This window comes from Balearica regulorum, chromosome 3 (genome assembly GCF_011004875.1).
Source record: "Balearica regulorum gibbericeps isolate bBalReg1 chromosome 3, bBalReg1.pri, whole genome shotgun sequence".
Lineage (NCBI taxonomy): Eukaryota > Metazoa > Chordata > Aves > Gruiformes > Gruidae > Balearica > Balearica regulorum.
Window position 1 is genome coordinate 70207239 of NC_046186.1, and position 1080360 is coordinate 71287598.

Genomic DNA, 1080360 nt, shown 5'->3' on the forward strand with positions numbered 1-1080360 from the left:
TGGTATTGGAAATCTATTGACACCTCTTTATCCCAACAATAAGAAATTTTCAAATATTTGCATACAGCTATATCCTTGTTTCTTCTGCCCACCTTAGTTAACTCAAGCAAATCAGAAACATCATCTGGCCCTAAAAAGCAGCTGAGCTGCTAGAGTTCCTTCTGGCCTGGTCCATGGCAGCACTCCTTCAAATAATGAGTTGTGTGGTTGTTGTGCCAGAAAATGCTTGAAAAAAAGTTCTTTGGCTCTGACATTCTGGTACACTTATTTTGGTATGGTTCTCCTGAAAGCCTCACAGTCTCATGCTACACCTAACACACTCCCATAATAAAAACTCAGTGGCAGGACACACCTCGCCTTTATATGAGGATGCAATCACAGCATTACCAGAAACAGTTAGGGTAACCTGGTTCTCCCTTGAAGACAGCTGTCTTCACTGTATTGTGAAGAAGTTACAGAAACAAGGAAAATTCATTGCTAGCTGCATGCCCCTTTGCCTTATATGCTAACATGCAGGAGGATAGAAGAGAGAACCAATGATGAGGTAAAATGAATACATTAGACATGACATATGTCAAGAGTACATGTCGTAAGGCATATGCATGCCATATATCAAAACAAGAGACTACAGCCAAAAATGTAGTGTGTGCAGTCCTTGATCTGAAACTGGGGTCACTGGCCTCCAGTTCTGGACCATGTCTTTCTTCTATGACATGTTCTACATCGACAGGGACTCGGACAGCTCTGGAGTAGCAAAAGAAGGAAGCAACCCTCCCCACCACCACAGCCTTTTCCCCTTTGCCCTCCCTGGTAGCAGAATCCACCCATAGGCCTCATCTGATGAGTAAAAGACAGAATCAGTATGAAATCAGTGTGATTTCTCTTGTAAGCTACCACCACACTCCATCCACCACCGCAGTTCACAACCAGTCCTCTCTAGGCCTGACAACATCCATGTGAGAATAGGTTTCTTCACACACTTCTCTGCTTTTCAAGGACCTTGGTGACAGATGTCAGTAGCTGAAATGTCTAACACTACTACAACCACTGGAGTGGTTCCACAGTGCCCTTGCTCAAGCCATACAAGGCAGAGAAGATGCCCACAGCCACTGACCATGCCAGCTTCCAGCCTGACACTCAGGGTTTGCTATCTTGTGATCTGCACATCCCAGCAAGACATTGCAGGACTCCTCTGAAGGGAACAGGAAGATTCTGGCAGCCGCAAATAGCCACATGATCCAGAAACATATAGGCTAAACTATTCTGAGGTACTAAATGGCTTTCAGATCCTACAAACGCTAATTTCCTTGGAAAGGAAGACATTGTTATTCCTGCTTTGCTCATGGAGAATGGAGAGTTCAGAAACTCTGGCACTGGGCACCTTGGTGGCAATGAGTCCTCCCCAACAGGCGCCAAGAGCTGTTAGCACAAGTGGAGGGGAAGCCTTTGCAAGTGAAATACTTGCAGGAGTCTTGCAAAGAACATCAAACAGGAATAGGAAAGGCATGCACAGCTCCAACAGCATTATGGAAAAGCAGATTAGTTGTGGATGGACAGTCTGGATGATGATATTTGTAGTATCCTCTGTGATCCTTCTCACCACCAACTCGTCAACACTGAAGTGCTTGGCCACTGACTGGTAAGAGAGGAGGATTTCAGGGCGACACTGGCAACCCTCATCCACACAAGCATGAGCTGCTGGAAACTGGACCTTGGGTGCTAGATGGCTAGGCTCTGCTCTCCAAAGATGGCTTCAGAGGTGGCCTTCCACACATAGATGTTGTGTACTGACTGCTGCTCTTTCCACACGCATATCATACCTGCAGGCACCTGTCTCCAGGCAGCAAACCTCCCTTGCACAAAAGGCAGCAAGCAAATAGCAAGGGCCCAAGTCTTTGGATCTAACTGAGCTGCTGACATTCTGGGTGACAAGCTCAGCCATCAGCAGTGATTTGGTAACTTCCAGGACTACGTCTGAGCACCAGGACATGTGGAGCTTCTGGTGAGCACTGGCATTGTCCGTTGCAGGGCAGGACTGGGCAACCAAGCCCTGGATCAGTGAGGCCTCCAAGGTTTTTCAAATATGAGCAGCCAAGCAGACATAGCAGAGCCTTCTGAGCTCTCTGATGGACATGGGCAGCATCTTGTCTCCAAGAGCTCAGCAGGATTGACCAGTCTAAGCCTGGATCCTTTCCTCATGCACTGCATGGAGGTTGATATGGAGCGGATAAGGCAAAAGAAAGAGGAGCTTTGAGATATTCAAGATAGTAAGTGCACAGGCCCAAAGTCTGTGGAATGCAGTCTTTGCCAGAGCCCAGGATGACCAACTTGCAGTTGGGGTTGACTTTCCTATTTTATAAATACAGGTTGCTTACCAATATAGATATAAACTGCCAGTACACTATGGATTTGCTGTCAGACTGGAGCGGGGGGGGGTGGATGAACAGGTTCAATGGTGTTTTTCAAGGTGATATCTTTTCATCTTCCCTACAATTTTCTGTGATCTATTAATGGCACAAATTACAGAAGCAAGATTGCACTTGCTAAATTTACAGGTGGCACCAGCCTACATAGTTGCAAGCACATCGGAGGACATACATATGCGTCAAAATTATCTCTGGGTACTTGGAAAAACTGGATTCAATTTAATGAGGAGAAACGCAAAACCTACGGAAAGATAAGACTACAAATACAAAATGGATATTGACATTGCAATGGACTATAACTGGAGAAAGACTTAATGTTATACTGCTGTAAAAAAAGTCAAACACTTAAGTGTATAAACAGGAGCTCTGCATGTAAGACATAAGACTGTCAGTAAGAAACTCTTCTGCTGTGCTCCATTAGTAGGTCCTCCTAATATACATCTAGTTTGTGGTGGAACAGCTCAGGAATGCCAACCGGACGGAAAGAGAGCAAGAGTAGTGCTACAAGTCTAGAGAGTAAAACCAAAGGAGAAAGAAGGAAGAAATGGTTGTATTGAGTCTTGAAAGAAGGAAGGAAGGAAGGAGACTTTTCTACAGATACATATGTGGAAGCTAGAAAGAAGGAGAAAATGAACTTTTCACACCACACATGTAGGCATAGGTTTAAATTGTAAAAAAGCAGATTAAAAAGACATCAGGATATTTTCAAATAGTAAGGATATCCAAACTCTAGAACAGTTTAATAAGGAGTGATTTTGAAGTTCTCACTTCAGAACTTGTTAAGAACAGCTTGGAAAAAAATCTTTGCTGGGCACACAAGTATACTGGACTTTGCCTTTGCACAGGCTGAATAAGCTGAATGAACTCTCAACGTTTCTTCTGTTCGTATTTCTTATTATTTCTGTGGAAGTGTCAAACTTCTCATTTGTTTATGAGCCCAGCCAAGTAACCAAGCATATATTTTAAAATATTTGTTTGATGTAATGTTTTTCAAATATGGTAAAATATTTCAAAGTTTAAAAATAAATGAAATATGACACAAACCTACCAGTATTTCTTTTACAAAGTGACTAAAGTTAATCTCTTTTTATTTCCCAGCACAAACATAGATGAATGAATTGAAATAAATTTCTAGGTTTATCTTTAGAGGACATGTCAGCTAAACACTTGTGGTGGGTTGATCCTGGCTGGGGGCCAGGTGCCCACCAGAGCCGTTCTATCACTCCCCTCCTTCTCTAGACAGGGGAGAAAAAGTACAACGAAAAGCTTGTGGGTCGAGATAAGGACAGGGAGAGATCACTCACTAATTATCATCACGAGCAAAAGAGACTGAACTTAGAGAGGAAATTCATCGAATTTATTACTAAGCAAAACAGAGCAGAGGAATGAGAAATATAACCAAATCTTAAAACACCTCCCCCCACCCCTCCCATCTTCCTGGGCTCAACTTCACTCCCAGCTTCAACCTCCTCCCCCCGCTCAGTGGCACGGGGGACTGGGAATGGGGGTTACGGTCAGTTCATCACACGTTGCTTCTGGTGCTTCTTCATCCTCAGGGGGAGGACTCCTCTCATCGTTCCCCTGCTCCAACATGGAGTCCCTCCCACAGGAGACAGTCCTTCACAAACTGCTCCAGCGTGGATCTCTTCCACGGGGTGCAGACGTTCAGGAGCAAACTGCTCCAGTGTGCGGTCCCCCGCGGGGTCACAAGTCCTGCCAGCAAACCTGCTCTGGTGTGGGCTCCTCTCTCCACAGGTCCACAGGTCCTGCCAGGAGCTTGCTCCATCGTGGGCTTCCCATGGGCCACAGCCTCCTCCGGGTGCCTCCACCTGCTCCAGCGTGGGGTCCTCCACAGGCTGCAGGTGGAATCTCTACACCCCCTCATCCTTCCTCCATGGGCTGCAGGGGGACAGCCTGCTTCACCATGGTCTTCACCATGGGCTGCAGGGGGATCTCTGCTCTGGTGCCTGGAGCACCTCCTCCCCCTCCTTCTGCACTGACCTTGGTGTCTGCAGAGTTTCTTACATCTTCTCACTCCTCTCTCTGGCTGAAAAAGCACTCTCTAACTGTTTTTTTCCTTCTTAAATATGTTATCACAGAGGCGCTGATTGGCTTGGCCTTGGCCAGCGGTGGGTCCGTCTTGGAGCCAGCTGGTGTTGGCTCTGTCAGACACAGGGGAAGCTTCTAGCAGCTTCTCACAGAAGCCACGTCTGTAGCCCCACTGCTAGCAAAACCTTGCCACGCAAACCCAACACTCAAACAAAAAAGTAAGGTTCGAAGAAAATTTCAAATCTTCACAGAAAGTAACATATAGGTAAGTAAAATGTGTAGGAACATGAGTGACTTTCCACAGTGTATGGAAGAAAACAATTGTCCCTTTTGGAAGTTTAAAATAAGAAGTCAGAGACCAAAAGTTTTTCTCTTTCTTGATTTAATTCAGTAACATTTCAAAAATAACCTAAAATGAAGTCAGCTTGATTTATCTTGCCTATACAAGCACTGAAAGTGTACAAATCCTAATAAAGTAATATAACATGATGATCTCCAGATTTCTGCTGTGCTTAGGGGAAACGTAAGTGTTAAAAGGAATTGGAAGTTTTCCTTTCTTATCTCTGTTGTTTTCAGCTGTCAGCAGACTCTGCCTGATATCAACTCCATTTGAATCATATTTTTAAACTTTTATTTTCATCCACAAGGGGCAAATATTCAGGTAAAACTCTGGCTCTACTCAAATAAAGGGTAATTTGTGTCATTATGTATACAAACAAGCCCACACATTTTTAAACAATGAAAACTGACATTCTGACCTCAGTATATGACTTATGGATAGGCATGTCTCCATAGTACCTATGCCTTAATTTGTCTCATAGCTGAAGTATTTCACTTCATTGCCAATGCTTTATTTTTTATGAACTTCACATCTTTATCTGGTTGAATGTGTTATATTTTATTATAATTTAGCTTCTCCTGCTTTAAAAGCGTGGGCCAGATAGTGTTAGTCTGTTGGAATGACTAATTTTCAGTAAAGAGAACAGGCTTTCCTTATGTCACTTCGTAAATATTTAATCATAATCATTCACAAAACCAATGCACATACCAAAGAGGCCTAATTTGGGTGCTGGTAATTTTTTGGCTCTTAATTTTATTGACTTTGACTGCTGAGGATTATTAGCCAACCTTCTTTGAGGGACATGATGTTCCTTATGTCTGTTTCATTGAAGTTATGCCTGGTTTTGTATATTGAAAAAGGTATTTCCAATGCTAAATGTTATAGTAATTTCTTCACAGAAAGCATCTCTGCATTCATTAGCATTTCAGGGAATCTTTTCTAAGATAGTATTCCAGAACTTTAAAACACTAATTGGTTTAAATATGTGACAGAGAAAATAATAAAATAAAAACCCAAAAACCTATTCCTTTTCAGATATTTCTATTAACATAATCTAAACCTGTATATATTCAGCTGTAAGCCTAAAGCATGCAGTAAACCAAGAATCTATAACTTCAGGTCTCAGAAAAGCAGATGTGATTTCTAAGTAAGCAAACACTGCTTCCAAATATTTTCTTGGCCCATCCGTACTGAGTAGATATAGGACTTCACTGAGTTTACTGAAGTTAATGGAATCTCCACTGATCTAAGGGCTTGAGATCCTAACTAAGTGCAACCGCAGGGGAGAAACAGTTGAAAAGGAAATAGGGGTTTATGAGTTCTTTAGGATTCCATCCTCTGTGCTTGCACGTACATTGCTGTTCAGCCTGAGTGCCGTGATCTTCTCTGTCTTTCCTCCCAGTCCTACCTAACAACTTTTTGATGAGCAACGCAATTTCTCAGTCTACAGATTCATTATGAATGAGTAAAAATGTTTTTTAGAATCCCTTTAGACCCATCCATGATCATACCAGTCAGCAGTCACTTGTCTTTTCACTGTAATCTTTTAAAAATAAACCATGGCATTCAAGGTGAAGTCACTTAATCTTACACCTCAGGTCCCTCACTGTGAACTGATCCTCTCTACTTTAAAGAGAAGTTTTACGACTAATATGGATTTCCTTTTGCTCTGATTGTCCTGACTGATTCCCTCGCCATAAGTTTTGCATTGACAGTCAGTACCACCAGCAGAAATGTGGGGTGCACAGAATCACAGAATGGTGGGGGTTGGAAGGGATCTCTGAAGATCATCTAGTCCAACCCCTCCCTGCTAAAGCAAGATCACCTAGAGCAGGTTGCACAGGATTGCTTCCAGGTGGTTTTGAATATCTCCAGAGAAGGAGACTCCACAATATTTCTGGGCAGCCTGTTCCAGTGCTCTGTCACCCTCACAGTGAAGAAGTTTTTCCTTGTGTTCAGATGGAACTTCCTATGTTCCAGTTTGTGCCCGTTGCCTCTTGTCCTGCACTATAGCCTACAGTGCACGCCCGTAAGGGCAGCCTTCTTTTTTGCTTGTCACTATGCAAAAGCAAGTAACAGGAGTTCAGGTTAAAGAGAGCAACCTCTCTATCCTGCCTACCATGAACAACTGCTAAAACACCAATTCATCACTAGAAACTACTGACACTTCTGGTTTAGGCCTGGTGGGTAGCTTAAAAGCTTCATGAAGTGTTTTAGTGCACTCTGCTCTCACGTGTAACCGTTGGTAGCTCACGTACACCTTGAGCTCAAAGTGTGAGCCCAGGGACACCAGGCCATTGCTCAAGACATATCCTTCACGCTCATGCTGTGCTCACGTGTAAGGCCACCATGTCTGCCCATCTTATTGTGTTCTGTTTGTGGTGCCAAGCAGTGCGAATGCCTGCAAGCCATCAGAACCCTCCTTCCTCCCACACGCACCCCTTGTTTTACAGCAACAAACTATCGCGCTCTGTGTACATGGCTGTGGGCAAGTAATTCAGTGTCTTCATGAAACCACATGGACTGCTATATAAGTGATTGTAAATGGGAAGGATCAGGGATTCTAGAATTATTAAAAATGCAGAGAACAAATCATAGGTTGCGTTGCCCAAAACTATAAATGATCAAAAAGTCTATTTTTACTTCATTAGGTTTTCCAAGATTTTCTGTTCTTTTCAGTCTAAATATTTCTAGCTTTAAATATCTTTCAAGATTCAAAAGTAAATTTAAACATGGAAAGTTTCTTCATTTCCAAACCTCTCCACAAGCATGTTCATGAACAGCAGTTTCTTTATTCATTATTATTACCTTGGCATATGCAAAACAAGGCGACTAGACCAACATGGAGCTTGCTGTTCTCATAAACTCCCTGAATACCAGTAGGGGAAACAGTTTAAATTCTCTTTTTCACTATCAGTATAGCACCTGCAATCTCTGAGAAGCCAATATAAAATACAATATCCTAGTTATAACAAGGAGTATGAGAGATGGACACATTTTGTGCAAATTAATCTAAAATCACTTAGAACTGATTGTGAGCGATGGTTAAGGACCCACAAGAACACCATAATCATGGAAGGTTTCTATTCTTTATCCTGGTTTCAGTACAGCTCTGCATACGCCAAGTAGGTACACAATCATTACTAGCCAGGAAAACAGCTTCTATGGAAATGAGCCTAACCTGTGATGGTTTAGACACAAGATTAAGGTGCTTAAAAACCAGAAAGCAAGCTTGAAAGCTGAATAGCAAGTCCATATGGAGGTTGCACCCATCCACTTGCATAAGCACAAAGCTATCACTTAGGATGTCCTGCTGTAGCTGAAAAGCATACAATTCTCAGAGAAAATATCTTCAGTTCAGGTTCACAGCTAGCATGAGTACAAGAATAAATGCTATTATGAAAGACTGAATTTCTTTCTTGGTTTTGGTCAGACTGAAAGATTTTCTTTTTTACCGTAATCTTTTCCTTCATTTAATTCTCTATTGATTTCAATTAAGTTCTCACCAGGATTGCACCTCCAGCTGAGGGGTTTTTTTTCCCCTATCCAATCTGTTTTCAGACTGTTTTTCAAGGTTTCAAATCGAATGAAACCCAAGAGAGCAACAGAAGAAAAAATCTCTATGTGCTAGGAAATGAACTACATATTATCTGTTCCTGTGAAATTCCTTTAAAGTCTCCTTCTTCACAGATGGGCAACAGCGGATCTAAAAAGCTAGTTAATGATTCTTACAATATGCTTTACATTCAAAATTGTTCTGAAAGATTAATTTAAAAAGATGTTCTTCTATAGGAAGGTGACAGAGCAAAAATATTAGCTTATGTGTCCTGGTTTCAGCTGCAATAGAGTTAACATTCTTTCTAGTAGCTGGCATAGTTCTGTGTTTTGGATTCAGTATGAGAATAACATTGATAACACACTGATGTTTTTAGTTGTTGCTGGGTAGTTGTAGCGTCTACACTAAGCCAAGGACTTTTCAGCTTCTCACACCCTGCCAGGTGCAGAAGAAGCTGGGAGAGCACAGCCAGGACAGCTGACCCAGGCTGGCCAAAGGGATATTCCCTGACATACAGTGTCATGCTCCGGATGTAACTGGGGAAGTGAGCTGGGAGGCGGGATCACTGCTCAGAAACAGACTGGGCATTGTTTTGTTCTTTTCTTCTGCATGTGGTTAGCAATTGCATTTGTGTATCACTTGTTTTATATATTATCGTCCTCCTCCTCCTCATCATCATCTTCCTTTGTTCTCCTATTAAACTGTCTTTACCTCAAGCCGCAATTTTTTTTCCATTTTCCTCCCCATCCCCTGGGGGAGAGGGGTGAGCATGGTGCTTAGTTACTGGCGGGCATTAGGCCACAACAATTATGGCTAAGGAACTGCTCTGCAATAACAGGGATCTATCCAAGGCTAACTTTTGTCACAGACTCCCTATGAGACTCTGAGCAAGCAAACTGCTTGATTCCTCTTCTATCTCTAAATGTATGATAAGGCTTGCCCTGTTTCCTATGGTTTAGTACAAATAAATTTATTAGTAGAACACTGGTGAATGCCAGGAAAGGCCTGAAATCAGACAGTTAGTTGTGCTGATATTACATGACTGCCTCGTTTCTAAATAAGCATCAATACTAATAATGACAACAATGCAAAAAATCTTTGCTTACATAATTTATACCTAGTTTCAAAAAAGGAGAGCTTTTTGATTTTTGAGTTTGCTTTATTGCAAAATTACTTTACCTGAAGCACTTATACAACCTCAGAAATTTGAAAATAGTGTTGGTCAACTCAATCAGAAAATTATGAAAATTCCATTTTAATACCTGCTACTACACCACCTGAATATTTAACTCAAATAACTCTTATGCCAAATGTTAAAGCAAAATAACATTTTGAATTGGGAGAAGCCTTCTAGAGAGGCGAGCTGGGAAGAGCCCTATTAAAAGGTAAGGAAAGATCAAAAAGAAGGATGTTTGAATAGGCCAGCGGAATGATGGGGGCAGATTACTTATTTGATTAGATAATTCCTGTACAGCTTGAAGTCAGAAGGAGTTCAAGTGTTTTATGCAAAATCACACAGAAAGACCAATGTGAAATACAATTAGAGCAGCATACAAATGGAGATTTTCCTAACACACTGCCTCTTATAATTTACAGTCTAGCGTATCTGCATGTGCTATTCATGACTACTGTTAAGATTTACAAGTACTAAAATGAGAACTCTTAGCAGATTAAAGAAAAAAAAAAGTTGGTTTTTTATATACACCTCTCTACCTTTCCACTCTATAAAATGTTATTTTCTGTAGTGGTTTTCAGATCTATAACTCCTTCAAATATGAACTGAAAACTTATTAATGCAACTTAGATCACTCCAATACTGTTCTTAAAAATGAGCCTGCAAGGGAAATGAGTTTCCAAAGAAAACTAATTTAAATGTAATGAAGACTCTTAAAAAAAAACAATTTCTTTTTCTCATTCCCTCCAATTCATACTCTCCAAAGGGCAAAGTTTTTGCCATTATGAACAACTTATTATTTGTATGTGTGTTTTGCTAGCTGTTGCCGAGGGTGATCATTAGTGTTTTGGTTCTTTTAACTACAGTCTCAAAGGTTTGCAGTTACTTTCTGGCGCAAGACTTCAGTACAACTAAGGGGTTTTGAAAGGAAGCTAAGAATTGGGGGGGTGGGGGAAGACATTTAACTTCAGAGTTACTGCTATCTCAGCAGTATTTTACAGTTTTTCCTGGGTATAAATCCCAATATTCCCAAGTATCCAGGCAGGAAAATTGCACAAGGAAAATTCTCTGAAACTTCCTGAGTTCTGTGAGAGATGTGCAACAACCTACTAGTATTTCAGGAATTCCCTCCATTTCCATTATTCTAGCTGTGAGCCACTGACTGATTTATCACATTTACCCCTTGCATATGTTCAATGTGAAACCGCATAAAAGTAATTTCATAACTTTATGAAATATTAATGGAAGTGAGAATGAGCAGACAAGAGTCATTGATCTATAGTCAAAACCTGCTGCAGTTTGCGAATGTGTAACTGCTCCTTTTGAATCCTGAACACCAGAAGAATGTCAGATTACCTAGTGTTTCAGTTATCTGAAAGTATAGAAAAAAAATCTCACTTTACTGAGAAATATTATACTTGTGTCAAAGTTTCTTAATATAAAGTACAGAAAAAAAAGAAATAAAAAAATAATAATCTGAATCTATGGCCTTGTCAAATTAAAAATTTGTAGTTCTTTTGTAGCTCTGAAATGCTGCATATCTTAAAAGAACTGCTAAGTACTCAAGGGAAATTCATGGACTGCAGTTGTAAGTAAATCAGGTCTGGCAGAGCTAGCATTTGCTTGAAGCTAGGAGGATAAGCAGAGAGTCATCACCAACAGGTAAGTTTACCAAGAATAATGTAGAAAAGGTACATTGCCTACCTTAATTAATCACTGTAATTTTTGAAAGGACTCATTTGGTATTTTGTTGTCTATTGCTTTGAAATGTCTGAAATGTCTCCTCTTTGAAATAATAAGCAAGTTTTCACCCTGCCTTTTTAACCAAGGCTTTGAAGAGTGGCCAAAGTCTGCCTGCCATCCCTTCATTGAAGGAACAGGGCTGTTGATAGAAAATGAGAGCCGTGAGTTTCTATCCCAATATTTTAGTGAGTATTAACAGAACCCTGTGAAACAGTGTTCATAGAATCATAGAACTATAGAATGGTTTGAGTTGGAAGGGACCTTTAAAGATCACCTAGTTCCAAACCCCCTGCCACAGGCAGGGACACCCTCCACTACACCAGGTTGCCCAAAGCCCCATTCGACCTGGCCTTGAACACTGCCAGGGATGGGGCAGCCACAGCCTCTCTGGGCAACCTGTTCCAGTGCCTCACCACCCTCACAGTAAACAATTTCCTCCTTATATCTAATCTAAATCTACCCTCCTTCAGCTTAAGGCCATTACCCCTTGTCCTGTCACTACATGCCCTTGTAAACAGTCCCTCTCCAGCTTTCCTGTAGGCCCCCTTCAGGTACTGGAAGGCTGCTATAATGTCCTCCCCGGGGCCTTCTTTTCTCCAGGCTGAACAAGCCCAGCTCTCTCAGCCTGTCCTCATAGGAGAGGTGCTCCAGCCCTCTGATCTAAATTTGTGGACCTCCTCTGGACTCGCTCCAACAGGTCCATGTCTTTCTTGTACTGGGGCCCCCAGAACTGGATGCAGTACTCCAGGTAGGGTTGCACAGGAGTGCTGTAGGGGAGAAGAATCACCTCCCTCGACCTGTTGGCCATGCTTCTTTTGATGCAGCCCAGGGTATGACTTTCTTTCTGAGCTGCAAGTGCACACTGCCAAATCACGTCCAGTTTTTCATCCACCAATATCCCCAAATCCCTCTCCACAGGGCTGCTTTCAATCCATTCATTACTCAATCTGTGATTTCCCCAACCCAGGTGCAGGACCTTGGACTTGGCTTTGTTGAACTTCACAAGATTCACATTGGCCACCTCTCAAGCCTGTGAGGGTCCCTCTGGATGGCATCCATTCCCTCAAGTGTATCAACTGCACCACTCAGCTTGGTGTCATCTACAAACTTGCTGAGGGTGCATTCAATCCCACTACCTATGTCATTAGTAATGATATTGAACAGTACCACTTCCAGTATGGACCCCTGAGGGACACCACTTTTTACTGATCTCCATTTGGATATTGAGCCACTGACTGCAACTCTTTGGATGCTGTCATCCATCCAATTCCTAATCCATCAAATAGTTCATCCATCAAATCCATATCTCTCCAATGTAGCAACAAGGATTTTGTGTGGGACTGTGTCAATGGCCGCACAAAAGTCAAGGCAGATGACTTCAGCTGCTCTTCCCTTATCCACGAACCGAGCTACTCCACCATAGAAGGCCATCAGATTAGCCAGGCATGATTTGCCCTTTATGAAGCCATGTTGTCTGTCTTCAGTCACCTCCTTGTCATCCATATGCCTTGACATAGCTTCCAGGAGGATTTGTTCCACGATCCTACAGGCACAGAGGTGAGGCTGACTGGTTGGTAGTTCCCAGTTTTGTAAAAGTCTCCCTCAATTAACTAAATGTTGTAACTCTACAAGCTCTCCAATCTTTCAAAAAATTCCTGGACAGGCACAATTGTAACTTGTAAGAAATAGTGACAACATTTTGGCATATCCTGATCATGACATGGAAAAGACAATAGAAACCTATGTCTTTCCTTTGTTAAGTCTCCTTCACACATCTTGGAAACTGACACTTCTTGACACAGACCACAATCTCCTAGAGTCTTTCACAAAAGAATGAACTATCTTTTAAAATGTCCCACCTTTTTTTTTTTTTTTTCATGCAGTCCCTTAAACTGTAAATTTCAAAGATTTAAGGGCTCTCTTGTGTGTCCATATAGGAGATTAAAGTTCTTTCAAGCCAGTTGCTAAGAGAAAAAAAAACAAAACAGGGAAGTTTCATTTCTGTTGTGAATCACGTTACACTAACAGCCTAGTATCTTCAAAAGAAAATCACGTTGTCTTATACGCTTATATATATGTGTAATGCATAGAAAATTTGACTTAATATTTTTTCCAATCATAATTTACTTCAAAATGTAATTATTATATGAAGTATCAGAAGACTTTTGTTAAGGCACATTTTGTGTGGAGTGCCTTGACATATGAATCCTAAAACATACAAAGGAACTACCTAAATACATCAAAAGAGGCTGCATTTATTCCTTCATTTATTTATTTTATTTGTGTTGTAGCCTTAAATGCTTGATTATAAACAGTTCACCTCTTCATTTTTATCTTTATTATCTGTCTTTCTTTATGTAATTGTGATCTCTGCTTCGTTATGGTCAGCATGTTTTGCCCACAATAGTCAGTTATATTCTCTGCAAGCATTCCTCCTCCTGGGACAGTCTGACCTTCGGTGACTGAGAACCAAGAGAGAAATTAATCTACTCATTTGCTGCATGACCCTTTATTGAGATTCTGGTGATAAGACAGGAAAGCATGCTAGGAAGCTAAGCAGAACCTAGTCTTTCTGCACACTCAGATGAAACCTACAGGGACTCCAACCGGCTGCAGCAGGAATGAGGATCAGTGCTAGGAAATTTTGCAAAAGCACCACAATCAAGAAGTAGGATTACATATCTCCAGTTCCTCAGAGTACCATCTCACCTGCTTGCCCAGGTACCTAACAGCTCACTGCAGATGTCTAAGTCTCAGAGTGAGATGAAACCAGGCTATCGGATAAAATTTAGATATCTTTATCTTATTTATTCCTTCAGGCATTTACTTTATCATAATAGTCTCACTGAACAAAAAACGTACATTTCAAGGCCAAGTTGTATGAGAAGACAGAATGTCAAATTGCAAACAAGGCAAAACAAGGGGATGTCATTAACGATGTCTAAGAAAAGCCGTTTTCTTTCTTCATCTGTTTGTTGTTTAGTGTGAGTTGAAGAAGGAAAGTTTTCAAGAGAAAAAGAACTGCATAAAGCTTCTTTGACGAACTGCATTATATCTGACAAATCAAAGAAACACCATTCACTTTCCTCCATCTGCTCTTAGGTAGTTACACAACCAGTGCTCACTTCTCCTAGCACAAGAGGTACTAGCTTATATAGCCCTCCCCTAAAAGACTGGGGAAGGATGGCAAGTCTAATGAGCTTTTCTGGGAAGCATTTGTCTGCTTCCTGTTGCAGACTTGTTGAGGTCTGAATAAAGCTGTTCCAGTACGTGGGAAGAAGGCAGAGGCTTAAGCAGTCAAAACATTAGGCTGAGGTCTACATGCTCCTGCAGTGCTCTCAGGCAAGAGATACAGCATTCAGGGAAATATGCAAAGGAAAAGTTTATGTCTGTTAAAATGGCCAGAGGATGCAAAAGGCTCCTAAGAGCCCTGAGTCTACTGTAGGCAGAAAAACATTTTGGGGATAGCAATGATAATGTTTCTGAAGACCCTTGCCCTGCCCCTAGAATAAAGTTTTGCTGGGAGAGTCCATGGCCTTTCAATTGCCAGGGTCATCTCATGGCTGAACTCCATCCACCTCCCACAACAGAGGTCAGAGAGAAGAATGAAAATGTCCTCTGGTGGTACACAGTGATAGTGTCTTCTTCCCATTCTGCCACGTCCTTGGCACACCAGCTTTCTTCTAAATAAATCAAGCTGTCAGAAATGTCTGCATAAACCATGAAACACTGCCTGTTTTGTCTGAAACTGAACTGGATGCCTGGTTTCAAACCACTCAAATCAGGATTAGGAGTTTCACAGACTTGTGTTTCGTGATCATCCTGACATGCCATGGCTCGTATGTTATGTTAAAATAAAAGTGGAAAATGCATGGCTACAGGAATATAGAAAATGGTGAGTTGTTAGCATAAAGAACTGCTATGTGAGAGCTGAGGCAGCAACCATACTCATACTGTAACGTGAATGAAAACTTAGTCGAGAGCCAGGGAAGTTGCATACTGTAATTGTTTTCATGCAAGCCCTTTGTATTTCAGCCTTTAGAGCTCATTCAAGTCTGCAAACAAAACCTACACAAATTAGGTGATTCTAAAGAACACAAGGATCCAGTTAAGAAGGTCTCCTGTCTGATGAAACCCCTGTGCCACTGCATCTTGTAAGTTCAAATTCCAAGAAAAGCATTAAGTACTGAAACATTCAAGAGCTCAGCATAGTTATTTTTTGTCTGATTGTTAGTGTCCGTGAAATGAGAATGAAACAGTTGCATGATATAAACTCCATTCTTGCTGTCTGATTTGGTTTCTCCAATAATTCAGCATAGGGCAGGAAGTTGTCCTCTGTAATAGTCACAACTTCTTCAACGAGTTCTGGATCAGAAGAAGGGAAACTTTTCAAAGTTTTGAAATCCACCTAGCAATGGTCAGGTTCAGTAAAAACAGCCTTTAAAAGAATTAATGTAACATACTTCCCCTTGGTTCCTCATTTGAATGGAACAGGAAGATCAATGGACAAACTCTTGTGAGACAGGGCAAGACAAAAAGATGGTCTTGATTATGAAAAGATTTTACAACTTCAATCCATTTGCATCCTCAAAAAGAACAGCTCTGTTATTTCATATTGGCCTACAATGGGTCTTTTTGGTCATCTACATCAAATCACAAAGCTCAGGAGCACAAATCATAAAAATTCACTGCCAAAATACTTCCAGCTATGGCAAAATAAGGTAATTTTATTTGACAGAATCATTTTGCACCCCTTGCAGAAGAGAACCAAACAGGCTTAGCATAAGCAATGTTCTAAAATAACACTATCCAATTATATACAAGGGGAAAAAAAAACCCTAAACAAACAAACAGAAAAAAAAAAACCCCAAAACAGGCTGCCAGTAAACCCCAAAGCAATTATTTTGTTTTGGAGTCGATCCACTGTATTTTAATAAGAGCTTTTGCAATTACATAATGACCCTTCACAGTTAGCAGCAAATGTTATTGGCTTAATTATATAAAATTTAGTTCACCTCTCCAGAACTGCCCACACCTCTTGAGATAAAGACCTGTGCGTGATAAAGCATGCATGACAATTACAAATGGGTAAGTAAAGTGCACAGCAGAGCTGGCAGTATTTGTCCTGCAAATAATACATTTTACCAGAGTAGTTCTTAAGTTGCATATGTCAAATCTGTTATTAATGAGCACATGACCCTAGACAGAACTGCAAGATGCAGGACACAGTCCAAGCCAACCACAGATTTAGACGGGGCAGAGTGTGGTGAGAAAAGGGGCTAGACTGGTTGCCATCCTTCCATTAGCTGCAGTTTCTCTACCACAGCATCAGCAGTTGATGCAGCTGCTTTCCAGCTCCTTTAGTTCACATGTTGGGGCTGGCTGAGGGAGCCATCAAGAGCAACAGAAGCAGCGGTACTGTGTGTGTGTCTTGCCTAATGCAACCACCCTACACCCCGTCCTGTCAAAGGATGGAGGAGAGGAAAGGCTCACTTCTCCCTCACCCACACCATTTGCCCTGAGCCTGTATTTCCCCCAGTGTGAGGTTTTCCATCCCATCCCCTGTAAGAGTCTGTCTTGTGGACAGCAGTAGAAGTGCTGCAGCTTGGCTCCATGCCAACTGATGGCTCATGACTGCAGCTATCATGGTGCCAAGCCAGAGCTAACGAGCCCTCCTGAGTGGCTGCATGTGTTAGCTCTGGCTTGGTGCTGTGGGAGCCATTGCTGTGCAGCGCCTCTCAAAAAGGCCCTGAGCCTCCTTCTTTGTTCCCAAAGGAGGGAGCTCTTTGCATGAAAGAGCTGCAGATTTTGGCTGGGATAGAGTTAATTTTCTTCAAGTAGCTAATATGGGGCTATGTTTGGATTTGTGCTGAAAACAGCGCTGATAACACAGGGATGTTTTCGTTACTGCTGAGCAATGCTCACACAGAGCCAAGGCCTTTGCTGCTTCTCAACCCACCCCACCAGTGAGGAGGCTGGGGGTGCACAAGAGGTTGGGAGGGGACACAGCCAGGACAGCTGACCCCAACTGGCCAAAGGGATATTCCATAGCGTATGACATTATGCTCAGCATATAAAGCTGGGAGAAGAAGAAGGAAGAGGAGGACATTTGGAGTGAAGATGTTTGTCTTCCCAAGTCACCGTTACATGTGATAGAGTCCTGCTTTCCTGGAAATGGCTGAACACCTGCCTGCCCATGGGAAGCGGTGAATGAATTCCTTGTTTTGCTTTGCTTGTGTGTGCAGCTTTTGCTTTACCTGTTAAACTGTCTGTATCTCAACCCACAAGTCTTCTCACTTTTACTCTTCCAATTCACTCCCCCAACACACCGAGGAGGACTGAGCGAGTGGCTGTGTGGTGCTTAGTTGCCAGCTGGGGTTAAGCCACAACAGCCACACAGCACTGGACCTCAAAAGGAGTGAGGTAAATCCCATAGCATTTAAAAATCCAACCAGTTTCAAGATGGCTGTCACACCCTGGCACTTGTTTCCCACAAGTCTAGCAACAGAGCAAATGACTAGTTCCTACCCTATTTTCTCATTTTTCTCCTGCAAACCCATCTCACCTGTTCACCCAGCTAGCAGAGAAATGTATTATCACTTTTCCTCCTAAGAAAAGATGCCGGTAGCTAAGAAGTGTGTGCTGTGAAAGCATCTCTAGGTAGTTTGCTTTCAATCACCAGGTCACTCCTTAAATCTTCTTCCAAATGTAGTTATCCAAAACACATCTGCTATCCAGTGGCATTTGCCTGCAACCTTTCATCTCCATGATTACTTGATAATCACAAAAACAAGTACTGCTGATCAATTTGCCAGTAGCCCAAACAAGTCTTTCATTTAGAATCACAAAGTCTAAAGCAATCAATTCTCTTTTACCTAATTTCGGTTCTCTTTCTCTTACCTCTCCACTAAGATCTGGAAAACAGAGTGACTGCAGCAAAATCTGAGTTTTTAATCGCTGTTTCATTGGCTCCTAGCCCTCATTAATCAGCCTTAGGAACTGCTTTGTCCAATTGTTTTTCCATCCTGGTAAAAACAATCATTTCAATCATTTGAATGAAAAAGGCAATACTGTACATTTAATCATACCCTGCAGCTCACCAGGTTTTCTCTGAGTGATGGAGACTTGGACTTGACTATGCAGTTAAAATGGTTAAATCTCTACATTCTAGAAGAACTCTCTGTAGCCATTTTAGCTACTAGAAGAATCTAGTGTTTTGGGAGGAAAGTGTTCTGCCAAGGAATAAATTTTCTTTTCTGTTTAATTTTGTAGTTCAGCACCGATTATTCAAATTTGTTTATAATAAAATGCAGAAATAAAACAAATTATTAGGGTTCTTTCACAGAGGTATAATGCTCTTTCTTGAGTTACAATGCTCTTGCTAAAGCCTAGGGTCTGTTTTTCTTTTTTTCAACGGCAAATTTGAGGTCTTTCTTGAAAAATGTGGATATGCTATGGACCTGAAAGTGTTTTTCAGTCCCTGTTGGATCCAAGTGCATGACCCAGTCACATCCCAGCAATACATAAAATCAGATCTGGCCTCATGATATTCTTTCTTATCCTTCCACTTGTCATAATTGTTTTAAGTGTCTATTAACCAAAATTTTTGGAAGTGTTTTCTTGTGAGGAAATAATGCAGCCTACAACACAAAGTCTTATTTCTAGTTTAACAAAGTACAACCTACTATGGCTTCCTCCTTAGAAGAGACAGCAAGGAATTGCTCTAGTCTTCAAAGTTACAGAGATACAAATAGGCTTTTAAACTGCCTCAGCAGTGAGTAAAAAGTGATAGCTCAAGCTCAGTCTTACAATTTCTCAATTCTCAAGCTCAATTTCTTACTAGTAAAAATTCAGAAACACTTGAAGAAAAAGGTCTCTTTCATCCATTTGGGAAGCTACATATTTTCTTGCTGATTTTTTTATTTACTGAAGTGACAGTTTGTTCCCAGATTCCTTACCTTTACACTGAACACAATTTTTCTATCTTCTCCTTGCAAGTGTTATTCACATAAAGATTTAGCAAGCCTGGATTACAGATAAGACAAATCATTCAAGGGTGGCAGGCATCATAATATCTATCTGTCTGTCTGTCTATCTATCTATCTATGCCAGTAAAGCCCTCACAGCTCTGCCTATACAATAGAGAAATAAAGCTAATGCTCCTGTGGCTTTCCTAAACAATTTACTTGTGGTTTAAAATTAAAGAGTCTCCATAGCAACCTTGAGGCATCCAAGAAGGAAGGAGGAGGACAATATTTTGCAGAAAACATAAAGTGGATTTAAATTATGTTGTATGTGAGGACCAAATGCTCAGACCTCCTGGTAAGAGTATGGACATGTGTCCTGAGCTTGTAATGGCCCAATATCCATCTCAGAAAAACAATTCTGTAGGAGGCCACCATCACTTCTGGCTATCATGGAGCTGCAGGAACAGCAGGGCAGCACCATTCCAATGAGGCACAGCCCACAGCAGCCAAGCAAGGAGAGCAGAGCTGGATTGATGTGGGTGACCCAGTTCTGCTGAAAGCCTGGACTGCCGGACAAGTCCACTGGGACAAGGCCAGTCCCAGCTCAAGATGGAAAGTCAGGTCAGCGGGTGAAGGTCAGGGAGGCACAGGAGTGGGCACAAGCACCTGAGACATAGCTCAAGCAACCACCAAGTGCAGGAGCCTCAGCTTAAAAGAAGCTCCTGAGCAAAGGCAGGGCAGGCATCCGCTGAGCTTCTCAAAATCTGGCAGCTTCCTTATTAAAGCTGGCCCTGAGCCCAGGCAGCCAAACCCTGCAGAGGGGAAGGAATGCCTTGACAGTGGCTGTTTATGAAGGCCAGGAAAGCATATCTGCAGCTAGTTAAATCTTATGAGGGTCAGTGGAGAGATTGCAATGTTTTGTACCTCTGCAAGGAATGTGTCACACTGCCTGCCCACTGGGGACGGGCAGCGCTGATGGTTCTCAAATAGCATAGTGCCATCTGCTTTGGGGAGGCCACATTTGCTCCTCCCTTGTCATTTTTTGCAAGCTGAAAAATGCCATTCAGTCTGGAAGTCTGTGTTTTGTTCTACATGTGGGAAAGACAACTAATAATACAAATAATGGCAGGTGCTTCTAAGTGAAATATAATGTCTTTAATAAAATCATTCTAATGAAAACTATGTCTACTAGACTGTGAATTATTCTCCTAAGTGGAAAAGACTGAGCCTAAGTCTGTAACTACCCTGAAGTGTAGTTTTGCTTCACAACATCTTCCAAGAGTCCACCATGACCCCTTTGCAGCCCACGTGCCCCAGAGTTTCTTTCTCTACAGAAACGAGTACACTGTCGGAAGGCTGTTTTCATTTGGTGGAGCTGAGAACTACTAATGCATCCAGCTCTCACTGTTCCCAGTTCCCAGTGAACATTCAAGGTGTAAATAATTTCTTGAGAAACAAACCAGACAAATTTTCTATAGCAGAAGAACAAGGGTTGGATAAAATTACTTTTAATACAGTTAGAATTATATGTGTGTCAGTTGAGAATGAATATTATTCCAGTGGAGTTCACTTGTATTGATGCAGAATAGCTCACCTCCAAACCAGATTATCTACTTTGTTTCTTATGACTACAGAATTTTCTCTTTTTAATTCTCCTTTTTCTTAACAATCAGGGCTTCACAGGTCAGCCGGATGAAAACAGAGTGAACACTACACAATCTGCTCATTTAGAGGCAGCACTGAATCAGCTGTTTTAACATTCTTCGGAGGGTAACTCTTCATTAGTAAGATTAGTAGTCCTTTTCACTTAGTTATTTTTTGTCTACCCTTTGAATTCAGAGTTTCTTTTGTGTGAGTGGACTATTAGCCCAGTTGCCAGGTACAGGAAAAGAACAAGAAATTCTCAGCCAAAGGAAAAAAAAACCAACCAAAAACCTGTTCTAAAAGTGAACTGTTTGTTCTTGTTATTGTGCTCTCTTCTTTTTAGCTACTGCAATTCAAAACAAGACAGGTGCCTTTCAGTGGCACTGCCATTGCATACAGATGCAGGTGATGTTGCCTGGGGTTTATGAGAAAGGCACTGGAGTTCTGTTCTGTTGCTAATTTCTTGCCCTGTCTTGAGGTGTGACACTCAATAACATACTTTTTTCCTCCACAAAAGAAAATAATAGTAACTTTTGGAAGCACTTGAAAATCTTCAGCTGGAACATGGCATATAATCATATCAGGTGACTGTAAAACACTTTCAAGGAAGAGACAGCTGTCTGCATGTATGTAAAATATTTGCACTCAAACAGAAGTAGCATATACTTTCATACATAATAACACTATAGCTCTGCCACATCTAATTTTGCATTGGTTGGTGAAATTTCATGCTCATGTGATCCTTTACATATTTGATGCAGGGCCTACTTTTGTGTTTTCCCATCATGATCTGATGCTTTTGCGGACTTTATTCCCTCTGAACTAAAAAGAAAAAGCCATTTTTGGTAGATTTTGTCCAAGACAAAATAAAAAGCTTATCATTTTGTTTCTCTCACAGGCCTTTTTTTTGTTGGTGTTCGTTATCATCAATGTGATCTATTTCCCACAGCTTCAAACAGATCTGAGAAACTTTTATATTCTGCATTTGACCTAGTACTATGTTTTTTTCTTCTCTGTCCTCCTCAGGGGCCTTACAGAATTCCCATACAGCTTAGTGGGGTTTTGAAGTGGACTTCAGAACTGGAAGAACAAAGCGATTAAATATTTGCCTTTCAGATACATAACGCTAATTTAGACACAAGCATTTTTATATGCACAGTGAAATAAAAACCTGGGGATTAACTCCATTTTTAACGTAATGACAGTCTGGAAATATTTCAGTATAGGACATTGTCCGTAGCCTGCAAAAGCGGATGCATGCATGGCAGGAGGCACAGGCATTGCCCCCGTGCTGGTGAAGAAGGGGCTGATCTGCCAGAGGATCTCAGGGAGCAGGGCACGGCCAGAGGGTCAGCGGGTGCACGCCCCAGAGCTGCTGCCTTTTGCCAGCATAAAGAAAAGGGAGGGCTCATAGAGGGCAAACAAGTCACCAGCTAGAGACAGGGGCCAGGAACTGGGAATGAAGGAAGAAATACATGAGAGACAGGTACATCCTCTGACAGAAAGGTTAGACATTGTGAAAGCACTGCGGTATTTTGGTGTCCGTAACACAACCCAAGCTTCCAGTAAGAGCAATCCATAAATAGGCAGGAGTAGAAGTTATGTGTGGGCATGTGGTATCTCTATCACATGGGTCTCATTTCTGCCGGCAGCAGCCTCTGATCCATCTCAGCCTTCTCCCTCCCCTCCAGTATGTCTCCTGTCCCTCCTTTCATATTCCTTGAAAGCCCCCCTGCCTCCTTTCCCCCGTTAGGCCTCTGCTTTTGTATAGGTTATGTGGAGATACCAATTACTGGAGAGGCAATTTGTACCTGTGAAAACAAAACTGGGGCTGCCTACTGCGCTTCCAGCCACAGAAGGCTGTAGAGGCAGAGCGGAGGAAGGGGCTGCTGCAGGACGGGTGAAGCAAAGTGGCCATGCCGGGGGCCTTGGGCAGCAGTTCGCAGTATGCAGGACTTTCTAGGCCTGACCTCCATGATAGCCCAGGGGCACAGACAGACTGAATTTCCTTCCTCTCCACTATTTCTCCCTTCCCTCATCTTTCCCCCACTGCCCCTGCAGGTAGGGAATGACCAAAAAACCTATATTTATGTGGCCAGAGCAACAGAATAACTGGGCGTGTGATCAATAGGTCAGACCACCTTGGGAGCAGAGGCCTAACTGCAACTGGAAAATAGGAGCACAGAGGCACAGAGAACCAAACAAGTACCACTGGAAAAATGAACTTGCCAAAGTGGGAAAATGTCAGGGGAAGAAAGTGTTTTGTCTTTTCATGTGACTATGAGGAAAAAATATCCTTTCTGAACTAGGAGTATCAGGGCAAGCACGAGGTAATAGGGAAAGAGAATAAACATCAAAAATCAAAACCATCCATGGCACAAACATCTTATTTCTGAAGGAAAGGGAAAGAATATTGAGAATATTGAAATCACAGGACCAGCCAGCTAAAATTCTCATATTCATATGTCTGCTCTGATGTTCTTTGTATACCACAGAATAGTATTTGCTGCAGTTATTTTTCTCTGAATTACTGTAATTGAGAATATCAGGACAATAATTTCCTACTGAATAAAACAAAAGGAGACATTAGGATAAAATGTCCCTTGACAATGTCCATGTGCTATTAGCACCAGATTCACTGCAAAAAAAGTATAAATTATTCAAGCTGAAAAATACTGTGCAACACTTAAGGTTGTTATGCAAAGCTAGTATGGCATAGAAAAACATGAAAAAAATAAGCCTCTGAACAACATATAGCTACATTACACACTCACTTTGCACGGCTTAGACAGGGACAGTTCCATTAGCTGGCACACAGTCTGTGGTCCAAAGCTCTGAAAACATGCTGAAGCAGCCTCAGGGTTTCCAGTCTCCATTTTACGATGAACATTTCCTAGCACAGGAGTACAAATATCTCTGTATTCCACCTGCTTTTCTTTCTGTGATGTGGATATTGCTTCTTTAGGCGGGTTACAAGTGGGCTGTGCTGCCTTGAACAATAGGTTTGATGGTAAGTGTTCAGAAATGGAGGTGAACAATGAAAGACCGGGGTTATTATTTGGCACACCTGTGCCTTCTTTTTGTTAGCGGCTGATCAGGAAGGACAGTGACAGAGACAGAAATGCATTTAATTTCGAGTGTATTGGGAAAGATGAGCTTTAAGCAAGCAAAGGGTAACCAGTGTTGCTTGCTATCAGTTAGAAAGTGTTAAAAATAAGCTTCTGCAGGCAGCACAGGAAAGTGTTGTTTCATCATTACTAATCATTTATCTCAGTCTGAAGAGTGTATGATGTGGGCTTTCAATATGGAAAAGTGTCTCAGGTAGTACCTTTTCTGTTTTATCTCTTTGTTAGTTTATTGTTTTTACCTGGAATATGTATTACAGCATATAAAGACAAGCAGAAACACTATGACTTGCAAAATTACTCTTGGTATGAGTGTCAGACATTCTCATGTAAAATGGCATTCATCCTCTCTTCCTTCTAAAATGCTATTAGTTCCTGCTTCTGACAGTCCATCAGATTTTCAGCCTTAACTGCTGGCTTTTATTCTGCTATGTCTTCTCTGTTGGTCACAGAGATCTGAATAGATATCTCCCTTCTCCGAAAAAATCTTTCAGAATTGAGTCAATAAACATTTTCATTTGGAATCATGGGGAAGCCATTACCTCTAAAAATTTTCATTTTCTGTAAAAGACAGAGGACTGATCCCCAGGAAAGAAAGCACTGAACCCCACCTGGGCCATGGAATAGTTTGAAAGCAAATGCAAGTCTTTTACTTCCCAGATACGTGTTCCCAATCTCAAAAAGACATGCTGTTTTACTAACTTGAAGCAGCAAAAGCTCTACCACCAAGGATCTCATCAGAATTATACATTCTTTTAAATAGGTTTCCTATCAACAAGTGGAATGCAAAAAATCATCAGAAAATTCACTGACTTAATGCAGCGAACATACTGGTACTCTTGGGAACATCTCCTTTCCTGCCCTCTTCCTGTGCTGCTGTACAACATGAAATCTCTTCAGCACTGCTGTACATCGTTTTGAAGTTTTCAGTGCAAGAATTGGACCAAAGCACCTTCTCAATTCTAAGAGAAAAAAAAGAGTTCATTGCCAACATGGCTGGCACCACGGAGTTTTCTTCTGTTCCTTTCTGCTTTACCTCTGCCAGCTTCTCAGACATCCTTGCACAAATGGACTTTGCCTTTTTGACCCTTCTTATATCAAAGGATAAATCAGTGGTCTCTGTTTCTACTTCTTCCCTCATGTTTGCATCATCTCTCCCCAGCCCTCTTGAAGTCCTTGAAAAATACTAAGATTATCTTTGCTATTAGCCAGTCTTTAAATCTCTCCTCTGGTTTGGTCTTACAAGCTATGAGTGATTTAAGCATTCCTCCTTATTTTCTAGACACTTGAGGAACCCATTCTCTCTCTGTCCAGCTACCAAAGTTTTTATTTTCCTCTGATGAACAGGTGAATGAGATCTGCATAAATGATAATTTAGAGTAACTTAAATCCTAGAGCATGACAAATCTGTGTGCCAGGTGATGCTTTTGGAAACATGGTGATGGGGATTTGGAGTTCCTGCCGTATAGATCTGCTGCTCAAATTGTCCCTTTTTCACTCCCATCTCTGGTCTCTCCTGTTGGCAGCAGGAGAGCAGAAATCCTGAAGGAAGCCAAGTTTTCAAGGGGCACCAGTCATTTTGGTCCTGCATCCCTAGAACAGCCAATTTCAGTTTTAGCTGCACTTCTGAAACACTTAAACCCAGTTCTGGCTTTTTCTCCTGCTTCATGGTGCAAACAAATAAAAATACAGATTAAAAGCAGAGATGACTTAAATACACGGGCAAACTATTTGAACAAACTGCTTGAAAAACTATTTGAACAAACAACTATTTGAAAAATTAATTTCTAATACTGACATAATAAGCAGATAGAGCTGTAACTATCCCAGTGTCCACTAGTACAAACAAGGCATACTTGGACCAAGAGCTAAACATGATTATTTTTATTATCGCCATTCTTTCCCTCCCAGTATTAATTTCTCTAATTACAGCCAGCAGTTTCTTTCAAGGTATGTGAATGCTGTTGTTTGATGTCAAGCTAAATCCAGCTTAAAGCACATAGTTACCACACAAAGAACTTCTTCTTCACCACATCGTCTTATCCACTTTCAGCAACTGAAGTGGGAAAAATATTTGCAAATCACTGCAGGTCAAGAGGATGAATATGGCTGGTTTGAGCTGTGCCAATGTACTTGCAGAACTTGCTGAGACTTATTCAAACAAGTCAAATAATGCAAGAAAGCAAATAAACATGCAAGTCAACATGAAGAAGAATGAAAATTCCTCCTCCTGCTGCATCCAAATAACTGTATTACAATAAACCCATTAACATGTCATACAAACAAACATAATGGTTCATATTTGTTGTATGCAGGCTTTGACTCTCTGTGACCTGCTTCTTAATTGGTAGTCTCTTATCTATCTGATCTTAGGGCACAAAAATATTATCCAGCCTGATTTCGCCTTTACCCTATTCTTGTATTTCAGATTTGGCTGATGTGTGGGACAAAAACTGGCAGTAACCTCACTAACAGTCTTGGCAGATTCTGGCTTAAATGCCTGAAATCATACATTAAGTGTGTCTTGGTAATTGACTGGTCCTAGGCAAGGTATTTCTGGGAATACACTGTGCCACATAAAGAAAATCAAACCCTTGTGGGATAGAAATGGATGCAAGACGAGGAAGATTCTCTGCAGTCCACTGAAAAGCCACTTTTGATCCATGACAGTACTGTTTGATACCTTTCATCGTAACAGAATTTAGGGATTCCTTAACCCACCAAAGATGTTGGAAAATAAAAAAATAATACAGCATACAGGAATGTAGTCATATGTCTTTAGAGTGTTAGCCTGGTATCAAATTAAGTTTACTCTTTTTTTTTAATTATTTTTCTCCTTTTTCATTTTTGAAGAGTGGCTTCAAACTTTTTCCAGCAAAAAGATAGTTGCTACTCTTCACTATAATTTTTCAGCATAAGATGTTTTGAAACATTTCAACTAAAACTTAGGGAAATATTCTGATGAAGAGGAAAGAATGCAGTCTACAGTTTCCAGGCTTAGAGTGAGCCAAGTTGCTACAAGTCTGCTTATGATGTATCTGTCTGGTGTTACTGAATAAATACCTACCACAAATGCAACAGCAAAAGAAGCCACCTTCACTTATAACCAGCAATCAATAAAATCACTTTTACGTTCCTTTTTTTTTTTCCTTGAAGAAAGGAAAAAAAAAGCATATTAGCTGCAATGTGAGGAACTATAGAGTAATTCCTTTTGGTCCTCATTTATTGAAGTAATGAGGGAAAAATTGAGAGTGGGCAGAGGGTCAGTAGCAATAACAGCAGGAACAGCCTCCTCCTTTGTCATGGTTATGCAGCCAGGTTAGAAAGGTTAAAAGGGCAGGCCAGTCATCCACAAATACTTTGAACACCCTGATATAACTGTCTATATCTAGTGCGATAACACTGAAATATTCTTTCAATATCTGTTGTAAGCTAAATAGTGGCAGCAGAACTAACTTTATTTATTTTTAATTTGAGAAATATGAGATGTCTGGTTTTGGTTGCACATTTTTGATTTTCAGTCTGCAAGGAAAAAGACTTCATGTAGGAGAAAGGACAATAAAAGGGACACAAGAACATTGCACGTAGAATGGCAATGTAATCTGAAAGGGTCAAAGATTTCCCACCAGGAGGTTGATGTGAACAGCCACCGACTGAACACAAAGACCAAAATACATTTGTGGAACCCTCCTTCCTTTCTCCCCTTCAACCCACCTCACCCCACCCCACCCCCACTTTCATTGCATGTGTCTCCCAACAGTGCAGAGATTGTTTTTTGTTCTTTTATTTTACTAACACATCACAAGATCTAGAAGAGTTAGGGACAGCTAACTTGCTTGTTTGCTTCCCTACTGTCTTTTCCTGTTCTGATATTGTTCTTTGACAACCACTGCTACAGGACTTTCATTCAAGTTTTCAAGTCTAGGACACAATAGATAAGCATACACCTGTGAGAAAAAAAAAAAAAGTCATATAGTAATATTCAGTTCTAGCATAATTTTCAAGGATAAGATGCTAGAAAGAATTGAAAGTAAACTCAAATTAAATAAACATTTTAACTCAAGCATAAATATTTTCTACAGCAATGTTTCAGTTTTCCAATAACTCAAGAAAATATATATTTAAGAATGTTAATGTATTGCTGCTTAAGATCTTTAAACCTTCCATAAGCAGTAAAGTAGGTATTGAACAACATTTTCAATTAAGGAAGAAGAAAACTTACTATAATACTGAAGTCTTGGAAATATTATAAAGAGAACATTCTCTGCCCCTCATTAAATAATGTCTGACCTTGAATGTGATTTCCTCCCTCTGTCCTCCTTGAATGTCCTAAACCAGTCAGATTTTGAAAAGATGACCACAGCTCTGACTGTGGCCCACATATGTGGGCACAACGGGATCTCTATAGCTACACACACACAAGCTTGTACAGCCCTCTTTTTTTGCAAACACAGAAGTTAAACATATTCAAAACTGCATGCACGCCAAACCACAACAGCCATAATGCTAAGTTTAGCAATTAGTTTTGTTCTTATCTTTTAATAACAGGACAGAAACTCTAGAAAAAAAGGCTGTTTTGTCCTTTGCATACAATTACAAAATAAAAGTGAAAATCTACTTTGAAAAGTGTTTCAGAAACTAGCTTTAGTTGTATGACATCATCACCAACTCATACAATAATCATGAAAACACAGTTCGTACCTAATAACACCAAAGGAAGTTGTACTTTGTTTGTATATGCAGTGATGGCAAGTGGGCAAAGCTCTTATTTTCTAATAACCATTTTGCCTTGTAATGGGTGTCTGGATGGAATTTACTTCTTGTTTTGATTTTCTTGCTAATTTAGAATTTTGAAGGTTTCAGCTGGATAATCTTGTTACATGAGGATCTTCACCCAAACACTTCACATATCTTCAATGACTTTGTTTACGAGAGCCTTGTGGCTGGAATCAATATCTGACTGCATGTTTGACTAAATGTGCAGATGCAGGCATCTAATTAACTGTAGTGTTTACCAGACATTTATACAGCCAAATCCTTCTCAGAAAGCTATCAAATGGTAACACGGGCTTCGCTTTGGCATCAAGCACAGCATTGCTTGGTATTTTTTAAGGCATAGCTAATCTGTGAAATGCAATCCTCTCTGTTAAGTACAAAGATTTTCCCAGTGCGAGTGGCTCCCTCCTGCATGAGGAACCCATGGCCAGGCAACCCAGCTGTCCTTGGACTGATCTGTCCACCTTGTCCCAGCCACACCATATACCAGCAGGAAAACCTTGTCTCTGGTGAGTAAAAATGTGTGCTGGTGCGGACCCAAATGCCTGGCAGAATCAGGTGAACTATCCCTCACTTTACATGCAGAAGGCAGTATTCACACAGGAAGGATGAGTGGATGATGTGCTCCACGGTCCTTCAGCCACCATGCCATGCTGGAGATCCTTGTGGCTGCTGGGCTGCCGGGGCGCCCAGGTGTCCTGCTGCAGAGGCAAAGGCATGGGAACAGGGGGGATGCAGCAGCTCTCATCCTGGCACAGAGCTAGGAGATGCCTGGGTCAGAGCACTGGAGCAGCAGCTTGGGGTGCTCTGCAAAACCCTGGGAAGTCACAGGGAAGAAATCATTCATCTCTGTGGTCCTTCTCCTTAGCCTCAGGCCAGAGCTCAGAACAAAGCTGTCAAAGCACCAGTACAACTGTTTTTGATTATGGGAAATTAGAATTACCCAAAACAGTGAACAACAGTAGGCCTACTGGCTCCGACATCCTGGCAAACAGAAAGCTGAGTAACCACATTCCAGCTATCTAAATTCTCCAAACACTTTTCCTGAATAAAACTTTGTTATTTTTCATCTTAGCTAGTTGCATAGTATGATGACATGACATGTTTCACTGAAGAGGTGACAGAAATTTAATTGTGAACAAAGTGATTCAAATTCATATAATGCTGCTTTTGTGCAATTAGCAGAATAAATATATACACTGTGTATTCTGTTCTCCTTCTTTGATGAAAGGCCCTACATAGGATTGTTATTCAGTGTTAAATGCACAGATGATTTTTTAGAGAGATGTCAACAAACCTGAAAAATATGGGAAATTGCTGGCCTGTTGAGAATAACAGTGTTGTTGTGATAACGTTACAGGCATCTTCCTAGAGCTCCTTCAGTACATGTGTGGCTGATATCCAGGCTAGCAATCTTCCAGGTCCAAACCATTACAATTACTTGCCAAAGTAAATGATCACAACAAAAGCAAAAGCTGACCTTGTGCTCATCACCTCCTGTATCACTTACACTATATTATAACAGCTTCGTTAAATGATCGTAATGCTGTCTCTAGTAATATCTATACATACGCAAGGTTTTATTTTGAAATAGAAACAGCTCCAGAGTGAAATGGACTCTGATTTTAACAGATTGGTATGTACCTTCCTGCAATTAAAATCAAGTGAATCCAGAGCTGTTTCAGAAGATGTATCATGCCTGGGTGGTCAGATCCCATGACTGAGGACATATAGATCTGTCATTTTGAAAAGGAGATTAAATGAACCTGGAGAACAGCCACTATCACTGTAATCAAAGGGAACTGTACAACTGTTCTCTCCTTCTCCCTTTCCTTCCTTTAAACTAAATTGCTAAGGTAATAGTAGCTTTCTTAAAATGCTTGATTACTCTTTTTCTGTCACTTTCACCTAGGAAGAAAATGTCTTATCTACTTTGCCGGAGCTATTGCTAAAGATATCTGAAGAAATACATTAAGTCAACACATGATAAAAATGTGGTCTGCATTTCACTTTATTGCTGTGCTTACTCTGGACTCAAGAGGCAGGTGTGGCAAGCAGGTCTGACTTCACTCCCTGCATCTCATGCAGCTTGTTCAGTGACTTGCCTACTGCCCACTCTTAGGAGAACAAAAAGGCTCTAACTTACCTATTGCTTCCCAAGGGCCCCTCACAGTAAGGCTGACCAGCCCCTTGAGACATTCTGGTTTAAACTCATTTGCCAGGCTACTGGCGTGTAGTGGACCCCAGAGACTGCATCCAGACTTGACCTACTGGGACACCTCCTGGCTCCTCGCAAGGCTGTGCACCTGCTGTTCCTTTTTGAGATGAGGAGGTGGAGGAAGGGACCTCAGCCACGCCTGGGTGTCCTGCTGGTGTGATGCCCATGGTACCATGGGACCTTGGAAGTGGTCTGGGATCCCATGCAGCCAAACATAGACATCCTCCTTTCTTTCCTGCTTACTCCTCATAATACAGGAATTTAAACAAGTTTCATTTTGGTTGCAAAGTTTCTGATCAGAGCTTTCTTCCACTGCAGTGCAAAAATGCTAAAACACCGTGCCAAGTACTGTACGTGTGACAACACAGAGGAAAAAGACCTATGTGATTTCCTCTCCTCAGGAAAAATGATACAGCCCTTTGAAATTAACAGCTGTGTAAAATTAGGAAGGCATTAAATGTCAGTGAAATGCAAGGCTTCCTTGTTGTTCTTGACCTTTTAGCTATCTTCATGCCATGAAGCTTAAATAAAAGACTTCATTAAAAACTACCACAGCTATGACCTGCAGAAAATTGACTTACTCTGTTTTGTTCAATAAATGGATCTCACAATCAGCAGCAAAAGCAAAAGTGACTCAATGAAATAATGGAATGCATATAGTACCTTAGGAAAAAAAGTTGCTCTGGAAGAAAAGCAAATCAATTGATCAACTGAGAAATCAGGATGTTCAGAAAGCAATTGTAGGTCCTTTGCTAACAGCAGTGAACCATGGAAGAAAGGGACCATTTAACTACCACTTGTGAAGACATTAAGACAAAAATTGCATCAATAGATAGATCCCTCCCCTGGGTTTCCATACAGCCCTCTGTGTTCATCAATTATCAGCAGCTAATTGAGACGTGTATCACTCTGTAGACTAAAAGAGATTTTAACAGTTCCATTAAATTTCTCCCCTGATGCTAGATCTCAGACAACCCCCTGTGACTGAACATGTTGTCCTGGAGAAACACTGTTTTAGAAAGGAAAATTTATACTATCACAATTGTAATTATGTGGTCCTGATCTATATATTGCCAAGATAGTTATGTTAACTTGACTGGTGTTATCTACCAATCCGCCAAACTTCTACATTTGTGCCCTTGCAAAGTAAAGCAAATGAGTATGAAAAGAAGAAAATAATAATAATTTTTCAGGTCACAGGCCCTTTAACGGTGAACTTCTATAGCTTCTTGTCTCAGCAACCACCTTAGCTCATGTCCCTTGTTACAAACAAAGCCTGGCTGTGCAGTGCAGAAAGCTGAACCAGGAAATGTTAAACTACCTCAGTAAAGTTTAAAATAACGTTCATTGCAAAGCTTAAAATCCTCAACCACTCAAGAAGCTGTTCTAGCTGATTTTGCAGAAGATGCTGCAGATATGGGAAACCTACATTGCATATTCAAGTTTGGTGAGTAGCTGCTTTGTGAACAGTTCCTCTCCATTAATGCGTTTTAAGGTATACTAGGCTTTAACTGAGAAATTTTTTATTTCAGATTATATTACTTTGATTACTTTGATTTCTTTGACAGAATATTTTTCTAACTTCTAAGTCCCAGCATGAACTAATTCATAGCTAGTTTATGAATCTGTTATTTCAGCATTCTCCTTTGGGTTAAACATGCTTCTCCCACTGTTGTGTTTCCCTTCCATTCCTCTTCACCTCCAGCTGCCCTCTCCGAACTAGGCTCTGAAACAGTAATCACAACTGAATCTCAGCTTTTGTTTCCCTGGGAAAAACAAGATAAAATGTTTTAAACTGCTCTTATTAACAGCTATTCTGTTCTCTTCTTCGGTGTTGTAGACCTTAGCTGCTTCTACTGCAGTATTGATTTATTTTTTAACATGTCTTAGCAGGACAGTATGCATTTTCACCCTTTCCTTGCATAACTCATATGAAGTTCATTTAATACAGTGCCAAATGTCTTTTGACATGTATTGTAGTTTGCCTCTTTCAGGACCCTCTTGGTGGCCCACATTTGACCTGCATTTGACTAACACATCACAGTTTTTCTCATCCTTGTTTGCAGCTGCTTAGCTTCCATTTTGCAACAGACATTCTTGTTCATTCCAAAATATGAGGCTTGTAGACTGTACTACTGAATGCATTTCTTTTCTTTTACTCCAGCCATCCAATTCTTCCTGCATGTAGAATTATTGATTGTTACATACTAATGATATCTTCCACATTTGTATCAACATAGTTCATTAGTACCTTTCTGTTTTTAATAGGTTACAGACAGAATTTACAGTTAGTTTATTTTTCCTCTCTTCCTGGATTAAGCTATTCTCACCCTCCACCTCAAATAATATTTTATATGAGGTGATTCTACTACAGGGAGAAAGCTCAGAAAAAGGTATTATCCACCTCCAATGATGGTTAGATTGCTCTCCTAAGATATAAGAGAATAGGATTTACATTCATGTACAGAGGTGAATAAAGAATTGGGATCTGTGTGTGTCTTTTTACAGGCTATTGGAAAGGAGTCCTTTTCCTCTTCTGATCCTATTTGTTTCAGAAAAAGTAAATTTGTAAATTTAATTTTACATGTAAATTAATTTAAATTTACATGTGTAAATTTAGGTTTTTTGCATAGTGAAGTTCATCTGCTCTCTCAGTAACTTTGTAAATACCTCCCAAAATTTGTAGTCCCATAGAAATAGATCAGAATGTTCTTGCTTAGAGTTTGTGTAGTGAAAGCAAAGACCTGTGCTTCATGATAATTATGTGCCCCTTGTGTCTGTTGAAACAAGTATGTGGAAACTATCCACTGGGAATGAAAAATAAAATCTAGGAAACTCAGACCCTAAAAGGATTAATCCTAAACAATGACTTGCAAGCTGAGCAATTCACTTATTAACAGGGCCAGAAATTTGCATTCTAATGGCAACGCGTCTATTTTCAGTCATCTAGACATTATCCTAAGGCATACTGGATCAACATTACAGCCCATTTCTTTTAATTTCAGCTCATCAAACAAGAGGTCCAAGAGATTATTTTAAAAAATGACCTCTTAATGTTGTTTTATGATACCCTCTCCTTTAAACTCATTCGTTGGAGCAAATATCAGTATTACCTTCTGTTACAGGAACAGGAATCTCCTGATAAAGGCCAGTATGATGGAGGGAGGCAAATTATCTTTTAAATGGTTGCCACTGTTTCATTAGTGTGCCTAAAGCCATGAAGCTGCATCAGACTAATAGCTGTGCTGAGCAAGGATCTGACAGCAAGTTGATCAGACTAATGTCTCCACTCTGCGGAAAGTCTGAGATGACACTGGCCGTAAACAGACATTTTAGCATCAATCAGTACATTTGTGAAGGGCAATCCACACACCTACAGCTTTCAGGCAGGCTTGGGTTTTTTTGTTGGTCAGTTTTTGGGTATTTTTCCAAAAGTATTATAACTGGGAGATAAAGATGCACAAAAGACAGTTGTCGAAAACTTGTTCCAAAAACACACAGCTTGAGAAAAATCTTGAAAGCAGGAAAATTAGAACAAAAAGGGGAAAAAACAGGATAGAAAGATTGTTTTTCATCAGATGTGGGGAAATGCTTTGTATTTTTTTCCCCAATATTTTAAATCATTGAATTAATGGCTTTCTGCCCCTTATAAAGTAGCTGACCTACTGCTAGTTTGGAACTGGGAGCATGGAATATCATCAGCCCTTTCCAATCTGTTGTTCCCTAACCACTGGGGATACTTCATATACCATCAAAGGAGAGGTAACATTTAATCTAATCTTTAGCTGTTTGAATCTCAAGGGTTGCATTTTATCATAAGTCCTTATGTTTTAATTGGTTCTCTTCATTTGTCAGGTATAGTTTTACCTCTTTCTAATTCCTGGCTGTGGCACACTATAAAATATCTACTTATTTTGCAATACTTACTGCAGGGGTTGTTCAGAGTTCAACATCGTGGGAGAAATAATTATATTCAGTATATATTTGCATTAATGAGATTGAGCTGCTTTGTCATACTCTTGTGTTGAAAGAAAGAAAGAAAAAAGAAAGAAAGAAAGAAAGAGAAAATAAGGAAATTATCTGAACATTTATAGATAATGTGCTATCAGAGGACATACTGGGCTCTCTCTATAAAGAATTTGCAAAAACAAATGCTGAGTAGAAACTATGAATTTCACATTTCCCTGGTATTGTCCAATGTTCCGTACATTTTTATAAAATAGAATCAGATTCATAAGAGATGTTTGGGGGAGTGGGGATTTGAGATACTGTTTGAGGTGCTTTGGAAACCTATAGTTGGGTAATCTGAAACCCTCATGAATAATGCTGCATCACTGAGTTAATAGTGCCAGCAATCAAGTATCTGCCAGTTGGTGATTTAATGTAACCCTTCCCCAAATGTGCCATATGTCCCAACCCAAGCAAAACACATCAGACCTCTCAGCTCTAGAATATTGCCAATTCAAAATGAGAATGTTCAGGTTTTCTGTCTTTTCAGAATAAAAGAACATGGTAAGAGAAAGAGACTGAGTTGAGAGGGAAATATCAAACAATTTGATAAGATTAGTTGCACTTTCCTTCTATGATTAATTCTGCATTCCAAATAAAAAGAACACATTGTGTGGAAACTCCTAAAAGTACTATAGGTTTGCTTTTCTTTTGCAGTGAAGTGTGCAGCAATGCAAGCAAAATGACCAGAAATAGTTCTCTGTATATTTTTCTGTGCCCTGGCCACAGAAAAAAAATTGTGAGGGCCATCAGCCAAGCTGAGAGCACAAGACACTGTTCAGCAGTATGACAGATACGCAGTACACTGTTGTGATTCCCTAGTTCATGGAAAACACAAAGAGAAAACACTGGAATACTCATTGCAATGAGTATTCCTACACTCTTAAAAGTGCACTGCTTAAAAGCCTCTCTTCTACAGAATACAAGGAATTTGAAAATAATTTTAAATCAACTTTGTTCTCTCTTTCCAAATTCAAAGTTAGCACCAAGGAGAATCAGACAAAGCCATAGGTATTTATCATAGCCTCTTCCCTTGAGTATCAAGAATATCCTGGTCTTAAAGGGTCAGTCTGGGAGATAAAAAGTTTGCATTTTCAATGTATGGTCATGCCACTGTAAATAAATACCAGCTTTTCCAAGGACTTAGCTCCAGACAGTTGTGAATGCCATAGTCTGTATCTTTCCTGGTGGAAGTCATCAGTAGCTTATTGCTGACTTCTGAATGATACCTCATGGATGTGAGATCAGTTTGAACCCAGTAACCACCACACAATTTTATCAGTTAACATCGCATATATTTCTGTATATTATTATATAGAATGTATTTCTTCTGAATGCAACCACTGTGATCTACTGTTAGGGCACCATTGCAGATCATTTGGTGACCATTTTCTCTATGCTTGACAACTGAGGAAGTTTTAAAAAGATACTGAATTCCTAATATCAAAGCTAAATACAGTTTATTTATTTTTAAATTTATACTAAACCCCACTGTTTTGAAATTTATCTAGTCCTTTATTACAGGCTTTTATAATTTCTTGTAATATCTATCTTAATTGGTTGTTTCCCAGAATTAATAACTGCACAGAGACCCCTTGCAAAAATTACTATATTCCTCACTGGCTTTTTGTGTCAATTGTTAATGTCAAATCTTTACTGTTTCTACTTTGCTTTCAATTATTACTACTTTTTAACTAGAAGAGTAGACCTTTCAAATTTTTCTGCATTTTTACAAACTTGTCAAATTAACACAGGTCATAGAGACTATGTACAGTGTTCTGATTCAAATGTCTTTTGCCACATACATAACTCCACAACAAAATCCTGGATATTTTTATCACAGGCTTCACGTATATGCTGGTTCCTCTTTATACATCATGGCATTCAAACCTCTTTGGGTGTTTTCTTACTGATCTCTTGGTCTGTCTTGGACAGCTGTTATGCATCTGCTGTACTTGCAAAGTTGAAAATGCAAAAAGAGAGGTCATTATCCAATTCACACTGAAAATGAAAGTGAAAAAATGTACAGAAATCTACTAGGCTTTATGTTCAATGGTCTTTAATCTTATAAAACACCATGAGGACAGCTGGTACCATACCAGCTTGGAAGCATTTACACTGTCTAGAAAAAGACCATGAAGAAAAATGTTTCAGAGTCAATTATGATTTACTCTGCTGTTACTTAAGTCTATCTTAAAAAAGCAAGCTTTTATAAATTATCTTATCCAACAGTGTCCCTACTTTTTAATCTACCAGTCTCTCTTATAACTCCCAGAGACGGACCAATCTCCATTGCCATTGCTTTCCTTGGAGACTACAGATAATGACTTTCTCTGGAATCAAGGGTGTGCCCTGTTAGAGTCTTTGGAGACTGAGCAATCCAAAACCAGGTTTGGGAAAAGGAAGATGGAAAGATCCCCTTTTCAGGAGTAAGGAATCAGAAATGAGGAAGAAAAAACCAACCAAAAAAACCCCACCAAAACAAAAAAACATTCTTCATTGTATTCTTTATTCTTCATAGCATTTCTTCAGCCAGTTCAACAGGGTCTACAGTCTCAGTGGAGAAGGGCAAGGTAAGGCACCTTCCCAGTACTGTCAAAGAACTGGATAAGCATGAGGATACAACCACAAAAACAGAATTAATTTAGAGGTTTGAAATGCAGGGCCTCTGCAAGGGCATTTTTAGGTCCTTTGGGATATGTTTAAGAAGGGACTTCAATTGCATTGTGGCAATACAACAGTGTTGCTGTGTTTTCCGAAGCATAACAGATTTTGTATATCAATCCTCAGAAAATGAGCACTGGATACTAATGATGGGCAGGAGAGAAAATATTATTTTTGCCAGTTTCATTTCCATAAAAGATGAAAAAGGAGTGGATAAAGAGAGGCAGAGCGATGCCCAAAAGCAATGGTGTCTGCTTGCGGAACATGTGACACTGCATGAGAGCGTGTATGGAGGCAGAGACAAGGAAATGGATAACAAACTGTGACTAACGGGAAGTCCCCAGATTCACTTTCTATGTCTGTCCCAGTTTTGATGCATGTATTTTAACGCACTGAGCTGGCAACCACCATGGCCAACAGGTTCACAAACTCACCAAGAGCCTGTGTCCAGCCTTATAAATACATGATATTTCCATTAAAACATGTTTTAAATTTTATTTTTTTAAAATTTTCTTAGTTTATTGCCATCAGTTGTTGGCTTTTTTTGTTTTGACTCTTCTTTTTGATGGGAAGCTCAGCAATTCTGAAAACAAGGCCTCAAGTTTTCACTCTTTTTTCTTAGCATCAATGAGACTTCTGATGATAATATTTGTTTCTGTTAACATATATACATATCCATGTGTATAAACATTTGCAAAATCAATGTCTAAATATGAACACAAAGGACACAGTTCAATTTTCTAGCTACTGACTTCTAGTGCCTTTTAGAAACCCTGACATACCATGCCTGGCCTGAAGTGTTGCTCCATAAGAGCCTAGTTTTCCTGTGGTCATGTCTGGCAGCTTTGTGCAGACATCTTGAGTATCCAAAGATGTCTCAGGTGGCACTTCACACATCTGTTCCCACCTGTGTGTCACACCCCAGTTGATTAGCTGTAGACATTTCTGCTTTAAAACAGTGGCAATTATGTGTATGCAAGGGAAAATAGAAAGCTGGGGGTTTGGGCCAAAAGAGAAATTTGTTTTTCTCCTACATTCACAGTGTTCAGATCCAGTATCTATTTGTCTCATATAAATTTGAGTCTATTTTGGACAAGAGTCTGATTTATATCTATTAACTAATAACTGTCTTGTTTCACCACTGATGAATTCCAATTTTAGTTCAGTGCACTCATCCATGAAATATCCAAAACATATTTTTGTTTTGCTCTGTTTAATTAGACAGACAAACAAACAAACAGTTGTGTTAGAAATAAACCTATCACAGAAAAATAATATTATCTTCAGTCACATTTTTAAAGCTTCATTAAAGGTATCACCTTTCAGTCTTCTGCCCAATTCTGCTGTATTATCACCACAGTTACTCACACTGGGGCAGAAGCAAGATTAGTGTGGCTTCCCATCCTTTCAGATTACCCTTAAACATTAGCAGTGGCAGCCTTTGTGCCTTGATGGTTCATACCAGTTCATGGCTAATGATTTTTTTACTGCCTCAGGCCTCAAAGCTTCCCATGCTGATAAATAATTCATTTCTCTTCATTTCATATTTTGGGTGCTATAGTTGATCACAGACCTCTTTGTAATAGAACTGGTTCTCTCTCCGTCTCCATGGGCATGATTTCCATTGCAGAGACAAGTGGGATGATAATGTTAGGCTTCAGAGAACAGAAGAAAAAAGAGATGCAGACTCCAGAGGGGCAGTAGCAAAACAGAAGATAGAGTCTCTTCAACGTCACTTGCATGATCTTGCTTTGGACACTGTTAATTTTTGGGTGTAAGGATGTGTCCTAATGTCAGATCCTAAGCAAGTGAGGTCCTTTGAGGTCCTTCAAATCAGAAAATTTTAAACTAGAAAAAGAGACAGACGTTCTCTAACACCTTTGCATTTATGTAAAGTCTCCGATACAACCATGAAAGCCATATCCATTGCCTGATAACACAAAAAACCTTTCTGTAAAGACAGAAATAGAACTGTAGCTAGTTGATTCGGTTCCAAACTTGGTATGCAGAGCTTGTAAACATTTATGCATCTCTTAATGAAAGTGCTGATAACTCCATGTTTCAGAGTAACTTTGCATCAAATAATTGTGCATCTGAAATATAATATTGGGCTCATTCAGACTACACAATCATAATAACAGCATACAAAAGACTAAAATTGAGCGAGCCTGAAGATACATCTTTACTCTGATTGTGATAGGGAAGAGAAAGCATTATTCACCTTCTTCTCCCCCTTCTTTCTGTGTGAGTAGGAACCACAATTGCTACTGGAGCTACATTCCCTCTTTAAATGGACTTACTCTTTGGTTTTCTGAAAGAAAGGGGAGAAAGAAAGACTGGCTACCTTTACAGCTTTGCGGAACCACCATTGCTATTCCTTCATTTTGTTTTCATATCAAGATTACAACAACTAACTCATGCTTTCTGCATGACCCTAATATCACTTGATGTCTCCTTATCTTTCTTCTAGTACTTCACATGAAGTATAGAGAACTGCATCCTAAAAAAGGTGTTGAATGCCTTTGTTCAATGCACTGGATTTTTCAAATAGGGAAGACTAATGAGTTTTTCCACCCACCTTGTTACACACTGAAAAATAGTATGTGAAAGAAGCTTAAACAACCCCTGTCTCTGGTACAGTGAGTCAGTGAGTATAAAGTTTCTTGGTATCACTCCATACAAAGGATATAGCTTTCTAAAATGAAAAGCATTACTGCTGGCTTTTGAATGGTTGTTTCAGAAAATAATATCCTGTATCTGTCAAGCAGGCATCAAAAATAGTCCTGAAAGAGAATATTGTACTTGTAGGTCAGGAGTTCAGCTCCCACCTCTGTAGGAAATTACAAAGCCCCAGGTCCAAAGGACTGTTGTACATGTAAATTGAGTTTAGGCAGAATCTTAACACTAAATTTGAATTTGCAGTGCTCAAAACTCTCACACATCTGGTATCTCTACTCTGTGGCACCATCACAGTGCCACTGCTAAAGTTCCCAGACACCCTAAGATCAGTATCCTTTTGTGCCAGAAGTGCTGACATCTTGCCTTGTCTTTACTCAGTGTACTGGATTGTGCTGACATCTTGGCTTGCTTTGTGCCAGAAGTGTTGACATATTTGCACCTTTTCAATCCCTCAGTCCCACCATGAACTGAGGTGTTCTTCACCTGTATTTCCATGAGGGGTCAGGTTGACGACAGCACCCTTGGGCAACATCTCATGGGACAAGTACAATACACAGCAGCAACATCTTTAATTCACTTCATGTAGAACTTCACGGACTGACAGGAGGGCTGTAAGGAAGACTGGCATTCAACTCCTTTCTCAGCTTCAAGATAACTCTCACTTGGCGAGATGACTCTCACTTGGGGAGATGTCTCTCACTTGGGGAGATGTCTCTCACTGAGAGGACATGTCCCTCAGTCGCTTTGGCAGGGAGAGGGTGGTGAAGCAGGACAGTGCGTTTCACTGAGGGAGTGCAGGCCCCCCAGTCACACCAGGCAGCACATGATGGGGAGGCAGTGCTCTCACCATCTTGTTGATGTGGGTCAGAAAGCTGTTCAGCATCACATCTCCAGTGAGAGAAAGGCCACTCGTGGTTTCTGAAATGTGAAGTATCCAGCCTTGTTTCTCTTATAGGACTAGGCACAGACATCCTGCATCTGTCCAGTCACAAAAAACAGGCCCCCAGGAAAGGGGGACCCTCAGCACAAAACAGGATGATTGAACATGCAGTGTGACATTTTATTTCATCCATGACTGTTTCTATGAACAACTGTATGAAAGTGATGGTGACATTGGTTTCAAAAGGATTATCAATGTGATTATACTGACTAGAGAATTAATTAATCACTGACATTTGTCAAAAAATGTCATTGAAATTCTATTACTTCATTATTAGCATAATGAAGAGATTGTGTTTGCCCTCTCTGGCAATCAATCAAGCATCTGGGATGCACTCCTGTATCAAGGAACTCAACTTAAAACCAGAAGGTATTTGATTTTGAAAACAGGTTATTTTGCTTGTTTGATGGGTGCCACACACTATTTTTCAACAGTTGAGTATTTATTTGTGTCTTTCAGATAATAACAGGTAAAAGTCAAAAGATCACAGTTGGCAAAGTGAAATGGCTTACCTACATTAAGGGAGTAATTTGAACTAGAGATTTGTAGGTTAAAACTAGTAATTTCCTCCATGCTTTTTATCAGTAGATCTCAGAGTGTTTTCTTACAGAGATCACTATTATTATCCCTGTTTATCAGTGGCAAAAGTGACAAGAGAAGTGAAATGATGTGCCCTTAGATAGGCAGCAAAGCCAAGACCTGAAGTCAGCGCTTCGGAGTTCACTGCTCTGTTTTCCAAGTAAACTGTGTTCATTAAACTGGTCTTGACTTTAATGCCATTTTCAAAATTAAGGGATGAATTTGACCCTCACTCATTACTGAAGCTAAAAGTATTGACTTAATTACAGCATACAGTAGCATAAGCATAGAAACTAGTATCTCATGAACTTGCTGCTAGAGACTGCTGGCAAAGCTAAATACCTGCAGTCAGATGCAAGGCAGAATCAGCAGGGTAATTTGTTTGCTTGCTGTCTGGATGCAGACACAGTTACGATCCGCTGCTCCCTCTCTACTAGAATCATAGCCTCACATCTACTTAAGGCATAACCAGTCAGCAAGTCCTGCAACTCAAGGTCAGGAGTTGCTCCATCTGCTGAATGGCAAACGGCCCAGCTGAGCCTGTTGAACACCATTCCCCAACCATCCAATTGAAACTGTTTTCCAAATATCAAGGTTTCAGTAGGACCTTATAATTTTTCACATAGCAGTAGGATATGCTTTATGTGACATTTTTCTGGTCCCTCAGAAGTGTTGAAAATCAGTGAAAACTTGAATAGAAAATAACAGCTGGAGCTCCTCTACTAGGAGTCTCAGGCTAAGTGAGACCAGTTTTTTAGTTACAGGGCTGTTGGCTCCTTTTTCAATCTACAGTGACTGTGATGGCAGCAAAGATTTATAGTTTATATATCTTTTTGCTTCAACTGTTATATCGATGTGTAATTCAGGTGGTGGACAGGCTGATGAACCTCAGATTACCAAATAAAGGAGGATAAAACAGATTAAATTTTAGACCTGGATCTATTTTGGCTTAAAATTAGATAATTTGTGACTCAGCACAGCTAAAAAAGGAGAAACTCCTACATTTATTTTAGGGCATAAAGTAACCAGCTTCTAGTACTGGCAGGGTCCACAGGATTCAAACTTAAGCTTTGACATATATGTATGTGTGTCTGTAGGTATGCATTCTATGTAAGACATGTAATATTCAGAAAGAAAAAAACATTGCTACATCATTAAGAGGATTTTTGTTTGTTTCTTCCTAAGACACACAGAGTTCTGTTTGGATTTAATTTTTTTTAATATATTTTCTCCTAAGACTTTGCAAAGCTTTCTGAAGCTTTTTGGATACAGAAAAAATGTATGTGGCCTTCCAGATGACTTTACTCCTGTTTTTTCCCATTTAAAAATGGGGAAAATAATACTGTTCTTGTTTGCAAAGAACGTGTGTGTGTGTGTGTGTGCATATCTGCAAGGGTAGAAAGTATTTGTATACTGAGATAACCACATTACTGACTCATAGCTTTAACAGCTCTGGGCAATACAGTTGTTTGTGTCTCACATTGGCAGAAGCATATCTCATTGTGCTAACGGTACTGCACACGTGTATCCACATGCCTGCACAAAAATCCGCAGGAAGAGATTCCTACAATTGCATGGCTAAGCAGGAAAAGCTGGTACAGATCCTATATGACGGCCCTGCAAGCGTTCAGGCAGAAACAGAGCCCAGGCAGCAATCTTGAGGATTTCAAGCTCCATTTCAGCAGCTCCTGGTAGTAGAGATCTTCAGGCAGCTTGGGTGGATGTCAGAGCTGGCTCTCTCTGAGGAGGGATGGCAGCTGCTGCAGCACCCCTGGCTGAGCACCGCCCGGAGCAGGGCCTCGGCCAGCCCTGCCAGCAGTGTGGGCAGCAGGTACGGCAGCCGGCACAGCGTGTCCCAGGGCAAGACTCGCAGTTCAGGGCAGACTGGCAAATTATGACTGTCAGCGGGATGTTTGCTGCTGCAGAGGGGTGTGCTGGATACTTACTAGCTCTCATTGCCTTGTGTAGCCTCTCTGCTGATTCCCACTCGTGCTCCTTCTGGTTCTTGGCATGATATCTGACGCAGGTTGTCCTCTCTCCTTATGATCTTTTTGCCCTTCCTCTCCTATGAGCACAGGCAGGGCTTAACCCTTGACTGAGTGCCCAAGTTGCTTTAGTATCATTTTGGTATCTTTTTCACTTCTGCACTTTTGGGAGAAACATAGGTCATTGTAGCCTCGCGGTACAGAGGATTTTCTAATACATTTTACCACCGCACAGTTCTGTCAGGAAACATAGGTCTGCACTACAGAAGCTGATGTGAGGAAAAGATGAGGTGGAGGCCAAGTAGAAATTAATTATAGTGGTAGAGTAAATATTATTAAAGTGTGTTATTATTAAATATTATTAAATCTAAGCTTCTCTCTGGAAAAAATGAAGCATGTAAAAAATGAACAGTTACTTGATATATGATTCTTTTCTTTTTTCTACGTACTCTGAAGGATCATTTGTAAAGTCACCGTATACCTCCAAGGTAGTCTTTACTTAATGGGGCAGACTATTTTAGGGTTTTCAAACTTTGTTCTTTGAGGTATCAGTGACATTTAGGTTTGGTTCATACATGTGATATGCTAAGTCTATAATTCAGAAAATTATCTGCTATTCTAGAGACAAATAGGGATCATTTTACCCATCTTTAACTTCTTACCTTAGCTATCTTTACTTTTCTCCCATGTATAGCACACTCATTGCTAGACAAAGATAAGCTGCTTTGACTATTTTATAGTAAGGAAAGAAAAAAAGCTTTTAGCTAGGCCAAGAATGCAGGTGGCATTTTCCCTCATTTTCTTGTATCAGAGACTTAAGTGCTCAGCTCTTTCCAAGGTAGACTTTTTTTCCCCCAGAAATACTTAGAAATATGCCACCCCAAAGAATTTCATGGCTGTGTGAGCCAGAGAACCAAAGTGATGCTTATGATTAACATCTCCCTATATGCCTGTAAGATAAACAGTAGAAAGAAAACATCTCAAAAGGTTACACGTGCCAATGCAGGCAATATTACTATGGGTGGAAATACAGAAGTCATTGACATGTCTTTATTATGTATATACCATCTTCTGAGTTATTTTGGGAAAGCTCAAAATCTCATTTCTGTCTACCATAGGACAAAAAGATCTCATTACTTTTTGAAGAAAATGATTCTTTTCTAGTTTTTTTTGATTAACCAAAACAGAAAGGTAAGAAATACAACACAGCAATGCTCTTAAGGAATGATGTGCCTTGGCAAGGCTGCACTGACATATTGCAACTGTCTGTAAAGTCTCAGCTTGACACAGATACACCTGGGACTTCTGACTCTTTGTCACAGAGTCATGTCCAAGGGCTGGACTTTGGGTAGTCAAACCTGTTTATCTGATTTACTAGTTTCTAGAGAGGCAGGAAAGTCCCAAATCTCCATGCTTCTGTCTGCCCTTCTTAATGAGATGAAGCTTCTTACAGTAAGAATCATTTTCTCTGTGAAGAATCCAGTGTATTTTTGGGTGTTGTAAAGACTATAACACACCAGCCGCTTAGAGTTATTATCTTCTCTTTAGTTGCTTACTAGTCTTGCAATCATGTCTCTGAAGATTAATGTCTGTAATTTAAATTCTTCTCAGTACTTTTAATCTGGAGAGGTCTTGGTGTTGTTAGACTGTCCCATTGCAGGTTTCTAGATTATCACCTCTTCAGGCTCTATGCAATCACTTTATTTGTTTAACTTACTATAGGAAGGGGCATTCACACTGAATTCAGTCCAGGAACAAATTGTTCTATAAACACAATTTCACATTTTCTTTGAACCTGCTGCCTCTTCCTTTCTGTTTCTGAGCTATGCCTTTAAAAATAAGAACTGGCCTTCAGCTCACAAGTTCCCCACATGGTCTTTCAATGGAATCATAAGCCTTTTTTTCTGCCAGAAGTTTGCTGGTGAAGCACAAGTTAAATACTGCCTTTTGCTGCACTGATGAAAGACAAGAATATGAACTTGAAACCAAAGAGCTCAAAGACAGTACAAACACCACTGATCTTTATAAAAGGTAAAGGGAATAAACACCAAAAATAGACACCTAGTAAAACAATAAAGATATGCTATGGATTGAAACTTGACATATCCCTTAAAGATAAATGTCTCTGCAAATTACAAGGCTTTATTTCTCAGTCACCCGGTGAAGAAATATCTAAAAGACAGAGTATATTAACTCTCCAGTCATAGCCAAATGTCCCTTTCAGTTTGGCAGAGTAGGTGTTGAGCTGGACAACATGAACATGTTCTATTTTATAGGTCCTTTTTCTCCATGTAACCCTGTGTGGATAAATATTCCAGAATTTAAAAAAAAAGGTTATTTTATTGCCTGGTAAAGATTTGTAGAACACAATGAACACATAAAATGTAGGTTTTTTTCTTTATAGTATTTTGCTCCTTATATATTTATAATTTATAGTTATATATTTGGTCTTAAGAGTCTTTTGATCTTTATAGCCTTTTGCAGAGGGAAAGTTGTGGGAACTGTTCAATTACTGGGCAGTCTAAACATCAGACTGAAGAAAAGCTGGCATTTGTTGAACATCAACAGGAGCTACATCCAGCATTTAAGTTTTCAAGTCCAAAATGTGTTCATGTCAATTTAGACTTATTTCATGGACTCATTCTTTTTTTTTAATAGATCCATTAATACTACATTTCCCTATTCTAATTACAGAAATCTCATTTCTATTCCTATTGAGTTGAACGGTAATTTTCCCGTCAGATTTAATGGTGCAGTACAAGAATACAGTTCCTCATCAGAATTAAGTCCCCTGATTCAACAGCTTTTATAAATTTATGTGGGTCAAGTATGGTAGGCACAACACATACAAGTTGCTGGAGTAATTTATTTTTTTCCTAATGATGCTGCATTTTTTTTATGTGCTACTGCTCAAGGTTGTTCTACATTTTTAATTTACAAACATTATCTGTGAATATTTTGTGGCATCTTTTCAGGACCTGACTTACTTTACAAACAAAAAAACCCCATGGTATTAAAAAAAAAATCTCCAATATGTGAATTTTAGTACTTAACATATGGCCAAGCATCAAATAATTTGTTGGATGTCAGTGAACATATGTTTTAAATGTGTCTAGTGTGAAACATATATTCCTTCAAGCACTCATATACTTTGGTATTTGGGCTTGGTATACAACCCTGTCAAATAACGTCTACCACTTGCATTATATCACTCTAATGATGGCACCATTGATTTTCACAGAATCTTTGGATTGAATATGTCTCTCTCTCTCTCTCTCAATATTCTCAAAATTGTTGGTGACTGTCCATAATAAGAAACTCATGTATATCTATGGGCATTCTTAAAGTCTTCTTTTTAGTCAGAGAGATAAAGTTGTCACGTCTATTTTCATAGACATTATTTCTATGTTCTTTATGAACATGATGCTCTTAACTTAGCAGAAGGCAGAGGAGCAGATAAGAGAGGCACACATCATCCAGAAAACATGTATGTACCTAGAGATAGCTAAAAGACACAACGTATTGGGCAATTTGTTTCAGGAATACAGTGTTCAGTAGTTAAAGAGTTGCAAGCCTTATTTTGGTAAAACCAAACTGCAATTGGTTAAAAAAACCCCCAAACACTAAAAACTTTAAAAATAGTCCATGAAAGAAAAAGCAGTTGTCTAGGGTGTATGAAATTAGCCATATTAAAGAAATACAAACAGAACAGGTTTTGAAAAAAGAAACCCCTGATATTTCATAATTGCCAATAATTGCCATCAATCTATCATTGTCAGAGGTTAGGATAAAATCTCTCAGAGAACATATTTCTCCACAGTGAGAAGGAGGCACATATTATCTTCTCTCTTCTGGAGCACCAGGTACTGGCAACCTTCAGAAAAAGTTAAAGGACTGAGTGGACAAGGCTCAACCAATATTATCATTTCTGATCCAGTGTGGGAATTCCAGCTTGCTCTCTGGTAGTGCAGCTACACAATAAATTGACTTTGGCAGCTGAAGAAGTTCCTGTCCTTCCCCTCCTCCTCCCAGTCTTTGATCTCTTGTCCTTGCTCCCACTCAACATCCTATCAGTTTTGCAGTCCATTCAGTAAACATCAGATTTTTATCTGATTTTGTAGACAATCAGAATGAATTTCTGAATCTAGTATAACTTTTTAAATTAATAGAATATTTTATGCTTGAAGAGACCTCTGGATTTCATCTGGTCCAATTCCCTACTCATATAAGTTAGTCTGGGAGAACTCACACTGCTACACACTGTCCGGAGAGGTGTTGAATTAAGTACTACTGAGAGCTCCTGTCTCTTTGAACCATCTTCCCTGTCAAGTTCATGTGCTGGGTCACATTTTCTTGAAGAAACCATGCAGAAAGAACATGGGTCTGAAATAGATCCAACAGGTTAAAAGTATTTCTTGTGTCTGCAAAATCGTAATTCTGTGAGTAAATTTTCTTTAAAGCTTTTTGCCACTTGGGACTGAGCATACTAGATAGAGGATGAGACTGATTTCACCCCCACATCCCTTGAGCACAACTTGGTAGCAAGGCACAAGCTGGACTTTTATTCATGCACCTTCTTTTCCTTCTGGGCTAGTTAGTCTGTGCTTGCCCCCTACCTAGGTATCTGAAGTGCTCTCTGCAGGCTTGTCAATGTTAATGAGGTTGCTTTGATGGGATCTCATTAGTAACTGCTGCCCTTCCAAGCTCTAGCACTTGGAAATTGCGGCCACTCTTTCTCCACTGTCCTGTTCCCCTCATGCATCAGAGTAAAGCAAGAACAATATGGAAGCAAGTGTTATCACTGGTTTTATCCCCTTACACTCATGCAGATACACTCCTTTGCTTCCATCTTGCTATTCCCCTTCTTGATTTATGGGGAGCATAATAACATAAGGCTTTGATTGAAGATATGCTTGCTAGAAAAATTAGTATCTCAAGACCATATTATCATGCTGTTTATATAAACAGAAATCCAAAGTGATTCTACGAATGTAAGCAAGACTGTAATATGCCTCTTCTTTTTGTCTCACTTTCTTTGGTGTATTTAATTTTAAAACTTATTTATACTATATAATAAAAGAAACACTCTATTGTCTTCTTTACTCAGTGTCTTTTCCAGGCCCCATACCATTGCTCCAATTTTCATGGCAGCAGATTTTTTTTTTTTTTCCTTTTGATTAGATTCTCCAACTACTTGTCTATTCCATCAGGTAAGGAGGTACAGGACCAGCTGGCTGCAGCTGGGCTTTTCTCGTCAACCTACATGGAAAACCTGAACTCCCAAACACAATAACACATTGAGAGATATATGCACAAATGTAAATGAGAACTAAAAGCATGATGCACTGAATAATAGCTTAAACCACAGTTTATCTTTTGCAGTGTGTCCTTCTAGACGAACATCAGAAACAAACATGCCTTTTAGACTGATGGATGAAGAACTGTAGTGTTTTAGTGCCTTCTTGTGCTGATGCCTGGAAATGCAGGTAAGTGGAACCTCTGAAGATTAATTTCGTTCTGCTCAGACATAATAAAGGAACAAATTCCTGCCGCATTTTTCAGCTCTTCGCTAATAATGTCCAATTAAAACCTAAAATATCTGAGACAAAGATTTTTTTCTTCAGTGACAGAAAAGCATTTTAACTTAGTGAGTGGCCACTGTAATAGCTGTGGCTCAAAAAAACCCCAAACATTTATATTAAAAATTTCTATGCTGGGAAAAGGTGTTGCCTGGGAAGGTGTGATGCTACAGGAATTGCTGTTAGTTCCTCAGACCTCACAAGTGTTTCTCAGACTTGCACCCAGACAAAGTCAGTCACATGGAAAAGTCTCCCTGTGTAGTGCCCAGGATATTCAGGTCACACTGACAAGCCACCTAGTTTTCAGCTAGGGACACTGGACTGTTTCATGCAGGAGGAAGGCAGGGATTGTGTTTACCACCACCTAGAGCAATGCTCTGCTTCTCCCCTCCACTCTCAGTACAGTGCTAGTTTTACTGCAAAAGGCAGTGGGCAGGAAAGAACAGCGTAAGAAGTCTGGCAAGGAAAGAGACCAGTGAGGCACCTGAATAAAATTTAGGCAAACTTCATGCCCATATAATCATGTGTGAGGAGAAAGCTGGAAGTGACTAAAAAGGATTAAGCAAAGGGGAGCTGAACTGAATGTCCAGTCTCACCACATTGCTCCTAAAAGCAGAGGACAGCACCATTTTCCCTAAGCAGGCTTAGGATGCAGCACTTCATTCCCTCCTTTGGGCATAGCCATGACAACTCCAAGCCCAGTTCCCTGGGCAAAGTCCCTCTAGCTCCATCTTTTTACCTGTCCAGATAACTGGGAAATGCAGAGAAGTTAGAGTTTTGCAGACTCATGTTTTCATTGCAATATGAGAATAATCACTCCTTTCCTCAAATCTCTGCCTTCTGTGTGGCAATATCCAGTCAGGTTTCACTCCTGGCTGTGTAGCAAAGCTCAAACATATGGTCAAAAGGCTTAAGAAACAGAAGGCAAGTAAGATTACCAAATTAATTCTTTTGCTAACTCATTTTTAGATTTTCAGGCTACACTTCAAGAGTGTCACTGTTTGAGAATTGTTTATAGTCTGCAGAAGTACTTTTCTGCCTCTTTTTCTTATTATGTGATTTTCCATTTTCTCCTGAAGTATGTTGCAGGGAGCAACAGTGGTGTTAAGATAACATACCTTTCTGAGGTACAAGGCTGCCATGTGCTGCATGAAATATAATGGAAAATATAATGGACTGAAATCAGAGAAAAGAAAATATATACTCTCTGGAAACACAGATCAAAGGCATGGTCTGCTAATCTATGAAATTTATTCTCAAAGAAAATCCCAGAGGAAATCCCAGTTCTTTAATCATTTTGAGTGCAATGGCATTTTGAAAAGTAGCCTAGTAACACTGATACGTTGAAAATTGTTGTTACTTAATCATTTCCACATCACAGGCATAAATTCTCAAGTAAGATGTCCTCCATAGCTGTCAGCCCTGAAGACTCAACCTGAGAGCGAAGGTACAGGCTAGATTATTTCCACCTTATACATTGTCACTACCAATACAGATTATCCCATGTCAATTATGTCCACAGATACCTATGTCCCCTACGTGGCTTTGCACAGGTGCAGTTGATGGAGCCATTGGAAATATTCTTTCTGCTTGAGCCGTGAGACTGAATGGATTCTACAGCCCAACCTCCCTGCATCCAGCCTTCCAGGACTACAGGAATTAAAAAGCAGAAAACACAGCGCTGGGTGGCTGGGTAGGGTTTTTTATTTTAGTTAGCCAAGAAAACATTTATATTTTGATTAAAATCAGTAAAGGGATTGAACTGCAGTTCTGTGTGGTAAAATGAAACTGTTTTTACAGAACCACCAAAAATGCCTCTAAATTAAGTATCCTGAAGTACAGCACGGGAAACAGTCATCTATTCACAGAGGATAGACAAAAAGACTTAAGACAAATTTCCAGATCTAATTACTACTAAGTTTTCTACCAGTTAAGGGTGCATTTCAGATGATGTTTTTAAAGAAACTACTTTTAAATGCTGCACATATTTCATTGAGAGTGTTCTGTTACTAGTCTTCCATCAGGCCTCCAGCAAGCTAATCAATTAAGGGCACTTTGGAACAACAACAAAAAAACCCCAATCCATTTGGGTCACTGTGTGAAATAAAAATGTCGTTACCGTGGGAGTGCCTTTGTCCAAACGCAGAAATATGCTTCAGCCTGGAGCCAGCTTTCCGTAGGTCAAGACATCAGCTGATGTTGGTTTGGAGAAAGTTATTTTATTTTGCAGTAAAAGGGACAGAGGAGATGTCAGTCCTCTTAACAGAATGATTCTCTTCTTGCTCCAAGTAAAGGCCTAGCTACTGACAATGCACTTCACTACTGATATTCTTAGCTTTTTCTTCAGTTTTGTTTTGGACGACCATAACAAATGGTTTCAAAAACTGACCTCAATCAATCACACGTTTAACTAGCTCAACGGAAGAAGTTAATCTATAGTTTTGATTCTCAACACATACTTAGACTACTTTCAGGTTAACAGCAAGAAGATAAATTAAGCACAGTTTCAGATGCATCTCTATACAAGATTATAGAATGATTCAGAAGAGAAATAAAATGTCTTCTGTTGCTTAGTATTGGCCAAGATCAATTTTAGAAACGTCTGCAGTAGCTTGTGCATGTGTGTATATATATATACACACACACACCTGTGTACGTATATATACACACACATATATACACACATATATAAGACTAGCTATTAATCAGACCTAGGTATGAGTGCTCTGTTAAATCTCACATTCCAACCCAGTAGAGGGCAATAGAAGTATATGATCAAAAGCCAACGTATTATCTAAAGCCAAAGATTTCCTACAGCATCATTTGAGTTGCTAATTACCTAGAAAGAACAAGTAATGTTCTCCCTCCTGTGTGGGAAACAGGCAGGCTACAGAGGGGAAGGGAATGCACTGTTCTCTCTGTGCATTTGAGTTAGAACAATAAGCAATGGGTGGAAATTAGAGCAAAGTAAATAATTCTTTCTGCATAAGAGAAAGTCTTCTAACTGCAAGGACAGTTAAGCATTAGAGTAGATTTCCTGATTGTAGGATCTCCGTCACTGGATGTCTCTAAGAACAGGCTAGGCAGATGTCTGCAAGGAATGAGTTAGGGATCTCCCTTGAGAAAGCATGGAATAAACAAGCTCTTGAGATCCTTTCCAGCCATGTTTCCTATGACTGATTCCAGGACTAGGTTTCTCAGACATACCATAAACAGGTCTTAAATAAAAAATAAGTCCTCAAAATTAGGGTACTAAAAGCCCTTTTTAAAATAACCTATACCCCTGGTTTTGGAAGATGAATGTTGTTACTTAATAACTGTATGAATACTACATTATAGAGACATTCCTATACAGGTGAAGAATAGTACCGGTATCGGAAATGGCTGTTGATCCTTGTGTTCACTTAGGTCAGCAGGGTTAGATGTAAGTTTATGGTTACTAGTTTCAATCAAGCAATGATCTCTAATGAAAACATAAAAGTACAGAACTAGGAGATGTATTAAAATTACTTTCATTTGAAGGTTTTCTTCTTGTCCAATCTTTTCTCTGTAAAGTTAAAATTACAGCTGATCGCTTGATAAAAATTTTCAAAAGGAGAGAAGAAAGAGAATCTCTTATTACTTCAACAAAAGCATTGTGAATATGGCATCCAGAATAATGTGTGGGCTATTGCTGATCTCATAAAAATTTTTGAGTTGGCTAATACAGATCTAGAATAAAATTCTACCTTCTGTGGTACATCAGTTATTACTGCATATTACAATTCCCTCTGCAGAGACAAAGTTATAAGTCAGAGTCTTTCCTCAACTTGTCCCAAATCTCACTAAATCTCCAGAGAAATGAGAATGTACATATTTTAAGAAACAATAAACTGGGGGAAAAAGGGAATATAAAACAGTCATTCACAATAACCTCAAGTATCAGATTAATCTGAAAGAATTGGTTGATCTTAAAGATCTTCTGGAAGCCTTACCATCAAACATCCAAAGCCAAAACCTAGCAAAGTGGAACAGTAATCAAAAGACCTATAAAACTATATATGCTATACTTTAATCATACAGTGAGTCTACACTCTCACAGCAGAATTAAAAGGAAGAGATGTAAAATATATTTTGCATTTACACCTGGTTAAAGTCCATTCTTTTATTTTATATTCTTTTTTATTGATGTTGATATTCAGAGGCCACGAATGCAGGCACAGTGGCAAAAAAGGAGACAGAGACCTGAGGTCCGGCGTAAGAGAAGCTGAACAAGTGGACAGGAGAAAGCAAAGGGAAAACAAAGAGAAAACAGCAGGAGATGGAGACAGCAGGAAAGTATTTGGTATCCCTTTAATTCACACCATTCTGGAAGGTGTTCAAGCCCCTGAGGGAAACAGTAAAAGGGATTCATTATAACAGGTACAGCTTATTAATCTAACCTTGGAAGAAAAATTTATTTTTCTTAAAGAGAAAGGAAAAAGTGGTTTACAGAAACATATCTCCATGGAATACAATTTACTCATTGAAATTACTGCTGCAGGCTATTCTGTTGGAAAATTGTGCATGATAGAAAACAATGTTCTGTAAAAAAGATTAGCTTTGCAACTTAGTGTGGTATAGATAACACTGCAATGGTTACCTGTGTCAGGCTTCATAATGCAAAGTATATAATAATCATCAGCTATGTTTTTGAAGACAATTCTGTAACATCGTGTAACATAATTATACACAAAATACATGTGTTGCACCTATCTGGAGCACTCTTCCACCAAGGGAACAGAATACCAGGCTTAGAGGAACCTGGGACAGGGAGCTGTAGTGTCTTGGAGTTTTTTCTTTGTTTATGGGGGTGTGCATTGCAGAAAGTGGTGTTCTTCACACATGAAAAGCTTAATTATTTGGGTGCTGAGCCTTCACTGTTCAGGCCATTCAGGGGAGTTCATCTCCCCTAATTTTAGGCATATATATGAGGACGCCCAGTCTGAATTAGTTCTGACTCTCACACTAGTCAATGGAAAGAGATAGGCAGAGATGCTCATTCAGTCCTAAAACTGGTGGCTAAAATACAACCAGAGTCTTTCAGGAGATGCCCTAATTTCTTCACTGACTATAGGGATTTTATAAGTATTTTAGATCAGATAATGAACTTTAAGGCAACTAAATGGAGATTAATCATACTCATAAGGTCACATCCTCCTCAGTCACTGAATTCACTTTGAGGCATTATATAATGCCAGAAATTTTTTGTTGTAAAAGAACTCCAACAATTTTCCCCAATATCTGATCAGAAAACTTCTTTTGAAGTTTGAATGAGACTCATTGCTTTTAAAATTGGAAGTCTTTTGATTTCCAGTTTAACTATATTTGAGGCCAGTTGATATCCATGTATTCCTGTACTGAAAGTTACATTCCAAAAGTTATTTGGATGCACAAAGATTTAGCTAAATATCCAGTTGGAATTTCTAGGCACATATGATTTATCCACTCAGGATAATATGAGTTATATCAACTGTTTCTCAGACACAACTTGGAAAACCTGTTTGGGTTTTTTTTTTTTTTTAATTCAGGACCATGCTAAGAATTTAAGTAATAAAGCGGGTATGGTAATATAGAAGCATATTACTGTTTGTATACTGAGTCCAAACTATCAGTATGATGCCATGGTGCTGATTATTGTCCAAACACATAAGAATAAACAGATCTGTCCCCAAAAAATCCTCAATCTGGGTAAACAAGTCAAAGAAAAGGCAAGATAAGAAAGAGACATTAGAGCTCAGGTAGAAGGTGGTTTGTATGGAGTTGTGCAGCAGTCTTCCTGGAGAGCTGGATTTACATGCTAGATCTTGTGAGTCATAGGCTGACTATAGCTAAGTCTGTGCCTGCTTTCATGTATACTACTCACTTGGTTTATTTTCTTCACTTTCTGTATTTCTTTTCATCTTAATACTGTGTATACCATTATTTTAGGAGGTTAGGCATGTCTCCTTATAAAACAGGCAGTAATTTTCGTGACAAAATGTGAGGGTTGTACATCGAGCAGCTCCTCTAAGAGACAGCTCCAGCACTGGCACAGTGACATTTCACCTAATGTATAAAAATCAGTGCAGGGAGATTCAGGAATATGAGATTGAAGAAGCTACTTGATGTGTGTGTGTGCATGTGCGCACATGCACATGTGCCAACACCTGCTCAAGGTCTGTGCAGAAAACAAGGTAAGACTGAATCTTTTATAGCTCTGCTCTGATCACTCTGGTTGCCAACGGGAACTTGAATTTATTGTTTTTTCTTGCAAGGATACTTAGTCTTAGATGATTGTTCCTTGATTTTCACTGTGACTCTAATAGCATGGTAATCCCACTTAGTATGGGGAAATGAATATTGTGACAGCTACAATTCATACATTCTCCTGGTTTCCTGAACCACCACTCTAGGAATAGTACTTATACAATAAAATGTATTAAATAAACACTTATGTATGTGCAATATTCTCCTGACATTTATTCAACAGAAAAACAGGTTTAAAATATAAAGCCATTAGTAGAGTTCATTTATAGGAAAAACAGACATCGAAATGAAGAGAAATATAGAACTACACGTGACCAGGCAATGGTAACTAAAGGTAGTCCCTCTCTCAATAGTAATTTTCTGCCTGTGATAATAAGGACTCAACATCTGTCATTAAAACTGAAAGGAAAAGAATGCACAACCCCAAAGCTGCAGGCTGTGTGCATAAAGGCCTCTTACAGTAGAGTTACTTAAGAACAACTAGGTATTGATATTTTCAGTTCTTATTTCAGTAAATGCAGTAAAGCTGACACAGCTAGTGTTCATTAGGTCTCATGCTGCTTACATTTGCAAACCTTATGATCTAATCTAGTCCTTGTTCTTGGACTTTCTTTTTGCTGGAGTAAGATCATTTTTTTGACAGCTTTGTCATTTTCCCAGCTAATGTTAGCCAAATGCCCTAACTCATGCTGTCACGATCTTATTTTAAAGTAGTAGTAGTAGTAGTAGTAGTTGTTGTTGTTGTTGTTGTTGTTGTTGTTGTTGTTGTTGTTGTTGTTGTTGTTGTTTGAGCTCTAACCTTCCTATTTCCTCTGATACAAGGGAGTATAAACAACCACTCCTGCCACTATTCCCAGGATCTTCTGGAGCCCCCAGACGTCAAGGCAGCTGCCTACGGCAGCAACATTCAAGGAGAGGCAAAACAACAGAGTAGTAACAATGACATGCAAAGCACGATCCAAGCAATGGCAACTGTCAAAGAGAGCCAAAATATATAAGCTGTTGAGGAGAGGCAGGAAAAAATCCATCTGTGCACATAGGAAGAGCTTTTTTTCTTGTACTAGTTTTCCTAGCTCTGGTATTGCCTCCCTCCATCGCTTCCCTAGTCACACTGTCAGAGGGAGGGAAGGGGAGGGATTCACAAGAACCAAGTGACAACATCTGGTTCTTCCCTTTATTTGATGTCTCTTCATTTGACAAACTCCTTTTTAGTAACACACTCTATTAATTAGACCTGTAAAATAAAGAGTGTCCATGAAATGGGTTTCTATAGCTACCTATTTTTAACGCTTTATTTTGGCTGCCATCATCACATATCTGGCTCAGAAAAAATGAAGATCAAATTGTACATCATCATCTGAACATAGCTCGAGTGGGATAAAGGTCATGTTTTGAAACAGTTAAAGTAATGTGTGCTCCCGCCCAAACCTTCAATTTCAAACCTGAACCAGCTGAAGCCAGATCTTTAAAGGTCAAAATAATTGTAAAAGGTACATGCAATAGTGAACTTTTCAGATAATGATGTCTCTCGAAATGAGTAGTGAGGAATGACAAACAAATGGATGACTTGTCCGTGGTGCTATGTCCTAATGCAGGTAGCAGCGAAGGCATTCAATTGATACGGTACTTTCAGAAGTTGATCCCGCTTCTGCCTGATCCTGAATGCCTAAAATGGGATCATGGTGACATATTGCTGCATCTGTAAGCACGACTGTCTAAAGATAATGATAATCAAGCCTACTGCCCATTCCACAGACCCAAGTGCCATTTGTCAAAGCATTTAATTAGTCCACCAAAGACATAGTCGACTGATGCTTCTGAAAAGTGGATCCCTGATGTTCTAGGCACTTTAGAGGACCTGTATTCCATCCAGCTTTGAACACAATGTCCAACGTGATTAATTAATTAGAAAAGGGAGAGGGAAGTAGAAAAGGGAGAGAGGGAAGATTTTGAACTTCAGCTCCACAATTTGAATGCAGATATATCCATGGATCAAAACCGGTCATTTAAAAAAAAAAAAAAATCAAAAATCTTACTGAGCAGAATAACCATTGCAACCATGCCTCTCTTTCTCTCAGAAGATTCAGAAATGCTGTTATTGACTGAAATATTTCACTCTTTCTCAAGGATATCATGGACAGCAATCTTCACTGCTTTTTAGTTAAGTGACCAAAGTGCATTGAGGACCACAAACAACAACAACAAGTCCTTTGAAATCTTTTATGAATTTGATTTTACTGTATGAAAGGCAACAAAGCATGATGAGAACAGCAGCACCTAAGAGTGTATTGCACCATCAGGAAAGGGGTTAATGTATGTGCAGAATGAGATCTAAAGCGGCTTCAGCTGAGTCTTCTTACCACTCCACTCAAACGATTGGCTTTTAATGCTTTTTGAAGATAATTTTTGCTCAGCTTTAGTCGTAGCTTTCCTCAGCTTTGTAACACACTTAAGCAATTAGAGCTAAATGTTATAAGAAATGTGCTTGCCTTCCTTGGAAATACACTGCTGTTAGTATTTGCAAAAGCCTCTACATCCTTAACTCCTATTCTCTTGAAAATCCCAGTGGGCACATATCTGCATATATTCATACTCGGATAATTGTGTGAACCTGCATCAAAATTGAATTTGCCTAAGCTGAAGGAACTTGCTGTTAAAAGGGCAGACTATGAGCATCAAGTGCTCAGCTTCAATCATTAATTATTTTTTATTAGTTATCTAGTTGGGATCCTCTTATTTTTTTTCTGTGTTCTGACTTCAGATTTAAAAATTTCTAAGTGGCTATTGCTGATTTAGAAGAAATCAGATTAGTACATTATTTGTGATCCTTAAAGAAGACTTCATTGTGGATGACTGGCAAAGCTTTGATGCTATGTGTATATGTTTATGTAAGTGAAAGTTACACAGAGGTAACTTCTAAGTACCTACAATATTTTTCATCTGACTGAAAAGAAGACCTTTGCAAGTGCTGGTTGTTACAAATACTGATTCAGGAGCCAAGTAAGCATCTTGTACTTATCGAATTAAGATAATTTTCATGGTCTGGCATCTAAGAGGCTCTTCTGTGTGACCCAGCAAAAAACTTTTCCAATATTTAAGAGTAACAGGAGATGGTGTAAAGAGCAGTTAGTGATCTCAATGCATCACTGTAGGGTAACCCAGGCTGGATTTCAAGAGCATCTTTATGTTTATAGCTAACTGGCTTGCTGAGATCTTGAGAGCATTACAAAAGAAAAACACTCTATGAAATAGTTTTAATTGACGTATTCTGTTACTTAAACACGCTCAGTTGGAAGTGATCATGACATAGTTTCTAAGGGATATTTTCTAACTGGACCACTCTTCTCAGTGTTGTTAAGAATGTGATGTACAGCTGATCCTCTCTGTCTCAACATTGGTTGAGAAACTGTAGCTTTAGCCTTAAATATTTTGGTTTTAGATGATGACAAACTAGGCAGCCTTATGTTTCTGTGGCAATTGTTAATGCCTGTGTATATGTTGTGTTACACACTTTAGCGTTAAATTCTGCATGAGTTTTGTTACATACTTGAGTCAATGTCTTTATTTTTTATTTTCTTTTCCACATAAAATCTGATGTCTTTGCATTTTAACAGATAAATTTGCACTCATTTCTGTGACTAAATGTTTCAGTTATGGAAATATCCTATCATTTTCATAATTCTGGTGGCATTAATGTCACTTCTTCTGAGAATTAATTTCAGAAAGCAACTTGAAAGAGATTACTTTCCTCTAAACAACTATTTTTCCAGAACTGTGAAATAAACTTATTGCAAAAATGTCTTTGGTTGTCTGATGATATTAATAAAGTCAATACAAGTAACATGAGAAAAAAATAGTTTCTAATTCTCAAGGATAATGGTCTGAAATTCTGGAGAGACTTTTTCCCACTTAGCATGTAGTTATATTTATAATAGTTTTGGAACAGTAGGCTTAAAAAGGTTTTAAAGAGCTGGCCCAGAACCTTGATAATTATAAATGCTTATTTTTCAGTAAGTCTTAGAAGAAAATCAAATTCCAAAGATCTGGAAGAAAAATAATGCTGTGTCAATAGTTAGAAAGTGTAAATAGAAAATATCCACCTACTGGTAGGTCTGTCAGTCTGATTTTTTTCCCAAAAATATAATGGAACAGTTCAAGCTGGATTCAGTTAATGAAAAAGGTCAGCAGTTTAATCAATGATGTAGTTCATCAAAAAAAAAAAAAAGGCGGGGGGGAGGAAATTACAAGTTTTGATTATACCGGTAGATGGCAATGTAATATATTTCATTTTCTGGAAGACATTCTATTAAATTAAATTAGACTACAAAATAAACACTGCAAACATTAAATTCATTAAACTTGATGGACTTACTGATATATTTTGAGGTATGTTAGTAGGTGATTATCTCTGGAAGGGTATGTTTCTAACAATCTTCTGCAGGGACTGGATCTTTATCTTAATGAAATTAACACTTTTGTCTGTGAATTGGTAGAAAACATATAATCATCACTAATAAATTGTGCAAGTGAACTCAATGATGTAGTGAATCACCAAGAGTGAGCTAGACTGTCTCTGAAAGGTGCAAGCAAGCTTAAATATGCATTTAATGGGGCCAAATGATAATTCATCTACCTGACAGTAAAGCAAATAACCCATACTTGCAGAGTGGCAATTCTAAGAAATGATCTGGGGTTTATGGCGGATAATCAAACAAACATGATCCTTCAGACCAGCGCTGCCACCAGCAGGGCTAACACACTGTGTTAGAGTAATTGGGGTCTGTAAGCTTACCCTTACTCTGAGTGCAGCTGTAAGAAACAGCTCAGCTGTAAATAAGGAGAAAAGGAGTACGGAAAGGAGATGGATAGATTGGACTTGTTCTTGGGGCAGGGGAAGAGAAACTGGATCACAACTGGTATGCTGAGACACATCACATCGCCCATGGACCAGCCAGCACCCCAACACCAACATTCATGAAACCTCTCAGCCACCTCCTCTCCCTTTCCCAGTGTTGGGGAGCCCAGGTGTCCCTCCTGGTCCTGCCAGGACAAGGTGGGCTCCTTTGGGAGGCTCTGCCCAGCAGGCAGGACCCTGCCGGTGTCGCAGCCTGGAGGGGGAGCCAGGACCAGAGGAACAACCATGGCAACCATCTGGCTGGCCTCTGGCATCGCATGGGCAAAAGATGCATTGCTCTGCCCTGGCTAAACTTTCTCCTTCTTCATCTGCAGATTTGTTTGATTCCAAGAAAAGTCACAGGCATTTTCTGAAGCTGTGCTTTACAGAAATTGTTTCTGAAACTATTTCAATTGTACTTTTCATACACGGCCCACAGACCTATAAAGGTTATAATACGTCTGTATTTAGCAGTGATGTCATTGCAATACAGTTGCTGTGCTCACTTTCTGGCAGTCACAGTGCAAGGAGAGAATATTGCTACATTGGTGAAAACTTATAGAAGATCCACAAGGATGATAAAAAAACTGGGAAACAAGCATTCTCATCAAGAACTAAGAAGAGATGGAATTAGGACATGTAATATTATCACAGAGTAAAATTACCTATAGGTATTTGATAATAATGTCGTATAAATATTTTTTGGCAATAAACATCTGTAACAGCAGAACAAGGTATAGCAAAGCTAGGTGACTGGGTGAAGATGAAGCTAGAGAAATTCACAAATGTGCAAAAAAGAAGGAATCAAAAAATCTCTGAGGAGTTGTAGTCTAATATTCATCACTGAAAATGTTCAAACCAAGATAATTTCTCCATAAAAGATATGTGTTCCACTTCAAACTATAGTAGTTACAGTATATACCCTGGATTTCATCTTATGGACAGTAACATTACACTGTGGCTTTCTCAACTAAGTCAGCAAGACTTTCAAGTATCTCAGCTAGTGTTGGTTAGGGTCTAGTTAGAAAGTACACTCTGTTACAGAAGGAATGATCACTCTCTGCCCTTATCTCGATCCGTAAGTTTTTTTTTCATTGTACCTCTTCTCCCCTGTCTAATGAAAGAGGGGAGTGATAGAGCGGCTCTGGTGGGCACCTGGCCCTCAGCCAGGGTCAACCCACCACAATACTACACATTTGTAGCCCAACTTCTGACTTCCTATCTGCAACTGTATGGTAGCACCTGGTGCTTGCACAGTACTTGACAGTGAAAGCACTGATGCTTGTCCCATTTAGACCAATTAAACACAACTCTGAAGGCAGTAGGTGACTGTTCAGTCTAATCTATTGAATGACTCATTTGGCACAACGGATTGATAGAAGCTCATTGATAAACCATTCACTTGCACAATAGTTGTCATATTATTCTGAAGTTGTACAGGCTAATTCACTAATTTATATCTTTATAAATCTATAATAAATACATCTTTATTTTAAATATACTTGGGCATTATCCTTATCATTGCAGGTCACACTAATTTAGAAAGCGAAATCCTATTTTCAAAAGTTCTTTGCACTCTAATCTTCAAAGGAATTTAACTATCTAACAGTCATTAATATGGCAGGGATGTAATGGGGTAATTATGACTAGTTAGTAAATGAATTACTGTACATCACTGCTGAAAATAGGACCTGGCCATCTGAATCACTCGGGCAACACCAAGTATATAGAAACCATGATATTAAATTCTGTTCTGCAGCAGTCTGAAGCCAGTGAATTGCACCAGGTGTCAAACTGGAGAGAGTTGGATTCCTTTGTGAATATGAGTGGGCTGAGGGTTCTCTGCTTAATCACCAACACAACACCCACTTCTTTCCATTCCACCTCAGGAGGATGCCAGCCTTCTCAGACTGAGCCGCTCTTCACTTTCTTGTTTGTGCATGACATTACAGAATCCTCCATAGAATTGTTATTTCCGCTAAGTTTTATATTTTGTTTCAAAGAAGACAAGCATACAATCTCTCTTTGCAAAGACATTAATATTTCCTGATCAAACCCTCCTTAGGCAAATCACTGGTAAATATAAATGGAAGATTAAACTGAATAAAATGTCCAAGTGAGTTATTTAAGTATTAGTAACCCATGCTTTACCTTTAATCCTTAGATTAGATCATGAGTGATTTATTTGGCTGAAATCATGGCAAAATGCACAATCATACCGTAAGAAAAACATAATTAATCACAACAGAAAATGCCACATAGGAACTAATATCCAACTCTGCATTCCAATGGAAGATTGATGCAAAAAGCAATGCCAAATGGCACATAAGAGAAAAGGAAACACATTTTGCTAGTATTTTCTGTCAAGAACATTTGGTTTAGCAGAAAGAGCTTGTAGGTGTCCGTGTCGGGAAAAATCTATAACCCAGATAACTGGATAATCTCAGTTTGAATATCCTTTGCTTTGAAAATTCCATGCCAGAAATACTAGGCAAAGTGAGTGAAATTTTTCCACAAGAAGATTTTTTCAACAGAAACTTCAGATTGAAGACAGTTGCAGCATTTCTGTGCATTAGTGTTATTTCAGGAAATTTATTTCTAGGGTAAAAAAAAAAATATCTGAAAAGTTAGTAAGCTTAATGCTATGGTTCTTTTCTAAGTAAACAATTTAAAATGTATTACATAAAGTATATCTTATTTATAATTTACTTTTATTTTCATTTTTAACAAATGTTTGCTAAAGCTTGAAATGTTAGTAATGAAACTTTTTTTACTTTTTTTAGCTATCAATCTGTAAAACAAATGATTTTATACTGATCTCAAATTCTTTTTTCCACTGTTCAGATCTAGAGTCAGAAATATTTCTATTCTTTCTTTCTTTTTTTCCCCCTTTTAATTTCCTCTAGTTTGCAGACTTATTTTTAAGAAAGAAGCTTTTGTCTAAAAAAAGACAGGGGATTTGCCTACTGTCTTTTCCAGAAGGTGACTTCTTTCTCTTTCATTAAGTATAAACATGAATTTCATTCATCTGTGTTTATCCAGGTAGATGAATCAATTTAGAATCCAGTTGTCTGTAGTTATTCCTGTATCTTTAACTATTATTTCTTGATTCCATTAATTTTAATATTTTTCACCACAAATCCAATACTACATTTTTCAGTATAATAACAAGTGTTTACATATGCACTTTCTAATTCTTCAGTAACAGTAGCTTGTCATTAATCTATTCATCAAACTGTAGAAAAGTTTAGAACTCTATAAAGCTTGTGAACTTTATTTACTAAAACTTTAAGATATGGTTCAGGTCAACATTGCAAAGAAATGTCTGTCTGATGTGATGCAGAAGCATATCTTCTACTTATCTGTAAGAAACCAGTGTTTATAATTATCGAATCTCCTATTTGACAGATGTACACTGCAATACTCCTGTTTATTCCATCTAGAAATGAAACCCACTTCTAGGTAAATTGTTGGTCTTCTCAGTCCTGCTTCTGAATAACAAAACAGCAAAGGCCACATGCTGAAGTCCTTACTCATTAGATTTGTGTTTTGAGTATACTTGATAGCACTGCAGAAAAAAGTACCTGAAGACCATAGAAGAGTCCTTGTCATTGATACCCTCATCAGATCTAGCATTAAAAGACGTATTCATTAACTGGTAGGAAAATAAAGAAAAGGAATAAATCAAAAAGTGCTGTTACTGTCGATTGGATTACTACTGTTATTAGAAATACTTTCAGAGAGAGAATAACATTGCCAAAACAGAAACAGTTTCACTGGTGATTTTAAATCTTGTGGGTTTATGCTGTTACCAGCACCTTACAGAGGGTATTCTGGGCCTATTTCACCAGAGGACTCTCTGACAAAGCAACTACCCAGAGAACAGAGGAAGTAAACTCTTATTCATGTGAAACTGCGCAGAACTCCACGGCACAGAGAAACTCAGCATGCTCAGGTAACCCGACAGGATTTCTGTCCCTGATTCCATGAACTTCCACACAGGTCTTTGGAGTCAGAATTCGTAGGGAGGCCGTTCGGTCCAGTGATGGAGTCAGGGCATGATGGGATTAATGACTAATGGTGGCCTAGGACTCACAGCTCCCTTCTTACTGCAAAATTTTTGAGGGTCTGAAGTTTTGTGCGTTCTATATCATCATGAAAGAAAAGCCTTCAGAAGATTTACAAAAAAGGAATAGTAGTGATGAGACTGTTTTTGATCAAAAAGCTCCCCTTTTTCATGCAAGTTTTCTTCTTTCCCCTGTACTGTATGCTAAACTGCAAAGAATTTTTCCATTGAATAAGTTACCAAAACCAGCATCTCTAAGGACATTTCAGTTTCAGTGGCACAGTATTTTGTGATAAAAATAAAAAATTCTGAAAGCGTTTTGCCTGTTCACTTGATAAATTAGAGAATAGCCAAGGTGCTTTGACAGTACAGAGCAGCCCTAGATGTGTGGTGACTGTAATTAGCTAAAACATAGTAACATTTGTGAACTTCGGCTCTGTGATTACGTTTGTAATGACTTCATAGGTAAAAGAGTACCAAATACATCTCTCTTTTTGGGCCACAGGCATTATTCAAGCCTGGCTATCACACAGTTCCTTTTCAAAATGCTCAGAGGCAAAAACCTCAAATGGGATCCCCCAGGCTCTTAGTTTGGAGGTACTCTTGTTCAGCCATTAGATTAGCCATGTTTCCTCACCCTCATCTCCTTCTTCACTGCGAATAACCTGCTTTGGTCAGAAGCAGCTGACAAATACATGTGAACCAAGTTCCTGGTCCAGAGAGACCCGTCATTCTCCCATTGGTTCTAGGAGAGCACCTATGAACAAAGCAGCCTTTGCAAGAAGTCCTATATATTTCCTGTTTTGGGTTATACTGCTGTACTTCTCACTGCGAGTTGACTTCCTGCGCAGATTTCCTATGAATTCAGCAGACCCGTTTTCAGCAGTGTGACATTTTATAAGTGCATTAACCCACGCTTCAAGATCTCCATTCTTTGCTCTTTGTTTTTGCCGTTGATATTTTGTACATGCATTTAACAAACAAATCCCAGGGTTTGCTTGTGTAAAGTATTTCTGTCTGGCGCTCGTTTATCTTTGATACCACCACAACCGAGCTCAGAAAAGACACCTGCCTCTTTCAGATAAGAAAGGGCTGCTGAGAGTTGATCTCTGACAGGATCCTGCTTTTGGAAGCTGCTTTCCAGCTGGTTGCCTAAAGTACAGGATATATTAAGTCTCAAGATAGTGCGCTGGGTCTATCTTGTCTCCCTTGCCCAGGGGACGCTAGGGTGAAACGCTGAAGTTACCAATGTGGAGGGGGATTTACTGTTACATTTTTGTTATACTTGTTTTATTGCTGGGGTCTTGGCCTCAGCAAGTCAGCTGCTGAGTTTATGATGTGCAAGTTGTAAGACTTGGTCACAGATGTCCAAACTCTGGGATACAGTGTTTTATGTGGTGGGGGTTTTGGGGGGTTGGTTGTTTGGGGGTTTTTAGGACTTAATAAATAAATTCAATATTATGTCTTCTAAATGGATTTTACAAACAAAAATTGTTCACACTGGGTGTCGTTTTTGAGGGAGCACTCTTTTTTTTGTTGTTTTAGCTAGTGAGTGCCCTTTGAGTTTAGTGGGAGTATATAGGAGCAGAACAACATTGTCACACAAATAGAGGCTTTAGTATTTGACCCTTTATAGTCCCTACCATTCCACTACCATGCACAGATCATTTTGAGAATCACTTAAAAATGAAATGGTGGACTGGGAATGAAAGTTTAATACCAAATAAGAAACCTGACTCTATGACAAAACAGAGAAAGCTAAGAGTGCAGAGGATGCAAGTATGGCTTAAAGTCATTGCCAATGCAAAAATAGCAGCCAAATCCAGATAAGCTGTACATTTATTCACATCACTAATTTTTTTTAAGCAATATGAGTGGGTAGTCAATCTTAGAGCATATACACATTCAAAAATAACAGATATGTACTTAGATTGTTGAAAGCATTCGGCAATTAACATATACTAATTTGCAATAATAATTTGTTAAACTGGCAAAATTCAATTTAAAAGGAAAAATTTGCAAATTTAGATTATTTTTGTCAGAATAAGTCAACCTTGAGAGAGGCTTGATCTTTCAGTAAGTGAAAAGCAAATTTGTTCTGAAATGTCTGCTTTCACAGAAAAAAAATGCCTGTTGACTAAAAATTCGTGTTTCAGATAAACTTTTATCTCTTTTTCCCATCCTATGTAATGTCATTACCACAATCTTTTCTATTGCATTGGTAAAATCTTAATAGTAAAATGATAATTTTCCATGCTATTCTGAACAACTATAACAGAATGTGTGATCAACCTTTGTACTGAATTGATCAGAAATTCATAATATAAATAATTATAATTAGATTTTAATTAGTTCTTTCAATAGTCTATTTCTGAAATTTGTTACAGATAATCAGTCGCTATACTAATGTAGCCCAGTAATAATTAAGATTCAGCTTTCTGGCACCAATCACCGGAACCATGGCTCGCTTCCTTGCACTTAGGGCAGCCCTTGGAAATAATGTGATAAAGCACTCAAGAGCGTTCAACCAATTAGCGTGCTTGGATGAGTGAGCTTTCCAAGCCATCTGATTTGAAAAGTGGGTGCCTCACGCTGTGGAATATTGTCTCTGCTGAATTTCCGACAGGCCGTTCCATTAAATGGTCGGGATGGAGAAGAAAACTGTAATCAGAATGTATTAACCTGACAGCAAATTCTGCTGGTCAAAGAAAATGGATGCTATTAATAAATAAATAAATAAATAAATAAATAAATAAATAAATAAATAAAATAAACTGCTACTAGACCCTTTTCTGTGGCAGAAAAGGGTCTAGTAGCACTTGTGAATTTTTCTTTCCATTCTAAATGCTAGGTTTGCATAATATTAACAAATATGCAATGAGTAGACACTATGATTAGGTTATGATCAGTATTAACTTTTTAGAATGTTTTGTGGAATCAAGGCTTTTTTAAAAAAGAAAATCTTAATTCATACAATAACAGCACTACATTTGTGCAGTGGAGAGAATGAGGGTTACACTCTCTGCCTTGTTTTGCTTACAGTTTAAGAGGTTCAGAAGTTTCTGAATTTCATATTCTTCTGAAAATATGTTATTAAAGATTCACATTTCATGGAAAAAACATCCCATAAGTTTTAGGAAAAGTTTTCAACATGCTCACAAGATCTAAACACAGTTGAGAATTCCTGCTGGTTAATCCCTGCCATTAAATAATTAAATAAAGCATCGGGGTTTGTGTGTTAGTTAAATTTGCATACACTTTTAAAAAAATAATCTGTTATTCAAAGTCATGCTGTTAAGCAGAACTTGCAAACGATGACCTCTCTATACTCAGGCAGATTGTAAGTAATGTGACTAAGTAAATGTCTGATTTATATATTTGCTTATTTTCAAGCAGTGACTTTGTTGGCACAAAAATGATACAGCAAGATACTTCACTATTCTATCCAGTTTATAACCTAGTAATACCACAGTACCCACTAGAAAAATCTAGATTTTTTTTTTCTAAAGCACTTAAAAATCATTAATCTATGCTCTAATAGAGGGAAATTAGATCTATAGTATATTATTAGAAACAATTGAGCAATTTTCATCTAGATGATGAAACGAATTTATGTCTATGCTTTATATTTTTTGCTTAAAAATAATATGTATGCAACTGTGAAAAGTTTTTTGATGAAAAAACACCAAAACCACAAAAATGCCTTCTGAAAAATCCTGTGCAATGAAACATTTTATATGTGCAAAAAATGTCAACTTCCTAACTGGTCCTAATATTTCCTAATTCTCCCTGCTAATGTATAAGATTTATGCAACTCCTCCATAGCTGCTTTAAGAATTTGGAGATCTCAGGGTCAAAAAGGATAGAAATGTGTGAAGGATTAAAGCGCCTTAGTGGGTGTGACTGCTTTACATTTCCATGGTCCAGTGCTGCTAAACTGCAACCCAGCATCAATTTCTAGATCTATATGGCCACGCTTACCTTACTGCATCCAGAATTGCATCAGATTTCCCAGATCCAGATACATTTCTCGGCTTCGTCCCATATTAGAGCAAGACCTAGGTGTTATTAAGTCCCACTCACACACCTTTGTTTTTATGCAAACAAAATGCGAGTACACACTAGGGACAGGAGCCACTGCAGAACATCTTGAAAATTACATCTAAACCCAGCCTATATGCCCATGTGTGAAGAGGCTGCTTTTTCCCTCTATGTTAAGAAAAAACATAAATCAGGAGGAAAAGGCAGTAGGAGATCTGAGCTCCCTCAGCACATGCCAAATGAAAAGCATCATGATCTCTCTGACACTACTGTAGCCAAAAAGCCCCAATATGCTTACTCTGTTTTCAGTCAACCAGTAAACTAATGTTTGCTGCTTTGATCAGCAGTGTCTCTTTCAGTCTTTCTGCCCTGATACAACATCTGAATTTCAGAGACCATCTACAAGCTGCACGAGTGTCTGTCAGACTACCCAAATCTTATGGGAATCACACCATACGTGAGCCCCAAATGCCCCCGTTGTACTCCCCAATTGCAGACACAAACCTGAGCACTGGTAGCTCTCACTAAGACTCTTGCGCCCACAACTGAGCTGAATTAACTTCAGATTTTCCTTTAAAGAAAAAGGTAAAGTAGATTTGGAAGAAATTATTGTAAGGAGCTAGGATGTGAGGTGCCTACATACAGCTCTTTCAGTAGATCTTGCACTTTCAGAGGCAAGCTTAGTGATGGGAAGGTTACTTTCAGCTCCTAAAAATGTCGCTAGCTGCTGTGAAGAACAGTAGAGATTAAATGTCAAGAAACTCCCTGAGATGTAGGAGATCAAGGAAAATTTGCAGAACATTTCTTCCATCCTGATATCAGGTCTCTCAAGAAGATATCATATAACAAAAGGTAGGCAGCTGCGTGGAGAAACATTTTTTTTTTAAAAAAAAACCCAACTCCTCCCAAGAATTACAGAACAAATACATTAGGAAATGTGTAAAGCTAAAGTTTTCTTCAGTAATTCTATCTTCCTGAAAGATGCTCTGATTGATCACACACCTCTTCATCAAAGGAATCCAAAACAGGATTCCTACCTGGAGGTACTAGCCCAGTCCTCTTGCCGTCATTATGATCCATGTGGCAAGTCTTTTTTCATGTCTGACAAGAAAATCGAATGGTCTAAGGCATATATTCCCTTTCCTGAGCCTTTTCTTTGCTCACAGTCAGTCGTGCAGACCAAAGGGGGTAGGTAGGTAGCACGAGGCTTCCTCACCTCCTAACATTGTTTTGATTCATTTCCATCCCTCATGTGGACTTGTGCAAAAGAGAAACACATGAGTCTGCTTTCCTACTTTAATCATCACAGTCAAGACATCTCTTTGATCAACATCACGAATCACAGTACGTTGCATATTCTACAACAAATAAGTGCAGGGTGTGCTGTAGATTGATATCCAAATGGCACATAAAAGATTCGGAGCAGAGATCAAAGAGGAGAATGTTGGGTTTTGGCTGGTCAGTAGTCTTGTGTTGTACTGTATTACTCCGTTATGTCTTTGGCTAACAAGGCTTCTGAAAACAGGCTAGCTCAATGAGCTCCTATGGGAAAACTCACTTTTTGTTCCTTACCAGTTTGATCTGCTGCCTATTCAGAAAGCTATCATGCAAACCTTTTATTGCCTCTGTTTTCTAATTCGATCACAAAATAGCTGAAGAGGCATGAAAATGTATATCCACACAAGGAATATCTGAAATGATCACTGTGCTTTGGGTCACAGAACCTCATTTTTCAGCCCATTAAGTGCTTATATATGGCTTCCACTATCATGGTGCTTATATATGGCTTCCTTTATCAGGCTCCCTCTGGTGAAGCAGGAAACTTCTGTCATCCTTTACACGGATGGGAAACTTGAGTATATAAAGCTTAAGATCAACGCAGCTTCTTTTTGCCTTCCAAGCATTTGAAGCTTCCTTTTATGCCAGTGACAACTCTGGGTTTTTTGGGGGGTTGTTTTTTAATTATTATCATTCTACAGAGAGTGGCTTTACCTTTTTTTGTTTGTTTTTCCTTAATAATCATGTGTTTGCTTTCTCATTTGCACATTGTAAACTTTACAGACACAGATGGTCCACTCATATATGTAAAATTGAACATATGAAAAAGCCTACTTGCATAAAATAAAGCATATGCATAACTGCTTGCAGAATCACGGCTTCGGTGTGCACATCATAAACCCAGAGAGGGCTTGCCCACGGCTCCTGCTGGGCAGCCATACAAGTTGGCTCATAAGGAGCCATCAGACACCCCTTTCTTGCTTTTTAGGAGTGGTCCACATCCCAAGGCACATACCTATTTGGTAAAAGAGAAAAGCAGGCATTTCTTCCTGTGCTTCTGTTTCTCAAATTGAGACTGGGGAATGCATACAGCAGGAGAAGTAACTTATGCCAAGTCACAGTGGTTATTTGCATTGTGGACATCAGGGTGCAAGGCAGGACTGGATGGTGACTCTCAGAATTAAATGCTTCTCATTCAGCAGAGAATGAATAGCTAATTAGTAATTTGCCTTGATGTTGTATGGTCAATGTGACTACCCTTGGATTTGTCGTTTCATTCAGTTGGGAGGAATTAAGCTAAAAAAAAGTTAAGTTCAAAAAGATGTGATTTTTTTTTTTTTTTCCTAATCCATTTCAAACCCTGGAGCTCTTACACAGGGTCTGTTGGCACATCTGAATGCCTTTGTCTGGTCAGCTATGAGAGTATGCTTTCATGCGGACATCCTTTTACTGGGGTTCACAGAGACCTCGTATGCTGGCAGCAGGATGTGTCCTTACTGGGCTTTGTATTTGCTGATGATTGAAGAGTAAATGCCTGTGAAGATGAAGTACCAGCACGGTCATCACATTTACCGAGCATATTTCCATGTTTCACCAAGCCTTCATAAGTACTTGGTACAGAAACAGCTCTGTTTATTGGAGGTGCTTGTTCCCCAAGCTCCTGGGACTGTGCCCAGTTGCAATCACAGCAGTGTTATTGCAGTTCCTTCCTGTCCCTTTGATGTAGCATTTGCTTTTTAAATTCCTGCTGCTTTCACTCATTTTTCTCAGTCTGCTTTTTGGCTTGATTTCTGAAGGTACTGAGGCTCTTTCAGGGACACGGCTTTAATAGGGAACGCATGTTTCTCCCACCTCACTGTTTCACTAATTCATAGTGTTAGAGCCCAATCGATTTACTAGCACTGACAACCCCTAAAGGCACAGCAAAGAGCACATCAAATACAGCATCCACTGTATAACACTTAGAAGAAGATAGTTTTAATAACCAAGAAACTGAACCCTGTTTATTTCCTAGCCTCTCTCCTTATTCCCTCAAATTACTGCAGGAGTTTAAGGAATTCAGAGCCCTGCAGGAGGCAATTGCTGCCTTGCAGGACGAAGCTATTAAAAGTTGAATGCCTTGCAGCAAATAGTGGAGGAACACAACTATTAGCAAAACTGAAGGGACTCTCCTGTATTCACTTTCACGGTCCAAGAAGAGGAAGATGCAGACAGCAAAGCTGACATCAACACTGAACCTAAATGGGCTATAAACCATTTTGAGTTAGATTGTCTGAGGTGCTCTATGTAATCACAAAGACTTGGTTTTTACAATTTTTTATTATAAAGTTGGCACAGGCCTTATAACTCCACACAGGATTTTTAAGGGCATTACCATGTCAGAGAGAAACTGGAATTTCTCTCTCTGTATATGGAAGGAGGATGAGGGTATAAAACCCAAACTGAAACAAGAAGGTATTTAATCTACTATATTTTTCCTAAAGTAAGTGTAGCTAATATCTAGCAAAAGATGTACTCTAAGTATGCCTGGAGGGATTTATTTTGCCTTACGCACCTATTTTAAACCACCATTTTTTTCACAAACACAACATACAAAAGGTCAGGATTTCACAAACAGATTGCAGTTTACTGTATATTAATAGTGGGATTGAAGGAAAACTGTAAATGTTGTTGTTTAATGATGTGTGCACACCTATTGATCTTGATATTAGGAGTGTTACCTCCGCATTCTTGAGTAAGCAGCTTACCTTAATGTTTGTAAAACAGAAACAGCACTCATTTCCTTACAACACATCCCGTGAAGAATTGAGGCCACAGTCCTACTCCAATGAAGTCTAGTAGGAGGAAGATCCAAGCTCATTTTAGGAAATGTCAGACAAATGTTGCCCTCAGTTAGACCCTATGGACTTCTGTGGGAGTGAGAGGGTGGCACAAGAAGCAGAATTACTCTGTTGTCCTTTCCTATTCATGCTGTGCCAATCATCACAGCATCTGAGCACTTTCCCAAATTAAGACCAAACAAAGAAGACTAATGTCTGTCATGTGAAATTTCCTCCCCCACAGAGAAAAGTTATGTGAATGCTGTGTAGGAGGGATGTTTTGATATTCACATAAACAAAAAAGGTAAATGCATATTTAAAAAAAAAAAAAAGAAAAGAAAAAGCAGACATGCTTATTTACTGCCTGTTAGGAAGGAAAAGGTTGGATAAATGAGCTTTATAATTGAACTGGAAAGGCTTCTAGTTTGTTGACATATTGTTCTTTGAAACAGATTTTGAAACCCCAGACCCAGTTTTCATTCACTGTAAACTTTCAGTAATGAACACTGGGGTCAAGATGAGGGAAGGCTAACAGTGTGGACTTATCAGTGGATAGCATCACTATTATACTCTGAAAAGAGAAAAATGACTGTGAAGGACATCTTCTAATAATTTGAATTACTTACTAAAATTTACAGTGATATTGTTTATATTTTTTTCAGTAAAGGACAAAAAATAATCAGTAATCCATAGGACAGGGAAACTCTGGAGCATCAGTTAATTTTGGGGGACATCAACAACAATGCGGATACAAATCCCAGCAGTTACATTTCTAGCCATCCATCCCAATACTTAGAGTTACACATCCTCAGGTCCAAATATTCTGCTGATGTTAATTACTATACATCCCGTGATTTCAGTGTCCCTGTGAATCCACTAGTTGACATGGTGCTTGCATAGACAGTTTGGTTTGCAGATTTGCAGAAAATTTGCGGGTGCAAGGGCTAACATCACACAAGAAGAAGGCAACGCAGAGACCAGACAGACATACTCCTGGCCAATGCACATTCCCACATCAGACATACATAACCTCACTGCTGCACTAACAAATCTCTACCCAGAATGCTGGAACATTTAAATAGGATCTAGGCTAACATCTAATTATACTGAAGTGGCATCGTCTTTGCTGGTCAGGAAGCAGGGATGCTACACAGCTCCTTAAGTGACATAAACAAGCCCCTTCCCCACTCTGTGCTCTGGCTGGTTTCAGTAACCACACTAACCACGGAACTCCTAAGTGCTGGGTACCCTGACTTCAGTAACTACAGCTCTTTCTCCCTGAGACAAGCGTGGATGTGCACAGCTGTCTGCCCCGACAGTCTGCGCTGGAAGCTCCATGATATAGAAATTTTAAGCTCTCTGCCAGCAGCAAAGCTGGGTTCTCAGCTTCGTGTTCCTTTCTTCTGGAGGGAAGCGGGGAAAGTACAACGTCAAAATGTCTAGGAATAGAATGCATTTATTTGGAAATATGGTTAAGAAATTGCTCAAGTTGATAAAGTTTAGGCCTTTTTGCACATTTTCCTCTGATTTTTTTCCTCTCCTTTATTCCTTCTCATCAGCAAAATTCTCTCACTCCTACAATTGCATTTGTTGTGTGTTGGTCATGTTCTTATTCTCTTAAATCAGATGTTCTCAACCCTTCTCTTTTTATTTACTTTGAAACACAAACTCTGTTTCCAATTCCAACACGATAATTCTACAGCAAAGCCCAGGGGAGCTTTGACTGGGTAAGGAATGAAATACTGGACTCACTTAATAGTAAAATTAGCTGGAGCCACCATTTTATTTTCCATACATATTTTATAAAGAAATCACATCCAATAGGCTTTGGTTTCACTGTCAGGACTTTCTGATATTCCCCTACATTTGGACTTACGTTTGGCTCACAGCAAATTGATAGATGGGGCCAGGGCTTAAGAGCTTTGGTAATTAAAAACTTCCCTGCCATTTTCTGCATGCACAAGCAGATTATCTGGTGCTGCAGAGACTCTTACAAATGATACTCTAGCTGCCAGCGTTGCCAGAAAAGTCAGACACATTTCCTTGTATTAAGTTCCCAAATAGCATATGGTCTAATAGCCTCTGAAAAGATGCTGTTGAAGAAGACGGTTGCTGACAAGGTCAAGCCTGGTCATAGCTGGGGAGATGGGGCTTATCAATAAACAGAGGAGGTCTGGAAAGCAGCTCGGCTTCTAATGTGAGCAGATCTCAGGCACGAAAGCAGACTGATAAAGCAGCTTGCCCAGTCCCAAGGAACTGAACTGCATCTTCATCAACCCTGTTGTGAAGCAGATCTGAATTTGGCGAGTGACTTCCAGACAGAGCTTGCATAACTGAAAGCATGACTTCATCCAAGACCTGAACCTATAAAGGGCTATTAAATGAATGGCCTGGCCGGTTGCTTGAGTCAATTTTTTTTATCAAAATGTTTTCTCAGCCCACAGCACCAAAGGCATTGCATATCTGTACATGCATGTACAATACTGTTTGTATTATTTTCTTCTATGGCCAGTGATTATGTATGCCTCTTAGAGGCTGCTTCTGCGTGCAACACTATGACAAACAGAGCAGAAATTATTTTTAAAATACATAGACAATAGTTATAGTCCTCTTCTTATTGGCAATATCACAAATCCACTACTAAGAGAGAAAAGATTTTATTATTAATTGTTGGGTTGTTTTTTTTTTTTAAAAAAAAAAGCTTGTAGACCAAAGGTCCCTTTCTTGGATTACGTCCTCATCCACTGAGGGATTTATATGAAAAAGAAATGTTTTCATATTTCTGCCTACAGGATGTAAAACGACCTGTGAACCCTATCCTGATCTAAATTTGCATAGAGCTACTATGCAGTCAATTCTATTAGATTTGGTGGATTTTTTTTTTTTTAATTTATAGCATTATAATAGAGATCAAACCGTGACCATGATTTTTAAGATGTTTCTAGAAGGCCAGCCTTTCAGAAACTCACGAGCAGACCATTCCTCTCCTCTGCCTTCTCTCTAAAAATGCAAGGCTTTGAGGTGTCTCAGGTTGTTGAGCCAAAACATCGAGTCATTTCTGAAAAGTGATTCTTTTTAAAGTTGGCAGCCTTATCTACCTGCCTCTGACAACACACCGGCCATGAGGACTGCCTGGATCTTGTAAATAACAGTTGGTCAGAGTAAAAGAGGCCTTACAGTTTAAGGTGCTTTGATGTTATTTCATTTTACGTGCTTTGATTTGATTGCTAAAGTGGTGCTCAGGAATTCTTTGTAGTGTTCCTTAACATAAGTAAATTTCCAGATGCTTTCCCTCCACTACAGCTCTGATTATATTTTGGGAACAAGCCTTTCTGGTTAGAGGGTGCCATTTTTAAACATCCATTTTTCAGGCTAAGTTTGCTATTCAAGTTCTGGTCTGTTGCCTTCTGGATTGTGACAAGCATTGAAATGCTCTTAAAAACAATGATATCATTCTTTTAAAAAAGTCTCTGTTTCCTCTTATTTCTGGTGTCTAAAGTATTTTACTGGGTAATATCAGCTGCATACCATTTATTGAATTATTAGGCTTCAGACAGGTTTAGCAAACAAGTGATTGATCTTAAAAAGCTGGATTTTTACATATGCAAACAGAGGTGTACACAGCATGTTTACGGTGCTGTCTTTCATAGTTTTGAGACAAACTAGAGGGGACAAAATTTGGGTCTTATGGAGGGGAAGAAGAAGAAAGTTGGTAGGCAGATTTTGACTTCATACAGATACAAATTTCCTAGAGATTATCAATTATCTTTTATTATAAAAATATATTCACACCTATTTTACCACACTATCATTCTGGATTGCGTTAAATTAAATTGAGTTTCTCAGGATTTACCATAATATGCCCTAGATTAGATTCTAACCAAAAATTTCAAAAGGGAGAGAGGGTTTGGGCTGATTTTATTTGAGGAACTCACAGTGATTCTTCCTGAATAAAGAGCGTGAGTGCACATTTCTCTGTACAATATTATTGTAGTCATGTTTATGAATTAGATCCATCAGAGTGTACAATATTAAACAACTGACATAATGGCAAGCTATTTCTTTTTCTTTTTTTTATAGTGCTGCAGGCATATGCGTTAGAAAATAAAGATGGAGTCTTGCTTAAGAGAAATGACATGTTAATTCAAAACAAGAGCAGCAGCAGAAGATAATAAATACAGGAAATTTTTTTGTGGAAGGGAGGATAAAAATGAAATAATGAGCTTATGTGGCTGTCTGGGTATAACTTCGGAATTGCTTTATCACGTTTAAATAAATATAGACTAGTCTAAAAGTCTTTAAATAAATAAAGACTAATCCAGGAGTCTACTCAGGGAAGCAAGTTTTGACAGGTACGTAATAGTCATATATGAATAGTAACTACACACAGCCTGTTAGCTTCCAGTCACGTGCTCAGCTCATTAAATCATGGTGCCTAGTTGAGTGACAAATTTGCAGGTCTTCTTATAATTTGGATTGATGCCATAATTATGACATACTGATAAGTAAATGCTTTCAATTGTGCAAGTAAGGCAAATACCTTTCTCTTTTACCCTCTAAATGAACTATAAGTTTAGGACATGAAATAGTCCTAAAAAAAGGAAGAATGAAGACTAAAAGTGTAGGAGCTGCTCTGCTCAGCCCAGTTACAGTTGTCACCGCTTGGCAGAAGTCCCTGAGTATGGCTGCTGTTACATCTTTGCTTCAGGACTTTGGTTACATTTAAAATGATAGATAGCTGAAATAAAGGACCACCACCTCCTCTTGCTAGTTATACAGTGCAGTTTCCAGTCTTCCAAAAGGAGTCATTAAGTCAGAGGTCAGTAAGATTGCAAGAGTAATAACAGAAACAAAAAGCTAAACAAGTCCAAATGGAGCCATAAAAAAGCCATTTTGCACAAAGCAGCATATTTTCAAATTAGTGTTTTGCAAATCACTGGACCTACACCCATTGCCCTATTTTTCACCTGCTGCAAATCTCTCAAAGCATCAGTGATGCTGTTGGACTGGACTTGATGCAGCCTACAACAGCGATAGCGGGAGAGGAGAGTGTGGTATATGCCACTGCTTCTCAGCTTGGGGTTGCCTTGCAAAATATCTATGGGGAAAAAGGAAATAGAACATATCCTGCATACCCAAACACCTGCAATTGAGAAAAGAAACTAAATTGGGAAGTATCGAGCTATATAAGAGCATTCATAATTTATGCCAATTGCACTGAGTGTAGCAACACTGTAGAGGCACCGGGATGTTTTCAAAAAAATTTAGATGGTGTCTCATAGGAAAGGTTGAGAAGCACCATCCTCTGATCAGCTGCATATACCCCTCGCAGGTCAACATCACTCTATTGTTCTGTGAGAAGGATGTGGAGGTGACAGACGTCTTGATCTTTTAGTGTTTGGATCAAGCCGTTCATTTGCAGACTAAAGGCTAAATGGATCATGCAGGAAAATCCAACAGGGAAACTGTCTCTTGATTTCCAGAAGAATATTTCAGAAGTCAGTAAATTGCCACTAAGTTTCCATTTTGCTGCAGAAGACTTAAATTGAAGCAAAATGGTATTTTTCATGGAGCTTTAACAAAAGCTTGCTTTGTATTGGCTTTACTGGCAGTTATTCTCAGTCAAAGCAAAAAGAAGGAAAAAAAAAAAAAGTGGATGAGGAGGAATGACAACAAATAACATACAGGCTCAAGATTTTTTGAAGGACACCTGCTATGAAAGCCCTGGTACTTGCACATGGCATATCACTTATGTGAGGGGGATTAAATTTGCTGAAAATATTCTCTCTCAAGTAGGTGGAAAACAAATTTCTGTTCTACCTTTGAGCTTGTCACAAGACCAAATCCATGCCCATCTACAAAGTCTATTGTTGGCTAGCTAACCTGATCATGAAGTCATTGATCTGTAAGGACTGATGGATTTTGCTTTCATAACTTTTATTAGAAGGTTATTTTTAATTAGAAAGTGTTACTTCTGTATTATGCAATTGTAAGGCTTTCTGACCAGTTCATTGTTCTTACATCATAGACAAATGCTGACATGACACCTTTTTCCAAATTTTCAGACAAGCAATGAGATACAGCCATAAGCAATTACTTAGGAAAATGATCCAAGAAGGGCCTGAAATTTCCTTGTGTGGAACAGACTACATAATCCCTTGCAATCCCTTCAAGGCTATTTGTTCTGATTTTGAAAAAAGCTCCAATTACTTTTCTCAGACTTTATTGACAAGTACTATAAACACATTAAATGATCTGAAAGTATTTGCAGAAGAGCTTACCAGACAAAGAATGAAGTTCATCTTTCCATTTATTATCCGTTTGAAGACGGATACCACAAAAGGATGTTACAGAATACTTGAGGCATCATTCACAAGGACAATTTAGTGGCATTTGCAGATGTTGCCATCTCTTGGTTACATCTGCTAGTGATTACTTACCGAAGTCACCTTGTGTGGACTCTCTGTGATTGCGTACCACTTCTACTTCAAAAAGTTTCAGTTTATACATCACAAAGAGGAAATAGCAAGTGGCAACCAAAGAACAGCGTTGTCAATGTGCAAATACAAATAGCAGTAGAAAGTCCAGACATCATCTAAAGAGGCGTGTGTTTGTGAATACCGAGTAACTGACTGTGTTGAATCATAGCATCAAATTATTTCCCCCCATCTGAAGGACTCTAAGTGCGCAGGTAGAGCGCAGTGGCCCCGCACCGGAGAGGGAGTGCTCTGCTTCCATCTCTCGGTGAACAAGAGGAAGAGCAGCCAGATGAGACACTCATCTGGATTCTTCACTGATCCAAAAGCTAGACGAACAGATGCTTCAAGGGGGAGGACAGCTGTGCTATCACAGACAGGGGAGCACGGATAGAGATTCATTCACGTAATCTTTTCTCCCAGGGTGTTCCCACCACTGCTCTGGGACTCACCATAACCGCAGCTACATGTGAAGTGTACAGGTTGTGGCGCCGATCCAAGAAGAGAGGAAAAAACGTGTCCAGTTTGCGTAAGGAATCTTTTCAAATTACTATCAGATGCTGATTCCTAGCCATTAAAACCCATAAGACTTTGGGAGGATCCTTCAATATGCAGTGACAAAGAGGGAAACAAGGACAGAGAAGTGCCTTCGCAGGGGATATGGCTTTGACTGCTGAAGCCAACAAGGCTGGCAGCAGCAGCAGGACCAAAGCTGAATCTCTGTTGGTAGGATAAGGGGTGCAGCTGCAGGCGACAAGCACAGGGCACTTCCCAGCTGCCTAGAACTGAGGCCACCGCACGTGTCTGGGGACTGTGGGAACATAACAAACCACTGGCACCACAGCCAGGCAGGAAAGTTGCCTCTCTGATGCTGGCAGGCTCTGGGCTGAGTTAATATAACTCCTGCCAAACATAGTGCGGATGGATGAGAGGGTGAGACACCTCCCATAGCACAGGAAGCTGCTCACCCTGCTCCTTTGGCTGTGTAACAAAATCTCTGGGGCTGAGAGCTGCAAACCCTGCCTCACAGGGTGCTGAGGAAAGGGAGGGTCTCAGCCACAGATCGGACCCTCACCGCCTTGCCGCCAGCTGCATAGCCTAGACAGAAGTACACCGAATTAGAGCCACGTGAATTTCAAAAGCTACAAGTTAAGCAACTTTTTAAGAGATATCATTACCCTTTCTTTCCATAACAGAAATCTCTGTTATGGTATTTCATGGGTTTTTCCCCTTGAAAAAAGTTCTTGTTGGTTCTTTCAGAAACTCCAGGTGGACACTTATGTGTGCTTCCAATCCCAACTCCTGTTGCTGCTAAGAACTCTGGCAGAAGAATTACATATATTTGAAAAATAACAATGAAAAGAAATGGGCTACTTTAATTACTAGACACAAAATTAATTTCTTCACATTATACTGAACATATTGCCTGTATTTATAATAGAGAACAGATACTACCCAAACTCTTCCATGAAATAAAATACCCAATTCTATTCCAGCACATCTACCTTGTTCTATATTTAGGTACAATTCTCCATGTGAAATATTTGCCTGTTTTAAGAGGTGGGCTTGTATTCACCCATATTGTCTGGTTTCAAATGCTTGGAGGTTTTAAGTCTAACCACACCATTTTGAATTTTCACAATGTAAACTCTTGTAGCCACTGTTGTGTTATGAGGTGGAGGGGCCTTGGGGCTTTTTACCTACTATTATTTGCACTCTGACCTTTAGCTTTGGCTTAATTAAGATTTTCATGGAAGCATGAAGTAGACCAATTAAGTAGAAACAGAATATATAAAGCATCAGTTTTTGTGCTTTCATTTTACCTTCAGCAAACTATATGAGATTATAAACTGTGTAAAACACAATAGAAAATACAAACTCCCACTTGAGAATGCAGCCAAGTATGTGTTTTTCTTATACAGCTTCTTAAGTATGGAATTACCTCTACATCTATATTTAAGTCCCATTTACTGAGAGTGAGTATGTGTTTAAAGGCTTTCTTGACTCAGGATCAAATTTTAAAACTATTACTCATTTTTTACTGAGACAAAACAAAGTTTTAGGGAAAAGACATGACAACATGTCCTATGACTTTTAAGGGTAATCAGGGATGTCATCATTAAAGAGAAACATTAAAGAGTTTGTGGATCAGCAAGCTAAGTAAAAATTAGTATTTCATTGTTGAATTTTAATCTTGATAATTTATTGATAACTTATGAAGACTCATAACCTTGGGATTATCATTCACTAGAAGCAGACATGTTCAAAATAGTTCATACTTCTTGCCATCCAGATGTCATTTCTTGGGAGATGTAAGTGGCTTTTATGACTACTAGCCTTAAAAAATTTACTTACCATCTACTGATCCTTTCTGTTCATTTCCACTTAAGGATCAGAAGTGTTTCACTGCAGAGTGCTCAGATCACCTGGTTACTGAAGTGAATGTCCATCTCCTGTTTCTGTGCAATGAAACCTTTTAAAATCTATTCACGCTAGCTGCTAAAGAAGGGGATAAATATAGTTAGCTCAAGGAATAGTGTTTGGAATCTTTGTCTAGCTTGTGATGGAAGAATACATTTGGTGAAATGGTAAAATGATAATATCAGTTTATTACTGATCTGGGATCAAGAGACCACCAGGGTAGCTCAAGCCCATAGGAAGCAGTCTCAAGTACCAGAGCTGTAGTTCAGTCTGGTTTCGTCAGTTTAGTGCCAGTGACATTTTTCTTCTCAGTTGAGTCAACAGACTTTTGGGTTTTGGTGGCTGCTGGCACATAATACCAGCCTTTGAAATACTGATTGCTCAGCCAAAGTTAACAGAAACAGCTGCAAGACAAGATGTCATTATCTCTGGGTCTTGCTCTGAGTGAGCTACAAGTGCACTGCCATCTGCAAAGAGCAGTTCTTTAATAAGGGGACTTCTGAAGCCTTTGTTTCTGCATATAAACAAGCCAAATTATAAATGTTGCTTGGGGAAATCTGAAACCGGACTCTCAGAGATAGACTCTGTGTTGTTCCATTTGTTGCTACTGCAAAAATAAATCCCTGTAACACTGAGATGCTGTAGCTCTAATCAAATTTTGTAAGCCAGCTTTCCATCCAAATAACCAACTGAAGATGATCGCTTCTTCAACTCCTCTGCTTTGTGCCAAACAGGAAGAGTTAGGCTGGGGGTTTGGTGATTAGGGTTTTTTTAATTTTCATATTCTTCTGCATAAAGGCATAGAAAGGTCTGTTTAATTCTTTAAACTTTTCCTAATAGTGTCAAATAGCATTAGACAGCCTGGTAGTTATAAAGCCACAGCTGTAAAAAACCCCCCGTGGTATTGCATGGACATGGCTAAGAAAGATTTAAAGCAGTATTTTGTATGAAGCAGACCATAAATATACAGTCATTTCTGCAATTGCAGCACATTTTTCTAACCCATTGCCTAGTTGATGCTACAAACATAAGCATCTAAATTGTTGCAATACTGCTGCTTGCAGACACACACATATATATATATATGAACAGTGGCTCAAAGACATTTTAAATATTTCATTTTGTATCACACTGAAGCAGTGGTGAGGGCATCAAAGACGATCGTGACTTCCTCATCAATGTGAAGTCTTTGGCTACTGATGTGTTTTAATGATACCCTTTGATTATTTTTTTTAAGTTGAAGATAGGCGGAGACTGCTATTAACTGAATGTAATCTTGAAGAGTTCGTGACCATGACAAATTTTAAACATCTTGTATTCTACAGGTAAAATATGAAGTTAACTGAAATTATACAGTCAGCTAATAATTATGTAGATGCAATACTGGAAAATAAGGAACCTAATTTCATGTCCACCAAAGTCAATAGGAATCCAGGCATTAAAGATCACAAAGTTGAAGTAAAATGAGTTTATTAGATTTATATGGATTCTTTGTACAAGAAAGCCTTCTCATGTGCACAGTGTTCTAGATTTTCACAAGCCCTTTTATAATGCATTGCTCCATCCATTTCTCTTTTTTCAAAAGTCAGTGACAATTCATTGGAAAAACAATGACAACAGGTTTTTATTAAAAAAAAAAAAAAAGCATGGTAAAAAGGAAACTGGGTTAAGAAATGTGAGGAAGCATGGAACAAGACACATGAACCAGGGAGAGAGGATAAAAAGGCCTGGAAGAAAATGTCATTGAATGCAATTGCAGGGCTCTAAAGTAGGCACAAGGATTAGGCAGTGGTCACAACAGAGTGGCTGAACAGCCATTGAAAGGAAGTCAATTTGTAAACAGGAGTTCAAGCAACAACACAGAATGGATTCATTGCAGGAAACGATGGTCAGTAGGAATGGCTGGGCTTGTTCAGAGCTGTGGGAAACATTAGCAGAGTCATAAAAAGCTTAAGTCTTTTATTCATTTAAACATTTTAAGCATAGCATTTTCAAACATTTTTTTTCTCCCCTGGTATATAGATGAAATTATTTCCTTTCATTCCTACCCATTACTCAGTCTCCCTTTTAGGTTGGACATCTGCATATACTTTCCATGTACTACTAAATCTTTAGGAGAAGACACTTTGATCGGTTTCACAGCTTTTGTCAGAGTAGAACCGTCTTCCTAATATTAAGCAGGTACTGCAGGCTTACCGTCTTCAGTGTGAAGTCAGTAAGCTCCAACACAGGACCTTAAAGTTAAACAAGGCTTAAGACTATTTCCTAAACAAGGAGGCTTTTCTGAATCAAGGCCTTAGAATAGAACCGGTGCTTTTAAAGCTGTAGGAAAATACTGAAGCGATATTTCAAGCATTGCAATTAACAAATAAAAACACTGTTAACACTCATAAATAAGTTTTATCCTTTTTAATAAACTTTTGAGCACTATTTCTAAAGAAAGGGAATGTAAGTTAAATTTCCATAGACTTCCAAATCGCCATGCCCTCGGATGTTTAACTTGGAGTTACACCTACATCTTTATTTAGGTATGTAACTAAAAATGACCTGATTTACTGAGGGCAAGACTATGTGTAGGTAGCAGTTTTATTAGGACACTTGGGATAGTTGGAAAAAACATTTTTTCAGGCCCTCAGGCCCTTCAAGTCTTAAACAAAAGCTTCAACTCAAGCTAAGTATCAGTTGCTCTTAGTTTAATTATTTTAAATTAGCTGAACAGGAGAAGTCTGTTGATACAGAAGGAGCAGAGGGAGGTGTTTGCCAGGGAAAAGGAAATAAGGTATGAGCAACTATAAGACAAAGAGGAGACTGCAAAAATTTTGCTTAGACAGAATGCGATATAAAATCAGCGATACAAGTGTCTTTGGTTAGCCAATAACCTTTGGTATCAAGCAGAGTTATGACTTCCAGTTCTCAGACTTCTCCACGAGGATCAAGATCAGAAGAAAATAGAAGTGATGGTTTTGTGAGGAGTGACTGTCAGGAAGGTTAACACTGACTTTGGTCCTTTTGATTCAGAATTTGAAGCTTCTATCCCAGAAGTCAAAAAGTAAGCCATGCAGCCATGACAGCTACTGCCATGTTGTTAAATTAGTTATGTTTTGAATACAGATGCCTGGGAGCTCAGATGGTTTTGATGTGCCTATGCTCTTGCGGCTCTCATGCAAGTTAGCTCTTCTGGACTGCTCCAACTCTTTTATTTTCAGCTCTGCTAACATACGTGCAGCTTTGGCTTTCAGTTTTTGTAGCACTCTACTTTGTGATCTAGATGGGATACACAGGTGTCTAGACCAGTTTTGCAAAGAGAATTAATACGGGGGGTTTGGCACTGCACAGTACCACTTTAATCCAGCCTTGTGTCTCTTTCTTTGTACCATCTTGCCAGATTGTTGTAGCGGAGTGGTAAATGCAGCAATGTGTTCTCTCTTGAGATATTAGCATTTCTGGATTCGTGGCATGATTTGACAGGATCCAGATGCCAAATATGTATTTTTCCAGTGCTGTTGCCTTGAAGCATATCAGGCTCCAGATTTTTAAGGTGCAGTAGGGAAGCTAAATAATGTTCTCTGTTGAGCCAAAATTTGGAAACTGGAGGCTGGAAAGCTGGGACAAACTAAGCGGCAAGACCTGGCAGGATTCAGGATTCAGAGCCAGATTTTCAGTACGTCCTGATCTTGATTCTCAACGGCAGCATGCTTCAGGTGCCCGACATCAAAAAGTTACTCAGCCACTAAATCCCTGCCCCTCGCTCGGCTGCACGGGGAGAATGAGGAGTTGGATAGAGGTTTATGCATCTATTTTTTATTTTTGTTCTATTTGAACATACCGATGTGCAGAACAGAAACAAGCAGGAGCCCAGCACTCCTGGCGTTTCACTTGTTACCACCGCGCCGTATTGCTCCTGCCCTAACACGCTTCCAGGCCACAGGCTCGGACGCTGCCGCTCTGCCCCCCGGCGCGGGGCGAACCGCTGCCCCGGCCCCCGCCGCTCCCACAGCCCCCGGGACCCCCGACTCGTCCCGCCGCGCCGCCGTGCAGGGAGCCACGGCTGCCCGGGGAGCCTCCCAGGGACCTGCGTCGGAGCCCGGCCGAGCATCCCCAGGGCGGGCGAGCGAGCGCCGGTGCCGGGCCGGGGCGGGCCGTGACTCACCCGCCGGGGCCAAGCGGGGAAACTCCCGCTGCCGCCGGGCTCCGCCGCCGGTGGCAGGGCGCATGTGCGGAGGCCCCCTGCCTCCGCGCCGCTCCTCGCACCCTCCCTCCCTCTCCACCGCCCTCCCCTCCCTCCCTCCCTGCCTGCTGCCTGCCTGTCCGTCCTCCTGCCTGCCTGCCTGCCTGCCTGCCGCCGTCTCCCTCTCCGTGCCGGCTGGGTGCTGAAGTTGGGCGGATGGCAGCAAACCCGCTCCGCTAGGGACGAGCCGCACCAGCCCTCCCCGGGATCGCTCAGCGCCAACTGCACGCAGCCGGGCGGGGGTGGGTAAGGCGCTCCGCTTTTATTTAAGCCTGAACCGTGTTAAACGGCATCAAAATGTCTGCTTTATACTGATGCACGGAGTGGTGGGGGGAAAAAAAAACCAAACCAACAAACCGCCAACCAAACGGGGGGGAGGAAGAGGAAGAGGAGGGAGGGAGGCGAGAGGGAGGATGGATGGATGGATGGATGGATGGAGGGCGGTGGAGTGCAACAGAAAATGCATTCACTGGGGGGACCGGCTGTGTGTGTGCGTGTGTAACAGCGGGAGGCTGCGGCGCCGAGGCTGCAAGGTGGGGGGTGTGTGCGTGTGTGTGTGTGTGTGTGTGTGAGTGAATGTGTCTCCCTGCCCGCGATGCACAAAGGGGTGGGGAGAGGTGCTGCCGGGCTCTACCCGCGCCCTCCCCCGCCGCTCCCGCCCCCGGTTTGTGTCTGGGGTGCCGCGGCTCCGCCGGGTGATGCCGCGGGGCATCCGCTGCGCCGGGTGATGCTGCCCAGCTCGGGGAGGGGGAGGAACCGGGCCGCCCCCGGGGAAGCCGGGGGCATGGGCTGGCGATGTGACAGCCGCCAGCTCGTAGATGAGGCAGCGCTGCTCCTGCCTTTCCTCTTGACCTTCCTCTCCCTGTAAAGCGGGTCTACTTGGCGGGGGGGTGGGGGGTGGGGGGGAAAGGTATTGTAATTATTATTGTTGTTGTTGTTGTGTTGTTGTTATTATTTTAATCCGAGGAGCCGGTGGAAGGTGAGGGTGAACAAACGAGTCGTTGGTCTAAGATCAAGAGTTGCTTTCCTATCCCTCCCTCCCCCCCGGCCCCCTTTCTTGGTTGTCCCCACCGGGCCGGGGCCGAGGAGCCCCCACCGCGCCGGCGAGTGGAGGTGCCGGGGACCCCCTTACCCCGGGGCCGCGGGCACCGGCCGCACCGCCCTCCGCGCCTCCCGAGCTGCACCCAGGCTCCCCCGCCCGCCGTACCCTGCGGCACCGCCATCCCTCTGCCCCGGCCTCCTTCCCGCCCCTCCCCTGGAAATGTCGGCGGGATGCGGGCGGGGGCGGTGGGGCGGCGGGAGGAGCAGGTGGCCGTGTGCGGCCGGCGGGGCAGGGGCTGTTCCCGGACCGGCCCCGGGTCCGGCCCCGGCGCCGAGCAGCGCGGGACAGCGCAGCGCCGGTACGGCCCCGAGCAGTGCGGGGCTTCCCCGCGCCCGGGGAAACACCAGCTGCCGCCGCTTCCCGGTGCTGCGGGGGATGCTGTAATGCTGCCCAGCGCCCGAAACCCGCGGTGTGCTGCTCCTGCAGTTCTTCACCTCTCCTTGGGATGAAACCGCCCGCAATTAAGGAAGCTGAGGTTGCCTGGCTTGCTCAGCTGTCAACCCTATGTTGCACAATTTATAGCCACCTCTTCTTGTTGATTTAGAAGGAAATCTTAACCCCGCTGTCAGGCTTAGAACTGGCAGGGGTAAAATTTCGGATTTTCAGGGTTTGGTTTCTTCACTTCCGTATCAAGATTTTCACCAATGCGTGTCATAGGTTTGCAGCCAGATGCTCTTGCAAAATGGATGAAATCTCAAATACTCTGCTAGGTAAATGTAAGTTACGTATTGTCTGGCAATAGTATTTTGGGTAACAGGTGATAAATAGCTTTCTACAAATGTAATATTCATGCATTACAAATGTGGGGAGTTCTATAATGGAAGTTAATTCTTTCTCACATCAGTGGATGCTAGTGTCATCATCCTTACGTAAATCATTAGGGAATTTTCCTGTGGCACAAGCCATTTAGGCAAACAAATTATTTAACCTTTATAAAGAAACAGTGTTACACGCTGTTATCACTGCTATCAAATATATATTTTTATTTGAGTTCATACTCAGAATAAGCAAAGTTCTAATAAAAGATACATGTGCCCCACCCCAATAAGTTTACGGCCTAAGATGCAAAGGCTATGGTGCACACAAGTACTTACCTCCCTAAAATCTATGAGCGTTAGACACTTAAATGGGCCTTAGATCCTTCTGAGTAGCCAAAATAGGAACATAATTTGATTAAAAGCATACGATCAAAAAAATTGCTATAGTGAGTTGGACATCTAGTCCAATATCCTGGCTCTGACTATAGTCATTAGCAGAAGCTGAAGGGAGAAAAACGTAAGAAACAGGGTTGGTATACAGCAATCTTTTCCTGGTATATCCTTTCAAGTTCCTGCAATCCGTAGTACAGGGATTTCTTAAACTGGGGTTTGTTCCCAGACCCTCGTATTTGATAAGCCCTTGAATTTCTCTACTCCCTTTTTTTTAATCCGTTTATACTTTGGTCTCAACCACATTCTGTGGCAATGCGCACCACAATTTAGTTATGATTTGTGTGAAAAAGTACTTCCTTATATTTGCTATTAACCTGCTGCTTGATAATTTCATTCAGTGCTCCGTAGCTTTTGTACATGACAAGGAGTGCACACTGTGTCTGTACAAGGTGCTAGGAGTGTCCTCTCACACCAGAGCAGGTACAGCGCCGGCAAATCAAGTCCCTTCATTTTATCCGTCACTGAGTTGAGAGGTCTGTCTAGGGGTGTAAAGCCATATTCAGCCATCAGTCTTTATGTTGAAATCTACAGATAAGAATACTCATTCTTTTTCTTGTTATGCAACACAGACACTTGTGCACAGAGAATTGCCCTGAACCCATAAACTCATTTCAAGAAGGCTACTGAAAAGCTGTTGAAAATTAACTCCCTGCACTATTGATTTGAATCAAAATCTGACTGACAGCTTGGTGAAAAATTCCCTATCCTAATCCAGTTTTCTACCTACCCTGAAAAGAAGATGAAATGTTTTATTCTCAAAATGCAATACTTCATTTTTCAGAAGTATACTGCAAACAAATGCAAGCTACATGTCAAGTGACATATCTGTGAACTCTGTACGTTTGAACTAGCATCACTTCTAATTGTTCTGTGTAACATTCATTATAAGGATGTGCATATTCAACAACATGCATAGTTTCAAAAATAAAGTTTAAATGTCCCATAAAATCTAACTGATTTGGAAGGAGCTGTGACACGAGTTCTTCTCCTCAAGAGTGCTCCTGAGTTTGAATCATGTTTGAAGAGCACTAATATTGATCAGCTCAACATCGCAGAAAGCTTCCCTGATCTCACCGGTAGCCCTGCTTTGATTTCCTCACAAGAATTATAAAGGAATAAGAGACCAGAGAACTACAAATGCACAACCCAGACCCAAAGACCCAGAAATTCTCACAGTTTGAAATCAGCAGCAGACACAACTTGGAGCAACACAATCCACAGCAGAATGTGGACAAGTGGAGAACAGTAGAAACCCATGTGAGTTGAGAAATCTTTCACAAAAAATAAAATACTGGCAACCTCATGTGCTGTAATCCTCATCTCCCAAAAGACTAGAAGATACTGAGTGGTATCATTATGAAGACAGGATAGGAGGGACGTCAGCCAGTCTCAAACTAAATATGAGAATGATATTCCACTTAGAATGGTATGTCTGTGTATATGTGTGCGTATGTATATATATGTGTGGCAAACCATATATATATACATGTATATAAACTTTCTGTCACAGAAAATACATTAGCTTGAATATATTTTACAATCCTAGCATCTTTTAAATACCACTTTCTTACTTGTATCCTTCACACACATGACTTTAAGTCTGAAAACATATGGAGTACACTAGAAGTGTACTAAGTGGAACAGTATTTGCTCTTACAGAGATGTTCATCACAATTCCATTAGCTCCCTCCTGATCATGTCTCTGTGATGTCAGGTAGGGATTTATTTTGCACTTGTACAAAGATCTCAACTTCAGCTTTTTAAATGAAAAATATATCCTCACCATACTTGTAGTGCTTGCTCTGTGACTACAGGAGGAGTTTTCTAAGAGCAAAAAATTCATGTGCTAATTAGCTTGCATTAAAATTAGTTAAAAACTAAATCTTTCAAGAAATTTAGCATCTGTTGACCTTTTCTTTGTCCTAAGTTGTCTTAATAATGAAATAATGCAATCAAACTTTCCATACTGTTAATTAATTAAAAGCTTGTGCATAGGGTATAAAAACAAATGAATAGATTAAGTTGTAATTAAGTTTATCTATTCATGGTTATAGCTAATGGCTATAACTATACAGGCTATAAGTAGGCTTGTGTGAGTAGCTTTCCTGCTGACTCCTGGGGGGCTACTGCACCCTCCGAAGGAGCTCGGCCCTTCACCTCAGCACCTCTGTGGGTCTTGGCGCAGTGGGTCTGAGGTAGGGGGTGCATACGCATCTCACTCCCATCCTCCGGCAAGTTAACCAATTCAGGGATCTCTTTTCTGCAAAGGTTTTGTGTCTCGACCCGCAGTCGGGTATCTGCACTCGGAAGCTTTCCCTTCGCACTGCTGCTGTCTCTAAGGTGCACAAAGGGAGCAGCCATGCAGGGTGACTGTGGCAGGAACCGAGGGGAACGCTTAAAGCACACAAACAGATGAACTCGGGGGCTGCACTGCTCCTCCTGCCCAGCCACCGTGTAACCTGGGCCTCAGCTAAACGTTGGTCCTCCAAACCAGCGTAGGGGCTTGATTCCCTAGTGTGCTTTATCTGCTTTGCATTGCTCCGGTGATGCAAAATAGGTGTAAACTCAATTTAAATGATGGGTGTGCTTTGAATAATTTGTGCTGTTCTGGTATATTAATGAATCTGGGCTTAAATTAAAAAAAAAAAAAAAAGAAAAACAGAATAAAAGTAATGCAATAAAATTAAGATTGATTCTATCATATCTTCATATAAGTTTTGAGTGATAGCTTTGTCTCTAAGTTCCTTGCTTATAAAATATGAATGAAATGCTTCTTAACCTTTCATACGATCAAAATTTTCATACATTATTTACTTGGTAAGCAAAGGACAGTAAGTTCTTAGAAATCAGTAAATTTGTAGATAGAATGTATGTGGGGGATTACAGGTAGGGAGGTAGAGTAGAAATAAAAGGTTAATAAAATCTTAAATCCTAAAGCCAAGCATTACTTATTACTTTAAGACACTCAGACATTTTAAACACTACACCTGCACTGCATAATCTTTCTCTGTGTAAAAATACTATATATCTAGCCCAGTTCCTTCAGTGTCAAAGGGAGTAAATTAGTGAGCGATGCATTAACACAGCTATGCAGCATCTGCTACCAAAGCAGCTTCACTTAAAGCAGTTTGGCTGCTCTCTCCAGCGATGCCAGCTCTGTGCTTGCTGAAATATGAGAGAGATCACAAGCCGGACCACTCTACATAGCCTTAACTGTGTATGTACAGACTAGCAGAGAGTATACCAGAGAAATGCTGCCTTTAAAGGGAGACTCCCACTTGGTCACGGCTCCCTGCTGTGAAAGTCAATTGATTATGGCACCTTGATCGGCAATTTTAGTGAAGTGTAAGTCCAAGCAAGACTTGGTCTTGTTGTGTTTTAGGAAGGCTGAATATGGTTTGGGCTGTTTTTCTGTGTTGTGTTTTGCTGTGCTGTGGTACGCTGTAACAATGTCTTCATTTATCAGCAACTCATGTCAGTTACAGTAAAATAATCCTGTGAGATAAGGCAATTAAACCACAGGAATCATGGATGAAGGCTGTCATGGTATCCTCAGCACAGCACTTTTATGCCACTGGAGTTCAGACAGCTTGCAAATGACAGAGCTCAGAACACTGGGTACCCCAAGAGGCAACGCGTCCTAGGCACATCGCAGCCGCGGCAAGGAGCTTCAGGACGTCCTTATGTTTCTCACAGTACCACTGGCCGGCTAGTGTCACCATAGACACACTGATCTCCTAAAAGTCTAAATTAGAGGGAAATGTATATTAAATTTTTAATGTAGTAAATTTTTATCATTTATGTAATGAGAGCAACCTTCTGAAGTAAGGAATTTCTTATCCAATCTGCCTTATCATGACAGCGCTGCAGGCGGCACACGCTCTCCAATATTCACATTGCACCAGACCTTTGGGTGGTGTAGATGCTGCTTTCTCAATGAATTGCATCGTAGGAAAATCAAGAACAGTGAGTAATAACTTCCTGTACAAGGGCTTCACAAGTAGCCCTGTTTTAATGAATGTAGGTGGGAAGTGTGATCCTAAATACTCAGTATCCAAAAGGTACTTTTATTTCCAAATCTTGTTATCTTCAGAAATTACAAAGTCCTAAAATATTAATCAGATACTTCATAGCTGTCAAGATGGGTTTGGGAAGACAGGAGTGAAATGTATAAGTTATTTCTTATCATTCAGATAGAATGGTTTAAAAATAAATCCACAAATTATTTTGATGCTTAAGTCTAAACTAGTTTGTTGGAATGCAGTTGTCATATAATAGTCTGATAATCTAACTGATATGGCTTGATATATCTGATAATCTGATAACCAGAGTTTATTTGTAGTATTTTTTCACTGTTATATGTATTATATGTGTTCAAAGATTTTCATAAACTTACCCTCACAATGCATAAAAACCAAAATGCTGATAATAATAATAGAGTCTCAGCTGTATAGTAAACATCATGTTGACCAAAATACACAAGGATATTTTCAAATTCTATGCCTGATTATTTGATACGTAAAATCAAGTCATAGAGCTACCACAAAAAATCAGGTACTCGTGTGGCAAGGATTTTGAAAAGGATAGAAGGAATACCTCTACCCAGTGAATGCAGCAACTTCATAAATTATGAAGTTATGAAAGTGGCAGCTTTGAGCTGATAGGTCACATAAGACTGGGCATTGGTCAGTGATGCAGTATACAATGATTCACTATACAGAAATCTGTTTATTGGATTTGTCCTGAGCGTTCTCTGCAGAAGAACCATCCCGTATCACGTATCTGTCTCAAAGCCTATGTCTGCACTGCAAATTGCCATGTAGGGCAGAGATACCTGACAAAGGTTGGACGCTCAAAAAATTTAGTTAAAGCAACACTGAGCCCTGTGCCTATATGCCATCTTGCATCCTGCAGTATATGCTACTCAGAAACTGAGAAATCCACTCCTGAAATTTTTCTATTTTTAAGCTAAATGGCTCCTGATAGTATTTACCATGAAATAGCTTCCATACTATTTCAACTGTTGTCTGAGCTCTTCTTAAACCTGCTTCAATTGATCAATAACCCTCTTCATCTAAAGACGTCACTACTTGTTTCAATAGCAGTCACTGAAAAATACAGAAGTAACATGGCTTTCACGTGGCTGTCTAAGATTTTGGTTTCATGTAGCCAAGGTAGCACAGCTCTTTTGGGTGCAGGATTGCACTGAGCACTTCATTTACTTGCCATCACTCTTAGTTCTTTGTTAGAGTCCCAAGTTATGTCTCCGTAAAATAACAAAAGCCTGAGCTTGTGCACCAGAACTTGATCATCTACGCACTAAATTGTTAGAATGGTCCCAAACCTGGCTGGAAAGTTACCGCAGTCCAGAGACCATTCTCAGTAAAATGCTTGTATGAGGCTGTCCTGTTATCCACAGCGGGCCAGTCTTATTATTTGAATATAATTAAATTGGCCATTTGGCCTCAGAGCCAGGGAGCAATCCCTGGAATTTCTGAGCTTTCTAGTACAGACACAGCACATCTCTTGAGGATATAGCCTTCAGCCTCTGACTTTGTCCTGCATCCTTTCTTCTTAGACATATGATATTAAATTCAACCAAAGTAAATCCATGTTTGCTGTGATTTACTTACCAATGGCTCCAGATTACCTTAAGTCAGTGATTTGTCCTCGTTAGCTTACATTGTTCCCTTGATATTCGCCTACTACAGACAATAGCATTAGTGATTTTTATGGTTCCTTCTGTTTCGTTCACAATAGAGGGGAAGGTTGTCAAGTTGTGTAAAAGAACATACTCTTGAAGGATCAAATTAGAAACACACCTGCTTAATAATTATTCTCCATTTTTTATTTCAGACCAAGATTTATCAGTTTTTAAGACATTTAATGTTTGTTATCGTGATTTTTTATCACGTTTATTCTATGATCACAATATTGCATGTACTAACAGAAGTGAACATATTTATATCGACAATATAGCCATCAACTTTAGCGATCAAATTAGAAATCTTATATAAAGTATTAATATAACTGCATCTCATATTGATCTCATATATAGTTTTAAAATTTGTATTTAGCATAACTAATATTAAATGGCTTTAATTATATTGAGTTCATTCAAGTCCTTCATGTGTTTATTACTATAAATGTTCTATCAAATCTGTGGGATGAAGTGTGTATGATTTATGTTCAATAGTCACTTTTTTTATACATAAGAGGAGAGAGGATTGTTCGAGCATATTCAGCAAGTGTAAAGTTTGGGAGAGGGGAGTGGCTCATATCTGTATGTGCATGATATAATAGGAAAATTATATACCTTATATGACTTCACTCCTACTGAGCAATTTTCTTGGTCAGGCATATAATGCTGTGACAAATACTGTGACCTGGTTTCATACAATGTGTAAAAGCAGGTGACCTTTCAGGAACTTTTAAGAAAATAGAGAATCCAGAAAGCTCAAAACAGTAAAAGAGGAGGGGACTGTCCTTCATAATATTATTATTATCTTGAGAACCTAGCCAATTTAGTAAGCACTGAGAACAAATACAGAACACGTTACAAAAAGGCTGGGGTTTGGACCTAGTAAGTCTTTAAGATAATTGTTCCATTATGCCATCTTTTCTACAAGCTGGCTTTTCAAACAACCACATCACCTCTGCATGCTGGGACACAGTAAACAGCACTGCTATTTCACAGAAAAGAAATACAGAAACATATTAATTAAGCAATTACAGGATCATACAGTAAAATAATGGCAGATGCAGATATTAAATATAAAGGGCAAAATTCAAAATTCTTATTGATTTCAAGGGTCAAAATTTAACATTAAGAATCTTTTCTCCCTCTCCACTTGACAGCTTCCCTTTTACCAAAGTAATGCTCGTACATAAAACATCAGAGAGAGCTCAAGATCCAGAAAATCTCCAGATCCAGAAAATCTCCAGGACAAAAATGGGAATTTGCAGTGAATCAGAAGTCAGTCTTCCTATTCAAATATTCTTAGACATTCTGAAAATGACCAGAGCAAAACCCATCCAATATAATTACACTGTTCCCTTGAATTTGTAACCTGAATATCAATATGAAAAGTATTAGTTATGGCCATATTACAAAACATATCCTCAATAAGCAAAAGAGTTCAAAAACATGAAGACTTTGGATGGTTGAGCAATGTGGCGCTACATTTCAAAAATCAGAAAGAGAAAATGGAAACATATAGCAGGTAGCATGATACCTTCTGCATATATCTCCTGATATTTAGCTCATCAGTTCTTTAAAACAATCTGGGATTTTTGTGATCCATTAAACCATTACCTGTGGATCTGTCATCCTCATAAAATGAAGTAACTTCAATGCAGTAAAGTCAGTCAAATGACACCTGTCTTTACCAAATTACGTACAAAAAAATTCCATGCACATTTCTTTTGGCTTGATTGTTAGTTTTTATGATAAAAGATCCTGTAAGGTCACAGTTATAATACACAAAATAATTTTTTTTTACAGATAATGACAAATGAGTCAACTCATGTCTAATTCTAGTAATGAATGCAGCATACCTTTTCTGACCCCGGATTACTCTGAATTTTAACAACACTGCATTCTTGGGCTTGATCAGAGCTTGGACTAAATGACGTGCTTTAATCAGTCTATATCAGCATATGCTTTATATATGCTTTTATATATTTGTTTGTAATTTAGCCTAAGATGCTTTCAATTGCCTTCTGCTTACCACAATGACAGAACACATCTATGGGCTGTGGCATAAGTCACTACCCATCAACTCCTCCAGTAACTTTACCCTGAAGTATGCTGATGACCCAAGTAGATGCAATGTAGTTTATTTCTTCATGAAAAGTAAGTTACTGCATGTCTGTCATGGTTTGACCCGGCTGGCAGCTAAAACAACCACACTCCCGTCCCTAGCAGGATGGGGGAGAGAATCGGAAAGGAAAAGTAAAACTCATGGACTGAGATACAGACAGTTTAACAGGTAAAGCAAAGGCCGAGCACAGAAGCAAAGCAAGACAAGGAATTCATTCCCCGCTGCCCATGGGCAGGCAGGTGTTCAGCCATCTCCAGGAAAGCAGGGCTCCATCACGCGTAACGGTGACTTGGGAAGACAAACGGCATCACTCCAAACGTCCCTCCCTTCCTTCTTCTTCCCCAGATATATGCTGAGCATGACATCACACGCTATGGAATATCCCTTTGGTCAGTTGGGGTCAGCTGTCCCGGCCGTGTCCCCTCCCAACACCTTGTGCACCCCCAGCCATCCCGCTGGTGGGGTGGTGCGTCCCAGCAGCAAAGGCCTTGGCTCTGTGTGAGCACTGCTCAGCAGTAATGAAAACATCCCTGTGTTATCAGCACTGTTTTCAGCACAAATCCAAAACATAGACCCATACCAGCTAATATGAAAAAAATTAACTCTATCCTAGCCAAAACCAGCACAATGTCCCTTTAAAGATGGGGGGGGAAAGATCTCTTTGAATTCAAGTAATTATGGTCTTAGAGAACTTTAATGTAAGAAAACTAAATTTGTCTGAAAGTGTAATTTATTGCAGACCCAGCTGTAGCTGGGATTCAGTTGGTTTAAGGTTCATAGGGGCTTTAAGACTCCAAATAATTGAATTGCTATTAAAGTATAAGGCATTTGAATGGACTTCTATGGCAGAAACTATTCTTATTTGCAATGCTAACCATCGGTCATATTTCAAACATGTGATTGCAAGGCTCTGTTTAGGCTCTGTTAAGTAGAAACTTCTGCTGGACAGTGAGATCATACGTGACAAGGGGACTGGAAGCCAGAGACACCTTGACTTTGCACCCTATGCTGTGAGATACTATCTGGAATCACCTAAAGACAGTATTTTATTTTATTTTTAAACCAAGTTGAGTACTATTCATAGAACAGACTTCCTTTTTTTTTTTTTTTCCCCTCTTTGTTAAACCCTGAGCTATGTAGGTGAGAGACTGTTTTAAATTGTGCTACAGTCCTATCCTCTAAGGTACAGAGTGTATCCAGCAGGGTGCCAAGCAAATCAACTGCTATCGAACCAGGCTGGCAGCATGTGCTCAGCAGCGCTCTGGATTAGACTGCTTTTCATTAGTATGGCCAATTCCAGCAGGTGGCTTAGTAGTGGCTTTAGGAACATTGGAAAATAAGAACAGAGACTTGGAGGGACACCCTGGCTAATTGCATCCCAACCTCCAGCTGTTTCCAGCAACCAGTTCTTACCTTTCCTTCCTCTTCTGGATCAAGTTAATATTAAAAGCAGGAAGGGGGGGTTTTTTACATCTATTCTTACTCAAAGGCAGTTCCAGAGCTCCTATTGAAAACCTTTTTCTCATTCCCAGCCACATCTTTTCAAAGACAGCTTATTCCACATTTGTTCTTGTGCAATCATGCATATTAAATTGGTCTCACTCCCTTCCATTTGTCCACCTGACACACTGATCTCCCTCCCCTTTAAATATTTGTCCCAGTAATGCTCTTTAGATCAAATGGACCTCAGAAGATGAAGAGAACCCTCAGAATGCAAACTCTTTTTATCTTGTGAAGAAAGGGGGCTCAAATGCAGCACTCCTTCCAATCACAGAACCACCCTCCTTTAGCCCTTTCCTTCATAACTTCATCTGTGGAGCTCCCTGGAGTAGGAATGCAGGAGGCTGTGTGACTACTCCATAATCATCCTCTCACTCCTATTTATGTAAAGGGGATCCCTTGCTAGGGAGTATTCCAGGTGCAGCTAACACCTAAAGAAATCTTAGAAGTGTGCTGCTTGAGTTTGAGTTCTGTGACACACTGTGATTCTTACTGTGAATAGCAGCAGCAAAACACATGAGATCATGTGTGTAAGAAAAGACTCACCTACATAAACTTGGAGGAGGGGGTTGGCTGAAACTGTCTTCTCTTTTTTTTCTCTGTCACCAAAATACATATCCATGTTGATCTGGATACAAGAAAGCTTCAGTATCAGTATAATTTCTCTTCTCCGACAAAATGTCTTTTTCAGGAAACTCTTCTGTAAGTTACTTGTGTTTCTTAATTTTGGCATCTTGTAGGACTAGATAAATAAACAAAATATTAATGCAGACACTTAGATATTAGTCTAGAAGAGCATTCCAGCAATAACAACTGTGTGATGCAAATGCTTTGGTTTACCTACATGAGATTGCACAGGACAAACAAAAATGTCATCGCTTTGATTTGTTGCTGCGTGAGTCACCTTCAAAAGAAAAGTCAAATCTCAAAAGAAAAGTCAAATCACAAGAGAAAATTAAACATTTGTCAATGAAATGAAGAATCTGGGCTACTAGGATGAATTGGCTGATGATTATTCTTAGAGTTCAGTTCTGTTATAAACTAGGTTTTGTTGATCCACTTGCAGACTTGAACGGAAACAGATCATGCTGCTTTATGAGGGCGTCAAACTCACATCTGAAGGGTTGTCTTTACACCCAATAAGAGGTTTGAACTGACAATAAGCATGGCATATCCTTTATTCTGCTTGCTATGATCCTACCTGTTACTATGTACCAAGAAAAACACTCAGCCCTATCTCAGGTTAGGGACCTCACTAGGAAACAAAATTTGGGTGTGCCCAAACTTATGGTGGCTGAACAATGACCAAACATCTGATGTGATCAGCAGACAGCTATTCCCCCCCAAGAAAAAAAGATGCAATTATAGCATGACCTCAATTTATTTTTTTATATTTAAAAGAAGTTGTATTGTTCAAACAAACAGAAAGCCATTCAGAAACCATCTAAATTTGGCTTCCAGACTGTTTCAGATTTTGAATGCCTTGTCACTGCTTCTGAGTGATGTATAATGGAAATATAAAGGTCAGTGCTATTAGCACATTGAAAACACTTCCATCCACATCTCCTTCCTAAGATACTGCATGGGTGACATACCAGCGGGCAACATGTGTCACGAGTATTATCTACGTGTGTCAGAAAACAGTCCCCTGATCAGAAAAAACAGCTACCCTGAGGATGTAGCTGTGCATACACTATTTGTTAAAGGCCAGTCTGGAGCTCAAACACCCCCAACAAACATGTGGGGACAACACTGAGTTGCCCAAGTGATAAGCACTTATCTTTTGAGTGTCCAGTGGATGGTTACTCCATCAGGCACTCCACATGCCACCCAAGCCTGAGTGCCGGAGCCTCCCTGGTCCTGCAGCTGTCTCGATGCCACACACAGGCACAAGAAATCTTGTCATCTTGTTCACAAGACAGCAACATGGATGGACCATGGGAACTTGCCACGCTTACAGCTGGCGGGGAGCTGTGGGTTTTGTCCCCTTGTAAGCACAGCTTCTCAAAGGCAGACAGAAAATTTCCACAGCACATGTTTTTTCTTGCTAGGACTCTAAACCAATCTGCAACTCCCCAAAATCAAAATTTCAGGTGTGGATTTAGACAGAATATTGCTGGGAAGAATATTTCACCTTTGTCAGTCTTTCTCCAGAAGCCATTGGTCATAGCACAATTATAGCAATAAGGCTGCAATTTAGGGTGAAGCCAGAGAATGATAATTCAAGTTTGGAGACATTTAGATTGTCTTCAAGAAGTATCTATAACTTTTTCCAGAATATTAATGAGAATGGGAAGGTTAGAAGTAGATCCACAGTGATATAGAGGGTCAGCAGCCACGGATGCTTTCTGACGGTAAGAGCAGACATATACTTTCTTAAGTGCTTGGTGCTACTGCATCCTGAAAGATGGAATAAAAAATATTCACCACAAAATCACAGAATGGCAGGGGTTGGAAGGGACCTCAAGAGGTTATCTAGTCCAACCCCTGCACCCTGTAGGTGCAGGAACACCTACAGCAGGTTGCACAGGATTGTGTCCAGGCAGGTTTTGAATATCTCCAGAGAAGGAGACTCCACAACCTCTCCGGGCAGCCTGTTCCAGTGCTCTGTCACCCTCACAGTGAAGAAGTTTTTCCTTGTGTTCAGATGGAACTTCCTGTGTTCCAGTTTGTGCCCATGGCCCCTCGTCCTGTCACTGGGCACCACTGAAAAAAGCCTGGCTCCATCCTCTTGACACCCGCCCTTTAGATATTTATAAGTGTTGATGAGGTCCCCTCTCAGTCTTCTCTTCTCCAGGCTAAACAGACCCAGCTCTCAGCCTTTCCTCATACGAGAGATGCTCCAGTCCCTTCATCATCCTCGTAGCGCTCCGCTGGACTCTCTCCCTGTCTGTCTTGAACTGGGGAGCCCAGAACTGGACACATCACTCCAGATGTGGCCTCACGAGGGCAGAGCAGAGGGGGAGGATAACCTCCCTTGACCACGCTCTTCTTAATGCACCCCAGGATACCATTGGCCTTCTTGGCCACAAGGGCACATTGCTGGCTCATGGAGAGCTTGTTGTCCACCAGGACTCCCAGGTCCTCCTCTGCAGCGCTGGTTCCCAGCAGGTCAACCCCTAACCTGTACTGGTGCCTGGGGTTATTCCTCCCTAGGTGTAGAACCCTACACACTTGCCTTTGTTGAACTTCATTTGGTTCCTCTCCACCCAACTCTCTAGCCTGTACAGGTCTTGCTGAATGGCAGCGCAGCCTTCTGGTCTATCAGCCACTCCTCCCAGTGAGGAGTATCATAGTACAAAAGTGTCATAGTACTTGCCCACAGGTCTATCCCAGTGAGGAAACATGTTAGTCCAAGTCAGTAATTGCAAGGCAAAACTCCTTCCTACGTTTCCACACAATGGAATGATGAACATGAACACAGGCCTCCACCCTGGCAGAAAAATCTGCAAAATCTTACTTTGTGACCAAATATGCAGGCAGTTCAATTTAATTCTGACTAGTTCTTTCCACAAAACTACAAAAAATTTCCCTGCAGGAGGAAGTGCTTGAGTCAGCTCCACAGAGAACAGAAGTTTATCCTATTCACAAAGTGGGATGAATCTTCTATTGAGATGCTAAATATTGTTTCATTGCCTTCCATACAGCCCTTCCATAAGATTTAAAGAACTTTTTATGCCACATTTATATTCATTGTGAGCCTTTTGCCCCTGGCTCTCCAGCTGTTTCCCTGCTTACATCCTGAGGCAAGAACTGCTGAACTTGAGCAAGAAAACTGAATTATTGACAGGGATGGTCTACAGAAAATTTTAGAGAGTGTGTACACCTCAGAACTGGCTATCCAGATCTTCCAGGAAAAGGAACAAATGTGCAAAAAGCAGAAGTAATAACCAGCACAGACTGAGAGAACACAGAAATGTTAAAAGGACATTTAAAGTGTGAAAGGGCAACAAACAGGCACACTAGACCTTGACATTGTAATGGTAGATAGCAATGAAGGGTACTGAAGCAAGAACAGGAGTCCGGATGCTAGTTAGTGAAGAAAAAAGGAAATTAGTGAAGGAAAGTTGAATTAAATGGCTACTGTGATACAATCTTGGAAGTACGGAATAGGAGAGTAGGACACTGAAAAGTAAAGGTCAGGGAGCAGAAGGAGGCTTTTTTGCTATGGAAATGGGAATCAGAGAGGGATTTTAGAGCTCAGAAAAATGAACAACAGTATTTTGCAAGAGATGAGATGATAAATGAAGGAAAGAGGAATCGATGGTGACTGAAGTTTAAAAGGTTGGGAACAAAGTGATTTGAAAGATTATGGTACAGCACAGAGAGGAAAATTTGGAGAGCAGATAAAGACATTTTCTCTCTATCCAATGAATTTAAATTGCCAGTGCAACATCAAGGAGGAGAAAGCCATTCACTGGTTGGTGAGAGGCTGAAAAGAGCAAGATCTTACCAACAGTAAACTGACTACATGGGTGCCAGCGTAGACTTAAGGCAGTAGGGGAACATGTTGTGGGAAAAAGAAATCCAGCATCAAAAAGCTAGAAAAAGAAGCAGGAGATGCTGAAGAATTTTACAGTAAGGACTGACGGAAATGGGAGAAATGTATTATAGTCACTTTTTAAAATAAAACCTTATATCTAATAGCTTTTGATTATTAGATGTTTGTAGCATCTGAGGAATTTAGTCTTTATAAGGAGATGTTTGTTCAGCAATGTCTTCAGAAAGACATTGTTCAAGCCCTGCTTTAAAAAAAGTTAAAAATTAAATAATTCCTTTATGTGCAATAAATAATGACACATCAACAACAACAACAACAAAATAACAGAAAAACCAGGCTCAGTTTTCCTTTGCTATCTGCAACTAGAATTTCCTCCTGAGGAACTCAAAACTATGTGCCATTCAACTAAATTTCCTTGATCTGGAGATAACAGGAGATGAGAACTAACAATTAGATAACACTTCTATTCCCTCTCCTCCTTTCTGATCCTGCCCCACACTCAAATAAATTATGACACCTCTGGCTAAGTAAGAGCAGACAACCTTCTTGAATAGAAAAGAGATCAACTTTTCCAAAGCTGTGCTTTCTCTGGTTCTGGAGATCTTCACATGAAGAGAAATAAGGCAAACAGCTTTTGATAGCAATAAAAGCTCATGACATTCCTAGATTTGCTTTACATGGCAAATCTACTGTAAGCCTTTCTTATCCACAGCATGCCTTCTATTACAGGACAAAGGTACTAAGGAAAAAGGTGCTATTGAGCCAATTGCAAGTCTCCCAAAGATTTTATTGCTGTTAGAGATAATTCAGAATTTCATTGTATCCTGATCAATACCCTTAACATTTAAAAACTGATTTGTTTGTTTATTTGTTTTTTAAAAAGCCATTTTCCACCATCCAAAATTTCCCTAATGTTATTTTTCATCAATTCTGTTTATAGAAGATGCATAAATGTTACAGTAGCATAGTTATTGGCAACAGTAGTGTCCTGATTACCAACCCTCTGGTAAACAGAATGTGGCCATTTCAGTAATGTCTGAATATACATTCTGGGATCAAATCTAAGATCTCCATATTCTTAGGGATATAGGCCTTACTAATTGTCATTCTTTTTGAGGAAAACATACTTTTTAGGCATAAAAGAAACAAAAAAATGTAATTAAAATATTTCACTTAATTTAAACATTTCCTACAGCTCCATTTTACATGCAGCTTTCCACGATGAGGTATTTGTGCATAGGTTGAACTGGCCTAGCACAGAGACAGGCAAGGAAGAGTTTATCTTCTTTACTGAAGCTAGAATGTCAGTAGCTGCTGTATGCACCTTGGCCCCAATCTGCTACAGAGATTAGGCATCCAGACTAGGACTTTGTTGGTTTTCAGTCCTCTCTATCTAAGAACCCACAATATCCCATTCCCCTCACACCCTCAGGTACCCACTTTTCCCAGGTCAAGTGACTTGAGTACCTATTGCTCTCATGCTTGAAAATGCTCCCAGCTAACTTAAGTCCCAATCAGCTCTCATCAGGACATGTTTTCTGCCTGAGATCCCAGAGGAGCTCGGTCCTGGAGACATTCTGAGAGTGTGCTTCTCATTTCCTAAAAGAACTGCGCTTATCACAAGACACAAAACACAAATGGACTGTCATTCCAAAACACAGCCAGGGAAGGAGGCTGGTCAGAAGTAAGTTTTGTGATTGTTTCCTTCCTCCTGTCCTCACCAAAGCTGTTGCCATTTTCTCCATTTTTCTTCCATAAAATAAAGCAGAAAGGACAGCTCAAGATGCGATACACCTGGGTTCATCCCATGTGAATCTGAGGGAGTTCAGACTTTCCCTTCCCCATTGCAAGAAGCCTGCCCTAATCACCAGTTTTGTGTCCTGAAGATACACAAAGGGAGAAACGCTTTCTGCTATTCCTGTTGACACTATGCTGCTTTGCAAAAAACCCCACCCAAAACCCCATGAAACAATTAAAGAGTAATTAGCCAGAGAGGCAGCAAAGTACCCACCATTACAATGTTCACCTGGGAGCCAGAACACCTTGATTTGTGCCCTATTCTAAGCACAAAAGAGCGTGGGAGCCACATTATTTAATCTTTGCAATATTGAATAAAAACAAGAAAACACACCACCGTTTCCTTTTTCAAAGCATCCTAGTCCTTAATGTGTTTTTAAAAAGGATGACTCATCTAGGAGAGGGCCATGACTGCAAATCTCAATCATGCTGCAGTTCAGATTGGGTTTCTCAATCCCGGGAAGGGACAGGGTAAAGCACTCTCTTGGTCACTAGTCCTCCACTCCTGGTTTTGCAGCAGGTTGAGGCAGTCTAAGCCAGAACTGCTGCTCCTCTCTCCCTGCCACTCGTAAGCAACAAGAGTGAATCAGTTCAGAGAGTTAATCCATCTGACAACTAATCATTTGTTTCTACAGAGTTAGTTGATATGGGTTACCAGAAAGCAGGAATCGAAGGACCAATGTCTTGGACATAAGTTGACCACAGCTGCCAAGGAGCCTCATACTTGGGATGCTGCCTTTGGGAATTCATTCTGAGGTGTCTCATCCTGTCCAGGTATTGCACATGCCCAAGTACTTTACTCAAGGCTGTTCCCTTCTAAGAGGCAAAATCCCAAACAACCCTCTAAAAGCAAATGACCCATTGCCTCTTTGCACCTAGAGTTGTCTGGTCTGGTACCTGCAAGCCAGCTGAGCAAGGTCAGCTCTGAGGAATGCAGAGCTCCCCACAATGCACTAGAAGCTGAAGAGCATCAGGCTGGCTTTCTCATTTCCTCATCTTGGGTATTAGTGCCCATGTGAACCGTGTGATTTTTTCTTCTGGTATTTTAGTTTTATGGGGCTCCAGTTTTAACTTTTGGGGTTATGCTAGTGTTTAATATTTTTTGTTATCTTAAAAGAAATATGACAATACACAGTAGGACTAACATGTAACAAATAACTGAATCAAAAGCTAAAAAAGGAGGTTTAACTTATGAACTGTTGTTCAAACTGAGGGAAAAATGTAATTAGGGAGCATATGAAAACCAGCAAAGTCTGAGTGCCTACCTGGGACAAAGACTAAACCTACAGTAAATGTTACATGCAACAAATAACCTAACAAGTTCCCTTCAAAGATCTGCAATTATTATTAAGTGGATGTTCAATCTGACCGGACATCCAGAAGGTATTGCACAGAAGCTCTGCAGCTATGTGGTTATCCTAAACCCGTAACTAGCAAATTCTTTTCTCCTCTATCCCATACTTTCTCTCTTTTCTTTTTTCTATTTATAATGTAATCAAGTCTCCTGAAACTTCACCTGGGTGAAGATACTCACCAAACCTGGATGGAGAGTACACAGAAGGCAGACCTTTTCCAAGCATTTCTTCTGATACAGTATTTGATCTTGGCACAGATGATCTCTTCTGGGAGCTGTGTCTGACGATTCTGAAATTGTTGCTTTCTGAGAGACCATTTGTTTTTAATCTTTCAAATGCCATGGGGACATCAAACAAGACTGTGAGGAAATTACTTACTGGGGTCAGGACCCATGCTGATGGAGGCAGAATGTAGATGGATTTAGGAAATGCCACTTAATGTTTCTGAATTATCCATCAGTCCTTGCTCCAGAGACCCATGGAAGAGACAAGAGGCTGTATGTTCCCCAAGTCCATGAAATTATTAGTATGACAAGAGTCATATATGGGAGGTGAAAGCTGTTTAAAACTGATGCCAGGACTGAAACACATAATGTACACCACCTTTGGTAATTCTAGACAGGGCTCCCTTGATGCAGACAGGTCCACTATCGTAGACCCACACAATAGCTTAGAGAAATGCAAACAGCAAATTTTTACAAGTTTTTCTCTGGTTATCTAAATTTCTTATGTATCTCTCATTATCATCTTCTCCAAGGCCTCAGAATCTTAAAAATCTATGTCTCAAGTCCAAGCTCGACTTTTTTTACTATCTAGTCAAAAAGAAAATACTCCTTTCCGCTCATCCAGTAGTCAATCACTTGCTCTTCCACCTGGATTTAGGAAGCAAGGTTTAAGTTCACGGTGAGCAGAAAGGGGACTTACACCTGCATCTCTTGCATCCCCTAGCTTGGTATCTACTAACAGTTACATCACTTTTGATGCAACCTATGAACAAGTGAAAAGTTGAGTCCGTTCAAAACTGGAAAGTTTTTAAAATCATAGATATGTTTCATGAAATGGAAAAAATATTTTGTACGTGAATAACTGAAATACATCATCTCACAACCTGTAGACTCCAACTCCTATTGAAAGAAGTGACTTACTAAAAGACAATAAGCAACAATTTAGTCAGGCTTCTTAAATTTTAGGATAGCCCTCAGCTACTGGATCATCTTTCCTCTCCAGTTTGTTGACTGTCTCTGATCAATGGGATATGGTGCCTGACTTGGGCACAAGTGGAACTTCCTTTATTAACTATTTATTAAAGTTGTGGTGAATGGCTGTTGCAGAAAGGTTAAAGCTTATGTTCTTTAGTGGAATCTGAACACTTACTTTTAAAATGCCTCTGGCTCATCTGCTGAAACTCTGCCAGATGTGAATCATAGCAGGATTGCCTGCTGCCTTCTGTGTAGAGTTGGACACACTGAGAAAGTGTCCTCATCTCCATCACCAGATTTTCTAATTAGTTAATGTAAACATTACCTCTGCACTACTGTTTTTTCCTGAAAGGAATGTCTTGCTTATACAATGTCAGATTTTAGGATATGAGAGAGCAGTGAAGATGAACACTGAAAGACAAATCAAATAAAGAATCGGTATGGTCTGTTAGGGGAATACAAGGACTTACTGTAAGGGAACACTGCTAAAACCAAAGTGCAATAAAAGAGAGGTTTTTATGCTAAATTAAACTTCAATTATCAGGATTGCACCTGGAGCACAGAACTCATTTCTTCAATTAAAAAGCATGCAGGTATCTTTCTGTGAGACTAACAGAGTGACCAACTTATTTTAAGTTTTCACCATGAAAGTGACCCAAATGCACAGAAACAGGAATAAATGAATAAATGGGGAAGCAACATTTCTATCCATTGCTGCAATAACCTAGATGGAAAAGGACACACCATTAAAAGAGAGAGTGATAAAAGCATAACACTAGACGGCTAAGTTTGCCTTCTACTTTGCTATAAAAGCTAGGGATCATCAGGCCGAGTGTTCTGAAAGCTTCTCCATTCAGTAAGACTGAAAAAAACCAATTCCTACACTTTGTTATGAGTCAAGCCAGCAAGATGTTTTTAAAGGGCTTTCAGGCTTGATTTTGGAAGTATCATAGTGTCACTTATGATAAAACTAGAGCAAATAATAGTATCTGTCTTAAATATAGCCATCTCAGCCCCATTACACCATAGTAATGCCATTAGAAGCAAACCAGTTTTCCTGTCTTGTCTGTCTATTATGTTATCTTCCAAAGTGATAGCATTCTTACCAGGAAAATTTGCCAAGTGTGTCTAAATAATGATTAACTGTTTATATATTACTTCAATTTCTCCATCTATTGCAGTTTCTGATTTCCTTTGCTTTATGTTTTGAGTATCACATCAAAAAAAGTAATTTATTGCCTCCATTTGATAAAAATAGCCTCTGTATCTGAAGGAGGCTCATGTTTAGTTTGCATCTAGGCTAGTATAATGGTAGTTGGGAGATTATGGCTTAGTTACTCCAGATTTAGAGAAATTCAGCTTTTCAAGAAGCTATGGTATGTGAGGTTGATTGCTGGATTTGGGTTTGGGTTTTTGGTGTTGGGTTGTTTTTTTTTAAACATTGTACTGCTACCTTTCCCAAAGCAAGCATAAGAAAACAAGAAAATGTTTGAGCAAGCAGCAGTGTATTCCATGTAGCACAGGATGGAGAACTTTGAATCTCATTCATATCATTTTGGTGACAGAATCTGACTTGGCGCTGAAGACCAAAGTATTATTCTCTTGACTGCAGCTTAGCCTCCGTAAACTCACTTGAGCTAACGGGACTTTAAGAGCAAAGCTACTAGAAAGGCATAGCTGCAGTGGGAAACCAGACAGATTATTCCTGAAATCTGAGGTCAGTCTGTTAAAACTACATGGACTCTGCACCTCACTGACTCCAATCGCAGCTGCCTGACATGATGATAGAGCATAAACCATCTTTCTTTTTGCCAAGCGGCTATGCACTGCCGCTAGAGCCCTGCAGTAGGTATCTGTGCGGCTGAAGCGTAAGCACTCACTGAGTAACAGTGAAACAGTGTAAGAGAGAATGGAGCAGAGAGGAAGGGAGCAGAAAAGGCTGAGACAGCTGTCAGAACTGCTTTTGTAAAGGAAAACAAGGTGAGCACCTGCAAACTCCTGCAGCATGGCATATGTCATCCTCTTGAGCAGGGAGTAAACTGTCCTCTGCATTTGCCCAGGACTAATCCTGACTCACTGAGGAAACACAGTGTATCCAAGCTATCGCTTGGCTTTTAATAGAAATAGTCACTTTGCTTCTGCTTGTCCTACAGCAATTTGACATCTCAGTTCTCAGTATCAAGCTTCTTGACTATCAGGCAAATAAGGCAAAAATCTGAGTCCTATACCATTCCCTCATTCTTCATAGGAGTGAAAAGCACAAGGGCTATCCATTCTGTATGAAGAACTTTGACCCTCATTCCTCCCATCATAAAAAGAAAAGAGGAAAAAACCCAAAGAAACAAAATGTATCCCTTTAACTGTGTCTAATATGAAATGTATACAATTCTAACTGGGGACATTTGGGGGATGCAAGAAAACTTTGTGCTCTAAATGCTTACTCAGTGGTTTCCTGTGTAACTCTGCAAAAAATCCCACCAAACCCTTATGGCACTTGCTTTTATGTTTATATGACCAGTTATAGGAAACCAAAACTCATCTTCCTTTCAGGGTTATTTGGGAACCTGATTCATATCTCAGGCACTTGGAGGCTGATGGAAATTCTATGCAAGTGCATAAAGCTGCTTTCTTACCAAATAAACTGTGGCTTTACAATAGCTAAAATGGAGTTTAACCAGAAATACGTCTAGGCAGCTTTATTGGGTCACTGGTTAGAATGATTACTCTTTGATGTACACTACAGCTGCTCTTTAAATTATGCCTTTTCTCCAACAGCGTATGTAAAGCTTACGGCTCATTATTCACTTTCTTGTTTTAAAATACCAGTTTATGTAGCTGTTCCAGTATAACAGTAAAGGGATGATAAATGGTGACTAATAATTCCTAGATATATTTATGAATCAACACCCCTAGAAAGCAGCTATGCAAATAATAGATACCTGTCTTGTGAAGGAAGTACCAGGGAAATTTCTTAATCTTTGAAGCAGAACTTTTCAGTCAGCAGTCACTGTGTATCACTCCGTTTTGCATCCGTGACCCATTCAGTTGTGCTGTCCAAACAGGAAACTTTCCAGACAGTTCATGTGCTGAGGTGCAATTGGGACTAAATACCTTATTGTAATAAACTCTCTGTAGGCATGGGCAGGAGTAATTATATGACAACTTACTGTTCTCACATGTAAGATTTCTTTTTGCACAGGTTTACCTTAAACCTCAAATATTATAATATTATAATTCTCTGCATACTCTTTAACTATTTGACACTACTTGACTGAGCAAAGCTCTAGCTTTTCTTTTAGATATTAGGAAGAAATTCTTCACTATGAGGGTGGAGACACACTGGAGCAGGTTGCCCAGAGAGGTTGTGGATGTCCCCTCCCTGGCAGTGTTCAAGGCCAGGTTGGATGGGGCTTTGGGCAACCTGGTGTAGTGGAGGGTGTCCCTGCCTATGGCAGCAGGGGGGTTGGAACTAGATGGTCTTTGAGGTTCTTTCCAACCCAAACCATTCCATGATTCTATGATTCATTATGCCCAGAGGATCCCATTCCTTCAGTTCAATCATCTACTTGTCTACTGGTGTACTCAAAAGGGGATGAGCTAATTAGGAAAGGTAGCCTAGATGGCTGTAACAGAAGAGATTAAATTGTCAAAATTTCTCGATATTCTTTTTTTTCTTCTCATTGTCAGATACTTAGAATAACCAAGTTGCTTCTAGCTACTATATTTGCTTCAGAGAAAAAGAATATAACCCAGTGCCTTTGTATGTACTATTTGCCATTCAAGTATAATTGTTTTATTAGGTGGAAAAGCTTTGGCAACCTAAAAAGCTTTTGCTAGTATTTATTTTAAGTTAAATACATAACTTGCTATGAGGGAACACTGTTTTCTGTGGTAAAATAACCAGGTATACCCTACTGAATCAGTAGCAATCAGTTAATTAGAGCCAAATTTAAGGTATTTGTTCAGATAATAAAAAGCAAGCAAACATGGTTTGGGCACAGGAAGAACTCTCAATGTATTCTCTAAATATTGGTTTGTTTTTTTCCCAACCAACTATTTACAAATTCTATAACTTGAGCTCTGATTTCTCCTCTGAATTGTTTTCCCATTTTTAGTCATACCACAGCAGTTTTCCCCATTCATGTGGAAGCACTCAGGGTTTTTTCTGCACAACTGCTTGAAAACAAGATAAATTGGATTCCAGAGGAGAATACGACTTTAAAATTTAGAAAATTAGCAGTTTATAGGCAAGTGGGAAATTGATATTATCATAAAAGGATTGTATTCTACTTTTAACTTGCTGGGGTCTCTAGGAATGAGTTGACACAGAATCCTGAACAGTTCCAGTCTAGAGGCAGAGACAGAAAGATTTGTTCTGTTGCATGAACATCTCTAACATTTTGAAAAATGTTTCTGCACTGAATAGTGAAAAAAAGTCTCTCAAACATAATAACCCTTCCTAAACAGAAAATGTGAAGTTTGGTTGGATTAATTAAAACATTAGGGTTTTGGAATTCCTTTATTTCAATTCCCAATATACATTTCAAACCAAAGGTTTCTTTAAAGAAAAAACTGACCTCCATTAACACAAAACAAAACAAAATAAACCAAAACAAAACCACTTCAGTGAGATATTTTGGCAACTTCCAAAATTTCTTTAACAGATTTTTTTTTTAAAGAGGACATCTGTCAAAAACAATTGCTTCAGCAGTCAGTTTCAGTTTTTACAAACATAGACTTTTCTAATTAATGTTTAATTGAAAAATTCCTGACCATGTCTACTCTAGATTGACATGGGAATTGGCTAGAAGTTGGACACTGGGGAAAAGAAATATGATATTTGCACAGCCCAAGGAAGAAAAGCAAGCTGGGGAGTGAGGGCATAAAATTAAGGTGATGTTATATAAGGCAGCTTCTTTCCCAGAAAAATCAGATAGTGAGCAGAAAGTGTTACTGATTTTGTTTGCTGTGACAGCAAGGGGAAATGGCGTGGCCAAATTGAGCTGCTTCATGCCCTGGCTGTGGAGAGCATCTGCACTTAATATGTCCTCTGCAGGACTTAGCAGTAGTATATCAACATGCACAGGGCGAGTGGTTAAAAAGCTGAAATTTCACAGGAAATGGGAGTCATCACTATCTCATTTTGATGAAAAAAAGATTAAAAGCTAGATTTCCCTTTACTCCATGGAATAGCCTTTGTGATGATGATGCTTACTAAACAGTTTATGTTCTGCTAATTGCAGGGCTACAGAAAACTATGTTCGTGCACACAGTTGCAGAGCTTCATGTTCCTGTTAAAACACCTTAACGGAATAATTACTTTGCTAATTACAAATTAGCCCTGCTTATAAAGTATCTCCACATTTTTAGGCTAAATTTTCAAGAACAAAAAAAGGGGGGAGGGGTGTTCTTTGCTGCTGCTGCCCCTCCCACCACCTTTGTTACTGCTGCTACTACCACAACTGCCTCACTATCAGAGGAGGTGGTAAGGTGCGCTGAGACAGCAGTGGTATTTGCAGCAGGAGCTGTACCCGTGGAGGTGGAAAAAGTGCAATGATAAGAGCAATATCAAAGAGTCGGGTACAGGTAGGATGAGTGGGAATTTCTGCACTCCTAGGGAGAGGAAATGAGATGCTGGAGAGATTTCAAAACCTTTTTATTTCTCCAAATCAAATCCTCTTTTTTTTTCCTTCCTGCTAGAGCACAACAGCAGAATAGTGATTACAGTCTCCCCGTGCAATTTCAGCTTTCTAGCCACAGCTATTTTGGGGGCAGATATAATTAATCTTTTCCTCGTGCACTTGAGAATGCATTGGGAGACTCTCCAAGTCTCCTCTTCAGCAGACACCTTTGTTCCCTGGGGGGGGATTTATTCACTGCTACAAATCACTCACTTTGAACATCCTAATCAATATGTTTCAAGAGGGTTTGAATAAATGATGTTTGGAAGCTGTGGTGAATAATTCCTCATTTAGAAGAAAACAAACTCTCTTTGAGAGGGAATTCACCCTCATGTATAATTCTGACAGAACTGACAAAATGGACGGAGACCCCTTGGATACCTAATTCACTAAAGCAGCCAGTCTTCAGTGGAAATTTGAGGGAAGGATAAAACAAAAAGATAGAAGATACTCAGGGTTTTAGTGTAGTGGCAGAAGTTCTTCTTTCAACCGTAACAATAAAAATAATCTCCTTTGCATATGTCTCAGTGATATTAAAGCCCTGGCTGCACCAAGAGGACAACAGGTAAATGAGCACACTGGGTGTTACTACCCTCCTTTCCTGAGGTCTTGAGGACAGAAAGAGGACATGAATATCACTGTTACAGGATCCCTTGTAACATCCATGAATTGATCAAAATTCTTCTTTACTTTATCTTGTGTGTACATGTGCCAGTAGGAATGGGGAGGGGAAGGGGAAGGAAGAACACGGGGAGTGTAGCGGCTATAAATTACTTAACCCAGCTCCAGCTTGATTTACTTCAGCCTACCGAACAGCTGACTGAAATGGAGATGACGGTCATGAACTGCTGAATGAGAAGCGGGTAGGCACAGAGAAGGAGTCTCTAGAAGTGGCTGGCATTCCTGATTTGTGCAAGAAAACCCAAGCTCGGGGACACCTCTGCAAAGGAAGAACACCAGCAATAGAGGCAACGGAGCACTCGCATTTACCAACAAACAAGGAGATCGGAATTTGGCCTTTTGTCACTAAAGTGGCAATTCATGAATACAAATAATAGTTTCAAAATAGGCAATTAAAATAATGCGATGTGAGTAGGAAAGGACCCACTCCAGCAAAATTGTTCTTCTGGATTAATTTGAATTTGAAAAGACCACAGAGCTGACAGAAGTGCCAACGGAGTTTTTCAGCCCCTCTTCTGGCTCTAAAACAGAAATTAACTTGGGCAAAAATGAGAATATCAATCCAATGGAAACCTGTCTTATTTAAATATTTGTGTTAATCTCAAGAGACTGAAATAACTGCAAAATTTCTGAACTTTGATTTAGAAATACTAAAGCATCATTTGAACAACTCCAATCAAAGTAGTCCAGGCATTAATTGTAGAATACTACCTTTCCATTGCATCAAGATCTTCTCTACCCCCTGTTTCTCATGATGCACTTCCAATAATGGGACTTCAGGGATACATTATGGGATTTAGGCAGTGAGGGGAAAACAGTGCATCATAGGAGTTAAATCCAGCGAATGCTCTCAGCATTTGGGAAATTGATGAATCATGGCACCAGTGGCAGAAACAGTCTAATGCTGAACTGCACAAATCTGAAAGGGCGGGGTGGGGGTGATTCCCCCCAGTCAGAAACTTAGAACATAACCAGCAAAATCTTTCCACCACTACCACACCCCTGGAAACCTGTAACATTGCAAAAATGCCATTTTCCAGCAGTCACAGGGAAATTCTGATTAGTCCTTGGCAGAACCAAATTAAATGTTATTCAGTAATTTGCAGCAAGACACAACTGTTTGTTTCTGCAGAATCTTTTGCAATTTTTAATTTTTAATTTTTAATTTTTTTTTTTTTTTAATTTTTAATTTTTTTTCCCCCATGAGAGGACAGCTAAATAACAAACAGAATAGATAATGCCTGCAGTGCTGCTGGGAAAAAGTATTTCTGTTAGGGGTAATATTTGTTATATCTTTTCTTCTTCTCTGTAAGCTGTCCTCCCTTCAGAAGAGGCTTCAGGTGGCCTCCAGTGGAATGGTAGTCTGGAGATCTCTGCCCCCGGCATGCTCTGCGGGTGCCGCGGGTATCTGCCACATCAGCCTCATTTGTGCCACATCTGTGAGCTCCTCTGTGCAGCACAGAACAATTCTTCTCCATCAGTTGTCTCCAAGCAGAACAGAGTAACTCTACTGTTGGGTTTTTTTATTATTATAATTATTATTCTTGTCTATAATGTGGAATGAAGCCACTTCAAAAGATGTTTATTAGAACTAGCAAGGACTGGCAGACTGGCATTAGGCATGCTGACTTGTGTCAAGTGTGCTGGGAAGAAATGCTGAGTTTTGCTTTTTCAGTTGTGCATTCACTGAATGTGCCAGAACTTCACAAGAGGCATGAGTCAAATACAAAACATAAAATGAAAGCATCATTTGGCTTGAGAGTTCTTAAAGCAAAGCAGTGGTCTCTTTTATTGAGAAATGTGTTTAATGTCCTTCTGTGAAGCCTCTGTTCTTAGTTACCATTGCACTTAGTTGCACACCATTCAGGTATCAACAAGGAAAGACATATAGTAGATCTCTGAGGCTGCAGAGCTTTGTTAAATATTCATCTTTTGCCTCAAAGGGTAAGGATTTATTTAGCTGTAGTAAGTGTAAAGGTTTTTGCTTTGTGAAAGAGCTAGAATGTCAGAGGAATCTCTGATCCACATCATCCAACCTTAGAAACCACCCGTATGAAGCAACCTTATGTCTAATACTTAAAACACAGATAGGTTTGCAGTAAATAAAAGTAATTCCATGCAGTATTCTGTGATTTATGCGGGGTTTTTTAAGATTCTCTTCCCAAAATCTTTTCTACCTAAGAAGGTCTTAAGAGTAAAAATGTTTCAGAGATATTCACCTTCTTCAGGGTGAGAGCTTCATCTTCACTTTGCTTCAAATTAGAGAAGTTTTAAAGAGTTTGTTCAGTGGACAAAGCATTTACAACCGCTGGATGTTTTTGAAAGTCCTATCATAGAGACCATGTTGTATTTTTCATGAGAGGAAAGATATGTCTTGGTCTATAACAAGCTCTGCTTGCTACCAGCATTATGCCCTAATTTCCAGCTTATTCATTCAAAAAGGCTTCATTATTCTTTTATTGTAAAGGGTTTTGGAAGAAAAGATACTATAAATAACTCGTGTAGAGATTTTAAAGCAATTACTCAATATGTTATTTCTAATAACATATACGTATTGTAGAATGTCATACTGTACCCTTTGCCTCAACAGAATCAACTGAGGCAACTAAAACAGGACATAAAAATTTTGACCTGAAACGGGAGTTGGATAAGGCCCTTCAGCTGGAATATTTTGAACTTTTATGTCTTATGGGACTAAAATTACTAAAGTAATTTTTCTAAAATTCAGCAAGAAAACTACCTCAGTATATTTCACTGGCTAAAGGAAATACAGCTCTTTATGCAAAGCTGTCTGTTTTTTGGGTTTTTTTTAACATTATGAAATACTGGATAAAAGAATGCTGATGAACTTCCCTCACGGAGCCTATAGTCTGTGTGGCAGTAAACAAGGACATCAGACAGGCTGCACTGCCAGAAAGCAGAGCTTTTATAGGAAGAGGGGTGACAGACCAGACATTCACATCAAGCTTCACTCACTAATCTGTGAAGACAGTGTTCCAAGAGGTCTCGCCTGCTGATCTTCAGGGATCTATTTATCTAAATCAAATTGGTTCACTCTATCCCATCGCATACTCAAGTGGAAGAGCTATCCAGTAACATAGCTGGTGATTGTACATCTGCTAATGCTCAGCATAAGAGTAGAGAGCTTGTAAATGTACAGATCTAACTAGACATGACACTTTCATACCAAAATTTGCATGTTTCCAGGGATTTCAAAGGTTTCAAGTTTTCACAGCATGTTTTCAGTCCCTTGTGGCTTAGTGGTAGATTTTTTAATATTGGTACAGTAAATAGGCTCGGATTATGAAAAATTATGAAATTTATATTATGGGAGAGTAATTTCAAGTTCCATCCTTTAAACTTTATGAAAGTGAGGTGTTAAAAATAGTTCTTTTATGTAAGATTTTTTTGTAATTCATTTATAAGTGGTCTTCAAAAGGTTTTTCCGCATTTGGATGTATTTTGCTTTTTTTCTGGGCAGCAAATGATTTGCAATTCTTTTTCTCTTCTTAAGCTTTGAAAAAAATGCAATAGCACCATAGCCTTCCCTAAGCACATACTTCTTCAAGTATACTATCATACAAAGAAAAGGGGGAACAAATTAACTTCTGGAATATTACTTACTATCGGTGCCTGTTCTCCAAATTAAAATATCCTTTCCCAGGAGGAAAATCGTGGATTCTTTCTATGCGAATTTGTATTTAGCATTTGTAGAAATGTTAAAAGCATTAACTCACATGCTTGAAAGGGTTAAAAAGAAAAAAGGAAGAAAAACTGCTATTTTTTTTTAATATGTAAGTTTTCCATAGTGTAATAGCTGTCAGATGCTGCAGGGAGACTAATTTATTCTTTTCTGTTGGTGAATATGAAAGAATACATGACAGCTTTGTATAAAAAATTGTAGGGATGGTTGGAAATCTGTATTTTTAAAACTGACACATTAAAAAATGACCATGGGAGGAGAAAGGAGAGGAGAAGAAATCATAGTGGGGTTTGTGTTCTTTCTCTAAACCTCCATACATCCCTTCCAATACACAATTTATCATCTAGCTTTAGGGACTCCTCACACTAGTTCCAAAACATCTTGAGCCCTCTGCTTCAGTGTAGTGTTTTGGGAATCTCTATGAACTTAGAGATACCACTTTGACTGGTAGGCATTTTCTGTATAATTTGGGCATTTATGGCTTTCTCTTGCTGCACACTTGGATCCTACCTCTATGTTTAGGGGAGAGTCTGTGCTACAAGTGTCCACTACCTGATGTTATAAAGTACCAACAGCCACATAAATTTGTGGTAGTCGGAAAGCAACTTCTGAGTAGTTCTGGAGAAACCCGTTCTTCCAGGCAAGCTAACAAACAAGACGCTACTGAGGATTCAGGCAGCTGAGGTAGATGCTCAAGTGGTGAGGTACACAAAGGAGGCTGCAGCTTTCTACGTAGGAATCCTTCCAGCAAGGAAAGTGATAAAACAAGGACAAGTGAAAGGAAAGAAAACCTGCTTTCTCTCACTGAAAAGACAGTGAGTAAGTTCTAGAAAGCTCTTGTAATGGCAAGGGGATTTTACTTGGAAGTTTGATTTTTCTTTTTCTCCACAAATCTGTTTTTATTTCCTGTGCTGCCTAGTGGCTTTGACAGATGAGTCGTCGCGAGTCTTGCTGCAGCAGCATTAGACGCACATCTGCCTGCCGTATTGCTCTGCAGGTTATCGGTTTCACAGCAGAGCTGACAGACATCTTGGCCAGGGAAAGCCAGTGAGCTCGGGAGTGGAAAGGAAAGGAGGCCATGGAAAGGGAGCTGAGCTAAGACACTGGTGTAAATCAGGAGGAGGCAGATGGTCCCATGAAAATCTGTCACTCTGCTGTCGGCTGAGTGCATCCTGTACCACTGCACTGGGTTGTTGCAGGTGAATGCAAATCAAAGCTCAAGGAGCACACTGTCATAATTTTTAAGAACTCTGTGATGCTTTTTTCTGCTGTCAGGGAATCTTAGAAGAAAACAGCTTCAGGGTCTAGACCAGAGGCTCCCACTGCCCGGAGATGTATTAGGAGTGGGGTGTGCCTCAACTTTTCCATGAGATCTAGGTAGAATTTTTATATTTTTGATGAAAATAAATGTTGTTGCTGAAATGTTTACTTTGTTAACATATAGATATATAGTTCAAGGCACCCAGAAATTGAAAGCTGTGTGTCTATTCTATATCTCAAAAAAATCCTCCCATTAAAATTTTGAAGCTTTTCAAGCCACGTAGCTTGTCACCTCTGTGACACGCACTCTAATTTCTTGCTCAAAATGGTTCTACCCCAAGATTTAGTCAGGTAAATCCATGTCTTCTGTCTTCCATATTGGTTTGTTGTCTTCCCATTTTCCCACTGTTGTCAGCTGCCCTTTTTATTTCATGCCTATTTTTCCTGGTAACTTGCTGAATAGCAGAAAGGGAAAAAAAAGAGCCCTTGACAGCTCCTCCCAGTGACTGCCTGCTTGTGGTTGTGATCAGCGGCTCCCACCTCTCTCCGCACCAGTGAAGCCCCAGCCAGGTCTCAAAACCAGCAGTGAGGGACATGGAGCCTGGGGAGGGGAGAGCACCAGTTACAGGGATGTGATGAAGCCTTGAGGAAGCATGCGGCCGCAGTGCTCACTACAGCACCTCCACAAACCATTCTGCTACTAAAGAAAAGGGCCACGTTCATTTTATAAAAGTGGGGAACCCTCTCATGTGGCACAGCGTGAAGGACATGAAGCTTGGTAGCAGCAGATGGCAAAGTGAGAGTCGCTGCACGGGACATGTGGCTAAGAGGGAGACAAAGCAGCTTCTAATGCAGAACAAGCAAATATGGTGAAAGAGTCAGACCAGTGGAAAGGTGGGATTTCAGACATCAAACCTTCTCCAAGCATGGGAGCAATAGCTGCTTCTGTAAAAAGAGATGAGGAAATTAAGGTAAAGCTTTGTAATGATGTGGACAGGAGAAAGGGGAGATGGAAAGAGACTAAAACATTGATGTCAAGAATAGTGCCTGAAACACAGAAAGAGCATGTATTGAGTAACAGAAAAAAAAGGAAGAGGTTTATTTTATCTTACTTTTTTTTTTTTTTTTTTACCTAACATCTAGGAGCACATAAGGAACAGACTTACACAAGAAGACTGGCATGAGAACTGATGAGAACCATGGTAATTTTGGAAATTGTTCAAGATTCCATAATTTAAAAACACACAATTTGTGGAACATTTGATTACAATTTGTAGCAAATCTTTGGGTCAGGATAGTAGATTTCATCCTAAAGCTACAGTCTAAAATGCTGATGGCAGCAGAACCATCCAGGAAATAATTAATATATCTGCCTAAAGTGAAAATTAATGATCTGTATAGCCCTGATAAAAACATAGCAATTAAATAGAAAGACATATAAAGGAAATTGCAGACAAACCTGGAAGAAGTCAAGAACAAGCCTGTTTGCTTTTAATTATATGAATGACTGTTAAACCACATCCCAAAACTGAGTTGGCAATCTGGAAAATACTTAGGCAAAACTGTGATTATAAGTTTGTTCTTTTCAAAGTACTCGATGCTTTATGCTCTTACCATATGCAACAATATTACTGCACCCATGGCATAGCACCAATCCTGGTACCAGTAAGCACAAATTGTCTTTATTGATAGTCACAAAACAATGGAAAGATCTTGTCAGCAGTAAAGATAACCAAGAGATTGACAGAGGATAAAGAATGGATGGAAAAGGATCCCTCCTATGTCGTGCTGAATCATCACTTGTACCTTATCAGGTGCTAATTAGAACCCTGCACAAACTGATAGGTAAAGATCTGCCTGTTAGAGTCAAACACATGGAGAAACACTTGACATGACACAGACATCATTATAGGAATACTAAGGAATAAAAGCGCCATAAATCCGAACCTGTTATGCAGGTGAGCAGATGGCCACCCGCAGCATCGGCAAGAAACCAAAACCCCAAGCTGCCAAGGACTGCAGGTCACTTAAAACAGCTACAGACTTGGGGTGAGAGGGGAAGAGAGGAAACCAAAGGCAACTGTCAACTAGTAGTAGAAAGTGTCATATACTGACATACAAATCCCAGGGAAACTCTTAAAACCCCTCAGTTAACAGCTAATGAAGAAGTCAGAAGTGATAACTGTGTTGTCTGGAGATAGCAGCCAGGTAAATGAGCAGAGAAATAGGAAGGTGGAAGCAAGAACCTTGCCAACAGCACAGTGCACTAGAGAGAGCGAAGGCTTTAAATTAACTGCTATCGATCCAAATGCCAGCATGGTGGGAAAGAGCACGTCCCTTACACAAAGTAGACGCTGGTCTCCTCTCCCTTCCTCAGACCAGCAAGCATCAGCACTAACTAGAGGAGCAGAAATAAGAGGAGCTTGCTATGAGTTTGACAGAAGTAGCATTGCTTGTGGGAGGGCAGGGTAGATTCATTACTGATGGGTACGCACCCAGTCTGACCACTGTCTGTCAAGGGTAAATACTCCTTTAGTTCGGGAGTCATGAAGTTCATAGATATTGGTAGTGTGAGCACAGCGTGGTGCCTGGACAGTCCCTGCCCCTGCCTTTCTTATTGGAAGCAGCTCGCTTTTAGATCAAGCCTATCCACATGTAGTGCTTAGATTAACCTGCTCCCACTATTCCAAGCCATCCAAAAAGACCCTAAGCCTGTTTCTACCTCATGCCACCTTCCACTCCTCTCCCTCTCAGTTTTATCATGTTAACCAAATACCTTCTCCCTGCCACATTATTCTCTTGATTTTGTTTATTATACTTCTTTTTATTTGGTTGGTTTGTTTTTACTTTTGAGGGTGACTGAGGAAGGGAGGGCTGGAACACACAGAGATCCTGTCAGAGGACACCTCAGAAGTCAGTCAGTGAAACTAAAATCAGCATGATGACCAAAATATCCAGTTATTTCAAAAAGCTGATATTAAGGAATCCTTTTTGAGGCTACTTCTGTCCAAATTTGTGACTTCTGTTTCCAGAAGGAATTTGAAAAAATAAAGTGCCTTGGAAGTAGAGGATGCAAGTTTTCATTTTACAGTGCAGAATGTAGATTCTGTCACTTCAAAGACTAGAACCATGTCCAAAGTGCTTTCAGAAAAGCTGTTCTCACACTAAAACAATTTTCCTGATCCCTTCCTTTGTTTTTCAGCCTGTAATAGCACCATAAACAAAAGTTGTGTGCATTTATTTGATTAAATGCTGCCATTTCTGCAGATGAAAATTTGCCAGAATGGTCTTATGCGCAGAAAAAGTAATTCACCAGCGTTAAAGCTTATTTGATACTTGAATTGCACTTACAAATCTTTTTACCTTACGTTAGCTACAAATTCTTGTGCTGGCCCTATGATTTTTTCTTGAATTTCTGCTGAAATTTGTACAGAATCTGTGCAGTTCACATAACCCCCAAATGACATCTGGCTTTTCACACAGAGAAATTGCTTTGAGAACTTACTTACTTAGAAATTATTTGGAAATTACAGTGCTAATGCATGCAGTAAAGCTCTCTGTGTTCTCAAGAGTCTTCTTAATGTCTTCTTTATGGGGAACGTCATGGACTTTAACAAACACTTCTTTAATTTTCCAGCAATATGTCAAGATCTATATTTCCCCCTGTGAGGAAAGTATCTTTTCAGCTTTCTAAAGTGTAGTGGCTTCATGTGTGTAAGTAAGTCAGCTGCAGCCATGCTAGCCACAACGAATAGGTGGATAAATGTAGTGTAAAATGGGATTCTCAGATGTTTCTCAAACACATACAAATAAAAACAAAACGCTTAAAAAAGCTAAAAGGTTTCCTGATGAGTTTTACATTTTGCTTTTTATAAAATGTTCCTGAAGACTGTAGAGTGCTCTTAATCATAATTTTAGTACAGCTCCTTAAAAACCACATGCAGGCATCTCAAACTTTTCAATAATGCATTACTGTCAGGCTTAATGTTTTGTTACTGAGCAGTAATGTCTGATTCAGAAGTACAAATGCATATCTACTTGATGATGCAGAGATTTAAGCAGGGCTTCCTCAGGATACTAAGTTCACCATAAAATAATAAAAAGAAATCCCAGACATCCCTTATGAGCACAGAAGCTGTCTGGCAAAGTCATAAAAAGAATATTATTGTACACAAGGCAAGGATTTTATAATGTTCAGGTGAATTGCACAGTTTCAATTTAAATGAATATTCACATAGCAGTGTTCTATCCTAATAAAACATCTGAGCACTTTCTGTAGTGTTCTATCCTAATAAAACTTTCTGCCAAGTGTCCACACAATTTGTTTTTCTTCCTATTCCATCAATGGGAAGAATGTCCACTTTATGACCTTCTCAAGGCTTGCTCCAAAAGACTTTAGAAAGAGTCAGACATCTCCAGAGCAGAAGACCTGACATGAGAAAGATGCCTGTATGGTAGAGGTGTACATGTCTCAAAACTCTTTGCTGAGTTGCAGTAACTAATAGAATAGCAAGATGTTTTGTTGTAGACACTCAAGTCTTCAGTGGCCCAAAAGAAAAAAATCAGTAGGTGCAATAACCTGTTCTCTGAGCCAAAAAGTATTCAAAACCTATAATTTCAAAAGTTACTACCAAAAGGTGGTCTGCTAATTATACAAGAAGAATGACAGAATGGAGACCGTGGGATGTCTTGGGCACTTCAAGCTACTTAAGAGAAATAAATTCCCTCCAAGATTCTGCCACCTTGGTAATAAGTATGGGACCATCAAAGTTAAGAGCAATGGTTCATACAGCTTGAGGTAGGCAGCCAGACATTTAAAATTAAAAGCTATAATATATATATGCATGCCTGTTATTGGCTGAACTCAACACACAGAACACAGAATCTGTGCACTGACCTGTATGGCACATCAACATGGGGTATGTGTGCAATATGAAGGTCTAGTTACAAATACATCTTCTTCTGTTTTGATTCAGACCTTCTTACTCTTCACACGGTTTTAGAACTTAGATGTGGTGCAAAATATAGTTTTTGAAGAACCCAGAAAAGCAAATTTGTTGTCATTTGGAGTTATAATTCAAATTCTGACATGACTACTGTTAACCAGAATAGTATTTAGAAATTGCCTTTTGCATTGATCTTTCCTTCCAAAACACAAATTCTTAAAAATGTAAACTTTTCAAACTTTCCATACTGCTGCAATTAACTGAATTTTTCCATGTAGGCTATCTTTAAATCAATTGAGGTGCAATTAAGTTTCCATTGTTGCCAATAGCTTCTAATCGTTTTGTAATAGACTACAGATACATTGAAATAAATAAATGGAGCCCAAGGAAACTCAATTACACTTCTTCTTCTTCTTCTTCTTCTTCTTGACTTCTTCTAGACTTCTTCTTCTCTATTACTTTACATGAATTTATTTGTGAAATACTGAATGGCTTTCAGGACTTGGTGGCAAAAGAGAGAATGTACCTGTGTTAAGGTTTCTCTTGGGCGGAGTGACTAGTATGAACGCCATTGCTCTATGAAGACTGTATAAGTGGTCAGCAGCACTTAAAAGGGTGTCCATGGCTCTGCTGTCTTGATCTCACTACTCACTCAGCATTGTGACGGGTGTATGGAAATCTTTATAGCTCACAGACATCTGATAAAATCTCTTGGACTGTCTTCATTTAGCTTGTGGTGCCCTTAAGACACTCCTCTAGATGAATGAAGACAGCACAAATAAAAGATCAGTGTTGTGTTAGGGCTGTCTTTGCATTGCAAGAGCAGCACATGCATCTGTGAGATTATTTAACTGGCATTTGCATCCAAGCTGTGTTGTATTGTTCTGGCAGTAAGACAGACGCTAGTAAGTCTGTCCTTAAAATCTATGCCTTTAAAACAGATAGGCTATCATAGATCATTAGAAGTAACATATTATGGCATTCTCTGAGGGTTTTTGCTTAGTGTTTGGAGTTTAAAAAAATGTCTTATCTATTAAAAATTCAATAAGGCACCTGACTCCTCTGAAAAAAAATAAAATAGTATTTCAGCAATATCTTCGTCCTTTCTCCCATTGAATGTTTTAGGAAACTAAAAGCCAAGCAACCAATCAAAATCCTGTAAAATCATTCTAATTGTCCCCAAACAACCAGTTAAAAAAGTCAAGGGAGTGTTAATGTATCTCTGTTCTTATAAATGTTGAGATTTTCCAAATATGTGGAAAATCTAAAATGGTAGTTGGAAGTCTTGAATCCACAGTATACAAAGCCTTCCTCAGTGTATGTTTATTTCTTACAAAGAACCCTGAAGGAGGTCTTAAATAGGCAGTGTTTACCTTAATGCTTAGGGCTTGAAGGCTTTCAACATCCTGAAACTTAAAAACAATTCTTATTAGGAATCCATGTACCAAGTGGACACCAGTTAAGACAGTGAAAACATGAAGTGTGGTTAAGAGATCAATAGACCTGGTATAAGGTCTGAATTTATGTAAGCATGCCATTGAGGTTTTGGTCCATTATTGGCAAAGCTAGAGGAAGCAAAGCAATGCAGGAAAGCTGATGTGATAGATCACCCCCCACCCCACCCCCCAAAAAAACCCCAACAACCCCAAAACGTATTTTAAGGGCTAAGTTTCTTGCCTGCAGAATAAATCACCCTTGATATCCTTAAGTCATTGACTGGTCGTTTCTGATGCAAGGTGATCTTTCTTGCCTATTGCAGAAGTTTGAAAAAAAGACAGATTGCTCTAGCTGGTTCTGCTCCAATTCTGTCCTAAAAGCTAAGCCATTATGTGTCTTACCTGCAACAAAAGACATAATGCCACTTACCTGCTGTATAAAATGATGGGGTGTGTTTATCCACACCCTTGTATGATATCTCTCTTTCAAAACAGCCATTAGGGAACGGCTCCAGAAGATACGATAAAAATTTCTCAAACCCTAATGGAGTTTCAAGATATTTCTAAAAACTTCCTAGTGCATGAGCTTCTTCAAGGAATGCCCTCTTGATCCTGAGAGGGGAACAGAAATGCTTACAGGAAGATCATGTGCAAGCAGAAACTCCAAAATGAGCAGAGGGGGCTGGATGGGACAGTGTCAAAAGTTCGGATAATTTGTGAGGCAGTAACAACAAGCTTTTGAGGCCAGGAAAAAAATAATGAAAAGGGAAAAAAAAGGTTGTTCTTGCTTCATCAGAGGATAGACATCAATAGAGCCACTGAAATGACTGAAATGATGCAGCCTGTGTTTTGTACCATGTCCGACACCTTGGGAATTTCTGGGGAAAACACCTTAGCACAAGTCCTGCAGGAGGTGGAGAGTCCGGGAGGTGCAACTGTTCAGAAATTACCTTCTTTTCATCTTGTAGAGGCACTCTGTGGAATTTGAAATGACTGTAGTCAGTATTCAATAGGGTTGCCCAGGTATAAATGTAATAAACCAAATGAATCCTCCATCAGTTATTCCTTTTTGAGCTCTCTTCCCAAGATACTGCTCTGTGCACAAGGGGATTTCTGTAATAATTACCCCTGAGTACCCAGCTGAATAAGTGGTAATTACACTGTCTAAACATAGAAATAGATCCTTGTGCCATTGGTTCCACAACTGACAGGAAGCCTTACTCCAAATTTCTAAGGGTTTTTCAGTTTTCATATCCCTCTAGCACTGCAAGATTGAAGATGCACCCAGGGTTGTACACACTTCCTTCCTCTGCAGCTTATGTGAACTACCTGTCTCATAACTTGTATAATAAACAGTTGCTGTACCCGTGGGTTCCTTTCCTCAGCTGCAGAGTAGGGACAGCAGATGTTCTGCAAAATGAAATCCTTCGTGATTATGGGATTGCTCAGAGGGCCATAATACCTACCCACCCCCAAGAGAATGAGTCAGTCAAGCAAAATAGAATACTATTCCTATTTCCTATCAGCACAAATGGAAATCATAACACTGTTAGTAAACCATGCCACCAAACGGAGGCAAAGAACCAGATGCAAAACTGGCAGAAGGACCTTATACCTGTGTTGTGATGGTGTGAGAGATCACATAGAATATCAAGGGAAAATATTATTTCTGTTGGACAAAGGCCCACCTTCACCACGTGGTACTTTTGCCAAGCTAGAGGGTCTCAGAAAGAATGAAAATGTTGAAAAAGCTAAAAGGCAAACTGAGATCTTGGAGACAATATGTGCAATTTGTACCACTACCCAAGAAGGTCTGCTCTATATCAGTTCATAATATTCTACTCCTTCACAGTTATGTACTAACTTTCACACTTAATTACAGAAAAATAATTTATCTCATCAGACTGACTTGCTGAATTAAAGTTTCTAAATTTCTTTTTCATGCCTTGGACCAAGGAACCAAATATAAACCCTCTGTCTACAGTCAGTGTCTAAATATAGCCAAGAATTAAGATATTCCTGCTTCTGCATCCTAAATAATCTAATGGAATCAATTACGGTTTTGCGTAGATGACATCTGGTATTTGCAAATACAACATGAAACATGAAATCCAACCAAAATAAGCATGAACCGAAAGTTTCCACCCATCCCACTTCATCCTCAGTAAACATATTATTGTTTTGCATCACGGGGTGGATTTTTCATATTTCTTACAGACTTCAGCTTAGAAGCTTCCCAAGAGAATGTAACACTTGCAAAAGAAAAGGGCTGATAACTTTGACTTCTACCAGTGGTTAAACCAGATGAGTAAACATCGTTCACGGGTTCACTGAGAGAATGGTCTCATTGCTTGGATTTTCAGCCTTGTGCTTTTTTTGATCAGCGTTCCAGTCACACCAAGCTAAATAACAGTTTACATTGTCAGATACAGCAAGGTTTGGAGTGAACACCAACATCAGCTGTGGAATGGACAGAATCTGAAATGGATTAAATACAGCTCTGTCACACTGTGCCTGTAAGATCTTTGCCCATTATAACTGGAAGCTAAGGATAGTCCCACTGCACTGTATCTATGTTATCAACCCATTTCAAAATATAACCCCTTGCAGCACTCTCCTAGCATCATAATTAATGCTTCAGCCTCAAGTAGCCAAACATACTGTATTAGTACTAGAATGCAAACTATCCCTGGATGTAAGTACACAGGACTTTGGGGGGTTGGGTCTGGGGTTTTTTTGTTTGTTTTTTTCTTCTTTCAAATACAGCCTAAATAGATAAATGTAACTATACCTGCAGTCAAGGACTGCCCTCTTCCTCCTCCAAATAACGCACGGTCAGGAAAGGGATGGGTCATGTCCATTCCCATACTCCCGAGCAGAGTCAGAGCATAGCAGAGCAAGCAGTCCCACTCTGAAGACTGGCTAGCCTGTGGGCTCTGAGCATCCTTGGAGGAAACCATGCCTCCTGAAATGCTCTACAATGAAAACCCATGTTTCCTCACAACTCCTGTTGCTGCCACGTACTGCCCAGACTTGCAAACCTCCGAAACAGTTAGCTGTGGCAGTCCATATGGAAAGGTGAATGCTGGAGAATTTTCACTGGTAGAAGTTGCTGGGCAGGGCTGAGGACGTGGACCATTCCTGTGAAACCACAGTTCTGACTCTGGCCCCCAGGCATGCCACGTGCTGTGCGTTGGGAATTACAGTCGCAGATTTTACCTTTCTGCAGCTGAGTAACTCCCATCGTTTCACCATCGGTTCCTGCCAGCGTGAGCAGGGGCTGAAGGAAGCGCTCCCCACGTTTCCCTCGCCTGCCTGATATTCGTGCAACACTGTTCTGTTTCCTCCCTTGCTCTGGCCCAAGTGCTCACATCTTCCCAAGGTGAACGAGACTGAGACTTGAACCAAGTTAAACTAATTTTATTTTTTTTTCTTTTCCCTCTGGATTAATTTTAAATCATGCCTACTTTTTTATCCAATTCACCAAGGACCTGCACAAATGCTGCTGCCAGCACAGAGAAGGGGACAGCGCAGGTGAGGGAATGAGTGACTGAAAGCTATGCTGGAGAAAAGGGAGAGAGACATTTATTTCAGTGGCACGGCAGCTTGTTCTGTGTCGAAGTTATTGCGAAACTACAGCAAAGTCACCAACTGTCATCATGTCTGAATGGATAACCTTCATCCTGTCCCCTTGTATTTGTAGTGCAACAGATTCTAGCCATAGTACATTTTTTATACATAGCTAAAATTGTGTAAGAAATACATAATTTTAGTTACACAGGTGGAATGTATGGGATATTTTCATTCCAAGATTACAGCCCTACAAATACCTAAGTATGGGTAATTTCACTGGTTTCTGAAACAAATGGATTTTGTACGAATGTTTCTAGAATCTCTATCTTACAAGAAACAAACGTTCCCCATGAAAATATCTGGCTTTAATTTCTTTAACCCTAGTCATTGCATTTGCTGAAGCAAGTACCGTGCACAGCATGACACAGCTATCTATGAAATAATTTAACTGCATCATGCGCAGTCAGCACAAGTTCAGCACTGTAATTTGGAGAAAGTGATTCCATACTGTCACTTGCTGTCTGAGCCACATATTATGCTGCAACACTTTTCCTTTCCTTCCTATCTATTGTAAAAATATGGGCTTTTTTTTCAATTATGTTAAAGTATCCCTCGTTAACAACGTATGTTTACATTTGATTAAAAAAAAGGTGTGGGGTTTTTTTAACATGTCATTTTAATCTTCGAGAGTTCAGCAACTATAAACCACAAGAAGTAATATCAATAGCACAAGCAGGTGCCCTCACCACAGGTAGTTAAACGGTTCTTCATTGTTTAATTTGACCAAACACTTCAGAAATTACTTGATTCTGTTCAGTGACAGTGTACAAGGAAAAATTAACTATGCAAGAAGCTGAAATAACCACCAACCTTGATTTCTGCGGGATGAGTTCGAGTGCTGAAGCTTAGTATCCTTGCGACATGTTGTTGTGTGTAAACTGCCTATAAGGATACTACTGCAGAACAAGAACTTCAGGAGTTTCAGTAACCATTTAAATACAAGCTCTCACAGGTGCTGTTTGAATGCGTGTAGATGGAGTAGCACACCTCTCAGTTGTCTGTGCGTGATGTATCCAGGTAGCAAATGAAGCCGAGCCTGCCTGTCCCCAGCACTCCTGGCTGCAGCAGGGTGCCCTGGGGGTGGGGAGCACAGCGCATGCTGCTCACACCCGGCCATCTTCTACCCGCTTCTCTTTTAAACTGGACTCCTCCCCACAGCAATCTGTTTGTACTTTTCCAAAGGCAAAATTACTATATTTATTCTAATTTACATATGCGTGTAATAGCCATTGCTCTGGGAAACTTATAGTTGTTGTACAAAGAAGACGTGAGCTGTTAGAAGGATCCTGACATCCAAACCTCCCTAAATAACATAACTTAGCAATAAATGTTTTAACTTCTTTTGAAAACTAAAAGTAATGCGTGGAATATTACTTCCAGCTGCTTATTGCAAGTCACTGGAAAGAAAAATAGCTTGGTGTAATAAAACCTAGGAAAGACTGGCAATGAGCAAGAGAAAATCTTCTGTGACCAGAAAATAGTCTCAAAGTTGGAAAAGTATTTTGGAAATCCATATTTATTATTCCTTTTATTTACAGAAAAAAACTCTCAAGTAGCAAACTTCCCAGTTACGACACTTATAATAATCTTGGCTCTTAACAGACAGCTATTAGTGCCCGAGATATAACATCACTCATATCAATTTCATTGGTCCAGCATTGACCAGAGAAGTCAAAAAGTAAAAAAGATCAGTTTCCAGCTCATGTTTAAAGTGAATAACCATCCCGCTGTATTTTTAGTACAATGGAAAGAGCTGTGATAGTCATATGGTAAGGAACAACTCAGTCTCTACCAAGTGCTACCCAAGCTGTGTAGCTTGCTGTTCAGAGGGGTAATAAACAGTCCTTTCAGTCCAGCCAGAGCGATTAGAATAGCCGTGATTCAAAGGCACGGCAGCGTAAGCGTGTCACTAAAATGTGGTCTTCTGAAAACTGCTTTTAACACAATAGAACCATTTCTTGGCCAGCACAGTTGATGGCCACGTGCTTTTGTTGCCACGAGCTGTGAGAATCCATAAAATCGGAGATTATTGTAGAAATGTGAATGTACTTTATGACGGTCTGTAGTAATTCTGTACATCTCTTATGTCTGTGTTCTTATAGCCACTTGGGCACTGAAGTAGCTGAAATGAGAAAGAGGCAGCAGTCACAAAATGAAGGAACATCAGCTGTGTCTCAAGCACCTGGAAACCAAAGGCCCAACAACACATGTTGCTTTTGTTGGTGCTGTTGCTGCAGCTGTTCATGGTATGTCCTGTAGTATATTTGGTTTCATATCCACCACAGGTAAATGATGAGAATGGAAAGTGCAAACTTCTGGGAGACGATTGCTGCCAAGAGGCACAATTTAACATTTCACTTAAAAATTTGATTAACCAATTCCCTGATTTGGTTGGACATCTTGTGAGGGGGAAGAGGAGAGAATAGCAAATTCAAGCTATATTTACCCTACTCAAACTATAATTAAAATAGGAAATTTCAGTTGTAAAACTAGTATGTGTGAATGAGAGACTCGATACTGAACATTTTATATTTTGCATTCAAAACATTTTTTTTCTCCTTGTACTTTCAATACTGCATTCAGGAGGGAAAAAGGTCATAAATGTGAACATATGGTGACATGTTTTACTACTTACTTGTTGAATAATCTATATTCTGTAAATCTGAAAACACAAGCCTTAAATTCCACTTTATCTTTTAATTGATGTGGTGTAATTTTAGTGGAAAAAAGGCTCAAAAATTGTGGCTGATTATCTCTTCCTAAACAGAGTTTACTTGGAAAGTCAAAATAAAGCCACTTTCAGAAACAGCTTTAAATTCTCGGTATCTTGAGATGCATCAGGTCTTTATTTCTTATTTTCATGAGCATGGTTAGTGTTGACACGTAAAGTAGTTGACATGCGGTACTGTTCGGAGCCTGTGCATCCTGTTACATACATAGTTCAGTCTTTTTCGAGTGACCAGTCCTCTGTGTATCTGTTATTTCCACTTGAATCAGCCATCCAGCCCCAATCTAAAATCTGAGGATATTTGCCCCCAATATATTTAAAAATACATACCCGAATGTATGCACCAGGCATCAAATGCAACAGCTTTTTCCAGGACGTCGCATCCTGGAGGCAGTACCAGGGTGGACCTGCCTTGGCTGTTACTTCCAGTTTCACCTGGAGGCAGAGGACATTTGGAGCAAGGATGAGCCAGAGCTCATGCTTTTACAAAGATACTTTGCAATGTGTTCAAGCCATACAGCAAAGAGGTGGAAGTGTGTTAAATGGGAAGAAAAGGAAGCATGTTTTGCCACTGTTATCTCTGCTTTGTGACAAGGGCACAATGTAAGACTAGCTATACTGTTGCAGACCAAAGGTTCATTTAGCTCAGTGTCCTGTTTCACGAAGTGACCTGTAGCGGATGCCACAAGGAAGGGATAAAAGAAGAGGACAAGTACCTCCTCAACCTATCCACAGCAAAACTCCTCACAACTTCTGGCTATCTGCAACTTAGGGACTTCCTGGCTTTCTGTGTGTTTTATAGCCCTTGGTGGAACTTTCTTTCATTAATTTGTCAAACCATTTTCTGAAGTGACTTCCTGAACTGATCTAAACTTTTGGCATCCAGAGCTTCCCATAGCAATAAATTCTACAACGGACCTGTGCACTCTGTGAACTATGACTCCCTTTTATTTGTTTTAACCTACTAGATGTTAATTTCATTTGATGCCTCCTTGTTCTTATGATTGTGAAGAACAGTGAATAGTTTTTTCCCAGGATGATCAAGTTTTTATAGAGTGCTCTCATATCCCCTTTCAGCTGTCTTTTCTTCCATAGTCTTCTCTATTTTAATCTATGTGATACAGAAACTGACCCAGACTGTGGTTTATCCTTATCTCTCTTCTACCTGTCCACCTACCTTGTGTCTCTCTGTGTACATTTCCTATTCTACCATCTCCTGTATGAGTTGTGTGACTAGATCTGTTGCAGTAGTCAAGACATGGGTGCACTGTGTTTTGTGTTTGCTCTTGATTTTTTATTATTAATTCCTAGCACTCTGCTTGCTTTTCAACAATCCCTGAGATGATGTTTTCCTAGAATTATCCACCATGACTACAACTTCTCTTTACTGAATGGAAATAAAGCCCATCATTGTTCATGTACAGCTAGGGTTGGCCTTTGCCTTGCATATTGGAACATGAATGGCCATAAAAGTATCAGTCTAATTTCTAAAACTTACAGACAACTGATTTTATTTTTTAAGCGTGCTATAGCTTAAGAAGTCGTGTTTGACATCTATACTCTATTTTGAAGCTTTCACGAGCTTTGTGACCCTTGGAGTGCCTCCACTCCTTAGAACGCATTACCATTATATATTTGAACAGCTTATGCATATTAAGTCTAAATTAGAGCAATTATTGCATTAAAATGTGGAATGTCCCTTCAGCTGCTTTAGTAATTGTTTTGGCTGTTAATATCCTGTCTTTCAGGTGTTGGGTTTGTTTGGATTTTTTGTTGGGTTTGGTTGTTGGGGTGTTTTTTTTAAGTAGATTAGACTGAGCATGTAGAAATCCTGTCAATTTAAGCTTGTTTTCAGGATTATGTCAAAGAATGGGTCAAAGGGGATAGTGACATCACTTGTGTTTTCTAAAATCAAAAAGGTAGCACAGATGATGTAATAAGTCTTTTCCAGCTCTATCTTCTGTGATTCCATAGTGGAAACTCCAGCAGAGGAGAGATGGGAAAAAGGCAATATGAAATGTTTCAGAATCTCAGTTAAAATTAAGTAATTGGTTCTGGTGCCAAATTTGTTTGGTAAATTTGAACTGTCCAGGTGGAGTACAGACAACTGTTCTTGCCTCAGTTGTGTAAACAAAAAAACCCTACAAAGACAATTAAAAAAACCCTACGTAACGAACTTTACTAGTCACTCCTTATATAGGGGATTCTAGGTAGGTAATGCTCCAGGGTAGTTCTCTGTAATAGGAAAGCCTAATCAATAATTGTAACAGGTTCTCTGGACCTAATGCAATTGCATACTTTCCCTAGTTCCAGCTGTCTTTGTATTTGAGTAATGTGAAATTCTCAAGAGGTACCTGCCTGGAAATGTTGCTGGGTTCATTTTTCTTCTGTTTTTCCACCAGCCTGTGTGACTGAGGACAGCTCTTACATCACTAACCTCTTAGTGCCTCAACTTCCTCACCATCCAGGGAAAGGGGGGGGCGGGCGTGTGCACAGCTTTTAGTAAGAAGCTTTTACTTGTATCTCTTTCAAGAGTTAGTTCAATAGTTCATATATCCAAACAAATAATTAGAATTCTAAAAATATCTTTTGTGAATCATGTGATGTTTGTTTTCTTCTGTTCCACCCTGTGTTAAAATCAGAATAGGCATTAAGTCTTCTGTTTGCATAACAGCATAGGCAAATATTCACACCTTTGTTTAGGGAAATAATACCTTGCCTAATAGAGACTTGTTAACAGCAAAAAGTTAGATCCAAAAATTATTCAGTGCATCTTATAGCAAACTTTTTTTTTCTCTAATAATTCCTTTTTAAAGGTAACAAATATTTAGAGTACTTCTCCATTGTTGTGGGTTAACCCCAACAGGCACCTCAGCCCCACGCAGCCACTCGCTCACTCCTGCCCAGCAGGATGGGGAAAGAAAATTGAAAGCGTGAAAGTGAGAAAACTCGTGGGTTGAGATAAAGACAGTTTAATAGGTAAAGCAAAGCTGTGTGCACAAGCAAAGCAAAACAAGGAATTCATTCACTGCTTCCGATGGGCAGGCAGGTGTTCAGCCATCTCCAGGAAAGCAGGGCTCCATCACGCGTAACGGTGACTTGAAAAGACAGACGCTACAACTCTGAATCTTCCCACTTCCTCCTTCTTCCCCAGCTTTTATTGCTGAACACAATGTCATATGGAATATCCCTTTGGTCAGCTGGGATCAGCTGTCCTGGCTGTGTCCCCTCCCAACTTCTCCTGCACCTCCATCCTGCTCACTGGCAGGGCAGTATGAGAAACAGAGAAGTTCTTGATGGTGTGCAAGCACTGTTCAGCAGTAGCTAAAACATTGATTTGTTATCATCAACACTGTTTTGGTCACAAATCCAAAACACAGGACCATAGGGGCTGCTACAGAGAAACTTAACTCCATCCCAGCCAGACCTGGTACATCTATTGGCACTGATAATTGTCAGGACAGTAAATTGCTGAGTTTACAGTGACAAAGCAGGGCTGATTACCAAGTTTTGCTCAGATTGGAAAAGATGGAGATAAACAAACTCCTTAAGTAGGCCATTTAATTGTAATAGATATGGTCAGGATGTTGCCCAACTAGTTTAAGCCCTGAAAGGCTGCCTGAGCATCAGTAGTGACGGAAGCAGTCTTCTTTCTTGGAAAAAATAAAGTGCTTCCCCAACAGGAAAAGCTTGTCCACTCTGGACACCTTCTGTAGGACCTTCCTCTCTCCACTGACCAGATATAGACCTTAGGTGCTTACTTCAGGAAGACCACCTCACTAAAGTATCTACCAGATAAGTACCAGTCAGGTACTGAAGGTGCTGGACTGAATCTCTGCTTAAGCCTCCACAAAGCACCAATCCCACAGAGGACAGAAGAAAAGGCTTCCTTACTAGGTGTAATTTCAATGACTTGGGTAGCCTGAGAGTTGCAAAATTTGCAGTAAGATTCCTAACATGACAGTCTATAATTTCCTGAATTACACTTTCTCCAGAGAGCTGCGCATTTAGTATTTAGTGCTATGGCTTTACAGTTTTGAGTTCAACCTGGTGAGGTAAGGGTATAAGCCTGCTATTTCACCTCCCCGACCTTATTGAGCAATCCATTACTCCAGCTTCCTGAGCAGACATGGAGCCAGTCAATCTCTTGCAAACACTTGTAAATTACATTCTTAAAAAAAAAAAAAAAAATCTCAAGACGCTAGCACAGGGAAGTTGGCTATTCTGCCAATTTTATTTTGCATCCTCTTTTGTCTCCCACCCAGAGCAGGAGTCATATCTTTTTATCCTCTCTTCCTTTAATAAGGTGCTCAGTGAATTTTAAAGCTGTGGGACACTGATGGCTGATAATCCCTCTCCTTTACCACAGACAGTAGGCACAGTAGGTGTCTAACATCTGCCCTGCAAGAGACCTTAGCAGTACGGGAGTCTGGGGGACATGAAAAGGCTTCCTGTGGACAAGTGAAGATGAACACACACCTTCACTTGGTTCTGTAGCTCGAGTCAAGCATGCGAGCTGGAAGACCTTTACCTTAAAGAGAACTATTAAAACAACTGCTGAAGACTTGTGGAGGGGGGAAAGGGACTCACGTGTCCAGCAGCCCTGAGCTGTGCCCTGTACAAAAGCTATGCCTGCCATTTGATTTCTTGCGACCCTTCCATGACTGGTTTCCCACACCCAAGAGATGCCAAGGAAGATAGGGTATTTGCCAGCTTGGCAGTAAACAAGAGTTGCTCTTGGCAAGAAACCTCTCTCTTCCAGTTCTTATAACTTGCCTATGACTGCTGTGAGTTACGTCTGAAACTTCTTCCTGATGACCCCGTTACACAAATATTTTTCTTTTTTAAAGGGAACATTTTCCTTGCATGGGTTTAGGAGTTGACCTGAGCCTAGAAGAAGGCATTTGTGTCCCTTGTGCCATGAATATGAGATGGCAGATACAGTTCTAAGGACAATTTTAGATTATATTAATATTTTTTCTCTATGGGGTTCAACATTTTCCTCCTCCTAACAAAAAAGTAGTATGCATGGTACTCTAAATGAAAAAAAAACAAACCCAAACAGGTTTTTTTGCACTTCTCACCTCTCTAGTACTTGAGATGAATGATTTTTTTCTGGTATATTCAGTGTTATTTTGCCAGCAAAAAATTGTGTCTAAGCTTTGCATGACTCTACACAAGATAATCCCTGGTGGTCATAGTCATGGCTGCTTTATCTTATTTAAATATGGTAGAAAGTTTGGTGGAGAGGGAAGCAAAGAAAGGATGGAAAGAAAAAAACATTTAATGGAATAAATTATAGCCACATGTTCTGAAATATGTGGAAAACAAAATCCATATTCTGCTTCCCATGCCTGCCTGCAGCAGAACTTTTGTACTAGTAGATCAGAGGTGGGCTGGTACAAAAAGAGTCACCCAGGCTCCAGGATTTTTTTAAAGCTTTCAGCCAGAAAAGAAAATCTTTATCTTTGAAACAAAAACATTCATTTTGAAAAATATTTTTTACTTTCAATGTTATTTTCTTTACAAACCTAATTTTTTTAATTATTTTCCTCCCTGAACACATAAGACAACACATCTGAAATAGACGTACTCAACTCTCTGCATTTTACCTTTTCAAAACATCACACCTGAGAAAAGCAAATATGGAAAAGCACATTAGGAATTATTGTACTCTAGTGCAGAACACAGAAGTTCAGGCTACTGTACTCTATTTTACCGAAATAGAAGGTGATATTTTTAAAAAATATTTAATGGGAAAAAGTGTTCCATTCTGAGCCTTTTTATACTTTAAAACATCACAGGACTTGCTTATGTTTTTAACATTTGCTGTTGCAGAGGTCAAAGATGAAAACATTCCCTCTCTTTCCCAGTGAATAATTTATTCTGAGCGATAGTAGGCTTAGCTTAGCATGGGAACTCGTGCTTTATGCATCTGTGGGGCAGGATCATCTGCCTTGCCTCAGGTCATCACCTGCAATGGGCAGCACTGGTGCTTTCTTAGGGAAGGAGCACCAGTTCTTCTGACAGGTAGAATTTAAAGCTGGATAAAATCCATTATATGACCTGTCACACATGCTACCGAATGTGATATTCTAGAAAATCAGTCTTAAATCACCTTGTCTTTAAGGCCACGTATCCTCAGTGCTGAGGCCATGAGAGAAAGCTGCCCGGCTGGCATTCTTGTTGTCACTGGAATGCACCATGGGGTGAGTGTGGGGTAAGGATTTAAATACTTAGTCCTCAGAAATGGGCCTCTCAAGGTTCCCTGAGCTACTTAAAATAAGAAATTTAGATTCTCAGCATTTGGAAAAACAAGCAGAAGACACTCTAAAAATAAATAGCTTGTCAAGTACTTTTTTTCATACTTTTGTAAGTTATGTTAACAGTACTTATTAAATAATACCCAAGCAAAGCATTTCTTTTCCATTTAAACCAAAAGAAAGGGATGATCTCTAAAGTTAAAAAATCAGAGGGGACAAGCAGGTCTTCCTAATAGGTACGATATTTCATAGGCTCACTCTGCTTTATAATTCCGACAGGGCAAGTGATATTGCTGGAATTTTATGGAAGTTTAGGTCCTGAGGGCAGGCTGGGGACAGGTGGCTCTGTGCAAGCTTCTTTACGCAACTGTCCCGGGGCGTCACAGCCTCTCACCAACCTCTGGGCTTGTGCCCTTCTGTGACACTGGGCCAGATTGTTGCTGTTGACCTAATAATTCCTGGAAGTCTGCTCCCTCCTTGAGCCAGAACACAAATATACTTGAGGTGTGATTCAATAGAGGGCTTATCCCAGAGGTGGCAAATAAAGGCAGCTTTGTCCACTTGCTGCACCTCCCTGTGAAGGAGGTGTGAAACGCGACCGTTCAAAGAGGGGAGCACATTTCTTCTACATAAACGATGCCACAAGGTGCAAAGGTGGGATAGATGAGGTGTCAGGTATACTAACTGCAGCAAACTACTTCTCCATAATTTTTCCTGCATCTGCTTCTACAGAGTAACGTGCAAATGCAGGAAATCAAAATGTTAACAGCAAATAAAAAAGACTATAGAAATAAAATTTACTAAAAGCAGAATTTATTGTAAAATCAACTAAAGGAAACTTAAAATTAACCTATTAAAATCTCATGAGAGCCTGCCTTGGTCACTGCAAAGCCAAAATAATCAAGTACATCTCATCTCCTCTCATCAAAAAGCAGCCCAGAAATCCCTATTTCCAAGCTCATCCGCCACCTTTATGTTCCTCCTTTCTTCTTCTCAGCCCACTGTCATCTACCTTCAAAGCCTTGTGGAAGCACAAGGTCTTTGCACAGCCTTGGAGCAGGGCTGGGAACCGTCACCCACCGGCTCCCACAGCAGCAACGGGCCATTTGCCACACAGAAGTGGCTTTGGTGCAGGTCATTGCTTCGTGGGACGTGCAAAGTAAATCAAAATCACACATTTCTCTAGAAGAAAGCCATGAGATGCACACTGCATTTATTTTGGCAAGTGTCTGCAAAGGGGTAGTCGCTAAGGTGCTGCTGGCCTACCATGAAGTTATGGTGGTAGCACAAAGACACACAAGACACTACGCAGATGTCCAGCATATATAAATCATTTAAAATTAGTGTTCAACAAAGAGCTCTGGTTTGAAAAAACCTCTAACACTATAAATTGAGTCCAGCTCCGTGTAAACTGATAAATGTTTCTATTTTCAAAGGTATGAGGTAAATTTGTTTCTCCCCACAATAAAATAGAAGTCTAATGTGTAAGAGTGGAGCAATAGCTTCTTGTGCAGCCGGTCTGTTAACTTTCATTACAAGTCAGTGGTAGAAACTTCACCAACACCAAACCAGCCCTGGGTCTCCAGGCCAAGCTCTTCTAGTATCAGGATTTTATCTTTTAATATTTTAAACTCTGAAAGTTCATTTCAATTTGAGGAACAGATGGAGGCTCGTGTATTTACTGACATTTTTACCCATCTGTGATAACACAAGCAGGTTAAAGAATGGGTGGAACATAAACATACTATATTAGCAAATTTTTAATAAATGTTTCTGAAGCTTCACAAACCAAATGTATAGATTCCTATGTGTATAATACTATTAAGATAAGAAACCCTCATCAGTCTAACGGCAGAAAATAGTCCTATTTCAAGCAAGTGATTCTGTAAAGAAAATTGGAATAAAAAAAAAAAAATCAGAACTGCAATCCTCCTAAATTGAAGAATAAATACATTCTCAGAGGGGATTTGGGATTACACAAGGCTCATTCTAATTCAGCCGCACATAAGATGCTGACAGTAGCTCCTTAGAAGGAGATAGCAGGCTAAATCTAGTTAACTTTAGAAAATGATCTTGATTCTGCCCTGGTGCAGCACACAGAGTGTATTCAGGGACAGCTGCTCTTGAGGAGACTAGAGGGAGAGGAAGCAATGGCAGAATCACCTCCACTGGGGAAAAGCCTCTGATGTCTCCTCAGAGGCTGTTTAAGAGATGGATTGCTTCAGAGCATCAGCATCTTGGCTCTCCCTCGCCACTCATGCCCGTTTCCCACCTGCCTGTGCCAAAATGCTATTCAGCTTGATGTCTGCGGAACAGTGGTCGAAGGAAGATTCGTAATGTCATGACAGATTTTCTGTCACCAGCGCACAGCTTGACTGTTGCTGTGGAAAAAAAGAAAAAAACAAGAGTGCTGAGGATGTCTGAATCCAGCTTACGCTGTGATTTTCAGGAGTTTGGAGCCTTTGAAATTTGCCCCGATAGGGGCTGAGCTGCTTTTTTGTTTCCTTATTGCAAATTTGACAATTACATATTTACACAAAGATGCATTAACTCAAAAGTCTGTGGAAAACCACAGAAATGGAGAAGTACGTGAAAGGTCAAAATGGGTCTGAGATCAAAATACAAGCTGAAGAAAGGCATGTTGATAGATGATGCCATTTTAAAGGTGCCAAGGTGGCCTTGCAAATCCTCTGAACTTTATTCATCATAGATTATAATAAAAACTTAAATATTTAACATGCAAAACCAACAAAAAAATCTTATCCAAGTTAGACATACTAGCTGTGTCTATACTAGTAAACTAAGCAGGGCCAGGGTCTAATACGGGCTCAAGCAATCAGCTGTACAGTTAAATTGTTAGCAAGTGTTAACTCCCTGGCAGAGTTTTAGCCAGTGTCAAAATGCACAGTCTCAGGCAATGACCTGTTGCAGGTGCAGAAACCCTGTTTTGGGTATGGGCTTTATGAACTGAGGCTACGTGGTGCCAGGCAGCCTCAGGGCCAGACAACTCTCCCAGTCCGTTTTATCTGCAAGGATAAATGCAGCCTGTAGTTCTAAGCCGAAAGGGGGAAAAAATTAGGCTACTTAAATCTGTTAGCAGCAAAATTTCCATCTTACAAAGGTTTATATTTTAAACATGTATCATTCCAAATCGGTTTAAAATGCCAATTATAACAAGAATAAATGTCTAGTGCTTTTAAGAGAAAAAATGAGAGAATGTATCATGGAAATGAGTCTGCATCCCTAGTAGATAACACTTATAAGATGGAGATCCTCTGACTAGAAAAGTGGGTCAGACATTCATTATGTGAGGCAGAAAGGCAAAGGAGATGCGGATCTTGTCTAGTCACCGTTAATAATTCCATAGCACATATATTTGTCTAGATGGCAGCTCTGGCTCTTCTGAAGTAGCTGACTGAGGGCCTGATATCGGCAGATGCTGAGCACCTGTTGTGGAGCAATGGGAATCTTCAGTTCCTGTTGACATCCATGTTGAAAGAGCTTCCCAGCTCAGGACCTCGTCTAACAGAAAATCTGGAAAACAGCAGTTAACACCAATCAGAACAGAAGCCTGCCTGTAATATACACGGACTGGTATGGCGCTTCTCGATCCTGTTTGTTAGTTGGACAAATGTTAAGTGGAAGATCCCCCATCTTATTTGACTGTAATGTCAAACATAAACTAGTTTGGTCTGTGCTAATTTCATAAAATACAGTGTTCGTAAAGATCATGGTAGGAATCATACTTTACAAATACATATAGCCCTCTTTAAGTAAATACCTTATTGTAAAGCCCTCTTTACAATACCTTATGAAAAGAAAAAATGTGAATTTAGTATGAATGTTCCCAGGCATCTCTTCCTATTTGGAAACTGCAACTACATCTATGGAAGCAAAGGAGTGACCCTAATCATGCTCAATTCTTTACCACTGCTGCTACGTTCACCTTTGCAAACCAAGAATAATAAAAAAAAAAAAAAACAATTCACTACAGAAACTGAGACTAGGCCCATTTATCAGAATTAATTGAGACCATTAGGCTTGCTTGGTAGTGGATTGGAGGGCTTTTACTCATCCATTTACCCTTTCAAAGAATGCACTTTCTATTTCTTTGAACACTAGACAACTGCCACTTTTAATTGTCTCAAATATATGAAGGAATTGCTTGCAAAATAGCTGTAGCCAGAAGTAAGGACACTGCGGGTTGTCTCGTAATTAGATGTAGCCATTGTACAAGATGCAATATGAATGGTAACATTATTCTGAAGGAAGGAATGAAGCTGACAGCCAGACTAGTGATCTGTTGGGTGACCTGACAAGAGAAATACACTCTTGAGTTGAATCTTGCCTAAAGCAGAAACTAGCTCGACAGTAATGAAACAAAGCTAGAGTAACTCCATTAGGAATCATTGGCAAGCGAACTTTGGCAAGCCATGGATTTCTTACCTATACAGAAATTACATGCCACATCTGAGAACAAAAAAATCTCAAAAATTTATCCTAGAAGGGACTAAAAGTTTCCAAAACTTGTAATAGCTTCCGGTGTGGCTATCATTATATAAAAGTAATATAATCTCTTTAAAGTAGAATCCAGCAGAAAGCATCTTTTCTTGCATATTTTCAGAAGAACAAAATACATCTGACAAAAAAAGAGGATTTAGGAGAGTCAGATTGCTTTAAATCGCTAATTCCTCCCTCTCTTGCAGTTACAACTTTTGCTCAGTGCTGGTCTAATTTTGAGGGAGATACTGTCCTTTATTTCAGAAGTTCAAGTACAGTGCACACTGGTAGTTTCCATCTGCCTTTGGATGCCTGCTGAGCTGCAATATCAGTAGCTAGATAGTTTAAATCAGTCACACAAGAACTGTGTGGAGGAGGAAAGCAAGTTCAGCAAGGCTGTCCATTAAAAGGGCCAGTCTCCTTTCACATACCTTTTAGCCTGCATTGACCTTGAGAGCACTTCCCTCCTTCACCCTGAAGACATCCTGAAGTGTAAAAATATTATAGTTTTTTTAAGCAGCCTCCAAAAATCTTCTTCAATCACAGTCTTTTTTAAAATATGATTCTAGTAAATGTGTTGGTTGTGGCACTGGTGGCCACACCTGGAGTACTGTCTCCAGTTCTAGGCTCTTCATTGCAAGAGACACGGACATACTGGAGAGAGTTGAGTAAAGCTCCACAAGGATGATGAGGGGCCGGGAGCACCTCTTCTCTGAGGAAAGGCTGAGAGAGCTGAGACTGTTCCACCTGGAAAAAAGAAGGCTCAGAGGGATCTTATTAATGTGTATAAATACCTGAAGGAAGGATGCAAAGATGACAGAGCCAGACTTTTTTCAGTGGTGCCCAGTGACAGGACAAGTGGCAATGGGCACAAACTGGAACACAGGAGGTTTCTTCTGAGCATCAGGAAACACTTTCTTACTGGTAGGGTGACTGAGCATTGACACGGGTTGCCCAGAAAAGCTGTGGAGTTTTCAAAAAGTCATCTGGACATGGTCCTAGGTGGCCTGCTGTAGGTGGCTCTGCTTAAGCAGTGGGGTGGACAAGATGACCTGCAGAGTTCTGTCTCTTCCAACCTCAACCATTCTGCGATTCTGTGTTTGACCTGAGAAACACTAAACTCAGATCTTAAGTGTTTGCAAAACTTTTCTGGATATATTTCTGTGTCCCTTTTTGTCAGAGGGTTTCCAACAGGTTAGTTTTTCCACTACCAATCCACTTCTGAACACTTTCTAAAACACAAAGGAATAGGTAGAAAAGTTACATCAAAGATCACATTGCAAATAGCAATCTATGATAAAAGATGTATTGACACATGGATTTTTGATTTTACAAGGCTTTGTGTTCAAATTCTTCATAGGGTCCAAAACAAAAATACAGAGTTTGGACAAATGTGAAAGCTTGTCTGTCAAATGTGTACTGAATTCAACTTTTATGGAAAATACAGCAGGAGAATATAACTCATGGCTTTAAAAAGAGACTGCTAGTTTGACTGTCCCTTATGAACAGAAAAGGTTACCAGATTTTAGATCTATTTCATTTTAAACCATTAAATATGCAGGAAAGGGAATGGAGTGGAACACTGCAGATCTGCTAAAACCTTTTTAGGTACTTGCTTTACTGAGCGCATCCCTTTATGACTTACTTTAGCGTAGCATTCATATTTCAGTAAGGATGATCTACCTTCACAGTGGCATGTGGGATGCAATTTAATAACCTTATATAATGATCTTACATAAACTCCAAAATCTTGGCCAAGACATCCCATTAACAAAGAGATGATAATACTCTTAAGCACTAGATCACTTGGGTTCAATTCTGCTTTTACTCAAGCTGAGGAGTAGCACAACGTAAGTAAGACTATCAGGACAGAGATAAATGTCTTAACTGACTAGACCTTAATAGCCTGAGATGCTGCAGATATCTTAAACCTTAATTTCCACAAATCTCCTTTTTCTTTTATGGTTTATAGTTGAATCTGTAATGACTTTGACCAATTACGCTGAATCCAGCACAGTATTAAGAAAGCACTGCTATTGAAAAGCAGTAAGAAATGCAGCCTGCTCTCCCCCACCTTCAAAATATGGCAAAAACATACAAACTCAGATAAACAGAGAAGTTTCTTATTTTTCATGGGGAGGTTCAGAATTCTTAACAATGATGGGCCGGCCTTACCACAAGCCTTTGAACAAAAGCATTCATGGACCTTAGTCCAGGTTTTCACAAGGAAGAAGGGTAGGACCCTCTTCATCCATAGCGGGTTTTGAGTGTGTTTCCCTCTAAACTCTTCAGTATCTCACAGGGCTAAAAGCTTCACACAGAAAAGTCCACATAGCATTGCAAGAGCAGCACTATGGAACAAAGACAGGAGAATGGTCAGCGATTCCTTCAGTCACCCCTGGATTGCTGCTGCAGCGCAGGCATCAGATATATGGCAGCGAACAGGAAGATGCTTGTGTGTAGGCACAGGGGAGTTTGACCACATCTCTTTATTCCTCTGTCCACTCTCCACAGCCGTGTCAGTGCCACTCTTCTAGAAATCTCAAGGCTGGTTTAGGGAAGCGAGGGTGCTTCAAAATAACCCAAAAACCAAATGCAGGTTTTGCTGTGCTTTAGGATTTTTATGCTGCAAGGCAATGCTCTTCAAGCTTTGCTCCACAGTTCTTGGTACAAACGTGACTCTGAGTGAAAGGTGGGGCTGGTAGCTGTTTGCAGCGCTCTGAGAGACGAGGTTCTAATAAACTCCATCTATCATGAAGTTAAGAGTTATAGCTGCTGGATGTCTTGATGAACTGTTTTCTTATTAGAAAAGCTCTTTTCTTGTAATCAGAAAGCTTATCGGGAAAAACATCTACTGTGACAGAATGTAATCTTTCTGAAGAGCTTTTTAAAGTTAAGCACAATATTTCATTTAAATCCATTGTTTGATTACATTAACTAGAATTACTTACGAAAGACTAGTTAGAATAACAGTTACTAACAATGAACAACACCAAGACAACTGATTATTTTATTTTAAAATGTAATTATAATTATTTTTAAAACCATCAAAACAAATTATGAAATTTCATTAATCTTAAACTTTTCCACAAACACTACTTTGTAGAAAATCCAATTCAGAAGTAAATTATCTTTAACTGTCAAATTTGTGCAGAACACATACTTCGTTCCAGTCAGCTGCATTCTCTATAAAACCCCAGTGGAAGGACCCATGAAAGAGCTTCTGCACCCATCCTGGGTAGCAAAAATCTCACCAGACAATTTTCACCTTGAGCTCCCTGTTGGCCCACAGGATTTATGGTATGCAGAACGGTACAAATGGGAGCCAGAAGTCTCATTTACTGTTACTGGATCCTGAGCAGACACTAAGGTTTTCAGTTGAAAGCACATTCACGGCACACACAAGTGCCCAACCGTCTGTTACAGGCTGTTTCTCAGTTGTGTGCTCTTCAAACAAAGGGATGGAAAAAAGGGCAAAAACCTGAAGTACACCACACTACAACATAGAAAACTGAATCAAGGGGAAAAATACCACCAAGGAAAATCAGAAAGGAAGAAATGTAATGTTTTCTAGCCATTGGAAGAGACAAAGCATCTGTTTTTATCATTTATGTCATTTTTATTTTACCTTTTGTGACCTATGAGAAGAAAAAAAAAGGCCGGTTATCACTGCGGCTTTTATGGTTACAGGTCAAAATGATGGGACCAGAACGTAAGCTGCACAAAGAGCTGGGAGGTTTGTGACTAGACATCCCTTCCCCCATTTGCAGCTTTGAAATATTGCAGGGTTAGCATCCAGGATGCTAACCTTGCACGTTCTTGCACTATTTAAAAACAAAACAAAACAAGATATTTGTTTGAATTTTTTTCTTACATAAGGTAAAGCTTGCAGAATCAGAGCTCAAGTTTATAAATTCTCCTTGCAAACACGTATTTTTTTCACTCTAAACCAGCTGAGTCCAGGGTAGAGTCTATGTTTGGTTGGTTGCTTCTTTTAAAAACAATTTGGATTATACATGTCTCTTGCACCATCTTTTCACCTACGGCAAATGTAACTCTGGCACACAGGAAACATAGCACCACAGGTACCTGGACTTTTTGAAAGGAGTTTATAGTTTCAGTGGACACTGCCAAGTAGGCTGATTATAGCCTTATGGTAATTGTTGGCTTTTCCCCAACAGGCTGCTTTCCTGTGTCAGTCTATTCAACATAATCTCCATCATTTAGTTTTAAGCACAAGACAATTAATTTCCTCAGAGAAGGATGTAGCTATTTTCCACTAAAATTCTAACTTGTATTCAGTAAAGAGTTTTACATCCTACTTTTTGTTACTGAAGTCAGTGAATCTTATTTCATTAAAGAACTAGGATGGACACTAATGAAAAAAAAAAAAACAAAAAAAAAAAACCAAAACAAAACTTCACATTTTTTTAATCTGTTTCTTCTTTGGAACAAAACTTACCATGTTCTGCTGACTCAGTTAAGACCAGATTCTGATCAATTTAAGTAAATGATTCCACAGGCTCCTGACCACCATTGCCCTCCAAAGTTTCATGCAGACAACCAATGCAGACATATGGAAACACCAAGTTTGCAATTTTTACCATTTCACTCTTCCTATGGATGAACTGCACATCACTTCTGCTGGCCTTGCAGGTCCATGCAAGCCTCCGCTCCAGAATTCATTTAGTGCCACTAATTTGGTCGAAGTTTGCTCTGCACTTCTACGCTTTGCACGTACTCGTATATTACAACAGTCCAAATGTTTTAGTCTGTCTAGCTATTCTTACAATAGATAAATTCTCAGAGGTCAGAGATAAGAGACTATAACACATGGTTCCGATGGCTGATGCATCCCCTTTCTTTCTAATACAGCCAGGGGCATGAAGGATATAATGCATGTTTACCTGAGCCTATGAAAATACCTAGTGTAAGGCATCACTCCTTCATAAAAGTCATGGCTCTAGCTCTAGTTTTTTTCAGAATAATTATTCTGTATGTTATTCATTTATTGTAACAAAAAATGAACTCTTTTCCTAACTTTGATAGAGCATTTTTTTTATCTGTTACTAGTCTGAAAAAAAAGGAAAGGCACTTTTTTTTGTGCCATTAAAAGGGAGATAGAATATAGCATTACTGACTAGCCTCTGTCTAAGTGATTTTGAGATTAACATAGCTGTATTGTTCTTTATGAACGGATCATGATAATATTGCAGTTATTTTTCATTATTATTGCTTTGTACAATATAGCAAAATCATCATGCTCCTCTGTTCATAAACAAACACAGCGCTGTCTAGTTTTCACTGCCGTCAAGCTTAAATCTTCCAGCTGTCAGAAAAACAAGGCGTCAGAAAATAATTTTATCTTCAGTTTCATAAAAGAAATTAAAGAAAGGCAGTATCGTTGTCTGTTGCATTGCCACACAGCATAAGGGGACCACATCCATCTCTGACTTCTACCAGAGCCTGCCTCAGCATGTAGGAGTGAACTTGTGAACAGAGCTGTGCAAAAAATTGATTTTTCAATGACTGACTGTTGAACCGCAGTATTGAAGACACTCTGATCAGACTGAACCAGAATCAAAAATGGAAAAGATACTGGCATGCACTTTTCTGCATCCAAATTAAAACCAGGAAAAATATGTTTCTGTTCATATAGCATGTTTTATGCCAGACAGTTATAATAAAATTCAAGGAATCAAAGACCTTGGAGACAGGCAGGGGCACAATCACTTTGTGTTGAAGAGTGAAGGTATTTAACCAGCTGGTGAAAGATCTAGGGTTGCTGCCCATCTCTGTCTCTGTTTTCAAAACCTTCTTCCCCTCAGTTTAGGAAAATGCACTAATCATATGTTCTGGTTTTCAGGCTGTCCCCTCAATGTTGTATAAAATATTGCACTTTATATATACTTAAGTATTCATTACACGATAATTTGCCATTAAATTCAAAGTCTCTTGTTTCTATTTTGTGTAATGAGTATTCTGTTATTTTTACCAAAGTGCAATAGCTTCAGCAGAACAGCTTGAAAGACATCTACCCCACCGCAGCCCCACAGGAATGGTATTTCAAATCCTGAATGAGTGCACTAACCTGCTTGTTTAAAGGAGGGATTTTCCTCCTCCAAATGACCCTGAAAAAGTATTTCCTAACTGAATCTATTTGGTAAATTCAACGTGTGTTTGTCAACATTTTACCCGAATGGTCATTTTACATCATCTACCAGTAGAATTTTAAAATCACAATTAAATCTTGACCTCATGTGTTTTTTCAGGGGGAGGGAGTTCTGTTTTTTTTAAGAAAATCTCTACTTACTCTACATCTACTAAATCACCATTTTTAAGTTATGGCAGTCCTGCCTGTAGCTCACTTGTACTGGCAGCTGGACTCAAGCATCAAAACGATCCTTCTTGGCTTTTGGACCTATGACCTAAAAATATTTTGTCTCTTGATCTGGTGATAATAAAAATACCTGGGAGTAGGACAGGGTGAAGAGAGGTATCTCAGTGAGAGATATACTCTTTCAAAGGGTAAATCAGGGAAAGAAATGTCAGAACATCTGTTATCCAGAGGCTCTTAACTGAATATTGATTTTCATCTGAAAACCAAATTCTGCCTTTAGATTATGTATGCACAACTGACTTCATGTGGCCTTTGGGCTGGAATAAGGAAGGTTTTTGTGTTACAGTGGTGGCTAGAAGGTTCGTGGCCCTACTGTGTGACATACGCAGGTTCAGCCTAAAATGTAATGGTTGACCTGCAGGGCCTAGCGTCTACAAACTTCAGCCAAGCAGTAGGAACTGAGCACAGATCTCCTGAATGGCAACCCCGTAGCCTACCAACTAGTTCAACAGTGTCCCAGTTTGATTTCTACTCCTTATCTTCATGGCAGCACAAAACCCACCACTAAGTCAAGAGGCTTTAATCATCACATTGTCTTCAATGCCAGACATAACTGCAAAATACTGTGATGATGTACTGCATGTGATGCACATAACTGAGAAAATACTTGAGTGAATAGTAACTGGTGTTAGCCATGCATGGGCAGAATATTAATCTTGGCACCTGTGACAATGGCATAGTTTTCTTGCCATAGTGGTAACAATAATGTACTGATTCACCAGTTTTAGGCTACTGGTACATCAGAGTCTGACCCTGGAAAGCAGTTAAAGACTATTTGTGAACTGGATATACAGAGAATGAAAGATCAGGTCTAAGCTTTAAATGATTTTCAGTTTCCTCCTGACAGTAGAAGGTAAGTGCAACAGTAGTGATGCTAAGCAACTTTTTAAAAAGGCTAAAACCACTGGCTGGAAACACCTAGCAAAAAAGTCAGTGAGATTTTTGCTCTTAAATTAGTCCAACTCTTTTGATGATTTTATCCAATTAGCTTGGCTTTTTTAACCTACCATGCACCAGTGGCCTGCAATACCGATGGAGCAAAGTAATTATTCAACAGAACAACTATTTAACTGCTGAATATGAATATTAACAGCAGAATAATAGTAGTTAAACAAATAAATTAGTATTCTAAATCCCAGTAGCTTCTCCAAAAACACATCAGCTAGGAACCTGGACCAGTTTAACCTGGTAATTTCTTCAATTTGTATACTTCTTTAAGTAGTCCCTGATCATTAACATTTTTACTTATAAAGTTTGTGAAGTTGCGAAATAGAAATGACTCACTCCAAACAAAAAATACTCATAATAATACTGTTGCAGCAGTTAAAGAAACTGTTGTTTTTGTAGCAGTCAGGAACCCAAGATATATTTGAAAGGTACACCGAGGTCAGGCCACTTGGGCTTACTGAAGTACTTTTTACCATACTCTCCAGAGCAGTAAGATCAGCATAAAAATGGGCAGAACAAACCTTCCATAGGAACAGAAAACAAACCAGTGCTTGTGCTTTCCATGTAAGTTCTGCCTTTAGACACCCCAAACTCTCTCTTTTTCAGGCATTGGTAGTTTTGTTGTCCTTTTATTGTGGGTAATTTACATCTCTGAAGATATGTGCTGGATGTACTCAAACTAATAAATAATAGTGGCACCATATATGTTAATTTACATCAGATGTCTCCCTAGAACACCTCCCTTTTATTGAACTATGTTTTGATAAGGCATATCAGCAATTTCTTCTTCTTAAAGCCTTAATTAAGATCATTTGTTAATCTTTGTCCTGTTACTTTTACTCTGTTTAGTTTTACACTATACAGCATAGTTCTTCTGACATAATCAGCTAGCTTCCATGATGGAATAATGTATCAAGGACACCAGCTCAAGGCATGCAGGGTGCCTTTGCCACTGAGGACTGCCTGAATTCCACAGAGAAACGTGAACAGACAGGGTGTTCTCCACTGAAGATAGCAACGTAGCAAATAGCAATGCAGTGTTTTCATTTTGAGGTAAAAGGTAGCAATCTGTTATTAGGATCAGAGTTATTTAAAGGCTGCTTTCAAATTAGCTTTGCAGTCACAAATGTGTAAATATTTAATTCTTTTCTAAGCGAACATGAACCAGTTCCTGGAGTGAAAACAGAACATGTCTGAATTGAATGTACTTCTGTATAAAAATGATGGTTTCTTTCACAGGAAAAACATATCAAAAGTAATGTATCCGATGGAACTCCAGCCTTGACAGATGTAGATAAATAAAAGTTGAAATGCAGTGCTAGCGTTTGTCACTGGAAACATAATGCAGAATTTAGGCCAAGATGTATTATAAATTTAGCACAGCTTTAAATACAATACTCAAACTTGAGAAATTGTTCCAACCAAGTGTAACACTTCTTCCTTTAGGGTCTTCCCAGTTTGCAACGCTGACTAATTTCAGCCACTGAACTCCAGCTATGAATGGTGAGATGAAGGAATTAGGGCCAAGCGCGTACCTCACATTGTCACTCTGGTATAGATACCAGAAAACTGCACGCTACATTCTGGGGCCACCATCTGAACATTTTGCTGAGATGTAGTCTTGTAGAAAATCAGAATGCATAGGGCCTATCCGTTACTCCTTTGGTAAAAAATGAAGTCAACGTGGCTATTTTGCCTGTTTTCCTATTTCTCTTTCTTAGTCACCGCTCACTACTTGTATTCCCCCTTCATCAGCCAATGTTGGTTCTCCTAAGTTTAGCAGAGATTTTGCATGAGCAAAACAACAGTATTTGACCCCAGGCATGAAATTAAATTAGCAGTGTTGAATAACTGCTCTCAGATGAGCCACCTTCTACTTCCAGTAGGACTCTGCATCCAAACCCTGGCATAAGCCTACTGCCTGACAAGTACATTATCTCAGTACAGCTTAGCTGCTGCTCATGTGATGCTGCTCATATGACGGGCAGTGTCATTCTCTTTTGGACACTCGGGTGGACACCCTGTTATATTCCCAACCTACACCAGCTGTTTCCTCCTTCCATGGTGTTACTCTTCCATGGAACCAAAGGACAGTCACTTCTCCGCACCCAGCAGAGAAGACAAATGCTGCTCTACCTGTGGGCTGCAAAGGAGGGAGGGAGAGAAGCTTTGTGCCTTCCCTGCTTCTCCCTCACCCCAACTTTGTGCTCCGGACAGATGCAAGGTGACCCTAAGCAGTTACATGTGTGGACTTAAAGATTACAAGACAGAAAATGGATGGTCCCTTTTTTTTCTCCTCCTATATACGGAACTCCCATTGGCTTTCCTGGGTGCTCCCTCTATAGACTGACAAGCAACAGGTCAGAGGAGATGGAAGGGCTTTTTACCTGCCAACCCCAGAGTTCAGGATGTGTTGTTTCTCCTGCAGCAGTTGATGACACCCTAACACCTTAGCAGCACTGGAGCTGCATTCCTACGCTGTAACAGGGGAAGCAGGACCAAGGGCCTGAACTAAGGTCTTGGCGGGTAAGTGAAGGAGCAACCAGTATCAAACAGCTTTGTTTGAAAGTGTACGTCTTTGTAATGTTTAAGTCTTAATATGTGCTCTGCTTTACCTGGGAGCTTAAACTTCCACTTTTCAGAAGAGTATTTGAGATCACCTATTAACTTTGCCAAACACTTGAAAAAGTGTTGATGAAACTCATAAATACAGAGGGGCTAGAGAGAAAGGCTATTGGTGATAGAAATGTCTCAAAGCTGGGATTTCTTCTTAGAGCTGAGCAGAAGTTATTCAGATTAGTGGGGAGGGAGAAGCTTTATGCTACTGACATATTTTTGTATATCACCACTTAAGATGACTGAGAGCATCATTGTATAGTGAATACTCAATATTCAAAATATGAGCTCTGTTGGGATTGGGAGGGGGCATTTTCTACTTGGTTGCTTGTTTTCTCTCAATTGGACATACAGGGAACACCTTATGGAGGGAAATCTCCATCTCCTTACTATGTTCCACTTCTTAAGCTTAATTATTGGAACTAGGTTTCCTATATGAAAATTTATGTCATTCAAAATGTGCTTTATTTCAGTAGTCATCGGGAATTTGTGTTTTCAGTGGCAATACTATGTTCCAGAACATTCATAGAGAGCACACACAGAGGAAGTCGCTACCACTAAAGGAAAACCAATTTAAAATATATTAACAGAAATATACATGATGCTAGTTACCAGCTCAAAAGAGGAAAAAAAAAAATTAAAATCATCCTTACATAAAGGAAGTCTTTCTTTTCCTTGCTTCTGGTAATATGAGGGTAATGGATGCCTTTCTGTTGAGAGGCCAGTAAGTTTTACTTTTCGGAATGAAAAAAAAGTTTGGGTCAGAGAAGGAAATCATAAGGAGCTGCCACACACTAAGTTCTGTACCTGAGCCATCTCCTGCCACCATATCCTGGCGAGAAAAAAGGGAACATTCATAAAGAATGAACAACCATCCAGAACTGATGGGGCACCAATGCCCATCAATGTCCAATTCAGATATTATTATCCCCCTACCCTTATTGTTGCTAATATTCTTAATTTACTAAGTGAAATCACTCCAAAAGTGACCTGTAAGTTTATGTCCATCTTTCGGTGGATTAACTGTGAGCTTGTAAAAAATTACACATGCTAATAGCAACTGTTAATTAACATTCATCAGAATTAAGGGAAAAAGTCATCATCAAAAATTTCTCTCCAAACTAGGAGTGTAAATTTTAGGGGCAAGAGTGAAAAATGACACTTTACATAGGCTTATATCTTTTAAAGTTTGCATTACTATAGTCATTGTTTTAAATTAACTTTCTCTAGACAAAATAAAGTGTTGTACTACATTGCAGCCTCACTGTTAGGAATGAAGATAGAGGAGACAATTCAGGAAGGCCAACACATACGACCAAAATGGAGAGTATCCAAGTCATAGAAGAATGGTAAGTTGGTTAAACTGTTGTCCAGTAAATGTTTTTAATTTGCCTATAACTAATATCAAGATTTGCCTTGGGTTTTATGCTTTGGGAATGTCCTTTTAATTACTTTTCCTCCAAAAAATTCTATGCAAAAGGAAGCAAAATCTGTCCTGACAATGAAATGCCAACAGAGACATTCATAGGTGCAGTTTACTTACGGTTTCTTATTTGTGGAGGAAGGATGGTGGGGAGGAATGAGAGGTACATGCATGGTTCCATAGATCTATGTTCTCTATAAGGAGCCTCTGCTACCTGAGGGATCATTTTCTTCTCTTTGCCCAGACAAGAAGAAAAACTAACAGGCAAAATTGTACTTCACAGTCAGATCTTTAATGTGGCTACCTTTCGTAAAACAGCTTGGATTATGGTTTCACCTGAATTAACCAAGGAAACACATACCTTGAAAAAAGGCTAACACACACTGAAAGTCTGAGCTTCTATTTCTGTCTAAAGCTTGGGCACATATTTATTGTGCTGAGGAAAATGCTAAGCTATCAGTGGCCTTGAGTTCTTTAATTCCATGAAAAGTAACTTAACTCTAGAGGACATGATTGATGGTAAAAGCAACCCAAACAACTCATTATCTTCATTGCTACTCATGGTAATTTATGAGGGGACAATGTTGGAAATTTCTACAAAATCCTGTAGTGAAGAGAGCTTCCCAACAGACAACAAGGGAGCACAGGTTGCTTTGTCAGGTCCATCCACCTCAGCAGGTTCTTCTCACTCTGCTCAGAGAGAGGACTTTTCACCTTCAAATATGTACGTTTATACTTTTTGGTTCAGATTACAATTATTTTGCTGGATAGCTTAAATCTTAAACACTTTCTCATTTATTAAATATTTTGGACTGCCAGAAAGCTATCAGAGATAGCTTTCCGTCATCCAGTCTGCCTTGCATGCAGAGTAGGAGTTGATAAATGGACTTGAAGAGAAATCATACGGACAAATGTCACTTATTGTGCCACGATTACACAGGAGCTACTAACAACAGCTAGTAAACCTCTTGTGTTGGATCCTATCAGGAAGGGGAGAGTGAGCGTTCAGAATTAAGTTTGAAACCGTATTTAATTGCTAAGTAGCTTGGAGTATTACCTTCTCAAGTTAGTTTTCTGATCACTTATCCAGTGCATCCCCTGTTACAAGCCATGAATAGTTTCCTTGAGGAAATGGGAATAAGGACTTTTTCCCATTCCTTCTCTGTCCAGTTTTGCCAACAACATCCATCACATCTTGTGGCAATAGATCATCATTCAGGTCAATAGCACGGAACAGAGGGAAGCTTGGCAACCCTTAGGTACAAGCACAGAGAAATATGCTAATTTAAAAGCTCTCTGAATTACTATTTAGTTGGGCCTCATTAGTATGCTCTTGGCTGCCAAGAGCCTTTTGTTTTTCTTGTCCTTCGTGAACCAAATCATGTGGCAGCCAGTGATTGGCCAAACACCATCAGAAGCAGGCAGGGACATCAGGTGTCATCTAAACCCCTCAGGAAAGAGAGTTTACTGCCAGCTCCCTGAAATCACATCTCCTTTAACTGCAGAGGCAGGAATTCACCGCTGTTCTGGGATTGTGTCTTTGAGTCTGATGGGTAACAACACTAGCAGAAAACTTGTAGAAAGCCAAGTGAATGTCTTGTAACATTAAACACGTTTAGTGGGCTATTGAGATAATGAATGCACAAGTGAAGAGTGAACAAAATCCCCCGTCACGGCTGAAGCCTTGCTGCTTCCAGTTTTCACTCTGGACTAAAGTGCAGTTGAAAGGAGAATTTTTGGACAAATGTATGAAAACACTGTTACAAAAATAGAAGCGTATTTGTAATGATACTTTGTTTTTGCAGCCAAAACCCTACTGCAGATGAAATTTTGTCTTGGGCTCAAAATTTTGACAAGATGATGAAAACACCAGCTGGGAGGAACCTTTTCAGAGAGTTTCTTCGAACAGAGTATAGCGAGGAGAACCTGCTTTTCTGGCTTGCATGTGAAGATCTAAAGAAGGAACAGAACAAGAAAGTTATCGAAGAAAAAGCAAGACTTATATATGAAGATTACATTTCTATACTATCACCAAAAGAGGTAAAGCCGTAAATGTTACATTTGTGTTTTCAGTCATTCCAGAGCAGAAATGTTATACCCTGGATTGCCAGATGGGGGTCTGAAAGTCTGCCAGATCTGTCAGATGAAGTCCTAGTATGGACGTTTAATCAGGAAAGAAAGGGACGGAAATGATAGAGACACAGGTGCTGAGCCACTTAGCATCACTGCCCACACCACCTCAAAGCTCTTTATGAAAAGGGAATAGAAGAGAAACTCCAGAAGCAGAAGAGTGGGAAATGATTATGCTTCTTTAGTAATGCCACATGCCTGCCAGAGAGAGGAAGTAAGTAATGCAAATGGACTTCTGGAGAAAAGGCACCAAAATTAAGGAATTTAAATCAGAATCATTATAGATTTATCTGCTGCAACAGCTGGCTGGGAGAAAAATCCAAATTTGCACTGGTTATTCCTATGTGAGATCAACTAGTCCAGGAATAGAGATCACATATTTTCTCTAATGAAAGGTATGATAATATCTAGGAAATGATATAAAATTTTCTTCAATCTTCCAACTGAAATAGAAAAATTCTGCAATTATCTTCACCTGGAGTAAAGAAAAAGCATCCCTTATCAAACCATGCTTTGGAATAGAAAGATCTATAAAGGTATAACACTGTAGAAGAGTCTTTCTTAGACCACATCACCTACCTTTAGCTCCTTTGCCTTGTCTCTGTGCATTGCATCTGACTTTCTACTCAAGGGCTTTATGCTAATTTATGCTCACTGTGGACCCTGCTTGCTACAGTTTACTTCTGCACTGCTTTCAGTAATAATTTGCAACTTCATTCATATGAATGAAGCCAGCAGCAATTTATAGTTTCATTACCTTCTCTTCTGCCATAGTGTACGCTTTTGCTCTGGAGTGAGATTATTAGCTTGCCAGTACAGCAAGCTAATAATGTCTTATTTCTTATAGTACATATGTATCTCTAGTACACATGTATGTACTGATTGCTCCATTGTCTTTCAAAGCCAATATGCACCAGCAGTTAAAATTCAAACATTAATTAAGTGTTGTTGGACACAGGGTTTAACAAAACCGCTCGCAAACTTGATGCACTGGACATGTGCAGATGTCATCGACCCAGTTGCTCCTGCCCCTCCTGGAAACCTTGAGGCAAACAAGGACTGTCTGCAATGCTTTAGCACAGGAGCTGCAAAGTTCTTGTTCATCCCAGCATCCCATTCCAGATGTTACCTTTGGCATAGGAGCTGAAATATTTAGCATCACTTGTTCAGTGATGAAGTTATTGAGGCAGAAGGCTGTTGTGCTCTAAACAAATACCTTGAATACATCTGTTTAACAAGGAAATACCTTTACTACTTCCAACTAGTTTTGCCATCTGGTTTTGGTGAATCACAGAAAAACTACAATGTGAATTAATAGAGTCACAATTTTTTTTTTCATTCCATAACTGCCATTAACTTTTACTATATTCAGTGGCCGAACTGCCCCCCCCATCCTACCAAATTTGAGCTTTTTATCTCAGCCATTTTATTTGATAATGAAGAATCAATTAGCTAGCAGCATAAAGTGGTTTTGCTAAGATACATGCCTTTGCATATGCATGTGCATGTGCGTCAGGGGGAGAATTGCCTAAATCATTAGTGTGTCATTTCTGTGCTACAGAAATGCAATGGTCTAAGATTGGAATCTATTCAAACAAATTCCAAAGACACATGGCTGCAACACTGCTTCTCAAAACTCTCATAACACTGCACGCTGTGCAGCGTCTAAAAGCAGGTAGTCACTGGCCGAGCAGCCCCAGCGGTCTGTTCATCCTGCTGTGCAGTCCAATCTGCGTGCACAGCTACGGTAGATGGTGAATTCAATCAGGAAAACGCCTGGGTTGAAAAACAGCCCAGAAAAGAAATGGCACTTTCAGATGGATCGATTCCTTAACTCAGGTAGCTGGGGGGCTGCCCAGACAGCCCTGCCAGCACAAGGCAGGGGGAAGCGCCAGGGTGGGAAAGCGGGGAGGCTGTTGATGGCGGCTGGAGCAGCACCGCTGCCCATCCGGGTGCTGCGTAGCCATGAGCACTCAGATGGAGAGCGCTTTCTGCAGGCGTAAGGGGTGTTCTGCAGAGATACCTTACTTGAGTAATAGGTACGGTTTGCTAGCATGAACAGGCAACAGTTTGCCCACAGTTAGGCTGCATCACAGTTCTGCCTTGTGACTGATAACCAAGTAACAGCAAATCTTGGAGGAGAAAGAGCTTGCCTGCTGTGGCAGTAACTTACTCCAGTGTGCCAGTAAACCACATTTCTGTAGTTGGTACTGAAGATGTAATGAAAATATATATTTACTCCTCACTACCATACCATATCCTACCATGCCATACCACTGTATTTCAAAGACACCGTTGCACCACATATACAAATACACAAGCTCACACATCCACACATGTTCTGAGTTTTCATGTCAGTTAGCATCCTTCGCGCACCAAGCTATCTCTGTACGTGGAGCTTTCCAGGGTTGAACTCAATCCTTCAGACAATATGAATATCTGTTTATATGGTTGCAGAGTTGTGGGGTCAGACTGCAACCTGGTGTACATCACAGCAGCTTAACTGATCTGTACTCGGTATTTCTCTATTCAATGTTTTAGCCTTTTTCTTCTTTGCTGAGTAAACCCTTGCCGGCCCCAGTGGGCTTCCCTGCTGCTGCCATTTTGTTTAATCCAGAAGGCATTAATTTTACTCTTTTCAGAGCATTTTGTGGATAAGCTGTACATTCACTCAAACTTCTAAATGATATTCTAAAATCATCTGTGCATTCATCCCAAGCATAATATGCCCTTTTCTGCCTAGGCGCAGGAGTTCATTACAAATGGAAAGTAAATGAGAAGCTAAAATTGAAACTCGCTAACAACCTCAATATGGACATATGATATCCTGAAAATCACGAGCTGTTAAAGGGTCTTGAAAAGAAGAACAAATCTGAAATAGTTAATATTAACAGGGAGATTAACATGATAAAAATGACAAAAAACTCTAGGTATTTTGCCAGTAGCAAGTGTAGTTTCTGAAAAAAGTTGGGAAAAAATCTGTAGGGCAGCTAGATGAGAATGCTGAAGAGAAAGCTTCTAAAGATTTAACTACAAATGGTCAGAAAAAAACCACAAACATTTCAGCTCTCTGAACGAGAGTAATTTAACATTGATTTGAAAGAAATAATTTTAAATAAGTGAAAACTATTTTTTAAGGTAAAACAACATATTTTGGGAAATCCAGGTTACTGCAGAGCTTTATTTAGTTGCATTGTATTTATGCTGTTATACAGCTGCACTTAATCTTACAGATCATAAGATGGATGCCAAGACACAAAACTGAAATAGAGTTGATGGTCTCAATCTGTAATTGTGTGGTGGCTCTGAAAGAAGCACAGAGCATGCCTTGAACACACTGATAAACTCGGCATGTTCTGTGGAGCCCCGGAAAATAAAGATACACATAACAGCCTTTCCGATATTACTGTTTAATATTAGTCTGTTCTCATCTTCTTCAGGTTAGTCTTGATTCCCGGGTGAGAGAAGTGATCAACAGAAACTTGTTGGATCCCAGCCCTCACATGTATGAAGATGCCCAACTCCAGATATATACCCTAATGCACAGAGACTCTTTTCCAAGGTTTTTGAACTCTCAGATTTATAAGTCTCTCGTTGAAAGTATTACAGGCTCTACTTCTGAAACTTAGTTTTCATTTTCAAACAAAATACCTTGATTTTTTTTTTCGGTGGGTGGGATGGAAGAAAAGTAGTTTAATAACATCTGGAGCTGGGTTCCTGGAGAACTACAGTTTAGCACTACTCAGGCTACTGTGAAGAAAACAAATACATATTATGGTCTCTGTCTACATTTTTACCAAGATCCTCCTTGCTCGAGATGGCGTGGGAGGGGAACAATGGATTTGCCAAAATACATTTGTTTCACACTCCTTTCACCCTACTGCAGTCAAGATTGCAATGATGTATTTGTAGTTTTATGAACAGTCTCCTTGTGTATCCTCACACTGCATGTGCAAGGTAAAACTGCTTCACTTACCACTTAGTTGTTGCAATATTTAATCCAATAACATAAATTATATCTGTATTTAAAAACTTTTTTTGTGCAATACAGTCTTATGGTACATAGAAACAATTGCAGCAAACCAGAAAGAGGCTTGCATTTTTTAACATCACTAACTGAAAAAAGCCAATTTTTAAGGTGTAGCATTACTCAACATGCTCTACTGAGTACAATACACTGACTTTTTGAAGCCAATATTTCTGTACAGAAAAAAAGAGCTATTTATCACTGTTTATTTAAAATAAATCAAGCGGAGGATTTCTCTGGTTGTTCACTGCCAAAACTGTGGCATTTTCATTACAGAGTTTGCAATGTCAAAAAAAAAAAAAAAAAAAGAGAAGAAGAAAAAAAAGCACAAACCACTTAAAGGGATCCGTATCTGGGTGACACAATCTATGCGCTGATATTGTTTAATTGTTAAAATAACAAAGATTTTCAATGTACATTTCAGATGTCAGATACTGTAACTGATTTATTAAAGACTGGCTCTCCAGTTCTAACACTGTTGTATAATGTTATGTACTTCAGCAAAAAAAAAAAAAAAACCAAAAAACCCAAAAAAAACCAAAAAACCCCACAAAACAAAAAAAAACCACAAAAAGCTTGATAATTTAGTTTTTTGAATAAAGAAATTTAATAAAAGATTGCCTACATGTAGCATTTTAGAGCATTTTAGAACATTTTGATGAATCGCATCTGTCCTGTAAGATTTTTTTTTTTTGGAAAGCTAAATCCAGTAAAAAATGTTTTTAAACAAAGTAATGTATTATGAGGTGGCAGGTTAAAGAAGACTTATCTTAGCTTCTAGCCTCATTGATTTTGAGTAACTCCTTGAAAACGAGGGGTTTGGAAAGTAATATTAAACCGAACTTCAAGGGCTCCTAAACCTACAGTCCTTACCCAAGCAAAATGCCTACGGAAACGCACCGGGTGTCTTTCCTGGGTAAAGAATCCTGTACTGAGCCCTTCATCAGAGCTAAGGCAGCACGGTACTCCCATCACTTGGCTGCCGTGGTGTTTTTAATAGGTGTTTGCTTGGCCTTTTTATCAAAAAAAATGTCCAATTTTAGGATGCATTTTGATGTTTAAAGAGACAGTGACTCGGAACTTTAAAAAACCCATCTTCATACCGACCATATACGAGCAAAGTGAGTGTTAGCATCCCTCACAAACTGCGAAAGATGTACCAAGAAACAGCTTTGAATACTTGTTAAATATATATATGTATTTATGTGTATATATATATATTTAATACTGACAACTCTGGTCTTATACTAAGACTTAAGAGGCAAGGTTCTTCTCACTTAAGGTAGGACGAAACACGGCATAAGCCCGTTGCTTTTGATGGGACTGGAAGGTCTGGCAGTTGTGTCCTTGAGTGGAATCTAGCCCCGACACGCTTGGCTCCGAGCACCCAGTTACTCCGTGCAGGCAACCTCCGGTGCCGGCTCTCGCTGCAGCCACTGCTGCCGAGGCGGGTCTGTTGCTCGCTGGTAACTGGTAGGATGCAGGTCTTAGTTTATCTTCTGGGGCTTATTTTTTTTCCTTTGTTTTACTACCTCTCTTTTTTTTTTCTTTTTTTTTTTTTTTTTAATTTATTGAACATGCTTCAAATAGCAAGTCTGGGGAATTTTTTAATCATTCTTTTTACTTGAAATTTGTGTGCTTTTTTTGGATATATATACGAACAACTTAACAAACTGTTTCTTAAACTCATTTGGTTTTGTAATTTATATAGAATTCAGGAGATGATTAAAAGGGCTATTCTCTATTCCCTATGCAAATATTTTAACTGTTGTAGTGTTTGACAAAATGGGATCTAAAACAAAATCTGCAAAGTGGAAAAAAAATCTGTTTACAGTGGCGTTGCTGACTATCCTACCATATTCAGCACTTTTAAATATTGTTATTTATGAAAATGTAGTTTAAAAATGCAAGACAAAATATTTATAAATGTTTCTTTTAATAAATACCTGTTTTGTCTGAAAGTGCTATTGTGTTATGACAACTTTATTCATGTTGGTTAGCTACTTACCATTATGAATAAAATATTCAATTATTATACAGATAGAATAATAGCTATGATGTTTACAAATCCTGAGGGGGGAAAATTCAGTGAGAAAGGACTGCCTCCTTCTACTGTGAAATACTGTTAGAAAAAATGATTTTTTTCTGGCTTTTTTTCTTAATTGGAATTTAATTATGGTCCTACATATGTCTAGTATCATTTGATTACAGTTATATTTACTGTGGTACTAAACATATACAGCATCATATATGTATATATTTACATAGCGTAATTTCAAGTTTGTTGGTGTTTGAGGCACAATACAGTTAGTCCACACATCTAAACAACGTGTAAGAGACAAATCTGCATGCGTAAGTCTTTACAAATGTAGACTTGAATATTCTTAATGTTACTATTTGATGGTGACCTGCTAGTCATAAGCTATCTTTATAAGATATTTCACACAAGTAGAAGTTCTTGTCAACATAGACAAGTCATCCTTTCAAGGACAGTTTTAAAGCTAAATGTGTGGGCCCTAAAATATTATCTTGATTAGATAATAAGATTCCAAAATCTGTATTGGGAAACTGTTACATCATTTTGAAAAATATTACACCCATCTTCAGTGTAATACTGCAATGAAATCACGTTCAAAAGTTGTTGTCTTAAATCCTCTGTTTGGAGGGATTTAAAAATTGAGCATAACGTGAAGTTTCTTTCTTGGAGCAAATGCTCACATTAAAATGTTTAACATAAATTTTATCTATCAGTTTGGGTTTCCCAAATTTTTTTATGAAAAAATGGATATGGTCCAGATGGACAATAAGTTGTGCCGTAACATGATCTCATTGCCTATCATACAGTTCTTTGAACACAAACTGTAAAAGAGTCAAGCTATTAAACTGATTTATTGTGCATGCAGTGTACAAGACACTTTGAAAACCTGCCTAAATACACTTATCCTATAGCCTGGAATAAAATAAGTATGTATTTAACTTGTATTTCAATTTTTCATGAGAATGTATACAGCAAGTGCACTACAGAAAGTGAGTTATGTCTTTGTCACTTTTGCCCAGTGTTTAATCTTCTCTGTCATATAGAGCCTAACGCCAAATAGCCACACATAAGCAGAGCACTTGTGTACTCTCCTGACCTTTAGATTTCAAAGAAACTCAATATATATTGTATTATGCATGTGTTCAACTTGGTCAACTTTCACATAACCAAACTGAAAGTAGTTTGGGATCCCCAGGATAAAACAAAACCCGCAGATAGTACCAAGAGCATTTAAATTAGGCTGAAGGCACATATGGTATGAAGGAGACTAAAAGGAATGATGGAGAAAAGACAGGTCAGTGACGCAGGTGGCTGGGCTGCGTGTTAACCAGCTGAGTCCACGCAGCACGGTACCGGGGAAATGTGGCCACGGCGCTTCCAGCTCCACAGCCCGTCCACAACTCGCTTGAGCACCTGTGGAGTCCACATAATCCATTTGTGGGACAACAGAGAGTGGACACAAATTAGACTTAAGCTAGTAATAGCTGCTCTGTTTTAAATTAAAAGCACACTAAGGTGTCTGCTAGACTGTGGTCTTAGCCAAGCAAATAGAAGAGACCTACATCCTACCTTAAACAGCTGGGGTTTAAGCTGTCACCTGATGCCAAACTTGCTCCCCTAGGCAGCAAATTCGATCACGAAGAGCATCTGCCTGTGGAATCAGTATCTAAAAAAGGTGGGGAGCTTTCAGTGAGAGCAGCTTGCTGGACTGACCATACTGTGAGCTCACTCAGCAGCTGGCAGCTTTTGTATGCAGTAAGTGCTTGTGAAAGCCATTTAGCATAAGTATTCCACACACCAATTCAAAAGCTATCAAAGCTGATACAAGAAAGTCTCTTAACTTCAGCTACTCTCTACACCACAAGGATCAAAGCTTACCCCTCTACAAGGTCTGTGAGCTCACTCCTAGCAGCGTTAACCCAGCCAACAACAGTCCTTATCAAATCCTACAAAGCAAAAAATTAAGGTTGCACATAGACAGACAGCTGCAATATCTACTTCAATTTGAACCGTGTCTAACTACCAACTTCAAAATAGGGTTTTTCTCAGCCCATAATGCTGTTATTTTTTGAGAGACCCAAGAGCAGCACTGTAGCACTATCCTGCGTTAGTGACAAAGGCCTATAGCCTGAGTACGTTCGCAGTGACAAAACATCAGCCCCACTCACGTAGGTCTTTGAATAATTCTGCCAGCAGTGGAAGTGACGTTTGTGGGATGAAAGAACAAAGCAATAATGGTACCAAAATCAGCTGGAAAAATAACCTGACATAAACATTGTCTGCATATTGCTTTAACGTTATAACTTAACAGAGAAGTTATACTAAAAGCCAGGTTTTGCCCCATCCATAAATTCACTCTGTGGAAATCCATCCTTCAGATTTAAAACAGGGATATATAATTCAGGTAATTCAAAGGCTGACCATCATTCATCACACCGCCTTTTTATCTTCTCAAAAGCTTTACATTAAAGCCACCTTACTCTAAATTTCCTGAGTCCTGCATACTTCTTTCAGAAGCAGGGTTCACACAGCCATTAAGACTTTCATTGTTACAGAACACCAAAAATTTGGTCTATTAAATGCATAAATTTGATCATTTTTGGTTTACCCTTGTGAAAAAAGGCTTCAGGGACCATCCTGGGCAGGCAGCAGTAAGTGCAAGGGAAGCTTTTGTTGGGTGGGATTTCAGAAGCAATGGCCTGGGCTGTTTATCAGCGCCAGCCTAGCTGCACAGACTGTACATCCTCCACAAGGCTCTTTGAGTGTCACTTTACTCATAAATTATTGCTACAGTGTATTTTGCCAATAAACTTTATTTGCCAATAAACCTTATTCAAAGTGGTGCATTTACAATCATAGCAAAACGTTTTTATCAAACCATTCATTTAAACGTTTAATATTCTGAATAACAAATTCTCATGTTGTCCATGTTGCCTTCGGATTTCCACAATGGAACAAAACTTCCAAGTTTTCATTTCTGACTACCAAAACTACGTAGGTGTGCAAGCATTAGTCTTGCTTTGCATATTACATTCACAAAAATAACAATTTCTAAATGTATCATATGGAAGTTACTGTGATTCCACCAGTGTAATTTAGTTGTAAAGTACGATTACCTAGTTCTGTTAAGACATGAACAAGGACAGAAGAACAGCAAAGACCCGACTTTGACTCCTCCAATGATTGTAGTATAAAATACCGGCTAATAAAGTTTTATGGATAGTTGCACATTTTTTATAATAAAGTATATTCTTCAAACCGTTTTGAGTTTAGCCAAGGTCTCATTAATGACGTTATGTAAAACAAGGTCACTATGCCACCCTGTCTGGATACCAGAGGGGATTTGTCAGCATCATCCCACACCTTACATCACATCAACTAAGTGACTGCATCTTCACTGCCTTCCAGTTTAAAACTTTTGACGTAAGACACTGTACTCAGATCTGTATTTTGTGAACGGGTCGTCTCTCAGCCTCACCATTAATCTCTGACATAAAGGCTCTTTCAATGGTCCTTTTTTCTTCTTCTGACAATGCATTTCTTTTCCTCTAAATGCTTAATTTTGCAACCGCTTTTACTGTGGAAGTACCCTTCCACAAGAATTTGCAGTTTCCTCCTCCTCCTCCTCAGGGCATTTTAATTCTGAACATTTCTTCTGGAGCGGGAGGAAAAGGCCTGTAGGAGCAGCCCGGATACCCCAATCCCCAGCCGACGCTTCCCGCGCCCCCTCCCAGAGGCGGCCCTGAAGGCTGGCCGCAGTGCGGGGCCCGGTCACTGAACCGCACCAATGACCACCTCCGCACCCCCGTTCGCCTCAGGAGCCCTGCTTTAAACTGGTGGGTTTAAACATGAGGATTTGGGGAGGTTTGGGGGCTTTTATTTTCGGTCACAATGAATAAAAAAACCCGCTCAAACGCCACCTCCCGCCCGAGAGGAGCCCCTCTGGCGCCTGCAGGAAGGCTCACAGCCGCGAGGGAGCACCCTCAGCGCCGAGCCCCGCCCCTTGGCCCGCCCTGGCAGCGCTGGCCAATCAGAGCGCATCCGCCCCACGGCACAGCCACGCGAAACGAAGGGAGCCGAACCCCTTCGTCCGTTTCCGCCAACAGAGCCCCCATAATTTCCGGCTGCTCCTGAAATCAGCGTCGAGCTTCTTCGGCAGTTTCCGGAAACCCGGAAGGGAGGCGGCCGAGCGTGTTCGGGTGCCTCCGGCAGGGCTGGCGAAGGGCGGTCGCCCGACTTCCCTCCCCAGCCGAGCATGCGGCTGCTCTCGCGAGCTCTCCGCGCGGCACAGTGCTGCCGGGCCGCCGCGCTGTCCCCTCGGAGCCTCCGAGCAGCGCCGGTGGGGGGCACCGCGGCGGGCAGGTTCCCGCCGCAGCCGCGCCGCGGCCTGAGCGCCCGGTCCGGCTTAGACGAGCTGTTCGCCGTCCCCTCCTTACGCCGCCTGCTGGAGGCGCGGGCACAGGGCGGGGACGGGGCGGGGACGGAGCTGGCGGCGCGGATCCAGCGGCTGCGCGACAAGGAGCAGGAGCTGCGCGACACGCGGGAGCTGGCGCGGCAAGGTGCGGGGCGGCACGGGCCGCGAGGGGCGGGGCGGACGCGGTGCCCCGCGGCGCCCCCTGGCGGGGCCACGGGGGGCGGGGGGGGCGATTTACATATGCCGACGCGATTGGGGGAGCGCCCCAAGGGGGGGCGGGCGGAGGCGGCCACGTGGAGCCGCGCGCCGATGAGGGTGGCGGCCGCGCGTACGGGAGGCGCGGCGCGGGGCGGGGCGGTGCTGTCCGCGCGGGGCGGTGCTGTCCGCGCGGGGCGGTGCTGTCCGCGCGGGGCGGTGCTGTCCGCGCGGGGCGGTGCTGTCCGCGCGGGGCGGTGCTGTCCGCGCGGGGCGGTGCTGTCCGCGCGGGGCGGTGCTGTCCGCGCGGGGCGGTGCTGTCCGCGCGGGGCGGTGGCGGGAGAGCGGAGAAGGTGTCAGCAGGGCACGTCCGGGGCGGGTCCCTCCTGCCGGGAGCAAAGCGGCCTCCTGGGCCGAGGTCTGGGTGCGAGTCAGCGGCGGGGAGTGGGAAAGGCCCATCCGCGGGCGTGGGAGCCGCTGGTACGTGAAGGAGAAGCAGCGTGATAGCATCTTTTTCATGTAAAATAAAGATAATTAATCAGAAATAGCAAACTTTTAAACTTTTTTTGTGTGCATTTTTTTTTTCCTGCTGTCAAGGCAGACCAGTCTGGCTGCCTGCATCCATTCCAGCAGTCCTGGGCCTTGGCACCTCCGTGCTGCCTCCGCACTGTGACTTAACTCTGTGTTGTGTTAGCAGCTGCGCGCTCGTAGCCTTGCCAAATAGCGAGTGGGTTTCTTTTACCCTGAATCAAACTTCATTTTTGGTCACGGTTAGAAACCAAAATGCAGAAAAGGAGTACTTTAAGATCAGTAAACACACACTAGATCATGACGTGTTCCCTAAATCATGTATTACTTACAATTAATCAAAGGTGTTAACTGTAGTGAGTTATTCTGACCAATGGAGATGGCAAACGCTGTCTAAAAGCAAATGGGTTTGGGTTTTTTTTTTCCCCCCTATTCATTCTTGCCAACCTCAGATTGAAAAAGGAGAAATGTTTCCTTTGAACAAGCTAAGCATTGACCCAAGCTAACTGAATGAAATGGAATGGAAGATTTGGGTTTTTTTCTTCTTGCGGAACTTGCTGAAGAAATCAGCGTCATCAAAACCAGGCTTGGAACTTCAGCAAAGTGAAGTAATCTCAAGGGCTTAATCCGTAACTTTGAGCACTGCTGTAGTTCCTCCTTAAAAATATTTGTATTTATTGTTTTAAACTGATTTTAGAGCCTGTATTACATTTGCATCTTAAAGTATGCAACTGCAATTAATTTTTGTATTAGATTATTTCTTAATTACATAATAATTGCATTGTCAATAGCTGGTTTGACTCTAATAGATTTGTAACTCCTTATTCTTCCTTCTGTTAGCCTTAATGACTAGCCTGTGATTTGTCAGTAGTTATCATAAAGAAATGTAGATAATTGGAGATAATCAAGTTTACGTGTTTAAAGAGTTACAGTTAGTCAGGTAGTCAACCGTGCATGCTCTTAGCCAGCTGTGAGTAAAGCATGCTTGTTGTTTAAACCAATTTACGCATGATTATCTTTTTAATTTCCTTCTTACAGAAGTGATTGGAGGGGGTGTTAATTCACCGATATTAAACCAAATTGTAAAGTTAAAAAGTTTCATTTAAAATTGTGCTAGTGACTAAATGCAGTTACAGTGCTGAAAAGGTGTGGCTTTATTGTAAGCTCCCATCTCAGCTGAACACATTTAAAAGCTTGCCATACACAGAAAAAGAAGTCTAGCATCTTTCTTTTTCTTCTCTTGCTATGGACTGTGCAGTTACGTGTCCCTGTGCCCACCCCAGTTCCCCATTTCTCATTGTTTGTACCATTTTCTCCTTTTTCTGGTAATTTTTTTTTCTTCTGGACAAGTGAGCTGAATCAGTGCGGATCAGAGGCTGCTTAAGATACTGATTTTTTTTTTTTTTTTAAAAAATTATTTTTCCTTATGTGTGTGAAGTTTGATATTGAGCAGAAAAAAAAGGAACACTTTAATGTATCAAAACTGTAGTACCAGAAAAACAAGTCTTAATCGTAAAGCATTAGTGTTGATCAGTCAAGTAACACTTTAAAGTTACAAGTTCCTCTTATTATGCAAGAGTTCCTCCATACCTTTGGGTTTAGTGATGTGTTACAAGTTTTGCAGCTATTCTGGAATAAATTAACAGAGCTAAAATACTTGAAATGACCACTACTATCTTCAAAGTTCTGCATACAATGATAGGGGTAATAGTCCTTTTAATGGAGAGCGTCAGTTGTGGGGCTGCCGTGCTCCTCAAATCCTTCAAATTACAGAAAGTAATTTCTTAGAATCAGAGCATGGCTGAGGTGAGAAGGGACCTCTGTAGACCATCCAGTCCAACCCCCTGCTCAAGCAGGGTCATCTACACCAGGTCGCTCAGGGTTGTGTCCAGTCAGGGTTTGAATATCTCCAAGGATGGAGACTCCACAGCCTCTCTGGGCAACCTGTGCCAGTGTTTGACCACCAGGACAGCAATTGTTGTTTTATTGGTTGGGTTCTTTTAATGTTTAAGTGGAACTTCTTGTGTTTCAGATTTTCCCATGTCATACCTGAGCAATGTAGGGTAAACCTCTTTATATGTTCTGTGTATCTTCGTTACAGGTCATATTATTAATCTCACTTTCTGACAGGTTTAGTGTGTTGGGTTTTTTTGTGTGGTGATTGTTGGGGGTTTTTTGTTTTGTTTTGGTTTGTTTTTTTGTGGGGTAAGTTCTTCATGTGGTTATTTTTTTTTTTAAGGTTTTCTGAGAGTGGCATTGATATAAATATGAGGATTAACCATACTCAAATATTCCAGATGAGACCGAAGATTTCCAGAAACTTGCAGAAAGAGAAATCGCCTCCTGTGAAGAAGAGATAGCTGAACTGAAACACCAGGTTAGATCCCCTTTAAAAGCCTCTATTTCCTTGCCATTCTTAAATTAACAACGCCAAATTGTCTTCTCATCAAAATAAGATGTATACAATAAACTCTTCTCCTCCTCCCTTGCCTGCCAATTATACTCCTCAACTAGTGTATGTTATCTAAGGAAAATGAAAAATGCAGATGGTATAGAGACAGCCTGTACATAAGTGCCTGCTTGTATCTGAAATTGTTTGCATTGATACTTCTTTATAAGTAGGTGCTATAGTTTGTCTTGCCTGGGTGTAGGTACCTTTATGGATGTCCAGCTCTTTATCTATTGGAAACGTTAAACTTGTATAGTATCACATACACTGGTAGTTTTGAGAAAAGTAGCTTAATACGATGTAACTACTTTAGACTGCTACCTTATATAGGTTCTACATAGTATCTATGTAATTTAACATAAAAATAATGATCTTTACATAAACAAACTGTTACATATTCTTAATGTTACTGGTGAAGCAGAAGCTGGTACTGTCATGTTCTTTATTCCTTCGACAACAATACAACAGTCATTTTATAAATACTTTTGTAAGTACTTGTGATTTTGCCAAAAGAAGTCGTCCTCTGTGGAAAGCAACATGACCTAGTGCCAGTAAAGGAAGATGATTGAAGAGCACCTGCAAATCATCCAGAGTTTTGATCGAGCCTGCAAAATTGTGATACGTTTTTTGCTTCTAGTGTATCTTTCTTCTACAGATCAATATAAGGCTGGCTCTCCCTTTTTAAATAAATAAACGCATAATACAGCTGAGTTGTTGTTGAAGGACTGTCCTCCTGAACATTTGTACCTTCTTAGCTCTGCTGTTGAGACCGGGTTAAAAGGGAATCTGATGTGAAGCGAGGTGCTCAGTTGGGTTGCAGGAACCGGTGTGTATCCTCTGGTGTCCAAATGTCACAGTGCTCCCAATGGGTGAAAACTTCTCTGGAGTTTCATAGGTCTCACGAGAGACCGGTGTAGCTCCCGCGACTGTGAACAGACAGACACAGGGAGCCTTCCTGCAGTGCAGCATCCCTCCCACCTCTTCCTCACTGCTGCCTCCTCGCTGCAGGGGGTGTGGGAAGGCTCTCCTCTGGGCAACCCACCAGTTAGTGCAGGAGAAGGCAGCCTAGGTCCCTCGCAGGCTTGTCTGGCACTTTGTACTATCTCAGTTGTGGACAGCAGTGTCAGAGGAGAGTCTTAGCTGGGTGTTTTTGTATTCACAGATAGTGTTGCTTTTGATTCCTTCAGAAGAAACAGATGAGAGTGATCTTGTCCTGGAAGTAACCGCTGGAGTTGGAGGGCAGGAAGCCATGCTGTTCACCTCGGAGATATTTGATATGTATCAACGATATGCTGCCTATAAAAAGTGGAAATTTGAAATATTAGAATACTTTCCCAGTGAAATAGGTCAGTAATGAAAATACTTAATCTTTGTAACTTTTTAATTGAAGTTGAAACGCTCATTCATGAGACACTTGAATTTCCTGACTGCAGGAAGCTAATTTGCACTAACTTAATTTTAGAAGCGGAAGATTGTTTGAATGTCTGAGTACAATTTTCCTCAGCTTCTGTATTTCAGAATGAAATTCCATTTCAGAAGTACTATTAAAATACTACAGTGCTAAAAAAGAAAACTTGTCTTTCAGTAAAGTGAAACTAAGAGCTTGGCGGAAGAAAATTCAGAAAGTGATGCAGATATGTAGGTTTAGCTTTATTTTTTTACAAATACAGATTACATAAACTTTTTATTTGGATATTCTGCTTAGTTACTTAATGTTTCTAGTGTTAATAGATCAGTTTAGTGGCAGGTTGAAAGTCTGTTTATTATTATGGATCCCTTGGCAGAGAGGGATCAGTATAATTAAAACTATTTTTGAGGCTTAATCTAAAACATCTTGAATTTATCTGAAATAATGTAATCTGAGGATTTATATGTATATATAGCTCATCTGTAACAGCTAATGGATGAGCAAAGTGGGGGAATTGTTGAGACTTTGAGAGATCTAATTATTTATTAAAGTCTTCAACTAAAGTCCCACAGCCAATCAGTTTAACAGCTTGATGCCAGTAAAAGATGTTTCTCCTTTCTCCCCTCTCCCTTACTGCCTCTCTGCCTGTCTGAGCAGTCCTACCTCTTTTTTTGTTTGTTTGTTTGTTTTTATCTGTTTTGATGTCCTTTTCACTTAAACTGGTAAAGACTTTGTTTTTTAGGACTGGGATAGGTTTTTGCCTAGTTAGTGCGTTAAGTCAGTTCTGATGAGCCTTAGAGCCAGCATAAGATAAGCAGCAACATGGGGCAGAATGCAAGGAGGTGGAAAAGCTGGGTCTTCTGGTGATGATGAGCTGTGACGTTGGTTCACTGCTGCTTATGGAACAGTGTCTTTGCAAAGATGGGGATTGGTAGGTAGGTTTACACAGCAAACTGAGGCAGTGGCACATGTTCGTTAATTTTAGCTTAATCCAGTTAGCATGTAAAGTTCTTTCACAAAGATCAGGCTGCTGTGTCTGTGTTTCTGCCAACTTCTTTGCATTGGTACTTGATATTATGCATCTTTGCAGAGTCTCATCACCAAGTCAATCCAACTGAAAAATAGCATACAGAAAAACCCCCTCAAACTGAAAAAAAAAAAAAACCAAATCAAAACCAAAACCACCCCCCCACCCCCCCCCCCAATTAGTTTTCAGGTAACCCAGCACAAGAGAAGAGGAGAAATGCTCATGGGGGCAGTGGAGGCAGAAGTGTGTGGCTACTGGTGGTGGCAGTGAGAAACCCAGGACCTCCTGCTGGCAGCAGGAAGTTGGGTTGGATGCAGCCAGCTGTGAGACTGCAATCCAAAACATGCCCGACCAGTGGCAGGGATTTTGGGTTTCGATTGACAGATTGCTAGCCACATTTCTCATCAGGCTAGATCTGCTAAGTCTGTCTGTGTTAACAGATCTGCAGGCTTACCATTTTCCATGCTGTTGTGGGTACAGCTAGCACATTTTGCTTGCTTACATACTGCTGTGGAGGTAATGTATATATCATAGCGGGTATGGATCAGTAGATGGGCACTCATGCAGCGTACTGCTCCTAGCTCAGATTGATTGTGAAACTTTACCTGCATTCATACTTTCATCAGCATTTTTTTTCCTTTTTTTTTTAGTGAAACTTTGAAGAAGAAATGAAAATGTTAGGATATGCAATCTGTCAGAAAAACTAATTTTTTCTCAGTCAAGACTTAATGTAATTGCAGAGAGATTTTTAGCAAGCTTTGAGAAATGTGAAGCATCTTCTAACAGTTCTGTTTGCTTACACCATGTCTTGGACTCAATGCTTTCAAGTATCTTTTTCCCTTTGTGTTTCAACCATGTAGAAATGCACAAAAAATAAATATCCATGACTCTCCTAACTGAGTTTCTAATGTCAGTGAGCTACTTTCCCCTTCTAATGAGGGTCTTTCTGTGCCCTAAGACCCTTCTTGCATAAGTACAGTTTTTGATTCACTGTTGAGAGATTAAAAGAAGGTTCAAAAATTGGACTCCATGGGAGAAATACAGTTGGACATCACAAACTGGCAACTTGCAGTTCTAGGTACAGGCTTGAATTGTTGTCTGTAGTCACATTTCAAAAAAGGGAGACCCATGTCTTCACTCACGTATTCAGATACAATTTAACTTACTATGGATTTCACACTTCTAGCTTCTTAAAATCTTTAATAGAATTTGATTTAAAAAAGTTGTATCTGTAAAATATTCAAAAAACCTTCTCTAGAGTTCTTAGGAGGTGACTTATTTTAAGTTGATGAACATGAACTCAAGTTTTCACAGTATCAGAATCTCCTCCTAAAGTGGCTACTGTTGATTCAATTAATATACTTTTTTTTAAATTTAATGATACTTGAATTCAGTATTTTCTATTATCTAGATTTGTTGCTATTAGTAAACTTTTTTTTATGGTCAAGGGGTCATTTGTCAAGTAAACTGTTTGCACAGTTCAAGTGATGAAGATAGGGACAAGAAGAAGCTTCACGTTAACAGCGCAGCTTGTTGCTGAAAGAGGATAGTCATGTTTATCCCCATTCATGACCAAGCAGACGCTTTGCCAGGAGCTCAGCCAGTTCAGCCTTCAAAGCTGACAAAAAAAAAAAAAAAAAAAAAAAAGAAAAAACAGTTAATAGATTTCAGTAAATGGAATAAACATGGTGCAGGTTAGATGGGTGCTAACAGAACGGGGGAAGGGTCTGGGTCTTCAGTATTTCACATACCTGGGGGAGAGGAGAGTTGCCCTTTCCACTGTGGCAAGCCTGAGGTGGGGTAAACCCCAGCGGTCACGTACAGCTTCACTTTACGGGCACGCTTTCGCAGTCAGCTTAAACAAGGGCTGCCCCACCTTCCAGCCAGCTGTGTGTTCCTGCTCGCTCTCCACTCTAGCAGTTTTGAGGCCACAGTGCTAATTGGATCAGTCCACTGATTTGGCTTAAAAACTCTGTTATTGGATAGTTTTAAGTCAGGTCTGACTCTTGCAGTGTATTTTCTGATCTTACTTGCATGACTGCATGTTATCAAAACTGAGGAGCTAGACATAAATTGGGAGGTAGGGGCACTAGAGATGGCACTGCCACTGAAAGGCATGTTGGAACCCTCCGGTTCAAGGTGTGTGCGCTGTGCTGAGTAAGAACGGAGTTAAGGATGCTTGCTGGTGACGCTAGCCTGTCGCATCCCCTCCACGCTCCATTTTTATGGACTGCAAGGTCCTACATTAAAAGGTCAAACTCCCTCATTTCAGAGAGCTCCAGGATTTGGCTGAAATCTGAATGTGAGCATGTGTGAACGAGGTGAATGTTAAACAAAGCTGCAGTGAGGAATTGGTTTCAGTCCACTGTTAACTGACTTTATTGACCTATCCCTAGGTATGCCACTGTGCAAAAATAGTATGTTCAAGATTTAGTGTGCACATTAAAACACAAACCCACATGTTGCTATTTATCCACTGCCTCTCGCCCTGTAGTGACAGGCGGAGACGCAGATATGGGACTTTGTCTCAATCAGGGTATAAGATGCCACATAAACACCAAGTGCAAACTCCCACCCTTGTTCTGTGCACATCAGCTTTCAGGATAGAGAGGGACGTTTTAATTGAAAGGGGCAAGCATACAGTTAATAAGAGCTAACTATATTTGACAGGTCTACGACCTGTCTGCCAGGGTAAAGGGATTATTGGCATTTCGTTTGATTTGGCTGCATTTTGTGTTAAACCTGTGTTGGTAATAGTTGGTTTGAAGTAGTGTGACCTAAATACCTGTCTTTTGAACCAGTTTCTTGATCATCTCAATGCTAAGCACTATGGTGCCACAGGCATACTGTTACCACTACAAACTTAAACTCTCCTGAATGTGTCACAGATGTGGCTGCAGCTCAGACAGACAGACTGTACCTGTGGTATATATATTAATGCCAGGAGAAACAAGGGAGAAAAGACAGAACATTAGATTTTGCAATGAACTGCTTATCACGTAATTAATACTTGTCAGTGGTGCCGTAGCCTTGTGGACATTCACGTTATTTTTACTCCTGACATAGCCTGGCTTCTTCCCCATGTGCAGAGGTTGCTTATGACTTTTTTAGTACTTGCTTTTTATATACGATCTTTTGTTCATTTGAATAGTGTTTGCATAGCAGTAGAAAGATTTCACGCTACCTGTTAGAATGAAACTTGCTGAGCTAAACTGAAGATTTTGACAGATATTCTTGTTAAACTACATGCTTTATGGTCAGATTTATTCTAAACATGACAGATTTATCTTACAGAATTGATAGTAGATAATGGCTATAAATTAAATCAGTATGGTATGTTGAGTAGCACATTTGAATCAAAGTGGTACAGTTTTGTACAAGTAGGAGAAAAATTTTAAAAGTCAGAAGAACAAAAATGAGATGAAAGAGAAAGGAAGAGGCAGTTTAGGCCGTGACTGTAAAAGCAAATATGTTTCAGTAAAATTATGAGGGAATGTTAAATTTTTGTAGAATAAAAGCATTTTTAAACCTTCTTCGTGCAGGCGAAAACCTGGCCTGTGTTCTGGCTGATGATTTTTTCCTGCTTTGCAGGGCATTTTCAGATTCTACGTTGTCTTCATTTTCCCATTTTAAAAAGCTGCTACCTTGTCCCTGTGGTTGATTTCCTTAGTCTAAAGATAGCCTAAACCAGTATTTCTGAGGAGTATGTGCCTCTTCTTTTCCTCGGCAGTGGTTTCATGTTGCAGGACTTTAACAGCAATAGTCTTTCAAGGCCACCTATCTCCTCTTTAATCATTCCCTTGGCACGCCATCCACTGTACTGAGAATGGGATCTGGGAACTGAGCTGGATTAAAAACCAAAACGGGTGAAAAATTACATTAATTTATAGTGCCATCACTTCTCTGATCCTTCAAACAGTTACACTGGCAGGACTGAAGGGTTTGCACACTAGCAAACAAGGAGGGGCAAGAATGCCATAAACTAGTATTGCATATTGCAACAGATGCTTTCTGTCAGGAAATCATGATTGTACTGGGTTTTATTTCCAAGTTCCAAGCTGTTCAGAGCTAGTTTTTAGCACGCTAGTTTTTAGCACGTTGCTGACAAGCGTTTTGCTGGACGTATTGGTAAGAGGGGCAGGAGCTGGAGTTCTGCTCGCTCCAAGGGAGCAAAAGATTAAAATGAAATGAAAAAGCAAAGATGAGACATGGGGAAGATGCATAGAGGAGAGCGGATAACAAGAAGAGTATGAATAATACTCATCCTTTAGTTAAAGAGTTGTTTGGGTTGTTTTTCCCATTGTATGATAACTAACAATAAAAAAATTGATGTAGTTTCTGAAGGTGGCTTTCAAAATTTGATCTTTATGTAGACTTACTACTGCTGTTAAGAGTTCTGCTGTGGTTTATGATTGTATGTGTACATATATGTGCATGGTTTGTAGACAATCTTTTTATGTGTATCAAAAAATTAAATTGGACTCTATAAAAAAGAATTTGACAATCCTTTACTTGAGATGATAGTGTGTGAGTATGTATGTCTGGCTTTGTTTTTAAGAGTCTTCTTACATTTTTGGTATAATTCTGCCTAGGTGATTAAAAGGTAAATTCATAATTTTAAGAAACAAATGACAATGATGTCTAAATACACTGTTTGAAATATAATAGTATAATACCAACAGGTTTTTTTTCACAGCTTTACAACTGTTTTTCTTCTGTATTTAAGGTGGCCTAAGACACGCAGTTGCCAGTGTAGCAGGTCTTGAGGCTTACAAGTACATGAAATTTGAAGGTGGAGTGCATCGTGTTCAGCGAGTGCCAAAGACAGAAAAACAAGGACGCATTCACACCAGCACAATGACTGTTGCAATATTACCCCAACCCACTGAGGTAATATTTATCTTTTAGTATAACAGACTTTACCATGAGCAATGTTTTTACATGCCGCATTGCTGATACCCAAGTGTTTTCTGTCTCTCTGGTTATTCTCTCTTAATGTTTTTTTTTAACTTGGTTTTAAACTAAGACATATTTGGTTTTTTTATTTTTGTCCAGGGAGGTGAAATAAAAAATTTCTGGATTTCCTCATAATCCTAATTTCAAGAAAGTCACTGGCAGTTTACTTCACTGTAACTTGAAAATTCACTGTGACTGTGTCTTGCATGTTTTGTGGAAAACTGTACTTTTTTTTACAAAGTAACAAAAGACTGAATTAGTTTACAGAGTTCATAGAGATTTCTTTTAGCACCTCCTCTTCCACATTTTCATAGTGTCTTCACTTTCACCTTCCAAACTGTACGGGTGATAATTCATTCTCGTCAGATTTGCTTGGTTAAAAACAACTGGCTAAGCATTGAAGCTTTGGTTTGATCTTGGTTTCGTGTTGACCTAGCAAATTGTCAAAGGTGTTACCCCTTCCTATTCTCTTCCGGAGTTGTCTCGCTCCTTTCTCCCAGAGACCATCGCTGCGTGCCAGAGCCAGCCAAGGGAATATGTTCCATTTTATCTAAAAACCGTCTAGTCAAGCTCAAATATTGGTTATCTCTGCTGGAAGAGGGTACAGAGCTTTCAGAGGAGGGGGAAGATTAGTTCTAAGGGATGGTTATGCCTTAAGCTACTATTTGTTTGATTTCCTGCTTCCATCATGTTGCATGCCAATCTGGCTACAAGGATTTGTTAATGCAGAAGAGTGTAACAAATGTAATTTGTTAATTTTGTAGAGTGGATGCGAGCTAGCGCTCATAAACTTTAAAATAGTTTGATATTGTCTGAATGTGCCTTATAAAATAAACCAACTGTGCATATTTGATATCTGTCTGGAAAGAATCAACGTAAATATGTTCTTTTTTTCTTTTTTTTTCTTTCTGTCTCCCATGACAGATGAGGCTGCAAATTAATCCAAAAGATCTACGGATAGAAACAAAGCGAGCTAGTGGAGCTGGAGGCCAGCACGTCAATACCACAGACAGTGCTGTACGGATAGTTCACATTCCCACAGGTGCTTCATCTTTTCCTTAGTACAAGATCCACATTGCAAAACTGCTGTCAGAATTTCTTTTGAAACAATGGTTTTATTTTCAAACCTGTACAACAGTAGAGCAGAGTTTTCATATAGTTTTTGTGTGTGTTTATAGTACTCTAAATGCACCATCTTGTGCCCACTCCGGTTTGTAATAATGAAAACTACTGGCTTCAGTAGGTAAGCCATCCAGTTTGCCATTAAGCATGACACTCTTAAAGCATCCAGATCAGTTCCTATGAAAAAGTTAGATTTAAGCTTTCAAATAATGGAAGAGAAACTGAAAACCAGAGTAAGTTAAAATCTGATGGTTTGCCTTTTCTTGACTAGAAAAGAGAGATTGCTGTATTTCCATATTAAAATGTTGCTTTTCATTGCAGCGTGTACTCAGGATGCCAGCTTCCATTTGTCTGCTGGCGCCTTTCCCATAGATTACACACATAATTAGGAGGCCCGTCCCCAGGGCTCAGGTTAGGAAGCGTAGGAGGGATAAGATACACGCTCAAATGCTACCTGATTTTAGCTGTCCTATCTTTTTTTATTGCCATTCCTAAGCTTTTTACTTCCCTTTGAGCAATCCACAACAGCTGCCTTGACTTTCATTGCTTTTTAACTTTTCCTCTTCTCTACCACAAACATTAGTCAGGCTTTACAGCCGCGGGGTGATCCCGAGTGCTCTTTATCTTCACCTATCCAGATTTTTGCCACCCATTTCTTCATATTCATTGAAGTCATGAATCCATTCTGCACTTGTTGCATCACCTCAGTAAAGCAGAAGGTAAACAGTGGAGAGGGTAGAATTGTGTTCAAGATATGATGACAAAAAGGTACTCCAGATTCAAAAAGTTTTGGATTGCCTGCATGTTTGGGAAAAAAAAAAGCCCACAAACTAAAATCAGCAAATGATCTTAGTTTTGCTGAAGGCAGTTATTAGTGTTTATTATAGAAATGGTTCATAAGGGGTTGCACTAGAGATGGTTCATAAGGGGTTTTCTATCTCACCTTATCTCCTGCCTTTTTCCTATTCCACCTTTCCCTTCTTCATTCCTTTTGATCTCTCTTCCTTCACAATTGTTCTGTTACTTCTTCTATTTCTCTTGTCCTAACTCTGTTTATAAACCTTTGTTGTGACCCAAAAAGTTGTTTATAAACAAGTCTTCCATAAAGTAATACTATGTAATCTTATAAAAGCATACTGTGATCTTACCAGAGTTACTTAAATCCAAATAACAACTTTGCTTGTGCTGTCTTCTTCCAGTATTCCTTCTCCTTACTCCTTCCTTAGGCTGTTCCACTTCTCATCTTAACTTGAATTGTATGTTTTGGGGGGAGAAACCACTGTTCATATTCTATATACTCGCTATCTCATGTATTTTACTGCTCCATAAATCCTAAATTTTGTGGAACTGTGGTCAAAAATTACAAATATTAAAGGTGTCTTCTGTAAGCCAGTTCACATCATGTATCTTTTATTTCCCTATCTACCTGTTGTCCATCATACTGAATTAAATTTCTTGTCTTACGGCTAAAAGCACCTGTCCTGCACTTCTCTCCCAAAATGTATCATTAGACATTAGTAAGCCTGGACTTTTACATTCCCAGTCCAAAATACATATTGAAGAAAGATACAGCTTATTGTAACATAATAAAAATATTTTAGAAATTGCAAAATCCTTTTAGTATGTTACTGTTAAGTGTTAAATGTCATGATATCTTTGGCAGGGATCGTGTCTGAATGTCAGCAAGAAAGATCTCAAATTAGAAACAAAGAGAAGGCTATGCAAATGCTATGTGCTAAATTATACAACGCCAAACTGGAAGAAGAAACCAAAAAGAGAAACAGTGTTCGAAAGATTCAAGTAAGTTTCACTTAGTAAAGATACAATTCTGTACGAGCATATGCTCTTGGGATAGCTCCTGTGTTGAACTGCAAATAGTAAATGGAAATACAGAGGAACAGGAGCGCAGGAGGGACTTTTGCGCAAGGCAAAAAAATTACATTCTACTTGAGCAATAAAGATCATATATTAGCCAGACTTAAAATTTCAGTAGTATGTAAATTCTAGAGATCTATTGAAACAAACTGGATTAGAGCATGAAGAACCAGAACAGTATTAGAAAAAGATTTAGTAAAATTGTTCTTTTACACGTTTGAGAACAATTACTGCAACTACTTGAACTGGTCTAAGCACTATATAACTATGACAAATTTTGGATAATCATGGGAGGAGGAGAAAGCTTTTGCTTTAGATGCTTAATCAATATTTCATCCTTTTTATAAAAATATGATGATGATAAACTGATTCTTCTTGTTTGATAGATTGGGACTAAAGGAAGATCGGAGAAGATCAGAACATACAACTTTCCACAGGACCGGATTACTGACCACAGGATAAGCAGATCAGTGCATCATATTGAGTGTTTCATGCTAGGGGAAGAAATGCTAGATGAAATGATACAAACTCTGAGAGAATATGCTGATTATGAATCTTTAATGGAAGTGATTTCAGAAAATGAAAAAAAGAATCTATCCTGAACGTTGCTCTCTGTCAGCCCATTACAACAGATGTAGACATTTCTCTGCAAAGGAGCTTCTCTGAGCACCACCCAGAAAACGCAACTGCTTTTCAGATCATGAAAGACACCACAACTTGTTTCCTCATGACTGATAAACAGTTTTCTTACTTGCTGAGTAAAAGACTTTATTACCTTTTTATGAGACACTATTGCTGCAGCAGTCCACTTAAAAAGTAAATTTGACTGGGCAAGAAGTAACTGCAGTCTGTAACTTTCTCCACTGAGAAGATACTGATACACCACTCTCAAAAGGTACGCATTAAAAAATGAGCTATTTCTAGTTCCAGTTTTCATTTAAACAATAGTTTAAATGTCAGTACAGTGTCAAGTAGCTTGCTTCAGAGAAAAAAATCCTATTTTGTTTGAGTGATTGGAAGAAAGTGATAAATAAATGACCCCACTACTAAGCTGCATATTTGTTAATCACTTACACATGGCATGGGAGAAGGAGTCAAAATGTCTCCTTCATGTTTTCCTGGCCTTCTGGCCCTTATTAGTAAGCACAAAAAATTGTTTAAGAATATCCCTTGTTCCGAAAGAAACGCTGAGGAAGCCAAGTGACAAATTATGTGAATTGTTTTTGAAAAGAATGTTTCTGTTCTTGAGTCAGAAGTGAAAAGAATCATTACAGTATTGTTTGGCTGATATTTCAGTCTCCATTTGGCTTCAGTTCAGTTTCTCCTTTATGTTTTTAATTGGCTCTCCAGTTTATTGATTTTCTAAAGGTTACCTAGTATGAACAGCATCTTACTGGTTTCGTCTATTTATTTACCAGCATTTTAAAACACTTGATCTGTGAAAGCAAAGTAAAACTTTTGCCTTTCTAATCTACTGATATATATGCATATGTTTGTATCTGTGGGTAAAGAAGACTTTAACCTTTATTTTAGACTACGTTTTACAATCCCAAATACATACAGCAATATAAAACCTGCAGCTTCCATGCCACATTATCCCATCGTGCATTGTACCTATGTATGTGTGTATACACACACAGAATGTATTTGAAATATAAATACCAGTAAATAAGAAAAAATGTTAGCATAAATATAGGGGTGTTTACTTTCAGACTTCTAATTAAAATTAGTGTAAGGAATTAGAATAGGAACAAAGTAAGTTTGCTACAGATAGCTCATAGAAATGCATTATTTAAACAGCCTATATAAAAATCAACTGATTATTATCAGTTTATTATCTTCTTTTATTACATTTGAGACTGCGGTTTGAACCAATGCATGTCAAAAAAACCCCGTATAGAATCATTCAGTATCGTTATCAGCTTTGTTTTCTAGGAAATACTGCATGGTAACTATGATTAAGTTCCAAATTTTTTAATTAAAGATGCGTATGTTAACTTCTGACGTAGGAGTGCCTGTGTGGATAAGGTGAGGCACTCATATTTCCTGTTGGTAAGTGTGAGGCCTAGGTGTAGATTTACTGCCAGATTTATAACTCCCAGCTGGCACGTAAGAAAGTAAAAACAAGCATTGATGCATTTTGTGTGTAAAATAATTAGATATTGATTGGAGCAGAGACTAGGACTGAAGTCTTCATCCCTGCCAGATCAGTACTGTAAATGGAAGCCTCTGGAGCTCTTGTGACAGTCCTCTTGACTTCGCTTAAAGCCAGGCTGTCATATACCAAGTGGTGGATGGAGTTTGCGATTCCTCCTCTCTCACTTCAGCTTCATATTCCTCCAGACAAGTAAGGGCCATCAGCCAGGTCTAAGCACTGGATCACTGCATGAAACCTCCCTAAGTGTTCAGGTCTTTGTCCTAGACCTTCCCCGACGTTCCAGCCGGAGGCCTGGCTGGCCAGATCTTGCCTGGCGTTTGCCGCTCCCTGTTCTTGCCTGTCTGGCGACCACCACCGCCACGTGTGGTGCTGCCTTGCAAGCGGCCAGCGCCAGCAAGGCCAGGTACCACCTGGTCCTGGCAGGAGCCTGACAGCGCTGTCCCCAAAGCTGGCGCCGGACAGTGTCATACGGGGTGGGCTTCGCTATCTGGAGAGGAACCTCCTTGGCCTGTCACGGCAAGCATTCTGCATAAAGACTCGAAGTCCCTTTCTTGCTCCACGTTCATTTTACTGCAAGGTCTGTTGCGTCAGCACAACTGCGACCTCCGGGAGCTGCGGGGAGGTTGTCTGCAGGGGCGGTGGGATCCCTGCGCGGCGGCTGGTCCGCTGAGCTCCCAGGAGCGCTCCTCCTCGCTCTCCCAACTACTAATAACGTTGATCATACTTTAAAAGAAATACGTTTCTTCCATGGGAGGAACCCAGGTGTGAGATCCGCCGCCAGACTTAACAAATCCTTCCTTGCCGCGGGAGCTGCGTGCACTCTGCGCAAGGCTGACGGGAAGATCCTTTTACAAAAGCAAACGCAGCGCTCAGGCGCGTGTCACCCCGCTACCGCAGCGGTCGCTTGCTGGGTTAGCGGCACGCCGTGACTCCGCCGGGGCGCCGGAGGAAGGGGAGGACGGGAGGAAGGGGCGGCCGGGCGGGAGACGCGGGTGGCCCGGCCCCGAGCCCCGTCTCCCCCGCTCCGCCCCCTGCCCCGCCCTCACCCCGGTCGGAGCGCGCGCGCGCCACCTCCCCACCACTCGTCTCGCTCCTTGCCGGCCGAGGAGGGAAAATGTGAGCCGGACCGGCTCCGCCCGCGGCGCCTCGGATTGGCCCCCGCCTTCTGCCCGTCTCCCATTGGCCGCGCCGCCCCCGCCGGCGGCGCCCGATTGGCCGGCCCGGTTTTGGATACCAAATTCAAAGTTTTTAAAACTACCCGGCGAGGGCGGCCGCGCACTCACTGCCCGCGGGACGCGGCGGAGCAGCCTGCAGGTGAGCGCGGGCGGGCGGCGGGGCGCCCCCGCGGCGAGGGCTCTCTGGAAAGGCCGGTTCGGGGCGGCAGAGCTCCGCGGTGAGGGCTCTGTGGAAGGGCCGGTTTAGGGCGGCGGGACTCCGCGGTGAGGGCTCCGTGGCCGGGACGGTGCGGGACGGCGGGTGCTGCCGCCGTACGCGGTGGCGGAACTGGGGGCTCTGGCCGTGCTGCCAGGGGCGGCAGGCGGTCCGGGGATGGGGACGCCCGGTCCCGCCGCCCTACCCAGCCTCGTCCCGCAACTATCCCGCCGGCGGGACGGGACGGGATGGGATGGGGTGGGACGGGACGGTGGTGCATGGGCGACCGTGGAGCGCCCCGGTTCCGTGGAACGCCCCAGTCCCGCGCCGAGCCGCGTGTGGGGTGCGCCCCGCTGCCCGCCTCACACTAGCGGGGCCGGGTCCCAGCCGGGGTCGGGAGCGCAACTCCCGCCGGCGGGCAGTGTCGGGCGGGGACGCGCCGCGCTCTCTCCCGCCCGCCGGGCCACGCCGCCGGAGGGGGCCATCCCCCCGGCGCGCTCCTGTCCGCCCCGCCGCCACCATTTTAGGGGGGAATCCTCCACCGCGGGGAAAAGCGGAGACCCCCGAAGGCGCAGGGTGCGGTTCCTGGGGGCCGCGGGGCACAGCAGGGCCGGGAGCCGGTCTACCTGCCCCCGACCCGGGCCATCTTGAGCGCTGGGCGGGAGCAGCCTGACAGCGCCGCGGGCGCCCGCGGCTGAGCCCGCTCTGGCGGGGGGTCGGGGCTGGCCCTGGCCCCCCGAAATATCGGGGGGGGGACATTTCCTAGTTCTGCTGGGTTTCAGCCCAAAAGCTTCTCTGCTTTGGCGGCGCGCAAGCGAGGGGGGAAGGGGCGGAGGAGGCTTAGCGGGAGGGCTTGCGTCTCTCCCGCAATTCACTCTGTACAAAGCCATAAGCGCATTTGCTCCTTTCTTCCACCAAACGTAGGTACGAAGAAGGGACTTACTCTCTGAAACGTTCATGAAATACATTTCTTCAATACTTTTTACTGAAACTGCTAAAGCAAAGTGCTTAAATCCCTTAAAATACATGCTCAAATGGGGGAGCTTATTTTTCATAGGAATTGCAAAGCATGTTGAAAATTATTTTCCCCTTAGATTTAACACTTCAGAGATGGCTTCCTTCTCCCCTTCAGCCCTAGCCCATCCCCCTGCAATTGTTACTATAGATAGCACCACACTTGGGGGGGGAGGGGAAAGAAACAGGGCAAGAAAAGCTTAACTTCCTTATAATATCTATTGACCTCCCACCCTTTGAAAATCATGCTTGTAAGTAACCTTCATTTCACTTTGACCATTGTTTAAGGGTCACTGCTTGCCATTGTAACTTGCCCATGCATGTGAGCACTCACGCTTTTCCTGTGCCACCCAGCCTTCTCCTCTTTTAAAAATGCCACAGATACCTGGCTGCATCAGCAGCGTTGCCTCTGGCCTTGGATGCAAACTTCAGGCTGCTCTGGCATGGCTATACCCCTGCACCCACCTGCTGGCACTCACAGACCCTCTGCCACTGGTGTCCTCAGCAGGGGACCACGAGTGTCCCAAGTGTATCACTGTATTTAGGGTAGGAAGTGGTGGCGTTGGTGTGTCTAAAAGTAATCTATACTGGTGGAAGGGTCACAAAGTAAATCATCCAGTTGGTTTTTTCACCCCAGTTATATGCAGCATAAAGCTCTAATTTTGAGAAGATCTCACGTAGATTTAATGTGTCGCTGATCAAATCCTTAGTTCCATCTAGTTGTTTGTGTTACAGACATTAGAGGGTGTGATAGATAAAAGCTTACAATTCATAATGTGGAAGGAAGGCTCTTTATATGAAAAAGAATCTATGATGCAGTTTATGCTGTGTTGTAATACTGTCCTTGTTGTTTCTTGCAGGATACAAACAAAATAATGAAATCAAACCTTAACCACTCCCTCAAAATGAAATGTGATCTTGATTGTACGCCTCTTCGCGCTGGGTTTGCACCATTGAAGTCTACTGTGGAGAAAACAAGACTGGAAGAATCCTGTCCCTTGAATTATGAGGAAGACTTTTGTAAAAGCTGTGCTGAAGAACATCAGAAGATACTCCTTAGTGACTCATACCATGCGGCCACCAGAAATCTAGATCTTGAAGATGAAGGAAGACCTGTACACAACAAAGAAAACAAACAAGTAACCCATAGGCTTGATGAAGGTATCTATGAAATGGAGGCACTGGAAAACAGTAAATTTAATGAGGACAGTGGTTATTCCTCTATGTTAAGTAATCAATATACTGATGCAATAGAACATGAGGATAGTATACCTTTGGCTGGGAATCTCTGTGGCACACCAAAGCATTGTCTCATGAAGAACCAAAACCAAGCACAGTTTTCAAAGAAGACTTTGTTGCCAGTAATCCATTATGAAGAAATGATTTGCTCAACTTTGAAAAAAAGTGGTAAAAGAAATCTCAAGTCTTGGGCTGCAGTAGACAGAATTCTTTTTAGAGGAAAGGTTGAACTTTGTAACCTAATTGGAAAGAAAATGGGATTAGATAGAATAGACATTCTTGCTGAACTCTTCCAAAAGAACCTGAAGCATATATTAGCAAACATCTTAAGGCATCTTGATGAGATGGATTTAATAAAGTAAGTATATTGATCTCATTGTATTTAATTGGGACAGTAAACAACCTAATCAGATGGCTTACAAATGTTTTAGACATTGATAAAGACAATGTTAGACATTGATAAAGACAATGCTTAGTATTATGTATTAATAAATTAAAACATGAACTGTTGATGTAAGCTGTGATATATATGGACAATGTGTCTTTTCCCTAGAAGGCAAATTAAAGACTACAACAGTGAACATATCCTATCTTCTACATGAAAGAAAGACTGCATGGTTATGCTTACTATTAAATAAAACGTTTTTCCCTTTCGAAGGAGGTAACTGATATGCTTGTATTGTCGTTGCAGTTTTGCTAAAGTCAGCACAACATGGCAGAAGATTCTACAAGAAGATAAATGGATTTTCCAAATGTATAGTAAAGCTGTGAAAAACCTTTCTGTAAGTTTCCACACTTGTTGGATATTTCACGTCTAAACCAGCAGTGTCTTTCTGCTATTTCAGGGCTCCTCCCAGCCTTAAGACGTTGCAGTGGAGTTTCTTAGATTGAAAACATTGTCACTGGAGTGTCTTGGTTTGTCCTGTTAGGATGCCCCGTCTCAAGTGTTGCTGGTCACTTAGTGCGTAGACTGTCTTTGGAGCCCAAGGAAGGTTGACTGAGAAGGTTACCCAAGGAGAGATGCAGATGCTCTTGAGAGCTTCCACATGTCCTGTGTCAGAGACAGGAAGGAGAGGGTCAGTCCCAGCCTGGCCTGCTGGACAAGCCCTAGAGGCTTTCTCAGCAGTGCAGAAGGGAGAGAGACAGAGAGAAACCACTCGGCCGACTGTGTGACTCAGGTTCTCTCTATATACTCTCTACCCACAATCTGAAGTGCAACACATTGGCTACAGAAAACTGAAAAGCTTTTTGCACTATGAGCTACTTCTAATGCCTATCTGTACTATGAAATAAAAAGATACACGATCCAGCCACACTAGCATTGCACTTTACTGAGGCAGGACCCTTAAAACACTAGGAGTGTGTTTTGCCTTGAGAGACAATGAAGCAAGGCTTAGGATCTGCCACAGGATAAGGTAGTTGGCTGGTTTGAATTTTGTCTAGTATTTTGTGGTGCTAGCCTCTTGGGACAGTTAGACACCATTGAACATTCATGCCATAAAGTTTGATTTCCTCTCTACCATTGTATGCTTTTTTTTCAACCTGTATACAAACTTAGAAAACTGGTGGGAGGAGTTTACTTCTCAGAAAGAAAACTTCAAGCATCCTTATTCACTGTAAACAGTTGAAATATTGCTTTGTGCTTTAAAACATTGCAATGACTAGGTTATATGCTCTGCCTAAATAATTATGTATAAATATGAAAATAAGTTGCATTATATAATAAAAGATGGTTGGTTTTGATGGTCTGAACTAGGGTTCTGTTCTACGCATTTATAACAGTAGTGAAGGAAAAAACTAAGGTAAAATTAACATACTACTTGGTATGATGCTTTATTATTGGAAACCTAGCCAGGAGGATGGATCAAAAATAAGTTGTTGACTTCTATTAAACAAAAAGTTGGTATCAGATAAGTCTTTTCTCAAATTTTATTCTTGTTTTTCTTTTCACTAGAATGGCACTAAGGCACCAGAACATGCTGCAACAAGGGAGTATGTTCTCTACCGAGCGGCTTTAGCTTCCATTCAAAAAGCAATCCCACCAAAAAACTTGAGTAAAAAAGGCGCCAAATCCAAAGCATCTAAGAGTCACAGCAGGCTCATGGAGTTTTCTGAGGTAACTGGTGATTTCCATTCATCTTTAATTTCTCACACGTTGTCTGGCACACAGTTCGTAAAGAATATTTCTAAAAGTAGTATCTCCAATTTGAAGTGACTTATTTGTATGACCGCCAGATTTTGCTTATTGAGCCTATTTTAAGACAATGTCAGAAACTAAGTGGAGAATATTAATACAACTAGATTGTTCTCTGTCTTTTCCCCCAGGTGTCTAGGTACCTTTAAAATGGATTAGTGGTATTCTTTTGGCTTAAACTTTGGCTTGAATGAGACATGAAAATGTTTAGTAATTTCCTTTTAGCTTCTATGGGCTTATAATGAATCACAGGTTTTCCATATAAGCGGCCCCACAAAAGCTATTAATTTTGCTTCAACACTGATGGACAATTTTTTATTAAAGACCAGAGACTAAGCAGCTTTAATTTTTTAAAAAATGAAACAAATTGATTCTCCCATTCATTCTATGCTTCTTTTTCAACTAATGATCTGACATTGAAATGAGGTTTTTAACGACATATTTGTTGTATGTCACACATTTGGAGTTGTCAACAACTGCTAACAAGCCTGTTTCCTTTTACCTTGTTGTTTAACTTTTGTTTTTGCGCATATATGCGCAAGTCTACATTGCAAGAGTCTCGTTAATAAGCAATAGACTTTCCTAACTAGAAAATGTTTTTTATACTCAAGCTTAGAAGTCTGTACCCACACATTTAGATTATAAAAACATTTTGCTTTTAACAGTCGAGTGATATAATGTTATACACATCTATAATTTTCTAATGCTGAATGATTTAAAATGGTGGATCTGGTTTTGTGTCCCATTAATTCATTGGAGAGAAGTAGAAATTGCTTCGATTTGGTGTCTCAAGTAGAGCACCCCACAGCTGATGTTTCTGGACACATTGGTCACTTTTAAAAGATGTTAATGATTCCAATGGAATTCAGATGTATTTTCTTTTTTTTAAATTAAAGTTAACTAAATCTCCATCCTTGGATGAGGTTTGGAGGATTCAGGAGGGCTATCTTTCTTACTGCCTTGCATTTAGTCTGTCTGTCCTTTAAATTTTAAATTTAAAGAATTTTAAATTGGCTACCTCTATTCTAGTCCAATGCAGTTATAGACTGATTATTCCTCTTCAATCTCTATCAGAATGATACAACCAGAATTAAGCTAAATTTATAATTTATCTCTTTAGAGTAGAAGAAGTAATAAGAGGTTTTGTGGCACTTGGATAACATTGGGGAATGTTTGGTATTTACCTTCCACTCATGATTTTCTTTATATGCTTTTTCTTTTCCAACAGGCTGCCAAGACCTTGAGAAACACTGAAAGCCTTAAAGTCTGCCATCGCTGTGGCTCACCTGCAAAGTATGACTCCTATCTACAAAGAGCAATGTGCAATCGTGAAAGTTGTGGCTTTGACTTTTGCACAAAGTGCATGTGCAGCTACCACAGTTCCAGTGACTGTATGAGCGGCAAACCAGTGAAACCCAACTCTAAGCTGGGGCCGGTTCCTGGGACTAAGAAAAGCAAACAGAATCTACGGCGATTGTGATCCATCCATCCCAACACAAATTGTTAGATGTCCATAATAAGAGGGTTTTTTTAGGATACGGAGTTATCGACAAAGAAAATTAAACAAGAAAATGCTTTCTGCTATTCTATATTAAAAAAGGGTTAATTTTATTATTCCTCTGTACTATTTGGTTGTGATGAAATTTCTAGAATCATCACAAATATCCATTTTAAAAAGTCTTACTAATCTATAAATTATAAGGGAAAATTCTGGATAGGGATTCTAATAACATTTTAGAAATTGTTTCTGACAATTTGTCTACCATGTTCCTGGTCTCAAAACCCCACGATAATACTGAACAAAACAAAATGTTTTGGCAAGTAGCCTTCCACGTGTAACCCTAGCAATTCTTGGATACCAGAAGGGGGAAGTGTAAACTCTGTTTTATTTAAATGTTTACTTCTGTTCAAAAGTCTTTTAAAAGCATTTATAGTGAGAATGTCAAGTGAGGTGAGTGAAGTCCCTTTTAACATAAAATTATGAGGAAGTCTAGATTTTACGATTTTTTTAAGGCGCTTTGCCTTAGTTTTAAAATGTGAAAGCTCATAATACCATTTTCTCTGATGGTTTAGCTTATGTTGAATCTTAAATTGTTACTCTTCCTTAATTTCTTCATTTAGAAACTGCAGGTTTTCCTTGAACTGAGATGATACCCTTTCCAGTTAAAAAAAAAGTACTGTATCTTGGCTATACTGCTAAAAAAAACATTTAATTGCCATTTTTTTCCAAATGAGAAGATAATTTTTTAATATTTGTATATATTTGTAAATATTACTTTAAATATTATTCATGTTTGTCTTGTAAATGTGAAAATAAATTACTGTTCTCAACAACTTGGTTGGCAAATCTGGACTTCCTATTTACCATCTTAAAAGATTACTTTTCATGATCGTTTCTCATGCTTTTTAGTATGTTTTTCTTAAAAACCTTGATTTAACAAAGAGCAAATCTCCTGGTTTTGTGTAAAACTTACTGAATTCATTCTTATGCTGTATTCCTGCAGCTTACCTAAAGGCTCTTAGCAGTAATTGCCGATAGTTTCTGAACCAATGCATTAAATGAATTTTTTTATTATTGCTTAAATTTATGCTGCTGTTGCAGAACTGGCTTGCTGTCAGTAAAGTCCTTGTGATTCCACAGCAAAGAAAAGCAAGCTTTCAAGAAAAGCACTGATCACTTTCTGGAAATGTCTGGGGTTTGGGTGTGGTTTTTTTCCAGTTAGTAAGTAAATAACAGACTGGGAAGGCAGCATTGCAGGTCCTGCTCCTTGAACTGGGACAGCAGTTATATACTGCATGGCAACTTTTCTTGTACTTATTAATTCTCCATTTGTGAACAGCTGAGCAGAACCTCTAGTATTCTGCTTTTATGTGGCAGACTTTATCTCCTAACCTAAATCTGAGACTTATAACTCAGCCAGCCTCTTATTTTATCAAGCACTTGCATTCTGTAAATCTTTGGTCTATTTAAGTCCACTTACGGATATGCTCAAGATCTGAGAATGAAAGGTAGAAGTTTTCCATTCTATTCTACCTCATTCTGGTATTTAGATCATACTACCTTTGCCAAAGAGTCCTGTGCTAAAGTCCAGAAGAATGCTGTTTGTATAGGAAGTAACACCCCTCAACAACTGGATATTAGTGTCTCCAGTATTGTTTGTGAGATGTGGAAAAGGCAATGGTCAGGGGCATGATATGCATGCAACCACGGTGAGACCATTAGTAGGCTGTAGGCTGAGCACAGATAGGTAAGAAATGTTATAAGCAAAAGTTTGTTACAAAATTTTCGTTGGCTTGCTGAAATTCCTGTATCCTATAGAGCATGGATATATTCATGTCCTCTGTACAAAACTGCCCTTTCATGTACATTGATTTTGAGAAATGTGGCACAAGCATCAACCCTCAGACTGATGTTGCAGAACATGATACATCTTGAGTTAAAATTTGTGTGTCTGTTTTGGAGCTGAATGTGGAAGTTAGTTACAAACTTAACAGATTTATCTTTTCAAGTTTTAAGTTTGCTAAGGAGAACTGTATCCATTTTCTGGTAGGCTTAACAATTTCTACACAGAATGAAGAACAGGTTTTTTTAGCCTGTGAAAATTTATCTGTTGTTTAAACACATTGCTTGTTCATGCAGAATTTTGAGGAAAAATCGTTGTTACCTCCAGGTAAGAGGGAAGAATTGGACTACATGGCTTTGGTGGTTGCAACTAGAGACACGCCAACATGAAGAAACACATTTTTTTCACTAACTTCTGAGTGATAAGAGGCAACTACTTTCTACCTGAAACCTTGTTGGAAAGGTCAGATTACTTAACTTCTAGTGAAGCTTTGGCTGAGCTGTAATGGGTCCACTACAAACCATTGTGGCTGTTTCTTTGCTCCATTTTTGTCTTATTCTGACCCTCAGACCCTTGCCTACCAGCTTTAGTGTTAATAATCAGAATAGACGTTTAAGATTGCAGCCTGTGACAGGTGGATGACAGCTCCTTAAGGACCTTGACCTGTTACAAATGCTTGCAATTTTCTTATGCAAAATTTCTAAAGAGAAGCATGGGGATCTGGAGTGGCCACAGCTATTTCTTCCTTTATGGTAATCTTGCCCAACAGTTGAAACTTTGCCCAACACACAGCACTGGACCTGTATAAAAACTACGCATCTTACTGAAAGCCACGTGATTGTTGGTCTCCTCACAAATTGCTTCAGTGAGCAGTGTACTGCAGAAAAAAATGGTGGACAATCAGTGCCCCCCACCCAGGCGTGCTGGCATCTACTGCTGAGCAAGAACGTGGCTCCTTATAGAGGGTGAGGGCATTTGGATGTCAGTACTAGCAGGTGCCCCAAACAGTGCTGAGGAGACTGATTTATGTGCCAAAGGTGGGAACAAGGTATTAAATGCAGATTGTTGTTAATGTCTGTGCTGAGCCTATCTTGAACCTGACTTTGATATGTAATCAATGTGAGAGTCATACCTAGAGCAAGAGCATAGCACTTGCCGTGTGGAGATGAGTAATCCCCAACTACTACCGCATTGTCAAAACCACTTTCAGACTCAACAATTGGCAGCCCCAGTGACATTGCAGGAACCTGATAAGCTTCTTACCCACATTACATATGCCTTTCAGATCTGCAGAGGGTGATAAATACCTGCAGGCTGATGGTCCCCTGCCTGGCTGGTGTAACAGAGTATGGATTTCTCAGTTATTTGCTTATCTCTAGGCATGGCTCTGCATGGTGAGGAAGGGCGGGATGTTTCTCTGCTCTGTAAATTGCCGTGGCTAGCAGCTGTTCCCCCTGGCCTGAACAACTATGGAGCCAGAATATTCCTTAACTTCATCCTGACCGTAGCTGGGAGGTGGGCAGAGGCAGGGGTTTAGGACTTTCTGAAATCAATATTGAATATCCACATGGTACAACTCTACTCTCTTGCACTTATGATGCTGTCCTGAAAAGCACAAGGAGCTGCTCGAGATGCCTATGTCTTTCTGCAAAGCAGTAAAGGCGAGCTCAGCTGTCCCATCACTGCAACCAGAGAAGCTGGAGCAAAGTGTCAGATAATGATGATTAACTTGATGATGTAATCACTTGTAAAAACAAGGATGAGTTTGTCTGAACTTATCATCAGTGTAATTTATCCTCCAGCAGCAGCCTTTGTGCTTTGAGGACGGTGGGACACAGAAGAACCAAACTGGAAAAAAATCCTCTTCAACTTTGCCACTGCTGGTGCCTTAGCACAGCACACAGCCTAGCTGCTCACCTCGGAAGCTGACATGTGGCAAAGATGCAGCACGTGTCAGCTGTGCTGTCACTAGCCAAAGGCTTCATGGCAAAGAAGAGACATTTTAGCATCTTGAATGTTTTGTGTGACAAAAAAAAGTTTAAAAATCAAAGTTCTGGCAGCTATCACTCTCAAAAACCTCAGAATACTTACTGGTTAAAATATAAAGTCTGCCCTGACTCACAGAGTTTAAAAAAAGGATCTGGGCTAAGATTGTGGTAAGAATTCTGTCACCACCTCCCAAAATATCTACTCCTAAAAGCCAAGGGCCTTTTGAGGAAATTATGCTGTAGTGTAGAGATTTGAAAAAACAAAATATGTTCTGGAAAAGGAAAACCACAAGATGGTGCTCTTGAAACACTGCATGAAGCCGGATTCATTGAGTTCCTTCTTGCTGAGTTCATGGAGAGTATATTTCCTCCACCTCCGCTGACTGTAGCTATCCATCAAGTTACTAAATCACATTAAATCTGTGATTCAAAGAACAAAACCCAAACCTTGAATTCATTTACTGATTTTAAGATTTGTTTCAAACATATTTTTGTAGGATATGTACATATTTGCCAAACTTGAAGAAAATAATAAAGGTGCCTTCCATAAGAGCTTTATCCTAAATGCACGTGCCTTCTTCAAGGAGTGATTGGGTGCCCTAAAAACAAAACATTTCTTTTGCTTGCCTTGTGTGCCTATAGTGACAAGCAGAGAGCAAAGCCACCACTCCAAAGCACTGGGTGCAAGCCATCCCATCAAGCCCTCGGCGTGGGTTTGGAGCAAGCAGCGAAGGGAGCTTTGCCTGGGATCGGACATCATGTTCCTGATCGACTGAGATTCGGTGAACGCCTCAGCTGTGCAACTGCTGTGGCGTGACCCGGACGTGTCTTCTGGCAGAAGCTAATGGTGCCAACTTGCAAAGTGTTTAAAAGACATAGCATGAATATGTAAGGCAACTTCTCATACAGGGCCTCTGCTGTGGTTAGGAGGAGCTGGTGTCTTCAGCTGAAACGCCATTACCTGAATGCAAGGATGGACCTGGCAATTACTGTGATAGATGCTTGATTTTGGAATATACTTGCTGTGATAGAAAAGATTCCCCCTCTAACACATTTAAACTTTGGATTAGAGGATGACGAGTTACAGGGATGGACAACTGCTGGAATATGAGTCTGCCTGAGGATGAGCAAGTTTTTGTGTCAAGTTCACTCAATTTTAATGTTATCTCGTCGGAATGGTTTCTTGTCTGAAGGAGTCTAGAGGAACATAAGGAGAGAGGGAAAAACATAGTGCTGATATTCCTAGCACAAAATAAAAGCATCAAGATTATACTTGAGCCTGCTGGCACATGCAGAAATAGTTGTGAGGTTCAAAAGAAGGAATAGACATTCTTGTAATGGCCACTGTGATGGTTCAGCAGCTGAGGGTTTGTCCCTTAAGGTTTAGTATTGCTCTGCTCTTTGCATTCAGAGCTGCCCTCACGGCAGTACAGCACTCAAACAAGCCAAGGGCTTGGCAGTTATTTTGAGAAATTAAGGTGCAAGAAAAGGCAGGTCCATGTGTTGGCTGACTGCTCTGTAGGTTTCAGTTTGGTGCTGGGGGGATACTACAAGCCCTACACAGCCCTCAGGCAGCTGCAGCATCAGGGCCAGCCCATGGTCCCAAAGACAGCCCTGAGGATGTCCCCTGGCTGAGCATTGGCATGGCTGGGGAGAGGGAGAGAACCCTGCCCCTCCTCTGCTCCATTTTCCGCCTCCTAAGTGCTGGGCTAGCTTTTGGGGGTGCCAGAAGTGTTGCTGTCCTGGGCTGGGGCAGCTGTGCCTGGCAAGGGGGAGCAGGAAGGCTGATGCTGGAGCAGGGGCTGCACTGGGCCATGCTGGGGAAGAGAGGAAGGGTCGGAGAAGTCAGTGGGGGTGGCTGTAAGGCTCGGGATAGAGGGGCAATCAATGGCCTTTCAGTAGCTAGCACAGCATGTTGCATGTGTGTTTGCTGAAAAAGCAAAAAAGCCATTTGGACATTTGATGCTACCTTGTAGCCAAATCAGGGTAGTAATGGTGAATGCTGGTGTTGCTTTAAGTGACCCACTTTGGCTTCCTTAGCCGATGTTGGACCCACACCAAGAACATCGTGAAAGTGTGAGCTGGCTCTAGCCAAAAGTATTTGTTGTGGGCATATAAAGTTCAGGCAGTCCTCAGCTGCTAAGCAGAAGGACCAGGCTTAGAAGACTGTTTCTGGAGAAGGTATAGCTCTTCCAGGGCTACTGCATGGCAGCTACCTTCCCATGGGACACTTAGGATGGGTACACAGCTATGGTGGGCTTTCACGGGTGGCCACCTCCCGACACTCGTGTTTTCTGCCCGTGTCTCCTGTACGCCCACCAGAGAGCGCAGTGACTCTTCCAAAAACGACCAGGGCTCCTTCTAGGGGCTTCACCGGTAGCTGGCTGATGCATGAATCATAATGCAAACACGATGACACAGGACCTCTGAGACTTACCTCTTATGTTTAGTGTCATTTTATGAGGGTCTACCTCGGCTCAGTTAATTACATTGTACAACAGATTTTCGTTAGTCATATGTAGATCTAATTTTCAAGATTGTCCCTGGATACCAAATTAGTAGAGAAAACATCAATTGCAATTTGCTTACAAACATACTTTAAACACCAGCTGCTTGTAAAAATACACATAATGTTTTTAAATTAAAAAGCTCTGTGTTGCCTTAAAAATACTCGCAACAGGCAGCACAATAATACTTTTACTCTCTGCAAAGCATTTACTTATGTACCCCGAGGTAAAAAATCTGGGTGTCAGCATGAAATTCAGAGTTGTTCCATGTCCCTGTCTTTCTTTATGGCATATTGTGATAGCATAATAAGTCATGATGTTAAACTGTAGTAGGAAAAGCCCATTGAAGCAGGGTAAAAACCCATGTAAGGTGCCATATGTTAAAGTAAATCAGTAAGAATGCTGCAAGACTTCCAGTCTCACTGTATACATTTTTAGAGTGAGTTTTGGAAAAGCAAAAACATATTTGTTTTGATCATATTTGTTTTGATCTCCTCATGTCTATTAAATAGCACTTACATTCTCTGTATTTGTGCACAATATACAGATGTAAAATATATAAAACAAGATGTCTTAATGTCCTACACCACTAGCACAGTCCCACCACTCTGCTATGAAATAACCATGAAGTAGATAAGGAGTACACTTTTTAATGGTTCTATTTATACACTCAGTGTGTTAATACTCACAGTACATATTTTCTTGTCAGTACTCATAATATTCTTCAGTGTTCCCAGCGCTCTTGTAAATAGATTATACCCCACAGGGTGACTTGCTTAACAAGATGAAGACAACTCCTTTGCTGTGTTTTGCATATCACAACAGAAGAAAGGTTCTCTTCCCTTGGAGTTTCAATCAAGAGCAAGTCTTTCTTTGTTCATACAGAATGGCTCTATCCTCACTATAACAGGTTTGCACAAAGTTTCTGGAGCATTCAGTATGTTGTTTTGTGTTTACATGCCAGAGCATATGCGCCCCTTCCTCTGGAAATACTCAAAGAAAAAGAAATTCCTACACTGTACAATAAGTAATAATAATATTACTGAAAAAGAGTGACTTGTAGGGCAGCTAATGGTAACTCTTGAACTAGGAACAACTTGATTTCCGGGAGATGTAGCTCTTTGACTTGCAGACTCATTCTTTTGCTAATGCATGACATGAGAAAAATACTGTTCAGGGACTCGATGGTCTTTTCTTGAAGGTGATAGTTGGATCTTCATGAAACTTTTTCCTCCTTAGCATTCACACTAAGCAAAACAAATCTATGACCAACACAATATTTTTCAGAAATAGTTTTTAGAATCATCTTGGGTTATTGGAACATAAACCAGGCATAGAACAGGACACAACGATGCTTAAATCACATGTCATTTTCTTACCTGTAAGTTGTGAAGAACATCACAAGTGAGATGATTGCTGTTATTCTATTTTAAGTGTAAAGGAACAGAGATACAAAATGTTTGATCCATAGTCATGCAGCGGTTCAGTTACAAACACAGCCTGGACTTTGTGACTTCAAATTCTGGCACTATGTCTTCCCCTATTCATACTGTTTCTCATGGTAATGAAAGTGGTAAATCAAGAAACACTTTGTATTTTATGCTACTTGGTGCTCAGAGAAGCAATGAACCTTTTAGGAATGTGAGATTTTGTCTACTTAAGAAAGATTACTGGTTTAATTTAGTTACTTATATTGATAAAAAAGAAAAAAAGACAAAGTAAATATATACAAAAGAGGCTGTCTAAAATGATAAAACCAGGCTCAGCTCATGCCTCAGACACTTAAGCTAAGTGAAGACCAGAGGCAGCAAATATCCTTTTTTTTTTTTTCTTTCTGAGACAGAATCCATCCTTTGAAGTAACTTCTTATTGCAGGTGAGTGATGTACACTTGTACAGCCCTCCTAAGTCTACAGCCCGTATTCATTGCTTATGCAGCTGATGAAAATAGAAGTTTATGCTCCTGTATAAAACCAGGATAAACTTTTAGCACTGCTAACTAGGCAGAAATGTTGTCATTCAAAGTGAAAAAAAGGAAAATCAAAGGAAGAAATACCTGTGACTTGACATGTGAATTTGGCTTCTAAAGGGTAAAAAAAAAATTAATTGCAGAGAGGATAGTAGAGGGTAACTATAGCTTTTCCTCTTCTATGTGTCCTAATAAAGTAAATACATAATTTAGTATGGGTTTGCAAGGATTATAAACTGGAAAGAAAAAGCCATCAGCTATATTACTTTATTTCTGTTCCTTTGATTTGAAACTAATAGAATCTTTTTTTTTTTTTTCAGAGAAATCAACTCATCATTAAAGAAGTTGTAAAGTAAAAAATATTTCTAAATATTTTCATTGCCATATTCAAAGCAATTCTTCATTATAAGCCAGCTAAATTTGTTTTCAGGGAATAAGGTTAAAGAATTCTTCTGTCCAAGGGCTTTACGTATATGTAACTATGTATTTATCCACAGATAATGTAGTCAAACTTAATAGAAAATACGTTAGATGTAAAATATTAGATTTTATTCTCTGTAAACTGTTGTGATAGGAGCTAGTCAAAAGTAGTGAGATTCTATCAAAATTTTTGAAGTTGTATGTTTATTTTTAATTTGCATAGTTTTAAACTGATTTTTGCTCCATTTTCTGTATTTTAAATCCTAATTTATTAAAACATATTTTTAATCTAAAACCTTATTAAAATATAATTTTCAAAGACTTGCCTGTTGCTAACTTTTAAAATGTGTGAAAAACATGAGTGATAACTACAAGTGTTAATTTTTATTTGATAAGTTTCATTTTTGAAAGTGATTTTAGCCTCTTTTCTTGCTTTTCAGCTTACCTCAGACCCCTTCAGAGAAAGGGAGAGAAGAAACATTATGCCAGCTTTGTGTTCAATCCATCTTCCATTTTGACTGGAATTGAATGGAAACTATGGTGAAAGTACATCTGTTTTATAAACTAGTGGCCAGAAAATGGTGAAAGAATGAAAAATAAAATATGTATGCCATGTCTTTGTTTCTAGTAAAGAACATACAGATTAGAAAGAACGTGATTTGGCTTTCAGGTTGCAGCTTGAGCTCCTAGTGTTACAGGGGAAATACTTAGTTATTTATTATGCAGCTTGCAATAGTTGGGGAAATGTTTAGTCCAGTAAGATAAAAAGTAGCTGCTTAGAATATTCATATTTTAAAATGGTGTGTAAGTGAAAGCAGAGTGTTTCCTTTTAGGCCACCACAACTATCACAGTTTGCTGGTAGCAAGCTGTATACCTGGCAGTAAACGTTTGAAGGATTAGAAATTAAAAGTCAGCATCTGTTTTGCTTACCATTTTTAAGACTTGTTCAAAGCCAGCAAGTGAGCCTGTCATTTTAAAAATTAACATGGCAGGGAACACGATCCAAAAGGCTTCTCCTTAAGCTTGCCCTTAAGGGCATGAAAGGAGCTCAATACAGGACTGTGATACTAGCCTGTGGGCAAGAAATTGATCCATAAATCCTTGTAAATTAAGCCAGCATTTGTGTTACTGAAAAATGGATTTCATCTGCTGGTGAACTCAGAACACTCAATGGCACTATATGTCCTGTATATGAATTTGGTTTAGAGTTGTTGCTGGACTGCCATAGATGCTGCTGCAAAACTGCTATGAAGAAATATACTTCTCTGATTATATTTTCAATGTTCTTCTAGTCTGGATGTGTTTTGCAGGCAACAAATGTTAACTCTGAAGAAGATGAAAACACATCATCATCATTTTTGTATTAAACCTCAGTTAGCATCTGTTCATTTTGAATTCAGAGTATTAGTAACATGTAGCTTTTTTATTTGTGGTAAAATTGAACCAATGTGAAAGAAACATAAAATATATCATTTGGTAGATCTGAGAGATCATAGCATTTAGTTCAGGGAGCAGAGAACATGCTATTAATGAGACTTCTTTGTCTCCTTTATGTGCTCTGTGTAATTTAAAATTTGCTGATTTAAAACATTGTGCAATTTTAATAATTCTTGATTTCGTGCTTAATAATTCTTGATTTTCATCACCTTATTCCTGCAATACTGATGACAGATTTAAATACTTGCAAGAATATTTCACTACCTTTCAAACTAAGACTCTCTGAGTCAGCACACTCGACCTCTCACAAGGTCCTCTTACTCAGTGACCACTGGGGAACAGCTACAAAGGGAAAAGACTACTTTGCAACAGCACAGAAAAGTTTTAGTAAAACTTTCTGCACCCCAGAGAGTGCAGAAAAGATGTTGAAATGGAACAAAAGTTGCAGTCAAGAAGTTTGGTATTTTCTGAAGACCAGTGACAAGTGCCCAGTATTGGGACCAATGCTGTTTAATGTCTTTGTCGACAGCATGGAGCGTGGGATCAAGTGCGCCCTCAGCAAGTTTGCTGATGACACCCTGGAGGGAAGGCATGCCATCCAGAGGGACCTTGACAGGCTGGAGAGGTGGACCTGTGAGAACCGCATGAAGTTCAACAAGGCCAAGTGCAAGGTCCTGCACATGGGTCGGGGCAATCCCAAGCACAACTACAGGCTGGGCAGAAAATGGACCAAGAGCAGCCCTGAGGAGAAGGACTTGGGAGTGTTGGTGGACGAGAAGCTCAACATGACTCGCCAGTGTGCACTTGCAGCTCAGAAAGCCAACTGTATCCTGGGCTGCATCAAAAAAAAGCATGCAGGTCGAGGGAGGTGATTCTCTCCTTCTACTCTACTCTCATGAGACCCCACCTGGAGTACTGCATCCAGTTCTGGGGTCCTCAGTACAAGAAAGACATGGACCTGTTGGACCGAGTCCAGAGGAGGGCCATGAAGCTGATCAGAGGGCTGGAGCACCTCTCCTATGAGGACAGGCTGAGAGAGCTGGGCTTGTTCAGCCTGGAGAAAAGAAGGCTCTGGGGACACCTTATAGCAGCCTTCCAGTACCTGAAGGGGCCTACAGGAAAGCTGGAGAGGGACTGTTTACAAGGGCATGTAGTGATAGCACAAGGGGTAATGGCTTTCAACTAAATGAAGGTATATTTAGATTAGATACAAGGAAGAAATTCTTCACTGTGAGGGTGGTGAGGCACTGGAACAGGTTGCCCAGAGAAGCTGTAGCTGCCCCATCCCTGGCAGTGTTCAAGGCCAGGTTGGATGGGGCTTTGGGCAACCTGGTCTAGTGGAGGGTGCCCCTGCCCATGGCAGGAGGGTTGGAACTAGATGATCTTTGAGGTCCCTTCCAACCCAAACCATTCTATGATATGATTCTATGATGCTACTGTGTGTCTATCAGTGTAATCTCCACACCACGCTCGCTTGTGATGTTAAATGCAGTATAGCTCGAAAGAGACCTGAGTCAAGGTCTGATCCCTCCTTATATTGTAAGTGACTGTGAAAGAGATTATTTTTGCTTATAAAAGTAGTCCTCAGGTAGCTCTTTTGCCTTTAGTGTGAGTCTGTGATGAGGGCATGTCTGTAGAGCCTTTATCTCTTTATTTTTCCAGACAGACTTGTGATTTCTCTGCCCATGCTCTGAACGGGCAGGATGCATGGCAGGTCCTATCTGAAAGCAAGCATGTAACTGAGTTAGCATAGTCCTGAACGCACGCTGATGAGTTCAGGATTGCCCCTTGGTTTCACTCTTTACACTAGTGAGATTGCAGTGACGTTCATGAACGTGTATCACGTGCACACCCTGTTTTGCTCCTGTCCCATCATTCACACATGCAGGCACCGAATATGCAAGTCTCCTGCTCTCATCTTACAGCACCCTACCACACAAAGTTCATGGCAGGAACATTGAACATCACTTATTGTTAGTCTTGTCAAAGACCAAGGGTGATAAAAGACTTGGTTCTCCTCTCAGACTGGATCATGTTTGGAGCAAACAAGAGTCGAGCTTGAAAAGAGAATTTCAAGGACCTTTGTACTCTCTCATTTCTGGCCCCCGTGAGGCAGACCAGAGCAGGCTGGCAGGGACAGAGCTGCTTTCTCCCCCTGTCACAGGCAGTGGGCCAGACTCGGATCTGCAGCAGCACTTCCCACTCCAGCCACTTTCTCCCAGGCAGCAAGGGAAGCACAACCATCTAACTTCACATCAGTGGAATCATGGTGTCCACCCCATCCTCTGAAGCAGTTGGAGACTACTACTCTTTTGAAAGGCTTGTCATTTTATAACTTAGTGCACATACAATCTTTCTGCCTTTTTTAAAAAATCCCAGTTAGCACTTTACCATCAGAGCGGACAAGACAGAGCTATCTTCTTACCTGCTGTCTGACGGAGTTTAAAACAAGCAGGTGAAAGCCCATGTGCTTGATCTTTGGCCAGGGCAGAGTATGAACTCGGTGATTTCAGCTGGTGCCTGTGTAGACCTTCCTTGTGGACACTCTCACTGACACAACATGACAGAAACCATTACACTAACCCAATGATACTGCAGCTTTTTCTTTCCTGCTGCAAAGTTTGCTGTAAAAAGCATTAGAGTTCATGTCATCAATGCCATCCCACATCCTCAGTATTAAACTTGGCCCTGATTTCAAATTTGCTATCATATTAATTTAGGCATCCAACTTCTGGCTATCTTTATATCTATGCTCTTTTCTTTGCACTGCTATAAGTGCATATAAAATCAGATCTAATCTCAGTAACTCTGACAGTTTCCATGATGCCAACAACAATACCAGTACCCACGCATGCATCTAAAGCAAAGGTCCTCTGCTAACAAGGAGGAAGGCAAAGAAAAGGTCTTGAAATATAGTAAGTACCAAAGATTTTTACCTTTCATTAGATATTTGTTATGCATAAAGATTTCAACTCCTGTTTTGCACTAAATTCCAGCACAGTGCTCCTATGTTGCTGATTATCATTAATTTCCAAAAGTCATTTGGGAAAGATATCAGAGTTCAACATGAGAAAATATAATTCAATGTAACTATTTATTGATGTATTCATGATTGCTTTTAAAAATATATATATATTTCTTGAATTACTACCTTGCTTTATAGCCAATACTGTTCAGTTTTCAGTATTACTGCAGTGAAGTTATTTTCGACAGTCTGTCAGTTTCTTGTGCTTCCTGTCTTTATAAGAATGTAAAACCATTGCCCAGTATATAGTCTTGCAGGCATGATGAGCTGAATTCAAAGTTAATGAATCTTCCTCTTAATTTTAACCCCTGAATATAGCCGTGACCTTCTCCTCCTACAGTGTTGAATTACAATGAGATTGGGGGTGGTTTAATCTATTGATGCAGTTGTCCATGATGGCATTGCTATATTATTAATTGCAGACACAGACTACACATGCATACTCATCCCTTTACTTAAAAAAGAGATTCTTTTCAAGCTTTGTGTAACAGAGCTATGCTCTTAGCTTTTAACTGTCCCAGTTTAGGCTTTCTAACTAGAGTATGTGCTTAATTTGTCATGAAATAATAGTCACCATAACAGCAATAAATATTACGCTACAAGGTATTCATAACATAGGCTGTATCTTTAAGTATCAAATGTATCAGTATGTTACAGAGATTTAAGAAAGTACTGGGTGTTTGCTGAGCACAGCAACAGTCCCAAGAATCAATCTTCGTCCTGGTTTTCATATAAATGATGCACCTTAGCTTAAAGCCCATCCAGTGGTGTTTAGAGTAAATTCTTCTGCTTTGCAATAGGAGTGGGCTAAGAGCATACACAGAGTTATCAGTCATGTTTAAGCTGGTGAAATAGAAGTGTCCAGAAAAGTTCATAGTAATTGAGGCTGACTAGTACAGAGCAGCCCATGTCTATGCTGATAAACCCCCTGAGACTCCAAAAGAGGTTGCCTATGTGCACATGACCTCTTGGTGATAATCTCCAACCTGTGATAACTTTTGAACAGTACCCGGGAACTGTTTGGGGAAAAGTTAGTTGGTACAGGCTAATGGCATGGCTCTCACACTACAAGACAAATTGTTCCAGTGCCCAGAACCCTTCTCGGGTAACTTGCAATTTCCTCATATAGAGACAGTCACAGTGGACCAGCTGAGCTGTTGTACGACCATCAGTTGAGCTTTTAGAGTAAAGAATGATCTTTATTGAAACTGCAACATTTTAAAAGTGGTTAGAGTTTGGCCCACACTCTTAGTTACATTTATGGAATAATACACATCCTCAGATAACTGAGCTGAGTGTATGGGACTTTGTTCTGCTTTGTCCCAGGCACATGGAAAGAAAGGGTTTTGTCTTATCAGAGAGGTAAAAAGGGTTGTGTACCATGGTGGGAAGGCAGGGAGAAAAGGCTTCCAGTCCTGAGCAATGTCAAGGAAGTGGAAAGAAAGCCTCTTTTCTGAAATCCCTGCTGCAGATTGGAAAGGAAAGGAGAGGACTGAGAGTATGGCTCTACTACTGAACTTCTCCATGCATTCCCTATGCCTCAGTACAACCTGCAATATTGAACAATTAAAGATTTTGACTGATAATACACTGCATGTGAAAACAGCTGATAGATTCCACATCAGCTGAAGCTTCCCTGTGATTTACCTCTCAGATGAAGCCTGCAATTTATGTTTGGTGGGATAGATTTTTCAGCTGTCGTAAATCAAAATATCTACATGATTCACAGGATATGAGGATCCAGTCCAAACTGTGTATAGATAATTTCTATTACATGGAAGGATTTTGGGAGCTGGTTTTCCTGTGATTTATACCAGCATAATTTTGGGATAATTGCAGTGAACATAGAAGTATTTCATCATTGAGTGAGAGGTGAATTAGCTCCGACGTGTGCATTGCAAAGATGTAAATGCCAGGTCATGTTGTGTTTCTTGTTATCATTGTCAGGTTTAAAACCCAGCAGGCATATATTTAGGTCCTTTATAGTCATGTTAAATTGAGTCCATCATAGTGTTAATCACACAATAGATTTGTGGCTAAATCACAATAAATTACGTTGATTCTGTCTTTTTAATGCTCTTTGAGAGAAAAACACTGATTATTTGGTTTAATTGATGATGCTAAAATATTGAGAATATTATTGAAAGCAACAGGCCTTTTTCAAGCAGAAAAGTAAAGCAGGTGAACACACGTAATATTCTTAAAAATACACTGAGATGTTATCACTTTGAATAACTCAACAAGGAGTTGTCATCAGATCTGTGGAAGATTTTTATGAGATGGTTCCTTAATAATAGTGTATTTAGAACTGGTGTTCCCCTGCAGAGTATTTTTTGCAACTATTGTACTGCTAACAGCTAGCTTTTCTGCCTGTACAAGGAGAACAGATTTTCTAGAGCAGCACAGTCCAGCTAGCGATAAGTAAAATGGAATTAGACTCCAGGATACTCCTGCCTGGCTTTTCAGCCTCTCCTCAAAGGAGTGGTTATTCAAGTAATGCACCTTGTCCTAGCCATCCACCCAGCAGTGCCCCAGCATGGCAAGGCAAGAGGGCAAGCCTCTGTCACTGTGTCACTGTGGGAGGGCAGGTAGGAAGGGGGGACAGGGGTTGCCTTGCACCTCCATGTGCTCCACCATGTAGACTTGCTTCTGCAGCAAGCCAGCCCAGAAAGACGTCGCTCAGCTGGGATATGGGCCTGGTGCTGATGAATTTCAGGCTACTGTCTGAAATTTAATTCCCTTTAATATGTATAACTGAGAGCCTGGGACAAGACACTTTGAATACTGTTTTTCAAGATGCATGTGAAGTGCTGGCATGAGAAATCAGACCCAATAAAAAGAAGAGGGACAGGTTAAAATAGAAGTAATAGCCATTTATTAGCCGTTTGGGGAAGGCGTTGGTCATCGTGCGTGCTAAGTGGTGATAATGATGTGGTGTGATGGTCTGGTGACTCAGAGCTGACTTCTCAGAAGGCTGCAGCTGGCTGCTGTGCTTCCAGCCATCCTCTTTGCCACTGCTCCAGGGAGCTGCACAGCTGAAGAAGCAGCAAATTTGCCCATTCTGCCCAAAATAGAAGCCTGGAGGCTGGGGAAGAAAAGCAGACTGTCAGGACTGCCTTCTTATTTAATTCCTCTTTTCCCCCCACGGCAGTATCTCCCTCCAGTGACTGGAGGAGCAAAGGCAGCGGTGACATTTCTATAGGAGGCCACCTTCAGTATCAGTCTCGCCTGGAGCACTTGTAGGAAATGGCCGCCCTTCCTTTACTCGCAACCCAGCAGCTGGTAGCTTGGCTGAGTCGCTCACCCCTCCACCACAGGCAAACTGCAGAGGTCTCAGTAGCCTCAGGGGTTCATGGCCAGCAGTAAGATTTGGTGCCCCTGGATTTTATTAGATGCTGTTATTCACCATAAGGTGAGATCTGCTTTAAAGTATGACAGGCAACTCTTTCAAAACACCCAGAGGTGGAGAGGAAGGTGGGGGAGTACAGGATGAGCTTCTTTCTTCAACAGGTAGAGAGGAGGAGTGGGGAGAGGAAAGGTGGGGAGGTGAATCATACCTACACTCTTTTATGGTGAAAAATAGACTGAGGAGCGTCTCTAGTCCTGACACAGACCTTCTGCCAGCGGGTGCCTGCGGCTGCTCAGAGCTTATGAAACCACCTCTCACAGTTTGCCATCATTAGGGTCTTCATTCAAAGTACTTATTGCTAGGTACATATGTGTTACCTCTTTTTATTTGTTTATTTTAATTTTAGAAAGTGAGGCCATTGAATAGCAGCTGCACTTTAACAGGCCCGGGGTATACAGGGCTGCAGCATGGCTTTGGTGTGGCAGTGGCTGTAGCCCAGTGCTCTTCCCCACTCTTCTTCGCAAATTTTTCTGGTTTGGTCACATTTTCCATCCTTAGTGTTTCTTTTCTGCAAAAGTAGTTGTATGCCAACCCAATATTATACCTAACTCACTGTTGTAGGTACGCACCCTCTTGTTTCTGTCCCCATCCTCCCTCCCCATGCTGACACCCAGCTTTGCTGCTGCTGCAGGTGTTGGTCACTGGTTAGACCAAGCACTGCTTAGACTGTGTGATCCTTTGGGCTGAAGCCGGGTCTTTCTTTCTGTTCATGAAGCATTCAGCACATTTTAGGGTAGTGAAGGAAAATCATTGATGTCCTCCTGTGAGTTCTTTTTGATGGGGAAACACGTATTGCTGAAAGGAGTAATGGTTTGGTTTCAATCACCCAGTCATGTCCGGCAGAGGATGGCATGTGTTCATACCTTTTGCAGCATGTTGATAGAAAGTGCTGACCTTTGTGAGGACACAAGTATTTCTTTTGATGGTATTTAGCACAAGACCAACGTATTCATTATCATTGTTTCATGTCAGGGAGATCTTTACATTTACTGAAGTAATTATCTGGCACAGAAATCTTCAATTAAAAAAAAACCCAAAACCAAACCACTCCAAAACAGACCTTTTGTGTATGTAGACTCATATACTGAAAAGGATCTTTCAGAGTAAACTGCTGCAGTCAATAGTTTGGGGATGATGACAATTGAGCTCAAAGTACATGTGAAATTATATTGTATAAAGACTGTGTTATCTGAGAGAACAGCTCTCACCATGGGCCTTAGATGTTGCCTATTAAACCTCCATAATTGTCTGGGGAAAACTTAGAGTGCTTGATTCCCTTGCAAGACCTTATCCAGGGGATAGAGCAAAGGACCAAAAGTCATTTTGGATGGTGCTCTGGTTGACGTGGACATGGATAGCCAAAAGGAGCTGCAAACTCAGGAGGGGATGGGTACATTACCAAAATCACAACAGACATTTTTCCTTAGGAGCTCCGCACTGAAAGGAATTAAATCATTGGTGCCACCCAAATCCTGCACTTCCTAGACCTTGCCTGTGCAATTACCTTTCTTGTTACATTCTTTGATGGATACATCCTGAGCTTATATTAACCTTTTGAGTTTTGAAGCACTGTATAGTCATGCTAACTCTCACAAACTTATAATCTATTTACATTTCACAAATGAAGAATCAGAAACAAGAACTTATAATTAGCCGACAGCCAGTTTCAAACTGTTTTCAGAGCCAGGAATTGTAATGCAGGAATCCTTGACTCTTACCCTTATCTTGGCTCATCATACAGCTCCATTCCATTTATTTTTCTCTCTCCTTCCTAGAGGCTAAAACACTATTTCACAAAGGCTCCGAAGATTTACACGCAAACCTTGAATCAAGACACAATGAACAAAATAACTTCTGATTGTGGAAAAGAGTTCTTTTCCATGCCCACCAACTCTAGCAAAGTCATTTTAATGACTTAAAGGCTTAATTACTCAGCAATCTATTTGGATTTTTAGTAAGAAAGTAGAAACTAAGACAATTTGCAAGAAATGAGATCATTTCCTACTTTGAAATCTCCTGTTTCCGAATTGCTTTACTGACTCTGCTTCAGATTTCCTGGGGAAGGTTTAATTCAATACACAAGCCAAAATTTCAGGTAGATAGGTTTTGTGTGGAGGAAGATGAAGGTTAGGGAAAGCTTATTTATATCTGTATTACAAGGGAAGTAGAATGTGCATTTGTGAATAATAAATAATACTCATCCAAATATTTTAAATCAACCAACTTTTGTTCAAAGTGAGAAAGTGTAATTTCTCTATTTATTTTTCTCCCAGCATAATTCTGCTGACCTCAGTGGAATTATTCTAGCTTACAGTTACCCAGAACTGGAAAGATCCGGACACCCCTTTCTAATTCTTGATTCTTTCTCTTCTGATACTTGATTCTCAGACTATTTTTCAGTGAATAGTGAGGATAAGGGAGTTCTATTGCAGTGTTTGAAAAATTCTGTCCAACCTCTGCTGTTTGTCTGAAAGCTTGTTGAATACAGCTCTGCAATGTCAAATGTCTTTGATTTGATTTGAACTGGACCAGATGTCAACAAATTGGAATTTAATGTTGTTGAAACAGATGACAATGTAGGAAGCATAAAGGGATTCATTACAAATTAGAATTAAAGAAAACATTCAGATGCCGTTGTGCAATTTTTATTCATCACAACTTAGATCAATTAGAAAAAAAACAGAAATTCTATTTTTCTCTCACTCTTTATGAAGAAGCGAATGGGAATTTAGGACATATATCACAAAGCACCAGTATGGTTTGGGGTTTTTTTGTTTGGTTTGGTTGGTTTTTTTTTTCATCTGAACTGGTATTTTTCATCTGAAATGGTATCTTTGGTGACATTCTTCCTTGATCCTTTCAAAATATAACCTTCTTCTTTGCCTGGCAGAAGATTAGACAGAAACTCAGCGAAAGCTCAGTGTTAAGTAGCAAAACCCAAACTTTTTTAGAGTCTCAGATTTATCTACAATAGTATAGGTACATAAACCTGGTAAGGATCTTTGCTTTCTTCATGTTGACACCAGCAAATATGCAAACAATGGCATTTTACATATACAAGTGATTGCAGAGCAAGTTCTAAAGTCAGAAATGCACAGAAATTAACTGTTAAAGCTGCTTGTGTGAGCTTTTGTCAGATGATTAACTGTTGCTTAACAAAGTAGCAGAAATTACAGATGAACAATGAAGAGACTCTCCCCAAGGTGCGGGAGCTTCCTCTGCAGCACAGCATCTGCCTCCCTGCAGAACAAAGCTACTTTTCTCCAGGATCTCAGTAGTGGCACAGAGGTTTATTTCTCCAGCCTCGACTTATCAATTGTACACCTAGCTGGGACCACAGAGATGCCTTTCCTCTGCCCGCCAGCTCTGCCCTCAGATTTTCTTTTGGAGAGCAGGTAGTCAGGCTTCCAGGGAATGGTTGTAATGGGCTGTGTAGTGACTGGTAAAGCTCGGGAAATTCGAAGGAGTTAGAAAAGGACTGGGAGCAGTTTTCTTCAGTCCTGAGTAGAGTCACATCCTCTTCCTGATGTGGGCAGCATGGTGGGAATTGGCATATCTGGATGAAGGAAGAAAAAAACCCCATAAGGCACAAGAGTATAATCTCCCTTTAGTTAGCACTCAGGTGGGAGTTATCTGAAAGAAGTGGAACTGGTTCCACGAAGCCCTGATTTCCATCCTGGGCAGACCCGATACAGAAGAGGATAGGTTCACTTGGGTTGTACAAAAATCTGGGGTTTTGTTCTGGTTTTAGACATGCAGGCATGGCATGCTTGTCTAAATAAAGACTGAATTAAACTTGATTAGCTGTTGTGGGTTTGACTTGAGGTTTACCTGAAAGATTTCCATGCTTCCACACATGGCAGAGAATTGCATTTATAATTTATTTTTATTTTTATTTTTTTATCATGAAGGAGAAGGAATCTGTCTCTTGTGGCCATTTTCTCTATAAGGACTGAAATATGGGTCCCATGTAAAGATCCATCTTTTTTTCTCTCTTGATACAGTATGTCCTTCAATGAAAAATTATGATTCTTGTTTTGAAGAATGTTATTGGAATTATATACAGTGTACATAAACACAACATATAAAAATATGCATTGATCTTTGCAGAATAGGGACTCCATGTAGAAATTGGTCCCAGTTTCATATACAACTATATAAATATTTCCAGAGGTGGTTTATTGTTTGTTTGTTTGTTTGTTTTCTATAAGGCTGTACACAGCTCAGATTGCATCAGCTCTGCACAATGTATTAGATGTCCAAGGTTCAATGTGTATTTTTGCTGAATTCAGACCTGAACCTTTCTGGAGTCTAATCTTAGAAACATCAGAAATTCATAGGATTATCCACACTGTTCCCCATTGTTACTGGTCAAGGTTATAAGAAATATTGCTTCTTGATTTTGAAGAGGACTCTGTAGAGATACTTCCTGGTATGTCTTCAAGAACACTATGTTGCTGAGAAAGCACTTAACTCTTTTCTTTTTTTCTTTCAGGTGACTGAAAAAAGACATTGGTCAATTATACTCTTGAGCTTCACTCACCTTCTAGTTTTAACTAAAGGTTGCAAAGCAGTTGATTGATAAACTCCCTAAGAATTTTGACAAGAACACAAAGGTGTCTCTGAGTTTTTAAATGAAGTAAGGGATAAGTAAGGTATAAGTACAAATTTCCCTCATTTCCATAGAGCTCACATTTAGCAAGAGTAGTTTTTTCTCTACAGGCATTCTAGCTAGCTCTTCTGTTATCTAGAAACACAGATCTGGCTTGAGAATGATCTTGAAAGTTAATTAGAGTAGTAAAAGCACCAACTAAATGTCTCTGCTCTTGTAGAATCCAATAAAGATTGACTTCATATCAGATGTGATAAAATCAGCATTTCTGAGATTAAACCTGTTGAAGTGCAATACTTTATTCAGTGACTGTAATCCTGAGCTTGGAGCTGCAATGCTTACACTTGATTTTGCAAGAAAGTACAGTTCTTCTGGTGATCCACAGCTAATTTTCTTTCTCCTCATTTTTTGATATTATGTTAAATATAACAGAAGTATCTATCTTGACGTAACTAATTTTCTAGGTATTTTTGAAATTATTTAAAGGATATTCTGTCAGTACCAAGGTACAACAGCACCACAATTTTCCCTGCCAGGAAAAATCAAAGCTTGAATTCTTCTCTGCTTCAGAATCCCTTTTCTCTTTGCCATCCCTTATCACACCTCCAGTGTTTACAGTAAAATAAGAGCTTTTATTATTGTTGTTATTAGCTCAAATGTCTGGAGAAACAAATAGGACAGAAAACACCAGAAATATAAGACAAATAAAGAGACAGAGAGCTATAAGTGAGGCTTTATATGTACTCCAGAGTAGGGAATGGCTAAGCAATATAATTTGAAAGGAGGAACACATGGCAGTTGAATCTATTGCTACAATTTAAGGCTATTCCTACTCACGACAGAAGCAAAGGGCAGACTATTCCCTTCTTTTCTGCAAGAGTCTTGCAAGCTGCTGCTTCTCTTTTGTACATCCCAGGATGATTTTGCTGCTTTGGCAACAGCAAAACATTGTTAACTCCTGTTAGCTGTGCCCTTTCTACTCTTGGCTTCTTTTCTGGGAACATATAGGATCACAAGATAAATCAAGCTGAAGGGGACATTGAGAGGTGGTGTCTAGTCCAACCTCCTGCTCAAGGCAGGGTCAGCTGTGTGCTCTAATTAGGTTGCTCAGGCTTATCTCTGCCCATTATATCTCATCCTCCTGGTGTGCCCTGCTGTGAAGAGCCTGGCTCCATCTTCTTACTGATCTTCCCAGAGGTGCTGGGGAGCTGCTGATAGGTACCCCAAAAGCCATCTCTGCCCCAGGCTTAACCACCCCTGGTTTCTCACTTTCTCATCACAGGGTTAGTGCTCCTTTCCCTGATCATCTCGGTGGCCCTCCACTAAGCCCACTCCAGTTTATTGATGTCTTTCCTGTTTTGGGGAGCCCAAAATGGAATGCGATACTGTAGATGCAGTCTGAGGAGTGCTGAGTAAAGGGAGGTGATCACTTTGCTCCATCTCTGGCTATTCTTCAGGTCACACAGCCCAGGATATTGTTGGCCCTCTGCAGCCAGGGCACACTGCTGGCTCATGCTCACTCCCTGTTTGCCAGCACCCTCAGCATCTTTTCAGCAAAGCTGTTCCCCCCAGTCAAGCCCAGCCAGCACCACTGCAGGAGACCTCTTCCTTCCCAGGTGCAGGACCTTGCACTTGCCCTGTTGCATCAAAAAGTCTTCAGCCTGTGCTAAAATCCTGGCTGTTTATAGAACACATCTGTGTGACTCAGGAGGTACGGCCTCCTCCAGACTAGAGAGCCTTGGTAGAACTGATTTGTTCAAAAGATTTTCCAAGTAAGAACTATGCTTTATTTTTACTGTCTCCAAGGAACAAAAGACTATTGCAATGTTTGGAGAAACAGAAACACAGCTTCAGGGAGCTAGGCATGTATCCTTCAATTAGGAGAGCAAATCTCTCTCTTGCTGTTATCTTCCTCAGAACAAAATCTATGAGACAGTTGAAATATTCAAAGGGAAAAATGTTTAATCTTAGCAGTACAGTTCTCAACTGAGAGAATTTTTTCTTTCTGTGAGTGATTTAAAAACATTATGCTAACACTTCCTGGGTAACAGACTACTAGTACATCAGAATACACATACCCCAAATCTGAGCATTGTCTACAGTCACAGTTAAGAAATGTGATCTTGCAAAAAAAGAAGGCAAGACAAAGCCACATGAGCATCTTTCCTTCAATTGTAGAAGTCATCATTGACTCCAAAATGTAATGCAAGTCTTTTTTGCTCTACTGAGGTGTAAATTCAATTCTCTGATGGATGCATGGCTTCCTTAACAGCACTTTGAAGTTATTCCTGAACTAGCAGGTATGTTGTGATAATGTGAACCTCCCTTAGAACATTCTGCTTTGTCCCTTCATTCCTACAGTTTTACTGAGGTTTGGGAGCTGAAATTTACCAAAATGTCTAGTTTATTAATCCCTTTGTATCATGCTCATCACCATGGTTTCTGAACATTTCTCTGGTTATTAAAGCTTCATTGTGTTTCATCAGTGTATGCTAGGAAGAAAACAAGAGTTATTTCTTATTATCCAAGCTTTAATCTTCAAACAGGATGCTAAAACAGGCTAACTGCCTATTACCCATCATCTCAAACAACAATGAGAACTATATACGGTACTTCAGCTCTCACACCTTTATGCAGTGTGATTATAATTACATTACTGGAACCAGCACAAGTGCATTCTAAACCACCCAAGGTAACAAAAGCTTTAATCTTCAATTATTACTTCCTGTGCTTGTGGCCTTCATGTTCCTTCTACAGAGTACATTGGATCATTCTAGCACGAAATTAACCTTTGAAGAAAATTAATCACTTTTACTTTCTAGTTAAAATATGTTCTTCATTTCCTATTCATAAACACTTTATTTTAAAGAGGTATATTTTTGTAGAATGACTGTAAGGCTTGAACATTTTCAAATAGCTGTCCTTTATCCAGACATGTTGGATTAAACCTGCTTTCACTGGACCTGCTTTGAGTAAGAAGTTGGACTAGATGAGCTCTGGAGGTCCCTTCTAACCTGCGTGATTCTGTGGCTAAGCCACGTGTCCTTGTTTCCAGTAGTCTAAACTTTCTCATGCATTTCTGGGAGATTTCATAGCATTTTCAACTTCTGGAGATCTAATAAATCTCTGGAATAGTAGAGGAATAACTTTGATTATGTAATCTCAGGATCAGCTCGTTGTTCAATTTTAAATCCCTAAAGTCTTCAGGAGAGTTTCAGAAAATATTGGAAAACATTTGAAAAAGGAGATAAGAAAAATTAAATCTAGAAGCTGCAATTTCTTTTTTGACTTTATATTTTCACTTACCACTTCATACCACTTAGAGAGGAAGAAGTTGTTTCTTCTGACTGATAAAAAAGTGAAAATATGTATGGATACAGACCATCAGATTTGTTCTTTTATGGACAATTTAACTAATTATTTGTTTGACTTTTTTTTTCGTCAGCCAGGATCAGGTAATTATGAAAAAAACTTCACTGACATAGTATTGTTTCTCCTGTTGTTAATCAGTAGTATCATGATAAACAATTGCAAAAGAAGCCAGTGGGAGCTCAGTGCTCTGCTCTTATTCTGGAAGTTACAGGAATCCAAAAGCTATTATGTTGAAGATTTTCCTGTTAATTAATAAAAAAGGCTTTATTAAAAAAAAAAGGTTTCCAATCTTTGTGGCTAGCTTCTGGGTACAAATAGATTTCTAAATTTTGTTTTAAAATGCAAGAGAAAGATAAAGCATTAATATTTAATGTTAGTGGGTTAAATCTGTGTTAACCTTAGTAGGTAATGACCTGTAAGTTCAAATGTTATTATAACAAAAAGTAAAGAGAAGTTTTCATAGATTTGTCTCAGATTATGCCCCTCATCTTTCCTCATGTCTCCCCCGACTGACTAGCAGACAGAATAGGATTCTGAATACTGATAGGTATAGCAGCTCATAAAGTATCTAGTTTCCTACAGAAATTGCAGTTTATTTTTTTTTCTTATTTTCTTTGCATGTTATATGTTTGCTCCAGCATATTCCTATTAAGCTTTGCTAATTTACCACTGATTTTATAGTTTTAAACCTGTTTTTCAATCAAGTATTTCCTAAGGATCTATTGTGCAAATAAAAGTCTATCAGAAAGATAATTAAAGCCACTAAAAAGCTATGATGATAGTGTCACAAGAATTGGGAAAATCATATCCAAATTGTTTTAAAACACAGCTGGTCATTGTTTGAAGTATAATTTATTTCATGGTTTCAGAGGAGGTTGCAATAGCATGATTTCAAAATATATGTACAGCAAGAGTTATCGGGCAGCATTTTATAGCTCCAGTCTTGTATTAAAACACTGGGAGCTCAATTAATTTGCCTGGATGTGAGCATTAGTACCACCATCCGAGGCCCCAGGTGTCTTACTCAGGTCCCTGAGGAGCACCATGTCCTCCTCATGCAGCGGCTGGAGGGATGGGAGGACGCGCCAGGCCGTGCCAGGGGCTGCAGCTGCCTCCCTGCCAGCGGGTGACTCTCAGCTTATCCCCCGCAGCCCCTCGCTGCATTGCCTGGGCGTCTGCTGCCTGCTACCAGAGCTCAGACCCCCTCAGAGGGAGCAGCTGGGTTCCCCGTGAAATGCTGTCCGTGTCCCAGGTGCGTGCGGCGCTGGCAGGTCCACAGCAGAGATGTACTGCTCCGCGGCAGCAGCGAGGCTGCAAGTGGGGTATCGAGGAGCGGCTGAAAAGACACTAAATTGATACGGCTGAACAGCTGAATCCTGCCCCGAGTGCGTGTGCAGACAGATAGACCCTACTCATTAATTCAATCTGCTTTTCAATGTAGAAAACCCTGTGTAACTCACTGATTATACCTCTGTGTTAACTTAGGATTCCTGTAAACTAATTTCATTTCTGAGAACTCAGAGGGCTTTTGACAATGACTTTTTGCAGTATGGAATTATTAAAAAATCAAGCTACAGAAATTTGCAGGGTTTATTTCCATGTCCCGAAAGCAGACTCACCTGTACTTAAACTGCTCCTGACAGATGTTTGGTTTTGTAATTCTTCAAATGTTGGAGGGCTGCAGTTCCCATAGACTACCTATTCTATTAGAAAGCTAAATCTCTCCTGTTACAATTTAAGCCCATTACTTATGCTATTAAGAGCAAGCAAAAAACCGCTAACAATTTATTCCTTTCTTCTTTGAACCGACAGTTAATACTTGAAAATCTTTCCTCGTAAATTACATTTTCCAGATGTTTTATTCTCTTCAGCTGGTCACATCTTTCAATACAGCAAAAATGTTTAGTGCACAAAAGATTTTCTCCTCCAGTCCCCTATCCCACTAAAGACCTTTGTGGTGGTGTTGGTGAGCATTGAATCAGAGATCATCTACATTTGAGGTACGTGCTCTTAGTCTGCCTTTGCTTTTGAGGGGAATATTCACTGAGATTCATTTCTGAGCCCCCTTCAAACTTCTCATAGCAATAATTTCCAGTGTGCTGGGCCTGGATTGTCCGAGAGGCCATCTTTTTCCTCTGGTAGTAATGTTGCAGTCGGAGTTTATGCCTTGGCTGTGATTTAGCTGGGACTGGGTGACATTTTGTTTAAAACTGTTAGTTCTGGAGGTGCTCTAAGTCATAGTGCAGTCAGGGAGCAGCAGGCTGAAACACAAGACCTTTGTAAATGCTAAGTAGGTCACCAACAATTTACTGGGTTTAACCTGGCTCTCTTCAATGTATATAAAAGATAACTTGCCTATACTCTTGTTGACTTGTCTACACGGTTAGACAACAAATGAGTTAGGAATTTAATCAAAAATGCTCTTCCAATTAAATAAATAGATACTAGTTCACTATCCACAGAAAACATAGAATTGTTTTGGTTGGAAAAGACCTTTAAGACCATTGAGTCCAACCGTTAACCTAGCATTGCCAAGTCCACCACTAAACCATGTCCCTAAGCACCACATCTACGTGTCTTTTCAATACCTCCAGGGATGGTGACTCAACCACTTCCCTGGGCAGCATGTTCACCTTTCAGTGAAGAAATTTTTCTTAATATCCAATCTAAACCTCCCCTGGCACAACTTGAGGCCATTTCCTCTTGTCCTCTCACTTGTTACTTGGGAGAAGAGACCAACACCCACCTGGCTACAGCCTCCTTTCAGGTAGTTGTAGGGAGCAAGAGGCAGCAGAGGCAGCAGGAGGAGCTCAGAAGTCAAATACTGCCCCATTTTATCAGGTCCTGCAGAAAATTCTTCTGCTTGTGCTTCCCTGGGGGTGGGAGACACAGGAGCTTCGGTACGGGTGAGTCTCAGTAATATACTATAGCTTCATCTGGACAGAGACGGGGTCACACTCTCATTAATGGGATGAGCTTCCCTGGCTTCGGGGGGCATATACTGATTTATAGCAGCCAACTGCCTGTGTCTTGGTGAGCAGAAAACCATTTTGAAGAATTCTGCACAAGCCTTTCACAGTTACTCTTTTTTAATGTCTCTTCCTATTTCCATCACTGGATCTTAATGCAGAGAGTAGAAGAAAATATTGGTAGGACATGACTTTAAGAGCACACAAATTGAGGGGGGATCTGGGCTGCAGGAGTATGTTTGGATCTCGGCTGCAGGGATATGTTTGTCACTACTTTTAAAGTGATCAGATTTTTTCACTACTTCTAAATGGGACAGGTTTCAGATTATGGTGTCACTTTAACAGTTAAACGAGAGATGTGTGATTGGTGATCGGGTGAAGTATTGAATTAATTTGGTGAGCCTGGAATATATAAATCACAAGAAAAATAGACACTTAAAAATAGTTTGTCAAATTATGGATGAAAATCAGATGAAAGAAATAAAAAATAGAAACAGAACAGCCTTTGGGATGTCAGTGGGATCCATCAAGTCTAATCATTATACAGCTCTGGCATTTTGATTCAGTGTAGGGGGGTGCCCAAGCACTTCTGGTGGTGGCTTTGCTGAATAAATGTCAATTTAATGCTGTTTTTCCTGTTTTTGTGAAAAACTCCTGTAGGGTCCTCTCATCAGCTAACTGGTTTTATTACGTCCCCACTGCCTCTAGTCAAGCATAAATGTTATTTCTATTGTAGTTGCTTTCGTGTCTTGTTTCTTTTCATTGATGACGTCAGGATTTTTAGCCACTGAAGGTCTAAGACTAGCTATTTTTGAGCCATGAACTATTGGTATCTTTGATGCTTCTTGCAAATCACATCCCTGGGTGCATGTCACTGAATTCAACATGCATATAGTTATGACAGTTACTTTAAAATTATTAGTTCCACTTTAAATGTGATCCATGGATAATGCAGCCCAGTGAGTGCACAGGAAATAGGTTCAGCTCTGCTGCTTTGTCATGAGCACCAACAAATAAAAAAGCTTGTGTGTGTGTATGTGTGTGTGTGTGTGTGTGAACACTTGTCACTTTTCAATTTGTAGGGTATATGTCTGACCCTGATTGCATGCTATATTTTAAGCTTATGTCTTCATTTAAACATGCTTCACACAAAATAGGGAGAAAATATTTTGCGTGAATGTTAGTTAATTTGGAAAACTGTTGTCACCTAATAATGAACTAGTCAAAGTAATGCAGTTCATTATTCTGTTCTAAACTCTGTAAGTGTCCATAGTAACTTACAATGTGGCATACGAAGAACACAATCCCTGCATTCACTAGGACATCACAGTCTAAATGCATGACCAGGCATATTATAATGAACTTTCCTTCTACATTTATTTCACTGATGCTTAATTACCAATGTATTTATTACATTAAAAAAAATAAATAAAATAAAGAATTGCATTAGAGATGGGCAAAACCAGGAGGGGGCCTCTTTCACTGACCTTCCGTTATAATTATTATTTCATTTGGGGTCAGAATAGGAAGTTTTCAATGGGGTAGAGCAGCTTTCTCTAGGATATGGCATGAAGAGTGGAGTGAGTTTCAGACCTGGTTGGAGGAGTTACAGGCTGACCTTCTTCATACTTTTTTTTTTTTTTATAATTATTATTTTTTTTTAATGGCTTTTGCTAAGGCAAGGTGCAGACATGGCCATGCTTCCGTTCCCCTGACTCTTCTCTGCGTAGATCCCTGTAGGGCACTGTGAAAAGGTTGAACTGTAAAGCTCTGGGGCTGTGTCCGTCTGTGAGTCATGGTGGGAGCAGAAGCTCCATATTTAGACAAATACCAGGTTAGAATGTTTAGGTTTTTCACAGGGAGGTCAGCTCACACAGTTCTGCTAATAGTCAACAGAAGCTAAGGTGAACTTGCAATGAAAAGTCTCTCCTTATGCCCAAAGAGTGAACCTGGACAATGTGACAGAGCAGCCATGTGTTCTAATTTGCAGTCTTGTGCTCTCACCTGTAGATAATACTTTCTTAGCATAAGAGAGTAAGTTTTTAAATAATGAGAAAGCAGCATTTCTTTGAATAACTTTGATTTAGTTAAAGTCAGGTTCTTATAATTTTTTATGTTGGGGTTTTTGCACATAAAATATAAATGAAAGCAGCTATTAAGATTCCGCCTTTTTGTGCATCATAAATTGCTTCTATTTTTAAATAATCATTTGTTAATGTATCACATGGTTCCTTTTCATTAAATAACATTTTAAATATGTAAAAGACATATTCATTAATATTTTTGGGGAAAAAACCTAAACCAATGGATGTGGCTCCCTATGAATATTTATATTTGTTTTATCTCCTGTTTCATGTAAAGAATTAGTTATATTAAAATGATGTTTTTTCTCATTTTTTAAATTATTTTTCTCTTTTAATCTTCCGTTATGTTAAAGCAATTCAAATACACTTAGTGTTTGTCCCATTCCCCTGTTCTTCTTGGCACTAAGGTTCCCACTCCAAAGAGCCAACAAGCTGCAACCATCTACGTAAATTTTCAGTCACCACTCACTGTATATCCCACTTACAACTTTGTCTAGTATCCATCCTTTGCACTTTCTTTCTTTATGGTAGCAGAAGTCATCAAACCCGGGCTCCTTGTCAGCCATTTGTCCTCACTGTGCACAGCCCCTTCCACTGGCTTTATGCCCATTTGTGTCATGGGAATCTTCCCCCAGGACCTTCACCCCTTGGCATTTGTTTCTGATGTCTACATTGCTGAAATTCCAGGAAATTTTTAATTTCTTCAGTTTTTTTTTTCTCTCAGTCGGCCTGTGTGTAACTGGTGGTTTTCAAATCACTCCCTGTCTCTCCTCACATCCCACCTTATTATCCAGACAAGTGTGCTCTTTTCTATTTGGCCTGTGACCCCAGTCCTCTTTGTAATATAAGGATTAAATCCTATTCTCTAAATTTCATCATTTTTCTACATTCAGTCATTCTGCATGAAATTGATCCATTATAATAGCATTTGGCTTTACAATGATTTACTGTGCATTGTTTTTGTTGCACACGCGTAGGTTTTAATCAGCTCTCTGCTGTTGATAAGTTCTATTCCAGACAGAACATTTTGTTAGAAGACATATGATTTGTTAATCAGGGAAGGTACATATTCATTGTGGAGAGACTAAAACATACTTTTTATCAAGCTGAAGGTGAGTCTACTAAGGGATAGCTCTGTTACTTATTCTTCTGGAGTTGTATAGTTATGTTTGTACCTCTGAACTAAAAAAAACAAAAGGTTATTTTTTTGAGACAGTAGCAGTCTGGGATGCTTAATACCTGGATTCTTATCCCTCCCCTGCCACCAGCCTTGCGGTATCCTTTATCAAGCCATTGTCTCTCTGCATGCTTTGGTTTAGTCTCTGTAAAAGGAAATCCATCATTTCAAATTGCTTGAGATCTGCTGAGAACAACAGCTGCGTAAGAACACAACGCTGTTGTACCAGTTTTTCAGTCATCATCTTGGTAACATAGTTGTGTCATACCTACCATCCTCACTGAATGAAATCACTTTAACTGTGCTCTTCACACTTGTTTATTCTTCAGAGGCAGTGCACCAGACCAAGAATGCATGAGAGTTAGCTCCAGCCTGTGTTTTGTTTGAATTCCAATGTAATTAAATGGCAATTTATCAAACCAAGTGAGGAAAATGGAGTAACAGGTATATTTGTGATACAACACAACCAATGGAAATACTACTCCCAGAGTGCAGAGCTGTTAGCGCATGGCCACTTGTAATGACTATTTTAGTAGTGACATTAGGTAGGAGAGAAGAGGATGGAAGATTTTGACGTCTCAGGCAAAGATTAAAGTATTAAAACAAGTATATTTCTTTTCTCAAAAAAACCCAAACCCCAAAACATTGCATATGTAAAAGACAAAATTGGTAAATTTAGAATCCTGGTTTTGAAATTCCTGTGTTGAGAATTATGAATAGCTGTAGCTTGTTTTTACTTTTGTCTTCCACCCACTATTAAATTCTCGGCAGGAAGAAGTTTCCTCAGCCCACACAGGCACAACAGTTATTGCCATCAGCAAAGGGTAGTTCTTCAGACAAGGACCAGGTTAGAAGATCTGGGTTTCTACAATGGAGAATAGGGTGGTTTTGATGACTGTGGAGCTGAATTTCTACTGAGTCTTAATTGCTGTCAGATAATCGCTGGTGTTGAACACCTCAATGCATTAGATGCATGCCTCAGGGCAGGGTATTTGCAGAATGGCCATAGGTGAGGAAGGAGGGACATTGGTGCCAGGTGTTGCTGCACGGAATGCCTCTTAAGGGATCTTTTTTTTGAACTCAGGGTCCTGCTGTATGGTGGAGTTGCCTTTGCTGGAAGAAAATGCCAAAAAGTCACCATGATATGCTGGAGGCAAAAGCATGAGATAGAGTCTTAGTAACACAAACATATGAAACAGAAGACCACTGTTTGAACCTGATTCTTGAGCACATGAGATATCAGACATAATGGTTTATATCTTCTATAAAATGGATTGTAAAATATTAGCTAATGAAAAAGCTTAGCCTTTCATATTCAGGCTGATCGTACCAAAATGGCTTTTTAAGCTACTTTGTAGTAGAGATCAGGTAATTCTCCTTTTTCCTTTCTCCCAGTCTATTAGCAGCCTGTCAGGCTCAGATTCTGCCCCACCAAAGTGTTTAACACTGCAGTGATATGTTTTTGATATACATGTCTGAATTTGCCCTCTAGGGTATTATAGCCTGACTGCAACCAAGGATTTTAACTATTAATTGAGCTTTGTGTCTTCTATGCACTAACCTTTCATCTTTGCTCTGAAAATCTGACACAAATTGTCAAATGTTGTTGTCTCATTAAAGTAAATGCTTAAATCACCAGAGATCATAATAGTTTCCATAATCATTTTCTTGCAAATGAGCTATACTTATTAATTCTCTTCTTTTACAAAGAATCACAGAATGACTGAGGTGAGAAGGGACCTCTGTAGACCATCCAGTCCAATCCCCTGCTCAAGCAGGGTCATTCACACCAGGTCGCTCAGGGTTGTGTCCAGTCAAGGTTTGAATATCTCCAAGGATGGAGACTCCACAGCCTCTCTGGGCAACCTGTGCCAGTGTTTGACTACCATCAAAGATGTAAGTTCTTATCATAGGCGCACAATGCATTCTTAAGCACGTTTCTTGCCTATTCTACATTTCAAGAGGTCCAGCAACACAATGGAAATTATGAATGTGATTAGAGTTTGTTGGAGTTTTCATTCAAAATTCTTTTCATAAAAATAATTATTTCACTTTTGCTTTCCTAATGTTTTAGACTACTTTAACATTTTTCAGTTTTAGAAAACAAAACATATATTCTTTGTGTTGTTCTGTCCTGTACAGTAAAGTAGAAGAAGGAAAAGGAGAGAGAGGAAGAAGGAAAGTCACAGGAACAGCCTTCACATAAATATATTTGGCTTGATTTTTTTAAAAAAGCTAAATGGCAAAAAGAAGCATATTTTTCAATATTTGTCTTCTTAGTTCCATTCTGATATTTGTCTTCCTTTGTAATGTGCAGATTGAAATTACCAAATCACAAGAAAGTAGTCTGCAGATGGGAGAAACAGAAAGAAATGCAACATTGTGCTTTCCTATATCCTTCCAATAAACAAGACTTTTTTAAAAGGTGGAATAACCACTTGGATTTGAATGACTGAGGATGTAAATGGATCTTGTAGACATCAGAGACAGACAGTGTACCATGACAGAATTTTGTGTCTAAATGTACACATTAAATGATTCCAAATTATTAATACTACTATGTTGAAGTCTCACGGTTTCCAAACACTACTTGCATGGTTTCTCCATCATCACAGAGAGGGGTGGAAGTCGTCTCATTTTGCCACCACTCTTTTTAAGTGAGGTCTATCCCCTCTGCTTTGTGAAGTGCTGGAGCAGATCAGAGACGCAGTGTTTAAACTCAGGGGGAACTCAGGGAAAGAGTGGTTGTGCTGGGATGGGATGTAGCAGAAAGGAGCAGGTCTTGGGGCCCCCAGTGCAGCCCTCCATTTTCTCCTCCAGCATAAGATAAGGGCTCCTGGGACACACTCTCTAGTGATGTTGATTTGGTTGGAGAGAAGAGACTGAATTTTGGCAACTTCTGAATAATTATGAGATCTGACGCATATGTGTATTATCGTATATTCTTATGCATATGAGCAGTAATACAAAAAACTTCTTATATTGTTCTATTGAATTCTGTGAAAAATAACAAATGAATAAACAAACAGTTGTTTCTGACCCATATTTAAAGGGAGGTAATTATTTATAAAAATGTTTCAAGCTCTGAAAAGAAGATTTTTCCAGTTCATAGGAACATTTTTTAAATCCAGTTAGACAACAGACCCACCTTGTGCCAAATCCAGTCTGTGATGATTGCAAGTTCCCATCAGCTGTTCAGAAACTGTGCTTTATATTCACAGAATCACAGAAGGGCAGGGGTAGGAAGGGGCCTCTGGAGATCATCTAGTCCAACACCCCTGCTAAAGCAGGAACACCTACAGCAGGTTGCACAGGACCACATCCAGGCAGGTTTTGAATATCTCCAGAGAAGGAGACTCCACAACCTTTCTGGGCAGCCTGTTCCAGTGCTCAGTCACCCTCAAAGTGAAGAAGTTGAGATGGAACTTCCTGTGTTCCAGTTTGCACCCGTTCCCCTTGTCCTGTCACTGGGCACCACTGAAAAGAGCCTGGCTCCATCCTCTCGACACCCGCCCTTTAGATATTTATAAGTGTTGATGAGATCCCCTCTCAGTCTTCTCTTCTCCAGGCTAAACAGATCCAGCTCTCTCAGCCTTTCCTCATACGAGAGATGCTCCAGTACCCTCATCATCCTCGTAACCCTCCACTGGACTCTCTTCAGTAGTTCCCTGTCTGTCTTGAACTGGGGAGCCCAGAACTGGACACAGTACCAGAAGAAGGCTTCCTGAGAAACCTTGGTTGAATATCGTGTAGTTTTGTTTACTGCATTACTTTCTTTTGAAACCTCTTCTATTTCCAAATTTTGACAATTCTGTATGGAATGTCTATAATGTAGAAAGCATTTCTGCTGTCCTCCATAAGGAACATCTTTGCAAAGATCCATACAGCTTTTCTGCTGTTGTCCCTCTTGAGTTATCCTTTTGCTTTTTGATTATTGACCCTGAAGCTCATTGCTTCTCATGTTCCTGACAAAGGCTTATTATTAGTTTTTATTTCTTCAGCTATGCTTCTCAGAAATTTTTCTGTATGCTTTATTACGATAGTCTTTTTAAGATAATTGACTAGATTTGATGCTTGTAACATCTACCTATTGACAGATTCAGTACTAAAATTGGGAGAAGATTCAGATCACAAGCCACAGAAGTTCTCATGGAATTGCATTTAGAACTGAAATACTCTGAATGTTCGCTGTAATTCTCTCTGGTGTAACGTCAGTTGTGATGCCCAGTTACCCTGATTTAATTCTGTCTTATGTAGGGAGTGCATGTTTTAGCATTGTCTCTGCAATTTTGTTTAAGTCTTTCAGATTTTTCTGAGCTACAGAAATTAAATATGAAAACAGAAAGTAAACATGAAATGTTAAAGAATGTAAGATTCATGTTCATCACCAGGGTCTGAAATTAAGCTTTGTGGAGCCAGACAAGCAGATTATTGGCTACTTAAGACTTAAAGTACAATTGGATTTAATGTTTGTCAGGGATGAAATATTACTGTATTTGCCTTGTGGGTCTTTTTTCATGTGGAGCACTGTGTGGTAGGTTGTCTTTGTCAGCTGAGTTCATAGTCCTCACTTTCCAATAATGCCTACGGACAACTTCACATTCTCGGGCATTTATTGCATGCATAGCTGTGATGACGTCGATATTAGTAAACCAGAGACTCTGGACATTAACCCAAGAGTGCAAGTACATATGTATACATATTCCTATACTACACAAGTATAAACATTACTACTAAAGACTTTGCAGATATTATATGTTCTGGGTAAATGTAGAACTCTTTCATTGGTGTCAAAAGTGGTAGGTTAAGAATCAGAAATTGTAAGAATTACTATCTATGGTGTTGTGGTTTAACACAGTAGGCAGCTAAAAGAACTACACAGCTGTTTGCTCATCCTCCCCCACTGCAGTGGGATGGGGGAGAATTGAAGAAAAGTAAAACTTGTGGTTTGAGATAAAAACGGTTTACTAGGAAAGGGAAGGAAGACAATAATGATAATAATGCTAAAAGATATACAGAACAAGTGATGCACAGCACAATTGCTCACCACCCACAGAGACCAATGCTCAGCTAGTTCCCAAGCCGTGGCCTCCCCGGCCTACTCCCCCCAGCTTATATACTGAGCATGATGTCATGTGGTATGGAATAGCCCTTTGGCCAGTTTGGGTCAGCTGTCTTGAACTATGTCCCCTCCCAGCTTCTTGTGCACCTCTGCAGAAGGCTCCTGCCTCCTCGCTGGCAGAGAAAGCTAGCAAGTCCTTGACTTAATTGTAAACACTGCTTAGCAACAACTAAAACATCCGTGTGTTATCAACATTATTTTCATCCTAAATCCAAACCGTAGCACTACACCAGCTACTAGGAAGAAAATTAACTTTATCCCAGCAGAAACTAGGGCATATGGATACTCCTCTTTCATATTTTATATCCAAAAACTCAGAGAAGGATTTCACCAAACATGATACCTATTATGGAGCATATCAACTTTACCAGTGACTGTTGAAATAAAATATAAAGCTCTTATCTGATCTTTCTGAATAGTGCCTCACTCAGTAATCCTATATCTCCAAACAGTTCAACTTCTGTAACCACTGGAGCCTGATCTTGTTTTGCAGACAGCTTCTACTCCATGCTGGCCATTGCTGTGATGGCATAGCATTATTTGCAGGTTCATTTTCTGCTTTCGAAAAGGAAGTGGTGGTAACAGCAGTTTATGTTTTTTGAAGCCATAGGTAAGGTATATGCTGCCAAAATTTGGTTTCCTGAGTTTACTGGAGAAAATTTCACAGTCCTGGATCCAATCTGCAGGCCACCAGCTGGACACACTTTAATTAATCAGTGGGAAATTATATGTTTAAAATCAGGCTATATTAAACTAATTTATTACAAATTACATTAATTTGTTTATGGTAAATGTTTCTTTGGCTCTGCCATTGTAGTTGTTTCCTTTTTCCCTTGTTTGGTGCACCACAGGAAATAAACACCTGCTTTAGCCGTTGTTTATCCTGTTCTGAAACAGGAAACAGAGGAGGAAACTTCTCAGCGGTCATTTCCGCTCTGTTTTCCAGATCTTTCATTAGTACTACCAAGCTTTTCCATATGGATAACAAAGAAATTGAGGTAGATTATTAATATGATTTTGAAATTCCACATGAAAAAGAATCAATTGTTAATACTACTTGAATGCTGCAAAAATGAATTAAGAAGTGTGTGAGACGTTCAAATAGTCTTAAATGTGATATAACGTCCTATTTAGAGCAAAACCTGGATAAGCCCAGACTGTAAATCTACATAAAATGTCCATTGCTCAGCATCACGAGACTCTAAAATGACTTCTATTGCAAAAGGGAATAAAAGAAAATTCTATCCTTGTGCAAATTTTTTTAATTGATTTTTATTTCCATGCACAGATCTCAAGCGGCCCTGTCATGAATCTGCAACACTTAATTTGAATGGAGAAATCGGACAGCTATGTCAGTTGTCTGTTATGGGTCAATCTTGAACAGCTACTGAATATTCAGCAAGCAGTGATATCTAATATAGTATGACAGAAATATTTTCTCTGTGTATATCCACAGTCTATCTGAAGTAACTACTAAATGCTTATTATATTTTTACAGAACTCATTCTCTGAGACAAATCTGCAAATCTAATTTATCTAATCCATTATATTTTTAATCTTTTTACTACAAATGGATCTATATAAAAAAAAAGTACTAAATATATTAGTGAGCTAGATTATTCAGTTAATACTTCCGCTACCGACTGATTTTGAAAGATAGTATTAAATTTTCAAAGACCAGATATTTGCATTCCTTTTTTATATTTTGAAAAGAATATTTGCTTGTTAAAACAGATGTTACTGATCAGGACACAGTGATCATAACAACTCGGTATTTGATTTTTGATTATTTGCTTTTTTTTTTTTTTTGTTTAGTAAAACCTTCTCATTTTGTTTTGTTATGTCATTTCAGAATGAGTGGGGAATATTTCATCTGACTTTTAGATAAAGTTAGGCATCTTATTTGAGCCGATAATTTAGTTAGAGTTTAAGCTACCCATCTAGCCAACCCCCTTTAACAAAAAAGTGAGCTTCCTTAGAGACTGAATTCATTCCATAATGGAATCAAAGTCAAGTAGGATAAATCTTCTTTTCCATATACCTGTGTCTCTTCATTGATAGTAGAGGTAGCCTGAATGACTTGCTTTAGTACTTCACTTTTATGTGACTAAAATCAGAGGGAAGAAGCCCACTCTAAGATTCTGCCCATCATCTGAGATGTCCAGATCATATCCTTGACTATTTTCTAATTTCATTCCCCCCCCCACACACACACCCTTCCTCTCATTTTTGTGACCCTATGTACAGCAGTGATATACAATTGTCCTTTTCCTGTTCCCTGCTTTCTAGGCCACCATCTTCTTAATCTCTCTGCTATTTTTCATGTAGCTGAAGGACAAGACTGCAGATTTTTTGTATCGACTTTTTAAAAAAATCCAATAACTAACTCAAATAATAGTTTATGTCTCAAAATCTAAGTTTGGCTGCTTTTTGAAATGGAAAGATCTAAAATATTTCTCCAGAAAATGTTCAGTAGCATAACCTAGGTCTCCAGGAGTTAAAGAATCAACCTTCAGACTGGTTATAAAGGGCCACTATTTTATATAAACTTGTCTCAGAGGGTATGTTTTGCTCATACTGCCAGTTGTGAAATAAGTATCTGTTGATTTCTTTAATTGCGAAAAGCGGAGATCTAATTATAAAGAGGTAACCAAATTCTGCATATTAAAATCTATCATACATTGTATCATGAGTAATGCTTAATTTGAAAAAGACTGATTATATTATGCTGTGATTAATAACACTGATCTATTTTAGTTTATAGAAGTACTTATTCTCTTAATTATATGTGGTTAAGATATATTTATCACAAACTTTTTTTCTGTGGTTTGTTTTTTTTTAAAAACTCATGGAATTCTTTGTTTTTATGAATTTGTGTTCATAAGCACAAAGAGTATCTTTAGAGCGGGATTTGATGAAAAATAGGAATGGCAGTGAAGGTCCTTTTTCCTTTCTTACTTCTATGAAGGTAAAAAGTTAAGAAAAGATACAGAAGGAGAAAGAGGAAAAATCGAAATGCGGTGCATATTTTCGCCATTACAGAGACCCATCTTGGTTAGAAGTGCTTTGAAAAGAGCTGGTAAAAGTTACATAAATCTTTGCCTGCAGATGTGCATTTGGGAACTGCCTCTGGCAAGACATACAGACAAATCGTACTCTGCTACACCCAGCTGTCTCTTTCCTTGTGTTTATTTGGTCATAACCAAGGCAACGCTGGTCACACTGGAACTGGCCAGTACAATTCTGCTTATGTTTTCTGTGAAACTCCCATATACATGGTCTTTTCATGCTGCCTACAGGAACTGCTGAACTGGTGAGAGCATTTATCTTCAAGAGAGGGCAGCCAGCTTTCTGGTAAGGCTGCTAATAGAAGGAATTGATTTCATAGTCAGAGCTAAATGGCACCTCTCTGGCAACAGACACGTTGAGTCACATCTGCTACGCATGAACCTCTATGCTGTTCTCTTGGAAACTCTCCTGTACAGGAGACTCTCCTGTCTGCCTCTCAGAGCCTCTTTGAACAGCTTCAGTCAGGTTTTCCAGCTACTGAATGTCTGCAGTGCCTATTCTGACACTTATTTTTGATGGTTTCCACATACCCTGCCTTCAGATCAGTATCTTCACTATATCCCGTAGACTGAGCGGGATGTCATAAACCACTATAAACTCCACAATGTAAATAAATTGACATGAGAAGAACGCATTTACCTCCTATGCAGCTTTGTAACTCACTGCAGGTACCAACTGATTTCTCCAAACTTTTTGGAACAACTTTCTCTCATCAAGATACTGCTTGTGCAAGGTGAGGCAATAGCTGCTTTCAAAATTTAATGGGCACAGGCACATTAAAAAGAATGAAATGAGTTGCTGACAAGGTTGAAAAAGCAATTAGTAAAGGAGAATCCTGTAAACTGACCTGAACAGGCAAATCATCCCTCACATGTGCCTCCTATATGAAAGGTAAAAAATCACAGAATTTTGTCACTTAACATGATTTCTCCTCTAGACAGAAGATAATTAATCATCCTCTTGCCCTTTATTAGGTAGATGGGGCTGTGAATGAAATTGCATGCTCATTAAAGTAATCAGATCTTGAAAAAAACTCCACTTAAGAAATTATGTGGATCAGTATATAGCTTTACTTTTCAGATACGAAATGAAGCACAGTCTAAGAAATTGCAGGGTAATTAGCACCTGTCTTCTCTTTCCCTCCACTCAGTAACTCTGGTCTTTGTCTTATCTCTGTTTTCCTCATGTAATGGAGCTCCTCTGATCTTCCCAGAGAGATCTGTCAAACCGTTCCATATTCATTTTTTGACATGAATGTCAAATTATTTTTCCCAGGAGTACAAATAGTGATACCAAAGAAAGGAAAAAAAGTAGACTGATGAAAAGAAGCAAAAGTAGCCCTCTAGAGTTTTTAGTGATGAATAAAAAGAAGTGACTTCATTTATTATAAGGTAGATTCCAAGTGGTACGGGAAATTATTTGGAGGTTTAAAAATGGCAGTGCAGAATTTCCTGTTATTCCTGTATAATTTCCTCTCTTCTTCAAATGTAATCTTACTGAAATGATAGCTTGTTTTTTCATTATGTTCAGGAAATATGATTCATCATTTCTGCAATGTTTCTTGTAAAGGGTAGTAACTATACTTCTAGAAAATATAATGTTCAATAGTAATCTCTGTGTGTAACAATTCACATGGAAAAGTAAACACCAATGTAAATGGAAAGTACTTTCAATTGATTATACAAAATAAGAAATCAAAAGTGTAAGGCAATTCTTTCAGAATACAATATTATTTTTGCTTTGACAGAAAATTGAGATTAATGAAAAAATAATTTTCTGCAAAGGAAACCAAGAGCTCATCTTGATTTTAAGCATAACATAATCCCTAGAATATTATTCAGGTTGGTTTGTTTGTTTGTTGAGATCAGTCTTTTGTTGATAAAGTCATACCTTTGCAATAGTATTCAGACATCAAGAGATGGAAACAAATCTAATTTTGGCTAGTCAATCTCACTGTTTAAAATATGTTCTTTATTTCTCATTTGACTTTGATTAGCTCAAATCAGGCCCAGTGAGAGCAGGCTGCTCAGGGCTCTGTTCAGCTGGGTCCCGTCTGAACTTCTTCAAGGACAGAGAATCCGCAGCCTCCCCGGGCAAGCTGTTCCAGTGCTGGAGCACTCCCATACCCTCACCGTGTCTGATGCTTCCTGAAAACTTTTTGAAAATGTTCTGTAAACAGCTATTTCAGATTACTTTAGAAGTATTCATCACATACAGAATCATTGCGAACAACATCTGGTGTTATAGAGGAATTTTCAGAGATCAGAGTAGAATTTTTTTCATTTCAGTTGTTAAGATACCATTCTATGAATATTAAAGAGATAACTGTATTATAAATATCTTAAATGACACAACTTGTTTCATTTATGAAAAGAATGCACTGAGTTAAATTTATTTTGGTTGAGAAAGATTCATCGTGAACCTTATATATCTTACTATAGAGTGACTTTGGTATGAATTTTCACTGAGTTTATGCTGCCTTCCCAGGATGAATTAAAATCAATCCTATTGTATATATAAACACATTTCTTTAAAATGACCAATGACCAGGAGCTTATTAGGCATTATAAAATGGAAAATATTCCTTTGCATAACCCGTATGTGGTTTTGTGTATTAAAATTGAGACCTTTGGTAAAGGGGCAAGAACTCAGAGAGCAAAAGAGAACTGGGAAGAGACTGCTGAAATAAATTAAATATTTTTTAAATTTTCTAGAGCTAAAAAAATTTTCAGGAGCTAATAAAAAACATCATCAAATCATTAATGATGGGGATCACCCAGTAATTTTTAGACAAAGCTGACATTATTGCTTTTTATTTTCATGCTGTGTACCTCCACGTCAGGGCAGACAGACAAAAGTTTCTTTTCTATTTATGTCCTCAGTGTGTGCTTCCATAAGAAAGAGGCCTAGAAAGGCTACCCATACAGGTAGTGCTCCTTAATCTAGAGCAAGCTCCTGAGGGCAAAAGGGCAAATATAAAGTTTATCTTTAAAAGCAGAAGGGGAGACACTGGAAATTATGGACCAGTTAACTTCAGTTTCTGCAATAATAAAAATACAAAAAGATATATTTTTGTAAACACACCCAAAATAGCAAGAGGATGAGTAACAACTAACATAAATTTGTCAGGAGTGTATCACACTCTCTGAATTTCCTTCTCTGTTGATAAGAAGTACTGAGTATGCAGCATAGTATATGGTATAACTTGACCTCACTACTGTTTTTAACTGTTTTGTGTGACATTTTCATAAACAAAATGGGGAAGTGAGGTCTTCATGAAATTACTATCAGGCAGATACACAAATGGTTAGGAAACCATGTTTAGTAGTTATTAATGGTCCTTTGTTGGCTAGAATTACATATTGAGTAGTGTTCTGCAGAGATCAGTTTTGTGGTCGGTTCTCATCAATGTTCTCATTAGTGACTTGAATCATTGAGTAGGTAGTCAATGATTAAATAGTGTAGTGTGCTTATTAAATTTCCAGTGACATCAAGCTGTGAGGGTCTGTAAACATATATGAGGACAGACTTAAAAGGACCTTGACAAATTAGGGAAATCATTTAAATAAATCAGATGCAATTCAGTAAAGAGAAATGTAGAACACTAAGCTTGAAAGATCAAACATTTCAAGATAAGTCATAGTATGTGAAGAAACAATTTTGCAGATAAGAATCTGAGGCAGACTGAGTGGACTTTTTTCCTTAACATTAGATATCCAAAATGCAGACATCTGTGTCTGATATATTCACTTTATTATCCCTTTACAGTCATTGAGAAGAAATAACTTTTCAGGGAACCTGACTTGTTTTAAAAATCTGCTGAAGATAGATACCTTAGAATTGCATGTGTTTCTCCAGTGATTATCAAACCAGCCCAGGACAGAAGGTCAGGTGTAGATGTCCATACCGTAGATAGACAAAAATATATCAAGTGTCAGAGTTGGATAGATTTCTCTTAAACCAAATGAGAAGAATCCTCTTTATTTGAAATATGTTATCATTATACAGAATTCAAAGCCAGTTGCAGAATAGCAAGTCCCAGATGTAGATTTGTCAGGGACAAGGAGGGAGCATCAGCAGGTACTCCCACTTATTAGCTAGCTCCTCTTTGCCTACTCCCCACCACTGGTCGAATGCAGAACTAACAGAAGGTTTGTATGCCCAAAATCTTACAATCCAGGAAAAAAAAATTTAACAGCAGATGTTCAGAACAGTATGGGGTCAACAGAACAAGTCAAACACTACAACGCTGCTGTTACACCTCTGAAGTCTGGCCCAATTTATCAAAGCACTTCAGAGGTCTCCTACATAGAGCTTGTGGTTGGCTGCTAGAAATCAGTGTGTTTGTTCAGACCCTTGCAGTCATGCAAGCGTTATCCTGGCTAATGGCTTTGACAAAATTCCTTGAAAAGCCTGTCCAAGCACTGCCATGAGCAGCGATAGGTCAGGCTGCTTGAACATGCACAGCCCAAATTTTATTAAAAATATTTTCAGTTTTAGTTCTGATCTACGGAATTATTTCAGTTGCCCTCCCCAAAAACCTAATGGTGTTTTTACATAGTGTGGGTTATTATGAACAAGAGCTAGTGATATCTGCATGCTAAAGATAGAATTTTTGCATGTTCATCCATAAATACTAATCAGGTATTTGACAATCTAGTGAAAGATATGATTGATCTTCCTCGCTAGTGTTGGGATTTTGGGGTAACTTACATCGGCTTATAGAGGACCATGGACGTGTAAACTGGCAAACCTAAAAGCATAGATTTAGGAATAACTGATAAAGCACTGGAAGTCTTCAGCTGCACATTACATGTAACCAGACTAATTTGGGTTTATTGAAAATGTTTCCACCCTTTTCTGCTGAAGGGCTTTGTAGGAAGAATGTGACAGCCACTGTTGGCTCCCAACAGACAGATTTTTTTAAATACAATGTCAAAGAAATTTTCTGCAGCTTAGAGAAGTCTTTATATAGAGTCCTAGGACTCATGGTATTGTGTAGTACCCAGAAACCCTAGTGACTGTTGCTCACCAAAGTTTAAGTCTCCATTGTTATATCCAAAATAAAATTGGTAACAGCTGCAACTGAAATGCCCACATCTTCCATGTTTTTTTCCACAGTATCAGTGGAGGTAGACAGATAGAATCTGTCAGCAGGAGATTGCATATATTATTTAGTCCTAGCAATAAATTGTTTTAAAAAAGATAATACACACTTAATAGAAATGAACAATAAAAACAGTCAAAAGCATAGGATTTCTTTCTTTAATCTGATAGTATTTAGCTTTTGAGGATTTGAGCTTTCACTAAGCAGTCATATGGACCATAAATCTGATACCTGCTGTCACTGTCTGCGTCAATCAAGTGGCAGTGTTATTTCCATCAAATTTATTAGAGTTGTGTGTCCCTGGACACTGGCTCTGAGAGCTGAACTGCCAGCAGCCTAAACCAGGAGAAGTTCAGTGACATTTGGACGAGAATGATTCAGCGCTTGTTTCTTGTTGAGGAGGGGGATAGGAACGAATACATTTGTGCATACAAGGAGCTCTGCGCTCAAGGTCTGTAAACAATGAGAGTCTCTATTTCATAAATGTTCTGTGACACTTTTATTACAAAGTAGAAAGCAGAAGGATGTCCATAAACTGATAAGACATGGATGTGGGAAAATATGCCTCCCAGGGGTGTAATGAGACCAGCAATAACCAGAGAAGCTAGCTAGCTTCCTTGTGTCCTGCCACAGCCAAAGCAGGTCTCAGCCGGCTGCCATGAGGCTGGTTCCTCCCCGTTGTCCTCCCCTCACCTCATGCCCTGATGCATCCTGGGTCCTGGTCCCTGTCACTTTGGGTGTCTTTTCTGCACCCTCCAGTCGCAGCTCTGGTGCCTGCTGTGCCCCCTCAGCCCATGGCCAAGTGCTGCTACTGGCCTTCTGCTCAGGCATGTTCTTGATGGACTTGCTTTCCTCCCCAGGGTGAGTTTTCACCTGCTGATTCTCACCGTCTCTATGTTTCTTGGACATAGCTTGTTAAAGCTTCAGGTCATGGTGAAGTGGTGGGAGAATGGATTTTGCTGACCTTAATAAGGAGAGCTGCTCCAGCCTTGGCAAATGATCTTCTTTGAAAATGATAAAAAGCCCTTTTAAAAACAAACAAACAAACAAACAAACAAACAAACATAACCTGCCAACGGAATACTGCTTGAAAGATGTCCTTTCAGCTCAAAGAAAATATTTCATTTTGAAAAGTTGTTCTATTCTAAGTTCGACTTTTTATGCACACAAGTCCAAATAAAAATCACTTGTTTTTTTTCCAGAATGAAAAAGGAAAGTATCTTACATAATGAGTTCATTGACAAAAAATGGGGATTGGTACGAGCACCTGGGCAGCTACCTTAGTATTCAAATCTGAGGTCACAAAAACTAAAGCAAAGACATCACTAGTATAAGAAGAGAGAGTGAAATACTTGAACTACCTGTAGAGGCAAATAAATCTGCACTGACCCTGCCTCAAAATGGTAATCTACTGCATTAGCTGAGGAGAGCTGCCTAATCCATGGAAATTGTTATGCGTGTGGCACAATCTCAGAATGGGACATGAGCGAGCTCTTAATCTGTCCATTTTATATCCTGACATACTAAAAGGAAATAAAATCAGCAACAGTCTGCTTTGCTATAAACATTCCTCTTTGGAAGTATTTGCATTTGTGTATGGAGGACAGTGACTGCAGAGTTTTTTTGTAGCTGTTCTATGCACTGAAAAACACTTTAAAAAACCTGCTGTAGATCTGCTTGTTATCTAACTGCCCGGTCTGTATGCACAGCTCCTATTTTCTTGTGCATCTCCAGCCCTATTCTTCCATCTCTCTGTGGAGCGTTATTTCATGCAACTGTAGGTCTCTGTATTGTAGGTAAAATGTCCTCTGATTCCTCAGTGAGGACTCTCTCCTGCATCACAGCCATCTATTCTAGCATAACATTCTCTACTGCTTTGCACAGATGCAGCATAAATATGCCCTCAGAAGAGAACCATTACAGCTCAGGCCCTTGATCTCAGATTCTCATTATGCAGTCCACCCTCTAATTCACTTGAGGACTTCCTTGATGTTAATTTGCACAATACTTCATTTTGTTAGCTGAATGCACAGCATATCTCCTATCATTAAAGAGAGGCAGATACATGAAACAAGCTTTTCCGTAGAAAGAATCTTATTTAAATAAGAATATTAACTTGGGCAAAACAAGGACTAAGTTAAAATTAGGTCTGTTTCTTGATGGGAGCCAGTATCTTGCTGCTTAGGGTATACAAGGGCCTCACTATTGTTTGAATTTGGAGAAGTCATAAGGTGAGACAATTTTAAGGTGTCCAACAATGTTTTATGCCCCAGACTTTGGAAGATCATCCTCACCTTCAAAACTACGGTTTTCCAGGGGTTCTAAAACATTGCTGTTTGATAAATGAAGAGATGTTTATTCCAAAATTAGGACCCTTATGGATGGTGTTTAATTGATTGAGTAAAATGGCCCTGCTGCTCATGTACATTGGGTGGTTTCTTCCACGACGCAGCCCATCATAAAAATATGACAAAACCTTCACAGTTTACTTCCAAAGCCAAAAGATGCATACAAGATATGGACTTTTTTTGTTGTTCATTACTACTCAATTCAGAAATAGCCTAATTTTTTATCACCAGAACTTTCAGGATGACCTCAAAAATATAACCCCTGTTAGTGTGCATGACCATACTGCATTTACAGTGTTCATGTTGTCAACATGCTGCTTGATAGGGTTTTGGTAGTTTTGGTCTAAATATGGAAACACATATTGTTCTCACATGGAAAAAAGAAATATTAAGATATAGTTGCATTTTTTGTAAGGGACATAACAAAAGTGAGTCTTTTATTATAGCTAGCTACATTGACATAGTTTACTTTGTAGAAAATGTCGTATGATTCTTCCTAAAACAAGTCCCCTTCCTTGAGACTTGTGGCTGTTGAAAACTGATTGGCAATAATTTTACACTGCGTTTACATAAAAACAGCTGCCATCATAATGATAGTTCCACATATGAGGTGCTTATTTGGACTTTTAGTTCTGATTTCTCTGCACATTACCTCTGATAACAACACATAGTGTACACTGGTATGCACTGAAAATTTTCTCCTCTTTTGTGCTGTGACAACGGCCTGGCTAATCCGCTCCCCATCCCTGGGCCGCTCACTCCTTTCTGAGGTACTTTTTAGAGAATTAGGTCTGTTTGAGTTCAGTTGCAGTGTGGACACATTTTCTAAATATAAAGATGTACTCATTTAGATATGGGCTAGCTATTGCACTGAAAAATCCAGCTTATTCACTTTGAAGAGCCACATTTCCATGTCATGCTTTTTTTGATAACAGTGGATTACTAAACTAAGAGGTCTGAGATGTATCAACACTTTGAGTTGGATTAAATGTTGTTACAAGAAATAATAAACTGAGTTTTCTCTCAATTTGTAATTTTTCTCTTTTGTCTTTTTTCTATTTTTTTATCTATTTACCTCATTCACTTAGCAACCCTTGTATATTTCTCTCTTTTTGCTGTAAATTACATAAGATGCCATGTTGGGTGCTCGATAAGATGCTGGACAGAGTGAACGGTGCCCCTGCCTCCAACTGAGAAGAGCAAAAGGGGATTTGCATCACAACACTGCTGCACGCCGAGAGCGCGACAAAACAGTATACGATGTCTAATAACCATGAACAGATGTGTACTCATATGAATGATTTTGCAGGCATCTGTCATATTAGCCTGTGGGTCAGATGTGTAAGGATTTTGTTTGTTTGTTGGGTTTGGGTTTTTTTTTTCTGCACAAAACGTAGTGGCTCTGTAGACAGCAAGCATGTTCTTTGGCAAGATTTTAAACAGTGCAGCCAGAAGCTTGTCATCTATCTTTAATACTACAAGGATATGACATTAATCAATTTTTAGCAAATCTCTGTTTCATGTCTGAGCATGAAAGTTTTACTCTTCCTGGTAGCTGTTCTAATTGCCTTGCTGAAAGCAGCAAATCTATAGCCCTGGGATCAGTAACCCTTCAACTCTCTTCCCACAGCTTTGAATTACTCAGTGGTTGAACATACCAAATTCAGACGGCCAGATAGTGTTCTCATTTACTCACCATTTTTAGCCTGGCTTCCTAAGGAAATGAGGTTTCTGTGAACGTATTGTTTCACTGGCAATCAGCACCCCTCTTTCCCCAGTAACTTTTAAATCCATTTTTGGTCATTTCCAGCTATACTTGACAATGCCTCAAAGCCATTCAATTCCTTTTACTTTTGCGAAAGGAGACGGCTGTAATTCAACTTTATCCCTTCTGTCTGACTGCCTAGATGCAGAGAAGAAGAGGATCTAAAGCCAAACCAAAACTCACATGAGACAACCAGCCGAGCTTTGCTGCCGCCCTTCGGGCACACCAAGTATGGATGGAGAACTCAGGAGGGAGCGAGTGGTTTGGGAGGGCCATGGCTGGAAAGGGGAAGAGTTTCAGGGAAGGTTGCAGCTGAAAAACGCTAGGACACAGGAAACTGAGTGTGCTTGTGAAAAGGCAAGGGTAGAGAACAGGTAGAGAAAATCTAAGAACACTGTAGAGGCTTAAGGGTAATATCCTCCCTCCAGTGGAAGTAAGACATCAGGTTCTTGGAGTGAAGGAAGGAAACAAGGAATAGGGGAGGAACCTATGTCCCTACGTTAATGGCTTTATTGGTCCTGCAGCTTACAAAAAAAAAAAAAAAAAAAAAAACCAAAACAAAACAAAACACCATTTTGTTTACTGCAATGTAAAAGTTTTGAAACAGCTCCAAGAAGGTACTTTGCAAAATCCAGTAAAAGCAATTTGTATCTTCAGTTATGGAGATTTGTGTCACTTTCTATAGATCAGAATGTTTCCTAAGCTGGAAAATCACATGCATTTTCTTCTACATCAGCCTGGAAGTGAAAGTTGGATTGTTTTCTGTCTTCTGTCAGAAAAAGTAACAAATTTAACTCCATCAGCTATCTGAGCATATCGCTCCTAAGTTAATCTGTACTTATGTTTCTTTCCTCTTCTTCAGTTCTGTTGGCATATTTCTCTTTTGCACTGACATAAAATCGGAGTTATGGCTTGGGAACACCTCATTCAAATTTACCAATTTTAAAAATTCTCTGGTCACTTGGAATGACAAGTGACATAACAAATCAAAGTACTAAACTACCCTTTTCCTCTTGTTATATTCCTTTTAATTTCCATGGTTTCTGCAGTTTCCTTTGGGACAGAAAGGGTTTTCTTAATTTTGCATTAGTGTCATAAATGTGATTGAGGACTTTGCAGAGCTAATCAAACAATCAAAAGGGTAACTTAAAGAGCCTTGACAGATGGTTGTATTTAACCACTGAAATCCCTCTTCTGAATTGTGTAAATAGTTGCTAAATTTTGGGGTTTATTTACTATTGAAGCAAAAAATCCACAACCATTAGTTTGTGTTTTTCCAGCAATCCTCCTCCCCCAAAACAGCCCACAGCAGAAAGTTCATTCTTCCTAAAATTAAATATTACCTGTTCTTTGGAGTTTTTTGATCTTGTTTTATTTATTAAACTTGTTCAAAGTTTCAAAGGAAAATATACTAAAATTAATATTTGTTGTATTTATTTACTGTATTTATCAATATCTATTTATGCAAAAATGTGATGGTTTTGCTCTAAACTCTTCCCTAATTTTAACTCAGGATTTTCAAATAATTTCTGTTCTCCCAAAGGTATATCTTTTGCTGCATTAAGAAAAATTACCATAGTTTTTAACTCAGTAGTATTTTCATTTTCTCACTCGAGCACCATTAGCTTTAGAACCAATATTACTCTGTCCTTTCTCCTCTCTTATAACTGGAACAATATAAAAGTAACGGTTTAGGATATTGTCACAGATGCTACAAAGTTCACGATTTGTGAAAATAGATAAAAAGCCATAGCATTTCACATGCTTATTTTCCAAGTTACTCTAAGCTGTCTCCTGTTCTCCTGCTTGCTTCTGATGAGTGCAGTTTTGTGACATGCTGCTAAGCAGGACACCTGTATGAGAAAGTTGTCCGTACTACGAGCAATTCATTTGAATCCAGCAGTGGGAAATAGAACAGTGGGGTATCCAAAATGTACCCTGCCTCTCTTCCAGGACTGTGCAAACAGCCAGTGCATAAATGAGGAACCATTGTTCTTGGAGTTCATAAAGAAAAAAACATATAGTTTATTCTGAGGCACAGTCTAAAGGAAGGTGGGTCTGGTTGCCCTTTGATTTCTCTGCTAAAAGTCAGTATTTTCAGGTTTGTATAAGCTGTTGCTACCTTCTTCTTGAATTTACTTTTTACTGTTTTCCTTTTTCTGTGCCAGGGTGCAATGATGGCCAGGTGCTCCCAGAGGGCAGGTGAGCCAAAAGCTGGGGTGACCTCAGGGCAAGCTGTGCTTTCACCCCTGGGCACTATCCCACAGATCCCAATCACAAGGGGAAAAGCTGGGAAATGGGGTTCTTCGACAGTCCCAGTCACGGAAGGAGGTGAACCTGGGCCCGGCCCAGCCAGGAGCTCCAGTCCTGGAACTGGTACCAGATACATGACTGGAGACAAGGCCAGAGCACATGTCCAAGGGGTTTAACCAGGAGACCAGCCACCTGCGGTGCGAGGCCAAGGCCCATTCTAGGAGGCAAGGCCAGAGACAGGGTTCGAGACCTGACAGCCCTCAGCTGGGCTGAAAACTTGAAAGTTGCTGAGAGTGCTCTCTATCCTATCATCTAAGTGATTAATAAAAACATTGATGGGCACTCACTCCCTGAGGGTAGCCCTTGGTAACCCTCTGTCAGTTGACTTTGTACTGATCACTGACCTCGAGTGCAGCCAAATTTCCACCCACTTTGATGTCCATGCCTTCAGCCCGTATCTCACCAATCTCGTGGCAAGTTCTAGTGTAGGCTTTACAGGATGGACCAGTCATCTGACCAGCCACCTAACCAGCCATGGTAGCTAGCTATTGGAAACCCACAAACAGCTAGCTACAAGTTTTGAACCAGAAAGGACCTCTTCTGTTGATTATATTTTGATGTCTCTCTAGTCATTCCCTTCTGCAGGAAATCTCAAAGGGCTCAAAACTACAGAAATTTAATGAAGTAATTTTGAGAATTTAATTGCATAGAGGATGATAGAAGAGTTTTCATTTTGAAAGAAAGAAACATTTCAAATATTTTTATTGTGCTAGGTTTTTTTTTCTTCTCAGGTTCAGAAAGATTAACTTTTTATTTTAAGTGGATAAATTAAAGCCAAACATATACTGACCTGAGGCCACAGAGGTCATCTAGTCAGATGCCTTCTCAGCCAACCTCCAGGTTCAAGTATTTTTGCCTGGAGGGCCAATATGAGTCTAATTAAGAAATTCTACTTGGCAATTCTTCCTTTTATAGTTATATTGGAAAATAAATTATATTTATTACCTTTGTTAATTTCTCGTTTACTTCATAAGTGCCTCACTCACTATTCTGAGGTTCTTTCCAATTGTTTTTTTAAGCACTAGCTGCGCAATTAATGTAGGGGTCTTTTTGTGATCAGTTAGGTATTCCACTGAATACTAGAATCTAAATCTGATTTTAATAGCACTTCCATGAGGCTGAAAAATAGTTGACATGGAATAACATTAAATTAATATTATTTGGTCTTTAATAGTCAATAAAATGTGAATCTGAATCCAAGATTGTTCCAGCTTTCTTTCTGTAATATATATTTGTATTCATATAATAAATCTTGTTTAAATATCAGGTTCTAGCCACAGTTTTAAAGACTACTGAGCTACAAACTTATGAGAAAGTAAATTATAAGCTTAGGGAGCTGGGGATTGTGGTGTCATTTTAGCAGTCCTGAAGACTGAGAGCAGGTGGGTGAGTATGATTCCAACTTTCACTGATTATGCAGGAATAATTTGCTGGTACTGCAGATACTTTTTTTTTTTTTCTTTTGCGTAACTGCATGTTCTTTAAGGAGTTTCTAAATTCTCCTCCAGCTAATGAAAATGCATTCATCACGTTACATCTTATTGAAACTTACACTGGACTCCCTGCTATATCTAGTTCTCTGAATTATTCACAAATAAGAGCAAATGGTTACATTTTTAGGTTAATTTTTAAATGAAAGAGCAAAACAACAATAAAAAAGTACTTTAAAAAGCAAACCATTTTATTTCAGAAGTATTTGCACAAAACTACTGGACCCCTCACACGCAGAAGGAAATTCACCAACTTAGCTCCAAATCAGGACTCATCAAGCAGATTGCATTCATTGCGAACAGCAACCTGAGACCAATTATTTGAAACCAGATTATGCTATTTGATTGTATAGGGTAACACATTTGCATTATGCTTATGCTATTTTCATGAATGTATTTTATTATGTTTCAATTGCTTTTGTATAAAATTAATATAGTTAACTAATTAGTAGTCCTTACCAGTGTTATTGTGACTCATAACAACAATGTGTCAGAGCGTCTCAAGCTATTTCTATACAAGGCATCCACCCAGTCCCAAGACCCACATCCCCAAATGTATAAATAAAGCCAGAATTGGATTAACCTTGGACTGTCTCCCACAGGTTGTTATATTCCTTTCCTCTCCTTGTAGCTAGGAGAAATCTATATCAAAATGTCACCTATGGAAAACTGTCACTATGAAACAATGAGCCAGTTTCCAAACAGTTCTTACATTTGGTTATTTGACAACTGTCTTCCTTATTAAAACTTAAAGTTCTTTTAATCTAGAGTTTTTTAACAGAGGGCTATTCTAGATATTTCGGAAGAATAAGCAGCCCCCATATATTAAGTTAACATCATGTTATTTGTTAGTGAGATATTGGTTTGAGCCCCGAAGCGTGTTTTAACAGCTCTTCCAGAATATATTTTTAGCAATAACATTTATAACTCTGGAGTTTTTGCTTTCTGTGTAAATGTACAATTTCTTTTTATCTTTCACTATTATTTTTTTTTTCCTTCAGTGCTTCCTTTGGCAATAGGTCATGCAGTCCAATTATTGGTATCATGAGAAAGTATTCACTATTATTGATTTTGAATATGCTACCTCTTAATTTCATAGTGTAATTCTGTGTTTTGTGTTATGATTCAGAATGAACAGTAATTCCCAGAAGACATTCTTTATAACATACAGTATCTTATATCCTTACACAAATATTTTAAGCTAATTAATATAGTCTTAGAGTGCTGATTTCTACCTAAATTAAATGTTTGAACCTTTCCTTCTCTTCTTCAATTTTCTGAACTGATTTGAAGACAAAAGTTGTAAAATAACTGGTGGGTTATTCTGTATGGACATGTTGTTTCTGCAAGATTTTCAAGTGCTGAAAAGCCAGATAAAAATCAGAAACTCTTAATAAAAATCCAAAATCAATGGATCTCTAGTCGAACACTAGGTTTGACCCAGACCATTATAAGAGTAAGCAAAGGATTTTTCTTTCACTGAGTTTTACAGAAATGAGAATGAGCCCCTTGTCAAAATTGCCCATTACTAGTTTGCAGCACCATGACCACAGGCAACCCCTGTTACTGATCACTTTTCCTTGACTTTATAAAGGACTCACATGTTTTCACAACCAAAGAGAGTTCTATGTGCCCTTGCCAAATAGGACACTTAAAGATTAGATCGCTCCATGAACTAAAGACCCTTTTGTTCACTGTTCTGGCTGACTGATGAGCTGCTTATCCTATTTTTTATGACGACATTTAAAAATACACCTGTTGTACAATCCACGTCCTTAAGGAGCATTTTAAGAAGTTTGTGGGTAGAAAGTACCATATGTGCAAACCACTGCAGTGAGTTAAGAATATTCTTATTGAAGATTCAGTGGGTCTTTTGAACTGAGATTTGTGGGTTTTGTTCTGAAACTTACTAAATTGCCTTCATTATATTTCTGCAGCTAACACAGATGTCTTTTGATACTGTGCTATTCATCTTTTATTAATCCTCTACTTAGACATATGAACAGACCATTTGAAAACTATAAGGATTAGCAAGCTGAACTCTTCTGTATTGGATATACTCATAATCTTCCTCTTAACAAAAATGTCCCTCATTAAAAGAAAATATCCAGGTATTGAGACAATATCCGCTGTATTCGTAAACAGCCTAGAGTTGAACTTAATAACTAACTTATTTTTCTAATAGAAATCTAAATGCATGGTTTTTGCATATATGTTACAAATTTATTTGTCTTCCATGAAGAAATGAATTGACTGCTCTAACTAGCAGCAAAATTTATATCATAACATTTCATATAATATAACAAATTAGATCTTAGCCTGGTGTTTTCACCTTAGGTGGGTTCTTAGACATTGGGTTAGATATGCTACATCAATAAGTCATCTCTATATTGTCTGGATTTGATACAACATTTTGGGACATTTACAGTGCAATTTAACAGACCCAAGAACCATTAGAATCCATTGCACTTTCACTCCATTGGAACTGCTGAAGGCAGTTAATAAAACTTCTGAAATGTCCATGTAATTACTTTGTGGGAAAAAGAGACAAAACAATCTCTACTTCAGCTCCAGCCTATGAAAGAAAGAAAATCATACTGCTGAAAACCCGTCTCTATGTAATAAAAAAGAGAAAAAACCCACCACTCTTAAGAATGATAGTGGTGTACCTCTGTACTGAGTTTGGCTGGGATAGAGTTAATTTTCTTCACAGTAGCTAGTATGGGGCTGTGTTTGGGATTTGTGCTGAGAACAGTGCTGATAACACAGAGATCCTTTAGTTATTGCTGAGCAGTGCTCACACAGAGCCAAGGCCTTTGCTGCTTCTCACCCCACCCCACCAGCGAGGAGGCTGGGGGTGCACAAGGAGTTGGGGGGGGACACAGCCAGGACAGCTGACCCCAACTGACCAAAGCGATATTCCATACCATATGACGTCATGCTCAGCATATAAAGATGGGGGAAGAAGAAGGAAGGGGGGGACGTTTGGAGTGATGGTGTTTGTCTTCCCAAGTCACTGTTACGTGTGATGGAGCCCTGCTTTCCTGGAGATGGCTGAACACCTGTCTGCCCATGGGAAGTGGGGAATGAATTCCTTGTTTTGCTTTGCTTGTGTGCGCAGTTTTTGCTTTACCTATTAAACTGTCTTATCTCAACCCATGAGTCTGCTCACTTTCTCCAGCCCAATTGTCTCCCCCATCTCACTGAGGGGAGGTGAGCCAGCAACTGGGTGGGCCTGAACTGCCTTAACCCACAGCACCCTTGCATAAGTACCTTAGGACATTATTTCAGATATATTCCGTACAGAAGGAATTCTGTCAACAATTGCTTTTTAGATTGTCATATCTGATTCTTTAACTTCTGTCCCCTGCTGCCCAAACACACACTACTTTCTTTGTCTGAAATCCCATTTCTCCAAAGCTAATCCTTAAAACACATTTTGATAGGGAGGAAGAGGTTCAAAGCTGGTGAGCTAGGTGGGACCTCTAAATCACATGAGCCTGCACAAGCAAGCAATCTGTGTATGAAAGAAAACTGGGGATGCCTATTTATGGTCTTTACCATTATGTTTCCAAATAAGAGAGATTTAAGTTGGTGTGCTGATTCACATGTTTTTAAACATAGAAAGTATTTTCAGTTAACAAATTGTAGACTTTTTAATTCTTTCTTCCTGCTTGCCTACTTAAGGCATTGTGCTATACCAATGATTCTCATTACCAAACATCAGTGGCAGTTATGAGCTTTACCAGTAAAACAGCAGACAAAACCCACTAAATGTACATTTTTTTTGTGGCCTCTAGGTTTCGGAATCCTTTTAAAGATTTTTTTTCAATCACCACAACTTATAGTAAAAAAACCCAAACACAGAAGTTTCAAAAGTTGGATTTCCAAGGAAAAAACATCCCAAGTATTATATGGATATAAGAAAATAAGAATGCTCATACAAAGTTAGACCAAAGTTCCACCTAGTCTGATATCCTTTCTCTGATACTGGCTAATAAGAACTTCATAAATTATAAGACCAGGGTAACCATACAGTGATTATTCTCCAGACTCTCTCCTTCCCTCCAGCAACCTGCAGCTCAAGTGATGCCTTTGCATTTCATAGCCTTGATAGCTTTTTATTCCATGAATTTGGCCAGTTGCGTATTTAACCCATGTAAGCTTTTAGCCTCCAAAGCATCTCATGGGAAAGAGTCTGACACCTTGCTTGCACATTGTGTAATGAATTCTCTCTTTCTGATTGCTTGGAATTGCAGTGTCCCAAGGCTGTCATGATAATTGGCAATGTAGCACTTGTGCAGCACCTGAGGGCAACTGCAATCAACAGTGGTGAATAACATGAAGCAGTGCTGTGATTTACAGTGGCAGGTGATACCAGATAAGATTATTAGATGGCAGACTTCCTCAGACCTTGGAGATATGAAGGGGGAAGAAAAGAGAGTTCCAATGCTACCTTGTGTGGCAGCCTCCACCAATGGCTGAAGGAAAAGCTCCTGGCCTCCCAGGAAGATCAGATGAGCTAGAGGTGAGAGGAGTGCAGAGGGCACAGCGTGAGAAGACTGGCAAGGAGAGAGAAAAAGCACTTGAGATACCCCACATCTCACTGAGACTATCCCAATCCAGCAAAACAGTTTGGTAATGTCCAAATGTCTGTTGGTATGTTGATAATTCTTGTTATGAGAATAACATGTATGAATGATACAACTGAGGTTCCTTATCACTAGAAGGTTGGGCCTGCAGAAATGAAATACTGGAGCAATTAAACATGTTGTCTAAGGGACCAGAAGAAACAAGGTAGTGGGAGCTGGACAATGAATAATGTTGAGGCTACTGAGCATAGACAGAAAGAAGAAGAAAAAAGAAAAGCTATAACAACCAACAATGATAGAATAAGATATACCCATTTATGACAGCATTTGAGATATTTCTTCGCACATGTCTATCCAGAAGAGATCAGAAAATTGAAGGTCTGTTCTGTCCCTTAATTGAAAAATCTGTCTTCTTCAGTGTCATTTTTTTAGCAGTCTTTGTGTATATAATACAGACAAAACAGCATATAATGTGAATTTGTAATTTGATGGACCAATAAGGAGTTGGGAACACTGAGGTTTACCTCTGATGCCTTTCACAACTGAACAGCATTTGGTTCATTATCCTACTCCTTTACAAGCAGATGTGTACCAAGGTGTTTAGGAGATGCTATTTCTTGCTTGCAAACACTCCACTTTTCACATCTGTTGGTCCTTGATGAACTACAATTACATCCTTGATCAATTACTGCATCAAATGATGTGGTTTCTTAATGTACATTCATGGTTACAACTTTCCTCCTGGTGCTGCTCCTGTTTCAAACTAGGCAAGGAGAGAACGCTCTACGAACAACACCTTGCCTTTCCCCCAAATTCTCCTATTTGGTCATGAAAAGGGGCACCAGGCCCTTCCTCATGTCGTGTATTCTGCTGCCATCATGTGGCTATTACTTTTCATTCACGCCAAGATTTACAAAAAATAACCTGTAGTTTTTGCACCTTGTGTAAATTGTAGGTACCACACTCTCCTCAAATAACTACAAAACTTTGCTCTAAGGAATATACTCCTTAGTTTTTAATATTTTTCACATTTATTGATAAACACATCTATCCCACACTTGTATAACAAATACAGAAGTTTTCTGTTGGATGGCAAAAGTTGTTGGGCCAAAATACACGTAATTTTGCACAGTGAATAGTAACTGTGAGTGCATATATTATTTTACAATTCAGTAAGCAACTTTGCTCACGTGATACTTTTGAGGGAGCTGACAGAAAGGGAACTGCACATAATGTTTTCTCCATGGCTTGGCACCTTGAGTTGCCTCAGGCAAATTCTATTTTTTTCCATATTCTCAGTTTGACTTTGATGTCCAACCATTGAAGAAATCCCCTGGATTATTTTTCGTTTGTTTGTTTGTTTGTCATGAATTATACATTTGGAGATAAGAAAGATATTTGTTTTCTCTGAGCCTTTTTCCTCTGGTTTTTAGTCTTGAAAGTCTTATATGAAAGTGAAGAAGAGGTGCTCAAGGTAGAAGACTCTTCCTGGCCTCTGGGGTAGATCATGTAACTTATAATATCGTCAGTCTTCCTGATGTGTTTGACAAAACTACGTTAGTATTTTTTGGTTCACTTTGGAATCCTCTGTCTAGTGAATAGTGTCCTCATCTGACCAGGCTAAACTGGAAGCATTAGAGCTTCAGCATTTGAAGTGGACAAGCACTTCAGCTGTTGATGAAGTCTGCCTGATAATGCCTCTCAATATACACCTATGAATGTGCAGCATGGACAACCTTGTATTATTTAGAATGCACAGTCACCATCTCATTGGATCTGCTTCGTCTATAAAGCCTCTTAAACACATTGCTTTGTGTGTCTCTTGCTCGCTGACCACTGCACCGACTCATTAGGTCAGCCATGTAGTTTGAAAAACTGCATGGAGGATGAGTGTGTGGCTGACTTCTTTGAGGATAAAGGACTTTTCAATGTATTAGTTCTATTTAAAGGGACTGGGGGGGGTGGGGGGGAGGGGGGGGAGAGGGAGAGGGTGTTGAGGGAAATTGTCTACCCTTCTGTAGTAGTCAGATTTTTCGCTTAAGCACCAATTGCAATTTTGTATTAACAAGCTCTTCCTGAAACATGTTGCTTGTATTACCTAAACCACATCAATTTTAAAGAGATAAATTATAGAAATTTAAGCAAATGTTGAGATACCTAGTGCTGTTAACAATAGCACACGTTAACAGACTTAACAGAACTCCAGGCTTCTGCCTAGCTCACTTGGGCATGCTGTAGTGCCTAAGTTTTAACTTCTAAATATGCGTAAATGCTGAAAAGTCTGCTGTTCTTTCTGCCTAGAAGCATTGCTATCTTGCTGAAGTTGAGCACTGTGGCACCTACTTCATGCCTGACACCATTTGGGATTTACAAATTGCCTGATGCTCCCCAAGAGCATTGAATTCAGTACAGAACTAGAGGGGGGAGGATGCTTTTCATAATATGGTAAGCAGAAATTTATAATCCTTACACATATGCATTTTGTATATTAAGATATACTTGCCTGTTGCTTCACTCCATTTGAGATGTCTGCAGTGGTAAGCATAGTGAGGGCTATAGGTTAAAGTTGAGATGTCTTTTTCTGCTGTTGTAATGCAACTCTTTCCCTCCTGTTTGCTTATACATGTATCAAATTCCTTAGGGGCAGAAATTTTCCACATTTTATGTTAGTTTAGGTGAGAATGGATTTTAAAAGCTTAATCTCACACACCTGTGTGTATATTTCCTTGTGCATGAGCCACATGGATGAAGAGGATTTGTCCATTTATCATCAGTCAAAAACTGTAGTTCAACAACATCTGAAATTTTGATAAGTTGGTATCATCGTTGTGTCAGCTTGGAATCTAAAGCTGAGCATGAGGGACAAAAGTTAAGTTGATGGAGTGATTAAAACTGTATGTATGTACAGCAGGATTTTTCTCATTACGCTTGAGAATGAGAACGTTGGTGCTCACTGACACAGGAGAGGTTTAGGGGTTTTTATCTGCTCAGTTTAAAGTGACAGTGAGTATTGACTGCACGTTGAAACATTTTAGCTTCTAAGAGATTCAGAGCAGAGAGCAAACAGGAGCAAGAAAGGTGAATAAATATTCTCTCCTAATTTGAATTATGGGCCTCCACAACCTTTGGCACCCTTAGTAACACTTGTACAAAGTAGCGGCTCTCCCATCTTTTTTGCTGTTGGATTCTCTCTGGCACAGTGGCCTAGCTTTAACAAGGACAGCATAAGCTTTTAGAGTCTGCTGAAGCATCGTGTTTGATTACCTCTGTATTTCTCCCCAGCGGAGTCAACCTCCTGCACTTTGGCCAGAACAAGCACATGCTAAACAAGCATGTTAGAGCAAGCCAACATGTCAGACACTAGAAAAACTGTGGACAGCATTATGAAGAAGTGGGGAATGAAGGTGTTTGTTAGTTTTTCAAACACCTGTTTAGGAACAGATATCTTAAAGTATTATTAGCTTTCATCCTGTTTTGTTTTGTTTGCAAGTGCATAATCTGCAGTGGTGAATCTCTTGATAGTTGGAATCCACCAGTCAAAGAAAATGAAATCTTAGCATCCTGGAGATCACTGCAATTTGATTAATCTGGAAGGATAAGTACCTATCATCTAGCTTGATATAGTACTTTACTGAAAAGAAAGAAAAAAAAAAAAGTAATTTTCAATTGTGTAAATTATTTAGCTTTCTACTAGGAATCAAACTGGAGGAGGAATAAGAAGATGGGAATTTTCCAAACAGCAGCTTTTTATAATCACTGTGTCTTGATAGATCACACACAGATGCTGTAATTACCTCAACTGTGGCATACTAATTTTCTAGCAAGATACCGACACAGGAAACACGGCATGATGAGGTTTTCCTGTCTTGGTCATAACTCCTTGGGCATATTTCTTTCTAGGATAACTCACACAACCATAAATTTTCCCTCCTATTCTTTTTATTGATAAGCAACTAGGGAAGGCTAATGTTTGTGAAGATGAAAAGGTTCTCATTATTATGATTGCAGTTAAACAGAAAAGATGTGAAAAGCATTTTAAAACAAAACTGAGAAAGGGAAGTTGAAGTATTACTGTATTTCAGTACAAACAAAATCCCATTACAGCAGTAAATATACTGAAAAGCTGCATAGAAAAAAAAATGTTTGGCTAAGTTTAAAATCTTTATGTAAAGAGCTTTGTACACCGTGGGGAAGGCAGTAAGCCTAATTCTCAGAAAGGAGATCCCATCCTTTCCTCATCAACTGAGACACTAATTTAGAGGGTAGGAGACTGAGAGGAATTCCTCCAATGAATAATGATTTTGCAGAGGATAACATGAGTTTTACCCAAATTACTTACCACAGAGAGAAGTTCAAATATTAAATGAACTAGACTACAACACTACTTTGCAGTAGTCCTTGCTGTCTTCATTCATAGATAGGGAAAATGGAGCAGAGGGATTCAGGTTGCCTGACTTTAGCACATCAAAAAGGGCTGGAAAACCTCAGAATTAAGGCACATCAGTCAAAGTTTCTACAAGAAGATGTCTATATGAACCCAAATTCCAGTTACAGCCAATGCAGATCTAGTCTATGGTTGGTGGAGCATAGAGAGAGAGATCCAGCTGGCCACCAGCCGTCCAGCTTAGTGCGAGCTGCATGGCTCCATCTGCTCTTCTGAGTTGCATGACTGAGGCAGAATTCAGTTGCCTAAACGCTGTTCACCGTTTAATACTATCTTACGATGGCACCTAGGCACTTTTGACAAATGAAGAGTTGAGGCTTCAGACTCAGTAATTCTGTAGCCTACTGAGTACTGAGCTTATATTGCCAAGCCCTCAGCACAAAACTCTCCTTCTCTCCTATATTCAGTTTGGGTTTAAAGTGTTCTTTTCCCTCAAAAAATGAAATATTTTTTTTCTTCTCCATGTTTACCAGGAAAAAAAAAGTATTATGAAAACATTATAACCAAATATACATGGGTCTTGGAATTATAAATGTGAACTTAAAAGAGGTCCATAAGATTATTAGACCTATTCCTGTCTGCACGGGCAAGAAAACCAGCCTTGCATAGCTGAGGCAGCACATTGCCTCTGCAAAGGCTTGTGAAACACAGTTCTTTGGGGAGTGCACTGGAAGCCCACAAGAAAAAAATCTGTCCTCATTGCACTCTTTGCAGAGTTCTCAAAGTTCACATTACTGATGATGAGCCACCACTTACGAATTAGCATATTATATAAATCATACTCGATTATAAGGGTATATTCCCACTCCTTAACCAGCACAATTAAAATAGAACAGGAAAAAAAGAACTGCATGACTGTTTTATTTACGTAAAGAAATGTCATTAAAATTCTTTTGATTTTCCTGAAGGCAATTTTTTTACATTAGTAGGAATACAGATCTGGCCTAATTTCTTAACTGCAAATTAATGAGGTTTGGAGATATTTAAATTACAGTGAGTGAACTCAGATATTTAGAAAAGGAAATATCTTTGGTGAAAGAGATGTGTGAGGAAAAATACTGCAGTGAAGTTGGAAAAGAGAAGAACTTTCTGTGGATCAGTTGTACGCCAATTTTCTATATATAGTGTTAAGATATTTATTTGGAGCAGCAAGTTAAAAGAGCTATTGCAACAGAAACATAAATGGATGTTTGTCAAAGCTGGGCAGAGTTGGATGTTTCTTAAGTGTAAGAAGCTATTTTATTTTTTCTCTTTTTTTGCCTTTATTTCTGTATGTGGTTTTCAGTCGAGGTTACATATCCACCCTAATCAGAACTGTCACAGACATTAAGTCGTATACTTTGCTTCTCCAGTAGCATACTGGACCTAATTATGGCAGAGCTGCACAGAGGGAAGTGAAGTGGTTCCTGGAGGCGGTGTGCTGCGCAGGGTGGGAGGTGGTGGGCAGCTGAAGAACCTGTATAACAGCTGTAACAAGTGCCGCCGCACGCAGACACAGGCCCCCTATCTATTAGCATCAATGTCTGCAATTTCTCCATGCTCTGTAGGGAGGCACTGCGGACATGCGCTGCACAAGCACACTGTTGTATATTGTGCAGCCTCTACACTCTTCCCCTAGGACATGTTCATGAAGCTACCAGAATCCCAGGCATTTTTTTTCTCATTTTTAAAAATTGAAAATATTCAATTTTTTTTCACTTCTTCTTTACTGTTTTCTTTGAAATATCTGGGGAGGCAGGTTTGTTGAAACAATGATAATTTAAAGCCTACAAATATTTGAAGTTAGAAAGCTGTGACTTTTCAAGAAAACTCCCCTTTTTTATAATACAAATTTGCAATTTGATAAAGAAAGGTTAAACCCTTTACCCCCAAAAAATAAATTGACTGTAATATTGATTTTGATTATCCCTTTCAACTGCAATTCTATTAATTTAATTTATAAATCATATCTACTGTGTGATTATGTATGTTTCCTTGATATTTTTGTCTGTCGTGTTTCAGAGCAGTACCTTGCTGACAGCCTATTTCAGACAGACCAATGTTCTACCATTACATACATCTTGCAAAATAATTACTACAGTCTTGGAAACAGACTGCAGAGAAATGAATTATCAAGTGAAACTTGAGGACTGGGTTGGAAAGCAGTGGGGTGATGACAGAAAAAGAAAGTGGGTAAGTTAATTTTTATTGTGCATAAAATAGAAAACCTAAATTTTAATTTTTCAAACTCTGATTACTTGCATTTAGCTTTGATTTCCTCACTACACCAGTGGAGAAACTGCTATGGTGACTGTAGATACCCAGAAACTGAAGAAACTGTTCCTGGGTAAAGTTTCACCTGCATCTGTATTTCTCTCCCCGCTAAAGAGGTGCGTAAAAGATATTACCAAGGCGGCTTCTGTGGAGCCACCATACAGGAAACAAGGTTTGGGCTGTGGAAAAGTTAGGACACAAGTTATGGAAAGAATTAATGTTCCTCATGCTCTGTGTGCAGAAGTCTCTTCATGCTCTGAAAGCTCTTGAATAGGCCTAGAGATTTCTTATTTTTGAGCAAAAAGAATAAATACCAATTTTTTCTCAATATCCTGTATGTCACGTGCATAAAGCTTAAATATTCAGTCTGTATTGAGAGATGTGGCGAAGTGATTTTGCCCTCCCTGTATTTGTGTGCCCTTTACCTGGCAGTCTTCTCTGCTCCCACTTGTGGATAACTAAAGGAAGGAACCACCACAGAGCAAACTTGGATACAAGAGCTGTTTATCCAGAGATGTTCTGCTTATGCTTGGGAAATCACCACAATGAAACACCAATTCAAGACTGTGTAGACTGATTATTTCTCGGAGAGCTAGAAGCCAGCCCCTGGCATGGGAGTTTCTGACCAAGGATCTTGCTGACGGCTGACCCCGTTTCCCGCAGGACCCTGTGCTGTCAGGCAGTTCCTCAAACAGCCACTTGTTGAAAACGGGGAGGATGTCGGCAAAGCTGAATTAATTCAACTGGAAACCTAAAAGCCCTGTGGGTTAACTGAGGTGAGTCTCTGGCAACACGCAAAAGGTCTTTCCACACAGATGTGCAGTACATGTCTTCTAAGGTTTTAATGGAAGACCTGCCATGGACAGCAAAGCATGTGTGCACACTTAACTGGTCACACACTCTGAATTAGTGACTTCTGTCAAAGTTGCCACAAAGCACTGTGTTAGTTATAATCTCTGTGGAGATAGGATGCTGCTTCAGCACACGGGGCTTGAGCAGATGTCTGAGGTCTAAATTTCTCTTATTCCAGTATATTCTTGTGAGATGTTTGTCCCTATACAGGTTTTTCCACCTGGCTCCTAAAAAGTGTAGTACAACATGTCAGTATTGGCAGGCGAGAAGGCATCTTTATTGAAAGCATGCAAGGAAGCTGGCAATGTTTCTCAGTCTGCAGGAGTCAACTCTCACTAATTAACTATAGTCTTTGCTGCTGATGACATGCGGCAGAAAGATTATGTGTACATATTAAGATAAGCAAAAAGATCGGCTGGCAAGAATTTTTTGACCAACACATGCTCAACCTACCAATGTCAGCCTACCAGCATCAAAAGAAAATTAAACCCTGGCAAAGATCATCCCTTTCCAAATTTGGTCTTTAATCCAGGCTGGTTTTTATAACTCTTTCCATGAATCAAGCTGGTGTGACAAACTTACCTGGCATTCTCTATAAGAGAAGGAATTTGAAAACTACCCCAGTAATAGTACTGTATAGTTACTGCATACTACAAAGGTTAATGTAAAATAAAAAATAATTCAATCCATTTAACTTGTATGTTAGAGCTTGATATCTTTGTCACTTCTAGCTATGGAAACTTATTTTTTTACTAAGACTAGATAGTGTTGAGCCAGTAAGACAGCAGGGAGAACCGGTAAGGGGAAATTAATGTAAAAATGTTCTGTCATATTCATGAAGACTTCACCATCAAGATCTTAAATTTTCTCTAGAGATAAGTTGAACTAGCAAGCATGCTTTTACTTTTATATATTTCAGGAAAAAAAATCTTCCTCAACACCCATAAATAATTATCAAATGAAAACTGAATGCTGAGAAGTTCACTGAGATTTTGGGGACAACCTGTTAATTGTCTATTTAGATAACCTCAAAATGGCAAAAAATATTAAGCACTGCCGTAGTCACAGTTTCCAGACATTGAATTAGTTATATATATTTGTTTATTTAATTTTAAAAATAAATTTATTCATAGGCCTGCTATCTCTGATTCACAAAAGCATTCAAAATCTTATCTACATCCATCCTTACCTGGGGAAATTCCCTACATATATATTTAAGATCTACTGCTTCAAGAAAACACATGCTTAGGTCCTGAAATGATGACCTAGAGATTTTTACCCCAGGGCTTTGTACAATAATTATTGAGAAGTTGTATAAATAAAAACTAATTAACCGAAGGGATTTACCTAAAAGTCTGTAACAAATGTGAGAGCATTTTCTATGACAAAAAAAGAAGTGTCACAGCCCAGTGCAGCCAAGCCCACCCTCCTGTCCTACTCATCTCTTGCCCAGGCCACGTGTCTGCTCTCCCAGCAATTACTTCTTCACTTTTGAAATGAAGGATTTAAAATATTCTACTTTATCTCCTGCCTCCTCTGTAGGGTTGAAGGGCTATCCTGGTTGAGAAATAACCAGAGGAAATATGACCAGGTCCAGAGTGGGCAGAGGCAGTCCCACCCATACACACTAAGGCTTGGGCCAGATAAGCTGATTTCTGCTGCTCTGGGATTCACAGGTCTGAGTGTAGAACAGGGTTAATGCAAAGGAGTCCCAGCTCCACTCTCCTTCTGGTACATTTAGTTCCCCTGAGCTAACTGTGGAGGAACTGTGTTAAGAAAATTTTCAATTCGGCTGAAAAAAGCATGTGGTACAGGGAGGGAAATAAAATGATGAAATCATTCACTTTTGTAGTATTTGAGATAACAACAAGGATCTGGAGAATAGCAAATCTAATTTACTCTTTCATTTACAAAGTCATCTATAAAACAGCACACACACACAGAGAGATAACAAACGTTGTCCCATTGGGTGCACTTTGGTCTGCGTGCTGATGGTGTCACAAACTTAAGCTGAGTTCCAGGTTCAAAGATAAAGACATCCAACCCACTCAGTTACAGTCATTTATAATACATCAGTTTATTCTGGCAATAAAGCATAATTAATTGTTTGAAAAAAGCAAAAAATAACTTTCAAGTGTCCTAGGAAATCACAATATAATGAACTGCAAATACTGGTAAGTGGAGACAGTAACATGTCTAAAGGGTTCCAGAGGAATCAAGGTATTAGGAAGAAAGAATAAGTTTGGTCCTGCAAACTGCTTCATTGTGCAGCAACTCCAAGCCTGGTGCAACAAAAGCTACCTCAGAGAGCTATGCAGAATAAAATCTGTGAGGAGCTGGGAGACACATCTGTCCCTGCCCATGGAGGCAGCAAAGCACAGAGCTCAGAGGCTGCTGCCATCCTCACTCTCTCTAAGACGCCTGAGCAAAGTGTGTTCGGAAGTGCCAATCTAGAGCTTCATGAGAAATAAAATTGCAACTTCTATCATAGAATTATAGAATCATAGAATGGTTTGGGTTGGAAAGAACCTCAAAGATCATCTAGTTCCAACCCCCCTGCCATGGGCAGGGACAGCCTCCACTAGACCACGTTGCCCAAAGCCCCATCCAACCTGGCCTTGAACACTGCCAGGGATGGGGCATCCACAGCTTCTCTGGGCAACCTGTTCCAGTGCCTTACCACCCTCATAGTGAAGAATTTCTTTCTAACATCTAATCTAAATTGACCCTCCTTCAGCTTGAACCCATTACCCCTTGTCCTGTCACTGCACTCCCTGATAAGCACTCCCTCACCATCTTTCCTGTAGGTCCCTTCAGGTACTGGAAGGCTGCAATTAGATCTCCCCGGAGAATGAACCTATGGATCTTGTTAGCCTTGGGCTTTGGTCTTCCAGCTTTTCTATCTCATAACAGACTCTTTTCATCTAACTGTAAACTGTAGCAAATGGGGACAGTGCCTATCAGTGGCTATTACCAACTGGATGCTAACAGATTTTCAGCACATATATTTGAAGATACTGATCTTAATTCAAACAACTTAATTTCTCCTGTATAAAATTGAATGGATAGTAAAACATACTTTAGAAAAGCTAAGAATCTGATGCTTTATTTTTAGACATAAATCCTACTGTTGTTAAAGGGATTTACTATAAGACGTCAACCTGTACTTAGTATTCATAGCTATTGAGTCACTTAGTGAGGTAGAACGTAGAGTTAGAGCTTGGTGATTATTCTTCACCAGCAGCCAGTCTCCCTTACCAGCTGATATTTCATATTAAATTGTAGTCCTTGTGTTTCACCAAATTGAGTTGCAGTTTATATCCTACATTTACCTCATGTCCTTTAGTCAACTCATTGTGAAACTGTACAAAAGGAGAGTGAGGGAAGCAGCTGTCGTATCTGTGCTCTTCAATACAGACAACATATTTGCAAGCAATTACTTTTCAGCATCTTTTCTGAGTTCATATCCTCTATGCCTATCAGAGATGACAAATTAATTAATATAACAGGTAGTATAATGTAATAAGAAACCAAGTACCTTCAAATGTAGATGTTAGTTTTTGGGTTTTTCTGTTTTCCCGAAGGAAAAATTACAAAGCTTTAAAAGTTATTTCTTTCTTTTTAAGAAGCTCTTCCCAAACAAGCTGCCTTTTCTTTTTGCTTGTTTTCATTTCTAAGCGATAGAGAGGCCAGATGTGCACCCTGGGATAGAAGATGCCACTCACCGAATCACCAAAGCATCACAAGTGCAAGCATTAGTCTATCTATCCAAAATTTAGTACTTCCTTCCACAACTAGTTCTGAATTTCATAAGCTCTTCCTGAAAACTTTTATGGTGGATTTTCTCTTTCTTCCTTCCTTGTCATCTTAGCAGTTGGGGCTTGCCAAGCTGGGAGAGGGCATATGGGGAAGGGAGGCTCTATGGGTACACAGAAGTATATGCGAAGTCATAGCTTCCCGTACCATGCAGTTCACAGATTCTATGTCTCACCACTTAAGTCTCAGGGAGAAAGCTATGTCAAGGCTACCAGTTTGGAATTTGCCTGAAGAAGGGTATGTTAACACTGCATGAAGCAGAAAGTCCCAAACTATTTCATCAAGCTACATTTCTCTACATTTTAATATAGCCAAGTCTTTAATGTCTCAGTTTTGATTCCTTTGTATTCACAGAGTTTGCACCTTTGTAAGCAGAGATGAGCTGTGCCTCAAAATGAAGTTGTTTCTAGGAAGCTTTAGTATATACAGAGCTTAACTTCACTTGTCTGTTTATTTTAATCTGTCAATAGAAGATTCACTTCCTCTATATATATCTTTTCTGATAACCAAATAAGTTTAAAACTCAGAAACATTCAATTTTATCAGAAAACTTTCAGGAAATGTTTTGAAGTAGGAAGTTATAAACACTGTTTAATTTCTGTAGACAAAAAGTAAGCCAAATATTCACCTGGCATAAACAGATATACCTTCACTCATGTCAGATACACTGAATTATGTTGCTGAAGGAATTTGATTAGTTTGAATCCATATTTACTTCCATAGACATTAGAAGGACCTCCCCTGAAAACTGTCAAGTTACACCAATGTATAGCTAGGGTTATCAAGATTGGTCTTTAGAGTTTTGTTTCTGTTCCTGGGGCAATTGGTTTCTTTATTATCTGCTAAGAGTTTAGATATAATACCATTTACCTGAAGAAAGAGCAGACTGGTGACCATCTGCCAAGGCAAACTTTAACATAAAATAATAGATCTGAGATCTAGGCAAGAAATACAACTATGGAAATGTCCTGATCCACACCTTCCTGGGACAGATGTCCAGTCGTTCCTTGGGTGGCTGAACATCACAGGGTGCCTTGTTATTGTAGCTTAGGCAACTTCAAAGGTCTTGGCTGTGGTTGATTACTTATAATCCTTACCACTTCCAGGATGCATGCCTTGTTCAGTTGTCTACTTGCTGATGTTTTAACTGTTATGATTTGTTATATATATTTCTATGTAATCTAATTAGAAACCTTGCAACCCAAGAAACTCATCCTTCAATATCTTATTTCACATTTTAACAGACCAAAGCAACATGTAAATCTTTATGCACACATGTAACTTTTCTACAAGCTCTCTTAGCATCCAAGATTTGACAACTAGGACAGAAAATCATGCCAGTACTCCAAGGTTTGATCTTTGCTTTAAAGTTCATATAATTTCATCAGGATTTCATGTTAGATCAGTCATGAGGGAAGTTGCAGATGTAGCTTATAAGAAAGACACAATAGGGATTTAGCAACCTTGGACTCATTTCTGTTACAATTAATGCCAAGGCTCTTTCTGACTTGGATGCTGTTTCTCAGTTAGATTGTTAGCACATTTTCATCTGATCTTTTTATTGACAACTCTATTAGTTGTTTACCCAGAAGAATAGTTGCAGTAATCAGAGAAATGATCCCCCCCTTGCTAGAGAATAAAAATCACTAAATTATTTTTTTCTTATTTTATCTATTTTATTTCCTAGTTCCTCCTTAGTAGGATTGTTGAGAAAATGTGAGATTTAATCACTGAAAAAAATACCAACAAAACTTCTAAAGACAAAACAAGGTACACAATTCCATGGATGCTAGGTGGGCTTTTAAAGAAAAAGCTTTTTTCATTTATGTGTAACATCAATAGGAGAGAGCAGAGTAAGTAGGTCCTTTTCTCCCTAAGCTCTGCCCTCAAGGGAAGAATTTGAATTACAAAAAACTGAGGAGGTGTGATTTCATTTCCTTTTCACATCTCAAGAACAGTGTGGGGTCAAGAGTCTTTATTTTATTTGCTTAGTGAGTGATATAGAAAATGTGCTTTCTGAAGAACGCGAACACTTCAGAAAAACAGATATCCATACAAGCTGAATGAACTCTCTTTTCAAAATGAATCTCCATTCAGCGTTTTCCTCCTATGTGGTTAAAAATCTGAGTAAGCCATGCCAAAGGTTGGAAACTCAGGAAACCATCAGGCATATATTAGTTAGTTGCTTTATTATATATTCTGCAGAATGAGCAAGATATCTGGTTTATTTCCTATAAATATGCAGACTTCAGACTACCTCGCTATTGTCCTACCTGAATGCACAGAGCTAAATCAGAGGAAGCTGTTAGTGCAAAAACAACAGGAAACAAACCCGCTGCAAACACTAGGTCCTTCAAAGAACAAAGGTGAGCTGCTATTCATCCTCGAGTGGCACTGGAGAACAGCGGGGACCAGAAGCAGAAAAACCTGCGACCAAACAAGCTAGTAGCCTGCATCATCCTCATCCCTGAATTTAAGATCAAAGCAAATTTGAAAACCTTACAGATGCTGAGGTAGGCAGAAGGGAAAGCAAGTGGGTTTTAAGCAGGCTGACAGACACTGGGAGCAAGGGAAAGGCTGCAGCAGTTTGCCGCCAGACTCACAAAGGCAGGGAAACAGGTAAGTGGGTGGACAAAGCTTAGAGAAACCGGCCAGGAAAGATTCGGGTACAACAAAACAACATTGTTGTTTTAATCCTTTTGCTTTATGCACTGCAGACATAGAGTGACAAAATAAAAACATTTTTGCTTTACAGAAACTGGTTTTGAGCCTCTGAAATCAAATGTTATTTGGTTTATTGGACGTTTCTGTCATCGCCACAGGTTTTTGTTGCGTTACAGTACTGGGAGGAGAGGTAGGAAGAAGAGCTGGCTGCACACAGCTCTCCTCCTGCAAGTGATTGAGCAGTGTCATCCGCAACGAGGAGACTGAAGTTGCACCTCTCACTGCTCTTGACTTACAAAAAAAAAATTTTAAAACCTCCACATAACTGCAACTGTGACACTTCCTCATATGATCCTTCAGAGAAGGAGCAGCTGAATTCCTGTTCTGGATTATTTCAGGTAGCAATACTCTCCTTCGGCCACAACCATGGATGTTTAACACTTCATCAACCCTTTCATGAAAGAAAATGCTACAGTTCAACATCTGGAAAAGCCCAGGTGAACCTTGGTGCCTAAAGGGTCCTTCTTCAAATTTGCCAATATGTTGTTAGTAATGTGTTATTATCATACATGTGTTCCAGAGATAGTCCTTTCATATCAAAGGTAAACTCTCAGTGTTGTTAAAGGGAGTGTTCAAATGAATTTTGTACCCCTCAAAGGCACTTAATTGTTAAATCCTGCTTCTGTTTCTAAATCTTTCAGTTACTGGACAGAAAGGTATGCAATCTGTATCCAAAATCAGAAAAAGTGTGTTAGTTCACAAATTGCACTTAGTATTATAGCATCAAGGTAAATATATGCTCTGCTACTTTCATCCAGGAGAATGTAGAGTAGAACACTCCACATGCCATTCTTTTAACTGTTTATACACAGGGTCCTCTGGCAGAATTTGATGTATTTGTTTCACTTAACCCAGCCATGATTCAATTTCTCGCATTCTGAACAGCAGGCATAGATCTATATTTCTTTTTCTTTATTTCATTACCAGCTGATAATTTTATTGTATTTCATTTTGAGATTCATCTCATGAACACAGTGCGTGTTTTGCATTCAGCTAGATCTTTCTTATTTTTAGATCTTGCCTGATTCACAGTAAGCTTAAAAAAAAATCCAGCCAGCCACCCAGTACCTTTTGTTCTTGGAACCATTTAAAATCAATTTGTGATCCTCTCCCCTCAATCTTTTTCTTCAAAACTGATAATATTTTCTGCATGAAAAGCTGCTGACTTGAGAACAATAATATATGCTAAAACCATACATGCGTTTTTCTTTTTAATTGGTTTTATTATATCTGTACATTTTCTTATCACCTTCTTTGAAGATGGGATTCTATCATGAAAAGCTCACTACAAAAGAACAAATAAAGGGCCCACTCATTCCCTCTGTAACTGCACTTACTGGAAAAGAGATCTCAGCCCCAGTAGTCATCTTCCCGTTTGTAGTAGTTCATTCCCCATATTCCCTTTCTCAGGCTGAGGTAAAAGTTTTTGATTTGTCGTTGTCAGGTTCTGGGAGGAACAGAGGTGAGAAGTGTTTTCTTCTTGTGATCTGTGACCTCTCGAGGAGGCCTCTCCGCCTTCCAACTCATGCAGACTTCTCAGTCTTGTCTACAGCAAAGCACTCTAAAAGATGGGGCTGGAGAGCACCCTTTGGTAATTCCTAAACTGAAACATGAGCACTGCATATCCCATCTGTAACATGCTAATTACAGCCTGGATCCTGGTTTGGGGTAGCCCGAGACCCACGTCTGCAGCAGCCAGAGCAGCCAAGTACGTGCTCCATGATGAAATTTACTTCCACAAAGACTAACGCCAGGCTGCCTCTGAACTTGTCGCAGTTTGATGCTAATTCAAGTCCCCAGTGCTCAAAATCTTTTACTGTTGCAATGAAGGAAAAACAAGATAGAAGTTTAGGAGATGCCGTGGTGTTTTCTGTTTTTTCTCCAATCTGTAAAGTATTCGGACAATGTTTGGGACTGGAATAGAAAGTGAACTGGAAAAGGAGCCACAGAATTCTCCTACATTCATTCTCATGTGTGAAAGTCACATTGTGGTTAAGTGCCACAGGAAAGTAATACTGATATGAAATATTAGAAATATCAAAATCTAAAATATTTTAAACTTTTTTTTTTTCAATCCAGGTGTTCTATTTATAACATAGCATGTCATTAAAATTTGTTCATTTATGGAAGTATTTTAATTCTTTGAATGCCTGGCAATGATATAATTTCTTTTAGGTTGATGCAATCACCAGGGAAAGTACAGCTTAGTTTTCAGGGTTCTTAACAGTAGCTAAGATTATTATCGAGAATTTAAATATTCATACTTATACTAGAGGTCAAGTTGATATAACAATGAAAAAGTAAATAAATATAGAGAAAGAAATTTTCTGAAATACTTTATCTTTACCCATAAATTGATTTGATTTATCAGTTGTTCCTTGCAATCTCAAAAATGTTAACCATGTTAACTACTATTTTTAAACAGCTGGCATACGGTACTGCATATACCTCCATGAGGCTGTGTGTGCATAGAGGTCCATGAGGTTGTAACACTGTTTTGACACCCCACAGAGTACATCAGTGAGCTCATGAGGTTTTTCTTGGGTCTAGCACTTGAGAGACTGCACTGGCAAATTTGAAAAGTTTACACACGGTTTTACGGTACAGGCTTTAGAGTTTGTTTGGTCCTTCCTAACCATGCTGACAGACTGACAGTTTCTGAATTCTTTGGCACATAAGTACATCTTGAGGAGAAATATTCTGCAGAATAATTTAAAAAGTAGACCATATGGACAATCAGAGATCTGAAGCTTAAATGTTTTCTCCGGCTCTGTTTTATTTAGCAGTACAGACACAACATATACCTACTGGAGGGTCTGACAGGTGGCCTCAAAGCATCACTGTCTTGTGGCTTAACACACTCTTTCCTTTCAGCTCACTTGTGGCAAGAGACACCGAGTACATTGTCTATAGAGTTTAACATTCTTTTTGAGAATTTTTTTCTCAAAAGGACAATCTTTTATCTTTCATTTATATAAAAGGACCAAAATGAGTATTGTTTGCTGAGATATTGGTTAGCCAACTGACAATGAGTTTGGTTGTCCAAATGTTGCCAATTGATTATTTTATTGCAGAAAACTAAGAGTATAGATTGTGTTTCATATACAACATGATTGACCTGATCGATAACAAAGCAAGCAGAAATCACATTCTCTGAACTGCAACTATGGAAATTTTAATTTTTTATAAAATTCTTCTTGCTGCAGTATCAGAGCACCTCTTAGAGTTTCCTATCAGGTGTCAAGGGAATTTTAAATGAAAGAAAACCTTCAGTGAAAGAAAGCTCTGGGACAGATTTGTGTTATAGGACTTTTATACATTAATTGTATTTTATTGGACTTCTTAATGTTAGTGCAAGACCTCAGGAGAAAGAATTTAAAACTAAAGACCATGGTAAAGGGAAAAATGTTAGAAATATAGGAATAAAGATGATAACTGACAGAGAGGAAGTTCTAGGGAAGGAGAGTCAGGAGCTCTCAGGTCCTCAGTGCGATCTCTTACTGAAGGAGCTCTGTCCAAAGCTTCTCTGGAGTCCCTGAGATATGAAGGTACTAGGATTTGTTTCTTTACAAGCACTGTCAGTGTGCTTTGCTAGGCATGCAGTGTGGGGAGAGGGAGCTCTCATTTTGGGAGAACATGAGCAGTGAACAGGAGGGATGGTGCGTTTTCTGAGAATCACCAGAGGAAAATCCCGATCTGATGCAGCTTTAGTAAAACATAGTGAATATTCAGCACTTTGGAGCAGACTCTTTGCTTAATTGGGTCTTTTGTTGCATTTCCTTTACCTTAAAAAGCAAAAATGTTTAGCTTTGGGGTTTTTTCCACTTTTTTTGGCAACATACAGTGTTTTGCATCAGTCTCTAATCTGAATTAGGCCTTCTGGGCACTCTTAGAGCATAAATGCTAAATAAAAATTATACAGAAATCATATGTCCCTCAAATATTATTTAAGATATAAGAATGTAGTCTATTCAGGTGGACTATCATATCTCTGGGTTTTTTATTGCTTTCTACTTTGATCGATATTTCCCATTGCTACAAAAGGTACAAAATTTACATGTCTGAAATGTGACATGGACATGTGAATTCTGACTATAAACCACTAACATCAACTTTTAAAAAGAATCTTAGCCTAGTCTACATTACATCTTCAAGTATATTGTCCTAGGCCAGTAATTACAGTCTTTTATAGAAGACCTATTTTACAGTACTATTTTTATATAATGTATATTTTTATCTTGACTTTGAAAGATCAAATACTGTTTGTCATGTAAATTCTGCCTTTTGAATGCTTCAGTGACTTAAAGGAATATTGCAGCTCCCAAGAAATTGAAGCAGCAGTATTTCTTTTCTGTGATTGCTACTGTAGACAGTTTTCTTCCAAGTCCTTCTGGCTGAAAAAAGGTGGTGGTGGTGAGGAGAACACATCATGGCAAACTTACAATAAGGCCCATTCACAAATGAAACAATTTCAATAACTTGTATTTGGTTCTATTTGGAGAAAAAAGCAAAAAAAAAAAAAAAAAGCAGAGATTTGTATTTGTGATATATAGGCTGAATGTTCAGTTGAGGTGCAGAATTTAATTGAGGTCCTTCTCTTTCCCTTTTCTTGTTCTTCTTAGTCTTCCACCTGGGTAAACTCGAACAAAAGTAGCTTGCCAGAGGGATGCTATGGTGGGTCACTGGCACATGTCTCCCTGCCCAGGATCCTTTTGGCTATTGAGTATGTTGCTTCAGTCCTGTTGAGATCACCCAGGTATGTGAGCAGCAGTTGATACAAAAAAGTAGCATTTAAAACAGTTGCTTAAGAAATCAAGTAAATGGAATCAAGTCATGCTACAAAGAAATAGTTCAAGACAGACGAATTCTCATCAGTTATGCCAGTTCTCACCAATTGCAAGTCTAGACGAGTGTATTTTTTTTATACTGGTACAGATGCTGGGTATAATAGATATTTTGCACATGTTCCAGTAACTTGATCTGTTTTTCTTCTACTCTGAGTACAGTATCTGCTTGGAATGAAAAGATGCTACAATTGTAGTAGCCCTGGTCTTCGTAAGTTCAGCAGCTGTTTTGAGATCTATACATGCTGCTTATTTTTAAACATGCAAAACAACTGGGAGGATAGCAAAGGAAAATGCAGAATTCAAATTGATTACCAGAGTATGTTATAAATAATATGTAAAACAATGGTATGTAAATGTACCATGGCATCACATAGTTATAACACATTGCAACAAAAACATTTTATTTAATTACAGACCATTGAAAATGAGTTTCCAAAGCTAGGCAGAATTTCAGACAAAGCTGAACAGTGTTTTAACGTTTCATAGAAGGGGCAACTGCAATCCCACTTACTTCCTATTCTGAAAGCAAACTTAAGGCTAATAAAAGACATTAGAGTAATAAAACTCTTCCACTTGTGAGCAAAGCAATGAGTCTGGGCAAAAATCACATAATTTCCTCTGCTTTGCCAGGATTTAGGATCTCTCTCTCAGGTTTAGGGCGACTGCCCAGTTCCAGTGTGATTACCTGACATCCCGAAATCTATGGCCAGGTATCTCAGAAAAATATGTTGCATAACAGCAGCTGTCTCTGATATCACCTACACAAAGTAAAAAAATTTGAAAGGCACTTTTCGTATGAACGAATGTACAATAGTTTTTACCTTGTCAAATATGACTCCACAAGCATATGTTTCTCATTCCACATGAGCCTGTGATTTCTCTTCCAGTTTAGGAAAAGTGATTTGAAATATGGGTGATTCTACTTGGACAGTTGGGTCTGTCTATGAATTCACTGTTTGATTTCTTATTTATGTTATTTTTCATTGCAAAACAGTCACAGTGGATTAGGTTTTTCAGAAGATGAAATCCACATGTTGGTAAATTAGGCTGTTACATTTCCTACTTCTTCAGAGTTAGGTAGTGGTTAATTCATATAGCAGAATTAAAACTAATATTGAAGTTGACAAACTGGTTCCTCAGCTACTATGAATCAATATATTTGAAACTTAAACTGCATTTTGTATAAGTTTGTGAGAATAGGTATTGTGCTGAGAACTTTTGATATTATTAGTATCAGTCAACAATTTATTTTGATGGCTAACCATATTTTTTATTTTTTATTTTTTTTTCACTTTATGGTAGGACATGAAGAAGACTCATGAATACTTGGCAAATACTGCTACAGAAAAGCCTGTCTACGTATGGAAGAAAGGAATCCTTTTCACCAGTTGATTTAAGTATGGCCTTAAATGTAGCAGTCAGATCACTCCTCTACCACCCTTGAACCTAGGCAGACTTTGAAAGAACATTTAAGATATACTAACGTGATATTATTATAGCTTTTCTAAAGAAGATTTTCTTGCTGTGGTCCATTTTATCTTTGCCTGTTATAAGTTATTTCAGGCTGGAGTTGACTGTCCTCGGCTCCCGAGGCATGTTGGCTGCCATGCTGTAGTGCAGCGTTGACCTCTGTGTTCTGGATGACTCCAACAGAATTGTTCGAGTCATTTGACATTAAAATAATGTTCAGTGACTCTGTCATTTTCAAGCAATTTCCTGAATAATTTCAAATCTGTTAATATACAGGAAACTGCTGCTTAGCAAAGGTTGTATTCAGTGAATCCAGGAGCACCAGCTAATTATTAACTTCCCTTATTATCTGAAATGAAACCTGCTACGACACAGACTCATTTTCAATACCAGAAGATGGAAGCAATGCATATAACGGACATCCTTGCCTGAAAAATTGCAGTGATCATATATTTTTCTTGTAGCCTGATGTTTTACATGGAAAAAGAAAGCTAAGCTAAATATATAAAGCTACTGCACCACACTTAGGTGACTCTGCTCCAAAAACTCATGAAAATATGGAGGGGAATAAAAGCCAAATTGTAGCCCAAGCCTGTACGAAAACAGGAAAAGAAAAATCTATTTGAGTTTAAATAGGAATTTCTTCTTTACACTTGCAGCTTGACATATTAATTGATTGTAGTCACAAAAACCCCAGGTAACATTTTCTTTCTTTGGCAGGCTTCTGGACCTCAATGAAAACAGAAGAGCTAACTAATCTATAACTGACACTACCTAGGTCTTGTGACTGCTTCTTTCAGTGCTACCCCCATTTTTGGTTTCTTGATGTTACTTAATGACAATATAAAATAACAAAAATACGCCAACATATAAAAATTATGCCAATGCATTTTGAACTCACCTATTACTTTTAGATAGCTAACAATTTCAGCTGTGAAGTGTATACCTGATTATTTTTTTCATGAAGTATTAGAATATATGCCCTAAAAGGTGTCTGTGCCAAGCTACTTTAAGCTTGGTGAAGAGATCATTGCTTCGCTGAAGTGACTGGCTATATATTACGGGCCAGTAAGAGCTGGATCATTAAAGAGTTTATTTTCAGCAGCTAGAACAAGGAATGATGCTGTTGGATTGAAAGATATGACATATTGTTGTACCTTGATGAATATTGAAGATTGTCTCTTCAAGAAAAATTGAAGACCACAGATGTTCCCATGTCAAAAAATAGATAAGCCCAAGGGGAAAAAGGAAAGGGAACCACAAGATAAAAATTGAACTGTTGAAACATGGTGAGTGAAATGTGGTGATTATTGTAGTCATTACACTGTAATGTAAATTAGATTAGCAAGTAGCTCTGGAAATGCTATTGTATGAAGAAGTAATGGAAAACTTATTTTAACTGCAACCAATTGGCTTACAGCAAATTAGATAACGAGTGACCTGAGTTTTCAACTCAAAGGTGGTTTTCTTAAACTGTGAACTTCTGGATAAATACCTAAAATAAGCTGGATCATTCTCTTCTTACAAGTAATATCTCTGGAAGTCAGAAGAAAAAACTACCACCTCTAATTGAATTTTTCCCTAATACTTCTTCTGGAGAAACAGAAAAGGTGCATCTCTCTCCTTCTTTGAAATAGGTAGCCTCTGAATGCTCTTTTCAAAGCAATTCCCAGCACTCACAGAAGAACTCATAAAAAAGCACCAGGGCTCCTGGTCAGGAGACCAAGTTTAGCATTTGGTGTAGGGAAAGGGGAAACAATAGAGCAGGACAACTTAAGGGCAAGCGCCTTGAGAAAGTCTGGTCTGAGTCCCCAGTTCAACAAACACAAGCCCAGGACCACGTAACAAGAATGTGACCATGTGCAAGGATGTGGTAAATTGTGGTCTTCAAAGCATGGCACATCTCATTCTTTACCCTCTGCATAGGGGGTGCAGTTTGATTTCTGGCAGGAGCTAGAAATCACGTTTGTAGTTTCCATTTGACACTGCTATACAAAATCTGGCAGTTCTTAAGTATAAGTAGTTAACGTTAGGCATGCAAAAAGTGGGAAAATGTGCCAGAGACACAGAAAAGCTATTAAAATATAACTTCAACTTCTCAGCTGTATTCAGAGTTGAGTCAATCTAAATAAAGATTTGACTTTATGCCATGACTTCAAATAAGATAGTACGCTTAGGGATATTCTTAATCTAGTCGCAACATGACACGAAGGTCCATTAGCTCAGGTTTTTATTTAAAAATAATTGGTATAAACTAGTCTGAAATTTAAACACATGTATCAATACAGGGTTTGCATGTGCATTCCTGAGTTATTAAAATATAAACTGGTACATCTTTTAATATGGGAAAACCTTACTTATGAGTTCAAAATAAGGTGTTGAAGAGCAGAATTTCTGTTGTGTTTGTTTCACATAGAGTAGGAAAGGAAAGCAGTAATAATAGCCATGAGTCAAAGCTGTGGCAGCAGGTTTCAAACTGGAGCATCTGTATATGTTCACCAAAAATATGGCTCTAATAATTGCAAGATCGTTCTGTCCAGTATTTATTACAGTGATGAAGTACTGATGACACAGTACCATTCTATAAAACTCAGGCACTTTAATACATTTTTGCTGTCTCTTTAGACGGTGGCTATACTTCAGATGTATTACACTGCTGACAAATGAGTGGAGAATGCAGAATACCTTTTCTGTTTGTAGCTTCACAACAGGGTTTTCTATTCTTACTATAGCTACAACAACTTTGCAGCTGTGCTGGAGACAGGGAACCTGAAACGCATGCCTATATCTTCAAGAGTAATTCGGTCAGGTGATACAGAGTTTTACATTTCATTCATCTCATCTTTGGTGATTCCACATATTGTTTCAACATGTAAGTCTTAACAATGTCGTACTTAGCCACATCCCTTAGACTAAACCTGCATCGTGCGCAAGATGCAAGGGAGGTGGTTTAGGCTTTTGTGTTTCCATTAGGGATGGGGATGGAACTGGAATAAATCTTCCCATGTAGTTTCTCCTTGGTGAGTAGATGGTGTGACTCTTCACATGTAAATTTCACAAAATGAATTTTGTTTGTGTGTACCAAAGCTGGTCTTTGAACTGAACCAATGCCCATTAAGTCAGGATGACTGGAAGATTTGCTTCAGAATTGCACTACTTCTTGAAAGCAAAATGTTAGCACAGATGCAGCCAGTGAGCACTGCTCCTATGACAGAAAAAACTAGTAGGTTCAGTATTTGATTTAATTACTATTAATTAATTTGATTTAATTACTATTCTATATTTTATTGACTTTTTATAATCACTTTATAATCACTTTTTCTGTATCTTGTTTCAGGGTTTTTTTAATTTATGTAGAAAACAATAAGAAACTATACCCTATAGCACACCCTATCTTAAAGTATCCCCAAAGCCTCAGTAGGCAAGAATTAGGTGCACTGAGATCACTACCACTCTTGCTGACTAGCAATTCATCTGTGTTGTCTGAGATTGAGGAGTGTCATTTTATTCTATACTTCTGAACGACACTTAGTCCACTGACTGTCACCATCTAGCAGGACAGTTTTTTCATCTTTCAATGTTAGAGATTGAAAAACATGCAATCACTTCTGTCAAGTGAAAAGGTCTGTTGTAGGATAACAGTAGTTGCTTTTCAGGAATAAGTTAACAGGAGAACATTACTCTTTATCTTACATGGAATGACTTATATGAAAATTATTTTTATTGCTGAGTTCATAAGAATTAATACTGACCATATACATTTCTTAAAAGAATATTAAAATATTTAGAAGGCGGCAATAAACCATATACCCTAACATATGATCCAATCCAAACCCAACTGAAAGGATTAGAAAGATTCCCACTTACTTAAAAAGGATTTGGTCAAGCCATTAGGTAGGTAAGCTTTTGAAGTTCAAGTAGTTTGTTATTAGAATATAATTTTCAAATCCTAAATTTAAAGAAAAATAATTTTTTAAAAAGATAGCATTTAAGTAAACAGCAGAAAACTTGCAGCAAAGGCTGGTAATCTGAGTGCAGTTTTTTAATCAAATATTACTGCAGCAGATAACACAATTTATGATACACAGCTCATGGTATAATTGTCTCAAATTACTGATATGATTGCAACAGAGCAGTAGCTATATACTTCTGCTGCTTGTCTGTCCAAACACTGTTTCTAAAATACTATGCACTTCTAACATAACACAGGACAGACTACTTTCCTTTTGCCAGCCAGGCTGTAGGAACTCCGGAGCTGCCAAAACAGAGCAGTTTATCTACCCAGCCACTAATGATGGCATGCTACATATACTGTTAGGGGAAGACAGGCTGCCTCCACTGCTTGGTGGAGCTTAAAACAGCACCAGAAAACTTGACTGAAGTAACCAGAGCATTAATGTCAGGACCTTTCTTAATAAAGAGTTTCTTTCTTTTACCAAAGTGTAGTTCTGCAAAGTTATTACCCAGCAGGTAGATCATGAAAAATAGATGTCTGTGCAAAAACTGTGCAACATCAGTGGTGAAAGAACTGATTTCTTAAATTATCAAATATAACGATAATGATCATGATGTATACAATAACTAGCCAGTCCTTAAAGTGGAGTGTAAATGGTGCAATCAACCATAAAAATATTCATTGATTAAACTTCTTCAGACAGGGGGAGGCTTTCAGCAACATGCAATAGTATTTGCCTGAACCTAAAAGTTTGCAATTACAGTTCCTCATTCTGCAAGGAGTGTGGGAAAGGAAAACTGAATCATAGAAAGAAGAAGAATATTCAGCTGCCCTGGATTTATACAGAGCGAAACTTCCCAAAACGTAGAAAATTGATCTTTTGCTGATGGTCACTGTAAGAACTTTTCTAATAACACCCCTTTGTTGGAACTCTGAGTATGTTTAGTGTGCAATCAAATAAACTGGGCAACCAATTCTGTTAATTGCCTTGTACTCACTGAAGATTCAGCTACTTTCAGGTATTCTGCATGTTTGCTTTGTAGTGTAAATATAGTAGGTGAACTCCACATTCCTTCAGACTGTTCCATGGATGAAAAAAAGGCATAGGCTTGGCATACATACCTGATTAAACTTGACCTGCAGCACTTTTTCCATGCCTAAGTAATACATGGAAAATGGGGGGGGGGGGGGGGGGGGGGATGGTTAGGAAGTTTTTTAAGTTATTGAGAACTCAGTTTGTTATTTAATAATTAAGGATTCAAATCTAGTAGGCGTCACTACAACGTTTCTTCAGAAGAAGTGGTACGAATACATCTGTATACCACCATTTTCTCAGTACTTTCATCCTCTCTTTGCCAAATCCCATTTGTGTGCTCAGCATTGTAAACTGATTATTCCCCAAATCAAGCTAATTGACCAATTAGCTGAAAGTAAAGGTAAATTATACATTGTAAGTATTGCATAATTAGATTTACTATCAGTTAATCAACTACTGCAGATACAGCACATCCACAAAGGCATATGGGAGAGAGGAATAAACCAGACCTATCTCAAAGTATACATTGTTAAACATTATTCTGCTAAAAAGGAATGTTTTCCTTCCTCTTTCTTTTGATTTTTATCAATATTGCTATACTGTTATCAATACCAATCTAGTATATAAGTCAAAAAATATTGTCTTTTCTAAAACAGTGAGTACAGGCAGTCTTCCTAAGCAGCAGACCTTTACTACTGACAGCTTCAGGTGTAATAGCTGTACTCTGTTGATACTATCAGATCTGTCTAGTCGTTAACTAGTACTGTTTTGAAGTTCAAAGAGGAAAATAAGGATTGCCAACACAGGAATTTCAAGGTATATTTAAGTAGCTTTGGATGTTTGTTGAAAATAAAAATTGAAAATCCTGAATGCTTACTCAAAGCTTACGAAAAATGTTTGAGATCATAATCCCTTCCTTTCATTCCTTTCCTTTCTCCACCCTGATTCCTCACAGATTTTACCAACAAATCCATCAAATATCCTGGTTTTCTCCTACTTCTTTTGAAAACATTGCATATTTACTAGGTCAAGATCTTGGATCCCATCTTGGGTGGGATTCAGTAAGCATAGGGATGTTGACATCATTTGAGATGCCCTGGTGTCATTTGAATTGAATCATCAGTGGCAGGTAGAAGCTACGCAAGGCAACTCATAGTGCCTAAATGGCACCAAATCCTTTCTTTATGCAACCAAATCCAACCTCTTCAGCCTCACTTCTGCCATCTAATATGGGCTGGAAAGTGCTTCCCCAGCTGATCAGCGGTCTCAGCCGTGAATGGTAAAAAGGAAGAGTGTGATCAAGAAAAATCTTTTGATCTCTTCAATTCTCCTCTGTGAGGGTGCCCTGATCTGTTATCTAGTCAGCAATATTCAGCCTGACCAGGACTTTGGGAAGGCATTTAATTCATTCTAGATTTCGGATGGTCAGACTGGTTGTAGTACTAGCTTAGGTTGTAATGCTAAGTTACATTACTGATTTACTAGGTCAACATTATCTATGCATTGCCATAGATATTCAGTGTTTGGCCAATTGTATACAGATACTTATTAGCCTAAAGGATTTGAGTGGATTTTGTTTAATTTTAGTCCCACAAAACCACTTAAAAAAATTCACCTATATTCCATTTAGGAAGAAGTCTTCAAGTCCTGCTGACTCAGTTTTTTACTGATAAGGGGGCATAACTATACTTTTCTCATTACAGGGTTGGTTGGGGGGTTTTGCAGCTAAATGCATTGAAGATTGTGAAGTTATGCAAAAATGTATGTCTTATAATTATCATAGTTATTAACTAAATGCAAATTAATTTCCCATAGAAACTCAGATTATCAGAGGACAGGAAAGGAACCCTACCATTCAGTATCTAGATATTCTGATATTATTATACTGCAGCAAAACTGTTTCTTGCTCATTTTAGTGGCATCCACCAGTTCAAGAGGTAATGTATTTCCTGGTCATTTCAGAAATTCTCATTAACTGTCATGGTGCTATTTTAAAATATACTGCATGGTTGTATAAATTAATACGTTCGCATAGCTGAGTGTTATACCTATAGTCTGTTAATGTAAAGCACTTGTATTAGGTATGTTGTAGGAGTCAGAAGTAAATTCTAAAAGTAATGCTATGTCAGCGTAAAGGCCCCTTTCCCCAAAGGCAAACTCCTGCCTATATTTAGTATTATCTGGAGATATCTGCAAATGTCATATATAGACCTTCTGTTTTCACTTGACCACTCCAAGCTGCATACAAGATAAATATTTAGCTAAACGCTTTTCCACTTTTATGAATCCAAACTATTTCCTGCCGAAAGCCCACCTCATAGTCTCTGCAAATATTTCCCTGTCTGGCTGTGCAAAGAGCTTTACCTGACTGCAGTTTAATAACTTTTTACTCACCTCTTTCAAAACATAAAGGTCATTAGTGTGCTCTTTCTTCTTTTCCCTCCTGAGATCAAAATTATTCTGAGGACAAATTTAAAACAAAACCCAAAAGAATAACATGACTTAGGGTTCTAATATTTAGCTAAGGCTATTAAACTCTTTTTGTCCTACCTATCCCAGAATTTTAGATATAGAGCAGATTTCACACAGCAGCTGGTGAACTCTGCTGTAGTTCTCTAAAACCAAGAGGAGTTTTAGGACCACAGGAAAATTCAGGCTGGAAGGGATCTCAGGAGATCTTTAGTCCAATCTCCTGCCCAAAGTAGGGTCAGCCGTGAAGTCAAACCAAGTTATTCAGGGCTTTATCCAGTGGGATCTTGAAAACCTCCAAGGACAGAGGCTGCAAAACATTTTTGTGCAACCTGGTCCAGTGCTTGACTGTCCTTAGGGGGAAAAGGATTTTTCTTATATGCAGTCTGAATTTCTTATTTCAGCTTATGCCCATCATCTCATCCTTCCATCACGCCCTGCTTTGAAAAGCCCAGCTCCATCTTCTTGCTGACCTTCCCAGAGGTGCTGGGGAGCTGCTGTCAGGCCCTCTTGAAGCCATCACTGTCCCAGGCTGAACCAGCCCTGGTTCCTCAGCTTCTCATCACAGGGTGAGTGCTCCAGTCCCTGACCATCTTGGTGGCCCTCCACTAAACCCACTCTAGTTTATTGATGTCCTTCCTGTACTGGGGAGCTCGAAATGGAAAGTGATACTGTAGATGCAGTCTGAATAGTGCTGAATAAGGGGACATGATCGCTTTGCTCCATGTCCTTGTTATGCTTCTGGGCCTAAGCCCAGGATGTTGTTGGCCCTCTTTACTGCCAGGGCATACTGCTGACGTACACTCATCTCCCTGCTTGCTAATACCCCCAGGGCCTTTTCAGCAAAGCTGCTCCCCTCAGTCAAGAACCAAACTGCATTGCTGCAGGGGGCCTCTTCTTTCCCAGGTGCAGGACCTTGCACTTGTCCTTGTTGAATATCATAACATTCTTATCTGCCCATTCCTGCAGTTTGTCTGAGTCCCCATAGAAGGTAGCTCTGCCCTTGAGTCTATCAACTGGTCTCTCCAGTTTAGCATTGTCTGCAATCTTGAAAATGTGCACTCCGTTGCCTTCTTCAACTCAAAGATAAAGTTATCAGACAGGACAGGTCCCAAAGTAAAACCTCGCGGTAATCCACTTGTTACTGGCTCAACCAGTAATCTCTCCATCCTAATCATCCAACCGTTTTTTTACCCATCTAGTTGCCCATTTGTCCAGACTGAAACATCCTATCTTGGATACAAGAGTATTGTAGGAGAAAATGTCAAAAGCTAAGGTCAATATAAATGTCATTCCCTGTGTTCCCCTTGTCCACAAATCCACTGATTTTGTCACAGAAGACAGTCAGGTTGGTCAGGCATCATTTACTTTTTGTAAATTCCAGTACCGTACCCAGTCAGTCACTTCCTTCTTGTGTGCCCAGAAATGGCTTCCAACAGGACTCACTCCATGATGTCCCAAGACTGACCAACCTTTTGTTCCTTCTTCCACTCATCAAGGATTCCCCTCTTCCCACTGTCTCCAGGATCTTTCAAGGATGATAGACACTGCAGAGATATTGGCCAGATCACTCAACACCTTGGATAAAGCCCATTTGCTCCCATGAAATTGCAGGGTCGAATTCTTGCAAGTAAAACCTGAGTCAACCCACACCCACCTGCACTAAGCATAGAAGCCTGCAACATATCGTCAGTGAAGACTGAGGGAAAGACAGCATTGAGTACCTCAGTCTCATCTGTGTCAGGTGTCACTAAATCAACCATCCTGCAGGCCCACATATTCCTCGTTCAGTCTTTTACCACTAACACAGTGATAGAAGCTCTTCTTGTTGCCTTCGATGTCCCCTGAGAGTCTCATCTCCAATTGAGATTTGACTTTTCTGACACTTTTCCTACGTGACCAGTCAATGTTCCTAATTTCATCCTCTACAGACTCTTCTGCTTTCACCTTCTTTTTGCAATGAAGCTTGTGTCATGAGTTCCCAGACGAGCTAAAGCAGTCTCCTGGTATGTCTACCTGTCTTCCTGATGCACAATTCTTGAACTTGAACAATGCTGTCCTTAAGACCTGTTAGACTTTCTGAGATCCTTTGCCCTTCAGAGCTGCCACCCATGTGCTCCCTGAAATCTGCTGAAATCTGCCCTCCTGAATTCCAGGGTCTGTACTCTGCTATTCTCCTTCCTCACTCTATTCATGACATTGAACTTCACTATTTCATGGGTACTACAGCCAGGGCTTTCATAGATTACCACATCTCCAGTTGATTCTTCCTTATCAGTGACTGGCAGAGCCAGATGTGTCACCTGTTTGGCCCATTCAGTACCTGTATCAAGAATTAATTACCAGTCACCATCTGGAAATCTTGCTGACTGCCCTCAACCTGTGATGTTTCTCTTTTGGCGGATGTCAGGAAGTCAAAGTTCCCTATGAGAACCAGGATCTGTGATGCAGAGACCTTCTTGAGTTGGTTAAAGAAGGCTTTATCCACTTCCTTACCCTGATCAGGTGGTCCACAGCGTTACAGCGGGACAGTTTCCCCCAGGTGAGGACCTCCTCCTCCAGACCACAACTGACCAGTACAACAAGGGCTCAGCTCTCTGAAGTTCCAAGCTTCCCAAATTCCTTTTGAAACAAATTGATGGTGAAGAACTTCTAGCAGCCCCTCCCCTTCCCCCCTATTTCAATAGGGAATTAAAGGTGCTCAGCAGCTTAGAGGCCTAACCTAGATAAAAGAATAAAGCACAGCATCTATAGGGAAGTTTCTTGCTCTTTTTTTCTTTTTTTTCTTCTTTTATTTTTCTTTTTTTTTCTCCTTTTTTTTTTTCTTTTTTTTATACACTCACCAACTAGAGAGCTCTCCCCTGGGCTATCAAAAAATCTTGTGAGCCTGCATGCTTTCAGCAAATGAAGAAATACATAGGGGGCTTTTAACTTACTCCAGAAAGCCCAATCAATTTCAAAGTTAGTGACTCATGAGCCTTTGTTGAATTTAGTGCAAGAACAAACAGTTGTTTCAAGGAAATAAACAGCACGATTGAAAGTACAAGCTTTAAATCATTTCCTGGAGGGGGTCTGCATACAAATGGTTCAAAAAAAAAAAAAGGAAAAAAATGTACACTCTCAGTATAGTTATCTTTCTCTTTTGAATCTCTTAAATTATAAGGAAACAGTTAAGAGAATGATAATGTCAGGGCCTGGAGTCCACTGTACCTCCTTGAGTTGAGCAGGTTCTAAGAATCTGCACAGTTCTTCATCTAGTCCTCAGCTCGAGCTATGCACTCCCTTTTGATTTCACTGGAAGTAACGCTAGCAAAAGATAGCTAAACCAGCAAAGGTATGACCCTTGCAGATCAGGTACCTCAGCAGCAAGGCAGCTGAACAGAATAGTGCCTGAATAGTCACTTTCACTTTACCATGTAAAGAGGACCTGGTTTTGTAGCTATTAACAAATTTTACTAGAAAATAAAGCAGTTGTAATGAATGCTACTCCTAGAATAAATATATTAAATCCCATTGAAAATTCCCTTCCTTAGAATAAAAAAAGAATCTTCCCTTATGCCTTCCAGAATTCAATAAAATATTCATTGATGTTGAAAGGGTGGAAGGGAAAATCTCATCACTTGTGTTTGCTCTTTTTTCCTTAACTCTTACCTCTCATACTCTTTTCTCAAAGATAAAGGTGACTTATACTGATTCTTTTATTTAATTTGAGCTTTAAAAAATGAATTTATTTGTCATTCATAAGAAACATATTAGCTGAATTCCTACTGTTTTCACTCTGTGGAGGACAGTGATGATGACTTTATACCCACTGGTTGCAGATGAAAGATTCCAGGATCGCTTTGGAAAAATGGAGTGGAGAGTAGTCGAATGGGTAATTAGGCCTATGGCTAAGCTATGACTGAGGCAAGATGTGGCCCTAGACAACCTTTTGAAAACATGATGTAATAGAATTATATGGATCCCTTGAAAAGCAAAACTAAACTGGTTTTAACCATAGTGGACTTGGAAGAAAAGATTATCTCTGTCTGAACAGTCTGTGTCCTCTCATCTGAAGAGCAGCACAGTGGCCCTTCATCTCTCATCTGACGCTTAATTTGCTCAGTCATTCCTCATAATTAGTTATTTGGCCTTGGATTTATTCACATCTCCCTTGAAATACGGTGCCTGTACCTAGACACTTTGGCTGAGCAGGCAACTAACACTGTGATAGTTGCATATCTGCACGTGTATGCAACTAATGCTGTGATAGCTGCATATCTGCATGATCTCTGTTACAACAAAGATGTCAGTCTCACAACTGGATCTGTGTGGGTAGGTCCTTTCTAGATGTAGCCCAGCTGGCCTAATTCACCAAAATTTAACCAAGAAGAGTGTTGGTGTCTGGGTCAGATTTGTATGGGGATTTAGTGAGATAGGACACATCCTTTCTCCGGGAAAGAATTCCTTTCCCTAACTGGACTGACTTTGAATTTATGTACTTGTTTTAAAACAACATTCTGCTTTCTTACACCGCTGCTTTAATTTTAATTCCTTGTTAGATTTTAGTATAGAATAGTACTTCAATGATAGAGGGAAATATATGTGTCAGATGGCTTGAATGGACTAATGTAGTGTTTTCCCTTTGAAAAGGGAAGCTAAAAAAAATCTTGAACTTTTACAGCTAGCCAACATGTTCACAAAGTAAATATGTTCTCTTTATGGTCCTATAGAATACTTACATTTCTTCCAGTTTTACTCTCTGTCCTTCACCACACAGCCATACAAAAATCTGAACTTACTTTTGTGGAAGCTCATGGAATTTTCACATTATTTTCTATGCTAAATTTATCAAGCAATTTCTGAGAAAATTTGAAAGAGAATTATCTGGTTTGAATTTCTAGAAGAAATATTCTTAGAGAGAGTTTTAAAAAGGCAGAGTATTCTGAATATTCTGAAGACAATCTCCTTAGTAGTGAGAAGGAGATCCCATTAAAAAGTGCTTGCAATGTGCACAGGAGATGGGAAAAGAAACTGAAGCATTTAAAAGTAAACATTAGAAAGAAATAAGATGTTAAATTTAGTTAACATGATAATATATTATTATTATTATTATTATTACAATTTCATAGAATTATGTAAGTACTTTTCAAACACAGTATGGAAAGGAAATAATTTACATTCAGTTGAGTTGTGTTCTGTACACTGACAGCACAACCGTAGCCCTTTGTGGTGCTCTTGCACATGAATTCTGTTTTCAATTTGGTGGTTGAGATTGTCCAGTCTACTCTGAAGAAGGCTGATTTCCTGGTTACCTGGTATACTTAAAATGCGTGTTGGAAAACCACATTTCAGGGGAACTGTTCTATGATAACACCTGGATTAATATCTGATGTTCTTGCCATTTTATAGGATCTTTGTAACTTCTCTGACAGAACTTAGCCTCCAACAGCACTGGCACAGGTATAACCCAGCTGTAGCCCCATGGTAAAGCCCATTAGATTCTGAGGTGGTAATAACTGTATTTATAATTCTCTATAAATGTTCATGTTGCTCTGCCATTTTTTGTGATCTCTCTTACACTTGATCTGATGCGTGCTGGTGACCCTTCCCCTCATGTTAATGGAATAGCACAGTGGTTTCAATTTTTATCTATTTATAAATTTATCAAATTTATTTCACTTGCTAGAGACATCAGGAAATATTTACAACCTTGTATTAAGTATGAAAAACTGTCTTAATATTACAAGCAAAGCTTAAGTTTGCAGCTTTGGTGTTTCTATATATCTTTAATGCTACCTCTTTTATCTGTGAGCTCTTTGTAGATGTTTACAACATTCCCATTAATGTGTCATCAGAGCATTAGTTGTATGAGAATATATCTCTTGCAATCCACTGAAATACTTAAAGGAGTGTTGTCTTAGGCCCTAGATGGCTGGCAAGTATTTCTGTTTATTACTGGTTTAATTTATTGTATTAATAAACTGATCTTTCATATTTTTCTTCACTAGGAAGAAATTATAAATTAGATGATTATTTTATTTTAATAAAGATATTTTGGTTAAGCATTTTCACAAGTCAATGGCCCATCCTTTTTTCAGTGTGAATTCTACTTCCACTTTCTTAGTCTTCTGTGCGTATAAAAGAAGTGAACACTGTGGCATTATTCCTCAAGTGTTGGTCAAAAGCAGAAAGTTTCCCAAACCTAGTATCTGCCCTACTAAAGGGGCAGTAACAACCCTCTAAAAACAAGGATAGGAACTACTGAAACTCATCTCAAGTTGTTAGAAATTCATCGTGTGAAACTGGCGCCTCCTAAAACTAGCCTATAACATCTCATGGTTCAAGTACACACAGCTGGATATGACGATTTGAGGGAAAAGATGTGTCATAAGAATGGAAAATGCAAGAAATGCAAACAGCATGAATAACAAAGAGGTTTAATTTCTATCTTCCCATAAAGATACCCTTGAGAAGGAGTATCTCTGGAGGATGCTGAGAGATGAAGAAACTCTACAAGCCTCAGATATGTTTACACATTGAAGCAGGAACAAATTTTATGAATTTTATAGTTCCAAATGCACTTTGCATTTTTATTTGAAAATGCCATCATTTCCCAGCCACAGGAAAGGGTCTTTCCATCTCTCCTAACATCTAGTTAGCTGCCCACGGTTTGACTTCAGATCTCTTGCAATTGCTGACATATGTGCAATTTTCCCTAACTTCTTGATCTGAAAATCAATCTTGGATTGTTCTGCTCCAATTATGATATCTCATTTACAAAAATCACTTAAACAAAACTGTGTAATTTTACATTACAGAAGTGGACCTTTCTGCCTATTAAAGCATTCATGTGTCATTGCCTGGACGATCAGGGAAACAATGACCCACTGTATCATCTCTACGTATGAGTGAGATCTACCCTTCCCGAGTGGTTGTAGGACTCCCTTTCTGAGCAGCACAGTATAAAATTCACCTGTAGCATGTTTTGTTCTGATGGTGAAGGTACTCATACAGCTCCGAGCAGGCTCTCCACATCACTGTGATGTAACCACTACTCAGGGCATGGTTAAATTAAGAAATTTCCTAAACTTGTTTCTGCATCAAACTATTAGCATTCTGCCAAGTGCCCACAGGACAACTGCTCCCCACAGGTCAGTCAGTTGATGAGTATTTTCAGTGGTGGAACACTGGTATTGAAGAGTGAAGAAGAGCATAACTAGCTAAAAAAAAAAATTGACTGAAGAGAATGGTTTCCAATTAACGTTCCAGGCACCCTTCACCCACTGCGCTCTTACTGCCAACACCTGAAGAAGTACATATCTACTCTTGTTCAGCTGTTGGTAATTGCAAGACCTCTGATGTCAAATCGTGGACAGCTAACTAAATGTTTAGAGAAATAAAAAGACTGTTTCCTCTTAAAAAGGATCTGGCTGAGAAATTATGGCATTTTCAAATCTAAATGAACACTTTGACAAATTTCTGGAATGGTGTAGGACTGTAAGATGAACTGCAATGACTTAGTGGAAATTAAGTTAAACACAGGCACACAGACCAAAGGTTCTCATTAATACAGCTGGGAACACACAGTGAAATAAAATGTAGAAGCTAACATTTTATAACATCATTTTCGCTATGAGAAATCCATGTGATATAACCTAAATTGCAGTAGTCTGCACATCCCAGAGTGGAGGGATTGACAAAAGAAAGTCCATCTTTCTTTTACTTCCTATGTATATTTGTAACACACAAATCTGTCCTTAAGCCCAAACTTTTGGTGCGTATCATTCCAATATTGCCTTCTCAGGTGAGTTTATCACAAGTGTCGTGGTTTTACCCCAGCCAGCAGCTGAGCACCACGCAGCCGCTTGTTCACTTCCCCTCCCCCCCCCTCAGTGGGATGGGGAGGAGAATGGGAAGGAAAAAGACAACAAGTCTGATGAATAACATAGAAGGTAAAGAAAAAGAACAAATAATTTATAATAATAATTAGTAGTAGTAACCATTTTTAGGGTTTGAAACCTCACATATCAAACTAGTCTTTGCTAAGCTGAGCTTTGTAAGCAATGATGACTTACAAACAATAGAAGACTTACAGCTTTTAAATCATACTAAATGAAAAGTGGAAAGCACAGTGTTAATACTTTGTTAGCAATAAGTGCTGTAGTGAATAGTCAAAACTGCAGGAAGGACATGCCGCTGAGCATAATTAATGGCTACATAAAGATATGTGTACTGTGCAACTGGGATGTGTGACTGCAGCATAAAGCAGCATATCAGAGCCACATGTATGAAGTACAACAGCACCATGGCATGCAGACTTTAGTGGAATCCAGCATAAAGTATACAGATGCAAGGTCTGCAAACACTTGCATAACCCATCCTGAAAGTGGTGCCACAGCATTTCCACCACTGTTAATGTGCAGTTAATGCTCTTCTCATGCTACAGTCATGCCTTCAGCTGCAGTGCAGACCCACTCTTATGATAAGCCTTCTTATGCATATTGCGGTCACAGCTCTCAATTGCACAGCAGACATACCTCAGTGCCTTAATTCAGTGTGCTCAGTGAGACTGTCTTACATGCCCAAGATGCTTTTGTTTGCTGGGTAGAAGCTCCCTGCCTCAGGTGTTGCACTGAGCTTGATCCCGCTAGGCATCCATCTCTTCTTCTGCAGCTCCATGCATGTACTTACAGTTAGCAATTCCTAACTTTAGGACATGACCTCTTTGCACAAGGGCAGTCTTGTTATGTATTTTATTTGCACTGTCTGGCTTCATAGCTTTATCTAACGAAGAAACATATGGGCAACTTGAAAACAAGTGAAAATAAAACTTTCAACTTTCAAAACTTTTGTACAACAGGCTGAGGAAAAAAATCTGCCACTTCAATCTCTTACTTGCCAGATCCCTTCCAGAAGTAAATGTCATTCAGGACTGCAGCTATCAAGTCAAAAGGTGGCTCATGCTGTCCCAGGCGGGGCTGGCTCTGCTGCTGGAGAGCGTGAGGGACGGAGGGAAAACAAGCTCTCGTAGCACAACTCAGCTTCCAAATTCCTCTGAACTGATACAAAATGTTATCCAGGCTTATGCCCTGAAGCCTGTCTGTTATTGAACTTGCTGTGAAAAGTAAGTTTTGGGCAATGCATAAATATTTGGCACAGTCCTGAGCTCTGTTTCTGAAAATCTCCACAGAGGATGTCAGCAGAAATGAAGGTGGAATCTATCAGCTTGGTTCTCCTCTATCAGAAAGTTTTAAAGGCAAACACAGTGTTCCAGATTCATATATATATTTTCATATACATATACATGTACTTATTAAATTTGTATAAAGGTACAAAATTGCAAAAACAGATGAGGAAACAAGGGTAAAACCAGAATTCTTACCCCTTTCTTTAGAAAAAAGACTGTGGCTGGCGGCATCTGAAGACACTTTGTAGACTTTCCCTTCCTAACTAAGATTTTGCAGAGGTTCCCCTTGGGGCAGTAGTGGTGAAGCTGGGCAGCACTGACCTCTTTTCTTCCTTTCCTAGGACAAAACAGTGCTCGGAATCCCTTTGCTCTGATTCTTTCTCTTGGTCTCAGGGACAGCAGCAACGCCTGAGTTTCTTGCATTTCCTCATGAGCCTCTGGCACTTTAACATTTATTCAGAGTTTGGTTGACCTCTGCTGCCTTTATGTATCTTTAAAGTTCATTCCTGTGCAACTGTCAATACATCTATTTTGCAGCTTTGAAATAAGAAGCTTTAGGGTGACTAAAATAACGCTTGCAACTGTTCAGTCAAGTGTGGTTGTGATTTTAAAGATCTTGCTGTTTTCGGTTGACTTTTTACTAATATTGCATCTATTTTCATCTACATCTTTGGAAAATACGTTGCATTTTCTAACCACTTTACCTTATGATTCATGAAGAAAACAATAAAGTAAAAATAGAAGTAGTATGGGGGGACAAAATTTACCTCAAAAAATATTTTCTGGACCAATGTTTTGTTTTTCCTTCAATTGTTTATAATTATGTAACTAGCCTTTTCCAGAATGGTTGAAGTTGTACCATCATAAAGCAGAAAGTATATCTTAAGTAGTGTAGAATAGCTTTAATATGATATCAGAACAGAAGTAAGGCCCTCAGTGCAGACTATATAAAACAAAAAAGTAATTGAGTGCTGAGAATGAGGTTGAGTTCTAGCAGAGCTCCCAAGGAAACAAGTGAATATCATAGGTCAGTTTAATTCTCTGCTGAAAAGAGACATGACTGTTATCTAATTTGTCACATTAGATACGACATTCTAATCTGAATACGGATGCAGGGGTTGTACCACCAGCTCTGTTCCTGATTTGGCCATTATAGGTCACTACAATAGCATGATGGTAACTCTAATAAAAAAGATTCAGGATGTCTTTTCCAGCTTAGGAACACAAATCCCCCCTCTCCTCTCTGCCCCGTGCTGTGCTTTACCTTTATCAGTCCCATGCAAGGAGTAAGCTGAGGGGGATGCAAAGTCAATTGGCATCCTCAGGTGGGATGCAGTAAACTCAGCTGTTGTAGCTCAAAGCAAGACTCATTCTGTTTTCTAGCCTATGACATAGGATACATGTAGGCTACACAGATAGCACAAAAAGAGCTGAAAAATGGCATATATGTTGCAAAAAAAAAAAAAAAAAAAGAAGAAAGAAAAAATAGAAAAAAAGGTCTATTTTATCCTCAGAAAGCCTTAGCTTTCAAAACTGAGTTTGCAATGTTTGGCTTTCAAAACTGAGTTTGCTGCCATATTCTCCATTTCCTTGGGTGTCTTTTAGACTGTCAGGAGAGGTAAAGGACCAAATGTGGCCTAACCAACATTCTCATAAAGATGTTTTTTGCCAGTCTGGAAATGTATTTCAGTTGTGGGCAGCTTTGCTCTGCAGCAGCAGGAGATGGTTAGTGAGCATCTCGTAGGAAACCTTGCGACAATCAAACCTGGAGGTTGTGTAGTCACAAGACTCATTCACAACTGCAGAGAGTCTAATGAAACTTTTCTCTGAAGTGAAAAAAATCTGCTTTTCTTAATGACCCGTGCCAGCGCTCTCTGCAAGCCCTGGGGGCTGTGCAGGTGTCTCAGGAGGTTCACCTCACCAGCACCAGGCCAGCCAGCTCCTCCTTTCAGCAAGGCGTGCGCCAGGGACACTTCCCATTGTACCAGGCTGTGCAGAGCACCAGCACCTCAGCTGTCTGCCATCCACATTCATCTTGTTTAAACCACAGTACCTGTACTGACATTCTCATACAAATATTTGGATAGGTGTATGGCTTTTCCACCTCATATGGCTGCTCATATTATCTGGTGCTTTCTGCTTTTTATCAAACTATATCCTTTTCTAGCATAGACAACTTCCTTTGGTCTTTTCTCTTTCTTCCTGGTATCTAATCTGATTTTGTTCTTTTAATTTTTTTGCATATGTTCACACTTCCCCCCCCCACCCCCCATTAAGATATTTCCGTTCTCCTCTTTTCCTGTTTCTGTGTCTGTGCACTCACAATTCTTTTTTCTCCCTTCTCTTTCCTGCTTTTCATTTCTCTCGTTTATCCTACGGAGTAACCGACAGATTTTATGAACCTCAGCATTAACAATTTCTTGTGTCCTCCTTCCTGATTAGATTGATAGCACTACATCATGGTGTTGGATTAATCTATTTTTCCAGTGACATTTCCAGGCTGAGAATTTAAATCAAACTAATTCATCCACTATGAATATAAATCTCTGATAGGAATTCTTTTGTATGAAGTTCTGTCAAAAAACAATCTTCAGATCCAACTTCTTTAGTTAAAGCCAAATGCTGAATTTACAATTAATCCCTTCCCACACATACATCCCACTTCATTAAACACCTTTCCTCTGCTTAAGGTCATCACAATAGTTTTGTCTCTTAACTTCACAGTGCTGAGTCTAGAATTATTGCCTTTTAGATTTTTTTTTTTTTTTTTTTTTGTGCTCCTGAGGAGTTGTTTAGTTTGTGGGTAATATCTTTTTTGCAGGCTAATTGAAGACCGATATCATCAGGTGTCATGTGGTAGATGCACAATCTCTCATTCAGAATCCCTGAAACAAACCAGAGATTTAAAGAGTTTATTGAGTTCATTGAAATGTTTTCCACTTCTGAAGCTCTTTACCAAAAGCAATAGCTATAATAGTGATTTTCCAAGGAATGCCTTTTCCTGTCTCTTGAAAGAAAACAAAACAATAACAACAATCAGGTAGTTGGCAGAGTTTAATTCTTGTCCTTCAGTTTTCTGATGCCAATGATTTAAAGAGGACATTGCACTTCTGTAGTTTTAGTAGAATCTCTAAAGGACTTAGCAAATAGATGGTGGTCAAAAAAGCTGCATAATACAGCCTAAGCTCATACGAATGACAAATCTGGGTGTCTGTGTACTTTTGGAAACCCCCAGAGTCCTCATCTGACAGGAGTGAGATTAGCTGTCATCTTTAAATCATCGAAGCCTGAGATCAAACAAGGCTCCTAATCTTAACAATTCCTTTCCTGCGTATCTTGGTGTAGTTGTCAAGGTCAGAACCTGCGGCTTATAGCGCTTTTGCTTAACTGCTGAGGCAGTAGAGGAGGAGGTTGCAAAAGGATGAGAAGTGCAGGTGGGGCAGTGGAGAGAGAAAGCAGGGTCCTTCAGAGAAGGGAACACATATCTTCACGTGTTCTGTGTACGTTGCATGTGGAAAACAGAATTTAAACATCTTCTAAGTACTGAGTAACAGATCAATTCAGCCTTTTCCTTCCATCAACATTTCTTAATACTTCCTCTACACTGCCCTACACTGGGTTATACCTACTTAAGTTAGCCAAGGATTGTCTCTCATCTTATTCTCTTTTACTATATTGTGTTTTATTGTAAAAGAAACAGCACAATAAGGGGCAGTTACAAGTAAATGATTATTACCAATGACTAGTAAGCACCATGAAAGTTATTTTCTGATAGCCTAGGTCTCTACAATCTCTTCTGCAGAGCTTTACCCCTCACTCTGAGCAAAGGCTGTCTGTGCCTGAGCCAGCGCCCAGGACGGCACACAGCAGCAGAGGGAAGGAAGAGAACTCATGTGCGGTTAATAGCAGGCTGAAACAGCTCCTCAGGACTTAATATTCATTGTCAAAACAATATTTCCAGTTTTGAAGTCTCATCTACAAAACCCTTTGCCCACAATGAGGGTGAAGGGCTGGGCCAGCCTGTACGTATCTGAGTAGTGGTTTTGAGGTAGAATAAATGTTTAAAATATAATGGTTGGGCAAATAAGCCACTCTTTGAGCAAAGCCTAACCACACCCTTGCATGTGCATGTAATTCACTTTTCTCATTCTTTCCATAGAGACAAGCACTGAATTAGTAAGATAACAAAAGCACATTTCCTGCTGCAGGGGACAGGCCTGCCAGAGATTCATTGTGATTCCTTTGTTGAATGAACAGTGCACTGAATGTTCTTTACATTCCTGTGGCTGGAATTCATGGTAGTCCTTTAGTGTAGTGGTCTCCAAACTTTTTTGATTGAGGAAAAAACTTTTGAGTATGCACTCCCAACATATCTACATTTATTTATTTATAAATTATATACAGTACTACTGTACTATATATGATGCACATTATAAATCATACACAAAAATAGAAATTTAAAAAATGAGATAAGGATGAAATAAACACTATTTTTAATTTTTAAAATTTTCTATCTATCTTACTTATTAATGGCACAAAAATATTTCCTTCCTGCAACCCAATGGATTGTCTTGCATATCCCCTGGCATGCAGACACACACTTTGGAGACCAGTGCTTTAATGGATGTGTTATAGTGGACTGTGCATCTTCTCAGTAGCAGTTGCAGCAGCTGCAGTAACCAAGTGTAACCTGTCCACAGATCAGACACTTGAATTTAACATCACATTCACATTATTTTTTTAATCTTTTAAGTCTAATTTGTCTTCTTGTGTCTTCTGGAATATCTGTGGCTGGTTTGAGTTAAAAACATTATTATTATGGTATTAGGAAGTGATGAAGACATGACCATAGCTGTCTGCTCACTTCCTTTTGAATAGAATTGCAGAAATTAAATAAGAGAGTGTTTGTCATTTACTTAATTGTTTGGAAATGACTGTTGATTAAAAAGTACTGGAAGAAGGCTGGTGTATTTCCAGTATTGATTTCAGTACATGAATCAACACTGTAATCTAAAACACTCTTGCATTTAGATCTGAATGAACAGCATATCATATATCTTTGAGCCTAACACAAACATTACCATTAAGTCAAACCTACCTTTTAAATTTTGAAAAGATTTTGAAATATTCTTTGGACTTCTCACTGGAAATATTTATGTAAATCCTGTAAAGCAACTGCTTCTTTTTTTTTTTTTTCTTTTTTTTTCTTTTTTTTTTTTTAAATAAAGGCCAAACGTTTGAACCCCCAAAATTTTGCCAGTAGCAGAATGTAGAAGGAGAGCAACCACCTCCAGAATTGTTCTTCCCCAGACCAAGACTTTGACAGGCAGCCAGAGCACCATGGGAAAGACGACCTGGGCCGAACTGAATTGCCGCTGTAAAGAACTGATTCCAGCCCTCTGATTTGCTGTCTCTGATGCACAGGACACTGCAGTGTAAATTTCCCACAAAAACTCTGAACTTGGAACTTTGACTTTCCAGGAAAAAGTCCTTTAACATTTATACCAAAGAATTAAAATTTTAATCAATAAGATTTGGAAGTCTAGTCTTTTAAACTGATTTTTCTGTTTCACATCCCTCAGAAAATCAAGTGTGGTGTTCAGCTGCTTATTTTTCTCATTGTAATAGCTCCAGCTCCATGTGGCTAGTGCTTGCCTAGTGGCAGTGGTCTGGGGAGAGTCACGACTGTCCTTAAGCATTATTAAGGAGCTGTTGAACAACTCTCCAACTCTCTCTGCTGTGGGAGAGCATGGATAGCAGAAAGGTCATTGAAAACCCTTTTCCCTGTTTGAACAAAATAACAAGTAAACCATGTAAATGACTTACACGTAACTGTTCTGATTATGGCAAATTTCTGCCATGGTTGGTTTTTTTCTTCTACAGTTTAAAAACCATTAAAGGAATAACCATACATTATCTCTGCCTCACAATAACAATACTATCCCTCATTTAAAAGCTAGAAACTATTATCTTGCCAAATTAAGGAAATCTCCTAATGATACCAATGATGGGATGGACACTTATTCATTCCTCCTTTGATTTTTGTCAGTGAAAAGGTATTCACGCTTCTCTCAAGCCACTTAAACACCAGAGAGTCTGATCCTGCTTTTACTTAAGTAAAAAATTTCCCACAGAGTTAATTGGAAATGGAGAGCAGACCATGGTCAAAAGCACTGTCATGTACACACATCACAGCAGCACCTAGCTGGCAAGATGATTAGCAAGCACATCTGTTCTGAACCATTAAAATGATATAAAGAAATTGCCTTTAAACCACCTGCAGGACAGTAATTTCATACAATCATTATAGAGTCATTAAGAAAAGTTAATATAGAAAAAAAAACCGCTGTGGGAAATGTAATCTTTTTCTGTGTTTACTAGATACTCTAAAGATGTCAGCAGAGAACAGCCTGAAAACTATTGTCTTGGATGATTATGCATTGTCTCCAGAGCATATTAGCTCACATATTTCTTACATCACAGGTTAGACTACTTTCAATATTTACAAGTCATACTGAGAATTTCCATGTCGGACATGTAAATATGGTCAAAACCATGTACAGGCCAGCAGGATTTGGGACCCCTGTTGTGAAGATATTCTTGAATTCTGAAAGTGGTGTAAGCCTCTGAATGTCAGGTTTTAAAATCACAATAGAAACAACATCAGGCTGAGTATAAGCAATATGGACATACGGAAAGATGTACTAAAATGGAGGAGGGGACATATAATTATTCATATGAAGATCAAAGCAAGAAGAGAGGAAAAAAAATGGAGGATAAAAGAGGAACTAAATATTTTAGATCAAAATAAGAATTATGCATTAAATGACATAACAGAGATGAGTGTGATTCAATACTGGAATACTTGTTTATAATCCTTTATTGTGTAGATAACATTTATTTGAAGGAAAGATGAGGCGGGGGGGGGGGGGGGGAAGAAGACATGTTGCTTATGGATGTGTTCATCTGCTCTGAGGCATACAGAGTTCCAGATGATGGACAAGCTGGAGGAGTTATATGGAAAGCCCTGGTTGTTGACTTTGGTAAGACTTTGACATCCTCTCCCATGACAGTCTTGTAAACAAACTATGGAAATAGAAGTTTGGACAAAAACATTGGGAGCAGGAAAGTTTCATGCACATGGGGAAAACAGGATCTGATGTAACACTGTCAGTATGCCACTGTTTATTGGAGAGCTACATTGGGTGGGCTATTTTCCTTAATGACTCAAAAGACAGAATGGAAAATCATCTTAGTCATTGCAAATAGTATTAGGAGCGAAGGGGCTGCAAGCACTTTGGAAGGAAAAAAAAGCATAGAATGAAAAATGAACTTGGCAGATTGCAGGAAAGGCTTGAAATTAAAAGCATGTAATTTAAGAAGAACAAGTACAAACACCACATTAAATAAGAATAGTCAGCTCCAGTAACTTCATGGGGGTCAACATATTAAGTAGCAATTATATAGAAAAAGCTCTGGATATTATAATGATTTAAGTTAAAAAACACATGACATTGTGATGTATAAGAGGGAGTAAATTATAAGTGTAAAATATACAATATGAAAAATGCATGAAGTAGTCTCTTCAAGCTACCAAAATCCACGTGGATTATTTTTTCTGTACTTCAAGAAAGATACATCAGAGCTGTAACCTCCACAAAACAAAATCCAGAGCAAAAACAATGGTCAGAGATATTGAAAATATAATTGATACAGAAAAACAGGGAGACTTGTTATGGAGAAAAACTGAAGGATGACATAATAGCCATTTACGAAATACATTCTGCAAGATTGTCGTGGTTTAACCCCAGCCGGCAACTAAGCCCCAGTCAGCCACTCGCTCACTCTTCCCCAGTGTGTTGGGAGAGAGAATTCAAAGAATAAAAATAAGAAAACTCATGGACTGAGATACAGACAGTTTAACAGGTAAAGCAAAAGCTGAGCACAGAAGCGAAGCAAAACAAGGAATTCATTCCCCACTGCCCATGGGCAGGCAGGTGTTCAGCCATCTCCAGGAAGGAGCAGGGCTCCATCACGTGTAACGTTGACTTGGGAAGACAAATGCCATCACTCCAAACGTCCCCCCCTTCCTCCTTCTTCCCCCTGCTTTATATGCTGAGCATGATGTCATATGGCATGGAATATCCCTTTGGTCAGTTGGGGTCAGCTGTCCCAGCTGTGTCCCCTCCCAACTCCTTGTGCACCCCCAGCCTCCTCACTGGTGGGGTGGGGTGAGAAGCAGCAAAGGCCTTGGCTCTGTGTGAGCACTGCTCAGCAGTAACGAAAGCATCCCTGTGTTATCAGCACTGTTTCCAGCACAAATCCAAGACACAGCCCCATACTAGCTACTGTGAAGAAAATTAACTCTATCCCAGCCAAAACGAGCACAAAGATATAAATGTTGAATTTGAAAAAGTAAAATATTATTCCAATAAGTTGCTTCTCCACATCCACTGAGATACAAGAGAGTGTACTTCAGTTGCAGAAAAGGCTGCTTAGGTTGGATATCAGGGAAACAATCCTTTAGGATAGTTGAGTACCAGCAGAATTTGGCCAGGGAAGTTGTGGAATCCCCATTACAGGAACTTCTAAAGCATTAGTTAATCAAATATTGGTCAGGAATGGTATTGATGTAATCGACTCCTTCAGTCAGAATCACAGCTGATGTCTAAGTACCCTTCTCCTACCATCCTACAGTATAGCTACTGCCTGACTTTTGGAAGAAAGCCATTTGTCTGATCTGTACTAACAAGGCTGAAAAATGAATGATAAAGGAGGGAAAATTATTTGAGCATTTTAAAACAAAAAAAAATTGACATCTTTATCCCATGGGCCAGTTCTCATGGACAGTTTACAAAGAGCTACACATGTCTGCAGACCTGGGAGAGGGTGAAAGGACTTCCTGCTTTATCCTGCCTAAACCAGACATATTGTAGTATTTTGTGGAAGGGCACAACATTGCCATGGTGACAGGTTCATTAAAAAAAGTAAAATATGGGAAAATATGGAAGCCAGCCATAGTAGGTGAGCTACCAGAATGGTAATAGAAACAAAAATGGAAAAAGACTAAAACTGACTGCAACAGGGAGACAGTTTACAGCATGTGGTGTGCAACTGAGACCAGTTCCCATTGCAGAGAGGCCATCATAGAAACTACCATTGCTGTTTGCCAACCTGTGTGAAGTGACTTAGAGGGTTTCGGTTTGACTCTCAAAGTTCATATTCCCCAGAATTGCTACCTACATTGGCCCAGAAAATCTCTTTAGAAGACACTACAGAGCTTGTAGGTCACAGTATCTCTGGAAAATGTAGCAAAGATACTCCTGGGAAGCGAAAGGACATAAGAGATGGCACAATGAAATTTAGCTTCTTGAAGATGACACGTTCAGGTGAGGCACCTTCTCAAGGACATATAAGGCACCTTCCTGGTGCCACTAATATCAGTAGCCAAAGCTCACACTAACTTCAGAGGGACACAATTTTGCCACAGCTGCTGAAGAGGAAGGAGAACTGGACTGGAAAGAGTAGTAGAAGGTGGACTGGAAATGGCTAATATTGATCTGGAAAGCAGAGTGCCAGATAAACAAAAGAGCTTTTAAAAAAGTATAATTTAAAAATGTCAGCAAAAGGTAAAGCTACAAATGCAATAAAACAATCAAGGGAAATAGATACTTCAGTAGCAAAAATCCAGTCTTATGTCATTTAAATACACAAGCAAAAAGCCAATCGAGTATTCTGTGAAGCCACTGAGGGATATACAGAAAGTGGGAAGTTAGTTAATGACGTTAGTATTGCTCTGAGCCTGAATAAATTCTCTGCTTTCGTCTTCATGAAAAAAGCCAAAGGTCAGATTCTGAGGATTGGGATATTTTCCCAAGTGGGAGGGAAGGGAATGGAAGCATTGAAAGACTTTATGAGCACATCAAAGCAGAAAGGCAATTAGAGCTGATAAAAGTTCACACAGAACCAGATACAGATAAATTGCATCCCAGATTTATTTTTTTAACCTAGTAAGATGTAGAGATTTTCAGCTTCTAAGAACTAAGAAATCATAATATATTTAGGATTCAAAAGCACAGAGATTCAAGAACTAAATTGTGTCAGCAATGATATTGAAGTTTATTTGTTTGATGATTTATTTGTTTGTTTATTTATTGTCTCAGTGGGACATAAGGGAAAGCTTCTGTTATGAGGTGAGTTATACGTTAATGAAGGAATGAGATAACAGTAAGCATTGATCTGAAATCATCTCTGTGTTGTTTTCCAAAGTAATTTAGATAGTCTCAGGTGTTTGTTACTGTTAAAGCTGGTTTGGTAGTATCTTACGCTTCAATGAAATATATCTTATTTGCTGTAGAATTATGACAAAAGATAATTCACTGATATTCTATTATGATGATTTCAAATTTAATTTGTTTACATCTTTTTAGAGCTCTTGAGTGAACAAGTTAAATAACATTTGCTGTTGTCTTCAGCCTATTCTAGCTTTGCTCACGTGGACCATCCTATGGAGAATATTACTTTTTTTCTTTGTAAACCAAAACCAGGGAGAACAGCTACGGGGAGAGAGTTAAAAGAAGTGTGATTTCCCAGATAAGATGAGTTGGTATATGACCCAATCCATTCAGTAGGGGAGACCACGCTGACTTACAGAAAGTGTGGGAAACCTAGCATCTACTGATGTCATTATGTTAGCATGCACAAATACCATGTTGTGCCCTGCCCTTTCAGTGATGCAGATGTTTTCTGCACAGCTCACAAATGTGTATTCTATTTTCAATATTATTCATAATCTTCTAGTGCTTCTGCTCCCTCATCTATTGCACCCAATAATTTGCTGGAAACAATTTTGCTGCAGGAAGTTGTAAAGAGGTTTTCTTTGGTTAGTAAAAAGCCAAGGTTCATCAGATGTTTAGAATCCAGTTATGTTTTTCAACACAAAATTTTAGCACAGAAATAATCATTAAAATCTCTATATTACTAACTGATCTTCTGAATACGTAAAAAAGATGCATTGGCATTTCAGTCAACAGAAATAAACATAACAAAGCCAATTGTTAAATCTGGCCTGTAATGCATAATCTCTTAGCTCCATTTATATTTAATAACAGACAATAAGGTGAAAAAAATCTTCACAGGAGGTCTCTTTTCCACAAAACTGTTACGCCAAAAGCAGTTCACAGTGAAAATGGCAGGGGAAAGATAAATCCAAGGAAAACTTGAGTATCTCTATTAGAAATAGCTTTAGGCTTTCTTACACTTGTAAGGATGGTTCCAGTCAGAACTGACTGAATTCAGCCTGCCCTTGTGTCTTCAGAAGTGCTAGCAAAGATTCCTAATTGAGAAAAAAAATTACTTTTGTAATATTTTTTTTTTGGAAAAAAAAAAAAGAAAAAAGTCTTTTTGAAAAACATTATAAAAATACAATCTATGTGATTATGAAAAATGTGTGTTAAAATGAGTTTTAAAAGACTGAAATGCTGTGTAGCTCTTTGTGTGTTGTTTACTGGAAAAACATTCTCACTTACAACAATTAAACGAATCTAGTTTTAGTTTCTAAAAGACATTTCTGGTAGACTTTTAATTGCTTCTGATTGCAGGCATTTGAACCTAGTTTAGTAAAAGTCTAGTTTTGAACCAAAAACACAAACAAGAATGTGTTTTTGTTTTTCAAGGAAATTGAAATATCCAAAACTTAGTGTTGAAGAATTTCATTTTTCATTGTGAAGATCATGTACACCTCATGTTTTAGTTCATTGAGCTTTCATTAGATGACTGTACAATCCTTTCTGCTCAAGGTTTATCAGGGGTTTTCTGCAAGAGTTGCAAGTCCTCTTTAGACACGGAAAGCAGTCCATGTTCCTTTAACATACACTGAGCATATGAGCATTAACTGAACTATCCGTACGGATTAGTTACTAAATTCAGTATTATAATAGGTGGACAGTTCCTTGCTTTTCAAGTTATGCTGCAGCCATTGGGTCTGAGGAATCAGCATTTTGCAGCTTATTTTTATCTTTTGTTCCATCCAGAGGAGTGGAGCCGGGTCACGGGATGCCTCTCTGGTGTGCCGACACCACGTACTGCTCTGCAGGACAAGTCCAGTTCTAACCCTAGGTTAAGCAGGAAGGAGCTTGGACTTTTCAGTGGACATTTTTGATCTTTTAATGTGTTTTAAATGTAAAAGGCTGGTTACCAGCAACTATTACAATGAATTGACAAGTGAGGATATTGGATTTAATTTCTGGCTTTGTGGGATGTTAGATATGTCACTTATATTCTCTACTGCTTAGGTCCTCCTATGTCAGATGATTTTAATGATTCTAGCTCTGCTTCCCAGGAGTGTTGTGGGTGAGCTTTAATTAATATCTTTAAGTGTTCTGAGCTCCTTACCTATGCACTGTAATATCAATATGAAATATTAGATTTGAAAAACAATGAATATCCGAAAGGTTAATAATAGCAAGATTAATAGTGTATAGAATTTTATGTCTTCTGTTAGTAGCTTACATGTCAGATAATATGGTTTTATACCCATATCCGCCTAGAGGAAGAGAGTTTTTGACTGAAGATTTTTTTCTACTCTATTTTTATGTATCATGTCTAAACCAGTTCTGATGAGAAACGTCTGTTCCTTTCAGAGATCTCAATAGTCGTCAGAGATTTTCTTTTTAATAAGTAACATATTATTCATCACTGAGGTGGTGACCAAAAAAAAAGTCCAACTCCCACACAGGCAAATTTTATGAAAAGTGAATTTCATGCTTCTCACAAAACCTCACGTCAATTAAGACCTTCTTACTACTTTCTCAGGCAAGGGTGTTCAGTATAGTTCTCACTCCTTCCAGGTTTAAAATGTCACTAATTGTGCAGTTTCCCTTGGATTTGCATTTTGAGACTGACTCACACCCAGACTGGCCAAGAATCATTGTCATCCAATGGCCACCCAATGGAGTGCTGAAGATATTTTGATTGCCGTGGTCTTGGCCTTCAGATTTCAGAGCAGTACCTGTCACTCTTGTGTTAAATCCTCACTCCTAATAGTCTTTCAACAGCAGTGCTAGAGTTACGGGCAGTCATGGAAAGAAAACTAACATTGTCATGCTTTAAATAAAGCCTTCCTGTGGGAGGAACACTGGTGGATGGGTACTTCTGCCTCCACTGTGGGTCTTTGGTTGAAAAACAAGGCTTCCAGCACCTTTACATGGAAATGGTCATCCAAAAATTGCCAGCAGCAAGTGCCGGTGCTCCCCATACACAGCAGGAATCTCAACAGAGTATCTGCAAAACCTGCATGTGCCAACCAAGGCACTTCTTAATCTAGGCCTCCCTATTCAGGGGGTTATCTCAAGGACTAGAGTACTTTTCTGAACACTATGAGGATTTATTTTCATTCACTTATATTCCAGAATACAGATGCTTGAACAATTCCCCTTCTTACAAAACTGTATGAGTCTGTATTTTGATTCAAAACACATGAAATAAATATAAAGTCTTTGTAGCGGTACCTGGAATCCATGTTTCTCCCATACTCAATCACTTTTGATGTTTCTCTGGCATCATGAAGTTTTTATTAGCCCATTTATAACAAAGTTTTTTCAACAGGAGGGCTCAGGAATGTTTATTCTCCCTGGTCATTGCCTGAACACATACAACCCTAATCATAATAATTGTGGTTAGCACAATTTGTTAGAAAACTGAGCTTGAATCTGCTCTGGTGGTAGCTGAGGATGCCTAAGTGCTCACATCCCCTAGGTTGTTGGCACCACTTCTTGGAGATGTAGGAAGAAAACTGGGATGCTGATGTGTAGGTGAGTTCAGAGAACAGTCTCAGCTCAACACATTCAGGTGCAACAGGCAGCAGCACATCTGCTTTGTGGATGTTGATGAGATGTAAGCATCAAATCTATTGTGAATCAGAGCACTTCTGGACTCTTCAAGCAGCAGAAGTTAAGATACCTGAGGAAATGTAAACATTTTAATTACTTTTGGTGTCTTTATGTCTTTAGGCTTCTTCAGGGTCAGGCAAGGGCAGAAATAGTTGGGGTTTTGGGTTTTTTTAATGACTACTGTCTTAAGTATGCTTTCTGGCCCAGATATCGATGAGGTTTGGGGACTTAGACATAAATTTAAAAACTAGAGAATTAATACAGTGAGCTCAGTATTTGCCAGCATTGTTTCACTTTCATCCATTGTTAACTACCTTATGATTAGTCTTTTGAATGTTTACATAAGATTTTAAGTAATATTTACTCATTTACTTTTGCTTCCTATACAATATGCATAATTATGTATGTAATGCATAATTACTATACATTATATATGTTTATAATTATTCTTGCTGTTGACAATTTTAAACTTAAAATATTTTACCCTTACTATATCTAGTCCCTTATTTGTTTTTCCTTGTTAACGATGGAAAACGTAAGGCATCATTATTTTAACTTGTTTTCAACAAGAACATCATCTTGCATCAGACTTTCAGTGCATATTGATAATTTCCTTGTTTGTCTTTAATTAATATTATCAGTCATTCAACATATGACACTCAAAGTAAATGTTAAACCTTTGGCATAAAAAAAATCCAACTGGCACTTTATGTGCCGCAGTAAAATGGCACGCAACGGTTGGTGTTGCTCAGGAAAAGGAACGCTTTGCTGGGAAAAAGGAGCATGATGATCAATTATCCTGACATTGCAAGCCACTTGAGAGTCACCAGGCTTATAACACTGACCTCAGAGAGATGAAAAAAGTACCTCCAACATGCTTGTGAGGACAGAAACATCATCCATGGGTATCCAGTTCCAGGCAAACCTGGTGCCTTTCTCCATCCTCCCCCAGTGAGGGACCCAGTTGCCTTACAGCTTCATCATGGCAGATTCTTCCCCATAACAAACCAGAGTGCAGGACACAGGCTGTCATCATTCAGGAGCTGCAGATCAGTAACGAGCTATACTTTGGCCTCTCTTGAAACAGATGTCCGTTATTTTAATAGAGCTTTATTTTTATCAAGAATCCAGCAGTATTATCTATCACTGTTTATTAGCTTATGTAACTACGTGTTAGAAAGTCATAGAATCATAGAATCATAGAATCATCATAGAATGGTTTGGGTTGGAAGGGACCTTAAAGATCCTCTAGTTCCAACCCCCCTGCTGCCATGGGCAGGGACACCCTCCACTAGACCAGGTTGCCCAAAGCCCCATCCAACCTGGCCTTGAACACTGCCAGGGATGGGGCATCCACAGCTTCTCTGGGCAGCCTGTTCCCGTGCCTCACCACCCTCACAATAAATATTTTTTTCCTCATACCTAATCTAAATCTACCCCCTTTCAGTTTAAGGCCTTTATCCCTTGTCCTATCACTAAATAGCCTTGTAAACAGTCCCTCTCCAGCTTTCCTGTAGGCCCCTTCAGGTACTGGAAGGCTGCTATAAGGTCTCCCCTGAGCCTTCTCTTCTCCAGGCTGAACAATCCCAACTCTCTCAGCCTGTCCTCATAGGAGAGGTGCTCCAGCCCTCTGATCAGCTTCGTGGCCCTCCTCTGGACTCGCTCCAACAGCTCCATGTCTTTCTTGTACTGGGGACCCCAGAGCTTGATGCAGTGCTCCAGGTGGGGTCTCAATGATTATTATTACTATTACGATCTATCATTATAATAGGTTATAAGTTAATGGTGAACAGTATCTGTCATGAAAGTGTACAAGAAGGACCTGGGAAATACAGAGATATTGTATGGCTAACCCAGACTACCTTTGTGTCTTGATTTTTTTGTGTACCACACTTCTCCATTTTTAAAAAACATATGTAAATATCTGTAGAAAATACTAAAAGCACACCCTGCCAAACGCACTCACCAGGATTACAGGTTGTTGAGATCCTGTATTGCTGTGGACAGGACATTCACAATGCTATAAACACTCTGCCCTGGCAGGGTCCATAAAAGAGGCCTCATCCCCGTGACTGCCGCTGCCTCAGCAGTGAGCGCGTCTCCTTGCAACATGTGATCAGTCTAAGAACCAGTTTACATCAAGCCCACTAATCTTTTGTAGTAAGTGTCACCAGTCACCACAAACAATAGTGTTTGATTGAGATTTCTTCTCTTTTGAAGGAATCAAATTGCAGTTTTGTCTTCCATGAAATAAGGCTCACTGGTTTGTGATTAAGATAGTTTATCATCATAATTCATTTCCTTGTTTATATGCCTATATATATGATGTGCTCAGCCAACATTCTGATAAACAGATTTCTTTCAAGAAAAATCTCTCATGCTTTGAGGTGATAGCTTCTTACATTGTTTTCTGGCAGCTGGAATTACCAATACTTCTTGCATAAAGTTTAATAAGATTCACTTCCATACCGTTAATGACTAGCAGGTAACACTTGCTTAGAGGGAAATCTTATTTCCATGCAAATAGTTCTTCCACCTTTTCTGTGCAAGCATACCTCAAGAAAGAGAAGATGCTTGATGATGTACAGTTACAAAATGGAGGTCTAATGATGTGAAATAGGATTACAACAGGCTATTTTTTGGTTTTGTTACAACTGACCGTGACTCAGAGCAAAATATTTTCATGTATCTTACAATTTATGTAGGACGGTACAGTAACTCTTCTTTAGGGTTCTGCTGTGGTATAGACACCAACCATTTTCAAACCATTCTTCATTTCATAAACAAGTAAAAGAATGACCTTATGAAACCTTTTGTTCTAGGAATAAATACGCAGGGAAGTTAAACTAGATGATCTTTGAAGGTCCCTTCCAACCCAAACCATTCTATAATTCTATGATGCTATGAGTCTATGAATGGAAGGCTATTTTTATACTAAGGTAATAAACATCTTTATACTAAAACACAAAAACTCCACCCATCCAAAACATATACTCAAAAAAGTATATCAAATATAAATTCCAGGAGGGATTTATACACCTAACTTTGTCTCAGTTCATATGAAACAGAGAGAGAAGTAGTATAGTTCAATATATTAAAATATATTCTTTGGTCCCAACTGAAACTGACACAGATTTCCCATATCGAATAAAATATCACAGTTCAGCTATCAATAGTACTGCCTCTATTTGCTCTTTGACTTTTTAATATACCTTCCACTTACAGTGTAAACACCAGCAGCATGCTGAATGTATAAAAGCAATTAGTTATAAATAATGTAATCATGGTTTTTACAACATTTTAAATTTGCATATTCCAAATTATGGGACAGAGGCTGGAGAGGTAGAAAGTGTCACGGTTCCTTCCCCAGCTGACTATGCATTAAAAAGCTGAATCCCATTATATGTCTACAACTCCATTTTATGTTTGTGATACCAGCAAGACATATATTATGATCATTATTTCAAGTACATATATGAAGTGCTGTGTTCTTTAAAATTGGACTCTTTTCACTGTAATTTGTTGCCTTACCCCAGAAAAAAACAGCATACAGTATAAGACTGCTAGGAAAAGGAGCTGAAATTTTACATCACCCTCTTGATACCTGTAATTTTTAAGGTAAGACTAATACAAATGTATTTCAAGCTTTATAAGAGATGGATTAGATCAAAAATCCTGAATCTGTGGAAGCTATGCCAAGAGTCTAACCCATCACTCCTGGTCAGGAAGTGCATAGTATAAATTCATAATTTGCCTATGGTATGCTTAGCTCACCAGTGCACAACTGCAGTTTCACACAGGTATAACTCCTGTGAAGCCTTTGATGTTAAACTAGCATAAAACTGGACTACCAAAGTTTTGATTGCAATAATGTATTGAGACAAGAAAAAAAAAAAAAAAGATGGTAGGAGTGCTAGGAAGCCTCCTGTGACAAGGGAACTGTTGGAAAGAAAACTAATCAGACACAGTCGGAAACAGTTGGTTTTGATAGACTGTAAACAGTAAAAGTCATGATTTTTTCTAAGTCATCTGACACCTTCATTACTGCAGTTGCTTATTTAATCCCCCTCACATCAAGAAGCAAATGCAGCTTTATTAGGCAGCCTGTGCAAGCTTGTATTTTTCTCTGTATTCTTCACCAGTACTTAACAATTAACACTGGCATCAACAACCTGCATTTGCAGCAGCTGCTGAGCTAAAAATGTATTCAGATAGTAGAATAGTATTCAGAACTGTCATACTCCTTCTAGGAAATGATCAAGTGAAGTTACTATCATAAAATATATTTTGAACTACAGCTATATGATACCTGAAAGGTAAATGTTTATTTCAAAATTTTCCATATCTGTCCAACTTAACAATCATTAAATTCTATATTTCAGTCTGTAAGTTCCCAGTCCTACTTTACAGAAGTCCAACTAGGTAAATATCTCAGGTTTGGCCCACAGGCATCTTACAAAATATTTAATTTTAAATCTTGACTTTTTATGCCACATTGGTTAACTTATCTGCAGAATCTTGGTAGCAGAGCTGCTGCAACCAGGACAGACTGAGGAAGTGAGAGAAGCCAGGTTTGTAAGGAGAAACAATAATTTTTAATAGATCAACTGTTACACTTTAAATGGAAAAGCATTCAGAATCAAGCTTTTCTTAAAGTATGAACCAGAAATAGCTAAAACTCTTGAGACCATGTAAGTGCATTTTGTGGGAATATAAAATTCCTGGATTCTGGCCACAGAAATTTGACAATTTTCAAAGACATCATTTCCACAGAGTTTTTGTAACAGCTGTGGTTGTGGATTTATTTAGCCAAATTTCTATAGTACATGTTTATTTCCTTTCCAACATTGAGCTAGATGTACAGTGGAAGGCTTGGAGGAATTTTTTTCTGTTGCTTGGTTGATGGAAACTTTTTCTCTTTCCTCTTCCAGTATGCTGGTGTAGGTAAGAACACTTTTGTATCACATACAAAATACTGGTGAAATGTGAATAAATGACTGTAGTTAACAAGAATGGTTGATGCATTCAATTATCAAAGGAAAATATCATCAATGCATTTTAGTGTCATCATATATTTTAACTTTTTAAACAGATTTTCATTGAGAATATTATAAAATTCCTTCAAATTATATGTTGTAAAAGAAAATGAATGTTTCTTTGCTTTGTTAATTTCCCTTCTTTCTAGGCAGAGTGAAGCAAAAATAGATATATTCTCTGCAGAACTGAAATGTGTTCCTTAATCTGTCTTTGCCCTGTGTAAAAATCATTGACCCGCGCTTTGAGACTAATGGGGAGGTCTCAGATGGAGCTAAAGGCTTAAATTGAGGCTTCAGAAAATGAAAGTCAACCTTCTAGTTTTCTCTGAACACAGTTTAAAATGTAAGAAATATAGAGAAGGTTGTAAAATGCAAAAGCTGAATCACATGCTGCTCTTTTTTTTTTTTTTTTCCATTTTCCACATTCCAGATAAACTTTAACAAAATCCTTCTTGCACTGGAATTTTAGTAGATGAATTTATCCAATAAAAGCTGTTTCTGCAAAAAATTATCATGGAGTAGATAATGTTATATGTGCAAACTGAGTTGTAGTAATTTCTTCTGCACCTTGAAAGAGTACTACTCTTGTACTTCATGATCTCAAAGGAGGCAAGCAGCCCTTGTGATCCGACTCAGTCTCCGTTAAACTCCTGTAATGCATGCTAATGCAATGTTCCTAAGGGAATGTCATGGTGATATTTATCCTTGGCCCGCCTGCTAAGAAAATCCCTGCCAAGCAGTAGAGGAGGCATCTGTATGTGTGGTTGAGCGGCATTTTTATGCTAGCAGATATTGGAGGGCTCAGAAAAAATTCAGATTCGCTAGGAATTGAACTTGAGAGAAACACCTGAGGAAAGGGCATTTGGATTTTTTTTTTTTTTCTTTAGTTTGGGGGCTTAACTTGACATTTAAAGTACTAAAACCATCTGTAAAACTGTGCCTTGTCCAGGCGTGCCATTATAACAGATTGAACTCTTCCAGATTGGATGACATAACAAGTTAATTGTGATCTTAATGTATTTCTCAGGTGCTTGCTGCAGTCAGACCTATCTTTTTAACAGTCCTCATTGCTCATTAATTACATTTCCTCTCTTAATTTCTCTATTTCTTTCCTATTCCTTGAGGAGTATGGAAACCAGTACAACTAATCACCTCTGAATTATGCATGTGAATCATCCCAGAAACACGTGGTTGGGATCTTTCTCTAGGTCAAGAGGCCATTTTAGATACAGAATAATTTCTCATCTTGTGGTAGGGACTTATTGTGAACTTCAGTACAGCCAGAGGCTGTGTGTAGCAACTAGCTCTTAGGCAGGAATTTTCATTCTAAACTAATTAACTTGTCCTAAATCCTAAACTACTGTAAATGAGAAATAATTTGAGATGACTGTCTTACCTGATAAGTCTTTTCTTTCTTATTAAATGTATTGAAACTCTCTGAGAACTCTATCAAATGGACTTCAATTAACCTAACACCCTGACTGCCGTGATTAAATAGTATTTGTATATTATCTTTCTTATACCATGTCATATTATGACATAAGTTTCAAGTTTAAAGGTGCTACTTTGCGCAATGTATTATTTATATATGCTGTGATTGCCATGGAGTTGTGATATGTAAATGGGAATACAATTAGAAGCAGAATGTGTGTCTAAAACTGGTATCTGTTTTCTTTAATATACTAATTCAATACAATTGTTTAGCAAATGATTCATGAATAGCACTCTACAGAAGACTCTCCCTGTATCAAAATGGCACATTTGGATCCTGTTCTACAGTATTTTTTATTGTCTTCAACGGGACTCAGTTCGGGTTTTCTCCCTATATGGACCTTTCTTTGGCTTACCCGTAAAATCAGTGGTCCCTTCCATCTTTGTATCTATCCCCATTTCCTAAGTGTCAGGGTGTTTTGGGGGGTTCACAAAAGCAATGTCATATGTGATCAGGATATATATTCAGGTTTTGTAGATCTATAGAGCTAGTCATATATTCTCTGCTTATCAACAACTAACTGTGGCCTTGCAAGGACTTATGAAGTCTACAGAGAATCCAGACCTCAATTGTTGCATTCCTCCCTGTGGAACCCAAAGGCAAAAAAATGAGAAAAAAATGTGCATCTCTTTAGAAGGAATTTTCTAACAAGTAATGAAAGGTGAACTTCAATGATATAGTGACCCACTTCAAAGATACAGTGAACCTGAAGGCAGCAAGAAATAAACCTTAGATCAACTCTGTTTGTGCTTTATGCTGCAGCGTTTTCACCTGATATTGCCGTTTCCACTGGAAGTTCAAGACCTGCCAAGAATTAGAAAACCAGCGCTGTATGCAAGTGTGTGTGTGATTATACATGCATGTATTTTTATGTATACTGAGTTAATACACATTCAGCAAAGCACACTCTTCCAATGGCATTTGATTTGTCATACAACACTGAACATGGTAATATGTGTTCCATTTTTCTATCTAAAATTCCTTAGTTTTGAGTGATATTTTTATATGTATGAGATTTCACTTTCTCTGGAAGTATTTTGTGACACAAAACATTGATTATTCTCTACATCTCTGTATTTTCTGATAGTTTTAGAAAAGTAAAATCAATGGAGCTGCAATATTGACAACCATCTAAGTTGCTCTGTATGTGTAAATCTACACAACAAAACAGCCAAAATGAAACTTAGTTAGAAATTGCCAAATAACAGGCATCCATAATGAAAAGCTTTACTATTTGCTGATAATCGCTCTCTTATATCTTGAATCAGAATATAACACTCAGATCCCTTGGATGGCCAAGACCTAGTCCCTGCTATCATGGGAAAACCATATCAAATTACCAAATTCATAAATGGACTAAATTTATGAAGTACCGGTTTAAAACTCAGTTTGGTAACCTAATATTTGTATCATTTACTTAAAATTGTTGTTTGAATGAAATTGTTTAATCGATACATTTCTGAAAAGCTGTAATAGAAGAAACAGCTCAAAAAAAAAAAAAATTAATTAATTTTTCCTATTACTTCACCTCTAGGTAATTACTGCAAGAAGTTTGCAGTGTGTATCTAGTGCATCTAAGCATTAAAAAATAGAAGCTTTTTTGCAACATTTGAGCTGAAAATCTCAGGAAATTAGACCTGTCCTCTGTTTCTGAAGATGATAATGTAGAAACTGGAAAAATATATCTAAATGTTTAATAATTCTTAAATTAAGTATAAAATTTTATTTAAAAATTTTACTAAGGACTTGGATTGCTCTTATTTTTTCAGCAGCAGATTCTCCCACAATGAAAAATGCTCTCTTTCTTGTAGTGTCACAATTGTACTGTGATTTTATGCAGATAAGTTACTATGAGATGCTCTTCTTTCAAATTCCTTTGTTTATGTCCAGTAAATAAAGAAGCCTAAAATAATAGTGGGTACTCAGTGAACTCCACAGTATAAAGAAGTCCTCAACTGGTCCAGAGCTAGCTGAAAAGAAAACTCTTTAAGCTGTATGTATGTCGTGGGCTGAATTTGGAAGACTGTTTTCTGAGCCTGCCAGAGCTCCTCTATGGATGCACAACATTTAACCAAACAACCTAGATTACAGCAGCCTAAAATCTGCTTTAAATTTTACCAGAGCCAGTGTAGAAGTCCTTGAAACCTTAATCTTTTCCACTGTGGTCTACTGCTGCAGCTACAGAGTAAAGCTGTGGCAGGAGAGGATCTCCTCCATTGATTTCTTCACATTTTAATAGAAAATAATTTAATCATCTGTATACATTGTAATTATGTAGCATGATGTTTTTACACTGAAGTTTATCATTCAGCAAACATAAAATAAATATAAAGCATGGTACATCTTTGAAGCAGAATTTCTGATAGATTTCTCTCAGGGAATTGTTAAGTGCTAATGTAATAAAAAAATATAAAATAGAAAATTTATATGGATTAGTCCTTATTACAGAGATAAATTGTCTATTGACTACGCAATTATTTATTAATCAGATCCTGCAAACATATTTATAAAGAATAACCAAGAAAAAGTCCCGTTGAAATGTCATTCTGACTTTACCAGGTGAAGTTCTGTTTGTTCCATCACTGAAAAGCAACCTAATTATCTCATATATTATTCCACAACCCTTCAGAATATTGTAAACTTGCAAAAGCTATTCAACTGGGCTAAGGCCAGGGAAATGAAATTTTGAATTAGTCATTCTTTGGGAAAATAAATTTAAATGGAACCTGAAAGTTAGAGAACGTGCAATGCCCAATTAAATTTGATCTTTACAGAATTAAGCCCCTTCTCTATGAAAGAAGGGTACATTAAGCGCTTGTATTCTCACCTGTACTGAACAGAGAATGAATCATAAATCAAAGAGCAATGACCCAAGTAGTCCACTCAGCTGGATTTCTTTATTCCTGCACACCAGTAGACTAATGATCCAGAAGGTAATCCCTGTTGTAATCCTTTAGCTATGGATGAAAGGAGACCCTCAGCCCCTCATCATCACTGGCAATACACTATAGCATAATATTTTAATATACATGACATAAATACACAAGTGAATGCTTGCATGGCTCTCTTCTTTCTTTTGAAGAATTAATGCTGGTGGGAGGCCAGCGTGTAACCTATACCACTCATGACTCACAGAGCAAGTCAAAGGACATATGGGTCTCTTTATCCTAATCTCCTTGATAACCTGATAGGGTTTTTCTGTGAACTGACCTCCATTCCCCCTTCCTTAAACTGGCAGAAGGCAGCAAAGGGCATGGGGTGCTGCTGCCGTCACCTGACTGCCCAGTATCGTGGATGACGGCAGGGCAGCATGAGGAGTGCATTTGTCATCTCCCTCAGCTGCAAGATTAAGGAAATCGGATTAAAAAATGCGCGCTATAGACATGTAAAAGGATGCATTCAGAGATCTAGGTGAAACTACCTAATAACCTGGTCATCTCCCAGTTTAAGAATTCAGTTTTCCATTGCATGCATTTTAGGTTGGATTGAGTGGCTCCCCCGCCACCCACCCCAAAAAAAGATTTTGTATTTCAAGTGCTTGATGATTCTGCTTCCTCAGCTTTTGGAAAATCGGAAATGTTTGAGAAGTAGCAAAAACAAAATCCAGACTGAGAAATCAGCTCTTCCAAGGCCCTCAAAACAGAAGCCCTCAAAATTACTAGTCACTTTTCCAAAATGACTGCAATAAAGAAGAGACATACAGACTAATTTAGTAATTTTGAAGGTGAAGCTGCATCTGGTAAACTGTAATTTAAGAGAGTTAAACTCACTCTGGAACATAACCCCACTGGGCATGGGGCTCCAGCACAGTCTTGGAAAAGGAGAGTCATTTACAAGGTGAGACAAGACAGACTTTTTTTCTTTAGTTCAACAAAGCAAAGGCTGGGAGGGAAATGCAGTCCATAAATACATCTAGGAATACAACTCCCTGAGAAGACTAATGGTACTCTAACAATGAGGGCATTAGGATGGTAACAAATGGTTGGTAAGGTGTCTGTCAAACATCTAGGCTGCCAGTGAAAAGAAGGTTCCCAACAGGTACAGCCACTAGATCAAGAAGCTGCTGTGCAGCAGCGGAATTAAGGACAAATAACCCAGCTGTGCTCCTGATGGAGTTTGTTAAGTTAATGAATGGACTTGCACGAAGTGAGGTCCTCTGACAGCAAGAAAGGACTCTCTTTTTTCTCAAAGTGAGAGTCTTAAATCTCCAGGGAACAAAAAACCATATATAAACTGGGTTTAACATCAAGTACTTTTTTGAAGACACAGTCTTCACCTGCTCTATCTCAACATTTGCCAGTTTCTTCTTCTTTCATACTACATGCTTCACTTTTCAAGACCAGAGCTCTGGCACCAGCTTTGTAACGCCAAGTGCAATGCACTGCTCTGGAATGAATCACCAGACGGGACTGAAACCATTGGCACCAGATCTAAAATTTTTCAAACTCGCCTTGCTTTTTAACCAAGATTCAGTCTTTCTGCATAAATTATATATCCCTAGCTTTGTCATGAAGAGTCTTCCTAGAATACAGCAGTTTGCTTTCTATACTCCCTAATAAGAGGCAAAATTGCTTGCTTAAAACAGTGTGCAGATGTTCTGGCTGTGATTATGGGAAGAGGGATTGGCTGAAAGACAAAGATGAAGAGCTGCATTCGAATAGCAACAAATGGTGATAAGGCAACTGTCAAACATACTTGTGACCACTTCTAGTGAAAAGCAGTTCAATAGTATATAAAATAAGCAAACAACTAGAAGGCACCCCGACTCCATGTAAATGATTTCTTCTCTAACAAAAAGCTCATGTGCAAGAACTTCACACCTCCCGCTATCTGGCCAAGTGGCAACAGGGTCAGGTAATGTTACAAGCAAAACTAGAGATTGTTCTTTGTCCTACTCAGTCAATGGCCTGGCTATTTCATATGCTACTGGCAAAAATTGCTGTCCCATGTATGTTTCCTACGTAGAAAGGTCTTCACTGACCCATCTCATCTAACAATAGGAGACAGTGCCTGTTTTTAGCTTCGCTTCTGCTTTCCTTTCATAAAAGAGGATATATGTTGGATAAGAGCAAATTCTGATGTGACAAATATTAAGTAATAGAATCAATATGTTAAAAGTATTTATATCTCATGTTTGGAAATAACCTAGGTTTTTAGATGCTGTGATCTCATTGAAATGTGAAATAGGGTTCTAAATGTTCAGGCCAGTTCCAGAAAAGATCCAGAAAGTGGATCTTATGCACCAACCTTATGTACACTCTTTTAAGCATATTATCCTATGCAAAACTCTATCTAGTATTAAATAATTAACTCAGTGAGGAAGGACAAGAACTTTTTTCTCCTTTTTTCCCTCATTATTGAAACCACCCCCATTCTTTCCCAAAAACATGCTCTACTGAAAATATTTTTCTCACCATAAAAATGTTGATATTTAGATAAATTATCTTTTTCACTGTACCATTATGCTTTATGTCACTTTCAGCTTAATCTTTGAATAATCATTCATATTTTTATTTACAAATGTTGATCAATTAAATTATTGAAAATACTTATCCTCATAAGGCAAAGTTATTTTTTTCCCTCCCTACTAAGAGGCCTGTATGTATCTGGGTATAAAACTGAAGTAAAACTTTTCCTGTTTGTTTACTTCAAAAGCAGAAGATGCATCAAATTATTCTTCGGACTTTTTAAAAGATTGATGTAAAAGACTGGTGTCTAGTTTCCTACCTCCAATTCTAAACCAGCTGGTCAACCTGGCGAGTGATTTGTCTGTGACTGTTCCAAAGCAGAAAGGAGAAAAGCTGAAAATATTGTAGCTGCCCGAGCCAGCACGAGCCTCGGGAGGCCACACATTCTGTTTGATGTTTCCAAGGAAAGGTCAGCCTTCTGTACCAGCCATAAACCAAACGGGAAATCTCCAGTGGTAAGTCAGGGGCAGTTTGTGAGCAAGACAGGTTGCTCCTGCAAATCTAGTTGTGCCAGGTTCTCTGCCATACTTATCCCCGTAACCAAGGCTGGCAGATATTAGATTGACGTGCCTTACTGCTGCACCAGACATTTAAGGTCTGCTGTAATCATTCCTGTTGCATCTCAGAAACGTAGGTATACGTTCATACACAAGCTTTGCAAGCCAAAGGTAAGAGTATTAACAAAGAGTAAGGAAGCTTGTGGTAAGTGGAGGACAGAGAGAGAAAATAAAGAAAAATAAAATAGGTAGTGGAAAGCATAGGTAGTGTCACAAGAGGCAATGGATAGCCTTTTCCATCTACCTTTCCCTAATGCCTTGCAAACAAATAAATTGTTCCTGTATACATACATCTCTTCCCAAAGGCTCTTTCTTTCGGGAGAATTCAATATTCCCATACATTAAGTTATACCTAAGCTTCTGATCCAAGTTACCCATTCTTATATTTTCAAACAGAAGTTTCATCTCAGACTTTCAGGTGGAACAAATTCTCATAGCCCCTCAAACCTGTTTAAAATGTCAGAGAAATTGTTAGGGGTTTATTAATTTTAATGTGTTTTTACTGGCTGTAATTTTAAAATGTTTTGTCAACTTTTGTAATTCTCATGATCTTATACACAGTCCTGAGGGTTGTTCTTCAGTGAGTGATGTGCCTGAGTACAGAGGCACACAGGCACACAAATCCTCTCTGTGGCATTCTCTCTGCCGGTGATGCTCTACTAAATCTCCTGGGTATTTGTTTTCCTCCCAGCAGTCCTCTTGACACTCTCTTTGGAGTTGCCCCTTTCATTCTCCTAATTAACGCAGCACATTGATTCCACTCTTACAACATTTTGCAGATGGGTTGCTAGATTGGTGACATATGTCAAGAGTCATTGACAGACTCAAAATTTGTCTCATTCCATGAAATGTTGCAATTTTCTCTTCAATTTTATCACTTAACCTTACCACAACCACTTGGCCATGGAGTTGAGGTGAACGATGTTACATCTTCTACAATTAACTAGTCTCAGTGTATTAATTGGGTCTTATATCTCCTATACAATGTCAAAAGTTGCTATGACAAGTTAGAAGCCATTCTTTGATACAAATAACCATTCTTTGATACAAATATCGAGTCAGGTTGATATTATTCTGGAGGTTAGGTTAGTATCTCTCCTTTCAGTGCTGAGTTTTGCTAAAACGTACATAAAATTTAGCATGCCTTTTAGACTGTCTCTATTTGCTAACCCTCTGAGAAAGCTATCACAGTATTATTTTAGATATTACAATGAGGGTATTAATTTTGTATTTTATAATATTATATTATATATGATTTTCTAACAAGTATCCTTTTTTTTTCTGTAACCCACTCCATCTCCATTGTAACAGAGAAAATACATGTTCTAATGTTCTGCAGTTTTCTATGGAGAACAAAGTATTGGGGAGATTAAACTTTAGGCATGGAAGACAAGCTCTTCCATCAGATGTCCGATTGGTAGACTGGAAATAAATAAAAAAATTTGGACCGAGGAGGGGGGGAGTTTTCTGGAATTGTGGAGTTAAGCATTTGTTCCCTCCAATTTTTGTTACTTTAAATTGAATGAATGAATATTATGTATATTTAAACAAAAAGTTCTGTATATGAAGACCACATGCAGCTTTGCTTCTGGTTATTCTTTTTCACTTATTTTTTTGAACAAAGTTCAAACTACACTGAAGAAAATTTCCAATTAGGTACTACAGCATCACTCTGTTAGTATCCTTCAAGTATTTCCAAAGCCACTTTTGCACTCCAATTTTCATAATAAGATAGGAATTGAGAGTGAACCACCATTCAAAGCCCACTTTTCAAGACAAGACTTCAAAATTATGTCTAACTTTTGTGAACAACTCATTGGCTTAGGCTAAAATGAATTCTGTCAGGCTAGATAGAAATAACAATAATAGCATCTGATTTGTGCAAGCTGGTTTGCTTTTGACATGCAGTTGCCAATATTCCAGAAAACTGCAAATCAGAAGGCTACATTTTATGAGAACTAGTCTTCATAAATCTCAAATTTTATCATGTTTGAAGCTTCCTTCTAAACGAGAACAGTAAGCTTGTAAGTGAAACTTGTAAATCAGTCTTATCACTATGTGTGCATATGTATGATATATAAATATACTTGAAATTCCAAATTGAACTTGTAAGTAGGTCTGATAAGTTTTTCTACTTCAAATTTCAACTGTTTCTAGCAAGTGGGAGGGGAGTCATGGGAGTGTTAGGGCTGGTATCACGCATGAATATGTGTTTCATATACTGTGCATGCAGTATCGCACACTTTCCTTACTGCGATGGAACTATCAGTCCTTACAACAGTAAATAATTCCTTAGAAAATAATCCAATTTGTCAAATCTACAATTTTAATAAAATACAATCAGATTCTGTTTCACAGCAACGGTGAATCATCTGTTGCAAATTTCTAGTTCTATAGCAAGCTACAATGATTTAAAGCTAAAGAAATGGAGGCTTACTTGCTTGCCTTTCTCATACCACTTAGTATACCTCCATTAAAAAACAGTATCTTCCTCTATTACTGTAGTAGAGACAGCATTTACTGGGATCTCTACTGTTCCAGGTACCTGTCCACTGATTCAAACCAGTAATATTTTGCTGTGACAATAAAATAATTTATTGTCTGCATATTCTGCAAATTACATTCAAAATGGCAAAGTGTCTTCAGATCTATGTTAAATATAAGGAATAGCTTCATCATCAAAGCTACAGGCAATGAAATGTAGAGTAACCAGTGACTTTAGGCATTAAACAAATCAAGGGATAGCATTCTCTGCATGCTTTGTCAGCTCCAGAGCATCCAAAACACAACTGAAAATAAAGGGTAGATTTCTGGTCTGGTGAAACATTAAAAATGTGAACAGGAAGGAAAGATGCTGTCGGAGGTAGAATAATTTTTAATGCTTTTTCATTTTCTCTAGTTGCTTGGTAAGCTGCTAGAAAAGCATTCCCTTTTTCTTGGCAGTAACCTTCAGGGATCTTTGTAATGCAGTTTTACACACTTTGCACATTCTTTTCCACATTTTTACACTTGATTATAAAGGTATCTGGAAATGTATCCCTATTATCGTAGGTTTATCTGAAGTTGTACCACATCTAAAATAATTAATTAGTAATGATGGGCTCTTTTCAGTTGCACATTCATTTTCAAATGAATTTATTGAAGTAAAGGATTTACAGCATATGGACTCACAGACTTCTCATGAGTTAAACTGGCATCCATATGTACAGCTTTCAGTAGAGAACTCTAGAGTAATATTTACAATGTAAATATCAACTTTTATTACATAAGAAACAAATATATCACAACTTTCACTTCACAACATATTTGTTCTGGTTTGATGACTAAAGTCATCTCTTTGAAATACTATGTGGAACTCAAAAATAGCTTGCTCTTGTCATAGATTTTACCAGGTGTCCTTCAGAGGTCCTGAAAAGCAAAGGAGAAATATGTTTTAAAAGTCATTTTCATAAGCAGTTGCATCATGAGTTGTATAAAAGCAGTCAGTGGACAAGAAGTCAAACTTGATATAAAAGAAAGGTTGAAGGATTAGGCAAAAATGCTACTGCATGTTGGCCTACAGCGCAGAACAGCTCCCTTTGAAAACAACTATATCCTTGAAATGGATACACAAATTCAGGTTGCTTGATACATGCTCCATCAGCAGGTGGGCACTGCAATAAAATGACCAGTAATAGTCAATATTTAGTAAGCGATTTACCTATAGGGAGATCTGGAACATCTGTACAGTCAATAAAAAAGGAAAGGACTGAAAATATTTGCAGGAAGACACCCATGACCTGCTGTATCACTTCTCTCTCAGTCAGTGTCGGAAGTTTTAGAAGGTGTAAAATCCAGGAGCATATATTTTTTGAAATAATTTTGTCTAGAAAATACATTTATTTCCTGAATCCCATCAATATTTGCATGTTAGACAATCCCTCTGCAGCACATCTTAGATGGGAATCAATCTTTTCTTAATGCTTAGGGTTCATGTTGCAGACCCTCTTAGTTCTAGAGGAAACTCCCTTCTAATGAAATAGATGTTAAACAAAATGTACACCTTTTTTCTTTTTTTCTGGTTTTTTTAATTAAAAGAAATTTCACTGAGTTTGTTCTCTGAAGAAATAATAATCTTTGAAATTAAAAAATGAGTCAATTCTAGTTTTATGCTGCACTGCACACAAACTGAAACACCCAAGTGACTTAGGTACATTATTAACAGTGCCGTTTAATTAGAAATTTTCAATAACAGCAATCATGGGATAAAATAATTATTGTTATTAAAATGATTATTTATTCAGACACAATCCCTATAGAAACATGCAGCATTTCATGGAACATGGCTCTTTCCTAGATGATTCTGCTTTTCTGATAGGCCACACTTCATGTATGATTATTCTCATTTTATGGGTCAAGTAACAGACAGCAAGAGGAAAGAAAATCTGGGCATACCAGTGGGAGGTGGCTCAGCAGCTCATCTACAGAATCATAGTTTTCTGAAAAGGAAGGTTCAAGAAGTTCTGCTTCATCTCGAAGTTTAGAGGGGTTTAGCTCTTCCTGGCTGTTGTGGATCAGAAACAAGTTTTATTGCCCTCAGAAGAAAAGCAAACAGGCAAGCAAAGCCTCCTTCTAACTGTAGCTATTGCATGTTTTGTCACACTTATACCAAAGTGTTATAAATCACATGAAACTGCATGTTTAACAGGTGAAGAGACATGACATTTAAAAGCAGTTGTCTAAATGAGTGAATGTACAAACAGAGTATGAGGTCTATAAAAACATATGTTGGCACTTGTCACCTAAACTGATTAGGTCTTTCTGGGACTTCTAAATGTTCATTTCATGTGCTTACTTAAAGGCAAATTTTCAACAAACAGTGAATTTTCTTTATAAAACTGTTGTTCATGTTCCATAGCTCTGTGGAGTTTTCCTTAAGAAGCTTTTTTAATAAATAAAACCATTTTAAGAATCTGTGAAAAGCTTTTCAAAATTGCCAGATGCTATCTCCTCTTTATTCTTTTATTCTAATCTGATTGTAGTGTCTGTTCCAGTCTGGAAGAAAACACCGCCTGTATTTGAAAACCATGTTACAAATTGTGTTATAAAGTCATTAATGTTCATTGCCTTTTGTTTGTCCTCTCTGTACACATATGTGGGTATAAATCTTTTCTGTCTTAATACCACACAAGTATGGAAACAATCTGTATTTGCTTTCTCATAGTACCTTCTTTTTCCAGTTAAAACTGAGTTTAAGTATTTCTTCACAGCCATTTGCTTTCGAAAGCGGCTGTAGTTGTCAGTGAAGACAGCGTCAGAGTGGCGTTTGACAGGACTGTCCTGGGAGCTGGCAATACAACAATTACAAAGAAAAAATTAATGGACGATATCAGTTTAGAAGAAGACACCATTAAATGAGTGAAACAAACTTTACAATGTTGGTTAGTTATATAAAATCAAATTTTCATTTCAGCTTTCATTTCCAGCTATGACTTTTCTTCTCTTGAAAAGAAACCATTGCTTCTATTGCTTATTATGTATTTTAATAATAAGCATCAAATTCTAAGGATGGGTATTCAGTCTATTTGTGCTCACCTTCCACTGATTTCTTTCTCCTGCTCAACTTTGCCATGGCCCATGCAGTTAGGATCCATACTCAATGACCTTTACAGTCCCTAACCCAGGAATTCTGCAGGATCAAATGGCCGAGTGTGGATTTCATGACTGCTTCCTGTCTGTCCTCACGGCCCAGGTTACTCTTTCATAAACTGACTTTGTTCTGATTTCTATCATCTGCACAAATACATTTCAGTACAATGCCTAGGTGCAGACCGGTTTAAGTCACAGTGAGCTCTTAAGGGACCTGGTCACTGTTCCTGTTGAACTCAGTGAGGACAGAGCCTGCCTCTGAGGAAAGTAAGAGTGACTATAGCATCACATACATAGCTACAAATGGTTGTTTTAAGGAGGTATCAGGAGACAAAACACCTCGTGAAATCCTAACTTGGAGGCCTATTTTTCATGCACAACCTTGGGAAGCCTCAGTGTTTTCTGCTTTAAATGATCTATGTTAGTTTCTAGCATATCAGAAACGGGTACTCTGTGTTCTAGAACAAAGGCAGCATTGACATAAATGCAGGACCTAATTTTCACTCAGCTTTTGATCATTCATAGGAACTGTCATACTGGGTCAGACCCAAGTATTCTACTGTTCTGTTCCCAAGAGTGCCCAGTAGCTGCTGCTTAGGGATATGAAAACAAGGGAAGTGTGTAGTGGTCCTTCCCAGCATCCTGCAGCCTTTAGTTTATGGGCATCCTGGTCTGGAAGGTGCATCCAGATCTCTCGTTTATGGATTTGCCTCACTCTTTTTTGAATCTTTCTATAGTGCAGATCTCCCAAACATATTGCTCTTGCAATATATTCTACAATAGGAAAAATATAATTCCTCTGTTTTCACTGTAAACCGATCATTTCTTAATTTCATTTAGCATCCCCGTTGTTATGTAAGTATTGAGTAATCATTCAGTTTGTATTCACTTTGCCATTCATCTGCCAAGCTAGAAAAACCACTATCAGATAAAAAAACTAGCAAATGGGCATGATAATCATCACAATATTGCTAGTATTTAATATCAGTGCTACATGCAGTGTCTGTTGCTCTACCCTTCACAGCTGTATCAGGAATAAATAGTAACGTATTAATTTAGTAAGAAATACCACTAATTTGTTATATAGGATTTTCAGCTCCCCCATTATTATATCAGTTTCTCTTTCATTATCTCTACATCGCAAAAATGAGAACTTAGGTACAGAAGGGTAAAAAAATTGCCAATGAAGCCAGCTAGGAAAAAACTCTACCTAATGTAAGTGTCACCTCACCTAACTCGTTTTCTAATAAGCGAATGCAGATATCTCTTCACAGCAAGTTTAGCCAAAAGATGGCTGTAGACACTGGTGAAAATTCCATCAGCATGCCTTGCATTTCTGAAATGGACAATAAATAAACTCTACAATAGAACCTGGGTTCATATCATTTTGATAATGTTCATTTTGTAAACATACTGCTTTCCTTAAGTTATCTATTGTACATTTTAAATTAAGCTAATTTCATAAAACAGCTTTCAGATTTTCACAACATACTTTGTAGCCCTTCTGGAGAAGTGAATGAACTCATCATGCCAGAATGGCAATGCAATCAACATTTCTGCACACATTCCTCCTGCTACCAGTATTCAACCAGAGACTGTGTAGGTTTTTTCTGTAATTGAGTCTTCCTTTCCTATTTCTCAGCTTGAAAATGTGACCAAGCTTTTGGCATAATTCAAGTATCATTTGTATTTATGATAATAAAGACACTCACCTATCAATAATTCTGGACAGATCGAAATAGAATTTCTCATTTTCAGGTAGTGTGTTCTGCAAAATGTCTGATTCAGACTTTAATGACCCGTGGGCATGGTCAGGTTCACTGGCTCCATCAAATGGCAGTCTGTTTCCCAATCTGTTGGAGAAGGAAACCATGAGAAATACTGCTAGCTGAGGATACGCAACACTCCACTGCAGCTTACATTCTGGTTTAAGTCAAAATGCACATCTACCTACTTTAATCTGTAAGGCATTTTAAAGCAGTTTGGAAAAAAACAAAAATCACTTTCAGCTATAATCCATGCTCAGTGGTAGAGTAATCAACGTAACAGATCCTTCTCTCTAATGCATATTTTCTAGACATACGTTGTCATTGCACGCAATTTACCTCAGTGAACAGTGCATAAGGTATGGCAACTACAGCTCAAGTGACAACCATGAAGCTTTTCATAACAACTATATTTTATATAAACGCCTCCACCCATGCAAAGTCAAAACAGTTCCTGTGAGGTACTTACCTTCCAATTAAGACTTAAAATGTGCATTGAAATGCAGTATGAAGCAGTTCTTAGGCCTTCTCTAAAGAAAGCAAATACACCCTCAGGAACTTCAAACTAAATACGAAGTGCAGTCATGTACCTCTATGTGACTTTATTCTCTCATGTTTAAATTAATTTGCTGGTTGCAAGTTAGAAAAGGTTCACATTTAATCTTTTTAAATGTATCACGGCGATTGCTCTGTATAAACCGATCTACAGTTACTTCACATTTTCATAAACTGCCATTTCTTGTGATGTGTCATATTTTATCAAGGGCAATCTGACTGCATAGCAGTAGTTTGGCATCAGACGTTTCTTCTAGCAGCTCTTATGTTCTGTGGCAGACAACAGGCTCCCATCGCTATAGTAAACCCCTGCATTTGATGATTTGCAAAATTCACATACTACAACTAGGACAGGTTGTTGTCCTTGTAGTTTTACAGTCATTATAGCTATTAGTACTGCTTATATATCTGGGGCATGTAAGACTTCTGTCTGGTAAAAAAAGTAAAGTCGTCGTGTAAAATAAACCAACTCAGATCACATCTTTTGAAAATCAGTCACTATGCTGACTTCCTATACCATTTTCCTTTGGTCTTTTTAGACTTACTTAAACGTAAAATGTGCCTCTCTGCCATCTGATTTAATTTAGTTAGACAACTAATAACCACTTCCACAATTCAAATTATGCAGCAGTACAAAAACTGCACATCAGTCCATACGGACCACTTCCCCGTCGTTCATGCTTTAGGAATTCTTAATATGTTCGATTTTGCCTACTTATGTCTCTGCTTTTTAAAACATGTATCTGCCCACCTAACTCAACTTCGGAGATAAAGGAGCTTTCCCATACGAAAAGCAGAGACTGTTTAGGGCATGATGGACACGCACATTTTAACACACATCCTCTACGCCATTTACAAATACGGTGGTCACCGCTAGCCGGCTCGCGGGATGGCATGGCTGCTGGTGCCTCGGATGCTGCGTGCGCGTCTCGGGGGGCTTTTAAAGGTCAAGTTCGGCGGGCACCGGCTGGGCTCGGCCCCGCACACTTCACCAAAGTCATCGCGGAGATGCGCGCCCGCCGGTTCCCGAGCAAGCACCCCGACCGGGAGCGCCGCGCGGTGTGCTTGTCGGAAGAGCACAGCGGAAGACTGGCGCTTCTCTGAGCCCCCTCCACCTCCCCGCGGAGGGCAAGCCCAGGCGGGCCGGCGGGGCGCGGAGCGGAGCGCGGAGCGGAGCGCGGCCCTTACCGCGGGATGGGGGGGAAGGCGGCCCCCCGCGGGGGCAGCGCCCGCGCCCGCCAGCAGAGGGCGCTGAGGAGGGCGAGGGCGAGGAGGAGCGGGGAGGCGCCGCGGTGCTCCATGGCCGCCACCTGCGGAGGGAAGAGCGCAGCCGTCACCCACCGACCCGCCCGCACCGACCGGCCCTGCGCTGGGGTAGCGGCGCTTCGCCTCGGGCCGCGGAGCAACCGCCCCGGCCCCGGCGCCGGCCCCGACAGAGGCCGCCGGCACCTCCTCCGCCACGGCGACCTCGCTGCCGGCGGGCAGGCAGAGTTGGGACCCCCGAAAGCGACCCGCGGCCCGGTGCCGGGGGCAGCAGCACCCGGGGTTTAGCGACCTTAAAAAATTCATATATCTTTAAAGCGGTAAAAAAAAAAAAAAGAGTCCCTCCCCGGCTGCCCTGGGCGGTCAGACCCGCTCTCCGCGACCCGACGGCCGGGGCGCCTTCCTCGCAGGTCCAGGAGGGGGGAAGGGGAGCGGGGGGACGGGGACACCCTCCTCATCCGCTGGGAAGCTGCCGCTGCGGCGGAGGGAAAGTTACTCACGGAGCCGCGAGTCCGTCGGTGGGGCTGGCTGGGCGGGCGCGGAGCGGAGCGCTGCGCTGCTGGGGGCCTGCGCCCTGCCCCGCTGCGCGGCTGCCGGGCTGCGCGACTGCCGGGGCGGCGGCGGAGGAGGAGGAGGAGGAGGAGAAGGAAGAAGAAGAGGAGAGCTCCGTCCCGCCGCACGCTCTGAGCTGCCCGCCGCGCCGCTGCGTTTTATAGGGTTTACACGTTTCTGCTTCCGAAGAAGCAATCACGTTACTGGGGAGACGTCACCCTTCCCAAGGGGACGGTCGCTTTGTTCAGGACAGTCAGAGACTTATATGTAATTCATGAGCAGCGGCGCACCATATCTCCCCCCCCCGCCCCCCGCCATTATTTGATTTATATTAATGAGTTAGTTTTGCAGGGAGCAGGGCCCCGTCGGCGGCGTGATTCCGCCTCGCAAAGCAGGAGAGCGGGCGGCTGGCGGGGGCTGCGGGGCCACGCCGCACCGCGCCCCCCAGCCCGCACCCGGGGCAGCTGGGAGGGGAGGTGGCTGCACCCCCCGGGCCCCTTCGCTCCCGTCCCGAGTGCTTCCCCGCGGAGCCCCCGGCCCCGAGGTTGCACCTGCGCCGGTGTTTTCAAGATGAGCCGGTCCCTCTCTGTCCCTGGCACACACCCGTCCCTGCCGGGCATCCCCACCCGGGGCGCCCCGTCGGATGGGCCGCCGCTGGCACAAGCCACCCCGGGGTCCCCTCTCGCACAAGCCGCAGCGCTCGAGCAGGCGGGGGCTGCACTGCAGGGAGTTGGTCTTAAGAACAAAATCTTTCTACGGGCTTTAGCTTGATTTTTAGCAGGCGGCGGGGTGTTTACCGGTCTTTGCTTTTTCATTTAAACTGTGTGTGTTCGTGGGAAACGGATCAGCCCCCGCATCCAAGCGGCGCCTGGTGCATCGAAGCACTGTAGGTGCTTGTAACCGTTCCGCTGATCCCAGCGCCTGCACCCGCGGCGGGAGCGCGGCTGGAGGGCATGTTAAACCCCCGGGAGCGGCAAGGGGGTCAGATCTTCCCGCTAACGTGTATCAAGCCCAAACCTCGCGGTTGGAGTCACTGCCACGGCAGAGGAAAATCAGATAGTTTCAAGCCTTCGATTTTCACCTTCGAGTTTTCCCTGCCTCAAAGAGATCTGTGGGCAGCAGTGAAAGAAACACGGGGAAAGTGGGCGTGGGACCCGCCGGCGGGGCAGCAGGGCAGGGCTGTTCCTGTAAGCACCTCTTTAGTTTCGCACAATCTCTTTCAGTGCCAGCCCTGAAATACCTGCCAAAGATCGTGGCAAGAATTTCAGCTGAAAAGGTCATTATCGTCTTTTTTTCTTTTTTTTTTCTTTTTTTTTTTCTTGAGCTTTTTTGTGCCTCTAATCCTCCTACTCAGTAAGTAACGATTGTACAAATCCATACAGACGATTTCACCGTTTCTTCTTACTTCTAATAAGTTTCTCTGTTTCATGTTTCACTAAAGGTTAGGCAGGCTCAATGCCGAAGATTCTGTGATGCTTAATGACATTTTCTAATTCAGTTACATAAAAATTAAGTGAATTAGATTAAAAATGCCTGGAAATTTGTTTCTCAGATGACAGCTGTGACTAAAACCAGAGTTCCTGCAGTAGTCTAATTTCAGGAAATTTTCCCCTTGTTACTACATAACTAGAGGTCGAAGAAGCAATTCTGCTCTGGAATGGCGAGATGAGCATCAATAGCACCGTATTGCCCTCACCCATCAGAAATATCCCAGCTAGGGCTTACAGGCGTTGTGCTGTATGCACGATCTGGGAAAGTTCAATGGACTTCACCCAAGTGCTTGAAAGAAGAGAGAGGAGGAGAAATCCATCTCCCGGGTGGCGTAAAGACGCGTCGCTGGAGCCCTGCGAAGGCTGCGGATGCCCAGCCTCCTGGCCTGGAGCGGCGAGCTGGGGAGAGAAGGCGGCTTTCGGGCCGGAGGGTGCGGGCACCCCGCGGCCAGCGCCGCGCCGGGCTCGGGGGGAGCCGGAGTGCCGCAGCTACCTGCGCCCCGCTCCCCAGCCCCGCTCCTCAGCCCCGCTCCCCAGCCCCGCTCCCCAGCCCCGCTCCTCAGCCCCGCTCCCCAGCCCCGCTCCCCAGCCCCGCTCCTCAGCCCCGCTCCCCAGTCCCGCTCCCCAGCCCCGCTCCTCAGCCCCGCTCCCCAGCCCCGCTCCCCAGCCCCGCTCCCCAGCCCCGCTCCTCAGTCCCGCTCCCCAGTCCCGCTCCCCAGCCCCGCTCCCCAGCCCCGCTCCTCAGCCCCGCTCCCCAGTCCCGCTCCCCAGCCCCGCTCCCCAGCCCCGCTCCCGCCGAGGGCGCCGCTGCGGGAAAAGCCCGTACGCAGCCGGCAGCAGGAACCGGGGAAGAAAGGAAAAGTTTCCTTTCAGCGTGCCTGGGCTACGCAGCCTGGAAATGGGGGGGTCTCGCAGGAGTCCTGCGGGCTGCTGCGGTCCCTGGGAGGGAGGAGGGGAGCCGCCCACTAAATCTAAGGGATATGTGAAAAACAAGGCTGTTGTCAGTTGCTATGTATGTGCTATATGGGTGGCTGCATGCTGTGAGGAAATGTATGTATACTGCACTGCCAAAAGAAATTGAGAATCACTGGTAAATCGGTACTTCTTTTACCATACCGTACCATACCGTACCGTACCGTACCATACCATACGGACTTATTTACCATACGTGGTAAATCTGGTTTGCTGTAACTTTGTTCCCCTTTTCACAGGTTTGACAAGGGAGCAACATGATGTAGGGCTGGCTAAAAATGGCCTCAGAACCTCTTTAGGGGTGATGGTATTACTGAAAAAACCCCTCTCTATAGCCCCTTAAGGATCTGAGCAATCTTTAGTGCATCTAGTCTTACGATACCGTCTATTTTCCCTATTCTATAGACAAGAACCTGAGTCATAGGGAGATCAAGTGGATTCCCCTTTTTTTACCCAGGAAATCTCCAGCAGAGATTTGAATTGACCCCAGATGTCCCAAGCACTTTTCAATCGCATGAACAATTGTCTGCATTTTCCTTCAACACCCTGCTGCACCCACCATCTCCTCCTCTTGAATCAACATAAACTGAAGAAGACATGCTACCTCTCCCTTTCTCCTTAGTCCTTTATCTCATTTCTCAAGAGGATTTTCATTGAGGGAAGTTGTTTTGGGATGACTGAGAAGGGTTTGGGGGTGGCAAACCAGATTCTATCTTTTCCACCTTTTTTTTCCCCTGAAGCTTATATACAGTATTATTTCCACATTGTTTGGAGGTGTTTTGATAAAAGCAAGTCATTAAAAAGAAAATAATTCTTTATAAGCAGACACATGAAGAAAAGCCCCTTTTCTGTAGGAGTCCTAAGTGAGTCCTGTAAGATCTAGGCAGATGGAACCTTTCTGGATGGTAACTCCTACTGTCTTCTACTGACAGAAACTCTACCCTTTCAGAAAGGTGTCACTTGGAAAACAAAAACAGTGCTTGGGAGCTTCTCCAGGGTAATAATTAGACACAGGCAACACTTGGGAAGTCAAGTATTTTATAGTGGCTTTTGCAGGAGTCCTGATGCACAACAGCTCCATGTTTACTGAACTTTTTACCTTTGTTCTATATGTTATCAAATATCTTTCGGTTACTCTTCACTCTTGCTTTATTTTCTCTAATGTTTCACTTAAAAAAAAAAAAAAAAGAGGTTATAATCATAACATGGCAATACTTGGGAAGGATGAAAAACCAATTAGACAAGATTGACCAAAGAGCAGAAACTTATCTGAAAGTTTATTTCACCAGTTATATACAAACTTGTGTGGTGTATATATAAATCAAGTATTACCTAAAATAGCTACAACATCTGGGGGAAGGAGATTTGGGAGGTTTTAGGTTTGTTATTTAGATTTGATTACTATTTTTAGCATGTAAAACTGTGCTGAAATTGATGGGCTAAAAAACCTCTTAAAGCCAAATCCTTAAATGAGAGAAATCTGCTTAGTTCTATGCAAGACCTGCTTAGCATTTACCAGATTTATCATGTAATTGTATTTTAAAAAGAGAAATTACATCAGCAATAGAAATATAATTTTACTTTGGAAACAAAAAAATAACAAAAAAGTTGTTTCAGAACTTGCGTATTATATCAGAAAAGGAAACTTCTACTGACTCATGAGCTCTGCCTCACGAATCATTGGGTCTGCAGAATCTCCCTTGTGCATTCCCTACAGCTCATGTTGCTATAGATGAGTTCAGAAACTTTGATGCCATAGCCGTATCACATTGATCCATGAGTTTTTAGAGCTTATAGAGCAGATTGATGTAGCACTACGATTCAGCAGCTAGCAAAACAGCTTTTCCAACTTCCACAAAAGAGATAACAGAAGAAATGTCAAGAAACTGTATATGATGAGTAAAAAAATAAATAAAAAAAGAAGTGATAAACTAACTTGCCCTTCTCTGATCCTTTAATGGCATGATTAGCGTAATCTCCAGTTTCTGCTCTACGCACCCTGTTGCGTTGCTGGGTCACGTTGTCCCATAAATATTCATATTCCTCAGTATCATCTGGTTGGAAAAAATGGATGGGGTCACTTGCTGAAACTTGTTCTAGCTTCACTCTCTTTGCAGCTATCTCTGAATGCTTCTCAGGAGAAATAAGGAGAAAACCATCAGTTCATTCTTTTAGGTAAGTTTTATTTCAAAAGCACAGTCCCTGTTCCATCATGTATTTAGCCTGAGTCAGTTCAGAGAAATATTTTGCAGTTGAGAACTCATGACTTGCATATTGCAGCAGAAGCATTCAGTGGAAGAGTGCTTGTCTCCTCAGTTCCCAGGTCCTGAGGGGGTCACGCAGGTGGAACAGGGGAGTCTTCATTTCCTTTCTCACTCTTCTTGAGCCCTGCTTTCAGGTCACAAGCGTGGATCCTCAGAGCAGGGTCACAAGTGTGGATCCTCAGAGCAGAGTCATTAACTGGAGTAAACTCCTGCAACAAGTAAATTATATTAACAAATATGCCTACTATGTACAACACTTGTACAAGTCCCTCCTGTTCCTGGTGGTACCTTTGCCTGTGGGTTAACAATTTTCAAAATCAGTTTTCAAAATCACTGGAACATTTGGATTATGTTCATGACTCCCAACCGCTCTCCCACCTCTTGCATTAGTATGTCCTGACATGTCATTAACACAGACATGCTTGATTAAAACTTCCCTGTGGATACCATGATGAGCAAAAAGTATGCAGGAGAGCTGCTGACTCCAGTGATACTCCTGAGGGTCTTTTCCCCTTTTTTATCATACTATCTAGGAAAAATTGCTTGTAGTTTAGTTCTATGTTTTCATACCCCCTGCTCCCTCATCCCAAAGTGCAATCTCAGCTTCTCTCAAAGACTCCAAAACTGTTTGAGTTGATACACATTTTGTTTTCCATGTGTTTATGCTGTCTAGTATCTGCTTGAACTACTGCTTGATGTCCATCTGGTTCATGGCATGCAGCTGTCCTAGAAGTGTCCTAGAAGTGTCAGTCCAAATTCCTTCTCATTCTTTAGCATTGACGTGATGTTTTTGCCGTCTCTATCTCAATATCAGACATATTATTCTGCACTCATTCTCCAGGAAGATCCATAGCTACACAAGCTTTAACAGCAGCTTTACTATTTCTGTTTTTCTTTCAAAGCAATTTCCATTTAATGCTTCACCTAACTTGTTTATTCATTCACTTTAAACCCCAGAAACGCACATGATAATACAAAGCTTGTCAGGAGGCAGAGTAGTTTCTGGTTTGGTCATGCTGTGTACTTTTTGTTTTTAACAAGCTATTTGAAATACGTCCTACTCCTACCAGCACTGTTAAAATCTTCAACTTTCAGCAAAGGATCAGATGATACTTTCATCACCAGAAATGTGTTCCTCCTCCTGCAGCTGCCTCAGCCCATTCCTCTTCTCTGCAAATCTAAAATAACCTCTGTATATGTCAAGAATGTATGTCTTTAAGATGCCACAGCATTCAGATTCAGCTTCCCACCCATTTGCAGCCAACTCTGCTTCACAGAGTATTGAGTTTTTCTACATAAATCGACTTGTCTATACCAAATTGGATTTTCTATGGTGAATCTTTGAAAAATCACTTTATTTTTCATGATATTCCAACATATGCAAGTTTCTGTAAGTTAATATCTAATAATCTAAACAGATATTAAGAACAATCTTTCAAATCTGCATCCCTTCATTTTCCCCATGCTTTTGGGCCTGTCACCTGCACATTATGATAACTTATGGATGTCCTTGTGCCTCTACCTGTACATTAGCAATACAAAATGCAAATAGCCTCCAGAAACCCTTCAGATTATCTGTTAAAAGTAAAAACTGTACAACAGCACCACAGTGGAGCTCAAAAGTTAGAAGGAAATTGTGAGAGCAAACATGCCCAGGGCACCTTATCTTACTGTCATTCGCTATTGACCCTCATCTCAGGGAGATTGACTGCAAGTTCATCAGGAGCGTGGGGAATCCAAGAAACTAATGATGCTAATGTCTAGGACCACATCTCCAGATGCAGCCGAGCTACTAAGAGTCCCTTTACCTTACTACCTACTTCCCATACTGACTACAAAAAACCCCAAGAAGTATCAGAGAATTTAGTCCATTTATATGCTTGTATGATTGGAATATTTCATGGTGTGTATACCATAAGATCTATGCTGAAAGGACTGGGATACTTCTCCATTTTTACATAGATCGTCTTCCCTGTGTATAGTACAAGATCCTGGTTCTAGACTGTGCACGTGGCCACCTTCTTTTTGTGTCCCCCAGTGAATATTGCTACTATTGCACTGTCTGGAAGCTTGTGAGAGCAGACGTATCATCTCAGGATAAATAAGAAAACACGTCAGTCAGGCTGGAAGGCACATCTTCAGCTGCTAATTATGCCAGGATAACTTTATCCCTTGAACTGACCTAATCATCACAAGTTCTTTATTTACCAAGCTGAAAAAAGCAACCATCTAAAAGCTACGGCAGAAACAAGCTAAAAATGCTTCAATCTCAAGCAATTACCACTATTGTCTTCATGGAAAAAGAGCTGAGAGAGATTTTCTAAAACTGTCCATGTGTATAAAGGGCATAGTGTAACGTGCTGTCTCTTAGCACTACTCTAAACCTAATGTACACTATTATGGCTCTGAAAAACTATATTCACATCCAGTTTCCATGAAGAAGCCATATAGAAAAAAGTATCAACCTGTTACCGTCCCTAATAAATGATACAATTTAGATCTAACTGTTTTCCATATTACTTATGGAAGAACTTTTGTAGTGTTCATGGACAAGAAAGATACATTCCAAGATGGTAGTTTATCACTTGGTTCAACTCTACAGGTCACCTATCTTGTTTAATTGGTTTCTTGGCCAATACATCAATGGCTCATTATCCTTTTTGTCTGACATAAAGCATTAAGAACATTCCAGTGAATATAGAACACAGTCAATATATTCCACTTATTAAGTACACATAAATGAGTTCAATACTATTAGAATTCTAAGTGATTTTGGAAGGTGAAGATTGTGATAAAGATACAAGAGATTAATAGGCACAGCAACACCTTTGATAGCTCTCATATATGCTGTCATCATGTATGTGTATAATTATATTCTGAAATTTGTTTGGGTTTTTTGTTTGACAGATGAATGAAAGTGCTTTCTACAGAATCAAATGAAACATTCAGCACTGGTGCTACAACAACTAATGCAGTTTCATTTCTATTGAATGTTAATATTAAAATGTTGCTAACTATTGAACCTAAGCAATGAACCTTAGCACCTTGAAATTTGCTAAACTTCATACTCAGTTGTAACCGAGCATGAATTTATAAATTATTGATCTAGATGTGAATCTTACTCCTGGTGACTCTGGGTCAATCATGCAGTTACATCGATAGCCACACAGTTAAAAAAACCTGTATAACTCTCTTCCAGCATGTAACTAGAGGATTATTTTTTTTTTAATTTCATGGTAGTAGATACTTATTTTGTACAAGCTTTAAGTACAATTCCATCTCTCCAAGTCACAGGTAATTTTTTGTCTTACCTGACACATTTTCTGGTTTAATAGAAAAATATTCCATAGATATGGAATCACACTATGTCACAACAGAAGATGATGTCACACCACACTGGGTGTGGAAGGGAAGCAAAGTTCATTTGCCACAGGTATTCTTCCTTGCTCTTGTTTCAAGACATGCTCTCTGATTGCTTCTACCGGCATCAGCTCAGGTGGGAGAATTTCCACATGGAGTTTTCCAGAATGAATAGAAGTTCATATAAAAAGGGGACCTCTTTGTCTATTGACATTACTCAGTGAGTGCTGTCATTTTGAACACTGGGTTCAAAGGCCTTCAGAGTGAAGAGATAACAGAACAGTTGACTCAAGGAAGTTTACCCTTCTCTCAGATCTTGGAAGAAATATGTCAAAGAGTATAGCTATGCTTTTTGAGAGTGAGGGTAGCATAAACTGAAGCTGAATCTACAGCCCTGTCTTGGTCTCTGTTCCCTTAGGCACAGTGTTCCATCCAGAGATTTATGGCTTAGAAAGCTCATCCTCAGCCCAACTTGTGGTCTAGGTGTCTGTGATTGAGCAAGGTCAAGGATCAGCCTTTCCCAAGCAGCAACAGGACTGCATCTCCCAACTTGACTGACAACTGTCTGGCTAGGAAAAAAAACTTAGTGATTGTCAGCTTTGGAGCTGAAGAGCATATTAATGTTCAGTGTAATCATATTTTAGACCTAGCTACCTACTGTGTACACTACCCAGTAAACAACTCTGTACTCATAAGGTTGCATACAATTCTGCCTCCCGAGTTAGGGCACATAGTAAAAGATACCCAAATAAAAGTGTCCTAGTAATGAAAAGATTACAAGGTCATATACATGCATGTCATGTACCAATTTAAGAATCTGAAAATAAACCATAGTCAGGAGTCACTAAACCAATTCCAAACCCTTTTCTGCCTTGTCCTCCAGACAGCTCCAGATGAAGCTGAACCCAAAGCAAGATCTCTCAGGATCTATCAGAATACTAAGCATTTTGTCAATTCCTCAGGCTGTCCAGAAGCAGTAGAGATTAGAGACAATCTTTTTATAAGTCATAAGAGATTGTCCTGCTGGGGACAGTTTGTCTTCAGACAGTCTTGATTACAAACAGGATCGCTGCAATGTTGGCCTCAAGAGCCAGAAGAGAGACTGGCTAGCTGATGCTAGAACTGTCTTTGCTCAGCTTTGCTTTCCAAACCCATCTCTAAAACGTCCCTCCAAATGGTGCCCAAAAGTTGTCTTTAGCAGAGTGACACTCTAGAAAAACTTCTCTTTAGTATTTCTTGCTGTCATCCTATTTCATAGACACATCATATAGAGACATGACACGTGATATTCTGCCAAAAAACACCTCTGTTGAACACCAGAAGTGCTGAGACTCAAACAAAACTCTGATTCAGGAGTTCTTAACCCTGCTCTCACCTAAAATAATAGAAAGGAATGGCCAAGCACTGATTCACCATGACCTTTGTTGTCAGCCCCTCATGTGTCTGTGTAAGAACCTAAAGATCACCCTTACATCCTCACAGAACATTTTCCATGCTCAAAGGTGACTAGGCAGATGAGATGAGCAGAGCAGTTATTTGTTTTCACGTAGAAGAAACTTTCAACAGACAGAAATCACTTGGCAGATACAAATGATGCTCTTATATTAGGCACTAGAATGATGTGGTTTATGGAATTATATTCTGATTCAGCAGAGTTATTAAATATATGAGTAATGTCACTGCAGTCAATAATAAGGAAATATAGATTCAATCATGAGGGGTCAGTCAGACCATTTGGAGGGTTAAAGGTTAAGTGTGAACAATCTGTTTTGCTGGATCGGGCTCGTGTAGCAAGGCCCTCAGTTGTGTGTCTAGCACACCCCATTTGCAAATCTACCCTCAAAGAACGGCAATATACAATATAGTATATTTCTTACTTTCTTTTGATTCACTGTTCTGTTGTACTGATAAATGAACAGTTAGCCTTGAAAGTTTTTGATCACTAATGACTCAGATTTTGCATAAAATGTCAAACTGAACAAGATGGAAACACTCTTGGTCTGTTTTTAAATCTTTATAATGCCCAACACTGGAAGCAGCTTTTAAATCACCTAGCTATTCAATGTCTTACAGGTGCCTTGAAAGAAGCAGGCACCTTCTTCTTTATACCCTCTGTGATCCTAGTAAATGCATTTAAATGTATGTGGTGATATCTAGCCTCCAGTACCCATAAAATGTCTGTAAGAAGGCATGCAGATGCATGTGCCTTGTTGTGGATCAGGGGTGACTGAATCAAAAGAAACCCTTTCAGACATCTTTCAGGAACACTATCAGGACATTAAACACAGTCACACTTCACTTACTTTGCAAAATCATGGTAAATCTGCCATTCTCTAACTTATTTGGATTAGTTGAAGCTTGTCTTAACCTACACCGAGCTTTCTCAGTTCCTGTTTCTCTTCTCAATATTTTTGGTTTTACTGGGGATATTTCTGTCCTAGAGCAGGTTCTCTTGGTTGGCAGAAGAGAGGAAAATCTGCAAATGCTTAAATTTGGTGTCTCAGAGAGAGTTTGGGGTTTTTTTTAAGCTAATACATTTCAAACATGGTTAAATGATGTGGGAACATATTTAATCTTCAATTTCCTTTTCAGAAGTGATTCAATGCCTAGAAGCATTTAGATACTTTGAAAGACTTTATTTAGTTTATATACAAGCACACAAAATATGTTTTTTGAGCGTTCAGGAATTTTTACAGGGCTCAGTTTTATGTTACCCAAAATGTTCAAAAATATCTGCATTATGAATTAGTGCATTACAGAGTTATAAGAAGTTTGCAAGGCAATTCAAAGTTTTACTAAGTGATATCTGTCATCTAGTACTGACAAAAAGGTGTCTGTATCTTTCCATGACGTCTGCCCAAGGGACTACAGGAAAAAAAAAAATCAGTGCTTTGATGCTGGCAAACTAGTGCTGGAGAGCTTATCACACGCAACCCAATCAATTCCTCAAAGTGATTCTCTAGATAACAAAGTCATCTTCTCTGTTACTTGGCAGAACAACAAAAGAATGGGATAGAGTGAAGACCTGTGTATTTTTATCATTGTACTTATCTACAGAGAGAGAGAGATGGAACTTACTATGGAACTAAATAGAGAATCACTAAATGATAAAAAAAAAATCTACAATCCCTCTAGAAAAGGTTTAAAGGGAATTCTTCCCTCCTACAAAAATAACTTTAAAAGATCACCAGGATATACAGGACAGGAACAGAGCAGGGATCTCTGCCTTGCCTCTCCAGTGTGCTTCAACTCAAGTCTTTGACTTGTCAGTCTAGAGACTGAAGATTCATCCCATTTCAGTGGACAGCTAATAGTTGAAAACTTCTCCGTACACATCCAAAGAAATGCAAATTACTGCCATCTGTGATTTGTGCTCTTGTCAAGCTGGAACAAGAGAGCAGCATCACCTTTCCTGTGTAGTCATCAATGTGCTGCCATAAAATAAAGCGGATCAATATGGATGCAGGTCTACCTTCAACTAGATATGAATAATTTTGCATTCCAGTGCCTTTCCATACTGGCCCTAGTCATAGGCACATCAGACAGTTATGTCCTAAATCAGCAAATCCAATTTCCTGCTATCTCAGTCCCATCACTCTGTGTAATCCCTTTCATGATTAAGCTACTCTTGTTTAAAAGAACTCCTTGCTCTAAAATAGTGCAACTGCTCATTCACAGCCCTCAGCACACAATCACTTGATTCTGCTACTAAATAGATGAGAACATGTCTCTGATGCAGAATGTCACTGGGAAAGCAGACAGGAAACATGTTTACTGAAATAGCTCTGTGATCCAGTCCATGCCCATCAGACACTGCCAACCTCATGCAGTAACGTCGTCAGAAATCCGATGGGAGGCAAAAGCTTCCATAAAAGTTAAAAGGAGAAATGAGACATGCAAACCAGACTTCTATTTGTGGACAAAAGCACAGAATAATGCACAGCCCCCACCTTGGACAGTGAGGTCAGAGGTCCTCAGTGGAGTCACTCGTGCTGCTGCTACAGCGTGAGGCAGAAAATCAAGCTGGAAAAGTCTTCCCTCTGTTGCCCTGTGTGCTTCAAAAAGAGCTGCTGACAGCAGTAGCTCACCTGTTGGCTGCTGCAGTATTTTTCTCAAAACTCTCTTGCCCAGCTGAATGAAAAGTACTGATTATAGTAACTATTAATATTACACTGAAAAAGAGATTCTGGTCTTATCATCCTTTTCAGCATTCAAAAACGTAAATGAATAATTACTCACAAAGTCATGCAGAAACTCCAAATACTCGACCCTTTGAAAACTCACTTTTATTAAGAGACCCAAATGAAGATATAGGTATTTTACCTGCATTTTAAAACACTTTGTAAGGCTGATTTCTATAATTCTGTTCTCTGTGAGGTGGTATCAGTGCTGTTTTCCTTAATCTGCTCTGGACTTGGCAGAGGTAAAGTTCCAATTAGTGTTTTCTTTCTTTTTTTGCAGAAGCTGTACTGCATCATAGACATCACCTAATTTGATCAAGTGCCTATAGGTCAGGGATCTGGCATGTGTCATTTCACCTCTGAGAGAATATTTCCAGTAAATGTAGTTTTCAGTTTATACGTAAGATATTGAGATGACTCAAAAACTTCATAGTAAATTGCAAGTTAACTTTAAAAATTTGATTTGGCAAAGATACTGCATGTTTGGTGTGTTACAGTATGATAATCAGTAGCTGTCTCAAGAGGTGGTCACCAGTTCTTCAGTAGGGAAAGGTCAAGGAATATAGCACGAGCTACTTTTGTAAATATGCTGGAACATAACTATTCTCAGACAGAGAGCTGTCAAGTTTTGTCTACTATATGAAACCAGAACTGGAGCAATTGGTTTTGTGCATATGGACAATGATAGAACAGTGGTTTTCTTTATGAAGAATAGAAGTAGCTCTGCTTGCTTGAGGACAAGGTGTCAGGATATCTGGAGATTGATCAAAGGTCTTCCTGTCATTCCCTGTGTGATTCTGGGAGCACCCTTTTAATCACTGCTTCTCACTGGGAAAATGTATTACATTGCAAAATTATTGTGAAGCTTAATTCATTGCTTCTGAATCCTTTGAAATCTTGAAGTCTGCAGTAATGCTTTTTTTTTTTTTAATTCAGCTCTTCTTCACAGTATTTTAAATTGAAATAAAAGGCTAGAAAAGACCATTACAATGAGCAAATATAATCTTTTGCATATTAAACACCCAGTGATTCCTGAATCCCGCAGTTCAAATTAGGGGTTGATCCTATGCAATGTGCTTTGGTTCTATTGCAATAAAATGTGCATGAGTCCATTTAAGCTTGAACCTTATAGTGATTGCCCATCTACTTAAAGCAAGAGTTTGCTCAAACACTTTATGAATTGAAGTCCAAGTACTCGGAAGCCAGTGGATTTAAAATCTGTAAGCACTGTTATTTGTGAAAGACGTTCTCACTTGTAATCCTTGGAAGGTGTTCTCATACGGCAAATTCCAACGCTGACTTCATACAGCATCTTCAGCTTTGGGGTGTGCCCCCACAGAAGCAGAAGAAGGACCAAGCGCTCATTCACACTTCCAAGTATACCAGCTTGCATAATTAAAGATGATACCTTTCCCTTTAAAGGATCTTTTATGCAAGTCAACACATTTATCTTTAAGGAAAAAACATGAGCTTGAGATTATAACACCTTTATTTCACATTCTGAAGCTTCCAGAGTGCTTGCAAAACATTCATTTCAGACATCATTTAAACTAGTAGTTAGGTATCTGACAGCTATACTGGTTATGCACCAAACAATCTGTGTTTTTAATCTCCCTAATCCAGGGGACATAACAAAATGTTTTGATATCCAGTACAGATTTCAGGAGGAAAAAAAATACAGTACTTTTAAGCTTCCCTTTCTACATCGTTTTCTAAGTATAGTGTAATACAAGTAATAATATGCTGTGGAAAGTTCTACGGTAAAGTAATGTGCATTTACAATCCAGGAGTGAAAATTTACTCATCTAAAACAATTTCACTCTCAAGGAACAAGCAGTTTTGGCCAGCTGGGTACACACTATATGCCATGTGGTCGCTTCAAACTGTCCGCCATACTCAACAAGCAAAGGAAGCAGGCCTGAATTCTGCTTTTCGTAGGCACATTAGATTAGGTGGCATCACCTATTCTAGAGCTAGGACACTGTGATCGCACTTGTGCACGCAATGAAGTTCACCAGACTCAATAAGACTCTAAATGACAAAAATATTATTAATGAATCGAAATAACACAACTGTCTGTCTCCAGAGGACTATTGTTTTAAGTCCGTAGCCTGCGACCAGCCAAATGCAGTTTTGCAATCTTATCAGCAAGTCCTTGGTGTACTAGAATCCATAGTGTCTGCAGTGAAACGCTCTGTAAACTCTGTAAATTGTTGTTCTAGCAATGACATAGATCCCTCTAGAAGGGAAAATGTTGCACGCAAAAATAAAGCAATGAAAGCCAGTCAGTAAATACATGCAAATTAATTTGCCTTTACAATAAGGAATACTTGCGGTTTACAGTAAGTAATGCTTGTAAGCTCAGTGTTTGTAGTCATATTTGCAAATGGGATGACATTGGGCTGGAAGATGGCAGTCAAGAGATCAATGCCAGTGCTTCCTGAGGGGTGCTGACCTCGGCAGAGGGATGCACGCTGCCAGTCTCCAAAAGCACAGAAAGTAAGATGTTAAGCATTTTGCCTGTTCTCAAAAGCTGCTTAATCTTCGTCCCTCCCAGAAGACAGGTGAGAACTTGTTCTCTCTACAGAAGCACAGGACCAGCCCCCTCAGGATCAGGAGTCCTGCAGCTGGTAGTTGCCCAGCCCTTTTAGGATCAAAAGGCTTATTTGTAAGTAAGGAGTAGGACTGCTCCTCTACTTGTGGAAATTCTTTACCCTTTATTTGAACACGAAATATCTAACAGGAAACTGATACAATAGACTTAAATCAGCCCCCATTTGCTGTGCTGTTTTCAAATCCTGGACTTCTCATGTCAGTGCAATTAGTCTATACTACGCCAGGGGTTAGCTTGACATGATACAACAATCAAGAATATATGTTAACCTCAAGTAAATATTCCATCTTTATCATCATATTTCAATTAATTGTACAAGCTGAGTATTCAGCCCTAGATGTCTAAAATCTTGCTTTAGTGAAAGACAAGATTTTGGTGAATAACTTGCCAGGAAGAATGAAACATTGGTACAATTAGAGAAATACAATTTGAAATAAGGAAATGAGTAATCCCATAGCAAACCAGGAAACTTAATTAAAAAAATAGTTGTCATTCATGCTGCTTATCTTGATAACCAGAACTAGAAAAATGAAACATGAGGAGTTCTGCTCCCATACAGCCTTACTGGGTACTAAAATGAGACTACCTGTTCTGCTGGCTGCAGATAGAATATTCTTTATAATTGTTACCATGCATTTAGTACATTGTTCAAAATTGCATGAAGCTTGGTATAGTTCAACGTATTTTCCATACTGTGAAGGGAATTTTATACAAGCAGCCCTAACATAGGGTCTTTTAAGATCCTCTACAATCAGCAGAACAGGATACCTATGACCACAGCTAGGATGGTGACGTTAAATCCTTTACGAGGTCTGCGTCTAAGGCTCCTCAGACACAAGCTGTTCTGTGGTTATAGGAAGAAGGTAATGAGGGTAATGAGAGTTGTTCTCTGAAAATTTAACATCCTTGGAAAAATACGTAAAACCAGAATTCCTTTTTTTTTTTTTTTTAAAGAAACAGAGTAGTGAAATTTGCAGAAATGCATATATCAGTAATCCCTAACATGATCTGTTTCTTCAAGAAATGATCTTGGGTTTATGTGGCAGCATTTTCTTTCCTCTAAAGTAAAGCTACAATGGTTACAATTAAAGATACAATACCATAAATATGCAAGCATATGGCAAAGCAGTAAATTAGAGCCAGCAGTGCAAAGACAAGTGATCCCTTGGACAGTGGGATATTGCGCTCCAAGAAACCACCACTCCCCGCCTCTTGCCAATGTATGTCCCCTCTGCAACATCAGTCGGAGACTTCTCAGAGATTTTCATCATGCACAGAAAATTGTTGAGATGATTGAGGTTCTTCCTAAAACACATATGCGTGTTTGCAGCAAGAACCTTGCTCAGGAGTCTGGGAAAGCTTTTATAATGGTTTCATAGGCAGGAGGGGGGGTTTGGGTGGAGTGGCAGATGCGGAGGCTGTTGTTAGACCAGTGGAATTCGGGTCGACTTAAACTGTTGGTGGTGCTTCCCACAAGGGTTGTGGTGGTGTTTGTGGGAGTGAGGGTGATCAGCTGACTGTTCGTCTCCACGGGGAGGGGAGGACACTGCAGAAAAGGGTGGAAGGTGGATGCTCGGAAGCTTGACTTCCTGGGGAAAGAGTTGGCTTGCTCCAAGGAGGCTTGCCTCTGGAAGGTGAGGCTGGCCAGGCTGAGATTGCTCCGACGTTCGCAGCTGCTGTTGCGGTAAAATCCAGTCCTGCCGGTAGTATGGCCATGGGAGGGGGGTCTGGACCGACGGCTGAAAGCTGAAGAGCTCCCCTGGGAAATGTGGGCGCTAGCTCTGCGACGGGACAAGCAAGTGAACAATGCCCAGATGATCCCTCCAATCACCAGTCCAACCACCATGGACACTGTGAAGGCTATTGTTATCTGCTCTGAAATACAGCAAAAATACACAGCAAAGTTATTTCATTAACTCTGAAGGATTTTCCTGCCAGAAAATGAACTGAAGATGGCAGCTTCCTTAACAGATGAACAAACCCTAACATCTTTGTGTGTAATACATGAACTTTACAACACAAACACAGCAGTTCAGATTGCTTTCACTGTGTGGTGTTTTTTCTTTAATTTGCATAATTCAACAACATCCAGAAGGTAGCTTGCATTTAACACCGGTTTCTGTACCAATGCAAGGGAAAAGTCTTGAGTCCCTCTCAGAACCAACCACCCACCAGCCCCAAGGTGTGTTAGAAAACTGCCAAGCATTTGCTTCTGTGGGCAATATGCAGACTTGTCGTTCTGTTTATAAACATTTATGTTCTATGTGTACGTTTGCAAACTCACCTATTACAACAGCGATGTAGCTTCTGCCATGTTCTTAACAGAGTAAGCCTTATATTTATCACAACATGACAACATGTCTCAGCCTGTTATTGCTGAGTAACAGATACTTTAAATCCTCATAGTAATTAATGTAAATTACTATATCCTAAATGATTATGGTCAGAGATAACCATTAGTAATACTAAGTGTCTTGAATATTTCCCATCCTCAATGCCCAATTTACAGATGCACTAATCTGCCATTAAGAAAAGTAAATTTCTAGCTGTTTTGTAAATGCTTTCAAGAATTAAGAGGTGTGAAAACCAAAAAGAGCATGGCTAGGGTTGTTTTCTCCCCCACATGGTTTCACAGTGTGGAGGAATAAGATGTTTTTCCTTGCATATTTCTAAGAATAGGACAGTTACTTCAGAAAACTTCACTTACTTTTGCAACTGAGCACCAGCTTTATTGTAGTTCTAAAAAGTTCAGAGATACATTTGTAATCCTGGATAAGGCCTGAAATGAATGCAAAACCTTTATAGATCCCCTCAAAATTTAAGAAGGGATTGGATCACAAACAAGAAGAAACACTGTCTTGACTACTGGTGGAAGAGGGAATAAGTGAAAAAGAGCCATGGGACAGCTTGAAACATGTTTATTCTGTGTTATCATGTTTACAAAGCATTTCTGTTAAATAGGAAATTGTATTCATTAGATTGAGAAAGGTGAGTAACTTCTATAGTGTACAGAAGCGCAGGCCAGCTAACGCTGTGCCTGGCTGATCACCGTATCAGAAGGCAGCATCTCCAGAACTGGGGTGAAGATGTTAGAGCCCAAAAAGGGCAAGACGAGACTAGGTTCAAAATTTTCTAGCAAGCTAACAGCTGTTAAAGAGTTTCCCCTGAATTTATGGTGCTGCACAAACAGTCGTCTCCAGAACCCAAAAATAATGACACCAAGTCTGAGCTGTGGGAATTAGCCAAAGTAGCTGCTGGGGAGGCAAAGAGAGTGAGTGGCCCGAGGGACGGCTATGGGGAGCAGAGGAGAGGTGCCAGGCATGGCCAGCGGGACCAGCTTGCCGGCAGTGGCACCCCAGTGTGTGCCAACAGATACCTTTGCATAAGCCAGGCCTCGGTGCCTAGCAAGGCTCAAACTTAGGGCAGGTCACTGCAGGAGGGGGAAAGCAAACATTTGCTTTCCTTCCTGCAGGGGAGAGGTAAATGATTATTGGTATAATTGCATTTTAAGAATTAGTTATTATTACCTTCTGTATGGACCTTCTCACTTTTCTCCCTTCAGTGAAAAATTGTTAGCTATGTGATTCATACTTGCAGTTGGGGAAAATTATCTCCTTAAGCACCAGAAAGTTTAGCATAAAATTTTCTCAGGTTTCTGGGTGGGAACTCCAAGCAGCACTAAATTTGAACTCAGCCCTTGCCGCTGCCCATCAAACCCTGGCAGAGGAGCAGTGTATTCACCCTACCTGCCTTTGCAGGTGTGGTTCTAGACAGGACCAACATTCTCAAGAATTACTGACATCACCATAAACCTCAAATTTATTCAACTTATGTTTTTTCAGGATTTAAGCTCTAATTAAGCCACTGATATTTTGGAAGGCTATACAATCCTACTGTTGCTTGCTTGCAACCTCTGCTTTCAGGTAGGCTTATAACCATTACCCTTTTCAAATGGGAAAATAGACTGGAGAGGATAAAGCATAGGATATTGTTGCAGAGCACTGCTCCCTCTCAGGAATACTTTGCTGCCCTTTCTTTCAGAGGTGGATCAAACTTGACCCTAAAATACAATTCTTCTTTAAGCCCTCATTTTTGCAACTCAGAAACTCTTGACTGGGCATGCTAAAGTCAAAGGTGAGTGCCTGGTCTGCCTTTTGCAAAAACCCACCGGCATCTTCAGAGACACAACAGACCTCATTGTGCCCCTTTGGGTCAGGAATAGCCTGTTATGCCATTTTAATGGATTTAATACATTCTATTACTGCAAGTTCCTACTTATACTCCTAAAGGTGGGAAGGGAGAGCCAGGACTTGGCCACCTCCAGTTGAGTAAATCCCAGGGAGTGTCCTAAAGACAGCACTTCCCAAGCACTAGAGCTGCGGTCTGAGTACCTCTACTGCTGTCCCTGCACGGCTATGGGAAAGTGAAGCAAGAACTAATCCTTTCTTAGGCTGATTTCTTTTGCACCTCGGCTGGAATGGTTGTTATATTAGGTTATTATTTTTGAGACTGCCAAGGGATCCTCCAGGCACAGGGCTCTGTGCTGCCACCCGATATCCCTGCTCCTGTTTGGGCTCTCAGCTCCCGCAGAGAGGAGGCAAAGGAGATCTCCATGGGGCTCAGCAGCCTGGAGCATAAGCAGCAGCACAGCAAGATGCACAAGTGTGCCTGGTGCTGGGGTTGCCATGCACCGTGGTGAAGATTTGTCCCTGCATCCCTCTAGCCATAATTTTCACCACCTGCACAATCAAATCAGCATTTCACACTGTTAAAAGCAGATGAGGGAATTGACAAAAGTATCGAGTGCAGCTCTTCAGTCCTTCCCACGTGCTGTTCCCCTGTGCTGGAGGTACAGCACAAACAATTATCCCTTTAGATAATGTCTTCATTTTTTTTAACTTCTTTGATTCTTTTATTTTTCTACCTTTATATATGAACGTAAAAATAGAGAGTCGAATTATTCCCTGGGGAAACTCAGCTGGGTTTACACTGACTATTGCAGTTGCCATATAGTACCCCAAATGCTTTCATTTCCATTTGGACCTACATTTAATCCTTTTGGTTCTTATTATAGAAATATCACTGGACCTATTGGTTACAGACACTTTATTCTTTCTATTCCCAGACTCTCCCTGACTTCAGTGGGAACTGTGGGTCACACTAATAGGCTGAACTTGCTTTTTATTCACTCCCTGCAGAGGCTGAATTTCACTGAAATGTAATTCAGGTCTAAAAACTTACGCTGAAGAATTGTAAATCTATGCCCATTGATTTCCTCTTTAATGTCCAGTGATCACAACCCTGAGGTACATTGGAGAAAAAAATACTACCAAACAGGGAAAAAGGTCAAAGGCAGAGTGGGACTTGCTGCACCTGGGATTTTGGGGGCAACAGCTGACTTTCACAGAGTTGTTTTTCTCTTCCTTCATCTGGGCAGTGCCAGGGCAGAACTAGCCTTTCAGGAGAGTCAGAGCAATACTGACATGAAGCGTTCCAAGGAGCCATTACAATATCTCAGGGTTTTCTGAGTCCTGTGCAAGTCATTCTGTTCTCTGCTTTTAAGGAAAAAAAAATCATAAAAATTTGGGGATAAGATAGGGATGCTGCCAATAACAGTAACTCCACAGGTACTGATGCCCTAAATATGTTTTGATCTGTATGTTTCTCAGGCTGCTCACACTGCCTGCTTTATGTGACTATGCCATAACCGAAAAGATTTGGTACCCCATCTCAGTCAATTTTCTCCGCTCTCTCTCTAACACCAGCTGATAAGGATAAGGAAACGAAGCAACTGAATATCTCAGCTACATTACCTTTCTTATCTATGGTACTTCCAATGTGTCCATGTAAATAAGATTGCAGGTTCAGAACCCACAGTAATGCCCATGACTTCTGGGTGTTACCCCCAGACTGAACACCAAGCCAGCATGTGCCTGTTAGCCCAACATCTGTCCAGATCAGGTAATTCTTTCAGTTTATTCCCTCCTTTCTGATTTCTGTATGCAGTGTTAAGCAAATGCAGTGCTACAGGTTTGTACAGGGGATTATTGCCTCTGCTATGCAAAGCTTTTTCTTGGTTGTTGCAGCTTTCTTTAAGGCTTTCATAACTTTCAATGAACTGTATATATGAAGCATTAGTATATATCCTATCAAGTTGATAGCCTCTAGCAAGTCCTTAACACTCTATAGAATTCACTCAGGAGAAAATTGGACATGTTATTAGTAAAGATGATAAGACTGGCTGATAAGGTGGTTTTCCTAGTTATGGCCCTGAAACAAGTTCTTCCCATCCAGCCTGAACATCAGTAGTAAGGCCAACCAAAGGGGGCTCATACTAATCTGTTAAGTCTTCTGAGAAGTGGACTACATTCTCTCCTTCCTCACCTTGGGGTATACCTCACCAAAAATTAGCAACACAGTCCCTGCTTACATTTGTCAGTCCCTGGATCAAACAAACGCTTCATAAAATACATTTGCTTTTTTGTGATGGAGAATCCTGCCTCTATCACGGAGCTCAGCAGGATCTTTGCAGGCATACTCAGGTCAATCTCTTATTTCTGTGAGGGTCTCATTTTTCTTCTGTGTGTGTGGACCACATCATACACTTCCATGTGTATGGACATCCCTTTGAATTCAACACATATTTGCACTGAGGATTCATTTTCCCAAGGAATCTGCTGCTTGCCCTCAGTTCTGGCTGCAGTGGGCTGGAACAGAATTTTGCTCCCCAAACTCAGGAAATCCTTGGGACTTACATCTTTCCTATAGCCTCATGATAAATTCCCCAAGGTGTAAAGTTAAGGTGTGCACAAGATCTTCCTTGCCCCACTCTCACAAATATATACATTTGTAAACTTTTTCAGCTGGCTGAGTTATATGGAAGATTGGTTGTACCTTTCAAAATAATAAGTAGCAACTTCAATCAGACCATCTCAGAGCAAGAACCAGGGCAGGGGAAGAGGGGATCAAATACTGAATGCAAGAGAAAGAGAAATGGGGAAGCGTCTTTTAGGCAGGCTGTGCACACATGACTTGAATTTGAACTGCATCTTTGCCAGTAATAGCTAATAAAGCTAATAAAAAGCCAGTTACCTTTCCAAGCATCTGTTCTGCTTATGCTATTGCTAAGCACAAGGAGGCAGAACACACCCATAGGGTGAGATGATACCTACACATTTGATTTCATCTCTAGTGAGTGACTTTCAAATATTGCAGTCTTCTTTATGTTTTGGAGCTGTTATTTTTTGTTATGTCTTTATTAAAAGAGAAATAAGGAGTTTTATCTTAAAGTTATTAGAAGCAGTAAGGTAGCTTGTCAGTCAAGAGTGGCATTGTTCAGCATTCAGACTCAGCTTGCTATAGAGATGTTGTAGTCATGTTAGAGCAACGTTCTCTTCATTTACTTCAGCAACTGCAAATAATCTTTCCATTTCTTTCTTCTTCCACCTGCCCAAAACTGCAAGCCTGCCATGCAACTTTATTCCATGTGGGCTCCAGCAAGCTTGTATGCAGAATATACAAGCTCACTGACTTCAGACGTTATTAGTAATGAGCAGTATCAAAATATACCAGCATGTTGTATAGTGGAAAAGAGCTATTTTTATAATTTCAATCCAAATTTTAGAGTTCTAAATTTATTTCCATTTTAATTGTTTCATTCTCACATTTTTGTGAGTTCTCTTTTCTTTATGTCATGTTATATGCCAGTGACTCAAAACTTGCCTAAGTTTTCCTCCCCCTACACACACATGCGCTTGTGCAGAAGCACTTTGCCTTGTCCCAAAGCTGAAAAGCCTTGGCAAATGGCAGGGCTTTTGGTCTCAGACATGGAGAAATCCAGCTCAGCCTCTGTCTCACCCTATATTTTTTTTTTTACCAAATGAAAGCTCAGTATAAAAAACCATACAAACCAGTATGGGAATTCATACCTGAACATTGCACAGCTTAATGGAGAGCACCAGCTAGTGTATTAAAGCATGAATTGCACTTACAAATGACAAATCTAGTAACCTGTCTAGTAAGAATGGTTCAGATACTGTTTTACAGGAGTCTCATTGTCTCAGGTTTCAAGGGAGGTACAGGTAAGTCATCAGCAGACGTTCATAACAGCCTCATTTCTGCAAAACCAGACAGGAACAGCCAGTGTACATCAAAGTTTCAACAAGCTCATAGCACCTTCCTACAGCTCTACTAAATGTACATCTCTAAGCCAGACTGCTTGCAGCTGCTCCTCCTCACGTATCCTGGGCAGTGAGTTTGGAAAGGAAGAATAGCCTGGGCCCAGAGAGCTGCCACTTTTTCCCACCACAGAAGGTTTGAACAGATTTGAACTACTTGAAATTTTATGCTGGTTCTACCAACTCCCAGAAAACTCAGTTTCAATCTGGGGCTGGTATTGGTACCCAGCTCCTGTGCTGCTGTTGTCATGCTGAGTTCAAAAAGCAATTTCTCTATATCTGACAAGTGTTGAGATTACTATCTTCCCAATCTTTGTCACTAATTGTATTAGCAAAACAGCCTCTCATTAATCATTTGTAGGCAGTCCATGATTCAGTTGGGTGGGTGAATCAGTTGCTGTGTAATATCAACCAGCTGTGATCTTAGTCATGGCAAAAGTTTAAGAAAGGTCACACAAGACTTGTGGAAAGAATGAGTGACAGGCTACAGCACAAGGTGGTTCAGGTAGTTGTGACGTCCAGAAAACAAGCAGATGAGGATGGTGGCATCTGGAAAACAGAATCTGTGGAAAAAAAAGGTGAAAGAAAAACAGACTGTGGAGGACCTGAGAACTAATAATCAAAATAAGTAAGATAGTTAGGCTGTTAGAAATGTCAGTGCTCTGCATTCAAACACAGCTTGCTAGAGGGATGTTTTATTCTGCCTGTGCTAGTACGAAATTCTTTTCTGCAGCGACATAGAGTAATTCTCCCACTTTGCCTAATAACTAAACAGTTGGTTTTATGTCCACTGCAGATAAAATAAAAGGTACTGGGTTTAAAATAGAGCAAAGGAAATTAAAGAATGTGTTCCTATCTGTGAGGACAGGTAAGCACTAGAATAGATAGTCCAGGTAGGTGATGCATCTACCCCCATTAAAGATTTTAAAACCCAGTATCAGTCATGAGTTGTTGTCAAATAGGTAATCCTGTCTTGAAAAAAGAAGGTAGAATAGATGACAGCTCAAGGTCCATACTGACATTATTTTGTGCAGTTTCTACGACTTTCTTCAACCAGGTAAGCAAATAGGCTCTGGAAGCGTCTGAAAAATTACTAAGTAAATGACAAGGGAAAAAAAAATGCAGCTGGTGGCCTTGGACTTATTCTGCGTTTGAAAGGCAGAGAGGCCCGCTGTTTGTTAGAGGGTTAACGTCACAAAGGAGTCACCTACCTAGGAACAAGATTGCCCTCTGCTGGAAACATAAGCTGAAAATCTAAACGATACATAAACCATCTTAATTCTAATAAAACAGGGTGTCAGAAAAAGCTATCAAGAAACATTCCAATGAAAGATTACGGAGAAGTTAATAGTACCTCAAAACTCAGAAAAACTCTGAATTACATTGCCATAAACACTTAGGGCTAGCATTTTGCCGAGGCTCTGAAATTAAGGGAGACCGAGGCACAGCAAAAGTGTTCAGAAGCTTAGTGAAGTAAAGCTTGTACAGATTCATGACTTTGTGCGAATATCTGTGCTTATGGAGAAGCACGAGTCTAAGTCTGTTCTTAAATTCGTATTTCTCGCCATCTGCAGTGAGGTCCAGAATGATCTCCATGCACCAGAGTACATTTGCTTTGTTTACTAATACCATAATTCATTGTGATAAAAAGCCAGAAGAGTGGAATATGCCATCTCAATATCCTACAAACCAACCCAGAGTTAATGATGTTTCCTTGATATTACTGGCAGTTGATTTTTACCGGAATGATAAATAAAGAGTAATTGTAATAATCAGAAGGAAACATCTAAGATAGAGATGTCAGCATGTTTAATTTAATGCCTTTGGCATAACTATATAAAACAAAGCAAAGATTCCTTTATGCAGACAGAGATAGAAACTTTGTTTCTGCGTGGTTTCATTATGATTCCTAATGCATTACAAAGACGGTAATATAATTTTGATCTTTTCCACATGTGCAGCAAACAATCCTCTGGCAAGGCATTCTTACCAACCTCACAAAACCAGAACATAGGCCTAGGCTATATGGCCTCTGCATGAACCTAAATCAAACAGCAAAACACAATTTGCCACAGTGCAATATGGAATTATAGTTATTACTTAATCGATAGGATTATTTTACAGAGCCTAAGAATAAAGTAATTTCCTATATGATCAGAACATGGGTGACTATAGTGAAATCTTAAAATTACAGAGGAAAGACCAAAATAAGTATGCTACACTTAAGAGAACAGAAGACATCCAAGGTTAGAACAAAGCACAAGGTTTTTGGGTTATTGGGAAGACTGTAGGGTAAGGAATAAGGTTTAAGTCATCCTCAGTCTCACCACAGCAGTTCTGTCTTCTGTGGTCTGAGAAGAGCCTACCTAACCCAGACACAGCTTGTCCTTAGTGTGAGAGCCCACGAAAGGCCAAGAAGTGTTTACAATGAAAGCCCAAGTTTTATTAGCATATGAAGTAGAAGATTTTAAAAGAGAGAAAACTGAGAGTGACAAGGTACACTGACAAGGTACACTCTAAGTGCCTTGAGATACTAGGTATACTAGAAATTAAACCCACATTTCAGCCTGCCCAGTACATCCTACAAACAGTGGTTCTCAATACAGTGCTTTTCAGAAGTGCTGCAACCTCTGCGCGTTTGCATCTTGGTCTTAAGCGTCTCTTCCTGTCACTTGAGAAGCAAGACCTTGTTTCTGTTCCTTGCTCTTAGCTGTGCAATCTCTCTCCCTCTCCCCCTGTAACCTGCTTCCCAGGAGAGGAGCAATCTCCCCTTCCCGGTTCCATCTCTCTTACTCTCCATTTTACATGTACAACTCTCCATTTTACATGTACATCATGTATCAACATAGATAAAATGAATGAAACAGATCCATACAACAGTGTCGTGGCAGAAACAGAAGGATATCTACTGGGGCCAAAATTGTAAAGTTTCTTGGAAAAAGTCTCTTCTCACTCAGAAATATCCCACCTTTGAAATACTGCCACAGAGTACTCTGCTGGTGGGTTTAACTTGTGTATTGCTATTCAAAAATAGCCATCAGTGAAAACAATGTTTAGTATTCTATTTATAGTCTCATTATTTTTTGAGATTGCTAGAACTAGGACCTTCTTCAGGTGAAGACTGAGAAATTTGCACAAAGTTCAAGAATGGGAGGAAGAGGAGCTGTTTGTGAACTTTGCTGAATACTGATCCAAAATATTCAATAAACAAGTATTTGAGTAGCAGGAAGAGAAACCTGTATTTAAATCAGATTTTCCTGCTTTTTTTCACTGTAGTAATATCTGAGGTACATTCAGTAATGCAAAAAATCTCCTGCTACATTTATCTTCCTTGGACAACAGGTATAATAGTGAATGAGGATACAGAAGTATGTTCATATGTGGTGGTACTCCACTCCTCAGTTAGGTATCTGCACTTCAGAAATTTGAGCGTTCTTTTCCCAGTACCTCCTGTGTGACTATCAATCAGTTTCAGAGATTTCTCTTGCATCAAATATGACCATGAATATCTATTTCTGTGTGGGTTAGGAGACGTAATTAAGTAGTACCCAGAAGAATTTGTGTAATCACAAGCTGATAAACACTGGTATAATTTCTAAGTGGGATGATTATTGATCCGGAGTGTTAGTCAGCTCTTGGTGACCCAGGGCAGATGATCCAGGCTGGAGACTCAGTGTGAAGTGGAACTTTGGTGCTTGTCCCACACGAGCCAGTGGTGGCTGGGAGGCTGTGTTTGCACCAGGCTGGTCCAGGTTCTACTTGCCTAGAGACTCCTGCACCTCACAGTCAATCAACAGAGCCATCAGTGGTCTCCTTCATTGATACTCTGCCTGCTGAACTTATGCACCTTCCACAGAAGCCCTCTGTCTGCTTCGTTAGCTCATCCTTCCATTACCCTGGAGAACTGAGGGATGGCATGAAGATAAACTATTTTTTTTAAAGCAAAGGGTTTAAAATTTACAGATGTCAGTTAAATGTTCAAATATGCCATAAGTGTGTGTTAAATTGCTGGACTGTGAATTCAAATGTCTGAAACAGGGAATTTATTTTCTTCTGCAAATAAGGTGCCAGAGGCACAAAGCAGAGGCCTCTGCTGAGAAGCAACAACTGCTCTGGCTGTTTGCTTCAGCTAGCATGTGTCAGAACCCAAAGAATTTTTTGCATTGCATTGAACTGACTATTCTTTTCTCTCCAATTATTTTGCTGAAAATTTCCTAGGCATTATTTCATAACAATGTTGTATATATTTGTATTATTGATGTAGTTTTGGTTGAGGTTATTTTAACAGATAAATCTTATGTTATTATTGTCCCTTTTTCAATCCACGAAAGTCATTCTGACATAAGTCTCTTTTCCATCTACTCAAGTGGAAGCGGAATAAATTGTCATCTTGGAACCAAATCTAATGCAAGCTAAAAATTACTTTTACATTTTCCTTGTTTTTGAAGAGTTGTTAGGAGAATAACTTGGGATTACTTGGTGCAAGCTGAACTACTATACAATAGGTTTCAAAATCTGAATAAGTGCCTTTTATTAAGGTGGTACAGGAAGTGAAGCTTCTACTTTGGAAAGTTTTCTGTATTAGCTGTTATTGATAGTCTTTTCTGATTTTCTTTTTTTCCCCAGACAAAAGGATAGGGTTACGAAATAAAGATAATCTTACAAAGACAAAAGGGCAAGTCTTGAGTCTTGATTTTATTTTGTGCTCTTCTTTTGTGATGGTGGACATCTCATTCCATCTCCACATTTCAGATTGATCTTCTGTGTGAGAGAGATTGCACTGCCCACCACCACTCATTTGGCTTGCAAAGATTTTTGACTTCTGATTAAATGAATTACAATGGCAAAGTGGGAAGTTGTGTATCAATTTAGAGCATTTTCCTACAAGAACTGAGTCAGAACCATTGCACCCACAATGTGCTGAGACAAACTTATCTGACTGAATCCTGCTGGGGTCTAGCAGTTGAGCATGCAGCTACATGGGGTTTGTCTTGGGGACAAAGCACAGCAATAAGCTCCTTTTATTATGTGACTGCTGATGTCAACACATTCACATGTCAACACATTCACTGGTGTGGTTCTTTGAAGAAGAAATATACTTAATTTCCTACAAATGAGATTTCTGGATTTGGTGGATAAATAAAGCATGACGCTTCAGGCAGATCATGTGACAACAAGCAGCACCACATACTCAGTCAATACAGTAGGTGTAATTGCCAAAATGTGTATGCTCTCTGTGTTTGATTAATAATTAAATAATACTCTGAAGAAACTTTGCCTCTCCCTCTACCACCTTAGATCTGTCTCCTTCCTGCTAAAGATGGTTAAGCATTTGATAAATCAATGGCTGCATGGGGGGGGGGGGGTAGGGAAAGCAGAAAAGAAGCAGTAATTAGGAGGCAACAAAACACAGCCTGAGGATGACAGACTCACTTTAAAAGAATAATTTATACACAAGGAAGCAATCGTGCTCTGAATAGACAGCGTGCAAGAATGAGACTGGTCTCGACTCTTCATGACATAGTCTGTTGCTTTTATCCAGCTACAGTAATACTCTTTTCTTTGGGCTTGGAAAGAAAAGGAAAAAAATAGGTCCCTCCTCATTAATATCTACTTTTATCTCTCTGACAGGCCTGCATATAAGATCTTGGAATGGATTTACATATTAGCTTCCTAAATGCAAGGTCTGATTACTGATATAATCCCCTTTGCTTCAGTAATGGAAGTGATAACTTTCAGGTGCTTGTCAAATCTTCTACTTAACTGATAGCAAAATAAGCATAATCATATTAAATTTGAAATAGCTTGATCATTCTGACCCTTGAGAAGAGAGTATATGATTTATCTGATAATGTTTTATGTAGGATTTATACAAAACAGTAGTAGTCTAATAGTTGATGCAAAATGGTACCACCAAAAGCTAGTTGGGAAATAAAACATAGTGTAAGGCTAAGAGATGGTTCTGTCTCCCGGAGAAATCAGCACGGGCAGAGTATGTTTAGATTTGACATATGACCTTGACTTCTGTCCCTGATGGAGCACAGAGGAAATGCTGGCTTCCTACAATGGTTTGGCATAAGCATGAGGAGCATTACAAGGTGCAGTGCAGCATCTTGCCTTGCTGCTTCAGGCTCTCTGTAGCAATACTGGAAGGCAATGAGGCACTCGGGCACAGCAGCTCCAGCAGACACTACTGCCACGTGCATAAGAAATGCAACTGAAAAGCTGCATACAAATCAGCCCTTCTCAAACGCAGCTGAGGGGGAACAGAGACATGTTATATCCTGAAAATGAGATGGGGAAGATGAGCAACGCCTTCCTTTTTAATTGCATCACAAGTCATAGGTTTATTTCTCATTTGGTATAAGAATATTTCTGGAGGACTTCAGAGGAGGAGCCAGGGACCCTGAGCATTATGGAGAAATGAGATTCACTGTTGCCACGCTGCCACTGAAGGGTTCAAACACAGTCGCTGCCATTGCTAATGCCACACCATCACATGCTATCTTTTACAGATTCACAGATTGGTAGGAGTTGGAAGGGACCTCAAGAGATCATCTAGTCCAACCCCCTTGCTAAAGCAGGAACACCTACAGCAGGTTGCACAGGGTCGTGTCCAGGCGGGTTTTGAATATCTCCAGAGAAGGAGACTCCACAACCTCTTTGGGCAGCCTGTTCCAGTGCTCTGTCACACTCACAGTGAAGAAGTTTTTCCTTGTGTTCAGATGGAACTTCCTGTGTTCCAGTTTGTGCCTGTTGCCCCTTGTCCTGTCACTGGACACCACTGAAAAGAGCCTGGCCCCATCCTCTAGACACCCGCCCTTTAGATATTTATAAGTGTTGATGAGATCCCCTCTCAGTCTTCTCTTCTCCAGGCTAAACAGACCCAGCTCTCAGCCTTTCCTCATACGAGAGATGCTCCAGTACCCTCATCATCTTTGTAGCGCTCCGCTGGACTGTCTTCAGTAGTTCCCTGTCTGTCTTGAACTGGGGAGCCCAGAACTGGACACAGCACTCCAGATGTGGCCTCACCAGGGCAGAGTAGAGGGGGAGGATAACCTCCCTTGACCTGCTGGCCACACTCTTCTTAATGGACCCCAGGATACCATTGGCTTTCTTGGCTACAAGAGCACCTTGCTGGCTCATGGAGAGTTGTCTGCCAGGACTCCGAGGTCCTTCTCCACAGTGCTGCTTCCAAGCAGGTCAACCCCTAACCTGTACTGGTGCATGGGGTTGTTCTTCCCTAGGTGCAGGATGCTACACTTGCCCTTATTGAATTCCATGTGGTTCTTCTCTGCCCAGTTCTCTAGTCTGTCCAGGTCTCACTGAATGGCGGCGCAGTCTTTCGGTGTGTCGGCCACTCCTCCCAGATTAGTATCATCAGCGAATCTGCTGAGGGTACACTTTGTCCCCTTATCTGGGTCACTGATGAATGTGTTGAATAAGATCAGAATCTTCCTTTAGTTAATGCAAAAAATATGTTGAATAAGACTGAATCTTCCTTTAGTTAAACCCACACACTTGTTGCCATTTCTCTCAGTATTAACACTGTTAATATGAAAGCAGTGTCCTGTCTGAGCCACTGGCCCAGGCTGCTCTGCTGCTGCCTTGTGACACATCCCAAGTCAGCTCATGCTGTGGTCAGGGAAGCTGGAAACGGGAAGATCTTCTGGTGACCCTGTCCTGGTAAATACGATAACATCCCTCTTCCTTGTGGAGATCTCAACTGGTTCAGGCAGAAGAAAGGTGGTATGTGTGGGTCTCCCTTACCCCAGCAGTCCTCTATCAAAATGGTGTGGAATACTTAAATCAGCTTCTGACCACTGGAGCACTTCAGAAGTGCAAGGAGATTTAGTCATGTGACATTGTCTACATCTCTATCACAGGATTTCCATGTGGATCTGTATCCCCTCTGAACAGGAAAAAAAAGCAATTGCCATTAGTTGGGGGAAAATCTCTGTGGCTCTGGAAGCCACACAGCAAAAGTTACCCTGATGCTGCTGGGCCTGGGAGGATGCACAACCCTACAGCCCTCTCCAAGAGGTGGAAAAAAAGTCTGTCTCAGTTCCTATACAGGTGAACCTGAGTTTTACCGGTGTTACCATTACTTATTTTTGTCTGTGCACTATGTTCTCAGGGTCTGACTGAGGTCCCACTGTGTGGCATTTGTAGCAGACAACACCAAAACTGGCCCCTGTCCTAAGAACTCTGCTGAGCTGTATAGGACTTTCACGGTCCTGATTTCTGCAAATTCACCATGCAGATACATTGCAATTATTCTCCATCAATGTGAAAAAGGTTACTCATTCAAGTGAAATCTTTGGTTAAGTAATATGGAAATACGGCTTCACTAAATTTGTGACATCATGTAACACTTCACTGAGGAGCAGGAGGGAAAACTTGTACATACACTAGATTTAAGACTGGTAATAAAAAATTTCAAGGATGTAACATTACCATAAAGATCACATTGTCCTTCATAGTGTTATTTAAACGTATTATATTTTATATCTGTGTTGTACATCTGTTTCTCAGCTAAATGTACTTGAAAAATATCAGTGTGCTTACAGGAAGCATTTGCAAACAGAATTGTCTTTCTGTCTGTGTCACATTTTACCTCATCATCTTTCTCTTCACATTCCTACAGAGCAGCACAGGGAAGATTTTTCTGTTTTTCAAACTGGGACCTGAAATGCGGAGGACCCATCTGGATGATCTTCCAGAAACCCTGCTGAAACTCTGCCTCCCAGTATGCTCATTTCCACAACCATCTTTTTGGGGAGCCAGACTGCTTTAATATCAAGTTAGAGGAAAATAAAACAATTCTAGTTTCTCAGTGAATTTGGGAAGAATCAATGCATTTTACTCCATGTTAGGAACCCCATGTCAGGAATCTGAACACATTTTGAAGTCAACAAAAATGTTGTGCTGTGTGGCAGGTTTCTTGCTGGAGGAGAGGGAGGGGACTGTATGTCACCATTACCTTTACTTAACACAGCTACAGAGCCACCAAGCCAGGTATGCTTGCAGATAGAACTGGGGACATCTACAACCCCAAGGACATGGTCTGTCCATACCAGACTGTCACGAAGGGATATAGACATACTCCTTTCTGCACTGTACCATATGTTACGCAGTCACACCGTTCACACAACTAGAATTTTCTAATGCATACAACATTTTGCACATATTTTAGAGGAATAATGCTCTAATTAGTCCATCTGATCAATATCTTCTGAGCTAACAAACAGGGGAAAGTCTCCAAGGCTATATTTTTCCACTAGTTTTCCTAGCCATTTCATGCAGTGAATTCTGAGAGTTTTCTGAATAAACTAGGTAATGCATCCCTCCTTCCTATTTAATATCTTATGCGTTAGACTACTTTTATATAGGGTTTTCCCAAATTCACATGCCACTGACATCTACTAGAACCAATCAATAGCGGCATTTGGTTTATATGTTCTTCAAAATAAGCTCTTTTTCTATCATCAGCAGATATATTTGCCTGTGGAATAGGAATTAAAGACAAGTTGCTCTTTGTTATTAGAGGTCTTAAGGGTATGTCTATGGGAAGGTAGCTCTGGAGATCTACAACTGAGGGTTTTTTAAGGCTCTAGCTTGAACAGGTAAAGGAGAAAATATTAGTCAGAAGATGGAAGGCTAGGCAAGAAATAAAGAACCAGCAGGGCTCTACAAAATCTATAATAACAAACCTGGAATTATGAGACATTTACTTGATTGGAAAAGGTAGGTGGGGGGCTGGATGGAGAGTTTGTGATTGGCTCTCATATTAACTCCATCATGATGGGGACAGAAGTCTGCTCAATGATTTGAGACCTTTAATATCACACACCATGAGGTAAAGCCCTGAGTGATGGTTCAGTATCCCTGATGAGCCAGAAGCCAGGCTGTGAAATTCAAGTGTTAAGCAAACAGACTTGTTAAGGTAGTGCATGATAAAGCACTCTGGGAAGCCTGTGTAGGAAACTTGTCAGTGTAGACGTAGTTAGAGTATACTAGATGGGGAGATGCAGAGTCGGTGTGAAGACTGCATTTTTAAATATGGCTGTCTGTGACATGGCGGAGGTATTAGGACAGGCTCCTTGCCAAAGAACTCAGAGATTTTCTTTCAGATATGTTTGACATCACCAAATCTGTATGGATCATCACTTTCTGTGATAACATTTGCTAGGACTGTCCTTTACCTCTCACTCACCATGTATTAATGAATTTGGCTTGCTTTTAATTTTGATTCTTATTGGGTAAATTTATCTTATTTATGCATTGTTTTAACTAAATGCAAAACAACAATGAGGTTAAATAAATTCAAAATTGAAAAGTCAGTTATCACTGGCGTACAATTTTCATTTATTGTCCCCTATAGTACTAAGAGTGGAGAACTGCTTACTTAGTCATCAAAACCACAGTGTGGTTGTTTTGGGTCATAGTAATAGACATGTTTGCCACTGAAAGTCTCTATCCTCATTTTTAATCACTGTTTCCTGAAAAGGACAATGCCCTACCACTTTGAATCAGTACTGGAAAGAATTATTCCCTAAAATACTGGAGCAACACTGCATCATGAGGTTGGAAAAAAGCATTTTGTCCCTCTCCATTCTCCCATTGGGGCTGCTTCCAACAACAGGGGAAGTTGGAAGTAAAGTCTGGAAGTAAAGTTGGAAGTAAAGTCTGAAGTTGTTTGACTCCAGCAGAGTGCTTTCAAAAGAAAGCAGCTCACTTCTCCACATCCCATTTCCAACCTTTTGCAGGCATCAGTGATCTAACCCAAAGACTCTGCAGGAAGAGATTATATCTTCTGTGAAGACATTTATTCCTTGTGCTATGAGCTCCTTATGATGTGTGATATGCTGCCAAATATTGCGCTTTTAAAATCACCTGGGTTTTCCAAAACACAGAGAAGTGACAAAAAAAGAAACCAACTGCAAAAAAACAATCCAGTTGATGCAGTTAACAACTTGTCTTCAATCACCTTGCTCTGTTTTGGCTGATCGCCACTAATTAAAATATCAGGAAGAACATGGACACTAGAGTGAAATTGTAAAGAGAGGGAAAAGAGAACAGAAGAGGAGGGAAGAAGAAAAATAACAATTCAGGAAATATATCCTTGAGGTTGATACTGCATCTGAATCCAAGGCTGTGATTTTATCTAGTCTTCCTCCTACTTTGTTCTGCTTCAACCCTGAGGGTTGTCTCTACTAAAAAAAAAATCTCCAGTGCTGTAAAGCATCTGTAAATGTCTCTATGTCATATCTTCACTTCCTCCTGTCTGCCAGCAAACGAATTGCATCTTCAGTTTACTGAATTCGCCTGCCCTTTTAGCAATGTTCAGTCTACCAGGATAAAAGGCTCTCTGGGGTACTCTGGTTTATGCTGGTCTTTTCCAGCCATCAAACTAGGAAGAGAATGGACTGATGGAAGTTATCACTGCCACATCTGCTGTGCAGTGCTTCACAGCTGGCTCCGAGTTGCAGCCTTGTGTGTCCATATCTCCAGCAGAACAGCTGAGGCAGCTCCCAGAGTCTTTACTTGCTGCTGCTAAAGCTAGACTGGAAGGGTACAAAGTGTGGGAAGAGGAGCAAAAGGCATGAGGAGAGACCACCCAGTGGGTATGCTGGAAGTGCGCTGACACAGTTGTCAGAGTGGAAGCCAACACGCTTAACGTGACCACCACACAACTAGCCAAATGCTTCTTTTCTCACTTGCAAAGAACTGGACTGGATTTGCTGCTGTTGCTTCTACTCTGCCATGGCTACCACCCGTGAAAGATCCCAGAAGAGAAATCAGGTCCCATGGCTGTCTACGGTGGACTTTCTTGTGTTTGACAGTTGTGTTACTGTTCGTGTTGGTGCTGCCCTTCACAAGTAGTATTTCAGTTCAAGTAGTAGTATTTCAGTTCAAAGAAAATGACACAAAGTCCTTAACCACCATTATTGCTAGACCAGTAACAGGATATCACAACACAGTGTCTGACATTAGAATGTGATCATTTTTTCCAGCAAATTATATAGTCTGACTTCTTTCAAGCAAACACACACATTATAATGAGGCGAAGACCAGTGGGTTGAGGGAGAGACAAGGCAAATTTTCACATCATATTTAAAACCACAAGTGCATTTATAGCTTATAAAGTGAAGTGATAATGCTTAAAGTGCTAGTGTCAGGCAGTTCACAATCCTAAAATCCTGAAAGCCAGCTGATATATGGCATTGTTTTCATACAATGTACAAATAACATCCTGGATTCTAATTCAAGAAAAAAAAAAATTGTTCTTAATGTTTTTAAGGTATTAAATTGTAATGTTGCATTTTTAAATACATACTTGAGTAAAACTAGACTGAAGGATACTCTAGAGATCTAAGTTATGTTGATTAATATTTGCTTACACTTTTTCTTTCTGCTGCTGTCATATTGATCAAATGTACTATTTAAATTAAATTTTCTGATCTGAAAGTATATTACTGTCTGCACTGGAGAAATAGCATTGTCTCAAAGCCATTTATTGTATTTAATTGTTTGCGACTGAAAATGCTTTTAGGAATTACAAGAAATGCACTTCTTGTTAAAATGGAAACATCTTAGCTTCCACTGTTAACTTACAAATCAAAATGAACTCAATAAAGACTATATTAAAACAGTAAAAAGTGAGATTAGTAGTTGATGGATGGGTACCAAACCCTGAACTTCTTACTCAGCTATTGCTGAACCTCTCTTTGAAACTACCAATAAAAGAAGATTCTCTGGATAGATTGTCTGTCTGCGGTCCCATGTGATATCAACGGTGCTGAAATTCAGCAGAGGCTGACTGTAAGTGCTTCTCTTCCTACCTCTGCCAAAGTACCATACCATGGGTTCCCACTGCAAAGTAGGGTGACCAGAGGTTACACAGCTTCATAGAAGCTAGCACCTGAAAGACATGAGCTCCTGCACCCTTGCAGTAGCTCAGCTTGTCTGAAATAGGAACTGCGCAACATCTTTAGCAGGGAACAGCTCTAGCAAAGTGAGAATCAGAATCCTGATTTTGTGCTTGTGACACATTACACAGAAGATATTTGCTGACAGGGCCAGGAGCTCTGTCATGAAACTCAGGAATTTAAACAAGAGGAGATTAATATTCCTTTTTTTTTTCCCCAGTGGAACTGATTTTAGGCCAGCAAAACTACTGTTTTTCTTCTTCTGTTTTACTCTACTGAATAATTTAGCATTTCAAAAATACTGCAGAATGATGATGGTGAAGACTGAATTCAAAAGAATTCCTGCAAGATCCACAGCTAAGCACGTTATCAGCTGTCCAGGCTGTCACTGACTCTACACTGAGCTTGCAAAAAAGTGTGCTATTTTTTTTTCTATATTATTATTTATTAAGGTCTTTGGATGAGTATAGAGAGAGGATTTAGACTACTTAGAAAATTCACACAGCATGACATATCAAGGTGTGTATATCTTGGTTTTATCTATACAACTTTATTCATGCACACTTCCACTAGCCTGGAGCAGTTGTAGAAAGATCTATATGTGCTCGTACATAAATAAGTGGAGGACAGTTTACTTTGTTCATTGTTTTGAAATTATTAGAGTCACTTTTAAGATGCTATTGTGTGAAGTTACCACTGGAGACTGGACAGCTTTAGAAAACAGAATGCTTGTATATTTTCCAGAGTAGAGAACCAGCTGTTAGACAATAGATGGTTTATAAAATTGAGATTAAATATAATTACGAATAGTTGCTCTAACAATTTTTACAGCATTTTTTTTTCTCTCACATAGTGCCTCTCAGCAAACCTTTGCACACAGGTTGAAGTTTACACTTTGGCTGAGTCTGCGGGAGCTGCTGAGAAGTCACACACGCATGGAAAAGGATCTGCATCTTGGTAATGTATTCACATTCACGGCACTACATGGTGGGTGGTTAGAAAAACAATGAAACAGACTGTAAGCCATATCCTGAAAAATCACAATTTCAAATACTGCATTCTCATTTAATGAAGAACTCAATTTTATTTATATCTATTATGTGTAGTTTTATTTTTACCTCAGGTCATGTATCTCCAAGGAGGTCAGAAAATACACTTCTATCATTTTAAGTGAAGTTTCCTTGCAGTGATCTTGTGTCAGTCATTATCTTCTGACACAGACTATATAGCATCCCTCCCTAGTCTACCACATATGATATACCTAAAGGAAAGGAAGAGGAAACGCTATTAACTCTTCTAAAATCTATGACAAAATAAGAAAAAAACTAAGAGGCATCTTCCCTTCTCAGGACCATGCAAGCTCCTCACAAAAATCCAAGCTGTGAGGTTCATCTACTGTTAGAGTGTAAGCAAATGGGAGGTGAATAGGGCTGGGGACAGTGTCAGTCTGGCAAGCTAGGTGGGCAGTGCTGGCGAAAAGAGGCGTTGGCCCTTTCGGCGATAAGACAGCTCATCCACGTCCTGCTCTGTGTTGTCAAATGCAGCTCTTGATATTGAAGGACCAGGGCTTGGTACACCTGGAGAAGTACCTTAAATGGAATGACAGAGTAACAACCTTGAATGGAAGGAGAGAGTAACAGCAGTACCAGCGGGGGCAGCTCTATGCAATATGCTGTGGAATTTAAATTTTCATTTCTTAGGAACGTTTTTTGACTCTTCATGAAGATGGAGAATGCCTTGCCCACAATCTGAGAATTATGGTTAATGAATCCTTAGAGTTTCATATAACTTTGCTGTTTCTTGTGTATATTTCCATGATAGTGAAGCAACAATTTACCTCAGAATAAAAGCAAATCTGCAGTAACAAGGGGCAGCACCTTTTACACGACGATTATTAAAGTATATGTTGATGAAAACACTTTCATTTTTGTTCTGAAAGAGCCATTTTAGAGTTACATGTAGTTCCACTGTACAAAAACTGCAGTTATTCTTCAGAGTCCAGCAGATAACCTCCAGACAACAAGAGACTCTGAAACAGTAATAACAGTATTTTTGCCTCAGTTAATCTGCAAGTATTTCTCAAAGACGTCCAGTATCATTACCCTAGTTTTTAGCTCAAGACACAAAAATGAAGTGAGTTGCTCATGGTCTCCCAGTAGGAAAATATATATGTCACTGCAGGAAAAATATGGATGGCATTTGACAGATTCTTGTTTCTTATTCGAAAGAAACGAAGGAACTTCTTTAAATCTTCTTATATAGTTATTTTCCTCTCATTTCCCAGTGCACTTCTATGCAACAAAAGTCCTCTTTTGCTAATGCATGTTATTTTTCAGTTTTAGAGAGTGCACAGATTCTTGGAGGGGTCATTGCTCAATAGCGGTAAGACAATAGACAAAAACAGATCATATGATTCACTCAGTTGTTAAATGCTATTACATGTTAATATTACAATAAAACATAACAAGCAGCAGAGCTGTTTGGAGGGAAAGATTGTCCACAGCTGTTACACAGACTCCTTTAGGATCAAGTCATTGATCTTTGTTACTTTGGATGAATTTCATTATAACATATATTTCTACCTCACACTCTATACTTTTCAGTTAAAGTACCATTCCCAGGTTTGGGAGAGTACAAACAGCCTTAACGGATAATAATCAAAATATACATTGAGCAAAATCTGATCATGAGGCACCACAGCAAATTACAAGTAATTTTTCATTCTGGAAGAGTAAGAGTTTATTCCAAAGGTTGTAACAAGTTTAGTTCTTGCTATCTCTTTTTCATCAGAAGATAAAACAGATCATGTCTGCTGTGTAGGTACATCCATTAAAAGGTTGAGAATGTCTACCTGATCGGGAACATACTGAAGTCAATAGACACCTTTTCAACTGACTTCAGTAATGAACTTTGTCAAACAATCAATTCTGCCCTGGCAGTTCCTGCTGTCTTGATTAGCTTAAAAACATTATAAAATTTTGTCAAAGAAACATTTGGAAAACAATCTTTTACACTGCAAGAAATAAAAAATCCATTCATTACTTTTTGCTTCCAACATGAGACTTGAAAGTAGATGTATTTTTTAAGGCAATCACCAGCAAATCTCAACATTTACTGTAATGATATTCTAGAAGAAGAAACAAAATCCTTACCCCAAAATTTTGGTGGCCATGTGATTGGAGAGTAAGTACTGTTTCTATCCATAACATCCAAATAACAAATATAGAATGGTACATCCACAGAGGTTTCTGAATGTTTGAGATTTAGCAGTAGAAGTAATGCTTTTGTGCTGCCAGGGAACTGTGTTGTTTGCCTGAAAGGAAATGGATGTATCACATTTCCTGCTTGTGGACTCGAATTAGCAAGTGCTCGCCTTATCTTGGAACACCACATGGTTCCCGAGACGGGGAAATAGTTTCCTTCTCGTCATTTCCTCAGCTAGAGCAAATTGACTCAGAACAATACCAAATCTCCTCCTTCTCTGAAGCTTTTTGAACCCCAAAATGTCCAGAGATAGATGAAAATTCCTTCCTCTTTCCTTTAATGATCTTCTATGTTTAAGACTTTCCTTAAAGATTCAAAAGCATTTGTATTCAGTGGGAATTTTCAATAAGGCAGAAATGAGACAAGAGGCTTTTAATAAACACCATTTCATTAGTATATTAATTTAGGATATGAGGATTGTTAAGTATTTGCCATTGTTCGTCAGCTAGTTTGAGGAACTAGCTGGGCCTGATAGTGCAAGTGTAGGATTAATATTTTAATGAGTGTACTTCAAATTTCCTTTGCCAGTTCTTTTCCTTTCCACACCCCATTTTAAAATATGAGCTCCCTGGAACACAAACAGGCTTTGAGATAATTGTTTGAACAATTTTAATACAATGCAGTGTTAATTCCCCATTGGAATTTGTAGGTACTGCTGCTAAATATAATAAATAGCAATAATAACACCCCTACAAAAGAAAATAGCTGAGATATAGATATTCAATGACACAGACCTAGAATTAATGGAGAATATATGGGAATCAATAAAATATATGTTTTAGTATTTATGTGATAAATTCTTTAGGACCTGATTTTAACTATTTTCCTGTTAAATATATTGCAGATAATGAATGTCCATAAATGTTCTGCTGTGAATTTCAAACCTCTGTTCTCTGAAGAGTTAAATGAGGTTTTATTTTGCTCATTGTTAAAAAAACCCAAACAAACAAACAAACAAAACCAAAACCACACCAACCACAACAACAAACCAAGAACAAAACCAAGAAAACTCCAGAATCAGCTACATCTATTTTCCACAATGAATATCAGGAATCCCCAAAATTTAGGAATATTTCAATCTTAAAATTTGGACCTGGAATAATTTTAATGTTGTTTTGTTTCATTTGGGACTTTTTTCATGGAATAGATTTTAAAAACTACAGAGTAAAGATGCTCTGATGGTTAATGGAAGACTGACGGCTTTCAAAGCTGGTGCTTAAAATGAGATCTCCAAATACTGAGTTAAGCACCTGAATGAAAAAGATGTGATTTTCAGATGTCTGTGAACAAGATACAGTTTGATAAGAAATTTTGGGATTATTTGGTTTGGTAGGGACACAGATACCAGAGCAGATGATAAGAATATACAAATTAAAGAATTCTATGACTAAGGTTAGGCTTGTGATCTAAGAGTAGATGGAAATACAACAAAATTGAATTATTGTAACCTGTAAAATGAGGAAATTTAGTGAGTTTACTGAATGCATCTATTGAGATGATCATTGTAAACCAGAATTTTGAACACTGACCTTAATCTAGTTGAAAAGTAGCTGAGTTCAGACATGGACACTTGTACAGATAATTAAATCTTCTGTATTATCCGAGTATATGAAACATAAACCATAATGCTTTATGAGAAAGTCCACAGCAATAAGAAGGAGAGTGGCAGTTTCTCTCTGGACAGAGTATTCCAATATTGGAGTTCTCTCATCCTCCTCAGAAACAAGCAGCTGATACTGGCAACTGTCAGCAGCAGCTGAAGCTGGACCACCAAAAGTATTATCTGGGCCATACACCTGTAATACTTATCAGCAAGTTGCAGCAAATAAAGTTTTAAATGAATCAAAGTGATGTGGGCTTATAGGGACTTGCTAAGCAGGAAAGTCTCAGATCAGTATCATGTCCTCTTTCCATTATTTACTCTTGCAAGAAAAAGAAAGAATTGCAAGTTTGTGCAACAGAATTTATCTAAAATAAGTACAGTGTATCAAATCCTGAGATGTCATAATTAAAATGGAACCTCCTTCACCAAAAAGCTAAAGCAGATTGATACATCATAAACCTTGTCTTATTTTTTTATTTCAAATATTAGATTAATTTTGTTTCTGTTCATTTTACTTCTGACTATTGCAAGAATTTATTTTCATGGTAACCCCATCAGTTCTTTCATTTTTCTCTGTTGAGGAGTATCTTTTCCTGAAAATAAAATCCATGTAAGTCGAGGTACCCTCATGGATAAAAATACTCATCACCATTCATTATAATGGCAAGTATACCACACTGTCATGTCTGACTGATGGGACACAGAGGTATGGGACACAGAGGTATGTAGGGAACGAGCTGTCAAATGCGTTGCTCATGTGAGTGAGTCCAATTCCAATGAAATGAGCAGTCTTTTACCCCTTGAATAGAGGAGCTGAATTCTGTCCTTAAAGGTTTCGAATGTATTGATTAAATGAGGGGAGGTGCTTTGAATTTATAGCAGCGCAAGTCCTAATCCCTGAAGAAAGAGAAGGAATTTCAGGGGAGATAAATGTGATGGGTATCATCACGTAATAGGAAAATCATGGGCAACCAAACCGTAGGTACACAAGGTAGTGCCAGCAGGCAAAGAAGAGTCACCTGCTTCCTTGGCCATGTGCAGCTGCAGGAAGGGGGGCTTGGCACCATTGCCAGCATGCTCTGGGGGCAGCAGTTCCCTTCTCTGAGGTATTTATGGTTTTCTCATTGATATATTACGATTCTTCTCTTTTTCTTTGCCCTCCAGGAAACCCCTGATCTGCTACATGTTTTCTGTTTAACAAAACACAGTGGAGACACATTTTACAGGGTGCATAGAGATTGATTTAGTTGAAATCATTTTTTCAGCTGGCCAGGGCTCACAGTGATGATGTTTGAATATGATCAGTAAGCCCTATAATTGAGCTTGGCTACTGTCAAACGCTGACAGAGAGAAGGGTCATACCACTGTCACCAGAAGCAAAAAAGGAACACAGTGTCAGAATTTTAAAGCAACTTGCTGAAAGCTACTTTTCAGTTTCTCCATTGCTTACTGTTACTTGCACTCCTTGAGGAAACGTAGATATATATGCTGAATTCTCCTACATGAACCCACAAAATCTTTTTATTTCAAATGTAAGCAGAGTTCACTGAAAAAGAATGAAAAAAGAGTAGAATGAGGATCCACTGAAACTTTTTTTTTTTTTTTTACACTTTCCATCTGGAGATTATGATTTAGGCTGGGATTTCCTTTAATTGTTTCATATTTCAGCAGCCTCATATTTGTCCTTGGTTAGTTTTACAGTTCTCCGGATGCATGAAGAAAACCTCAGGAATTTTTGTTCTTTGACCAGTGAAGAAAAATGTTCCTGTCTCCCATCAAACTATCCATTTTAAAGGCTGCTCATAATGTGACAAAAGACAGAGAAACTACAGCTTGAATTTACTGCCTTTAATGACTCACTTAAATCCTCTTCAAGATCAAATAGCAGATTTCTTCAGTTTACCTGAATAGTTAAATAACCTACTTCCACATGCTGGCTCTATCAGAATACACCTTTTGATACAGTACGCCTGCTCTGCATGAAGAGAAATATGCTGGCAGTAACATCATCATCTCAGAAAACACCTTGGTTTCCAGGAGTGTATTATATGTTACTAATTTTTCTCCAGATTTTTCAGAAAAAAGAATTGTGAGTAGGAAATGCATGAGAATTTCAGACATACAATATTTTTGGGAGGTGTGAAATCCTAAGGACATAACATAGAAAGAAAGTCCCTCATTGCTGATTATGTACCATTACATAATTGGGAAGATAATGTCACAGTGCAGAATGTGAATACTTTGTGTTTTCTCAAACATATACCAAATTTTTAGATCCAATATTCAGCTCAAAACTCTGAAACCATATTTTTCCCTAACATGGAAGCCTTACATTGTCTAGTGAAAGGTGGCTGAGACACACAGAAAGAGGCAGAGGAGAGCCCTCCCCTTCAGCCAGCCAGACACTTTCAGTTTACTGATCTTTTTCATGATATTTGTGAGACTGAAGACTGCATATTTATATGTGTGTGGGAAAGTGAGGGTGAGGGAATTAAAAAAGGATACACAGCAATATATATTTTATATTAATGCATTTCAGCACTGGTTAAACTTAAGACCAGAGAGAAAAAAAATTTGTTTGACCCAGGTTTATATAACTCAAACACTTAATGTTAAAAGGGACAGTGGGTCCTGCTGGAAGCAACAGTGGTAAGTCATGTGGGCAAAAGCCACTTTTAGCATCCCTGCACTGTGTTTCCACAGCCAAATAATAGCTAGGGAGTAAGGTACTGAGAGCTGGCAGTATGGGACTTGTGTGTGTCCAGCTGTGCACCAGGTTAATGGGGGGGTCACCCTTGGGGACACAAGGAGGTGGAAGAGGGAGAGGGCAAAGATGAGCTGTTTGGGGCTAACAGAAAGTCAGGAACTTCCTCTCTCACTTTTTCATACCTAACAGCTTGCACATTATTTTGTGGTGGCCCATGTGGAGCTACCAGTTTGGACTCTAACTTGACAAACCCCAAACTCAATCTTTTATCTTATCAGGAGACTAAATTGTGATTAACCATCCCAGAACAGGGGAAAAAAAAAAAAAAAAAAAAAAAAAAAAAACCACACAAAAAAACCCCCAAACCCAAGATATTGTCATTATCTGAGGTTTCTTTACTTACAAGGAAGTAATTAAGTAAAATGGAGGCATAAAACCACCTAGCTTCAACCTTCAAGTTGAAATTTGATAAATTACTAAAGACGATTATATGACATGATCGCTCATAGGGGCAGAGAACTGGAATCAGCAAGCCAAAAAATCCCTCTTGGTTCTCTGCTCTCCTACAAATGCATCCTGTGAACCACTTCCCATTCATCAGATGAAAATGAGATCCACCAATATGCTTTCTAAAGCGTGGAAAACTTTTATCCAATGGCCAAATTTGCCAATTTTGCACAAACTGACTAACTAAGAAAGAGATTTGCCATTATGTTCTCAGGGTACAGCATTTCCTTGTCTTTAGCTATGATGCTGGAGGTAAAAGGACAGAGCAATAGACCTCAGAGTCTTTCTATGCAGTTCTGCACCCTCACTGAACCTTCTGAGAGCTGCAGTGCTGAAGCATTGCATTTAGTAGACTCACTGCCTTAATTCAAATTACCATCCTATTCTTTCTACTGCCCATTAAGAAAGGGACCAAATAAGGGGAGAGAAAGAAAAAACACCCAAATGCAACTCAGTGTGACAACAAAATCATATTTTAACACTTTTGTAGTAACTGATAGAGTTTTACAGTTGAGCTATAAATTTTGCATCCAGCTACCAGCATTGGATAAAAAAATCATCTCCTGCTGTTGCACTCTGTCATACCTGCTGTTAAAAAGATGGAATGAAATGGCATCCATTTTTCCCAGTCCCAAGGGTGGTCTGAAATTTTTAATTTCATTGATAAATAACATTCACAGTTATATCTGTATTTGTTCACACTGAGAGACACTTCTCTCTCACAGACATCAGTTTGCTGGTGTGAGCAGCAGTTGTCTCATTTACCTTTATAGTGCACGAACTCTTGAGGAGCAGAATTGTATTTGTCCCAAGTTGTCACATCGAATTTAATGGACTTGACACAACAGGCAGCATTGCCTTAGAACAGGAAAAAGTATTCCTGCATTCTACTATTTGCATGTGGATTTGTACACCAGTAGATCTGTGTGGACGTTCAGTACTTCTGCAGTGTTGCTGTCCCTGGGTGGGTAGAGCCTGTTAACTGTAATCCTTTTGCTGAGACATAAACTAGAACTTACCATTGGCATGGTCTTTATTTGGTCACACCGGAATACCAAGAAGCGTAGCATACTGGATTGGAGGTATGTTTCTGGGACCCATTTTTATATTCTTTTTAGCAGAAACGGTTCCCTGCTGTCATTTCATTACACGTGTTAGATAAGAACCTAATCCAAACATGTTGTTGCTAATGAAAATATACCTACAGATACTGAGATACCACAATAGGTGTGACATGAACAGATGAGCATTTGGAGGGTATTTATAGCTCCTGTATATCTGAAATATCTTCCAAAAATGAGACGAGAAGGATAAGAACAAAATCTTTCCAGTCCATATGTTTTTCTAGGCAAATGGCTTATGATAGTAAAGATCTTCTTTCTGAGTAACACTACAGGTAAATGAGTAATGTGAAGTAAACCAACAACAAATATTTGATCGTTATGGCCCCCTTCATTAGTTTATTAGTACCATAAAAAAAGTTCTAGAAAAACAAAACCTTTTCTGAAGTTTAGAGCAAGAGGAAATCCAAGGGGCAAGATTAAGAGTGGAGGCATGGTGAACAATTGAAGGAAATTGCCTTTCAGTAGTCATGAATGTTTTATCTTCTCTTCCTCTGATTGACAGGATCACACCATAGTCACAGGGTATCCATTTATTCCTATAAATCCAAGCTTGGAATGCAAATCATGAGGAAATTAGCTGGACTTGTATTTCTCTTTTACAGTACTTTTGATTTGCCCAAGGAAAATTAAAACGTACACGATGTCAAAATGTTCTTAAGTATATAAAGCCAAGATTAATCACCCGGAAAAGGACAAAGAGTGCCACAATACCTCATAAAAGTATAAGTAAAGGTTTTGAGGCCTATGAAGTCCATGGGCAATGTCCTGTATGCCAACTTAGCCTGCTTGGTTTTGTTATTATTTATTATTCTTAAAGTTTCCCCAAGGCATCCCATATGGCAATCACAACTCTGAAGTACTTAAGTATTGTATAAACAAATTACAAAGAGACTAGGCAATTCACATTTCTTCTCTGTTGTGCAAATGATCGTTTCCTGTACTCTGCAGGGAAACATCACATTGAGAAGCAAAATTCCAGGCCTCCAGCCATCGATATCTTTTGTTTTGGTGATTTTCTTTGGCCTTTCCCTGAGCGCAGTATTCGAGTTTAAAGGCATTTCCAAGGTGCGTATTTAGCAGGTCTGTCATCCTCGTCTTGCACGTCAAGCTGCAGTTCATTGGAGCAGGCCCATCACCGACTGCTGGGAAGACAAGACGCTGGCAGCAAGCTGTTTGTCTGTCTCACCTCAGCTTAAGCAACGAGAAGTAGCCAAAAGCAAAAGCAGGTACTTGATCAGTTTTTAGTGGGAAAAAGATAGAAGTGCGTTGTCAGGGAAGCTTTATTTCCCTCAGCGTACCCACGGGTCCCAGAGAATTTCTCTCCCAAACTAACTGCAGAAATTTTGCTCTGATGAAAGACTGCAGTAGTCATTCCTTCCACATATACCTTCCTTCTTATTGCAGCAAAACTAGACATCCCAGCACTCTTCAGAGCCACAAAATGTCCAAAGTTTTGCCCTCACCCTCACCCATATAGCCACCCTAGGCACCCCTGACAATCCCTGCTACTCCCTCTCCCCTGAGCACCCACACGAACGTCTGCACTTGTAACCTCCACGCCGCTGAGCACCCCAGTCCCTCAGCAAGCTAATCGGAGAGCTCCACAGAGAATGGAAATGCAATTACACTCCTTTGGAAACTGGTGAATAATTAATTTAACCATTTTCTATTGCAGGTCATTAATTTTTACTGCTCTCAGATGGCTTGCTATTATGGAGAGTAAGCTTAATAAATTTGAGCTGTAAGGGATAGGAGTTGTGGACACAGGCATCCAAGCAGAGAGTGACCGCAGAAACTCCAGACGTAGAAAATCATTTACTGGTAAGTACAAGGAACTTGATACTGGTTTCATGTACACTTTCATGCATGCTTTCAGTTTTACACTGATTAAACTTTCAGTAGAACAACTCCAGATTCATTCTGGAAAAGACTTGGGGGACGAGCACTTCTAAGATATCAGACTTCTGAATCAGATTTTTAGCATATAGAAATCTGCATCAGTAAATTGAATTACATTGACTTATAATGATGATCTGAGCAATTAAAAAGATTAGGAAATAAAATGATGGGAGATGATGAAAATGTAAGGGAACAGACAGCTTACAAAAGTGAAGCATATAGCTTACAAAAGTAAAGCAGTCAACAGTACAACTACTTCACCTGGGCCAGTTGAACCTAAGAAAGCAGCATTCAGTAAGACTAAAATGTGGAATCAAAGGGCACACACCAGAAATGACTGCTGACCCTTTCAATTAAGATCACCTGATCTTAACCAAAGAGCTCTGGACAGATCAGGGAACAGTCCTAAGGCATGAATAAGACTGTCGTGACAGGCATGGCTTGAGATTAAAAAAAAAGACAATACTGTGCAGATTTCATTAACTAGAGAACTGTCAAAAATGGCAAGGGGAAGCAGTAATAGGGGAATCAATGTCAGCAAGAATGCTTCCACTTTCCAGTTTTGAAGGCAAAGATAGCAGAGACAAAGATAGTCACATGTCTCTTGAAACCACGAGTGTTGCCAGGCCTCATGAATATGTAATGAAAGAGTCTTGTTTGGTGATGACAACCTACATCTGATCTTCAGATAATATCAAGGAAAATACCCTCTGACTGGCTGATTAATCACTTACTGCTGCCTTCTTTCAAAGAGCAGTCAATAAATTAAGCAGACAGATTTTACCTTCCTATCCCTCAGCAACAGAAAGAAATCTGTTTGGATTTTTCTTGAGATGCATTGAGCTGACTGGAGTTGGGCTGGGAATTTTGAGATGAGAGAAGAGGGATGTGAAACATCTAATATGCTTTGCATCAGAAGACAACAGAAAACAGAAAAATCCCAAGGATTCAGAGAGGATCAACTCTGGGTCCTCCCTAGTCTACTCTGAAAATTATCAGGTGGCTCATCTCTAAAGCTGCAAGTTAAGGTACAGATTGGAGGACAGAGAACCTGGTAGGCTCTGCCTTACATTCAGGGCTCAGGGTTCAGATTCAGCTGGATCAACAGACGTATGTGTGGGACTACAGAGGGTTCAAGATTGTTGGACCACTGGACATATTATCTGGTTTGTGGTTAAGTGTAGCATAGTTTCAGAGCCTTGTACTTAACCCTATGTTTTGCCAGAAAATGGAAAAAAAAAAATTAAAAAAAAATGCTTTGGAGCTAGACAGGGGAAGCTCCTGAATCAAAATAGAGACAAAAAAAATTAATTAAAAATGCAGTGTGATTTGGTTCTTCATCATTATGTCTGAAACCCTGAGGCTTATTAATATTGAAGCATCGAAGAATGGAAAATCAGAGTGGCCTGGAGTTGTCAAAGCCCCAGCAGAAACAAAATGACCAGAAAGAATTCAGTGAAAAATACATATCCCGTCAGTTTTACATAACTCTTAACACTCCCACTTGTATTAGCTACTACTGACTGTATTGCTAACTCTTTTCTGTGTCCAGAGGATATGTGTCTACAGCAAGTCTGTTCTGCAGAGTATTGGTGGCCCAGGTATATCTGTAGCAGGTTGCCCTTTTATTTCTGGGGTGCTTCACTTCAGAGTCACAGGTGCTAGTCAAAGTGATGGCTGGTATAGGCATCCCCATCAATGCAATCTGAACACAAAATCAGGCCATTCTGTTCTGGTAGTATTTTATACCTGCTTGTCCTGGTTTCAGCTGAGAGGATTGATTTTTCTTCATAGTAGCTAGTGTGGGGATACGTTTTGGATTTGTGGTGGAGACAGCATTGATAATATAGAGATGTTTTTGTTCTATGGACTTATTGTTGAGCAGTGTTTACACGAGGCCAAGGCCTTTTCTGCTTCTTGCACTGCCCTGCCAGCGGGATGGCTGGGGGTGGACAAGAAGTTGGGAGGAGACACAGACAGGACAGGTGACCCAAACTGACCAAAGGGGTATTCCATACTATATGACGTCATGCTCAGTTTATAAGGAGCTTGGAGGAAGAGGAGTGGGGGGGCGGCGGCGTTCGGAGCAATGGCGTTTGTCTTCCCAAGTAACCGTTACGCGTGATGGAGCCTTGCTTTCCTGGAGATGGCTGAACACCTGCCTGCCCATGGGAAGTGGTGAATGAATTCCTTGCTTTGCTTTGCTTGTGCACGCGGCTTTTGCTTTACCTATTAAACTGTCTTTATCTCAACCCACGAGTTTTCTCACTTTAACTCTTCTGATTCTCTCCCCCATCCCGATGGGGGGGAGTGAACGAGCGGCTGCGTGGTACTCAGCTGCCGGCTGGGGTAAAACCACGACACTGCTCTGAACTCCTTTTATAAAACCTATGTAAACAAACAAAACCTGTCTCTGGAGAATTCACAATGTATGAAATCTCCAGAGATAAGCATTGAGGAGCTAGAAGCATCTGGGCTTTAATCCCATAAATTTTACTCTGACAGGCATCTGCAAACAGTACTACCACAATCAAAGTGCATAATGCTCCCCATAATATGGAGGACCAGTTTTTGAAAAGGTGCTACTGACAATTTAAAGGAAAACACTGTAAGGATATAAATCACCAGTGGGCTGTCTGAACTCCTTTTTCAGCTACAAATCTTTGGAGGTCAGAGAGATACAGTTAGCAGACATTTTTGTCAAGAGAAGCATTTCCCAGAATTTTGTTTGTCCTCTCAAGCATGTAATTTAGCAATGATTTGCTCTAGAAAAGATATTCACCCAATGCAGAAAGACAAAGTAGCAAGAAAGTAGTTTCCCTGGGATTTTTTGTCCCAGTGGAGGAGCACATTTACTGAATAAATATTGTGATGAATTTTAACTACATTCTGTATTGTTGTATTTTAGCACAGTATTTTCCTGAAATAAAAGTTGCAGCACAGAAGGGCTGAAGCTGCTTAATTTACTCCTAGTCACAGCTGAACACAGGAGACATCCAGTGAAGAAATATTCAGGCATTGTAGGAATGTGTGCTGGTTTTGCTTGGGATAGAGTTAATCTTCATAGTAGGTAGTATGGAGCTGTGTTTTGGATTTGTGCTGAAAACATTGTTGGTAGTGACTGACATGAAATGCAGCCACCTTCAGGATACAGCACAGCACTGTGAAACAGCGGACAGAGACAGTTAAAGCCAAGAGATGGGCAACATATAGTTTTGGAAAGCACAGACAGACATTTTGTAGGCACGCTGACTTGTTCTTTCAATATTGCTTGGGCTTTCTACAGGCCAATTATAAATCTTATAACTTTATTCTTAGATTTGGTCTATCAATTCAAAAAGTGTTTGTTTTTAGTCTAATTCCTGTCTATTTATTCCATGTTTCTATACATGTGAGATTTGTGTACTCTTATTTTTCACTGTCTCTGTATTCTGTTATACTCTTCCTTCTTAAAACTCTTCTTTTAAATAAGCATTTTTTTTTAATAAAAGTTGTAATATTGTTTTAAACAACACCATTGAAAAAAAAAATCTCTTTATGCTTCAGCTTTTCATAGAAAACACCAAGCTTCCTTTTCATTATGTGTTATTTGACGAGACATAGAGTTTCACGGTCCTGAACGAAAATGATCATGAAAAGCATGGAAGCCTCATAGAAGAATCTTGACACTGTTCAGAAGAACCGGTGCTACCTGTCAACATCAAAAGATAGAAAATAATAGCTGATAAGATTAATTGCACAGAGATGACAGATTTCTGCCTGTGGAAGTTCTCATGAATACCAAGATGCTTCTCTTACCTAGTGAATTTAAGATATATACAAAATGAGGTCAGGAAAGACTTCGGATAAATTCTTTCCCTCACACATAGTGTAGAGTGGCTCAGACACATGCCATGTCATTTAAAATATTCAAAATATTTTAAATACTTATTTTTTTAAATAGTTTTTTGATCAAGGCCAGTATAAAAGTAGGAAAATATAGATTTGGAAGTGCAAGCATAATGACAGGGATAGAGAATAGTCACTATCAGTCAGTCGATAGTCAGATAATTATAGTGATGGATAAGTATCCTAAATGTGTTGATTACAGGTCATGAAAAATCATAGGACCAGGGTTTCCTCAGGTATATTGTATGATCAGGGAGATAAGCCTTACACTAGACCCATATACTGCTTGGAACAACTGAAGTAAAGCAAACCGGTTCAAAAACCAGTTCTTCTTTAAAAACTAATGTTTTCCCAAGGGGTGCTGATTGATTTCATCTTCCTTCTTATGTCTTGGCAACATCAGGTTTGTTCCTGTCAGGTGCTGTAGCTGCCTCAGGTGGCAGAACAAGCTCACCCCTTATTAAACACCCTGTTCTCCATTTCTCTTTAGATGTCCTTTCAGATTAGACCTTACAAGACACCTCCACTTCTTTTAATGTCCCCAACATTCCTAAGAGACCTCTTTTCCTATCACGTTACTCTTTTACTTTAGTCTCCAAATCATCATTTTACTGTGATCATTGACATACTCTGTGGTTTCAGTCTTTATAATTTTTATCACAAGGAATTGCTGTTTGACTGTAGTATTGTATTTCAGAGACGTAATTATTTTAATTTCTTTTTATTTTAAGCTAAATTATTTTTCTGTTCACATGTGTAATTCTGAACAAGTAAAGAAATGCCTAGTATTGCATAACAAGAAGATAATTCACGAAGTTTTTATAACTTTTCCTGATAAGGTATTTGTCCACGTTTGCTTGGGATTGGTGCCAACTGAAATTCTGCTCAGTGCTGTTCAAAGGCACAGTTGACAAAGACATCTTAATTAGAATGTAAGGAAATTCAAAATAACTTCAGTTTTGGTAGCTGAGAGTTTCTTGGACTATTCCTGCGGCATCTTTTCAGCCCAGCACTAAAGGAAAGAACTTTTTGATATCGTCCACATGGTGGCAGTATCTGATCACGTTTGCTTTGTGCTACTGGTTCAAGTCAAACAATCATGTTCGATCCGAATTTTTAAACAGATTTGGTTTTTTTTCTTTTCCTATGTTGAGTAGTATTAAAAAATGTTAGGTTGTGTGTTTAAATATTCGTATCCACAACACACAGTAGCCTGGAGGCACAAGGGTGGGTCAGAGGAGTGTGGGAAAATAAAGGGATAAAAGGGATAAAATATGCTCTGTAACCTGGCTGCTGGTCAGTACGCTGGTCTGGCCATTCCCTGCACCTGTTCAGTGCAGTCTGCCCTGGATTCTCACTAAATTCCATTTCTAGCTATATTTCTGGGTGAGAGGGTCCCTATTCTATGTGCACAGGTGTGTACAGCAACTGGAGCGGGACCAGGGGTCGTAGGGGCCCACACATCTCTGCTGCCAGCACCTGGAGAACGTGCATCATGTGCGCGGGTGTGATTGTCAATGTGTGTGATCACTAAGAAACATCAAACTCCATCAGTCATAAAGTAGAATAAGAAGCCGAGGAGCCAAATATTGGAGGGTCTGAGATACTGGAAAGACCAGGGGTCTGAGAGTTGACCTACTGGAGGGAACAGGAGGTCCAGGCCATCTTCTGGGGGAACTTGAGATCCCATAAAGCCACAGGTCTGGACCAGCTGCAGGAGAGACCTTTTTGTAGGAGAGTGTGTCTGTGTGAGGAGCAAGGAGGAGAGGAGAGGAGAGGAGAGGAGAGGAGAGGAGAGGAGAGGAGAGGAGAGGAGAGGAGAGGAGAGGAGAGGAGAGGAGAGGAGAGGAGAGGAGAGGAGAGGAGAGGAGAGGAGAGGAGAGGAGAGGAGAGGAGAGGAGAGGAGAGGAGAGGAGCTGGGGGTCAGCTGCTGCAGAGACTTCTTTGAGGGGGGTGTGGGGTGTCTGTGTGGGTGTCCATGCCTGTGTGTGGGTGTGTGTTGGTGTGTGTACGCAAGTCTGTAGCAGCAGGTGGAGCAGGGCCCTGGCCTTGGGAGCTGGCATTCCCAGGTGCTGGCAGCTGGGGAAACTGGGATCCAGGGGCCAGGCACTGGCCCAGTAGAGTGTTAAAAGTCAGCTAGTGGCGGGATCCACGCTTTTTGGATGTATATGTATTTGTATATATTTTCCATTAACAGGCTTTCACCCTGATCAGCCAGGAGGGAAACAGGGTCAGGCCAGTCCCATCATTAGTGTCTGCATAAGTGCTGTGATTTTGGTCCCTGTTGCCCCGTACATGTAGCCATGTGTATATGGCTGTGTGTATGTATATGGTGAGTATGTGCACCTACTGGGAGTACACACTCAGCCTTGCTACCAGCTGGATGTGGGGATGTGGAGCTGTGGCAGCATTGCTGCTATTCCACTACTGAATTTGGCAGCTCCTAAGAGAATCCATATAATTTTTAGGTTGGTAGTACTTCTGCCTGCTTCTGACCTTTAAATAATAATCTTTTAGTCCTATTTCAAACAATAGTGTGGTGTCCACTTTCCATTCCTGTTTAGGAGTTTGAGTTTTTAGAAGTGTTTTGCAATTTAGTTTAATTTATGAAGCATAAATGAGGAAAAATTGGCACAATAATATATTTCAAATAGATATAACGAGTTTCTTGACAATAATGAGGTGACTAACATCAGAAATAAATGTAATTTGTTTTAGCTCGACTCTTGCCATATGCTAGACTGAGCTCATTCTGTACATTCACAGAGCTTTAAATCCTAATTAGGCATCTCTAAGCTGTTAGAAGTTTGATAACTCCACTTACAAGAACATATCGTGTACCATGGTATTACATACTAGTTTAGCAGATTTTTTTTCAGTAATTTTTTTTCTACTCCCACTTCACTTTTGTGTAATCTCATCCCATTACTTTCATTCATTTCAGCACAATGCCAGGAAAGTTAAATGATCTGTTGCTATACTTCATGTAATTCAGTATAATTCATATTGGCGGGGATATATTCTCTGACCTTTAATTGTATCTTTAATTTATTGTCAAAGTTTCTTCACCCAAGTTTTGTTACATTTAAATATAAAACATACACACATACAAATACGTTTACATACAATATACAAAACCTTTATCTAGAAAAATTCATGCAGTTATACAGCTTATACATGTATACTTGATACAGTACATAAAAAGGAGATGTAGAACTGCACACATCTCTCAGGAGGTGTGTGGCAATGTTTTAACCTTGCGCATTGATACTGTGTGGCAGTTTAGGAGAGGAAGGAAGTGGCGACTACTGCTTGCTGCAAAACCTGCAGAAAGAAGGGTGTGCACTGTTGCTCAAACCAGTGTTAATATTCACAGAGTAGCAGCAAATGGACTCAGAAGAGATCGAGACATCTAAAGAGCTATCCTGTTCTGCAGCAGGCAAAGTATCAGAAAAATAAAAATGCTTTCCAGGAAGAAGCTTGTCTAAGTCTGTACTTCAAAATCTCCCATGATGCAAATTTTACTTCCTCCTTACAGGATGTGGTGCAAAGTTTTATTCCCTTCTAGAATTTTCAGTTCTGATATGACAATCTCACCTGCTGCAAGGTAGGCATGTTACTACTTGTCCTATGCACTGTGGACACTAAGAAAGGATTATTCCCTTCCTTTTGTAGTGCTCTATGGTTTTGAATGCTTTTATACATCCCATCACTTTCTAATCTCTGGATTAAGCAGTTATTTCAGTCTTTTCTTTTGGATCTTGCCTTCTACACCTTCCACCATTCTCATGGCTGTCCTTTGGATTGTCTCTACTTGGTTTAGACCTTTCTTGAAGTCTGGCAACCAGAAATGGACAGAGCACAGAGTGATGCAACAGTGAGGCAAACCGAAACATCACCTTCTTTAAAGGCAGTATTTCTCTTCTGAGGAAGAGTGCCCTGAATTCTTCAGTGCCAAAGACCTCACTCACATCTCAGCTAAAAGCAGCAGCCCTCAGCGGTGCTGTGTCATCCATTACACAGAGCCAGCGTTGGTGATACTGGCTGTATTTCCTTGCAGTTCGTGACGCTTTGCCAGAGTACTCAGAAGAGTATGCTATCCTTCAGCACCTCGCTGGACTTATCCACCAGGGCAGTTCATCTGGTGGCCACCTGTCCTTAGCTGGGGCCTTCTTACCTGAGTGCTCTTAGAAGTGTGCTGCATGCTAAATAATTTGCTTTGGACACAGTAAGAGGCCTCGATTACCTATGTCACTATACTTATTTTTCTTTTCTTTCTTGTCTCTACAGTGAAAGTAATACTTCTTGCCTTAATCAATGTCAACATCTAGTAAATAATTCTCATTTAATATGACCAGTTAATGTTAAGTATGTTTAAAATCATAGTGGAATCAAGTATATACTTAGAGTAAGGATGTCATTAATTTAAAATTAATAAAAAATATCTGCATATGTTTCTAGCTTTTCCTTTCCAAAAATTTCCTGTCATGATGAGAAAACATGCATGGAAAGTGGGGTTACCCCTTGCCAGAACTGCTATATATTAGCAAATATAATCCACTTCCCTTCCAGAAGGGCTATCTACAAACACCTTAGTGGCAACAGTTTCAAGTCATAATTTTTTAGCAATTAAAAGCAAAAGAAGAAAAGTAATGGCAATAAATCGTAGTGCATTGTCCTTAGGATAGTGAAGACAATTTTTTTCTAACAAAAACATCTGGGGATGTGCAGTGAAGCTTACAATTGCTACCACCATAGTTTGGAATATATTTTTCACACAAGGTGGACTCCAGCTCTGTCCACAGCTGGAGTTGATTATTTGGTATAAGAACAAATAGGATGAGTTGGTGTGACATTACATTCTCATGTAGTATACAAAGATGAAGAGATTTAAATAAGCCACATCTTCTTTTCTGCGTATTAAAATAGCTATACAGAAATCAGTAAGGTTTCTGTGGGTTTCCTGCTAAAACTGATAGGCAGAATATACCTCAATCATTTTAGCTGAATATTTAAAACATACAGTGCAGTGTATAGTGCTGCAATTTAGCAAATGAAGGAAGCTTACACTAGCAAGTACTCTGCTGAATTGCTTCAAATGATAGTAGTATTATTATTATATGAAGTCTAAGCTTTTGTAGTGAAGATGTTCTCCCTCATGTTAATACTTGTACTCCTAACCTAGGAAGATGAAATAAAATGGCATTTTTCTGAAAGAGAGAGCAAAGTGAGGAATTTATTCAGTAAAAAGATGTACGTGGAAAGGGGAAGCTCAGAAGCATGTCAGCATCCACTTCCTTTGCCATCTTTGATGCTGCAACTAGCATGGGTTAAGACAAAGCAGCAAGACAAACAATAGAGGTAAAAAAGCATTGGATGAAAAAGGCTTTGTGGTTCCCCTCCTAAACAAAAACCAAAACAAACCAAAAGAAAAAACCCACAACCCTCAAGAGGAGGAAAATTTCAGGTTCAATATACCTGGCTACACTCATTGTCAGGAAGAGAGAATTTTTGTGGATGGCTGGAGGTGACCTAGATACACTCAGTTTCACAAGAATCCTAGCTGTCACTCCTGGTATGTCTGCTTTTTCCACACAGTATCCTGGCTCCAAGTGTGTGATCCGTAACTGTGTATTGTGTCGGGATAGGTGCCACAAGAGTAAGTGTTCATGTCAAAAGGGTGGCACCAATGTTAACATGACTGGCACTAAAGGAAGGCATGATGCTGAGTAATCTCTGCTGCCTAACTCAGATTTCATCCATCCACTCAGTAAACACCCTGCATGGTAATGTAGAATCACTGCAGCACTGCCAGAACAGATGAAAACTAAGAGGTACCTCGGCACTGTTTCTCCCAACTTCTCCATTTCAGCTCCATATGAGTGTTTTTCTTTCCCAGTGATACAGACCAGAGATGATCTGTCTCTTAAGCAGAAAAATATCCTTCTGTCTCCTGCATGAAGCTAGCTTTAACTGTAACAATAAAAATGAAGGAAGGAAAAAGCATAACCCAGTCTCAGGGTTTGTGCATTGTCTTTTGAAGAGGCAGAATCTTATTTTATACTAATGGCATAAACACTGTTGCATGGCTGGCATGGTTTGAGCTCAAGAGTGGCAGACCGTCTTGCTAGCTCCTCCGAATATTTCTGTCCTGCTGCTGTTATGTAAGTGCCGGTGTCCCAGTTTGCTTGTGCAGCTCCCTGCCTCATGCACGGTGATGCTCTGGAGCCTACGCCAAAGGTAATGCCCTACAGAACGCAATGTTTTGCAACAATAATGATAGTAATATGACTAGTAATAGTAATTAGCAGTGACAGCTCGATACAGTCATTCTCAGAAGTATTTCGGCTACTCGCTAGAGCGCACTTCGGGGGTGTTCAGGCTCGGGCCTGAGGCCGGTGCCTCATCCCCCCGGTTCCCGGGCACAGCGGCCAAAGCAGCCGCCGCCGGACAAGCGGCCCCGGGCTTGCTGCAGTCACGGCGGGGCGGGGTGCGGTCCCCCCCCCCCCCCCCGCGATGCGCGCAAGGACGGCGGGCTCCGGGGCACGGCGGGGGGGACGGGCTCCGGAGGAGGCGGGGGCGGCCGGCGGAGAGAAGTGACAGCGCGGCCGCGGCCTGGGAACCGCCGCAGGGGCAGGGCAGGGCACGGCACACGCACCACCCGCACCCCAGCTCGCCGCCCTCTCCTCACCCCCGCCACCCCCGCACCTGCTTCCTCGCCGCGGGCCGGCGGGGCGGGGCGGGGCGGCGTGTTGTGCTCGGTAACCAGGGAGCCGTGCCGGGAGCACCGAGCCGCGGGGCGGTGCGGAGCAGCGCGGTACGGCGCGGTGCGGCGGGCGGAGGTAGGGCGCGGCGGCGGCGCGGGGCCGGGGCGGGGGCGCGGGTTCCCCCGGGGCTGCGGGCGTTCGGCGGGGGCCGCCGCCTCGGTGCGTTCGGGTGAGCCCGCGGGTTGCCGGCCGGACCGCGGCCGGGAAGGTGGGACCCCCACGGGGCAGCCTCCCCCGGGTGTCCCCCCCAGCCGCCTCCTCCTCCTCCGCAAGGCCAACCTATCTTGAGGTTGATCCGAAACTCGCTGCCGTGATTGCGGAGTTTGTCCGTTTTCCTCGGTGGATTTGAGGTTTTGCCCTTTCTGAGCACGGGGGTAGGAAATCCCGGAGGAGGGCTGGGGTTCGCCTCCTGAAGTGCACATGTGTGTGTTGCAGAGATAGCCGGGTTTTATGCTCAGTCACACACTGCAGGCCAAAACGTAGTTAATCGAGGAAGATGTGACTATTCATATGCACTCCCAAGAAGCCAGTTTTAGGCTGGGTTGCATGCAGTGATGATGCAAAAAGGACAAGTGCACTGCAACAAAGATGCATAGAGTCCATATGCTCTCTGGTATGTGTGGTAACTCCCCAGAGGTAGGACCTGCTGAAACACTAACAGACGAGGTTGTTACTAGGATTTTGACAACCATATTTTCAACCATATTCATGCTGGGGAAAAGTGCTTGTAAGGACTATTAGTAATCTGCCATAATATACCAGATTTTGCAAATTGATAAGGAGTTACTTATGTAAATCATCTACGTGACGCTGAGGGAAACTCCGGTGCTCATGACTGTGAGGGATTTATACCTATGCGGCTTGTAGGGAAATAGTATGTGGTGTTTCTGGCAGCTTGCCAGCACTTTTCAAGTGCCGAGCCTGTTGAAAGACTTTTAACAGGCACACACTTTCCTGTAGTAGTACTAGTGATGGACTGCCTGCTTCTATGATCTCTGGTAATTATTTTCATGATTCTTTATTTTTCATTATTCTTTTCTGTGCCCTTTAACACTTAAACAGATCCCAAGCCATAAATGCTGATGAGCTATGTTAAAATATTGCCACTGGACAGAGAATATCAGGGTGCTATGTGATTTTAATTGGTAAAGAGAAATGCTTTTTTTAATTTGTTATACTAAGTTTCATGTGCTGAATGGCGTGACAAAACTAGTTTGTGAGGAACAGTGTTAAAATTTGTAGAGTTACTCACCTTTTTTTCTGATAGGAGTGCATATCTGTTGTCATATGGGATGTTTAAGACATTCCTTAAAGCACCAAAGCTTCCCCTGGAGAAAGGAGCTCTCCAGAATGAGTATGGTGCTGCATGTTGGAGTGATTCAGTTCTCATCTTTGCAAACTCTGCTAGATGTGAAAGTAAAAGTAATATCTCCACTTCCCTCCTGTTATTTTAATCCCTGTTCCTAACATCTTTGTTTGTTTAATATCGCCTTCAGAGATTACATACGTCAATGGCAATTCTGTGTTGCTGAGTATAAAATACCGATAGATAGGTATTAATCACTGATAATATAAAATACATTTGTGACTTTTTAAAAAAAAAAGTTATTTTATTTTTACTTTAAATTAAGTAATTGTGGTAAGTGCCAGTAGTGATTTGGACTACTGCATTTAATGCGTACGCAAGAATCTCATCATACTGTACACCTTCATGCAGCATTACTTTCTCTTTATTAAATGTGAGAATCCTCAAAGGATTTTTTTTGTACTTTGGGACCTTAGGACCATCTTCCAGTGAACTTAACTAGAGCTGCTATGCTGAGTTACACAGCCTGCCAGTGAGTACGCTGCTCAAAGAAAGTAACACTTTGATACCATGTCAGGGAAAGCAGAGGTGCACAGAGAAGGAGGAGCAGCACCCTGTTAGTATTTAAATGCACTCAGGGAGAAGGTAGGAGTGTCTGGCCCCGAGGATGATCTTGCTGGGTGAGGCGCTGAACAAAGCATGAATACCTGGAGAACTTCCAAGGTCAGCACGGTGAGCGTGATCGCTGTGGATCTACAGGGCTTCTGTGGATCAGGCCCCATGAGACATACATAGTCACCATTTGAACAGACACCACATTAACCCATCTCAGTCACGCTTTATTAAAGGAAGTCAGTTGTGGCTCAACTTTTTCTTTTCAAGTAGTGGCTGTAGTTATTGGGAAAGTACATACATCAAACATAAACAATTTCCATTCTTCCTTGTTACCATGGCTAGTGACAAAACTTTAGAGCTCTTGTATCTCCTTAGAGGTCACAGAAATAACAGCAGCGATGTACCTCTGAAGCAACTGAACTTTTGCCTTTGTTTCACTCAAAGGCACAGATTTAATGGGGAAAACAGAGGTGTTCCTGTTTTTCCATTCATGTGGCAGCTGTATCTGCCCCTTGCTCACAACTTATACTTCAGCTAAGCTTTCATGCTTGGGAGATGTACAGAAATACCAAAGAATTCATGTTTACTTGCTTATCTCAAACTTGGTTTGACTCACCCTTTCCTGAGATGCTTCAGTGTTTTCTATTTTAGTGGCCTGGTCTGTTGGTTTTGGTTTTTTTTTCTGCTACAGCTATACCTCTGTAAGAGCCTTGAGCCTTCTGCTATAGGTCGTACTATACCACAGAAATCCTTGGTGCCATATCAGTATTAAAACAGAAAAAGCAGAACAGCTCTGCTACCATTAACCAGCTTACAAATTATATCCGAACTTCACTCTGTCCTATTTGCTTGTGTATTGTGACCTCTGATCTTAATCTTGGCCTGTCTTTGCGCACATAGTAAACTCTTTGAGGCAAGGATTATATCCTGTGTTTGTAGAAGGTAATGAACTACTGATCCCAACCTCCTCCTATATAAACTATAATATATTCCTAAAGAATTTCAATAGCAGGATTACTAAACTGTAGTATACACTGTATTGAACTCTTCATGTCAGAAAGATAGTGAATGACCTTCCTTTGAATATATCTAACAATATATATTCTGCCAATTTTTCTAAACAATAGCAAGTGTCTGCCTTCTGTTTTCTCCTAGAACACTTTGTATTTTCTGTTCAAATGGAATTACAGCTTTCAAGACAAGAATCAGAGTTTCATTCCACTGGATTTTTGTCCGTCTACCCCCAAAACATAACAGAAAGTAGAAAATAAATTGCTCACTTTCTAAAATGTAAATACATTTTACATAGTCACATGCATGACTTGGGTCCTACAAATAATTTTTAAGTGCTGGAGTATAGACATAGGTAAAGCTTGGAGAAATTGTGTGCCATATTTGCCACAAATTTAAATGTCAGATGTGCAAATTACCTTGAATCTTCTAAATTATTAACTGCAGTTGCAGACCCTCAACTTTCTGCAAAATGAAGAACTTCTGTTCAGCTCCAAACAATGCTGAAGCATAACTAGAGGAACCAAAACAATCTGAAGCTGAAGGGATCCAAACTTCTCTCTCTCTCCCCTGCCCCCACTCCCCAAAAAAAACAAATTTCAGTACCTGGAGGTAACTAGTGCACATGAAGTCAGTTTGGGGTTGGATGGTCAGTGAGAACATGTTTCAGTGTTCCTGTTTCCATGTGTTCTTTGTCAAAGGTCATAGTCTGTCTCTTCTTCCACCTTTTCTCTTCAGAAGCAATCCATGCAGTAGAGAAAGGAAGCACAGAGTGACAGTGTTGGGATTCCACTATCAAAAACACCTTTCAGAGCCAAAATTACATTTTTCCATGATCTGATAGAGTGCAGAGTTATGTCCCATTGGACTTGGGAAAGTTCCAGTATGCACTGACTTGCACTACATTGTGCTTAAGCAAACAACCACAGATTTGCAATTGAACCCTCTTGTAACAATTACCAAAGGGGCTTTTCTGTTGGCGTAGATTTTGGAAGACCAGTGAGGAGATACAACATTTTCTTTGAAGATGGTATAAGAATCATTTTTAAGACCACTCTACACCACTTCTTCATCCTAGCTCCTAATTTGAATATATCCAGTAGGCATTACCTGCAGCTTGACAGATTTATTAAAATAAGTTTACAAATGGATTCTCAATTCATCAGCTCCAAGTTTTCAGCATTGTGGGATGAATTTTATCAAGTTTTCCCACTTTTAACTTTAATTCTATTTCAGATGGTGCTGTTTCCATTTCTGTTGTGACTTTGTCTATCAGAATTGTCTTCAGTGGAAAAATCAGTACAATACTAACTCAAGCAATTAATCTTCACTCGATTTTATTTTCTATTTTTTTTTTTTATTTATCTAGCTAAAAGACATTTGCTTTACTTCCTTATTCTAACTCAGCTGGTCTTTCAGCAAGTCTCTCTTCATCCCTGTAGACAGCACACACTATGGCAGAGCTCTTCACTTCTCACCCTTTATTTCTGCCTACTTATTTCTGAGTGATGGCTTTTCCAGTTATGTCTGGAGCAGTTTTATTCTGCCCTGCATAAGTGTACAGTTACTGGACTTGACTTAAATAAATCCCCAGCCTGCTTCACAGGGGAGACACTGTGCTCTTCAGCCTAGTTGACTTCTGTAACTGATAGCCCTTTTATTTATCTTTTAAGCACTGTCTCTTTAGATCAGCTCCTGACCTGCTTACATGCTTTGGGTTATTCTTCTAATAGTTTGGACTACATCAATCACTTCCTTAGAGCTATTTTCTATGATTAGCTTCCCCCCCCACACTAGCTAAAATTCAACCTAAAATAGCTGGTTCTGTGATTATTTGATGTTTAAAAATGCAGTTATGACCTCTAGAAAATTCTGGTTCCTACCTTTATGGGAATCATTTATTCCTGATTGCTATGAGGGTCACCGCTGGCTCATAGAATCGTATCCGTTCCAGCAGCGTCTGTCACTCTGGCAGCATTTCCAAGACCTCTTGTGGTTCAGAAACAGAACTTCTGGATCAAAGTGGACATCTAGCACTACATCAGTGCACCATGCTCGCAAGTCCTTTCTTGGAAATGTTTTCTGATCTGATCAGTTCTGTACCACTGTTTCTTACCAGGGAAGTCTGCCTCTTTGTTTATGTATGATGCTGCTCCAGCACTTGACCTTATTTCTGTCATTCCTGAGATTTTGTTCAGTTCATGTGCTTTAGTTATTTTAGTTATTCCACTATATTTCTTATATCTATCTAACAATTGAAAATGACTTCTAGCTGCAGGATTTCCTTGAATTTATTAATCTGCTTTTTGTCCTCTCACATATCTCTTCTTGATACATCCCAGATTAGAAACAGTCCTTTCACTGTTTGCTACCTGACTATTTCTTGCTCTCATCAATAGCTTTACTTATTTATCTGTGTTTATCCTTCTTTGTCTGGAGTTTCTTTATCCATTGCTCCTAAAATTGGAGATTATAGAAGTCTAAAATTCTATTTTCAGGTACAACCGTGCTTTCACATCAGCAGCAATCTTCCCCAGACTGCTATATGTGGCATTGACCTGGTGCAGTGGAAATCTGCAATTTGTGCCAACATGAAGGACAGTTGGAGAATTTTTTACCCTTTTTTTTGGTCAGGTTTATTTTCAGCCATTGTTGCACATCGTATACATTGTCTGCACCTAGCAGATGTTCCTGGTTTTCTGGAACCACCCTGCTGACAGGCCTGTCTGTTTTCCTTTAATATGTTTTATAAACTTTAAGAATTAAAAGATAAAATATAACCTTGCCAATGGTACTCTAAGTTTACCAATAAAAGGAAAATATATTCTCTTTTTTTAATTGCAGATAATTCAATGCACTCCCAAGCACAATGAATAAATGAGAATTACACTGAGGACCCAGAAAAATTAACCCATGACAGACCTAGTGTTTTTCTTATCTCTTCCGTAGAAGAGACATCCTACTTTTCTGGCATTTGAAGAGAGAAACAGTACAGTACAGAGAATTGTAACCTACATTGTACTATAGCAGACTGCTAAGCCTAATGGTTTTTATATGAGAGAAGAAGTTCACGTTTCTTCTTTTCATCTAAAAAGAGAGTACTAGGATATTAATACAAGAAAATGGTGTCAGCGTAACTTTATCCATTAAATCCAGATAAATGGCAAATGTAATAAAAAAATTATCATCTCATTTATATGCAAAATCATTCCATTTCACTCTTGTGTATTCATTCCCTGTATGTTTAGACCAAAAAATTAATAATTAATAACTATGAATAATCACTTGTTGAATGCTAAAGCAGGGAGTAGCTCATATAGTCCTTCAGGTTTATTTCAGGCTAAGAGTTATGGGATTTAAGCCATATAATTTTCTTAAAATCTGTGCATTTTGAAAACATATCCATCTGAAGATAGATATATTTTTGTGTCTGGCACTTAAATAAAAAAGTCATTCCATTTATTACAAATTATTTTGTGTAACAGTTATGAGAATATTTAATTAAGATTTTAATCTTTACAAATTTGAAAAATATAATCTTTCAGTAGGAAAAAAAATATCCTTTGTTGCAGGTTTTAACTATTTGTAGAAGTCGGGAAGAAATTCCCCTCTGCCTTATATCCAAAAGCTGACTGTGTATGTAGGTTTTCTTGTTCTATGGAGCTTTAAATGTTGGCTGAAGACAAGGTGAGAAGGATGCGTGAAGCTTCGTTTCATCTATTTCGCTGATGTCTTTGCTGTGCTCTGAGCTGTGGTTTTCTGCCTGTGGAAGTGACTGTGCACGTGAGAATCTTTGCTTCCCACCTGTAGTAACTTGGTGTCTTCTTTAAATGAGTTAATTCCCACTGCTTGCAAAGGAGCTTTTGAATGAGGAGCCATATTTAGAACTGCAGATTCTTCTTATGCAGCATATAATTTAATATCAGCTAGATAAATTATTAATTGCAAGTCTGCCATTTACCGCTGCACAGTGACTCAGCCTGCTGCATGAATAGATTGAATATATGTCTTCATTACAATTTCCCAGACACTTTTAACTTGGAGTTGGATCAGCATCTTCCACAGCTCCTCTAAATCCGCTCATGTACAGCTGATTTACACCAGCTCTGTCACGGTGTGAGTGGGCTGGTATTCTGATATTGTTACTGCCGTTAGCCAAAAACCAGTCAGACGAGGCATTTTTAATACCCCTTATCTCTGCCCAACTATTAGTCTAGCAGCTTGCTATTTAAAAGTTGCTGTACCTCACTTACATTACTGCTTAAAATGTTAGCAGTGCCGCTGCCGCAGAAACGAGGCTTCATTTAACTCACTTTGTTACGAATATTTCTGGTTTGAATGGCGTTAGGCAAACTGATGTCTCATTTAGAAATTGCAAAGGAAGTGAAGGTCACCAAGCTGACGTATGTCAGAAAACCTCCCCCTCCTCCCCGTCCACCAACTCAAGTGCTGTTTGGTGTCACCTGTGGAAGAGAGCTCTGGTTGTGGATGCTCTGCACGGTGATTCAGCAACACCAGGGGAACATCAGCCCCAGCTGGTGCTTCAGCCAAGAGGTGTGATGATGGCACCTTCTCCTGCCAAGCTGTCAGAAGGGTGAGGCCTCCCAACTGCCAGGGCTCCTTTCCATGTTTGGGAAATGGCGACTGACACGCACAGTCGCTGTGCACCCTGCAAAGGGCGTGGGGCAAAGCCTGGAAGGAAGGAGTGGGGAGAGAAGGGAGGAGGCACCTGAAGGAGACACCAGGCAGGCGTGGGAAGAGAGCAGCGATATGAGCATCCAGATGTCCTGTGCAAAGTGTAGACATGTGCAATAACAGCAGTAATGTGGCCAGGGTGGGTGTTGGTACCAGTCTGGCCACAGCATGCAAGAGCGCAGCCTGGGCACACTGATGGACTTTATAGTCCCTTCTGCACCTTGGTCCATCAGAAATGTGCTTCCCTCAGTTCCACTCATTTAAAGCCAGCTTGGGTCTGCTGATCTTGCGCTTGCATATCCAAAATACAAAGTAAACATACAATAAAAGCAGCAGTAAGAGGGAAAGCAGGGAGTCTCTTGAGTCAGGCAGGATTTGAAGGGTCAGAAAGGGAAGTGTTGAAACGTGATTTCCTCTGGCAGCCCTTACATGTTGAGACAGCTTCTTTGGGACAGTTCAGCGTGCCTAAAGCTGTGCAGCCTAAAGGCCTGTCTGCCTGATGTTGGAGGACTCGATTCTCTGACAGACCTTGGGGCCAGAAAAAGAAGAAAGTGTACAACACCAATAAACCCACTCATACTTGTGATATTGATCAACTGCATATCATCTTGAATTTGGGATGTGCCCAATATGTGTAGTATGAATACAATTATTCTTGGTGTCTGTTCAGTTCTTTCTTAATGGGGAAACAGGCGCATACATACACAACATGTACTTGTTCCTCAGAAGATAAAATGTTATTGATAACATTATCTGAAGAATCTAATTGGATTTTTTTTAGACCAGGTTTATAGTCACATAGCTCTTATTACAACAGTGTTGAGTTCATATAGCAGTTCTAGTTCACAGCTTTTGATGTTAAAAGGACCTAAAATACAACATCATCACACACTAGAAAAGTGAATACAATTTCATTTAATAAAAAAAGTATGTGAATCTCAGTATTTCAGATTGGAGCACATAATCCAGTAGAGTTAGGGATTATCCTGATCAATGAGTTACTATTACGTGCTCCTTGCTAGCACAGTGAAAGAGAATGAGAGTTGTACAGCTTTGAGATTTTACAAGCAGTTTCATTTTTCCTCCTTTATGCTTAATATTGTTTACATTACAAAGTATTACAGTATTACTTTAATATGTATAACATTATTGTTATTTCTAAAATAATACCCACAAGCATCCTCGGGAAAGCATTGATGTCTGGTGCATCGCCAATTTTTTTTAATGATTTGTTTTTGCAGCTTCATTCTGCTGATGATTGCCAAGCAAGCTTTCAGCATTAATTATGTCTCTGGCTGGGGTGTACAGTATGCACAAAAAATACCACTCTTTACACGTTAAAGTAGCTACTAAAACTCAGACTTCTTAGTCTTTAAAAGTATCCTCTAAGCTTTGGTACTTTCTTTCTCAGGTGCTGAGGTTGCTCGCCAGCGCTGTTCCCCAGCCCTGCGAGGGCTGGCGTTGGACCGGGGGCACCTGACTGCCCCAGGCATGCTGTGCCAGGGCTGAGGGTTGAGTGCCAAAAGGAAGCCGACCGAGATCCTCATCTCACCAAGGTCAGTGGCTTGGAGGCAAACTTCTGTCAAGGGAAGTGGACTCTCTGCAAAGAGATCATGGCATCATCCCGACTGGCGGCAAGATCTAGAGATATTGCCAATGTCATGCAACGACTTCAAGGTAAGAGACTGACTCAGGCTGGCGATCTCTGCTCTGCCATCTATTCATAAATGGAGGTTCCTAATTTTTACTGTAGTGCACAGTCAGGACAGTATTTCTGAAGTTTAATAACTGAAAATATTTGTAGTATATCTGAAGGGCTCTGATCATATGAGCCCTTTGGCATAGCATTAATAGTAGTGTTTAAAGGCAGCTATTATGGACGTGGATCCATGGGACAGGACACCAAATTGAAGATTATGAGACTTTGGTTCTGTTTCTCCCATGTGACCCCATTGTGCAACAGTTTTCTCATAGAAAAGAGAATAGAAATTCTATCTATCCTCTTCTCAGCTATGAAGTCTACAGGTAGATCTGCCCTACTGATAAACCAGCATTCATCAGTTTAGCAATACTTGCTGTCTCCTAATGAGAACTGTCCATCATTATATTGTTAAGCTCTGAAGAATTCATAGGTCAACGAGCTAATTATTAGTGCTGAAGCTGGTGACCTTCTAGATAACATATCACAGGATGTCTTTGCAGTATTCATTATGTTTTTAAGTTCTTATAATAAAGCATTATTGTCTTTTTTAGAAATTATACACCTAAATGCTGCAGCTAAAGGCTTGCATTCAGGATGTATGGTTTTCTTCAAATGATGATATTGACTAGAAACAAATTGTCAGTGGTGCTGTGGGTTTCACTCCTGTTAACTTTTAAACTTGATCATAAATCCCTGACTTCTTACTTTCTTTACACACCATTTTCCAATGACCTCTACAAAAGTTTAGATGGACAAAATCCTTGCTACCTGCTTCTGCATCTTCTAAATCTGGAAGCTTTATCTTCCCATGGCTTTTCCTTCTATTTATTGTTTTCCAGTCCAGGATATCTGAACTCAGCTTCCTAGCCACCAGTTACAACTAGCATGCATATTTTCCATCTAGCCTCAGTAGATAAATATAAGAATAAATAAAGATGCAGCATCTGTCCTACTTAGACCTGCTACAGCACTTCTCCAATTCCAAAATGCTTCTGCTTGATGTTCCTCAGCCTTTTGTACATTTACTATCTTTTTCCTTGCTATTTTATTAAACATTAGGATAAGACACTCCGGGTAGACACAAATGAATGAGAGTGCAAAGGTACAGTGAGGCAACCCTGCTCACAGAACAGGCAGGAGTCTGAGTGCACTGTGTGTATATATTATATATATATATCAGTATACTACATATTTAAAAGAAGTCATGTTCTTAATAAGGATTCCAGGAAAAAAAAAAAAAAAAAAGAGACATATGAAGCAAGAAATGAAATAATTATGAAACTGTGAGACTTCTGAGGAATATGACGAAAAGCATGCTTGAAGTGGCAGAGGTGCTCAAAGGGTATGGAGGCATATTGCAAAGGAAAGGATCAGGGAGCAGAGCTGTGTTCAGGGAGGATTATCCAGGCTGGTACTCTGAAGCAATGAGTAAGGAGGATGCTACAGGAGGTATTAACAGAGCATGTGGACTATTAATTATCAGACCATTATGTACTAACTTTCTAAACATCTGTAAAGCTGTTGCTGATGAAATAGCTGTTCTGTTTATCTGCACTTTGGGTTTTTTTACATAAGTTTTCATTTTTATGTATTTTGCTCTGTTGAAATCTGATATATAGTTCTGTCTGCTACATGTTTGTAGGTTTTTTTCTTTTTGGAAATTAAGCAAAAATAATTAAGTGACCTCTTAAGCGAAGACATTTTAGAAGACAATGTATGAACCAAATGCAAATTTGGCATTGCATGTTAGTTTGAAGTCATACCTATAAATGGATTATTTGCTTCTCAGATGAAATCAGTTCAGCTTTTATTGCTGGGATCTGAGTTTTGCTGCAGAAACACTACTTCAATAAATCACCTGTGCCAAGACTGGAGTGCTTGGAGCCCAAGTCTTTTTTTAGTCTGTAATTCTGCATTATGGATGAGCAGGCAATCTGCACTGCGACTACCTTAGCCCTTGCGAATTAAGGATGCTCTACCTTTCGGAAATTATAGTCAACTGAAATAGGAGCAGGTACGAACATGGGAACACAAAGATATTTTTTGTCATGTTTGCATGGCAACCCAGGGTCGATGTGGTTGGAGCCGGGTGTTGTAGCTCAAGGTGAAAGTGGAATTGAGAGTATTCATGGTGTAACAGGAACGGAGATGGTTTGGGGGATCCTCAGTCAGTGCCAAGCAGCAGTTGTGCTTTACACCTGCTTTTTTACCTGGCTGTAAGCTGAGGCAGGGGAGTTCTTGTGTGACACCCTCAGAGAGTGCTGCAAGATCTCAGTGACGGGAACTCGTTGGCATTGAGTGAGAGAGGTAAAGCAAACTGTGATCCCTCCTCCACATCGTTGTCTCATATTCACCTCACAGGTTTCCAGTAAATGTTTGTGGTGGGACAGTGTAGGAATGACCAGAAAAATGCCACTCTTCACTGGGATTCTCAACACCAGTTTTGAAATTTCTGCTGTACATAACGCAAGTGAACACAATTATATCAGCTCTCCTAAAAACTGTCAGTGAGCAACAAAGTTGTTTCTGGGGGTGTGTGTTTGTTTTGGTTTTGTTTTTTAAATAAAAAAAAATTCCAGCCATTCCCCTTTGTTGGTGATTATGATACTTGCAAAACACTCTGTAAACGTTACAGAGTTTTTGAATAAGATTGCATATCACTGCCTCATAAATCCACAGGGGACAAACAATCATAAAGATGTGCAGTGTACTGGTCTGGGCTGTGGGTTTGTATGCAAGTGTATATACAACCGGTCTTATCCCGTGGTGCCCAGGCAAAGGCTTATTGCAGTATTGCTTTCTCTGCCCAGAAGAATGGAGAAACTACTCCTTTAGTCCAGGCCAGGCAGGGTACAAGAGGGAGCTGGACACTGAGAATAAGATTTATCATCTCTAATTTCATCATCCCTGTCATCCTAATAAAAAATGAGACATAGGGCTATTCATTATAGCTCACTCTACACTCAATGGAGAAAGACAGGCATCTCCAGAAGGAGTATGATCCCTTGTCATTTGAATTTTAATTAATAAGGGTATGGTTTTGAAGCAAAAATCCTCCCTATTAAAAAACTCTTGGAATTTTACAACCTATATAACAGGCAAGGGTTGCAGAAAACAGTAGCCTTACCACTTTAAATAGGGGTGGGGAGTGTCTCTGAGGAAAGGTTAATTGTAATTAGGAAGGTAGGTATAAAGCCACAGAAGCCACAGTTGCCTTCCATCTCACTCTTTTGCTCTATACATACCTGTAGCTGCACATGGCATCTTTTCGCTAGCTCCTGCTTATCCTTCCTCAGCGCTCGCTCGAACGGTGCTGCCCTGCTTGGTGCTCAGGGGCTGCCAGGACTGTCTCACCTGGGTCAGGTAAGTTGGGCTTTCAGGGACGTGAATGGTTGTGCAACTGCTACAGGAGCTAATGCAACCTAAGGCAGGTAGTTAAGAAGGGTGTAATTAATTTTCTTAAAGCATCTATCTCTCCTCATTGGCTGCAGAGAGGAGAGAATATAGAGATGACACCTGATTTTTTTTTTCATTGCTGAATTTAAGCATGAGGAACGCATCCTTGTGTTACTATAGAATGAACTGATGACATCCTTTAGTGTCTTGTCATTGCATAATTTATTCCTTGCTAGCACAGTTCAAGGTTTTTCTATAGTACCTCACACTTCCTAGTTTACTTTTTTGTATTATAGGAGCACTCACAAAACTTGAGGAGAACTGAAGTACACTGTCGCTACTCACAGAATGCTGTGGGTTGCTTTTTATCTGGATTGTCCTCCTTTCCCACCTGCCCGCCCCCTGCCCTTAAGTTTTGGCTCTTGTTTTGCTTCCATTTTGCATCCTGCATTTCTTTTCTGTGCTGTACTAGCAGTAGCCATTAATCAAACAGTAGATCTTTTTTCTGTTTAGCTGACAGACATTTTGTTAATATGTACCTTCATCAGTGTTTTCCTTTGGTTGCTTTCTAAGTCGACAGTGCCAAGAGCCACAGTTTAACTTTAAGCTAAGCTGATTTAACAGATACCTGCTACTGAAAGCTATCTTGCTTCACTACGTGCATGTTCCCAACTTGTTTTCCACCAGTGCTCTTCCTCCTCTTACCTTAGACCTGAACCAGCTGAAAATTGGTTTGTAGAGGTCAGGTGAGCTCCTGGCAAAAAGGCAAGTGGCAAGGTCTCCCCTTTCAGTGCCATTTACTGTTTGATCGCTTGCAAAATCAAACTGCAGTCTCACATTTGTAAATGTGAGCGAGATTGAAAAGGTCTGCTTGGTCAGGAGTGGCATGCTGCACACCTTACACAGATGAGTTTTACCCCCATGTCAAAATACTGCCCTGGATAAGGTTTCCTTCTGTTCAGCTTGCTGGGGTATGTTGGTTCCATGTAGTGCTGCTCCTGCTGCCTTTTCTTTGCAATATTTCACTCTCTGAAACGTTGCAGCTCAATTCCTGCAGTTTTCTTGCATTTAGTAGATTCTTGAGTTACAAAAAATGCCAGAGTAAATCATTAGTCTCTCAGGTGAGCAAGTGTTGTAACTAAGGCAATTCATTACTCATTGGCAGTATGTTATGGGAAAATAGACCCTTTGACTCTATTGACTCTGTAGACTATATGACCTGAAGGCCAAGTAAATTTAAATTATGACTTGGGAATCTGAATTTTATTATAGCCCATGTGTTACTTAACAGGAGTTCAAGCAAGATTTCAATCTTATTTTCTTTTTTTTTTTTTTGCTCAGTGTGAGAAAATTTTTAAGTTAATATTACTTCAGAACAAAATACTGAAATAGAAGATTTAAGTGTGAAGGTTAAGAAAGCTGGAAAAACATCATAGCTGAAAAGGAAATTATTAAGGAGTAAAAAAAGAAAGAAAAGAGATCAAGTATTTTCACTTACTGCAACAAAACCATGTGAAATTGTTAGGCTGCAGCCAGGGGTATTCAGGTTAAATATTAGTTAACATTGGGTAAGGAAAGTTGCTAAGGCTAGCTGTGAAATCACCATTGCTAGAAGTATTCAATTCTGGTTTATGCATATGGAAACAAGTCCTGTGAGAATCCATTTCAGGTCTCTTCTGACTCGGGTATCTGATAGTAATAATCTGATGTATTGCTTTTCTGAGCTACCTGTAGATGTTGCAGAAACATAGGGGAAAGGACAACAAAACATTTAACTAGTAGCACATATGACTAAAGTATGTACTGTATTCTAGGTGTCATGTTGTACTATAATGTTTTGTCATATATAGTGCAATAAGTGTCTCTGTGAAAAGAACCTTGTTTGTTTGTTTTTTTTATATTGTAGTTGGCTTTCACTTTGTGTTCTCCTCAATGAGAAAACAGTCCTGGGGCAGTTTGCAATACAGCGTTTTAGTGCAGCAAGGTCCTATTTTCTGATTTTTAGAGTTTTTCCTTTGTTAACAAATTCCAAGTTAGTGATTTAAAATAAATCTTCATTTTTTTAAGTTAATATTATTATCTCATTGCTTACACTTTTCTACTGCTTTTTCTCCCCAAATTAATAATGTAATGTAAATTGACATTTTCCTACTCACTTTTTTCCTTGCTTGCACTTTTGATGATCACAGCACAGCTCTTGCAGGTTGGTAAACTGATCTGTGCTCCTCTTTCCACTTGGTTGGTGGTCAACTAGGATACAAACCCCTACAGATCACACAGGTGGTATAAATGACAAATGCATTTGAGTTTCTGTTTAAGAAAAATCAACATAGTTTTTCATCTGGGATAAAGTATATATTTAGGGCAGAAAATCATTGACATGGCAGTGTCTCACACTAAGGTTGTTTTCATTTGGTTCTGGAGGAATGCAGTTTAAAAACTGAAATTACCTTCTCAAAAGCTACTATTAAAACTCTTGAGGACAGGATTCATTAGACAAAATGCAGGAGGCAAAACAAAAGAGAAAAATCCTCCTTGGCTCGCTTTATAGGCAGTGGTTAAAAATGGTGGTTTTGAAATATAGTGGATATTCAAAATATGTCAGGCAAATTGTGTTTTATATGAGCCTGTCTTCACCAGCTCCACTCTGCTCAGTCTAGTTTGACAAGTTCATATGTAGGCATCCACACTGCAGCTGTTTAACGCTGGTTGTGATAAATCCCTAGCTGAGGCTCAAAAACTGTTTTCAGTTAAGACTTTATCTTAAAATAACATCTGCCATATTTGCTACTGGTGTGAAAGGGGTGATATTTCACGTAGTCTAAATAGGAACAGTTACATGTCAATTCTGAGGGTTTAGTGAAGATAAAGATTTTGAGAAGGGAAATATTACAGTGATGAGTATTTCTGAGAGCACCCCCTCTATATTCTGACAGGCTGCTAGACAGACAGTAATAGCATCGGGTTGGGGGCATCAGGAAGCAGAGTATCTTCAAAGTATTATGATGTCAGGTTTTTCTATGCCATGTAGGTTATGACATTGTCATTTGTCTGTTCTGTGACATCTAATTAATTTCCTGTTTACACTAGAGTATTCTGCAGGCTTGAAAAATTAAACTTTATTTTCTCACAGCTGTGCTGTAGTATATTCCTACAGTACATCTTGTACATTTTAGTGCATTATTAAATCTGAACATAGCGAATTGTGATCATCATAAACGATCCTCCATTTTGGAATGCCACCTCTGCTGTTTTTTAATACTAGAGGAACTGAAAATTACAGGAGGACATGTCTCTTGTCCCTAGTTACTAATTAATAAGCATTAAAATAGTTTTGCAGAGGAACTATTGCTAGTCATGCTTGTATACTGGTGTAGAGACTTCAGTAGTGTAAAGGCAAAATATTTCAGTGAGAAAGTTCTACTGTTTTCCTGTAATCCTGTTTTACTCTTTTTTCCGGAAAGCAGAAGCTTCACCAGGTTTAATTATCAGGATGACAATATACTGCAGAGAATATACTTGCAGGTAGATAAAACACACAGATAAAAAATAACACCTAGCAATTCATTCCATAGACTATTTCTAGAATGCAGTTTTTATTTTGTGCTTTAGACTTCATTTGCTTAAAAATATCCTAGTTTCTCTGTCACAAAGCTTCTCCTTGTGAGTCATATCACAGAATAATAATTTTAGACTCACACTGAGTTTTTTAGATGGCAGTTGTAAGTATCCAAGTGAATCATCTATTATTGTGTGCAAGAAAACAGGCTACTTGTTCTGTCTTTCATCTAAGATGACAAGGAGCCTTGTGAAAGAAGTGTCAACAACCTATTAAGAATCCAAGTCTATTTAAAAAAAGAAGAAAGAAAAAAATAAATCCAAACTACAAAGAAAACCCCTCTAGTTCTTTAGAATTTATTTCTCCACAGTAAACTAAGAAGAGATGTTTGAAATATATTACATTTTAAAGGAAGTTATAACTGATTACTTAATTACATAGCTAATGTTTATAGTGAAATTCTGGTTGCTTGTTTTTGGAGATATATGTTTTATTTTTCTCATTTATTAGTAGACTTTAATTTTGAACCTCTCCTCATATAATGTTCTTTTCAGAAGATGTGTGAAGGAACTAGGGCTAACTGTTAAAGCTAATGTCCATCCTGTCCATTGAAACAGATCCTGTTTTATTTTGAGTTCTCAGTGATTATTTTAATTGAATAATAGAACAGTTAGGGAACAAGTAGAAAAGCATCCTGATGTCTCAGGATAAGTAACCTCCAGGTAAGCGTGGAGGAAGGAGCAATGCCAAGTTGCTACATGGTGAGGATGGTTCCTCCTGGGCTCCAGCCAAGACCCTACACCTCAACTTGCTCTCCCCTCTCTCCGGTTTACGTGTCTCATGCATGCTCTGAGGGGTCTCTCTTCCCACTGCTGAGGAGTCATCGCTGTTAACATACAGCAATGTGAAATATTATTTGGAGTTTCATTACATGGAACGTAAACATTAATGTATTAAGAGACATAATTTATGAAACTTCTTTTGCTGTAATTTCACCAGATTTTATGTAATTACATTTCAGTATTTGTTACCTTGTTTTTAGTACTTTTAAGAGGATTGTTCCCTTACTGATGCATACTGGTTTAAGCATCTATAGAGAATGTATGTAATCTCTTTATAACACTATTAGGCTTGTGACACAAACCTGCAAAATCTATGAATCTCCAAGCTAAAGACTATAATTGTATTCACCCTGAAGTGAAATGTATCTATTTAATAACATCTTATATCTACGCAGCTGTTGCTGTGGAATTGGGAGTTACAATTTAGTTTACCCAAGTCACTGAGTTTCTTTTTAGCTATGCCAGTTTAGTTCCCAGGGAAAATTCATCATCCCCTTACAGACACACTGAAGGCCTGCACAGATGTGGTACACCATTCCTATGCTTTCTATACATTACTTGTACAGGGCAGCTGGTCTGGCCTGTAATAATTGCATAGGCTGTCATGCCTCCACCAGCCTGCTTGGAGGTTATCATTGGCATACCCGGAGAGGTACACCTTCTTCACTGTATGGTGCCAAGGACCGTATGTCGCTGTGGACTTGCTGTACATTTTTGCTCAAGGTGCTACTGCAAGAAAGCTGCTCGCTTCCAGACCTTGTGAATGCAGCAGCTGTTCTGTAAAGGCTTTATCTTAAGCTCATTAAAACAAAGGAAAAATCTTCTTTCCATAAGGTGCAGGGAATGAACTATAACAGCAATAGTAGGTGAAGAGTATTACTGTTAGCTTTCTGGTCTTGGAGGGGGAAAAATACCCCTTACATACAAGATCACAGTATTCCAGATGATATGAGGCCAAGCCAGTGTAGCAAAGCAAAGTATTTACTTACTTGCAGTGCCTAATAGATGAAAAAAGAAAAAAAGCTCACTTAGGAATGGAGTCAAGTCCTCAGACTTGACTGTCTGTAAGAAATTAGGGTTATTTGTGGTAAATTCCGGTTTTGGACTGTGCTTTCATTCTCCCAAGTAAATTAAAGTAAATCGTTATTACAGTTGAGCTTGTGTAAAGGTCTATCTCTTCATTCTGCTTGTTTTGGTCAGGGTTACTATTTTAATGTCTCATTTGCCAAGACATCCTTAGACTTTTCCAGGTTCAAGTGGTGCAGCCATTCCTGATACTGAGTCAGAACTGAGACTGCAAACTGACACTTGCTTAGTAGGCAGTGGCAGATACAAATTTTCTCTCTTGACTCCTGTTAACGATGATGAAAAACCCCACCTGTATAGCTCCACTGGATAGTTCAGAAACACTGTGTGGTTTTGCAGGAGAGAATCGAGAATCAGCATCACCAAATACAACAGTTATGAGCTACTAGTACAGTCACTGTACCAGCCCAATCATTCTCTGTCATTAGTTGGACCAGTGATGTAAGTGAGTGCCATTTTGCAGCCTGGATGTTGCTCTTCTCTTCACACATGGGTGAATCTGATGTGCCTTGTTACAGCGAGAAGGACGAGAAGTACCTTTTAATGGAAGTCACAAAGCTTGTGCTCCTGCTCAAATGAGGAGAGAAATGTTCAGGAATGGACCCTTTGTGGAGATTTGCAGCCCAGGTGGCATCTTTCCCCCAGTGGAATGCTTCGTCACAGAAACTCAGGCCATGGTGGAGTGAGGTTTGGCTTAAGGAAGCCAAAAGTCAAGCTTGTGGACAGGAGGGACAGAGGTGAGACCATCCAATGACCAATCACAAATCAATGAAAAAGCAAACATGATCAAGCCACTGTGTTAGCAGAGGTCGTCTGGGCATAAAGCTTTGTTAGCAGATGTGAATTGCAGTAATAAAACATGGATAATCATACCCTGATTTGAGACTGATTAGACAGGACATAAGGCTAATTAACCTGGATTTCTGGCTTCTTTACATTACTGAAGTTGTGCAATGCAGGAAGCATAAGATTTGAAAAGGCATTTGGGCTGCTAGAGATAGATATGGCTATAAAAAGGCATGATGTGCATTTTTTTATACATCTTTAGATGCTTTTTTTCAACAACTTAATTTCTTTATAATCTGATCCATAATCATACAAATAAAGTGGATAAAAAATCTTCAATGGTATTAGCATTCAGAAATTAGAAATTTATTATTTGCAAATGTATTTAGTACCCTCATCATAGTTAATATTTCTAAATATAAATATATATTTATCAGCAATTGTGAGTCAGTGGGTTATCCTAGGACTACTAATTTTGATCTTCAATGCCATGTCCATTATATAAAAATGAAGCCACATGACAACTTTGTTTACATGTCTAAAATACACATCCATCTTACAAAAAAAACCCCATAGCCATAATGAAAGATTGGATTGCTGCTGTTTCATTCAAATTAAACCTGTTTTGAATACAAGGCTCTGAATCTTGCTGTTAAGCTTCTGCTTTCTACTTTCCAAAAGGACAGAAGTTCATTTTGGTTTTTGCTGGCTCACTGACTGTCTCGGGAGCAGAAAATCTGCTGCTTCTCCATTGCAATGCATTGTGGAAGGGAGAAGACTTCAGCTGTATAAACTGCTTTATTGGTCTTGCTTTCCAGAATCGCCTTTTGTTTAGACACTTTGAGGTTGTACACAGCCTTGTTGCATAATTTGTCTTTCATAATCCTGAGCCTGCCTTTTCATTTGTGTGGTTACTAAGAAAACTGGAGGTATGACCAACTGCCAGAAGTGATTTGAATAAATAAAAGGAGCCATGAACAGTTAATTGTTATGTTTGCATCTAGTTTCTAAGAGACTAATAGTTCATGCTCTCTCTGTGTTTGTATGTGAGAGCTTGGGCACATTCAAATCCTGTGTTCCCTAGGGAAACTTGTGTCTGCACAAAAATATTACACTTTATCAGTAAGAAGTTTTCGCGTTTGAATAGGAAGTTTTGTACATTTATGAATGAGACTATCTAATGGCATGCCATTGTGCTAATTCTTAAGTAGCCAAAGGTTTTTTTTATTTTTTTTGGTTGGATTTTGACAGAGGTATGCAAATATGTAATGAGGTAGCACATTTTGACCTCTGAAGGTGGTAAGGATAGTTAATATCACTTTTCAGGTGAGAATTGAAACAGAGGAAGCTCTCATTGTCATCCACTGCTATGAAAGTGTGGGATGCAACATGGCCTTTACTGTAGTCAGGAAGAATAAATCAGTTCCTAAAACTCTACTGAGTTGGTTAAGTACCAGCTTGGACCTGAAAATCGGGTGCATATCTATCTATCAATAGAAGTCAAGAGCACATGTAGCTACCAGTAGCTATGAATAGCTATTTTTGTTTATTGCTAATAGCTGGTTGTTCCTATTGAAAGCCCAAAAGAGTGGGAACTGTGTCATCAGGAATAGGAAGTAGCTGGAAATTTTGCTTAAAAATGGTAACTTACACATTCAGCAACATGTTTGAAGAGTCACACTGTAAGTTTCAACAGTATGTTTTCTACATTATTATATATTAGTAACCAAAAATTTTGGAAATTATATAGGCTGCAGTGCTTTTTTTTAAAAAATATTTTTTTCCTAGCATGGTTAAAATGGCAAACCTCATAGCAGCAAATATGCAGCTATTTAAAACAACAGGCATAACAATACAATGGTTGTTCTCTGACTGAAATGCAAACTGCCAGCAGATTTGTATTTTCAATGAGACTAAATCTGGAATCTATGCCATTTCTCTTACAGATTTCAGTGACATAGTTAATTAACATAACATTAGTGCCAGTAGTTAAGGAGTTCAGGTTATTCTCACAGGTTTAAAACTATGAAGTTTAAAAATATCAAGTTGAATTATGGTAATGTCACAGGTAAAGCAAAAGAAAGAGATAAGCAGACTTACATGAAAATGTGCATTGAACTTTCTTTGTAGATGTGCTGGTTTCAGCTGGGATAGGGTTAATTTTCTTCATAGTGGCTAGTGTGGGGCTGTGTTTTGTATTTGTGTTGGAAACAGTGTTGACAACACAGGGGTGTTTTTAATAAATTAATAATAATACTGTTCTTATCTCAACCCATGAGTTTTCTCATGTTTACCCTTCTAATTCTCTTCCCCACCCCCATCCTGCTGGGGGGTGAGTGAGCAAGCGGCTGGGTGGTGTTCAGTTGCTGGCTGGGGTTAAACCATGACAGTAGGGAAGGAAAAGATTGGAGTGAATTGATCAAAATTCTGGACACTTAGCTACTTCTTGTTGCCAAAGAAAAAAGTGTGAAGAAAAGAAATCAGAGCTGAGTGGAAGATTAAATCACCTTAAAGAGAAAAAGCCCATTTCACACAACAAAAAGTCTTTTAATGCTTCTTTGCATTTAACAGCAAGATAAACTTGTAATTAAAAGTTGGGTAAAAAGCTATAAATAATGTTTTCAAGGAAACAGAACAAACACATGGGAATACACATAGGAGTGAAAGAAAAAATGAAATGAAAGCAAAAGGAACCCATACAGCGTTCTGATAGGTAGAAATGGTGGAAAAAAAAAAACTTAGTGAGGAAGGAAGATTGGATATTAAGAACAGCAATAACATTGCCTTGAAAAATGAAAATGGAGAGAGAAGCTGCTTTATATCTCTAACCATAAAAAATACCATGGCAAGAGTTTTAACTGTTATTGGTTGTGAGCTGTCTCAGTTTCAATCAACTTCTAAGAGCGTGTTGGCCCTAAAGTTTGGTTTTATTTTAGTAGTTTATTGTGGAGGCACGCTACAATACCTGCTAGCAAAAGACAGTATCTGCATTCCTCTGAGGACCTACCTCAGTAAGAAATCAAACCTAGATTTCTAACTATGCTCTCAATATTCTATTTCAAAATCCTTATACCCAAAGAGAAGTCTTTCATCTGAATTAGTAATTTCAGTTCTGAGTACAATCAAAATATCTATACCATTGTTACTTGCTTGCTCCCTATCAGGGTTTGACTGTTTGCTTATTACTGGGTGATGGGTGGATGCTGGGTCGTGCTTCCCTGATCCTGCAGCATTCTCTTGCACTTCCTCTGGAGAGGAGTTCTGAATTATACAGCAAGAGCTGTTCATTAGTCTGTTATAAAGTAGTACCTCCATTTCTTCTCTCTTCCTGATAAAGGGGCCTTGTTTTCTAGGTCATCACTTCAGTTTCCAAATAATTTGAAGCCCTGAGTCCATGTAATTAGTCTAGTTTCAGACTAGTCAATTGTTACCTCCTGGTTTTCTCTGGTCTCTTGTACTAAAACCTATTGCTTAGATTCCTTTACACTTTCAAAACTGTCATTTTCATTACATCTTTTACTAATAAATGACTTGGATGAGAGCAAGTTATTTTAGCTTTAAACTTCAACACTTTTTACCTTTTTGCTGAAGAACTAGAAGCAGAAAGAATTAAAAGCTTGTTAACAGCTGATATTTGCATATGATTAAGAATGTGCAATGGTTATTGGTTCAGATTTATTTTTAGGTGTTGTCATCTAGATTTCTATTCTGGCATAGAAACATTTAACCTGAGATGCTGAGATCTAAAGATACAACTCAATAGCTTGTCACTGAAAGCCATATGCTGCATTTTGACCTCTTTCATTCTGTCTCAAAGCAGTGCTACAGGATTCTGATCATCTGTTCTCCAGAAATCTTTTTTTCCTCAGTGACAGGGACAGAATTTGTGGCTGATTGCCAGCAATGCTGGACATAAGCTGCTTTGGCAGATTTACCCTTTCAAAGCCATGCTTTATTTGGAGGGAAAACTGTCTCCTTTCCCACACACATAAAAAGCAAAACCATAAAAAGCCCCCACCTTCGGAATGAGACTGAGATAAACCTAGTGCTAAAGAGAAAAAATCACTATGGCAAACGAATCCCACGCTTAAGATTAAGTTCACTAGGTCTCTGTAACCACAGTGAGGACTGACTTTACTTGTTGTTCACCAATAGAGACGAAATCAGATTAAATTGTTAGCGTGATATAATGTATAATCTAATTTCTCTAGTTTCCCTTTTTCCTCCCATTTTAGCATCAAAATTAAGAGAATGTGTACATCTAGACTTTTCCTGCAGCTGAGACTGAAATACAGATTTAAAACGGAGTTGATTAGACTAGTATAAGCCTCTTACTGCTCTATAGAAAACATGCAGGATTTGCAGCTGATCTGTTGTCCTTGAGGAAGAAGCTAGGTAGTTTGGTGAAGGCTGAGACAGACTTTTTGGAGGAGCTAGCACAAGATGCACCAGATAAGACTGTGACCTAACCTGAAATAATTCATAATTGTGAAGCCAGGAGAGTCTGTGATCGCCTTGTCCTGATCACCTACATAATTTCAGAATTCAGTCCTGAGTGATGGTGTGTCTTTTGTGAGCGCATAAAAGTGACAAGTAGAAAAAGGCACAAGGAATCTCTTCTCCATTTGGCAGGTAATACCAGGTTGATGAACTGAAGTAAATGTGTGTGTTCATAGACTTGAAAGGGTGGATGCCTATAAAGACCTCAAACTCTCAATTCAACAGTGCATTTCACTGGTTTTTTTTTTCATTGTTTTTTTTTCTTATGCTCAAAGGTAGTTACAGGTTGGGCACGTGCTGCCTCAGGTCATCCGAACAAGAAGTACACAAGACTGTGCTGGGAAAATTAAAAAGGCAATACATAAGGACATAGAAAGGATGGAGTTGTCCAAATGAACAAGTTCCCCCCAGTTCTTTCGATAAGCAGTTCACGTTTTGCAAGTCAAGATTACCTAACTTAGTAAACTTACAGAAATAGCAGAAGTTGCTCTGCTCAAAGGCAGCACCTCTTAACATGAACTTAGTGGAGCCCAGACACAATGAAACTGTACCTGAGGGGAAGTGTTTGAGAGTATAACTCCATGCTGTGGGGTTCAGTGGTTTAGGGGCTGCATGCACTTATGATTGTTGGCAGGAGTTTGTATGGATGGGCATCAGGAAGAGATCCCTTTGCTTGCTTACCCTCTGCTAATCAGGTTTTGGGACAGCTTGAATACTGAAGTTTGAATATGATACTCTGTATAATACACACATCTTAGTTTTTGTACTAACTTTTGTTAATATGAATATTGTGCTCCTGCACATTTCTTTCAGCAAGTCTTGGGTTCCTGGTGACAAGTTTCAGATCTTCAGTCTGGAATTAAAATCTGAAGCTGTGTAAAGTTGGATATTTGATCTAACAAATTCATATGTAAATCTATGTATGTGTACATACATATAAATACATAATAAAGCAACAGACACAGATGTTTCAAATCCAGTTGATCAAATTATTATATAAAAAAAATGTTTAATACATCCCAAACATAAGAGTACTTAGTGGCATATGTAGTTCGTTACCTAATTGGCAAAGCCTAAACATAAACATAGTCTCACAGCTATTTTGCTCATTTATTAAGTACTAAAACCAATTGAAACATCCTTTTATTCCTTTTTATGAAGTAGAGCTCTGCTGAAAAGAAACAGCAACATATATATAGCAAATTCATAGCATTTTATTGCAATTGTATGATCCTCACTATCATATTATTTAAGTTTCTCCAAGGTTTTAAGGCATTTATCTTTACAACTTCCCTGCTTAGAAGGCAAACCACCTTTTCTTGTGTTTGTGGTAAAGACCTGCTTATGACTAGATCAAATACAAGACATGTAGGCAGAAACTAAGTACCTATAGCTGTAGATTTCCATGCTTCTCTATAACTATTATGTAATAATTATGACCTATAAATAAGCACGATAAACACATTCCTATATTCTTCCTGCATCTCTGTCATATAGAAATGTGCAGTGACATTTTATTTCAAAAACAAAAACAACAAAAAAAAAACCCCACCGTGGGAAGTGACATCCCATAAAGAGCCTCACAGATTGTAAATACTTAACTGTGGAAAAGGCACCGACCCTGCTCCTGCTTTAATGAGAGTTGTAACTGAGATCATAGCTGCCCTTTCCAGTCCATGTGGTACTCCACCCATACGTTGTTTTCATGAAGAACTTGAAATTGCAACAAAAATATCAGAAGGAAATAGTGCCTGTGTTGAATTTGTTTTGGATTTTTGTTTGTTTTCTTGGAAGGGAGGTTCTTCTTCAGATGGTGGTTATTTTTAGTGCTTATGAAACCAAAAGACAATGAACACTGGACGGAACGAGGAAAGCTGTGAGCAAATATAGTATTGGTGAAAACTTGCAGACATAGAATAAATTAGTTGTCTCTTTCCTAAGCACCACTAGTTCTAGATATTGGCTGCTTCTAAAAACAAAACTATCCTATTGTTGGAAGCTTGTCATGTGAGTGGGTGGTCTTTCTTCAAGTGATCATAAATTACTGTCTTCTGTGACCTAAGGCAAATGTGACTGTGCTTCTCTCCCTCCATGCATAAAAATACCAAATCCTGTCCTGCTGCAGACAGGACACATATTTTCATATATGCATTGGCAAAAAAATAAGCTTTGAGACAATTTAAGAGGGCTACTGAACTTTTTTAGTATTTTAAAAATATTTTACAGTGTTTTATGCAATTTAAAATTGTGTAACTTTTTATACTAGCCTGATATAATTTAGGTTTTGTAGCTGCTTTAATGAAACCTGAAAACAGCAGAAAACATTAGGAAGGTGGGGTGGGGTTGGGTTGGTGAACAGACAGACCAAGCATGGGCGTACATATTGGCTTTAGGGGAAGAAAGAATGTCTTTGGTATTTTAAGATGGTGTGAAGGAAAGGGTGATACTACAGAATGAAGAAAAAAAATGTAACTATAGCTGACTGGAGTTAAATGTCTCCTCTGAGAATCTTAGTTGTAGCCATGAGGGACTAATATGCTGTCTTTGTTTTATTGAAACTAGAACGCAGTAGAACTTGCTTCAAAGAACTTTGCTTTTTCCACCTTGAAAGCTTTGGAAATGCTGAAAGTGCAGAACATACACTTCCTCCCCAATTTTGAATGATAGTTACCTTTTTCACCTCTGTACCTCTTCTGTGCTTCAGTGTAGCTTCTTTTATCACAGTAGTTTCATTGCCGTAGTTCCTCAGGCTGCTTGAAGCAGTCTCTGCTCAATCAGCAGTTACTTATAAGGGTGGCCGCTTGACCTGCATGGCCCTGCCACATCAGCCTGCCATGGCGTGCTATTGATCTGCCCTGAAACAGAAAGACTGGCTTACTCTTCAGGATGCTTCCATTACCTTTATCTGTAGAGTTCACATGCTTATCATCCAGCTGGTGAGAAGACAAATGCACACCGTTTATCCAGTAAAATCCAGCACACTGTTTATCCAGCAAGTTGAAAATATAAATATCAGTGGGGTTTTTTTTTGTTTGTTTGTTTTAAATAAGATGTACATTATTAGAAAATAAGGCCTGTGATCTGACCACACTTTCACTGACACTCTTGGCCACATGTCTATGTATATGGATCTCCTGGGACCTCTCCTAGAGAAAGCTTTAGAGGCTGTACTACAAACCTTTTACAACTACCTGTCCTGGCCCATGTGAGAATTTAGGAGCTGCTCTTTTAGGGCACCTCTAAGGTCTCTAAAAGGTTTCTGGAGGACAGCATGGGTGGGCGGTTTGGCAGCTGTTGCGAAGAGCTGGAGGTGGGTCATCCTACAGGAGGGTCCTACCACTCAGACCAAGTCACAGCTGATTACTTAATAGTTATTTAAGTTCAGAATCTATTAAGTCTTATCCTACATAATATCCAAAAAGAGTTTATTTAAAGTAGTAACACCATAATAAAAGGTTAGACTCTTACTCTGATGAGCAGTATTCTTTACTGTGAATTAGCTATGAATGGTAGTGTTTCTCATATTTACATTTTTAAAAATTGTAAATGTCAACACACTGTTTAATACAAAACATCTGGAGAAAGGAATGTCAGTATTTTACAGTCCCACGTCTGCTATGTTACAACACTGTCTTTGGTACCACTTGTCTAACATTCTGGTTTTTTGGACTTGTTACTGAATCATTCATGTTTCTCCAGAATTTCTTTATAATACTGTCAACACAGTGTGTGCTTTGTTCAGGGGAATTTGAAAACTAGGTTATTTCCTCCAGGAAGAAAACTGTTATTAATTAATACAAATTTTTAATTAAAATTATCAAATCAAGTTTTCATGTGTAAATTATCATTTACAAATTTTAAATTCTTGTCAGTAGATTTTGAAGGGAAAGATTCTTTCATACAAAGCAACATTTAAGTTTGTATTGTTCCCATATGCTTCTTCAGCACTGTTGGAGGCATGGTTTTTTTCTACCTCAGCATCCAGAAACCAATGCAAAGAGGTATTTGTGTTAGTCAAGAAGAGAACACAAAGAATTATTTGTATCAGGACCAAAGAGGATGTTTCAGCTGAAAAATCTTAGTTCATCTATGTCTACATTAAGTTATAGATGAAAGATGTTTATAACATAGAATCATTTTGGTTGGAAAAGAATTTTAAGATCAAGTCCAACTGTTAACCTAACTCTGCCAAGTCCAACCACCAAACCACGTCCCTAAGCAACATGTGTAAGTCCAGTGACACAAGCCCCACCAAGCAAGCCATATACAAATATAATTATATCACAATAATGGTAATCATAATTGAAACTCTGTCTCAGGGGAGGCCTTCTAATAAGATTGGTGGAGAAAATGCTGCGGTATGAAAAAGCAGAGACAGAGCAGATAGCTGAGAAATGCAATTAGATATGTTTGTGCTTGGTTCCAATGGGAAGGATTCAAAAGCGGGACCCCAGAAGTGTGGTCAGGAATTAAAGACATATGGAGATAGCCTGCCTCTCAGGAGATGCTGTCCAATTTCTGAGATTCACAAGCCGCACTGAGAATCAGAAAGGGACTATGTACAACAGGGCAGGGCCCTGAAGAAAATGCAGGTCAAGCTGGAGAAACTTCAGGTAGGGTAAGTGGGCGCAGGGACCAGATCCGGGTTGGCAGGAGCAAGCAACAAGTAAAAGGAGTAGCATTTCAGCCAAGTGGCAAATTGAACATCTAGGAACAGCTGGTGGGATGACACAGCTAACGTTTGGGGAAACCCTCTACTCAGGCTGACAGCCCAGGCATTGGCTTATAAGGCTTATCCCGGCTTTCAGTTCTCATTTGTTGGTAGACCCTGACTGCTGAGGCAGAACCTGATGAACCATTACACATTTATCTGTTTCCCTATTTATTCTTTCTGCAGAAAACTACATTATTTACATGGAGATTTAGGGTGGCTTTTGTTTGGGGTTTTTCTTTTTTTTTTCTTCTTAGTACTGGAATTCTGTCTATGAAGTATTGTTAACATTGAAATGGTCACAAACATAGTTATTTCTTTCCCAAATTAACATGTGCATGTGCACACATATATTTATGCTGTGCATTTATGCATACATGCATGAGCATGTGAATGTAAGCTGAAGGATATTACCCAGGAGCACTGGCAGAGATACTGTCATATTTTATTATTCTTGTCTAAAATGTTATTTGCTGTGAGGGACGAAGAGGAACTGTAATCAAACATGATTTTGTAGGGACACATGCAGCTCTGTTAATCAGATATATTGAATAGTGGATAATTCCAAGGTTATTTAGCCCAGCTGCAATACTTTTGACTTGTAATACACCTCACTTTCTTTTTTAAAGGCTACATTTTTAACTTGGATCCCTAGAGCTATATCCATATTTCTGTATCTAAACACAAATGGCCTCATTTTCAGAAATTAAGAGCACCTTCAGCCCCATTTCACATCACTGAGATTCCTGTGCCTCTCTAATAAAAAAAAGGTACCTGCAAAATGTCCCATCATGCACTCCACACTAGCATTAAAATGCTGAAGTTCTAATATGCTCTGTCTCTCAGATTGTCTTCGTGCAGTATTATATTGATTCATCAGGAAGGCAGACCAGTTTTGACCTTGATAGGATGTGACAGCACGTTAGGACTCTGCTCGCTTTTATACTAAATCCCACCATTTTGCATTCCCTATTTCTGTGTGAAAGCTTAAGTAGCTTTAATTGCCACAGCAATTGTCTATCAGTTTGTTTATTCTTTTGCTGCTCTTTGTAAGAGTACACACCCAAAATCTGTGGATGTCGTCCAACTTGGCGGAGCCTTAACACAAGATAATTTTTCACATTCAGTTGTTCTTATTTCCCAATTTAGCTGTTCAGAATTCATTTTTTTTAACACATTAAGTTGTGAAGCTGTATTATTTTCTGACCCAGAGACATAACAGATACCCAGGAGTTTTGAATTAGATTTTAAAAAAATACATAAACCCAAACATAGTAACTTTTCTCTCACCCAAATCTGTTCTATCTAGGAAGATCTCTGAATGTTTTCAAGGGTTAGCAAAATCTCTTGTTAAAATTTACTTCAAAAGCAGTATTTGTAATGATATAGATAAAAATAGTTGTTGTGTTGTTTTTTTTAAATACTACTTTATGTATTTATTATCTAGGCTTTAGTGTTATTTAAAACACAAATTTTCAAAAAAAAATGTTATTTGTGCAACTCTTGGTAAACACGTATAAATCCATTTCTGTGTTTGCTTTCTACCCCCCTCATTTTCTGCCTGTTTTTCCGATGTTTGATTGCATTACATTTACCTAATGCAAAGGCTTACATAAGGATGGAAATAACCTCAGTCAGGGTAAGTCAGCATTGCTCCGTTTCACTTGAGTAGAGCGCTGAGGAGCTGGCCTATATTGTTATGGACATGCAGCTAATGATATCAGAGGGACTACTCATGTGTTAAAGATTGAGGCAGACCCTCTGAGCGGGCACTGTGCATTTTGTCTGGGTCCATATGGCGCCTACCAAATGTTTGTATTGCTAGGGCGTAATGCTAATAAGCATCCTAAAAATATAAATATGCTTGATTAGAATTAGAAATGGAAGTTTTCTATAGGGTCTCTACTAAGCTAAATATACAGTATTATGACTGCTAAAGAGCATAATACAGTAAGTTGGTGTCCTAGAAATGACTGGGGCTTTTGCATACAGGATTATCTTGCAGCTTGGATCAGTCAGTAATGATGCCTGGCCGGACCTGCACTCTGGGAAGGTCTCAGCAAGGCACTCAGGAGAAGTTACAGAATTAAACACTTACTCCCTGAACTTCTCATCCACGCTGCTCTCCCTGTCCCTACCCTGCCCCTATCCATCTCCCTACCCCTATGGTGCCGCATCTGGGGAGAGGGAAGCATAATGTGATGTCATCTGATTGACAACTTCTGATTTTTCATTCCACGCAGAGCACTTCCTTGCACATCTGCTGGTATAGAATACCTAACTTAACGATTCTGAAAGAGTTTATATTCCCTAAAGGATGAGCCTCATGGCCTCACCATCTTTGTTAAACGTGTCCAAATGAAAATTGTAGAAGCTGTCATTCGAGCCAGTTCTTGGATAGAACAGTTCCATCACTCCTTTGGCTTGGGGCTGCACAGGGTTATATTGATTTAACCTCACGATGAGTAAATGGGGCTGATCTGATAACCATGGGCTTTGGGAATAAGATATGTTTTCTTCAATCGGTCACTCAGGTGATGCTTTTACTCAAACTTCTTGAATAATTACATTAATTATTTTTGTACTAATTGTGTTAATGCTTTAATAGCAGTTACCTACAAAAGTATCGGTGCAGAAGTTTTATTTTACACAGTGAAGGTGACAGAGTTGTCCATCTGCTGAGAACCTGAAGGGCCTACTTCTTTCTCCTAATCCTAATGAAAGGTGGTCTGCAGGATATCTGCAGATGTTTGCCTTCAGAATCACTTTTTAGTACTCTTCTTGTCAGTGTAAAAAGTTTACCGGTAAGTTTGGACTAGTCTAGAGTAGCAATAGGAAACTGAATTTTTCATGGCATTTCACTGTTAAATTCTCTCCAGATTAGGGTGAAAGCTTGTACCCGCTGAAGTTAATAAATGCTTCTTGGACTTGGATCAAGGACTCTAAATCTTCAGTGTCTTTCAGGAAGTGTAACTCCTTTGCCAAAACAATTAAAAAATACTGTGGTATGCAGCTATCAGTTTTTGAGGCATAGATCAAGATACTACGTTGTAGCACGCAATCATTTCCGCCTCTGTTTTTCTAGTTTCCTCATATGAAATAGTATCAGTAGCCAAACATCTGTGCCAAGGATATAAAAGCAGAGTGAGCTGAAAACACATTAAACAGTTTGTTGTAATGCTGTGAATGTTACGTCCCATTAAGCAGCTGAGTGAAGTATTTGAGCTCTGTGTGCTGTGGCAGACATGTTTGGGCTTGTTTGTTGACCAGACAGCATTTAATTTTTCTACTGTGTCACAGATAAGAAATATTGCTTTCCCAGACTACAGGAATATTTCTAAGAGGCACAGTCTTTGAATGCAAACTTTGTCATCATGAGAAAATCGTAACCAAATTGATACAGGAAGAGTTTGTGTAAGCATGGTGTTAAACACAGCACTGAGCTGGCAGGCAGGAATTCAGGTCTTGCAGCTATTTCACAGCCAGACCTCCCCTGAGGTTACTGATGCTGTTTGATCCCTCTTGGGGCCAGCTCCCACCTCCCCCTGGTGCCCATACCCTTTGCCAGCCCTGCGGCCAAGCCCAGCCGCTCATCCCATCCACTGTTGGCTGCTCTCCCCATGCTGTGCTCCCCAGGCCCCCCGTTCAGGGTGCTGCTACAAATTTGTTGCTTCTAGGAGGATTTACTAGAGGTCACTCAAAATTAATTACTTCATCTGGAGTATGGCTTCCTTTCACAAGTGAAGGGTCTGTTTCACCAGGTAGAAGTCACACCGGTAATTAAAAAGCAAGTAGCAAAGGGCTGGGTTCTCCCAAAAGTGTAGAGGTGGCAGATGGTCACCCAGTAATGCTTTTCTTTGTTAATGGGATAATGGTTTTATGCTGGTCAGTAATACCTAAATATTATAATAATGGCTTGTTTGTCTTGGCAAAAATAATAGAAATCAAAAATTTAAATGGAAATTAGGAAAACTCATTACATGAACTGCTGATAATACTGCATATAGGAATTACCATAAGCAAATATTTTATTTTTCTGACATCATATAGGTATTTAGATATTTATTTATTAGTTCAAAATGGCCTGTGGCCTCTTCTTCCTCCCCAGTGGATGTGCACAAAGCACAATGAGCAGCTGACTTCTTAAGGCAGCACAGACCTCACTTTCTTTCTCAAAGAAACCAGTTATATTCAATAGAGATGATGGATAAGCCAGGTACACATCCTTACCACAAACTGCAGAGGAGCTGAACAAATTCTGTTTTCTTTTGTCTGAATAAATGTTAACAGAGAAATGCCAGCTATTTATCCCATTCTTGTCATAAGGAGAGTAAGAGGCGAATGTCATTCCTGTGTTGCAAGGTCATGTTTAGCATGAGTTTTATCAGTTGCTGCAACCGTATAGGAAATACCTATCAGTGTTGTAAATCAGGTTCACTTCTTGTGTTCATGAGCCAGCACCACAGTTGCATCTCAGTTACAGCATATGGCCATGCAGATATATTTCTAAACAGGAAATGAAATCCAGCTCTTGTGCTATCCTTCCTGTTGCCATTGCATCTTTCCGCACCAGCAGCGTGCGTGGTGCTTCTCTAATACCTCTTGAGAAAGCCCTACATTTAACAGGACTGCACTTGGCATACATAGAGTAAAGGCAGCACGTTGCTGGACCGGAACAAGGTCACCACTGTGCTGCCTACTTCGCCTGTGCCAGAGCCCTGAAAGCCCAAGCTGGAGCTGCTGCTTCCCCTGTGGAGTCAGGGTAGAGGGTACTGCTGTGGGAACAGAAGGGACGTGACTCTTTGGAAGCCGCAGTTGCTGCTACGTGTTCTTACAGGGTCCGTACTTCAAACTGGGGAGGCAGCTTTACTATAACATATCTTAACTATTAGATACTTTGCCTAGTAACCCAGGTCTTAGTGTGCTTTAAAAAAATAAATTAAAATTGAAAAAAAAGCAAATGTTTGAAGGTGGTAATTTTTGGTGAACTGCAGTGGCCTGTTACTGAGTTCATTGTCATGACTGTGATACTCTGATCTACAGCACAGTCCTCATGTTATGCTTTCAATATTCTGTTATCTTTAGACAAAACTGACAAGTGCTCTTACAAGTCCTGAAGGGCCTCAGGGATTTTGTTTACTGATTATGAAATTCAGATACTTCACGTCTGTGTGGGTTCTCACGATAAGTTTGTTTTGCTATTTCGGGAATACAATAGAAGCATCCTAGGGAGTATCAAAAGGAAAAAAAAAAAAAAGACTGATTGAGAAGGTGAAGTTTAAATTTGTGTGGCCTGTTTTTCCTTCGTTTAGTCTGACTTTACAACTGAATGTAGACTCCAATCTACGTAAGCTCGGCTCACTGTGTTTTTCATTGTGGTCTATGCAATTACTCTCATGCAACCCTAATGGCAGTGGAATGGCTCAGTGTGAAATCACAATCAGGCTTAGAAGTTTTAAGCTTTCTAGAAGGTGGCCTCAGGTATGTCATGAAACAGTGACACAGAAAAGGAAGAGATACATGAATGAATAAAGCAATGGTTGTACAAAACAAGCACAATATATAAGCTAGATTTACAACTTTTTAATCTTTTTTTCATATTATGATAACTAAAAACCAAACAAAAGGAAGAAACGTGTCCTAGATATAGTGAAAAAACCAACAACAAAACAAGATATTTCTTTCTCAAGAATTGTTTTAACAAAGTTTTACTCATGTGCTTTTACTCTATGTTTCTGTAATACCAATAAATTTTGGAAAAGATGTTATGCTGCCAACCATAGGCTGCTATTTAATCCTCTCATTTAAAAGTAAATGATGTAAGTGATGAAGTTTATTATAAAGTACATGTAGAAGTTAATATCAGTGGATCTATCTGCATTTTTATTTTAACTTTCTTGAACATTTCTGGCTATTTCTTAGGAGATATATGCTTCTCACAAAACATTGCATTTTTTCTGATTCAGTAACAATATTTTTCGTGTTAAGTGATTGTGATGAAGTATGATGTTACACAGTAATAAAGACTCTCTGTTGACTCTACTGAGCACAAAGTAAAGCTTGAAAAAGAGGACAAGAAACTTGGCATCTGCAGTAATGTTTGTGACTAAGTTGAACATATGTGTCTCAGACTTCTGGGATCTTGATCACCCAGAAGAGATGTCGACTGGCTAGTGTCCTATGTCTTCTCTGATTCTTGCCCTTTCCTAGTGAGGCCAAGCTTAGGATAGGGAGTTAATGCAGCCAAGTTGTCATCCCCTTATGAGTTGGGATATATGCTTACATCTGGTGTATTTGAGGACCACGAGGTCCACAAAAGTAAACATATCCAATGAGTTTCTGTACCACTTTTCCTGTGAAAGGCAGTAATTTAGGTAGAAGTCAAAGAGTTTGAGTTTGTAATTCGGCCAACACTTAGAGGGCCCACAGGAAATTTGTGAAGAAATTTTGCCTCCACAATGAATATTCATGCATTCCACTCTTTTCTGGTCCCACAGATACATGGAAATCTTGCAGCACGTGGTTATTCTACCTACCATATTTTCTCTTAGCTCATGAGGTTACTGTCTCTGTGCTTCTGGATACAAACAGTATGTCGTGCCCATTGGAACACATATGGGTGTTTTTATACCAGTTGCTAACATCTTCTGAACCTGTAATTAGCTGCCTAGTCATTGCTATTGATAGCACTCAGCATATACTTGCGCAGCAGGAGTATTATAAAGGTGTTTGACAAATTAGCAAACACAAACTATGCCAGCATTGATTTGGCTTCATCTTTGGATCAGAGCCTTAGTTTAAGGGAATCTACTTTCGTACTACTCCAGCAGAATAAAATGGATTTAGAGTCTGGAAGGTCTGTTAGGGATTTTCTTTATGTAAAGAAATGTGCAGTAAATTCCGTGCTACTCCACCTTCCCATTCTGCAGAGCAGTTGCATCAGGGTAGACCAAAGGCTGGAATAAATACAGCCAGAGCAGTATAATGTTCGATCTAACTGTTAACAAAATAGGAAAAATTTCAATAAATTGTTATGTTTATGGCATCGTAGGCTTTATTTTTTAACTCAGTTGCAGATAGTTCCATGGAGTGCCTTATAAAATGCACATACACATGCATATTTATCTTGCAGAGCTTCTCCTGAAGCTCATTATCTGGTGTAAGGTGTGAATAAGCTGAAGTAAAGGGTTTTTTTTTTTTTTTTTTCTTGAACATGTATTCTTATTGTATTTTTCTGCTTGAGTATGAATTGGACGAAGAAAACGAAGGGTTTGTTTCTAGCAATTTGTGGCAAATCCAAATGCATGCACTTTACAGGTGCTTCTTGCGACTGATGTTCTTGTTACTTAATTATGTTAGATGAAAATTAGATGGACTTGAGCAATTCCAAACTTCTGAGATTCAATAAAATAGAACTTTCATCAAAAACTTTCTAAATGTCTATAATTGGGACTACTCTCCTTTTCTGTAAGGACAAGTGAGCAATCTTATGCCAGTATGGCATGAACAAGCCTCCTTAAAGCAGCATGTATATATATGGTTTCCCAGTTACGTGCAGCTGTCTGGTCTACTGAATGAACTTCACCTTTTTTTTTGCTCCTATTAGTTACTTGCAAAGTGTGATTTTTTCATCCTCTCTTTGTCAGGAGGAGATGTGCCATAGGATGAAAGGAAAAATCAGGCTGGAAGGAGGTCTGCAGTTTAACTTCCAGCTTACAGCTGGGTCAGCTGTGAGCTCAGACCAGGTTGCTCAGGGTTTTATCTCCATGGACAGAGACTGCACAGCCTCTCTGGGTGACCTGATCCACTGCCTGACAGTCCTTTGAGCGAGAAAGCATTTCCTTGCCTGAAGCAACATCTCTTGTTTCAGTTTCTGCCCATTGTCTCTCATCCTCCCACCATGCTGCTGAAGAACCCAGCTCCATCTTCTGACTCCCCATAGGTGCTAGGGGGCCGCAGCCTGGTCCTCCTGAAGCCATATCTGCCCCAGGCTGAACTACACCTCGTCCTTTAGCTTCTCCTTACAGGGCAAGTGATGCAAGACATGGATTCCATATGCATAAGGTCCCCCCTTTGGGGTAAAGCATTCAGGTTGCACTTTGTTATCTGTGTGCTGGTGCCTTAGTTTTGGAATTTTTAATAAATACTCTGGATTAAGTTCTAATGCTATTACTATCATTAGCAAGACATCCTGTTGCTTCAGTGGGGTGGGGTTTTCCTTCACTGTGTTTCAGATGCCCCTGTAGATAGTCTGCAATCATTCACTTATATAAAAGCTGTGATGAAACTTTGAAGAATTTTTCTGATTAAAAATATAAATAAGAATTGCTTGGTTTGACAAGGAATATATTAAATGTGAACAGTGCTTAGTCACAGGATGGTTCCTGGGGAGATTTGTCATTGTCTTTACGCATTTTGTGGGATGTTTCTTTTTGATCTGATGGTTGTTGGGTTTTTTGTTCTGTTTTGTTTATCGAACAACCTGCTCTGAATATGCTTATCATCATCTCTTCTTTTTCATACCATTTTAATCTATTTTTGGATATCCAGTACACGTGAAATGCCCTATGAGGAAATATCTTTCTTTGTTTATTTTTGTACAGTATACATCTGTCAATATCAAGATGCAGTCAGTTTAATCATAATAGGGGTCCCACAGGAGAACAGAAAGAAATTCTTCCTGTGAACAGTTGTGGACTTGATGAACCCAGTATATCTTCCAATTTTCAGGCTTCTTGCAAAAATATTATTTCTAGGAATAATTGATGCTAGGAAGTGGTAAGTGCAGGATTTTATTCAGCAGGGTCTAGTAATAGCAAAACTTTTTGTGTAACAGGGAAATAGTTTCTCTTTACAAATGCATATGCTGTAAAACAATAATATGAAAGAAGTGTACCTTCGTATTTCAGATGAGAAATGGTTGCCAAACTGAGGGGTAATCTCAATGACAAATGCTTGTTTCATTCACTGGCAAAACTCTCATTAGTTTGCATGGTGCTGGATTAGGGCACGAATGATGACTAAGGTCATGGTTATGTTTAAGTAAATGATTACAAAAATCATTTATTGCTACAAAAAAATAAAAGGCATGGAAATAAGAGAGATAGTAGCCTTGTAGGCCTTTTAAAAAATAAATGTCACAATGCAAAATTAGCATCTCGCTTCTGTCTAAAGGGCAGTCCCTGTGTATCATAAGCGCTTGAAGTTAAGCCTCGCTTGCCCCTGGCCATTAGTAATGAGGTGGATTATTTGCTTGCAGGCCACCACTGCCTTTTCCTTCCTGGCAGCATTACGCAGAAGCCCCACTCTTTGCTGCGCAGACTCTCCCACTGAAAGTGTTAAGCTCAATTTCTGCTGATCTGGTGAGGGCAAAGGCGGGAGGAAGGCAGGCTGCTTTCCCTCTCCCAGGCCACGGGCACTACTGCTTCTGCCCTACAACAAGACCAGGGACTTGATTGTTCTGACACGGCGGCTGAGTTTTGCTTCTGGTCCTTTTAAATAATGTGGTTGCTACAAATATTCTGCGTGGCGGTGCCTGTGGTTTGCCACTACAGAAAGGACTATTTAAGGCAAACACAGTAATAACAATACTTTTTCGATCCTTTTTTAATTTCCAATTGCTTGCTGTGGTGTTTAGAGGAGCATGCCAAATCACCTTTAAAAATACTAATCAGTGCCTAGACAGGTACATTTTAATTTGAACAATGTCCAGTCTTATGCCAGAGTCATTCTGTTTAGATCAATGCAGTTCCATTGAATAAAGTGGCATAGTATACGGATGAATGAATCTCATGGATGAAGTTACGTAGTTGTTGATTATCACCTTATATCCTAGGATTTTGGAGTGGAATGATATTCAGAGAACACTCTGATGTTGATGTATGATCAGGTCGATCATTCCTAAGATTTGTTTTCGTCTGATTAAATTGTTTTCATGACCATTAGTAACCAGTTTTTATTTACAATTTTCTCTTCAAAAGAGTTGGGCTTTAGGGATTTTTGGTGTGATTTTAAAGAAACTCAATTTTTAAAAAACACCTCATGTATTTTGCAGAGGCTTTTCATATCACGGACAAGCAATGTTACAAAAATAGCAAAAGAATTGCAAAGTCACATGCTTAATTATTAGGTCAGATGGGGAGTGCAAAACTGTAAACAATACAAAAAACTCCAATTTATTAATTGAACTTTTTCCATTTATCACCAAAAATGGCAGGGAGCATTTGGATAAAAGCTATGTGGTTGTGTAATTAAAAACTGATCTTATCACACGTGTAGAAGGGGAGAAAATAAAGTTTGTACAGACACAATTACATCTGGCATATGTAACTTCTGTGAGTTGTCATGGCAATGATGATAATATCGTCTGTTCCAGGGCAGATGTTTCATAGCATGAGCAGATCTGCCTGTTTCTTTCACTTTTCCAGCTGCCAGTCAGAGTTTTTTCTCACCTTCTGGGTACATCCTCTCTAGATAATTCACACCTTTCTTCCTTCCTCCTCAAATTCCTCCCTTTAACCCAGCTTTTGTCCCTTCTGTGTCTGAAACGGAGAGCTAAATCTAGCTGCCATCATGGGAATGGGAGGGAAAGTGGGGATAGGTGTTGAGCATGCAGAAGAGTTTCTTTCTGGGATTACTCAGAGCTGAAGCAATTATGGGCAGTAAGGATTGATTTTTGCCCTATATTCCCCAAGCTGAAGCGTGTTCAGCCACTCTGTGTGGGAACAGCATATATGCAGTCTGCTTAGTGCTTTATCAAGGTTATAAAGGTGAGTTGTTGGAGATTCCAAGTGCTAAAATCCAAGGGTATGTGAGAATTTGAAAAGGCTTGTAGTTTGGACAAATTAGGATAGATTTTTTGCAGGGATAGGCAGAGCTCTGCTTCCTGCCAAATGTATAACTCTGAAGTTACTATGTATTCATTCATGCATTGAGAAAAAAGTGAAGAAGCAGCCAATCTAAAATTAAGACTCTTTGCATCACAAATAGCTTGTAGATGGATAGACAAAAATATTTATATTTCCGTTGGCTTGTTAAAGCGTTGCTTGCAGTAAATCATAAGCTTGTTTATATTTCTTCACTGTTTGTAGCTCTTTATCAGATAGTTTCTTTACTAGCTCCTTTTATTTTTCCATGGTTGAGCAATTATACAGTCTTCCAGGCCTTGACAGCCCTTAGTTACCATAATAGAATTGTCTATAGGAATCAAGTTTTCACTAAAACAAATCCTAATAGAATTGCACTTTGTTTATTACCAGTTTATCTTGAAGTTTCAGCAGCCTTTTACATTTGGCTGGCTGAATTGAAAATACAGAGCAAGGTATGATTCTTATCACTTTGGGGGCTCCTTGAATGTTTAAGCAATTCGATGTCTTCAGTAGGGTATTTGGCTGTTTAAGGTGAGAGTCATTGTCAGTGAGCCTGACAGTGGTCAAAGTTCAGAATCGTAGAATCATAGAATCACTTAGGTTGGAAAAGACCTTTAAGATCATCGAGTCCAACCATTAACCTAGCACTGCCAAGTCTACCACTAAACCATTTCACTTTTCTAGTGAAACTGATACCCTAAGTTTCCACACTTGCGAGGAAAATGTACAGTCAGGGACTGAACACTTCACAGTTTTGGGTGTTGTTTATTTGTCTTTCATTGTTTATTTGTCTCAAGTCCTATACAAATGCATGAGATTTCACACATTATATTCCACACTAAAGCGCATAAATATAATTTTTCCTTTCTGGGTGCCTGCAGTAAAATTCTGCGGACAGCAGTCAATGTAGCTCAGTCTAAACCAACCAAATTTTGCCAATTCACATCTACAGAAATTTTTTTTAAGTATGTAGGAAAAAATAATTTTATCTGTGGTATTTGATTCCCACAGATGGACTCAAGCAGTAATTAATTTACAGTTACTAGTGAAAAATCTGCAGAAGATATTAAACAGCAGTGGGCCTACATTTTTCAGCCTCTGGTTTTCAAATGTGATTTTCACCAACAAGATTCACATGCTTCATATTACCTTGTAATATGGATATATATATTTTTAGCACAGAATATTGTTAATCCTCCATAGTACCAATGTTAACTTTGCATTTCCGTAATTCTTCTGCTTTTTTTGATTTGTTTTATTTTGCTTCGCTTTTCTTCTGCTCAATTGATTTTGGGGTAAACTGGAATACTGTATGATAAGGGCCTAAAATTCCACTTCAAAGGACTCTTGTTTTGTCATCAGACAAGCGTAGGTGTACCTGCGTCACATGCTACCCAGTACAGGGGAACAGATTCACCCACACAGTGAAGAGTGACATCATGCGTGCTTCTCCCATACTCACAGTGCTACTTTTGCACAGATAAGTTCACCTCATTTGGAAGTTTGTGTATTCATGGTAGGTGTACAGGACAGGTTAGAAAATAGGACTGGAAAAGTCTTCTAAGTCATCTGCCATCTGCCTTTATAGGCTACTACACCAATAAAACATTGGGGTCCTAGGAGATTGCATTGTTCTTCTTGAGGGTGAAAACTTGCATCTAACTCCAGCCTAAATATGTTCATATCCCATTGAAGTCTTCTGCTCTGGTGCTTTTGCATGGTTTTTAATTTAAAGAAGTTTTTTGCTTTTATGGTGTTCATTCCTTTCTCTCACTGTGTTTCCAGGGAGGAGTTATAGTTTTTTCTGAGAGTAAGCATTCTACACAGTTTTAATTTTCTCAGTATCTATTTTCTCAGGTGCTCACATTTTTTGAACACGGGTGACCAGAACTCTATATAATACTCCATGTCTGTGCTTATTGTGTCTGGTACAAGAATTTTTATTCTCCAGTTCAGCTGGTTATATCTTACCTGATAGCATCATGAGATTTCATTTGCCTTTTGTCACACTAGTGGCTTACATCATTTCTGCAGCAGAACTACAGAAGTATGCCTTCCTCTAGCATGGTCTCAATATAGTGAGTTTCCACCTCACAGCAGAAATTCACATTACTCCCTGAGTATGTAGCCTTGCATTTTGAGCTGCTTAGTATTAGTAATCTGTTTCCAGTCTTCAGTCAGCTCAATTTCTTTAGTTTTTAAGATGTTCTGATTCCATTGTAATGGTGATTCCCAAGTAAACTTTACAACCACTGTCATGATTTTACTGCCAAAATCATGGCTGAAAGTATTAAAGACTTAGACTAGTCTTTGAGGAACTCCAACCTTTGTTCCTACTTATACCAGAATTTAAGGAAGATCCCTCATCAAAGTAGCCCTGGTTTTGACCTCTCTACCTGCATGGTAACTTGCTTTGTGAGTAGTTTCAGTGGTAGATAGTGGGACAACTCTCTGAGTTAGGTACTGCTCAGTGTAAAAGTGGCAGAACTTGTCATGTATTACTTGGTAGCGAAGTATCACGTGTAAAATACCATGTAAAATTTTTTTAAGTGAGGGATTGTCTGTTTGGAAACACTTAGGAAAAGAAAGGAAATCAGATGAAGGTATGAAACCACTATGAATGTGCCAAACAACGTTCAAGTCTTTTCTGAAAGCTAGCATTCAGAAACAGCAGATGGTTGTGGCTCTGAGAGGAATAACCACATTATCTAAGGCCATTTTATATTTGTACAAGACCTCTGTTGCAAGCTGTATGTGCATACATCTTTTCATGCAGTTCTTCACTCCTAACATGACTTCAGCACTTGCATAGATACCAACTATCATCCTGTTTCTGGAATGTTTTAAGTATTAATTTGTTTCAGCAGGATATGCTAGATTTCTTTTTTTATTGTTATTATTCAGGGAACAATGAAATGTGGGAGTTAGCATTTCCCCCAGAACTGAGTTCTTATATGTGATCATATGTATTTTTGGTTTATTGCAATTCACACTTGGAAGAGTAATGAATTTGTAAGGTCCTGATTTGGACCTGAGTTGGAAGATATTTGAGCATGTATATAATTTTATAAATAGAGTGAGAAATTCTTATGACTGTTTTAAGTAACATAGCGTATTTCTTACTAATCATACAGAACAGTTTTTCATAAAATCAAAGAACAGGTGTGTTGGTTTTGCGTGGCAAGGTTTTGGTAGTGGGGGGGCTACAGGGGTGGCTTCTGTGAGAAGCTGCTAGAAGCTTCCCCTGTGTCTGACAGAGCCAATGCCAGCCGGCTCCAAGACGGACCCACCACTGGCCAAGGCCAAGCCAATCAGCGCCTCTGTGATAACATATTTAAGAAAGAGAAAAACAGTTAGGGAGAGCTTTTGCAGCCAGAGAGAGGAGTGAGAAGATGTAAGAAACTCTGCAGACACCAAGGTCAGTGGAGAAGGAGGGGGAGGAGGTGCTCCGGGCGCCGGAGCAAGATCCCCCTGCAGCCCGTGGTGAAGACCATGGTGAAGCAGGCTGTTCCCCTGCAGCCCATGGAGGGAGGATGAGGGGGTGCAGAGATTCCACCTGCAGCCCGTGGAGGACCCCACGCCGGAGCAGGTGGAGGCACCTGAAGGAGGCTGTGGCCCCGTGGGAAGCCCGCGCTGGAGCAAGCTCCTGGCAGGACCTGTGGATCCGTGGAGAGAGGAGCCCACGCCAGAGCAGGTTTGCTGGCAGGACTTGTGACCCCGTGGGGGACCCACGCTGGAGCACTTTGCTCCTGAAGGTCTGCACCCCATGGAAGAGACCACACTGGAGCAGTTCGTGAAGGACTGTCTCCCGTGAGAGGGACCCCACGCTGGAGCGGGGGAACGATGAGTCCTCCCCCTGAGGATGAAGAAGCGGCAGAAACACCGTGTGATGAACTGACCGTAACCCCCACTCCCCGTCCCCCTGTGCTGCTGGGGGGGGCGGAGGTTGAAGCTGGGAGTGAAGTTGAGCCGGGGAAGATGGGAGGGGTGGGGGGAGGTGTTTTTAAGATTTGATTTTATTTCTCATTCCTCTACTCTGTTTTGCTTAGTAAGAAATAAGATGAATTCCCTCTCTAAGTTCGGTCTGTTTTGCTCGTGATGATAATTAGAGAATGATCTCTCCCTGTCCTTATCTCGACCCGTAAGTTTTACCTTTTCTCCCCTGTCTAATGAAAGAGGGGAGTGATAGAGCGGCTCTGGTGGGCACCTGGCCCTCAGCCAGGGTCAACCCACCACAACAGGCCAGACTTGAGGGGTCCTCAAAAGATCGTTTGGTCTAACCTTTTGCGGGAAAGGGAGCCTAGATGAGATTATGTAGCATCCTGTCCAATGGCATCTTGAAAGGGTCCAGTGATGGGGGACCTACCACGTCCCAGAGCAAGTTGTTCTAGTGAATGATTGTTCTCACTGCAAATTTTTTTTTCTTATATCAAGATGAAACCTCTCCCAGTGCAACTTTTACCCATTGCCCCTTGTGTTCTCCATGTGGCTTCTTGTGAAGACAGAGTCTCTGTCCTCTTTTTAGCCACCCTTTAAGTGCTTAGCCCTTTCATTTACTTCTAATGTTGAGCCTATTGACTTGAAAATAACTGAATATGTGAGTAAAGAATTCATAATTTAATTCTACATGTATTTAAAAATATCACTCCTCCAAGCATTCAAAAATAGTAATTGCATTCTTTCCCTTAGGTAGACTTTTGTAGAGCTTCATGTCTAAAATATATGTAACTATAGTAAAAATGATCTGAAGAGTAAAACTGCCCAGACTTTTTCCACAGAATAAATAGAGAATTCTGCATTTTTGTAAACCTTTAGTAAACCACTGACATTTCACTGAGCTTAGGCATAAACAGAATCAAGATATGATTGTAGAATGTCTTTTCTGTAAGACAAGAATCATTACGTATAGTTTGTTTTTCTCCACAGATTTATGTATAAGTTACAGATGCTGCACCCTTATATCCTGATTTAATCTTTCGGACAGTGTGTGCCTAGTATGGCTCCATCAGTAGATTCTGAGCTCTTCCAAGTCCGAGACAAATTTTCTCTACTGCTTTTAGGCTATTGAACTCACTGTAGGCATAGAAAAATAGTAATCTCACCATGGGTAGTAGAAATTTGCTCCATGCAGTGCATTTGGTGCAGTGTATTTAAATTTCTGTGCCTTATTAAATAAAAACATTAAACATTCAAATTCAAACATTTTTGCACAAAGCCTCTCCAGGTTGTAGTGCTTAATGTTGTGAACAGTCCTATTAATGTCATATAATATTAGCAAATCTGCTGAAAATCAATGAATGACAACTGTTACAGTAATTTGCCTACCTGACATGATTGGCTTCAGGAAAACAAAACTTTCTGTTGTTTTAGGAACTCATGTAAGTGCCATACAGTGTGTAAAAGATGGAATTGGAGCCTATGTTTTCAATTTTCAAACATATGCTACCTTCAATCTAATCTCATAGATTTTTTTTTTAACAACTGCATGTTAAGTACCTTTCTTGATTGTAGAATAACTACTTAAAGCCGCAACTCACAAAGATCTTTTTTTTAATGACGGTCATTGCAGATGCTATTGTAGTAGATACAGAGTTTATAGGCAAAAGAAAGATTTAAAGATGAAAAATCATTAAGTGTTTATGAAAAATTCATTCTTAAACTGGTGTGCCTGTTTATTAGCATGGATGGATTGAAATTTGAGTGTAATTTCTTATAAAGTAGAATAGTTATTAATTAACTTCACTAGATTTTCTAGATATCTAGCTGATTTCTCATCATCTGAAACATCTCTTTAAGTATACAATAAAGGAAAAAAAGTAATTAAAAGAACAAATGCCACATTGACTCTGATCAGTTGAATCAGTCTGTTTTCACCTTGTGTATTGGTCCAGGAAAAAATATGTGTGTGCGAACACTAAATTCACTGTCACCCATGCCAGACTGGTGAATTAGCAGACACCCGTAGAGCGGGGAATCCTGAATCCTGAAGGCACTGAAGCCATTGCACATAATCATCTCAAACGTCGAGTATTCTGATTTTAGTTAATATCTTTTTCAGATTATCCCTTTTACAAATGATTTAAATGAGCTCACAATAGTTTTCTAATAGGTGTTCTTTTCATTTCTGACTGTATTCAGTCGAGTGCAGATACTATGAAAGTAAGTAACGTATTTACAGCCACATGGCAATTAAGATAACTGTTAGTGGAGATGATGAGAATAACAGTAGTGCAGCAGCACAGACAGAAATGTAGTAAACATAAAATACATTCATTGATTAGTCCTGAATACATTCTGCTTCTACATGTGGAGAACAAAATGCAGTCCATCCAGGCAAAATACAGAGCAGAACAATTTAATTACAGTTCTTTTTTTTTTAGTCACTCAAAACACAAAATAGGAGTGAGTGTGCCGCAAGTACTGGGTACAGGAAAGATGCACAAAGCCATAAAAATGACATTTGGGGCATATCTTCCAATCCACTGTAGAAAGCATGTTGTTCTCATTAGTTCCTCCAAATGCTGAGGGAAGCCCTTCTGATCAATGTGAAGAGCGGTTACGGGCAGTACAGTCACGTCTCAACTATGTCCTGCCTTCTAAGGATTGATATTCTCCCACTGCGCCGCGCTCTGTTCGTGCTCTGTTCCTTCCTGTGAAAACCAGAGCACAGGGAAGTGGGGGATCATGTGTGTCTGGATGGAGCAGGGACATTTCACGGGTGCATATGAGAAGAGGGGCACAACAGGGCATCATCTTAGATTTAAGGACTGGGAGTCTCCCAAGTCCCACAGTATAAAGATATTCTGTGACAGTCTGCGTGCTGCTGTGAGATGGAGCCAACAGCCCCAGTTAAAGTACACACTCTTTGGGTGCTGGCTAAACTTTTGGGTTTCAAAAATTTAAACTGCTTGCAGAGTCCACAGCTAGTGCTTCCAGAGAGACTGCTTGGTTAATGTGCTTGTATAAGAATAAGTTAACTAAGAACAAAAGAAGAGACATTGATTTGTTTGGCTTGCATTTGATTATACTCAGATATTTTTTTAAATGTACGCTTCTTTGGGTGATAAATTGAATCCTTCTGTATATCATTCTAACTAGTGGCTGGATAGACACCTTCTCTGTGTTAGAAATTAAGGGAATCAATAAGAAATGTGTAAAATCAAAATACTTTAAAAATATTTTTAAATACATTTCAGGCAGACAGTAACAGCAGAAAGTTCTCAGTAGCATGCCAATTGCTGCCCAGCAGCATGCTGCACAGCGGGCAGTGTTTCTGCAGCTGTGAGGCTGCTTCTCCACACTTCAGTTTCCTGTAACTATTCCACCAGTGTGCTGTTTTTTCTCTCTACTTCCACTCTTCCAAATGACATAAAACCTTTGGCCCCCAAACCACCATAGTAGGGTTACCTCTAGATTGAGCAATGGTGTATGCCGGTGTGAAGTCCAGAGAGCTGATCTCCATCATTTTCCCTAGTAGGGGTCTGGCCAAGGATGACTGGTTGCCTTCTAGCCCTTGTGCATGCGTGTTGGTTTTGCGTGGCAAGGTTTTGGTAGCGGGGGGGGCTACAGGGGTGGCTTCTGTGAGAAGCTGCTAGAAGCTTCCCCTGTGTCTGACAGAGCCAATGCCAGCCGGCTCCAAGACGGACCCGCCGCTGGCCAAGGCCAAGCCAATCAGCACCTCTGTGATAACATATTTAAGAAAGAGAAAAACAGTTAGAGAGCGCTTTTGCAGCCAGAGAGAGGAGTGAGAAGATGTAAGAACATCTGCAGACACCAAGGTCAGTGCAGAAAGAGGGGGAGGAGGTGCTCCAGGCGCCGGAGCAGAGATTCCCCTGCAGCCCGTGGTGAAGACCATGGTGAAGCAGGCTGTCCCCCTGCAGCCCATGGAGGGAGGATGAGGGGGTGCAGAGATTCCACCTGCAGCCCGTGGAGGACCCCACGCCGGAGCAGGTGGAGGCACCTGAAGGAGGCTGTGGCCCCGTGGGAAGCCCGCGCTGGAGCAAGCTCCTGGCAGGACCTGTGGATCCGTGGAGAGAGGAGCCCACGCCAGAGCAGGTTTGCTGGCAGGACTTGTGACCCCGTGGGGGACCCACGCTGGAGCACTTTGCTCCTGAAGGTCTGCACCCCGTGGAGGAGACTCACGTTGGAGAAGGTCATGAAGGACTGTCTCCCGTGAGAGGGACCCCACGCTGGAGCGGGGGAACGATGAGTCTTCCCCCTGAGGATGAAGAAGCGGCAGAAACAACGTGTGATGAACTGACCGTAACCCCCACTCCCCGTCCCCCTGTGCTGCTGGGGGGGGCGGAGGTTGAAGCCGGGAGTGAAGTTGAGCCCGGGAAGATGGGAGGGGTGGGGGGAGGTGTTTTAAGATTTGATTTTATTTCTCATTCCTCTACTCTGTTTTGCTTAGTAAGAAATAAGATGAATTCCCTCTCTAAGTTCGGTCTGTTTTGCTCATGATGATAATTAGAGAATGATCTCTCCCTGTCCTTATCTCGACCCGTAAGTTTTTTTTTTTTCATTGTACCTTTTCTCCCCTGTCTAATGAAAGAGGGGAGTGATAGAGCGGCTCTGGTGGGCACCTGGCCCTCAGCCAGGGTCAACCCATCACAGCATGGATTTCCTTTTTGCAAAAAACTGATGGGGAGCAGACTGGTGCTCAGTGGTGGAGCAGGGCATGGCTGGTGTGTGCACCTAGATCTCAAAGCTCGGAAGTTTAGATAACAGATCTGTTAGTGGGACTGTCTCTGATAAAACATGTTCAATAGAGGCATATATCCCAAAGCCACACTTTGGCAAATCCTGTCTCTCTCCTCAAAAATTTTTAAATGGAAAAGTCCTAAGTGCATGAGGTATTTAGAAATATATTGCCATTCTTTGCACCAGTACTGCTAAGTCTTGTCAACTGCATTGCAGTGGCTGCTGAAATCAATTTTTCCCTCTCTCTTTCTTTGCTCCCACTGCCCATAGCTCCCTCATTGTTTTTTTTTTTTCTTCCTAAAGTGCATAGCATTACTACTAAACTTAGCTACTTGCAAACAATATATTTGCTTTAGAGCTGCCACTAAAGTTATTTGCTTGTTTGTTGTTTTTAAAAAGCAAAAAACTGTCCTGGCAGTTTCCCATAAAAAAACATTAACTGGAGACTTAAAGGAAAAGAAATGCCCCTGCATTGCCTCTGTGCAGTACTCCTGAATGGGCTAATCCAGGTGTTAGAGGTGTTGATTAAACTGTGTAGTTTCAAATATTTCATAAGTAGAGTCTCCATATTATTGCTTTGACTCTGCAAGCTTTTCTACAGCTCCTTTAAGTTAAGAATGTCCTTAATGAAGATGGAAATTGCTATATACCATATCTTATTGAAAGATTTAGAGAATTTATGCCATACTGCTGACCAAACAAACTTTCCCAGCAGGGTGCTGTTTGCCACTTTCTGTGCTGTGTTGTGTTCTCAAGTGACATCTTGAAGCATTGCAGGTGGTTTGGCACACTTTTCTGCACTTCCAAGTTGTTTTAGCAGTATTCCTAAAGGCACCAAAGACTTGGAAAACAAACAAACAAAAACACCTCCTTGGTGTTTTTTAGGACAGAACTATCAAAACCAAAGACGACAAAAAAGGATGCTGAAATCGAGGAGCTGTAAGGAACTTGAACTGAAGTTCACTAAAGTAAGAAACAAAAAAAAATCTCCACAATATTAGGTCACTGAGAATCAATCAAGATGCTTTTATTAGACATGTGTGAACTCGGCTCTGTCGTGTGTCTCACTCTGTGCACGAGACTCCTCCTCGTGTCACCTTGCAGCAGAACCCTGTATTTGCCACCCTTGCACTGCAGCCACCTTCCCACCATCGGATCCCCGAGCACCCGAGGCAAGAGGCGCTCCACGCGCGATCTGCTGCTGCTGCGCACCGCGCGCCTGCGGCACGTGGAGCTCTGCGGCTGAGGAGGGGATGCTGCCACAGCCGGCGGGCAGGGGCTGTGCGGCTCAGGAAGCCTGTCTTCAGAAAAGCTCTGCCAGAAAGCATGCCTCTACTCTGTCTCTTGGTCTATGTATATGATATGCATGATACTAGTCATTATAATATGCATGCATGATGAATATTTCATCAGCATATTCATAACGGTCTGGAGATGCATGATTGGGTTTGTTCCTCTTTTGAAATTATTTGTTCTAAATGTTTTTAAGTCAATATATCCAATTACATTTGCCTTTTTTTCCTAATCAACCTAAAAAGGCAGTCTGTTGGTGGTGTCTTAGTAGAGAAAAGGTTTGTAAGAATATGAAGGCATTTCCAGCCAATTAAAGGGAGACATTTGATTAAATAAAGCTAAACTTTCTTGCAATATTTCTTTCAGATGCAGAATCGTCTTGTCAGAGTAATTGTGTAAAAAAGGAAATTGAGTTTGACCTCTATAACCATACGTTACGTTACATTACATGCCATGTAATGGCGTACTAAAAGTGGGCCTTTTATTCTCATTTCAATATTGTGTACTACTCTGTTGGCCCCTGAGGGTGAACGACATTCGAATCTCCACAGTTTCATAACTACCTTCATTCTACCAGAGCAAAACAAATTCTGTTCAAATGCTCTGGTGCTCTGATTTAATGAAATAGAAAGTACTGCATATTATCAGAAATCTGAGTATGTTTCAGGCTGATCTAGGTGCACTCCAAAAATTCTGTGAATTTTTACATATATTTCATCCTTTTTGTACAGCAGTCCAAATATATTATTAAAAGCTAAGTGGCCTACATGTCTGTTCACATTCATTGCTTGCTATTTCTTCCACTTCACTGTTTCAATTGCAAAACTGAAGGACATCCACATCTGAATCGAGTACGCAGTGATGCACCCAAGCGCTTGCTTTTAAAAGCTGATTTCCTTTATATGTATGACAACCTAGAGAAGGGCTATGCCATTCAGCCATTTTTATGCTTACTGAGCAGTATATTGTTACAAAAGCACTGGTGAGAAGACTGCATCGCTTTTTGCAGCCACGCATCTTGCTGCTTTAGGATATCGGCAGTGTAGTTGGGTTGTCCCAGTCCCTGGATGAATTATTCAGGCTCTTGACATCAGAGGTTTCCGCCAGCGGATTGGCTGGTGCTCGGATAATAAAATCTTTCCTCAGGAAAACAGTGGAGAAGGATGATGGCAGTGAGACCAGCAGAGCTGCTACTTCCAATACAGCTGGCTTTGTCTGGCTGTTGCATCTCTGCAAGAATATATAAAGATGTTGTTAAGGTTTGGCTTCATGGGAATTCGCCGATAAGAGCAGGTGGAGGGATTTGTGTAAGAGGCCTGCATTTCCAGTGAAGGAAAAAAAATCGCTTTGTTCTTGAAAGATTACTTCTGGCTGTATTCTAAAGAAACGCTGCACACTACATGAGACAGGAGTAGCAGTCGCAGCAGCAGGAGCAGCAGCAGCAGCACTTATGGCTCGCTACAAAGGTGCTGGTGGCAGAAATGTTACGTCGGTAAATGTGCTTCCCGGGTTCGTTCAGTACCGGCAGGGTAAGTGGTGCAAATAAGGAGCTGACAGCCCTTGCAAGTGGGGAGAGCGTAAGAAACTGTATGACACATGCGTCTTGTGGGTATAGATAAACAGTACCTCTGCAGAGAATTGACAGCGGTTCAATGAAAATAACACATTCGCTTCCAGGGAAATTTGTAAACAGCATATTTATAATGGAATTTGTAAAATCAATGCACTACTTGGGTTATGTTCAGACATAGATTTTACAATCATAAAATCTGTTCCTTCTAAGCCTATACAAAATAACTGCTAAAAAAAGTGGAAACTTTATTATTAATAGTTGCTGTTGGGATCATAAAGAATATATTGCTCACATAAATTCCCTTGAAAGAGATTATTTTGAAAGGCTATTTCTGCTGTTTGTTGATATGACTGAAACTGAGTATGTCTTCTGCTGCTAAATGTTGAGAAGCCAGGAGCTGGTTCTCTGATTTCCAGGTGTTGTCAGAAGGCTGTTTCTTAAATCATCAAGATGCACTGGAACTACAAACTAGGGAATCGTTTTCACTCATTACCTTGGTCCGAAGTTTGACTTCTAAAGGCCTGTTTCTTTTCTTTTGGCGTACCATTGTTGTATCGGGATTGCGGGGAATTTTAAGTTCCAGAGGTGTGAACGAAGCCAGAGCTGGACTGATTCTGTCCGAGCTCGGTCTCCATTCCCACACCTACTCACGCACAACCCGATCCAAGTGTGCGGGTACTGCCGTTGAAATTAATTGGGCTGCCTGTATATGTCATTGCTTGTCAGAGCACAGCTGACATTTACTGTATGTCACAAGGGAAACATCTTGTTCATGGTTAGAAACCATACAGTGAGAAGTCTCTTTTCCAGAATGTAGAAACAATTGTCACATATGAAGTCAAAACAGCCCCTTCCAAAAATAGTCAGTGTTAAATGAAGCACAGTGCAGTATTTTGAGTGATGTTTTTCGTAACTTGCCCGTCAGTGCAACAAGTAGATTCTGAGAATGCAATGAATGTTTTTAAAATGATGTAAGATAGCCTACCCAATGAAATCAAAGGAAAGGAAAATAAAGAATGCAAAATTATTTTCTTAGACATGAAGTGTGCTAATCTGGTAATAGATGCTGGAGACTGTATGTATCTTTTTTTCCTCTAGTATTTATTATGTGTGAGATATTGTTTATGTATAAAGAAAATATCCCCGAGTCATAATGCACAGACAATTTTTGGGAGCTCGTATGTGGACAGAGAGCCATTGTTGTCTCACTTACAACATTTTGGCTGATGAATCTTGTGTGGTGATTTGTATCTTTATGTACCCTCACTGTGGAGCAGCATTGCATGAGCGTAAATCAGGGACCTTATTATTAGTAGCACAGCAAACTTAGTAGTCGTCTATTCCAGAACTTTAAAGGCGATTAAAGAATATTCCCATTTAATTTTACAGATGTGAAAGAGATCAAATCACTATTCAGCACTGCACAAATGAGTAGCAAAGGCAGTAACTAAAATTAGGTTTTCCATCTGTAGATTCTGGGACATGCATGTGTTCGTATAAAAAGTAAATATTTAACAGCAATTTTATTTATTTGGATTTTCTGTAGGAGAATGAAGGTGCTCGTTCAGAACTGATGTTGGTAATAACATTATTTGTTTTTCAGTGAAATAGGTATTTCCTTTCATTTTTGAAAGAAAAATCCCCAATATAAATACTTGAATGCCCCTGGTGTGAGATTATTCCATGTGTCAAGCCCAGTTCCCCATGAGGAAGGGACAGGACTTTATGAATTGGTTATGGCGCTGTGACTCTCTTCCCTCTGCAGCCATGACCCTGGCTGCTGAAGTTGGAGGAGCTCATTCAGGAGCTATTTTTGTCCATGCAGCTGGCAACAGTCCCTGAGGGACTGTCTGAGAATCACTGAAATTCACTATAAATCAGACAAGTGCTTCAAGACAGGACTAAGGGAGGTAGTAAGCAGCAGTACAGAAACTGCCTGAACTAGCAAATGGCTCCTCCCTGGTTGGATCTCCCAGAGAAAAATAAGCTTGATAATGCAATTTCTAATCTTTAATTCAACATGACAAACATTTTCAAATGTACATGCTAAGAGTATTTTTCTAAGTCTCTCGTTGATTTTCTAACTAAAAGCAACTTAACTGCCAGAGACATGGGTTCTACTTAAAAAGTACAGAGAAGTTCTAGGTGCTCAGACATTGGGTAAATATAATATCGACTTGGATGTCAAGTTTATCTTGGCATTCAGATTTGAAATTGTGTCTTACTGTTCACTCATTAAGACTTGAACTTTGCTGTGAAACTCCACAAATAGTCAAGTGTCAGAGCATTATTGTAAGAATATGAAGTATTTATTATGGGTAGTTACAGGCAAAATTAGCTGTCTCAGGAAAACATAGTGGCATTTCTGGCAATTGCAGAATGCATTTGTTGTCAATAGAGAATATTCTTCCATCATGTAAATCCAAAAGGATTCAGCAATATCTAATCAAACTGATTTCCTTTTTTCCTCAGATGAGCAAGAGTCAGTGCAGAAAAGGACTTTCACAAAATGGATCAATACTCACCTGGCTAAGGTAATCTATGGCTTTGAATTTTTTTTTTTTTTTCTTTAAATCAAACCTTTTTATCTGTGCCTGTACAGGCCCTGGAGTATAGAATAAGTCAGATTTGACAGAGCAAAATGGCATAAACTTAAAAAGGGATCCCCATTATCTGTACACCATAGAGGATGAATCCATTTTAGCATGATAGCGGTCAGCTGCAGTGTTGTGAGTGGCGTCTACGGGCAGCTGCCCTGTTCCTTTGGCCCAAACTGAAAGGTAGCACAGTAGCTGCTATTTCAACCAGAGGAACTATTTGAAACTGCTTTCTATGAAACAGAAATATTAGCCTTATTACATACAGTGTATTTGAATGAAACCTGAGTCAGGTGTTTGATAGTTTGATAGAGGCATCCTGAACTGGTTACAAACATAAACAGTCCTTCGTGAATCCAGTGCTGAATTAATTGCCTGATGCATCTTGGGATTTATCATGGAACTATTGTTGCTTCTTCTTACCACAACCGAAAACTCCTTTTTTGGTTTTAGAAGAATACAGACAGTGATTTACACACAATTTTAAAAGTATTAAGCTACAACTGGTACCAACTTTATTTGACAACATAAGCAGTGAGATTTTATTTGGACTTTCCCAGAATTTTCACACAGCACAGCTCTAACCATAGTTATCAATTAGTCCAGTAAATTAAAATATTTAAACACCAGAGGTGCTCTTTGGAATGCCTATTTTTAAATCATGAAGATTAATGAACTTGAAAATTGAGCAAGGAATCACTGCAAGAGCACTGTTTTCGCTTCTGTGTAAGGAATTGGCTAATAATGCCCTCAGAAATGAACAGAGCAAAGTAGGAAGCCTATATAACGCTATATCAGGTGATTTGGTCTAATGAGACTGTATGGTTGAGCAACAGCATTTGTTTACATTACTGAGGAATATAATTTACTGTGAAATGAACTGCACTGGCATTGTAAAATTCAACTGTAAGAACAAGGTCATTTTCAGGACTTCTTAACAGTGGATCCTTGCTGGGAATGAGGTCGGTCCCTCATTCTCTTTGAAATAATTTGGAAAAGGTCCCCATGCAGCAGAGAACTTAAGCACTCTATGTGTGCTCCAATTACTTTCACCAAGAGGGAAAGACATTCAGTATTTGCTAAAGTGTTAGCAAAGCAGGCTGGGAACATGTGTGAGAAGAGAAGAACTCTTATTTCACGTTCTTCTATTTCCTAATGGTATTGTGTCAATAATTAATAATATCCCATAATAATTGACAAGTAGATGTATGTACATATTGATAGGTATATACATTGTGTGTATGTAATGATAATTTGCTGGTAATAACTGACAGATCCTTGGGAAGAGGCAAAGTCGCAGTGGCAGCTCAGTGAAGAGATTTTGCTTTGGATTGGAAGCTGAGAATACTACCTTTACAGTGCTGCTGCCCTTGGGCTGTGAAAGCCCAGGTAGACCTTTTGACTTGTGGGATCGAGGCGTGTATTTCCTTAAAGGTTCTGATATTGTGAAAGCTAATCATCAAATACGTTCAAACCAAGAAGTTAACTAGCCACAGCCCTCACTTTTTGCTACCTGAGCTACCCTGTAGTAATTGGTCTGTGTTAATTCACCCTTTAACAGGAAAGTTGTTTCTGTGGTACTTGTGTTGATGGCTGTCAGCAAGTGTGCCTCCCTGCCAAAGTCAGATATATAGACTAGCTCCCTTTGCTTCCATTTATGCTGTTATGCCCCCACAGGAGAAGCACTTTTTATAAATTATAGAGATTAGACTCAACAGAAGTGACCCATGCCATTCAAATTTTTTCTGTTTTTAAAGCTTAAGCTTTTAAATCTCTGTAGTCATGTTTTTGGAAAGTGTGGAAGTAGTTTTCTGAGTTCATCACAGCTGTAGGAAATATTGATGAGTCTGTGAAATGCACAGGACTCCCCTGGCACTCGTGTTCCAAATTATAACCCAGAAATTTGATATTTAGGTTATTTGATTCTTGTAAAAGATTGTTGTGGTTTTTATTATTTCAAAAGAAATTGGAAAGCTGTAACATCTCCATTGTCTGGAGGCTTTTGAAATGTGATAAGGAAAAATCCTGGAAGGAGACCCATTTTTAGGCAGTATTGTCTGCATTCTGCCCTCGCCTTTGAACCCAATAAAACATGGAGCACCTGCCAAAATAGTACCTAGCGAGGAACACCGTAAAGCGCTGGCCTCATACTGATAGCAGAGAACCAGCAATACACGCTTCTGCATTTGGGCCTGTGTCTGTTAAAGCCAGTGAAGTTCCACTGGGGTTAGATGCTATGGAGGCAGGTGTGGGACCGGACTGGGTGCAGGGGTTGAGGTGCCGGCAGCGGGGGTCTGCAGCACGGTCTCTGTGAGGAGATGCTGGGGCTGCCCCATACTGGACCAGCCATTCCCCATCCCTCTGCGCCACTGCGAGGTAGGGGAGCTGGGAGTGGAGGAGTGAAGTTGAGCCTGGGGAAAAAAAGGGTAGCTGGGGGGAAGGTGTTTTGAATTTTGTCTTTGTTTCTCACCATCAATCCAGAATTAGTGTGCGGAATTTGACTCGGTATATGCAGGCTTCAAAATTCACTTCACTTCAAATTGGCTATTTCTTGGCTACAGTTGGAAAACTCTGGGTTTCTGTCCTTTTATTTTTGGAGAAAAGTTTAATGGTTGCCATTTTTACTAATCTAGTAAAATGATTAATAAAAACCAGGAGGAAATAAGAAAAAAACCTAAAAACTATAATTAAAGCATCTGTAACTCTGATACCATGGCTATCTTGAGAAATGTTCCATCGCGAATAAGTTTGAATATTTTTAGAAAAGTACTCATGATTAACTGCATGAAACCTCAAAACCAGGAGAAATTAATGGTTTCTAAGGAAAGATTGATGGAGTTTCACTGCAGCAATTTGGAAGATGGGTTTACTGATGACAAAGGAAAGGAAACTCTACTAAGGTAGAGTTTCATTCTTATACTGTGTTGGTTGATGTCCTGGTTTCGGCAGGGTAGAACAAAGAAGGATTAAAAAAAAAGAGTGGTTTCTGACATTGTGAAGGGTAGTGATTTAAAAGAAATGGAAATGCAGAACTGATTTGATTGTGTTAAGTAGAACCAAAAAACAATTAATAGTTTGGAAATAGAAAGCAGGGTGTGACACTTTTTCAGTGTTTGCTGTGAGTGAAAGATTCTTCACTTCTAATCTTTAAAATCTTAGTGTATGCTTTTCTTCTAAACAGTTGTGCTCTAATTGAAACAGAAACTAGTTCAATAACTAAGTGAAGTCTATCAAGTAAATTATAAAAATAATCTTAACTGTAAAGTTAAGAATGGGTTTGAGAATACGGATACAAATAAATAAGAATGAACAAAATGGGTAAATGAAATGAGAGTACCAGTGAAATTTCTTCACCAAAAGGGTTGTCAAGCACTGGAACAGGCTGCCCAGGGAAGTGGTTGAGTCAGCATCCCTGGAGGTATTTAAAAGATGTGTAGATGTGGTGCTTAGGGACATGGTTTAGTGGTGGACTTGGCATTGTTAGGTTAATAATTGGACTCTATGATCTTAAAGGTCTTTTCCAACTTAAACACTTTTATGGTTCTATGAATTCAACTTCACAAAAGGGAGTAGGAAGGAGCTATGACTTTTTTTATTCTCTCTTGCTCTTACAATAGAATGCTACCTTTTTTAAAATTATATTTCCTGATTCAAAGTTGTGTTCTTTTACAAGCAGAAGACAGGTAAAGCACTTAGCATCAGCTCAAAGAAGGACTGAGGTAAAACAGTCCTAGCACAACCTGTGCCCTCACCCGCAGGGCAATGTCCCACAGGGGATGAACACGGAGGAAAGAGCTGCAGGTATGGTAACTAGCAGGTGGTATAATGCAGCTTCATTTTGGGTCAGCTGTTAGCACTAGGCTGCAACTGTCCCTCTGCTCTCTGTCTCCCTAACCCCAGCTGAATCCTTTCTGTGATTCTGACTTGGGAATCTGATGACTCAGCAACTGGAAATCATCTCTTCTCTGCCACCCACTTGCAGAAATGGGGTTACAATCTATCAAATGAGTGTGATCTATCTTCTGGCCATCCAGTTTAATTTTTGTGTATCTGTGCAGTTCTACTAATGATAAATGGTATATGCATGTGTAATAGGACAAAAAGTTTTCTAATTACATGTTATTTATTCATATTTCTCTAAGGTTGTAGAACTGGACCTCCCTCCTCTCAGTCTCAGCCTTCAAAGACATAGAAATAATTTAAGTACGCTTCTCGGTATCTTTTGAGGCATCTTTTCAAAGTCTAAGTTTAAAATACAGAGCAATGTTACACCAAATGTGTCAAAAAGTAAACATTACATCCATTCAGAATGACAAGTACTTAAATGTTTTTTCATTTCATTGCCTATGCTGATTTTTTAGGTAGTGGATTGGATGAGTAAAGAAGATGAAAAAATATGCCTTTTTGTAAAATAGCAGAGGCATATGCCTTTTATTGCCTTTGTCATCTGTGGTGAAAGTGTTGGGAAACAATAGTTTCAAAGCTTGGGAACACAGACTGTATATTAGTTTATCCCATCAAATAACGTTTTTGTTCCCAGGTGTAGGGATAACTTCAGTATTTGTACTCACCGAAGTATTGTTGTAAACTCAAACTGACCAAATAGAGAGAACAACAAATACGTACCAAAATAAATTATTCATTTTGTACTTCCATTAAAAGGGTGTACACATCAACAAACAAAAGCAGAGGATGGATATCAAATAAAATAAACTAAGAATGGGTGAACATTTTAAAATTATACTTACACAATGCTTTTATATTGCTGAATTAAACCTGGGCATTATTTACATTAAGACTTTTGAACTTGCAAAATGATGTTTTATAGCAAAGAAAGGAAAAAAAAAAGAAATGGGTATATCAAGATTTACAGCTCACACACAATGCTGTCGGCGATGGTAGTTTGTTCTTAGAATGTAAGTTGGTCTTCATGCAAGAACCTCATCCATTTTCATCAGCGAACGAAGTAATTCTGTGTCTTTTTGTCTTTTTCAAATGGGAAAGCAGAGGCTCCCAGTATCTTAGTCACTGACACACAAAAAATTTAAGCTAATGTCCATCTTGACTGCATGATGAGGAAAATCTGACTGGCGGTTTTCTGCTTCAACAGTCACTGTATGTTTTCACTAATATTGCCTGTAACGTCTAACATTAAACAGTGAATGCTAAATTAATTTGTGTGATGAAACTAATCATGTAAAACTTAGGGCTGAGTCCCTCAGACTTTAGTCATAAAAATAGTCATTAACAGGAAGAAATATGAAAACCTAGGTGCTTAAGGATTTAGGAATTAAATTGGGGCAGAGGAGTGGGCCTGCTATTACAGAGTATCTCTGAAATTTCACATTCTCCTTCCTGTTCCCACATGTATCTTCCTGCAGAGACAAATTCAGTGGTTACACAGATTTATTCCTATTTGTGCATGTGGATAGGTTTGCACACATTTCTTCAGCAGTTTTTGAAACATTAATTGAAAATTGATGTAGCAATGGTAGTTTCCAATGTTTGCATTGGCATTCATTATGATGCAGATACTGTTTGTATAGTACGATTTATTCATTAGAGAAGTGAAGTACAGGGTGTGAGGAAAAGATTCCTGTAGCAAATGTAACAAATATGTGTTGGTTCCATATCTGAGGTTTGGATTTTACAAAACAAATTTTACTCTGTCAGATGAGGAATGCCTAGAGATTGCAAGTCTATTACAAATCTCTTTTTCTGAGGCTTGTCAGCCAAATATTTTTCATATGTGCTGATGTTCAGTCCTTTAAATCATTCAGAATATTTCATGAATAGTATAGAAAAGCAGGTAACTTTGCATGAGCAACAAGTTTAAGCAAAACATTTCCTCACCAGTTCCCATTTGTGATCAATGCTAAATACAGTTATTTAAATAGATATTTAATATGGGAAAAATCTGGTTCATTAACCTTTAAGATTTATTTCCCATTAATTCATATTCCTCCTACAGAGCACATGAATTTACTTGTACTGAATGTGTCTCCCTCTTTGTGACATGACTGTGTCTAAATATCATGGACATTTTAAACTACGCTACTGTGATCGCATATACTGCAATAAATGAGCGTTTAATGTAATATGTGCAATGCAGTATGTAGCTTATCATTAGTATTATTTTGCTATTTTGATTTCTTGAAGAAGCTTACGAAAAAACAAAATCAAATACTAACACATCTGAAATCATGGTGTAGATTTGACAAGTCGTAGATTTAATGTTCGATTGTTCACTAAAGTATATTCTGAGTTCTCCCAAAGAGTTTGGTCAAGAAGTTTATAAATAACAGCTTTTCTTTAGTATTATAGGATTTTGAGGCATAACTTCATATACTTTTAAAATGTTCTTTTTTCCTGGTTTAAAAATTACTTCATTAAATTCTTTGTGTAAGCTTTCTAACATTCAGAGTACAGTGTATTAGGATCATTGCAGTTGATTGCATTGCTAGAGCTATACATTGACGTGCAAAAATCCAAAATCTGGAGTGCATTCAACATTTTCAAGATTACAAAATTTTAAGTTACTTTTCTTTCCCTGCTTTTACTGATTTACAGTTAGTATTTTGGCAGTGCAATAAGGCAACTAAATGAATAGATGGTAAGTCCTGTTGAGTATCTAGAATAAAAAATATTCAATAGATTTTAAATGAATACAGCTTTAAAAAAACCCCTTTCTTCTCTGGAGGCTAGTAAGTAAGCAGTGTATAGCTTCACTTTCTTCTTTCATTTCATTTGACATTATATATGCAGCCAAGGAGTAGGTATTTATCCATTCCAACAGAAGGTGTTGCATTAATCTCAGTAGAGGATCTGCCTGGAAAAACAGTCAAATAGCTTGAGCCATCCTGTGCCATGATCCGTATACAATAAATAAGGGCGTATGAACTTCTCAGTATCAGCTAGTGCACGTATATCTTCCTGAAATGTGTCGTCATGGGGAGTAAGATTGGTATCTATGGAATCCTTCTGTAAAAGCAGAATCTATTCTTCTATGTATGCCACTAAAAATATAACTCACTCCATACTTCTGAGAGAGCCTGGAGTCTAATAATAGGGTAAATTCTATGCTATGTGCCTGGAGTAGTAAAAAAAAAAAAAATTTTTTTGAAACACAATGATGGTCTTACCTACTTGTAATTAAGTGTTAACATCTTCAGAGTAGTGAAAAATATTATATTATAAAGCGTATTATGAAGAATGCTTTTGGCAGTCTGTATAATTAACTATTTTTCCATATCAGAGGAGTCTCTTACAGGAGATCTTGTGACACAGCTGTTGTACCTGCCTTCTGCTCTTGTTTTATTGGTGTTAAGGTACATGGTACGTGCTGCTAAACACTGGCAGTGCTTGTAATTACGCAGCCTTCCAGCAACAAAAAGTACATGTCAGCCTGCTGATTTATGCACAGTTGTTCAGATTCTCACACCCGGAGCAGCTGGTCTTATTAACTTTGGTGTAAGTCATTTGATGGTTTCTTTGCTGCTTCTCATCTTATTCAAGGCTTTTTCATACTTCCCCTAGTATTCCCCAAACCAATGTTCCATTCATGTCGAAAGGAAAGTACTGAAGGTGCTCATTTACTCAGATGATGTCTTCAGGGATACTTTCGCTGCCTTACCTTAGTACCATGCCTCAGTTAGGGTGCAAATCCAGTTTTTGTAACTTCTGTCAGTGGGAAGTGACCAGTGAAGGGTGGTTCAGAGCAGGAGCTTGACATGGGCGATCAGAGGTTTTATCTATAGTGTGAAGCTATGCACTGTGGAAACCAGAGCTGCTTCCCAGACTCGGTTTGCATATGAATTCCGGATGACTTTTGACTTCATGTTGTGATGAGGCAAATTCTGGCCTGTATCCTGATTTGAGAGTAAGGGTGCTGAACTGCTCAAGCTGGAAGGGAGCTGTGCTGTGCTCAAGCAGGTTGTCTGACAGGAACGTTATGGGCACCAGGGCTACGGGGCACCGTTAAGTCTCACTTACTCTTCGATCTAAATGTATCATAAATTGCCCTCTATAAGAACTTGTCTCTCTTCATTACTGTAGAGTGAAATTTCAAGAGACAAACCTCACCACTTGGGCCATTTAGATAGGTGGTGAGATTTTTTAGGCCTTCACCTCCTGTTGGATTAGGATAGCAGCTGCTATAATCCTCTTGTCTTTATTGTTGAATTATTTTAGCACAAAATTCTTCAGTATTATATCGTGCAGTAATACTGAGAAAACCAAAGCTGCTCTGAACTTCAAAGAGGAAATGATGACATAGAAGGTGAGGAAAATTAATTACATTTACGTCAACTGCCTGTGATGCAAGACTGGGACAAATTAATCTCCAATGACCTGTTTGCTCCATTGATTTCTTGGTGTTGTATTAAGGAAGAACATGATCCATTATCTATTTCAGTGCTACGAAATAAAAAAGAACTATGATTAAATATACCCTTGTAATGAGTTGTAATGCTGCTTTATTTTATATACGCAGGAAAATAGACTCTTTTATTATTGTGGCTATTAGAGCACGTCAAATCTCAGATGAAGTCTGCTTTCAGCAGAGTTCTTTTTCCACTTTGTACCAAAATTATGTCTCATTGAAATATTAGTTCATCCAAGCTGAACAATGAAGGCAGGATGTTTTGATTTTGGGAACTAGAAACCTTTGCGTTCTCCCAGTTTGTTATAGTGTTTTTACATTTTTCAAGAGCAGTGTTTCCTTTGTTAGGTTCATCTTTGCAAATCTATGTGTCTACAGAACAGAAGTAATAGAACAAGTTATTGTACAAGCATCTTTTTTTTCCAAAGTATACTGAAAGTAAATTATTAAAGTAATTTCAAGAAATTTGTAGTCTGATTGTCATTTTAGTGAATTAGCAAGTATGAATATTAGCATTACGTTAATTAGCAGGTATATGAATGCTCACAAGCTCATGGAAGCTAGAGGGTGTTTATTTTATTTATTTCAGCTGGACCAAGTTTAAAGTTTTTGTTCCTAAGAGACATTTTGTGATCATTAAAGTACTGACAAGCTGAGAGCCATAGTTCCACAAACTGGGATGAATTTAAGATGGAGTTTAATGATGAGACCTTGTTATTCAGAATTCCTAAAGCATCATCTGTTTACATATTTTTCAGTATTATCATTGTTGTGTTTGTGACTGTAAAGACATATGCTAAGCAATTTGTCTTAAGTAGAAGCTGACATAGTGCTAACAGCACTGGAAGCCTGCAAGGCCTGGAGGAGAGGAGAGAAAATTCAGCAACTCGGTGTAACAACTGTCAGCTGTGACAAAGTAGTAGCATTGCTCAACCAGCTCCACCGCTTTAGGGATCTTTCCTTCCTATAGCTCCTTGTATTGCTTAGACTGAGAGTGTGAAATTTCTGTGATGTACTTAACACTAGGCAAAAGATGCTGATGGACTGAAATGCGCCTGTAATAGTACATCCAAAAGTTGTGTGTATTTTACAGACTCATAGGCAGTCCTCGGTGTGTTTCTTTGCTTGTTTTAGGGAGCAGGTTTCACCATTGTGTCATTACCGGCAGGAAGCATCCAGTGTTACAGTCCTGCGCCAGAAATGTTAAATAGTTACACAATATGGTGGCAAAGCAATGGTTAAATGATACATCGATAATAAACATTATAAAACTTAAAGAAGGGTACCAACCACTCTTTGTGCTTCTGTGGAAAGGAAGTGAGGTAGGATGTAATGCTGGTGAGCCTTTATAACATCTGAAGTCTTCTCCCTTTTCAGCGCAATCCTCCCATGGTGGTGAATGATCTGTTTGAAGATATCAAAGATGGGGTGATGCTAATTGCCCTTTTGGAGGTTCTTTCAGGGCAGAAGCTGGTAAGAACTTCCTTCTGTCTGAATATACAAGATAGTTGCATAACTTCTCTAGGATATAATTTTATAGTATGTTTCTGTATTTGAATGCCGTTAAAACCCCTGACTGCTACATAGCAAGATAAGTTTATTTACAGAGTGGGCTATCTGGTTACAAAACAACAAAAAGAAAGATTATTACAGGCTGACATTCTTGATTTTTATGCATTTTCTATTAATCTTGTCTTAGTAATTCATAAAGTTGCTTATTTTTATTAGTCTTTGCAGTTAATCTGGGTGTTACTACTATGACACAAACAGGGTCTAAACTGCAAGCTATTTCTATACATCTTGAAGAAATTAAGACAGTCTTTTTTTGTTAAATTTATGACTTTCCCTCTGAAAAAAAAAAAACAAATAAACCCCTCAAATTTCACAGGATCTTATACTCATTTACCTTGGCAGCTGCTCTGCTAGTGTAAAGAACCTTAAATGATGCCAAATGGCTTTTTCACAGCCAACTTGTGTACAGAGGCCATGGTGTGTGCATGGCAAATGGGCTGCCTCTTGGGAGTCAGGCCGCTTCTGTGCACATGATGTGGGAGAAAAACGAACGGGTTTTAGGCCAAGGGCTCTCCCATTTTCCAATCCCGCTCGCAGATCGGGTGGCAGCATCCGAAGGAGCAGATCAACAGTCATTCGACTTGCTCTAGGGTTCAGAGGTTACCTGTTCCCTCACACGCAGGCAATTTGCAAGTGCCACGCTTTTACCTCTTTTTCATATTTCACCTCTGTTTTGATTGCAGGTGATACCCCAAATTAGTAATTCAGACTGCAAGAGTGATTTTACTGTAAGATGGGAAAAGTGTGTTTCTGCTCTGTTGAAAAGTACCTATTTCTGTTTCTGTTCCTCTAAGACAGAAAGTCTCCCTCTTGTGGCAAAACAGGAAAATAATTTTAATGACAGCCCCTGTTAAAATGAAATTCACTGGATTGTATCCTGCCGATATTATTTAGTGAATGACAAGAGATATTGCAGAATGAGAATAATTTCTGGTTAATTTAAAGTTTATGTATACCAGAATATGATATTCTGTAGTAACTGCAAGAGGAATTTCAGAATCTATAGTAGCGCTTTGTAAAATCCATTTGTAACTTTATGAACATGAATTTAAATGATAGTAGCTGTATATTTGCATTAGAAAATAAGTTTCAGTGGGGAATTTAATTCCACTGTAGAGTATTAGAAACCTAGGATATGTTCTTGATTTAATTCAAAGAATTCTGTATTTTTTTAGCCTACAAGTCTAAAGTTCAGCAAAATTTATTGTTCAATGAGGTTTTATGATAGGTGGGATTTTTATTGCCAATAAGTTATTAGACAGAATGGATAAAAATCCTCTAGGTAAAATGCCTTAACTGCAGACTGATTTCTAAAAATAACAACCACCTTGACTTCTCCTTTGCAGGCAAAAATATTTTACTGAAAGAATGTTCTCAAATATATATGTGTGTGTGTGTTTGTGTGTGTGTGTGTGTAAAAACAGGAGTAGTTTAATTTATATAAGAAAAATAGTTTTCTGATTTGATGAAGTTTATGGGCTGAAGCCAACAGCTTGCATCCTGAGGTTATTAAGACTTATATAACTTTTTTATAATAGAAGTATCACATTTATATTCTCTATATCTGTCAATCCTCCTTGTTAGTATATGCAAAGATACAATTTAACTGTTCCGAGGAATGTTTTTACATATAAATCAGACTACGGTATGTACATAGGCATTTATAATAAACTAGAACTTCATTTTTTGTAGCAAATTGGCATAAATCTAATAGGAGTTTACGCTGTTCTTTCTCTTTAAGCCTTGTGAGCAGGGACGTCAGCTGAAGAGAATTCACTGGGTTGCCAACATTGGCACAGCTCTGAAGTTTCTAGAAGGAAGACGGGTAGGTTTGGTAGCACTTAGTCCTGGTTTTTCTTGCTTTCTTTTTTTTTTCCCCCTTTCTTTTCTTAAATGTATGATTTGTATCCACCTACTTGTTCTTTTTCTCCAAAATTTGACCTATGTATGCAGTCCTCAGTTTCTATGCAGTGCCTAAAAGCTGCCGTAAAGTAAAAATGACAAGATTCAACGCTAATATGTAGCAATTTATAGGGTAAAACTTTTTAATTTTTTTTTTATTTAGAATCACCTTGGATGAGCTCCTTTTTTTTTTTTTTTTTTTTTTTTTAATGTGCTCTTCAGCTCGTCATATTCCCTACTTTCCAGTTGCTGTTCTCAGCAAAGAACAATGATCTTCAGTTCAGTAGAGGCATTAATTTGGAATTAAAAGAGTAGATTTATGGACTTCACTAGGTTGTACATGAAAAATTCTACTCCCTGGAAGTACAGACATGAAAATTTAGAACAGTGTGACCTCTTACTAGCTTGGTAGGACTTCAGACTAATTCCTGGATTGATTCTGGTAAAGTCAGTTATGTGGCCATTTTATAAATAAAATAAAATATTTTATAAATTTAACAAAGACAGAAAACCTAAAACTTCAATGTGATCTATGTATGAATATCAAATAAAATCTGCTTCTACCTTTTTCCCTGACTTTCTCTCTGTAATGATTGCGTCTGTTTTTAATTAGATTGCAGATATTTTGTTCTTCTAATTTCTGCATTTTAGTTCAATTTTTCTCAACACAGATGCAACACCTGATGAATTTTATGTCTACACAATGCTGTACACCAGGAGTTTCTGGGTTTTTGCATTCTTTCCCTCTCTTAAATGCTATGGCATCTTGACCTAGTATTTCTGTTACATAAGAAACAATCTTAACAGATGTCTGTAGAAGGAAATATATGAGAACTTTTTTTAATTGAGAAATGTACCACCTAGGCAAAGACAAATATATTCCCCAAGCAAAATTCAGCTTTAGCTCACAATTTCACTATTTTATGTAGGCTTAGATACAAAGAAAGCTGCTTTCTGGTGAGGCCTCTCTAACCTAAGACAAGGCTGGGGTGAAGAGCCAAACACCCATGCTTCCCCAGCGTGGCCGGTGACCTGAACTTTGAGTGACTCAGTTTAGATCCCAGAAATAATATAGCAGTGCAGCTAGATAACTGACCCTGCTGAAGATCAAGATGGATTGCCAGAAATGGAGCTCCGTGGTTTTGCTTCTGCTATCTTGAGTATTTTTGTCTGGACTTGTCTTAGTTATTTTTGTATGTAGTTTGTATCAATATGCCAGAATTTCTTCTAGAGGGAGTTGGAAATATGCAGTGTGTCAGGTAGATTGGTGTGCATTAGCGGGTGGTCTCCAGGTTGAATCCAGCCGGAAGGATGCATCTATCCAGTCTGTCACCCTTTTCTCCCAGAGGAGGTGGGGATGTTGTTCAGACAGTAAATGCCTCTTCAGCAGCTGAGTGCAGTCCCTGGTCTGTACTCAAAAGTGAACGGGGACGGGTGGCTGTACGCAGCAGTTTGGGGGCTGCAGACAGGGTCTCCTTCCTCCATGGGCTCCATTAAATAAAGTTTATTACACATTTAGTCAACCTCCTATTTTCACTGTCCAAACAGACTCTTGCAACTACTCCTGTTATACTGCAAAATATATACTCCAGCTGGCAATTAACAGATATCATTCTGAAACAAACTTTTTTTTTTTTTTGTAGTTCTGAAAAGTTTATTTTGTAGTTTTACATGCATTTTAATGGAGTATAAGATAAAGGTAACACAATAATTAGACTAGATAGGCTATGCATCTATGAACAGTAGCCTAATCAGAAGCTTTAGCTAAGTCCCTGTAAATCTTTTCATCTGTAATACATATAAGAAAAACCTCACTTTCTAGAAAAAGAAAAGTTTTTGTTGGAATTGGTCCAGCTGAGAGAATGAGACTCTTGGTATATTTTTGTTCAGGTAGATAAAAGAAATTTTTCCTTATTGTCTGGTAGAAAAGCAAACAATGTCAGTTTTCTCGAAGTTTTGTCAGATTCCTTGATGGAAAGGATTGGAAACATAACGTGTGGGGATTTCTCCTCTGCCTCTTCCAAAGCAGCCTGTGGAGATTTAATTCTGAAAAGAGCTTCACAGCCCTGAACAACGTTTTTTTGTTTGCTCTTGACAATATCTAGTGGGTTTCCAGCTGCTGATTCAGAGAACTGCAGTCTTTTCTCTGTTTTGGGGAGACAAATGAGGTCACCTAAAGTCATTCTCTGCTTTTTTTTAACATATTCTCCAAGGTTTTTCCATAACCTCTGTCCATGAACAAGCTTGCAGTGCATGAACACTTTAGAAGTTCTTCATATTTATATCATGATTGATGGCAGACTCTTACTTTTGCTGAGGAAATAAGTATTAACATATTTTCTAATTTTCCAGTGCTATCTGTTTTATTCAATTACTTTGAGCATTATCTACCTGTTGATTTCTTTATGATATACTCTTTACCCCCTCCTTTACTGCCTTTTCTCTTATGAGCTTATTTTAGGGGGATACTTTATTCAGACTATAGATTAGCATTTGGGAATTAAGAGTCATGGAATCTGTTCCCATTTCTGTTGAAAAACTTCATGTGACCTTGGACAATTCATTTTTTCCAACTCTTTTCTTATTTTAAAAGAACTATCATCAGATTTGTCTTGCAAGTGAGCCTTAATCAGTGGTGATAATATCCTTTACAATAAAAGGCTTTCTGCTGGAGAACTGTGGCATTCTTTTTCCCCTTACCTTTCTTTTATGCTTCTCCCCTCCCCCCCCCCCCCCCCCCCCCCCCCCGCCTTTTCCTTTTCTTGTTTATTCTTAAACTCATTTTTCTGCTTCCATTCCAAATCTATTAGGACTATAGCAAGAAAACCCTGCATAATTTAAAATCTGTTATGGAATGCTTAATTTGTTTTCCTTATATATCATGTTGTAAGATGTGCCAAAAATGTGGTTTCTTTGCATTATAAAATTAAATGAATGTATTTACCTAAATCATTTAAAACTTATGTTTGTATCATCTTTTTCCCTTTGCTTTTCATGCTAGTCCATATACAGAGGATCTCCGGTTTGTACAATGGTTCTATGTATTTTTTTATTGTTCTTTCTGCTTGAAATTAATTTTTTTTTTTCCTACAAATAATAACATGCAATGGTCTTAAAAATCTTTCATTACCTATAGCCATGCTTGTCTAAAAAGTGAAATTTCACCATTCAATGATTTTTTCAAATTAAGAAACTTGTTATTTGATTGCAAAATGCATTAAAATGTAAAAATTATTTGAGATGTGTTTCATAATTGTTATCATTCTTTGTGTGTGTTAATAACACATGTTTTCATTCCTATATAGATTAAGCTTGTCAACATAAACTCAACTGATATTGCTGATGGCAGGCCTTCTATTGTGCTTGGCTTGGTGTGGACAATAATCTTATATTTTCAGGTACTACATTTTGTTATACTTCAGTGTAGCTTGCTCAAATAATGGTTCAGATCATCATTTTATATGGACTGGTGTAGTTCCAGTCTTTCACCATAGCTAAGTCACTTTATAATTAGCCGAAGATCTGATCCTGAATAAAGCAACAGTTGATGGTAGGGGTGCTTCACATTGGGTAAAATTAGATACTTTGGAATAGATTGGTCTGGGCCTAGAATGGAGTTTTTTCATCACTGGAACCTATTCTTCCACTTTCTCTGAAGAATACAACAGAGCAAGAAGAGAAAAGAATAGAATTGTGGATTCTTGCTACAAGCACCATTAGCAACCTCAGTGGTGATTGTGCTGAATGTCTGATTCCTGTACACTTGATGTAGGACAGTAATTAGTTGCAAACAATACATGTAAATGTGCTGATTTCGCTGGGAGATGCAGATATTTGCAAGGACAAAATTTAGCTGTGAATGGTGTGGATTGAGAGAGGTTTGAATTTGTAGAGGAGAAATCATCTGCATTCTGTTGAAGTTAGGTGGGAGGGAAAAATGGTTTTCTAAATCCTGTCCATATGAGTTAACAAAATGAGTCACTGCTCAACAACTAAAAAAAATAACTGATTTTATTGCTCTTCTTCATGGAATTCTTTGGCTTTGGCTCTCTTGTAATGTAGCTTTTGTGTCTCAGGGATGCTGTTCTCCTAAGCACCAACCAGTGTGATGCCTCAATGGTTCAGGTCTCCTTCTCAGAAGAAAAGTTAGCCAGAATGATGTTAACATTTTTATTTTAATTTATAGCTCATTGAGATGAACGGGAAAAATTATACTCCTCAGAGTTACTGAGTTCTCTGCATCAGTTTTTCTTAGGTCATTTTTTGAGTTTTTCTTCAGTTGTCACAAGCAGGTACATCATTTTAACAGGAATGAAAGCAGAAACGCATGAGAGCTGTGGCTCCCATTGTGGCAGGCTCACTCTGTGATGTGACAAATCTTATTTTTTTAAGTAGATAGCATAGACAATCCTGCAATGTCCTCTGGATATAATTTTTTCATGTTAAAGAACCAAATTATTAGTCAGCCTAATGTTCTTAAAACAGTCAAGTTAATGATTTTCATTTGATGAAAGGCATGATGCAAATAACTCATACATCCTCAGCCCTCAGCAAGCACTACTGATGCACTTTGCCTGCAGTACATTCACTATTTTTTCACAAGGTACCTCTAAGCAAAACTGCGATTGAATTTGTGCCAAAAACAGTACAGTGGTAAATAAAGAACTATCCAGATGAGATCATTGAGGTCACTTCCATGCTTTAATTGAATGAACCTCCTCTGAAATTAGTGGATTATTTTATAATTTGAATTCAAGCTAAATGTAAGCCATCAGCTCCTATTTCAATGTCATAATAGATAACATGATACACTTGCATATTATTCTAGCTGTAGAGTGTCAAGAAAGTCAATTATTGCTAGATGTCTTGTACTTCTGAAATTAGGACCATCATCTCGGCAAATACATTAGCATTTTTGAAGCTACTTTAATGTATAGTTAAATAAAACACAGCATACTAATCACAGCTTCTGCCCGACTTTATTTTGTCAGCTGTATTAGGAAATTATTTAAGAAACTGGTGAGAATTAAGAAGATTATCTACAAACAGTCCACTAACATTTTTCCCCATAGATTGAAGAGCTTACCAGCAACCTCCCACAGCTGCAGTCCTTGTCTAGCAGCGCTTCTTCTGTGGAGAGTGTTGTCAGTTCAGAAACTGCGAGTCCTCCAAGCAAACGGAAGGTGGTAACCAAGGTCCAAGGAAGTGCCAGGAAGGCTCTGTTAAAATGGATACAGTACACAGCAGCAAAGTAAGTAACCTTCAAATGAACTCAATGTATATCTTAAGCGCAAACTTTTTTCTTCAGATTCTAAACTCGCTCGGTCAGGGATTGTCCTTTTGCTCTCTATTTGTTTAGCACATATGATCCCTGTGATCATATTTCTTTTCTCTTTAGCAGCTGAGGCTGCTAAATGTTACCATACAACAAGCAAGTAGTAAATGACGATTTGCATTAATTTTACAAGCAATCTTATTTTATAGTTTCTGAATGGGATTATCTTTGGCAGAATGAGGAACTGAAAGGGGAATTAGATGTCTGAATGACAATGTATTAGTCCTGCTGCCAAAACACTCAATGTGACAATGCAAGTCCCACACCGACTTCTCAGTGACAGAGCTTTTAGGAGCAGTAAATTCTGGCACTTGCTGTTGAAAGGCAGGTGATGAAAAACTACGAATATCCTTCTGCAGTTTTTTGATGCAAGGGACATACATATTACTACAAAAATTGCCCTGAATTTTCATTTCATTTCCATCCAAGTTATTTTGGAGTTATTTCTTGCTATCTCTTGTTAACTGGTATAATTATCCCACATTTGTTCTGCTTCCAGAAAGGCTTAGATCAAAGATACAATAGTAGTTTGATGGCTTCCACAATAAGAAAATAAAAATTAAAGATGTAAAAGAATAAAATGGATTTATTTGTTCAAATTAAGGAACGACTGCTATTTGAAAAGATCAATTATGCAAAATGTGGAGGGGAAATGGCCAGTTATGGAGTGGTGCCTCAGGAAAGAAATATAATTGTAAAGATACAGACTTTCTCCAGTCCCCCAATAAATAGAATACAGTAATTTATAGTGCAGTACAGTCTAATTTGACATTCTTCCTATTGCACTGTTGTCAGTAAGAGACAGGCAACTGAAAGTGGTCAGCTGCAATTTCCAGACATGTAAAGAAACAAAATACAAACAATCAAAGAGGTTCATAAATTAAATTGTCGACGTTATTTGGAAGAGAGGTGAAATGTGTTGAAAGAAGCCTAGAGGGAGGATGGTACACTTTGCCTAGCCCTGCTTCACACTGTAATTTGCAAGGGCTAGCTCATGAAAGTCAGTGAAAGGGTTGAATGGACTTTAATGTGATCAGGGAGCGTTGAATGGAGCCTTCATTCAGAGTTACTGTTGCTGTGAACCTCCTAATGGCAAGGCTACCTTAGTGTCCTAAGTGTGTATTCAAAGAAAGTTTGCATGCTCAGAGAAAGTAAAAAAATAGTCTTGCAGTCTGTGGACCACCATACCTTTCAGAATTACTTTCTAAAAAAAGCAGTCAGAAGTATGATTCAGTTCGGATTACTTTCTCATTGTATATTGCTATTTCTTGATCATTTGTGTTTATTTTTTAGTAGATGCGTAAGTGTTCTGGGTGTATGAAATTATAGTATCACTCATGTTTTTGGTAAGAATATAAAGAAATTTGTGTGTTACATTTTCACCTGAACAGCAGTGATGTCACTGGTCATGCTTTCATTTTAAAAGATAACAGATTAATGTAGACTTTCTTTTTTTTCCTTTTTTTTCTTTTTTTTTCTTTTTTTTTTTTTTTTTGGTATATGATACTGGTGTACCTAACTGAACTGCAGTAGTTATAATGGAGGGAAATATAAAGTTCTTTATAATGAGGGAGAGAATAGTGAATGAAGCTGCATACATCCACAGACTCTGTGTGTCGTACAAGAACCTTGAGAACCGTGGTTCACTTCATTTGTTTAAAATACCATTGGCTTATTGCTGCTAGGAAGCCCACTGGAGACAAATATAGTATGTATATGACAAAAGAAACTTGGATCTTCATAGGCAGAAATTAATTTATGCAGTGGATGGATGGAGCTGTCATCAACCTGATTAGCATTGCAGGAAGAAGTGGTTTAGGTTTAACGTGGGTAGCCACTGGGTGGAGCATCCAGTCTCCTCTATTTCATCTAGTCCTGATGTTGCTGCAAGTCACTCTTTTTTTTTTTTTTCTTTTGTATTCTTTAGGCAAGTTGGAATTGAAATCAAAGATTTTGGACAAAGTTGGAGGAGTGGTGTTGCATTCCATTCCGTTATTCATGCCATCCGCCCAGATTTAGTGGACATGGAGAAAGTGAGGGGAAGATCAAATAAAGAAAACCTGGAAGAAGCCTTCACACTTGCAGAAGCAGAACTGGGAATTCCAAGGCTCCTTGATCCAGAAGGTACCTAACGCACAGCTGAAAAAAGTTTGAACTACTTGCATGGGTTAAATAAATCACATGTGCTAATTCATAGCGTTTAGACATTTAAGCAGCATTTTGTGCCATTCAGCTAAAAATTAATTTACTGTGTTCTATACTTGTCTAGATGTGGATGTTGACAAGCCAGACGAAAAGTCTGTCATGACCTATGTAGCCCAGTTTTTGAAGTACTATCCTGATCGTCATCATACAGTGACTGATGTGCAGGAGAATGATGTAAGTTTGTCTTGTTTAACCGTACGAATCTGTTTATCATGAGAGGGGCTTTGTAAAAACATTTTATAGCTTTCTTCTAGTTTATTACGTTTCCTTTTGATGAGCTGTTCAAGTGAAAAGCAAGCTCAATATAAAACTGGGAAAGATTAGCTGAGAATTCAGGAACCAGTGTTGCAGATGTTTACTAGTAGATGAAGAACATAGAATGATGATCCTGCAGAGACTTTCCTATTTTCAGCAGTAGGCGCCAAAAACCACAAACAGTTATTGTAGATAGTAGCAAACCAATGGATCCTGAAGTTCCCTAAGAGTTTTTCAGGCATAACACCGATGAGATTGCAATGACTTGTTAGCTGAAGCAATGTGTCACTTCTGTTTCTATCACACTGGATTTCTGGATAAGAACAGGAATAGTCCATGACATTATTTAGGTGTATATATATAGTCTTCGGGCCTTTAGGCTCAGGAGACAGTTACAATTTTGACACAGGTTTCTTTTTATTGCACAGTGATTTTTGACTATTTGCTCTAAGGAATTGTTTTGAGTCATGTTTTTTTCTTGGTTTTTGTTTTGCGTATGCTCTAGTGCATTGGCTTTGCACTAGAATGGCTATACTCAGTGATGCCAAGTGATCATGACTCACTTCCTAATCCTGATCATTTGCTTTCTTCATGGCAAACACAGGAAATGCTGCTGAGACAATCTGCTCAGCCCCAACAAGAGAGAAAGAGGAAGCACTTTTTATCTGTGTTTCTTTGCATTCCCTGCAGAGCTATGGAAGAGCTTTGAAAGGAGTGAATTGCCTTCCTTGTGGCTATGTGTGGCTAAGGCACCTGTAGCTTTGCTGTCCGATTCCAGTGCTTGAGCACTGCAATTTTTCATTTTCCTTGCCGCAGCATTGGTGTGATACATGCATCCCGCTGAGCAAGGGGGCTGCTGAAGCCTCATGCTGTGGCCTGTGGCAGGCTAAGGCAGTTCTGTTGTCTCCATGCCATGGCACACAATGCAGTTTCTGCTGCCAACAGCCTCAGCCAGGTCTGCTGCCTGTGCTGGGGTTGGATTTTGAGGAACAGCCTCACCACCTTCTCCTGAGCTTTCTGTAGAGACGATGCAGGAGAATGTGAGACTCGGCCACTCCACGCTCTGCCTCTGGCTATACCCACAGAGACAATAGCACATAAACTGTGAAAGGAAACTACCGAGTTGCCTCCGGAGTTCCCAGTGATTTACTTGGAAGTGAAATAGCACAAATTCATCAGTTTGACATGCTTAGCTGAAGACCACTTCTTCCTAGATATCGCTAAGATATTCCAGGAGCAATCTAGGTGAATTTTGGTAGAACCCTGCATGTCACACTGCAGAAATCAGTAACTCCCAGGTTTTTAGAAGAAGGTAAGAGTTTGACATTGTACTAAATTTCTAATGTTATCATTCTTCATTTCTTGAGGAAGAACTATATTCCTTCTCAGACCCCTGATGACATGCCTGTCAGTTTGAGACCAACTCCACTTCTCCAGTGGAGAATAGCGATGGGGCCCTCAAATTTTTTCTCACACAAATTATGCTAATCCGCCTCTGGAGAAATTCTCATCTCTGTCAGGCACCTATGTCCATTCTACACCTCACTCCTTACTCCTGTCCACCATAACTTCCAATTCCCTTGCCTCTGGTCGTGGTACAAGATGATAACCGCATGGCATGTGATAGGTTGATGGGAAAGAGATCTGGAGGGTTCCAGGCCAGTAAGTAATGCACAAAAAGTCCAGGACCCCAAGTAGTCACAGGCCCTGAAGCAGTGAAATGCACAGAAAAAACCAGCACAATGCTTTCATCTGTTTGGGACTGAAGAGATATAAGCTCTCAAATGGCTAAACTTTTGGCACAGTTTCGTCTTTTATTACTATAAAATTTTGTAATTCTGTTATATATCAAGGAGAAGCTTATTTAGCACTTGGCTGCTTTACTTACAACGTTTCAGGGAGAATCTGTCAACAGATAATCAGATTTCTCATACTCAGAACTTGCATTTTTAAATATTTGATCTGTTCTCAAGAAAATCATAATGATAGTTTTTGCAGACTATGATATAGAAATTGCAACAAATGTTGGGACCTTAGTTTACACAGCTCTGGAGGGGAGGGGGAAGAAGACAGGAGTTAATGCAGTTGATTCTGTCAACTGCAGGATACCTAAATGAAACAAAATACCCAGATAATCCTTGGCAAAATAAGAGTGTCATTTATATTACATGATACTTATGGGGAGATTCTAGTGCTGAAAATCCAATAATCCAGTTAAAAAATATATAGACTTTAAGTACTGCATTCCGTATTTATAGAGTTTGAAGGGAAAATTAAAAAAAAAAAACAACCCTCAATCAAATGTTTTGTAATCAAATATCTTATGGAGGTTTTTTTTCATCAAATGCTTTCACATCTTTTAGCCCAAATTCTTAATTACATACGTGTTGGTGAAAATTAGGCAAAGGATCATTTATATCACCAGGTTAAGTAAGGCTATCACAATAGCACATCCAAATTGATAGTGTTGCCAGCAGCTCAAGGGAGGTTGCCAGCTGGAGGGGACACACTTGGAGCACTGTGTCCAGCTCTGAGCTCTTCAGTACAAGAGACCTGGACATGTTGGAGAGTCTAACAAAGGACCACAAGGATCATGAAGGGGCTGTAGCACCTCTTTGATGAGGAGAGGCTGAGAGAGCTGGGACTGTTCAGCCTGGAGAAGAGAAGGCTCGGGGCGGGGGGGGGGGGGGGGGTGTCTTATCAATGTGTATAAATACCTGCAGGGAGGGTGCAGAGAGGACAGAGCCAGGCTCTTCTCGGTGGTGCCCAGTCACAGCACAGAGGGGCACAAACTGGAAGACAGGATGTTCCCTCTGAACATCAGGAAATGTTTTTTCACTGTTAGGGTGACTGAGCACTGGGACAAGTTGGTTCCTCCATCCTTGGAGGTATTCAAAGTCAATCTGGACATGGTTTTGGACAACTGTCTCTAGATGCCCCTGCTTGCACAGGAGGTTTGGACCAGACGACCTCCAGAGGTCCCTTTCAACCTCAACCATTCTGTGATTCTGCAATTCTGTGATAATGTTTAAGAACATAGTTGATCTATTTAAGATTTTTTTTTTTTTTATCAAACAGCGACAGTAGGGGGTCTTCTTGCAATGTGAGAATACTCTTTTCTAAAGAAAAGAAAGGCGATTTAAAAAAATAGGAAAGTGGATTATTTTTACAAGAGCAAGAACTATTTTCTTCAGTACTTAAGGAAACATTCATGAACTTATCACTTTGCAAATTTAAAGGAAATTTTTTGTCATAGAAGTAACTGCTTGGAATCATAGTATGACAACTGACTTTCTTGACAACACAAGCCATTTAAGTGCCTATTTTAAAGCCCTTTCTGCACCCATGGTTATTCTAATATTGACCTTGCTAAATTAATTGACTGGAAAAAATGTAAATAAGAGAATACTTTTTTTATCAGTGGACAGAGTTGGCAGTGAATCAGATATGAGATATTTGTGTGACTGTATTATCCATTTAGATTGAAAATTCATTTATTCTTCTTTAAGAAGTGTTGTGCACAGGTTCTGTTCTAGGTATACAAACGTATAAAAGATCATACCAAACATTAAGATCAGTTCCTTTTAAAATAGCCCTTTTGTGTTTTGTGGAAACCACATCAGTGAATTGGATGCCATTTTGATCACCAGAGCTAACAGTGCCAGCTAGAACACGACCTATTGCCTCTTTCTTCCCTTTTGCTGACCTGGAGTACCCATGTCCACCATAAAGCTTTCCTTAGGAATTTTGCTTTATTTGGTTAGTTTATTTAAGACAGAATTCATCCATCTTTAAGAATCTAAAAGCTAGGTGCTTACACTCCCTGTAATCAGCGAGAGATTGACACTTTTCCAGATGGCATCTTTCTTAAGATGGTGTCCTAAATAAACTGTCTTCTGAAAGTTTGTGTTGCATAGTATTTCAACAGAGTTAAAACTGCCTCAAATGAATCCTGCCCTTAGGTAATGATCGACAAAATGTTGTTGGCAGTTGGTTAAAAAGAAATCCAGACATGCTTTATATTTTTATGACTGGTATAATGCCCCTATTCTTAGCCTCTCTGTCTTCCCCCTAAAGTCTAGTATAAGGAAATATGTGTCACAGAATAGAAGAATCCAGCTACCTGGGAGAGATAACCTTGCAAGACTCTTATCCCTTAAACTCCTGGGGTACTCTTAATTTCTTATTTTCCAAAATTAAGCACCGTTAGGGTGTATTCCATCTGACATGTATTGAGTGCCTGCTGTAGAATGGGGTGAGCTGGGCAGTAGATGCTGGATGCAACTGTTTTGGTTTTTTTCTATCTGTCCAAAAGAACTGAAAGAGTGACTATCTATCTCAGTTGCAGATGCCTACATTTAGTTAGAGGAATCCTACTTCAGAGTGCAGTCTGTCTGGGTGGATTTTGATGGTCTGGGGGGGAAGATTTCTAATCCTCTCTCCCTGCCCTCTAGCCAACTCAGCTGCCACTGTGTTTCCTCAAGATGTGCTGTCCACACAAATTCCTGTTCATCTTCCCTCCTGATTAAATGCTTAGTTTATAAGGAATTTGCAGTGGAAGAAGTGGAGTAATGACGGAAGCTTATCCCTTATTTGTGGTCAGAGGGAACAGCTATTTGCATGTGCATTTCCAGAATTAAAAGGGATCTAGTATCTCATGCATGAACCAGCCATGCACATATGTGAACTTGTGTGGTCAACACATTTCAAAGAATCACAGTTACTCTAAGGTAAGTAACTGTTTTTCCAGATAAAATGAATCATGTAGTGACTAGTAATCTGGAAATCAGATCTAATATGAAAACTACTTCACTAGGTATGATACAGACAAAAGAACTTGATAGTGTTTTAAGTACATCTTGTATTCTTACACATGTGGCTCTTTTATTGTTCTCTCTGGACTTTCTGCCTGCTTTGCTTTATTTTATTTGCTTCTTTTTTTTTTTTTTTTTTTCCTTCTTCTTGTTTTCCCATTTGTTTCATATCACTAGGAACTTCAAGCAATCCCAACTTTTGTCATTTCTTTTATGAAATTTAAGGTAAGGGTAATACGCTCCAGAATAATTGCTTGAATCGGACCTTTCATGCTTGTTATCTGTTTTTATCTTGTTTTACTTAAGATTTTGGGTGGGTTTATGTACATTGGTTTGCTAGCCTTACGTTAATCTTTCCCAAAAAGGAAATAGCTAAACATAATGACTCTAAGTCTACCTTCTTACCTGAGCTGATCCTAACAGCCTAATGCTTAATTTTGCAAATAATTTCACAGAAATATTATAGAAAAGCAAGTCAACTTTCCTATAATAAATCTCAAACCATGCTTTGGATTTTCTTAAGTATAAATATAAACATGGAAAAAATAGATTACAGATTGATGTTTCTACTCATCTTATTTTAGATGGATATTTTTGTATGTCTAGGTTTATAGAGTAGATGCTAGATTGTACATATGATTATGTAAATGATGCATGTGAACTGTGGGTTGGAAGAAGAGAGCATTCATGTGTTATTGCATGATATGGACGGCTCCTTTTTTCACATAAACTATGATGTTTTTTAAAAATATACTTTTTTCATCATCTTGGACAATTAGATACTTATAATTGTCTAGTCTTAACTGAGAGAAGTTCAGAAATCTAACCGAGTATTTGAACATTCAGAGGTGAAACTGGAAGACTGCAGAAGTGAAAATATTATAAAAAATATAACAAGTGTGACTGCAGTCAGTCAATAGTGTTCATAGTTTGACATGATCCAGTTAATTACCTTGGCTCCACACATTTTTGTGTGGGGGTTGGGTTTTTTTAAATATATAAACCATAGGTTATTTTCAAGTCAGTATGATCAAGGGTCCATCTCATGTATATCTATCTAGTGATAAGAGTTGAAGATTAATACTGATAGAATTATTCCCATTTTCGCAACACATTCAAGCAAGTTTGGGCAGCTTTAATGGGACCTTGTTGTACATTCTTAGCTTTACACAGTCCCAGTGCATTGCTGCTTAAGCTAGTGAAGATTTGAAGTGGTAAAATCTCTCAATTTCTTTATCTTGCTATAAATAACCACAGAGGAAGTACTCTCCTTCAAAGTATTTCTGATGTAAAGTCTTTCTCCTCTTATGCTCTGATGAGCAAGTAATTCAGAAGATAATCCTGTCACCTCCAACATCTTTATGCCAACAAAGTTCCCCAATGTAAGAAGAATTTCCTGAGCCGCAACTATAAAAATAACTTCCTGAGCTCTTCCAGTGATTTACTGTGTACTTTTACAGATGGGCATTAACAGCTCATCCCTGAAGCTGATGCTTGGCTCAGCGTTCACCTTGCATCTGTGATACTGTTGTCAGTGAACGTGTTTCAGTTGCACATGTACACATATACATCCAGTAAGACATATATATATATATATAAGCCAGACTTTTCAAAAGGAATAGCATAATTAATTGAATTAGTGTATCAACATTTTTAAAGGGACTTGATTTTCTCAGCACATAGGCAATACAATAGTTCAACATCCCTGAAAAACAGGTGTCAATTTTTTTACGTTTAAAAGTCCATACTTGCAAATTCTATTCTGCCTGTGCCTGAGAATTTGAACAGGTCGCCTGGTATATAATTGCATATTAGAGAACGCAACAAAGTACTCCTTTTTCCAGTCCATAATTAAATTTCTCATGAAACACAGATGTGTATTTTTAGCTTTTCAAACATCAAAGTATTCTGTATTATGTAATTTTCAAATTAACTCTGGCATATCAGTTAATGAAGTAATGTTTTGACTTTTAGTCTGGGCTCAAAACTTTCTTTGTAAATTTAAATTGTACCACCTCATATTGGAACTCATAAACACTTTTCTCTAATTACCTTCGTTGATATTCTTTGGCAGTTGAGTGCTCCAGTGCTGTTCATCTCTGCAAATCAGTGAATATTCATAGAATGGTGTCAGGATAAATACTTTAAAATACTCTTTGGAAGTAGAATGCAGAAAATAAGTCATAGATTGAAATAAATGGGATCAGAGATCAATAGCCCTCATAGTGGGGGAAAGCAAAAATAGTTATAATTATCCTAGATAACTTTTTTTGATGGTTTATGCATTTTTGATCTGTATGCTACTTCAGATGTGCAGGCTTTAAATAATAGTTTATATATGTCTACGAATATGCTTTTGATATTTTTTAACTAAGAGTAAGAACCACTAGGCACTAATGAAAGTCTTGTTTTAAGAATGCTAGCTCATTAAACCTGGGGGGTGTTGGTGACAGGTGCCTTGGTGTCTAAGAAAGTGAATCTTTTATGTCAGTTACCCAAACTGAGGCTTTAAAATGTTTTGTATCAACTGAGGATCACAGAACCCAGTTTGCAGGTGATAAGTGATGCGCTAAACTGGAAACCTGTGAAATGTATGAATAAATAAATAAAATGCCCTTGACGCATTGTTGCACAATGCCTTTAACAGCATTCGGTTAGGCACTTACTGACCTACATCTTCTGCAATTAAACAAAGTAAACAAATAATTGTCTAACTAAATAGGAAAAAAAAAAAAATCACAGAAGACTCAATGCCACCTGTTAACTCTGTCTTTTCACTTAATGTCAGAGAAATGGTAGGTGATTTGAGAGGTGTGGCTTTTCCTGTATTCTTTATCTTCAGGTACCATAGAGGTGTTCTTGATCCTGGTGATATTCTATCTGAAAAAGATTTGGTCAGACCCAGTTTTAGCCATTATTGAATTTCTTAGCTATGTTGACAGTAATCTTGCAAAATACCTATTTTTTTCTCACATTGCTCTATGAACAGTTGCAGCCACACAGATGGTGGTCTTGCAAAGACTTATCTTAAGGAGGTGCTTCTCAACAATGAGAATGGGAGCCATAGAGGAATAAAAGCCAATGTTTTGCAAAACTGAATTTATAGCGTGAACTAAAAGTAGTATACACAATGTTGTGACACACATTCTCTTCCTGACTTCAAGAATATCGTACTTAAAGTTTTGGTTAGTTGGATTTTTGCAATACATTAAGATGCATAGTTTAGTATTGCCTTTATGGACCCGACAGCTAAATATTAAGAGAGATCTCAATAGTCTTGCTAAAGTTATTTCTAAGGAATGGAGTGCATTTAATACCAAATTTCTTTTTTGATGGCTGAATGAGTTAAGAATTCTTTCTTCTTATATTCTTCTGCTCACAGGGGTGTAGTCCTGGCTTTGCTGTTTATCCCAAAGAATCTCGATGTTGTTTTTCCACACACAGAGCCATCTATCAGACCAGAAGAGTAGGAATTGTATTCTCCTTCTCTAGATTTGAATGATTTGAGAAGTTGGAAGCACTAGGAGTTTTTGCTTCTGGGGACACTATGTGCAGTCAAGGAAATCCCAGCATTACAAATAGCTGGAGCAGGGAAATGTCATGTGTGTCCTATACTGTTTCTAAGGTAGCAGCTTTTGGTGAGTGTCAGAAGACAGGAGTGTGGGCTATAGTGAACTTTGTCCCAGCACAGCTGCTCTAATATCGTGTTAACCTCACTGCAGCTACCCAGCTAAGACTTCACCTAGTGAGTTAACAGATATAATACATGTGATATTTGCACAATCTGTTGTGCAAATTCATAGACTCATAGAATGGTTTGGGTTGGAAGGGACCTTAAAGATCCTCTAGTTCCAACCCCCCTGCCATGGGCAGGGACACCCTCCACTAGACCACGTTGCCCAAAGGCTCATCCAACCTGGTCTTAAACACTTCCAGGGATGGGGCATCCACAACCTCTCTGGGCAACCTGTTCCAGTGCCTCACCACCCTCACAGTGAAGAATTTCTTTCTAACATCTAATCTAAATCGACCCTCCTTCAGCTTGAACCCATTACCCCTTGTCCTGTCACTACACTCCCTCATGAACAGTCCCTCTCCAGCTTTCCTGCAGGCCCCTTCAGATACTGATAAGCTGCAGTTAGATCTCCCCAGAGTCGCCTTTTCTCCAGGCTGAACAATCCCAACTCTCTCAGCCTGTCCTCATAGGAGAGGTGCTCCATCCCTCTGATCAGCTTCGTGGCCCTCCTCTGGACTTGCTCCAACAGGTCCATGTCCTTCTTATATTGGGCACCCCAGAGCTGAACACTGTACTCCAGGTGAGGTCTCACCAGAGCAGAGTTGAGGGGCAGGATCACCTCCTTCGACCTGCTGGTCACACCTCTTTTGATGCAGCCCAGGACACGGTTGGCTTTCTGGGCTGCGAGCACACACTGCCGGCTCATGTTGAGCTTCTCATCAATCAACAATCCCAAGTTCTTCTCCTCGGGGCTGCTTTCAATCCATTCCTCACCCAGCCAATAGTCATGCTTGGGATTGTCCCAACCCACGTGCAGGACCTTGCACTTGGCCTTGTTGAACTTCATGCGGTTCGCACGGGCCCACCTCTCCAGCCTGTCAAGGTCCCTCTGGATGGCATCCCTTCCCTCCAGCGTGTCGACTGCACCACACAGCTTGGTGTCGTTGGCAAACTTGCTGAGGGTGCACTTGATCCCACTGTCCATGTCGCCGACAAAGATTCTGTCCAACCAACTACCACTGTTTTGAGAAGAGGATCAGTAAGAGGATTAGTAGAAATACATCAAAGAAGTGTTTCTTTCCTGTCTGAGGATCCTGCCCTCTCCTCAACTGAAATGAAGCAATAGCTCTATGCTTTTAAAATTATTACTGGAAGTTATATTTTACGTATTTGAGGCAGCTTTCAAAGAAAGGAACCATAATTGGCTCCTTTCCCAGGTTAGAATCTTTTCTTAAAAGGAAGTACGTTGTTTCTTAAATACAGTCAGTGGCTATTCTTTCTTATCACACGGTCCAGTTTTTCTTCTCTCATGTAATGCTTGAAACTTAATCACTCATTTTAGGTGTGGTGTTGCATCTCTTCACTGTGATAGATTTGTTTCTGACAAATTTTACAATTATATGGCTTCTATGGTTTCAAAGACTAGCTTCTGATTAACATATGGTTCAGTGGTTGGGTATCTGAGGCAGACACTTTATTAGCCTGCTTACACAGTGCACAAAAAAACTTACTGTTGCTGCTAACCTTCTCCTATAACATGCTCATAGACCTGAGATTTCCTGTTAGTATTTTTCTATTCACTGCCAGGTCACTGATTTCTGCAGAGAACTTTGCAGCCTTCCAAAGCACCAGTGCCATGACAGACTGAAGTGTTAAAGCAAAACTGTAAAACAAATATGCTGTTCTTCAAAGTCATAAAAATGGCATAGAAGGAAAAGAAACTGAATAAATAGGGTTTTCTTTCTTTATTTTCATTTTCCATGTTAAAACATTCTCTATCAAAATATTTGCTGACTTCTGAACTTGGAGCTTGATGTCAAGGATTGCCCTGAAGTCACTCAGAAAATAACTTTTTTTTTTTCTTTTCAGCAATAGCAGACCAGATAATAAAATGGTGACAAACGATGACAAAATCAGCCTGTCTCAGCTCAATTAAGTTTTATTGAAAATTGACTCTGCAAATATGCGGAGGACTAAAATTAACTGGTGAGGTATATTTAAAGGACTTTGTGTTAATTTAGCATCAGATGAGAACTGCAAGTAGTATCTCTGGCACTACAAAGTCCCATATTGTTGTGATTTCACCACTGTAAGAGTCAGGTCTAGATGCCGAATTCTCCTCGTATAGTCAGGAAGTGCTTTTCAGTTAGACCATCTGAAGATAAGTGATGAGAGTATTGGGCCCAGATATTCCATCAGCTTCCACTACAACTAATGACCTTGCTAGAGAGATGTTAATTTCTGGACTGTACCTGACATCTCTACTAATACTGCAATGGGGTTTTTTGTGTGTGATTGTACTGAATCATAGAAGGAAGACAGACTGGTGCTGAGAGACCTAAAAGTGTGGGCAGAACAATTTGAAAGAGACTTAGCCCGAGCACAGGTGGCAGAAACAAGCTTACAGGAGAAATACCAGGTAAGTAGTAGAGAAAATTTTGTACGATAAGACATTATTGTCATCGTTATGTGTAACGTGTACTGCAGTAGTTTATGCAATCTGTATATATGCAAGTGAATATACTGTAGTTTAAAGAAATAAGGACACAAACTGTCTTGCCTTTTATCGGTGGCAGAATTATAAAGTCAGCTCCAGCTTTGCCATGTAGAACAGTGCACAGATGGTTTGCCTAACACAGAGCTTTTTCTAGCAGTGTGAAGAAGGACTGTCCCAGTTAGAAGTGAGCATGTGTCTGTGCAGTCCTTCCAGATCCTGCGTGATATAGCTCAGATAGGAGGTATGACTGAAGGCTGGGTGAGGTGACAGGTGGAGAGGACAGGGCTTAGAGCTTCATTTTTCACCCCTTTCAGAGAGGTTAATGTCTAAATCGGCAATATAAATTTTGGCCCAAATTTTCTCCTGAAGCTTGGCTGTTCTCTAAAAGTAGTCACTGTCTGCCCCAGGTAGCATTTAATCCATTTGATAGTTTAGCTGATCAATTATTATTTCTTTTCATATAGGGTTCAGGCATCTGATAACTGAAGGGAAATACAAAAGTCCTACCTATGTCTCCCTAGAGGATTCCACAGTCTGTTAAAGCCTTTCATAAAATGCATTTCAGTGTAAATATACAAGTTTACTGCTGCTCTCTTTAGGAAGGATTAGGACTTCTATCAGTACAAAATTGTTGTAGGTTGTAGTACTCCATAAATGTCTAAGAATTTCATTCTCTGACTCTGTACTACATTGATTTGATTTTCTCTTTCTGCAGTCATTTAAGCATTTCAGAGTACAATATGAGGTAAAAAGGAAACAGATTGAACTTGCAACCCAGTCATTAAGGAAAGATGGTAAATTATCACTTGATCAAGCTATGGTGAAGCAAGCATGGGACAGAGTTTCTTCCAGGGTAAGTTGAAAATTATTATTCTATATATTTTTTATTAAATGAAGGATGAGAATTTAAAATCATTTAGACTCCTATTTACTATTGATTTTATTAGGCATTAGAAACCTAAAAATGGACCAGATTTCTAGCCCTGTTTATTTTGTTTTGAGAACATTTACTGCACTATCTTCTTTAATATTGCTAAAATACAGAATATGAACTTTAAGAAAAGGACTATACTTTGAGGTTTCCCTTTATTTGAAAGTGTGTTAACAGTGCTTAGCCAAGTTCAAAAAATTGTTGATAAAAATAAAAACATGCACAATGCCCCTTCGAAATGCATTTTTTTAATGTAAATTGCTAGTTATCTGAGAAATTCTAATATAACATTTTTTAATATAACTAAAAAAAGTTTCTGTGTAATACTGAATACTTTATCTATAAATGAGGCTTTAATGCTATTTTTGACCTGGTAGCAATAGTAATAAATTAATATTAGTATTTGTAATCGTAATTTTTTAATAATTAAATGAAAAATCCTAAGCTAGTTATATTTTTTGTCCCAAATAAGAAGTTATTAAATCATTATTACTCAGTATATATTCATGGATTTTTTAAAATGTCATCTATTTAACAGAGGATCTGTTTAAAAATATTCTGGAGTTTTGACATAACTTTCATTATTTGTCATTCCTGTAACAGGGATTGCCAATAAGACATGGTATTTTACTGCTATGTTCTCAGTGCCACAGTCCTTTGAGACTCATAGAAAATATGTTCAAAATAGAGATAGAAAGATTTTATGCAAGAGCGTGAAATAAACTACATTGGGTGGAAGGTGGTCTCACCTGCCTTCCTGTGCTTATTAACTGATGAAATTCCAGATCTTTAGCTCGTCAGTTGTTCCAGTTTATATGTGGTCAGTTCTGTAACTCAGTTACCATTCTGGAAGGCAAATAGATGCATCAACGAATCCTTACAGAGATTTTGTTGCCTGTGAGAATGCTATAATTTCAGAACTAATGTGAAGTAATATACCTAGGTTTGCGTCTCAAACATACTCTGTTATGTGGGGCTTTGCTCTTACAGCATAAAGTCTGATTTTTCTCAAGATACTTGTTTGCATAATTAAGCAAGGAAGGAAGTTAAACCCTTTTACTTTTATTTCCTAGCTACTTGATTGGCACATACACCTTGATAAATCTCTTCCTGCACCTTTGGGTACCATAGGTGCTTGGCTCTATAGAGCAGAGGCTGCTCTGAGGGAAGAAGTAGCTATTCAGCAAGCTCATGAGGAAACAGCGAATACAATACACCGGAAGCTTGAGCAACATAAGGTAGATCTACATGCATTCATCTGTGCGTTATGTTGTATCATTTCCGAAGATGTAAATGACCCATACTATACAAAGAAAGATTATTATTTCTCGTTTCTGTGTGTGGTGCCATCTTGATGGTAGCTAAAGCTAGGTGTCTTTTAGTGATGACTTGAACTGTGTTATCTGTGTATTTTACAAGCAATATTCAAAATTGTGTTTGAATGTTCCTGCTTCTTCTATCTGAAAGATATCAGGCATTAACATTTTAATCGTTCCCCTATTCTAGGATTTATGTTGGATAAAATTCCATTGGGAGCTCATAAGTTGGGTACATTGTGCAACCGATATGAACTGATCAGGTGAAACAGGAGAAAGGGAGCAAACGTACTAAGTGCGCTAATAGTCAGTGCAGGTGATGTGCACTGGGGAAAAACACAGAATGAAGTGAATTTTCATAGTGTTGTGATGACAAATAGCATGAGAAGTCCCCTCTGCCGTGGTAAACACAAAACTTTGCCGGATGAATTTAAATACCTTTGCCATTACTCTTTACTGAGCCCAAGTTCTCATTTAAAATCAAAACTGTGAGGTTTGTCTGTGCATTTATGTAATATATATGAGAAAAATGCAGAAAGAAATTGTTGGTGAGATGATAAAAGAAACTGAACCAGTAAATATGATAGAGAAAGGAAAAAGATGGTTTAGAGAAAGGCTGTGGCAGTAAGGCTGTATTTTATATTGGTTTTTTTTTTTCTCTATTGCTAGTATTTTAAAACTTGATTGTAGCTTTGTTATTTTCTTGTGGTTTGGATATGGGTGGGTTTTTTTAATAAAAAGTAATGCCATATAATGAAAAGCTGATAAGTTTCATGGTCATCTTGGAACAGCTGTGACTGACGATGATAGTTTATCTGGAAGATCAGCTGGGTCTTCTGATTACTCTTTATTAGGACAGTGACAACTCTTCTAACAAGTGGAGGCTAATAAAATTTTATCAAAACAATATTAAAATCTATGGGGAAGACAGCATTTTCTTTCAAGGTCTAGTCTCTTGTAATGCTAAATTTCATTAGCTTTCTTGTTAACATCAAATGTTTCAAGATTCAAAAGATTTGACATTTGTTTAAAAAAAGCAAGTCAAACACTTTCTTGTTCTTATAAAGTGAGCACTACAGACCTCGTTTTGATACATTCATAAGAAACACAAAAGACTGTGTCCCAAACTCTGTTTTCTTTGCATCAGAAATGCTGTGGTGAGGGATTTCTATGCCAACAAATAAACTTTGATTTAGGTTAATCTGTGCCAGGGGAGTTTTCCCATGGGATTGGGATGGGGAAAGCTTCAAGAGAAGCATGTGTAATTATATCTGTTCCTGGAGCTTGTTTTGTCGCTCAGATTTGCATTGACGAGTCCTAATGTGCTATAGGATAGTGCCAGAAATGCATTAGTGGGGGGTTTTTGAGTCCTTGTTTCCTAGGAAGTTGCTGGGATTTGTTTGTTATGGTTTTGCTCAGATAACATCATCACTTTCTCTATATCTTTGTCTCATCTGACAATGGGTTATTTTAGTGAACTTTATAGCTTATGGCCATTTTCAAGCCAGTACAAACCACACCAGCTTATTTGGAGAAACCTTCATGGAATCAGGCAAGGACTTAAGTTTATTTTAATATAAATTGAATATTGCCACCAAGATCTAGAAATTAAGGACAACGTCTGTGCTTGTTGAAGGTTATTTTGCAGAGCAGGATTTCACTTTATGAGACACTATATAAAAGTTTTCATGGGTGTCCAGTTGATGTTGGATGAAACTACTGGGTTTTATTTTAACTTGCCAGTGCATGTTAGGGGCATCCCTTTTTCATCTGGCAAGATCTCAGATGCAGCTAGCTGAGATACTTGTTCCAAGTCTTTTATGTGAGAGCATGTTAGTCACAGAATACCCTCAGTGGAGTTTTTGCCATAGTAAAATCAGTGCATCACTTGCATCTGAGAAAGCCTAGCTCATTTCTCTTCACAACAAGGTGTTGGCTGAAGTGCCAATGCAAATATAGGTGGGTTGATGGGGATGGTGGGATCATTCGGTGAGCTGAGCCAGTGAATTACCATTCATTTCTGCTGTGCAAGTACTGGGCGTTGACTGGGGAGAAACCCTTCTTCAGCACATAGGAATAAATCGGCGTCTGTGATCAGTACACAAGCCTGCATTTTGTCCACCCAGGTGAGAAAGGAGGACCCTTGTATTATTGCTTTTGCTAATAGGCTTCTGACCACTTTGTGCCAGGACCTGTCTGTATGCGGTAAAATACCCACTGTTCTGTGTCCTCTCAGCCGCCAGGGACTTGATGTGTTATTGTTATGGTATCTCTTCAAAGACTACTGCCAGTCATTCATTTTAATATGTAATCTCCAGGAAGCCGTTTGGAGCGGTGTTGCTTAGTTACAGTTGAAATATGCTCTGCTGTAAGGTTTTTGCTGGTAGAATTCTTATCACAGGAACACAAGTCGGGTACCACATTCTGCATTCATTTGTGTAATATAGAGAGAATGATCCTGAAATCTTTTGATGTCGAGAGAGTGAAAAGTTCGCTAAATATTGAATATGTACTTAAATAAGGAGCTATGGATCTTCTGCCTATATATAGAAGAGTAGATTAGTTGCTGAAAAAATGAATCTATGCTATACATAAAGGTTAGTATCTGTTATAAAGATGTAAAGAGTAAATTTAGTAAGATTATGCTGTTGTGATGTTAGAGTATTCACAGACTGCATTTCAGGGATTATTTAATACAGTTAAAAGTTCTTGTTTTGTTTAACCTTTGCAGTGTATCCTCTGTTTTAAAATCTTCCATAATTGTTAGACACAGCTTTAGCAGAGCATCTTATAAGGGGCTTCCCTATGTAAATGTTCGAGTTGATGTAAATGCTTTTGTGGTATGCATAACCTTGCATGCAAATGCGAGAGCATGATCAAATAGTTAACTACATTGAGTCATCAGTGCAGGCTTAAAATTGTGCTTATTAGTTAGATAGCCTACTGTGAGCCTTCTCTCTCTCTCTCTCTCTGCCACTCTCCCCCTCTTCCCCCCCTCTCTCAATCTCTCTCTCTTAAAATCAAATCAGGATCTGCTGAAAAACATAGATGGTCACAAAAAAGCATTCCATGAGATCCACGGGGCCAGGTCTGTTAACGGAGTGCCTGTTCCACCTGACCAATTAGAGGATATGGCAGAGAGGTAAGGCTTTCAATCTGAGACAAAAATCCTCTGTGAATGAAACGGAACTTGTTTGCTTTTTTATCTGTTCATGTAGAAATCACTGCCTAATTGTGTTTCTCAGTGGCAAGCATGAAAATGTTGGAAGAAAAAACCTAGAATACACATAAAAATATACCAAAAAGCCTGATGCTTTAAAGATTGATGAGAAGCAAAATAAGATATGGGGTTTGGAAGGGAATACTTTTTTACATTGATCCTGTTATTACTTGTCCCTGGAAGAAATGTTATGTAACAACAGCTGAGATGCATGTGAAAAAAGAAAAGAAAAATGACTTTGCAAAACTTAGTAACAGATGTAAACTGATGATTTCCATGGATAAACAGAAATGTAATTAATTTGCTATTCAGGAGCAGTCATCAGAATGATCATCATTCATAATTAAATGTTTGTAGACTCTGAATTAGGTGAAAGATTAGAAAAATATCTGAACTGTAACTAAAGCTTACAGTCTGTCCTGTAAAAATGAATATTGTTGTATTTTACTACAGTGTGATTCATTTTATAGGTTTAATTTTGTTGTCTCTTCATCTGAGCTCCATCTGTTGAAGATGGAGTTTCTGGAACTGAAGTACCGTCTACTGTCACTCTTAGTCCTTGCAGAATCAAAGTTAAAATCATGGATTATCAAATATGGAAGGCGAGAGTCAGTGGAACTACTTCTTCAAAATTACATTGTAAGTTGGAGTTGTCATCTTTTTTTGTATATTTGCAAAATATTAATATTTAAGATTGCTGGAAATGAATATAAGAACAGAAACAGAAATGAGACTTGCCAGTCATCAACTTTATGACTGCATTATTATGGAATATCTTTTCAGAGGTGAATCTGTCTTCCCCATGGAGGAACTTTAGTCAAAAGCCTAAAAATGAAAATTATTCTCTTTGGGTCATCTCTTCAAAAACAGAAATAAGGTCCCAGCTGCTAACTGTCCAACCATCAACTTATCAAGCATATCTGGTGGTTCCAAATCCTACATTTTTACTTACCTTAGATAGCAATTCCAAAGAACTTAATTTCATCTTTTTTTAAAACTGCATAGATGCACTTTATAGTGACTATACACAGATTAAGTGTAGAGACAGAGGAGGTTTTTGGCATGCGGTCCCCCACAGTACTTTCTTTTAAAGTCTTCGAAATGAAGAAAAAAAAAAAAGTTATGCTGCCTCTGTGTATTAGTTCAATATATTGTACTGAAAGGGGAGTCATTGTATTCTTTTAAAGAATTATTTTTCTTTTCCTGGTCAGCATTAGTATATTAAACCTATTACTTTGTTTCTGTTCTGGAAAGAGATTGCTCCAGCATCCAATATATCATGTTAAGAAACAGAGGCTATTGACTTACAAATACTCATTTATATGTCCCCTTTCAGTCTTATGCTGCTGTATCTTGTTAAATCCACACTTGCTGTGCCAAGTGGCTGGTAGAATGGTACCACTGCTTCACTTCTACATTAGGGTGTGAGGGACTCTTTCAAAAGCAGGGCTGGGCTAAATAATTTTTTCCCCTTATATCTAATCCATACAACAAAAAATGTACAGGAAAATTCAGTTTTGAAGGAATTCATACAGTTATAGAACCATTCAGAGCCAGGACACTGGTTATTGATGAAAGTTATTGATACTCCCACAGCATGAGAGTTTTTAGTGCTTTGGAAGAAAACTTCAAACTCAGTAAAGTTCCTCTACAAAGTTAGAATTGAAAACATGTTCACCTTGTTCCCTTTCTATGTTTAAATTTTAGCAGTTAGGGACACATAAAAATTTGGGAGTTAAGCTTTGTTTTAGACAAGCTTTGCAAAATTCAGATGATTATTTAAAATAACATAGTTTGCTTGAGACTGATGTGCAATAGCTAGGAGTTATAGTCCATTTGTATATGGACTGTATTTAGACTGTCACAAAAACTACTAAAAAGTGACAAGGGAAATAATGAGGAAGTGGATAGCTTGACTTTGGGGGTTTTATTTTATATCACTTCCTTATTTTTTCTTTAAAATTATCATGAAGTGGTGAATTTGTATGTTATTTTGCAATTGCCTCAATTCCTCTTGTGCTACAGACCACTAATGCTGAGATGGTTGTTAGGGGAAAGCAAATGCTTCCTTGCATCATTTATGAAACTGCATCCCATCAAATTGAATAAATTGGGCCAAGAAGATAAATAGAGCTCAGTTTCATTCCTGATGGCCTTCACTTCTGGATCCTTCAAGGGGTCCAGGGATGGAAAGAGACTTGATTTGCTTTGGCTTTCCTGGGAGCAATTGTCTAGGACCAAGAGCCAAGTGTTATTCTTCCAGTAAATTAAGAGTCTTACGTAGGAAAGCTGTAGTCGGTACCTTATAGTCAGTGACTATATTAGTAGGAGATAAAAATGTAAGTTTGTTTGTCTGCCAAAGCAGACTGAGCAATGTCAGCATTCTAGAAACATGCGTAGTTAGGGTCTGGATAGAACATATGCCTGGAAAATATTTATGTACTCTACCTTAAAAATAAATGCGGTTGTTGTTACTTTATCCCATCTTTTTTTCAACTGTCTGTCATATACCAGAAGTAAAGGTCAGCACAAACTGTACACCATCAACCTGAAAAACATACTGTACCAAAGTGTCAGCTGTAATGGAGATACTGAGTACAGTTATCCATGGATTTTAACCCACAGAACTGTGTTTTGGCATTGCTGTATTAACACTTCTTTAGTACCACATGCTATATACGAAAAAGGCTAGATAATTTCTTTAAAGCATCTTGTCAGATGGGAAGCAATTTTAATCAGTAAAATGTCTATATTTAATTTTTGAAAATATTTCAAATTGCTCTTGAGATCACTATTATATCAGTGGTTTGATACAGTCTTTTACTTTCTCATATGAAGCCTTGCAGGTTTTGGTTCAGGGTAAAATTTCTATATGCATGGGTTTGGCAAAAGTGAAAGTCAGAGTTTGTCACGTAATTCATGGTAAAGCATGTAGTTCTTTATACATGCCAGGTATTTTTTTAATAGTAGAGCAGAGAAAAATTCTGGTTGTCATTGACTTCTAGTTTCCTTGGTTATAAACACATTTCTAAATTACTTTCTAGATAACTGTGTTGATTTGACATAGCAACTGTAAAAGGTTTTAATATAGATTTTTGGATATATACTGGCTGGCAGATTAATTTTTAAAACTGTTTTTTATGCTATATAATGTGGATTGATGAATACACAAAATCTAATTCCCCTCTTCAAAGTACATTGAACTTTGACCTCATTTGAAACCTGGTTTTACCAAAATCTAGCTCGTACATATGGAATTTTACCTGTTCTGACATTCCAAAGCTTGTGTAGATATACGTGAGACGTACTTGCCTTAATTTTGTAGATCTGTAACTAAGGAGGCATGAGAAGTAGTATAAGGTACAAAACCATTCCAAACCTGTATATAAGTACATCGGGTAAGGCAATATAAAAGCCCTGTAAAAAAGCAGGGTTTTCTCCCTTTTTTAACAGTAGTAACACAAGGTATAATATGCGTGCATAATATAGAGAGATAATCATATATTGCACTTAAAGGAAGTAACATTTCTGAAAGACATGTAAAAAAAAGTCAGTGTCATTTGCCATGGATAAATAGGCATAAATGATAAAAAGCCATAACTTTGTACCCAAAGTATTTCCAGGTAAATTATTCATTGCGCTATAACACATTACGCAGCTAAAACATCACTCACAAAGGAAAAATGCTGTGTCACACTTTGGAAAAGCAGCATCTCTTTGTGCAGAGTTTCCTTAATGTTATTTTTACCAATTACAAAGGAGGTAAAGAAAAACTGAAGGATAAGTTAAATATTTTTCATCTCTTAAAGTGAAACCTACCTTTCTGCAAAGGCTTAATACAGGAACAATTTTTAAAGTTTAACTGGATTTGATTTTTGTGGTGACCTATATGGATGAAATTTTCTCTTTTATTAAAATGATTCCACTTAGATTTCAGTGTAAAACAGTTTCCATTAAATAACTTTTAAGTAAATTGCTGTTTCTGCACATTCAAAGTGTCTTATGCTAGTGCGTTTCAGCAAGTCAGCAACTAGCAGACTAAGAACATGTTAAATAAACTTTTCATACTCAAAGTAAATAAGCTGTATTTGTAAAGGGACGCTCTGCTGTACCATTAGTTTGAAAAGGTGAGATGTATATATTATTTTATAATGATGATAGTTTAAACATTATATTATAATGATGAAAAAAAGTGAATGGAGGAATAATGAAGTTAAAAGTTATCATCACTGTCCTGTTGTAATTATCCTTATTCTTAATATCTATCTTTATTTTGTCTGTTGTAATTTTGTTTTTCTTTTCAGTCTGTTATTGAAAATAGTAAGTTCTTTGAGCAGTATGAAGTTACTTACCAGATCTTGAAAAGAGCAGCTGAAATGTATGCCAAAGCAAATGGCTCAGGTAAATGCCTATGTTTCTTTCATCATGCGGACATAATTTTAATCTCTAAGATCTAAAAAGATCTCCTAATATTTGTTTCTTCCATGCAGCAGAGCTGTACAGCAATTGCAGTTCACCTGAGAGGCTAGAGCCTCTGGTAGCAATTTCACATATGAACTGTACCAGCGTGAAGCCAACTTGTACGGAGCAGCCTGCCCTCCTGCTGTTAAAATTTCTTAATCTCCAGAAGCAGGTGTTCGTGTTCAGACTTCCTAATGGGAGAAATCCATGGCTCATGCTAACTTCTGGATTGTTTCAGTGTTGTTGATTTAGGGCAAAAGTGTGCCAGAGACCAAACTGGGAGCTGGGAAGATCATGTTCTGGTGCCTGGAAATGCTCCCTGGCTTGACTTCATTTACTAGAAAAAGACACACAGAGAGCTGGTCCCAGTATTGTTCTAGTAGCAAAAAGTATCCCCTGATTTATTGAAGATTCTTCACTAGCTGTGAAAACCTATAGGAAGAACCCAAATGATAAGTGAAGTAAGGATATACATGAGAAAAATATGCAGCTGATTCAACAGCTGCCTCCTGTAATTCCTGAACACTGCTGAGTTCAGTGAGAATGCATGAGGGCAATATTTGACCTCAACAGTTAGAGACATGAGATCACTTTAATCTCTGCTGAGGAGATAACACAATAATGTCTGTGGAGGATTGCTGCAGCTCCTAAAGTGGTTAGCAGATGTGGAGAGAAAATGGATATCTTTTTTTGCTGTGAAATTTAAGTTGATGATCGTCACACTCAAATTTTACAAAAGTAAACATTTTTACCAGTCATTCTTACAAAGAATAAAATTAATAGATTTATTCAATGCTATTAAAAAATCCAATAACAAATTCTTTTCCAGAGGGCAGCTATTCACTTACATGAATTCAGATACAGCAGTGCAAATTAGAAGACACCTTAGCTAAAAAATGTTGTTTAAATTATCTATATTCTGCATGTTTTATGAAGTCTCAGAATTGGTTTGGGTCCTTTTTCTTCTCTCTGGTTTGTTTGTTTGGGCTTTTTTTTTTTTTTTTTTTTTCCCCTGCAATGAGTACACACTTGTTCCTCTATTACCATGAGGAAAATACTAAAAATTAAATGGCAAAAATTAGCAGCAGTTTGGTTTTAAAGTTGGTGCAAGGAAGATCAGAATTTCATTCAATACTTTTCAGTGCAGACACAATATGTGTTTGTACATTAGACATCTCTATTATTTTCTGCTTGTTTAAGGAAACTTTCTCTCTTGATTTCTTTTATTGCAGATTAGAAATGAACACCACATTTGAATACGCAGTCTAACTGTTTCAATATAGCACTAGTTTTATGTACTTTCTTTAGTCTTTAATTCAGAGGTTTAACTTCTCAGTCATAATTTTGCACTAAAATTGGGCTGTGAACTGAACATATGTATATAAAAGCCTACTGAAATAGAACTTGCAGTAAAATATAATTCCCCAATGAGAGTGGATAAGCATAGCATAAAAATAAGCTTTACAGAAATAATAATGAACCAAAATATTCAATGTCTATCCCATATCTCAGTGGAAGAAGTTGAGAATGTGATGAAATTCATGAATGAAACAACAGCACAGTGGAGGAACCTCTCAGTAGAGGTGAGAAGTGTAAGAAGCATGTTGGAAGAAGTAATTGCTAATTGGGACAGATATAGCAGCACTGTGGCAGGACTACAAGCTTGGCTGGAAGATGCTGAAAAAATGCTGAATCAGCCTGAACATTCTAAAAAGGTATGCATTGATAGCATATGGATCTGGCTATTTTGTAAATTAGGAAATGTGGGATATGTTTTTGCATCTGGTTAGGTTGTTTTACAAAATGTCATACAAGAGGGAGAGATTTTTTCAGTTTCTGGCATACTGTCTACACTCATCATAGGTGTTTCAATGTTTGCACGTATAGCGTGTACAGACATATATACACGGAATGAAGGAAGGCATCACCTGTGATTACATGGTTAGAGTCATTTTTCGCGTGAATATAGGGCAGCAGTATTGCTCAGAGATAGGAATGTTACATGGTTTACTCAAAGGCAAATACAGCTCTTAACACCAAAGTGCATAGTCATATGCTACCTATGAAGACACATAAAGAAAATTCTTTTTTTCCACTGATTTTTCTACCATATAGATGACCAATTTTAATATTAGTTATCTTCACAAGACAACATTATTAATGTGTTGTTATGTTTGATGGATAAGTAATCAATCAATTTCCCTGACATTTTAGAAATCTTTTAGACAGTTCCTTGCTTTCTTTTTTTTCTGATCTGTAGTACAGTACTGAAGCACTAAGATTTATGTTTGTGAAACTTCAATAATGACCTATATTGACTTGAATAATAGTGCATTTAATAGGTGCTACATTTTCACCCAGTTCCAACGTAGCACCAATACAGCTCTTAACACCTTAGCGTAGTTTTCAGATCGGTTTTATAACTTTACCTTTAAAGATTTTCAAAGCAGAAATCTGAACGTATCCATACAGTATATACTTCCTTCCAATTTCTACCCTAAATCCAACAAGTACTTCTTACCATTCTGATATATGAAGAGTTTCAAAAAGCCTTGTTGAAAACATTAGACATGAAAGAATTATTCTTCCCAAAATGCTAATTTCTTCTTAAAATTACATTGGCTTAAAGCTGTTAAAGATAACTGAGAGGTAACATAATCCACCTGTAGACTGAGATACATATTTTAGAAGTTACTTCTATTATTAATGTTGAATCTAGCAGTCCACAGCAATAATGTTCACTTAGTTCCAAGAATAGTTCTGATTTAGCAGTTTTAATATTTGGTTATTAAAACCAAAAGCAATACTTAACATTTGTTTGTACAATTAATAGTCATGCAGCCATCAGCACAAGCATCTGGAATCCCAGGTGAAAGATGATAACTATTGCTTGGAATATGGCATAAAACTTTTTTAAACTTTCCATATATTTATTATGTAAAATCACAAATATATGTCATGTATGATACAAAGATTTCATTGATGCTCATTTGCAAACCTTACCTGCATTACTAAAACCCACCATATTCTATCCTAGGCAAAGACCATAGTAGCCCCTTACCATGCTGTCATGCCTTCTTCTTCTTTCCATTATCTCTATATGACTTCAAGACCAACATATGCCACTGTTCTTTTTGCAAAACAAAGTGGCTTCTCGGTGTTCTCATTGCTTTCTGTTTTCAGAAACCTTATTGTGAAACTGTAGTACAGATCTTGCAAAAAAGATCAGTATGTGCTTGGATTTTTCTACCACAAATTACTAGAAATTTAACAGTAAATGTATTAATGAACAAGCTGCTCCTTCTACAACCCCTTTATTTACTTGCAGTACCTCTTAAGCACTTCCTATCATAACCCCGTTGTAACTCCATTCTCCTACACCTTTCCCCAACAGCTGTATCGAAAGGGTATCGGAGGGCTTCTAGATCTCATGCAGGGACTTCCTTTAAAAGAGCTGCATTGTTTTAATTGAGAATGAAGTATGCTTCACAGTACCTTCCAAACTTGTCCAAATTTTACCTATGCTTTAGGCTGGCTTCTGAAATGGAGAAACTCCTCAGCAGGGTCTGAGAAAGGGAATGGTTTGTGGAAATAAGTGTGCGGGAGCAAGGGACGTGAGTAATTGACTCCATATGCTTTTTCCTTTCTGACTCTAGTAAGCCTGACCATTGGAGAACTGAGCAGTACCAGTTCAATAAACTTAATTTCTTTAGGATGTGCTCCCAGAGGGTAGCCTTTGCACAAAACAAGAGTTGTGTTCCACTGCAAGTGGAAAATTCAAACTGCACGTACAATTTACTGAGATGATTAAGTTTATTCACTAATATATCAGTACTATGGTGGTTTTGGCTGGGATAGAGCTAGTTTTCTTCACAGTAGCTAGTATGGGGCTGTGTTTGGATTTGTGCTGAAAACAGTGCTGATAACACAGGGATGCTTTCGTTACTGCTGAGCAGTGCTCACACAGAGCCAAGGCCTTTGCTGCTTCTCACACCACCCCACCAGCGAGGAGGCTGGGGGTGCACAAGGAGTTGGGAGGGGACATAGTGGGGACATCTGACCCAAACTGGCTAAAGGGATATCCCAGACCATATGACATATGACATCATGCTCAGCATATAACTGGGGAAACTAGCCAGGAGGCAGGATCACAGCTCAGGAATTAGCTGAGTATTGGCTTTGGGTGGTAAGCAGTTGTGCTGTGCATCACTTTTTTTGTATATTATTATTATTATTATCATCTTCCTTTTCTGTCCTATTAAACTGTCTTTACCTCAACCCACAAGTTTTACTTTTTTTTTTTTTTTATTTTGATTCTCTCTTCCTTCCCACTGAGGGGAGGAGTGAGCAATCAGGTGTGTGGTTGCTTTAGCTGCTGGACACGCTAAACCACTACAAGTACAGAGCACCTGTACTCTACTGATCTCTGCTTTAGGAATTTAAAACACTATATGTTGTTCAATTCTCTCTTCAACAAATTTTAGCAGTATACATCCATTTGATGTTTTCTTTTTGGTTGTATCTGAACTGTTTTTACATGTGGATGAGTTCTGACAAGTATAAATTATAAAGTGTCAGAACTGTAGCTCTGAAACTTGGGATGACTGACAGTACAGTTGGCCAGGACTTTTTCACATCTACCCCTGAGCAAAGGATTGCTTGGGACTGTCACTGTCCGGCGAACAGCCTTGAAATTATAGGGTATATTGGTAGTCATAAATAAAATGGGTCAGTGCCCCTTCTTTAGTCCTGAGGACCAAGTGACATGGTTCATCTTGTGTCCTTGTGGCTACTCTTTCTCCCCTGAAAGAAGGTGGCCTCATGACTCAGTCTATTGGGAACAGTCCTTGCCATGTGTTGTCCATTGAATTGTGCATTGTCTGGGAGAAGGGAAGCAGGGAAAAGTCAAAAACCTGTCAGAGAAGATGTGGACAATCATGGGACAGTGATTGAGTCCTGTATTGTTTACTGGTATAGCCGTAGTCATAGTGCCTGGAGATATCTGCCTTAGGAACAATTGCCCGTCCTCTTGAAGAGCAAAAAGGAAGGGACAGAGCTGGTCTTTGTCTCCTCCACCAATGTATGCATGTGTACCTGCCTACAAGATGTGCAGAAGCATTTAGCATTATGGCTGGGCTATTTCGGCTGTCTCACTGGAACAGGGGGAAAAAAATCAGTGACAACCATCCCTTTCCCCTCCCCACTCACCTACTCTGAGGTGGGAGGAAGCAGCGATAAAGAATCAGTCTTCTCAGGTCTTCTGGAATGCCAGACCCTGGAAAGCTGCATATGGTTCACAGTAGGGGAAGAAACTCTCTACAGTCTGTATATGTCCCAGGTTACTATCAGCCCATCCTGTTTTACAGACAAGACAGAAATTAGAAGAGCTCTAACTGTGGTTTCAGTCATGGAGTTTTCTCTTAAGGAGGAGTTCCATTAGCTTAACTGAAGCTACTCACTGGAGTAAAATGAGCTGTAAGTAAACTGCTGGTAGTTTTAAATTCCATAGGTTATGTTCACAGACTTTAAAATTCTATTATGGTATACTATGAAGAGCTTCAGAGGATAATTGTTCAAAGAGTTTTATCAAACCATTAGCTGGTGATTAAATTTTAGTTTCATGATTTAAGATAAAGACTAATTGAAAAGGTTTTGGAAAGGTATTTTCATTTTTTTCTTCAGGATTTCTTCCGGCACTTACCTCATTGGATCCAACAGCACACAGCCATGAATGATGCTGGTAATTTTCTGATTGAAACATGTGATGAGACCATTTCCAGAGACCTTAAACAGCAGCTTCTGTTACTGAATGGAAGATGGAGAGAATTGTTTATGCAAGTTAAGCAGGTATGTGTTTTTGCTGGTGTTACTTTTAAAGATTCACTTTGTCATTTCCATGCAAGCAAGACAGATTTGCCCCACTAGCAAGACTATAGGGCAACTTACTAAAGTGACTAACTGTTCATCATTATTTAAATTAGAAATTAATCCCTGACAGCAGTTTATTTTATTGGGGCTTTTCCTTTGTTTATCACTTTGGTTATACAGATTTTTATTTTTGGACATTTTCAGCTAGTATAAGCTGTAGTTTTCCTTTATGGTCACCTGTATTGATATAGTGAATATTATTTATGCATGTCCTCTACTGTTCTTCAAAGAAAATGATTGGGTTTAAGTAGCTATTGTCATTTTAAAAGCTCTGTAAAACTAAACAGTGAAAATGGTGAAAGTGAATGTTTTTGCTACTCTTTAATGAAAGTTGCATTCAATTATTGTACTGCAAGCATAAGCAGGTACAACACAAGTTAATTAAGTGTTTTCCCCACATCTTTCAGACATTACTTCTATCTTGTGTAAAATAAGGCACTGATAATAAATGAAAAAACTACCCTTTATCTCATGGAAGAGATTCAACTGATTGGAAAAGAATTGTTGTTTCTATATTTGCTCTTTAAAAAGCAAAGAGAAGATGTGAGCTATATTACACAGAAGTATTTCACACCTGATAAACACATTAGAAAATACCTTTGCTATAGTCAATATACATCTAATGATATTTTTCCCTTAAACAGCAGTTGCCTATTTGATGATGCTGAATCTATTTTCTCTACTGGCATGATTATTTCCATTGCAGTCAAGCTAAATGGAAAAGCAAATAATGATTGCCCCCTTTTTATTGTAACTTTTCCAAAATGTTGACGAGAATGTTCTCAAGCTTTATTTGCTGCAGATATTTAGAGTGATTCACTGTGGAAACAGCAATGCCCAGGATGTAAATATCTCTTCCTCCACTTATGCAGCTTCTTTCATGTGGTGACTATATGGTTTTTCTTGCTGGCTTTTCACCATTTTTGTTACACAGCTCTTTCCACTTTGAGACCTGTGTTCTCCCTTCCTCCAGCCAGCAGTTCTTTTATTGAAATTTCCCTTATCCTTCATCTTTTCTACGCTTTCTGTGTTCTATTCTCTTTGCTGAATTTTCAAAATTGTTACTGTACATAATGAGAAATGAAATGAGATGCTGATTCTAGGTTAGAAACAAATGAGAGTCTGGCATTCTCCAAATGACCCAAACCTTAAAAAAGGCTGTGCTCTTGTATGAATGTTGTTCTTTTTAGTATCAGCAATACTGGAACTAATGTAGATGATTACTGTCTAATTTAGAAGATTAATTTCCATTATCTCATATTTTGTTGAATACAATTTTTTCCAGCAAACAATTGCACTGAAAACATACTCATTCTCTTAAGTCATTACTTAATTGCCAGATACCTTATTTGTGGTAGTTATATTTTTGTTTGTTTCTTTTTACTTAGTATGCTCGAGCAGATGAACTGGACAAAATGAAGAAGGAATACCTGGATGGTGTTACCCATTTGACAGCTTTTATTGATGGAAGCAATAGGAAATTTTCAGTCCCTGTAGAAATGTCCTTCCTTGATGTCAAAATGTTTGTACAAGATTTAGAAGTAAGCGTCTTCCTTCCATTCCTTTCTTTCTCCTTCATAACAGAGAAACTTGTAACTATTTAAGAGCATAAAATTATTTTAGTATACATCTCCATTATTACTTTTTTTAATCAGTGATGCTTTTTTATATAATTTCTGCTATAGCTAAAATAAATCATTGTATTCTATGAGTGACACTTCTAGTACACATTTCCAAAACACTGTACCACTGGATATTTCTTTGTGTAGTTTCAAATCACATTCATGTGCACTGAATGATACCCTTTGGCACAGTTTTTATGCATTTGAAACATGATCCAGTATTCACTAAAATCAGCGATGAAAACAATTGATAATTGGAATATATTTTATCTCTTGAGAACAGACTAGTATTTCCCATGAATGCATAAATGCTGTTGTTGAAATATTTTTGAAACATTTGTTTCAGAATATTAAGCAGAAATTGCCTGCCATGGAATCTCAGTACAAAATGGTTACAAGAACAGCGCAACTTGTTACAAAAGAAGTTTCCCAAGAGGAAATGAATGAAATGCTTGGAGCTTTGACAAAGATCAAAGAGCAGCTGAGCAAGGTTACTGGACACTTTTTCTATTACACATGTTGTTGACTGTTGAACTAATAAATAGTAAGCTCCCCTACATAAATGGTCAGATATATGCATTTGAGCAAATATATAGTTACAGTACCAATAGATTGATTCGGGGTGGAGAAAATGTTACTTCTTTCAGACTTTAAGACTACCATCCTTAAATTTAATATTCTTTTCTTTAACAAGTAATACAGGATCAGGATTGATTTATCTCCAAAAGAGGCAGGTAGCAACTATATAAAACCATATGCAGATGAAGCTACTATATGTTGAATTTTACAACTTTTTTAATAATTCTTTTTCTTTGAAATGGCCAAAAGGTTGAGGAGTATTCCTGTGCCCTGCTGTATGAATGCCAGCATCTGCTGTCTCCACTGGAAGAACTGGAGAAACAAATCACACATTTTTATGAATCTCTTGAAAAGGTCAATGAAATAATTTCTATCCTGGATCCTGAAGCACAACCTACAACTGTTCTTAAACAAAAAGCCCAAGTAAGTTTCAAAAACATCTTTCAAAGATCTGCTGCCTCTGAGTATTTACAGTTAGCTTTCTAGGAATTTGGATTGCAACTCGGTAAGCTGCGCAAATGTTTCTTCATATTCAGGCAACAAACATAACCTATCCCAAAGTCAGCTAAGCATAAACGTACCAAGATTGAAACTTGTGTTTCCTCCCAGTGCCCGTGGTTTCAATCCAAAAAGTAAACATAAGACTTTGGTTTTATCTATTGGAAATTGGACTGAAATATCAGAAATACATTGGATTTTTTATTAAGCAGATGAAATAACATGATCAGGAAAATCCCTAGGTTTTCTTGGACAATTATGGAAGTTTCTTAGAAGTCTGGAAGTGGTTTCTTTGAAGTGCATTGTAGTAGAACATTAACTTTTCTAACCTGACCAATAAATGTTTAATTCTGGAGGAATTCAGAGCTAGTCAGAACTCTTTTGGAAAGGTAAATGAAAATATGAGGATCTTGCATAGGAGAGAGTTGGGGTTGCTCAGCCTGGAGAAGAGAAGGCTCTGGGAGACCTTATAGCAGCCTGTCAGTACCTGAAGGGGGCCTACAGGAAAGCTGGAGAGGGACTGTTTACAAGGGCATGGAGTGATGGGGCAAGGGGTAATAGGTTTAAGCTGAAGGAAGGTTGATTTAGATTAAATTTTAGGAAGAAATTCTTCACTGTGAGGGTGGTGAGGCCCCGGAACAGGTTATCCAGAGAAGTTGTGGCTGCTCCATCCCTGGCAGTGTTCAAGACGAGGTTAGATGGGTCTTTGGGCAGCCTGGTCTAGTGGAGGGTGTCCCTGCCCATGGCAGGGGGGGTTGGAACTAGATGGTCTTTAAGGTCACTTCCAACCCAAACCATTTTATGATTATACGATTCTCTGAATTGGCATTTATCCTCGTGTATGTGTGGTATATAGCCTAGAAATAGTCCCTCAAAATTGATGTACACATTTCATTAGAGTCAGATTTGACAGGTAATATGCTGAAATGGGTTTTTTATGGGAAGTTGAACTCTTTAAAAGTCATTTAGAGTCCCTTGCAGGAAAAAAAAAAAAAAATATTGGAATAGAGATTTAATTTCACATGTGTGTGTATATATAAATTAGTTCAAGCTTATAATGACTCTGGAGATCAGCCCAATAATTCAACAAGAAGTGTCTTCTCTTCTAGTGATTTCAAGCTTTAATTGTGTTTTGGTAAAAAAAAAAAATTATCTGGTAAGCTTAAATCAAGCCAGTCCATTTATCTTCCTTCATAAATTGTCTTCTGTTTATGAACACCAGTTGAGTTGTGTCCAACCTGCAGGTTAAGGAGCAGCTCATAAGAGTGCTCCTTTCCTCTGCCCCTGAAGGTTAATCTGCCCCGGAACATCACAATGAAAAGACATGTTTCTTCTGCAGTTATTTGCCAACCAAGGAACCAAAATATTCTCAGTTTATAGAGGGTGCTGGTTTCTGCTGTTCAAAAAGTAAACAGAGTTTTGTGCTGAGGAATACAGTGTTCCTTCAACAGCAGAACAATTTCCTCACTACAGGATCTTTTAAACCCCTTTTTCAGCCTATGCAACTTCATGCATGCTTTCTTCTCTCTGTCTCTCTTGTTTTTTCTTTCTCATTACTTAATGCCATTTGAAATGAAATCTGAATTCCAATAGCTGACGTGAAAGGTTAATTTGTTGAAAGGCAAGAAAGGTTAACATCTCAACCTGCTACTAAGAGTTGTCATTCTTATGTCTATTGTTTTCACTGCTGCCTACTTACAATTATACAATAAATAGAAACATCCCGTAAAATTAAATCACAGAATAATATATTGACCTGCATTCTCTAAAACTACCCAAAAGGTTTGGGTATATGTCTGTGTCTTTTTTTTTTTTTTTATAGATAGCTAGAGCTCTATTTGGGTACAGGGCTCCACATACAAGGAGAAAGTTGTGTGGTCTATGTTATTCCATGTAACATTTTGTGTAGTCTGTTCGTCACGGTGCCTTGAACTTGTCCCTTTTGTTCTTATTGTCAAAAAAAATCTTCCTGTTATTTTGCCAAACTTTTCTCTCCTTTGTTCCTGGCCAGGGTGGATATATGTTTTTTTCTTTCAGGATTTGGTAGCTTATCAAGAAAACTGCAAGAAAGATTTGTCTCTGATTGAGAGAAATAGTCAGAGTATCCTGCAACGTGTGGCTTCTAGTGAAGTCTTACAGCATTTCCATCAGTCAACATTTCAGAAGAAAGTTACACAAGTTCAGATTACTTTTCAGGTAATTATGTCATACCTTTTTTGCTTATTTTTGAAAACGTGTTCATATGCATCTGATCCATCCTACTGTATCTCCATTTCATCACTTTGTAGCTACTGTCATGGAGACCTCTCATCCCTGGTGTCAAGTTATTAATTAAGGATTTGTCTGAATTAGGTAATAAATGGTCAGGGAACTGACAGTCCTGTTCTCCATGCAGTTATATAGAGGTGAGCCTGCCTCTGAGGAACACGGGATTTAAGGAGAACTTTCACATGTCTCAGGCTCCTTTGGAACGAGGAACCTGAAATCCACCTGTTAGGGTTGCACTGGCTTTTGTTTCTTCTGACTTTGTTTTCTTGGCTAATTTTTTGCCCCTGTATTCCCATACATCTCTTTCACACAAAGCATGGAAGATGAAAACTTTTGCAAATTGTACTATTGCTGGACTTTGTATTTCCTCAGAAAATGCAGTGAATTGTAAATATAGAAAGTTGCAATTATGTATTTGTATTTGTCAATGTAAAGATGTGTACTTCAGAGTATAATCCCCCATACCTGTAGAGCTCTATGTTGTTATCAGCCATATTGATATTTTCAGGGCTATTTACCCCCAGTCTAGCCTGAAATTAACCATTATCTTGGAGTCAGATCTCCAGATGTTAGGTTCTATTAGATTTGTTTTCAGGCAATTATTGTTCAGTATAAAACTATCTGAAGTGAATTTTAAGCTACTGAAAAATCTCCTATCAGTAAAGAGCTGTCACTGAGAGGTAGCTTTCAAAATTTATGTTGTATTTTGTGGGCTGTACTTAAAGATCAGTGGGGTTTGATTTACAATTTAAAAATCATTATTTAAGTTTAGCTTATAGTAACAGAAGCAGATACAGTTGTAGCTTGGTAAATTTACCATGTTAAACATTAATTATTCTGTTTCTATAAAGATGAATGGTGATTTATCTCTTTTTGTGTTAGAAAATAAACCTATAAAACATGGCATAACCATACAAAATGTGGCATACCCAGAGTTAAAATATTTATGGATATGGAAACTGGCATTTTCTCATGTAAAGAACACATTCCTGTGATTTTACTATTATACACAATTTTTTATCAGGAAATTTTAAAAAGGCTTGGAAAGGTTTTTAAGTTGAGAACTACAGATTTGCTTAGGTCACTGGGTAAAATCATTACAATTCCTTACACTGGGGTTTGTAATCAGTGAGGATGGTAAGTGTATGGTTAGTAGGCAGTGTTGGAATTACCTTGCTGCGGTTGAACTGGTGAACTGTTCATTTCTCCCTGTAAATTTTGTTAATGGCTTATGGAATTGTAACCACTGGATAATTCAGTGCACTGGGACAGGCTGCAAAGCAGAATAATGAAGAGCTGTGACTAAGGTTTCAAAACAAGAGGATTTCAGGGTAGCAGCTAAACCACAAAACTTGCTGTCTTTCTTTTAAGCGGCTTTCTACCTGGTTGCTTCTCTGGCTTACTAGTGAGATAATCATACAAACCTCCTCCAGGTCAGAAGACCTGTAGCATGGAACTGGTTGGATCCATAGGTCAAACCAGCATCATGTGGAATTGTGTAGGAGGAGGCAGTCTGCTACTAGGAAAAATGGAATGGCAAGCTTTTAACTATACCAGGTGCTTTACATTTGAAAGCAGGCTTTAGGAAGTAAACACTAGCCAAACAGCAGAGGCATTGTGAAGTATTAGATAGCTACCCATTTTTATCTGAATGAAGGATAACATTAGCACGAGCATTAGTATAAGTATTAAAAATTGGGAAAAGGAGACCATGAAAGGGCAAATATTTGAAAGAGTAACACCCATCAAATGCATTTTTTGTAAGATCATGGTAAAAGAGAACAAATAAAAATCAGTGAGAAAGTGCCAACTCATTTTCTTTGCTTTTATCTCAGAATATGGTCAGGAAAGCTGGGGACTGGAGAAAGAACATCGAAGCAAATAGTCGTTTGATGAAGAAATTTGAGGAATCTAGAGCAGAACTGGAGAAAGTAATACAGATTGCCAACTGTTGCTTAAAAGAAAAAGGAAATCCTGAAGAACTTCTCAGGAAACATAGTGTGAGTAAATTCTCTGACCTTCTTCATGGAAATCTTTGAGTGCATGACATACAACTGAAAAGCCTACTTAAAATTAATGTGAATTTCTTTCACATATAGAAGTTATATAGATCAGGTCAAACTAATGTTAAGATTGAAAACCAAAATGGAAAAAAGGATCACCCCTCTTATTGATGAATGTAAGCAACCAGAATGTGAAGAGAGAAGACTCCCTAGAAATTAGGGTCTGTTTTGCCAGTAGAACCTCTGGGAGTGAGGACATTACATTTCGCCAGTCTCACGCATCTACTGCTTTTTTTTTTTTTTTTTTTTCCAGATGAATATCTGTGCCTGTATTATGACCATTACTCATTCATGTAGCTTTAAAATGTATTCTTCTTAAAATACCATCTCAGTGTACTGGCTGAGGAAAAAAAAAATTTGCTGGACTTTAAATAGCTAGAAATAGTTCTTTCCTTAGCTCAAACTTCAGTTCTTCAATGCAGCAGAAGTAACCTTGAAACTTAGAGGGTGTGAGGGAACATCCTGTTGGCAGGTCACCATATCAATAAGCAGCTTCATCTTCTCACCTTCTCACTTTTTGCCTCAATTTCAGGAATTTTTTAACCAGTTGGATCAGAGAGTCCTAAATGCCTTTCTGAAAGCGTGCGATGAACTTACTGACATCCTCCCAGAACAAGAGCAGCACAACCTGCAGGAAGCTGTGAGAAAACTCCACAGGCAGTGGAAGGTTAGTGGTATTGATGGTGTCTCTAGAAATCATAAGTCTTATCTTTGGAATGTTTCTGCATGACCTATATGTTAAAAAAAAAAAAAAGGGGGGGGGGTGGGGTGGCAAAAAAAGCTGTATTGTTTGGCTTCCTGCACAATTGGAGAAAACAAAAAGTATTTTATAACATTAGATAACATTACATCTACAAATATCCTCTTGAAAAAAGCCCTGATAAGTGGTCAAAAGTCAAGGAATGTGAGAAATTAATTATGAAACCTTAATTTCTCTCCCTACTTACAGCCATAATGATGCCTGTGTTAGGAACATTCATTGAGAATAGGTGCTAGCTTTTCTTACTTTATGCTGATATTGGGTGATTTGAGTTACTTTCCTGATCTTAACAAAACAAATTTGTAAGAGGTCCTGCTATCAGTTTAGATTGTGTCTTCTGCCAAAGTCTCTAATAGCTGAAAGCTATGGAATTTTTTTGCCTGCTACAGCATGTTGCAGATCAAAGCTGGATTGATGGATGAGCAGTTTCTCACTATCACGCAAACAGGAACCTCTGGAAGCAGTTGCGAATATAGTTTCACTATTTGTTTGCTTTATTATTTTATACAGAAAATATTTGGTATATCTTGCCAAGAATCAAGATGTCTCTGTATTGCGTGTAATACATACACACATGGCCCCCAAAAACTTAATACCTTATGCTGTATCTAAGAGATACTGGTCACAGAGTAGCATAATTTACTTAAATGAATATGGAGATACCCCCATCTGTTCATGCATATATATGCTTTATTTTCTATGTTAGCAGGTTTTTAGATAATTTATTTGTAATAACTTCACACTGAGGTAATGGGAGTAGTGTTTTATCTCTGTGTTTGTTTATTGCCCCTGTGGGTGTGTAGGATCTTCAGACAGAAGCCCCATATCATTTGGTCCACTTGAAGATTGAAGTACAGAAAAGCAAGTTCCTGGTTACAGTGGAGGAGTGCAAAGCTGAACTAGTTCGACAGAACAAGGTCTTATCAAGAGAGGGCAATGAAAGGATGATTGAGGAACACATGGTATGAATTATATGCCACCACATGGGCATATACAGAAATACATTTCAATGTCAATAATAACCAGAACGTCTGACCCACTCTTAAGCCACCAAACACTCTATGCACAACTAAATCAGATCGATCCTTGGGGCCTTTAACAAAAAGTTGGATTTGACCTTAGTACAGTTTATAACAAATATATAGATATGCTTTGTGATTTCCACCAATTTGTATTTTTATTGAATTTTCTGCTTTGTCTCCCACCAGTTGTTCTTTGGTGACAAGGGATCTTACCATCTGTGTGAGAAAAGGCTACAACGGATTGAAGAACTGTGCCAAAAATTGCCAGTTTCTGATCCAGTGAGGGCTACGTTGGAAAGCAGCCAACGAATCCTGAAGGAGCTCAAATCCCAGATAGACAGCACATACATAAAGCTAACAGAGCGCTCGGACACCTGGAAGGGCTATAACAACAGGTGTCAGCTCAATTGCTAGCTGGGTCTCGTAGAGCCTTATGTGTGGTAACTCCTCTAAATGTCGTCATAGATCAGTTCCACGTAAAGAATGATACTGTGTGGTTAGCTTCAAGTAGAAAACTGTACTTTATGTAGTAATTCCACAAATTATAGTGGGGTTTTGAGTGAATTTTATAATTTTGGTCTTAAATTTAAGAGGTTAATGTTTGGTGGTGGCAATTTTTGTCTAACTTTTTTCCTTGCTTTGCATTATTTCAGATTTTCTGAATTGGCAAATTGGATTTCTTCAACAGAAAGAGAGCTAAAGAAGATAAAGGAAAGTGCCAATGATACTGCCAAATACAAGCAATGTAAAGCATCCGTGGGGGTGAGCCTTTGGCTTGTATTCTAACAAAGCTATGGTCATTGCTGCTGGGACTCTGGATAAAACTGTATTCTGAAGTAGTGCAACTGTTTTACTATTGAGACCGTAGTAGTGCTGCTGATTCCTGGTATTCTTAAAAACATTTCTGGAAGAAAGCTCCACATGCAGAAAATTGTGGCAGAAGTTCCTGCTTTTACTAATTTAGAGAATGGCAGATCCCTTTACTTGTGTATTTAGAACATCTAAAATATAGAAGCAGACAGAATAAATACTTGCCCCTCATCCTGCTGCGTGTGCAGTTAAAAGTGCTGTACAAAGAAAAGCCAAAGTTTCTGGGCTGGGGGTTCTTGAAGGATCAAGTTACAGTCTTACATTTAGGGAAATCTCTATAAGAAAAATTCTTTTCTACGATAGTGTAACAGAGGAGGCAAGGATATGCTACCATTCACTTTTGTATTGGTGACTGGTAACAGAAGTGGTAGAATAGTTGAAGATTGAGTCGTTTGGTTAAATTAATTTTAGGCAATAATTTATTGTGTTACTTGGGACTTATCTTGACCCTTATTTCTTTTTTTTTTTTTTTTTTATTTCACATACTAGGAGCAAAAATAGGACTGTCACATACTGTAGGAGTTTGTGTGAAAGTCATGACCAGGTTATGAGGCTAACTGTGCAGAGAAACATAATTAGGATGACTTTGATAAAGCACATAGACCTTTAGCTTAATGGGTGCTTCTGCTCCAAAAAGTCTCATTTACTTATGCAGTTTCGCTGCTGGCAACTTCTCATCAGGACTGGCACAAAGATATACATGAACTACTGGCTGAAAAGAGGGGGGAAAGAGCTATTTAAACAGGAAAAAAATACACAAAACCTTATATCATATGAAATTTTATGTTTGGGAAAGTCAGTATTTAAGATTTAAATGGTAACTGAGAAATTTGGTCAATATATGGAAAATATATACATGGTATCTATCACCTATCTATCTATCTGTAGGTAAAAATGGTTGTGAGTAAAAACTGCTCCACTACTACTTATTAAAGAACAGTCTGCTAAGTAGTAGTGGAGTAAAGTCCATGGAGGAAATACGAAAATCTAGCCATTGACTGGAACAGAATCAGACAGGGTATGCAGGCAGACAAATACTACGTTTCTAGTGTTTCAAGATAAGAACAAAGGTAGCATGTTTACACTACTAATCTTTGAACTGATGCCATGAATGACACTCGTTAATATATTTTGTTTATTTGAAGAAAATACATTTTGATTCTTCCATAGGAAATTAGGAGGCATATTAACAAGCAAGGAGAAAATCACAGCTGGCTGAAATCTAGACTTGCTGTTTTGACTGCATCATGTCCTGATTTGGAGGCCAAAAAGACAGAGGATGAGTTTTGTAAAATTTCCAGTGACTTCAAGGGACTCCTAGATTTGCTGACCGAGGTACAGTATGAGGGACACAAGAACTTTCCATTTACAGTGTCACGTGAAATGACATCAATCGTGGCTTCACAAGCATAAGTTCCCTGCTGTGTTTTTTTCATTAAACTGCAAGCATTCAGTAACAAAAAACTCATTTGTACTCCCATAGGGAAGCCTTGAGAGTAGTGGGCAAAATTACTGACATTTTTATAATGGATCTTTTCCCTTTGCAGGATTGGAAAGCATCATAGCAAATGTTTCTGGAATCAAAATATCACTATTTTTAAGGCAAAAGATAGTTTTCTAAAATCAGCTCTTAGTGAACATTGGCAAAACGGTGATGTACATCAGCTAGTAGATATAAAATTTGACTTTAATCTTCCTTTATGTATCTTTTATGCTTAAATAATAAACAAACTACTGTGAGGTAGTTCAATACATTGAGAATGTCTATCATGCATTGAATTTGCAGGAAAAGGCTGCAGTTCTGAGGTCTCAATGATAAGGAGATACTGTAATTGCTGAAATCATGGGAAGTTTTTAACTGATAAGCAAAACCTCTTAGAATCCACTGAACCCTTGAGTTCTGTGGGATCTCAGGGAACTTACTGCTTCACAGTTTTCACATAAAAAAGAAAGATCTGGAGAAATTTAGAACATCTTACACTCAGAAAGCGAACAGATCCATTTGAAAAAAGAGTTCAGGATAAAGAAAGAGTTCAGGCTTCAAATACCATTGTTAATGTGGATTCTTGTAGAGGTCTTGTAGGTGTTCCAAATGTATAAAAGTTCCATGTATTTATTGAAACTTCTCTAAACTTCTGTGGTGTGAAAAATGTGTTTGGAAAGTTGGGGAAACCAATGTTCTGATTTCTAAATGACTGCAAAAAAACCTAAGTTAATACCTCTTTTAAAAATTTTATTTTGTATTGAAGTACTTTTGCTTTTTGTTTCCTCCAAAAGTCAGAAGTAAGGGGAGCACAGGTTCATGAAGGTAAAAAAAGAAGATAAGAACTAGAATCTAAACTTGATTTGAATCTAAAACCATAATCTAAATGGCACTGTATACTATAGTTAAGAGACTGCTGATTCTTAGAAGTCTGAATACTCTTTACAGCTAAATATACAGCTTGTTAATCTGATGGCTGAGACTCTTTAGACAAGGACTGATACTGGGTATTTCCAGAGTTCAGTAGTGTTTTTTGGATAGTAAAGACTAAACATTTATATAACAGGAAGGAGAATGGCTTGAATCTGAATGACGCTCCAAAGTGAATATGGACTGGAAAGAAAGGAAGGAAAGGAAGTTTCTTCGTTCTAGAATGCTTTGATTAAAACCTTAAATCACAGGAACTGTCTGAGGAACAGAGCCTTTACTGAGAATCAGCTACAAGTAGTTAGCTGAATCATGCAAAGACGGAAGAACTTTGTGATGTGTTGAATCGATACATCTTTTTCTTTATAAAATTCTGCAAACTGAGACTGGATAGTGCACCACATGCGTATTGTGGTCCATCAGACCAGGGTGATGGGGTTTTTTAATGTATTTGTGATTTACCAGGGCATTGCTCTAGAAGGTCCAAAAGGCAACAAGAGTTTTTGTGAGTTGAGCAGCGCAAGTGTTTTGGAATCTGGGTCAGCCTGTAAGGGTGAGGACAGCGTGTATTTTCTAAGTGATCACCAATAAGCGGTTGTCACAGACAGCTATTTACCATATGGCAATGTAATAGAGAGTATGTTTAAACAAGACAAAGGTCTTCTCAGTCACATTTTAAGTCTGCAGTCACTCTTTCAATGTAAAGTTAAAATGTCTGTTAAGAATGCTGGAGACAAAAGTGGTTTGAATTTATACAATTTACTATATTTTTTGAAAAATATTCCAAATATAAATGTGCTCTTAAGATATAGATGTGCTTGACAACATGAAATACTTAGTTATCTATCATTGTAGATCGAAAAGACATTAGGCACTGTTGGAGACTGTGTCCAGTACAAAGAAGAAGTTAAATGTGCAATCGAAGAGTTAATCAACAACTCTAAAGAAGCCCAAGCAGAGGCTGAAAAGATCCTGGACACAGAAAGTTTATTACAAGCTCAGCAACTACTACTTCATCATCAGGTAGGGCAATTATTCATGTCCATATTCTTTTTTTTTTTTTTTTTAAGGTAGAATGTATGTAATTACTAAATTTTGCTATGCCCATTAACATAACTCTTTACATTTGAACTTGAAAGAGTTGTAAAGAAAATGGTCTCATATGGCCTAGTATTGATTTCTTATAATGAAAAAAGTAGTCAGTACTTTTTAAATGTTAATGTTCACAGATGAGCTTGTTTTTCAATTTTATTTAATATTCTTTAATTTCACATGGGTTTTTTGGGCACAGAACACCTGAAAACAAGGTTTCATTTACTTGAAATTTTGGGTAAGTGTACTCTGCAAATATGTAGTCTCTCTCTTTTTAACTTTTTTTAAAGTCTGCATATCAGATTTGATTGTGGTAAATTTGGCCTGATCCTGGTTTTGGAAATTTCTTGACTTCAGCAGCTTTGTTGTGGCCCCAACTCTAAATGCTGGAGGGGATGTGTACCTCTGGCCTCATCTCCTCCTCTAGGTAGCTACTGCAGTGGCAGATTGATGTCCAGTCTGTAGAACAGGAGGCTTTTTATGCACTGATAGTAGATCAAAACATCTGTGGGCTACAGTAATAAAACATATGGGTTGCATACAGCATGAATCATGGGTCTTAAGGCCAAATATGGGAAATTAACTTTGAGGCCTGTTCAAAGGTAAAAAGAATAAGAATGATTTACTGTCAATGTTTGGGCATTATGTAAATGCTTTATGTTAATATCTATTTCTGTAAGCTTATTTCTCTAAGCATGTCCTATTGTCTGACCAGGCACTACTATGTCTTATCTCTGTCTTATCTAAACTCTTTGGTGTTTGTAAAAACTATTGTATGTGTTAAGGTTCATATTTGTTCTTTCAATACTCTACATTCCTTATCAGTCATAGGAGAGGTAGTAGGAACAGTTGACTTCTTGAGTTCTCAGACTCTTCTTTTTATATGGAGTCTGTTAAGTTAAAACCAGACTTTGACAAAGACTTGAAGGTACTCAGAGTAGAATTGAGCAGGGAGCTGTGAGCTTACCTAGCAAGGCTGCCAATGGGACAGGCATTTTAGAAAAGGAGAAGGGATGTGGTCTTAGGAGTTTCTGATAGTGCTACAAAGCAAAATGCATCAAAGAAAGAGTTATGCAAATTGGCCATCCCCCTACTGCTCTCTAATGAAGGCTGATATATTGCTTTGATCAGTCTGAGGCTCCAACCTGTGCTCTATACACATTTTTGAACCCAAGTCATATACTTGATGAGTATATGAGATTCCCAATAATACCTGCCACAGTTAATCCCATTGTCTGTTATTCTCATTGCATACCCCTGCAAAAGCAGAAAGTGGTTTCATTGCGCCAGTTTCCCAAAGAAGCTAAACAGCCTAATTATTCCTGTTGGATGAATCCTTTTAGCAAAGGACAAGGAGACTCCGTGCAAAGAGGCAAGATGTGCAACAGCAGATTTCCCAAGCTAAACAGCTGCAGATTGAAGGTGGACTGCCCAGCACAATGCAAGAGGATTTACAAAAGTTGGAAGGAACATTGGAGAGCATGCAGCAGACTATGGAGAAGCGTGAAGAGCAACTGCAGGTGGGTCCTTTGAAAGAAGTAGAAATAAAAAAACTGTGCTTTCTTCTTCTTCTTTTTTTTTACTTGGTAAAAAAACAATTTTTTTAAATGTAAAGAGTCACTTTCTCACCTCTGAATCTTAGTCCTTGGGGTTTTCATGATCAGTACCTCCATGAAAACTTCTTGAAGCTGCTGGATACCTCTTAATTAATAAAGAAACAGCATTTTGTTTGAAGTGTTTAAAAGTCCCAACTGTTCAGTCATAACAGATATTTTAAATAATTTATCTGTGAATTAATTGTTAGATAGGCTGTCTCCCCTGGTTACTAAAGATGACATTGCCCTTTAATTGAGAGTCTTTAGGCTGGATGTTAGATTAATAACACCTCATGTTGTGCAAATATAATCCTTACAACTACTGTGTGAAATACATGTTGTCATCCTAAATTTAAAGAAAGAAGAAAAAAGTCACAGAGAAATCAAATGGATTGCTTGAGGTTGTATAACCAATCACTGACTGCAATGGGATTAGAATTTATAGCTTCTTGCACCCATATCTGAGTTGTCCTTTATATTTCTCTAAGCAGACGGGTAATCCAGCTGTCCGCTGTTTCACAGAATGTTTAAAGTGATCAAAACTATCTCCCATGATAAAACACAAGATGAAAAACATGATCGATAGAGCTCAAATAATTTCTTAATGTAAGAATTTATAATTGAAACCAATTTTTTTCTAAGGAATCCCATATATAAAGTCTTAACTCGGGCCTTGCTTTTCTTCAGAATCAAGAAAATATTTGCTTATACTGTCAAAATTCTTGTGACTGGTAATTAGATGCTGTATGTTAATCAAAATTTTACATTATCAGAAAAGAACAAATAGAATGCTATGTGTGTTTCCTATGAGTAGGGATTTTCTTCTGCCATTTTACTGTAATTTATTTCATTAGATCTTCAACATCCTTTTAGATATTGTTGACTACCTGTCACCATAAACATAAGTATCTGCATTTATTACTTCAGACTTCTTATAGGGCATTCAAATATAAGATTTAAATATTGCTGGCAACTTAGAGAAGCGCAGTATGAATCAGTGAAAATTCAAGGGAAAACTTTCCTTATATTGCGTTCAGAAGTTTCATCTGTAGAGTACATGGCATTTCAGGAGAAATTGATTTATTCTATGTCAGGTCTTTCTCTTTTTTTCCTTCTTCAGTAACTTACGATGAAATTCTTTTTTTCTCCTCTTTGATCTTTTTGTCTCTGTGTTCCTGTCTTGGGTTTGTTTGTTTGTTTTTGTAGGTCACAATAAATAAATGGGAGCAGTTTGAAAGGGACAAAGAAACAGTAGTAAAATACCTCAATCAAGCAAGCTCTGCACTTGAACGTATCTTAAACTTTAGCAGTTTAGAGAGCCTCTCCTCAGAACTGGATCAGACAAAGGTATTCACTGTGTGAAATACAGGAACTGAGGTATCTTTCTGCCTTGCTTTTTATGTGGTGAGCGTGTTGCCTTCAGTCTTTGCATGGTTTTCTGCTAATGCCTGTGCAAATTGCCTATACAGATTAGAGACTGCTTAAACTGTTTAGAGGTTAAAAGTTATTTTATGAAAAGATCGTGAAGAATTACTCAAAATCTGCATCTGAAGTGCACGTATGGAAGGTAAAATCATTTTGAGAACTTCCCATTTTATGCTCAGTTATCATTTATACCAGTAAGCTAAACAGTGTCAAGAACTAGCATAACACCAATAATGTGCTCTTTGGCAAGGTTATGTGGACTGTGCCAACTAGCGCTCTTTTAGCCCTGAGGAGAAAAAAGAGAGGCTTCTGTAATATGGACATAAGCCATAACATGCCACTTGCCCTTAGTAACAAGGAATTATCCTAGGCCGTTTTATTTACTAATACAGAAGTAATAGGAGTGATTTGCTTTCCTAAGTGCCATGCTTTTCATGGTGTTTTTACCCTTTGATGACTCTGATACTAAATTATACATATCTTGGTCATGCTAAGCTGCCATTTTTCTGGTGTATGGGTTTACTATTTGTGACAGCAAAGAGTTGTTAAACAAAATGAGATTACAAGCTACAGGATACTGCAAAATCCTCTCTGTAAAGGGTAGGATCCAAAGATTAAATAAACATGCATATAGTCTTTGACAATTCACAAATAAATTTCTTGAAGCCCTATAGAATAAATTTTGATTGGTTGAGTTAAAAACTTTTGGACATATACTTTCCCTTGCTAAATTTTGTTCAAGCTAGTTTGCTCAAATGAACATTTCTTAAATGCAACATGAAAATAACTTTCCTCAGAGGTTATTTTTATGTATTTACACATTCAGAATTTACATATAGGACACAGATACTTTTTCTAACCACAAACATTGAGGAAAAATACTTTTTTGTGTAAATATATGAAACTGTTTATAGTTGTATTAATGTGTCTTGCATCCTTACAGGAACTTTCTAAACAGACTGAAGCAATGGCATTGCAGGCTGAGAATTTGGTGAAGAATTCTTCTGAGATACAGCTTGGTTCAAAGAACAAGCAGTCCCTTCAACAGCAGGCAAAATCAATCCAAGAACAAGTGAAAAAAGTGGAAGTTACTCTTGAAGAAGAGTATGTTCTTAACAAGTCCTAATATTTATTCTCCACTCTCAGATTGTATCAGATTTCTAGAACACCTTGTCAGTATTTTGTGTTGCCTCATCAGCTCCGTCACTTACAGCTTGCTGTGGCATAGTAACCAGGTTATAGTACCAAATATGTCAAAAGAGTGTGTGCAAATAAACAAAATATTTGTTTACTAAACATGGTTTATAAAGCCACTGTTAGTTACAGTTAACCTGTCACTTATCTTTAAGCCCCAGTCTTGTGAAGAAGGGATAATTAAACTCGTTCTTGAGGTACTAGACTCTTTTAGACAGAAAAATCTCAGTGCAAGTATGTGAACAGCACATTTACCATATTCGCCTCGGTTTTCAGTATTCCACTTTCTCCATAGGAATGTCAAGAAGTGCCTTCATCTTAGCTGAATGCCCAGATTTTATTCCATGGGCAATATCAAAAGCTGCTTCTGCTGCTGAAGATAACAAAGGCCAAATTTTATTTAAAAATTGAAAGTTCAAACTCCAAGAAAAAGGTGTTAAGTTCTGTAAATACGTGTAGCTTTTTGTATTTGTGTAAAAGTCTTATCCCTTTTCTAGAGTAACTCAGTTATTGTATTCACGTTACTCAACTGCAACTTCAGTTGTTGCTATTCTCAATTTATCTATATACACATACATTTATGTGTCTCTATGGAATTAGTATTTTTGCATATATTAGATCTGATACACAAGTCACAGACATATGTGCCAATTCTATGTTGTCTTATTGGAACTACTATGTAGAATAATTTGCTGTATAAGTTTAAGCAGGTACCGCCAGCTCCATCTGAACATGAGCAAAGGGCAATGCCCACATTATTGGGTCTTTTCCCCTATTGACCATTGTCATGTGAATCTGACTTTAATTTGGTGCCATTTTCTTCCTGATGTAAAAGAACAGTTGTAAAACAGAATAACTGGCCTCTGCAGCAGATGTAACTTTCTGATTATTGGTGGTCTGATGTTTTTACATAACACTTTCTGCAATATGAAGTATTACAGTGATTTGCAGTCAAATTCTACCATATCTTTCTTACTGAACACTTCACTGTATACATCGTTTTCCCCAATATTAGAGAGAAAACTAATGTGATTTTTCAATTTGAGAAAGTCATCCTTCCAACAATGAATAGTCACTTTTTTAATAATGATGTCATCTATTTTTAAATGAAAGCCATCACTGATATCCCCTTTCAATGTAGATATGAAATAGGTTTTAGTTGCATGTATGGATTGTACAGAGTGTCTGTGGTACCGTGACAGATAATAAAAAAATAAATCCCTTCTGCAAAACATGCAAATATATCCAACTCTCTATAGTGAATCTACAGAACATATAATCAGTTTGTAAGGGTTATTTTGTAACTTGCATCATCAATAAAAACCTTGGCCAAGTAATTTAAAGTGAAGGCATTCCAAATACATATGGTACATACTATGCCAATGAACCAGAAAGGGAAAGAAAAGTTTGAGCAACTCTCCATAGTCAGCTACAGAGCAAATTTAGCACATCTGTTTTCCCAAGAGATCATGCATAGCTGTGCCATATGTTTGGGACTACTATATTCTTTACAGTCTGTGTCTTTCTTACAACTGTAAAGAAGGCAGATACAAAGGTGAAGGATTTTCAACTGTTGTGCCACTGATTTGGTCCCTTGATTCTGATTTCCAGCTGTATTTTCTTGAGCCGGACTTGAGTGAAATATTTTTGCACTTTACTTTTCTGCAAACAACTTGAATTTGAATACACTCTTATCAATAAAAGGCTGTTGACATTGGTAATTTTTTTTCTATTTTGAAAATAAAAAAGTAAAAATAAAAAGGCCAATTTTTACGTTTTTAGACTACATCTTTTCTTAAAGTTTCCTCTAGCTTTAATGAGGGGGGAAAGAAGAAAATAAAACCAAACCTTTTTAACACGGAATGGTTTTTAAGGCTATATTTAAAAGGAAAATGTATTTTTGAATTTTGTAATATTCAAACTTTTCTGATGAAATTTTAATATTTTCAGAGAAATAGAAAATGCATGTTTTGCAAGCTGTGTGTACCTTAGCAGTGGTTTCTTTATGATGTTTTGAAAGGAGCAGAAACTTGTATACTGGAAGTTAACGCTGTTAGAACTTATAAGGGCCTTAGACTTCGTACCTGTGACAAAAAAGAGTGCTTCGTTTGCTATCCAATATACACAAGAATCATAATCTGCCTGTTTAACATACCTATAATGTATGTTTCAAAGAATATAAATCTATTAACTTTGAGGTAGTTGAGTCATATCTGTTTTGATTCTTTGGTTTGATATGAAATCATTGCCTCAGAAAACACAAACTTCCTATAAAATGGACAGATTGTTATAAAGAAAAACCCCAATTTTAATAAAGCAGTCAAGCATTGCTGAATATATGTACATCCACAACACACTGGTTTTAATCATTCTGTTCTAGTGACTAAATACCTAACATCTATGCACTCATTTATCTCAATTTTTAGATATCTGATATAATCCTAATTCCATAGAATTTCATAGAAATCATATTTATGTTACTTTTCCTTTCTCTTCTTGCTATGATGAGATTCTTGATGAACAACCAATAAATGCAGCCGTACTCTATTTCACCTCTCAGTGTCCCCGCTATGGCTAATATAATTGTTTGACTTTGGGTGCAATCTAAGAGAGAACCACGTTTGAATTTAGGCCCACAACTTGGTCCTCTAAACCCAGGAATTTTTAAAATGACCCTCCTGTAGACTGAATAAATTACACTTTTATTCTAACAAGAATATGGGCAGCTTCATTATATTAAACTGTTTATTCTCTCTAATTAATTTGGTTAATTTTAGTATTAAAAGCATGGAAATGGTGAAAAACAAGTGGGATCATTTTGGCAATAATTTTGACGCTCTGTCCATCTGGATAGCTGAACAAGAAAAAGAACTGGAAACTTTGGAAACATCATCATCTCCTTTGGACATACAGATCAGCCAAATCAAGGTGATTAGTTCTTGTTATGTTTAGCATTAAAAGTCCATTTATCTGTCATTTTGCTGGAGGCCAAATGGGAGAACAGACATTTTACGTGTTTCAGAACTACTGTGATGTAATGATGGCACACTCTGTACACGAATATACCAAGCAGCAAGGTTTTGCATAAACTAAAGGAAAAACCATACAGGCTGCCTTCTCTGTTAGTGTTTACTTTACATATATGGAGCCTTTGTGTGTATGGTTAAAAATATTATTTAATTTATACTCTTCTTATTTTCTGAGTGTACAAAATAGCTACATAAATACAAGGTGTATAAAGCTTTTTTATTTTAAAACATACATCAGCTAGTGCATATAGGACTTGATTTTAATCTTGCAAGCTAAAGTTATAACTTGATTTATGTACCTTTTATGCTGAAATAATAAAGAAACTATTGCTCTTGGTAGCTTGCAAACCTACCTACCATTTATTGCTATTATATTTACACTGTCTTAAATTCTGTGTACATTCCTGTAGTTACATAGTGGTTTAGTTTCTTATTGCTGAGGTGCATATAGTCTCAAATCGTTGCATTTCAAGGGCTGACTTCATATCCTCCCACAAATGAAAATGTACCTTCGCTGAAATTGCATGTTTCTAAGGGGACAGAGTTTTTTCAGTATGCTGTGCACACTGCCAGTTTCTTTATTCTGTGACCTACTTGCTCTTCAGAAAGTGCCCAGGTGTGCAGCTGCTTGAAGTCATGGACCAGATTGACACTAAGTATTTCCAAAGGATCCCGTAAGGCATTTGTTTCATGTGACAGAAACAATTTATCAACAGCTTTTCCTGTTCTTAATTTGATCACAACTTTACGTACACCAAATAAATAAAATCTCTTGATTTCGTCATTGAAGGATAAAAGAATGCTTGAATTCTTGCTTCATTGCCACAGCAATTCAAAAACATTTTCCTTGTGAAATAATATATATGCATTTATTCTATCGGCATACACTGTCACGTAGCCATACTTTTCAGTAGTTACTAGATATGATTCAAATCTTTAAGACAGCAAGTAAGTGCATCAAACGATATTAATATTGCATTGCAATGTGACAACAGCTCTTGTCTGTCTGAATGGAGCCTAGTTAAGCACTACTAGTCCATTCAAGCCAATTTCCCAGAAAGGCTGTTCCTTGCTATATATGCAGATAAACAGTAATTTTTACAAGTTTTTGAAAATGCCAATATAAGCCTTCTTCATTTAAACATCATGACAGAAAGAAAATGGTCAGCAGGTAATTTTTATAAATGTCTGAGTGAACAGACATAAAGCAGAGAAAATCCTCCAGATAGATAAAGCCTGGGGTACCTCAATGTATAACTCAGATGAACAAACCAGCTTTATGAACTGTGATATGTGAAATGAGTCATCTAACCTCCAATACGTGGACATAGCTGGAGGTCATCTTCAGCAGCATTGCTTTCTGCCTGATTTTGAAGGACTTGTTATGGTTTGTTGCGAGCTTCCTGATGAGTTAGTCTGCGTCACAACGCCAATCAGCATACTTCCGAATTTCTAGTACAACATATTAGTAGCGAATATTGCACTATGAGGCAAATACACCCTCCAAAAATGGTGTGTTCCCTGATATCTTTGGCTGACCAGATAAAAACCCTGGGGTTAGCTGAATGTAATTATCACATGTAGTGGTAATATTCTACTTTTGGTGACATTGATTGCGAAACACCGATGACTTCAGCAGAGCCAGATTTTCACCTACGCATTTTTCTGAAATTCCTGGTGGACAAAATGACAGTTATCACAAGTAGCTACCATTGGTGGCAGACTCAGTGAGAGTTTGAAGGCCTCAATTATCCACCTTCTTTTATGTAACTGAGTGAATTTAACAGAATAGCGTGGGAGTAAAAAAGCGCTGCCTGATTTGTATCTACTGTATTGTTAGATAATTTCAGTTTCAGGGCCTCAAATCCGGTATTTTTCCTTAGCACCGTATTCTCATGCAAAAAAGATATTTTATAATCTGAATTAATTCAGAATATATTGCATAAAGAGACACTATAAATGCTTACAACACCACATTTTTTTTCTGTACTGTCACCCTGCTAATTCTAGAATCGGAATGTGACAGTAAGCCACTGCTGAGCTTTATAATGGCAAGGAAGATATCGTATTTTTATCGCAATTATAGCAGAAGGTGGGCACTTTCTATGCTTTTGAGAGTGCATTTGCAGGAAAGTTTTCGGTTGATGTCATATACTTGCATATCTTAACATTTTTATATCTGAGAATGCTATTGCCTATTTCGATGTCAAAGAGCGTTCTTGGCTCTTTTGATTCCCTCCCAATGAGTGTTCTTCACTGCTTTTGAGAAGAGCTCCATGGACATGTTCCATCAGCAGAAATTAAAAGAATTCTGTTGTGAAAATATATCTTATTTCCAAGTTCACCAATGCTTACTGAATAAATAGCCACTGAATGTGAAACTTCATAAGTTTCTGTCTTGGATGTTGTAGCTTTCAGATTTGCGTCTAATTTGCAATAAAAACAAGTGCAAAACGATGAGACAGTTGCTGTCATGCAGCTGATGAAATGTATAAGCCAGTGCTAGTTTGTCTTTATGCATTAACTCATTGATGTAGAAGACAGCTGAAAAGTACCAAAGGCCATTATCACTCTTGTTTCGTGGTTTCCTATTTATACAGTAATGTGGTTCTTTATTTAATCCTCTGCCTGAGGGCACACTCACCCTGCCTCATCATCTAATTTAATTTATTCTTTATTATACCATAGAATTTTAAATTAGAAAATGAAAACTGTCTCTATTGGTTTCCAAATCATACCATGTTTTATTTTGTAAGTGTTGGAAAACTTGTTGGAAAACAAGTAATCAACTGTCAGGGTTCAGCTCCTTAACAATATTGTTTTCAGTTATGCGCTTACTTTTTTTCATCTTGTATTTATTTTGAATCTTTAAGGGAATTGTGGAGTATTTGCTGTGAAGTAAGAGATGCTAAAATATTAACCATCTTGTCTGCTTATGAAAATATGCACCTCAGGCAATTCTAATTCCTCTTCATAGACACTGTTTTTAGGGCAGGCCATTTTTTTAAACCTTATCCAGTGCTAATTTCAAGAAGAAAAAGGGAATTTACAGGGCATATTAAAGACTTTTATAACTAGTTATTTCAAGTGGTCAATGAACTCTCCTCTTATTTACTTTTTAATTACGAATATTAGTGGCTCAGGTAAAAGAAGGAAGTAGAAAATATTATCCTTATAATTAAAAACCTATTGTGCTTCTTTATTTACCATTAATTTACATTTTAGGTTATTAATAAAGAAATAGATGGTAAAATAACTGGAATCTCAAAACTAGAAGAGGAAACCGAGTCTTTTTCCCAGTTTGTTACCTCTGGAGAATGTGCGCATATTAAAGCCAAACTGACTCAGGTCAAAAGGTATTGGGAAGAGCTAAGAGATCACGCACAGAGGCTGGAAGGAACAATCACAGGGAATGCATCAGCACAGCAGAAATACGAAGAAAGTCTCAAACAGGTAGACAATGCAAAATCGCATGGATTGTTTGCAGCAATGTATAGAATTACTCTTCATTTTTCTAAAATTGAATATAAAGAGCGTGTTGTAATAGGATGGACTAGAACATATGAATAGATTTGTGAAGTAATTGCAAAACCTCTGTACTTAAATTTGTGCTTTGAATGACTTAAAAGGCAGGTTCAGGAAGGCACTAAAATATGCGCACTCAAAAAATTATGCTGTCTTTTAGAAAACCTAAGTGATTCTCCTGGATATTGCACTAATTAAGTACACCCATACTTCTTATAAACACTTTAACTTCCATCTTGGGTGGTTAGTAGGTCATAGGGAAAATAATTTAAATATTGTTATTGCCCCAGCCACAAGGAGCTGAGCACAGTTAGAATCTTTTAGCTTCAAAAGGTACTCAGCACTACAAAAGCTTAGGATATCGTATTCTCTTAGCACTAAATAGTTAAAAGATGTTATTTAAAGCATCATTTATGTATTTCCTGCTGGTTTTAGAGTCTCTGGTTTGCTTTTTCTTCATAGGTGCAGCGGGCAGTGTCTGAATTTGAAGCTAAGCTAGCTGAGCCTCTCACATCATGCTCTTCTGCAGCAACAACATACGGGGCCCTTCAGGATTGCACGGTGAGCATGTGGCCACCGAGTCCCGGGAAGCGGTGCCACACCGACCTCCTCACAGAAACGCCACTAGCCTCCCGACCAGGGCTGCCTGGTGCCACGCAGCCCAGCGTGGAGGCAGGAGGAGGCAAGGGCTGCCCGTCGCGGTGGGCAGCCCCAGGGAAGGCTTAAGCAGGCTTCCTCAGCTATTTCTTCTCACCGTTTCAGACAGGCTTGGAGAGCTTTTTCCCTACTCTAGGGAAGGAAAGCCTAAAAGTATGAATTAATCCTTGAGGTTCTTGTTTTTAATTTTATGCATCTAAATCATTATGAAAAATAGAAGATAAGAAACATGTCTGTTTGTTAGACATTTTTCTTTGAAAATTTTCATGAAACTTGGGTCTTGGTACAGAGATCTGTGCTTGTTTTATTTTTTTAAAAAATCTCCTGGAAGCATTTTTTCTTGGACAATGCAGAGACTGCACACAGTTTCAACTGACAAACTTTCATCTGTGATGCCAGAAATCCATGGGTGTTTGGATGTTTGGTTCAGTCCATTACAAAAGGAAAACAAACACTGAATTGGTATTCAAACTATGAAAAATCCCAAATATTTGTGAATTTGGTTTGGCATTTTTGTCTGTGTCTGTAAGTTTGTGAGTGTTCTTCCCACAATAATCATTATCTTCCTTTCCAGGAAAACATTTTAAAAACTTTTAGTCATATTGTTCTTGCAGTAAAACGCATATAATTTTTTCTGAACTCTAGTGGTAACTACTTGCAAAGGCTATATGCAAGGAAGACATGGCCTGTCTGCTTAAAAAAGGCTTGATACTTGTTGAGGAAAAATATTTTGCATATGGAGAATTTGTTCAGACAACACATGTAATCACTGTTATTGGCTTTTAAACTTTATGAATATTGTTCATATTGTAAACTCTTGTGCTGCCTATGGGATCATGATGATTCAATGCCTTAATGTGAAATTATTTTTTTTTATTTAGTTTAGACTTCAGCAGCTTGTTGCTGTATAATTCACATCTCCTCCTACATACAATTTCTTTCATGACTGTAATTATAACCATTACTACTGTTATTATTGCACACCTCTGAGTTGCAACTTTAGTGGTCTTAAACCTATTTCATTTTGTGCTTTTCTACGTCATTGTAATACATTTCAATCATTTTAATTTGAACAAGTTTCCCAGCTCTCTAGAAATGGCCACACTAGAAAGTCTAGTCAACATCAGATGTTGTTTCTATGAAAAAGATCTTTAGCTAATGTGGAAAGAAGTTCACAGTAACTGCTCCATACCTCTCTCATGTCATGGCATGGGCTACAAGTCTGGCAGTCCTCACATGCTGGAGTGAGCTTTTGTATTTACTGTTTATGTATAAATGAGAACAACTCTTAGATGTTAGGGAATTTGGAGCTTTGTCCTACATGATCATGCTGTGTCACATGCCCGTTCAGAAGATATGACCCTTTTGTTGCTGTTTTCTCTTTAACACTGTTCTTAGGAAAGTCTTTCCCCACTACAAGCTAGCTTGGGATGTGTGTCTAAGATAGATCTGAGTGAAATGTGAGCTCTGCAGTGGCTTCATGGTCTGGTGGATGTAGCATTGCTTCAAACTTTTACTCAAAGTACATCATTTTTGCCACTATCGTTACCATTGTTCTGCTGTTTCTGTATGTAACTTGTGTTTCTTTTACATGTTCATTAGGACCTTTGCCATACTGTGGAAAAACTGAGCAACGCTCTGGCTTCTCTCTCAGCCTGTGCCCGGAAGGTGGCCAATAAAGAAAAAGCTGCGCAGGAGGTTACAGCCTTACAGCGGAAATATGAAAAGGTGCTAGAAAATGCTAAAGAGAAGCAGACCTTATTAGAGACTCTTCTGGCACAGTGGCAGAAGTGAGTAGACTCGTACGTCTGTTATGATGGACACAGAGACCTTCCTGCGGTCAATGTGTGAGACTGAGGGGACAATTTGAGTTGGTAACTCTACGTTGTGATTCTTGTTAGGCAGGAGAAGGAGCTGTCTGCCTTCCTGACCTGGTTGGAGGGGTGTGAAGCTACAGCCAGGCCTTCAGAGCAGCATGTTTCTGCTGACAGAGTTAAATTGGAAGGTGAACTGCAGTCACTGCAGGTACGTTTCAACCGAAAGATTGTCCCCCTACATTTCCTGATTTGTTTCTGTGTCTTTTAAAGGATGGACTTATTCAACTGTAGTCTGACAAGTCACTTGATTCTGGGCTTTGGAAATGTCCTAGAGAAGTACTACATTATCGCTGCTGCTATTTATCAAAGACAATAAAATGAAAGGAAGAATGTTATTTACAAATATAATATGCCAGCTCAAGAAAAATAATGCCCTGTCAAGGAAATACATTGGTCTTCTTGCCAGAGGATCCTTTCTCTAGAGAAATTCCTTTGTTAGACAATGTTACTTTCCTTATTTTGCACAAGGAAAGTTGCTCAGATGACAAAATGCTCAAAGGTTTTGAATTCATAATGAAAGTCTGATTTCCAATTTTTTTTATTAAACACAAGACTTTCATCCTATTCTAAAGTATGCCTTCCCTTGGAATTTTTGCCATTTATTTTTAGGTTAATATGAAGCAGTTAGCTAAACGTAGCATCTTTTACACCCTCCATGAAGTCAGTGAATCCATAATTTTAGTTTTAAATATTACTGAAGAGAAGGAAAATTATTTTGAGTTTTCGTTTTTTGTTTGGGCCAATTTGCGACATTTCCTCACAATTCTATTGCTGCACACAAAATAAGTTGCAAAACTTACTCTTGATTTTAGCCACTTTCATCATACAGTAGAGCTGCATGGAAAGGTCTCACTTTGTCCTAAAGGAGAAAAAAAAACCTTTGATGAATCCTCACTGAATTACAGTTGCAGATTTAGCTGTCTGAGAGGTGTTGAGTACCTTCTTGTCCTCACAGACCTCAACTCCTCCAAGGATTTGACTTTGCTCATTCACTTGTCTCAAAGGGATGTACTGAAAATCTGATTTTTTATTAATTTTGTTATTTTGCATAATATGATGCCATATTTAATCTAAAGGCTGTACATTCCATTGTTTTCCCAGGATTTGCGAGCAGATATTGAGTCGCGTGCTTCAGTCTATGCGAGCCTATTACAGTTAAATGAGTCACTATTCCCAACAGCTTCCAAACAGTGTGTAAAAACAATGAAAGAAAAATTTGAAGATCTGGATGAGAGGTGGAAAGCTTTACCACAAACTGTTGATAAAAGGTTTGTGCTTCTGAACTTTTTTTACGTGTTAAATGAGAGTAACCAATATCCAGATAAGGAATCCCAATCCTGTAATAGTTTTTTGCAGTATTACTGTTAGGAAAACACAGGTTTAATGTACATATTGAACCCTGAGCTCCCAGGAATGGGGTGTGGGGAATCCCACAGATCTATCATGCAGTCTTTTTGGCATAATCTTTCCCTATTTTTTTCATAGAAGAGTTCTGTTTGAAGTGTAGGGCAGGAAATGAAGATAATGTTGCATTTCCCCAGTTACAATTTCCCAAGTAACTTCCTAAGTTACTTCCTAAATCTGTAATATCTGCTCTTCATTTTTTTCAGTTATATGCTTTATCTTGTACAAAGCCACACTATTATCTTTCAAAACGCACTTTGAAGTTTCCATTTGCCACAAATACTATAAATGCTCAATGTTAGGCTATGACTATGTTAGGCTGCTGGCTCATGTTAGACTCAGGAACAGTGCCTCCTTTTTTGAAACTGTATGTTATGATATATTTAGATTTCAATTGTTTTGGTGATGAACATACATATTTTACTATTTGTAAACGAGCTTAAATAATAGACCCTGGTCAATGACATCATCTTCTAGGTGCTTTATCAATCTGATTGTTTTACAATATAATGATTTTCTACATGGCATTTCATGTTCATTATTTCTAAGGGAAACAGGAAGGTAAATGACAAGGCCCTTTTTAATATCAAGGTTTAGAAGTTGAGTTCTGCTAGTTGCTGACTACTCCTCTGGACACATTCCTTGTTTGAATTGTATTCCTCTGAGCAGACTTGACCCTCACTTACTTCAGTGGAAGCTGAGTATGCAGTTACTTACCCCCTGCCTAAATTCATGAGACACCTTACATGCAGTGTTGCAGATGACAGGGCAAACAGAATTGCTACATCTGAAAACTGCAGTTTAGCTTCCATCAAAATCATTCTCTTTGCTGGGACTATGCCTGTGAAGAAAAGTAGAAGAACATACCTCCATTGCTTGGGGCACTTCTAACAGCTGATATGAATAGAACAGTTGGAAACATAAAAGACCCAAACTGGTGCTTTCAAGTGTTATGTTATTCCCCAGTTAAGAAATCAACATGGCAGTCATCACATTTGTTACATAAATTCATATTTCCTTCTTTCCTTCCACCCGGCATTGATTTTAATGCTGTCCAGTCAACTGTGGTTTTGATTATGGGAAGTAATTAATTTACATCAAGTGCTTTCATATTTACATCTGACATCCTATAGGATCAACTTCCTTCAATCTCTTGTTGCTGAGCACGGGCAGTTTGATGAGCTCCTGCTCAGGTTTTCAGACTGGATTAAGCAGTTTCTTGCTGAACTACAAGCCACTTCAGAGATAAACACAGCTGATCAACAACTAGCTGCATCTCACAATAAGGTAAACTTTTGGATGTAAATATTAAAGACAGAGAAATTGTACAGTGCATTCAGCTAAATATTCATCTAAAACTAGCATGAGGTCATTTATTTGTTTGAAACCTGATATGCTGTTGCAGTCACATACAGATTTCTGTTATTTGACCATTTTAAAGCAAAATTGTAACACCGAACTGTTCTTACTGAAAAGCCCTCAATAGTACTTGTTTTACTTGTAAGTTTAGTACTGAAATGTTTTCTGAGCTTTTGATTGGAAGAAGAAACCCAGCCCTATTTTCTTTCTTTCCCATAGAACCACTCAATGGAAGTCGAAATTAAGAAACAGCAGTTACAAAGTCTGAAGGACCATGTAGATAAATTGTGTTCTTTCTGCTGCCCAGAGGACCAGCAGACATTGCAGGGAAAGACTGAAGATTGCTTTCAGATCTTCCAGGAGGCAAGTCAAATAGTTTGCCAAAGACACGAAGCTCTGGATCAGCTACGGGTATTCCTGGAGCTCCATAGTGCTGCATCAGGAGTGCTCCACCAGCTGAGGCAGACAGTGGAAAAAACAGGAAATATGGATAAAGCTAAATCTGAATTATTGGAGAAGGAACTCAATGATGTTATTCAAGATCTTAACAAGCTAGAATCTGTTGCCATCAGTTTGGATGGTTCCCTTACTAAGGCCCAGTACCATCTGAAACACAGCATTTCTGAGCAGAGGACCTCCTGCAGGGCTGTGGTGGATAATCTGTGCTTGGAACTGGAGGCAGTTCAAAGCCTGCTGGGAACCAAACAGAGCGAGGCAGAAGCTCTTGGAGCCTTGCGAAGATCTTTCATAGAGCATAAAGAACAGCTACTGAAGAGTATTGAAGATACTGAGGAAAAGGCTGACGAGGAGGGCCTTAAGGAGGCAACACTACAAGCCCTCCAGCAAAGGTGAAAACAATAGTAATGCTTGCGATGATTGGCACTTCTTCATTTGCTTGCAGTCTCTAGACTTTTTATGATGCATTGGAGGCATGTGTGCATTTTCTACCTCAGTACCTTGTTTTCTGAGTCTATACATCTACAAAACAAAATTTTGTAAGTGAGCGAGTTGTTTGGACGGAGGGAGAACATGTGCAGAACACTTAGCCAGTCCTGTTAATCTTTTATATTGAAAGAACAATCAAGAAAGTCTTTGTCTTAGAAATTTATTTTGTCTGAATGGATCCAAGCTCTAAACAGCTATTAGAAATCCCATATAACATAACTATCTCTACTTTTACAGAATTGAAGACTGTACATGTGCTGAAGGAATTGAAAACACTTACTATGATAAAGTATTAATCTAAATATTTGAGTGTATTTCCAAGTCACTGTGTGAGGAGTAGGTATATCTATATAATTGTATAGCTGTATATGTATCAGAAAAATCATATTCTGAGCCCAGTTGTAGCAGAAAGAAATCCAGATAACACTGTTTTCTGAAAAGATATTGTATGAAATGTTAGAAAAAGGGAACTTTATGCACACTATCAGCAACTGTTTAATTCTTCCTTTCTCCTCTTTTCTCTTGCAAAAAAAATAAAGATAAGTAAATTTGAAACTTGCCTTTTAACTTGCAGATTGAGGATCTTTAACCAGTTAGATGAAGAATTGAATTCTCACCAGCATGAACTCCAGTGGCTGATGGACAAAGGAAAACAAATAGCCCAAAAAGATACTACGCTTGCTCCTGAGATCGACAAAGAGACAAATCACTTAGAAACTCTGTGGGAGGATACCAAGAAAGTTATACAAGAAAAGTAAGTAGATCTTAGACTTAAGGAGAGAAAGGAGAGGATTCTTTTAGTGGGGAAAAGAGACCAAGTTATTTACATTTAATATCTTCTTGCCATATTAATCCCAACCAAAAAAACAGGGTTTCTATGTTAAATACTGAGTAGAAGATAAAACTCAGTATAAACCAGGATATTTGTGTAAGTTGTAATTATACTAATAATAAAGCCACAGATAGGTCCTCAGGACAGTACTTACAGATATACTGGGCTTTTAGTTGCATGTTATTGTTTACTCTCCTGACAGATAAGAAATCTCCATTGAGATTTGACTATCACTCCAACTAGCACATACTCTCTTTCTAGCATGTATTTTCCTTCTCTACTGGATATGTGTTTCTGACAACCCTATACTCAGTGGTCCTCAATCATTCTTAGATTTAAGGCTTTCCGTCTGCCCAAGGGACCAGTGTCATAACAATCATTAGTGTATAATCAGTGATATAGGACAATTTTGTACATCAATGAAAGTTGATAAAGAAAGGAATTAAAGGAACTAAACTAAAGAAAGTTTCATCTTACCCTTTTCTTTATCTTAGATGCCTCTTCATCAACTTTAAAGAAAACTTCTTTAAATGTTCTTTTTTAAATTTGCATGGTAAAATTAAGCGCTAGAATCATTCAATACTGCATCATCCTCAATGTACATAAATTTTGTCTAAGTGCAGAAGCAGTTCTAAGCCTGGCTTCAATGAGCATATGCAATTTGGTGATCCCCATGTGACTGCTGGGTTGGAGTACTGGAATGATATTTTAAAAAAAAAATCATTTGTGCTGAAAAATGATTTTTTTTTTCCCTTAGGTTTATATAGTGTAGTGTTATTCTATTCTCTTGATTAACACCATGCAGATATTTGTAAATATGCTGCTTCTTAACCGTATCTGTGTATTATTTCCTTCTTGAAAATATGCACTGCTACATGAATTGCATTTCTGGTGTTTTTTTCCACCTGAATTCAGCCTGGTTTTCTAGTGCACTTTTAAAAGACTTATAAATTTGAAGTAAGTGGAAGAAAATGATAGCTTTGTTTAAAAATGTCCATCGCTCCTTTTTCTTCAGCACTGCTACTAATTTGTATCTCATGTTGCAAGCTGCTGCAACCCATTTTTCTTACCTCTAGAAGTCCTTAATAATAGTAAACAAAGTAATTTCCACATACATGTGCCAGAAGCTAGACAGTACCAGCCTAGTAGTGAAGAAAATGTAAAAGCTGTTCCTGCCTCATAGATGCATTATTGAGAGTAAATGAGTTGGCCAGTTTTCACGTATTGGGGTAGTTGTTGCCATCTTAATACCCAAAACTGAAAGATACTGGTTCTGTGATTCCTTTCTAACATAAAAATAATTCTAATTTTTGTTTAAATTAATAGTTTAATTTTAATTATTTTGAACTGTTCTCTCTCTCATATAGACAGAATTTTAGACCCTCCTGAACCTGATTATTTTGGAGAGCTCTGAGGAGCGTTCAGAGAAGTGCCAGCATCTAAAGTGATTACCTTTCTCGCCAATGTCATGTTTCCCAAATTCCTTTCATTGACAAACACTGTTCTACAACTAAACATATCCAAAGTATTAATCCTCCTTCTCTCTCTTCAGTATAAACACTGGGAATCGATTGAATAGTTTTCATTTTTTTCTTCTGTCCATTGCCTGAGCAGAAATAGGCTTTTCTGGAGAGGGGGTGGAAAAAAATGATTAGGCTTGTTCTTGGCAGGTTATTTTGTTCTCAGTAGAATGACAGGTAAATTGAATGTAATGCTTTAGACCCAAAAGCATGCATCTGACAGTTGGAGAACAAGATAGTCAGACTTATCTTGCATTGTTGTAATCTTTACTTCTGCTTCTTTTTACTCCCAGAAATACTCCATGTTAAAGAAACAAGTTAAAAGTTAAAAAAGTTAAAAAAATAAGTTTAAAAGTTAAAAAAAGAAGAACTGTGAGTGTTATTATAGTGTGGTTTCCAGCCAGAAAGATGCTAAACTTAGGAAGTGGGAAGCTTGAATTCCAGTTTCAGTCTTTTGCTCAAGTCAGTTGTTTCGATATCTGATACATATAAGATGGCGATTCATATACTGTCCCTTCAGTGAGATGTTTTGTGATGTATGGACCTACAGTGATTTGTAAAACCTAAATATTAATATTTCCTTGGCTGCCTGAAACATGTTTAGCACTGCATCCTGATTTTCCCGTGGTGAATCACTGTGTCACATTCTCTTTCCTTCAGAAACGTGACAGCAAATGGTGCTAACGCAGCCTTTTCACATTACAGAAAGGAGCAGTCCTGCATTCTTATCGATCTGATGAAGGAATATCAGAGCTTGAAGTCAACGGTAGTGAAAGTCATAGACAGTGCTGACAGTGCTTCTGTAATCAAATCCGTTTGGAAGGATCATGAAGATCTTAGGCGAACTTTATCAAAGGTAATTACATGTATTTTCATTTGAGGGATTTAAATGATCTTTGATTTAGATGGATTTTTCTGTTTGAACAGTCCCCTTGAGCTGTGTTTAAAGTTCCTTGAATTTACTGTCAAATCTTGTCACACTGACATTCATGGTTGAAATTGTACTGATTCTGATGAGGAAAGAATATGGTCCTTTCAGCATTTTGGTGAGATCCATTAATGTGTGCTTGATTGTTGCTATTTATAATTTTAATACCTAGAAATGCAAAATATTAATTTATATGGAAAGCATAAGTTATCTGCTTTTTATATAAAACAGCTTGAGAATATATTCCTCTCATAGTATGAGGATATTTCCAGTCAACATAAACGTTTTTCCAAATTGGGTAATTTTTTTAATGAATAAAAGTCATTCATGTCCGTCTCTTTCCCTAAGATACTTATTCTGTGGGGTGCAATGTTGAAACCAGGCATTGAGCAGAGATAAGGAATTTGGATCCCTGCATTCCATTTATTTCACTGGATCATGTTTCTAAAACTCTAAATTCTGCTATCCATCAGCCTGTCAGGAAAAACAGTTCTGAGTTAAATTCTTTCCATTCATCTGGACAGTAATTTCATTTGGAAGTCTATTGAGCTCTTCATTAAAAATTCTTCAGTCAGATCTGTATAAACCTCATTCTAAACTGTGTGTGTTTATGGCCTCTTTTTAATAGAGATTTTAACTAGAACTGAAAGCCAGAACAGAGCTCACCAGTCTAACAAATAAATGCGTGTAACTTCCACGTGATTCCTCCCCATAATGTGAACCCTGGGCTGTGGAGAATTCCCTGCTACAACAGTGACCACATGTAGGCCTGAAGGAGTCGGAGTCCAATAAATATTTTGCACAACTCCTACCATAATAAAGTAGGCAGGGCCACATGGCCACACCGCATCCCGATTAGCAGCTTATCTCTCATTCTGATCTGTAATACTTGTTAAAGAATAAAGTGTGACATGCTTACTGTGATCCTTTCTCAGTATGTTGTCACCTCTTCAGTGAAGTGTTTTAAAGATTTCCCTATGCCTAGAATTGCAAACTTAGTAGCCCTGAAGATTTTGTCTAATTCCTTTCTGAACACATTTGTACTTTCATTGTCCAGAATATCTAGGAGTGACAGGTTTTACAATTCTAAATTTTGTTTGCGGCACCCTCTGTTTACACTGCTGTAATTCCAGAACTGATTTTAGATACTAGTTAGTCAATGGTGGGGTCTTATTATTAAATTTTAGACATGAAGGGTCTGAAGAATAATCAAAAAAAATTGCCTTAAGTCATGAAGGTAGCTGGTTACCAAGTGGGGAAAATTCAGAATTTATTATTCCTACTTGTGTGCTTTATTTATAAGAACAATCATACTATTTGATTACGCTCATGAGAAAACCATGTCAGTTGCTCTGTATTTTGTGCCATAGTTAAATATTAGATGGTATGCTGAATGAGAATTATCAAATGCATAACATATATCACAGGGCTAGGGATGGGTGCCTGGAGAACTGGATTTTTCTTTCTTTCTTCAAGGCTTCATTAAACAAACAAATATTTATGTCCACAGCACGAAGCTGCCAAGAATGATCTGAGTGATAAACAAAAAGACCTGGATACTTTCACCAGTAAAGGAAAACATTTGTTAGCAGAATTGAAAAGGGTGCATAACTGCGACTCCACTGCGGTAAAAACAGACATGAACTGTATGGTGGACAAATGGCTAGATGTAAGAGTCTGGTGTTTCCATGCTGAATACAGTTTTAAAGTTGGGCTAAGGTTATAATATTAGTATTTTCTTAGGATCTTAGAGTGCAATTGTTTAGTAAAGTTTTCTCTGAAGCATATCTCAGAGGGCTAATCGTAGGTATTTGGCATCCATTGTACGCACAAAATTGTGACATCCCTTTCATAGATTTAAAACAATGTCTTATAACAATGTGTGAACCTTGCTAGTATAAATTTCCTCAGTGCACACTTCTGAGTATAAATTTGGGTTGGATTCTTACCTAATGTATGCCAGTATTACTTTATTAAAGTAAATTGGACTAAATAAATTAGGCAGTAAATTGTATTAAGCTACACCATAAAAGATGTGAATATGTTGAGAAAGTCAACATTATAGCAGAGAAACATAAAAGTTAATATTTTACTTTTTCATATTTATACAGCTATATTAGCAAATTCCTACAATAAGTAAAAAAGATAAATGTAGCTGGTTTTAAAGATAAAGTTTATTTGAACATAAAACTCTTATCCAGTAAAAAATTTACAAATTTTTAGAAATGGTCACATACGATTTCTGTTCATTTTATGATCTGGGTAACTAAATTGAAATTAAAATTCAGAACTTAGACCTAACTCTAAGGAAATTATTTGGCCTAGGCTTACTAATTATTTCTGATGCACTTGTCTTACAACTGGCTGCAAAATAAAGAAATCTAAAATTAATTTGTGAATGGTACTGATACAGTCTCATCTCCTAAAAGGTGTCTGAAAGAATCGACGACAACATCGACCGGCTGAGTGTAAGCGTGTCTCTATGGGACGACATCCTGAAAACTGGAGATGAAATGGATGGATGGTGCAATAAGTGCATTTCTCAACTGAATGAAGGCATCAGCAACTTGAGTAACAGTCAGAGAATGGAGGTCCTCCTGAAAGACTTCCAGGTGCTTTACGCAGAAACCATTGATAAAAATCTTCTGGACCGAGATCTCAAGTGCTATCAGGCACATAGATAAGGCTGCGCTAGTGTAGATCACTGTGTCCCCTGTTCAAGCAGTGGTACCACTAACCCAATGGCTAGCTGACAGCATTCCAGTCCTTTTCTGAAGTCGTTTGCTTCTGACAGAAACAAGAACGGCACCTCTCTTACTAAATCAAAGCTCCATAGTTATTTTGGCTCTAGCAATACATGACAAAGTGTTCTTACAAGCGCAAAAATTTCAAAAAGCATGGCATTGGCCTGAAAACTGTTCCAGTAGAAACTGATGGAAATTTTAGACAACTTCAGCTGAAGTTAAGCAAAAAATGAGTAGCTTCTAAAATCTCATCTAAGAAGGTAGATTCTCTAGATTAAAAAAAAAAAAAAAAAAAAAGATACACCAGACTGGAGGGCAAATTTTAATGTCAGGTTCTAACAATTTCAGTAAGATGATGTCTTTCTTTACTGGATAGTATTAAACTGTTTTAGAAATCTAGCCAGTGTTCAGGATGCATTCTGCCTCTATTGGCTTAAAATATACAGCAGATCAACCACAGAATGAGCCATACTCTGCATCATTTGAAATAAATGCTGTCCTTAAGAAGAGGCTCAGTGAACATGTACAAGTAGTATGATAGGATATGAAATGGTGTTAAATTTGTATTTGGGTCAGGATAAGATTTATCTAATGTCTTTCTGATTAGTATAGCAATCAAACCACCTAAATTCATTGCTACTAAAATTGATTTGGAGTAAGAGCAGCCAGTGCTCAAACCACAGGTGTGCCTGATTCACGGGAGGGCCAGAACAGCAGAAGACATGAGCACTGTGCATACATTTGCAGTCACAGAATGTGTAGTTCATACTACTTTTTTTGCACTTTCTTTTGCAAAGACAAGAGGAAAGCCAGTTCACTGACAGAAGGGTCTTGCCATTTCAGCAATCAAAAATAGATGAGCATGGGCAGAAATAATCAGTGTACCTTTTATATGGTCCATAGCAGTGGACCCTTTCTTGATCAGTCACCTAATATTATATCCTCCCTAGCACAGAATACCCCCTGAGGATTCTTCTGGGGCCACTGAACTTCTACTATTCAGGCCAGATGTTAAGTGCAGCAATTTAATCCTGAAATCCACTATCCAATCTTTTAGTTAGACTGACCTGTTTGAATTTTTTAGAAAGAAGGTTTGGGTAATAGGCTACACACATCAATTACTTGCCTAATACTACAGAATTGCAATTATACAAATTATGAATGTCTCTTTCACTTTGCTATTACTTTTTTAATAAGTAGATTATTTCCTTAAAACTTGGATCTATATGACCACGATAAATACAAGGTCCAGATATGTCAGTGCATATATAGCAGCATTTTTTAATTCCCTTTTGAGGTTAAAATTTATTTCTGTGTCTAATTTTTTTCCGAGAGCTCCCTTCCTTGTAAAAAAAAAGAAACCCAGAAGGCACATTATTATAGTGTGCATGCCATTACATGGAACCTAACAACAACAGGAGATTTTTCCAGTCAAATAAACAATGACATTCCAATCTTTATTCAGCCAGTTTTAAGAAACTAAAGCTGTTAGACCATTTTAAATGCTAAAAATGTGTGTGGTTATTTTAATGGAGGGGGAAAAGTTTCCGAACTGAGCCTAATAAAGGAAAATAGATGGGAGATTTTTAGAGGCTAAAACTAATAAAACAACAGTGTTTTTCCTCTGGTTGCTAAAGTTTGTTTAGATGTTCTTTCATTTTTGCAATTGATGGAGCATCCTTCTGAAGGTCTAAAACCTTCTTGCGGTTTGGTATGAAACTTTGACATCTCTTTTACAGTCTGAAGTCAAGGATAAAGAACTGAAGTTGGAGGAGCTTCATTCCAAAATTTCAGATCTTAAAGAACTGACCCATAGCCAAGAGCCTCCTGCAGATCTCCAGGTAAAATAAAGATATTGATAATCACAGACTGTGCTCAAATAACTAAGAAGAAACTCCTCCTGAAATTTCTCTCTCTCCTGTACTGCCTTTTACTTTTAAGGTGACAGATACAGCATTATTTATATGTATCATAACTATTCTTTGTTCATATATTTTTAGTTTAGTTAACTTTGTTTTTTTCTGAAAAAAATATGCCATAGAGTAATTGAACATTAGAGTTGTAAAAGTATTTTTTACTAAATCGAAAGAGTAATAGTTTATAAGGTATCTGATCAGATATGAGACAGATGATATTCTCTACACTGCACAACATTAATCCACGTAATATGTGAGTGCATACACACTTTGCCTCTGAAAGAATTATAATGCAGTAAAATATGTTCATTTGCTTTATCAAAGCAAAAGCATTCTTTAGTGGACTGGAATTAGTGCCCTGAACTAGCTGTACAAGAGAGGGGTAAAATACGAACACTGAAGGTGAGCTGTTGAACTTTTGTTATTGGCTAGGTCCTTATTTTTTCTGTTCTAGGGCAGATGCCTATTTTGGATGTTTGATTTCAAATGGAAATTGTTATGTGAGATTATTCACTTTCAGTGTCACAAGTTTTAAAAGATAAGCTGACTGCTGACTTCTGTGATTTCCACAGGCAGGAAAATACATCAACAGATATTTATTTCAAAACCATTTATTAGATTTTAACAGAACTTATTATAACACTCAAGCCTTGTCCTTATCTCGCCATGACCATACACGTAAACCTAAATTACCAATCAGATATGGGTAAAGAACCCTATAGCATAAAGATGTTCAAATTATATGGAAGTGCTCATGTTCTCCCAAATTGTTTCCTTTACGTGAGAGGTTCCAAAAATTCAGGTTTAATCATATGTTTCATAATAAATATCTGTCCACTTACTTAGAGAGCAAAACTCAGAGCAAATTATTTTGCAGAATATCACTGTTAACCAACACGTACCTATTTGCAACTACTAAATATGATAAATACAATAAAAAATTTAAATCATACCTACAATAATTGTAGTTGATAAATGCAAATTTGAAAATAAAACCTCACAAACTAAACATAAATCCCCAAATTATTTGCCAACATTCAAATGCTAAATAAATAAACTACAGTATGATCAGCTCGTACCCTAAGAACATAAACAATTCCTTAATTGAATTTTCAGTAGCTACTTTTTATTAATAATATGTGCGCAGTTAACATCTACTATAATTTCACATATTACTGTCTTTGAAAAGGTTAATGGGCAATATTCTAACTTATTTTTGTATTCAATTTTAATCTGCCTTATACTGAAATACTTTAAGCCTCAGTGCTCTTAAGTGTCATGTGTTGGTTTTGTGTGGCAAGGTTTTGGTAGCTGGGGGGGCTACAGGGGGGGCTTCTGTGAGAAGCTGCTAGAAGCTTCCCCTGTGTCTGACAGAGCCAATGCCAGCCGGCTCCAAGACGGACCCGCCACTGGCCAAGGCCAAGCCAATCAGCGCCTCTGTGATAACATATTTAAGAAAGAGAAAAAAACAGTTAGAGAGCTTTTGCAGCCAGAGAGAAGAGTGAGAAGATGTAAGAAACTCTGCAGACACCAAGGTCAGTGCAGAAGAAGGGGGAGGAGGTGCTCCAGGCACTGGAGCAGAGATCCCCCTGCAGCCCATGGTGAAGACCATGGTGAAGCAGGCTGTCCCCCTGCAGCCCATGGAGGAAGGATGAGGGGGTGTAGCGATTCCACCTGCAGCCCATGGAGGACCCCACGCTGGAGCAGGTGGAGACACCTGAAGGAGGCTGTGACCCCGTGGGAAGCCCGTGCTGGAGCAAGCTCCTGGCAGGACCTGTGGATCCGTGGAGAGAGGAGCCCACGCCAGAGCAGGTTTGCTGGCAGGACTTGTGACCCCATGGGGGACCCACGCTGGAGCAGTCTGTTCCTGAAGGTCTGCACCCCGTGGAGGAGACTCACGTTGGAGAAGGTCATGAAGGACTGTCTCCCGTGAGAGGGACCCCACGCTGGAGCGGGGGAACGATGAGTCCTCCCCCTGAGGATGAAGAAGCGGCAGAAACACCGCGTGATGAACTGACCGTAACCCCCACTCCCCGTCCCCCTGTGCTGCTGGGGGGGGCCGGAGGTTGAAGCCGGGAGTGAAGTTGAGCCCGGGAAGATGGGAGGGGTGGGGGGAGGTGTTTTTAAGATTTGGTTTTATTTCTCATTCCTCTACTCTGTTTTGCTTAGTAATAAATAAGATGAATTCCCTCTCTAAGTTCGGTCTGTTTTGCTCGTGATGATAATTAGAGAATGATCTCTTCCTGTCTTTATCTCGACCCATAAGGGGTTATTTCATTGTACTTTTCTCCCCTGTCTAATGAAAGAGGGGAGTGATAGAGCGGCTCTGGTGGGCACCTGGCCCTCAGTCAGGGTCAACCCACCACATGTCACCAATTGGTATTTCTTCTTATGGAGCTAGTTGTGCTTAGGTCATGTTCTGTATATATGGCATATTAGTAAAGGAAAAAGAACTGTTTAATTTTTCAGAAGTGGATAACAACTTCAACAGTTTACAGTCTGCCTGTATATAAGTTAGTATCCCTTCTTTGGATTGCTGTATATATAAGAATTAATTCTGAATGGTTGACATTTTTATTTATGTAAGTATCTTCAGTTACAGATTTAAAGAGCGAAATTATCATTATGCGTCACTTTCCTACCTTCCATTTTTTCACTCAATATTCACCATAACAATTGTTTTATTTAAATGCTTTAATACATAACATTTTGCTTTTAGTTTATAGAATCAGATTTGAGGCAGAAGTTGGAACATGCCAAAGAAATGTCAGAGACAGCAAAAGAGACACTGAACGATTTCAGTACCCAGAAGATGCAGTTACAGAAGTTTATTGGTCAGATGACAGACTGGTTAACAAAAGTGGAAGAGACGCTGTTAAGCTGTGCACGTAACCTGGATCCTGGAGCTCTAAATAAAGTGAAGGTTGGTGCTGAAGAAAATGAATATGCTTTTTCTTATGCAGTCGTCTTTGCTTTTTTTTAGTTTTCGCTAAGCATTGTACTTAATTTTCATTTGATAAAAAATATATATCTCCTGCACAGCTGCTAGAGTATTAGCAAACAATACAATTTTTTTTAAGAAGTTGCACCAGTGAACAAAAGTTTTAATCTATTAACACAAACCTTTTAGAAAATTATAATGAATAATATGGTTGTGACAAGAAGCAGTTTTGTTACATTGAACACTTCAGTCATTACTCCAGCAAATTTACAAGTTCATTGACTCCCTTGCAATATAAGTTATGAACTTATAACTCATCACAGTACAAAACTCTAGACTGAAAATTTTAAGACAAATTTCTACCTCAGAAGTCCTCCTTAATCTTCATATTTAGCATTCTTTTATCTACATCCTAGAGCTCTCTTGATTGCATACAATTATGCACATCATAACATGACAAACCACGTGGAGTTTTTTTTCAGCATTAGCACACGTTAATGTTGGTATACTAGCCAATTCAAATTTAATTTTCAAACAAAAGTTCTTCTCTAGTCAAATGAAAACTCCCTTTCATTCAGAAGTCCCGCCAAATACCAGTGTCATATTGCGCCTCACATGTACCTTCAAAACTTTGCTGAAAATAACTATTGCTGTTCTGTATGCCTTGAAATTTATGTATTTTTTAATAGAGTAGTAAACCATGAGAAACAGCATTTTTCACATTTCTGTGATGGCTCTTTAGTTTCAAGGATTCATCTCACTTGGAATATTCAGGAAACGTGATCCAGTACTTCCCTTCATTGTGTCTAGGACTTCCAATAGACCGTGGGAGGAAGGAGCATATGGGAGGAGGAGGAATGCTTGAGGAAAAGAGAGGGCTCTTTTGTTTCTTTACAAATGTCATATTTGTGTTGTAACTTCATTTTCAGGAAACACAAAAAGACCTTCAGCTTCAGCAGAGCAGCATTGACTCGACCCGTGAGAACCTCAACAGCCTGTGTCGCAAATACCATTCCGTAGAGCTGGAAACTCTTGGTGGCACTGTCATTTCATTAATAAAGAAGTATGAAGCTGTGAATCAGCTCTGTTCCCGAACACAGGCCGGCATGCAAGAGTCCTTGGAAAAACATTTCCTCAGTGAGTCGTCGGGCTTGTTAATATGAGCCGTTAGCCCGCAGCCATGAACCATTCTGGAGCCTGCCAGAGTTTCCAGTGATGTCACTTGCAATTACAACTTTATTTTTCTATGGAGCCTTCCAAAAAGTCCTGTTACCAGGACTATGCTATGAAACAACACATTTTACAAAAACAAAATCCAACTTTAAAAATGCGATATGTATGCAGGCAAGCTCAGCTCCACCTTTCTTCACTCTTAGTATACATCTCTTGCACGTATACATTTTGTGTGTTTGCCATAGAGATTTATATAACCAAATGGAGATGTTTATAATGTAAAAGTCCCCATCTGAAGTATTTCCTGGGCTCCCTGGATAGTCAGTGGAGAGAAGCAAGCAATTTTTAATCTTATATATTAAGATAATAATCTAGATATCTAGCATTAAATTGGGACATACCATAGACTGAAAATTCCTGTCTTTTCCCATTGACTATAAAGGGTAGCCTAGTGTGACTGTTCAAATTTGGATGTTTACAGTGGAAACGTAACTTTTTGTGAAATGAATCCCACTCCCCAAGGTCATTGAAGGCAATGGGACTCGTCCTGTTAGCTTTTCCACACCATTCCTGAAGGATAAAAGAATTGCAGAAGACAGTTGTATTGTGGATAATGCTGCTTCTTAAAAAAACATTCTCTTCTCTATACTTTTTTTTCCAATAAGATTCTATGCAAGAATTCCAGGAATGGTTTTCTGGTGTGAAGGCTGCAGTAAAAGAATCATCTGACAGGTCTGGAGACAGCAAAGCAATAGAGGCAAAGCTACATGACTTGCAGGTATAGTAAATTTAAAAAAAAAAAAAAAAAAAAGGAATTAGCAATTTAACTGTATGTATGCAATTATATCTCTAAAATAATTTGTAGATGCTATTATATTTATTGGGTTTGTTTCCCAAAAGTTAATGTAAGAATGGTTCAGGACAGCAATATGTACTGTAGAGGGACTACAGTGGAAACAGTGTTCACTGTTTTGAGAGATGAGAATTTAATTTCTGGAAAGTTTATGTATGACTAAACTATTCTTGTTTCTGATTTTTAATCTTTTTTCCTTTTTTTTTTTTTTTTTTTGCCTTCTTTCTCTTCCTTTTCCTACTTTTTCTTACACTATTGTTTATTCAGTCTTTCAGATTAACACTGATATGTCAAAGCTTATCTGTGTAGATTTTTGATGGGACAGAACACAAATAGCAGACACCTATTGCAAACAGCCCTCGTTCCTGAAATGTATAACATCTTCAGTACATGACTAAACTGTCCAGAGAAAGACAGGACAACCTTGGGACCAAACAGGAAAATTGAGCTCTGTGAATTGTAGCACCACTTAATAAAATTTCATTTGAACTATCTGCTTAGAATTTTTTCCATAGTTAGACATGCCTCCCATCTTGTTGGGGAAATCTGACCACTTCTAATAGAAATATTGCTTATCTTTAGTTATTTAATCTTGCATGTTTAAACTGTATCTTTTCATTACGCAGAGCGTGCTGAATTCTGTTAGTGAGGGACGGAACAAGTTAGATGCTGCCTGCAAGGAAGGAGAAAGTTTGTATGCTTGCTTACCCAAACCAGTCGTGAGCCATATTCAGGAGCAAATAGCGAAAGCTAACCAGAACTTCCAGGAATTCCTCAGCCAGAGCATGAATGATAAGAAGGCCCTGGAAGCTTGTGCCTCGCACCTGGGAAGGTGAGTAATACCAGTAGGCACAGACTGTCCGGCTGCAGAAATACAGGGTACAATTGGAAATTGTTTCTAGTTACTCTAGTCCTGTTTCCTTTTTTATTTGGAAATGTTTAAGAGAAAACGTAGTTCTCTGCTGAAAACAAAGCAACAGGTCTTGCTCCAAGGGTATTGATTTGATTAAAGAATGGAAGGTCAGGATCATATATGCGGAAGATCTGTGGAGCTCATGCAATCCCAAATCAGCAGTTGGAATCTCATTAATTTCCTGGAAGGAAAAGGTGTGATGAATTTTCAAGTTCTGCCCTGGGGTTTGAAGACAGTACACTTTTTACACAGCACGCATTTTTCCTGTCCCATTCCAGATGGACATATTTCCGAAGGAGCTAATAAGAAGATATTCTTAAATTATTACTTGGGGCTGGAATTTTACGAGTTCAAATATTTTTAGGTATATCTAGATTCAACACTGTTGCTAATTGACAGCAATGTTAACGTAGCACTAATAGGTAAAACAGCAAGGTGAGATGGTGTGCATTCAAGTAAGGAAAAGGTTTTCAAACTTAGGGCCAGTTCTGAGCGCTCAAGGTTCCAGTTACGTTCTGCTGGAGGAATTCAAAGCACACACAATATTTCCAGTGTTCTAAGTGTCAATACTAAGTAAAAGCTCATTTTTACCCATTTTTTTATCTTAGACTAAATCATTATAAGGATTTGGAAAAAGCTTTCTTTTGGTCTGCCTTTATTGAATCTAGTAATAAATAAAAGCACTGTCACTTTAAATTTTGGAGACTTCTTTTCTCACTGTAGTTCCCATGATTTTGCTGAACATTTTTAGAGAGTTGGTGAATATTTTTAGATTAGTAGTCACTGTGGAATTACGTTGTGTGTACAACTGTTATTCTCGAAGCATGAAATTGATACCTAGCTTTATTTTCCTGGTCTTGTGGATATTGAAAGAACTGAGTTAACTTCTTACTAACTTTACTCCACCTGAGAAATATTTTTAAGGGAGTGTTTATCTGTTCTGTAGCTTTGAAGATCAGCACAAGAAACTTGGCCTGTGGATACATGACATGGAAGAAAGAATAAGCACAGAAGCATTAGGAGAGAGCAAACAGCTTATTCCTGAGAAGAAAAAGGAGGTGCAAAAAGTGGAAAAGTTCCTGGAAGAGTTACTGAATTCAAGGTAGTATGAAATACATTTCCTGAAATACTCTCACTTTTTTCTTCTGCTAAATCAACAGTGATACTAAACTGTTGGGATAAACTGTGTCTGCAAAAGATAGAGAAAGGTGTTGTAACATACTCTATGAAAAAAGGCTAAATCCATATACTTCCAGTTTTAAGGTAAGTGGAATTTGAAGCCAACTCCAAAATTTGATGTTGATACATCTCTCATTAAGAAAAGCTTATCTTCATTAATAAGTGGAAACTGAAAAATATTATCTTAAAAATATTGCTTGTGAAAATAAATCTTTAAAATATTGCTTGTAAAACCAATAGGAAAAATGACACTTATCCATTTTAAAATTGTCTTTCTGTCTGTCCTGCAACACTCAGATTCAACTGGGTTAGCAGAATCCACTTTCCCATATAGCCGACTTTATAAAAGAGCTCAAATAACATCCACACTGCCTGTGAAATCTTTCTAGAATTCAGACTTAGCCAACACATGATGAAGTAATTGCCTTTTTTAGTACACAGTGGTTTTTCAAATTCTTTTTATTTTATTATTAGGTTGGTGAAGATAGAACAGAAATAGTAGTCAGTTGTGCAAGCCTCACAGCATGCTAAAAGAAAACACCCAGTCTCTACCTATTCCCTTGAGACCGATTCAAGACATTTTGGTCTGATATGGATTCCCTGTAATCACAGGGGATCAGGAAGGGTGATCCAGTAGATTGAAATTAATTGAGACTGTATAAACCCACAGTTTTAATCTCTTTTACTGACCCTTGTAATGAACCACAGAGTCAGTGTCTAATCCTGGACAAATCGCCTGACCTTTCCAGCATGCTTTCCTACCTGTCAAAGACTATAAACTTCCCAGATTTTACAGGTACAAAAAGGTAGAAGTTCATAAAGAACTGGAAAGTCTGACAGCCAAGAAGAAAATTAAGTTAGCTTTTCATTCAAAGATTCCAGTGTGATGATTCTCAGCACCAAAATCTGCAAGAAATGGCACTGTACACAAGTAAAGATATTATTCGATACACACTGCTTATATTTCCTTTCAGTCTCTCCCAGCTAACCTTTCTGCTAACTATGAACTCCACCACTGGTGGAGAAGGTGATTATGTCAGCAACCTTCATAACTTCTCATAGTTGCTATAACAATATCATACACTTTCTGAAACTGATTTTCAGTCGCAATATTTTCTTTCAGGGAATCTTTTGATAAGCTGTCCCAGATGGCACAGGCTTTAAATGAAGAAGGACATGGTGCAGGAAGAGAAGCACGCCTGGCCTCTCAACATCTCACCAATTATCAAAACATGGTGAAAACTGTCAAGGAGAAGCTACGAACATGTCAGCTTGCACTCCAAGAACATCTCACTTTGGAGGAGGCATTACAGAGTATGTGGTCATGGATGAAAGAGGTTCAAGATAAACTGGCATCATCAGAGAGCACTGTTGGTAGCAAAGCCACACTAGAGAGACGACTGACACAAATTCAGGTAAAGAAGGGTACAACTAGAGATTACACATCAAGATTAACATTGGGTGTGAGCCACATCAGTGGAAAAAGAATATTTTTATTTTTTATTCTTTCTACAGTTATGAAGGAGAGGATTAGAATTTAAGATGATCTTGGCAAATTGGTAGGTGCAGTATGAAAAGGATAAAGGGTAATGGAGACAGGTGCCAGATATTACATATAATAAGGAATAAAAAATTATGAAAATGTATTTTCAGGTCCAAAAAAGCTTTCTAATGGAGGGGAAGCCTTGGAATTATTGACACAGAGAGGCTGTGACATGTCTGTCACAGAAGGTCTTCAGGAACAGGTTAGACAAAAATCTGTTAGGAAGGTCATCAGTGTAGATCCCACCATGGGCTTTCTTGAGATATCTTCTAGCTATGTGGTGCTGTCTTTCTGTGCAATTATCTACTGCAACGTGAGCAATATTTTAGGATGACCAATGCAGCAAAATATCTGTATGACTGTGGGAAAACTGCTAGATGACTTGCACGTAGTAAGGGACAGGCAGTTACAAGAAAAGGTGCCTAGGAATTCATACTGGGCATGGCTGTCAAGCATAAATGAGATCAGAGAAGATGATGTTCACTGTTTCACAGCTTTCACCTCTCAGCAGGTTGCATTTGATTTTTTGACTTATTTTGCCTCACAGGAGATCCTCTTACTCAAAGGTGACGGTGAAGTTAAGCTGAACATGGCCATTGGCAAAGGAGAACAAGCACTTAGAAGCAGCAATGAAGAAGGACAAAAGGTGATACAAACTGAGCTTCAGACGCTGAAGGACGTATGGAATGACATCATTAGCACCTCAGTGAACTGGCAGAGGTAAAACTCCCTGGAAAACACAGGTCAGACCCTGCCATCTTTGCTTACAAAGAGTGGTACCTTGCAGCACATAGGAGTCCATTCATTCAGTACTGGTATGTGAGGGGAAAGTCGTATCATCAGAGAGAATCAAAAATGCCTGAAAAAAAATACATCCTTCTATAAAAAGATGAGTTGGGCCTATCAGATGAACCAAATTTTATATGAGATGCTAATTTCAAAATAATAGAAATCATACAAATTCATACAGGCTAGAAAGGTATTTCTGAATTACTGAACCTCTACTTGGGCAGGACCAAGAACATCTACAAGATATTTATCTACCTTTTACTTACAAAACTCTAGGAAAGTTTATCAATTCTGTCTTTCATTATGGTTTTTAATTAAAAAAAAAATAAAATCCTAATATCCACTCCAAATAATCTTTCGTGCCAATTAAGCTGATTTCTTTGTGTCTTAACCTTGGTAGAAACAGAAAGTTTTTCTTATTGCCTGTGGGAGAATATTTTTTGTATTTGAAGTCCTCCATCATCTCTGTTCCACACAGACTGATGTTCCTCAGTTTCTCAGTACTAATACTTTCTGGATCTCTTTCATCCTTGTTTCTTTTTCAGTAGATTGCAGACTATCAGTACTTTGTCTACATTTTTTCTTGAAAGATAATAACTGAAAGTGAGTTGACTTCTTACTGTATTTGAGATCTTATTAATTCTGAATAGAGTATCAATATTTTCCATTTCCTTCATACAACACTCTTCTTAATCCAGTCCAGAATGAGATTTTCCTTTCTTTCCAACAGTTTCACATTGTTGAATTTTGTTTACCTCTTCATCCTCTACTATCTCCAAATCCTTTTCCACAGTACTAAACATAGGCAGTTATCCCCAATTTTGTATTTTTATATCTGATTTTTCCTTCTTAAGTAAAGCATTATTTTCATCATCAGATTCCATCTTTTTTAAATTTCTTTTAAGAACTTCTGACATTTGATTCCTGTCATCCAACTAGCTGCAGCCACTCCCTGGTTGCTTTCATCTGTGGGTTTTACAAGCACTCTCTCTCCCATCATCCCAGTCATTACTGGATAGAAATGGGCCCTTGGTGAACTTCTACATGATCCTACTTCCTTAGTTCTCTAATGAAAATAAAGTTTTCCCAGCTTCAGAAAACTCATAGATCTGCATTAGAAAACTCATAGATCTGTACTGTAGATAATCTGAGTCCTAAATATCAGCTGTCAGTGGTGGGACCATAATAATAATAAACTGGATTTTTTCAATTGGAACTGGTGCCACTTTCTTACTTAGTGCAAAATCGTAATACAATTATATGTAGAAAATTGTAATGGGCTACCTTCAATATTTCACTCTAATTTCACCCAATGTTTGTCATAAAATATTATTTAGATTAGGCTAGACCATTACATTTTGAATTAAATCCTTACCACACTCATGTCTATCATTAAGTCCAGTGGAATGAGAATTACATTCCTCAACAAAAATCCCAGAGAAATCTGGTGATCTGCTAGAGGGAGCAATATATAACAAAAGAGAGTATTTCTTATAAATTGTAAATGGGACTATATATAATTGATTTTTTTCTTCCAAAACTTGCCGGAATATCTCTTAATTGTCCATAATTTCATAGGCTTCCTTACACTTTACTATTCTGATCATAAAGAACTCCAGTAATGCTCTGTATTTTACTTTGCTGGACAGACACTGAAAAGTGCTTTTCATTAGTCTGAGACAGACAGATTGCTCATGTAACCTGTAATAGGGAAGCAGTTGTATCGGGTTATACGCAGTAGCCCAAAGAACACAGGAATTCTAAAATAGTCTGGATGTAAGTTGACATAGAAAACTAAAGCAAGATGAGGGAAAAAGCATATTCTAAATGTATGGCGACAGTCAGTGTAACAATTAAGGTATAAGAAGGCTCTTTTTTTCAGACTTTTGAAAAGTTCTCATCTATACTGTGTATGTTTCTTTTAATGTAAGCTGCCTAGAGTCTGTCATTAGCCAGTGGAATGAATATCTGGAAAGGAAAAACCAGCTGGAGCAGTGGTTAGAGAAATTGGATCACAAAGTGGAACAGCCTTTAGAACCACAGATTGGTCTGAAGGAGAAGTTTGCTCTGCTGGACCACTTCCAGGCTATTGTTTCTGAGATAGACGATCACTCTGGTGATTTACAGCAACTCATTGAAAAAGCTGTGGAACTGTATGAGAAAACAGAGGATGATTTTTTTGGAGAAGCAGCTCAAGAAGAACTAAAAACACAGTTTAATGACATCACAACTGTAGCCAAGGTAAGGTAAAGGCAAAGGTCCCCATTTCAATTAACTAAAATGTTTCAACATCTGTATATAAGTCTAAAAGTTTGATGGTCGTATTTTTTTAGTAACTAAAAGATTGACTGTGTTTGAATAGTCTTGCCTTTTTTTATGGTTGCGTCTAACAAAAAAGTTGGACATAGTCCACTAAAATTCACTTGAATGCAGAACAGATATTGGGAATTGAAATTGGTGGTGTTATGAAATTTGAAAACCAAAGGGCATATATTTTATTCCTAGTTTGATATATACACCAATATTTCTGACATTCTTCAGATTTATTTTAATCTAATTCTTTTGCATTCATTCCTAGCACTTTTTTTTTTTACCCTAGAATGGGAAAAACGAAATACCTCCCTGAGCAGAAAACGTATTTTCAGAAAGAGAAATCCTACTGTCAGAAAGATATATGCCCATATTTTGTGGTGTTTCAAGCCATTAAGCACTGCACATGCTATACAGGTATTCTCTTTGGTTTCTAAGGAGAGACAGATAAGCTCACTGAGACCTTCTGCCAACCAGACCACGACAGTGACACTGGCTTTGAGTTACAATCCCCACCTTCTCAGCATCAGGAAGAGGCCACATAATAGCAGGCTAATGTAAGACTGAAGTAAACTGTAGATAAATTCAGTAATCTGAAGTGTGGTTCAGGTTCTCATATATTGAGAATAGTGCTGATGGCCTGTAGGTAATTAATCTCTAGTCTCTATAAAAATAGTACCAGAGTAAAAAATTAGTGGAAGATCTAAGAAATTATCTCTTAGGAAAAATGTTAGATCTAGGGCATATGAATTTATTTGTTTAGTAAAAATCTGAATTTTTCTTACTAAACTTGATAAAGGAAAGTCATTATGTGGAACCATGTACTTTGGTTTTGGATTTGCTTTTTTTAATTTTTGAGATAAGATATACTATTATTGTCATTGTTTTATTGCTTTAAACATAGACCATAGATATTAGCGCCCTCTCAGATGTATCTAGTCTGTAATTACCATCTAGTTTGTAATTACCATCTAGTCACACACACTTTTGGTTTTATGATGAACTTTTGCTCTCTTTTTTTTACTGGAAATAGTAAGCTATGAATCTGGTTTCTAGCGAATCAGTGCAATTTCATCCTCATATAACTCTGCTTCTTTCAGTGGCGTTAAATCCGGAGCAATACCAAGATTACTGACTCAATACAATGCTTTTAAACTTGTGTGACAAGAGTATCATAAGTGATAAAATCAATATTCATCAATGAATTTAATTTCTTAAGCAAGAAAGACAGCTTTGCCGTGTTTCCCTTGGGAGAGAACAGCACTGACTGCAACTGGTAGAAGCCACTGCCACTGGCAGAGACGAGCTAGTTGCACTTTGCCTCCACTCTCCTCTTCTACTGGTGCTGTATTTTGGTGTGACCAAAATAAACAGAGGTGTGTGGTTGCCTTTCTGGGGGCTCTTTTGCTTCCCTAGGGAATTATCTATTTTGTTTAGAGTCAGGCACATGTGGACAATTTCCACTTTGTTGTTGCATAAAATGCATTAAGCTGTAAAAACTTTGAGGATTTACTTTAGGTCATCTTCGTTTAGCTAGTAACCATTCACTGTCTAGGTGGTCTGACACATTCTGAGAAATTATGATGATTATTTTCCGAGGGAACAGCAGGCCTTATTAATCTATCTTAATTTTTTAAAGCATTAGTTGAATGTTGAGTTATTCAAAATTAAAAATAACTGGAGTTTAATCCATAAGTGGTTTAGTTTGAAACTGATTTAAGGACACTTAGATCTAGAGTATCCACAAAGAAATGAAAAGTTATTCGATTAGCTCAGTTCACTTTTGGTTGGTTTTGATAAACATTCCTGAGTGTTAGATCACAAGAATATCAGAACAAATCTACTCAGTCAAACCAAAGGCAAATCGAGACCAGTGCACTATTTCACCTTTTCATAGTAAGTGAACTGGCCCCACACTAAGCTTACATTAAAAAGCTAAGAAGGAGCCATGACGCTGTTGTTTCTCTGTGTCAGGGAAAGCATCCTCCAGAGCTGCAAGGCAGGTGGCTAGGGACGACCACCAGTTGTGATCTGATGGATAAAATGGGACTCAGCAACATAAGAACCTTTTTCACTATTGAACAGCAGAAGTCCTCCTTTGTGGTCTTTGTATGGGACATCCCTGTGACTCTGCTTAGCATTTGTAGGGACCTGGTGCTCCCAAATGAGAGCTATGTTTCTGGCAGCATGGTGCTGCCTGGGATGACTCACAGGTGATCTGTAAGACCCTCTGCAGGGGGCGTTGGGAAAAGCATGCCAGAGTTGCACAGCTGCAGCTTTGATATCTATTATACATTTTGTGCTAAAGGATGTATTAAAGTACATTTTTCATATATTTTTCAGAAGGCTTCTTCGTTGTTTGCTCCAGCAGAACATGCCTCTCCAGACCAACCTAAACCAAACCTTGTGCAGTGTAGCACTGTTTTCTGCTGCTATAAGCTGTGCTCTATTCATCGTTCAAATGGATGCTATAGAGTCAAACCAGTATTTAAGCATTTTAATGGGTTTGTTTGTTTTTGTTTTTGTTTTTTTCTTTCTATCTGAATGATAGGAAAAAATGAAGAAAGTGGAAGATATTGTGAAGGATCATTTGCTATACCTTGATGCTGTGCATGAATTCACAGACTGGCTCCATTCTGCAAAGGAAGAGCTGCACCGCTGGTCAGATGCATCTGGAGATACATCAACCATACAGAAAAAGCTGGCCAAAATCAATGTAAGATAGATATGTTAGCTTCCGTGATTTCATTTGCGATTCAGACCCTGTGCTCTAAAATAGGCCAGAGCAAAAATGTTGTGGGATCTTGCTCTTTGTGTATTTGAAATGGTGATTACATTTCAGTGAGCAAGCTTTCTACGCTGTGTTTTCTACTCCCTTCCCATATGAAACTGATGGAGTAAAAGTACAGACCTGAGCTAACCACAGCACACATGGAAAGAATTTGCAAGAGCGGAAACCCAGTGGCATCACAGAAGAATGCGGCTTAGCTGATTAATGAAAACTGCTCTGTCCTCATCCCTGAATATGCCTTTTCCATGAGCAGAGTTGTCTGAATCAGTCCGAAACAACCTTTTCTGATTTACATGAAATTGAGATACATAAAGCGGTGCAAGGGTTGTTCTCCCCAGACACGGCAGAAATGTATGGGTTGCCTCCCTGGGTATATTCTCCTTACCCTGGCATCCATTCTGAGGCATGTGAGTGCCTAAGCAAGTTACGTATTCCTGAATGCAACATTAAAGCAGACCGCCTGTTTTGCTCATGCCTGATGTTTACGTTCAGGTACTCATGTTAGCAGCATTTTAGTCTGCTCCTAAACAGTGAACAGACTGCTAGATGAGGATTCAGGAAACCCGAGATCAAATTACAGATTTGCTGTACTCTCTTGGATAGTTTTCAGTCTCCTTTCTGTTCAAGCTCCCCACGTATAAAATGAGGAAGGGAGGACATAGTTGTTTCTAGCTCATAAGACTAACGAGAATAAATAACATTACTCTGGCATGCAGTGATTGGGATGATATTTATATTCTCCAGCTTCTTAAAGTGAAAACTCCCAAAATTCCTTTGTAGCATGTGTACGATTGAAATAGGACACTGTAGAAAGAATAAAAAAAAGAAGACATGTGCAACCAATTATGACACATCACAGATCATGGGTAGGCTGTAAAATGCTTTTTCTGAGGAGCTCGCTTGTGTTCTTGAAATTGCTATGAGCAGCTACATACCAGCGCTTCTTATGTAAAAGATCACAACAAAGTTGTTATTTTCCTTCGCCTTCACCTAAACAATATTTTTCAGAACCTGAAAGAAGTTCTTTCTCCCCTAAGCTTATGAAAGTTTCAGAATCGCTGTTCAATCGATGTAAAACCCTCACTTGACGCAGTTTTATTTTCATCCTTCCTCCGGCCGAGCGCGGAGCCGCTGCTGCCGCCGAAGCCGCCGCTCGGTGCGGGACGCGCCCCCGCTGCGCGCTGCCCCCGCACCGCTGCGCGCTGCCCCCGGCTTGCGCGGTCCCCTCCTCTTCCCAAGGGTGACGATGTCAGCTCTGCGGGTTACCATGGCAATGTCGCCTTGCAGGAGCTGGTAGAGTCCCGCCAGATCGGCGCTGGCCGCCTCGGCCGAGTGGAGACGCTGGCTCCCGCCGCGAAGCGCAGCACGGCGGCCGGTGGATGCCAGCTGTTGGCCGCCGAGGTGCAGGCCCTGCAGTCGGACTGGAAGCAGTGGGAAGAGAGCGCCTTCCGGAGCCAAAGCAGCCTGCGGGATGTGCTGAGCCAGATGGCCCTGTCGGAGCAGGAGTTCGCGGCGCAGGTCGCGCAGCTGGAGGAGGCCGTGGAGCGGTTCGGCGGGCAGCTGGCCGCCTGGTCCCAGAGCCTGGTCCCCCTCGACAGCCGGCACACCGACGCCGAGGTCGTGGAAAGCTGGCGCAAGGAGAAAGTAAGGTCACATCTCTTTTCCTAGCAGCTTTTCGCTTGTAAATGTACGGTGACTGTGGGCAGAAAAACTTCTGCCAAGCAGGACTATCAAGTAGAAAACAATAAAATGTATTCGTGAAAAATAGTTCTGTGAAATCCCAACTTTCCAAACTTTTTTTGTAACTGTAATCGTAGCAAGCAGTGTTTATAGAAGACCTTTCTTTCCCTGGCCTCTGCTGTACCAGGCTTAGCGAATGCTGCCCGGATCTAAGATGATAAAAACAGGGGTTGCCTCTGAGAAAGTGAAGGAGCTAGCACACCAGCTCCAAACTTCTCTTCCAAGTTGCTCAATGTTTCAAGCACTTGATCGGGGAAATGCGAAGCATTTCCTAAAAGCCAAGTAGCAGCTGGAACCATTTCTTTCTTATAATTTGTCAGGAGTGTGTTGAGCTTATACTTTCCATTTCTTGAAATATCCTTCACATTTCTTGAAATATCCTTCACATTTCTTGAAATATCCTTCACATTATGCACGCTGAGATCTAGTCCAGTGCATAAAGAAGTTACACTTACTGATTGCTTTGCTGTGGAATGCAGTGGAATTTAGAGACATAGAGAGGTTGTTTCTGTTCCTGATTGTCGTCTAGCAAAAATTTCCACGTGTATGTATCACACATTATATAAATATGTATATATTCACAACAATCAAGATACACGTTTGTATCTCGACTACTGTGAATTACAAATTTTGCGAAAAGATAGAATAGTTCCCTTTCAGGGTAGTGTTGCAATGAAGCAGTTTCAGTAAAGGAAAAGAGGCGTGTGATGCCTGCTTTCTGACCCCTTGACTGAAGAAATATTCAAAAAACCCCAGAACACCTTCTCTTTGAGCTGAGGTTATAACTCTCCTCCTCCAACGTCTGTGCCAAGTTATTTCTGTGGCTTCCCCTTTCACAAAATTCCCTGACACAGATTTATGGAACTTGCTTGCCTGAGTGCCAGGAGGTATCTGTTAGGAGTAACAAAGGTGACATTACATTGGAGCAAATAATGGTACAAATATGCAAAGTCTTCCACGTTTATGTGTTTTTAAAAAGGAAAGCAAGACATGGAATTGTCATCAACATACAGCAGCGATTACCAGACTTTTTTTATTTTATAAATGGAGAAGTACTAAATTAAAAGGATATTGCTTTTATTAGTAGTATATATACTGTGGAGGTACAGTAGCTCTATGTAACAACACTTTATTTAGATTAGACAGTTGTAAATTGCCTAAGGTGGAAAATGCAGAGGAACCTCAAGACTTATTATGCACAGCCCTACTATGTGATTTTATTTATACTTAGAGGAAATGTGACAGTAATCCTTCCATTTCTGGACCCCAGGGATAGGTCCTATTGTGAACATAAAATAGCACTGCAGCTTTCCATTTCCATTGTCTCACAGTGATTCTGTTGCCATGTAAGCCAAGGCCACGAATTAAAAATGCATTTCCTAATTCTCAGAATTAGCAAGCCCATTCTGTTATGCTCAACCTTTGTTCTTTTAGGTATCTGCAACATCAGAGCAACAGATGTTGCACTTGGAATTCAGCAAATTGTTTTGGTAATCCAAAATTAAACCCAAGTGGCTGCAACAGTGCTAGCAGTGTTTCTGTATGGGAAAATGCCATAGTTAAATCTACTCTGTTTTGCAAGTTAATATTCCTGTTTGTTAATGGGTTATGCCTAAGGCTGTATGTCATCAGAATAATCTGTTAGTAGTTACTGAGGTAGGTTATTCGAAACTAAAAAATTTGATTGAAAGCAGGCAATTTTAACCCTGTGCTATTCTTAGGACGTGTTTCTTTACCAGAAAAAAAAAAAAAAAAAGCTGTTAGTATTTCATTATGGTGATTCCTGCCCTACACAATTTGTGACATCCTGTGTTTAAGTAATGGCCATTGTGTTGTTTTTCCTAATGCTTTCAGAAAAGTCCTGTGTGTAGTTTAACATTAAGTAATATAAACAAAAAAGTAGTTAGTTTACATTTTTTTCTAAGCATCATAGCTGTGACATAATTACTTAATTCAAATGCTACTTTATATGGCATCAAAACAAACTGGCAGTGTGAGTATTTCAAATATCTTTTAATTATGGTTAAACAGATTTCTGGTGTGTGAGTGACTCAAAGCAGATAAAGTCCATAGTACAAGCATGGATAATGTAAATCAGAGGAGGTCTGAAAATCTGCTGTAGCAAAATATTTTTTCATACTCACAAGACCACATGAAAGTTTGTACACATAATACATCTGAAATGTCTCTAGACTTAATTTTACAGGGCTTCCCTGTGATCTCTGAATGCAAACAGATTTCAGTAATGTTACTATAACCAAACTGTGATCATGGTTTAAACCATTGTTATTCATAGCCAACGCATGCTTCTAGTTTTATTAATTTTCTCAAAATGGATTGTTGTGGTTTTTCTTCCTGGCAATTCAGGTACTACAAAGAAGCAATATATATATATATTTATTTTTTTTTTAACTTACTCAGAAATGCATGATATAGATTTAAAAAAAAAAATTTTAATTTCACAGTTCTCCAGACTTTTTCAGGAAAAGGGGTATGAAGCAAGCACAAAGTTGCTTGTGGGCAGCAGACACATGAACTGAATCCCTGGCTTTTGTCCATTTGCTGTTCTTACTAAGTCTGTTGATCAGCTTACTAGACCCTTGCTAATGTTTCTTTTTACCTTTGATTTACATAAAGGGATATCTGTTTATTGCAGAGTTAGTTATTTACAGTAAAAACTCATGAGCATTTACATCTCTATGATGTAGATTGTGATATTTTGAAAACCTTCTGGATATATTTTCATGTCCATCATTTGTACCTTTCCTGAACATTCAGTTTTGTGCTGATAGATTATTACAAACTGTTTACTATGTATATTTCCAATCATCCTTTTTTTATATATATGCAGAAACGTGATTTGGGGACTTCCTTGTCCCACTGCCATGTCCCATTCAAATCTGTCTTCACTCTCATGTGATCTGTTTCTTAAGTTTATATTGGACATTTCTGCCAGCTTGGCGCTTCAGTTTAGCCAAACTAATCTATACGTGCCAAACGCTCTGGCCTGCCTGTGCTGCAGCAGCTCTGCCACGGTGAATGTAACTAGCTGGGAGATTGTCTTTTCTCCCTGGTAGTTGACGAGGAACGCCTGAAGAATTTAGTTTCTGGTGAGACGAGCCAAGTCTGAACTGTTCATTATGCTGGAGTAGCTGGCGGGATGCTGCAGTGGAGATGCTGTGGACGTCAACAAGGACTGTTTTTGTTGGAGTGGTTATCACACCTCTCCCAGTGACGTAAGCTAAGCCAACAAAAGCATGGCTGTCTCCAAAGCAAGAGTCTTTCCAGTGCAGCAATGACAGGCAGTAACCCATTTACTCTCACAGCACTGTAAGCAGCTGTAATATTACATTATGAAGCCCTCTGTGAAAGAGTTGAAGCTGTTAAAAGCTTTGTGCGTAAATTATTTTTTTTTATACAGCTCCAAACAGTTTTTATTGAACATGCTAAACTCAAGCCAACAGGCTAATTATATTTATATGATCATATATTATTTGCTATTCCCTAACTGTATGTATTTTTATATGTATACAGCTAACTGGCAATACCATAGCTCGCTTATTAAAATGAAATTTATATCTTAACCTGTTCTTTGAGAACATTTTGAGCTAAGGAAGTTGAGCCTTCTAGAAATTTGGTCTCTAGGAGCTCAGAATTTCAAATAAGCTTCTGTAGGTTAGACTGCTAAAATAGTCTTGAAAGTGAACGTGCGTAGATCATAAATGAAGTTGCATTTAAATTCTGATAAATTTTGATTCAAAATATTACACTGTTTTTCTTTTTACTCACCAGTATTGTTCATATGTTTTGTTTTAACAGGAAACATTGGATGCTCTGGTAAAGTCTGAACATATGACAGATGAGATCAAAACTCAGTTAAATGATCTTTGTAGATTTTCCAGAGATTTGAGTGCTCATTCTTCGAAAGTTTCAGGGTTGATTAAGGAGTATAACAGGTACACATTCATCTTGTTTATAGTTAATCAATCGTGTGTGTGTGTGAGCTGCCTTTTAAGGAACCATTAATTAGAATTTTAGAATTAGAAACTGAGGTATACAATGATTAGAATCATTATTTTGATTTTGGTGTCAACAGAGGTTGTAAAAAGTAGCAATTTGTTGTTGGTTTGTTTGTTGGGTTTTTTTTTTTCCTAAAAGCCACTGAACTCACCTGAAACTAATGCGTATCCACACCTGACCTATTACAGGAGGAATCCTTGTAAGAAACTGTGAGGTAGCACTATGGCTTATTTGTCTGAAGGAGGAACAAGCTATACGAGCTTTTTAAGATCTCTTTCTTAATTTTGTCCTTCAGTTTACTCATCTTTGACTAGCCAGTTCCTTGAAACAGGGAAACTTTCTCTCAGGTCACTCTAGCTGATTTACCTGGGAGAGTGACACCTGCATTTCAAACACAAGATTCTGTTCTTTCTTGCAGGGGGTTACAGCTTTTGGTTTCTGTAGCTGCAGAAGAAGGGTGTGATGACCCAGACTGATCTCTTCTAACGTTATGAATTTAACCGAGCCACAGAAGTTAGAATTGTGGTCTCTGTAGTTCTTTATTCTGTCCCTAGAGAGCGAAAGAGACTCGCAGAAACTGTTCATGCTTAGGTGCGCTGAGTCACTCTCTGGAAACACTTATACCTGTCATATCTGTGACGGTTATGGCACAATTTACACGCTTCACTTTTAAGGAACTGAAAGCTTCTAATGGATATCCTGGTGCCTCAGTTAAGTGCTTAAATTTGGTAGGAGGAATCCAGGTTAACCTAACCTTACCATTGTATTTGAGAGAACTAAGTAATAGCATTGTCACCTAACAGCGTCCTGCCTTCCCTCCCTCCCTCGCTCTCTTCTGCTTCCCTGACGCGACGAACCCAGCCTCTGCCTGCAAGCTTCAAAAGGTTGTCAGAGCAAAGAGCAGATCTTGCAGCAAAGATTTCGGACGGCTTTCAGGGACTTCCAGCAGTGGCTGGTCAATGCGAGAGTCACCACAGCCAAATGCTTTGATGTGCCTCAAAATATCAGTGAAGCTTCAGCAAGTCTGCAGAAAATACAGGTAACTCTACCTACTCTAGTTAAATATTAATCTAAGGGGGACCCAGCCAGTTTCGTATAAAGCCCAGATTGAATTGTTTGGTTAATTACTGTCTTTTGTTAATGTTGTTATTGTCAACACTAAAGGTGACTAATTGCAAGGAAATAAGCACTGATATTTTTCTTTTTTAATCTAGTTTGTTTAGTTTAATTGTTGGGCTACTGTTTGTGTGTAGTGATTGTCTCTCACAGTAGTTTTCCTTGCTTGTTTCATTTTTACAATAGGAAAAAAATACATGTTTTGAAAGTAGGAGAGTACTGTAAAATCAGAACGATATCAGATTTGGGACTTAGTACCTGGAATTATTTCAAAGTTTCATAAATATTTTGGCTCATATGTGAAAGTAGAGCCCTTATAGTGCAAGAACAGAGTTAAAAAGTACGCAGTGCAAGCAGGCATTTAAATATTTTCATGTATTTTTCACATAACATAAAACATGCCCCAGCAACTCTGTGGATAGTAATGCCAGTTGAAAGAGGTTTTTTAATAAAGAAAGAAATACTTTTATGAATAGAATATAACTATAATTTTAACTGAAAATAGCAAAATGAGAATTACATAATGACTCCGTTAAACCTTCAGTTGGAGAGTATAACAGAAGAAATTCATATCAGTTTCTCAGAAAATACCAAAACCCAAATCCTCTTCCTTTTGGTACATTCACTTTCCCTTGCTTAAATGGTTTACTTAAAAGCGTAAAAAGTACTGTATTAATATATCCAAATCTTTGACTGACCCAAAATGAGAATATGTTTAGAGGAAAATATCGGGGAAAAATCCTAGTAGTTTTGACATTAAATATTAGAGTTTTAGCAAGGTGGTTTGTGGTGGTGTTTGCTTTTTTTTTTCAACAGTGGTAAGACTTTTTGTCTTTATCACCACAGCCCCTTCGTAGCATAAGACCTTACTTTGTTGTCTTCCTCCCTGAAAGCTGCTTTAGATGAAATATTTTTTTTTTTTTTTTTGACATGCAGTAACTGCTTTAGGACTTCTAGAGATGTTGGTAACTTGTATAAACTTAACATTTTATTTTTGTTAAAAGTCATTGTTCTGTCTGTTAACACATTTGATATTGTTAAGTCAGAAGGCTATTATATCTTTGATTTTAATATAGCCAGAACTTGAACCAAGTATCTCAAAGCTAACAGACCCTTTGCATTCTCTACTAAGACCTCTAGTGTAACACAGAATCAGTACCTGACTTAGTAATTTTTGTACCAAGCCTGTTACTTCTGAATGTGGATGTAACCTTATGATTATGGATATAAAACTCTTTGTGTATTACATAATCATGATAGTAACAGTTTAAAATATTGTTATTTAAGACTGCTAAATTCCTTTGAGTCCTAAATGCTCACAAATAATTACAAGTTATAAGAATATTATCCCAGTATATTGGAATTTGAAAACCTGGTTGTTTCCTTACGTTTCTGTGTAATTCTTGCACGTGCATTTTCCCGTACACTTCTTGCACACCAGAATCATGCAAGATTTCTGTGAAGAAAAATACTTTCAAACGGGGAAGGTAAATTAAGGATGCAGAGGGATAAATCACGTGGCTTAGACATTGCTCAAGGTCTAGGCATCAACCCACACCCTACCCGACCTGGCCGATGCCCATGTGCAAGGCTTCGGTGCTGCGTGTGCCTCAGAGCGTGCCCCGGCTCCGGCTGCTCCCTGTGCCAGGATACCGGCTCCCTCAAATGAAACTGTTACCACTTTCTGTACCGGGGAGATTTAAAGTAGTATAATACCCAACTAAATGACCAGTAATTGTCTCATGAAATGCAGAACATATGGGTAATCCTAGAGTATTACTATGTATATTATTTAGATGCATGGCACTGCTGGATTAAGTAGCTGTTGTGCCTACATGCCATAAATATGAATGATATTAAAATGTCATGTACTGAAAGATGAGTTAGAATGTTAACGAGCAGAAACAATAAATTCTTATCCCTGTTAAATTTTCTGGGAGCTTGCCATTGACCTTTACTGGGACACACAGTTCACCAATTACCTTCCTTTATTACTATTTTTAGGAATTCTTGTCGGAAAGGGAGAATGGGCAACAAAAACTAAACCTGGTAGCATCCAAAGGAGAACTGCTATGCTCTGTTTTACCAAAGGAAAAGGCTAAAGTTATCCGGGACAAAGCTGCTACTGCTAAAGAAGATTGGAAAAATTTTATCACCACCCTCCACCAGAAGGAATCTGCATTGGAGGTACTGAACCAGTCACAGTGGGGAAAGATTGGATCTGAACTTCCTCTTTGCTCTTTGTTTCTAACCGCACAGTTTAGATTTTGTGTATAGCTGTAAGTGTTTATGATGTGACAGAACTAATAAATAGCTGTTTTCAAGAAGGCTCATTCTTCCGCTTACATTTTACTTTTGTTTACTTATATCCTTATGACCTGATTCTACTTTAAGTAGGGTGTTACATGCAGAAGGGTGTTGTTCAGAGTAACTGAAGGTAGCAAAGACAGCAGTTGCTCAAATTTATTATGACGAGTCTCTTCAAATATACTGGATTCCTAAAAACATTTTCTTTTTTTTAAGGACTGTTTTAGCACAGATTTCTGTCACTGTTGTTGGTTGAATAGTCCCAGTACAGCCGGTAAATGTTGTTTCTCTCATTGCAAGCTGGTGAAATGTAACGATTTATCTGAGCAACTTTTTAAATAAACCCCAGTGCCTTTCTCTGCTCAGAACTCACAATTCAGCTAGCGCAGAAGGTGAATATCTTAAAAACGTAATCTCTTTTAAGGTCATAGATTTTAATGTCAAGAGGTCTTAGCTGGAATTCCCTGCATAGCGTAGGATAATTAAAGTTCCTAGGCATTCTTGTTTCAAACCTATGTTGCCTAGCCAGCTGAGAAAAAGTTTAAATACATTTAAAACATGGTGTAGGAAAGCCTTTCAAAGAAAGTTCTCAGGTAGCAAGGACTTACCTTTCTTTGTCTCAGGGTTGCCATGGAAAGAGGGTGTCCTTAGCGGTTAATCTTTCTGAGCCAAGCATTTTTCAGTCTTGTAGGCTTAGTTTTTCATTCTGATGTTTAATTTGAGTGATAAGGCTATAGCTGATAAGAAAATTAAATCAGTTAATTAAACTGATTAAATAAAAATAACTAAGATACAGTAACTGTGCTGTGCAGGTTTCTATTCCATATGAGTTATTTCAGATACTCTTTTTTAAAAACATGCAGAATAACAGAATAACATGCAAGAAAAATATGCAGGCACCGAAGGAAATTTTACACTAAAAAAGAATGTAATCAGAAATGATCCCCGAGATTGGGTTGAATTTAGTCATACATCACCTAGGAATAGTGGCAGCGCATTTAAGGAGGGGTCAGTGTGAATGACTGCTGTCAGATGTTAGGTAACTCGTATCTCAAATTAGCCTTTCTTCAGAGTGCCTTAGCTCTGTGAGTTAGACTTACATTCAGTCAAAGCACATTAGATCTGTAAAGCTTTCTGTTCAGAGGCAATTTGCTTCAGCCTCCCATCCTACATTGTTGCCTCTGTTTTGCCTTTTAAAGAGGTGCTCTCTCAGACTTTTCTTTCAGTGTCTGTTTGTGGGATGGGAAGGAGCAGAGCTGGTGTAATTTATTTGAAGAGTTGTATAGTATTTGGCTGCAGTTGTATATCTTTTTCGTGTGCTTGATCTGTGTGTTGTGCATTGCAGTTATGCCCAGTGCAGTGGGACTGTCAATGATAGAATTGTGCATGTCTTCCCAGAACTTAAAGATCCAGATGAAGGACTTTGAAGCAACTGCTGAGCCTCTGCAGGAGTGGCTGACAACAACTGAGAAGATGGTACAAGGAAGTAGCAGTCGGCTCCATGATCTTCCTTCCAAGCGGAGAGAACAACAAAAGTTGCAGGTGACTTCTTAGAAGCCTTTTTAACACGGCCAGACTTTCCTGTCCCATCTTTCCGGTCCCCTTGATTCCTTAAAAAAGCTTGATCATTCTAGCATCTTGACCTCTAAATAAGATGCGAACTGGTTTCAAGGATTGCTGATGATGATCCTGTTCCATCAGGTTTTGCATCTCCACATTTCTCATGACATGCTGCTTCACTGCTGTAGCCGTATGGTGTGCCTTTCTCAGCAAGCTTGCCATATGTCACTTCTATTTTTCATGGGGCCTTCATGCTTCTCTGTTTCCTGCTTACTTGCACCCACTCTTAATATTAACGTGCTTGTGCTTTACAGTCTGTCCTTGAGGAAATAAGCTGCCACGAGCATCAGCTCAACAGGCTAAAAGAGAAAGCTCAGCAGCTGTGGGAAGAGCAAGCTGTCAGCAAAAGCTTTATGCGCAGAGTGTCTCAGTTGTCTTCTCAGTATCTTACTCTAAGCAATCTGACAAAGGTAATGCACCCAGTGTATGTGCTTTTCAGCAGCTCATTTGATGTGTGTGGGGAAAAAGAAAGACTGAAATGTGAAACACTGCAGTTGTCTTGCTTGTCTGCTCTGTGGTATGTCTGAGCTATCTAGTCTTTCACACTGGCTTTGAAGACCGGGAAGTAGGGACCTGGATAATTCCATGGACTGTTAACAAAATGGAATTGTGATTATTAATTTTTTTAAATGTGTTTTGATTAAAAAGTAAATCTGACCTGATTGTACAATAATAATATTATTGTATATAGAATATATTGTGTATATAATTATACAATAATCAGGTTTGATTTTGATTCTTTCAAACGTTGAAGACATTTTAGTTTTGTAATGTGACGCCTGAAATAATTATTTTTCAGAACTTAGGGGAGGTTGGTTTGTTTATCGTGTTGTTTGGGGGTTTTTTTTAGAAAATACAGAATTCAGAAAAGTATTTTATCATTGCGTCCTGTAAAGATGATTAATTATTTGCATTGTAAGCATCTTCATCTAAAACTAGGAGATTGGTCTTCTAAAAAAATTACCTCTTAGGCTGTTTTTGAAGGTTCAAAGATGGGCAGAGGCCAAACTCTACAAAGCATCAGGCTAGGAACTGACAGTTTAACCTAACTCTGTTTTGCTGAGTGGTGCTTGACACACCACCATTTCATATTTCGTCTATCTCTATTGTGTAAACAGATAGGGAGGTCTTTGTTTTAGGACTGTTATTTTTCACAAAGTTCCAGTCATGAAGGAAGCTTGTTGTGGAATTAGGCTTATAGTTACTAAAGTAATGAGAATAATTAAGGATATAGGAAGTGTGTTATTGGATAACAATTCAATTCTGAAAGTATTTATGTTTGGACAATTGCTAGTTTGTTAATTTCTACTTCTTCTGTGGAAATAAAATTATAAAGCATATCTAGAGCTGTATGACTTACTGAAAATGGTTGTATACATGGCCATAATAAATTTTCCAGACTGCAATAAGAGAAAAGGAAGGATGCATGAGTTACTAATGTTGGCTTATGTGTATAGAACTTGTAGGAGATGTCGGGATGAGAAGGAGTCTGAGGCAGAGGATATGTATGATCCAGCCTATGAGAGAAATCCTGAAATTCTTTGGATAGCCATGGATGTTTGAAAAAGGTCCCTCTCAGTAACTTCCTAAGCCTATTTCACTGGCTTGACTTCTGTTCTCTGTCACCATGTGAAATACACTCTGCTCTGTTTTCCTGTTCACCTCAGGCCTTTTTAGCAATGTAACTTCAGCATTTATGTTTGATTCATATAATTGATTATACCAATGGGAGTCATTGAGGAGAACAGGTCTTTCTTTTCCATGTGTCAACAAAGTAATGTTGCTGCAGTGGCATAGATTCACAGGCTTAAATCTGTCTTGTGCATTGACAGATTTCACAGGTTATCTTCAGTTGCAACACTGAAATGGAGTTTAGATGTGATTTACCAGATGTTTAAGAGAAAGTGAAACCAGAAAACTCTCATCTACTTTGGTTGAGAGGAGACAATTAGATGAAGCTTTACACTTAGAAAGCAAAAAAAAAAAAAAGGCATTTCTGCAATTTTCATTTAGATATTATGTTTGGACAACTCGTGTGTGTGTATGCAAAATTCATTCCATGCATGAGTAAGTGTACTTGTACCTACCATTCTGTGATTCTGTAATTATCAATGTATGAAGAGAATTTCTGAGTATAGTTGATGAAACTCATTCTAAAGTCCATAAGTAGGTATGGGGAATACACAGTTCTTTGAATAGCTGCTGGTACTAATTGCTATATGAATTGCAGGAGAAAGTTTCCAAAATGGATAGAGTTGTGGCAGAGCACCAGCAGTTCTCGCACAGTGTCAAGGACCTCCAGGACTGGGTGGCTGATGCGGTTCACATGCTGGATTCCTACTGTCATCCCACTGCAGACAAGAGTGTTCTGGACAGCCGGATGCTAAAGCTAGAGGTATGGAAAAAACAGACCCCCAAACCTGCTCTTTTTAGATCCGTAAGAAGAATGCAAATATAGGATACTTTGTTAATTGTTGCATATTAGTGTAACGATTGTTGCTGTTCAGACGCTGATTTTCAGTTCACTCAAAAATAACTCTTTTTATAGCAGAAAGAGTTCATTATTAGAAGTTTTCTCTAAGAAGGATATAGGGACCTCTATGACATGGAAAACTGTATACATGCAAATTCCTAAAAACCTCAAAAGATGTTGTGTGGCAGCTGAAGGTTCGATGGAAGAAGTAGGATATTCACTTCTGTTTGTTTAATATAGTATTTCCTAGATCTTACAGGTGATATGGATGACCCAGAACAGCTTTTCCTATAATTGCCTTCTTTAAATATGGTGACTACAGTTAAGAAAATAGCATCTATTGATGCTGCAGAAAAGATGTTGAAGAGCAGTACTTGGAAAACAATTCTTTTCGTATTGTTGATGACTCAGATTTTGAGCTGGGGCCAAAATATGCACAAGTCCTCAAAATTGTAAGGATACATCAAAAAGCAAGAGATTGTAGCAAAATACTAAAATTTGTGGTTTACCTTTTGTTCCTTGAATCTTTTAAGTTCATTCTTTTAGGCTTTTCATGACTTTTGCGTAGTGTTAGAAGCTGTTAGTTTGCAACTGCGCAGCTCCAGGAGCTGAAGTCTCTAAGCTGATGTCACTGATAGCCTGCTGAGTTTATATGTTGGTACCTTTGTGTTGCAAATAGATCCTAGAGTTGTAGAACTGTATTTCAGCCCTGTAGAAGAGCTTTGTCATCACATCTTGTTTTCTCTATGAACGAATCCTCCTGTTTTCCATCTGAATGACATTTCCTTTGGAATGTCAGCTTTTCCACCCGACAGTACCTTCTCTGATACACTGTAAATACCTGCACAGATTCCATGAAAACTTCTCTGTAAACTAAGATTTTTATTTTTTTTAGTGGCCTAAACCTACCCTTTGAAAGTCACTTCTCCCTTGTGAAGCCCAGCTGTGAACCCCACTGTCCCTCTTTCAATTGACTATTTGTACAAGCCGCTAAATTTGATCAGTTCATTTTCCAGTAAAGCCAGTTAGTATATTCATGCCCAGTTAATGATAAAAGTAAAATAATATCCGCTCACTTTTTAGGGACTGCTAGCCGTGAAACAAGAAAAAGAAATCCAAATGAAAATGATTCTGACAAGAGGAGAATCTGTTCTGCAAAATACTTCTCTGGAGGGAGTACCAGTGATTGAACAGCAGTTGCAAACCCTGAAGGACAGCTGGGCTTCTCTTCTGTCTGCTTGTATCCAGTGCAAGAGGTAAAAAGGGTATGAGGTGCAGAATGATGCTTAGCAATAAAGCACTGGCAAAAATTTTGAAAAGTAAATTGCCAGAGTTTTATTATTACAAGAGTCAAATTCATCTAAAATGACTGCATGTGCCTAACATTGCAGGTCTAGAGCCCTTAAGTGACATATTCATTTGAAACAGAAAAAGGGAAGGAAACTGTGAGGGATCTGATTTTTGTTGACACTTATTGTCAATATACTCTTAGAAGTGAATTCCATGTTCATAATCTTGTTATAAATTTTAATTTGAGTTGCACTTGATGCTGTGAATTGTTGTCAGAAGTGAGAAGATCTTGTCATGGACATTAGTGGTTGTTCTGTCAAGATCCTGTCTAGTTTTCCACTTACTAGCATTTCACAGAAGGTACTGTAAATACAGTGTCCAATGGTGATGCTCAAAGTGATAGCATAAAGAAATACAGGGGAAAAAATACAGTCGTCTTTGGTGGAGCATCAGTAGTTGCAAATATTTCAATTTAAAACAACAAAGGTAATTAAACATTAGAATGCAGCAACTTTTGAACGTATGTAAAGGGATAGAAAATTTCTGATCGTGGATCTTATGCTTTCTGTTGCATTTTATTTACTAAAGCTAGAATATGTCTGAACATAACTTACAGACATCCTTAATATTCTAAGTTTGGAAAACTCAGAAATAGCATGAGAACCTCCACTATGACAACAAATATATATTTTTAAATTACAGCCAACTGGAAGGAGCTCTCTCCAAATGGACAAGTTACCAGGATGATGTTCGTCAGTTTTCCAGCTGGATGGATAAAGTAGAAGCGAGTATGAATGCTTCTGAAAGGCAATATGCCGAACTGAGGGAAAAAACAGCTGCCCTCAGCAAAGCAAAGGTGTGTTTGCTTTACGAAAACCAACAACAAGCCCATATCACCTTATAAGCAACAAAAAAGGCTGAATAAGGTTAATCTGTGGTCTTGTTTTAATGCAGCTCATTCATAAATGTGTTCTTCTCTTTCTGTTTTGCAGCTACTCAGTGAAGAGGTTTTGAGTCACAGCAGCCTGTTGGAGACGATTGAAGTGAAAGGAAGTGGGATGGCTGAGCATTATGTCACTCAGCTTGAACTCCAGGACCTTCAGGAGCGGTATAAGTTCCTCAAAGAGAGAACAAGGGTACAGTTTTTCTTGATAGCACTCCCTCTTGTTTTGTTGGCAACAAGGAAAAAGAGAAAGTCTTTTCATAGATCGTTTATTTTGCAGTTAAACGAGGAATAAAAGTTTGGGGACAGCTGTAACTTAATGTAACAAAGTTATTAGCATGATTTATCAATCTCTCGTCCTGTACCACTGAGCTTCAGGTCTTTTCAGAAAGGTTCTAAAAATCTGAATCTGAAAAAATCATCAAGTGAATAGTCTGAGGAATTCCATGTCAAAAGTCTCATTGACTTCAGTGCAAATACGATTTTACCCATTTTGACTGAAAAGTTGGAAGCATCTCTAAATCTGTGGTTTGCATAAATGTCTGTTTTGCAGTAAATGCAACCAGTCAATCAGGTAATTCACAAATGGCTGACAACCACAGAAGCTTACTATTGAACACAAACCTTATTAGCAAGTAAACTGACTCTAATGTCAAAAGACCCAGCATGATATGTACCATATTTACTGATAAGTGTTAATATTGTAGATCTGGAAAAGATTAGGACATAGACAGATAAATATCAAGATGGGTTTTAATGTAAGACATAAGATAAAGAACAAATAATAAAAGACCTGGTGATACATTTAAAGCAGGCGATTATCTCCAGTTAACCCAAATTCTTGTGTGGTAATTAAATAATGCCTAAGGTATGCTCCGGTGACTTTTCTTCATGATATCACTGTAGTAAAATTGAATTTTGTTGTTTCAATGATGTCTTTGTCTTGTGGAAAGGGCCAAAATTAAGTTTTTCAAACACATAGATTATTCACTGTTTTGTGGTACTCTCTTCCACCACTGCAAAGAATGCAATGCACTGTCTTTCTTTGGACCTTCTCTGAATAAACTCACTCAGGTTTGCCAGAGAGTTGACTTAAGTACTGGGAAGTGCTAGTGAATACCTTGTATTCCTGTTAGCATGGGGATCCTCTAACCTTTACCTTTTTCTCTTGCACAAAACTATACAGACTGCCTGTATTTGCTCGGCTTGAGCAACAGCATGGGAACAATGAGAAATGGATGGTAGTTGACAGGGACAAGAGCTCTGTACCTCTTTCTCCATGTAGCAATAAGCATCCCCTCTTTCTCTTCCCCCTTAACACCCCTGATGACTTTGATCTTCCCCACTCCCAACTTTGGTGATGATGTTAAGTATCAAGAGTACATTCAAAAATGTAAAAAGAAATTCAAAGTTCAAAGCAAATAGCTGGAAAGTAAGGAATGGTCAAATCCTTTAATAATCCTTTGGTCAGGTGGGAAACCTGACAAGCTTCCCCAAGGGTTTCTGGCCCAAGCCTGAGCTGACCAAGACCTGTAATTCCCTGCAGCCACTGTCAAGAGGCAAGAGAACTAGTCTATCTTTCCCTCTTCCCACTACTGGGCATGGACCGGCCTTGTAAAAGATCAGTAACATTTCTCTTTTCATCCTTCCTCCCACACCCTAGACCTGCTAGAAATCGGTAAAGCAGACCGTAGGTTCATGGCTGCTGTTTATGAAAGTGCTTTTCTTCTTATGGAGCCTGCTGTCCCAGGATGCAGCCTGTCTTGCCTCCATCCAAACTCTATTCCCTGTTCCCATTATTTCTTAGAGGATGTGACTTACATGTAGTATACTTTTCTTGAGCTTAGAAAGACTGCTCTTGGGCTAATATATGACGCCTTTCCTGCTGTACCCCAGATATGGTAATATTTTAGTGCTGGGTTGTGAAATTATTGTAACTTGCTCACCCACATACACAGAAGACTTGCATTCTGTTTCTCACAGTGCTCTGTAGGAACTGCCCACAAAGGACTTGGGTGGTCTTCAAACCTAAAGATATTAGATACTCTTAATAGAAGATTATTATTCTATTGGCCAAAAAAAAAAAAAAAAAAATCATGCGAAGAAAAACCATGAAATTTCTAAGTTCATACTCTTATTAATTAGTTCATACTCTTCTTATTAATTAGTTCATACTCTTATTACACTTCAGTAAAGTTAATTTAAATTGGTATAAAAATTAAGAAGGTCTTTTGTTATTAGACACTAAGGTGTTATTTAAAAGTGATCCCAGATCAAAACTTCAAATCCCAGACATCACAAACCTACATGAAGAATCCTTTACGATAAGTATCTGTATCCCCACATTTGCCCTCTCTTTCCCTGTAATTGATGAAACCATTCTCAGAATCCAAATACTCTTGAATTCTAGGAAAGTTCAGCATCAGATACAAACTTTTCCCCTTGATGGAAGTCCGGGTTTTATGTTTTCTTGGTTTGATGATACACTAATATGTGTGTGTATATATATACACACACACATATATATGTAAATATTTTAACAAGCAGGAGGCGGTAACAAAAGCTGAAGGACTGCTTAACTTACATCAAGAGTACCAAAGAAATCTGAAGGCCTTTGAAGTATGGCTGGAGAAGGAACAGGAAAAACTTGACTGTTTATCACATCTTGATGGTGATGCCCAGAAACAGGAGGCAACACTCCGAGACTTACAGGTACATAATGTGTGACATCCTAAGCGAAAAAAAGAAATAAAGAATCCTACTTGTAAAATAACAGAATAATACTCATTGCCAGACAAAAATTGCATCTCTCTCTTTATCTCAGGAACAGCTTGGAATCACATTATGTATAAGTACTTTGCTGCTCAAAAGTGGTTCCAGTAAAGTCAGTGGAAATGTTGTCACTCATTTCCAGAAAGTGAATGAAATCTCCAGGCATGCTAATGCTTTTTTGGAAGTACTGAATTTGTTTTAGATGCTGGCCTACCTCTTCTTTTCCTTGTGTTTCATAAAATACCAGAAGTATTCTTTTCATTGGGTTTTCATCTTTTATTGCTTACAGTGCAGATGCATCTGCAGTTCCAGTGATGTAGGATAGCTCCCGTGGTGAAGTTGGAAGACTGTTACTGAATCACTTAAGTGAAAGTGAAGGGTGAACCTATAGTACTTAATTTCCCAGTTACGATCTTAAGCTGACTTATGCTTTCATACCTGTTACTGAATTAGCAAAAGGTCTGTACTTGAGTTATGAAATATTTATCACTTTATTCAGGATACTGAGAAGGTCTTTGTATGATCAGGGATTCTGCATATGTGTCTTGTTATTATAGTTTACTTTACAAAATATGAATCCATTTTGAAAATCTGAATATATATCTCAAATATAAACTAAGATGACATACCACTGTATTTTGTTAAGGTAATTTCCTATTTATGTTTTCTAATCAGATTGATTGATTCACACTTTCTAATCAAGTTCTAATAAACATGAAAATGCCACACATGTCCAGAAGAGGGTATAAAGAATTATTTTGAAGTGACGTCTCAAACCTTGAGAAGCCTCACCTTGTTCCTTGTTTTTAAGCAGATTCAATTTTAGAATCAGTCATACAAGTTGCAAGTCTGCTTGCAACAGCTGGAAAGTTTTGAGTTTAAGGCCTTGCTGAATAGATTCCATCCATTCTATGCCAGTTCAGGCAGCTAATGTTTCAGAAGTGATGATAAACTTAGCAGGATGGGAAAGAATTTAATGGATGCTTTGTCAATAATTTTCTCCAATTCACTTGTCAATAATAGTGATAATCGGTTTGCTTTGTAAGTAAGTGTGCCATCATAGGTGTTCTTAGAGATAGCGTAATACGTGATCAACTATAGTTTACTAAAGGGAATATCTAGACATTGTGAGGTAACTGCTTTTGTCTTAAGGAGAACCAGGACTTTGTTTGCCATGTGTGAATGAAAGCTGTTAATCTATGGTATGTATCCATAACTCTGCGTTTACAGGAGCTGCAGGTCCACTGTGCAGAAGGACAAGCATTATTGAATGCTGCTGTCCATGCCAGAGAGAAGGTGATTCCCTGGGGCATTCCCCAGATAGAAGACCGAGCCCTGGAATCCTTACGGCAGGATTGGCAAGTTTATCAGCACAGGCTTTCTGAAGCAAGAAGCCAATTAAATGCCACTGTGAGCAGGCTAAGGTTAATGGAGAAAAAATTTCAGAAGGTTAATGACTGGCTAACAGATCTGGAGGAGAAAGTTGCCATCAGGACTGGGAGGCAGTCTGGAAGAGCAACAAAGGAGATGCAGCTTCAGCAAATGAAGGTAAAGAATATAGTTAAGGCATTCCTTAAACAAAATACCGTGTGAGGTTTCTACATCAGTTCCTGGATGCACTGTGACAGCAGGAAACAATTTATTCTGAGATGGTGCCTAGAATGATGGATCCAAGAGAGCTTTGTGCCTTCTGGGTCCAGGTTCCTCCCATCTTACTGGTAGAGGTATGGCTATACCAATGTTGAAATCTCATAGGGAGATCTGGAATTCATATGCTCTGTGGTACGTGAAGGCTTAGGACAAAGATTAATCCTGATGTGGGAAAGTGTTAATATGGTAACAAGAGTAAAATGTGACCAACTGTTGTGAAGTCTCTACTGTGTTGATGTAATAATTCCCCTTGAGTCACTGCAAGGAGAAGACGTGGTTCTGACTAAACACAGGAAGCAGATTTTAAGAGATTCCAGGTTATGCTTTACAGTCACCTTTAAAACTTCAGGCAAATTCTACAGGAAGACCAGGTTGCATTTCTATTATTATTTGGGGGAGGGAAGTATTGAACCTACTGTAATGAAATGCAGTTCATATGGTATGATAAAACTTCCAGCATGTTCATTACTTTAACCTTCATCAGATTCTGTTTTATTTTCCTGTTTAAATCCATGATAACGACTATGTGTTTGTTTTCCTTTTCAATGATTTCGTGGCTTAGTTACAAATAAATTCCTGTTGTGTTTAAGATGTTTGAATCAGTCATATAAGCTGGATAATGTCTTTGTCATAGAAGTGGCATGAAGAAATTACAATCTACAAAGACGATGTGGAAGAAGTTGGGGTATTGGCTCAGCAAATCCTCGAGGAAAGTCTCACTGCAAGTAGAATGGGAAGCCAGGCTACACAGCTTACGTCTCGCTACCAAACTGTTCTTCTTCATGTCTTGGTAAGTAATTAAAATTAATTCATTGTAACATCATAAATTTTCAGTTAAGCAAATATAAACATTCTTAATTAGACTTTATCAGAGTTTATTCACTATTGTAGACTCAATAGTATAATATTGACATATATATTCATATATACACACTCATATACATGTAGATTTCAATGAACTAAATGTATTGGAGAACAATGTTTGGGGAAATGCCCTTTGAAAAATATTCAGTATTAATCAGATGTTGTTACTGTCTTTTTTGGAAGTCGCAGGAGAGAAATTCAAAATTCAGTATGTTTGAATGCTAAATGACCTCTAGAGAAATATTTTCAGGTTATCACTGAAACACATAGGGAAAATCTGAATTGATAAGGCACAGCCTTGAAGTCACTTAAAGTATTAAATGCCTCATAGTATCATAATCACAAGTCATAATTCAAATTTCAAAATATATTCTTTTCAGTGTTTAGTATTAACTCAGTTTTAACGTTAGTGATTGCTATATGTACACCCAGGCAAGACTACAGTGAGAATTAGCCCCTAGATATGAAAGAGCTCAAAACCTATGTGTTTAATCTTAGTATATCAAGTTTTATTAATAAATAGCAATTTATTGCTATCTTTAGCAAATAGCAATGATAAACATCTCAGTGGTTCTTGTTTCTTCCCCCTATCCTCCACATTTGTTTGAAGGAGCAAATAAAGTTTCTGGAAGAAGAAATACGCTGTATGGAGGAGTCGGAATTGGCTTTTAGTGCTTACACAAATTGGTATGGAGCTACCAACAAGAACTTCAGAAATGTGATCACCAAGTTTGATGTGATTGATAAAACAGCAATGGAGAAAAAAGTGCAGAAACTAGAGGTACAGCTTTCTTGAATGCAATTTTTGGTTTTGGTCACCAAAAAGAGGCTATGTTTTAACATGCATCTTAACAGCTGCTCAAAATTCTGACTTCGCCTCACGCAGAGAAGCTAATTGGATAAAGATCACCCAGTGTAAAACTTTCTGTTCTTATACCATATATATATTAGATATCAGTTTGGTTGTTGAGGTTGTGAATAGTCCTAAATAATATAATCCTATCTTTCCATAAGGCATATTTCTATGTGTTTTGGTTTAGGTTAAAACTTAAAATAAATTCTCCTTACAAGGAATCCTATCATGTATATTTTATACCAGTATGCGCTGTGGCAAGAAGTGCTTCCTATTTCACTTCATTGTAATAACTCAGTAGTAAAACTCACATTTCATTTCAGAGTTGTAAATTAGTTTTTCATATGTCCTGCAGCTAAACATAATTCGCTAAGGGAAAACTTTCATCTATTCCAGAATTTGGAGTACAAATCCTCTCCTGATAGCCCTCAGTTTCTATGTTTATCTTCGCAAGCCCAGTGCAGAACAGAAGCATTTGCTTTTTTTGCTTCCTTCCACCTTAACTCCAGGCGATTTTGTAATGAAAAGTCCATTCAATTTCCCTAGTAATTCCTCCTGTGTCCTTAGCAAAATTTAAAAAATAAAAAAATAAAAAAATAAATGGTTAGCCTCTCACTGGTAATAGAACTACAATGGATAAAAGAAGAAAAAGGCAAGAGCTTGCATACGTTTTCTGTTAACCATCACTTCCTTCACAGCTGCTATTGAGTGATATGGACATAGGCCACAGTTTACTGAAATCCGCCCGTGAGAAGGGGGAGCGAGCTATAAAGTACATGAAAGAAAATGAAGTTAACCAGTTGAGAAAAGAAATTGGAGATCATGTGGAACAGCTTGAAGAGCTGGCTGGCTCCATCAGGAAAGAGCACATGACTTCAGAGAAGTGCCTTCAGCTGGCAAAGGAGTTCTCAGACAAGTACAAGGCACAGACTCAGTGGGTCATGGAGTACCAAGCTGTGTTACATGCTCCAGCAGAGCCAAAGAGCGAACTCTATGAGAAGAAGGCTCAGTTGTCCAAATACAAGGTAAAAAGGGGCTATATCATTGTGCTATCAAATTGATTTTGACCTAGTGACTTGCAATAAATCCTCTGATCCAGGTGTCTGTTCAAGTTTCCTCAATAGATATTATGAGATGTCTCTGATCTGGATGTCCAGATTGGCATCAAAGTGAAAACAGGCACCATACCTGCATCTACAAACCAGAGTGAGCATCTGGATTTGAAATGTGAATGTACTAATAAGGCTTCCACATCTGAAAATTTCCTGTTATGAAGCAAAATTCTTTTATGAGTATGCATATAAGTAATTTTATTGATATCAAGAGTTAGCTGCTGTTTAAGCAAGGATAGAAATTGGTTGGTCTTTCTTCACTGCAGACATTGCCTATATTTACCTTGGCTTAAGCAGCTTTCTGGTTAAAGCTCTATGTCCCAGCTCAACTAACATCTAAGACAGCTGTTATAGCCTCCTCAGTTTTTAGTTAAGACTTTAATGAAGTGTGGGGGTTGGTGGGGTTTTTTTTGTTTTGTTTTGCTTTGTTTTTTCCTAATCATAACAATGAGTAGAAAAAATTGACAGCAAACCCCATTGCTTCTCTTAATGATGTTTTTGTAAAATACTCCAGGATTACAGATGTTTCATAAGATATATGCTGGGTCTGGCTGGGATGGAGGTAACTCTCCTCATAGCAGCCTGTATAGTGCTGTGCTTTAAATTTGTGGCTAAAACAGTGTTGCTAACCAACCAGTGTTTTGGCTATTGCTGAGCAATACCTGCACAGCATCAAGGTTTTCTCTCTGAAACTGCCCACTACCCCTCACCGACCTCAATACTCCAAGTCATATGTCATAGCTGTGTGCTTGCTTTCTACCCGTTTGAGGAGCTGGTGTCTCACTGACATTTGATAGATTCTGGCATGTGCCATGCTCTCTGAGCCAGTGGCATGATAACAGATCAGATTGCATCCTCTTGAGAGTACAGTGTTATGCACTTGTCTGCATAGTGTCTCATTAAGGGGATGACTTTGGTGGTACTTTCCTGCTATTTGCGGAATTTGTTCTTCTGAGCAAGTTTTCTCCCTAGCACTTGCCCCTTCATGCATATTAACTCCCTTTCCTTCACCAGCTCCAGATTATCAGCCATGTTGCAGATTATCAGCTGTGCTACTAGCCACTCACAAAAGGAGCAATTGCTTTTAGATGCTTGCAAAGTTGTTTTCTCAGGGCATGACTGAGAAACATAGTCCTGTGCTGGTACCAAAGCTCTGCTCATCTGGAAAGGGTGATATATACCATGATAGAAGGCTGTGCTTCAGATCAAAGGAAGTTAGTGAAATAGATGTTCACTGCTCAGTGTGTGTGGGTGTCTATATATATATATATATAAAAAATCTTGCTTGCATTCTAGTCCATACAGCAGACTGTTCTGTCCCATGAGCCTTCAATAAAATCAGTGATTGAAAAGGGAGAAGCACTTTTTGATCTGGTAAATGATGTGACTCTAAAGAACAACATTCAAGACCTTCAGAGCAGTTACCAGGAACTCTGCAGCACAACAAAGGTAAAAAGTCAAGAAGAAAAACTCTAAGTTCTTTCAATTTGCTGTATTTTTTTCCCTCTTTATGAAGTTGACAGCATTTGTTTCATGCTGTCATGTCGCACCCTGTACACAGAGACAGTTAGATTTTAATTAATTTTTCTTTTTCTTTGCGGGTGGTGGAGGGGGGCAGGCAGTAATTCTTGAATATGGAAAGAGTGTCTACCTAAATAAATCTAACAATAGTAGCTGAAATGAATTTTGAGTATGGCAGGTGAAGTCTTCATAGCGCTAAGGGGAAATATATCTGTGACTAGTTTGTACAATTGTTACTATTTTTAATTGCTTTGAAGAGATTCTAAATACATTATTTCTTGAAGGGACAGATGCCCTTAAATTATACTGTTTTGTCTCTTGTTTCTGCTAGATCTTGCACAAATCCTGTTTAATCTAGTTATTGAATGGAAGAGAAAATGAACTACAAGATGTATATAATTTAATTCAGCAAGGGCATTGTTAATTAACATTGACTCATTAGTCCACATGTATGTAGTACTTTGAAAGATCTAATACTTCTAAATACGTCCTAAAGTATGATTATTCCTAAAGCTTTTAATAGGTTACACTCCTAACAAGGATAAGCTCTGCAAACCATGTTAGTACTTATGTTTGACCTAAGTACCTTTAATTGCCAGTCCATCCACCAATGGCAGATGATTTTATTTTCACAGTTGATTTTTATTTTACAGATCTATCTCTGATCTATACCACAAAGCTGATGTCTGTTGCATTAGATGTAATGATGACTTAAATGTAGAGAAGCTTATGAAAAGTCTTTCTTAAAAAGAATACATACATTTTAACTCACTGTGTACATTCTTAATTTGCCTACACAATCACAGGCAACATGTACATGCAAAGGCTGTAAGCAGCAGGGACCCAACCATAACATTTGGTAGGTCATATGCAGTGTCTTGTAGAGCATGTAATAGCTGTTTCTAAGTGAACTTAATGTCTAGTTGACAGTTCCTTTTCTTAAAGTACAGAGATCCTCAGTCTTTAAGGTATTTCATCTGGAGTGAAAATACTGCTCAGTACCACAGAGTTTACTCACACTAGTAATCCCTTTGATGTCTTTCTTAACAGTCTGATCATGTGAGAGCCCTTCACAGGAATATAAATTTAGAGCTTTCAAGTTCTTGGTGGTTTTTGGTTTGTTTGGGATTTCTTTCATTCTTGTAATTACCTGAATATTTAATTTTGGTTATTGTGGACCTACAGGCATATGTTGACACCTTGGAGGTGAGAGTAAAAGAACACGAGGATTACAATAGTGATTTGCAAGAAGGAGAGAAATGGTTATTACATATGTCCAGCAGGCTGGTCAGCCCTGACCTCCTGGAGAGTAACAATCTTGAAATAATCACTCAGCAACTAGCTAACCACAAGGTGGGTTTGCTATTGGGTAAACTTTCTTTGTCTGGTAAAATGCAATTTTTCCTCTTTGCTTCTTGTCTCTACTCCAGAACTCTAGTTATTTGTCATTCACCTGTTCTGTTCCTCTTACTGCTAACTGTGTAAATAAGCATCAGTGTCATTAATGCAGTTAACAGATCTAGCTTCTTGTTTCTTGGATGAGACTGCATCTGCACAAGAGCTTTGTTGTACGCTGGTCTGAATTACGTGTCAGATTTTTGCTGAGATGTCCCAGGAAATAGATCACAAAAGCAGATTAGGGTCATTTTACTCCTAAGGCATTTTTTGCTCTGGCACTTTTAAGGATGAAAAAATATTTTAAATTTTAAATTTTCTTTTTTTCTGCTATTATGTTGTAACATTTCCTCCATTGCTTTTATTCAAGGTATTGTTATAGTTGCTATTAATAATATTCACTACATCAATAGCTGATGCTTTCTAGAAGATAAAGCAAAATCCAACCCTCCCTACCACTCCCTGAAACCGAGATTGAGAGGATGAATACTGAAATCTTTTAACTAATTGTGATTAGTGTGTTATTCTTTAAGTAAACTCCATAGATAAAAATTTGGCTCCACCGAAGTCAATGGAAAGCACTGTCTACAGTGGAAGAGCTTATGGAATAAGAGATGATTCAGCATCAGATTTAGTCCTCATTACTGGACACAAGAGAAGTTGGTTGAGCCCCAGAGAGCTTGCAACAAAGGAAGATTAAGGGTAGTCTTGAGGCATAAGCATATAATGTTTACACTGCTACTGATGTTTCTGAGGGGTATCTATGTACAGACTTTTGACAATGATTTTACAGAGTATGTGCTCTAGTAGCTTGACTATAACAATACACATTGTCTAAAAACTTTTTTCCAAATCTGAAGATAAAGAGTGTTTAAGGAAAAAAAAAAAAGTTCATTTTAAAAGCTGGTATGCAGAACATGTTTTAAGTTTAAAATATTTCTTTAAAAGCATTATATCTATTTCTTAGGCTATCATGGAAGAAATTGCAGGGTTTGAAGATCGTTTGAACAGCCTTAAGAGTAAAGGCGATTACTTGATCAATCAATGCACAGAACACCTTCAAGCAAAATTTAAGCAAAACATACAAAGCCATCTTCAGGGGACAAAGGACAGCTATTCTGCCATATGTAGCACAGCCCAAAGAGTAAGTCTTGTTTCAAAAATGTTTTTATGCCATTTAAGAATAACACACATTATTTCTGTACTTGTATTTAAATACTTGTTTCTTTAAATGGTATAAACTCTTTCTACTATTTCCATTTAAATTGAGCCTATGGGTTAATGTAATACTTCATCATTACTGTGCTGAATTCCTTGTGATCCCAATGTTGCCTTGCAGCTAGCAAAACTAGCTGCCTGTCAGATCTCACCTTAAGTCTCCACACCCTCACTATGTTCATGTTACACTAGCTTCTGAGCAGCTGCCGCAAAGAAATTAGAACTATTTCTACTTCAAAAACTAGAGAGCAAATTATACTCTTAGTGTCAGTAGTTTGCATGTGTACATAATGGGTCTTGATTATATGCTAGGAAATACTGCCTCTCTTAGTAAAACCAGAATATACAGTTAAGAAGGGCTAGCTGGGTCATTCTGTTAATCCAATTAGGAGATCAAGCCAGCATAGTCTAAGAAAACCCCCCAAAAACAACCCAAACAAAACCAAAAAATAAAAAACCCCAAACTTCCAAAAAGTAGACTTCATAGTCAGTAAGATTTGTAGAGGTAGGTAAAATCTCATATGAGATCCATGGCAAAGTGTTGAACAAGGATACAGAAATAAGAGAAAATACTCTTCATTTGCATCTTTATCTTTTCTTTCCGGAAGCTGTGACTTAAATATTGTCCATCTTGTCCACAAATCAGCAAGATGCGGTGAGAGCTTAAGGAGCTTTCATCCCTTGGTACTTTTACGTACAAGGGCTAGAATAGCCACAATGTAAATCTGTTTTATCTGCAGTTTTCAAGGTGGGAGAAGAGGGCCAATATCGGTGTTTGAAAATGCGATGACCTAAAATAAAAATAAACCTAAAATGTTTATTTTAGGTGTACCAGAGTTTGGAACATGAACTCCAGAAGCATGTTAATCATCAGGATACCCTACAACAGTGCCAGACTTGGCTGTCTACAGTGCAGTCAGACCTAAAGCCAACTACCTGGCCACCTTTCAGCCTTGCAGACGCAGTTAAACAGGTAAAAGTTCAGCACTTGAAAATGCTCAGTTATCCTTAATAAGGTGAGTTCAGGTTAAGAGCTTCATATTAATAGAAATCAGATACTCTCTCTGACCTTCTCAGAGGGCTGTGCTTCCTCATTGTTTATTCCCATCTCCAAAAGGAATACCTTGAGTGCAAAATAACCACAGGTGAAAAATCTCACAGGGCTTTTGCTACTTCTGCTTAATGCTTAGAAATATGTCACCTGAAAAAAGTTGGCTAATTAGATAAACCTGTTCAGGTACTCCACAGATGTGTTTAGCAGAGAGGTTGTGTCTTCCTGCTTGTTCAGTTGCCCATCTGTCTACTAATGTTCCTATTTGAGATCTGATTTCATAGTACCAGTGACACAGAGTCTGTTATCAGGCAATTAATTCTTCAGCCTAAGAGCACAGAACTGCCTCTAGCCCACATTAGCCATTAAGAGTGGTTTCTTGATCATTCTCAGTAACTTAATGTATTTTACATTGGATTTGTACCTTGCTTTCAAATTAAACTGGTGCTAAAAATGCTGGAATTCAGGGCTGTCTCATCCACCGTGCGTCTTACTGGAGACCATGGAGTACTTCAAATGGCAGCTCTGCAAGGATGGGGGGAGCTGGGCTGACGGTGGAGCTGGGGAGTAGGAGGGGATGACAATGGGGCTGGCAGGGCAGCACCTTCTCAATGACGTGCAGAACCACAGAACACAGGTGAGGAGAGCAGAGCACCTCTGTTGTCAGCCACCATCTGGCAATCACCAGGCAAGTCTGTAGGGATGAGGCCAGTCCCAAGTGGAGGCAGTAGGTCAGGGCAGCAAGGCATGGAGAGGAGGATCAGCCAGGCACAGGCGCACCTACAGTGTAGCTCAGGTGAGGTCCATAGGTGGGTGAGAGTCTGAGCTTGCATGCAGCTCTCGAGCAAGGGGAAAGACTTCTGAACACTTTTCCATTGGCCAGGTCATGTCTGAGCTGAGTCCGGGCTGGCCATGAGCAGAGGCAGCCAAACCCCAAGGAGAGGGGGATAGAGGTTGCAGAGCCCTTTGGTGCACTGAGGGCCCTGACCATTCCTGAGGATTAGGGACCTCTTCCATTGTGTAACTGTTCTCGGTGTGAAAAATAATTTCTCTTGCATCTAGGAAGAATTTCCATGTTGCAAGTTGTCACTTTTCCATCTGGTCCTTTTTCTGCTTACCTCAGCAGAGTTTGACTCTGTCTTCTCAGTACTGCCCCCACCTGACCCCTATCACTTTAAGTAATGGCAGACCACAATTAGCCTCTCTCCTCCAGGCTGAACAAACCCAGTTCCTCCAGACCCACCCAAAAATGCGACATACTGCAGCCCCATATCCCCTCAGCCCTTTGTTGGACTTGGACTAGTTTGCCAATACCTCTTCTATAGAGGAAGAGGAAAACTGGGCCAAGTAGACCAGGAACAGCCTGAGAAACATATGCATAGGAGAATAATTGTTTCCCACACCTTGCTCCCTGCGTTCTTGCTCATACAGTAATTTGAGGTTGCCACAAGAACACACTGCTGTTGTGTTCAACTTTTTGCCCTCAAGGACCCACCACTGGCCCTCTGTGTTTGGTGGTCGCTCATCCCTCCTCCCTGGAACTCTAGGAGGTATGTTATTGCTCTGCTTGTCAACACTCGTATCATCATTTTCTTTTGGGATGAGGAAGCTCTTCATAGGGAGAGGTGAGCTCCTATGGGCAATGTCGAGAGCAAGAACCCTCAACAGCATCATGTTGTCTGATCTTGGCAGTCGTAGATATTGGGGACATTGGAAAGGTTTCAGAAGGTGTGGGAAAGTATGTTGGGCCACTGGGCTGGATTATTCATGATCTATTAGACACTGGAGAATTTTATAGGTATAGGAACATGACACTTTAATAATTGGATAAAGCCCTGCTTCCCACTCACCTTGGGAAAGTAAGTCACCTTGTTGAAACTGTGTGTATCTATCCAACACTTTATTTGTAAAGAAATAAACTAGATAATGTCACTAAGCACTTTGACCATTGGATGATAACCAAATTTTTGTTACTCTTTTCTATAATTATGACAGAGCAGACTTACCTAATAAGATAGTGTATGTCTACATTTCATCTTTTGGAAATAATAAGCTAAATTAAAAATACTAAAATGCATGATTGTAATAAAATAAGAGATAATTTCCATGGTTTCAGAGTTTATTTGAGGGTTGTCTTTCCACAGGTGAAACATTTCCGGGCTCTGCAGGAGCAGGCCAATACATACTTGGATCTTCTGTGCTCCATGTGTGATCTGTCAGATGCCACAGTGAAGAGTACAGCAACAGATATTCAACAAACAAAACAAACGGTACAAGATAATCACAACAACCCACTTTTAATCCTATTTAGAGCTTTAACTGCCTTGATCTGTCCTCTTTTAAAAAGGTCATATTGGGTAATGGTTTAAAGAAATGTCGTCTTACTTTCATCTAAGTATTTCTTTTAGAAATAGTTTTCTCTTTTCTTTTTCTTTTTCTTTTTTTTTTTTTTTTAATTAATTCCACATTGCCATCCTGGTAGTAACACAAAGACACACAACAAAGGTTGCTAAAGGTACTTAGGCAATGTTACAAGATGTTGGTCTAAAGCCACACAAATATTCTGTGGAAGAAAACCTGATCCAAATTATTTGTTTTTATAAAACACAATTCAATCTGTTCCTCTCTGTATTTTATTAAAGCTTAGACATATTTTACTGTTGTTATTTATTCAACAGTAGACTGATGTTCTTATTAAGGTATACTAATATATTAATTATGATCATAATAAAAAATGATATATCTTATAAAAATCAGAGTGCATTATTTCAGCCTATGAATTTATAGAAGCATACCTAATTTTTAAGTTTTAAAGTAGCTTAATGCTTGGTTTTAGAATAAAATTATAAGCATAAGTTGTTAGAAAAGAAATATTATGACCATTTCTGTTGTTGTAAACATGAAAAATTTAGTTTCACATACATACAACCAAACTTTTGAAACTACTTCTACCAAGAGTAAAAATCTAATATATACAGTAACAGTATTCCATACCAGAGAAGCAAAAAAAAAAAGGCAGTCCAAATATTGAATAACTAAAAAGCATGCCAAACGTCAGAATAAGATTGTCCTTTTATATATAAAGCAGTGAAACATTTTTAAGGAATCACAGATGGTACAGCACTGAGATATATTAAGCTGGTTGAGTGTCTAAACCTTAAAGGCTCCGTACTGTATTTGGAGCAAAAGAAGCTGTGTGACTATTGGTTTAAGGTGATTGATGGGCTCAGATCCGGTAAGCATGCTTCTTATTGGCATTTTACAAAAGGCATATAGGGAAAATAACTGGGCTAAGCAAATTAAATGGAAGTGTTCAGTTTAAGCTTTTATTTGGTCATTGTGAAGGCATGTAGGGTACAGTCCAGCAATATTCTTGGCGTGCAAGAGACTAAATTATACAGGTAATTTAAGCTTTAACAGAAGACAGAACACTTTGAAATATACACACTCATAAATATACTTGCTTCTCTCAAGGGTGAATGATAATTCTTTTTTTTTTTCCACAGCTTTCCTTTGGTCTGTTTTTTATCACTTTTGAAGGTTAAGACTCTTTTTGTGGGTAATATTAGTCTGTCACCCCTTCAGAATCAGGTGCAGAGATTTGCTTTAGTACAGTATTGTGCTCAGAGGAAGAATGGTAGTCATCCTCCATTCTCCAAAAATAGATGCATTAAAGCATTCCTACTCCATTTCTTTTCTTCTAGATTGAGCAACAGATAATGCACTCACAGTATTTGGCTCAAGGTTGGGAAGAGATCAAACAAATGAAAGCTGAGCTCTGGATATATTTCCAGGATGCAGATCAACAACTACAGAATTTGAAAAGGAGACGGGCAGAGTTGGAGCTAAACATTGCCCAGAATATGGTATTCCAGGTTAAGGTAAGGAGACTTTGGGTTAAGAACAGAAGGAAGAAGTTCATCCTGTGGCTGATATTATAATTCATGTTATATGCACATATCGCATGCAAATGCTAATATGTTCTAAGCAAAAGCAGAGAAGACAGAGGAAAGAGTATTTTCCTTGTTGATGCTACAGAGGGACACAGAAAACAAAACACTGTATTTTAATATTTTTCTTTGTTTTTTTTAACAGTAGACATTTTTCAGCCTACCGTTCTGATTTACCTTCACTTTTAGTAGGCTAATTGCTGAACACAGTGGACCTGAAGATAAGATCTGCAACTTGTACTTGCTAAGTACTTTGATTTCAATACTTCTCAAATATAGAGAGTTATTTCAGAATAGTCTAGGAAACTATTCGGTGTTGCTGGACTCTGAAAGCTACTGGAGAATAAATATGAGAGAAACCAAATTTAATTTACCCTAAATAATGAGACACATGCCTTCAGATCTCCACTCATCCTTATTCACTAGAGAAGAGAGAATGTTTATGGCCATTCTGCACACATCACAAACATCAGTAAAGTAATAAGAAGAAACAGGAAAACAGACTATTTCTTTATTAAATGATGAAATGCTTGGGTTTTGTGGTTTTGGTCTAGATGTTGCTTGTATTCTTTTTTCTGATATGCCAGGAGTTGGGTGAAAATTAGACAACGCTTTCTCTTCATGTGTGTTCTACACAAGGGTTTGAACAAAGTCATAGCCCTTGAAGGTATCTTAGCGCAATGTGGACTGAAAGCTGTTGCACTAGCTATGATTAGAGTCCAGGAAGAAGCAGGAGTCTGTATTTCTTCACTGTTTCAGTCAGGATCTTGGGATTATTGTGAATACAGCAGGTGCGTGCCACTGTCAGATGTGGCACAATGTGTATTTTTTCTTTGAATTTGCCCTGGTAAAGGAAGATGCCTACCTCCATTTGAAGCAGTCACAAAGAGGAATGAGGCAGAGCTGGGCAGTAGCATCTCTTCTGCAGAACCCCCACCAGCCCTCAGTGAAAACACGTCATCCCAGCAAAGTACTGGAGCTGGTCATGGTTGTTTAGTCATTGTTATTGGAACTAGAATTTGGGAGAAGATTCTGTTTACCCTAGACAGTGTGTAAGCGCTGAAAAATATTTGGTTAGTTTTAATTGTCAGTATGTTGCATATTCTTTTATTGGGTTCTCTGTGACTTCTTATTCAGTAAGAAATGTGTATGCAGATGGACTCTTATTTACTGGAATTTATTAACTCAAATAGCGATCATACCTAGATAATCATTGGCTTTGTTTCAATAATGACAGCGATAATGGTCTCTATTATAGAAGTAGGAACAAAACGAAGTATGGATATGGGTGCTCACTGACTCATGGATTCTGTTTCCTATTTTTAGTCTCTAATGAAAAAGGAAAAAAAAAAAAAAAAAGAGCTAGAAATAGGACTGGTAAAATGAATTCTCATGAGATCCAGAGTAACTTGAACATTTTAGTGTATGGTGGGAGCCGTGCTGGTTCAGAAGCCTGGACAATGAGGTGTGACTTGATCATGATTTCTGTTTATCACTGGCACTTGGAAACTGCTCTGGTTTGTTTTCACATCTATAACCAACCTGTCCTCACCTGAGTAGATAGGGAAGAAGGTTAGGAGAGGGGAGAAGGCAGTTCTTCCAATTTGCATCTGCACAGCATTTGCCTGGGTAGATAATTAGTCCTTACACAATTTACTTATTTATTTATTTCAGACGTTGTATTTAAATTCCATCTTATCATTTTGAGTAGGTGTCTCCATACTGATTTTGACTTGCATCTTTTTCAGGAATTCAGTCAGAAGCTGCAGTCTAAGCAGTCAGCTCTTAGCTCTGTGACTGAGAAGATGAACAAACTAACCCAAGGGCAGGAATCACCTGAACACAAGGAAATAGGAGAACTGAGCAACCAGTGGCTGGACCTCTGCCTTCAGGCACACAGTTTGCTCATACAGAGGGAGGAGGATCTGCAGAGGACGAGGGATTACCATGATCGCATGAATGTAGTTGAAGTTTTCTTGGAAAAGCTCACAAAAGAGTGGGACAACCTGGCTAGGTAAAAAAGGAGTAGCACACACAAAGCTGACTTAGTCCATATATGCTGTAAGACCAGTTTATGGAGTGTCTCTAAGTTGGATCCACTAAAAATCCCTTTTTTCCATGCTTAATTAGAAGCAAGACTCCCTTGTTAATTATAGGACAATTACTTGTATTGAAATAAAGAGAGTTTGAGAAGCCAGATCTTCAGTGTTTGTCTTTAAGGCAGGTACTGATTGATCCCATCTCAGGGTATAGCATTTTCTGATATTTCAAGAATTTTTACTATTTTGTTTGAATTTTTTATTTGTGTGTGTTTTTCATTGTGATACTGTGTTTTATATATTAGATTATTATATTAAAGCTTAGTTGCTGCTGCTAAATGATTGCAGCTGCTTTGTATAGCAAAGCCACACCAGCTATGTGTAAAAATGTGAGAGTCTATTACTGCTGCTATCACTGTCATGAAATAAGATTCACTTCTACCCCAGTACTTGTTTTTCAAATGAGCAATATAACCAGTATGTTCTGTAGTATTCATCTTAATTTGTATGGTCAGCCTGATGCCCATATTGCAGATGAAAGGGAGAGGAATAAAAATGTTGAACTTTTTAATTAATATTCAAGACTTGTACCTTCAAAAGAATCTGAAAACTGTAGATATTTATATCATATTAAGTTCAGTATGTAGTGGGCTTATAATTCATCCTGGCCTCTTTTAAAAGTCTGTCCTGAGATAGGATCTAATAATTCATTTCTGTCATGTCCATTTTGATAACAGATCTGATGCTGAAAGTACAAACGTGCACCTTGAAGCTTTGCAAAAATTGGCACTGGCACTACAGGAAAGGCGATTTGCTCTGCAAGATTTGAAAGATCAGAAGCAGAAGATGATAGAACATCTGAATCTTGATGACAAAGAATTAGTAAAGGAGCAATTTGGTCATTTTGAGCAACGCTGGACTCAGCTGGAGGACCTTGTCAAAAGGAAAATTCAGGTTTCTGTTTCAACCTTAGAAGAGCTCAGTTTGGTGCATTCCAAATTTCAGGAACTAATGGAATGGGCAGAGGAGCAGCAGCCTAGTATGTCAGAGGCTCTTAAACAGAGCCCTCCTCCCGATCTGGCTCAGAGTCTTCTCATTGATCATCTTACCATTTGCAGTGAGCTTGAAGCCAAACAGCTTCTTCTGAAGACGCTTGTGAAGGATGCTGACAGGGTGATGACCAACCTAGGGCTCAATGAAAGGCAGGAGCTGCAGAAAGCACTTTCTGATGCACAGTACCATGTAGATTGCCTCAGTGATCTGATTGGCCAGAGGAGAAAGCACCTGAATAAAGCACTGTCTGAAAAGACACAGTTTCTCATGGCAGTCTTTCAGGCTACAAACCAAATTCACCAGCACGAGAAGAAAGTAACATTTCCAGAACACATTTGTCTGTTGCCTGAAGATGTGAACAAACAGATCAGGGCTTGTAAGAATGCCCAGGCTAACCTGAAGGCCTATCAAAATGAAGTCACAGGGTTGTGGGCTCAAGGAAGGGATTTAATGAAAGAAGCAACAGAACAAGAAAAGAGTGAAGTGTTGGGTAAACTGCAAGAACTACAGAATGTGTATGACACTGTTTTACAAAAGTGTAACCAGAGATTGTTAGAACTGGAAAAAAATATAGTTTCCAGGAAATATTTCAAAGAAGACTTAGATAAAGCTTGCCATTGGCTAAAACAAGGTGATATCATCACATTCCCAGAGGTCAATGTAATGAATTCGAACTCTGAACTATACAGCCAGTTAGCAAAATATCAACAGATTCTTGAGCAGTCTCCAGAATATGAAAATCTGTTACTTGCACTGCAAAGAGATGGCCAAGAAATCCTACCATCACTTAATGAAGTGGATCATTCTTATCTGGATGAAAAACTTAACATTCTTCCTCAGCAATTCAATATTGTCACTGCTCTGGCAAAAGAAAAATTATATAAGGTTCAGGAAGCAATTTATGCCAGAAAAGAGTACGCCTCTTTGATTGAGTTGACAAGTAAAGCTCTGAATGAGCTAGAAGATCAGTTTATTAACATGGACAAAGCTCCAGCTGCTGTTTTAGCCAAAGAAGCTATGTCACTCCAGCAGACCTACAAAGATCTCTTAGGTGAGGTGGTGAACCTCGGTGCAGCAGTGGATGAACTAAACCAGAAGAAGGAGGCCTTTCGAAGCACCGGCCAGCCATGGCAACCAGATGAGATGTTAAAACTAGTCACGCTATATCAGAAGTTGAAGAGGCAGATAGAGCAGAAAATCAACCTATTGGAAGACACAATAGAAGCATGCCAGGAGCATGAGAAAATGTGTATGCAGTTTGAGGCACAACTAGAGGCAGTGAAGACGGAGCAGATTAAGGTAAATGAAGAAACACTCCCAATAGAAGAAAAGTTGAAAATATACCATTCTCTAGTGGGCAGCTTGCAAGACTCAGGGAGTCTTCTGAAGAGAATAACTGAACATCTAGAAGCCCTTTCTCCTCAGCTTGACTCATCTGCATGTGAGACAACCAATCACCAAGTGCAGTCTTGGCAAGAGAAACTAAAGTCTTTGCATGCTGCCATCGGTGACACCGTGATGGAGTGTGAGAACAGACTGGTGCAAAGCATAGACTTCCAGACAGAAATCTGCCGCTCAGTCGACTGGCTGAGGTGGGTGAAAACAGAACTTAATGGAACATTAAGTTTGGACCTCAAACTGCAAAGCATCCAAGAAGAAATCCGAAAGGTTCAGATACATCAGGAAGAAGTGCAATCAAGCCTGAGAATAATGAATGCACTAAGCAATAAAGAAAAAGAGAAATATATGAAAGCAAAGGAGCTGATACCCGCTGACCTGGAGAACACTCTTGCTGAGCTTACAGAACTAGATGGTGAAGTTCAAGAAGCTATACAAGTGAGACAGGTTAGCACACCCTAAGTGTCATTAGTTTCTCGCTCACAAAGTTGAAAAAGATGGCTCTGTGGCTTGATGTTTGTAATGATCATGTAAAGATTGATTTTAATAATCCTGTTGTTTGGTTTTTTGAATGCCTTAGGTTGTGGCCTGTTGCTGTGGATGACTTGGGGCAGGGGAGGCATGGGGGAAGACTTCCTTAATATGCATTGATACCTGCATGTAGAAGTGCAAACTCACTGAAAACCGACTTCAATGTAGTCTCTCCAGACCTGTATTTTAGATACAGTAAAGAGAAAAGAAAGCAAGGATGGGCAACATCCACTCTCGGCAGATGATATTCCTGTTCTTACTGTGAATTTTATGTCTGTGACCCTCTGTATAATTTTTCCTTTTATTTCAGGCTACCTTGAATAAATTACATAGCCTCTGCCAAAGATACTACCAAGTGACGCAGTTAGCAAATGACTGGCTTGAAGATGCTCAGGAATTTCTACATTTAGCAAGAAATGGTCTTGATGTTGAGAATTCTGAGGAGAACCTAAGGAACCACATTGAATTTTTCAGCACAGAAAGTCAGTTCAGTAATCATTTGAAGGAATTACAGGGCCTTGTGTCTGAGATAGAGCCCTTTATCCAAGCCACAGCGAGAGAGCAGCTGATGCAGAACGTAGCTGCATTGGAGGAAAAGGCAAAAGGGACAAAGCAAGAAGCCAAAACCCAGCAAGAGCAGTTGCAAAGGTATATTCATCTTTTTTTTTTTTTTCTTTCATTTTAAGATCACCTTGGTGATGATGAAAGAAAGACATCACAACATTAATTCAAGTTTTGTAAAACGTTTGTTCTGCTGATGAGAGAAGTGGATCTTGGGGTTCAGAGCTCTTGGATTCTGTTTACTCCTCTGCCACTGACTGACTAGACGCGTGATGCTGAGGAAGCTATGATGAAGTTGTATAAAGCATGGAACAGCACCAAGACGATGACTAGGGAATGACTGTCCTTATTTCATCTGGCACAAGACCTACATAGAAACAAATGAAATTAAAGCAGACATTTCAAACTAAAAGGAAATATCTTTTTAACCAGCATAACTATGTTACTTATTACTCCTGGATTTTAAAAGTTTGGGTGGGTTTAAAACACAACCTAGACAAAGTGACTGTGGAAAAGTCAATCAAGGGCTGTTAAATGTCAAGCTGTGTCTGTAAGGCACAGCTGAAAATCAGGAGCATGTGCTTCTATGTATGCTCTTTCCCAATAATCTTTCTTTTTCTTGGAAAATACTTAGCAAAACTAAGCAGCTACATTGAAAACTAGATGCAACAATATTCCTAATTTCCAGATGATTTTATATAGCATTAAATTGTTCTTTCTGGAATTATATTTTTTAAGGTGTGCTTCTGAGTGGCAGGAGTACCAGACAGCAAGACAGAAGGTTATTGAAGTGATGAACGAGGCTGAGAAAAAATTATCTGAATTCTCAGTAGCTAAAGCTGCTTCTTCTCATGAAGCAGAAGAGAAATTGCTAACACATAAGGTAAGGTACTGAAAATTATATGAAATCCTTTTCCTTTAGTGAAAATAAATGTATGTTATATAGGTCCCTACCTGTGGCAACCTGAATTTGAGCTTTTGGATCTTTTCCTGTAGCGCTTAACTTTGTCATAGCACACCAAGAGGTGGTTTTTATTGTGCAGAACACATGTTTTATTTGTGGGATGACTGGAACAGATATTTTTAGTCACTTTTCAGCTTAATGTCTCTCTGTGTGCCTATGACTGTAGAGAACTGGAAGGAACCAGGAAGTTCCTAAAAGCCTTGGGTGCGTAAATCCCAAAATTATGCATCCTACGAGAAAGTCAGATCAACAGAAACGTCCATCTGCTTTGGATCACATGAAATAGTTTTACTTTGACAGAAAGGGTGGGGGCTAATATTAACTCTTGTTTAGTCTAAAATAATGTAACTTAAAAGAATTACTTTCTCTTCCAGTATTTAGGGTGCCAATTAGTTGCCTTAATATAGACAGCTAGTGACACTGCAGACATCCTGCCTGGTCTCCAGCTGCGTCTCTGTGAAGGCAGGAGTCTCCCCTAAGAGTAAATGTCATGTCTGCCAGCTTCATGAGAATGTCCTGATAGCCTGAGACATCTAAAATGGCATTAGAGATAAACACGACATAAATGTATGCTTAAACACCTGATTTGCTGCTTTCATTTTTAGGCTTTAATAGAAGTCAGTGTTTGCTATAAGAAGGGTCCTGAATATTCATTTCCATCCTTTTTGAGGGCCTAGTAAGGAAGAGAAAATCTGATTACACCACATTTCTGCTGCTTCCAGTTTGTTGCATTTTGGACCAGATCCTTTAAGTAGCTGTAGCTAATATATTGCATATGAAAAATAAAGTGAGACCAAAGCACCTCACGCAGCTTAGAGTACCTCCTCTTTGTCTGCAGTAGATGGAAGTGGCTCATCTGCCTGCAACTGTGTTGAGTAGTTATGAGTTGTAAAGAGGAAAACAGTGCTCGTTTTTGCTTTTTCAGACTCTTGTGTCTGTAGTGAATACTTTCCATGAGAAGATCACAGCCCTAGAAGAAAAGGCTTCACAGCTGGAAAAAGTTAGCAATGATGCCAGTAAGGCAACTATAAGTAGATCCATGACAACAGTTTGGCAGCGCTGGACACGGCTCCGGAATGTAGCCCAAGAACAACAGAAAATTTTGGAAGATGCAGTACAAGAATGGAAGGACTTTAATGATAAGGTAACTTCTGGTCTTGGCAAATCCTCCTTTGTTAAGTGTACATAGGTTTTCACTCATTATACTGCCTTATTAATTATCTTATGGTAGAGAAAGCTGATAGCAAGAATAACAGTGGTTTTTCTCAGGTCATTAGGAAAAAAACAAAAAAAAGCTATGGAAGACCTAGGTTTAGAACCACTGCCTCCAAAGTTTGCACTGTTTTTCTATATGCATACATGTTCATTAAATACGGAGTTGTTTTGGTTTCTGGTGGTTCTTCAGAATTTTATCCTCTATGTTTCCCTTCCCCAGATGGTCTATTCTAGATTGTCAACTTCTTTTCTTTTTTTTCTTTTTTTTCTTTTTTCTTTTTTTTTTTCTTTTTTTTTTCCCTGAAGGGTATGAAGTTACTACTTCTAAGTTTATGCAGTGATACTATTGCCTGTCATTGCTCACCCATCATGTGTCTTTTTTTCTTCTTATATCATACCTGGCTCTTTTTATCTGTCATTGTCCATTACTTTATGGTCAGATTGCAGGTTCTCTGGGAATGGGCATCATCTTTTTGTTAAATGTATGACATGTGCCAAATATAGGTCTGCTCTGGGGTAGAGCTCTAGGCCCTATGGCAATAAAGATAATAAGTGCCAAAAAAATATGAGGAGCCACTTAACACTTGACAAAAAAGTTCTTTAGCAAGTTCTAGTCCACTGTGAAGAGCTAGGGCTACCTAGCTCTAGTTAGAGCATAGATTTAGACCTTCTATAGAGACTGCTGCACAAGCCCTATACCACAACTGTTTTGTAGCATCTAAATGTGCAGCACTGGGTTTAGCACCTTTTGGTATCAGTTGTACTAGCTTCTTTTAATTTCACTGTTGCCAAGACTGCATCTCTTTCCGTAGATTCAGAAAGCCACCATAGCAATAGATGAGCTCCAAGGCCGCTTACCAGAAAGCTCAGTGGAAAAGGCATCCAAGACAGAGCTCCTGGAACTCCTGGATTACCACAGCAGTTTCCTTCTGGAGGTGGAGCATCAGCTGTCATCTTTGGGCCTGCTCAAACAGCACGCTGTCAGCATGCTTCAGGATGTGGAAATAAAACCTCCCTCTCAGGAAGAACTACCAGTCATGCAAGAAATCAAAGCAATGCAAGATCGATGCCATAAGTAAGGCAATATTTTAAAAGATTCACTAGAAAAATGGTACTTTACAATTCATTAACAGGAGTTCATGTATAGTTTTTCTTATCATTAACAATTACCAGGCTTAAAATAAATATTAGTTATTATAAGCATTAGTTTAATTTTAAATTGTCTTTAATTAATTTTGAAATATGTTTTTACAATTTTTTTATTTCCATTTTATTTCCATTTTTTTATTTCCAGTATGCATTTTAGAATGCGTACTTCTTGCCTTGCGTAATAGTATCTTACGTAAGAGTTGTGTAAACTACATTAAAGTTACAACTGGTTTTAAACACTTCCATCGCATCTCACCATTAATATTGACATTTTATCTTTTTGTATCCTAAGTTTAGATTACTTTATCACTTTGTTTCCTTTGTTGGAAGCACTTAGGTACCAAAAGTAGGTATCTTACGAAATTTACAGGGGAATTTAGTGCATATGCAAATGAAACCGATCTTAACATTTCAGCTTGTGTTTATATGAATGTTTATCTAAATCTAAAATGTTTCCCTGTCATGTATAAACCAGGAAGTTTTATGGCTAAGTTTCAGGACTCATATCCACCTCAGAACTGCACTAAGATGCCATTAACTAGATCTCCACAGTGGGAAGCGGGAGAAAGACAGAGAATGAAAAAATTGTAAACTCTGCACCTAGCCTGTGGAAAGTTCATTGCATGCATGCATAATTAATTACAGTAGAATAGCAATCCCTGTAGAAAATGTGCAGATATTAGCACTTTTGTAATTCCATTCTTCCCTTAGAATTCGTTTCTAAGAAATAGGGTCTGTGATCATCTCATGCTCATGTAAATAAGATATGATTCAGCTATGAAAGGTTATACAAACATAAATATGGGAATAGCAAAGCGAGATCCACGTCACGTACATAAGAGTTACAAATAGTCCTGCAGATCATTCACAGATTTGTCATTTGAAAAAGATTCTATTTTTTTTTCAGGAGATCCGAAGTGCAGAAACTCTGTCTTAGTGGAAGTGCGGAGATAGGTCCCTGGATCAAAAATGGTGTTCAGATATTTGATCCATGCCTTATGCTAGGTATTCTGCCAATGCAAATCCCATCAATAGGGGTGGAATTTATCTTGTTATTTTAAATTATAGTTATCCGCATCTGAACTGGTTAATTCTCTAGTGGAAAGAAATAGACAGAAAGATGCAATTTTTCTGACCTATTTTAGAAGTTTGTTTTACAATGATGATGAATCATCCTAAATCATGTCCTAGAATTGCCTGCTTCATCCACTTGACAATAAGGGCAGTCTGTGGGGATAAGCTCAGGTGTAGGTGTCTGTTTTGTAAACATTTGCATTTCTTCGAAAGAATTGTATGCTCGATGTCAAAATACATAAAACTGCTCATTAAAAAGAATGAACTGAAGAATGAACATGAGAAATGTAAGTGTGCTGCTTTAGTAGTCTGTTGCAACACTGCCCCACTTTTTATTACTCTGAGTGTGGGGCTATTAATCATTATCCTTATTATTCAATATTTTTTGACAAAGCTATGTTTTTAGACATTACTTAATTATTCACAAATAATTATTGTTTCTTTGTTTCTGAAGTATGCAACAGAAAGTGAAGAAAGGTGTGAAGATGGTGAAACAGGAGCTGAAGGAGCGTGAGGAGGTTGAAGCAGAGATTAATATTGTGAAGTCCTGGATCCAGGAAACAAAAGAATATTTATTAAGCCCTGATGTAGAAGTGGATACTCAACTTCAGGAGCTGCAGGTATATCACATTTGTGAATTTCTAAATTACAATATTTATCTTCATTGTAATCTGCTGGTGAATGTCAGTCAGCTCAAAACCACTGCAAATTCAAATTCGACAATATTCATTAGTTTTTGATTAAGCCACTAGACAGATTCATAAAGCATGAAGTAGCTGATGGGCTGTAATACCTTATTTGAAAGATATTTAAGATATATTTAAGTATTTGCATTTATGCAATTTTACATACTAGCATATTGTTTAGTAATTTTTCTCCTCTCATCTAAAATATGGGGGAACTATAGAATGTGAATGGAAAGAATGTGGCATTTCTGTTCTATCTCGGCAGTTTGGGGCATGGAGGGAAGCAACAAAATAAAATAAACTCATTTTACTGGAGGTACTGAAAACTTGACGTTTTCTATATATATGTGGTCATGCAAGAACAGACTACTGGACAGACAATCACAAATGAGAATCCAGGGAATCCCAAGAAAAAAAATCTTTTTTAATAAATTAATTAAAAATTTGAAAGCAATTTGCTTTGTTGCAAGCTGCATGTAATGTCTGCATTTGCTAAGTTTACACAACCATGTTTTTCTCCTCATTCTTAACAATACTGTTTTTCTGTCATTAGTCTCTCCTTGGTGAAGTAACTACTCATCGCCAGGCTGTTGAAAAAATGGCTGAACAACAACAGAATAAGTACTTGGGGCTTTATACCATTTTGCCTTCTGAACTCTCTCTTCTTTTAGCAGAAGTTGGACTGGCCCTTGTGACTGTACAGGATCAGGTAAAGCATATAGTAGATAAGTTCATTACAGATCTGTAGCCCTTCGTTAGACTTATACCTTAGCGAAATACAGTATCCAAGTGTGGTCAAACTATGACAACGTAGAGGAGTTTCATTACCTTCCTCCTTTAAATTAAAGTAAGTTATTTGAAAGTTAATTTCCTTTCAGGAGGAGAGATGGCTGGTTACTGAATTTAATTCTTATTGTTGACAGATTCAAACCAAAGAAAGAGAAACTCAGCAGATCAAAACATTGAATCAAGAGTTTGGTCAGAAAATCCAGGGGATAGCAAATGAACTAAATGCCATTCTTTCCAAACTGAAAAAGAAAACAAATGATTTAGCACAAGCTAAACTTGAGCAAAAGGTAAGACAAGGCTTCCCTTGTTTGATTACTCCATAAATTCTTCTGAATTGGGATGCTCACTTCATGCCAAAGTTGTATTTGTGAAGACTTGCATAACACATTTTTTAATGTAGTTCAAGAGAAGAATGGACAGAAATAAGGGTTGACTGATGAGGTTTTTAAATTATATTCTTTGCAAACTAGCCCATACAGTGCCTTGAGTAACAGAACTTGGAGGAAGTAGCTGAGAGTAAAAGAAAGTCAGATGGATAAAGTCATGCTGTTTGGGAGTAATGAGCTCCCAAACTGCTCCTTGTCCCAGTCTGTACTGAAAAGACCATTCTTTACAGTACACCTTTACTTGTGATAAATAGAATTTTACTTAGCCAGTAGTCCATCTCATATCATTTGGTGCAATAACGGGTATGGTTAAGGGTAATCCAAAGGATTCTTGGTTCTTTTTGTAGGTTTTCTTAACGTTAGGTATGTACCACGCTCAGAAAAAGCTCGTCTGTAGTGAGGTGGAATGGCCAAGTTGGGATTATCATATGAGAGTAGGGGATGTTTTTGGGGGGGAGAAATGGGAGAGGAGTTTGTTGAGGATGGGGGTTTTGTTGTTTTGTTGTTTTTTTTTTTAACTAGTCAGAGATAAACTTGCCCAAGTTACTGTCTGAAAGTAAGCAAAACTTACCAAATAGGAGAAGATTTGACATGTCTGGTATGTCAAAAATTACCTGTTTTATTTTTATGAGTTGCTCTCAATATGCTCCAAAGTACCATTTGCTTTGCACAAGGTATCACTGAAATATATCCCTTTAAATTTGGTGTATCTCCTTGATTCCAGTAATTAAGCAGAAAGCCAGTGAAATGTGTTTTTCCATTGCATAGACAAAAACTCTTTGTCAGTGGAGATTTAGTTATGTGTTCTCAACTGCGTTTTATGTCAGCGCTCAACTGATACTCCTGAGATTGGGTTGGCTTTGATTGCAGCAGTAAATATTTTTCTATTAACATTGAAACTGATTGCGAAAAATAAAATAAAAATCTGTTTTAAATCCACGTAACTGGAGTCAAATGGATCCTTCCCTCACTTTTAAACAGCATATAAATTCTGCATCATTTTTATAGTAGAGATATTTATTTACGACTGCCTGAAATATGTGTGTCTTTGAATTTAGATGAGTAGTTGAACATTTTTCTTTATGTCTACATGTAGACAGTTACGTCACTAAGTCATGCTACTGTTCATGGCATAATATTTGTTTATCATAACTTACACTGTAAGGTGTCTGCCAGGAAAACTCTAACCTGAAGAGCTTAAAGTAACTTCTTGAACCATCTGTAACTAAAGCAGTGATCTGAATCAATTTTTATCTGATGACTTCAATTTAAATTTCTAAAACTGGAAAGGGGCTAGAGTGTTCGAGATCTATTTTACTTATATTACAAAATCAATGAATTGTTAACATGATTAGGTATAAAAAAACAAACAAAAAAATACCCACTCCCCAAGAAACTGCAGCCCTTAAGAGTGTTATCAGTCTATGAGAAACCTTGAAAACCTTTTAGGTTACCTTTTTAAATTTTTCAGAAACTTTGTAGCTATAGTAAGAAAAATTGATTTTAAAATCTGTTTCTATTGAAACAGTCTAGCATGATCCAGACTGCTCCTGTGTCGAGATTGAGCTATGAAAAAAGAAGTTTCTAATGAAAATGAAAGTTTTTATCATGCATTAATGAGTAATTACATATTTCTGAGTTTGTAAGGGTATATTTTAAGACAGTAACAAAACAAAACCCCTTTCCAATAAATAAAAATCCTTGTCATGGCAATGTGTGCTGACTATTTATTTCAAGAACAAACACAGAAAGATGGCCAAAAACAGTTAATATCACTCTGAAGTGACTCAGTCTTTTGCTATGGTAGGGAAAATGGTTATCTATTTTAGCCAGGAAGTGAGAGAAGAAAGAGTAATGGCACACATTTGAGATGACCAAACATCCTGCTGTTCTGCCTTCCTGCTTAGACAAGCATTGTTGGTTTCCAGCCAGAATAAAAATGGAACAAACTATGGAGACTTTGAACAGGGTATAAAAGTTGCAAGTTGGACTAGAAATAATCAACCAGAAAGCTAACACTTCCTGGATCACTGGTTTTCTTGTTTTTCTGTCTAGATCCTTGGTGAAGAGTTGGACAGCTGCAACATAAAGCTGTTGGAATTAGATGCATCAGTCCAGGACTTTGCAGAGCAGAACGTACCGCTGGCTAAGCAGCTGGCTAACAGGATAGGGAAACTCACCGCATTGCACCAACAGACCATACGGCAGGCTGAGTACAGAGCAGCCAAGCTCAGTCAGGTACGATCTCAAATAATTTCTGCTGTTTCCTTTCAGAAGCAGAAGGAGGATGCAAACTTCTCTTTTTTTTTTCTTTTTTTTTTTTCCCCCCCCTGTAGTTATGCAAGAAGGGCTATCCCTTGGTGCACTGCCTATTATTAGTCAGGGTTTGCATCACACCTCAGAGAGAGGCACAGACAGGTCAGATCAGGAGGCTGGAATAATTCTGTGATGCTGCTTTAACATCCTCTTTCATGAATCATGTATTGGTTGGTTCCTCTGGTTTCTGAAAAGATTATAGACCTTCTCACAAACAGCAGCATGCCAGGAAATAGTATCTCATACTTTTCAGGGCCTCTGTCTTATCACTGTTACCTATATTTGCAGCATTTAAAAAAAAATAAAATTGTTTTGGTCTAGTCACAGTCTATGGAGGGTGCATATAATTTGTAGATTCAATAGAAAAGCCTAGATACAATAGCCCTGATAATGCATCAAGTTTATGCAAAGTTTCAGCATTCATAAACATGCTTCCCCTGTGGTTCAAAGTCCCTGAAACTCTTTCTTATGTATATTTTTGCCAACTCTTGTTATCCAAAAAAAGTCTATCTAAAACCAAAGAAATGGATTTTCTATGGTTCTGCCATCAATACTCTGATAAATTAGGAGTTTTCTGCATGCTTAAAGAAGCTTCTGTAAGGCTTGAAAAAGATAACTATTTCATGATACCCTTTTCAGTTTCCTCTGAAAAATTGTTTTTAAAAAGAGATAGAAAATTACTATCAAAGTAAGAGTTCAGTCAAAGGTACTTGGTGAAGGGATTTAACCATTAGGATATTTTTGTTCAGCAGCAAGAAATCCACTTCCTATCATAAAAAAATGATAGGCAAGGCAACCTGCATGCAAATATAGTTCAGTCGCCTACAATTTGATCCATCCTTCATACAGAGCAAATGCATGAAAATCAGTGAAATTATTCCTGCTGAGGAGAAACTTGGGACGAAAGAGTACTTTGCTAAATAGAAATTGGATGAATCAGAAAGCAGAGCTTTTTTCCTGTAATTTGAAATAAGTGCAACATTTCTCTTTTTGGAAATATGACAGTCTGAGTGAACAAAGCAGGTTTTAAAAAAAAAAAAAAAAAAAAAAGTGATTTGGGGGATGACATGGAAAGAGACAAAGAAAAATAAGGGTGACGTAAAGGAGGCTTGCAGTAAGCCACAAACTGAGCAAGAAGGTATTTTAGAACTCCAGTGTGAGGCTGAAATATTTGCAAGAGGTGTACCCTCTAGGCATATATTTGAGGATCAATGCAGTCTCCCAGCGTGACCTACATTCTTCTAGGGCCTTTTTTCCCCTGAAACAGATATGCTTGCTACTGGAAGCAGACCTATTTTAACTCCATAAATATAAAAATAATTACTTTATATTCAACATTAAGGAAAAGTTGTTAAAATCATACCCAAGTTAAAAAAAGTAGACGAAATGAAATTAATTTTATCATTCTCTTAAGAACTGTACAGAATTACATCTTAGGCTTATGTGGATTTTTTTTTATATCCAGGCTGCTTCACACTTGGGAGAATACAATGAGATGTTGGAGTTTATATTGAAATGGATTGAGAAAGCGAACATCCTTGTGCATGGTAGCATAACATGGAATACTTCCTCTCAGCTTCGTGATCAGTTTAGAGCCTACCAGGTGATTATATGAGCTATGAAATTTAAAGGGCTGTGTGTGAAAGAAGTTATTTTCTAAGCAGTGAAGTTTTATTTTCTACACCTTTTTTGCTTCCTTTCTTTGATTTAAAAAAAAAAAAAAAAGTCTTAAAATGCTAGATTACTTTGACTGTTCCCCTAAGTCCTGAAGAAGATTAATTTGGTTTAGACAATTGTTTTGAAGACTGAAATTAAGATATCTTCTTGAATAAAACTACGTGATTCAAAGTTGATCTCCATGTTTACTCGAGTACATTGGCTTCATAGTAGCTTTTGATTGAATAGTGTGTCTGTACACTGTGATTCTATCACACTGAGTACCTCGTTGCAGCTAATATTCCTTTAAAATTTTAATCAACCAAACACATTTTTCAGTTTGGGGGGGAGGGGAGGGTTCCTCCTTTACATTAAATTGAAATAGCCTTTGTTCTCATCTGATGAGTTTCACACCAAGTGTTCTCAGACTGTTACCCAATGGATGAGTTTCTTCCAGTTGCTTCCTGAACACGTCACATCAGAGCGGTTCCCTGTCCCTGTGACAGCGCAATTTGTCTTACGTGTGTCTGTGTGTGGAATGTGTAACTATGGGATCAGTGGAGGAGTTTAAAAAGGTTCAAGCTTACCAAGTGTTACATGACTACGTGAAACAAATCAAAGCATCGTAAGATGATCATGTCTCACTAATGCCGAAATATTACTGCATTAATTGTGGGGTTTATATATACATTAGTTAATTGTCAGCTGCATTCACCTACATTGGGGCAACGTACACTTTCCTATTCAGAATAGGAACCTCTAGGCAACTTATCCTGAGGACAGCTGGGAGATAGCATTTCTGGTTTGGTTTTGCTATGGCTTTTTCCCTGTTTTAAAAGCTGGTGAGGATACGGGCTTAACCAATGCTATCCCACAGAACACTTTGGTGGACATTTTTTTAGGCAGCATTAATGACTACTGCCCTGCTATAACATTGCACCCAAATGCTTTCTGCTGCTTCCTATTACATACATCACGCTTCCAGAACAAATCCTATCCATAGATTGTGTATATTACATTTTTACAGGCAAGTGTATATAGCAAAACACTAAAATGTGTTGGTAAGTACAGCTGCTGAAGCATCATGACTTACTCTCGTTTCCCAGTCTCCATAAGCTGAAGCACTGAGCATACACTCAGATTTAAGCATATTGCCTGAGTCTTATAGGAAATCAGTAGAACTTAATCATATTCATACACACAGATGTGTACAAATTGAGGACTTTGCAGAACAGGAATATACTTGAAGATATGCTTAATCTGAAGCTCAACTCTGGCATTCAATTTGTTCCTATCTCCATCTAGACTATGCTTGATGAGTCTGGAGAGATTCATGGTGATCTTGAGGCCATGAGTGAGAGGATTGAGTATCTGGCGAGTGTATACTGTACTGAAGGAATGTCACAGCAAGTCCTGGAACTGGGGCGGCAAACAGAGGAATTACAGCAAGTTATCAAAGTGCGGCTACCCAGTCTCCAAGATGCTGCCAAGGTATATGAAAGCGGTTTTGCTAACACTAGCTGACAGCTGGGGTGGCGTGTACACCTTGTTTCTGAGACTATTAGCAGCGCAGATTAGGGCAATAAAGGGCATGATTGTGTTGTCTAAAGTTAGATATCTTGCACTGTTTGAGATACTGTCTTCAGGTGCTGTTCCAGATGGGGACAAGATTCCTGCAGGTTCTCTCACATCTGCCCGTCCTGGATGGAGGTATTGAGGATGATGGTGTGTTTCAAATGGCACTGAGCACCTATGTTCAGATACTTGAAGAGTGTGTTGGCATTTATACTGCGCCATTTCCTTTATTTTTCTCTTAAAAGATACCTAAAGCCTGCTATCTTTTAATTCAGATCAGTACTGGACCAGTTGAGGATTCCATAATGTAAGACCTGCCTCTACAAGGGAGTGCAATGAAAAGAGTGAATGTGCTTTTTCACGTCCCTGACATTTTTGTGCAGCTCTTCCATACGGGTTTATTGTTAATGTAAACGTGCGTTACGCCTACGCAATGCCTGAGGGCATGGTAAATTAGTACGAGACACAGGGAAAAGCACATAAGTCTTTTCTACTTGCTCTTACCTTCAGGGCAAGAAATTTTACCTTTTTTTTTTTTTTAATTGATACGATTCAGGAAAAAATGAATATTGGAATGGTATAACTAGTATATTTATAGGGCTTCTTCGCTGTCACCTGCCACAGTTACACACTACTAAATAGGAAAATACCTAAAGGCATATAAAAGAATAGGCTATCACAGTTAGGACAATTGCAGCTAAAGTTAAAAATGGTCCTTCTCCACATTTGACTGTTATTTCACAACATTTATAGGACATAACAGAAATGCTGCAGCTGCAGCAGTCACAACAGTGTAACAGAGAGGTTTTGAAGACTTCGTTATAAAAGCACAAATCAGTAAACCATAGTTTATGAGCTGAAGGCTTTTACTTATTTATTTATTTATTTTTCATGGAACAAACCCGAGATTTGTGTACAAGTAAGCATAGTAGAAATGAAACTTACTAGCTGCAGTTCTCAGGGAAATCTTAGAACAATTGAATAAACTATTTGTAAATTTTTATAAGAAAACCTGGAGATGAATAGAAGCCAACATAAATTTATGAAGAAAGAAAATCATATCAAAAGTGTCCGATTTAATGTGAAAGTAATAGGTAGATTTGTATATAGATGTACAATATGTCATATATCTTGACTTTAATAATGTTTCACATTACATTGTTATTAAAAAGTTAATAAGCTTATCTAGTTGAAAATACAATAAGTAGGCGTAAAGCTGGCTAGAAAACTTACCTGGTGTGTAATTATCAATGGTTCACAGCCCAAAAGGAGGGATACATCAAATAGGGTTTTGCAGGCTTCTCCCTTGGATCTGGTGCTATTCAGTATTTTCATTAATGAGTTGGATGGTGGTTTAGGGATGGTTTTTGAGATGCTTAGACAACATCATTACCTGAAAAAAAATAGACTGCTGTTCAGCAGAGACAGGGGCATATTGTTACATTTAGACAGGAAGAATCAGGCATGGCAGCTCTTAATGAGGAACTACTGGCTTGACGCACTTTGTTGAAAGGTCTTAAGTTTAATAATGCAGATCATGGGAAAATGAGTGAAAAATGTCACATCATTGTAAAAAAATCCAAACACCATGCAGAAAATACAGTATATAATTGTAAGGTATGTGAAGCAGTTGTTTGGTTCTACCTATTGGTCACTAGCAAGGTTTCAGCTGTGTCCAGTTTTGTGCTTGAAGGAAGATATGGACTGACTGTAGAAAGAACAGAGGATAGTGAGGATTGTGATATGTGTACAAATTTGTAGAAAAGATGCATGAAAAAGGATTATCCTAACATATGATGTATTCGGAGAGAATAAAAATAATTTGTTCTTCATGTCTGTTGTTAATAGGACAGTAAGTTGAGGACTGAAATTGCAACAAAAGGTTGCAGACCATTGGAAGAAAACTTTCTACAAAGAAAGAGTACTGAAATAGTGGAATATGTTGTCTGTAGAGATCAGTGAGACTGCACTGCTAGTGGTCTTTAAGAACAGTCTGTAAAGATAAAACAGTTATGTCCTGTCTTATTACAGGAAGATCACTAGAGGACATCTTGAGTTCCTTCTAGGTCCCAAACCTTATGAAATTAGCTTTATAAAGTACATACTGTATTTGAGATTGAGGAAGTACTTAAAATAACAACTCTGGCTTTGAGACCTCTTTTTCTAGACTGTCATATGACTGGTATTTTTATCCAATATTTTAAACATTTAAAATTCGTTGTTAAAGCTATGAATTAGTTTTGGCACTTTATATAGGGACGTAGCTATAAAATCCAGACAGATATAGTGATTTTTTTTTTTTTTTTCTTATTTATCCCTGAATCAAATGTTTTGTGTTATAGGACATGAAGAAATTTGAAGTTGAGCTGAGAGCCCTGCAGGCTGCTCTGGAGCAAGCCCAAGCCACACTGACATCTCCAGAGCTTGGGCACTTGAGCTTGAAAGAGCAACTTTCCCACAGACAGGTAAAAGGCCAAGACCTCAAAATTAGCACTTGAGTAGTGTGAATTTATACAAAGAATGATGAATGTTAATGAGACCGATTGTGGTGTTTCTTAGGTGGGTCATTGTTTCAGAGTCTAGCCCCAAATTACTGCCAAGGGAATAAGGGATGGAACAGGAAAGATCATTCCTTCGAAGGGAACGGTTGAAGTATAATTCTTCATGAGTCTGTTCTTAGGTTGATGCAATTCTGAGAAATGTGCATCCAATCCAAATTTAATCAATAATAATATAATAATAAAGCTCAGTTCTTATCCAGTGCTCTTCATCAACAGGGTCTTAAAGTACTTCAAAAGGAAGTCTAGATTGTTATCACCTTTTTACAGATAGAGATGCAAATGAGTGTGTTGCTAGATCCCCCAGCAGTCAACTGGAAAGCTGAGAGAAAATTCAGTTTCCTTAAGCCTAGTTACATTTTTGTATGCTTAGTTGAATTACTTCCATAAGATATTACTGCTTTCTGTATTGCACTTGACCTACTACAGAGATTTGTCAGTTTGCTAATTTTGGTCTCAGTCTGATGACAAGAAAAATAACCCAAGCTGTAGCTTTCTGAGTCGCTTAAGAAATGTTTCTTGTTGCAAGCTAATATAGAGATTTAACTGTCTTAGTCTGCCAGTGAAAACTAAATGTCAACAGGTCTACTTTAGGATTAAAATCTGCAGAAAAAGAGACAGTTGAAAGACAAATTTGCAGAGCTTTCCCTTTTGATTAAAATACACAATCTTTATTCTGGGGACTTGCAGCCAAATTTCAGAATATGGCATTGAAGAGCATAAGTGAAACACATCACCCACTGCAAGAGTAAAGGAATATAGAGTTTACACTATTTGTTTATGTGTATTCTTGGTCCTAGCTCTAGCAGGTCTCACAGTATGACTTTCTGTTGTACAGAAAGGGGCTGTAGCCCCTGCCCTCCTGTTTCACCAGACCAGAGAGAAGGTTTTGGAAAGGGCCTGGCTGGCACGCAGCCCCCAGGGTACCTCCGGGTGCCAATTGCTCAATGAAGGCACCCTTTGCCCACACCAGTGATGTCTGAGGAACAGGTCATTATACCAAATCTCTGGTTCAGATTATCCACCATATGTCACGAAGGCACAGAAATAAAGAGCAAACCACAGTCCTCTCATCCTCTCATCAGTATGCACTTCAGACCCACTCAGTGTCTTTCTGCATATGGTACAGGGGAAGGGAGACGACCAGTCTCTTCATCCCTGTTTGCCACATACATTGTCTAGCTGATTTATATCTATTGAATTTAAAATCTTTTTCTAACGTGCTGAGGCTCTTTTCATCAACTTTGCCTTTTTTCTTTTTTTTAAATTGTTTTTGTATTTGTGAATACATTAAGCTCCCCAATGAAGATAAAAAGAATGCTGATCAAATCTATTCTTCAGTCATTGCACTTAGACGCTTCTCATGCATATAAACAGACACCTCGAATGGACATTGTGAAAAGAATAGAGACTGTTAACAAAGGCATCCAGCGTGTGATTATTCAAAGGAAAAGATTTCTGTGTAGCTGTGTTTCTGTTTGATTGCCTTTTGAATTTTAAGCAACATTTTCAGCCATGGTTTGTATTTTCAAAGGAAGGCTGTGAACACAACGGGATTCATTTGCTGGTATGAAAATGTGCTTCTGTGTCTCAGCAGGGAATTCCACTTGGACTTTAACATTAAAATATGTGTATACATAAATGACTCCTGTGCTGCTTTGATTTGTGGATCTCGTAAAGATATTTTTTCAAATACGTTAACAGAAGTATTTTTGGTACTTAGACACTTAGAAATAGGTATTGCTATGCTTTTTCATGAATTATTTTTATTCCTATTATACGGGATTTTTGCTTAACTAATATTTAAAAGAATGCTCATTTCAGAATGAGCAACTCCAGATGAAGCGTGTCCTGATTATGTTCGATTTAGAAAATAGATAACCAAATGTGTTTGGTATAGTGCTTGAACTCGTCGTTATTTTTCTTTTGCTGCCTGGAATGCTCTGGGAGTCCTGCAAAACTGGCTTACGGTGTCACTGACTTTCTTTTTAGCATCTGCTGTCCGAAATGGAGTCGCTGAAGCCAAAAGCGCAGGCGGTACAGGCCTGTCAGAGCGGCCTGAGGATTCCTGCCGAGGTGGTGACCGGCCTGCCGCTGTGCCACAGCGCCCTGCGGCTCCAGGAGGAGGCCAGCCGCCTGCAGCACGCGGCCATCCAGCAGTGCAACCTCATGCAGGCAAGCGCAACTCCACCCCAGTAGCTTGAACAGCGCCGGGCGAATTGTGATGAACACAGAGAATTTCGTAGCTCTCGGCGTTCCTCTTTTCTCGTGTAGTACCATTAGGAAGTTCCCTGCTAAGTTTTGGTCATTTCTGACTCCGTGGTTTTGGGGGGTTTAACATTCGTGATCGTGTTAATCGTGGATTTACTCGTCAGACTCTCATCTCGGTTCTCTCCTTGACCTTTCTGGTTTTTGTAATGCTGTTAGGTTTAACTAGGCGAATAGCTAATATACAATTGCATGCAGGTTGATTTTGTAATATATGTAACCAGTTAATGAAATTAATATGTCATTAGACATATTAACTGCTTATAGGAATTGCATAAAAACTATTGAGTTAAATTTAAAAATAATATGGGGGGTTTTTTTCTCTTTATGTAAAATTTATATATATTTTCGTTCTGATTTTGGAGTCATTCAGCATCTATTAAATTTGCACTTTCAAGTTTTGCTGAATACAAGAAAACTAGGTTTTGTTTGATTGTTTGAATTCATACCTAAACATATAAAAGTTATTTCCAAAGAAGAGGAGAATAAGGTTTTCTTTCCTGCTATTTAGTGATAGAAAAATACATAGTGAGCTAGGATACAACTACAGAGCTTCAAGTTAGATTACACAAGAGACTTTCGATCATTAAGCATACTTAATGATACTTAAGTACAAGGAAGTATACAGGGTCACACTGAAAAGTTTTAAAAACAGATTAGACAAACTGCTGGTGAATCTATGATAGAAAGAACTGATACTACTCTGGTAGGATAATGGTCTGAATCAGTCTTCATAATCCCTTCCCAGTTGTATTTTTTGTAGAATCTAACTTTTTCATATAGACTTTCCACTTCATAAAAAGAGGCTTGAAGTGAAAAGAAGATGAAAATGCTTTATAGTAAAACCATGAGACCAGGCAATGTTATTTTTTGGTGGGTATGTTTGGTGCAAATACTTGTTGGAAGCAGATATTCTAGCTCCTTACATTGGGTATCTAAAAAATCATGTTAATGTGAACTGGTTTTTGGAAATAGTTAAATATATGAAACCACTGAATTCATTGCAGTTCACAATATTTCTGAATGGACTTTTTCCTGACTGTATTCCTACTTTGCTTATTCAGATGCGAATGCAAGATAGATGTAAGTTTGCTCCACTTCAGAAGAGAGATCAGTCATACTTGGACTAAGTAAATATTTATTTTCATATAGACATCAATTTTTTTCCCCCTCTCTAGGAAGCAGTGGTTCAGTATGAACAATATGAGCAAGAAATGAAACATTTACAGCAAATGATAGAGAGCGCCCGTCGTGAGATCCAAGACAAGCCAATAGCAACCAGCAACATCCAGGAACTCCAGGTCCAGATTTCACGTCATGAGGTAGGAGAGCCAAAATGCAACAACATGGGCTTGATTGGCAGCTCATCGACCCAAGAAACTTTGCATAAGCAACAGTCATAAATTAGCTGAGTAGCTTTTCAGACTTGCTTAAGGCTAGTTAAGCAGACAGACTTAATACCAGATAGGAAACTCATGCTATTTCTACAGTGTAGAGTATTCATTTATTCAGTTAGATGTGTCCTAATCTCCAGGCAGCATTATGACATAGGAAAGCACTGCATAATTAAGGGACAGTTAATGTAGGTACTGGACTGAGGAAGGTCCCAGAAGTCAATGCTGAACAGTTAGTCAGGTGATCACAGCTAGTTCAGTGATCCATATATAAATATATATCCTACAGCACTTATTTCCATCCCCGTAACGTTCTGTAAAAAAACACCAAGAGACTTGAATCACAGGAAAACTACAGTAGATTTGGAGGAAAACTTTGCAATGTTCACTCCAAAGGCTTCTTTTAAAATCGTTGCTGGGAAGAGTCTTGTCCTGTGGAGTTACAGGTCCTGCCCTCAAACTCATTTGATCTTCAGCCCTCGAATGAGTCGGGATAGTCTCTGTGCAGCCTTCTTGCTGGCATGGGAGCCCCTTCCCCCTGTTTGTTTTGTATTTCTTGGGATAGAAAATGCACCATTGAACTCCGTGTGTCACTTTTGGCACCAGATGGCACCATTTCTTTACCTTTGAATTAAAAGCTAGCTGTGCTATGATGTAATATAACCTAATGTTATATGTGATGCTCATTTCCTATCCAGTTGTTACAAAAGTTACTTAGTATAAATGCAGAGCAGTTTGCTTAAACACATCTTTTAATACTGAATTAAAAATGCTACTATTCTCTATTCAAATGTTCTGGAACAGCAAATGTGGGAGAGTGACTTCAGTGGTACAGGGTAATATTGATGGAGGAAGGAATGATGACACGGGGAGGAAGGAATTAAAAATGGGGCAACTTGAGGTTTCATCTGCATTTAAACAAGTTCAGTAGCTAGGAGTCCTTCTAAATGTCTGCAGGAAGACAGCAGCTTTACTCTATTGCACATGCTGGGATTAACCAGAGTGGACAGGTTTTGTACTTGCAAGCTTTCCACGTTTACGGGTAAAGGGTTTTGAAAGACTGATATATGCATATTTTGGGGTCATATTTTGTCTGCTAAATACCTGTGGAAAAGCATAGCATAAAGGGGATATGTTGAACCCTATACTATTATACTACTTCAAAACGCAAGTCTGTCAAGATGCTTCTTACACGTAGTATTAATTTAAGAAAAAATCAGTTACCAGATTCCCTGTTGAAGCCTGCATGAACAAGAACTTAAAAGGACATTGGTTGTAGCTATATTTAGAATTAAAATAAGAGGAAGAAAGTAGAACGAAAGTACACCCTGATTTGTAGGAAGCTTGTATCACTATGCATGTACGTAACTAGTTACACTCTGGAACTTTCTTTGCCAGACTGTGTTTCTTTAGACTTTCAGATACGAATGGATCCATTTTAATGGATAATACAGTACCTCACAGGACATTGCTCTTATAAGTTGCTTTATTTCTTTCACAATCACATGTTTGCCTCCTTTTCTTGGTTTTCAGTTGAGAGAGGTATGTCAGATACTCAGTGCTGTGGACATTAATGCCACAAATGTTAATGCATCTCAGTAATATTGATGGAGTTAAGTGAGTATATTGAATGGCAATAATTTCCCACTGAGCCCCAGAGATGTCATTCATTGAGCATTAGTGAATGATTGGTATTTGCCAAGCAGAGCGAATAACTATTCTAGCTGTTAGACATTAAAGTTATGGCTTGATTTGATTGCAGTTTGGTTTTTGGTTGACCTAATTGATGCTTTATACTCAAGACTTTGCTTAGTCTCCGATGTAAGCCCTGGAGCTCCAAGAGAGCTGCTTTTGTTGCTAACGTGACAGACAGTGACCAGGTACCACTGAAACCCAAGCAGTAAAGTGTCATCCTCAGTCTTTGTGCTGCTTCCATTTCTTACTCTGTATTTCTCACTATGACTGGTTTGCACTGTGATTTTGAGGAAATGGTTTCCTGAAAAGGTTATACAACCAAAAAAAATCTTTTAATTTTACCACCCTGAAGCAGTAATATAATTAACTTTTTAAAATATATTGTAATTATTTATTATTATACCAACTAGATCTTGCAATTTCTTTTGCCATTTTTCCTTGAAAACATGTGTTTGTTGAACAAATAAAAGCAGATATAAAAATAAAGTAGAAATATATATTTGAATGAATGATCACTGATTTAGTGGGCAAGCTTATACAAATGTTGTTTTCACTTTATAGATCAAAATTTTATCGAGTTTCTGAGCCTCCAGGGAGACAGGAACAATAGCTTTGGCAGAAATGTGAAAATCTTCCACCACTTTTTAAATATATTAATTGACAGCTTTGAAACTGGACACTGAACTAGGCAACAATACGGCGTAGGAGAGAAGACAAGTCACTTTCTAAGGCTGTTCATTTCCATCTTTCTTCTCTGATTAAACTTAAACTTATGATGGTGTTTGGCCATGCAGATAGACCATTTCATAGCCATAAAACCCCAGTATTTTCAACCATACTCTGCTTTAGGCCAGATTGCCCAGCTGTTTTTAAAACAAATGTTAGTACTGTGTGGAGCTCAGCTTTTAATTCTGAAGACTTACACAAAACCAAGACAAGATTAAAATATAGCTTATCCAAACACTGGCAAAGAGCAATCCAGTCTGCATTTAATCTTATTATGTGACCGATTGTTCATATCACACTTGATCTCGTTAGACCCTGTGAGTTATTGTTTGAACAATTCATTCTTTCTGGTGAGAGCTGAATGGGGCATATTTACAGTTGTGGTTGCCACATGACCTCATTTCCATGGCACGCACTATGCGGAGAAGCTTCATCTTCCTCAGATAAATGGAAATAGAACAGGGAGGGGGGGGAAATAGGGCAGGAAGAGGGAGAGACGTTCCCCTTTGCTGCAGTCTGAAGCTTATAGACTTCGTGTCAGGTTCAGGCTGGAAGGAAGCGTGAGGTGTTCCTCCCTCCCTCCCTCCTGCGATTGCCATGCACGCAGAGCCTTTCGCAGCACTTTTCCGGTTTCGCTTCAAAGCCCTTGGCTCTGCGGTTTAGCTGTGCAGCCAGACGCAGCCTGGCTTGTTCCCTCCACTATCAACATCCTGCTTGTCAGCTAGCGCGGCGGCTGATGCAGGGTTTCTGAGAGGCAGCGCTATGATGTTATTGGCTGGGCTTGGAGGGGACAGCTTGCCTCCGCCACGGAAGCTGAAATGCTGCGGGTCCTGTGGCCTTTATTGGCTGCCTCTGCGTTAGGGGAAAAAAAATGTTTCCTCAGGAGCTGGCTCAGAAGATCAAAGGATACCAGGAGCAAATTGCTGCTTTGAATTCGAAGTGCAAGATGCTGACAATGAAAGCCAAACATGCCACCATGCTGCTGACAGTGACAGAAGTGGAGGGGCTTTCAGAGGGAATGGAGGAGCTGGATTCAGACCTGCTCCCAGCACACCCCACTCATCCCTCGGTCGTTATGGTAAGGAACGCGTTGGCCTCGGTACGGTTTATCTGAGCTGCTTGCTTTTGCGTCATTGCAACAGTCCTGTGTAGCAAATGCCGCAGCTCACATCTACAATTTGCTTTTGAAATGGCTGGAGTGTGGCAAACCAAGCAAGCGGCAGCTTCCCTTTACTGTATTTTGCTTCATATGGACTTTCAAGACTTGTTGATAAAGAATGAAGTTATTTAACAGACAAATACCCGTGGAAGTTGTCTGTAATAAGATGCAAATATAGTGCTTTTTCGTAGCTGCCAGCATGCAAGACTAAGAAATTACTGAATTGCAGGAATAAGATAAAACCAGAATAAACCTGATTTTATAACATGTTGCAGTGTGTAGGTTTTACACACCATATTTTTAAAGCTCTTGTCTTAAAATGTTGATGTGATAATTGACAATGTACTGCTATATTCTCAGATTAATGTGTTGGAAATGAAAGCTGGCTACGTACTGCCATAGGCTTCATGTTTGAATTATTCTGCTGCTGTTTGTTTCTAACTGAGTCTCATTACAAACATACTGCTAATGCTATTGGGATTTTTGTCTGAGTGAAAACAGAGTTGGGATTTCAGGATTTATCACTGTATAACAGCATTGGGGAAGCAAGAAAAATATGTTGCTGCTGGATTGTGTGTATTTTGTATCTTAACTCCATTCCTTGTTCTGACCAGGCCTGGATACTGAGACCAATACCGCATTATTCTGTAGCTCTCCATAGTATTTCCATATGCAGCAGTGATTGTATTAGAAGACTTTGTTATTATTGAGTTGCTTGCTATATGTTTTCTTTTAAATTCATTATGGTACAGGAGAGCATGTTCATACTGAATTATGACAAGCATGTGCGACTATTAATTGAACCAGATTTTTAAGCTGGTAAATGTAATAGTGTTAAGTATGACTAAATAATGTCATGGTAATTCTGGCCATGTGTTGTTTTTCTTGTTTTGATCTCAATCAAAGTCAAGCCTAAGTTGAGGTAACTGATTTTCTTCCTATGCTCTGGGGTTGCTTCTCCTGTGGCAGATGACTGCTGGTCGCTGTCACACGCTGCTCTCCCCTGTCACTGAGGAGTCTGGGGAGGAGGGAACCAACAGTGAGATTTCTTCTCCACCTGCCTGTCGCTCTCCCTCACCTGTGGCTAATACAGATGCTTCTGTTAACCAGGTACCTCTCCCTCGGCATTCATTCAGCTTTTATCTCAGACATGCATGGTTCCATTCCACAGGTGGTTTATTTAATCCTCTGAAATAGTATTTGCCTATAGCTCCAACGATCTGAGGCTTAACCGCTGACCTAACTCAACCTTCAGTTTCTAATCCAAAATGGACACAAATATTGACTTCTGAGTTTAAAATGTATAAATTTGGTGTTACAGCTATTCACTATTTTTAAAAATAAATTTTAAGTGACAACTACGAAGCTCTTCCACGCCACTACTATTTTCTATTTATAACCTAATTTTTATTTTCACCGTAGTACTCAATGGAATCTTGCATCCTGAGAAAAAATGCAATTTTGTACTGCCCATAATAAAACACTGCATTATGTCCATATACATCTATCCTACAGTACCATTGATATTGTAGCATTGAAGCCACAGTCTGATGTCTTCCACTTCGAACCATTTCAAGTATTAACTTTTATGTATTTTTTCATGTCTTACTCATTCCATACTTTCGGCATCAGTCTATTTTAAGTGCTAATGAGGTAGATCAGTGCAATCGCTAAAGTTAGATTTTTAAATCAAATCTGAGGACTCTGGCACTTCTGATAGGAACAAGTGTACGTCAGCATTGATTAAAATGTGAGCAATGAATCAGCTCATTGAGCAGCACGCACATGAAGACACATAAAATGTTGTGCTTTAGAAGGGTAGAAATGGAGCCTTAGGAGCAGTCACCACCTCACTGTGTTCATCGTGCCGTGGGTTTTGTGATTGGTTGGTTGGTTTTTCATTTGTGGCTGCTTCCAAAACTGACCACTGCAGACTGAAAGGGTAGAATGGTGTTATGTTGCATTGTGAGTAGAAATAGTGACGTTGGAGCAAGTTGCCCACTCATTCCTTCCGCTCCTTTCAAAGATGCATGTAGATGGTGCTATAGAAGGTGCTAAATATAAATGATTTGTTTTTGTGAACTGACATAAGAGAGAATACTAAGGTAAGATAGTAAGAACGGTGACAAAACCTTCATAATAATAAGGTTATAAAGTTACCTTCCTAATAAAAAAGTTATATAACGCATGAGAAGGATTTTTCTAGTGTTCCGTCATTTCAGATAATCAGAAATTTCAGTAAAGTTTACTTATAGTAGAAAGGCAGCTATATATTTCAGCACAAAAGTCTTATGACAGTGTTAATCAGTGAAAGGGTTAGAGGAGCAAGAGCAGCTTGCTTTCTAATAAACTAATTCAGTATCAATTCATTAAATTTCTCTGAAAAAAAACCAAACCAAAAACCAAACAAACAGCAGATTAAGAACTCCAATAACTCAAATAATAAGGAAAATCCAGTGAAGATGCTGTTGCACCATGAGCTGACACCAAAGTGCAAGTTTTAGAACCTGTGATTTACAGGGTAAAATTGAACAAAAAGATTATGTACTTCATTTAAAAGATCTTCGAAAGAGATAGAATTGTTGGTGTTATAATAATCTAAAAAACTGACAGATGAAGGTTTCTTCAGTGTGGTTAATGTTGAAATGAGCTGCATGTACTAAACAATAAGCGGAAGAGCATTCCAAAATGCAGTGGTTTACTTACAAAATGCTTAGGTTCCCACTCACATGAGATTAAAACTAAAGAAGCTCTGAAGCTGCCAGTGCTGATTGTGATGAATGCCCAGGGATACTTCAGGAAAGAAGGTTGGTTAACAAAAGAAATCTAGAGAATACTCAATTGGGAGCTTAAATGTAAGTTAAAAATATTTCTATTCAGTAAAAGAGTCAGTAAAACTAATTTGTAAATGTTTTGTTTTAAAATGTAGCCAGTGTTAAGAGAAATAATTTCCCACTGGAAGATCACCTGCAAAGTACCAGAAAAACATGTCAGCAGGAACTCTAGAAAGCAAAGAATTACATTAATCCAGTGTTTGGAAGAAACTTAAAAGCTCGTATGAAGTGGAGTGGTTTTGGGAGGGAAGGTTGGGTGTTAAGACTGTTTTTAAATTAATCCCTAATAATCTATGTACAGTCTTTCATCAGGGTTTCCTAGCATCTCTTCAATGGTGAAATGTAGCTAGTCTGACCTGAGAAATCTATGTGCTATTTTTACGTTGCTAGCAAGTAATGAAAATATAATGCAAATGCCAAGTGCATATTAGTGGAAATACTGGTTCTATGTATTGAAACAGATTAAACCAAGACCATAAATACAAGAAAGTGACAGATCTAACACTGTTACAAGTTAACAGTTGCCCAGGTTGTTTGTTTTGTATCAAAACTCCTCTAAAAACAACTGAAGGGGGTGGGAAACTATAAAAATCTTAACTTTTAAAAGGCTGAGGAATTTCACAATGTATAATATTTCAGCAATGGATAACAGTCCTTTAATATAGTTTATTTTGATATATAGCAAAATCAGGCACTCCATCTGTGCTGAACGAGAATCCTCTGGGGCTAAAACTTCTCACATTTACCCAAAGATATCATTGATTAAAATTTAGCACATTCTTTTAAAACTTATTTTCCAAATGCATAATGGCGAGCAGTTGAATTGAAAACGCTGAAGTGTTGACATAAAGCCTTGGAGGTCACAGCTGATGCTGCGATTCAAGTCTTCAGCACTGGGACACTTAAATGTCTCTCTGTCTCCTTGTTCACAGCCTGCTTAATCATTCTTTCTCCTTCCTTATGAAAACTCATCGAGGGTGCAACAGCCCTTGTTAAATACCTTTGAAATCTAAACACACCCTTTTTCCCTACATCCTAACAACAAAGCCTGAGTATGTTTTATTGACTAATTTTTGTAAAAGAGGGCATGAGACATTAGAGTCTTTATAGGGGGAACAAAATCTGTTCTGTGTAAGAACATCTGGATTCACACTATCAGCATTAAAGCCTTACCAAAAAAACCCCTGCCATATTGTTTACTCCAACAAGCAGTTGGAAAGATGAGGAAAGGGATTTCTTTCCTCTCTTTTAAAAGCAAGGTCTTTATTCTGGGAATTCTGATTAAGAAGTCTCAGAAGCACAGCTTTTCTCTTGGCCTTGAGACAGGACTAGCTGAGGGCTGGAGAGTAGCTGCAGACAAGGCAAAATGAGAAGTTGCCTGCACTGCTGCAGTTTTTCACTGTGACTTGGAAAGATCACTTGTGGTGAGAGTTTTCACCAGGGGCATGTACAAATTCAAAATGATTGAGGGAACTGGACAACCGCTGCTCTGTCACATGGTCTGGACCATAGTTCACTAAGTGGGGCTACTAAGTGAGAAGAAGGAAGGTTGCAGCATTTTTCACCTTCTAAATAGATGTAGTGGCAACTGCCATACATGATCTCAGTTTTAAATAATTGTGTCATCAAGTCTGCTTTCCTGACTTAAATATAGATAGTGTGCGTGTTCCCTTAATTGTACATTTTCTGTAGATCTTTTTAATTGTCACCTGCAATAGTTGAAGAAATCTCTATACACTAAGTATAGAAGTTCTAGTGAGAAGCAGTTCCACTCTGAAGTTTCAATAGTAATTTGAACATTTGCCCATTTTCCTCAGCACTTGTGGTCCCTTTTCGCACCATCTTTATAAGTTAGTTGAGAGTACTTGTTTGTTTGAAGGCTTACTACAAGTTAGTGCTTCATACTCTTTCTTACATTGTTGACCAGTGCTTCAGCATATTCCTTTTTGGTTCTGCTGTTGCCTTCTCCATGCTAGTGTTCATTAGGGTGTTCATTAGGATATCTTTTGCCACATACAGTGCTGTAATGCACTGTTGTGATGGGTTTTCCATGTGTGTAGTTGCGATGATGCTAGAACGACACTCCCCTCCCAGTCTTTCCATGTCTGCCCACAGTTGCCTCCTGTGCCTCCTAGCTAATATGAACATGAAAAAAATGCATCCACAATCTTCATGATAGTGAAGCTCCAAACTATGCTCATTGTACTGCTATTAAATATTTATTTACTGTGGTGCTCAGAGGTTTCCTGATGATTTTGACTTTGTGGATTTTATTTTAATGGAAGTATGCAATGGGGCAATCTGTGGGGGGATATTCTTACACAGTATCTTTCATTTTGAAACTGCAATAATGTGCTTCGTGCTTGTAGGACATTGCTTATTACCAAGCATTATCTGCTGAACAGTTGCAGACAGAAGCTGCTAAAATTCAACCCAGCACTTCAGCCACCCAGGAGTTTTATGAACCAGGCTTAGAATCAGCTGCTAGTGCCAAATTGGATGATTTGCAACGTTCTTGGGAAACACTGAAAAATGTGGTAAGTTTTCACCTGGAGGGTTCAGAATAATCAGCTAGCTTGTAAGAAATTAAATGCAAAGAACTGGTTCAACTAATATTAATCTCTGCGATTCTTGGTTTTCAGGTGGTAACAGGAATTGTCAATTGTATTACACTGACTTTGTTCTATGTTTGAAAGCCTGTGCAGGATGGACCTCAATTAAGAAAAAGTAAAAGTTATTAAGGCTGATATCTACCTTCAGAAATACTGGCTGTTGTCAGACAATATCCCATAACCTAACAGAGAAATCCACTCATGCTGTTTGAGTTGGCAAAAAAGGCCAAAGAATCCAGTTTCTTCAAATACTGGGTCAACTTCACACATTTCTACATAGTAGTGCAGCATAATCATTCAATGATGTATGAAAATGGTCAAAGTTTTGATCACACGCTATAAATTTTAATTCTTTGCAGAGGCACAGTAGCTCTTAGGGAGAATTAAGAACTGTGTGTCTAGCAAATTGTGCACATCCACATGTTCGAGTGCATAAAATCTAAAGTTAGGCATGAGAACATGCCTAGATTTTCCCTGCTCATTAAAGTCCATTTTTTTCAGTCACAGAACCTAGGATTCAACTGATGATGTTTAAACAGATAAATACTTTTAATATGGATGTTTTGGTTTATAATTTATACTTTTGAGAACTCGTTGCAAGTTTTTGGTTTTAGTCTCATAAGTCTAGGGATGTAAGAATCAGAAGAAAGAGCAAATCCTGTATCAGAGGTCAGAATTTATACTTTCCATTCCTCTTCAGATCAGTGAAAAGCAGCGCACCCTCTATGAAGCTCTTGAGCGTCAGCAGAAATATCAGGACACGCTCCAGTCTATATCCACAAAAATGGAGACCATTGAGAGCAAACTAAATGAAAGTCTGGAACCAGCCAAAAGCCCAGAGAGCCAGATGGCTGAACATCAGGTAAAAACTCGTATCTGCGAAATAGAGGGAGAGCATGCATTACCTGTATATCTTTAGTTGCCTTTTTTTAGATAGTGGATTCTTCATAGCTGGATACCTCAAAAACATGCGTTATTTGTATGAACCTTCCCTGTTAACTGTATGCCTTGCCTTTCTGGACTCCCCACTGTTCTAAAGATGGTGTAATAGGGATTCTTTTAATAAGGAGCCTTTTAAAAAAGTAGAATAGATCATAAGAGTTTGTCCAATCGAAATTTTCAGCAAAACCTGTTGTCAAAGATTGCATTCAGTGACACCTACACACACTGTTCTTCGGCATCAGTGCTACTAGCATATATCGGACTATTTATAATGTTCCCAAATTTACTAAGATCATAATCAATATTGATGCATTGTAAATTGACCTAAATACAATCTTTGCCTTGTTCAACAAATCAACGCACACAAAAAATTCCCTCCCAAGGGAAGTCTTGAGAAATAATGCCCTGAATAATAGAAGAATACTTAATCAAGTAACCAATCTGACATACTTACATAGTTGTAATCATCAAAGCCTTCTATCTGATAGCGTGAAACTATCTGGTGGGGTCAGTTCTCATTTCAGTAGAAACTCCATGACCCAAAAAGGGCAACATTCGGCTTTCATAGCAGTGTGTGATGTCCTGTGCATCCAATGTGTGTATACTATCAGACATGAAAGTAAAGTATCTGCTCTAAGGTATTGGTAATGCAGCATCCTTTTGTAGGTATCTTGGATTTATCTGATTTATACGATAAGTATGATAGTAGGAACTTCTTTTACACCATGGAGTTAATCTGTGGATATTTACATATACCGGTGGATGTTTTTTCTCCCATTATTAAGTTTCAGGCTCATGCCTCTAGTTTTCTCTCACAAACACACACTCAATTACTTCCACTCATTATCTTCACTGTATCTACTAGAATACCTGCCAGAAAATTTGTTGGAAGAATATATCTGTACGTATAATATTTCCAAAAGAATGCCTTCTTGTGATATGTTTGAAATTCAAGGTAAGTAATTAAATCCATATATCAGTTATCAGATGCACAATCCTAGCTTAAGCATCTAAAAGCAGGACTCCTTCTGAATTCCTTCTGAATTCTGACTCTAGCAAAGGAGCTGTGTTATATTGCACTACTCTGTGTTCCGCATGCTCCCTTGGGACAGTCATCCTGAATTTTATATTAGGCCTGTGCCTCCTAACATACTTTCTTCTCACTGATACATAAAGCAAATACTTTCTCTGCTGTCATTTGTAAATAGGCTTTGATGGATGAGATTTTAATGTTACAAGAAGAAATCACTGAGCTTCAGACATCATTAGCCCAGGAGCTGGTTTCAGAACCACTGGATGCAGAAGCTGCTGACCAGCTGGCATTGCAGTCCACTCTCACGGTCTTGGCAGAACGAATGGCGACGATTCGAATGAAGGCATCAGGAAAACGACAACTATTGGAGGTACAAGAAAAAGTTGAGCAAACTGAATCAGTGCGGGGGGAAACCCAGAGGAGAGCAGCAAGAGGAGGCAGAAAAGATCTCACCTTTAGAAGGCTGTAGTAGCAGAGATCTACTGAAGGAAGTAGAAATACAGTGACTGAACTGAAATAGATTTTCAGTCACCAGCAAAGCATGCTCATCAATTGAAAGCAATAGTGTTTTCTAAAGGTTTCCAACTTCTGAAAGAAGGGGCTTATTATGGCTTAAAAATACTATGTAGAAGTTATGAGAGACACAGAGGGAATTGTTTTTAAAATTGACTGTTGTGGTTTGTTTCTTTTATAAAAGTAAAATTTAACTTGTACCCCTAGGAAAAACTGAACGAGCAGCTGGAAGAACAGCGGCAAGAGCAGGCTCTTCAAAGGTACCGTTGTGAAGCTGATGAGCTTGACCACTGGCTACTAAACACCCGAGCAACACTGGACACTGCTCTGGTTGCTGCTGAGGAACCTCTGGACATGGAAGCACAGCTGGTAGACTGTCAGGTAAAATTATCTGTCCTGTAATATTTAGATGAACAGGATGGACATAGCTTTACCTGACTGAAAGAGGCAAATATGGACCATTAATGTTAAAACCATTATTGAGAGGGAAGAAGTTTCTGAGCTCCCTAGCACCTCATATATGCTCAGTTAGCTTCATCAATGATTTGTGAAATAAAATACCACTTGTTCTTAATGGCTTATTAAAGATCGCAAACAGTGCTTTAAAAAAGCACATGTAAACATAGCAGTGGGAAAACAAGATATCCTGACTGCAAGAACATTTGAAACTCTACAACTTTTGGAGTGCATTTTGTTTTGCTTTAAAGGCCTTGTATTTGCTTCACTTACTGTTTTTGCTCCACTCAAGCTAGAGTTGTTGAACAACTCACTTGATAGGTATGAAAACACCTGCAGTGTACTTTCCTACTCCTCCTTTTCCAGCTAAAGAACACACTGCTAGTGGAAGTGCTGCTAGTGGTGACTGGGACAGTGTGGTGGTTTCTTCAGAAGTAATCCCTATCCACGTTCAAAAGTAAAGCATAATCATCAGTAGTTACTGGTTTTATGAATTTAATATTAATCAACCCAGAATACCAAATCAACTGAGGAAAAACATTTTGCTGCAATAGGAGTAATTGCATATACTTTTATTAACAACACTTGGATCAGTCATAACATCCAGTGGGAGTTCTCCAGTTTTAAATGAGAGTTTAGCACTATATGATCATTATAATTAAAATTATAAGATAGACAACAGACAGATGGACAAAAGATCCGTTTTCATGTTAAAGAATGAGGATCTCAATTATTTTAGGATAAATGGGAGTTGAGTTTCATATAAGTCCGATGCATTAAACATCTAGTTAAATTTCCATCGACACCATTTCATTATTGGAATTTTCAGTCCTCTCAGTCTCAGGTGTTCTTTGATCATCTGTCCTTGGGAGCTGTTTGTTGTATAGAGATAAACCCTGTGAACTTAAACAAAGCAGTAATTTTTTTTTAATATTATCTGCAGGAAACTCAAAAAGAACAGTTAACTTTGTGGAAAAGTCAATACTGCTGTTCTTTTGCTCATTCTTAAAATCTTAATACAGTGAGTTTTATATCAAGTCCTATGTTTTTTCCACTTTTTAGAGACTCTTCCCATCTTATCCTGCACACATTCCTTCAGGAGAAATATTTGTAAGTTTATATTTAATGGTTGCTATGGAAACAAAAACATTTGATGTCAGGCTAGGTTTTTGAGCAGGAATTGTATGAGCTTTTGAGTTTGGAAAATCAAAATATGCACTACGTTTCTAATACATCAGTGGTTAATGGAATGTCAGGAAAGTAGCTTTTGAGAATAAACATGCCAGAGATTTGTCACTTTAAGTCTCTCTTTAGACTAAAGAGGATTATACAGAAATCCTTAAGTCCGTCATGCACCAATCAGAAAGAGCAAATAGTGAGAAGAGAAGCTTATCAACACAGCCAGAGCAACACATAGGAGGAGGTAGGAAGCATTTCACTAAATGTGTGTGAAAGAAGAGGAAAGACGTACCTCTAGCTGCGTGCTCTGTTTCTTGTCGTTATGGATGTCAGTCTAGCATCTTAGCCACCGTTACCTGTAATTTGCAAATAAAGAGCATCTCCTCTACAACAAATCCTTTGTTTCAAATAACTTTTCAATTTCCTATTTTGAACAAGCTTGCAAACAGGAATGGCAAATGCAAACACTTGCAAGCATATTCCTAAGGACTCTGAAAGGGACTGGAAGGCAAAGCAATGATAATAGGGCTTGCCCTTAGCTTGGCGATGGGTGAGGTAGGCCACAGGTCTTCTTGCCAGAAAACGTGACAGATGCTGGAAAATGTATGAATTTGCTTCTTTGTTTTTGCTGCTGCAGAACATGCTGGTTGAAATAGAGCAGAAGGTGGTGGCCTTGTCAGAGTTGTCTGTGCACAACGAGAACTTGCTTATGGAGGGGAAGGCTCACACCAAGGACGAGGCAGAGCAGCTGGCCGTGAAGCTGAGGACGCTGAAGGGCAGCCTGCTGGAGCTGCAGCGAGTGCTCCACGACAAACAGATCAACATTCGGGTAAGTGGCTCTTTCCAACTGGCTTCCTGGTAGGCAGGAGCTTGGGGGATTTCATAGTTTTATGCAGCTGGGAAAAGAAGTAAAAATATTCTACTGATTTAGTTTGAGCTGTTCATCTTTAATTAGTAAATGGAATTACACCCTGAAATAAAGAACTGCCTAGCAAGCTTTAGTTTACCATTTTAAAGTTAACAGCAGCACTTCATGGCGAAACTATCTTAATGTACTGTCTTCACTGAAAGAGCAATAATAAAGTAGATAGTTGATTAGTTTGATCTGGATATACTCTATTCCTGTTCCCAGTCCCTTTAGACTGCATGTGCTCGGGACCAGGATCCCTCCCCCAACAAAAGAACAAACCTAAATACATGCTTTCTTCCATACAGCGTGCACAACGCAACAAATAGATAACATCAAGCTAATGAAACACTTTTAAATATGGCTAGTACTTAGTGGCATCATTACACCAAACCAAATATTATATAAACAAAGATACATTTAATCTCAGTCTTGTCCTAAGTTTCTATTCCTAGGAGCATTGGTCCGCTTATTGCCACTAGTTCATTTTATTTAACTGTTGTGTTTCGTCATTCTTTAGGTTAAACTAGCATGTGGAGAACCGAATACATACAAGAAACTCAATCATGTAATGTGACTGACTGGTTTTGAATCTGCTTGCCCTGCTGTGACTCCCTCCCCCGCCCTTTTCTTTTACTTCTTTTCTGGGCTTTGCTGTGCAAATTAAACATAATAAGCTTCAAAGATTTCTAGCTTGTAATGCAGATTAAAGTCTACTGAGAGGTTAGCTTGAAAAGTCACTTGACATGCTAAGAACTATTTTTAGTCCAAAGCAACTGGATAACTATAAAACTTAACATAGCTTCACAAAAAACCCCGACAAACAAACACAGGAAAAGAAAAAGAAAAACCCCAGGTTTTTTTCCTGGGCAATTCCTATTCCCTCTAAGATGAAGTAACTTTCATGTTACTCTTGCATATTAAACCTCACGATTAGGCAAATGAAAAGTGTTATCAACAGCATGTAGGCATATAATACTATCTACTGATATATTACTTGTGAAGTGAAAAGACATTACATACTTTGTTGCTTCATTTTAAAATATGAATGCTGCATTTTAAAATGTGCTGCATTTTAAAATACAATGGTGTGACTTGGTTTAATTAAAATTTTAAAACAGATTTTGGATGCTTTTCTAATATCAGAAATAACAACAAAATAATTTTATTTTAAAATGAAATTAATTTTAAAATAATCATTTAAGATGTTACGTGCACACATGACTGCGGTTGCTTTATAAATTGCAAGCATTTTTTCAACTTTACTTATGGATCGTGGAAGAAAATAGATATAGACAGTATAACAGCTTCAAATTTTCATTGAGCACTTTTTTCCAAATGAGAAATTCTATAATGACTTTTTTCCAAACAATCAGGCATAACGTACTTCTTATGGACGGAGGCTCAGAGCATCAGATGCCCCAAAGTGCACTAACTCTATCCACTGCCATTATTAACCCTGAAGAGCATTACATGCTAACAGAACTGTTTCTCATGCATGTAAGAAACTCGAACTTAAACACGTCTCTAGATATACCAATAACCTTGTAAGTGCCCAGAGGATAGACCAGCCTGCATGCAGAAAAGGGAGGATCCCTCTCAAGTTTTATTGCCAGACCATCATAAAGACGGAGCTATATTTTCCTTAAGGTGATATTTCAGCACGTACGTTATTCCTGTGGCACAAGGCTTTTTAGGAGACAGTGCAAGATTTTGTGACTTCTTGCAGCAATTTCAGTTTTCCTTCTAATTTTGATTAATGTATGTCACTAATGATATAGAAAAAGTGGTTTGGAGACCAAGTCTTTTATTCATAAAATAAAGCAGGGAAACTAAAAAGAAACATGCTGGATCTGGAGAGTTCTAGACTACGTTGATTCCAAATGTAGCATTTTTCAAGCACTTTGAAAGATAGACAACACATTGCCTTATTACTGTTATCTACTAACTTCTGTGACTTAGGGGCAATAAAAATAAATAGACTCCTTATAAAACAAAGCAGTAGAATGGATTCTGTAGTAAAACAAACAAAGAGATACTGTTTCTTTACTTTTTATTAGAAAGTGTGTGTCCAGGAGGGACAACTTCAGTTCCACAAGACAAATATGCCTGATATAAGTTTGTACAATTCTGAACTTCTTTGAGAGAGCAGTTTTATCACCATTTTCTTCAGGCTTTTTCCAGTCATTTTTGTGGTGGAGTGGATAGTCTTCTGGAATGACAGCTTAAAGCATTTATCTCCCTGGCTATTTAAAGGAAATGTAAAACGGTTTGTTCAGACGGAATTCAAATGAAAATGCAAGTGTATTTTTCAAACTTATTCTATGATTTGAGAATGACAAAATCTGTTTCATAAATAATTTTAATCTAAAAAATGTGCACAGTAGCATATCTGCCAAACCTCATTGCATTCACAAATGCCACAATCCCTTTTACACTCTTTGGCACTGCAGGAACTGTGGGACTAGTATTTATTCATCTTAGTATAACTGCAAAATTGTAGCTTCTCTACCCTCTTTCCAGAGAAGAGGAAACACAAAGTCTAACTGAAATCAATCAGCCTGCCCAAATGCAACGAAGAACTAGATACTGTTCTCTAAAGGAATGTACAATTTGAACAGCTACTGTCTCTAGAGCATATAAAATGAAGCAGATTTTATTTTTTTTTTACAATTAACAGAAAGCTTATCTTTTTTTCTCATTTGCAATAGAAAGATTAAAATTCTAGACCCTCTTTACCCTTCACTTAATATTTTCTTTGTGTAATCTCATTGTTCACACTCCAATCATGTCAGCTTTTCTAGAAACTCATTCCTACAAAGTAAAGGATCACGGTTTACCTGCAAACTGAATTCTTAGTGAAAAAATCTATTTCATAGAGCAAGAGCTAATGGTTCTTTCTAGCTCTAGAAGCCCACTTGGTTCTTTTGCTCCTCATACAGTTTATATCCTCTAACACTAATCATTCCTTTTCACTCCAATATACTTATCATCCCCCAAAACTGAAATCTTACACCTAACTTCTACTATTAGAATCACAGAATCATAGAATGATTTGGGTTGGAAGGGACTTCAAAGATCATCTAGTGCCAACCCCTCTGCCATGGGCAGCGACACCGTCCACTAGACCACGTTGCCCAAAGCCTCATCATTATCAGAACTCTGCTGTTTCAGTGCCTGGTGCCAGGGACAGTGGTGGCAGAGGTCCGTAAGGAGCACCAAGTGAGGCAAGAGAGGGCTCTTTCCTCAGCCACCTTTGGCCCTGCTGGTCCCTGCCTCATTTGAGGCAGAGGCTCTTTGGAAGGTGGAACGTGTTTTTGTTTTGGAGAGCCTTCTGTTATGTCTGCACCATTGGGTGCTCTTACTCTATTTGGAATAAGAGCTAAATCGTGGGCAAAATATGAATCCTACAAAAATGAGATATATAGACAAAATGGGATAGGAATTAAGCCCCAGCTTTAGCTCTTGAAGCTTTAAAATAAACAAACACACAAACTCTGCAGTCATCGTGTGTCTGCAAGTAACAGTAAATAAATCCAGAGAGGTATGTAGATCTAAGTAGCCAGACCTACAAGAAGTCTGTCTTTAAGATTAGGCCTGGTGTGCTAAAATCCCTGAGTTTGAATATAATGGCAGCTAAAATAATTTAAATTTACAGCCAACATGGATTTCAGAAGTCAAGAAGTAGATAAAGCAGTTTTTGGAACTATTAAGGCATTTGCTCTTTTTTGCTTTGCTTACACAGATGGCCTGTATAATCATTCATGTTGGAAAAACATAATGATAGAAGTATGAAGTGAAGAGACTGTTGCTTTTGCTGTTCTAACATTCTGTGGTTTGATCTCTCTGTCTTTACTGTTCGTATCATATAATCTGCTAAATGACTGTTTCTGCCAACTACACGTAGAGTTATGTACTTATTGATAAATAAATTTGGACCAGAATGACAACCGGCATTCTCTCATTTTTAGTTAGACAAAAAATTGGCTTTAATTAGACTAAAAACGTGGCAGAAACAATCCATTGATTCCTTGCCTTGCCAGTTAGGGCTGCACCTTCCATTACAGACCAATGCTGTTTTATAGGAGAAGCAGAATGGTCTTCAGAAACACACCAGTCCATGGTTTCTGTTCTCTGGACTCTGATTCTGCTACGTGCAGTGGTGCATGTTTATTTTTACATTTTTAAATATTTCTTTCTCTTAAAGCAGGGATCATTACAAGAAAAGGAGGAGAGTGATCTGGACTTTGTTTCCTCACAAAGCCCCAGTGTCCAAGAATGGCTGGCACAAGCAAGAACCACTCGCTCACAGCAGCAGCAGAGCACCCTGCAGCAACAGAAGGTTGGTGTTTTGCATTTCTTTTACTCTTGTCTTTAGATTGTGCTGTAGCTGAGCTGTTATTGTTAATATTTTCACTGAAATCTTTGTTTTCACACTGTTTCTTACTCGGTGCTCTTGTAATGATGCATTTGAGCTCACTATTTTATATCTGTAATAGCCAGGCAGACTAGACTTCCTCGGTGACAACAGTCAACTCAATCACTCTGTACTTCCATTGTCCATTAGTAAAATTAAATTGACTCAACCCTTCAAGTTACTCTAAGGAGGTGACAGTATTTGTTCGAAATTGTAGTCAACATTGTCTTTATAGAAGCAAAGATACACACATTAGAAGGTATATTGTGTTGCATGATACACAGACATCCTCACTAGGTTAAGTTCCAGAAACTGTGTTGCATTAGTCAATTAGTTCAACAGCCCAGTTTATGTACCCGATTTCTCCAGGTCCCTGGGTGGAGATTTTGCACTGCTTTTGGTGCTCCAGCAAGCCATATCAGAAATAGCTCAGCTATCTTTGCGTGACAGTTATGCAATGTAGACATATCCTTCCAAGGTGAAAACAATCTGTTTGAGGTTTGTTTGGGTTTTTGTAACTTGTTATGTTAGGAGCTGGAACAAGAGCTAGAAGAACAGAAGAATCTGCTTCGGTCAGTAGCGTGCCGTGGAGAAGAAATCCTGACACAGCAAGGTGCTCCAGAAGGCCTGTGTATAAGGTGTGCTTTCATGTGTTCTTCTGTGAAGTAGATTTCTATGACTCTGTGCTTTGTCATCCTTATGTTTACATCCCTCTTCTGCATATAATACTCTAATTTTTGTTTTATGGTTTTTATACAGCACCTAGGGTACTGGAGTCCCAGTTTATAATTCAGTGCTCTGATAATATAATTACACAAACTGTTTTGTGCTAACTGATCACTTCAGCTTTTAGAAATTCCTTTTATTCTTATTTTCAAGGATCACACTAAAATTACAAACTAGTAGGATTCATTAGACAAGGAGCAGATCAGTTAGTATAGCTTTATGGTCCAGCATTGATGTGTGAATCATAGCTGATCTCTAAAATATTGTAGTCTGCCACTGAAACCAGATCTTCCCAGGTGAAGTACTCATTGCTTAATTTTATTTTTCCTGCAGTTAGTGAATATTTTTCTTTTTGAAGCCTTGTGGATTTCAAATTTCCTCTTTGGTCTATATTTTCTTGCTCACTTGCCCATTCGGGGGAAGTAGATGTCAATAAAAGCCTCGGCTCTGGCTGGGAGAGACTTCTGCCCTAGAGAAAGCAGAAGAAAACAACTGCCTACTGCCAATGCAGACCTTGAGAATCAAGGAGCAGTCAATCCTTCGGTTAAAATACTTTGTTCATGTATCAGTGGTAGTGAGCACCTTTGTGGCTCCTCCAGCATGCCACAGTCTAGAACATGAAGGTTCTACTGAGGCAGTAGAACCAAGACTTATGCATAGGGAATGTAAGCTGTACTAAGTTCTTTTCCTCAGCATTTGTGTTAATTCAATGTGGTTTATTATTATAATGCCAGAAAGTACTTATCTCCTTCTTTTTGAGGCTTCCTTCTGTCACAAGATGTTATACTATAGAAACAAACAAAAAATGCTGCACTTCATTCACTATTTACCAAAGCTGAACTTACACGCTTGTCCTGCATTACAATACCAGGGTATGTCTGGCATTTTGAGAGGAGAGGTGAGGAAGGAGTCTGATAATTTTTTTTTTTTTTTTCATGCCTTGAAGTAAAGTTTATTTAAATGTTACATTTCAATGTGGTTTCTATTCAGTTTGGTTTGGGGGCTCGTTCTTAGTATGGGTACTTGCAAATCTAAACAGCTTTTTAGACAGTACATTTTATCCCATCAGTCAATAATTTCTTGCAGTTAGAAACAAGCCATTGTCTTATTATCTGAAAAAAAAAAAAAAAAAAAAAAAGCCACCAAGTAAAAGCTCTGAAAAGTAGCAATTTAAATGTAGAATTTCCTAATTGAAAGAGGAAATAAACACCTTATGCTGTTATAACTTTTGTATTTGTTAAACCTTTGTGTATCTTGCCATTCAGTGAGAAGCCTGATACACTCTCTGAGGAATTAGGCTTGGAAGGTGAGAAACCATCCTCTGAAGAACAGATGAAGATGAAATGGGAAAGCCTGAACCAGGAATTCAATACCAAGCAGAGACTGCTCCAGAGAGCTTTGGAACAAGAACAGCTGGTAACTATTTTTAATTTCTCTTTGCATTTTCTCTATGACAGCAGTTGTCACAACACAAGGTACAGTTTGTGCATAGCAGATGCATTAAGGTGATATAGTTAATGCAAAGAATATGGAAAAAAAAATTTTTGTGACATTTTAAAAAACTATTAAATATTGGCACTAGCTCTGCTCTTGTTCAAAGTGATTTGAATTGCAGTACCGTTCAGGTGAATAAACTAGGAAGGAAGAAAGGGCTCAGACAAAATTTTGATCTACTTATCTAAACCAGGATAATTCTGTAATAAGTCCTCCCTCTGACATTGACCAGCACTCTGGTGAAAACTTAAGAGGAAAAATTGGTACTTTCAGTTTTATTTTATTGGTTACATTCAATTCTTGGTCTTAATGAGTACATGACAAAGCAGCAAGTGATTTCAGCCACAGAATTTTTACTGAAAGACGCAGGGATTAATCAGTTAAATTTGGAACAGTCCAAGTTCTACATTAGCGTACATCGTCCATTTTATTTTTAATAGACCCACTATAATATTACATTAAAATCAGCTCCCAAAGTTGTAAATATCTTGTATTCATTTAGCAGTAATTAATTATTTTTTGGTAAAAACAAGTCATTTGCTAATTTTTGCCACAAGTATTAATCTGCATTTCTGGTGAACCTCCTGTTGAGCAATCTTCTGTTCAAGATATTCATGACAGAACAGTCATGGGAGGGCCATGATGATATCCTCAGTCAGCAATAGAATCTGTATAGCTCAATTTTGTGCCCTGTATGTGTGGTAGAAGCACTCTAATCAGTACTTCTCTCTCAGCAGCTTTATACTAGACCAAACAGACTGCTATCTGGAATGCCTTTGTATAAGGAGGAAGGGCAGGATGAGGATAAATCCTCAGTGTCACCAGTACTGGTTGAATTGAATCAGGCCTTTGAAGATGTGTCATCTGAGGTAACATTTCCGTTGTCTTTATACCTATCTTCCAGCAGGGCCGCACTTACAATGAAAACTTCTCTAGCTCCCACCTGGAAATCCAGCCCTTTCCCAAATATTAGATGTTAGAAAGTGTATCTTGTCATTCTGCTCTTGACTTCTCTGGTTCCTTTTGCCCAGGCTGGACAGGTGGAGGAGAGCCTGCATCTTGAACAGAAGCTGTATGATGGTGTCACAGCCACCTCCTTGTGGCTAGATGGTGTGGAAGAACAGGTCTTTGTTGCTACAGCTCTGTTGCCAGAGGAAGAAACAGAAACATACCTCTGCAAGCAAGAGGTAAGGAATCCATGAATAGCACTTGCTTTAAATTGCCAGTAACGGTGCATTTTATGTAGCATTTAGAAAGAAAATATTAGAATCCTGGATGAGTGGCATGTCGCTGCCATAATTTATATGTAATTGCAGTATTCTGCTACTATTTGTAAAGAATGTTGCAGAAAGCAGCACCTGACCCGAATTTTGCCTGGTCAGAAGAGAATTAAACATGGAGTCTTTCTTCTCTTAACTTATCTACTAAGTATTAGCAAACACCACAGTATTGAAATGAAGTGAAAAAGGCAGAGGAATGCTCTTGGATATGGAAACAATACAAATTCATCAATATGAAATGGAGAAGGAGGGAGGGGAGAGGGAGGGAAAAAGGCTTTTTCAGCAGCTACATGGATTTCTGCTTCATGAAGCCCTTATTCGGGCAGGTTCATTTTGTTTCAGAACTTGTTTTCCTCAGACCAGTCTCGGGGGAGTTTATTATCAGAAATACTGTAGCTTCATAACTTTGTCTAGTGCGTGTATATTAACAACGTAAAAAAGTCACTGCATCACTGCAAAATTGGCAATGTTTATGGCAGTATGCTTGCTTGATTTCTAAAATGTCTAATTGTCCCTTTGTTTTGTTTTCTACAAAATCAGTCTCTTGCCAAAGAAATCAAAGAGATAACAGAAGAAATGGATAAGAACAAGAATTTATTTGCTCAGATATTTCCTGAGAATGGTGATAATAGGGATATTATAGAAGACACTTTGGATTGTCTCCTGAGAAGACTGGCCTTACTGGAGTCAGTAGTAAACCAGAGATGCCATCAGATGAAGGGAAGGCTCCAGCAAATAGTGACTTTCAAGGTATGACGCCGGTCTGAAGGAATTAACAGGGGTATATGTCAAATGGGAATATAAAGGATGCGATTCACAAAGCAATGAGAATTTTTGGTACTAAATCAAGAGAACAAGTCTTCACAGGTTTTTACTGAAAATCAAACTACTTAGGCTGTGCAAAACTTGGCACCCAAATCATGATCCAACATTTAAACTCTCTGCTAGAAGCCTTCTGCAACTCTTGCGATTATTGTTGAAGTGATCATTCATCCCACACTTTCTCACCCTGCTGACATTGCAATAAATGGAAGTTGTTGACTACTGTTCTCAAAGGAGAAAAAGCAACTTTAGAGTTCCACTCTACACGTTTTATAATTTCATAAATGATACAGTACACTGCTTTTATTAGCTGTGATAAAATGGAAAATAGATTGCTGGTGTCTTTAGATTAGTATCATCATTTCATAGGTTGTTACTACCCGAGTTCTTTCCAAACTCCATAACCTTTCCTCTGCAGTAGATGGGGAAAATATTATTTCAACCGTTTTCAATAAAAGGCCTTCCTTTGCTGAAGAAAGGAGACAAACTGATTAGAATCCTGTGCCTTATTGTTATACCAGAGATATTTAATATTTAAAATAATTACTGCATGCAAAAAAAAAAATCAGAAACACACTCCTGTATAATGCTAAAAGTCTTAGAGATGTGTGCTGGTTATTTTCTATTTTACCAGTATTAGGAGTTTTGCTGGCATGAATGCATTAAAAAAATAATTGATTGTAGCTTGGCAAAATTGTTAAGTAGTCTGTGTCTAGCCTGCTAAGGTACTCTAAAAGTATGTGTAGTTAGTCCTGTAATGTGTTGAAGCCTTGTTTACTTTTTTGTTATATTTGCTCAAGTTTTTAATGAAAAATCCTGCATTTAAAAGTAAAACCTAGCTTTTTTACAAGTGTATGTGATTGAATAAACTACACAAGATGAATGTATTTTTGTTAAATGAAGCTAGCTGACCCTTGCTAAATGATTATCTAATTGGAAGGCAAAAGTAGAAGTGTGTCAACAGGTTATTTTTTGAATAGGAGTTGGTTTAGCTTTTTGCTCATATATGTCCAGTTATGTTTTTTTCAGCAGTGTTACATGTTTTGCATTGGATAATTATGGTGCTTCCAGCATTGAATAGTTTTTATGCCTTAGTGCTGATGTTGTAACATTGTAATGCTTTAAACTTTTTGGAACATAAAATATTTTTCAGTTGGTTTGTGCTGTGATTGGCTATAATTTGTTGTTGTTTTCTCCTGTAGAATGATCTGAAGCTCTTGTTTACATCGGTGGCTGATAACAAATATTTAGTTCTACAGAAGCTGGCAGAGGCAGCTGAGAGACCAGAAACAGAACAAATGCAGGTATTGCCAAATGTCCATTACTTGGGTGGTTGGGAAGGGAAGAGATAAAGTTTCTATTCAAGGTATAACTGGATTCTAGAGAACAGTTGCTTTTTATGGGAGAATGTGTGTGTTCACGTAACGTATGTGAAAATGAGTACTTCCAAGAGGGTACCACACATGTTTATAATTTTTTAAAAAAAACAAACACAAAGTGTCTTTCTTATCTCCCCAGGTGACCTAGTTATGCATATACCGGGCACTATTTGAAAGAAAGAAAACTTCAATGAACCCAAAAAAGTCTAAATTTTGGCTAAATTGTTTGTCTTTTGCACTTTATTAAAAAATGAAGGCACTTTATTCTGCACTGGTTTATAGTAATATCTTGACTATATTCCTGTTAATTTAAGGCAATAATTGTTTTTTCTTTATGAGCAATTGGTTGATGGATAATTAATTAATATTATCATAAAATATATCCTGAAGTGAGTGAAGTATGTTAAGGGCTACTTTCTACCTATGTTTTGTGTTACCCAGTAGCTACTGTTGTCTGGTTCCAGCAGGTGACTGAGAGGAAGAGACTCAGCTAAACAGAAATACTGGCCTTTATATATCTGATAATCAAAAATTCCCTCAAGGAATTTTAACTCAGATATGAGTAAGAGAGCTGGCAGTCTGTGTCTTTATTTCCTATTTTCCATGATGCAAAAGACTGGGGAATATTTAGCTCCTGTATGATTAATTTAACTACCAAATAGGAAAAAAAATGGTAACAAAAGCAACTGAATTGATTTTTTTCTGAACATCTGCTTTGGCTGATAAAACATTCAAATTTAAAAGCATTGCTGTTTGTTCAAGATGTGATTGGGAAAGCAGAAATTAGGCCCTTAATCAGCCAGGTAACTGAGCTGCGTGAAGTGTAAATTCAGTGACTGTATGATGTACACTTCACATTACTGGGAGTCAGGAGTTCTATTCACATCTATACTTTAAGCATTTGGATACGCAGTTTCTAAGTTAGTTCGCTGTAGCTTGCATGCAGTAATTCAGCAGAGACTCCTAGGTTGAAAGACCTTCTTTCTTGTAGCTTCCATTGAAAAAAGTCAAATTATCACCTGCGTACTCTTGCAAATACCAACCTGTGTGCTTTCAGTTGACCTTTTCCAGGTACAAAAGGGGATGTACAAGTCCTTTTCCTTGACATTCATTTTGGCCCTATCCTGGTCCTGTAAAGAAGCTGTGCATAGCTCTTTGCTATCACACATGTCTTTGGCTGTGATGGTGGTTTGCTTGGTGCTCAGACATGACAGCAATGGGTGTTAATAAAGAGAATGCTTTAAAAGAAGGTGTTAGAATAACTAATAGTCCTTTTGTGTCTGTACCATATAATTAAAAGCATGGAAATTCACAGCAAGGTTTTGTATATAATAGTGTGTGATACTAAAATAGTTTGCTATTTAAAAAAATAATAGTACCATATGGTATTTAACTTTAAGAAATAAGCTGGGATCTCCCAACTTTGAATTAATATTTTTTCTTTATAGTATCCATTAAAATTTCAGCAGACTGAAGGACTGATTAATACTTCAGGCAAAAAATTAATATTACCATATGGCAGCTACGGTATTGTTATAAAACCTTCAAACTAAATGATGTAATTTTCAAATACAGGTCATACTGCAGGCAGAAGAAGGTTTGAAGGAACTAGATACTGGAATCAATGAATTAAAGAAGCGTGTAGACAAGCTACAAATTGAGCAACCTTCTGTGCAAGAGCTGTCTAAGATCCAGGTATGGCTCTTAAGTTCCATCCTAGACCTGTCTGGTGATATCAAAGATACTGGTATGCTCCTTTTTCTTGTTCATAAGGCAGTTTAGGAAAGCATATTTAAAAGCATTTCAGTGTGTATAAAAGATTGTTTTCTCCCTGATTCACCTAGTTTTTCTACTTTTGCATTTTCAAATTTTCTAAGATCTCTATTATGAGTAGTATTAATCATAAAAACACACACACAAAAGTTTTCTTTCAGCTCTTGTTGAGTACCTGTTCAAATATATAATGTTAAGCATGTAATCATAAATGTCTGCTGAAGGTTGAGCCCTGTTCTCACCAATGTCTCATGATCTGGGGTTTAGTTTTCTCTCACATCTGTCATTTAAAAAAAAAAAAGGAGGGGGAGTAAAGGGGGATACATAGCTAAGTGTGACCTGAAACTGGAAATGTTCTGCATTTACTAGAATACTTTTCATGTTGCTACATACTTTCAGTTACACTTGGTTTTGAGCTCACCTAAGTAGTAGGACTCTTACCTTAAGGTTCTCTGAAATAGATACATGTGGGCAATTGATCCAGAATTTTTATAAGGCTGTTGAAACTCCTTTGTGAGCAGTTTGGTGCTGAGGCAGGGGAATGCTTAAGGAAAGATCAAGGAGAAGGTGTATGCCTGAATTTTATGATAGAATCATAGAATGGTTTGGGTTGGAAGGGACCTCAAAGATCATCTAGTTCCAACTCCCCTGCCATGGGCAGGGACACCGTCCACTAGACCAGGTTGCCCAAAGCCCCATCCAACCTGGCCTTGAACACTGCCAGGGATGGAGCAGCCACAACTTCTCTGAGCAACCTGTTCCAGTGTCTCACCGCCCTCACAGTGAAGAATTTCCTCCTAATATCTAATCTCAATCTCCCCTCCTTCATCTTAAAACCATTACTCCTTGTCCTATCGCTCCACGCCCTTGTAAACAGTCCCTCTCCCTCTTTCCTGTAGGCCCCTTTTAGGTACTGGCAGGCTGCTATAAGGTCTCCCTGGAGCCTTCTCTTCTCCAGGCTGAACAATCCCAACTCTCTCGGCTTGTCCTCATAGGAGAGGTGCTCCATCCCTCTGATCAGCTTCATGGCCCTCCTCTGGACTCGCTCCAACAGCTCCATGTCCTTCTTATGTTGGGGGCCCCAGAGCTGGATGCTCCAGGTGGGGTCCCAAAGAGTGGAGCAGAAGGGGTACCCCTTATAATGAAATAATAATAAACTGGAAGCAAAGAAAATAGCTGAAACGGGACCATAAACTTATTAAGCCAACCAAACAGTATTCTCAATTAAAAATGAATGACAAAGAATTTGTGCAAATGTGTCTTTTGCCCCGTTTTTTATCCTTTTGGTCTCAGAGCCTCCTGCTTTTTTTTTTTTTCCTGTCAGATTATGTGTAGATATTCCCCTCCCTTTGATTTCAGTTTTTAGAAAAGCCTTCCCTTTGCTTTTTTGACAGTTGTGCTTCTCACAATTGTCTCTCTAAATCTAGGAGAGCCAGTTGCAGTCTGAGGGTGGGTACTTTGCTGTAGCACTGGATGGTCATAGAGATATTTTGGTTTATTAGTTTCTGGATGTCTTGTCTTGTTCAAAAGTACGGGCTTACCCTCACAATCAGACATATGTTCTGACAATACAATTCTCAAAACCAAAAAAAGAACGTAATCCCTTTCAGGTGAAGAAAAGCATCTGTAGCTTGTTTTCACTTTTATGGTTGAGGTATGCAAGATGAGTAATAGCACGTGGGAACTGATGAGGTTCTTCCTTTCGGCTCATTTTTTAATTTGGCAGTATGGGTACACTGTGAAATACACACTGCACTTTTTCTACACTTTACTGTTCTATATAGAGTATTTTGGGCCTGGTTTGATTTTTACTACAGGTTGTATGTATCTTGCTTGCTACCAGTAAGCTGCTGGGGCAGGAGAGGGAGACAAATCTGGCTCTGAGATGACTACAGTCTGTCGCCATGAAGTAAAATGTAAACAGCATCTGCAGTGTGCAGTAGCCACACAGTGCTCTGGGTTTTGATGACTTAAGCCCAGTCACCCTTTGCTACTTAAAGCAAGCCTTTGGGTTTCTGCTAACTTTGCTCCTGAATGCAGGCAGTTCAAAGAGTTGCAGGTCTTGCTTATTTTTTCTCTCTTTAACTGGCGAGTTGTTAATTTATCAATTAAGTCAGTATATCTGCACAGTCTTTTTGAGCTGGGAATAAATGTTATTCTGGTAGTATCCTCAGAAGAATACTGGGACAGTAAGTTTGCTTCTAGGAAGACGTGTAAGGTGTGAAATAAGAATAACCATTGCCACTCTTTGCCTCTAAGGATATGTATGATGAGCTGATGATGATCATTGGGTCCAGACGGAGTGACCTGAATCAAAATCTGGCTCTTAAGAGGCAGTATGAACGGGCTTTGCAGGACCTGGCTGACCTGTTAGAAACAGGCCAAGAAAAGATGGCTGGTGACCTGAAAATGATTGTTGCTTCTAAGGAAGAGGTTCGATCACTACTTGACAAACATAAGGTAAGAAGCTGCGGCATATTTCAGGACTAATCATGATTGTAAGCTTGTACACAGCAAATTGCTAACCTGTTCTGAAAGGTTCAGAATGAGAACGAATGAGAGCTGGAATAGAATTTGTGTGGAAGAATGAGCTCTTTCTTTAAAAAGGCTGTTGTCCTTTTTATATTGTGTGTTGGATTTTGTGAAATGTTGGTGGAGTGAAAAGTTTACCTAATTCTATGTCTACAGGTATTTGATTGTACTGCTATTGCTTAAAATCATGTACACGTGGTAATGAATTGAGTAACAATTGCACTTTCTCTTTTCTATTCTCTCTTTGCCCTCTACCTCACACACAAATTTCTCAGGAATATTTTCAGGGGTTGGAGTCTCACATGATTGTGACGGAAACTCTTTTTAGAAAGATGAGTACCTTTGCCCTCTTGAAGGAAACTCGGTCACATTCAGAGCTAATGACACAAGCTTCGGCTGTATTAAAGGTGGCTCATAAACGAGGTGTGGAGCTGGAATATATTCTAGAGGTGAGAATTTCTGTGATCTTTTCTGTACTGCCATTGTGATCAACCACCAGGATATTCTGTAATGTTGATTTCCTGTGCTTGGACATAATTGGTGGACATCAGTCCCTTTTGTCATACACACAAGACACTGATAGACTACGTGTAATCTTTGCTATTTTACTGTTGTGACCTTCAGGTGACACAAGTTGTGTTCCTCTAAATTTAAAAGACCTACTTAGCTTTAGCTGACAAGGAGAACATGACACCTTTATCCATATGTTCTAACTAAAAGCTGAGCTTGACACAGAGGTGGTGTCTTATTATAGGTTTACCAGACATTTGTCCTGTAATTTCTGTATATTCACAACCATGCAGCTATAGGATTTCAGCTTGAGAAAACAAATAATAAAAATTCTAGATACCCAGATCAATATTCACTGTATACATGGATAATTTGTGCTTGCAGACCTGGATGCATCTGGATGAAGATTACCAGGAACTTACCAGACAGCTGGAGTCTGTTGAAGGTAGCATCCCCGCTGTTGGTTTGGTGGAAGAGACAGAGGACAGGCTTACAGACCGGATTATACTTTTTCAGGTTGGTGCTTTTTAGATATTCTTTATGGAAAAGCTGGATGAAAGGGACCTCTGAAGGTTATCTGGTCCAGCTTCCCACTTGAAGCAGGACTGTTGCCATGGGCTAGATCAGCCATGGTGCTTGAAACCTCAAAAGATGGAGATCCCACAGCCGAGCTGGGGACCAATTGCAGTGCTGCACCACTTCCTACTGAAAAGATTTTCTATAATGCCAAATTTAAACCTTCAGCTTTCAGTTTGTCACCATTGTCCTTTTTATATTGTGTGACACAGCTAAGGAGCATTTACCTCTGTCATCTTTTTAATTCTACACCAAATAGTTAATAGGTCTTTGTTAGACTAGTCCTTAGTCTCCTGTTTGTAAATCTAAAACACGCACACCTCCCTCAGCCTCTTTTTAAAGGACGTGTGCTCTGGGTCCCTAAACATCTTAATAGCTCTACACCAGACCCTGACTACTTCCTTCTTCTTGAACTCAGTGGGAGGTGGGGGCATGGCAGAATCAGATGCACTAGTTGTGGCCTCATCAGCACCATGTAGATGGAGATAAAAAAATAACTTAAGTTGGTCATTCACAGTCCTAATGTAGATCACAGCTGTGGCTTGCCTGATGTCTTGGGTATGGAAGATGCCAGGTTAAATGCATTAGGCATTCCCTTCCTAGCCTGCACTGAGAAACAGGGTTATTCTGCCCGAGGGTCAGAATTTGCATTTGTTATTGAGCCTCCTAAGGTTTCTGGTGCCTCCAACCCCAAGTTTGTCAAAGTGTCTCTGGACTAAGTCTGCCATTTTTTGTGTCAACCACTCTCCCTACGTTAGCGCCATCCACAAATTTACTGAGGGAGCGTTCGCTATCATCATCAATGCCATTAATGAAGATGTTGAAGATGTTTGGGCTCAAATATCAACAATCCCTAGAGTACTCTGCCCATTACAGTCTGCCAGCCAGACATCAAGCCTTTGATCATTAGTGTTTGAGACTGGTAATGCAGCTAGTTTTCAACCCATGTAACAGTCCATGTATCCAGCCCACATTCTCTCCGCTTCCAGAGGGGGGTCCTATGGGAGGCAGTGTCAAAGGCCATACTGAAGTCAGTATCATCCACAGAGACAGTAATTTTGTCATAAAAGGCTGTCAAGTTAGTGAATCCAAGATGAATATTCCTGATTACCTTTTTGATCTTTTTGTCCTTGAAAATGGATTCCAATGAGGTGTGTTCCACGATGTTTCCAGAAAGCAAGGTGAGGTTGAAAAACCTGCAGTTCCCCAAGTTGCCTTCCTCCTTCTCAAATGCAACAAGAACTAGTAGTTTAAATATAGATTTTCTACCACATCCTGTTTTTTCAATCTGTTCTCAAACTGAGAATTCTGGTCTCATGTTTTGTCTTTGTCTCGTTATACACCAGACACTTTGGTTGGCTTTTTCTTGTTTTCTTGTTTTGTTTCACAGAAAAATGTCTGCCAAATTTTTCTTGCAAATTGACTTCTTGTCTACTCTGAGTTTAAGTATATTGTTCTTTTACTAGACAGCTTTCTGCTTTTGCAATGGTATGAGGAGAACTTAAGCAATCTATTGTGTGGGGGTTTTATTTTGGTTTTGTTCAATGCTAGGCATTGTTTGTGTTGGGCCTAACCCTCTAACCTAACCCTTAATTTTCCTTTTGTTTCTCTTGTCAGTTACATAAATTAGGTTATTCAAATCCAGATTCTGGGATGCTGCTATGGCATAATTGTAATACTTTTTTTTTTTTTTTATCTCCCTGTGACCACGTTTAGGTTAAAAATCTATCTTAATTAATTTATGGCTATCTTTGAATTTTGTTATGCTTCTTTCTGGGAGTTATATATTTATTTGTGTATATATGTTATATGTAGGTACACACAGATAAATACATAAATATAAAAATTCTTTTAAGTTATTAGAGCACTATTTATGTGAAAAAATAAGAAGAATGATAGAAAGTTTATGTAGCCACCGTGACACTAGTAGTTTTGTACGCTAATCTTCAGATTAGTTTCAGCATAACTGAAAATGGGAATGCATGTATATTTTGTGCTGAAGCTCAGTCAAATATACAGATGTTTTTAAAATCTATACTATTTGTATAATTATAGCGGAATTTGGCAGGTGTATTTGCCCACATATACAAATTGTTTACCAATCCACAAGTCACCACTTAAATGAAATCTGTCTCTGTTCCCGGTTGGATTCAGAGTAAGAGTATTAATAGCTAATCCTTTTTCTGTAGCTTTTGTGCTTTCATAACAATTGGCTTCTGTGTTCAGGGATTTGGATGAGGGAGGTGATCTTCTCTTCTGTAGCCATGGATAGCAGGGTAGTAGATCAGTAAAAGAAGAGTTAGATGACCAGAGAGCTGAAGGTAGGCATTGAAAGGTCTGAAGTGTGGCCACTGTTAATAACTTGATACTGGATATCTTTAACTTTCATTGCAGTAGTTTTCAGCAGATGGTAGATTAAGTTCTGACATTTTAATCAATTTCTCTCAGAAATGGTGTTGCCCCATGAAGATTCTTTTGAAATTGTTCTTTTCAAGAAATACCTACACCAAGGAGGAGTTCATCATAAGAACGTGTCAATGGCATATTGAAGTGAGGGATTTTGTGACAGCACGATCAGATTCCAAGCAGCTTACCTGCATGATGGTTCTTGGGGAGTTCTAGAGCTGGAGCTGAGGGAAAAAATGTGATGTGCCATGGTGACATTGGATATGCTACAAAATGCAATAAAAGAAAACAAAATTTTGAGAAAGTGTGGTGGCAGAGACCTGCAGAGCTATTTAATCATCTCCTCTGTCATTACAGCATCTGAGATCTAACCTGACTGAATACCAACCTAAATTATACCAAGTGCTAGATGATGGGAAAAGGCTCCTTTTTTCTGTTAGCTGCTCAGACCTCGAAAGTCAACTGAACCAGCTAGGAGAACGCTGGTTAAGTAACACCAGCAAGGTTACCAAAGAGCTTCACAGGCTGGAGACAATACTGAAGCACTGGACAAGGTAATGCTGATGTAATGGACAGTATAAACTTCTTCACCTGTGCTGTTCAGGTCAAAGCCATTCTGAATTCAGAACTATTAGATTTGACATTTAAAAGAAAGTACTTTGAGATGTATGTGATAGTTTGACTACTCTACAATACCCTACGTCTGTTCCATACAAGCGCTATCATACTCTCTCATTTGCAATAAAACATGTACCAGAAAACAGCTGGTGGGAGGAAGTCAGAAGATATCTTATTTAGATGACTAAGTTAGAAGCCCCATGTCCATACAGGTTGATGAGAACGGGTGTGTGCTTTGCTAGGTAGCATTAGTAGCCTCAGCACATTCTGGTAGGGGGCATTGCCACTGCCGGGTTCTTGTGGGTCTGTGTCATTGCATATATAGGAAGGAGATTTTAGCTGCCTTTAGTATTGTTCACATGCTACTTTTGAAATGAATTCTCTAAGTGATATACAAGCTTTGTCTATTAATCATAATATCCCTGGCTTGCTGACCCGCTAGCCTTTCAAGAGAGAGAGACATAAAGGGATTGTATGTATAAACGTTATGTGGAGACACTTTCACTCTGACATCTCATTAGTTGATTGGCATATTAAATGATATGGAGATAGTTTCTGGGGGGAAAAAAAAGTTCTGCTCTGAGATACCTTGTGGTAAAGCTTTTGGAATGTTGAGCCTTCTAGTGGGAAGCAAAAACATGTTTGGGGGGGGGGGGTGGTGTGTGTGCTGTTGCAGATTACCCAAACAGATTGGTAACCTAGTTACTAGTCCTTCATTAAACTTAGTTTTTCCTAAGAGGCAAAAAGAAGTCACTATTAGGAATTGTGGGTGTAATGGCTAAAATAAGAGCTTCCTGATACCATGCCTGTTGCTAAAATTAAATCATATTTTCCCAAAATTTAATAAAGAAAATATTTTTATTTTAAATCTGGCATACAGTATCTTCCTCTTAACACATGGAGGAGAGACTGTTCAGTTGGAGGCAAGAAGTGGCGATGACTGTTTTAGTTTTCTTTAAACATCTTTACAGATATCAGAGTGAATCAAGTGAACTGACACAATGGTTACAATCTGCAAAGGAGAGACTTGAGTTTTGGAGCCAGCAGTCTTTGACAGTTCCTCAGGAACTGGAAACAGTCCGAGACCACCTGAACTCCTTTTTGGTAAGTCATTCACAGACCTAGGACACCTTTTTCTCTCCAATTACAAATAAACGATTGAGTGATCATATGGTTATACTTTTTCTCATGGTTGAAGTAGTGAGTATGCAAAAAAAAAAAAAAAAACACCAAACCAAAAAACCAAAAACTGCTTCTGTAGGGGAGCCGTCCTTCAAAAAACTGGTGTGTTTGCACATGCAGCACTCTTTTGCTGTAGGCAATGATTGTAAAGCTTGATGATTCTGAAAACAGTAAATGGTTTTTATGACTGAAAATAATTTTTGTTCTCACTTGGTCTGAAGTATAGCTGGTAAACAGTAATAGAAAGTACATATTTTTAAAGGGAAGGGGGATATTCTTAGCTTTCTGAGGTCAAGCTTTAAGTACAATAAACAAGTAGTTGATTATTTCCACAAAAATGATTCTACTTACAGGAGTTTTCAAAAGAAGTGGATGCTAAATCATCGCAGAAGTCTTCTGTCCTGAGTACTGGGAACCAGCTCCTCAGGCTGAAGAAGGTGGATACAGCAGCATTACGTGCGGGATTGTCCCACATTGACAGTCAGTGGACAGAGCTGCTCACACAAATCCCAGCAGTACAAGAGAAATTGCACCAGGTAAGGAAGGCCAGTGATGGCCTTTGGTATTCCAGAAAATTCAGACCGTAAGTTTGGCACTGCCTTTGAGAGGTGGTTGCTCCCTTCCTCAATTTATGCATGTGAGGCAAGATAGGAACAATGTTACTCCTGTTTTAATGGGGGAAAGTGTACACTTATGTCCAAATCCTGTCTACCCATACTGTCTAACACCAATTGGTGTTAATGGCAAATTTTCGCAGTTACATTTGTTACATTTTAAACAAAGAGCAGATGAAGGTTTTTTCAACGTGTTGATATGTTTTTTGGAAAAAGGGAGTTCGCATCTCTGTGCCCCGTCAGATTTGGATGATAGTTTTTTTTCAAATTGAATAGACTGGGTTCAAGTCTGTGCAAGATAAAATAAATCTAAAAACATTGTGCAAGGTTCCTGCTAGTGTATGTAGGAGCAGGAGGGTTTTGGTTGTGTAGTTTTGGGTTTTTAATGCTATAATACTCTATGTATACTTTAGGTATATGTGTCATAAAAATGTCATAGAACATATTTCTGAGTAATTAAATGTAAGTAAGCACTACCATATCAGATGTTGAAAGTGGCGCTTTTAAGAAAAACAGTTACTATTCAAAATCAGCCCATTTAGAAATCACCACCACAAGAAGAGTTGTATAAAATTATTTTCCATGGGTCTATTCATTACCCATTTACAAGGACAGGAAAAGCATAGCTTAAAGTTGATCTTCTACGTAAGCCAAACACAGAATTATGGAATGAGAATGCAGAACCTTTTGGAAATCAGAAATGGAATCTTTGAGTTTGTCCAGTTTCTTTATGAAGAATGGAAATATGAAGCTTTTAATATCAGATTATTTTTTTATTAGGATGCTTGCACTTATACACCTCCTATTAAAAACTTTCAGGTTTTTTCACTTTTTTTTTTTTTTTTAATAAACTTCAGTGATATGTTAGGGATGTAGAATAACATGATAATAAGAGCAGGTAAAGGAAATGTACTATGGTAATGCAAAGCAAGGAATTCTTATCCATTTTCTTCACAACATGCATTTTACATCTGTTATCTCTACAGCTCCAGATGGACAAAATTCCTTCTCGCCATGCTATCACTGAAGTTATGAGCTGGATTTCCCTGATGGAAAATGTCATTCAGCAGGACGAAGAGAATATAAAAAATGTAGTAGGACAGAAAGCCATTCAGGATTACGTCCAGAAGTACAAGGTACTGAGTGGAAATGTTACTGATTTTGCTTTTGAATTATCCTCATTAAATATATGTACATATGTAAAGTATAAGTGATTTAAGGGAAAAAAAGAAAAAAAAACACAAAAGCCTTATATTGTGGAGTGGTTAGAATTGTTCACAAGTTAGAACTGGGTAATATTTGATACTGTGGAAAAGAAGCCAAAATTACTTTTACTCTTCTGTTTTGTTATGGCAGGAATATAAATTTTAATATGCTTACCTTAATTTCCAGATAAATCCAAAGCAATATGCACATGATTAAAGCTTATTAGATCTGTCTTTCACCCAAAACCACAAAACACTTTGCAAATTATGTATGTTATTTTATGAATTCTCTGCATAATACCACCTTCTTCTCAAAGTCTAGCCTGTTCTTGAATGGAAGGTGGCCAGTGGTTTACAGATCAAGACAATTTTGATCAGTATCTGAAGAAAAAATGAAAGATACTGTACATTGAGATAAGTATTGAGGTATATAGATATAACACAATTTCACTTCCTGAACTAGATCAGGAGCACTCTTGTAATAGATGTGCACACAGTGATTTTTTCTGAGTGCCAGATTTGTTTTGCTAATCTCCTGAAAAATCACTTCTTGGCTATTATTCTTCTTTGTACGTAAGAATATTTTCCATCTTATCTTTAATACAAAAATTTTTTTGTATTAAAAATTTTGAGACTAAATGAAGTGAAAAAAATATACTCAGATTTTCTTAAATCTGATCCTTGAGACCAATATCAATAATGTTACTGATTTTTTTTTTTTTTAAGTTTTTTTTCTTGGCAGGGAGTGGTGTGGAGTAGGGTAGGGGAGAAGGCAGATTCTTTATTCCACAGACAGTGTATTGCTGCTTTATTTCTCAATATTTAGGGAAAAGTAACAATGTTTTTAATTGCTGTTCAATTGCTAAAAAACCTTTTAGCTAAATTGTGGTAAAGTTATAATTTATGAATGTTTTTCCTCTGTTTTGCAGGAAGGTAAAAAATTATGGTACTTATGTTTTGGGGTTTTTTTCCTTTCTTTTCTACCAGGGTTTCAAGATAGATATAAATTGCAAACAATTGACGGTAGACTTTGTGAACCAATCAGTGCTCCAAATTAGCAGCCAGGATGTCGAAAGTAAACGTAGCGACAAAACTGATTTTGCAGAACAGCTTGGAGCAATGAACAGACGTTGGCAAATCCTGCAAGGCCTGATAACAGAAAAGGTAAATAAAAAAACCTAGCTGCTCTGTAGTGAACTTGCAACATATAGAACTGTAAGATGGTAATTGGAAGCCTCTGCATGTCATCTAGTCCAAATTTCTGCTCAGAGCTAACTTTACAGTTAGATCAGATTGCACAGGGACTTGCTTAACTGAATTTTGAAAATCTCCAAGGACAGATTCCACAAACTCTCTGGGCAGCCTGTTCCTGTGTTTCACCACTCGTGGGGGACAAGTTTTTGCCTTGCTCCCAATCAGAATTTCCTTTGTTGTAGCTTGTAACTCTCATCTCTTCTCCTTTTACCGTGCATCTCCACAAACAGTCTGCCTCCATCTTCCCCATAACTCCCCATAAAGAGTTGACAGCAGAGTGAGATGCTTCCTTTGCCTTCTTTTCCCTAGGCTGAATGAAGCCAGCCTCTCCTTGTAGTCTGATGACTGCGGTCATTTCATTCATTTATAGACCTCCCATTCAGCCCATGCCTCCTGAATTTTGCTACAACGGTACTATGGGATACCATATCAAAAGTCTTGCTAAAGCCAAGGTAAACAACATCTGTGACTCTCCACTTGTCAACAGGGTCAGTCATATCATCATGGCAGAAGCAATCAGTTAGGTCAGGCACAATTTGCCCTTGGTCAGACCATGCTTGTTCCTCTTCCTTGTTTTTTTATGCAGGTGCAAATGGCTTCTGGCAGGTTTTGTGTTATAGCCTTTTTCCAGTCATCAGCAACTTCCTCCAGCTGTGATGACCTTTTAAAGGTCATAGACAGCAGTCTTGAAATGACATTGACACCCTTGATACATCCTGTCCGGTTCTGTGGACTTTTATACATTCAGCATATTTAAGTAGCCCCTAATTCTTTCCTCCTCTTCCATGGCTAGTACCTCTGTGTGCCAAAATTTGTTAATTGACATGAAGACCTGGGAGGCATGAGAGGAGACCTTGTCAGTAAGATCAGAGCAAAGAAGGTATCGTTTACCTCAGATTATTCCATGGCTTCCCATTAGTTACTGATGTACTTGTGAAGAGTAGCAAGAAGGGCTTCTGTCCCTCACTAGTTGGTTCCATCCAAGATTTTGCTTTCCTAACATCAGCCCTGCATGGCCAGGCCACGCTTCTGTGCCCATTCTTTGTAATCCACTTTCTGTGGATTTGTCATTTTTGTGACTTGAGGGAGTTGACCTTGAAGACCAACCAGCTTCCTGGATTCCTTTGTCCTTCAGTACAGTTTCCCATGAAATCATGCTTACCTAAACAAACGAGTCTGCTATTCTAAGGGTCTTTAGTCTGCTACTTGCTTTCCTTACTTCATTCACAACTGTCTCGTCATCACTATAGACAAGACTGCTATTGACCATCACATCCTCAAGCAGTTCCAATTAAGATTACAGCTAATTAAGATGGCTCATTCCCTAGAGTGGAGCTTGTCTTAAGTAATGTGAATGCTTTTCATGACAATTCTGCTATTTTCAATTTCTGCTTTGTTATTTGTTTCTTTTTTTTCTTTTTCTTTTTTTTTTTTTTAAGAATAGACGTGCTATCTCATTTGACATTGAATAACACCTAGAACAATCAGAAAAATCTAAGTAAATTTAAAGCAGTCAATTGACAAAGGAAGTAAAAAGATCTTCATCTACTTTACACAGTTATAAGCAAGAAATGTAAAATGTATGTTTGTATGCTTAGTTTTGTTTGGGAAGTCCTAAGGTCCTTGATCTCTGTAATTAATTCCACTTCATAAAAATGTTCTGCTAAAGTGTTATCTTCTTCCAGTGTGCCATAATATTTTAATAGGTTATCTCTATATAATTATTTCTGGATAAAGCAGGTTTTTTCATCATGAACTCTTTCACAAATAGCAGATGTATTTCAGTTTGAATGCATATACTGTTTTTAAATTCTGAAAACATTGAATTCTGAGAAGGCATTGATCTACATTGGTCTTCACTGATTTATTTAGTTGACCCAACAGTAAAGGTAATTATATGAGAAAGTATATACTCATACTTCTTTGCAGATCCAGCTGTTGGAAAGTCTGCAGGAATCCTGGACAGAATATGAAAATAACGTGCAGTGCCTAAAAACTTGGTTTGAAACCCAGGAGAAGAAGCTGAAACAGCAACAGAAAATTGGAGACCAGGCTTCAGTACAGAATGCTTTGAAAGACTGTCAGGTAATGTCCTCTTATAAATAACAATATTCTCTTTCCAACAGTTAGAAACAACACTCAATAAAGCCATGTGAAATTTTCGTATCAGTGAAGTCAGTGACAGAACTCCTCTTTACTTCAGTGAGGGAGAGATTTCATACCCAAAGTGAAAGCAATAAGAAAGGAGGAAGCAACAATGTCCCAAAAATGTTTTAAAACAACTGATGTTGTCATTCTGTTTGCATTGTGTATTAAAGCATGGATATTTCCAAGCATGCCAGGCATACTGAACTAGAAACATGTTCCCATTCCTGTTTAGCCAGTCTTATGGAACTCAATGTCATGAACACCATGCTTGACTATTCGGAAACTTGTTCTTTTCTGCTTTATCACAACCTTTCCTCTGCCCCCCTTCCTTTTTTTCCATTCTTTTTCCACCTGATGTATTCCACCTGACTATTCAAAGAAAAATTCCAGAATCCAAGCAGGTTTTATGCTGTTATTTAAAATGTGTTAGGAATCAATTTTTTTCAAATATTCAACTATCCAGAGAAGGCAATAGTGCTGGATTCCCTCTTGCTTTCAGAAGACTGAAGGAGAATCATGATTATGATAAGCAAAGACAAGATGAGGCAAAGCTCAGCTATAAGCACATAAGTTCGGAACCACTTAAGTTTTTCATATGAAATTCGTACAAGGACTACACAGCAGTGAATAGGCTATAACAGTTGACTCTGAAGATCTTATTCAGAATAGCACATATTTAAGTAGTTAGAAGCTTGCTTCTGGAGCTGTCACGCTAGAGTTCAAGTTTATAAGTGTATAGGCAAAAGAGATTTTTCTGAATTTCTAAACAAGGCTTCTGCATGGTATCAGGCATCAGATGATTTTTGCTCAAAAATATTTCGTTCTACCAGACACCAAATAATAAATTTCACACCAGATCAAATGTGTAATTAAACTCTGTCAGGACAACCGCATGTCCAAAATCTTGCTGTTCTCATCCCCTTAAAAGGGAATAAGGAAGCGTGTTTATCTCGGTGTTGCTGTCTTTCCTGCATGCATTTAATGAATGGCACAGATATGAGCTAGCTTTTAAGTCTTCACCAACAGAACAGCTGGAAATCTATTCAAATTAAATACATAAGATAATTTAATCTATATTCACCAGTGTAATAAATCCATCTTTGTTTCTGTAAAGGCAAATAGTTGGTTAGACCAGATATGTTAGAAGTCAATTTTTTTTCCAAAGTTCTTGGCCTAAATTTTCAAACTGGTTGCAGTGCTTAGTTTCAATTCAGGTATCCTTATGGTTTCAGCACAATAAGCCCATATGACTGAAGCAAGGGTAATTTAGCATAGCCTGACATTATCGGCAGGCTGTGCTTGGCTGGAGTTCAAAGCCAAATCTGATTTATCACCTTTATGGTTCCTTTTGGTCAGGGAAGTTAGCAAATACACTTGGGGAGTCAGTTATGAATGGCAAGACTTTGATCAGCAGAGAAACAAATTGTTTAAGAAATAACTGTAACAGACACTCCCAGGTATCCGGTTCAACTAGTACAAAAGCTGCAGTTTATTTATTAACCAATGTTAATTGCTGCCTAGTGTCATACTAAGTGAAGGGAACCATTTTTTTCCATCGCAGATCAGAAACAGTAATGTGTCTTTAATTTAGTTATAAATTTAAAATGATGAATAAGGAACCCCTTTCTACAGAGAACCAGAAATACTTGCTGTTCTTGATGTTTGAAACTTTTGCCTGTTTTACATTCTGAATTTTGGAGAAACTTTGTACAAACTTGAATGCTTTTTTTAGTGTTAAAATCCACTTTTTGGAAAGTCATATTTACTATGGACAACTTAGAAGAGTTTACTTTGGTGTCAGCTGGTAAAAAAAGGATGTATTACTCCATGGCTGTAGTCTGGAACAAGGTCATGGCTAGAAGTTTGAAGAAATGTGAAATAATGCAGAAGAAAAGGCTAAGAAAAAACAGTGCAGCAAAAGTGCTCTCACATATATGTATACAGACGAAAGTGTTTTGTATGTGTGCAGGGATAAATTCTGTTACTAGCAAGTGTTTGCAAGACTGAGCAGAATTTGGTTCCAAATACTTTCCCCACAATCTAAAATGTAAAGTCTTCTATAGCAGTGGTTCACTTGGTGGGGGTTGTGGGGGTGTGTGGTTTGGGGTTTTTTTTGATTCTTAGGGAGAGTAATTTATTGAAAGACATGAGTTTTCAGTTTGCCCAAAGTTTTGTTGTATTGTTTTCTTTTCCTTATGACCCATCTCTCTTGGAAAGGAAATGCTTGCAGAACATAGACAAAAATTAAAATATAACCTGAGATCACAAGACGTAGTAATTAATGTAGGGGCATCACAAGATTGCCCTCACCTCACAGTCTTTTTTCCATATCACGCTGACTACTTTATTTCCAGATAGGTAAGCACAAATTTGTGCTGGTCTGTCACCTACAGGTCCTATTTCCCCCTCCTCTGCTCAGACTCAGTGTTTGCACTAGCTGAAGCTCCACAGCTTCCACATGAGTAAGAGCATTGCAGGACTCTCTTGGATCTCCCTGCACTGTGCCATGAAATGATATAGGTAATTTCCTGGCTAGGAACAAACTTATGGGAGCATGCTATATGACTTACAGTTGCTCACTGAGTCTTCTTGTCCTCTCTCCTTTGTTTTGTAACTTCATTCTCATGCTGTTGAGGCAGTGAGAAACATCACAGGCTTTGTGACTAGTGAATGCTTCAGCACTTCGCTTGTGGATAAAACTTGATAAAACTGGCAAACTTTGAATCAGCATTTCCATGACCAATCTAGGGGCATCTTAAGTCAAAAACAGTCAGCACTTGCCTGAAGCAGTAAAACAAGCCGCTAACAAGTTGTCATGGCCTCAGTGCTTATGTGCCCAGCCCTGTTTTCTTCACTTGTTTTCACACCAGCCGTTCATTTTCTTCCCGTTTTCTTGTGTTAGTGTGTGGGAACGCTGAGCATAGCAAAATGCTGTCGAGCTCATTAATGCTTCCCAATGTCGTGCAACCTTGAGGAGGCAATAAGGAAAATTCCTGCAGTCTGTTGCTTGTTGTCATTGGCTGGACTCCAATGAACTTGTCATCTAGAAAAGGGGAAGGCTCGCTGATCTCAGGCAAGGGGCTTTGCTGGGACCTGGCAAAGGAATAAAGACTCTACTTCATGGTGGGGGGGCATGGCAAATTGACATCTTTCCCTAGGAAGTCATTTTGTCCTTTTCCTTGGGTGGCAAAATTCATTTTTTTCCAGAGGCTTGAGCCAGCTTTGGACTAATTAAGAAGCCCTCTCAGTATTCTAGGATAAACTAAACACACAACAATTTTCCCATGTATTCAAACTGCTGTCCTATTTTTAATGAGTTTTGGGCTGTTACAGGAGAGCAAAAGATTACACAGAAGTTTAATGTAGAGAACATGCTTCTATTTAAATTAAAGACAAACAACTATGCTTTAAAAGGAACATAAAATGTTACATAAAAATGCTGATGGGTTATGGTTCTCTTGAGAATAAAAAGCCAAAGTATGCAAGCGTGACTTTCCTATTTTTTAAACTAGGGAGCTTATGGGCATCTTTTCTGTCTCAAAGGTATCATCTATCCAATTAAACAAACAAAAATACTGAGGTGTCTTCTTTTTCTTTTCAGGAATTAGAAGAATCAATAAGAACAAAGGAAAAAGAAGTAGAAAATGTAGAACAGAGTGGTCTTTCTTTGATACAGAACAAGAAGGAAGAAGTCTCCTCTGTTGTTATGAATACACTGCAAGAAATTAACCATTCCTGGGCAAATTTGGATCACATGGTAAAAGAATCATCATGGGGCAAATTATAGCTCCAGGAATAGAGCATGGAGGAACAGAGAATCAGCAGTTTGCAGCTACTGAATTTCTTCTGTATTGTTGGGGAAGAGATTCTGAATTTTGTCCCTGTTTCCACCTATCCCCAAGTTTGTGTGTACGCACCACATAAAATGGGTGTAATATTTCCTATTTCAAGGATGCTTTTAATTCTTGTAATTGAAGCTTTTTAGATTCTTCATGATATTTAGTAGAAAGGTACCAAATGATCTGTAAGAAACTACCTTTTCAAGCATACAGGTCTTGCAGAATAAGGAGAGGTCAGCATTAAGAGGTTATCAAGCTTTTGGATAAAGCTTGACAACATCGGTCCACCTTCTCAGGTTGAATGCAGTGTGTTAGTGCGAGCCTCTCTCTGCTAAATTTCATAGGCTGATTTGCCTGCCTTAGGGATATGTGTTTCATAGTCTTAAGCCTTTTCTCTTGATCCTGCTTTGGACCAAAGTAGAATGGACTTGATACCTTCTCAGTCTCTGCCATCCTAGCTTTATAAAATCAAGCAGCACTTTATGCTGTACCCAGTGTAAGCCCAGCTGATGGTTGTGCAAAATCTTCATTCTCCAACAGGTTTAAGATTAGGCACATAGAACAAGTAGTATCTGAGATCAAAAGGAAGGAAATAATTTAAACAAACTCCAAATATCTTGAATGTTTCTAAGTCACTTTTTATTTTTTTCTTCCTCCCTTCTCCTAGGTTAGCCAACTGAAGATATTGTTGCAATCTGTTCTTGATCAGTGGAGCATTTACAAAGTCACTTATGAAGAACTGAATAGTTACCTGACAGAAGCCAGATATTCTTTGTCCCGTTTTTATCTTCTTACTGGTTCTCTGGAAGCTGTGAAAGTCCAAGTTGATAACCTTCAGGTGAAAAGAATACCGTGCCACTTGACATACTAAGCATGGATTTAAGGACTAATTTTGTCCTCGTGCATTGATGCAGATAACTATACATTTTGGTTCATACAAAATGGAAGTACAGACATAGTAGCACATTCAAATCACATGACATTAAGAGAACACATTATCAAATAGCCATTGCATTTTTCATTTTGCAGAAAAATAAAATGGTGATACTTTTTCATTTGTAGATTTTTTTATGCTGTTCTTTAAATGTTGAGCTGTGCTGTCAAATCATTAAAAGTTTTTAAATTGTGCTGGTGACCATTAAAACTAAAGTTTTAAATGTTATTTAATTTAATTTAATTTTAACTGTTATTTAATTTATTTTCTTCCATCAGTTAAGTTTTTATTTCTGAAGCAGTTCTATGCACTTACTCCTTCTGGGCAAGAGTACTTGTTTAGAATAATTTATTTTACAACATTTTTACATTTGAGAAAATATTAGGTTAAAATTTACTCTTTGCTACACCTTGATATTGAATCAAGTGGATCTAACAACAGCCTTTATATTAAGCAACCTTCTATTTAGATGAAACACACATGAAATCAAGTTTTGCATTCATAACCTGAAAGATGTAATTAATACATACTATTTTGAAATGTTTCTACATCTTGCAATTGTAATACCTCATGTATCTTTTTTTAAATTTTTTTCTTTTATCTGTTTTAGAGCCTACAAGATGAATTGGAAAAGCAAGAAAATACCTTACAGAAATTTGGTTCTGTGACCAATGAATTGTTGAAAGAATGTCACCCACCAGTGACTGAAACACTCACCAGCACTTTGAAAGAAGTGAATATGAGGTAGAAAATGTCTGTGTGTTAAACTTTACTTTCAGTGGTAAATTTGCATTTATACATTGACTCAGTTTTGCATAATTTTTATTTTTGTTATATTTTATTATTTTATGGTTTTTGGAGTTTGTGGGGGCAGGCTGGAGCAGAACTGTGTCATTTACTACTGCTAATAATAAATGAAACATTATTTTCTCCAGCAAAGTGTTTGGACATTACTGTTAGTAGCTTTGCATGGCTGCCAACTAAAATGCATAAACACCATGCTGGAAAATAATATTACCCTTAGCACGTGAGAATCCTGTTTGAAAATTTTTCTTGCTATGCATGCACCAGGTTCCCCAGGTTTCAGGTTGCTATTTCTAGTTGTAGGAAGGGCATGATGGGCAAGAAAGTCTACACCTTCACCAGTAGCTTGGCAAACAGCTTCCCCAACTTTGAACCCAGGCCAGAACCAGTGCAAGAGTTTACTCAGAGAAGCTACAAGAAGGCAGGATCCAAAAGTAAAAATAAGTTTGGTGGAACATTGGAGATTTCTTTGAATACACAACCATGACAAATTTATTTTAATCTGTGGTCCATCCTGTCCTAGAATCTGGAAGTGGAGGGAGGGATTATTCGCCCCATTTCAAAAAAGGTACTGTAGGATTTAACAGATTCAGTGATGACTGACAGAACATTCACTTCACCAGTTTTTATCACATAATAATAATTGAAAAATATTATTATTTCCTTTAGTGAAGAAACAATGAAGCAATTTGATACATACCAGCACATTTGAGAAAGTACATGTTTCTGGTTGCCATTAGAGCCAAGAATTCAAAAGGGGATTAGATTTTAACTGGATAATAAAAATATAAAGAGTTTTAATAAGTCTGGGAGTATTTCAGAAGGGAGTTACACAGAGCTTTATAACTTTAAATATTCTGTCAGGGTGTGGGAGGAAATTGCAGCAGAAGAAATGGTTTCATGTTTACACCTGGTTTGGGTCTCCTAAGCCCTTGCAGGAATCTGGTACTGGAAGTTCATGGTTGGTCATGGGTGCTCTGTGCAGTGAACCAAAGTGTGCTAAGTGGAAATAGCAGGAGGTTCACTTCAGAAAGTGCATTCCAGCTCTGACCTCAAGCACCAATATACAGCATCCGAGATGCAGCACAGACCAGACCTGCTGTGACAGGTCGGAACAGCCTGTTAACATATTTCTTGGATTCCTTTTTTCTTTTTCCCCCCAAATGTCTGCATCTTGATTACCAAATTTCTTAGAAGGCAAAAGACCATGGGAAACAGCAGGCAGGGATAGTTCTTGTGGACTTCTAGGCTTCGATGATTCATCCAATCTCTTCACCAGGTGGAACAACCTTCTGCAGGAGATTGCAGAGAGGCTGCGTGCCAGTAAGGGTCTCCTGCAGCTGTGGCAGAGGTACAAGGACTGTTACCAGCAGTGCTCTTCTGCAGTCCATCAGAGGGAAGACCAGACCAATGAACTCCTGAAGACCGCCACCAGCAAAGACATAGCCGATGATGAAGTTACTACTTGGATTCAGGACTGCAATGTATGTTCAGTTAAGCTTTGCATTTTTTCACAGCACCGTGGGCTAAAATATCACAACAGGCTCTCCATTACTAAACACTATACTTGGTGTATTGGAAACTTGCACACAAATGCATTTCTTTTTACTGATGCATGTCAGGCACAGGAGAGACAGCTTTACATCTGCTACCCAAATCTCACGAGTTTCTCAAACTTTTCATGTGATCCGTCCATTACTTGTCATGATGTTGTCTCAGAAGCTTGTATCTGAAGTCATCTCTTTGGAGAAGGCAGATAAATTATATCATTTGATTCAATCTTAAGTCCCTGCTTATCAAAGGGATTCTTACTTGGGAAAATATCTCTACCTAATCTATTGAGTTCCTTGTAATAGAAAGAAACACAAGATCCTTTGACTGTATTCCCATCGATCGAGGCTGTTCACTTTTTCTGAATGAAGAGACTATGTTCTGGGGATGTCTTTATCCTTCCTTATGGAATGACACCATTCACTCTGAAACCTTGAGATTCTTCCTTTTTCAAAATAGTATCTCAAGGCAGAAGGATAATTTATCTCCTATCTGTGGTCACGTTTTGGTTCTTTTGGGTTTAAGTTAAGTGTCATTGACAAAAAAATTGAAATGTTAATTGTCTTTGTGTAAGCAAAACAATTCCAAGGAGAAAAATGAACACATTAATGAGCTTTTTGAGCATTTGCTGCCATAGTCACCTGGACTGGCAATTTGAATTGATCAGTTCTGATAATTTCTTCATTTCCTGATGTTCCATTCTTTAGCCATTATGTTAGGCCATTTACAAAATTTATTTTTTCATCCCTCCTCATAATTCATAGCAAGAAAAAATGGGAGGTCTAGTTAGACCTGAACTGACCCACAGTGAGGGCTGCCACTGCTGAGGATCAGCATCTCCGTAGATTCAAAAGATTTGCTTCAACAAGTATTGACTCATCAGTAACTCAGGTGTGCTCAAAAGTAGCTGAGCAGTCACTTTTTTCTGTTCCTCTGTGCACAGGTACTTTGACATAGCTTTTTATTCTGCACATTATTTCCTTTTCATACAGAGTATGAGTGGACACTTTGGCATTGAAATACAGTTGTAAATTCTCCTGGTTTTCAGCTGGGATAGAGTTAATTTTCACAAGAAGCTGAGAGGGGACACAGCCAGGACAGCTGACCCAAATTAGCCAAAGGGATATTCCATACCATATGACATCATGCTCGTTGTGTAAGGGGAGGACCTGGCAGGGGAGGAGAGATCACTGCTCCGGATGGGCTGGGCATTGGGTTCTGGGCAGTGAGCAAATTGCATTGTGTATTACCTGCTTTGTAGATTCTTTTATAAGTATTGTTGTTATTTTCCTCTTGCTTTGCTGTCCTATTAAACTGTCCTTATTCCAACCCACAAGTTTTACCTTTGTCTTCTGATTCTCCTCCCCATTCCACCGTGAGGGGTGTGGAGCAAGCAAGCAGCCACGTGGTGCTTAGCTACAGCTAAGCCATGACATAAATATAAGTTTTTCATATAGTGGTGGAGTTCGGTCATTTCACTCCTCCCTTAAATCAGGGGAGGATGACATCATCAGAGTGTCAGGTTAACTGTTCATATCTTTATTCAATGCTTTGCCACAGGATGTACTCACGGATTTGAAGACAGCACAGGAGTCACTGGTTGTTCTTCAAGAACTGGGAGAGGAGCTAAAAGGCCAGGTGGAGGCTTCAGCAGCAGCAGCTATACAGTCTGATTATCTTTCCCTGAACCAGAATCTGTCAACCCTAGAACAGGCTCTCCACAAGCAACAGGCTGTACTTCAGGTATGCAGAGAACCTTTTCAGTCCTTGACTCTGATCATCCTGTGGTACCTGAAAGCACATAGATTAGCTAAAACTGCCTGGGAAAAGAGGGTGGTGTTACATGTTCATCAGCATTTCCTAGACTTCCCTGGAAGCCAAAGTTGAGAGTAGAAACTATGCTCAAGTCCAACATAGAGACCATGTAAGAAGGTCCAAATCCTGACAAGACCATAGCAAACCTCATGGAGGAAAGTGTCTACCTGAAATGCTAAGTGCACCATGCTTTCTGCGGACAGGAATAGTGCTAACAGCTGGATCCACAGCTGCTGCTCCCCTGAAGAAAACAAATGGAATAAAACAAATGAGAGATTCTGAATAATCGTGTAGAATTGATTTTTACAGTTCCTATTAATGTCAGTGACCAGACTGACACCTACCATTTGTGTCAAAGCCTGTTCAGTAGATACTGCTAATTGCTTGTGTCACTAGGGACTAAAGAGCAAAAAAGGAGTGGCAGAATGTGTTCCGTAGGAAAGTATATGGGTGAGAAAGCAACAAAGGTAGCAGCTTCTGTTTGGGTGACAAGAGGATTTTCCCAAGAAATCCAGCATTGCCTAGAATGTGCTTATAACATCACTCTGCTGTGAGGAGACAAAACATAAGAGAATTTTTTTCATTACAAAGTGCAATAATAGCAACTAGTGGTTCTCTCTGCTGACAATAAATTAAAGAGAGGAGTTAGTTTCATAAAAGGAGGTTAGGAGGAAAAGGTTATCTATTTCAAGGCAAGGAGATATTTATGCACTTTGTTGAAGTGTTCCATTTTTGCTATGATCAAAAATCCTCTGTTCTAACCTAAAAAACCCCCAATAACTACACAGTCTGTGAGCAAAGCAGCAATTACAATTGCTCCTAGCCTACACAGCTGTTTGCAAATCTATAATGAGAGTAACTAGGAGTGTAATGTCAATGTGGATGCTATGTGGCAAAAGTTCTTAAGCTTTGGGTCCTTTTCTGTTCAAGGCTGGAGTGCTGGACTATCAAACCTTTGCTAAGAATCTGCAAGTCCTTGAGGCCTGGATAACACAAGCAGAAGAAATATTGAATGGACAGGATCCCAGTCACTCATCTGATCTCTCAGCAATACAGAGTAGAATGGAGGAACTCAAGGTGACTAATACACTGAGAAAGCGTTGATTTTTTTTCTGTGAGCTTGCTCATTTGCAGTATAGGGCACGCACAAATATCATACATGCATTCTATATATATTAAAGGACTGTCATGCAAAGTGTAAGACTGAGAAGTTTGATGGCACTCAAGGAGTGATTGTCCATGTTACTTTGCCCTGAGTAAAGAAAAAAGACAGGCAAACTTTTTTGAATAAAATTAATATCAAATCAAAATGGGAATGGAAATTTTAGCCATTTTTTGAGATTTCCTTCATGTTGTTTTCTCTCAACTTTTTTTGAATTTATGCAATTCCTGTCTCTTATTTAGTTTAAGGATGAAGTCATCGATTCATTTTGGGTATCTTGATATACTGAAGAAACATTTGTACTGTGTGCCATGTGATCTCCATTTGAGCTCTTTCAATCTTTCTTTTTGTGGGACTTTTTTTTCCCCCTCTTCTTTCAGAGGCCCTGACAGGAAGTTGATGAACTTTGCCATCTAGACTGTTTTTTGTCACTTTAATCATCCATTATTTTTCTATCAGGATTAACTATAAATATAATTCCACTTTTGGGCATGCTAAAAACCAGGACATTTTCCCAACGTAGTGAACTGGGTATTTCTGTACTGCAAAACAAAAAACTAAAAAAGTTGAATAAGTTCAATGGGAACTTGCCAGCTTAGCATTCAGGCTAAGAAACAAGGGAAAAAAGCTCACTTTTTTGATGATATAAACATATGACTTCAAACACTAGCCTACTTCTGCAGCTCTGAGCCGTAAATCCCCAATTTAGCAAAACACTTCAGTGCAATTTGAGTTTACTTCTCCTGGTCTGGTATTAGAGGCTAAAAACTGGAAATGCAATTTTTCCCTGGCATAGGGATTGCTTGCCACTTGGTGGCAACCAAGTCCGTTCCAAGTTTAACTGAGTGCTAGTTCATAATTTTGCAGTCTATAATAGTGTAATTACTGAACTTCGTAGTTATCAATTTTATTGTTTCTTGCAGAGTCAGATGTTGAAGTTCAGCAGCATGGCCCCAGATTTGGACCGTCTTAATGAGCTGGGTTACAGGCTTCCTCTGAATGATAAAGAAATCAAAAGGATGCAGAACCTGAACAGACATTGGTCTCTGATCTCATCTCAGACTACGGAGAGATTCAGGTGGGGATAGTTAAAGATTGTTTATAGTTTTCTTAGATTACAACAGCTGGAAAGTACATCTTTTGCAGAATATAGAAAACCTTTCAGATATTTCATTAACCATAGCTCCTTTTCTTTGGTGTACTTAGAACTAAAGAGCAAAGCCAGTGATCTCAGATATTGGTTTTGCCACAAATTAACAGAATTGGAAATGAGGAAGACTGCTACTCTTCAAAGTGTTGACTAAATAAATCGAATGAGGCAACTGAGTGGGAAAAGTGTTACCATCTGATTTGGAATTCTGCCGGAAAAGTTATTGCAGGACTCTTAACACTGTGTGTGGGAGGAGGAGACCTTACCTGAATCCATCTTTACTTCTTTCTTTCAGTAAGCTGCAGTCTTTCTTGCTGCAGCAGCAAACCTTCTTGGAGAAATGTGAGACTTGGATGGATTTATTAGTCCAGACTGAGCAGAAGCTGGCGGCAGAGATTTCAGGAAACTACCAGAGCCTTTTAGAGCAACAGAGGGCACATGAGGCAAGTCATCATGTGTATTATACATAACTAGAACACATACTATTTATACGTAAATGGAATGCATATTCTTTTGTGGAGTAATATAATAGTATGCCTTGAATTGAATTACATTTGCCTGCACCGTCTGAGGATATCTTAACTTAAAAACAGAAGCATGCAAATATGTCAATAATACCCAGTTTGGGGAGGGACTTGAATATCTATCTGCATTTGTGTATAATGTATCAGTATGCCTATGAGTGCTTGTCCCGTACATTTAGTCTACTTCAGATTGGTTTGTACCAAGGAAATAAAAGGTTTTATTAGTCTTCCTGTAGAACCTAACTATTCTCATGCAACTTGGCCCCTTGTCTTCAGTCCTAACTGGAGAAAATCTCTGCTCTTTCAGTTTATTCAGATTCTGTTTATTTGTTATTGAATTGTGAACATATACACCATCTGAAGAGCATGTTAAAGGAAGGCTTTTCTGTCAAGTACTGGGTTAGGTAACTCATCATGGGACCTCCATTTGGTAACATTTCCTTGGAGAACAAACTGATTTGATCTTTGCTGTGTGCTGGATCCATTTGTCTGTAACAAACCAAGAACTAGCCCAGCTTTTGCTGCAGGGAAAAACTGATTCAGAGTTTTTACTAGAGGATGCCTTTATGATTCTTCAGCGAAGTCAAGTGATGCGCATTTTTTCTCCACCCATATTGTTACTGCCAAGAATCCTGGTAAAGATCAAGAAAGACAAGTCAATTTTCATACCAAAGCTCCCATGTGGCCACAGTATTTTAAGTTCCCACAACTTTTTCAGCTGACCTACACGTAGATGGAAGCCAGATCATAGGGAGAGTCATGTCCTTCCCCTCCCCCTCCTCCCGTCTTCTATCTCACAGTATAGCGTCTGGATGAATTTGTGATAACAGAATGCAATTCACAACCATTTTTGCTTGCTTTAGCATACATTAGCATTTCACTGCCTTTACTTTCACAAATGTCTTCCATTTCATTTCCCCTGGGAGCTGCCAGCATTAACTGGGCAGTGTCTTTGTAAGTTGAGACATCTCAGCTCTTTGAGATTTGAATGCCCAGAAATCATTACTGCCTAAGTGGATAATTTCCTAATGTTGTTGTGTCCAGTCATAGCTATAGTTTTTTGAAAGGGCTTAACAGCAATCTTCTTGCATTCAATTTTCTTGAGATCTCAGCTTAATTCTCTCCTGAAACCTTGATCCGAGCAGTTATCTCAAATAAGCGTTACTCAGGCACTGTGTTGAAGTAATTTTTATTACAACTATGAAGTCATCCCTCAGAATTTAGAGAACTAATATCTGATTTTCTAAATACTGCAATTCATCCTAAGAAAATGTTGTAAACTACATCTTTTTTCTTACCTAAAGCTTTTTGGCATTTTATACAATCTAAATGTGTTCAGTACTCAATGTTCTTTGCAGTGTCTCCTGATACTCATGAATTTTCTTTCCACTGCTCGCAGCTGAAAGGGTCAAATCTAAACTTCTTGAGATGAATTTTCAGATTGTTTTTCTTTGTATTTTTGAAGATAATGAGAAAATATTCTATTTCCACATGCATTCCCAGAATGGATATTGAAATGCCTCCAGCTCTGTTATCAGCTTTCCAGTGCTGACTCATAACTTTGCTGGTGTTTATTCTAAGAGGATCCCAGCTACCTCAGTGGCCTTGTTTAAAAATAACTTCCCACTGAAGTGTACAAACCAGCAATGTGGAGGTGATGCCTGTTTCAAATATCATGCACTAACACTGGCACCTGCATCAGATAAGTCTGTCAGGATGATCTTGTAGTCATTCTCGCGCAATTCTCCAGATACCCATGTGCAAGCCTGGTACATTGCTTGGGACTCCCGCACAGTAGGAATGCACCGAGACAAGTATTTGAGAAAGTGCTGGCAGAGGAAGGGGACGTTCCTTGCCAACTCAATTACTGAATTTTTTCCCCACTGCGCTGGTATTGTGCATTCCAACCCCTGCCTTCCTTTTGTCCTCCTTTTAATTCCTGTTTCTGTAATTCATAGTGATCTACTTATGAGAAGCAGTGGTCCCACGTAGCAGAGTAGCCCTCTTATGTACAGAGGCAGTGTACATGCAGAGAGCAAGTGGATGTTGACAGAAATGTCTCTGCTTTTGGGTATGGCTTGAATACCTCCACTCCAAGCAGAGTTCCTCATGCTTGATAAGCTTTTGTTTCACCTCTCCCCTTAAAAAATATTAAAATTGTGGCTTTTGGGGAGTTTGGTATTTTGGGGTTATGGTGGGGGTTTTTTAACCAGTTGCGTTCTGTTTAGTCTCAATCTGTCAACAATGACGGTAGATGCTGTTGCCTCCTGTGCTTCATCCATGCCTCCTAACTTGACGGAAACAGTTGTGACGTGAAGTAAAATTCCTGCCGCCTTGCTCAGCTTTCTGAAATTCTCAACCCCACAGTATTGTGGGTTTGTTCATGAGATAATAGAGCAATTAGTTTCCCTCTGGTTCAGGCTCAGTCATTCATAAGAGCCAAGGTATTCAAAGACCACTATCAAATACTTCTGCAAGGAAATTAGACAAAGCTATTTCTTTCTGTGGGAAAATTTATGACCTGGGTAGCATTTTCAAAATTAACTCAGTGATGCAGAGAGACAAAATCCCATTTTGAAAAATTAGTCCATCATCTAGAAGTCCTAAGCTACATACAATGTGCTTGAGGGATTTAATTGTGCAGGTGCCAGTGGGTATTTTGCTGGCAGTCACAGATGCAGTGATTGGTATGTCACATTACAGGGGTGTAATCTGAGTTTGGGGAATAGAGGCTCTCAGTTCAGGTAGGGGTGAACTTCTATCAACTGCAAACACTATTACTAACAAAAGAAAAAAAATTCAAGCTTCATACCAGTCTACTTTCTCTTTTAATCTCTCTGAAAACCTTTTGAATATGGAATGGGTCCAGCCCTGAGCTGATGCCTGGGTGTACCTTTATCAACATAAGAATATTCTTGAACAACCTTATCTAGAGACATGGTCCATTACTAAAGGAAAAGATGCTTTTAAAAATAAATTTACGTACTATGTATTTTAAGTCATCTTTGCTTAAATAGTACTTAGGTAATTTTTTGTCTTTAGTAATATTTAATGAATAAGGGACTTTTAAAAGTATTGTGAAAGTTTGTTGTGACTGAAGGGGAAAAATTGGGAAATAAATTGGAAAAATTAGAACAAGTGGAAAACTGATTTCTAGCTCCTACACATGGCTGACCATTTCTTTTAAAGTTCTATTGGCAGTGTAAGATTGTATCAAAAGTTTGTATAACAATATCAGAAACAATCTATGTTAATTTCAATTTAACGAGGCAAAGGACTATAATATTCTTGAACATGTCAGAAAATAAAAAGTGCCCTTTCTGTCCATTAAATAAATACCCTATCTTGATTTTGTTGTAAATTATAGTGCCAATCACGCAATTGTACTCCGAGACATAAAACCTAGTTCCTGTTTATATTATTTAGCTTTTAAATATTTTTTTTAAAATCTGACAGAACTAATAATAATTACTAGAAGCTGCAAGTAACTCCAGCAATGAGATTTTTAAATGTGTTTCTATTTAAATTCATGACAAAACTCCCATTGAATTTATTTTAAAAGAGATTAAATACATGAAAATTCATTTTACCGATGTATACAGATAAAATTAAAATGTAAGTTCTTGTTTTAACATCCTTGTCTCCTGTACAACAGCTATTCCAGGCAGAGATGTTCAGCCGCCAGCAGATTTTGCATTCAATTATCTCTGATGGGCAGCACCTCCTAGAACAAGGACAGGTGGACGACAGGTAGACATTCCTGTGTTGATGCTGCTGCTGGTTATGTGAAGTAATACTTAGACTAGTGGGGGACATCCAAAAAGAGAAGGTAGCAGATGTCAGTGTTTAGATCATGGTCTTCTGACGCAGAAGTTACTATCGCTTTGGTTAAGCTATTAATTAGCCAGTTCTTAAATAAGACAGTGTTCTTTAGGATGCTATGGGGTACGTGAATGTGTGGATGCATTTGGGAATACAACAGCTTCGAGGCTGTTTCTCTGACAAAGATTTGTCTTGGATTATCAAGCATGTTACATATATATGTCTATTTTGATATACTTTTAAAATGTCACCTTCACCAAAGGAGCCTGCAGTGACAGATTTAGTGAGTTACACTTGATTTATGCCAGCTGGGGATTTGCCTCTACCCAGAGGATTCCCTACTGCCATTTAAGAAGACCTGCAGCCTAAATGTGGTGGAATAGGAATTCATTGCTGTCTGAGATTTTATTTTAAACACTTGTGATCAAATGAATGAAAATCAGTGAACCACCAATGGCTTCACACTTTGCATATGATGTGTATGTCTTATGCCTGCTTTGAGCTCATGTCGTAGTTTTACGTAGTAAATCTGGAGGTGAATCGTGACATCTCCATCATTTCCTATGAATTTGGCTAATCCAAACTGGCAAAAACCTGTGGGTTTTCTTTATATATTTCTGGGGAGAGGGGAGAAGAGTTTTGTGTGTTAAAGGGCTGGGTTTTTTAAGGTCTCAATAACTGGAGCCCTTTGATTCTCCCAGTACACGAAGTGTGGAGTTCTCATCCTGTCAGCTCTCATGAAACGTCAGTGATTTTCTCCTAGTGCTTTGTATTGACAGCCAGAAAACATCTTCCTTTTCCCTTCCATTTATTTCATTAAACAAATAGATCAAAGTATGAAGGTTACTATGTATTTTTATTTATTAATCTATTAATAATAGGGATGAATTTAATCTGAAGCTGACTCTTCTAAGTAATCAATGGCAAGGAGTAATTCGCCGGGCACAGCAGAGGAGGGGGATCATTGACAGCCAGATTCACCAGTGGCAACGCTATAGGGAGATGGCAGAGAAGCTGCGCAAGTGGCTGGTGGAAATATCTTGTCAGCCAGTAACTGGGCTGGGCAACGTTCCTACCCCATTGCAGCAAGCCAGAGCGCTACTGGATGAAGTGCAGGTATGTCCAGTGTGTTTGAAGAAAGAGGAAAAAATCCCTGCCTTTTTATAGCCTTCATCATTTAAAACATTATTTAAAATGTATTAGATTCAGACTATCTGCTTTGCAGAAAGCAATATTTAATGTTAGTTCCTCTTAGGAACTGGCATAGCCTCAGAAGCAGCAGTGTGATGGAGACAAAGTTGGTAATTCAAAAAGTATATGCAACAGAGCACTAACTGGGCCCTCGCTCTTAAGCCTTGTTTGCTGCTTGTTTTGCTTTGCAGCTAACATCACACTGAAACTGTCTTGGGAAGGAAAAAAAAAAAAGGAAAAAAAAAAAAGAAAAAAAAAAAGAAAAAAAAAAAGGTGTCCTGTTTGAGGAATGTATTCCAGCTAACAAAAAAGGATACCTTGAGTGTCCATCTTCATGTGAGGTTAACAGTATCTGTTTAGCAGTTTGGTGTCTTCAAGCTTGAACTACTTCTCTTAAGAGCAATCGAGACACTGATATTAATGGGGAGAAAGAAGTCTTTATCTCCTTGGAGAAATTTTCTAAAGGTCTGCTGCAGTAAATGATTGTGAAAAAGTTAGGATAAAGCATCTGGGCAGTAGCTCATGCTTAAGCCAAGGTATGCAGTCAGTTAAAGTATGGGCTTGAGAATGAATTATACCGAATTGCTAATTGTAATTAAAAAGACAAAGCTGACAGAAAGCTGTTAATATTTTCAGCTTAAAGAGAAAGTTCTCCTAAGGCAGCAAGGGAGTTATATCCTCACTGTGGAAGCTGGGAAGCAACTGCTGCTCTCTGCTGACAGTGGAGCTGAGGCAGCCCTGCAGACAGAGCTTACCGAAATCCAGGAGCACTGGAAGATAGCTAGCACCCGACTGGAACAACAAAAGAAACAGCTTGCTTTACTACTGAAAGTAAGTGTGTGATTTCTTCTGCATTTCTTCAGCAAGTTCATCATTTCTCACTGTGAACCCTGTTGAAGAAAAGCATTCTCAAGGGATAAGCACAAATACAGGAATTGCATATATGCTACATGAGGTCATGTTTTCATGTCACCACCTCTGAAACTAAGAGTAGTAATACTTCACAGTAGGCTTGTATGTTAGTTGATATCTTTTAATTGATATTTCCAGAACACTGCCAATAAAGGATATTCCTACCAGTCCTATTTTCAACATAGAGCAAAAATGTACTTTATTTTGCACAATGCTGGTTAATTTTTATACATATTGTGTTGAAAGTTAGACCTGCCTTATTCCTTCTACATGTGAATGTCAAGATCTGTCTCGTCATGTAGTAGTCTGTGTTTCTTTCCAGAGTCTTGAGTATTTGCTAGTGTAGATATAAACTTCTGTGATCTTGGAGAAGGGATCTTTATTTGAACTTTATTTTGATGTAAGCAATGTCCAGAATGCCTTCTAACCTCACTTTAAGTACTGATGATGATAGACAGGAATTTAAATTTGATCTGTTTGTTTTCCCCTCTTATTCATTGTAGGGAGGATAATGAAAATTGGACTTGTGTGTATTAATAGAATAGGGCAAGTGTTTTTAGAATAGTTTCAGTGGTCTAACAGAGTTAACGGACACTCTAGTTTTGTTTGTAAATAGCAAGAAGCAAAGCAGTGCGAGGAAATGAAATATTATTTTGGAAAAGTTCAGATAAGTGAATTTTTCTTCCTCTTTCAAGCCTTTTTCCTCATACCTCAGCTTCTAGTGGGGGAATTATGTCAGGAAATTTTATTCATGAAAGCTGTTATCTAGGGAGACTAAAGTTTCTGTGGTATTTTGTCTCAATGAAAATATGGAACTTAATACTTAAAGGTGAGGAAGTAGGGAAATTACCATGCAAATTGCATAAATCATCTCATAGATATCAAACCTTCATTACATTATGCAGTCTTGGTCTTAAATACATGACTTTTTAGTAGTCTTCTGACCAAATGGGAAGAACAAGTGTACATTCTAGAAGAGTATGTGTTGCATTAGGAACATCACAGACTATTGTCATGTAAGATCTTATTACTCACTAAGGAGAGAAGAAAGAAGACACTAAAGAGAGGGGGGGTTTTGCAAGATCTGTTGTTTGTAATTCTTCATCCTGAAGATGATCATGAAATACTGGCATAGATTGAAAAAAAAATGGAAGGAGAGATTTACAAAGGCAGTGGTAGAAAGAGAGTATCAGAAACAGAAGACAATGAGAAACAAGTTCCATATTTTCTGGTATCACACAACTGGCTTTCTTTATGTGTTGACTGGCTTATTTAGAGATCTTTCTGTCTGTGAGTACCTTTTTAATGGGCTTTAACAAGCAGGTGAGGCAGGTGAAACCCTACTGTCACATGACGATTCATGTGGTTTGATTGCATTGCACACATTTAAAATTTTGGAAAGTATACAAACACTAAAGCTGTGTTTGTATAGAATCATAATTTAGAGGATATACTGCAAGTACTTCAATCTGACCTGAATTTGCAGTACCCCAGCCACTTTTTTTTTTTTGGGAGATTAATGCACCTGAATGGAGCTTTTGTCAAAGAACAATGGCGTGTTTAATACAGGCATTCAAGAAAGGAAGTGGAAAATAATTTTGGCAGGGAGAGGCTTTTCTGAAAGGATGGAGTTGGATCTAGACAATGTTATAATAACAGGAGGCTTTGGCTTGTGTATTTCTACCAGCAGAGACCTACACACAAAAAATTTGATGCATGACTCAAGCTCTAAGACTATGATTATTGTTTAGAGGGGGGTTTCAGGGCATGTTATTATTATGAAAAAGTTTTTACTGTGTAGTGGTTAGTTAGGCAAATCAACTGACATAAGTATAACCTAGATCTGAATTGAAGTCTAATAAACATTCTGCCTTCAGGACTGGGAAAAATCTGAAAAGGGCATAGGAGACTCCCTGGAGAAGCTAAGATCATTCAAAAAAAAGCTTTGTCAGCCTTTGCCAGAACACCATGATGAGTTGCACGCAGAGCAGATTCGTTGCAAGGTAAAGCACTTGTTCTTTGTTGACTGTTGTCTCATCTATGCCTGCCTCTGTGCAGTAACCTCTTCCATTGTTAATAGGCTTCACATTACTGACTGTGCAAACCAGGCAGCCATCCCTGTGACAAGAAACTATCCCTGTAACATTTGGACAGCGTAATACCTGAGTGATCTCACTATAATGCAAATCCTGCAGGGTAAATATAGCTGAATCAAAGTGAGATCAGAACAGGGTCTGAAAAGTACTGATTTGTATACTGGTTTGTTTTTATTATAGAAATTCTAACTTCAAATTTAAACTCATGGTATCTGAAGTGTTGGTTTAGTGCTTTTTATTTGAGGTGAGATTTCAGGGGGGAGGGTTCTTAGATAACATTTTTGTGCTATATTCTTTGCAGTTTAGAAAAGGATTACAACTTGAAAATATTTTCGATGCAGAGAAGTCCAAACCAATACTTGGTATTCCTGAATGCCTTTGAACTTTAGAGAGATTTAAGTAGTATAGTAGTCTGTGAGTACTTGTTACAAGTTTGAGGTATCATTCTCTCTGTTGGGGAGTTACCCATCTCATAACTCTGAAAATGTTGGTACATACAGGGTCGGTGTTTTCTTTTTCTGTTAAATCGGGCTGAAGCAGTCTGCTTGAAATGCTAGGTCTGCTCAGATATGACTTTAATTCAGTGGGATAACAATGTTTGTCTTCATGCTTCATCAAGACACTCAGATACGTATTTGTTAGCAAACCATTCCTTTTTCCTTGTGCACTTCTTCTAAGGAGTTAGAGAATGCTGTTGAAGGATGGACAGAAGACCTTGCACACCTCTCTCTGTTGAAGGAGACCCTGTCTATATATATCAGCGCAGATGATATCTCAATCCTCAGTGAGCGCATAGAGCTTCTGCACAGACAGTGGGAGGAGCTGTGCCACCAGGCAAGTATAGTATATATAGTGTATATATAGTATATATATATACTGAGCACTGATGTGCGTATGCAGGCTACAAAAGTGTTGGGAGAAAAACTGAATGCAAGTGGCAGCTTTTAGAAGAGATGCATGTAGGCACACTCAGATTCAAAACTGAATTCTTGCTGAATCGGGGAAAGCATAAGTTGAAATGTTTCTTTTAGTTACTGTTCATGTTTCTAGGTCACTTGAACTTTGTTGTGGCCATGAGGTCACATTTAAGCAGCCTTGAAAACCAACAAAAAAGTCATACTGTGTGCTGTGAGACTATGGCATGGCTGGCTGGGGAAAATGCAGAAGTAATAGAGTTTGCTGTGCTTTGGTGGAGGAGCTGTGCTCAGAAAGGATGTCCTGTCCCCTCTCAACATTACTGTATTGTACCTTCAGTTCTGCTGATAGCTTCTGCTTCTTCAGACACTGGCATCCGCATTTCTCTTAGTCTGAGGGTGACTCGCCTGGCTGCGAAATAAGCTGAGGAGTATTGTTTGATTTTTCAGGTGCATCATGCTATTAGAGTGTTTCTTGCATCCATTTTGCCCTTAGAAATGCAAGCAGTGGAGTCTTCCTTGCCCAGCTTTTCAGATTACCCTGATGTTATGTCTGTGGTTCAGTAGAGATTGCAGTCCAAATATAGCGAGGCTAACTTTGAAATAGTTACCTCATGTAAGGTAACTGTCTGTGAAGGCTTGAAAACCACCCCCAAAGTAGGAAAAATACTTCACAGTCAACAGCACGGAAATCATTATAAATTAGTTGCATTTGAATGAGCCAATGTAGATACATCTAAACTACGGTGTAGCTGCTGCGTGTATGTTTGTGTAAAGAAGGGAGCTATCTTATTTTTGTGCATACTGAATGTTTCAGGATGTAACTTAGTGCAACACTTTGTTTAACTGCTGCTTATTTCCGGAAAGCTGTCATCAAGTTTAGAGCCACAAAAAGGAAATGTGAGATCATGTGTATGCTCCTGTTAAACCTAATATGGTAGTTAAAGATCACATCACTTTGGTTTATGAAAGACCAGATCCCATCCTCATCTTCTCAGCTGAAATGCTGATATAAAGTCAAAACCAACTTGGATTACAATGGGGAGGGCGTAAGTAGTTGTACAAATGCCTGAAACTGGAGAGCTGACTTTGCTGCTTGCCCTCTGCTGCTGTTTTGATTTCAATGTCCATCTTTGTCTGTCTATTACTGTTCATAGTCTGAGATGGTGCTGCTGCTATAGCAATTTCTTAAACACAGTAATGTTTTCCTTCCTCCTATATTAACTACAGCATTTGCCTGTTTGGTGTTTTATGCCTATTCTTTCCTGTCAGGGCACACCTCAGTCCTTTGGACTCTCTGAAGGTGTCATGCCCATTCAAGGGAAATAGTCATCTATGAAATGAGTGTATTGGCACTCAAGTAGAAAATTGCTTGTGCAAAATATGGTGTATCCTTGATTTAGCTTTGTAAAAAACTATTAAGATACTTTATGACATTTTATAAGTGAGCAAAAATTGTAAGACAATTTCTTTTTTATCTTCTAATGAAACCTTTGGGTTAGAGGCATTATAAAACAAGATACTGACAGGCTACTGAGCATAACGCTTGGATGCCTCTCTGTGCATAGGACGTAGCTAACAGGAAACGTGAGATTAAACTCTAACCTCAGAGAGTCTAACCTCAGAGACTTTAACCTCAGAGAGTCACACAAAGTTTTTTGCAGTGAACCTCCAGTTTGGTTTAATGGCTAGTAAGTGGCTGGAACACTTTTGCAGGCCCACAGGAGGTCACATTGAGGCACAAAGTGTTTCAAGCATCTCTTAAATGCATTTACTGTTTTGCTTTTATTTACTCTCTGCAAATGTTTTAAGGTTTCCTTACGTCGACAACAAGTTAGTGAGAGACTGAATGAGTGGGCTGTCTTCAGTGAGAAGAACAAGGAGCTCTGTGAATGGCTGACACAAATGGAAAGTAAGGTTTCTCAAAATGGCGACATCCTCATAGAAGAAATGATTGAAAAACTTAAAAAGGTATAGTGCAGTGCATGTACACCTACATACTCTTCTTTAACTGCTTGCTTGTTTTGTGTTGCAAAGAGGATACTGAATTAGCTGCAATGGAGGTTTTACCTTACACTGATGTTTGTAAGTTCCACTAAGGCTTTGTGTTTGTGTTCCTCTCTCGCTATGCAGCATTTTCCTGTCTGTCTCGAGGTAGGACCTCCCAGGATACCAGAAAATGAAGTGAATGCAAATTCAAAGGCATCTGAATGCTTTACTAAATGTCCAATAAGAATTGCCTGTAATGACTTTAACTATAGCAGATATATTTATAGAAGACATGTTTTGTTTTTTTAATTCTTCTGATAAAGTTGTTGATGGTTATATATCTAATATTTAAGAGGATGTCTCTCCACTGTACCAATCACCAAAAAACCAACATTCATTTGTATTTCTGTATGGTTCCTTTAGTAGTGTAAAGGAGAGTGTTTTCAGAATAAGTACCCTGACTTCTGACTCCTCTTTACTGTCCAGGATTATCAAGAGGAAATTGCTGTGGCCCAGAAGAACAAAATCCAGCTCCAGCAAATGGGAGAGCGACTTGCTAAAGCCAGCCATGAGAGTAAGGCATCAGAGATTGAGTACAAACTTGGCAAGATCAATGACAGGTGGCAACATCTTCTAGATCTTATTGCAGCCAGGTAAAACAGTTGTCTTGTTAGAGTGCTACGTAGGACAGATTAATATGCTGGATGTCATGAATTTAAAATCTTTTTATATTTCTGCCTTTTCATCATCAACTGTGAAATAAGTTTACTCTTAACCATCAACACATTTCTGTGAAATTCACCTTCCTGTTTTATATTACAGTACCTGACCTCATTTCTTCAAGAAGAGTCAATTCAAAACATTATCTGCTAGAATGACGTAGGATCAGTTGCAGTCATATTTAGTGAGCCTTGCCATCTAACTTCAGATGAGTGCTTAAAACCGGGTGCAATTGTAGTTTTTCTAAAAAATTCTTGGCAGAGGAATCAAAGCAGCTCATTTGCAGTTTTTGATTTCAAGAAGAGCAGTTCCAAAACTAAGTATCAGATTTTCTGCCTGGTTTATTTTTTCACTGACGGAGAGGAGTCACTGCAGGTAGACAGATGCACACTGGGCTTAAAGATCCTTTTAACTGAAGGTCAAAAATATAACAGCAATTTTCATAACTTAAATACAGGATTGTTGTTTGATATGTGAAGAAACTGGTTTATTTGTTTTAATACTTTCTGTTGAGTCATGCTACAGCCTTCCTCCCATGAACAAGAATTTTGTCACATTTTTGCACTTCATAAAATGTACACATACTTTGTATTTCACACTTCTGTGATGTAAGACATATGAATTATAGTAATACTTTAGTCCTGCTAGCAGCAAAAAGGTTTGCTTAGTTTTGTCATCTTTTTTGGTCCGTTCTTTTTTCATATGGTTTTATTGCATTCCTGCTCTGAAATCTGTAAGCATGGGAGCAGTAAATTTTATGTAAGCAGAAGCGTTCTGGTGGCTCCAGCAACTTTTATAGTGGTTCATTTTAAAGTAATGAACACTGTATGTTTCTTACAGAACAATTAATCAGGAAGTGGTGCATTATGGTCGAGGAGACTGCTGGTTTCAGAGGATGTGATACATCACCAGTTGTTGAACATAAAGTATATTGGCGTGCTTTTGTGTTTGTTGTTTGAAACACCTACTCAGACAAACATTCAAATAATACCTTCAGGAAGTTTCTAGTGAAAAGTGATTGCATTCAGAAACTGCAAAACATGTCTTTAAAAGATCTGTGTTGTCTATTCAATATTAGAAGTTAGTGTCCTCTATAGGGACAGGTAAGGATTCAGGATTCTGTGTCATTCTTGGGGTGGGGAGATACAAACTGCAATATGATACACTTAAACTTTCTCATTCTGTTATCATGAAGCAGGGTGTCAAGTCCTAGTTCTAAACTAATTTATGTAAAATATTTATTTACTTTTATTTGCAGATCATTTCAACTTAGCCTGCTCAGCACTATTGTATGCAATTAAACACATAACCCCTTCCATTCCTGTACTTACTGAAGTGAAACAAACTGCAAAGTTTGAACGTTGCATTGCTGAAGTTGGGAAGTAAATGGTGGAGGAGTTTGATGCTAGGTTGTGGAAATTTTGCTAGTTCAGTTGAAGCTTAGGCTGATAGCAGTTAAAGCCCAAGTGGTTTGTTAATGTATGTACAAAATATTTGTATTGATGTCTAATTCCCACGGGACAAAAGGGTTTGCATCTCCCAAGATAATTTTTAGAAGGCTCCAGAGACTCCTTAGAATATGTTGTTGTATATTGGAGCGTGTCCTTGTTATGATATTTTGGAGTTTGGAATGTATCATATAACATGATTTTTGCTGCACTCAGCTAGTAAATGCAGATTAATTGTTCTGGTGTTGAGAACAGAACACATCTTTTCATATTCTGGATCCCTGACAGCATTAATAAATTATTAGAGCCTTCATGCTTTTCTGCAAAGCTGCAGTCATTCCTTGCCTGGAGCATTGTGCTGAGTAGCTTGTTTCCTACAGCTGTGAACCAACAAGGAGTGCTCTGTGAAAGTGCTTTAGTAATGTAGTATGGTAACATGCGTCCAGTCTGAATCTTTACTTGTTAATTTTATGCTGTACGATGGAACTTCTCCATTCACCTGTAAAAGCCTCTGTCTTTCTGTCTGTCTTTCGGTCTTTCTCACATTTTATTTCCTTACCCGCTTTTTTTTAATTGCCTCTCCATTCTGAGGGGGTCTGTAACTGCAGAAGAGACAGCTACAGAAAGGTAGCTGTGTCTCTGCATCAGAGACTTCTGTTTCTGTCCTTCTAGGACATTTTCATCCTTCCAGATGAATTTTTCTGATATGTCAGGTGCAAAAAAATCTTAACAGAAGTTTACAGCCAGGAAGCAGTGCTAATGCTGCAACTGCTCAGGCTTTGCAAAGAAGGCTTTGTTGTACGTGTTTTCATCCCTTCCCCTAGCACTCACGGTCCACATTCCTGGAGATCAAGTCTGGCACTTGTTGATGAATGCAAGTTTTATTTAGAAACATGACCACTTGTCACCATTCAGTCTCATGTTATCAAGCAACGGCTGCTAACATTTGTTTGGCGTGCAGCATTTTCACTGCACAGTACTCACCAGCAAAGAGAAGTGTGTCCCCTTTCCTCCCCCCGCCCAAAGCACAGTGTTTGCAGGCTTTTGGAGTGGAAGTTCTTCTTTTCTAATGCTGGAAAATTTCATGGTGGTGGCAGAGGACTTGCATGCTGTGAGGATGGCGGAGGACGGCAGTGTGGATTCAGATCTCCCAGACTGTAATTGTGATATCACAAGGCAGGCAGCTATTTTTGTTTCCTTTTGATTGATATGGTTCTTTCTGAAGTCTTGGCTTGCTGGGAACCTAATTGAAATATTGATATGTAGAAATCACTACCTTAGCTAGAAATTACTGTTTTCTGCTCAGTTTAAAAATAGTTGACAGTGATAACAGCATACTTTGTTTTACAGCTAGTACTTTTCAATCCCAGAACAATTTTTTTTGTCATTGCTGCAGAGTTAGAACTAGTAAAATCTCTTAGCTGTCTCAAAGAAACTGTAGACTGGTTTTACTGCTGTTTTTAAATACAAGAGCATGTATACACATGAGAGAAGGCAGACTTTGTATTTGTCTGCTCACCGTTTGTGTCATCTAAGGGGCATGGCTACACGCGAAAGGCAGAGAAGGAGAGCCTGTAAAGAAAGTATTTCAGACTTATCGAAGCTGGTCTGTCCTGTACATATTAATGACTGTTTTGTAACTGCATGAAATACTTGAACTCAGCCTACATCATCTTGTATTTTTGATTCAGCTTCTCTTTTTCCCTCTTCACATTATCTTTTCTAGAAGTTCTGCTGCTGTTGTTCAGAGTTCTAGAAATTTACTCTTTGAAAGGGGAAACTGTGATCTAAAGAGCAAATATAACTGTCCTGGTACGCAGTAGTACTGTACTTGGGACAATAATTTTTTTTAATCATAACAAGATTATTTTTAAACTGTTTTTTTTTAAAACTGATTTTAATAGTATAATACTTTTCACTATTTCATAGAGTAAGTGTTTCTTGAAACTTTGTCTCCAGTTCCAAGTAGATTTTTTTTTTTTAAGAAAACTTTTATGCTTTCAACTGGCTTTGTACAGACTTAGCTAACATGTTCTTTCTGACATTTTTCATGTGGCTTTTAGAGTTTAATATTAGTAACCAGCTGTCTAAATGACTAACGCAGTAGCTATGAGTTCTATATGATGCATTGTTATGTATTTACAGGGTTGTTCCTGTTTAGGTTTAAGTGGAATCTAAGGCTGTCTAATTTAGGACTAGTTGAATTAAAGGTATTTGTGCTTAATTTCAGCTCTAAGTTGTTCTCCCACTACCTTTTCTTAATGTCAAATAGGCATTTTAAAGTTATTACTTGCTGGTAAAACTGAGGTGCAGCAATTGGAACACTGAATCATAAGCATAATAAGCCCATTCAAATTTTCAGATGAGTTTTCATCAGTAAACCATAAAAACAAACAATTGAATTCTCCGGTATTTTCATTTCTGAGAGTCTTAAGTATTTGTAAAAGGTAGCAAGGCTGATGTGTGTGGTATATAAAAAGCAGCCTTTAAAACAACCATGTCATGGGTCAAACCCTTTGATTTCAATGCGGAATCTTCATCATCAAAGAGAGGAATTATCTCAAGTCTCTTGCAGTAACATGCGTAGTGCTGTAACAAAAGCATGAGATTATTATTGGAATAATTAACTGTTTAAACAAAATCTTGTAAATGAAATCTCAAAAGGTCAAAATTACAGTTGGCTAGGGATCCCACATACTTGAATGGTTTATAATTTGATGTTTGTCTCTAGGCAGAGCTTTTAGTTTCATTAGCTTTTGGGTCCTGCCATTAACATAGAAAGATAGGGTTTTGAGCTTACATTTTTAGGAGAGATATACTTTTGTTGCACACGCATTTTGTAATTATTTGTACACAGGCACAGTATGCAGTGAGCTAAAGAGCATAGGCATCTAGCCTGCTAAAATTCAGAAAGAAAACTCTTAGACATGACGGATTACATCTATTATTTTTTGACAGATATGTTTTCAGAGTAGCTAGAGGCACAACACTGTATTGCAGACCAGTCAAGAAACATAAGCCCAGCATACTCCAAGAAGCACCTGTTTATTTTTGCTTCTATTTGTACCATGGGCAAGGAACCTGTTATGTTAGACTCAGTACAAACAAAGAACAGTGTTAACAGAAGATGTCGTGGGGAGCAGGAAGAGAGTTGTCCTTTTGGGAGTTTCTTTTTTTTTTTTTTGGGGGGGGGGGGGGTGTTTGGTTTTTAACTGCTGGAATTTAGGTGCAGGGAATTGCAACAATTTGGCAGGAGGGCAGGTTTAGGAGTAAATTCTGGGTTTGGTTAGAGTGTTCTTTTAGTGTGTCATGCTTTTTTTCTTTTTCTCTCTTGTGTAACTTAGGTCATGTGACTGAAAATAGCTCTATTTGGGACAGGTTGTTCTTTGCTGTGGCAACGATGTATTCCCATGCACTCTGCCTGAGGCAAAGGGGGCACTTTCTAAATGATGGGGTCCTTTATCAGGTAAAATGTAAATATAATCCGGCAGAGAGGTTGGGGTACTATACAACTGTAAATAAGAAAAGCCTGGTCCACAGCTTGGGCTTGCAAATGGTGGAGTGACATCGCTTCTACACAGGGCTGTTGTGACTCATTGTTCCCTTTCCTGCTCCAGCGTGCCTGCAAAGGATCAGCAGCATCCAGCCTTGAAAATCTAAGCAGAAAATGGGCAGGATTTCACTCCTCTTAATTAATGTCTGAGACTGAAAAGCTGTATGTGAGTTCCAGGAGAGTGATAACCAACCTTCTTGCTTACCTTTATGAGCAATTTTCAATTGGTCCAAACCCACAATGCACTGTATGTACAACCATAGGTGACAAGGAGATGGTGCCCCCAGACATTGGTGGTTTTCCTGGTATCTCTCCAAGGCTAAATACATAGCTGTGTTTCAGGATAACCTGATGATGGGGACTGGCACAGTCTTTCAGCATGATTGTGTTGACTTCAGACCCTTTTTAGCCAGATTTTCTGATTACCCAGACTTTTTTCCAATTACCAAGATTTTTTTTCAGCTCTCAACCCTGCAGCTCTTGGTCATTGAGACTCTAGCAAGGCAGATGCATTCAAACTGTTCTTAAGCATGTTTGATGCTAAGGATCCACAGTTTGACCATCTGTGATCTAAAGAGAGGGCTAGAAAGAGACAAAATTTGAAAGATTTAACTTTCAATTTTTTTAAGGTGACAGTAAGATCTCTCCATTTCTCTTTGGTAAGAAGAGGACAGCCATATTAGACTCTTAATGGTCAGCTGCAACTACTGCTTTAAGTATGGAAACACATGATAAATTTGGTGGTTAGTATTATGGAAAAAAATGTGAATTGCTCTGTTTGAATTATAGGATAGTCAGGTGGCATTTTGTTTGTTTGACGAATCTGGCAATGTTGTGTTTTTCAACCTGATTTAGTCAGTCTGTTCCCAGCTGCACTCATCTCTTAAAGCTTTCTGATGTTGAAACACTTAAGTGGAAGAGCAATAGAAGCATAAAAGAGAATGTTACTCAAAATTGTTTGTGGTACTACATAAATAGGAAAAAAAAAAAAGAAAAAGAAAGCCTAGAATCAATTTCAGAATCCACTAATGTATGTTATGTAACATGGGGATAGGAAGGAGGGAATTACTGACAGACATTTTTGCAGTTGAAACAGGCTGAAGGAAAAAAATACTGAGATAGGATGAAGGTTTAGTTAAATTTTCCTCACTCTCTAAGCTTAATATTCCCTTGAATAAAAAAAAACCAAACACTTTAATTTTTCCTGGTCATTGCTGGTGCAGGGACAGAATCTCAAGAAAAATACTACTTGGAAATTGCCATGCAGTTACATTCCAATTTTATCTGTTTAAATCTGAAGTAGTCCATTAATACCAAGAACAACTTAAAGCAGCCATTGGGATTCACGAATTCTCACTAAGTTCTCAGCAGGATTTCTCTCTCTCAAACTTATTTATTGTAGGACAAGTCTTCATAATGGAACAGGTTGCCCAGAGAGGTGGTAGATGCCCCATTGCTGGAAACATTCAAGGCCAGGTTGGATGGGGCTCTGAGCTACCTGATCTGGTTGAAGATATCCATGCCCATGGCAGGGGGGTTGGACTTACATGATCTTTAAAGGGTACGGGGGTGAAAAAGGCCTGTTCACTCAATCCATTCCATCACCAGTACTGGTTAAATGGATAAGTTATCTATAGTCTAAGATGCACTTTTGTCATCTGTTGGTCAAATACACAATTAAATTACTTAGATTATTCTGGGAGTTTGGTGTGTGTGAGTTCATTTAAAAAAAAAAAAAAAAAGAGTTTTCCTTTCTTAACAAACATTTAACTGATAGAGGTACAGAAGTTTTGAAAGTATTGTCTGGCATTTGTAAGCTCTTATTTTTTCTTAACCAGAATCTATGAATGCAGGACTATTTGCACATACAATATACTTCTGTTACATAATAAAGGTAGATTTCAGAACAGAACCTGCCATCTGAGTGAAGTTTCTCTGAAAACTTCTGAAACACAGGAATACTGTGGAAATTCTCCTTCAGGGTGTACTTATGCTGCTGTTTCTTTTCACTTACAGAGTAAAGAAGTTGAAGGAGACCCTCGTCGCAGTGCAGCAGCTGGATAAAAACATGAGTAGCCTGAGATCTTGGCTTGCCCACATTGAGTCAGAGCTGTCCAAACCTATCGTGTATGAAACTTGTGACTCTGAGGAGATACAAAGGAAGCTAAATGAACAGCAGGTAAAATACAACATACTTATCAGGTGCACGATGACATGGGGAGAACCAAAGTAGAGTGTCCTTGGACTGCCCATACCTGGTTCAATGCTGAGAGGGCATGAGGCAAAGAAGTGTTCAAATATCAAGGCAGGTGGTACTTACTGTGTCACTTGTAGAGCCTTCTGATGGTTTTGACATTGAATCCACCAGGAGCTGATTGATCTTACCAAGAAAGGTAAGGGATCAAGAGATGTAACCTGAAAGAGTTAGTGCAATTGTTTTTCCTTTGGGGTTTGTGGTTTCTGTTTGTTTGAATTGTCTGTTCCCAGAGGCAAAACTGACAGCTGTTAGACCTTGCAAATTTTGCACATGCTTGAAAATGACTATTTTTAGCAATCTTTCTAACTCAGTCTTATTGTGCAGCTTGTTTGAGAATCACTTTGCACACAAAGATGCATGAGCTATACATGTGAAGTTAAAATTGATTGATTTATAGCACACAAAACCTTTATGCAGTGCTAGAACAAAATAGTCAACACTGGAACGGGCAGAAAATAATTAAGTTAACCAGGTTTGGGCATTAAAACTAATGCTTCTCCTAAGAAGATTTATTATACTTTCTCTTTCCTGTTCCACTTCACTGCCCAGTGCAGTTTTACTTAGAAGCACATTACTAGGGAGGACTGTTGTTCTGTTGTGTTCCTGTTGGTTATTTATTGGCAAAAATACCTTTCTGGTGCCTCACTGGAGATGAGTTAGATGGTGTCCTGAGTTCTTTCTCCAGAGGAGGAAGAAATGTCTGAGAAGAGGAGTGCCATAATATTTTTGGGATAATTTATGAATTGTACAAACTAGCATTTTACTCTTTTAAGCTGAGTGTGGGACTGAGACCCAAGAAGCCCCTGAGTTTTTGCTGCCTCCCCAACTGATGTGCTACATGGCTGTGAAGAATTGCTTATTAATATTCAATATGTAATTTGCATAGGGATAATTATTTATAACACACAAGCATCACTAATGAGTAGTGTTTCTGAGACAATGAAGTGCTGGGCAGGGCTGAACATTGCTATCAACAAGGTAGATCATTGCTATCAACAAGGTAGATCACTGCAATTTTTTACTAGCATACCTATGCAGTCATCCCACGGCTTGTTACAACCGTTTCTTGTGGGACTTATTCTGGACACGGAGACTGGTGGATCTCTGCCTTCTGCTATTTCCTTGTTGTGATCTCCACACAGTAACAGCATGCAGTGATATTCTGTAGAAGTGTGAGTGGTTTAATTTGAACTCCAAAGGGGAGAAATAGAGGTGAATCTTATCCTGGGAGGATACCATGTTTGGAAACTTGATCGTGATTTGATTTGATAACACTGCAAGCCGTAGTTATAATTAAAAAACCCACCCACCTTCAATGTATGCCAACCAATATTTTTGTTAGTTGGAGGCTATATCACTATTCACCGCATCTCAGAAGGCCAGTACACTGGCCACCTTAAGTATTTCATCCCTCTTTTCTTCTTCCATTAGTGATCTTATATTCTTTTCCATGTTCGATCTTCTGAGGTCATGTTATCTTCCCTGCTCATACTGCTACCAGTTGCTCATATACAAAATTACATTAAAATTATTATGCTCTGAAAGAGGAGGGCCAAATTCCATTTCTGTAACTCCATTATCTACTTCTCAGCATCTACTTCAGCCAAGAATCAGCTTTGCAGATTGCTGGTCTCTGTAGTGAAATTAAAGATACAATTGAAGCTGGATATCCTGGGGAAGGATAGAGTAACTTCACTACAGTATTTTCCTAGGGTCACAAACTGCATTTCAAGGATTACTTGTTTGTTTACTTTCTCAATCTGCTACTACTTGAAATGTGAAAAAATGGTGTTTGCTTTTCGGTTGATAAAGGAAAAAATAAAGCTGTGCATGGGTGCTACTCCTTTGTGAGCTAACCCAAAGACTCTAGTCTAGTTCTCTAGTAAATATAGACAATTTTAAAATCTGGGTAAGAAATATGCTGCTATGGAGAAAAAACAGTGTAGACATTGCTTGTAGAAAGGTTCTGTAGGCAAATAAAAAAAGTTTAATTCTTGGGAATCTTTAGGACCACCAACTGGCAGTTCTCACTACTGCTTTACTCCAAAACAGCAGAGAGGAGATTGTGTTACCTGAACTTACTTAACCTCAAGTCTCATAGCTGTCTGGAGTATGTGTTTCATAGAGTATTGCATCTGTTTATGGTATCCACCCTTATATAACATTTCAAGATGGGTAGAAAGAATAAACACTTGAACGTTACGATGAAAGAGTATTTTCCAGGCAAGTGAAAGTGAAAGGGCAAGTGCTGAGGAAGAAAACATTGTGATTTTCCACTTGATAGCCTCATGTAGACGTTCACAAAATAGTCTTCTGTTTCATAACTGAGAAGAGGAAATATATTAATTCATTGAGTCCAGCCCTAGTTATCACCAACAACCAAATCAGATTGTTGATACAAGTTGACCTTGCTCCATTTCAAATTTGCTGAGGTTTTTGGATTCTACATTTAGATCTCATTTCCTGCTGGAAGGCATTTTCAGAACATCATATTGCTAGTTGTAAGAAAAGTTCCTCTAGTTAGATCTTACGTGTATGTAGACACGATATGTTGACACTATATTTCCCTTTGCACGTTATAATTTACTTCACCAGCAAAACTATAAAGAGCAGTTTACTCATCCTCAAGCTGCCAAGGTCTTGTTCTCCTAATCAAACTTCCATATCTCTAATCATCCTAATATTTCTTTTCTTCATCTGAATCAGAAGTGTATTCTAGATGCAATGTATCACTCTTTGGTGTAGTCACGTTAGTACTTCTTTGTCACCATTGGAATTATGTTGTCTTGGCTTTGTCACTGTCCATCCTGATTTTTCCATCTAATATTCTGATTATTCATTGCAAATGTAGGCAGAAGTCAAGCAGGGTTTCTTTTCCTTGCACTGATCCAATAACAATAGCCAATTACTTTTGTGGCTTGTCTTAACTTGAACCTGTGGTTCAAAACTGAAGCTGAAACATTGCTTCAAGAGGAAACATTATCATCGGTGTAGAACAAGCCATTGCAACCAAGACACCCTCAGGAGAAATAATACTGATCACTTATAATACGTGCTAAGATGCCCTAAGTGCATTTTCTCTAGCTGTCCTGAATTTTCCTTTTCCATTTCCAGTGAAATTGCTATAGAATTGGAAAGTTGAAGCAAGAAAAATCTCCTACTAGAGATGCATTGTTCAACATGTGCTGCTGCTGATCTCCATGTCTAACATGCCACTTTGCAGCAAGCTCACCTGGGGAAGAGTAGGTTCACAAATGGTACCTCTACCAAACCCTCGCAACAGACAAGAACATCGTTTCTTGCCACACTTCTCTTACTAACTTCAGCTTTACATTCTCTGTGATAATGGGAAAGGGTTGGGAATAATTCACCACTTGGTGGTGGTGTTGATTAAATATATGTGAAAGATGCTCAGCTGAGCATGCAGAGCTCTGTCAGTTTGCCCCAGGTGATGGTTTGGTGTTTGTAGTCCCTGGGAGAGCTGTGCATGCTTCCAGGTTGTCCTGGCCTCATCGATAACATTGCAACACCACTTGCGTAGATGCCGTCTCTTAATAGGTATTCATTAGATGTTTTTCTCCTGTTTGCAAGCTTATTATGTTTTTAATAAGTAGAAGAGAAATGCATTTGTATTTATACATGCTTTGCAATTTCTTGTAAGAATTAATTTCTCCACCTGCAGGAACTTCAGAGAGACATAGAGAAACACAGCACTGGAGTGGCATCTGTTCTCAATTTGTGTGAAGTGCTTCTTCATGATTGTGATGCTTGTGCCACAGAATCAGAGTGTGACTCTATCCAGCAGGCTACACGCAATCTGGACAGAAGGTGGAGGAACATTTGTGCAATGTCAATGGAAAGGCGCCTTAAGTAAGTCTAAAACGCTCACAAATTAGTGTTTCCTTCACAGGCACAAATACAGGATGGGATGTATGTTATAGGGGTTCAGTACTAAAGAAAATGGTGTAGGGGTCAGAAAAAGATCACACACTGAATAAAAGCGAATAGCTGTTGTGTTATGGGAAATAAATTTTGGATTGCATCTGTATGTGCCTTTATACAAGGTACAGATACCAATTATGAAATTTTGCTCATAAGGCTTTTGATGGAATGATGTCTTATTTCCTATGCTTCATACAAGTGATGAGAGAGGAACTAGAGAAAGCTTAGATGTTAGCAGTGCCTCCAAGAGATGTAGAAAACATGACCTAGAAGGGAGAGTTGTAACACTTAAGTTTACCCTGGAACTACTGGTGGGGAAAGTAGTTATCAAATGGGTGAAATGTTATTCCAGGTGTTAGGCTTTTCGTGCACCTGATGTTCCTCAACAGTTTGGAAGAATTTTAGGACTGAACATTCATATGGAATTTCGTCATCTGCCCACCTTAGCTTTGCTGAGCAAGTGTGGGCTGCAGTGCCTGTGCATCTTGTGTGTGGTCTCATTTACTGCACGTGCTCAGACCATCTGTAAACTGCACGCCCATGAGAGCCAGAAGATTCATTGTCTTCTATTCCCATATAGGATAGCATGGATGATTTTGATAGCCATAATGACATAGGCTAGATTGGGCCAATGCCTGTGCTGACCAGTAATAATACATATTTAACTGTTTGAACTCCTGTACTTATGAAGATATTTTCTGTATCATTTTAAGTTATGAACCTGATTTCTGTGACATTTACGCAGTTATATCAAGAACTCTAGGTAAAGTTTATTTTCAAAATGCTGAAGTGAACTTTATATGATCTTTGGCTATGTGGGATATTCTTAATATATTTAATAACAGGGGGGTTATGCAAAAAAATGTTCCTTTGAAGTTGTGCTGCTCTATCTCCACAGATTGCTATCTTTAAGTAATTTTAGGCTATTGCCATGGTAATTCTTATATAGTGTGTGTATATAAATACAGCTTATAAGTCCTATCTTTGACACAGTCTGTCTTAAAAATATACAGGCTCTTCATAACTTTGTGCCTCGCACATTAATTCAGAACTATTTTAAGTTAATGTGGAACAATGCATTGAACTCTGTTTTACTTTCTTGTAATGTACACATTATGCTATTAGTAGATTTGTACCAGTAAGTTAACTGAGCTATCAGTACTTAGGATCTTTATTGTACTAGAAACAGTTATTCATATTAAAAAGAAACTTTCCAGATGTCAAACTTCAGGTTAAACAACATATAATCAACAAAGCATAAATTTTGTGTAGACCAGGTCCTTTTCAGACCTTCATATCTAAGATTGGGGAAAGATGTATTCTGTATGTAAAAACAAAGTTCTGCCATAAAACATCCTGTCCCAAAAAAGATCTTGTTATTTTGAACTTCATGTTGAAGTTCTCAGTATTAAGGCAATTTGATTTCAGGATCAAGAGTCAGCCACTATTTTTACATATTCTATTGAAGTCAAATGGGGTTTTTTTTAAACTTTGGAATGGCTTTTAAATTTTTAAAATAAAAATATGTTTACACTGTATAGTGAGAGAGAGCATTTTAATACTTGGTGAATGCAAAAAAAATGTTCATGTCCCTTTGCAATGCAGAATAATGACTGAGAACTTTAAAATATGTACTACAACATCTTTAGCATTCTGTAAGAAAAAGTTCTGCAGTTGAAGGTAGTGTGGAATTTCTAATCTCTAAAATACTGGTTTAGATACCTACCCTGGGACTGTGTTTCAGAAGTTATTTATCATGTGCTCAGATTTTTCGAGCTCCTATTGCATACTTATAACTTTCTTTTTATACTGATTCCAAAATTAGATGCATTAAAAAAAATTGCCATCATCTTATTCTAGCTCAGTCTGGAATGAGCTAGCCTCCCCTGTGGTCTGTTTATCAGCCTGGCTGTCTGAGTTAGATTAAGAGTCAGTTATTGTCTGGTGCTGCGTTAGTTTGCTGTTGTAGATGATTAGTTAAAGTTTTCTAGGTCAGCTGGCCTTTAGTCTGAGCATTCCCCAATTTTCCATTATCTATTGCAGAATCGAAGAGACGTGGCGGCTATGGCAAAAGTTTTTGGATGACTACTCTAGATTTGAAGACTGGCTAAAAACCTCTGAGAAGATAGCTGCTTTCCCAAGCTCCTCTGGTGTGCTTTACACGGTTGCTAAGGAAGAACTGAAGAAATTTGAGGTGATTTATAATAGTCGAAATTTAATGCCTACTGATCACATTACAGCAGCCAGCTGGTGTTCTTCCTTCCCGTACACAAGTCACTCAGCAGAGACACTGTATTAATATAATGGAGTTGGTGATTTTATAGCTGCTTCAGTGCAGGTTTCTAGGATGAAAAAACAGTGGAAGATGACAACTGAAAATGCTAATAAATCAATCCATTCTCACTTGCCGTTTGTTTACCAAAGTTAGATTTCTCACCTTTTTTTATTTCTGCAACTTTTTAGTATGTCCAGTTAGTAGGTGCTGCAGAGCATTCATAAATCTCCCTTCACCAAGTTCCTCTTCAAATGCATGCTGCATGTTTTAGCTTTTGTTTTGATTTAATCCCTCCTCTTCTTTCTGTAACTCTCTGAAACCAGCCCTCTGAACTCTTTTCCGGTTTCGTACAATGTACAGTGTCCCCGTTTTAAATTCTCATACCTGAAATTCATGTTCATGCAAGTATTGTTATGTGGCCACATGGTGTTCCCCATGATTTAAAAGTTAAGTGCGTGCTTCAAAACTGACAAGCTGTAACTTCAGTCAGTGCTTAAGGGCTTGTTACATAACTTCTGTCTACTACAATGTGATAGTCTCATAATTACAATAGAGTGTATACCTGTGTGTAAAGCACATGCACATGTTGTGTGGCTAGTCACAGGTGAAAATCTTTGGTTCAGTTTCATATTTGCAAGAAATGTATCAAGATGAGAGAGAAAAATAATTCTGAAGAAAAAGAACAAATTTTTGAGGAAATTCTTTAAACAGTCTGGTGCTGTAAATGATTTGCTGTGAAGAAGAAATGCAAATTTTAAACAACATCTAAGACCAAGTAATACTTTTTTTTTGGTTTAATAATTAATTCAGAAACATAAATTGTGAAACATTGATTCAAGTTTTATAATTGACATTCACATTTCTGAATGTACTGGCCAGGTTTTGTTGTTAAACTCTGCCAGACTTCATTATGTTGAGGTAGGTTGCCATAGCATAAAAATGTTTGCTTCGTGGACACAAGTACCCTGTCTCAGGCCTCCTTCTCCTTGTCCCTTTATTCAGTGATCAGGATCTAAATGGAGATTTCTCTGATTTTTAGCAATTTTCTGATTGAGAAACAGTACCAAAAATATCTTGATTTTTACAGCTGATTTGACTTTGCCCAAAGTCTGTTCCATTGAACCTCAGCCTTTATGGTGACCTTCCCTCTCCTGCAGATGTGTGGAATTTTTACTGTCAGCAGGAACTAGCTGCAAAGAGAACAGTTTAGCAGCCTCTGCAGAAGCCTGATTTCCCTGAAGTTTCGTTATTTCTCTTTTTTTTCTTTTTTTTTTTTTTTTCCTGAGCACCTATTCCCTACATCTACCAAAAATCAGGAATGCAGGTGACAAGAGTTATGGTGTTCAAATTCAGTGGAATTCAGCAACTTCACTGTGAAATCTGTATAAAGTCAGTCACATATACATACTAACTGAAGCAGGTTTCTGTTTTAAATAGACTTTTTTTTTTTGCTAATTTTATTTCCCCCTCCATATCTGCAGTTGAATTTAAAAAACAACTCCCTCAAAAAAAAAAAAAAAAAGAGTAGACCATGTACAAATCTTTCAGTTCCTGAGCACAGAAGTCAGGTGGCTCTCATTGTCTTCACTGTACAAAATCAAACTCCTTCCTCTCTAATAGTTTATAGAGAAATGAAGAGAGGTTACAGGGTTACAGGAATGCGATAGATGAATACTTGTGTAGCTGAGCTGGAAAAATGGAAGACAAATACACAGCTGTTCTTTTGCTGGACAAGGCTTGGTAACAGGTGAAACAACAACTGCACACTTAGAGTTCGTGATCCAAGTAAATGTAGTCAGATTTCTGCCTCTGGTATAAGAATTGCCTCCTTGTGCAATTTTAAGTGAATTCAGTTCTACTGAGCATTTCACTCTAGTCACAAACTCAATTTGCTCCTTGTTGGCTCTCCCCTACCCAATTTGATGCCCATTTAATAAAGGGCATACTTATATTGAGAGGACTCTACGCACTTTGATCTTTTTTCTCTTTTCAAACCCACTTCTTTACTTTTGTCTCTGACATTACAGTAGAAATGTGCGTATTTCATTTTTTAGCTTTGAATGGTACAATATGAAAAGTATGCATTGCTTATATAGAAATCTCATGTGTTAGCTGATTTTAATGAAAATTTCTATACAGAAATATATTATGTATCACACTTTTCCAGTCCTTAGTAAGGGTGGTGTCTAGTTTTGGGAGGGATTGACTGTTTACCTGCATTGTGAGGAAGATCAGAGAGCAAGTTTATAGACTGCAGTGGGAGCCAAAAGCTAGTTTTGTTCAAAAGAGAGCTGGTATAGTCTAAGTTTTTATTCTTCCTTTGATTGATTGCTTTTATGTCTCTGTGACAACATAAAAATGAATTTTTTTTTTGAGAAATTACTAATCTTTTAATTTTTTTTAGTTGTTTTTGAGGGGATTAATTCAGTCAGCTCCTTACAAGGTGCTTTTTCTGGCTTGCTTTGTGATTGCTAGTCACAACATGAAACTCACGGGCTAAGTCACCTACTGGTCCTGCTCAAGCTGGGTGGCTGAAGGCTTTGTAACAGTAGAGGAAGCGCTGATGCAGACGCTTGCCCAGGCATAAGTTGCTATGGATGTTCATGAAATTTTCTTTCCATGAAAATTTTAAGACAAAGCTTACTTGTATACCAGTATACTGAAGATAAAGAGATGATTCCTTCAGTACCATTTTTCACTATTTTTGGTAACACTCAGAATAAACAATTGCTCAAATCTCTTCAGTGTCTGCACTTCAGCAAATTTAGTATGTGTAAAGAAATCCAGTGAAGCCACAGGAATCTTGGATTTCTGTTCATTTTTTTTAAACAATGTTTCATATTCCTTGTTTGTGTTTCTGTTCTCAAATACAAAGGCATATGATTGAGTAGAAAGGGGAGTCTTATTTTTTTGTGCTGATTTTGCCATTGTAACGGGTATTCATGTTGCAATTTCTCGTTCAGTGAACTATCAGTTTTGTAAACTTTTTTCATTTTTTTTGTTCGTTTTAATCAGAAGGCAACCTCTCAATAGGATAGTCCTCAGGAGATGTCTATACCATAGCTATCTATCAGCTAACACAGGTCAGAATGTAGCAGTAAGGTCAAAATAAAGGGAGAGAATTACATACATATCCTGGTTTCAGTGGTTAAAAATGCGATGGTGTCTTGTTCATATTGCTTTAGGCCTTCCAGAGACAAGTGCATGAAACTCTGACTCAACTGGAACTGATCAATAAACAATATCGCCGCCTGGCCCGAGAGAACCGCACTGACTCTGACTGCAGCCTCAAGCAGATGGTTCACGAGGGGAACCAGAGATGGGACAACTTACAAAAGCGAGTTACTTCCATCCTGCGCAGACTAAAAGTATTTTTCCGTTTTTAAGCCTGTCAGTTTCACTACTATATTTATGAATCAGGGGTACCCCAAAAGCTTCCAGTTTAATGCATTTGCACAGTGGTTTTGAGGGGATTTTTACCTTTCGAAGAGGAAGGGAGCTTACTGGTTCACTTTCAGGTAACCAAAGCATGAGGTCTATAGGGAAATGCTTGATGACCTCAAACACCACCTCCTTCATAGAAGATAACTTTCACAGGTCATCTAATTACAGCTGAGGATGATGATACTGAAAAGGCAACCTTAGAAAGCACGTAGGAAATGAAAGAAGGTGCACTTAGTTTAGGTTAGGTTTGAAGGGCATGAAAGCCATTTCTTTGGAGAAACACTATTTCTGGGGGTTTTTGGGTTGGTCATTTCATGCCACTCCATTTTCCACCCCCCCAGCATTTTATTGGCCAGCGTGAGGAATTTGAGACAGCACGTGATAGCATCCTGGTATGGCTAACCGAGATGGACCTGCAGTTGACCAACATTGAACATTTCTCAGAGTGTGATGTCCAAGCAAAGATAAAGCAACTTAAGGTAAAGAATGATTGAATGGTAATAGGAGGAGGAATGAGAGAAAGGATAAAAACATTCATGGTGGGAAAAGAATTTATAAACCACAATGCAAAAATGCAGCCCGATACAATACCTTACTTGCAGGCTTAGACTTCAACCTCAGAAGTTATGGGCTATGTGAGGTTTCAGTACGTACTTTTCTGCCAGAGTGGAAGATGTTTGCACTCTGAAAAACTTTCAAAAAAACAAGATAGTCTCCATTCACTAATCAAAAAAGGAAATGTCAATAAAAATTGTTAATGTCAATGTCATTATTGCTGACACCTAAGAATTATTACATTGTCAACCATTTCTGTATCAGAAAAATCATTATCTGGAGAGAAAAACAGCAAATGTCATGTTATCCAAAATTCCAGTGTGTTAGCTTTAGCATCTGTGTTTCTAGACATTTGGTCATGGGCATGGCTTGTTTAGAGAAAAGCTTTCTTTCCAAATACAACAAGTGAGGAATGAGATGGTAAACCATGAAGTATCACTGCTTTTGGCTAGAAAGACTGTGGAATGCTAAATTTAATTGCTTATTGTTGTTCATGCTTGAATATTTGGAATGATCCCTCTTTGTTACCCACACCATTTTTGCTGAAAAACTCTTAAGACTTGCATCCTTAATAACTTAGATTGTTGTAAAGTTCATTTCTTTTATAAAGCATGGGATTTTCTTTTATGCAGGCTTTCCAGCAAGAAATTTCACTGAACAACAACAAAATTGAGCAGATAATTGTGCAGGGTGAGCAACTCATTGAGAAAAGTGAGCCCATAGATGCAGCTGTCATTGAAGAAGAACTAGATGAGCTGCGTCGTTACTGTCAAGAGGTCTTTGGACGTGTGGAACGCTATCACAAGAAACTCATCCGCCTTCCTGTGTGTATACTTACATATATATGTATTTGCTTGGTTTGTTGCCATTTTACAAGTGTGAGAATCAGGAGAGAGAAAGATGTTAAAATGAATTAAGATGAAACTTCTGTAACTTTCCAAAAATCCTGTGGTTTAATTTTGTTATAACCCTGACTATCTGCTTCCCTTCATTATATGCTATTTATCTCCTGCTCAGAGGGCAAACTCACCAGATCTGGAATTTTTGTAAGTCATCGTGAAAATCCACGCCAGTTGGAGATTTATAAAACTTCATTAATGCGGGTAGCAGTGTGGTACTGGTAATAAGAACATCTCCCCGCTCTGTCAGATAGTTTCATTGGCAGCTTATTGAATTCTGTTTTGTTTAAAAAACAATGATAAAATTATTCTCCCCATCAGAAGAGACAGAAATTTGTCTCCAGAACTGAACATACAGCTGAATAAGTGAGAGCAAAACAATTTTTGGTAGCTCAAGTCCTACTGAAGGAAGAGGAATAAATCCCAGGGTTTTCAAAATATGAAAGAATATGATGAAACCATTGGTCATGATAAAAGTTACTGATGCTTCCTATGACTTGATTCTAGAGTTTTCATAAATTTGATGTCTGCATTGCAGTGGCATCATTAAAAAGCCTGGAGACATTTGCTTGATGTGACTTTGTGGTGCCTTAAGTAATTAAAATCAGCTGGCATTATGAATTTTGTTCTTGCTTAGGTTTTTTAAAGCACCTTAAAATAATGAAGGAGAAGTGCAAAAGACTGCGAAATGGAAACCCCATCAGTGTGACTGTTGCCTAATGCTGCTTTATTTCACCGAGCCAGGCTGACCCTGCAGTGCCTCTGCATGTTTCATTGATCGGTTCTATTTGCATTATACTTCTAGCTGACAGATGACGAACACGACCTCTCTGACAGAGAGGTGGATCTGGACGAATCAGCAGATCTCTCTGACATACACTGGCATGACAAATCTGCAGACAGCGTTCTCTCTCCGCACCCCTCTTCCAACCTTTCGCTGCCTCTTTCCCAGCCGGTGAGAAGCGAGCGATCAGGGCGAGATACCCCTGCGAGTGTGGACTCCATTCCTCTGGAGTGGGATCATGACTACGACCTTAGCAGAGACCTGGAGACAGCCGTTTCGCAGGCACTGCACTCTGAGGAAGAAGACAGAGGACAAGAGAAGGACTTCTACCTGAGAGGAGCAGCTGGCATAGCAGGTATGGTGGCAAAGTGTGTGTCCTGTTCTCTCCTAGTAAAAAGAAGCAAATGTTACATATGTGGTTGCTTGGCCAAGACGCTCATGGAAAAGTATTTTAAATAGCCCCTGAAGATTTTAAATAGCTTTCCCTAAGTGATCCCAGTGGCCTTCTGGCTTTAGACGCAGCGATGGAGATTCCTGGATGACTACAGCCTTGGAAAATTGCAAAGGCGTATATGATATGACAAGGAATTGGCTGTGTCTCTGTGCTTGTGGCCTGCCAGATGGGATATGTCATCTGTAAGAGCAGTGCGTCATAAGTTATTCTGACTAGAAGAAACTATACTGGATATGGCAAAAAGTGCAGAACAAACTGATGAAGAAATGCTGTGGGAGAGATCCACAGACAAAATCAAGTGCTTAAGTAAATCTTAACTCAGTTCTTACCCAGGCAAGACTCCAGCAACTTGAGTGTTTAGCCTGAGGTGGGGTCTTGGGTCTTGCTCTCCAGTGAAACCGGAAATCCTTTCTAACTCTGTGTGCTTTGTGTAATAAATCTTAACGAGTGAAAGTGTCCAAATGCAGCCAGTTTTGGGGGAAGACATACTGGTATATTGTACTCTGACCTTGTGGCTGTCTTTTGCTTTCCAGATCATTGCTCTGAAAAGAGTCAGGTTTGCCTGAATATTAAGAGACTTTATAGCAGGCTCCCTGTGTTGCAGACTTCATCTTTTTTTCCTTCTCCAGAAGGGATGTTTGCTATTGGAACTGTTTATACATTCCATCTCATGAAAAGGACTCCTGTTGTGAGGAGACAGCCATTGCTGAGCTGTCAATTTAGACTGTGCTTTTATTTTTTTCAGATGTAGAGATCCCTGAAACTCTTGAGGCCTATGTAGCACTCACAGAAAATGCACTCAAAAGTATCTCTGGTAGGCATCAAAAAAAGACTAAGCATAGACAGATGCAAATACCACGGTGCGCAAGCATAACTTCTTTCTCTTCTCTTAGCATCTGCTATACTTTTCACAACTTTTGAAATAAATATTTCTTACATGGCAGCATTGGCATGTTAACGTAGAAGCATCCTGCTTTACTACTGCTTAAAGATATTATTAGGTGCATGGATGAAACAATGGTGTTTGAAGTATTGGCCCTCACACCTTGGCTAACTAGACTAAACCGATCAGTAGGTTACTCTGGTCTTTATTCTCTGAAGTCCCTCAACAGAACTTAATACTTTGTTATGTCTCTGAGACTAGAGTGGTTTCTAGATTAAGGCAGAAGGAAGAGATATAGAGCAAAACCTAATTTTTCAATTTTGCACTTATGTTTTTTAACACAACCACAGCTTGGATTGTTACTTAGATATAAACTTTCAGGTTAGTTGTTGTTTCATGTGATAACAATGCCAAGGGGAGGTACTGTAGTCCAATGTCTTTATCTTAGTGTTTTATATTGGAAGATGATTTTTTTTCACATTGCATTTTTACACAAGATTAAACCTACTGTTTCATTTGTTAGCTGACTATCTCAGAGGGATTAGATGCACTTACAGATAAATACCTTCTGTCATGGTTTCACAGTTTTCCTCTTTTGAAATAATGACTTCATTCCAAATTTGAAATAGCAAACATTTAAAATCTCAGCATCTGTCACACAGACCTCAGTTTCACTGTCCATTTTTATTTTTTTCCCCAAATTAGCGAAATAATATTATGATTGATTAAGAGTATAAGTAATAGCACTACATATAGAAAAATGTGCGTAGTTTTCAGACCTGTGAAAATTTTGCAAGTACTGAGGGAAAAACAATATTGAGCACTGTGTTCTGTCCATTTGGGGTGAGGTGTTTTGTATGAAAAAAGATTAACCATCCAAGAGGCTCCATTTTCTGTAATTAGGTGGACAGAAGGCTCCACTTCTCTATGCTTGTTTTTAATTGTGTCTTTATGAATAAATTCAAACTGTCTTTGTAAACAGATGGAAATCAGGCACAGGGATAGAATATGGATAAGAGGGATCTCATGTGGTCCTCCAGGCTGCAGCCTGCTTCAGATGACAATTGGCTGTAGCTAATTCATATCACAGAATTCGGCTAACCTCTATAAGGCAAACACAAGTTAGTTCTGCTTCAAAAAGGTTGGTATGAGTTCCAAACAGCTTGGATGAATAATACCATCTTGCAGATATGTTAAGTACAATTTTTGTGAAACGCCTAATTGGGAAAATACTATAAATTTTGCTGCTTAGTGTGGTGGCCTAAATCAGTCATGGACTACTTGCTGTGGGCTTTCAAGACATCCAGTCATCTATGGACCCTGACAATATAATTATAACAGTATTGCTTAGGGTTTGTATACGGCTTTTAATCTTCAAAATTGTATACAAATAGAATCCTTTCACATAGATTGAAATTCCACTGGTTTTTAGCAGAGAGAAGTAATACAAAGAGAAATGAGGAGAAATCAAATTGTAACATTGGTTTGGATCGGGAGTTTGGGATACAAGGTTTGATTTGATAGTGTTTGTGAAAGGGAGCAAGGTGTTCTCCAAAATCAGTGAGGTTAGAGCACTCTTTGCTGAGAACTTTTCCCTTCAGAGAGGTGAGGGAAAAGTCACTTCAGAGTAGTTTACAAGCCTGCTTTAAACTGTGAACTCTTTGATAGTATGCTCATGGCAAGCATGTTCCTCGGTATAGTCATCTGTCCTCTGAAGGTCACTAACACCCTCTAATGTAACCAGTTACGAGTTTGCTTTGACGTTGTACCACTCGTACTGCTGCAGTCACATTTCTCCTTTACTCTCTAATCTAGATACTGTTCCTGATCTTTATTCTGCCTGGGCAAAAGATAAAAAAAACTTTGGGAAAAGTTGGGTGACAGTCACTTTTTTTTGTTTTTGGTACAGGAGAACCTGGTTCCCTAGAAGCACATATCCGACAGCTGGACAAGGCCTTAGACACCAGTCGTTTCCAAATACAGCAAACAGAAAACATCATCCGCAGTAAAACACCTACAGGACCAGAGCTGGATTCCAGTTACAAAGGATATGTGCGTGTATTTTGGAGCACAAGTCGAACAAGCACTCCATGCTTAGAATTGCTATTGAAAGAAATACAGCTGTTTTAACAAAGCAATTAGATATTACTGCTTCTCAGACTTACTCATATCGTTGCTACCCTTAACCACACGCTATTGATGTTTATGTTATTAGTGTGTTTACAATAGCATAAGATTACAGGAACATGACTCTAAAGAATTTATTTTCCTATTACATTTCTGCAGATGTCCAAAAGTACTTTCTCACACATGTTTTTCTCCATCTGATGATGATATCCTTGTTTAAAATTCCTCTGCTTTTAAAAGAAGGTTTTATAGCTTCATGCACAGTATTCAGCTTGCTGATGAATTATAAACACGCATCATGTAAGCCAGGTTGCATATATGCAGTCTTTGATTAAAAAGCTTTTTCAAGGAGGTTTTCTGGAAGAAAAATTTCTTTCTAAATCATTCAAGCAATTTCAATACTGACAGATTTGAAAGATTAGCTGCTTGGATGCATAGTAATAGTTACACACTTTTGTTTATTTTCTTTATCACATTTTCTAGTGTCTTTGGCATAGTGTCTTAACATTTAGAACAGATGGCACCTAAAGTCATCCAGCACGATTTGGCACAGTGGCACTGAGTTATTTCTATTTAGTCTGAACTTATGCTTTAAGCTTTTATTATTTCCATATACATTTCTTTGACAGGATCAGGACAGATTGTTAAAGTAACAGTTTAGATTTTTGTCTTCACGCTTAGACCTACTTTTAGAAGATTTTGGAAGTTGCATTGTAATTTGTATTTTCCATGTAATTAGTCCTGTCCGGTGCATATTGAGATGGGATTTTTTTGTTAACACAGATGAAGCTACTAGGTGAGTGCAGTGGAAGCATAGACTCAGTAAGAAGACTTGGATATAAACTGAAGGAGGAAGAAGAAAAATTATCTGGACTTATTAACCTGAACAGTACTGAAACACAAACAGCTGGTAAGTAACATTTAGTTCTTTCATGGAAAGCAATTATGAAAAGTAACAAACATGCAAAGTTTTTCTGAATAAACACTTGGTATTATTTACTAACATATATATTTACACGACTGTATCTGTTACCATCTTCTGTTTAACATCTCTTAATAGGAATAGTAAGGAAAAATAGGTATTCCTTGTGTATGCCCTGTAAAGAGATTAGGCATACAAGTGCATTTTAAGAACCTCTTCATATCGTGAGACATAACCTTAAGCCTTTAGGAAAGTCCCTGTGGATACAATGCATTTTTGTTGAATATTGTCTGATGAAAAAAGGTTGCTTATGTTGCTGTACAAAACACATAAGTCAACATTCATTTATTCTAATAGTAGCTTTCACTTCTTATATTATCTCTCTGCAGTACGGAAATCTATATTCACCTGGTAGAAGTATTTGCCTGACTAATTTTAAGCATCAACTGTAGAACGGGAGGTGTTGCATTGTGAAAATATGGATTTGTTCTAGAGACTATAAAGGCAACATCTCCATTCTTAGCTTGGCAAAATATGCTACCCATGCACTGTTTTTTTTTTTCTTTTTTTTTTTTTTTTTACTTTTAAGTTGATGAAATGATACAACTTGTCCTTCTGCCGTATCATTTCAAAATATCTAACAAGAAGAAACAGTCTCTAATTTATTTCTTTTTTTAGCACAGATATTTGTCCAATGCATCAGCAGTAGCTTAATCAAATGTAGTGAGGTGTGAGTATTAAATTGTGATAGGTACAAATACCAATGCAAATAATAAAAAATATGTGGCTAGTTAGACATATTCAGATTCCTTATCCGGTTTGCATTTATGCTAATTTATGATGTCTTTATACCAGCATAACCTGTTTTAGAGACCTACATGTGTTATCCTAATTCCATTTGTACAATTCTGACATTAGAAAGTGGTAAAACTGCCTGCTGCCTGGAATCATCCAGATTCTTCATTCTTTCTCTCCAACATCAAGATCTTCAATCTAACTTAGTTTGCAGTGTGGTATTTTGTGGGTTAGGGTTTTTTTGCTTTTATGGAGCATTTTTTTGTCCTCCACAGGATTCAACCGATGCAATTGTGTGTGTGGCTAGTTGCTTGGGTTTTTTTGCTTTTATTGAATTTGGTGTTTATCATTCCAGGTGTAATTGACCGATGGGAATTAATCCAGGCTCAAGCTCTAAGCAAGGAGCTGAGGATGAAGCAGAACCTTCAACAATGGCAGCAGTTTAACTCCGACCTTAATAGCATTTGGGCTTGGTTGGGAGAAACTGAAGAGGAACTGGAGAAGCTGCGCTGCCTTGATCTCAGCACTGACATACAAACTATTGAGCTCAGAATTAAAAAACTGAAAGTGAGTTTTATTTCTCTTTTCCATGAGTTACCTTGTAAACAGACCTGAAGGCAACAGGAATGTTGAAGAGGTTGCCAATAGCTGCAGCTGGTTTGCTCCATTCCGCACATAGAGGGCTGCTGCTGAAAACTGAGGTGACTGGGAAGGTGATTTCATGAATCACCTTTTGGCAGAAAAATGTACCACCGGCATTTACTATATAATCCAAATGAATTTTTGGAATAGCAATTCTGTGGCAATTCTGTAATTCCAGAATGCACAGACAATTCCTGATGTCAGCCAAGCTGATGAAAGAAAAAAAAAACAAACAACAAAACACCAAAAAACACCAAGTTAAATCAAATCTCTTCTAGTCAAGCTGGTAACAAAATAGCTACTTTAAAAGAAATACCTCACTGGGACATACTACTTTGTGTGGAGGAAGAAGAGAGTGCCCAAAGGGGCTGTAGCCTACCCATTGCCCTCACCACCACAACACAGGAAAAATTTGGTATCACTTTGCAACATTCCTGTTTCTTCTTCTGTCATCTCTGATGCATCAGGATCTGCATGCTACCTTTGTGTTCTCTCCTGGTTATTTTACAGCTATAAAGATCTGCAAATGTGATGGTATACAACTTCGCATTCAGTTACTAACACCTTATAAGCTTGGGTACAAAAAATGTGGGAGCCAATGTCAAAATGCACTGTGCTCCATGCTAGGAATGAGGTGGACAGCTAGTAAAGCTGTTTCCGGCAGGGATCCATCTAAAGCGTATTAACGCTGATCTTCACTGGAATCCAAATATAGCTGCCATAAGTACTACAAAGGTCACTGTGACATGGGGCTTTTAAGTAAATGCTGTAAAGTAGGTGGAAAAGGGGGCATTTCATAAGAATACTGTTCTTATCCCACCCACTCTTGGAAAGCTCATTAGTGCCCTCCAAACCAAAAGAGGAGGGGTTTCTTTTGTGGCTTCCAATGTAAACAAATCAGAGTTTTTATACATGTCCTGCTTCGATAAATTGGAGTAAGTTGTTTATATTCTTTGTATGTTTTCCTTTCCCTCAGTAAAAGCTTTCATTTTAAAATACTGTTGACAGCATTTTCCACTTGAAAACATGTTGGTTTTTATGTTTATCAGCAAAACCGAGAAGTGAGGGCAAAAGTTTTATTATGAGCTACAGTACAATTGCCCTACATCTCTTTAAATTTTGTTGGGCCTGCTGTCTTTAAAATATCTGAAACATGAGCCAGATCTTTAAAATTCAGCTATGACTTCAGGCTTTTAAGACCTGACAAGTTTAATTGGCTTGTTCTAGTTTATGCTCACAGTAAAATTTTAGTAGATGTTAGAGTGAACATTTGCAGAGTCACAGAGTGAGCACAGAAATCTCGTATCCAGAGTAAAGAGCCTGTTACAGTAAGGTACCGTTCTGCAGTTGCTGATGACAAATCATTGCATTCTTGTGGTGCGTTCTCTACTTGGTTCTTCTGAAAGTCACATGTTTTACCGATTTCCATTCTTTCTTCCCCTGTCCCACTTTGTCTTATCATCAAGGAGCTGCAGAAAGCAATTGATAACCGCAAAGCCATCATCTTATCCATCAATCTGTGCAGCTCAGAGTTCACTCAGTCTGACAGCGAAGAGAGCAAGAAGCTTCAAGAGCGGCTGTCTCAGATGAATGTGCGCTGGGACCACGTATGCAATATGATTGAGGAGTGGCGCTGCTCATTGCAGGATGCATTAATGCAGTGCCAGGTCTGTCTTGTGCTTATTTTAAATGGTCAGCATCCAACATACCAAAAATGTAAACCATATCTTTATCTGGTGTGCACATTAGCCGGTCTGAAACTTGCCCATGCAAGCCAAAACACAGCTTCAGCATGTATTTTCTGAAATACACACCTGCACTACTTGAAGTGTGTATTTCCAAGCTCAAGATTTTCTAGATTTGTCATCTCTGGAATAGTATTCTGATATACTGTTTTACGCTTTCTTGTAAGTTGTTATTTTGCCAGTAGGACCTATGACAGGATAAACTAAAAGCCTGAATTTGACTGGAATTCTCTGCCACGCTATTAAAATCATCACTCATCACTTGTAGGATTTCCATGAAATGAGCCATGGTTTGCTGCTTTGGTTAGAGAATATTGACAGAAGAAAAAACGAGATTGTGCCCATTAATCCAAACCTGGACCAGGAAACACTGCAGGATCATCACAGACTTCTAATGGTAGGGCTATAATCACCCCTTTCTCTCCCAAAAGGCATCATCAGAAAAACACCGAATCAGATTTATCTTCCTCTTGAGTGTGTTAGCATGCAACGTACAGTGCTAACCCAACTATGGTACCAATGTCAGTAACTAACTTTACTTTGGTAGGGAACACTACTCCCGTTAGTAGCATAACTTGTGATTTAAAATCTCAGGCAGCTGCTAGGCTGCTGTGTCTCTTCCTGTCAGATTAGAATTTCTTATTGCTTCTCTTTTCTTTCCATTTTGTTAATTTCAAATGTCCAGTTTTGTGAGTTCTAGCTTTCTTCCTTTTTTTTTTTTTTTAACGTCCATTAAAAAAATCTGGGACTTGTCTTTGCAACAGCAAATCAGACGTGAACTGCTGGAGTCTCAGTTGAAGGTGGCGTCGCTGCAAGATATGTCCTGCCAGTTGCTAGTCAATGCTGAAGGCAAGGACTGTCTTGAGGCCAAAGAAAAGGTGCATGTCATTGGAAACAGACTGAAGCTCCTCTTGAAAGAGGTCACACGTCATATTAAAGACCTAGAGAAAATTCTAGACATTTCAAGTAGTCAGCTGGTAAGTCATGTCTTTTTATTCCTTGCTGATTGTTGGGCACACGTTTCCCACTGTTTTGACTGTCTTTGTCTAATCAGTGCTGTCAGATGCACTGTTTCTGTTGTTTGCAACACTTACCAAGATGATACACATGTAATCCTGAATATCATAAAGTAATCTTACACTTCATAATGTAAACATCTCTTTTGTGATACGGTGGGGGGGTTTAATCCCATAATTTTTTGCTATTTGGTGTAGCAATAAGTATTGAACTTCTTGGTTTGTTTATCCTGCCATTACCGATTCAGTCAGCTACAAAGTATATGAGATAATTATTCTAGGTGCAGCAATGGAAATTATAGTGTGTCAGTTGTCACTGAGAAGGAAGATAATGCTCACTCTGTTGAAGAGGAAAAAAAAGCATAAAATAAATTCTGTAATACGCTAACAAATCTCTCATAGTACCTCCTGAGCTTTGAGCAGTACTGCAAATATTTTCAAATTGTTATGGGTCTCGGCATTTGAGAGGGAGTTATGCATGCATCTTCACCAACAGTGGCAGGTAGAAAGTAAAGATTTCAAGGTTCTCCTTTAGTTAACTTTTTTTAGTCTTGGATTAGCAGACTGCATAAGTCAAGAGAACTCAGTTCTTCCTCCTTCTAGTGAATTTCTGCCTGTTTAAGTAAAATCTTGTTGCTACCAACCTCTTCTTGTAATTAAAGACCAATAAAGAGCAACTGTTTTTTTCCCCTGTATTGACTTTGGCAGAAAATATGTCACCTAAAGCAATTAAGTTTTAACTACCTGTTTGTTTTTCTTTTCCTTTAGGGCTAACAGAAAAAGTGTGTAATCCCTTAGTGTTTCAAAAATTTGATAACAAAATTTAACTGCTTCATTTTATTTGGTTTGGAAATAACTCTGCTGGGATTTTACTTGGGGTTTGGGTTTTTGGGGGTTTTTTTGAGTTTGCTTACCTGAACAGCTAGTTGCTGTATTACTGAGCTCCATTCCTTCTGAACTTTAGGAATTGTCCTCATGGTCTTCTGCTGATGAATTAGACACATCGGGCTCAGTGAGTCCTGTATCTGGAAGAAGCACTCCAAGCAGACAGAGAACGGTAATTTCATGTAATATATTTTCTGCCACATCCTGGATGGGAGCTCTAGATGTCTGTAGTAGCTCTAGCCAGCTGGAAGGCCCCCCCTTCTCACTTGGTAGAAAAGGAAATGGCATAAACCAAGAACAAAACACAGCTGCTTTCCCCAACCCTGCTGCATATCCCATCCTGCATGAAATCAGAAGTGGTAAATACTATCTAAAACCAGGGCTGTCAGTGTGGTTGGTTTACCATGGTATGGCATGTCGTGTCTCTTGTATTTTGCTCTAGTGATGGCAGCACCCCGAAGTCTGGTCTTGTCTGGTATAATCAGTCCTCCATTTCTGTTTGGCCTTCTCTTCAGAGCTGCTTCATCGAGAATCTCAATAAGGTTTTTTTTGTTATTTCTGATGAAGGTTGCTGATGGTCTTATTGAGACTTTGGATGAATGGCTAAGTAGAGCTGAAGGGCATAAAACAGTTTTCAAAACAGCTAGTTGGGCAGGACCTAATCAAGGGCTATGATGGCAACTCTGGAGTTGTCTATTTACATCGCTGGCACAAAATTCAAGACATATAGCAATACATGCCTAGTACTTAACACTTCCATACTCTGAGCCCAAAATGGAACTGCAATTATTTTGTCTTTTTCTGCAATTCTATTGGTTGATTACTTTGCTTTTTGCCTTAGTTCTGAAAACAATCAGGTTGGGTTTGGTTGATTTTTTTTTTTTCCCATTTGCACTTTTTTTAAAGCCTCTGAGTTCTGTCTTGATAAATTTTATGGCTCTTGAAATTGATTATTTTATTTATTTATTTATTTATGTTTACATTCACTAGTTTCTTTTTTAGATGCTAGTATGAGAATGTAAAGGAATACTGGCTTTTCAAAAGGAGAAAGAGTATAAAACTTAACATTTTATTTCAGAGGTCAATGCTTTTATCTTTTAAATTTAAATTGAAATAACTAATAAAAGCTCTGATATCACAGATGTAACTGGAGGATGCCTGAACATTACAGGAAATGGAGAAGTATTTTACCATAAAATCTTTGTCTAAAGAGTATGTAGAATTACAATAGGTTTCATCTTAACATTTTAATAAGCATTTGTCTATCTCTAATTTGTTAGTGTTTATGTACGTGACTACTCTTTTTCATTTTTGTCCATAATATATAGCTAAGGTATATGATTCCTTGGGTCTGGTTTTCAAACTTCTGGGTTTTGCACCCACAATTTTGGAGACTGAAGTGATGTTGTTTAGAATTTCAGTGCCAAATATACTGACGCTAAATAAATAAATACTAATACCAAAAATGCAGTCAGAATTAGAATCATCTAACTGCATTAAATATTCCAGCAAATAGTTGTGAGTGCAGGAATGCACCTACAGTTATTTGGCCTTCAAAATTGTGGGGATATGGGGGTGGAGAAGAGGCCAGACTTGTCAAAGGAGGCCCTTGGACATTTTTTCCTTGAGCGTATTAGTTTTGCTTCATTTGCATTTTGAATTACCTATATTTGCCTATATTGAAATTAATAATTTTTTTTTCTATTTCATATTACAAATTATTTGATCTAAATTTATAGTGATTTTTTTTTAAATCCAGAGCTACTGTTCATAAACATAATAATTAAACTGTTATTTTTGAGTTCACTGTGTATGTTCCAATCATTTCCATACTCAGCTAGGTGCAAAGAAAAGCCAGTTTCCTTGGTTCATGGGTATTGATCACTTCATTTGATTTTTTGTTTGTTTGTTTGTTTCCTTTGCTGCACTTTTGATTTAGTTTCATCAGTAGCTTGTCTTTATTTGCCTGGACTGAACATTCTTCTTTCTTTACCCCCTGTTCATTGCAAACAGCCACGGGGCAAATGTAGTCTCTCACAGCCTGGACCCTCTGTCAGCAGTCCACATAGCAGGTACCTTATTCTCCTGGTTTCCGCACTCTGTTCTAGAACCTCAAGAGGATGATGAAAATTGGCTGTGATTCCTCTCCGTCCGCACCCACTCCGTCAGGTGGCCAGGACTTGAACAAGTGAAAACTTCCCTTTTGTTAATAGTTTGGCAAAAGGGGCTCTCAATTACTTCAAATTCTTTGTTAAATAGAAATTCCAGGTAATCCTTGAACATCTACAGCTTTCGCTTCCCAGGAATGCCGTGTAATTAACATTTATTTTTCATACGCCTGATCAGGGTGAGTGTGTGTTTACACTCATGATATTTAATGATTGTTTTATTTTGGCCTGATTTAACAGAAATGCCAGTGGGTTCATGGCAAACACTTTTTATCATCCTCTTTACCTCTAGATATTAAATTATGGCAGGTAATAGGCCAATACCATATTCTAGAATTCACAAAACCCACAGATCTGGATGAGACATACTAACATCCTTTTCTTTCTTTCTTTCTTTCTTTCTTTTTTTTTTTTTTTTTTTTTTTTAATTCCCCCTGAAATGTTTTGTTCAGTTTGTGGGTTTTCAGTACTTAAGACTCAAAACTAAAAGTCAGAATTTGAGGGTTTTGAGACTTGGGGTCACTTTCTCTCCCCTCCTAAGACGACTGCAATATAACGTGCTAACATTGCCATGACTCTTGCCAAGTGCTTGCATCCGTGTATTGCTCTGGGAGCAGCACTGCCCCATCTCTGTCTGACCAGTAGAGAGCAGGCTTGCAGCTACAGCTTTTTGCTTTCCATCTTGTCTCCAGCAACCTGTCATCTCTGCAGCTAACAGTGCTTCTGCATTCTTTGTTGTTGTCAGTGTGATGCGTGTACCTTCACTCTTTCACTGATCAGTTCACTAGCCTCTAGAGTTATGAAGTTTAAAAAAAAAAAAAGTAACTGAGCAGGTGAATATGTACAAAGAGGACAACTTTTGCTATTTCAGCATCTTATGCATTGCAACACCTAAAACAATCAGAAAGTATAATGAAAATATATTTGTTCTTATAGTTAAGTCCTAAATCTCATTTGTTCTATATATATTGAAAATTAACCAATTCATTTTTAAAACAACTCCTGTTAAAGTGAAAGATTTGATGATGGAAAGAAGGCAACACTAGATTTAATATAGTGATTGAGCAATAATCAAGCAGACAAAACAATACCTCAAGAGTATTATTTTTTTCATGAGCAAAATCAAGGCTTTATTCAGCAAAATTATTCTCAAATATAAACAAACTAAAGAATAGAACTACTTACCATGTAGATATTTACATAAACACTTCTTAAAGAATTACTTTATATGTGTGGTTAGTGACTGCGAGTAAAGTGCCATAGTTGCAAAACCACCTACCATAGCAGATAGAAGAGGTAGAGTATCTTTCACTGCTTCCACTGGCACTAAGAAGCTGCCTTATTTTTAGGGCTTTTTTATTCTCTTTGAAACATAAGGAAACCACATAGAAAATATGTGACATAAGTACACTCCACCTTTCTGTCTGATGGAGAAAGAGAATTAATTTTTCCAGCTCCGGTCTGCTCTGAAGCTTGGCGTTTTGTTTCTCGTAGAGAGTGGGAAAAGGGAGGAGTGGGGCTTTACTCTGCAGCCATTAACAGCTAGAAGGAACGGAGGATGTCTTTGGGAGATCAGCATGCTTGCACTAGCAACGTTGTACTCAAGAAACATATTGTGTGCGCTCTACCGCTCTCTTGTATAGTCAGACCACTTCTGCCAAAGTTTCTGGTGGTAGGTGCGAGCCGCTGGCTCAACAAGCAGCTAGCAGTGCTTTGCAGCTTTGAGATCAGCCTCTATTCTGGCAGCGGCATTGGTGCGGCACCTTTCAGATCAAGTCTTTCCAGCACTGTTTATTAACACATCTTGTAGCAGTACAACACAATGTTCAATTTGTCATTCAGACAAGCATGGAATACGAATGAGTCACTGCTGAATAGGAAACTTAATCAAATGCGCAAGCCAGACAGGTTGTGGTTGATGTATAATGTGGTTTTAACTGATAAAGCGGTACAAGCTGTCACTGTGTTCTTTAATATTTTGACATGCCTCTGATCAGAGTACTTTGTGTTTGATCTTGCACTGGATCAGCAAACTGTGATAGAGTTTAGCGTACAGGAGAACTAAAATCAGTTTTAAAAGGTTTATCACATAGGAGGTTGTGAAGGAAAGTTCATTTAAAAATTAGAGGGGCCGTTTTGTGTATAACAAGTGTGATGTCACTTTTTGCTGTGGTAATGGGGAAGACAAAGGCAAGCATATATAGTATGATGTAAGCAAGGTACAAGCTTGAACTAGACGTTAGAACTAGATCTCATTCAAGAGATATTAGTAATCGTGTGCTAAGCGGGAAAAGCAAATCCAAGAAGCAACTCCTCTTTCTTCATCAGTTTAACAGAGCTGTCATAAATGCACACCTGGATCTGTGCCTGTGGATTTTTTTGAAGTGATTAAAATGTTAAAAAGATTAGAATAGAGGTACAGTTTGCTCCGGGGTGTTTACATTGTCTCTCTTGAGCAGCTCTATTCAAGTCTTGGTGCCACAGTGCCAACCTCGGTTCCCTGCTCTCCCCAAACCTCCCCAAATGACTAGTGGATATTTAAAGGTCACTTGCTGTTCCTGGAGCAGACCGGGCCACAGCACTCTCCGTGCCTTTAGCCATGAAATGGCAGTCATTGCCAGGCAGTAGCTCAAACGCGAGGTTTGGGCTTGGCTTGCCATGGTGGTTCTCCCAGTTATGTCCCTCACTCTCGCTTGGAGCTTGTTACTTAAACTTCATATTTAACTGCCTTTGAAAGGGACGTATTCATTTTCTTGACAGGGTAAGCCAAATCTGAGGTTGGGGTGATATGCTGAGAGCTAGGGAGAGAATCAAAGTCAGAACACAGCCAAACAAGGTCGCTCCTAAAGAGTCTCATAGGCCACCAACAAGAGTCATTGCCTGCTCTTGTGGGCAGAGCATCATACCTGCTCCATCATAACTCCAGCAAAATAGAATTAGTGGGAACAAAAAATCTATTAGAAGGTCATTATCAAATTTAATTTCTCTGATTATCTTTCTGTCTGCTTATAGAGAGTAGTTTTTGTATCTCTCAGGTTTTCTATTGGTAAGCTCAGCTCTTTATTTCCTTCCTAGGAGAAATACTCCTTTTTTTTTTTTTTTTTGACTCTTTTGAGCTTGTGGAAATTTGAATTCATCTTTCAGAAGTATGTTAACCAAAATGATACAAACTGCTCCAGGTGAGATCTGACTAGTGCCTTATAGAACATCATTAAAACAACCCCTTTTCTCTTCTGGAAGTCTTGAACTGAAATATATTTTTAAATTTATTTTGTTCCTTTTCACAGCTATTTACAAGCCACATTATTGATTTTGGCTATTCTGTGTCAAACAGCTCTAGATTTTCTTCATTATCTTCAGAGTGTGAACTTCCAAGTTTATAGCACAAGTTTTTATTGCTACCTTATGTACTATAATCTTAAACTCCTTAAGCTACTTCTTAAACCTATTGGATTCACCCGCTTTTTTCTATGCAAGAAGCCAACCCTATGTTGTATTTGCAAAGACTTCCAACTTCTGTCATCATATAGATGAAATTTGCTGTACTTATATTTTGTGACAGTCTTTTCATAAAGATATTAAATCAAGGCTCATCCTTGATTAACTCCAGTAATAACATCCTGCTCGCCCAGCAGTGCCTCTTTCAATGTAAGCCTGTTGTCTGCATACCATTACTCACTTCCCCATTAAACTCACTTTATTTATTCCTATGAACTTTGCTTGAATGATAAATTCTTCTGTTATACTCTTTCAGATGTTTACCGCAATACAGATAGATTACTTCAGCCATATTTTCCTGGGGGGGAAAAAAAAAATAATCAGTCATCTTTAAAAGAAGGTATTCGTCTGAGCTGAAATTAAAGTTCACTTTGCCCGTCCGATCTATAGCCTGGTAAATTAGCTTCTCCTCTCTTGAAATGCTTAGGAAATAGTTCCAATTTCAGTGATATTACAAACTCCCAAAGTAAGGGTAACTATTGCTTGCACTTCTTAGGTTAATTTATGAGATTTCTGGACATGAAGAAGCTTACTGTTGGCCAGGTCTGCAGCTGTGCCTTCTCCTTTTACCTAGGTAGTAAGAATTGTGTATGGAGCAAGTCGAAGATGACCTTACTTCCTTCCCTCCTCAAACAGGGGCCAGTGTAACAAATGGTGGAGCAGTCAAAAGAGAGACAGCTAAAGATGCAAGCTCAAGAAAAAGAAATTACATTTTTCTCCAAAATGGTATACAGTACTTCTCCCTTCTCCTGCTGGAGTAAATAGGAGTTCTGGCCCTTATGAATAGTGAGCCTTTTTTATTAACTATGTATATTTTTAACCCTCTCTCCGTAACAAATCCATTAAACACTCTAAGCTGAGCTATGCCATTTTTCAGCCAATTATGTAGATTACAGAGGCATACCTGCAATAGACACAGGCAGTACAGCACTTGAACTTTTTAGAACACCCCCTCTGAAGATGTTTTCATAATGTTTCATTATTTGCTTGTTTAATTGTTTCCATGCAGTATTAGAAACTGTTCTTCAACACCCTACTTCACTGCAGAAAGTGTTTTGAAACACTTTGACAAGAACTGTTTTAATTTTTGAAAGTTTATGTTCCTTGTCAAGATCAGCCATGCAGCTTACACTCTTTTTTGGTAAAACATAAAGCAAGAAGTGCTGGATTGTGCTATCAAACCCGTAGGAAAAGAAAAGAAAAATTAGATGCTAACTTTGCCTGCTGTCTTTTGATCCCGCTTTTTGGAAATTCCCCTTCTGATACCCAGTGTTGCCCCAGAGTAACTCTGAGTCAGTGAAGAAAATTCAGACTTTGCTAATTATCAAACAGGAGTTACCAGCTGCAGAAATATGGCCTTTTCTGATTGGGATTAACAACACTTGTACAATGAGAGCCTTGTAAATAGGTAGACTGTGCCATCAAATGCTTGGAAGGTAATTAAGCACTCCTTGTTCCCTTTGTTCCTACCTCAGTCCATTAGTTTTCTGTCTTGGCATTCTCCGACAGTATGAGTCCCGATCTAATTGAACTTTAATATGGAATGCTCTGATGCTGTTAAATGTGCCATATCCTTTCAATATGTTCTTTATAATACATGATCTTACATTATACAATAAGCAGCTTTCCATCCGGGCTACAATAACGGGGATTCAAACAACATGCAATCTGATGTTTCAGTCATCATTCCTTCCTGGGATATTTAGGTCAAGTTAATCATTTAGCATACTTGAGTGTTTATGTATCTGTTGGTCATCTAAACTTTACCAAACTTGTATGGCTTTCTTGAAGTCTTCATAGTGGGATGGTACACATATATGAACGACATAATAAAAATAATCTAAAGCATAGAAAGAATTTTTTTCTGAACATGTGGGAAGGATACCCTTGCCAAGCCTGGCATAGTTTTGAAGATCATACTTTGCTTTTTTGCATGCTTTCCAACACAGATTCAGATTTATCTGGGAGATAGGATCAAAAGGACAAGGGGGAGGCAAGGAGAGACACTACGGAACCATCACCCCCTACTTGCTTTACTGGGGAGCATTTGACCTCAACCAACAAGCCTGATCTCCCACACCTTCAAGTTGAGAGTAAATTCGTCCTTATGAGCATTTTTATCTGTTAAACCTTAGCAAACGGTAGATTTTCTGGGGCTTCATAATCATAGCAGCCACGTGGATGTTTTATAGCAACATGTCTAAGACAAAATTCATGACCTAATGTCTTAATGGAAGAGTTCTTGAAGCAAATTATTTGAAGGCTCTAAGTTCTTCTGTTTTTGGCTAGTGATAAAATACAATACTTTCCCATGCCATTTAATTAGCACACTGAGACCATCAGATTTTAACTTGCATAATGACTCTTTTCAGTCATGCATTTAATCTCAAAACCTGTCATCCACATATTAGAACTTCGACAGTTTCAGTCAAAAAGGAACATGTGAAATCTATGTCTTTTTTCTTTATTAAAAAACAGATTGGACTTTTGTGCTTAATTTGCAGTGTCCCTTTGGAAATGTTTGCATTGGGTCTCTCCTCTCTCATAGACATGCAGTAGATATGTGCCATTTCAGGTCAGATCCATAGACACAAGGGAGAAAATCACTTGGAAGATGATGGTGTCAAGTCAGCTGAGCAAATAGATTTTAACTGCTGATTCAGTGCAAGATTCAAAATACAATGTATTTTGTAGAAAATGAGTCCCCGTTGCCTGCATATTTGTGTATTAATTAATTGAAGATTGATGTAACCGAATCTTAATGCATGATACACTTGTGGATACTATATACAGAAATGAATGTAGAAACTTCTGCAAACCAAATGCAACTTCCATTTTAAATGAGGAGGCTTCCTTTTTAGACAGTGTGCATTGAACACATGCGACAGGTATGGCACATCTTTTATTTTCCCCTTCGCAAGAGCACAATGCTTTAAGTGGAGAGTCTTCCCCATAATTGACAAAGGGGTTGTGAGGTCATAAAGCCCATTCTATTGTGATCGTTTGGTGTTTTCCTACTCAGTCTAGAAACAGGGGGTCTCTTAAGAGTGTTAGGGAAATAGCATGTTCAGTGAAAAACACCTCTGCAGTTGTCAGTCAAAGTCTGTACAAGTTGTAAACCAGCCTTCAGGGAAGGCTGAGTGCCCAAGGTCAACCTCTGCTGCAGTAATGTTTTAGTGTATTCACCTGTCCATCCTCTTTTCTCAGGTCCACAAGAGGTGGCTCAGGTTCCTCCCCTTCTGAGGCCGGGCCAGCGTGGCGGCGCCCATCTTTCTTCCTCAGAGTCCTCAGAGCTGCTCTGCCACTTCAGCTCCTCTTGCTGCTCCTGATCGGGCTGGCTTGCCTGGTGCCAATGACCGAGGAGGACTACAGCTGTACTATGGCCAACAACTTTGCCCGCTCTTTCCACCCCATGCTAAAATACATGAATGGTCCACCTCCATTATGAAGGAGACCCGTGAGACAGTGGGTAACCTTGCTGGAGTGCTAGCTGGAAGGCAGGATGGTTTTAGAGAGTGACACAATTCAGTGTGGCAGCTTTACCTACCTGCTGTAGCCACCGCTGTGTCCATATCATTCTCTGCTGGCACTCACCTAGTAACGTGTCAGTATATCAGTATCAAACTGCACAACGTATTACCTGAGTAGCATTGTTTCAATACTCGCATCCTGGGTACTAAGGAGGATGTGACATGTGTGAGGGAAATATCCTTCTGTCCAGCATTCTGGATCTTTTAGCCACTTTATATCCAGGTCGTTGCCCTGTACTATGCATAGCCAAGGACTTGATACTGTAGATCCTTTCCTGTGTGCTGCTCTAAATGAGCCATTAGCCAGTCTTTGTTAAATACCCTCTCAGTATCTACAGTATATAAAATAACTAATGCTAAAGAAATTTTAGAGCATTTGTAACATACAGTTTTAAAGGATCTTGTATGGTAATGTATTATTCCCCGTGGTTTCTGTTTCGGGCATGGTGTTCTAACTTTTGCTTTGGATGCACAAGGTGTAAATCTCAGAAGCACTTTTTTAAGGTTTAAAAAAATGGATGTAATAAATAAGATCGTAAAAGGTTTTATGAGGAAAAATGTTGAATGTCAAGTTGAAAAACAAAGAACATATTTATGTATGTACAGTTTGCTAAGCCAAGTTTTGTTTGTATTGATTTCTTTGCATTTATTATAGATACCATAAAATATTTTGTCTACGTGCTTTTTAATGACAACTATGGAAACCTCTAAGTTTAGAATGAGATATGTATGGTATAAAAAAATTAGAAGACGTACATATGCTGCACTTCTAAAAAGAATTAAAAAATGCTGTAACAAATTAACGGTATTAGGTATATGTTTGAATGAGAAGATCTGGAAACTTGACAAATGATAAAATACATGGGAAACTATCACGTTAGAAGTTGTGCTAGTATTGAAAGCTGGCTGTATTTTGAATTCATGATTGGTCATTTCAGGAGTTTTTTTCCCAAGCTGCTGCTTGAAGTTCATTCTCACTCGTGTGTTGTTTGTGTGTGTGTTTATGTATGCACTCATATGCAACCTTTGTCAATTGAGGTTGTACCAGTCCACGCTGAAGCAGATTTTTTTCCTGTGGGTGTACTGGAAACTTCTTAATATTCTCCATAGCAGCTTAATACTGAGGTAGATGTTTATGCTTTACCAATAGTTAGTCTAGTGGAATATGCCCAAAACAGAAGCATAAATAGCAGAAAAACAGAAAAAAACTGAAAACTCATAAATTTTCTAGAAATATTGCAGAAAACTTGCAATCTGAGCAGCAGCAGACACTTTTCCCAGCTTATCAGTCAGAACCGACTAAAACAGGATTCTTTTTCATTTTGGAGTAAAAAAGGTCATGGCTCTAAGTTACTGCTCTTTAATAAGTTTGGGGTTTTTTTAAGCCATGACACACAATGTGAATTTTTCCTGTGATTTAAATGTCTTTACTTAGAATATGTTGGCCTACATAACAGAAATGAAAAAGCCAGGCAAAAATGCAAGCACATTAATTGCTGTTACACAGGATAACTTTTCTGGGATGTCATCATTGGAGCTGGTATGAGGGGAGGGTGGTCAAAGTTAGAGTACCACAAACTGAACTCCAGCATTTGGAGAAGCCAAAATAAAACTTCCTTTCCAGGCAAGTGTAATGTTAACAGTTTCCTGAAAAGGATTTTGTATGTCAACAAAGTATCTTCAATATCTGAGACCCAGACTTGGACTGACACAAGTATGTATACTTTTCAAGGCTTAGTTTTCTTCATTGGTATTGAGAATTTACGCTAGGCTAGGTAAGTATCCACAATCACTGATTCTGAGCAGACAAAGATAAGGAACACACTTTTGGGGTACAAGGATGAGCTGTTACTTAAAACAGGACTGATAGATTCCATAAAATTGACCCCTCCTCTCTTTTCTGATATCATTCTCTTTGGTGACATAATTTAGTCAATGGTAATCAGTACACCTACACAAATAATTAGGTAGTTTGGTCAGACCTTTTAGTCCAGATCTCTGCATGCTTTAGACATCCTTTCATCAACCTGTCCCTGGCTTTGGTCATTAATTTTTTGTTGAAAGATATTTTTTGTTTTCATTTAAAAAAAAAAAAAAACCATTGTAAAGTGTAAAAGACTAATTTAGTGAGAAATAAGGATCTTGGCCTCACTTTCTCTCCTATTTTCCAGCCAACTATTGGTGATCTCATGGAAGTAGAAGTTATCTAAAGGGTAGTAGATAGCCTGTGAGTATCAACCTATGCAAGAACAGTCTGTTGAAGGAACCAGGCAAAAAGTCACAGATGAGATCTGTGTTCATTTCTTATAGTATTTAAAAACTGAGGGAGAGGCAGGGAGGTTGGAAAGGAGTTGGTTAGGAGAGAGAGGAAAGTGCAAGGAAGAGAGTTCAGTTTGAATGATGTCAGATGCAATTAATAAAGTACTTTATGAAAAGTATACAGGGTAGCATCTGGCATACTTCGAATTGCAACCTGACATTTGAATTTTGCCAGCTGTTTTCCCACTTTCTAGCCCCTGCTTGCCTTGGTTATTTGAATGCCTTCCCCACTTCCTTGACACCTGGGGAAGAACAGCCTGTCTTCTGCAGAAGGAAAGCAGAATTTCTACACCTCAATCAAGTTCCCAGAGGAGGGGTTATTTTGAGGGAGGGAATGGTTCCATCTTGTTCATGACAGTCATGCCTTTTATTTTCTCTCACCTCTTGAAATGTTCAGTCTAGGGAGTATGAGAAAGTGATGAAGTGCTAGAGGAGTGGAGGATAAGCTGGTTAGATAGGGGGAAACTGATGCGAAATACAGGAACTTTTCATAATTAATTCCTTAGAGTTAGGGCTAAGGTAGAAAAGAAGTGATGATAATTAAAGGCAGTAAAGAATTTAGAAGGTCACATCATCAAGTGTCAGTAGCCCTTTCAAATTCAGCACATTTTTGGCTAATGATGACCTGCGGGGCGTACACGCATTGTCTCATCTCTGCCTTGCTGATGAACCAGAGGGCAGAGTGTACCTGCTATGCCTTGCTTCCTTTCAGATGTTTCAGAGCAAAGCTGCTTCTTTTCATAGCCTCCAGCTCTGAGCTCTAGCTGTAGACCTAACTATAGTTTCAATGTATTGCCTGTTAATTTGAAAGAGAAGTTAGAGAACTTTCTTTTGACCCTGAGTGGTCTGCTCACACGGATCAATCCTCCCAGTAAACAGCAAACTTTCTACAATACTTGTGAATAAGGTAGTCACAGACAGCGATAGACGGACATTAGGAAAATGTCATACACAGGAAAAATGCCTGTTTGCAAATCCTAAATCTCTCATACCTTCAAGGATAAGAGTGTCAGTCTGTAAACTGATGTCTCAAGGGAATCACAGGCAGTTTGTGCCAGCAGGTTAGAGGATCCCTTGAGTGCCACTTTGGACTTCTTCTGGGACTTTCAATCTCAACTCTGGACAAAATCGATATCTGACCAGTTAAAGTGGTTTGAGCAATAGACTCCTCCAAGAGGAATTTCCTGGCCCTGAACCAATTCCATCATGACTTCAAATGTGATTTTGCAGAACTAGATCTTGATCCTAAAAACCAATACAAATCAAAATGGAAACAAGTGATCAGGCACTTCACAGGATCCTGTTAAAGAAAGCTCCATCCGAAGAGCACCAATGACTTGAAGGTCTAGCTTGAGTTGCGAACCCCAATGTGACATCAACATATGCACTGTTTGCAACAGCATGAACCAGAGCAGCTGTAGGGGGAAAAACACACCCAGAAACTTGTCAAGCATTGCAGCCAGTAGCACTAGCCAGCTTTGCAGCCTGGGCATCTTTCTCATCCTGATAATGTCAAGCTGCTCTCTCTGCCTACCTCTGTCTCATTGGGACACTGTCGCAGAAGACTTGGGTGTGGACAAACTTTTTAAGCAATTCACAAGTTTGAGTCCAAGATGCCCTGCCTTTGTGCTAAGCCTGCAAGCTGTCATCTACCCTGTTTCTGAAGCCTCTCACCTACTTGGGCTCTGCAAATATGAGGGACTAATTTCTGGTAACGTGCCTTGAGCCTTGGCTGCAAGGCATGAGAAAAGGCAGTACAGTAGCTGCAGATCTCTGGGTCTGTGTTGAAGACTCTGCATCTTGGGGAACTCCAGTCATTACTGCATTATATTTTCTACTGTAGATAGATGCAGTAGCTGCTGCAGAGGTGTAATCATCCCTGCAGTTTGAGGCATCTTGCAACTCTGAACCCTGCTTACTGGCCTGTAGTCACCTCATAACTAGTGGGTGTTTAAAGGCGTAGTGGAAACTGGTTGCTCAGCAACTCCAGACTGTTTGGTAGTATCAAGGCACTATCTCACTATGCTTATAATGATAATAGTGCAAAATAATGAGCTGGATTTGCCCTGAACTTACCACATCTGTTTGTGGAGTTTTGTTTGTGGACCGTGCTTTACAAAATCTGAAGAGAGATTGCAAAGTACTATTTAGAGAGATCTGACGGTGTTGGGAGTACAAATGATCTGAAGTTGACGGAGATAGTGTGCCCTTATTCCTCACAGCTGTGAGCATGATGATACCCATTGCCTATCCCCCACCCCGTTCCAGCAATGGTAACAGCTTCATTCTGCAACAGATCGATAGTTTCTCACCACTGCTTTGCAACCCTTCCAACTCCACTGCAAATGCTGTGAAAACCTGCAGTCTTGCTTTCTCCTTCCTTAGAACTTTCTCCCACAGTGGGTTATTGAACAAGGACAAAGCTGCTGGGACTGTCTGATGAGCAGTCATCCCTGGCCCTCAGAGTCTTGTGCTATTTGTGGTTGAGAAATCTGTTTACAACTGATAGCATCTCTCAATAAGCTCATCATCAGCATGTGCATCTGAGTGCATCTGTGTGCGTGTTCAAAGGCATAACAGAAACTGGTTGCTCGCAGTCTTCAAACTAGAGATACTATCAGGATTTACAAATGTAGGTGGATTCTGGGAAATAAGAGCAGAGTCAAGGAGAAGAATGCAGATTTTTATACAAGAGAAGAAGAACGCATTGATCTTCTCACTTACTTGCACTTCCCGTATTTTATTTGGTGTTTAAAGCAAAGGATTGTGGAAAGGAAAAGAGCAGGAAATGCCATAGGGAGGTTTGTGTTTAAGCTGGGTGGTCTGGCTATAAAATTGTTCAACTCTTGTAGCAGGCAATTGCAGAATCCACCTAAACCAGTGTTTGCCTAAGTTGGGGGGGGGGGGGAGGGGAATGGAGAAAGAGAGGGTCATTTCTCTTTTGGTTTTGGGGAAAGAATGTGTGTCTTATATTCACAGAATTCCCTACACAAGCGAACTAGTTTAGGTACTGGCTGGCTGTTTTTAACCTTAACAGCAATGTTGTGAAATGCACTGTAGCCAACTGAATTCTATTGTCGTTGCACTATTTGAACATAATTAAACCTAGAGGGACATAGATGTGAAACCTATATTTGGGAGAAGTTATGCTTGGTTTAATAATATTAAGACTATTGGAATATTCTAATAATATTCAACAATAAAGAAATATATAGGAATGATTTAGAGAATTAATTTGTCTTCCCAAAAAGCAGTAGGTAAAAATGTGTGAAACAAGATAAAACTGCAAGCTTAGGCACTGAATACTTGTTATAGACTAAGGTCTGGTTAAATGATAGAAATCTGAATTATATTAAATGATTGCTCTAAAAGTAGAGAGGAACTGAAAGCTGTGACTTCTATTGTTTGGTGCCACTTCATATATAATGAACTGGTCAAAACTGCTTGGTTCAGTAAAAATCTATTTAAAGACCTGAGACATAGCAAATGGATATGACCACAATGAGGTCTGAATAAAACAACAGTGCATGTAATTTTTGGAAGAGAGAAGAGGCTTTAGGAAAGTATTGTCTATTTCTTGTATCAAATGTGGCCTTGGGGAAGGAGAGGTGAACCACGGACCTCTTCTGTGTCAGGGATGATGCAGATGTGGATGTAGTTTGCACAAAGGTTACTCAGGTCAGGCTCTTTTCATTTTCAGGCACATAATTCCTGGGACACCGCTGTTACTGATGTTGTAATTGCGAGTTTTTTCATTCCATTCTTTTAGAAAGGATGTTTTAAGAAACAGCTGGAAGGAAAGCTACCGGAGTCTACTTTTTTTAATATAAGTGGTCACAAGCCTATCCAAGAAGCGACACATTATGCACTTTTATGTGCCCTGTTCTGACTCTCACTGCAAAGTGGGCAGCACTTTTTGCTTACCTCTACGGTATAACATACTTGTTTCACCTTTCCACGGACAACACAGGTTCTCAAGAGGTGAGTGGGAAATAAAAAAGACATCTCACAGGAAGCAAATCTTTCTGTCTTAGAAAGGAGCACTCAGTCTTTGTGTGTAGAGGTGCTAAATATCTTACAGTCCCAAGCATGTGTTGCAAAATCAGGCTAAAAAAAAAAAAAATCCTGAGAGCACAACCTTTCCTCACATGCAGGTTTTTCAGCTGTTTAAAATGGTAACGTACTGGAGGGGTGTAGAAATGTGTAGGAATGGAAAACAACAGGAGATGAATTTTGTATCACCTGTATGTCTGAAGAAATGAAGACATTAGCAGAGTGACACCTAAATACTGCAACACAGAGATCTTGCAGGGACATGAGAGCTAGTTAGGCTTGCTCCTGCTGAGGTAAGTGCCAAATGTTATTATTTTGATGGTCAATTTTCCTGAAGACTTCATGAACATTTTTACACTTGAGCCTCTCTGTCTGCAGGATGCCATGGTGAATGGTAGTGATTGGAACCTGGCTGGGCATAAGAAAAACCATGTAGGCAGCGCCTTTCCGTGGGCATTCTTTCTCTGGGAGCACACTGACGAGTGTTGTTTTACATGTTTGGATTTTCCTCTCCTCTTCACTGCCTGGGTGGTGGAGACAAGCAGTATTATGCAGAGGAAAGAGATGTAAGAGTTTTCAGCCTTAGAAACAGCTGCTTCATGGGGCTTTTAATGTGGGGGGGAAAAAAAAAAATCCATTATTTAATTTTGAACAGTAAGTATGGCCACAAGACTTTTCAAGAGAGCAGGTGCCCCACCGACTGAGAACACCAAGTTTTAGCCCATGAAGAAGCTGTTGTCATTGCATAACAAGGAGATTGCCTTAATTAACAGAAAAGTAAAAGCAGTCATATGTGTTCTTCAAAGATGCCTTAACTATGTGATACTTTTCTAATTAGTTAAATGGCCTAAAATATGCTGAAACAAGACATGCATCGCTTACATGTTAGGAAAGAGAGAAAGCCGGGGGGGCCCCAATGCATATGGCTGTGTGCATGTATATGGGGCTCCCTGAAGGGAGTAGGCAGCTGCTCTGCGAGGCGTTGTGTACGTAGTGAGGGAAGCCAGAGCGATGCGCCCAGTAAAGGTGAGCCAGCAGTTTCAGCTGCAAGAGCTGCAGTGAAATAGAAAGATATGTCCTTGCTGTATGATTTCTCAAATTACTTCAGCCAACAGACTAAGAAATCGGGAATGAAGCTGGAGTCCCAGCTGGCTCCTGGCTGTAGAAATGTGCCCAGTGCCTGGCTGCAGGGGCACTTTTCCTTGTGGGTTCCTCCTCTGGGGGTCTGAGCAAGGTGACATCTCGTCCACATTCTCCCATCACAGAAGACACACGATGGGAGAGAATGAAGGAGACAGACTCTTTTCAGTTGTACCCATGGACAGAGAAAGAGGCAATGGGCACAAATCAAACCACATGAAATTCCATCTGAGCACAGGAAAACATGTTTTAATGTGAGGATAGTCGAACACTGGGACAGGTTGCCCAGGGAGGTAGTAGAGTCTCCTTTTGTGACTATTCAAAACTTGATTGGACATGGCCCTGAGCGATGTTCTGTAGGTGACTCAGCCCTGAGCCAGGAATTGGACCAGACAACCTCCGGAAGTGCTTTCTCAGCTCAGCCATACTGTGATACTGTGTCGTCACGTTGTACTCCAGAAAGAGATGGGCAAAAGACTGACTAACCTCAGGTATTGTGCAATCCTTTGCCCAAATTGTTACAATTCTTGAAGATATAAGTATGCTTAGACTTTAGCTGTTCTGTTTTTTAATTTGTATAAAGCTATTGAATGTTGCCAGATTTAGAGTCAGTATTGAAAACTATTTTATTATTTTGACCACATGTACATGTGCAATTATTTCATATTACTCTGGTTTACCCTTCAAGGCCAAAGTAGCAACTCTCAGTCAAGCTCTTTGTCATGAAAGCACGTTGCAAAACAGCCACATGATTTGGAACCGTTGTTCAGTTCTGCTCGGCACTTGCAAATCCCACCAGTCCCCAACTTACTTTTGGAGTCTGAACTGGCTATTTGCTTTCATGTTTGACAAGCTCAGTGGTGAAATTTCACATGGACAAAGTGTATTTGCTGTCTTGTCTTAATCATTGAGATGATAGTTAGAATTAAGGTAATAATCTTACAATTTTTTCCTTCTAAGTTATGTACAGTGAAACATAGAATAAAAGCAAAGACCTTTTATGTAGATATTCATGTTGGAAAACAGAAGAACCTAGGAGCCAATAGTCCCACTCAGAACCAGCACAGCACAGAAAATAGATGAAAAAAAGCAATATAGGGACTATATTCGCTCTATATTACCGATAGACATATATCTACAAGTATTTAAATACCTACATATGTATGTAAATACTATAGATTACTGGTTTGACTCTTTGCAAGACTAAACATAAATTTGAGAGTATTTTACAGGATAGGGTTAAGTTCAAAGTGGTTTTGTGTCAATAAAAGTATCTTTCATTTCTTTTCATCCCCTTCCTGACAACTTAGTCAAGACAATTTTTTTCCTTGAGGATTATCTTTCACTTGGGAAAAATTGCTATTTTGCTTGATATTAGCTAACTCATGGTAAGTGGCAGACAAACTACAGAAGGCTAAATTCACACAATCTGTCACTTCCACCATAATCTGTTTCATAAGCCAAAATAAGGAACATAAAGCATATGAAATGCTAAGCACATTAAAACATGTAAAGTCCTAAGTACTTATGTGACTTCCGTGATATCATTAGGAATGCTAGAGACTAGACCTAACACATTGTTGACTTGAGATACGGCCACTCTCTGATGCTTTTTCAGAAAGGCGGAGAAACTAATTAAGAAACACTTTTCACTTAGATGCATAGAAACAGACACATTCTGTTTCTGTAAAAAATAGTGTGTACCGTTTTGCTGGCTACTGGAAAACAATAAGCAGAGAAGCATGTTTTTTAAACTACGTAAAAGACAACTAATGGAACAAAGTGCTCTGGTTAATTCTTTATTTTCAACATCAAATACATTGACAAAAATCTTGCACCAATCAGGTAGCCTACTGGATTTTTCATTGAGGCTTTTTTTAGAACATTTTTAGGTGCAAAACAAAGAGAAAAAACCTCACCAAAACAAAGACAACAATAATTTTATATGCATCAGTGAAAGAACAGAATACTTCACCAAATACATTATGGCAGCTGAGCCTATACCAAAGAAAAGACTTTCCATTGACAGACTACATAGTGCACACAAAAGCATTAGTTTTATAGTATATACAATAAGGTGATACATAAAGTGGCTTGTTAATGCGAGTCTCGTGACCAGCAGTCTATCCCTTCATTTTCCAGTGGGCACTTTCTGAAGAAACAGACTTCGAATTATAGGCACACAGGAGTACAGAGCATACTAATTTGCAAGATGGCAGCATATACATTTTTTTAATTTTTTTTGTTTCTTTAGGCACATTTGAATACAAAAGATTTATTTTTTTTAGATTTCTGTTTTTTTAACACAGTGCAAAACCGAATACCCTTATGGGCAACAATCACTTTGAAAACAACTTTCAGGATATAAGGCTATCTACATTTGAAAGCTGAAAGGCAATCACGAGTAGAAAGGGTAGGACATTAATATTAGGGAAATATTAATTTAAAATTCTCCGATCAATTTGGGATTATGCTATAGTTGCAGGTGACAGCAAAGACCAGTTTATATTAGGATACCGTTGTTAACATGACCCTTCTTTTACATGTGTTGAATTTCTATCTGTAAAGCTATATTACGATTGTAGATAGCATTGAAAATAGCCATCTCTTTATTCAAAGTTAGAAATGCACTTCACGTAAGTTCAGCTGACAATACTTTATATACAAAATCCCACCAGCTTTAGGCTGGGCTGCATTCTAATTTTAAAGCAGGATATTATATACACAAGAGAGGCTTACTGTGTTCCTGCCAAAGCCTGTGATAAGACTAAGGCCCTAGTGAGGCAGATTTTTTTGCTGGTAGTTCGTTTCATTTTAAACATTTGGCACAACTCTTAAGGAATCAGTCAGCATCGATTAGAATGGATGGAGGCTCCAATACAAACCCTGGCTTGGATGAAGGGGGTGGTTTGGGTTTTCTTTCTTTTTCCTTTTTTTCAATTTAAAGTCCAGTCACCTGATGACAGTCCTTGCAATATCCTTGGGAGCTCAGTTCAGAATCTTTCTTCAATTATATTTTTAAAATTATTAAACCTCTCAGTGTACAGAATGAGAAAAATCATCAACAGATGTCACTGAAGCATAACAGTAAATTTACCACACACACACACACCAAGAAACTCTCATTAAATTATTTTACCCCAGCACAAATCCTACTGCCCCAACTGGGAATTTTACCTGAGACAAATTCTGCAACATCGAGACATGGCTCGAACCACTACAAACCAGAGTAGCTTTCACATATTGTTGGAAACTCAGACATCACTAAGTGCTACACATCACCCTATGCCCTCTCCTGCCTCCCAAGCTTTTTGTAATAATTCAGTAACAACCATATTCTCAAGCAAAGCAAGTTTCTGTTTGACTTGTGCTGGTATTACATTGCCTACGTTTCTAGGGGTTTTTTTGGTTTTTTGATTACTTTTTTTAAAAAAAAAAATCCACATATAAACATTATAAAATAATTCTTTCATTAGCTGTCCAGAGACATCACTATGAATGGTTTGGTAAAAGCATAATTAGCTGCCTTGAACAGTTTTCTTTCAAATTTTTTTTTTTTTTACATGCTATATATTTTTATTTAATATCCAGCACCAGGTATTCAGGTAGTACTGGTTTGTCAGCTGCAAATATAAAGTATATATGTATATATATACACACACACATAAAATAGCATCCTGTGAAATAACAGTTACCAAACGTGAGGCACAACTGTTTGCATACACGAGAGAATAGTTCAGAATTACATATGAAAAAGTTGCCATTTTTGTATCATAGACTTTGTTTATTCAATTGAATAGCTACATTCAGCTGTCTGATATGTGGACAATCATCTTTCTAGATAACTAGGGGAAGGTTACTATATTCTTTAAGGTGCTTCTTCAATTAAAATCTCCTGAACAAGTTACTGACACAGATCCTGAAACTGCCCCAAGGTAAATGAATGTGTTACTGGGAATCAGTGTTTTTCTTTCTTGGGCGCCTTTCACTGTTGTCACCACAAACATGGGAGGATTGGCTGAATCTAAATTACTTCCTTGCAAGGACTGAGCCTAGGAAAGCATTCATAATCAAGATTGTGAGCTGACTAATTATTCTTTATGTTCCAAGACACTTTATGACACCAGTCTGCCTGCCGCATACCACTTCAAATCACACTCATCCAGCTTCACCAGGAAAACCTCTAGAGTGTAGTGGTACTTGCCCTATGTAAGTACCATCAGAATCTGACCCTTCGTGTTGAATTGCTCTCCATGAACTACTCTTTTTTCCTCTAGGTCAAATTTACACCTGAATCGATGTAATGAACAGTAATGAACTGTTTTGGGACGTAAGAAGGGAAGCATTCATTTCAACCAATTTGCTTTGCAGCTTATGAGCTTGATCCGTGTGTTCTGTCATAGAGAACACAAGTTGCACGTACAGTAGTTAAAGAGCAACTCTAATGCACACTGGGCTACAAGTGAATGAATGATGGTGTAAGCACATAAGTGTAACTACAGGGATACCTGTGCTCCTTTCAGATCTTAGCCTGCTCTCATTTCAGGGCATTCGTGATTTTTCTAAAACACATTCGAAAACCAGCTACTAAACAAAACAAAATGTGCATTTTCTTTCAAGGCATTTAGGAGCCCTCCAAAAGCCCTTAGGTAGCAAATTTGCACACGCACACACATGCACACACACACTCTTACTGAATACACAAAAAGACAAATCCTTCAGTACATTCAGAAACACATGACACTATAATATGTATCAATAAAAGGCCCATTAACTTACAGTGACTGCTTCACATGTTTAGGCTTGCACAGTTTTTGAGGAATCTTCTCAAACATAGGTAACATCTAGCTTTAGACATTTAAACTGCGCGTATCCTCACATATGTACATGAAACTGTTATAGACATCATTATGTACATTTACTAAAGAAGCAAATACTTGACTTGGAGCACAAACTTGTCCTATGCCTTGCTGCCTTCACACTTGCTGTGTAACTCAATCTCACTGCACACAGACTCTGCTTGTGTAACAGGGAGTGTAATTAGACATAGGCACTCCTGTACGGCATTAGTTGCACTATTTCCTATATTTCGTAACTACAGGATATTCCAATCAACATAACCTAACATAAAGGTTTCAACTATAGCGGTAAAAGAAGCATCCCTGAACCCCTCTCTAGCACGGTGGCCAGCTGCTGTGCAGCAGTCTACACCCGTGCTAGGAAATGTCCTTACTGGCAGGGTGGTCGCTTCCAACCAGCTATTGGAATAGTCCCTGGTCTGTGCTAACTCCCAAACTGCACCTGTAAACCCAAAGTGCAGATAGCACAGGCAAAGTATCATTAGACTAATAAAATATCCCTGTCATATGTAATAATCGCATTCCAGTAGCCAGCAGCGTTCTCTGACAATTTTCTAGCATAGAGGCAGTTAAACAGCAGCACCGACTCCTACTCTGAATAGCACTTAGTATAGATTTCTTCAGTCTCTCTCCTTCACAACTCGTTATCAGTGGACCTTTTGTATATTTACAGTTGGTCTGAAGAATCTGACTAATCTGTATGTAAAACAGTTACACACATGCATGGAGAAAGCCAGATTTATCTTCCTGGACATGCAGTCCCAGAGTCTTTACCATGTCTGAGGCTCATTGCCCGGTTCTGCTGTCACAGGTGAGCTGGCTCTTCACAGCAGTTTCTGAGCATGCCCCAAGGAGAGCCCAAGAAAGCCAAGGCAACGCAAAGCCTACTGCTCTGGCTGTGATGCGAGCGCTCCCATGCACGGCTGAGCCACGCTCGACTGAGCGGGATGGGACCATCCCACCCTGCTGTGCCAGCCTTGCACTGGCATCCTCACCCCTTGGTTTGTAGCACAACAAAGCAAAGGATGGGGGAGGATTTTTTTAAAAAATGGTGCTGGATCATATATGTGTGTGAAGGTTAGTTAAGACCTGATGATTTTCATAATCATCTGATCTGATTTAAGAGTAATTATCTTTGTTATCCCTGTTTGCCATGTTGCCCTTCATTTACACACAGAACGATTTAGCTTTGTAGGATCAGACAAGACAAGGCACACGCAATGCAGTTCAGCTAGAAGATATGGTAAGGGGATGTAAAAGTTTGGTCAGTATGATCTTGAGAGGGAGTTGTCTGCTGATGTAAGCCAGCAAGGTAAAACAGTATTATTCTCAGACAGGGGTTCCTTTCTACTGTAGGAAGAAGAGAGGCAGGAATCTACCTAAACTACCAAGGCAGTCACTAGCAGTGCAGTTTCACTATGGCACACTAAGATGCAAATCAACTTTCAATTTACCCCTCCAAAAAAAATCATCCAGAATCTCTACCAAACTGCTGCAAAGTTTCAAGCAAGTAAAGGATTAAGCAAGCTCAGAATTTGGGATGGATCTCAACAAAAGCTACCACTTCTGAAAATACCAATATGCATGAGTGGTACAGCCTATTAATTTATAGTAAAATGAATGTTCGGTTTAGATTAGGACTCTACCCAATGTACATGCAAAATTAAATAAAAACGCTGTACATTTTAAGTTGAGTTAGCCTGATAATCCTTGCTGGCTGCCCATAGCAATGAAATGTCTTCCATTTAGAATAAGCAATTGATTTAGGCAAGCGCTTGACAAACACTAAAACAGAAAATGCAGGTGACTGTTGTCATTGGAGTGTTTACATAGGTGGCACTATAGACAAAACGAAGCATGAGCTAGGTAGGACGCTGCTGGGATTGTCATACCATTATAAATGTTGATCTTTTTTTATATTGGATTCTGCATATTCTCCTCTTTGCCGTTTATATAAAAAGACTGCAAGGAATGAGATGAAGCTGGTGCAGTTGTTAGCTGGCTCCGGTTCTCCTCTTCCATCGGTGCAGCACTCCTGGCTGCTGGGGTGTGCAGTCGATGAGCGTCCAGCATCTCCAGCAAGAGATCATAGAGTGGAACTACGTTTTTACACTTCATATTGTACAGGTGCTCCATTCCTTTGTTGCTGTGGGTTGTAACGAAACAACAGTTACTTTCCGAATATGCCAGGAGGGGGAAAAAGCTATTAGCTAATAATATTTGTTAGGTTCATATAAATTCCACCTTGTACAAAACAACTAACTTAACAGTGCAGTTGCTGTATGCTCCTGCTACAGTTAGCAGAAGGCGGCACCTTCAAAGAACATTTCAGACCACCCACAGGCAAGTTGCCTTCTGAAGGTGGCTCTTCTGCTCTCCTTTGCCTGAAAGGTAGCCTAGAGCACGTGGACTCCTAATTTAGGCACTGTGACTAAGTGGATGGGATGAATCTTGGCTTTCCCATAATAAAACCTACAATATCAGATTTTTTTTTCCTAGAAAATAACCTCAGCCAATTTGTTAGCAAATGCTCACTTGTAACGGTATCCATTCACAAAACTACGGAAACAATAATTAACTTCACTGTGCATGTGGAACTTCCTTAATTGTACAAATTCTTCTTAAGGAAAAACAAAAAAAAAAGATTATTAACATGAAGACAAAGAAACTCAACCAAAAGACACAAGTAAAAAACCACATGCAGGCACTCCTTGACTTTTTCCTGAGGACCTGTATATCTGCCCAGGAGGTAAAATCTGCATATTTCAGCTTTAGTAGCTATGACGTGGTGCTTACTCTAATTTTAATTTTATTTACTGAAATATTGAAAATTAAAATCTGTGTAACAACATCTCTTGTCCCTACATAAAAATAAAATCTAGGATGTATCTTCGTATAGTCTTGTTATGTTGTTAACACTCCAGCCACTGAGCAGCTACCCTAAGAGGTAATTACATGTGGGAGAATCATTGCTGCGACAACTAAGGAAGTGCCTCAGACATCTGACCTCTAATTAGCAAAGGGCATAGTCCTCTAGATTGGGATTCAGTAGATCTGCATTTATCCTCAACCATAAAATACACAAAATGATCCTAATCTCATTTCTAAAGTGATTTGCAATCAAGCCACTTGTGACAAGTGGCTACATAAAAGTGACAGTTTCATTAAAATCTTATCTTATAGGATAGTAAGGTTTTCAGAACTAGGCTACTGCTACGTTAGTATTCTACTTAGTACTTTTCAAATAGAATACAAGATGCACATAACATCAAAAGTAGGTACCTCTTACAGCACTATCAATACACGAAGCAAAGGAAAAGAAAACTAGAAGAAACAAATAAGGAAAACTTTTATTCCTTTCACACCATAATCCAGTGTGCTCTTTTGCACACAAGTTCCACACATCGTTATGGAAAGCAGACATATATCATTTTTTTTTTTTTTTTTATAACAGCTCTACACACAGTTTGCACTCCCAGCTGTGAAGGAAAATTGTTCGTGTGCATTTGTGAAACCTCCCTTGCACAGGACTAGTGCAGGAGGGCTGGCTGCATGCTTGCTCTCACCTCATGTGTCTGATGTGGGAGAGGATGAGGAGGAGCTGAGCCAGCCGTCTGTGTTGCTGCTGCAGAGAAAGACCCGACTTAGCCATTAAGTGTATCAGAGTGTCTGTGATTTTGTCCAGTACGCGGTGAATATAGTCTCTCTCTTCCAGAGATTTCAAGGTGCTGGAAAGAAAAGTGTACACACCTGGAGCAGGAAGGAGAAGGAAAACAAACCGCAGAGAAAAATTACTTTGATGGAGTCAGACTTGCCCAAGTTACGCCTTGTGGCTGGCCTCTTTGGCTGTGTTAAACCATGGGAGCTGAGTGTGTGCAAGCCCTCCTGTTTGCCAGCCAGGTCACCACTTTGAATGACCCTGGAGCTTGGATTTGATCATTGTGGGCAAAGTAGGAGGAGGAAGATGAGGCCTCTTCCCCACACGGGTCCATCCAAGGTGTGGACCAGGTGGCAGGTGACACCTGCAGCCTGCAGCTAGACCTAGCCATGGGCTGCACACTTCTCTCAGTCACTCGGCTCCGAAACCTTGAGGAGATGCTGTTGCCCCTTGAGAGCTTTGCAATACTTACTGACCAGCCCAGGCCTTCGGCAGTTTTTGCTTTCTCTGCTGTTTAATGTTTGATTTTTGGTGATTTGCTAGTCAATCTAGAATGGGATAATATGTTACCACAAAACATGTAAAGAAAATCAGGGCTTGTGTGCGTAATCCAACAGAACCCATAATATTTTGCCGTGCATCTGAGCAGTCAGGGAAACTGAGGGGTTTTTACCATCTTCTTGGCATACCTCACCTCCTCATATCATCTCGGTACTTCACGGACCTGACACTTAGAACTACCGTAACCTGCAAGTAGGTTTTATCACTTTGGGTCTTCTGTACTAAAAAGAAATATAAATTTCTGTTTGCGAATGTCAGTGTGAGTGTCTCTGAGAGAGAGGGCGAGTGAGAGAGACTGCTTTAAAAAAAAAGAAGGATAATTCAAACACAGCACAACTTCTGAAAACCGTCAGAGCTCTTAGTTTTAGTAATGAGTATTACTTCAAATTTTATATAGATAGTTAATACAATGGCCTCTTTTCTCAGAAAGCTTATTATTACTATTATTATTATTATTATTTTTACCGAAATGAATTCACCAAAAAGAAACAGCTCCCAGGGCCTTCCTCAGCTGAATGGCTCTTAACCACCCTCACATATGCCCACTGACTTTATATACCAGGTTGTATAGCTTAGCAGGTACCTGTAGGGGCAAGATTCTTAAATATTACTGACAAAACACAGTCCATCAGAAGGAAACATTAGTCTTATAAACCCAGAATGACTCCAGAGCGGCCTACTTCAGCAAAAGGATGCTATTGTACCCTTGTAGCAATACCCCTTAGTTTCATAACTTTGAAACCAGCAAAAGAAAAATATCTGTTAGGAGGAACTGTTTCTCATCTAGGTCTAGTCCAGAAGCTATTAAAAAGTATAAATCAAAAAAAGCACTCCCCCAAAAAATATAGAGACTTTAGGCAATTGCCAGTCAATAACTGCCAAGAAAAATGACGTTTGGTTTTTCTTTCTGCCCCGCTGGTGATTGCTCCTGCCCCAGGCTAATGACCAGAAATTTCCCCAAAAGAAATGCTAGCTATCCATCACACTCATACACACGAGCAAAATTTTGGAACAAGAGTGCAGAAAATTGCCTTAACAAAGTGAAATTTAACAGTCTCAAAGGTCTTGCCAAGCTCTGAAGCTGAAAGCAAGCCTAAATTGAATAGCTACCAGGTTGTTTTCCAGCTCTATCTGTAGGTCAGTATCGTAAAACATAATAGGAGTGAGAACAGACAAAGCACCACCCTGCAAATAAGTAAAGCCTACCGGTCCGTGCCCATAACACAAAGCTATGCACAAACCCTCGGGGAGGGACTGCAGTGCTACCATGCCAGCTCTTGGCATATAGTTGTATAATTTTATATGTGCCATTTTGTATAGTGACATATTTTTGCATATTACTGTAGAGGAGAATGCCCTCTACATCTTTTTTGTCACAATAAACCCCAGTTTAAAACATCTTGACATTTAGAGTTCAGGCTCACAACACAAAACCCAAGGCTCTTCTCCTTCCACCGAGCCCCATTGCTCTGTATCTGTAGCAAACCAGGCTGAGCGAAGAGCAAATTCAGCTCTGTACCATGCACTCATGTAATCATCCAGCCCCCAAAACAAAGAAATAAATAAAAAGCACAATTTAACAGGAACTGAAAAGATCAGGAGAAAAGAATAACAATCAATCACATAGAACGATGTATCAGGAAGTCTACAGGATGCATAAAATCAGCTAAATCTTTCCATCTCTGTGGTCTAACCAGCTAACTACTTGGGTAAATCAGCTGCTAAAGCAGACATGACCTACATCTTTGTCTCCAGAATAAAAGCCTGTTGCTTTGCCACATAGCACCACTCCTTTTTTCAGATACACTCAAAAGTAAAACATCTGGCATCATGTTGCTCTTTCATGTTTCTAACACTTATTTTCCAGTGTTAAGAAACAGCCCTTTATTATTGAGCTGAATGTGTTTTTTGAAAATACAAATTTGCTTTTTAGCGGAAAGATTTATTGCTGCAGCTTTAGAGGGGCACCTTCTGGTTTGTTATTTAGCTAGAGACAATGCTGTCCTTGTGGTTATAGACATGCTGTCACCTTGATATCTCAGGAAAAATCTGAAAGTAGGGTTAATGTATATTTTGCCTTATAAACAAAACCTTCCATCTTTTCCACTTGCACTGAGTGAAACAAAAAAAAAAAAATCACTTGCATTTTGCCCAAGACCACATAGAAAAGGAGTGTAAAGATGTTAAACAGCCTTGAAAGATGCCAAAAAAAAGAGAAAATAAATGTCCAACAAAAGCAATAAACAGCACTGCCTCGTGAGAAGAGACTAACAGATGTCCAAGGATTTAATAAAGAAATGTTTGCGTACACTCAGTGAATTAAATCCACACAAAGCTTTAGAATGCAAATGGAGACTGCTTTTAAGTATGAAATGTAGCATAATTAGTGCAATTTGCTTAATTACTCCACTTGTTTGAATACTTTTGAGATCAGCTGGTTTAGTCATATGCATGTGTAATACAGATAGCATAAGGGCCAAAACCTCATTGTGTGTTTATCTGCTGTTTCTTTAGTAGAAGATGTGTGTATGTGCAATCATAGAAAAAAAAAAAATCACATTAAGAGAGGCTTGGAGGTCATCTAGTTCAACGTCCTGGTCAAATAGCAGTAACTTGAGGGTTAGGTCAAGCTGCCCAGAGCTTTGTCCAGCTGAATTTTGAGTATCTCCGAGGATGGAGATCTTTCTGGCCAACCTGTTTCAGTGCTTAACCTCTCTCACTGGCAAGACTTTTTATTCTGTTCTTCTAACCAAGATCTCCCTTGCTGTGGTTTGTCTCCACTGCAGGTCGTCCTTTCCTCTGGCATCAGAGGAGTCTGGCTCTTGCTTCTCCATAACCTGTTCATCAGCTACTGGAGGACTGCAGTTAGACCCTCCCTTAGCCTTCCCTTTTCCAGAATGAACAAAGCCAGCTCTCTCAGCCTCTCCTCATACATCACGTACGCCGCGTGCTTCAGAGCTCGTAATATTTCATGTGTGTCCAAGACTTTACCTAAAGGAGGCTGACTATATTCTGTGAAGAAAAGCATCTCCAGAAGACATTTTAGAGTGTCTATGCCAAACAGCACTTACACAGCTATTACACATACCCTGAATTATGCTACTCAGCTATCTCTGTAATGCAGTCTAGCCTCCTAATTTGGGCATCTAAAGGACCTGACAATCAGAAACTCGTGTCCACACTCCCATTGCCTAGCAGTTAACTCCTCAGACAGTAATAAAATTAGTTGTTATAGGAATGCAAAAACTTTATGCATAAAGGCAATTACAAGCAATACAGACATACATTCTGTGTCCATATATACATACACACTCAGTTTACAGTGTACTCAGATATACTGCAGTAAGTGCAGTATGCAAGCCAGAGTATGACGCTCTGCATAACAGTATAAATTGCTTTCATCATGAATCTGTAACAGCTCAATCCAAACCGTGCCCTCTGATCTATCACTGTCAAGGCTCTTGTAAAAACGCCAAACTTCTGAGCAGGTATAAACTTTCATTTAATGTAAAAAAAAAAACCCACACCCAAAATCAGATCACTTATCAGGTCATCAGATCAACTCTGACCTTCTACCACACAGACCACCGCTGATTTGAACCTGCTGAATAAGAACCTTGAAGGAATAAAAATCTAATATCTCCTAGCCTCACTCAGTGGTCCCATCTCTTTTATGCGCAGAAGGAAATTTGCCTCTGATTGTCACTGACATCAGTTGCTTTTTTTTTTTTTTCTTTTTACAATTTTTCCTTAGAGGAATCTTGAAACAAAAAAATCCCATTAACAAAATGAGATGTGCTTTCGAAGGATAGCTGGTGATGTCTAACAGAGCTTCTTCTAAATAACAAATTTAGTTTTCTGGATAAATACTAAATACAGCAGTGGCACAAAAACTCTCAACAGTATGGCTTGAAGTCTTCATGTTCAAGACATGAACATCTAATGTGTTTTAGTCAAACTTCCAATTCTATTTTCTTTTCCTAATTCTAATGCAATATTTCTATAAATCAATTGCACATTCTAGATTTATTTAAGAGGGTAATTACATTTGAACATATTAGCTAAAAGTCTGGAGGAGCATCACTTTTCAGGAAGAACATTTAACTCTAGGAAATATTCTGTTATAATTATCAGGACAATAAAAGGGAAATAAAATGTCAAACAGTAGTTACAATTGTCACACCATGGCATCCAAGATAAAAACAATAGCCTTTCATTCCTAATATGCCAGGTGCTTGCTGCAGATGTCACTTTTTGGTAATTGGTGGCAATCACAACAAAACCTGAATTACATTAATATCTCATAGAATATAAATAAAATATTTTATATTTGATTGTATAAATATATAATTTTGCTTGCACTTTTTCTTTTAGTAGACTAGATCCAAGTTTCCATAAAGGAAGAAGTGCCGGATCAATCAAGTCAAGTCTGCTGTGTTTAGAGTTAGCCTTTGGTGGGAATTACCTGAATTTGCATTTCATGCAACTTGGGCAAATGATGTTAGACCATCGGATAAAAAGAACATGCAGCCCTCCACAAGTGTTTTGTCTAGAGGTTGATATCATCTACGTGTTCAAACACAACAGGAAAAGAGGAGAACAAGTGGGTAAATCCTCAGCGTCAGGAAACTCTGGCATCTTTAGTCATTAGGTAACAACTCAGCAGAGAATTAAGTCTAAAATTTTTACTTTAGTGCCTACCTTATAATTATTATTTTAGACCTCTATCACTTCCAAAAGAACACTGTGGGCCTCATTTCTGCATTTAAAAATAAATTGTCTGGAGTTTTTTCCCATTGCAAACAGAAAAGGATCCTCTGGTGTGCAACAGAAATTTTCTGTCACACGTGTCAACTTGAATTTGCTTATTTCAATCACCTCATGCAGAATTCAAGTCAGCTAACCTTACGTATTTAAATCTATACCCACACTCGTTATCTAGTCACCTTTTTTGAAATGTACTTCAGAAAGAGTTTTACAGCCCAAAAATACTTATTTCATCAAATATAAAGGAAGTGGAAGATGATGACGTGAGTTTTAGATGCCTGTTTTTTAATATAAACTAACCCACGATAAACTGAGCCACATTTTTGCCACTATGTCCCTTTATTTTGCCATCGCCAGAAAAGGAAGGTGTAGATTTACAACTAAATATTGCCTTTGGATGCCCTAAGTGTGGCTCCAGCTTCTCCAGTGTCTTGTAATTGGAGCATCAAGACCTGCCAGCACCTAGCTCCTAACACTGCCCTGATCGCCCTTCACATCAGCTGTACGCAGTACATCAACTACTCAATTGCATTAATTTGCTGCGTCCCATCTACACCAGTGAACAGGTTTGCCCGCTTCCATCCCTGCCTGGTGGCTCTGCCTGCATTTATGTCGACAGCCCCCTTTCGATTGCTGCTGTCTCAAAATGAAAACGTCATTAGCGACAATAAGCAGCATTCAACCACATGCAGAAGCAACCGCAATTACCCAAGTGACAGCAAAGCACACCACTTACCAGAATTGAGCAGGATGATGGACTTAAGGCACACAAATTCCTCTCCTTGAAGGTTCATCATGCGAAACCGAGTAGCGGTAGCCAGCAGCATGTCAAAGATTTCCACCATGCCCTCTACACATTTCCCTTGATTCCTGTGTGAATACCATCAAGGGGGAGACATTCACAGCTTTAACCTGGTGGCAGCGTGAGCTTTTCATCCCCCTGGATCATTCCCCTCCAAACTGATTTCATCAGTTCACTAGCTAGTACGTGACTTCCTACTCTATGCTCATTTGGTGTATGGGTGATTACAAAGGCATAGTTCTCTGTATCCTACACCAACTGAATAAATAATTAAATCCTAAAAATGTCAATTTCATAAACTCACCACCAAGGCATTATTGTGGTGAAATATATGAAACTGACTCAACCAAATCTTCACATTGAGCAAAAGATTTGTTTAAAACTACAATTTTATTTCATTTTTGTGCGTGTGTGTATGTGTTCTGTTTGTGTTACTTTGTTTCCTCTTTTTTTTTTAATTCCCTGTAACTGAAATAAGTCCCAAGTCTGCATTTCTCTCTCCCTAATGTTTTGTACCTGTACGTCTTGCAATCTGTAATGTTCCAACACACTTCTCCCATTTTTCTTGTATCATCAGCATAATGACTCCTTAAAGAATGAGCTTAATTCATGAGCTCGAGAAGAACTTATGAGGCCAAAGGCTTGTCTGAATAACTGAGTCTGATTAAAACTATCACTTCACTCTGTAAATCAGATAACTTTTTACATTACAGCATTAAACAAAGCTAAAATTTGGGAAATCTCGAAGTCTTCATTAGTAATGACAATTAACCATCTCCCTCTGCTCACAATACTAGGTAATCTCACTCACTAATTTTCATCTTGCACTCCCAACCCGCAGTTCAAGAATTAATGCGGATTTTAATTATTTCTTATCAAAATTTAGTCTGCAGATTTTCTGGTCATGGAATTTTAGATCATTTACATCATTACCTTTTACCAAAAACTACCTACTTTTATTAGGACTTCCTGAGTGAAATTTTAACACATAAAACAATGAAAGATGAGATCTGCTGTTTAAAAATATACTATTTTTTAGATATGGCTTTTATGAAAAAAAATTTTGAAAATCATTGCTATAGGAAAATGCAAAAGACATTTTAGAATAATCAGATGGCTATTGCACTATGGTTTGTAACATGAACACAGATTGAGCATCTCCTAATCTTATTGTGACAAAACCAATGCCAACTACTAGCATAGACACGCCTGCCTAGTCCTGATACAGCTGTGCAGTTGAGACCCTGTAGACCCTGTCTAAACCCACACCAGACCCTCAGACAAAGCAGTCGTCTTCCTTTTTGACTACAGCCTGAGAAAATTCTTTGCACTTCTCAATCATGTCTAAACCTAAAACTGAGTCAAAGAAGGAGAGGAAGCATCTGTGAGCACTTCTGGACCAATGTTCTTTCAAGTTCACATCCCTACTCAGCTTAATTTGGTGCTTGACTTTAAATCTATGTCTCCCTTACGCCAGAGCAGTGCCTACAAGCCAATGACTATGGCACATGACAGAAGCTATTTCATCTGCTTTCAGAGATACTTAAACAAAGCAGAACCATAGCAAGAAAACAAAGTGAGAGATACACCCTTAAAACAGCCAGTACAGTGTTGGTTAAAATACAGTGATATTTGTAAAATGGGGTCCCAAGCAAGTTTTCCAATCACTGTTACAATAGCACACGTTCTCTGACTTTTCTGTGAGAAAGAGATGATCCAGTCTTGGGAATGGAAATAATAGAAAGGTATGTTTAATAAGGAGGATAAGGATGGGTTGCTCCTTCTCACCTCAGGTCCCTGTGGGCTACCGGGCAGCTGCGCACTGAGCGCTCCTGAGAAGTGCCTAATTCTCCCCACGCATTTTACTGGCGCTTAGCTCAGAACTTGATTTTCATTGAGTGGCAGACACCCAGTCACAAGCTGCAGCATTTGGCAATGCAGCTTTTATGGCCTTTCCTGGCTCTTAAAAATCTCACTGAAGAAATAGTGGTTTAAACTATAGCAACTTTTTGGGTACGATCAGCAACATTGATAATTTCACGTATTACGTTCCCACAGACGATGGCAGGCACACTGAGTGCTGTGTTCCATGTAAAGTGTGTGATGCCTTTTGCACCCTCATTTATAATATCCTGATCAATGAGCTGAGCTAAAGGAGTGATCTCAGCCTGGTATATCTGAGCATGGCTTTACTGAAATTCACAGTTCTCTTGCCTGAAGGCTGAATCTGAACTCAGACTGGGAGTTTTCAACAATTTAATGACCAATCAGTTACACTCTTCAGTGCTGGACGCAGAAAGCTCTTCAGCAACGACCACCTTGCTGCCCTGATGAATCCTGCTTAGGCATAATAAAACTGAAAAACTGAACTGGTTGGATTCCTCCTCTGTTTGGACATCAATAAAATAAAAAAAGGCAAAGCAGTATTTAATAGCACCACTGTCAAATAAAAATCAAACTAAAATCAGGCACTCCAAACAGGGCATGAGAATATCAACAATTACTCTTACCTCAAAATCTATTTTGTGTGCTAAAATTTAAATCCTATGGAAGTAAAACAAACATGAATTTTTACAGCGGGACAAGTTCCACTGCTTCTGATACAATATTTTTGCCTATAACTAGAGAAAGATTAACTTTGCATATATCGAGTTAAGCACAGTTTCAGAGGACTAAAAGTCTTTAATATTTTGCATTAACATGGAATTTTAGATCATTTACATTGTTACCTTTTACCAAAAACTACCTACTTTTATTAGGACTTCCTGAGTGAAATTTTAACATGTAAAACAATGAATGATGAGATCTGCTGTTTAAAAATATACTATTTTTTAGATATGGCTTTTATGAAAAAAAGTTTGAAGATCATTACTATAGGAAAATGCAAAAGACATTTTAGAATAATCAGATGGCTACTGCATACAATATTGCTTTCTGATACAATATTTTTACCTATAACTAGAGACAGATTAACTTTGCATATATGGAGTTAAGCACAGTTTCAGAGGACTAAAAGCCTTTAATATTTTGCATTAACTTAAATAATGCCCCAATAAAGGGGTATATTACACAGTCTGAAAAAATTGCAAAATTTGCATAGCCAAGACCACAATTTAGAAGGAAATAGTAAGTTATTTGTAAAATGAGACCATTTAAAATGCCTTATGGTGACTCATAAGACAGAAAAGACATTTTGTTAGCAAGTAAGAATTATTCCCATGTACTTTTTACAAAAGTAGTTCAACAGACTGTAGTTTACAAGAGCAATATTCCAATCAAAATCCTCTTGCTGACAAGTACAGCCTCTGGACAAAAATCTCTAGTCCTGCAACGCATAGTGCATGTACCTAAATTTCCATGTGTGTCTATTTCCCACCAACTGAACTCATATGGTAGATGATAAATAAAAATTATGTAAACTTAAGAGATTCTACATACTTTCTAATCTCATTTGTTTTGCTCTTTGCTGTGTGTGAAATAACAGGCTACTCCATAAGAAAAAGAATAGTATCTCTTTAGGTAAAGTACTTTAGATGAAGTTAGATACCTAGCTTTAGGTATTCGTGTGTGCAAGCAACAATTTAGAAATTTCTGCTTTATTTTCAGAGTTAGGTAGCAGATCCAACTCCACGGAAATCAATGGGAACTGCAGGACCTTAGTATCTTTGAAATTCAGGCTTCTAATCAAATGTTTTAATTATCTAGGCTACAACACTGATTTTCTTTGTTAACAAAAACTATCTGAAATAGGAATCTCCAGTTGTCCTGAATTGCCTTCTAATTTCCTAATATAAGCTGATAGTATTATCTCATCTTTACAGCTATATGTCCAGTTGATAGGAAGGCCTATCTAGGAAGGCCTAGATAACTTTCCTGGTGGACAAATTAAACAATAGATTTGAAAATTATCCTTATCCCACCATCATGCCGTTGTCTTTGTGTATTTTCAGCTTACTGAAAACAAAACAATAAAATCTTGTTTACTGCAAAGCATCAGAGTGTATTGTCAGAAGAATCCTTAACATTTGGCTGTTGGGAAATGTTTAGAAAAGTTAAAGCATGTGAATTAAAGGTCTTAAGTTACTGCATAACAGTACTATATGCATTAACTTTAGTAAGTCTACAGAATCACAGCATCATCCAGGCTGAAAAGCAATTCAGGATGTCTTTAGTCCAACCCCCCAGTCAAAGCAGGCTCAGCTCACTCAAGGCTTTGTGCTACTTTGGTCTTGAAAACCTCCAAGGATGGAGACTGTACAACCTCTCTCAGCTTATTTTCATCATCACGGGGTTTTTTTTTCTCCGTTTTACCCAGTCAGAACCTCTTCTGCTTCAATTTGTGACTCTGTTTCTCAGTCTCCCATCAGGCACCTTAATAAAGAGCCTTGATAACCTCCTCGTAGATTTTAGGTTAGGCATGCTCAAAAGCCATCTCTTCTCCAGGCTGAACAAATCCACTTCTCTCAGCCACAGAGCATGTGCTCCCACCTTGGTAGCTCTCCACTAGATTCAGTGAAGTTTATTAATAAATTTTCCTGTAATGAGAGGCACAAGGCTGAATGTGGTATTCCAGATATGGTCTAATGAGTGCCAAATCAAAGTGGAATAATCATTTTCCTTGCTCTACTGCCTGTACTACCACTGATACAACCCCAGATACTGTTGGCCTCCATTGCTGCCATGTTGCAGTACTGATGCATGCACAGACTGCTGTTCATCAGCACCCTAGGTCCTTTACAGCAGAGCTGTTCCCCAACTAGTTAAGCCCCAGCTTGAACAGTAGCAGTGGATTAAATCCATCAGGTGCAGGATTTTGCATTTCTCCTGGCTGACTTTCATGAGGTTCCTGTCAGCCCTCTTCTCCAGTTTGTCTATTTGCATCTGTATGGCAGCTCTTCCCTCAAACATGTCAACTGCACCCCCTAGTTTGATGTCATCTGCGGATCTGAAGACAGTGCACTCCACCTCCTCCTCCAGGTCATTGACAAAGACATTTAACAGGACACATTCTAGGATAGACCCCTGAGGAACTCCAGCTGCAACTAGTTTCAAGGTAGAGTGTGAACCATTAACAAGAGACCTAGTCATTTTAACACAGAAGGCAATCAGGTTGTTCAAGCACAATATACTCTCAATCTCTGCTAATTCACACTCACTCTCTTCTCCTTCCTCTTCACATAAACAACTTCGAAGAGAACTCACTCTATGATTTTCCTTGTGATAGAAGTGATGTTGACTGGCCAACCTGTACTTCTTTTGGAGATGGGTGCAACATATGCCTTTCTCCAGTAATTGAGGACCTCTCCTGATATCCAAAGCCTTCCCAAGATGATAGAGAACAGCCTGACAATGACATCATCCAACATTCTTGGACGCAGCCCATCCCATGGACTTGTACATGAAAAGACTCCTTAAGAGATTTATGACTCAGTCCTCTTTTACTAACTCAATCCTCTCCTCTTTGAACCCTGCATGTAGGAATAAGAATCTCAATTTTAGTTAAGTCTTGGAAAAAACCTAGATATGAGGAATGTCTTTTACAGAAACACAGAATCGTGACAGACAAGTAAACATTAAGAGTGAAGAGTGTTTAGGTGAGGGAAACAGGGATGCAGGACACGTTCTCATCAAACTTTCCATTCAAAGAGAAAAGCCCAAGTAGGCACAGATGCACTAATCAAACCAAAACCTGGTTGTGTATTTGTTGTCTCTCTGGCTTCTTTGATCTCAGTACTTCATTTGATGACAAGGGACTGCCAAGGACAGATGAGATCCACCAGACTAGGTGAGGGAAGGTCATCTTTACAAGTGAACTTAGTAACTCGGTGAAGAAGCCTGTAAATGAGGCTTTTCACAGGATGTGTTCCTAAGCCTAAAGGTAGGTTAGGAAACAGGAGAGGTATGATTGAGAGAAAGCTGCAGGGATAACATTCACATCCCCAGTTAGAAGGGAGGGTATTCACAGACTTAACTCAAATGCCTGTGTTCTAACACAGAAGGAGAATTGGAAGCCTGTACACAGTCAGACAGCTGCGATGAGACTAGAAACACAGCGATTTGGTGGGATAGTGCACAGATCAGATCGCACGTATGATTGGAGAATGGTCATGGATGGGTACAACTTGATTAGGAAGGACAAGTATGAAAGAAGAGGGAAAGAACTTGAGCCCTACATAAAGGGAGACCTTGATTGCACAGACAATAAGAAAGCAGAACTACATATGTCAGGAGACTCTGTATAGTTCAGAAGAGAAATTATACTGATGATTTGGGGGGAAAGGCGAGATTGTTATAAACTGTCTGACCAAGAGTATAAAGTGGATTAGTCTTTCTATAAATAACTCATAGAAGTCTCCCAATCACTAGTATACAGTCTTGTGGAGGATTTCTACAGGGATAGACTACAATCATTGGCTGGAAGGTCAACATAGCATTATGCAAGTAATCCAGGGAGTTTCTGGACTGTGTTAATGGTAACTTCCCAACACAAACAACACAGTGGTCAACCAAGGGCAATGGTCTATTGACCCACTCCTCACAAACAATGAGAAATCACTGGTGAATGAATAGAATAGATAGAAAATTTGGCTGCAGCAACTGTGAGATGTGATTGAGCTCAGGATCCAGAGGTAGGCTGGGAATGCAAACAACGGATTTCTAGGTTTCAGAAGAACTGGCTGCAGTTTATTTAGGGAATTGCTAGGTAGAATATTCTTTGACACATGATGGGGAAAATTGTCAAGGGAACTAGACAATATTTCAAGGAAAACTTATTGAGAGTTCAAGAACAAGCCCATCCGATAGTAGAGGAAGACCAGGTACTTCAACAGACAATCCACTTGACTAAGCAAGGAGCCCCTTAACGAACTAAAAGGCAAAAGAAAATACAAGAAATAAAAATAAAAGCAGGCACCAAAGGAGGAGTACCAAAGCACTGTCTGAGCATTTATGTCTAAAACTTTTGAGGGATGTAGAGCATAACAAGAAGGGATTTTAGAAATGTGGCAGCAACAAATAGAATTTCAGTGAGAACAAAGAGTTGATAAATGGGGGGCGGGGGGGGAAACCTGGTGACTGACTACATGGAATAGACTGAAACACTCAACAGCTTTTTTTTTTGAGTGTGTGTGTGTCAGATTTCGCTGGCAAAGCCAACAGAAGCATATTGACAGGTTAGGGAATTACTTAGAGAATTAGTAATTACTCTGAAGAGTAATTCCGATCTTTGAAGACAAATGGGGTTCGTTTCAGGGTGCTGAAATAGTTGGTCAATGTATTCATTAGGCTACTATCTATCATTTAGAAAAAATCATGGAGATCGAAAGAGGTCCCTGACAAATAGTAGAAGGCTAACTCAACTCTGACAAAATCAAGGAGGATCCAGAAAATCGGATTGTGCTTGACCAACCTGATTGACTCTATGAAGAAACAGTTAAATGATCAAAGGGAAGGTGGTGGGTGCAATATAATTCAATTATAGCAAGTCTTTTGGTTTACAGCATTCTTATCTGTAGGCCAGGGAAGTACAGGCTGAGCAGACAGACAGATAAATGGTAGAAAATAGACTGGGTCACCAGACTCAAAGTGTGCCAGTAATGGCTCAACACCTAGTTTGTTGTAGGTAGTAAGTCCTCCAGAAGTTGACTCTGGAGCCAATGCTGTTTAATATATTTATGAATAATGTGGATGATGATAAAAAATCAATCTTCAAATTTGTGAATGATACTAAATTGGGGCTGGAAGGAGGTTGATACACCATGTAGCACAACCTTAGTGCTAGAGGGAACCTGGAGGAGCGAACCAACAGAAACCTCACAAAGTTCAACAAGGAGAAGTACAAAATTCCACACCCAGGGCCAAGTAAACTTACACGTCAGCACAGGTTGGAAAAACACTGGGCTGAGCAGCAACTCTGCTGGAAAATGGAAACCAAATAAAATATAAGCCAACAGTATTCTCTCTTTGTGGATAAGGCAAACTGAATGCAAATTATGTTAGGAAGAATGTAGCCAGAAGAAAAAGAGAAATTATTTTCCCACCACCACAACTTGGCTCTGCTGAGGCTGTGCCTGTGTCCAGTTTCAGGCCCCTCAGCTCAGGAAGGATGCGGGATATCTCCTCACCTTGTGGAGATGATCAGAGGCATGCAGCACATGGCCTACGAGGAGGGGTTGAGTGACTAAATCTGTTCAATCTGGTGAGAAGGGGAAGTATGTAGGGGAGGTGACAGACAAAACTGCAGTCTGCAGCTGCTTGAAGGGGCATTACAAACAGGCTGTAACCAAGGCCTCAGTAAATGTTAAATCAAAAGGCAACTAACTGCTGTAAACTGCAGCTTGGAAGGCTTGGGTTGGGTTGTACGAGGGTGGTGCAACCCCAAAACAGGTGCCCATGTGTTCTTCATCCTTAGAGGCTTTCAGAAAAGCTAGACAAAGTCACAGCTGGCCTGAGCTGGTGTTGGCAATGGTCTTGCTTCAAGAAGCTGGTTGGACAAAATGATCTGCAACCAAAATTTTTGTTCCTAAAGTAAATTGTTGGACAAGTTCCTGAAAGAGTTGAGTTTCAGAGGGTGCCATTAGAAGCAAGGATTTATTACTGGTGTGGAGCTTTTTAACCAAGAATCCAAACATGCAGTCAGCACCTGAGTAAAGAATAAACGCAATCCTTAAATCATATAAATAAGGTTTGATGTACTAATGCAGTGGTAAAAAAAACCTCATCACCATATTACAGCCCTTTGGCTTCAGTTTATGCATAAATCTGGCACAGAATATAAAATAGAGAACGAAAAAATAAAATTTAAAAGTTAACCCAACTTTCTCATACTTCAAAATCTCTTCATCAATTTAAGCTTGGATTGTATTTTGGAGAAAGGTTTGGAAGGAGTACAATCCTTTCTACTCATTACAGTCTATTCATTCTCAATGCATTATCTTCTCAGCATTTTATCCTCCTTACATCTCATTCTCATACTTCTATTATATTTGGTTAGGATTTATTTCTAATTCATTAACTTATTCAGTCATGGCATAGGCAAGAAAGAATGTCTATCTGTCCAGAGGCAAGGACACAAATTCAGAGGGAGGAAACCTAAAGTGAGAGCATGTACATTTTTCAGAAAGTTACCTTGAAGTATTAATTTTGCTCTTTTTTTTTCTTCTTCTTTTTTTTTGGGGTGGGGGCTAGTTCACTAAAATCTTTTTCAGTTGATTCAAAACACTGTTGCAGTAATTATTTCTTGTTGCTTAAACAAATATAGTATTTTTGGCTACTTACTCAAAAATACGTGCCATTAGTGTCAATGCATGAATCACAGTCTGAGAATCACTCACAGCTGGGCAATTGGAGAAGTACTGGACTGGAATTAGCATAATTCAGCATGGAATCAAGTTTTTTTCCCTTCAAGAGTTTCTTGAAACAGACATTTGCCAAATAAGAAATAAAACTGAAATATCAGTTCCAAGCATAATTTTGAGGGATGAAAGAGGCAGGAGCAAAAGAGACCCCTAAGAGCAGGGGTCTCTTTTCCTCCATTGAGCTGGGCAGTTATGTTTATACCCTGTTACATAACGTGCCCTTTGATTTACTCCTGTTGTCATCATCACTTTCCCAAAACAGGCTGAAAAAAGCGGCTGCCCACACACAGCAGCAGTTTTCACCCAGCACAGCTCGCTGTTCTACAGCAACAAAGCAACAATTAGGATTGAGCCTAAGGCTCAAATAGGCAATTCCTACCTCTCCCAGTACTGACAAAATTACCAGCCCACCATCCTCCGAGGTTTCCTAATCTTTTCTGATGTCTCTTTTGGTTGATCCTTGAGCTAGCTCTGAGCCAAAAGTGGTGGTTAATTCACACACCAAATCAGAGATGTTAAAATAAAGCTAAATAAGAGAGGGAATTCAGGAAGACTGGGAATAGATAAAAGACAAAGCTGAACCATTATATCCTGTGCTATTTCTGAAGCACTAAAGAATTGTCAATTTTTTTTTTTTTTTTTTATGTTCTATCCATTAGAATATTATTTCAGGCTTTATGCAAAGGTGGTGCCTGTCTTCAAGACAAGAGATGATTTTTATATACATTAATACATCTATTAACAGACATTGATGAACACTTTCTGCTCCTATGTAAAGTGATGCACTAAAACAGCTCAAGAAAGCAGGGTGTCAGGAAAGCTCCATCTCCAAAGTTTTAAGACAAAATCAACATCCATTGGGATGCCTTAAATACTGCCAGATAGGCATTGGAGGGCTACTTAATTAACTGAGGATTCCCCCTTTTCTACAATGCAATGCTTTATCAATAATTAAAAGATGAGGAACTTGTTATCAGCAGTGAAATTTTACTTCAGACCATCTTGCATTTAACCAGTAACTGTGGAGATTGTGAAAACAGTTAGGAAAATGTAAGCAGGATAAATAAATAAATAAATAAATAAATAATTAATATAGCCCCCAAAGCTCTAAAACAAAACAGCAATCTCCAAAGAACAGGAAGCAAAGAGAAAAGCAGAGACCACCATGAGTAAAGTAAACCACAGTATCAAATGCAAGGCCTGCTGCTGAAGAGAAATGCCTAGCTTATTTATTGTTATGTGTCAGTTAAATAGCATTTTGCTTTAAAAAATGACTGTTTTTATCACAATTAGACTTGTATTGTCACACAAATCGACCAGTAAGTGGTAGGTGGGCATGAAGGTGAGAGTTTCAGAAAAAGAGAAATTAATGATACAAGGCTTCTTCTGTAGTGGTTCTGTTGTGCTGTTCTCTATACGGGTTTTGTTTTGGTTTTTTTTTTATCGACTTGTTCATGCCCCTTTATTACTCAAGGTGGTAGCAAAGTAATTCAGAGGTAGCAACATCTTCTACTATTTCTCGCTGAACACTGGCTTTCAAATGACACATCCTGAAGAACTTTATAGACTACAGTCAATGAGTGGTACTACATCCTGCTGTTCCAGGAGCGTAAAGAGCCCTTTTTGTTTCTTTTTCAATATAAGCTTATCAGAACAGAGGTTTGGATCAATTGCTGGCTAAAATGTATTCAAAATTTTTAAAGTCCAAGATTTAAAAGTCATCCTTGACAAATATTTGCAATAAATACGGAGTAGCACATTTATAAATTAAAAAAAGAAACAAAAATCTAGTTTATCTGGTTGTCACCTACAGTTGGTCAGAGAATACCAGAATTGCTGAAGTTGGGATGGCTGTCTGGAGAGCATCTAGTTCAACGCCCCTGCTCAGAGCAGGGTCACCTACAGCAGGTTGCTCAGAACTTAGTCATGACTAAGTGCCTTGCCTGACTAGAGCAACAGAGGATAATCTACCTAGGCAGTTAAAGAGTACACTATACATTGCAGCACTGGTGAATCAGGTCTGAAATACTTACACAATTAGCTACTAGGTACATTTTTAATTGTTTTTTTTCTTGGTAAAATACGACGTGTAATGGATCCACAAATATCTCAGATAGGAAAAATCTCTAAAATGCTGCTACAATAATTCTAAGAAAATTGATTTTTTCTTTTGTCACATTTGAGACATTAAGATTAAAAAATTGTTATGAAGGCTCTCCATTTGACAATAATAAAGTTATAATAATTGGCTGAAAAAATATTATTCTTGTTCACAGGATGGCCTTTTTCAGTTTAATTTACATTCAGTGTGAATCACCTTAAAGCCAAACATATTTCAAAGTTCTCTTCACATCAGAAATTCAAAGAAAGTTTAATTTTGGAAAGGTCAGCATCACAATTCATCATGACCCAGAACTGAGGCCTGAGCTTCCCAGGTCAGAGTGACTAGATGAACGAGCAATCTCAGAATTTGTGTAGGGGCTATCCTGAATCCAGAAATGATTTCATGCTCTCTGAAACTTCTGTTCTGTGTCTACAAACCCACCCAGGGACCTTCTTCTTCTAACAGCTGAAAATTGGGAAGATTATAATGAGAGAGGTTTTTCTTTTTCTTTTTTTTCTTTTTTTTCTTTTTTTTTTTTTCTTTTTTTTTAAAGAGTTCATCACTTTAAGCATTACCCAGCACCTCCCCAAACTCTGGAAGAGTCCTCCTGATTATGTTTACGCTGTTTGAACTACAAAATCAGGTAGTCTATGAAGGCACAGTCAAGACTGATTTACAATAAGTAGAAATTATTCCTTCTGCACTGTTTTAAGACATATAATTCTGTCTCTTGTAATATTTTTTAATTCTCTGGGGTCTACAATACAATAATACATCTCAAAATCCAACAATAAAGTGAAAGATGAAAGGGAAATTTCATTATGTCATTATGTTAATTATTTTCATCTCTACAAGATGACCCATTTAGCTCTATCAGGCAAGTAGCCTGATGACAGGATAATTGAGTTGGATTTCCAGCACAGAATCTATTGCTATTAAAGATGGGATGAAAATGAAATGTACTATTGTTTTTCAAATTTATTTTGAAGTGCAAGTTTGGATATATTTTTTGCCTGTGGGCTTCTTCCTTTTGAAATAAATAAGAGCAGCAGATCACTAATGAAGCATTCTGAATCAAGTATCTGTGACCACTTTTCTTCCATTCTTCTGATAAATCAATGGTAACTAATGCATCCACACTTACACAGTGCCAAAAAAAAGTTGTGTTATTCAAGTGACAGACAAGTGTGAGGTACTCAGGCATTTGGAACATTTTACAAGGTGAGGGACTAGGAAGACATACTTCGATTTCACTCTGATGCTCTTCTATTGTATCTAATCTTCTGTCTATCAAAACATTGGAAAGCACTATCTGCACAGAGAACTTAAAAGATTTTTTTCAGATGTGGGGAGAAACTTTCAAATCAAAGTCATGAAAGTAGTAAACTATTCAGCTGCTCAGTCATACAGTGAATGCTGTAAGTCTTTATGCTATTTGTGCTAGCTGCAGTTTAAAGAGATCCATGGCCTCGTGCCATTGCTCAATATGAGAGTCAGCAAAGGGAAAATTCTTCAATTACTTCCAAAAGAATGAAAAAGTTCCATCAAGCACTGGAAGAGGAAGTGAACAAGAGTTTTCAAATAAAAAAAACCCCAAACCTGAACAGCAGACTAGATTTCTCCATAGAAAGGAGGAAATAACCTGGTAGAAACATGGAAATACTGACTACATTTAGAATACATATGAAATTTTATAAGTCCCTAGACTGATTTTTTGCTGCTATACATTTTTTGCAATCATGATAAGAAAATAACATTAAAACATAACATGAGAACAGACATGCTGGCTCATATCAAAGGTGTATTTAAACCTGGACTAAGCATACAGGCATTTGGATCTGCTGATTTCAAGTGATACCTCTAGTGCTAGATTGGAAGAGATGGTAATTTCTGGATTACCATACATCATCTCAGTACGCTCATGACTTTATGCAATTCCTATCATCTCCAGTTTGTTTCTCTTCTTCTATTGAGCATCACAGGCAGAGAAGTCATTTAGTTTTATTTTGTACCAAAGCTCATCTCTCTCTTTGATTGCCTATGCAACCCCACTGGGTACTTTTCCTGTTTCTTCAATATTCCTGTTAAGATAAGGAAAATCAGAAAGGCACGGTTTTCCAAGTACAGATGCAACACAGATTTAAACAGTGGAATAACAATGATCTGTACTATTTCTTTTTCCTTTTGTAATGATTCTTGGGGGGAAATCTGCAGTCTATTTACTTTTCAACTGCTGGCAAGCAAAGAACTGCTGGTTCCATAGAACTGACTACTGTTAACAGCGAGATGGAAAGATCAACTCGGAATGCAGTTCATGAAGATTAGGATTATTCTTGTCCTGTATGCATCAGTTCACATTTGTCTGTGTAAAATTTGGATCTTGTTTACTCCTTTTCGGAAATCAAACAAGATCTCCCTCATCCACTTGCTTGTTAATTTCTTCAAAGAACTCCAATGTATTCCTGAGGCATGGCTTCCCCTTACAAAATGCATGGTGACTCCTTACCACTGTGTCATGTTCATTCACACTTCAGCTAGTTCTCTTCTTTAGATGGTATTCCATCGGTTTCCTTACAATGGTCACCAGGCTTACTGGGCAGAAGCTCCACGCACCTTTTTAAAATGCAGCACTGCGTTTCCCATTTTGCTGATGCTGAGGATGTTTCAGGTGAGAAGACATCCACCTCAGTCAGCAATTCAGCTATTATTTCCACCATGGGTTTCTTTACAATTATGTTTCAAACCTTTAAGCAACCTCTGATGAGCATGATATTTGAATGCAACAAATCCTTTAAAAATGTAATAAAATATGACGTTCTTATTCCTGAAGAAACATTACATTTTCTTTAAAATTATAAACAGCCTATTGTCAGGCCTGACAAATTTCAGCCCTGGTCTAATGACATTTTTAAGATCTAGTTTCTTGGGAACGCTCCAGACAGGAAACATCTGGTTTGTCCCATTAGAAACATAAGCCTTTACTTCCAGATTTGCCTTATACAAGATACTAATTTTCAAACACAGACTATAAAAGATTTGTATTTATCCTGGGCTTTCTTTGATTGTATCAGATACTGTAGATTAATGTGAATGTGCCATTGCATTTCCTGATTGGGCCTATTTTTCTTATTTATAATTATTGTCATTTGAGCTTTTTTAATAGCATCAGTTTTACAGTGTAAAAATGTACCAGATATACATAACTGGCAGACTGTTAAAAGTCCTGATTTTGAACCAAGACTCAAGTGTTTAGGTAGTGCATTAACAGAATAAGAAAAGGTGCATTGCCCCACAGAATACCTAATTACAAAGCAGAGTGAGAATAGAAAGGGATAATGTGGTGATGATATTCATTCATACAGAAGGCAGTAGTCTACACACACTGGCAGCTTAACTATCGTACAAATTTTTATATAGGCAAAGCAAAATTTTAAGAAGGAACTTAAAATGAATAACAAAGGGCTGCTTTACAGATATTTTCAAGGAGTCTTTCAACTGTGAATTGTTAGATAGGAAAATTATAGAGGTATTTATTTGAAAATGTAGCACGTAGACTCTCACAGAATGAGAAAAAAACAGTCTCTGAGAGATCTTCAGAGACAAGACAAGCTGATTATGACCCAAGTAGAAGGAGTGAGCTGGGAGAAGAAAAATCAAATTTGTTCAAAAAAAAGAGCAAAGTTGGAATGTTATTTTTATGGCATTTCAGACAGATATGAACAAGACAAGAATATATTTATCTAGCCAAAAGGTAAAAAAGTTGCATAATAAAACTTGACGTGACCTGACCTTTACGTACTGATGTATACAAACGACTATCTATCTCCACAATTCTGGACAGAAAGAATCTGGAGAGACAGAAGTCTGAATGTGAAAGATGAAAGGGATGTGCAAATCAGAGAGGATGTCTGCCACGGAATGATCAGAGAAAGGTAGAGGCATACACAAAATGTGGTAAAGCTCCACACTAACAATACTGAATTCGCACTAAGACCAGAAGAACACAGGTTAGAGACAGATCTAGGTTTTACCATCTGTAGTTAGTGACTCTGGATTATAGACAGTACCTAAATTAACATTTGCAAATGCTGTTAACCCCACAGATCAGGTAACAGGGAAAGCATGATGGGGATTCAGGACAGAATGATATGGATGAAAATACTGAAAAGGTGTATCCTGTAAAGAACATGCTGAAGGGTACGGAGAGAACAGGTGAAAGGGAATTGTACTACAGCATCCATCTTTTCCATTATTTTAGCCATTCAGTCAGATGATTTCATTATTTAGATCAACAACAATAATGCATCCAACAATTTTTGCTCTTTTGAGGCATTTGCCAAAATCCTTGATGCAGTGGAAGGACTTAACTTGGAGTTAAACAGGTTTTGAACCAGTCTCTATCCTGCCCTCTCAAATCTGACAAACAATATACTTTTGTCCTTTAACGTTCTCAAAAGGCAACTTGCCAAAATCAAATTAGCACATCAAACTATTGTTAGCACTAATTAACTAGTAAATCAACAGTTAGTTAACTAATTAGCATATCCGTCTTCCCCAGTCAGGTCATTTATTATTTTAGTTTTAGCAAATATCCCTACCAAGTAGCGTGATGCACATATGTGATGCCTTAGAAACCTGTTCCTTATTATTTGAAAATGAGAAAATATAATAGATCTACAACAGTCTTGTTTGAATGTCAGGAAACAAAGAGCCTGTTTCAATTATGAATTTAATTGATTTTTGAGCCATAAATTAATATATGGTTCCAGTTGCATGCAATTGTATTCTTTAACCTAGCAGAGTTGGTTTAAACCATGTAAATCAACTGCTCGACTCCATTTTATTCAGAGCATGCGGATTTTTATTGGAGATAGACCAATGTTTCAAGTGTTTCCCTAGCTGTTTTTCTTAGCTAAGAGGAAGAAAAATGATACTCTGGCTCTGCTCTTCAGTTTTCAATTTTTTCTCACAATCTGTATTATGGAGCAGAAGGGTTGGTCTTTGGAAGCTATATTGCAATTTATAGTAGTTTTCAATAATATGCTATACTTACTTTCCTACAGTAGTAATTTGTACTTCTTATGTGCACTGAGAAATTATTTTAAACCGGCTATGTCTTCTTGCGAAGACTATACTTACATTTAGGCAAGCAGATATTTTCTGCACACAAAATGAGAATGTGTTTTATATGTATCCAGTTCCATAGCTCACCTGTGCTTACGCAAGTGGAACAGGATTTTTCCTAAGGCAATAAATACTTCTCTATCCGTATGAAAAATTATATTTTATACTCTTAGGCATTATCATTTATATTTCACTAAAATACTAAAAGTAAACCAGTGGGAGGGGGGGAATCAAAGGATTAACACTGCACAAATGTAAACATGAAAACTCAGTACCCCACAGTTAACAGAGCAAGCTGCTCAAAAGACGGTTTTCTGCTAATAAGAGTTTTGATTCATTCACCCAGCTAACGGTTGCAGTAGCTGAAGGCACTGACTGCCCTGGACTTTTTGTTGCCATCCCACTGCTGTAGCTCGCTGCCACTGCAGCTACGCGATGAGATCAGAAGCATGCCCAGCTCTTAGCGGCCTCACCACGTACTCCAGCTCCTCTGGTCAGCTCTTCCTCCACCTTCCATTTACACCAAGAAGCCAAACTCTGCACTGAAGTGACCGGTGTGCAGACATAAGATTTCTCCTGCCAACTCTGCCATGTGGTCAGTGGTCTTCCACAAAAGAGGACTACCAACAGCTAGGATAACTCTTTAACCAACCGTTTCCAGATTTGCTGCAGTGATTTGCCAAAACCTCTGCTCACTGGTTATTCTCTTGAACACTCTTTTCCAAGGTTGAAATTTTTCATGACTGGCAAAAAGAGAACTTGAGTGTGGATTAAGATAAATAGAATACATTTTAAAAATCTATCAATCCTCCTGGGGTTTTTGGGTGTTTTTTTTTGTGAAGACTGCCAGCTAAAATCCAGGATATCATATTGCAGAGATGTATATTTTTCTCTCTCACTCATAAACACCTACAGGTGACTCAAAAAGGCTTAAGGCAGCAAGCAGGCATGTGTTTTACATATTTGACTCCAATTTTCGGGGTGGCAGGGAGGAAACACCTTAATGTATTCTTTGCAAATAAGAGACTCTACCAGGATTTTCTTCCAAAATTTTGTCTGGCTGCTTGGATAAACCAATTCTAACTAAGAGTAACTAGGATGATTTTAGATAAGCAGAAATAACTTTCTAAATTAAGGTGATTATGGTTCAGTATTTAATTTTAATTTAATTTAGTTTTGCAGCAAACAGTACAGATCATACTAGAAATTTTCTGCTGCCTTTGAAAGAAAGCACTTCCAGCAGCAGGTGACTTTCAGATGTGTTACTTGTCTAATAAATCACCAGCATCACATTCCAGAGCATTTCTAGGTTTTTTAGAGTTCCTTTTCCAGTCCCACCTACTATAACCCTGTTTAACTTGTACTGTCAAATTGTAGTATCAGTGAGATGACCACAAGCTAAAAATTAATCTGATTGCAGTAGAAATGCATTAATTTAAATAATTCACAGTAACATGCAGACTGACCTGTCCAGTAATAAGTTAGGTGCAAATAGAAGCTTTCCTGGGTGTTCCATGGAGCGCCAGACTAAGCCGATCATCAATATCTCTAACCAGGCACATTCCAGTAGATGGACCTGATCATGGAGTGTTAAATCCACAAATCCTGAAAGAATAAATAGGAGACAGTAAAAACACTCCAGTTTTGTAAGTGGAACAACATTTTTCAGAGAATCAGGTTCAAAAGTACATTGGAACTGGATAACCAAAAAGAAAAAGCAATAAAACAGACATTTGTCCTCTTTACATTTTGAGCTGAGTTTTGTCTATTGTTAGGTTCACTGTGGCTCCATCCTACAGAAGAGTCAACACTTTCTAGCCCCCTGGTTGTGTCCTGGCTGCACCCTGCCCCAAGAGCAGGGCAAGAATCAGGTGAGCATCTCCATGCCCACCACCTGTTGGCAGTGGCCTGGGAAGCTGGGCACACACTGCAGAAAGGGACAGCTGTCTGCTCCGGGCCCAAGATGCCTGGGTCAAGATGGAGGGAAAGTGGAAAAATGCTTCTTAGAAAATGAAATGATAGCTCTAATTAGGTAATACCAGATCACATTTCTTGGTGCAATCTTGTTTTACAGATGCAGAAACAATTCACTGTGCTGCAAGTGCCATACCTGTGCAGAAGAGGGCCCAATACAGCATTTCAAATAAAGTAGCAAGCAAACGCTGATCACTGCACAATCAGAATTCACTGATGAACCACTTGCTTGTATTTCTATCGGACTATAGCGCCTGGAGGAAGGAGGTGACCTCTCTTACTCTGTATTTAAGCAACGCTAGAAACAATAAATGCAAAATTGCTTATAGCAATACTAAAATATGAATATAAAAGAATAACAATTAAGGTAGACATGAAAGCACAATGACAGTGGTCATTCCTGTGTTCATTTCATGGAACAGATTATACCATTCTCTATTTGAGATTCTCACTTTTCATGAACACATCTCCTGTGAGGACAGGCTGAGAGAGTTGGGCTTGTTCAGCCTGGAGAAGAGAAGGCTCCGGGGACACCTTAAGGCAGCCTTTAAATACTTAATAAGAAAGATGAGGACAAACATTTCAGTAGGGCCTGTAGTGCTAGGACTAGGGGTAGTGGTTTTAAACTAAAAGAAGGTAGATTCAGACTAGATATAAGGAAGAATTTTTTTGCAATGAGTGTGGTGAGGCACTGGAACAGGTTTCCCAGAGAGGTGGTAGATGCCTCATCCCTGGAAACATTCAAGGCCAGGTTGGATGGGGCTCTGAGCAACTGGATCTAGTTGAAGACGTCCCTGCCCGCAGCAGGAGGGTTGGACTAGATGAACTTTCAAGGTCCCTTCCAACCCAAACCATTCTATGAGTCTATGAAGGTTACTTCCAATCCAAAGATATAAGAGGAGACTGCATGAAACAATTATTAGATCCTAGTATAAGTTATTCTTTAAAATTACCATGAACTTGCTAAAATGAAATGTGTAGAAGTTCCCTTAAAACAGATCTTATTTATCTTTTACTCAGTGTTATGTGTAAAACACCTTACTGAACTTTGCCATAATTTTTTTTTTCAATTTTAATCAATTCATATTAGTCTTCAGAATACAAGTTACAGGGTAAACTACCTTACCAGCCCAGTAAATAACAGTGATTTTGCTTCTGTGTTGTGTCCTCACTAAGGTATATACTGAGTCAGTTTCAAGTAATATACCCGACATGCCCTCGAGTATTATCTTGAGAAAAGGAAAAAAAAAAAAAAAAGGCAAATATTTTTAAAGTTAAATGTTGTGCTGCTGTGAAATATTTAAAAACCAACCAAACAAACAAAAAAGACGAAGAGAAGGAACAAAATATAGTTCACAATAACTTAGAAAATAGTTATGTTCTGTAAAATAGTTGATGATATAATTATTTTTAATGAAACTGAGAGAGCTAACCAGTCTATTCATAAAGAATCATTAAAAAAAAAAAAAAAAAAAAAAAAGGAAATATCTTTGACACATCTGAAATAAAACTCATCTATCAATTATTAGGAGTGGATTTAAACAGCTGCAGTACCTGTTATTTTTATGAAAGTGGAAACTATTGGGGAAAAAAAAAAGATTTCTTTTCCTGTATTTTTCCTTTATTGCCAAATGCAAAAATGACTTTCAAACTTCACAGACAGGTAGAATGGCATTTGTCTGAGTCACCAAACAGCCTGAAACAATAGAGCTGAAATTTAAAAGAGCAGCCTTTTCAACTACAAAGCGCTGATTACAGCACTCAAGAATGAAACTGGCAGAAAGAGACTGCTGTCTGTATGTGGAGAACAAATAAACACCATGTTTCCTATTAGGTGTTGCCTTGGTATGACAACACATAATAATATAGTGGGTTTATCTATGCTTGAAGAGTACCACAGCAACGCAGGGACATGAGTCCCCGTGTCTGAAGTTTGCAATCAGTGCATTACAAGTCAGTCATATTACCGTCATTCCACATGGCTGCACACTATTCTGCCACAGATTGCTTTGATTGTTGCAGAAAAACTGAGCTTGTTACAACTGTGGCAATTCATTTTCCTGCGCAACTCAGCTCATTCTACAATATTCCCGATGCCAAAATGCTTTGCTTTGTTCTCCACACTGTCTTGGTCTTTCCTTGTACTATACCTATTCTCAAACCCTTTTTAAGCCCCACCTTTTTATTAGCTCTATTTTTCCCCATCCCCATATGTTCCCCACATATCTCATCCCCACATATTTCAGATTGCACTGCGGCTAAGTAATCTGCACAAAAACTAAAGAGAGAAAGTAAAAAAGAAAACTAATAAATTACCTTACTAGTATTGTAGAGGAGGGATACTTTGTTAGCCTGCTCTGAGAATAGAAATACACTGCCCAACAATGCTAACATCTTTTAAAGTATCTGAATGTGAATACTTTGCATTAAAAAGTCTTAAAAGGATTGGCCAACAATATCACTGCTGTCTGGAATATTAACTCTGATTTCAGTGAAGCTAAGGAATTTTCAAAAAAACAGGATGCAAAAGAAAATTGATTGTGAGTCCTTAGTTTAAAGCATTAAATTATCTGTCAGCCTGACATCTACTTTGAGTTCTATAAGAAAACAGCTAACACAAACCTTGACTAATGCGGGTTTCAAAGTCTGTAATGTAGTAATATATATCAACTGTAATTCATAAAAAAAACTTATCAAATTTCCTTGATGGGGTTTTAGGTGACATTATAAGTTTTGTTGATAAAAAAAATTAGTTTTGATGAAACAGATTTCTATGAGACATTTGATTTCGTAAAAACATGCAACAGATTAACTGAATTAAAATATTTTAAATGACACCTCTCAGTATGTAACGGCATAGGGATAATGAACTGAATTGATCTGAAGTGTTTCTAAGGAAATGCCATACAATTTGTTTCTCTACCCTAGACAATTTTTTTAATGATGACACGGAAAAAACATAAATCATGATTCAGATGGCATGATGGCATGTAGAAAATAATGCAAAAAGCATGTTGATAATGTAAGCAATCTACATCACTCACTAGCTTCATCATAAAAAATATAGACATAAGTTTTAAACCAACAACATTAAGCATATATACAAGATGGAAACAGTAAGCCACTATGAAGAGGACGTGGAAATGATGGAGAAAAATTAGCCCAGTTTGAACTTCCAGTGGAAGCTATGTCGGAAAAAGACAATGAACTTTATAAAAAGCCAGGGAAATATTGAGAGATTAAGGAAGTTAAATTACCACCGTGTTACCTGAATGTGGTAACTATTGTCCAAGCAGGATGAGAAGTTGGGCAGAATGATAGAATGATAGAATCATAGTGTCATAGAATGGTTTGGGTTGGGAGGGACCTCAAAGATCATCTAGTTCCAACCCCCCTGCTGCCATGGGCAGGGACACCCTCCCCTAGACCAGGTTGCCCAAAGCCCCATCCAACCTGGCCTTGAACACTTCCAGGGATGGGGCAGCCACAACCTCTCTGGGCAACCTGTTCCAGTGCCTCACCACCCTCACAGTGAAGAATTTCTTCGTAACATCCAATCTAAATCGGTAGAGAAACATCAAAATGAATACCGCATTGAAAAACACGCCCTCTAGTGAGGAATAAGAGTAATTTAGTAAAGGTAAATAGGCTAAAGGGGTTAAAGGACCGCAATGGGTACGTACCTAAAGAAAAAGAGAACGACATTACAAAACGTAATGCAAGAACATACAGAAGTCCATGCTGGAAGCTAAACCTGCTCCAGGTCAGACTACAAATGAGGGGTCATTGTTAACAACAAAAGTAGTTATTATCTAAGCAACATACTAAGTTTCCATGAATTTGCTATCATTAGAAACATTAATCAAGATTTATTTATTATTTTTAAGACATACTCTTGTTCAAGCAAGGTAATTCAGAATAATGTTACAGAAGGTTAAATTAAATGATGAATAAATCATTAGTCACTTCATCACTCCTAGCATGCTGCACTTAATGTCACTAAAATTATGTGTAGATGTGCACTGCATTCTCAAATATCAGTGTTCTTTTAATGCTGACAAGTTTTGAAAGAAAAAGTATTTTCAAATTCTAAATTTTTGGTCATTGTTCTTTAAGGAAAAAGAAAGAGCTTCATGTCACTGTTGATAAATTATTTAATTGCAGTTTATTAATATAACCCACATCTGACTCCATACACTGGACTGACCAATTGCATGATTTTACGAGACATATCAAAATCCTTGTGCGGCCAAAACCCAAAAGACCTAGACTGCCATTAAGCCATTCATACATCATATGCTTGCCAGGAGAAAGACACAGAATAAAAGCCATGGTTGGACCATCCCTTTCTCATATACAGATAAATTAACAGTATTTTTGAACGATTGCCAACACAGAACACAATAATTGTTCCACAAACTCTTGTGTAAATATGGAAATCTGCACTTCTGAAAAGCCAGAAAGGTCTTCTGAGCACTCAGCTAAGAGTAGGTGGCAAATAAATTTATGTTATCTGCAGAATACAAAATGGTAATGTTCAAACTAAACAGATTATCCTTTCTCATATAAAGCAGCAGTATGTGCCACATCAGTGACAATATGATACAAATGTCTCTCTTCCAGACAATAAGACACCCTGAAGCAGCAGTGAGTCCATGGAAGAAAAGCTAGGAAAAGCCCTATTTTTGGCAAGCATGACTCGCTAGAGGTGACATTAGACTTTCAATCCAAAATTGTATGACACTACCATCCTAAAAAAGGAAGGCAGAAACCATCTACAATAGGTACGAGCAAATATCTTTGTAAACTCGGAATCTGGGCAATTGCCCAAAGGGAAGGGTCACCATGAAAGAACACAATGACTGCTGGAAGCAGTATTAGGTAAAACATATACCCCTGACAACAAGAGAGAAGTTGTTTATGCACCAGATTGATTGGCTGCAGCAAGGAACAACATAAAGCTCAGACAGGTTTTGTTTATTGCTACTGTAACATACATTGTGAACCCTGCAGTCCTCTGAAATAAACAACAACAACATACATATAAATATATATCAAATTTTACCAATCAAATATTTTGAAAGTATTAATTTCATCATTTGCCTTAGTAATTTTTGACCTAATAAGTAGCTTTCTATCTTATCAGAAACAATTTCTCTAGCAATTAACACTTGCTGAGACCCATATCCAGTGCCATAGCAGATTTAATCCTACAATAGTACGTCCTCCACTGGGTGCTTACTATCATTTTGGGATCATTTAATTATCTTCATTTTGTAGCTTTTACTAATATTCTTAAGACACAACTACAAGATATCCAGAGTATTCGTCTTCCCACAACAAACGATAAAGCAATCTGATCAATAGCAATCTGATCAAGCTATAATCCTACCTATATGTTTCTACCATATGTCTTACTTGTCATTTTGTGTACCTGAAATATAAATTTCAGACAATTTTTGCCAGACAATAAGCAACATAGTGCCATAAAGAATGTCTCTGTCTCCAGGTGCTTTGAAGGAAAGTAGAGCAAGAGCATTAAAAAGTTTTAAAAACAATAACAAAGGTTCATCTAGCAAAGTATCCCATTTACAACAGCAATTGATACCAGATGTTTATGGCAAAACCTACAGCAGGACAAACATATGATTCTACAGAAAGCTTTCTCAGGCTCCAGTGGTATGCAGTTCAGGAACTTCCAGAGCCAAAGATGGTCTTTTTGTGCTTAATGTCCCTTAAGATTTTTTCTTCCAAGTTTGTCCAGATGCTTTTTGAACCCACATAGGCATTTAATCCACTTCAGATTTTTTATATACTCTGGAAATAGTACTGTCCACTAAGAAGTTTCACACTGTAAGTTAACCCTAGGAAAATAACAATCTCCTGTTGTTCTGGAGAAAAAAAAAAAAAAAACAAAACAAAACAAACAAAAAAACCCAACCAAACCCAACTCCCAAAAAACCCATCTTACTTTCATTTGATGCATTTAATTATTTTATTGGAAGATACCATTATTCCCTAGGTCATCATCTCCCTGCTAATCTCCTCTTTTCCAAACAGTTTTAGTATATTCAGGCATTCCTCACACAACCATTATCCTGTTCACCTTTGAACTCATCTTGTCCTTCTCGGAGCATTTTCCAATTCAACTATATTCTTTCAGAGACAGTGAGACTAGGACTGCACAGTTTTTCAGTCTGCCTTTGTCTTCATCTCCTTAGTCAATTTAATATCATTCATAATTTTTATCACTGCTATTCACGCCTCTTCTTCCAGCTAACTTATGAACATGCTGAACAACGTAGGCCTAAACATTGAACTCCAAAGGAGATCTCTTTCCTAAATGTCCTGCCTGCTTGTCTGGAAAGTCCTTCACTTGATAGAAACAGGCATTTTTTATAATATCTCCTATAGCAAAAAACCAGGATGTTATACTATATAAAAATGTTGTGGGAAATCAGAACATTCCTACATCATGTGTCTTAAATTTGCACAGATGAACCACTTTTTTCTGTCTTAATGCAGTGTTTTGAAAAGTGGCAATATCCACAGAAAAAGGCTGTTATTTACAACTCAGTACAGTATCTCAGCTATGCAACAAGTCATGTAATAGGCCCCATTTGGAACAAAACTAATTAGGTTGGCAAAGACAGCAGGAGTAGTGGTGAGTGCTGCAACCTAATAGCTAGCAACCATTCAATAAAGCAACCAAATTTCAAGAGGTTTATGTAGACAAAAATTTCTAAGTAGATGAAACAGACAAACAGAAAAATATTTCCTACAGCAAGTTCTGTTCTGAAGAAACAGCAGGAAGAGGAAAAACAGCATCTGTTTCTCCTAACCTAAAGCACATTGGAGGACCAATAGCTCAGTCACCACAGTTTGATGAGAAATCTGTGCTTGCTGTAGTGCCACTAGCTCAGTGCCCGATCTCTCCACTTCAAGCAGAGAGGTGAGACCGTGTCTATGCATTTATCTAGCACATAAGATGACATTTTGGTCTGAACTTGCATGGATCACTCAGCCTCTTCAACCCTTAAGGCTGAGCCCTGAAATGTCTTAGGAGGCGGCTAAAAGCTAAGGAGTGGCTAAAACTGGCACCTTGACTATAGCCTTGTCTGTACACAACAACAGTAGGGCAAAACAGAGTCCAAGGACAAGTGCATCAGAGAATCACAAACACTGTTCTCCGTTGAGTCTCAGTATTCACATAGCTATTTCTATAATGCTACTTATTCCTACTTCTTCCCACTTCTTCCCACTTATTCCAAAATGATAAGAAATTTTTATTAAGTTCTCCCTCCTGAGAGCACTTACAGAATGACATGGACATATTGACTTAATTGTTTACACAAATCCAGTGTTTTAAATCAAGACTTTGAGGACTGAAGATCAAAAAGCTCTAAAATCCAACATTTTCAATCCAAATATTTTGCTAAAAAAAAATAGTCTTTTTTTTTTTTAAAGGGACATTATTTTTGTTTCTGTAAGTGGGATCAGAAAAAAATTAACTACAATTTGCTGAGGTCCAGGGAGAAAATTCTGAAAGGCAAACACAGAGCAAGTGGCACATTTGTAAAAGTCTCTAAATACTTTGTCTGCTCTTTCAGAATTATCTATTTTCACTGCCTGTATAATTATAATATAGCAGAATACCAATCCAAACTTATACACTGTCTCCTCTAAGCCTAAACAGTCTGTCAGAAATGAAAAGAGATGAGATCAAAGAGAAGGGCATCTGCTCTTAATTACCGTTAATTCCTTTTAAAAATTTTACTTCACATTTACAATTTTCAGCTCTACTGATTCTAAACCTCTTCCTGAAAAATGGCAATTACAATTAACAGGCTTAAACGTATTATGAGTCGGGGATGTTTGGGGTTTGGGGCAAAACCCAAAAAGTCACAAGGATCTTGAGGCCCCTCTTTCACAGTCTGTGTTCATACTGAAAGTCAGTACCAAGCAAGCTTTTGCCCTTCTCCTCCATGGGAGGTTTCCATTCTCCCTGAGCTCGCCTTAGGAGACCTGCGTTATGGTTTGACAGGTGTACTGCCCCAGCCAAACTCCCCACCTGACTCCGTCCCCAGAGCGGGATGCTGCAGGGATGTCACATTTGTCACTTTTATTTCATATCCCATTTCCAGGAGCTAGACTGTTCTGCTTCTGTCTAAAAGCTGCACCATGACAATTCCAAAATGTATTTCTCACATAAATGTGAACTGTTTCAACCATTTTCCAGGAATGCATAAAGTTATCACGACTTCATTCAATGCTTTCTGCTTGCACAGGAAGTGCATACTTTTTCAGGCCTGTCCAGTCCATATCTTTTCAGGATGAGGAAACTAAAAAGTTCCTGAGGCCATTCCTGGTCTAAATAGCCAATGCATTCTTCAGGACAGGAATCTCTCCTTCCCTCTTCAGGTACACACCAGTCTAAACTACAACCCAATGTACCCTGCATACATCAGATCTAATAAATACTACCCTATTTCAAATTTCCTATGCCAAAGCAAGCTTGTAAAGAAGTTGGCCAAGTGGAAGTTGATTTACTCAAAGTCAACACTTGGCACCAACCACAATCTGGATTTAGGGCCATGGAAACACTTCAGGGGTAGTGACAGATACTCGTTGCTGGTTAGACATACATTCTCTTCTCCTGACAAACCCTTGCCACATTTTTATGAAATACTGCTGTCTTGCCTGAGAGCACTGTCAGAAGTCCACAGCACAGCACTAGCTTGGCTGGCATCGCTCCTGGGGAGACGTACCACATGCTGGCCCAGGGGGTCTGTGGGAACACCCAGCCCAGGAGCCAGCCCCCAGCTTTGGAGCGCTCCTGTGAGTTTTGGGAACAGTGAATTCTCGCTGAACAGCAGCCTGAGCAAATTATTCTGTAGGATTTGATCGCCTGGGAAAATCTGTCCCATGGTGTTGGATGGCGGAGGTTTCTTCCTTGCTGTGCTCTCCCTGGCATGGGCAGAAGACAAGCCGGGTGGCGTTGTAGCTCAAGCTGAAACACAGCACAGCCATACCCAGTGAAGCGAAGTGCTTTTGTGTCCTGACTTTCCTTGCATGTGTCACTGTGTCTGCCTTGACTAAACCACCGTTTTTATTTTGCAACTGTTTCACTCTCTTAACCAAAGATTATTCCAGAAAGTGCATTAGCAGTACCAGTTAACACAAATACATTGAGGTCTTCCATCAGGGAACATAATAAAAGTAATCGGCACTCACGTAGCACTTTACATTTTCAAAGGGCAGTAAAGCCATTAAGTATTATTAAACTTATTTTATAGATAGATCACAGAGAGGTTAGGTGCCTCATGCTGGAGGAGGCAGGATCAGGACGGAGGTGTGGCAGGCTCTCAGCACACTCACTAGTCCTTTCAGCCACAAAATCTTTGGGATGGAGAAGCCTCCTTGAACTCAAGTGCAAGCTCTGTTTCTTGCAAATCAGTAAAAAGAAAACAACAACAACAACAACAACAACAAAAAAAGCAGAAGCAACTGTTTTAGAACTTTTCTAAAAGAGAAAAAGGAAAGAAAGCCTTACCAGGGTAGAGTTGGGAGGGAAACTGCGCAGAGCGTGAGCAGAAAACCTGGATGTAGTGAACTAAGCAAGCATTAACTCTTAATTGGTTTTAAAACACTCACAAGGCAAGGTAACTGCCTATATAAAAAATTCCTAGGCCTAAGCTTTCTTCTCCTTCTAAGCAATCAGTTGTGAAAGTTATTAAAATAACAACAAATTTGAATAGTAATAATAACAACTACCATATAAGATTATTGCTAGTGAAGGCTGCCTGCCAGTTTGCTAGTGAAATTTTATCATACTGTTTTTATAAAGCAAGAAGGGACACATATATATTTTTTTCAGTACAAAACCCAAGTACTTCAAACGATAAACAAAAAGTTACGTTCATTATTACATGACAAATTCCTGCAGCACTATATAGCAGTTGTTTAAAGTGTGTTAATTATCATTCATCCCCGGACTGTAATACAGATGTCCGAGACTCAGGCTGTGCTTTGACAACAGTAAGATGCTACTTTGTGGTTCTTTTATCGCTGAGAGCGGTGCTATTTCTCAGGGAGTTCAGGCTTGCAAATAAAATGCCCAGGACGCTGCATACTGAGAATGGGACAAAGGCAGCCATTCCCAGTGATCTTAAGCGTAGGAACAGACCGTGAGCTGCATGTGTATGCTTTTCTTTTGAAAGGTGTCTTCTGAATCTTTCCCTGCACAGGTGAAGAAGGATACTACACAAAATTTATTAGCTGCTGACTAAAATACACAGTATGAAGTACTACATCTTTTCTTTATTGTCTCTGCAACAGTTAATTACATTATGCTAAATTTATACCAGTACTCAGGCCAGTTGCAAGTAGGTTTGAGGGTTTTTTGGAATTTGTCATTTTTGTAAAAGGTCACTGCTATGCAAAATGTTTTCCATCAAAAGCAGATCCAGCTAAAATCACTCATGGGGCTGGTTATGCATTTTTGCCTGACTTTTACGAACTCAAAAGACACGCTCATAAATACAAGCTGTCCTCTTTAGCTCGTTCTTCCCCCTCCTCCACCTCCCCATCCCCACCCCACCAAGGCTGCTGCTCTCCTAGTCTGAACTGCTGGTTTGCCTGTTCGTCCAACTGACGAAACAACCTGGCAAGGAGGAGGAGGACGTGAAAGCTGAGCGACAGACAGCTAGGGAGCACCAACCACCTCGGGTGGTTTACGCTTTGTGTAAACTTGCCCCAAGACTTGAGGTCATGTCCAGCATGACTTGGATTTTTTTTGTATGTTCAGCTGCATCCAAAAGAGCATGAGGTTTTCAGCATTTGTTTGACCTCCTTACTAAAGTACCAGGCTGTGCTCCAATCACAACCCAAATCAAACAAGAGATGGTTTTGTGGCTGTCAAGAAAAATTATTAGGAGTCAAAAGGTCTCTTTAAGCAATCCCCCTTTAAGCAATCCCACTTTTTAAGGAAACATATAGTTAGCGGAGGGGGAAAAAGGAAGCAGACTGAAGTAGACTGTTTCACAGCTTTTTAAATGCCCCCCGCATGCTCCTGTGAGGGTTCAAATGATCTCTTCAATACACAGCTAGCAGGGGGGAATTTTAAAACCAAAGATCAACCTGTGAGACTTCCCAGTTGTTTTCCTCTTTTACAGAGTGCACTTACATGCTTTTGCTACACATTTTTACTAATGTCATAAGCAATTGGAAAAGGCACTCTGTATGGGGCAGGACTTGAACAGCACCAGCGAGAGCTGCAAGGTGGTGTTTTGCACGGGGCTCTGCAGGCTTGCTCAGAGCTGCCTGGGACAGCATCGCACGCCTGGCGTTTGCTGCGGCTCCAGGAGAGGGACCTCGCCAGAGGAAGAGGGCTCTGAAAAACCTCAGGGTGGAAGAAGGCAATGCAGATGTGTCGCACGGTCTAATGGCCTTGTGGGTGGCAGGGTGGGGTGGCAAGTGAACAAAACTCGGCTAAAGTGAGCCTGGACACGTACTCTACCAAAGGCAGCTCACGTCTACTTCTCTGCATCTCATTTTTCCCACAAATGTTACGGTATAGAAATATCATCTCCCTTGTTCCATTTTTTATCCTTTTTGTTCCATTAATTGTAAGAGCTATATGAAAGAATCGAAGGTCATCATAACACAATCAAGAACATTTAGGAAAAGAGACAAAATTACTTTTGCAAAATAACACAAACAATGATCAGCTTCAGCCACTCTTCCAAGCTAACATTATTTATTGAAGGAATTAGAAGCTGAAATTAATTATTATTAATTCTTTCTGAATGTCCCTAAAATCCTGATTTTATCCTTTTGATTATTTGCAATAATTTTGATTAAGAATTAAATTTTCACTCTTTCAATTTATATCTCCATCCATGCCTGGAAGCTTGAGAAACATCAGGTTTGAATTTAAGACTTTTTTTGACTACAATGACTTTCACATGATGAAATTGGGAAGGCTACCCTCTCCCCTCCTTCATTCATAAAATCCAGTGAGCAAACCACCAAGCTTTCTGCTCCACAGTCTATTCCATCCCAGGATCTACCGTACTCACCACTGAATGGATTAACATTCATTGCGGCAGCATCTGGAACTAGCAGAAAAGAGGATTATTTTGAAGCCCAAGGAAAAGAGGGGAAAACTGTCAAGTCTACAGTGAACTTGAAGATTAAAACTGCTTCAAGACTACAAATAGAAATTGCTCAGAACATAATGTGCTGTACCCAAGAAATGAAGCATAACCTCAGAGTTCATGGTCTGGTCATTCTTTATAGTCATTAGGAAATAAAACTAGCTTGACTAAGGCACCTGCATCCATTTTATTTCTTCAGATTGTTCACTTTTGGAGAAGTCTTATTTTTGTCTATTGCACTTGTATGTGAGTAACAGAAAATATGTATGTATATGTATTGCTTTGTGTTCATTACATTGGCTGGTACCTACACCAAAACAGAAATACAATCATATATAAATAAGGCTCAAATGTTTATTTCCCCTCCTATTCTTTTCACCCCTACATGACTGGTTTTGAACAGAACACAATCTCTGAAAAATTATCCAAGAAATTGTAATGACACATCAAAGAGAAGAAAGACAGCAAAATTAATTGCAGCAATTTCCTTTAACCACTACAACAAGAAGAGCATTTTAGCAGCTGTGTGGGAGTGTCATCATATGACAGAGCAAAGGAATACATTGCAGGGAAAGCAAGACACTGGAATGCAGCTGGCCATTTATATTAATTTTCTTATCCAGGGAAACCTAATAAGTTAGCAAGCAGCATGTTTCCAGAAAACACATCATTCACTTAAGCCCCTTTTGTTGCATACTCTCCTTCAATGGATAACAAATCCAAGGCACATTTCAGCATCTGCAAAGCCTCAGGCAACCTCAGGGAACTGTTGCATGTTGCCTGGACCAGGCTCAGGTATGTATACAAAACACAGGTGTTGCACTTGGAGAACCACCACCTTGTACTCAAGCTCTTATACTACCTGCGGAGATATTTGCTGAAGCTAGAGCTGGTTGGGAGCACTCTACCAGACCATTTTACACTGGAAAGTGACAGGCTGATGAGTTAAAAACACTCTGGGGAACAAGTCCGGTTTCACAAAATAAAAATAAACAAATAAATCCAGACTGGTTTCTGTCAGGGAACACAGAGTGTCAGCTACTTCATCTCAGTTTTCAGCACTCCACCAGGCACCTATTCCTACTCAGCATTGTGAGAGGCACCTAAACTTTTATGAAATCTAGGATCTTTTTTTCCAAAATTGTCATCTTTTTGTTTTAAACAGGTGACTAAAATATTCAAAATCCTAACAAAGTGTATTCTTTCATATTGAATAAAATGTTTCATTTCACCTGAAATAGTTACTATCTACCAAAAAAGGTCAAAAAAAAAAATCATTTCGTATTAAGTGAAAATGGTTCGTTCTTATTGTTTGGATCTGCCAGGAAACAAAAAAAGTAATTATTCACACAACTTTGATGGAGACATCTGGAAAAGCTTTGGAAACGTGTACAAGCTCATCCAAAGTAACTGGACCTATAACCATATTTGTCATCCTTTGTCAGGACTGGAAAGTTGCATGGAATTCTGTTACATTAAAAAAATCATAATGGTATCTTCTAATAAGTACAATACCAGAAATTAAAGATTAGAAGAAAAATGTGTAACTTAAAATTCAGTGAGTTTCCCTGGGAATGATAATTTGATTTTTTTTTTTTCCCCAAACTGTTAAAAAAGTGGTAGTTTTCATCTTTCTCATTTCCAGAGGAAATTAGATTTATTTTGTTTTTCTTTTTTCTTTTACCTGCCTACAGAATGTGAGTTTGACAGATTCCTCATGGGTGAAAATAAAACCTTTAGCTTGGATCAGGAAGTAGAGCTGTTTCACATAGTTCAGACATAGACTAAGAGATCGTGTTATGAATAGCATCATACTGACCCTCAAGGCACAATTTGGTTCATATATAGAAGACTTTTCCAGGCAGAAGGCTCTGGATCCTCAGAGGCAGAACTGTGTTTGGTGTAGGAGCCCTGAGGCAGCAAACATCGTCGGATTGCTCCCCAAATGATGTTGCCCACATTTGACGATATCCGGAAGGTTCTTGGGTTCTTGTTATATATTTCTACAGCTCATATATGTTTATAAACATCTACAAACACACTTAAATATAGCCCTACCCCTATAAACATCAGCTATTCTCAATCTGCTCAGAGACTTGGAAGCCACGAGACGCAGTGTCAGGCTGGCAGCTTGTTAAGAAGGGGAAAACCACCTCACCAGCATTATACTGAACTACTTCTGACATCCCATTATTGAATTATTTCAGAGCAGTTTCTGGCAAGGTAATACCTCTGTCTCCTACCTACTAGAAATCAGCACTTAAAGGTTATTCCGCAACATTATGTGCAAAAAAAAAAAAAAAAAAATCTTCTAGGAAAGCTGGTAGCAATTATTCACTGTCAGCTGAAGAAGAGCAGATCTGAATTCATCAGACTCCAACAATGAAGTTTTACCAAAATCTCTCAGAAGCCCTACTACTGATAAAGAAGGCAAAAAAAGCCTCATCTGGAGTTTAAAGAAAAGAGCAATCTGACTGAACTCTCTGCTGAAACAAGACAGTAAGGGAAATGTATTTATATTGTCTGGCAATGTCTCATTCAAATGTCAGGATCTTTCTCGAATATTTGATTAAAAGTGGCCCCCTCAAAAAAAAAAAAAAAAAAAAAAAAAAAGCAGAGCAGAACACAGGTACAAAAATAGAGAAGAGAGATGAGAAACATAATGGATTTGAAATACATTATGTATTTTAATATACTGCTCTATTTCAGAGTTAGATATAATTAATTTTTCCTTAGACATACTTAGCAGTATCAAAGATTGTTTCTCAAGACAGTGATAAAGCAGCATGGAAAACTCCTGCAAGATACAAGCCACATTGTTGGAAGAAGAGGCATACTGGCGAGGCATAAAGCAGAAGCATAATGAGCATTATAAAAAAAAATAGCAGATTTAATTCATATTTATACCTGTAGACTGAGAACCTTCAAATTAGGGGGGTTTTGTTTCACAGCAGGGATATTTAGCATGCTTCACAGCTTTCCTGTGCAGCAGATAAAGTCCTGAGATAACAATTTAGGGATGGATACATTATGGCACTTTATAAGAGAGTTATACAAAACTAACACAGGGAGGCTTTGGCACAGCCAGGAGCAAAATCAGTGTTTCCCAGCAGTAAGGCAACATTCTTCCCAAAAGGCCCAGTGTAAAAAAACATAACCCTAGATGTATGCTTGAGAAAAAAAGAAAGGAGAAAAAAAGAAAGTGCATTTGGTATTCATATCAGAGACAATGATTCTCCATAGCTGTGTTTATATGAATACCAAGTGGGAAAAAAAATGAAGTACAAGCAGCACTGATAAATATGCTAGGTTTCACGGGCAGCTCTTCTGTGTCAACTGCCTATGCTTCTAAAATGTGCAAGACATTAACCAATAACATTACAGAACAAATTACAGATCAAGCAGGTATATGCAAAGTAGAAGCTATACAACATCCACTTCAGCAAACAGGATAAAGGCTGCAAATGGTGCCAGTAACTAGAAGATTCTTGTCTTTTGTACAAGAGAGATTAGGAAAGACTTCTCTGTTGAAGTAAAAATAAAGAGAAATTAAATTAAATAAAGGCTTGAGTTAGAGCTGTATGTTACTACATGATACATGTAGTAACATACAGTACACAGTACAGATACATGAATATTTCTTTCTAGCACCCTCATATTAATATTTGCCTGTTGATTCCTGGTATACTGTCACCCTCACATTTCAACAGGCTCAACTATTTTGCGGTGAACTGGACTGGGGAACTCACACAAGTTATAGGCAACCCAAACCACACACGTACACAAAAGGTTTATTTTTAACCCAGATCAATCCTGCTACTTGCACAGCCGCCTCAACCCAGAGGGAAGCAGAAGGGTGGGAACTGCTCTAGCCAGCGGTGCAACTGGAAGAAATACTTGTGAAACTACAATCCCGCAAAGTGTGTCCCACAAATGTATGTGAAACTCATAAGAAATACTACCTTTGTAGCAATCAAAGGAGATTTCTGAAATAGGTTATACATGCAATACTACTATATTCATTTATATTAGTATGGCAACATTACGAATTTAGCTTCATTCTGATCAGTTGTTTCTAATACAATGAAGATACCCAGTTAGAGACTGTTCAATGTTTTAGTAAACACTCGGCTCACTTGCCAGCAGCCCATATAGCTGCTTCTCTATTATGCAGCCATGTTTTCTGAGGAACACAAGCTGTTGCAGAAGATGCTTCATTATTAGGCTATTGATAAGATTTAATATTCTCTGGAAAATTTCTAATTAACCTAAATGCCACATTCCCTATTTTAGTGAAACAAGTAAAATGAGATTTCTGGGATTTTAATTTTCTAAACTATCTCTAACACTCCAGAATGCAATTTAACAGGGAACATAGCACATTTTGTCTAGAGTCTAAATGAGATTTTGAACAGTACTTTTCCCCTTGTCTCTATATTAACCTTGATTCTGGATCTCATGACTTTCTACTGGATTAACTCAAAAAACTCCAAACTAAAAATCTAAAGCTGCAGAGACAAAAATCACTGAAATTTCTATCAACATGCATTTTCTTTTTCTGAAGTCAGCCTGCTCACAAGGAATACCAGATACCCAGGATAATCGCTGGGTCCCCCCGACATCCCGAGCTGTGCCCTTCTTGGGTGGGGAAAAGCAGCAGGACACTGAGTCAAAGTCAAGATCTTGATTCCTCTCTCCTGTTTCCAGGACTCCTCTTTTCACGAGGCTTAAGAAGCTTTAGGTCTAGACCCAGAGTCTAACTGCAGCGATAAATAATTCATCTCCATCTCCCTGCTGAGGACCGTGGCAGACAGCTACGTTTCTTAGAGGGAAGAGAACTTTCCATAATGAAGAGAGAAGGCAATGTTTTCTTACGGTCACTCTTAGCTGAGAACAAACTCCTGGAGGAACAAGGCAATCGCGGATTTCTCATTCCCCATTCCACTGTGGGATATGCTTTAACTTACTTTCACTAGCTTAAATTCGCAGCAGTCCATAACTAACACACAGACAAAACAATGCACTCTTTACACACATAGTTCATTTCCTGAAGAGATAATCAAAGAAAATAAATGAGCTGCATAACAGATGTGTCATATAACGCACCATTGCAGCGATACAGACAGGGTAAGAGCCTATGCAGAAAAACTTCGCAATAAATCTTTCCTAATTATTTCTAGGTATCTTACAAACTCCTACATATCTAATGTGAAATTTTAGTGAATGACTCGAACAGAAAACTAATACAGATGATCTTAAAGTAACCTCTAAACTGGAGTTACAGCTGATTGTGCTCAGAGATGTAGTACTGGAGAGAAACTAAAAGAATTAGGCTGAACTTATTAAACATCAAGTAAAAAGGGCCAATTTATGTGAATTATGTGAACAGGGAACAATGGATATGTGCGCATGCACATACATATCGCATCAGCGCTTTCCAACAATTGCATATTCTTTTTGTAAATTATTTTAAGAAATAAATAAATCAGGAGAGATCATTACTTACTGTTTACTTAGAGTGGAAATTAATGAGCGTTTCTTGGAAAGCTCCAGGGTTCAGCATAGCTGAAGACTCTAAGACAGATATGTTCATCCAAGAGTGTAAATTACTTATCAGCTAAAGAAAAATAGCAGGAAATGTTTTTATAAAAGGATCATTTCTTTTAGAAATAAAATATTACAGTTTAAGTATTTAATTTCCTTAAGTTTTGGCAGAAAATATAAAAATTATTACTGTGGATGCTCATTTTTGCCTCTTTGTTTGCCAAAACCAATAGAATTTCATCTTCAAACATCTATTATGATGAGGCTTTGGGCAACGTGGTCTAGTGGAGGCTGTCCCTGCCCATGGCAGGGGGGTTGGAACTAGATGATCTTTGAGGTCCCTCCCAACTCAAACCATTCTATGATTCTATGATTCTATTATCAAATTAACTTGTACATTATTGAATGTCCAGTGAATTCCAATATGTAAGTAGCTCTTGTTAAAAGAATGTTAGCTGCTTCTTACTTGTTGGGTGTTATTTCTCATCTGCCACTATATGACAAACAGGTAAACAAGACTACTTACAGTAAGTTGATTTTGGTTACTGAAGATATTTGTTCTTTGACACAGCTTGTTGGGAAGCCCCACAATTCAAACTTTGGAATTCAAATATTTCTTACTCTGGAAAGTTCTGAATAGAGTCATCCTTGTAATAGCACTTTGGGTCTTGATTTTAAAACCACTGTGTACATAAGGAATTTTACATACATGGAGTAGTTCCATAATCTTAATAAATGTGTTTGGATATGTGCATACTTGTAGAAACAGAGATTTACAGGCTGAATTTGCCTTAAGATTTAAATTTAATTTTCAGCACATACTCTCTTCAGGGACATTTGGATGGAGAGATGTATCTGAGGTTCACCAGTCTAAAGTAGCTGTTTTTAAAAAAAATCACCTAGATTAGAACATAATTATTGTGCTGAGCTAATAAATGGATGGCTTTAAATGCCTGCATTAATTATTTTTCAAACTATTCACTTCCACAAACAAAGAAGGGAACTAAGACATCTCTGGGAAAACAGATATTATAGCATTTAAAAAGAAATACTGGGGTTCCAACTACTATTCTTTTACTGGACAAATGTTATGAAGAGTGATGTTAGCTATATTTCCTTTATTCTAAATATATGAAACTTTATCTGGGGGGTGGGGGATATTTCTTTTATTCTAAATATACGACACTTTATCTGGGAGGTGGGGGAGGGAAGTGAATTTTCACAGCATGTTACACACATTCACCTCAACCTTAACAGAAACTCATTTACTTAAAAGAAAGGCCACAGCCATTTTCTGGTCCTGTGCACAGAGAACAACTACAGTTATGCAACTAAAATAAAGGTTAAGTAAAAGATAGTCACTTTCATTCTGTATTTGTTTATAAACCTGTATCTTATTACAGCTTTCCTGAATTCAAGGAGGCTAGAAGGATGGACAGCATGTTCGAGTCAATAGCTTTTGGCAGTCACCTCTCTGCACAAAGTAACTAACTCTGTGAATGGGAGGACAATATAGCACTCGCTATGAATTATTCTAACATTGTATTTTTCTCATTTTAGAAAGAATTACTGATATTTATCATACTTTTGAGTGAAATATCACCTCACATATGAAGTAGACCTTTTAATTTTGGCCACAGAATGTTGCTAAAAGGGATACAGGCAGATGCACTTGCATAATGGCATCAACATCTGACTTATTCTTCAGAACCTCTTTCTTCTGGGCAAAGATTTAAAATCTGGACAGCTACAGAATTAGCTTTAGGAGTTTGTAAAAAAAAAACAAACTAGTAAAAATAAACAACAACAAAAGAGTTGCAAGATATGTATTATAAAATCCTCAAAGATATACTTCTGAGCCCATTCATAAGTTATCTAAAAAAAGATTCAAAGTGGTTCTCTAATTATTTTTTCTTTCTTAACTCTGTTTCCATTGACTGAAAATTTATGTGAATGAAGTGACTCAGTTTGAATATATTCTTGTAATCCCCACTGCCAGGGAAAGAGTGAGGCGTGAAGCCCAAGCACTATAGCTTGGACGATGAAGTGGGACAGCGGTATTGAGTAGACAACATCCCAAGGCTCTTCCTGTGGCAGGGGGAACAGACCCTTCCACGTCAGAGAGCCCCTGAACAAATTACTGTCCTCCAACAGGAGCCCTAGGAATGAGTAAGAGGCCCAGGACTGAGCTACTGAACATACTGTCGGCTCATCTGACTGAGTCCCAGTATCTTCTTCCTCTGGTCCTCATGCATGTGCTCTCTACTTTTTCTCCCCAATGGAGTCTCTTTGATGCTGGTCAGCTTGCTAACCTTAGTCCTGATGCATTTATCTCCCCTTCTATAGCCCTAACTCTAGAGACTCCCTAGAGTTTGAAAACCATTGCATTAGGATACCTCTTAAATTTCCAGTATCACAGTTGTTATTCAGACCCTGATCCTTTTTTCTCTTGACATAATTTTCTTCCAGTCTTCACCTCGTGAAAGCACTGCTTGTATTTTTGTTCCCATAGATACCTGCAGCCAAAGTTTATGTTTCCTTCCAAGCACTTTTGCTGAACTGTTTCTTCTCAGCTTTGGCTTTTCCCGGTCTGACACTAGTTCCTGGTGTACACAACTCTGTCAGACATCTCCCTGTCCTTTAAAATCAGCGATTCCCTCTGATCTCTCACCGGCAAATCATGGTTTCACATGGTTTCATCCTTTTCTCTCATTTAAATTTCTCTACAGGAGGAAATACACCTCACTGTGTTTCAAAAGCACTAAATAACAATTCTATAGATAGTAAAAATAAAAGCTACTTGCAAGAGTGGGTTTGTCTCATACAGCACCCAGAATCTAGGGGAGCAGGACAGAAAGGGGGGGCTGTTTGGTTTTACACAATATAGATATGAAAGACTACAGATGATTCCCAGACTAAGAAAACACAGGAATAGAAAGCTTTTATTTCATATTCAACAATTTTAACTCTGTTGCCCTGCATAATCATGCCATTGCATGATACGTCTCAGTCTGATGTTCAAATTCAAATGGTAAATGATTACTTATTCCACGGTAAGAATTGATTCTCATCTCTTACACTCATGGTAATGAACTGAAACTTCACAGAAATTAAATATGCAAAAAGCAGCCATAAAGTAAGATCCAGATGCTTGTTATCATTTCTCTGTTGCTTACGTATCTATTTGCTTCCTCTGTTTTCCCCCTGTGAAGTCAGGGGAGCTGTTAGAGTATCACTTCAACAGATTAAACAGATAAGCAGAGGGGTGGGGTTTTTAATAACATTTTACAAACCTCCACAGCAAGCCCATTTGTCAAAGGAGAAGAGACTATAAAGAACATATTTTGAAAGGTTTATTAAAAATTATCACAGGAATAGCAAGCCACTCCTTTTTTTAAGCTAAGCGTAAATTATTGCCGGGAGGATCGCTACACTTAGAAGCTCTGTAAACTGTCCTGCACCTAAAGGGTTATTAATAGACACCACTCTTGTATAAGACTTCTTTCCTTCCAGTGCAAGCTGACTGGGTTTTTTTTTTTTTCCAAGGTTTGGTGTCACTGAAGTGCAGTGTAAAATTGTGGCTATTGTTGGCTTCTTTACACACTGTTCCTAATTTAACAAACAGAGCAGTTTAGAAGGTCAAATAGGAAAACAATATCTTAAGAAAATAGCAACTTCTGTGGCTTTGAAATAAAAAAATCAGTGCCAAAATGTTTATCTCCTCGGTTCATGAAGCCATAAAATAAGCACAGCACCGTGAATCATCTCAAAACTTCAAAGCTTGTATGCCCAGCGTACCATTTTAGGGCTATTAAGTTGTACAGCTACTGTACTTGTAGTAAATAGTTATACAAAATTGCAGCAGCAGTGCCAAAGATTTCACCCTTGCAACAAAATTTCCTTAAAGCTATACTCTTTACCATGAGCTCACTGTATAAGCTTGTAATGTCTCTTACATCTCCAGAGCTTCTGCACAAATTATTGACGATTACATTGAAAATACCAGCTTCCTTTAGAGAATACAGTACTCCAAATATAGATATTAAATGATATACACAGTAAGTGAATAATGAAATACAACGTTAATTCTTTTGACATAAAAAGTAAAAGTTTCACTCACTGCATCAAAGACCATGATGAAAATTCACTAAACTAAAAATCCTCATTCTATGAGACTGAAGGTGGTATTATTTCCCCAACATGTTATGTAAACCGAGGAGAAAATAGAAAGCCATATCTTTCAGGAATATGTAATTCAGAAATGAGCAGAACATTTATTCATCTATGCTGATACCTTGCTGATGTGTGATTTTTAGCGATTTGTCCCGGTGAAATGGTAAAAGGCTCAGTTTACATGTGTACGTAAAGTCTAGCCCACCACAATCTGCACCCGCCCTATGTGCAGCTGCTTGCTATTCCAGCCGGCCGGGGTAATCAGAAGGCACCACTGGTGTCTTACAGAGGCCATCTGGGAGGACTTAAGCCAAAATCCACGTTAGGCCATGTTATGAGCAAGTCCTGTGGGGCATCCTGAATTTTTTGTATACGTCATAGGACACTGTACAAGATTTTTGTCCATGTAATCTGGCAAATCCACCTGTATCAGTGGCCAAGGTTTCAAAAGAAAATTAAAACAAGCTTTTATGCACTTGGCATATTGTGAATTGCATTGTCATGGGAGAGCTTTGTTATGACCTCAGTTAACAATCATGTTCTGATTAAATATTGAAGACTATTTTTTGAGGTTATGCACAAGAAGCTGCCACAGGTTCTCTTTGTCCCCAGCAATTTTTAACACCACCAAGTCTGCAGAGTCAATTTAAGCAAGTTTGAACTAATGCTGAATAAGTTGCAATAAAGATGTAGACCACTTCTCACTTTCCCAATCAGAGCATGTCTGCAAAGATGACTCACCTCATTTTGGAGATTGTCCTCAGCATGTCTTTATAACAAATATCTGCCTACATTATACTACACAGCCCATCATAAATTAATTTTCATTACTCCTTTCTGCCCACCTGTTTACATCACCAGAAAGACTGGCTGGCCAGAACAATGTCTTTACTAGTTGCTTTGACACACTCCCTCTAAAGTCCACACAGCAAAATAAACTACAGACATGTCCCTGAAAGTCCTTATACTTATTTGTAAGCTGTATCTTCATTGCATTTCTGCTCTGTTAATATCAATTTCTTCCTTCCTCAACAAATATGCGTTCAACCCAGCCACTCATATTGACTTTGTCCCTTGCTTTCTCTCCATCAGCTAAGTGCCTGCATTTAGCTAAATGAACTTGTGCAATGCTTCCAAGGCTCGAGAGGTGTGCATAGGAGAGGCTGTTTCCTGCAACTGCTTTTTTCTACTGGTAAAAAGCACGTGCGCTTTTTAGAAAAAGATTATTCAATTCCTCTGTTTATGCATAACATATGTGGAAATCCTCTCTAATTAAGCAGTATGGCATAATTCCTAGTAATAATGGAGTATTCAAAGGCAACATGCTGAGGAGGTGAAAATACAACTTCTATTGCCAGACACATTTATCTTAAAGTACATTTATTGCCAGTACATTCCAGCTGAAGGAAACAGGCAAACAGTCCAAGCAGAGGCCCTACCTTTGAAAGGTGATCTGTACTTCTAAGATTTAATATCAGCAATAAGAACACTCAATCTTTTCTAGGAACCAAATGAGAAATAATTAAAAAAAAAGATTTAAGCACCTAGCTCCAAAAAACCTACTCTCAGTGGACTCAATTTTAGAGGTAGGTAAACAATTGGGCCTGAATTCTTTTAAATCGACTTTCTAAGATACTTTAATTTCTGCTTTGGGTCATGCATACTGGCCTCCAAGCCCCAACACCAAGAACCAGCTAAGTGTCCAGCACTTTCAGAATCCACAAACTATTCATATTCTACCTCTCCTGCTTTAGGACTTTCCTTTGGTATTATTTGTACAGTGCCTAATAGATCAAATTATGACTGTGAAGGAATTTGGGTTTGGGGTTTTTTTAACCAAAGTTCACCAGTTTTATATCAAACTTCACCTGTTAGAGCACTTATTAATGCATATACATGCAGTCATTTAGCTTACTTTCTCCTCAGGAGCTATTTTAGCAATTAAGAGGTACACTTATTTAAATGTAAAATACATTAGATATACACAAATAGTTGATAATCTTATACATTTGATTTTCCAATTTCAGAAGCTGCTTAGGAAATAAAGGATATATTCAGTAAATCAGGCAGTTTTTTGATCTTCACCTAATGTAATCATCCGATGACAAGCAGTTTTAGAGAGATTTGTGAATAAAAAAACCAGATCTGAGTTCCCTAACAGTGTTGTTTTGTATCTAAACACATTTTCATTAATTATATTAACTCTCAAAATCAAATGTCATAAAAAAGACAACTGTTTCCAGCTGAACAACATAATGAATTTAGAATGTGGTATATTCACGTTGAATGCAAATTATTGGATTTTAACAGACTTAGACTAATTGTATCTCTAAAATCAGTAGAAAAGTCATTTGAATTTAGCTGTTTTGATAGTGAAAGGTTTAAATACTATGGAAGTATGTTCATTTTGCAAAAGCCTTTTGTAAAGGCATGATCCAAAGCATTCCCAAATTAACAGGAGAACCTGCCCTTGACTTCAACAGACCACGGATCAGGCTTTAACCACTGTGACTTTGTCAAGAATAAAATTCTCAGGTGATTTCTTATAAGATACGATGAGAAATGAAACACACACAGGTTCTCATTGATCATAGCTGGAGCCCACAAAGTGACATGTGAAAAGTGGTAAAAAGGGAACCCATGAGGATTGGAAAAGACTCAGATTTTATGGGTTATTGATTTACCAGGAAGAGTCCTGCCAAGTTTAAATGAAGGAAAACAGAAAAATGGTATAACCCGGGTGTAATGCTGTTGAGGTAATGCACCATGTGAGTAAGAGCTGTGGTAGTGTTCTCTGACATTCCTTCATAAAGTAGCTACATAATTTTAATGAAATAAATGGCTACAGTAAAAATTTAAGAGATCAGAATCCCAGTGAATTATAAAGTATAAATTACTGTGTATGCGGGTATTTTTACAAAGCTAAAAGTACAGCACGTGCAATAAATTTCTAAGACACATTTAAATTTTAACTTATTTAACTTATGAAGAGTAGTCTTGTAGACTGAAATTTTAAAAGATGATGAACTTTAATTACAAAACTACTCTCTCACTTCATTGATATAAATGAATTAAACCACATGAATGAATGTGAACATAGGTTCGACAAAAAATGTTACATACTTTCCACAATTCTGTAATTCCCTTCCAGAAAAGAGGGGTCATAGCTCAGCAATGATGATGCACCAAAATGATAAAGAGAAAAACATCTAGTTCCAGTAGGAAAAAATTTTCATACAAAAATTGCTATTCTGGCTCTGTTTCTTAGACACAAAACTCATGGAAGATCTGTAGTTTATGGTCAAAAGGTAAACTGGCAATTAAATAAATAGCACTAATACTTACGTGGTCAGTAGTGATGCTGAGTATACTGCTTACATTACAGACATGAGAGCAATCCTTTTTTCAAAAGGGATCTAAACAATTAACATTATTTGATTGGATCAAATAGATTAGATTTGTGTTTTGGTAATCTGTTTTTACCTTTAATTTTTGTGTTTTTTATCTGAAAAAGGGATTTGCAATCAAAGAACTGTCCAACATTCTATAGTGTGGGTAAATATCTTTTCTTGAATAAATCTTTCCTCAAAAGTCACTCACATTGCACTATAGTTTTTACCGACCAATATACCATAAACCTTGTGACTTGTTATGTATTTATACTTAAGTGAACAATTTGCATAAAATTAGAATACATAGCGTGAAAACCTGTATGTCTTTTTTCTATTGGTTTGTCATGTAGAAGCTTTTATAGTCCACTGGGGCTTTTTTTCCTTACCTGGAACTCTCTTTGCCCAGTTGATCATGTGCACTAATTCCCTGTCTGCAAGGTTGGTCAACAGGGTCATCATAGAGGCTTCGTTGAATGGTCTGTTTGGGTCATATTCAGAATAAACTATGGGTGGCTCAGCTTCCAGCAAGGCACTGACCATCTGCTCTGCTGTCAGGGACAGGGCCGGACTGCTCTTCTTGTTATGTTTAACCACCAGTGGACTTGTCCAAAGGGTGGGAGCTCGCAGCTCCGTAGAAGCCTCCTCACTCTTGCAATCCGGCTCCTCTTTTTGACGTTTTGGTTTTATCATTCGCCCACCTCTGCGGTCTTTCCGGATTCCTAGAGACACACAAGAATATAATGAATTCATTTCCTTGAACATATGTATCGCACACACATGGCTTCAGCCAATCAGCAGCTGCTGTTGATAGACCCAGGTAGCACTAACCCTTGGTTTATTTTCTGAAGACTTCTTCCTATATATTGAAGTTGGAGAGAAAAACTATTTTTAAAAGCTTAGTGTCCTTCCTAAAATTCAGATCAGTTGGGCTTACACAGGACTCTAGACTAGTGACACTGTATAGTTGCCTTAGTCCCACAAAAGGAATTCAGTAATTGGGAATAAATAAATATTTCTTTACAGCACAAACTTCAAAGTATGTCCTAAACTCTAGCAGACAACTGTTCTGTAAACGACCAATGATAACTTAATGATCAGGGTGGGCCAGACGGATCACAGAAGTAGCTCTCAAAAACTATCCAAGAAAGCTTTGCTCAAGTTCACCTATTATTTTAATTAAACATCATCCTATTATTGAGCTTGTGATCTTCACAATTACATTAAAAAAATCCAAACAAGTTCCCATTATAAGATGAGCTTACACAGCAATAAAGAATGCCATCTAAGTAGATAAACAGAAGAAAGAAAAGGAAAGATAATTGCAACCTCAGAATCTAATGTGGGAGACCTACTGTCAAAAGGCTGTAATAACTGCAACAGAAACCATTTTTTGTCATTACTGCACATTTCTGCAATGTGCTTAGTGCTGTATGACCCTGAACCTTGGGATATTATCAAGTCAGCCATACCAATTAGAACAACAATGTAAGACCTTACAGTGGAACAAAATCTCCCTTTGTGGAAAGCTTACAAGAACAATATAATGATAAAGCCCACATGGAGTCCAACCATAAAGGGAAGATAAAGTCTGGCTCTGAGTGGAGGAGGCACAGGCATTTTGAGGCTGAGTTAAAAACGTAAATCAATCATCAAATAGGGGCAAGGGACAAGCAAGTAACAAAGGAAGCACACAAGGAACTGAGCTATGAGAAGGCAACTTATGATGGGGCTTATTCTGGAGTTCTCGTGCAATATGGAAAAGCAGCACTAGTCCCAGTTTGAAAATCAAAAGAAGAAGTATCTATAGGGAAGGATATAAACTATTCAAATAATAGAGAAGAACAATTTAAAACAAAAACAAAAACATCTTTGAGAACTGTTGGCACGTGCATGTGATCAATACAGGTCTTTCTGATGGGTGACGGAGCGGGAAACACAATCTTTGCTCAGCTTTTTTCACACCACAAAAATTTAAACCTTTCGAGTCCCAGTCTTGTTAGCAGCATCTTCAACTCACATCCAATATTCCTTCATACAAATCCTTTCCCAGTCTCAAAGGAACAGAGAATGTTTAGATCTGTTTGCCTCTTTCTTTGAAAATGGTGAAATTTTCACTGAAATAGTACTTGAAGATTGAGTACTTTAAGTCTAGTTCATTCAAAATCTACCAGGCCTCCTGATTCTATTCTATTAATCTTTCCTGATAAAGGGAGTTCAATAAATTTTTCATCACTCCTACTACTTAACCTCCCTGTGTTTTCCCATTCATTAAACAAGTTGTAAGCCTAAAGTCTCCAGTGCATTGCCGCTCCCATTTTTCATTCTGTAATATCAGTTTTTCCTGCCACTAAACTGTTTCTGTTTAGGAGAGGAGGGGGAGATACTTGCTATTAAGAAAAAATGCAAGACTTATTTTGGCAAAATGTCATCCTATTCTCATTGGTAGCTTACTTCATTGGAATACTCAATAGAATGCACGCTCTATCTGTAACAGATATTTTTTTTTCATGCTTTATATGAATGTAATATTTTTGAATTAAAATTGCCTTGTGAAACATGCAGACATAATCACGTGCACAAAACCACACAGTTCATACACACTAGAGCATTTGTTAACTGTCTCACATCCCAAATTCTACAGCTGCTCATCTAGCAATTTCCTTTTGAAGAGTTAAAAGTATCCTTGGGGCCTGTACTGTTCACCATACTCATAAACAGATGGACTCAGAACTAACATAATGCAGAAACAAGATCTTGGGGTTAGAATAACGCTATAAAAACATCAGATAAGTTAGTTTAGAAAGTAAATAGAAGGCTAGAAATTACTAGGAGAGGAAGGGAGGACAGAGCATCTTCATAAATCATAGATTTTATTAACTCCTGAGGCACACTACAATGAACACTATGCAGTTCCATTCTTCCCATTTTAAAAAGAGATATGAAAGAAATGAAAAAGGGAGAAGAGAAAGTCAAGTAAGATGATCCGAAGTGTGAAACAAGTTTGGTGCAAGAAACACCAAACTAGGTCTGCTTGGCCTGCAAGCCAGACACAAGACTACAAAATCAGGAATAGAAAGAAGATGCATAAGGTGCGAACACTGACGCTTCTCTTCCAATGCAAGATGGTATCAAATGAAACCACCCCATGCAGGATTCAGGACAGACAAGAAGATGTTCTCTTTCACACCATGCAGAAACAAAGCTGAAAGTGTTGAATACATTAGAAGTTGGTATATGTTAGAAACTTGTAGGCTAAATTTGATGAGAAAAGAATCCATTAAGGGTTAATAAACACAAATAGGGCACCTTTGGCTTAAGTCTCCATGGCATAGATTACTGGAAGATCAGAGAGGAATTTTCTGGGTTTACTTTTTACTTATTCCAGGTCTGCCTTGTTAAGTAAAACAAGGATGTGATGAGAATTTGACATAACAACTGTATGTGGCACATGTATGTATGCACATACACTGTATGTACAGTGGCAACTTTAAGCACATTTAGCTGCTTATCAATTAATTATATCAATAATTATAATATGATATATTAATATATTAATTATTAATATATTTATTATTGATTAAGTAATAATATATTTATTATTAATATATTTATTATTAATATTAATTATATCAATAATAATATGATATATAATATAATAATTATATCAATTAGATTCTAAATAAGATAGATAGGTTTATTTTTAATTTCTCTGCAGGCTTCCCACTGGCTTTTTTTCACCTTGAAAAAAAGCGGTGCATTGAGCAAAGTTGAACATAACCCGTTTGGAGGAGATACCCCACACAAATCTATTTTTACATTTTTATTTCACGATTTAAGAAAAACAACCAAACATAGCAAGCCTACACTGGATTTTGTGGATAGCAGATCTGAAAAAAAAAAGTCAGTACAAGTATGCATTCCTTCTGCATCACATCAGCAGCTTTTATTATCACAGATAGAAAGGTCTTTGAATCTGTATAAACATTATACTCATCAGAGATTTATAGAAATTACTACTAACTCTTCACCTAACCCCTAGATGGACAAGCAACACAGTGATTTTATTATTCATTTTCTTGAACCCAGTAAGAGTGAGTATCTCTCTGAAAAATGCAAGTGCCTCCAAATCTCCTTCAGCTTAATCAAATTTTATCTCTTTTTAAAAGAGATAATACTGATGCACAGTCACTAATTCAAAAAAAGACAACTCTATCAAGCTACAACTTCATTGCCAAAAGTGCAATGATCCTGTAAGAGTTTTTTAAATATATGAATGCATTAATTTTGATTCCACAGTTCAGCCAATAAAGGAATCTGAATTGCCAAATGTTATAAAAAAACAATATTCTACCAAAAATGGAAGTACTATGCATCTCGCAAAAGCTCTAAAACAATTTCCACTTGAGTTTTAAAGCTACAGGAGCCAAGATTTTCAAAGGCAGTTTTATAAAGCTTCATACGTAAATTCAGTCAGCCTTTCAGATAGAGAGGCAGGTTTCAAAACTGCTGAGTAATTATAAACCGCAGTCAGTAGAACCTGATCAGCAATAAAATTGCATACGGATTGTGGAGTCAATGTTAACCAAATGAAACACTTCACCAGTGTTTTCCAACATGTGATTAAAACAAAAGAAAAAATAAATTCCAGATTATTAAAAAAAAAAAAAATCTTACTTTAGGAAAGTATTGGATGAATATTGAATCTCAGCCATCCAGCAGGCAGCTTCTTCCTGTCTACTGCTACAAACAAAACTCCACCTTTATATCTTCAGTATTAGATAAAATATTCAAGAATATTTACAGGAAGAAGCGGAGAAAACAAATAGACTAGAATTTGCTTTGCTCTGTGTGAACCATAGAATTATGTGATTTAGATTTAAAGATATATGTATAATCTCAAATCCTATTCTACTTAAATATTTTTCCAAATGAATTGCTTCTTAAAATTTCTTCAATTTCTTTATTTTTAGAAATTTTGTAGGAATATTTGTCAAGTAAAGAATGCTTATTGTTTGCAATAAATGGGACTAGATGTGATAAAGCCCAATAAACTTTTCTTGGCATTAAGATTGAAAAAAACCTCGTTATCTGATAAAACTGAAACAGCCAAGATATTTTTATGTCCTTCCTGTTGTTCACTATTCCAGAAATCCTAAGCACAACAGCTTATTGCTTCTTGTCTGGTTTGAAACACCCACCTGCTACCTGGAAAACTTATTGTGCTATATTGATTAACATGATACACAAAATGCAAAAGACTTTTCTTCTCTTTCCCCCACATGCACAACATTTGCTCTGCTTGTTCACACAAGGGGTGGGTAGTAATATGGAAACTGCATCTGCCTGCCAGTTTAAAGCCTATTCACTTGCAGCCTATTTATTATCCCATCTCTTCATGCTCCATTTCAGTTTTGCTGGAGTTCTGAACAGCTTTCCAATAGCTGCAAGCAAAAACTACAATAATGTTATTTTCTACAAATAGTACCTTTCTTTGAAGGTTAAAACTTTCAGGTGACTTGTATATTTAACCTTATCTTGTTCACTTGCAAATGCAGGAAAAAAACCCATTCCCCAATATTTTTGGAACAAAATCTACCCCCAAAGTCTACAGAATTCTAGTCCTCTAACTGTGTTTTAGTACACAGATTTTCAGCAAATCATTTTTTGACTATCTGTATCAGTGGTGATGAATCATTGAAAAGGCTCCAGGCACTTTATGTGTGGATCCCAGCCTCGCAAACACAAACTCTCTTTGATCTGTGATCTCCTGGATCACCTCGGAAACAGTGAGACATCAGCCCTGAGCAATGTCCACTACCTAGAAAACTTTGGACTTTCTTTAACTCTGTATTTCAAATACATCTCTGTGCTTGCAAACAATCTGCAAAATCAGTTGCTAGTGTCATCACATATTTAACAGTGGCAACAGAAACAAAGTTTTGCAATTTTCTGGAGGGCAAAGGATACTAATAAAATCATACCATAAGGTGGTTCAATATAGGTCATACCGATAATTTCTGTATTTTCTAATATTTGAGAATTTCACCTTGCAACTTTGACCATTAATATACTTTATTAATACATGTCATGACTGTATATATCATACACAGAAATTGATTTTCCAACAATTTAATTGTAGCTGTCATTGTGTGACATACACAAGTCACCTGACATCACTGTTCTCATTTGGGAGGAGACATAACTATTTTATTTTATAGAAAAATGTAAGTATTCAGAATGTAATTACACAAATTGTGAATTTAGACAGGAACAATATCTCTTGTCTTGCAATAAGCGATAAGGATGTTGCAGCTGCAGTACTTTTCTCAGAATATCCCATTCAGTAAAACTGGCTTAGTCTAACGCTGTTTATCTTAGAAGACCCTTGCAGCAACATGAAACTAATTGAAAATCACCACCTTCTTTCAAGAAATCTAGAAGTTCATTATCATTGTGTAGCTGAACGATTAAAATTACATTGCCTTCAGAAGCAATTTCTTTTTTTAACTCTCTGTCAATAAACATGCAAAAGCACAGCAATCTCTCCAAGACGTGTGGGAAGCACACGATGCGTGAACAGAAGTGGCTGCACATTTGACTTCAGAGTTCCAAGTCCATATAGTGTGATGAGATAGTGTTTTATGCTAGAAACTGCTATATAATGTCTATTGGAAATAGGAGGGTTTGTTTCATGTTTTATAAACAAATAATTTTGGCTCATATTACATATGTTTTCTATGTGTATAATTAAGTAAGGTTTAGTTTTGCCTCCTGAATATTTGGGAAAGTAAAGATGTTTGGTGAGAGCTGTCATTCCACCTCAGGAGCTGATGTTTGCAGAGAACGAGGGAGAAGAAAAACTTTTCTTTGGTACTCTTCCTTATTTCAACACACCTTTCAAGGAATTACGCTGCCGCTTCTCCTTCTAGCCCTGGAAGACAGGGCTGTAGAACCTAAGAATTCACAGGAAAATCAGAACAGATTGAAAGAAAAACTGAAACAGCTAGAAAGAGAACTGATGGAGATCTGAAGAGGGGAAGACAACTGAACTGATGTGGGCAATGGGATTAACTAATTCTTCTAGGATATATTTAATAATCAGGACTTAATTACTGGATTGGGAAGTAATTCTAATTGCTGCCTGCATAATTTTTTATCCCTTTATACACTTGCAGAGGTGATGTACTCCATTCAGGTAATTACGAATATCTTTTTTTCATGGTGTCTCTTTCTTGTTTCAGAAGGAAGACATGGTATTATCTTTTCATGCAATGACTGAAACAAGTAAGTCTATCTTCATAAAATACTTGCTTTAGGATATAGCAGTCAGTATATCCATGTGTCTTTTCCCTTGAAAAAATTTAACTGCATCCTTCCCTTGCACTTGCTGAGTTCATACTTCACTACAGATTTTTAAAGTACTAAAAAAAATAACTTTCTAATCCTTACCTCCTTTCATGGGCAATGCCTTGACAGAAAGAACTAGTCACTTGTCTCTCTTTATAGAAATACAGATTAGGAGTGTATTAGTTATTATTTGGGGCTTTATATATATATATATATATATGACCTACAGTAAAATTCATCTCATTTTTCATTGATCTGCAGTAAAATTCTGCTTTTAGTAGTTTCTGTAGTTGTCATAACATGTATCATTATAAACATCATGTGAGTAGAAAAACACATCAGTGGTCATAGGTTGTAGCCATAAACATAAAGCTGTGACATCTCAGGTACTCTGTTATTAGAACATATTTTAATATCTTTCACCTGAAGATCTCAGGGATCTTTTATGCATAATAGTTTTAACTTCTCAAAAACCCTAAACGTTAAAATCAATGCACAAAAACTTAAAATAATACAGTGAGCAAGCAAGAAAATTAAAAGCAACACCTCAATCACCATTGGCAAATCTTACCCAACTCATGTTGGTATGCATGTGTGTATTACTCAACAAACATTTCAATCTAAAACTTTAGGCACACAACAAGTTTTCTTTATCTAGCATATGCTAGACTTGATGCATGCAAACAACCGGCTTATCTGCAGATACAGTCTTGGCTTTCACATTGTCAATCAGTGACAATAAAAAGGTTTTTTAACAAAATAACAAAAGATGGTTTTAATATTAGTGTTTACATATAGTCACAATTTGAGTAATGGCATCGTAGTTTTCTACTGCTGCAAGGAAAACTTATATTCACTCCAACTGCATTTTAGATTCTCTACTTCCTTAGGTTACCAGAAGATATCAGGTTTAGAGGGGAAGTCCAGGGAAATAACAAATCCACAAACTGTTAAATCCTACGCCCCCTTTTTGACAAAGTACCATCAGAGAAGCAGTAAGCTGTTGGACTAAATATTAATTAGTCAGAATATTTCAACTCACAGACAAAAATAATCTCTATCACAATATCTAGCTTTTTTTTGTCCCCTAACTGCCTAGAAACCCCATAAATGACATGGAAAATGTTTCACTACTCTTCACTAGCTTTCCATTACCACAAGTGCCTTGCCATTCTCCCGATCCCACACGCAGTTCACTGAGGTGGTGTTGACGGCATCAGTCACTGCCCCAGCCATGGGCACAAGAATGCAATTACTGCTCAAAAGTCATTAGCACATAACTCTGAGCTGTACCACTAATGGTACATGGGCAGCTCTCTCAAATCCATGCAATAGTCAGTGCTCTACAAATTAACCTCCACTTCATATTTGACAGACATTCAGATGGCATCTCAAGCATTTAAACTAGTGAAAACAAAGTAGATTTGGAAACTTGACAAGTCAAAACATAAAGGCAAGCTAAGTGCCAGAACTGCAGAACCAGAGTTCAGTTTCTAGGCAGCGAGCATATAAGCAATAGCTTCCCATTCATATCAGTGTTGTTTCATGTCTTACTGGAACTATTTTGCAAAATAAGTAACTTTTAACACAGGGAAGAAGCTTCTACTTAAAAACTGTTTGCTCAGAAATTTGTTTTTAGCTTTGAAGATTTTCTTCTCCATTTGTGGCTTCATGGTAATGCAGGCTTTTCCTTTTACTGCTCACTTTCCGTTTCAGCAACACAGCTGCTGCGTGCAGCTCCTAGGAGGAACAGGTTTGGAACAGGGCTGGTGGAAACATTATAGCAAAGGACAGCTTTATGCACAGGAAAAGACTGCAACACCTAGGTTAAACAGGATTACAAAATCAAGACCTTTGGTTCATAAATAAATTGGAAGGAAAAAGTCACAGTGGGGACAGTGAGTGTGAGGATAGCATGTGAAGTGTGCTGGAACCCCCTGTAGCTATCAAGAGTTTGTGGCCACACTCTGAGGGGAAAAAAAATCATGGTAGGAATGACTTTTGGTTTTTTCCTAAGAGGACAACAAAAAGATGGATGTATAATTGGGTTTGGAAACAGTAATAGGTAAATGGTTTACCAGCTAACCTCCCCGTCTGGAGCAACCTTTGAACATGAGGCTCTTTGTCCACAGTTCTGCTCCTCGTCAGCAGACTCCAGATGATAAGAGACATTTGACACTTCCATAGAGACACACAGCCTTACAGCACTAACAGCCTATAATTTTGTCAGTTTGTCAGAAGAGTATTTCAGAAGTGCTTAGAAAAACCTCTTCCAAACAATTTTGTAACTCTTCAAGATTGATCTACCTTATCAGAATTATGCTGAAAATCGCCAGAGAGAAGGAAGATTTTGTAAAACAAACACTGCTTGAGAACAAAAGACTAAACGTATGTGGTAAATCAAAGAGATTATAAATAAAAAAGCATCTTCCAGAAATCCAGAGAGTCTATAGCCCAGTTGATGATCAGAGTATTAAAGGAGCAGAGAAGAACAGGCCAGGGCAGAGAATTCACATGAATCCTTTACACCAGTGTTCACAAAGGAAGAAACCAGATTTTTCTAGGCCAGAAACCCTTTATATAGGAACCTTTCCGAAACTGGAGTGAGAGCTGAAGAGGATAGAAACCAAAAGAATAGATATCTATATATCTATCTATATATGAAGAGATAGAAATCAAATGTCCTAATGCAGGAGGGATTTACTAAACTGCTGGATAAGAGCTCTGGGACTCAGTCCAGACTCACTTTGGTGGCATTGCTGCCATTGGCAACAGTAAGTGATTGCAAAAGGAGAACAGTGTGAACAAGCCAACAGTTCCCTTATGGGCACAAACGTGAGTGTCATCTAAGCACAACTGACTTTAGAGTCTAAAAGGTGGATGCAAGCAAAGTAGCTGTCTCCTAATGACCTCTTACAGTAATTTTGCTTTACAGGAAGACCTCATGAGGCACACCTCCACTGAATTCAACAGGTGTTCATTGGAAATAAAAATCCTGCAGCTTCCTCTAAAACATGAGGTCACTATAGCTGCTGTACCTAAGTAGACGTCAGGAATACAATTACAGTCTTGATAGATTTTTAACGGATGGAGATTGCTGATGCTACAACTGCAATGTAGGTCCTAATATTGTAATGTATCTTGCCATGATGGTCCTTCCAAGCTGATTTTGAGAGCTTTGAGATTTTGAGAGCTTTTCTGCTTGGTTCTCTCTAGATAGATACATTATTTGGCCACAGGGAAGTAACACCACTTTCCAAATTCAAATTTGATAGGCTTAATAAATTACTTCTTTTGAATATGATTTAGACAATCAGCCCCTTTATTTCATATCCATTTCCCTTTTAGAAAATCAAACAGAAATGTAAATTGTGCTGAAAACCCAGGTGGGTTGACAATTACTTCAAATGACAAACATTGTCTGAAATCTTCTAAAAAAATTAATCAGAATTTAATGTCTAATCTTGAACAGGCCTGCTTTAAGTGACAGTGTTTAACAGCCTCGTTTCTGACAAGGATATCTAGAGCCTCTGTAGTATAAATAAATAACAGATTTGAGTTTGGTCTGTGCACCTGGATGTTGCGATTTTTTCTACTCTAGTGGTTGATGAATGCTGCATGTCTGTTTATGTGAGTGTTTTTTTCAAAAATGTCTCTCATCCTTTTCTGAACTGGGGCTTTTTTTCCACCTCTATAACCAGGACTACCTTCTATTAAAAGAGAGAGAGAGGAAGAGAGAGAGAAGCCGCAATGGGGGGATGCAGGGTCCAGAGCTTACATTCAGATATTCTGGTTTAGCTCCTGGCTCTGCCACCAGTTTGCTCAGTGGTCAAGTCACGTTGTGTATCACAGTGCTCTCGTATTCCTATCAGCTACAATGTAGATCATAAAACCGGTCTTCCATGTTTAAGTTTTTAAAGACTTAGTGACAAAAAAATGCTGTTAACAAGAAGGCAAATGTAATTTGGAGTCTCTAATGACTATTCATAACTCAGAGTTTGAGAACCAATGATCTACAGACGAAGATGCAAGACACGATTCATCCTAATCTGTATTTTGGTATTCAATCTTTGGCATTCATAGCACATGTGTTAAAGAGCATCAGAGGACATGTAGAAGAGAAGCAAGAGAAGTTCAATTAATCCATCATTCGACTCAATCCCTTTCAGTGCTGACACTCCTGCACAAATCATACTAAGTTTTGGCTACAGTAAGTATTGCAACAGCCCCATTTCTAGGCAATATTTACAGTGAAGCCATAGTCATTTCAGGGGTCACAAGAAAGCCTTTAAAGGAACCATACATCAACCACGACTTGGAAAAGCCAAGTAGTTTTAGGAGTATGACTCCATTAGTATAATTCTCAAAGACAGCAAGAACTTGTAACTGCTACATTTTAGAAATTAGATAAATTAATTAGGGTATTGGAGCTATTTGCCCTGATACATCAGGACTGGTAGTGCTAGAATTGAACTGTAAATGCCTAACCAAGGGAAGAACCAGAAGCTCTAGTACTCCCGGAATTTCTCAAGCTCAGCAAGGAGAAGACACCAGCTGTTCTGACGTGCATAGGCTTGCTCAAAACCAGCGAAGCCACAGTGACACCCTGAGGTACCTGTGCTATGAACAAGTGGCAGACAGAGGTGGAGACACAGCAAGGATCCTAGACTTCACGTAAAATTAATCAGCAATTTAAATGGGGACTGTCTCATCGCTGTAGCTATTCCCAAGTAATATCACAACTAAAATTATTCCTAATGAGGAATTTTTAAGTATGTAAAGGCCAAAAAAGCAAATGTAAACAAATATACAGACATAATTAGCTGTACGATCTCAAAAAAATGTTCAAGAGTAAAAGATAAAAAATTCTGCAGTATTAAAAAAAAATTATATAACTAGCTATAGCATATAAATAAGCATAAGATAAGTTGTCCCATTTCCACCTGACTGTAAAAGGTCAACCTTGTCTAAATTCAGTGTTGAACCTGATTTGAGCAGGTGGCCCGATAAGAGACCCCTTGGAGTTCCTTCTAGCCCAGATAATTCTGTGAAGTGGAATAGGAAGATAAAGTATTTTTGGTGAAAGTGATCACAAAAATGCTCTCTCTTTCTTATTTTGGGGGCAGAACAGTGGAATATTATATTCCGGGACAATTCAATAGCAACAATCCACTTTGCATGTGTAAAAAGGGGAAAAAGAAACATTTCACTAAAAAGTCTGGTTTCAATTCCATCTTCTTTCCCAGAAGGCTGTTCTAAACTCAAAAAACTTTGCTGCAAATGCTGCTTGAGTACATGCTATCAGCCCATCAATTACATCTTAAAAATGTACATTTCCTCATACATTTATCAGGCCCCACCTACACAGTTATTTGGCTGAGTACAGAACACTATGTCTAATAAATATCATAAAGGTTCAGCTCAGACAAACCAAAATAGTTTCACATTGTTAATCCATGTTCCTTCATTCACTAATTTCTATTTTTAATATCCTATTTCATTAAAAGATAATTACATGGAAAACTAGAAAGTCTGGAGCCCTTCCAGTGGTTGCATCAGACATCGATTTACCTCCGTTTTTGAGAATGATTTTAATAACTCTAGTCTTTTAACATGAACAAATATAGCATTCAGCAAGGAAGCATAGCTCTCTCCATTTAAAGACAAAAATCAGCAAGGTTCTTGTCAGAGAGGATGGCAAATTTGCCAAATGGTTTTTTTTTCTTTTCCCTGTAAATATTTTTCTTAAAGTTCAGCAATACTGTCACACTGAACCAGACTGAATTCCCATGCGGTTACAGGTGGGTAACTACTTCAAGAGTATGTAAGAGAAAAACTGAAAGCCTCCAATCCCCAGACTCCAACCTCTAGAACTTAATGAACATTTCTACAGGTACCTGGCATGTGGTTACAGCACACTGTTTTGGCAAACACAGACTTTTATTCCCTGGGCTGTACCACAGTAATCTCTGAAGGGTTCTCATATACTTTGTGAGGGGAACACTGAAGGATACAGGCTTCAAATGCGCTGTAATGGTGTAATTTCATTTTCACAAGAAACAACACTCAGAATCTTCTCTCTACAACACAAAATTTCAGGCTGTTCAAAGACAGCAAATACCCCTAGTCATATACATGATCACCATCTGGATCTAGCACACGAGCACTCAAATCCTTGATTGCCACATTTCATACAACTTGAGGTTGGGAAACCATCAGCACTCGACAATTGACAGAATTGTGTAGGTCTCAGGGTGGCTCAAAATGGACTACCAGGCAAATAACTGATTTTTCGTTAAGGACCTAGCATTTAACATCATGGCAAATTTTTGCCATAGCCACTTATTCCCCCAGCCCTCTGTTGCTCTGATCTGACAGAGCACTTGATGTTAAATCTGCCTTGTCATACATGAAAGGAGGGGAAGAATGTAGCAAGCTAATAACTAGAATTTGCATTCATTTACCACACTATAAAAATAATTAATTAATGAATAAAAATAAAAATAAAAATAAGGTGCTTTTGATTTCAGAGAATGAGGTCCTTCAGAGCCAAGTCATCAGAAAGCCATGAAACAATGAAGAAATGGAAAAATAGATCTATATTGGAGCAGAGATCATCTGGACCATACATATGGTTGGAGGTTCAGGATAGCAACTGCTGTAAAAACTCAGTTTGGAAGCTGGTATCCCCCCATCTCATGAAATAGTAAATTGGAATATACTTTTCCAAACCAGAACAGAAACAATCTTCAAGAAAGCATCAGTGGATCACAAACAAAAACACGGCTACTCTTCTCTGCTACCCAACTGGAAGAGAGAGGGACATGACAAGGAGCTTATTCCACATGACTACTTTATCCGCACATACAGGCAGGGGTGCACAGACTAAATAATAACATATAATTTTAAGATCTTTTTGGCTTATTCTGAAAGAGAGAGTGAAGCATTTGGACAAAAAAATAACAGCAATAAATTCTGCCTCAGATGCTGACTACATCAGCAGAGATCCTGGCAGTCTAATTGTCTCTCGAAGCAGCACAGTAACTGATGCAGAAGGAAACACTTGCAAACATAAGAGGAGAGAAAGAAAATAACTCTCCAGTACTGAAAGAAGTTTTTAGAAGATGAAAGAACAGCAGGACAAAAAACCTGATAAAATTTCCACAAAAAGTCATAAATAAATGTTCCTACAGCATAGCTCAAGAGCCACTTGAAACCTGCATTTTTTTCTGAGCTCCAAAAACATTTCAGTTGTCCACTCTATTAAAAATAATATATATGAACTGCATTGTGACCTGCTATAAGAAAAACCTAAGCAACCATAGCTTATAACCTATGTTTAAAATTAACCACACATTTAATCAAGATTTTATCTAGTTTCCCTCATATTTACTGAAACTCAATAATTAATTTCAGATATTGCTCAGAAGTTGAATGATAGATAAAAGTCACAAGTTAGCAGCTTTGACAATTTATTAAGAAACCTCAGCTAATTCAGTGCAGAAGGAAAACTGAGATTACATTTAGAGAAAAGAAAGATTACAGCTGTTTTCCACTAGGTCTAAAAGGTATATCATCATAAGCAAATTGTGGAGATAGGTATAGAAGTGAGATATGACACAACTGAATATTTTTCAAATGTATGATAGAATTAATGCCTTTACACAAGGCAAATCTTTCAATATGAACAAAAGGAGATTATTTAAATTAAAAGATCGAATCAAGAGAACTAGGAATTATAAGAGAAAAACATGGACCTTGAGTTAACCACAGCAGTACGTGATTCAAGTATGTTGAAGAAAAGTGTTATTATAAGAGATCTATTAAAAAAGAAAAGCTTAAGAGATCTTCTCAGAGAAAATAAAAAACAACCAAAAATATTTAAAAACATTTAAAAGTTAACACTTTAAAAGCTAACCAGATGGCATATCAAGAATATTCACTTAACCTTTATCTTCGCCTAAGAGAAATGTCCAATTACCAAGTACTACCTAAAGAAAAGGATTTCTTTCTCCCACAGCTACGTGGACAATCCGGGATCGGTAATGACTCCAGCAGAACCTTGAATGCTTTACTTCATCCTACATTAACTTTACCTTTCTTGAATACTTCATCTACAGGCATGCCAGATTTATAACCTGCAACTGAGGGATCTCAAGAAATTTTTCCCAGACTTCATAAAATAAATATTCTTAAACTCTTGCTTATGGCTGTCCAGTGATGGACTTCCTTGCATTACTAATGGTCCTATAGGAGCACGCAGAATTTATGCACCTGATCTCTTTGTTGAAAATTATGAGCTTAGTTTAAAACAAAAATGAAAACAAAAACAAAAACAAAAAAACCCCAAGCAAACAAATAAATCCCACATTGACTATTTTTGAACTGTCAGTTGCTGTAGAGACTATAGAAATCTTACAGCATTGTAAAAGAAAATGATGAAATCCACAGGACTTTACTCAAGTGAGGGCCACTGTATGAAATAAAAATTCCAGAACATCTACCTTAGAAAGAAAATTTGAAAAAAATTGCAGTCATTTTTTTTTGACTACTTTAATCTACAGAATTCTAGTTGAAAATTCTGTGCAGTTTTTAAGTGATTGAAACAATTACATATGGAACACTGAAAAATCTGTTACAACATGTATCATAGAGAATAGATATGGAAAACATCAAACTGGTATAGTGGATCATTAATTAAATACCTATGAGTGTAAGTGGATGGAAATGAATGCAAATGGTGCCAAATGAAATATGTAATATCATCTACATAAAACATAATGATATATCTTAACTATGATCTGCCATATGTCCAAGGGTCAAAGCTAAAGCTAAATGGAAAATTTAGGTAAGGGATTTTCTGATTTTAATTTGCCTTCTCTGAAACTTTAACTTCTCCGGACCACAGCTGTGATACTAATTATAAACATTTTACTTTAAAGAGTTCTAGCTGTACACACCAGGCAGTTAAGACAGAAACAAAAAACCTCTGGATCCGTAAACTAAATGTCATGAAAAAAATCAGCTACTGTCTTATGTGTTAGAATTAAAAAGAGGTTTGACACCTTCCTCCTGCTTGCATCCCAAAACTGGGATTAACAAAATCAGGCTCAGTTCTTGCCTAATTCTTGAGAAAAATGAGATTCAACCTCAAAGCACAGCACCAACTGACTAGTTTTCCTTTACTCTTTCCCCTTTGCTCTTTCTCCCAAGATTCCCAGACTTGGCCTACCTTGACTGCACAGACTGAACTTATAAACAATCCTTTGTTGTGGGAAGGATAAACATGATGAGCTACTCCTCTCTCTTGCCCCAGATTTTTTTGTGGAATAACAAAGCATTAAGTGTGCCAGAGAAAGGGAGAACCAATATCTAATTTAAGAATTAGCTCCTTTCACACATAAGACAAGGGTTCTAATATTTTCTCTTCTGAGCACTTACTAGTTTGCTACATTTTTCTATAGAAACAGGTTTCAATAAAGCTAGTATTTACTCTTCATTAATAAAAGCAATCTGAAATTTTTAGTAGACTACAACAAGGTTTTCTTCTGCTTTAGAGCAAATATGAAACTTTATGATTTCCTGTTCTTAAACATTCTTAATTCTTAGGAGTTTGGCTTTTTCAAAAGGATTAAAAATAGCTAACTTCTGTCTGCTTTTGACAAACATAAGGTATTGTAACTTAGAGAAAGGCAGGTATTGTGATCAATCCAAAATTACGTTACAAAAGAACTCTTCCATCTAAGAACACACCATAGCAATTGTTCAGTGTTGGCATGCATTTCTAACTTTGCCTCCAAAAGTTAAACATTGCGTATATAAATAATTTAGTGGTATTCCACTTCAGCCTATGTATTCAGTGTCTGATTCTTCTTCTCTGACATCATTATTACATAAGTATGTTCCAAGAAAGTGGCATTTGTCTCAGTTTTTATAAAATGAGTAGCTTTTAATATTGTGGGGTGAAATTAATTCACATATAAAATATGTGTACAGTACTGGAATAGAGGAACTGACTTTCCCTTCCAGAATTCACAGAACAAATATTACATATTCAGAAGTTTATTTTAATGAATATAGACTGATCTGAGACTACCAGTGCTTTTCACACTGGACAGCAAAATGCTACAAAATCTTGGGTTAAGTTTCATTCATCGTCATCTAGAGTCTACCGTGAGAGACAAAAAAAAAAAATGAATTAAAAATTATTAACAGAAGAATCCTAACTCCATCAAAGTCAATGTTCCTATTAATTTTGATGCAAATTTGGGCAATAATAATAACATGGTATTTGGAGGGTTTTTTTTTTATTTAATTGCTCTTTGATTTAATACACTTCAGCTCAATAAAATTAGTTTCTTCCTCTTTTAGGAGCCATATCAGCTGTCCAGTGAAGTTAAAAGACAGGAAGGCAGACACCAATGCTGAGGATTTGTTGATTGCTGTGTACATACCACCTTTCATCATTCCCACTTCATAGCATTTTCTTAGCCGGCAAGCCTGGCAACTCTTTCTTCTGTTCTTGTCGATGGTGCACTGGTTAGTAGCAGGACACATGTAGTCATTGTGCCCTGTAAAGCCAGAGGGGAAGTAAGCACATCAGTTATACACAGACATAACAAAACTGCCTATAATACTCTCTTATTTTTCATTGAGTATTCTCTATGGCATCTAAAATCTGCCACCTTCTAAAGAAGGTGGGCTTACCATCATAATCAATCATAAAAGTATTGATATGGATAGTGAAACTAACATCTATTCACAATATATTTATTCGCAAGTTCTTTGAAAGTACTATTAAAGCACAAATTATAACTTCTGTAGAATAATTAAAATAATGAACAATGAAAGCAGTCACAAAAGAGGATAGATGAATATGAACAAGTCCCTTGATTTCCTCACTTTTAGCCTGCAAAATACAATGCCATCTGGTCCATATGCCTGTGCTGATGTTTAACCAATAGACTGCATAAAATGCTTAGAGGTTTATAGCATTAAAAAGGCCTATGCACAGAATATTTTTTGATATCTGCCACAATCTGGGGCAGTTAAGAAACAAATGACAACGTCAAATAGAAGCAACAACCATCAATTAATTGTATCTCAGGGATAAATCAGACTCTAATTCCAACTGCATGTCTACTGATATATGCAAAAACCTTTTGTCATAACAAATTCTTAAATTACCATATGCTGCAACCACGTTTGGTACTGGTACCTTTCCCTTCAGAGCTCCACTTCCTTATTTATTACCTTTTACATCTGAATTCTCATTACAAACATTTTCAGCATACCATAATTTCTTACTGCCAACAAGCCTCTATTCCAATTTTCTCTTAAAAAATGTGTCCTTAAACCTGCTATAAAATTACTTCCCAACCATAGAAAAAGTTTAACAAGGACAAAGAAACCTATCCAAAATCATCTTATTGGTGCTCTGTATTCGTCTAAACACAACTAAGGTACAGCACACAACGAAACAATTTTACTGCAGAACTGTTTGTTCTTTCTTTCAGGTCAAGGGATCAGCTTGAGGTAGAGTGGAGGTTTGACAGAGGCCTTGGTCTCATCAAACCATCTATCCTTGACTAGAAATTAGAAAATAGAGTAAAAATTACTATCAGATTACACCACAAACATCTGCTCTCTAATGCTGCATAACTGGGATCCAATCAATATAAGCAGCCAAACTGTAAACTTGTTAATATAGCGACAGCTGACTATACACTGTCTCAAATAATAGAATTATTTTTTAGCTCTACTTGACATAACAGTATAATACTGGAAAAATCTGAATCCACAGGCTTTGCTCTAGGACTGAGGTAAAGAGGTAGAACAGAAACACTACCTCAACCTCAGCATGAAAGACCATTTTAATTTTCAGTTCCTCTGGTAGGATACAGACTGTTCCATATCTGATTCAAAATATTTCACATGTAAGAAAAAAAAAAAAATTGAGTCAGAAAGAAAACAGCCTCAACCATACAAAAATGCACTATCTACAGGGAAAAGGAGCAAAAAGAGAAAGCCATGTTTTTAAGAAAATGCACTTTTATTAGGTCACATTAAACAGCAGCAAAAGACTGTAGCACATGACTTCAATCACCAACCTTGTTTTGTAAGCCAAGCTCTGAAATAGCATGAGAGAAAGATGGAAAACTTTAATTACTCTTTTTAAAAACAAAGAAAGACTTCGACAGAGTATCTGATCTTCTTCCTAGTGAAGTTAAAGGGTAAATTCACAGGGGAAATGAGTGCAGGATCTGAATTCAGCCATTCTTTTTCACAGTGCTTATGTGAGTGATAGACTTTATTTTGCTCTGAACTTAGATTTCCTTTTGCAAACTGCAAGCATTTGGGAATAGGCATTTGGTTTGTAGAATAGTACGTAAAATAATCCTATTTGTGATAGAGCTACAGTCCCTACAGAAATTAACGTGATTCATACTATCATATTTTTACATTGAAAAGTTTTATCTTAAATATATGCTTTAATGGTAGGCATAATTAGTCTGTTTTCATGCATATGATGTGCACCTTAGACAACTCACTCTTCTTTCAAAGTGCTTGACAGACTTCATAGAATAAAACCTGTAACATTTCGAATGCAAAAAAAGAAAGATCTGTGTGTGAGGGGCATACTTCTTCAGATTATGAATGCCATAGCAATGCCATTGTTTAGACTTCATATTTGCTGTAAAACTAGGAAGAAGATAATGCATTTAATATTTCTCAGAATTTTTAATTTAGTTTAACCAACATGCCTTCAGGAGACTGGAAAAGATGCAAGGAACCAGAAGAAAATGTTTGATAATTAAAGTATACAGTAGACATTATTCTCAAATTAATCAGGGAAGAAGAAAGAAATTAAGGGAAGAAGGCAGAAACTTTTCCTGCTTCTTCACAATACCATCTGATTTCTAGTATTCAGTCACAGGAAGTGAGGAAGGAAGTTTCCTTTGCAAGGCACAGACATGGACTAGGGCAGTCTAGCTTGGGGTGGCATGGAAGGGAAAAAGGTGGAACACAACCAAGGATTAGGTAACACAAAGACAAGTTTTATTTTAAAGTGAAATAGTATAACTCAATGACTCTGCTGTAAAGCGAATTGTTTTTTAACTATTCTACCTTTTATTTTATCCTAAAAACTCCTCTCTTGGCAAAGGTGATTCTGAAAAATCTGACTTACTAGAAGGGATTTCTCACTGGTGGGAATTGTCAGTGTAAGAGTGGGACACATCAACAGGTGCTCAGCTGCCCTGCACTTCATTTTCATTTTATCCAAAGAGTAAGACATGCTAGAGCGGCTAATTGGAAGTGTTCAAGGCCAGGTTGGATGGGGCTTTGGGCAACCTGCTCTAGTGGAGGGTATCCCTGCCCATGGCAGGGGGGGTTGGAACTCGATGACCTTTAAGTTCCCTTCCAACCCAAACCATTCTATGATTCTATGATTAATTAGGCCATTTGGATAGTTGATACCAAGAGGACAAAATGTCTTCAGTGATCACTGATACTCATAAAGAGAAGCACATGCCACTTGGACTCTGTGGTCTTATTAGTTAGGGGTTTTTACGGTTTCATTTTTGTGGTTTTGTTTTTGCGGGTTTTTTTAATAAATTATCAGATAACCAGCACAAAATTAAAGACAGTGAGTTTAATAGGGTAGAGCCCCTAGTTTTAATCCCCCCCATATGTATGACTTGTACTGTCATGAGCTGCAAAGGAAGAGTTTAAGGGAGCTTGAGGAGGGGTGGTCTGTTTTTCTTATATCTCATACATTGTACACTTTAAAACAGTAAAAATAACGTTAAATATTTGTATAACACTTTATTATTTGCTAAGGTATTTCCGGAACAGGGTACAAAGATCTGGCTCTTTTCTCAAAACACTAATTTCAGATGTGACAATCTGTACGATAACGACCAAGAGTGGAAGGGGGATGATGAGGAAGCAAAGTGTCAACAAGAAAATAATGGCTGAAATTAGGATCATTTTGGGTTTATTCTAACCCAGCCTGTCATAATCAGAGCTTTTTCTTACTGCACATGCAGTCTGACTTTCTCTCGTCACCATGAGCCATGTGACTAGTATTTATGTTCAGAGACTCATCGCTGTCCATCTAAGGGTTCTCAAGATAGCTGTGGTGTATGCAACAGCAGCACATGCTTGAATCGGAGTGGATGGGTGATTTATCTCTGAGGGCTTCAGTCAGCAAAACACTCCATATTTCCTTAAAGTTAAGTGTTACTACATTCAGTGGAACATTTAAGCATCTGTGTACTTCTAGCAAGTAGTCTCAGCACAGTATACATGGTTAAAGTTAAGTACGTGCTTGAGTGTTTCACTGAATTCCAGCTTTCAAGAGCTGAGTTCATTTTGTCTTTGACCAGCAAGGATGAAAATTGGGGCCCTATTAATTTATCAATGGCAATTAGCACAACACAGATATATTTTCTTCCTTAAATGTGTGAACAGTTGCCATATTATATTCCAATAACCATCAATATTAGCCTGAGGGAATGATTAGTTTAAGCAGTACAAAAGTTGTACAAAAAAGTGAAATAAAGAAACCAACATGTCGGCTGCCAGCTTAAGAATGCTTAATGACAATTCTGCAAAGCCAATAAAGGAATATTTTTGTCAGGTAAATTTTGTATGACATCTAAGCTGATGTAGTTGAATTGACTCATTACACATTTCATACAAAGCCATTAATAATTATCATACTTTGACTAATGTGTGTGTTTCCTTTAGTTATTCTTTTATTTTCAATCCTCATGGCACACAAATTTCTTACACCACCTCCATAAAGCATCTGCCAGGTTAGCTGTTATCTGTGGAAGCACTGGGCCCTTCTATGATATTATTCTGACAACGAAATTAGCAGAATTTCATAAATGTAGGTGAAGGGAAGGCTAGAATGTAGACTTTATCCACATCTTAAGGTGCCAAGCAAGTGACAAGTGGGAAGACTACAGACAAAAAGCAGAAGCTTGGAAAGAATAGCCTCAACAGCAAGATGAAAATCTTCATAAACAGTAAAAAGGAAAAAAAAAAAAAAAATAGCACCTGCACATTGCATATGCTAACCCAGTATGAACAAATGTTGAATGTAAAATAAAAAGTTATATCAATGTTAAGTTAAAGTGCCCCAATAAAACTGCACTGAATGATTTTAAAATCTCACTCTTTCCTAACAGGTTTCACAAAAGAACAGAAGGTTATGTCTTATTCCTTTATAAGCACAGACACTCAAATTCACATCTTAATTACCCTCAGACGAGGTCTTTGGATTTGAAACTTGCGTTGTCGTTCTCTTAGCAACTACCCAGCACTGCTGAGAAGATTCATCATTTTCTGTTTTTAAACCAGCAAGACATTACTACATGTGACAGTAAGGAAAAGGGCCTAGGAGATTGTAAAACATACTTCCTTTTCATCCAGTGAGGAAGTTGTCCTTCTAGGCATACATTGGAAAGAAAGATCACAGAACCACTGAAGCGTGAGAAAGGAGGAAATGTTAAAATCTATATGCTATTATGTCCTTCAGCTGTGTCACGTAGCTTTCACACCGAGTGTTCACCTTCTAGTGGAATCTTCTTGCCTTCCCATATGTATAGCACTGTTCACATAAGCAGTCAATTCAAGCCAAATGATTATGATACTGACCTTTCCTTTAACCTTTCCATATACTATTTCAGCTAACAGGAAAAATGAAGAAAGAAGAAAAAGAATGGGCATTGCATAAGAATACCAAACCTGCTGCTATCTCACTAATTTAATAACACGTGAACATATACATGGAGAAAGGGTGATATATAAAAAGTAAAACACTATTTAACTTTATAAATACATAAATATAAAATTATATTTTCTACTCCAGCAGATAATTTAAAACTTTTTATTATTGGCCTTAGTCCTAAAATTTCAACTGGTGTTTCATCTGCTGTTTCAGGATCATGATACCATGTCCAAAGTCTACTTCTACCCCAATTCGATTCCCATCTTTTTTAATTTTAGACGAAGTAACAACATAGGAAGTATATGTTTTCCTCATGACAAATAAAAAAAGACGCCAATCCAGATCCCAATCTCTACAAAATCTGGCAGGGAATGTGACATCTAGTTTCTGTTTCCCTATCTGATAAATCACAATTGTTTTAAATCCTTGGCACATGATTAAACCAACAGCTGTATTAAAGGAAAAACTCCCACAATGTATTACTCACAACCATCTCAGTATGATCCCTCCAGAGACAAAAAGCATTTTCAGAGAGAGCTGTAGGCAAGCCATGGCTATCTTATTCCCATAGACTTCGAATCAAATCTGTTGTATTTTTAGCTCCCCAGTTTATTTGAGCTAAAACGGGAAGGGGTGGAATTCTACTACAGAAAACTCCCACAAATAATACAAAGAGGCCAAAAAAGTTAAAAATATTGCAGATTACTCTTGTGCACTTAAAATCCAATCAATTGCTAGCAACAAGAAAATTAATATAACTCTACTTTTATTCCAGGTATAACATCAGGTTTGGGATTGTGATGGGACCTATTGAATAAGTTTAGCCAGTCTTATTTTATAGTTGGATCTTTGGTACCTGAGTGGTCCCTGGTATTACAAAGTTTGGAAGGAGCTGCAATGTATTTATCCTCACCTGTACCCCTGTAAAGGAAGTGCTGATATTTCTATTTTACTGGGAGTGGGGCACGGGATTCTCACTGCGTAGAGCGTGCAGTGGACGTGGGCATTTCTAAGCACAGCGAGTTTTCTACATAATAGTCTGTGAAACTGAAACTGCAATACAGTCAGCTCCTGGTTTGTGAAATTATTATATGAATCTTTAACATCAGTATTTTGACAAAAAGTCTCTTTTCTGTCTATGTACTGTTTTCTCATGCAAAGTAAAACCTAGTTATGCTCTTCTTTCATTTATTGACATATATCTTTGCTCCTTGGATTGCTCACTTACACCCTAATATCATCAATGTTCTATAGAGGATTCATCCATTTTGTTATCAGAAGGATCAAGAAAGATAACTTAGTCTGTTGTCCTGCATATCTCTAGTCATATTTTAGAGTGGGGATTAACTGTGTTATTTATGACAAAGGAAGTCCAATTATTTCAACAATTTTTGACTAAACTAAATCAAATATCTGAGAGAAATACATAATCTTATTCAAAGAATTCAGACAATGAAATATTTACTACATCTGTTACTAAATTATACCAGCAGTAAATTGCCATGCTAGTTCTTTTACAGTAACTCTGAACTGGTACACGTACTTCAATAAAGTTTGTTAATAGTGTCCTTTTGGAAATAAATTATGTCAAAGATCACTTCATGCACTTCCAGCACATTTTAGTAATCTTACACAGTTGTCTCTAGTTTGATTTCTACTTTTCAAAAGTGACTGCAAAGGACAACTTAAACCTACAGAAAGTCTGAAACTTTGTGGGAGTGAAACTTATGGAGCCAGTTTAAATCAATAAACCCACCTGAGTTAAATGAGGTTACAAGAACATGTTTCTCTTCACACTCTCTAAAACCGATTGGAACAGTTAAGCACTTTCCTGCTGGACATGTTCTCTTGTAATTTGTAAATGTAAAGCTCTTTTTTTTTTTTTTTTTTTCACCTCATGTGAATATTTTGAACTGCTGACAGGCTCAGCCCTGAGCTAGGGATAATGTGAGTTTCCAAATGAAATATTCATTAAATACTTGCAACACAAAATACTGTTTAAGTTTTCTGTTGCTTGATATGGCACAACAATCATATTTCAGAGGAAGTAAATCACCATTAAAGCTAACCATACATGGTACATTAAATATGGTTTCTAAGGGCTAGGAATTTTGACTAGAAGGTGGCAAAAGCTTTGGACTTGGCAGAGAAGAACCAGTGACCATTTATAAAATCAGATAACTATCACTGAGTGTTCTCTGCTTTCTGGTAAAATGTGTTGCCCAACTTCAGACAGGCTTACAGCATTGCCTGGAGTGACGTTTCATGTGTCAGCTAGGAAAATACAGTTTAGATGGTTTCAGGAAAACAGTTTCAGGGAAGAACTATCAGAGTTCACATTTACAATGGAAGCTGATATTGAATGAGGCTCCACAGTGTCTGTCCTGGATCCAGCTCTATACAGTATTTTCCTCACTGATGGGTAATGGACTGGGGTATTTATTTCATTAAATGTTATTCATTTGTAGATGACATTTATATGTGTTAGAAGAATAGAGCAAAGACCAGACTACTCTGCTAGTCAGACAGAAATAAATCTGAAATAAATGGCAGGAGTCTACAGGATAAGAATTCTAAATTATCTTGGCAAACTGGAGATAGCACATGGGAAAAAACAGTGCAAAAGTAAGGACCAGTACAAACCACTACATTAAAAAAGGAATAATATCAGATGCACAAAACAAGATGGGAAAGAAGTTTCTTCTCTAGAAAAGTATGCTTGAGTTTATTCTGCATCACACACTGATTATGAGTGAATAGTGTCATGTTTTTGTAAATAAGGCAAACATTACAGTGTGATGGATGTAGACAAATACCACTAGCTGAGCTTGTAAGGTAATCTTATTGGTCTGTTCAGTACTTGTAAAGCATCATATAGAAGGAAATCATACCTCAAGAAAAAAAGAAAACAGGACAAAGTGGAGAATCTCCAAAGTAGAGCAACTAGAAGATTAGAAAACAAAACCTATGAGAAAAGGTTAAACAAACTGTGTTTCTTTAGGTTAGGTAAAACAGAATAATATTTTTTTTTAAGGTGCAACAGCAATCTTTTGTGCTTTAAAGGCTTTTGCAGAAGTAAAGATAACAGTTATCTGTGGCATGATAGACAGGAACATAAGTGATGGGCTTAACCTGCAAGAAGGAAAGTTCAAATTTCATAGTAGCCTTCAAAGATAAGGCAAATAAAACATTGAATCTGGCTACAGGTTTTTAGAAGCAGTTCAATAAACATATGTAAGGAACTGGCAATGGTTGATCCTATCGCAGGACAGAAAGATAGACTAGGGCTCAAGGTCCACTGTAGCCCTATGATTCACTTAGACTATGAAAAATAAGAAAGTATCTTGGATGCAAACATCTTAAGTCACTGCCACATCTGTGCTGAACACAGCACTTAAAACTCGCTGGAAAAGTATCACATTCAAAATTGCCTTACTCGGTGTCCTGGTTTCAGCTGAGAGGATTGATTTTCTTCATAGTAGCTAGTGTGGGGATATGTTTTGGATTTGTGCTGGAGACAGCATTGATAATATAGAGATGTTCTTGTTCTATGGACTTATTGTTGAGCAGTGTTTACACGGGGCCAAGGCCTTTTCTGCTTCTTGCACTGCCCTGCCAGCGGGATGGCTGGGGATGGACAAGAAGTTGGGTGGAGACACAGACAGGACAGGTGACCCAAACTGACCAAGGGGATATTCCATACTATATGACGTCATGCTCAGAGTATAAGGAGCTTGGAGGAAGAGGTGGGGGGGGCGGTGGTGTTCGGAGCAATGGCGTTTGTCTTCCCAAGTAACTGTTACGCGTGACGGAGCCCTGCTTTCCTGGAGATGGCTGAACACCTTCCTGCCCATGGGAAGTGGTCAATGAATTCCTTGCTTTGCTTTGCTTGTGCGCGCGGCTTTTGCTTTACCTATTAAACTGTCTTTATCTCAACCCACGAGTTTTCTCACTTTAACTTTTCCAATTCTCTCCCCCATCCTGATGGGGGGGGAGTGAACGAGCAGCTGCGTGGTGCTCAGCTGCCGGCTGGGGTAAAACCACGACACTCGGAAAAAAGAGGTATTGACTCTTGCCTTTCAATACCACCCAAGTATTAAAAATGCACCTTAGGGAACAACAATCGGAGTATGTGTTTAACTCAAGGGGCACTAAAGAAAAACTACTAAAACCACAAAAATAAATCAAAAGAAGTTTCAGAAGAACCTGGCTGACGACAGGCTATTAGAGCAGTCCCAGTAATGGCTAAACGCTGGTGGACTTTCCAAACACATATTTTCTACCCTTCCAACAGTCATCTACTTCTCAAACTGGAACTGTATGTTTTCCACCCCAAGACTAGATACCAGTCTGCAGACCCCTGTTTATTGGCTGTGATTACCTCTCCTAGTCTCGCTTAGGTTCATGTTTTGTAGTTTTTCTTTCTGATGACAATCCATAGAATCAGTGTACAAGCAGTCTTATTAGGGAGTTTCTGTCTTCTTGTGCAGCATTTGCAGCTGTTATCAAATGGATTACAAAAATACCATGAAAACAGAAAACAATAATAGAAAGTTAAAGGGAAGATCTCAGAAACCTCCCAAATTGACAATATTGCAATTGCTGCACTGCAGTATTACCAAAGCACCCAGTTATTAGACATGTTTTACCAGTGAAGTTCTCTCCAACTCAGATGAAAATATGTATATATTACCAGCACTCCTGGCATTAAAGTCTGAACTACATACTTTCAACAAAGTACAGCTCTATCACTGTGAAGTTAAAACAATTGATAACACTCAAAGTCTACTGCCAAAACTCTCCTACTTGATGGTCAGAAAGCACAACTGTTAAATAAAATCCATGTTCAAATCACACAACTGAAATACTTCCCAGCTTCAAGAATTCCTGCACTTCAGAGACCACTATATCTCTGTGATCAAGACATTAATGGCAGGCCTCTGGAATCCCTCAGCACAGCTATTCATCCATTCTCAGATGCCAACCTATTCTTGCTGGACTGGTACTGTCTCCCATCATGCAGTAATTCTTAACTGAATATTTGTGAAATATTCCAGATTTTTGTCTGAGTATACAGCTGTGAGAAAAGGCAGAGAAGGTGCACCTGAAAAACATCAAAAGGGCACAAGAAGGAGGCAGGGAAATAGAACTGGGGATTTCTAAAATACTTTAGCAATTGTGAGATTTCAAGATACCTTCTCAGTGTAAGGAGTTACCCCTCATTTGTTCTGAAACCCTTTTGCTCCCACTGGGGGTTCTCAGCCCCACATATGTAGGCATTTGTTGGATGCTTGTCAAAGATGGTAAGAGTAATTCCTTCCTGTCCTGTACCTTGTGGTGGCTATCCAAAAAACAGGAGAATTAGAAGGAGGGGGAAGAATGTGAGAGTCACAAGGGGATTTTTAATTTGTAAATGACATTTGTAAGGCTGATGTTGAAATACTTCATCCAATTCTGACAATCAAACTTTAAGAGGCTATTATGGGGGGGGGGGGGGGATGAGAAAAGGTGAAAAGACAAAGGCGTCAAAAGATAGAAAGATATATAGCAGGAGATTGAAACATTTTAGTTCACTTAAGATATCAAGGTGATTGGATCGTAACAACTTAAGTTACAAGAACCTCCCACCGGAGATACTATATACTAAGTCTGGTTCATGGATGTGATTCAAAAAGTAATTGAAATTAGAAAGGTAATGTTTTAGCAGATGGGAAGACAAATCTTTAGAATAAGCAATCATTGTAAGAAAGCTCTTGAGCCCACAGGTCAAAGCTGGGCATCTTCTAAAAGATTTACCTCCATCAAGTTACTGGGCCTTGTACATGGATAGCATATAAAGTTTATACTGCAAGACCAGACTTAATGACCTAATGGCCCTTCTTGGATTTAAAATCCATAAGTATTTTAGTAGAGAAGTACAGCGTTCTGTGATGTAACTGCTTGTTATGCTTCTGGACTCAAGTCAGTTGACCAAGTACACTCCTGAAGGCTATGTATGCTGGACAAAGAATAAAACACTCTGTCACCAAGAAACACAGTGTTCTTGGTGTCATATGATTTTTCTCTCCCATGAAACATTACACATTAATATCAGCCTGCACAGAGTTTTCTCAAAACACGGTCCCAAATCACTTTTGGGACATAAACTAACAAAATAGACTGACATGGGCAATTTCAGCAGGTAGTTGAGATTTTCCACCAACCATCTGTTGTTTAAACAAAAGGAGCAGTTGCACATATTGAGAGACAGTTACTAATTCAGATTGCCTTCTAAGCTTTAACTGTTTGATGGCAAAGAAAAACAACTCAGCATTTAAAATTCACAAAATATTTCCAGAACCATTCCAACTCCCCTGGATAAAAATGGAGCTATCCATCTCCATCGCAGGTAAGGTCCAATGCAGATATGAGTTTTCACAAAATTTAAGTATATACTTATGCAAGTAAGCATAGATACCTCAGATATCACTGAGAATAATAGATACACAGGGAGGAAATAGATTACCCCATACAGCTTGTTCATTGTTCATGTCTGTGCTCACTTTTTCCTCTGGTTCTATTAAGAACCATAGAGAATGTTTGACTACACTCTATTGAGAACATCAAATTTCACTGTAGCAAGTTTCCTGTGAAATTTTTGATGAGAAGTATAAAAAAGACCGATCACCTCTGCACTTACATATGTACTGAGAAATAAAGGACAGCAAAGCACTAAAGTAGCATGGTTATCTTGCATTTAAAGAGAGACACACTGAACAGCAACAGAAAACTTTGCTGAAAGCATTCTGTGTTACTTTTGTTTATACAAACAAGTCCTGTGTACCTCGATACAGTTTAATTATATGCATCCTAGGAAATTTTTGTCCCTTTTTTAGGAATGCATATCATATATACAATGCAGATATATTTAGTCCACATATTCTTCTACACATACATCCACACATTAGTAGTATTCATTCCCAGATATCCAATCACAACCTAGTTAAAATTATTACCATCTGCAAGCTAAATGTCATGTTTTCTCACGTATTCTCAATCTAAAAATTACTGTCATTTTCATAAATTGGACACACATCCAACAAGAACATGTAATTGCTGAGGTAGAGATCTCCTCCAGATCCAGTAGGAAATTAAAAAAATCCCTTAGTTCATCAGTACTGGGTACCTATGACTTTAAAAATCCGTCAGAGGACTTTTCATACTACCTGTGATCAAGTGATCACAATTCTCTCATAAGTACTCATATTCTCGAATTACTTTCCTGATATAAGTGGATGTCACCTTTTATGATAGCTGTTTACTGCAAAAGAGGTGGATCAATTGGAGAAAATACAGAGAAGTTTAACAAACCGGATCACAAGTCTAGAAAGCATGTTCTACTAAAAGAAGTGGGTTTGTTTAGTCTAAAAAAGAGAAGACTGAGGAAAGATATGATAACAGTCTTCAACTATGTAAAAGGTTGTTGTAATAAGCCGCGTTCATGTCCACAAGGGATAGGGCAAGAAGCAATGGGCTTAAATTAGAGCAAACATGACAATGATCAAGAAAGGCATTTTATGGAACACTTAATCTTTAAATTTTTAAAGCTTACCTAGTTAAAAATGATGTCAAGTATATAAATGTAGCAAGAACTAAATGTAGTAATTAGCATGTACTGTAGCACAAATAGATAACAGATCATTGTGGAGGACCACAGCATTTGTCCATGTGGAGACTAGGGCAAAACCACCCAAGTGCTGACATAGAACCATGGAACTCCATGAAACAGTCAGATTCATTTCTTATTCTATAATGGCCAAAAGCTGAAGATCTGTGCTGTACAATTACTGGATAACTAACTTTTGATTTTGCTTAAGAATATTTCAATTTTCACTTAGTTGCTGACTTAGTTCGAGTACAAGGACAGAATTGCAAAATTCTAAGAATAATTCTGATTTGGTCAGGGGAACTCAAAACGATAAATAATGAAAAATGCTCAATGAGGGCGCTGTTCTCCCTATGTCACAAGTTTAAGTAAATCATTCTGATGTTTAGAGAAAAGCATTTCACCCTTTCTCCCTCCAGTGTTGCTTATTATTGACCTCTGGTAGAAAGCACTCTCTTTTCTAAAAATCATTCTGATGAGTCTGGAAAAGCAGAAATACAAGCAACTATTAACTAATCACTGACATTCAAATCATTTCATCAATGTCTATCCTGCAGCCAATCTTTCACTTCTTTTCTTTAAGGCGGGGAAAATTCTGAGCTGAATGTTGGAAGTCTTATTTAACTCACCTCAGTGGTAGTCATGCAACAAAACAGGCAATAATCATACCTTGTGATATGAGGTAAAAACTGTTCCTCACTATGTTCAAAACAGGAGCAACAGGAATTTTTGTGCCTATGTATCACCTGGAGATTTAAAAAAACATAGAAACCTAACAAAAGCATAGCACTTTACTAGTTTTCTGTTTGGAAAGAAAGAAATCTGTTTTATTTTCTTCTCCAAAATAAGACTTAGGTACTGAACAGTACCCGTATTTTCAGCAGAATCCTACTTACTTCTTACTCAGTTTAGGAGATGTTGAACAAAGCAAAAAAGCATCTATTCCACAGAGTGACAGGCATTTAAATCGAGAATTATCTCAATCACAGTAATTATCTCAATCACACTGTTTCTGTTAGATGCCCTTCACTCCATTGGACACCTTGCACAATATATTTTTAGCCATGACAAGACTGTGAACTAAACCATTCTGCGCATAGTTCAAAGCCCAGCTTTGCTGTCAGATACAAATGCTATTTCATCAAGGAAACATTCCTCTTCAATATTGGTTCTCAAAAGACATCTTGCATCTTCAAGGACTTGAGATTTGGATTGAACCATCTTGTTAGTGGAGCACTAAATTATGATTAATAAATGAATTGGCATGAATTAATCTTCATCTGACAGGGAATTCACTCAAAAAAATGTTTTGGATAAAATATTTTTAATCATAGAAAAGAGAGATAGATAGCCTAAAAGAGTGGTCATCTTGATCTGATATGGATTTTAAAATTACATTTCTCACTGCCTCTATGGTCAGACATACCTAAACCATGGAGAACATGAGAAGCTGTAATTTCCTTTATTAATCTTGGACTAAATAACAACATAATATATACCTGCTAGAAGCATTCACCAAATATAGAGGTAAAAATATATGGGAGAGCACAGCAGCTGCTAATGAAAACCCAATAAATGTCATTGTCCTGGGCTCAGGCTGGAATCTCAAGTAGCTTCAAAGTTTTCTCAAGAGTAAAGAGTAAAGGTGATTCACTTGAACAGTTTATTACCTTGAATACTCCTTTTGAAAAAAGCTTTGCAGCCCTCACAAGACCAGACGCCATAATGGTAGCCTGAAGCGTAGTCGTTGCAGACAGCACAGTACCGGGTCTCCTTGGTGGACTCCATGGACAGGCTCCCTTTCTCGTTGGTACTGGACATCCTCTCCCGGATGCTGTGGCGCCTGTTATCAGAGCTTGGCCTGTTAATAGCAAAAAACCAAGCATAATGCTTTCAGCGAGGTTAAGTCTCATCCACTCCTGTGGATTGTAAGAAAGTAGCAGATCCAGTTTTGAAATGACAGATGCTCAAAAAATTAATCTTTTATCACTCTCTGTCCTGTTCTAGTTGGAAAGGTGTAGAACCAGTAAGATATAGAGGAATTTCTCACAAATCAATCTGATGTTATTAGGCATTGTACCTTGAAAAATTAAAAAGCTATTTGATAAATTCATAAATTTTTCTCAAGACATTACAAAGGAATACCAAAAAAACCCAGCATTTTTTTTGTGTACCTGCTCCTGTCCAAAGGGTTCAGCATGACTGTAGTATCAGTAGGTAGTCTGAGAATCTGAGGCAAAAATCACTTAACGTTTGCACCTGAATTTGCAAGTCACTTAAATTATTAACCAGGCTGTTTTCAAGTATTATTGCCCAATTAGAGATGCAAACTTTCCTTACATTGTCAAAGATATAATACTGCATAAACCAGTCCCTATTCCCATTACAATACCACTTTCATTAAAATTAAGAAGTGGTTTTAGCACAAGAAGAAAAGTCAGAAGGTATTAAAAACTGTTGCCGAAGAATTTTTGTTCTAGTAACGTACATGTTACTAGATGTACTAGACATACTAGACATGCACATGACCCACATGTGCAGTATGCTGCTGAATGAAAACCAAACAAATCTACAGTGTAAATGGCAATGAATTCACATCCAGTGAATCTGGTAGAGGTTATTTTATGGGTAGCTGCTGCAGGTATGGTAAACAATATTCAAAAAGATGAGAGGATGTGAAATTACCAAGGGAACCAGCAATGAACTCTGGGATCGCCCCTGGAAGGCAAACAGCTCTTGCAAAGCATGCTTTCCAGTAAGAGTCTGCACTACAAATTGTCCAGCAGACCAATACAATTGAGTGTGACAGCATCAGACAAGCTAAAGCATGAAAGAGCCTACTGTTTACAGTAATTATCCACTTACCATGCATGTTTTAATTGCTGGTTAGTAAACAGGTGGCTCTTATCTCCCCAGAGTCCCAACACATTTTCTCAAGCAAACATATCCTGGTTTTGAGCCTAGGAGACTAGGGGCTCTTTTTTACAAATTTCTTCCTACATACTCAATTTTGCCTTATTCCCTTCTTCAGCTCAATAAAACTTCCTTTGTTCTGATGAACCAAGGCATCTGGCACCAACAGCACCTTCCTGCTCCAAACCAATAATCCCCAGCAGCTTTCGGATTACTCTGCATATACTCAACTATCCTCTTTCATCTAGCCAAAGTTCCCTGACATCTCCTGCTATGGCCCATCTCAACACCCAAAAGATTTCTATCAGCCAAAGCCACCTGGATGCTCTCACACATGCTACCAGCCATCTCTTCGAGACCCTTCATATATAATTTCTCTCCCCAAGTATGATATATTTTCATTGAACAGCTTTGAATGAGTATCAGTTACTAGAGAAACATGATGCTTCACCATGCTAGATAGCAGAAACTGCTACTGGCATCATTCAGGAAAACTGCATTTTTTAAACCCAAAGTTCTTTACCAAGCCTTATATATCAGCTAATTTAAAATACTTTTTAAAATAATTTTTGTTTCCTTGGGACTTGTGCAAGACAGAAGAAACTGCAAATGGTGAAGTTCTGCCATGGCGCAACTCTGGCTTTTTAATGAGATGGGAAAACTGGAGAATGACACAATTCTGACAATATGAGTTTAACAAACTAGGCAGGGAAAAAAAATCCTTGCATATTTTAGATCTTAAAATGTGAAAAGGTGAAAACAAAATCATTAATAAATTGTTACGGATACAAAACATACATTGGTTCATGCAAGTGCCTTTTCCAGCCCACCAAATCTAGGTAGTTTTTTTATTCCTCTCCAGGTCCTGAATCTTCCTCTGAATTTGCTTTATCCCAGTGCCTCATTTAATTGACTTCTTTTTTTTTTCTCCTGAGCACTGATCAAAGCTGCTGTTTCTTATCTTCTCCACCCCATTCTCCCCTGGCTACAGCTAGATCGCCTAATCCATCCTCTCAGTATAATTTTAAATTAACCATGATGTGGCTTTTTTACAAAATATACTTTTAGGTGTATATAACTACAAGAATGTTCTAAATAAATATTTGAAGTAAAACAGCAAGCAAACAAATAATTGTTAATATAATTTTAACAGCAATAGACTAGTCCGTTAGGTATACATGACCACCTAATATTAATAATTTTTTATCTTTTTTTTTTCAAAACTATTACAAATATGCATGTTTACAAGATAAGGCTCCCAAAATTATTTTCATATCAATAAGAAGTACAAATAAATCACAATTTTATAAAGTCTAACTTTTAAGTTATCTTTTTGAAAAAGCACATTAAAAAACAATAAAAGGAAAAAAATTTCAAATTCCAAAACAATTACACATTTTTGCAGGTGTGTAGTAATTTTCCAACACCACACACACACACACACACACAAACACACAAAAAAAAGCAATCCTAGTTTCCTAGTTGGATAGAAAATAAAACACTTCAACTAACAGGTAAAACCAAAATAGAGTAAAGAAATACCAAAATGTATCAGTCATCACTCAGGCCAGATAATTTAAATTTTCATCTTTTTCAGAATATTTATCTTCACTCAGATCAAGACTAAGTTCACAAATACATTTTTATTAAAATTATATATAAATATATTTTTAAAAATAGTCGGGGGGGGGGAAGATTTTTCTATGTAGAACAGATAAGAAATCTCATGAAAAACGTACACTGCAAAGAAAACACAAAGTATAAACACCAACAAGGAAGATGCAGTAAAGACAGACATATTTTGCCATGCTGCTTGCGGGGAGTCTGTCCCGCAGATTCTGTCCATCCTGAGTCGCCCAGCAAGGCCGCTCTTTCGGAGGGAGGCTGCAGGCAGAAGGACCCGGGGCACAGGACTGGCAGGCGGGGGAGCAATGCCACCGCTCACACCTGCCCAAAACACCCACGCGTCGCCTGAGCTCCGTAGCCTTCCTGCTCACAAACTTGTTACATTGAAAGAGCACTGTAAATCCATTAAAACAGACCTTCACAAAGGAAAATTAATCTAAAGGTGGCCTTGCTGGCTTCCCACCCCCAAAATCAGTGCCACTCGAGCACCACTTGAGCAAGGTTTTGCAAACCGGCCTTGCAGTGTTATCACATTCTGGCACTTGTGAACCACAGCGGGAAGCACACTAAAATACTAGCCCAGAAATAACATCCTGCCACCCCTTTCCATTTATACAATGGAAATGAAAGCTGGTAATAAATGAACTTTGGATTACTACAACTCCAGTACTTATTAGAGGAGATGAGGAGGAAATCATTTTGGGAAAAGAGTATCTCAATAACACAAAGCTTGCCAAATCAAAATAACGGCTCAAATTTCTTCCAGAAATCAGTTGCTAGCTAGTGCACATCACAGACCACTGATGCTGTGTCCTGACAGAAAATAACAGTCTGCTTTTCATCTAGTTTTCAGTTAGGTTTCAAGGGTTAGCCTTCTGGAGAACATAGTGCAACAACCTAACCCAACTTTAACAACTTTGGCAAGATCATCATTCCCAAAATACAATAGCAGAACCTTTTCAACAATTTCCTTGTAATCTATGCAAACAATAACAAAAAAAGGAGACCAAAAGTTCTTGTCAACTATGTTTACCAAAGAGAAACACAAATCAAAAAGAAAGAAAACCTCATATAAAGCCCTCCCTTCAAGGCCCCCACCAAAACAGAACAGATTAGAAAGCCAAAAAAACCTCAGAATTTACTGTTCATTTCCAAATGTAATAACACAGCAGACATAGAATGGAAAGTGTTCTGGAACCTACAGAGCAGGACAAACTTGTCTTCCACACTCACTTTCATGTTTTTCCACCTATGCTGTGCTGTCTGCTCTTCAATCAATGTGTTAGCAAACGAGATATCTCTGCTTTAAAAATTCACTCATCACCTGCAACTCTGAATCAGCCAAGAGATCATTAACCCCATGTTGACTGTAAGGTAAAAAGAACATGTACATGATGGAATTACAGTTCTGTAATGTAAACTCAGTTCTTTACATCACCGGCAGGCAGGATGAATTTAGGATAACCCACAGTACACAATCCACCCAGCAGCGAGGTAGGGCCCAATTTATTCACAAACCCAGCTTTATCTGAAATAGAGATTTCATAGGTAGGAGGACTTAAAGGAAAAGTTATTTAAGCAGTTAAAGGAGACACCTTGAGAAACTCTAGTTTTCTGAATTTACTTTCATACGAGAAACAAGTCTGCAGTTGCTAAATTTATTTTACCAGAATGTATGGAAGTTCCCAGCGTAAAAAGCCTCAAAACCAGTGGCCATTTCAAATGCAGTCAAGGTCTAGCTCAAATACTTTTCCATGCATTGGACTTATTATAACACCATTCTACTATTCAATATGAAATTAATTAGCTTGCTGTTAGAATGTGAATTTCCATATGGGGCAAAATATTTATGAAAGATTATTTTAACTTAATTAAGTGCTTGAAAATACTTAAAAGACATCTCAAGGAGAAGTACTGCAACAGGAATGACTCAGTATACAAACAAACAGAAAATTGCCAAGTACATAAAGCACCTCAAAACTGTACTCTCAGAAAGTACCTCCAATTAATCTGAAAAAAAAAATAAAAAATGCCATCCAAATGAAAATGTTGGCTTAAAACAAATATCCCAAAATGCCTAGGGTTGTAATTAAGCTAAATACAACTTGATGATGGAGAGAGAAAGTGTTACACGGAGTTGTATATCAAACGAACAGAATCACAGGGTATTTTAGGCTAGATAGGACCTTGGGAGGTGGCCCCATGCCAAGCCAGTGTTGGCACAAGATGGGCTACAGCAATGAGGGTGGGTTCCAGCAACGGGACCAGAAGCCAGTATCCTTCCTTGGCTGATCCTCCACTGGTGATGAAGATCAGCTGGGGCTCACCCTGGGGCCTGACTGTGAGTGATTCCCCATCCATGGCTCTGAGCACGTTTCACTCGTGCAGCTAAACTCTCTTCCTCTGCAAAACAGGATGGTTTCATCTATGGTACCAAAGGAGAAAGGACCCTTGCATATCTCCTGCCTGAACCATGCCCTGGGAGAGGATTACTCAGCCAGGCCAAACCATGCCTGGGTGTGTGAAGCTATTAAGCAATGAGAGGCATCATGCCGGTGTTTGCACCCATGCCCTGACCTTGTTTAGGTAACAAATATACATGAGGGCCTTTCCTGCCCCACTATCCTCAGTTTATTCCCTGGTCAGCAAGTTAACATCTCTGGCCACAGCATCAAAAATGAGAGTAATAAGCATTTCCCTTAGACAATGATGATGTCGCTTCCAGCTTAGTGCCTGCCTTGCTAAATGGGACATTTAAGTTCATCTACAATTTCTATATTGGATAAACATAGCTGTGAAAGTTTGACACTCCTGGGTGAAAATAAGCTGTAGGATGAGAAAGAGCTGCCTGTGATTCAGAACTCTATATGGACCGCATGGCCAGCCCCTTCTCTTTCCTCTCCCACAGCCTTGCACACCTCCCTGCACCTTGACAAGTCTTTCCACCAGGGCAAACAGGGAGTGTAATCACGAGGGCCACCAGAGCAGCTCCCTTGCCACCTGCAACAACAATGCAGGAGGAGACCTTCATGCCAGAGAAATGCTCCTCCGGATGCTTCATCTCATTTGTTTTGTGGATTTGGCTTATAGGTCCTCTTCTCCTTCAGGGTGAGTGCAGGGACACCTGAACAGGACTACCTATGTAGAAGACCCTAAACTAGTGTAGTGAATGGATAAGGTGACAAAATAATTGACATAAAGGAATGAGGAGAGATAATATGAAGAACTACTTTAAATATAACAGAAGACATGTGAAGGCCAACTAAGAAAAAAAATGGCAAGGAAACCAACTGAAAACAGGATAGGCCTCAGTGTGGGTTAAAAAAAAAGATAACTATTAGGAGAGAAATTTAGGGAAAAAAAAATGAAAATAAATGAAGTTATGTGAAAGTTGAATAATAAAATAATCTTAAAATATTGACGATATTTCACAATGTATCAGAAAATGGATTTTGTAGTCAGAAGACATTGGAATGTTTTCTGTAGAACCAGAATAAAATACTATTTTACTTGGTAAATAAAGGAAAATAACTTAGGAAAAATAGCTCAGTATTGACCAAGAAATGGTAATGTTGAGAACAGGCTCTGTCAACATCAAAACAAAAGCATATCTTCTTAGGTCATCAAAACTTCTTATTCAACATGAAATTAAACCTTTCCTTTGGCATTAGTTTTATCATCTTCTTTCATCCTTAACTCTGGTTAATTTCAAAATGAGAGTTTGAAATACTACATTTGGATATGCCAAACTAAACCATGCCACGTGTGAAGTAAAATCTCCTCTAAAGCTATTTGCTAAAGTCAATATAAATTGGCACATCCTTTCTGTCCCTTAAAACTTCATTTTTTACACATTTAATTTTTTTCTCAGATCTGTCATTAGTATTTGCAGACTGGATTAAAAGCTAGAGAGGAGTGTCTATGCACAGTCACTGTGAGGTCCGTGGCATCTCCAGCCACAGTTCCCGGAAGGGAAAGGGAGCCCAGACTCCTCGTTCACGTGCTCAATACCTGAATTTGGATGTTTTCAATATTGCCCCCTCCCATACTCCCACTCCTGGGATCGGTTTTCCATGGTTTATAAATGTGAGCTAATCCTTTTGTAGCTGATCCCCTTAACAACATAGAAGTTTGTCCAACTTTCTGAAAAATGTAGAAGCTTTTCTTGGGGATGGCAGGGGGCTGGGTTTAAAAGAGGGAAGAGCTCAATCTGTTTGGCAGTTCAACAGGTCTGAAATTTAAATTCATGCAAAAAAATCTTTGGAATAAATACTGAGAAGTTGGTTCTGTTTCATTCTATTTCTCAGTGCTGTTGGAATCTAAACTATGACTCATTTACAGGGTCATTTTCATTAGTCTTAAGTGAAGAGTAGGTGTAGCTGTACCTCATGGAGCAGCCCAGAATTCAGACAGTTCTGAAGCAATGGCAAGTTTCTGGTTTTTTTTCTTATGTACAGGAGGTTGATAATTTCTTTCTGTACATGGGTGAATGCAGAAACACCCACACACATGCTTTATACGAATATGTATTAAAAGAAGATTAAGATTTTAAATACAGCACATGGCTGAACAGCACCTTGCAAATGCAACTGAAACCTTCATTTATCCCTCCTGTGCGTATGTATGTTATCTTCAATTATATGACCATACTTTTCACAGTGCAACAGCTCATCAGTGCACAGAATAAAAATAATTTATTAAATGAGCAGCTATTCTGTCTTTGTGGATTTTTTCCCTGACTGTTTAGTGTCTGGTGCCTTACTATCAGCACACTATCCGAATTCAACTATAACATCAGAATTAATTTCCTTCCAGTATTTCCACGCCACTATAGTATTTTAGTGGTTGACAGGTGCTAATGAACGTATTTTTCCAACATTCTTGTGAGTTGAAAAGATAAAAAATGAGGCTGAGAGAGACTAAGGTCAAAAGTATATACTGAGTTATGTGCAACCTGAGTTTTTTAAGTACCCACCATTAAATAGCATTTTGAATGTTTAGAGTGCTACTTCCCTTGTCCGCAATTGCAAGGGTAAATGCTCAACACTTACATAAATCAGACTGTAGGACTTCCGTTCAGCACAAAGAAAATTACAATACAACACAAGAATACTTGTGAAGAGTTTGATTTAAATGATTTCTGAACATTTGTAGCAGGATAAGACAGAGCCCTTAGTTCTTCAGGCCAGCAATCAGCTGCCTTCACATAATACTTCTTTTGAAATTTTTGCCTCATTCCTTTTTTAGTTACCAGTCTTTGCAAGAAATGAGTAGACAATTTACAAACAGTGACATATTTCACTATATGAGCATGTCACATTCCAAATTGATCCTTTTCATATATTGAAACAGCAGTCCACTTGTGATTACCTTATAATTATGAAAATAATTACTACAATAATACTCACAAAGGCACAAAGAGACCAAATAAGATTTGTACAGGTCACCTTAATTTAGGCTTATTAAAAACACGTGTTTGCAAATAATGTTTTTTTCTGCCAGTAGCTTCTCACCTTCTAAAGAGGACAACTAGAAAAACAAAAATGTTATCCTTCTGCCTCATATTTATAGTCACAGACAGGAGGGCTGGGACATGTTGGTGTACGTCTCACTTGCCTTAATGCAGCAGGTGATAGCAGAATATCACCCTCATTCCCAAGCAGTGGAGGAAGGATGTCCGTGATACCTGCTAACAGCTGTAAATAGTGACACTACAAGTCCTTTATTCTACTCCAGTTTAGGAGAAGCAAAAGCTAGTAAATACCCAGAGGCTGCTGCCATAGCTGTCAGTGGGCATCTCTGCTCTGTTCTGTCGCAGTCGTTCTTTGTCAAGTACTCTTGCTTGACCCACTTGGCTCCTCTTGTCCCATTCTTACACTTATCTCCACCTATGGCCTTTTCCTTCCAGTCTCCCTCTCTCTGTCCAGAAAGGACAAACTCCTCTTCTCCGGTGCTTGGCCTGACTCCGCCTGCCTACTTCTCCCATACCCAGAGTCCCCGCAGGCACCTCATCCAAAGCTCTTCTTCGCCCTCCATCACTACTTATTTTCCTCGTGTCCTGGGCAGGAACATTCCACTCTTTTGCCTCTCTCTGTACGCTTGTAACCCAGTCTGCCACAATTACTTACCTCCTGTTAATATACTATCCTACTTTCCTTTGACCTGCCCCACTAGTTCCACAAACACATACTGAGATTTGTAACTAAAGAAGGATTGAGGGACCTTACTATTGCCATTTGTTGACCACATATAACTCATTAGTCATAAAAAGACAAAATTATATATTTATTACCAAGGCTGAACTTAAAATTTCTGAAATTCTGTGGTGAGCAGCTCATTAGAAGCGCTATGAACTATCAACAAGAAAAACTATGATGTTTCAAGTCACTCCAAACGGAATTAAAAAAATTACAGTAAAAACAAAAAACAAAACAAATATTTCTTTATAATACCTTTAAAGCTATGAAACTTCATTAATGTATAGGGCCTTGACTTATACGATTTGCACTTCTGTCTTTTCTCCTCTGGACTGGGACTGCGCATCTCATAAGGAAAGCCTTCATCACAGTAACCACTCCCATCGGAGCCCTGAGGTTCTGTGTGCCACGACACTTTGCCCATGGGATAAAATGGTGGCCAGAAATACATATTTGAAGAACGAATTGAGAGATGGCATGCAAGCCATAATATGTGATAATGCCATAGTATTTCTTGTCAGAATTTCACTTCTGAAATAAGAAAAAAAAAATTCCTCTTATTAATATTTTGAAGACTATTGAAGTCAGAACAGAAATCTAGATTCCTCAAAGAAAGAATTCAGACAACAAAATTCTTCTTTCTTAATTTTCAAGGAAAAAATATTTTCTGTGGGATTTTCATTTTGCAGAAATCCCAATTTTAAAGTTTTGAAAAAACTATTCAAAAACTAAAACATTTATTTTCATGCAATACACCCTTACAAAGAAATAAACATGTATACAATAAGCAGAAAGAATCTACAGAACGTCCATAGGTACAGCTCTGCAGCATTAAGCAGGAGCAGAAGTTGCTGCTAACTCTACCCCTAGTTAAACTGCCCTGCAGTCTCGATGTGAAAGTGACGTAAACAGACCTACAGAAATTACATGCTGGCAATCACTACCTACTAGCGTTCAGTAAAGCAGGGACAGAATATCACTTAAAAGGCTACATATCTAGACCTGCCCCATGGGAACTTGTTTTGACTTGCCCTTAAAACATTTCCAATGATTCAGTCTCTCTCTGTGGACTTTTTGCTGTTTCCCTCCCTAATGTCCAGCCTAAGCCCTCTCTGCTGCAAATTAAGCTCATTTGTTCTCAGCCCGGAGAACAATTCAGCCATTGCCCTGTCGGTACACATCTTCCCTTTGTAGGGTTCCTGCTATGCCACCACTCAGCCTCCAGCCTTCCTTCCAGAGTCTTCTCGCTAATTCTCTCATCCACATTCTGCTCTCACAAGGACTTTGTTTCCCCCTTAGTGGGCACAAAACTCTGAAAGAAGCCTCGCCAGTCTCTTCTAAAACAGCATACTGACCTGTTCATCTGTTTTTCTGTTCAAAGAATAAAATTTGCCTTTTTTGCAGATTACTCTGCTGACTTGGATTTAGCTTATGATCTCCTCTGCCCCTTAGATTATTTTTTTATTTTTCAGTCCTTTTCCCTACTTGGTAATTCCCCAGTTAATGTACTTGTACATTAGATTTCTTCTTTCCAAAGGCTGGGCACTGCACTAACCCTTAGTGAATTTGAGAAACAGTTAATGTTTCAGATTCTGTTGTGGTAAGCAGCACTAGAAAAGCGTTCTCTTGCATACTTACATTTCAAGTGGCCCATTTACAGATCTCTGCTGCTTTTAACTGGCAGATACCATCTGCCTATTTAGAAATTAATGGCACTATTTTATCTTTGGAGTAAAATCTCTGCAAATTATTGTTTTGATGTATCTTTTGAATCCCTGATCCCTGGATTATCCTACTACTCTTTAGGGAACAACACCAGTGAAATAAATATTTTGATCCAATTCCCCAGGATCCAAAATAACAACCAGCCAACTTGCTCAGGGTTTCTCTGCCTGTTTTTACCTCCTGCCAGGCACAGTTTTGCCTGGGCACTCTCTGTCTCTGCCACCATCTCTCTCATTCAGTTAGGCAAGCCCACAGACTCTGGTGTATGAAGTGTCATATAATCTGAGGAAAAACCTTAATCCACTGTCTAAAAGCATGCCAAATTTGAGCAAAAAGCTGCTGACAAACAAAGTGCCTCTGGGCACCACATAGATATGAATTTCTGGCAGCAGTATCAAGTTGGTGTGTGGCTGCGTGGCTCTGGGGACAGAAGCAACAGGGGCCTGAGTGTGGCAATCGGCTGTGCCCACAAGTGTGTCAAAGTGAAGGGCCCGGCAGGCAAACACTCTGGAAGCATGGACACGGGACAACTCACTTTAGTGTAAACAATCTGAAGAATCTAATGTGTTTGAAATGGAAGAACGAAAAATAAAAAACCAAAAAGGCCAGCTCCAGCTGACAATCTCTGGCATACAGCCTCTACAGCTTTCACACTTTTAGAAATATCTGTTCGCCCTTGTCTCCATTGAAGTTACGCTAAGCCTCAACAATCAAGCTGAAAAGTTGTACCGCTGCATTTCTTATATGAGTCTTAGAATTAAAATACGTTTTTTGTGAAAAAGCTGAAATTCAGCTTTTCATATAAGAATATAACACATCCAAAAGAAGTCTTTTCTCCAGGTTTCATTGATCCTGGCAAATTTTCTTCAGAATTAATCAGTCATTACGTTGGGTTTTTTCCTAACATTCAGATAAACTTGCACAATCCTACCATCTGATAGGAAAAGGTTAAATGCACTCAATAGATTGGAAAAGGGTGTTTCAGGAAGTGCTGTCAGATTCTTACACTTACCTCCAGACTCTTTCAAAGGTAAATGCCAGCAAAAACACAGGAATCAGTCATAAATCTTCCTTCACCATGCCTTTATAGGACTTTTATGGGCTCCTTTTATTCTTGGGCAAGCCCTCTTTCCACATATTTCAGACGCACACATTAAGACTGCACTTTAACCAGTTACCCAAAGCTTCATTAAATTCCAAGGAAAATCTTTCAATGACCAACATTAAACAAGACATTTTTAAAGAGAACTGCTTGGAAGATAAATGTTCTCCTTTACACCAACGTCAAAAAATACGTTAAATAGGAATGCAGATTCTATAACATGGCATTACAATTTAGGTAACATTGTTTCAAAAATTCCAATCTTAACCAATCTATCATTTCAAATGGCTTTTTTTTCTTTACAATCACATTTTAGTCTGAAAATGTAACTTTAAGCGGTACGCTGTGTTTGAAAATGAACTTTTGAAACAAAACACTGGTACAGCCACATACGGTCCCAACAAAGAAATCAGAGGGCTCTAGGCCACAGGAAAATAAACTCTGGTGAAATAAAAGACTACTTAAAGCAGTGCTTTTAAGTTCATCAAAGTGCATGCAGACCTCTTGAACCAACTGATATAAAGCACAGAGAAGAGACAAACAACTTTTCAGAAAGAGTTGAACACCCAGACCATCTACAAGCCACTCTATGCCTGCTGCTAGCAAGAATATAGGAAAAAGAGTAGGCAGAGGTGGCAAGCCCAAAGACACGATATGGGCAGCAGGGCAGGAACTAGGCACGTGGGAACATCTGACACCTGTCAAAATGCTTGTGTTCTTGCCCCAGAACAGTAAATCCAAGGAACAGAGCTTCTGCAGTCTATCAGTGCACAGTCTAGGACCCAGTGAAAAAAAAAAAAAAAAGAGTTCCTAAACATACAGACCCATTTACGCTTAAGCCACCTTCATCAAACCAAACTACTAGGACATGGGACCCGCCCAAACCCAGTAACACGAGCAGGCTAACTTCCTTGCAGGCCATGGCTAGCCTGCAGCATCAGCAGCAGATGAAAGCCAGTCCAAGACTGGTACACTGCATGATGTGGTGTAACACTTGATTGACAGCTGAAAAGAGAGAGGCACCAGTCCTAGCTGATGCCCATGTACAAGGAATATGCATCCCAGAAATTCAAATGTGACTTGAAAGTCATGAGCTTGAAAGCGTAAGAAGTGTAACAGATGGGACAAAAGCCCACGGCTGGGTGTTACCAATCAAAGGACAGGTGACAAAAGCACGACAGAAGACAAACTAATTGCTGGTCTGAAAACACATCTTACCAACCAATCATTGCATAGAAGAAAGGCTGCATTTCACCTGCAGATTTGGGCTGCTGTAAGTGTTCACAGCACTATAGTGCTGTCAGGCCATCAGAATACCTGTGCTTTGTAGTTCGTTATATACTTGTTGTGGTTTAACCCCAGCTGGCAGCTACACACCACACAGCCACTCGCTCACTGACCCCTAGGTGGGATGGGGGAGAGAATTAGAAGAGTGAAAGTGACAAAACTTGTGGGCTGAGATACAGACAGTTTAATAGGTAAAGCAAAAGCCATGCATGCACAAGCAAAGCAAGACAAGGAATTCATGCCCCACTTCCCATTGCCAGGCAGTTCAGCCATCCCCAGGAAAGCAGGGCTCCATCACACATAATGGTGACTTGGGAAGACAAACGTCATCACTCCAAACATTCCCCTCCCTTCCTCCTTCTTCCTCCAGTTTTATATGCTGACCATGACATCATATGGTGTGGAATATCCCTTTGCTCAGCAGGGGTCAGCTGTCCCAGCTGTGTCCTCTCCCAACCTCTTGTGCACCCCCAGCCTCCTCTCTGGTGGGGTGGGGTGAGAAGCAGCAAAGGCCTTGGCTCTGTGTAAGCACTGCTCAGCAGTAACAAAAGCATCCCTGTGTTATCAGCACTGTTTTCAGCACAAATTCAAAATATACCCCCATGCTAGCTACTGTGAAGAAATTTAACTCTGTCTTCCTCTGTTAAGAAAAATTAATAACAAATTATGTGAAGTTTCAGTCTTGAGAGTCTTGACCCTAGTAGGGAAGATACAGACCTCAAAGCAGCATGCTTTAGCTTGTTATTTCAGCCAAAATGGAGGCAAGACAGGTGCACAGAAATATGATGCCTCACAAAATCTAGGTAGTTTGTGGGGAAACATTGCCCCAGCTGACATATTTGCCCTCTGGAAAGTGCTGAATTCAACTTTGCATGCCAATTCTTTCTGTCAATATTAATGCATGTGATAAACCTGTTAGAGTTTGAAACAGAGCAGTGAAGACTGGCAATGCCATGTAGCCTAATTGTTAGGTGTGTGCTAGCTTTATAAGGCAAGGCCTTGTTGACACACAATGAAATAAAAAAACAACTTATATCTACTACATTTGTCATAGACGACCTCCAGAAACAGAAAATTACATACACTAAAATATAGGTGAAAGTGTAAGAAATAGGAAATAGAATTAATAAGAAACAGAACATGAACAGAGTGTTATATAAAGGATACTACGTGAGAGACCCCCATCAAACTGATTTTCAAACTGATTTTAAATTTCTTAGATCCTACAGCACTTCTTCCCTTCAAGGAGAGCCATAGGTGTTCAGCACTTCTCTAACCAAGCCCTAGACCTCACTTCTGAAAATTTAGTGTTAAAGGCTACCGAGGATGTCATTTTCCTTTATATCCAAGAAGTAGTAACTGCAAACTGCTGCCAGACCGGGCAGTCTTGCTCTCCACTTCTGGCCATAGTCATTTAGACCCTGAGTAGTAAATTAATGCTGTTCAACACACAGTCACAAGACTTGAGGCAAGGGAGGAGGCCAGAAAATGCAGGGTGAAGAAGGAAGGATCCCAACTGTTGGATTACTAATTGTTGGATTGGCTTACTAAAGCAGCCACAGGAATCGTGACAAGAAATGTGACAGGGGAAAAACTCTTTCCGTGGCCGCTTTCTGTTGATCAAATGAACTGTAATGGTTACATTACAATAGCATAAAGTATTAAAATGGCAGATTAAAAAACTGGACTGTGTTCTTTTCCTCACTTCTCTGCATCTTCTCTTTCCTGCTTGTAGACTGCAGATCTTTCTGTCTTTCTTCATATGCAGGTGTCTCAATCATCAGTACTAACCAAACAGTAAATAGTAAGTGTTACCTATCTATATCATCTAAATTATCCCAAAGTAGCTAAAGTATTCATTCAGATAATGCCCACATATCAATTTGCGTATGCTGACTATGCAATCAATAGTAACCAAACAGAACATGACTCATGAAAGGTAGGAAATACATTCAGGTAGCCAACTGCACATACTATGTGTTTGCAAAACTGCTTGTTGACATATTTTGGGGGTAACTTATGCAGCAATGTGTAAGAAATTAGGTCTGTGATAAACCCATACACGTGCCTTTTGTGTTGGTGATAATTTTGTTTCAAGGCATTAAGAAGTTGCATTTTGTTTTGGCAAATCCATGTCATCTATTTGTGTCATTTCTTATTCCTCACAGCAACAGAGAATAAGCTCAAATACTTCAGAGGTGCCACAATATAGGACCTCATTAATCTTTTCACTTTTTATTGTTGGTAGACAGTAATTGCTCCCTGCCCTATAAATTACAAAGGAAAGAAAAAGTCTATTAGAGAGACAAATTCATGTGGAATTAAATGTACAGTAATATGGACACAGCAGCCACACTTCTGCTATGATATTTAAAAACATATTACCTGTTCACATAGGACACACATAATACCAGTGCACTAGATACAAGGCACCCCTGCTGAATCTTACCTTTTTTTTCTTTTCCAGATATGCACACTTATAAATGAAAGGGGAAAAAAACCACACAGGTTTCAACTTCTGTTTGTAGCATAATATTCTTTAATGGCTACCTATGGCAGAAAAACCATCTATTTACTCAGTTCTAGCCAAAACATTCTCTGTTGCATATAGCTGAATGTTGGAAGTGGATGTCGCACTAAGCGTGGCACATCAAACCTACTAACACACCATGGTCCAGCCCAAGCCTCAACAGGAAAGCATCAGCTCAGTGGAGCTGAGACTGGCGGCTGACTGCACCACAACCCTCCTCACCTCTGGTCTTGGAAGGCTGTCAGGATCTGATCACAGCCACTCAGCCCTTCATGGTGTTAGGACTGAGCAGTAGCCAGCGGCTATGACTCACCTTTCTTCAAAACAACCTAACAGATTTTGCATTTCCTCACACCAAAATGGTCCCAAAAGTTTCCAACACTCTGTATTTCAGACATTACTCTTCCAGAAAATGATCTGAATGAGCAGCAGGTTAGAACACAATACCAGGCTCTCATCTAGGCTTGCTCTGGTATAAATATGACCAAAATAAATACTTGATTTTAAAACAGTCCATTTATTCAAAAGTATTTCAAACGTATTCTATAAGACAAATAGGTCAATATTTCAATTATTGCCCAAAGGCCTCTGTTCTGTTTGGTTTTAATTTTGTTCTTGCCTTAATAAAAATATGTTGAAACATCAATAACAGTTTTTAAAATGTACTCTTTCTTCATATGGCTCCAAGTAACATCTCAGGTACTTATTTTTTAATTCAAGCATGTAGCATTAGATACCCAAGCTTGAAACCATAGTCACTTGATTTCACATACATATTTATATGGAATCATAGAATCATAGAATTGTTTTGGTTGGAAAAGATCTTTAAGATCATCAAGTCCAACCGTTAACCTAGCACTGCCAAGTCCACCACTAAACCATGTTCCTAAGCACCACATCTACGCATCTTTTCAATACCTCCGGGGATGGTGACTCAACCACTTCCCTGGGCAGCCTGTTCCAGTGTTTGACAGCCCTTTCAGTGAAGAAATTTTTCCTAATATCCAATCTAAACCTCCCGTGGTACAACTTGAGGCCATTTCCTCTTGTCCTCTCACTTGTTACTTGGGAGAAGAGACCAACACCCACCTGGCTACAACCTCCTTTCAGGTAGTTGTAGGGAGCAATAAGGTCTCCCCTCAGCCTCCTTTTCTCCAGGCTAAACAGCCTCAGTTCTCTCAGCCGCTCCTCACAAGACTTGTGCTCTAGACCCTTCACCAGCTTTGTTGCCCTTCTCTGGACACACTCCAGCACCTCAATGTCTGTCTTGTAGTGAGAGTCCCAAAACTGAACACAGGACTCAAGGTGCGGCCTCACCAGTGCTGAGTACAGGGGAACAATCACTTCCCTAGTGCTGCTGGCCACACTGTTGCTGATACAAGCCAGGATGCTGTTGGCCTTCTTGGCCACCTGGGCACACTGCTGGCTCATATTTAGCCAGCTGTCAACCAACACCCCCAGGTCCTTTTCTGCCAAGCAGCTTTCCAGCCACCCTTCCCCAAGCCTGTAGCACTGCACAGGCTTGTTGTGACACAAGTGCAGGACCTGGCACTTGGCTTTGTTGAACCTCATACAATTGGCCTCGGCCCATCAATCCAGCTTGTCCAGATCTCTCTGTGGAACCTTCCTACCCTCAAGCAGATCAATGCTCCCGCACAACCTGGTGTCATCTGCAAACTTCCTGAGGGTGCACTCGATCCCCTCATCCAGATCATTGATAAAGATATTAAACAGAACTGGCCCCAGTACTGAGCTAAATAATTCTAACCAACAACAGTCTGTTGCCAAATCCAGAATCCAAAACCAGTTTCAGTCAGGTTATCTTGGAAAGTATAATATGTAAAATGGAAAGATAAGCCAACAGTGCAGAGATTCTGACTGAAGATGTCTTAATTGTGTCTTCATTCTCCAACCTCAGCACTGCTCCACAAATCCCAATGGGAACAGTCACACAAGACATATTCTTGATTCCCATTTTCACTTGCTGATAAAACGTGGAGAACCCTTTGTATTCCAACCCAAGAGCTCGGCTCCTCTCCAGCTCCACACTCTGGAGCATATATCCCGCAGGAATTGAACGGTGCAACTATATGCACAGCAGCAGGCTCTGAAAAGGTAAGCACATGCAACTATGTATCATGGTGCCTAAGAGAAGTCTTGCAGTCGCACATGCTAGCAAGTCAGAAGATGAGAAAAAGACATAGGAAAAGAGAGATAAAGAGCATCCCACCTGTGATACGATGCAGCTCTGCAGACCCACAAAGATCCACCAAACACAACAGGCATCAACTCTTAGTCAAACTTATAATGTATGAATAGGTACATGCAAGTAGGTTTTGGTTTAGATTTGTTTCATATTCAAAGTACCTCCTAATAACTGGTTTGGATTCTATTTTGTTTAGGGAGACAAGAGATATTTTTCTGAACTTGTCAGATGGAATTCAGCTAAATCCTTTGATATATATGTGCAGATACATAAAGCAGAATGGCATATTCTCAGACAAGAAATTGAACTGGCTCAAGTTTTGTCCTAAGAGCTTAAGCAATTGCTATTACTATGTTTAATAAAATATAAATTAAAAATGGTGATTTCAAGTTTAGCAGCAAGATTCCTAATGCAGTATTTTATTTCTCCTTTAAAAACCATCAATTCCCCTCAAAAAATACTCTGTTGTAATTACAAGGATGTAATAAGGTAGCCTTGCTAAATTAAAGAATCACAATAGTTCAATCTTTTGCTATGAATGCAGTATGCTCTCATCATCACAAATTCATTTGGTCAGAAAATAGAGTTGAAATGGGCTTATAGATTAGATCCATGCAAAATCACATTCAAGAGGAATTACTTTTCTCTAGTGGGGTGCTAATTCAGCTCAGTATTAAACTTCAGCTAACAGTATGAGGATTAATATCTGATCTTCTGTGTATCTGAAGCTGTACTGAACATCAAACTTATCTCAGAACCTCTGATTGCAAGTATAAACTAATTTTTTTACTACAACATCTTGTACAAGATTTGTTCCTTCTATAGAGCAGCTGTGCACATGTCTAATGGTAGAAACATAGCACCTCATGCCCTCAGAACATCCAAGGATTAAACGGGCAAAGTAAATAGCTTGAGAGTGCTGATACTAACAAAATGGGAACCTAAGGAATAGAAGTAGCTCTTCAATTACTTGTTTCCCATGACAATTTTAGTATAGAGCCTAACATAGACGAAAAACCTGGACAGCACACTCCATCCATTTCCCTGTTGAAGAAATACCTGTTGTAAACATTTCTGTAGTGATTCCCCTGTAATGATTTGCAGTATGCAGTAACTAAATCCTCCATTCCTTAACTATGCTGAGATGACTGAGGTGTACAGTAAAGCTAGTGATTTCAGATTTATTAAGCACTGAAATATCATAGAATTATAGAATATAGAATGGTTTGGGTTGGAAGGGACCTTAAAGTTCATCTAACTCCAACCCCTCTGCCATGGGCAGGGACACCCTCCACTAGACCAGGTTGCCCAAAGCCCCATCCAACCTGGCCTTGAACACTGCCAGGGGTGGGGCATCCACAGCTTCTCTGGGCAACCTGTTCCACTGCCTCACCACCCTCACAGTGAAGAATTTCTTTCTAACATCAAATCTAAATCTACTCTCTTTTAGCTTAAACCCATTACCCCTTGTCATGTCACTACACTCCCTGATAAACAGTCCCTCTCCATCTTTCCTGTAGGCCCCTTCAGGTACTGGCAAGCTGCAATTAGATCTCCCCAGAGCCACCTTTTCTCCAGGCTGAAATACTCCAACTCTCTCAGCCTGTCCTCATAGGAGAGGCGCTCCAGCCCTTTGAGCACCTCTCCTTTGACTTGCTTTCCATTAGATCAATTTTTTATTTTTTTTTTATTTCTACTTGGTATATTTTAGTTAGACTAACATTTCTAGCATTACACTTTTTAAGGAGTCTCAGTTCTCATAAAAACAGTCTTGAATATCTCTCACACTCAGAGAGATAAAGTTGCAATGAAAACTCTGATTTTGAATCTGAGATTCAGAATTGGCCATAAGACACAGACCTTGTCCTTAATTTTTTAAATTTCCCCTTGTTGTCATCAGAAAAGGACCAAGTAGTTGGCAGACACAGACCTGAGGAATTTCTCTGGGACAAGGAGACTTTCCCCAAGTAATCTGGTATCAAGTCTACCCCACAAAGACCACCCCCAAATTCCGTTCATTTTAGGCTGCTAAATGACTCAAATACGGCTCTCATCAGAAGTCATGAGTGAAGCTGTTGGAGACCTGTTCTCACTTATTTCTTACCATATCTCCCCTGTAATAAACAAGACAACTCATTTTGCTCTACTCCGCTGGGATTTAGTTCTGAAACAACCAGGAAGGGCAGCGCAAAAGTGGGGCCAGTCTCTTAGGCAATGCAATTTTCAGGTTGCTTGTCATTTCCAGACAGATCCACATTTGTTGACAATAAAGTGAATTAGAGTGAGAGGAAACAAGGCAGGCATGAGTCAGAAAATGGGTCATACATGAAAACATCTTGAAGCTATTAATACCTAATGCTGCCATTTAATAAATAATAAAGAAGCTGGTGCTACCCATACAGTGACATTTTAGATCTTCTTGAAAAGGCAGTTTTGTCCTAGGTAATTTTCTCAAATGCTTTTGAAAAAAAGCACAAGTACAGACATCATTTAATATTTGCTTATGTACTGATTTTTGTACTGAAATGCATCTCTCCCTCTGAAGAGTAAGATCTTCAGTGCTTTGCTGAAATGAAACAAGCAAAATCGTTCGTCTTAAGTAAGGAAAACAATAAACTGAGGGTCATATCTCCGAGTCCATGTCAGAAGTAAATTAGAGAACATGAAAAACTGGTGCATTAACTCCCTTCAGCTTCTATGCAGTACATCCCTTATCTACCTATGAAATAAATAAATGCAAGGTAGCTGAACATACAATTCCATATAAGGACTGAAGTGGAAATATATTCATGCTGTATTTTTTCCAAGAAAAATGCTGGCTATGTGTCTTTAACAAGCCTGTAAACCATTTTTGTTCCATTTCAGATACTGTGTTTAATAATACCATTGTTAGTTTCCAAAATCACACTCACTGACTGAGCACCTACTCAACATTTTGGATGTTTTCACGCTTGCTCATATGTAGCCTCATGTATTCTTTCTTATTCAAGCCTGCTCTGAAAACAGTCTTGTCAATTTTCCGTATGTGATTTTCAATAGCACTCTTCATTATAACAGTTGGGCTCTTCACAGACACCAATCAATGCTTATTCATAGGGGTCCTGTGTGGTAAAGTAGTAGTATCTTCATTTGACATGTGTGAACATTAGGCAGAGAGAGAGAAAGATATATGCACACAAATTTAGTTCTGGCATGTTTCAGCTTTGGGAAGGCTGATGTTACAATCTTACTGATATAACTTCATTATATTTTCTCTATATGTGTGAGAAATACAAGGCTTTAAAGAAATTAAACAATCAACACCCAAAACAGCATCTCATTGAGTCCTTCTGAGTGGCAGTTGGTGTTTCAGGAGTGATGAAAGCTCGTATCTACAGCACTGACCTCTGCCACTTGGGCTATTGAAGGAACCACAGCCAGGCTAATCCATTACCTTCTGGGTAAATCTGTAATAGACAGGCATAAAATGGAAGAGCTGCACATAACTCTTGGGAGGAAGATTGTTCTACATAGGCCCAGCTCCATATTCCCTGTTTTCCCCTGTCAGCCTTTTTATATCCCCATGCTCTGCAACATGCACTAACTCTGTTTTGGTCCTCCTTATAGCCCCTGCCCTAGACCCAGTCTCAGTCCCTGAGTACCTTTAAATTCCACTCTTTATCTCCAGCTCAGTCTTCTTCTGGAGTTTCTCCTTCAACTTTACTTTTCTGGTCCACCCCAAACTCTTCCAGGTCCTTATATATCTGCTTTCTCCTGCTAGAGCACTCCCTCTGTTCTTCATACGTGTTCCATCTGTCAGTTCACAGCCTGCTACAGCATCTTTGCCAGAGATTGAAAGTTTCTACCTTACCAGACCCACCAGATTTCTTCACTGTCCCCATTCTGTTCTTCAACAAGACCACCTTTATTTACTCCTTGTCCCATCTTCCCATTATGCGAGCTTAGTTTTTTTACTTCATTTTACTGGTGTGACTGTTGTCAAACTCTTTAGAACTAACACAGATGAAACAGAAGGACACTAAAAGTAGAAGAAAGACCATTTTTCTCGTACCAGTGTGCTAGCCAAATTAGTGAGATACGGGCAGCACACACAAACTATAAGGTGTGTGGGAAATGACTGAACTGCAGTCTCAGGAGGTTTTTACCAGTAGTACAATATTGGCTAGGTACTAGCAGCATTCCTGTGCAATCAATACTGAGGTGAATATTTCATTAACAACAGGGACGAAAGGACAAACAGCATCCCTAGCAAGTTAATGAATGATTCCAAACTGGGGCAGAGGAGGGTGCACAGAGTGGTGGATACGCTGCAAAGCAAAGATGCCAATCAGGGACCTCAACAGGTTGGAGAAATGGCCCGAGAAGAATCTCATGAAGTTCAACACCAGAAAATGCAGAGCCATGAGCCTCGGATGGAATAACCCCCTGAAGAAATACAGAAGGGGCTACAGAGAATGACCTGTGGATCCTGTGGACAAGTTGAACAGGAGTCAGCAGCATGCCCTGCCAGCAAGGAAAGCCAAACACATCCTGGGCTGTACTAATATAAACATAGACAGGAGGCTGAGAGCAGAGCTTGTCCCCCTCACCTTGGCACTTGCAAGACTGCTTCCAGTTGGGGGCTTGCAAGCTGAAAACAGTCCTTGACAAACTGGAGTGAGTCCAGTGGACAGCCACCAAGATGAGGAGGGGGGTGGAACAAATTACATATGAGGAGATGCTGAGAGATCTGAATTTGTTTAGTTTTCAGAGGAGAAGGCTAAGGCAGGATTTTATTGCTGTCTTCAACTATATAATGGGAGACTTTAAAGGAGACAGAGCCAGGCTCTTCTTGGAGGCACACAGTGAAAGGACAAGCGAGATTTGACACAGCTTTGGGCAAAGAATATTGCTATTATACATTAGGAAAAAGTTTTTCACAGCGAGAGTGGTTCAGAACTGTAACAGATTGTTCTGTGTGGATGTGGTGTCCATTCCTCGCTATCTACAAAATTCAACTCGATAAGGGCCTGAGCAACCTGATCTAACTTTGAAATCAGCCCTGCTTTGAGCAGAATATTGACCAGATAATCTCCAGAGGCCCCTTCAAACTTGTGTTACTCTGTGATTTGCATCTCTCAGTAAGTTGCCTCAGCCCACAGTAATAATTGCAGAGAAAGTCCTGTTCAAAAGCTATGCAGCTGTGCGATGAAGCAACCTCACAGGTTTTGTCAGAGAAGGATGCTTTTGCAATCAAGTCAATATATAATCACTGAGAGAGGACAGAGCAGGCATGAAACACAAAATTTTATATAATTTAGCTATCAAATGCAAACAAATTCCCACTGTGAATAGTAAGATGCTTCAAGAGTTTGTAGCTTAAATATGAGTAGGTTTTCTGAGAAAAATCATACAAAAATAAACCTGATTTGACACCATCCCCTAATACACTACCAAGCATCAGAACTTTATCTATAATACAAAGGTGTCTAGGCTGTTCAATTAAAAAGTTGGGGATGTTTTGCATAAGTATAGCAAAAATTTCTGTTCCCTTCATGATACTTAGAAAATCGAGCCCTTTTTCATCAAAATGTTTAAAAAAAAATTACCTAAGACAATCATCTAACACTGAAAATATGATCCAAAGCTGGACAAAATAAGTAACCAAAAAAGAGAGGAATCTAGGCAGACTTAACAATAGGGAGTGTTACTAGAATTGTCTGTAAATAAAGTGGAGTTTTGCTCTGGGGTGTTTAAAAATTTGTCTGCAGAATCAGATTTATTTCCACTTTGTTTGGGTTTTTTATTGCTTGGATCAAGAAGAAATAGTAATAGTAACTTCATTTATCTATGTGCAACCTGCTTTAGCAAAGTTTGACTTCTTCAGATGCAATATGCCTGGCAGATATTCTTAACACATGCCTCTTACAATTGTACTGGTTCTGAGATTGTCGCCATTAACACTTTCAGCTATGTTATTTTATACGGGTTTCTATCTATCTCACCACCTTTCTCCATGAAGGTAATTAGAATGCTCTCAGATTTTTAATATTCTGCTGAACCACCATTTCCAGGATTTGCATGCTTTATCTCTTATTGATACCCTTGTAGATGAAAATTAGGATTATATTTCTCACAGCATGGCAGGACAAAGCTATAAATACTTTTCAACCCGTATGTTCTAAACAATCCAAACCATGCAAAACTATTGCAAGGTAATCAATGTGCTATGGTGGCTCATGGCAACATACCCGTTTTTCCATTCTTGTGTTTATGAGTTTCGCTGAAAGAGGAGTATCATTTTACTGCAGAATGGAAGCAAATGGACAAAGTTGTTCTTTGACATACTAGCTCCCCAAAGATATCTAGATTTGGTGCACACTCTCAGCCATAGTATTCTTTGCCACCACTACAGTTTCCTGGATACAAGGATTCTGTGATACGTAATTTGAAACAGGGATCTTACTGTCAAGTTCAAGTTGTAACTAATAACCAAAGCAGAGAACACTTACTTAAATTAATTTTCTTTAGACACCAGCTGATACAAGTTACTGAATAATAACTAGATACTGCTTGTTCAAGAGAGCTCAGCAAAACAAATGTTTTAAGAATGCTTACTAGCTTTATAAACTGAAAACACAGATGACAAGGTATTATGTGAGATTTTATTTTTGCCAAAGATCAGATCTTATAGTACTTGTTTTCAATAGTAAAATTAAATTATGATCTTTAGAGTTAGCACCTTCTAAACTTCCATCTGTTTACAGATCAACTTGAAGAGGACAAAAATTAAGTTGTAAAAACTGGAATATTATTCATGGATTTATGAATGAACAGCTCTTGTCTCACAAACCTGAACTACATTTAAAGGGGGAAAAAATGAATAAAAAGGGAAATAGAAAGCAGTAGGTATCACATATTCCAATTTTAATAGGCTATAGGTAAAAATTGCAGTGGAGGCTATCTGGAAAGCATATTATGAGTTTCCCAGTCTTGTGATTTAAGATTTGGGGCCTAAATTTTATGCCACATCTTCTTCTGCAGCTACTGCTTTCTAACTATTTTTATTTAGCATGAGCTGAGACTTTTCCTATGTTGCAGTAAATTTCACTTCCCCTTTCTTCCTAGCTTTCACACCCCCTTTGTAGCATCCTAGAAAGTTTTCCATAGTCATATCTTAGCACCACAAATCAGCACTGAAGTGGGCTGCTGTGATCAAAGCAATGTTTCTGCATGATAGCAAGTAATAAAATAAGCAGGAGGGAAGACTGGAAGTAGCAATCGAATTGGACACTTGCAACACCAATTGCTGAGATACTGAAAAAATCTTAAAAGGAGAAATACAGCTTTTCCCTAGAAAATTATGATCAAGATGGAAAAATACACTGTTTACTCAGCTTATGAATGGGAAGTGAAATGCATGTGCATTAAATGCAGCCCAGTGCTGCCTAGATGCTCTCCGGTGTGTCATCCTCAAAGGGAGAGGAAGGCTCCGCCCTGCAGCATTCAACAGTTATTCTGCATAGATGGTGCTGCCTGGGTCCTGAGGAGGTAGGTTTCGACAGTTGGCAGCATGATGAGACAGCAGCACATGGAAACAGGATGTGACCTATACGGTGTCTGATTTGAGATGGACTGCAGTCCAGTCGTCGTAGACTGAAATTCCGCCCACTGGACATGAAGTGGTTACATGCATGGCTGTTCACAGTTAGTCACCAACTGCTTGTTTAAGAAGTCTTCTTAGTTACTTCTGACTTTCAACATTTACTGTTATTTTTTACTTTTACCAATGGCTTCCATGCAGTAAGGAAAAGGCAGGCATCTGTTCTTATTTACATAGATGCTGGGTGTTGTGTCATTGCTTAAGACTGTCACTGCAACGGCTGGAAGACCACTGGAACTGTTATGTACATGTATCAAATCAGATTTATGTTTAGGACAGTCATATTTAAACTCTGTGTTTTCTGAGGACAATATTTCCTTTTTCTAGTAAAAGGTTAAAATAAAATGCCCAGATCACTCCCGAATCCAATATTGTTATCAATACCTTGTCAAGGAAGAAGATTAACCTGCAGATCTATGATCTTCTTGTCTCTAACAGGTATCACTGTAAGTATGCAGTAGGTTAAATCTGGCAAGCAGCATCTCACCAGAAGAAGAAATATCTTGAGTCCAATGATGTAAGAACCCTCCCAGCAACTGGAATCTGAACTTGGCAGAAAAGCATAAATGCCTTGCCTTGCCCAGTGTCACATTGATCAGGGTTCCTAATGAGCTGGCGTAAATGCTGATCTTTTGCAGTTCACTGGAAAGGCCACCCAAATACATAGGGACAGTGTACAAGCTCAGATGTGACTTGTCTCTGTACAGCCAATTTTACAAACAGCCCCTGTAATGGATGCAATGAAAGCAACACTTTAATGAGAAAACTGAAGGACGGCATCTCTGCTCTAATCTCAGTTCTGATGCCTGAATAGATAACAGAAAACTCCCTGCAGACAGACCAGGGAGCTCATGATTAGTTTCAGTGTTTCATTGTCAACAATATCAAATTACCAAAATTATCAAAATCTCAGTTTGTTGGAAGAAGTGGATGCACTTCAGTTACAGAACTCTTCTCCTCTGTGTTTGGAGCTATGCCTTAGCTCTGGTCAGCCTTTCTTGTGGGTTTAATAAAAAATGCTGGCATTTGATGTTCACTTTGCAATTGCTGAAGGGACCGGTGCCAGTAATTAATGCTTTCCCTATCAGAGCAGATATGGGCAGCAGTGTTTGTTGTTTCAATAGCCTCAGAGCAAGAGTGATCAAGGCCAATGACACAGAGTCAATTCCCAGTCTTCCTCTCAAGGGACATAGTGCAGTGTCTGTCTAAAGGGAGATTGCAGATCATGACAGCTTTCAGTGTCTTTAGAAACAGGAGACTGACAGGTGGGATTAATTTCACATATCTTTGGACATCATTGGGCATCCATCTTCATCCAGTAGATATCTGTACCAGAATGAGTCACTTTATCCAGATTTTATAGTATAGAAAGAGAAACTTGCACTTCTACACCCTAATGCACCTGGTCTATTTTAATCAGATACCTTAGAGACAATGTGTGTGTGTGTGTGTGTGTGTTCACAGTGTCTCTTTCTCTCTGTGCCTGCACAGACTAAGAAGGGAGTCCATATGAAGGTTTGATGCTGTCGTTCATGCTGCATGCCGTTTGAGGTGTTCTAGGTGGTGACCCTCACTGACCGCCCACCTCCTACTCCAAAACGGTATAGCTACGTAGTAGGTCCTGTGTCATATCTGCTAGACCCATGTGGCCTCTCAAATGGCACCAGATGCATAAGGAGTGGTAAACTGAATAAAGACCTAGGTGTCTACATGTAATCAGATGAACCCCAACCACATGAGCTGCCTGAACAACCATGTTTTTCACCACAAGTTTTAAATCCTCATGGAAAGGACTTGGTATATGGAGCACTTCCTGGGTCTGTGGTTTATGCAAAAAATACATCTGCTAGAGAAGAGAAGATAGTTTTCTTCAATAAGAAAAAAACTTTGAAAAGGAAGCGCAGAAAGAGCAGGTGAGATCTATCTCCCTGCCTTGGCAGAAAGGAGGATAATGAGAAAGCATAAGAGCTCCTGTACCCCTTTCCAACGCTGCCTGGCCTTATTCAGGGACACAAGGAGGCACAGAACACAAGTGCTCCTCAACAATATGGGTTGGTGACTTTACGGTGCAAACACCCTTGCAGCAGGCTCCACATCAGCATATTCTCTAAGAAGAGCTGCTGAAACAGAGAAGCTGGTTTGTACAAGTCCTTCATAACTGTAACGTGCAAGTACCTCAGAACATGTAACAGGTTTAGCTTTACAAGATTTCCATGAGCTAGGATGACTCCATGTTTTCCTGTCTCTTTCATGACAGTCATCTATTGCTGTAAAATTGTCAGAGATACCAATACTAGCTCTGAAAAGAGAAACACTCCGAGTGTTCAAGAAACTGCCTGAATACCTCAACTGTTCGAAAGGACCTCAAAACAGATTGATGCTTTAGAGAAAAATAAACAAAAAAAACCTCAAAACACGACATTACACAGTAGTCCTTCATGTTATGGAATACCTCATACTACATTAAAAAACAAAAAAAACACTTTGAATTTTATATTCATTGTAAGATTCTTGTAGTTTTAAAATTTGGAAAAATCCTCTTTGTTTAGAACTCAACATGAACAGCTAGGAAAATTCATAATGAATCAGACAAGGTAAAAAAATACATATTACAACTAACTGGTTTTTGGATTTATGAATTACAACAGAAGAGTGATCGATCTACATTTGTAACCTTTCTCAATTTTAGCAAGCATTAAAAACTAAAGCTGTGATCATATTGATTGGAACAGCAGGTTTAAAATGTTTCAGTGTCAGTTTCAATGTGACAATTGGGTCTAAAGCTAAATAAATACTCTATTATATTAACCTAAACCCAGAGCCTGATGTACTAGAAGATACTCACAAACTAGCCACTAAAAGTGAGGGAGCAGTGAGTGATTTTTTCGTCTGATATTTCTGTTTGTACGCTGATTTGCCCTGCCTCTGTCACTCACTACAGACTGACAGACAACTCCATCATCAGGTAGCTGGTAGACGCAGTCCATTTTTACATGGGTGTTGGCCAAATTTAGAAGAAGCACTAAGCGCAGGCGACAGAGAGCCTGAAATACAGGCACGATTTTACTTCAGATCCAAGAAGTGCAAACTCGGTGGGATCACACTGGAACATCACACACTGGAAGAACAAAAAAGATTCATCTCTGCTGTTGCTTACAGAAATTTACTGTGGTAAATTAGCTACTGAAAGGCTTCTTGGTTTTTCCCTGAATGAACAAAAACCTACCAAAAAGCACAAGGAAATAACCAGAAATGGCCAGAACTCAAATTTAATAGTTGAGAACAAAGGAAATCTTTCAATTACTTTACCCTATTATCCATGAGTACAGGATTTCCTGTAATAATAAACTACTAGTCAGCATTTAATAGTTAAAAAAAAGCTACTATAAAAGTGATCGAGAAAATAAAATATATGGTACATTTGAAGAGAATTAAAAACATAACTAGTGCTATGCCTTCTCCCTCATACTGGAAGTTACTGACACTGTAAGATAAGGCAAAGGTATTTTAGTTTGGCTCCCTATAAAAAAAGCCACAAGGTCAGACGTAAAAGGGGCCAAGTCAGAGACAGCACAATTTGAATTAATTAAGCCCTTTCTCTTTTCTAAAATGCTGATGTCCCATGATTTAGAAACTGCAGAAAGGAGGAGATTGGTGTATTTTTGTATACTTCACAAAATCATTCTTTTCTCTATGTATTGTTACATTCTTCACCTAGATATAGAAGTCTGTTATTACCCTGCAACAGGAGACAAAGCCTTTTGGAAAAGGAAACACAATCTGAAAGAAATAAAATATGACTTCAGAATTAATCCACATATAGCTATATATGTGGCTATAGTCAGCACAATTTTGAATAGTTATTAACAAAACCAAATTACATTAGATGCTTTCTTTATCACATATGGTAAATTTTGAGGTTTGTGACTGAAGATTTTTAACATTTTATCTGTGTATTAACAGAATATAATTTCAGTTCCAACCTACAATGATTATTTATTGTCCTAGCCACTTGTATCACAGAATGCAATATTTGTATCTCATATCCATAGTATAATAGGATGATGCAATGCAAATATTTCAATCTTACAAGCAAAACAGCACAATTCTGTTACACAGAAAGGTAAATAATTGCAGAGGAGTCTTTCTGGGTCTTAGGCTACATTACTTATAAGAGAGGCAGGCAGCCATATCATAAACTGATCATGATCCATTTTAAATTTTGTTAGGGCTTTGGTTTGAGAATTTTTGCCTTTACCACTCCTACTGGTAGGTTGTTCCAGAAACTCACCATTTTGGTAGTTAGACATCTTCCAGTCTCTAGCATCAATTTATTCATTGCCAGATTACACTGCCCCATGCTCTCTTTTCTCCCATAACCCAGTTGAAACCAATGAGATTAGCCAAATGAATAAAGCAAATTGGAAATTCATGCATTACAATATTATTTTTAAAACTTGTTCTTAAACCCCATGATTAGATAGTAATTATTTCCCAGACACCGAATACCTATTCAAATTATTTTCACAGACTATTGGTGATTGGATTTGTGCCAAGACAGAAGAATAAAGACCTAATATTTAATGTTGTAAAGATGATAACTTTGTAAATGCAATCTTGCAAAAATGTGAAGGAAAAAAAAGCAATGCTTTTATCAATTTAATTTCAACAGAACTATGCCTGTTAACAAAAGAAATTCATAGCAAGCACTTTGATACACATTTCTCATTACCACATAAAACGCGCTTTACAGAATTATGGCTGGAAGAGGCCATTAAATCATTTGTATAACACTGTATGCAGATAAACCACCTGTGTATCCAAGATTATAAATTCACCTAATTACTGCTGCATTAAGCCCCATCAATTGCATCTGCAAAGGAGACACCCATCGTTGATCAGAAATGTCAGGAAATGGGGAATCCAGCACTGGCCTTACAAGTTTCTTCTGGTAGTTAAACTAAAAAAGTACGTTAATTTTATTTTTTTAGTGTATCACCTCAATTCACTGATTAAACATAAAAAATCATTATTTCCACAGTTCAACTTCTATTTCCAGGTGATTCTTGGTTTTGATTCCTCCTGAAGTAAAATACCCCTACTACAGGACATTTTCTGCCTGTGTATTTCAACTTCACAAACTCACTATTCCACTGTTTACATATCTAAGGTGACTTACACACTTTTCACCATACGTTTGCACCGGACATTCATTAAAAAAAAAAAAAAAAAGGAAAAAAGAAAAAAAAAAGCCCTCCTCCCCCCAAACAAAACCCAAAAAACACTTCAATCTAGCACAAAGTGCAGTTTCACTCCCAAGTCACTGGTAATCATTCAAGATCTTTATGCTCTGACACGTATTCAATCTTCCTAGAGGTTTTGTATTTGGCTAAACTAAAATGCATTTTGTTTGAACCAATTCAGTTACCAGATCACTATATTGGACAGTCTGACATAACTGTTACCTATCATTTCACCAGTCTTTATTCCATCTGCTCCCCAAAACTGATTAATCATTTGCAAAAAGTACAATCGCAACTTCTGGGTTTTTGGACCAGATTCTGAGTGGGACTGTCTTTAAGAATGTACGTTGCTGTTCCCAGCAACATGTTATATTGTGCAAATAATTCTGGCAGAGTCTGGCCCTTGACAGGGAAAGAATAACTTGCTTTTATTTTTTTCAGAGTCATCTCATTTCTAGCAAACTCACCTGTATCTCCCAAATAAACAGATACAGACAGAGTTTAGGAAAAAAAAATACATCTAAATGTTCACTTTGATTCACTGAAGCCAGGTATAATAAGCTGATGCAAAACTATGCTATTAACACTGCACAGACATTAACAGTGTGGCTATCGGTGTGTTTGACTATTTTCTTGGAAGCTCCAAGTCTATCAATTTCTACCACTTCAGAAATTATGTAAATGTTTTCACAACTGACAATAAATATTTAAACCAAGGAAAATTATGCCCCCCACACACACCAAAGATACTTTTATCCTATTGCACACCAAAAAAAAAAAATATAACCCTTCTATTGAGGGATAAAAATACAAAAGCCCCCAAAATCTTATCTTTTGAAATGCAGCATGCCAGATTTATGGTTAGCATGTATCACCCTCCAGTGAAAAATGCAGGTTAATATGCACACAGCTCTTAGGATAGCTCATGAAGTTGATTACTGACTGAAATGCTGTCACTGAGTCAGCTCTAACAGTTTGATTAGGAAGGATATTGTGCTTCTGAACTACTTCCTATATAAGCCACTTCTCACACTGTAAAGGAAGCCAGAGGAGAAAAATACTCTTACTACCAGCTAAGAGCTGAGCAAACAACCACTCACACCGAGAAATGTGTGACAGTGTGTGATAGTCTTTTTAGTATAATTCAGACACTAATTCTAATATATATTACAGCAGGGAGGTCGTTTGCCATTCTTTAATCAATTATGATTTCATGTTTTCCCAGGAAACATTTATACTCATTATCCAATTTGTTTCTCATTTATGTACAGTTTTCAAAACTTACAGCTTACAGTCACAGTGAGCTGTGAATTACAGTTTTGTTTTATTCTGCTGTAATTTTTTTATGGTCTAGATATTGTGGATAATCAAATTAAATCACATGGTCCTTTATGCCAAAAGAAAAGATTAAGGCATACAAATTTTCACATTCTAATTTTCTCAGTTCATCTGCTTAAAGAAGAAAGAAAAAAAAGCTGTAGCATTTACCTGTAGAAGGCTGGAGGAGCAGCTTCCCTCATCCCAAAGCTGCCCTGTTCATTTTCAAGGTAGTAGGGTACCTGCTGGCTGTGGTGATGGATGAAGGGTGAGAGCTGGGGCGCCGTTTGCAAGAACACCACTGGGCTTGGTGGGACATTGTTCAGTGAGTGAAATCCTGCCAGACTGCTGGACCCAAAAGATTCAGAAGTAGGGGCGTAACTGAGAGTAGTAGAGCTGTACACTGGAGCCGTAGTACCAAAATCATAAGTGGCCCCTTCTGGGTAGTTAAAAACTCCTGCCTTGTTGCTCTCCACGTACATGTCGCTGAGCGATCTTTCCAGGGGAATCTTCAGCTGAGGTCTGCTCAGTGTCTCCAGTTCAGCGCCTTGAATCTGGTGCAGCAGGGTAACTCCAGAGGTTTTGGTGTGAAGGGTCATGGTCAGTGCTAATGGCAGTAAGCAAGGAACATATCTGCTTTTACAGTCAACGGCGAGATCGGTAGCTGGCAGTCCACCTAAAAAAAATACCAGAACCTATTCTGAGGCTCAGCAGAAATCATAATAAAGCAGCACTACACAGGTATTCCTCTAATCTCGGCAAGGAGGAGGATACACACAAACGCAGAGTGAGCGCTGAAAACGCACATTCTCTCTCTCTCCCTCCCTCCCTCTCCTTAACTTTTAGGAACTCCTCATCTGCGCTAATATGCATTGCAAGGTGCTGGCCGCCAGCCAGGAACTCTTGCCTTGTGCCGACGTTGGTTTAAACATCACTTCAGAAACAATTAGTTTTGGAGGTATACCAAATAATTGTCCCGCTAAATGTTACTTCATTCTTGCTAGTCATTTAATTTTTCACTTCAGGGTAGCCAGTGCTCCGCAGCAACTAACGGGAAAGAACACTTAAATCCAACCAGGAAGAGTAGTCCAGTGGTCGGGCAGATTACTGCCTTTTATTTCCTCAGCAGGCTCCAATCTATCTCTGCTTATCTCTCCTCCTGTTTGATTCATTTTCGTGTTTGCTAGAAATATGTAATGTGTACATTGTAATGACCCTGGGTAGGACTGTGCTGTAACTGAGATATGGCAAAGCAGAATGTGTGTGTGTGTGTGCGTGTGCGTGTGCGTGTCTGTGTGTGTGCGCGCGCACGCCTGTGTGTGTAACGAGCCTCAGCCAATAAAACTAGCTAACAGAATTAAAGGGTGTATGGTATCAATGCAGAAGAAAAGGTTAACAATATACTTTCATCAGTAATAGCAACGTGAAGTTACTGGAGTGTAATAGTAACATGAAAAAGTGAGGAAAAACTTTAGATTAGCCTAGAAATTTCTGTCTGCTTCCTTTTAGGCTGCAAAATGATGAAACAAAGCATCATTCAGACTTTGCCACGGGAAGATTCTAAGTTAGGAAAAAAAGATTTGATTGCCTGACACATGAATTGAATACAGGAAATTCTTTTCCTAGTCCTGTGAACAAAAGCTCAGCAAACTTGAATTTTGAAATCAGACCAGAAAATCAAGTAATCTAAAATAATAAAATGGGATCAGCTTTAACATAAAATGAAATGCCTCTCAAAGTTATATTTAGGGGAGAAAAAAAAAAAAAAAGGAAAGAGAGAGAACATAATGAAAAGGTGTAGCATGCATGCTTCATCTTGCAATCTCATTCCGTATAATTCTAACTTTGCACAAACCAGTTCTCCTGAACCAGCTAAATGAAAACCTCCAGAAACTGTTTCAAGCTCTCTAGCTTTATTGCTGTGGTCTGTGGTTCAGTCAGTGAAATAGGTTAATGCCAACCCTAAATGCATTAATATACGGGCTCCAGCCAGCATGCTTTCAATACGAGGAAAGTCTATGCTATACTTAAACAACTCCACAGTTACTCGGCTCAACCTTCAAAGAACCCAAGAAACCAAAAAACTAAATATGCAGGTCACTAATAGCGTCAAGAAAAGTTTACTAAAATGTTTTATTTTAGTAATAATTCTGTGGTTTCAGAACTTCTACTGAAATAGCCAAAGTTATTTATATTTGCAAGATTATTCTGAAGCAGTGTACATTTGCACCTCCGCAGGCACACAGTCTAAGACAGCAGCACACACATAAATATGTACTTGATAGATTTCCTCACCCACCCAGCCACCCTCCCTACCCTGTTCAAATTTCAGATTGTAGACTTTGATCAAAGAGATAAGCTTGTTTAAATAACACTGGACTAAACATGTTCCCAGTTAAAAAAATAATAATCAGACAATCATACCCAGCAGTTCAGAAAGTCTTCGAAGAGTTATTCTGAAAATATGCCAGACAGTGTGAGAGAAAAAAAAGAGAGCGTGTGCATGTTTGCATAGAGTGGGCGAACGTGCATCTGCAGAGACTCACAAACCAGCGCGCAAGCATAGCTCTCAGCAGCCAGTCTGCTGGGCTACACAGACTGAAATGAATGGCAGTTACGAGTTTAAGGGCAGTCACTCTTATAGATTTCATTTCATGCTTTAGTCATATGGAGAAGAAAGCATTATCTCGTATTAAGCTGCATAATCTGAGAATTAATGGGAATCTGCCTGCCATAAGAAGTACCCACTTCTATAGTGTGCTACAAAATGGACTTTTAATTTTTATTTAAAGCTTATCCAACATGTATGCTATTTCAGAATTACTATATTGACATGCAAGAAAATGCTCCAGCATAATAGTTATGCAGAAGATGGAAGATATAAGTGTACACACAGAGAGTTGACTTCTGACTGTGTCCTGTGCAACTCAGTGCTCCTTACATGCAGTTTTTAAAAACCTCATTAATTATTTTGGGAAGGTTGTATGTTTTCAGGGAGACAACTATTTCAAAGTTCCACCGTATGCAAACAGCATTAAAACACACTGCAGGGTTAAGTAAAAGCACCATCACTTCTGCTCCATACCATTTAAACCAGGGACCCTATGAGCAGCTTTCCACCAGCCAGTGTGGAAAGTTACAGTCCTGCCCCCTGCAAGGGCTCAGCAATACATAGGTGCAGTATCCCTGCAGCACACAGCGTGGTACGTATCTCAGAAGAAAAAAATGTGAGTAACAAACACCAACAAGATCTTACGGGAATCCCTGTGATAGCATCCTGTAATATTTGGCTGGCTTTTTCTGTGGAAGAAGAGCAAGAGGGCAAGAAAGGGCAAGGGTGAGGTGAGGGGTTAGTCAAGCCAAATCCCATGAAGTTGAATTTTTGATTTCTGTATACTGCATAAAATCAGGTTTTGGTTCTGCATACTATATGTGGGATTTTTAGATATAAAAAAGCTCTGAAATGCAATAGATTGTTGGGGAGTAGGGGGGGGGCGGTATTTTTCTTGTCCTACATGGTGATGACCATCCTGCTTGCTCCAAATTAACACATGCTGCCAATTGACCCTGCTTTAGAGATGGTATTAGATGCATCTGCTTGTGGGCTTGCCCCCCCCTCCCCCCCCCCAGAAAAATGAGACCTAAGTTTCTAAAACCTGGTCTTTGTGCTGAAAGGCCAAGACCTACTCCACCACCCAGTTTAATCACTCTGATCTATTAGATATCAGGTTTTACATGTTATGAACACAATATGGAAATATGTACAGCATATAGCAATAATATTTGGTACTTTTTACCAGTGAACACAAAGTCTATGCAAAAACTTGGTTTTGCTAAATCCCACTTGATGTATGCCTTTAAAAATATGCAGATTTCATACAGAAGGGCTTGCCTCATTCACTGTGTATTTTTTTAAAAAAAACACTTGTAGTAACGGCAGAGAGTAAATAAAAACATGAATTGGCTCCATTTCCAGCTCTAGGCAGAACTGTCCAAAAAATACTTAGTCAATGTGAAATCTACCTTTTCAGATCCGGTAATTTCTCCACGAATGTGTATTCAGCTGCAACCAAGGTGCCCTATGTATTTTTCTCACCTTAATGAAGGCCTAATATTGTTTTGGAGTTACCGAGCACATACTATAGGAGAAAGTTGTGTATCCCAGTCTTCCTCAGACACCCATAAAATATAGAGGGAAACTGTTTCAACAGAATCTGAATATTTGTTAAATTTCTATCAGGTATAGATTGGGGGTTTGCTATATTTCTGAAGTTTGGGAACATACAAATAAAATCATTGCTGGCTTTGATCCATCCAGATTTATGCATACACAGTATGTATGCATATCTTAAAAGGCGGGGGGGACAGGAGGGGAAGGAAGGAAAGTGAGAATAGCAATTAATGAATACTGAAGAAACAGGAGGGACAGTCCACTGTGACTGAGGAGCACTACAGACACGTTGGCAAGGAAGGTCAAAGCAGAAATTGCTTCTTCATACACAGTGATTTTTAGTGAAACTGAGTCAAGAGATGAGTTTCTGAAACAGTGAAGATTCAGACACCATCCTTGTCATGGAAATGAGAAATTAATTGATTAAATGAATGGAAGTGACTGATTAAATCCTGTGTTCCCCTTTTTAAAATGTCAACCTTTCCATTTTCCTTTTCTAGATACGACAGAATTCCAGTGCCCAACTCAGGTTTTCCAGAGTGAAGAATTTACTCTAAATTACACTAATAAAATACCAAATGTGGCAACATTAAAACTAAATCACATTTCTGTCGCTCTGTGGTTAAATTAGCATCATTTACAGCTGAATAATATTTAAATATATTTCTCAAGGCAAATTTTGCTCATTTCAATTCATTGATGAACAGTTTGCTTCTAGTTTTTATATTTCTTTTTTCTTTGTCTTTTTTTCTTTTTTGTTGACAAACAACTAAAAGGATCAGATTAAACTAGCAGACTCATGCATAGCACAGTTTGGCTCAGCTGAACCATCAGTCCAACACCCTTACCAGCTACAAACAGGAGGGTACTGAATCAAATTCAGGATTCTTGCCCTAACAGACAACGTGAACACATTTTCACTTTAAAACTAGAACATAGCTTTTTAAAAAAAAAAAAAAAATAGTGTTCTTCCACTGATTGCAGATAATGTGGCACCAGCAAAATGGACTCAGGAACAGAAAAAGGATAGATAACAAAAACCGTAGAAAATATTACTTTAACTTATCTAAATAACCAAAAGGTTTGGGGATTTCCAGTGCCATCAGCAATTTTCAATTAACTAAAAGTCCTGAAAACAAGTCAGGGAATGGTAACAAAATAAGCTCAGTTCATAGGGACAAAAAAAGAAATAGAAAAGGAGGAAGAAACAGCCTGAACAGATTCTTGATTCTGGACAAGATAAAATAGCAGTTTGAGGGAAAAGGAGATGAAAGACACTACACACAGACTATTCAAATTATAGGAATCTTTAAAGATAGCAAAACTCCTAATCCTATGACGGGCTTTTTTCAGCACTAGTTTTAGTAAGTATTCCAACAAAAAGTGGTAAACTCAGAACAGAGAGCATATACTATAAATTTTCCATAAACCTGCTGACAGTGAGAGACCATAAACTTCATCGCTTTGGTTCCACAGCTATAAAGATAGAAGCTTTTTTTAGCTGCTGCAATTAAAGAAGAATCTATTGCACATAACAGGAGGAACATTATGTTTTTCCAAGATTCCACTGTAACATTACAGAGAAATTATGTTGTGTTTAGTCCAGTGAGGAAACTCCTCAAGATAGACAGCTGGAGAACAGCACCATCTACCCCACTGCTTTATAAATCTTCTCTGGGGGAGCGGGGGGGGGCGGAAATTAAAGCCCTTGATACCACTAGACAAAGCAAGAGGTATGCTTAAAAATTCCTTGGGCTCTTCTTAGTGGAGATAAGTGCCTCACCCTGTTATTGGGAGTTTATTTCTTTTCTTAAGTTGATATGAAGTTGTATACCTTTTTTCCCCTCCCACCGCCAAATAACTTATCAAAACCAGCCATGGCACCAAAAGGCTAGACCAAAGCTTTTTAATTCTAAATTTATGGTTTAGGTTGGTTTTACTGTTAAAAGGCGAGCTTCTGCTTTCGTATGTCAAACGTAAGTAGAGAATTTGAGAACATTTGCTCAAAATAGTTCTTATTTCAAACAGGGAACTGTGGAATACAATGATTTCATAAGTATGTTTATTAATTTACAACATTTAAATAACCCTTCAGTTTTACCTATACTTCGTGTGAAAATATCTTTTACATACTTTGAAATTATCTGTGTAATCAAGAGAAAAATTAGGCTGGGATGTCAGCATAGCTTTTTGGTAAAGCATTCTGATGCTTTTAATTTTAAGACTTTGTTTACAGCTATTTATGATACTATCAGATTTTAGCCATTCAGGTGGAAATATTACAGGTCAGCGATGAGCTCAGACAGAATAATTTGGAAGTATCTGAGCCAATTGGAAAGAATTTTTTTGGGTGTTTTTCCCTCCTTAAAGATTTCTAGAAACCTTTTTCTGAAACAAGAAATTTGCCATAGCAAATGAGGGGTTTGGAGCAGGAATTTTGAATCTGGCAGGGAGCTTAAACTGTGTGTTCTAAAAGCTCTCTCCTGACCGAGCCTGCTGTCTCCTCTCTCAGATCCCAGTCCTGACCAGCCTGGGCACAAAACTTCCCAGCAGAGCGAATGATGTGCTACTGTCCAGGCTGGTAGACATACAGGAGGTTTTCCCCTTTCATTACTCTTCTAGGGCAGAGTAAGAGTCTGGGCTTAAATGAAGATTATTGTGTCAGTTATAATACTGAATTTCAGTCCCCAGATGTACAGACTGAATTTCCTGACACCAAACCAGGGCACCATGTGCCTTTTCAATTTGGCATTGGAAAACAACACGTAGAAATGTACCCTTTCCTAAAGGAGTACAAGACATGCTGTAACATAACTGGCTTGTATGTTTCTTCCGGTTTTTGTACCTAAGAAAGATGGGAGAGGGTAAGACTAAATAGTTGTGCCCAACTCATACAGAATAAATTACTTACTACATACATAAAATGGGCCAAAATACCTGAGTACTCTGGACAAACTCAAAAGATATTAGCAAATACTGATGTTTCAGAGAGTTAGCAGATGTTTTCATGGAGGCAGAAAAACAGAAGAAAAAAGACATATCTCTGCTTTTCTACACAAAATGTTAACCACTTGTGAACAAAGGTGTTCACTGGTAGAAAAGCAACAATATTGTCATTTAACATTAAGCAACATTCCCTGCTTAATCACAAACACAACATCTTAATAGACCATATCTCATGGATCTAGCTTCATCTAAAAACAAGAATGAGCTCTGAAATGCAAAACTCGACTTTAGTATCCCACGTTCACATTAATTTGTTGTGTTTATATCAAAGACAAATTGAATGGATCACCATGAGTTAGTGTTCTGAAAACAGCCTGGCAAGAAAACTTCAAAAGTCTTCAGATGGAAGACAGCTTTGTATCTATTGATATTGGCTTAAGGGTGACACATCTTAACAATGATCAAATATTACCATCTCCAGGCTCCCAAAAATAGTCAAGAATGAGCCACATGCTTAATCTCATTTATGTGGTGATATTTACAAAACTGACAAGTTGTTTATGAGATTCAAGGAATGGAAGCTGAGAACAAAATTTCAACATTGCCCAACCAGGTAAGACATCTGTTGTACAACTTATTTCTCGTTGCCAGAGGATAGTTTGAGGAAACACATTCTGAAACAAGCTCCTAGGAGTAGAATATCTTGGAGGAGAGATGTGGGAATGGTGTGTGCACAGGGAGAGATTTGTATCTGAATGAACTCTTAGGAAACCCTTAAAAAAGACTACTTATAAAAGTATGCCTGCTTCCCCAACCTGACAGTATAAGCTTTGCACAAGAACTGATCCTTTAGGCATGGGTTAAGTGTGTGTCTTAACTACAAGACAGCATGAAGAAGCCTCTCAGATACCATTATAAATTTGTAACTGTAATACCTGTATTCCACATTTGTAAATTCTTTACCTAATTTAACCTTGAAGTACTCTGGGATGATTTCAGGCTAACTGGCACACACCCCAGTATGCCATCCATATAGAAGAGTAAATCTTTAAACTGATGAAGTACCATTAGTATAACATATAGTATAACACAGTTCTTCAGATCACTTAAAAGATAGGTTGAACTCTGTTGAACTACACAGACCAATCTGAACCTTAGTAATACAGGAATCGGGGGGGGGGGGGGGGGGGGGGAGGAATCTTCCAGGTATCAGGATTAATAAAAAAAAAAAATCACCCTTTTGACATGGAAGAATGGCAGAGCATGTGGAACACACATAAACATTTTTCTTCCCCCTGTCTTTGCCCTCACCCCTTCCCCCAGGGTCTTCCATCGTTTCAGCAGGTTTGCTTAGTGGATGTCAGCTCCACTTGCTAATCAGTTATATTTCATAATTAATTGGCCTCACTCACAGTATTATTTCTTAAGACTCATTTTCCTGCCAAATGCTTGACTGTGTACTGAGCAACAAGAGCCTCTCAGACTTCAGGTTTAAACATGTGCATGCAAGTGCTCTTGTGCAAGTGCACCCATGGGCATGCAAAATATGTGTGATGGCGTTCTCCTCAGGTAAACTCTCTCAATGCTCTCTCAAATACTGCACTATAAGACTACATTTTTCATATCTCTTGCTGTAGTTTCAAGTTACACTGCAGATGCTACCTAAAATAGGTTCAGCTCTATTTTTTTTTCAAAAGACACATTTGCTAACAGATGAAGAACTAAAGAGAAACACAAGTACTTGGCCATGTTATAATCTCCACACCTGAAGAGGCCTCAAATTAGGCTTAATGCAAGACTTCCTGTTGCCCTTACTCCCTTTTGGGTGTCCCACTACAAGAAGCAAGTCCAGAGGCCCCAAGTTGGTCAGGATATATAAGAACAGCCTCAGGTAGCATGGCCTGCTCGAATTGTAGGGAAAAAAGGCTCAGGGAGACCTTATTGCTATTTACAACCATCTGATCAGGGAATACAGAAAATATAGAGCTAAACTCTTCTTGGAGATGTGCAGTGACAGTCCAACAGGCAACAGGACACAAGCTGAACTATGGAAAATTCCAATTAGATATCAAGTATAAATTTTTACCATGAGAATGGTCAAATACTGGAAGAAGCTGTCCAGAGATGCTGGTAGCGCCTTGTCCTTTGAGGATGAGACTCAACTCTGAGTTTAAGACTCAACTGGAGAAGTTCCCGAGCAACGTGATCTAAAAATGCATTCTTTGAGCAAGGGTTTGGACTAGATGACATCTTGACATCCCTTCCAATTTATTCTATAATTCTATGCATCCAATACACAGCTCTGCAATGAAATACTCAGAACATATTAATTATTTTGATAATGGTCTATTTCTCCATTCTCCACAGATGCCTGATTTCAAGATCCCATTTCATGGTTTCGACCCTTCTGTTGCTCTTTCAGTAAGACATCTACGTCTTTTAATCGGTCTGCTATTTTCCGTAAATTAGGAATTAAGGAAGCTCCATGGCCAAATTCACCCTTCCCTCAATTAATCTATTCACTGGCCTGATCAATGTATTAGTCTCAGTTCCCTATCATAATCTGAGTTAGTAAGGAAAAAAAAAAAAAAATCTATTGGCCTCATTGTACTTTCTCAGAATTTCTGTAAACTGCTCCAGTCCTTATCCAAAATAATTTTGCTGCCTATTGCCCCAGTAGTCAATGGCACACATATATTTGAACACCCACCAAGACTGAGGTGGTAAGTAGTCAACCATCTTTTGTGGCTTCCACGAAACAAAACTAGCCGCCTCTTTTCATGGACACTCATTCTGAAGTGTCATTCTGTGGGTCTTGTTTCCTCTGTCAATGTTTTTCCATACATACATATGATGCAGGGACATGCACAGTAAAGTGACCAGAGTGTCCAAGTGTTTAGAAGGTAGAGTCTAACCTCAAACCAGAAGACAGTGTAGAATCAATCTTATGGCATGACCTAGCTTCTTCCCTGTATTTCCCTCCAGTAATGGTTTTGTTTTAACACCTCACACATTCATCATAGAACCATAGAATGGTTTGGGTTGGAAGGGACCTCAAAGATCATCTAGTTCCAACACCCCTGCCGTGGGCAGGGACACCCTCAACTAGACCACATTGCCCAAAGCCTCATCCAAACTGGTCTTAAACACTGCCAGGGATGGGGCAGCCACAACCTCTCTGGGCAACCTCTTGCAGTGCCTCACCACTCTAACAGCAAAGAATTTCTTTCTAACATCTAATTTAAATCGACCCTCCTTCAGCTTGAACCCATTACCCCTTGTCCTGTCAATACACTCCCTGATAAACAGTCCCTCACCATCTTTCCTGTAGGCCCCCTTCAGATAATGGAAAGCCACAATTAGATCTCCCTGGAGCCGCCTTTTTCTCCAGGCTGAACAATCCCAACTCTCTCAGCCTGTCCTCATAGGAGAGGTGCTCCAGCCCTCTGATCAGCTTCGTGGCCCTCCTCTGGGCTCATTCCAACAGCTCCATGTCTCTCTTGTACTGGGGCCCCCCAGAGCTGGACGCAGTACTCCAGGTGGGGTCTCACCAGAGCGGAGTAGAGGGGCAGGATCACCTCCCTCGACCTGCTGGTCACGCTTCTTTTGATGCAGCCCAGGATACAGTTGGCTTTCTGGGCTGCAAGCCCACACTGCCGGCTCATGTTGAGCTTCTCATCAATCAATACCCCCAAGTCCTTCTCCTCAGGGCTGCTTTCAATCCATTCCTCACCCAGCCTATAGTCATGCTTGGGATTGCTCCAACTCATGTGCAGGACCTCGCACTTGGCCTTCTTGAACTTCATGCAGTTCGCACCGGTCCACCTGTCCAGCCTGTCAAGGTCCCTCTGGATGGCATCCCTTTCCTCCAGCGTGTCGTTGGCAAACTTGCTGAGGGTGCACTTGATCCCACTGTCCATGTCACCAACAAAGATGTTAAACAGTACTGGACCCCTGAGGAACACCACTCATCACTGTTCTCCACTTGGACATTGAGCCGTTGACCACAACTCTTTGAGTACGACCATCCAGCCAGTTCCACTGAGTGGTCCATCCATTGAATCCATGTCCCTCCAATTTAGAGATAAGGATGTCATGCAGGACAGCGTCAAATGCCTTGCACAAGTCCAGGCAGATGACATCACTTGCTCTTCCCTTGTCTACCAACTCTGTAACCCCATTGTAGGCAGCCACCAAATTTGTCAGGCACAATTTGCCCTTAGTGAAGCTGTGTTGGCTGTCACCAATCACCTCCTTATTTTCCATGTGCCTGAGCATAGTTTCCAGGAGGATCTGCTCCATGACCTTGCCAGGCACGTAGGTGAGACTGACTGGCCTGTAGTTCCCTGGGTCTTCCTTTTTTCCCTTCTTATAAATGGGGGTTATGTTTCCCCTTTTCCAGTCAGTGGGAATTTCGCCAGACTGCCAGGACTTCTCAAATACAATGGAGAGTGGCCTGGCTACTTCATCTGCCAGTTCCCTCAAGACCCGTGGATGCATCTCATCAGGTCCCATGGACTTGTGCACCTTCAGGTTCCTCAGATATTCTTGAACTTGATCTTCTCCTACAGTGGCGGTTCTGCATTCTCCCAGTCCCTGCCTTCTGTGACCTGGGCAGTGTGGCTCAAGCACTTGCCAGTGAAGACTGAGGCAAAGAAGTCATTGAGTACCTCAGCCTTCTCCATATCCTGGGTAATCAGGTTGCCTGTTTCATTCTGGAGGGGACCCACACATTTCCTTCACATTTCACATTTCCTTCCTAGAAGCTGATCCTCCAATTGAAAGGTCCATGTGGTGAGGCTAACCCTATCACCTCCAGACTACTGATAGCAGAAGTCCCTCATTTTCTGGGCACGTTCAGAGAATTGGATTTGCTTTAGTTATTCCACTAATCATTGTCAATCAATCTTCTTTGCTATTGCAAGCATAGCTACATGTACCTGTGAATAATCTGCAGCCAGCACATCAAGTCCTCTTGTGTACTTTAGCTTCTCTCTATCCAATTAGAGATTATCTCAGAACCATTGGACTGTTGCCAGAGCCGCACAAGGAAGGTGTGTCAATTTACCTCTGGGCCTATTCTCACAAACCTCAAGTCCAAAAGGAAAAGTCCACAAGGGGTATCAGTTGTTGAAATAATCAGTGTTGACATACATTTTTTTTTGTGTTCCCTTCTTGATGTCAAGAACTGGCTTGTTATTGCCACCACCAGTCCAGCAACAACTACAGACACATCTGAGTGGCTCATTGCTGCCATTGGTCATCCACCTGGCACATACTCTAAAAAAGCATGGTCAAATAGCAAATGTTCGTTAAAAATTATCATGTCCAGCAGGGAAGATACTAGCTGCAGTCACCCTGTGCAGACCCCAAATGAAACAGCAAATTCAATATCCTAGATGGAAAAAGTGTGGTAGATGTTGTAGGGAAAGATGTCATCAGTTAATAATTCATCAGACCTTTGTAACTGGGAGCCCTGTCTTCTGTTCTGGTGTACTTTTTAAAATTCTCAATCACCACTTAAAAAATTATTTCCTTAATTCTAACAAAATTTCAGCCCTTCTAGAAAAGAAGTCTCAGTAAGAGGTTCCCTCAGAAGATATGTTTCCGATTAAGTAGCAGAAATGTACCATCTATATATTTAAAAATGCATTTTGGAGTTAATTACCAGCTTCTTCCATAACAGTTACAGTGAAGACATGAGGACCAGGAAGACCTTGAAATTAATCCTTATAAGACATTTTCTGATATTTTTTACATTTTTTTATTTGAAAAAAAGTGATAGGGATTGTATTAAATATATAGTCCTAAATAGGGTTGTGCTGTATCTTCTATGATAATATAAATTGGTCACTATCTTCAGTGGAACTGATCATGATGAGCTAAGTTAAAAATGAATTTAAGTAAGTGCTTTGCTGGATCAGGGCCTAAGGCTCTGATCCTCACACACACATCATCTCCAACCACAGAGAATTCCAAAATTAACAGCCACAGAGGCTATATCTCATTCTTTGGGAATAACTTTCCAAAGCTTTGGAATAAGTTTCCAAAAGTCTGTTTCTGTGATATAACATATGCTCCTTCCTCCAGAGGAGAAGCCCAATTTTAAAACTGACTTAACAAGCCTACAAGCATGGCCAATGGAATCTGAACCAAAAAGCAATGTGAAACACTTAGTTGTATTGTGATTGTTATTTGTACTCAGGAGCACCTAAGATCACCATCAGAAATTAGGTTCTTGTTCTAAGTACAATGTATACTTAGAACAAAGAATGTTTACTTAATATCTCAGATTTAAATATCCAGGCTTACACCAGTGACTGAAAACAGCACCCTTAAAGAAAGAGTTTCTCCATTTCTTCACAAAATTCAAGTAGACCTGATAATGTATCTCCTTCTTCCATCATGAGGTTGTATTGTTTAATAAAACTGGTCTGTTTTCTAAACTCTAAGTATAAAATCTTTTGATCAAGCTATCAAACAATTCAACAACTGCAAATACAAGAAACCTACACAGAACTAAAGATTTAGCACTAACAGCAATTGTTCAAAAAATCAGGGAATTACAAAGCAGGCGATCGCAAAGGACACTCACGAACTAGCCATAACGTAGCTGAAGAACCAACATTACATTACCAACATTAACCAACAGTTACAGCTGTTGAAGACTTCAGTTCTTGCCAGAACAATCATGAGCAACAACAAAATCATACAACTTCAGTGTTGTCTAACCAGCATCAAACAGAAAATGGTGTCACAATCATCTGCAGGACACTCTGTTTAAAAGAGACGAGAAATAAAACCCACCCAAAAAAAAAAGGAAAAGCAGGGTAGGAAAAAAAAACACCTAGGCTTCTAGTTGGTGAAAGCTTTCAAAGTCACTTTTATGCTTCTGTAGAAAGACAAAAATGCATTGTCATCTGTTAAGCGGAACAAATAGGACCTTAGTGATTCAGTAACAGTTGCAGTCTCTTGGCAGATATTAGCTTATTTAAGGCAGGGAAGATCAAAGGAAGTAACTGGATGCCAACAGAAAAAAAAAAAAAAAGAAAAAAAAAGGTCAAAGTTATTTATTTTTTCAGTATTCCCCTATCTTTATTTGTTCTTCTACCATTTTCATTGTTTTGTGCAACAAGATGGAGGTCTTCCTGAAACAGCACAGTCAATAATTTAATGCAATGGTTCTTTTGCAATACGGGCTCTCCTATAAGTTCAGAAACCCATCAGAGCAATAGGTTTCCTATTCCTAAGTGTGTGTGAAATACATGGTTCCACATACTCATTTAGCACAACAGACTCATTTAGCACAACAGTCTATAAGCCACAGAAGAAGTTATTATCTATTAGCAATGAATTGGGGGGAGGGGGGGGGGGATGAACAAACAAAAAAAAACCCCAAACAACCAGAAAGAATGAACAGCAATCTTTGACATTAGAGATGTCTAAGAATATTAATATTTTATTTGATTTGAAACTATAGGAAAACCAGAGTTAACATTAACTAGTTGCCATTTTCCCAAGGAAGTGAAGTTACAGCTGGAAAACCTTTAAAAGCTGCAAACACTGCTATGACAAACTTCTTACACGTGTGGTAAATTAATTTAAATTTTTTAAGTTTGGTGGTGTTTTTCCCCTGGAGAAATATCGAGAAGTTTAAGTTCTTATTGTGTAACTAAGCGATAGGGTTATTCCTAATAATTCTTAAATGAGATCTTGCCATGATCAAAACCTCAGCAACACATCACTTGTGCAACATAACAGAGAAAAAGGGCAGATCTGTACTATACAAAGACAACTGATACATAGAGTCCCAAGCCATCTTTACATGTCTCAGCTCTGAAATGTGAAGAAAGACTGCTGTTAAGGTAGTGCCATGCTCTGGATGATTAGCCCCTGTCTCACAGATGGTGTAACACTAATAGGGTTATATTGTTTTGTATACCAAGTTACTGTCTCTGCACTGTGCAATATATGAACGGATTCAGGCAGTAATATTGCACAGCTCTTTATACCACACTTCTTTGAATAGGATAGGTATGATTAGAAAGGCCTCTTGTCAGGAAATAAAAATGCTTGCTAGTGTAGACTCTCCACTGTATTGATTCTCGTCCCCTGAGTACAAATAGCCCTGGTATCATTACAGCTATATGGACTGGTAACACATTAAAGCCCACAACCAACGTGGTGACATGGTGAATGGCACCAGGAAGGCTGGAAGCCCTACAAGGACGTTAGCATGCAGATCCAGTGTGAGCCACCCTCACCAGAGGTGGCTGAGCAATGAAGAAGTGACAATGAAGATGCTGCAAGCGCCTTCCTCAGGGAAGTACTGCCTTTAGTAAGCTACAGGTAGATGGAACTCCAGGCTGCTTCTATTCTAATGAAAATATGACATACCTGCAGACTCTCTGCAATTGTACTATTAAGTGTTGCAGTATTCCCTGGGATAAGCTTGGCATGTGCCAAACAGCACTTACTTAAAACTATTCCTGAGCTGCTTTGAGACAGAACCATTCCTATTATTTAATTTGCATTCATCCACTAGTTCATGGAAACTGTTAGCACAGATGGAAGTTATTCCAGGAGGATTGGTCCAGCTGCCTGGGAATAATCTTGGGTGTATTTGGTTTATGTTTATAGCTAAATCCCCTGGCTTTTAAGTTGGATCCAAACTATTGGTTTGCAATCTGCTTGTTAGGTGCCAAAGTTCAAGAGCGATACAGACTGTTAAAGCCTGGGCATGCCTCACTCCCAGCAGCTTCAGCATGACTTGAGCATGCACAGTGAGTTGCTGGGTACTTCTGACCTGAAATGGTCAAGGGAGCATTTGCAAGGCACAGAAGAAACACATGCCTGTTTCAGTGTTCGGGGAATTCAACTTCCTGAAAGCTAGCCTGGAAAGCCAATCTTTCATGCTTGTCAGGGTTTTAAAAATAATAGTTTTGCAGTACAGCTCAAGTGATTTAGCAGTGAACTGTTGACAAAAAAGGTGGTATCCCTCCTCCTGCCTTTGCATTCCTGCCTCTTTCCATGCTTCCAGTCTGGAGACTGACATTAGCAGAAAGCTTTGAGCTGTTTCCTGAAAGGTAAGTATCGTGCTGGTGCAGTTCTTGAGCCAGCTCAGGAGAAGCTGCAGGAGTGAAGAGGGAGACCACCTTGTTCAGCAGCAGCTAGCCCTTAGATTAATTCCAAAGTGCACTCAAAGAGAACAAGCCAGAGCAGAAAGGTTGCGAACTGCCAAAGCGACATTTATCCACCACACATAATATATACTATTCAACTTTAAAAAGTGAAATAAAATATACTGTTAATTTCAATAACTAAAAATTAAATGTTGAGTGACAGAAAGATCAAATGTTGTTTATCCATAATATTAAGAATAGTAAGACTTTTTTCTTCAGAGTTAAAGCTAGGTTTACATAGGATTTAAATTGCACTGTTCAAGGCAAGGTACTACAGCTGTCAGACCAACACTTTGCTCTAATATAGCAGCAATTCCTGTATGTCTACATACAGAGATTTTTTTCTGAGAAAGACTGCATACGAGTAGGTCAAATTACAAGAATATATCATACTATCATTGAAAGCCTGCATCTGCTACTGAAGCAGAAAAATACTTGTCCTTGCTTTCCACCATCATATGGTCACTGATCAGTTACCAAAAGAGCTCCAAAGCTGTAGTATGAACTCCAGTCTGCAAAATCTGTACTACCCAGAAAGCTCATGCATAACAACCATGACTACTCACTGAGGACCACTTCTACACTTTCACCAGCAGTTCCTGCAATATATTTTAGTATTCCAAATAATAGAATGAGTATTACATAGCATTCTACCTAAATAACAGCTCATGCACTAAAATGTACCCCCAAAAAAATCCCCATATTTCAGTCTTCAGGTAGAAAAATCTGCTAGAACGTCTTTTCTTACATAGTCTGGGTCCTGACACATAGGATACATCAATAAATCATTTGAAAGCAGATATAAAAGTTATTCTTTCCATGCAAAATTTCATCCTACAATATTCACAGTTCTAGTTTAGATGAAAATTAGTTTGTATTCTTTTATAAATGTTTCGGTGAACCATTTTGAGAGACTGATCCACTGAATGTCTGTGTGTGGTTCTGGTTTACCAAGACAAGGATTTTGGGGTAAGTATGTGGAATTTACTTGAACACATGTTTTTCTTGAGCTTATATCATAAATCAGTTTATCAGTTTTAGAAATGAGACATGAGTTAAATTCATTCATATTATGTAATTTGACTACACTTAACAATATTATAGCAGTTTCAATCCATTGTAGATGCTATGTGTGTGCTCAGAGACTGCAATAGTTGTCTGGTTGTACTTTGGGCAATAGACAAAAATGGTTGCCTCTCAGTCTACAATATATGTTGAACTCTGATGACTTGTAAAGATATCTCCAACTTCACTGTGTGGCACCCATGCTCCAAAAGTTTCCTGCGTATAATTTTACCAGTGGAAATTCTTGTTTCATGGCTTCAAATGCAGCTTATTTTCCCAAGCAGTTCAACACACTCTTCCCCATGTAGTATTCTTAACTTGCTGTTCATTGTTCGTGATCAAATAACATAAAACATACTTTTATGTGGAAAATGAAAGCACTATAAAAAAGTCTACATCTGCTCTTTGACAAAACAGAAATGTATGCTGAATGCAGACAACTACTTATTTTATCTGAGCTATCCAAACTGCATCAAACCACCCTTGATAAAACTGAATGGACTTTATCTGAACTTAAGAAGTATCTGACAAATTTGCATGCTGAGTATGACTGTGTCCTCACTTAAATCAATGAATAAATAATCCCTGTAAAATCAATAAGGTTACCCATGAATAAATTTTCAAAAATGCTACTTTAAAATAATACGAGCCTTATTATTAAAAGAAAAAAAAAAATCCACTGCTAGGTAGTATTACTTTACCCTATTTCTGCTTTGAAATGTTGATTCTGAGGAAATACAAGACCAAATGCTGTTACAGAGCCTCACTGACAGAATTAGCAGCTGCTTTTGTGACAAGAATCTCTGACTGATTGCTTACATTCTAAGAATATAAGCCAAAAAACCCCATGAAAGATACTGTAGCAGCAATGTCTGAACTCCAGAAAAGTTGAATGATTTTTATTTTTTTCAAGTCCTCAGTTTTTCTGCTTTGAAGGAATAAATCGTCATTTATTTTAATCTCCCACACACTGTCAGTAATGGCTAGGGATATGCTATAACACCTCTATCCATGAACGTTTGACTTCTTTTGCTCTCATGGATGTAAGTCCATGAAAGAAAACAGAATAACCTTACCATTTTACACACATTCTAGATAAACTTGTTCATTTTACAGAGCAGTGACAAAATTTACCCATTTGCACTTCATGCCCTCTTCCTTTAATAGATACAGCAACTTTAAAATCATATTTGACAAAGATAAAACCGGCTTTCTATCAAAAGGCATCATATTTCAAGAAAAGATTTAGAGGCAAGAACTACCTGGCCCTACAGTATTTTATTTATTTCTACCTAAATATATTGAAAAACATCAACATGGAGTTGAGTGCTTGAAAAAATTTATAGCTACAAATATGGTAATAAATAAAACCAGGCATGAAGCTTTCTAACATACTATTTTTTTCAGCCTTTCTAAAAATCCCCAAATGGGCTGATCTTGCAATAGGGTTTGCAGGTCAATACATCTGGCCTACACAAGACGGATATGAGGGCATGAGATCCAAGCAGTTGAGCCATGTTCTTCATACTTTAGATAAGTTACATAATACCTTCATGTCACCATCTTCCTTTCTCCTAAGCCAGAGTAGCTCCATTAACACATCCTTCCTGATTGAAACAACCAACTTGAAGTGTGAAGTATTTTCTCGAGTAAAGTTTCATAGGCTCACATTGCTTAAAATCATAACTCAGAAAGAAGCAATCAAAAGAGAACAGTGTGAATATTCCCAGTGTGAAACTTTAGATACTATAATCTCATCTCAGAGGTGGAAGCACATGTAGCATCACAGAAACCAGCCTTCAGAAGACGAGGCTACTGCCTTCAAGGCAGAAATGGAAGGAATACTAATTTTGATCAAAATTGAGGTCTGATCATCTCCCAGAAGCTGAAGACTTGCAAACACTACTGAAGTTATCATCTCTCCAAATGAACAGAAAGATGTCTATCTGCCGCTAAATGGCTAGCGATGTTTGTCACTGCATCATCTCATTCGCTTTCCAGAATCTTTGATTTCCACTTAAATTCCTTTTTTAATTCTAGCTGCATACTAGATCTTGCTCCATTTACAGTCTATCACTAGGTAATTATATATTATGTCAACAGAAAAATTAATTAATTTAATAACCCACATTTTAAGGGAAACCACAAGAAGTCAGCATTTTTAGATATAAACAGAGTCACAAAACATCACAAAACTTTTGTATGTATAACACATTGAGAACACTTTGAAAGTGTTAAAATGTTGTTCAATAGTCTCACATTTCCATATCTAAGTGTTTACAAACTCTTACTTTTATTTTCTTCAAAATTCAGCATCAGCATATAACATGAAAGATGGACTTCTGAATCTATGAATTTTCTGGCTTTGACACATCAGTGTCTTCTACCAACAAGAAATCTGAAGAAAAAAGTGAGCAGAGCCAGCCTGCATGGGTGGCTTCATCCTGATTGCTTAGAGCCAATCTGCATTACCTTTGTTTTACTGACTTCCAAATATTCCTGCAAAAACTTCAGAATTGTATCCTTCCCTGGGTATAATACCAGGTCAAGTTAGTAGTACTTGCTTTTGGGACTACAGAAGTTCCTTCAGATCCATGAAAAAATATCATACAATCCATATAGTTAACAATCTGCTATACGTAACACTTAACAGTCCTTTTGAACGCAATTCAGTAGTGTAAATATAGCCATTTCATGTCATTTGGGTCACTCTAGGATACCCAAGCCCTACATGAGGCTGGCATATATAGCCAAGTAGTTAGAGGAGACCTATGATCTCTGGAGCAGCTATGTGTGGGCAGCTGGCCACTACATTTCATGGGCCATTGTACTATTATTGATATGCATATATATATACACACACATATTGTGTGTGTGTATGTATGTACATATATATAGTATATGTATGTGTATATCTGTAGTAGCACAATGACTATCTATATACATAGATGTGTGTATATCTCTGAGAAGTCTGCTTTGGGGGACAAAAGCTATAACCTTTCTACTTGTGCCCTTTCTATACTTATAAACAAACAGCAAAAAACAGTCAGAATAATATGCCAGTATAGCTTAGCCATAAACAGAGGCAAAAGTGTTATTTATTATGGAATCATAGAACTATAGAATGGTTTGGGTTGGAAGGGACCTTAAAGATCATCTAGTTCCAACCCCCCTGCCATGGGCAGGGACACCCTCCACTAGACCAGGTTGCCCAAAGCCCCATCCAACCTGGCCTTGAACACTGCCAGGGATGGGGCAGCCACAGCTTCTCTGGGCAACCTGTTCCACTGCCTCACCACCCTCACAGTGAAGAATTTCTTTCTAACATCAAATCTAAATCTACTCTCTTTTAGCTTAAACCCATTACCCCTTGTCCTGTCACTACACTCCCTGATAAACAGTCCCTCTCCATCTTTCCTGTAGGCCCCTTCAGGTACTGGCAAGCTGCAATTAGATCTCCCTGGAGCCACCTTTTCTCCAGGCTGAAATACTCCAACTCTCTCAGCCTGTCCTCATAGGAGAGGTGCTCCGGCCCTCTGATCAGCTTCGTGGCCCTCCTCTGGGCTCATTCCAACAGCTCTATGTCACTCACCTTAAGAATCTCTCTGCCAGCATGATAAAAGGAGTTTTTTGTGTTTTGTTACATGTATCTTTCATGTTTTTACTTTCAGGTGAAGTGTGTTCAGAAGCTGACAGAGGCAACGTAGATTGTGTTTCCAGTTGGCATTAAGGTCTTTCCTCCAGTATATGCTTTATTACCACTTCCTATATGGAACTCCAAATAAATTTCAAATACATTATTTGTATATAACTTCTACCCCATATCAATTAAAGATAGCTTTTATAAACATGAATCGATCATAGTACCTATCCACCTTTAAAAAATAAAAAAGGATAGTAACACAAGTATTTTAAAAAATGCTTTGGTTTCTGAAATAGATATATCCATTATTAGCTTTCCAGATGGAATTTGTTTTCTTCTTGTATTTTTCTTTTTAAAAAAGCAAATTTTGATAATGTTCAGATTGAAATTTGGCATAGATTTCTCTTCTGTGGTCTTTTCATTTCATGAATCAAAGGCAGAATAGAAGCATTAATCTTCCTTTTCCAAGCTACTGTCAATGTTTTGCATTGAATTATTCATATTGATTCATATTTCCTTTGGAGATTTACTGATCATCTACAACTGACTGCAAGGTATGATATTCAAAGCAAACTACAAGAAAATTTATTCCGTCTACCAGGTCTCCAAAATGAACACAAGCATAGTGTTGGAAACACCAAGGAGGCTCAGATCTACTAACCTTACATGATTCCAATTCAGTATATAAAGGCATGTGAATATCTGATATACAAAGGTAGCGCTTTGTGGAAAAGTAAAACACTGACCATTTGAAAACTGATACCTAAATTTGAAACCTTTACTCAATAATGTTGTCTAAATGGGTCTGCAGAATTAATTACAAGAGCACAACAGAACAGACAGGTGACTGGAAGTGGACTGGAGGAGATGTGAAATCTGTAATAGGCACTCTGGTTCAGACCCAAGATCCCTACAGCCCTGTAATCTTGTCTTCAGCAACAGCGGCTACAAATGGATGCTCAATGAAGAGAAAGAACAGGACAAGTATATGTGATATTTCTCCTATATATTCTTCTAGCTTCTATTTTCTGCTCACAGGATTTGCTGAGCCTAATCCAGTTATCTATTCAACAATCTTTGATGGAACTATCTTCCAAGTTGCTTTCATTCTTCCTTCAACCTGTACAAACTGTTTGCATCCATGACAACCTTTGTCAAGGAATCTCACAAACCCCTGCTGTGTGGGGAAATTACCTCCTTTTCCTTGTTCTGAACCTGGTTTCTTGAAACTTCACTGAATGGTCTAGGGGTCATTCTCTTTTTGGAAAAACTACTTAACACTCAGTCCCTATCCATTCTCTTCATTAAATCCCAAACTGGGATCCAAAAAGACCCATCAAATCAACTTTGAAGACCCCTGGAGGAACCTAAAGTCATTAAACATCTCACTGCTTTATCTGAAAGTCCGGGATATGATTGCTTTTATCCTTTGATACAGCACCGAAGCTGTTCTCCCTTAGCAGCTGGGTGCCCAGCTTCCCAACTAAGGCAGTCTGGGATATGAAAAAGAGGCAGAACAGCATTAAAATTCTCTGTGGACAATTCAGAAGGAGTGTTCTGAGCATGTCTAACACTTAACAGCAATACACTAAAAGAAAGCTTAACAAAAGTTAGTTGCTTATTTGATTTTATAAGTAGAAGCAAGACTGTAGCCTGGTGGTTAGAAATTTCACTGGGGAAAATGAAAACTTGCGTTTTGGTCCTGCTCCCAGAACTATTTGTATTTTAGTCAAAGTCTGAACATAAACTCACAAAGTTTTAGATGAAGACTGTAATGTGCAACCTCAAAAATACAGAAAGACTAACGACTTCTCTTGGGGTCTATTTGAGCTCAGCTTCATTCAAAGTATACATGCTATGGAGAGTCCACAGCACCAAGAGAGAAAAGCAGGCTCAGAAACCTACTGGGGACAGGGCACGTAGCCATCCCTTACCAGCATTAAGGCAGAGTTTCTGCCCTGGGAAAATGCTCATTAGATCACTAGATCAAAACCATTAGATACAAACCATGAATTATTCTTCTGATAACCCTCTCTGGACCCATCCTTCCTTGAAAACATATCTAAGTGTGAGGTCAAAGAAACAAAGAGTTTCCACATTCTCATTATGGTGCTAGATGACAACGATATTAACACATGCAGCTCTTCCGTTCAAAGCACAGGAAGGCAATTACAAACTGTTCGCATATTTTCTGGGCAGAGGGATTAAGGTATTACATTTACATGAATTATAGTTTTCCAACCAAAAAAGAGAAACTGTTTTTCACCAGAATATTTATATAATGACGAGCTTCCCACCAAATTTTCAACTAATGGTTATTTTTACACCTAAACTACCAGGATAATAGTATTTGGGTGAATGATAAAAACAAAGACATTCTCAAGTGAATCCACCACATCATTCAGAGCTTAGCTTAGTTTTATATTTGTACATGGAATTGCAGACCTTGGTTGGTGTCTCATAAAAGCAGTACTCCAGTGCTGTAATATCATGAAAAACAATGGCTAGCTTGCCACTAGTTTGTTTGCTTCTCCTCACCAAAGTAGGCTGCAATCATTCATCAAAACATTCATTCATGACCCTTTTGTGTCTGACACATCCAAAATTTTTCACTTCCCTATGTCCCAATCTCATATACATCCCATATGTTTGTAATATCCCACCCAATCTCACAGTACAATTTATACGCTAGGACTAAACAGTTTTCTCAGAACTGTTTATAAACATTAAATGTCAGGAATAGTTTTCCTTATACAACACAGGGAAGATGCAGGGTTTGTCCAACACATACCAATTTAGTAATAGAGCAGGCTGAAACCTAGAAAAGAGATAAAGGTTTCTAGTTTCTTGATCTACATGTGTTTCCTCACTGATTATCATCCATCAATAAAATGTATGACTCAAAGGCCACTACTACGTACAATGAAATTTTGCAGGATCTGAAATTCTGACAAAACTGAGAAACTGGAGCTGAAATAGGGCAGCTTTCAAAAACTAAAAACTATTCAATTGATACTTCTGCCAGCTAAATGTGCAAACTTATCTTTGCTGCTCAAAGGTGGTAAATATGAATGGAAATTCTTCTGTTAAACAGCTATGAAAGCGTAGGAGAAGATATAAGCTGTACTGTAATCCAGACATCTGTGTCAGCATTTCACAGGAGGATCTGCAGGTGAACCATATGAAACTGTACTGAGAAGTGGTAGGATTAGTCAAAATGGTCTGAGAGCCACTCTAAGTGACTTAATAAATAAATAAATAATATTTTACCCTAAGACATTTTCCAATTGTACAATTTTCTCCTTGTGGCTACTTAGCAACAGCAGTCATTTTCCATACAGGAATCCTCCTGGTACATTGAAAAAGCCCCAGGCAAACTACCATATACAATATTCATTATTCTAAATGCACAAGTGGAAAAAAGAAAAAAGAAAAAAAAAAAAACTACTGAGTTCAAAATAGCACTTTATTGTTTGGCAGTTGTTATAAAATATCTTTTGCCTATATTCCAGACACATTTTTACATTACTAATCATAACTGGCTTTTCTCAATATTAAAAAAAAAAAAAAAAAGAAATTGTAAAAATCTGCAAATCACTGACATCAGTCCATTGCCACAGTTTTCAGCCACACTGGGAGCCACTCTGCAGTTCGATAGCGCTGCAACCATTTCAAATAACATTTTCTATAATCCTAGCTGAAATAAGTGATTCAACATCAAAAATGTTGGACACTCACTTTCCCTAGTGCGTCTAGGGATATCAGCAGCAATGGTACTGTGGGAACAAAACTGGAATGTTTAGAAAACTTAATGGAGATAGAACCATGCCACTTCATCATCAAAATACACCTATTGCAAGATCAAATCCATTTCTAGTTCATTATAATTTAGTAGCATTGTGGTTACTCAAAGGTGCTAATTAAACTCTGGCTGTACTGTTTAAGCTCCATCTGTTCTCTCTTCCTCTCTTACCCTGTTGAGATATGGGTTGGAATATTCATATCTACAAGAGTAAATCATGTCCTGTAAAGATGGGCATCTGATTAATACAAGAAGGAGCACAGGAAAAAAAAAAAAAAAATGTATTGCTACTGTGTAACACAAAATCTTTAAGCATGTGCTTAAGCTTCTGTGAAAATTCTTTAAAGCTATTAACAAGGTTTGAAACTTTGACAAAACAGGGATCCTGAACTCTCTTAGACTTTCCAGATTTCAAGTAATTTTTGTCTGTGTTTTTCAACTTTTCAACATCCTTCTAAAATCATAGCCAAATGAAACAGTATTTTCTGTGCTGGTGTACTTCGAGCACTCTTCTCAATCCTTCCTGCTGTTTCCGTGTTTCAACATCCAAGGATTACATTAGCTCTTTTTGTCACAATATTGCACAGGCTTGGTTCCCTCAATACTCTTTCCAGAATCATTATTTCCTGAGGTACATAATACGATTATAATAAATGTGCAAATACAACATTCGCTTGGCTCACTCTGTGATTCACGCTCAAGGTCCTGCTTCCCTGATGGGCTGCAACGCCGTACTTCTCATCTCATTCCTGGGATCACTGCTGGAGTGATCCAACCAGCTCAGGGCAAGGACTGCAAATTCTGCTGAGTTTTCCAGGAAACACAAGCACAGCTGACAGCCCCATTTGTTGTAGGTTCCCTTCAGATAGACAGTATGCATACATACTCAGTTTAGTTTTCCCCTTCCAGAGCAGCTCTATTCCCCCGAACCTAGAAGGATTTGCATCTTCTTCACCTGCAAGCAGGCACAAAAATGCATGTCATCACTCAGGTACACTGGTACAACCCTCTCATTATCCAAGACATAAAAGACATTAAGAATTGTGCCTCAGTGCCACATGGGTGACATGAGTCCCAGCACTATGCGGTATGGATGCAATCAGCCCCTCTAGAGAGGGCTAACTTTGAGTTAGTTCATTGGCATGGTCCACAAAGACAATACGAGAACAACCTAAGGGCTTATTTAATTTGGAGCAGATGGATCATTGTACAGTCCAGTACACATCATAAACAAAGTTACATGGAGGACTACTGCTGTTTCTCCAAAACATCTATAGATGAATGAAAAGTTTCTTGCATGCTAATTAAAGACCACTGAAAAAGGGGATAAAAATGGCATTTGCAATCAAGTTGAACAAACTTTTCTACAAATATGTTTATCTCTACTTGATTATGAGTCACTGTAGATAGGCAAATTGATTATCGTACTCCTCCTTTCCTGGCTTAACTCACTAACTCTCCAAATGGTTTGCAGGTTTTTACTTTGAAGACAACACTAAGGTATTATTGTCACGATGATACCTCAATGACTAGGAGAGAATTAAGTGAAACATGCAAAAAATTGCCCTGAATTAATGCTTTCAGCAGACAAAGTAGCGTATCACTGCTACAATGCCCCTGCAATCAGCATTTATGACAAAGAGTATTATGACTAGCGGTAAAAGTTAATGTTGACAATGGAAAGCATATGTGAAACAGCACGTTGCTTTAAGCTGATTCACTCTAACCCCTTTGAAGACAGTAGTAGTTTGGCTTCAAATTTAAATCAGAACTTTTTAAGACCTTAAAAATGAAAACCAGGAAACAACTCTGGAGCTACCGATCTCAGTTATAATAATCCATTTGAACTAGAAAACGAATATTCTCTAGAAAAACTGCAAAAGGAAGGAATTTGTATAGTAACAGATAAAAGCTGGCACTCACTGAAAATACATCATAATCATTTGAAACACAAATTTGGGGAAAGGGGGGGGGGGGAAATAAACAAACAAAAAACCCTCAGACACATTTAATTATCCACTCAGAATAACTGTGGAACAGTTGTTCTAGGCTAAAATCCCATGTTATTTAAGCCAAATCAGCATAAGGTATTTTTACTAGGATGGGGAGGAATTAAGGGGGGAAGATCACCCATGAAAAAGCTTTAATGAAATGACCAAAGACGACAACAACCATTTCAGTTAGATTTCCTAGTGTAGTCAAATTCACAGAAAATACAATATAGTAGAAAGTTCTCTTGGTGCTCCACTGTATGAAAGCAATGAGGCAGAAAGTGGTATGCCCTGGAGAAGTAGGGTTATAAATTTTTTTAAAAAAGCAATATGCTGAGCTATGGTGTATAGGAAAATGGGCAGCTGTCCAAATTTGGAATAGGTACATGTAAATTACCTGTGCTTACCTTTGATTTCACCACTGGAAAAGCTATCTTGGAGTATTTAGTTTTAGGATATTGTTATCACAGTGTATTGAGGAAATCTGAATGTCATAAAGATGGATTTTAAAATCAGTATAAGGACAGAAAACATTATAAAATTTGAGAAATCACTTCAGGACTTAGCTATCAAACTCTAATTGCTATGTCTCTGCTAGCTGTACATTCTAACAACAATGAATGTTAACCTTCATTTGGACAGGGCAGGGAGGGGCTAAGTGATACATAACCGCTTATTAAGCAGAAGTCTGGTTTGTAAAAGGAATCTCCTACATATAGAATAAATAAATTTCAACCTCTAAGAATATTGGTCTGAAGTGACAGCAAATTTGAAATAAAAAAAAAAAAAAAACCTTAGTGAATATATTATCCAATGCACCCTTTTGCAGTGCTTCCAAAAGAGAAAGCAAACATTAACAAGTATAAAAACATAGACTTCATAGAGGAGGGCAGTCAGCCAACATATTTGGATATGTGCCAAGAGTCTGAGATGAAAAAAGGAACGAAGAGTAAGAATTTGTACAGTTTCAGAGCTTGTGAGTGAGCAATGCAATGAGAAATCTTTCTGCTTTCTGCTTTGGATGACCATTGGTCTGAAATCGACTGAAGCCTATGCTTTTTTCTCACTCAACACTCTCAATGGGTTTTGGCAGATACTTCTGCCCAATGACAATGTTGAATTAACATCCTGTATAATATCACTTGGAAGAGCGTTTTATCAGTGAACAAAATTTGGAAATTGCCTCTTTAATGGAAATAAATGTCTGAATTCTGGAGCACAGTAGTAATAATGGTTGTTAGCAGAAATGTCAACTGTACGGGTCAGAGCGAAATAGGGTAGCCATCCATGGCTCTTAAGAGAAAAATAATTGGTACAAGTGTACTAGCCTAACTGGCCTCTGACAAATAAGGTCTCTCGGGTAGAAATTGCCATAGGATACCCTGGAACTTACCTCCTCTGAAACAAGATGCCACCTTCATTCTCACAGTTCATGAGTGTGGTTCATTAAGGTAGGAGAAAATAAATGAATAAATAAACAAAAAACGTGTACTCCACTCACAGATGGCTGCATAAAGCACTCTTTCCGCAACAATACCTTTATTCGTATTTGCAAAGCTCTGGCATTTCAGATTGTTTTAAGAACGGTATTATGAAGCTTACACTGAAAGGTCTAGTCTAGCAGCACGACTTGTTTCTCTTGCAATCGTGTTTTGGGCAGCTGAATGTAGTGACATTTTTGCCTTCATTTTGAAATTAGGCAGTTCTGCCATCTTCTACCTTCCCTCACTACCAGTCACTAAAACTTGGCATCCAGCTATTCATTACCCTGTCTTCCAGGCCACCCCTTATTCGCATTGCTACTAATAAACTGGAAAAGAAAGATACTGTCACTAACTCAGGAAGCCTCTGAGCTGCAAACTGCTGGATACTGGAGTAGTATTCTCGGGGAAATATTATCATAAATTGATTCTCTTCTTATATCGTTAAATATGCATCCACTTTCACCACTGCTGGAGACAGAACATTGTGCTACATAAACACTTGATCTGACCCAGTGTAGTCATTCTTTTGTTCCTGGAGTTCATTCGAATCAAACTGTTTGCTTAGCCTGATATACTACTTAAATTCTGTTTCAGAGATGAAATCAAACGTCTTTGATCTCATGGATTATAGGACAGCGAGGTATAGGCAGACTGCATCTTATACATGTGAGAAAAGTAGCTTAGACATGTTCTATACGCATTGATGAAAACACATAGGAGAATAGTATTTTTAAAAAGCCAAGTATATGGGCAAGAATTAGCAAGCCTATATGATGTATTTTTAATTAGTTTATCAAAACAAAAGAAATCTCAAACTAGAGGGAAACAAGCCGTAAAGTCTCTGTATCATCCACAGAATTCAGTCTTGCAGATATATACCCTTGTAACCACCATTCTCTTCAGAGCACAGGAAGAGTCTTCCCTCTAGCTTCTTATTTTGTAGAAACCAGAGATGTTCACACAAGGTCCTGAGCCATTTCCTGGAGAGAATCTTCTCTAAAGCAAGTGTAAAGAAATTCTTCTGAAAGCCTTTAAAAGCTGCAAACTAATTCCAAGTGATTATTAGCAGGAGCTAAAAAGTTTTGCAAAACTTGCATGCAATCATAAAGGACAGAAACAATGCCACAAAAGCAAGAGTATCTCTGAACACAGACTCGATTTCTGAGGGCCCAGCTAAACCCAGTTTTGATTACAGTAACTCATTTCCACAGCTACAGGTGACAGGCAGCCCAAAGTGACCCACGGTCATAATGACATTCTCACATTCAAGAGGACAGAAGACATAAATGCTTCATGTTTGCAAACAGTGCTGAACACGGTGATTAAAATTAAACAAGGGCAAGAGCTAAGTTAAGAGAAGTGAAATCAGGGGCATAACAATACACAGCTATATGAGCCCTTGAGCACAGAAAAACAAAATGGCAACCCATCATAAGAGTTCCCTTTATACAGCTCACAGGGCAGACACAGATCCAAACTGGGGTCTGCTCAGCCGTGAACATACCATGGAACAGGAGCACAAACACCTCACGACAAAAAGGGCTGATCCAGCCCACAAAAGCTTCTGCAAAATCCACACTTGGGATTTATCTAAATCATTTTTTATGCTATATTCACTATCATGATATCTGTACATATTTTAAAATGTCTGTGCTGACCCAAGCCATATCTTACTTCTCTCTCAATTAGTCTCTGTCCTAAATTTCTCTTTCTTTGTCTGATAACTCTGTCTTGCACATTACTTTTTTCCCAAGCGTTCAGCAGTATGTTCCTCACACACAATAAAAAAAGGAGGAACGAAGCAAAGGATAAGAGTTAGTAGAGTAATTATATCTTCTCCCTGGAAAATAGGAAGTAACTGCAACACTTACATGAAAGCAAAGAAGAGGGATTGGATTGAGAAAAATGACTGACCACAAACACCCCTCTTGGGGGATAACTCCTCAGAGCACCCAGAAGCACACAGCTGTGGGATAACTTCCTGTTATCCCACAGGTTCTCACTAGATGAACCCACAAGGATTCCTCCTCATTACTCAGGGACTCGTGCAGATTACCCTAAAACCAGGAACATACACGTGTTATTTGCATTGCTTTACAACCATGAGTAAGACACAGTGGTGGAAATGGAGATTAAAATATATCCATCTTTCCATCTATCAATGCAGAATATCTAGTTGTATAACTGGCTGGAATTCAGAAAGAAGCTCGAGCACATTATTTTCACATGTCACATCCAAGAGTCATGAGAAAAGAAGACAGCTACTGTGCATTGGGAGGTTTTGAAGTGTTAAGATTAATAGACTGTAGGCAGTACTGGTAATATTGAGAAGAAACTTGATAGGATTATAGTGACTATTTGGTTACTAAAGTTTGTGAAAGGAAAGAGACAGTTGTATTTTTATTTCTATATTTTAAATGGATCAAGATTAATTAAAGAAATAAGAAAAGTTAAATAGGAATCAAGTTAGCTTTTGGTTATATAATTCCATGTTCTCTCTGTAGGTGTTCTTCTGACCTTGTTTGCCTAAGTAGTAAGCTTTCCTTTTATCCTTCAGGCCCTTTGCCAGCTTCTTCTCTTTCTTATCATAACCCTTTGTGAACTGTAGTAAAATCTCAGATGTTCATGCAGCAACAGGATGATGTTACTAACAAGAAGTTTCTAAGAGTATACACGTAAGAAAAGAAGAGATCACTTCAGAATGAAAAGACCCATGCTGAATGGCATGTTATCACTTTCCTGCAAGATAGAAAGAGGTGACTGGAGACTTGCTGTCCCTGCATGTTAGAAAATCATAAGGAAAAAAAGGTGGTTATTTTTTTTCTTAAAACATCCCTCCTAAGCCAGAGATCCATGGAAAATCAGAGCAGCATTTCTGAGACATAAGGGGGTTAAGGAAACACTCACATATATTTTTATGCACTTAACTATCATTCTCCTTAAATGTCTGAGTGTTTCGCTAGAAATTAATTGGGTTTGATCCTTTCTTTTTCCCCTTACCAATTTCCATATGCAAGATGATGAAATGCCATTTCATCAGATCACAATGCCCAAGATAATACCAGCTTTAAGAGCAGATGAACTTTCCCTCACATTTTGACTCATTTTTAATGTCTGAGATTATTAATTCATTGGATGTCATATATATATTGTCATATTATCTGAACAATGCAGATAATGCATGATCCTATGAAAGAGGAATAGCTGAACTGAGACAGAGGAAAATATAAGTTCCTATGAAACAAGCTGAGGACCAGGATTTCAACGGTGGCATTCCCTGAATGCTCACAGTATTCTGCTCAGAATCAGAAAGAGAGGTGGAGTACCAAGATTTATACCTACTTCAGAATATGACAGAAAGAACAGGGATTCAGATTCATTAGGAATTAGGGCTGCTTCCTTCAAAAAAGGAGACTTCAGTTGAAGAAAACAGGAACCAAGCTGCTGGTGATTAAAACTAAGAAAGAAGATTATGAGTAAGCTTTTAAACAAAAAGTATCAGTATCAGAAGACGGAAGCAGTCAAACAGGCAACAGCAAACAACCTGTGACTTTCAATAGAGTGCCAAAAAAAGTGCTTCCACATGAATGTTGAAAGGCATAAGAAATATGATGATGGAACTGCAATGTCTAACCCTAAATGAAGGCGTGGACATCATGGGCATATCGACAACTTAGTGAATCACCTGTGATGCTAGCGTACAAAATACACAGGAAAAGGTAGACCAACTAACTCTATCAGAAGCCGATGGAGTACCTCTGTATTTTAAAGAGAGCTTAATCAAAACAAATAGATGAGATAAGCACATCAAAAAGTAGCATAGACCCTATATAGAGACTGAAATATCAGGCCTAAGCAAGAAGGGATGAGTGTAGGTCTACCAACTGGAATCACGACATAGCTTCTAATATGCTTAGGGACATGAGGCAACATGTGCAGAAAATGTGATAATAATGTCAGATTTTAGCTATCTCTATGTAGGTGAATAAAATGTATTAGTATATAATACAATGACCAAATAAAAGACACCGTTAATTATTGTTTCATGGAGCAAATACATAGTCCAATAGATGTAGGGCCTGACCTGTACATAGTGGAAGAGCCCTTCTATAACAGCAACCATAACATGCCTAGATTCAACATCTCTGCAGAGATATGAAACTCTAAATATCCCCCACAATTGTCCTCAACCTCAAAAGGACATAAAAATAAAGAGTCATTTTTAAAACCCACAGGGGGAGCTGAGAGAATTAAATCCTTAGAAGTGGCTACATGAGGACTCCATCACAGGATCACCGAGCCACTTTAGAAAGGCTTGAGAAAGGGCAATGGGACATCAGCAGGGAACAGAAGGTAGATTAGAAGCAAGAAGGGAACGCAACAAAAGCTGAAGTTGTGTCTAAAGGAAGAAAACAGAAAGGCTGATGAGCTCTGGGAGATTAAGTGTAAGCAAATAAGGTAGGCCAAAAAAGTATTTGAGGAAAATCTAAAGCAAAACTAATGCTACATTTTTCTTGAAACACATCAGGAGCAGAAGCCTGCCAAGGTGTCTGTAGGGCCAACTGAAGATCAGGGCTCAAAAAGAGCAAGCAGAGCAAATAGAGCAATCCTTTGCAGCAGTATGTAGAAGTAACTGGAGAGTTTTTAAAGGAAACCTGAACTTGCTTTGTAAGCGACTTAGAAAAAGATCTGTCTGAAATTCAGGTGAATGTAGGATAGGCTATAGAAAGATTTGACAAAGTGAATATGAGCTAATTGCCAGAACCACGTGGTTTTCACCCAGGATATCTAGAGGAACTCAAGAATGAAATAACTAAATTATAATAATGAGTGGTACACTCTCAAATCTGCCTTTGTACGTTATGATTGGTGAATGGCAAATATGGCAACTTTTAAAAAAACGTTGCAGGGTAGGTCTGTGAAGCTGCAGGCTGTGCTGGCAATTTAACAGAACATATGAGAATAAAATTAAAAGAGACACGTGCATAAACGTAATGTAGTCAGGAAAAGTCAATACAACTTTTGCTAAGGAAGACCTGCCTTATTACCTTCTTGGTATTCTTTGATACAGCTGACAATCTACTCAGTTTGCAAAAGCCTTTTACTTAAATCTCTTGTCAAAACTATCAGGAACTGCTGAAGGCCTTTACAAAACTGTATGACTGGCCACAAATTAGCAGATGAAGTTCAGAGTAAGTAAAGGTGAAGGCATGCGAGGAAAAATGACCTTATATTTATATGTGTGATGCCACAATGATACACATTGAGCTGACCATTACCATGAGTCATGATGGATGTTCCTTGAAAACATCAAACCCAGTGCTCAGTTTAGGTCAAAAAAGGCAAATCAAATGTTGGGAATTCTTAGGAAGGGACAGAGAAAAGAATACTCTCCCATAAATCTATGTATAAATGTATGGTTTATCTATACCTGGAATACCAGTTGCAGTTTTGGTCACTTCCTCCTAAGCAGGATATGGAAGGACACAAAAGGTTCAGGACAACCAAGGATTACCAAAGGTCTGGAATATATGCAGAACGATCCCCTGTATGAGGGATGAAAAGACAAAGTAAACTGGGATTGTGCTCTGAAAAAAGAGGTAACTGGGAGGGTGTATGACAGAGGTCAACCACATCATAAATGACATGGAGAAAATGGGTGAGCATTGACTGCTTACTCTCTACCAGTACAAGAACCACAGGGCATCAAAGGAAGCCCCTAGGAGCCAGGTTCAAAGCAAGCAGAGATAATTCTTCGTATGAGAGAGAGCTCATTGCTAAAGGATTTTCCAGATGCTGTAAGTTCACTTGGATTCAGAGGGACATAGAGCAAACGTAGAAGATAATCCACTGAAGTTCACTAAATACTCAAAAGCTCCATCTGGCTCAGGAAAACCCTAAGCTAACTGAAGGTAGGGAGAGTATTAAAGGGGCCATATGCATTTACTTTTCCCTCTCGCATGGTTCTTACTTCCTCTCTGCTAGCAACAAAGTTGGGCTAAAGGGAAGGAGAAGTGCATTCTCATCATCAGTCTTTGGGCTTTTTCAGAATTATAACCTCCCCACAGTGCCTGAAGCAGAGGTTCCAGCACATGTATAGAAAGAAGGTGCCACAATAGTCTTTCACCTATTCAATAGGTCTTATCCCATAGGCCTCTGATTACTGCTGCGTGCCCTAATTAGGCTGTGCCATTCATAATGTGCAAATAGCTGAGGTCTGTCCAGATGTTGCACAGTCTCACTAGAAAAGGAGAAAGAGGAAAGAGGGTAGAAGTGGAATTTCTTGTCAGCAGCACTTTTATTAGAGTGTACCAGAATGCACCCTAGATTCAGCACGTTGCCTTGGAACATTAACATGCAAGTATTATCATGTGCAGAGAACCATTCTAAATCCATATCTGCTTATGCAAATCCTGTTAAGCACAAGTGTATAGATAATCAAAAGTCCTTCTAATAAACCTGATTATTTTCCTTAAGTGCTCTGAACAGCAGTGATACACATGAAACAGTTCTATCCTGCTGCATACAGTAATCCTTACCACTTCATGCATTTATGTGTCTGGCTCTAACAAAACATGACTATTTGATTTAAGATACATTATAGGACTGCATTATAGGAAGTCTAGTGACACTGCCAGTAATTAAAGTTGTGCAACAGTTCTCTTCATATTTTCAGCTTCTTATAACAGTTTGGGTTGAAATTTATTGCAGTGATTTGCTGAGCTGTACACAGGCTAATTTTTTCCATGGATAGTCTGCAATGTTCCCAAGGACAACACTAGGGAAAGTGCATCATTTTGCCTGCATTAAAAAATTCATTGTCCCTTTATTGATGACCTCACAAACATCTATACTTTGAAGCAGAGATCAAAAACAGAGCGGAGTCTGACCTGTATGTCAGGAGGTTCTTCAGCTTCTCTGTGAAATTTTACTTCAGTTTGCTCAAATCAGATAGTTCTTAGTTAAAATCTCCCAGTGTAAGAGGAAAATTATTCTTGAATCTCATTCTATGTGTCTTAAGAACATCATCTATTTTCATATCAACTTTCAGCTCAGTTATTCTAGCACTGCCTTTTAGCTTAAATAGCACTATCCATTATCTGAAGATTATGGTCCTTGACTCACAGAGTTCTGTCATATCCCTCATACCTCTTCCAGACCTCTTCCTTTCAAATTACAGTTTATATATTTTTTGCTCATCGTCTAGTTCAAACCAATTTTCTAGCCCACGTGTGACCTAAACAAGGCTAACTAGGGTTATATAACATATAATACAGTCTTATACAATTGCATAGATATTTCCCTACCTCACAGGATATAAGAATCACTGAGGTGGGAAGAGACTTCCAGAGATTGCTTAGTCCAACCCCCCTGCTCAAGCATGTTGCTTAGGACCATGCTCAGCCAGATTTTTAATATCTCCACAGGTGGAGACTCCACAACCTCTCTGGGCAGCCTGTTCCAGTGTTTGACTACCCTCACAGTAAAAAACATTTTTTCCTATGTTTATGTAGAATACCCTGTATTTCAGTTTGTGATCATTGCCTTTTGTCCTGTCACTGGGGACCACTGAGAAGAGTCCGGCTCAGTTTTCTTTACTCCCTCTCATCAGATATTTATACATATTGATAACATCCCCCTGAGACTTCTCCAGGCTCAACGGTCCCAGCTCTTTCTGTCCCTTAGATGCTCCAGTCCCTTAATCATCTTTGTGGCCCTTTGCTGGACCAACTCCAGTATGTCCTTATCTTTTTTGTACTCTGAAACATCTACTGAAACATCTGAGCATCTTGGCTTGATTACAGCTGCATTAATAATATCAGTTCATAACCATCCGATTAACATCTAATATATGGATATATGCCTATACACATCTAAATATACTTAAGTATACCCAAGTTGAAGTATACTTTAGCTGCTTTCAAGCAGGGAGATCTCAGTTTATAGAGACAATTAACAATATTTCTTGCAAAGTACGTGATCTTTCAATTTATACCATTACAATTCAGTTTTACAATTCAGTTTTACAGTTCAGTAATCTATACAGTTCAGTTACTACAGACTTTATGCTTTGGGGAGTTTAATCTTCTCCAATTTAGTTAATACTTTTTTTCATGTGATTTCCCCTCAAATGCTTCAATTAATGTTGATCAAACTGATTGGGTTTTCTTTGTCTGGGAACTCTGTTATCAGAGAAATAATCAGATTACTGTGGCACAATCAATTTTGGGTACATCAGTGTTTCATTTTAATTCATTTTCTCTTTACTACCTCTTTCCTTCAAAATGTGGTCTAAAGCGTAGCACATGTCTGAAGTCAGACTGTAGTTAACCACTCACCATTTTCCTTTTCAAATAACAGATACTGTCTTTGCCAGTGTATAGTCAAAGTATTTACAACTTGACAGATGATAAAAATATTGGGTTTGGAATCTCAAGAATAATTTCTCTTGAATTATTTCATCATCCTAATTTAAATGCACTCAACTTTAAGTTTTAATTTGACCTTTCTTTGGTCATTTCCATGTCCATGCACTATTCTTTTCAGCTGTCCTGTCTATGTCATAAATCAATATTGAAAATGCAGGCAAAGAATATTTTTTTTTAATCAAATCTAAACTATTGCCACCAACATCTTCACTTTCAGAATCTTAACCTAAGAAACTGTGTCTGATTTACACAGGAGGCAAGAACTTGAAACTACCACTTATGTCTTAGGTTTAGATATGAATATTTAAAGTGCTTTATATATGCTAAGTGCTGAGAAAAATAAGGTCTCAAGTCTCTAAATTCTATTAATCTAATTTTTATCCCATCCATGATCTCTAAAATAGAAATAATACTGCCCTCTTGGCCTCAGTGATTTTGAAATGATGTCTTATATTAAACCACCAAAAGACTTATAAGGAAATGAATAAACTTAATACAAGTCTACATAATATTTTCATAGCAATATTTAAAATAATGACTTTACCATACATTACACAAAGATGGTGAAACACGGAATAGTTGTTCATCAGTTACACATCTTATGAAGAAGAGATTTTATAAGAAATATCATGCAACCATGTAATTACAATTCTATATTATACTATGCATTTGCAATAAAGCTGAATTAAGAATGAAATAGCAGTTCTTACAAATTTTGCAATCTTCATATTTTTCCTTTGATGTTCAGTATTTAGCTGATGAATGCATCATTGAAAAAGTAATTAAAAGCATCTTTCTCATTAACATTAAGGCATCGAGTATAAGCAGCTATGCATACTTTGCTTTTTATTTCTTAAAAAAACAGTTTCACAGCTGAGAGAATACTTTAACGTTGACAGAGAAAACACATTGTTTCCCAGGTAACATGCTGGAACGTATGCCAACAGACATTGTCTGACATGCTAAGGAGTATTGGGATCTCTGCCACTAAATATCAAATTGGATGACCAAAAAAAAATCTTTCCTGTTCTCATACGAAACAGCATTCCAAAAATAAATGGAAAGAGGAAAGAGGAATGCAAGCAATGTTTATAGAATAACCACAACAAACACACTATTCTTTCAAAAATTTCTTCAAAACTTCCTCTTGACTTGCAGTTAAAAACAAAACTACAGTCACCAAGAACTTTTTTCAAACCACCCTGTCTAGTTTCCCTCTTCTCTTCCCGGGTCAAATCAGGATGAAAAAAAAAATGCCTCTAAAATACTAAGATACTCAGATTATGCTGTTCAGTTCCCTATTGCATTTATACTGTGTTCAGATACATACAGTAAATAACAGAAGACATTAGTTTTTAGATACTCTGGTGGTGACAAAGAAAAATAATTCTGGATATAATAATAATATATTTTGTTGAACAGAGGATCTGTAAGAAGTAATTTGCTTTCAGACTAAAGACAGTTAAATTGTGGCACTGAATGTAACTAATACTGATTACCTTCAAGGGAAAAGGACACACACAATCGTCACAGTCAGAGTTTGCAAACTAGAAATCCCCGTCATGCCAATATGACCAGCAAAATCAGACACAAATCATTTCTATACCGATCAACACAGAAAATTTTCCCTATCTTAGGAAATGGCTTCCTGTCAAAACCATTCCATAACCATTTCTCCAGTGATTGCTACAGTCACCAGCCCAGAACTCTACTGATAGAGGTAGTAAGCTTTTCATTTTCCTTTGAAAAGGTTAAAGAAACAAGGATGGTAAAGGCAAACCGTTATGTGAAGAAAATACATGTTAGATTTACAAATCCAGCATGCAACACTGACCGTTTCTTTCTTGCTGCCTATTTCAAACCTGCCATGCCATGGTCAGTGCCTTCCAACGCGCCAAGAGGCCCACTGTCTTCAATAGCACATTAGGTTGCCCATCTGGCACGGATCACAAGGTGTGATTTTGACATTGTGTCTCCTCTTCATAATGCTTATTTTCTGACTTACAGGGTTCTTGACCTTCCATTTTCTGGTAGCTCCGTCCTCAACGTAAGCGACTACTTCAGTGGGACCAGAAGAACTGTTGGCGGGTTGCATAGTTTTCTGATCCAAAATAAAAATGAAGACATACACACACCTCACACACTTTAACTCAGTTTTTTTAGTTCTATTCCCTGATCTGGATTACAGTACAGTTGAGCAGACAGCGAAGCCTGCTCTACTGAGGGGGTGACACCGTGACTCTGTGAGAATCACCAGCAGGAGGGCAGGCATATGTCAAGTCAACATCGTTAATGAACTCTTCATAATGTCAAACTACTGCCTTACTAATTTTCATGCAATGTCAACATTCAGGTACTGTGCCCGTAGCCTTTTTGGTTGCAGTCCATTCATTTTTAAACAGATAGATTAATTTTAGTGTGTGAAAGGATATTCTTATTAACAATTATTTTTTATTTTATTACTTTTTAAATATAAAGTCAACTCCAAACCCTTCCACACCTGAAATGATTTTCAAATGCATGTGAAAGACATGCAAGTCTGTCAAGATCCCTTGGAAACAAACCAAAACATTGCAAAAAACTCTGTGGAAGTACAGACATACATGCACAACTGTATACACACAAAGCTAGCAGGCATTACACATGTCTGCAGAACATGCTCATGTGCTACCTCGAAGACTGGAATGATATATGTGTTTAATCCTGCACTTTTGGCAGTAGGAAATAGAGAAATTATTATTTTAATGGACACCTTTTCGAATCAGATGTATTGCTTTCCAAGAGTCAGTAAAATAATGTAGTGTATTAGAACAGGCAATCAGAAATTATGATAAAAAGGTAATTAAAACCTAGAGGTCCAGGATTTAATTTGTGCAGTCTCAAATAACCACTTCTGGGAAAACATTTTCTGTTGAAAAACACTTGGCCCAGGGCTTACTACCCACAAACCATCTGTCTAATGAATTATTAGTTCATCAGAGACTCTAACACACAAACGAAACAGATATGATATGCTCTGTGTGAATTTACTGCTGTGTCCTTTGCACTCGGGCTATATGAACATTCACATACACTATATTATCACTTTATGAAAAACTGATTAGAGTCGTACACTTGCTTGTTGCTCACACACATCTGAGTCATTAGAGCAGGAAAAAAGGAATAACAGGTGTTCGATTAACTAAACTGCTTTTGAGAATATGTAGTTCAAATAATTTAGTTTTGCCTAATATTTAAATGTAATAAAATTTAAATTCAAAAAGTAAAGATTTGATTAAGGAAATTATTTTTTCAAAATCTTCCCACTGTGAGAACAATGTAAAAACACACATTTTTTTTTTTATTTACACATATTCATATATGTGAGTTTTATCTGGGAAAAAATATGTCTCTCCCATTTCATTCCATGCTGCAAGTTCTCTCCCCTTAAAAAAAGAAATCATATTAGCAGTATAAGATTCATAATTTCCCAGGGCTGAATTCTCAGGTCTGAGCCCCATTTATCCATTCCCTCACTCAGATAAAATGCATATACATACGGATTCTACTAGAAATCCAAGGACCAGCCTAAAGCCAAATCAGGGTGTGCACATATACACACGCCTTCTGCCACTGAAATAATTTCTTTAAGAAATGAAACACTCAGAATTCAGAACAACAAGAGATTAAAAAAATACAACTGTTTTCATGAGCCCTCGATATTGACTACTAAACCTATGTAGATTATAATGCATATACCTACAGCACCCCCTGGCCTCCAGAATAAAGGGAGTTAATGTAAAAATTGAGACTGCAATTCTTACAGAGAATGCCTCAGGAACAAAATGAGAAAACAGTGAAATTTCATTGTGTGACCCTTTTCTCTATAGATGAACTCCACAAAGTGATTTCTCTGGAGACTGCAATCCATAATATGCAATTACACAAAATGTAAGGGGGAAGACCTTCTTCATCCAATCCAGAGACAGAGATCCTACTATGCACAGTTGATTATTTTGCCACTTCTGAATTCCAGGTAAGATTGCAATAAAAACTATCAAAAAGACAAATTAAGAATCTGTAGATCTCCCTAATACACAATATTAAATGTTCAGGATAATAGAAGGAACAGTGGGAGTGAAAACCTAAATGCTTTGTCAAGTAAATTCTGTTTCTGATTCAATCACAGTGAGACTACAGAAAGCATTGCTATTTTTCCATTAGTAAAAGATGTTGCTAAGGGTACCAGACAAATGAACAGGCAAGAGAAGAGAGGAAGAAAAAAAATCAAGCAAGGCTGGTTGGGAAGAAAAAAATTCATGAGATGTATAGAGGGTGCTTTCATCTGAGGAGGAGTTCGACACAGAAGCTGTTTTCCAAACAACTGGAAATCTTTTTAAAAGTAGACATCCTTTTAAAGATAAAAATAAACTGAAGACATAATGTGAAAACATTCAGGGATGTGTCTGTGAATAAAACAACTGCCCAGTAACACTCAGACGACATTTCACATTACCATAGCACTACTAGCATGAAATTTCAAGAAGTCTGGCGATATTCATTAATTAAAGGCATATCACAGCCATCTAGCGCTACCCCTGCCTAGGTACAAAATGGCAATGGGCAAGGCTCCCGGGAGTCACACAAGAAATCACCAGCAGAGCCGGAGTTAGCGGGAGGGGGCAACACGTCAGCAGTAGTGCGGAACGAGACCAAGGCACAACCTGTGCAGGTGAAACGGACCCGGGAAAATTCACTTCCGAGTCCTGTACTGCAGTCAGACAACTGATCCTTTTCCCATACGCTGCTCACTCACATAAAGTACAATCTAGTACAATGACTTGTGTGTCTGAATGGATTTTCTAAACGGTAAACTGCCTTGAAAATTACTTAGAGAATTGCATCTTTTCCAATGGTTAAGAATCCCCTTCTTAAATATTTGTACCTTTTTTCCAAGCTTGTGACCTTAATATATTTTCACCTGCTATCTCAACAAGATTTCTATTATGAAACTATTAATCATATACAGAAATTAATAAACCACCACCATTTATAAGGCTGATTGTCTTTGGTTGAAACTAAGCCAGATGTTCTCCTGGAGCTCACCTACAACTTAAGGGTTTGTTTAGTCCACAACATGAGGCTACAGCTTTACCAAAGCAAAATCCCCTGAAGCACGCATCGCGTGGAGATGAGGTTCCTCAGCACCAGCTGCCTTGCTTTCTGGGCCTGTTGCTGTCCTGCTGCACTACTTGCTGTTGCGGGCACATGCACAACATAAATAATAAAACATGAATTGTTTGTTTGAACTAAACTAACCAAATTGTCCAGATTACCCTAGACTGAGGACTTCTTTTTTACCAGTATTTTGTTCCCTGTAAACTTTGAGCAATGCTTTAGTTTTCCTTCCCAAATGCAACTTTTCTTTTGTTCCCTTGTTGAAATACTTCCTCTACTCTCCATAGCAAAGAGGTGTTTCTTCCATTTCTGTATTCTCATTATTTCAAATTTTCCAGCTGTGACAGGCTCACTTAGAAGTAAGAAAAATATAAAGACATGTATCTTTTGCTGGATTTTATAAATACTTCAGCTCTTTGTACTTAACAACATTCAGCCTTCAATCACCTTTACAAGAAACAAGTTATTAGTGAATTAAAAAAGTAATTCAGGTAAAATATGAAACCCTCTGCCCATACAAAAGAATAATCTGAGAAAGTGCACATGTGGATGAATCCAACTGTCTTTACTGTTTGCCTAACTCATATGGCAATGCAGGACAAGCTATATTGAAAGGTGCCAGGGCGACCCTTTAATAACTTAAGTAAAACACACAGAAATCTACACTGAATGCATATTTGAGAAACATGATAATTGGAGTATAGCAATACTTTTCAGAGCAAAAGCAAAATATAGTTTCAGGTCTGAAAGGAAAGATGTTGGGAGGGGGACAGCAAGAGAGGAAGAGCCAAGCAGCGTCTCTCCAAAATGAACTTGATATATGACATTAACTCTGTCCTAACAGCATATTCGTTATAGAGAGGAATATATAAATATATGTGTGTGCATCTATGTACATATACACACACACACATATATACACATGTGTGTGTATATATATTCATTACAGAACGAAGCCTAAGTTTCAGAATACTTGTTCAGACTCAGAGAAGGAAGCAGCTGTTCTCCAAAGGAAAAAAGTAGTTTCAAAGGTAATTACAAAAATTGCAGCTTTGTGATTCACTTCTTTCACACAGATTTTTGTGGCAGTTTGACTTACTTTGAAGTGAGAATAAGCTGCCGAAATTGAAGGCTGTTAAATTTCGCTGAATTTTCCTTTCGACCTCTTTGTACTATCTGAAAACACTTTTGCAACCATGGTCTTTGAACCATGAAATTAATCAAAGTTTCATAATCCATTCTAGACTGAGAAAAAAGTCAGATACTTCTCCAACATCTGAACCATTTGAACATTTCACTGTTCTGGCTATGCTTCTCCTCCCTGCTCAAGACAACACATGCAACCCTTCCTGCCACTCACATTATCAGCTGCAGAGGTGATGGAGCTGGTCGCTGCAGGCTCGAAGGAGACCTCCAAACAGTTTGTGCCTTCAGCAGACCCTATCGTCAAGAGGAGCCGGGGCCATCCATGAAGGAATCAGGTAGCAGCCCACACGCAGGGAGCTACCACACAGAGCAGACAGTGAAGTCTTGATTGGCAGTGGCACCAGCTGAGAAGGTGCAGAGAGAATGGAGGGCCAGTGCAGAGGCTAAAGCCTGGAGGAAAGAAGAGAGCAAAAAATAAAAGAAAATACTGGCAATGGGAAGGAAATAAGCAAGAGGAAAAAAGTGGTGACTGTCAGCCAGTAGAAAGTTCATCTGCAAAGAGACTAAAAAGTTTCCTCCTGAACCAGGCATCAAGTGGTAACTGCAACCTTACGTTAAAGAGAAATAGTATGGAAACACAACTAACAGTGCTTCAGCCTGTCCATTACAATTTGCAAAGGCAAAGCTGAATATGCCTTCCAGCCTAAGCTGGCCCAGAGCACGTACCACAGGTGATCTTTGCACCAGCGTCAGGAGCAGTTCAGCTGAAGCAGTGGTGAATTCTTCCTTCATTTCTCCCTTCTTCCAGAACAAAGGTGGCTACAAAGACAGGCAACGTCAAGTTTTCTTCACAAGCATTTCCTACGCTATATTCTGCAGAAAGGGCAGGTTTGCCAGCAGACCGCAAGAAATCCTTCACCGGGATGGAGAAGGCCCATGTGTCTTGTTTAGGCTGTGCATCACGTTACCTTATAAACTGACCCGCAGGTCTAAGCCAAAACAGAACATAACACAGGGGAGGTTTCTTTACCTCACAGACTGAAACGTGTGGATCAACTAAGACAAAGAAGTTGTTGGTTCAAATGCATACCATTGACAGAATGGAAAATCAACTTTCCTGTTCTGGTTGCCAAGCAAAAGTGAAGAAAATGGCTGAAACCAATCAATCATGTTCTTTTATCGCTATTTTATTTTAATTAACGGCTCCTAGAACAGGCCAACATCCTCCGAAGTTAGCAGGCAACTTAGAGGCAACTTACTTTGCTATTTCAATTTAACAGCCACTCTAGCATGAACAGAACAGCTCTGTTACAAGGAAGGGACAGAAGAAGAAGGGATGGGGGAGTAAGAGAGAAGGGAGGAAGAAGGAAAAATGGAAGGAAAAGAAGCTGTCATCAAGTAGGAAATAATGTCAATGTTCTCATTTACCAAACGGGGGTAAGGTTCATGGCTTAAAGTTCATGAGTCTCAATGATTTTGCAAGAATCTACGAACGCTAGCAATGCACAGTTCATTTTGCATTAGCACTTCATTTCACCCGTAGTATTTCTTCATGTCCCCACTGACTGCTTTTTTAGGATAGCGGCATCAACAGTTCCATGAAGGGAAAGGGCAGAGGTCACAAAAATATTACCAATCACCGTATCCACAGTTTTCTTAATTCCAATATTATAACTGAGAAGTTATAGTAGAAATAAGAACAAAACAGAGAAAAAAATGGGTTTTAATGACTGCATTTTTAGTATTTCTAGATGTACATATCACTTCAAATGTACAGATATTTTCTCAAGTTAGGGTGTTTTAATTCTAATGTGACACTGTAAATTAATAGTGTGCCAAGAGTAGTAACTTTGATAACATAATTCATTCTTCAGAGCCATAAACTGCAGAGAGAGATGGAAAAGACTGAAAAAGGAGACCTGGGGAGAAGAGAAGCCAAGAAAGGAAATTGCATGAGAGATGTGAGATGTGTAGACAAGGTAAGGAAATAATATAAAAAGAAGAATGAGTGATAAGAAAGTGAAAAGCAAGATAAAAGTGGTCATAAAAAAGCAAGCACCAGAGACTAGGGCCTAGATCCAGAAAAGCTCTTATGTTCTTAACTTCAAGTATGTTATTAAATATATGAAGCACACTACAAATACACTTAATGATATATTTAGCAAGACAGAGGAATTAACAATCAAGGAAAGAAAAGTAACAAATCAAAGAGCAATAACAGCTAAAGAAAGAAGAAAAATGGTCAGCAGAAGACTAGAGTGAAACTAAACGCAGAATGTGAGTCATCCTTGTCATAGGGGGCTTTCTTATGAGTTTTCAACGTTAAAGAATCTTTGGATAGTCTAAAAATCATACACAGTAATTTCTCAAACCAAAAAACTGCTGGATCCAACATGGGGAACTTACTATCATTTGACAGAAGAAGAAGAAATGATCATTTAACAAAAAAGTTTACAAGCACATAGATGCAACTGATAACAATTTGACTGCAACAAAGTGGAAATAGCATCAAGTCCAAATCAGTCATATATATATATATATACACACACCCTTTCTAATTTTTAAGGGGCAGTTTCACAGATACGAAAGCAATGAAGATTAAAATCAGTTGAGAGCAAACATTTGCCTAGAAAATATGAATGGTGTTTGAAAAAAATTTAAGCATGCTTTTCTGGCTTTAGGAAAAAGCTGCAATTCATCAAAATACCATGGTTGAACATATAAAAAGGAAAATAAAATTTGATTCACCTTTGATTTAGAAGATGAACAAGTGAAAGACTATAAATTTAATAACAGTCTGGGATAAAAAAACCTTTAGATTCTCAAACCATAATTGCAAGCTTAAGTATCTGCAGAGAATATATCTGAAAACAGATATAAGACAGCATTTCAGGAATTCTAGAAAATTAATAACTGAAACAAATAAACACAAAAATAAGGCAGCAGTTCAGGCACGGAAGGCAGTTTCCTAAAATATTTAGGGAACAAAAAGGATTCCTAGTATTGGCATCAAACAATTCTTAGAATAAAACATTAGTATTCCAAATAAAAGTAATGAAAAAAAAATAACCACAGCAGCATTCACTAAGTCTATTCTGGTTTGGGGGGAGAAGCTAGATGATGCTGTGTCACTCTCCATCCTTGTAACAATTCACAAGAATGTTAGCTGCAGTTACTGACATATTTTTCAGGTAGTGTGTCTGCAAAAATTGCCAGAAGACTTACAAGACCTGGCCAATGACTTCTCTGCACATGAATTATGATTTTCAATAAATCCTGAAACACTGGAAATTTGTAAGACTTGGTGAAAAAAAGCTAGTATTATACTAGAATTTTAAAAAGATAAATGACCCATTTAACTTAGGCACAATATCTGATTCTACTCTCAAGGGAAATCAAGGTTTTAATTAAGAATTAGAGACTAATATAATAATATCAACCAATAAGGTTATATAAGAATACAGTGATCCCTCTCAAGCTAACTGAATAACTATTAGTTCAAGAAATTTGGCCAACGAGAACAATAGCATTGTGTAATGTATTTTACTTACGGCATTTGATACAGCAGCCTGGCAATTTGATTAAGGTAGAAGTATAAAACAAAACAAACTGTCATCTATTAAAATGAAAGAAAACTGTTTATTAGACTTTAAAAAAATGCAATTGTGAATGGAGAAAGATCAACAACTAAGCATGTCCTACTACAATTTGCAGGTTGTGTTTGGCAGCTACAATATTTTGTATTTTCCTCAGGGTCATCAGTGCTAGAATAATAGCATTACTAGCTCAGATGTGCAGAAAAATACTGTATTTAGAAGAATAATCAATTAAAAAAATACTAATTTTAATGATTAAAAACAACCTGGAATGATTTATAACCTTCCTTCATGGAAACAACATATTTTCCATTACAGCTAAATATAAAAGCATGTGGCAGGGCGGGGAGGGAAAATGCAAGCTATTTGCTAGACATAGTGCTCTGTCCTGAGGAGAAGTGACTGACAAAGATTTGGAGTACTAGCAGACAGCTGACAGGAGCTGCAAATATTATCCTGTCCCCACAGGGTCAGAGTAATCCTCGTGTAATATAACTGAGTAGGGAAAAATGGAATAGCAAGAAGAGTCACATTTGCCTCTCTTTGTCACTGACACACCATCTACTGAGATAAAGGCTAGAAATAAACGGCACTTTTTAACGGTACAGATAATTACTCATTGGGAAACTACTCTGTGCTTGACCAGCCTGATTTAAAGTCATCTTTCAATGAAACAAAGAGTTGCTTTCCTAAACTATCTATAATTTCAAAAAGAAAATTCTGAGAGCTCCTATAGGTTGTGCTATACAGCAAGTCAGCCAGGATGGTTAGAACAGATCTTTTCAGCCAAGCAAGCTCTGAAAGCCGGACTGTAAAAGCCCTATGCTCGTACCATGGGAATTATCCACAAGGCAAACACTAGAACAGAGAGATGTGGTCCCCAAGGCAACCCTCCCAAATCCTCACCACATCCAGATGCCCAGAGCAACCAGACCCAAGAGGAGAAGACGAGGGACTGCAAGACACAGTGATGTGAAAAACCTAAGGAGCACTGCCGCTCAGAGCTGCCTACCTCTGCCGAGGCTTTTCCAGCTCCTTCAGATGGCTGCAAGTGCAAGAAGGAGGTGACTATTTTGACTACACTTTCTTCAAATATGCAGAATCCTCATCCCAGCGTACCAAATTCAGCAACTTGGTCATCACATAAATCAGATAGATATTGTCGGATTGGAGGGTTTTTCAGAAAAGAAAACATCTGAGCTAGTAACCTATCAGCAATTAATAAAGTCACTAGGGCACACTTAGCTGGTATAGTTTAGAACATAACATATTAAAAAGAAGATAGCACAGGAGATGCATGATACAGCATAACTTACAAAGACACATTTAGAATGAATAGCAAGAAGCAAAATGTAACTGACAAAAAAATATCCTTAGTAGTGGAAGTTATTCAGCTGCATGACACTATTTGGGCAGGAGTGGGGAAGGAAGAGGGGAAACTCATTGATAGTACTCTTAAAAAGCTAGAAAATTAAAACAGACCTCCACTGAGAGGAACATGAAAGGGAACACCCAGCATGCTTTTACTATTCCTGATTTCTCCAACTACGCCATAGCTGGTGACTGGCTATATATCCTAAAAACCTCAGAGATGAGACAAACTATGTTGGTAGACAGAAAATGCTCCTGTACGATCAAGTAAATATCAAGTTTGTGCATGACTGCAAAAGAAAACCTTTAGACACTATTAATGAATGCTTCAGGGAGCAGCTAAACACACAACCCACGATATACGCAAATATTAATTTGACAGGGACCCGCAGGACCCGTATGTAGGTATTTTTCTACCAAAGAAACAATGTGTAATAGCAGTCATAAAGCCCTTAAATTAAGCACCTATGTAGGAGCAAGCAAAGCCAACAAATCCCCTAAAATACTGCTTGATTGGAAAAATGGGAATTGCATTGAAATAAAGAAGTTGTTATAAAGGAACTAAAAAGTGGACAAATAGAAAAGCAAAATGTTTGTAGCTAGCACACAGAATATATTGAGTGATGCAGAGCAAATGTATGGAAAACCAACACAGCCACCTACCAATGTAAGAGGTTATTTGAAGCAGCTCTTCAGAAAACTGAAGTTGGTGTCCTAATGAGAATAATAAAAGAGAAAATAAAATTCTGGCAGACTAAATGTAAAAATGCAGTAAGACAAGCCAAAAAGGTCTGAGAAATAACTTGCCAGGTCGTTTGTTGTTTTCTTGGGTTTTGGGGGGATTTCTTTGGGGAGAGGGGTGTGGGGTGTGTTTTTTGGGTTGGTTTTTTTTTTTTAAGTACATCAAGATCAGGAAGCTTGCCAGAGTGTCTCGAAGTCTCAAATAACAGAACCTTTCTTAAGGGGGGTTGTTGAAGGATACGTCTGAAAGTTAAAGTGTCAGTAAAAGAAGTTGTGGAAAAATCCACAAAGAGAACAATAAGAAGTCACCAGGACCAGCTGGTGAGTTTTAATGGAATTCAAGGATGAAGTTCTCAGTATCAAAGGACAGAAAAAAGACAAAATGGGATATCAAATCTTTAAAGGATTTGGGAAAGGATGAAGAGAAAGGTAGACCTAAGGTAGCTGAGAACAGCTGGCCAGATATCTCTATCTGGTAAATTAACAGAAACTGCTCCAAGAAACACAATTAGAGTATCCATTAATACAATATTGGGAGAAGTGTCAGCACAGGAGCTTCCCTAAAAGGATTTTTGTTCTGGAGTCAATACAAATGTGAAAAGAAAATAAATCAATTCAACAAGCTCTGTCTCCGAGAGCTCTCAGAGAAACTGAGATGCCACAGACAGCCCCCATGGGACTAAATAATTGACTGAAAGGTAGGACACAAATACTAATGGTTAGGATATTTTCAGTGGAGGGAGGTCACAAGGGAATTCTTTCTGTTATTTAATATTTTAATAAGAGACCTGGAAAAGAGGGTGAAGAGTGATATCACTAAGTTTGCTGATGATACTATGTTAGGGTAGTAAGGGTGAGGGCCAATTGCAATGAGTTGGAAAATGTTTTCACAACATAAAGTGATGAAATGGCAGCTGGAATTTGATAAAGATCTAAAGGTTGAAGAGTATATTAAACAAATGATGGCTAAAAATTTGTCTTATTTAGACTAAAAGAAAACAAAAATGAGAGGAAATCTGACTGCTCTCTATAAATACAACATTGGGCATAAACATGAAGACCTAAAAGGTATTTAAGCCAAAGAAAGCAAGCTGGCACTGCAAGCAAATTGAGTATGGAAATTACAAGCTTCTCAGCTGCCAGAGGGGTGAAGCTCTAGAGCAGCCTGTATACGAGAGGAAAAACAGCCTAACCAGGCTTTAAGATAAATGTGGATAAGCACTGTGAACAAATTACACAATCTGGTTGCTATGACAGCTCAGTACTGGGTTAGCAGCCCAACTTAGGCTGGATTCAATACATGAAAGTACAGCGAAAACTTACCAGCACACAGCAGAAACAAGTCTAGGTTCTGTCTATGCAGAAACAAGTCCGAGTGTATTACCTATGCGGAAATAAGTTTCTGCTTAATGCCACTGTATCCTTCTGCTTCTCTTTGGATCAAGAGACGTGAGTTGCTTTGCATGCAAGAAGCCTTGGAGGTAACTAACAGTAACTCAATCATGTGCACAAGACTTCTATCACGAGAGACATAATTAAAGTATTTTCGAGAGAGAAAGAATGTTCCACTTTTATCCAAAATGTCTGGTTTTCCTTTTGATTGTGTTTCTATGACAGCAGAAGGTGAAGGTCCAGTCTTTTGCAAGCAGTTATTTGACTCGCCGGAGCAGATCCAGAGCTGAGACAAATTAGTGATAACCTAGTTAGCTAGCACAGGGAAGGCAATTAGTTAACAAAAATAAGCTGCGTCTATGTTATCCGTTTTGTTCACAGCAGTAGCGAGGTTTTGAAGAGAGTTCCCCAAATCTTGCATTGGCTTGATTTGCAGAGCAGCTGAGGTGTGCCTAAAACAGATCACTTTTGGGGTCAACTAAACTGAAATCTCTGCTCCAAAAGTGTGCCAAACACACCCCCGGCGCCTCATGGGGACGTTAGGGTCTGAACACAAGACTGGTTCTTTGGGCAGTCTCAAGCCACGTGTCAGGCATTATGTGCCACCTGGGACGTCAGGCCCTCACTGTCCCCCCACGGCACTGCCAGACATTCAGAGGGATGGACATTGATGGCTGGAAACCTGCCGGCAAGGCCGTGCCAGGAGAGCAGGGCACAACGGGCATGATCTTACCCCAACCCTGGCCCTCAGGTCGGGGAGGACCTAAACCAGCCCAGCATCTGCTAGAACTGGAAGACCCTGGTTGCATTACAATGGCAACAGATTGGGTTGAAGAGTTGTATAACACCATGCAGCTGATAAGGGCTTACTTCATAATACATACATTTCCCATTTCCCAAGCACAAAAATTTTACCTTGAATATAATGAGTTGTTCAACATTTTGTCTAGTCTTCAATTTTTTAAGTTGCCAAAGATCAAATTTGCTGAATGGTTTATCTTACTAGCCTCAGTTTAATCCCTGAGGGCAGAAAGATTAGTTGCTTGTGCCTGTTCCTCCTTTAAAAAAAAAAAAAAAAAAAAAGAGAGTATCATAACTGACTCACCATCTAATTCATAAAGTTTCTTGAGTCTCTCTTGACTCAGCTTTCTCTAGCTTTTTCTGGTTTATTTTTAAAGGCATTTCTACAAGTACATCCTTCACGTTGCTAGGTTTCAAGGGAAAAGAAATAAAGGAAGAAAACAAATCAATATTATTTTTTTTTTCAAAGACAGCTCTTTGTCAAAAGTCTAAAAGGAAATATGAAAGTAATCTTCTTCTTTTACACACATGCCAACCTTCCTTTTTCCCTAAATTTACTTTTTCATAGTTTGTGATGGACACTTTGCATACAAAACTGTGCCAGTGAGCAACAGCAAATGCTTTGTTAAGAGGAAGACTACCCAAGAAAATGAGGTGTAAATGAACTCATATGATTCATGTATCATAAAATTACAAAATTTCATTTAAGTGGTGCCTTTAATGTTCTCCTGCTTTAGAGTGTGTTCATCTGTATGCATGTGCAAGCTCTTGTGTGTCTAGTACACCAAGAGAAACAGAAACATCATTGAAATGCAGTCACCTTTGGTGCAAAGCAGCTGCTCAACAGGATATGGCAACATACATGACAGATTAAGACAAGAAGCAAATCCATGAGAAATGTGTCCAGTGTAAATTACATGAAGAGTTTAGGTTGACAAATCAGATTGGCTGGGACAGAAATATTATCACTCCTTCGTCTTGTGAACTGTGCCATCAGCTCTCTAATGACCACATGAAATCAAGACTTCAGGCTTGCTTTCTTATCCAAAACCATCCAGGCAAGATATCAATGCCTGTACAGAAAGTGTCCTTTGCACAAAGTCTGAGGAAGTCATAGAATCATAGAATCATAGAATGGTTTGGGTTGGAAGGGACCTTAAAGATCATCTAGTTCCAACCCCCCTGCCATGGGCAGGGACACTCTCCACTAGACCACGTTGCCCAAAGCCCCATCCAACCTGGCCTTGAACACTGCCAGGGATGGGGCAGCCACAGCTTCTCTGGGCAGCCTGTTCCAGTGTCTCACCACCCTCACAGTAAAGAGTTTCTTTCTAACATCTAATCTAAATTGATCCTCCTTCAGCTTAAACCCATTACCCCTTGTCCTATCACTATACTCCCTCATAAACAGTCCCTCTCCATCTTTCCTGTAGGCCCCTTCAGGTACTGGAAAGCCGTGATTAGATCTCCCTGGAGCCACCTTTTCTCCAGGCTGAACAAGCCCAGCTCTCTCAGCCTGTCCTCATAGGAGAGGTGCTCCAGCCCTCTGCTCAGCTTCGTGGCCCTCCTCTGGACTCGCTCCAACAGCTCCATGTCTCTCCTGTACTGGGGCCCCCAGAGCTGGATGCAGTACTTGCTGGTCACGCCTCTCTTGATGCAGCCCAGGACACGGTTGGCTTTCTGGGCTGCAAGCGCACACAATACAATACAAGCACACAAGTCAATACAAGCAGAAATCGAATGATTTCTTGGGATGGTGGGGACACAGCTTGGCACCAGTTGCAGATATATTTACATAATGGGCACCGGCACAGTCTGAGATTAATGGTATTTTGGAATGAGTAAGCGGGTTGTTGATTTGTAACAATATAGAAAGATGAGCCCACAAATATCATTCAAGTCCATTACCTCAAAATTGGTGATGGCAATAAAATGAGACCTTGCTATGGAAAGCTTCCTACTGCATCACTACAAACCAAAACCTCAATGAGCGTATTTGTAAAGACACAAGCAGTTTATCTCCACTTGAAGTACATGCAAGGCGAAACAGCAAGCAGTTACACTGGAGTTACCCACAAACTTTCAGGGAACAAACAAAATCTAAAGAAGATTTTAGTTCTCTGTTGGTTTGGATTTCAAACCAAATGCTTTGAAAATATTGCCAAAATTCAAATCTGACCAAGTTTGGCTTCCCGGTGTTTATGTTTAGCTGCCACAGGTGATAGAAAGACTGAATAGACTGTTAGGATAGTCCACAAGCTATCTTGGCAGATCTAACTTGTGACTGCTGTGCTACTGAAAGCCATACAAATTGTGAAAGCAAGCTATTTAGAACTGAACAGACACAAAATTAGTAGCTCTATACAGAAATGTAATTGGACTTTTAAAAAATTTCTTTGTATTTGAAAAGTGTCTGCATCATTCCAGACTTACTTCTTTGTACATTATTCTTCTTTAACTACTCCATTTTTAATACAAACACAAGGTAAATGGTATCTTTATTACCTCTAGGACTTTGCACTAAAATAATTATATTTGCACTTGAACAAAAGAGAAAAATCCCACAAAAATATATTTTCCAAGCCAAAGATTATTTTTGCTTTAAAAAATTAACCAAGTTTTATCATTTAGAGTCTAAAACATACTTAAATAGTGAACTGACAAAATTCTATCCTTTTGTCTGTTAACCTACCTTCTGCAGTAAGTAATAGTAACAACGGAAACTATTAAAAAAAAAAAAAAAAAAAAGCAGAGACAACCCAAATTATAGGCCTGGGAAATTATAAATGAAATTACTTAAATAGTTAAACTTAGCATCCAATATGAAAAAGGGCTTTTTTCAGATCAAAGAGATCTGCAGATTCCAAAAGCTATAATACGTAAATGCTAGCCACTGAAAAAGCAAAAGAAATAAATCTATCTTGTAGAGCTAGCAAATTAATACCAGGTAATTATTTTAAAATCTTTTCCTCCAGTTTTATTTTCTTTCTTTCAGCACCAGCTGAATGCTGCCAGACTGACCTGCTAGAGCTACTGGCTCCTTGGAATGTGGGTTTTTTTCCTAAAATTAATAACAAGGATTATTTTACTCTTGCAGAAGTCAAATGCTCATATCCATCCACAGTAAAGCATTGCTCAAATTTCTTCCACATTCAGCTGCAGTGTTGCCCTCCAAAAAGGGAAAAAAAAAAAAAAAATAATAATTTGGTGAGAAAAATCCATGGTCGTACTTTTAAACTATGTCTTCTTTGGGAAAAAATACTGTGTTTAAATTCTAATTGCCTATTTAGCCAGAAATGGAAACAGCCTTCTGAATTACTGAGCATAAACCTTCCTGCCAAGCCCCCACCTCCTGCAGCCAACTCACTGCGCCTCTTATACAGGGACACGTCCCAGCCTACCCCTCCCTTGGAAGGCTGAATCCAGCTGTTTCCAGCTCCAGTCTGAATTTATTCACAATAATGTCTGTTTGGTTTGGCGTCGGCAATACCTTTCAAGGTAAGTATTCACATCTCATCAAGATAAACAATATTTAAGCAAAATCATCACCTGCAGCATTTCAGCAGAAAGATTTAAAATCATCTTTCCTAACCACAAGTCATTACCTTTTGCCATTTTTTATTTCAAGTTTATATTCATATGTTAGTGTGAAAGATATTAAATGAAGTCTCTACACTTCAATGTTTGACAAGTGTATTTTATGTTTATATGTGCGTGTGTATATTTAAAAAAAAACCAACAACTTTCACTTTCACTTTTCACTTTTTCTACTTTTCATTTACTGCAAAATGATCTGATGTTTCCCTGCACCACTCACCAGGTCTCTGGTGTACAACTCCATGTACAGCGTATGGGATCGGGGCTTAATTTTTCCTGTTATCTCCAAGGGCTCCCGTCAGGCTTGCTTCTGCCTCCTCTCCTTCCACGCAACCCTTTCCACGCTCCCATACCCCTTCCTCAGCTTCTGGGGATTCCAGAGTGAGATTCGAGTAGAGCAGCACATGTAGGACCCAGCTCACATTGGCTCTGCCCCTCCACTTTCTACTTACGCTTTTCCCACAGTACTCTCACTAATTTCACTCTTAATTTTCCCATTCTCTTTCCACCAGCGTCCCCTCCCTCCACCGTGCGATGCTGTGGTGCCTGAGGACGCAGCGTAAATAAAAGATGCGGGATAAGAAACCGCTGCCAGAAGTAACTTTGGGCAGCTGTGAGGAAGAGGGGGGAAAAGACACCCTGCTCACTGTCCGCAGACGCTTGCTCGTCAGTGACGTTTCAGGTGGCGCATTAGGCGGTGCCAGCAAGACGTTCGTTCGTGGCCACCCCTCCCAATGAATGATGCGCGGCTGCACCGAGGCAGCCAAACGGCGAGGTCTGATACAGCAGTGACAGTCTCAGATTAACATCCACACGTGACTGCTGATGTCCCCACAAAGTCACAGCGCTGCCGACCTCTCCAAATTGCGGGGGGAGGGGGGAGTTCTCAGAGACTCCCAGGATTGTTACGGCTGGGAAGGACCTCGAGGTCCCCCCATCTAGCGCGACCCCCCTGCTTGCAGCAGGGTCACCTACAGCAGGCTGCTCGGGGCTGTGGCCGTTTCGGTTCTGAGTATCTCCAAGGACAGAGACTCCACAGCCTCTCTGGGCAACCTGTGCCACTGTCGGACTGTCTTCACAGTAAAAAAAAGGCAAAAAAGTTTTTCACCTTTTCTTTGCTTTTTTTTTTTTTTAATTTTAATGTTTTGTTATGTTCCTTTTCAGAAACAAAGATGACGGTATGAATGAAGTTAAGTAAATAAACTACTAGGCAAAAAAAAAAAAAAAAAAAAAATGATACCATAGATCCTGTAATTTAACTCATCGGGGGTTTTTCCACAGAGACCGGCATATTTCTTAAGCTGGGGACTCACATTCACAAGCCTTAGCCTTAAGTTGTGGGAAGTGTCAGGGAATGCAGCTCTGAGACAAGGTCTCAAAATTCCCATTACGTGCATGTCGGTATTCTGCAGACCCATGAAGCAAAAGCAAATAGGCAGCACTAGGTTAGCACTTGGTTTATCATCTAATGAACAAACATATTTTTTTAAAGCAGTATAAACAATCCTCTCTCCTGCACATGCTTTGTTTTATCAACAAACCCAACAATACAAACTTTTAAACAAAAAAGTCTGTAAGATTGTCTCCTAGATTTAATCCAGTGTGCGTAATGAGGATTGCTTTCTCTAACTGTTTAAAGATTCTCGGTCAGATATTTACACTCAGATGCTCTTGCACTTCTGACACTGCAGCAATTAAACCAACACAGAATTTTTTTTTCAGCACCTGTGATGATGAGAGGAGCTGCATTGAAAAACTAACATACCTCACCACTGTACTTCAGTGTAATCATTAAGTGAAATTTCTCTGTTCAAAATGGAATTTATTTGGGGTCGGAAGAAAGATTTCAAGCAGTCCTTCATCTATTGCCTGGTATTAGGGTATAGATCGGCAACACAGAGAAAATAAAGAAAGAAATGTGCAGTAATGGCCTCTGTAACTCCAAGTGATGCAAAACAGGGTCCAGGCTACAGGCCATGAAGGGAAATCAGGAGATTCCAGCTTATTTCATTACATCTTTTTTCACAAACACTTATCAAACTTTTATATGATATCAAGGCATATGACTTAGGGATCCAAATTTAAAATAAGCCTTTGAAACTTAGAAGTAAACTGCAAAGAAAGTACATGTAATTTGGAAGAAAGGAAAATAAAAGAAACCCAAAAGTAAAACCAAAAACAACAAAAAAACCCCCAATTAAATAGACAAGAAGTAAAACATATCTATATCCTACTATAAGGGAGAAGGATTTTTGGAAAATCGTATTTATCCAAGAAAAAAAAGTCTAGTTAAATTAGACAAAACCAATACTCAGTAGTAATTACCAGGTAAATTTTACCTGCTGAGTCTAGACACTGTCTTAAAAAATAGAAAGACAGGACTCTCACTTTGAACCAGGAAGAGCCTCTGTGATAAAAAGAAAATGACAAATCTCACCGAAGATACGATTTCAATATCATATAGTATAAGTATGGCTCAGCATTGGCTGAGATCAAAATACAGTATTTCATTCATACCAGAAAAATGATACACTGCCTCATGTACATGACTGCCCTTTATCTGAATTAAGTCCTTTCACCATTAGGTCTCAGCCAATTGGCCAAGGCACGAGCATGTGATTTCAGATCATTTTGTTTACTATTCTTCTAACTAAATGGTCGATTTTGGCTAAGGCAGGGGTCACATCATTCTTTCTCAACTGCAGCGTAGGATTTTTGATGCTGTCTATAGCACACATTAAACAAAGTACTGCTAGAGTTGAAATATTCCGTATTAAAATTAAAATGCACTTCAGGCAACATTTGGAATGCATTTGTTTTGCTTTCTGTTGCTTTTTTAGTCTTCTCAACTACATTGCAGGACACAGGGGAAAAAAAAAAAAAAGAACATAGGGAAAGTCACGATAGGAAAAAGTAAAGAATAAATCAAACCAAAAAAACCCGACTTCTGTGCATTTCCATAGGTAATACTAGGCGTGGCCGGCAAAGGTTCAGCATGAAAGCAGCGTTAAAAATTGAGTGTGAGGGACAGAAACTGCAAAAAACCAAGAGTTTTTTCTGACTTACATTGATCCCAGCAGGCTGTTGCCATTCCCTCTGCGGGGCTCTCACTGGCTGGGGGGATCACATGACACGGGGAACCGAAATAGAAAAGTCTTGGGAGCGAGGAAGCTGAACCAGAAGCACGTTTGCAAGAAAAGACGTATCGCGGGCGCAATAACACGCCCTCGGGAGCGAAAGGTGATAAATTTAGACAGGAACCTAGGCTGTACTGAAAAACAGGCAATGCCTTGAACCTTCCAGCCCGGCATCAGCCACCTTTTCAACACACAGGAAATGTTTTCTGCTATAAATCTGAGTCCGTGTCTGTACGTAACTAAACCTGGTAACTGCTCTATTAAATCTCAACAAATTACCAGACCTTAAAAGAAAATATGATCTATTGAATTTAAAAATAATTCTATTACCATTTAAAAATAAACTTCCACCGCTGGAACCATTTTCATCTTCAGGCTAAGGTTTTTAGTAGTTTGTATCTAGAGAGAAAGCAATTTTTCTAAAAGCGTGTGCTCTTAAGATAATTGGGAGAGCTGTAAACACTGACATTTGGAAGATTGCTTTCAATTCTTTTACAAGTAAAAAATATGGTTGCAGACCGATACACTAGTAAAACATGCACCGTAAATCTGCAATTATAAATAGAGAGGAGATTCAAAGAGTCTGAGGCAAAAGCTGAAGAGATGATTTAGTGACCAAACGCAAGTTCTGTACAATAATAAAATATAGTTTGATTTCAAGGCTGCTGTTTAATTATCCCAATCAGAAGAACAGCTCTTCCAGTTTTCTAAACTTGTAGAAAATAAGTTCCAGAAAAAAATACTGTTGTTTGGATTACAGGAAACACACGATACCTTTTGTAACAGTTAACTTTCTCACCATTTACTAGTTTATTGAAATTGAATTATGACAGGTTTGTGGTGTATGAAATGTCAAGCATTTCCTTGTTTCCAGCACACGTCGGACATTTACTGTAAAAGGAGGCTTTACTGAAAGATGCAAACAGCAGTATGAAGGAGACCATGATCAAGGAAAAGAGAAATACGCTGCATATGGTAACAGGACAAGGGAAAGAAATAATTTCTTGTTCTAATCCTTAAATGCAATCACCTTCACCTTGCAGTTATAAGGCAAACTATTGAAATACCCACCCTATCAATGCAAATGGCTCACAAGGATTTTTGGAGAAACAGGAGTAAAGAATGCAATGCAAAATCCCACATGGCAGACTCCCAGTGTGCAAGAAAAACACAAAGAATATGAAGAGGAGTCAAGAAACCAAATTATTGTCCTTTCAGTAAAAAAACCACAAAGATAATTTTTCTCACTAGTAAAATCTCAGATTAAATTTCAAAAAAAATTGTACATATATATCAAAATAGATACGCAATTAGAGAATATCTTCAATTAAGACAAATACTTGATATTATAAAGCCAAGATCTCTTTTATTCTACAGGATATCCCAATACTTACACTGACTTTTTCACAAAGTGAGGTACTAGTCCATGTAAACATGGTAGCATAAACAGGCTCTTCGTATCTTCCCTGTTCTTATTAACAGTTGTGAAAGGAAACACAAACGTTGACTGAAAGTAGTAGAATAGAAGAATACACCAGAGCTGTTGCCATTGATTATTTAAATATAAAGGAAATCTTTCCAAACCTACTAAATCTGAAATATTTTTTCCTGGGAAAAAAACCAAACAACAACAAACATTTTGAGATCCTTAGTGTATATTACTGTGTACGTACTTCCAAGTATTCTACCACTGTGTTCTTAGGAAAAGCTTTGTATCGCTTAAATTGTGCCATTTTGCAGATAATGTGGCAGAACTGAAGCCAATGGTAACTTCCCATTGATCACGATAAGAGACGTATTGGGGCTCTGAAATAAGTACACAAAACAGTGGATTCTGTCAAAGCTCTTTAAAAAGTGACTAAAGAAAATTGTCTTCAGCTACATACTGTTCATTGATTTAAGAAGCCTGCATGAAAAATCATCTCTTGGATCAATGTTAAATGTAACAATGACATGTTTTACCATATTTCAGAGAAGGCCTGGATAAGAGCTAATACCTTTTTCAGAGTATTCTCACTGTACATCCCAAACATACTGAAAATCATCTCAGCAACCCCCCTGTGGCCAAATGCATAGCTTATTTTATATGCTTTGTGTCATATTTCCCCACATTTTATTTTTCAGCTTGAAATTATGCAGGCTGCAAAAAACTCAAGGTGGGGGCAATGCTACGATATTCCACTGTAGATAACTCAACAGGATGGAAATGTAATCATATGGAAAAGAAACCTTACAGGCAAAGACAGTGAATCAAATGGCTAGAAGGATGCCAAAGTAGGGAGAGAAATGCACCATTGTGGGGAAAAAAGCATAGCAAGGAGGAAGTACACCATCTACCTGACAGAGTAAAGAGCCTTAGGTAAAATCAGAAGGTGTCGGTAAATCCTGGAGCTTAATACAGAGTGAGCAATAGCTGGAACAGAGTAGACCATCTGTTTACACAGCTGGAATCAGGGCATCAGGTCTGTGTGATGCTGCATGCCTGCTTCCCCCATTTTTCTGAACTCTGATGTATATACACAGTAGTGGGTTGCTTAAAGAGGCATTCATCAAATAAGGAATCTGCATTTCAGTGTTCAACTTACTTGCTCAAATACTGTCCAATATACATCTGTTATTTTATAAAATTTCTCCTGAAACTATAATAGGGACAAACATTAACATGTTGACCTGCCCTGATAGTACATTATGATTTTAAAAAAAAATCAATTCACAGTTAAAGAAAACCATTGAAAGCAGTGTGCAGTACAGTTTCACCAATTTAAATTGCTAGAAACATGTATCCCTATTTTACCTTCCTGGTAGGTTGCTTAATTCTTGACCCAGAAGAAACCAAGTCCTTTTTTTCAAGTTATGGGCTCACTTCTTTCCCAGAGGTATGACTAGATTGAACCAATTCTCTGAGAGAGTCTCTTCATAAAATAATAAAATACTTAACAAGTAAAATAGCAGGGCCAGCAGGTTATTCCACATCCGGTTTTAAACACAGTATTTGGACCCCTTTCTAGTCACACTACTAATACATCCTCAAACAAGTTTTCTTCACCACCCCCAAAAAATTTAAATCTTACTGCTATCACCAAGTTCTTTTATGTCCTAAAGAGACAGTTTTCTGTAAAGCTAGTGGGAAATTTCAGTAGAAATATACAGAAATAGATTAATAATATGTTCATCCTTCCTTATGCACTTAATTTAGAGCTGTTTATTAAACAAAAAGAGCAAAAATCTACTATACATTTTAGTCTTAACTAACATACAAATAGGAGTAAATTGTATCACTCTCTTTTAATCTTTCCTCTGTAAAACTGTAATCTGCAGCCATTTGAACAAACTGTAATAATCCTGGTGCTAAAATTGGCCTTTAAAAGCCTAAAGATAATCCCCTGTAACAGATGGCCCCCCTAATTTATTTAAATTCACCACACACATCTCTGCAAATTTACTAGTATCTGGTGATACATCCAATCTAAACACTAGCATGCATATGTTACTCACAAACTGTTCTCCTAGAAAACATCATCCTTATGCCAGCTATTTAAACCCATTTAGTGACCTTTGGCTGAAGATACCAAGTGGCGATATAAAACTAAAAGATCATATCCCTTCCCTCCTGGAAAAAAATTATTCAATTTCTTCTAACAGAATAATAAAACCTAACACTTCTACCCTAGGGATGACTGCTTTTTAGTAAAAACTTTTTTCTCCTTGTTGAAAATTCATTCTAAATTCTCATCCCTACCAGATAAAACAATCCCCAATAGAAACACAAACACTAATTGAGTAATTTTGTGCTGTAAGAAAGAAGAGAATGGAAATAAGAGGCATTTCTTAATCTGTTTACAGACATAATAATACTTCACACATCGAAGACAAGAGCTTTGCCACCGCGTTGCAGCTAGTATTCTCAACAGACAAGCCAGTTTTATACAGTCCTTATTTGTGCTAAGAGAAATAGCAAAAAGCTGGGAAACGTCAGGTTATATAGTATTATCCACTGCCTACTGTGTCAGCCATCAGTATGTCACAACTACAATCTATTCGACTCAATTATTGCAAAGACTAGAGATCTACAGTTCATATTATTTTTGAAGATCGCTACCAGGTTATTTTTCAATTTAAACAAATTAAACAAAGTAAAAAGATACATATGCCCGAAGTATTTTAAACGTAACTGAGACTTTAACTTGGGGTTATTTTGATATAGAGCAATTCCATGAGATATTTTGCTGGAGTAACTCATGCAAATTCAGTCTCATTAATAAGGAAGGTCCTCACCCTTTTCTTTTCTGTCAAGTAATATTAATAATCAATTTAGACTCTGTACAACTGGAATTTAGCACTAAAAACATATGCCCAGAAAAATATTATCAAAAGAGTATGCACCAAGCAACTACATACCTAAGAGCCTAGTTGGGGTCAAGAGCATTGAAACTTTTACAGAAAAAATCAGGTTGCAACAGATTCATTCAAATAAAACATCTTTGTGATCAAATTAGATTCTTGCAGCAATCAAATATATTATTTGGGCCTCACATTTCCCATATGCCATTCAATAACAATCTCATTGTCATCATTATCACCATCTGTTCAAGAAAGGTCAGGATTTATATGAACAAATTAATTCCTAGAAACATAATATTAGAAATGGTTTAAATCAAAAGGTTAAACAAATTAATTTCCTTGTTACAGCTGTTGAGCATTAAGAGACAAAGTCCATCCAAGTCAGTGGACAGACTCCCTTCTCCTTCAATGGGCTTTATAGTGGCCTCAAGAGTACCCAGAAGCTCTGGGTACTTTACACACATTTTTCTGTTCCCTAACACTAAGACTGTGAGTGCCTAATAGCAAATCAGAAATATGTATTGGTTTTAGCAGAGGTATCTGACGTAGATGAATCAGCATGATTTACATTGTATGGGTTTCACTTCTGATGTGTCCAGCTACAGAATTATTTTTTTCCTTAGTGCCAAGACTTTAATTCAAACCAGAAACAACTTCATTGCCTTCCACAGAAACTTGATTAGGCATAAACTGTGAAAACTTTTCCTCACATTAAACTGATGTTCCAGGAAATACAGTCCTATTTGATTTAGCAAATCCAGAAATCACTTCATCGCTAATGGAAAAATCCCAAAGGCCTACCCAATTAGATGCTAGACACTTGTAATTTTTTAGAACTTCAAAATCTAAGTACACAATTAGGCACAGATTAAATAGATCTTGTTTTCATACAGTTATAAACGTACAGTCTTCAGAAGGGGTACAGAAGGGAACATCTACAATGCAGAGCAAGCAAAATGTTACACTGGAAATACACGTTACAGAACAGACTTAGGACTTCATTAGCATTCACAAAATACATGATTTAACAGGGAATTCCTGCATTTCTAACAGACATTTAAAAAAAAGAATTAGAGAATGTATTAATAAAAAATGGCATACCATTGCAGGAAGAGAGACCAGTTTAAAATTTTAGACAGACAATCCACCTTCATTAAATTCTCTACCATCTTTATGCAAGTCTGTCTTTCTAATATCAGGAACTGTCTGAAGTCATGAAGCTCAAACCTGCATTGTTGACCTCCTGCCAAAAACAGATGTTGTTATGAGTGACATACTAGTAATAAGTTGAGGCCTTTTCAGCTGTTTCGATACCTCCATGTTAACATGGGCCATGTCTAATCAAAAGAACATTTTTCAGACATTCGCTGGTAGATATGATAAAGGAGTTGGCAGACATTAAAGAACACAGATGTTACAGGTGCATGTGTACAGCTGGAAAACAAGTATAAGCAAAAAAAATCTTGGAACAAGGAGAGAGTGAAATAGATAAAAGTTCACAAGGATGTATTAAAAAGCTACTGCTTTCTAGTAGTCTTTATGTTTTCTATGTTATTACCTGTGCAAGGCTGAGCTTTCCTCATTATCAATACAGCTGTGTAGACATGCTCAAAATAGTATTACTCAGGTCAGGTGTTGATAGAAGCATCGACACAGTAACAAAAGACATTCAGCACAAATTACAAAATCTGCTTTGGGGCCTGGATATACACTAGATATGTAATTCCAAGTAGGCTACACGCTGCCATGGCTGCACATGGTCCAGCAGTTTAAATTTAGTTCAGATATGTCAACATAGTCTGCAATCCCAGCTTTCCGTACGGGGCAGAAGCATCCCAAGCCAGCTACTCACACAGAGTATTTGTCTTCACTGAAGAACTTAGAGCTTTACAGCAAAAAAAAAGCCATGGGAAAATCCAATGTACGTGACTGTGCAATTTTCTAAGATCTATCAGATAGCCTAAGCAAAGCCAATTTGCAAAGAATATGCAAAGAATATCACTGGTGAATATTAGATCCTAATGTTTTACCTTAAAAACCTCCTTTCTCAGACATAGCAGACAAATTTTGTAGGCCTATTTAATATGACTAAATCATATATTTTTTTGCGCTCTCACCAAAATACATGAACAAATATATTTTTCCTCTCATTTTCTAACAAGAAAGGAAGAAAGAAAATACAAAAGTCATTTGTTCCTAGGGATCAAATAGAGGAAATTTCAGCTTAAAAATGAAAGATTTGTAAAGTTATAAGACAATGATAAAAAGATGTTACAAGAGATAGAATAACAAATCATAATTAGGGCAAGCATCAGAATTCCCAGTTAAACAATAAGGATATGATCCCACACAAGCCACTGAATTAGGAAGAGAAAACCAAAGTTTGTTGTAACACAAGTATTTTTCAGTTGAAACTCAAAAAATGATCACATTTAATTACCCGCCCTTTTAAAATACTAGCACAATTTAATAACACAGTTAGCATCAGTGTTCTAGCTACTTCTTGAAAACGGCTTAGTAAAGTCAAAGGAAAACAGACCTGTACAAGTAATTATTTCTTTTTATGATTTGGTGTGTTATGGAGGTGAACAAAAAAAGAGAGAGAACGGGAAGATCAAGAGAGATGGAAAAGGTATTGACTACATATTTGGTAGGAGAAATTTAAAGAAAAGCAAAAGAAACTTCCCTTCTCTCTTCTGTCCTCATTCTTCCAACTTTTCATTTAAATACAACCACTACATGGAAATGCTGCAAATGTTAGGGTACAAGAAGAAACTATCAACAGATCATCAGAAACATTTTGTTTGACAGAAAGAAAGTGGCTACTGTCAAATATTTGAAAAAGGAAAGCATTTACCATTAAATATTATTAAAGACATTTCAAAATGAAAGCTGACCTTCTATCAACAAATCAAAATATGTTATCATAAAAAGAAATAAAAAAACTCAGAAAGTTTGTGATTTTTCATAGTTCTTTTTTCGTGTTTTAATTTCAACTGGAAAAAAAATCAGTGGAACTGGGATGAATTTTATAAATCTTTTTTAGAAGGACAATGGGCTTTTTTGCTGCAAGTTTCATCCTTCTCTAAATGCTAGCTAATTCTAAGCGCAATGTGACTGTATATCAGGCACAGAATTAAAGCATTTCATACTTTGTGCACACTATTCCAACACACGGGCAGTTAGCGCAGAACAATATACAGTAAGAAGATGATCTTTGCAGAAGTTGACTATGTTGCAGAGTTAGAAAATAAACACAAATTGCTCCAGAAATACAGCAGCATGTTAGTAGTAAAGTGCATTCAACTCAGACTGCATATTTAGGAAAAGGAAATTGCCACTAGTCATTAATGTCAATGGTTAGGTCAAAAGGAATTTCTATTACTGTGATCATTATTTAACTTAGCCTCTCCTGGATCAATATTTAGAGGACAGGATCTGTTTAAAATGAACAATAGTTTGAGGTTCCAAAATAATTTGATCAAAATAAATACACCAACACACCGCACAACCTCCAACATAAAGCATAGCCTCAAACATGTAGCAGAAAAAAGCTTTGAATTAAATTACTTTGATTGTCACAGAACTACAGGCATTTATAAAACATTTATTTACCTGCTTATGGGTTGTATGGGAGTCTCCAAACTCTTTTATTTCTTTCCCAGCATTACTGGTGGTGACAGCAGCTGCTCTGCCCTTACCGTGGGGCGGGTTGGGTGCAGCAGGTGGGACGCCCGGCAGAACAAGACACCTCACCCACCTGGGCCCTTTGTCTGTTCCCAGGGAGGCTGAAATTTCTACAGCAACCTGTGCCTCCTTCCATTGGCACGTACCACCTCTCCCGCTTCAGATCTACACCCTTTCCAGACCTGTTATTTATATATTATAGAAGTGGGATGTTAAAGGAGAAGAGAGGGTCTGCAGAACAGAACAGTAAGAGGATTTGTGGAAAAAAATGTGGTGCCTGAGTTTTCAGTGAAGGAACTGAGAAAATAGCGGAAAAGGAAAGCTCCCATCTCTCTCTACTTCCTCCTCTCCTTTCAAGACTTTGTTCATATTCACTGAACGTAAATTTGACCAGCTGATATATTGCTGTTCCCTCTCACTGCTTGCTCATGTCCTCTCCCAAAGGAGGGGATGAGCTGTGATGCACTCGTACATGTGCGTGCAATACACAGCTTAACCTGTGACTTGCCAAGCCAAACAACCAAACTCCACCCCACCCCTGAGCACAGAGATTCCTGTGACTTCTGTGAGGGAAAAACGGAAATACAGACTATCACCCAGAAACACAGCTGAGGCAACAACCTCCTGAGTGGGTTGAGGAGCCAAACGCACCAGTAAACATTCACATTTGTGAATCTTCCAATGACACAGCATTGCCAGCTTCAGCTGCACCACAGCTGTTGGCTAACACAGGTAACCATGAGCATACATAAAGCTCTGAGGCCCTACCGGTAGCTTCCACAGGCCCAGCGCTCCATGCCTTGTGTATCAAACAATACCTAAACCTTGAGACACAGGTAAGAAAAACTGAAAGCACAAGAGGTCAAGTTTCTCTGTAGCCAGTTGAAGACTGCAGAATAAATTCCTAAGAGTATGGCTGTAACGATTAGATCTGGCCAATATACTGGCAGTCAGATGATGCCATGAAATGCTTCTGTCACACCCTTCCTCTTGATAGACTGAAGCTACCATAGCTACTGAAGCTATTTAATTCCTTTTCCCTTGGAAGATCAAACAAAATTAATTGCCAGCAGCTGAGCCACACACACACCTTAGCACCTAGTTCCCAAGAAAGTAGGTTTCCAGTTGGACACCAGCGATGTGCCGTCGCAACCCTCACACGTGAGTCACCTCTAGAAGCAGTGCTGGAGAGCAAACCCTGTCCTCCGTATTCATAGAAATAAAGGCCATCAGGCAGTAGACAGGGCAGGCCATGCTGGGTCAGACGGCTGCCCAGTAACACGTCTCCAACCATAAGCAGACATCTAGGGAAGAGTAGGAACAGGTAAGCAGCCATGACATTGCTCCCCACACTTGGCCAATCTCCAGCCCTTTTCATCTATGGAGGTTTCCTGAGCCAGATGCAGCTTCCGTAAACCACAAGCAGAATACATGTATGTTTTTGGGAAAGGTTATCTGAGGAAAAAGAACAGGAACACAGGGACTTCCCTCTTAGCTCTAGCTTAACATGCTGTGTTTTCAGTAAACACACTCTTGAGAAAATCTACAAAAAACTGAAAACCTAACAGAGAAACAAGAAAGATAAATAAAACAGGGATCTTCTCTCCTGTTCTCAATCCTACTTTGCAGAACAATTTTGCAGAAATTATCAGGAAATTTATCCTGCTCTATATTTTAATACATCTTTAAACCATTTTTTCTATTAACAGTAGGGGAAAAATCTGACACCTCCATATGTATAAAACAGGGTATAAGTAAAGGAACTACTTTTTGTTTTTACTATTGCTCTTTTTTTTTAAAAAAAAAACAAACCCTACCATCTTCTCATTTTCAGATTCCATAAAAACATGAATCAAACAACCGTTCTTTTGAGACTTCAAAAAAATTAAAAGGAACATACTGAAAATATACAAGGACATGCAAACTGATTTCTGAATTTGTGGGACTGCGCACGCTTTAAGCAGTGGGAAGCAGTCACTGCAATGAAGCAATGAACGCTGCTTTAACACACAAGCCAAGAACATTCCTTGAATCTTGAGCTCTAAGTAGTCATTGCAGATGGAAAAGAAGCAATTCTTGTTCTTAATTTGTACTTTTGTGTATGAAATAAAGGTGAATCCAAGGGTGGGGGGGGGGGTGTGGAGGAAGTGTATTAAGCTTATTAAATACTAATAGGTTAATTCACACTACATGAACATAACAGTCAGCTTGCTCCAGGTTTGTTACACTTCTCTGTCCATGCAGCAATCCCACCAGGCTGCTGAGTGATAAACTGATCCAATGAAGCACAACTCAGGCAAATTTACTCAATCAACAGCAACCCTGACACGCTTATCTTTACACAGGAATCTCTCGGAGGGAGTGAATCCTTTGATGGCATGCCACTTCAACAATAGCATTGCCCTTTCATTTAAATCTTTTTTTTCTCAAATTGAGTTATTTGCTTTTCCAGCCTAACTCAGTAACACAATTGCCTGAAGGCTTCTCAGAAACACAGGCAAGTGAGCTCTGCAAGAGGGAGGGTAAGTGCGTGGGCAGAAGTGCCGGAGAGGGAGGGAAAAGGAAAGGATAAGGCAGAGAGGGGCTGATGCAGAGCCCTAAATAACCAGCCTTGCTGCTCCTTGGCTGCCAAAATAGCCAGGTAAGCCTGGTCAGAACCAGCTGCAAGATCTTCCTCCAGCAAAAGCATCTGCCCACTCAGGTATTCCCTCCCTCATGGGTGGCTGTGGCAGCAGCAGCAGCTGCCCTGCTTTTGCAAGGATCTGGCACTGGCAAAACAAGCAGTGTGATTCACTTCTGCCCTTGCAGGTCTGCATTGAAATCTATGGCAAAATTCTACCTAAAAATTAAACTCACAGAAAAACTGAGAAAAAAAAAAGATAAAAGGGAACTGTTAAGTCAGGCCCAATGTGAATCTTTTTTAAGTGTGACCTTATGGGTTAAAGTCAGGTATAGAGTTCAGGCAGGCTGCAGTTACTGGGGCATAAGCTCCGAGCTCCTGACTTATTTATTTAGACAAACCGTTACTCTACAGATCAGCAAGCTGCCCAGCCTTATGATATAACTCATACAGGATTCAGAAGTACTGCCTTTGAAATCTTAATTAGTGTAGGAGTCATAGGTTCTTTCTCCCATACTGCCATAGTTTCTGTGTCACACAGGCCAAAGAGCTAAACAAAGAGCAAGATGCGTGCAACTCAGCAAGCACAGTTAGATGATGTAACTCTGTCCTTATGCCCCGTTTCCTTCACTTCAAGCATATTTCTTACTTTAAAACACTATCTAAAACAAACTCCCTATTCTTCCTCTTCCCAACCTTTGGGTGTTTTTTCCCCCAGAACAGTCATTCCACATGACTGCCAATGCTAAATATTCAAAAGTCACATCTTATTTAAAAAAAGGTATAACCTGAGCTTGTGGGTGTTTGGGGTTTGTTGTTTGGGTTTTTTTAACTTATCTTTTTTTTTTTTTTTTTACCTTCGGGGCAAAATTTTGTAACTTTTCTTTGCATTTGTGAAGAGCAGAAGCTCATCTTAAACAAAAGAGGAAGGTAATGTAATCACGTGAGTTTTTTGTTAATTAAAAAAGTCCCCATATTGTGTAACCGGTGATAAAAGCCTGAGGCAGCTCACCACAGAGCCCGCTCTCCATGTCTGCCACTTCCTTCCAGTCCCTCCACCCCACAGCATCCCATCTGAGGCTCATTCCCAAACAGTACTCCTCAAGCCCCTTGTCCACTTGCTTACCTCTTCCTCACCCTTCCAATTCAGCGCTTGCTTACTGTCACATGTGGGTTAACATCCCAGAGCAGAGGGCATTTCAAGGCAGATCCCAAAGCAAGTAGCAGAGTGCTTGTCTGGATTTCACTGGGAACAAGAAACTCCTCCTGCACGGGAGGGATGCTCTCAGTGGGGAGAAAGCACAAAACATCATTGGCTTGAACACCTAGTAAGTGTGCAATACAGTTTAGTATCAGACCCTGGATAAGATGAGAGATTAATTTAAGGTTACTTAATTATTTTTTATTAATTTTAATTTAATTTTAGTTAAATGATTTAATTTTAATTAGCGATTAAAGGTTAGACTGCACATAGGCAGTCCATACCAAAGCTGACAACCAGGCCTGAGCAACATGAGGGATGAGAGTTTTCTCCACTGTGATCAAAACAAGAAGTAAGGTGACGCAGGGACCAGGAAGAGGAAAAGGAAGAAGAATGAAAAGGAGGAAAGAATTCAGTTTACTTTGAGCTGATGGTCAAACATCTATGAGAAATGTGCCAGGATTTTAGATTAAGCGGAAAGGAGAAAGAGCTGAAATAGAAGAAAAAAAAAAAAAAAAATCAGTGCTTGTTCTGTGCCCCTCCCCTTCCTTCCACTCCTCCCAGGAGCACTAGAAAATAGTGACAAAGAGGAAAGAATTAATTGTGTGGAGAGGAAAGTGCAGAGAAGTGCTAAAAAATGTTGAAGACTACAGGGGAAAACCTATGGGGTATTGCCAAGTTTAACGACATTTTTTCTGTTTGCTTTCCAAAGGTAATTGGAGATGATAAAATTGATAATTAGGAAGAAAAGAACAGCTTAGGAGAAAAAATAGAATGATGTGCTTGCATAGCGGGTAACAACAAAGAATTTTCAAATCCATTAGTCATTGAGGATAACGTTAAACAACAACTATTAGGGATAAATACTTGATAGATTGTACCCTAGGGCACTGTTTGAGCCAGCCAAAGCAATCGTTGGCTTGCTAATGTAGTAGCTGAGCAGTTCCAAAAGACACTTGGCACTTCTTGGCACTTCTCAGAAAATTTCCACAGTGATCTGTGCACATTGCAATGACCTGGTCACACCTATTCATCGGAGACGGGGAAGTGGAATCTCAAAGGACAACATTTGCAAAGGATTTAAAGATTGATCGTCACACACAGACTTAGATCACTTCACAGATGTCAGTACTTTAGTCTTACAGAAAGCAAATGCAAACTATCTAGGAATGTAGGTCAAGCGTGTTTGGACAGAGAGCTTTATCCCATAAAATAATGACTCTGAAAAAGGTTTGAGACACTCTGCGTAACTTCTGTCACCAGCCATATAGAAACACCTGGTATTAAACAGTCCAGTGTCATAGCTAAACTTGCTCTTCGACTCGCCCAGCCTGAACTGTGTGAATACACCAAACATGCTTCTGGCCTTTCTGCTACGAGCTCGGGGACGACGACCCCGTACCCAGCACGGCAGCTGAGACTGCAGGCAGTGATCGGCTGCATCGGTCCTGCAGCTCGCATGGGATCTCAGCCTCCTCAGCAGCGCAGAAGCGCCTTTTCCCAAGACAACGGGCTCTTTGGTTCTCTGGCTGTACAATTAGAAAGAAAGGCCTGCTGGAAAGTAGGCGGTAAGTGGAAATTTTATAACATCTGTACATGACTGCAGACAATGAACCCCATAGCAAATTCTGAGAATTGTCTTGTAGAGAAGAGCTGCCAGTCTTTTCAAAAACTTATTAATATCTAGGGAGATACTGGAAGACAGGATAAGAAGAAGTAAAGTATTCTTTTCCAAAAAAAAGAGAAAAGGCAAGATAGTGTTTCTGGTAATCTTCCTGTAAATTTATCTTTATTGCTAAACAAGAAATGGAAAAAATACTAAAAACATATTTACTGGCTAGCAATACGTTTGTGTGAATCAAACAGTACTAAATTATAAAAGAAAAATCTCACCAGAAATCCATGATCCTTTCCAAAAAAACAATTATAAAATTAGTGAACGGAGTGAATTACCATGTGACAGTAAGAAAGGCATTTGATGTATTATAAAAATTATAACTTAAAAATTAATTCCAGCTGACCTGGATAGCAAGATCGCCAAATTCAGTGAAGTTATCTATAGTTACATTGTTATGACCATTTAACATTTGCAAAAGACAGAGAATGCAATCTGTAATAGGGTAAGTTCTAAGACATGTCTTACTTAATATCCACAAGATGAAGAAGACAGCATGCTTGTTTAGCTATTGCATTATGGCCTTCCAACCTTATAAAAGAAACATTTTTCACTAAACTCTGTGTGAATGGACATAACTCAATCTCACGCTGCAGTTTTCCCACTGCATAGTGGTGTTCCTCCTTGGACCTGCGAGCCATGCACTAACCTCTTGACAGACTAACCTCTTGCTGGCAAAAATATCTTGAATTCTCCAATCACCTCCCATTCGCCTTTGGGTTAAAGATGATTCAGCCCAGCTTGTCCATGGTTACCACCTGTTCATCACTAACTCCATCAATGTTCCCAGTAAAAAACAACAGGGGAGGAAAAGAAAAAAAAAAAGTAGAAAAAGAAGGAAAAAAAAAAAAAAAGAGAAGAAAAAAAAAGACGAAAAAAGTGAAAGAAAAAAAAAAAAAGAGGACAGCATTCTGTACTACTTCTAGAGGGGACAGAATGTGCCTGACAGCACTGGCTGCACCCCGCACAGGGTGCTCTGGCACACAGAGGAATGGAAGGAGGGAGGAACTGGCCACTGAGGCATAATAGGAATAATTCTTAAGAATTAATAAAATATTCTTGACTGAAGAAGTCTTCCAAAGCAGTCAGGCATCAGCTGATGCCCTGGGATTTTCAAATCTTGAGCAGGTCAGGCACTTAAAAACAATGAAACCTATGGAAAATATGCCTGAAGATACTGAAAACCACCTGAAATTGCTTTTCATCTCTCAACTTTTTGTTTTATTCAAAACAGTATCATGTACTCCTTAACCAACAGTGGCCTAGGAACGTCTTTTTGTTATGCATTTAAATTGTTCGAATTCTGTTCTACACAGGATTATAACATAAATTGCACTGAAGTTCTGTAGAGCAGATGTGCTATTTCTAGGACCTAGGGTTCTAAATTTGAAAGCTCCCAGAACCTCCATATAATCAGGAACAATCTTCCTCTTATCTGATTGCTGAGGAATAGCCATCCTGAGTTCTGCCTTCTGTCCTGAATTTAAAAAATACACTCTTTTCCATAAATTTGGTGTGAATATTCTACCTTGTGCTGTAGGACAGGCGCAACCCATTGGTTCTTTATACCGGGCAGAAAAAAGGCTGCTCCTTTGAATGATTTACTACCCTGAGTTTTCTCTGACACAATATTTATTTTCTCTGGATTTTCTTAAAGAATCTTTGTATGCAACTCCTCCATACCCGTGAACAAGCTTAACAAGAGCAGACAAATGCTTTAAAGTGCTATCTGTTTTCCAAGGTCTGAAACGCAGATGTCTCTTTTTGGTAATGCTGCATGCCATTGACCTCACTGCAAATTTGATGTCTTTCATTGGTGCACCATCCAAACATGATTTGCTAGGTAAAGGTGGGGAGGGGGGGAGCGGTTTTGTAGAAGCTAGTTTTAATACCCAGCCTTCATTTAGAGAGTTTATCTTAATATTGTTTCACTTTTCAACAAGTTATTTGTACACAAAGATACAACCAATTGTCAGATTATAAAGGATGTTAACCAGTGAAGAGGGAAATATTCATTTAATCTTCCTTTTCAACTTTGAAACTGTCTAAGTCTTCTGATTCAAGCAGAATCTCCCTTTCCTTGTCATTGTCACTGTATCTGTATTTTGCAGAGACAATTTGGGAGAACAGATTAGGGCCTACATATATATGTATATCACAGTTAGACCTAACTCTGACATTCTGTCCTTTGTTTGAATAAAGTTTGCACAGAATAAATTGATATGTTTAGGGATTTATCTTCTTCAGTTTCTCTTAATTTTTAGTGTATACTTTATTTCTGAAGGAGGGACCATTTTCTTTCTTGTTCCACTAAATCATAATGGTATTTAATGTATTTGATTTCATTCTATGCCACTCGTAGTTTTACCAAACACTTTCACTCTGGAATAACTCCTCAAAGAACATTAAAAGAAAGCCTGATGAAATAATGTACAGAGGTGCCACTGGAAGGGAGATTGGTTCAGGCAGAGGGTAGTTTCTTCTAGTGTCTCACCTCCAGCACTGATCAGGAGCAGATGCTTGAGGAACAAGTATGTGTGATACTTCTGAGTACATTACTGCCCTCCAGTTATTCTCATCTCGGGGTATCTCCTGAAATGGATCTGGTTTATCCATTTGCTGACCTTGGTTTATCCACTTACAAACCTGGTACATAATCTTTTCCACATACTTGCCCTTGAATATATGAGAACTGTCACACATGTGAATTATCCATAACATGCTTTGACATGAACTTCCAAAGTCTATCAACTGCTGCATTAACAAAAAAAAAAAAAAATCTGTTTTGAAAGTGGCTTCTATGAGTTTTGATGTATTGAAAGAAATGATAAACAGTCAATGCCACTCATAACTTTGCAGATTTCTATCAAATACCCCTTAATTCACCTATTTTCAGGATGATGAGTCTTAACCTACTTAATTGTTCCCCATTTTGTCTGAGCATGAACAAAACTGGGAAATCTGTGACTCTTAAGAGACACTGCTAACAAAGTTCCTCCCTGCACGTGCATAATTCTGTTTTTTAACAAAAATACTGTTAACAAAAGATAATTTTTTTAATGGTCAGACCTTTTTGTTCTACAGTTCCTTTTATTTAGACCATAGCTGAGGGGCAGATACTCATTTCTATGTTCTATATTCATTTTACATTAAGGAAAACTAAACTATGAAGTACTGAGTTATAGAATATAATCAAATCAAATGCACAAACACAAGACAGAGAATATTTGGCTAGGCAGTCAAAGCATCCCATATATCCATAGTAGCCATTAATTTGCTATATTTGTCACTGATGGATCCTCATTAGATGAAGAATTAATTTTATCCAATTTCAAGAAAAAAGTAAACAAATCAGAATCCAGAGGACTGTAACAGTACTAGAGAATTTAAACAGAAAAGGTGATGAAAAGATAAAAAAGACTGTACTAATTTGGTTTCTTTTCTCTGAAGAAGTGAAGGCTGGGAACAGATATGAAAATGATCATACAATAAGTAATAGAGCACTATAAAAGGACAGTAATCAATAGCTTACAATAGCCACCATGAGAAAGCAAATTTGCAAAATAACTTAGGCTGGATATTACAAAGAGCTGTCTAACAGTCAGAGGAGGGAAGTGCCAAAATAGTCTGTCTAAAGAGATCTGGAATCTCCTCCCCTGATGACTTTTAATTCCTTCCAGGGTGGCATGCTTGATCCTTTGCCAGTTTATGGAGATAAGTAAGTGATCTTCTAAAATCCCTGTCAGCTCTGCATTTCTATGGTTTCTTATTGATGTAACATGTGGCTTTAATGGGACACAGCTGCCTAAAAGCATTTTATGAGTTCTGGTAGCTGGCCAAAGGACCAATATATGGACCTGCAAATAGCAGGAATAGGACACAAGAGCTATTGTTCATAGACATATGGTTTTATTTGTGTGTTACTTGGTTTGAAAAAAAATTTAAATCCTGCCTATTTGCTTTTTGCTGATTCTGTCTAAGGTATACAAAGTGAGGAGATAACATAATTGAAGCTCTTATTCTGAATTCAAAATTTCCAAATTTCTAAGTGCATCAAGGGGCTCTCAGCACAGTGCAAACAGAATTTGCTCTTAGGAATAAGCATATTCCAATTAAAACATATTTTTGGGTTGCTGTTTCTCTCTGCTTACTATTACAATTACCATGACCTAACGGGAACTCGAGCTTCAGCATATTCTCCAAAATTATAAACATTCCACTTTTTCATAAATTATAAAATCACACCCCACCATTTGCTTGTAGCAGAATTTGCTCTGATTTTGCAAGCAGAAATATATGAGCACTGGCTGCTTCATCTAATGAAAACAAGGCTCATCATTAAGGCTTATCATGACAGTCCTGCAGTGATAAGTGTGAACAAGACTGTCTCACTAGACACTAACAGCTGACTACCGAAAGGTATCACACTGGTGAACTTTAATTTGACAATGTAACTTTATTCTTCATACGCATGTCTCATTTTAGCTTCCTGTATAATTAGTGAAAAGAGGTGAGTCCTAAACCAAACTCTTTCCATTGAACAGACAACCAGAGACCATTCCTAACAGGCACCCAAGTTAGGTGCTTTAGTTTAAAAGCATTAACCTTCTCCTTTGGGTGCAAGCAGCCGGCGTCAGGGAAAATGTGTTATAGTATGTGAGGGTTTTGTTCTACCAGGGAGCTCATTTTCTGCTCATTAAGCAGGCAAAATCTTCTTACAGAAACATATAAGTAAACACTTGCAAAATATGAGATACACAAAACGTTTCATTCTTCCAAGCAGATTCAAGAAGTAAAATAAACCTATATACACATCTGCCAATATTGTGAGGGGAAAAAAAAAAAACCCACTATATTTTAATGTGCTTTAATTGAATACTGATCTTGTGGTCAAAAAGTACTCATCAGATATCATGGCGGTAATTCAAATTCACATGGAAGCTATACACACCTTTTCCACACCTTTAGGGACAGTTCAGTGACTGCCAGCTTCACTTTTGTTTGCTGATCCACTGTCATCCATTCTGCATGTATAACATTGCTGGACTGTCTTGTGGAGAAAACCAACTAATTTCCTCCAAGGTGAAAATTAAAAAAATATTATCAGGGTTGCAAAGTCAGGCATTCATAGTAAAGGAATATCAAAGCTAAACCCAGTTGTCTTTATTGTTTCCATTTGTACATTTGCATTGCCACTTTGCTGCATACACCTTAACATCATTAACATCTTAACATTTTCCTCTTGGTTCCAGCTGAACAGCTCAGTTTTAATAATTAATAATTTGTTCTAAAATGTGACATACTGTTTAGGTCAGAACAAGAGGCTTTTTGCTACCTTCTCCCCTCCACCTGTTTTAAATATAGGTGTCCTGTTTGGTGATTCTCTAGTGAAAGTACCAGCCAGTGTGATATATTTATGAAAATCCTTTGCTGTTGGCTTTACAATAACATTAAAAGAACTGAGACATGAACTTTCACAGACTATTCAGTCCCCCTATTTTGTGCGTGTGTTAGGCAAAGAGAAATATTTTCAGAATGTAAATAAACAAGTCCAAAATTAAGGCTGCATAGGGTATTTTATCTCTGGAATCTACTCATTCAGAGTTTCTGACACTGCAGAATTGCTAATGCATTAGAAATAGGTGCTGTGTACAGTTTTGTTGGTTTGAAAAACAAACTAATATTCTTCCTTTCTCAAAACTTCAATTATATGCTGCTTTCTGACACCCACAACTCGTGCGAAGAGCTAAGAACTATGGATCCACCACCAAACCATCTTCTCTTGCAGCCTTTCATAGGCTGGTGGTTCCTCACACGTAACCCTTCCCATTTTGCCTTTCTTAGCTGGTTTTGGTCTTTACTGCTTAGCCTTCTGATCAGAGTTTGTCTTCTCATAGACAGTAGAGTGAACATTTTCTTCACCTTTCCAGTCCCTCCAGCAAGAAACACCTGCTTAGGCTACACCCACCAGTCCCATTTCTTCTCTTCAAGCCTTGTAAAACAGCCTCTGACTATCTATGCCTTAACTCCCTTCCTCATTCCTTACCTTAATCTCTTCATCCAGCTGATCCTGACTGCTAAATCCTGTTCTTGTTACCCAGCAGAGTAACCCTAATAATACCCATTTGGCCCTGCCCCATGAGCCTCCAGACCCTGTATTTCATGGTCTTCTACCAGATCCCTTGTCCCAGTCTCTTTGCCTTGGTCCCTGGGCCAGGGTCAGGCTCTCCTCCATTATTCTTTTCAATTTTATAATTTTATATTATAATTTTATAAAACATAGGCAATGAAGAGAAAGAGCCCCTGGTCGTCGTAGTGCTGTGCAGAGCCAGCGTAGCCAGCAGGACTCCAGGAACTTCAGTTACAGGAGAGGTCTGCTCAGCCCTGCACTGTCCCAGCCTGGGCACGCAGAGATAAACTTTAGGGAATAAGGCTGAAAACATCTAGTAAGCATGAGCATTTTTGAATTATTAAGCTTACAGCTTGGCCAGATTTGGGCTGATTTCACAGAGATAAATGCTGTCCTTCAGCCAATGGCCACTTCTCTTCCAAGTGTCAAGTCTCCACTCAGAAAGCGGAGATGCACTCAGGCAAGAAAGTTTCCTTTAATGAGGGCCAAGCAGGACTTGAAAATACCTTTGGCAGCCCACACAGTATACATGGAAAAAATCCATTAGGGTCCACATTTTCTACACTAATACAAAGCCTACGCTGACTCTCCTCCCACTAATGAGATCATGAAATGATGACCTGCAGATCAAGGATCTTACAGCTACATTTAGAGTTCCACAAAGAAGAGATTATCTTCACTGTGCGAAACAATTGCTCTAGTCTTATTTAAAAAAATTTTAAAAAAATTGGGGGACTAATTTTGATTCATTTCTACATGAAGCATTTCAGCTAGAATTTTCCCAAAATATCAGATTTCAACTCAGACAGTTGTAGTTTGACTACAATATAAGCATCTGAAAACAAAGTCCGTAATGGGAAGTGTCAGGCGACTTTAATAATAGGTGGGGCTGATATAACCACTTTATCATAGGGAAACACACTACATATGCAGGGAGATCAGCCATAAAATAACCTCCTTCCCGTTATTGCCCTGCAGATCCAGTAGCTCCCACACTTCAAGCCACTTGAATTTTGGCAGCCCAGTGACTAACAGCCAGCAGCACAATTTCAAGCCGATGATAAAACACGAACCTCTCAAAACAACTCGTAACGGCTTTTCCAGCTTGTGATTTTCAATGGGCGAAATTAACAGTAGTTGTACACTTGCTGCTACATTAAATGTTCTAAGTCATCAGTAATTTCTGGAAATTTCTCCAAACCTAAACCTGTAGCTGATAAATATTTTCTGATATACCCAATAAACACACTTTGAATCTAGACAATAGTTAGTATGTATTGCTAAGGGTAAGGTTATCTCATAGGTACTTCCCCAACCCAGTGCAGAATGTAAAAGACTGTTTTGATGCCAATGGGTATTTCTGCATTTCTGCAACATGGAACTTCACAGGGAGCTATACACAATGTATTTTGCTTGGAGTACAGTAGGTAAGCTGTCATTGCTGCTTTGGGAAAAGGGTACCCTACATCTAACTGATTATTGCTCCAGAAACCAATTCTCCCAAAAGCAGGCTGAGACAGAGTCCTGCTTTCATACTCTAGAACACAAATGCACAATAGCTGTGCCACAGAAAAACATACATTGACTTACTGTACATATAAATATAGACATGCAATTAAGTCACAACAGATATGAATCAAAACAAACAAACAAACAAATTAATTACCTACTTTGACAGATTCATACCTGCAGTCTTCTCATTTTAAAGCAAAAAGCCAGGAGAGAGAATATTCAAATTTCTTGCCCATTTGGCTGGCTTCTTTGCACATGTTCCTGAATTTTCAGCTATGATGAGATCCGCTCATTGGCAGTCACCAAGAGGCTGATATGACCATGAAATGAGGAAACACAGTGAATGAAAAATAAGGTACTAGCACCACCATTTGCTGAGGGCTGGAAAAACTAGCATAAACTTTAAGAGACCATGTAGACCCATTTCTATAATGCTAGCTGCTTTTAACTCACTTACCATTGCTGCTCTTGGAGATGCTTGATCAAAACATGCTTTCAGCATTAATTACTTGCCAGGAAAATCTTAATGAAGTCCAGATGATGACTTTTATTCCCAGCACTATAAATCTTCATATGTAAAAACAGTTTCATACAAAGGGGTTGGTTTGGGTGTTTGTTGGTGTTTTTTTTTTAGTTTTTTGAGTTAAACAAAAATATTACTAAGAGCTAACCATATTCTGGAAGTGAACATACAGTGGCTGGCAGAGGTAGACCGAAAGAGTTTAAGACAATTACTATGCCGCTGGAAAACACATACTTTATTGTCACCCCTTGCCATCCCAGCACCGAGAAATGCGGGGTTCCTGCGAAGTGACCCGGGAAGGGATGAGCTCCCCTCCGCCAGCGGGGCCCTTCCCTGCTGTCACATGGTGTTCCCATTTCTGCCTCCTGCTTCCTGAAGCAATTTAAGTTTGCTTCTAAGAAAGAGGAGATCCGTGAAGCAGAAAAGTAGCACAAATCTTATTTAAGCAATTTAAAGGAGAACGGTCTGATTTTAAAAGATACTTGTTCACAAACAGATTTTGACACCTGCATGGCAAAGTGCAAATGAGATCAGAATTGATGTAGACTTTTAAAATCTAATTTGCTTCTGCCTTCTTTGCTGTCTGCTAGTTTAATTTTGCTCTTCTTGAACAACAGATGTAGCTGTTATAGATGACAATCATCAAATCAATTCATAAGAAAGGATGCATTAAACCTTTCACTGTTTTGAGGAAAAACTACACTGTGGAGGGGAAACGCTTCAATGTGGAGGGGACAAAAATAGCTCTGCAATTACTATTTTTTATAAAATTAATGGAATCATTTCTATTACACTAATATATTGATAAACTTTTCTGTTATCAAGACATCACTGTTGGCCCAAATGACCTAGTAAACCTCCCTTTTGCCAAGTTTTTAAAGTCATATTTTTAATTCGTTACTCTGTTTCCTCCTTTCCCTTTAAAAAAAAAAAAAATCATTAGATTTAGATCTGTGAAAAAGATAAAGAGCTATTTCATCTCATAAGGATATTATCTGATGTCTGCTCAGTGTAAAGAAAGTTCAGAAAGGGGTAAGGAAGAAAAACTAAAGTATATCTTCCTCCACTTTTTAACTCTTTCCTGAAAACTATTTAGACTAGGCTCACCACCCCAAGATTATTGTTGCAAATCTGTGGTTTAATTTCTTCCTCTGCCAAGTCTTTCCAAAACCAGCACCCTTCTATCATCCAAAAGCATCAAAAACCAGATACCTGAAGCTACCAGGTGGGCTAAGGCTCAGGCACCTGTGGATTCTGGCTCCCCAGATCCCTAAACAATTCCTCCCTGTCACAGCCTCAACTTACTTGGGTTAAGAAAACATCATCTACATTTATTTTTATAATAGGCAGGATTGAGACACAAGGGCACATTAATTGATACAGAACAAAGATGGGACAAAAATTCTTTAAAAAGAACTATTAATTATGGCCTCCTGTTTGGCCGGTGTCCCCCAGTATAACCCTACGGAAGTTAACAGGAACCACTTTGATGTGCACAAATTGAGGCCTTTGCATTAGATACACAAAAGGACACAGAAAAATATTTATATTTTTTATATAGAGACACAATGAAATAAAGCAAGAAAGCACAGGCAATCTTTTTTTTTAAAACGGATTTTTTTTTATAAGATAGTTTCAATTATTTCATGTCTTTTATCCAACTTGTGCAGTTTTGTAGCATCAAAATGGATTTAAAGCTATTGCCGCCTTCTCCTCAGAAATTTTCTCCACCTCAGATGTCTCTCTACTCTGTAATCAATTTTAAAGCCACCTTAAAAACCATCCATTTCTTGGAGAAGTGTTGTCAGGACTTGTCAGACTCCTCATTGTCACGAACTGTTTCAATACACAAAACACATTTTCCAATTTTAGTATCATCCCATTTCTTCTGGCTCTGTTGTCTGAGCAGTTATTCCTCTCTTAGATGTTTCTGACTCAGAAATTGTATTGACACAATTCAAACCAACTCAAAACATAACGAATTGCTGCTTGCTTTCAATTGTATGTTGATTTCACATCCTCACTGTGCATGACCTTCATTTTTCTCAAGGTGTAGGAAAGTCCTCAAACCACATTTCTCAAATATTTTCAAAAATTTTTATCCCCTGCTCCAAGTCACAGATGACAGCTATATTTGTCTCTTTAATCTTTCCCGAACGGATTGGTTTTTTGCATCATTGTTGAATGTATTCAGACCCAACTCATTTCAAGCGTGTCTATGCCATGCAGGCAGCCACTAATCAGTCTCCCTGATCTACGGTTTCACATATATAGAGAGAGATATATGTATTTTCCTAGCAGGTAGGACACAGATAAACATGGTATAGCAGTATATTTTTCATGTTGCTACTTCCTAACCTTTTTTAGATTGTTTCTGTAGATCTCTCTGCTCTTCAACAACTGCCCTCTGTCTGGAGACTAACATATCTAACTATACCAAAGTATAGGTCAGCTACGGAAAACACATTTTGAAACTGCTCAGCGTATATGCACGAAAGATATGGGGGGCATGAGACAGAAAAACAGGAGTGAAGTCCAGGGTTTGTGAATGACCATACTCCATGCCATAAGCAGGCAGTAATATTTTCTGACACGAGGCCAAAATTGCTTATTTCTTGTCCCTTTCTAGGGTCAGGAAAGCGTGCAACAGCCATCACCCCTCTTACGCGCACACACACACTCGCACTCAGAAGCAAATCAAAAATCAGGCTAAAAAAATGTGTCCTTAGGAGCCTCTGCACTGTTTTTCTTGCTGTTTTTCTTTCTCACCTCAGGATTTTTTTGGGAGGCCACATGTTCCTGAACCTCTGGGATTGGTGAGAGAGATATGATTGCAATTGGAAAGATGCAATTGGAAAGTCTGAGGAACCAACTTCTTCTAGATGGATCAGGGTGACCAAGCCCCTCCGTCACAGCCACGTGGGGTGAGACCTCATGGGAGAGGAATCAGGGTGCCAACGTTCAGCTTCTCTCTCCACATCCCTTTGGTGACACTAAGAGCAAATGTGAGAAAGAAAGGAAGGAAGGAAGATGGCACAAAACCCCAAAGGTCTATTGGACAGTGGAAAACCAGGGTAGAGCAAGTTGCCAAATGTCCTCCAGGGATGTTGAAAGAAAGAGATCGATGTGATGGCTAAAACTGTAGACTTCAGGCCCCAAAATACTGCCAGCTTGATGCCTGTTAAACCACTTTAGAGAAGCTGACATCTCCTTAGATAAAACTGTAGCTTCACATACACTATTCTCTCAGTGCCACACATATATATACAACATACTGCTAATGTGTGCGTATATACTCATGTATGAATTCATAGCACAGTGTCACTATACAAAATAGGGACAAAACATCATCTCACTTGTTTGGCAGCCTACAGGTATCAACATCAGTAACGCTGCCATTAGTGAAGATTCTGCTCGCAAAGAAGCACATAAACCAGACATACTTCTGTTGGTCTCCAGCTTCATAAGGCAACAGAAGTAGAAAATAAAAGAAGCATAAAATCAGGATTTAACAAACAACAATAAACCTGTATTTTCAAGTCGCTGAAACTGGCACCATTTGAGCAATGGAAGAATTACAGATATTTTCAGTAATCATTTATTTAGAGGAATCATGTAAGCAGATATATTCAGCATTATTACTGAGGATTTTTGTGTGGTGCTTTCACACTGCATTTATGTAATTTATTCTGTGAAGCCACAAATGAAATTCCCATCTCTATTAAAAGATGATTATATCCTATCTTAAAGACAGAAAAAAATCTTCAGTCCTTTAAGATCTTTGTGAAATCATGGCAGTGGTTCTCACTTTTCTTTGAAAGGGAGAACATGGATGTGAAAACCATCATCTTTATGAAAGAAGTAACTGCAGATAACGGACGCCAGAACTGTGGAGAGGACAGAAGACATGGCTAAAGACACCCGCAGCTTAGCAGGGGAAGCAGCTTTACTCTTTCAAATAAAGAATGTACATTTCTGGTACTTTATAAAAGAAAAATGGATGTTAAAAGAACAAATACATAATTTACCTATTAAGAGAGAACATCTAGTTTGCGTGATCATTTTACTAGGAGTTGTGGGTTCCTGAAACTTCTACAGAAACAGCTACATACATGCTGAAATACGATTTGTTCCCTGGTATGAGGAATGCTGCAACAAACACAAAATCCTCCCTCAGGGCAGACATGGCATGGAGAGATTTAAATCAGCATGGTGATGCAACTATTCGAGCTGACTCTGGAGTTAAACACGTGTCCAGCTGATGGCATCGCAGGCAGTCACATTTAGAGGATGACATTTTTTTAATTCTTTTCTTAAAAGGGATATAAGTAAGACAGCGATAAATAAATCAACTCCCAACCAAGAACATGAGGCAGTTTCTTTGCACTGATGAGTTATCCCTGTGCAGAATTCCTCGCGTGGGGAAGTTACTCTCCAACTGTCCCCGGTCTGTGGCACCCGGCGCTGGCCCTTTCCTTGGGCGAGCACCAGCCGCGACAGAGCATCGATCGGCTCTGCTGCAGCGGGTCACGCAGTTGTGCTTTCTAGGCCAACTCTCTCTATCGAGAGTTAAACCAGTTCAAAAATCTTTTCAAATTTAGGTAAACAAAAAGCTGTTAACGTTTTATTCCACAATCTGAAATGTAAATCTCTACATAAAATAGTCGCCCATATTAGGAATGGTCTCCATGTTCCTCTTTTTTGCTCCTGTCAGTTTTATTCAGCCAGTTTTACTGTTGGGAAGAGTTGTTTGACTAAACTAAAAGTAAACAATATTTTAAAGGGATTAAAACATACCATTTTATTTCAACCAAGTTTGTGGCTGTCAAGAAACCCGAAGATGCCCTGACAAACAGTAAGTATCACTGGAAAAGTTGATATTAATTTTTCCACCATAAAATTTCATTGAAGGTTTTGCAATTGATGTGCAACTGATGCATCTATGAAAACAGCGTATTTTCCTTTCAAAACAACAAATGAGCTTATGACTGCCCAGGTCACTTAGTTTGTGTACTGACAGACTGGGTTTTCAATAGTTGACCTTTATCAGATTGGCTGACCGCCAGCGATTTGGTCGGTCATTCTGTTAAAGGTAAACGTGTATTTCTCGGCCCCAGAATAAAAATGTTAATTGGTTAAGAGTATATCAGGCCCTATTTCAGTTCAATACCCGTTTGTTGTTGTTGTTGTTGCTAGACTCATGTTTCTTTATCTTGATATTTTGCTAAATTACTAGCAATAAAATTAAATGTAAATCAATAATTGTGTTCAGAAAATTTATACCAAAGCTATAAATAGAACCCAGTGCTATGGGCTGTTTCTAACAGGGACTACAAATGCAGGCTACTCAAAGAAAATTTCTACTCCACTAATAACTGGGCTGTTCTTATTAATGTCCACATTTTCTTAGGACAAGGAACAAGACTCACAACTGAACTCTCGATGCCTACATTGATAAATAACATAGTTCGATGCTTTCGTCAGGTTAAACTCACCTGGCCTTAACAGGGCAAGTTCCGATAGCCTTGGGATTGAACGCCTTCGGCTCTTCAGGATGTTGCTTTTTCCAGAGGTACATTCGCTAAGTGACTGGCCACAGCTGGCTAATGATGCCGGACTCACTTTGCACCTGATAGATGATCTAAACCAAATGGCTAGTTGACATATGATGTAAAAATATGGTGATCCTGTAGTTCTGTGATAGCAACTAACTGATTGAATTAGCTCAGCAACCTTTTGAAACACCGAGTGAGCATCCTCGGGAGTACCGACACAAGCCTGTTCGGCAACAGCCTCCAAGTCTCACTGTGTGATAGCAATAGTGCTGGTAGCATTTTGTCTCCTGATTCTTTTAGCTGTTCTTTATTTATACAGTCAATATTTTCCTGTCAGTTGTTCTGAATTTGTATTGTGTCACTGACAGCTGCTGCCTACTCCCTAAACAACAGCATCGTGCTGACTTTGTACCTGTTAGCTGGTTTATTTGAGTTGAAAATTCCCACAAATGGGTTCAGCATCTCTGAAAAGATATCAGGCAAAAGAGTTCTCAGGCTTTTTCCTACACAGGCAACTCCTAAATTGTATTATTCACTGGCATTCATCTTCCTCCATTATTTCTTACATTATTGGCGCATTTTCCTGCCTCACTATAGCTCTTCACACTAGTCCAGCCAGTAAACTATGATATCTGGAGTAAGTACGCACTTTAGTTTCCTGCTAGTATTTAGTAATAGACTAAAACATACAAGTACACAGATAATGTAATACGTTAAAGAAACAGCACTTGAAAATTTAAGGGATTTTGTATTTCACTTATTTTGGACTACCTAGAATTCAGAGCACAGGAAAGAACACTTAGAAGCAGTTAAAGAAGAAATCCCACAATAGCTGAAGTACTTAACTTATTGCTAGAATATAATTTCCTTCATTTTTAATTTGTCGGCTTGTTTTGTGGCTCTTTAAAAAGTTGAAGTGTTGCTCTGTTACAGGTAAGACTTTAAAAATAACTATAAATAAAATGCTGAACTCTACCTTCTAACTGCAAAGCTGAGGATAGAAACACTCTGGCAAAATACTGCTATAGCTAGTTATATTGTTGAAAATATTACCAACCTTAGACAGATCTCTACTACATAATTATGTACTTCTGGGTGGAAAAAAAACCTGAAATTCATCTACTCCAGTCTCTTTTTGTGACAGGGATGATCAGATTCTCTCCAGGCATGTACACATCTGTCCCACTGATAGTCCAGTCACATCTTGATCACAGCCACTACCACGAGTTCGTGTGACAGATTTTCCCAGCCTAATGACCATTTGGGTAAACAAGCCTCTCCTTTTCCGCCTGTTTGTTACTGGCCTACCAGTATGCTCTTTACCAATCTTTTTGCAAGCTGTTAGCATTCCTCTACTACTAGTCTTTTGAAGAGAAACAAGAATTGACCGTTAATAAATGAGTTGCCTTCAGTGGGAGGATGAAAGCATTTTAAGGCACCACAAAATACTGAAAAAATGTCATTTGTTTCAAGCAGGCATTTCATCCAGATTTCAGAAATAATAAAACACCATATAACTGATTTTACATGAGAATTGATTATAACTGAGTTAGATATGGCAAACATCACCCTATCTTATTTGATGAGCACACGCCACAATCTCATCACTGGGAACCATTACATATTAGAAAACAACGATCATCACGTGATTGGATGTATATAGGGAACATACATTATATCTATGTGGAGACTTTAGTAATTTGGGTGGGTGTTCTACACCAGCATCACTTTATCACTTTGCAAGTCCATTGCCCACTTTGTTTCTTTTCATTGCACAGCTCTACGCCACCAGCATCCTGATCCTTCAGGCCAACTGTTCTCACCCAGCCCACAGCGCTTATTAGAGGAACCGCTCTTCACTTACCTTCTGATTGCTGATACTTCTGGGCTTTTATAACTTTTCTTTCTTTATAGACATATTTTGGGGTGAAAGATGTAACCCTTTCTTTAAATTCACCATATTGGACCTTTTGCGTCTTTTTCAGAGCTCATATATTATATTTATGTTGGATTCATGTGGATTTGTGAAAACCAGCATACCCAGCTGGAAAATGATGGCAAGCTTCCAGCACAGGCAAAACCAAATATCTTCTGAGGTAATCAGAAGATCTGGGATTTTAATACTTTGACTACTTTTCATCATAAATTCAAAGTCCTCTACTGTAGGTTATAAGCAGGTTGCTCCTGCTAAGACTGTCCTACACGGGGACGCTTTCTCTTTGCTGCCAGCGTGTCGTGCAGCAACACCAGGTGCCGGAGTGGCCGCATCCCGGCGTGGGAGCAAGGCTCACCTGCGCTGCCCGACCCACCGCTGCTCACCTTACGTCCCAGGAGAGATGCCTTTCCCTTCTCTCCAAAGATCAGGTCCCCCTGCCTTTCATCTCTCCTAATGAATTTAGCTTTTATTCCCTCACTCTCCTCTTCTGGTTCTGTCACAGGTGGCTGCTTGGCCCGTTATCATCTGGTCACTAACTGCTGCCTGAATTAATCCCTTCTTTGCTGGACATGGCTTGTAAACTCCACTATGAAATGTAAACTTGCTTCCGCTTCCTTCAATGGCACTTGTGCATGTAATTATGAAGCCTTCCAAAATTTTCTGAAGACTATTTTCTGATTTCAGAATGTGTGTAATTTTTTTTTTTCTGACATTCATCTTAGAACTCCTTATATAAGGTTGTACTCATTTCAGATGTATTGCAGACTCTTTACACTCAACAGTGCTTCCTGAGTCACCTTTACATGGTACGGATCTCACCAATACTTATTTGTGTTTTTAGAAATTCTATTTCTCTGTCATTTGGTGTCCAAGTTTTTACCTGTGACAAAACATCTCTTTTCACTAAACTGTGAATCCTGTTACAGTTTTCTTCTCTTAGAAGCATAAATACCATTTTTTTATAAACTGGATTTTGTATCTCCTGTTTGTATTTCTAATTTTTCTGGGCCTACTGATGTCGATAAACACCCTTTATTTAGGATTATTTACAAGTATTTGTGACAATGATATTCGGATATTATACAAGGGAGGGTGAAAGCCTAGTTTAAATCACTAAATGCAATCCTTGCATAATTCTAATTCCCTTTCTACACGGTCTATCAAACAGACTGCAGTTTAAGTGATGGCATTCAGACTGCAACTGAACTGAACTGCTTTTTGCGTGTTTCATCGAGAAATGCATCTTGTTTCAGTGAAGCAAACATGTAGTTCCTTTAGTAATTGTTAAATTGGAGGTTTAATTGTAGTGCAAGATCTGTGCTCTGTAATTTTTCATGTCAGGAAATGCAGCTGAAAAAGCAGCCCAGGAAAAGCAGTGAAGGATCAGGTCCAGATGCTGCACAGATGTGTGGCTCGGCACCAGGACAGAATCAGAGGATGCAGCGATCCATCTGCCTTGCACTTCGTTGCATTTTTCAGCAAGTTACTTCACTTTGTTCTCATTTCTCTGTCAATGGGCCAGCAGTCCTTTGTCAAGCACTTTCAGATCCTGCCATAGAAAGTACTATGTCAGAGCATCAGCTTATTATTAATTAATTAATCACAAGTAATTGTTAATTATTTATTTTACTGCACTTTATTGTAATCTAATTATATTTGTAGCTATTATTAAGTTATTGTTAAAACATTTGCAAAGAAATGTGCTTATTAGAAATACGACAGCATTATCGTTTTGTTATCATCACCAATAGGACTATTACTTGGCAGACAGCACCGTGTGTATTTTCTGTTCATCGCATCATAGCGTTTTTGTATCCTGACACTTCTCTTTACAATGTTAATTTAATTTACATATGGGCAATGGTGCTAAACCTGCACTTAAAGTCTACAGAATAGGCAACAACTAAGGGAGTCCATTACCATGGAGTTCATTTGTTAGTTGTTCTCAGTAGGTTCTCAAAAACTAATCAAGTTGATTAAAAGGGAAGTATTGGCAGGTGTCACACCCAAGTCCCTTGTAAACCTTTATTCTTCTCCAGGAGCACAACTGCAGCTTCCCAAAGCACAAGAGGAAATGGCAGAGGCTTGGGCAGTTGCACGGCCGCTGCAATTGCTCACTCACGTTTTTAGAAAAATATGAATGCTGTCATGAGAAGGCTTTTTCTGTTTAGCATTGAATAACAAGATCACTAACCCGTGCCTAGCTGAGAAACAGTGGAGAGGTAAAACCAAAGGAAATGTTAACTTCTGGCTACAACTCTCAACACAAGCATAGTCTCATTTGCGAAATATCTATTTAAAGTGTACTGTGTTCAGAAATTTATTCTCCAAGGTAACCCAATTTGACACTGAAAGTATGTGATCATCTATCCATAAGAGACTTTTCAGAACAGCTTAAGCAAGGATTCTTCTAACATTAAAAGACTGCAACTTTGGGGATTTGAAAATTACAATCCATCTTAGAAATAAATGTTAATACAGTTTATTGTAAGCCAAAAGCAAAACTAGATAACATAGAAGGATATTTCCAAATTTTTCTAAAGAAAAAAAATCAATGAATTATAGGGAGTCTTTTATGTAACCAAATATAAAATCATAATACTTTAGTGCTTCATCTATAAAAATCTTAAAGAAATTAAAGGTGGGTGGGCAACTGTAATTACCTTCCTTTTAAACAGAGAATAAAAACTTCAGTGCTTAACCTTTCCAGAACCCAAGCCTTGGACCACAGAGCAGAAAGGAACATTCTCCTATTATAAAAAAGTACATTTTTCTCTGGCAAAAAAATAGATTGCAAATGCGTTTTGGGGGGTTAACTATAACACATTCTAAAATGTAAAATAATTCTGACATTCCCAGTGTTTTGCAGAATCTGATTTATACCAGTGCTAAATTATAAAACGTGTTTGTAACTAAATAGCTGGCAAACTTGCAGGATTTGGGGTGGCAAACAGGAAACATTTAGTTACTAGAGCACTGGGATTTGTGAAATGAAACAATAAAATATTTTACATTCATGAAATTTTCCTTTTCAAAACAGTAGTGCAAACAGTAATTTTATGTTGTATGAACTACACCATTGCTGCTGTTAAGGACGTGTGGTAATAACCAGTAATTTTTTTTCTTCCTGTAAGAAACATTAATTTATTGCATTTACTAGTTTGTTTTGTTGAGTAGAGTCTTTGTGATGGTATAATTATAATTATCTTTCATTCAATACACATAGAAAAGACTTTAAAGATCCTGATTCATTCAGACACTATAAACCAAATTTCTCTATCGTACGGAGGAGACACAGGATTCTCAGCTGCTCTCCAAAGCTGCACTTCCTCTGATCTTTTGGGTTTAATAACGTACCGAACAGCGATCCTTGGGTGAAGTGTTTCATCCAGCCGAAGCTGGGCGAGCTCACCGAGACACCAGCCGCAAGTCAAGAGCGACGTCTTTACGCTCTTGCTTCTCCCCACCTTCTCCCACCACTGGAATGGGAAGAGTCAGGAATTCTTCCGGTGGGAAAAGTGACTGTTCTTCATGATAACTCTTCTTCATGGAAAAGGCCACCTTCTGAACACTTTGCAGTTTTCCCAATAGATTCAGCAGTATTTTAGCTGTGTCCTTGGGAGACTCGTCTCCTGCAAGGGGCAAGCCCTGGAGGGCAGGCAGGGACCAGCAGCCTCGCTGGGGAGAGTCAAACCACAGCGCCCTGCTACCACGAGGTGAAACTGCGGCTTAGTCACCTCTTGAGTCTTAATGGAGGAAAGTGAGAGGTGGGAGGGATTTCCCATTGATTTCTTGCTTTCTCAAAATAAAACAGCAGTTGCCTTTATAGTGAGCAAGAGGCTGAAACATGCCAGGTAAGAGAAATAGAATTATTTCTGTCTTAGGAATTCCTACATTTCAAAACCTTATATTTCAAACCAACTTCTTCACACTTTCCCCTCGTCCCCATTTTGACAGTATTCCTGAAGTCTGCAAAGGCAGGAAGCAGATTATTTTAGTTTTGGTTGTATCTGGTTTTTGAACTCAGTTACAGCCCTTCCCATATGCAGAATGCACGTACATAAGCACCGTGGAAGAACTTCACAAAGACTGCATTTCCAGTCTCCTGCTGGCATGAAATGCTGGGAGTAGTGCTGCTCGTGCAAACAGATGTGACCCAAGACAGTCCCCGTGAGAGGTGGACAAGGAAGCAGACAGCACTTGCCAAACAGAAGTACGGCGGCATCCGTCACTGCTAGAAGGCACTTGTAGCCGTGATGCACGCAAAGCAAGAGAGTCCCTGCACAACGAAACACTGTTTTGTATAGTTTTTTCCATCCTATGTCACCTTGCTTCCTCCCGCTCTTCCTCCTTCATTCAGACATGTGAGTGCTGGTTTTCTGGTTTTGTCATACCGTTCCTGGGTTTTCCCCTGACTGCGCCCAACAGTCTCAGCCTCAGTCTCCCTCCCTTGGCTTCTCTCCTGTCCCTCATCCTGGCCTATGACTAGGAAGCTCCAGACTTCTCCCATCCTCACCACTACCCGCTGCTTGCTTCCCCAGCTTGAGCTCCCCTCCCGCATCCCTACCCAGCTACTCACACCGCTCTTTTTTTTTTTTTTTTTTTTGGCTTGCAGTTCACCTCTCCTGTATCTCTCCCATGAAACGTCCTTTCTCTTCTCTTCCCTGTGAAACCTGCCATAACTAGCTCCTTCCCAAGTCTGTCTCTTTTCCCTTATGGCTTTGAGCCGGACCACTCTTTCCACTCCCGCTTGTTTCTAGTGAAACGAGCGCTGGGAGGGGAGAGATGTGTAAACCTTTGCTCCAGCCCAGAGCAGTCAGGAACACTCATTATAAAGAAGGTCATTTTTTTACTCTGGCCTGAATTGCTCCAAATTGCCACATTTTTATTTATGGATATAGGCAAATTATGGATTTTCCATTAGTCTTGTTCTTAGGAAACACTGAACCATTTTGGCTTGAATTTTCAAATTAATAAATTCTGTCAGCTGGCATGGAAGATTTCACTCCTGTAAATAAAAGCAGAGCATCACACTGCATTACAGGCAATGATACTAGTGCTACAGACACATATATAAACTAACTCCCAAACCAGTCAAGAATTTCTTAGGAAAACCACAGAAGGAACATTTTTGGAGAAATACAACCTCTTCTTTGACTTCCAGGCCAGGAAGACACTATAAAGAACTATATGAGAAGTATTTGAAAGCACACTGCTTAAGAATAAAAAACGCTGTTGTAAAAAATTGTTATCCTAGCTGGGGGGATTTTGGATGTTTTCCTTGCTGGCATAGGCATTGCCATTTGTAGAGCTTCATGAGCCTGAAAGGAAGCTTACCTACCTTGATTTGAATACCAGCTGGGCAGCAATCCTCGGGCACTTCGTCAGCCCTTCCTCCTGCTCCAGCTTCCTTTTTTCCCTCTCCATCACGGGCAGATTTCCAAGGGCAACTAGCTTCTCTTGTTTCTATCCTGAAGCTCATCCTCAAGTCAGGAGAAGTTTATAAAGCCTTGCAGTTAAGATTTATCACCAGAGAATTTGTCTGCGCAACTCTGAACCCATGACATTATTTTCTGTTTAGGTCATGAGTCTAAATCCATCTCTGTTTACTGGTTGCTTTTTCAAATATTTATTCTTTTTTTATTCCTATGCTATCTTGAACTGTTGAGATGAATATTTGCTAATAGTAAAAAAGGGAAGTAATCTCCAAGCATATTTTTAGCCACTTAATCTGTTATAGCTCCGTGACTTTGTGAGACACATCTCAAATACTCTCTGTCCCCACCTCCTTCCACAAACCCTCAGGCAGCTAGATGTCATCAATATGTGCTCAGATTTGGATCCCTAAATGTTACTTCTCCATTCCTGCTGGACACTCCTCTGCTTAACTGTTCTCAATCCATATTCTCAAAGGCAGCCAGACCTTGCTAGTGGTGTCACACGCTGAAGTGACACCATAGAAGTATCATTATAAATGTCTGTGATAATAAATATCAAAATGATTAGACAGTGATATTATTGTGATAATCTCTGCACTAGTCTAGCACTTTTCTGCGTAGCCTGGCTTGGACTGATCTCTAAGGAAAGGGATTTTTATGCCATAGCCTGCAGGATTCCTTCATCTACACTGATGGCCGCAGTACTTCTGCTATAAAAATGATTGCAGTCTGCTTCACAGACATCTGCACCTGCACCTGTCTGGTTTGTCTGCTGCCATGATTCTACCCTGGTATTCTTCTTGCAGCTTCACCTCCCCGACCACGAACCAGCAGTACATATCTGTCCCCTTGTGGTCATGTGCCTGACACAGGCTAGCTGTTTCATAGGCTCCCTTTAGGCAGACCAAAACCATTCTGCTCTTTCTCCTCCCCACACAAGAGCATACTTACTGGTCCCACCCCAGCAACTCCAGAAAACCACCTGAAAGGGGTATGAAGCGTCTTCAAGTGTCTGCAGCAGTCTAGAAGATGCTGCAGTCTTACACAAGAGAGTGAGCTGTATCTTGGTGTCTGCTGAACTCCACGTAACACTGCAAAGGTCCGATCACGCCCTGGCCAGAGGTGAGGTGCATAGCACAGGAGGAGGCTGCTGGGGCTGACAGACAGAAAGCGGCGGCAGAGCGAGAGCGTGGACAGATTTCTCCAGCAGCCCAACACAACCCGGCTGACGCTGGGGCTCCCTGCAGGGGACAGGCTTGAAACCTCACTGGATAAAGAACAGGGCTGGCCACAGAGATTTCACTGCACCCAAGTGATCTGTGAAAGATCAAGGTGAGAAAGATATTGTTAATGACAGCAAATTTAACAGAAGCATGTGGAGGCTAAGAAAAAACAACAAATTGCTTCAAAGAAAGGTCTGAGAGGTCCTGCCAATACTATATTTCTGCTTGTCCTTTGGGATGCCTGAGGCGTTAATTATGAGTCTCTGACGACCCCTAAGGGCAAGAAGCCAGCCAGAGTAGCTGCCTATATCAAGTCATACTGCTACTTTATACTGCATACTTTTACACTGTTACTGCAATATGAACGATACACAGCCAAAATGCTTTGCAATATTTGTGTTAATGCTTCTTACTTCTTTGCTGTGCCAGCTTGAGCCCAAGAGGAGTCTGGCCATCAGTCAAGGCGCAGGTTACAGACTGCGGATGCTCCCTGTTGGGACCAGAGGTGGCTCTTCGATCTGCCCAGATTTACAGCCCCATTTACAAGGCTCTCCTTAACGCCCTGCCACAGCCCACAGAGCCGCTGTGGTTGTGTTCTTCCTCACAGCACGAAAACAGGACCAGGAGGGGAAAAGTCTGAGTCAGCTCTGCTGGCACGTTGCTGCCTTCATAGCAACACTGGGGAAGGTCCTCCAGCATCCCACAGCTACCACCACGTACTTGTTTTGTAACCAGAACTCCCAGCGCACGGCCTGAGGAGCAGAACAGCATCCCAGCTGGGCAGGCTGGTGGCTGAGGAGGGCCCTTGGCAGCGGACGGGGAGGCAGGAGGCACGCTCCGGTGTGAGCACACCCCGACAGGCTGCCCAGGCACCGGCAGCCCTCGGCTGCGGGCTCTGCTGCCCGCAGGGCCGCTCGCGGCACAGGCAGAGGTTGGCCATGATGCCTGGCAGGAACGATTGCCCCCCAGCAGGCAGTGTCCTGATTTTGGAAGGGGAAACAAAGCTTATTCTTTTGGAATGAATTCAGGCCTCTTAATCAGAACCCTAAAGAGTATTTGTCATGACTAACTTGTGGTAATAGGAATATTTTGTAGATGAAGGTCCTTTTTTCAGATTAAATTGCATTCAGTGGCCTATTTAAAAATAATATTAATAGTAAATTGAATGTTTGGTTTATAACCAAGCATACATCTTCCCCACTCAACACACTAACATTCCATTTCCAAAAAAAAAACCCCAAATCATCATTTTATAAAAACACCTGTGTACACCTACATATCCAGTGACCTAATCCTATCCAGCTCGCAGCTTGGCCAGACAGCCTACCCTCTAGTCCCATCTCCACCATTACCTGAAGCCATCTGACAGTTGGTTTCTCTACCTGGGACTACCAGGAAGTTAACAGTTTGGACCCCATTTGCTCACACTGCAATCTTCTTTTTCTTGTTTCTCCCACTTACCAAAAGTGTAAGTAATCACAGGGCAAAAAATAAGAAAACATATCACAACTCTTTTATTTATTGCTTTCTGAAAAGAAGTGTTCTTCTCTGTCTCGTGGCTCATTAGCTGACACTAAAACTGTCCAAAAAGTCATCTATTTTGTTCAAGCAAATTGTCTTGTTTTGTAGATCTTTTATTTCTGACTCAGTTATTCCTGAGTAATTATGAGCACAGTCTAATAAACTAATCTTCCTTCTCTTCCAGAAAAAAAAGCATTGTCATAGAGGATTCTTACTTGTTTTGACAGACAAACACAGCCATCTGAAATCTTCCATTTGAAAAGGATTATGTTTGAACATTCTTTCCAGTTTCTACTCTGGCAAACTATCTTTTTTTTTTCTATTTTCCACACAGTTAACTAATTTTTTCTTTTTGTGCTTCAGTAATATCAGAGATCCCTTTTCTCTAAACTCACAGAGAATTTAACTTCATTTCTTTCCATTCCTCCCCATTTTTCTCTTTGGTGGTCAAGAGAAATGGTCAGCATCTGTAGTCTTAAAAAAATACTTCTATTTCATATGAAAAAGTTCAGGAGAATACTTAATCCAGTAGTCTTTTTCTCTAGAAATGTGTCTGATTCCCCACCTGCTTTTTTTTAATTTAAAATCTGTTATGACTTGAGTCATCCATATTTCCCCTCCCCTGCACCATCATAATGTGCAAAAGAATCCAGTGACTGAACAGCCCTAGGAAAATATGGATGATGCACACACTGTCCACAGAAAGAAAATGTGGAAAAGCAAACTACTTTATACAGTAATAATAAATTCCAGAGCAACAGCGGTCAAACAGTAATTTAATGTGATCTGCCTTTATGCTTCCAAATTCTAATTCAGCAAAGCATTTAAATCCTTTTGCACTTCATTTCTTTGAAGAATCATGGTTCTACTACGTTGCTGTTCTAATGCATGGTTCTACTGTGTTTCAAAGAATGTATTATCAACAATATGTTGTATAGACAAAAATTCAGTTGCATATATTTTAATACACTCATAACATTATAAGGCATTTTTTCATTTGCATTGTGGTTTTGTTATTACAATGTTTATGGCATGTATATTATTTTATTTCAGTATCTACAATTGCAACATTTTAATTTGTTGAGTTTTGCCTTTTTCCAACACTGCCCATCTGAAATACTGAAGTTGTCTTCACTGGAGTTGGTTCAGCTATTAGTTGGAGAAAAAAAATCTAGCCCTGTAACTGTACCATTCTGTGATTTCACACATATTACTTTTTTTAATATGTATTATGTTGATAAATCAAGAATCGTTTACCACAATTAAAGAGTAATTACGAACAGATAGCAAACTCTTAATCCCATACCTTTTGTTAATACAAACCTAGTAAAAAAGAATCTACGGAAAGATGGGCATCTGCTGACACAGCCTTAATACATACTTCCAGGTTTCTATCAGATCTCTCTTGTGTTGAATGCATCTTGGCTTAAAAAAGAAGAAAACATTTGAAACAAATGTTGAAGATATTCATAAGCCTGTTCTAAATTTTTTCTTTCAAAAAGAAAGACTAAATTCAATGCTGTATGAAACAAACCTTAAAAAAAAAGACTGCAAGTCAGTTTAAACTTTGTTCAGGGATTAATTAAACTACATGGAGCAAAATCACCTGAACTTTGTTCACATCAAATTACTTCTTTACTTTTTATTTATTTATTTATTTGTTTGCTTTGGCTAAATGAACAAAGATGTCAATGCTCTTCGAAAAGTAAAGCAACTACAGGGAATATTAATAGTCAGCTAAGAGGTCTTATTCCTTGATGAACGTTAGCATTAATACTTCAAAAAATACAGATCCACTGTGTTAAAAAAAAAAAAAAAGGCATTAGAAAACCCTTATTCTACTTTCTGTGGGTTTCACATGCAAGACAGTCATCAAGCTTTGCTACCAACTTCATGTGAAAACCTGCCTCCTCTGAAGTAGTTTGGAGAATTTTGCTGGTGGATTCTGTGGGGCCAGAACTTCACTGCTGGTGCCACAGCTGGTCACAGGGCGGCAGGACACGGAACTGCCGAGCATGACAGCGGGTTTTAAGTCTCCTGGCAGACATTAGGAGATCATCTCACAACCATAAAATACGGCCAAATATGCATACTCACTTTATGACTGGCACTCTCAGAGATTATTTCTTAAAGTTATTAATGTATTATCTGGGCTGAGTAGACCTAATTCTGTAATGCAGTTTATTTAACTTGCAAAATATTATAAAATAGGCTTTGTGTAATATTTATGAATATGGACGAAGAAAACAGGTTTTGTTGTTTAGTAATAACTGAAGCAGAAGTGCCTATAGAACCAGCAAAACACAAGCTGAAACTACTTGTATTCTCTCACAAAGAATTAGAAAATTATTACATCCTTTTCCACCCTCTAAATTCCCAACCAAAATATCATGCCTAAAAACATTTACATTTCAATCTTTTACTTTACTTTGAACTTGTGGTGCTTTCCTAAGTTTAAGTCTATGTAATTCAATATTATTATTCCTTTATTGCATTTATTAAACTTTACCTGAAAACCAATGCTACATTATAAAACAAGAAAGGAAATTGATTTTAATCCAGGTAGCCCCAGGAGCATAAGAATACGTGATTTACTATACTGCCTCAAATGACTGATTTTGCAAAAGCTTGGGTGTTTGGGGGTTTTTTACTAACAAGTCACTGAGAAATGATTCTTCAGAGGCAAGTGAAAGAAAAGCAGCCTATAATGCTTTCAGTCCCCAGTCAGATACCAAAATTACCACATTTACTTTAAAAAGTCTCATTTTTCTTAAAATAGTGTGCTCAGTTTTAGTGAGTGGGTTATCATTTGCTGAGATACTGTAGAAAGCCCCGAAATGGTCAGACATAAATAGGAAAATCATCTTTACTGTTCTCCATTTCCATACAAAATATATAATGGGAAGAGACAACTAAAAACACAGAACCACGTTTGTGTGCTATTGAAACAGATTTATTGTTCAAATTTCTTTAAAATATCATTAAATTTAACAACACTCAGAAAGGATGATAGCAGTTTTTATGACTAAGAGGAAGTTCTGGACACTTCCTCATTGCTTTTCTGAAAATAAAGACTTTAGTAATTCAACTATTTTCTGTAGTGGATAAGCATTTTAAAATAACTTTTTATTAACTCAGAAGAGCTGCCACTTATTTTGCCTATGGATTAACTGCCCAAGGAATACAGCAGCTGGAAGAAAATTTTTCAAGGCATCATGACCAAGGGCACCGTGCAATTTTACCAAATATATCTACATCAGGCACGTGACTGGACCCTGTGAAAGAGCCTGTGCTGAAAAATCATAGTTTTTTGCTTTGGCACAAGAGCAGACTAAGGAAAACAAAACAAAACAAAAAATCCCTTGTTCTAAAATTGTGATAGTCCTTTGTTTTACTTCCAGCTAACTGTCTTGAAGTTAAAGTAATGAATGCATAAAAATGCAGAGAGAGAAGTCCTATTTTGCAAGAGGAACAGCAGCGGGACAACCCCACTTTATGCCATCCCTGTCACCCAGAGGTAAAGCACAAGGAATGTCACCGAAGCTCACATTCATTAGCAAGTACTTCCCAAAACTGTGAACTGACCTCGGGTGGCCCGTGCCTTCAATGCCTCTGCCATGAAACTGGAGGGCTATATGTTGTTCACATATTGCCTATCATTTTCATAACCAAAGTATTATGTTGCCCAGGGATTTTCTGTTTGCTGTCTCTAGGCTGCTGGCTTTACTCAATCCATGCGGCTCAGTCTCCCTACTGAAACACCAAAAATCAGCCCAAGTTGGTATCTGTAGGGTAGGGAACAGAAATAAATATCTGTTTCCTATCCACATCTAGCAGGTAGGGAAGCACAAAAGAAAATTTTACTTTGTTCTGTCTCCTTAAAAAACACATGTTTCAGTGAAGAAGCTGTATGTTTCTTTGTGAGTGTTCCTCTGGTGCCCTTGCCACGTCTTTGAGGCAGACGCAGGGGAAGTAGTGGTGCTGATGAGAGTGAATCAACCCTTCAAGACGTGTAATGATTTCATAGTCAGGAAGAGCCAGGCTGGCAACATTGAGGCCCAACATCCGTGAGACCACATCTCGAAAATCTGCCAGCTGCAAGAGCAAACAGAAAGGAATTACTAATGAATGAAATACCAAGCAAAGGAGATGCTTGGAAAAACATATACACGTATGCATACATACAAACACAAGCATTTGTATTACCAGTGTGAAATATAGGAATTTCTGCTCTTGCTCAATACAGAGAGCTGAAGAGGATAGAAACAACCTTTTGGGACGTACCTCAAATAAAAAAATCACATAAACAGCTGCGATGCTAAGGATCTTGAACACAAAACACTGTTTCAAGGGTTCTTTAGTGTCCTTCACAGGCATATCTTCCCTGCTGACTCCACAGCGAAAACTAAGGAAATAGATGGGAAAAGGAGCTGTACTTGACCTAGACGACTGCAAGCTATGCAGACAACTGGAAACTCTGGTGGGCATACCCCACAGCACAGGCTAAACTACTGGTCCTGGCCACAAGCTCCCAGCCTCTGCCTGCCACTGCTCCCCTCCACCCTGCACTTCCTTGTAGAAACCACAGCAGTAAGGAGGAAGTTAGAAGAAAGGTGAAGGTTTAGCACATCCTTCAGTCCAACTTTGATTTGGAATCAGGATGCAGCCAAAATTAAAGATGCAGCCTAGGAAATGCTCATTTTTCTTCTGTGCACAGCTGCTGAAAATATATCATAGGAAGGGTATTTGGCAAAGTAATTAAAGAAACCAGCTTTTTCTCTGCAGTTCCAAATGGACAGACATCCACAAGTAATTGTCATCACTAGCAACCCCGCCAGCAACAAGATGAAAAACTTAAAATCAGATGAACATGAATGCTGAGTTACTCTTCTCAACTCACAATATGAATCATTGTAAGTCAAACTTCAATGTCTCTTTGATGGACAATGCATTACACAGCCCAAATGTCCAATGCCTTAATACCCCTCATCATCAACACACAAAAGAGGAAAATGTTCCTATCTGAGGAAATATGCTTGTCTCGCTATCTATTTGAACATCAAGATCCCCATTCCCAAGCATGACAGAGACTCAAAATGTCACAGAAACATCAAAACCATCAAGAAGCTGGACTCGCACTCTGGTGTGGCAGTACCCTCAACTCCACCGATCATGCTGACAGCTAATGGTAAGGAAGAGGTGAACACACTCCCGAAACAGAGATAAAAACACTCCTGAAATACGTGTCCAACCCCAAAAATACCGTGCAGAATTCTAAAGCAGTTATAACATCTGCAACGCAAGCTGCAAAAACCTGTAAAACAAGATCTCAGTTCCAAGATTTGCCAAAGACAGTTTGTTTCATCCCAGTACAAACCCTAAGGAGCTTCCATCAGTTCAGAAAAAACAAACATGGAAACCAAGACAGTATAGGGCAGAAGGATTTGAGAATTCAGTCCCAGCTATCTGTCTTACCAAGGCAGTGCAATGTCTTGGATGAAACATTGGAACAAGGTAATACCAAAACCCCCCCAAGCTGCCAAACATTCTCTTCAAAGCCAAATCAGGAGGTCACTGATGTGGGGCTCCGGCAGCATGCTAGGCAAGTACAATTTAGCAGAAGCCAAAGATTTTTTTTAAACATCTGGATCACAGACAGAATGAGCAGGCAGCAGAGCTGGAATTTGTTTCCATGCAGACTTTATGTTAAAAGATCAAGGCAGCCCCCTGCAAAGATCCAGTCTTTGGATGGATTAAATCCCCACAAGGCATCCATACAACAAACCCAGCTGATCCCCTGGGAACACATTAGCGTCTGCGCTTTGCACCACATTTCTTGCTCTCATCTTTGCTATTGCAAGCTGTTCAACTTACGACAGCAACTGTGAGTAAACCAAACTGCACTACAACCATGTACCAAGTGCAATCAAGTTAAATTTGATGCACTGAGGCAGATTATTGATCCGGCGGGATTTTGCCATAGGGAATAGATACAAATGAAAACATACACACCATCATCTCACTCTTTATTTCTGATAGGAAAATCAGGTCATAGCTATACTGAATGGATAACGAATATGTTAATTCAATAACTTTCATCAGCAAATAACCTAAACTTGAAAGGACACAGAGCCCTTAAAGAAATCCTTTAAGCCATTCATTTACATGAATTTTAAATTGAGGATTTTTTTTCCACTTTAATGGAATAACACTTGGGAAAAAAACCAACTTTTCTGACTATTATATTGGGGCATATAATGTACAGTGCAGGCAAAGCAGTAGTTCAGTGAAAATGCAGAAAAAGGGTTGACGTTAAAGATAAATTCTCCACATAAACTGATAAAGAGAACCATCACTCTCGGATGCAAAAATGCCCCACCAGAGGACATCAATCTGAATTTTCAAAACTCCAAACAAGCAACGTGCTGGACAATCTTTACAACGCTATCGCACATCTCACATGGAGCCAAGATGCATGTTTATGCTCTTAAGTGGATACAGTGCTGTAAGCACATCATGATAACTTTTTTTATATCTTGAGAGTTTAGAATTAATTCTCTGATTTAGCAATAGTAGTTTTATTTTAAGGATAGATTTTAGCTAAGTAAACTGTTAAGATACAGGAGAGTATGCTATAAATACTACTGGCAATTCTCATATTCTCAAAATGCCATTACTGCTAATTGGCACTGCACAAGTACCAGGCACTGGTTTTGCAAACAGCTTTGCTCCTGGTTTAGCAGTATAGTTCCACCTGCAGGTATTCAAAATGTTCCTGTGATGCAGATGATTGCGGATGCTGGTGAATTATAAATTGACATTTTTCTTTCACTAACCCAGAAAGCTTGAGAACCAGTGCTATGCTGTGCTTGAGCATTCCACGCTTTGTAGCCCACTTAACTCACTTTTCCCATGTTCTTCAAATTTGGCCAAAGAACACTGCAACAGTATTCAAGCGGTTTGATATGCCTTGGGTTCGGAGAGTAAAAATTCAACATTTGTGCATTTTTTGCAAGTACTCAATGTATGACTCTATGGAATAATTTTCTCAGTATAATTCATACCTCCTTCTGTGTGCAGAATGCTTTGTTTTTTCACGAGACATATGAAGAAATTAAATTTTCCTGCCAAATTTCTAACCTCCATTATAAAACAAAACAGTGCTAAAGCTTTCCGGTAAGAAAGATCCCCAGGTTGTCGGTCTTTTCTCCATGTGAGCAAAAAAATATTTTTCTAGACTCATTTTTTTAAATAGCATTCTTAAATTTCATCCAGAGTCATTGCTAAGGCCAACATATAGCATAAAAATTTTAGCTGGAAAAACTAACAAAGTTCTAAGCAGTTGGAATAAGGAATTTAAAATTACACATTTTTTACTTTAAAGAAGCATCCCATTGGCTTTCAACAATTATGCTGTTTATAATGCTGCTAAAAAACACAATATACCGAGCAATTATGTACATACTTCACAATTTTTTTAAATGAGAATATTTTTAAATATTCATGTGTTTCCAACAAAGTACTTACAGCCTCCCCCAAGGTTATTTACAAAAAATTTTCTTACCTAAACTTTAACAAGCTTTTATGTCACAAATTGATCCAAAATAGTTACATTCAATATTAAGTCTAGTTTATCTTGTATGGTTTTTTTTTAATTTTCTGATCTTTTCTAGCATTCTTTGAATTTATGGCCTATACATGATAACACAGAATCATAGAATCATTTAGGTTAGAAAAGACCTTTAAGATCATCGAGTTCAACCGTTAACCTAGCACTGCCAAGTCCACCACTAAACCACATCCCTAAGCACCACATCTACACGTCTTTTAAATACCTCCAGGGATGGTGACTCAACCACTTCCCTGGGCAGCCTGTTCCAGTGCCTGACAACCCTTTTGGTGAAGAAATTTTTCCTAATATCCAATATAAAACTCCCTTGACACAACTTGAGGCTGCTTCCTCTCATCCTATCATTTAGCCTTGCTGAATCTCATAAAACTGGCAAGGAGAAAGTGCAAGAGACGGATGAGGAGAAACGACAGGAAACAGATGAAAAGTTGGTAAGTTTTATACCCAAGCTATATAGAAAAATATACCTTAAAAAAATACCAGGATTTTAAAGCATTTTTATACTTCTCGGGGGGTCCAAGAGAGCTGGTTAATATTGAAGCACCACTTCCTCCAAGCTCAAGATCGGTGCATCCCAGAGAGTAAGAAATCAAGCAAAAGAGGCAGGAGACCTGCATGGATGAGCAAGGAGCTTCTGGAAAAACTCAAAGGGAAGAAGGAAGTTTACAGAATATGGAAAAAGGGACTGGCTGCTTGGGAGGAATATAGGAACATTGTCAGAGTATGCAGGGATGCAACAAAGAAGGCTAAGGCCCCCTTGGAATTAAACCTGGCAAGGGATGTCAAGGACAACAAGGAGGACTTCAAGTACACCAGCAGCAAAAGGAAGACTAGGGAAAATGCAGGCTCATTGCTGAATGAGGCAGGTGCCCTGGTGATGGAGGATACAGAGAAGGCAGAGTTACTGAATGCCTTCTTTGCTTCAGTCTTTACTGCTAAGGCTGGCCCTCAGGAATCCCAGACTCTGGAGGTAAGAAAGTCTGGAGAAGGGAAGACTTTCCCTTGGTCAAGGAGGATAGCGTTAGAGACCATTTAGGCAAACTTGACACCCACAAATCCATGGGCCCCAATGGGATGCACCCACGAGTGCTGAGGCAGCTGACAGATGTTATTGCTAAGCCCCTCTCCATCATCTTTGAAAGGTCATGGAGAACAGGAGAGGTGCCTGAGGACTGGAAGAAAACCAATGTCTCTCCAGTCTTCAAAAAGGGCAAGAAGGAGAACCCAGAAAACTACAGGCCAGTGAGCCTCACCTCCATCCCTGGCAAGGTGATGGAACAGCTCATTCTGGATGTCATCTCTAAGCATGTGGAGGAAAAGAAGGTTATCAGGAGTGGTTAACATGGATTCACCAAGGGGAAATCATGCTTGACCAATCTGATAGCCTTCTGTGATGGCATGACTAGCTAGGTAGATGAGGAAAGAGCAGTGGATGTTGTCCACCATGGCTTCAGCAAGGCTTTTGACACTGTCTCCCATAAGGTCCTCATAAGCAAGCTTAGGAAGTGCGGGTTGCATGAGCAGACAGTGAGGTGGATTGAGAACCGGCTGAATGGCAGAGCCCAGAGGGTTGTGATAAGCGGCGCAAAGTCTAGTTGGAGGCCTGTAGCTAGCAGTGTGCCCCAAGGGTCAGTACAGGGTCCAGTCTTGTTCAACATATTCATCAATGACTTGGATGAAGTTTGCTGACAATACTAAAGTGGGAGGAGTGGCTGATACACCAGAAGGCTGCACTGCCGTTCAGCAAGATCTGGACAGGCTAGGGAGTTGGGCGGAGGGGAACCAAATGAAGTTCAACAAAGGCAAGCGTGTAGGGTCCTGCACCTAGGAAGAACCCCATGCACCAGCACAGGTTAGGGGTTGACCTGCTGGGAAGCAGCACTGCAGAGAAGGACCTGGGAGTCCTGGCAGACAACAAGCTCTCCACGAGCCACCAATGTGCCCTTGTGGCCAAGAAGGCCAATGGTATCCTGGGGTGCATTAAGAGCGTGGCTAGCAGGTCAAGGGAGGTTATCCTCCCCCTCTACTCTGCCCTGGTGAGGCCACATCTGGAGTGATGTGTCCAGTTCTGGGCTCCCCAATGCAAGAAAGACAGGGAACTACTGAAGAGAGCCCAGCGGAGGGCTACAAAGATGATTAGGGGACTGGAGCATCTCTCATGAGGACGGGCTGAGAGAACTGGGTCTGTTTAGCCAGGAGAAGAGAAGACTGAGAGGAGATCTTATCGGTGCTTATAAACATCTAAAGGGTGGATGTCTAGAGGATGGGGCCAGAGTCTTTTCAGTGGTGCCCAGCGACAGGACAAGGGGCAACAGGAACAAACTGGAACGCGGGAAGTTCCATCTCAATGTGAGGAAAAACTTCTTCACTTTGAGGGTGACTGAGCACTGGAACAGGCTGCCCAAAGAGATTGTAGAGTCTCCTTCTCTGGAGATATTCAAAACCTGCCTGGAAGTGATCTTGTGCAACCTGCTTTAGGTGATCCTGCTTTAGCATGGGAGTTGGACTAGACGATCTCCAGAGGCCCCTTCCAACCATTCGGTGATTCTGTGATTCTCCAAAAGGTGATATAACATTTTGCAATGAACAAAGAAATCAATGCCTGTATTTATTGTTCATTCTCTTGCATATATAACTTGAAGGATAGCTTTTCCTCTCAGAATCACAACTGTCAGTCTGGCACACAAGTCTGACCTAAAATTTCCTTGTTTAATAATGTTCGCAAAAGTTTTCAGCACAGCTGGATAGCTGCTCCACTTATACCACATCCTTATATTCTAAGTGACAGCTAGCATTTGTCAAATACCTATGCACCTACCTGTCTCTCTCTTTTTGCTAATTCTGCAAGTGTTGTTTTAAGCACCTTCATCTCATTGGTAACTGCTTCTAACATATTTTTGGTTTTTTCTTTATCTTCAGTAGCTTTACGCTCCTTTAAAAGAAGTTCTGATTTGACAGAGGTAAGTTGTTTCTCAGCCTTTTCCTTCATTCTTTCCAATTTTCCTTGAGACTTACTGAGTTCTTCTATTGTTCTATTCTGCTCCAAAGTTTTGATCTGCAATAACATAATGTTAAATTTGTCACACTTTTTCATCTAACACAAACAAATAATAAAAATATCAAGAGTAATCATGAGTAAGTACTTTAATGTGGTTTCTTATGGGTTCTTGATGAAATCACATATACATGTGAAGCAAAAATTTATTAGAGGAGACTTGTCAATTTCTACTCAAGTAACAAAAAGATTTTTGAGTTCACTCTCTGATAGACCCTGGAAATGTAGTATGAAAAAGAGTTGCCTGATGTTTTGCTGGTAAAAATTGTTCAGCTGGAACATGCACCTACTTATCTATTTCACTCCATCAGCCACAAGACATAAACTCCCATAAAATCAATCTTTCTTTCTTCCAGCAGTGGCAAGCTATCAATGACTGCAAACTACTTGTATTCACCTGAGTTAAAGCAGGTCATTTATTACTGCTGTAACGTAATAAAACACAGGAACAATGAAAAGGTAGCATCTTGCCTGTTTTATGCAGAAAAACCCCTTTCCCTCTCCCTATACCTATCACAATAGATCTTGTGTGAGTATTGTACGGGAAAATGTAAGATTACAGCCACATCAACAAGAAAGGGATGCATATATCATATTTTTCTTACACTAGCCTGAAAATTTACATTGTGCTTGACAGATGCTACTTAGTATATCAAAACAAATTGTGAAATACCCAAAATATTGTAATATTATATTTGCTTTCCCCACCTAGATAGATTTGAGCAGTTCTCCATGAACGCATTTATTGTAAGTGAACTCCAGCTGTATCCACCATAGAAAAATGGATAGAAGCACAAATGTAACCTTTTAACTCACCTTAAGTTCATTGGTTTCAGACAGCTTGGCTTTGAGATCAGTATTTGTTTCCCTAGCCAGATCAAGCTGCTTCTGTAACCTCTCTGTCATCTTATGTAACTTTCTGACAGCAAGATTGGCCTCATCCCTCTCCACGGCTAAGGCAGTCCTTACTTGCTTCTCTTCTTCCAGCTGGGTTATTTTCTGCCGCAAAAGGTTCACGTGCAGCTCTTTGCTTTCAAGCTTTTCTTTCTGAGTCTTCAACTAGTTTGTCAAACACAAGGAAATGAATATGTGAAAGGCAATGGTACTACACAGATTGTTTTGCAAATTTAATCCCCATGTTGCATATTTAACCTGAACTCCTATTCCTCTCTTGAAAACTCTGTAAAGCAGTAGAAACATATATACACTAACTCAATACCTCTTATATTACCAATTCACTGTGCTTCTCCATCCCTGAATTTGTGCCCTACCTGCACCCTATTTGAACATAAATACTGGTACATCATTCATAGCATCTGAGATTGTCTGAAGTATAACACACTAGACACATGCAAGAGATACGAGAGATTCATTAAGGAGTCAGTGGTTTCAGTGGTGGTAGTTTAAGATATGTCTATCTTTAATCAGTTAATTAAGACTAGTGTGCAAGAAGGGGAATCAACATATACAAATAAGAAAGCTTTCATCCACTGCCCCAATACAAGGTCCAGCAGCTTAGTTTTGTAATTTTGGTGCTCAGGAAGCTACCTGCTTTCAGTTTACCTGAGCTGAGCTGTCAGGCTTTACTCTGGAACATCTGAGGAGTATTAACATACATACTACACTCCCTACTAGAGGCAGTTGCTTCCAGAAAAAAATACAGTGTTGTTTTAAACCCTAAATAGACCTAATTCTAAGCTCTAAACCATTCTGATAAGCCTAAAGCTGGAAGATTTTACTCTGTCATAGCAGGATGGTGGAGGGGTGTCTGACCAAATTTGAACAGATTTGGTCCTAAAGGGGCACAGTTCTTGCTGGAAATGTTGATGTTCCTGGTGAAGTACAAGCAATATCCTACATTGGTTTCTAGAGAAGTTTGTGTGAGATGCCCCTCTTCCCAGCAGATCCTTTTAGATTTAAATATCAATGGTAGTTGTTTACAGAAGTACATTATAAATGTGTATTTAAAAGTAGACATATATACACATATAAACATGCATAACTTCCTACATTTATTTAAAAAGTTGTGAAAAGCAGTATCACGTATTTAACTGACTGGTGGTTTTAGTTGTTTTAATATGCAGTCTGTTTGCACAGTTTGCAGATGTTTACTATCTTCTTTTTATGTAATGGACATCTTTGAAATTCCTAGCACATATATGAAGCTCCAATTTGCTGCCTCTAGCAAGCCACTACAGAAATATAGCCATAACAATGTTTATCTTTGAAACAAACAGTAACAGTATGCCTTTTTGCCTACCTTCCTTCTTAGGCTATATGCCATAGTCTTGTTTTCAATCACTGCATCACCTTCCAGTTTCACTAACTGCTCTACCCGGGCTAGAATCGCATCCACATTCATATCAAATCCAACCTCTTCTGCTAGGCTACCCAGCTTCATCTTCTCATTAAGTTGCTCCAGAAATTTCAGATACTAAGATGTGGAATATAATAGAATAAAAAGTAAAACTTCATTAAATGTCCTGAAGTAGAATTTAAAAGCAATTCCCCCTACACTAGCAACCAACTATACATAGCAAAGTCCACTATCCACAAGAAATAATGTGCTGAAAGGGTATGTTTATAGTACCTACTCCTGACACAATTGCAAATTCTCCATTTGTTCTTTTTTAGTAATTTTTGTTAATAAATCCCTGGACCTACTGTATTTATCTTCTTCACAAGAACCAGATTCTTTTCTGCTCCTTTGCAGTAAGAGCAGCACCAGGTATGTGTGTCTGCTGCAGACTTGAGTTCCTGTCTGTGGCTCTGCTGCTTTTTACACAACCATGCATTAGCAGGAAGTTAGAAAGGAAAGCTACATCCCCCAGCTAACTGCAAGTGCTGTAATTGCCCATTGCTGTGAGCTCTAAAACAGATAAAAATGGTACTAGGGATGCCATGAGCGAGATTGGGTGTAGTCTGAAGAGATGCAGAAATATTAACATGGTCAGTCTTTTGCCCTTCTTTGGAACAGCAAGTTTTAGATAACAGTTACTGGTTTACAAATTGCTTTAAAGATTATTTTGATTTCATTTCCATCTGGTTTACTGATGTGAACACATACAGTTATCAAATATTATTTCATCGGGTTTTTCCTTCTTTTGTCCTGCCCCGCTAACTCTTTAAAAATTGCATTAGTTCTCTGGTCTCAATTAGCCTCTGTTGCAAAATCCAAAGCTCTCCTTCTCACTGAGAACTGTGTTTGCCTTTGTTTTGTCTTACTTCTTTTTCAGGTCATAATCTTTGCAAAGAAACAATAAAGGAAAAAAAAAAAAACCAACAAACCAGTTCCATAACTGTTGCTTGAGCCTAAGGCAATAAAACAGCAAGAATCTCTTTTTGTTTCATGATGCTTCTGGTTCAAGAAGTTAAAAGCAGCAGCAAGCACTGAAGTTGTTCATTAACAGAAAAAAAAAATCTGAACAAAAAAATCTCTTTACTGCCACAAAATTTAGAGAGAAATTAAGAAACTAGGGCCACATGTTCTTCACAGAGGAAGCAGAGGGGAAGGAACAGCTCATTTTCTGGTTTGCTCACAATGTGGTGGATGTTTCATTCATAAAAGTTATTGTATCATAGACTAATGCAAAACAGACAGCACCAGATTGTTGATCCTTTGCAAATTCAACTTTCTAAGCATTGATCTTGGCCTCATAACATGCAACAACTTTGTCTTAGCTGTATCAGATGGCTGGTTTAACTTTCCAGGTATTATGTCATTTTTCAAACTCTTAGTATGCGGATGTGTTATAGGCTAACTGTGTGTTCATTCATAAAATTCATTAAAAAAAATTCTGGTAGCCTTGATGGTCTGAGGATATAAAAGAATCAAGGACTGCAAGATCTTGAGAGACTGCAGACCAGATGATATATTAAAGAAAGACAGAGACATGAAAGCAAGCTTTGAGACCAGAAAATCCTTGAAGGACCTCTGGTGTATTTACAGATATTTGTTTTAATCTGTTTGGTGGTTGGGTTTTTTTTCCACATTAAATGGACTTTGAACTCAAAAACTTAGCTACTTTTTCCAACTAAAATTGTTGGTCAAAGAAAAGATACTACCCTCTACATGATGCCTGACTTTGCTAATTTGCATTACTTGCAGACTGTGAGTAATACTCCAGCTGATCAATGCAATACAATTAGCTGTATCTGTCTTCATAGACGTTTATGCAAAAGAATGTAATGCATGCAACTACTTTTTGTTTCTCGAGCTTCAAACCATCTTGCATCAGATCTACAGAGAGTAATTCCTTTTCCAAGTGTTTCAGTTGATCCTGGAAAGTCTCAGAACATTTTTCAGCTTTCCTGCTCTTCTCCAGAGCTTCTTGGTACAATTTGGTCTGATTTTCCAAAGCTTTGGTCAATTCAGTTATTTGGGTTTCAAGCTGAGAGATCATCTAGGGAGCAAGCAAGCCAACAAAACATATGGGGTTAGGTGGATATGGAAATGTTAGAAAGATGTGAAAGATGCATCCTCAAATTATTAAAAAGAGGATAAATATCTATCTTTAAAATGCATGCATTAAAAATGACAAAAAGAAAAATCTGCTGTAACCACCAGGAGAAAATGGCAGAAGTGGTGACACATGAGACATCCAAAAGTGAAGAGCAGAAACCATATCTAAGATGAGTGAACTGACTAAAAGGGGCTTATATCTATAAAAAATTAATACAAACTAATTTAGACACAAATTTTCCAAAGATGTTACCAAACCAGCAATACCTGGCAGTCAACTCACATTCTTTAAAATAAGCCAATAAAATCACTAGTCTATTGAGGTGCTGAGTGGAAAAAATAGAGAAGTGATTTAGAAAATACATGCAGCACATAGGTGAGAATGTAGATATGGATAACCAAGTCTCAGAGGAGTGCTTCCCAATTGTTAACTGAAGTATACACTATGACTCGGATGCCCTTCAGACACCAAAATCACCATAATTAGGAGATACAACCTTCAAGAACATTTCAGATTTCACAGAAAATCTGACTATAGCAGTTGCAGTGAATAATTTTCTCACAGGCCTTTCAAAATTTAAACTTTTCACAGCTCTGTTTGACAGGTGCATGTGCAGAGGTAAGCCAGACATAGCTGACCAGGCTTGGATGTAAAGATGAACATTCTGCCAGTTTATCTAGTGTATATGATGAGATACACAAAACTCCCAGAAGAGCTGCAGTGATGATTTAAAAATGAAACCTTTGTACTCAACAGCTGCCAGTCAACTTAAATTTCCGTTTCTCAGCAGCTGCCATAATAATCAACATCTCAGAGTGTGCTGTATGCCAAAACACCAAATAGTACAAACACATGTACATAAAATTCTCATTAGATTTAATTTTGAAAGCATTTTGCTTATGGAAACAACACTCCAGGACATATAATAAAACTGTAAAGACCTTTTATATAAAAAAGTTGCTGCCACACTTCCACATCAGTGGATAACTTTCAAATGTTAATAATTTTCACAAATCTTGTTTTCATTGAAATTTGGTATACTGACTCTCAAACTAAGGTATAGGGGAGCTGGTTTGTATTTTTTAACAAAATATTTAATCAAAATGCACAGGGATATTTTCAAGAGCTATTTCCAATCTTGGACAGAATACAAAAACATTCCCTAACAAAAAAACCTATCACATCAGTAGGAGATGTTGGAATCTTAAAATCTGGCAAGGACACAGAAGTTGTTTTTCAGTGGCTCAGTAAAAACAGCTTTTGATTTAGTGTGTGACTTTTAATTATATAATAGTCCTTGCTGACAAAATTAATATATGCCCATGTAAGCAAGTGAAAAACTTCAATGCAGTGTCAGGGTACTGACGTTGGTCAGACTGTATTCTGGCTCAACTTCCTCCTGAGCTGTCTCTTCTCTACCTGTACATGCAAACACCACCAGCTGAAGCACCTCGGGCCACAGCATTAGAATATCCAGCTGCCCTCCTATCGCCTTTCTCCTGGATGGTGAGCAGTTACGGTTTCTACAATGTTGAACTGTAAGTGTAAAATTACTTTTTTCTTTTTAGGTACAGGTTTTGAGAATTGGAAGGAAAGAAGTTTCCTGGGTTGACTCATCATTATGTGTGCTTTGAGAAACAAGTCAGTCCTTGAAGTCACTATTGTAGCAGCAAATCCATACTTGTTCACATGTTCCACTAAATCATAGCAACCACACAGCCACTTTTGATGTCTGCTAAGTGGTACTGAAATCATATTTGAATGTCTTACCTGGAAGATCATTCCATGTCTTTTCTTGTTAACAGCATGTATTATTAATTTCATTTCTGGCCTCGTTCTACTTAATAAAACATAGATGCTTTTCACCCATTATCTCAAATCAACAGACAACAAAATTAAAGTTTTCTTTAATTTCAAAATCTAAGCAGAAGCCAACACTAACAGATGACTAAATGAAAAAGGATCCAAAGAGAATAAATACACATATTAGGCAAGTGCAGCAGTTGCTGACTTACTATTTCTTTACTCTCCTCTTTGCATTTTATTTCTTGGATCCTCTCCAAAATGGCTTTCTCAGAAGGTTTAACTATTGCAGATCCACCACTGAGGAGGGTAGCAATTTGCTCTTTAAAAGCCACTAAGGAGCTCTGAGCAGTCCTGGCCTCTTCTCTGCTGCTCTTCAAGCTTCCATCCAGCTCCCTGGAAGATGCCTTCAGATTGTTCAGTTCCCACTTCGAGGCGTCCAAAGCTTTCTGGTTAGCAGTCAGTTTATCTTGGAGGTTTCTGATCTCCATCTCCAAACTCTGTCTCCCTATTATAGCACTGTCAAGATCCTAAAATACATGAAAGATTAAGCCAGGCTTTTTAAAATTTGTTATAACCTCCACGCAAAAAGCAGGAAATAACTCAGAAGCAGGTATGGCAGATAGAGCATTTAGGACCCATATTATTCATATGGGCTCAGCATCAGGGCTTCCTAAGAGAACTCCCACTGAAACTGATGAAAGCCCAAAGCCTGCTGCAATCACACTACAGACTAACCTCTTGCAGGCCACTGCAAGAATGGTTATTCATATAATACATGAATAAAATTTGCAGGTAAATAAAAACCAATGTTTTTACAATAAAACTATTGCTAGCTTATTTTTTCATTCAGATAATGTGACTTAGAAAATAAATGGTGAATAAAATGTAACACAAATAAAGCCAAAGTACTACCCCTTGGAGGGAAAAAGTAGAGCAGAATAGAGTAGAACAGAACAGAAGAGGACAGAACATTTCAGTTGGAAGGAACCTACAATGATCATCTAGTCCAACTGCCTGACCAGTTCAGGGCTGACCAAAAGAATACACACCACCTCTTTGAATATAGCATCAAGAGCAGAATTAGAGGTGATCTCTGAGATCACCTTACTTGAATGTGACAAAAATTCCTGAGATTATTTATACACACAAATGGGAAGTGAGGAGCCAAACAAAAAAAGATCATGATGTTGAGACAGCATAAAAGAAGGTGCAAATGCTCAAATACCAATTTCACCTCAAAGAAGAAATCCTTAGATTGTGAAACACTCAGAAAAATTTTCAAAAAGGGAATTATTTTGAGCTATGTCACCTTCTGAAGGAAGCAAAATCCCTATTACCATAAGGTCAAATTTGCCTGAGAAATAGAAGAAAGTCAATGAAGAGCTATGTGTCCTTCCACAGAGCCTACAACTGCCCCCTTCTGCTGCTCAGCTGGGCTATTGGTGTGCAGAAGCAACTAGGGAAAGACTAGTGGGATGGTGGGTCTATCTAGTATCCTCGTAACTTTTCTTTTAAAGAAGTCAGTCCCTTGCACTTCAGAAGTAATACACTCAAATACATCTTCAGGAGGGAGACAGGGTACTGTGAGATAAGACTACCTGGTGAATAGCCCATAGGATTTACTGCTCAGGGACATCCTCAGATCTTTGGCATTTTGTCATGATTCTCATTTAGCCCCTGGCAACCATGATCCTTTCTTTCTAAGCCCAGAGCTTTTAAAAGTTTTTTATCTTTAGCTTCTGAAGAATCAAGAGTCAGTTTGGAAAGAAAGAAAAAATAGCCAGTACATATATATCTACATCAGTTGTATATAAAATATTGACCCAACAGGGCAGAGCAGACAGAACTGTGTATCGTGACCCATGACACAAAAGCAAATGATGATAGAAAAATGAAAGAAAAATAACCCATCTAAACAAAAAGAAAAAATCATCTCTCTCATTCAGTCAGCTTTTAAAACTCTTTCCTTACCCCACAATACCAATAGCAAGAGTGCTTACACATTCATATACAAGAATAAAATTTGCAGTGAAACCAACTAAAAGTATAGCAAAGACTAAGTCTTCATTCCTCTGGGTATTATCTGATGGATAGAAGCAAATGGGAAAGAGTATTACTTCACACAAGACACAAAATTATGCTAGAGGATGGCATATTTATAGAGACCGATCAGATTTGTCTGGAAGTTTCAGTTGTTTAGTAGAAGCCCAGTAAGTGGATATGAACTAAGATTGTCTACATTGGAGTTAAAGAATTGTTCCTGGAGCAGCTGTGAATATGGTGACTACTCGGGGGTCTCTCAGGGTCTACTGTGTGCTTGCTGTGTACCATAGTAAGTCATTTGTATTAATGGAAAACATGCTAATCAAGTAGCAAATCTGGGGGTATTTATGTAGATCAGCAGTGAGGATGGACAAAAATGGAGTTTGGGAGGCACCCTTGGAAATAAAATATAAACATACAATACTAAAAATACTAAAATTTTTAAATAGCTTCAAAAAAGAAAACATGCAAACACATAAATGAAAACAAACCAAAACAAACCCTGTCATTTCGGAAATTATTTGTTACTACCCCTTTCTAAAGTAATTGTAGAACTCTCTTGGAAACAAATGTTGGTGTGATTCCTTGCCATTTTCTCTTTTTTATTCTAAACAAATCCTATTAATAGAAAATTCCCACCTGTGCTCAGAATTACATTATGGTAATTACAGCAAAGAATAAAGAGTGGTTTATTTCAATTACAGTTTTCAGTAGTGTGTATTTTTCCTTTCAGAACGGCAGTGCAAAAGTAGTCTGCCAGTACCAGGGAGCTTACCTAATTACAATCTTGTTTGAAATTGTGAACATCTGCAAACACACACAGTTGAATCAAAAGATCAAGGTATAAAATAAGGAACTGCAAGCCTGTTGATGCCCAAACATTTAAAAAAAATTTTTCAAAAAACCAAGCAATTTACAGAATGAAAAGGCATAAAACAAAACATTAAAATTCTGAACAATCCTTCTTGAAACCTCTCGTGAATGGAGAGCATTTACACTGGCTAGCTTCAGCAAGGTCAGCCTGAGCATCGAACAGTATTTGGAAATTTAGGGACTGTGACACATAAAGGTGGTATCCCAACTAGAAGCAAATCCCTAAGAGCCTAAGTGATCAGTGCAGATGAATAAAACAATTTTCATCACAGAAGACTGAAAGGATGGAACCACAACAGCTCATGTTTTCTCTTTGGCTCCTCAACATTTATGGCTAAAGTCCCGCGGCTCTGAATTATATGAAGGTTTCAGTATGCAGCTTGTTTGGTCAAAAAAGCTACCCAACACTGACACACAACAAATTTTGAAAACATGAATAATTATGGAAACTGAAGTTCAAAGAAAACAGAGTTAGACATTAGTTGGATTTACCCCGGGTAGACCATGTCAATGACTGGTTGTTAGACACCAGAGATGCAGCAGATCTACCATGGCCTTGCTCACCTGCGGACGTAGAAAGCAGCACCAAAGGTTCTTCAACTATCTGAGACTGAAACAAAAGGGCTCATATGGCATAATGCCATTTTTAAAGTTACCCACTCAGGCTAGGACACCGTCTACCCACACTCACCCACTGGTACCCTACCTGCACTAGACTAGAGAAGATGTAAGAGTACCCAGACCATTGTACAAGATACCGGCAAGGCCTCCCCACATGAGAAATCATGTGTTCAATATTGAATCAGCTGCATTCACAGAAAATGTGTTCAAGTTGGAACAGGTGGGGAAAATTACTTCTGCCTTTTAAGCAGAGAAAGAGAGGGACTCTTTTATAAGGAATGGCTAAAAGAGCTGTATTTCACTGCAAACTAAAATGAGGGAGATATGATTTTAATAAATTTATACTGACTAGATGCTACTTAGATAAAGTTTTATTCATTAATACCGTAATTTAATATAAGTCAGTATTAAATACTGAAGAGTACTTTCCTGGTTAATTTTGCATCAGTAGTACATGCAGATGGATTGTATTAATTAAAATTGATTATATTTCAAATATGTTCTTTAAAGACATGGTACACATCTTTGCAAAACAGATATTTAAATTAACACTTCTGAGGGAATCACAAATATTTCCAAGTTGAATCATAAGTGAAGATGTGAAACAGAACAAGCCAGTTGGCTAGTTCTTGTGATTCATCAATGGCAATGCTGTACAAAAGGTAAATTCATCTGGAAGAAGAATATATGCATCTTCTTCTATACCTCAAATAAATGTTATATAGGAATCTAGAGCAAATAAGACATTTTTTAAGGACCTACGGACATTCTCAAAGAATGTTATAATTCTGTAATTATGATCATTGTAATCAATAATCTCTGTCTGGTCATAGAGGAAGAAAGAACAGGTATTCTGATTCTCAGTCTAGAAATCTGGGCAGTATTTAAAAGTTATTTTCCATCAAATGCCAATTAGATATCCAGCACTGCCAGAATAAAAGGTATGCACGATATTTACAGAATTCCAAGAGCAAGCTCTTGCAATATTCAGTCAGAAACGTGAGAAGTTCAGAATTCTAAAAGAAAAGTAATACATTACAACACAAACAGCTTGATGGCTTGCTTTTGTTACTTATATTAGTTTTGAAACTGTATCGGTTTCTGCTGTTTGCTACTGTGATGCAGTGAGCTGAGAGGGGAACAGATAAAATTATTGCTCACTTGCTAATGCTCCTCAAATGAAAACCAGCTAACTTCAACAAATACTCGAGAATCATATATACTAAAGAACATTCTGAATTACTCTCATACATTAACCTTGAAACATAACGAACTGGCTTTCATTTTCTTCATGAAGAATTTCAGAATCTATAATCTGTTTAACTGATCATTACATAGCTGCCTCCTCCTGGAACATAAAGAAAGGCATCTGATCAAGAGAAGAAGTTCACAGAAATCCCAAGGAGCAGGAGTGAAGAACTACCTGGCAAGAAAAACTGACAAAGTTTCAGATAGGTGGCAGGGAACAGCACGGTGGCTGAGGCTTACTGGAGAAGACTGACAGAACAGTGTGATGGCCTCTATAAACTTAGGAAGAATTTTGAGAAAACTGGGGGAAACAGGCCACCATCTCAATCTGTAATACAGAAGATAGCCAATATGTTTGGCCCTGGGTGCTCCAGGCAAACACAGGCAAGAGTCACTTGTACACAGTCTGTGCTGGGTAGACTCTGCTACAAGCAATTCCATGAATTAAAGCTCAGAAAACAATCCAGAAACGCACTGCCATGTGTTGTGTCTTCTGACACAGCAACAGTATAGATTTCTGCTTTTTGCCTTTATAGGGGAACATGTCACAACATGTGCAACTCTGTTCATGTGCTTAAACTGTACAGCAAAATATGTGACAAAGTCAAACCAACTTTATACAACTGATGTCCTTTCTGTAACCTAATAAGACACTCATTAGGTGAACAGATGCCATACGTCCTCCTTTAGATATGTGCATTTAAAGCTTTTTTTTTTTTTTTAGTTATTTTTTTCAATACTGAATTTCTTAATATGCGTTCATGAATACAAAACCTTCTCAACAGATTTGCTCCGTATCTGCAAATTTAAGTAGCTAAACTGAAACAGCACTGGAGGAATCTGCAGCCTCTAGATAAGCCTTGATGGCGCACACTTCATTTGAAAGGCAATGCTAATAATTTAGCAAGACATTTCTGTAAAATGGGTTAAATAAATTATGTATTTGGCATATGCACAATAATGATTGGAAAATATTTTTCATACAACTAGCTCAACTTTGAAAATGTTTTGACAGTCAGAGCAAACTTGCAAAACAAATCACAAATGAAGCCCTCATCTTGGTTTAAAACATCTCCTGATTCTGCCTTGCTTAGTGAGCAAACTACATGCTGTGTTTGAAGTGAAGTGCAAAACCAAAATGTTCTCAAAAAGGACCTGTTTATGTTTTTGATGCAGGTTCTCTCTCAGTCCCATTTGAGTCTTAGAAATTTTTACACAGCTTGGTAAGAAGTATTTTCAGCAGTAAGTAAAATTTATGACCCTTGTAGTACTTAACATTTATCTTCCCCATAACAAATTCTTTCTTCTCCAGAGCACACTGTCAGCTATTTCTCATCTTCTAAGTATTTTGCCTACAACCAAATCAGAACACTATATCCTTTAAAGTGTATGGTGGTGGTTTTCTGTTCAGGAAAAAGTAATGCCAGGGAAGTGAGGAAAATGTTACATTACATTTGAAAACTTACTTGCACCAGGTTGTCTTTATGTTAAAAATTCCTACAAACTCAGTCACACACACCTCAGCTACATATTTGGCAGTCTAAGTTTCTTCTCTTATTTTCTTAAGTTCTGGCCATCAGCTTTTACCACACTGCTGTAGTACCTGTGGGAAATTTTCGTTATGGTTTTAGTAAACTGCTCCCTTTCCACTGTTATCACTCAAAGTACCAAGTAATAAGGAAAATTGCTACAGAAGTTCATTTTATTCATCCATCCTTTGCAATGTACAAAAAATCTTACTGGTGAGTTAAGCAATTAAATCCTTAAATCACATCCTTTTCCTTTCCAAATCATAGCTAAGTTAATTCGGTGAACACTTGACTTACAACTTAACTTACATTTCTCATTTTGGCATCAGTCCTGCTGCACAGATCTCCGCTATGGGTTCCCCACAACAGAACAGCGCTTTCCTGCAAGAGCCATCCTACTGCCTACAACCTTTTGGGTATGAGCCAACAGAATATTTACTATTATGCAATACAAGTTCATAACGCAGTGAAACAAGATAATCTGGAGTGTCTGGAAGCCAAGACACTTTACTTCCAGTTCCTTAAGAATAAAATAGCATCCTATCAATTCCTTTCAATTTCTCATTAGAATTTTTAAAGAAACCGAGTAGAAGAATCCTCAGAAGACTTGCAATATCACATAAATATTATTTAAAAGAGCATTTGTTCATAGTTCCATGCTTGTGCCTCAGATATACCCATTAACTCCATAAACATCTGTTTATTTACATGTTTGTGCAAGCACAGTGAATGCTACAACAATATGAAGGAAGTAAAAATATAAATTTTCAACCATCATTGGAAGACATCAAATCTAAATCAGATTTTTTTTTTTTTTTTTTTTTACACGAGGTTATTGTTTAATCTCCGTATATTCTGAAGCTTTCAAAAAGCTGAGAATAACCTTGGAAAAAGTTTCCTTTGAGGAAAGACCCTAATCACCAGAAGTCTTTCAGAAGCATTTTTTCCTCACACAACTCCTACTGAAAATTAATTTGAAATTTTGAGAAAACATTTGAAAACTAGACAAACATACATGTCATGCAATTATGTACCTTTCTAAGTTTTTGCATGTCTTGATAATATCCTGCTGCCTTTTTCTGCTCCTTGGTCACTTCTGAAACAAGCCTCATGATAGTTTCTCTACTAGCTTTGGACTCCATCTCATGGACATTGGCAGCTTCTTGAAGAGCAGCAACCTGGTCTTTTAGTGTCAGATTTTCTTTACATATTTCAGACACCTAGAGAAATAATTCAAATGTTAGTCAACTTTTTTAAAGGACTTAGTGACATATATTCATCCCAGTATACCTGCTCCTAATCATCCCAATAAATACATGGTGTTTCTGGTGACCCGTAGGTCTATCTGACTTTACTATTTTTTTCTAAAAGAGCAGAAAGACAATTAATATGAGAATCATATTCCCACCAGAAACCCACACCTTAGTGTAATGTGGTTCAGATTTACTCCCACACAATGTCTATGATCTGTTAAACAGGTGGAGAGCTACTGTTGCTCCCTATCTGCACTTGAAATGAAGCAGGTCAGAAAATGAAAACAGATCATATAGCTAACTTCATGTGAAAAGCAGACCATTTCAGTTTGGCTTGTTAAGATTTATGCCTCTCATTTGGAATGAGAAACAGAAAGCTGCATTTCATGCTTGAAACTTTTTAGGCATGGGGAGGCTTGAGTTAGTAACAGCTATTTCATAAGCATATTCAAGGGCAGGGCCAAATACCTGGTGGGCTGCTGTTCTGAGCAGCTGACACCTTGGAAAAAGGAGTAGTTTCCAAGAGGATTCTAGGGCTCTTTTGGTACGTTACGCTATTTCCAAGAAGTGGACTAGAAGAATGTGGGCATTTCAAAGAGTGCATAAGGTAAAAGAGCTACCCTGACTTCTACTGGCAAGGCATTTGTTAAGACTAAGCCAGATCAATTCTGTCTTAAATAAAACCATAATGCGGAAAAGAAGCTAAACAGACATACCATGACCCCAAACAGAAAAATAAGTTGCTAAGTTTTCCTAATGCATACAGTTTTCAGCACAAATTAGATTTCCCAACAAGATTTATTACTATGTTGTTAAAACAAGACTTCAACATACACTTTTTTCTAAACTCCAGTTATTTCCTTAACTTAAAGTACGTAAGAATTACAGCTTAATACAAACATCTTTGACTCTAATGACAACTAGCCAAGTTTTGTTAGAGTATCTATTGCAATTTCAATGTGCTTGTAATATACGAAGGCACAGTACTTTAAGAAATCACTGTGATATGCATCTAGACAATCTTAATTTATTAAGTATTCCTTATAGCCAGAAGCCTTATAATAATATGAATATAATGAAATAGAATTTCCCAAAATACCTAGTATGCTCCCAAGCAAAGAAAAATAGGGATAGCAAAGACTAGACAGAACATGAGAAAAATGCATAAAATTAGGATAACTTGCCCTTCAGCAACATCGATAAAGTTTAAAAGAGTATACAAACACTTTTCCTTTCCTAAATGGATGCTTAGTTTTTGGAACTTCAGAAATACTCTGAAGAAAATAATAAAGTTTTATGATTAAGTCTCGAAACCACCACACATTTATTTCCAGCATTTTGCTACAGGGCACAGTTAAGGTTGTTTTATGGTATGCCATTTAAGATGTTTCAGTTTACACGTCACATAGTTTTCATGTATTCAGGAAAGCTTTCAACCAGGTATGTCAGGGCTGTACTTGGGAACTACAGGCTAATGAAATATTTATGCAGATGAGAGCAGACTGAGTTCACTGAGGTTTATTAGTGTTCAGTACCTTTGAAAATTAGCCCAATATAAAAAAAAAAACCACTATCTAAATGATAGCACTGTCTGCAAATCATTATCTAACACAAAGATTCCTATCTTCATCACTTGCTTTATTTCTTTGACAACCAAGTATTTTTCTATTAAATTGCTATACAGAAACCCTTGCCTACGCATAATCACCTTTGACATTAAATGTTCCTGTGGTTTCTCTTTTTCTCTGATATCTGTGTCCAAGAATGCAGCAAGCTGTGTAAGGAGCTCTTCATACTTTCTGCTGATTTTAGAAGTTTGAGTCATGCTTTCTTCACACTCATTCAAATATTTACTAATCAGACAGAAAAAAATACACACATCAGGATAAATGTTCTCTGAAACAGAATTCTAGGCAAAAGACATTATCCCAAGATTATTGCTAGCTTCTGCATACCACAAAATTAATTTTAAATGGTACATATAATTCTCTCTATCTGTTATCTAATACATATAACTTTTATTGTTGCCTTATGCGTACAGATTTCTTCAGCTTTGCTTGTGATTACCACTTCAAAGAATCTTCTATGATCCTTACCTCATTCTCAGCACTAGATTTCAATAAAAATACAAGAACCAGGTGACATCAATAAACACTGCCCTCAAGATACTATAAATGGAGGCTGCAAGCAAAAGCTTGGAAAAAGTAAGAGGGGAAGAGAATGATCAAATTATAGTAAAAATATGCTAAAAGCACTTCACATCACCTCTCTAATGAAGTGGATAGTGCTGATCAACAAACTCGAGGGAAAAAGAAGCCCCTCTGGACTAATGGAAGTGTAGAACATCCAGAGTACTTGCAAAGGGAAGTTTACCAGCAGAAGCAGAGATGTGAGACACTACTTTGCTGTACATACAGTCTTCTACAGTGTAATGCTACCCATGAAAGTGATCAATTACAAAATAAAATATCAAGGGAGTATTCTTCGTACAAAAGAACGAAGAAAAGGCAGCTTTTTGTCATAAATTTCAGCGCTCTCAAAAGTGCCTATCAGGCGGATACATATCCCACATGAAACATTTGTTATCAGCCTTAACAGCAGGTATCAGTTTGTAACAGTCTATAAGAACTAACAACCAAACATCAGTTTTAACTCATTGGCATAAATGTGGTTACATCCCTCCTGTTGCCAGGGTCAAAGACAAGCCCAGCAAACAAGCACTGCCACAGTCTGCATAGGTAGCAAATGTATAGATTCAAATCTTGCTCATGATGCTGCAAGGCTGAGCATCACTTCTCAAAAACTACAAAGAAACAGATTAACAAAAATAGCCAGCCAACCAAAGCTCAAAATGACCATTAGCGTAATCCAAATATCAACTCCATTACCTCTCAGATAACACCCATGAGAGAGGTACTCAGTGGTAGAGTGCAAGAGACAAAACTATTGAGCTTCTAAGGCAAGTTCTTCACAAAGATTTGAACACTAGAATAAAATGAGATGCGAGATACCACCAAACAGCTGTCTAGAGCAAATATTTTGTTGAAACTCATTTGCTTATCAGAGCATAGCACTATTCTCAGTTTTCAAGGTCGGCATGCAAGTAATTTCTGGACTCATTCTTTTCCCTAGGTTGGCAATCCTACAGCCAGCAGATCATCCCTCCATAATCAAAAAGCAGCATGAGACTCCTACAGGAAATGCACAGTGAGTGCGAGCACAGTATGTTAAATGGTTATAAATCACTAAGCAAAAGAGATGGTCCACGAAAAAATTTAAGATGTTGCCTTATGAGTGAAATCAGCACAGTTGTCAATGCTGCAAAGTGGAAGAGAGTGGAAAAATAACAGAGAGGAACAGAAAACATTGATTACTGCTTTGGACAGGATAAGGATACAGCATACACTGTGAGCCAAAAGAGGCCTCCCTCCTGCAGCAGATGCTGGCCCTCAGAAAACAAGTGCCTCACAGCTTCCTCACCTCTGGGCACCTTCCTCTCCTCTATAGCCCCAGCAAAACTAAGCTGTGAGATGGTCGCTAAACTGCTGTCCTGCAGAGGGGCATGTCAGAAATGAAAAGGTATGATGAGGCTCCAGACATGCCATACATGCATGCTTAGATGTTAGAATATTGTATGAGCTTGACCACCAACCCCACAAATCGTTCTCTGGCTCTGAAAAATTGAGGCACATCACACACAGAACCATGCCTGTTTTTCAAAATAAACAATCTGAAGTACAAAGCACGTACTTGACAACTCTACAAATAACCTAATTACCTCCAGTAGGGCCATAAAGGTGTGAGCACCTAGAAAATAGGCAATCAGCTACAAAAAAGTAGAATGCAGCTCTTTCACAGTTTTGCTAGCTCTTCAGAACTAATGAGCAAAGAAAAGAGGAGGAAAAAGAAGGGGGAAAAAAAAAAGGAAAAGAAAGCTTTTCACAGTTTCAGGCTCTAAAAATACGTTGGCAATAGACCTGTTGAGTAGAAAAGCACCATTTTCAATAGGAGAGGTGTACATCTTGGAAACCAATAACAGAATATATTAAACATTTTTTACTATATCCCTAGGTATAGAATATAAATGTGCATTTCATGCCTACTGGCTTGCTCTTCCCTTTTATTAGTGGTTTTCAGTTAAAACCTTTCTTGAATATCTAATTAGGATCAGTCACATGCCACATGCTATTAAGGTGGCCAGACTAAGCAACTAAAGTTCATTAAGTCAGTACATTAACTGGTATTGTGCTGTATGTAACCATCAGCTGAAGATGAGGAAAAGCTTTGAAAGCATACACTGTAGATTCATGACCAATCCAACATGTGTGTTCTTTCCAAAAGAGCAGACTCACCCTCCCTTTGTCCCTTCCCAGGAGTGTAACTCGAGGGTTACGCTCCAGGTGCACAGCAAACCAGACCTGGGATTGGTAGAGCCGAACATTAAGCTTTTCATTTTGTTCACTTCTCTCTTGGAGCAGTTCCCTGGTCCTGATCACCACGCAGCAACACAAATGCAAGTGCTGACACAAGTTTCATGGGCAAAACAGAGAAGCCAGGGTCGCACTGGGAGCGACAGAACAGATTTATGCCACATAAAATTGATCATATCACTGTAACAACAGGATAGTATGATACACACTATTTTGGCAGTTTTCTCCCAGTGAGTCAGACAAACAGGATAGGAGGTTTTTCTTCCTTTTTTTCTTCTTCCCCCACCCCCTCACCCCCCAAAGTAGCATTTTAAAGAACAACCATTATCTCAGACACTGTGATGTTTTCCATGTTGCTAGGATGCATAATACATTTCTTGGCTTAACTATCTCCTCACTTATACTGGGATCATATCTAAATCTTTGGTGATCAACATCAGCACTATCCAGGCAGGGCTTTTGGCGAATCAGCTGGTAATAGATAAGTGCACTGCAATGGATTTCTCTAGATTTTAAAATACCTTAATTATCCACTTCTAATGCACAAAGCCTGAAAGAGCTGTGCGAAATACTGATTTAGGAAACAGACATCTGGTAAACACTCACCTTGCTCTTAACTAGACAATATTGAGAGAGATATGGATATTAGCCTTGTAATGGTGGGGAAAAAATCCATTATAAAAGTCTACAAAGTGTCTATTAGTATAATATGACTGACACTGATTTTGGAATTTTAGAGTTCAGAATATTTTCACAGCAATCAATTTTATTTGTGATCAACTTCGCTATCAGTCTCCATCCCATAGACCAGAAATAGTAGCAGATATGCAGAACTGACAGATCAGCACTCTGATACACTATGCTAAGAACAGTATAGTTAAGGATACTATCTTTTAATAAAGTTTTATGCAATCAGTATGCTGTTTAAAAAACAAAACAAAAACAAAACCCACACACAAAAACCCACGCAGCAATGTCCCAAAGAAAGCAGAAGAAAAGTCAGACAAAGCTAGCATTACTGAAAGCTGAACAAACACTAACCAAACATAACATGCTCCCTTCAGGATGCTAATAACTAGGAATTATACCATATTTTCTTTATACACTGATCCTAATGGACAGCTTTACACAAAGGAAGAAATTCACTTGACACTGTTGTGGTTCCAGCTGTGACACAGAAGAGGGGAAGAGAGATCGGAGTGGTGCAGCAACACAGTCAGTCACCACCGCACAGCCCATGAAGCATGGCAAGTGACAGGTACATGTCTGCAAAAGACACCACGTGATAAGGATAAACCAGGGCACTAGACTGTAGTTTGCAGGTACTGCCCATCACAAGCGTGCTATGAAAGGCACAAAGCTTGCCTCAGTGCTGTACATGGAAATACCTGCATGAGGAAACCACACCAGTTCTACTGCATCCAAACAGCCCTCTGTGCTCATTTTTTGTAGACAATGTGGTTACACCAAGCTGACTCATATCATTAATTCTCCTCTGAAGGACAAAACTCTCAAAACCCCATTTACAGGCTAATAAATCAAACCAAAATTCAAATTTCAATACCTTCCACACACTCAGCTTCAACAGTTGTGCAAGCCATTGTAACAGAATTCAGATCTGCAATAAAGTCTGTCCACCAACGTATTTTTCTGCATTGACAACTGCACCATTCTGTCATCCCAAACAAAAATTGTTTCTCATCTCACACGAATCTTACTTCAATTTGGCATTTTGCTCATGAAGCTCTTCCTTCAGCTCCCAATTTTCCTTGAATGCCACCTGAGCTGTCAGGTCAGCCTGGTTTTTAGAAGTAGTGAGCACACGTGCCTCTTCCTCCATCTCCTGAATTCGGGTTTGCAAAAACAGGAGGCGAGACATCTGTCTAGCATTGTTTTCCTTGTAGCTTTCAGCTTCAGCCTTCAGCTCTTGAAAAGAGGCTTCTTTAGAGACCATTCTGGACCTGAGTTCATGAAGCTATAGACAGAAAAGGAGAAAACTCATAAAAGAAGGAAGAATATTTTTTCCCAGGCTGAAATACATGACTCTACTACAAGTTTAGCAATTGGACAAGAAACACATTTTGGAACAAAAGGCTCAGTCTTCTATCGCTACAAGACCAAGTGGAGGGATGCAACTTTATTTTCATATAACTAGGAAAAAAGCAATAGAAGAAAGGGGGTTGTGAATCCAAAAGCTGCTGTTGTGTAAGACAACTTTTCAAGATAATCTCTTACAAGAAGATAAATTTATTTACAAATTCAGAATATAGGAAAAGCCCACTTTAAGTTCTGCTGCGCAGCCTTAACTCACCTCCTTTATGCACCTGCATTACAACACTGTCATTAACACCACTATTCCCTCTATTTTTGCCTGCCTCCTCACTGCTCCCAGTTCTAGTGCACAATTCCACAGACACTCTATAGCCATGCGGAATTGTAACAGCAAAGCATCCTGTTTTACAAGGGTGGAGCCTTTTGATGATTTGCAGCATGTTCAGAGCAAAGAAATTTTTTTAAAGAGTTGCACTGTAGGCAACCTCTACTCAGCTTATGTAAGTAGTTATTTTTTGGTCTGATAATCCAATATAGCTGGATTTACACAGAAACAACAAGAGAGTCTTTTAAGGAAGGGTGGGAGGAGGGACATCAATGCCAAATGTCAAGGACCTGTTCCAGAGATGATGCTAGAGCTTCCCAACAGTTCATGGAGTTCAGTTGTTTTTCTTTACTTTCCCCTCTCTCTTTTAGCTAAAAATACCATTTTCCATTGAACTATTTCTGCTACAGGCTTCTCTAAAAGACTGAGCTTGGGGCAGACACACCAGGCACAAAGTTTCAGTGTGTTTTATTTCGTTAAAAGGAACAATTTAAAGTGGATTTTTGTCACAAGAAGAGTTAAGGCATGTTTCAGCTTTCCTGACAATTCCAATTATGAGCAGCAAGATGCAATCCAAAGCATTTATCTCCTACTACATAAAATTAACAGGCAAATAATTAAGGCAGATTAGCTGTTCTTTATGACGTGTGCTAGGGCTTCTAACTGGTGGCAAACATTTTAAGGCAATAAATATTTAAGATATTAAGCTGCAATTCAGGACATCAAGAAATTCATTGCTCTGCCAGAGGCTTCCAGTGTAACCAAACCCAAGATACTCAGAGAAATTCCAGGAGGCCAGCGAGCCGACTGAACAGTGACTGCCTTGCAAAAGAGAGGTCCTGATTCTCCTGCTCCCAGCCAGGGAGCACGCCTGTCCTCTCCCTTGCACCAGCTCTGGTACTTGTCTGACCCCTCCACAATCAGCTTAACTAACGCAGCTGACAGATAAGAATTCACTTTCTACAGAGGAAGAGGAGGAGGAAGGGGAGCTGGCCATGTCAGAGGAAAGGGTCACACTGAGGAATCAGGTAGGAGGATCACTCTTGCAGCAGCAGCAGCATAGTCTCTGATGAGCTTATGCTTCACCTGCAAGCCCTGGTTTATCAGATACTTTGGAGCTGACATAAAGCAGCACTGATTTTGAGAAAAGCAAGCTCTGCCTTTTCCCAGGCTCACAGGCTTCGATGCCATACTCCACCCTTTTCTTTGTGCTAGCAGAAGCACTTACATGGCTACATGGCTACAAGGTGAAATAAGATTGGGAAACTGATCCGGCTAAAAAACAACGCAGAAAGAGAGGTTTTATTTTTCAATTGCATCAGTTACCCAACACAGTGCACCTTAAAACTACACATACATCTGCACCAACACAAGGGATGGGGCAGTGTGGGGAAGGAAATGAGCAGCTGAAGGAACAATAGGATTGCTTTGCTTGGCAGCTGGACCAAGCTATGGTAGCTTAAAGCATTCACAACCTTAAAATTTCCCTGTGGTTCACCTCCCCATCTGCAAAAAGTGGTATTTTTTCCTCTGTCCATTGCCTCTGTGGTCAGTTCCAATAGCAAAAAAAGCAAGAATAATCCCCTATCGTGAGTTTTACAGAGCACTCAGCAGAGCAGGGCTCTGACCTCAGCTGGGTCATGAAGGTCTTTATTAACAAGAGCATGAACAGCTGCTTTCTTGACTATTCTTTTGCTTTTGCAAGCACAGTGCTGAAAGAATGTATAAATCAGTCAGTCATGCTGGCAATAAAGCCATTCAACATTTCCAATAATAAATTCTTTCTATTAGAACATGAGATTCTGTACAGCTTTTTAAAATTGAAATTTAAAGTACTGATCCTGGATAGCCATTAAATGTTGGGGACCTCTGCAGTAATTTCAGGATCAACTGATCAAATTCAAGTTCAGCCAATGGACACTTATCCCTGTAGTTCTGGCTAGATACTGTATTAACAAGTCATTCTCCTATATTACATGTTCTTGCTGTTTCCCATATTCAGCTATCCACAATTAAAGAAATTTCATTACATTGAGAGTGCCATTTTAATGTTCAAGTGCCATGCAAGTATATCACAAAGTGCTTTACAATGTGCAATAGAAATACACATTGTAAAATGTACAGATGTTTAAACAACTAGTTGGATGAACGTTCACAAGTTTCTATTGAACTTTATGTATTTATGTATATTTATGAATATATACACCTAAATCTATGTATGTACTTAAACATAAGCATTTCATGTCTCCTAAAGGCAAATTCAACTCCACTTTAAAACTGACCACTGCCTGCACTGCTGAATTGGATCAAACCAACCCTATTCAGTCATATGTTTAAAAAAAAAAAAGTGTGAAAATACAGAAACTCTAAAAACATCCTCTAATAGATCCTCTCTTCCGAGAAACACCATCCGCACAGCAGGAACAGCAGAAACAGATGCATGTGTGTTCTTCAACCCCTCTAGTTAGAATCAACCTCATTAGCTCAAACACAGCTCCTTCACTGGTGAAGAAAGCAAAGCAAATTTGGGGAGCTGTAACTTGAATGAATCAGAGAAATGGATGAGGATGGGCAGTTATATCTTAACTCACCAGCAACAACAGGAGGACATCTATTAGAACTTTTGTACAACAATTTAGAATATTAACTTTACATTAATTTAAAAAATTGTATTTTGATCATGATGATAAAAAGCTAGACTGCTTCAAATCTTTCATTATAAACTCATAATCAGTTCTCGAAGACAGAAGCAAGCTGAGTAAAAATCACATGGAAATTCCAAAAAGAATAGTGTTACGAGAAACAAAAGTTCTGTATCAAAAGCAAGAAATTTTGGACTTTCTGCAAGCTTTCTATTCTCTGCAGAAAGTAACTGTAGAGAATCCTCAGGTTTGGAGAGAGATTTGGAACTATTTTTAAATGTACCTCTGACTGGGCATAATCATACTTCACTGAAAGTGCTGCAAGTTCACTTTGAGCAGTTTCAGCTGCAGCTCGATAGTGATTCATCTGCTCTCTAGCGACAGGAATATCCAAAAGAATGTGATCATGAGATTCCTGGGAAGACAGCATGAAAACAAAAGCATTAGATATTGCACTCTTTGAACATTTTTGCTTCAGTGCTTTTTTGTTTCATTAAGCTGTTCAATGGCATTTATTCCATAGATGTTATTTCCAGAGTAACTGACCCTTACTGAAAAATGGGATGAACAGTCACTTTTCTACCAGTCACCATTTTAATCTGCAAGTTTGGCCACCAACACCAGTGCTAAAGTATATCAGCACATAAGATATTCCCCCTCAACAATCCCTTGGCCTCCCACTATTTCAGCTCAGGTTATTTCAGAAGTTTCTATGTATTTAGCAACATTCAAAAGGTCCCTCTTCTACAAACTTATCCAGTTACTCCTTTGACCCACATAAACTTTAATCCAAAGGGAGTCCTCAGGTGACTCTTGTGCAAAAAGCCACTTTGGTTTTTAGACTTCAGTTACATTGCACACCTCCTCATTTTTATTTTGGAAGAAATGGTGAAAAAAAGGAATGGCTATCTATCTTCCTTGCGCCACTCACAATTTTGCAGATTTCTATCACATCACACCTCCACGGTCTCTCTACCAGGTTGAAGAGTCCATGCCTACTCAGACACTCCTACCTGCTCCTCAAAGTCATTTTTTTGGCGTGCTCATTTGTGCTTTTACTTCTAACCTGCCAAGGCTAAAGGTCATTTTGAAATCCTTCACTTGGCCATAACTTCAGCTTTCTGAATGATGCTTTCTCATCCCCAGCAATCACCATACTGCCTGACTTTCACCCTTTTTCAAGCCCTTCTGATAGATGGCAAGCACTGGCTCTGTGCTTCTAGCACAGTCTCCTTCACACCACTTGTACAACTCTTTTAGCTGTGCCTTTTAAATTCTTTATAGTAAGCTTTCTCATTTTTGTGAGGTTCTGCTCTTCTACACTAGAGCAGAAAAGCATTGGATTTCTTAGCCTTTGTTACTTAAATCTTTCAATACAAAAATTCAGACCTGAGGTCTTGATAGGAGTTTCATTAGACAAACTTTTTTTTCAATCAATAGTGACTACAAAATGATGAAATTTAACATCTTCAGAACCGAACTGTGTTTAGGTGATGCTAGGAGCACACACGACAGAAGACAGAACAAGAGATTATTTTATTCCATCAGCTCCCGCACAGAACTGAAACAAAACTGCAATCCTGGTGCTTTTAGGTATGCATTGCAAAATGCTAATCTCTCTCAGCTAATGACTGCTGTTGAAACAAGGTATTCCAATGGAGACAGAGACAAGATATCTCCATTTCGTGCTCTCCTACACCAGCAGTGGTTTCCAGGCTGAGATATATTACAAGCTCAGCTCCTACCCATTCTAAATAGGTGAACATCTAGTAAAATAAGCCTCTACCAAGAAACACACACACAAATCCCCAGGGAATAAGGCATAACTACTAGTTTGGACTGTAGCAGAAAATAAATTACCTTGGATTAGTTTCTCAAATATTGTCAACTCTTTAATCTTTCTTCAGTGCACTAGTACACACTGGATTAGACCCATCAAGTTGAATCACATTCATCTCCCTCAGAGACACTCAGCTGTGCTCTTTCACCAAGGAGTTACCTCTCTCATCAAGCCAGACTGATACACGTAGTACAGCTCATGGCCATGTGCAACATAGCACACAATCTCTGAGATAAAAGGGCTGCTAATTTTCTCATCACTTTATCACCATTCTGAGGGAGTGAGGGAAGGCATCTTTGCTGCTTTGCCTTCCTTTTTGCTTCGGTCCACTTGTTTCACATTGTACAACCACATGGAATTCTTTGATGTAGAGAGGGGTTGGTTTTTTTTCCTTCTGTAGTACACTAGGACTCCAAAACCATGGATGGAGCTTGCAAACAGTAACACTGTGTATGTTGTGTATGTTATTATATTTATATTACTGTATCGATGTATGTTTTCTTTTTTTTCCCTAAACAAACACAACCGCTTATGACTTTACAGAAGGAAGGAGTACATCTCAAAACTGATGAAACAAAAACATTTCAGAGCATAGCTGAAGAAAGAAGCCCCCTGCTCAGTAGCAATAATCAACTTAAAACCCTTTACAGCTAGAACTTCTGAAACCCACATTTGTCATACAAATCTAGATTTTAAACTGATGAGCACTTTCAAGATGCAGATACACGTCAAGAAGGATTTAAAAGAGGTTTGAGTGAAGCCAGGTGCAAAAGTCAAAACCATTTCACTCACAGACTTAGTGAGATTTACAGAAGCCGATCTCTGCATCCTCCAGTGCCTTAGTAAATATGAAGCCAATCATACATGGTGACACCACACTAGGAAAGTTTGTATGATTGTCATACTTTTGGCAAGGAATGCACATGCTTTAATATTTAAGTAAATAGTTTTCTACGTTTTGCCAGCAGCCATTCACAATTCTGATCATTAATCACACCTATAACAATGCAATTAATTTGGCATGACTCTACTATAGGGGTAAAATTTGTAATGCAGATGTGGCACTTTTGAATCCCTGGAAAAAATAAGATTTGTAATGTTTCATGAGTACTATGTAGTTTATACTGATTACTGTTAAGAAAAATGAATTAATAAAGTGTTAAAATAATAAGAGGCAGTAGAAAGGAGAAGCCTTAATATATTAGCTCTAAGTAATCTAGGGTTTGGGTGTTTCTCCCATTCACATTATTAACTTTTTCGATCCATTTCCACTTAACTGCAAGAAAATGAAGTTTTCATTTCACTTCAAATGCTAAACAGAAGCTAAAGCTGTATTTACAATACCTAATATCAACTTGGACCTTTGGCTTTATTAGCAATAGGCGTTCTTTAGAAGATCAACAACATAAGGTCATTGTTGTTATTGTGGGATTTTTTGTTTTGATTTTTTACCAAGTAACTACTTTCACCTCCCTGGAATCTGGCCTGTAGTTGGCAAACTTTACCTGGTTCAGAAACCACAGAACTCCAACAACATTCAGTAGTTTTATACCTCACCGTATACTTTGAAATTGGCCAACTGTTCAAGTCACTCGCTCCCATTCTGCTCATCAACTTTTCTTTATTTCCTGCTACATTTCTTATTTCAATTCTGGCAAATGCTGCTGCCACTGCACATCCCCTTCCCCAAGATATATATTAAAAACATCTCTATTGAAACCAAAACCATTTAAGCACTGACCACTAACTACCCAGAGTGACTTGCCAATGCATTGCCTCTTGCCCATAGCAGATGGGCACTACTCAGGGCACGGATTTCTTCCTGTTTTCAAAGGGCCTAAGCACATTGGGGATGGCATACCAAAAATAATGAGTCACAAACCTTTGTCGACTCCGTTCTTCCTTTGCTTCTACAGAACAAATGGGGGCAGGAGGAAACAGAGGTCAAAAATTTAATAAATTTGCTATATGATGACACATGACATTAATATTTCACAGACCTGCTTTACTAAACTATGTCATAGGTTGCCATGAGCAAAGTAGGGCATAAAACCAGAACACTATAGGAAAATTACTCTAGTAGCCTATGAACTTTGATAGCCTCCACAATATTCAAACCCACATATAACTAAAACAGACATCTTAACTTTGACTTCTCTGGGTTACATTCACTGCTTCCGCTACACAGTCAGGCTTTGTGCAGTAATCACTTCCTTTTGCCACTGCTTTTCACATGCTCCGAGTTTGGTTTTTTCCATCTCTCCTTTTATCCTGCATCTCTTCTATAGTAATAAATTAAAAAAGAAATCTGAGCAATAAGCACCTGATCTATCTTACCTGAACTACATCTTTTTTTCTCCTCAGATGTTAAGGAAAAAACATATTGTTACATTGAAAGTTAAGTTACATTGAAAATTGGGCACTGGACAGTTTTTAGAGATTCATTTCTGAGTCAAAGGGAGGGAAGGCAGGTAGCACTTGGCTAGCGCAGATTTTTCTCAGTAGCAGCAGCCAGCCTGCGCATCACTTCAGAATAGCCACAGCAGCTACACACACCAATGAGCATGAGAAAAAGTGAGCCACTATTACACGGTGAGTCAGACTTCGTTAACACATGCAAAACCAGACTAAAATGAATCAGTCACTTTGGGGAAAAAACCTATTCACAAATTAACCATCTTGTATGTATATTTTGGGTAATATTGAGTTCTTTCTAGAGAATACTTTGCCCAATTTGCCTATCAGAGCTTTCAAAATATTTGTACTGATAATGCTTTATTAACATAAATCAAAATTTCCAAGTAACATTTCAGAACCATTTCAGTTCTGTCACTTTCACATTATAAAATGCCAGAAACAGCCAATTACTTCTGATCATTTCCCGCTTAGTAAAGTCCTCTTCCTCCTCTCTGATTTCTGCCTATAACTGGGCCCAACTCATTACTTGCAGTTTATGGATGCAATCCTGAAAAATTCTTTTTTTAATGTTGTTATATGTGGAGATTTTATGCATTAGTGTACTGTTCCAGAAACACGTAAAACTAAGTGTTCCCAACAGCTCAAATAAATTACCAAAGAGATTTTCTAAATTCCTTTCAGAAGGGTACTGCTTAACTCTACCCTCCTCCCTTTGCAGTAATCGTTGACAGGTATTACTGAAAGATTAACAACACTGGAAAGTGAATTTTATCTACCAAAGAGGCCAGTTTTAAGCTTGATTAATGGGCCCAAATGAAAGTTTCATGACAATCAAAATTTTAGTCTTACCCTCTACTACTACAAGCAGCAGTTAAAGCATTTTCATCTTTCATTTTCTTCTCTGTTAGGATGAGGTAACTTTGCATCTAAATATAATAAACGCATTTAATATGATGAAAGACTGCAGTCATCTCAAGGCAATTACAGAGACGCATTACCTACCGTGTATATTACTTCACATGGGTTTTGTTTTACTTCATTCTTTGCCTATATGGCTAAATTAAGGAATTTGGATCTCCCCAACACGATGCCTCACAGCTTTTCCAAAATGAATAATAAGAAGGAGCTTCTGTGTTTAATCAAATAATAATAAAAAGTGTAATTGCTAAGACAAAATTTAGGAGAAAAATGACAAAATTAAGTGCTTCTGCAAAGATTTTTGCAAACCGCTTGTTGTTCTACTGTTTTTACTCTATCAGTGCTGAATAGATTTAAATAACTTTTGTAAAAGAATAGCTTAAATGAGAGATTTAAAAAACAGACCATTAAGCAATGCCAACACCCTCGCAATTTTCTTACAATGCCTACTATACTTTACTAAAATCAATGAAAGGCAAATATTTTAGATATATTTAAGTGTATTGGTACAAACACAATTAAGACTGATCAGTGCTGTAGTTTGATTTACCATTTCTAACCCACATTTTATAAACGCATAGTTTCTAATGTGCTTCTGAGTCTCAAAAGTAACATTCACAAACTATTCAACTTCAGGTCAGAAGGATGCAGAGCAGGTTACTGTCAACTCTGTAACTAAGCAGTGCTAACAAAAACGTTGTCAAAGCAGTTGTATTTAATATAATGGCAGTTGATTTTGCCATGACAAACTACCAAAATTCTGTATTTTTTGTCTTAGAACAATATAGCAGAATTACAAAATTGATGTTCAACTATTAAGGAGGTAGTAAGCTGTTCACACACTAATAAATTGTTTGTCTTTTGGAATATGAAACTGTTACAAGTTCTCTACAGTATCTTTAGTACAAAAAAGTTTGATCTTTCTAAGCAATATCCTCAAACGTCTCCTTTAAATTCACATCAAAGCCAGCAAATCGGTTTCAAAAGAAGAAAAATAAAGAAGAAATTCTTAGATAACTATAAATTCCTACTCCATGAAAGATACTCCCTTCTTCAACACTTCATAAGAAAAAAGCTTTCGTCCTTGAATTTGTAAAGATAAGCTATAAAGATCAGCTGAAGTTCATTGCACTTCATCTACCACCAGGTACAGTTCTGCAGCTGAAGAAGTTTTTTTGGTTTGCGTTGGTTTTTTGGGGTTTTTTTTTTAAGGCTAAATTAAGTTTAAAATTTAAAAGATAACTTGCAAGGAGAGTTTACAGCCAGCCTTGATGTCAGTCACCCCCTCACAGAAACAGCCGACAGAAAGCTGGTGAAGAGCGACGGGAGAGAGGGGCGGGGTTTTTCCAAAATCGGGGCTTTATTCTCTAATAGAGGAACTGGAAAAAAACCCCAAACAAACCAGAACCCTCTACCCTTTCTGTCCTGCCCTCCATCCCTCTGTTACCGCCCAGCTTTGCCCTGTACCGGACGGCGGGGCACGCCGGTCCCGGGGGCTCTCACGGGAGCCCGCGGGCGCCTTGCAGCGGCCTGGCCCAGCCCAGCCAGCGGCCGCCCGCCAAGCCCATCCACCGAGGCCGCCCCCTCCTCCGCTCCAGGGCTGCCTTCCCCCTCGTTCTTCCCCGGGGACGCGGTGCCAGGGCGGGCTGCCGCCTCCCGTCCGCAGAAACCACCGCTGCCCCCGCAGGGCCGGGCCGCTCCCCAGCGCCGCGGTACCTCCGCCGCCGCGCTGCTGCCCCTGTCAGCCAGCCGTGGGGCCGCGGAGGCCGCGCGGGGCCCACCACTGCCGGGCCTGGGACCGCTCATGGCGGCCGCCGCGGTGCCGCCGTCCCCTTGGCAACGCGAAGCGGGACGCGCGGCCTGCGCACTCCTCTATCTGGGCGGGCAGCCCGCGGGGCTTCCAGCGTGAAGGTGGCAGTGGAGTACCCTGGTTAGGGAAGGGGGGGACAGTGCTCGGTGCCTGCAGGTGAACAGACTTTACAAAGGGACGCTCACAGAAACGTTTTTTCCACTTCAAAACTTTGTAAATCTGAGAAAATTACCTCAAAGTTTTCCTCAAAAAAGTCAAAACAGAGACGAGCAAAGCAGATGAAATTTGAATGGCAGCATGCTTGTACTGAGGCAGACTTTCCTCCTCTCCGCCCCAGAGCCTGTGGAACGAGCACCTCCCGCAGCCCAGGGGAGAGCAGCCTGCCTCCATTACTGCCTAAATACCTCCAGCTGAAAGGGGACCACCTCCTCCTCGTCCCCTCCCTTCCAAATAAAGTAGGTAAACGTGGGAAGAGAGGAACCGCAGCTAGCACTAAAAGAAAATTAAACCTTCAGGTGTATCAGTGCTGCATGTCATTTGCCTTGAAGACCCTGTGAGCTGTTTCATCAGGCCTGCCCCAGTGCAGTCTTGTACCATTTCTGTCACCACTTGCAAGCCAAAAAGTATCTCACCTTTCCTAGGAATATTGCCTTGTTCATGCTTTCCGAAGAAGAAAATGGAAAAGCTAGGGATAGCATTGATTATTTTTTTGTTCTCTCTATGCACTTGATGTCTGTCCTTCGCAGCAGCAGTGAAATGGCAAGACCCCTGCCCAAGCAGAGAGGTGCCGGTGTGGAGCGTCACCCTAGTTAAAACGCCACACCGCTTAAAGCACAGAGCTAGGCAATGCCATACCTTAGCTGCAATCTGCCGCTAAATTCATAAGGGAGAAAAATTGCTTAATGTAAGGAAGCAGTGCTGGGAACAGAGCAGGAGAAATGGAGACCCACGCGGGGCTGAGGCTGTGCAGCACGGGTGGCAGGAGCCACCAGCCTCCATCCTGGGGAGCATCTGGGGAAAGACACAATCACCATCAGTGCACAAGGTGACGATGGCTTCCTAGTGGCACATTTCCAGTTTGTCCTCACGGGCAAAGCGTGAGTTAACACAGGATGGCATAGGGGGTATAAAAGTGTGTTACAAAACCCGTTACTCTCAAGGACTGTCTACACAAATGCTCTTACTGTTGCTGTAGTAGAGGACTGAAACCAGTAGGGCATTTCTGAATCAAAGTTATCCAGTGCTGACAGAGCGGATGGGGGTGCAGAGAGGTGCTGCCGGCATCTCTCTGAGGCTTCCCCCCCTGAACCTAGTGACTGCTGCCAGGGAGGAGGGACCCTAGTTTTGCAGCATTAAACTCAAAAGGACCCAGGTGAGAAAGCAGCCAGAGGCAAAGAGCAGGGAGCTTGGCCAGAGGGGAACTGCACCCCCAGGCTGTCTCCATATGGCTCAGAGAGAAACGTCCACACAATCTCTAGTTCCCAGTTTAATTCCATTCAGTTCCCATCCCAAAGTTTATTCCAAAGTGATACAAATCTCAATTAACAAAAAGTCTTAATATTTTTATGAGAATAAGTTTCCTGACCTTTTATTTTTTTTTTCCCTCTTCTATGCCTGTGGCTGTTCTATTACATGAGATACTTCAAATATTGTGCTGATGGCTAGGGAGCCCAACCAAAAGTTTTTATAATTTCAAACACAGGACTCACGGTACTGGATCAAAGTTGCTACCACTGCACGGTGCAAAATGCCAATCTGGTGTAAACTCATTCTGCAATTCAAATCTATTATTTTTTTGACAGGTTAAATTTGTACTGGTAGCCTTACAGGAAACCAGCATAAATCTGGCACAAGTTTTAATCCATCATCCTGGATTTGTCCAGCACCTGACTACAGCCTGATCTGTCCTACTATTGCAGCAGCATGCAGATGCAGGATTAAATGATTGTGAAACTTTGTCCTAACTTTCTCAAGCCTGTGTTTGAATGCACTTTCCCCATTGCTAGTCCTGCAGTGCCACAGCTGGTTCAAGAGCTATACTTCAGCCACTCCTATGTTGTTGGTGATGGGGCGAAAATGCTTTTACAGCTGTATCTTACCGTAGATCTAGAAAGTTATTTGGCTTTAAAAAAAAAAAAAAAAGAAAAAGAAAAAGCTGAATCTGATGAACTGCAGCGAGAGTAACAACAAAAAGGGTAAGGAAAAAAAGGATGAAAAGCAGAAATTTTATATCACACTGTGAAAAAGAATGGGACAGTTTGAGGGGGTGCAATATATTTGCAATATTTCTGCAAACCAGCACAGATACCCACTCTTCAAGCCATTTGACTAAGAAAAAGTATCTTATTACAGGATGTTAACACTTTAAAATGCTTTAGGCTTGTTTGCTAAATACTACACGTAGAGTTCTCAAAAGGACTCCATGTTTCTTTTTCTTTAACAGGGGCAGGAAATAACAACGTAGGAAGGCTTACTTCAGGATTTATAGTTAAAAATAATTTCAAGGAATCATTTTAATGAATGAGATTCTTCATGTTGTGTTACAGAAAATAGATGGACAGAATGTTCTCAGCCTTTCTGAGCAAAGAATGATGCAGAATCTCTTGAATTTATGTATCTAATAAAGTCACTCTAATTCTTAAAACAGAATATAATAATAAAAAATTACTACAATCTTTCCCTTCCTTGAAAGAGCTCAGTGTTGAAGAAAAATGCTAAAACTGATCTAGGTTATGAAGCCTCAATTCCAGTAGCCAGTACACTCAAAAATCAGACCTAACCATTGAGACAGTTCTGCAGGTTCCTAAATATGTGCTCCTAATTGAATTTGCTGTAAGTAAATAAGAAAGGACATATCTGAATAATTTCAAAGCTAAAAGTGATGTGATGATGTGGATAGGTTTCCCCTCACTCAACAAAAGAGATATCCTCTGTATCTTGTGGGGTATGGATGGATGGGGAGCAATTGTTTTGAGTACCCCAACGGTTCTGTGTTTCTGGATGCTTGAACCAGAGATTCCCTAGCAAGTGACTCAAATTAGCTTAGATTGCCTTTCAAAGTGCTTAGTATGCCACAGGCTAAAATGACATTTCTATATCAAAATCTGCATTTTTCTAGCAAATCAGTCTGCAGACTTCTGAGAAAATAAAAAGAAAACTGAAATGAGTAGCATAAAACAAGACCTCCACTTAGGGAAAAAAAAAAAAAAAGAAAAAAAAAAGCTTACTGGGGCCTGAAGGAGGATCTAGGAAAGAGGTCCTTAAAACACTATTTCTTCAAGAAAGAATTCACAAAGGCCTCAGAGTCAAACCCATTCTTGAGAATGGAATGATCAACTCAATGAAAGGTGAGCTCTTACTTGTATTATTTGAGTTGCTTTTAAATATTCTCATAAATAAATTTAAAAAATCAAAAAGCACTAAGAAAAAAAGCATCTTTTGGCATTGTATCTTTAACCCAATTTCAAAACAACCAAGTGCAATCATTTAAGTATTTAAGCATGCAGACTTATACTTCTTTAGCAGTTTTTTTTCCCCAAAGTCCTTGACAAATCTTTAGCAAATCTGAGAGAGCTGAAGTTAGAATGACGCTTGTTTTCCTGCAAATTATCGTGAAACACAGACAGCCAAGCACAGAATGAACACTGAATGCCCCAACTGTATGGAAAGCCTGCACTACAGTTCTGTGTATTATTACAATCTATACTGAAGTTTGATTGTTGGGAGTTTTTTTGTTTTAGTTTATGGTGGGTTTTTGTTTGGGTTTTTTGTTGGTTGATTGGTTGTTTTTTTCTGTGGGTTGGTTTTGTTTGGTTTGGGTTTTTTGTTTTGTTTTGTTTTCCTCCAATGCCCCATCAGGAAGTGAGAGGAACTACAGGTACCCATGGAACAGAATCTAAGGGGAAAAGAAAGTTTTGCTTTATTCATTCTACTGTTCACAGATCTTGTAATTTAAATACATCATAACAATTGATTAAAAGACTGAATCAAAACATTTCATATTTGTTTTGAAAACAAAAATTCTTTGTTTACTAACACTATAAAAAGCTTTGTTATTAACCTCAAGACATCAACATCAACACCATATTGAGAAGGTGAAGTGTTTGTCTTTTATCATGCACACAAGTTCGAAATGATTTCTTGAATGCATATGCACATTTCAGACACTCATGACCTAAAATCAACTACGGCTGAGTTGGAAAAAAAATTGTACACTAGCAACATTAAAAAAGAAGATGAAATTTATTTCTCCAAAGGAGATTCAAGGAAAATTTAATCCACAGGACTTCATTATTTACAAATTTAACTAGAATAACTAAACCAGACACATTTTAACAAATACTTGGCATGAAAGTCATGGGCACAACTTGCCAAGGTTCTCATTTGCAAAAGCACAGTATGTCCCAACACTAAGCTGCGCTCCTCCTCCACCCCCTCAAATCACATCCTGTAGTAGAGAAAGTTTTCTTGAGGAGTGCCTTATCCTCAGCTTACCTACTTCAAAAAATAATGAAGAAATCAAGACATTCCCAACTCTTCTCATCATACTCCCATCTCTTTTTTGTCAGCTGATGGAGAAGTCTGGCTCACGACCAGTGACAAACAATTTGATATAGAAATCCTAAACAAATTTTTGAAAATACAACTTCAGTTAACAAAGGCACATACTATCTCCCTGGAGGTAATTTCATAACACATTTACAGACTTCAAGGGGGAAAAGGTATTAATGCAATTACATTATCAGGAAATATAGGCTTATATCAGAAAGTGGAGAGACAATATCACAAACTAAGATAATTAAGGGGGGGGGGGGGGTGTGCCTGACACCAGTTACTATTGTAACTGTAATAGTGGACAAGCTTAAGAAGGATTAACTAATCTGATTAAGTCTAGTTGTTCCTCTGCCTAACCAAAATGGGAGTCCTTTTCTTCCCCCCCAAAACATTGAATTTAAAGCTGTTTGCATCCCATGTGAGTTTGCACAGCTCAGCTAAACTAATGGAGACACCTTGTGGGGTCAGTCAATCTTCTGAAGGAAATAAGCCAGCTGGTTTTACAACCCTGGACTCTCCCCACTGGGACAAAGCGGGGTGGTGAAAATGCAATATGCATACGGGGGGAACTAATCACACTTGGGAAAGAAGTGAGATTTTAACACAGAATCTAAGCATGATTCCCACCCCCCTATTAGTCAAGTTTGAGCAAGTCCTTTCCCAGAACCGTCAGGGAAAAAGAAATCACTTCTGGAGAGGTTTTTCTGAAGATCTCCTATGTGGCAATACAACAGTTTAGCCTGCCCATGAGCAGATATTTAATATCTTTAGATGACAAAACAGTAGCCAAACTGTTTTTATGATATCATTACTAGATGCTTTCTTATCTTGTAAGGTCAGAATAACCATGGACTGAAAACAAAATGTTCATTTTGAAACAGAAGGCAAACAGCAATAATGAAGATGCAAAGCTTCATGGTGTAACAAACACTGGACTTACACTTCCCAAAGAATATATTCTGAAGTTTTGGAAATTACAGTTAAACTTTTTTACTTGTAAAGTCAAGCATTGTATCCAAAATACAAACTATGTTTTAGTGAGGGAGGAACAAGCGGAGTACTAAGATAATGTCCACGTAAGCAAATATACAGTTAAAAATACTTTATGCGCAGACTAACATATCTCCATCTATGTGTGGAGACACAGGAGAGAGGGGACACAGAATAAAACACTTTGCACAGCTGATTTCCAGCTCAGGACATCAGCAGTAAGTGCACAATGTTAAATGAAAGCAAAGATAGAAAATTCCATTAAATTATACTTGCAGCTATTGAAACACAAGTATGGTTAAAAAAAAAAAATCAGGACAATTTATAAGAAATTATTTTCTTTGAAAAATCTAAGAGTTTCTCCTTTGAATGCTGCTGCAGACATATTAGGTCATTTTCAGTTTGGGGAACTTAAACTAGATATAAGCTTTGAAAGACTAAACTCAATTCATGCAGTTATTCTGTATGTAGAACTTAGCTTTCTGCGCATGTATGGAAACTCCCAGATTTGTGCTGGGCAACTAGCTCCTGCTAATGCTCCATCGTGCTACTTTTCACACGATCCAGAAAAGTAGCAGCAAAACTTCCAAGGGCCAAATCTAAGGGCACCGACGAGGTCAAAGCTGCATATCCAACACATCCCAATAGCAGTCAAGCGTAGCTCTAATTCAGAATCGCTTGAAATCAAGAACACAGCCAATTACAGAGAAAAGGGAATAGTTTTTGTTCACGTAAAGATACCAAAGCCCTTGCAGCAAGTTGTAGGCCCTTTTCTGCCTGGACAAATTAGAACTTTATTTGATAGCCTCCTAATTGCCTAACCTTAGGCCCTGGGTGGAAATAGGGCCGTTACGCAGATAACACAGGAGTCACCGTACAAAGAAGAGTAGGTGAAGGGATCCTTCAGTCAGCTTGAGGGAGCGCTCCTGGACCCTAACCCTTTTGTCCAGAATTGTTTCGTATTCTACAAACACAGATCCTGGACTAAAATAACAATTCTGTATGTATATAAGCCATCTAGGACCAGAACCCAGTACATTTCCTGATGTAGGACAGCTAAGACATGTTCTTGCGAAGTGGGTGATAAGAGCTGAAACCTATACTAGGCCACACATGGCTGTTAAAAGCCAGTTCTCAGTTTCCTGAATCACCCTTCTAAACACATCACCACTGAAGGAAAGCATAGATTTCCCAGTTTGCAGCTCCTTCTCTGCTGCACTATTTTAATATATACAAGCATTTTAAAGATTGAACCTTGCTCAACTGTTTCAAGGAAACTCTCTGTGATTACCTCCGGCACAGCATTCTGTATGCTAACAGGTAAGGTGGCAGAAAATGTTTCTCTGTAGGTGCCTGAGCTTCAGGGGTGACAGTCCAGAGATGTTCCTGCGCCTTCAGCCAGCATTAAGCAGCACTGCACCAAATACAGAGGGTTTCTGTGCAGCCCTTTCCATACATGGAATAGGAAGCCTGGATGCCTTCTGCCTCTACTCCATCATCCGTTTGCCTAGGTGTCAGGCACTCTATCTCCACATTGCTAACAACCAAGTCCTCCTTTAAAGTTAATACCTGAGTGAAATACCACAACTGCAGGCAAAACTCGGTGTGAACGGCACACTGAAAGATGCAACTAACATATCAGACCCTTTATCAGTTATCATCACTTACAAAGCATCAGCCTTAACATGATAGTAAGAGAGTAATCAATTAGTTAACGTTAAGAAAGCAAACAAGCCCATAACATATCCCTTGATATATCTTACCTTAGTCTGCTCAGCTCTTAACCTTTTACTTCATTAAAGACTTGGAAGAAGTGGAATCTCAGGAAACATAAAAGAAATCCCTACAAGCATGAAAACTTTTCTTCACAGGAAGTTTGAAAGACTGATTATTTAGCTTACTGAAAAATTGTAAAACAAAAGCAGCATAGGAGTACTGAAAATCTTTATTCATTGTATATGATAATAATATGACATTTTACATTTCTTCCACAGTGGAAACAAAGCCAAATGAGCCAAACCTCAAAAAGAAGTGTAAATAAAAACCCTTCTCACAATATACCTGCAGAATTCAAAACTGTAAAGCTCAGACAGAATGTGAATTAATTAATCTATTTAAATTCATTTAAGTGGCATTTTTATTTCTAAGGCTGATAGAATAAAAATTCACAGAAGTTTTGAAAACTGTGAATTTTAAAGGAACTATTTCAACAACAACAGTTGGAGTTTATGGGACATCAGAAAGGTGTGTAAAACAAGGTGATTTGGAAATATTTTAGTTAACAAGTTAGTTTAGTCAGCAAGTGTAACACTGAAATATTTCCATTTTTGCTGAGAACACACAGAGCACCTATCAGTTTGGGAAGTGATCCTGATAATGAGACCATCAGCTGCACCAACGTTAAGAAGTAATTACCAGATACATTTTAAGAGATTCTCAGTGTTTTTTAAGGTTTTGAAATTTGAACAAGAATATTGGTAAAGCAATAAGGTAGAAACTTCCCTAATACTACCCTGTCTTGAAGAAGAGGAACATTTTATGATACCCATCTCTTGTATCTACGTATTTCAAAAGCCCATTGGATAAATATGCTTTACAGGTTTTTGTAAAGAAATCTGTTCAGAGAAAAATCTTCAGGAACTAAAATCTGAATTATTTTAAGTTGGCTTTCCGAGCCACTGAAATAGTATAATGATGTTTGACTTCTGCACAAAATTATATAATTTATTTCAATATTCTTGCAACAGTTTCCAGCCATACAATCAACTTATTTTCCACATAAATTCATTTTATAAAGCCTTATATACATACAGAATTATTGTATATATCTTATCTAAGCAATTATCAAGTATTCAGACAGATGCATGTACTGGCATTCACTGTGCCTGTGACATTACTTTTCTTCCTGTTTCATCACAAGTGAAAATCACTGCTATCAAAAACTGATTTACTAATACAGATGTTCAAAAGATAGAATAAAAAAAAGGTCAAAATATATTGCTCTGTTGTGGTGGTCAGAATTACTGAAAATGCCCTTTTGCTATAAATATTCACATGGCACGTGAATTAAAGTCTCAAGAATTTTGGTATACAAATCAGTAGCTCCTGAGTTATGCTATACAAGCATTTTGGGCAACCAGCTGTAAAACAGAGGTACAGAAGGAACTTTCTTGAATACTCAGAAAAAAAAAATATGCTATATTACAACATATGCTATTGTAACATATGCTTTCTGTCGTATAACAGTAAATTCCACCTAAATAACATAGGCACACGCTGCCATTTCATGAAGCTATATTACACAAGTAATTAACATTGAGTATCTACAAAAGCATTTCCTATATTCAACTAAACTGTTGCTAACTCAACAGCAGAGCACAGTGCCTCATCAGAGTATCCGTCTTCACTACTACTTTGTGGCATGGGAGAATATAACACAGGCATTACAGCACCTTTTTTTTCTCATAGAATCAATCCAAGTTTTACAAAAATATAGCCAGCCAACAAACACAAAAGTATGCTGCATGTTCAGTTCTGTCTATAGATAGCACTTTGCAATTACAGCTATAGGAGTCAAGCAATTAAGTATTTGGAAGTTATGGCAGTGCATTCCTCATGTAACTATGTAGTCACACTGTATATTACCATATACACATCTATTTCTGAGGGGCAAAAGATGAAAAGTGCTCACTTAATAAACTGGAGAATATAATTTTTAAATTTTTTTCAGAATGACATAATATCTTACATTAGCATTCAAATGCTAATCTAAGAATTACATGTCTCACGGTACTCATGAAATCACCAATTTACTTCCTCACAAATGTTAATGCAACAATCTCTAGTGAGATGATTTAGTAATACTGAGTGAATACTGCTGCATCTCCTAAGTGATTTAGTGTTTTGTAGGATTCTATTTATCATAACTTCAGAATATAAATTTTCACTGATCTGCATTGTGAGTTCCCAGAAGTAACAGCTTGAAAGCAACCTGGGCACAGAGAGACAGATTAACAACCAGTGAAAAATGAAACCAAGTTTCTCAGCATGTCTCAGGATTGTGTAAGAGGCAAATCTACCCTTTAAGGGTGGCCTCAACAGTGAAATGATCCTTCCTCTTCTTGTCCATCACACACTTTTAAACCTCTCCAGTAAATTAAGTCAGTACCTTACAATCTGCCCACAGGCAAAGCAGATTTCTTCCCCCAATCATTTTGTCTCTCTGAACAAGGTGGGAAGTTTTCCACAATTGCCATCCCTCTGTTCTTGGCCCGCGGCTGTTGCTTCAAAGTGTATTTGAAACAAGTTAACAGCATTTTTACAGATGAGAAACTGAGGCTTCAGTGCCCAGATTCATGTCGTTTAAGTATTTGATCAAAGCACCAAAGCCAGAGTCCCCCCAACTCTCTCCAGTCCAAGAGACCTTCTGCAGTCTGACCTTCAGCTCTCTTGACTGGATTTCAATTTATTCAGCTTAATCAGGTGCCTAAGGATGAGCATTAATTCATCCTTTAGGAGCACTAACCCAGAGATACACAGCAGATGAGAAGACTAAACCCAGGTGTCACCAAAACTCAGGAATAAAAGAAAACTAACACCAATTTAGCATTAAGAAGCAGGCATTTCCTTTTATTGCAGCGCTGGGTGTCAGAAGGATAGTTCCTCTAATCAGGCACACCTAATGCTGCTTCTCATCATATTTATACACAAATGTTACAAAGATTACAAAGTGGTATGCTCCCCATTACAATAATTGGTTCTTATTTCTTCACCTAGTATGCAAACTAGAACGCATGCTCTGTTCCTTTCTCCGCCTCTGTCTTTTGAGTAGGTGGTATAATTTGGGTAGGGGGCTTATGGGTCAGTGGTCGTGGGGACCCTGGCCCAAATTACCTTCCCCCTAGTTTCTCAATACTTTGACATTGGTAATTGTTCGCTATATGCCTCAGGGAAATAAGGATGCTCCTGGAAGCAATTAGTGTCCTGCCTTTCTGAAAAGTATGTATATAAGGACTTTGAAGTGCCTTGTAACTCCTCCTTTTTATCATGATGTGTAGCAGGTGCTCATTCTAAGAATCATCAGCCTTCTACCTAAAGTAAAAATGAATAGTTTCTTATCACATATAAGTAGGCCTTCGTTACAGGCTTATCTTTTTTGCTACACAGGTCTCAAAAGTAGATCCCTACCTACAAGATGATACTGAAATTCCTAGCATCTTAGGTTTTGAATACTTGACCTTGCAATTTTAAAATGTAAGGTGTAGTAAGATGTAGTAAGAACACATATAAGAACATTTATCCACTGTATAGATCTCTATCATATGAACACAGTAAGCGGCAGCCAATTCTCTCCACTTCAGAGGACAGGCTTTGCCAGCAATTTCACTGACCAGAAGGGAATTCAGCTTCATGTTCGAAGCCTGAAATAGGTACCAAAAACCGCCCTCCCACTCCGTTAGGCCTGCCAGAGCTTACCCTTGTCTTAGGTTAATGTGGTGGGTTGACCCTGGCTGGGGGCCAGGTGCCCACCAGAGCTGCTCTGTCACTCCCCTCGTTCACTAGACAGGGGAGAAAAAGTACAACAAAAAGCTTGTGGGTCGAGATAACAACAGGGAGAGATCATTCTCAAATTATCGTCACGAGCAAAACAGACTGAACTGAGAGAGGGAATTCATCGAATTTACTACTAAGCAAAACGGAGTAATGAGAAATAAAATTAAATCTTAAAACACCTCTCCCCACCCCTCCCATCTTTCTGGGCTCAACTTCACTCCTGGCTTCAACCTCCACCCCCCCTCAGCGGCACAGGGGGACGGGGAATGGGGGTTATGGTTAGTTCATCACATGTCATTTCTGCTGCTGCTTCGTCCTCAGGGGGAGGACTCCTCTCATCGTTCCCCTGCTCCAGCATGGAGTCCCTCTCATGGGAGACAGTCCTTCATGAACTTCTCCAACGTGAGTCTCTCCCACGGGAGACAGTCCTTCACGAACTGCTCCAGGGTGGGTCCCTTCCATGGGGTGCAGACCTTCAGGAGCAAACTGCTCCAGCGTGGGGTCACAAGTCCTGCCAGCAAACCTGCTCTGGTGTGGGCTCCTCTCTCCACGGGTCCACAGGTCCTGCCAGGAGCTTGCTCCAGTGTGGGTTTCCCACAGGGCCACAACCTCCTTCAGGTGCCTCCACCTGCTCCGGCGTGGGGTCCTCCATGGGCTGCAGGTGGAATCTCTGCACCCCCTCATCCTTCCTCCATGGGCTGCAGGGGGACAGCCTGCTTCACCATGGTCTTCACCACGGGCTGCAGGGGAATCTCTGCTCCGGCGCCTGGAGCACCTCCTCCCCCTCCTTCTGCACTGATCTTGGTGTCTGCAGATGTTCTCACATCTTCTCACTCCTCTCTCTGGCTGCAAAAGCGCTCTCTAACTGTTTTTTCTCTTTCTTAAATATGTTATCACAGAGGCGCTGATAGGCTCAGCCTTGGCCAGTGGCGGGTCCATCTTGGAGCCGGCTGGCATTGGCTCTGTCAGACACAGGGGAAGCTTCTAGCAGCTTCTCACAGAAGCCACCCCTGTAGACCCCCCTCCCCCCCCACTACCAAAACCTTGCCATGCAAACCCAACACAGTTAACCATAAGTGCAAAAGTCTTTCTAAATCTACTTCCTACCACATAGTCATTTTAATTCCCTTACCATAGCACTTCCAGCACGTACTCAAATAAGGCCACTTCTGTGCCCCCTTTTTCACTGTGTAAGACGTGTAAAATGGAAAAAGAAGTTTCTCTACTGTCTACTCTTGGCCCCTATAACATAGCCACCTTGGCTACCAGGGGCAAATTCACCCCATTTTAGCAGCTCTAGACAAGAGCATAATTCAGTCAGACTCTATAGGTAATTCTGCCACCATTTTATAACAAATCTGTGGTTATCAAAAGCCCTATTTCAAAGCATAAAAGTACTTTAAGACTTGACATAATTTATTATTATTTTTTCCTTTCTAAATGGATAACGCACTTCCACTTTCATTTCACTTCAGTCTGAAAAACCACTAAAATATCGCTAAATTTTCCCAAAAAATCTGAGTAATTTGAGACCAGGGTAGAAGAGAAGAAATGGGCATCTAACAACTCCAATTAGCAGCAACCTGTATGGCGTATGCTTCCCTAGCATATGCTTCTCAGTGCATCTAGGGTTTTATTTCCCCCCATGAAAATTATGGCATCCTTTATATAAAAAAAAATACATTTGACAAATGAAGAGAATTATCACAATAGAAAGAGGCAGCAGTGCCTGAACCACAAACACTGCTGACAGGCCACCTTTAATTGAAATCTGTATTAAATCTAAAATCCAATTAATGTAACTGTTTGGGTTGGTTGATTGCTTGGTTTGTTTTGGGGGTTGGTTTTTGTGTGCTTTTTTTGGTAGAGGTTCTTAGATAGACAATATCTTCCATACTCTTAAAATGAGATTTCCTTTCTCCTACTAATCTTCCTACCAGATGGGACTACTCCCCTCCTACAGACAAACTGGCTAGCAACATCCACTTGTATTTTAAAATTAAAATTTAATTTTCAAATTCTAAATTAATATTTACAAGGTATAACCCAAGAACTCTTCTCTTAATGTACAACAAACTCTACTCAAAACATCAAAAGTTATTTGTCCACAGATACAAGAAGCAAGTCAAAAACAATTTATGTAATAAAGTCTCGGTAGAACTCAACTCAGTTTTCAACAGTTTTAAAATATGATCCAGAATAGGTTGCAAAGAATCTATCTGGAATTAATTTGTGCATTCTCTAAAATATCAACTTTCATGCAATGCATGGCACATGGAGCACAAATTACCTGAAGTAAGTAAATGCTAACGTGGGATTGAAGAAATGGTTTCTGAAGCAGACTTTTCACTTGTTAGCCACAAAACTCTCATACCCACTGATAAAGAAAAAATATTATGGACAACTAAACTCCATCTTAAACATCCACTGACATTGGACATTAGGAAGACAAAATATATTGAAATGCGGATTGATTGATGTATACAAAGGCAGTTTGTAAACTTTTGCACAACATTAAAGTCTTTTGTGGAACAAAACCAACAAATCACTTGGGAGGACAAAGTGCAAACAAAAAGGAAAATTTGCTGAAGCCAAGCATGGAACAGAGAAAGTAGTTAAAACCCAGACTGGATCTCTCTTTCAGAATATTAGGAACCATTTAACTAGAGAGCAGCATAAAACTGAACTATCCCGTATTTTCCACTTATCATCCATTCAGGTTCAGAAGCCTGAAGTTGTTCACCTTGTCCAGGCTTTAGGCCAACCTGAGTGTCAGATTTCAGTGTTCTCAAACTACAGAGAGGCGCAGGATGAAACTTGTTCAAGGCTTGATGAAAAGGAACAGTATATTCCCATTTTCTATCTCCTGTTAATTTTCTATAGTTTAGATCACCTTTAAAAAGAAGCAAGTTTGACTTCTGCAGATCAGCATAGAAGTCAGGAGCAACTTCAGTCATACTGGAAAAGTCATGTGGCAAAGTCCAAAACATGTGATCACGGTAAACCCAAGCTCCCTTTTTCAAATTGCCCTCCCAGTTTATCCCACATCTAGACATCCACATATGATTGGCAGACTGCAGTTGTTTAATAATCCAGTTAAAATCATGCTTTGTGGTGTCTGACACATACCATGGAATACTTTTTCCATGGAAGTGGACTTCATCAGCCAACTTTGACGATAACAGGAAGTCAGCCAATACAAGATCACTTACAAGTTCAAATCCAGCATTATCCAGGATTATGTCAACTCTAACATTACTTTTTTCTGTATTTCTTTTTTTGGCGTTTACAAGTAGTGACCAAAGTTTTTCCATATCATTCACTAAGATGTAAGGTACCATGTTTTCCAGGGATTGTAAAGGACTAGATTTCAGAGAGCTGGTTTTACCAGCTGAAAAAGAAAGGTCACACTTATTGCCCCACAACGACACCTAGAAGGAGGAAAAAACACAAACATTTGCTAAGTCCCACTGTAGTTACATTCTAAACTTCACATACGCTAAACATTTTGTTTGTCTGTTTTTATTTTAGGGACATGAAAGCTCTAACTCCACATTTTCCTCCAAGCCTTAATAAAATTCAGCTTCTTGTACAGAAATATTAATATAGACAAGATTTTATGGAAGAAGCTAAACAATACTCTGTATTTATGCAGGCATCAGAAACACGCATCAGAAGTGACAAAGATGGAAGATTTAGATCAAGGTAAATACACTGATCACAAAGCTTAAAACACAAATATTCTACATACTCTAATTCCAGAAAATATCAGTGGGAACACAGAAAAAGTAGTAACAAAAGCAGGTTTATTTTTTTTATTTCCTGCAGCCAAGTAAGAATTTGTATTTTAAGTACACACTAATGATGTCTTTATGAAGATTCATCAAATACTTGGTGTGCGCTGTTGCCAGCTAATGGACTTATCTGTAACCCTATGATATTTCATATTATACCCAAAGGCATTATTTTCCAGGAATAATGCAGTTACAAAGCTTTTAAACCACTTCTGGTCCAGATTGACTTCTCACATTTTTTCCAAAGAAGTCTGAAAAATTTTTAGTGTCAATAAAATGAACTCTTTTAAAATGTTATAGTTAAATTTAAAAAAGGCCATCTGGAACTGGACTTAAAATGTTTTAGAGATACTGTTTTTGAGGGAGAATAAGCTAGGTTTTCAAATACACAATGAAGACCAGTGGTATAATGAAAAAACATGACATTTAATACAAGTAACCAAAATTTAAATATTTTCAGAGTAGCAGCAATACAGCAGTATGGCTGTCAGGATTTCATTGCATTTTTACAAACAAAAGAGCTATATTTTAATTTCCATATGAAGTTCAGATTCTTTATAAACTCAAGTTTTTGTTTGTTAAATAGGAGAGAGATTTTAAATTCTTATGTTAAGCACGACTAGTTTACCTGCAATAGCTTAAAAAGTTCTTCCTGAAGTTGCTTTTCATCTAGATCCTTGATGTTTTTAAGAAGTTCCTGAAAGTAAGTGCATAAGGCAATAACAGCCTCTTGGGATTCAAAGAAATTTTGGGCCTTTCCTTCCTTAAATACGTCAAAGTTGTCAATAGGTGGGCTAAAAATAGGAGAACAAATATATTAACATGCTTGTCACGTTTTCCACAACAGCACATGAAACACACCTGAAAATGCAACCTCGAAGCTCAGATTTTTTTAGGGTGTACTACGGGCCCTAGCTAGATTTTCCACTTCTAATTTGTCATACTAGATTTTCACACGTCTCAATAACAGCCTGATATCCTATCTCACTGAAACAGTCAGTATGCAAGACTTATTTCTAGCAATATATGCTGAAAGTGAACAAGTGCTCACTCACAACAGTTCTGGGAACTGCACATACAGTGACAATTTTGAACTCCAGTCTTCAGACCCGGAGAATTAAAACTGTGACGTACAAGTGAACTGATGTAGTGAATTGCTGAATTTTAAGCGTGTTTGTGTGTGCTGAAGTGTACCTCCCAAACCAAAGTCTCTTACAGTGGTATGAAGTTATTCTTATCAAAGTTTTTAACTTGGACTTCAGAAATTAACATGACAAAGATGACAAAACAATTCAGTTCTTGTAATATACAAGAAATATAGACACATCTATTATAAGACATATTTGCACGTACACCTTTTGACAAATGATTGAACTTCCAAGCATATGCTTAACAGCAGCTACGTAACAGAGATCAAGAAACTTAAAGCTTGCTAATGAAAAGTATCTGCTCAGTTTTTTAAGTGCAATCCAGCAGATCCATCTCATATTTTAAATTTTTGCTACAGGAGTTCAAATTATGCAACATACCAGTAGAAGCAGAATCCCATTACTGTGTTTACGTCTCTGTAATACCTAAGGCAAATCCAGTATGCATAGAGCTTTCAAATTTTTTTCGCAGCAACGGGAACTTAAACTGCTCATTCCTACCCCATTACACTGTACTGGCACCTCTCCACAGTACCAGCACAACAGGTTTTTCCTGCCAAGTTATTTTTAACCGGGATCAGCTCCCAAAGTTTGGTGCAACGTATGGACTGCAAATACTGCTGTAACTAAGATGGTGTAGAATGAACAGAGGCTGCTTAAGCTGGGTCTGCTGCTATAAGAAACAGTTCTCAAATGGCAACTTCAGATTTTGAGCAGCAAAACAAGTTAGAATGCCCAACAGATCAGTGGCTCTCGCGTTCTGTGTTTTAGGCTAACATATGTCTTAAAAGATAATTCTAAACAAACAAACCTTTTAGAAATGCTAAATAACTTTCCTATCTCAATGCACATTAGTCTGCACGAAGGTCAAGATATAGTCAAGCTTAACAGTTTTTGTGTAGACCAAGTCACAGAAACTGAAGCATGAAAAAACCTAATAAGCTTCAAATTCTGCTGTAAAGAAGAAGAAAAAGTATTAATTTAAAATCTGAGGTGTGAGACAAGGGAAAAGGAATATGGTAAAACCTGTAAGATTTTCTTTTATCTTACTCCCCAGCTGTCTTCCTTTCTCCTCAAATAAAAATGGGAAAGAGTAATGTTTTGCAGAGTAATATACCAAGCTAGTAAACACTTACTTCTGTGCTAATGCTGCGTGAATTCTTCGATACATGTAACACTCTACATACAACCAAGGGGACTGAAACCAACTCGGCTCTCCATTTCCATTTGATAAATTTCGTTGGTAGTCTAGGTATTGGTTCCACAGTCCAGCATCAGACAGCTCATCTTCTAAAGGGGTCACTGGTTTGTCTGTTTGCAGTTCATTCCGCAGTTTGGACAGGAAAGATATAGCTCTTTTCTCTGCTTCAACACCCTTCTGAAATAAGTGGAGAACAAAAGTCCCTATTCTGAACATTTATCCCTGTAAAAATACAGATCAATTTTTCATGAATGGTATAAGTGATAAGTTTCAGTTGCCAAATACGAATTCCCAACAAATGAGCGCTTGATTCAACCAAACATATTTTGGTGCGTGAAGCTCATTTTACACCTAACATCCTAAAATTAATTGTGCACGGGACTTCTTCTTAGATTGGACTTTTTCCTTATTAAACGGGAACAGAGTGTTGAAACATCACCATGCTCAGAAGATGCTACAGTACATTAAACACCGCATCAACACAAAAATGTGAGAAAGTAAAGCAGCTGCAGAACAGATAGATCAGGAAAAGGTTAGACAGAAAAGTGAGTTAACAAAATTAATGAAAAATAGCTACAAGAAAGAGATGATAAAGAAAAAAAACAACAGACAAAAAGATTAAGAAACCAGTAAAAACAAGGCAGAGAAAGAGCCTCAAGGGTTGGGGGGAGGGGGGGGGGAAATCTCAGACAAAGAGAGACCTTACTCTTACCTCACCATGTTCTTCAAAAAATTCATTTTTATGTCGATGCAGAGTATCAATAACTTTTGTGAGGATCTGGGGCAGTCTGTCTTTAATTGTAAAATATGCAAAGGATCTAAAAGGGAGAGGATCAAAATTTTATTATTGAGAGGATATGATAAAATATCTTCTATTTTTTAAAATAATTGCAAGGTCTTAAAAGTACATTGATGTGCCTTTAAAGCTGCAGACACTAATAAAAACCAAACACATCTCAAATTGGTCAGGTTCTTTGGTCTACTTTTGAAGAAAAACAGCAATCTTTTCAAGGGGAAAAAAAAAAGCTAAATAACTGGCCCTGCGTAAAAGAGCAAAAATTGCAGTTAATTTCTAGGCTACAATGCATTCTCTAATTGCTCAGTTACCGGGATGTAACATCAAGGAAATTTAAAACAAAAAGCATAGAGATTTGCTTGAAGTTTAAGTGTATCTTGTATCAACAAGAAAATCCACACGACTTGCTCTCCACTATAGACCTGATTTACCTTTTCCCCTGTTTCTATAAGAGGAGGACAACGAGCAAAACATGACCAGCCCTACAGAGAGCTCGAACCTGACTTGAAAACTGATTTTTATTTGAAGATTTCTATCCCGTGAGCCGGAGCCCCAGTCCCGGGGACTCAGAACTGAACAGTTACGCGCTACTGACCAGTGAACCCAGAGAAACCTAGGAAAACCAGACGCACAACCTACATAGCCTCCCAAGCCCTATTCCAGTCAGTGACAGGCAGGGACAACCGCAGCGGTAAGCGGCGCCCGCCCCTGCGGCGGTGGCTGGCGGGCGGGCGGCCGGGACGGCGGGAAGCCGGCAGCACAGCACCCACAGCGCCGCCTCCCGGCGACGCGACCCCCGGACGAGCGGGCGCCTCCACGGCGCGACGCCGGCGCTGCCCCCCGCCCGCATAAGAAGGCCGAAAGCCGGCCCCGTGCCCCGCCCAGCGCCCACAACTAGGTCGGAGGCCCCGACCGCTGGGCCCGGCGCCCGAAAGAAGCTGTTCCCCGGCCAGGGGGGCACCAGCCGGTCCCTCAGCTCCCTCCTGCCCCCTGTCCTGCTGCCGGTAACGAGCGCGTCAGGCCGTGACGGACCCCTTAAACCTGCCCGAGAGGGAGACCGGTAGCGCCGTTACCGCCGCCATCTTGTTCCGCCCCCGCGAGCCGGCGGGCTACACCCCACCCCCCCCGGAAGTGGGACGAGGCAGCCGGACGTTATTGGTGAGTCAGCCGCGCCCGCCGCGCCGCACGGCGACGGGCGCGGCGGGCGGGGCCTGGAGGCCCGCGCGCCCTGGCGGAGCTCGGCGGGCGGTGGGCGGGGCCGTGGCTCGCCGGCGGAGAGCGGCTCGCCCCCTCCCCCAGGTCAGTGCTGGCGCGCGGCGGGAACCGCCTCGCCCCTCCCGTCGGCGGCGGCGGGCGGGCGCCGCGGGGAGGGGGAGGGGGAAAGGAGGGACGGCGGTGCGGCCGCCCTTGGCGGCTCCGCGCCCCCGGTCGGAGCTGCGGCGGGAGCTTGCGCTGCGGGAGGGAGCTGCGTAGCCCCTGTTATGACCCCTCGGAGCGGCGGAGGGGCGGCGGCGGGGCGGCGGCACGGACGCCTGCGGGCCGGGCCTGCAGCAACGCCCGCGGGAAGACGTGGGCGAGACGGGGCGGCCTCGCCCGCTCTTCCCGCCGCGAGTGGGAGGGTCCCGCGTCCCCCCCGCGGGCACGGCCGTAGGCCGAGCGAGGGGAGGCAGTTTCGGGGGTGAGAAAGAGCCCTGCCCGCGGCAAGGAGGGGGGTAATTTCCTGCCCCATCCCTTCCTCCGCCTCCGGACTGCCCCTGCCGGAGCAGGAAGGCTGTCGGGCCGCTCCCCTGCCTCCCCCTCGCACTCAGGTACTGCGGCGCCGCAGCCCGCCGAGCGCTCCTCGGCGGTGGCGCAGCTGCGGCGGAAGCCGAGCGTTAAGGAACGGGCGGGGGGGGGGGGGCCGGGCCCCCGCAGCGCCGTGACGCACGGCCTGGCGGTGCCGCCGCCCCGTGTCCGCCAGGGGCGCCCGTGAGCCGCGCGTCGCCGTGGGGCGGGGGCCTGAGCGCCTCGGCCGCCGCCTCGGGTCGGGGTGGTGCTGGCCTCGCTCTTCCTGCGGAGGCGGGGCGCCTTCTCCTCCCGATTGGCTCCCTGGCGGCCTGCTTCCCGCCCGCCCCGGCAGGCAGCCAATGGGAGCTGGGCCGCGCCCCTCCCCCCCCGGCGCGTACTGTAGGGGCGCTCGCGGGCGTGGGGGTGCTGCCGCCGCTGTTTCCTGAGGGGGAGGGGAGGGAAGGGAGCCGGAGCCGGAGCCGCCTGTTGCTGACGCCGCCGGGCGGAGGCTGGGAAGGAGCAGAGTGCCGGCAGTGGGGCCGCAGGAGAGCACCGCCCTCCTGGCTGTCCCCTGGGGGCAGTCTGTCGGCAGCCGCACCGCGGCGGATGAGGCCTGGGCGCCTCGCCGCTGCGGGGCCCGCAGCGCCCGGGGGGAGTCACTGGGCAGGGCCTGTCTCTTTACCGGCGGAGTGGGCCCGATTTATTCGTACATCTTGGTGGCTTTGCCGCAGTGAGCTTGGAGTCCCGGCTGGAAAGGCAACGAGCGTGAATAAAGTATGTTTTGTATTAAAGACATGTGGGGAAATAAAGCGCAGGTTTGTTTCTGCTGTTGGGAAATGGCACCCACTCTCTTGCAGTGGTAGCTCTTTACCCCACTTACTTCTTGGACTGCTCTGTTCTGCTCTTCTGGCTAGGTGCCTCTGCTCCTACAAATCTGGCCTTAAGGCTCCTCGATGGAATTTAGTCTACATGATCACTCCTTCCTTGTAACTTGCTGTAAGCTTCTACAGTTGAAAAATCACCTTTAGATTTGACACAAGGTTTTGTTGGCTGGGAAGGTACAGATTTACCTGGTGTTTTTGAGTCCCTTTCCTGTGCTGCCGGAGACTTCTCCTGTTGTCCTGGCTCTCAACCATCTTGGGTTGCACTTGCTGCATTCTTTGGCTCTTGATTATCCAGAGGGAACAGGCCTTTAAAAGGGTGAATGTGCCTTGTCCTGGGCAGTCTCTTCTGGGTCACTTTTTAAATACAAAGACAAGTTCAAAATTAAAATAATAATTAGTGTATTCTAATAAGTGTGCTAGTAACAGGCTTACAAATTGGGCAGAAAGCTACAAGTGAAGAGCATGTAAAGTTATGCCCAATATCAATTACTTACTCTGTGGTAGCCTAAAGCCTTTTTTTTTTTTTAGTATAATTGTATACCTCTTTCACCAGAATTAGTGTACCCCCCTTCCGTTGTTATGTCAGGGTGAGATTTGGGTTTTGGTTTGGGGTTTTTTTTCAAGTTGTGTGTATATTGTGCTAGCATCTAGGTATCCTTGCCAGGATGGAGGGCTTGTTCCAGTCAGCACACAATTATTTGTTCTCACAAAAAAATGCCTACTTGAACTGTTACATTAAATATATGGGTGGTATTGAAGATTCTTCTTTACACAGTTTTTGAAAAATACTCTGAAATTTGCAGTTTTTTCAAACTATACAACTTAATGACTTTTTTTTTAATAACTTGCTGAAGATGGATTTTGTTCTTGGTTAATAAAAGCAGATGGGGGTGGGGACTTGACATTGTGATTTTTCAGCAGGTGAAACACATCCACTGAGGTATTCAGTCTACTGTCTGTGAATACTTTAAAAGTTTATTTGATTAGTTCATACAGCGTAGCGTAAATACCATAAGCTTGCTCTCAGTCTGGGATAACAGAATAAGGACACTGTCGTGTTTCCGTCAGCAGAGGTAGATCTGCAAGCAGGCCTTGCGGTCCCTGTTTCACCAGTACGTACTAGCAGGATCAAGACCGTGAACCTGATTGACTCAGCTCTCGCTCTAGTCAAGACAGATGGATGGATGGAGCTGGAGCCATGCTTGGCTGTTTGTGATACACCAGTTTGAGCTGCTGCTCGTCAGTGTGTGGATTCCGTAGGTGACATTCCCATACAGGCACATAGATTCACAGTCTGATGTCCTCTTTAAGGTGTGTGCTTGCTCATGAGTAGTCTTGTCAGTGGGGTTACTGAGAGTGCAGATTGCTACACGGAATGAGCAACAGAAGGAAAAGATGCCTGCTTACATATTGACATAGCAACCAATTCTACTTTTTCACCATGTGTTGCAAGTGCACACAGCTCAATAATGTGTTTTGATCTTAATTACAGTATTTCCATAGCATTGAAAAAAAAGCTATTTAATCTCACCAATGTTTATGTGCTTAGGAGTACTAACATATGCAAAAGCAGTATGCATCACCTTTTAGATAAGGGTAAAATAATATTTCTTTGCCAAGGGTTGATGGATGATTTTGTTTGTTTTAAATACAGTTCTGAGGGAAGCAATGAGACTGAAACTTCTGTGCCTTCAGACTAGATCTTTCCACGCTTTAACAACAATATGCCAATGCCAAAGCTTTAATAAAACTGGACGTCCGTTATTAAAGCTGGATAATGAAGTTGACAGAACAGCTCACAGAACAGCAAAGTCTTGGAATTTGTATGCTCTGAAAACTGCTTCCCCTTGTTTGACAAGTGGATATGTGCAAGTCAAGAATTGGCAACTGCTCCAAGGAAATGTATCAGCTTTGGGAAAGAATGTTTATTATCAGAGTGGGGAGGTTTTTTTTCCATCCTGGAAACGTTTTGGTGTGGCGATGACAGAAAACTACAAGCTCAATACGGAGCATATTGAAAAGCTTAGGAACATGTCATCAAGATTTTACTCGGTTGTATCAGCTGGTAAAATTATTCCAAAACACAGTAACCAGCCAGTCAAGAGGCCACCAAAGGCACCAAGGACCAAGCAGCCATCCAGAACTAACCAGCCACTACTTTCAGACATGGAGGTAAAGTATAAAATTTACAGCCTGTATAACATTAAGGGAACTTCATCAATTTAATTTAGATTCAGATTTGGGGTTAGATTAACATTATAATGAAATTAGCATGTTTATTTGGTGAGGAGCATTTCATTATTTACCCTATTGTGGCCACAAAGAGGTTAGGACTCTGCAAACAGAAACAAAATTGATAGAAACTAGCGTGTCTGGTATTTTGAAGATAAAATGGAGATTTATGAGCAATGTGTAAACAAAAGTGGAGGGAAGATAAGTGGTTATTAAAGCAGAAAGATGAAATCCATTAAAAATAATTTTCACCAGTCCTCTCAAATCACATTTAGTATTGAGAAACAAAGTCTAGCTTTCAGAATAATTTAACTTGGATATCCTTTCTTGTCCAGTTCTATCCAGTTTTAAGGTTTCACTCAAACAGAAATCAAGATGAAAGTAAATAGTATAAAGTTTGTATTCATATTTAAGTTTCAGATGGGAAATGGGTGCAGATGCACCTTGATCTCCAGACTCCTAGGTCTACAGAGTAACTGCAGCAACAAACTGTTTTGGATGAAATGAGATATGATTAAGTGGAACAGTGTATACTTGTGGCTGTTACTCCTTGAGATGCTTCTTTGCAAGCCTCAATACCAGCCAAGGCAGACCTTAAGCAGATTTGAATATAAAATCTCTAAGAAACATCCTGGTGTCAGAATTGTTACTGTTCTCCTCAAGCTACAGCCACAACTGAGTTCCAGGGTATTGTTAATAAAACAGTATTAGAGATGAAACTGAAACGGGTATTTTGCTTTCAGAAATAGCTTCCACATTGCAAAATGTGTCTATTACATGATCTACTGAATGTGAGCACAGAAACTGAAGTTTTAATACTTGCCTTCTCGTCATCTAAGCTTCTGTTTAATATTTTGTATGATGAGCAGGAATATGCTTTAATGTAACATAAAGACTGCATTATAGACAATTTAGTTCCCACTTGTATTTTCCTATTGCTTTGAAAAGAGAAAGGGAAGAGTATTAGTCCTGAAACACCATGTAGTGTTTCAAGCTTGTGATTCATGCTATAACATTACATTCAGAGATTGCTGCTTCTTACTGTTGGGTGAATTGAAGTGACAATTTATTTAGGTTCTTGAGGCTTTTAAATGGCAGCATAGTACGCAGACAGTTTCTTTGTTTGACATTTTCTTATATATTTATGCAAGTAATATGCACTGCTATTTTTACTTTATGCCACTGTGAAGAAATGGAGAAAATCTTGCCTGATCTACTGAAATAATAACGTACTTTGAGGAAACTTCCACATGGCACAATGCTGTGCCAGAAATCACATAAACTGAGACCTAACAAAAAAAAAATTGCTATTTTTTAATAAACCTCATGTGGTTTTGTCAGATACATAGCCCCATCTACAGGGGTATGGACAGGCTGTCACCTTGACTGTAGGCTGACATTATTTTGAAATAAGCTTTTTTTTTTTACCTGTTTGTCTATTTTCTTATAGGTACGTAGTATAGAGAAATAACTTAAAGATGTGGCTGATTTCTGCAAGATGACTAATAGAAGTAGAGCAAATGGAGAATCCTTGTGGGTTTTTTCAGTGCGCTGTCAGTTTTCCCTAAATCCTGGTGTCAGGAGAAAGCTGATCTTGCCTTCCTGTGCATGCATGGAGGTCACTAAGAACCCTCCTGCAACTATTGCCAGGGCAGTTACCCAGGGACAGGCTGCTGCGTCTTCTCTTTCCCTGTCTGCCCCTTGAGACACTAGCTCTAGGCTCACACCCTGAGGTTCTGAACCCCCAGCGTCTCTGGTGGTTTCTATCTGGAAAGGCCTGACAGCTGACACCTTTCTTTTGCAGAACAGTCCCTGAACAAGGTCTTTTCCACTCACCCCTCCCCAGCACTGGTCTCGGTGTTTACAGGCAGAGTGCTGAGCACTAGCAGTGATAAATGGTGGTAAGACCAGTTTTTCAGGATGGATGGAGGAGTTGCTTGAAAGCAGTTAACTGGTTTAGTCAGTCCATCAGTGAGAGGTACCACTACTCAGTTTAGTTAATCTCATAAAGTCTGATGACATGAAAAGCCTCTGAGCTAATTCTTAATGCTATAGCCATGTAGTCTAGGAAAAGCTTGAAAATCAAATAAAGAGGGAGTATTTACTATCCTTAAGATAAAGTCTGACTCCTATGGTGATGTGAGGATTTAAGTTCATCCTACAGGTTTTCTTTATTAAAAATTCTTGTATGCTTAAAGTGGAAGGGATGAGCTAAGGTGAATTATGGTTCCACGAGCCTGTGCAGTTGTTGGGGGCATGACGATATGGAAAATGGGTTGTTGAGGTACTTAGGATGGCTACTCAGATATAGCTGTTGTGGTGCTCTGAATAGAATCTCAGTGAAGCCCCAGCTGTAGGCAGAAAGGAGGAGACTGGTGAGTAGCTGGAGTTTCTTTCTAGCACCAGTACAGATCATGTATTCTCTTATTCTGAAGTTTGCAGGTGAAAGTGGCATAACAGAAAGCGTGGGATTAAGGTTGACCGGCCAGTTAACACGTCTATTTTAGGATTAGCTGAATCACTCAGAGGATAGATTTTTTTGGCTGTGTCTCCACCAACTATCGTGGGAGCTTAGACATCTAGAGAGCCTGTGGACACATGTTTTTCAGGTGTCTTAATCTCAAATTACACCCAATCCAAATGTTCCCTATCAAATGAGATTTCAGTGCGTTGTTTGAAAAAAAAAAAAAAAAAAAAAACTAGTGCATATCCAAAATGCTGTTTCAGGCATGTAGTCTTAGCAGCAAACTTATGGTTCTAACTAAATGTAAAGTCTTTACGTTGAAACTAAAATTGCAGCAGTAAGACAGAAAGTCTGTCCTGTAGTACATCTGCCTTGAAATGAATAGTACAAGTAGTAAACTATTGGAAGCATAGAGCAGGATAGAGATTTTTGGATTGTATACTAGCTAGAAGATGTTTGCTCCCTTAGCTCTTGACAGAAGAGTTCGATGGAAGACTCTGTGTACTTCTAATAATTGGAGCTTTCTGGAAGAATCTGAAATAAATAATTTGCATTGGCAGTTTAGAGATTGAGAATGGATTTATACGGATGAAATTGTGATAATGCAACTTCTCAGAGGTACTGCAGCAAGGGAACTGAAAACAATTCTGTTCAGTGTTAAACTCAGCCTCGTAGCACAGTTGCGGAAATAAGCCTGCGAAATTGCTCACTGAATATTTAATTACTTTTAAGGTTTATTTTCTGTTAGTGATCACTGAATTAAGAGGATGTGTAAAGCAAAGCTTTGGAAATTATAACAGAATGTTAACATTAGAAAAGAAGGTTTGAATGTGTGGCTGTGACTGATGACTAGTAATAGCCCCTCAAGGAGCAGAACACCTTTTTAAGCCTTGCTGTTTGATAGTGTGAGTGCTGCGAGAGTATAATTTGGGTTTTTAAGATGAAGTGTATTGTGGGTATAAATGCTTGCAGATGAGTACAGTTCTTTTGTTCATTTGTTGTTAGTTACATCCCCATTTGTATTAGTTACAAAAAGCTGGAAAGTGATCCACAATAAGACACACATTGCTTTCTGGATATCTTCCCCTACATTGTACTGAAAAACATTATCATGGAACATACATGGTATCAGAACAAAGAAATCCCTTAATATGAGTAGTATAATTTGTAAATCAGTTTATTGTGATTTGTTTGATTAATAAGAAAATCTTTACACAGATGACTTCCGATTTTCTTGCCATACGTGAGTGAGTCTTACTGCAAGTCAGTATGATTTTTCCAGTCATTTGTTTCAATATGGCATTTTAGTTATTTACGGTTGTGGGATATTGAGACAAAGTCTGGCTGTTGGATACTGGTCGACTGTGGTGTCAGTTGAGACCATGTTGTCAGTGCAAGATTCAGCTCCGAGGGGGACACTGTAGATCTGCAGCACCTACGTAAGATCTGTGACTTTCTATGCTGCAATGGCTTGTACCTTGGGGCTTACCTGGGCAGCGAGCTTTGTGCTTGGAAGAACGCTCTGTTTGCGGTTGGAGCTTCTGCTAGATAAGCAAGCTGGGATAGTTGAGTTCCATTTATCTTTAAAATACAGATCTTAAAGCTGATATTGGGGGTGTCTTGCTTTTGATTTCTGTGGTCAGCCAAGTATGTCATAAATTAGGATGGGGGAGCAGCAGCAAGCATAGCTCTACTGTTAAAGCATTTGATAGGTGTTCTGGGAAGAAAGATTCATTTTTTGGCTCTATCACAGAGTTTTTTGGTGTGTCTTACTCATGTCACCTGGTTTGATCTCTCTGTGATTTGCGTTCCCACTTAAAAGGGAGTAAGTAATCTGGTTTAGTATTTGTATACCAGGTGGACAGCATGGCAATGATATCATAGAAAAGAGTGAATAAATGAAAAATGTCACTCTCGTGATAAATTTAAGGCAAACAATTGTCTTATGAACATCTTGCTTCAGCCTTTCCCTAACTCAAATCTTTATTCCTTTGGCACAGAATCTGATGCAGTGCACAGCCTTTGCAACAGCAGATGAATATCATCTTGGTAATCTGTGTCATGACCTGACTTCACATGGATATGTTGAAATAACAAGTTTGCCTAGAGGTAGATTTTTGAAACATATTAAAAAACATATTAAAAGCAATGTTATACCTTGGGAAATGAAATATGGGTGAGGTATATAATTTTTGTAACTTCATGTATTCTTATTCTGGTAATAAGAATACATTCTGGAATATATCATACTGCCTATAAAAATATTGCTTTGCTTAAAAAACCCACAACTGAACCTTTCAGAATAGCAATATAACCAGCACTCGCTGTTACCCTATGATAATTTTTCTCAAAATTACAATTACACTAAAAGTCTTGCAAAACTAGGTGCACGCAGGAAAAATAAATTTGGAAATTTTCTGATACAAAGAATTTCTATAGAAATTCACTAACTGAAAAATTCTGGAAGTTTTCTTTGTTTCAATTAATTTTTCAGTAATGTGATACTGTAGCGGTTCAGCTGTCAAAACAGTTTTGTAATTTGAAATGTTGCCTCTTCTTTCCATACCCACACTTCTATTAATGTAAATCACGGAGGGTTGGAGAGGAAGGCATGCAAGAGAGAATCTTGCTTACTAAGTGAAGTGAAAAAGATATACACATAAATGCTTAGTTCTAGTAAAGAGAATGCAGACAATACTTTTTCTTATTGGGCGAAGTATATCCTAGCAATTGTCGAATGCCTCACTTAGCTAGGCTTTGGCAAAATAATTGGTTCTGGTTTTCCATACAAACTATCTCTGAAGACTGGGGAAAGTAGGGCTTGGAAATAGCTGAAGTATATACTACAAGAGAAAAACAAATGGAGCTTTTTATAGCTGAAGGAACCTTATGCTCTAGAACAGCTGTGATTTTTGTATGTTGGCAGTAGAATGCCTTTTTTTTTTTCTTTGAATGAACAGATTATATGAAGCGAAGAGAATGACAAATAGTGTTTGTGGACATTTCAGTAGAGGTTATCAAATATCTGACTGTCTCTCAAACACTTAATAATCCAAGTGCAATAATACACCAGATTTGCTAATGATCATCTTGCTCAGGAAGATGAACTTGGAAAGACAAGGTGCTGTAGAGTATAGGCTTCATGTTCCTTTGTAGTGTCTTTGTATTAAAAACAACACTGGTTTGTTGATAGAAACTGTACGATCCCCAACATGACTGTGAATTATTGTAAGGCAAATGTTGCAGTTGCTGGTATTTTTCCTGAGAAGTGTGGATTTTGCCAGTTCTTTCATTTGTTCATGGTGTGGTTTTGACTCCTTACAATAGATACTCTATCAAAAGTTTGGAGGAGGTAGTGGTGAAAGGATGTTGGATTGTGCCTGTGGATTTGATGTGTTGTGGTGGTTGGCTTGTGTATGTGGCAGTGGTTGATTACCAACTCAAACATTGAATCTTGGAAAATCAAAAAATATTAGCACATAGAAATCTAAATCAGCAATTATTGTATGGATTTGTTGCTTTGTAGTGTTCTTCCTAAGCATTATTCTTGGTTTTGACCTCTTTAAAACATTTTAGAGGCAGATCTGGTATCTCCACTTAGAGTGGACCAAATTCTCCTCAGTTGTGTATGTTTTGGCTGGAGTGGATAAATAAAGATAAGGGTGATTTTTGAAAAAGCAGATGAGAAAATGCCGACAAGTGTTTCTTCCACGATGAACTTGGACTTCACACCCAAAACTTGCTTTAGTGATTCATCAAATCATGTGTTTTTGAACTGGAATAGCAAGTGAAAGAAAAGTCTCTAAAGATTTCATGCAGACTAACTGTGTGGCCTCCATTCAGGTGTTAGCAAAAGTATATCCAATACTTGGTCATCTCTGCTGCCTTAGTCTACCTGGCCTCTATGGCTTGAGCAGTAAAGTGGAGAGTGGAGTTTGTACACAGACTGAATTTGATGACTCATTGCTTGACTTGTGATCTTTCTGCAAAGGGTTTTGAACTTTTTAAGGCTTAGGTGTTTGGCCCTGCAAATTCCCCTTTGCAGAGTCTCACTTTACAATAGAGGTAGAGGGTTTTGCTGGTCTAGCTTCCATTAGTTCTGCAATGAGATGAGTCATGCTGGAAAGTAACCTTTTTTTGTCAAAACCACATCATGACGCCTAAAACTTTATCTACATTAGTGAGTAGTACAGTGGAGCACACCTGTAGGGGAAAAAACCCAAAATCCTGTTTTGAGAACCCAGCATCCACGTTTTGTAAGCTTTGAGGCATTCTACTTACACTAGCTCAAGTCTGGTCCTTTGTAACAAATGCCCATTAGCAGTTGGAGTACCACAGGTGCCTTTTTGGAGCTTCTCTTTCAGTTTAATGCAAAAAAACCCAGTTTGTGTACTCTGACAGTGTTCTGCAGTGCACATCAGAAGTGTGGTAAGTGAGGGTGGCTGGAAGATTTATTTCAAAACCATGGTTGTGATCCAAAAGAGGATGCAGGTGTACCCTCTCCTGTCTTGAGGGTATGCTCTTTCAAGTTTCTGACTATCAAAGCAAAGAATGCAAAATTTGAGCGCAGATTAGTCCCTTCCTGTACAGGAAGGAGAAAGATCTTCTGGGCAAGCAGATTTGAATGGTAATTTCTCTGCAACTGTGGGCAAACTTCCATAGTTCCCTCGCATTGCCTGTCCGCTTCTGTATTCTGTCCCTGGTTATGTACTGTGCCCTGCATCAGTTTTCCCTTAAGTCTTTTGTTCTTCAGAACTGTTACATTTCATTGACTAAAGACTCCAGTAAACTTCAGCATAGTGGCTGGGTCTGTCTAGAGCGTGACACTTCAGAGAAGCAGTGTAGTTTGATACTGTAGCTGTTTCCGGGCAAGCATTTCCATCAGAAAAATAAGAGACTGACTGATGTGTTAGTGTGTAACCGTTAAACTGGAATTACATGCTTATAGCTATCCTGTTTAGAAGTTTGAATAATTCAGTATTTTTTTTCCCTATTTCTTTCAAACTAGATGCTGCAAATGTTTTGGTGATTGGTACTGAGAAATCTGCAAAAGAGGATGATCCCGGCATGATTTTTTTCTTCAGGTAAGTTGTAAATCATGCCCAAAACATTATTTTAATAGCAATGGTACGAAAGAAGTAGTGCAGCTTCCTAGATCATTGCATCGTATAACCTCATGAAACTCAAGGAATAACTGTCCAATCAGAATGATGAAAAAAAAATCAGAATTACTTAAATGGTTAAAAAAAACCCCTTATCTTCTCATGTTTTTTCATTAAGTATGGTTAAAAAGCAACTATTATGAAGTTTTTGTGAAGATAGTATTAAGTTTCTTGATTTACAATGACCAAAATGGCCACTGTACAATTTGAATATCACATTGAAATACATTTAAAACAGTATAATTACACTTCAGTTTTTCCTTGAATTCACAGGGAAGGGGCTGTTGTGTTTTGGAATGTGGAAGAGAAAAGTGTAAGTAAAGCAAAACTGTTTGTTCAGACATCATAAGCAGGTGTTTTGTCAGTCCCAGAGAGCCCAGCATGCTTGGGTTTTGTTTGGGACCTTGGATCTCTCCATGAAGGAAAAGGACTGATTTTTCTCCTAATTAGTGCAGGTGCTTGCCTGCTGCTGCTCTCAAGTGTGTGGGCTGCTGATATATCACCTTTGAAACCTGACTTTCTGCACAAAATGAACAAATACATGTGTAACATACAAAGTGGATAACCTTTTCTCCTTAAGGCCAAAAATCTGAAACGTTAATCTGGTGAGACTGACAAATGAAAATTCTTACAGCTTAACATCCTGAAAGAGTAGATCAGAAAAAACAATCTGTGAATGGTTGATTGAAAGGCACTAACGTGACAGAAAATGTGCTTGTTCTAGAACCAGTTAAGCAAAAGCTATTCAAAACTAACTTTTGGATAACTTTGAAAGAGACAAAATTTGTAAGGAACTTTTTAATACGGTTTTGTGTTTCTACCAGTTAGCAGTTTTCCTGAAGGAAGACTTTTATTGATTGGTATAATTGTTACAATATGTTGATACTGAAATGACATACCCCTTATGGTAATTTGGTGCTCTTTGCTGACCAAGAGGGTTATGCCACAGGCATATCTGGTTTTATGAATGTATTTATAGTTACTTTAAATCTTTTAAATACTGATTTTTTTATTACTGTGGTTAAATAAAACTGGATTCTAGATACAATGAGGAAAAAGCATCGATCTTAACTGTAGGCAGAGTATGTGAAATTAAATAGATGATACCTAGATGCACAGAAGTCCACAGAAGGATTTTCATCAAGGTTAATGAAAATACAGAGCAGTTTCCAGACATGAACAATTTCTGGATTCAAGTTCACTTTTTCTGTTTCAGACCTGAAATGTTCCTGATTTCCTGTCTGTTTTGGGGGGTTTCAATATATCAGCTGGTCTACAAAAAGATACTAGTTCTCCCTTCAAACCTTGCCTGTAGCACTCTTAGGATGCTATGGCTGTAACTACGCTCCTGATTCACAGGTATTACTGAAGACTAGCTGACTAATTCATGTTGATTTTTAGGGGTTGGGCACCTCTACCCACTGGAGTACTCTGAAAAATCTTGTTTTGTTGTACATGCTTAAGTGCCTTTGAAAATTTGATACCACGTTTTTCTTGTCAGTACTAGTAACTTTAGTTGGTCCCTTGCTAGCTTTATTGATAGAGGAAGAGGAAAATTGCCTCTTTCTGCTTATTGAAGTCATAGTCAAAGTTTTAACTTCCAAACAGCTTGCTCAAGTAGAGGAGGTATTTTTATGCACACTTTTAATGAACTGAAACAAACAACAACAAAAAACCCCAAACCAGTCTGTAGAACAGAAACTGAAAGTAATTCAGTAAAACAGAACATAGAGAATCACTGTGAGTGGACAAAATTGCTTTTTAAAAGTACTCCAGAATGACTATTAGGAGAGGAAAAACTATTTTAAACTAATGGACACTTAACAGAAGTAGTAATAACTACAGACTGATCATTAATAGAAATTTAAAATGTAAAATACAGTTTTCAAATACCTGAGTAGGGAGGTTGTGCAACAGCTTCCCCACCAAAAATAGCAAGGGCAAAAAGCAAAACTAGCTTTGAAGTGGAGTTTCATCTGCTTTTTTAAAAGGAAATTGTGTGACGTGATTGCCTGTAATAGCAACAGTTTGCATTCAGTGAATCTAGACCATCTCTTCTCGTTCAATATACTGTGGCACAGGTAGTCCCTTCTATAAAATCAGGCTGGGCCTAGAAGAAACTCACATGTTGGTGGAAGCCTTTGCATAACTGTGAATAGATAAAAGAAAGCTGCCACTGAAATACAATTTCTCATTATCCAGAGCAATGGAGGAACTTTGGAAGCATATTGCAAGACATATTAATTTTACAGAATCGGTTACGGTCTGTAAAGCTTTGTTAAATCTCGCTCTGTACTGGCCCTGGGAAGCCTGAGCTGGTTGTAATTCTGGAAGGGATTGTTAGTCTATTAACAGCGTAATTATTACTGTATTAGTAATGGCTTCATGAAGCCAGCTAGAGCACCTGGATCCAAGTGAAAAAACACACTCTTGAAGTCTGGCATGCCACATTATGGATTGGCTATTAACTCTGGCGCTGTTTTAGCGGGGTTTGCACTGCCAAACTCTCCCTGGACACAGCATGGCTGGCTGGCCAGGCTGACTGGCCTAACAGCAGACGCTTCCTTGCTTCAAAAAATGAAAATAATTTTTCATACCCTTTTTTATCACAATTCTCGGAATATATGGGAGGTGCTAGTCATGCTAATATTAAATTCAGGATCATGAAACAAGCAGTTGTAGCTGTAGGGTTGGGGACTTTTTAGAGAGAAATATTATTGTGTCTTACATAGATAGTATCACCTAAATTCTTGAAAGCAATGAAGAAAGCTAGCACTGCAAAGAAAATACCTCTTGCAGGTGATCCAAGACATTTTTTTAGACTACTTAACCTGGAGAATATGCTTCATGAACAATTTACTAGCATACAGTTTGGCATTAAAAAATCAACTATCATCTATTATTTTGAAGAGTGATTTAAGTAAGAATGAGTAGAAGATTCACCTCTTTAAAGAATTTAGGCATCAAAAGTGTATTGTGGTGGTTTGGGTTTTTTAATTGGCTGTTGTGAAGCTAAATGCCTGTTAAAAACCTGTAGGATGAGTGCTTTTTTTAGTTCAGAATTTGTTTCTAATTGCAGTATGGTTTTTGAGGGGAGCCTTGTAGCACGTAGGATTCTTCATCCTTGTTCTATGTGCTGCTAAGTCAGATGTCAGAGGAGAAAGTTTTATGAGAGATAAGGGCTCTTTCTTCCTGCATCAGGTTTTAGTGTGCTTGAGAGTAAAATGACAATGAGATTACTTCTGCAAGTAAAATTGCACATCTAACTGGTTACAGGGTTGAATGTGGGCAGCTGAAACCATTTTTACAGATTTCTCTAGTGGTAAAGGATTTCCGTAATGTAAGCCAACCTCTAGTAGCTGAAACAAAACTATGGGCTTTAGCAGCAAACTAGTAATTTTGGCAGAAATGACCACCTGATGGACTTATCCTAAAGATTCATTCCCACACTCAGCCATCTGCCAAAATCTTGTACAGCTCATTGGTACAATACTGAATAGATTTGCATTGCCTTTACTGCTGCTGTGGTTATTCCTCACTGTTTTATACTCGCAGACATTAAATGACGTTTTAGTCTTCACAGATTCCTTGCAATTGTTATAGCCACAGTTCTTCCATACAACTACAGATAGCTTCAGAAGTAAACTGGGTTAATAATCACTTCGTTACTTAGCACACCTATTTGTTGTTATGTAAATAACTTCATGACAGTTGCGTTCATCAACCTATTATATGCTAGACCTTCGTAGAGTGATAGTACACTGCACGGTAACTGTTCCTATGTGTGCAATTGTCTTTTTCTTAGATGAAGAATATCATGCGAGTGCTAGAACAGCATGAAATTCAGCCCTATGAAGTTGCACTAGTCCATTGGGAGAATGAAGAGATGAACTATAGAATAGGAGAGTAAGTATCTTCAGGCACTCTTGATACAAAAGCTAATAGACATCTGAAACAAATTCAAGCAAAAGCAGCTAGGAGAAATATGCTTTTTCTTACTCTTTTTCAAATGAGTAAAATAAGGAAAGGAAAGAAACAGTAAAGTTTAAATTGATAAATTTTGCTGAACTGCTAAACTTGCAAGTAATGGCCTTTGACTTGGTTCTGCACCAGATTTTGTAAGGTCTGGAGCTCCGTGCCCACATAACTGAATGTGTTCTTCAGCAATCCCAAACAGAAATTATGTACCTCATAGGAAATTAATATGCATTATTGAGACAACCTGACTTTAAAGAGGATTTTCTGCGTAAGCTTTCCTTAATGCCCTCTAGGTTCATATATGAAGATGTAATTCTGCACACACTTCACTTCCTAGGAAAGTTATAACTTGAATACTGTGGAACGATAAATTCAGCAAGTTGTCTTGCCTGGTTAAATAATGTTTTTTCATCATGGGGAGCAAATGATCTCTACAGAAATATTTCTCAATGTAAATTATTATAAAAATTATCTGTAACTTTCCAACAGCACCAAAAAACAACTCCTAGACAGGACAATGTAACACTAGGAGCTGAGCTAATGAGGTGGAGCTTAGTTAAGGTAACCTAATAAGAGGACAGGTTTTTGGTTTTGTTTTTTCTTGCACGTACCATCCAGTTGTGTAATTCTGATTCCTGACACATTCCATTGTGTTTATGCAAGTTTCATAGTGAAATAGTTCAATTTATGATGTCTCATGCCCCTTTTCTTTGCTACTGGCCTCCTGTGCAATAGAGGTTTCAGGGAAAGTAACATCATAGCAGGGAGAAAGTGATATTGATAAAAGTGTCAGAAGAAAAGGAAAACAGAAAGAGGCAGATAATGTGGGAGATAGATGCCAGCATCCTGCTTACTCTGAATTATCTGTGTGTATATAGTAATGCTGTAGTTACCACCACAGCTTGCTGCAGTTTCAATTAAACCTAGAAAATTTGGTCACAATATTAGTCTTAGACCGAGGAACTAATTTTCAGTGATTTGTTTTTGTTATTGTCAGGTTGAATGTGAGTAAAATGCAAGGATGGGGATGATCTCCGTAGAGATATGGCATGTTTTATATAAATAACCAACAAACCTTTCTTGCATTGGTGCTTGTTCTTTGAATGTGCCTTTGCTAGTGGCTCAGTCAATGAAGATTCTTCAATCCTGTTTTAACAGAGGTCAGTCAAAGCTTTATAAAGGAGAAATCTTGTTAAATTCTGAGCTGGATAATGATGAAGTTGTTCTGCAGAAATTTGCGTTTTCAAATGCCCTTTGTCTTTCTGGTGAGTTAATATTGTTTGTAATACCAAATTTTGTGAAATGTCATTATAAGTGGGACTTGTACAGTGACAGGTTGGAGGAGACTCAGTATCTAGTTTAGGCAAACTGTGTAAAGATTGTTTGTGCTTCACTTGGGAGGATTTGTTTTCAAAGCTTTTGTTTTCTGTAAATTGGGATTACCTCATTCAACGTAAATATTCTTAAAGATCAACAAAGCACACTGAGAAACATACTTTGCAAGAGATGCACATTCTACTGAGCATCCTGTTCCCCACCCTGGAGAACTATTCTAGGATAGCACCAAGGTTGAGTCCAGTATTAGAAACCTGTCAGTAATCTTGGGTAATTCATCCTGACATCATTTCCTCTAATAGAAAAAGCTAGATGTCAGCTCAAGAAGTGATTCCCAGCTGGGGAGCTGTACTGGTATCAAAGGTGTGGGCCAGTCACAGATAATGTTTTTCATGCCTATAGCGGTGGCTGTGTGCCATGGTACTTCTGTCAGGCAGCAGCGGGAGACACTGGGAACAAGTCAGGCTCAGCTGTGGTGGCTGCTGCTTCAGACCTCAAATGAGGTAGGAAGTGGGAGTAGAAGCGAGCAGCTGTAGGCTGTCCTCAAAAAAGACTTTAAAGGAAATGTGGTCCGTCTACTCCTACTGCTTTTAGGTAGATGACAGGATTCCTGTAGTGTTTGGGGAAGTGCACCTTTAAACAGAAGGGACATCAAGAAACAGAACACGTGTTTTTGAAGTGATGCAGCATTTGATCAAGGAGTACAGCATAACTAAGTGGTTCTTGACTGTCGAAGGAAGAGCTATTGAGGAAAAAAGCCTTTAGTTCTCTATAGTTTTCCTATTCATAAAGCCGCTGCGTGGAAGAGTGGTGCCACATATAATGGAGAAAGGGATTTATTCCCAGGAGATAATGGATACCAATTTTTGTTAGTGTGAGGCATGCACATCATAAAGGAAAACAGTTCAGTAATGATCAATAAAAAGAAAGGATGCAAGTCTAGTCTAAGTCAAATTTATGACACAGCAGAAACCAACCTCTGTCAAATCATTGGTGATAGCTGAAACGCCTATTGGCTTTTTTCAGGGGCTAAAGTAAATGTCATTTAAGTCTCTGACTTGGATTAGGCCTCTGTACTCAACAGATGAGTGTGAAAAACACACTGGATTTACTATCGGTGTCCTGACTAGATGATACTATCGAGTACTACTACGGAAGAGTTTATTTTGACAATGAAATATTCCTTGATGAATTTTTCTGAGTGAATAGGGTTAATTTTTGATCTGTTACTACTTCATTCTTGTCTGGGAATCTGCGGACTAAAGAACAGAGGCCTGAGTTACATCATCTTCCTGTAGAAACATCTTCCCAGGCTCAAACTGAGGTGTAGTACAATTTGTGTTGCTGTTGCCTGTGCTGAATAGCTTCCATAGAAGAGAAGTTACTGATGGGAGATTGCTTAAGTTTGAATTTAGCTTTAACAAGTACAGGTGGTGTGTCTATACGAGCCAACTCTCCATGGTTTGAGCATGCTGCATCAAACACTGGACAAATCAGAGTTTCGCAGGACACAAAATGCAGCAGGAACTCGAGTGGCACCACAGGAAGCCAGCCTGGCTCCAGCACAGCTCATTATCTCCTGCCTCCTTGAAACAGTTTGCAAAGGCTTCGTCCGTACGGCAGAGCACTAAACACACAACTTCTGAGCTGAAGCAAAAACTCTCCAGGATCAGAACTGATCGTTTGGAGAAGAGCTGTGCTCAAGGTGGCTCTGTGCGCAGAGCCCTGTCGGGGCCCAGCCCTGGGTTGTCCCTAGATGTACGAACATTGATGGTGTAATGCTAACAGTAACTTGCTACAAATCATGTTTGTATGTATCAATGTGTCTTGAAGCAGTGAGTTGGCAAATTGAAAGTTGTGATTGCTGGAAAGCATCTATACCTCTCACAGCATTCTGCTTCGTCTCCTCTGTGTTGCAGTAAAGCTGGCGATTTGGGAATCCTTGTTGGATAACTTTGTGGAATCCATCCAGTCGATTCCTGAGGTGAGGTCTGGTTTGTACCTCTCCCCTCCTTTCTCCTGTGCTTTGTGAAAGGTCGGTCCAGATACAGCTGAGGATATGGAAAAAAGCAATCGATGCTTAATGTGTCTGATGGTAAAGCCATCAACATAAAAGAAGCTCGGAACGCTCGCAAAGTGGTGGGACAAGAAATCATCAGTCTTAATGGTTGGGAGTGGGGTTCTGCACTGGAATTCTGTTTCTGGAGAAGGCTCCAGGGCGAACTAATCGTGGCCTTCCAGTACCTAAAGGGGGCCTACAGGAAAGATGGAGAGGGACTGTTTACAAGGGCATGGAGTGACAGGACAAGGGGTAATGGCTTTAAACTGATGGAGGGTCGATTTAGATTGGATGTTACAAAGAAATTCTTCACTGTGAGGGTGGTGGGCACTGGAACAGGTTGCCCAGAGAGGTTGTGGATGCCCCATCCCTGGCAGTGCTCAAGGCCAGGTTGGATGGGGCTTTGGGCAACCTGGTCTAGTGGAGGGTGTCCCTGCCCATGGCAGGGGGGTTGGAACTAGATGATCTTTGAGGTCCCTCCCAACCCAAACCATTCTATGACTCTATGATTCCCATGTTGTGCCACTGTCACCTGCTGCTGTGGAATGTGTATGCGTAACAGGACATGCAACGTTTAAAAAAACCTGGCCAAACACAGTGTGTTGCAGCTTGGGCTGAAAGTAATGTGCTTTAACATAAGTATAATGATGAGTTTGAGTGAATTATTTAAACAGTTTTTGATGAGATTTAAAGTACAAAGTATATATGATGTCTCATATAAAAATGAGACGTAGGGTTCAAAAGAGAAATCATAATTTTATTTATTTTACGAAGGAAATAAATGGTAATACATTGTTTGTTGTACGGAAAATGTCTATATACAGGCTAAGTAGTGGCACGGTAAAAGAACACTGTCATGACTTTAAAACAATAGCAGGAAGAAGAAACAAATCTCTTGCTCAGGAAATCATTCATAGAAAATGCTCCAGGATTTTGTATTGACACTGATGGCACAGTCAGTGATGTATTGAAAACCCTGACTGAACAGTTGCACAGTGATACTCTTACAAAGCTAGATAAGCAAGGCACTGAGCAAACAAAACTCCGATGTTAATAATTATGATATGCATTCAGGTTTTAACTCCTGTCCATACTTCAGGCTGTAGAACTCCAGACTGCTTAACTTCCAGTACATGCTACTTGATCAAGCAGTGAAAAGTGTGTTACTTTGCAGATACTGAAGTCACGAAGGAAGGTGAGACTGTCTCATGCGGATGTAATGCAGAAAATCGGAGAACTCTTCGCATTAAGGTAACTTTTTGGTTACACCCATGACATTGTATTATACAGAAGTTAAAAATTAAGTTTTGCATGATACAAAGACCAGAATACCAGTGCTGAGACAACAGCCTGGTTGTGAAAGGTGTGCTGTGCTCGCATAGCAGGCGTGCAGAACCAGTCACACCTGGAGTCCTGAGATACAACCAGGCTGTTAAGGAGCTCCCCAGAAACTTGAATTCAGGTACTCCTTCAGCTTCAGCGAGCTACTAGCATAGACAAGGACTGCTCTGCAGGTATCAAAAGTTAAGGAAGGTGACAAGCTGAGGAGGCAGTGTTGCTATAAGGCAAAAGTCATTTATGCTCAAAACTGTTAAACAGTACAGTATTCTCAGAAAAGTTTCGGGAGATGTGACCAATTGTAAACACCCACTACAACTGTGTTTTTATTATGAAAGGAGATTCTTTCATATTTTACCTGAAAAATACAGGAAAATTTTCCTGTTTCTTTTAACTGCTATGTAAATATTTGCTCCTATATTCACCAAAAGGAAGTTTGAACTACTGTAGTACCCATTCTTTTCAGACACCGTATAAATCTGAGTTCAGACCTGCTAATAACACCTGACTTCTACTGGGATAGAGAAAAACTGGAGGAGCTTTATGACAAGACTTGCCAGTTTCTCAACATTAATCGCAGAGTTAAGGTAGGTGTCTTACTGCTGTAAGAATTTTCCGTACTCGGATTAGCTGTCTTTGGTTCAGCAGGGTTACAGACTGCTTCATCAATGTCTGTTTTAATTGTAGAAACTGATTAAAGAATAATGGGATCCTATACACCATACCCTTTTCCATGTGGTCGTAACCCACTTGCATCTTTACCCAGTTTAGGTTAACAACCCTGCCTCACAGGAATGGATTGTGTATTTCCTGAGCCAGTAAATTAGGCTTTAAATAGTTAGAGGAGGAGATTTAATTCTTGTTCTGAAATACGTGCAAGAAAGCAAGTTAAACTATGTGAAGCAGTCGTCTTACTGATGTGATCATTCAGGTCAGTTCATTGAAGGGTGATGTAACACTCACTGCTGAACCAGAATAAGCAGCACAAAACCCACCTCTTCTGGTAGTACAGCAACCTTAAATATTTAGTTACTTTCAAGGCACTCCAGTAAGTCACGTCGTCTTTTGCTTGTGCCTGTTTTCATGAGCAGGTATCACCCAGAAACAGTTTAATACCTGCAGATGCATATCTAAATGTCTATTAAGAACCTATTGAAAGAACAGACTCATTGATACTGAAACTTCAGTTGCTTGTGCACGTTGTTGCCTTACAGGACTTCCTGTTCTAGTCTTTTGCAGAAGAGTGTTAACACCTTTCTAGTTCTGTTCAGTGAGCCTTTCTGTGGATACTGTTCCTTTATCCAGTGATACCATTCCACTCATGGAATCCAGATTTGCCATGTATTTGGAATCTCTTGCAGGTAATGAATGAAAAGCTTCAGCACTGTATGGAGCTGACGGACTTAATGCGAAACCATCTGAATGAAAAACACACTCTGCGCCTCGAGTGGATGATAGTCATACTCATCACCATAGAGGTTGGTGGGTTTCTTTCTGCTATCGCATTGAAAATATAACAAGTGAAATTTATATACTTCCTAATTTGAGAATCAAGATCCCTTTATTACTGTAATGTACTGTACAAGGGGATTAGTCTTCAGTTCTTTGCAAGTAACTTTTGAAATGCAGCTATAGTTATTTTTCAGATTCTAGTTTACAGTGTAAACTGTTCTAAGGATTATTAAGTCAAATAAAAATTCGTATCACTGTGTTTGCTATTCCACAGGTTCTGTTTGAACTTGCAAGGGTAGTTTTCTGATGACAGAATAAACTCAGGAAGAAGACTGACAAAACTGTAAGGACCATATGGCCCAGAAAATTCCTGTCTCTTGTATGCTTCTGGAAAATAGTGGAATTATGTCTCTTGATAAATCTGTACATCTTCTACTCAAATAAAAAAACAATTAAAAAAATCAGTCTGTGAATGTTATTCCCAACTGCTGTACTAGTGACGCTAGAGAAGGCTTCACCTATTAGTGTAAAGCTGAGATACCAATGACGCATTTGTAGGGGAAGCTTTCTAGTGAGTAGGCCCAGATATGTGCAGGACTGATGGGGGGAGAGATTTCATTTTGTCTCGTTAATAAGCAAGGACAGAAGGATGGATCCCTCACTTTCGCCAACTCCTCCTTGGATAGCTGAGACACTGTCCCAAGCTTGGAAACAGCACTGCTATTTAAGTTACCTGGAATGATTTTAATAAACCTGGCAGGTACACTTAATGATGTGTTCTACCCCATCACAAAAAGGTATTTACATACTTATGGGCATACATTTATTTAGAAGGTATTTATGTGAAAGGGGAACTAGCTGAACTTTATCTGAGGTCACGGGAAGCTGATCTGAGGTCACAGGAAGCTGTAGCAGAATGAGAAACTAAAGTAAGGTTCACAAAATTTCTCTATTACTAGGCTGTCCACCTTATCCTATTACCTGATTCTTACCAGTACAAGTTGCAAGGAGTTAATTAGCATAAGTAAAATGTCTTAATTACCCTCTAAGGTAAAAGTTCTTTTTTTTTTAATCTATTCCTAGTCTACAGGTGTGTAGCTTGCTATCTCCAGAATGTTACATTTACTTAGATGACAGGATTTTTTTTTTTTCCCCCAGCAACTTCTCTTTTGAAATATGTTTTCAGGAACTACTATACAACTGCTCTTTTATCACCTTTTTCAAAATCAGGTTAGTCTAGTGTTATCACCTCAGGAACATACCCTAAGAAGTTTGTTAAAAGCTCCTGAAGCATCATTAACAAGCCATGATGACTAAATTCAGGCTAGAAGTGCAATTATGTTTGCGATAGCTTACTGTTCTCTCTTCACCTGAAAACACTATTTCCAAGTGTGATATTAGACTCCTGTTGAATATACATCAGACAGATACCTGGGGAAGAAAATAGGCAGAGCTAGGAAAAGCATCCAACTACAAACCCATCCTTTAGCCATAAACTATGTTACCAGTGCCACAGGAGCCTCTTAAGAAGCAGCAGCTCTTCTTAAGAGTAGGCTTTCTCCTCAGAACAGGTCCTACCTGGAGGTCTCTGGTCTGGAACAGCTCAACTACCGCTGCTCTGAACTGCTGAGAAGGTCTGAACCATCAGCCCCGCTCATGGAAGTGAATCAGTCAGCAGAGCAGCTTGGTGACAAAGTTACAGCACGCTGCGAAACAGCTCCTTGGCACACATCTGACTTACTCTAGGCTGTTATAGAAATAGTACTTTACGTCTTTTATGCAGTAGAAAAACTTACCAAGCACCACATAATTCCAATAACAGAGAATTAGGTTACATTTTCATTTTCTAGCAAACATTTTTCACCCTTTAGACAAATAGGCTCTCCCCCCCCCCCCCCCCCCATTTGAGTGTCATACTTGCACTTAAGAACATTCACCTCACATTGAATGTTTTGGTATTTCAGCTAAATTGCTAAAATGTAAATTTACAGGCCAACTGCACCTAGCAGGAAAAGTGGTTTTAACAAAGTCATTTGAGGACTCCTAGATGCTCTTTAAAAGCAGAAAGTGTTCTGTCTTGGGGCTGTATTTAAGAGTTACCAAGTCGAACACCTCAAAACAAGAGAAGCACAGGTACTTTTAAAACCTGAAATCAGTTTCTATCAGCACATAAAATCATAGCCATAAAATCACACACTCTTCCTGCCAAGCCCCCAACCCCATTTACTGTGTTAAGCAGCTGTTCACAGTTCGCAGCTTAGGTTAAGCCTTAGCTGTACATTAAAACTGTGTATCCATCTTTTTCACAACATACCCAGCAGCAGCTGCATCAAAGTATGAGGGGTTTTTGTTCCAACGACAAACCTGACGATCTTACAGAGCGAGACTATTCTTGCTGCATTATGCATAGAGAACCAAGACCAAGCTGGGAAACTGAGTGTGTCGGGAACCTAACTTGAGCTTTCACCGCACGATACACAGAGAGAGCAGAGCTCTCCTGTGACCAGACAGCAGGCAGGAAACTCCCCACCTGCAACCTTGGTTTCTGCTTGAATTTGGAGATCTCGTGGGGACTCTGTACGAGCGTATGTACGAGCGTATGCACGGCCTGAACAGGAGGGAGTTTCACAGCAGAGGCAAGACAAGACCCCCGTTCCAGAAGTGACACAAAGCTGCCTTGGCTGTGAGAACGCCCCTGTCTGTCGCCTGCCTCGTCCACCACACGCCTTCATAACTAGCTGGAGAAAACTACACGGTTTGCATAATTCAAGTCTTCACCAAAATGGGTCTATTCTAACCAGTAAGGGTCACCTGGGGGAAAACAGTAAAGATGCAATTACAGAATACACAAGGAAAACCAGAGAGGAATCTAAAACTGAAAACTTTTTAACAAAATTAAGACTGAATGGTAAAATTCTGTTCACATGGAGCTTTGTTAGACCACCCTTTGTAAGGATCCCAACTGTGTACACTGCTTCTAACTGTGCCTTTTTCCATCAGATGAGGCAAAGGACAACTTACAGATGATTTTCTTAGGCGGATCTGCTAGAAAGTTGTCATAAGACTAGCTGTTTGTAAAATGGCAAAGAATGCTGAGAGTTGGGGCTCCGGCCTTCCAGCCCCATTTTTGTGGGGTAATAGCTCCACTGGCTGCAAAGCCAGGCCCTGTTCTCAGGCAGCACATCAGCCCTGCTGGCTGGGTAAGCAGCTGCATATACATGACACCTCCCTGCAAAAATCTCTTATATTTCTCTCTGCAAAAATAATGTATATTCAGTTCAGCCAGCACATACCAACTTCTATGAGAAGGATGACGGTCTCGCCAATTTCAAGCGCCTGCCTGAAACAAAAAATACAAGAACACTAAAACATGTAAGAACTAGTCTCTCCTTCCCCATCCTACCTTAGCCAGAGAAACTTCAGAAACAGACTTCAGCTCAAAGTTTGGTAAGGGAGGGGGGAAGCCAGTTACTTTGTGCCCACATAAACAGATTTATTTACTGATAGCCAAGTAACAAAGTTGCCTTGTAAAGAATGTACCCCACATTGAGACAAGACACAGATGTGTGTCCTTAGTTGTGATAATGGTTGTGGTGATCCTTTTCCAATTTATGGACCCTTCATGTGTAGACCAATTTAGAAACTGCAAAAGGCACGGGCGTGCTGAGTTTGCCAGTTTACGTTTCTCAGTTGCTCTCTCTAGTGAGCCAAGATACCGTCCAAGGAAAGTCTACAGGCTGGAAATTACTGATGTGTGATGTCCTACCTTCCCTCACCAGACGGCATTTAACATCTGCCAAGAGTCTCGTTATCCTTGTCTACAGACTGGTTTATGATACTAGCGTGAGTGACAACTACCAAAAAGAAATGTAGAGTCCGAGGTACTCAGATACAGTAAGTGATACGCACTTTGGTTTAAAAACCAAAACCACTGTCCCAAATGCTTGTCATCTTGGGGGGAAGAAAAGAAAGCTTAACTATCTAGGAGAGGGAAAAAGTGTCTTGAAATGTATATAGCCCTAGCTGAGACAAGGATTTTTAAGAGACTGTAATCCTTTACAATCAGCAGGGAAGCAAAGATCTTTGGTAGCCTTAGAAATTTATTTTGCCGTAGCTATACACTGTATGAGGTAACCTGTTTCTCCTGATCCCCCGAGTGCCTGCCAGTGACATACTTCTTGACATCACCTGTGTACTCTGTTCTACACATAAAACCCAGGTGGCTGAATGTCAGAAAACTAAGCAACTCCAACAGTTCGGGGTCCTCCAAAGTTTTTGACAGAGTAAGAGTTGGACAGACCTAGTCACACTGGGGGAACAGAACCAAAAATCCCCTCTGCTTGCACAGGTACAACTATGACAACTATTCCCGTTTCTGATTCTTCAAACAAACTTTATTAAGCAAACTTAAAGCAAGGACAAGCATTTTTTTTCCTTCACTCTACTTTGAGCTGTTGAAGGCATCACAACTACAGCTAGCATCACCATTTGTCTCTCTCAGTGCTCGGTCATTTGCCCGTTCATGTCCGTTGTCAAGCTCCAGCCACTCAAGAAATACATTTTCCAGTCTGGTGAAATATGACTACTAAACAATGGTCACTGCCAATTACTATTGCCACCCACCCCCCAATACTTTTTAACACTTTCCTAACTAAGCTTGAGTAAATGCTGATGAACTCTATATTTATTCAAAATTGTTCATTAAGTATCTCATGAGCTTACAGTCACCATTTAGACGATATTACATAGTAATGTGAACACACTATCAACGCTATTTCACTTAGAGCATCTTTCTCTACAGAATACTGCAGCTGCATGGGCTTTAAAAATGCACTCACTACAACTGCAGTTTGAATCCTTTTTTCTAAGGAAAACAAAACATGCAAGTATGTGTATTACTGTAACTTTACAGTCATGCTCCACTAAAAACGTCACTCCAGCCAAGAATGCATAGTCACGTTTGAACTTTTCCAGTTAAAAGTGGGCAGGGCCCATGTAACAGGCTAACCTGGGACTGAGGCAAAGCCAGAAAGTAGAGGGCTAATCTACACTGCAGAAGCTGTGTCAGTTCTGTTACACCAACAACTCCTGATGGAGTTGAGACTCCTAACAAGAAAAATTCTATACACACAGTTAAACCATTTCCTTAGATGATATATGTTGTACTAGCAAAAGGATTTTTTTTTTTTTCCCCTGGTCTAAATTGCAGCTACTCACTAGCTGTTGATAAAGCTTTGTTCTCTAGGTGTGGAAACAATTCCTAACTAACATATTGTCATGGTTTAACCCAGCCAGCAGCTAAAACAACCCCACAACCGTTCGCTCACTGCTCCCCCCCTCCCCACAGTGGGATGGGGGAGAGAACTGAAAAGCAAAAAAGGTAAAACTTGCGGGTTAAGATAAAGACAGTTTAATAGGACAGAGAAGGAAAAGAATAACAACAATAAAAGAATATACAAATAGAAGTCGTGTGCAGCACAATTGCTCAGCACCTGAAGCTGATGCAGAGCTAGTTCCTGAGGTGCCCCACCTCCCAGCCAAGCCCCCAGTTATATACTGAGCATGACATCATATGGAATATCCCTGTGACCAGTTTGGGTCAGCTGTCCTTGCCGCGTCCCCTCCCAGCTTCTTGGGCACCCCCCACCTTCTCGTTGGCAGGGCAGTATGAGAAGCTGAAAAGTCCTTGACTGCTTGGCAACAACTAAAAACATCCGTGTGTTATCAACATTATTCTCATCCTAAATCCCAAACACAGCCCTATACCCACTGCTGGGGAGAAAATTAACTCTATCCCAGCTGAAACCAGGACACGTATTGATACCAGAAAAACAGCTTAGCCTGCAAAATGACAAAGATCTAATTCCTCATTTTTTTCACCTTATACAGCATACACAAAAGTGACTTACACACCATAGTTCTCCTTCAGCTCTAGGACAGTCAGACCTACTCACAACAAAAACATAAAAGCTCAGATCTGCTTGGGTGCTGACCACGGACCTATCACGAACATACCGCAACAGCCTCCCCACGCCAAGTAAGCCCAGGCAAGAAAAAGCAGAGCTGTTCCACAACCGCTGCTGTATCCATACATCAGGGGTTTTTCCTGGATATCGCTTTTACGTGCTTTGTGCTTCCAACACTGTGTGAAAGACGAACGAGATTCGGACCGAGTGTGTGGAAAATTCTAACGGGGAGGGAGAATATCCCTGGATGAAAAGGTTGGAGACTATCAGAGGTACAATATTTACTCATCTAGCGAGAAGCTACTGCAGCTGTCACACTTCCCACCGAGCCTTCTCACCAACATAAATCAGAAGTGGAAGTGTTAGAAATGGCAGCTGTGCTAATAAAATGGATTTACGGCATTGATGTAAACTCACATTTTACTACAGCAGTACCAGCGTGGAAGCTGTGCCCCACACCTTAAGGGTTCCCGCCCTTTGCCTAGGACACATGCTCCCAGCTCCCCACGGTTTCAGCAGCACCAGCAACGGTCCCGTGGGAGTGGGTCAGCAGCACTGCAGAGAGCAAAGAGCTCTTCAGAACAGGGACTCTGCACTCTTCATTTTTCAAAAATGCTGAAAAGTTTGAAAACGCACTGAAAATCTTAGCAGTTTGAGCCTGATTAGCATCACTAGAGCTGTTAAGGTTTTGACTATAAAGATAACAATCTACTATTCCATTCCAGATCTCAACTGAACTCTACCAAAAGGACACACTAACAGGACTTGGGTCTGTCTGGATCAAGTTCCTCCCACTGCTCAAGTCAATTTTTACTCAGGTTAGCAAACACCTTCGTCATCCTATTAACACTCAAATCATCAGCAGTATGCTCATTTACAATGCAAAATATGATCCTACCAGACAAAATTCTGTCTTTAATCTGGGTGCATGCAGACCAAAGCAAAACCAAAAATCTAGGGACTGATCCTGTCATCAACAGCAATACAATTAAGAATGCTCTCAGGTGTGTAGCAGTATCTAAATCAGTCTGAACAGTCCCTTCAGAAAGTCATAAAACTAGGAAAGGAGTCCTAAACAAGTACCTCAAGAAACTGGTAAGGGGGATGGGCGGGGGAGAAAATCAGCATTTAAAAATTAAAAGCACAATAATAACAATTAATGAGACAAGGATAAATTTGAATTACAATTTCAGCTGCATGAATTGTAACTATGTTAAAAAAATACCTCAAAAGATGAAATGGAAGTAAAATTTTTGATTCACATCTTAAGTCAGGTGTCCAAAATGCAACAGATGAACTGCTTATCGCTCCCTGCGACACAGATGACATCTCTCAGGTGTAAGCATCAAAGGTGTGAAGTTCGGCAGCATTAAACTCAGCACAGAAAGCCTTCTACAGATTTAAGCGGACCTCAAATTAGACTGGATTCTTTTAAATTAAGAATTGCATTATTGCAGGATTAACGTATTGTAGATGAAACAAAGGTGCTTTAAAGCTGAATTACAAGCTTTAATAAAAAAAACATAACTAAGTTAATTTTTCTCCAGTTTCAGAGATAGCACAGAGGAGAATCCCACACAAATGCCAACACAGAAGTGCTCAAGTGCAACATAGAAGAAGAAAAACAGGCCACAAAACCTGACAGCTATCTGCCAGAAACACACTGGTTTTCCTAAGTAACCCACTCAATTTAATTAACAATTATGTCACTTTCACCATCTTCCATGAGAGTGAGATAAATCATGCACTACTAAGCGACTTAAGCTCAAACATCCATCTATTCTCTTCACTTTGTATTTAGTTTGCAGAGCTGAAATGCAAGTGAAATGTACAGGGAAAAAATTTGCCAAGTAGACTGGTTAAATACACTCCATAAACTTTTGCCATGCACTCACACAGCGGAACTCAGCTGTTAAAAACACGTCCCTTGTAGTTTAGCACATCGCAGGTGCTCGAGGCAGGTCCTAAAGATGCAGTTCTGTTCAGCTGCTTTATTCAAAATACTGCAACAGCAGCAAACAGACTGTCAGCTTTCAGCTCCACTAAAATTAAAAATAAACTGTTGGAGTTTGAGGTTGGGGATTTTTTAGGACTTAACTAGTTAGTTTTCAAGTGCAGCTTAACTTGGATAAATAAATTAATATTTATGAGCTATACAACGCAAATGGACTCAAGCTGTGTCTATCAAGACTCCCATTAACTTCAGTGGGAGCCTCAGAGTCAGACTCACGTAAAACTGGTATAGTCCTTGATCAATTTAAATCCTGTAAAAATAACAGTAGCCTGGGATGACTGCAATCATCTGTTCATCTACAAACCAGACAAGATACAAGACAGCACATTTGCTTTCAAGACACTGAATTAAAAGAGTTTGGGCCTTTTTTTTCCCATAGCACATCTTATTGAATGACTGCGGAAACATCATCCCCGGTACAGCTAGCCCCCGACAAGCTTGCTTACGTAAGTACCTTAAAAAAGGTAATAATCTGGACCTAATTCAAATCATTGACATTGTAGCCTATGCTGTTCCTAAGAAACAGCAGAAAGCACACTTAACAACAGCAGGAGTAGGCAGGGGGTGCAAAGGAACCCTCCTTAACTATTGCTGGCCAAATACCTTACTACAAGGTTTTCAACAACAACAACAAAGTTTCTCTCCGGAAAATGGTTTTGTCTGCGGCATTGCTCGTTAGCAGGTGTCGCCTTACAAGAAGGCACAGATCTGGACCATGCCAGGACCAGTTCTCCGACTCGAAGAAATCACACTCAAGCCCAACACAGGGCTCACCCTTCCATTTCTTCAGGGACTTCCCAGCCTCTAGGTGAAGACAGCTTCCCTGCCTCCGCACTAACAACTCTGAGTTAATAACTTCTGCAAGACCAACAATTTTTTCATGTATCGCAGTGTCCGTTGGTGCATTTATTTGTACAGTTTTATAAGCACCCATGAATTCTATAACATGTCTCAGATTTGGCTAAGATGAGGCCTGGCTACAGCCACCCTCCCTCCGCACTCCACCGCAACCGTTTGCCATTGCGCAAAGTCGCAGATCTGATTTTTACCAAAGACTGCTACGTCCCCCCTTAAAAAGCAGAGTTAAAAATACCCAGTTCAAATAGCTTGCCCACCTAAAACGGACAAAAAGCATACCCAAGCTTTCCACCCTGGTACTCTGAATCACTCCTTTTGACAAGTGAACTTGTAACCTCCCATCTGACAGTTCAACCACAGCGCACCCACGACAGTTTCCCAAAGACGGGCCCTCCAAACCCCCACGCCAACAGGGTCGGGCCCCGCACTCTGCCCTTCCCGAGCACCGAACGAAGACCCCGCTGTAAACGACACCCGGAGAGAGGCCCGGGCTAGGCGGAGGAGGACACCGCTCACAAAGTTCGTGCCCGAGAGCCCCGGGGGGACTCGGGACACCGCGTCCCAGCCCCCCGCTCCGCTCCCACAGCCGCGGGCTTGTCCCCATCTCCCCCACGCCCGGGTCCCCGGTGGCTCGGCGGGAAGCGGGGGGACGCACCTGCGCCCGCCACTTCTCCCTGATGGCATCCCCCGCCCGTCACCCCGAGCCTCGCTTGGCTCCGGCAGGAGCCACCCGATGCCCCCAGCGTCGAGGCCGGGCGCCCCCGGCGGCACCGGTCGCGCTGGCGGCGGGCAGCCTCTGCTGCCGCGGCGAGGCCGGCAGGGCGCCGGGAAGGCGGCGGCGAACGCAGCGCCGCCCCGTCCCGTCCCCGCACGCTGCCGCGGCCCCGAGCCGGGTCCGCCGGGGAGCCGACAGCGGCCCGGCCCGTTATTCCGCAGCCCGGGCGGCGGAGGGGAGCGGAGGGGAGCGTTGGCAGCGGCGGGGCCGCCCCCGCCCAGCGGCGCGGGGCAGGCGGGCTGCCCCGGTCCCCGGCCCCCACCCCCCCGGGAGTTTTAAAGGGGCAGCGCGCCCGCCGCAGGATCCTCGCCCCGCTCCGCCGGGGGCGGGCGCTTTCGGCCGGGGGGTTCCCGGGAGCAGGGCGGCGGCGGCGACGACGACGGGGCCGGTCCCGCCGGTACGGCCCGCGCTGCGCGCGGCGGGCGGGGGAGGGAGGGGCGGGCGGGGGCTGGGTGGCTCCTGCTGCTGCTGCTGCCGCCACAGCGCTCGCCGCCTCCCCTCCCCCCCGGCGGGGGCTCCTCGCTGCAGCCTCTGTGCTCCGCTCTCGGTCATGTGACCCTAACGTAACCGGACAGGAAAAGCCGCCGCCGCCGCCGCCGCGCTGACTCCGTTGTTGCTGCTGCTGCTGGGCGCGGAGACGGCGGCGGCCCGCGCGGCACCAGGCGCCTCGGCGGCCCGCGCCCCCCAGGTGAGCACCGGTCGCGCTGCGCCCCGCGGGCGATCCCGGCGCAGCCCGCACGTGCGCCCGGCCCCGCCGCACCGGCCGCGGCCCGGGCTGAGGCGGCGGCGGGCGGGCGCGGCGGGGCCTCCTCGGCCCTACCTCCTCATTGTGTGCGAGGGGCGCCCGGCCGCGGGGTCCGGCCGCGCCGCGGCGGGCCGAGGGGGGCGCGGAGGAGGAGGAGGGCCGCGCCTGGCGCCGCTGGGGCTGCCTGGCCTCCTGACAAACCCCCGCCGGGCCGGGCCGGGCCGGGCGGCTCCATCCGGGACACAGCCCGGGGGGGGGGGGGGGGGGGATGGGCCCGAGGGGAAGAGAGGGCCGGGCCGAGGGAGGGAGGGGGTAGGGAGAAGGAGGGGGCCCGGGGTGGGGGGGGCCGGTGTCGCCCGGCGCCGGGCTCGGCTCGGCCGGTTGGGGCCCGCGCGCCCTCCCTCCCGCCCGCCCGCCGCGGGGCGGCCCCCCCTCCGGCGGCATCCGGCGCAGGGAAGGGCGGGGGAGGAGGGCGCCGCGCGGAGCGGGAGGGGGCGGCCCCGCCTGTCTCTCCTCGGCAGGCTGGGCGGCCCTGGCGGCGGCGGCAGCAGCGGCGGTTCCCGTCTCGCGCGCCCTGGCGGCTCCGCTCGCGCTGCGTCTCGCGCCGTCTCCGTCCGTCCGTGCGCGCGTGGCGTGCGCGGGGGGGGGGGCGGGGGAGAGGCGGGCGGAGAGAGGGGAGGAGGGGCGGGGCGCAGCCAGTGAGAGCGGCGCGCGGCCACCCGGCCTTCCGCCCCGGCGGCCAATGGGAGGGCGCCGTCACCTGTGCCACAGAGGCCGAGCGTGACTCCGGGGAGGAGGGGGGCGGGGGAGAGGGCGGGCGGCAGGCCACGCCCCCCCGCCGCGAGCGGCGCCCTGCCGCGCGCTACGGCGCCGGCAGGCGGCGGGAGCGCCCGAGCGGCGCGCGCCCCTTCCTTCCCCCCCTTTTTCCCCGCTGCCGGCGCGCGCGCGCAGGCCCGTTGCGGCGGGCGGGGTCGGGCCTGGCCCCAGCGCGGGTGTCCGGCGGCCGCCTGCCCGCCGCGCGGGAGAGGGGGCGGGGCGCGGGCAGCCCGCTGCCGAGCGGCTGCCGTTGCTCCGGAGGCGCGGGAGCTGCCAGGCGGTGGGGCGCGTTTGTGGGCGGCCGGGGCCGGGCTGGTGCCCTCTGCCGCTGAAGCGGGCTGGGGTTCGGGGGGCGGTTCGGTGTCCGCTGAGGTGTGTGCGGACACACCGGGAAGCGCCGGGCTCTGCTTGAAGCCGTGTCAGCAGCTGTTTCCTGTCAACGCGGCCGGCTTCCCCTGCCCGGGCGAGTCCCGGTCTCCGTTCTCTGCTCCTTTCTCATTGCTCCCAGCGTTTTTCTCCTCCACCTATTTCCCCTCTTCTGTGGCGCGGTACCGGCTCTCTCAGCCTCGTGCTTGACTTGTGCCCGCTGCTTTTCCCTTTGTAGTCTCCGAAATAAACGTACGCTTTCCAAAGGGACTCAGCCTCGCATGGTTTTTCACCCACCGCTGAGCAAATTAGGTAATGTCAGAAGTTGTGACACAGCTGAGCCAGGCCGGCCTGACAGCCGTACAATGGAAGGCCTGTCCCTATAGGGTTTCGGGGCACAAGAAGTACTTTACACGGTGGTTGAATTGGTCAGCGCTAAACTATGGCCTTGCTGGTGTTAATCATCGCTTTATTTTGCTAAGGGTAACACTCCTGAACGTATGCATGCCTATAAGGTACCCCTCTACATATAAAAGAGACAAAGTGCTTTCCTTTACTCTTTTTCTCTGCTGTGTAATTTCCTTGGAGTGTAATTCTTCCTGTGCTTTCAGTTCAAAGCATTTAAACGTCTTTTAAATACACACAAAAACTTAGGCGTTGCGCACGTGTATGAATGCCGTATCATTTTGTGAAAAGATTGATTCAGATCTCTGGTGAAGGGTAACCGCTTCAATTGCCCCAGTAACTGCTGCTTGGATAAGGGTGAAACTAAAAGCTAAACAAACTTATGATGACAATAACTAGGAAGAATGCCTTTCTGGCTTGGGGTTTCCTCTCATCGATGGTTTGCTTTGCCTGACAAGCTTCACTGTCCAAGTATAAACCAGACTCAACACTGATGAATTAAAGAATGTAGCACACACAGAATAATCTAAATTAAAGCTACAAAAAAAAAAAAAAATCCAGCATGTTTTCCATAACATCACAAAGTCTACCTTCATGGAGGATCTTGCAGGATTAAAAATAACGATAAACATGATTTTTGTTACTGCTGACAGGAAGTATTCCCTCTTTTGGAGAGAGGGAGAGGATTTTAGCATATCGTTTATACAAAAATAATTATCCAAACAGTAATTTAGGGAGGAGAGGATGGACCTGAAGAGAGGTGGAACCTGGTGCTTTTTTTCTCTTATTAACTGTAAGAAAATAATCAACTGCATCTTAAATTGTATTTCTTTCTTTGCCCTTACACCCCTGACTCAAATGAGTTCTGCTCTCATGGAATGCAAATGAATGCATTTGGTCAGCCTGGTTATTTGTTTAAATACGAGGGCATTCTTCGCTGTCCAGCAAGTAGAAATACTTGTTTCTCCAATGACTAAACATATTGGTGTATGTGGAATACGCTTTTATTCTCTTTCCCAAAAAGCCCCACTCTTGCTGTATAGAAGAAAAAGGCTGTTTGTACCTTACCTAAAATTTTGGTAATTTCCTGTTAAATTTGGAGGGGAAAAAACCCCAAGACTTTTTATAAATCTACTGCTGTTGATCAACCACTTCTGGTTTCACCTTCTCTTCTGTTCATAGAGGATCTGTGCTGTTCCAGGCATAACGTGCCCAGGTGTTTTGTTGCCTTCTCTTGCTGTTTTACATGGCTATATACAGACCTCCATCACGTCATGCTTTCCCTTTTTCTGCCCAAAGCTCTATGTGTTTTGGTTAAGTTTATATCCACTTGTTGATCTTACTTGCCATACATTCATCCATCCAACCGCACGCAGCTGCCCTAATATACTTCCCTGGTTATTTTTTTTTCCCAAAGTTACCAATTCTTGCTTCCAAGGCTGCCCCCAAATCCTTGAGACAAAGTTTACAGCTCTTGGGTAGTTCTTTGAGGGCAGCCTCCAGCAGTTGGTACAAGGGCAGCAGGGAGGGTGGGGGACTGTGGAAACCCTGGTTTAGGGGGGCTCAGGTTGGTGCCACGTTTCACTGTTAATTATCCTACCTTGTGCCGATGGCCAGCAATGGACGGGACTGCACTTCTCGCCCCTCAGGTTTCTTGATTTGCTAGGCGAGCGTGAGGCACTCCAGCACACAGGCTCCTTACAAAATGCTGTTGTAGCTGATCTCAGTAAATAAATAAATAAATAGTTATTGGGTGAAAAGATTGGCCCCTCCTGTTCTGATAGTCCAGAGGACTTGCCAATACCTAGAACGAATTCATTGTTTCAGCCTGGGAAGACTCAACTATGTATCTGGTGTTTCCCAGGAGAGGGCATAACCATCAGAAATACTTAATTATTTAATGCTGAGTTTGGATTCAGCTGGATGGACACATAACTTGTAGGTAAAAGATATGCAGATGCACTGAAGAGGTTAAAAGTATCTAACTTGTCTTTTATTGGGTTCTGCTTTTGTCTCTCCCACCTGATCAGGTGATATCAGAAGGGAGATGTGTTTGAACAGACAAGTGGCAGCCAAAATACTTTGTTCTTCCCATTACAAATAGGTGGTTTTACTACTTATTAATATTTCTTCTTTACCTATTTATGTTTCTGTATCCAAGTATCCCCCCGTGCCTTTCCAGAACTCTTTAGTCCTGGCTCTCCTCTGCTCTTTAAGCCTCAGCAAATCACTTGCACCTTTATGAATCGCATTGCCCATCATGAAACAGAGATCCTTGCCTATGTGTAAGGTATCATTTATACAGTAGCTTGGGATTAAGAGGTGTTACTAAAGCATGAGGTATGGATATTAGAGGACAATATCTGTTAAGAGACATCTACTGTTGCATCTGTGCCTCTACTGTTAAGTTTTACATGGAAGTCATTTGCTTTTCAGAGTGTAAAAAAATGGATTTGGCCAACCATGGACTTATTCTGCTGCAGCAACTAAACGCTCAGCGAGAGTTCGGTTTCCTGTGTGACTGCACAGTTGCCATTGGTGATGTCTACTTCAAGGCACACAAATCGGTCCTTGCTTCTTTCTCCAACTACTTCAAGATGTTGTTTGTTCATCAAACCAGGTAATTATAAAAAGGTTTAGCTATTTAAATGTTGTTCAGTTAGCTAAGGTAAGGAGGTCTAACAACATTGTGAAGCCTGAAAATGTTCTTTTTGTTTCTTGCTGTGACATAAGGAATATGGAATCCAGTCTTATCTGCAAACTAGACTCTGTTTAAAAAGTGTTAAAGTTGAACTGTGATTTATTAACACTAATGTTCTAATTTAACACAAGTCCTTTCAGCAACCTAGTCTAGTGGAGAGTGTCCCTGCCCGTGGCAGGGGGGTTGGAACTAGATGGTCTTTGAGGTCCCTTCCAACCCAAAGCATTCTATGATTCTTATTCTATGATTTTTTACCCTTAAAAAAAGCGTAGAATTCCTAGAATTGAATATTAAAGGATCCTGTCTTTACTCTTGCACTTTCCTTCCCCCACTCACTATCCTCTACTCTGTCTTAGCACTATTCTTGACATTTCTGTAACATTATATACAACCCAATAAGTATTTGCCAGGAGATTTTGAGAAATGGACTCATAGAAGAGGTTAATATGTTTTTCTTTTTTTCTTTTTTTTTTTTTTTTTTTTTAGTTTGCCAAAGTTGGTTAAATAATAAAATACTAGAGAGTGCTGGAACAGAAGGGAGTTTATGGTTTTGGTGTTTTTGTTTTTGTTTTTTTTGTGGGCAGCCTTATGTGGTGGGCATTAAAAAGATAAATGAAAGTGTAAGACTGTTCTAAAATATTTTTTTTTGTCTTTTCTTTTTCCAAATTATTTGAATTATCTCAAAAAGTTTATGTTAAGTAAGTGAAACTCGTAACTCTTTGGCTGAGAGTCCTTAGCCAAAAGTAAACATCAAGGACAGAAGTGCACTTGCACTTCTGAGACAGGACTGCGGGCAGATATATCGGTCTTGTTGCTCCATCAAGAGCACACAGTCATCTCGAAGACGTCATTGCAAAGTTTACTTTTGAGTACTATATCTGTATTGAAAAGCAGTCAGAGAGTAAGCTGAAGAAGGGTGCACCTCATGAAATGGATGAATTGGCCATAATTTCCTCCTCAGCTCGGTGACCTATTGTGGTTAGAGCATTCAGACCGCAGTGCACAGTCATGTCTGTTTCTGGATTTCTTTCTTTTATTTAATGTTTGTTTAATGTAAGAGCTACAAATAACTGAAAAACTATTAGAATCCCAGATCATCTCCTGTTAGCTAACTGGCCTAACCAAGATGTTCCTGATTTTTCTTTCTTCTTCTGTGAACCTTGCCTCTCTCTCTGCACAGAGATCCAGCTTCAGCCAGAGGGGTGGTGGGTGTTTCAGTCCAGACCATCTTAAAGGCTGATGCACAGGGCGTGCCCTCAGCTGTAGGATGGTGTTGGTTTCAGTCCTGTTAGGCTGAAGAGGGCGTCACAGCCAAAGCCTTGTTGAGTGCTCTAACCAAGGGACTGTCAGGCTGAGCTGGTGTACCACTGGTGCTACTGTTTCTTCCTCCCTATTCAAGGAAAGAAGTTCTGCTCTGTAAGGAGCCTGGCCTCCATGGGTTAGATGTGCTCGGGCTACACCTGTTGCAGCAGATCCTCAGGGGATTCACACCCTGCCCTGCATGGTTTCTGGATCGTAATGCAGTTGAGACAAGGTGATACCACACATTTACAGAACTGTAGCTGTAAACACTAGTAAGCCAGGGAAGCCAAACAGGCAAGTGCCAGATGAATTTTAGGTGTTTTCAAGGCCAAGTACTGAGAAAAGTGTAATGGATTGTGAATTTAGAGTCCAGTGCTAGCAGGTTTTAAATTAGCTACAGGTTTGAATCCAACCAAGAAAGGGGGAAAATATCTTCGCAATTTACAAAACATACTAATATACGACAACAAATCTATAATGTAACAGCAATTTAGAAAGATGTAGATTGCAATGGAACAGCTTTGTCTTTGAAGCCAGCTACTTCCCTGAGGAAAAACATGTCATCTTTCAAGTGGCCCATAAGATTAAGTCTTTCACGTTGAAGCGTTTCTCTATATTTATTGCAGATTCTGCCTTTTGTATTTAAGTAGATGCCTCTGATTTTTATCAATGCTTGAATAACCTAGATCTGGTAAAAAAGATTTCCCTTATCTTTTATTGATCATTTTGTTTCACCTTTCAGTGAATGTGTCCGTTTGAAAGCGACTGACATACAGCCAGATATCTTCAGTTATCTCTTGCATTTGATGTACACTGGGAAGATGGCACCGCAACTCATTGACCCAGTTCGACTAGAGCAGGGAATAAAGTTTCTGCATGCATATCCACTAATTCAAGAGGCCAGCCTTGCAAGTCAGGGAACTTTTTCTCACCCGGATCAAGTTTTTCCATTAGCATCTTCATTATATGGCATTCAGATTGCAGATCACCAGATAAGACATCCCACTAAGGTTACATCAGCAACTGACAAACTCGGGCGAGAACCAAGGCCACAGACATCACGGATGAACCAAGAGCAGGTTTCCGAAGGCTCCCAGCTCTCGCAGTTAGCTGCAACTCTGCCACAAGTGACCCGGACAAACATGTCCACTTCTGACCCATTGCCATCTTCTTTATCTCCAGAATTGGTATCTGCTGCTGGTAATAATTCACCTGCAGGCGAAGAGGCCAACATGGAAGCATCTTCTTCAGATGAGCAGCCTGCCTCACTCACAATAGCACACGTCAAGCCAAGCATTATGAAAAGGAACGGGAGCTTCCCAAAATACTATGCCTGCCACCTCTGTGGTCGCCGGTTCAATTTGCGAAGTAGTTTGCGTGAGCACCTGCAGATCCACACGGGAGTTCCCTTCACATCTAGCCAGCAGGGAGAAAGTAATATTTCTTTGTCGCTCTGTAACAGCACAGCTGATAAAGATGCCGTGGAAGTGCCTGAAGCAGGGATGATTAGTGACAGCGAGCTGCAGCAGATCTCAGACTCCCCAATAATTGATGGGCAGCAGCAGTCAGAGACACCGCCCCCCTCCGATATTGCAGACATAGACAACTTGGAGCAGGCAGATCAAGAGAGGGAAGTGAAAAGACGGAAATATGAATGTTCCATCTGTGGTCGCAAATTTATTCAGAAAAGCCACTGGAGGGAGCACATGTACATACACACCGGCAAGCCCTTCAAGTGCAGCACTTGTGACAAAAGCTTTTGTAGGGCTAACCAGGCTGCCAGACACGTGTGCCTAAACCAGAGCATGGACACATACACAATGGTGGACAAACAGACTCTGGAACTCTGTACTTTTGAGGAAGGCAGTCAAATGGACAACATGCTAGTACAGACCAACAAGCCCTACAAATGTAACTTGTGTGACAAAACATTTTCAACTCCCAATGAAGTAGTCAAACATTCGTGCCAAAATCAAAACTCTGTCTTTACACTAGAAGAAGATCGCTCCATTCTGCTAGGTGGTGGGGACACAGAAGCCACAGAGACTGATAATGCAGTGTTAGCCTCCATCAAAAAGGAGCAGGAAGCAGTGTTGTTAGACTGAATGTGAAACCTATATCAATTTTTTAAAGTTTCTTTACTCATTTTTTATTAAATCAATTTTTCCTCCCCCCACCTCTTACCTCACTTACCCCTGCCATCTTTTCCACCAGCCACCTTCCCGCCCTTTGTCTTCAGCAACCAGAACTGTACTGGCACATTAGGAAATTGGACTTTGCCTCTCCCACCAAAACAAACAAAAAGCTCTTCATCAAACCACAACATAATTGATTTTAATACAAAGGAATGTGTGAAAAAATAATCCAGCTAACTATGTTGATAGTATTAGTTAATCCAAATTTAATAGATTTTAAACAAAATTTAGATTGCTTAAAAGTGTATTTAGATACAATGACAAGTGTAATGAGAAACAGAGTATCAGTTTGGTAAGCAAAGACTATATATATATATATTCGTTTCCCTGGTAAAAGGCATTTCGAGAAGATCTGGCAAATTAAACACCATGCTTTTTAGAATTCCACATGCAAGTTGATTAAGGTTATAACTTAAAACCCTCAGAACTTTTCTCGATGAATGCAAAAGTCTCTGTTCATTCAGTTAAAAAGAGCTGAGGGTTTCTTTTAGCCTTATGTTTCCTTCAAGTAGGCCTTTGGGTATCTGTTTCAGATAACATCACTGAGTCAAGCAAAGTTGTTACTTAGTCAAATTTTGACTTAAGTAGCTGTAATAATAATGTGATGGCAATCTTTATATATATAAAATACTGTGTATATATATAAAGATTTATATATATATATAAAGTGTTTGTGTGTATATTTGGTACAGGTAAATAAATGCACACATCCTTTTTAAGTAACTGGCTGTCTACACTCAGATTCAGCCCAGAAAGTCTTTTAGTTGTTTGACAAAACTAGTCATTGCACAGGTTACTTTTAATCAAATTTAAAATGTCCTGAGCTGTGTGCATTTTTATTGGCCTGTTGAAGAGAAGCTAATAGGTAAGTGTTGTTACCCAAGCTACAAAGGAAACTAGAAAAGTGACATACTGGTGAGCACTGTGCCATCATCAGTGCAGCACATGCATGTGTTGTTAGCTATAGGTTTGAGTCATTCTGGATGAAAGGAGAGAGAAAAGCTTTATTGCCTTACTCAGGCAAGGAATGTCTGTGATTTCATTTGGTCTAATGGCATGAGTTAAGAGGAAGAAAAAGTGCTGCAGGGATGTTCCAGCAACAGGGGATCATGGTTGTTTTAAAGCAAATCTGTAGTGCTGACAGGCAAATTCTGCTCTGTGAGAGTCCCATTATTTTCAAAGCCAAGACAAAGTCTGCAAAAACTGAAAGGGTGAATTCTGTAGTTTTAGTTACTGCTGATGGTAGCACTGCATCTTTGTGTTAAAAATCAAGTTGTTGATTCTTACTATTTTATATAGATGCCCAGATTTTTTTGCTGGTAGCCTAAAAACCTAAACTGACAGCAGCAAGGAAGCCCACCGAGCAATTACTGGGCCAACAGAAGGCGTAAGCGGCCAGAATAGATGCCCTATCGTAAATGGAGACAGTGTGTGTTTTGGGGGGAGGGGCGGGAGAGGGCAAGTCACAAACCACAGCTCTTCTCTGTGTATACGTTTAAACTGAGTATCATCTTTTTGTGTATAGTTAAGTTCTCAGATTTGTAAGTTTTTATACATAATTTCATTGAATAAAAACTGAATTAAATGGGATATGATTTATTGAGTTAAAGGTGAAAGGTTGTTGGGTTTCAATCTTCCTGAAGGAGCTTTTCCTGAATCGGTTTAAAAGCCAAGCAATGTATTCTGTGTATCAGACTAAAACCTCCATCATACAGATGAACAAATAGCTTACTAAAGCTTAAAACAGTGGGTTTAGCACAAAAAGTCACTATTCATTTTTTCCAGTTTATTATAACGTGATAATTATTGTAAAGTTTATTGTAAGTGGTGTTGAGTTTATTATCTCTCTTGTATTAGAGTAATAGATTTAAAATCAATTGATTTTACTTCAAAGTATAAAAGCGTTTTGAGGTAAAAAAAAAAATCTTACAGAATTATTTTAGTGTTGCCCATTTTAAAACTTTTTTAGCATCTTCATCTACGAATATAATTTCTTTAAATGTGTTTTTTATTTCATCTCACTTTGTCTGAAATGCTCTCAGAGTAGGAAAACAAAAGAATAAATCTTTCCTAATTCATGGTAAGTTCAGCATTTGAGGTGGCTGTGGTTTAGGGGATAGTCACAAGTTCATTTCCAAAATGACTACAGCTGCTAAAAGTGCTGCCACCTCAGCTATTAGTTACTGCTTAGTCAGATGCTCTTTTTTTTTTTTTTCTCCCCCCCCCCCCCCCGCCCCAAGCTCCATCTCTGCCTCAGTGCAGAGAACAACAGTTTAGTCCAACTCCCCAGGTGGCTGGTTGTATCAGAAGGGTACATATGGCCACACCATTTTTGATGAGACATTCAGCAGCCCCAGGTCCTTGCCTTACTCCTGCTTTTGCCTCTCCTTCTCCACTCTGGAGAATATGATGTTCGCTCAGTCAGTTGAATGGGCTCAAGTGAACTGATTCCACTGGAAAACAACCAGTCTTAAAAAATGCTATTTTTCTGTCAAATCTGTTCCCTATTTTAGCTCTGCAGAGGGTTTCAGACAACTCACAGGTTATGCAAGGGCAGAAATGAGCAGGGAGGAAGCTTACTGAAGCTGGTGTTGCTGCTGCCAACATCCAGGGCAACGAGGATGGGAAGCAGTGACTCCCATTTGGGCAGGTCCCTCATCTGGTGGGCAGCATGGCCCTGCAAGCCAGGGTACTGCCCAGAAAGAAGGAACAGTATAGGGCAGGGAACAAGCAGCTGGGGAAGAAGTTGGTTATGACAGCACTGCTGCTGACAGAGACATGAAATTGCAGCTCAGCAGAGATACTTTCATCTGTTAATATTTATTCTTAAGAAATAACACTGTCAGGTAAAAAGAAAAAAATCACAATAAAGAGATTATTTTTATATGTCTTCAGCTATGATAATGGTTTATTTTAAATACCCTTTATTGTCTGCTGCTCCATAGTGATGTTGAAGTTATTGCCTCTCACTGCTTGAGCAGTTTTGTTCCTCTACAATGGATTAGGAACAGTGTTCTGGTTATTAACAGCTGCAACAAGAATTTTGGTAATTACAGCACAACTATAGTTTTGTTCAAGCTTCTTTGTTAAATCCCATCGGAATTCTTACAATTAGAGATAACTTCAGATTTTATCTTTCAACTTTTGACTTAGAAATTTGCGACCCAGTTGCTTATTACTCATTCAAGTCTGCTTACCTGCTGAAGTTGTGAATTTTCTACCAAATGGAAGATGACAGCTTTGCAGGAACTACTGAATAATCAGTGAAAATCTGCCATCATTCAAGGCTGTAGGCTGGACCTTCAGCCCCAGTGTATTTCCAAAGAAGTAACTCCAAAGTTAATTTCCTGGGCATGTCACTGGACAAGACACCTCTGCCTTGACTTCAGAAGTACCAAACACCTACAAATCTATCTGCTCAACAGAAAGAACATATGATTATCACTTCTGAAAGCAAAGTTTGCAGTCCTCTGCCATCAATGAATATTTTTCATCAGCTTTGTAACAAGTATCTTCTCCAGCCCTGATCTGGTATCATTCTGCTTCTGCAGGGGAAGAATTTATTAGAAGATACTAATGTTACAAACATTGAATAGTTTAAGCTGTGCTTCTGTTTACACTGTAGGACATTAAGTTGCTATCCTGATGTTTAGAAAATCTGCTTTCTGGTTCTTCAGCTCCAAATCCCATAAAATAATAGCTTCAGTTACAAAAGGCAGTCAGTCACAAGAAAAAAAAAAAAAAAAAGTAGGTTTCTTTCTGTTTGCTTTAAATAACTAATTTGACATTGTAAAATCTTTTACATTAATTAAAGGAAACCTGGTTAGACAAGAGGAGGTTCTATGGTGCCCGGTGGCATCACAATCCCTAGCAATGGTTTCTCCCAATCTGCTTATTATCAGCAGGAATACCTTTTTTAGGTACTTTGTCTTTTTGGAGAGTAATACAGTTCTTTAGTTATCTTCGACCTGAGCGTTTGAAGACCAAATTGATTAATTCTTAACCAAGTTAAAGTATTTTTCCTTGGTTGTATTTCCACACCTTTTAATCTTAAAAAGTAAGCACAACTAAGGGAGAGTTCATTTTGGAGTTCAGTCATTGACTGTTAGTTATAGCTTCCTAAAAGGCAAAAAAAGTTTCCATGTGGCAAGATACTTCATAGCTATGAATGATTAAGAGAATTAAGGCTACTTAAAGACAACAATTCCATTTAACATTCCTACTTCAACACTGCAAATATTACCCTGATAGTTACAGCAGCATACCTTCCAAATGAAATCTAGGTGATACACTACCAGTGGTGATAAAGGCTGGCTGTTGAAAAAGCCTAGCTCTCGTCCTACAGTATGTTTCCATTTCTACAGCTCTTGTTTTGTCCATTTGTTTTTGTTTGTAAAATTGCCTGTTTGTTGTTGTCACTGGATAATGAAATCCCACTCACACCAAAACTAGAACAAAACGCAGCAAGAAGTCTTTTGCAGCATGCTTTGCGAATGTGTATTTGCCAGATGATCCATGGTCATCTCTAGAAGTAAGAGAAACTAACTGTCCTTAAATATGGGTTTCTATCAAGTCTGTCATTAAAAAGGATGTATTTTAATGACATTTAGCCAAAATCACGAAACACACTTCCACCACAGAACAGCCTTGCTGCTGCCTATGCATCCATGCTTTTGAACAGACCACGTGTGCCAAGATGCAGAGCTCAGAGTGGTCTTTGAGCAGCTGTCAGTGACCATTACCACCCCTTGCAGTGCCACTATTTTAGCCCTTGTGCCAAAGGAGCTGCCAGCAGGACTTCCTCATATTCAGTCCACGGCTGTTGCCTTGGCCAAAACTGAAGCTTTCCTGGAACCTTAGGTAATCTACTCAGAGAAGACAGAAGCAGAGCCACAAAAGGCAAGTTAACACAAATGTACACTTACTGTACTGCTCTGCAGTGTGTAGAGGAGGTACTCCGCTGCTTCAGCGTGCCTCAGCACAGAACCGCAGCCTGTCTCCAATCTGCTGACTCTGTCAGGCCTAGTTTTGAAGCAGCCTCTATGCTTTCTAAGGGAGATTCCTGATAAATCCATGTTTCCTTCAATCCTGTTCCCTAATCTCTCAACCACATGGTTAAAGCGTTTTTCCATTTTGTTACTACTGCATTGTGTAATTCCACTTTCACCAGTGAATTATTTTGTGGATTGTCATGGTTTATTTGGGTCTCTGAAATTCACAGAACAATGTACTCTCTGAATCACGCGTTATCTCATGAACTCATTAGGTAAAAATCAAACAAGGGCTCAATCCCCTTTTGACAAATGAGTCTAAATTCTCAATTCTCTAATTTATTGCTTCAACAATTCAGATGCTTATTAACTCACAAAGTCACTAGCCCACATGCTTAAGAGCAAAAGAATTGCCTCGCTGAGGGTGAGGGTGCTCATCCTTCCTCCTCTGTCACACTGGAGGTAGCCCCTCTATTGCCCCAGGAAGCAGGAGAGCCTCAGCAGCTGGGCTGCTGGTAGATCCACTTCCAAAAGCTTTTTGGGGTAAGCTGGTGTATTCCTGCCTTCCAGCTTGGGAGTTTGGTCTATGCCTTTCCTGTGGCTTGTTGCAGTCAGTTTAGAAGACTTTCAGGCTTACCAGAAACTACCAAACAGTTACTTTTGCAAGGCTGCAGAGACAGCAGACCTTCTCTCTTTCTGGCCGCGGTGTCCAGCGCACTCTTGCTGCTGCCAGCACACACCAGGCCTTCGCAGCAGCCCTGCCTTAGGGCAGCGCCTGAGCAGGAGCCGAGCGAGCAGCTGCTGGGGGTCTGGGCCTCATTTCTGCTCTTGCCTTATCGTTTCCTGATTCCATTCCCACAGACACTGAATACAGCTACCAATCTGGAAACAAATCTGCATTTTCCCTGCACAGCCCACTGGAGCAGCTTATTATTTGGCACGTGCACTGTGTGCACAAACATCACTGATGCAAGTCAGCTTGCAAGTCGTGCTCTTTCCCTTTAACGGCTGTCCAAGCTGGATGAAAGCTCACCTAACAGGGAAGACAACGCCTACAAGTTGCTGCCTTTGCCACATCGATTCCTCCAGCTTTTGGGATGTTTATGAAACAGAAGTATGGTTCTACACACAGTTGAGGTGCCATCCACGTCGACTTGTGTGAAACCAGTTGGGCCTCCTTTTGGCCGAAAGGCAAGCGGTGAGTTTGCAGGAGACAGCACTAGATGGTGCAATCATACCAGTGCAACCGCCCAGGCACTGCGTACCCCAAAAACCATTTCCATAGCAGCATTCCTGCACCGAGGGGCTGCACTGCAAAGCCAAAGGGGACACGTGACTTGAAGGCTGTAAGTGTCGCTGCGCACTACTCCCCTGTCATATACAAGGTTTGCATAACGAACACGTTCCTTCTCCCTACAACGACACGCATCGATAATCGCGGTGACAGAGCAGCAACCTACACGCTGAATTTCAGCTCCGAGAGGCCAGAGCATGCAGGTTCACCCCGAGTAACGGCAAGTTAAGACGCGCATCCCACCTGCCGGCAGGGCGGCGGAGGATTCCCCTGCCCCGGGAAGGGCAGCGAGGACCGCCGCAGGGGAGCTGGGGGCGAGGCGCAGCGGACAGTGGCGGGGCCAGGCGTGCGGGGCTGGAGGGCGCAGTCCCCCGGAGGCTGGCACTCACAGCTCGGCGGCGCTGGGCGGGCGAGCAGGCCGTAAGGACCGCTGGAGTAGCCGTCGGGAGCGGTGGGGGCCGCCGCCTCCGAGTGGCGGGCGGGTCCGGCCTCGTTACGGTTCCGTGGGGGAGCTGTAACGGCCGTCAGCGCCGCGGCAACCGTCTGCAGGGCAGCGCGCGAGCGGCGCGGGGCAGGAGGGCGGCGGTTGTGGCGTTGCCGCTGAGTGGCGGGCGGCCGTTAGCCCCGCCCCGCCGCGCGCGGGTTTCCCCCGCGTGTCGGTGTGCCCCCGGTGCTGGGCATCTGAGGAGCTTCGTGGGCTTGCCCCACCAGGAACCTGCTGCTGGCGTGGGTAGCAGAAATTGGGTCCTCCCGGTTGGTTTAGTAACACCACAATTTTACTTAAAACTGGGCTGACTGGGACAATATGTCATCTTTCCCACAGGCCAGAGTGATTTTGAGGCCAGAGTACAGCTGCCCTGGGGTGTCTCCGTGGGTAAAGGTGTGTCTCAGAGCAAAGGGCCGCCACATCACCCATCTTTTCTGTGCTCTGTCTGCTGCAAAGCGAAAAGAAAGCAAAAATCAGCCAAAGGAATCAGCCGAAATCTGGGACCAGCTCTCATCCGCGCGTTGAGCTGTGCCATGCAGAGTGGAGAGCTGATGGGTGGTGACAGAGCAGCTCAGACTAAACGGGGAGAGAATGGAAGACATCTAAGCAGTTACTCAGGAAGCAGCCACCTAAACTGTAAAACTGTGACCGTGACTCTAAAGACACCGCTTTTCCTGTTCGGGGTGTGGGCTGGTTTTTTGTTTTGGTTTTGGATTTGGGGTTTTTTTTTGTTTTTATTTTACATTCTGTGAACTATTTGCTCTTAAGAGAATGGGAGCATAGAAAGCACAGAAGCAACAGCGAGGTATTTTACATTTATAGATGATTTTGACGTTGCAGAGGTTTCTGCGATAGCGTTTCAAGGCAGATATGTCACTTGGGCAGCTTGCAGTGACAGCAGTTTCACTCTGCAGTCAGACCATGCTCCCATCTTGGAGCAAGTGTGGAAGTAGGGGCTTCTGCCTTTGAATGTCTTTCACAGATGGATTTCAGAATATGTGGTTGCTTCTTTGCCAACCTAGGGGTGGGTAGCAACACTCTGAGGACAGTGCTCCTCTTGGGCTGGTGCTTTCCCCTTCCCCTGCCAGCCAGCCAAGAGAAGGTGCTACCAAATGCAGTCTACCTGCCCCGGAGAATGGGAGCACCACCTTCATTTCTCATTAGCTCAAGGGTCAGAAATCTCCTAGCACGGGATTCGTATCTGTGTCTTAAAGAGAAAAGAGTTGGTGGTGGTATTGATGCTTTCTTCCCCTTCCAAAACTGTGAGAGATGGATCCTCTTGCTCCTAAAGGAGTTGCTCTCTGCTCTAAAAAGTTGTCCTACAGAAATAAGATCTCAAGACCTGCATTTGTGTCCAGCACACCTGCTTGGTAAACCCATGAGAAAGTGTTGCAATGTCATATAAAAACATTTTCTTGCTTCTGATACTCCTGCAAAGGAGTGTGAGGTGATGGCTTGTTCTGCTGATGGTCTCCTCCAGAGCGCTTACAGGAGCTGAGGTTTTGTATGGTGAGAGGAAAAAAGTGCAGCTGCCGCTGCCAAGAGGATTTATTTGCTTGGCATGTAGCTGCTGGTAGTGGTACTCACTTGCAGTGCCACACCTCAGCGGTGACTCTTACGTGAGAAATGAGCTCATTTATTTCCCATTGCTGCTAAGGAATTTGATGAAACATGGCTCTGAGGACCAAGGAATAGGGATACAATCCCACTGGAACTTAGCACTGATGTCTCTGCCACTAAGCGTAAGGGAGAGCGGCCATTTGCCTGCCATTTGCATGCTTTAAGCTGTCTCCTGGATAGTGTTGAATTGCTCTGACTGAAGCAGGCGGTTTTGCAGAAGCACCAGCTTGCAAGCACTATAGGAGAGGGCAATTCCTCATTTTGTCTTTAAAACCTACCAGGTGAGCAGCAAAATCCTTCTTCAGTGTCTGAGGGGACAAGAGGGTGCACTACTTGATATCATCCTGCAGTAAGAAATGTATTAAGATTACACAGGCAAGTTGCTCCGACTACTCAGAAACCCAAGAGAGGCTCCAGGGAATAACCAGAGCAAGTCAAGCACCTGCTGAAGAGACACTTCAGTTAGGTCCAGGAACAACACTGCCTCTCCAGCTGACACGGGTGTTTGTGGCAAAGGCTTACGCTGCAGCCAGCCACACTGGACCTGCCAAGAAGGCCACAACCCCAGCGCTCTCAGACTGCAGCTTTGATGCAGAAAAGCCACAAACCAGAACTAGTAATCTAAATGTCACTGAGGGGCCACAGACTGCTGTCCCAAAGAGTTTTCCACCTTGTGCCAGGACCGGGCATTTTGGACACGGCTCAACTCACAACCAGGGTGTAGGTTTAGGATTAGGTGAGAAACAGAGCAGGAGCCTCTCACTGGAGTGGGGCTGCAAAGGAGCTGCCAAAGGAAAGGGGAGGCTGCAAAACGTCTGTGTAACAACTCGTGGAGAGTGCAGGCACAGGATGCTGCCTGTTCAGCTGGAATGACACCAAACGAGTGTTTCAAGCATTACAGCACTAAACAGAATGTGTTTTTCTCCCCTTCTTTCTCTGTCATTTCTTCCCTAATTTCAGGTTCAGTTTTCCCTTTCACCTGAGAGCATGAGCAGGAGATGCCCCTGTTTCTGTCCCTGTCTCCTCATAGAAAAGGGGGGAAGGAGGCGAGGGAGTCTTTGCTGCCCCCCATGAGGGGAGTGGGTCAAGATATCTGCCGGGATCTTGAGCATTTGTGCAGACCTTTGCATTGAGCACACATGTAGCTATACCAAGCATTAAAGGCATTGCTTTTTAATGACCATGACAAAAAGGTGAAGTCTTCAAAAGAGCAAGTGTTAGTATTCCTGAATTAAGCCTTGTGGATAAAGCTCCTGGCTCTGCCACAGCCTTGCCAGTTGTTCTTTAAGACTGACATGTCTCCTAATGGCACATGAATTCTTAGCACATCTGACAGAAAGAAGACAATTAAAAAAGCTTTATTCATGACAACTTACTCTCTCTCAAGACCATCTTATTTTCCCAAGCTGTTCTCAGAGATGAGGATAACAAAGTCCTCAGTTAAGCAAGTGCAGTGAGTAGCCTAGGGAGAGACTATTTCTATCATCTTTTCTGATTCAGATTTCACTGAAGTGCAAAAAGCTTTGGGAGTGAGGCGCTCCATGCTTACCATGGAAAGAAACACTTATGCTCTTTAGGATTTTCAAAAAGCTTTACTAGAAGTGTATTTGTCCTCATGATGACCACACTGCCCAGTTTCACGCTCTTTGTGCAGACATATTCTCTGGTTTCCTATTCAAAATTAGATTTTCTTTTCACAATTGTGTAATAGCAATCTTATTGTTATATATATCACTGCATTCTTACACAGAATTCTGCCATGATTTGGAGCCTAAAGTGATGGGATGTTGTGTGTATCCAGGCAGCCCCAATTGCTCTAGTTACCACCAATATCCCTTCTCTCCCACCTGGACGCGCAGTGAGAGGGGCCATGTAGGATAGATGAGTGCCAGTGACTGATACACATTTATGATTTGCTTTAACAGGTCTGGGGGGCTCGTTGTGTTGTGGGGTCCATTCTCAGATTGCATTTTTCCTTAGTAAGTTATGGAGTGGTCAGGCTATTATACTAAATCCTGGAATATGTGCCCTAGCACAGCACAGAAACTCCTTTCTTATTCTGGAGCAGGGTTAACAACTGGATTCTTGTAGCACCTTATCAGGGGCTATTTTTCTCCCACCTGTCCATCTGACTCCCCAAAAGATGAATTTGTGGCCCTTGTTTCTGTTCTGGTGTCTCTACCCCAGTTGACTGTGGGTGTGTTGTAACAAGCGTCCATAGCCCATTTACAGGTTCTGCCGTGTGGCCACATCTTAAGCTATCGTAGAATCACTGCCCCACAGTGACCTCTTGTGGAAATTTTAACATTTCCAGCTCTTTAGTCAATGTAGCATGAGCTACACGTACCGGTGGGACTATGGTTTATGCCTTACTATAGGAGAGTATATGTATACTGGAGTTCTTGCCAGATGAAAGCAAACCTCATCCTATCTGCCTCCGGTGCTGGATCATAAAAATCAGATCTTTCACATCGATAGTTGCCATCCATCATTAAGAGGATTAACAATATCAGCTATATTGGTAACAGCCACAGTGAGCAGTTTGGCAGCAGCAGTTAGGCCTCTATAATCTGCTGTTAATCACCGCTTGCCATTAGACTTCTTTTGAGGTCATATAGGAGACTTGTAGGGGGATCATAGAATAGAATCATAGAATTGTTTTGGTTGGAAAAGACCTTTAAGATCATCAAGTCCAACCGTTAACCTAGCACTGCCAAGTCCACCACTAACCCATGTTCCTAAGCACCACATCTACGCGTCTTTTCAATACCTCCAGGGATGGTGACTCAACCACTTCCCTGGGCAGCCTGTTCCAGTGCTTGACAACCCTTTCAGTGAAGAAATTTTTCCTAATATCCAATCTAAACCTCCCCTGGTGTAACTTGAGGCCATTTCCTCTTGTCCTCTTACTTGTTACTTGGGAGAAGAGACCAACACCTACCTGGCTACAAGCTCCTTTCAGGTAGTTGTAGGGAGCAATAAGGTCTCCCCTCAGCCTCCTTTTCTCCAGGCTAAACAGCCCCAGTTCCCTCAGCTGCTACTCATAAGACTTGTGGTCCAGAGCCTTCACCAGCTTCATTGCCCTTCTTTGCTCCAGCACCTCAATGCCTGTCTTGTAGTGAGGGGCCCAAAGCTGAGACTTGCCAATGATTCCCTGTTCTTTCACCTGTTTTGTCAATTCAGTAAGAGGATGGATGGCATCAGGAGGGAACTTGCAACGTGGAGTGCTGACTAGATTGCTATGGACTAAGGCAGCATCTGTTTGTAACAGCCTATCAGGAGTGCATTGATAGGAGGCAAACTGCAGTAAGGAGGGTGGTTGTCCTTGTTTAGTATTTTCTCCATGGGTCCACCCATGACTGACCCTTCAGTAAACCCATACCTAAGAGGCACCTATGGTGAGGACCTAAGAGTAAGGTCAGGTGAACTGCTGGTCCATTAGGCAGAATTAATTTAGCTGTGGCCAGTGGGTGGGTAGTGACTTGCCTACAATTGAAACTAATTGTTTCCTAAGTGGAGACTATTCTTGGCAAGTGCCCTTATCTACCATCTACATTTGGGCTCCGGTGTTGATGGTAAAGCAGTGGTTGTTAACTGCCACCATCACCTCGGTACCTGAATCCTCAGCAGGGTGCCACAGGATCAAGCCCCAGCTGTGGTTTCCTGCATATTCATGGCCTAGGGTCAGTGCTGATAGATGTGGGTATCCTAGAGCTCACATCCCTAAAATCCCTGCCTTAGTCATTACTCTCTTAAGTTGTACTGTATCACCACCATCCCTGGGTACAGATCCCAGAGGACTATCATGAAGAGTTGATGAGGCAAACTCAGCTGATTGCTGTAAAACAGGTGTTGTCAGGATATTTAACTGACTCAGAGATTGTTCATTATCTAAACACATTTTCCATAACCACTTACATTCAGTGGTGACTGTGGGTGCTCCTATTTTTCCCCATTTTGCTTTCTCTTTTTGCATAGAGGCAGGCTAGCTCTTTTCCATTACATTTACTTTAGCTGAGGTTCTCATCATTTGTGGTATATACTGGTATATCTGTTAACATACGCTGGAGGACCTCTTGGAAGGTATAACCACTTAGCCCTGGCTAAGGCTAATGGTTCCAATGCTCCCTCCGCTCCATTTGCATTACGCTGCAGGTGTCCCCTCTATTGCCCCAGGAAGCAGGAGAGCCTCAGCAGCTGGGCTGCTGGTAGATCCACTTCCAAAAGCTTATTGGGGTAAGCTGGTGTATTCCTGCCTTCCAGCTTGGGAGTTTGGTCTATGCCTTTCCTGTGGCTTGTTGCAGTCAGTTTAGAAGACTTTCAGGCTTACCAGAAACTACCAAACAGTTACTTTTGCAAGGCTGCAGAGACAGCAGACCTTCTCTCTTTCTGGCCGCGGTGTCCAGCGCACTCTTGCTGCTGCCAGCACACACCAGGCCTTCGCAGCAGCCCTGCCTTAGGGCAGCGCCTGAGCAGGAGCCGAGCGAGCAGCTGCTGGGGGTCTGGGCCTCATTTCTGCTCTTGCCTTATTGTTTCCTGATTCCATTCCCACAGACACTGAATACAGCTACCAATCTGGAAACAAATCTGCATTTTCCCTGCACAGCCCACTGGAGCAGCTTATTATTTGGCACGTGCACTGTGTGCACAAACATCACTGATGCAAGTCAGCTTGCAAGTCGTGCTCTTTCCCTTTAACGGCTGTCCAAGCTGGATGAAAGCTCACCTAACAGGGAAGACAACGCCTACAAGTTGCTGCCTTTGCCACATCGATTCCTCCAGCTTTTGGGATGTTTATGAAACAGAAGTACGGTTCTACACACAGTTGAGGTGCCATCCACGTCGACTTGTGTGAAACCAGTTGGGCCTCCTTTTGGCCGAAAGGCAAGCGGTGAGTTTGCAGGAGACAGCACTAGATGGTGCAATCATACCAGTGCAACCGCCCAGGCGTCCCAGGCACTGCGTACCCCAAAGACCATTTCCGCAGCAGCATTCCTGCATCGAGGGGCTGCACTGGCCTGCCTTGCAGCAGGCATGCCCCAGACAGCAGAGCCCTTTGCACAGTGGCCTGCAGAGCACTTAAAAGCAACACATCCCAAGACTTGCAGTGGCAGGCACAGAAAAGGGGGAACCTTTTAACATCTTCACCGATGAGAAAAAAATTTCTTTATAGTGTCATGTCTGCCATGCAGGGCTGCCCAGGACTAGGCTGGTGCCTTGGTGTCACTCAACCATTCAGAAGGCAGGAGATGACACTTTCACTGCTGCTGACCTGCCCTTGTCCTCAACATCTTGGCGAGGACACTCTGTGCCATGGAGAGTCCTGTGGGAGGGCCTTGGATGAGGGTCTGTCTTTCCCACTGAAATGGAAATGATGCATAGATAGATAGATAGATAGTAGATAGGAATATATATGGGAATAGATGTTCTGAAGGGTGAGAGACAGTCAGGCAGCTTCCTAAACTCCAGGATGTATCACTGTTCTTGAAATTTTTGCCTCTGTGGAGAAAGGGAGGCCTTTCTCTGGATCTGAGCATCCAGTTCCTGCAGGAAGAGATGCTGGAGGCAGGAGAAGGTGTTGCAGGGCAGAAAAGGAGAGCGTCCTCAGTGAGCAGCCCCCAAGATGCCCAGGCGTGACAGGTCCCCCTCCGGCCCTGAGTGAGGAGAATAGGATGGGAAGGGGAAATGAGCCTAGAGGGGGTGTTTTCTGTCCCCCACACTCTATTGGCAGTGCTGCCAGGAGACAGCCATGAGCTGATGAGCAGATGGCAGAGAAGCTTCAGCCCGGCCGAAACCCGGTCACTTCCCTGCAGGCTGTGTTCCAGCTAAGCCAGCGGAGTGCCAGGCCAGCGGGAAGTAACTGTCTGGGCTTCAGTGCAGCTGCTGCAGTTCCCTGTCCCCAGGTCCAGAGAGGGGACAGAGCCTTGAGCAAGTCCTGCCAGTGGGAGTGCACATGTATGCATGCACAGGCATGCGTGCACACACATATACAGAGTACATGAATGTCCAGCTGCTCCTCCAACCCAGTGAGAAATGTTAATTCTCCAAGCATCTGCCCTACTACTCCCTCTATTTAATTTTCTCTGCTTAAAAACCAGAGTATCTTCTCCCTTTGGGGACACTCTGTTCCCGTGGTTGGGTTACATTTTGAGCTCACAACAGAATCAAAAAGAAGTGTAGATTTTTCACTGGAATACTTCACAGGCAGCATTGCTCTTTCAACAGTCTATTTTAAGCTCCTCTGAGCTGAAGAAACATTAATATTTCAGTCTAGCTCATTTAAAATTCAAACATAACCTTCTAAACTTTGGTCTGTGTCCTATATCTAGAGTGGGAACCAGTTAGATGGTTTTGGTGTCTCCTTTTCTATTAAGAAAATAAGTAATGAGGGGAAAAACTGAGCTACACTGAACTTTACACTTCGCAGATCATAATTAGTTGTCCAGATACTTTGATATTTCTTGTTTTTAGCAAATTTTAAAAACTCTTAGCCCCCATCTGCTCCTGCAGAAAGGAAAAGCACTAGCTTCACACCATCTTTGGTTCATTGCTAAGAGTTAATTTAAAGATATGACCTTATCTTTAAAGTGAAGATATTCTTACTTCAAGTGTTCATATATATGTATGAACATACTCTTTAAAAATTACTTCACCAAGATGGGACTGCGTCCATAAAGCCTTTATCTGCTGCAGTTAAGTATTTATCAATGGACTTGTTATAAAGCTAGTTTTCTCTCCACTATATACAGAGAGAACTCACTTCATTTTGGGTTTTTGTGGTTTGTTTTTGTTGGGGTTTGTTTTCTTTTCTGTGAGATTTTGGGGAGGTGAGTGTGAGGGGTTTTTTAATTATGGGGGTTTGTACATAGCAATGAGTGGTTCAGAACATTTCTGCCTGGAGGAGCAGCCCATGATCACAGCAGGCTCGAGTTCTGGAAAAGCATACTGGGTTAAAATACAGTCGACTTGAGAGCAGAGAGTATAAAAGTTCAGTACATAAAACGTAAGCTCCATAGCCAGTACAGTGTATTTCCTGGTTACAGGACAAAAGGTAGAGAATAAAGAGGCAAGATCCCACCTTTCCCCTTCCATTTCCCACTCGTCTGCGCAGAGTGGGATCGGCAGCCCCCAGGAAGCTCTCGCTCTTTGCACGCCATCCTGCTTCCCCTGGCTGCTCTGGAGGAGCCGTTGGACTTTCTTGTGTTGCCGCAAACAGGTCACAAATTAATGTTCAATAAAAGCAGTCACTTTTTTCAACTCATTTCAGTCTTTTTCTGGTATTGCAACAGATTATGGAGCCTCTCAGACTTTCTTTTAATGCCAAGTTTGTCATAATAAACAGGTTTGTTTCCAGTAACAGCAATTTTACATCACTTGATGCGTGTTTGTCTCTGCTTCTGCGGTCTTCCAGCTGTGCTTTCTGCTCCCCAGCATGTTGTCAGTAGGCCTACTTCTCACTGACACTTTCCTGCTAGTTGTATGTTCCCACTGAATGGGGACAATTAATCAATGCCTTACATTGTTTACGACTCAAAATTCAAGAGGCATTATGTTATTTTTTCAGTGATGTGCCAAGGTTTCTTGTTTCTACAGTCTGCTATAGAAGTATAAAAGGTTGGTTTGCCATAGTACATCATCACTGCACTCCAGTACATTAGCCACAACCAAAAATAGGAGGTTTTGAAGTTTTAAGCAAAATAATCCCTCCTGCTTAGATTGTAAGGTTTGATACTCCCCAGTGACCCAAGGTCTTAATAGGAAAGCAAAACCAAAATGTGATGTCTCTTTTACTGGAAAAATAAATAGCTAATAAATAACAAACAGGAATGTCCAGAGACTTGACACACATGAAGAAACGATTACAGAAAGAACTATTGCATCTCTTCTTTCCATGAGCAACTACTGGTTATGAGTGAAAGAAAACAAAATAGTAATTTCAACATAGTCAATATACTGCCATAGTAAATGTGAGCCTACTTCTACCAATCAGTATAAGAATTGGCTTAAAGGGTTTGTCTGGGTTTTTTAAAGATACTTTTATATGAAGAGCTGTAAGCTATACACCCAGCCTTTGCCACACCATTCATACTAATGCAGGTTCCTCCTCTGCATCTGCGAGGCATTAACTGGCTGTGCTGTGGGGAGGAGAAAGGATGTATGAGCCTGAATCCAATTGCAGGATCAAGACAGATTATGCAAAAATCCAATAAAAGTATTTCCCCAGCAGGGAGATTTATGCTAAAGAGAATAATGCTATTTTCAAGATTGTTCAGCAAATATTCTAGTTTAGAAGACTTCGTGTCAGCTCCAGAATAATGGACTGGTCATATTTGTCATTGTAATTCTTAATTGTGCTCAGGAAATGATGATAGTGAAAACAGCATCTGGGAGATCAAAAAAAAAAAATTGTATTTGGGCTAAGAAGAGTTTCCTCTGAATAAACACCCACATTGCTGCCATGACTGTGGGAAGGCTACCTTTCTAGTCAGCATCTCAAACAGTTTGGCTGACATTTCCCCCTTGCCCCATCTTCCCCCAGCACAGCCTTTGCTCAGAGCTGTGAGTAGCCCTCCAGCCTCCTTTGCTTTGGTGAGCCAGCCTTGAAAACTTTACTAAAAAACTACAAAAGCAAGTGAAATTCAAATCCCAAGGTCAGCCTCTTCCTATGTTTGCCTCCCTCCCTTGATGTCTTGCCAGAGGGTCTCGGCACACACAAGAGGTGATCCTAGCGCCGGTGGCTGGGGCCAGATGCACAAGCGTGCGAAACACATTCGCTCCCAATGCTGTACGGAGGGGAGGCAGCCTGGGACCCTGGATTGCCTTGGGTCTGGGTGCCCTGAAGCCCTGGGCATGCACTACCTAAGTAGCTACTCTCAAATATTGGCTGAGCATCACCGCTCTCTGTCTTAGTTTGTGAGCCTCATGGCTACCACTGGAAAGGTGAAAGGGAGAAGTGTTAGTATGGCAGTTGTGCATCATGTTTTTCTGCTTCATACAGCAGTTTCTGTGGGAAATGACAGGCACCGCTGACTATGTCACACTGAGCCTGGGACTGTCTACTGAAAATCTCCTAGAAATGAGTTTAAAAGTTCACAAGGAACCTGCTTAGTAAGCAAAGAGACAGATAGCTCAAGCAGGGGAGAAGAGGCCATAGCACTGCAAGGCTGAGGGGCTGCAGGAGACCGCAACAAGGGGAGAGTTGCACTGAGGGGGGAGGCGGGGATCGCTGTCAGGCTGCTTCCCGAAGGTTTCTTGGGATGTCTGCCTTCCCGGACAGCAGCTGGCTTGTAAATGCCTTGCAATTTTTTACAATTCTCTCTTGTCTAGATGCTTAGAGGAAAAGGCATCTTGCTGGTTATTCTTTCTAGTGTTTGTAGGAGAGACGGAGACATATATGTAGGCTAGATTATGAAGGCAGGGTCAAGCTGCCATGGGACTTTACACAGAGACCATCCCCAGGAAACAGCTCCCATGGCATATTGGACTTCTGCTTGCCTCATTTCATCATATTATCAGTCCTACCACATCCACCACTAAGGACTATGGTATGTGGGTTTTCTGAGCTCTGGAAAGGGATGTCCTTTTCAAGGAGGAAGATGTTAAAACTGTTCTTCCTATTTTAAAGAGTTGATTATTTTTTCAAGAGGATGTTGGAGCAGAACAGACACAAGCCTTTACTACACCCTTATCTGTCATTCTTATTTTTGTAAAGACTAAATTTAGTGTCCAATTAGAAATGACATCAGCCCTAAATTAGATATTAGTATTGTGGTGGCTAAGCTTCCATCTTGTAAGCAGCATCTTAAAATGTTCAGTTAGCTAAGTCACCGCCTTTTACCACATCTCATCCATCTCCCCAAAATCAGGACTCCAAACCCTGTGCTGCCAATCCCACTGGCCTTCTGCTCCACATTGCTCCTGGTTCCAAACCACATCCTTCCTTGCAGGGTCATTGGCCTCCTCGGGCTCACGCCTCTCCCATGTGGCAGCGTAAATGACAAACATCTAGTGTTTGGCATCCAGACATGTCCATCTCAGGAATCCTCTGTGCTTTTGGCAAGCCGCCTGCCCATCCCCAGGCACTTGCTGTATCCTAGCCATGCAGGTTCCTCAGTGAAGCACAGCTGCCTCCCATATGCTCTGCATCTGAATGGGAAAGCCAGATCCGCTTCCATAGCTTGAGCTAATAGGCAGGATACTCAAGCTATTGCCAATGAAACAGCCTTACAAAAGAGAAAACAGCACACAAACCTCCCTGGGATGCAAGAGGCTTGGTCTCCAATCCCTGCTTTGATGCCTGTTTAGGGACTTCATGTTAACCAGTAACAGGGCAGTATAAACTTATAACCCTGGGCTGGCAGAGGCTCTGTGCCTTGAGCACGAAGTCTGGTGGGAGATGCTAGTTTGATCTGTACCTCCAGATGCCAGGGCTGGACAGTGAGATCAGGCACCTGCAGTGTGAGCTCCCTGACGCAATAGGAAAGCGAGAAAAGGGATGGGCATCCTACAGTGTTTTGACATCCCTGCGTTTGCTGTGACCAGTGCAGGAAGTATTGCAGATACTGGATTTAGCATCTTAGCCCAGATAGGAAGGTAAAGGTGTAGCTTTACAAAATGAGTTCAGATGTGAATCTATGAAAGTCTTTTGAGATACAAATGCTTCGTTCGGTTTTTTTTTTTTGTTGTTTTTTTTTTTTATACTTCAGTTATACCAGCAAGGCATATGATTTACTAATTTTTTCATTCTGGCTCACTGAATACTGTTATCTATCTTGAATTTAATGGAGGGTTGGGTGGGGTTTTTTTTCAGTCTTCTGAATTACCTTATTCTTATTACTTCTTCTGAAGTATGCATATTTTTGAGAAACTTACAACCAAATCGCAGTTTAATTCTGTAATTAGTTCCTTTACTTCACAACAAAAGCTGAACATCAGTCAACAACAAAATGAATTGTCAGGAGCAAATCTAACTCTCTGAAGATGAAGCAACCATCAGAAAATAAAACCTGAAAAAAACACCACATACACACATTAGAACAAACTTGTAGTTGTATTTTATTTAATCAATGAAAATCTACCTTAAAAACACAAAATCAAGTTTGGTAACCCAATACATTGGATTAGAGAAAGCTTCAAGCTTTTAAGCACAAGCCAGAAGTCACAGTCTCAAATGAGAGTTTCAGAGGCCAAAGCAATATGCTGGAACAAAGTAGTATCTTTAGGTGGAGGCATGCCCCTTGCACCATTAGTGTGGTTTTGGGTGCAGTATTTTTTTAGCTGTCAGTTATAAGAAGCTTTTGTATTTGTCTTATAGTTAAGTTTGTTGCATTGCTTATCTAGGCCCTGGATTAATGGAGAAAACAGGCAAGTTTAAGCACTCGCCTGTCCAATTACTACCAACAGACAATTTACATTGTGGTAAAGCTAGCTTTATTTAAATGAGGTTCAGACAAGAAATAACTTTACATATTATTAACAGCTTTGGAGCTACAAACATAAGAATTGGGATTACACAGGTCATGCTATTGTTATTTCATTTTACCTGCTGCAGTTATTGCAATATGGCTTAACGTACATAGGTATACAATTCGTACAGATTCAGCCAAGTTTGCACTTGTGAGGTGTTATTAAGAGCACGATTAACTTGCAAGCCAACTTAAACCTGTGGAAACCAACCGAGGTTGTTAGAATTGCCCAAAGCTAAGGGGGAAAGCTGCCACTAACGACGGACAGAGATAGACTGGATTGTTTGAAACCACATTGTTCGGCTTTAAATATTTATATAATTTGCTCTGAGGTAAGGAGAAATCTTTTGATGCTTCCACGCAGGGCAGCACCAGATGGTGCAATCACACCAGTGCAATCAGTCACATTGCTTGCTGAGCGTGCAGCCTTGAGGAGAGGCAAGCACCTGCCATAACAAGAGCATTTGTACACTAAAAGTTGATTTTAAAATAAATTACTATACAGGTAGGATAGTGAGCTATTGTTCAACTTGATGGGCATTGGTTTCACAAAGTGCGATCTGTAACCTTCACTTTAGAAATCAGAGCTGAAAGTATGGACTTGTACCCCGTGTTTGATTTTAATGTAAACAACAAAAGAGAGGACCAACTCCTGCTGGGGACAGACATCCCAGGATGCTCAGTCTTGGGGCTTCTTTCCATCGTTAAATCACCCTGCTCATTCTAGTCTACAGCTGTTGTCAGTCCAATCCGCCTTATGTGAAGGTTTTTAAGATCTCAGAACCCCAAAGGTCTCATCAGCTTTTTCCAATCCAAGGCAGAATTCATCACCAAGCTCTTACCCTCTCTTCCCACCCTCCCCCCCCCTCACTGAAGACAGGGAATTGATAGGAGTGGGGAGGATTTCAGGAAATGCTGTGGTGGGAAAGAGGTTCAGGCAGGGGTTGGGAAAGGAGGAAGGTTATATGCAGGAAGGATGTTAGATGGTGTAGGTAAAGGCTTGGGGTTGGATGGGGCAGCGACCAGAAATGAGCAGACTCTGGAACAAGAGGGGCATGATTCGAGGGTTGCGGTACCGCTGGGGTTGCTACATGAGCAAGATAGCAGGGAAATGGTAAGTCTGGAGGATTCTCGGAAACCAGGGAGGACCGCAAGAAGTGGTTGGTGGATCTGACACAGGTCAGGGCTCTCCTTTTGTCCTTAGAAATATCGTAGTTCTACATTAAAATCAGAACTGGGTTTAGGATATACATATAAATATTCAAAGCAAGACAGCCAAGTTTTTGAGAGATTTTACATGGGGAAAAAACCTGGAACAATAAATAGGAAACTACATGTTATCAATTTCCACTCCAATGGTATCAATTTCCTCTCCAGGCTACTCTACAAAATTCATTTAAAGGGAACGCCTAAATAGTACAGAAGTATCATAGCTCTACATTAAAATCAGAACTGGGTTTAAGACATACATATAAATATTCAACACATTACAGTTCAGTCCTGAGACCTGAAGTCCGGAACCACAGAAGAAGGGTATTCTCAATCTCCTTTCAAGCTACACTGTAGAAGTAATTTCTGACTAAATCAGGCCTGCACAAATACAACTGAAGGACGGATAGAGATACCTGAACGGGACTGAAAGGCAGCAATCTTGAGCATCTTGCTCAAGAATTTGTGCGTGATCCAGTTCCTGCTGTTTGACATAGACATGTCTGCTTCTCGGCCAGAAGTCTCATGTGTTCTCATCCGTCAACCGTCCTCCTCCTCCCCCTCACACACACATCGAGCAGCATCTACGGCCACTCGTAGGTCAAATCAAGGCAGCTACGGAAGATGTGGGGGATAAGGGAGACGGCAGAAAGAAGGTAGGGGGATTCAGGGATGACTGAAGGGATTCGAGGAGATGGGACAGACAGGACACACCTTAAGTGTAGTAACTGTAGCACAAATTTTAGCGGTCTGTCCCTTCACTCAGTTGTGTATCTCCAGTCTAAATGGTATATTTTGGGCAGAGGCAAATGACCTTCGAGTGGAACACATGTTGGATATAGCCAACATTAAAGGCATTTTTTGTAACAGAAATGACAAAAAAGGTGAGGTCTTCAAAAGAGCAGATGTTAACATCCAAGAATAAAGGGTAGTGAATAAAGCTCCTGGTTCTGTCGCAGGATTGTCAGTTGTTCTCCAAGACTGGCATCTCTCCAAATGCCACGCGGATGCTTAGCACATCTGAAAGAAAGATGACAGTAGAAAACACTTTATTCATGACAACTTACTCTCTCAAGAATATCCTATTTTCCCAAGCAGTTCTCAAAGAGACAGATAAAGGCTTCATGAATTAGTTAAGCAAGTAAAGCAAATATCCTAGGGAGAGACTGTACCTATCATTTCTGATTCAGATTTCACTGAAGTGCAAAGAGCTTTGGTACATGAGGCACTCGAGGTTTATCATGGAAGGTAACACTCACATCCTTTAGCATTTTAAAAAGAGCTTTGTTAGAGAGGAAGCAAGTTTGTGGATTAAATCCCATACATTAAACACATGCCATATGTGTGCCTATCTAGGAAAACTGGAAACCACATTTTCTACCTCCCAGAAATATCACCCTAAACTACAGGCCAAGTCAAAGGCCATTAAAGTGAGGATAGCTGTACAGAAAAGAAACAAGGTGTTGAGTAGCCAGAGAGGCAGTAAAGTGAGAAGAAAAAAAATTTTTTAAAAATCTGTGGCCTGTTGGTTAAACTGGGGATCAGTTGCTTTTCACCAGAATAAAATAAAAAAAAAAAAATCTTAGACACACAACAGTTTTGGAGACCCCCAAAACTATTTTGGAAAAAGAAAGAAATTGCTGGCTGAAAACAACTACTTACATTCAAGGTCTCAGGAACCACCAAGTTCTGACTTTGTGGACTGTCACAAGATGTTCCTTCTTGGCAACTATCATCCTCCCATGCCTGTGTTTTCCCATCTTCCACTGGCAAGTGATGTTGTTCTTCCTCACCTTCCCTGCACGTTTGCTGACCTGTATGTTGGTCCGGGATTTCCATCATGTCCCCAACCTCTTTTTCCCTTAATTTTGGTGGGTGCATGTCTAGGGGGTCTTTGGTTGAATCTTCTGAAGAACTTAGTTCTAGTGTTGATTTCTGAAGTCTCACACTTTCCTTTGAAACATCTTCAGGGCTAGTCACAATTGTTAAAGAATTCTGACTTTGTCCATCTTTCAGCATCTCAGAAGTTAACAGCACGTCTTTTCCTTTTTCTACAGTTGTGTGAATTTCTGCAGACTCTATTAAGGTAGCAGTTTTCACTATTCCTGATTGCTGGAGCTCTTGTTCTTTACTCTGTATCTCTTCCTCTTTTACTGAAAGTTGATGATCCATCTGCGTACTTTCCAGAAGTTCAGGTACAGTTGTATCTGATGGGCTTTTCCCTGTGGACTTAACGCACTGCTCTGGCTCAAAGGCAGCTGACTCCTCTGTTTCTGCAAGTTTGCCCACAGCCGTCTGGATGGCATTCAATACGATTTTTGTACTCTGGGACTCTATAGTCACAGACTCAACAACATCCTTCTCAAATTCCATGTGGGTGAGAGACAGACTGTCACTTAGAGGAACACCATTTTGTTCAGGTTGCCCTGTGCTCTGGAGCCTCTCTTGCTCTGATATTCCGTTCATGGAAGCAGAAGTTACTTGAGGCTCAGGTGCTTCTGCATTACCAAGCTCTGCAGTCCCACCTCCTGAATAGTCAACAGTAGTACCTGGGACCTCTTCAGAAGCCATTTGCTCTGGTGTGGTTACCAAGGGCTGTACAGTTTCAGCTGTCGTGTCTGCAGGCATCACGGTTTCTGCCATAACGTGCTCCTCAACTGCTGCGGCTGCTATAGGCAGAGGCACTTTCAGAGCCTCCAAGCTCTCAGCTTGTTGGAAGGCTGAGTCGGAGCATTCCTCTTGCACAGTTAAAACCTCTTGCTGGACAGCAGTTGAACATTCATCACCTGTCACAGCTTCCCGTTTTCCAGATTCAAATACTTCTTTGGCTCTTTCCATTGATTGCTCATTTTTGTTATCTTCCTTCTGAAAGTCTTGACACTTGGCAGTTTCTACAAGTTCTTGTTCTTTTTCCACAGCTAAGCTGCTTGGTGCTTCACTATTCTTAGGACTTATGTCAGTGAGGACAGTGCTTCCATTTTCAGTGATATCTGGGCATGTTGATGCTAAATTAGATATGCTGTCTGCTTCAACCTGTGTGGGAGACTCAGTGACAGTGGCATCACTCTCTAAGTGTGTTTCAGTTTCGAGCATAGCATCTTCCATTTTGCCACCTTCAATTTCATCACTCTGGGAAAGGGGTTCAGTTGTTTTTTCTCTGCATTGTGGGTCTAGGATGGGCACAGAATCTTTTGCTGCAATCTGCCTGCCAGCCTCATCCCTCACGCTCTGCTCAGCATCTGCAGCTGCTTCTGAGCCAATTGTTTCTGAAGGAAGGGCAAAGGTTTTCACCTCATTCTGCAGAGGAACCTCAGTAACAGTCACCTCTGTGCTTTTTACTCCAAGGACCACAGCATCATCTTCCTCGTCCTCTCTCTGGGCAGGTGCCCTGCTAGGAACTTTTTTAGTACAAGCTTGCTCTTGTGAGTCTAAGTCAGGAATTTCATCTTGTCTTTCAGGTTTAACGGGGACCATGGTGACAGCTGCTTCTGTGTGCTCTGGTCCCACGGTGAGGGTTTTGCCCTCTCCTTCAAGCTGCACAGGCTCTTCAGCTGTAAGCCCCAAGGAAGAGGTTTCATCTTCTGTCTTGTCCTGCACCTGTGGAGAATTGCAATAGACGTGTGAAAAATGGTACGAGCAGGGAATGACCCAGGAATGTTCTGGGTGACAAAGCACCAGAAGAAATGACCAAAAGGAGGAGGGTTACGGGAAAAGCGTGAGGTGATGACACTGAGATTAGCGGGTCACCAAGATCCCACCTTGTGTTCAGTTTCTCATGACACACAGCTCATTAAACAAAGGGCAGCCTAAAGCAAGGGACAGCCGATGGCACTTGAAACAAAGACTAAGCCAAGAAGACGGTGGGGAGGTAGAGAAGAAGGTAGGAAGACATCAGCCACAGTAACTCCTGCACATTTAAAGTTGGAGATACTGGTGTTGGTTCATTTCCTCCCTTTGCAGAGGTACCTCAGCTACAATTGTATCTCTGCCTACAACTGAAGATACCGTCCACTATGTATGGTACCATATGGATCACATTATGTATCTCATGTTCACATAAAATCTTCAGTCACATCATGCTGTGCAGGAGCCCTAATGGCAATTGTTTCAGCACCTTTGGATCCATGCACGCTATCTCCCACCCCATTTCTGCAGAAATTACAGCCACCTCACCCTGCACACAAGCCTCAGCGGCTGCTGCTTCTGGACATCTGTGTGTATGTCCCACTGGAAATGAACTTCAGTTGCCACAGGCTGCACGAGGAAGGTCCTTGACACTAGTACGACCAAAACCTGGTTCTACATTAGGTATAATGCCTAACACCTGCTGATTTTTTCTTTGACAAATCAACCTTTCTGTTGTATGTAATACTTACTGCAGTCTGTACTTCTGGAATGCATTCATCTCTTGTCTCATCTACTGTCAACTCTGTTACAGGCAGTTTCTTTTGTTCTGAAAGCTCCTGCTTTGCAAGCGGCTCTTCCTTGGGAGTGACTGCTTCCATGCTGTGAAACTCTCCGTCATATGATGAAGGTTCCTCTACTGTCCTCTGCACTTCAGATATTTCTTCATGGTCTTCTACAACTGCTTCTTCACGTGTCTGCAACTGGCTTTCATCCCTCAATACACCTACATTTTCACATTCTTCTGTGCTTTCTTTCATTGCAGCAGATATTTCACTTTTCTCTGAACCATCGTGTAGAACACTCTCTTCAAGTCCATTTTGGCCCTGAATGCTCCCTGCACTTCCGAGGTGCTGGAGGCCATCCTCTTCGCGTTCTCCTTTTTTCAAGGACTGTTCAAGCAAAACAGTTTCCTGGCCTACAACGTTCTCATCTTTAGCATCATCTTTCACTTCTGAATCAATTCCTTGCACTGTTGTAGTTACAGTTGTTATCATGGTTCTTTCACTAACCAGCTGTGCTACATCTGCCTTTACTCTTTCAGCAACTTCATGAAGAACTTTTTGCGTCTGTTTGTCTAATTCTTTCAAATTTTGTTCAGTGGCCTCTACTTCTTGTACAGGTGTAACTTCCTCTGTAGTATCTGGGGTTTCTAACAACTGTGAAACAGCAGAAACCATCTCAGTTGTCTCTTCGGCAAGGGACACTTCCATTGTTTCTTCAGCACAGGAAGCTTCTGCTGTCTCCAGAGCTGTCACTGCTTCTGAAGTTAGCTCTAGCTCACTTGCTGCAGCGTCATCACTTACATCCTTTTTCGTCTCTGGCACTGTCTTAGCAGACACCACTGCTTCTTCCACAATAACATCTGATTCAAATGTTTTCTCAGCTTCTTTCGCTTCCTCCTCTATTGCCTGCGTAATGCACTCTGTCAGAGCAGCAGATATCCAAGATGGTGACCTTTCTTCAATACTGGTAACTGCCCTTTCCCCTTCCACAACGGTAACAGTAACTGCATGTACCAGTCCTTCATGTGCTTGCTCGATTCGTAGGGTCTCCTCTAATTTTTCTGCTCTCTCTTCCTCTGAGGTTCGTTCTCTCACCGCTTCTGCATCTTTTGCTTGTTGGGCTTCAATTTTTTCCTGCTCTGCTGCTTCGTATTCAGATAAAGGAACAACAGCTGGAATATCTGAATCTTCTTCAGTTGTTTCTGCCATGTCTTCTCTCGCTTGTTTAAGATGAGTTGGTTCTGGCTTCCCATCTGACTTTTTCTTCCTACGCCCAGGCATCAGTTTTCTAAATGGAACCCACGATTCATCTTTTCCAGGCTCACCATCCGATGTTGAATGCTCCAGGCTAGATGCCACGACAGACTCTTCAGTTCTCTCTTCCATTCTGGTTTTGGATCTCCTTCTTGGAGTGACTAACCTTTTAAATGATTCCCATGTTGAAATGCCTTCACCTTCAGATGGGCTTCCAGCTTGTTCTGGGGAAGAATTCCCTTGTCCTTGATCGCTTTCCTGAGAGCTAGTAAGAATTGCATCTGTTGCCATTTCTTTGTTCTGCCCAGACTCTTCTATTTTTTGGCTTTCTTGACCAAGCTTATGTTCAGTTTCTTCATCAGATGATGATGATTTCCTAGCTCTTTTCTTTGAAGAGCCTACACATATAAAAGCTTCCCAGGACACAGAGGTGTCAACCTTTCTTTTGGGTTCTTCTGTGGTTTTCTCTGGTTTCTGGTCCATTCCATTTTCTTTTAATTCTCCCTGATTTTCATCAACAGCGTTTTCAGTTGAAGACACTGCAACACTCTTTGTCTTATCAATTTCTTCTTCTTTATCACTTTCAGAAGGTCTTCTGACACGTTTCTTGGGAGTCACCATCTTTTTAAACGATGCCCAAGGTGTAACACTTTCTCTTTTTCGCTCCACATCTGAAATTGCAGCATCTTCATTTTCAGTGACCTGCATTCCATCTACAGATTTTTCCAAAGAGGGAATTTCATTCATCTCCTCAGGAGAAGAAGCAGAACTCTCCCCCTTTTGTTCCTCCGCGCTATCTGGGGAATCTGATAAGTGCTGAATTGGTTCACCCTGTTCCCCTAACTTAGATTCTTCTCTTTTGCCTTTATGCTTCTTTCCAGACAGTTTTTTTAATCCAGTACCTGTAAAGAGTTTCTTTAAAGGGCTGCCCTGAAGTTTAGTTTTTTCTTGAGAAGACAGCAGTTCAGCTTCATTTGTGATACCTTCTGGAGGCCTCTTTCCAGCTGCCTCTTCAGGAGTTATTTCCATGGTTATTTCTTCTGGTTTGATAGTATCAGTCAAAGCGATGCCAGTTTTTCCCTGTAGTCCTTCATCAGTGGGTTTGACTGAATGTTGATCATCCTCTGTGTCAACTGAATGTTCAGAAGTTGAAAAGGACTTCAATCCAGGAGCACTCAGAGTCAGTTTTGTCTCATGTTCTTTGCTTTCTTTCTTCTCTGTGGTTCTATCCGGAGCTTCGCCTTGTGTGATGTCTTCTGCTGTGGGTGACATTTTCAATTCCGCTTCCTCTGCTTTTTCATCAAATGTTTCTTTCGCCAGTGGAGCAGGTTTATTTCCTTCTCTTTCTTCAGATTCTTTAAGCTGTCCACTAGACATTTCAACTGCTAACGATCCTGCTTCAAGTTTCTCTTCCGAGGATATTTCAGTTCTGTCATCTATTTCGCACTTCTCTGTTGACTCCAGTTTTTCTCCCGCAGGTAGGGCTTCTGAGGATGTTTTCAATTCTCCGTTCACACTGTCAGTAGTAACAGATACTACTGACCTTGTTTTTAGTGGTTTCTCTGTCACCTCACTTTCCTTCTCTCCTTCTTCAGTTTTTTCTTCCTTTTCACCAAGATCTTCTGAGACTTCCACCAGTTTCCTTTCTTGATCATCATCTTCAGCTTTTTTCTCCTTCGCACTTTCTTCAACAACTGCTGGTGCTACATCTTCTTTTTGTCCCTGCTCATCGTGCTTGATTAGATCTTCCTTCTCACTTGCTTTGACTCCTGTGGCTGCCACAGTCTTTTCTGACTCCTGCTTTTCATCTTCAGTTTGCTCTTTCTCATGTGCTTCAGTAGTTACTGCTGTCACGTTCCTGTCTTCATCTTGCTTCTCAAACTCAGATTTCTCTTCCTTTTCACCTGTTTCAGTTGCTAACGTTGCTCCCTCTTTTTCTTGCTCCTCTTCTTTTGTAGGAGACTGTAGTTCATCTTCTTTAGGCTTCCTAAAACTCTTCTTTTTTCTAAATCCAGTCCACCCCTGAGTAAAAAATTTTCTTAATGGTGATGCAGTATCAGTGGTTAAGGCAGCTGACTGAGAACAGATTTCATTTGCTTCTGGCGTTTTAGGAGATTCATCTTCTGTTTTTTCATTTTTCAGTGTGTCTTTGGTGGTGTCTTCTGCAGAGGGTGCATCCTCAGGCATCGTTATTTCTTCTGAGCTGACTTCTTTTTGATCATCAGCTCCTTCAGGGACTTGTGTTTCTTTCTTGACAGTAAGCAGCTGAACTGGTTCAGATTTTCCTGTCTTTTCCTTCTTCACTGTGAATCTGAATCCAACAAATTTAAAAACCTTTTTAAAACCCAGATCATAAGACTGTGGCTCAGATGCCTGGTCAAGGTCTTCTGCGTCTTCTTCCAGAGAGGGCAATTGTTTAACTGTATGAGCATCCTCTTTCTCAGCATCTACACTGTCCTTGGTGCTTGAGTCAGATGGACTTGTCTCCATAGTTTCGGTGTCTTCCTTCAAAGTTACACCAGAATGTTCTGTTTGTCCAACTGTTTAAACAACAGCAACAAAAACCGCAGTTAGTTTCCTTCTGAATTTAATGTTATATTATACCTCTATATAAAATATATGCAATTTTTTTCATTATCAAACTTTCCTAAACATGCATGTTTTACTATCTGTGTGCCTCTATGTGCTACTATTTATTTATTTTTTTTAAGGACTAGTTTTTGTTCTAAGATTAGTATAACTCCTTTCCTTCCCCATATCATTGTACACATCTTTTCAAAGTTTACTTGCCTTTCAAGCTTATATTACCTCATTCTCTTTCCTTCATTAGCAGTGGGATTTTTGTTTTTGTTTTGTTCTTTTTTACTTTAAGGCAAACTTATGTGAGGAAAAAAAAATTTATTTCTATCCTATCATTACTCAAAGAATATGCAGAACAATATACGTAATTATTCCTCAAGCAAAGCTCAGTATCCTTTCCATGCAAACACACCTCTGAGGGAAAAGGATAAAAAACACCCAAAACTGCATTGACCTAAAATGATGACAAGAAAAGAAAAGCTCATTTTGTGGCTCTGTCCCAAAAGAACAGTAAGATGTGAAAATGCCCATGGGAAACATCCTGTTTTTCTGAAATCTTGCAACCCCCAAAACAGTTACAATATGACCTACTTGTTTTAAAGATCACAAATCTTTGAATTTTCCCATATATTACCTCACCACCGTGGCCAGACAGAAACTTCATCTAGGGCAATTCCACATTGCTTAAAGTTAAATGGGTTGTTACAATGCAAGCAGGTAAAATCCTCCCCTCCACTGCTCACAAGTCCGTGTTTGCATCATCTCCTTCTTGAGCACCGTTTGAGTCTTCCCTTCAGGATGCTGGCAACCACCCTCTCAGTCTTGCTAGGACAACTGAAGTATTATCTCTCCCTCTGGCCACGAGCTGCCTAAGTTCTCAGGCTGGCGTAGAAATTAAACCCCCTGAAACGCAGCAGTTAAGAAGCCAGCACACATCCAGTTTAGAGCACAAAAATCACAAGCTCCCATGCCCCAAATCAGTAACTTTGGGGGGAAAAGGAGAGGAACACTACTGACACCAAGCCTTTAAGTTCTGCCCTTTAAATACAAAAAATGAGCAGGTAAAACTGCTGTTGCCTATAATGAGAATTTTAATAGCAGCAATAACTGTGTGATGAACATGCATGACGACGAACAGGACAACACGTGAAGATAAAAATCTATGGTACGTTCAAGACACCAAAAGATTCTTTGGCTTGGATACTGCCAGGATTCCAGTTTAACATTGTTCTTGACCCTTGGATTTTGCGCAACAGGTAAGCATGCAAGGCCAGGAGGGAGCGTACTCTTCTCCAAACTTGTTAGAATGCTAAAATGACAAAATAATAATAATAATAATAATAATTAAAAAATGTTAAACAGCAACATCCTAGGAGAAGGCTTGTCCCCTTTAAGTTGTGCGTGTGCTACTTTAATGCCCAAAGGCGTGCAGGAGACAGCTTTCAAAAGTACTTGCATCACTGAATTCCCCAAAGTGATTTAGTTTATTTGATCCATCTTTAAGTAGGGTCTAACTCTGCAGTTGGCCCTGCCTTGCACACAGGCTGGACCACCTGATCTCCAGAGGTCCCTTCCAGCCTAGATGCTTCCTCGATTCTGCTTACCCATGTCCCCTTCGGGAAGACTGTCATCTTCATATGCGCATAGACAATGCACTCTAAGTAAGGCTGAAACACAACTAAATAAGCAGCAAAACTAAATCCACAAGCTTCTGATAGCTATGTAAAGGGCAAGTTATGTTTATATTCACTATCAGCAGCCTACTGGTTGTTGTTTCTCAGTCGACATAAGCAAAGTTTAAAAGTATTTACTTTAATTGTTAACACCTAATTCACTTGAAAGTCCGACCTCTGATAACACCCTAACTCCCTGAACATTTTAAAACAGAGATGGTCAAACTGAGTAATTTGTGAGAGAGTGGGATAAGAAGAAATGGACATTTTTCTAAAGAAGTCAGGATTATTACTCCATTATTACTCTTGCAAACGCCAGAACACTCCATGAGCAAAAATAACCCACTTTAAGAACACTTGAGGCTGTGGCAGGGTGGGGAAGGGAAATAAGGTTGTAAGCACAGCTAGAAGCAACAGTAACACATTTGAACTCACTTTTCATTTTAAGATGGTTACCAGAGAAAAACTGATGTGCTTATTTTATTAATATTTTTGGACTCTTATGAATCAACCATTGCGTAGTTGTATGCTGAGACTATACAAGAATAAAGCCAAGGAATCATTTTTGTATCCGTGTTCATTTATTCTTAGGTCCAGAAATAAATTCCTTGTCATTTCCCTCAAACTAAGTAATCTAACAGAAAGCTTATTATGGCTTAATGGGAATTCACAAAGCTAGAGGCATTTCTTCAAACACTAAGGTACATAATCACATATTTTATAATTATTTAGTAACAGGTACATTGATTATTCTTCAATTTGTCTACGCTACAAGTAATTTTTCTGGCTGAACCAGCTATGAAATTAAACACTGATCATTTAACTTTAAATAAAAATTTGTTCATGAGCCAGGCCTCTTAGCATCTCTGGTGGAAACAAGGTCTATAGAGTCTCCCTCCTGTTCTTTCCCAGGCTTGCATTCATGCCAATGTGCTTTCCCTTAGACATGTGGAAATCTCTATCTCCATCTGACATGACTTAGATAAAGGTAGAACAAAACAAAACAAAAAATTAAAAAAATGAGGCTGAGCGCCAGCGAGGAATGCTGGGTCTAAGTGGGAAAGACCAGAAGCAGGAAGGCAGCAGGAGGCACTCCGGCCTCATTGCAGGCAACTGGTGGGCAGCTACAGACACGGCTTTCTAAGGGTTCTCCTTTCCTCTTGCAAACACTCCCTGGGAATGCATGCTTACTATTTTGAAAATCTCGAGGTTTCAAAAAAAAATTATAAAAAGTTCAAGTTGCAGTTGAGGCTGCATTTTTTATTTTTAATTTTTATTCCTAGAACACAAATTGAGTGTTTAAGAGGAGTTTCAGGGGCTTACAAGTAAACAGGATCACTGTAAGAGGGAAATGATACAGAATATGAATAAATGAGGTATTCTATTTCCAAAATGAGAGATAAGATGTAAGACTAGTGTATAAGGCATCTCTTCATATTCATGATAAGCATTCAAAGGACTATTGCTTATTCTATTTGTAAAATTATGTGTTCATAACACCCTAAGATAAAGACTTTGTCTTTGTAAAATCCTTTGCCGGTTAAAAAAAGATGAATAACTATTACAAAATCTGCAGGTATGGTATGTATTAAGATAGCAAATGCAATCACAAAAATAGAGAACACAGAGTTTCGAGGCACAGTGATAAACTTTCAAAACTGTTAAATCAGGCTGACAGCAATTAGGTCTTCCTTGAGAGTCCAGCAAACATGCTACCTTGCAATACTTCACTGAATAAATTGCAAAAGGAAAAACTAACAAAAATATTGACTGACTGAATGTGTACTTTTAATACCAGTCTGAAAAGCTGCAACTATGCTACGCACATGGCACTTCCATCACTCCCTCATAGAGCACAGTCCAGGCACTACCCCTTCAATTCCACAATGAAAAGCATTTAACCGGTCCAGAAGGTATTTCATCCCCAAGGTAACAGCTGACACCCACGCTCTGTGCTAAGTGACCTGCTACTGTTGCTCCCAGTCTCTACTTTGCCCACTTCTTTCACATTTAAATCACTAGATCAGCCTTTAAAACTGGATTTCTGATGCTCTTTCTCAGCGTTCGAGGAGAGAGACGCCATTCAGGAAATGTGCCTGCATGCTGCCAGCTGTCAGGAGGCCACCGCTGTTGTGACACAAGCTTGCAGTGCAATACGTACCCAAGTCGTACTTTCACAAGATATACCCCATGGTTTATACCCAGTGGGGCACAAGAGAAATGGAAGTCCTGAGAAGTCAACTGTATACATATGAACTTCATATTTAGCAGTCAGATTCTTTAATGACGTTTTTATTAATGACATTCTCGGTGCCCAAACATTGTTAGTGCATTTCTGATGGCAAAGCAAACAGTGAGTAACTCCAAAAGCTTTAGAAGTTATTTACACAAGGTATTGTTGTTCAGAGTACTGTAGAATGTAACTACGACAGATATTTTAGCAAGACAGTTAGCACTTGCTGAATGAATTCACAGAATTTGAAAGCATCTTTACGAAACACAGCAGAACCTCATCAAAATAGCTCCCAGAAAAAAAAAATCTAGTAAAACACTGCTATGAATACGTCTTTTGGTCTGTCCTGAGCAGGGCTGCCCTTCACCAGCTATAGGCTAATCAAGGAAAACAATACAACAAAAAAGTATCCAGAAGCAGCCATAAAAATCATAAGCCATATCATAAAATTGATCCACTTTGCTATTTAAATACACTGTGGCTAAGAAATAAAGCTGAAATTCTATTTTAACTGCTTACATACCAGTTAAGCTTTCAAATGTTTTTAATTGAATCAAGGGGCTGCTTGTTTTTTAATAACTGCAAGCGTTTTGTTTTATTTGGAAAGAAACATACGAGATTGATGGTCTTCAGGAATCAAAGTGCTTGATTTCACTATTTTATAGGTAGCTGAGTCCCTGGTAAGAACTTATTTCTGTTTTATCAGAAGTATACTGATCAGATGTTGTCAGTATTTCAGAATTACTGAATTCCTGTCTCATCCCATTAAAAATGAAATTAATAAATAACATTTCTCCATTAGCAGGCTGATAGCCACTGCTGGCAGCACAGTTTAACATTCCCACCGCCTCATCTCTCTCTAGAAGTGAAAATGTTTCTCTCCCCTAGTAGTTGCCAGAGGGTTAAAGGAAAAAAAAAAAAGCACTCTGACTGCAAGAGTTAAACCCACAGCATTTCATGTGCTCGCAGTCAACCATGTCAACATCTGGAGCTGGTTGACTTTTCCCCCTAAGGATTTGCAGCACGGCGCTGGATTTTTTCCAGGAATTCCCTACATTCTCAATCTCTCGGATGGATGTCACAGACACCCAGCGCCCGCCTCCCAAACTCCACTGGCCACTGAAAGGCTCCAGAGGACTTTGTGCTGTTTTCATTTATTCAATGTTTAAGTATTTAGGGCCAAATCATGCTTTCAGTCACATACACAATACTCTCAGTAGGTTTGCATGAGTGTAAATGAATGCTGAAGCCATAAGGCTGAAGGGGTAATTTACAATCATTTGCCTCCATTGTATCTAAATTTGCTATGAATATGACTGGTAAAAAAAAACACCTACTGCTCTAAAACTCGTATGACACTGAAACAGGAGAAGGCAATTAAAAAAAAAAAAAATCATTTGAACCAAGTGTCCAAGATATACCAAGCTTTTATTTGTTAAATGCAGCTTTCCCTTAACTGCACAATTCTTGTAGTAGAAACACTTAACGACAAAGTCAAGAAAGAGTAAAAACTCATAAAAATGGAGAAGCAGTAATTAAAAACCAAAACACAGTCTGAAGTGACAACATCTATGAAAAAAACCTACAGTGAACAGATTTATTTAGAATGAAGTAGCTATTTGGAATTATTAATGAAATTGAATACTTCAGCAATTTAAAAAAACAAGCTGTGCTTTTAGGTTTTCATTGCAGAGTGTAAGAATTGGACATTATACCACAAATCCTGATTCTTTTGACCTCAAATTTCAGGAGGTTGGTTTTAATAAATCAAACAAACACTCCACTCACTTTGCAGTAACAAAATTAAGCAGAAATATGTCCAGGTGTTACCCTTCTAACAATTTTTTTTTTTTTTATTTACAAGGTTTCAAGTCTGTGGCACTGCTGTTTCTTGACAATATATTTCACAAATTCTTCCTTTCTTTCCCTACCATTCACAATATTTGCTTTCACTTCAATGTACAAATACTTCTTTCATGGAAAGCACGTACTACTTCTGTCCCCATTCTATTCACTCGATTGTTTCCAAGGACTGACTTGCCGTGTTAATTGTGGGGTGGGGTTTCTTTCAGAATAATCAAATAATGAGGGAGGATTTACAGACATTTTTGCATACTAAATCTCACAATGCATGCACACAATCCATGGGCTTTCACATCATGCTCTTCTTTCAAAGTGTTAAAACCACAATACCATTAAGTTCTCTTGTATTTGGGTGGCAACTGAAGAGTTAAGTTGCAAAGTTTCACATACTTTTGTGTCCATTTTTAAAAACAGAAAAAAGGAAAATGTTGCAAAACAGCTGCAATTTTTCATGGCTTAATACTCCTTAAGAAAGCAAAAGCAATGTCCCCAGAAAAGGACATCGTACATAGCCTCATATGAAAGTGACTTAAAAGAAAGCACAATCATTTCCACTGTGATGCTATAACATTCCTCACAAACCTTTTATTTTTAGAAGTTTTTGTTTTAGCTGTACTTGTCTGCTCCAACCTAGAGACTAACTTCTCAAATTCCAGCAAAGGAAATGATACATTTCATTAATTCAAGATTTTAAGATATTTCTTCATTTCAAGAAACAGCACTAAAAAAAAAAAAATCAAAACCAGTAAAATTCCTCTAAAATCATTTTGTTTGTTTTTAAGCCAGAAGGGTCACTAGCCATGGCTGGGATATACAGTTACTGTAGTTAAAGATTCTTCATTAAATGAACTCACAGTAATAAACTGCTCCCAAACCAGTCCAGCTGTTCTGCTTGGGAACCAAACCAGCATGCTACAAGTATTTATGAAATTTCATGGTTACCCAAGCTGTCCATGCCTCACGTTCAGTGACTTGGTTCCGCTTTTTAAAAGCGTACGACAGATGCGACACTAGCACTCGCTTATTTGAGGGAAAAAAACCCCCACAAAACAACAAAGCCTGCTCTGCTAGGAACAAGGACAGGATAAGCAATACAGGTCAGTAAACGTTGGGACATTTTTGAGAACCCCTAACGATTAATGAAAATGCACAGTGAAAGACAGATTGAGAATTTTCTTTACCAAAATGACCACATAAAGAGTAGCATAAGCATCACAAACTCACCACAAAGGAGACGTAGCTGTATCTGCACGAATTAGACACGATAGCTTGAGACACTCCTGCATACCAATAAGGAGAGGTACTCCGTCCCTTCAACGAAATGGTAACTTGTACTACGAGCTAGATGCAGTTCATGCAAAACATACTACAGAAGCAGTTGTGCTGCAGTGAAAATCCAAGTTTCCACAAGAATTATTAAATAAGGAAAACCTCAAATGATCACACTGTGCAACCCTATAAAGAGATTGCTTTTGAAAAACAGTTTAACCTTTAATTACTAACAATAAAAGGAAATGAAAAAAATAGAGAACCCTTGAGGAAAAAGGCTCAGCATGTGATAAGCTCATTAAACATCGAGTTTAATGAAAACCCTATTGTAAACAGCAGTAGGATATCTCCTCCCCTACTAACTGATTCAAATCACGTACAGTCCTCCCCAGAGTCGGCTCCAAATGGAGCTGGACTTCTACAGGCTTTGTTGTCAATATGTATTGTAACGCTGAAGTATTTTGCATGAACAAACCCCCACTAGCTGCTGAATTCATTCACTAGTTCTGGTAAATAAAAGCAAGTAAATAATTATTAATATGATTAAATAAAGATTTCCTGGATTGCTGAAGACATACATGATCAATCTGTGAGAAAATCTGTTCCAAATTAGTTATATTTAGGAAAAAAGTGGGTTTTGTTTGGTTTGGGGTTTTTTGTTTTTTTTAATTTCATAGTGCCACTTTGTTTCCCAGAGAAAGACACAAGCTTCTGCAAAACCAGCAGTGCAATATAATGTTGTTGTTGTTTTTTTTTTAATTAATTGCTTGTCCAAATACTATTATCTTTTCAGAAAACCCAATCAGTTCATGGTGTTAGCTTTCATGCTTCAGCGGCTCACACACTATTTTCTTAAATAAGACATACAGAGTTCAATACACGTAGCATCGAGTTTTTGCTATCACAGGCTGGGGTCCTGCCGCCACACGTGCACGTGTACGCACACATCCCCTGCCACGGTGTTAATCCCCTCTGGATTTTGCTTCATTAAAATTAAAACAGCTATAGAGTAACAGCTATCTCTCTCTCTCATGCAAATATTTTTATAACGTAGAAACGATGCCAACTTCTACATTTCCTTCAATTTCACCAAGTTTAGCTCCTAGGATATTTTACTGCATTATTTCTTGATTATCATATAGCATTATATTTTGATTATCAAAATAGCACGGTCAATACAGTCACTACCTTTTCCTTCTGTTCCTCAGTTTCCGATACTATGACATACTGTGGCCCTGCAGAAGAACACCTAGTTAGCATCTTCACGTTTGCAACAGCCTTGTATCACAATCACCGCATCAAGTGTCCCCCTGAGGTGACAAGAAATTTTAAAATTTCAGCGACCTTCACTTGGAAACGGTTCTCATGGGGGTAAGAATATTCAAGCCGGAGCTTTTAACTCCTAACGCACTGCCGGTAAACCTGGAGTGAGTAAACCAAGGCTGCGGAGAGCGTACGCACGCCGCTGCAAGTGCCCAGGTGTCACCCGCAAACCCAGGCGCTGACAGCCGAGAGAAAATAAGAGCAAATGAACGCGCTTACACGTTAGCAACGCCGCACTGCCTCCTTACCCGTCATTGTTATGGTCCCCAGCATTTCTTAAATTACACCGATGACGAGAAACTTCCTTCTCCCGGTCTGAGGTTCCTCCTCCCTGCGTGGCGGGGGACGCCGGGGCGCGGAGCGGAGCGGGCCCACCCGAGGCGAGAGGCAGCCGAGAAACAGCCGGGCCGCCGCTGCCTTCCCACCGCCCGCTCCCCGGCCCGGCCCGGCCCTCCCCTCCCGGCCCGGCCCCGCCTCTCTCCCGCCCGGCTGGGACGGGCCCCGCCGGCTGCCCAAGGGCGGCTCAGCCCCTCCCGCCCCGCGGCTGCGCGGCGGGCAGTTACGGTCACTGTGCCTCGACGTACCCGTCCGGAAGCTGTCACCTCGGGTGCTGTTTGCCCCTCCGGAGAGAGGGGGTGCCGGCTCCGCAGGAAGAAATAGCCGCTTTCCAAACAACCGACCACTTCAGTTCCCGCTTTTGTAAGGCCTGTTTGAGGCGGTTTGCCACGAAGTATCCACACCAAACCTCAACAGATGCTAGTGAAGAGCCCTAAGTAGTTTACTCCTCAAACAAAAAAAAACCATACGAAACACTTTTGTTTCTCATTACTGAAACATTTGCTCCTTTGCCTATTAACAGCCACTTGGGGTTGAGGGGGTTTTTTTGTCGTTCTGTTTGAGTTTTTTGAATTGGGATTCTCTACAACCTAATTACATTATAAATAGTCCCAAATTTTGCTGTCAAGTGTTTCAGAAAGGTATTACTCTGGATACTTGTAGCTCTTACTGCTAGTAAAAAGGGATGCAATATGATAAAATAAAATGTATAGGATCGGTATCTGATATAGGTGACCTCCTATTATAGTTGGGTATCTCCAAAGCTCTGAGGCTACACAGCTACTTGGGCTAGCTGTACGCACCCTTTCTGACTTTAATGGACAGCACCGGCGCACTTCCCCATTAATTTAATCTACTAGTGGCAACTTTGATGAGTCTGGATCATCGCTCAGATGGTCTTCCAAATGTGAGATTCAAATAATGACGACAATAACAAACAAATCGACTGATCCAAAAATCCTTCAATCAAACATTCCTTTACTGTAAGCAGTTACCTGTGTTGCCTCAGTGCTCGGTGTCATGATACTTTATTTCTGATTTTACAGATTTTGCAAACAAGGTGAGATAAAGAATAAGTGGGGAACATGAAGAAATGTAGAGATAAAATGATTTATTTCTCTATGTGGAGAGATTTCTCTGCATGGAGCATTTAAGAGAGACCTCTTCCCCATCTTTATTCATCTGCCTAAAGATATGTGGCTCAGACTCTGTGAGGTCCAGAGGGGCGGATATAAACAGTTATGAATATCTGAATGTAGTTTTTACTTCAAGAATTATCTTTTCAATGCTTGACCAGACAGGTTTTATTTGTCTCTATGGATAGTGTCATTTTCAGCAATTGTTACCAGAAAATACACGCTGCATCACCTCCATAAAGGCATTTTTTCCTTTGAGAGCAAACGCATAGAATTATGTTCCCTTTCACATAAATTATGCTACCATGTAGGCTTGGTTCCACTGACAACAGTAAAATAAATCCTGATTAACACAGCAACATCAAACCACCACATGAGAGACGATTACCAAAGAAAGCGAAGACTTTTCAGGCAATCTACTCACGTCCAAATTCCTAATGCTACCTATGTCCCCAACACATCACGCATTTGGTCACGTGTAACTGTCTGCCTTCAGAGAGAGCTTCTCACTTCTTCTCCATTACACATCCTAGGAACACAATTTCTGTACAACTGAAGCTACAACCCAGAATTATTCAACAAGAATTATAACCTTTTCTATGAACTTGAAATTCATGCCCTTTTAAAGGCTTTTTCTGCTACTCGATCCAGAAGCTGATCAAGATCATGATACCAACATGAAATCTTCTGACACTACTTCAAATCATCAGTTATTTTCTCTTCCTTCATAACTCTGTTTAATGAGTATCCTCTCTCCATCACTATCCACTTAAGAATACAATTTTCAAGAGAAGCAGTCATAACTGAAAGATAAACCATGTTGCATCCCATATCTACAGTGCCAAAAGCCCCTACCAATATGATAAAAAAGCAAGCACAAAAATCCAGCATTAAATATGGCAACCTTCTTTTGGGATAACGGTGTGATGGCAATTAATCTGAAGGCATGGCAAAGACTCGCCTTTACTAGAACTGGAAGCCTAAAGCACACTAAGGGCTACACAGTTGCCTTAAGCCGCTCTTTGGGCTGACACTGAGAAACGGGCTCCATCCCACCCCTTCCCCATCCCTCCTCTCTGCTCTCACACCGGCTCTGACTGGAAGCTATCTCTCCCTCTTGCCACCCCTGCCAAAAAGGTCAGCACGCAGCGGGATCGCCGGAGCGGATCTCTCACCGCGCGGCCGCAAGCGGGAGCAGAGGGAAGGGGGCAGCTCCAAGAGGCTGAGGAGGGCAGGAGAGGTGGGCTGCAGTTCACGCAGCACGTTTCTGACGGTGCGGCAAGGCAAGAAAGAGATTCCCAGGACAGAGCAGACAAGGGGCACCTACGATGAGAAAGGTTTTGCAGTCAAAATGCAAATCTGATTAAAGGCAGTTGGAAAGGGAACTTTAATCAAGGTGGAGCCAACAGATCAGCAGCTTGTCCCTTCCTGTGAGTTCCAAATAGTGAATTATCATTAATATCACTAATGAATGAACATAAAAGGGTTTCTGTCCTGCTGAAGGAAGAGGCAGGCCTATGCAGCAGAAACTCCCAGCATCAGAAGTGGAAACTGAGCTGTTCCTTCAGGTCAATGGTTGAGAGACTGGCAGCAGGCAAGAGGCACCACAGGGTGCACTGAAATGAAGAACCACCCCTAAGGGGGAATGGGTAGCACCCCCCCACACTGACACCAAACAGCTTCAATCCACAACCCATTTGTTATCTCAACTCTGCTACAGAGAAAACCTCTCCCAACAAAACAATGACCTAGAAGAAGCACTTGAGCAACCAAGAGATCACTTGAGTAACTACCATCACTGCGAGATGGCTAGCTGAGCCCCATTTCAATTTCTCACTCCATTTAGCATCTGGGCCTCTATGATGTGTCCACTGAACACAGGTTTTTACATACCATTTATTCCAGCAGCCTCTGCTTGCTCTCCGGGCGGTTCTTGGAGGGGTGAAGCCACCTCTGGCTGCTGCCCATCCAGCTCCTGAGGTGCTGTAACAGCTCCTGGCTGCTGCGGCTCCAGTGGTGGGGCATCACGCTCCAAATTGTCTTCATTAACATCAGGTACTGGTAAACTTGCATCTAAAACCTGCATGGTCAAGTATTCATTGAAGGATGGTAGGGAAGGAGAAAGAGAGAAGAAAAGAAAAGGAATATCAGTATTAGGCCAGTTTTTTTTTCACCACACAGAAAATATTGTTCTTTCATTCTCATATTGCATATATACATGCAAGCATTTTGGGAAATAAATACTTCTGTGCTTCTCTGTAGTACTCCTCCTTTTCAAAATTATTAACTTCAATAAATCAAAGTACTTCTGTGAGGAAAAAAAAAAAGACATAATCTGGGACTATTTATTTTACTGTTCTCCTGCATGATGTATGTGGAAGAAGCAAGTCTTACAGACAATGGCCTATAACTTTGTGTAGAAATCAGTATCTAGCATGAAGGAAAAGTCCAGGATAATGTGAATCTAGCTGATGGAAAGATAGTTTTCGTTCTTCAAAATGTCTGGCACAATCGCTCTGATATATGCATGAATCCTGCCTACATTACAGCCTTTAGTATCGCTCCTCTGCTGATGTGCTTATCTTATCATCACAAGCAATACAATTACAAAGAAACTGAACTATTCAGGGCAGAAAGCAGAATATATATATATATACACACACACATACATATATAAATATCCCATAAGGAAATTCATTGAAACTGGGATTAAAACTAGAATTTCTGGGCCTCAGTTATTAGGCAGAGGTTATTCTTACAGGGAGGGGAAAAGCTTTGCTAATCTTTGGGACTCTGCACTATAATATTGGAAATGTTTTTTCTAGGTTTGCTAATATGTGTAAAAAAAAAAAACCTCTTCAGCTTCCATATTTGATACATTTTAATTATGTTCAGAATTTATATAGGCTTGCCATGTAACAAGGAAGATGCTTTTTAAATAAAAATATGCTTCTGAAAGTATGAAATGTGGAAGTATGAAAAATACTTGCCTTACCCTTTAATTATTTGTTAATTAACTAGCTTTTCAACCAATTGTATTACCTTCCAACAGAAACCATTTCAACTAATTAACCACATCTTAAATCTCTATTCCTGAAGCGTAGGTTTAAAGTTCCTCTGGTAGAACAGCAAACCTTAATTACATATCGTTGTCTTATTACTCAGCTGTGCTCCCAAAATACTGCCATCGAAGCCCTGTTAATTAAGCGAAGGAACCACAGACACATCCCATCTTTCGGTGCCAAGTAACATCCAAACGCTTGAAGCGCGAAACAGGGATCAGAAAGATGCCACATTCCTGACAATTCTCTTCCAAAACCCACCAAAACAAGCTTCCCAATGGGGAGACCCATTTATTTATTTTTAGTAGCAATTAGCCCACTGCAGCGGAATTTCAAATCAACTTACAAAGTGCCGGGCAAACACCTTTCCTCTTATCATTCGACCCCCTTCTCACGTGCCAGGCGGGAGCCGGGAGAAGCGCCGTACCCCCGCTTCCACAGGCAGCAAAGTGTGCGTTCGGGTTCCCAATTTTCAGTTCAGAAGCCCTTAATTAAGCCAAATTGTTTCCACCTGGCCTTGCTGTGCTCCTCAAAGCTGCCTTTCACAGCCACATAATCCACCTCACGAAAAAGGACCCCATTCTACTCGGCTGCCAATACCACAGATGGAATAATTTGGCTTCAGAGTTTTCACATGCTGAGACCAGATATTAAATAGAAGAAATACGGAATGGCTCAACACTCAGATTACATTCCCGCTTCTCACATCATCCTTCTCATAAATCTAAAACACAGGAACTCAGGAGGAATAAAAATGCCACAGCACCGAACAAAGGCATGTAAACTCTGGGAAGCTCTTCTGCAGTCACACACAGTGTTAACTGAACAGTAGTAACGGATTAAAGACTAGCAACACACAGACACATAAAACAACAACCCAATTCTTACAGGACTTTGAGATTCTTCAATACAAATTTATTAAAGGACAACTATTAATTTTTTTAAATACTAAATTTTACTCATTCATTCTCGTAAGACAACTGCTACTCCTGCAAACACAAGAACGTTAACTTTACTGTCTCTAAGGGCACTTGGCTATCTGAAGATATAGCCACGGATGGATACTTCAAGACGACACCCTCAGAATTAGCACCAACAATTCTTTGAAGTCAAGAAAGCCAAAGGCACTGAACATCTTCGCTTTATCTTTATTCAAAAATTTCCTTGCCTTTCTTTCCAAACCTCCCCCAGTCAGCAAACAATTTTAAAGCTAGAGTCATATGTATAGACATACCTGTATAGGCACATAAAGCTCACCATTTGCCTGATACGGACCCACGGACTCTGCAAGGAACCAGGGTAGAAAGGAACTGGGTACCCCAATGCAGTATAACCTGTCTCCTTTTTAAATCGAGCCCTAAGTGTTATGACAAAATATTAACTACGGTAACACTTAATATTCCCCCAGCTCTGAATTTATTCTACAGTCGTGATGAATTGAGGAAAACAGTGACTGTACACCATCCCAAAGATTTGTGACCAAAATTCAGAAGTCACTGGATCTAGCATATAAGCCTTTGGATCTATAAAATGCTATGATACCTTCCAGTATGAAGGATAGAATTAAATGTAAAAACATTACTAAACGTAAGACTGTAAGCAGTTTTTACTACTAGCAAGTACAATTATAATCCTTGTTCACTCTGTACATAAATTCAGTTTTGAAAGCAGGACCCATCAGTCACAACTGAGTAAAAATGTAAATACATGAAAAAACTAAGTATTTTCAAATTTGACCAGACCTGCAATATAACCCTACCCTGCCAGGGCATAGGGACCTTTTTACTCCAGTCCCCTGGAGAAAGAGCTTGATGTGATTCTTGGCCACAGGAGGGCAAATTTGGATTTTTCAAATCAAGTGTTCTACTTTAAATAATTGATTAATCAAAACTAATAAAACAAAATTATTTCCTAAATTAAAATGCGTGCAAAGGAGAAGAAAATATGCATCTTCGGAAGGGTTGTAATGTGATGGAAGACACAACAGCATCATTAGTTTTAAAAAAAAATTCTTCTGTTTCAGGCTTTTTATGAGGGTCAGTGCAGTCTGTCCCACTGCATTAGTCCTCAAAAGAAACTAACTTCAATTTTCACTCACATTAACTGCTTCATTTCTCTGAAGGGATCTAAACCTTTAGTTTAGTCCAATTATGTCTAATTTAGTAACCTGTGTTCTTAATTCCATTGAGAATAGTTGTAAAGCCTAGACAAATATAAAGTCAAAGTTCAGAGAGATGGGTGAAAACCTTGAAGACAAAATTAACAGTATTAGGAACCTCGCTATTCAGCTCTGTATATTTATCTACAGGTAATGAGACATTACAGTTGGCAAGTTTATCAACATTTATCAGGTTTCTGCGGCACACATTCATCGCTCTCCTTTGATTATTAGTTAATTTATGAATGTGTTGTCTGATAAATGCAGGAGAAACCAAAGAGAACTGATTATCCGGTTCACTGATCCTTCAGCTTCTTCATTCCCAAAACAAAGGGCCATCAGTGAAGCAACACTTTGGCTTCTGTCATGCCACTAGTATATATCATGCACGCATTTTTTTAAATATTTCCCTCGTATCCACCACAAAGGTGGAAGCAAAGGGCAGACACACAGCTCATGAGACTAAAACGCGCAGGGCTTGTTGCCCACATCACTCTAACCAACCGCAGCTTCTGCTCCATTTTGCATATAGCATTAGGTCCAACGGTTGGACCCCACTAAATGCATACAAAATTAAAAATTCATAAAGAAAACTAACACAAAGAATTACATGAGATATGGACGAACAGCAGGTCCCTGATCTCTCACTGTACATTAGCGCATGCTTCATTCACGCGCTATTCTGGAGGGGCGAGCGGCACCCAGCTTCTTCCCCCACCAGCAATCACCACCATTCCCAACATTCCTTGTACCAGACCCAAATCATTCCAGGGATTCCTCACACCAGGCCCAAACGCACCAGAGTTAATTTTGCCTCATTCTGTTAATCCTGCTACACTGATTCTACATTAGATTACTAAAATAGCCAGATCCAGCTGTCTGAACAACTGAGCAAACTAGCATAACGGTCTCTAATATTTTTCCTGAAACTTCGGGAAAGCTTGCAGCACCCTTGGTCTGCTCAGGGGGTCTGCTCTTAACACATGCTGCTTCATTAAAAAGATCTTTAAACACCAACTTTTGGAAAAAAACCCTGAATTTAGGTCATTCCAACTCTGTTCACAGCAGTTTGTCTTGTTTTGCAATAGCTAAGGCAGTAGAGGTTTGTGGGACACCGCAAATTCCAGGTGGAGAAAACAAGGCCCTTACTCTGTAAGGCACGTAACGGCATACTTAATTTCAGTACCTTCTTTCTGGGTAACATCTCCTGCAGACAAAGTCACGAGCCTTCTCCTTACCTTTCATTCCCTCAGATCCATCCTCTTCTGTCCTAACTCTGAGCCTGACTTCGTCATGACACCTCCTCATGGATAACCACCCTCGAAATCCACTAAAACAAAACCAACAGGTTTTTTGCTCCCAAATCACCTCTGTGATCTCTTTTTGCAACCTGGTGCGAAAGCACTACTGTCATTCTGGTCCACACCTTAAGCCTGACCCAACCTGAGCTGCTTCCCAGGTCTCACATCTTTCAGCTTTCTGCAAAGCACTCCCAGGACACCACCTTACCCTATGGGTTCACATAGGTACAACTCATGCAGATGCTAAGGATCAGTTAGAACAAGGGCTGAGCACAAAGCAAGTTGCGGTCATTTCAGTAACTACAACCACAGCTTGCATTTCCAACCAGAAGGACTTTCAAAGACTCCTCTTTGCATCTCTGTAGCCTCTATCACATCAAACGCAAGCTAATTGCCTTGGCTTTCAAAGTGCCCTCGACACTCCCTCTACCACCTCCCTCTTATCTCCTACACAATTAGGGGGTTATTTCACGCTTTCGGTGGATCCATGACACCAATTTCCATTGTGCATTTTTTCAATTAAGCATTTTTATGCTTTCTCCCCAGCCACCCCACAGGCATGGGCAGACCTCCAAACCTTACCACTAAACTACATCAGTCTTTTCCGTCCCGGTGGGAAGAGAAGTACTTAAAGGGAATCAGACCCTGTTGAACCAGGAGAACCCTGCAGCCTCATCATTCAGGCCAAATGCCTCAAACTCGAGTGGTTTTTAGCTGGGGCTCTTAGAGACGCAGTCTAGGGACCTTCCCGTGGTACTTGATTAAGCTTAGTTTTACCATCGCTGGTGTAGTGCTTTCAGGCTGACTCAGCTCCCGCACCAGAACGCAGTTGTTTAAACAGCAGATGTAAGTCTGTCCCAGCTGTTATTTGTCAGGCGCTCAGACAATAAGACACTCTGACATTTCAGCTGGTAACCTCTTTAGAAGAGACAGTTCCAAATATTTACTGTCTAGCAGACACTTGCTCTCATTACAACGCAGGTAGCGTAATCAAGTTACTACTCAGAAATGGGAACTATCCCGAAAACACCATTTGAATGCTCGCTGCTCTTGAGTAGGGGCCCTTGCCTGCGAGCAAGCCAGGAATTCACCACACAACATTTTAAAGCCATCAATTGCTGCAAAAGATTATCTCTGCCAAACTTAGATTTTGCTGCAAGAATAGCTTATTAGCATGCCAGTATTTTTCCAGATTCTCTCTGTAAATGTTATTCCCTGCGCCATTTCAGGTAGCTGCGCCAACACAGCTTTGCTCCCTCAGCAGGGCCGCAGAAAGAAACCTGTACTAAAACCAGTACCTTCGGCTTCTAAATAAAATAAAAGCAAGGGGTTGGTCTCGATTTCTTCAGCTGAGATGTTGGTAGGATGACACAGCTCTCCTTGCATCACCCACGTGGCTCATAGTTGCTCTCCGCCCTGTGGGACCTCAGAGGGCACCACGCTGACATCGTTTCCCAGTCTCCCTCTGATGCTCAGCATCCGAATGGGAAGTCGGGCAAGAGCTGCGTCACTGTATGAAAACAGAGGGAGCTCACAAGATGGAGGTGCCCGAACCAACTTAGCCATGTCCTGCCACCAGCAGAGGTGTCACCCAGCTCCCTGCCCAATCCTGCTCACAAGGTCCTGCCTGCTCCCCTGCACCTGCCGCTTCTGCTGGCCGAGCCAACACATCTTGCCAAATCAGCAGAGAATGACTTTGCCAAAGAAGCTGAACAGCTTTCTGTGGGGTCAGCTCCTGGAATGAGCTCGCCCAGTGCCCAGAGCAGCAGAGGGGAAGCTGCAGGTGCCCTGGGGAGGAGGCAGGAGCAGAAGACCCATGCCATCAGACACCTCAAAGCTTCTGTGGGTCTGGGACACCCAACATTTGCCTGCTGTCCTCTCTGAGGCTAACAATCTTGTTCCTACTTCTAGCACTATTATTTCTGAAATCTATTAAATCCTTCAGATAAATCCACAGAAGCTTCAGTATTCTGTGCTACTCAGGGCAGTCTGATGGGGAGGTTTCGCAAGCTGACAAGGGTCTGCCAGCTCACTGCCACCAACCAGGAAAGTTTCTTCATTTCCCCTCCTGCCCTGCTGCACGTTTGCCTTGTCCTGGCTCTGGGTGTCACCTGAGCATCACAGGAATCAAATGAATTCACTAATACATCAGGGAACTGACCCAGCAAAAAAAAAAACAAAACAACCACCAAGCCACCAAACCAACCACTTCACTGTTTCCTGAAGGGTTAGTGAGTTTAATTGGCTTACGGAAAGGCAAGGTGAGGACCAGACACGGTGCAAGGTGGGACTGCATCATCTGGGGCAAGACAGGGAAGAGGGACTGGGGATTAGGAAGAGGAGGGGGAAAAGAGTATCGCTGCTCAAACAGTGAGGAGATAACTCCATCAGATCAGCCTTCTGTGGGACCACACCCTGTCCCTTGATTTCACCAGGACTTTGGGTGTTGATTCACAAATGCGATGAATTCAGTTCAGGCATGCGAATGGATTAGTACTTCCAGATCAGTCACACTCCCCTGCAGAGAGGACTTCCCGCAGCAGGGCGGCTATGCAAGATAAGGAGCAATTCCTCCACTGCCAGACTTTAAGCCCTGTCTGCCACAGTAAAAAAAAAAAAAAAAAAAAAAAAAAATCAGTTTCAAGTCCCAGTATCATGCTGGGCTGGAAACTCTGGAGCTGCTTAACGTGTAATTCAGCATCAACTTGTGAAAGGATGGGGTGAACAGCTGAGGTCCCAAACCCTTGAGCCCACGTTTAAGCTGCAGTGCTTGCGAGTGGACACCCAAAGGCTCCTCAATACCTCTGGGACTGTAGACCGAGTGCTTTACAGGGTCTCTCACACCTCCTGGGCTGCCAAAGTGAGAAACACAGAACTGTACACTCCCCCTTCCAGTAACTAGGACATGTCAAAAACTGGTATCTAGCCAGAGTCACACGTGACTAATTTGGCCCTTTCTAGAAGAAAAGGCAAAGAGGTTTTAATCTTGTACAAAATACAACTATGTCATGAAAGAAACTTGATCAAATATTTTGAGGAACCTCAAGTGACAAAAAAGCACAACTGCTGTGAGATTTTATAACCTATATTAGACTACTTGCCCAGACAGTTTGTTTGTGATTGACTTGCCAAGGCTCATTCAAGTTGGATTCAATTAAAGTCACTTTTCAAAGTTTTTCTTCTAGAAGAAGAGGTTGTGAGAAGTGTTTTGATTTGGAAAGTGCAAGAAAGACGACGATCTTTCAAAATGCGCCCATTGTATCTTCTGCAAACAAATTAGCTCTTTGGCAGATTTCTCCAGGGGCATTGCAGGATCTGGTAATTTTCAAATTCAAAAGGCCAAAAGGAATAATGATAAAAAATCATGCCACTAATTTGCACGAAATCACCTTACTGTAGTGAGAACAGACTAAGATACAAAAAAATATGACCAAACTTCATTAAAACTTATTTTTATTTAATGTAACTGAAGGCAAAAATAGCTGTTTCAGAAGAACAGTAGTAATACAACTTCTTACAGCAGTGAAATGAGAACTTCCCCACCTTTAAACAGTTCTACTTAAATAACAAGGTAAAAATCTATTAGAAAACATTTTTCCTAAAGCGTAGAAGACACAAACAACAGTATTAATCATCTGTATTTGAGAACAGCATCAATGGTATTGTCTTTTTTTTTTTGGTGTCTTAGTTCCCCTAACTGGATAAATATGGCTATGAATGTTATGTTCCTTCTTCAAAGTCACATTATCTTCATTTTTAAACAATCACAGTAGCCAAATGCTTGCCCTCTGTAAATTCGGTAACGTCTAAACTTTACCATCTGAATTCTAAAATTGCCCAACACAACTGCTAAATATTTTGTTAACCAACATCAATCCCTAATACTTATTTGGTTAAAAAGAAAATAAAATAAATCTCAGGTGATTTAAAGTTCATTCTCAACGTGGTTTTCAAATCTGTCAAAACACGCACAAGGAGGTCTAGTGGCAGCCAGGAACTATGGGAAATTCAACTTGAATGTTAAATCTGAACCACAAGGTCAAAGAAGCAAAGTCATAACCAGTTCTCAAGCTCTAACACACCCACGCACCAGCTACAGAAACTTCTGAGCGAGCCTGCTCTAAGGACCCAAACTCTGAAGAGCCTAAAGGAGGGGATCTCGGTATAACATAGTGTTATTTCTCTCCTAACAAACTAACGCCTAACCCCAAAGCAATGCTATGTAAACACACAGATGCACATAACCTCCCTTTCAGTCCCAGAATCCCCTAAACGCGCCTATTCCAGAGGGATAAATGGGTTCATTCATAATCTATTTTTAAACACCAGACATGTTTTAAAAGAATTTCTTTCAATTCTTCAACGTCTTTATTAAAAATAACACATACCTAGAGCTCCTCTACTCCCTACTGGCTGAGAGTTAGCGAGTCACTCCCCTTTCCCCCCTATGCGGTATGACACCAGGGAGCACGAAACCCACCGCTACAGCCCACGCCGCGGCCACCGCCGCCCCCTTCCCCGCCCGCCCGCAGCGGCGGGGCGGGGGGGAGGCGGAGGGAGGGGGGGGAGCTGCGGCTCAAGGTGAGCCTGAGGCTGGGGGGGTGCAGGCTGGGGGGGTGCAGGCTGGGGTGGGACGGGAGGTAGCACACCGAGGCTGGCGCCCAGCTGAAGAAACTGCGAAACCGGCGGGCTGGCCGCGCCCCGACGCGCCTCCCACCTGCATCCTCCGGAGGGGAGAGGGATGGCGGGGGGGGGGGGGGGGGCGGGAGGAGGCTGCGGAGAGCGGCGGGAGCCCTGGGTACCGCGGCGAGCCGGCTGCAGGAGCGCAGTCAGGAGATTTCTTGGCGCAGACCCCGCCGCGGATGGGTGGGTGCGGCCCTTCTCCCCCCGCCACGGCCGCACACAAAAGCGGCGGCGCCCCCGCGGCCGCCCTCGCTCGCCCCCCGCCCCGCCGCTGCCGCCGCCGCCGCCGGCGGGAGTTTTATGACTGCGGCTCTGGCCGTGGCGCAGTCCCAGCCCCGCAGCTGCGGCTGCCGCCGCGCCCCGGCTCCGCGCCCGGCTCGAAGGGAGCCCGCCGGCCGCGGCAGGTGCCCGCCGCTGCGGCGGGAAAGTTTCCCCGGGCCGGGGCTGCGGCGGAAGCCGCCGCCCCGCGTTCCCTCCCCGGCTCCCCGCCGCCCCTGCCTTACCTTGGCGGGCTCCGCCGGCGGCTGAGGCGCCGCCGCTTCTTCTGCCGGCAGCGGCTCCGGGGGGGTGCGGGGGGGCTCGGCGGCGGCCCCGTCCCCGTCCTGCGGGGCGGGCGGCTCGGTGGAGCTGCCGGCGCCCATGGCGCTGCCCCGCGGCCGTGCGGAGCCGCGGGCGGGGGCTGGCGGAGGGCGGTGGCGGCGCAGCCGGGAATGAGGGAGCCCGGCTCTCCGCAAACTCCTTTAGGGAGCGAGAGGAGGGGAGGAAAAAAAAGGAAAGAGGAAAAAAAAAAAAAAGCGAGCGAGAGCCAGCGAGGAAAATCACCTCCTCCCCTGGCCCCCCCGCCCGTCTGCCTCTTGCTCCATCACATGAGCAGAGCCCCGGACACGCCTTGCAGCATCAAATCGGGCTGATAAGGAGCGGCCAAGGGGGGCAGAGCCCTGCCCGCCGGCCGGGGGCCGCTCCTCTCCCGGGCACCGCCGGTGCTGCCGGGGTGGGGGTGCCGCCCAGCCCCCGACCCTCCGCGGCGGCACCGCGGCGCTGACTCAGCGTTTCTGCCCCCTCCCCGCCCGAGCCGGAGCCGGGGCCGGGGCAAGCCGCAGCCCGCCAGCACCTTCGGGGGGCTCCGGCCCAGGGGCTGCGCCCCCCGCCCGGCCGCGCTGCCCTGCACCCCCCCGCGGGGCTTCTGCCGGCTCCGGAGCCCCCAGCCTTCAGCGCCGGGGGTTGCAGACCTCAGCCATGCTGGGCCTGTCTGCCAGAAGGACGTCCAGATTCCAGCTGATGCAGAAGAGTAGGGTCCTATGTCTTAGGCAACTTTGGAGAAAAAAACCCAAGTGCTTTTTTTTTTTTTTGTCGTGCAGGACAGGTTCACTTCTATTAATTCATGCCAGATTGCATGACATAAGCAAGCAAAGCAAAGAACGCGGTAGTTTCTCTCCCAGCCCGGAACGTACAAAGCTTCTTTTCCCGTGCCACAAAAGCGGGACCAACATGTACATAGGCATGCTCTTATCCAGTAGTTCCCAAAAGTATCAGCAGGGAAATAGCGCATACGGTAAAATAAACCAACCACAATGTGCCAAATGGGTAGCAAACAGATCCATTCACTGTTCTTCACCGTAAGTGTCAAATCTTTTTTTCTAAACATACAAATCTATCCATCCTCTATGGAGTTCATGGTTAAAATCAGGTATGATCTGAACAGTTCACAATATATACTATAAAACCATATAAAATTTCATTTAGAACATTTAAACCAGTGCTCACTCACCAAAACACCAGTTCATTCAGAAAAAAACCCCAGTCTCTTAAAAATCCATTCTACAAATTGCCTGATCTCCACACACGAGTCAGTTTCTTCCCCTAAAACCACCCAGACATACCAAGTCAGTGACTAAAAAAGCCCCTGCAGCGGCTCCTTTCAGCAAATACAAGAACCTACCAGCGTCACTGGCATTCAGCAGAACAAAACTGCTGTAGCAGATCACGCAGATGGAATCAGCATCCCTCCCTTTCTGCTCTGTCTCGTTTTCAGATCAGCCTTTTTTCTTACATATATGTGCGTGTGTGTCACAGCAGGAGCACATTGTCCTAAAGCCACTTACCTACCCAACAGTTTTCTTAATCTTTCATTGTTTGTTCCTCATCTCCAGGATGAGGAGGGCATTTGGGGAGCATTTGTTTTACAGGAGAGCAGCAAAAGTAAGAAGGGAATGAAAATCAGTAGTTGTGTGGTCACCTGGTTCAGGGAGGTGGAAACGAAACCCACCGCAAGTGGTGGTTAACCCTAGGCTTTGCCAGGCCAGAGCTGCCGGGGAGCTGCACGACGAAGGGCGTCCGGTCCTCACTGCAGGAGAAATATCTAATACGCTCTGGCCTCCAGGCAGCCTTTGAGGCCAGAGACACAGAGCACTTGAGGTGCCCAGCAGCTCCAGAGAGAACAACAACAGGTCAAAGCTTCCAGTAGCATCTAACTGAGTCTCTGTAGAAGAACTTCCCTGTAGCTACCTGATGCTCCCAGATCACCCATCAGCCACCACCCACAACAGGGGAGTGAGGAGCCCTTTTCCAGCCTTTCCTGTCATTCTTCAATGCCCACATCTCTGCTGGAGGAAGAGCCGGCACCACGTCCATTCCCCACCAAATCTGCCTTTATCTCTGCCTTCAGGTGCTCCTTTCCAGGCACTGCTGAGCACTGAGGCCAGCCTGGCTGCTGCAGGGCCATCCTGGGTTCTTCTTCAGCCATGGACCCTGGGCACAGGGGTCTCCCGAGTTTTGGTGAGGGGAGGGCCAGCCATGGGGCTCAATGGCACACAGAGCAGCCAGGAACGTTGCGTGCGGCGGGAGGAGAGATCAGGGATTTGCCAGGGAGTTTCTCAAGAGGTGAAATGTGACACAACTCAAGGTCTGTGCCATATCATTTCTCTTTTCACTGCTCATTGACCACAAAATACTCTTTGCAAGCAGCTAGAACACAGCCTCCTTCCTCCTGTCTAAATTTGCTCTTTAGTCCTTTTGCTTGTGCCCGGCACCACCTGCTCCGTGCCCAGCGGTCTCAGAGCACAGCTGCAAACACTGCAGCTGAGTCAGACCCCCCTCAACACCCATCCACTGGGCGACACTTTCTGAACGCACATTTCTTTGTTTCTGCTGGACCTCTTTGGCTACATCTATATGGTGAAATAAAATGTGCTAGGGATTGCTTTTTGGTTTTAAGGTTGAGCAGCGCAGCATGTCTTGTGAGTACATGCCTAACTTCTCCCCCCTCTGAACCATCACGTCTCTGCAAACTTGCGGTGCAGGCAGCCATGGGCCAGTGTCCCAGCCCTGTTTAATCCCTAGGATGGGCACAGCTTCTGTCTCCTTTCCTTTTGTATTTATTTATTTGCTTTTGTTTTCTTTCATGGAGTAAATATAGCAGAGGGACTTCAGGAGAGATATCCAACATCTCCACTCTCGCCCAGAGGCCGGGTGGTTCCCTTTTAGCCTTTCACGATGCTCTGTACCCCACCTGTACAGAAGGAATTGCACTGAATGTCAGGTCTGACTCTGGCATGTGTCAGCCTGTGTTTCTCTATCTTCTGCCTGTGTGCTAAAGCGGTTATTGTCCAGACCTTTGCCCTGAACATTGCAACTGCCTCTTGCTATATCAAAGTGTTTTTCAGGCACGAAGTCTGTTTCTCTTGACAGCCTTTCCAGTGAAGTGGAGTCACGTATGCTTCAGACGATCCTCCTCCTAAGTCACCAAGTGTTGATGCTGAGGCAAGAATATTCAAGCTATTGACAGAAGCATGCATGCACACTTTTTAGGATGAAACCAAGGAAGTCAAAAAGATAACAGTTAAAGTGCTACTGCCTCGTTATCTAGACCTATTTCCAGTGAAACGTCTTTGAGGGAACTCCTACTCAGAGGTCCAAGCACAGACCTTCCGAGCAGCAGGGTAATCTTTAGCATTGCAGCTAGCATAGCGTATGACTGCTTTAAACTTCCCTGAAATCTGGATAACTTTCATAATGAGATTTAAAATGCAGAGTCTGTGCACAGGCCTTAATTTACTTACTTTTTAAAAATTGCTACATTTCCAAAAGCATGTGTAATTGATGTAACCGATGCTGATGCATTTGTAGAGAAGAGACGAACCACATGCCTCAGCCAGTGCTGGTGAACTGTTTTCCTGCTGTCTTCTGCTCCATTCATGATTTTCCCCATCCACTCTTTGCAGCCTTGACTCTGTCGCTTCCCGCAAGTGACCATGAGCTTTGTTGCTACCACCAACTCCAGCTGTGCCTGCGGAGCAGTGGGGAGTCAGCGGTGATGTGGGGATGGGGGGGCTGGTCCCCAGCATCTGAGATGGGGAACGGGGTCGCCTGCCCAGCCTGTGTGCCAAGGGCTCCCCGTATCTGATCCAGGCCGGCTGTTCACAGGTTTGTGCAAGACGGCGACTGGGAGCACTGGCAGCTGCCTGGAGCCCTGTTTACACCAACACTCCCGCTGCTTTTATCAGCGGCGGAGCCGCACTGGGATATTTTTGGCATTAAAGCTAAGTGGAAACATATCATATAAGTGTTCTTGAAATGGGAAGCTCTCAAGAACATACCTTAGATCTGGATAGACAATACAGTGCTCTGCCTTCACCTCAGCTGTATTTACCAGCTATCTTCAGCTTTTTTCCCCTCTCTTTTGTCCAGTTGTAATAGGAAATCCCAGGACACTGTTAGAAATAAATGCATATGCCTAAGGAGCCAATATGTATCAGCCTAACAAAATACTGATGAGTGTAAAAGGAAGAAAATGACACAAATAGCCATGTAAAAATAGTTTGCTCGCAGGCAGCATTGATAAGGCCATAGGAAGAAACGAGAAAGGAATAAATTTTGCAAATTTAGCTGGGAGAAGACCCTTTCTTTACTTCCCAGGAGCTATCATACCCCAGAAAAATCACACAGATAAACAAAATGGGCAGAACCTCTAAATCTAATATGTTCACATCACGGAGGTGATCTGGATCAGAAAAGACCATGGATAAAGACACACATCTGTGCAATTTAAAAAATAATGCTAGCAGCAGAAATTGACTTTCAGTCTTGAATTTGACGATTATTCCAGTAAAGGTCATACATTTGAATAGCAAGTGTGTCATCCAGTGCGTAGCTGCACATAACTGCAGGACCCAGAGGCCACTGTTGGACATCCTGGAGCCATCTGAAGAGAGTCAGACCCAGCCTGGAGTACAGGTTCTCTCCTCACCAGTTCCTCACTTACCCGGCTCTTCCCAGGAGGTGTTGGACGAATAGGTTAAGCTTCAGTAGTCCAACTGTTATCACCTGTGTGGGCAGTTCTTCACAGGAGCAGGGGACAGGGCAAGAGACTGCAAAGGTCCATCCTGAAGGGCATTTGGCTGAAGGGAAGCGCAGCATGGCCTGGTCACTGCCCAAACGATGCTGTCTCAGCCCTGTAAGAGCTCTGGTTGCTGGACAGCCTCTGGTCTGTCCTCCATATCAAAATATTGGCATTTCCAGGAGACAATGTTTTGATGTTCAAGATTGAAAGAGACAGTGACTGAAATTTTTTTCTGCAGTGCAGAAAAAAATTAAAATGTGGCTTTATAAAGAAGAAAAAAAGAAGTATGCTATATGACTTTTCAAAGAAGGAAGAAGCTGAAAGGAGTCTGTTTCATCATTCCCCAATAATGCCAAGTGGTCTGCTTTCCTGCGAAGGAGGGGAAAGCTACACTCAGGCTGTAGTTTAGTTTCATGTTATTAGTTTGGTAGTCATGCAGTGTAATAGGAGAATAAATAACGTGGTGTGCAGGTGCAAGGATGGTAGATCACCAGTGTGGGCACCAGCTTAGCTTCAGTGGCAAAGATGGAAGAACGTGACCTCCGCTGCAGTGTTTTATCTGCTGCACAGATAAATGCATCTCACCCAAAAAGCCTTTCAGGAAGGCAATGTCAAGGAGCAAATGCCCAGAGAAGAGAGATAGAGAGGCACAGAAGGTCCCTGTGATGCCATTACCCCATTGTCCCAGCAGCAGGTGAGTGAGGCTGTTTTGTTCTTCGGGAGGAAATCCCTGCAGCTTGGGACTGAGAGCACTGACTGTTTAGAAATGACTCGGCACTACTGATGCTATCAAGAATGGCAGGGTTCAGAGGCAGCAGGTGCTAAAACACCACTCTGAAAATTAAATTTTAATCTAGGGTAGACTTGGAGAATAATTTAGGTTGGAGAGGACCTCCAGAGGTCATCTAGTCCAAACTCTTGCTCAGAACGGGGTGAGCTTCAACCTTAGATGAGGTTGCTCAGGGCTTTGTTCAAGTGAATTCTTGCTCCTTCTCGCCTATTGCCAGTGCCTGCCCCCTGTGTGCACATCAGTAGGTGAAGAAATCACCTTCCCTCTGTTGCCAGCAGCCATACGCTGCCAGCCTCTGCTGCTGAAGCACCCCCAGCCTCTGCAAGCTCAGGTGTCACCCCGAGATGCCCACCCTTTGCCAGTCACCCCAGCAGTCTCTGCCAACCTGTGTATCCCCATCTCCCCTCCCAAAGGCTTGGTACCACGAGCAGGCTGTACCTCCACAAGGGGAGACCACTGACACTGCCCCGACAGGGACCCGGCTCTGCCCACCACCCAGACAGCCCCGTCCCCTCTCAAGAGCCTCGTCCCATAAATAGGAAGTGGGATGTGAAGCTGCTCGGAGCACCCCTCCTATCCCCCTGCCCCCCTGGCGGTTTCTCATCATGTTTTGTGGCTCCTGGCCAAGCCAGGAGACATTTGCAGTGTGGAAGCTACACAGGCCATGTAATTCTTCCTCCCGTGATGCACTATCCAAGCAGGGTCAAACAATCTGGGAAACCTCTATAGCTGCAGGTGGGAAACAGCAAAATGTTTTCTGGATCACAACACCAGCAAAGAGAGCAGGAAAACAAATTTAAAAGGAAACACAGAGACCACCAGGATTGGGTCTTAGAACCATCACATTCTTCCTCTGGCCTGAGCGAGCATTGTCCTGCTCTGCTAGTGCCCACCCAGAATGATGCTGCAAGGATAATTTCCCTAGCCTGTTACCTTGACATGTCTCTTTGCAGCATCCCTCTGGCTCTCCATCAAGCACGATTTACTTGTCTTCGCCTTCCTCATCTAACCCCATTTATACTCTCAGTATCGATGGTGGTCACGGCTACCCATCTCCTTCATTTGCTTTTGAGATTTTCAAACAGGAGCGTCTATGCTTTGCCTTATGCTGCTCCTGATGCCTGGAGGCAACGTCCTTCAAAACCTTCATTAAATCATGCCTTTGACATGTCATCTACAGAAAATGGGACAGCAGTTCGGTAGTGATGCAGCTGACCTACAATCACTGATTACTCAGCAACATTATTTCCTTATTTCCCTGTATCCCTCCATCGTCCCATCTGTATCTATTGCAGACACAGCCCGCTTCACCTCTGAGAGTGCCCCCTCTGCCCTGACCCCCGCCCGTGCGCAGCAGGCACGCTGCCCTCGCCCCAGTTCCCGTCAGCCCCAGGCTGGTGGGGCGGTCCAAGCACAGAGGGGTCCCACGTCCCCATCAGCAGCTGGGTTTTGCTGGTGAGCCCCAACACCCGGGGACACAGAGCCATCAAGTGGTCCCCGGGTGAGCGATGCCTCCTCCCTTTCCTGGACTGGTGCACGTGGTCGCTGAATTGGGGGAAGCCGCAAGATCTGCTGTTTCCGCTGCTTTGTAACAAGATTGCAAATTCTCTGATGCAAGGAAAGTGCTTTTGTTCTGTCTGATATAATGCTGAATATGGGGGGGGGGGGTTGGGTGTCTGTCTGTCTATGACTGGATGTGCCTGTTTCTGCAGTAATACAAACAATAAATAGGCCTTAGCCATTCATAATTTCTAATTTTTGTCGTAGAAATTTTAGGCTGGTCACTTGACTGACTGACAAGTACCATGCAGCACCCAAACTTTTAACTAGAACCTTTTAACTTTTTATCAGCATGATCAAAAATAAGCTCACTTCCAGAAAAATAGCTATAAGAAAGATAGCCAGAAAGATAACCATCATCTTTCAGACTTCTAAATAATTCCTGAACTGGGACTCGAACTCAAAGCGTTTTTAGCCCCTTTGTTGTCAAGGCCCATAAAAAAGATTACTGATGTGGGAAGGAAGCAAGAAGTAGAGCGAGCATAGATCATTTCTATAGTCCAGGTTTTGTCTTAGTCATTGTAGAAGAGGGCACTAGCACACCTGACAAGTGGAAACCTTCAGCGGTGATGAGAACTATCTACAACCTTCGTCTGGGTCTGTGTATTAGTCCTGGAAAAGAAAAATAGAGAGCCTCTGGGGTGGAGACAGAAGACTTTATGTAAAGCATCACGTACAGATGCAAAATTTAGACCAACTTTTGCAGTTCTAACACACAAAAAGGTAAAATGCTTTTCTCAATGGGTCTCCATCTTTAAGCATTTTTTTATAACAGTGGTGGCACATAGTTGGTCCCGTCAGTAAATGCCCTCTGCGCCTCCATTGTAACAGCAGAGACAATGACACAGCTGGTGTCATTTCTACGGCCGGCCAGGCTGCCGCTGCACTTGAAGTGATCCTTGATAAGATTTTGAGTGAAAGAAGGAGAGACAGACAGAAAGAAAGAAGGCAAGGAAGCCTCCCCCACTTCAAATTCTTCAGGCTGACCTGTCAGCTTCTATGTTACTACATTTGGACTTGAATTTCTCACCAAGGTCAGAGCAGATTAGAAGCCGCTTTCATATCTGACAGAAATACTACTCCCCGGTGAACAGGGGAGTGTAGTTCCAGTGTCTTTAAGTGGAAAGAAAAGTTCGGTCTTCCCCAAGCAGCAGTGTGGAGTGCACGGGGGCCTCCCAGTATCAGCTCCCATCAGCACCAGCAGGTCATCTTCTCTCCATAATCTACACGTCCCCCCGCTCTGTTTGGATCTAGGCAGAGACTCAAAAAGTGTGACTGAAAATACCAGAAAAACACAGCGAGAGTTGAAAGATCATATGATCATCTCATGATCACCAGCATTAATTTCCTTTTATGCTGTTTGTGGGAAATATATAATATTTTTTTCTAAATCACCCTTAAAACACAACAGCAGAATTATGTGCAGCCAGGCGAGGGCTTGATTTCAGGAGTGACCTCAGGACTCACATTTCCTCTTGCCTGAAGCTCAATTCACATTCGTGGAGAACACGCTCAGTGGGAGACATGTTTTTCTTAAATGTTCAACAGCTGCATGGAAGCTAGGCAGCAGGAAAGACAGAGGGGCAGGCAAAGGATAAAAATAATAATACTGTATTCCCCCCTTGTCTTTTAAAACTCCGGTTCCCTCTCCCTTAAAAAGTAAGAAAGGAAAGTCTGAAAATCCTGATGTGATGAGACCGAGGCCCATAGGATGAGTGGCATGCCAGAGGTCATAAAGGAGCCTGAAAAAGCACAACATCCGTAGTCCAGCCGTGTTTACAAAAATGTCTAGCTCCACCAGAATTAGTAATTTGATGCCAGAATGCAGAACAGCTAGAGGTTTTTTTCCAGTCCAGATCTAAATAACACAGTGCTGAGGAAACACAATGTGAAAGCAAAAGGGAGACAATTTTATAAAAAGTCTTTATTTTAGAGCAGACTGGCAAAGTAAGAGGATTTGCAGAGGAAGATGTTTGGGGAAGATGCACGGTACCAGAGAAGGAAGGAGACTGTACTAGTCAGCAGGTGATTACAAAGCACTGAAGGTCAACGTTAACCAGAGTTTTCCATTTGGCCACTGGACTTCCCGTATGCCATTTTACATGTCACAGATTGCACTTGCACGGCATTTTTTCTCTGCTATAGCGATACTCTACAGCAGTGAGAGCAGGTACTCAGGATAAATCGAAAGAAATGTTTCCCTGGTTTACCTTCCCTGTGTGGGACGCCTCGCTCAGCTGGAAATCAACTTTTGTGCATCTCACAAACAGGGAAGGAAGGGGAAATTAAGAAGGGGAAGCTAAAGAGAAAGCAAGGAGGAGAGAGAAACAAAGAAGTAGGGAATGGCAGAAATCAGCAGAGAAGGAGGGATGATGGCTAAGGATGCCAAAGACAGAGGAAGCAAAGGGCAGGTAGGAGGGAGGCAAAAAAAATCAGCAGGAGCCCGGAGGGAGCAATGAGGATAAAGGAATGAGGGGAAAGGAAGCAGAATTTTTCAAAAACATAGTATTTGTTTTGAAAAACGAATGCAAAATAATCACAAGAGGTTTAACCTGTGCTGATGCTGATGTATCAACAGGCCCTTTCAGGCTGAAGTCAGGAGTTATTGCCGCGCCTGTGTGCCCGTAGCCCTTCATCAGGTCGGTGGGCTGACTCCTCGCTCAGCACGTGCCTGTGTGTGGTGGTGGGGAGGGGATGGAGATAATGCTGACAGAAATCAGTGCCTCTTTATCTGGCCTGGCTCCAGCTACAAGACTAGGCAATCTGAAGCTACTCATCTTGTTAAAGGTGATAGGTCTTCCAAAAATGCAATTAACAATTTCAAGATATTCTTCCAGGGACCAGCGAGGTGAACTGGAGCATGCAGGGTTTATCCTAGGAGGAGTCAAGGTCTCTCAAAACATGTCGACTCAGACTGAAAAGCATGTGGGTGTCTGTCAGGTCGTGGAGGGGAGCATCAGCCGCGTTTCCCTGGACCCCTGGGGGAGCGGGTGCTGGCAAAAGCCCAGACTGGGAGGCAGAAGGGGGTTTTGACGTCGAATGGTTGGTGAGTAACTTCCATCTGACGCTGCAGAGGGGAGTGACTTGGGGACCAGAGATGTCTCAGATCAAGTGCTGCATGCTCCAGGCATGGCAGCAGCCCTCTGGGGAAAGCAAGACTTTGTACCAGCACGGATGCTTATTTCTTGTTGAATTAGAAGTTGTAAATCACTGCTGCATTTGCCTGTACAGGCTTGAGAATCATCCTGTGATGGTGGCATAAAAAAAAATAATCTTTCCAGCAAATATGAACCCTCTGGCAAAGCTTAAAACCAAGTTTCTTTGTATAACTTGACTGATTTTCAGATCTGTCCTCAAATTTAAGTGGCATAAAGCAGAAGCTCACTAAATTCCTTTGGCCAGCGTGTCTGACAACCTGCAAACTGCTGCATTAAGAGTACGAGCAGTTAACATGGCTGCTACGTGATAACAAAATCCAGGTGGACTCCACCGGAGCTTACTCTCACGAGTAGTCAGTACTGACCTAAATCTGCTCCCAAAAAAGCTGGTTGTGGGACAGGAGCAATCCCAGAGGATTCTCAGCTGAGGTTAGAGATGCAATCTGTGCCTGGCAGGTGTTTCTCAGCACCAGCTCTTCACGAAAAGGTGCACATGTGACGTACAAGCCCAGGGGAGGGCCAGCGGGTCTCCCCGTGCCCGTTGCCCAGGTAGGCAGAGCTTCCCATGCCGCCTGGCTGCCCAGGCACCCGCCGCTCCGGGGGCCCGGGAAGGCCTCCCCTCCGCCGGCACCCGCGCAGGTCTGGGTTGTCCTTCTAGCCAGAGGCTGGGAACTTGGCACCTCCTTTATTCATCAGTGGTCTCTTCCCAGTTACCCAACCTATATCAAAATAAGTTATTTAGCTTTTGAGAAGGGCTGTTTTTTAAAAGTACGCTACTCTTTCCAAGTCTGAAGTGCTAGGCACACCAGAAAGTCAGAGATGCTTTGCCTGGGTTTTTTCTCTTCGTACATCTCCCAAATGACGAGCTGGGACCCCGCACCCGGCTGCACGGGCTAAGCCCTGCAAATGATGTCTGTGAGCCTCTGTGCAACTGCGTGCCACCCATAGAGCTACAGATCGGGATCAAATGGTGTGACGAAAAATATAGGTTAAGGCCAACCTCTCTGTCAGCTTGTGACTCAGAAGTGATGAGAGCAGAGGCACTGTGCTGCTGGATCAGACTGAAGTCCGTTTAGCTCAGCAGTATAATGTTGATACTGTTCAATACCAGATTATTACGGGGAAAAGGTCTCTTGATGAATGCTTGTGAAATCTATTTCATAGTTTATGTTTTTGCTAAACTCTGTTATGTAGTGGCTGACAGATTTTTTATCTCACTGCGTATCTTAAATCTGATTTCCAGAAACAATAAACGTATTTGGAAACTACCCCAGATTGTGTTTTTGTGGTGTCAGGAAATAAACCTGGCAATGGAAAAAGTGATAACATCTTCTAGGGTTTTAACCATCCTCCTACTGTTACGATTTTGTTATTTTCATTTCTATTTCAGTGAGCACTAAATCTGATTAAACTACTTTGCACATTAATTTCAAATTCATTGGCCATTTACCCCAAAGCATGTAATAATGTGACTACCTGCCATACCCCAAAAGTAATGTGAGACAGGGGTGTAAGCTAACAGATTTGTAATTTTTTTCTGTCTAGACAGCCATGCTGCAGTATCAAACAGATAGTCAGATTGCTCCTCTGTCCCAAGGGGTTCATCACATGATTATCTGATCCCTTTCAAACAAATGGGGTGTGTGCATCAGTCCAAAAGGCTGCTCAGAGCCATATTTCTGCAGGTTCCCCTAAAGGCACAAGCAGGAGATCTCTTCTCCTCAGAGGGTCAGAAATGCTGCAGAAGTTGATTGCCTTTACAGAGCTACTGTGGGCTTCCCATCCATCAGCTCTAAGAATATTTTTTTCCAGGAGGGGATGGTGGTGCTGAGGCAGAAATTCCCTGCAGGTGCTGGGGAAAGGATTCCCCTCTCTTGTGCTCCCATTCTCCGGCACAGGATTAAATACAGCATCGGTGGCACTTTACGTTGTCCCTGTGAGGTTTGGGAGCATCTGCCCGCTGCACTGCACTCAGCTATGTCTTTTTGTTCGGTGGGAATTTTTATGGGGGGAAGCAGTGCCAGTGCCACTAGCTTTTACAAGAACTGATGTTTTTATGATGTAAGAGAAATTTAGTTAGCTGATAACTTTGTAGATATAGGATAATACTTCATGAAAGACTAAATGGAAACCACTGACTGAGAGATGCATACGATGGTTAACTATACATACAGTGTTAGTTAATGAGGATGTGATCTATGGCCCCAGCTGAACCATGACCCTCCTTAAACCACGGAATCATAGGAGTGGAAAAAATCGTATAAAAATCATCAATTTTGCCTCTCTGGCCCAAGGGAGGATCAACTGTAACTGAGCTATTCTTGACTGCTGCTCATCCGTCCTGTTCTCAAAGACATCCAGTGCTGGAAACATTTCAGCTTCCTAAAATAATCCCTTCCCACCAACAATCCCTTCCCACCCTGTAACGGAGCCTGGTGCCTGCACAGCATCCCCCCTCATACACACACCTCCAGCTTCTGCAGGAGGCCAGGGGTCTGCCCTGGAGCCTGCGGAGAGCTTTGGAGAAAGGGAGAAGGAAGGTCTTTGCCACCCTGGGGCTGTGCTTCAAAGCTGTGCTTCTCTGCATCGCTCTCGTGCGTAACATCCACTCTCCCCCTTCCCCAACCTCTTCTGCCTGCCCCCACACCACGGTTTGCTGCTCCCCCTCAGCTGGTGGGGCTGTGATGTAAAAAAGTGGATCCCTGTGACCACCTGCATTAGGAAAAAATACACCGTTCCCCTGGCCAGTGGCAAATAGTACTGATGGGACTGGAGCTCGGGAGGGGAATGGTGTCCGGGACTGGGAAGGTCAGAGTGGTTCCTCTGGGTTTGCTGCCAGGGAAAATGGTCATGGAAGGGGACTCTAACTCACATTTCTCACCAGTTAACTAACAGCAACTGGTCTTAATTGGGACATTGTTACATTTCATCCCAGTCTTCCAAAAAGCACCCTACACTTAACGCTTCACAGACTCGTTTCTCAAGCACGTGTACAAAGATCAGTCTGAGCCTCAGCCTCAATAAAACCATTTCAGATGCTTTTTACAAAAGATGCGGGTCCTTGTCATGAAGCAACCCATTATTAAATAAATCTTATATTAACTTTGCTCATAGCAAGGCAAAATCATTGAGATATTTTTGAGTACCTGAATTTACTATTTTTCCGCTTTCTATAGAACTTTGCATAACCTTAAAAGAGGCTGAACTGACTTTTAAAAAGTTTTAGGAAAGAGAGAAAGAGTACCACCCTGCAGCCCTGCCTGAGGTGCTTGTTGGTGACGTTTTGCTCTGCAGCAGCGTTTCGCAGCAGAGATCTGGTCCTCAGCATCGGTGTTTACAGTGGAAGAGTTGACAGACTCATAAATACGGAGACTAGCGAGCACAGCTATGCTCAAAATGTTTCTTTGTGAATCACACATGATTTTCTTATCCAGACTGAGGGAACATTGTGTTGCTAATGCGGCACACAAGGTCACGTCAAATTGTGAAGCAAGAATTATTTTCAGTTTGCTGGTTTGACTTTCAATGCCATCGTGTTCCAGGTCCAAACATTGTTCTACAACGTCTCCCTTGCCCATTTTCCAGGTATCCTGTACCGGAGACATTTGCCTATCCTTGGCCAGAAACAAATGGAGTTAGGAGGAGATTTTCAAAAGAATAAAGCTTCTTTGAAATTTTTTTTTTTTTTTTTTTTTTTTTTAGTACCACAGAATTTTCTGTTTGAAAGCAAATATTCCAGGACCTTAACTATTAGGCATGTCCCTGCTCTTCTGCGTAACAACAGTATAGCTAAAGTTGCTCAGGTGAGAGAAGCCAATGGATGGATTAATGTCAATGTTTCTTTTTATATCCCTTCAGTCTTCAGCCACTGGGTTATACAAGATGGAAAGCAGGGTGGATTCAGCAAATGCTTACTCATTTTGTGCCAGTTTTCCAGCATGTCTAGACTCAATAGGAGAATCCATGGCTCTGCACTTGAGCACATGAAGCAGATGAATAATTTATTTATCGCTTATTGAAATCCGACGCAAGATGCAAGTAAAATGGAGAGATGCTAAATGGCTAAAAGTACCCTGTTTTTCACAGGGCATCCTTAGTTACAGCGTAATGTCCCAGTGTAACGTCCCGTGGTATCTATCCAGGGAGGAAATACTTTGGAGCATTCCATTAGATAAAAATATGCAGCCAAGAAGAATCCAGCAAATGATAATGCTCCGCTACAAATATGTAATGTGAGTAAAAGGCATTGTTCAGTAGGGTCTCTGCAAAAGCAATTTTAATCCTCTTAAATTGTTAGTCTCTTGATATTTATTCTCCCTGGTCAAAAACATCATCAATATTTTTTTTTTAAAGTATTTGCAGTGATGTGGGATGAGATCTCTGGAGGCAGTAGAGACATGAGATAATGTGGGGTTACTATAGATGCAGTTAGTCCTCAATGCAAGGATTTGTTTAGTGTCTGGAAGAGCTCTGATTTTTATATTGTCACCCATTTTTCAGAGGAAAAAACGTTTCATAAGCTCTGATCCAATTGTTACAGAAGTCAAAGTGAAAAATTGAACGCTGAATGCACAGAATAAATATTGCTCTGCATAATTTTTCTTGAGTGACTGTTAGTTTGCGGAGGTTTTCTTAGTGATCTTTCTTACCATCTTGTGTAAACTAACATGGTAAGGAAATGCCACATAAAATTTAGTGTCCATATGAGCTTCTGAAAAAAGATGTGGAAATTTATTTCTTTCCTTTTCTTTGGTGTTTTGGGGTTGTTGTTGTTATTATTATTATTATCATCATCATTATTATCATTATTTTAATTTCATTTAATTCTTTTTGTTTAGGTTTTAACAAGCTTTGTTGTACTTGCCTCAACACTGAAATACCGTGTTGAGGCAAGGGAACCAGAATTGGCAGCGACTGCAAAAAAGTTCAGCTACAAATAAAAATTAACCTGATGTCTGTTTACATAATCTAGGCAAAATACAAAAAGTAAACATAGAGTATTACGAAATAGCAATTAAAATGTTAGATTCATTCACTTTTCATAGTCTAATAGTGTTTTTAAAGTGGTTTTAAAACTGGACTTTTTAATCTGGCAACTTCTCCACTCAGGAATGTTCTGCTGCAATCCAGAAATGCAGAAAAGCATTACGTGTGTCAATAGCTTAACCAAAGCAGGGGATATGTTTGAAGATATCTGAAACGTGAATTACATGAGATAAATCTGGTATTCCAGGCAAAGCATGACCCTCTTGTGAAGCTGGCAATGTTAGGCTTTACATCATGGTCTGAGAGAGTTACCTTTTGTACAAACTTCAATATAATCACCTGTAGTTCACTAAAAAAAAATAATAAATTAATTCTCTTCAGAAGAGATGAACAGAGTTTGTCTGAAACAGTATTGGAGACCTGAGAGGAAAAAAAAAAAAGACTCCTTTTTAAAGCCTGCATGTTGCAGGGGAATAGAAGTCTGGTACACCAAGAGAAGGGATAAATTGTCTTGTCTGTATTAGGTTATGTATAATTCAGATCACCAGCACTTAGCGACAGTTTTTAACAGCAGGATTTCACCACTTTTAAAATATGTGCTGAAAGCAAAAGGTTCAGGATGACTTTCCAAATTAAATGCTGGAAGAACATTTTCTTGTGAGAAGATCCTATGGGCTTCCCACCTTCTTCAGGATGTTGGGACCTTCTTGAAAAGCTTGCCTGGTTCTGGAGGGGGGTGGGAAAGAGGCCATCAGGTGGTAAACCCGATGGAAAACATCCCATGGAGGGACAACTACAGGGGGAGAAGGGGGCATGAGTCTTTCTGTAGCTAGTTTCAGGCAACACTCTGAGATGTATGAGGAAAATTATCATATGTTTTTGTAGATATCTTTCAGCTCTGTCTTTCCAGATCATAAATATCTGTCTACATGTCAGTTTAATTTTATTAGCTTGTCCAGATAAATATTAACTCTTATACTATTATTCAACATACGTTGCTATACTCTTGTGTGCTATGTACTAGTTGTTTTGTTGCAGCCATGATAGTCTTAAGAATTTAAGCAAACTGTGGGTTGTAGGGAGAAAGTACATTTTCATTAGACTAACAAATGTTACCAGAGGGAAAAAAAACACAAACCCAAGTTCTTCATCATACAAGGTCCTCTTCAGAGCTACATGTTTTTTTAAAGTAAAATATAATTTGCAATGAAATGTTTCTCTTTAGCTCTAATAATTGTTATACTTTGTAATATAGCCTATCGCACAGCCCATGTTAACTAGCTAAAACATTTACTTCTGTTTCTTGCATGTATATGATTATAACATTCTCATGCCTATCTGACATCTTACACTGATTTAACTGTCAGTTTGCCCTAAAGCCACTTAATTAAGCTAGTGCAAAATCTTTCTGACTGCTCATTTGAACCAGACTTACTTGATTTGGCCAGACTCAGGTAGGCATTGGTTTCAGCTGAACTGAAATAAGTCATTCTCAGCTGATTTCATCTGGTCTTCGTAACAATATAATTGCTTTGATTAGTTTGGCTTGGAGTTTGATTTCACTTTTGCTAAAATACTTGTTTTAACACAAGCTTCCTTGCGGACAGAAGCATACCCATTGTGGTATGCTCATGGTGGTGGCTGTACCGACCAAACACTCCTCTACACCTACAAACTCTGTCCCTGGCATTGACCTTCTCTGACAGTGCCGGGACAGTGGCCAGATCTGGATTTACTGAAGCAAGAAGGGAAGGCTAAGAGAGGTGCCACCGCCCCCAGCCCTCTTACCACGCGTTGTGTCCCTATATACTGATAAAGGAGCAATCTCATCCCCAGCATTCACGTTCAGCTGCGTCTGGCCCTGCAAAAGCCACATCTGCCCTCCACACTTGGAGGGCGATGGCTGTGGCAGCCAGGGGTGCGAGGAGCTGTGAACCCACATCAACATCTCTGCATCAGCAGAAGCATCACGGATAGACAAGCCACGCTGCCAGATCATCGTATTTACTGGGGTAGTTTCTTCATCTTGGGGAAGGAGTGGTTGTTTTACCCACAATGTATTGTATGATTTAAAAAAAAAAAAATTCAAAACCAAAGCAGCTTTGGTAGTGAAGCTGCCAAGGATTTAAAATATTCCTGCGCTAGCAAAGCGCTCCTGTTGGAAGCATGTCAGTTCATAGAGAAGTCCTATGCACGTGCTCACACAAGTTAGCATTGATCTACTTAAATTGATTTAACGTATGATTTTAGCTCACTCATAGCTGTGTCACAGCTGAGACAGAAGACCCACAACCACTCCCCTCTTAAAAGCATTATTGGCAGTGTGAGCCATTAGCAAGGAGAAGTCTGATCTCTCTAGGCTGGATGCAGTTCATTCCCAAAGTGAGACATATGCCTTTATGCATTGCTGCTCCTGTTATTTGCATGCTGCTTTAAAACCATCGCCGTGTTACCCGCAGTGATGCCCAGGACAAAAGGTGCCCAAGCTCAGAGGAGCAGTATCCCTCCCTCCCTCCGTCCCAGCAGCGGCAACTGCTTTCCTAGGAGCTGCCTCCTGCATTAAAGAAATGAAGTCTCACTGTTTATCGAGCAAATAAGCAAGTTTAATTCTCTACCACAGGCAAAATGTGAAATTCCCATGTGACATCCCTTCCCCTCCTCCTTTCTCACTGGAACCAAGTGATGGAAAAGGACAGCCTATTTGGTACAGAGCCTGAGACGAGTGGGGAAGGTAGGCGCACCCCTGTTCTCCCACGGGAGCTTTCCCGGGGGCCTGCCCTGCTCCTGGCAGCATCCCAGACACGCAGGACACCCGGGTGCTGCAGCCCAGAGCATCTGCCTTTGATCGCTCCCTCTTGACCTCAGAGCAACCCTGCTGCCACGCCAGCCAATACTCCCCACTGGAAATAAGAAAAAGAAGGAGAAGCTTTATGAAACATTTCTTCAGCTGAATTTTTGTTCATCCAGAGAAGAGGCTGTGTAATATGTCTGCCTCTTGGCCTCTTTGGTCTCCTCTTGTCAGCAGAGCAGGTTCCTGGATCAAAGGATAGCGAGAGGAGATGGTGACAGGACAGTGCTGCAGTCACAGATCTTCCCAGCAGAGGACATGGGGTTCCCCCTGGTTCGGGGATGAAAGTCCAACCTAATGACACAACTCTATTTTTACAATTGTAAAATCAGTAATGTTTGATTTAAACAGAAATCTGCAGTTCAATTGCAAAGAAAGAGTTTCAAAGTTTCTGAATTCAGGTGGCGATATTTTCATAATGGAGTCACCATGATCACAGCTATATAACAATATGACCCTGGGGAATGCCATCATTTTCATTATTCATGTAGCCTGGCCTATTTTTTCCCCTGTTCCGGTAAGACGCCTTTGTACATGCGGGTGAGTGTATATGCACATGCGTGCATGTGTGCGTGTGAAAGAAAGGATATAGATAAGTTACATTTTTAAAAATAAAGTAGCTGGGAAATATTGTTCTCCAAAACACAATTAACTCCGTATGTATTTTGCTAGTACCACTGCAGACAGCGATATCCCCAAGCGGAGCTATGGCTACATGGCCACCCCCATATACCACTGAGGCATGAATTTCGGGCAGCTCTGTGACGTCCATGCAGGGATGCCCTAGCTGCCGTGGAGCTGCTGCTGATGGGAGGATGGCAGGTTCCTCCCCTCACGGGACAGGAGCACCACACTCGTGGGTCTGGTGGCCTTCGGGGACTTCCAGCGGTGAAGCCCTGAAGCCAGAGACAGGCGGGAGCACCCTCTGGGGCTGGCTGGGCTTGTCGGGGTGCGCGCAGGGTCCTCTGGTGGGGGGGTCCTTGCCACCCAGGTAAGTGTGAGGGAGGGCCTCCCTTTTGGAGGGGGGGCATGTCAGGGCCCATGGCAGGGTGACAGTAACATCACAGCAGGGATCGGCCGCTCAGCGGTGCCTGTAAGCAGATAAGTTATAGCATCCTGAGGGAGCGCTGCTAATAAACTTACTTAGCATCTTGTTCGTGTCTTCGGAAGTTTTCACAAATATTAGCTACACTGAAACATTTCTGCCTGCTATGCTGTGAGAGCCAAGGTGATGTCCTAATCCAAATAATTCAATTTTTTCTCATTTTACATTCATCATGGGCACTAAATTAGTACAGATAAATCAGTGGCAAACATTCCTCTCCTCCCCCCACCCACGTCGTGACTGCGGCTAGGGGTCTGCTGGGTGCCAGCAGCCTGGATCACTCATCCCTCCTGACATTTCCCATTTCTCTCTCTTGACTAAGCCATCCGCACGAACAAGAAACGGTGGCACTTAATGGGTCTCCACACAAACTGCTCGGCTTTGACATGATACTTCTTTTTAATGTGTGTAGTGAAGATGTCTAACATTTCTACATAAAAGCGTTACACTTTTATAGCATTTTAAAGTGTCACATATTTTTCTATTAAAAAAAAATCCACAAAGCTATAGTTCTGAAGGAAAACAATTTAAATTCAAGCCCTAATCACTGCTGTCAGAGGCGGCTTTTGATCCGCAGGGGCAGTGGGCACGCACCTGTGGGCTGGTGGCGTGTCAGTGGCTGCAGTGGCTCTGGGGTGCACCCATCCCTAGGCGGATCCAGGGGGTCACCCTGGGCTGGCAATGCTGGAAGCCACATTTCTAAGGGGGGTGTCGGGGGGGATGCGTGACACAGACCGGTAATTCAATCTGATGTGAGGAGTCACCTTTCTGTTTCTGAATCACGCCTAAACCCTTTGGAGAAAGTAATCATTAGACTGGTTGCAAAGATAAGGGGCACTT

At 39.4% G+C, this 1080360-nt stretch overlaps 11 protein-coding genes across 31 annotated transcripts; 6 read left to right on the forward strand and 5 right to left on the reverse strand.

The window, feature by feature from the left end:
- Positions 1-86000: 86000 nt before the first annotated feature.
- RGS17 (regulator of G protein signaling 17) lies at positions 86001-161778 on the forward strand. Of its 4 annotated transcripts, none has more exons than XM_075748385.1 (5): positions 86001-86184; positions 129873-130016; positions 152485-152574; positions 154454-154688; positions 158219-161778. In XM_075748385.1, exons 2-5 carry the CDS (start codon positions 129898-129900, stop codon positions 158405-158407), a joined length of 633 nt encoding a protein of 210 aa, XP_075604500.1. In that variant the 5' UTR covers positions 86001-86184; positions 129873-129897; the 3' UTR covers positions 158408-161778. The 4 variants fall into 4 exon arrangements, with proteins under 4 accessions (XP_075604500.1, XP_075604499.1, XP_075604501.1 ...); XM_075748384.1 differs by having other exon boundaries at positions 86055-86188; XM_075748386.1 differs by having other exon boundaries at positions 86055-86188; positions 152497-152574; positions 158219-158589.
- A 3184-nt stretch (positions 161779-164962) lies between these two features.
- MTRF1L (mitochondrial translation release factor 1 like) lies at positions 164963-180401 on the forward strand. Of its 2 annotated transcripts, none has more exons than XM_075748392.1 (7): positions 164963-165402; positions 168278-168357; positions 169592-169775; positions 175591-175754; positions 176745-176862; positions 178606-178742; positions 179204-180401. In XM_075748392.1, exons 1-7 carry the CDS (start codon positions 165099-165101, stop codon positions 179417-179419), a joined length of 1203 nt encoding a protein of 400 aa, XP_075604507.1. In that variant the 5' UTR covers positions 164963-165098; the 3' UTR covers positions 179420-180401. The 2 variants fall into 2 exon arrangements, with proteins under 2 accessions (XP_075604507.1, XP_075604508.1); XM_075748393.1 differs by having other exon boundaries at positions 165147-165402; positions 168220-168357; positions 179204-180287.
- FBXO5 (F-box protein 5) lies at positions 179576-188419 on the forward strand. Of its 3 annotated transcripts, none has more exons than XM_075748389.1 (5): positions 179576-179712; positions 184221-184957; positions 185291-185381; positions 186554-186715; positions 188022-188419. In XM_075748389.1, exons 2-5 carry the CDS (start codon positions 184236-184238, stop codon positions 188271-188273), a joined length of 1227 nt encoding a protein of 408 aa, XP_075604504.1. In that variant the 5' UTR covers positions 179576-179712; positions 184221-184235; the 3' UTR covers positions 188274-188419. The 3 variants fall into 3 exon arrangements, with proteins under 3 accessions (XP_075604504.1, XP_075604503.1, XP_075604505.1); XM_075748388.1 differs by lacking the exon at positions 179576-179712 and adding an exon at positions 182160-182289; XM_075748390.1 differs by lacking the exon at positions 179576-179712 and adding an exon at positions 182283-182368.
- Positions 188420-311507: 123088 nt separating this feature from the next.
- VIP (vasoactive intestinal peptide) lies at positions 311508-318387 on the reverse strand. 2 transcript variants are annotated; one of them, XM_075750075.1, is made up of 7 exons: positions 318102-318387; positions 317527-317648; positions 315730-315870; positions 315249-315353; positions 313596-313715; positions 312824-312932; positions 311508-311797 (listed from the first exon to the last, which is right to left on the reverse strand). In XM_075750075.1, exons 2-7 carry the CDS (start codon positions 317637-317639, stop codon positions 311789-311791), a joined length of 597 nt encoding a protein of 198 aa, XP_075606190.1. In that variant the 5' UTR covers positions 317640-317648; positions 318102-318387; the 3' UTR covers positions 311508-311788. The 2 variants fall into 2 exon arrangements, with proteins under 2 accessions (XP_075606190.1, XP_075606191.1); XM_075750076.1 differs by lacking the exon at positions 315249-315353.
- Positions 318388-331893: 13506 nt separating this feature from the next.
- MYCT1 (MYC target 1) lies at positions 331894-357551 on the reverse strand. The gene is made up of 2 exons (XM_075748394.1): positions 357296-357551; positions 331894-334909 (listed from the first exon to the last, which is right to left on the reverse strand). Exons 1-2 carry the CDS (start codon positions 357534-357536, stop codon positions 334377-334379), a joined length of 774 nt encoding a protein of 257 aa, XP_075604509.1. The 5' UTR covers positions 357537-357551; the 3' UTR covers positions 331894-334376.
- Positions 357552-375758: 18207 nt separating this feature from the next.
- On the forward strand, positions 375759-684219 carry SYNE1 (spectrin repeat containing nuclear envelope protein 1). 3 transcript variants are annotated; one of them, XM_075748397.1, is made up of 146 exons: positions 375759-375977; positions 384941-385206; positions 429018-429079; positions 438900-438995; positions 440836-440919; positions 444302-444394; positions 446069-446247; positions 448259-448455; positions 448601-448710; positions 453783-453830; positions 459653-459760; positions 460554-460691; positions 461843-462007; positions 465115-465227; positions 465776-465944; positions 469610-469706; positions 471279-471481; positions 475449-475613; positions 477083-477235; positions 477663-477806; positions 478145-478318; positions 480431-480589; positions 482497-482661; positions 483257-483391; positions 484288-484446; positions 484693-484901; positions 485160-485268; positions 486547-486711; positions 488642-488809; positions 490222-490398; positions 491680-491820; positions 492842-493002; positions 495870-496020; positions 499347-499574; positions 500109-500207; positions 501906-502093; positions 502205-502328; positions 503282-503448; positions 504718-504871; positions 505163-505791; positions 506463-506642; positions 508946-509096; positions 510679-510837; positions 511598-511780; positions 513652-513753; positions 516548-516751; positions 517699-517906; positions 518608-518720; positions 519422-519627; positions 520655-520810; positions 522011-522302; positions 522978-523150; positions 525151-525460; positions 528081-528245; positions 529608-529964; positions 533880-534016; positions 534942-535119; positions 537201-537383; positions 538902-539045; positions 539378-539533; positions 541354-541518; positions 542680-542852; positions 543589-543742; positions 543879-544022; positions 546377-546541; positions 547832-548149; positions 548886-549041; positions 549726-549896; positions 550667-550993; positions 552377-552529; positions 553787-553954; positions 554964-555140; positions 556041-556187; positions 558410-558535; positions 559970-560146; positions 561964-562229; positions 562992-565152; positions 565547-565884; positions 566536-566680; positions 567687-567905; positions 568789-569051; positions 570654-570819; positions 571439-571594; positions 571809-571961; positions 574116-574298; positions 575842-575979; positions 577338-577523; positions 579950-580072; positions 582158-582340; positions 583612-583755; positions 587132-587326; positions 588377-588517; positions 592611-592778; positions 593554-593715; positions 595004-595198; positions 595549-595722; positions 597614-597805; positions 602094-602225; positions 602832-602938; positions 604292-604442; positions 605255-605389; positions 605552-605707; positions 606341-606550; positions 607825-607926; positions 609577-609696; positions 612034-612234; positions 612582-612755; positions 613201-613332; positions 616156-616352; positions 617388-617520; positions 617952-618134; positions 619199-619348; positions 620405-620581; positions 622601-622756; positions 626421-626576; positions 627326-627496; positions 628203-628336; positions 629676-629880; positions 631508-631690; positions 632693-632839; positions 633848-634002; positions 634370-634517; positions 638254-638348; positions 639302-639536; positions 640248-640442; positions 642401-642526; positions 643298-643453; positions 645346-645504; positions 646009-646175; positions 653260-653422; positions 657183-657370; positions 659486-659636; positions 662903-663085; positions 663503-663640; positions 664349-664540; positions 665421-665754; positions 666599-666667; positions 668646-668788; positions 669647-669773; positions 670936-671147; positions 672689-672889; positions 673236-673364; positions 673732-673944; positions 674948-675040; positions 676882-676940; positions 683742-684219. In XM_075748397.1, the coding sequence occupies exons 2-146, from the start codon at positions 385143-385145 to the stop codon at positions 683980-683982; spliced, it is 26463 nt and encodes an 8820-aa protein (XP_075604512.1). In that variant the 5' UTR covers positions 375759-375977; positions 384941-385142; the 3' UTR covers positions 683983-684219. The 3 variants fall into 3 exon arrangements, with proteins under 3 accessions (XP_075604512.1, XP_075604511.1, XP_075604510.1); XM_075748395.1 differs by lacking the exons at positions 375759-375977; positions 384941-385206; positions 429018-429079; ... (124 more) ...; positions 645346-645504; positions 646009-646175 and adding an exon at positions 648664-648866 and having other exon boundaries at positions 683742-684131; XM_075748396.1 differs by lacking the exons at positions 375759-375977; positions 384941-385206; positions 429018-429079; ... (124 more) ...; positions 666599-666667; positions 676882-676940 and having other exon boundaries at positions 645343-645504; positions 683742-683925.
- Positions 684220-695007: 10788 nt separating this feature from the next.
- ESR1 (estrogen receptor 1) lies at positions 695008-872218 on the reverse strand. 2 transcript variants are annotated; one of them, XM_075748406.1, is made up of 9 exons: positions 872151-872218; positions 814742-815246; positions 782453-782643; positions 767850-767966; positions 750435-750767; positions 724274-724412; positions 706158-706291; positions 700002-700185; positions 695008-698581 (listed from the first exon to the last, which is right to left on the reverse strand). In XM_075748406.1, the coding sequence occupies exons 1-9, from the start codon at positions 872173-872175 to the stop codon at positions 698350-698352; spliced, it is 1860 nt and encodes a 619-aa protein (XP_075604521.1). In that variant the 5' UTR covers positions 872176-872218; the 3' UTR covers positions 695008-698349. The 2 variants fall into 2 exon arrangements, with proteins under 2 accessions (XP_075604521.1, XP_075604522.1); XM_075748407.1 differs by lacking the exon at positions 872151-872218 and adding an exon at positions 869305-869621.
- A 38017-nt stretch (positions 872219-910235) lies between these two features.
- On the reverse strand, positions 910236-969733 carry LOC104639278 (coiled-coil domain-containing protein 170). 2 transcript variants are annotated; one of them, XM_075748405.1, is made up of 15 exons: positions 969608-969733; positions 968492-968597; positions 967715-967956; positions 966059-966224; positions 964324-965067; positions 943837-943968; positions 940253-940509; positions 935813-935957; positions 933886-934071; positions 926747-927064; positions 924471-924671; positions 922529-922702; positions 921085-921327; positions 920032-920268; positions 910504-913678 (listed from the first exon to the last, which is right to left on the reverse strand). In XM_075748405.1, exons 1-15 carry the CDS (start codon positions 969655-969657, stop codon positions 913478-913480), a joined length of 3402 nt encoding a protein of 1133 aa, XP_075604520.1. In that variant the 5' UTR covers positions 969658-969733; the 3' UTR covers positions 910504-913477. The 2 variants fall into 2 exon arrangements, with proteins under 2 accessions (XP_075604519.1, XP_075604520.1); XM_075748404.1 differs by lacking the exons at positions 964324-965067; positions 966059-966224; positions 967715-967956; positions 968492-968597; positions 969608-969733 and adding an exon at positions 950446-950556 and having other exon boundaries at positions 910236-913678.
- Positions 969586-991707, forward strand: RMND1 (required for meiotic nuclear division 1 homolog). 7 transcript variants are annotated; one of them, XM_075748412.1, is made up of 12 exons: positions 969586-969733; positions 972881-973398; positions 977923-978031; positions 980931-981006; positions 981358-981397; positions 984890-984990; positions 986221-986327; positions 988317-988381; positions 989631-989707; positions 990261-990381; positions 991156-991272; positions 991521-991707. In XM_075748412.1, the coding sequence occupies exons 2-12, from the start codon at positions 972895-972897 to the stop codon at positions 991551-991553; spliced, it is 1350 nt and encodes a 449-aa protein (XP_075604527.1). In that variant the 5' UTR covers positions 969586-969733; positions 972881-972894; the 3' UTR covers positions 991554-991707. The 7 variants fall into 7 exon arrangements, 6 of the variants coding, with proteins under 6 accessions (XP_075604527.1, XP_075604525.1, XP_075604528.1 ...); XR_012834567.1 differs by lacking the exons at positions 969586-969733; positions 991521-991707 and adding exons at positions 969744-969874; positions 990561-990725; XM_075748410.1 differs by lacking the exon at positions 969586-969733 and adding an exon at positions 969744-969874.
- A 9693-nt stretch (positions 991708-1001400) lies between these two features.
- ZBTB2 (zinc finger and BTB domain containing 2) lies at positions 1001401-1010974 on the forward strand. The gene is made up of 3 exons (XM_075748409.1): positions 1001401-1001547; positions 1005628-1005811; positions 1007937-1010974. Exons 2-3 carry the CDS (start codon positions 1005639-1005641, stop codon positions 1009297-1009299), a joined length of 1536 nt encoding a protein of 511 aa, XP_075604524.1. The 5' UTR covers positions 1001401-1001547; positions 1005628-1005638; the 3' UTR covers positions 1009300-1010974.
- Positions 1010975-1028816: 17842 nt separating this feature from the next.
- On the reverse strand, positions 1028817-1060525 carry AKAP12 (A-kinase anchoring protein 12). 4 transcript variants are annotated; one of them, XM_075748398.1, is made up of 5 exons: positions 1060239-1060525; positions 1050425-1050611; positions 1034832-1038658; positions 1032118-1034052; positions 1028817-1031475 (listed from the first exon to the last, which is right to left on the reverse strand). In XM_075748398.1, the coding sequence occupies exons 1-5, from the start codon at positions 1060374-1060376 to the stop codon at positions 1031467-1031469; spliced, it is 6096 nt and encodes a 2031-aa protein (XP_075604513.1). In that variant the 5' UTR covers positions 1060377-1060525; the 3' UTR covers positions 1028817-1031466. The 4 variants fall into 4 exon arrangements, with proteins under 4 accessions (XP_075604513.1, XP_010304299.2, XP_075604516.1 ...); XM_010305997.2 differs by lacking the exons at positions 1050425-1050611; positions 1060239-1060525 and adding an exon at positions 1047308-1047520; XM_075748401.1 differs by lacking the exons at positions 1050425-1050611; positions 1060239-1060525 and adding an exon at positions 1046925-1047037.
- Between the last annotated feature and the right edge of the window lie 19835 nt (positions 1060526-1080360).

Bases quoted from the DNA above. Each gene is read 5' to 3' on its own strand.
- RGS17 (XM_075748385.1), top strand. From the start codon at position 129,898: ATGAGAAAGAGGCAGCAGTCACAAAATGAAGGAACATCAGCTGTGTCT. The intron at 130,017-152,484 runs GTATGTCCTGTA...ACTACATTGCAG, and splicing joins TGTTGCTGCAGCTGTTCATG to CCTCACTGTTAGGAATGAAG. The intron at 152,575-154,453 runs GTAAGTTGGTTA...TTGTTTTTGCAG, and splicing joins ATCCAAGTCATAGAAGAATG to CCAAAACCCTACTGCAGATG.
- MTRF1L (XM_075748392.1), top strand. From the start codon at position 165,099: ATGCGGCTGCTCTCGCGAGCTCTCCGCGCGGCACAGTGCTGCCGGGCC. The intron at 165,403-168,277 runs GTGCGGGGCGGC...CAAATATTCCAG, and splicing joins GCGGGAGCTGGCGCGGCAAG to ATGAGACCGAAGATTTCCAG. The intron at 178,743-179,203 runs GTAAGTTTCACT...CTTGTTTGATAG, and splicing joins ACAGTGTTCGAAAGATTCAA to ATTGGGACTAAAGGAAGATC.
- FBXO5 (XM_075748389.1), top strand. From the start codon at position 184,236: ATGAAATCAAACCTTAACCACTCCCTCAAAATGAAATGTGATCTTGAT. The intron at 184,958-185,290 runs GTAAGTATATTG...TTGTCGTTGCAG, and splicing joins GATGAGATGGATTTAATAAA to TTTTGCTAAAGTCAGCACAA. The intron at 185,382-186,553 runs GTAAGTTTCCAC...TCTTTTCACTAG, and splicing joins AAGCTGTGAAAAACCTTTCT to AATGGCACTAAGGCACCAGA.
- VIP (XM_075750075.1), bottom strand. From the start codon at position 317,639: ATGGAGCACCGCGGCGCCTCCCCGCTCCTCCTCGCCCTCGCCCTCCTC. The intron at 315,354-315,729 runs GTGAGTGTCTTT...TGTCCATTTCAG, and splicing joins CTGTCCAGAATTATTGATAG to AAATGCAAGGCATGCTGATG. The intron at 312,933-313,595 runs GTACTATGAGAA...GATCCACAACAG, and splicing joins GTTTTAACTGGAAAAAGAAG to CCAGGAAGAGCTAAACCCCT.
- MYCT1 (XM_075748394.1), bottom strand. From the start codon at position 357,536: ATGTGGTGTTCCAAGATAAGGCGAGCACTTGCTAATTCGAGTCCACAA. The intron at 334,910-357,295 runs GTAAGGATTTTG...GCTGTATTTCAG, and splicing joins ATGGCCACCAAAATTTTGGG to AGCAGATAACAATAGCCTTC.
- SYNE1 (XM_075748397.1), top strand. From the start codon at position 385,143: ATGGCATCATCCCGACTGGCGGCAAGATCTAGAGATATTGCCAATGTC. The intron at 565,153-565,546 runs GTTAGCACACCC...CTTTTATTTCAG, and splicing joins AAGCTATACAAGTGAGACAG to GCTACCTTGAATAAATTACA. The intron at 642,527-643,297 runs GTAAAGCACTTG...ACTTCTTCTAAG, and splicing joins CAGAGCAGATTCGTTGCAAG to GAGTTAGAGAATGCTGTTGA.
- ESR1 (XM_075748406.1), bottom strand. From the start codon at position 872,175: ATGGCAACAGCCTGCTGGGATCAAT. The intron at 767,967-782,452 runs GTAATAAACTGT...CTGGCTTTACAG, and splicing joins TTTCAAAAGGAGTATTCAAG to GGCACAATGACTACATGTGT. The intron at 750,768-767,849 runs GTATGTACACAG...GTGTGTCTCTAG, and splicing joins AGTGGGAATGATGAAAGGTG to GAATCCGGAAAGACCGCAGA.
- LOC104639278 (XM_075748405.1), bottom strand. From the start codon at position 969,657: ATGGCGGCGGTAACGGCGCTACCGGTCTCCCTCTCGGGCAGGTTTAAG. The intron at 943,969-964,323 runs GTTCAGTTTTAT...CTGTCTTCCCAG, and splicing joins TAAGTGGAAAATACGGGATA to GAATCTCATGATCACATTCT. The intron at 922,703-924,470 runs GTAGTTGCATGC...TCCACATCTTAG, and splicing joins TGAAGCTCGAGAAACAAAAA to TATCTGAAATTTCTGGAGCA.
- RMND1 (XM_075748412.1), top strand. From the start codon at position 972,895: ATGAGACTGAAACTTCTGTGCCTTCAGACTAGATCTTTCCACGCTTTA. The intron at 973,399-977,922 runs GTAAAGTATAAA...CCTTTGGCACAG, and splicing joins CACTACTTTCAGACATGGAG to AATCTGATGCAGTGCACAGC. The intron at 991,273-991,520 runs GTTGGTGGGTTT...GCTATTCCACAG, and splicing joins TCATACTCATCACCATAGAG to GTTCTGTTTGAACTTGCAAG.
- ZBTB2 (XM_075748409.1), top strand. From the start codon at position 1,005,639: ATGGATTTGGCCAACCATGGACTTATTCTGCTGCAGCAACTAAACGCT. The intron at 1,005,812-1,007,936 runs GTAATTATAAAA...TTCACCTTTCAG, and splicing joins TTGTTTGTTCATCAAACCAG to TGAATGTGTCCGTTTGAAAG.
- AKAP12 (XM_075748398.1), bottom strand. From the start codon at position 1,060,376: ATGGGCGCCGGCAGCTCCACCGAGCCGCCCGCCCCGCAGGACGGGGAC. The intron at 1,050,612-1,060,238 runs GTAAGGCAGGGG...TTGACCATGCAG, and splicing joins CGCCGGCGGAGCCCGCCAAG to GTTTTAGATGCAAGTTTACC. The intron at 1,034,053-1,034,831 runs GTAAGTATTACA...AATTCTCCACAG, and splicing joins TTCCAGAAGTACAGACTGCA to GTGCAGGACAAGACAGAAGA.